The 1,108,841-nt window shown below is 40.3% G+C and overlaps 4 protein-coding genes and 2 non-coding genes across 16 annotated transcripts; 2 read left to right on the forward strand and 4 right to left on the reverse strand.

Annotated features, from left to right (window-relative positions):
• Window positions 1-75,214: 75,214 nt before the first annotated feature.
• On the forward strand, window positions 75,215-789,547 carry LOC124157693 (ephrin type-B receptor 1-B). 7 transcript variants are annotated; one of them, XM_046532636.1, is made up of 19 exons: window positions 75,215-75,778; window positions 471,290-471,461; window positions 625,089-625,168; window positions 763,420-763,752; window positions 765,147-765,251; window positions 765,373-765,616; window positions 765,934-766,092; window positions 766,208-766,368; window positions 766,530-766,883; window positions 767,567-767,798; window positions 768,030-768,141; window positions 768,558-768,628; window positions 770,496-770,513; window positions 772,833-773,174; window positions 774,373-774,593; window positions 774,922-775,131; window positions 775,404-775,582; window positions 776,121-776,279; window positions 785,451-789,547. In XM_046532636.1, the coding sequence occupies exons 2-19, from the start codon at window positions 471,392-471,394 to the stop codon at window positions 785,716-785,718; spliced, it is 3,318 nt and encodes a 1,105-aa protein (XP_046388592.1). In that variant the 5' UTR covers window positions 75,215-75,778; window positions 471,290-471,391; the 3' UTR covers window positions 785,719-789,547. The 7 variants fall into 7 exon arrangements, with proteins under 7 accessions (XP_046388592.1, XP_046388588.1, XP_046388591.1 ...); XM_046532632.1 differs by lacking the exon at window positions 770,496-770,513 and adding an exon at window positions 771,421-771,471; XM_046532635.1 differs by lacking the exon at window positions 770,496-770,513 and adding an exon at window positions 771,421-771,471 and having other exon boundaries at window positions 772,857-773,174.
• Window positions 789,548-798,109: 8,562 nt separating this feature from the next.
• LOC124157694 (vacuolar protein sorting-associated protein 54) lies at window positions 798,110-892,687 on the reverse strand. 4 transcript variants are annotated; one of them, XM_046532640.1, is made up of 19 exons: window positions 892,572-892,687; window positions 835,362-835,540; window positions 826,721-827,042; window positions 826,521-826,643; window positions 826,317-826,419; window positions 826,047-826,225; window positions 825,817-825,959; window positions 825,627-825,726; window positions 825,034-825,176; window positions 824,317-824,443; window positions 823,214-823,321; window positions 815,937-815,951; window positions 811,296-811,463; window positions 810,215-810,336; window positions 809,383-809,647; window positions 807,144-807,276; window positions 805,486-805,585; window positions 802,656-803,510; window positions 798,110-799,139 (listed from the first exon to the last, which is right to left on the reverse strand). In XM_046532640.1, the coding sequence occupies exons 2-19, from the start codon at window positions 835,472-835,474 to the stop codon at window positions 799,028-799,030; spliced, it is 3,231 nt and encodes a 1,076-aa protein (XP_046388596.1). In that variant the 5' UTR covers window positions 835,475-835,540; window positions 892,572-892,687; the 3' UTR covers window positions 798,110-799,027. The 4 variants fall into 4 exon arrangements, with proteins under 4 accessions (XP_046388596.1, XP_046388600.1, XP_046388597.1 ...); XM_046532644.1 differs by lacking the exons at window positions 835,362-835,540; window positions 892,572-892,687 and adding exons at window positions 827,153-827,427; window positions 827,534-827,700; XM_046532641.1 differs by lacking the exon at window positions 815,937-815,951 and having other exon boundaries at window positions 892,572-892,683.
• Trnal-aag lies at window positions 870,407-870,488 on the forward strand. The gene has a single exon. It is a non-coding gene; the product is annotated as a tRNA-Leu (tRNA).
• A 121,267-nt stretch (window positions 892,688-1,013,954) lies between the features above and the next one.
• Window positions 1,013,955-1,045,531, reverse strand: LOC124157695 (NF-kappa-B inhibitor cactus-like). Of its 2 annotated transcripts, none has more exons than XM_046532645.1 (7): window positions 1,044,846-1,045,529; window positions 1,028,598-1,029,171; window positions 1,028,232-1,028,337; window positions 1,026,672-1,026,918; window positions 1,018,412-1,018,500; window positions 1,017,580-1,017,819; window positions 1,013,955-1,015,131 (listed from the first exon to the last, which is right to left on the reverse strand). In XM_046532645.1, the coding sequence occupies exons 1-7, from the start codon at window positions 1,044,901-1,044,903 to the stop codon at window positions 1,015,060-1,015,062; spliced, it is 1,386 nt and encodes a 461-aa protein (XP_046388601.1). In that variant the 5' UTR covers window positions 1,044,904-1,045,529; the 3' UTR covers window positions 1,013,955-1,015,059. The 2 variants fall into 2 exon arrangements, with proteins under 2 accessions (XP_046388601.1, XP_046388602.1); XM_046532646.1 differs by having other exon boundaries at window positions 1,014,791-1,015,093; window positions 1,044,846-1,045,531.
• Window positions 1,016,609-1,016,746, reverse strand: LOC124158308. Its single transcript, XR_006864775.1, has one exon. It is a non-coding gene; the product is annotated as a small nucleolar RNA SNORA16B/SNORA16A family (small nucleolar RNA).
• A 57,269-nt stretch (window positions 1,045,532-1,102,800) lies between the features above and the next one.
• Window positions 1,102,801-1,106,214, reverse strand: LOC124157697 (DNA replication complex GINS protein PSF1-like). The gene is made up of 6 exons (XM_046532648.1): window positions 1,106,013-1,106,214; window positions 1,105,870-1,105,934; window positions 1,105,700-1,105,795; window positions 1,105,469-1,105,559; window positions 1,105,276-1,105,392; window positions 1,102,801-1,103,272 (listed from the first exon to the last, which is right to left on the reverse strand). Exons 1-6 carry the CDS (start codon window positions 1,106,082-1,106,084, stop codon window positions 1,103,129-1,103,131), a joined length of 585 nt encoding a protein of 194 aa, XP_046388604.1. The 5' UTR covers window positions 1,106,085-1,106,214; the 3' UTR covers window positions 1,102,801-1,103,128.
• Between the last annotated feature and the right edge of the window lie 2,627 nt (window positions 1,106,215-1,108,841).

The following is a 1,108,841-nucleotide window of genomic DNA, read 5'->3' on the forward strand; positions in this document are numbered from 1 at the left end:
TTGACCTTTAGGCCAACTGGGCGCGAGCAGCTAAATGAATCAAAAAAGTATAGGTCTTCATTTGGGCGGTTACTCTATACGTCCCCTCTTCTCCATCCTAAATTAATATGCATTAATTTCGTTAACCATTGAGTGTGTGTCTCGGTTTTTTTATTTCTCCCAGTCTCTGCTTATCCCCCAACTTATTGCTCCACCCACGTTCGTACTCCCAGCCCCCGACCTCCGTGAAGTTTACCCCCAAGGTTCCTCACGACTTGTGCGGTTCCCACCAAGTAAAAGGCATCGGAGCTCTCTGGTCTCGAGAGGAGACGTTGGCCTACGCCCACACATTCCACCGTGCATTTCTTATTTCCCGTCTTCCCATCTGATGGATCGTTGTCTGGCAAATAGGAATATCTTTCGAGGCAAAATACCGAGGAAATTATGACAATGAATGCGGGCGGTAATCCCGGTAAAAGCGTATACCCACGGTCTGTTAGGCTTAGGTTATGCTTTCATTTTCCATTCGTTTCATCTCTTTCGATTCCACCCGGTCAACTCTTTTCCCTCTCATCTATCTAATTCATTTGAACATTAGTTCCTTCTTTGCTCCTAGAGTGATGTAAGAATTTTTTGTTAGCTTAATGACTTTTTTATTCACTTAGTGAACTGTACCTCAGTCCAGTTGGTCGAGGTAATTTCATTCCACCCTTCGTTTTCAATTTGCTGCTCTTGGCCTGTGATTATGTCATCATTTGAGCTACGTGTGGTTGTTTTTGTGCACCTATCAAATTAATTACTAAATCTTGAAGGCTTCTCTTAATCAATTTATTTATTGTAAAACAGATTTCTTCTGATTTAATGCACCCGAAGAATTAATGGCTAATTTGACTGTGGTTGCATTAGGTTTCAATGCATTATTTCTCCTTCTTTGAAGGTTAGACGGGATAAAGTGGAGAATTTTTTTTCCAGGCTGGTTCATAGTTTTCTGGAAGGGTCAATTTTAATTTTCGAGGGAAAAATGCGAATTCATTCGTAGCGCCTGGGTTCGAATCCTGTTCTCGGATGGAGGTCCCTGAATTTTTAGATAGAATCCCAATCTAATTTTTTTTGTTGCTTTAATCGTATTTCAAGTGCCTACATTTTTTAATATAATAATATTTTTTAAACTTTGTAATTTCCATTTAACTTATTACTGAGCACCCTCCCCCGGTTTCAACACTATTATGTCATTTTCAACGGATACTGAATGCTAGGGTTCTACACGAATACGAGGTTCCACGAAGTTAGCTCGCAAAACATCGAAGATATAAATTTATTTTAATTAGTATTCATGTATTTTCTGTTTATACGAATCAAAACTTATTGACCTCAGTACATATATTTTTCAATACCTGGTCGGGAGATATTAAGGGAGGGTTTTGCTCGGAAGGGGGGGGAGTGAAATATGGCAAGGCGGAAAGTGTGGGAGGGAGTAGGGAAAAATACATACAATAAATCCTCGGTGCCTTTGTTTAATCATAACACTGGCAGTGCATAGTTCTTTCATCATGTTTTCCACATTTACCACATAATCCTTTCTCTGGTAGGGTAACTGGTGTATGCCTTATCCTTCCCTGCGCAATTGCCCCGCGTTTTCCTTTTTTTGCCTCACCGAGTAACCAATCGTGTTCTTCGCCATCGGAATGGTGCCGCTAATTTTTTCCTCCCCATCCCGTCAACCAACCCTTTCCCTCCCTCCACCCCGTTACCAGTTCCCCTTCCTCCCACGTCCTCCCCCACTCCCATCAACCTCTCAAAAACCCTCTCCATAAACAAAGACAATTACGTAATTTACATTCCCTTCCTACGCCAACCCTCTCTCCCATCTTCTTATATTCTCGCCGATCATCCTCCTCCTCCTCCCCTCCTCGCCATATGTCCGGTAACATCGGAGAATCGCTCACGTTTTTCCCTCCTCCCTCCCACCCTTTCCGTCTTGCCCTATCTCACTCCCCCCTCGCCAGCTAAACCCTCCCTTAATATCTCCCACCCCTTCTCTCTCACTTCCCCGTCCCCTCTCCAAACCCCAAACTCTTTCAACTCTTCTTCTCCTCTCCTCTCTCTCCCTCGAGTGTTGTCTACGCGGGGAATTGTGAGTGGGCGGGCGAGTGCTTCAGAAGGTGCATCTGTTTGTTTGTGCTCGTGCTTATGTGTGTGTAGACAAAAGGAACGTGGTGGGGTGGGCGGGTGGAGGGGAGTGGAGGAGGATGAGATGATTGGTCGAAGAGAGAGAGAGCCCTTGGTTTTGCGGGAAAGGGGTATGAGGCCGTAGATGTGGAGTGTGGGTGAGGCTTGAAGGCAAGCAAAAGCATCGGGAGAGGAAGAAGAGACGGGGCCTCCTCGTCGGGTGTGGGCCGAGGCATTTAGGCGCGCTCTGTGTGTGTGTATTTTTCAGGAGACGCGGGCGCGCTCTCAAGGGTTCCCCCTATGATCGCCTGGGCGTGTTCCCCGCATGCGAGTGAGGAAGGTCCCGCTTCTTCCCAACCCGTCGCAATATATTATACATGAGGAACGAGCCACCCCGAAACTTCATTTTGTGTGTCCTTTGGCTGTGCATTTCAATTTTCTTCTCTCCCTCTCCTTATCTCGAAATTTCCGGCCATACCTCTCCTCTCTTATTTGCAAAGCATTCAACTCTTTCCCTCTTGTCTTCTCGTGTAATTATCGTGAGTCGTTAGTCAAGTCGGGAAGGAGGTAACGGAGTGTTTATGGTGATGGATTTGATGTCTGGTATCCGATGTCTCCTCGCCCGTCTCTCACTTGATTTTTTCCCTGGGTCGACCACTTAATCTTCTCAACCTAAGTCATTTTGTGAGTGAACTTGAAGAAATTGAAATGGAAGGAACTGCTTAATAAATTTCGTTTATCATTAATACGCTCCATCTAACCCTTTCAATCTTTAGATTGCCTTTACGTTGGTGCTTGGTATAGAATTCGTTTTTATTAAAGGAATTATATTACTTAATCTTCAATCCTGCCCTACCGTGTTAATAAAACTTGTAACTTAGGTACTTTTTCGTGATGATGATTCTCTAGTACTTAAAAATGACAAAGGGGTATTTCAAATTTTCTTGCGGATGTTGCAGTTGGCCGAGTTCTCAAATTCCTCTCATTGTCTTGATGAACCTAGTTCCATTCACTCTGGCATGCATGGTTTTATAATGGGTTATAATTTGTCGGCATGTTTTGCGAAATTTTTAAAATAGTAATTCTTATTTTTATTCAGCCTCAGTAATGTCAATAATTATATATCTAGGTATTGGAAGACCATTTTAAATTTCACTGTTTTTTAGCGTGTGTTAGCCCGAAAAAAATGTAATTTTCATTTTGTGACTTTGCGGAAGAAAAAATGCTTTTTAATGTGCAACACCATAGGTGTTATTTTTAATTGAATGAATTCCAGCATACTGTAGGGACCATTAGATATAAGGAAAAATGTGGTATCTTCATGCTTTTTTACCCTCGCGGGGCTCACATGTTGCATTCGGTACGTTTGGAAATTCCCGTAGTCTATGTGGGTACAACGCTGTGCTAATCTACATACCGGTCCGTAGAAAGGCAGGATATGAATTCCCTCTTACTGTCTATTGCCACCGGATGGATAGTAGCCAGATCAAATACTATTCCACGGGTTCTTTTAGAGTGACCATTTGTTTATGACGTTAAGGAAATATCCCTTGGCCTTCTCTTTCCACCACCCTCATGGTACCCTTTCGTTCATCTCATTATTTCATCCTATTCCCATATCAAGCGTCCATCCATCATCGGGATTGCCTGCTTGCTTCACTTTGGCAAAGTTACGGGTGTTCCCAAAACGGCAAACACTCAAGTCTACCCTGGATATTGGATCCCTTGCTGGGGCCCTGGAACAGGACGATATGCGCAGGCTCCTGATGACGTTTCGCTCACCATATGGCGATGTTCATATCTACCGGGTTCCCTTCCTTGCTGTAATATGCCTCATTTTATACAACGGTTAATGTGAGTCATATGCACTGCATGGGATCGAGCATGTATTTTGGGATTATTTTTGGGCCAGTAGGTCTGGATCGGTGTCTCGGTAGCTGCTTTTTCACTAGATACCTGATCCCTCTATGTTACCAGGATTGATAACCATACTTGAAATACTGTTGGTACTCACGTTTATCGGAAGAAACTGAAGCTGAATGAGACTTTTCATTGAATTGGACTACCGTTGATGCCATTTTTTTCTTTCCATACGCAGTTTTACTGACGATCCACGTCATCTTACTTTCGCAACCACTTAACCAAAGTTAATTATGATGGTTGGCATGTTTGCTAGATAGTAAATTATTCAAGACTTATCTTTCAGAGGCGTATATTAATTTCAGAGAAATTTATTATGCAGGTATTTTGGATTTTATGATCTTTAAATTTTTATAATATTTGTTTCATTGATTCGTAAGAAATAAGTCATTCGCCAAAATAAGACACTTGGTAATGATTGTATTGTGTTGATCTCTATGATTATTTAATTATTAGAAATATACATTCTAGCTAACCGATGGGTTCTGAAATTAGTTTATATGTTGGTATTTTTATTTTATTCTCAAACCACCGAATACAGCTCATATTGGCCATTTTACATCGGGGTATTCAACACATTTAACAACTAACATACACATATTAGCCAAATTAAATTTTAATATTATCATCCTTAAAACTATCTTTAAAGTGATTTAACCCTTGATTTTTTTTATTTGTTTCAGGTGAGCTTTTGTGAACTTCTCATCGCCTTTTGAACTTATCTTTGTGCTATGTGGTAAGTTCGGACTTTAAATGACTATTTTAATAGGTGTTGACATTCCCGGAGGCCACTTTCACTGTTTTCTGTAATATATTTTGGTATCTTTTAACTCATGGGTGAACGAATGCTTTCGTTAAAGTGTTATCCGTTTCGAGGTGTGGTGCAGATAATAATAATAATTTTATATTTATTGCTTCTGAAGCAATTTACAAATTTGAATATCATAGATTAGTAGGTACTGTGCATATTGTTGCAAAATATAAATATCTAATAGTAATAATATCTACCTTATGAACATTTGATGAATAATAATTATGCAATAAAGATACTCTAAAGAAAAACAATGGAATTGAAATAAAATTAACAAAAATAAAAAAGGAATATGGTTGAAATGCTTCATTGATAGCTCCTATGATATTTTTGCTGCAAAATAGCAAAATAGATGAGTTTCTGTCAGTAATCAGCCAGTGTCAGGAATTTGAAGAGTATTTACATCTACTGCTGTAAATCCTTTGGCTTGTAACGTCGCGTCAAGAGAGTTACGATAGGTAGGTACTTGTTGGCAGTAAAATTTTCATCAGCCTGTTTGCTCGAGCTGTTGCCGTATTTCGTTTAAAAAATATAGAGATACCTTCGGCCGTATTCATAGTTTCCTTAGTAAGCTACTAACGCCCAAGTAGCGTTCTAAGTAGTAGCATACTAGCAAAATGGTATTCATAGATCGTTAGTAAGGGCTACTAAGCTTAGTATGCTACTATCTTAGTAGCCGGTTCTTAGTCGCCCTCCGGCCTTGTTTAAGGGAGCTACTAAATATGGCGGACCGTTGTGGATGATCGAACTCCGGTTTTATTTGTATACTGTTATAGAGATTTTATGCATTTGTGCCGAAATGGAATACGAGAATCCATTCTTCAAGTTAGGCAGGCAACGTATATAGTGTAATTGTTGGCAGGAATTGAAAGTTTTTCGTAGCTGCGAGGAAGCTACGACTTGCAGTGAGCTTGTACCTCTAGTGTAAGTGAACACAATTTGTACATTCAATGCGCCCCTAAGTGAATTGATTGCATATAAACGATGAAGTAAAGAGTGAAGCGACAAGTGAAGTGATTTGTGAGTGTATGAGCTTCGACAAAATTATTTATTTATTTCATACTGGTTTAACCATTTCGATCAAAGGTATCTACTAGCTGTTGCGAAGGGGATATGTTTCATATTTGAAGCAGTTGTTCTTTAGGGATACAGCAAACGCTTATAAATTTTCATTCGTTTGTACGCTTATAATTTGTGTTTGATTATATTACTTATTCTAGTCACTTTATCGTGAGCTTTCGGCAGTGTTTACATTTCGCGTATTTCGTTGCGCTGTTGTTTTTGTTTTGGTTACGGTACGAGTGATAGTGGAGAGTGAGATTGGAAGTTTGTTGATGTTACAATTTCTGGTTTAAAAATTTGTTTCAGCCTATTTATTTCATTGTCTACGTAATGGTAATTTTAAATAACATCAACTGATTCTAAATCATTAGTGATGAGTGGGAAGTGAGATGTGAAGAATTCTTTCGAACGTCAACGAGTGCAAATTCTTTTGGTGTGTGCAGAGTGATTGGAAAACTGATTATCATTGTTTACTAGAGTTACGTTATAGTGTTTTAAATTAAGTGTGAGTCAAGCTTTTCATTGAACCAGTTGATTCAGAATGTACGGATTATAAGTGTCATAAAGACAGCTCGTGAAATGTGATGTGAAATGTTGTGTGTGTTGTAGTGCTATTTGTGATATGATCAGCAATAAATAAGTAAAACAAGTTACGTTAATTATGCTTTGTTTTTTACATTAACCACCTCTAGTAAACTATATGCTGTATATTTCCGCACGCTGTCAATATTTGAAATATTTAAATGCAGCGAAGCAGATTGTTGTTTCCTTGACTAACATTTTAGGAGTTGCAAACATATGTTACTAATTGCTCGCACGTAGGTGTTTGTAACGTAATAAATGTGTATCATTCACACATTTATCTCAACGTTGTTTTCTTAACGATTCATTTCTGCATTGCAAAAGTTTTCGTTTCCACTCCGACATTGAGGTGTATTTCTGCTTTCCGAATACATATATGTATAGTACTGACGTTGCTAGTTATGTTTTTCCATACTAATCACGCATACACTAATAGAAACAAATATCAGAAGTGCAAACAATACGCAATGTATATGATCAATAAATATACGGCCGTTTGTAAAGCAATAACTGCATCTCAAACATACAAATGCTTCGATATTACTCATAAATCTACCCTTTCCCAAAAGTATTGCATAATTTTTGTGTACAGCAATCAAAAAATATGTCTGAGATGCGATATCACATCGAATTATCCATTATGAAGTAAAAATTGCAATGCATTTTGCTGAATCAATTTCTTTTGTTTGATAATGTTACGAATTTTCCGCGCCGCGGAGGAGTCAGATGCAGTGTTGTCAAGCGTAGCCTAGCGGGTTGAACCCAAATCGCTACCGAGTATCGGCTGCCGAGCTGGCTAGTAGCATACTAAGTTAGTAGCTCTTATTAGCTCACATAATACAATCCATGAATACCATATCTTAGTAGGCGACTAAAAGGTCTTAGTAGCCGACTAAGTTAGTCGCCCTACTAGCGTGTTTTAGCGGAAATCTATGAATACGGCCGCTTGAATTTGTTTTCCATTTCGGTTGTGCCTCTGATATCTGCGGCCTTGAGTCCAAATGGCATGAGTCCTTTTTGCATGAATACCGAAAAAGAGAGAGGGTGTTAACATCAGAGAGATGTCGCCGAGTGAGCGAGGAATTGGTTTTCGTTAGGAGCGCGCGCCTTCACTAGAATTGGGTTTTCAAATTGGGGTAGACCCTTGTGCGCCGACTGTAGACCTCGATGTCGGCGGTCGTATTGGATGGTAATTTTGGTAGCCTTCGGCGGCGCGCTTCCATCCACGACGATGGTCTGTCTCTATACCATGTACACCGTTCATTTTCGGCCAAAAAATGAGTTACCAGGGTTAAGAGTTACAAAATATAGGCTGAGACCCCACGTCAACCGCGAGAAGGAGTCGCTATGAATGGAAATTCAACGAAATTACTCCCGCTTGACCTGTTGTATCTTGCCTCGATTCCGTGGTAACTTACGCAATGACCGTCAAATTTTCAGGGTAGATGGATTCGATCCTGGTCAGCATTTGCTCGTTTCCCAAAAAGAAACATTTTGCCGCGGATAAAGCAATGAGCTCCAGTTTAATATTAGATATAGGGAACAATGTTGGAAATGGCCTATTCTAATACATTGCAAATTTCAAGATGCTAGCGTAATTTTTCAACAAGTCAGGATAAAATAGACGAGTGAATGCGATGCGTCTGAGTGAAGTGTAAAACAAAGTTTAAATATTGAAATCGCAACCCAGCAGAAGTAATCATATATTATGTATGGGGCGAAGGAGGAAAGATCAGTGTAATTATACGCTATGCAATTTTAAAAAAGGAAAATAAGAAATGATATTTTATTTAAAATTATAAAATTATACGCTATGCAATTTTAAAAAGGAAAATAAGAAATGATATTTTAAATAAAATATCATTTCTTATTAATTGTGAAATTAAGTGTGAAATAAAAAATACGATGGCAGTAGAAGAGGGATAAGCTGGGTGACAGGTCTAAGCTGCGAGAAAATTCAAGCATTTTAGTTGGCAACTTAAATGCTTGAATATTCTTCATTGCCGGAGTTGGGGGAGGACTGGCTCTACCGTTGCTGTTGCTAGTGAATGGAAATTTAGCTACATTACTCCAGCGTGACCTGTTGTATCTTGCCTCAATTCCGAAGTAACTCACTCAATAGCCTTCAAATTTTTAGATTATATGTGGATTCGACCCTAGTCAGCATTTACTTGTGTCCCAAATAGAAAATTTTTGCCTCAGAAAAAGTGACCAGATTTAAAACGCACTTTAGTTATGAAGACGGGAGCACCTTTCGGTTAAGATGCTAACGAAATCATTAGTAATTAGGCTCTGAACGTATATATTCTTCAAAGTAGGTAGGTACTTACGCGTTCTGAGTATATCACTTTAAAATGTTTTCTGTGACTGCATCACCACACGGAATCGCTTCCATTTTCCAGTACCATGCATCCTAGTACTGGGTGTATATTGGGAAGATCTTCAATCGTGTTTTGAGCAGACTCGTCTTCGGTGGCACGCCGTGGATTAGTTATCGGTATCGGCTTCGTGTCCACTCGGGGTGGGATGTGGTGGCATTAGAATGTGGTAAGAAGATCAACGCGATTGAACATGGTAAGGAGTTGGAGAAGTAAAGGCGCAAGGGAAGAGGAGGGATAAAGAAGTAAGGTGAATAAATGAGGCACGGGCTGTATAGAGGTGCAAGAAACTGTTGGGTATCGAATATCGGTGAGATAAGTCCCCGAGACAAATATCAAGATCTTTTTTTTCTTACCTCTTCCTCTTTATACATCCCCTATCTACCTCGAGGCGGAGCGCCCGAGATGATATCATCTGCCGGCCGCAACTGTACGTGGGCCTTACGGATCGCTGTACACGGGGAGGGGCTGTGTAAAAAAAAGATTATGCAGGGAAGGGGGAACGAAGATGCCTGAACAACCATCTTAGTTCCCCCCCACTCCAATTTTTCCATCCCAGCCAGGTCCTCCCCGTGTTGCACTTAACAGCCCCCTCGTATCTGCTTCTTCCCCGATTCAACCTTGATCCTATATATCCCTTCATCTGTATCGCATGTGAAAAGTCTACCGAGTGCAAGACTTCGTCCCATGCTTTCGCACCTAGGACGACCGAAATTCATTCTAAAAGCGGGCTTGCTGTACTCGGCTCAACTCGATTAAGATGCTAGCGCAATCATTAGTAGTCGGGATCTGGATGTATTTTTTTCAAAGTAGGTAATATATCACTCTAAAAGTTTTACCTGTATCTTCATTACTACTCGGAATCGCTACCATCTTCGTGAAGTTTTGTTCCTCAGCAAAGTTCTGATCTTTTGTAAATGAGAACTTTTCTATAATCAATACGGAGGGGGCTGCACGTGCCACACTAGTCTCATATTAGCTATCGAAATATGCTTCTTTTTTTAGCCCTCCACGTTTCTTAGTTGCCTTAAATATCATTCATAATTGATGAAATTTTTAAATCTGCCAACTTTCTCTTAAGATCACTTTTTCGAGAATTTCAGTTTAAATATATTCAATACTTATATGTGCTATTCCGTTACGTTTTTCAAGGAAATATTAATCACTTAATTTCTTTATAATATTCACTTCTGTGAGTTTTTTTCCATTATGGATCATAATACCCGTATTTTCCTTTTTCTGCTATTACTGTGACCCTTGAGATATTACGTGATTGTAGATGCCTCTCTTTTTGTCTTTGCTCACATCACCATTAATTTTCCAATTTAGACGCATATTTCATCAAAAAGTAATCGGGGATAGTCATCTAGACAGGCATCTAGATGCAGTATCTCTCAACATCTATGGAATTTCTTTTGATATCAAGGGCATCGTGATGCCCTACCACAGTGCCTCAGTGTCTCAGTAGCCTTGCGAAACGTATAGGTAACATTTATGGAAGACGCTGCGATTAAATTGTCAAAACAATCACCCTAAGTGGGGTTTTTCATCCTCTTACCTCTCTTTCAGTAGGTTTTCAAAGCTCGCTAACGCTTGCTATCTCTTAAAAATCGTTCGCAAACCTATATTGGAAATTGTTACATTCACTCAAGGGAACAGTGGCTTGTTTTCTGGGTTACGTGCGGAAAATTGGGTGTGAACGGTTTATTGTATTCTGCTCCACGGGACAAGAGGTTGAAATGGAAATTTATAAACGTTGGCGGAACCGCGTTACTTCTTTTTTCTCTTTCAAATGAGGCTAAAGGAGACAAGTGGTGGGATTGGGCATGATCATTATTTTTTTCAATCCTTCATCGTTTTTCATTTCGTGTTTCTTTTTTTCCTTTCCTCTTTATTTTTATCCGCTTATTCCATCTCGACCCTTTTACACCACCTTCGTGCTTTTTTGCATTCTGCCGAATGCTTTTTGAGCTCATTTTCGAGGCAATTTGTCATAAATTAATCTCGCGGGCATTTGTTGACGTTTGTTAAATGTGTATAGTGACCCCGTCGCTGTGTTCTCGCATGTACGCAGGTGACAGATGCTCAATCAATCCCATCTCGATAACCCCGGCACGGTTGTCGCGCGCTCTCTTCAGGCCCCCTCACCATCTACCTTGCTCCAAGGGGCCTCGAGGGTCATGGGAGGGAGACTGCAACTCTCCTACTGGCTTGTTCCGTCAGCGTATCCAACTCCACCCCTCTTACTTTCAAACTCCCTCTTCTTTCTTCAGCCACCTTTATCTTTTTCGCTTAACTCCGCCACCGTTTTGTCCATTACGTTACATTGTCTCTTATTGCAGTCAAATTGATTTTTTTCTCTTTCTTGACCTCAATTTTTAACTTATATTTGTGTCTTGGAGTGTAGACCTTTAAGAAGTAAATGCAAATTATTTGTCCAACGTTTCCGTATGCTTTTATACCTTCTTTAGGGCTCTTTTGCAGTGAATATGACTTATTTATAACGTTCATGGCAAAAATACCCCAAAGAAAGTATAAAAATACACCGAAACGTTGGAAAAATATTTTGCATTAAATTCTTAAACCTAAACTCCAAGACGCTAATCAACGTCTCATTCTAGTCACCCATGAAATATTCAAATTATATTTTATTTCGTTACTATTTCGTGAATAAAGAGAAAATATAAAAGTAAGGAAAAGTTATCAAAAATTCTCTTTAACATCATTTCTAAGAAGAGGTTGGTAGTTCATTTGCAAAAATAACGCCCATAATTTTCATAAGTAAACATATATTAAATAGAAAATCGCCTACTTTCATATAATATCCTCATTCTTGGAGATCTCTTCTCTTGTATCGTTAGTAAGGCTGAAGATAGTTTCGTCGAGCTAATATTAAAATGTAAGATATAACGTCGAAACTATATACTTACGCTTGCCGTTTTATTCAGGTATCTCCCTTCAAATTTCAGGAGTTCATCTCACTTCCATGCATGGGAATTCTGATAAGCTTTTTTGGATTTATGTAGTTTAGAATATACCCCATAGGATGGCGTTGTTTTGTAAAATAATGATTAACCTCCATCATCGAGAGAAGATTGGAGGCGTTCGAGATGTGGGTATGGAGAAGAATGGAGAGAGTGAAATGGATGGAGAGGAAAAGGAACGACGAAGTGCTGGATATGGTTGGCGAGGAGAGGCAGCTTTTAGATGAGATACGCAGGAGACAGAAGGTTTGGATGGAGTTAGTGCTTAGCGGTGAGGGGATGTTGAAAATGGTGTTGGAGGGTAGAATGTTTGGGAAACGAGGGAGGGGAAGGAAAAGAATAGGATTTTTAGATAGATTGAAAGAGAGTAGGCCTTAGAGTGAATTAAAGAAGGCAGTGCTGGAAGGAAAGGGAGGCTCCCAGATCACCTCTTTAGTACTCCATGGAAACCTACCTTAATCGGTAGAATACTATAATAATAATAATAATAATCAACTTCTCAGTTCAGTCACTTTGGTAGTGCTGTTGCGTTGAGAGTTCCCCATGCCGGTTTATGTATTTATCCTTCTTTAATGAAATTAGTAAAATTTGCCTCCTACATTTCAATTTTCCTCGTACAAGTACCATTTTAGATCTGAATAGGTATTATTTTCGGAGATTAGGTAGAATTTTTCGTCGTTTTTACATTGTTATTTTCATGTTCATAATCCACAGTTCCTTTATCCACGCGCTCTTTTATATAATTTTGGGAGTAGTTAAATCTTTAACATGATGGTCCAGAGTGGTTTGATCTCTGGTATAAAGGATTAAAATGGTTAAAATAACCTGTGGTCGTGAAATGCTAGAGCACAGGGAGCCGTATTTTATCGAAATAACATTGATTCCTAACGGACTCTATTGCTCCAGGTATTTTCCATCCATTCCTTATATTTTGTTTTACTATATCATTTGTTCTAAAAATGCAATTTTCATCGAATTATTGGGAAAATCCTCTTTCATTATTGTCTCGAACTCTTTGGCTGAGACTGATTTTCTCCACCCCCTTTGGCTCTTTCTATCTTTTGCCTTTTCCATGATCGATTGGTCCGACGCTATTTTCCTGTGGAAAAAGGTCTCATAGCCGCCCAAAGATAATCACGCTATCCATCTTATATCCCTGGGGTTCTCCTCGTTTTATATATATGATACGGAATCGCGTCTCTAACTTCGGCCGATAGGTAACCCAAGGGAGGATAAAATGCGATTAATACTCGCGGTATCTAAAGCAGTTTTGCAGTCGTATCACGTGGATAATGGTCTGAAGTGGAGCACGCCGTACGGAAGGGTTTGAAATCGACTTGGTGTCACTTGGATGTTTTAAAAATTGCCTTCCGCACGCACCGTCCGACCAACTTTTATGTACACCAGCACCGCGCCGAGATTTACTGCCTCAAAGGTCACAGGGAGGACAGAACCACCCTCCTTTTACGAGCTCAAGTTCGATTTTCAAATATTTCTACGTTTGATGTTTAAATGTGGTGAATGTGATTGCTCCACATGTAGAAGAAACGTCCATTTTCACTTTTAAGAAATTTTAAAGGTCATTTTTATGATGAAAATGTTTGAAAGCCAATAACAATATCTTATATTTATCATTGCCATTATTTTTTGTTGCACATTTTTAACATTTTATGTTCCATTTTCATTGTTACTGAGATGTTAGTCATATTAAAATTGTGTCAGTTTTTCCCTTTGGCCGTTACCAGCCTTTTTTCTCTTGGATTTAGAAAAAAGTAATTGTAGTTGTTTCTTATGTTAATATTCATTTTTATATTTTCATTCATTGCGAGGTAAAATATTTGGCCTTACACTATGAAACATGGAGTTTTCCTTACTAATGTTAACTTAGCTGATGTTTTCACGTAGACTAACTGAGGATCATTGACCCGTTGCATCAATAAAATTGTTCTCGGCGTATGAAGAATCATTACGAACATTTTCCTACATGGCATACCATCGTTGGCTGAACATTGAAAAATTGAGTTCCGCGAGATAATTATTCCGCGCAACCGATAGGAGTAAAGTGCGTATTTCATAAAAGTCCATCTGAGGATCTGAAGTGGTTAGCATGCTCAGCGTATATCATGCAATCGCGAGTTCAGATCGATGTGTTCTGGGCCCTGTGTATGCGTTTGACGCTTGCTGCTCCGACGTCCCCGTAATTTGCAATGGGAGTCGTGTTGCTGTTGTTGCTGGCGCTGCCTTGCCTACTTCTTGTATGCACTCATAAAGGTTTTTTTTGAGTTTCATAACGCAATGTGTCCTGTGCGAGGTACTTGCAGATAAATAATCGAGGTATCAGATAGGTATTCCATTGATACATAGCCGCAGTGAAGAGCACCATGACGATTCTGCTTGGTACTATCCTTGGCTATCTTCCATTTGGGATATTTTCAAGGTTTATCTACCAAGTAGTCATCTTTATTCTTCCGCCGTAATCATGTTTGTGTTCCTGGATTTCACCATGACTTCTACGTACATTATAATTGAGTTTTATTATAATTTTCTTATGCTAGATTGTGGTCCAGTCGTTTCTGGTGTTTGGAAGATTCTGAAGGGTTATTTTGCATTCAGTTTTGAATGATATGCAAATTGGCTGGTGTAATGTAACACCGGAGACAGTGTAATAAAGTTGGGATATAATTGTTCTTCTTCATTTCATCGTATCGCGGAAAAACCTATTGATTGTCCCAGAACGTACCACTTAACTCGGAGAAACGATAAAGAAATTGTCGATGCTTCCTTTTCGAGCCAGCGGGTACCTTGCATTTAACCACCGCCTTCTCTGATTCATGCAAGTGAATACTCCCTAATTGATGATGCGACCGTAATTATCGGATATCAAGCAGTTTTCCACATGGCAACATGCATTGGCAGATTACCAGAACTGAGAAAACGGAGAATAATATTAAATGAAAGTTTTTTTTTACTTATCGTCAATTCAATGAAAACAGCATCGCGCAAAGTCATGTTTATTGGCAGAGGGAGCATAGCGTCAACGGATTCCATTAATCTACGCTAATTTATAACATTGTACATAATCGATTGTTTCACTGTTATTTTGAGATAATGTTCTTGCATGATGATAACTTATACAGTGCCACTTTTTCCAAATTTCCACATTTGTATGAAGCAATATCTATATCTTGCTTTTCCTGCGCATTTCTTCCCAGGGCATTTCATTCAGCATGGCTTCTTCAAAATTCTCTGTGGTAAAGAAGTAATCCCGGCGGGTTTCAGACCCGCAACCTTCCTTGTAGTATGTGTGTTTACTGCCACACCGTACCTGAGCCGAGCATTGCGAACGCCATTGAATTTTCTCTTTTTTCCTGCAATATGTATATCCATTAATTCTACCTCAAAATCTTAATCTAACCCTTCCCCGCTCACCTAAAAGTCTTCCCTTTTCAAGTTTTTTTTTCTTTTTTTTAACTCCCTCCCCGCATAATAATCACTCCGTCTTAATCCTCTGTCTCCTTCAAATCTCTTCTCTATGTTTTCTCACATCGCCCAACATGTCTATCCCTTCGTCCTTTTTCCTCCCCCCCGTCCATAGCACCCCCTCCATTTTCCTCAAAATCCACATTTATTACACCTCCCGTCTTTTCTCGTTCATTTTCTCGAATTCCGAGTTTTCCGATCCAATTCCCACATTTACGATCAGACTCTTCACTAGCCTTTTATTTCACTCTTTCAAATCGATCCTCTCACTAACTCTGTCCTATTCAGATATAACTCCAGCTGTACTCGTTTTTCTCGTAAGTGCCGCCAAAAAAGTTGAACTGATTCACTGCTCATCAAATTTTACATCAAACCTCACATTCCCTGTTTTAATTCACTGTGGGGAAATGGTGACGTTATAGCGGCTTTAGACAATTTCTTAGAGATACCGATGCAATGAATAATATATATTATAGGATGTGTAATAATGTTCAATCAATCTAATATTTTATGAAATCGATAACCCTGTGAATTGCTAATAAATTACATCTCACTCAATAGTTCACCTCATTCTACACTGGAATTGTTTACTCCTTAATTAGGATTTCCTTGAAACTAAAAATCACGCCAAAAAATTCAAATTGCTCCATCTGCCCATCAAATATTACATTCCCTGCTCGATATACTTCACAAAACCGCACAACTTTGTTCTGCCATGAATTGAATTATGCTAATAAAATATTTAGCTGTGGTAAAATCAACCCGCAACCCGTATCCTCACGGTCGACGAGTTGGACAAGCGTCTTGCATAAAATTCATCCCACCGCCGTAAATCCATAATCATACTCGCCCTCACACCCGTCCTTCGTGTTACGATGATGATGATCTCCTTTGACGGTAGCCCACCGTAATAACCACCGCTACGGGGTGAGAACTGCTGCGTCCTCCCGCATCGACCCTGCCGTCTCCCCGGCCATCCGTCGCTGATGGATACTTTGTTGAACCGCGACGAATCTGAGTTCACTTGTTCCCCCCTCTCCCAACGTAATCGTCCCCAAGACTTGATTGTGCGAGCGGTTGAGTTATCGAACGGGCGGACGATACGCGAGGAGTGGGGCGGGAAGGGGGATGAAACGGAGCCCCGGGGTTACCCCCTCTAGTCTTCGGTGTGTGGTACAGGAGAGTCACCGCTCAAACGCACCGGGACCAATTGGTAACGAGGGAATTGTTGCCCTCAGCCAATTGTTGCTCGGCTGGGTGGCCTCCCGACTTGTCCTTCCCTCCCCCACACGCGTCCGTGTCTCTTCGAGGAGTGGTCGTGAATTATTATTATTCTCTTTAACTGGAGGAGGTGCACTCTATTTTAGACTTATAATTACGTAATTAAACATATCTTATTTTATTACTTGCTTATTCTAAAAAATACTCAAATATAACGTATTAGATAGAAATACAACGGCTATAAGAATAAATTATACCGAGGTTTCAGAATTTTTTTATGTATTTATGTTAGCTTCCCTCCTGATGTCCTCATAAAAATTACTTAAAAACTGAAAAACCAAAACTTTTTTTCGCTTAGGCCTTGATGGAAAATGGTTTTCGCATACGTGGCTGTCCATTGAGAGCATTTAATACCCTCAAGGCGAAATGCATATTGGTCAGCCCTCCCAAATATAACGATATCTTGCCTTGCCTACGATCATTAGGCTCCACGCAATTTTGAAATCAGTGCCCGTCCACTCTGCGACCAACCACTGTAGGCCATCATGATTACTATGAGTGTGTAATGTAGGCATATGAAACAATTCGCCGCCGATGTCGATGGGCCTTAAAAATCGCGCAATCTTCGCATCTCCCGATACGCACTCCCGCCCTTTCCCGCTCTTCCCGTTCGACCGACCTCCTCCGTCAAAACTTTTCAAGGGCGAACGCTTTACATCTCCGCTTCCCCCTCTTTATCTATACCCACCCCCTTTTACCTTACCCCTTCTTCCTCTCTCCCATCTCCCTCACTCACCCCTCTCTCTCTCCACTCTTTCAACCTCACCTCTCACACTCCGACGACCTCTCGCATCTCACATAATTCATCGACGGAAGCGCCTCGCGCGGCCGGATTTTGAAATTCAAATCCCTATCGCGGAAAGGGAGAGAGAGAGAGGGAGGGAGTAGGTGGAGGAGGAGGAGGAGGTATGATGGGGGGGGGCCAATCGCTGAATCCACGCCACCTGGTATTTGCAGTTAAAATTACGGGTTCGGCTTCCTTGATGACGGACCAATTTGCTGGAGGGGGGTCTGGGGAGTTGGGGGGGGAGGGGGCGGAAACCAGACGTGGATGGGAATGGGGGAGGGAAGAGGGTGTGGGTCTTGTTGTACGTAAGGACGTGTCTGGAGAAGAAGCGAAGAAGGGAGGAAAGGAGCGGAGAAAGATAGGGTGGGAGAGAAAGTCCTTGTCCAAGAAAAAGGCCATTTATAACGCACAGAGGGGGAGAGGGGAAAGGGTTGGAGTAGTCCCGGGGAACGGTGTTGGCGGTAGTTGGTGTTCTTCACGGTAAGACTTTTCTAGATACACGCTCGATGTGAAGTCTGTGGCGCTGAGGGGAACGGTGGGAGACCTGATCTTCCTCGCCTCGGAGTCTCTCGGGGCGCGAGACAAGTTCGGTCTGATTTGCTTTCGGTGACGGAGTTGGGATGAATGGCGAGGAAGAAAGATCGATGGTTTCTTCTTCAAATGTTCCGACTCCTAATAGTGGATGTTTCCGTACAAATGCACCATTTCTTATTTTTTTAGTTCAAGGGAAAATATTGTGACTCGAAGCAAGTGTAAATATAAATGTATTTATTAATTTACCGTACCACCGAAAACAGCTGTACTATTGGCCTTTTAGATCGAGTTTTTTCAACGAGTTCAGTCGTAGACGAACATCCATACCTTGGATAGGGACAGCCTACCCTGAACTCGAACCCGCTATCTCTTGTTTGGTAGGCGAGATTTAACCACGTCGCCACCGATGACAGCTTATTATCGTTTTTATAGAATATTAATAATTTAATAGTATAAATTATTTATGTTTTATAAAAATCTTTTTATTAGTAAAAATGTTTTATTTTCTTAGGTTGTTGGAAAGAGTTTTGCAAAAATTAAATATAAAAACAATGAGATCAGTATTTTTTGGGTAATGGATCATTTTCAAGCAGAAGGTTAGCTGAAAATTGCTCTGTTCGGGGAGAAGTGAAAGAATATAGTTGAGGAATGAGATTAAAGGCTAAAAGTACGGATAAAGGTGAGCGTCAGTTGATTAATAATTTTTTAGGTAAGTGTGGTCAGAGTGTGCATTTGGTTGTACATATATCGCGTGAGATCTTAAATTAATTTTGCGAGTTTCATATTGTTATTGTTCAATCGCATAACAAATAACCAGGGTGCCATTTGACTGTATAAAAAGTCTCCTTTTAAAGTTATTCCTACGAACTCTCTCATTTAATTTTGAAAGTTTTTTTCCCTCTCTCCGAATTTCTTCTTATTCACTCATGAGCGTCTCCTCATACGTTTTACTTTTACTAATCCCAATTGGTATCAAATTTTTATATCATGGCACTGCTAAATCCATGATATTATAATTATATAAATTAATTAAGCTTTGTTCTTACTGCTACAAGCAGATTGTGTTTGCTCGATCTATTTTAATACGGAGTTGCTAATTCGTGTTTTCTTTGATGATAGAAGAATAATTGTTGATAATTTCATAGCTTAAAACCACAAAGCATGGAAATGGAATTGATACTAAAATACCAATGCGTCTCATGGTGTGTCGTGCCCTTTCGAGACCAGCTATTATAGGAGAAAGGCCACATAGGAAAACAGTGTCAACACGTTTATTTAAATGATGTAAAATGCCTGATACATTTTTTGACTGTTTTTTGGCCTGAATATGTGTTTCGGCAGGATATCGTCGCTTCGTGTGTTTTACTGGTTTTTATTCATAAATAAGAGAGAGAAAAAATCATTCGTATTGGGAAAATCGTTCTGATTTAAGTGGTTCGGTGTGAGATCATGGCGTCAATGGTTCAGGTTTGTAAAAGGCTTCAGTTTTTTTTTAATTTTATACCCATTTTTATTCCGTGAAAGAGGCAGAACCCACTTCTCTCACTCGGTTCGGTAGTGTTTAGCGGTTGAGAGCGGTAAACTTTTCAGCCCATTTCGGCCTTCCTCTGCCAAGTTCACGGGTGGGCTCGCGTGTTCCTAAATCCAGATGATATCTTTCGAACTGAAACCCCCTACACCTTTCCTCTACCGCCACCCTTCCCTTCCTCCTCTAGCCCTATCTCCTTGGCATTGCCTTACCTTCTCCCCTTTCTCCCCTTATTCTTCTCCCACACTTTTCCGCGTCACTATCCGTGCTTTACAAGGGCGTCCTTCCCCAGCCAATTCGTCCTCCCCCCCTTGCAAACAATCTGACACCGCCGAGCCATCTATCAATTTCTACTTTTCCCAACATCCATTATTCGCCGCGCTTTTCGGCTCTTTCACCAGATGTTGGATTTCTTCATAACCCAAAAACCCTTTCCATTTCTCTTTTCTTCTGACTTTGCTTCTGTTCAGGTTCGCAACACTTAATCTTCTCCGCCACCATGAAATGCCTCCAGTGACCACGAGCTTAATTTGGCTTGATTCCTTGTGCCGAGCGAAGATATCATGTCCTCTCGGTGACTGTAGTGATTTAAATGTTACGCACACGCAAGGGTATGAAGACTTGTCCCGTTGCTATCTGAGGCTACATTGCTGGGAAATGAGAATATTCCAGTTTTATTACTCCACGCTTTAAGAGGAATATTGCCTTTTGTAATGTCTTAATGGCTTTTTCATTCGTTTTCCTTCCTAAAGGCTATTTTTTCAGCAGCAATTCACTTTTTCTTTCGGATAAGGGTTAGTACTTTCTTCTCCCACCATTTTCATTAGCATTTCAGATTATAATAAGTTTAACGTGGCAAGGGAATTGGTCTTACTTTGAATTTATTTTCTTTATTTATCTCTATCACCCCCGAAAAAAGCACCGTGAGGCTTTTACATCGGGGGTTTCAATAGCAAACATTAGGCCACCACACACATCCATTCTGTGGATAGGGGCAACCTATCCAGGCGGGAATCGAACCCTCGACCTTCGTATTGTAGACGGGGACTTATCCGGGGCTATGGTGAAGAGGCGGGTAGTTAGCAAAATGCTCCATGTAAATTTCACTAACCGGTAAAGCACCTCATATTTACTCCCTTGTCATCCTGGTAAGCAAAGTTAAAGTTAAGTTTTATTTGTTATTTCCAACAAACTAATTAACTCACCAAGGCCAGCGAAGGCGTATCTTCGATCGCCTCAGGGAATCCTTCCTGTGTGCATTGCACACACAGCCACGTGTAGGGTTCCGATTCATTTTTGTCTCCGCTCCCAACCCCCAGAGACCCTTGTTGTATCCCGCCCTAATTCATCAAACCCTGGCATGCCGACTCCCTCACTTTCTCTTTCAAACTCCCGCGTATTGAGCCAGGGTGTGAATTTCAATTTTTCTCCGTGCTCCCCCCTCCCTTTCATCGCGGAAAAAAAGTTTTCCCTCTCGTTATCCAATCTCTCCCCTTCTCCCCCTGCCATCCTATCCAAATGACGCGACGCACTCTATACGCGTTGGGTGGGTTGGTATGTAGACATATTTCCCTGACGTTGTCTCTATCCTTTTCCCTAGCGATTCAATTATCTCTCCTCTTTATCTGTCGCCATATTTTCTTCTGTGCAGCCCACCTTTTCCAAAGTTTGACTTTTTTGTAGTTTAGGGGTATGTAATTATTTTATTATTCTGTAGTTTGCCATTGGGATGTGTTTGGATGAGGAAAATTCGTTATCGAATTGATATGATTTTGCGTCCTTTCAATTTTTCCATTTTTAAGGTGTTGTTTCCTCCAATTGATTATGCCAATGGAATTTGTTTTGTTTCTTTGAGTCCCGTTTATCATTAACCTCCATGTGGCACTCATTCAGGCCTCACTTTTACTACCTTTTTTAAAGATGTATTTAAGATATTTGATGGCATTTTCTAATTTCTTCCTGTAGCCTCTTTCATCTCATTGTGTTCTTATTGATCTGTTACTTGGCTTCATGTTAATCATGTTAGTTGGTATTTTTTTAAGAAATTTAAGCAACACATGTATTCATGTGTTAACTGAAGTTAGCCCTACTCCCTCTGGGACGTTTTTTGTGGACATCCTGTAATTTAGGTTGAAGGGCAATCTCAGAAGCCGCTCTATGTCTACCTGAAAGACATTATGCTGCAGCATACTGTGTTTACATTGTGATGTTACATGCGGCTTTTTTAGTAATATAACGGCTGATAATAAATAATTTATATTTTTCGTGATTTGATCTTTTTTTCAATGTGGACCGAGTACGCAATAGAATTATAGGAATTGATCTCTAGGAAAATGGCCGTTCTATAACTTCTGTCATTTTGTATTTTAGGAACCAAATTTGTTCTATCATTGCATTGCTATCACCGTCAGCCATTATGGTAAAGTTTTTAATGATTTACCAAAAAATACCGTTTAACTTTGTATTCCATTCGTCATTTATTGCATTGCCCTGACCAATTATTTTAATTCTTATAATTTTTCGAGAAAGAAATGTTAACGTAATCGACAGGTGTAGATACGTAACAAATTTTATTACCCATTTTCCATGAGATTTTTATGAGGGCACGCCATTTTACCGAAATAAGCTCAGAATTACCCGCTACAACGTATCTCTTCCTCCGTCATCACCTCTTCCACCGCTCCCCATCCCCTTCGTCCCTAATCCCACAAGACCCTCCTTCACCTTTTAGGGTGTTACGCTCCTTCCGCTGCAACCCTTTTCCTTCCGAACCCTTGCTTTTACCCTATCCCTCATTTGCAAGGTTAACACCCCCTCTCTCCTACCCTGCTGCTTCGCCTTGTGCAGCAGCTACAACGTCGGGAGGATCCGGGGACGAGCGGTTTTGCGCGGGTGGTGGTGGGAAGGGGAGGCAGAATGGCCCTAAAAACCCTTTTATAGAATAGGGAGGAGTTGAAGGTGGTTTGCAGAAGGTACCGAAAGAGGAGCTGGGGTGTGGTGCGGAAACGTGAGGGACGGGAGCAAAGTAGGGGGAAGGGTGAGACTTGCTTTAGATTTGTTCTGCATCCTCGGAAAGCCATTTAAACTCTCCGGGAATAATTTAATTGAAAGACTTGGTCTGGGTTTTAAGGGGAAAGTGGCGAGAGAGGGGTAGGTTGGTTGAGAGATTTTTTTTTATGTTGGCCGAGGGAAAGATGAAGGTTTTTGGAGGCACGAGAGCGGAATTTTATTCTTGTCTCTCCCTTTTTCTATCCAGTCTCTCTCCTCGCATTCATTACGTATGCACCGGCGCTGAGCTAATGCATTTTTCAGTTTTATGAGGAAGTCTGAAGTTTATTAAGAACCGTGTTGACAGAAAGAGAAAGAATAAATGCATTCCGTTTGTTTGATTTTGCGTTTTCAAGAAAGTCTCCGTTTAATGACGCAGGGTAATGTTTCGGGGGACTGTCGTTTTTTTTGTTATTTTATGCAAACTCCAGAGCCAAGTCTTCTCTCATACGGCATCCTCAGTGCTAACGTCTTAATTCTTTATTGTACATTTTTTTAATAAGTTCTTTGAGCGAGATTTTCTTTTCATTCGCAAGTGTTACCCTTGTGTTTTCCTTCGGATTGACTGCATTGTGGCATAATTAATTTACACTCCGTGATTCTGTAATTCGCATGAAAATATTGGCCGCTTCAAAACAAATATTTTCGAACATGTGTAACAAATTCGCAGTTGTGTTCCATTATTGTTTTATTTGGGGCTGGCCTGAAAAACGAAGAATATACAATTTTCATGAAAATGTCTTCTCATACTCTTCTAATAGCATGTATATGCATGCGAAAAATGTCGATTTATTCTAGAAGGAATTTTTCGATTTGAAAATAATTAATATGATGTTCTTAACAGCATGATTATCAAATTATCAGGATATTAACGGGACAACTTTTTCAGTTAGCAGTAAGTAAATTCTGCAGTTAAGGTCAAATCAAATTAGTTGCGTATCGGTAGACTCAACTATTAGATAATAGTGTGAGTTGATATTTGATAATGTGAGGATTGAAATTTCCACATTTTGTGTTTCCTTATTTTGCATTTTAACCCTAATGGATGGCGACTTGTCATTAAAAAAAACTTTTTAAATAACGTATGCGATAAAAATGTCTTATGATAATAACATACATGAGTCCGCCTAATGTAAGTAGTCAAAAGGCATGGTCTTGCCCTCTAAAAATTGTTTCTCCCCTTTTTTGCTCAGTCCTCTCGCAAGGCGCATTATTATATCGTTTATTTTTGCTTGCTTTACTTAAGTGTTAGCACGGCTTTGACTTTATTGCAGGGCATTTGGAATAAATGTTACAGAAATAATTTTTAGTTTTGTGGCGGAGTATTATTTCTCTCATTTAGTTTTTAGCGCCCCAACCTTTCTTCAGACAATTAGTTTTTCCTCACATTTTTACCTGTTAACATACCGCCTTAATAATTATCTAAGCCATTCTTACCTTGATGCCTTCTCTTTTCTCTCCTTGGTAGCCTCATATTCGCTATTATTCATAAGTTATGTTTAATATTTAAGACTTGAGTCAACTTCAAATTGACTAGTTATAGTGTAAGATCGGACTTATTTTTTGTTCAAGTTATTTACACTAAACCCCCTATTATATTGTTTTTTTTTTTTGTTTTCGTTGCATTAGAAATGCATGTTCTCTTACAGTTTTCATTTATACAATCCGAGCTGGCCTTTTCCATCGTTTTTTATGTCAACTGAAAAGTTTTCTTTTGAGACCTTTCTGTTGGCGACTGGCATTTGGCCCAGGCGGCATAAAACGTAGTTCCGTTACTGCCTTAACAAAACGCATTCGCAGAAAAATGCCCTTTCCGACGCCTGCTTTCTCCCGCTATCTTTTCCTCCTTCCTTTCCGTCCCTCCCTCATCCTAGCCCTTCTCCTTGGAGCCTCATCTTCCCGCTTGTTTCTTATACCAGTCCCCCTTATGCGTCCCTCCTTTCCCGTTAACTCCACACCACTCCGCCCCATTTCGTAGCCGGCCCTTACAGTGGCTTGGGAGTTTTAAGACTTTCGCCTTGGTTTTGTGGATTTGGGGGAAAACTTCTTATTCCGACCGTGAGAGTAGGAGGGAAGGGAGGAGGTGTTGGTTGGGTTTTGCTTCCTCGGAGGTGCCTTCTTGCCGCGCAAAGATCGCAAGGGCAAACGGGTGATGTTCCCTCCTTGCACACCAGCTCTCTTCCTTCGTGTTCCTTGCCTTGCCTACTTTGGCTTTCTCCCCTTTATTCCATCCTCTACCGTCCTCCAGACTCTCCTGGGAGAAAGGGAAATCGAGTTAGTTTGGTTGACACAATCCGCCCTCATGAGGTTACTCGTGATAAGGGGGGATCTTAGCTTTTTGGTGGGTGAGTCAAGATTTTCCTCCTGTCTCTTGCACTCCTCATTTCAGCGTAACCCCTTAATGTTTTTCTCCCTCCATGCTTTTATGCTTTTAGTAAGCACAGTGGATAATTCTGTCTGCATTCTTCCAGGCCCAAATCGACCGGTAGGTACACAGTATAACCGACCAGATATGAACGTGATTTAACTTAATCCGCTGGCGGAATACGATCATTGACCCTCCCTCAAATTACCCCCAAATCTTGCTTCTCCTATTACCACTCCTCTCTCCCCCTCCCCCCCCCCCCCCCAAGTTTATGTTCACGTCAGATGTCGTGATAACCCTTCACACAATCCCGCAATGTGGTTCGCAGTTTAGTGAGTGGACGTAGTTAACTACCAAAGTTTATGCATCAGAAGGGAAGCCATTTTTTTAATCAGTTTCCAGTATTATCGCCATATTTCGGTGTGAACATTAATAAATTTTCGGCGGTAACATCACTACCTTGTTTAATTTAAGATATAATTAATCTAGCTAACAGGAAAGTTGATACGAAACTTATTAATCAAATTGAAGAGGATATTTTGTTGATGCAATAATCGTGAAGATATTATGTATAACATAATTATAATGTAATTATTAACAAAATTTGATACCATCTTAGGTACATATGAATTCTGGTTTTCATAGTGCCTGTGTTTTTCGATCAATTGCCCCCTGCAATGTATGACCATGAGATCGACGCAAAGTACCTATACTTGAAAAAAAATCTTTCCTACGTAGAGGATTCAAGAAGTGGAGCAACCTACCTGAAGTTACTTTAAAAATCTTGTCCCGTAAATGCCAACATTTTTAGGAATAAGTGTTCATCATTTCTTGACATAGAGGTCAATTATGGAGTGTTTCAAATTGGGTTATTTGGGTCAATGCTCCATTGTCAGTTGTATTATATTAGAAAACATGTATTATTTGTTACTATATTTCACTTTTCTGTTTCTTACGTTGTTATTATATAGGTCGACTTGTTATTCATGCGTGTAATTCTGATGCTGGCACCTGGAAATAGCCTACTCCCAGCAACATGTAATATTAATAATAATAAATATGGCGCATATTTTTATCGCTGCCTTTGAATACCATGTAAACTTGGCTCTCCAAATCAGTCATCATTTAGAAGGTACGTATTCATTAGTGACAAGCAAAGGTAACGGGGTTGGTGAGATACATTTGACGCCCTTGCAAAATGGATAAGTTTATGATGAGTCCCTCAAAACTATAAGTTTTGTCTCGAAAAATTATGTGAAAGAAGGATACAGTGGTAAAGGAAGAAGACAGAGCCCCTGAGCGAGAATGTGAGACACAGTGTGGTCATACGTGTTGACAGCTTCTTGAGGTAAGCTTTGCAGATTCTCGATACTTTCGAACAAATCGTATGTATCGTTTTGTCAGGCGTTGTCATAGTGTAAAGTATATCAGCTACGTTTACCTCAGCCGAAATATTTTCTCCCCCTCCCGTTTACCTCGCTAATCTCTTCTTATCATCTTCCAGCCTCCTCGCACTCTCCTGCGCCCAATTTTCTCATCGCATTCCTTCGAAATGAAGGGAAAGCCGAAAACCTTCCCTCTCCACGCTAATACTCTCCGCCATCTCTCGTACGAGTCGGCGTAGGAGACGTGGTTTTATCTCCAAGAAAGATGGTCTCGTTTTTTGCGCGCTCTCAAGTCTTCCCCGCGCGTCGTTCCTAAGGTTACCATGATAAGGGCGTCATTTAGATTATTCTAAAGGGGTGGGTGGGTGGACGGAAGAGGGTTTTAAAGGAGTGTGAGGAATATAAGACGGCTTTGGGAAGGGAAGATGCGTCGGTTGGCTCTAGAGAGGAACAAGTTGGTAATTTATGTGGAGCATTTTATGCGTCCTCAGGGTGGTATTTCCCGCTCGCATAACTTAGTCAAACGTCTCGTTAAATTATATCACACTGTGGAATGATTACATGGATGAATGGAGGTTTTTTTTCCTACTCTCCCCAAGTTGAAGAGATTAAAGGAAGAGTTAAGGGTAGGGCGAGAGTGTGGTGTATGTATGCAAGCGGCACGAAAAGAACCCTCGAAAAGAAATACAGTTGAGATACGGCGCGGAGAGGGTCGAGCGCTTTTGCTCTTTGCTCTGTGCCATTAAAACAGAAAGGAAATTAAGCTTATGAATGAATTGGCCTGTCACCCCGCTCATTACTCCCTTTGATTTATGCGTTCCCGATAAAGACTCTCCGAAATTTCTTCATCGTTAATACTCTAAAATGTGATTTTCCATTCTAAAAAATCATCGTCTCATCCTTTAAATGGGAGTACTTAACATGGAAAACTAATGCACTCTGAATTTCGATTAACCTCCATGAATGCGAGGTCTAGTACCGCGTTGTTACTTTTTGCAGCATTGCCACGAGAGCGTAATTAGTGAGCTTGGTTGAATTTAATTTGTTACTGTTCGTTTTTTTTCGGTTCCTGTAAAAATAAGTATGCAGGTTTTACGTATTTCTTATGCCTATAAAACTTATTTTATATCCTTTATTTTCTCTCTCGTCGTCAACCTTGAGAGTAACAGATACTTTGCCAGCTCACATAGAATCGTTTAAACCAGCCATGAGAACTGAAGTGATTTTTTTCTGGAACTGGAATTACTGCCATTGCGTTTGCCTAGATCCAAGGGAGCCAATGGTCTCTGTTTTGCCTTGTTGTTTATAATTACCAATTTTATTGCGTAATAATCGAGATTTCCCTTTTCTGGTGGAATTTCCTCATCAAGCATGACATTCGTATCATAGCGCATGAAAAACTCCGATCTATAGTATCACTTTTAAATTTTCTGTGTGTGAACCCCTGCGGTCGGATTTCAGAGCGTTGCTACGGATGTATTCACTTTCCTGGTGAGAAGCGTTGGAACTCCCAACATTCCTTATCGATTGAGTTGTTTTGGGAGTCGGGCAGAACATGGGCTCGCAAGGGCTGTCTTCTTGACTCAAGAAACCGTTCTTTTACCGGATTCTGAATATTTCTTCCTTTGTCCTCTGTCTGGTTTTTTGTTTCGGACCCGAAGGGGAGTACCGTTCGCTGGTTCTCACAAAGCCATTGAATATTATCTTCGACCTTAGCGGCGATAAGCTCTCCCTTCTGCTATGACCGTTGTGGGCTCCCGAAAGGTTGTAGTACCGCTTGTCCGGACCATTGTCTAAATCCCCTGGAGATGGGCTTAGGGCTATGCATCCAGCGGCGCGTTCGCAGAAATCTCCAATGACCGTGTTGATTCGAAACCTTCTTAACCCTTTGGTAATTCTCTGCGACGAGGATAACTTTCTCGGGAGCCCTAGAGTAATGAAGAAATTTCCTCGATGATAGGGATCATCTTGGCTTCCTTCTCGGATTCTCTGATATTGTATTACTGCCTTTAGAAATTTCTGTTGGTTATTTCAGTTCCAGTTGCTCTCTAAAGGTAACCCCTTTTCTTGGTATTTGAAAATGCTTATGTCCTCGAAGGTGTTCTCTTAATTCATTTTTCAAATAGTCTTGAGCAATCTCTACTTCTTATATCCTTGGAGCGAATTAGTAATATTAATTAGGAATAGATAATTGGTTGGATTTGAATAAATAATGTTTTCCGTTACACCTCTATGGGAGAGAAGAGTACATGATGTATGATAGAACTAAAGAAAATCGTCTGTATTGAGAATTGAAGTGGTTAGGTGAATGACCGAGGGAAGAGTCTTCCCAGAAGAGATTCGTAATATAATGCTTAAAGCACTACCCGCAGTAGGTTTATGTACTTTGGCTTTTGATGACGCAACTCAAAAGGTTTAGCTGGCCTAGATGCATATATAAGTACCTACATTAACCAGTGACCAATTAAAAATATATATCAATATTAAAGTCTCAGTCATGCCGCAATTTTACCCTGGTTTCTGTTTTTTTCCATCTACCACAGCATCGTGGTCCACGTCCTTTTTTTATTATATGTTTCTATCCCTTTCTTTCCTTACCTGTGAATGTATTTGTATGTTTGCGCTTAAGGCGTGGTACGAATGAATGAAGTAGTATACTAACATTATCATATTCTATCGTTGTTAATTTTAGCTATTGATCACCATGAGTTGGTATGAATGAGATTAGAGTTGTGTAATTTGACTTTTGATCCCCTACTCAGAAAGTTAGATCAAGCTATTAAAGCTCATACCATGAATATTATATAATATCAAAGTGAGATTGGATAACCTTAAATTATTAAGTGATTGAGGCTAAAAATATGCTATGGATACACACTTTTGGAGACTTTACTATATCGTGCTTTTGTGTGCTCTGTAAACGAGTTGAATAAAGCTTACCCGAATCACACGGAAGAAGACAAGTGTACTCGGTCATGTACTTAATGCATGCTGGAGAAATTTATCGAATCATCTACACCTCTGACAACAGCTAAACATCTTGTTAAGCTCGCCAATTAAACAAGAAGGTAATGTTTAGTCGTCGTTACATGGGCGTACAAGTGTCTGGTTTCGGATAAAGTTTTAGACACGCATTCTGCTCGCGAACGGACTTGTTCCTGATGAGATAATCTAGTGTCGCAAAATTAAAACGTCCGCGTCTCCACTCTATTGTTAATTACACGTAGTGCAGGGCGATTGAATTTGCATTTTTCCGTGGACCGTGGAGCCCACTTGGTGGATTGTTCCCGTGATTCCCACTTTGTTGAGAGACGTGATTTACACACCGCGCGCCCCGAAAACTCTCCGGGCCGACCAACTACTGCAAAGGGAGAGTGTGGAAGGAGGCAATTAATGGCAATTACGACCAGAAAAGAGAACCAGAGAATGAGGGAGGAGAGAGAAAAAAACACTCGCTGCTGTGTGTGCGAGAGGTTTGGATTTCTCCGGGAGCACTCCTTGTGTCACCGTTGTTTTCAAGGGAACCCGCGCTGAGGGAACCGAGCTTAAACGTGGTGAAATATATTATTAATTCAAGCCTCCCTTTAATGAGGGCGATTAGCAGTCCCCCGACCCCCTTTTGCACCCTTCGGGTCGTACACTCCTCCTCCATGCTCCCGAATTTCCATGTCTTTATCCCAAACCGCGTGGAACGAGGAGGAAGGAGGGGTTTTCTCGTGAAGGAATGGGTGGGACTTCCTTTGTTTACACAGCGGAATCTCGCCACCCGTTCTCGCTATCCCTCTCTCTCCTTTTCTCGTGGGTGGCAACACCGAATGAGCGCCCGAAAAATCTCTTTTTATCGCTTCGCTCCAATCGCATTTGCCTCGCGCCGCTTAGAGTTTCCACCGAGAAGTTCGCCCGGCCGAAAAAAATTAATGAATAATCAAACGGGGTGGAGGGAAGGGCTCCTATTTTTCTCTTGCCTATTCCGTCTCGGTACGTTTTTTTTCTAAATTCAAATACGCCACCGGATAACGGGCTAATGGTTTTCCATGCGGCAGCTGGGCTTTATGAGATCGTAATCGGAGTCCATAGTTCTTAGCTACTTGCCCTGACTTATAATTCTGTGGATGCTATTCTTTAGATCACATGGTATATGAATGAACTTAATAGAAATTTTGTGGAAATACTAGCTCTATACAGATTTCTTCGGTAGTAAGAATGAGTGATAAGACAGTCCTGCAGAACTAGGGACATTCAAGATTCCTTTTATTAAAACGATATAATATGTTCTAAATCGGTCTTTCAAAAATGCCTCTCGCCTTAGACATGGAGTTCGTAGAGCAAAACTTTTTCTGGCAAGCAAGTTTTAGCTAAAGAAGAATAAATTCTCAGCTCAGAGATCTCTAAGACTTAAGCAGTATTTGCATGCGGAAAAACATTCTATATTTACCTACTCTTTTACACTTCGATGAAAATTATATACTGACACCCAAATTTCAACCACGTTTAATTCTTCTTATTAAAAATTATGATTTATTTGGGGACGCAGGAGGTGAATGGCTTGCTTGTGATATTTTTTATAAGAGGCACAAGGCCTTTCAATAACCAGAACATAGCATTGGCCACTATTTACGTCATAAAACCCGTTTATGTGATATTTTTATGAAACTTTTGGTGGACTTTAAAAAGCCAATTGATCGACGGTCCAACCGAGGGCCCATAGGAAGTAATAGTTTTTCTTGTTTCTACTGTATAAATTATGCAGAATGTGTTTAGTTGGTGGTCCTCAAATTCCGTAAATATCCGTAACACAAGCTATGTTAGCACTCCGATGTTATTGTGGGACTGCTTTAATTTCTGCTTAATTTTTAGTTCCAGACATTATCTTTCGATATTTGTGAAGCGTGGCTGAAATTGAAACTAAAATCTTCCACTCGGAACCAAGCAGTTTCTCTCCAGCTTGTTTTCTTTCACATTCTTGCCAATTTTTTTGGCGTGAAAATGTTATCATATCCGGACGAATCATTCAAAAAATAAACACCGCGACCATATTATCGAATTAACTTAAATACTTCACGCTTTGCGGTCTCCGGAAGGTCCCAATTATGTGAGGAAAAAAACGGAAAATATTCTCAATAGTGGGACCAAAATAGTCTGAGAAAGTGTTGACGAAACGGAAAGGAGAGTTATTTGATGTGAGACAGCGTGAAGCGTGTGAGCAGAACAAGGTACCACCTGCGTGGCCTCCGCATAGTTTTTCTCTGTTTTCTCAGCCGTTCTTCCTAGGGGTCCCAACTACGTCACATTGCGAGGGAAACCGTGAGGGTATCATTCCCATATAGAATCGTGGTACGCAAGGTTTTGTTGATTAAGCTTCCTATTTAAGATAATTTTAACATTTTCGCAAACCTACGTGATATCTCCATGCGAGAATATGAAATATTGGCCTTTTCGAGTCTAGTATAGCGATATTATTCTTTAGGGATATTATCATTCCTTCAATTAGGGATAGAAGACTAGTGCTAAGCCAATTTCAATCAATTTTGCTAGAACAAGGGTTTTAGGCACCATCAAATCGTGCCATAGAGGATAAAAACCACAGATTTCTGAAAAGTTTATTAAGAATAATTTTCTGCAATTGAACTGGGCAATTGGCGATGATTATTTCAGCTACACCTTCTTTTTTGTAACGTTTCACTTACAAATAGGTAATCTTTTTTTGAAAGTTATTTTTCTTTCTTCCTCCTAATATATTTGAGTAATTTTCACAAGCTGGTTATGGATTACATGAAAAATTCTTCAAGCAATGTTTTTTTACTTACTTTTTTGCAAAATTAAGTATAGAATAAAGTTATGTGTTGTGTAATTCACATAAGTATTCACTTAAGAAATGGCGACCCCTATTTCTCGCATTGATTGAACATATTATCTATCGAAAATCAATACATACCAAAGTGCTCATACCTGTTCTTTTTCAAGAGTGATATTTTTAATTTACTTAAAAGAGATTAATGTCTGGAATGCAATACTTCTGTTCAGCTACATTTTCCTCAAAACTTGTATAAAACTCCCTACTACTTTTATTTAGTACGAGGCCATCTCTATAGTGCCGAAGCTTCGAACTGATCCAAGATATATCAGAATCAATCAACGCTGGAGGCACCTATTTAACCTATGGCGGCAAAGCCTTTCTGTAGCATTTAAAACAATATGTTCTCTATCTAGACTGTTCAATGACTTTATACCCATCCGAGACAGTAACTATTAGTAATTATTGAAGAGAATGTTACGCAAGGTATGTGTGAAATAGGATGAAATTATGATTGGATTGAAAATAGAAATTAGAAAATATAAAATGTATGAACAGAGGAGATTTCATAATCGCTCAACGGTGGAGGTGCTTTTTTTACCAGTGGCGGCAAAGCCTTTCTGTAGCTTTCAAAACAAAATGACCTCTGTCGTGACGTTTCAATGATGTTACCTCCATCGGAAATGGTGGTTATCAGTTTTTCTTGAGTAGAACAATACACAGGATACTAATATGTGAAACAGGCTGAGAGGGACTAGTACGGTGGAAGAGATGAGACTTGTAACAATTCTCTAGCGTGCATGGTCCTCCAAAATGCAGAGAGGTGTCCTAGTTGGGCCTGTCCCGACTTCTATTTACCTCTCCCATTTCCCTTTCCCTATGAGATTCCCCTCGTTTATCCTTATAAACGCCGACGATTACATCTGGCAAACAATGCGCTATCAAGATGGAGGCGGGGAGGGGGATAAGGGTGGTATTTTGGGGGCGGTAGTGTGGGGTGTGGGAGGTTAAGAAGGTCCCCCCCCAAAAGAGGTGAGGATAGGGGAAGGGGGAGGTGGGCGTTGAGGAATGGGAGACATTGGAGGAGAGGATACCCAGGTTAAATTGTTTTCCTCCTGTCTCGCTCCGACTATTCCACAAGATTATTTAAGGTGGCCATCAAGGGAGTCAAGGCTCAAACCGGATTGGTCAGGCGGCCTGCCACGGGCTCCTCCATCCCCACCACCGCGCTGCAATCCCCCCCACCTTCGCTCACCCTGTCAGCCATGCTTATCCCCCCTCCTCTCCCTCGCTTCCCACTCATTTCCCCTTCCAGATATCTCCTCTTTCCACACTCCAGTGGTCGCCGTGAGATTTTCATAAGGAAAAAAGATGCAGTTGGGAGCTTTTCGTGTTGTTCCCTCCTCCTCACTCTTTCTTATACATACATAGGCAATCCCCTCTGCCTCCTTCCTCTGTTGTCTTTTCAGCCCACTCTCACCCCCGCCCCCATGTCAGTATGCGATTATGAGGGCGTGAATGAGGAGAGGAGTGTGCGCATCTTCGCCTCATGGGGTCGGATTAGTGCCGTGATTATGTAACACTCCCTTGCTACAAGCCGTCAATTTTTGCTGTATGCGTCGACGACATGGTCGTTTGGCTCCACTTTTTGAGTTTATGTTATAATGACTTACCAATCGTATATTTCCTAACAAATGAAAGGAAAAACTACGTATTTATCCACCAATTAATTCCCGCGGCGGCATCATCAGGTACCTGATATCCAGGATCAGGTATTTGTCACGATTTTCTATGTTAGAACGCGCTATGGATATTGGGAGTCCCCATTCGCATTACGATCAGATTTAATGATAATGAATTCCAATCCTATAGTCAGGTAGGTTGGGATCTAATTTTTAAGGGGTAATATGCCAAGATGGTCGTTTTTTCCAATGCGAGTTGTATCTTACTAACGTGAATTTTCAGAATCAAATTTTTTCAATGTAACATTTCGGTTCAATAGAAAGAATATTATATTCTAAGAAAGAGTTAAGGTTCCTCCCTTGGTTCTTGAATGCAATTGGCTGTGATCGAAAGTTATTCCTTGTGATTTCAAAATTTACTTTCAAGGTATTTAATCTGACACTACGTAAAACTTTTGTAGTCACTTTTGGTGACTTTTTTTTCCATGCATGACGCAATGTAGATACTTATTTCCGAAACTTTTCAGGTCGCGGTTTTTCAATATTTGATAATTTTTCTATCGCTTTTAATATTTATTTGATGAGAAAGTCACGAAATACAATACTGGAAGAAATACCTAGGTGTAAAAATATTAGCCGATAGGAGAGATAATTTCTGGATTAGGTAGTCTTCGGGCTTCGGAATTAGTCTTATGCAAGAGAGCTCGTTTCTATATTAGTCTTCGGAAAGCCGTGTGATTTGAAAACTGTTGTTGGAAAAAATGAAGGAAAATCTGTCTGTTGGATCTACGTTTATTTCTATCAGCTTGATTTTTTGCGTCTTCTTGGAACGTCGAAAACGGAACGGTAGCCCGGTAAAGTGACGGAAAAATCCTTGATGATGTCTGGTCAAAACAGCTACGATTTCTTTAGTGCAGATAGTTAGTAGCTATGAACCAAGACATAATACCCCGTCCGCACTCTATTTTTTCTGAAAGAAAAGTACCTTCACCGTTCATTGAACTCACTACAATGTTTCATCGAAGGGAGTCGGAAAGAATGACTTTCTCCCCTAATGTTGCTTTTTCCTCTTGTGGTCATCGTTCCAATTTAATTTTTTTCCGCGAACGTGAACTCGACGGCGGAAGGAAGACATTTACCTCATCGGCAAAAAATGTTCCTAAACGGGAGATGAGTCTCCTTTGGCGGCCACGGCCGCAGCCACCAATCCGCGCCGGCGTTAGAAACTAACCTCCCTGTCTATGACTCACATTCTCCCCTCAAGACTCACTTTCTAAGGAAGCTTCATCCAAATCGCTGGTCTATTCTTCGTTCTCATCTGCTCTGTAATGCTTCGCTGGGCTAGTATCTTTTATAAATAAACAAACGATAGAAATATTTTGTGGTTTCCCGGCGAATAGCCTGCGTAAAGAGCTCTCGGGATCGCCACCGCGTCAGGAGCTGCATTTCTGCAGACGTTGCGATGTCCAACTCGGCCTCAAGGTTGTGAGTCTCGAGTGAGAATTTTTGACCTGCTTATAAACAGATAGTCACCTGACCACCGGATTCTTCACGCTTACAAACGATATCATAAGTTGTTATGTACTTATTATAACCAAAATAATTATAAAAATAAACATAACTATAATATATTTATAATGGAAGTGTAACTCCTTTATTACGGCTATTAAAATCCCCAGTTATGTTTCTACCGTGCTGGAAATAAAATGTACATGGACAAAATTACATCATGGCAGGAAAATTTAAGTTAAGCCTCAAAAAGGTCATTCGCCGTTTTATTTACTAAAAAACTTATCAGTATCAACATAAGTACCAAATTGGCACACACTAACCACTATCACATGAAATACATTTTTCAGTCGGTGGAGTAAATGAATGAAGTGCCTTGTTGTTCCTTTAGTGCTTCACCTGCAATTTATTCCTCAAATTTAGTACTTTTACAAGAAAAATTAAGTTTGCTTTCTCTCCTCTTTCATTTAAAATAAATTTTAGTGTGAATTATCTGTGTTATTCCCTCATCGAATGTGTACATTTTTTCCCCGCCCTCATTATATTTTTCTCTCCATTCGTGCCGTTGATTTCACCAGTGTGTTGTTTCAAGCCGTTGAAACAATTAGTGTGGCAGCTCGCAGGTGAACGACTTGCATTTTATTCTGACTTCCTTTCTTCACCCTACTCTTGTCATCTAGGTGTCTTTCCTGCGAATATAATTAGCGCTGATTTCCCCAACTCATTCTCTCCACAAACAAGTGTTTCCTCCGCTCCTCTTGCACGGTGTACGAACGAAAATAAGTATATATAAATGGCGTTGCTTCGCAGGCGTGCGCGCCTTCGTGTAGCGTCCCTATCCATCCTTTATCATAACATTTTCATTCAGTAAATTAATTTTCATCTCTCGCGGGGTAATTGCCTTGCCCTCTTCTGCTTTCGATAAATTTCCCTTACCCTCGGAGCTTCACCCTTAACGCGTAGCTCACCCCTGTTTATTCCCGTTGACGCACGCACAAGGGGTTGATGGGAAAATCGCGCGTGCTGGAACGTATGCGCGCGAGTGCGGTTGATTACTCCCGTCTTGCATCTCTTTCCAAAGGGCTTTCCAGCGCATCATGAATTGCGCTGCGATGGAAAACCTTGAAACAGCTTTTTAATCTATAATATGAATCATGGTTCTTAGCATATTGCATCGCTCAAAGTTCGAAAAATATTTAATATGTTGTTTAAGATTTCATGTAAGAAATTCCTACGTAACGTTCAATGGACGTGCTGAAAGCGTTGCTAGATGCCATATTCTGAGCTGCATGAGCTGCCTTTAGCCAGCACTAGGATTTTTGCAATGATTATAGCACCTGCGTTCCCTGTGTTATGCTCATTTGCCATATCCAGCGTACTGATGTTTATGTACCGCAGCTGTCTGTACTGCGTCCGTGTGTTGCGATTCTCCTTACCGCCAACGCCAGTTGTTACCGCTCGGCCTCCTACTTCTGCCATCCTCCCCCACTAACAAGACTTCCGTAACGGAGTTACTGTAGTGAATAACCTGCACAAATTCTCCTCATTGATAATTCAAGAGAAATACTTGAAAGAGCGATCATATTTACTGAGGATGTTGAATAGTTCCATTCGGCTCATGTAGCTCAGAATATGGAATCGCCTCAATTCGGCGGAATTCGGCTCATAATTGCATGGTTCATGCCTTGCACAATGCTTTTTAAAAATACTTAGCCGAAGAAATGTAAATATTTTATCGTTTATCACAAGTGCCGTCTCTTTAAAGTACGTATTAGCCTAATAAATCTATAGTTTGAAGCGTTTAGGCATAGTCTTTCGGTAGAATTTCTTGAAAAGGGAAGGCCTGATCTAGGCTGCACCACGTCAAATGCATGGCGCTTATGGACAACTTGTTGCCGTTTTTGGCCTTAAAACGATTATTTTATTCATGGAGTTGCATTACTTCGTTGTGCGGACTGATGATGCAAAGACGAAATGATACTCTTTAACCGTGACGCGCGCTGGTACATCAGGAGCATCATCGCTGGAAAAATGCGTATCAGACAATGCCAACCAATAGACTTTTAGTACTTGAATAGGGTGGTTTCCTTCATCAAAGAAAGCGAAAGGCACTGATTGCGATTCGTTACCCACCATTAGTGTATTCATAATCAGTGGCGCCGACTCCATGGGGCCTGAGGGGGCCCGAGCCCCCTCAAAGATTCGTTTGGGGGGGCGGAGCCCCCTCAATAATTCAAGAAAATAATTAAGTTATATTATGCTTTGTGAAATCACAAAAATATATTGGTAATTTTTTTCCCATGTTTGACGATAGTTACCTTTTAAAATAAATTCAACAATGTGTTAAAACAAATAATTATAAGGTTAAGCAGGTTAACTGAATCAGGTGGTGTGAATCATGACAGCTTTTCGGCGCTGCGACACACTTTGAATTTAACCTCTTCCCGGGGAAAAACCTCCGATATGGGCCCCCCCAATATTTTTTATAAGTCGGCGCCCCTGTTCATAATATACAAATTATTTTGTTTTAGAAATACCGGGTTAGACGAATGGCAATGGTCCATTTTTATCCTCATTTGAAAAGGGCCAGATTGGCGCCCATGCGATGCCACTCCACGTGACGTCACAGGGACCTAGTTTCTATAGGAGAAGATAGGAGTTATACATCGTCTGAGGTTACCAATGCATGCATGAGGCGCAGAGCTCAGGGAAACATGTCTTAACAATCACTTATTAAAACTGGCTAAGGTCGAAAAGTTTTCCTCGTTTGATAAGTTATTAATAATCCTTATTTAAGCCAAGCGCTACCAGCCAGCAGGGTACTAGGCTACCCGCTCGCAGCCTGCGTCGTATCAGCGCTAAGCCTCGCCTCAAGGTCACCTCGCAGGGCGGCAACGGGAACCAGAAATACGTCACGCGGAGAGACTTCCCGACATTCATACTTGAGCGTCGCGTTTTCCCGCGCTTGAAAATTTTCACTTTTCATTTAATCGCGAAAAATAGATATCGTCATTTAAAAATCTAAAAGCGTGAAATACGTACTCCAGGAGTAATAATCTTTCGATTTAGGCAATAAAAAATAATAGGAAACCACCCTATTACTTTATCTGCTGATGTATAAGTGTATTATTTAACGTTGGTGTATATTATCCATTGAAATCTTGCTTTTATGGTTGGTGTGGTGACTGGAATGTTGGCCACCCTCCACCTGAGCCCGAGTTCTAATCCCAGCTGCGGCAGAGATTTTTCAGGCTACCCGATCCCTGCCTGGGTGCTTATCGAGGGCGGTTCATTCCTTCGGGGAGAACGTTAAACCTGGGTTTCCTTATAGCCTTTCGCCGAGCAGGGTACCTAATGGCGTCGCCGGGTATTCCTCCGCCTTTCGATGCTCCAGTAAGACACAGCCAAAGTCGATTTTGGGTTTGCGCCAGATAAATATTTTATTTAGGTTGGAGTAGCTGTGACTAATGAGAAAGTACTAAGAAGTGTGGGAGAAAAGAGAAGTTTTATAAAAACCCACAGGAGAAGACGGGACAACATAGTTGGCCACATTATGAGTCATTATGGCCTGATGAAAACAAGCGTAGAAGGACAGGTGGATGGGAAGAAGGGCAAAGGGAGCCCCTTAATGAGTTACATAGGACAGGTTATAAAGGATGTAAAAGAGAATAAATATGTCGCTATGAAAAGGGCTGCGAATAGGAGGGAGGAATGGAGTGGTGCGTCAACCAGTCTTAGGATTGTTGACTAATGATGATGATGCAAGATTAGTAAACAATATCGTGGAAAAGGGGCACGTTTTAAACAATTATCCCTGGACCTATTTGTGCATTGTTGACAAGACGTCAGGTCAGAAACAGTATACGTGCTCGAAAATCAGTCCGTGTGTCATGTGGCAGTGGGCGAGCCGATGGAATCACCGTCGCCATCATTCCTCCAGCTCCCCCTGCTACGTCGCATTCCGGTAACGTCCTCCCCATCAGCCCTTCCTATGCCCCCCGGACACCACCCTCGAATATCATTCTAGCGTATCCTCCTCCGACCCAACCGGCCAGGGCACCCGCCATCATCGGCATGGGCCTGAACAGGTGCAGCAAGTCCCACGGGTGCTGACGTTCAAACAGTCCCTCTCCAAACCCCGTCCAATATACGCGTGTATATATATACTACGTCCTTTTCCACGCCCCAATCCATTTTGAGAGCCACGGTGCGTAGAGGGAAGCTCGGAAAATTTAGTGTGTAAGAAATGGAAAATTACGGTTCGAATATTTCAGAGCTATTTACGTCGCTGGTCATGCGTCGAAAAATTTAGTGAGTCACTGAAGGATGAGACTAATGGTGGAAGTTCTATCGCCGATGAAGGTCGTTTGGCCTCAGTTAAGGCGGATTTAGGTGAGCATTACAAAACTTATACTTTATGGGAGTGGTTAAGAAAAAAATAAACGAATGATAATGTTTAGCGTTGGAATTCTTTGATATGTGATCTCATTCATTTGCAGCTGCCTCTTGCTCAAAAATTTAAAGACTCCCTAAAAATTCAGTCAGCTACTAAAGGATGGAACTAAAGATGGGATAATTATCGCGGATGAAGGTCATTTTGGCCTACCTTGAGAAAGTTAGGTGGGCTATTTCGCTCTACGATACTAATGTTTGGAGAAAGTGGTTAGAAATTAATTAATGAGAATGTTTTTCATGAAATTATTTTATGTGTGTTATATCATTTATTGCCGCTTGTGGTTCAACAATCTTAAGACCCTCTTTGCACTATTTAATTCCATTTTCCGAATCAATTCTAATCTTCACTTTTATCAGTAGTCTTATAGCAATGAAAAAGGAACAGAAAATACTGTAGTGGGCGGATACATAATTTACCTTCAAAAATTTCAGCTCATCTCCATTAATCATCTATAAATAATCATCTATTAATGTGTCAGAAGGTGTTTCAGATATGTTAGAAATCATTTTATTTCGGTAAAATTTCTCCGTGAAGCGCTATCAATCATAGACTCACGATAGCTCTATTAAACGGGTCGTAACGATCTTCAAACTTCAACCATTCCTGAGAGAAAATAATGAAATTAAATCATCCGAGACGGTTTACGAGTAGGAAGCTTCTCTGCTAGCATTTCTTAAATGGAATTCGAACAGTTTGCTCAGCGGCTTGAAGGCGGTAAGAAAGGAAGCCGATCGCATCGGACGGAAATCGCTCAAGAGCGCAAGAACAATGCAGCGGCATTCCGAAATTCGATTCCACGGAAACTCCCGTGATATTCCCATGTTCCTCAGAATTGCACCCTTCCATTCTTCCTCTCCAACCCCTACTAAATTGTGTACATTTGTCGCTGGAGTTATGAGGATTGCAGGACGAGACGAGATTTCCTCCTTGTGCATCCCTCCCGTCTCGAATAAAACCTTCGGAGCGACGACAGGAGCTCAGCAAGCAACTCCCACGGAGGTGCGCACCTGTCCCTTTCGCCGGCGCATCAAAACCACAACATACGGTATGCGATAATAGCGGCAGTCGTCGCGTCGCCGCCGCCGTAGGTACAGATGGCCGTTCGCTCCAGGGAGGGCGGCCCTGCAAGCCCGCGAGGGCCGGCCAGGCTCGGTTGCTCCGAGGGAGGGTGGGGCGGGCGGCGTTTACGCCCGTTGTTTGTGGGTATTTGCTCTGTTTCCCCCAATAGCACCTGCAATGTGTGCCTCCCGTTCCCTGATGCAGTTGATTTTGCCCCCGAATCCCTATAGGGATGCCGCGATCTGAAGAATGTGCACTTTTTTTTTGCGGGAGAGGAGAGTATCCCGTAATTACCGTTATTTATCTGATCGCTTTTCCTGACGGGGAATGGAAAAAAATACGTTATTGAAAGGAAATACAGTGCGATTATGTCTAGTAGTGCTTGGCCTTTGAAATATTATTTGTGGCATGTCAATGTACAGTTCTTTTCTTATTTTTTAAAGCATTCTCGGAATTCTAATTTGTCTTACTGCGTCCATGCATAGTGGTGTAATATTTGTTAGTAGCACTGTCAAGATATATTAACACGATATTGAAAATTGATGAGTTCGTATATATTTGCCCTGTTTAATTGTTTAAATTATGCAAAAAAGCCCTGAAACCTTATGAACAAAATAGGTTAAATCTCGTAAAATAACTTGCAGGAGAGGGAGTCAAACTGCAGAACTAAACCAGACAAACGTATTATCACGTGAATTATTTACTATTTTTTTACAATTTTTGTTGGATGACTACATTTTTCTTTCGAAATAATTTTTCTCTACCTTCTATCAGTTATTACGTTGAATTTGAAGTCTCCATCGAATGCCGATATATTGTACGTTATGAAAAATGTGTAATTTTCTCTTATCAAGAAAGTAGAGTTTCCCGTGTTCGCCGTTATTTATCTAGTCGTCATTCCTTATGGGTAAAAAGAACGTTATTGAAAGATGATAAGATGCGATATTTGGCCTTCTGTAATTGTATTTGATTGGTCAGTGCAGATTTCTTTTAATTTCAAACGTTTACTCAGTATAATTCTCCGTCTCATGATCTATATCAGTGATGTATTTCACTCCTCCAGTTCACGAGACTGTTTCACCAATTTTTGACGTCGTGTAAATTTTGAGTACCCCACAAATGCCTTATTTGGGTGATAGAAGTTCTTTCTCTATTCATACTGATATTTATTAGCCATAATGACTACAAAATATGTGGTCTCTTGACTGTTAAGACTGTCACACTGTGTCTTAAATCCTCAAGCGTGTTCGTGAAACCTGGTCGTTGCACCCCCTTCTTGACGAAGTTCAAGCAATTATCGTATTTGAAACTTCTGCTAAACAATGTTCCTGCTTTTTCAATTCACGAAAAGCTATTAGAACATTACTGATAATCTTATGTTTGGGATTCTGTGGAGCACCATTTTCATATGTATCTGGGGGTTAATAAATTGAAGTTGATTAGCAAACACTTTAAAATTGTGATTTCAGGAGTTCAGGTACTCGATTTTTGACTATCGATTATTTTCCATCGAAGCCGCTAAATTTCTGTCGATTCTCTTTTCAGCAATTGTACTAATTTCTAAAGAGAATTGCTTTAAAATTGCTCGATTCGGCTTGATGTCGGTTCTTTGATTAGAAAGGACAAGCGCCATTTGGGATGTTTTGGGTGGACGAAAGGCAAATCATTTTTTACGGGCGAAATTGCACCACCTTGATCTCTCTTGCATTGAAAAGAATCTTCGGAGAGTCAGGTTTTGCGTTGGGGGCGGTTGGCTATAAGCACGACGGCGAGATGGAAGAGCGAGGAAAAAGTGGCAGGTTTTTCCCGAATGGGAAAAAGCAAAGGGCGTCATGCTTGGAATGATATATGGGCAGCTGACCGATCCCCCCCTCAATTATCATGTCCCCTTCCCTCATCCCACGACCACCCTTGATGGCTGTAAAAATTTCGAGACTCGTTACGTGTTTTTTTTTCAATCCTCATTCTGCTCTTAAACGGCAGGATATATCGTGATTTGCTCGAAATCCATCAATGCTGTCGGTCCCCTAAGGTTGGGAAATGTTTGAATGGATATGAACTGCATTACCCCCTCAATTTGCTATTTCTTCGAAAAGAAATTATTTGCCTCTTCAGCTTGCCTAAATTCCATTACCCAGGAAACATGGTGGTGCAATGCAATTGCAGCCATATGATTTTCTTTGTAATTTCTAACTCAATTTTGACCATAATCGGTATCACCGCCGGTTGCAAAGACTTGTTTTTCGCCACATAAACCGAATGGCAAAGAGAGTTTTTGTGAGTTTTACTTTTTTATCGTTTCCTTTTTACATCTCTTTTCCTTCTCGCCAACCCTAATCTCAGTGGACCGTGCACATAAGGTCTAGTCAACCGTGGATTTATTGCTAGGATAATGAGGGAGATGACTGGGTAAGGGAAGAAAAAGATGAGAAGTTTGAAGACATAGACTCGCTTCACTGTTCCTACATGTTAAGTCCATGCTATTCAAAAATTTACACCCGGATTTGTAATCGTAGAGCTCGCTTAGTATTTCGGCGTCAGAAGCTGAGTCATGAAATGAACAACGGTGAACAATTAAAAAATGCTTGCCTCCGTCTTGGCAAAAAAATTGTTTTGCGTTCGTGCTCACGCGCTCCAGTTTGTAAAAGTGAACTAGTGTTCACTTAGTCACGCAAGTATCGCCCTCCGGACACGTGCTTCCTTGTACTCACGGCCAATTTCCAGTTAATATTTCATATGTATCGATGGTCTGGACTTCATGGTAATTTTTCGACTCGTTGCCGCTTTTTTATGTACAGCGTAAGGTGTCTATGTCTGGTGATTTTTTTCCTTTGTTATTGCGCTGACACATCTCAAATTTAAAGAGTAATAAAGTGCAAGTCCTCATAAATCACAAGTATTTCATTAGTCTGTTTAAATGTCTTGAATGTCGTAAAATACGTCCTTTCGCCTCCGTCAATGTCTAATTTGCCTGCTGTGGGATAAAATTTATCTGTGTGAAAGTTTTCAGCTCGTATACTCATCTCTATACGTGCCTTTTCGTATATAAAGTTCGTTGAGGAAGGAAAATCATGCGGAGATATAGATGGCTGCAAACAATTACCGAAATTTTTGACTAAATTGGATAGCGACACAAATGAATAATACTAGGAATATTATTTGACTCGGAAATACATCATTGGATGATAGCATGCTCTCTCACAGATGGCGGGGAGTCATACCAGGGAACAAAACCTACCATCAAGCACCTGCATTTCGGTATTCGTCCTAGAAAATCGTAGGATCACTCCTTTTTTTATCGGACAACACGAAGGAGACAGTCAAAAAGTTTTTTTCCCTAATGTCCTGACTATCACAGTCACGGAAGAATTTTCAAGTGCAATTCTTCCAGTCCTTCTCGGAAAGGCTGTTTTCATTTTCATCGCCGCGGCTGATCCCTATAGCCATAGTTCAACGTCGCGAGGGAAAAGGGTGCCCTCGTGACCATCCCCAGGCGATCATATTTTTTTTGTGAATAGTGTGGGTGGCCGCCGTCTCGGGTCGTTGAGAGAAAGGGAAGGTATGAGAGGACTTTGAAGAGGGTTGGACCGGGAGGGAGACTTAGACTGCGGAGTGTGGGGAGTTTGCCTTGCCTGCTCAGCGGTGTGCTCTTGCTGGTTGCGGGGAAGGAGCGCGGGATTAGCGAGGAGGGAGGGGGTAGAAGAGAGGGAGGTTGGAGGGAGGACAAACGAGCAAGAGAGGGTCATGAGGAGGAAAAACTTGGCCCATTATAAATCCCCCGCTCTGTAATTTTCCCAGGCGGATGTAAAGTAAACCTAGCATTACCACCTCCTCCAAAATAGAAAACGTGCAGCCAAGTACGTTATGTGATTTTTGCTCTCTTTCGACCACCACCAATGCTCCCACTGTTTGAGCAGTGCTCCGTGCTCCTTTTCTCGCTTTATATTGGAAGGGGAGGGAAAGCGTTGTAAATTGCGCATACTTGCCTTTGTTTTCTACTCGGCCTTCCCCCCGCCCTCCCACCCTTCTGCCTCCTAGTAGTTCCCCCATCTCCTGCACCCCACCGCCCAGCGTTATCGTCCTTTTGTCCTTATTTCGCGTCCAAAGGTGGTTCTACTCTTCGTTTATTTTATTTTTTTTTACTTAGCTCGCTTTTTTTACGTGGATCGTCGTGAGGTATTCGACCGGCTTAATGAATCCCTATCGGCCTTTGTACTCTCCCCAAGATGTAATTGCTCGGTTCTTCGTAAAAAGAAATTTCGACGAGGTAAATTGGCTCCGTTCCCTGAAGTTTTTGTTTTCTTTATTATCAACTTTTCCAGGGGACGACTCAAAGCTAAGTGATCGGCGGGCACTTCTTTTCATGTCTTCGGACTGGGAAAAGGGTCGCAACAGTTCTTTAGAAATCATACCAATAAGAACTCGCGTTTTGGGGGAAACTTCAGCTATGCTGTATATTTATCGTAAACACCTATTTTGATAATGAGAACTTGAAAATAGACTATTTGCTAGCGTTTTTTTGTTTCCTCATTCAAAACAAAACAAATATTTTCACATAAATAAGTGTTAGTATTTTTTACGAAATATCATCATCTTTATCTCAATTTCGTCTATATGCTGTGTAATGTTTTCCTTAAGAAATGATTCTAGGTGTTACTCCTTTTTTATGACCTTTCACACGATGTTTGTAAGCCTTAACTGGGATATCCAAATTATGATGCAATACCTTTTTGGTGAAGGTATGAATTACATATGAGTGCATTTAGTCCCGTTCAGTTGTAGTACCGCTGTAACTATTTTATTTATTTTAATCGATCATAATACTTTAATATTGTTCAGCTACTCAAATTGAGAAAATATTCATTCCTAAGCCTAATTAGTTGTTGATTAATTTTCAAGTGGATATTTTTGACCCTCCAGGCAAAGCACTTTAAAAATCCGAAATTTCAAATTTCCGATGTAAATTCAGAATTAAGAAAAATACTTATTTTCCATGGTATTTCGAAATTTATGAACCATTACTCTGCGTGATCTCAATTTTTACTCTGAACTAGTGAAGGCTAAGTAATTAGAATTCAAACAGGAAAATTGATGATCATGCTCATGAGTTAATGAACTTGCTATCGTTTTCGAAGCGGAATGAAACTTTTCTTCGCGGAAATTTGATAATCTATTTGGGCTTTCGTCGTGGTTATCTATCCTTTATTTTGCACTCTATGCTAGTTGCTGCGTGTAGTCATCCACTTGGTCATTAAAATTAGGCCGCGTCTGGTCTCTCAGCTCCCCCCTTCCATTAAGGAAGAATTAAACATATATCCCGAAATTGCGCAAATGAAAATAGATGGCAAGTAGAACATCCCCTCCACTGCCGTTGTTGTCTCAATTAGACCCGTCCACCTCCGCCCGTTCCCCACCACTCCACCCTCCCGAGGAATAAATCCTCGTTAGGAGGCCCAGAATGAAGAAATAATTTCCACCCACAGTTTTCATCTTGAGAAAAAAAAGCAAGTGAAAAAGTGGAAACGTAAAGAGAGTGCAGAGAAATTGTCTCTCGCTGCGTGACTTGGACGGTTGCGGGCGGTTGCGCTGGAGAAGGAGGAGGAGAAGAAGAAGGAGGAGGAAGAGGAGGAATGAGTGAGAGTGAAGAGAATTAAGAAGGATGAGACGAAGAGAATGAGAAAACCCAATTTCACAATTACGCGCACCGCCTGAAGGAAGCTCTTTAGCTTGGTTTAGTTCTGGTCTGATGTTTTGGGACGAGAGAGAGTGCGTGGAAGGAATGAGACAGAGAGAGAGGTATAGTGTGGGGGGATATGTGTGAGGGGGAGGCTGGATTTTATTTTTAATTTTTTTTAAGGGGTTAGGTGCGCAACCAACAATTGTAATCAGCGGGGAAGTGGGGTGGTGGATAAAGGGGTGGGTTAGGAGGAGTGGGGGGAAGCTACTATGGTGGTAGTAGCAAGGGGATGGGCAGGTAGGGAGTCTGGGGGACGCTTCATTCGGTGGCAAAAGCAACACAAGGAAACGCACTTATGTGTGGAGATACATTAATCTAAAAAAAGAGGGAGGGGACAGTGGGGAGATGGCGGGTGGCTCTAGCCCAGGAGGAGAGGGAGCTTCGCGGGCGAAAGGGAGGGGAAGATGTTGAGTTTGTTGCCGGGGAAGCATGGGTCGTTTGCCCTAAGGGGTCTCAAGAAGCGCCATGCACAAAAAAAGTGGCATCCCGAGCTAATTTGGCGTTTTAAATTACGGGGACAGCGTTACTAAATCGTTATTTCGTTGAGTTGAAATGGGGTCTCTATTCCGTCTTAGAATTTGTTCCCGCGAGACCATCGTGCCCTGATCAAGTCTTCTTTTTGAGGCGTCAATATGGCTTGTGACGGTATCAGGAACTCTCTTTCCGCAATGAATAGAGAGCGAATGAATTTAAAAATCGCGTGCCCTCCAGTTAATCACGACTGTTTCGCTTTCAATCCCCATGATGATACCGGTTCCTGCATTCGCGGTTTTATTGAATGCCTGAATGGGCTGCATAATTTTGGCCATGAATATAACAGTTATCTATTCGCAAATTTTAATACGAGGCATGTGAATAAGTCAATTTCTACCAATCGTTATTGTAGAACTGTGTTTTATCCTGACGCATGGCTAATATGTGTCCCCGTATCACTAACGTACTTTCTTCTGCTTAAGAAATATCTGGATAGTGAGTGCCTTCTCTTCCTATTAAGCGTTATTATCGGAAATACTAAAGAATCTAAGATAGTGTCGTTGTGATGGAAGTTACTCTTGCGATGCGTCTTAATTATCTGATGACTTTCTCCCGAGGTTTTTTTTATGTTGATCTCATAGAGTATGATTTTGAAATCAATATAAACTGTTTTGACTGTATTTTGAAAATGTAATAAAAACGATCAAATGTAAGGAATTCCGATGTTGACCCACAAATAATTTTCGATCGCTTGAAATATTCGCTCTCTTGGTTCGTTAAAGTGAAAATGGTGGTTTTTAGGTTTTTGTTCGTGTATATATCTTACTTTCCCGTAGCCATGAATTATTCAAAACTATTCTTATCGTGTTTAAGTTTCCATTGTATTACTTTTCAACCCTATCTTCGAATAAGCTTGTGACTCTCGGTGCAGATGCTATGATCCTTTTTATATGATGGCATCTCTCGCAACAAATCGAAACATTCAGAGCAATTTTGCTTCTACACAGAACCCAAGGCTTCATGCTGCTCTTTGCTTTAATTGACCATCGAGAAATGAGAAGAACCATTGAAGTAGACTTGGAATAGCCCTATGACCGAATTAAAGAATATACATGGGACACACGTAGGAGCATTTCATTTGCCAGCAATCTTCGCAATAATCACTTTCATTCTGCTCAGCCACCAGCTAAAAACATCGCGTTCTCATTAAAGCTTTACCATTTAGTTATTTTTCTCTAATTAAAGGTGGAAACAAAAGTTTTTTCCTTCTCTTCTGTTATTTAACTCCGTTGTTTCTAGTTTGTACCAAGACAAGTTCGTTCCTTAAAGTTGAACTTGTTGGAGAAATAAAGATTCCTTGAGGCGTTTCATTGGTTGCGGGGTGATTAGGTCCCTTGATTTTCTCCCCCTTGCTATTATTTCCTCCGCAAATGCACTTCCAGATTTACAAGGAAAACCCGATAGTCCCGGGTTTGTTATCATCAATTTTCGATGCGCATGAGCGCCTGGTACACAAATTCCAGCATGCATTCCCTTTGTTCACACAGAACAATGGACGCACGCGTTTGAAACCAGCTGCCTCCAAACTTCAATACGCATAACTCTTCGCCCTTCTTGTAAATGGTCCACGCTGGGGAAAAGGCCAGGAATGAGGAGGAATTAAGTTTGTACAGCCCTTTAATTGACGCTCACTCCGCGAAACTTCATGGGCACGCTGCTATGGGAGACGATTACTCCATTTCCTCTTCTGCTTCATTTCTTTCCGCTCGCATCTCTCCTTTGACTTACCCCGTTCCTCCTCCTGTCTGCGCTTTAAGCTTTCTTTTCTTCCTCCCCCACCCCAATTCCCCAACACACTCTCCCATCTTCCTTCTTTCAAAGCCGCTGTCTCCGCTAATGGTCTGATGCTCAAGGTTGCCATCTCGCGGCGTCGGCTCGCAACAGCCAGAAGATGGTGGGGAGGGGGTGTGTGACGGCGGTGGTAAATAAGTACACTTCGTTTTCGGTGCTAAGGGAATGTGTGCTGCTTCTGAGTTAGTCCTTTTGTTTTTTTTTTGTTTGCTCACATTTTCGAAATAAGAACGTAAGACCGTGACCGGACCATCTGCGCGGGCAATTCCTTTTTCGCTCCCACTTTTGTTTTGCTTCGTCTTCTTTTGTTTTCTCGCCAGTCTATGGCGGCTTAAAACTCATTTATGCTAAGGCAATTATTGCGTGCATTCTCCCGTATCTATATTTCTTCTCCCCCGCCCCGACCTACCAGCCAAGGCAGCCGAAAGTCGTTTTTGTCGCCACGTTTATTTCTAATGGCTTCCATCGGCGTGTTAGAGCCCCCTATACTGATAGCTTGCTCCTGGACGATTAAGTTTTGGAATAGGAGTTTTTTTTAAACCTCCCCACTCGTGATGTGCCACTCAAAAGTCTCTCGTGGTAGAAGTCCTTGGCAGTGGAAACGGTAGCGAAAGCGTAAAGTCCGGGGAATTGAGTCATCGTCTTGCGTTATTTTTCACTCCGTCTCCCGGGACGCTCGCAGAAAAGAACTCCCTATGAAGTGTTAATTGTCGCGTCCGCTCCCCCTCTTAGCGTTGATTACTGCTACTATTCTTCGTCTGATCGAGTTGCTCGCCGTGGGAACAGAGCTTTCTCGTCTCCTTTCGACGAGTGTGTAATTATAGTTGTTACCATTATTTTCTACCTGGCTACATGGGGATTCTCAATCTGAGGCATCACTTTTTCAGTAATCCTTGCGCAATTTATGCTTTTTTTCTTCATCTTTCCAGGGAAATTATTGGTATTTTTACTTCATATTTGTATCTTTTCGACATCATTACCCGATGCATAAACTTTTTCAAGGCTTTTCGGTATGTAAGTTCGCTTTTTTTAAATTGGCATTTCGATTTATTCAGTATTTTTTTTCATATCCCAAGTTATCCCCTCCGGTGCAAAGTTCCTCTTCCTCTCCATTAAATATTATATTACCTAACTCATTAGAATGATTGTATCTCTTTTTATTTGATCTTCCGTTTTCAATTTTATCCCTAGGGTTAAATATATTTCTTATATTGATGATATGTTATTACGTATGAATGGATATTCTCAATGTAAGTTGGGCGTATTAATATTGGAAAGTTCAGGGAGAAAATTGGTTGCAGAAATTTCAATTATAGTCTGTTAAATAATGCCAGTACAGGTTAAAATGATCTTACTGCACCAACATGTTCTTAGGGTACATATGTATTTTTTCCTCTGTTTAATTATTTTATGAGTACAAGATTTTTTGCTGCTATCATTTGAAGTTGAAAGTTTTGTCGTAGATCGAAATTGTCAGGACTTATGTCCTCTCTGGGGGGCATAAGTTCATTCCCCAGATTTTAGGTGTCTCTGGTGAAGACGTAACTGTTTGAAAACTTTCGTAATCACCTGTTGTAAAAGTCTCACGGTAGAATGCTCTAAGATAGACTGTTTTCATCGGTGCGTTGTTTCAATATATTGGTCATTAAATCTTCAATTTTTAAAAACTGCCATTTTTCCGCACTCCACTGATTGTGGTTAAAATTAATAATTGTTCGGAGTAATAAATGTAATGGACGATGATAAAATTCAGACTGTGGAGTCGTATTCTTGTTCGGAGAGACTCACCTTTTCCCGCGGGAACTACCTCTTACTATATAATCCCTTTTCCTGTAGCACCAACGGTGATGTCCTTCCTTTTTTTAAAGCATCATGTTTTTTTGAGGGTTCATTTTCGTCTTCCATGGAAAACTGTTCCCATGCAGTGCATATAGCTCGCTTCTTTTGGACGGAGGGAAAAAGGCCATCCATCTCCTCATTTTTTTTACGCTTCTGCCTTGCTTACCTGTCTACGCCTGTGCTAGAAAAACTCATTTTCTCGTATATTACGGCGCGTCGGGACCGCCCTGGAGCACGCGGTTTACGACTGATGTTCCATCGACTACCCAAGCCTGGCTTCCGTTTCCTTTGTCTGAGAAACCGCCCAGAATTGAAGTAAGCTAATGCTTGCACCGAAGGAAAATCTCTCACTTCTTTTGAATGGTCATTGTTTCTGGCAGAACGCGCTCAAACGAACGCATAAAACTGGGTGGGATTATAAATAAGGACTTTGTAAATGGATTTTGTTGGTAAGAAATGTCAATATATATTCAGTGTACGTAGCATTACAGGTTTAACATATGTTGCTTCGTAATTGAATCATCTGTTGGGCATTTCCCTCTAGTTAATGTTGATTGAAAGAGAAACGTTAGCACACTTCGGAGATACTTGTGTTAATGAAATGTTTTATTTCCCCAAATTTTATTAGACCAATGACTGAAATGTGTTTGCATCGCCGCCTTTGCATTTTTACTATTTTTGAAAAAGAGACCACAATTTAAGCTACCTTATTCTCCTCGAGTAGAATTCAATTATAACAGTAATTCCAGCCAAATTCGAGAAATTCGAAATCGTATCTGGACTGCGCAAAGCTGGAAATTAAATTACATTTAAAAATTAATATTTTTTGTGGTGATGTAGTACTTCCATTGGCTTCCAGAGGTTACTAGTATATTCTTTTGATAAGTATATTTTTCAAAGTATAATTTTGGGATCGTTCTTACCATTAATTGCGAGCCGCAGCTTGAATGAAAGTCTTATATGTTTCTAGAGAAAAGTAAAGTGAATATCCATCGTAAAAATTCAGATCATGTGTATTGTGAACATACCCCCCATGTGTTATATCTGCTGCAGTCATCTGAGTCATGAAAACAACCTCTTAGAAATAAAGTTCACCAATCGACGCGGTTGATTGAGGGCTGTGGCGGGGAGCGTCTGGTTGTCCATTGAAGCAGAACTCCAGTTGCGTCGGTTCACGCACCTATACTTTCCCGTGGGATACATTTAATCTTCCATGGTTTAGCGTGCGGGGTTGTGTTGATATTTTCGCTGGAGAACTGGCTGACCATGGGCGCTTTGTTTGTCCGTGACAGCTAGTGGAATAGTTTGCCCCTGCGAGGTATTATTGGGGTAAAGTGTGCCCTTTGACGCTTCAGAGTGGTCTGCGAGGGTGCCTTAGGGCTGAAGAGTGTGCTGATAAGTTTTGCCGAGCGACCCTCTAGAATTAACGGGTCCAGAAGATTCGCACGGAAAGAGGGGATCTTTACAGGTCAGACGAAAAGGGTTGCGGTTGGATATTCTGTGGGAGGGAGGGAGAAAGGTCCAATAAAAGGTGGAAGTGGGTCGAGGCAGGTCGCTTGCCTCAGTGGATGAATATGGCCCTCGGGGTCGCTGGGAAAGGGAAATGGATGATGTACACTACTGTAGGAAGAGCCGAAGCGGGTTCAGGGATAAGGGAAACTTCGAAGCATAGGGGCTTGAGCTGGATCCTCCGGGGGATAGTACAGGGCATTTGATGGACCCCTCGTTCCTCGCCCGACTCCTCCGTACCCCTCATAAAGGGCACGAAGGGTATGCTATTGACTTGGAGTGGAGATATTGTTAGGTATTCGTCGATATCAACTGAATGAGCTTTGGACTGGTGGACAGTTCAGGGAAACAAAATTATTTTTGTGCGGAGGCTTGAGGGGAGGTGGGCCAATCTTAATAACGCAGCTTCACCTTGTCGGTCAAGCTCTTGAGGAGCATGGTAAGATTAGCTTTATTGATTCAGCCGCGTTGCCTTTGTTCGACCGGAATATTTGTGATTGGCTGCATTTATTCATCAAGTTTCTCTTCACCTCCAGCTTTGAAGACATACTGTCGTGGGAACACGTCTCGCTCTCGTAAACATCTTTGTTATTTTTATAAAATTTTCTTGTGTCTGTTTAGTGACATTTGCTGAATTTAAGTTAAACTCTGGATTTATAACGATAGCAACTGAAGTTAATTAACGACAACTTCTTAATTTAACAATAAAGACAATGAAAAAATTACAGTTGAAGTTTGAATCTCTGCATGTTTGCTACCACACCCAATACAGTATTGCCACACGGCTTCTGGATCACCAATATCAGTGCTTGGCAGTGATAAAAATTCCATTGTAATGGATATCTAGGCTTTTAGATATTAGTTAGACTCAATGCATGCATTGTATATTTTCGAAAATTATTATGGGAATAGGAATTAATTTGCGAGTTCGGGGTTGAATTCGTGATTAAATAGTTATGGTATTGATATAACATTTAGACGGCTTAATTTTTCTAGTGAATGTCCACAGCCTTTTTGGAGCATTTGTACACAGCAATTTATGTTTGCTATTACTGTAGTGACGCTTAGGATTATTGCTTTCAAGAAATTGTATCCATTTACGTGCCTCACGAACGCCCTTTGTGCTTGTTGGAATAGATTTTTGAAACGATGACTCCATTACATGAACCAGTAATATGCATTGAAATATTCATATCTTTCATCTTTTGATTTTTGTAAATTTGCTATGTCATACAGTTGATTTAGAAAAATTTTGTTTTTCTTTCTTTATATGAAATTGATTTAGATGCAATGGAATGTTCAAATTCTTAGAAATGGCTAATAAAAAAATCGCAATTTAAATGTTGCTGTTTTCATACGTTCCTTCTGCGGAAATTTGATACACAATATTAATGTACACTGTCACCTCAGCCAATTTGTTTACTCTTTTGTCAAATATCCGCCCCTTCTAAAATCAATTTCTGCGCTTTAGGGAGGTTCCCCTACTACGTTTTCATGTATGGGTCTATTTCTGAAAGTAATAAATCATTAACTACACACCTGAGTTCTAACGTATAAGTTCGATAATAATAATATAAGTAAGATCTCGTGGTTTCTCGGCGAATGATGTCTTTTATTTGAACTCGTTGTGTCTATCGGTTGGAGGTCTCCAAAAAATAGTATAATTAAAAATAATAATAATATTAACAAAATAATTATTTGTATTTAATTTATTATTGTTTTTCCAATCATGAACCTTGAGTGCATTTGGGAAAAGATAGAGTTGAATCTTTTGGGAGAATTGCGGAGACATCAGGAAAATAGACAGGGGACCAAAAAAAGGTTCCTTACCGGACCAATTTGAGTTCTAATGAAGAGTGTGAATATTTTGAAAGGTGTAGGTGGACTGCAAAATGAGAATGGTGCCCCCATAGAAAATACACATATTTCCTCAAGCTCGGAATCCAATACTTTCCGACATTTCGTTTTCGAGCGGTCTTTTTCTCCCTTTCCTCTCGTTTTGTCCCGTACGTTCCATTCACCTACTCATCGTCCTCCTCATGCCCTAAATATTGCGCCCACTTCGCGTCCTTTGGTGCGAATAAATATTGGCTCTCCTGAAAGGGCGGAAGAAATATCTCGGTATTTTCCGAAAAAATTCTATTCAATTAGCCTCCGAAAGCACCGGCTGGCTGCTCCCACTCCCGGGAGTGATAGGGAAAACGTCTTTTGTAAATTGCGTGCGAGCTTGTTTTCTTTTCGTCGTCGTCATGGAGAGGACGGATGTGATTGGTTGAAAAGGAGGGGTTCTTTGAAATTTGGGAAAGCGATAGCCGCTTTTAGTGGCGTGGAAGGGCAGTTGAGGAGAATACTTTATGGGGTTGGAAAAAAGCGGGAGAGACGAAGGGTGGATGTCTGTCTACAGGCGCCGTAAGGACTCGTCCGATAAAATGGAGGAACCACGCTCTTGAAAGAGATTTCGGTTGGTTGTTTTCTTTTGATCCTCCTTTTAATGGGGGATGGGAGGGAGGGAGGTTTGAATTTTTGCCTAATGGGCGTTGTAAAATGTTTCCCAGCCATTCAGTTAACATGGCTCTGGGAGATGTTCACTTGGTGATTGGAGTGATTGGAGGGGGTTGTAGCTTGTCTTGGAACGGTGTGCGACGGTATTTCTCCCTCACGGCATCACCTGATCACTGAATTTTCCGTATTTTCTCGTGAATTTAACATTTACTTTCGATTAATTTAGATTTTCAGTGTGATAAGAGAATTTAGAAAGCAACACATAGGTCAAATATTAATTAAAATTGAACTGCCATAGCCAATCTCTATCACATTCGTTGCGATAAGGAGAGGTTAAGGGTTGCGTCGGATTCCATCCTCCCTTATGTAAGTGAACCCCTGTCCCTCGATCGAACTACGTAGTCCCCTCTTATACCTCCCGGAATAATTTTCTTACAACGGTCTTGAACTCCATTACGGGTTTGATATTGTCCTATTAATTTTTACATGTTCTAAACGTTTTGGGTAAAATTGAGATCTCAAGCGTTCAATCTGGTGAGCTTTAATGAAAAGAAATTGTAGGGTTTCTGATGACTGTTGGTGGTCCCTTTACTCTTGAAAAGAAATAAGCCTTCATCACGTGACGTTATTGAATTAGGGAGGTACAAGATAATATTATCATTTAGAGTTTTATATTCTTAATTTTCTCTTATCTATGGCAACATCATTATGCTGGGGCGTTACTGATGATTTTTTACTGTGGAGTAAGCAACTTTTGACTTCAATTTTGCTAAATTATAATATTATTTTGTTCGTCCATAGCTGATAGAATCGATCTTTAATGTGGGATTTCCGTTCAACTTGTTTTGTAATTCTTCGTAACTATGCTACTTGCGATTCCAAGTATCGTTTGCAGTCTCCACTTCCGCGTCGGTCTATCCCTTTTCACGTTTAAGTATTACCTGTCTCTGATTTCATACAATCGTGTGTGATAGCTGCATACTTTTCTCGCCTATAGCGAGATAATTTTTTTAAATGCCTCGGCTAATTTTGTTTCCTTTTGAATAAGCTCCTAGGTATTTATTCTCTCGCTTCCGAGACGAGCACTGTGGTTGCATCCCCATTGCCTCTGCTGTGCCTAGTCGAGTAATTGCTCGACGCGCTTAACAAGGGAAGCACATCCTCAAGGGATGAAGGAGTAAGCTTATTATCAGCGAGTCTGCTCCATGGCGATGATCTATTTCGTAAATCAAGTTAGCGCGAGAGAGAGACGCTTGTTGCCTGTCAGGAGTCAGGAGAATCGCCTAGTCGAGCCGTGATAACTTTTTTTTCATGTAAACGGAAAATGAGCGTTGGATATACGTTGGAGCGTTGATATCTGTTTCGCCATAACACTGCTGAGTGTGCTGCTCATCCGCCATGTTTCCCCCATTCACAACGGCTTCTCCGTCTCGCAACATCGGCTTTAAGGTCCTCCCCAGCTAGTGATGCAAAATCTTCGGGTGTACGTTTGATTAGGTCCTGTCCCTATTTCTTTTCATGATCCTAAAAACGGTACCTACAAGCGATGGAGATTGCAGAGGTTACCCCCAAGGCCTCAGTGATAGCGTGAATTTGTAAAACTGATGCATATTGAATAATTATCCATACCTACTATTAGAGGAGAATATACATGTACAGTTCATGAATTACATTTTCTATGTGCAGAAGAGAGATAATGTTCTTCCATTAATCTAATTTATTTTGTTTACTTGAGTTTGTGGTCTACTTAATGAAAACATTGAAAGTCGGGGAATCGTATTGTGCCGTTTTAGTCAAGGTAAACGACAAAAAAAATCTGAAAAAAAAACTCGTGAATTATCCCCACCCCTCACATATTCCTATCTTCGAATTTCAACATTTCACTTCTACAAAACGAAAATGTCGTGAAAATAGTACTCCATAACTACTAAAATACAGCCTTATTAAACATTTTCGCTTTATTTGCCTAAAGGATAACGCTGTATTACTCTTAATCACCATTTTATACCTTGTGCATATGGATATTCCTTAAATACATGCTATCAAGCAGTTTGGAAAGTCGCGGAAACATTCTGGAAGGTTTGGAGATGTCTGCGATTCCAGCGTGATATATTATAGCCACCCGTTAAACTGAAGTTGTTATGCTAATACGGAGGGCAGGTAATGTAAATAATATTTTCTTACTCACGCGTCTCAGTAAAATTATTCCATCTTCATGAAATCAAAACGGTGCATGAGGATCATCTTATCAAACCATCAAATCCTATTTAACATCACTACAGTGTCCTTAAGTTATTGCTGTGATATGTTGATGAATAGTAAATGTGCGGCTCGTTTTGTAGACATGATTTGTTTGCTTGAAGTACTATTAAAAAATTTTATACTTGGTGTTTCATGTATTCTATAATGTGATAATTTACGAGTTTTTGATTCCAAGGTAACGGAACAATTGACATTGCATACATATCTATTGAACAAGGATATGATTTTTTTTTATTTTATATCTAATACTTTCTTTAAAAGCAGCGTGTATTTGAGTTACATCCGTCTCACATTGAGTGCGATGGAAACGCAATTCGGCGTGTTTCATAAAATTATATTCATGAAATTGCTTGCTTTATAATTGAATCCAAATAGCGAGTCACCTACTCTTCTCTATTTTGTATCTCAGTCCTCAAAATCGTACCTGTTCTTCATCTTTCACTCTCGACAAATGCGTGACCTGGAAAATATTGATGACCTATCAATTGGTCGAAATTTGATGTGGAAATTTATTAGGTTGTTTCAGACAATACGAAATGCAATCAGCATTTTTAAAACAGAGTAGTATGCCAATTTTCTGCATCTATATGTAGCGCACGCAATAGTAATTATGATCTCATACGTCCGCAGTTTGTGCCTATGAAATTAATTGCTATGCACGTAGTTACTTTTTTTCAAATAATTGTCACTCGTGGCAAAAGGCTTTGGGATATTTATATTTCACAATTGGTAACGTTTAACAAATATTCTTGCTGAAATTGGAACACCGTATTTTTGTTAGAAAACGTCGAATAGTAAGTCAATTTCTTTTGCTTTTGATTTGGAATCGTCATCCTTTAATGTAGCATGATGAATTAACTATGCTGCAATCAATTCCTGGCGGTGAATATCAAATCTATATCATTCCCTTTTAGCCGGAAATGAATGGCAATATAATGGTCTTTGGTAAAACGACATAAAACATCAATAGAACCTTCCTAATACGATCATAGCCATTGTTCATGCCTTTTTTATTACAGGATCGAAACTCCAAAAACTACTTATCTTGAAAATCGTCCACTAATCATTGCTTCCCTATAGTTTGTTGATTTTCGTTTCCCTATTGGGGCGATCGGTCTCCAATGGTTGATGTTCCTCATCTCGATTTATATTTTGATCATTGTGCAATTCATGGTACCGCAGAATAGTGCATGCTTAATGCACCTTGTTCTCCGTTCGGGACATGCTCTTTGTGTCCTTTTCTGGATTTTAATGACAGTTTCCCTCTGTCTGTATGCTTTCTCTATACTGTTATGTGAAGAAATTATTTTACCAATTACGTGTATTGTTTGTAGCCGCATGAACTTAGTATTTTATTGGTAAACGGCCTTGAATCATTATCGTGCTCTGAAGTAATTCATTTTTCACGAATCCGATATTTAAGTAATTGATTTACCCAACTGTTACATAGAGGCTCATAGTGTATGCTTGTTCTATTTGACTGATACAAATTTAGCGTATAACCATGGAGTATTTTTTCTACCGCTAAGCATATTGGTGATTTGGTGAGATGAGTGAATTCTATTGCTACTGAAAATCATTTCATGCTTATCATGAAAAACTTCTTGGCCTTATTTGTGTGAAGCTGTGTTTGCTTACTTGCAAAACTAAGTATCAACGATCAAAATCGTGCATGGCACTGATGCTTCCTTTTTCAGTTGCTGTGCTGGATTATAACTCAAGCCAGTTCTTTTTGTACCTCCTCTACCTCTGAGGCTCATAGCTTATTCCGGCTTGCATCTCATTCCATTTTCCAACTTGTGAGACCACCGTGGCACCATCATCTCAACTACTCGTCTTTCCATCGTGCTATCTCTATAATGGTTCTTTCCCGTCATCCTTCACGCATCTTGTCATCCGTTTGAACCTCTCACCTTCGTCATGTGTCTGCGCCACCCAAGCCCCAATAATCCCTTCCTTTTACTCACTTTTCAAACTACGGAGTGTTATTTTCCCTGCGCATTTGTTATCGCATGTACTTTTATCGTGGGTTTTACGCGGATGGGAGGCTTTTGTACTTTTTTCTATATCTCTTCTGACGTACGTATTCGAACACATAGAAGAGTCACAATGGGGACTCCCTTAGCAAACATAATACTACAGAAGGAGTTTTACTTTCCCTTAGTTTATAGCTTCCAATATAAGCCAATATTCTACATATTTTCCATATATTTGATGTACCAAGAACTTGGTAAATGCTAGCTTTCTAATGAAATTTTAGGTATGGGCCCATATGATCGATCCGTAAGCTTTTTACTGTTACTTAATACTGTTAATTTCTCCATGTAAAACAAGTTCCGGTCATATTACTGGCATTATATTCTATAATCCATGTGCATCCCATTTGGTGAAGATTTAGGAATGATTAACTATCCGTCGATAATTTAAATAATGCTCAATGTGATTGACCATACAGTGGCTTTTCAATAACTTTCCTCAATAAAGTCGAGAGCCTCCGACTAGTTAGAAAATTTCACACGGTAGTCATCATTCATTCGAATGAAATACCGCTGAGTAAATCCCCCCACAAAGTTTTGAGGACTCCTAAATCATTTACTATTCTGTTGGTTTGTCACTTCTTGATCGAGTGCGTTTTTGTGGATCCAAAACTACCTGCGGTCATTAGCGCTTTTCAGCAAGTTATTCCTCCTTGATGAGATATTCCGCGCTTATTTATCAGCGCGGAGAGACGTCACGCCTACGTGTTTGTGTGTGCATGGTAAGCTTTGAAATATTGTCCGGGGGAGACGTCCAAAGTGGGCCTTCTTATTTATTCTCCGGGACGGTACTTCACCAGGTAGAAGGAGGCGACTAAAGCGACGTCAAAACCGTAACCTCGCCGGATGTGGGAAGTTAGGTCCAATCGCTTCGACGAGGAGAGAAAGAGACGTTAGGCACATACATACATACAGAGAAGACAAGGAAGACGGTTTTTTAAGGTAGACATTACCAACCACATGTGCGGCGTAGGTTGAGTGAGAAGGAAGAGGTGAGACTCTTATGCATAGAAAGAATTCATACGGCGAGGTCAACAGACGATGACAATGGTTCGTGATGAAGGCACAAGGGAGGGAGTGGCGAAAAAGAAACGACAGAATTTTTCTCTCGCTTTGGAGTGTGTGCGAGTTCGATGATGCAAAAAGATTCTATGAGCTTGAAGAAGGAAAGGAGATATAAAAAGACGATCAGATAAAACATAAGGAGGTGCGTATTAACCAAGTAACTGTAACTTGGTTAACCAATTATAATTAAACTTACGAAAAATGAGATTTGAAAGACGTGTCTTCATGACTGGCAATCTCGAAAAGAATGTTTTTTGTATGCACTACACCAAGGATGAAGTTCGCCATAAAAAATATTTGGATTTACACGGATCGAATTCGGAATTTATGATCTGAGATAATGGCTTGGTGGTATGATTGACTAACCTGACCAGCAATTCGGAGATCTGTTTTCGAATCGAGGTTCAGCCAAATATATTTTCATGGCAAACTTCGTCCTTGGTGTAAATAGCTTTGCACCCGCGTGCGAGACTGCGTACAAATTTACTTGTTTCATGCTATGTTTTTTTTTATATTTTGTTGAAAATACTTTTTCATCAGTTGATGTTAAAGAGCTAAGTTAGAGCATGTAGTAGTGGGCAATTGAAAGCTCATCATTGTAATATGACGCTTTGTCAAGCTGCTTGAGACGACTGTGTCGACATTTTCATATAAATGACACGATTTGACATGTAGTGTTTTAGGTGTACCGTTTCATATATGTACTTTAAAGAGCACTGTGCTATAACTTACCCTCCTTTTACCTCATGGAAGCTTTTCCGAAGATTTTATAACTAGTAACTGAAACACTGATTGTGATAGTAACTATGCGTATCAGACCATTTTCTAACGTATAATTTTTGCATGTAATTGATTTAATGATGGTAAGCAATAACTTAGTGGAAACACATGTTTGATAGATGGAAAATAATCAAGTTTGTGACTATTCGATGATTTTTAATAACCCGAACAGGCTCCAATTAATATCAGAAAGAATACAAATTTTCTGGAGCCTCATTAATCAATTAATCCTCTTTTATTTTATTAAATTAATTAATTTAATTTAAATAATGTTGAACTAGGAGATTTTTATTCCTTCCTGATAGTCATGAAGAAGTTCCATCAAGTATCGCCATACGCCATTGCATGCTCCAATTGTTCCACAATCATATTGAAATCTTGTACCTAATACTTACACCTAATACTAACACCAGCATACTTTTCATTTCATCTCGTTATTGCTTAAAAAGTTTAAAAAGAGGTTATCCCTAGGTCTTGAGTTACTGTATGATGGAATTTTTTTCTTTCTCTTAAAAACGAGGGATACATTTTTCTTGTTATATTGTTGATTTTTTTTCTATCCTTTTCCAAGACTTCGCGTGACCAAGCCGCTCGAGCCACGAGCTTGACTCCTTCCATGTTTATTTTTTTCCTCAATTTTTTTTATTTTTCGCCTCCTCCTTCCCCCACCACGCGAGGTGGCTTCTCATTCCTCTTTTTTTCTCTCTCTCTCTCTCTCTCTCTCTTTCTCCTCTTATTCCGTGTGATGATTGAGCCACTTCTGAGTTGTGGAGAAGCAGGAGAGGACAGACGAGTGAGTGCCAGGAGGTGGTTTTATTTTTTTGTTGAGGTGGCGGCGAAGTGCAAGCCGTTCGAAGATGATTTTCCTCGCTAGCTGTTTACGCGTTATCCACCAAAGGCCTTAAGAACCCACTCCTACTTTTTGGTCGGTCTGCTGGGGAGTTTGAGAGGGGTCTTGTGCAAACAGTTTTTCTCTCCACCCACCCGACCTTCTTCTCTCTTTAGTCCTCGAGCTATTCGCGAAGGCAAACTCTTTTCGCCTTTCGCCACTTCACTCTTATTCCATCTCTCTCTCCCTCATGCTTGTTCTTCTACATGCATGCAAATACTCCTCTCGCTATCTCTCATCCTCTCGCTCGCGTCCTCTTACTTAAGGGGTTCACTACCTTGTGGAAAAGCGTCGCTGATGACCGCCACGAATTCGCTTTTTTCCTAATACTCAAACTTTTGGGGATCGGTTTGGTACGGTGGCTAGAGTGTTGGTTTCTCTCTCGGTGGGCTCGGTTTCTAATCCCGGCGGTAGCAGAAAATTTTCAGAGACTGCCCGATCCCTGCTTGAATGTTGTGTGGCGAACATTTCAAGCGCAACCCTCCGTCCGTCGGATGGGACGTTAAGCCGTGGTCCCCTTGACGCCTTTCGTTAAGAGCAGGATAATGCCTACGCCGAGTTTCTCACCACCCTTCCTCACCTACGCTTACCTCATGGCGCAAATGACCTCAGCTATCGGTCGCCTCCTCCAAATACCATACCATACCTCAACCTTTTCCGTGGGGCACTTCAATTTTCCAATATACTTTTAAAAAAGGATCACTCTGCAGTCATTACGAGACAGTTTTTATTTTAACAATTGAGTTGAGGGAAAATAGATAAAAAGAAAACTCTTTTTCCTAGGTTTCCCTGCGTACGTTCCCGTAGTTTTGACCCCCAAAATGAAGGCAACACGCACTTGCTGATATTTTTTCTTTCAATTAATTCAATTTTTCTTTTAAACAACCTTGGCCGTGAGGATTTCAATATATTTTAAGATAAGGATAGCTTTGTGCAGTGATCACTGATCACGAGACAGTGTTTATTTTACCAATCCAGTTGAGGCAAAATAGATTTAAAACTTACACTTTTCCCCTGGTTTCTTTCGAACATTCCTGCAGTTTCAACCCCTAAAATGAAAGCAACCAGGATTTCATGACATTGGTCCTTAATCGTTGAATGTGAGTAGCATGTATTTTTTCTGAGTAAGTAGCTACATAATTAGAAATGCTTGCTCATAGTTTGAGGTTTTTCACTGATGTTATCCGGCGTTACCGATAAAATTCAAAATGTTCGTTGGTAAATTCTATGTAGTACCTACGCTTACTTATGTAAACGCAGTGTTGCGAAGAGATTCCATGAAAAAATTGCGAAAGAATCGCTGCAATTATTTTTCAAGCGTTCCGCTTTCCCTTAATAGTCTAGTCTTATTCCTTTATATTCTGTAAGAGAACGAATGTATACCCTTTGGATCGCTCATATCGTCTAAGGAATAAATATTTCCCCATCTTTTTATACGAAGTCACTTGAGTCTTCCACGTGGCCCGTGTGTTTTCTCCTTGTTTTCACCGTAGATACACTCCCTTCTTCGCGAGTTAAGCAGGTGGGTAGGGACAAAGGGGTAAGGCACTGGAGTGGTGAGGAAAGTGGACACCAAGAGGATAGTTCTTTTCGCTATCAGACTTTGTTTTATTTTTCTCCTCCACGATTTTCCTCCTCCGCTGTTATTAGATACTCATTTGAGCTGTGATTCTTGCCGTAGAGGGGATTTCTTTTAATCTTTTTATGCCTCTTTGCACCCCAGGACGTTTTTTTTCTCTCAAGTTTGCTCATCTGAGGACGTTGACATCACGCTCTTATGTGCGTACCGCATTCTCGCCTTGTTTGCGACGAGGAATATGTTAAACTTCCCGAGCATGCCATTAAAGCAGTATCTGCCAGTTTTAATAATCCTCCTCGCTGTGCTTGGCGTGTTGTCTCTCTTCACCTTTGGATTGTTTGCGACACCTTATTTACAATTTTTTTTTCAAATGGAATTATATTATAAGCGATGAGTAATATTTCAATCAAGCGACTCTAGATAAAAAATAACCGGCAGTTGCAAAGGAAATGCCTTTATTTTAAATTTAAGGGGATACATTTGTTCACCTTGTGCTTGTTGAAAGTCTTGGCATGTTAGTCATTGTACAAATACCAAGTATAGATTCACATTTTAGGGCATGGGTTTTAGTTCTTCTGTATGTTAGACTTATGTATACTGTATAAATATCCGGTGGTGGATGTTTTTTTTCTTTTATGAGGTCCAATCGAAGAGTAGAGAAATACGGCCCTTGCTGTGCAAAATAAATCTTGCAATTACCTCTATACTGGAATAAATTAATTTTTGTTTGTGTAAAAATAAAGATCATTTTACTCTTTTTGGTCTCCCCATTGTTCAAAGACTTACCTGGAACAATATAAAATGGTAGTTTATAATAAAATCGAGCTGTCATCTGTGCAATGTCTCCCTCTGTAATGCTCCTATTTTAATGCCCACACTTAAGTCTGCGATATATATGTGATGCGAATGCCTTGCTGTTTCTGTTCCTTAAAGTGGTCCATTTAGAAAGGGATGATTCATTGCGTAGATAATTGCATCGCATAGTTAAGTATATATACAAATATGGTGGCGAATGTTATTTTCTCTATTCTCGGCCTGTTCTATTCGAATGAGTCATGAGAGCCGATGGCCGCAGTTTCCTGCATGGCGTTACGTGGAGTTGAGAATGTAAAGTATTAAAAAAAAGAGAAAGGAAAGATTCTTGTGACGCTCCTAATCGAGATTCGAGACCCATCTTCATTCGTGTGACTGTAAGCTGGCGTGTGAAGGACAGTCGGAGCGTTCAGTTTTTTAATAAGAGAATTAGATTTCATGGTTCTGAGTGAGTGGTTAGGCGCTCCATCAATATTGCTATCGGAAATGACTTGTTGTTGATCTTTCTGCTCATTCAATTAAACTGTTGGAGAGCATGTTTGTGATTAAAGTTGCTGTCAGTGGAATGCCGCGCTGGAGTTGAATATTTTGCCAGCAGTTTAAAATTAAAAACTATTCCTAGGGTCATACGGTGGAATTTCAATGAGAGATTTCATATATTTATTGTCTTTATACTGTTTTTAGACCCAGATTTAGCTTTTGCGTTACAAGTACGTGTTGTAAACTTTAATAGTGTCAATATTACCTATGCTAAGGTAATCTAGAATCATTCAACTATGGAAGACTTGCATGGATCAGCCCCCAGTGTAGAAATCGATGCCGTGACTTGTGGACTGCTATCTTTCTGCAGCACCATTCAGTGCAGAGGTTGGTGTCCTGGCCCTTTATCACATCCCATATCTGATAATGACGCCTTTATTTCCGTCAATTTTAGGTTAAGGAAATATTAACATCAGTCGCCTGATCCTTCCGGTCATACGATCTTCATTCGTTATTTTTTGTATCCAAATATCTTTTGATTCTTGCTTTGAGGATTAGGTATACGTATTTCCCTCGGATCCAGTCTTTCATTTTTTTGTTGGAAGATGCTCGTACAAGAACTTCCTTATCACATCTTGTAGGCCCCCTATCATACGATTGGAGTTCCATTTGCTTTCACCCATTTTTTATCATAAAATATCATAATTATAAATTTCAGTTTTGGAATCACTGCCGTTTAATAACATCGATACTAACGTCGTTTTCTTTGCAATTTTATTTGTTTTTTCGGAAGTGCTTTGGTTATTTTAGAAGAATAGGTATTTACCTTATCGTCACTTCTCTCATTGGAATTGCCTTCTTTTTATAGCAATTTAGTTATTTTTCACTTCCCTTTTTACTAATTTTTTTTTCTTTTGAAAGCTTTCGTGAATTGTTTCATTCAATTTTATGATTTATTCGCTTACCACCACCCTCGGTTGTGACTTAATCAAGCATCGTATCACTCTTTCTACATAGTCACATTTTTTCCCTGAAATCGCCCCTTTTCAACCAACCATTTCATCCTCTTTGCGTTTCAAGATTTTAATCCGTTTTTGTGGGCGCGGGATGAAAGTAAAACTCGCGCAAGGCTCCATACAAATGAGAGCGCAGTACGTATTACCGCAAACCTTTTCCCCTCCACTGCCCCCGAGTGTTGGTTGGTTGTGGCTGGAGGGAGAGGACTTATGCGCGGGTGGAAACGACGGTATAGAGGACGGTCGAAACGGTTAGTCGGGAGACGGAGCCCGTTGTCGTAATATCCAGGGGATTTCCGCGGCACGGCCAGGCGGGCGTATGGCTGGCTGGCAGCGACAGCCCGAACGGCAGCCCTTGGCGATACGACGGTTTAATATCGCTCATTTGTCCCCGAGTCTTATCAATTCTCTCTCTCTCGCTTATACATACTACATCCCTCTCCCTTCCTCTGCTTCTCACCCTACTGTATGTGTACCTGCGTCACCCATTTGTTCCCACGATCTCCGAAACGCAGGCGAGGTTTTGCGGCTGCCGTGGCTACAGTGGGGAAAGAGAGCTTTTGATTGTCAGGGAGGGGGGAATGGGTTTGGGGGATCATTGAATGTATGAATGACAAGTGGGTGGGAGGTTTCCGGATACCGCCACATTGAGGTGATTCACGGTCGTCCCACAAAAAAGTGACCTTTACCCGCCCGCCTCCCTCTTCGCGGGTCAGGGGAAAAGAATTATTAAAAGTCGCTCTCATGTCTTTCAGAACGACCGAAAGAGTTTTCATTGCGTTTTTGATTGAATTCAACTGCCGTGATTTCATAGTCCTCTGAATTGAATTGATTCATAAAACTTAATCCTTTAGTCCCATACTTGTATGTATGAATATTTGGAAACAAATACGATATCATATCATACTTAGGTACCAACCGCGTTATTTTTTCTTCTCTTAAACTTGCTGATAACTAGTCATTCTAGTGCCCACCGGTGCTCTAACGATTATTCTCGAGTGACTTTTGAAAACTAAAGTTACCTCTTACTCCGATGAATAAATGGCCACGATGGAGTTTGCAAAGGATTTTATATGTAAATTTGATATGTATTTATGAACAAAAATCTTTGTGGCAAAAACTACTTGTGGCCCCGGCTGGTTTTTGTAAATAGTCTTATCACTATACACGAGTGAGGAACAGATTAATATCTGAATCATCGTGTATTTATTTCACGTGATTTAATTTGAATTATTCTTATCCCTGAACTATATTATTGTATTTAATTACCTCGTTGGTCTTCTCGGGATTTGGGTTCAGAAGCCCCCCTAGCCTGTAAATGTTTCGAAGGAATATATTGAACGTGTAATTCACCTTTTCGTCCAGCAATTCAATCCCTGCCGAAAGGTTCTAAAATTAGTTTATCATTGCCAAAAGGCATTTATGCGCTTATATTTTCCCCCACTATGTAAGTAATAATACTTATCACTGTAGATATTTTGAGGCTTTCAAAAATTATTTCGCAAAATACGTATAGGTATGTATCTAATGTTTTTTATAAAGGTGTGACCGCTAACGATACAGTTTATGAGCTCGCAAAGGATTTCACCATAATATTATTAACCACGGTCGTCGCATGTGGCGTGTCCAGAATAAATAATGCAAAAGCTGGAATAATCTTTGCGACGCTTGCAGACGGCGGCAGGAGGTGGGAGTGGAGAGAGAGTAATGGTTTAATTAGTGCTATATATCGCATAATTAATGCCAGGGCACGCTCCCTCCGCGCCATGGCTGCTCAAGTTTCAGCCCTCTCTCTCCCGCCACCCGACGGGCCACCCACCCACACGCCATATCTTCCCTCCGCCCCTTCGACGCGGCGCGACGGTGCTCTCTCGACACCGTTCCAATGCGGTTCGAATTTGCATGCGTGATTCATCGGATTGGGCGTGATTTTCACGCCTATCGAGGCTTTAGAATCTCATCTGCCGCTTCATCGGATGGTTTGTTTGTCGCGTCTGCTCTGACTGAGAGCGTGTATGTGTGTGAGCTGACGATTTTGAGATAGCGAAAAAAGTGACACGTGTATAAACAGTACATATGCATTGATACGGAGATACTATATATGTAGTATATTATACTTGAAGTCCTCCATCTCTCAAATTGTACACATTATGTATATATTGATACGTATATATTATACATATATGTATATATATTGTATTGTAGGCTTATGTATATTGATACGTATATAATATGCATGTTATATATCTTACATACCTATATGAAGTCCTCCCTCTCTCAAATTGTTGTCACGTTTTAATGCATGCGACGCTGCTTTGTGTAGAGAAGAGGGTGGGAAGTCCGCCGACAGCGACGGGACGATGAGCGCCAGGCCATTCATTTATCAGACACTATTCATTATTGGTAATTAATTTTCCAACCGCGAGGAAATAAATAATCGGTTTTGATTTTCTCTCGGGTTTTTCAATATTGTGGGTGTATTTTTGTTCCTCTGCTAAGTGTTTTACGCGTTTATTGTTTATTAAATTGGGGACGCGGCGGCGCGATTTATTTATTTCGAGGAGCCACCGACGATTTTGGGCGTCGGATTTCATTGACATTTAATTTTTTAAATTGATTGTGTATGCGCTGGCCATTTCGTCAACGGTGTTACCGCATTGCGCCGATAGTCGTCGCATGACGTCAGTTTTTGGCTGGACTTTGCTCAGAGCTTACAACCAATAAGATATACCAACAAGAAAATAAAGAGTTTCATTGCCGTCAGGGCTGGAACCAAGTATTACGGAACATAAGAGCGAACTTAAATTTTAAAGAACCTTAAAGATGTGGCGTGGTATGTTATTTACAAGGTACTGTACTCTCTCGATGTTCTCTAAGCCTCGATGGTCTCGATGTTTTCGAGCCACAAAAAAATATGTCATTACGTCCTTGGAAATATGATTGAAATGGATTTCAATAGGTGAGATTCATGAATTTACGAAAAACATCACCATTTTTGAAACTTCGACCCTTGTTGAGTAGGTTAGACCAGTTATTAAATAGGTCTTTATTAGAAACTAGTATTAAAAATCTCTCATTTAGCTAGTTGATAGAGGGTAACCATTTTTAAATTCCTTTTCAATTTCATTTCAACTAATTTATTTTCGATCGTTATCATCGCCTTGCTCACCCTTCAAAGGAAAAATATACCTTCCTGCAGTTGCTCAAGGTCGATTGGGAATGGAAAGGTCTTGCTCCTTTTTTATCTAAAAAAAAGTGTCATTACGTGGACGCAGTGACTGTTGCTTAACTGCCCTCCATGATTCAACGGATATCTGTTACAGCGTAGGCGGAGGTCATTAAAATTATGCTTATCTCGAGTACCCTAGACACTCTGTTAAGTGAGTTCTTCATGGCTCTCAGGATCCACTTTACTCTCTTTCCTCACTGATATCCGAAAGAATAAGTTCTAGACTTTTATGTGCGTGCAATATATTTCTACCACACTTTCCCTTTAGCTACGTTATCCTCATACATTCCAGCGTAATGGACGCCTCGCTTTTGGTAGTAAAAAAAGTTAAGGTTCCGGAGAATCTTTCCGCCACAGCCACACAGCGCGATTACCTTGCTTGCTCCGATGGCAGGTGGATCCTACTCAGCGTTGGAGGCCCACCGCGCGTTATCTACGCCCCAATTGCACCTTCCAGGGTGGAGGAGGATTTTCCGAGGAGCTGGAGTTGAAAAATTGCTGTGGGAATGAGATGCATGGAAAAGAGGATTCATTCGCTCTCGGAACTCATCTCTTGGAAAAGGTATCGCTTAACTTGATGGCAATCGCCAGCGCAGGGTTTGGAGGGTGTATCTAGGGTGTATTAGCACTCAAGGACTCCCGCGGAGACGTCTGGAACGCTCTTTGGTCTTGAGAGACCCAAGACCCGCCTTCCCCTTCTCTCATGCTGCATTTTGCCTCACAGATGTAGCATTCCTTGGCGCCGAGTTGTTTCGCCTCCAAAATCCGCATCCTTTGAGTCTTGTTTTTGAAAATTTAGGAGCTCTTCGTCAGTTGTCATTTTAGTGGTTCTTAATCGTGGATGACGATTAATAACTTCATGCTTATTAACTTCGTGCTTAAGTTCTTCAAAGAATTATGATCCAAGTTATTATCAGGGTTGAGTTTTATCTAAATAGTTATGTTTAGAATTTATTGTGACTGTTTAAGCCATCATCATCATCAACACCAGTCATCAATCCGAAGATTGGCTTGACGCTGCTCTTCACTCATGTGTCCTGTCAGCTAGTCTTAAATACCAACATATACCCAAGTTAAAATAAGTAACCACCAAGCTTGGTTCAGTAATCAAGAAATGAACCTTTCAAGGCTCTTCAAATTGCCTGTCATACATTTGAAAAAAGAAAATTCGATTAAACCCCAATTCAGCGGGTGAGAATGCAGCGGTCTTACATCTTACAAACTGTTGCCTGAAACGTTTTCAAATGGCCATAAAACTGGCCGATTCTTATTTCGTTGATGAGACAGCCGTGGCTTTTATATTGATTCCGTTCATAGTACCGTTTTGCCTTTTTGCTCAGTATAACCGCAATGTAACTAGATAGGCCTCCTATATTTTCGTTTAGTTGCTTCGGTGGAATTTTTCATGAAAACTGTTATGCTTCGTCTTTACTCCGTATATAGCTCTTGCAAGAGCTCGCGCTGGCTTTTCCTATAATTTCACTAAGCAGTTTCGGTAACAGCATTCATGAAAAATATTATGCTTCTTCTTTACTTTGCACGCAACCCTTTGCTACAGCTCGCACTGTCTTTTCCTGTATTTTCGTTTAGCATCTTCGCTAGAATCTATCATGAAAAATATAATGCTCTGTCTTTACTCTGCATATAACCCTTGCGCCAAGAATCGCGCTTGCTTGGTGGAGAATTCAGCCTTCCTGTTTTCGAATAAATAGTTTTTCCCCAGTCAAACGCTTGTTGGCCACACAGCCCTTTGCCTTCTCGGTCGTTTCTTCTTTTCGTCCTACCTGCCGTGGAAAGATCCTTGGAAGCGCCTGCTTCCCCCCCCCCCCCCTCCTCTCCCACCCACGCAACCTTTCCTTCATTTTTTCACTCTACCGCCCCTCACAGAAACTTATTTTACACCCGTCTCAGAGCGGTCCGTCCCATCCTTGCCCGTCTGCACAAACCATTCCCAGCAGTGGCGTCTCGACCGTTCCATGGAGTCCGTCTGCCCCCACCAACTCCAACCACTCGGCTTCCTCTTTGTATACCAATATGTTTTTCGGGAGCCGCCTGCGAGGAGGAAAGGCCCCCGGGAAGATACTTCCGCTCGCCGTTGACCGACCGCCTTCTCCTCGTTCTGTATCGACTCAAGGCCCTCCTTCTTCCCGATTGGCTCTTCCCCGATGCTGCCACGGATTTGGTGATGTTAGTGGTGGTGTGGGTTCAGAAGCGGGAAGGAAGGAAAATTATGGCGTATCGAAATGAATGTAATTTTCCCTTTACGCTTGATCCAGCACGATTTTTTTCCCCTCTCTTTCGCCTTTCTGTATGGTGGGTAGGCGTAAAATGTTCCTTCCTGGACGTGAGCGACTCGAATTGCCGTTTGGTTCTAAAACCCGCGATATTTTTATCTGCTATATTATTGTTCTCGCTTCTAATTTACTGTCATCAAGCATTTACTCCCCTTTTCCAATACCTTTTTAGTTCCGCTTGTGCTTACGAATCTCTGGATTACTATTTGCTGTTTGAGTAATTGCGACGTCTATTACTTATGCAAGGAAAATCAGTAAGATAATTGGTAACAGGTTTTTAAAAATCAGCGCTGACATAACTTTTTCCTTCCTGTACATTTTGTACCAATCATGACCTGTATTGTATTTTTTTTTAATTTAAACTCAATTTCATTTCTTAACATTTTGTCAAGGTGAGTTTTGAGCTACTTACAGCCTAATGGTGATTCATTATTTGGGCTTATGAATTTTTCGTTTTATTTTGCCAAACGTTTACTATTTTCTTATTGAATAAAGTCATCCTTGGCTATCGCCATTGACATTAAACTGAAGAAAAAGCTAGGTGACTTACGATCTAATTATAAAAAAAAGTCGTAGATACCTTTCTTTGAAGCTGCCTCTCGAAAAAATGACGGACCATCAATTCAATACTTTTAAAATATTTTTTTTATTATCTTCCTGCGGATGAAAATTATTGCGTCGTCCCAATACTTTGGCCGATGATCGGTCTAAACAAGCCATTACGTCGAAGTCATGACGGGACCTTTCCTCTCTCAGGTGATTGCATTCTGCGAAGTGTGCTACCCTCGTGACCGATGGGTATTTCCTTGCGCAGTGCTTGTGATAATTTTCTCTGTAGCATTTCCGTTGCCGTTGAAGCCATCGGCTTATGTCGCCTTTCCTCATTTCCTGCAAGGACCCTGCCATTACATCGGCGGCGTATGCTCATCCTACTTCTTAACTTATTTTTTTTGGAAATTGAAACTGTTTTCCGTCAAACTAGTTTCTAAGGGTTGTGAGAAAATGAACCAATCTGTCAGACTTTCCGATCCTTTCTCAGAAAAGTGGACGCCCCGGGGCCTAAATGCTTCGTTTTTATTCGCTCAACCGATCGCCAAACTAACCAAAGCGTTTCCTTTCCATGGTCTAGGAAAGATTGGGGGAAAAGCGTAGGGACTCTCTTTTCTGTTAGGTCCTAAGATCCTAGCGTAGCACATTACCGACGACCCCAAATATCCTCCGCTTTTGTGCTAAGAGCTTCCCCCAGCGTTGCCCAATCTATTGAACCCGGAAAATATCATAAATGGAGGTTCCAGATGATTGACCTGGGTGAATACTAAACGTGTGATACTGTTAGATTTTCCACAGCTGCCGCTCCGCGTTCAGTTCTGGCATTAGGTCACCGCTGCTTATGTTTGCCCACCGATCGAATTCACTACTTGATTCTTATGTTTACCTTGTAAAATTTTGTGACTGTGAGGTCACTATTATGGATAATGTAAAAAATTATTGTTCTCTAAAATAAGAAGAATGAGCCGCGATCGAGTATTTGTTATTTATACGCAGTGCTATTACCATGAATGGGAGGTTTTTGGTACGAACTTTCTCATATTTAATTTTATAATTATTAACTACATTTTGCGCATCATTTGAATCTTACAAATTGAAATTCCTGAGGTAGGCTTAACAATTGTAGATACTTAGAGTCACTCCTTAATGATAAAGTCAAGGCCCAAGATATGGATACAGCTTTAATTTCATGAAAAATGAATTTCTCGGTATATTTCAATTGTCTGCACCTTTTTTTGTTTTAGAAAATCCATGGCTTACACCATTATATTTTAGAAGTTTACTGATAAGGAATCTAAAAGCTACGCGTATGAGATGAATTCGACATTTATTTACCGAAAAATCTATTGAGGCTGTCTTTGAGGTCGCCCAGAATTGCTAAAAGTACCGTATAGTTCTCCAAAAATTTGCCCAGGAATAGCATGATAATTTCGCGGTAGAGTAGCCGAGATGATTTCATGGCCCTCTTGTTACCGTCCTGAGCACCGTGGAACGATGCCTCCTCAATGGAGTTGTTATGAGTCGGAAAGTTTACAACGCGAGCTGCCTCACCGAAGGGGTTTTAAGGGCAATAACTCTTGAGGACCGAGTATGATCCCTTGACAGGGCAGTCGGAGGCCGCACGCGGGATTGTTTTATGGATGTCCCCGGCCGTCCACTTGGCAGGCGGCTGCGACATCTTGGACAGCTTTCACTCCGCGTCCTCCCACGCACGCTGACCTATTCCTCCCCCACCCCTGCGGCATAAACGCACGCATATTTTCCGTCGCCTCAAGTTGGTACCTCACAAATCCTCTGCAGCGTAGGTATTGATGCCGCATCAATCCGAATCCGTTTATGGAGGCACGTTCCGTTCTTTCAAGGCTACCGCGCGCCAGACTAGGGGAGTGTGTGCGGTTCCGGTTTTTGGTCCGCGTACGTGAGGGCCACAATGGTTTTTAAGTAGCTCCCCCACTCTCTCTCCCCCCTCCCCCGCCCACCCCAAACAATCCCCGTGAGTTCCTGACGCGCCCTCGGGGAACCTGAAAACCCCGCATCCCGACTGTAAGTACGCCGGAAGGTCTGTAGCCTCGTGGAGCTATGCCTCGCTTGCATGCGACTCGACGACGTGATGCGACCGAGTAGTGGTTAAGGGTAAAAGATTGCCGGCCTCGTTGGCGGCGGGGTTAAGTCCTCGCGTGCCAAACAAGAGGTTGCGGATTCGAGTCCCCCCTTGGTAGGTTGCCTCTACCCAGAGTATGGATTCTCGTGCACGTGTAAATGTTAAATTGTTGAAAAACCCCTATGTAAAGGCCAATATGATCTGTTTTCGGTGACATGTGAATGCATAAATAGAAGGAAAAAAGGTAAGTATTTGAAAATTGCCGAAATTTTGAGTGGTATTTTATATCAATGGTGTTTGTGCATTTGTTATGCCTATACGACGAACTTTTGCGCATGTCAAGCGTACACCTTCCGAAACGATTGCAAATGCTTTTACCATGCCTGGTTGTAATCGTATGTTTTTTTCGGGGTATGATGAAACGATTTATTACTTACGATCTGGAGTTTACTCGTATTGTGATTTACACCGGCTTATTGCAAAAGATTTCAGAAAGTTTTTCATCCAGAGTCTACCTAATGTTTGTCACAGACTAGAAATATGCTGAATTGAAGAAAGAGATTTTGACCGGAATACTGACTATAGACCAATTTCATGTTTGATTGACCATCTACGGTACGATGATAATACTCTATGTCGATTCCACCCACTTTTCTACATAAAATCCTACAAGGCGATTAATAATTATTACTCATCTTCGAAAGTCTTCGCTCGCCGGTCGGCTCTTGCAAAGTAAACAACGATGATCGAAACTTTGCATGAGCGAGAATGTGTAAATAATGGTAATGGAGAAAATCTCTCGAATGGCGACCGATGACAATCCGTGTTAATGACGATATTTATTTCACCGTTTGCTGAAACGATTAACTCCGCTACCGTCGTATTCGACAGGCTAATAGTTACCATCGAAAATCAACGGCAAACTCATGGCCCAGGACCATGGGCAAACTATTCACATCGAACTAGACTGGGTAGTAGGTCTATGCGGCCGCAACCTTGGTAGACGTGCACGAGATCATCTTGCTTTTGCGGATCACATAACTTCTTCTCGCTAGCACAGGTAGGGAAGCGGCCGACGCCGTATGCGTTGGATAGTGTGAACGCGGGGCATCAGGGAAGAGAAGGCTTTGGGGGTAGATGGAAGAATGAGCGGGGGCGAGGAATTTTCTGCGGCGGGGGTGAGGCTACCGAGGGTAGATGTTGGAGGGGAAGGGAGTGGAGGAGAAGGAGAGGGGACTAAGCGTGCGGAGGGGCAAGAGGGGAAGGGACTAGAAGGAGGAGGAGGAGGGGTTACGGACGGTAATGGAGGGTGGGCGGAGGGGAAGGTAGGGGAGGGTAGAAAGTCTGGCAGGGGGATGAGGGCGGGTTTCTCCTTCCCAGCCGGATGGTCAAGTCAGTCATCGGTCACTCCCCGTCGTGAGAGGCTGTATACGCTCGGCGCGGTCGTACAAGAACCCGGCTTTAGGTGGTCGGCCCGTTGCCGGGACTCTGGTGGAGTTTTTTCATACGTTCCTGTTGTGTTCGTCATTTTGTGCGTCGATACAGTGTGTTCACCTCTTCACTCAAGGAACGTGTTTTGTTTATCCATCATTAAAAGTGCCTATTCTACTTTTAAAAAGCTGTTCGGAGGTCACGTGGAACCCGTGGGTGTTAAACCTATCTGTGGCTTTAAAAAAGTGTACGTTTGTGTGGATCTTCTTCCAGTTTCTTTGCTGCATCTACCTTCTGAGCTTCATCAACAACATTTTCCCCTTTTGTGTACATATTTTTCCTTGGATTACTCTTGAAAAACTTTTTGTGGCCGGAGAATTGTGTTCAGTGATTGGAAGTTACTTTTTCCTGCTAAGTTCTTGTGCTTTTGGGGATAAAATACGACCAAAACGAAGTTATAATTCTGTGACATAGTGCAAGTGATAGTTTCATATCTTGGCGGTTCAACTGTTATTCTGCTCAGAGGATTAATTAGCGACAGCGTGCAAGGTGAGTTCAACGCTCGGGTGTCTATGTGTTGCTCGCGTCAAAACTTACGTATCTAGTTTCAAAAGTAACTTCGGAATGTTCGGAAACAATGGTTAAGTTTTCATTCTGCGTGTGGTTTTCGAGTTGGCTTAATATATATAGTGCCCGTTGGTGTTATCCCCTGTATTCTTCACAATGACGCAGATTTATGTGCTACTGAGTGAAATTAGAGTGCAGTTATGAGTTATGTGTGATTGGAGGTTGTGGGAATATAATTTTCATCGCTTATTATTAGGATTACCATTCTTCAGAAGTTTACAAATTTTTTAATAGCTATGTGAAAATATTATTAAGTAGGTACTCTCAGCTTGGACGTGCTCATTTTGTTGGATGAATAATTAATGTATCCATTCTTAACGCTGAGAAACGACGATTGAAATTGACCGTAGCGTAGTTACGAACAAACCTCGCGCACTCCTCCGTTGCGTGGCAGATGAAGCTTTAGTGGCTGCCATGCCGGCGGTCGCCGAGGCAGCGCTTTTAGTTCCTCTCGTCGGCACAGTGGGTCGCCAGGGTCTTGGGTTGAGGATGGACATAAAGGAGAGGAAGGAAGTGTCCGGCTTCCAGCCTCTTTTACCGTCTTGATGAATTCCTCTTAGTCAGGTGTTGTGATTTATTACAAGGCGTCTCTGTAAGGGCTGCTGGAAGCACGGAATGGCCGACCAAGTCATATGGAGGAAAAGTGAGCGTTGCGGGTTTACGCCCCCAGTAGATTTACTCGAGTCTCACTTACGTGACAATGCAAATAGTGCAGGGTCTTGCATTTTTGGTTCTACATTCTGCAGTGGATGAATTATTACTCCATTCGCTCCATTCTTGAGCTCAAGTTCGTGTAATTGATGAGGACTTACCCCACTCATACATATCCATTTCCTCCGTGATATACACGCAGGACTGTCAGAATTAATTAATTCTTTCTCGTGCAGAAAATTTTTAATTGTGCGAGTAATATTTACGACGCTTGAACAAAATGATGGCCTAATTTTGAATTATGATGACATTCAATGACATTTGCAGTGTTTCGAAGCGGCATATCTTAGCATGGAACTGTTCAGTTCTTAAGTTTCGGCTTTTAGCATGGTATATTGTCCATCAAATTACTTACTCTTGCACAAGCCGTAGACATTATGCGTATTTAGTATTGCGTTGTTATGGTAACATGTGTTTTGGAAAAAGCATTAAAAAGTTACATTAGTCAGGGAACATTGGAGAAGCCAGCCAGATGTACGTTCTGCGGCCTGTCGGCTGTGGCTCTGGAACCGAGCGTGTCGGAACACCGGCCAGTGCCTGCGTGATCTGCCGCAGAGTTGCCCCCGCGCCTGGCGCTAACATTTACAAATCGCTGAAGTCCGGCATCCCGTTCGGCGATTAGCGCGGCATGGGCCCTATATCTACCAAGATAATAAAACGAATATTTACTTATATTTCAATGAAAAAATCGAGTCTCTAGGTTATGCTTGTGATCATACCAACATAACTACGAGAAAGCCTTTCGCAGAATCATGAAATATGTTTGTGACTTCAATCGCATTAGCCTTACCCTAGTTCTCTGTTCGCTTTACGTTGTCGTCAGCCCGTGGATAATTTGTTATAGTTCTTTTAAATTAAATGACGAATACTAAGTAGATTTTTTTTCATTTGCTTGGGCTGAATGGATTCTTATTGTTTGCTTTAAAGAAATTTCTGCGGAGCACTGGTGTCGTGTTTAAATAGTCATTTTCGTATGCGGCTAAGCAGGATTTGACTCGCTAATCTTCTCGATTTGTGAGTGTATCTGTTTTGTTATTGCAGTGGTGATATGCGAACTCTGTGCAAATAGAAAATGTACGTAGATAGTATTTTGACTTGTGTCAGATGTTGATATAGATTGCCTTTTTCCACCGATTTATTGCCGGTTCCCTACTGATTCCAAACTCGTGTACTGTTATTCACGCAGGCATTCTATATCCGAAGGCTTTACTGGATAGTGGACTCGGAACTTGTCGATCAGCAGCCAAGTGCTCTTCTCACTTTTAGGTAGACTACCTCGCTCCCCTCATATCCTATACGGATTCAAATATAGTTAAAGGCTCTGTTGATGCCAAAATTTCTTACTTTCATTTCGCACTGAGCAGTTTTCATTGCCGCAGCCCTGATCTATGCAGTACGTTATCGTTCGCTTTAAAGAGAGATTACCTATTTTTCCCGCACTTGCTATGCGTAGAACATGACCACTTACGAAGTGACCTTTTCTCTCTATGTTTTCGTTTTTTACATATTTGTTCAGAACTGGGCATAGAACGACGTCCCATTGTCGCCTTCATGATTTTTGAATATGCTCTTTGGAACTATCTTCATTATTGCGGGTGATGTTCTTATAACCGTGGTAGCCAAGGAATTTCAGCTAATTATCTCCGTTCCGTACCTCATAGTACAGTGAAATTTCACTTTTTAATCGCGTTAATTGCAGTATATGAATTAAATACGTACCGACGAATGATGAAGTGAATTTTTTTTTATAATACTTAGATCCTTAGTGTGGTATTTGGTGATCACTATGTCCTCCTATTTTATTTTTATTTCGGATTATACTCTATCTATCGATGATATCAGTTTTCTCGTCGCTCAGTGCCGTTTCCTCGAAGGGAAACTATTAAATTTCTGCGGCCATTTACTATTTCTACGGTCTCTACCTTTGCGAATCTTCCCTAAAAGCTTTCCTCTCGCCAGCCTTTTCTTCGCCGCAGTCAATTTGTGAATTTATTGCTGGTGGTTCTGTCCGAGTTGGTCGGTGTTTGGGCAGATTGGAAGCGACTAGTGTTGATGGTTGGTCCCAAATTTAAATTTTCCTTCATTCTTCGAGAGCTCAGGTAATGCATCGCTTTGTCTGGTCAGTGTTGAAATTTGTTTGCAACGTCCCATTGATCACCTTTATCGATATCCCATCAGCTTTTTCTGTGTTCATCCTCTCTAGGTAGATGGATGTTGCGTTTTTTCTTAAATCCTGTATCTCTGCGCCACTAATGCAATTCCTTTTGTGTCGTTGCAGGTAAGAACTACCACACCCATCCAGTTTTTCTCCATCAGTGGCCTTGCTGCGGCTTCAGAGTATATCGAGTATACTGATATAGTGAGTAAGATCTGCATTTATTGTCATCGAATTCTTCAGTAGTGACGTGTGAACAAGAAAAAAATGTACTAGAGTGGATAAATTGGAATCCGTGTATAAATTAGTGATTTAATCCAATCACCCCATAAGGATATGGGTTCCAGCGAAGTAATATTTTAGCCGTGAACTAAATAAATTACTATGGAAAGCTGTACGATTCCTTGGAGACTGCTATGTGGGAATGGGGAGCGCTGCACAGATTTTACACGGATTAAGATGAGAGCCACTTGATAATTGGAGTCTGTGTGCTAAGCGTGGAGTCTTTACTCAATTTTGAAGGGATTTCTTTGCAAGTGACACGGTAAACCACGCTATAGTTCCAGGTCCTACAGAAACGTTACCAAGGAGGTAATTTAGTCTGAGTGAGCGAAAAAGTATATGGATCCATTTTCCCCTAACTATAAAGGACTAAAATAAATGATGGATATAACAGAGACCCTTAAATTACTCACACCGCGCACTTCATCTTTTTTTTCTCTCATTGGTAAACTTTTGGTAACATATATATGAGCCGTAAGAATGGGTAGCGAGTGGGTACCCGAAACGTCGGCGTTCTTACATAATCTTACCCGCACGGTATCCCGAGAAGATTTTTCAAATTTTGGTAACCTCTCGCCACACGAAAGTTGTGGCGGGTAAAATATAGAATCATTCTGCCTGCAACGTACCATGCGGGATCTTAACTCCTTCCTAACATCGGTGGGCGCAATGGTTGTTACTTCCTTTCTTAATCCCTTCTTCCCTACAATCTCCAATATCCTCCGGCGGCATCCAAGCAAAAGTAGGGAAAGTGATTGCTCTCTTCATCGTGTTTCATATTTTCACATGAATAGGAAATGTGAAGGTTTAAATGTCTTGCGATTATTAAGGAATGGCGTTCTATGGGAGAGAAAAACACCGTAATCTTTTTTTGCCTTCTGAGGTGCGAAAATTCTTCGTATCCTCCTCGATGGCCGTTGGTCTTCCATTCAAAACTGTTACCTTGATCCTCCTCGAGGAGCTATTAACCTACGCTGGCACCAACCAGTCCATTTCCTCAAGCGAAGAAAAGATAAGGGCCATCTTTGAACTCGTGTTCATATTGTCATTGATTTTTCTTCGCAATAAAATATTCCTTTTGGAGTATCGTCGATGGCCGAGTCCTCCTAAGCTTTATAGTGCTAAGCCATAAATACCCGTCTATTCGGACTGTGCAGATGCGATTGTGGTGAATTACCATGTTCCCGGTAGTTTTGCGATCGCTTTTAAAGAGGTAACTTCAAATTTAAAGTATGAGTTGTGAAAAATATACGTATGTCTAGGTAGTGTTATGCTATAGTACCTGTTCACTTACCATGGGAGTCACATTGGAAGTCTGAAATGGTAATTTTTGCCCGTGGTCTAACTGGAACGCAAAATATTCCTTCGTACTACTTAACGTCGTTGTGCATTTGAAAAAGCCTGTTCTTTGATGTATTTAACCCGTTCTATGCCTATTACCGATACGTATCACCTGAATGTATTAATTAATGAATTTTAGGGCTGGAACACGGTATACAGTGAAATTTATAATTTTTGTCGTATTTTATAAGTATTAATATATTGGTCTTCCATATGCATTTTCATACCCATTCCCTTTCATGCTATTTATGGGTCGTTTGGAATCTTTTCGAATCCTTCGGAATCACCTTTATTCGGAATTGGCGAACTTCGCAATTTTTTCCCAAGTCATAATCGTGGTTTGCTCGAAATGCCGCTATTGAAAATCACACTCATACCTTTATTAAATTTTTCATCTTATTTTCAAACTCGGTACAGTTATCAGAGATAATAGAGTCTTTAAAGCTTGCAGATGTATCCTTACGTCACGACATTCCTACAAGTTGCCCCTATTGATTCTGGGAGTTGCCTTTGAACCTGAGGGCTGCGTCTATTTTTAGGAACATATTTCATTTTGATTTGAACTTTCGAGAGTTAATTTGACCTTTGAATGCAGTGTGTACTTAACACATTATCTTTGTAACTCCTCAATCTTCCTTGTCTCCTTATATCTTGCAACACTCGTATATCCCTCCATTCGATGTATAATCACCATGGTAGAAGATTCTACTTGAGGGACTCGACGTCTGTATCACGAAAGAAAAGGTGGGAGGATGTGTTGTCAATAAACCCATTAAAAGCTAAGGCACGCGATGGGCCAATTCCTTTACAACTTCACGATCGAACTGTGAGGCAAAAACCTGTCATATTCCCTCTTCTGTTGCGCAAGCCAATCATCCTTTGCGGGGATATCTATTTACAGGGAGAAGCCGCAAACAGTTTCTGGTATATCAATCGGAATGGACGTCTTTAATTGTTTACCTTGGCCTCACCTTAGCGAAGCGAACTCTCGACCGAAAAGGTCTTCATTCCTTCGTTCAAAATCATATTGTATCTTAGTGAATGGAAGTTTTCTCGAATTATTTATGTGGCGTTGATGTGATTGTATTCGTTTTAACGTCTACTTAGTTTATCTACATAATTCCGTTCAACATAATGCTTACAAGTTATCGTATTCATACTATCTAAACTTTAAAGTTCCTTTTCTACGTTAAGCCGTAAATTTCGAATGGGTTTGGACGAAAGTGTGTTTATCGTGAATGGTGGGATATCTCAGTAAATTGAAAAGTTCATAAATTGTTCCGTACTTATTGCTTGTATTATTAATACAAAGACAATTTGCGAAGAATTTCAGTTTTGAAATATGCGTCGCAGTGCTCGAAGATATCCATTTTATATGACTCCCGCATTATTTAAAATTTTACTTAAGTTGCTACTGAAATTTCTACCTACTTGGTGAACGCCGCTAATTGATATATTTTTCCCACCGAATCATTTATTTGCCCGTAATTTTCTCGTTCAAGTTGATTTGTATCGAAAATTTCTACGTAACACGGGCATTTCCAAAAGGATTGGACAAAAGTAGGTTTTTTTGAATGGTAGGACATCTCAGAAAGTTGAAATAATCCTCAATTATTCCATGTGTATTCCCAATCTGTATTTTCTTCTTCACTGCAGTATCAGGCCTTTTTCTGTTCTCTAAAGCTCGACAATAAAACTAACGTGAGTTGAGTATGTAGTTAGAACCTTCACTCGCTGCGATTAGGCCGTTTGTTTAAGTCATGCTCGTTTTTGGGAAAGCATATATTTTCCGGTTTTGAAATATAGTGAGCGATATATATTAGATTTTCCTATCGGTTGGCGTTCATAATGAATTTAAGCATTTGCTCAATCGCATTGTAATTTTTTTCACATAGGTAGTGATGACGTATTTGATGCCATATAAATGTTCAAAGAGGCCCACAAGCAGTACAAATGCCTCCTTTTCCTCAGTTCTTAACATGTAAGTCGAAGATGTGGATTCCTTTGGCCCCTGCACTGATATTATTATTTTCATTTGGATGTTTGTATCGTTCCATCTTTCAACATAGAATAAATTTTTATGCCTTTTTTAATTCGCGATTTGAACTCTAAAAGTCTTAGGGTTATGTCCTTAAACGAAATGATAGTCAATGAAGTATTATTATTCTAAGGGATGAAAAAATTGTCGAAAATCCTAATTAAGTTTTTTCTCTGTTATATCACCACTAATTAAACCGTAGTTCATGGCGCAATGATTTTACAAATAAGCCCCAAGATTCAACATCGAAACAATTAAATCTTGTCCCAACTTTTCAAGGTTAGTTCCCCATTATTAATGGACTGAAGTTTAGGTATTCGGATGATTAATTCTCCCTCTTCCGCTTCAATTTGGCGCTACAACAACATGGGTTGACCAGGAAGAGTGAAGGCGCGCATCTTTGTTCCGAATCGTAATCGCTCCATTCCCGTCCCGACATTTATGACCGCTGAGCGATGGTGTTCTCCGCCCCTTGTTTCAATGGCGCCCCTGAAGAGATCAAAACCCCTGACACCGCACCGCGGACTCCGGCGTGATGGGTAGAATGGTTTACAGCGAGTGGACGAGTCTCGGAGAGGGAGGCGGGAGTCGTTTGGTATTGGATTGAAATAAATACATTTATTGCTCTAGGACATTTCTCTAAGAACAAAAATGATTCGGTGATCAAACATCATTGGGTAAATATTAATATGGAATAATTACCATAGAAACATAGAGTCATGAAATCAACTCACTCGCTGTGAGCGGTACACGAACAAGGAATGCAACAAATGATTTCCATCATTCGAACTTCAAAAAGAAAAACATATCATACACGATATTCCAAAAAATTATTGTTAGTTCCATCATAGCAATAATAAGTAACATTATTGCCAATCAACTGCCCAGCGATAAATGGAAGAGAGCAGAGCCAATGAGGAAAAGTTATTGGAACAGCTTTAAGTTACATGAAGATAAGAAAAAGCAATCAATGAAATATAGAAAATGTACATTTTTGTCATACCGCCAATATGTTATAATGAGGCGGTAAGCAATTAACTATAGATTTTAGCCTTAAACGATTTCAAAAATCCAATATTTTTTTATTTCATGTGGTTTGGAGGAAGGCATCCGTGGGATACATAGTGTGGTATTAGTGTCAGGGGAGGGAAGAGAGGCAATATTATTCCTCCACCCTCCCCCTCTCCTTCACTTCTGAGTTGATTTATGAACACTTGTCGTTGCAGGCAGTTGGAAATGTGGCGTTGATTGGCTCGTGTCGAATTCTCTCCTCTCCCAAGCCACCCTATCGCCCCGCGCGTTCACCCTCTTATCCTGCCTTGTCACTCGGGGAGGGACACCCGCGGAGTCCGTGGCGACTCCGAAGCGACCTATTGGCGAACCCCACGCGTGGTGTGGGTTGGATGTGTTCGTCCATTCCTACCCTTTTTTCCTTCCTTTTTCCATCTCCGCTGACGATTCTTGAAGTTTTTTCTCCCCTTCCTTTTGTTTCTGTTCCATGTCATATACCCTTCTGCTCTCTGTCTCGCGAGACACACTGCAATGCCGAGAAAACACGCGTACTGTCTCGGTGAAGCGCGACCTAGGTGGTCTCCCTCTCTCTCGCGATTATAAATGAATGAGAGAAGAGAACGACAACCATATCGGTGTTATTCTTCCGGATCGGCGTTTTCTGCGGGGTTTTGAATTTAAATTTCGTGTTTTTCCCTCTCATTCTCGTCCACTCGCGGCTCATTAAGCATGTGGATTGCATATGAATGGGCAGAACCGGTGTGTTTGTATTTGCAATTTATGCTAGTTTCCATTTCCATGTTACCGCGGCCCACCTTTGAGAGTGCTTTCGCTTCCTGTGCAGGAATTCCTCGCAGTAAATCCTTTTTGGTCTCGGTACACAGCGATGGCAGTTGTTTTTCGTAATTTAAAAAGTTAAATGATAGGAATGTCTACTCCGAACAACATAGTGGTCCATTAAATTTCTTTCTGCTTCATTTTTGTTCCACTATAACCTTTTATTTGTGATTGTATTCTTTTGTAAGTTATTACGACTTGGAAAGTCTAAAAGACTGATTGCAAATTGCCGTAATGTGGACATAACTATGATCTCAAGCGTACTGTAGCTACGGTATGCTTTTATACCATTCTCAAGTTATTTACCGTAGATTGATAGTGTTATCCATTGATTTCTCTGGTTAAATGTTATAATCTGTAATTCCTTCACTTTATTTGCAATTAGCTGTACCTCTAAATCGTGTGAAATAGCCTCTTATCTACTTTATTGGAATACTCATTCCCCATGCATCAATACGTACTATAATTTATCAGCAGAGCTCAATTTGGGGATGTGGAACAGGCGTGACTCGCAATGTACTCCATGTAATTCTCCCGTGACCAATGGAATAATTTTAGCAATAATTATTATTCCTCCTCTCTATTATTGATTAATATTACTTAAAGGAAAAGTTACAATCATGAGTAGTAATTTTTTAAATTAGGATCGTTTTATGTGATTACAGTAAATTAAAGTATGCTGTTTGAGTGGTTTAGGAATATCTCACTTTATCAAACCTGGAAGGAAAGCAAAACTATGGTGTTTTAAGAATAAGTTGAACTTGGTCATATACCTTCGATAAATTCTCACTTACATTTCGTGCCTCATTTATATTTGCATTTATTTCTTTAATCGACGTATTTTATGTATTTCCAAGCAGCCACAGATATTTTTAAACCCTTAAGTGGTGATGAAATTATTTGATGTACCGATTCAACGTATATTGTTCGTGGGTTATATAGATCGTGTTTGTTACGAGTTTTGAAAGTAGTTGAAATTTTATTAGCGTCATTAAAAGGGAGTAGCCTTGGAACTAAAACTTAAGTGACTCAATCATTGTTCTACGATCAGCAGTTTCCGATTTAATGAGAAATATCTGCATCATATAATCCATGTCAAGCTAAGATTTTTCCTAGGTTATATTTTGAACCTCGTACCACACTCAGCAAGAATACTCACTCACTTTAATGCTTTTTTGATGATATTTTGCTTGTTCGGAACCTGAAGGTTTGTAAAAAATGTGAAAGTAATAAATTGAAATTGGGTCCTATGATATCAAGTATTGCTTGATTTTAACGCTATTTTGTAACTATATATCTGGTGATGCTATCGTTATTCTTCGAGCTGGGTCAAGCCAAGTACTGAGAAGTAGCTGCTAATACTAAGCTCCCCTCAGCCAATCTCTTTTTCTTGGCATTCCGAGCTCACCTGCCTTCCGGCCATAACTTCGTAGTCCGTAATCCCATGCAGTCTTGACCATTCGGCATTCTCCTCCACCATTCTCACCCAATAGCCATTCCTCACTACAACCGCTCTTTCCCTTTTGAGTTTGAAAGGGTCATCGGTCGTTACGTTGAGTCAAGACTTGAGGATGTTGAAGGACATGGTGTTTTCTTGATGAACGCCATCAAGTCTTACATGGGGCATATCAGGGGCGCGCGGGCATCATGTTTTTCTTCTGTTTCTTATTTTCCTTTTTCACTCTGTCTATCCCCGACTGGCCGGCCCGTCGTTTCGTCCCATCATGGCCTACCGCGTGGACCACACAGTCATCCTTTGAGGCTAATGCAATTACAATAAAAATAATGAAAAAAACGAGTTGGGGGTTTTAAAGGTTCTCTCTCGTCCGGCCTCCCTCCTAGCGAGCCTAGCTTGCTCTCCGGCTTGGGTTGAGGTGAGGGGGCTGTGTCCGACATGAGTCTGCGAATTTGTTATGCTGAGACAAGACGCCGCTTTGAGGAATGGTTGTCCCTTGGTAAATCGATTTTTCACCGGTCGCAATATAGGGGAGGTCTTCTTCCGAAGCCTCGCTGTCGCCTGTTGTGATCTTTATTGAGCGGCGCGCGTGAGGTGGAATGCGAGCTTCAGAACAAAAGGTGTAAAGGGAAACGCTCGAGTTGGAATGGGTCTCCCCTTCCCCACCATAAATTGATATCCTCTAGCTTTGCCATGAGCTTAGCTTCGGTCGTTGATTTATCACTTTCCGATATCAGTTTCCTGAATCAAATTTCTGTGTCCACGATAAAAAAGTTTTACTTTTCAGCGCACACGTTGTGTTGTTTCCTTCAGGAATTCCTGTATGATTTTCGTATCGAGATAGAGATGCGATGGATACTTATGGGTCTGATTTCGACTTGTTCATTTCGACTTGTTTCCTTCGTCATCGTTTTGCATCTTTACGTGGCTCTGGATGGAATAATGCTGACTAATAGCCTATCACGGGATATGAATTTTCACTCACATGTTTCCTTTTCGCTAATGGTTCCTGTGATATTTTTTCATTACATGATGGCTTCGATATGAGAACATTTTGAAGGGCTGCATTCATTCGTGTGGCTCCATGCCGTCGTAATTTTAGCTAACGAGTTCACGGCTTCGGATGATGCTTCATAACCTGATGAGAGGTGAATTCATTTGCCCCATTTTAACGGTAATGAGTGTGATATTAATGTTAACCGAATTCAGTGCCACTGATGAATGGGAAGTAGGCAGGGGTTGCTCTTGTCAGTTGTGGTTATGGTATAGAAAGCAGCGGTTGAATTTTAAACCTGCGTATAGCACTGCTTACCGATTAAACATTCATTGTTGATGTGGCTTTGTCATTATTCAGTTAACTGAGCGCAGACATCGTTTTACCTGGTTTCAGTGAGCTTAAAAACTCTGTTTAATTGTTGCTACTCAAGCGTAGCTATTCTTGTTAAATATTTTACTTATGTGGAAGGCTCCTTCAAACCTCTTCTTTCCATATTTTAAAATTAATTTATCTTACAGTTGTATGTAAAAACCGTCTTAACTATTTCCTCCTTGTTAGAATAATATTTTGTATTTTCTCTTATTTTATGATATTAATATTGATTTTGACCTGGAAACTCCCTGCACTTAGCTTAATGTAAAGGTTAGAGTCCTTAATGTTCACATTTTTGAATGAATGTTTCTGTCAAATACATGTTTCATTTTTTGTGCCCAAGCATTGCTATATTTGTTGCTAGGTTATTATTTTCTGGCCATTATAGGGTTGTAATTAAGGGCTTCCTATATTTCCTTGCCGTTAATATTCATCTACTACTTCATTGCATACCCAGTGAACAGATCATGTTCCTAATTTAATGAAGATGTCACTTGCTAGAATATTGACTTCAAATTCTTCACGCTCAATACCTCTTTGAGGATATTTTATTGAGAATATGCCTTCAAACCTATCGAAAAACCTTGTGATTAAAGATCAATTCTATTCCTCCGCATGTATCTGTGTTCAGAAATCATGCACCGTCTGCACTCAATACCCATTACCCCTGGCATGACCAAGTCGCTCTGGGAATGCGGGTAGATTTTAATGGATTTAATGCGCTCACCCATACGTGTCCGGGCATATGAGCAAATAGAGTGACACGTCGCCCGAATAATGAATTTCGTCCCGATCCACCAACGCCGCGAATATTAGTCAACACTTCATAACTTGCGGTTTTATGGCTTAATTAGGCGTCAATTCCTCCGTATCCTTCTCCCACCCTCTCTTACCCTCCTCTCACCTATCCTTATTTCTCCGCCCACTTCTCCCCGGAGCGCGTCTGGTTTGTAATTTGTTGCCTCCCATCCCATATACACCCTCCTCCCTCGACTCTCCTCTATGGCTCGGCGGTGGTGGTGTCAACGTCGGGCGTTTTCATCTCTCGCGCGACACCCAGCCGCAAGATTGATGTTTGTCAAGATGAAGGGAAATTGGGAGTTGAGGAATATAAAGGGTGGTGGTGTCGGTGGGGTTACGTATATATATATAGTCTCGTAAAAGGACCCCTCCCCACTTCATTATGTAGCGTTATTAACCCCTTGCGGTCGCACCCGGTGATATAACACAAAAGGCGAAAAGGGGATCACTTCCGGTGGTGATGCTGAGACTCAAATGGAGATTAACCTTTTACGATATATATCGACTTGTGCCGAGCGTGGCGGCGGGTCGTTCCAGTTTGGATGGCCCTCCTGGAATGTCCAGCATTCCATCCTCCCTGTCCTACCTCCCCTGTTTCTGCTTTGTCTCCGTATCCTTCTTGTTGTCCGGGAAGACTCCATCCTTCTCCCATATAATAGGTGGGCTGCACTCTTTTGGTAACCTTTCACACTCCATAAATATGTCACCCTACTTGTAGCACTGAAACTTTTTCTATTGTTTTCTTTTTTCCTATCCATTTCAAGAATATATACTTTCGTGTTGTAGTAATTTATGTGGTTTTTGAATTTTCTGCATATTTTTCCTACGTTTTCAATCTTCTTTATAAGGTTAGGTAAACAATAAGATTTCATTGAAACCACTATTTTTTTGCATTTAATTCTTTCACAATATGTGAACATGTAACGTCTATGTTTACCACAAGTATTTATTTGTAGTTATTTTGTCATTAAAGAGTTTAGCGGCTTTAAATTTTCTATAGTAAGGGGTAACTTTGTACTTCATCTCCGTTTTTGACGTACCTGTGCATACCTATGTTGACATAGCTGCAATGGAAAATCATGGCGGAATTACTCCGTTCGAACTGGGACAACATTGTAAAATTAAAAACGTATATGACGGAAACTACCGAATACTTCAACTTGGAAGTTATCTCCGTTCGAGGAACGCTGAATTTCCATAATAATTTCGTTCGTATGCTTTCAGTTGGCTCTCTTTTATCCCTATATCTCTTTGAGTTCTCCCTGACGAGGATAATCACACGGCCATAACAGACTCTCTTCTCTTTGACTTCTGGTGTGTGCGATGGATATCCAAAGAGAGTGAGGGAAGGTTATCATACTCAAGGGGTCGCACACAGGCAATAGTAGTGGAATCTTGCTTTCTGCCATGTGCTAGTGCCCAGATGATTAATTATGATCGTTCGCCTCTCATATTTCGTTCACCCCCTTCAAAAACCCCTCAGTTCGGCCGTCCGAGGTATTTTTTTGGACTTTGGGGTCCTTCATGGCGAACGAGGGTCAATTAACCCCTTTGAGTGGCCGCTTAAAAAGGACCCCGTGAACCTATGCCCTCTACCGCAGCATTTTCCCCACCCCACTCTCCGAGCCAGACGTGAGGGCATTGGTGGACTGCTTGCTCGACTTTCTCTCTCTGAAATGTTGTGCGTCGGAAATACTTATTTCTTCGTTTCGGGATACTTATACATACTTCCCAACCAGCTTTTGAATCTTTGGTGATGGATCTAAAATGTTTCAGCATTATGTTTTTTTGGATTTCCCTATTAATTAATTGACACCAGTAATATAACTCTTAAGTGAATAGCTAAACTGGCTTGAGATTTCATTTTCTGGGTTCACTGTGATTTTCCCCCAGTATTCCTAACCTTATGCGGCCATTCTTGGTTATGTCCTTTCCATTAGAATACCCTGATTGCAAAGTAAAACAAATGAATTATTTCATTTATTGGTGGCTATTTTCTCTTTGTACATTTTGTTTAATTTTTGCATTTCCAAAAATTCCCTACATTTTACCCATACAGGATTTTATATCTGATATTATAAAACAAATTTCCTTTCGAAATGTTTATTACAGAACAAAACATAAATCTTTGCTGTCACAGTTGATATTCGACCTCTAAGTTCGCGACTTTGTTTTCCTGCTGCCGAAATTACCTAGTTAAGTGACGTATAGTTCTGCAGAAGTGTCAACGAAAACAATTTACGTGTTTGCCAGCGTTTCAAAGATAGTTCTCACTACCTGAATTTCAGATGACGACTAACGTGTCCATGGGAAGATCATTGCATTAATCATGAATTTTTTTTATTTCCTTTGTCGGAAAATGTTCGGGTTTCCTTGTTATGAATGCTTAAATCGAAGCTTAATATTTATCGATAAAATCCCCTCATCCAAATCCAAAGTTAATTTAAATTTACCATTCAATGAAGTAGTACCATAACGTTTCTCCTATCTTGATTTACCTTCATTCCTTTTTTGTATAATTATTTCAAGCGCCAAATACTCCTCTCCCTTGTAAAACTGTGCAAACTCTGGAGATCTCCAGGGCTGAGTGACAGTGGTTAGAATAAAATTAATACTTAGCATCAGAGCGCTGAGGTCTCAAATTTGGTCCGTGTCCAAAATTTTGTAACGTCTCCTCTAAGTAAGTTCCACGCCGCAGGGGGAAGTCACGTCAAAGTTTCACTCGCGAAAGTTTGTTTGCGGCCAACCCGTCAAGAAACGCGCAACTGGAGGTTAATTTTATTAGTGCCAGTTCTATCTCCGCCGCTCTAATGTTTGTAGTTGCTCCGAAGGCATCCGTCCTCAGTTGTGATGAACGGATAGATGAGACCCGTGTCAACTTTGTTAGTTGGTCCACATCTATCGCATTCTTGCCAGTATGTGCATAGCGCGTATGGAAAAAAAACCGGTTGCGGGCATATTAATTTTAGCGTCGGCTCACCATCTGATATACTCGGGGCGAGCCCACTCTCCTTGATACATTGACGTGGTAAATCATAATCGAGTCGGTCGTTGGAGAAGAGAAAATAAATATCTTACGTATAACTCTCTTGTTTGCTGCGCGGGATGTATGACTCATTCCGACCTATCTTTAAGGCGTTAAATGGTATTATTTATCGCGTCAATCTGTTGGGGATATATCCGTATCTGTTTGACATTAATCAAGAGACAGTTATCGTATCCTATTTACGTCCCAACAATACAAAAGCCACTTAAAGTCTTCCCGGCGATGCGTACACGTTCGATTTTGTCGCGCAGAGAGAACATCTCTTGACAGATACCGCCAACACAAGAAGAGAGAAGGAAGGTTTGCTCTCTCGACCGGCCAGCGATCCGGGAGGGACTTGACTCAAGTCCGCGTTCTTGCCCCGCCCCCTTCATTACAATTCATTTCTAGTCCCCGGCCTATCTCCTCATTTCATATTTCCTTCGACGTGCCTTATTTTTTTATGCGAAGGACTTCATCCTCGCGCTCCTTCTCATGCATCTGGGTCCTTATCTGAAACGTTAGTCGGTCGTGTTTCTCTCTCTCTCCCCCTCCTTCCTCGCATCTTAAAGTCTCTTTCCTTCGCCTCGTTTTCAATCTCAACTCTCCTTTGTTGCTTTTCGTGTCACGAACGTTCTTGAAACGCAAGGAGCCGACGGGCGCTAGCTCGCAGGAATGGGAAGGTAGCCGGTTGTTATCTTCTCTCGGACTCTCTCTTCCTTTCCTCTTGCTGCTGCCTGTGTTCTTCGTTTTCATTTTCGCTCCCACCTCATGTACTCGGCGGTCGCTCATACTTTTCGTACAAATGTTCTCATTCCTTGAGTAACGCGAGACGAAAGGGCGTGATCCCGATGTTAACTTGATAAGAGTCGGTTGGGGTGTGGGGTCGGCCCTTTTCTTTGTTTTTAAGCATCCAGGACGCGAATAGGGATATAGAAACATGAGCGGCATACGGGCGGTGCTATGAAATCATTCTCTTGAATTTGTATCGAGTAATCCGGTGATTTTTTGGTCGTTTTCTTTTGCTGAATAGAGAGTCTCAGGGTAGCTCACGGGTTCTCCTTAAAGTTTTTTATTTTAGTTTTTCCAGGAATTTTCATCTCGGCTCATTCTTAATATCTCGTAGGAAGAGTCGTTCTGGACGAAATATGAGATAGCAGTATTGTTTCCGTCATAGCCATGGTGTTGAGCGTAAACAATTTGGAGGGGGTAGTGTGTAGCATTAATAAGGTGCATATATCTGTACAATGTACATATATCCTTCGCTTCTTTTAAATTGATTGCTTCGTGGGAAATCCTTCTTGAGAAATTTAATTCTTCAAGCGTGAGAACTTATTTTCGATGTTTTGATACACTGCGGCAGGCACTAAAATATCTCCCTGAAATGTATCCGTCCATTTTTCCAGTCATAAATATTTACTTCCCCTGTGAGTGATACACATCCTTCTGATGCATAAAAACTCATGAGTAAGCATCCTGTAATACGAGTTTAATTATGTTAGCATTTTTATGGTAAATTTATCGCCTTTAGTTCGTAATTTTAACTGCTTCTATTTTAATGAATACAACTTTATTCCCTTGAAGTTGATAGGTTATGTTTTTAATTGTCCCCTCGGTTACATGGGTCATACCGGGTGTATTTTTCTTACCAATTGAATAATTATCTTGTTCATGATTTAAATTAATAAAGAAATATTGTTAATTCATTTATCACGCCGTAATTGTGTTCTTTCTGTTTTAGAAATGTATTCAACTGAAGGTTATCCAACTTTCGTGGGCAATCTCGTACGCCAAATTGCGTTTGTAGTTCTTTTTTTGTAATACATATAACTTTTCGATTTGTTTTAGTTTTGTGCTTCCGCATCTAATTCACCACTCTTTATTGGAAACTTCCATTCAATTTCTTATTGAGGATCTTCGTTCGTGTAGGTGTTTACGCAATGAGAGCTTGAAAAAATAGGAGCTTCTTGTCGTAAAGTATAATTTTGCTTCTAATTGCTTCAGCTCGTGGATGTAATCGTGGCAATGCTATTTAAGGCCAATTTCCTCTTCACCGCGTTCAGGGACACCTCTGCATGTGCGAAAACTATGCCCCATTTCTTTTGCTCATTTCTTTTCAATGGCAGAGAATTATGGGTAAATCTTGAAAGACGTAGGAAAGGAATTAAGTTGAGTTGTCAGGAGGAGAATCTATGTAGTGGCCACTTAACTCACTCGCACCTACCCTCTACCTCCATATCCTTTTTTATGGGGGCTTTGTGTTTAAAGTGTAAAGAAAATCGTGCGGTGACTATCGTTCGACGGCGCTTCCTTATCTGTTTTCGCATAACGAGACGTTGTCAGTCGCTGCCGCCGCCGCGAAAGGTTTTTTCCTCTCAAGGGAAATGACAAGGGGAACGGGATTAGAGAAAAGAAAACATCGAGAGAGTCGTAGATGAAAGGATTTGTCAGTTGAGTCCACTTTCGCTATCGCCTCGATTTTACTCTTCGCCTGTTTTGAAGAAATCGCACGCGGCCTGCGGCGAAACCCCTTAAGGTAGATGGGCGCGGGGAGCGAGGAGATGAGCTGCTTAGCGCGGAGCGACTCAGTAGAGGAGTCGATGGTAATCTTTAGCACGGTTTCCCCGGCATTCTCGCGATTTTTGTCTTCCGACATCGCGTTAAAGCGCGGCTGCCATGTTATCGACTCGAATTGTTGGTTTTTAATGTGCTATGTTTTTTTGTGATAAAATATTTATTTCAAAGACAGTGTCATCAGAGTGTGCTCTGTTGCGAATGGAAAAATTGCGGGATTGTTACCAGCTCCTTCATAATGAAAAGCTTTCTTTCATCAAGCAAAACAAATATCAAGTCAAAGGTGATTGGCTAAAACGCCAATTGCTGTAACGGCAACATCAACTGTAGGATATTTCAATTACAATTCTGTGGAAAATGATAATATTTCGAACATAATATTAGAATTGGATATTCTTTATCACAGTCACTTGAGATACTGCTCATTTCTTCAAATGAAAAACCACTGGTTGTCTTTTAGTGACATTTCGAAAAATTATAATAGAACTTTGCTTTCATTCTGGGGTTTCAAGTCGATTTTGAGACGCGTTTTGTATTGAAATGATTTCAACTTTTACTTTGGGTTTCTCCTGTATTAAACTGAGCGACTTTTCCCAGCCATGTCACATTTTCCCTAAATGCCAAACGTAGATATTCCAAAGTTCGAGTTTAAACTTGGTCCTGAAAAATTACTGATGTTGATTTTTTATGCTATAAATTGTTAGCATTCTATTATTTTAACCGTATTTACGTCTCTTTAAGAAGCTAACGTAAATAAAAGGATGGGTTAAAGTAAATCGCCACGCATACTTTATCCAGAAGGAAGTGCTTCTCTCAACTTGGCAATCGTAAATTTATGTGTGACGATAATTCATGATTTATTGTGTATTCCCGTTGCGTCTTTATTATTAGTTATTTATTTCAAACTTTATAAAATTTTAGTGATTATTTGAGTAAAATTGCAATTGGTTGTAGCTGAGCAGACTTTTACTTCTGAATCTCATGATCATACCAATTTATTAATATGCTATCCTTAACCCATAAATTTACTACCAATTTTAATGGATGGGTCATAATTTCTAATTACTAATTAGTGTTACATGAAAATTATCATGTCTCAATTGTAGAGAAATTTGGTTAATACCGCTGAGAATTAGCCTTAAAGAGCAATTCTATTGTTAATTTCGTGTTTCATTTTGTAATTTTTATTACCTTACCTTCCAAAAGAAATGATACTGATTTGCTCGTGATAGAACAAAGTTGTTCCCACTATTTTTGTGCGAGCAGTAGCTGGACAAAAGAGACTTGTCATTGAGCGCATTTATTATTTCTCCTTGGTTCCTAAAATAAGATTTGAATGGGTGCCTCCTAAAGGCAGAAATTAGTTAATGGTTCACTTTTTTGATCCCCTACACCTTTATAGTTCAGGTGATGGGAAAAATTAGAACTTAGATGTTGTCCGAGGCAGAGTGAAGAGACCCCAACAATAGAAAGCAGATGAACATGGCTATCCATAACTTGTGAAGGGATTGGTGATAAAATGATTCTGGATAAAATTGTTTTATTGCTCGGTCTCGTCAAGGGCCATAAATTTTTCTTCCCAGTCACCCCTTTACTCTTCCTGGAGGTAATTACGGACAATAAACCGTTTATTTGTAACTTGGAATGTTTCTTATGATCCGGTGTACCTAAGTCGTATGCGCGGAGGGTCATATCCCGTGTGAGTTTCCAGTGTGGACTGAAACGTTTTCTAATTCTAACTTTGAAAATGTGGGGACCTTCAGAGCACAAGGTAACCGATGCGACCGTTTTTTTTTATGTTAGGCTCTTGTATTGGACGTGATGACCATACCATGAAGCTTTCTGAGTTAATTATTACATTTTGATGTAGCTATTTCTGGAATCTCTGTCCATTATGTATCTGCAAACTCTCTGTGGGTTAATTTTCCTTTCTGTTAGTAGGAGTTGAAATGTCTTTGAGCTATCATAGATGTGTGACACACAAGGGAAGCTTTATTAAATTTTGAATCGAGGTGTCTTCTTAAATAAGGGGTATTTTCCCGTTCTAATTTGGACGTCAATCTAAAATCGTCAAAGGTAATTTATTCATTAATAAGAATTAATGGGGTTAAAAAGAGACACTTCGAGCCAGAATTCGTATTTGTAGCTATTAGTTCTTGGTAATTGCTCTTAATGTCTAGACCCTTTCAAACGGAAATGAGTTATTCTTCTTCCTCTTTCGAAAATGATATCGGCCAATTCAGAATGCATTTTTTATTTTTAAATTCACTCATGAAGAAAATAGCACACAAAAGAATTGCCTTTGATATCGACGAAACGATATTAAAACGTAAATGCGTACAGATGTGGCAAACTTATACCCAAACGATAGTTCTTGGTATCTTCTTAAGCCTGATTCTGAAAATTTTCTACCAAAGCTACTTAAGTACTACTACCTAATCAACGGGATTTTTGGTGGGATATTAATCGGCTTATAAATAATCTAGAATGGAAATGTACTCTCGTGACCGATGCGGGGATTTTAACGATGCTGACTTTACAGTGCCTTCAGCGAAAATATCGGAAATAGGTTCAAATTGAGACATAAATCTGCTCGTTTTGCGTATCGGTTTCCTTCGTAAAGGATGGGTCGTTGTTGCGAGATCCGCGGGAGATGAATAATGCAAAATTTTCAAATTAGACATTTGGGCCAGAGGGTGGAGACCTGCCCGTAATAATCTCTTTCTCCCCCATACCTATATACTGCCACTACTTTGCATGTCCACCTTCGAATTTTGATTGGCGTTAAATCGAACTGACATGAGCAATGATGCGGCGCGTACCATCATTGCAAAGGATAACCACGGCCATAAAAGACAAGTGTCTCGCAGTAAAATAAAGGGGCGGAAGAGGAGAGTTAAAAAGGAAATACGACGAGCAAAGTAGTCCTTTAAGGTAAACGCTGATGGGAGGAGGAACTAGAGGAGGAAGAACAGGGTTGTTACGACGGGGCTTTTAATAATTAGCGGGCAAATCGAGAGGCAGGGATGCCTCAATAACGACCTTCTCAAAAGAACAAGATTCTTTCTTTCTCTCTCTCAAATACAGACACTGTCCGAATGGCAGGAACCGGGGAATAAAACGCAGGACTGCCTGGAATGGACGCTTATTCGCCCACGGCGACATAAAATGCGAACTAGAGGGGAGGGGCGGTGTTTTTTTCATCCTGTCCCTTTTTTATTTTTATTTTCCCTTCGGTCGTCCCTCATATATTTTTTCTCTGCCATCCCTTTTGGGGGCACGAGCCTCCCGGCCAAATAGAAGAGGAAGGATTGAGCAAAAACTAGTACGTGTAGTGAGGGGAACAGCGATAAGAAGTTTCCTTTTATTGGGTTGCCATATTTTCTTTAGATCAGCCTCTCCCTGGCTAATTTCAGGTATTAGATTTAATACATATTGGAAGATAATCTGCTTAGTTGAGGCAACTGAAAACTTAATACTAATATCACCCACCGCCATAGAGATTCAAACAAAAAAATGGCTTGGGTAGTTGGGGTGTGAGTTCATTCCAAACCAAGCGCTTAAGATTCTCACATTATTTGAAAATCATTTCCTTCTCTGTGTAATTTCGCAGCTAATTTTTGCGCCAATTTTTAATACATTCTTTGGAATGTTATTTTCAGCCAAGTAATATCTTCAGTTGAGACAACGGCTTGTTTGCAGACATCGGAAAATGTGTTAATGTCTCTTTTCACTGCGAAATAGGTATGTAAAAATTATAATTGAATATCCATTTCATTAAATGAAATGCGAATTGCACTAAATTATTTCATCCTTTATTTTAGAAAAAAAAAGATTTGAAAATTAGCAATAGTGGTTTGACAGTTGTTTGTGGTACTTGCACTGCAGTGTCGTTCGCATTGTTTGTATGTGAGGATTGGAGTGAAGTTGGAATCTGATGATCGCACCCCCAACTTCTCAACCCTCTACCTAAGACTACTACTCCTTCCCGTGTTAGATGCTCCGTGCTTGATAGGCATGTACATATAAGAGTGGCGGGGATGAGCTGGAGGCGGAGTCGGCGAAGAAGGAAAGAGGCAAAAGAGTTCGTGGTTGGGCCGAGGGAAACCGAAGAAGGGAGGCCGGGGAATTGTCGGCAGTGAGGATGTATCAAGAGATACGCATGCCGAGGGAAGCTTGCGTTTGAGTACCCACTGGTGGAAAAGGCAACTCGGATTAGAGCGGTGGATAAAGCAGTGGCAACCCACGCGGAGTATTTAGTTTCCTAAGGACGTTGTTGAAGAATATAAATTTACCTAGCTAATTCTTGGCCGTTTAACCATATTGCGGATCCTGACTTGGATTAATCGTGAATTTGGCATTATGGGTCTAAACATAAGTCAGTTTGGTCATTAAGTTAGGCGATATTTACTCAGACAATATTTCTATTGTCATTTCCACTACCAATTTTTACCACAGTTGAAAAGGTGGGAATGCTATTATTTTGTTCGAAAACCGTGGAGCAATTCATCCTTAAATTGCACGGATTAAATTGAGTAATAGTTAGGTAGTTAGAAGATACAGATTGCAATCAAAATCTGCGTATAAATCCTCAAAAAATTGGGTAGTTGTATAAATTATAATTACGAAAATGGAGATGAGTTAGAATCTTTACCATAAAAATTTCGAAGTCTGGGCCGAAATGTGGCATTAATGACGAGATGTAAGGGAGTGACCAGGTTTTGACTTGAGGCAACGAAAGGAGGGCTGCAGACCTGTTGGCAGTTAGAGAGGATCTAAGAAGGAGGATATATGTATTTAAATTCATAAAGAATCGTTCCAAGGTCAATTAGCGAGATGATTTTTTATGTTCTTTCCAAACTGCGCTTTCTTATCCCAAATTATGTTTATTTTCTCCTCATAAAATATTGTGACAATGTCAGCAAGCGACATAGGATTGAGATTTGAAACGCTTGATGGAGAATAATATTAGGAGAACTTCAGTTTTGTCAGCCGCTGGAGTAGGGAGGAGTTAGGAGCTACCTCGAAAAGTAAATGCAAATAAATGCCCTTTTAGTTCATCAAATAATTTATATGCTAATGTTACTTTTATATCCTATAGATTTCCGTTGTAGGTATGCAGATTTGTCCTTAGATAGCCACGACCATGTGCTTTGGGAGTGTAGGCGAGACGGGAATGAGTAGATCTTTGAATTTTGAATTGTTTGTCGTGGAGAAAAATGGAGAGGAATTTGAGTTTTGCCGGTTGGGTTGGAGGAGGAATGAGGAAGAAATCACATCGTGAAATAGATTCAAACCGAATATCTTTCTGATTTTCAATATTATTCAGTACGTAGTAGTTTTTCTAATTTTACCTGTGTATCCCATTGCCGTCTTTATCGTGGGTATTGATGCAGTTTTTTTCCATCTTACCTCACGATAGGGTGCTTTGGGAGTATCGGCGAGATGTAAGGGAACAGAGAGTCGAAGGGTTTTGTCTCAGAGAGAGTGAAGATGGATTCGAGTTTTTCGGTTGCCGCGAGGAGGACGTATCAAGAGATGTGCATGCCGATGGATGGATGGGGGTTGTTGGGCGGGTTGATTTGAGATCTCTTCGCGAGCGGCGTGAGCAAACTCATGTGTGCTCGTGGCGGCGTGATTGTTGGCGTGCATGACACGACTGCCGCTGGATGCTTTTTCAGTGGATGGACGGACGTCCCGGGAGGAAAGGGAATGGGAGGAGATACACAGAGAGTATAGGGGGCTGGTCGTCGGCGATGGCGCATGTCATGGTTTGCTCGGCGGAGGTCAAGTGGGCGGGGTAAGCTGTACATAGGAAGCATTCCGGTGGCGAAGGAGGGAAAAATGGCTCCACTTCCTCTTGTTCCCACTATTGGAACAAAAAGGAAATAGATAAGTTGTTGAAATGGGATGCTGGATCGCTCGCGAGTTCATTTACACTGAGGTTCGTCGATAACGCCATTAAGGTGAGGCTACACGCCCTGCGCGAGCAATTTAGTTGGTCTTGAGCTCTGTGTCGCTCTAATGTTCAGGGATCGCGGGATGCTCTGCTCATCCTCATTTCTGGCCAATAATCCTAGGATTGGTATTGCGCATATCTCCACTTGATTCTTTTCTGCTCTTCCACCCTGTCATTTTTGATAGCTGGGAGTCAGGGCGGTCCATGTTGCCGAACCCACTTTGCTAGGAGGTTTTGGTTATTTTGGAAGGTGAACGACTTAGCTTAGTCATTCGTGCGATTGGTGTATCATCAGATAAAAAAAAACAAATAATGTGAGTGGGAATGTCTTTTGTCAAATCGATGTGCATCTTTGTCCACTTCCTGTTAAACTAACTGGGTTGAGCTATGCTCCGTTTAACCGGAGGAGCATGGTAACTATCATGCATTCCGACGTCGCAACCTATTAACTCTTAGAGACACACGGGTCGTACCATATCGTTGGTAGGAGGAAATTAAAATGGAAAAAGAACGGCGATATCTAGGGCTGAGAGTTCTGGAAAATACTGATACTTTTCAAAAACGTAATTGATAAAGGTGGTGGCATTAATCTTAGGCAGCGGATTGATTATCTACGCTGGGTAATGGAAATTAGATCGAGAGTGAAAATCAGTGAACACTGTGCTAGATGTTTAAAATTATGGCATTAAATTGCGCAAAATTAGAATGCCGAGGTTTTGCTCGCATGATTAGAGTCGATAGCAACTGCCTGCCAACTTGTCGTATGGCAATAATAATTGCGACTAATGTATAGAAAGAATATTGCTCATCGTGGAATACTGCGTGAATCGTATACGGATATGTCTAAGATCAATATATCATGTTCATTATTTTGACGGAAGCCTTAATTCATTTCACGAGAGATGGAACGGTCAAATATAGGAACGTATTATATATATAGCATGAATTCAAAATTTAGAGCTTGATCTTTCATTTCTGACAACTAGTGTTCTTCTTTCCTTTGATGATGCTTTTCATCGTATCAGCCATGACTGCTTCATATTGAAAGGAATTGAAAATACATCAATTTGAGGAATGTTCATCTAGATATCATTTTTACTGTTTCAGTTGCAATTTACTTTAAGCTTTTCTTCATTTTCCGGCAGATTGTAGACACGAGAAAAAAATACTAGTTGGCGGGGATACGTCGCATGTTTTACTCGGGAAGCTTCTCGTGTACGTTTCTCCTCGACGGAGATGAAAGCAGATGAAACGACAGCAATTGGACTCAAAAAGGTTTGACACAGTTCGCCTCGTAATCATTTTTCCGGTCGTAAAAAATTTCCCTCTCCTTCCCGATAGTAATGGTCCATACCACGTCCTTATGACAAAAATACGAAATAACCCGGAAAACACCCGCCTCCGGCATCTCTTGAATTGAAGGTCGTTTGGACCCTGGCGTCGCTCTATCCTCCTCTTACTCCCACTCAGTATTCATAAAAAGGAGCTTTTTCTCTGGAATCCGACATTCCCGATCGTTTATTTTTTTTATCCTCATTTCGGTCCTCGAGAAAAGTCAGGGATATTCCCTTTAAGTATTAATAATAATGATATTATATTTCTTTTGTTTTTGACCTCTCGTTTAAATTTCAATATGAAATCTTGTGGTACAGACCATCTATACAAAACCTATTTGCCGATATTTCGAAAATTTAAATTTCATTTGCAGGGCTTATTATATGAAAAGATAGAGATACAGTGAATACAAAACCTGGTCAAGTACTAAAAATTACAAAATTAAGCTATGTATACTTTTTATATTCTTGACCAGCTTTTGTATGTGTTGTACCTCTCTCGTTTTCATATAATTGGTCTTGAAAATAGAAAACTAGATTTCCGGAACTTCGGCGAATATGTTCTTTATAATTGACCCAAACCTCAAAATGTCATATTTAAAACTAATAATAATTCAAAGCCCATTTCTTTTAAGTTTTTTTCATTCCCCCCTCCCTAGCCGATTATTTTCTCTCGAATCCTCCCTCTCTCTCGCCATCCTTTCTTTTTAGAATTCCTCCATTCTTCGCCATCGCGTTTGTCTCCTCCCTCGTCCCGCATAGCTGCCCATCTCTTCGTCTGTCGTCGGGAAGAGGCAGATGCGTTCTGCGCGTGGGACGAAGGTTTCCAATAGGAAGGAGAAGAAGAAGGGTGGTGCGTTTTGTACGTCCGCTGGGACGACCGAGTGGGAGGTGATGAAAAGAAAACCTTAAGGGCGACTTAATCCTTTTTTTCAGCCCAGATGCGAAGCGTGGAAGATGGCGGATGTCAAGTGAATTGAAGGGGATTGAGCGGAGGACGCGGAATGGTCGTGTATACGATGGAGAAAGGAGGGCTGGGAAGGGATGGAAGAATTGGAGGAATAGCGGGAAGAAAAGCTGTCCTCCAAACACACTCACACAAGCTGTCTGTAGAATTTCAATGGATACAAGAGCGCGCCGAAGGCTTGTGGATTAATTTCATGAAGGAGAAGTCTCGAAACATTTTTTTCCTTTGAGGAAAAGTTATATTGTGACCAAGTCCAGGAAACTGAAATTAATTGCTTTAAAATTTTCGCGTTAGCGGCTGATATGCTTTCGATAATATTTAACGTGCAAGGTAGATGTTTCTACGTTTTCTGGCGAAGGTAATCCATGTGTTGGCGCCCAATACCTTAGAGTAATCGTTGAAGTTATGCTCACGTGGAAAAATATTTTTATTCGTGGCGGCGATAGTGACTACGTATTTCTGTCACTTAGAGCTACAGTTTCATATTCCTACCAATTATTGTGTGTATGTCTACGCCATATGATTTAGCGTTTAAGTCGATGGGAAAATAAAAGTAAAATCTCAGTAATAACTGCTGTTCTGCATCGTGATTAGAAATCAATTTAGGTTCAATGACAGCACCTAAAATTGTGTGCCATCATTTAGTTTTGCTCATTTTAAAAATTATATATATGTTATTTTTAATGTGGATTTTGGTTTAAGAAGAAAAGGGTCGGAAATGAAGTTATTAAAAATTTCTGGATGTTAAATACCGTGACCTGAAAAACGGGTGAGTCTCCTCCTTTTTATTTTTTTTGGAGGATTCTATTTCCCTTGTATTTAAGAGGGAAATTTTTGGTCATGGTGATTTAATTTTATCGCATCGTTAGACGCGAAATTGAATTTTTTGGAATGAGCCTGAATCACGTTCTTCCAACTTTTGCTGCCATTCGAGTTTCCGGCAGTACTTAAAAACTTGAGATTGTGAAATAGCGATGAAACGGCAGAACGGCCTTTTGAGCGAAGCGTCATGGACTAGATTGCTATAACGTCTCTTTTTCAAGACAGTGGGAAGCTCTCTCAAGTTTTCCCATAGAGTCGTTTTAGAAGTGAAGACGCCCCGAAGTTTTTTTTCTTTCTTGCCCCTGGGCTGCGAGGTTATTATGGTCCACTCAAAACTGCATGATTGCCTGCTTTTTTTCCCCGAACTCCGCTGTGTAGCAGATGCGTGTCAGTGTTATGATGAGTGCCATGGAGTCGTAGTAATGACGTGGCCCGCATTCAGTCAAGAAGAAGTTTCTGTGTACCCCGGTGGAGTATTATACCCAGAGGTCGTTTAACATCGTTATGGCTGTTCCGACCCGTGCATACGTGTGATGCGTGTATATTCATGTTTTTTCAATTATAACCCATAAGTTGTTCATTCCCCTTTAGTGTGGAAGTCTTTTTCCTTGGAAAATATTTGTTTAATATGTATTATTATACTCGGTGGCGGTGGGGTAAAGTCCTCGCCTGCCAAACCGAAGGTCGTGGGTTCGAATCCCGCCTGGGTAGGTGATCCCTATCCAGGGCATGGATGTTTGTGTTGTACCTACTTTGTTAATATTGGAAGCCCTCTTTGTAAAAGGCCGTCATGTGCTGTTTAAGGGGAAGTTGATAATAAATAAATAAATAAATAATCCTGTCGTAATATCGGTAGGCCTGACTTTCCACGAAACTAGCAGGGAACACACCCATAAATAGCAGCTTGAACAACACTTTTTTGTGTCACTTCAGTACCTTATTGAATACAACCTATCATCCTAAAATGCAAATAAAAACTTTTGGTCATGACATCAAAACATTAAGAGACGAGTGTTTCAAACATATTCTGGTGATATTTGTGGTTACGCGCTATTAGCTATTGTTGAATTAGAGTTTGAGGCTGAGCCTGCCATCGTCCTCCATTCTATCCCTGAAGACGATGGTAGACTCAGCCTTCGAAACGTTGCGTCCAGTTGCCCTAAGCAACAACCGGTGGGAGACCCGATAAATTACTCCTTCAGACTAATGTCTATTGTTTACGTCAAGTCGCATGATAATAAATTGGAAATGGGTACTACAGGAGAGCATAATTTCACCTTCAGCTTTGCCGATACCAAACATATTTCGACTTTTGTCTCCATCTGCTCGTTTCCTCATTTCGTTCGGCTGATCCTGACTCCAGAAGGTCGCGGTGAAGACAGAAGCGAGAATAAGTCGGGAGGCGATTTTTTTACCGAATGCTCGGAGTCGGGGGGAGGAGATCCTTCGGCGATATCACTGGGAGTAGAGGTCGAGATCCAGAAAGAGATCGGCCTCGGTCGGCGACGCATCGGATAGTGAATGAATACGTCACGAAGCCTCTCCTTTTCTCTGCACCTTTCGTCGTCCTCAAACCCCCTCTCATTCCCTCCCTGTGCATCACCCTATGGCGTGGGTTGAGATAATACATTTCTCGGCGGCCGGCTGAGATAGTACTCTTGTGGCTCTTCTTCCCATTCCGTCTTAACCTTGTGCCCTTCCCATTTAAGGGCTTGCACGATTCCGTGGGAGTCGAACCCGGGTCTTTTTTTCCGCGAATATTTCCTTTCCCCCCTCCCTATACCCTCCTGCCTCTTTGTGCCCGCCATCGTGAAATCGGAGGATAGGATATCCCCACCCGCCATTGAAAAAAATAAAAGAAAGAAAAGTATGAACTTGTCCATTTGACCTCGATGTCGGGTTTTAGGCTATTCATATATGCGGATCTGTGAGGCTTATCTCTTCGTATTCCATTTCGCGTCTTTGCGTGGAGCTCTTTCAAGTCACTGACCAGATAAATTGTTTTCCATTTAGAGTCTGTCAATAAAGAACAATTTGAGATCGGTCAATATACGAATCGTGAAACGTATACGATGTCAATCTATAAAGCTTATGGCCTAATTATTGCGTTTATTGCTTAATTAACTCGTTGATGATAGATCTGTGTTTTCACCGTCAAATCGTAGAAGGCTATAATAATGCCATACTCGGTGGCAATGAAGAATGTCATAAATTAATTGGAGTTTCACCCAGCCTCTGTCTCTGAAATTGCAATAATTAAAAAAAAGTATTGCTCGTATTTAACACTTATTTGATTTAATTTTTATATTCTTATAGTGGCCAAGAATAGATTTCATTTATATCCTGCAAAGAGATCCTAAGGCCTGCTATAAATTGCACATGCAGAGGTGTTCCGTTCTTTTTATTATTTTTTCGTTAAATTCCGCATTCCTGCTTGCTGTTTAACCCTCACCTATACAATTCAAGGTTGTGGGTACGTTCAATTCCACACTAATTGCAGGTATAATATCGGTGTTACACTATCGGTTTATATCTCTTCAGCTCTTCTCGCGTGTCGTGATGCAGTCAAGGAGGACCTGTTTCTTTAGGAGAATTGTTTTTTTTTTTTCAAAGTCCCAATGAACAAAATCTCTTTATTTCCATGATTGGATTAACCTCACGAGCTAGTTTACTCTTTATGACCGCAACCCCTTATTTATTTAACGTCCGTTCGGTCGTGGAAGGGTCTTAATTTTCTCGTAACGCTTTTTTTAAAGAGTCCGAGCACACGAAGGCGTCGCCGGGCGCCATCTTCCTTCTCCTTGGCATCGGGGAATCACGCGACGACAGGCGGCTGCGAACCTCAAGATCTCTCTCGTCTCCTCCCCATTACTCCCCCCTCATTTTCTCCCACCCCTTCCTCCCTCTCTCGGGCGACGAAGTAAACTCTTTTAAGCTGTAGCCTTTAATGGGGGAATAGTCATTGGCGTGACTCGCGAGACAAAACGGAGTGAGAGGAGAAGACATGGAAAGGAGAGATGATGCGAGAGGATCTTTTCTTTCGAGAAACACGTCGACAGAGAGATAGACTAGAATATTAAATTTATTATTGTGAGTCCCTTAGGAACATACATGATTAAACATACAATACGATTGGAAGATTTACATGATGCATCAATGCCACAAAATCCGAGAATCCGAATAGTGTCCATTAGGCACAAGCATGATTTACGTAATGCATCAAAATCGCAGAATCCGACATAATATTTTGCAAAATATTTAACAGGGAGGCAAATGTACTGTGAATAAACATAAAAATCTGATTTTGAACAGTCTAGCATAATATTTAGTTTACGTGTAGTAATATTTCATGGTATTTCTTTTTCAATTTACTTGCATTTTCAAATTTTTTTACGTATATATATTATTTATTCCATATTTCGAAAAGATTGATCTAGAAGTCCTAGTATAGACTAATATTGGATAGTTTGGCATGTAATGTTCTTCCATGTGCCTTGCTGGACGTTTAATTGTTCTAGCATTATAATGCATATTTCGGTGTAAATATGTGGGAAGTTCTGTCGTTATTAATTTGTACGTGAAAGTTGCCTTAAGAAGTAAGGAAGATATAGGGACACGCAGATTCTCTGATCCTCATGTGTTTTAGCTCTTCTTGTTTTCCTACTCGTGAAATTGTTTGAGATAGAGTCTGGCGGATATTCCGTAAAAGACGATGGTATGAAGCGAGAAAGATTTCGCAGCAAAGACGAGGACTGGAGATATTTTAGTGGGGGTACTCAATGGGGTCGGGGAACAAAATGTGTAAATGCCTGACAAGATGAATTGTACCAGTTACACAAGGGATTTCAACCGTGGAAACCTTTTCTTGACGAGACTGTGAAGTGTAGCTTAATTAGAGACATCACTGAAATTAAATGAAGCAAATTTATGCTAGTTGCCTGTATAATGGACTGGTGCGTAATTAAATCACTCAGCTTGATTAGTTGGTCTGCTCTTCTAAAAGTTAAATAATATTTTTGCACAGAATACATGTTATCTTGGTCCATCTTATCTCATATATTTTTATGAATCCCTAATTAACTTGTCATAACATCCTTAACCTCGAGCCATTTTCAGTTAATTTTATAACATGCCTAAGCGGAACGGTGTGCAATAATCTTATTCTGCATAGCATGTGGCCCATTATACAATATCGCCGTCAACATCCTGATTCCCGGGAGCACCCCCGCTGTCAACTAATGTAAACTAATGTCGGTTGTGGTGCGAGCTTCTGGGAAAGTTCTGCAAAAAACAGGGCCATATCCCCCTTTTATATTTCATTTTGAACACTACATGGTTAGCACAGCAGGCTCTGAACGCGATAGGAAGGACCCTACCTGTTGAAACTACATGTTCTCCGCTACGATCAAATCACGTTCCTGCCTTTGCTCTTTCCCCTCATGATCTCGCGCCGCCATTTCATGTGCACTCCCTGAGGTGGCGTGTTCCTTCGCAGCACCATGCGAATGATGGCTATCTTTCAAGGAACTGTTCTGACTACCATGATGTCTTGTTTTTCTAGCACCCCACGCTAATGCCTAGTGAGCTCCAGTTGCTAATCGACGGTGACGTCCGGATTGCAACTTGGTAGTTAATCCTCAGTATGGTTTTCTTGCATGGCGGCAGATTAATGTGAAGCCGCGTTGAGGATTATGCTAGGCAGTTCTTGTTACGTTAGTCGTCTGTTTCTTCGCGTTTAAAATCTGGCCAATCGTAGCGAGCGAGGTTTATATAATCGAAGGACAGCCACAAGATGTGCATTTAATGCAGTTTTCAACGGTGCTGTTATTCTAGCACATTGCTGAAAAGTGAAAAATATGATGTCCAAATCATATTCAGCGTACCGTTTAGTTGTATTACGTAATATTGTGTCCACTTGTGCACAATGTCATAGATGCGGTTTCAGTAGGTCCAGAATTTGCAAATCAGTGCTCGTTATTTTTCATCCTCCGCGATGAAATTCACATAAACGAGCCTGAAATAGCCAGTATTTTACTTAATTTATCGTGACCGAGAGTAAATTATTGGATCAAACGTCAATGTCATTCATAAAAACATTGCCTCGTCTTTTACCGGATGTTAACTTCGTTAAATGACTTTGATATGGCCCCAATAATTCATTTATTTCTTCTCGGAACGATGACCTGTGTCCAATTGCGTATCAATATATTGACGGTTTGCATCGCATTTAAAGAGCCGTCGAAACTAGTGTTTGACTCGTTATATCTCCATGAAAAACAGTGATTTAATTTCCTCGATCTGTCCACCTTGATGATCAATGATACGGATGACGCCCAGGGTCTTTTGATTCTACCGATTGGAGTACTGTTGTGCCCACAATAACTTGCTCTTTGTAAACTGGTCTTTAAACGTGGCACGGTTGCGATGAGTGCGACTCGGTGTCCACAATCGAGACTCCCGACGAGCTCACCAGGAGGCGGGTGGGAGGTTCTCATAGTAGTTCTCAAAGGGGAGAGAAAGACGTCTGAAGCGGGCGAAAAAACGAAAATGCATTACGATTGCGAGCACGCAGGGTGTATCTCCTGCATTCCTCCATCTTTCTTCAACTGACACCTCCCCTCTCTTACTCTCTCCTCAAAACTCGACTCTCTCGCTCGGGAAGGTCTCTAGAATGGCGGAGTTTTTATCCGTCTAGCTCGCTGAAAGAGGGAGAAGTAGTTGGAGGCTAAAGGAAGCAATGGTCTCCTTTCGCTCGTCCTTGATCAATGCACTTTGACTGGGCCCGGTATCTGTGCTAAGGATTGCCATTGGAGGAGGATGGAAGAGGAGAGAAGGTGGAGGCATCCTTAAGGGTGTGGAGGAGCTGGAGAGGACGGATGGATAGCTGGTCGGAAACAAAGGACAATGAGGGAGGATCGAAGGGGGAGAGAGGGTCGCTATGAGACGAGAGGAGAGAAAGAAGAGAGTGCCTGAGGAAGGAGCAAGATAGGGGGAGCTGAAGGGTGTAATTGAAGTTAACAGTAGTGGTAACATCTCTTGTATTGTTCGGAAGGCCACATCTATTGTGGGGACCATTATGATCCCCCTTTTAGAAGTGTGCGTTTCGAAGAGTGGGAAGTCAAAGAGGCATCCCATTGGTGAGGTGATAAGGTCACTGCTTCGGTCATGCGATAGAGGGGAGGAGGGAACTAAATATCACGGCGTGGGCGTTCATGAGGATACTTGCCCTTAAAATCCAAGCTTCTGCGATTGGCGCAACTTTTCGTTATCACGCGATTTTTCCATCTTGAACCGTTGTGATTTCAAGGAGTGGTAGGTCAAAACAGGTGGTTAACTTGAAACTATAGCCCCTACGTTTTGATAGAGCGTAATTCTTTCCTCGTGAATTGTCTCGTTTCGAATGAATTGGGAAGTCGATAATCAAATTGTTGCAAACTGCCGCTATTGGCATGTTCCGTTTTTGTGTGTGGCAAATTGAGTAGCTGTTCACGTGAATGTTATGTTGGTGTTAATGTTTACCGTACGGTTGTATTATTTTGTTTGCAATATTTCTAATATGTGGTTTTTCTTTTATTCCAGGTGCGTTTTCTCTTCCACCTCCCGTTTTTGGGAGGCCGTGTACACAATTATGGCGTTGTTGGTGAGCATGGCACACAAAATTTGATTGTCCTATGCTATTCAGCCTAGGAAAATTCTATTTTAGGGTTGACTTCGATATTCAGAAGCCATACTCTGCCCCTGGTCGTACCATTTAAATTAATTTTTTTGCGAGTTTGAATTTGTTTTTTTTTTTTTACCGCTTCTTTTACATGGCCTTAGATAACTAGCTTTACAACTGGTGTTTGCTTTTACAGTCAGCGTAAATTGATTTAAGTTTCATATTACCTTCGTCATTTTATCGCACCAAAAGTTACATAATTTGCCTCCGTATGCCTAAGTAGGTGGTGAACATGAACTTGGTTGATGACTTCCACGACTCATGCCTTGGAATTTCATCGGGACACCAATGTATCTTTTGTCACTACCCACCGCATTTTTTCGTCTATTATTGATAGTAAACTAATATTAATTCAGGTTTTCGCATTTTGTAGTTCGCATGCATCATTAAATTCCTCCTTAATCTAGTATAACGACCTTATCCATAAAATCTTGAACTGCTGCCATGAATTTCACGTGCGGGATAACGTCGAGAGTCATAAAAGTTGACGTCCTTAGGACGAATTTCGAACAGAACCAAATGAATTGCCTCGGTCATCCTCTTTTTAGTGGTTGTTTTTGATGGAAGTAGTTTTTTATGATTACATGGCACATGAGGCATTCTTATATTGCTTTCAATACTTGTAATAATTTTGTGCTCTCTTGTATATTTCATGTAACAGCAAGAAGTGATATCTTAAAAAAATTAAAAGATAGTGAATAGCTTGAGACGTATTAAATACCTATCAGCTTCATGATATGATCTATTCAATAGGTACAGTGTACCCTCGAAATGTAAATTCTGTGTAATTGTCTAGGCAATTAACTTCGTCCTTTATCAAGCAGGCTTCAGTAATCGTGACTAAAATTCCTATATTCTTAAGTCTAAGCCAGACCCTCTTAAGACTCGCTTTGACCTCATTATCTAGTCACCTGTATATAGCTTTACAGCGGTGAAGGTTTTCGTCAATATGGTCGAGTTGTAAAACATTTTGCTGAATGCTAGTGGACGGAACACACATATAGTGCTGAAATGCGTGTGGTGTATAATATGTTAGTCCTGCATGCAGGTAAGCTTGGGTTGATTATTTACCCTATTTCGTTCGTGAGTTGGAGATATGGAGATATTTTCATGATTTTTTTCCGGACGAATGTCTCCATCTATTCAATCCTATGCTATTCAATCCGTGAGACCGATAAATTCTATTTCTCATCTTGTCTTTCTTCTCACCATTTTCCCGTAGTGCGCCTTACCCATGGCCCCTTGAATACTTCCGTGTTTTAATCCCTCCTTACCGTGATCTCAAATTTCTTTCCCGCACCCTGTCGCAGCTGAATTCTCTCCCTTGTCGTCCCTCCGATGCGCGACTACCTCCGCTGTACGTGGGACGTGCGTATGCTGCGCATTTCCTTTTCAAACCCTCCGAGAGTGACGGTCTTGTATATATATCACGCTTTTGACCCTTCCAACCCGCGGAATCCTCCGGGGAAAGAAAAAAGGCTTGTCCGCTTGCCTCTTGCATGTCTCCCTTTCCATTCCTCCCGTTTTCCCTCGGACTTCCTGAATACCTTTTACCTTGCTTGCTCCGGCGAACGATGCGACGTCCTCGCGTTTCGCTCCTTCTCCCCACGGACGTATCCTCCTTCTCCTTTCTGATGCCTTGATGTACATCTACATATGACTTCACTAGCCCCCTCAGTAGATGAGTGGCGGGAGCTGTTGAGACACCAGTCTCTAACCTGTCAAGAGATATTAAAGTGTTCGTTCGGGGTTTTATATGGCCTAATTTTTATTGAAGAGCTGTGTGACCTGTGGGAAAAACAAATTCCAAAAACAATAGTTTCTCTCTTATTCTGACGTTTCTGTAGAACTAAGAAATTGGTGCAAAAACCAAATATATTTCCAGGCCAGATTGCAAGTTGCCATAGACGGATTTGAAGCCCATGAAGTCCAACAACAAGGAAATCCTGTATTTGCACAGAACCGTTGAATTCGTTATTTGCGCCAGACTTGGAAATCAATGGGAAGTAGCTGGGAATCGCACTTTTGAATCGGATGTATCATACCTGTTTGCATCATCGTATTACGTATAAGGAAATGTGGATTGAAACTATTTCAAAATTTCAGTGCAAACGCTTAAAACTTGTAGAAAAAAAGCGAAAAATCTTTTAATAAAATTAATAGATAGCAGGTTAATACATACTTGCTTTCTCTGGCCACTCTCACCCCATCGTGTCTCTCCTTATCCATCTCCTTTTCCCTCATCTCTTCTCTTGACGGAAAAACCTAGTCCATGAAAAAAAAATGTGGTCGAGTTTGTCTTCGGCCATCGCGACTCCGCTTGGGAGAGAATGCATTTTGCAAATTCCACCGTTGTACCCACCGTTTCGATTTAATGAGGCCGAGGTGGAAGGGAAAAAAAACTCGGAATTTTGTGCTCTGTCGTGCCATAAATCCCTGTTTTCACTTGAGCATTGATCGACTTGGTCGCATATAATAAAGAGGAGGTTCGCGAATGAGGTGGACAAGGACGCTAATTTGGTTCTCTCTTCAATCCTATTTTTTTGCTAAGCTAACGTCTCCGTGAACACGGTTATTTATGTTGACTTCCTTCTTATTTTGCGGTAGCATAATTGAGTGACTCGGCTCGAGATAATAGTTTCGCTAGCTGTCGAGTATTGTCTTCACTTGAAAGCTTAAACTCCATTGTTTACCGCAGAATGTACGTGGGAGTGAGTGGAAAGCATTTTTCTCGTTAGCATGGGTAAACTTGGAAATGAAAATTCACGTTTCATTTTGTTTATTGGTGATCTACTCAAGTTTGGCTGACATTTGAGTATAAAAATATTACATGTAAGTTGAACCGTGATTACTTGCACTTAGAAGTTAAAAATGAATCTTGTTTAAATGATAAGTGTCTATTCGCTGTTAATGAGTAAATAAGTTTGCAATGGCGCATTATTCTCCTGAAAGTGTCGGTCGAAATTAGTGGGAAATGGACGCCATTTCTTTATTTTTTCCATTCCATTACAATAATTTTGGTCTTATATAACCAACAAATTCCTTATTATAGTAATTATGAGTTATTTTTAGTGACATTGCTAGGTTTATTTCAACCATTCACACGTATTTGAAGTCGAAGTCACCCATGACATGTCCAAGTTTAATGTTATGTACTCTATTGCGTAAAACTTAGTTATTACTGATCAATTATGAATTTTAACAATCACTGCTTGGTTATCATGTGGTGAATAGGAAAATAATTTTCATATTTTATTTTAAATTTATTCAAGACGACAGGCTTCGATTACCATGTTTTAATACTTGGGCATGATCAACATCCATCGACCGAAGTATACCTTAACATACGTATGCTTTTCTGAAAAAGTTTGTTAGTGAACATTACGGCTCGGTTTATATTTGTAACAGATATGATAAAGCTTTCAAAAAATGTTGTTCGATAGAATGCGGAGTGGAGCGTCGGCCATAGTGGGCGTTCATGGTCGTGCCCTTCAGCCGCCCATAGTCCCGCCTTCCCCCGCTCAATCCTCCGCTTCCCCTTTGTCTGTCTTCACTCGAGCGTCTTCATCCCTTTCTACACTCCCTTTCATCCTCGCGCTCCTTCAAGTCCTCTTCTTCTTCTTCCTCCCTTTTGAGTCTTCGGCACCCCCTCCCCCATTTTTCTGTCCTCTCCTTATGCACTCTGTCTCGACTTCCTCTCCAAATATCCTCAAGCCTCTCTCATCGCTCTTTTACGATACATCGTATCTCGCTCTCGCCTACCGTTCGCTAACGGAACTAGTATTAATGGAATACCGAGCTCTTGAGACGGATTTTTTTATGGAAGGAGACTATTCGTAATTAATTTCAACCGATTCAGGTGTGATACGGTCTAAGTTCGACGTATTGAAACAAAATGTAGTTGCGCTTTTCCACAATTATATATTGCGTACGACGAGTTTCGGCTCTTGAGCGATCATCTGGTCCAAGGAATTTCAGTTCATGAGAGCATTACATTTATCAATTTGAGGAAAAGATGGGGATAATTTGACAAATTCGAGAAGGGGTTGGAAACAGATCTACAGCGGGGAGACTGGGAGAAAACAGACAACTTAAGAGATACGAAAAAAACCGGGTTAGAAGGAGTACTCCAGTCATAATTCCAGAAGAGCGACACCACTCTTCATTTTAAATCCGCATTGAGCATCGTGCATGAAAATATCATTTTGGGTCGTACAAGTTATGCCATTAAGCCTCTTGGTTTTAGTTTCAAATATAATGTTATTTTATTTCCTATTCTACTGGTATTTTAAATTCAAAAATTAGTGCTCATTTCTACGGATTTTGTATTTCTACTCTTAACTTTCAATTGAAGACTGGTAATAATAAAAATTGGTTTGCATTTTGAGAAACAGTTGTGGTGTTAACTAATGGAAATGAGATTGGTTGCTCTGCATGCTTAATTTCAGTCAAATTTTCAAGACACCAAGAGAAAAATTTATATTTTGTAATTTCTAGTACTCATTGCCTCTTTTCATTTTTGAAGTAAAAAATTTCCCCTTTTGTACTTCGATTTACTGGAGTTCTTTCAATACGACCTTCTCTTCAATTCCACTTTCATACACCCTTGCAGATGGAAAAATTTTCAGATTCCCTCCTGTTGTCTCCCCATAAGCTCCTCACCCATCTTTTCTCTCTTTTTCTCGTAATGCTCTTATCGTCTTCCTCTTTCTCACTTCACATTCGCACGCTGTCAGTATAATCTCGTTCTCGCTCTTCCAAGTTCACGTATCATTCCCATTGAGTGCCGACTTCCATGTCAATTTCTTTAAAAGTTTTCCATATCATTAAATGAATCGTCTTAAAGGCTTTGTCTTCCATGAATGACATTTTTATTGCAATATTTTCTCACTCTTTCCTCCGTTAGTAATTCTTGATCTTCCCAAGGCATACGCTCCGCTGACATTGATGCTAATAGAGGTTTGTTTATCCATTAGTGGTATAGCCTCCGTAGCATTTCCGTTGATTAGATAGACTTGCATTCATGGGTGTTGGGAAAGCTAGGTTGGCTGATTGGGATCCGGCCAAATAGCAACCCACATTATTTCACTTCATGTGCTGGAATATGGCCAAGGTAAGAAGGGAAATTTCGCTCATAAGTCCAGCGTTAATCTTCATCGCTACGACAGCCGCACCAGACGTACATATGGTGTCATATTTCTTGCGATGTGCTGAAATGTTGAGTTCGGAATTGAATGGAAATGGTATGGTCTCTATAACCCTTATACTCTTAGAATTACACGGTACTGGAAGGAAATGTGAATTGTTACTTAGCCATTTCCCTGCATACCTTGCAGTTCTGTACTATGTTACGGTGTGTATTGCCTTTGAATAGTCCAACATATCCCAAAAGCATTTATTCAGTAATAATTTATCTGATGCAAGATCTCTTTTGTTATTCTGTGGAATTTCTAAATACAATATGAAGAGAGAATAATGTCGGTAGTCTAAATTTACATGTGACAATTAGGGCTTATTAATTTATAATAAGTATTTCTCTAATTAATTACGGGTGTATTTAAGGATATATTAATGTTATACTATCGAATCTATAGAAATGGGCGTATTCAAAATGTCTGTATAGTGTTCAGATGTGGGAATCTTGATTTCTATGACTACGGTTACATTAATACGTGTATTTCTCTTTGCTCGGGAGAATTCAGTTTTCCCAATCGTAACGCAACGGCTGCAACGCTCGTCCGTCACCTGAAAATGTGCCGTAGTTTTTCTACTTGCACCCTTTTCCTTGCCACCTGGCCGCTTCCATTTGCAACCATTCCGCTTTCATAACGGAGGCAATTCCCCTCTTGTTTTATTTTCTTGCCGGCGCACTATATTGCCTCACATATTCCGTCCCAACTGACACCCTTCCTCACCTTCTTCCTCCTCTACCTCTCGGATATACTCCCTCCCACTCGCCCAGGGCTGTTTTTGCCCGTCTTCCCCCCTCGCGCGCCTCCGATTCCTCGAGGCCTTATTTCGACCTCTCTCCCCCGGCGCATGTCTCCTCCGGTTCCAGAAGTAGGTAGTAGATACAGAAATTTCATTTTTCTCCCCTTTTTTCGCTTCCTCTTCGACGCCGACGCGACGTCGTCCTGAGTGATCCTGTCGATTTGTGAGTCGAGGAGGAGATGAGTGGAAATTCCTCCGCTTTTGTCCCTTCCTCCTCCTCGAAATGTTCCCATCGCCTATCGATATTTCCACGTTTCTCATATTCTCTGTCTGTTCTTCTTCGTTTTATGGAAGGGCATTACTCTGAAAGGGCTGGCCAATAAAATTTCAGAATGTATTATCCGTTATTAAGAATCAATAGTATATTTTTAAGAGTTTACTTCTGGTCTTCATTCTCAGTTTTTACTAAGTGATGTTTATTATTTTTCAAAGTGCGTGATATTCGTCTGTTTTTTATGAATATTTCGTAAGACTTCAAGTTTTACTCTCTTCTAGTGTTTGATTTTCCGTGTATTGAAGTGATAATTTCCGTTATAGAACATCAGTTACGTTGACTTTTTCCTGTGATTCGTGAGTGGAAATACATATTTTTATAGGATCTGTTGTTGATCTTCCTTGCTAAAGCTCCTTGTCCTCTACTAATTCTTTGAGTAAGGTGCGTATCTTCGCACATTGTATTCCTCCTTTACCCATTGCGTTTTATTGTTTTTCCTCAAATCATATTCATACTCCAGTGCTATCATTATATTAATCAAGGTATTTTCTATGCCTCTTATCTTTCCTAATGATAGCGTATTCTATTGATTTCTCTCTCGGTTAATCCTCGGGTCTAGGAAGTCATGCAAAGTAAACGGGACACCAAGCCATTGTGTTTTCTTTATCTCACAAGTACTTCCTTCCCCTTCTCTTTTATATTCTACCCTATAAATCGGTCTTCGCTTCAAAACTACGGAGCGGACGTAAATAAGTAAGGGAAAAGGAAAAGTTTTTTCAGTGTCCTCTCCAAAAAGACGCACGTTCTCCGGTAAATGCTTAAAAATCACAGTCGATCGATACGGTTTGAGTCGGAAACTGTTTCCGTCTCCAGATTATGTTTAAAAATAAAGAAAAGAAGAGAAGGAAATCGGAGAGTCGAGTTGGAGGAGGGTTTTCGGGGAGGAGGTTTGGGAATGAATTGGAAAAAGATCGATGTTCTTATTCTTTTTCTCCGGGGACGGGGTTTCTCCCCATCCCCACGCTGTGTTTTCTTTTATATTTTATCTAAACCTCCCCCAGAGAGACTCGGTACGGTATTTCGTTTGTCTTTTTAATGGCTCGCACGTGAACCGAACCCATAATTAATAGGTTTCGGAAGTTGAGCGAATTTTTTTCGAAGTTTTCATTCGCGCGTTGATCGATTTCTATCAAATCCTTCTTAGAGCTTTATTTACTTGTTGAGAGATTCGTATTAAAATCCTTCTCTCCTCCCGTCCCACTTAAGTCGTACTTCATCAATTTAAAAATTATTGCCATTTTTATTAGTGCCTCAATGTGTTGTGGAAACATATTTCTGCTCTTGTTTAAGTACATCAAAATTGGCTTGTATGACACGTTTTTTCGTAGTAGGCTATTCATTTTTTCCACATGTTTTCAAATATCTTCTCCTACTTTTTCATTCATGAAATTCTATGATATCCGCATTACATTTTTATGCCTCTAATAGCCCACTCAAAGTACATTTTCTATTTTATTATTTAATTATTAACGTACTCTCTTCCAAGTCATCTATCCCTTCCAAGTCATAATGAAATATCTTATTTATAAATTATCTCAATAGCAATATGGCTATATGCTTATTTATGGTGATAGTTTCTTGGGGATGGAGTTGTTTTCTTTTTCCAAAAATGTTTCATGTATGGACCGCCTTATGTATGTGTTTCATGTATGCAATACCTTATTTTATCTCCCGTATCGCAGTTTCCAATTTTTATCGTCGCATTTTCGGGTCTTTTTGGCAATTTACCTCTCCCTCGGCCGCCATTTCATTGGGCGATACGCCGTAGCGTTCTCGTTCGCCCAGGGCCGGCAGCGGTCGAAATGTCTGACCTCCCTCGATCCCAACCACACCTCATTGTCATCGCCATCTTTTCGTTTCCCAGGGGCCCTACTGAACGCATCGCGTCTATCGTTTCATGTTCTCTTTCTTGTCTCCTGCATCCATTTTCCCTTTCCTCTCCTTTCGCATTCCTTCACATTTTCCCTTCCTTTTTCTTCATTCCCGCGACTACCGTCGCCTTTTTCTTATTCCATTCTCATCCTCTCTCTCTCTCTCTCTTTTTCTCTTGCACGTCTTCTCCTGCTCCCCCAGGGCGCGCTCGGTTGTTAGAGGTGCGTATGTCACCGAATTGGAGGTGTCAAAGGGAGGTTCGTGCTCCGACTCCCGTAGCAGTGGCTGTTGGGATCCCGAGGGAAGGAAATAAAAATAATTTGGATAAGATTAATTCGTGGAGTTGGCACTTTTCTACCTCGTGTGCTCCCTTTCTCTCTCAGTCTCTCTTATTGCCTTCCAGAGATCTGTTAGTTGTTAAGGGATCTAATTTGTATTTCTTCCATTTATTTCCTTCCGTTTTCCTTTCCAAGGGGATGTACATCTACGATCTAAAAGTTTACGCCTTAGCACATCGTTGATCTAATGGCTATCTCTAGTCTCCCATGACTATTCCTGGGTTTTTAATTTGTAATAGGCTTACCTCTTTCATGGATTTATCAATCCTTCGAATGCTGGCATCATATCCTATTTTATATTATTTGAAAATAATTTTAAGTATAATGCTTGCTGGAATTGCATGATAATGTTAGCCCTCCTTTGAGAATATGGAGCAAAGTAATTCCAAGCATTTGATCTTTACGGGATAGGGTGGGGTAGTACTTGTATACTTCCCATCTCGAAGGTTCTAGGTCAAAGCCTTGTCGCGAACGACCCTACTATTACGGAACTATCGGGTGCGACCCTTCTACGACGGAATGAGTAGCTTACGATCGCTTCACGCGTAAAATCGTTCTATTTTCCAGATTAATTATCCCTGATGAATCAAGTACGCAAACCATTCAATTTTCATTTCCCTGTATATGTATTTATCATTACCTTCCTTTATTAGCTCTGTAAAAGTCCAGGCATGAAGTCCCTGACCGAATCTCACACCTATAGTTCTTTGCAGCCAACTTAAGCTTTTGTTATTGGTATTGGTAAAGGCACACCTTAGTGGAATGATGCCTCCTGTACATTCGAAATCAATGTGCGTTCGATGTTGGTGCACCCAAAATATAAACGGGCTTCGTTTAAGCCTCAAAAGCAGTCGAAGAAATTCACGTAAAAATGTTGTGTTACTTGACCGGTATTCGATGATCTCCAGATTTCCGGGTGATTTTTTTACTGCAAATTTCTTCCTTACGTGGTTTAAAACTTTTCTCGGGATTCCCAACTTGTAAATACTCAATTTAGCTAGCACCTCGAGCTCCGTCTCATGGATCATCCTCAGGACTGCTTACCCAAGTTACCACATTTACAAAAGTCACCCACATTACGCATTACAAAACCTTAACCACATTATTCGCCGGGAAAGAATCAATTCTTATTTCTTCCTTAGGTGTTAACACCATCGTTCTCGTGCACGTGACTCAGCCTATATGCAGTACTTGGCGCCGCGAGAGCGCTCTCAGCACGCGTCGCTGGCATTTGCAGGGGCGGGAGAAGTAAGAGAAGGGATAGGAGAGGTGGGGCGGGCAAATGGTAGGGAAGGGTACGTTCCCCGTTCGGAAGGGTTCAGGCGGTCGAGACTACGGATTAAAGTTGACGGATTGATTCCCGGTGCCCTGCCATTCTTTCACTGTCAAGGTGACTGCGGCCTTTTGCCCTCCCGTAAAAAGGCTCTGGGCTCTGATGGGAGGGAGGAAAGTTGGCTTCCCCCATTTCCTACCCCGTGCCAGCTTATCTTCTGTCCGGGAGAAGGGGTTGGTTGGTGTTCGGGTTGTCTAGGCTTTATGGGTTTGGAAGGAATGGAGGAGGAGAAGAGATTGTGGAGGCTTATGAACTCGAAGGATCGAGAATTTTTTTTGGGGAAGGGGTTGTGAGTTCAGTGACTGGGTTCGAGATTATTCTGGCCGAATCACTTTGGGATCGCGCCTCTTGGACGTTTGAGGTAAAAACTATAAATCATGTGTCGGGACTTGAAATCGCTCTCTGGGATTTATAACATAGTGTTGAACGCATGAAATCCTAGTGATGCATTTTCCTTATCTACGTATAGGTGCTTGGTTTTGATGACATTACCAGCAAACCAGATACCAGAACCCGAGGAATATCGCGCACACACATTATTTGCCTAAATTTCGCGATTAAACCTTCAAGGACTCCGATTTTTGATAAATTGATTAAAAATTTATCTGAAATATAGCTTCTACCACACTAAAATATCAATTTTTCTCATGTCTTCCGTTTATGCTCCAGACAGTAGACTTTCCATTGTAGAATTACTAACAATGGTTTTTGTATTATGAATTACTCAAGAAAAATTCAATCATCAGGTATGTCGAGGAAATCTCTGGATCTCTCTTATACTAAATGTTTTTTTTTTTAATTTCCGTAACTCGAATTTTCTTTAGCTTCTCTATGTATTACAACCAGACTGAGTCCATTTAGGTGATTTTTTCTTTGCTCCTAAGTAGTGTTATCAAACATATTTGTGATTTCCATCTTCAAGATATTACGGGCAACAGCTTGTTATTAAAAGTACTGTATCGTTCTCCAAAGTACAATAGTTTATCATTCTTAGATAATGTTAAGCAGGAAATTTCAGGTAAATTTGCTGGCAAAATTGTTATTAATCAAGCTTATAAATTAGGAAAATATGTTCTCATAGCATTTGTTAGCGGAGTTAAATTTATGTTCAAGTTTGTAATGGATATTGAGGTTCTTTTGTTATCAAACCACTATCTCGCTTTAAGCCGGCGGAGATAAGCCCTCAGTATGTTGCGAATATGGTCGCTGAACATTACCATGTGCTCCATCTTAGCATTTCTGCTGCATCCGCATTCCCACTCCTTTTTCTTTGCACTCGCTATCGACTCCTTTTATCCTTGATCCTTCGCGGCGTACCTATGAGGCGCCGCTCACTTCCAGTCAGAAACGAGTCGGGGAAATAAAACAGCTAGCTTCGGACATCTATCCCTATGAGAAATCTATCTCTCCGAGGAACGTGGCAGTTGAGTTAGACAGAAGGTTCTTGATTATAGAGCGGAGGCTTTTTTCCTTCTTCCTCTCTATTACGACCGGTGATTTATGACCTCACATTGTCGAATTAAGGATTTCCCGTTTTTATTTGGTCTGAAGGAAGTTGTATGGCCATGTCATCCGAGGGCTTCTTATATCGAGAAGATCTATTTTTTCTTGTTACTTTCCTGGCATATTTCAATCGGGTTTGTCGCCGGGTTTATGTCGGGCTTTATAATCTTTGAGTTTTTCGAGCGTGCGCTAGACCAGAACGTGGGTAGAATTTAACTCCTCTCGCCATCATTACGATCCGTATGGATCAGTTTTGTTTTTGCAGTACAATTTGATTTCTTGCGTACTATAGGAAAATATTTGGTACCAACTTCTCTTGAGAGTTTAGAATGTTTATGTATTTGTTATTGAGTGCTGTGTTATTCCACCAGTAATTTCATTCTGTTAAAGCTTTATTCAGTTTATTTTTTCGTGAAAAATATTTTAGCTCGTTGATATGCATTAAATTATCTTCGATAAGCCTCCATGAGAACGTGCTCTGTGCAGTAATCGTCATAAAACGAAGTATTCAAGTTTTGTGTCTGGGAAATTCTCGCTTAGTTTTGCTGATGCATGTGCCATATCTCTAAGTTTTTGTGGTAATTTTTTATTATCTTTCTCTCGTTGTGAGAAATGTAAAAAGCGCGTGCTCCAAGTTCATGACCGCACTCCACAGCTCGTTATGTATTTTTATGAGGATACAAGTACTGAGGAAGCTCTCTGCCTGTCAATGCGTCCAAGCCATACTAGTTGCCTCACGCACCCGTAAGCCTCACGATTTATTTTTTCTGCAGGGATTTAAGAAAAACTCAATATTCTCCTCCGTTCAAGACGTCCTTTGAGAAGCTTTCATACAGATCGTATTCTATTGGAGTCAGTTGGATGGGAAGAAAACGGTGAGATCTCCCCAAATTGATTCCCCTGCCACTCCATGCAGTGTTCCTGTCATTGGTTGTCAGGTGTTCAGCCGTTTTAACCTCCCTCCTCCGGCTTGTAAGGAAGGGATTTAGCGCTAACGAGACTGGACTTTTCTTCGCCTTCGTCCCAAGGGTGCTGGCGGGCAGAAAGCCGGGTGTTTGTCCCGCGCTTTTTTTCACTTCCTCCTAAGGTTTCGCAGTCGGGTCCAATCTGGAGAAGGGGCAGGGATTGACAAAACGGAGAGGGTGGGTGGTTGGATGGGAGAGTGGGTGCGATCCGGGGTTAGCAACCGTTAATTAAATTGCCCGCGCCTTTTCTTGTAATGGAACGGGGGAAAAATTGGTGATACGGTCGAGGCTCGGAATAAATTGGCCGTTGATTTGATGGTGTGCGGCCACCTCTCCATCCTCTTTCTCTCTCTCTCCCTCGGTGGGGTTTGGAAGTTGAATTTAAATATTTTTGGCGATGGCGCGGACTGATATAAGAATTTACACTCCCAATTTTTTTCGCGAAAAAAGTCGACGATTAGTCGAAAGAAAATTGGCTTCTGTTAACCTCTTGTTGGATTGAGTAACCCAGCATCAGTTGCGGATTTAATGAATAAGTATTTTTTAATGAAACCGTGTCATAGTTTTGGTATAATTGCAAGAAACTGGTTTTAGGTTGTTGAATTCTTGACCATACATTCTTATTAACACTAATGATGGTTCTTCTGATGTTAATTGATCTTAGACATAAAGGAATTTTCGTGAATTATAGGAATGAATATTACCTTTAATACTTTGTATATCGCTTCCAACGTAGAATATTTGGCCCTTGTTTTACCAATTAATAATATTTTATGCCTTCCCATTTAAGAAATTAACTTCTCTCGGGCTTGCGCGCGGATCAGAAAATTAAGGCAGCCGACGTTTCGTGTTTCGTCTCGTTACCAATTCTCATGGCTGCTTTACCAATTCTCGTTACCCGTAGAGTCGGCTGCCTTAATACTTCTGACCCGCGCGCAAATCCTAGAGAAATTTATTCATTATATTCGCCGGGAAAGTGTTAAATCATACCTTCCCATTAATTTCGATCCCGGCTTAAATTGTGTATCTTCTCGCATTGAGCGCATGTGTGGAAATGCATGCAAATTTCCTTTCCTTTTCCTCAGTGCTATTAGTACTGGGAGTATGTGACGAAATGCTCCGCGGATTGTGAGTGAGTGTCATTCACATCTAGCCGTCCATAGGACTGAGCACGAGAGAGAGGGACTCCGATGACGAGGATGTGGAAGGAAGCGTACGTGCGACTTGAGTGTGTGTTACCGAACGCCACAATAAAAAATACGTTTCATCTCAACTTCGCGTAATGTATTTTTTTCTCTCTCTCTCCTCCTTCCTTCATTCCAGTTACACACGTTCCCCTTCTCTCTACCCATTCCATCCGCATTCCCGCCCTTTCCTCCGTGTGTGTCTCTCTCTCTTCCGTCAAGAGTGGATGCTTTAGACTCTCCTAGTTGCGTGCACTTTAGCAGTGCTTGTCACACCTTGAAAGTGTCTGCGTTTCGAGTGCTTGTGTTTATGCGAGTGTTTCACTCTCCCTCTCTCGGGTAGGCAGCGAGTTCGTTTTTTCTCTCTTTCTGTCACCACTTTCTTTTTCCCTTCGCCTCACTTTTTTTTGCCTTCCCTCCTCTCCTCCTCCTACTTCTCACCTCTGGCACGCATTTACGCTTCCTTTTCCACTTTTCATTCCGCGCGCAATTTATTTTTGTGTAATTTCAACTTCCCGCCTGACTACGGTGTGTCGCAATCTTTCTTACGCAGGCATTCCTCAACTTCTCGTTTGTGGTGATGTTTGAAAATATCTGCGACTAATATAGTGTAAGTAGTGTGTGTGACCGAACGCCGCAGTAAAAACTACTGCTGTTTGCAAGTGGATGCCGCGATTGAAATTGCCAACCGCCAGAATATTTTCTTTACGGTCGTATTTTTGTTTTAATCCTCTCCATTCGGATTTTCTACTTAACGCTAATTTGAAGGGTGGTTGAAAATTGTGTTGATCAAACCTCTACTACTAATCCCTATGCTGTTTGTGGTTTTATGCAACATACCTTAACTATGAGGCATAAGTGTCAGTTGGAGTGGTAATTATGGATAGGAGAATTCATTATCTTCAAATCCTTATGCTCTACTTATTTTAATACTGTCTTACTCTTAGCCCTTATATTTTCTATATTCTTATGATCCGATGATATAGCATTTAAACAGTCGAGTAACTGCAGCATTTTTTTGAGTTATGGATATCAGAATCTCACTTTTGGATGGAAACTTGAAAATTTTTCATCGCTAACGTTGATGGATTTCAGGGTTAACTTAAGAATCGTAGTTTTCATTTTAAGTTGCATGGATTTGCCTAATGGCTGGTAAATTCTGTTCATTTAAAGCGTCCTACCTAACTGTTAGAGTTGCTTTTGGATTAGCCTTGCGGTTGGAATGGAAATATGCTTGATCAAGTTAACTTCAAAATACGCCTTCTCCCAAGGAATCGGAAAAGAGTAGGAATCGGAGTATTCATTTCGGAGTGTAAAATTCATCATACTGTCATTAATGTAACGAAGAAGCCTATTCTCCACAACTGAGCGCCTTTTGTTGGTAGGTTAGAAGCCGGCGACTCTGATAGCTTCCTAAAATTCAAGGTTATTGTATGCACTTTTTGTGTTACCAATAGTAATTTTGGAAATATAGGGGGTAAGGCTGCTGAGAAATTTCAATATAGCATTAAATCTGTGACCACAGTCAGTTCTGTGTTCTTCTCCCTTTCTCTTTTTGGACCCTATCCGGTCTATCACATTTTGTGTTCGTATGTTTATCTGTGTAACTTGTAAGCGGCTACTCATTCAGATAAGGTTTCATATCGAAAAGATTTTTCTCACTCGGGAAAAAAATATGAAATCACATCAAATGTCCCCCAATGGACATGAACTTATTCTCGGAGCAAAACGCATTATGAAAAATACAACGCTGATAAGCCGCATTAAAAGAATGACTCGACACCAAAGGTTTCGTCGGTAGTTCTGTAAAGAAGCCCCATCTATGAGTAAGGGACGCATGTACGCGAGTCCCTGCTTCTTACTGCCAACTCCTACTAGGCGGCGGCGGTTTTAACGTCTCTTCATCGTCTTAATCCTTTTTTGTCCTCCCTTCATTGGCATTATATTCCCTCCCCTTTGCTTCTTCTCAATCCCTCTAGGAGTTCTTACTTCTCTCTTATCCTCTCCGCCCTTACTTCACCAACGGCACGCACACCTTTTAAGAAGGTAGGCTCGCGACTGCTCGATCCAAAACAAATGCTTGCGTCACATGTTGTTAATAAGATATTTAGTTCTATAGGCATTTGTCGAAATAAATCGAGGTTATCGAGACAAAATTTGGCCTCAAGAATGTGAATAAATCAATCCTTTTATTTTGAGGTATAAATCTTACAGCTATTTGACACGACTGTTGCTCCGTGTTCATGTAGTTAACATGCTTTGACTTTAATTACAGCATCCTTTTTCTAATAATCAAAAATTATTAGTATGACCTTCCTAAATTTTAGGTTTATCGTGATTCGTAGCGTGTCATGAGCATCATATCACTTTCTTTGTCTGTATGGAATGTTTTTATTCTTTCAGTAATCAAGTTTTCCTATGCTTTGACGAATACCGCCGTGTGAGCTTATAAAAAACGTGAATTTTAAAATATATTTTCAGGAAACTTAGCAATGAAAGTTTTTTTGTCGCAATAGTCAGTCGATGACGAACAATAAGTAATGCTTGTGCTGAAATTTTCACGAAAAACACTTGTGCTTCGTCTCTTGTACCGATCTCCTTGGGAATAACCTCATTACCATCCGGTTTAGGAGGAGCGATAAGAATTTGTTCCCTTCCTCACATCGAATTCATGTTCAATTGGCTCGCTTATTTGTCCAGCGTCGTTATAAGGAGAGATGGTGGCTTCAAAGCGGCAGATAGCGGGAAGAGGCGTCGTTGCAGGAGTGTTGGTGAAAGGTGTTTAGTGAAGGACAGTGCTAGGCAGAGAGGAGAAGGAACGGAGAATGCTTTGAAGGGAGAGGAGGGTGGGGATGAAGGAGCCGAGCTGTCAGTTAAAAGCTGTTGTTGAATCTCCGCCCGCGGACTTTCATGTGCAGCCTTTTGTTTTGAGTGCGTCTGGTGACTTTTATTAATTCCTCCGTCACCCGTCGGCCGTGATTTATCCGCGCCCAGGCTATGAGGATGAGTTTTTTCTCCGCCGGCGTCAAAAGCGATCCATTTTTGTCCGTGGGGCATGTATCGTATGCGCCGCTGTACCCTATCCTATTCATCCTCGGGTTAACGGTGTGACGTCAAGTTGGTAGAGAGAGAGAGAGGTCCCGTGAAATCTATAGCTGAAGCGTAGGAAACGGCTGTGTAAAAATAACAGCCTTCTTAGGAGGCGCTCCCCGGAAGTGCTGATCCCGCTATGGGTGCGGGACGAGAAAATTAATGGTTTGGTTATTTTTTGCAAACTTAAATATTTATGCTTGTTTTAGTCGGGTAAATCAATGATAAATAACACAGAAAGTAATTTTATGTAAATCATGAATATGTTGAAAGGAATTTTGTCTCTTACAGTTACCCTACATTATGTCGCTTTAGGGTGTCTAAGTTATTAAATGTGATAATTTTCTTATCCTTATGTTAAAAAGTCAATTTAAAGTATGCGTGCGTATAAAAATACCATTAATGGTGCTTTTCATCTGGAAAAATTATTCGTTTTTTACTGATACAGAAAATTTTCAGGTCTAATCAATCCAACTCTGTTCTATGATTTTTAAAATCTCCGATGACAAAGCGACGGATATCTTCCCAGTTTTTCCAAAAAATATGAAGTAGCGTGTTTTCTGTGAAACTATTTCCGTAGTATAAGCTGCATTTACTACGACGAACTCTGCAAAACACACGCCAGCCATATTTTTTTAAATTCTGTGCTTGCAAAGTGAAACTCGGTTTATTCAGCTGCTCTCCTTGTTGGTTACTTTTGATTCATTGGAGCTGCTCAGAAACAAGTCAATTAAACCAGGAAATTTTTCGCTGGACTTTTTTTTAAAGCGCGGTGATTAATTATTTCCCACTACTTTATGGGCATTTAGCGTGACGGCGACAATGAGGTCGCGGAGACCAGCTCTGAAAGTGTTTAATTGAGTCGTTTCTCTGCTTCATCTAATGTTATCGTCGTCTAGTATCTTGCGATCACACCATAGCAACGTGTAAACCTAATGTTGGCAGTTATAGAGTAACTCTTGAAAACTTCTGGAGTATTAGAGGTTTTCTTTCGCGGTTTTTTCTGCTTGTTCAATTTTTCAGGTCCTCTCTTACTCTCGATGTAGCTTTTCCAAGTTTACCTTCCGTTGTATTTTCTCCGGTGAATTAAATTTCTTGCCTGCGCTGAAGTTTGGATGTTGCTTTTGGGTAATTCGATGAATTTATTTTTTGTGGTTTTGACTTCACCTTCTCGCGAGATTTATGGCCGTCTTCCGAAAGGGTTATTAGTGGGCTCCTCGAAGAGTTACGTCGGGTAGTTAAGTTATTTTGAGTGGGGGAAAACCTGTTTTGATATTACTGTAGGGACTGCTTTGTAAGATGATTGGATTAATTAAATCGATGTGCATAAGTTCATTAATCATATGTTATCTAGATTAATTCCAGACCAATATTTGCTCATGTTTATGCATTCGTATTAGTTTGCGCTTGTGCACACAATGCTTAGTTTAATATGTAATAATATAGTTGATTTAAAAAGTATTATCCTCTTGGCGAGTAGAGTCATTTCCCTATCACATTTGGCCGGGAGGTTTGAAATTCGTTAAATTGTCACGGAATTGCATTTCCGCCCGGCTCATATAGGATGCTTACATTTTTGTATCCGCCGCGAGGGAAGATATCCTGGTAGAGTCAGCGCCTGCATGCGTGATAAATTCGTTTTTGCCGGAGGACTGACTTTGCGCGCGTTAAAATATTCAAACGAAGGAATCTGCTGCTGCCTAGATCCCTTTTATAAAGCGGCCCATTAGCGTCCGACACCACCGCTACATGGGTGTGCGTTTTGAGAGCACGCCACGGTCGCCCATTTCGTGATTTTAATGGCGCAAACGCTGATTCATATATATTTTACTCGAGTTAAAAGCCTGTGAATTTAAAATTGTAATTAGGGTGGATCCATGCATCCACTTCATTTCAACCCGCTCTCGCGTTCATCCGCACCCTATATTTCTCTCACAATGCAACATCCTTCCCCACTATTCCCTTACCCCCTGCACTTTGCAAGTCCCCCCATTTCAGTATTCACCTTCGCCCTACCCTCTCTTTCCTTCCCCTGGCCTTATAAAGCCTCTTGGGAATTTTGGGGGACGGATATCGCTTCCGATGTAGGTATAGGTGTAGGTTACGTACCAGAAAGTGTACTCAAGCTTTAATAGAGCTATGGACATTCTGAAGGGTAAGGTTTGCTGGACAGTTTAGTTGTTAATGCATTCCTCTTCAAAGTTGCTCATGTGCATTAGAGGAAATTTCTGTTGGAGTATCTAGGGTATTACGCTTGGACCGTTGCATGGAAAAGAAAGACGTCTTAGCGCTTTTTCATAAGCTTTAATTTTTAAGGTTATCCACTGGTTTCGGTTGTTTAATTTTGGCGTTCGGAAACAATATTAATATTTTATCTATGCGCTTTCCGTGAAGAAGTACATAAGCTTCGATTTTTATTCCATCTGCAAAGATCCTCCACTTCCTTCCGTGCTTTCCGTAATGATTTGCCCTCCACGATTTTCAGTATTTTTATGCGTAATCATCAGATGGTGTCGCCAACGTTTGCCGGACTTAATACTGTGCACTTTCCAGGAGTATGCATTGATTTTTTGAGCATGTGTTAGAATTTATCCATCACGGGAAATGAAAATACCTCTTCGGGCTACCAAAGATGTTACCTTTTGACGGCCTGGGATTGACACGTTCGTCAGGACCTCGGAAAATTCAAAAAATCCCATTCACAAACTCGAGATCTATCGAATTTGAATCGTCACCGTCACGAAAATCGCAATATTCCACCGCGTGCGTAGTCGTTCGATACGATACATAGTGCCATTGGTTAGCTCGTTCACGAAATGGGCAACCGCCCATCACAAACCGTGCAAATTAATGCAGTTGTCGGACGCCTTTCATTATAACCAAGCAACGCTTCGACTCGGCGAGGGCTTGTGTTGTTCAGGCAGGAGATGCACGTTGGGCGCGAAAGCACGAGGCCAACTTCAGAAGGGAAGGGAATGCCGTGTGTGCGGAGTGCAGAAGTGGTTTGTTTGAAGGTGGGGACGAAATAAGGGTAAGGATATTGTGTGGGGTTGGCGTAAATGGGTTGGAGGGAACTGGTGTGGGGGAGTGTAGGGTAGAGTAGTGGTAGGCTGAGTTATCGACGCCCCCACGACGTAGCCACCGCTTACCGCTGCTGTAAGAGGGATCAAACCCACGAATATAAAATTAGAGGATTCTCAAATCCGCCGCTACTATTGTTGTCGCTCCGCGCGCATTAAAAATCAGATTTCAAAATCGCCACTCGCGGCGCTACCAGTCATCTATATCCACTTTTCAGGAGGAAATACACGACAATAATATGTAACTGAGCCTTAAAATTATATAAACCACATATTAAACGTATGCGAGACCAGTGCCAACTGACATAAACCACTTCCAACTTGGCTAATGGCGAAAGTTACCCTGAACGAGATACAGCTGCCTAGTGGCGCCGCCGACTAAAGTGTGCGCGAAACGCCAACAGATATAACGCTTAACCGCAATATTCTTGGATCTCCTTTAATGGAATCCCCTTGATCGGACCTAGTGTTGGAAAATTGTTAGTCGAAATCGATTTTTCGAGCATTCTATATTTGATCGAAATTAAAAGCTCGACTTTTCAACAAAAATCAAAGTTTGAACCAAAATATTGTTTATCGAAAAAATCGACGGTCCTTTAAACAAAACATTTTGTACAAAGACATTTCATTATTCAATTGAAAAGCACTAAAAAGTACACATTTGAGTGATAGAAAAAATCTTCTCAGAATACATTTTTGAATTATTAGGACGGCGAGGGAAAGAAACTGCCCCGTCGTGTCCCCCCACCGTGAATGTGTGAATTTCACATGCCTGTGGCTTAGTGTGAAGCGAGCTTCACCGTCACCTATCCAAACTAAACTAAGCTTTGAGTCTCTGATTGTAACTATCTGTTTTCAGTTGCTCAAAATTTTAGCCCATCGTGGCCCCAAAAGTTTAATTTGCAACGCTCTTATGTGTTGTGATTTTTCATTATAATTTTCGCCTTCTTCATTTGAATACCCGAGGCTCAAGCCATCCCAAGTGGTAGGAGGAGAAGAGGGGGTTGGAAATTCAGAAGGATAAGGGTGGTAGGAGGAGGGTTGGTTATGGTGAATGCGGACGGGTCGGAAGTGCCTTGTTCTCCTAGTCGTCGGGGTGGGTTGGAGTGGGGGAGGTCGGCAGATGGGGTTGCCAACGGATCGTGCTGCCGGATGCCGCATGCAAGCTGCCCTCCCTCGTGCCTGTAGCAACCTGACCTCTCTCTCCTCGCTCCATCCCCCTGCTTGCATACCCATCCACCCACTTCCTCCTACTCCTCCCTACGACCGACCGGGGTTAATTTTTCCCTCATCCCCCTCGCGTCGTCTTCGCAAAAATTAGCTGGCGACGTGTACTACATCTTCGAACTTAAAGGGAGAAGGCCACTACCTCGGCAATGAGATGATAATTACGCCGCCACCATTCCTTGAAAATGGCAAATATTAATAAGAAAGAGTGTCTTTTTTCGTCGATATGATTATGATTTTATTCATTTATGTAAGTAACATATAATGACGTAAATAAGCCATTTTATGCTCTTTTATTTTGAAAAAATTCTTCAGGTAGACAAGGAAGGAAAAAACTGTCTCCCCTTACCTGAAAAGAAATAGTCAATTTTTCGTGATTACTTGTTTCACCTAATAAATATAAAATTTTCTGTGCTCGAAGTCTGAAAGAGGCAATTCTTAAAAATGAATCCCTCCCAGCGAAATCAAACTTGTACCTACCTTTACGCTTAGTGTAAAAGGGTACTTATTTACATGGGTAAATAAGCTACTTACCCGTTTAATGGTAGGTCATGTTTCCATGAATCAGTACTCAACCTAACTCATCATTCAAAAGTGTTCGGGCATGCGTATATAATAGCGCATGCGTATTATGATGACTATCAGAGTACTGGTCGGTGTATTGGCCTTTATTTTAGTAACGAAGGCCAGGTACGTTGCGTCTCAAAGGCATCGGTAAGTATGCTTTCAAATATTCGCATAATACGAGCGTCCTTTCATGTTCCTCTGTATTAACTCAAAAGAGCTTCTGCTGTTAAGAGAATAGCGGCGTAACTTTGTCTTCTGCTGGGAAACATCTTTTGCTGTAAGTTAGCCCTGTTAAATCTGGGACTTCGCACAGCTGGAGGACCTATCTTTCACAGAGAATTTTAATGAACTCCTAAATCCCCCCTTTTTCCTTGTCGTGTACGTGCGCTGATTTTTCCTGTTTGTCCTAGCTCTTGGGAAATGTTCAAGTCTCTGGTACCCTGCGCTCATGAGAGGAGGTTTTGACGAAAACCAACATCCTTATGGTTATTAGGGTCGCTGAACTTCCTGGCGTCTTTGTTCTTCTCCCCCAGACGGCTGGTTCTAAGAGCACAAAAGACTTTTCCTTTGAGAGGCGCCTTATAATTGCATTATGATAGTTCTCCCGGCGACGACCAAAGTTTCCGCAAGTCTCTTCGTATTGTCCGGACACCGTTGGACGTTCCATGCGTCCCGTGTGCAGCAAGGTCCCCGTCCTCGCCTTCTCAGCTCTTCTGCTCCATCAGTTCCATCCCATTAGCTTCGCTCTCGTGTCCGCCTCCCAGGCAGCGGAGATCCCTCGCCCCGTCCTCATTCCATTGGCCACTCCCATGCTCCTTCTCTTCACCTTCACCGTGAAATCATTCTGCAGGGGACGATTAGCAATCTTCTGCGAAAGACCTTCAATCCTCACTCCTCGACGGCATGTGATTTTTCTTGGGTTTATTCTATCGATTTTGAAATTTCAAGCTGCCCCAACCAAAAGTTTTTAGGCGATGCATTGTGAAAATTCATCGTTAAATCGACAGTTGTGTCAGTGCCCGCATGATTAAGATAATTGCAAGTCGTAATTTCGTTAGACCATTACATTTTTATGTGTAACTGCTGGTGTCCTAACACTCCCCACCGCATGACCATTGAGGTGGAGAGCGGGATGGTACGTGGATGATCATGATGCTTAACGTTGGGAAAGCTCCTGAATCTGGTAATAAATTATGTGGGAAAACTATTGTTAACATTCGGAAATTTGCAAAATTGTATTTTATTATCTTCTATCACACAGTGATTCAACGTACAGTTTGGGTTTTAAAAGTAGAGTTGGTTGAAAAAGGTTGAGTTCACTTCGGGCTAGTTCTATCAGGGAATTCCACGCATTCAAAGTTGTGGGTGGGCGCTTCCCTTTGGGTAGTTATTGCGCTACCTTGTAACGCTATCATTCACTCGTTTAAAGTATTTTAAGGTTACTTAATTTTCATCAAGAGTTGAAGACTTGAACCGGGGCCCATTGCTCTCTCTGTAGCCAAACGCGCTACCCATTGCTCTCTCTGCTTTCCGTATTATTCGTCATTGCCTCCGACTAAGTAACTATTATCGCCATTTTGAAGTATTCAGTACTGACTCTTTTTATTTAGTGTTACTTTTAGCTTGATTATCCTGCATGATTGAGACCTAGCAATTATGTTATTCCTCATATTAAAAGGAGTTAAGGGTTATTGTATGTATCAATGGCGTGAAAAAAGGAAGGATTTCTTCTTGCTGGATTTGATATCTTTACCCACTGGGAATTCATAATTTAAAGTTTTATCTTCTTCATTACAAATCTGTTCCACCTCTTGAATCCATATTTTCATTTTTTTCGCATCATAATGTTTTTCAAACCGCCTGCCTCCATATCGTACCTGTTTATAATTTAAATTGGTGCGCGCGATCCCGAACCACCTTCGTAGAGATTATTTCTCGTTTTCATTTTCTCCTGCGCTTTAAAGTCTCCTTAATAGCGTCACACTCGGCTTCAAGGAAATCGGAAATTTTCGAGTGATCCTTTTTTTATTTTCTTTCGCGAGAGTTCCAAAGGAGATTTTTTTAATGTTTTTCGTTTCTCTCTCTTTTTTTCACCATTCGTTACGCTGCGCGCTTGATGTTTTCCATCTTTTAATTTTCGTTACTGCGGCGGCGCGGCGAGCTTAACGTGTTCATATGCGTGTATCCCTTTAGCATCCACGGTTTTCCGATGGAATCACGCCCGGATTCTCTGGTCTTTTGATACGCTCTGCACTCTCTCCCTCTCTCTCCGTCTACGTCCTCTTTTCTCCCTGTCCCCTATTTTTTTATCACTCTTTCCCCCTCCTATTCCCTTTGTTTTCGCTCATTTTTCTCCTCCACCTTCTCACCACTTCCCCTCGTCTCTCACCGTCTACGCCTCCTCTAACGCCTCTTTCACTCGGACTTGGCATGCGTGCGCATATTGATGCAGGCGGGCCACGATCGTCATTTTTTTCTCTCCTCTCTTCTTTCGCGACTCTCTTCGCTTCCCCGTTCAGGCGTGCTCTCGCCTGCGTTCCCGCTGCCCTCCCACGTCCTCTTCCGCGCCGTCTGACTCTTTGTCTCTCTCCTTCCCATCGTCATTTCTCCCGTATTTTCATACTCCTCCTACCTTCCCATTCTAATAAATTCAGCGATGTCTGGCGAGATGTGGTAGAATGCCCTTGATTAACGTAGATGTGAATGGTCCGGCAGGAGTTTTCTACCCTAATGGTAATTTTTTTACTGTCCATGCAAGCTATTTATTTATTTAAAATCCTCTTAGGAAATTATTTCTTTAAGGATCAAAAATAACATGTAAGCATATGTGATGATAATAATGTAAAATAATTAAAATATATCATCAAAACGAGCTCTATCTTAATCAGTTCAGATAATGAAATCGATCAGTGTCGGAATTATCTAGATTCCATGTCGTCAGGTATCGTCTACTGCCAACCGTACCGTGTTTGCGTTGATCTCATCTTAACCAATGTGTTTGTTAAGCTGCTTGCTCAAAATATGCGTATTGCTTTGCCTGTCATAGCCATATTTATTTAGCTGAGAAAATTACATACGTTCTATGTAAATCATTTTATTTACAAAGGAAGTATGTCATTTCCAGTCCCTATATTTTTCCAAATTCTTCTCCGCAAGCAGTAGCGCTCATTCAACGATGCTTTAAATTTGATTCTCTCTGAATAACTTTTCAGTAATAGTCTGAATTAATTCTGCTTTAGAGGAATGGGAAATCTAATCATTAAGTTTTGCTGCTGAAGATTGTACCCAATTTAATTAAATCAGTAAGCTATTGACAAGGAAAATAATTAACGTGAGATGCGCCTTATTAAATGACCTGCCTTTTACTCTGGTAGAAGGCGTATTATTGGCGAACTACTTCCATTCTTGCAGCTAATTGCATGTTGAGATCAAACTTGGGTACATCGAATTTGTTTCAACCACCAATAAGAACGATATTAAAGGCACATTAAACACGAGTCAGGCGAGGTCTTTAAATCAGCAACGGGAGAAATGGTGGAGCACCCATGCCCTGGTTCGTGGAAAAACACTCTCACGCGGGGCTTGAACCTGCGACCCAGGCGAGGAGGACTTCAACCCGTCGCCACCGAGACGGTTTTTTTTTATTTTATCCCTCCTCCTCCCTCGTGGTACTCTTTTCACCATCGCTTCCAATCCTTGCTACCTACCTACCCTGCTTCGCCGCTACGCAAGCAGACTCCTTTTCTTCCTTTCCCCTAATACCCTTCGTTTTCAGTCCTCCCCGCAGGCGGGGAAAGTGGCGAAGGCTGGAAGAAAGGGGGAAATGCACTTGCTGCGCTGTATCCGGACGGATCGAGGAAGGAAGGACGCGTCATAATGCACGCAGTCATTTTTTTCCTTCTCTTTTTTCCCCCCTTCCAAACCCTTCTTTCCTTCATGCCCTCCCTTCCACTCAGACGTACTTGAAGGTAGTCTATGTCTGAGGATCCATGCGCTTGGCGCTTTTGTTTGATTTTTTTGAAATTTACCTTTTCGAACAGGTTAAAAAATAGGAAGCTTGGTTTTGCCAATAGTCTATGTTACCGGAGATACCCTGTTTAACTGCTGCGATTGCACTTTAGGGTGTGACTTTTAAGTTCCTCGCTGATGATCTGCTGCTGAACAAATGACACCATAACCCTGATGATAGAATTATAGGAAAGTGTATATATATTATTTGATACAGATTGAATAAAAAATGACATCATTCAGTTTTATATTACTCACAATTAATCCTTCTCTGGTGGTTATTTCTATAGACGTCGGTTGGAGGATTCATTACATTGTGGCTTCTTAGTAGTACAAACTGAAGTCCATTGACGCCATCATAGACAATTTATGTTTAAATTTACGTTTACCATTGATTATAATATCAATCATAGTTTCTCACGTAGATGGATATTTATTTTTACGCCCATATTCCTTTAAGTCTATTGTTATTCATTTTTGTTGTGCAGAAATGAGTAACTTCAGACAGCCAGAGTAAAAATATAGAAATGCAGAATAAAAAAAATCCATTGAGACTTATATATGTTATCTTTGCATAATCCATCGTAATTAATTGGCTTCAAAGGTTTTATTAGAGAGTGGTGTTGTGAAATTCGATTATATTAATTTACATTAACAATTAATGAAGACATCTCTTCTGAGTTTCGGTGTGAGGTGCACTAATTACTTGATTCATAAAGATAAATACATACGATATTATATGCTGGTAATCAATCCAAAACCTTCCCCGTGAAAATCTCACAGGTCTGAATTAGGAACTCGAGAAAAAGATCCGAAGCTCATTACGTGTCTCGGATATATCCAAATGTTTAACGAGGGGCCGCTGCGAAGGAGATTTCTTAACGACTATCTTTAACCTATCTAGCGACTTCATTGAATTCAAAAGTTTTGACAGCTGGAGTTTAATAAAAAAAGAATTTACTCTGACAGATGAATTATTTCAAGGACTTCTGCTAATAGTGCCGCGAGGAGGATGGGAAAAGAGGAGGTTGAAAAAAAACTCAAAACAACATAATAGCATCTCGAAGGGGGAAAGAGGCAGGTGTTGGACACTATCGCCACCATTTTTGTAATCCCCTCCCCCTCGGAGAAAATTGATTCCCCCCTCCATTTCTCCATTCACTCAGCCTAGTTCCCCGACCCCCTGGCCGCCCTTACATACTCTGAGCACATAATAAGATATGCCCCCCGCCCCTCACTGCCCTTCCACACCGTGTCCCTACTTTCTTATATCCTCTCCTCATTCTTCGCTCACTACCGCGGGACCTTCTCTCCTCTCCCCTCTTCCTCTTTGGTTTTCCCTGAGGATGTAGAAGTGGCGTGTTCGTCTTATCCGTTTGCGTGAGGCAGCGGCTTCTCTCCTCAGAGGAGTGCCAACTCCCCGGCCTCCTCCCATGATCCTCCACTCACCCCACACACTCCTCCCGGCGACGTTTCATTCCATCTCTTCTCCTGTCCGTCCTTCCTACTTCATACCAACCCTTCCTCTTTACACCTCCTTATTCAGGGTTGAGAGAAATTATGTCACGAAATACAAACCCTGTATAGCTGATTCCAGTAGGATTAAAAATTGCTAATAACGTTTAGATCGAAAACGTAACCTTTTTTTAAGTGCAGAAACTTTGAGCCAAGCGCTCCGATTGGCCACGAGTTTGCTCTGTTGCCGGATGCTCTGGACAACTCATGATTTCGATTGCTTTGCCGGCATTTGCATTTGCCTTTGTGGGGATTTATGACATCTATTCGCCTCGACTTCACGCACTGCATTTCGAGCGATATTTTCTTTCCGGCTTGTTTTATTCTCCTTACTTATCCTTCACCCCCCTCCATTTACCAAGTGTCCAGACCAGACGCAATTTTATCGTATCCCTTAAAATTTTATTTTATTTTCACTCAATCTTTCGGTCGATGCCACGAAAGACTTAACCTCACCCAACCCATGACGCGTTATTCTACTCCATCTTATCTTATCTCCTGTTTTTTTTTTTTTTTCCTCTTCTCACGATTTTTTCTACTCCACGCTTCTATGTCGCTGAATCAGACGGTCGACGTCACGGTGGATGGTTTTAGGCTTTCTATGCCTTATTCGTATTCCCACCATCAAGCAATCCGTCGTAACGATGATTGCCCTGTTGGGGTAAGTAGGGAGGGAGGGCTTGTGTGCTGGGAACGGGATAGTATCGTAAAACACGAGAAAGAGGGGACCATTCTCCGTAACATTCCCGAGAAATGGAGAGTGATTGGAGGAGGGATAATAAAAGGTTCTTCTTAATCTTTACCATGTCCGTCAGATTGTACGGTTCTCCCGTGTAACTCTTTATTTCTCTCTCTCCGGTATACCTTGTCAATTCTTCTCCTCTCGACCAGTGCGTATTTATATGATCCACGGTCGCTTTTAGACCGGTATTTGATGTACTCTTAGCCATGCCGTGCTGCCTTGGGGGAGAAGTTTCAATGAGTGCTAGATTGCGTGGCTGAAATGCGGTTTATCTTCTATTTGCTTCTTCCTTTCTTCATTACTGGAGAGTCTTTAATGGTCGTAAGCCTCTCGTGCCATTAACACCGTCTGTTTTCCTTCCAGTATTCAAAATAATAAGCTGTAATGGAAGGGTTGCATGAAGAATTAAAACTTTAATTGAGGATATATCGTGGACCTCTTAAAGACCATAGTATTGTGAGAGATGGTGTAACAGATTCAATATTTGTTCATTAATTAAAACAAGTCATTGTGTCTTATTCAGGCGTCGGAGTAATGATTTCCGTACTTGATCCAGTGATGTGCTTCGCTTCATCATTGCTCGTAATTGTTTTGTCCTCTAGAAATCTTAATTTTTTCATCCCGAGTAATTTGGCCAAATTGGAAAGGCATCCTTAAACTCCCGCAGTTATTATTATGATATTTATGGAAGTGAGGAAGTTCACAGTGCGTCATCACCAAAAGGCATCATTCCAAAGATTCGTTTGACACAGCCCATCGGGCATCTTTTAACATCTAAGTAATTCTTCTGCTTTACACTATCATTCATTTGTTCCATATTTCTCATCCACGGCCTACCTCTGTCGTTCTTCACTTTAACATGTCCTTCAACTATAATTTTTATTATTTCATTGTGTCTCATGATGTGGCCGGTTAAATTTCTCCATCTTCTACCCAAGGTTTTCAACTGACTTCTCTTCTATCCTACTCTTCTTAGAACCTCCGCATTACTCAAACGATTCATCATCAAGTTGGAAATTGACTCAGTGAATGGCTGATCGGTACAATCTTAAAACTATCTAGAATATCGTTTCTGTTTGGTTTGCATGCAACGTAATATCTCACCAATTCCTCATTGTACGACCTCATTGGTTATTCTCTCGCTCAATTTCATGCATCTTTTCTTTCCTCGGCGACGTCACAACTACTTCAGTGAAAATTACTCATACTTTTGATTCTGATATTTTGTGCCAAACGTGACTCTGGCGTATTTGCATTAGTAAAGTTGTTACTCAGCATGTAGCGGACATCTCTTCGAATGTATACCTTACGGGTAGTGAAAATTAATGTTTACCCCGACTCCCGACTTAAATCCTGGGGAAAAATATTTGCCGTGGACGGATAGATAGCTGAATGAAAGGATAAAAAAATCTTCAACCGAGCTTGAAAATGCGTTTAAAATAGTGGAATCCAGTCAAACCAGGTTAATCTTGCCGCCCCTCATCCGACTCCGTGTATCGGGGAGGCTAATTATTTTCTTGCTTGCAGATAACGTTTTTTCTCAGGTAAAAGAAGTATCGCATTACGCGCTGTATTATTCCAGGGAGAGCTGGATCGAAAAGGATATTTCTTTTCCCTGGTGACTTAAGCACAAAAAAACAGCGTCCGAGTGACACAGCTACCGACGCCAAGTATTTCGTCTCTGCAAACCAAGCGCATGAGTGAAGGCTTGATAAAATAGCGCGGCCCCGAACTCTCGGAGTTTCTAGCGCGTAGACTAGAGCCATTATTCCGTGTCACTGAGAATGACGTTATCCGTTATAATGAGCTCTCATTCGGTGAATCAGGTGGGAAACGGCTCAGTAAGCCCACGAGTAGATTCCACGGTTAGTGCTTCTGTTTAGCATTGTTCAGCAAAGGCTTATTTTTGTAGTCCCTTTTTGTCTATCCGCAGTGTATTCATTATGCCTCACCTTTCAAGTGTCTCGTTAATCGAGAGGGCTGGTGACTGATGTGGCCGTTAGAGTTTTTTTAGTGAAGTAACTTGGAGGTGGGGAGTGTGAATGGAGAGCTATGAAGATAAAAAAGAGGCCGAGGCATTGGTCCGAGGTTACGCTTTGCATGGTTAGATATGATAGTTACCGACTCTAGTGAATAAGTTGTGGCTGTAATGACGTACTTGCACCTTAAAATACACCTTCATGGCTGGGAATAAATGTTGTTAAAGTTTTCCGATGATAGAAGTGTCTATAAATAGTATGTTTTTCAAAACGAGTTTTGTATTTCAAATTCCCATTTCTGCTATAAAAAAATGTATAATTTTTTCTATCTCTATTGTTTCAACATTGTTGTTATAATTATGACTGTCCTGCAAGTGTCCTCATATATTCTAACCCAAATTTTGGAAAACGCTTTTTTTGAAGGAAATCACTTAACTGTTTAATATTCACTTTTATGTTTTAACTTCCCAGAAAATTTGTTTCTCAGAAATGGTGTGGGCAATTCGGAGAACAATTGGCATGGAGGCATAAATTAAATTTTAAATGAATTATGATGAAGAGCATGTTGATATCATTACTATTTTGTAATTGTATGGAAATCTGAGCGATGGAAATGATTCATATATATATTTAAGCTACTCGGATTTCATAGATTCAGGTGAATTAGAGCTTGGAAAATGATACTGTATTTCATTAAGACCTGAAAAAATATCACCGTGTTTGCTATCATTTTATGTTTTCTTTAAATTTGAGCGGTATGATGTTCATATTCAAGCAATTTCCTCGACTAGGTAGTCTTAAGCGTGGTAATTTTTCGATAAAGGAAAGAATATTTTGCGAAAACACTCGTTTCTCATTGTTGTCTCATCTTGGTTACCTCACCCTTTAACTTCGTCTCCTTTGCATATGTCCATGGTTTTATTCTTGTTGTTTGTTCCCATAACTTTTCTTTTTTCGATTGCATTTACCATTGCCGTGCCCAATGCATAGTCAGGACCTCCCCGACGATCTCGGGCAAAATGCGCCAGATATTCATTAACGGGGAGGTGGGCCTGTTCTCCTTTTTTCCCGCCCATACTCTCCATATCCTCCCTGAGTTATTTCGCGTTGCGGCCGCGGGTCGTGGCAATGATTAAAAATGGCGTTATCGTTGGCTGTTTCTCGTTTTATTCTTAACTATTAATATTTTTTCGTAATTTAATTCCCAGCGCCTCGTGTTAAAATATGAGCAAACTAATCATAGGTATCTGGCGTGAATTGGTGGTTTCCACCTACAATATATTGAACTTGAAAGAAAAATCGAGTTATTTCAAATTAATTGTATGCGTTTGAGGATTTATGTGAAATAATGGAGGCTGTTATTCTGTTCGTGGGGTGCGTGAGTTGAGAGTTGTGTCGGTATATTACAAACAGATACTTTATTTTTAGATGATATAAATGAGATATATTCCAAAAGTCGTTTTCAGATATTATTGTGGCGTAGTTTATGTTTCTAAACTTACCAAGTGTCCAGACCAGACGCAATTTTAGCAGCATTGATATTCCAATATTTTCGTGTATCAATTGGAGTTCGAATATTTCTACAAAAGAGTAAAATCAAAAAGAACACAATTTTCACAGAGGAACACGAAAATGTACCCAGTTTTCGTTATTTAGTACTATTTTCGCAGAGGTTTGAATGAATTGTCATTTGTAAATGAGGGATAAACCTTAAGTTGCCATTTATTTATTATTCATAATAACGAATATAAATATTTAGAAAATATTTTTTAACTTCCATTCTATTTTTTTATCCCGAGATTTCCTCCCTGATTAGAGGTTTCCTCAATGAATACGCGGAGGAAAAGTACACGAAACATATGACTTCGGCACTGCGTGTTTAAAATATTAACGCTCATTTAAAATCGACCAAAATACTTTGGCGATACTGTATGTATCGGCTTCACAAATTGATGTATTGAGTCCTCTCTGTTCGCATGAGGTGGTAGACCTGTAGGAACCATCTTTGGTAATTTTTTGCTATTTTTAGGGTTTTCCGAGACTATTTACTGATTAATACATTCGACCTGCCTGCATTATTAAGGGGTATTGTGTCGACTAAATGGTCGTATGCGTAAGCGAGACAATTATTTTTATTTGCCCCTGTAAAATTGAGCTTAAAACTTTAACGTTTCTCAAGCCATATAAAATGAATGCAAATTTAATACATTTTGTGGACCTTTTCTTTTCTGCCGCACAGCTTTCACATTACTATCTGTCTATCTAACTCTTCTCTTTCATCTGGCGAAAAAAAGCCTTTTAGAGTTCGTATTTCTCTATGTGAATACCGCACTACTTGTGATTCATTTCCTTTTGTCGTGGCCTGAAATGAATTTGGTTTTGCGAGTTGTGAGACCGACCGTCTGAAGCCAATTTATTCCGTGGACGCGACCTGTGCCATTGGTCGCTATGTGACCGACTTTGTTCCCGAAAGGAAGTGTATCTCGCTGGATTAATTTGTCCTCAATTTGGTGCCCTTTCTTGCTCATTTTTTTATCTTGCCTGTCGGAATCCATTTGTGTCGTCTTTATCACGGTCCGATAGAATCCCTAATGGTTACCAAAAAACTTGAGGAGATGAAGCGGAAACTACTAAGGGACAACCTGGCGAGTCGTCGATTCGGGAGAGTTCAAGGCTGATAATAGGGCGGACTTTTTCGAGCATGAAGAAAAGGTGCTGGCGGCAACTCGCAGTGGTCCAGTGGGTTATGTATATAATTTCTTCCTGCATATTAAAAAAAATGCTCTTTATCAGAATTACCGATTGGGCTTTTGGCAATTAACCAATGTACGTATTTTTTGTCGTAAAATCGAACCCTAATTGGTAACGTAAGGATTTCCTCAGTACCAAGAGGTAAATAGGGATTCAAAAACTACAGAACCAATCAATTGTCACATTTCGAACTTAAAATCGAAAAATCGTTCAGAATATATATATTCACAAGGATTCAAACTAGATTCTTTTTCCCATTTACTTCCTGGACTCCGCAAAAAGATGACTTGGTCGTTTGCCTGGTGGAATATCTTACGGGAAATCGAAGATCCGTGTTCAAATCCCTTTCTAGTCTCATGAATTTTTGTAGCAAATTTCATCCATTTGTGTTAAATTGGGTTTAAATCATTGCGGTACATATCTCTGTTGTCAATTTTTCAATATTGTGGGTATAACGGAGTTTAATTTTACCTCTCTCTCTCAAGAGGTACGTTTGCATACCTCATTAAATCAATATCCTTCTCTGTAATTTGTCAGTCATAGAATGTCCATATTGTGTGCGGAGAAATATGATTGAAATGTTTCCGGCGGCAGAGATTATTTATTGCTCTGACTGAAGGGGTGAGTGTTGGGCAGGGTGTGGAGGGATGTTTTGCTTTGCTGGGAAAAAATCGATAAGGGGATGATTGCAGAGGATATTTTGTTGTTTAATTGGGATTCCGGTAAGGGAGCGTTATACTTTTCCGCCCCCTCGCTTCTCGCAGGAGATTACATTTGCGCGGAAGGTATATATTTCATTGAAATCAGTAGCTTCGATTATTGACATATCGGCTTTTACTCTCCCTTATCTCGCTCACCCCCTTTGTTAGTATTTTAGCCCACAGTCGACGTGTTTGAAGCCTCGCTGAAATCAACTTAACTCGGCGTAGCTTACGAGTTGAAAACTTAGAAGAGTGTCTGCTGTTTCATAACTGCTTGAAGCAACGTATCTCGACTTGGCTCAGTCGTTAGTTCAACAAATACTTACTTTCTTGTACTTTTAGCAAATTGCAAAGAACATACCAATATCTATCTTGATTCCCAAAACTAAGGGAATAGCCATCTGAAGTCTTCAACTTCGGGATTGGTCTTACGTAGCTCTCTTTTCAGCTTGTGTATCAGTACTTAAACAGTGTTCTCCTTTTTTATAACCTTCATCATCTGCTCCATTAGTCTCATAAGAGATCTTCCTATGTCGTTATTTCCTTTTTCTTGTCCATCCATCATTTTGTGCATCAGACTGTCTGGTCTTCAAATATAGCCGATTGAGATGCCTCTTCTTGTCTAAGGTTCTTTTTCCTCTCACTTTTTTCTCGAGATCTCGACATTACCCACTCTTTCGATCCAATTTTCAGTTTCACCACATTTCGAAAGCTTTCATTCTTGACTTTTCGGCTATTGTAATCGTCCTTGCGTCACTATCGTAAAGAAATTGCTCCCTTATGCCAATGATTACATCCTTATAGCATCTAACGTTACTACTCCTTCGAACTCCCAACAAAAATAAAACCTTGAATCTCGAGATGACCCAAGGAAGGGAACTGGGCGCTGTACTCTGAATTTCTAAAATTCATAGGCATGCGGCTAAGTCTGGGATGAGCTCAACCCTCGCCTATCTTAACCAACCTTCGCAGTGCGTGTTGGCGGTGATTGGCGGAATATTTCAGTCTTTAGATTCACAATAAGCCAGGTTAACGTCGAGTTAAGTTGTTGGTACAAGGTTTAAGAGTGGATTTTGTGGGGGGAGAAGGGCGAGGAGCCGGCCTGGAGTAGATACCAAAAACTGTCCAATTAGCGACACGGACCTTCTCATATTTGTCCTCTTTGCTTCGAAAGGTAGTTGAATTACAGGCGAGAAGTATGGATGAATGCGAATTGGACGCGTGTGTGTGCGTTTGCGCTCGTGTGTATATCAGTGTCGATTCGAATTTGTGTGGGTATCTTCGCGTTTCTATTTTTTTATTCCAAGCGTCCCGACGACTAATGAGAGATTCGAATGTGAAGTGAGTGTAAATTTTAAATGGAAGGCTCTCTCTCTCTCTCTCTCTCTGAAAAGGTCTCCTGGTTAAAGTGGATTTCCGTTCCAAACGTTTTGCTTGTGTTTACTCCTATATTTATATTAATTTATGTCTCACTCCATCACCAGTTGTGTATTCTTGATACTCTGTTTGTCGAATTCAAACTGGAATCAACTCGGCCGAATTTCTAGTTTCATAGTTTTGTTTCATCTCGGTGACCCGGCATAAATAGTTGGTATTGAATTTTTGCCTCGGACGTTGCTCCATGTTTGTATCTACGTCAGTTCCTGTGACGTTTGATTTTAAACAACGATATTTTTCGATACTTGAATAGGATTGCCAGATGCGAATCCTGGGATAAATGTTTATTTGTGTGTATTTGCTTTCAGCAATACCAATGAATAAATTTAGGGACAATAGCCGCTGCGATGTAGGTTGGATAGCAATTCAAACGTCAATGTTTGAGTTCATTTTTCTTCAATTTTAATCACGTTTCGACGTAGCGAGACTGATCTTCGCTGCCGCCATTGCTTTTGTTTTGGAAAAGGCTTCGTATTTTGATCCGTTAGCTTAGCGCGTCAACTCTTTTATGTCATTAATTCAATGGTGTGTGATTTCAGTGTTGATTTATTGTGGCAAAGGTGGTGCATGTTTCAGCAAATCGTATTTTTTAATGGCAATTCATACGCTCAGCGTATATGCCATGGCTATTTTTTAGGTTTCCTAAATAGTGAAGGAAGCAATTCAATTCCTTTGTACAAATTATTCAAATTATTCATCATAATCCGCAGAGCATTAAGCTGCCAATTTAAATACAGTTGTAAGACTAGTTTTAAGCCATTGTGAGTCGTTAAATTGGTGAATTATCCAGTTTAAACTCTTAACTATTTACTGCATAAACTGATCACTACCGACCAGAGGAAAATATTCAATCCAACGATAAATACTGTGGCATATCATGTACACGCTGAGGAAATAATTTTCTGTCCATTTAACATTACCTTATGATCTGGCTTGGTCAATCATTACTTAATCTGAGCATTCCTTAGTTGTACGTTGTTACATTTATTTCTGGTGTCAGTGATTCCCTCAACTTAAATCATCGAATCTCTTTAGATGACCCTGATGCATTTAATGGAGGACTTATCCATTGTCATTTTAAACGCCTCCAGATCCAGGGTAGGGATTTGGAGCTAAAGACGACGATTATTTTGTAAAATACAGAGATTTTTATCGGAAGATAAATTTTTTATGATTGACTCGGAAATATTGACTTATGACGAATACTTTTGCTTACCTATTGTACATTACGTATCACATCAGCGTTTGAAAGTTATCACATAATGAAATTTTTTTAAGGTAATGCTTCATTCAATTCTTTCAAAGCTTTTGTCTTACTTCTTCGACGGAAAAGAAAATTTGAAAATCCATGCAGATTCTTGGCGTTGATCATGTTTATCAGAAAATTTACACACGAAATGAACTCAGATGGAGATATATACTTGATATTGCAGTCGAATCGTTATTAATGGCGGGCTATCATGTTCAATATACACGAATTTGGCGGAGTCAGCCAAAGCGGATTTAATCTCATTGACCCAAGAGATGGACGTTCGCGAGATACCGGTAACGTAAGCGCCCGACAATCGTGTATGCATACTGAGTCAATGTTTAAAGGTCGGAATGAGGAATTACCCTTCCGCACCAATGGAAAGTCGGGCTGAGACAACATTGGTGCATTCAGCAAAAATTCCCGGTGAACAGAAGACGAGGGGTGATTGTCTCATTGTAAACGAAACGACGACCGCGGACAAATCGCTGGGTAAGGATTATTTTCAGCATAGAGACTCTCTTGTCTCTACCAAACGCCACCTTTGTTATATTTGCGGTCCGTCTCTTCAGAATTCTCATTTTCCTTTGTCTTATTTTTTCTGCCGAGATATTGAAGCCAGCTAGCGCGCTTTTGGTGAAGTATTGGTGAGAAGGAGGCTTTATCGATCTTACCCCCCCTCTTTATCTACGCATACGATTTTAAGGATTCTCTCTCCCTTATATATATAAATACATTCCCTTGAAGTAATATCCTCTTCCTCTCTTTTGGCCCTCCCCTTTGTGTCTCCTCACTCAATCTGATCTCCTTCCCCGTTTCCTTATGCCCCAGCTTTTTGCGAGTCGAAATTCCCTTTTCAGACGCTATCCTCCCCTTCAATTTCCTTTTCCTCTTACCGTCCTTCCTGAAGCCCATCAGTTTCCCTTTCTCCTTCCTTCTATCCAACTTTCCACCTCCTCTCCGTCTGACCTCTTCCTCTCTCTCTTATTCCCTTCTACCGCTGTCCTTCCTATCCCCCAAGGGAGCGTATAAAAGGGCCAAACTCTGACATCCGCCGTTTAATGTTAACCCTAATTCCTCTCGGATTATATGTCCTACCGGTATTTACGTTCTGGCCCTGGTCCTCAAATGCGGTTCCCGTGCTGTGAGTAAACCCTTGAAAATTCCTTCCTCACTTTATCCTCATTTCCCTCTAGAATCGTTAAATGGTCTGCGCCATATTCTTGCTGTTTATCTCCTTACTCCCTCTCGTAATCCTCTTTTATTTTTACCCGTATATGTAAGGCGCAAGCAGTTATTTTGTTTGTTTCCTCGTTAGTCAGGAGTTACTTATAATATATATGGATGGAAGTAACGATGGATGAATTATTTACGGGATAATAGCAATGTGAGAATTTTTCCTACTTTTCTTTCAAAGTTTCGGTAGTGGTATCTGCCATCGCTGAGGGATAAGATGTTATATTATCGTGGATGCCATGTAGCATACGTGGATATCGAAGAAAAAATAACCAGCAGCGTCGTTTTCCGAAATTCTCACCCAGATTCTCGTGAAGCAATCTACTTGTGAGGTGAATTTATTGCTTCTTAATTGTTCTTTCTCTCCGCACGTACGCATAAAAAATACTTTGCGTAATGCATTGTATCCTAATTTTGTAATCACTAGTTTACGTGATTTTCCTTCTCTTTACTTTTCCTATCGAATTTAAGCTCCATGAGCAAGCCCTGATTCGCCTTTATGCTTGGTGAGGTAATTCAACGCGCAATCCTGCGGATATCATTTAGTTTTCTGTCCGTCAAATGAAGTAAACCTTTTGAAGCTTCGCGGAAAGTTATTTGCATTGACATTTTCATTGAAAATCTTCCCTTTTATTATAGTGGTCATTCAAACCCCGTAAGACCACCGCTCACCGAAAAAAAGCCCACTCAATGCTTCACTAAACACGCATAATGTAGAGCTACGTGAGATCACAGAACGAAAGACACCACGCCGCGATATGTAGCTAGGATCAAAAATTCAACGTAGCAAAAATGTGTTCGCCTGGTATTATTATGGCTGGAGGATACTGAAACTTGGTATTTCATCTAAATGGAAATCAAAATATTCTCCTCTAGCAAATTATATTCCCGTAAAAATGGACTACATACGTGCCCCACCTAGAGCTAATTCGAATCAAAAGCCCTGGGGTGGAAAAAAATCCCTGAGATGAATTCTTCTAATAAATCTAGATCGCTTACCGAAAGTTAAAAATGTAGTTTTTAATACCGTCGTATTGATTTCCTTCCCAAAAGAATACATAATAACCAATAGATTTAAAAGGCACGTCCTCTGTACCTTTTTGAACCCTCATCGTTGTATTTCTAATGTCTTTGCAGGAAATATTATTAAGGCATTTTCTTTGCTGACCCCTTAATGACAGGTGAAATTTATGTGCTTGGGGTAATTTATGTGCTTGAAATATTCTCGAATTTTCTATGATTATTTTTACTTCATTTTTGCCCTGAGATTTCTCGTGGCTTCGGTATTTAAACAATAATGTTTGGGTCCCGCTTGGGTAAGTAATCCTTATCCGGGGCATGGAGGTTTGAGCACGTTTTTTTTTGTTAGTGGTAATCAGAAATTTTGATGCAAAGACCGAGTAGTGCTGTTGTCGGAATAGTGGTAATAAATGAAATTAATTAATTAATTTTATTCCCCATCGCAACATTAGGGTCACCTGGCTTATTCATAAAATTTTGTTGCTTGAAATACATGTATCCGGTTATTTTTCTTAGATCGTGTGCTCCTGCAAACTAATTCGTAATCCAATTCAGTTTAGGTTGAAACTGGACTTAAAATTTTTAACTACGACGCCAATGTTTAGCTTGCAATTTAAACGATTGACCACAGTCCTTAGAAAGAATAGCGTGTTCCGACCAAAACGGTCCCGTCTCCAAAGAGATTGAGGGCCGTGACGAAGGATTATCGTGAGTGGACGCGAACGATTGGGAGACTCAAAAACGCTAAAGAAATAGTATAGGAATGTGGAGATTATGGAACGAACGCTGGTATTATTGCGGATGTTAATTTTTTCCTGGCACGAAAAGAAATATCCCAGAACTCCCGCGCGATGTAAAATGCTTCCACATTTTTCCCGCACTCTCCTAATTTTTTGTTGGTACCTACACTTGGCCTCATCATTTATTCGCATCCTAGTCCTTTTTTTCTCGATCCGTTTTTCCCCCAGGGAATTTTTACTTTCTATTATTTTTGTTACATATTTTTAAACTCCTAAGTGGCTTGGCTGCTGGACGGGTGAAGCTTTGCGGATGGAATAGAGAGAGGGGTAGACGGCGTGTGGGATTGCTATTATGGAGGGGAGGGTAGAGTTGGTTCCAACACCCAGAATTGGTGGCTTGGCAGCATTTTCCAAGCGGACGTTGTATATGTGCATAGCCCTCTGCTCCAGTTCCGTCATTGGCGCAAAATATGCCCCTCATCCGGGATGCTCTTCTTTTTCTCGGCCCACCTGCCCGCTTCAGCGTCGCAGCCCTTTCCCGCCATCGCTCGCTCGAATACCGTCTACTCCCCCAATACTCTTCTCCCCTTCCTTTTTCTCTTTGCGTGCCATACTAGTTTCCTGAAACTAAATTTCATTGTTTACGGCCGGTTCTATTTCTTTTCGGTACCATTTTTGTTGACCTGGTTGCTGATCAGGATGATATAACGTATGTTGCCGATGTGAACAAGTTCCTCGGGGAAACTTAAAATTCACTAATACTCATCGCTTCATGCAGCTTCCACGAGGCGAGAAAGATGGATTATACATTAATACTTACTTCGTAGATCTCACTACAGCAGGTGGTCAGCATCCTCTCGGATGTCCTCCAAGTTGTCATAATACAGATTATTTTTCTCTTCGTGTGCCATACTAGTTTCGTTGGACAGAATTTCGTTCGGATCGATACCTTTTCGGTACCATTTTTGTTGGCCTGGTTACTGACGTCCTGGTTCAGAACGTTGTGAAGTATATTGCCGATATGAATAAGTTCCCCGGGTGGGACAAATTTTCATAAATAGCGATCTCTTAACACAACCTGCACAAGGCGAGGAAGGTGCACTATCCATCATTATTTACTCCATAGATCTCACGGCAGCATGTGTCCAATGTCCTCTCAGATGACACGCCCTAAGATATTTGAAGGATATTGGTAGTGCTTTAATTATCTGAAATTTGTTGCTCTATATCTCGACCGGAATAAAGTCCGTCGCGGTTATAGAATAGAAGATAGGTTCGATTAAATATTCATAAAATCGTACATTTTCCCCCAATTTTTCGGTTGATTGTGAAGTCGTATTATATTTTATGTCAAGTGTATTATAATTGAAAACAGTCTGAAATTTTGGCTATGGTGATATGCTTCCCTTTTTCATACTGATTCATCCTTTCCTTACTGTACTCAGTACATCATCCTCCACCACATCCACTTGTAGCTCGAGCAGTTAACAGGGGTGCCTGTCTCCATTCATCCTCCCCTGCGAAATTAGGGTATTTTGCTCCCTGTGTTTCCTTTCTTTTATGGTCTAGTGGGTGCGCTCCGCACTGCCGATGTCAACCTGGTTTAGTGGATTCCATCGCACCTACCTCTTCCCTCCCCCCTAAACACCGAATGCATTCTCTCGTTAACCAAATTCCTCTCCTCTGCCTCCAAAACCCCCGGGCGAACTTCACGGGTACTCCCTCCCCCCTCCGTCCATGTCGCCGAAAAATTTCTCGGACATCGAGGGGGGGGGGGGGCGAGCGGAGATACCTTCTCTTGCTAACACCGCCTCCTCCTCGCATACCTCCCGGGGGCAGACCACCCCTTGTGTCCCTTCTCCTCCGCTACATCCTCTCGGCCGATCCGACAGTTGTGGTCTCCGGTCTCTCCTCCGCCTCTTCCAGAGCCTAGACCACCCCTGTTCGCCCCATTTCGCCGCATGCCAGCGAGGCCGCCGCATCAGCGGGCAGTTACTGGCGACATCGCACGCTCCTGCTAGTCCTTGTTCCCCATGCCTAACAAACCTTGTCTATCCACGTTACCCCATCACATACCACGTATGAGCCAGGCTGTGCCTTCAGCCCCATCCCCGGTAGACTGAGCATCTGATTTTCAGTTGTCCCTGGTTCACGGCAGTAAATCATGGGGAATGTCCCGATATTGTTTTTTTTTATGCCGCATTTAATGCTTTACTAGTGAATTTCTTTTAACAACCCATGCTTTACATAAGTTTCCACTAGGCTCATCCCTTCGCTTTATCAAACTCTTTATGTTTTATTTGAATAAATATACACCGTATGCATGTAATGAGCAGAATGAATCCTTATTCACTTGGAGAGATCAAAACCATCCTAATTTTGCTACGGCCAGTTTAATGTAATCAGTAAATTGAGTAATCATTTAAAATGGCAGATAAGATAAGTGAATTCGTGAAATTCAATTTTTGGCGAGTCACATCGTCATTTTTTTACCACCTCTACTTTACCTAAGTTATTTTTGGCATCATTAGATCGTCATATATGAAGCTGTCGTTGCCTGATATTGAATATCGTGTTAATTAAGGAAAATAATAATGATGTTTTTGTTATTATAGACATTTTATCGCAGTTTAAATAACTTTAACTAACTTTAAACAACTTTAACTAACTTTAACTTAAAATGCTTTCGTAGGGGTCCATACGCTCATGAAAATTGATTAAGAAGTGTTCTGTGCAGGTTGGATTAAAAGTCTCTACTGTGCTTTGGGCTACGAGTTTGCATTCGGAGCAGTTAAATATAATGCCACTGTCGGATAGAGTTACCTTCGAACATGTCCGAATATTGGCCAATCTTCTTGCAGACAAGAATTGTCGCGCAATACTGTTGAATCTCATTTTCTATTAAAGACTGAGTGAGGGATGACTACAATGGAAGCATCCTAAGAGGGATGCCTCCATTATGCCTCTTGGATTACAGTGCAACTATCCCGTGACGGACATGTTTCACATTAAACGACAATTGGCTGAGTTCATATCCACGGCGGCTTAAGCAGTAGGCACTTGAGACTGACTTTTCTCTTTGAGCGAGGAATGCAGGCCACACAATCGTTAATCTATCACCATCGCGTCGATTTGTTGGCCGTTCGGCATTAATGCCTGCTTGCTCTTAATCTCCCGGTCGGCTGCGCTGACGAATGAGGTGATCATGCCAGCCTAGGTATGAGGATGATGTGTTTATTTAGACATGGTAAGAATACGTCGTCATCCTCGCCGAGGGAATATGTTTTGTAATCGTGAGATCGAATGTATGGAGATTTATGCGGAACGATTAGTACCGGGGTATTCGTGATGCTTTTGAAAACGAACGATACCACCTTGTTTTACTTATGACAACCGCTTCGAGGTAAGCTTATGATTTATATTTTATCATCCGTCCCAGTGGTGGAACGTCTATTCATTTCTTGCGGAGAATAACTAGGGATTACCTTATTTGCTCCGTTGGTGTGTTGTATGGTAATCGGTTATCTAATACTAAGGAATATTTTTCCTATTGTTTGTGGCTAGTCACGACTACCTTGCGAAGGAAGGTGTCGCTCTATTGTCATTTGAGAATTAATTACCACCTGGTTTTTTTATTTGCCGTTCACAAATCCACTCGGATCACTTCGATTAATTAAAGTAGTAATTGACTTAATGATTCAATGCATGCGCTTTTATCAAGCTGATTTGCGGCTGTAAATTTTCCTTTTTTTAATTGTAATATCGTTTGTCTTTCGTTTAATAATCAATGTGATGCTATAAGCGGGTTGACGAAGTTCAGAGAAGGATTCAATACTGTTGATTGTTATTAGACTCCCATCCCATCTCTTTTAACGGTTATTTCTCTCTTAGTGGTAAAAATTTGAAAGTTAAGCTTGATAGAATTTTGGTACACTTGTAAAAGTCGCGTTATAAAAATACTACCATGCCGACTCCAAAAAAGAAGTAGTGTTTCGTAGGATATGTGTTGTAATTTACAAAGACTTTTTCGAGGAGACATGATAAGATTTATATTGATATATATTGACATGGATTTACGCATTTTATATTATTAACGGGTTCTTGTTAATGTTGTTGTCAAAACACAACGCATCGCGTTAGGTTAATATATATCTGTGGAAATTTGCATTGTCATCTTTCAATAAGTGTGTCTAAATGTTCTCTAGAATGACTAACTTGAGTTTTCCAATTAACCTGTGATTGTGGTTCGTACTGGAGCATATTTTAAAACTAATAGACGGAGCAAAAGCTTTCTTCGTCCGCTTGAATTAGATGATAATCGTCGTCTTATGCGGCCCATCCCGAAGGCAGCATTCATGCTAGGTTGTGGGGTGTGGGTCGCCCATTAGGCATAGAGAGGTGTAGTATATCCATTCCACTCATCCGCATTCCCGGAGCAATCGTGAGTTATCGCCCCGAGACGGGTTCCCGTGAGTTTGTGTGTGGTCACCCGCCTCACTCACCACCTGCCTCGTTTCCGACGGTGAATCACGCCCGAAATTACTGTGATTTTCCTCCTTCGCGTGCCGTGATTCGCCTGGGTGGAGGGAAGTTTGTTTTTCGGATAAATTATCCTCATCCTCTTATCCTTTCAGTCGTCATCCGTGGGTGCCTCATGAACGAGGTGGGTGGGGGTAGATAATTGGACGGGTGGCTCATTGTACCCAACTCTTCATCCCCTTGCCTTGCGACCGCAGCCATACATACATACGTGTATACTGGTGTGGCCACTTTTTCGGAGAATCGCTCACATTCTTTAGAGCTTTTGCGAGCGAAAGCAATCGTGTGAGTGGTTAGCTCGTGGAAAGAAATGAGAAATCCTCCTACCATGTTGACGTTGCTAACGAGCCGATTCTCTCTCCATCTTTTGCGTTTCCTCAGTCTTCTTTCGGGACATGACACTGTTGCCGTGAATTCTCTCTATATCCCCCCGGGCTTTGGTCATGATATGTCGCTTAAGATTCGTCGGAATTCGATGAGGCAAGCGAGAAAGGACCGCGTTATTTTGAGCAGAAAGTCACACTGTGTGATTTCTCCTTGTAATAATTTCCGTTTCCTTCAATTATTACTCATTTGAAGTGCACCCTGAATCACTTCGCGGCATTGATATCAGTAAGTATGTCGTCGAAAGGGGCTTGATTTGTTGCTGATATAATCTGACATACTTATCGTCAATAACTTAAGGGAATAGTGTGTTAACGATTTGTTTGTTTCACGTATTCCTTAATTGTAAGCTAATTTAGCTTAAATATGATCGCATAGGTGTCATGATCATAAATAAGGCGTAGTTATTATCAGGACGTTATACTGCATCGTTGCATGGGTGTAATAAGGGATCAAAAGTTTGTATAAAAAGGGATCTAAATTATCTTAATGCAAGGGGACGCCTCTGGGCATCAACTTCTTTTGAATTTAATGGTTTTATCCTATCCTTGAAAATTTTGCGTCAAAACATCTGCAGGTGACCCAGGAATGGGATCTGTTTTTAATCTGAATCGAACCACCCCAATCGATATAATGCAGGTAATCATTAATTGTTTGCTTTATTTTTGGTTATGTACAGGTGTTAGTTACCACCAATAACAACCAAACAATAGTGTATATGCGATGGTAAATTTTCTTTTTACTCTGGGCATTAAATAACATTATGTGCGGTGTTTGTCAGTTGGTGGTTGGTCTCGGTTATCTCGTGGGAACGAAAATCACTCGGGACCCATCAACTAATGCGCGTAAGCAGTGAGTGGGTGGACGGAAACTCTTGAAGTCATGGTTACGACCTTTCCTTACCCCCTCCTGGAATATGTCTTGGAGGAAAATTTTCTTCCGCGGTTTGGTGTGCCCGGAGACATCAACGCTCTCTCTCTCTCCCCGAAAATTGGTGGTTCCGGGAAGGCTTGCGGTGTCGGTGCGTGCGGTCTCTGCGGCTGGCTGGGGCCCCCTTGGCTGGCCCGCGAAGTTTTGCCCGGCCAGCTTAAAACCTCTCTCTCTCTCTCTCTCTCTCCTCCTGCTTAGAGTCCTCTCTCTTATCGTGGACGAAAAAAATCCCGAGGGCGATCTGGCTTGCTAGCCTCGCATACTTTGGCTCCATTGAAAATTTTCCCCGGGAACATACGCACGCTTACGCCACGCACACGTAGACACAGGCGGTGGTTTTCTGCGCTCAGACAAAAAGAGAGATTCGCCTCCCTCCTCCCATTGTTGTTCCGTCGTCCTAGCAGTACACCCACGCCTTCTCTCTCTTCTCTTTTCCTTCATACCTTTACCTCCCAACCCTTTTTCTTCTCCTCCTTCTACTCCTCCATCTCCTCTCTTTCCAACTCCCCCGTTTTGGTCCGATGCTTTAGGGACGCCCTTGTTCCTCCTCCGTGCTTTGGTACGCATGTCCGATTTTCACGTTCCTTTTGTGCGTCTCATCCGACCAACAATGGCCGTGATGATTCCTTGAGATAGATGATTGTCGGCCATTGGGAATTATTTTTTTTTCGGTTCTTTTTTTTCGTTACCTTCGGATGCCGCATATGTGAAAGAGGCTTTTTTTCAGGGCTATTGGAGGAGGAAGTATTACTTTTTCTCTTTTTTACAACGGTTATTTTTTTCCATTTATTTATGCTCTTTGAGGCAGCATTCTATTTTATCCATTTGTGTCGGTGAAACATTCCAGCATAGCGGGCCTAAAAAATTGTGTGAAGGTGTTGATCTGTCCTAAAGCGTTCGGTTTAGCATCCTCTATAATTTGTACTCTTTGTTCACTTTAACCGTCTTTACCGCATAAGAAATAGTTCAAACAAAGTAAATTTTTAAGTATAAACAAAATGAAACATTATTTGCCCCTTCTTATTATTTATTCATGAGTTACAGGCTTCCGTTTCTTCTATACAGCACTGTCATAAGAGCTGTTCTATACCTAGTAACTTGAACTCGTTAATTATCGGAATGTAGTGTTGTGTTGTAAGGCGCTTCATTGGAACCCGCATTTTCCTCACCAGGTAGAGATTTTTGGCAAACCTCGCCGCCTTATCCTATACGGAACTTTGAGTTTGTCGCTATGTGAATGGGTACTGGAAATGAAATAGATACGGTAAGAAATATGGACTAAGAATTATTATGTTACCAATAGAGATTCATAGGCCACTAAAATGACGCACAGTTTGGCGTAGTAATTTAGTCAAAGTACTTTCAAAACACCTTTTTTTATATGCCACGTTTACTTTAAAAATCACCTGATTACCTGAAATAAGAGCCCGAAACTTAATAAGTAGGATTCCTATGCTCAACCCACAATATTAGCACTAACCTTCTTCATTATCCGGCCATCTATTAATATATTTTAATTGTCTTTAAATTAACTGTGTGACTGTCTGATGATACGTGTTTCAAAATTTATAACGACAACTCAGCGCGCCAATGATAGTACCCTTAAGTCTTTCTTCATTTTCAATATACTTCGCATTTCCTACTTATGTGAGCGACGCCTTTTTTATTCCGGGCTCGAAATATTCCGAGTGGTGCTTTCGATAACCCTTCTTCACTTGCCCCACGCGTCTCTCGCCATGCGGGTCGCTCTTAATGTTCTCGACGACTCGGGTACACAAGTGGTATGCAGATATGCTCGCCTTAACCACCCTGGGAAAATTCATTATTTGATATTCATCCGTGACTTTCATTAATATTTATCGCCTGACTTAGCCCTCCACGGCTCCATTACTCAAAAGTGATGGTCGTGACGCAAATCGAAAGTTAGCGTTCTCTCCGAGGCTAAATACCAGAAGCGAGCGGATCATGAGCGACTTCCTTCCTCTTAATGCGTTACCCTCTCCTATCCCACTCATACATGCACGCTTTATCCCTCCCCACTCCACCCCCTGACCTCCCCTGGCTCTCCCACCGCCCGCAATCTTATTGGCCTTCCTTAAACTCCCTTAGTTTCCATTCTCTCTCCGCTTTCAACCATACGCTGCTAAAAGCTGGTTCCATGGGAATAATCTCCTCGTTAATTATTTACGCTTTGGGAAAAAGATACCGTCCTGGGCGTCTCTCTCGGTAGTTCGCCCCTCCAAGGAATTAGTAGTGTTGTTTCCGAGCAGTCTTTTGTTTGCCCCTTGCATGCGATGGCCGTGTTTATTTTTTTTAATTTTCCTTTTGTTGTGTGCTTTTAAGGACTTAAAAAAAATGTACTCTCCAGAAAGCCGATTTGGAAGTCGTGTGCTTGATATATATTTTATGGAGGAGGAATGAAATAACCTGGTTATCTCGAGCAAATCACGTAGCCCGGCGTTGAGTTTTTGGTGTAGAGTGTTCCAGGAGATGAAAGAGACTTTTTCGAGTTCTTCCTGTAGAGGAAAGGTAATCGTTGTCCTAGGTAGGATTTTTTTCCACGCGGCTGGCTTTTACTTCGTGTGGAAAAGTGCCTTCTAGAGAGGCAATCATATTATGGGATAAGCTCCTGTGAATATCGCTTCCTTGTCATATCATATTAACTTATTACCCAGTTACTATATGAATCCAATTTGTTTGATGGGTTTGCTATAAAATTCTAACCGTTTATTAAATTCATAAAGTGAATTAATGATTACCGAATCGATTAAATGAAATTATTTAGAGACTAGTGAAATAAATGAACCTTCTATACTTCTACTTCACTCTGCAATTTGTCGTCAGCCAATCCTAAAATAATTGAAAAATTGAGTTCACGATTACCTTTACCAAATATTTAATTACTCTTTTTGTAATAACATTATTGGTGCAAAATGACCTAGCCGTCCACGCACCCTAAAGCTAAATTCTAATTCTAATAACATCGTGATTTCTTAATATTTTCTTGTTGATATTTAAAATTCGTTCCCTTTTACTCGCGTCATTCAGTTGATCCCCTCATCCATATCTTCCAAGCCGTCACAAATTGACTTTTGCTATATTGGCGGCTAAAAAATTGAAAATTCTATTTGTATCTAATTCATCCGCTTTTTCGTAGATAATTCACTATAGCTATCTCTGAGGTTTGCGAATTAAATTTTTCTTCAAAAAATTTTTCATTCCTTTTTGACTGGCTTGGACAATTATCGATTGCTTTGCGATTGGATTACTGATTTCGTGGATGAATGTTCTGTTGCTTATTGCATTTTTTTCCACTCGAGAAAAATTCAATCTCGCTTTCCATCCGCTTTCGCGCATGTACCGCCTAATCCGCAGCTCCCTGTCCTACTGCCAATTTTCTCAGATAAGCTTTCCGTAGTGGTAAAACTCCATTCATGTGTGTTGTTTGCATTTGAGGACGCTGTAATCCGCGCCGCATTCTCATTTGGAACTCTAATCATTAATTCTCCCGTGAGTGAGCGTTCTAGAGTCATTGCACGCGTTTGGAATGACGAGGAAATTGTCTGGGAATCATGACTCAAGCGTTCGGTTTTCCTACTTCACTTTCTCATGCTTCTATCATTTGGTAATGGACTTCAACGCACTGATCAAGTCATTATCGATTTTTCCGGTAATCTATATTTTATTCATGAAAAATGGAACTTAAGTATTCTATGAGGGGTTAAATTTATTGGTAGTTTATTTTTGGATTGAATGTTTTGTGTAATTTATTGATATCGAATTTATTGGTTTGGGACTGAAATCCGTGTGAACAGCCGTTGATATACGTTTGATACTTTGGTCAACTAGTCAAAGTTAACCCTTCCGCCAGGTGAATGCATATTGTTTACCATAAGAATCGGGAAACATTGATAGTAATGACTATAGGATACATCGGCATCATTCGAGTCACGAAATCTAACAAATCAAGTTATCTATGCATTTCCTATGTTTTAATTATACTTAATGTAGTCGGTAACATTGCTTTTTTTACTGGTTATGATTTCTTAGCATACTATAACCAATATCCGTTTGCAGGTTTAAATGTTTTCTTTATCACATTTAAGAAACGATTTTTAAGGTTAATATTTGTACTTACATGGGCCTCGTTTTATGATTGGGGTTTCATAAAAGCAGCCTTCATATGCATTTCTCCTTACTCGTAATATATAAAATAGTCGCTTGTGAAATTTTAAGTACTTAAATATGCCCTATTTTTGTGTCCGTAGTGTGTAAAATTGTTGTCCATCATGGGTATCGAAAACCGATTCCAATCAGATAGTCTTCTTTCGAGAATGAATATTGAAATTCGCTCTGGTTTTATCGATTGTAATTCCCTGGTTGAAATTTCGAATTTTGCTGTGATGCTCGCCTACATGGGGTCAGGAAAAGCTGAATTGGGATTTCGTCGAGTGTCTTCTGTTAATCGAAAGAACCACCATCGATTGCAGATTGGCCAGGTTTGCTGGAATTGCACCTTCGGCGTGCAGCCACCACGGGAAGTCGCTCTATGGCCTTCCCTTGGGATTCGAAAATTGGCAACATCGCCACACGAACCCCGTACGTTCAACGCGATGAGGTTGAAGTTTCTCGCGGGAGGGTGCATGGAAGTTTCCAGTGGGGTTTATTCGCGAGAAAATGAAAGTGGGTTAGAAGGGGAAGAAGTATGGCAAAAAATCAAAGAATCGGTGGTGTAAAAGGGTTGCATCGTGTAGGGTGTGGTGGTGGCAGAGGTTGCAAGTCCTAGGGGAAGGGAGAAGTCTTTTGAGTTGCAAGGAGGAATGAGTCTGTGTGGGAGAGATAGGATATGGGATGGACCCTTATAAGAGGGGGTGATGTACGTGGACGCTGCAGCAGTTTCAGAGGGGGAGGGTTGGGTATAAAGAGGAAGAGGCACTCAGCCGTCCAGAGCGGTGCATTGTGGGACATGCAAGGGGGTGGGAATGCTGTAAGGGGTGGCAATGGAGCACTGAGGATTGGTGAAGGTATATATTGAGCCGCAAGGAGGAGGGAAGTGCGCTATGGGAACTGGAGGCTTTATTTTCGGGGAAGGGGGATGATGGACCCCAGCGAGGGTTTCACAAAACCTCTTATTCCTTGTGTGCGTGCAAGGATTTTTTTGGCTCGAGGATGAGGTGATGCACCCTCGTGGAGGGGTCGCAAAACAGGCGTGGGGGTATATGCGTTGGACGCCGCTTAATATTTTGGTAGCGGAGAGTGAGGCGTGCAAAATGGATCCTGCACGTTTGCAAAGAGGGCGCTTTGCCCCAAGAGGCCGTTCATCTCGGGCTAAGTCGCGAAAGTTATCGCGAAAATCTTTGAGCTATACATGCGCCTCTATTTTTAGTTTTCTAGGATCCCATTTTATTTTTAATGAGTGCTTTTCTCTCAGGGTAGCCTCCCATTTATGGGGAAGTTATCGGTTTGTGGCCATTATGATCGGAAGATCGAAATTGGCTGTTTGATTGACCTGATAGCTTTTGCAATGAGCCATGCTGCACTTTAATATTTTACTCAATATTATTAAATGCAATGCATCTCACCTTGTTAAATTTGCTTCATGTACGCATCTAAGGAAATAACTCTCTTTTACGCGATTACATATTAGGAAAGTTGGTCATGTGAATTAAACTTTTATGAGCTAAGACATTCGCCAACTTATGCAGTATCAACAGGGCTCACGCTGTTTCATTAAATTGTGTGGCGTCCATGACAACTTTCGTGAACGTTTAAGATATTGTTAAGAAGAGGCATTCAACCATCTTTCATAGGCAGTCTCTTCATGCATCGAACGCTAATTCATTATGTGGTCCTGAATATAAGAAGCGTTGGTTACTCTGCCATCACCATCTAGAGAAATTCTGGCATTTTAAACGTTCTCATACTTGGCGGATCGAGTCAGCGCATCGTGACTGCCTTAAGATCCGAAAAAAGTCGTGGCAATATTCATTAGTCTGCGTACTTAAAATTCTCGTAGAGCCGGTGTGATTTTGCTATTAGTGAATCGTGATCGACATTCGCGTTCTTCGACCCTCTCTCTCTCTCGAAGAAAGGCTCATGTCGGGCGACGCCTTCGCGCGGTGTGGAAGAGGCGGAGAAAGGAGACGTGAGACCCGTTCTCATTTCCGCCAAAAGATAATAGAAAATCGGGAATGGATGGCTCTCGGTGACTGAAATGGATGGCATGCGTTGCAGTTCTTCGGTGCGCCTCTCTCTCGGGGAAGTGTGATGCCTGCGGCGGGATCGGAATTTTGAGAGCTCTGGGATATCTTTATTAAAAAGCCTCGATGACAAATGGGGATGTATATGGATCGGCCGGAACATTTTCGCATTTTTCATTTACCCGAAGCGGAATATACACTCTTTTGCGGCCTGAAACGAGCGACCCGATGACGTGAGCCGTGACTTGAAAAGTTTTTAAGAGGCCGAAGTGTGATGGCTTGAAGAAATGATCATCGATCCTATACTCCGAGGCCCTCGTTCAGGGATGTCTTTTATTTTCCGTACCTTCTGGCTAGGGGAGTTACCAGCAAAAGGTAACACGCTACAAAAAATTGATGTCACTGTTTGATTATTTCTTCCCGTGGATTTTCTTCGATGTCCCATCAAGAACACATTTCCATCTCAAAGGTAAAAGGCTGATAATCCTTAACCTGACGTAAGATACCGTATTGCATTCGCTTTTAATGCTATAATCAATTGCTATGGTAAGGACTGCTGGATTTTCTTTGAGAATTTTATACATAATTTCTAATCGAATTGTTTTGTTGCAATTGATTGGTACCTTCTTATTAGATATATTCAATGACAAGGGACGTATCGTGTTAGCATTTCACCGAGTAAATGTTGGAAAACGTGATGATTTTTCTGTGTGTGTGTAATGTTATCGGCCGACTGAAAAAGGTCGAAAGGGTCTTATTAACGACGAGCCTTAGTATCATTACTTTTTATAACTGCTGGGCCCATTTCTGTTGCGTCTAAAAGCCGTGCTCGCATGTTTTTTACCTTGTGATGTATTCATCCGTCCATTCATGCAGTCAGAGTAGTATTGTATCGGCTCCTCCATAGTTTTTTCGAGTGTGTCTGGCATACGGAGTCATACCAGCTCTCGATTCGTGAATAAAGAAATAGTAGTCTTATCGCCTTACATGGAGAGTTCACTGAGCTGGACGCTTGGAATTATTTTCTCGCTTGCCTTCATAGCTGATGGTCCTAGCTTCACATTGCACATGCTCCCTGAAAAGTTCCCGAAAAAATTCAATGTAGACGGTGGCATCATCGATGAAAAATTTTGATGACGATGAATCAGTGTCATAGTGACTGTGTTGGCTAGTGCCTCATTTTCCTGTTGTGAATTTAGAGTTGTTGTACACACCATATTCTTTTATCTCATGTTTGGGATGAGTTATAATTCATCTCGCTTCTTTTTTAAGATTAATAATTACTTGAAAAATGCTTGACTTTTCCTCGATAAATTAACAGCTTTCCAACTGTCTCCTTAACTGTTAGTCGTCGATTAATTCAATACTTATTAATAAGTCGTTGTATAGCTTGTACTTCTTTTCAATTTACTATGCAGACCGAGAAGTTTTTACACGAAGCATTAGAATATTTTCATCCAACAGTAATATACTTCCCTCCACGTGCTATGTGGCTCTTAAACATTCCCAATTGATATATTCATTAATTTTCTCTTAGTGGAAAATTTTGGTATGCCATATTTCCACAATATTCATAAACGCCACCTTATAGTACAGGAAAAATAATTCTGAATGAAACTGAGCGTTCAAACTGTCCCCTGAAACCGAGTGGTTTCTTTTTCTTCTGTATTTTTTGTGCTTTTTTCCTCGGTCTCCTGATTAGCCTATTCCGCGTTGGGTTTCGCACTCGAGGTCCGGCTACTTCGTTTCAATTTATCTGCGAGGCTCCCCCTTCTTTGTTTGCCCTGGGTTTTACGTCTGGCCCAGTTGACAGCTTACGGCTAATCTGGATGATTGAATGGCTGACGTACATGGCGAAGGGATGAAAGCAAGCGATTGGGGATGCGTGTTCCGTATTGATCTTAAAGCAACGCAACGGTGCCATCTCGTATGTGCATCTCACTCCCACGGCGGATTTGAGCGCACGCCTCGTTGCAAAAATGAATGGGCTGCATTATTTTGTTTTCAATTGGGTTTTCCTCCCCTTGATTTGATTCCCTGCCTTGCGGTCCACGTACACATGCCTACGGAAATGAGTACCTTGCCTGACCTCATCATTTTTTATCCTGTAATCTTGTGTAAAAATCTTTTCAGACCGAGTAACAAGAGATTACTCGCGTTAGCATTTTATTTTTATGAAAAATTGGAAGTTGACTCCAAAGAATTAAAAAATATTACCATGAATGCAGTTTTCATTATCGACTCATATGATATGCACGGTATCTTTTGAAATTCAACATAAATTTTTTTTAAATGATTAGTAGAAATTTTAAAAAAAATGATGTATTTAACGCAGCATTACTTTTTTTGGCCAAAAGTATTTTGCTGTTGGCGCTTAAAACTATTTTCGTCACAGATTCTAAACTCTTGGAGCATAAGTAATACAATCTAAAGCTTAATACCGGCTATTGAGTCCTTATTCTAAAGCATGACCGCTCATCATCCGTTATTTTCATATCGCATTCACCTACATTATTTAAACAAAAATATTGATTCATAAAAAAGTCTAATTCTAGGAAACTCGTCTTGACACAGATTTTTTTTAAAGATCACGGTATTTCACGCGACAGGATTGAAACGCGAACGAAAATGTAGCGAAACGTATGAATCATCCCGTGTTTGTTTTCGTATGGAGCGAGAGAAAATTCTTGTCAGTGCATTTCGCGCCAAATGGGTCGAGGGATTTATCGTAGGAGGAGGAGGAAGGAAAAAAAGTACATACCCTCCATCCCCCGCGAAGCCGTTCCTCGCCGCCTCTGGAACTCCCTGCAATACGAGGAGTTGGCGCGGTTTTTGGAGTGTTCGCCGACGCGACGCCCCCGCAGGCGAGGATGGATGGCGTGTTTGAACGTGTTCGGCCGGCTTGAAATTTCGGGCACGGGTTTTCGCGGTGCTGATGAGTCGCTGCCAGGAAAAAGAGAGAGAGGGTTTTGGCAGGGTTAAGAGCATGGGAGATGCGGATAGAGAGGGGTCGAGATATATGCAGGTGGTCACGTGACACGGGGCTTGCAGTGTAGGGTGGAAGTGGGCGGTTTGAGTAAGATTAGCGGTCTGTATATATGCAGTAGGGTCGAGTGAGTTGTGAGGAGGATGGGAAATTGTGCATATGGCGGGGGTGGTTCTTTAAAGAGTCCTTCAGAAAGGAAGTACATACATATAAAGGCTTTCGCTGCGTGTTCTCGTGACGTGCTCTGGAGTAGTGCATGAATGAGGGTCGATAATGCCGTGCGCGTGCATGTATGTCATTTTTTTCTATCGCTTCGGGGAAGATATAGCCATTTTGGATGTTATCGCCGCCTCTTTTGTTTTTTTCGTGTGTCCCTCAGAAAAACTCGACCACTTTATCTGTTTGCGGAGGGGAGTCTTTAAGTGGCTTGCACACTGTGGGATGCATGGGCCTTCCACGGGCTCAGAAAACATGAACTGTGCCATTGGAATCTATAGGCTTTCCATCAGTGTGAGGGATTCCTGCTGTGGATTCATTTGTCCTTTTTTGGTGCTCCTTCTATCCTTTCATTATTTTCGCCTCAATTTCATCAAAGCAAGTCTTCCTCGAAAAAAAAAAATTCTCGGTATATTTGGAGAAGTTCCCATTTCGTGAGCCGTTAGCTGTTACCGTTTTCAGTCCTTATTTCATTTGTTTTGCTACCATTGAGGCTTCACCTAGAATATATATGATATACCACAATGCCTTTTACGCACGGGTTTTGGTAGCATAAAACATTGAATACTAAATTATTAATTTAAACATTATAGTGTATGATAATGGTGACACTGGAGTGTCGCCACTTTCGTAATGATGAAGTAAATTAGCTTTATAGATTTTAATAAATGTCTTTTTTACGTGAGCCGTTTTTCATCATATTCTGTTGAATATAGTTGAATAATTATTGTTCACATAATTATTATAGAAATATCGGGAATATGGAGAAGCCTTTGCTGCTTCGAAGTTAGTGCTTTCGTTTGTTCATTTTTTTATATACTGTTCATAAGGCAAATGCGATTCATGTCTACCTATCTAAGCATTTCTATTGGGTACAAATGCGTACGAGATGAAACACTCCAACAATTCTTACCCGCCCATCTGATACTGTTTGAATGTTGCCTTTTCGATTTGATGGCGATAGACGCGGCCACCTGCAATTCCAACTCCGTTTGCTCTTCGAACGACAGCCAGTCAATCCCCCTTTGTAACCTTTCCCACACCCCTTTTGTAGGGACGCGCTCCTCCTTCCTCACGAAACGAAGTCTCTGCTATGCACCTCGAATGCCTAGCGCCGTTCGTTAATGTTGATGCATCGTTATTGCACGTGTGAGAGGCGGCGCCGCCCCGCTCTGCACTGCTGATAAAATCGCGGCACGGCTGCATCAGCGGAACAGAGGCGTGACAATCGGCGTTGTCGGCTCGCATACGTCCGAGCGTAAATATGTGGTATATTATTTCGCTCCCTTATTGATGGGCCCCGAGGGGGACGCGAAAAGCGCCGGCGGAGGTTTTTTCTCTCCCCCGTGCCTTGTCAGGAAAATTATATTTACGGGCCGCGTCTGGTTTTTATCGATTCATGCCAACGATACCGCTGTGGTCTGATGCTGTTGCGGTGATCGAATTAGATGCAAGTCCTAGATTAGGAATCGATATACTCTATGCACATCCTCCGGCGTGTTTTGCTGACCGCTTCTCAACGATGGAATGCGAGGTTGTTAAGGAGCACGAATGCAGCTGATTTTTGTATTGGCCGAAAGACATGATAGTTTTTTATGTTAGTTTAAGTGAGCAATTAAGGAACCCTTGTTGATAATACTAAAAAATTTTTGCAATCGAGGCTTATACCTGGAAAAGTAAATCGATCAACAAAAAGTAATAAAGCTATACTTTGTTTTATTAAGATCTCATAATTTGAACAGGTACTTTTATGCATAGAAATACTTAAAGTTAAATGGGAGCCTTTAGGCCTTCATTTATCCGTGCTAGCAATAAATGAAGAAACGACTTTTAAATGGACTGTCAATTAAACAAATGACTCTGGAGAGAATTAATTATTTTGAAATAGAGTGTATTATTTGAATCATTTGCGAAGTATTTTCATGCTACGTTTTTCTTCAATATCTAATTCGCTCAAGATATTTTTTTCGCGATGAATTCTTTCCCACATTTTTACACCATATACTCTGTCAGGATAAACGAGAATCTGAGATTCATTCATATATCTTCCATTCTGGTTACTTTTTTCCCGAATACGTGTGTGGCACTGTGGCAAATAACCAGGCTAAGTTTTAAAAAAACTGGGAAAAATCTGTAAAATACGGAATATGGTTTCACGGACTTGAGTCACCTCCATTCGTGCTTGTATTTTTGTCGTGGACTGCTCCGATGTATATGCCGAGCAGTGAGTGCAGAGTGGAAAACAAATTCTTGCGTTCCCATTCCTGTGTCCCATCCTCATTCATTCTAGCGTTCACCTGATTGCCCCTCATTCCCTCCCCTCCTGTCATTCTCCCTATATTCTCTCTGCCTCCAACTTCAATTTTTTTTATTCGCTGCTCCACGCTTCGTTCTTTCCCAATTTCTTTTCTATTTTATTTTTGCTTCGCTCTTAACCCGCATGGGTATTTAGTTTTTTTATCCTTCTTTCCCGGAAAGAATGCTCGCCCCAAATACTTCTCATTTTTTGATCCCCTTTTGCTTCGGATTCTCTCTCTCCTCTACCCCTTCTCTTTCCCTATATCCCTCTCACCTCTCCATTATCGATTCTCTGGGCTTCTTCGTTATTATTATTATTTTTCTTATTTTGGGTCGCATATCTTTGTGCTACGAGGGCAAAGTATAAGGAATGCCTGACGTGCCTCGCCTCGCGAATTTTTTCCGTCCCTCTTTTTTTCCATCCTTTAGTGCCGCCATTTAAAGTTTTGCGAGCTTCGCTTTTGGCTAAGGAATGGGAGTTGAACTTGACTAAGTACTTGAACTGCATGCTAGGGTAAACCGTTCCTTTTTTATTTAATATTATTTCTTTCTTTGCTTTTCCTAAAATGTAGCTCGTGCGGCAGTCGGCTCGCAAGTGTCCTTTATTTTTCGGCGTTTCGAATGCAATGTTCTTACATCAGACGCTGGTTTGCGTAGTGTTTAACCTGGAAGTCCGAAGTATTTAATGCATGTAGATATTGGTAAATGTTAATCATGGCATCACTTTCATGAATTTCACACACAGTAATGGGATACAAGATTTACTGAGGAAAATACTTTTTGAAAATACGATTTACACTAAAATCATTGATGAAACATAGTATATGATTAATTTTTCTTGTCGTTATCGTCATTTAATGATTGGTATGAAACTAATCACAAATTTTTGATGTGGATTCATGCCTTTCATAAAATGATTTTCCAGCTTCAACTATTAGCAAGAATTAGAACATATTAAAGGGATCATTTACATGTGTCTTATAAGCTAGCGAGTAGATTTTGTTCATATTTTTAATTTCTTATTTTTTGCTTAGTTTAACGTTCATGTTTTGATGTTGTATGGAAGATGCTAATTATAACTTTTATTTTTTCCAGGTACGTGTGTCTCTTGAGAAAATTAATTGATCTTCAGGATTTTGGCTCAACGTTTCCAAGTGGAACAGATGTTTAAGGTACAAATCTTATTTTTTAAACTTTATCTCGCAGGTTTCAAATAGGGCTTTATGTTAACTCAGCTTTTTTTGCTGCTTTGATTTCTTTTCTCTCGTTATAATTCGTTCTTTAACATATATTTTATGTGATATAGTTTTCTAAAATGCTTCTTAAGTGTGGCTTTCGACGGCATGTAAAGGGGCGGCGTGTAACCCTGAAGACATGAGTTGAGGGGAACTGTATAATTTAAAGGGTATTTATCTTATTATAAATTAGAAAGCGAGCCCAACCTTTTTGGCTGTTAACTTCAAATGCCTCTTCCCATACGCCTCATACATGTGTAAGTAAATTGCCTTCCCCGATGAGAACTTGCCTGTCACCTTAGCTTTACCAATCTTTACCATCATTTCAATTTAGATGCTTTTACATGCTGGGGACTTCAGGTTGCAATTTACCTCGTATGTTTATGATTTTCGAGGCACGATTTTTCTAACATTTCCCATTAACTAAAGCCTAACCACAGACCACCGTAATCGATGGGTAATTTCAATAACACGCTATGACCTTTCATGGAGATCGTATTGATTGATGGAGGATAAATTACCCGCGTTAAGAATTGCTCTTTCGCCCGCCCCGTGAGATGCGAGCGGTAGGCCGGCCTCCTTTGTCGGGTGAGATTTCAACATACATTGCTCATTTTTCCTCTGATAAGTCTCCAGACGGTGTCTCTTTAACTCTCTTTTCTGCTCGCGAGAAATGAACCATTGTTACCAACCCATTGGGTTTTTTTTTCCTTTCTGTTTCTTGCCTTTTTCTTTTCACGTGCCGTCCGAGATGGTTTTGATCTGGGTTGTGACCTTACCTCCCGCACATTGTTCATCCGCCCCGAGTCTCTTTTTTAATGGCCTCCCCTATCATCGGATACCTATCGCCTCCCTTTCAAAGCCGTTCGCAGATATAGACGGAGGCAAAATTGCTACCGCGTCTTCGTCGTCTCGATGCCACCACCTTTTTTTCCTCCTCTAAATACCCGCAGAGTTTGGTGGAGTCCGGGACGTCTGTGTGCGTGTGCGTGCTCGGAAAAGGGAGAGAGTGTGAGAGGCAAATTCGAACTGGTCCCCTTTATCATCGAAAGTTATTTTCTCTCCCTCCCACAGCTCACGATAGGGAAAGGAGACTCTTGGGCTGTATAGCGTGTGGTGGTGTGTAAAAGGGTGGACTTAGCAGTCAAAGGCGGGATGATCTATGCGTTCCGACCCGCGAAATTACGACTACCGTATTCCCTTCGGGGCTGTCCCGTCTGTGAGTGTGATCATATATACGTGTGTGGCTGTAAATGGTGGAGAGGTGTGTGTGTGTATATATGTGTGAGGAAGAGAGCATTCGTAATGGAATTCGTCCGTTTGTTGGGACTGCCGTGTGGTTTGGTGCTGGGAAAGGGGTGGGATTCTGCACGGTTCCGTGTGTGGTGGTTCCACATATATGTACACATAGGTACATTCGTGGCGGTGCATGGATGATTCATTTCATTGAGGCGAAAATCGCTCCCACCCCGTTTGTTGGGTGCCGTTCTGTGCGTAATGCCGGAGGAGACCAAAGAGTTAAGGGCGACATTATCGCACTTTGGGGAAAAAAGGGAGACTCTTGCAGTCTTTTCGCATCTAAATGTGACTGCTCTTCCCATGCCCCTATCACTTTCCTTTCGCCCAAAAAGTGAGTCCCTTATCGTGCTGCTTCTTTTTTCTCTGTTTTTTTTTTTACTGCTTTTCGTCATCCGTGTGGAAATTCGCGTCTAATATCGTCATTTATGCCGTCTCGCCGGCGGAATTACGCAGAGTCAGCCTCGGGGATATGGATATATCTTCGTCGAATATCGTACGTAACTGCTATCGTGCCTACCTACCTATATTTTAAGTACGTGAGATTGAGACATAGTTGCGAGAGGTGGTATCGTTCATTTTTAGTGCTTACCACCAGGGATGGCCGGATTTTAAAGATATTTTCGCAATAAATGTGTCCATTTTAGATCACTTTCTTTTCCCATTTATAATGTGTGAGCAATATGACTTCAAAAAGGTTTTTTTCCATTCTTTCAATATGAAACATTTCGTATTTATGATCTTTGGAAAGGTTTTAAGTTTTTCACCCAATGGTTCATGGTTTACTTTAGTTTCCTCATATCTAAATTATTAGTCTGCCAGCTGTAGGTTTTTTTAATTTTCTTGTTAATAGTAATACTATCGTTATATATATATATTATATAATTATACATTTTTTTAGAAAATGCTTATTGCATTGCGTAACGGATTGATGTCTACTTTAAGTAATTTTGACAGATGATTTCGGTGAATTATAGTTTAAAAATGTCCATTATTAGGTGAACTTTTGGCTATCTGTGTATCTGGATAAAAGGCAAAGCTTAAGTGGAAAAGTCTGGGAGTTTCGCTCTCAGTTATTACTAGCGGATCCTGATTTTTGAGTGTTTTTTATGATCGCAAAGCCCAAGCGTATGTAGTGATCGAGTGTGCTCTGTGCGCCCGCAAGGATCATTTTTATTTCCGTTCGAATATAAATCAGTCATCACTGAAAAACTCGCGTAGGCTCCCAATTTAAGACCGCCTGTTGTCTTTCCCGCGTCTTAAAAGTCCTCCCATTCAAACAAACATGCGGCCGACACAAGTATAAGAGGAAGGCAGTCGGCGGTGCGGCGACCAATCTGCTCCCGGACCCCTCTACCATCCCTTTAACACGACCACACTCTCTTTCTCTCTCTCGCCATCTCAGCAACCCAACCGGCATCGCCACAGTCACTGCCGATCCCACGTCGCGCGTTCATCTGATTAGGAGGGCAGAGAGCGAACTAACAGGTAGAAAGGAGGGAGTGTATGTAGTGCCTATCGCAAATAACTCTCCGCTGATGGGGGATGTAGGAGGTTGGAAGGGGTGGAGTTGAGGAGGTGATCTCTCGAGGCGCGGAGTTGGGGGCCGTGGAGGGAGGAGTGAAAAGGGATGCAAAGGGTAGGCAGCTAGAGATCGAAGGCGAAAGTTAAAGATGACTACTCCCTCGCTATTGCTTTATATGACTCGAGAGCAGAGAGACTCAATTGGTGGTGCTTGCATCCTTGAAGGTCGTCCCGGCACATGTGCTGCATTAGGGGTGCTCAATGGATGCGCTTATTAGAAAAAAAATTAAGTTACTGAAATGTCTGTTATCTTATCTCATTGAAATCATCTTTCATTGAAAGTGCATATTTTTGATCTAATATGTAAATTTTGGCCAATTTTTTAAATAATATTCCGTATCAGTTACTGAAAAACTAGTTTAAATTCACACGAGTAGAAAAGTGAGATTCCAACTTTCTCTCTAAATTCCGCTTCATCAAAAGTTTTTTTTGTGAGAAGAGGCGTGTGATAGAGAACGTTATCTTCGAAGGTTCTCGGCTAAACGAATTTAGGAAGCGCGTACCATGAGAAATTAATTCGGAGTGTCTTATTTCGTTCCTTATTATCCTGTAATAAAGAATTTTACACTAAGACACCTTACAGATACTTAAAAGCTGATGCTTTGCATTAATATTTGTGTGAATAGATTTAAAAAGTTTTCAGTCGCACTATTTCAAGAAAATTTACTGCATGAAATACTTGCGGAAAAATGCAATCAACCGCACCAAGTTGACAAAATTCATGACAACTATACTCTATTAAGTATAGCGGAAATTAAATACTTTTGTCAAATATACTGCGTTTAATTCTTACACACTTGAATGCTAAGCTCTAAAAGTAGATCTGCGATTAAATGCTGATTTGAACAAAAGTTTGCGTTCATGATATTTTGTTAATTGGTTTTATTGGTCATCATTTGGTTTTACTTATTAATTTATTAAAGCATTAGTGACTTGAAATGGTAATGATAGGTTTGGTAATATTTAGCGTATCAAATAGGTCGCAATGACCCAATCAAAGTTCAGAATAAACAATGAAAGCCGATTCCCGGTGACTTGTTGCCCATGAAGCTCTATGAAAATGTCTCTGTTTGAACCGAGATTCCTAGAAACACATTTGGAATAGCGTATGATTACGAATAAATCAATACAATTTCTTCCAATTACTTCAGTTCTCCTCAAAAGAGGGAGTTGAATGGCGATGGGCACTCCATAAAAATGTTTTCATGAGTTGGAAATCGGAATCGCTAGTCATTTCTCTGGTAAGTGAGCTCTGGGAAGTTTATAGTTTTCAAATTAGTCCATCCAATCGGGATGAATGCCCGCAATGTTTATTGCAAAGGGTCGAGCCAGAATTTCTGTTTTTTATTTCTCCCTGTCCCTCACCCGTTTCCATCCCATAATTTCACCTCCTCCCTCTGTCCCTCTCTGAACTGTGATTTATGAACCCGTGCAGGAAATGAAGCGCTAACAAAGATAGTTAACGCGGAACGAGAAACATAGGTATTCAATCTCGGAAATGAATGCAAGAAGGTGGAGTATGTATGTATCCATTTATCCGGTTGCCACTAGAGAGGAGGGTAGAGGATAAGATAAAAAACAAATGAAGGGAGAGGGAATGAAAAAATTGATCCGTTTGATGTATTGAGAGGAGAGTGCCGAGGGAAAATAAATGGAGACAGAGGAATAAATTGGTAATAAATTGACGCGGAGTGTTTGTGTGCGAGTGGAAGCCGGAGATGTGATTAGGAAATAGCCGGAGAAAAGAGATGTGGCTGAGCAAACGAGGCGGGTAACCGTGGGTATGAGTGCTTACGTGTGGGGGAAGGGGTATGTACCAGAGGTGAGTCGTTCATGAGTGATTCGTTCTAATGAACAACACCAAAGGGAGAGGTAATATTAGTTTTCGATTCATCATTTGATTTATCATACTTCCAAGTCTGTTTTGAACCATTCCTACTTTTAAAAATGGACCATTTTCATGGCTAAATTTGAATTATTGAATAATTATACAACTATATTTTTCTAACCACATCTTCATATTGATCAAAATGAACGATTTTCGGGAGAATGTATGGTATATTCGATCGTTATTTTGGCGGTTTTATGATGATCACGAATTTATGATTTCATTGGAATGAATGGATAATGAGCTAGTGGCTTGGTTGATGAATGCCACTTTTAAAAATCTATGCATCAGTTGCTGATGGCCTTGGTTTTTTTTCAAATGAATTTCTATCTATTAAAAAATTAAAAAATGGTACCTTCTATGGAAAAATAAAATTATTTAAAATGAAAAAAAAGACAAAAGAATAGAAAATTTGCAAAAAATGTACTTAAAATGTTAGCAATGTTTCAAAAATGTTCTCAATTTGTAATATTAGTTTCTACGATCACAAACAATATATTACACGCACAGCACAAACAAATGCGCTGAATAAGTATTGCAATGTAAAGTGGCTGGTTATGGTGATCATGGTTTACCCGTGCAGCCGCAACGCGGCGCGGCGCGGCGCTGCTGAACCGGTGCTGCGCGCCAGTTAATGAGAATCCAGTACGATTTGGAGTACCGAATCATTTTCTTGGATCGAATCATCTGAAATGATCCGAAATTTCATCCCCCCCCTCGAGTATATATACCTTTGCATGTATAGGAATGGAGTGGGAGGTCGGGTGGTGTTTATAAGGCTGTGGGAGGATGTGCATAGGGGTTGGGCCAGAGGGCGCTCCGTCGTCCCCGCCTCTCTCTGCGCTCCTCCGCCGGCCTTATCTCAACCCCCGCCCCCTTCAGACGGGCTCGGCTGCTGCCTTTCCCCCCGCGGGGGAGCAGCCAAGGGGTGACCCCAACGCGCCGTCAGCGCCGGAGTCCCAGCCTAATAAACCCTTCCTTTAGTTAAGGAGCTGCGGGGTATCTCTGCACTGTTGTGTGTTCGAGCGTGGGTGGGGGGAGGAGTGGGGAGGGGGAGGATATCCTCACAACCGGCCATCCTCATACTCCTCCGTCTTTCTCTCTCATTCCTTCTCTTATCTCCCTTTCTTTTCTCTCCTCCTTAGTCTCTGTCTTCCTCTTCGTTCTCATTGACTACCGTCGACCCTCCGCTATCGCTGGAATTGGTCACTCCCCGCCTCTGCCCTCGCAGCGGGCTTGTGAGGTGCCCAAAGAGTTAACTAGCTTAATTTCGGTAGGGTTCCACTGGGTCTATTTCTGTTCCAGTTTACGTTTATCACTTAAAGGACAGATTTTATTCCTGTCCTTTACATTTGGTTTGTTAATTAATCACCTTTTTTCATTTAAAATATTTAAAAGTGTCTTAAAATTATTTCTTAAGTTTAGAATTGTCATGCGAAGGTCTGCAACTTTTCTATTCCTGCATTCGATGTATTAATAGTGATTACATTTAATAGTGATTAAATGCCTAATCTAATATTGATTACATTAATCACTAGTTTTACGGAGGCTAAAACGAAGAAAATTGTCCGAAGATGTTTGGTTGTTGAGAATTCAGAATAAGGAAAGGGATATGAATATAGGGGTTCAAAACGGTGTAGCTATCGCGAAATCCATAGTTGGATTATTTTTTGTGGTATATGATAAATTTTTCATTATTTCTAATCGTCTCTTGATCAATACACGATATTTTGTGATTTGGGTTTAGCTTGCTTGAGTCAAGTGGAGTTACACACCTTGAGAAGGAGTTCTTCCTCACTGCGGCCGTTCATTTCAGAGCCTCCTCTTGTTCCCACCTTAGTTTTTCGTCTCATTCTCGTGCCTCGCTTCCCACCTACTTGGTTGCCCCCATCCCCTCTCCTTCCCTTCCCGCCCCGCTCCCCTACCTGAGCTTCTCTTGCCCCTCCCCCGACGTCTCCAAGTGATTTGTTTTAAGGGATAGCGAGCCCCGCGGGGGATTGATGAGAACCGAGATGGAGGGCTCTCGCGGAGGGTTAGGATAAGGAAGGAGAGGGGAGGGTGAGGAAATTGGGGGTGGGGGATTGTGGATGGAGTAGGGAGCTTTATTGGCAGGATGAAGTAAGTAACGCATTTCGCTGCTCGTCAGAACGAGGGAGGTGGGGAACGGCGGAGTACGAAGATGGAGAGGTTTTTTCTTCTCGTTTCTTTTCGAATTTTAGAATGGCAGAAGGAAAGGAACAATCATTCGATGCGAGAAAATGTTGGGCCTATTTTATTAAATAAAACCTTTGGTCTTGTTAGAATTTTGCCTTTCACATTCATTCGTACTGTTACCGACCTTTTTATGGAGGAGAAATAATTTCAGCTTTTTTTCCCTGGTGAAAAATATTGGTGATTCTTTTTCTAGTCTCACTGGATGGATATCCTAAGAAAAATTAATCGCTATCATGTGGGTTTGGTCGTGTTGAAATGCGCTGTTGTTACTATTGAAAATATATCCGTTATTTGAGGGCAAAAACTCACAATGAGAATAGCGACGATAATGTTACACATACGGTAGCTTATACACTTAAATACTGTTTTGAAAACGTATTTTAGCTGAAACTCCCTCAAATGTAAATGGGAAAATGCCATGTATTAACCTTGCCGACAAATGCAGCATAAAATTTCTCATAAGATGGAATCAAAGTCACCTTGAGACACTCAGGGAAAACAACTGGCGCACAGAATTGTTATTCTCGTGACAATTAGGGAAACTCCATAAATTGAATCCTATCTAAATTTTAGAGATTCTTTACAAATTATTATAATGCCTCAATTTAGCTGATTAAATAAGACTACTGTCAAATTAAAGACGAATATATGCGGATTTACGTCGATGATTTTTTTTAAAATTCCTAATCATGATTCAATTTCATCCTAATCAATTCGAGTCTTCTGGTTTGGAATGAATTACCAGCTATACCTAAAAACATCCACCGAACTCGTCCAATAAGTCATGTTTGAGTCCATGGGTATTACGGTAGAAGTCATAGAAGTATGACAAATGGCTGCTGGGTCGGCAGTTGATGCTTTCCTTCTCTCGACAGCTCGCCCATGTTTATGCCGCCATGTCCCTTTTCGTGTTGAGGCACGCGGAGAGAAATGCAGAAGAAAACACATCGGCCCGACTAAACCATTCGATTTGACGTCCACGGGTTTCGATGCTCATTTGTTCGATCGCCTCACACGATCTCGCCTCTCGCCTTACAACTGGTCTTTTCTCGCATTCCCCGTCCACCCACACAAGTCGCCAATGCGACCCCAACCGTAAGAGTTCTTCCCCCGAGCTCAAAGCGGACCCTTCTACAACCTTATCTCCTCTTCTTCCTCCTACTACTCCTCTCCAGTTCCTTCCTCCGAAAGAAAAAACTCCTGTTTCTCTTTCTCTCCTTATTCTCCCTTTTTATCCTCCGCTGCTGTTGTGTCCTTCTACGTGTTCTCCCTCTTTGTGCATTACGTCATCCTATCCTCTAGTCTTGTTATCATGGGTCCACCATGTCCACACGGTTCTCCAAACCTCGCAGTTTGAAAATGTTCACACAGGCTTCCCTTTCTTCCCATAGCTCCTTTTCTTTCTCTTACATTTTTCCTCAGTGGAGGCTGTATTTTTTGTCCAGTTTAGGGGGGGAATTCCTTAAGAGAAGGTTCTGTAGTGGTGATGAGGTGTGAATAATATAGGGAAGGTGCTCGACCCCATAGGTTGTGGGAGGGGGCAGAAGGAAAAAATTATAAGCGAAGCAAAGGTGTCGGTACATGAAAGAAGGCGAAAAAGAAGTCTCCGGTATGAATGAGGGAAGGGTTGAAATCTCCAGGGAAACGGATGGTGGGAATGGGTGTGAAGAACGCGGGAGTGTTGGTGGGGAAGTGGGAAACGGATTGATATCAGAAGGGAGGATCAGATAGGGAAGGAGAAGGATACATGTAATGAAACGGAGTATTTATATGGTTACTCGTCTTATTTTTATGGCTACTATCGGTTAGTTTCAACCTTCGAGTTGGAAAAAGGAATGACTGTAATAGATCTTTCTTCCATTACTTATTTTTTTATTGCTTTTATTTATTTACGGGAAAACCATTAGACAAGCTATCGCCCTGCTCCTTCCAATAAAGAATTTTATTTGAAAATGTTCTCCACTTCCTTCGCTTCTGCTTCGTATAAATCCTCGCGTCAATGTTATTTCCCTTATCGTCGGTCTGCAACTTTTCCCTGGGTGAGTTAGAAGCCTTTATAACTGGGATAGTGACTATTACCAAGCTTCTAAGAATTGATAAATTTTTGCTGTGCTACAAATAGGTACGTATTTAAGGAGATAGCCGTATAGTAAGTCAATTCGGCGATGAGAAATGACTCTTAAGTTGTTTGAATTCGCTGCTATAAATGAAATGAAATATGAGTGAGTGAAAAATGAGTGTTTAAAGTAAATCATTATAGCCCAAGCAGTGATCCATAAAAAATGCCACCCTCAATCCATCGTATATTTGAGGTTGGACTTATTGTGGCGTGAAGAAAATGGGTTTTTTTATCCTTTGATAAACCATCGTTCGTAATTTGGGCATCCAGTTTCGAGTTAATGAATATAAGGCAAGATTTGAGCAGTGATGACTCAGTGTTTGCTCCATTTATAATTTCAGTACGTTTTAAGACATTAGGACGCGTTGAAACTAGTACAATGGTTCAATCCAGGAGTGGTTAAGGGAACGCATTACTGACGAGGAGAAAGTGATAAAAGTGGCCTAAGAAGATGTTGCTCTTAAAAGAGAGTTAATAGACATAGAAAATGAAATGTATGCAAGAATGAAAAACTATTACCTACAAAAATAGATAACTCTGCGAGTTTCCATCAGAAAATATTGTAAATGATGCACACCGCATTGAAGTCATCAGTTGAAACTTGACCGACAGCGTCGTCAAATTCTCATGTTTGTCTAGACTCTCCCTGTTTCTCTGGAAGAATGTTTCTATGAAAGTTAATTAAGCGCTCCTAATTCAACTCAGTCCTACGACCGAAACCTCCTGTATTCGCCCCTCTTATATGCCTTAAGGGTGTCTCTCTCTTTCGTAGCGCTGGATTGAGGTATCGGGTGTCCGGGACATAATTATGAATTACATTTTTTTTATTCGCGTAATTTAAATAATGGCGCCTTCGCGTGTGTGTGCCCATGGCTTTTCCGCTTCGGAGGGCCCTCGCATCTCTCTCCCTTGCTCGTTTCCTCTTGCTGCTATTTTTTATTATTATTTTTCCCCGAGAAGTGTTGGTGCGCGCATGCGTGTCGCCGACTCGGAAAGGGGAAGGGGCGCGAAGGGAAACGGAGGATGGGGGAGGTGAGGCATGAGGGTAGTAGCAAGAGGCCCGTAGGGATTCACTCAGGAATAAATTAAATAGAAGTCTCTTTTATTAACCGGTATGCCAAATATTTATGCTCGACACTTACGGATTTTCGAAGTATTTAAATACTACGACTTGGGAATCAGTGAAAATAGATGAAACTAGTAGTTTTATAATTGTTTAGAGTAAAATTCAAAATAGTACCTTGCAAAAAAACTATGGTAAATCGTCATTATTTTCGTCTGAGTATTTATATTATGAGACTTAACCTACCTCTTGATGGAACGCAATTTTAGTCTAAAATGACGTAATTTTCAAAAGTCGTTTCCCTTTTTACGAATTTTTCTTTTTTAAATAAATTTTAGTTCCATGAGTATGAGCATATCTTTAACGTAACAATAAGGATCATGTAAACTTCGTTGCATCAACCGCAAAGTTTACATGTCCGATTCTAGCGAGATAACGCACAGTTTTTGACAAACAAAGGAGGATATGCAGAGGCCGGTTTCTTAGAAGTATTTTTCCTCGTAAGGGCAATTTCTTTTAAATGTCAAAAATCTGAAGACCCGCTGTGTGGCGTAAATCGCTGAAATAACGTTTGGGTTGGCTGAATAACCAAAGGATATTTGTGGGACCCCCTCATTATTTAATTCTTCGGTGCGTGCCTCACATAAGTGAAATATCAGAGGCGGTATGATAGCTCTTAAGTTCGATTTTAAAATCTCATAGGCCATTCCAGTTTTTAATTCATCATTATTTTTCTCCACCAAATCCCCTCTTCGTGACTGGGAGCCATGAATCTCGAGATTAAAGAAGAAGGTATCCCAGGGTAGTGTATGAGGAAGAGATAATGGCCATCCACGTAGAGTTAATGAGCGGACGGTTTTGTGCTTATTCGGGTGGGAATGAGAAGTCTCACGGATCTTAGGTTGCGTTAGATATACCTTTCTTTTTTGTTCTCGCGTTACCATTAAAGTTTGTGCGCATTTCACGTGCATGGCGTGGCCTGTTTAGGCGTGTTTATTTGATTGATTTGGTGTTCCATGTATCTTCTCCATTGTCGCTTTTCACCTGAACTGTTATGAATTATTTGTGCCGAGAGAGCCAGTTTCCGGCCCCAATGATCATGGCACATCATCAAACTTTTATATCGTGAATTTGATTTAATACATTTTTCAAAACCTCCACAATTTTCTCCTATGTGTTTTCGAAATACCACATTTGGAACATGGAGATGAACGGCCATGGTACCTCTCCCTCTAATGAATATATGCTAAATTCCCACATGATGATAGCATTTCATGTTTATTGCAATAATTTCGCATAAAATATTGTGTTTTAAATATTTTTATTTCCGTCCCGTAAATGCTTGCAGTAGCAGTTGTGAACATTGGCTTTCACACGTACCCTTTATTTTGCCGAGCGGATAGGTATGGGAATTCGTTTTTCCCTCACACATAAAGGACTATAATAAATGCTAGGCGTAATTTCGTTGGAGCATTTCATTTTTATATGTAAACGGCTGGCATCCTAACACCACCCACTACAGACCTATTGAGGCGGCTTGCGGAGTATTATGTAGATTTAGGTGTAAATGTCCCCATCTCGTAAAATATTTGTACGATCCAACCGTCTACCACTTCGACTTTGGGTGCCTTGACCTATTCTGGTTTCGCACTCCCGTGATAGACTCTTCGGGGATTCAATAATCGGTAGTTGAGTCTTCTTAAGTTCATCTTCTTTGCGGTGGCATTCGAGATAGGCCTGCTCTACTCAGATAACCTCTTGAAGAGGCAAGGATTTCGTTCACGGCCCCTTACCGCAGAATCTGTGTTCTCTTTTTTTTAACTTTATCCCCGCGTCAGATGAAAACTGAGGCTGCCGGTCCTCCGAAGTCCCAGGCTGGGGTTAATCTAATCTTTGCTATGCGTTCTTCGTTTGAAGAACCCTCCCGCCCCTGTTCTCATTATTAATGCAGCGCTATCAGTAATTCTCCGAATGTGCTCCTCGTGCTTCACATAATTGATTTCGCGCTTCTTTAGATAGGATTTAATTTATCTCTCGTCTTTGCTGGAAATGATAGTCTGTGTGTTCGTCATATAGGGCGCTCAGCACGCCTTTGCTTTTCACTTTGCGGCGGTCGGGACTGTGCATTACATATGCGGATAGGGGAGAGAATTTGTATGCGTAATGTCTCCGAGCGTAAATTTCTGCTGCGCTCCCCTGTCGAAACTTAATAAGAATTTTCAATTTTTCTTTCCCTTGCTTCACTGCCGTTGCAGGTGGAGTGAAGATTTTGCATGTATGAAGATATTTTATGCATCAGTCCAGCGTTAGGTAAACGCTCCATTTTATTTTTTGTCCTCAACTCTATCTTACTACTTTTATTCGTATTTTTTAAAAGTGATCGTTTAATAGCGTGGCATAAGGTGTTTACAAGAACGTAATATTTACTTCTTAGATCCTATCGAAATTAGTCAGTGACATTCTTCCAGGAATAATCAGTGATGTATTCAGTATATATCTAATGTGTGTTGGAATCTAGTGTTTTTGGCTGGTATGTATCGTGATGATTTTTTCTGTCCAAAGCGGTGCAATTTTAGAGACGGAAACACGAAATTATTTGATATTGGCCAATCAACTCGGTCATAGGTGTACCAACCCGTGATGCTCGTGCAAAATCTTGCACATGATTGCGTTATCTAATTGGCAATCATGGCTGGCATATGCTCGAGCTATGGCAGTAATCCAAAAGCAGAATATCATCACATAAACTCCTATTTCGTGTCTCACGAGGTGTTAAATACTTTTGAATTTATCTCCTGCAATTTATTGTATTGAGAAGTCTTAGCCTTTAAAATATAGGCTTCTCTCATTTGGCTCGTTTCTCTTTGCGTGTCGGCAGTCATTGTTCTCTAAATGTGTTGGTTTTTAATTGACTGAAACCTCTAAAGCACGCTGTCGTGGTGAAAATACCTACGATAAACATTCAGGAATAGCTGAAAGGTTAACGCATTAACACCCCATCACCTCATTAGAAGCTTGAAAAGAGAAAGCGCCGTGTTACACCAGAGCTGGAGGCGTGAATGAATGAAAAAAACTAATATGAATGCGATAAGCCTTATTGGTTTCATCCTGTCTCACTCAATGCCTCATCGTTTTCGTTTTTCCTGGCAATTATTGTTTTTCTATGAAGAAATTAATGGCCCTCGCACTCCATAAGTTAAGTAGGAAGTGTTTGAAGCTGTTTGCGAGCAAGGTGTTTCCACCGGCTTAGGCACCGTGTTAGCAGTGTTTAGTGGTCATTCACTATTTGAAGCCCCTTCGTGTGGTCGTATTACACCTTATGATATTAGGAATTGGGTAGCCCCACTACCTCTCATATTTTGTTCTTAGTGTGTAAAATTTATTTTATGCTTATTGTAACTACCTACTTATTAAATGATCGCAGTTAAAGTTAAGATTTCCTCACGACTTGGTCATAATTAGAGTATTGATGTTTAGATGTAATGGCACTGTCTTTATGCTGATGCGAATATTACAACCTAATTGTTCTCTCGCTCTCCATAATTTCGCTATTGGCTCATATTTCTCGTGGGCTCACATGACTTGTAGAAATCTTAATGGTTCGAGAAGATGCGAAACGCCCATCGGTACGTATTCTCAACCCTTTGACGACTTTCTTTGTTTAATCTCGGGCAATCCGTACTTCATTTGAGTCGTCGGCAATGGAGACTGATGATGACTTGTTTGAGATTTCTTATTACCCGTCTTTTTGATTTCTTCTTTCCAACCCTTCATCTCTTCTTCAGCGGGCGATTCAATCGTAAAATTTTAATTGCTCTGAAATGAATACGTGCATCTTGGGCTCGCGCGCGCCTGTGTGTGGGTCCATCTCCATTGTAGACATGTTGGGGGCTAATAGAATCGCTCAGAACCCGAAGGCGTCCTATCGCAAGCGCGCCCGTTAGCAGTCGGCTGTTTTTTTTTCTCTTTTCCTCTTCTCTCTTTATCCGAGTTCGCCCACTCACTCCAGAGCTCACTTTGCCCACACATGACCATCCCCTCCCTCTCCTCTCATCTGTCCCTTGGGCCTCCACTCCTTCACTCTCCGCCGGATGAAAGATGACGGCTCCGGTGTTCTCTCCCCCTCTCAATGCGTTATCATCTCCCGGGGGTCATCTCGGGTCAATTGCATAGACCCCAGAGGAGAGAGAGTGACTTTCATCCCGTTCCGTCTTTCCTCCCCTTCTTTCTCTCCCGTCCCCTTTCGGTGTTACCTTCTCCTTTCCATTCTCACTAATTGTAAGTATGTGTACGTAGTAGGCAAAGGCGCCGTGAGTAAAACATTCTATGGCAGTGGCGTCCGTCTGTCTAGTACCGAGTATATTCTGACTATCCTTGTGTATGCATTCGCGGTGTGGTGAAGATGCAGTGGGAAGGTTTTCGGCAGTGGCGGCTTGCCCATAAGGAATCTCGGACGCCGCCCCTCCAAAGATTTGAAGAAGAAAAAAATAAGTGCCCATTCAATTATAATTATACATCTAGTTAACCAAAGTGTTTTTTTCAATCGCATGCATCGAAAATGTAGGAAAAACACGCAAAAATAGCGCGAGAAGTTCGTATTTGTAGCCGTGGGGCGCTGGCCAGGACGTCCCAATCCGTCCCCATGCAGTTAAATGGAGAGTGGTAGTGGTGGGGGCTGCTGGTGCTATGACGCGTCTAAGCTTGTGCCTTATGGAAAGTCTTATGAGATAATGAGATGACATCGCCGCTACGGGTAGCGGCATTTTAATCTGGCGTCTACTTGATGCTGCAGAGTCACAGAATACCTTGTTTTGGTTTAAATTTTATTATTATAAATATTTAAATTATATTATTTTAAATTAAACAAATTTAATACCTAGATCACAAATTAAAAACTCACTAAAATACACAAAATATTCAAAAATTTTGTTCCTCCGGTGAAGTGTGCCCCCCCGAGCATTTGATTCACGAGCCGCCACTGGTTTTCGGGTAATGCACCGCATATGTTCCTTCTTTTATTCCTTTTCTTGTCCACCACACCTAAGACTTCATCTTTTTTATTTCTCCTTCTCCAGTCTCCTCCATTCCTATATTTCAAACGTTTCATTCTTTTGTCCTCCTCCTTCTTCAGTGTCCACGTTACTGCTCAATATAGCTCAACGCTTCGTAAATAAAACTATTCGCTAGCCTTCTCTTACCTAAATTCACTCTCTTACCTAAAAAAACCTGTCATTAATTTTTACGTGTTCACGAGGAGGAGAATACTGGGATGGGTTTTGGAACTGTAAGCGTTGGTATTGGGTTCGAATTCCTAGGATTGTGGGAATCCAGAGAAAGTCCGAGACAGTTTCCCCATATCGACCTTAAATTTTTTTAACTCCTCGGCTTTTAATGTGAATATCTGGAAAAAATATTTGTTAATTTTACCGGTCTATAAATCATGTTGAACTTTATTAAATAAGTAATCGTTGGTGCCGAATCAATTATGTCTTATGATTTTCTTTGACTTTTTGTTTTATTGAATAGTTGAGAACAATTTCTTATTTATTTATTTATTCCACAGTCATCTGGTCCAATCAAATGCTAAGGAATAAAAAATATAACAAAATATTCTCCTTAACTCCATGTAAGTACAATACAAAATAATGTCTTGTTCTTAAAAAAATTTCCATTTTGCACAGCACATAACGTAAAACAAAAGTTTTGGTTTTATATTTAGGAATGTTTTTTCGTTATAGACTTGATATATATTTATTGAAAATATTCAGATATTTGCGGCAGGAAGCATTTACAGAACTAGCCTTGGGTTTGGTACAAATTCCTAAGGTGATGGTGTGAGCAAGGTAAATTCGTGATGGCGAAGGTCCTAGGCATTACATCGAGGAGCAGAAGAATCTGATCGAGCATTCTCTAACTTTTCTTCTACCTCTCTGTTATCTTTTTCGATGCCTTGTAGTTCACAAATTTGTTTTTCGTGTATATGAGCCGAAAATTTGCTGCTTCGAGTTCAATAATTCTCGTTTGTTGTTTTATTCATTTAATTGGAGGAGGGATGCCTGACTAGTGAAGCTCAAACGCATTTCCTCAGTAATTAAAATCCGCCAGTTTATGGAGGTAATTCAGGAACCCAAAAAATTTACCCAACATCAGATCTTCCTTCTCTATCCGTTGTCAGACGTTGGGGGTGTATTTTCCCAGTTTTATACCGGTGATTCTTTATTTAGCCTTTCAAAATCTAGAGGATGAGTTGTAGTTCATTTTGCTTCGTTTTATAATTATATTAAGTTTTGTCGTTGCGTAGGCAGTCTTCTTTTTTTTTCAAATTATTTCTAGGAAGCTGACAGAATCATCAATTCCGTGCAGTGATCTTTATCAATAAATCAAGGGAGAAATCTCTGGGGGAAAAAATCTCAGTCATATTGATGACTATTAAGTTTTGCTCGTGGATAAACATTTTTTTATTTCAAAATTCTCCACTCATTTGTGTTTTTTTATCTGGAATATTTTTTATCGTGATATTTTATCCTGGGTAAAGTCTTGCGTGAATATGCAGGCTATTTCATGTTGCATCCAGACTTCATTTAAATAATCTTACTTGTTATCGTTATAAAGGGAGACGTAAAATGTCTGGTTTTTGAGTTATCCAAACGATTAATTTTTAATACTTTCCTAAATTTTATAAGAGACCAATTCATCCCTTGATCCTCTCACCCTTCTTTCTCTCTTTGGCATGACTTGTGTCGTAATTACCTTCCCGTACAACACGCTAGACAATAATTTATGCTGGGAATGAAGTTATGGCCCTGCGAAAATATTTTATTTATTCCCCTAATCATGGCGAGGTAGTTTCATCAGTGATTTCTATATGTATGGGTAGAGTTTTTACTGCATTGTGAAAGACTGAAAAGTACCTATGCTGGACGTAGATTGACGAATTTATCTCTAAGTTCGGATGAGAATTCCTTTTTGCATTCAGCTTGTGGCGGTCCTTAGACTATCGAAATCGAGAGTCTTCCCTGCTAATTCGATTTTTTCTGATAGCTGTTTCGAAAATCCCGTGGAATATTTTGAATTCCTTCAAAAGAATCATTAGCATCATCATAGTCCGTGGTTTGCCATCACAAATCGTCTCACGGGCTTTAATTAGCCTTTTTATTTATGGGGTACAAATACTCATTCTATTCTAACTGAGAAAGCCTCTTGGCTATTTTTCACGCGTCTTGTCTCTTCCTGGAAGCGCCGTGGAATTTCCTTATCGATGGATACGCAACCTATTCCAAGCAAACGCGGGTGAAAATCTTTAGCGCCGTCGTTGTGGTTTCGCGTAGAGGAGCACTGCGGAATTTGCTCCAGATGGCATGTTGAACTTCTGTCCGTCGTTGGAATTTCATTAAAACTATCGTGAATTGTTTCGTGGAGTGGCCTGGGTGAGGGGACGTGTCCTAGCTAGAGCTCTTGGTCCCCGCACGGGAGTGGAGTGATAAATATTTCAGCTAGCCGCCCGGAGGAGAATAGATGATGCCGGCAGGGGAACGCAGATGGATGCGAGGAGTTCGGAAAGGAACGAAAGTTTCAAGTTACGCCACCAACACGCTACGTTTAGTGTGGGGTATTTGCAGCGTAATGAAAACGTATTTAGGCCGCGGTTTCCCCTAGAAATTCGCTCCTACTTCTTTCCATCCTTCTCCATTACCCCCCCCCCCCCCGATCTTCCCTGCGGTAGTACCTCGACCAAGTATTTTCCGTATATCCTTTTAAAAATTTCTTAATTCCTCAGTGTACTTTTACCCGGGAAAATTGATATTTCATTTCCCCCATTTTGCCTCATCCTAAGGAAGGTGTTCGGATAGGAGGCGAGTAAAAATTTATGTATGCACACGCATCCACGCGCCTCCCTTTTTTTTTCTTTTTAGGATGAAAAACGAAGATTCCTCCTCCGTCTTGTAAATAGTTGGACAGCGCCGGATTAATACTTTTCCAAGCCCCGTGGGTGGCTTTGGTTTTTCTGGATTCCTTGATACCATAGCTCGTCGTGGAGATGGTTGAGCAAGTTATCCCCCTCTTAGCCTCACCCCCTGGCCGCTTTTTATGCTTCCTTCTCAACAGAACACAAGGCCGATGGCGGAAGGGGATGGAGTCTGGGTTAGAGGCTCCGGGAGGGTGGGGAACAAGGCAAATGTAAGAAGTCCATCCCCAGCTTGTATTTTGCGACGCTCAGGTGAAGCAATAAAGAGATTCCTCGCGTCTCATTGCGAAGCTCGTATGATTAACCCCCCACGAACTCCACATGCATGATGCTAATACCTGAATCTGTACCCAGAAGATTTTTATATTATATGAAAAACTTTATAGCTTAATCCCTCATTTCTGCGCTCATAGACTTGCGCATGATCTCGCGATTGGAATGAAATTCTTAATATCGGGTTGATACTTAATAGGCTGTCGTGCCTATTCGTTTTAATTTCTCTCAGATTCGTCTGGTCTTCTCCCGTGGAAATCATGTTTGGTTTACCCCCTGCGTTTAATTTTGTTTCGATGCTAGGAGATCTGATTTTCCTCCGATGTCTATCTAAGGGTACATACGATAAATCTTCTCCATTTCTCTTAATTGAATTACTTATCTCAATTTTTAATAAACCTGTACTAACCGGTTAGTCGCTTCTTATGTGGTCGTAGTTTGACCGTACAAAATATATTTTGCGTTTATTTTTTTTATCTCTGCTCAAATTCAAGACAGCCATGATATTTCAATTAATAAAAATGTCTTGTGTGAAGATACTGAACGTATTTGGTCGTATTGGTGGGGGGTAGTTTCATCCTTCAACTTGTTCAATGCCTATTTTATCTTTCATTCATGCATATTTGAAATTCACTATTTTGATGTATGATAATACTTCTATCAGCGAAGATGCCTGTAATTATTAATTAAAATTCGCATTTGAAATATTATAATTACCTTTTACTCTTCTTCATGCGCTACACCTCATCTTTCTTCGTGAAATCAGTGTCAGTATTCACGATTATAAAACATATCAGTTGCAAGAATGCATCACTCATCATGCGTTCCCGTTTGCATTTACACATTCTATAAATGTTTTGGCACGTCCTTTTTATCCTGTCATTTGAATTCAAGACATTGATAGAGAACTCTTAGAGATGTCACTGTTTATCGCTAGTAACTAGTTTAATTATTTTACTTTTCGGTTATTGCTTGCTACCGTGTTAGCATCTTGGTCTTCGTGCTGGTTAGCATGCTTACGGAGCTTGATTTTGGTTTATTTATAGACGTCGTTCTATGTAATGAAAAATGATTGCTATTGAGAGAAGCTCCGCGTGTTATTAGGGCACGAAGTATACTCACCGAAAGGCCATAATTCTGGTTCATTAAAATTTCCTATATTCCTATCGTTCCGTTTGGCTTCTCAAAGACTACATGCAGTGAGACCATTGTTTCTCCTCCACTGTGTATCAATTTATGTTCGTGCTTTCCTTTCATGCCAAGAGAGGGTCCAGACCATACGTCAGTTTGAAGCGGCTGCTATACTTCATCGTGTTATTCAATTGAGTTGACGCCAGCGGAGTTATGATCATTGGAAAGAGGTTCAATTACTCGCCATTTCAATATTTGCGGTTCGAAATACAATATAACGTCTCGGAGGAAGGGTGGTACGTACGTAGCCCCCAGTATGCGGGGTTCTTATTTCCCCACTTGGATTTGGGTAGCTTGTCGTGCAGTTCTGTCTTTCGGCTACCTTGACCTCCCGGTAAGGCTGTTAGTTGAAAAAGTGGTGTGATATATCTCCTTCGTGTTCATTATTAAGTGTTGTTTGTTTCTCCGCGCTGGAGACCAGTCAAAAAGGAATAATTTTTTATCTTTCGTGAATTCTTCCATGTCACGTTGCAGAGGCTGCCGTCATATCTTCTCTCTCGTGGTTTTTCGGGGCCATGAATGTTGGAGCGGGTCCTATTCCTGCTTCGGACCCTTTTTTAGCCGCGGAGACGTTTAAAGTTACCGGCGCGTATTTTAATGGCAATTAGTTGAACGTATCTCGGATACATCCCACTCCTCCTCCCTCACAAAATATATACACGCAGACGATGGTTGCACCTGCACGCGGTCGGTTTTAATTTTATGTGAGTGTGGCTAGGGAAAGCTTCTTTGTGACAATTAAAGATTGTTATCTCTTCTGGATGATATTTAATGAAGCCTCTTGGTTGCATAACCTCTTTTGCAATTAAAACTTCGTCGTTTAAGGGCTCGGGTTATAACGGTGACCCTGTCAAAATATCCAAGAACATCCGAGTTTGAAATGTAAGGAATATATTTAAGCAAGGAATTGCATTCGTGCATAAGCATTAAATTACAAAGTAAATACCATGGAAGGTTTTCTCGAGTGGAGGTCGAGTCTGTGCTGAGGATGAATAAATAGTGAAGCAAAATATGAATTGGACATTTTTATAACGCTTAATTACTTTGGCTCACTTACAACTTACATTATGATGAAGTGAGGAATGCAGTGAGAATACGAGGAAAAGAGAGAGAAGCATAGTGCTTGAATGTTTTTCGTAGCTTCTTAGTACATGATCTTTTATTCCACCATGTAATTTGAACCGTAATTTGGCTCCCACCGTTCCTATGTGTCCTTTGAAAGATTGCACCGCAATGGTATGCTTGAAACAGTAGCTGAAGCTTGCTACTTGTCGCTGAACTGAAGTTGTTCCTGCGCTCGTTTGCATGAAATATGACCACCGGTGAGGTCATTGGAGCTTATTAATGGCTGATTAAGTTTTGCACCCTGTTACTCTACCGCTTGGGTGGAACTTAATGTAGGACTGCATTGTGTCACTGCCTTTAATCGCGCTCTAGGGTTTAAGACAACCGCAAGGCCCTTTGCTAAATTTTATTTATGTTTCTTGTGTACTTCCGTGGACTCCTTGTGCGTATCATTCATTCTACCCGATGGACCATAAATCAATTAGAACAAGAAGCTGTGAGAATGGAGTAATGCAGAGATGGAGCATATTTTTGATTCTTGTACTTAAAGTAGTGTCTCGGCGAGGTTTACAAGCAGTTACGATAATGGATATCCGAGCAGTCATTCATAATTATTCCCTTATTTAGATGTGGTTCATGTATCTAAGGACAGAGGCGCACATTCACTTGATACACATCCAATAGATTGATGTACTCTTTTTCGCGTAACTATTATCGATTTATCATTTGCCAAATCATCATCTCAAAATTTTATTTCTAGAATTCATAATTTAAACTATCCGTTTCTAGTTTTGATTTCTAAAGCGAATAACAACGCAAGGTTCTTTCTGATTTTACTTCAGTATTTGCTATACACAAGCTCATAATTTTCTGCCATATATGAGTGATCAAATGCGTACGTTGGCTCGAGTCTTACGTAATACTTTTATGATTAATACTCCTAATATATATTTCGGAGACGTAAAGTGGTCACGCCATCACTCAGCATTCTTTTAATATCCGCATACGTAATTAATTTGTTGCAAATATTTTATTACGCATGCGGTCGAGTTCCGTGGACCATTGACCGCGCACATCACTCAGCCAGCCATCTAACGTAATCTCATACCTTACCTTACCTCTAGTTAATGTAGCAGTTGGGCGCTATATGCCCCCTGGTCGACTTTTTTCATTTTTTTATTGCCGTCTTTTATGTCTGTGTGCGCGTGTATCGACAGGGCTTGAAGGTTTCGCTAAAAAAATATCTATATATAATAATGATAATCAATTGCGAAGGAGGATGGATGAGGGCTCGACAACCGAGTCCCATATCCGTTTTCCGTTTACTACCCCTCGAGTGAGGGTAAATGGCCGGGGCATGGTCGGACTGACGGGGGAAAGGCGAGATTGCCTTTTTTAAACATTGAATAATTGTCGCGATTAGGCTCTCTCTCTCTCTCTACTGTCGTCGTTTTCAGCGGTAATATTTTTAAAAGGGGATCATTAATCAATTTGTTTCAGCATGTGAGGCAGGTTGTGAGTGAGGCGCTGTGTGGTAGACGGATGAGGGCAAAGCCGGGAAGGATTGGGTGAACTGAGGTTTGGGAAGAGTGAGCCTCGGTCGTTGCTCATCGGGAAAAATGACCGTGAGCCTTTTTCGGTGGACTGCCTTGGTTATTAGTCTCGAAAAATAAATATCCCTCCCGCTCTGTGTGGATAGGGTTGGGCGTGGAAGTAAGCGTATGAAGATATGAGGGAATTAATTTTCAGCGAAAGGAGGGAATTCTCATGTTCACATCATCTGTGTAGGAATTTAATTTTAATGTGTAGTAGTCCCACTAAAGCATTCAAAAAGACATGTAATTGTGTATACTTGTGAGAAGTATAGTGTTTCCCGTACAAAAAAACTATGGTTGAGTAATTGATTTCGAAAGAATATCTTTTAATTGATACCATATTTACCACTGCAGTTTTTATCGCCTACTTCATTTCCTGGTGAAAATTATCTGATACTGCATATAGATAAATGGAATGTTTCGCCACTGTGAAAAACGTTGTTATGGTGGATATTATGTCGTTTTCAACCTGATTCTAAGTTATTTTCTTAATTTGAGGCCAGTTTATCCGACTTTTGGAAATGTATTCGTCTAAACTGTAACAACTTATGCTGTGCTTACCCTATAATGTAGAGTTTTAAGTGAGACATTTGTTAAGCTTTAGTTTTTTATGTCTTAAGTTGTTATACTTGGAACTTCGGAGATCTAAGAAGCTCAAAAGAAGTTGCATGCTCTAGTCACTAGTGATTACATATAATCGCTTTTTCGAGTTGCTCATAATGCGATTTTTGATGTAATGTAAACTTTTCCTCCCTCTATGGTATCCGGGCGTCCGGCATCTCGCAAGAGAAATTTGATTCTATTATTGCAGGCAATCCTTGCCTTAGAGCAAGTAACGCAGACTTCATATTCATTTATATTAACCCCTTTTTGATTACGCTCCATTTGCTTCGTTACCACCATGCGTCAGTATAAGGCTTTCAAACTTAATATATTTCTCCTTTAACCACTGGTTTTCACACTTACAAGTGAAGCCTTGCAGATTTTCTCCTGTCTGATCAGGTTAACGATCGAATTGTAGCCGGCCTACCTAACCATCGGTCGAGACGGGATGCTTGCCCGCGTATTGCCTTCAATTAGAACATTTTATTATATTTTTTATCGGCGCGCCGTCTCGCTTCTGTATGGTACGTGTAACGCAAATTTTAGCTCGAAACTCGAATAATCCGAAGAAACCTTATCTACAGCGCGCTTGTCCTCCCCCCGTATACCGATACAGGAAGAAGATGAGGGTGGTGGTGGTGGTCCCTACTTTCCTCCGTTGCCCTGTTCCTCGAATTCTGTGGGGAAACCAAAATGCGCGAAAATCCGACAAGGGAAGAAGGCCGGGTATCCTCAAAGGAGTCTCCCCTCCCCCACCTTCCTTTCCTCCTCTCTGTGGTCCCCAAGGGCCCCTCCTTCTTGCACAAGGGGTCTTTCACCGACATGCTCCGAAAAAACGGGTTGTGGGTGGATTGGGTTTTGCGAAGACGACCGCGCCGTTGAGGAGAGGTGAGGGGAGGAGAGACGGTTGATGGTAGAAGTGTACGGGCAGCTGCGCCGGGGATATTTTTTCCAACCCTGTATATGTGCACGCGGGGACCTGGGCGATATCTTTTGAACTTTATTTTATTTTTTTATAATTTTTGAAGTGTTCTCTCTCTCTCTCTCTTCGTTGAGGACTCGATTGGGTGGGTATGGAGGATGAGGGGGGGACGATTTTGTTGGTTGGTTGGTTGCTCTGATGTGTGCTAGGATGGGTGGGGTAGTGTCTTGAGGAGCTAGGAATGGTCCCCTCGAAGACGAAGTCGAGGAGGAGCGTACCGAGAGGAAGGAGCAAGAGAGAGGGGAGGACTTTGATATTTTTTACTTATTTTTTCCTTTTTTTGAGGTGATCGAGCCACCCTGTGAAAGCTGAGCCGACCTTCCACATGGGAAGGGAGGTTTCCCATCGAGAGAAAAATAAAAAACACATATCCCAACCTCTTTCTCTCTCTCCCCCCCCCCCCCCCCGCCTCACTTCAGTGTATGCCTCCCAGCCTCCCTATAGACACACACATCCGCCCAGACCGAAGACCACCTCCTCCACCTTTCACCCCTCAGGTTGCCCCTCCCAACCCACCCCCGCGCATATAACGTGGAGTACCCTCTTTCACCCACACCCTTTTCTTCCAACCCCCGTGGTACCGTCTCGGGAAAATCTTTTCCCTTCCCCCAATCCTTTCCCTTCGGCTCCATTCCTCGAGCTAACCATCTTTCTCCTCCAGGAAACCATCCGATTATCGTGAAAGCGACCTCCTGAAAGATATCCAGTACCATCCATCCTCTCTCCAGTCCTCTCTCTTTCTTTCATCCAATTTCCCTTTGTGCTCCCACACTCATGCTTTCTCATATTCTTTCCTCTTCTCATGTCTTCCTTCTCCATCCACGTTCCATCCCCTGATTTTTTTTCCTCTCCTCTTACCTCATTCCTTTACTTCATTACGTAACGCAATATGCATGGGGTTATTATCGGACATTCTTTCGTCTTTCTAAACAATGTTCACCCACTTTATTGTTAGCTTTCTTGGGTTGTGCTAAGAGCTTGCCGATTTTATATGTATATTCCTTGCCCATGATTTTTAAAAAATAACCTGGGGTTTCGCTTGAATGTGAAAATTATGGTTAAAATAAGCTATCCTATCTTGCCGGAGCTGGTGTTAATATGTGTATTATTCTGCTATGCGGTAGACATTAATAAATGTTTCAGAATCGTGTATGTACTCGAGAATACGAGGGCTGTTATGAAAAAGCAGGATCCGCGCGTATCGTGGGATTTTTTATGAGATTTTTTTCTGGATTTTTTAAATGTGATTTAAGCTTTCACGATGTTTCTTTGGCCATTTTTAAAAACGGGTATGAGCCCAGGGAACGGTCCTCCCGTGTTCTAATTACAGTTTTTTGGCTATCTGCCACATGGTTGCCGCGCTGATAAAGATCGTATTGGCAAAATTTTAGCGTCAGAGCCACTTTGCGTCCGTCGCCCATTCATGGGTGAAGGATCCGCTATCAGTCAGTCGTCCCTACTCGGTGAGGTCCCCTCCTCAAGCTAAGGATTTTTTCAGGCTTCTTTCGAGGAAAGTGGTCCCGGCGATGTTTTGCGAAAAAAATGTGTGTGTCGCAGAAATCGTCCTGTACTCCGTGATGTCGTATAATTTTTTTTTACTCTCACGTACGGGTGAGCATCTGGGGAGAAATCGGGAAAATGTGGGAGATGGGAGGTTTTAGATTGGCTTTTTGTTGGAAGGGAAGGGAAAAAATTTGATGAGGGAGTTAGCGTAAGGTAGAGTGGGCAGGCAAGTATGGCGGACCCGTCCTCATACCCTGATGAACCGCCCTCTTTCCTCATCCTATAAAAGCTACTCGTCCGTCTTATTTCCCCCGTCCTAATATGGAATAGATGGACCTTTTCGATGTGGGGTTGAATTTAAGCGTGAGGACAGGTTCTTCCTCTGTGCATACGTTTTTTTTTCATCTGTGGAAGATATGACGGGACATGATTTTTTAAATAATTTTTTTCTCTCATTTCGCTGGTGTAATTTTTTTTCAACCCTGCGCAGGATGTATACGGGTGAAGGAAGGAGATTGGTGCCAATCCTTGCTTGAATCCGGCGGGTCTAGAATATCCAAGGAAGGTATCGGGTATCGTCTTAGTGATTTTTTTCATTCGCTGGAGCCTTAAATTTTCCATACGGTTTATTGGTCTTCGGTAAAATAAAGGGAAGGAGTGTGGATTAAGAGGTTAATTAGCAGTACTCAGGCTGGCTTTATGCTCTTCGTCCTGGATGGTGTTTTGCATCTAACGTGTGGTCTTTCATGCAATCGTAGCCAAACGATTTTAGGTCTCATAGTTCATCGCTAGTTTGATTGGACGTACGGGGATGGGACTCATGCCGTATGACTTCATAGTGTGTGACCCTGTGTCAGTATTTACTGAGAAAGTGCTGTTGGAGATATGGATGGTACAAAAAGTGATTCCTGTTGAAATTGCCCTATTATCACCCCAATGAATTTTGTTTTCCATGCAAAGTGTGTATTTTCCCCATTCTTTCCTAATAATAGTTAGTCGGCTTTCGGTGAGAATAATTATGGAGAGCGAAGGAGATTAACCCGTTTTTAATAGCGAGTAACACCTATGCTTTTCTGGGTTTCTTGATCGCCGTGTGGTATCAGGCGTATTTTTCCATGGCACTGAGCTATCTCTCTTTTTATCTTTCATTTTCTAGACGGAATTGGCCATTAGCAGCTTCCTCTTAAGCTCAGATTTCTTTCCATGTCTCGTTTATGGCTACCGAATTGAGAGTAGGTACGACTTCAAAAAAATATCATGGTCATTTCGTTGACTGTACGAGTGGATGCGAATTAATAAGGTTTTTTTTAAAGCATTTATGTGTCTCGTAGGAAAGCCTTTCTTATGGGTGGAAATGAGGCGAATTGCGTGGCGATTATAATTCAGGAAATAATGAAGTTGCCCCTGGGGAGACGCTGTGCGACGAGTATAATTCCGTGGTCAGTTAAGAGGCAATCGATTCAACCTTTTCGACTCTCGTCCCGAGCATTAGCGTCGTATCGGATTCAAGATGACTGCGAAGGATTTGCTATATATTGACCCGTGTGTCGTACCTTAGGAAAATTTCGGGATTTTTCCTTCGAGAACCGGGAAACTTTACGAACTTGTTACGCCGATAAACTTCTCGACAGGTGTCCGGGCCATTCTCCTGTCCTCCCGCAGTGTCTTTGGGTGGTCTCTGATATACACCCTTGTTGTATTATGGAGTCGGAACAATTTTTACCGCTGCTTTACGTCGCTGAGAATGATCTGACATTTAACAGCTCATCAGCGAATTTTTATGCTGTCTGGCTTCGATAATTTTAAGCCTCCAGGGTTTCATGTTTCACGGTGATACACGCTTCGGATACTAAATCTAAATCGTGAACTTTCAGGCAATGCGTGCTTAAGATTTTTTAGGGAATGTGACCACATTTAGGTGAGAATAACATCGCTTGATCTAGCCTTTTAATACTATCGAGTTCCTGAGAATTTGTCTGGGATAATAATGCTTAGGGTTTCCCGGAGCTATGCCCGGAGTTTCAAATGTATTTTCAGATGATTTTTTTCTCTTATTTAGATTTATTATTACTTTTTTACGAATTTTTAAAGTATTCCATCCATTCCTTAGCGTGGGTTTCAAAATGTTTTCCTTGGCTAGTCGCTCTTATGTTGTCAACCCAAGGATAGCAACTATTTTCCCTACTATCAATATTTTTCTCATGGATACAACTTTGATTTAGTTTCGATTGAATTCTGTGCTTACCTATGAACGATTCTGCGGGTTGAAAAAAAGTAAAGTCCTCTAATTATTTAAAAATGATTGCTGTACTTGTTTTTCTGGTTCATATATATGCTCTGTTGCTTCCCATCACTTAGAGGATGAATTTCGTACCGTGTTTCAGCAATTCCAGTCGAGATAATTTTTTTCTTCGTCCAAATGCGCCTAATTGTTCCTCACGGTTTCAGTTCGTTTACATTCAATGGTGTGGATTTAATACTAAACTTGAAGTTAAAACCTTCTTTAGTGCTATAAATATTTTCCTGCTGTTACATAGGTTGACATAAATCATTGTGGATATGCATAGAACACAGCACTCCATTTTTCCTTCTCACCTTCGCTTTTTCTCATTCACAATCTGAATTTTCTCATCAACTCGAAAATACTCATAATTTACCCATATATCTATACAAACTACCTTTTAATAATCAATCATTTTCGTTGTTTGCGTAACTTAGTATTTTACATTCTGAATATTGTGCTGAGTCCCTAGCAGCTGAAGCCTCCATGCAGCTGCCTTTTCGCTTAGCAGTGCTTAATGCCCTTCCTTAATGTCCCTCCTGGTGTGTGGCGATTTTCAGTTCGTTTAGCATTCATGGGCATTTTGTGGGCGGATACGTAATCTTAACGCTCATCATCGTTGCTCTCCGCGTGTGTGTGCTACTTTTTTTGTTCTCTTACATTTTACTTTTTATGTAGAGATCAAGATCCAAGAGTGCATTGTTGTCTCGCTCAGATCCCAACCCATGTCACAACGTTTGTTCCCATACTATCTTGACCCAACATGTGTTCTGGGAGGAGAAGAGGGAATCCCACACTTCGCCTTCATCGTATCTTCATCCGCCCTCCGACGATAGGAGTAGGCGCGCATTAACCACCACCTTCACAACCACCAAATATTTTCAGTGGATTGTTTTTCGGGTGGATGGAGGCGGGGTCTTGCGTAGGGCGTTGGTCATAGTTCCTCCCTCTCTCTCTCTCTCTCTGGTTAAGGAATATATCCACCCACATATGCCTCCACCGTAAAGCCGTCTTCGTCGATGCAAAAGAGAAAGAGAGGAGGGAAAGAGGAAGATACTCATAATGTAGGTACCACCAAAGGGGCCCTCCACCCTGCTCTGCCCATTCAATGCGGCCTTTCGGTTTTTGCCTTCATGCCCAGGTCCATCCCACTCTTTTTATCGCGCGGTCCATCTCTCCCTCCTCCTCCTGCTCGAAGTCCTCATCCTCGTATGTGCACCGCCTTCAACACCCCCGCAAGTCCCCGCTGTGGTGAACACATCCGCGACGGTCTCCCTCCTGTTTACGTATGGGAACAGTATGGCTAGGGTCTGGGTGGCCACTCCTCTCGGAAACCTGGGAATTCAAGGAAAATCATGGGATCTCATTGTATCTGAAAGAAATATCGGGGATAATTACAAAAGGTTATGGAAAAATCACATTTGTTGTAAAATTTTATTAATTTTTTCCATGGCTCTATAAAACGAATGCATGTTTCCAAATCTGTAAATATCTTTGTAAATATTTGGGCATGAGGATTTTTCATATGGATTTTTATGCTGAAGAAATAACCGAAATTTTAAAATATTCGTCCCACCCTTTCCGATTCCATTGCTGCTATCTCATTGTTGTTCCTTTCCTTTCTTTGTCTCTACGTGCTCTTCCGTGAGGTAGGGAGGTGTGCGGTGATTCACCGGAACTCATGACCGTTGCATTAAAATCATCGCCTGCTAGCGATCTCCCATTCTCTCCCTCTTTATTCCTGTCTCACTGAGTAAATGAGCGCACATGTTTGCTTGCTTAGGGTTTCGTTGGCATTTTACAGCATGCGCTACCTCATGTACCGTCATCTTCTGATATTTCCTCGTTTAAAATTTTAATAAGATAATAAATGTACGAAGTCCAAAATATAAGGAAGCTTTCCGTATCAGTACTACTTTATACTATTTGGTTCTTAAGGGAACTATTTTAGGAATTAATTCAGGCACTCAGGAATGTAACGCTATAATTTTGCGTCTTCAATTGTGGTTCAAAGTTGTTCACTTTTTTAAGGTATCGTTGTAGTGTCGTAGTTGTGTTTAGCGGCTATCATGGAAAGTATTTTTTACATTTTATTTTGTAAACGTATGCTTACGTTTATTTTTACTTTTACTGGAAATATTTCAACATATATGCTATTAGTGGTGGCTCATGATAATATTAATTTGCTTGAACGTCCTCAGGTCAGTCTCTTTGGTGTTCCCGAAATAGTCTCTAAAAACTATTTCTTTTGCACACTTCCCACTGATTTGGGGTCAAGCAGATATATTGTGAAAGAAGTGTTTGCGCATGCATACCACCTATTGATATTTGGCGGTGGAAAATAGAAACGTAATCAATTCATGTACTTGCGCGTAATTAAACCGCGAAAAATTCGTCGGCCAAGGAGTTAAATCGGTGGCTCATTGTTCTTGATCCATATGGCGTGCTGACTAATGATATAAAATATTGGCTATCCTTTTATGTCTTGCGAATACCGCTAAGTCAACATTTTTAATTGTGACTATGCTCAATCGCCTCTTATGTAGTTTAATAATTTAAAGTTGTTAGAACTTTTGATTTCTTCATTCTTTCTTCGTTGCCCAATGCACTGGCTGATTCTGGAGTGTAATGAAGATAATCACTTAGCTAATTTTTTAATTTCTTTCATTTTTTAATGGTAACTGAAGTCAACATATCCCTGAAATGGCGATTTTACCACTCAAGGGGGTGTTGGCTTGCTAATGCAGCTAGTTAGTGCTTAACATAGTTTTCTATCCATAATAAAAATTTTATGAGCCGTGTTGGCAAAAGATTCTAGTTTCTTCATGACTACATTCCATTATTCAAATTATAGTGGTAGACTATCTTGTCCCTACTACATTAATATGTTTAATTCAGTTTTGATCCATATTTACGAGTTGGCTGAAAGTCTGTTGCCAACTTTTATTTGTGTCATAAATCCGTGACTTAGGCGCAGCGCAACTTAAAATTTTGCTGCTAGTTATGCGCTCCCCACATTTTACTCCAATGTTGTCTTACATAAATGGTGAGTTCTGTCCATTTCGATTTCTTTTTCTTTCGTCACGAAAACCAGACATTTTAGTTTCCCCACTCTCCGGCGCAACGTTTTTATAACAGTAGTGTCATTAATTGTTGCTCGCCAGTGTTCTTTGAAAGCGAATTCATGGACTGAAGAATCAGACGGCTGAAGATATGAGTTTTTAATTCGAATAGGGCTTGTTCTGGCGGAGGGCGGTAGGGGCTGCAGCAATGGAAGATGGGTGGCCGTACGCCATAAAAAATAAAATATTCACCCTCGCCGGGAACATATACTTCGCTTCACCCGCCTCGGAAAAATATATGATGTCATGAATACTCGATATGCCAAGCGGTCCCGTGGACCTGTATTTCACGGTCCCGCGTTCGCCGTTGCAGGAGTGGAGTTGGTTATCTTATTTAGATGACTTCGTGGAGTGCTTTATACGCGCGGTCAGGGGACACATTTCTAGGTGGGGTGATAAATTACGATCTTTCCGGAAATAAAAATTACGTTTCCCCCCACTGTTTCTTTGGATTGTGTAGGCCTATAACTCTCCGGAGTGAACGTATGTGCACATCACCTGTCGACTTATTTTTTTTCGCTCCTGTGATCGGGGGCGTGAAATTCATAATCGCCTCATTTCTCACTCTTGTGTACCCTGTGGGACAATGCCTCAGTATCAATGGTTTGGAATGAGACTAGATTCGAGTCACTTGCTGAGTTTTCAACGTTGGAAATTAACAATTAGCGAAGTACGGCAGCATGTAGCGATTGAAATGTATATTTGAAAGTCTTAAGAGTCGTTAAAGTTGATGGAGAAGTTTACTGAGCCATAGATTAAGCATTCATTTTATTAATGGTTGTTAAAGTCATGCATTGTGAAAAGTTAGGAATAGTACCATTCGTATGCTTGCCTAATTTATTTAACTTATTGATATTTCTAGGAACTAATATTGACTAAGACTGCAAGCAGTGTTTTACAGTACAAATAGATTAGGAGGGATTTTTGGCTTCGCTTCTATCGAGCGAAATTATTTCAATAGGAGAGAACCACTATGCTAAAATGATATGTGCACTGCACACTGCACTGCACATTGTGCAGCTATAGTCATCTCTGTGGAAGGCTTTGAAGTGGATGGAATAATGAGCTATGTGACAGTTTATGCATGAGTTATATTTTATAGTTGAAATTCACTGGAATACTCGGAGTTTTAATTGGATATAGTTAACTTATGTGGAGGCATGAGACATCATTATTTTTCTCTATTACAAGAAGTGAAATAGCCTGAAAACCTATATGCCATAGCCAAAAATTGAGATAATCCTGTAAAGCCATGGATTTCTTTTTTCGTATCCTAAATCAATGGATTTGAGCTCTGAAGGCGAGTTTGCTTTTTCATAATTTTGGGGCTTCAATAAATCAAGTAAACTCATTCCTTTGAATTAGACAGTGTTTGTGAATTTTCTGTCGTGCATTTCGAAATTCGCTTGGAAATATAAACTCTCCCCTCTTCTCTGTATGTCGATCCTGAAATGTACACATCGTTTATTCATGCCTCTTTTATCTCTCTTTGAACCTTTTTAATTCGCATCCCCATAATTTGTCCCAGAGTTCGGTATCGGCAGTTGGTCCTTTGCTCTGGACAAGCCATTCGGCCTCCCGGTTTTTGCGTCCCGTGTATTATATTGTTCTTTACATTTTTCCCCCACTTCATCGCATTCTAATAACTATTCTCGGAGTGGGGGAAGGGGTAAATCGAATCTTGAACTATCAATAGGAACTACATGAGGAAAAATTGGCACTGCCTTGTTTCCGTTGGTGGATGCTTGGATACCCAAAGATTCAAAAGGACCATTTGGTTCACGTTGTTCCCACCACCTTTGCTGGATGAAAGGAAAAAGGAAGCAAAAAAAACTTCCATTTCGCCATTCTCATTGTCTCCCTCGCGATTAGATTTCTTTTTGTGATTCATCGTTCTTTTTATTCAAGTCCGTGAAAAAACTGTCATCGGGGCAGCGGAAGAAAAGGCCCATAGGTTTATTTCAGGGGATATGAGAGGGAGAATGGAAATGGAAAAAAAATGAATCGAAGAAGAATGAAAGGGTCCGTTTTCGTCCCTTGTCATAAGTTATCAACATCCACTCGCGAAATTGGAAGTGAATTGTATAACGCCCTAGCATTGCCCGGGCAGAAATTTTGGGTCATTTCCTCAGGCTCCAAAAATCGTTGGTCCCTTTTCGATGAAAGAATGGATGGTACAGGAATTTTTAGTGGACCTTTGTCATATTGGCGACATGATTTTGTGAATACGGAATAAATGCCTTCGTATTCTTCCTCAGGATTACTTCGGAATGTATGATTCAATTCTATTCGAATGTCTACGTTCAGGATTTTAAGATTTAAAGTCTGCTACGGACTGGGATGGAAATGAAGACTGTACTCTCCTATAAAATACCCAGATATTCCTCGAATTATAACCTTAAAAATGCTATTTATTAATCTTTTGGAGGATTTCTATTTTGAATTTTAATCATAATTAAACACATTTATTGATATTTTGGAGGATGATGTGCTTCTCTCATTTATTACGTCGCAGGTATTATATCTTAATGAATAGCAGTTGCAGTGACTTTTTCCGTACGCAATCTCGCCTAAGATGAATGAGTTTCCTGTTATTACCAGCTAAAAAGGTCTATATCCCCGCTTTATTACTGTTTTTTCCTTGATGCAAAGCAAAATCTTCCATTTCATCTCATAGCTGACATCTTATCTCGCTTCTGAAACTGTCGGGTAATACCCGAGCCGCGGTTGGCATTAAGAGTATGCGACTCATTCTTGTAACCGGGTTGCGCGAAATATCTTTCAAACATCCGCGGGCGACTGTTTTACTCGTGCTCAGTTTCTTGCGCGTTATGCTTCAGCCCTTCCCATTGCAGAGACGTCACGCTCGTTATACTCATTCTAGTTCTATGGGAATTATGCTTTGCTAGGTGGTGTAGTGTTCGCCTGGTAGAACGGATTTGGAACCGTAACCATGATGTGATTTTGCGGGTTGACATTTTTCATTGCGAAGCAGTTCCCTCGAGTTTGCGTGCGCCTGAATTTTTCACGCGCGATTGTTATGACCACTCGTTTAGATGCAATCAACCGGCGGAAGTCAGTTTAGCGGAATGAAATCATGTCACAAGCGCGGCATCAGTTATAATTTCCCAGTCTCGGAATAATTGAGCGTTCAAAATTCGTTTGTAGAGTGTAATAACCGGGGCAATGAATTTTTCACGCGGTCGTGGTGAATGAAATTAATTGAGCCAAAACAAATTTTGCGGGCCGCTCATCGTGTTTATTTTCTGAAGAAATGAACAAAAATACACGCTTTATAATGTTAGCGCATTGACCGTGTAATCAGTTTCCCAATAATCCTCCGGTACTGCCGAAAAAGTGCTATGGGCGGGGGTAGCTGTTCTAGCCACGGTAGAATAAACACAAAAAATATCTCTCTTTTTGCATACGTTGCATCTTTAGCATAACGGACCATAAGTTTTATCTCTTAGAAAGGGAATTGATGTGTTGAAATAAATGTATAAGGGACAAAAATAGAGGGGAATGGAAAACACAGTTATGAAAAAAATATTAGTTTTCTCATCTAATATTGCGCAGTAGGTACTGAGATTGAAAATCGTTGTATTACCTAATGTAAATCGGGCTATTCTTGCGTCTCTAGTTCATTTTCATCATTCTGGGATGATGAAAATAACGGAAAGCTATTTCTACAACAATGCTCATATTTCTTTTCATATGGTGGATTTTTGCCTCGCACGCACATAATCGTCGGCAGGCCTATTTTTGGGGGTTGGCTCCTGTGAAGATTTCCGAGGGTAAAATATTTGTCGCGTCGACGCTGCGAGGCCTTGGTAAGGGCAGACCAATGAGCTTTCGTGCCCGTATAACGTGGGTGCTCAAGAAAATAACTATATGGAAGCTATCGGCCCTCTCGAGGTTCAGACATTCATAGCTTTGAGCTTTGCGCTCTAAGGTAACGTCGTATGAGGGAAATTTAGATGGCAGAAGCGAAGTTCGCCCCTCGGTTGCGTCTCCCGTCTCCCGGGGAGACCCCGTGGTTAAGGCCGGAGAAACAGCGGCCACCTGCGCCCCTGACGCTCTCTATAACGGCCGTCCAGGCAACGCGACGGAGGCTTTGCGGGGTGCGTGCTGACTCACGCCCGGGAGGCTAGCAAGGCGCTCACCGATACCGCACGCCTCAGTGCCCGCGGTGTGAGGGGTCGCAGTTGAGCAATCGATTGTATTTGCGGTATTTTTATTATCTTTTATTCATTCGCCTCTAATTTGTTAATCGGTCTTCTGGAGAGATTTGCCTGTTTGGCTCGCTGACATTGTTTTTTTACAATTAGAGTGGATTAATTACTTTTCATATGGTAGTTGTTTTCTCTAGTTATCATCTAAATTTGATATAGAAATATTTTTAGCTATGCACTGATGAGTAACGTGAAAGATTCTATATGAAAATAGCCAAAGTTTAGTTTAAGAATTTATCTTTGTTTACCTGTTTACTAAATTTGTTCCGAGTGTTTAATGATTTTTACGTAGTAAATTCATAGTCTGTTTATGTATTTATTAAGGATCTAAAGGAGTTTCTTAGAGCCAATAAAACTTAATTATTTATTTAAAAATTTGCTCATGAACCTAACACTTGGCGTATTCCGCCTACAGAAGTTCTGCCGAGGAAAAATCATCCATTTGTTCTGTCTTAGTGTAAGTTGATTATTTCCTCGGTAATTTTGTTTAAAGTGTATTTATGGGCACCGCTATTAAAATACAGCGATGTGTTTTTATTGCTTTCTTCTGAAATAAAATAATTGGGAAAGGTTTTTAGATCATGCCGAAGGTTACAAACCCAAGCTTGGACCAACGTCTGATCCGCCGAACCGTAACGGGATTTACGGGTACGACACTGATTCCAACTTCTTTCATTAATCAAAGGAAGTCATCAGCGCATATTTTTACTCTTCATCCGGTAAACATTGTTTAAGATGAAACTCTGAAACCTGTCTATTCGGTGAAATAAAGTGGAAAATATCGCTCCTGTTGTCGGTTATTAGCGATGTCAGAGCGTCTTTTGGGGTGGGTAAATTCAGAAATAAAGCAGGAGCTGCCATCAGAATTTAGTCGACCTCCATTTTCCCCTGTTTCTGGCCTCCTTTCTGGCATATTAGATTCGTGGATATCCCGAGAGATGTATGGAATCGCGCCCGTGGTGTGAACGGCGTGATGCTGCCAGGAGGGAAAAGACAGGGTCTGAGTTCAGAGTCGATCCGCATTCGAAGTGATTTACGCGTGTGGGTTAGACGATGGGTTTAGTGCGGGCGGCTCGAATGTCATTTCCCTTCCTGACAGGACCCCGAAGAGTACGTGAGCAATTCTCCGACCTCGACGCGACGTCTCCCCCGCGAGTGTGATATGTGCCCGCCCGTGACCATTGTCACATCGGACGATGCCGCCGGCGGCGGATCGGACGGCTTTACATCTCTCGCTGCACCTTCACAACAAGGCTCTCCTGTCATTTCAGCTATGATCTGATTTCGCCAGAACCATTCCGCGAGCTCTCCGACTTCGCTTCATTTTTCCGATGGGGCCTCGGTTTATTCCCGTAATCAACCTGTTCTTCGTGGTGCTGCAAATCGCGCTCCGTCATTCATGCATAATATTTGCAGTTTTTTAAATTTTTGTTGTATGTCTTTAGCGTTCATCATTTAATTAGAAATATATTTTGCTTCCAAACTTCAACTTCTTATCGTTTTGTCGTGAGGGTGTCTTTGTGTATCCCACTTTTTTGTGAAAGGTCGTGAAATGTGAATGGATGAGTGCATTAGTTTCCATTGATATAATGCTTTACTTATTATCATCATTACTATTTATTCCTTTGTATTAGAATATCCAAAATATCAATGCTTAATTAGGGTACTTAATCAAAATCTGCCCCTTGCAGGAGCGCAAGTTTTTCGTATTTTCCGTGCGATTGCATTTGCACAAAAAAGGACTAATAAGATACAAGTAAAGAGTTGAATCACATTATTGGTGTTGATTTATTATCATTTTTATAATTTTAATTTCTAGAATGTGTTTAGGAGCTATTTACGAACTTAACTGGCCTAGAGCGCTTGTTTCTGTGTTCTTCTGATCGTGATTGATTTGCCTTTTCGCAGCAGTCGACGCGTCTTCAAACACTGCGTTGATTTGATGTCGTGGGGGATAAAAGCATTTAGGCCCCTCAAATCCCGGGTCGCATTCCTAGTCGCCTTCATCTCTTGTTAGCCGCTCCAACACATATCCGAGTAATCCCTCTCCATCTTCCGTATCGCCGGGAAACTGACGCGGGGGCGAGTCCATGACAGGGTCGTGGGAAACCATCCCTGGCCCCATCGCCTTCCTTCGGTTTCCGTTCGGTTTTTTTCCCACGAGCCACCCTCCTATTTCTTTCTCCGTTCCACCCCCGAATCGCACCCTACCCCATTCCATTCCTTCTCGTCATTTGCCTCGCGTCTGCCGACACTCCTCCGCCGAACCCATACACCGATGTATCTATTTATGTAACCGAATCTGTTTGTTTATCCGAGATCAATAGACTGCGACACCGTTTCACCGATTACCATGAGAGTTTCTAAATGTATGTACGTAGATTTTCAAGGTGAGGATTTCTGTATCATCTAATTTGTTGTTATTGGCCATCAGAGCCGAAGGTACCTCCCATGGTGGTCAGTGAGCTAACATTTGCTTCCTATGTGTTGATTTTTAATAGTAATTTCACTCAAAATTGTGGGAATAAAACTTTTATCAGATGCCTGAATAAATGGCGTTTCTAATTTTTCCTATCAATATTATCTAGAAAATTTTCTTTTCCTAAAATCTTGTTCTAAGTTTAAATAAAATCTTTTCCAAGAAAATCACACATTTTTCGCTACTGTCAGCAATATCAGATTTTCTAAACAACCAATTATGATAGCGACCTTTGGTGATTATAATTATGAGTTTAGAGTTTCGAATGTAATACCGTATTCATTCGGATTGAGTAATGAACGTTCATATGAATAAGACCTATCATGCTATTTATGGATGAATACTTATACGCATAGAGTGAGGCGCAGAGATACATAAACACGGGCTGGGCATGGTCTGCCGGATTTCGCTTTTACTAGATATTTCGGCGTCCCGCGTCACTCCCATCCCTCAATCCTGTGTATCATTTACTTCCGAAAGGGCGCTGTCGGCTAATGACGTCGTCACCGTCGATAGAAAAGGGGTGCCCTTCGGCGGTGGCGTTCTCTCCCCCTGCACTTCCTGCTCCCCGGAAAGGGTGGGGAAATTATTAAACAAACAGACGCACACACACATAGGCGGATCCCAGGTTTTTTCCCATCATCTTCGTACCCCAGTGATGCGCCCGGCCAAAGAAAAAGAACGAAGCACCATGGGTTGAGGCGTTCGGCGGTACGACCCTTTGGGGTCATTATGCTTAGACCCAAAACCTCCCACTTCCGCGCAACGCCCTCCACTTAATTCTACCCCTTTGTCTTTCTTCTGATTTGGGTTTTATGTTGTAGCGTTTAAAAGAAACTTCACCTCCCTCTCCCTCCTCTTATATTCATCGGTAGAAATCACGTACCACCCCTTCCCATCTAATAAACCTTGTCAACGCTTGGAATAATAATGAAGTATAAATTAAGGCGCAATTGTTTTTCTTTTTTAAGCTTCATGATAACGTCTATAGGCGGAGTAGTTACTTCATCCTTGTATGATGTTAATCCTTTAGACCCTTTTTACAAGTTTAGATTCTATAACTGTTTGTCCTGTGTTCAAATTGTACTTTATTATTTCCGAGTGAAGTATATATACGTATTTGATATCTTAGAAAGTGAATGCTTTCCCTTTGCATAGCTTTTTCTACCTGCATTTTATGTGGTCAGTCGTGATTGCATACGAATTTCAATTACATTTACAGAAACGCAATCCATGGGGATCAGTGCTCAGGTTGCTGCGTTGAAATTACGTGTGTGTATGAAATAGTTGAGCTGATATTACGGACTTAATGTTTGGTGAAACTCGGTGAGGCATCATCGGTAGAGGAACAGGCTCACTTCATTAATTCGTAGACCATTTTTTGATGCTGTATGGCATATATTTAGTCCTAGTGGGAATGAAAGGTCATGAACATACTAAGACTGTGAAGGAGAGCAGTTCAGTTTCGGGCATAAGGGAGTGAAGAGAAGGGTGAGAGCGAAATACGACTTTGGATGCAGCTGCGACTCTAACGTCCTACTTCCAAGATATTTTCAAACACCTTGGTGCCCATTCACCTGAGTATCCTCCGCATAATAGAAAAGTGTACATAACAGTGAGAAGTTTCCGTATGAAAGAATATGCCTCCCATCCTTTCCTGCTTGAAGTTTATTTTCGGAGTAGGCGATCATAGTCTTGTATTCTTTCACATTCAGATTTTTTGGTAAGCCTATGTATATCTATAGTTGCCGTGGATTTCCCATTGAGTTTCATAGAAAGGTAGAATGTTGTTCTTATATGTTTCTGAAAGTATGGATCAATTCTTAAAGCACAGACAGTTTACTGACGCACAAACTATATTCAAACAAATTTTAAAGCACAGACTTCATTCTTTTCTTCGGAATATTTTTTTACTTTCAGAATGAAATGTTATTGTTATGTAACGCCTCGTTTAAAATTAGATTTATTGAAATCAGTACGCACATTATATATTACACATTATCACAAATGCCTACATCGTTGTCCTTTTTGCGCATTAGGTAAGTCCTGGCTTGAAGTAATCATATCATTTATTTATTCTCATGGTATAGTAAATTAAGAATGAACTACAAATGTTTGCCTACTCACAAATGGCCAGGCAACCCACGGAGGATCAAAACGTTCGTGTATGTATTAGTAGCAGTTGAGGTGAGACTGCGAATTTAAAAAATCTTATATGTTACTTTTAAAATTACCGACTCATTTAATTATATCAGCATTAGGTACCCATTAATTCCATAACCTTGTTGATTTTGACAAAATCAATTTAAGTTTTTCTGTTGCTGTTTTAAATGAGAAGTACGCACAAGCTCGATTATATTGATTCTAGTTTTGACCCTTCGAATCCTATAAGTACAGGCTTCAGAAATTGGCACAAGATGGGCTCCATAATGTGGATGTTATATTGTTGCATTTCAATTTCACTGTACTAAGATTACTCGAGTTCTATTGAATTTTGTGTGATAGGGGGATTAAATTTTTTTGTGTTTTTTTTAAGCCTTTGCGGTCGCGTCCTTAACGGCGTGTTCGGTCGGTATTTCTTGATGAAGCCAAGCACCGTGCACTTCCATTATCCTAGGGCTTTCACTCGCTGCTCCCCTTGCACCCCCCCCCCCTCCCCGTTCCATTTGCTCCCCCACCCTCCCCTCTTGCATCGTCCGGCGATGCACTCACCACTCGCCTTTCGAATGCACCGCTGGCCCTCTCATCCGAATGCGTTTCTGCATCGCTTCTGGCCATTAATGCTCTCCATCCGGAGTCAAATTAGGCATTGAATTGATCCTTTTGAAGTTGAAGGAGGTGGGTACCTCCAATCTACTGTGCGCCCCCCGCCCCACGAAATGGCGAAACTGGTGCTGCTGTGAGTGCTTCTTAGTTTATTGTCTACTTCATTCATCCCCTTGCACGGCCGATTAAACCCGTGAAGTCGGCGAGTTGAGCGAGCGAAAGAAGGGGTTGATACGAGCCGACATTCCGTCCTTTTGTTTTAATTAACCTCATCAGTCCCGAAATGGCTCCTGTTCGAACATTACCCCGGAGAGTTTGAAAGCAGCTGAAAGTAAATTAAAGAAGAAACATTTTTAGCCCTCTAGTTTACGATTAAGTGCGTTCAATCGGCAGTCAGCTTTACTTTGCAGTAGTATACAATTATGGTATTTCAAATAGAACCATTTAGTTATAGGCGTTATATAGGAACTGGTAATACGATTGAGTTCATTTCAGAAGCCACTCATCTTCATTTGAGTATTTTTTTTGGCTTTACCCAGACAAATTGATGACTATTAAAGCATTGTAATTGTGTATCTAACAACGTGTATCTATTCATTTATTTAAGTATTTTAAGAGAAGTTTTCATCTGTGAGATGTAAAGGAATCGGTGTCTTAATTATTTTTTTCTGTTATTGAAAAAGCCAAAAGCCAATTTGAATACTATACATTTTTAGTAAAATATTGGACTCCAAATTTGAAAGTGATTTTGATCATCTTTAAGACTTTTTTCATAAGGCATTAACATCCTCTTAGAGTTTTGCATTCTTTTTTCACTCAGTTTTGAAAATAATCCTTTCGAATCATTTGCTTTGACTAAAGTAGATGGAATTTACATACCTTCCTTTTAGAATTTATTTAGTGAAAATACGGATAAAAATCGTAACGGTGTACATGCAGAAGTATTTTCACGTCATTATTAATACCTGCGCTCTTTTTCATCTTTTTTTTCGAATTATTCACGGTGTTTACCCGTAGTTGCTGGTTTTCACGGTCCCTTTGACAAACACAGCAGACGTGAGCCCGTTCACGAGGACGCGGTGGCCTTTCGCAAACTTTTATGACCTTCCTATTAGTTAAAAACTTTTAACAAGGAGGGCTTTTTTGAGTTGAAGGAAAGAGATGATTTACCTGCATTGAATATCTTCAGAGGTGTATTAAAATATGTTTCCAACTCTGCGCGCACGGTTGATAGACGCATTGAGGAATAAGGGTACCCGAGAGAGCTACACTCGTTAGCGTATTTCTTTCACTGGGTCCGCATTTTTGGATATATATTTCAAGGAAAACTCGTCCTGGTTTCTATCTGTTTTTGTGTAGGGCGTTGAGTTAGTGGAGCATGAATCCGGGTCTTTAATTTGTGGTTTTTCGTCTCGCCCGTCGCCTAAGGGCGTCCCTTACAATTAGTCCTAGGTTAACCTGTGCTACCTTTTGAGAGAGATCTCATGTTATCACGTTTGATAAAATGCTATTCATCCATGTGTCCTTATCCCAGAGTAATTAATAATTTAATTTACTTATTGGGTGTGCAATTTGATGTTCTGATTGACTTGCGACTTGGAGTAATAAAAAGATATTTCCACATAATTTTTGTGTCTGACAGATGGGCGGTATTAATATCACAATGTTCACGTATCATTGTGAAGTCATCTCCTTGAATAATTTCATCTTCCCCTTTCTGAATGCCGCATTAGATATCGTTCACTTAGATATGGTATTTTTAAATATAAATACTTGCGACTGATGAGATAATTATTATTTCAGTAACTTGTACAGAGATATCTCGGTATCTAATCTTAGCGTGAATTACAGAAGCCTTACTTTTCGTCAGTAGCTCGGGTGCCGATCCTACATCAGTTGTTAACTACGAGAAGAAAATCCAGATACGCAATTAGGTTTAATGACTCTAAGATAAAGATGTATTATTGTAATTATTTTATAATATTACCGTCCACTTCTTTCTCGTTAATAGATGAATTCAATTGTAAAAAAAAGAAATTTGCTAATTATGTATCCATTTCAAGTGGATATAATGGAAAAAATATAAATTAAACGAATATTTCCCCCATTCATCGAGTGAAAATAAAATCCAGAAACCTTGATAATTAAGCATCGTAAAATCCAAAGATGTGATCAACGGAAGGAGTTTATTTTTAAAGAATACACTCGGTAGATGGTGGGCTGGTTGTGTAGGATCTGCTTGAGACGGTAGTTCGCAAAAAGGAAAACGCGGAGACTAATTTGTCTTCTGTGGTGATATGTGCGGTTCGTCGCTAAAGTCACTCACTACCCCTCTCCATTATAGATTTTATTTTCCGAACCCTTAACGCGTTTCGGTCGGATTCAATACCTACGGCTGATCGATTTTGGAGAGAGCCACTGCGGATTTTGAAGCGAATTAGACCGCTGCTTTGTTGGAAATACGGGCTGAACGCGATGAACCGTTAAGGAATCACAAGTGATGCAAGGAGAACACAAGTATGGACGTGACTATTGGGTTTAGATGAACAAAAGGGCCCGCTCTTATTTCGTTCCCTTTCTTCTTCTGTTCCCCTGTTCTCCTTCTGTCCTTGTCGACACGTATTTTAGCTAGTTTTCAAGCATTTCGGAATCAATCGGCCCATGCTGCCCTCTTGTGATCGAGCGCTTTTTTTTCCTCTGAGTAAATCGATCGGAAATTCACGTTGGAAATCAATTCAGCCTACCAGGGAACCCTTTTGTCCACGACTTTGCTCTAAAGATTTAGTGGAGTACATATGTGGTCCCTAAAGCGATGGTTGATGAGGGCAGTGGCTAAGGTTTGCGTGGCTTTTGCCTTCAGTTCACATCATATGGATTCTCATCATCATCTTCGTGAAATTTGGTGCATATAGCCACTCAGTCTGGTGTTCGGATAATTTCCTTTTCGACAAGAGATATCGACAGCTTTTGCTCCCTGTTTTACGAATAAATTATAATTTCTGCGTAATTGTTATCGGTAATCTATGCAGTGAATCTGAAATTTTGTCAACGTAGCTTATTTTAAATTTGCGGGTGCATTTTGGTACTCTTTGTTTCCAAATTTAAATCATATTAATGCTTGTGGTGGCTCATGATGAAATGCTGTGTTGTATGTCCATGTTTATGCGTATGGCCAACGCTGGTATTGAAATCATGATTAATTTTTAATCCTTGTGAGATAAATTAACTTTTCATATTAATATTATTTTCCCTCTAGTTTTATCATTTTGCTCTCTTTTGCTGCTTAGTATTTCCACCCTTTCATAGCGTCAAATGTATGGTAATATGAACGGCTTTGATTTCATCGAATAGCAATTTTCAATATTCTTCTACGCATAAATTAAGTAAAGGTTTTGGCGAATTTTCGATGTGTGGTTAGATTTGCTAAATATCATCCTGTTTCCTTTTCTTGATGGCATTTTGGAGACTATATCCTGATTCTGGAAACAGTTCCTCTCGTTTTCCCTCTTTTTCTCGTCTAGATTATTTTCGCCTATCCTGAGGCCTAAGCTCATTTAATGTTTTACATCCCTCCCTTTTTGAGCGTTAAGGGGTATACAGTTCCCACCTTTTACCCTCCCATTCTGCCACGGGAGTAGTGGGGAAGGCGGACGGGTCGAGGGGTTGAGGACGACGCGAAACCCTGCCGGGCCGTGGTGTGGGGTGGCATCGAGGCACGGGATGGCCGAAGAAGACGCGAGGACACACACGTTTAGGTGAGGCAGGGTTTCTCTTTCGGAGGGTGGGGGCCAACGGGAGAGTTTCATGAGGACGGGGGAGGGAGAGGTAGGTGTGGATTTTTAGGGAATGGTTCCCAAAAAATTAGAGGGAGGTTTAAAAAAAATAAAAAAGGGTTGAAGAAAGAGAAAAGGGGTGGGGCCTCGCCTCTCCTCAGCGTATGGGGGGGTTTGGATTTTGTGGGCAGGAAGAGGGAGGGGCCCCGCAGAATGGGGTTTCTGCAGGGCCCCTTCAGAGATTGGGGGGCCGGCCTCGCAAGGGGGAGGGACTTACTGAAGGAGGGAGAAGAGAAGAGGACGCGTTAGGAGGGGTTGGGGTTGAATGAGGGGGGAGGAGATCGCGACGCGTCCCTTATGACCCAAGGGGTTGGGGTAGCGTCGCGTGGGATGGGCTGAGGAAGGTGGAGGGAATCCTGTGTCTCGGGGTTTTGTTAGGTGGGGCTCTGGAGTGGGAGGGGGGATTGAGGACGGTTCGCACAGAAGGGTTGCTTTGCACCCGGGGGGGGGGGGGGGGTGGTTTTTTGAGAGATGGTGGGAGTCGAGAAGGTGGGGTGGGTGGAACGTGAGGATCCGGACGAAGATGGTGGATTGAGGGTGCGAACCAACGGGGAGCTTCGTCACAATAATAATAATAACAAAAAGGGAGATGCGCAAGATGGAATACGAGGTCGCTCGCTCTCTTTCTATCTGCTTTTCGAAGTAGAGCCCTCTCCTCAGCTTTTGTCTCCGACCCCGCACTTCGGTGTGCTCTCATATTTATAATTCATCATTTCCCACTTAATGTAAAATGAAAGTATCTCTCTGAGTTTTGCTCTCTACATTTGGAAGAGAAAGCGAAAGTCGTGAGCGGGTGGAAATTTTCAAACAAAATCCATCGAGTGAGTGTATTTAGCGTGCTCCTCGCTGTATACGAGAAATATGTACTTGTTATCTAAGGGTTTTTAAACTTATTGGCGTGTGTTTTTTATGCTTCTTTATTTAACTATTCTTCTATTACTACGTGTGAAAGTAAGAAAAGGACTATAATAAAGGCGTGTCTCAAGGAGAAAACCCTTTTTTATTTATTTGAGAAAAAAGGAGTTCTCAATTCTTGCATGGTAAAACTCATACTATAATGTATGGATGTAGGTTTTCCTACTTTGCTTCTTATCGTTCAGCTACTTCAAAAAGGTTGACTACATTAGCACGAGTTTCTCACTAGATCTACCTCCGTCTTTGATGGAAGCGGTTGGAAGAAGGGTTTTCAAGGCTCAAGTTTGTTGTCTCCCTAAGTTTAAAGTGGTTAAAAACATAGTAAGAAACAGCTCTGAATCCTCGTAAAAATATCTCACTGAAATTGCAATTTCGTCGAAATTTTACCCTTTTATGAAAGGAGCTCAAGGGATGTGGCGAAGCTGTTCGACGAAAATGTTTTACCTCGGCGTCTAATAAAAATGTGTTTACAATCTGAAAGCGTGTCATTCCTGTTTTAGTAGGCATTTTCTCGATGGGAAACGTTAACAGGAGGGCGCGCATCGTGGGCTCTGTTACGGGAAAAATCTTTCTCGCGGTGCAGTCGACGTTGAAATTACTACACATGTGGACACAAGAACCAATTGGTCAATTCACTTCCATTACGGGAGGTCGGAGAGGAGAGTAACATGGCGCCCTCGGCCTTCAATACCCTTCACATGCCACACACTTGCAAGCAACGCCGAACGATTCAATGTGAAAGAAGAATGAAAAACGCGATAGTGATAAAAGCGTAGTTGTGAAGGGCGAATGGATGTGGTTGTTGATGGCGAAAGCGTCTGTCGTCGGTGGTGGAAGTTTTTTTTTATGGTCGCCCCGTTCAAAATGGACAGTAAACGAAAGCTTTGGTGGTATTGAAAATCGGATGAAACAAGGGACGATGTTGGGACGCCGCGGATCCCAGCGAGTGTCCTTTCTCGTATAGAGTACGTTCCCGGGTTAAGTGAGATAATGGCTTTGACGTCGAGTGCTAGGGCTAGCGTGTTCTGAGATATGACGCCGTGTTGTCCTTTTTACCTTGTCCTTCCTACTCTTTTCAAAATTGTCGCGTACCCACACCGTCACGACTGCTGCAGCCTTTGTCCATTATCATGATCTGTTTCTTTCGTCGAGCCGCAGCTTTAGAACGCTTCCAAGAAGATAGTGTGAATGAGACTTTTATTTACGATAATCATGGAGTATTTAGTTTTCGTTTCCCTGTTCAATATCTCTCGCTTATCAAGTGTTCGCTTTTTTAAGGCTATTCTTGGGAATTAAGGTGACGCCGGGGAGAATGTGATCAAAATTATGTGTAATAATTAATCAATGCAGTCGATATCATAATGCTTCGTTGCTTTTGCGGTTTAAGTAATTAACTACGTATTATTTTGTAGTTATTTAAATAAAATTCAATGTATGACTGTGTGCAGTAAAAAGAAGTTGATATAATCATTGATAATCAGGGAAAACGAAAGAAGGCGAAGTTAGCATAAGATGTGAACATACACCCATATTTTGGAAAGAGTCACTGGTTTATGATTATTTAACATTTCTTTTCTTTTCGCTTGGTGTTACAAATACTCAATAGCATGCGCGGATGGAATAAATCTGATTTTTCATAGTTATTTCCAGTAAGCAAATACATCATTCCGTGAATACAAATGAGGTGAAATGAAATATGTGCCTGTAAATATTTTTTAATGAATCTACCTCGAAATTCCTACTATTTTTATTTCCAATTTGGTTGCCTAATTGGTTATTTTAAATATTCATTTTTTTAATGAATCACTAGTATTAATAGTTATTTTATTCGTAATAGCGTATATTTTTTTATTCATTAATTATGAATAGTATCCCTAATTTTTATTACTTTTCAACTAATTCTTTTTAGTTTCATGCGTATCTTAGGATTTTTTTCCAATCCTCTTCCCATTATTTCATGAAAATTAATATCAATCATTTTCTCTCATATGTACAGTAAAAGGAATGTTGAAAAAGGATCTTAGAACGCTACTTATGTCCTACTCTGGGACTTTTTTTTGCTGCTTTGTGCTCCTTTCAATTCCTTCGACCAAGTTTTTGATGCGTTTACTTGGTAAAACTCTTTCCTGTCTGTAACCTAGGTACACTCGAACTATTTGCTCACCCATCCGCACGTGCCGACTGACCAGGGGTCGAAAGCTTCCCCGGCGCGGCACGAACTTCCCTCTCCCGATGCGAAATCCCGCCTCCGCTAATAGCACCCGCCATTTTTCCATCGCCTCGCGTCGCGTCGTCTGGATAGCGTCCCCGCGATTACATTAGCGTTCCGCGGGCCGCCGCGCCGTGTTCTCCAAGAGATTTGGTGCATTAAAAGCATTTCTTCTCTTCCTCGCACCCAAACATCCTATTCATTAAGCCTTAAAAGGATGAACGGTGATGATGAAATCTCTCGAATCCACTACTGCATCCATGCTTTCCGCGTGTCTCTTCTTACTAAGAGGCTCTTGCTTACTCAGTAGGGTGGCCCGTTCTCCCCTATTTTTCGTGAGATTTTGGTACATATAGGATGCTGTAGATGCTTATCGGCTCATCGCGGAATCCCGCGTGGCTTCTTTCCTTTGACGATCATTCTGCTTAAATTCTCATGTTAGATCGTTTTAGATTATTTAATTTGTACTTGTAAAGTTTCGTCTTAGTTCTCTCTTGTTACTCATATATATTGAATTTATTATATTTTAACAAGCATAAACATCCTAGTCCTATGTGGTGAAAAGGCCGCTTAGGCTGGGTTCAAACCCTATAAAAAGTTGCTCCTATAGAAATGTTTTTAAATTTATTTTCGTGACATTGATAGAGTTGAAGTTATGACCATATTCCATACGTAATAAAGCAATGTTGCTTTCCTGTCTTCAGACTCTTATTTCCAGTTTTCCTTCCCCTTGAATCCGTCTTTTAACGTTTTGCCGATTCTGTCATTATTTTTGTCGCATTAACATTAATTATTTTGGCTCAGTGAATTAATGCTCATTTTCTTATCTTTGCAGGTAAATATCTATTGTTGAGACGTGGATAGCCTGATTACTCGTGGTGTTCCAGGTCAGGTGAGATATGTCGTGAAGATCTGTATTTTATTAAGATAATAATAGTGTATAAAATCTGAGAATGGCATGTCTTTTACGGGAATAAGTACCAACGTATTTTTTTACAAATATTACCGTTCAATAAAACTTTAGAGGGCATTATTTCCTGTATTTAGTATATAATTCAAATGTTGAGTATTTCTAACTTTTGCTTCGTGGATGCCGTTAAATTTTGAGCTATGGCTGGTGGTACATCTAAAATTTCTCCGCGATATAGCTGCTGTATGATAGGTACAGGACATTATTCGTTTTATTGTGGCCGCATGATTTTCTTTACTCTCGGCTGAAAAGCTGGGGAAACTGTTCTTCCGCCAGTTTGATCCTTCCAACTCCCAAAAATAGCCATTTTCGCCTCATAAAACCCTCTAGCCCTCCGGGGTCCTCGTGATCCGATAGGCATGTCATCTTGGAATAGGATTTTTTTTTCTCTGTCCAACGACGGGAGCCTGCCGCATACGTCCATGAAAAAAGCACAATTTGGGTGCTCACATTCATCAGAGATTTCTCGCCGTTGGCTCTCTCTCCCGAAAAAGCAATATCGGCCCCCCGTAAGCTAGTGCGATGAGTCAGTCATAATCTCTCTTATAGCCCATCCGAAAAAATCAATCGGAGGCTACGAACGTTTTCCCTCATCCCAGACACCATATAGTGCCCAACGCTGCTGCCCTTCCCATCCGAAATTACCGCTTTTATTGGCCTCTTCGGACTGGGGCGAGACCTTATGGCTCACTTGCTGCTGTTCCAAGAACGCATTGCTTCGGGAGATGAAATGCCGCCTGCTAAAAATCCACGGTGCCACGTGTAGGAGATGGTCGGTTGTTCAGCTAGTATTTCCTGTGTTTTTAGGCCGTTCGACAAACAAAATTTCCTTGTTTTTCCCTTCCTTGATTGACTCCTCGCGCCTGTACGGTGATTCCCCCGGGATGCTATAATAGTGTCGTAGTGCGATCTAGATACCCGAGTGCCGGTCGCTTTTTGTTTAACGGGGTCACGTGTTCTATTCCGAGCGAACGCGCAAGTTACACAGCTTCGCGTCCCATTATGTCGGGAGCGGTTATTGCACTATGCGGCGATGATCCTCTTTCGTTCGTGTTTGCTGTTCGGAATGAACGAGTTTAATTGTGTGCCCTCTGGAAAATGTCGTTCTGTCTAGCTATGATTCGCCTCATACCTTAATGCTTGTATGTATTCGAGTTAGGTGTAAATTTTTGCTCGTTGTATTTTATGATCAATGAAGCTTTACTATAGTATTTTGCCTCACGGTTTTCGCTCCAACCATTGAATTGTGTTATATTCCAATCAATCGTTCAGTTCGTATATTTGTAAAGTTTCAGGCTTCTCTCCCTCTGTTAAAAATTAGAAAAACCTATACATTTCACGTAAATATTTCATTTGTTTTTATTCAACAACGGTCTTTAAAAATTATGCATGTGAAATTTACTTTTTTCTTTTTTAAGATTTTTTCCGCTTTCCCCATCTTTTTAATTTCCTTCCTCCGAAAGTTGATCCCTTTTCTCTATCCCTGGAAGTGTTCTCAAACTTGGGTTCTATATCACCTCTCTAATAATCAATAACATACCCTTTTCTACACTATATCACCGATTATTCCCATTCCTTTTGGTATTTGTCATGTATTTGTTTTATAATTTCTTTTGATATTGGGCCACTGCGAATTGGTAATATTTTGCTGCATACGGATATTTGCAATAGAGGCAATTACACTAAGTCATGTTGCTAATTATTGATTTTCTCACCCTCTTTTTACTGGTATGTCAATATTACTCTATATTTTGTCCTTCTGGATGACTTAATTTATCTTTTGTGGAAAACAATGGTGGTAAAACTGACTGAGAACCCTTCCCCAAGCTCATTTTTATTTTTTATTAGCCCATATTTCGTATTTTGGCAGTATTGTAAATCTTCAAGAATGTCTTGAGTAAAAGTATTTCATAAAAATCCTTCTTAGGAAGCTTATCCTGTTTTTTTTTAAATGCGATATGTTATACCCTCTGTACTTTCTGGAATATTTTTTAATGAGAAATACCTGATAGTGACTCATTAAAATATTGTTATTTCAAATACTTCAGGCTCTTGCTAAATTCAACGGTGAAAACTTTAAAGGATAATTTGAACAAACCGTTGGTGACTAGATGGCGTTACGTTAGTGCGTATTTGTATGCGTTGTGGTCAAATGCACCGCGTACTCATTAATTTGAACTCCCCTAAAGTTGTGGACAGCTCTTCACAACCCTCACCATGTTGCCCGTCGCCGGATTGATTTTGGGGTAAGTCCACCTTCGGACGCTCTTTTGTTTCAGCGTCATCGATGTTTTCCGCGCAATCATTCACTTCCCGATTCGCCGACTCCGGTCCGATGGCTTATTTGCCTTTCAACCCCTTTTACCCCCGTGGGGGGAACTCGTGTGGAGAGTATGAAGGAGGAAGAAGGAGGCAAAGAAGGGTACTGAAGAAGAAGACTTTTTGCAAATGGCAATGCCGAAAAAAAATCGCATTTGAATGGACCCCCAGGAAAAAGCCAAGTGCCTCTCTTCCTCCTCCTCCTTCGTAAGAAAGGGTTGGAGAGGAGGGAAGCGGGTACGATAAAAAAGAAGACAAGGGAAGAATTACTCGAGGGCAATTAGTCGTTTATATTATCCTCGACCTCTTTCGCCCCCTCCCACTTGGCCGACTCCACCCTCCCATGCAATAATCCCTTTTGCGAACGTTAAAGCATTCGAGCAGCACTTCTCCTCGGCAGTTCTGCATTAACAAGTCTTTTGGAGGGACTCCAGCGAAAAATTCCGCCCCCTCCACTCATGATTCAACCGGGCGGCGGTTTGCAGTGACCCCTGGAGACCTTCAAACTACCCCCCAAGGCTCCTTCTTCTCCCCAATTCTCAGCCCTCTCTGTATGCATGCACGCTTCTCTGTACCTTGCACCCTCCCCCACCTATCCACCCTCCAGCTCAGATCTTCCACTTCCTTGCGATGAACCATTACCGTCTAATGACTACTTTATGGCCACTCCATTGGCGGAGTATTTCCCATACTTAAGACTCATGTTTGTCATCCAAGTCGATGCGGCTGATCACCCGGCAATATATTGACTGTGCTATGCAGTCTTCGCTATCTTGACTTGAAGTTATGCATTCAAATTCTGCTGCAGTTTTCGCTACAGAAGGTTTTATTTGATCTAGAACTTTGAATTCGCTTCTTTCTGGTAATTACAATTGGATTGTTGACAGAAAGAAGTAGCTGGAGAAACATGATGTTAGCTTTGATTTTTTAAGAGTGCATTGTCGAGTTTGGAGATGCATATCTTGTTAAGTCTCTACTTTGATATGATTTGAAGAGCTGAAGATCTCTTAGAAAAGCTTAAGATTCGAGTCATTTTATGATCTACGCGATTCGACCAGTCTCTTGAGAATAGAACATAAACTTGAAGCCTCCTCGCTTTCCAGATTTCAACTCCCTTAATTATTTTGTGGTTTAAAGTTATACGATCCCAGTCTGTTGTTGTGATTACTGTTTGTCAATTGTGTAAACGATGATTACTGTTATATTGCCGTGGGTTTTTAAAATAAGTATTAACCCACTTGTTGCATGCATGCATTTGCGTTTATTTTCGTTCAGTTAAATTTGTTTAGTTATCTATTTCTCACAACGACTTTCTTCATTACTCGTTTTCTTCTTTTTTCCAGCAGTCATTAAAGTTTATATTTAAAATTGTCTCATGATTTTGTGCTTCAATAACTATTTTCATGTAACTTTACCCCACGTTTATGGAGGAATTAGCGGAAATAATTGTCATTAGAGCCCAGAATATACGTCTGAAGTACTCTTTTCGGCCCATAAATTCTCCGGCCGGTGCTATTTACCTGATTGCCATTGCTCGTGATACCTGTCCACTTTCTCTGACCTCATTATATTCTTTACTGCTTAAATGTATCACATAGCCTTGGCCCTTGGCCACTTGTAAAGTTGTTTCGGTTAGAAAACCTGCCTTCACCTTGATATATCCGAGGAATGATCGCTGAGTCTGCTTTGCAGACCCTCTGCCCACGTGGTTGGTGGCAATTAGGGAAGGTGGCTGACAGCTGAGGTCTTTTGAATCATTTACTGGTTTTGGGTAGGCAGGAGCGAAGAGGACTGACTGTTTTAGGCATGGAGAAAACACATGCTCGGCAGTATGCTAACCTTTAGGTGAGGCGCACCGTTTATCTTCACAACTCAGAGCGTTGAAGTTACTTGCCGCATTTGAGATGTGCTCTCGTAATAAATATTACCAGCCATCCCTGGTATACTATTGGCACAGTGAAGTCTGGATGGACACAACCCTCCCCAGTCTTTTCTCTCTTGAGAAGTATCATAAATATTCAAGTATCTTGTAACTAAAATAATTTATCGAAACCCTTCTCAGGGGGACTAAGGAATTAGCCGTTCTGTTTATTTTTTAATGCGATATGTAGTAATGTATTTGGATATGTAGTTCTGGTGTATTTTATGTTGAATGAGAAATACCTGGTAGCCACGCAGGAAGATTTTTTTGGAAATTTTGTTCGTATAGGTGGATAGATCTAATTTTAAACATGACTAATCTTGCCTGACATTCTTAAATTTATAAATTTCTCCTCCCATAAAAATTTTAGACTGTGTTTAGATGGAAATGGCCAGCGTTCGGTGTCCAGTGACATATGATACCCACGACCTTTGACCTCGATTTCATTGCTTGATTCATCAGCGTTCTTCTTGAGCAACTCGCATGGGATATTGGAAACTTTTTCTCCAGGGTTGTAAATATAGCCATTGTCACTTAATGACGAGATAAATTAAGTCAAAGTAATGGTGGAAAAAGTATCCCAGACCGTGGTTTCCCGTGATCCAATGGCCAGGCGTACATGCATGCTCTCGGATCCTTTATTCTCACTCATCTACATATTTTCTTCCTCCTCTTCTTTTTACTATCTTTATTGTTTTATTTTCACCTCCACCCTGTTTTATTACATTGCCTTCTCCTCCCACTCCGCCGTCCTTATTCCAGACCACCATCAATTACTGTTGCCGTTCGTTCTCCACATTTATCCATTATTCCTCCTCCCATTCTCTAGTATGTATTTCATTTAGAGAAATTAATGCCGCTTGAACGAAAACATGAGAGTGAAGCATACTGATATTATCAGCGTCCATATTACCTTTACGCATGGGTCGGTATCATCCGCTTCAAATGTTTCGTGATTAACGAAAAAGAAAGTTTAAACTGTTGAGGTAATTTAAAGTTATAACCTTTAATATACGAAGCGACCCTAGGTGATATTTCACGCAATGTGTATTGCCTTGAAGAGTCTCTATCCGAAACGCCGGCAGCTTTACATTCACTTGCGTGGTTTAGAGCCTTAGAAGAGTTTTTCACCGAAATTACTCTAATTTTGGAAAATATTTTGCAATTATTTTCGCCCGCTCCGAAAAAAATGCTGTAAAAATTTGACTTTAAATATTTTGAATGTTGATCTATGTCACACTGCTCAGCGGATAATCAATGTTATTTGAAGAACATCCCATACGCCTGGTAATGCGCTAACGGAATTGCTCCTAACATTTATTGAAACGCTTTATCGTTCGGGGAAAAAATAATTCCCATTGCTATCCGTTCGGCATAACAACTCTCTTAATTTATCGTTTCTGTTGGACCTGCAAATGCGGTGGGGTTCTAATATCATGTCTTCCGTGTCGATCTTAACGTAATCCATTCTCAAATGCTCTATCAATCTAAGCCTAGCGCGCAATCTCTTGTGTCTCTAGCTACTCCCAACCTGATTCGTTTGACAATTGTGTACGCTTGTTAAATATTTGACCACATTTTTGATTTATTATACCACTCACCTTTTCGTATAATACTTAGGCCTTGTAAATTGATAATTGATATTAGCCTTCTGCGCAGCCGAGTTTTCTAGCTTTTCAGTCTTTTTGTGGCGACTTCCGCGAGTACTCATGAATGCTAGTGATGCATTGCGTGGGCAGAAGCCGAAAAACGTTCCACTCATTGTATCCACGGTCCTCTCCTCCAAACCCCTCTTTAAGCACACATACTCTTCTTCATCCAACCCACCCTACGCATCGTATTTTCCTCTTCTTCCCTCCCACCTCCACATCTCTTATGGATAACCTCGACCAGTTTAGATGCTGGCGGTTCGGAGGGTGGGGGAAAGGGGCGGTTGAACTGGGGGGGTGAGGAATTGAAGGGGGAAGGGGGTTAGATCAAGTCTCCTCCTCCCCCCCTCAAGCTTCCCCTTCCCTCCATAGCATCACCCCCTTTTGCTCTCGACGGGCTGCTTTGTTTTCATTTAGTCGTTTTAACGCTTTCCGAACGTGATGTCGTCCAGTCGTGACTTTCCGAGCGATCGTGTTCGCGCAGCGATTTGAGAACCGATTCCGATCGAGCACAAATGACAAGCGGGGCCCGTGAGCGGACCACACACTCACTGTCCGGCAAACTTTAAAAACTCCTTTGTGACCACCGTGTCCGAACGATTAGCATCCCCTCCACCACTTCCCTCCTCTAACTTCTCTCTTCTTCTCTCTTCCTTCTACCATCGGGGGCCATACGTACGTTTTCCTCCCCATCGTAGGCACCCCCGTTCCCCAGCTAATGTTTACGGCGAATTCCCATGTGTGTTCGGCACGCGAATCCAGTAGTTTTTATCCCCCTTTTTCGCCTTCCGTGACTCTCTCGGCGTAATAGTGTTTTTGCGATATCATCTCGTCTTGGTTCTTTTGGTGATCTCTTATTTCGTTTGTGGTGGTATTCCCGCGTGATCCCGGGTGCCTTTCCGTGTGACGGCCGGGTGCCACCTTTCGGTTGGGACGAGTGAGATGTGCGAGCTCAGTGGTCACCACGGTGGGAGATAAATCTTCGCTCTTGTGGATTTGGGATCGGAACATCTCTTCAAAGACTTTGCCTGCCGCTCAGCGCCTAGTGTCAGCAGGTCAGTAAATTCTGTGTGATCCTCCGACGCGGTGGCTGCCGCTGATTCTCTGTCGCATACGCGAAAAGTGTCGCCATTTACATCACTTCTACGATATCGTTTGTAATTTTACTACGAAGTTTGCATCGATTTATGAGCGTCATATATTTATCCCCGGCGAAGCGTTAAGGCACCCCCAAACAAAAATCTTGTAAGTGCGAAGTGGCCCAGGGGAAGAATATGTCCATTTACCCAGAATGAGTGAAAATTCACTCGCCTGTTGCTAAGTCTGGAATGAGCTCTACCCTCACCTATTCCAGCCAGTTGAATATTCCAGCCAACGGGTTGAACCACCCAGCGAGTGAATTATTTAAGGAATATTTTTTTGGGTAGGTATTATTAAAGAAAGGGTACTACGAAAACGGGATACTCGACCAATCTTCACGTTTCTTTTGAGGGTGATGTAGTGCCTAAATTGCTGCATGTTATTTTATGGTCCCTGAGAGATCATATGAAAGCACCTCTCTTTTATTGAGTTGGTTGAGTAAATTTAATCGAACTTATAGATTGAAATTCGTTAGAAATTCCATGAATTCCAATCATAAGATTTAGCGCTAATGAGAGAGATGTTGTTGCCGGGGCTCGCAGTTACCTGCCTGATTTTTCGTAACGCCTTTTATTTTCACGTAGCAAGTTTTGAAGAACGCTTAGAATTAATTTTTTCCGCTCTATCTGAAATGTTTGGATAAAATTATTACTGTGATTCATCAACCCATTAGTATTTCCAAAAACTTGTATCATACATTTATGCTGTGAGTGTGCGACGCTGTTTGCTTTTTCCAAAATCAGCCCATGCAGTATTTCGTTTTTTGCCCGAAAAGATTCTCCGAACGCGAAAACTACCTCTAGGCGCTAGTTTTTAAACCTCGATGAGCCTCCAGAAGTGGGCGAACGTTCCGTACCGAATAATTTTCTTTTTTTCTAACTTTGGAAAAGTTCCAATCCCTCCTCTTCCCCATTGAGATGCGAAATTGATCCTTGTCATATTTTTCCCGGACCCCCAAGCGAAGCGCTCGGAGCAGTGCATACACGCTGGAGTGCCGTGGGTGTGCGAGGCGTTGGAAACAGACGTACCGTGATCCGGGGGCCCGGGGTATGGCGAGCGACGCGGGAGGATATTGCCGCTATTAAGGCCGAGGCGTGCGGGATTGCCGGGTGTAAGAATGAAGCGGAGGAGGAGATAAAAAGAGATAAATGGAGCTGTTTTGGCGCGTTCCGTGTAGATGAGAGAGAAGGGCCGTAAAGGGGTTTTTATTTCGAGTTGGGAAGGGTGTTCCATGCATGTGCCCTACAAGGCTCTCTCCGTCGGTAGGAGGAATCGCGCGCCATGCACTGTCAGCGGCGATGAAGGCCCTGAACGTGGGAACGAGAGCAGTTTTTTTTTAGGAGGAGAGATATACACCGAATATGCTTTTGTGTATGAACTGCTCAGGATGTTTCAAGTGTGGTGTCACCCAAGTTCATTTTAGGGAAGAAAGGTTAGGAGAATGGGGAACAGTGTGGATGGAATGAGGCTTGAAGATACACTCTCCAAAACTGTGTCAATTTTGTGATGATCACATTTCAGTGTGCTACTTTTTAATATCTCGGGAATGGAATATCGAGATTGTTTTCTATTTACATTTCCTTTTTACCCTTTCCTTTGTGCTCATCTTCATATTTTTGTAGGTAAAGCATCCGTTGTCATTCCGAAGTTCCCAGGAGTGCGTGATTTCAGGTTAAGGGGTAAATAAATTGTCAGGCTAGTGGCATAAGTAATGTTAAGAGTTCATCTCATGCAATGTAACTTGGGGTTGAGCTCCAGGAAAGTTTTTGCATAAGTAGCGTGTCGTTCAAAGGACTCGTGCGAACTCAGGTGAAGATTGTATCGGTTGGACATGAGAACAAAGACGTCAGGATTAGTCGTCAAAAATATTTTCACGAATTTAGGTGCACTATGCTTTACGTGCACTTGTTTTTTGTGTTTGATTCAATCGTTATCAAGTATGTATTTCCTGGCCATATCTATACTAAACGCTGAGGTTTCTCAAAATCTCTTGAGGTGATGAGTAGGAGAGCCAAGGAAAGAGTTGAAGAATGTGGAGAAAGAGAGTGATTGATGAAAACACATCCAAATGCTGAGAAAATCACTTAACATTATGCTACTTTTAGGTGTCTGAACATGGGATGGGAAGGAATATTTTTTTGCCTATTTTTCATTAGGGCATCTTTTCCCGTCTAACACTCTCTGTACATTATTGCATGTTTAATTAATGGTTTCAGATATGACGTTGCGTCACAATGCGTTCTTCGATGTTAAGGGGGTACGAAATCATCCTGCTAATGTGTATGTACCTATGTATGTACGTAATAGTTAATTTTTTTGTCGGGGTAGGTTCAGTTTTGGAAAAATTAGCTAACAAGGGTAACTTAGGTAAAAGATCCTGAAAACTGCAGCTGAGAACTATATCGGTGGTTTGTTGTACATAGCTGGCGTCAAAAATCACTACTCGAATATTTTTTGTAACTTCCTACACCATTATCTATTCATCGTTTTTAGAGGCTTGTGTGTGTTTCATAATGGTCCAAATTTTTTCTCGGTTGGAGGATGTATCTATTTACGTTCGAGGTTCATGGTTTGCTATAGGAGGAATCATATGAAGCGTGAATTTACCAAATTTTCCGTTATTTTCCATTAGGCATTGTAGATTGTAATTTAAGATTTAATTAGGAACGAATCCCTCTTTTTTCAAGCCAGCAGCTGTTCTGCCCACGAATGCATGCTTTTTCACTAATAACTTTATTCTTAGACAAGCATCAGCTACATATATCTCTCGAATCTCCGGTATCATTTTGTAATTGTTTGTCTGTGAATCTAGCGTGAAAGGAAGAATTTCTAACTTTGGTGGAAAGTTCATCATGGTAATATCTCGATAGCACACTGATCTCTGCTTGTTGATTTCAATAATATCTGGGAATAACGTGAGAGAGAGAATTTCAGAGCTCGGGAAGTAATTAGGTGCATGCAAATCAATTCATGGTCAGTTCAGTGAGAAAATCGTTTATTGAACGTGCTTCTAATTTCATTATCTTCTGTATTGGCCTATCGCCATCCGTTCTGTTGTCAGATGGTAATCGTACACTACCCCGCTTGCAGTGATCGCTTATTATGATTGTGATCTTCAGGAAAAATTGATTTCTGCTTGCATGCAAGGAGGCCATTGCATGCAGTTATTAATTTGTGAACAAGATTGAATGGAGTGTCAGAGGAAAACCATATACATACAATTCTGAGAGACTTTTAAATGGTTGATACGTTTAATATACTGGTAGAGGCGAACTGGAATGCAGAATTCATCTGTTCGAGTTGGGACTCACCCTTCTTGATTCACCATTTTGGCTTGTTGCGCTTGATCCTCGTATGATTATATGTTAATAAAGTATTCGTCGTAGGTTATTATGGTCTTCGCAAGAAAAGTTTTCTTTTTCTATGTTTAGATTTCATTAAATAGGATGATGCTTTTTTTATCAATTATTGAAACTTCTCAATTTTATTAGGATTTAGTTCTAATGCTTACTAGTACGTTAATCTTTTATTTTTTCCTATTTCTTGGATCCCTTAGGTAGCCATCGAAGATTTTTATCATACTTGCGCCCAGAAAAGGTATACATTACGCACATCTTCTTCATAAGTGCTGGAAATTTTAATCATCATCCTATGAATTATAGCCACGAAGCACAGCGAAGAATATTTAAAAATGTAAATGTGCTGTTGGAATTAAAGAAAGTCGATATTCTTTTAGCTGCGGGCCTTAAAAACTAGCTTCAAGCTTACGTATTGCTCTGTACATAAAAATATATTGTGGAAAGCGTCAAGAATTTTATGGGCTGAAAATGTAAGATATACCCCGTGGTGAAAGGGAGTTATCATGTTTCACAGGGGAAGAATTCCTAGTCTTCTTTAATCTACATGCCTTGCTTCGCGCTCTGAAATAATGATTCCCTGAACGCACTCTTCAAAACGGTGCCTAAGCTCTGAGAGCTAGCAGTCTATCATACATGAAGGGCTGCGGTAAGTTGATCGCTAACTTTCAGATTTTTTATGATAAGAGCTTCAAGAGCATAGGTATAGATGTTCGACCGGGTATCAAATGTATAATACTCTTACTTTTTCTTTTCTTACTCATTTTGTTGTCGAGATGGTTAACCAATCGTATTTATTGGTTAATACTCATCATTCTTGGTAGTTATGTCGTAATTCTTGGTACTATCGTCGTTTCATCATTAAAAATGTTACAAAAATTGAAAAATTTATGGAATTATTGTTTATAATTTTAGATTGTCGTGCGCGCTTGTTCAATAGCTCGTAATATATATCTTAGTTGAGACATTTTAAATATATATCTATCAGTGAGGATATTGAGCGGAATTTTTGGTACTTTATAATAAAGGCACCTAATTATGATTAGTGGTGCAAGCACCAACTTGTTAATTGTTGAAAATTATTCTCTCCACGAACGCAGAGTCATTCTAATGTGTGAGAGTAACCATCCATACAAGTTCGATTAATGTGAATCCGAGTAATAGGATGTCACCACAATGTTTATGACACCGTCAGCTTACCTTTCAGGAGGCAGGTTTATTTTATGCCAGGCATTTACCGTGGAAAAAAACTTTCCAATTCCTATATCCACTAAAATATCTTTGCTTACTTTTTTTGTTTCGTGACTGCACGCACCTCGGTTATTCCTATTAGATTTTTTTAAATTCCATCTTTATGGTATAATTAATTAGGAGAAAGGACGCCATTGATATTCCCGAGAATGCTGTGGCAGGGAAGGCGAGGGGTTTTCTCCACCCGGAAGAGGCGTCATTTTGCGTTGACCGGTTTGTGGGATGGGCGCGCGAAAATTTATTCCCGAGATGCATTTATGGGCTTATTATGATTCCGCCCATCCCTTTTCCTCGTGATCTCTTCGGATTGAACACGCAAAAGTGGGGATAACTAACTGTTCCATTCGAGCCGGAAACGGTGAGACATCCAAGGTTTTTTAAGCTTTATCAATCCCAGTTGAACGAAGTGTTTTCCAGAATAGCCTTGTGGCCATTGATGGATGACTCCATATCCACCCACTAGCGAGCTTACCCGCGTAGAACGTACGTACCAAGCAGTGTGAGTATATCCATCCCTTCTATTTTTTCTACCTCCTCCCCACTGTGGTTCGAGTTTTTGCTTGTATCGCACAAAGCGAATGTAGGTAGGTATCTCAACTATTATCCAGCTTCTTGAGCAGTAACTCGACCCACACGTGTGGAACGGAGTAGACCCGGTAGAACAGAAAATAATTGTTGAAGTAGACCATTATCTGAATCGTAGGTGGCTGCTTCCTGGTGTTTTTCCCGAGCGTCAGGTAGCGCGGCATGAACAGCGTCGTAGTACAGTAACATTCTTTCTAAATGGAAACATTTCATTTATTGAAAAAAATTGCACACCAATTATGAGGGAATAAGCTTTTACAAAGTGCCAAATTAATGATGAATATGCTCGTTTAAGAGCTAAATTAATATTTTTACATAATCTACCTAGAAATAGGGTTCTTACGCACATTCCTGAAACCTTTTATCATGGTGTACAATGTTAATAACTCATGGTTGCATCGTTATTTCGCATTCAGTCAATCCTTTGCGGTTCAGCGTCGAGTTGAGCTCGACGTCACAAGCTGATATTATACAAGGGCAATCTTTCAAGAGTTCAAAAATTTCAAAGAACACACTTTTTGATTGAACATGTATAATATTACAACCAGTGGATTTTTACTTCAAACAATAAAATTAGAATATTTGTCAATCAAACAAGTAAAAAAATTCAATAATCAGTCCTAAAAATTACTTATTTTTTTATAAAAATTAATTAGGACCTGGCTACTTGAATTTTACACAATAGACCGCAAAGGCTTAAAAAATGGTACTCCTGACTTCGGGCTGAATTCAGGGCGCGGCATACACGCCGGTAAAAAGACTCGGCGACGTGGCACGGCAGCGTTTTAGGTTTACGTTGACGAACAGCTTAAAAAGTCCCCTACGGTAGTCCTGGACTGTATATCACATTTTTCATATCTATTTCACCTCCCCCTCCGCGTGTGAACCGGCATTATTTCCCTCAACTGAGATAGAGAGAGGGGAGAGTTGCTTGAATGCATGCATTTATTAATGGTGCTTCGTGACTGGTAGTCCGGGAAGAGATGACTCCATCGGCCGTCGCGTAGCGGGTATACACGGCAGCAGTCACACGTGTCCGTTTGTTTAACGCAACTCAAGGGTGAGGGAGAAAGACGGTATACATGTTCCTCAATCCCCTTCCCCCAAGACGAGTTTCATATATGCACATTCTCTTAAGTTATTCTCTGACCATAATCCCTTTCCCTTGAGCGCTCTCGCGTGGGATGCTTGAATTCGCCCCGATTTTCCTTTCGAAATGAGGTTTTCCCTGATACTCGCGCGGTTAAATCGATTTCTTTCTGGTCGGAGTGGTAGATTGAGTCTTGACTTCTTAAACAGTCTCTCCGATTCGCAAATGGCAATCACAGAGCTTTACCAACAAAGGCGGAATATCCTCATGTTTTCCATAAGTTTTGGAATTAGATGTGAAATATTCTGGAGGCCAACATTGCTACCAAAACTTGACTTCGGGAATATATCCTTGTTCAAATGGAAACTTGAAGTAATTTTTCAATTTTCAACGTAATATTATTTTCAATCCGTTATGCCTTTTCATTATAGTCTTAAATTTCGTGAAAATAACATTTTTACACTCCATAATTGGACTCATTACGAAAAATCAAGCTAAGTTATCAACGAAATCAGTGAATGCGAGATCTTCCCTGGGAAAGGTAGGTCTCGTGGTGTCGGATTTTCAATCTTGGCCGCATGCGCAGTGGCTAATAATCGCTTCCTATCTTTACTCCAGCAGAAGTATTTTTGAGTTTTTGCTGGGAAGAATGTGAGATGAGGTGTACTTTCCTTCTTATATGGCGTAAAACCGAGAATGCTCTCGAGTCCTTTCATCGAAACTATATTTATTCATAGATAAATAAAACTCTGCGACTGCCCATGATTCCATTGGGTTCCTCTAGTATCTTCCTCCGTTCCGGAATAGCCCTCTTACCTCTATCTTAGTATATGGTTTTGGGTTGGCGTGGTAGCAAGATTGCTGGCTTCCCATCCCGCGGGCTCGGTTCAAATCCCGGCAGTTGCGGAGAATTTTTAGAGCCTGCCCGATTCCTACTTGAGTACCTTGTGGTGGGCTTTTCAAGTAGAGCACTTCATCCGTCGGATGGGACGTTAAGCTGCGGTCCCGTAGGCGTATTTCGTTAAAAGAAGGCTAATGTTCCCCATGCCACAGATGATCATTGCTGCCGGTCGCCTCCTCCAATAAGCATACCATTCTGTTTGTCCTTAGTCATCTGGTGGTGCTTAATAGGGGGCGCATATCCGCTAAGTTGTGGATACATGTCAGCAATTTTTGTCTTCGCTCATCTATCTGACCCATGGCGGGAGGTTAGTTCCTAACTTGGATGCATAATGCTTCTCTCTAATGACCGTCAAGGTATGTTGATGTCTCGATTTGTTTGATGTTATCGAATCTGGTCAAGGTACGCTTGAAATTAATTAAACTGGATAAATATTACCGGGAAAAAAATCACTGTCGCATTCCTTCTGCCCTCAATGCATTTTATTCATCAATGTTGGTTTGATGCTAATCCAAATGTTCATTCATGCATCATTCGAGGACAGCATTGATTGATCTAAGCGGATATCTATCTCTGTGAGTAATGTGATCGGCGAAGAACGTTTTCCATGGTGACGTACGGCGGCAGTTAGCGTTTTTTTAGGTTTCCATCGAGAGCTTGGTGGGAAAACGCGTACCTATGCTGGTGGAAATATTTTCTCTGTCAGTGTTTCAGCTAGAGCCTTATGATGAAATGGCGTTTATCCATCGCTGTTGGAACTGCCATCAATAAATAAGGGTAAAGTTATTTAAGATTTATTTACCTTCATGCCGTTAAAATTGTAATCGAATAGTATAACCATTTTAATTCATTCTATAGCTCATAATTACCTCTCACATCTTTGGAAATAAATTTCCGTGCTATGCCATTCCATCTATCTTGTGATATTGAAGGATGTAATTTTGTTTTAGATATCGGTTAAGAATTCTGGTAGCAAGCTAGAAGTCTGTGATTAAAAAAAAACGTTAAATCCTCCTAAACGTGGCTGGTTTTGTACTTGATCTTTACAAGTCTTTGCTTCTAATGACTCTGTAAGCAGAAGGTTTTCTCTAGCAAGGTCCTAAATTCCTTTTTTAAAATTGATTTCCGCTTGCTTTGAATATTTTTTAACCTTTAATGATTGTATCTCACGGCTGTGCGTGCGTATGCAAATCTCGCTTCTTTATCCCGTGCCGCCGCTCATTAGCTTTGAGTGAAACTCGTTAGTAAGCTTTGGTGCGTTGCCGAGGTTGGATATAGGTGCGTGTGACCCTTCACACCCAAGTCCACCGTGTTAAGACTTAACAATTTCGGAACGCAGGCTGGAAATTGGCCGAGCATGACACCTTACGGCATTACAAATGCTCTGAGATTGAATTTGCCAGCTATTTAAGCGTTTTTCCGCAGCTATTTGAGGAATTTTTGGACGGGGATAGAGAAAAATTGGTGATTACATTTATTCCTCATTCTTTGTTTGTTGCTCGTGTATCTGTATCTTCATACTACCCCGCTAGCCGCCTCAAAAGGCGTGTGGTGGGGGTGTTAGGACTCCGGCCGTTTACAAATGAAAAGGAAGTGCGCAAGCGAAATTACGTCTAGCATTTATTATTTAAGTCTTATATTTTTTATAGCGAAATATCTCTCTTAAAATTATCGTTTCTGTCGACCTGGAAATATTGTGGAGTTCTAATTTAATGTTTTCCGTATCGCTCTTAAATATATATGTTCCTAAGATTCCTATCAAGATTTCTAAGGAATTCAGTAATCGCTTTGCTTTATTTTCTTGTTTGTGGCGGTTTTTCAAGGTATCATCTCCACGTAGCGTGGTAATTCATTCTAAACCGCAGTCACTTTGCTACATTCAAGTATAATTATCACTCCCCAAGTATTTCTGGCTACTTGAAAAAATAGTTCGGTTGCAGTCAGAAGTGTAGTAATCTATTGATGCGTGGCACCGATACAGAATAAGGGACTATATATGTAAGGAAGCTGCATCCACCATAGACGGCGCTGATATATTTATTTATTGTCTTCTTTGAGTGTCTCCTCCCTCGCCACCGAGTACAGCATGTACGTATATCGCCAATGGAGTGAACATAATTCCTTCCCTCATTTCATTCTTCTCCCGCCAAGCAAACGTATACCATCGGCATTAAACACCCTCCATCTCTCTTCCTATATCTTGATCCTTTTCCAACCCTTCAAGAATCTGCAGACCGTACTAAGTAAACAAAGGAAGAAACATGAAAAATATATATTTACGCGGGAAACTTTCTCGACTTGGCCGTAAGTTATGATAGGTCTTTTGAGGTCCTTTGGGCGATGCGTCAAATTTATCTGCGTGGGGAACAGAGAAAGCAGGGAAAGAAAGATAAAAAGTTTTGCCGTCTTTTTTAGGATTCGCGTAAATTCAAAAAATATATCAGCCAGGCAGTGAGGGATATCAAGATTTTTGACTGTCTTTTAGATAGATATTTTCCAATATTTTCTGTGATATTGCATGTCTTTTTGATATCTTCACAGGACACCACCACAGGGTTATTTTGTGTAAAAGATAATATTTAGCTAGAGAAAAGAATTGTATTGAAAAAATCTTGCGTGATGTACTGTATATATGGTGAAGTAAGTAATCGGCTACATTTTGTGGGTAAAACATTATCGTTTATTGCGAAAAAAAGCTCTGGAAAAGAGTGTGAGCGCCTTGTTCCCCGGTTTAATAATATTATTGAAAATTGAGCTAGTAACTGTAGATGCCTTTCATTAATTTACTTCGGAGTGGATAAATATAATGTATAATCAAATGTGGGAAAACACATCAAATCCATGAATGAATTGCGTTTTAGTAAGGTCTTGCGTAGAGAAGAAATCCATGTCAAAATAATGGGAACTTAGGAATCGGAGCCTATTCCTATAGTACAATTTTCCGTCGCGAGGAGAAGACAAGGAGTAAGCGAATCAGGGAATGGAGACGAAGGTTTGCATTGGAGAAGCAAATCTTCTGCAGTCTGCACCGAGCACGTGGAAGCATAAAAATTCCTTCCCTCCTCCCTATATCCATTTTTTTCCATTCCTGGCGCCAGAAGAACTTGCTCATATAACCTCAGCCGTGGTACACCTTCCACGTCGTCCTGCGTTATTTATTTATATAGTTACTTATTTATTTTTTCGGAAAAGGGAGTTGGATGCCATGGTTTCGCAAAAGAGGAGAGTTTTGTGGCTCCGTTTGCGCTTCCCCGGATCTGGGCGGCTTTTTTTCGGAGGTGGGTATACTATGGAAAGAGTTTCGTGGGTTTGAATGTTTTCCTTGTGAGTTTGCTCATCCGAAACCCTCGCGCTCCTTTATGTATCCACTTCCTCTTCTCCGCCGACGACATGTTTTCATTCTCCTCCCAAACTTCCCTCATCACCAAGAGTCTCCCACATTCTTAAACGACTCAACTCGCCTTTCTTTCCGTGGAGATGAGTTGACTTTTCGGGTTTCTTGACGCGATCTGTCGAGAATATTTTTGCGTTCACCTGCTCGTGAAACGCTGTTTCCACGTGAATAGGGCCTTAATTGGTCGAAGGCTCTTCCGTATCTTACGCGTATTATTGTATCGTGAATGCGGTTTTGGGTGCGCTCATGTTTTTAGAGGTAAAAAGACATCTCCACGCACGTCATATGGTTTGTCTTCTTAAGGTTTGAGGTGAATGACTGTCCTTTACGAAATGCAATTACGTTCTTTTTTATCCTCTCCCTAATTAGAGTTCTTTCCCTAATTGCAGCTCCTCTGATTACCGTGCAGATTATTAATGGTGCATTATTGATGTAGGTATATGATCGATATATTGTACATTTTGTTTTAATCGCTGCTTCGTAAATGTAATGTATCATTTTACAGATCATATTTTATATATAATTTCATTAAATCTAAACATGCGCAATTATTCACGAACAATCATTTCGCTCAAAGAGGCCAAAATACTTTCTAGGTCAGGGATGTAGTCTAGTGAATATAGGAATGGTGGTAAACTTAACTCTGTTTTTGAAAATATTTACGTTGCTTATAACGGCATTATAATTTTTCGATTTCATTATTTTTATGTATTGTTGAATGACTGTGATAATAATTGCTTGTTTAGGATCACTCTCCCAGATTATGTTTAACTTATCGTTTTACGGAGTTAATCATATTCTCCATTTTTAAAATGAGTAAATCAGCAATTACTCCTCGCTTTACTCCAATTTTTGGGATATTTGAGTAAACTAAATTGCGCTGTTCTGTTTTGATGAGAGTATGAAATTTAAGAAATGGTGCTGGTCTCGCGAATATCGAAATGCAATTTCCCAGTATGTTGCAAAGATAATTTATGTGCCGATATTCCCATTAATTCATCCTTCTTCGTTAAAATTTTACACGACTTTCAATCGTGTTGTCACTTTGCATCGCGAAAATAAACCTAAGACGTCAAGATTAAGAAAAAATGAATAAACGAGCTTTCGGGTCGCATGCCCCGGAAACGTCATTAAGCAAAAAAAACCGTCGTCGGAGCAATGGGAAAGACGCCGCGATCGAGGAATTAAATAGGGAGAGAGAGAGGAAAAAGAAAGATGCGAGGGAGGCTAGACGTGCTCTCGAGAATGAACGCCTTGTGCCGTGATACTGCCTTTGGATTCCCGCGACCTGGAGTAGTCTGGCAGGAATTCCACGCGTCGCTCGGATTTGTAACTCCCGACGTCTCTTCTAAAGGGGATGCATGCGGCGTGTGTGTGTGTGAAAGACCGCGTTCATTCGAGTCAGACCCTCCGTAATGCCAGTGCATAATTTTTCTCGAATTTAACTCTCTTAAATATCTGTAAATCAAAGAAATCCGTTCATGCTCGCAGTGTGTGTGCGCAATCGATTTTTTTCCGTCCTCATCGCATATTTAAAAAAAAAAGTATTTCTTCGCGACATTGTTGCCGCAGGATATGTTTCATACCATCCAGCACGTTCAACAATGGTAGTATTTAGGCACGAGTAAATTTTTTAAAATCAATTTTAGAGGCAAGATAGCCGTTTAAATAGTTTAGCTAATGAGTTTATGTGCATATATTTGGCAGAATTCGAACATTTTAAAGTGTAAATTTCTGTGCATTGGTTCATGAAGTGTAGCGGTGGCGTAGACGGATGTAGTATGTACACTCTACCAGGCTTGCAAATTTACTCTTTAGTCTTATTCATTATTTCTCTTTAGGTTTTTTTCTTCCCTGAAATGTCGCTAGAAAGACATACCCAATATCGCAGCTTCAATAGCAATGAGTAAACCCCAAGGGTTGGAATAGGCGAGGCATACATTTTAGGCATACTTTTCAGGTATGAAACAATACTTTTTCGTAAATGTTACAGTGCATCATTCATTCGTATAGGTAATATTATTCCAATGCAATAGGTCTCGCCTATCCAACTTCTTGTGGCATGTGAGTGTTAATTTAAACAGGCGTGAGTTGCGATGAAACTATTACTAATTTCATGTAAATTGAAAAAATGCTAGTGCATGTTCTGCTGCACAAATGAATAAAAAGATGTGATAAGTTTCCTTGAAAGCTCTTGAAGTATCAGTGGAACGTTGGAGACCGCGCGTTCTGAGCTTGTTGGAAATGGGATTGGAATACGTGCCGATGGAAAGGGGAAGGGGACCATGCCAAGCTGTCAGTGGAGGCGACTATGATGTTTGGGGATATCCTAAGGGTTTTGCAGGGGCAGGAAGTATGCGTCTAAGGGCGTGCCGGAGCAAAGTCAGTTGCATTTGTATAAGATGCGCTTCTGCTGGATGCCTGGATGAAAGTCCGGGGATTTCAGTGGGGACGAAAGTGCAGGAATATCTTGGAAGAACCTCTCTACAACCAAATCTCCCCTCGACTCTTGAAATGTTGGGGTAAGCCAGAGGAATTCAAACCTTGCTCCTCCAGAACCCCAGAATTCCTTCACAATCGCCCTGGAATTCCATGGAATCACATGTATTTTTTATACTTACTCCTGATTTAACGCTAGTGCGTTCACTTTCCCGTGAAAATATGCTTTTAAAAATTAAATTTGTAGGATTTTGTAATGTGTCTTTTGACTAGCGTTTATTCTGGCCGGAAAAGGAATCGTATGTTTTTTTTGCAAAATCTGTCTGTGAGCCTATCTGGCGACCAATTTTGTGAACCACAGTTTTCTGTCATTACCTAAATGTCGTTTTCCACCTTGAACGTTTTGCATAGGCTGTTAATAAGCTTTTCGTTCTTCTTTCACTGTTACAGAAATGTAGATGTGGAATGAATTTTGAAAATTTATGCAATGGATATAATAGTAAATTTAAATTTTAAATTTATTGAGTGTTTTCATGCAAATTTTATATTAAATGTGTGTTTGTATGTCAATATTTTGGCTATAAATAAACACTCAATCAGTGAAACTTTTAACTTTTTACTCATTTCATGCAGTATGTGCCAATATTTATTCAGGAAATTTTTAAGCATGGGTCACACGATTATAATGGGTGAATGTGAATCTTTTCTTCAATAGAAATTTCCACGTGGCTACTATGATCAATGAGGGAATAGGTCTGAAACTAAGGTAGGAGGGCGTTCCTTTTATTTTATTATTTTATTTTTCAAAGAGGGGAGGTAGAGAGAGAGTAACACTCTTCTTGAAGGGGTCGGTGTTGGTTGAGGGTTTTCGGGGGCTGAGTACCTCCTTTCCCCCGCGTGCCGTATTGATCGGGTTGTGCTGCCGTGTTTGGGCGGGGGAGGGAAGGGGCGCCGTGCGACGGTGTGCCGCGGCTGGTGTGGGGGTCAGCTTCGGAGAGGGGTTAAGTCGTTGAGGCGGTCGCCTCCGTAGCCGCCGCCGCTGCGATGCAGGGGGCAGTGGGTTTACGGCGGAAGTCGACGCACACGTGGAACGTTAACTTGTAATTTCTCTTTGTTCGAATTTGATCGAATGAGTCAGATCCAATGTCCAAGCTTAAAAGCGATAATGATGATTACGACTTTCAGGGACACCTTTTCAATCGCGTTTGGAAGGGTTTCAGTGACAAAATTGAGCGATAAGAACGCTCATATGGTTAGAACTTCCGATTAGATTGATGTTGCCGTTTTGATGATCTTTTCTATTAGCTTGCACATATTAATCGTGCAGAATAATAAATGTGCGGTGTAGAATCTATGGTGGAACCAACCAAAAAACCCATATTTTCAAAGCAAATGCGTAATTCACTTTCATATCAATTACTATGTTTGCACAAATTCGAATCAATGTCCTTCGATAGTGTGGTATAAACGTCGTAAAACTTTTATTTAAGATTTTCTTCTCTTTTACCTATCAGAAATTGTTCTGTAAACGTAGTAAAATCTTTAGTAAAGTACGTAAATGTGTAGCGTTTACTTCTTTTCAAGACTCGACCTTCTCTCGCCAGGGTGCTTTAGAACAGTTGCCTTTATACTAAGCAGTTTCCTTCGTAAATCTTATCTTATATATAAAAATGAATCGCAAAATGTGTTGGTAAGCGCATAACTCAACAACGCCTGGACCAATTTGGCCAATTCTTTTTTTTAAATGTTCGTTGAAGTCCAAGGATGGTTCTTACGGCGAGAAAAAATCGAATAATTGCCGGGAAAACCCTAAAAACAGCCCTTATCTTTTTCACATACAAACGTTTTCTAACTAAAACGTAGAATCAATTTGAGCTTTATTGCTATTATTATATAAAGTTCATATTAAATTACAAGCACTCACTGTTATCTAAGATATGTAGGTGTGTTCCTAACGTCAAAAAGTAAATTTGCACTTTCTTACCGCTATACAAAGTTCAAATTCAATCATATCTATCAAAACAGTGTGCGTGTGTGCGTTGGAGCACAGAATACGTCGTTGGAGGATTTAATGTCGCGTTCCGAAACTAAAAAAAAGTGATCGCGGACCCGACCAAATTGAATAGTCACAAAATATAATAATAAAAACTTGGTTGGATTCGCGATATTATTTCTTTTGTTTTACTTTCGGCAGGCGACAAAAAAAATAAAACATTGGTATGGCTTTAAAGGATTTGACTTCAAGTCATATCAGATTAAAAAAAACAAATTAAAAAAACAACTGTCAATGTCGATTTGCCGCCTTTGCCGGTGTTGTTTTTCTTGGATTTTCTGTTATACTCTACTGAGTGTGCTTTTGTTTTGTTTGCAGTGTTTTGTTATCTACCTATGAAAAAAAAGTTATTGCATGTGACACAATATTTTAATAATGCCTCCTATAAGACGAGGCAATTTAAGTAGAAGAACACGAAATGCTACAAACCAAGCTAATTACCGATCTAATCGTACTGCACAAGAACGTGACGACCGAAATGAACATGAAAGAATTAGGATATCACAAACACGTGAAGCGCGAGCACGAATTTCAAGTAATAATCGCGCAAATTTGAATCGAGCTGCTTTCAGTTACGATGTGTCAATTGACTACAGTAACTACCAATGTGTTGTTATTGGTTCTATGAACTCGGTTTGCTCACATCGTAAAGCATTAAAATACAAAAACGAAGCCAATGGATTGTATTGCGCAAATGGTAAAGTGAAATTAATACCATTGAATCCACCACCAGAGCCATTGTACTCATTGGTTTCAGGAATAGGAACAGATTCCATACACTTTTTGAAAAATATCCAACAATATAACAATTGCTTTCAAATGACTTCATTTGGGGCAACAAATGTGGTTCGGGAAAATTTTATGCCAACTTTCAAGGTATGTATTAAAGCAGTTAATCATAATTATTTTAGCGAAACTACAATGAAAATAGAACTGATTTTTTTTGTTAATAATTATGATTTACATGATTAAAATTACTTACTTTTAAATGCTTATAGTGTTTTATTTAATTATTTTTAATTCACACCGAATTATTACCAGGGTGACGGTTCTGTTCAGGATAATTTTTTGTAAAGAATATAAAAAAGGTAGGAACAAAACACTGCCACATTACAAATTTTTTTGACAGGACGAAGTCTGTCGGGTCAGCTAGTAAAAAATAAAGATGTTTCTCTGTTTCGAACTTTTACTTTTCGGTTCCGGTTGATTCCAGTTCTTTTATAGCCTGTGGAAGTGAATATATTGAGCAACCAAATGCTCTAGTCACTAGGCTACCACACTCGCGTAGCAGTCCATAAAATTGGAAATTACCTCTTTTTTACTACGACACCGTTCGAAAATTTTCAACTTTACCAAATGAAATGGGATTGAGAGTTGGAATTTGAATTAGTTTAAGGTATCAACTGATATTTTGCCTTTGGCCATTTGAGTTGGGCTGCTTTCCTTCATCACGATTCCTGTAAGGCCAGAAGTAAAGAATAATCTCGTTTGTACCACAACCGCCTTTGTAACTTTCCATAATTACGATAGTAAATACGATTCGGGGATTAGAATTTGTAACAGCCTAAGACATGGGATCTTGTTGAAGATCGAAGCCAAACCGACCAACCCACGGAAACGCATAATTATTCCCTTTGATTCGTTTGAACTCCACGCAGGCTATCCCGACCGGGTCCAAGTAGCCTCACATTGTAAAGACATTCAATGTAAACGGGGCTTCAGACGGATCGGCGGATGGTATAGGCAGGTAGGTACACGTCGTATAGTAGTGAAGAGATAGAGGGTCTGCCTGCGTTAATGGTCGATGGGGAGAGAGGGAAGCCTTTGAGGGGGTTCGGAAAGATTAAGGGAGAAGCAGAGGAATGCATTAACATCAGGGGGTGGGAGGGTGGGTGGATGCTTTGAGGGGTTGGGGTTGGATCCATGCGAAGGGTTTTGCAGGAGTGGGGGAGGTGATCTTGGTTGAGATGAGAAGGGTCGAGTGGCGGGGAGGAAGATGGGAAATGTATGAAGGGGTCTGGTGGGCGAAGCGGAAGGGAACGAAAGAAGTAATTTGGGAAAGGATATAATTTCCAAGTTCAAGGAAGGCCGACGGATATGTAACGCTTGCCTCCCTATTCCATACGGTCTTTTCTTCTCCAACCTATTAAAACTTCTGATAAGATTGATGCTACCCTTTAGCCCTCATGCTCTTTCCTCTCAGTTTGTATATCATAAACGCGCAAAATTATAAGGGTTTGCCGTTCAGAATCTATCCAACCAAAAGGTTGATATTTTCTAGTCAAATGCGTAATTTACTCTTTTAGCCACTATTATTACCATCATCCATAATGGTTTTCATACGAATTTGAGTCACCGTCCTTCAATAGTATGGCAAAAACTTTTTTTAAAGGTTTTCTTCTCAGGTTTCTTTCTTAAGGCTGGTTTTACTTCTCATTTTCACTTCCGCTACGATAACCACTTCCTTCCCTCGCTTACCCTAAATTCAAACTCAAAGCGTGTAAAATATTTTCTCGGGAATTTTAAATACGTGATGAATCGATATAAAATACCAGCTTGCACTCGTGTTAATTCTCTCTAATGGCTGTTTTATGCATCCTCGCAAGTTTAAGAGGTAATGGTATACACTGAAACCTGGGTAATTGAAATTGATAGTATTCAGTTTGAGCAAGTAGATGTTTTGGAGACGGCTTCCGTCCTTGATTCATGATTACTGACGTCCTTCGTCTTACGGAGATGCATGCAATTTGTCTCCTTCCGAATGCAGACATAGAAACGACTTGAACCTATTCCTTAACTCTGACGTACGAGTCACCCCTCCTGTAAGGGAAAGAATCGGAATAAGGGTTTTAATGTAGGGACGGGGATGTTCAAGGTGTCGGGCTTAGCGCAGGATGGGGACTCTCTCGAGATAAGAGCTAGCGATAGCGCGTGAATTGTTTGGGCGTACGCCATGGAAATGCGAGGAACATGATGTCTCTCCGACGAACTAACTCGCTTCGCCCATTTTCCCCCCGTCTCCCTCTCTCTCCCCAGGGTCTTCCGCAGTAACCAAACCGTCAGAATCCCCACTTCCAATCGCCTCTTATCGCAACATCGGGTTAAGAGTTCAGAGTGTTTCCTTTCTTCTTAACGGCCTGCATCTCCAAGTCCCTTATTTACACCACCCTGTCTCACGTCAATCCTAGCAACCAACCATTGCAACCCTTAAAGAAAAAAGGTTACGTGCGTTTCGTGCTCGTTGTGTCGCCGTTTTGTCTTAGTAGAGATGGTTGGGATATTCCGAGTGCATTAACTCAAGGTGGACGAACGATCGCTCGTAGAGAAACATTATAGTAAGTAAAAGGTGACTTGTCTCGGGACACGGGTTGACACGGGTTTGTCACCTGCCATAGTTAAGCTTTAGGTTTAGTTTTCGTTTGTCTGAGACGAGGGAATCAAGTGGATTTCGTAATGCATGGTCGCGATGTGATCTAAAAGGCGTCAAAATCTCTTGAAAGCGGTGCATTCTTTCAATTCGTTCGCCTCTAAAATATTTTATGTCATCCCCTTGCTTGTCCTCGGTTCATCTGACATAGGTAGGTCTATAGATGCAAATTTTGTTTGACGATATGATGAATATTCAACCATATAATTGTCAGCTCGAGGAAATGAGGCGGTGAGCTATGAAATATTAATGCTTTGTTTGCCGGATTTTAATTGCTCTCCATATTATATGCATTTTGGATGAGATTTTAATTGCGTGCAGATGGTATGGTAAGCGCTCAGCTATTTGTGGTCAGTATAAGGAAAGGTTGACGTATTTTCCACGTCTCTGTGGTAGAATACAATAATTTATCATTAAATTAAATGATACCCTATTTATTTGCCACCCGGTAATTATTTACATAGATGGAGAACGAATTTCTCATTAAAAATATGTTTTTACCTTTTTTGCCATTATAAGGAAGTTCAAGTTTATCTTTCCTGGGATAGGTTCACTTTAATTATACGATAAATGAAATTCCATTAGCGTCTAATGCTTGAAAGCTTGAGCTCAAACATTTTGAGCCGTCGCTTGTTACTTATTAACTGTAATTCTTTAGGGATTTCCTGCTCTAATGCGGTGCCAAATACAGCGCAAGGGTTCCCGGGGTATTAGAAGAAAAAATAATTTTTTCGAAGCTGAAAGCCTTGGAAACATTTTTCTTTGAAGAAACGCTTCCGGTACTCAGCTGCGTTGCATCGGCACTTCTCTAGTCGGACGGAGTTAAATGGAATGGAAGGGAACTTGAGTGGATAGAGGATCCCTACCAGCGGGGGGGTTGGAAAAAGAGAAGACTTTTTCTTCGTAGAGATCGCGGGTTTGGTTATATCCGAGGGTGGGAGGTTTGGGAAGGGAAGGAAGAAGTGGTAGGGAGATGGCTGAATGGCGGTGTAATAGGAAGTTTGGATGGGGACATGGCAGTGTGTGCGTTGGCGTATATGAGAAGGCTTCTGTGGTGAAAGGGAGACTGTGGAGCCTTAGAAAAGCGAACTCCATTGCGATCCTGAATGTGGAATAATTTCCTCTCAAATATCTTCCCTCCTTTCGTCAAGCCTTGCCGTGGGTTCGTTTTGGATTTTTTTTATCCGTGTCGGCGTGATTTTGACGGCTGGTATAGGACCCCCTATTTGCTTGCCTTCCCTTACTTGATCCGCTGTAAACCTCGAGCGAATTATTTGTACCCCATCTCGCAGAATGTTAGATGTTTGTATGGGTAGGGGGGGACGCCCTTAAAAAGGAAATGATTGGTTTTTCTGTAGTGTTTACCAATATTGGGATTGGAAAACATTTCTGGAGCTGATGCCTTTGCTTGTTGAGTTTTTTTTTCTCGTCCCGGTGATAGGGTAGTTTGATCCTACTCGGATGAGTTAACGCGAGCGTATTCCCCCGTTTCAATTTCCAGCGCTTTTTTTGAAGGGCAAGTGATTTTTCTGTCGTAATAACTCTCATGAAGAGGCACTTGACGATCTTTAGCGATGTATACGTATGAGATGATAAGGAACATTGTCCGGGCGAAACATGAGGGATCTGTAAATGATTCTGTGTGCGCTTCAGGTCGATTGCTTGTATAGTACAACCTTAAAATATGTGCCATCCGTCTGACTTTCGAAGAGTAAATACTATATCTGGCAAGAGCATGCATTACATCACGTAATTACCTGATGAACTGTTTACATATGATTTATTAAGCAACCTAAAAATCATTGTTGTGAGCAATGTAAATAAAGTCAACAATATTATAAGTATAGGGACAGATCTTTCCTTCGTTATTTGGGTGGGATTATCCACGAGTTCTATTTCTTTCCAAGGTATTTGTGCGTGTGATAAGATGAAAAGGAGTCGATATCCATGCATAGGGCATGAAAACGCGTCTCTTTAAGCTTGCAGATGCAATGAAATATTTCAATTTCGTTATATGGTTTCCATAATAATTTAGACAAGTTTAACGGCAGAATTATTTTGTCCTGGAAGAAAATTACTCCAACTTATAACTGTCTCGGAAAATTTAATCCCATTCAATTTATTTTTAATTTGATCGCACGCCATACCTTTGATTAGTAAAATCTATGATTCCCTGTCGTGTGGATCAATTTTAGTTTTCATGCTTGTAATTGGTGATTTTAGGTCTTGTGTCACCATAGATTTTAGTTGAGCAATTGGCCGGCTACGAATAACTTTGGTTATTTTTCTACGAAATCTTGGATTGAATTATTGAGTTACTATTTGCAAGCCATAACTTTGAAATCAATTAACTGTCTTAATTTATTATTAAATATTCTGTTGAAAGTGGGAACCAGTGTCAATATCGGAATAATATTCGGAATAATAAAAATTTGACAGTAAAACGTTTTAAAGGTATAACTCTTCGACGAACGGCTGCGTTACTCTGGTAACCCGTCTCTATCCCGCTGACCAAACATGCGTGTCCGATCCGCCCGGTTGACGTCGTCCGTGGGAATCGATATTATGACCTACACGGCAGTGTATGTGTGCGCTTTAAGTGTTCGCTCGTCGGGGAATAATGCCTTTTTACCGGCGTTATGAGGGTAAGTCGGCCGGGGTTGGTCGGTAGACGCTCTCTCTCGAGAGAGAGGTGGGTTAGTGGAAGGTTATTAAGACAGAAAGGGGCGGCTTTAATGAAAGGGCGAGGATAAATGGATAAAGGGTTTGGGGGAGAAAGTAGGGCGAGGAGAGGGGTGGTGGAATGGTGGAGCTTTTTGGGGGTTAGGAGGGTAGTTAACCCTGCTGTTGTGCCGTGGATCCGTGCACACAGTTCGTTTGGACGCCGCTCTCCGACGAAACTGCGGGAGCAACTGCCGCTTGCTTTGCCGGGCGTTGTGGGAGGTAGTGGGAGGCTGGGATGTGTCGGAGAAAATGAGCCGTATTGCAAACAACCCCTGGGAGAGAGAGATGCTACCGCTCTGGAGTTTAGAGCTTTTCCGCCGGCCCTTCACCGCGAGGTGCGGGAAGGAGTCTGGCGGGAGAGGCGGCTTTAGGATGGGTGAGCCGGTGTGTCTGGGAATTTCTTGGAATCCGAGATTTCTATTGAGTCGAAGAAAAATGAAGTTGGAAAAATTCGAGAATATCTTTCCCTTCAGAGGTCATTTCTTAATTGTTCTCATTAGAGATATTCTACAGATAGATTTACGTGGAGAAGGTACAGTCAGAAACAAGTAAATTAATAAAATGTGATGAAATGTAAAAAATAACTTTATAATTCCACATAAATCTTTGGAAAATTCCATATTTGTGCGGAATTATAAAGGTTTTTCCATTTTAATATCTAAGATGATTCCATGAAGTCATGCCCGAGACAACGAGATATAAGATAATACGTTAAAAACGCACACGTATGCAAAAGTAATTTACACCAAATAAAAATTGTCATGAAAATATCGCTGAGATTCGAACCCAGATCACTCTACTGCCGGCCAAGTATCTTGATAACGTAACTGTTAGTAACAATAGAAAAAAATCTTTTGCTATTTTTTTGTATAACGAAATTAATTTTAATTTTATAAAATTTGTACCCACCAGGATTGTTAGGGAAGAGACGAGGAAGGAAGGATTTTGTGGGGAAGCCCTGAGGAAGACATTCAGGGATGTATGAAGATGCCTCCGTTCCCTTTTTCCCCTGAATCGCCGGCTTTTACCAAATAACAGACTTTAGAGAGGAGGAGGAGGAAGAAGAGGATCGTGAAGGCAGTAGTGCTCTTTCGTCCGGGATTGCTTTCCTCGCAATTGAACATGACGCTCGAGCTGTGAATGAGTGATACTCTCCCGTAATAGCGGTTGAGAGTGCTCTTTAGGCAGTAGTCTTTAGTGAAATAGGATAATGAAGCGGAAAATAAAATCGAGGAAAACTAAAAATACTATTCGGAAGCACTGAGAAATTTCTCCGCGCTGTACCTGAATTGCCTAAAGGCATCGAATCCATGTTTCTTCCCTTTGTTCATTGAGGTGGACAATTTAAATTTGTTTCTAAAATTTTTATATTTGACGACATTTTCCTTTCGTATCAGTGCATGTCATGTCTTACCGCGTACGTTCCTACAACGATGATGTGGAGAGTGCGATATTAACCTCACATCCTTGTAGAAATAAAATTTTGAGGAAGGATTGCATCCAATGCGAATGTTTTGAACTGGTGCCATGGTTAAAGTTGGTTTTTAAAGTATTTTGCTTCCTTTATCAACAATCCAAGAACGTCCCGATATGTATAGGTACTTGCATGATAATTTATGGTAGCATATAATTAAAAGCAATAAATTCCCGGCTTGAATACGTATGCACGGGCAATTTGACTCACCGTAATCTGTTAATCAATGACAAATGTAGCAAACTAACCGACCTTGATGCGTCGACTGCAGTCATTATTCATTTGAGAGCCATGTGTTGATATATCACTAATACAAACATGCTAATTTTGTCATACGAAGGCAATGAATATTTTGATTTCATTAGTTAATAGCGTAAAGAAACATTCTCCTGCGTTCCAGTGGCCAAAGTTGAAATTATTATTATGATGTCTCTAATGCAATATGCAGAGTTTACTAGGCTTAAGCATAATATCCTGGATCCATAGCTGGAAATTAAATCATTATTGTCAATCGTTTAAACAGTTTCTCTAACAGTAACCCATTCCTCGAATAAGTCTAAAACTCTTCGATGAATTATTATGCTAGGTGATGAGTGGTAGTCTTTAGGAGCGGGGACTTTATTTAATTATTAGCTTAATTTTTTAGATTTTTATATCGTGTGGAGAATAAATGGAATTTAGGATCATCTCGTATGCGTTACATAAGTGGATACATGATATATTAGCTCGTTTACTCATTACTGCCGTGTATGTCCTCGCGAAAAGTGGATATAGATGACGGGTAGCGCCGCGAGTGGCTAGTTTGAAATCTGATTTCAATGCTCGGGGAGCGACAGCGATTCTAGTGGCGGACTTGAGAATCCTCTTGGTGGCGGTCTAAGGAAGTGGCCCTGTTTTGTCGCGCCAAGGATGGGCGAGAGTGACCGTGGTCCGCTTCGTGCTAAGGGGGGGACGAGGGAGTGAGTTTGGGATGGAGTGGGAGGATTGTCCTGTCCAACAGGGCGAAAGTTGGTTCGGCGACGTCGAGTTTTAATTGCGGAACTCCTCTCTCTCTCCACCCCCTTCTCACCGTTGGCCCCGTCATGTGATTAGGTGCAATTTGGAGGGAGAGGGAGTAAAAGTTTTGTATGTGCGAGTGTTTCGAGAAAGGGCAGCGTCGGGGTGGTATTCTCCTCGGAGATGAGGAAGGCTGGTGAGTGTTTGTGTGCATGGTGAGTGGGAGGAGAGAAAGAAGAATAGGATGGAGATTAAGTTCGAGAGGGTATATAGTGAGAGATGTGAGAGTGGATGTTTTTGGGTGGAGGGCTCTGTAAGGTTGCAGCGCTGCCCAATTTGCAGGGAAGTCTCGACGAGGGTGGAAAGGGAGGGGTTGTTGGAGTAGTAACGGGAGGTGTTCGTAGTTTGGGTGTCGTGAAGGAGTGCTTGTTCTTCTTCTTCGCCCTACGATTTTCACTTGCACCAGCGCGAGAATGGCATTAAGGTATTCTGTCCGTGTACCTTATAAAAGGGGGTGCCAACCGTTTTCCCGCCTTGTCTTTTAAATTGCCCGTCTTTTAATTTTGTGCCTCCTTATTTTTCGTCGTTAAGCGAGATGAGGGCAGAGGGCAAACTTTTCCTGTCGAAGTTGAAAAAAATGAACTGTGAAAGCTCAAGTTGAATTAATGTTTCAAGGAAGGGGTGGCCAAGCCGGCTTTCCTAAGGATGATAATCAAGGTTTTACTACCGGGACAGTTGTTTCCGTTGTTGAGGGAAGTTGTGCTGGAAATAGGACTATCCAAAAAAATAATTTTTTATTTCCTATCGTGTCACAGGTATGTAACAAATGTATACGTGCTTCAACTTCTTATTATTACTAAAAATTATGTAGTTAATCGAAAATTTCAATCTGGTGTTGTGCTCTCATCTAGTCCTCTTCTCTTTAGGTTACATTGTCTTTTCACTTCGGTATAGATTGTTGTTTTTCCCATATATCCTGCACTATTTATGCACAGAAGCATGCATCAATATAGCCTTGCATTTTCATTCGATGTCCTATGGTACCCCGTCTGCATTTATACTTGTTATGTTTCCCTTTCGTTTTCAATAGGCGTTATTCTCCTTCCATTTTATTATTTTACAATCTGATTTATTCTTGTTATTTTTATGGTACATTGTTATATGCGTCCATGGCACACCTATTGCCGTAACTGAAAATGGGTGTAGTTCAGTGTTAAGTAACGGGACTAGTGGATTTTCTCACATTGGACTCCCCAACGGCTTGAATTTCCTCACAAATTGCTCTCTTCTATTAAGGTGCGAAACTATAACTTAAAGAGGCCGTGTAAAATGCGAGGTTTCAATGAAACATTTCATTTTCAGCCCGGAGGGGGAATAATGCGCGAAAGGCGATTTTTCACGGTTATTTTTCCCAGCGGTTAAATGCATGATTTGTGTTCGCGCTCGAAATCCGGACACAGTTCTCTCGGCTGGTGTAACCTAACCTCGGAGTCACGCTCCGCTTCCTTCAAGCCTTTCGGATTTGAGAAAGATTTTACGCTTAAGTGATTCCCAGTTCAGAGTAAACAGGCGAGAGCACTTAAAGCACGTGAAGGTATCACGAAGGTGGTGGTGGGGTGGTAATCGCATGGAATTATAACGTTTTCGGTGAGGAATTTTCTCTTGGCATTTTTATTTTGTGATTTTTCATTTTTCGAGCAGCAGGGCTAAAAAATCTAACTGTAATCGATTTTACTATCTCAGATTTTTGTGGTTTCCCGTGTCAAACCATGTGTCACTCAGGGAAATCGTTCATTTTTTTATCAATGAAAAAATGTGTGTTTCATGAATTGTTGAATTTGAGAACATGTAAAAATAGTTGGAAATCAAACCATGGGTTTCTGATATGGCCCTGAAAAAGTCTTGCAATTTATTACAGGCACGTATCTCATTCTTTGGAGGAAGAGGGCACTGCACAGTAAAAATCTCTCTCGAATGAAGATATTTTATTTTATTATAATTATTATGAAAATTATCATTACAAATCCCCCATCCCTTTCTCATTATTATTCATAGCGCGTCATATTAATGTGCTTCTTCTTACAAAGTCCATTTCTCTGGCATCGTTTGTTGTACATATCTAGTTGAGTACTCAATTCATAGCTCATATGGATTATTTTGTTTTTTTAGCGCGAAAAATGTCGTTCAGAATTGCTAGTCTCTCTGTGGAAGCAAAAACAGAGTTGAATCCTTTTCCTGGTAAATTATTTACTTGAAAATGAGCGAGAAGAATATCTGCTAGAGAAGAGGTGGATTTTTTACAATTTATCATCATTGAATGTGACGAATATATTGAAAGATATAACTACATTTGAAAATGTAAATATTTCGCTTGACGACCGAGTGTTTGGCACCTCGCTTCAACGCTGCTCGAAAACAAACCCGCCGTAAAGAGTTAAGGTTTTTTCGCGGGCTTCAGACGCTTTAAAAACTTCACGGACGGGAACGAGGGCGTGAAGTCTGCTGTTGCACCACTCGTTAGGATACTTCAATGGCGTGACTCGTCCCAGTCTTTAATCGTATTTTCCACTGCTCGCAAAGATATTTTGGTGACATTTTTTCTCTCTCTCGAGTGTACATACATATATGCATACGTACGTCCCCGTCTGGTATTTTCACGTAGTCTGGGAAGGCCTCGAAATTTACGCGCAGCGAGTGAAACGAATGTCTGGTAACGTTGTGAGGAGGAAGGACGAGAATGCATTCGTTGCATCGAAGGAAAATCCTCCCTGTTTGAGCTGAAAAAAAAACACTGAAATGAGGAATACCCCGTGCGTGGGAGTAGTATTTTAAACCGAGGGAATTATGTTTTTTTCCAAAATGTGATCATTTCTCTCACAAGAGCGTACATATTATGTGGGTGTTTTGTTCGCATCGTCCCAGTCCTTAGCAAACTTTCGTTTCGTCTATCCATAGGCTCGTTTACATATTTTTTCATGAATGTACTGCATGATTTTGATTCGTTTGACGTTGATTAGTTGTGTGGGTAAATGCATAATTAAAGGTATGCTTGTGTTTTTTTTTCAATTTATTAACGTATTATGTCCGCTCATAGAAGTAGATAGTCGAATACGTGTCCACACGCAGACATTTAAAGGCATAACAATAAATAAAACCGAGGGACTCACTCGTATATTTGTTTTCCCTGACCAAGGACGCAGTAAAATCGAGGGATAAAAAGTATTGGATGGGGGTGGGAAAATGGAGAAGAGTTGTTGCTCGTATCGGGTTACCGTCGCTTGAGAATACAAGGGAAAATTAAGTGCAATGGTGAAAGGAGAGGAGTACTCAGGTTGAAAGAATGTTGTGAGTGAATCGGGGAAGGTTTGATACACCTTGGTCAAGAGTCATAACTTGAGAATGTGCCTTAAAGGCGATTTTTCTTTGGCAAGTGAGCCAGAGAAGGAGGTCTCTCAGCAACTCATTTGAATTAATCAACGGAAATGGCATTGGTCTGCCCTGGTGGAGGCGGTATAATATCCTCGCCTACAAACCCTTACGTCTCGGGTCCGATTCTCATCTAGGTGAATATTTCATGCCCTCGTCTTATTCATAAGGGCGTTTTTTCTTGTGCGTCCAAACAAAATGATTAGAATGTAGCTAAAGTAGAACTTAAATAACTCTTGGACGTACTTCCTCGAAATTGTTGCCAGATGTATGGAAGCTTTTGCTCAAATCATCACATAGAATGTGATATTTATCGTGTTCATATTTTTTAAATTCTCAATTTTGTATTACACAGACTATGCATTAGGTAGGCACAAAAATATTAAGAAAGTCTGTTTTTTTCTGATGATATACGTGTTTTTCCACAAATTTTGTAATCCAATATAATTAGAATTATATATTCTCCTCAATTTCTGCATCTTCATACTACCCCGCGAGCCCCGCACCTAAAAAGGCGTGTGGCATGGGGTCTTAGGACAGGAGCAATTGACGTATAAAAAGCAAATATTTAAAAAAACACTAGAATTTTTTAAAGCTCTTTTTGGTTCGGGGGAAAACGAATTCCCATATTCGTTTGGCAAAATATCTCTCTTCATTTATAGCTTCTGTTAGGCTATCCAAGTTCCAATACCCTTACACGACGGCGCTACCTGGAGATGCGTAATGCCCTGGAGTTTTTCGCTCCCGCGTGTCTGCTCTTGAAAAGTGGCGGCCGTCGTCAGGGGCGCGCGCGGTTGCATCGCAGCGTGTTGCTTGTGCAGTTGCACTCGGCGGCGGACGGCCTAGCGTTCCGAGATGCGGGGGGAAGCAAAGGGGGTGCAGTGTGGAGTGTGTAGAAAGGGCGGGCGGGCGGCCCTGGGTCGATTTTCCTTTCCGTCTGTGTCTCACACTCCTCACGAGATGTCGTTATTGCTTTCTCTCCACACCTCTCTCGCAAACACTTGCATATGCTCTCACTGGTAGAGAGAGAAACTGTCGAGTCACGTGTGTGTACGTGTCCCCCTCTCTTATCCTCTCCGCCACCTTTATCTCTCTCTCTTTCTCTCACCCTCTGTCTCTCCTCGTTCCTCTTTTTTCCTTTCTTTTCTCCTTCTCATTTCATCCTCCACATAGCTCCAAGTCCTACGCCGCTGTGGCAAGAGACCAACGAGAAACCTCCGGCATCGCCATGCTCATTCTCACCTCCTCTATCTCCCTATTCCAGCTCATTCGTATTTATTGTCTTCATTTTTTATTTATAAATCAATCTTCATATTGTATTTGTGTGGATTCTCAGGTACTGTGCCTGAGGATGACGCCGCGGCGTCGAAATTAGTCGTGCCTACTAATAAATTGGTATAATACAGCAAAATTTTTCATATCATCAACGATAAAATGCTAAAATTTAAAAATTGGCGGTAGTGGAATGGGAAGACCCATAAACACCCTTACATTCCTGCTTTTTTACCCGCACCTAACTTATTTAGCATTCAACTACCTGGTTTAATTCTCGCAGGCACGTTTTTCTGACATTTACAATCATCATCAATTACTGCGATTCGTATTAAAATTTGCGCGTAAGGAAAGAAAAATTTCTGAGGTTTAGTTAATCACCTCTGTGTATATTAAAAAAAAAACAATGGTTTTTGAGTTTTAATCGCATAACGAAGAAGGATGTCCCTTTTTGTATTCCCTGATGTTATTCTTTCTGCCCGTGAAAATTTATTCTTTCGGGGGCTTCACTCCCTATTTCTCCACTCCGATGTCGTCATCTTTTATCGGAAAAATTCCTAGTCGTCGCGTTATCAATTCGTAAGAGTGCCAGAACACTTAAATCTCCTTGGCTTGAGGGCACCCTTCGCCTTGCCGTCTCCTGCCGACCCACTTCCCTTCCCTCACGAATCTTCCCCTACAGCTCTGAGGGGCGTGCTTTTTGTGACTGTTCGGGATGTCGCTGTGTTTGGCGGAAGAAATTGGCCTCCATGAGGAGCCCGAGAACGTTTCTTTCCGCGGAAGAAAATAAGCTCACTTTTCTTCTCATCCTATTGATCCCCCAATCATTTTGGTGCTGACATAGCGCCATGCGCTGGCGCTCAATACCACTACGAGTCCTCCGCGCGTGCTAAACCAATGTTAGCTTGTTATTTTACCAAATACTGATAATGTTTGCCCGAAGCCGATGAAAGTTTTTCGTGGAATGGCAATGAAAATTTGGCGGGTACATATTTGCACAGAAATGTTCTACAAAGTAAGGTTCACAAAAACAGTATTTTCTGAAAAGGGAGTTTCTTATTTTCACCAGCACCAATTGAGCTCTGCGATTAGTTGTCGCATATCTAGTTATGTTATGCTGATCTTATACTGCTAAATTAAGACAATAGGTAGTGCTTTTTGAATTGGTAGATTTTATATTCGTGCCTCCTTCGTATCCCTAAATATGGTAGAAAATACTGCACTATATTGATTCTGATTACCTTGTTCCTATATTCTTGCTCCAATGAAGAAATGCATACCTACTAATTATATAAAGAATACACGCAGTGAATAAAATTCGTTCGCTTTTACATGCTATGAATGAAAATGCATTGGTTATTCCCTATAGGTACTCAGAACGCTGTTTTACTTTAAGTTTTGTGAAGATTGTGCAATTGAATACTTTTTATCTATGGATTAATTACAGAGTACCTACTTGGTATCATTCGTTAAATTACGTTTGAACTTTCGGGCTTAAAATGATATGATTGTGATTTTTATGTTTACAAGTGTATGATATTAGTACGGTTCGATTGCGAATCACATATATAAAATATTATTGAAGAGAATCCTTCCTATTTGTATTCGCCCTTAGTGGAGGATACTTTCCCCACCTCTACCATTTAACTTTGCGGTTGGCCTTAGGATTGTGCGTGGACATACTTTAGTCACGTCTTTATATTTCCACATTGCGTGCTTCCTATGCTCCCGTGTCATATTACCGCCCGTGCCAAGATGACTTTCCCCGTGCCAGTCATCGCCAGCAGTTTTTTTCGTGGTGCTCCTTTTTCTATTTCCGGGTACGCGCGCGCAAATATTTTTTTTCAATTCACATCCCCCTCGTCTGCCCTCCAGGAAGATACGTCGCCACTCGTATTTTTTTCTTCCTTCCGTGTAAACGTTCCTTTTCCTAACCTCCTCTTTCAATCTTCGCGCGTGTGACGGGCTGTCTGCGTCGTAGCTATCCCCGTAGTTAGCTTTCTCCCAATGACTAGACCCACTACCACCTCCGCTTTCCGTTTCTTTAAGTTCAGGTGCAAACTTTGATTTCTGACCAGTTTTTATGCATGCACTAACGTAGTGAAGACTCCAACCTAAATTTAAGAAACTGTTTCTGTATGTAACTAACACCATCAAGCACTAGATAGCTGACCAATCCTGAGGCACTTGAACAATAACCTTGTAATATCAGATACAGACCATCATTTTACAAAAGGTTATATAAGAAAACAGATTTTACTTAAAAACACAAATAGCCGCGATAAAATTACGTAATTATGATTTTTAGTAAATTTGCTATGGTTTGATATACCAAATTAATTGTAACATTGCGACTTACCAAAAACAAATAAAACGAAATTCAGCAGCCCTAACGATGAGCCCCGAGTTGCAGCTCGAAACGTTGGCAGACGTTTCAAACCCGGTGGGTATCCCGAGAAAAGTTTACCGTGAAACTGTTTCTGTGTTTCCAACCCTGCTAAAATAGTCCCGCTCAGTGTTTTCCATATAATTTACGAAATTTGGAACGATTCTACAAAAAATATGTAGAAATAGTTAACTTTTTTGCTGAATTTTACAGTAAAAAGTTCTAAGGAAAGAGAGAATTCCATAGAATTTCCACTCAAAGTCATGGAATTCTTTAAAAAGTGTTTTCATATTTTAAGGAATTTGCGCGGAAAGGCCTGAGGAATTCTTTTGAGAAACTTCTCAGGAATTCTTAAATAGGGCGGGATATTACTTTTTGTAAACAGAGTATGTAAATGAAGCTTCTTAGAGATGTTCGGAAAATTTTATTGCAAAGCGAAATTTAAAATTTTGTATTGGACGTTTGTTGCCATATCGTCCGAATTCCCTAAAAATCGACCCTCCACGACCTTTGAACGTGCGATTTATTTTCTCTTCCTTGTATCCATTCCCTTATTCCTTCTCTTATATTTTCTTGCAAAAAGCCTACCTTCATTTTCCTATCCACTCCTTTAACTGCTAGCGACTGTAATTTCCTACAATTGCCCCTCAAAATTTAGCTCCCTAAAAGTGAACGGTAATGCGAAAACCTGGGTCTGCTTGTTTTGATAGCGTGGATTCATAAGAAGTCGGCGTCATTATAGACTCCCCAAGTTCCATTAACGGGTTTTTATTTGCTTACATGTGGTCCGTTTGCAAAGTAATTTCGCTACAGTAAGGCCCTTTTTCTCCATTTTCACCTTCAATAGTGCAATCCTGCGCATAGCATGTTTGCATTATTATGCAAATCCTAGCATTGAATTTTGTTGGAAGTTGGGGATTTGGTAAATGTGATGTTCTATAATAAAAAATTAAAATCTGGTCAATTGCTGGTAGTGATGAAATACTTAACTAAGTGGTGTCAAAAATATATTCAATTTTTATTGCGTAGTGAACTGACATTATTTGTGCACCATTTGAAGTAATAATGCTTGCAAGGGGTAGGAAATATTCCGCCAATGCAAATGAAATTGAGGAAAATGCTATTCAGTAAATAATTTCCTACATATTTCAGTTTATGAGAAATTCAATTAGGAAAAGTGTCGATAAATTCACGGCAGAGGCAACTAGTGCTCGTTCATATGTAGGCTATAATTCTCTTCCATGAATATTAAACGACTAAAGTTGAAAATCTGTGGCCAAATTCATTATGGATGTAACTATTAAATATGGAGATGCGAGGTAAAATTAAATAAAATACGTAGGAATATCAGGTAATATCTACCTTTCGTATGCAAATAGATAAGCGTTTTTGTGCGAAAAACAAAAGCGATGGTGGCGATTATATTGAGGCATTCATTGAACGACCATGCCTTTCATTCGAGTTTCGAATTCGCCGCAAAAGCATTACTTTATATGAATAGATATTTCACTAGCCTATTTTTTTCGAGTTTTTTTCTTCATTATATAAAATCCCTGTCCATTTTCAATTCCCCCTCCCCTACAAATTCCCGCTCTTATTCCGCGCTGCAGGATTAAATGCAAATTTAGAAGTGAAGTGAAGGAGAGAAAATAGCCTCTGCACTGGGCATTTGAATAAATCCGTATCAATCCTTTTTTTCTCTCCGCTACTGTCACTCTTAATTGCCCACGTGGAACTACGTCGTACATTTAGAGAGGGAGTGAGTTAGGTTGAAAAGAGAGCATGCGACCTATTACGGGGTCCGGCATGTAGGGAAATCCATTACCCCCTGGCGATTTTTTTGTGTACCCCTGCGCATTTCAGCTTTCTCCTGCTGGCCTCCTTTAGCTGGTCCTCCACCTTAATTTTCCTTCATTCCCTGGTACACTGTGTTCACATATCCATCTCCAGTACTCCATCCAACCCTAAAACAGACTCTGTCACACTTCTACCCCCGCTCCTTCCCTATTCTTTTTTTCTGTTCTTTTCCATCGTCTGTCCTCCAGCGGCGAAATTCCACTTGTCACTCCGCTACCCTTGCAAAGACCCGCGAGTACGCCAGTGGGTAGGCCGAAAATTGAGAAAAAAGTTTGGGAGCAACGGAATGTGGTGCGATTTATATCCTAGCGATGGAGGTGAAGAGGGTTTGAAGCAGTGAGTGTTTGGGTGGAAGATTTCTGGACAAAAATAATGCTTCAATTTTACCTGGCGTGAAGTTCGGAAGAGGCGTCTCGAGTCTGAGAAAACTGACGAATCTGACCAGAAACGACTTCTTAAGATGTTAGAAGGACTGACGGACATCCTCGCGAAGAAATAGTACTATCAGTCACCTCGATACTTGTTAATTTTCCCACTTCGGTTTCGACAATTTAGCTTGTCATTATCGAGGTGTAAAAGTATCATTTTGTCGTGAGAATGAAAGACTTGAAAAATCTTAACTTTTCAATCAATTTTGAGGAATTACTCCCAGGTATATGAGTCCAACTATTATTCATGTTAATATTTCGTGGGCTGTGGAGGGAGTTTTAGACTTATCAAAGTCCCGGCAAATGACGATGATATAAGCGAAACTTTAAATTTCTTGTTTTGGTAACCCTGAATAAAGTAATTCCAGTTAGAGTAAAGACCAATTTCAAAGCTTCCCAATTTCCACACATATGGGTTTATGGAAAAAGTTGAACCGAGAATGGAGAAAGGGTCACCATGATTGGAGATATTGTTATCCAGCTGTGCTTGAAGATGTGGATAGGGAAGATGAACGAATCAGTGGCACTCACGAATTCCCGGTGTGGTCTAACGCTAAATAAATTGTCTGGTCGATCACACTCAAAACCTCTCCTTCTCTTTCTTCTCACCTTTCTGTGCGCTGCGACCGAGAAAAGTACAAGCGGAAGATACCTTTTTCCTCCGCCGTCTTCTTCCCTTTAGCCTTCCTGACAAAGCTTGGCGGCGGTCCTATTACTTCTCCTCGCAGTATTCCTCTCACCTCCCCCCTCTTTCGGATACGACCGTATTAAAGACTTCGGAAGTCAGATCACGCGTCTTTCCGAGCGTTACTTATTCCACTTCCTCCCCACCTTGCAACTCCCTTTTTTTTCTAACCCTCTCACCCCCTGCAACTTTGCCATTCTTCTCACCCCCCTCCACGTGTGCCTTGCACCCTCTCTCACGCCTTCCCATCTCTTTCACTCCTACCCTATCCCCTCTCGCAAGACGCGGTGAATGCAGAATATATCCCCCCCCGAAGAAGTTGAGGAGATGAATAAATTTGTGCGTGGGTGTGAGTAGTGGCTCCGTATGGGAAGCGGAAGGGTGGGTATTAATGGTGCGGATTTAGGAGGTTGAAATGGGATAAGTAGTGGGAAAATCGACTAAATACTAGTCGCGGGACAAATTGAGGGCATGATTGGAATATTAGATTCGTTGAATGGTCATAATGTCAGGAATTCAACTGAGACCTGTGGTCGCTCACTCAGTGATTGTTTGGGAAACTGTTCTTTGGTGTGAAGCAATATATTGTCGTTGTTATGAGGAAGCCTTGCTTCAAGTTAATGGAATTCTTGTTCTTCCAAAATTGAAGTGTCAACTATATTTGGCATTGAATGTGAAGGCGTAAAATATAGTTCGTAAAGTTAAACGCTTTACTCTCGTATCCCTAGGTAACACGTCGTGCTCGACCCGGTATGAGTGTTGGGTGGATTGCATTGTCAGTTCCTTACAAAATTATGTTTTGCTATAAGGAAAATCCTTTTTTCTTAAAAAATTATGCTTGAATTTTTCTCTGATACTTTATTTTTGTGTGACTCAATATTATATGGGCCCAAATTTCAAGACTCTCTTACTCAATGCCCTGAGTTTACCTTGAAATTGAAATACAATTAGGTTTCTGTGGGGCTACCATATCTTTACCAAATATAACTTCAAGTAAATGTTTCACCTGTATTAACCATTCGTATGAACACGGACAAAATGCAACGGACAACAAGAGTAGGATACTGTCGTATTGGAAGGAGCAGGAGAAAAGAGCAACGGTGCGAAGGACGGTGAAAAAGAAAGGTGGTTGAGGATTAGAGGGGAGAGAACCCAAAAGGTGGAAATGGGGTGACTGAAGAGGAAGAAAAGAGAAGGCACAATAAGGGTTGGTTGGGGCAAAATGCGAATTTCGTTCGTCCAAAGGTCGCGTATGCCACTCACTTCCCCTCGAATCAACCTTTCATACCGCCGCCCACCTCTCAACAGCGCTTTTCTCTTCTCCTCGCTACGTCATGCTCAGTATTGTCTAGAGATTATCTCAGATTTGTCGCGCGTCTGCCACCTCGAATGAGACTTGCTGTACCGTTTCTCCTCCGAATTCTTACATTCCTTCTGCTACGAAAGTCCCTTCTCCAGCTTTGCCTCCTTCTTCTTTCATTTCTTTTGACAATTCAACTCTGCTTCTCTCTTTTTCAGTTCGTTTCCCATTGTCACCTCCTCCCTTAGTGTGGTGCGAAAAAAAATGTTTCCTTCGCGCATGTGACTCGTAACGTGTGAACGAGTGGCTCTCGAGGTTTTAAAGGGAGAGGCCTAGGCACTGTCACGCATTGTGTATTGCAGGTCACTCATTTCCGTTCTTCCAACCCTCGCTGAGCCCCGAACCCATGCAAACCGCCATCCTTTTACCTTCGACTCCAACTTTAGGAGGTTGAATTTCCCTTGAGAATGACACGTGAGTGATGAAACTGTTTTACCAAATAAAAAGTTATGTAAAATTTAAAGTGTGTAAATCTATTTATTTAGCCGCGAATTCTAAGTCCATTAATTGTAAGTTAGATCGCAAAACAAATGAGATTTTAAGAAGTTGGTTAACGTGTACTGACCAAACTTTAACCAACGTTGGGTAACGTTGGTTGAAGTTTGGTCAGTACAATCCAAAACAAATACCTTCTTTTCGTCAACGTAATGAAAAATATTAGTTATAAGACTGAATTCATTGAGGTTTAATGGAAGCGTGAGAATTAAGGGAATGTATGATTTTTAACCCATATAATTAAAATTCTATACCTTTCCGGTTATTTGAGCTGACCGCGGCGCCATTTTGTTCAACTAACGTGATTTTGACTGAAAATAACTGCATTCTTTTCGTGATGACACGAAATATAGTGCGCTTACTAGCCATTTTTTTATTACTTAATGATTCTTAAAGCGTAAATAGTATCACATCATTTCCTTGACGAAACCACGTATTATGCATATTTATTAGATAATTATCGCCATTAGGACTTGGACAAACGTGTTGATTTTTAAATAAAATTTCTTGAGCATGTAGATCTTCCAGGGTATTTTGGTAGCTGTCAGTCGTTTTGGTATAATCAAGGAAGCGGGTGATCGTGTTTTGAAATTTTCATTAAATTACGTATATTCCGGTAGTCGGACCAACCTCCTTAGCTTTTTTCCTCTCCTCTCGCGAACCGTATTTTTGGCGACATTTGCGTGGTTTATGGCTGTGACTTTTCCCTGTTTTTTTTTCGTTGGGCGTGCGTGGTACGACCAAGTAGTGCACGCTTTTTTCCAATGAGAGCGTGGGATCGAGGTGTCGTTGTATAAGTAATACATCTTGTACAATTTTAAGTTTGAGATTGATGAACAGTTCGTGACGAGATGTTATAAATTTCACGAGTGGCGGACGCAAATGTGTGTAATGCTCGTGTTTTATTTCCTCTTCCCATGCTGTGATCCAGCTGTGCTTGTATTTTGAAGCAATGTACATTTGATGAAAAACCCCACGGCAATTGTGGATATACTCGTACATATTTTTTTACTATTCTATTGTTAGATAATACTTTTGTTACTTTTTCTTCTTAAAACACATGTCTCTTGTTTATTGTTTGATTTGCTTGTATTGTAATTCGCTGCTGTCTTAACTGTACCTGTTTTCATGCAATTCGCTAGTGTCATCATGTATATTCATTATGAGTTTACGACAATCTTGCATTCATTTTGTGTTTCTTTTGTTTTTCATCTTTCAATTCATGGGTACCTACTATAAAATAGTCTAAACGTGGCCTTCTCAGAGAAAACATGAGTACGAAAGATTTTTTCATAACCTTTCTTGTATCAAGTGTGCTCGATATCTTGACCATAAAATTTCATACTGTTCCCATTAGACTTGCCGCTGTTAAGTCAAAGCCCTCATCCCTTTATTATTGATGTAAATGTGTTTCGCTAGTGATGGCATTTGGCCGACTGAGTGTTGGTTAATCATGCTTCACGTTGTAGAATGCTTAACAGGCGAGGCAATTATAATTCTAGTGGTTTGCTTGTGCATCTAGTAATTGCTTTCACCCTACTGATATATGGCTTTTCTTGTTTGTTTCAGGTGAGTGTGTGCGTCTGCTTTGGACCCTTAAGGAGTAGTTAAGAGTGTTGGTACACACTTGGCGTTCCACACAAGGTGGCGCCCACCTCTCCACGGGTTGATGGATGTTATGAGACTTTTCTGACCTGTTTAATGTGAGTTGTGCCTTTCGTCCGCTATCTGTTTCGCACCATGGGTTGGTTATGCTGTTCCATCGATCCCTGTTTTCCGTCAATTTCGTGTGAACAAGTGTAGCAAATCCTTTATTATCGTGTTGTGTCAGCTTCTCATGTTCATTATCCAATGGGGATAGGGTTGCTGAGGTGGCTAGAGTGCTGGCTTCCCACCCAGTCGAACCGGGTTCAAATCCCTACGGTGGCAGAGATTTTTCAGAGGCTGCTCGAGTCCTTTATGGATTGCATTTAAAGGATCGCACTCCGTCCGTCGAATGGGACGTTAAGCCGTGGTCCCCTGCCGCCTTTTGTTAAGAGCAGGCTAATTCCGACGCCGGTTTCCCTCCACCCTTCCCTCGTGGCGCAAATGACCTTAGCTGTCGGTTGCCTACTTCAAATACCATAACATGCCATCATTCACATACATATGGATGTACCAAGCATCTATCGTTCCCCAAAATTTCTACAATAACGACGGTAATATTTTGTTATTCAAAAGGTGAGGCAAAGAAATTGTGAGTGATATGCTAATTGCTTAAATCAGATCTTTAGTTCTAAAAAATGTAATTGGATCTGATAAGGGAAAGGGTTTACATAGCTGTGTGTTCAGAATTATCTTAATCACGAGTTGCTGGCTAAGAATAATGAACTTCTTTCCAACAGCAATATTTTTGGAACTATGATATCCTGTAGTGCCAGTTTTTCATGCCTATTTCCTCATCGCTAGTCTCAGTACCAAAACTTCTTTATCCCGCAAAATATAGATACGAAATATTCGCGCAAGGAATATTGCCTTAAATCGTATTTTTGCCATTTCAATTATTGGCTGAGACCTACGTTTTATCATATTCATACTGTGTGTTTAGAAATCATCTAGGCTTTCTCAAACTATCTGATGCTCGTCATTCACCGCCTTCAAAATGAAAATTGGTCAATGAAAATACTCTTAATTTATTCAGATATCCTGGAACCCTTGAGGTAACTTATTAGAGGCACCTACCAGATTTCTATCGTGTGCATCGAACATGTAAACATCTCGAGTCGTCCCATGTTTTTCTCGCCTTTCCTCGGTGCACGAATGATAGTGGGAAAGGCCGCCACCGAATCGACTTGAAGATCTAATACTTGCGCAACCTTATCTCTTTCCTCCCCTCGCCCCTGTCCCGTGCGTACGCTCCCGAGATACGCAAATTGGCCGCGAGCTTTGCAATCTATTTCCCATACCGGACCCTCGCTGCGAGGCACGGCGTCAGGGACTCCCTGAGGAAAGACAAATGATGGGAAATTTAAAAAGGTTGAAACTGTTTTCTCGCTCATAGCCAAGTTGATTTTGAGGGAACGTTATTCCTCCCGTGTGCGAGAGGCATTTTCAGCACGACAGTGGCTTTTTTTTATTCGTTTTGGCCCTTTCGCCGCCAGGTTTCTCGTTTGGATCGTGCTTCCATATGAAGTGGAGGTAATTGTGTTTTATCCAATGCTGAGTGTTAGACTGAGATCGCTTTCACTGGATAGCCCATACTTCGTCTAGTGTGGTCCAAGCCTTCTGAATTTTGTTCCTTTGGGTGTTAAGTGTTAAGGCAGGTTTTTTATTGCGAGATAGCTGTGTTTAATTCTCCTCCTATTTCTTTATTTACATAAAACTTCGTCCTTCTCCTCTTGCGTGAGTGAAATATTTATGATACGTACAATTAAGATGGTCATCACTTCTGCCATAAAGTCACCGATGTCTAGTCCATCGGCTATTAAGATGGAAAGAAGAGGTTTTGTTTAATAGTAGTCTGGAATAGTATAAATTGAGTGAGAGAGAATATTTCTTCCAATGGAATAAATTGGTTGTCCCCAGACGAAAAAATGCACAAGTTGCAATTCAGGTGTAGTTTTATCTGTTGAATCAAGGCGTTAAATATATCTGTCGATGAGATTATATGCAATACTTTAACTCTATCAATTTTTTGCAATACTTTTTCATGATGTAGAAGAAATATTGACTATGTTGAACATTTCATAGCCATTCTCATGCGGTATAACATTAGATCATAATATTTTAATTTTCTGTCGGCGTAGTGTAGATTCACGTTTCGTTCTGTAGTAATATACGACTCCATTTTTCTATTGTTGAAAGTCATTACTATTGATATGATCTATTGCTCATTTGATTTTACTGCCATTGGTGAGAACTCATCTCGTTAGATACTAGTGAGAACTCATCATAGGGTCGTTTTACAGCCAATCGTTGGTAAAAGTTTTGCTGAGGCTTCATATTTGATTTCAAAGCTCAGCCACTCCTCTGATGGTCGCAATACGATTTTTAAAACCTCATGAGATCGAAGTCAAACTTCTGAAGAAGCATTTCATGGATTAAATATTCGTGCCGCTGCCAATTGAAACATCAGTTTCAGTTCCATATGTTCGTGTGCGCTAAGGCTTTTCTAGTATTTTATTTTTATCGCAGCCCTATAAATGAGAGTCATTTATTTTCCCTCTTGTGGAAGGTCACCGTTCATCCCTCGAGACGATTCCGTTAACTGTCGTCTAGTCCGATTTTGGACTCGGGTCCCATAAATGCGTATTTTTAAGTTCTTGGGATCGAGTGTGCGTCATTTTCTTCAGAGTGAGATGCTTTCTCGCAAGTCCCAGCAAGAAGTGTTCATGATATCGCACTGTCAAACGGAAAATCGTTTAAAGGTTCGTGGAATGAATTTTTTATCGAAGAAAGTGCAATATAGGTCGTGAGAGTCGAAGAAAAGTAACCGGGAATACGAATTCGGAGGTGTATTAGTCAGTACGAATGAGAGTTTGCTTCGACATTCGCTTTTTCCCCTGAATCAAACATTTTGCTGTGCTGCGCCCGTATTCCCATTGATTGGTTAAACATAACTGACTTTCTCATTGGCACAAGTTTAGAAACGGTCAACTTTCTTCATAGAGACTTTTTCTCTATGAGGCAGTCATTGTACTGTATTTTCAAATTTATTTTAACATTCTTTCAGTATCAATTTCTGTGGTTTTCTTTGATTTCCAAAAACAGAAAATGAATTCTTATTCAAAATTCATTAAAAAAATTTGGCCGCATCGGATCATTTTCCCTTTGAAAGTCAAGCCACCTGTCAAACGCTAAAAAAATGTATGCAACTTTGTAAGGTACTTATCAAATCTAATATCGTGCCGAAGTTAGGATACAAAATCATACTCTGTAGGGCATTCGCATATTATCAACTTTATTCACAACTCATTTTCTGTTCCTTCCATCCTAGTGGGTACTACGTTGATAGATGGTGGTTCATTTTGTTAGTCTACTTTTCTAAGTTTTATTATATATCCCTTTGTAAACCTCACCATTCTTTGCATTGTGTCTTGAGTCATCCCCTCTCAGCTTTCTCGACGTAAATTTGCATCCGCCCTTTAGCTCTTTGTCGGCTCGAATGAGGAAGGGCTGGATGGTGAGTAGAAAGCAAGGTGAGGACGAGGAAGAGAGACAAACAAGAAGAGAATGGAAGTGAGGAACTTTAGCCGAGGAAGGGCGGAGAGGTCTGGCTCGTACGATACAAAGGTGCGTAGCTTAAGGATTCATCGTGAACATCAAAATCACGCTATTCAGGCCGTATTTTTGTACCAAACTACATAAAAATTTATCATGTTTAATAAAGGAGCCAAATTATAATTTTTTTCTGCTAAAATGTAAAATTAAATTATCAGGTGCAGAAGAGTGCGGTTCCTTTTCCGTATTCAGCCGATACCGCTTTGCCTTGCTACTAATCAAGTCCACTTTTTCGGAGTTTTCACCTTAAATATTAAAACTTAAGGCCTGTATGAATTTCAAATTGCAGCGAATATTATAGATAGTAAACATTAAAGTAAATCTCACTTATTCCCTGGGAGTGATCTTCATATTTGTTTTTTTTTTTTTTTAATTTGGTTCGATGACAATTACGGTTTAATTCCACTTCCATCCAGTTTCAGTTTGCAGTCAATGAAAAGGAAGCAAAGACTTGTACTGTTCTCGAATGAACGCATTACTTTGCACGCATATCCCAGGTAGGAGGAGAACGGTCCTAGCAATTAGATATACCGTGAGAAGCGACCTGTAGCAGCTCATGCTCGCTCGGACCCTTCATCTTTCCCTTGCAGCTGGCGCATGTGTACCCGTACTTAGTTGAGACCCAATCATCTGATTGCAAACGTACATTAATTTCGAATTAAAAGAGGGATGTCTCCCAAGATGTATTCGCAATGCATATTTTGCATCCAATCCTCCTCGTTCCTTGAGGGCACTCTTTTTTAAGTTATGCTCAGTGTGGACCGGCTCTCCTGAGGTTAGGGAGGCGGGCACGGAGGTTCGGGTGGCGGGCGGGTGGAGAGGTAGAAGAGGAAAATGAGCCCAAAGCAAAGGTGGGTTCGGGTCGGCGGGTTTTCGGAGGTGGAGGAGAGGGCCTGTTTTAAAAGGAAGGGTGTGTGTGTTCTTGTTGGGGGAGGAGAAGAGGTTTTTTTTGTGGATGGTTTGGGGCGGGCCTGTGGGTTGATGGGCCGCGCACCGAGTCTGGTTAGAAGGTCCCCGCCTACGCCTTGTCTCATGGCAGGAATTCAGTGAGAGAGAGAGAGGGGGGGGAGGGAGGATTCCGGGGGTTGATGATGAGGTCGGAAGGAGGAGAGGATGGTCCAGGGTTAAAAAAAATAAAAGAAGAGGGAAAAAAATCGGGAGAGGAAAGGCGTGGAAGCAGCTAGGTGTTCGTATTCAATGTTTGATGGTGTTCTTTGTGTATCTATTTACCAGTCTTCCCCTATAAATCGAATATTATGTTAGTAGGAGGATATATAGTGGAAAATTACAGCCATTTTTACCCCTTTGGTTACTGGAAAGAGCAAAAAAATTATCACGTCCGAGTTTCTCGTCCCAAATACTGTTACTGCGTATCTTATTTCACCTCGAACCAAGCATGAATGTTATAGCGCGTTTTTGTCATAATGTTAAGAAATTAAAGTGAAGTGAGCATCGGCGAACTAATTGTTGTCATTAATGCATTTTTCATCCCAAATAATTTGTGAAAATGATGGCTAATTTCGACAAAAACTGAAAATCAAAGTCGAAAAAGTCATTGCATCGGCATATGACATTCATTTTGAAATATAAGTGCAAAACTTAGGTTGCTGAGGGAAAATCGTTCAGATTAGTGACCTGGACGTGTTTATGTGGTGACGTGCTTCTATCGCGAGCTGAAGTAGTTACAAATGAAACCGACGTGCTAGGTACACGCCTCGTCTCATGGCGATTATTCAGAGGGACTAGGAGGGCCTGGAAGGATTTGGGGGATTGATGACGAGGTCGGTAGGAGGAGAGTATAAGAGGATGGTCCCTAGTTTAAAAATTAAGAAAAAACAGAGAAGAAAAAAAAGACCGTGGCAGGTTGGCGGGTAGGTAGTAGGTGAGCGTATTCCGTGTGTGTGTGTTGGGATTCTTGTGGGCAAATGGCCGTCTCGTTAAGCGGGCGGATAGAGGCGGGACTCCTCTCCTACCTCTCTGTGTATATAAGCGCGGGCATCTAACGGAGACTACCCCGCTTTAGGCCGTCCTGTTCCGGGTGAAAGCGAAAACACACTTCTCTCTACGGGCCGCGGCATCATCCCTTTACTCGTATTTTATTTTTTCTTTTCCGCCACCAGTTTGACCCTCCTCGCTGTCCGAGACCGGTATATGCGCCTTCTTCTTCTTTCTCTCTTCCATTCTTCCTCTTACCCTCCGTCTTCACTCTCATTCGACCTCGTTGCAACCTCTCGGTTACTCAGCCAACGAACGATCTTCCGTTCCAGTCGTAGTATGTGCGTGCCTCTGGATATTTTCTAATTTATGTCCTCTTTTGCGCAAACACATTCCAGGATCGCCTCATGTAGCCTGTCCTTCGTGCATTCTTATTCTCTTTCGCGCGAAAATTGTTTCTCTTAAAGTTTAGTTTCCTCGATGTCCCGTCGCCCATTGCGTGCTGTCCCCCTCTTTCATTGAAAATCCACTTTTTTTACTGACGTAAATCGTGAGGTTAACGTCCTTGCAATCGCGTAATTAGATTATCGTATTTTTTTTTAATAATATCATTTAAATTATAGTGTTATGCTTCTCTTTCTGGTATTACGCATCCGTATATGTCGTTCATTAACATGATAATAAACGAATTTTGCCTTGTTTCAGACTTAACCTATGCTCATACCCGTACGAAATTTTAATCTCAGGAGAGTGGGAAGATTTTATTGGTGTGACAGTTTTTTTTTGCGCCAATTACAATTGTATCCTACTTTCATTTTATATTGCCCGTGTGTGTTTCTCATTTTTCACGTATTGCTGGAACTTGTTTGAAGTCCTCCTTTCAGAAGCTAACCTCTCGCTTGCGTATTTAGATGTTATCACTGCCACCGTCCAGTTCCTTTCAAAGCTGTCGGGTATTTATTCCTCCTATCCAAGGAGCTTAATTTCTGTCTTTTGAGTCGCAAACTTGTCCTTTCATTAATTTTCCTCGAGACGAAATCCGTGCGCCAGGTCGCAGCAGCGCACTCGTTCCAGTTCCGTAGAATTGCTCCAGGGGACTTGTCCCGGTGCATAATAAATGTATCCACTCGTTTCATTCATTTCCCCGTCCGCGTTGGGCTCTTCGCATGGCTCCGTGGGTCCGTTTTCTCTCTTGACCAGCAAAACCGCCCATCTTCCGTCACTCAGCACAGACTCAAAACTCACGCCACCGGCTATCCCCGACTTCCACCGACTTTTCATCGCTCGATGAGACCAGCTCCCCTTGCGAGGCTCGGGCGAGCTACATAGCGACCCCGTCTTATTCAGCCTCCGTCGTCTGGCGCTTGATCCTTACCTACGACGCTTTCCCAACAGCCTCTCCACTTTGTCTCGCGTCTCCTCCTTCCCCGTTACTCCACAGCCTTCCTCGGTCCTCACCTATGCCTCTCTCAAAGGGAAAAAATATGAGGAGGTAGGAAAAATATAAAAGATCTGAAAGAGTCTTCGTTTTTTGTTGTTTAATCCACCCACCTACCGTCCTACTAGGATAAATAAGCAAGGGAGAGGGTAAGAGAAACAGCGAGCCACTAGCCTTTTGCCCCCGTGAGGGGTCAGGAGTCAACCTCGATTTTGTTCATTTTATTTTTTGTAATCCCGTTGGCTTTTTTTTTCGTTGCGGAGGCGTTGATTAGTGAGGGAAGAGAAATTAGTGACGAAAGAGGTTAAAAAAAAGGGATTTTTTCCCCATTTAGTCTCGGAGGCGAAGAGTGTTGTTTGTGTACACGTTTTCATTTCCTTAGGTTCGCGTCAGGCTGAAGAGGAAATAGAGGATCTCTTCCCGGTTGTGTTTTTGAAGCGGGGCACATCATGCAGACGCGTCTCCGTGCATGTAGGCTGCAAGACGGGGTAAATGAGTGAAACGTAATTAATGATTGCTTCCTACAACACCTCCATTACATGTGAATTCACTGGTACAATATTCCTGTGGATATTTTTATTTCGCTCATAAATAATGATTGAGCCATGGTAATTATTTTAGAAGTGATCAGCTTTCTAAATGAAATACGAAATTGCGGCATCAGTTGTATTTCAGAGGATTGCTTATCCTCGCAGCGATCGTCATCTTCCTAAGTTACTGTAGTATTACGAGGATTTTTTACATCATGCTCATTGAATCAATTCAACAGGCATTCTATTCGTCGTCCTTTTATCACCTCGCGCTGTCACTTGGAGTATACCTATTTGCTATTTTTCTCATCAGTGTGCATAGCTTATTTCTAGCTACACCTTGCGATATCTTCTTTGGGCACCTGCCAGTTAGCATATGGACTAGTTGACCAACATTTATATCATTATGAATTAAGTGGTGCCAATCAAATGCATCATAAGTGGTGTGTAGTGAGAACAGGATGTACATTTTTACCACTAATCTCTCGTCATTGCATTTTATTGAGTGTAGTTCTGCAGTCCTGAGTGCTTACTGCCGATGTTTGAAATAGAAATTTTTATGGAACATTAATCAGTGTTTTTTCTCTATTACTCGGCCGAAATTTCGTCGTGAAAGCGTTCTCTATGTTGCGTTATTCTTGATATTCCCTCGTTGCGGTCTTCAATTCGATCCACTTGGGACCAGCTTAGTATTTTCGCAGCGTTCACTCTAGCGTTTACGGCTTTTGCGGTGCGAGAAAGTTTCTCCTAAAGGTATAATCATTTCCTCCGTTTTGGCCATTTTCTTACCGTATTTATGTTTCGCAATTCTACCCACGATTTTCTTATACTATTCGCTGTGGTTATTTCGTTTTGTGGTTTTACGCGAATTGATTCAAAACGTCGCTGGTGATGTCAGGCTTGATGGCGCTATGAATTTTCTTAGTTTTTTTTCCTCCCCGTCTTTTAGCACCATAACGATGCGCGGTCGACTTAAACTTCGTGCGTCACGTTGTTGAGAAACTATTTCGCTGGTGTTCATGCTAGCAGAAAATGCCATGTTACGATCGAAAGTTTTTGTTCGAACACTTAAGAGAGCAATTCTTGCTTAGATCCGGTGTTTTTTATCTTTAGTGGTTACATGGCGCTGCCTGTCGAAGTAAATAAGTAAAACAACATTAAATCAGTATTTACCGTTTCAATTCCTCTTATTCGTGCTCTTTTTATCTCGTAACTCGATTGTTGATGGGAATTATGACGGACACTAGTGGCGGATCTATGGGAGCCGGGGCTCTATGACTATGGGGGCTACGGGGGACTATGTGGGCTATCGACTAAGCCCCCACCCCTTGGGTATCTAATTAACACTAGATAGAATGGTAATTTTTTCCGATCCCCACTACTGCTGGAATTTTTAACCCCACTTAGCCCCCCCCCCCTTGTCCCTATCCTGGATCCGCCATTGACGGACACTATTGTAGTTTTCGTCTCGAATTAATAGCAGTTGATTGGTACCATATTTTAGAGCTCAATTGTAGAATAACAATAAATTTGAAAAATGGAACAAATTATAAATATATTCTGTATATTACTTATAAAATGTCCCCTTAAATATTATTGTACTTTTGATAATTAATTCTCATTATCGTTGAAATTTCATAAACTCATTCTTAATTTCTATTATTTGATTTGGTGGTGAATAGTCATTTTTGAAGATTATTTACATTCTTAGTATTTATTTAAAGCGAATCAAAAAAAAATGAAAAGTTGCAGTCCATGTGTTCCATGTAACCGATCCGTTTCTCGATGTTTTCATTCGGAAACTTTCAACTTTGAGACCGTCAAAGGTCTTCCGTCTTCCAAACAGCAATTTTATTTTCGCCTACTCATTATTTCTACCCTCCTTTTTCTTTATGTAGAATGTTACTCGGAAACGTCTCTATTGTAACCTCTACCACACACCCTTTTGGTCTCTCAAAAGGACTTGAATCGCATTACCGCTCCCCCCACCCTCCTCTTTCTACGTCCTCCCCGCTCATTTCAACCCACCCATATAAACAAGGACCAAATTATCTCCTCGCCGTAAAGAAACTGGTTGCTCTCTCGGAGCATCGTGGTATTTTGTATCTCCCTCGTAGCCAGCCTCCAGAACGGTTTCTCGTGCAGGGACGGGATGCTTTTTGCATGCTCTCGGGGTTGAACGTGGTCTCCGCGCACTGTTAGCTACCCCCCCTTGCTTCTTTGCCTCGTTGTAGTCGTTCCCAAAGCGGCACGCTGCGGTGGGGTTAGGTATTATCGTGAAGGGCTCCGGGCTTGTTCAAGGGATGGGCGGCAAGTAGGTTCGCAAACGACGGGAAGAACTCCTGGCGGAGAGAGAAAAATAAAACGCTTTAAGAGCTCCTTATTTGGCTGAACAAGGATGATCCGAAAGGGACAACTTCCCGCTCTCGTGTGGCGCGGAGAATGGAAGGGGTAAATATAAGGGACTAATTAAAATGTTCCTTTATATTTTTCTCGGCGCCAAAACGATAAGGTTTTACTTTCTCCCGGCACTCTTGGGTCCCTTGGTACAAATAGGCACTCTTTAAGTTACCTTTCACTTCTTTTCGCTTCCTGATGTATCACTCTCGAGGAGATTACTCAGCAAAGGCAGTATTATTTTTATGATCATAGAACGTAGTTCTTGAGTATATAATACTCAGATTGAAGTAAACAGGCGGACTTCAAAAAATTTCGGAGCATGCATATGATTCTGCCAATGTTATTTCCGTTCTTATGTTTTTTTCCCCTTTCGGTACATTATCCACCATAATTTCGCTAATTATATATATTTTTTCAAATATAAAGTAACTCTCCTTCTCTGCAAATGATGGCCTGTAAGCCTTTCGTCTTGCTACATTGATGAAGTCATTCATATGCTTGGTCTATTATTAAAGTAAGTTGGTGGCAAAATGATCCTCACTGTACCGTTCTGAAATGACGCTTGACCGAGATATACCTACTCGTTTTCCTGAGTATATTTATGATTGGTTTTCCTCTTTTATTCTTTGGCGTTACTTAAAACAATATTCCTTCTAATTCAAACAAAATTTGATGCACACATTGGTGCGGGTTCAGAAAAAGGGCTTTATTTTGCAGCAAACAACGAGTGATTTGGCGCGAGATTAAAACGTTCCGTCCTTACCTTATAAGGATATATCTCATTGCTTAGGATTCGACTACTCCATCCTTCTCACCGTATGGTTTTTTTACTTGCCGAAAATGAAAGCTCTTTTGCGCTTACATTTAATATTTTATTCTCATTTTTACTACATCGTCACGTACATCTACCCACACCATCCGTCCTGGTGTGCTGGTTTCGCAAGGGCATAACTTACCTTTTCCCGTTGCAGCTTTCCCTATCACTTTCACGGGCCGCCTGGACGCGCCTGCGTATCGCATCCAGTCCCTCGCCCTTTTGACCCCGCACGGAAAGCGAAACCATTGGAATGGCGATAGAGTGTGAAAGCTTGGCCCCGAACGGCCAACCGGTAAGTGTGTAGGAAAGGGCGACTCCAGTAGCCATTCGGTTTGGGAGCTCAAAGTACTGATGGAATGAAAAAGGCTGGTGGTGGGATTATAGATGAAATGATAGGGAAATAACCGACGCGTAGCCATGAGGATGCTACTTTAGTTTCGGCTTCTTTAGGAGGAGAAGAAAATATTCTTTCTACTCCAAACTAAATGTGATGTAAGTTGTGGAACGAGTACAGAAAAGGGCATTATTTTGCAGGAAAATACTATTGATTTGGCGCGTGATTAAAATTATCTGTCCTTACCTTGCTAGGATATCTCCAATTGTTTAGGATTTGTAGGGTTAAGGATGTGGGATAAAATTATAGGGAATTAACTGACACGTAGACTGAGGGATGCTACTACTTATAGTTTAGTATAGATTAGTACCCTGTAGTTTAGGGCTTTAGGAATTAGTTGCAAAATTTTTGGTCAAAATTTTGGTAAACTCTTGTACCTTCTTAAAAGGTATGAATCGTTATGATTACATTAATTTTTTTACATTAAGGTATGGAAGGCTCATACATCAAATTTTGTATCAAATTAATGTAATAATATTCATTATTAGCCCTAAAGAACGTATAAAAATATACCGAAACGTTGGCCAAAAAGTTTGTTTTTCATTCCTTAAGACCTAAATTCCAAGATACTTATTGATATCAACGTTAAAAATTGAGGTCAAGAGAAAGGAAAAAATTATAGTATGAAATATTTTTCCCATTACCGTCTAATTATCAGTCTTTCGTTAGCGCATCCATATTTGTTACTTCAGGTTATTTTAACTTATGGCTTCACCGTCATAGATTACCCATCATCACCCCGTATTTTTTGAACTTGAGTCCCAAGCATCCGTCGAATAATAAAGACTATTGTCTTAATTTCTTAAGTTGGTTATATTTTGCCATGTTTTCCTTCTTGTATGACATTTTAAATATAAAAAAATGGGAATTTTCTTCATTATATCTCTAAGTTCGACTTTATATACCTATAATATTAATTGAACTTTCAACGGACGACTATTAGGGTCATGCGGAAAGAAATTGTTCCTTTTCACGTGAAGCCATTATTTATGCACTTATTTTCACAAACGAGTACAAAGTAGGCACTGTGGGTACAGTTTTTTGTTTCGTATTTCCTTTCTTATTTTTTTAATACGTCTTACCACGCGACTCGAGGCTAATGAGGTAGATGAGGAATTATAATGAGACTTTATTCACGATTAGTATCTCAAGACTGAAGTTGCATCGGTGAAAAAGTAAGACACTTGAATCTCTTATGGAGGTGCGTGAGCCCAAGCACTCTTGAGAGTGTAATCGTCCAGGTTAATTTCTTAAGCTTTCCAGCACGCACGACAGTATTTCCATCATTGTAGCTCATAACCAAAGTGTTTAATGACATCTCACTATCTCAACTGCTTTATTGCTTAACAAATTTTTATTTGGCATACAGCTAAGTGTGGAGTTGGCCATTCTCCTCTGCTTTTTACAGAGCATATAAGATGGGTCTCTAATATCGGCTGGAAAATTGGCCTGTGCATTTGTATTCTTTGGCGAATATTTTATTGTTCTGAATCAATAGTTAATTTTTTTCTTATGTGGCATGGATGAATTTGACTTCAGCTAAGCGGCGGTAATTTATGTATCCCGTGAAAAGGTACTTATTATATATTATTAATTTTTTTATTATATGGCTTTAATTACTTCTTGCCATTCAATGATATCTGAAGCTTTCCATATGTCCTATTCTGATCTATGAAATGGTTTAATGCATATCAAAATACGTTGGTTCAGCAACTTAACTTTCTCCAGGAAAAGTTTTTATCAGCCACGTTTCACAGTGATAATAATTGTGACTCGGCCGATTTTATCTCCCTAGAGGACGCTGTCTTTGGTATCCTGGTACGCTGACGCAGGGAAAAAGAAAGTGATAGCTAATTCTATTAAAAACGATAAGCCTGCCTGTTAATTCTGTTTAAAACGATAAGACCGCTCTGTAAGTGCCATCCTCAACCAACTCATCCCTTAGAGCGGCGAAGAAATTCAAAAGTGAAAGCCGTAACAACGTTCCGAAAACTTTGCTCGTCATCTTTTTACCGTGGGCTAAAATTTAATGAACTCTTGCGTGAAAGTAAGCCTAATTTAGGCAGCGTTGAGTGAGGAGCCTTGATGGGGAGTTTTGGAAGCAGGAAGATGAGGTAGTAGGGGGGTTATGGGGTTCCCTGTTGTTACCTTTCCATAATCCAGTAGGTACCCTTCAGAGTTCATTTTTCAGAACTTTCACCTTCAAAAGCCATGAATATGGCAAATGTTTAGTGTCGCAATAAAAAAATACCCTATATGGAATTCTTTGAATAATTCTCTGCAGTCATTCTGATGCGATAAATGTGTCGCATTATTTTCTTCTTATTTACTTATCGTCTTTTCTGCTAAAATTGTTTATAATTTTTCGCATTTTTCTAGATTTAGAAACAAAACACATGTATTTATATGGGCGTTTTTTGTCAACTGGTTCATAATATGCCATCGTGAATGAGCTTATAATTCTATCCTCATCTTTTATAAAGCACCATTTTCGCACTACGTAAAATATGCCTATCTAATATTTAATATAGTTCGGAATTAAATTCTTTTAAGATATTTCATTTCATCCTATACGATTGATGCTCCGTTTAATATTCAAAGCACTGGATTCAACTCTCAAGAGATTGCTCTAGAGACAAATGCTTTCGGGATTTTTTTCTTCGTTTTATGGCTTCGCTCTTGTTATAATTTCCGCGCCAAAAACCTTGAATTGTGCAATTCGATGATGGACTATCCGTTGTGAGATATTTCTTCATGTTCGAAAGGAGCTGCCCATCTCTTTCTCCAATAGTCCTTTCACTCGGCTGTCAATTTTCCCTTTTATGAGGAATTTTATTTCGGTTCCGCGAAAGTCAATTCAGCAGAAAGGCGGGGAGAGAGAAAACGAAGAATCGAAGGGAGGAGAAAAATCTCCTTTGCTTCCTCGTTTCTCCTTTTCTATTTCTTTTCCTCTTTGTCTCACCCACTATATTCCTTTCTGTATTCTGTCGAGAGAAGACAGCTCTTACTGTCTTTTGTCTACTTTTTCCTCGTGGAATTTCATTTGCTTTCCATCCTTTATATTCCATTGTCTCGCCACTCTTGTCAGATAGATCTCTTCACCGCTCGTGTCTTGTTTGAGTTCGGTACCTGCTGTTACGTATATGACGTCGAGGTTTATCGATTTTGTATTAATATTGTGTATTTATCAATTGTGTCAACCATTTATCCAAATACGCAATGTGCGAAATACCCTTGCGGGAAGATGTTGATTGCCTAATTTCCGTGTGGAAAAATTTGTTTATCCTTGATTTATCGATTATTAATATCACATATCTTTCAGTTTTTAGCGAAAAGAAATTATTCTAAAATTTAGTTGCCATGATAAAACTAATTTCGCCTTCACAAACCCATATTTTAGATTGCTGAGGAAATCATAGAAAAGAAAATGAGATCGAAAAAAATATTTTATTCTAACGAGTGATATGATAAACATTTTTATCACAAGTGTGAAAAGACAATTAATCTATAATTTCATTTCTCATAAAGTTTCGATTCTATCGGCCAATTTTTCTAATTTCGCGAAAGATCGCGAAAGAAGTGAAAATTCAGGGGAATTACACGTAGCTAGACTTCCGGGTTATCCTCCACGTCGAGTCATCTTCGCGACGGCAGTTTCGCTGGCGTTCCAGCCGGCGTCTTCAGGTTTGAAGTGTCGGATGCCAGTTTTTCCCCTCCTGTTATCTGAGGGAATTATTTAGTTTTCACACCCAAAAAACCGGGAAATTGATAAAATATGAACAATCCCTTCGTCGATTGTACTTATATTTGCATCTTTCATCATTCTATTCCGTCCTTTCATTCTTCGTTGTAGTACATTTGAGAATTAGGGTGCGTCGACGCCTGGGTCATTTTGCATCAGTACCCAATCATTAAATTCAAAGCATATAATATTAATGGAATAATATAATAATAAAGATGCTTTAGTCTTTAACTAAATTAAATTGGCCGGTATGCTTAAATTTTATTAATTTTTTAAAATACTTATTTCTTTGATACACAAATTGGCATTATTCAAATTTTTAGGGTGGTTTCCTAGACGGGATTCAAGGTGTTCCCCTTTATTAAACCGCCTCTCATTCCTGGTCCTATCTTTGCTCCATCTCTTCTCTTTTTTACCCGTTCTTCCCTCCCACTACTATCGGCACCTATTCCACTCCCATCACCCCTTGCTTTCCCAGCACCCTCATCCTATTTCCCGGATCCATCCCCCCCTGTGGTGCGGCGTCGCCACGGTGTGTGTCGATGCAAACAAGAAGGGCCGCCGCCGAAGACTCCCATCTCACGAGAGCGCCGCTCTTCTCAGTGTCTCGTCGGATTCCTTCCCATTTCGCTCTTTTTGTCCGCGAGGGGTGGGAAAACAAGGTGGTGGGAGGGAGAAGGGGGTGGTGGAGAATGCACGTAAAAACGAGGCAGGGGGGTGATTGGCTCTATGCACAAGTTTGCCGGGGGATCTTGTCGGAGAGAACCACGGGGTGGATTGTGGGAAAACTTCCTCACCCCCAATCGGGAGGACAAGGGTGACTGGTCGGTGTCGATGGGAAGCTCAAGGGATGGATGGAGAGGGATGTGTTTTCTCACCTTGCCATCCTCCCAGTCCGCAGATGTGCTCTCCATCGGTCGCAATCTAGCTATGATGATCGTAAAAAAATATTTTCCATGTCGCCAAGCAGATTGATATTACATCTTCCTCTTGAAAAAAGACTGCGTTGGATACGACTGTGGAGAGGAGAGATTAAAAAAATATACTGAGGGAAATATCGCAGATATTTTCAGCCTGCGGTAAACCTTTACGTTGTTTATCTTTTTCGGGAGTGATATTGTGGAAAAGCATATGAAATGATACTCAAGAACATCGTACTGTCCACTTGATTTTAATTTTACAAGCTCTACTACACGGGTTTCGATTGCCGTGCAGTCATTAACAGGTGATGATTGATGATGTCAAGCCAATCGAAACACATTGCGGTAGAGTTAATGAAATTATAGTGAGTGGACTGTACGATAATATTTGCGTATCGGTTACTTAAGTAGTTCGTCCGCAATTGCAATAAAATCGCAGAGGAAAAAAAATTAATTGAATTCAAGACAAAGAGATTAGAGCAAGGCGAATATGCTTCAAAATGAATTTTCCGTTGCAGTTATAGTCATGGAGAAGGGAGGGAGAAATTTTAGGTAATGACCACGCACTAGCTAGAGGTTCATGATGAACTAAATATGAGATAAATGCCCCATGCCAACCACCTATTCCTCTGATACATTTTATTATACCTCCCCAGCCTTGAGAGTATTGACTACTAGGGGATATCTGCACATGATGATCGCGGTAAATGATAGCATTGTTTCGAATGTCAACTTTTTTCCTGTAGGTGGCTCGATATTAATTTTTTGCCCTGCGCATGTCTCATTGACCTCTTTTTTCACTTGGATAGTTAACATTAATATATCCACTTAATAGATAAATCAGATATCTTCCCGTCGTAATTAAATTGGAACGACAGAATTTTATCTCCGATCGACTCTAAATCGTTCATCATACGTTGGTAATTTCGCATTTGACAGTGTTAAATCTTCCATCGCAAGGAATCTTATCGCGGTCGTGGTAAGCGAGCGTGGATGCATTGATGTGCGGTGGAAGTAATTCTTCAGAAGGCATGAATTATATCTGTTATTGCCCATGCGTTCACGTCAAGTAATTGATTTTTTTACTCATGGTTTCGAATGGCGTATTTCGTATCAGTTGCGCTGTAATGCTGCTAATTTTTCAACTTGGCACATCGTATTATTTGCGTCTCGTAATCGTCTCATTTGAAAAGCCTGCATTTCCCCGACAAGTGGGCGATCCGTATGTGAAAATGTATCGCACAGAATTGATATCGTATGAGAGTTTCTATTTCGTATTACGAATGCATATTTTTTTCATTCATGGAAAGATAATTGAATGTGCCAACTCAACCCTCGCCTTCTCAGCGTATTTTAGAATCTGTTTCCGATTCGGTAATTCTCTATGGTTAAGTATTTTTTTTTAACTTTCGCATTTTGTACTTAACTTAAATTCTTATTTTGATTTTGCACACTTCAAAAAATATTGTCGGAAGCATTATTTCTCATTTTGACAGTCTGGGACATATATGGCATCAGTTCTAATGGCGTTGCATATAAAACATGTCTTAAACATTTTGTTACCCAAATTAGCTCTCAGTTTACCAGATTACTAGAGAATTAACCTGCCTAATATTTTATTTACGAATTATAGCTAATTTGTCTGCCAGAAAAGCCACTCCTATGGATATTAATTGGGGTGGAGGGGAAATATACTCCATTAAGAGGTGGAGTAAGTACTCCCATGCGTCATGCATTTTTCCTTCTCCGACTGGAAGCTATGGTCGTGCGTGTATTGCCTCGATGCCAAAAATGTCCACCCGTACGCCTGATATTTATTCTTTGTCTGTGACAGTGTTATCCGTTTATAGCGCCATTAAATATCGTGTTAGCAGTCGCATGCGGTTTAGTTACAACGGATCCCGCAGCGTTTATTACGTGTTGGTGCTCGCCCTGGCTTTTCCCTGGACAAATTCCAGAAAAACCGCACTGAGGGTGAAATCATTTTCTATTTATGAATCCGACGGTTAAATTTTTAAGAAGAAGCCTGAGAAACGGGGCGAGGATAAAATTTACAACGCTTGCATCATAATTCAGTCGGTAGTTCTTAAACGTCCCAACGCGTTTCAACGGCATATTTATGCCTTCATTATCATTTATATCTTTGATATTTGGTATTCATTAAATTTTTGCACTGTTATATAATTTATTAAACCCTTGAAAATAGTTCAATTGTCCATCCTTGCCTGCTGAGTGACCTTCTTTCGTCCGCATTTTCACAAAGATATTTCTTTTTTTTCATGTAGTTGTTTTGAATTCTCACTTTTTGAGCATATTTGTCTTTTATGGCTCTATTTTTTGGCGCAGTATTTACGATGAAACGCAATTTATGTTCGTTTGGAGAAATTATAAATTACACCAATTACACCTTTAATGGGAGAAATTAGAAATTACACCAATGGAGCAGCATGTTAAACAGTTGGAAAGCTATTTGTGGGTTCCATATGACCAAGAACGCGGACATGGTCCATTGCTCTGTCGATAACAAGCATCATTTAATGGAGACTTTTTATTAGTTGAAATCGCTCTTTTTATCTGAAGTATTACCTTGGCTTTGTAGGAGTAATGAGAATAATTTCTTTTTGGGAAGCTGATTTATACTTTGAAATCATAGGTAATATTGGTTATGTTCTCCTATGCTTTCCCATTTCCTTGGATACGAAGCGTCTCATGTCAATATTTTTCGATTGTGCGCTTCATTTGTTACCATATCTCCTCTCCTGTTGGTGTTTTGTTTTTTATCCCGCACTCGCTGGCCAGGACCAGGCCAGGACTTTCCCGCCCCTTGGCAAAGAGCCGTTTGCGCGGTGGGACGACGCCCCCAGGTGCGGCGGCCGTGCCCGGGCGCCCACGTGACGCGGGGATGATCATAGTATCGCCTCTCTCTCCGTGACATGGATCCGCGAGATTTATGCACGTGCATCGGACAGGCGAAATTCGCTCGTGCCGCGACCCCCATATGCCTACTTCCCCCCTTTCTCCCTCGTTCTCTCCCATAGCAGCGGTACTCCGGTGAAAATTATGATCTACGACGGGATGTGAGGTCGTGTCGGTGTTCAACATCGTTCGGTGTGCACGTACTTTTTACTCCCATCACATATTCAGGTTTCAATATCGCTTAGAGGTGTAAACTTCGTTTCTCGTTCGAGTTTACTCATTTTAATACTCACTACGGGAGAAAAATTAGGAAAGAACTACTGCAAAAATCGAATCGTATTACCCAGTGTACTGGATCGAGGTTTCAATATCACTTAGGGATGTAATTTTTTTCTCTCGTTCGATTTTACCTATTTTTATAGCTACTACGAAAGAAAAATTAGGGGGGAATTACTGCAAAACTCGATGTTTATCACCCAGTCTACTGCGTCATTGGCTATACGTATGGGAGGTCAGGAGTCAAGAAGGAAAAATTCTCCAAAACAGAGTAGTCTTCAATACTAATCAAATACAAATTTTTGCTATAAAAATTTCCATCCCAAACTTGTTTTCATGATGCTTCATAACTGTTCTAGACTCTCAACTTTAAATCTTTGTACTTAAAATGTAGCTAATGGTGAAATTTAATGCCTTCTTCAATGAGTGGATCAGTACAATTTCTTGGTTACATCTTTGTCTTCTTGTACTTCCTCATTGTGAATTGATTTGTAGATGAGCTCTTTATTTTGTACGTTTTGGGAGTTTAAAAAAAAACTGACTGTGAGTTTCATTTGCAGGAAATCGGAGAGATATAAAAGTATCGTTCCTCCCCTAAACGAGCATATTGAGTCTTTTGTCGCCCTTATTCTAAGAAAGCCCGGAACGTTGCCTGAATTTGAGAACCATCGGCCTTGCCTCTCTCCACGCTCCTCACGGAGTCAGAGGCGTCACGGACGTGATAAGCATTTCATTGGCACCCGTCGACGGCACTTCCTCTACCCCACATGCCTCATTTGCGAAGTATTAAAGTGCCACCCGCTCGGCATTGTCCACTTGTCGCCGATTGTGTCCGCCGCCGACGCGCCGGAAACGTGTTCCAACTACCGCCGCGCAGTCAGGTGTAGCGCTAGGTGTTCAAGGTGACTGGAGCATTTTTTTTTCTTTTCAAGCGTGTAAATTTGTGCAGAGGTTTACACTCGCATCATATTTTACGATATCTAAGGATGAAAATGAATAAATTGCTATTCGGCGTCCAGTTCTAAAGATTTTAAATGCAATTACACTACCATATAATACACGGTATCTCCGTGGTTACTCTTCAATTGCAATCATTATCTTATACTCAGTGTATCTATCCGGATGGTTGGGTTTGGTAAGTGAGCTGAGAGCTCATACTTGGACCCCAGAATTAGCCACCGTGTGAATTTCATCCATTCATGGTAAGTGGAGTAGTTCTAGTTTGGGGGTTTGGGGGAGTATGTTCTTCCGATGCCTTCATCGTTGATTTGGATCGAGGGCCCTTCGGTCAGCGGTCAAGTGTGTTACCTAATGTACCATGCTTCAAAATTTATTTGGATTGCAAAAAAACATATTTCAAGTAATTATATTCAATATGAATATAATGATGATCGAGAACATCAACGAGAATTAGATTGAAAATATCGCGGGAACGTGAAAATATCATTTTTGTTGACCTCGTTGACGAGTGATCAGTCAAATCGTGCTGTGAAGTTAAAAAAAACGTATGAAATTTTAATATATTTTGGCTTCCGTTGCTGCGAGTGAGTCCATATACATAATTACCTGTTCGTACATGTTACATGGATCTATCATTTTATCGACCCATGCGTGGAAAGCATTTAATTGCGCTCTTTCTCTCCCTACACAAACTAATACTGCTTGAACCTCCTCAAACCCCGCACGTCCGTTTTCGGAGGTGGTAGGTGTACCATTCAATCGGGCGTGCGCCGTGGTCATAAATCTTCCGTCCCGCGTATTCCCTCGCGTGGACTTTCCCTCTTCCGTCTATCCGTCCCTCCTCTATTTCCTTTCCCATCTCCCGCGGAGATCACGTTGCGATCCTCGATCAAAAGCGGTGACAAAAGAAAAAAAAGAAAGAAAAACAGAGAGCGCTTGACAGTGCTTCGAGTGCCCTCCACGTCTCCACACACTCGCGCTTGTCTTTTAAAAAGAAAATCCACGCATTTTTATTCCTTTTTCACAGTCCCAATTTGTGTCCTGTCTCCTTCCTTCCCAGGGCTTTTTCCCTACCAACTTGGGCATTCCGACGAAGACTCCCAACCCCTTTTTTTCCTACTTTCTTGAAGGGCACAATAAAACATATTTCCATTTTCGGGGAGAGAGGATGGAGTGTTAGGGGGTGTAGTAGGAGAGATGAATTGTAAATGTTCCTATCCCATTCGCTTCCTCTCTCTCTCCCCCTCCAATATCTGTTTCTCTCCCTCCTTTTTTCCCCCATCCTCGAAACGCTCGCATTTCCCTCCCCTCTTTTATGCTGCTGGCTCCTATCTCCGCGTTTTATGTTCCATTTTATGAACCCCTTGGCAGTGCAGTGCAGGAAAAATGTTTGCCTATTGTCCCCCATTACGCCGTTTCAGTGCATTTTCGCTCCCCTTCGCGATAGGCAAAAGGGCGCCTATATATCTCTTGATCCTTGTCTCTTTCTGTCAATTTTCTTCCTCTTTTTTTATTGGAAGCACCGCGCTCGCATATGCTCGCCTCCCGGGCGTTTTAAGTGCCTCGCTTTGCATATAAAACGGTGGCGTCTTGACTATTTCCGTATTTTGGGTGAATACCAAGTAATTCGTCGGTGTTGGGTTTCGTGGGCGGTTGCCACAGCTGGGAATGTTTGTCTTTCAGGGTTATTTTTTTCAATGCCTCAATTACGAAAATGGTACAAAATCCATGGGTCGTAAATGCGGGGAATGTTCTTATTTCTGATTTCTCAGATTTGCTCAGATTTGTCGGCGTACGCTAGCATTTTCCTGGGCACTTAGATATATAACTTAAAAGAGCTTTCAGTAGAAAAAATTGATAAAGCGTAATGGTGATGTGAATGTAGTACGGTTCACAATTTCTGTGATACACGTTACTTTGTATTACACTTAATCCAGATTACACGCCTATTCAAGGGGATTTTATATTTTAATATCCATCATTGATAAAAAATGTGAAAATGTTAAAGGCGTATAAAATCAAATCTAATTGAAAACTGAATCAATACATGCAGTTATTTAGGGAAATTTGATGCTTATAAGCAACTTCAAAACGCCATTTTTAGGTCCAAATTTTTACAAATTCCCGAACATGTAGCATATTACATGTTTTTTCTCCATTTTACATGTGGGATATTACGTAAACGCACTCCAGGTGTTGATCCCTCATTAAGGATTCTACATACCGCATTTAACTTGAGGAAACAGAATATCAAAGCATTTGAGTTGCTTCTTGCACAACATTACTTATTGTCCTATACTATTTTTAAAGTTTTTTCCGCTGCATAAATTCAGCACAAAATATACATTGTCAGCGATAGAAGGAAATAGAAAAAATCGCTTCATGAGAATGAGGCCAATCAAGACTTCAAGTTATCGGGTGCAGGGATGTGTGTGAGAGTTTTTTGTTTCAATTACACCCGTAAATAACAGCTTTGACTCTAATCGATTACGTCACCGGCGTCCATTCTCACGTTTTTCGCCCGCAGTTATTCACGCATGGGGGGGCTCTAAATCACGCGCGCATGAAAATTTTTATCTTCCTTCATTATTTCTTCGAGCTCCATCTTTCACTCGCGGCCCTCATAATAAACGGAACCCGGAGGGTGCCGATCCGAGCCATTGGGGCGACGAGCGCATTCAGTCTCGGAATTATCGGATAAAACCTGAGCACTCTGCACTCGATCATTTTTGTGTGAGCCACCGCTACCAATGACCTATTTGCCGGCTTACTACGTCCTTGTCTCGTCTGAGCTCGACTCTATCTGGTTTTCGGGGGTTCAAAGCATTGTAAAGGGTTGCGTAAGATTCAATGGAAGATGCTGTCTTTACCCTGTAGAAGCCTCTAAGAATATTTCTCTCGTTGTGTAAAATCACTTCACGCTTTTTTCTTTCATCATGGCACCTGACTGAGAAAGATACAGTTTCAAAAATTTTTGATCCCCTTCACCTTGTAGATGGTATTGTATGCAATCCTTTGGTGGTGAAAGTTGTTTCATCCTTTGCTGGGCAAGCAATTTTCTGTTTTAAAATCTACTCCCTCATAGACGGAGGTACTTGCTTACCTGATAACGCTCTTCTATAGACTATGCTAACAGCTGTTGTTTCTTGCGGTATTGCATCGAAAATAAGACTATTAACTAACAGTAAAAAGACTGTAATTTTTGCTTGGATATATTATGTGGTAAGCTTAACTGGCCAGGAAAATAATTTCTTCAAATATAGTTGCAGTATTTTTATCTCATGGATTGTGATTTAAGGCTCATTTTAGACATTAAATCTGGCTGAAAGTAAGAGTTCAGGTGCTATTTCTCACGTTTACACGGTTTTGCTTTCAGTATGAATAGATTTTTAGACTCCCAGCCAACTGAAAATTAATCGCAGTTACGAAAGGAAATTTTTAAGAGAACGATGAGAGGATACCATCGACGTGGTTAAACTAGGCGCGATTTGTTTCGGACAGATATTGATATCAATCAGGAGGCCGCGAGTTTGTTTACCTCGCGGTCGCCGAGCGACGAGGGTATCACGCGGCCATAACTGTGTGTGTGGGAGGAAAGAGCGGTTGTGCGGATCAAGAAGGCTGCAGAGCGGTCGAGCAAAGGAAGCAAAAAGGCGAACGACCGATTCGTTGCGAAAACACCCCGCTGCTTCTCGTAGCTGCCGCTTGCATATATAGAGGATTAACGATCTGCCCGGGCTATTAAAAGAACAGCCGCCTTACTTTGGCACCTTTGATGGCTTCGATTCATTTCACTTCTCGAGGGAGACCGCGATTATCTCTCCTGCAAGGCATCCCGCATTGGCGACGCGAGGAAAAACGGGGAATTCAGCGGACGTCGAAGGAAAATTCTCACTGGTCAAACGGATGCTTTCATTTTTTTGTTGTGTACTCACTTCTCTTCTCATTGTTATCCTTTGAGCTTCTCTTCTCCTTCGCAACCGCTAGATGTATTTGTTTCTCCCCTTGCGTAAGGAGTGTATCTTGCCCTGGTGTTTCTCGAAGTCTTCGCAGCGGTGGATCTTATACGTGCTATTTAGACTTGGGTAAGTTGCTTTGGTGTGCCGTTGTTGCTTAGTTTTTGACGTGATTTACCTATTTATTTTTTTTATAGATAAGAGTTCATTCTTGACCTTATTAGATGAGTTTTTCATTTAAAAGATAAAATGGGAATCTAGAGGTGAAATTCCGTTGAATATAAAGTATAACTAACGGTCTTAAGTTTCGGCACTCTCGTACGTATGAAGGCTAGTCAAAAACAGAAATGATGTGCGCTATAATGAATGTGGGTTATAAATATTATGATAGCATGATATTTTAAAGAGTGATTTTCATTTCTTGTTATGGGCATTACCGAGTTCCGCGAAGAATTGCCACTGATTGATGCTCACATTCAAAATCTTTAATTTAGCCCGCACAACTCTTTCGCCCCAGAAAATATCATTAAGGCATGAAGGGCGTAAGTTTCGCTTTTATTTCTATTCTCATGTCCGTGTGAGGTAGTTCTCGAACACGTCTGCCCTATCCCGCCGAAAAACCGGTCACAGTTCTCTCCTGATTATAATTCACGTCTCTTTATGAAAGAGTTTTTATTTTTTCATTACTTTGGGTATTCTGGTACACGGAGTCTCCGAATGGTATATGCCGGTGCTGAGTCATTAATGAGGCTGTTAGGGAACATATGAGCGCTTGAATAGGTGCTCATTTAGGTCCAAACTTTCTAACTCCTTAATCTCGCGCCTCCCGCTTCACACCACCGGATGGGCTCCGGGCCTGCCGTTAAAAGTGTGTCGTGCATAATTCCCTTTCAATTATAAAGAACTTTTTTGTGCTGGAGATGACCTTTCGTCACTTTCTTTTTTCACATTTAACTTAGAGGATGTATAAATTCCGTCGTTAAAGTCTCCCGAGGGTTTTTTATTCGTCTTCTTATTTTACGGGGGCAGTGAACGGAATTATTTTTTTCTTTGTAGTCATTTTTCGGTGTTGTAGAGTCGCTTTGCAAGAAACGCTGTTCTTTTATGGTCTCTTTGAGCCGATTGAGTATTCAAATTCGGTTCTTGTAAAGACTTGAGATGCCCAATTTTATGGCGTGGATGCGTTGCGAAATCTTTACCAATTTTTACGATATTACTTGTGCATGACGCCGTATATAGCTGACGAATTCGCTAACATTACTTTGAGCAGTCAGGAGTGTACCTCACGTGAGTGAAATTTGCGAACAATAGCCATTTAGAATAGGATAATAAAAAAGAATGGATATGATGTCTTTCTGACTGCTTATTGCTCTTTCCCTTTTTAACATAGTGCTTGGTTTCCTGAGCCATCCACCTTTATCTATCTGGCTAATATCCTGATAATTTGACGTTAGATAAATTGTCGTAGTTATTACCTGATTTAGCGTGATAATCCTTATGGAGGCGTGAACTACAGGATTATTTAAAGCATTCGAGATAGGGCTTGGCAAGGGTAGTCCGGGAAGAAGAACGGCTCGGAATTAGGGCGTCGTTGTTTGAAATGTTTTTAATCTCGATGCCCACCCGCCCTTCTTGAATTTATGCGTGTCACGGTTGCAGCCTTGCGAATGTAGCGGTGTCGCTATTTGCTCGTGAGAGGAAACATGAAATCTCCGCTCTATGTGAATCCCGTCGTGCTATCTGACGCAATATGGCCTCGTATCTTTTTTTAGCTTCATCACCGCCGTTCCCTTGTTTCACCATTCCCACGAACCCCTTTTAGCGCAGTTAATGTGCGCGCACAGCTCCTGAGGCTCCCTACCTTTCGGTGGTTAATACCCTCTTCGGCAGTCCTGTGCTGTGGTTCCATAGCTGCGGGAGAGCAGTCTGCATCGCCCATGCGGTGGTATCCAGGCCGCGCTACAACCGACTCGAAGCGTTCTACACGCTCAAACCCCATCTTGCCCGCCAAGCACTTCCCAATGATTTGTCGGTTCCATAGCTAATTACGGAATTCCAGGCGAGTTCTCTTCCCACACCCTTCTTTTTCTCCCCATTCACCTTCCCTCCTCCTCTTCTCTTCGTTCCATCCCCTGCTTCCTCTCTTCCACCTCATCCCCCTCCTTCCTTTGGTTCTCTTGTGTCTCTCGTGTCTTCGGAGAAGAGCGACGCCTTTACGGCGAAGGTGGAGGTTATAATGGTCGTCGTATGCTCGGGTCGAGAGCAGCGCCCGTTCGGACGCGGCGGCGGCGTTGGGAAGTTCTGTCCTCCTCGCCACCCCTTTACCCGCGTGTTCACCAACGAACGCTTCCTCCTCCTTCCAAGACTCGCAGTTCGCGTGAACTGATCCTCCTATTTTCCTACGTCTATCCCATTTATACCCTTACATATTCAGTTTTCCCATAGCTACTGATATAAACTCATACGTTACCTACATTGTTGTCTTATGGCATCGTGTTAAAGCGTAGGGAGATCATGAACATGTCCAAATATGCGCAGACACTTCTAGTTAAAGTTTACCTCCATAATTTGGTGGATAGAAACTCGTTTGAGCCCTTGAGTTGTTCTGTTTCATTATTATTGCATCGCACTCCGTTAATATCTCCCTATACCTATTTCCATATTTACTGGCGTGAAGTATTATTCATAAAATAATTATTGGTAACAGTTTTAGCGTGTATTTATACTTAAAGTAACAGATAGTGATGGAAAAAATGTGCAAGGAATACATCAGGGAATACTCACACTACTCCTAAAATACGTATGTAGTGGATTCATGTTATTTATTTCCGTTTTCCCCGTGGAGGTCGGATTCAACGGCATTACCACATTCACAGTCTTTTTATATTATTTTATTAGAAATTTACTGATTACTAATAGAAGGCTTCGTTAAATCAATGAAGTTTTTCCAGTGTAGTAGAACAACATGTAACAGAAATAGTTTTTGTCATAGAAGAACAGTTTTTACTTAGGTATATGGAATCGTTATGCGAATCAGCATACGGAATGTCAATCATCTTTATCTTCTTGAAAGCGACCTTGATTCCAAAGTAGGCTCAACATCCTTGTCAAGGTGATAAACAAACCCTCGACCTTTTGCTCTGCCAGTCCCGCGCTATATCGACCGACCGCTACCGCACTAGGCAACAATTAATATTCTCGCTCTATTCCCTTCGCTATCCTTCCCTTTTACCTCCCCTTCTACTGTTTGCAGTCACTTTGTTCCTATGTGCCCTCAGCCTCTTCCCCCAGCGTTTGACTCGACGCGGCGTATCTAGTAGGCGGGAGTGTTGTTGGCGATGTGGTAAGAGGGGGGGTACGAGGCGCCCCCCTTTCCACCCCCCCCAAGTATGCTCGAGGGGTGGTAGTTGGCGATGGGTGGGCGGGGTGAGGTGGTGGTGCTTGCTCGGGTGGTGAAGGGTGCGCGCACCACGGGCACAACGCCACCTCCTTTTCTTCTCTCCTACCCCTATCTTTCTCGTCCCCTCACCAACACTCCAGGACTCCATGGTTTTAATTAGTCACGCATACGGCGGAGGTTCTCCCCCCTACCTTACTCACCCCGTCTTACTTTTGCGGTTCACTACGAAAAAAAGCTGTTTTTTTATTTTTTTAAACTTTTTTCTCCGTCCTGCCTTCTCTTGTTCTATCGTCGGTCTCGTATTTTTTTTACGCCAAGGTCGGCGCGGGTTTGTTCGTGTGTGTATGATCATGTGGAGATAATATTCGGTCGCTCTCCACACGTCGCAGAAGTTTCTTTTTTTTTAGTTGGTGGCATTTTTATTTTCGTGAGGCGTGAAGAAAGTTAACTATTGTGACCTGCGCGTTTTTCGGTACCGTGTCGGTGGATTCCCAAACTTCAATAAGTTTTTGCAAAATCTCAATTTCTCAAGCGTCTCGCGCAGTCTCGCGATGAAAAGTTTAATGTGATGGCCGTACCAGTTAGCCATCTATGTTCAAAAAGACGCATGGCCTGGAATATTAACCGTGCTCTACGGAATATAGTATTGAAATTGCGCATTATTTTTCTCGCTTTCGTTATGTACCCAAAATATATTTTCAGTTGTGATTGCGTAGGTTTTCTGTTTTAAGTTATTATTACAGTATTCTACCTTTTTTAGGTAGGTTTACGAGGAACATTACTCGATCCTAAATTTGGGAACTTTGGTATACCGCAATGTTATTCGTTCATTCTAGTAGCATTCGTTGGATTTTTGGACGGATACTACACCCACTCGCCTTATGCTCGGTGATGGTGCGTGGGACGTATGTTACAGCTGTCAGGTGTCCAACATTTTTATGAGCACATGCTCCTTTCATTCTCCAGCACAGGGGATATGACGTCGTCCTTCATTTGATGTGAGCGAGTAATGAGTTTTTCAGAGGATTTATTATCCGGGTAGAAATGGAATTTCTAGAAACAATATGAACATTCCTTGTTGACACTCATTGACATCCCGCGCAGACTGTGGCCTTTAGCCACCGGTGAAATTTATTATTATTAATTTGATGTTGCGTATAATTTAATGAATATTTTTTAAAAGTACTAAAGAACATACTTCTTAAATTGTTAATTAAAAATATAGTCATTTCACTTAGAAGGGCAATTTAGTTAATTTCACGTCGCTTCCGCACAGGTTCAAGGGTAATGATAATGTGAAACCCTCTAGCGCTGCTTTAACCGCGCTGAAATATATTCTTAGTATCAAGTATATAGAAATAGTATACAATATATAATAACAAATGTATTGAAATAGGTGTATGGGTCTCCTCAAATAGATATTTTCCTAGTTTTAGCGCAGTGTTTGGCGGGTTTTCCTCTAGAGACCGTTTCTAAGTTGTATGGATAAATAAACAGGATAAATTTAAATTCCACATAACTTTTATTAGTCCATGCCGATCGGTTCAACACTCTTGTATCATCATCCCTTCCTTGTGTTTTTCCTTAGTAATGTCACGAAAGTATTGACACTGGAGGGGATATACGAATAAAATTGTGTCGAAAATCCAAAGTTTATGATATTTATTTCACCATGAACTTGGGCAGTAGTCCGCATAGTTCATGTTTCTCGCATTTCATAAAACACCTTAATGATGAATTTCGGGAACTTATTCTTTGACTCTGGTTGTTATCGTCTTGAAAACTGGTGGTTTATTTTTGGGAACCACCCTTCGCTTTCTCAGGGCGAGTGGCCACCTCACCGTAACTGTCCTCTCTTTCCCGTGCGTGCCCGTGCTTTTGGATCCGCCGTGCGTCGGACCATCGCCATCAAAGAGCCCCGCCGACCTTATCTATTCGGGCCCTCGTCGGGCCAACTCATTTCCTCGCCTCATTTGCCCCCGCTTTTCCCCGCCGAGAAGTGACCCCTTGTCATCTAACCGTGTTTATCTTGGTCTCTCATCAGGATGCCCGTCCGCGGATGGGATAGGTGGGCAGCTGGCAGGTCTCGCAGGGAAAAATACATCAAGCGTCCCAAAAGAAAATCCTTTGAATTGGTTCCAGGGGCTGGGGAGTGGAATGCTATGTTTGTTCATGCATCTTTGTTAGGTCTTACCGACATTGGTAATTTAAATTGGTTTATTGTAACTGTCTTTTGATTAATCTGTGATCATTCTGAATGCTTCATTAATCAGTTGAAAACAAATATTACTCAACATTCATTTAGGCTGTTAAAAAACTCCAAGTGCAATGTATATACGTCAGAGAGAACGTCATTTTTAATTGACGACCATTATCATATATGTCTCTTTCAACTCTTGTCACTGTTTCCCAAGTTTTATTGATTAATTTTATGGGAGCCGAGCATATTTCCATGATCATTTTTATCTATTCTCCTTCAAAATACCTAATGTGCACGACCTCGTTAGCACGAGGTTTATGGTCAGTTATAATGCTACAAGTAATGGCTATTAATTTTCCATTGATTCATGAAGTAATGACCGAAATTGATACTTCATGAATTGCAACACGAGCATATCTTTTATTTCGTTTTTCTTCTGAATGCTCATGTTTTTTCTATCCTCGCTACGAATTTATTTTCCATTACCTCGGTGCTTGATTTTTCTGTTCCATCAAGCGAAAGAAACTTAATTTGTCTTTGTTTTTGCGTTGAGTATTCGATTTCACGATTTCAACTCAAGTCGTTTTTACCGGAGTTGATTTCAGTCGGTGGAACGGGCAGTAATTAGGACTCAATTTACTGTGCAGTTTTTTCTGCCACTCTTGACGACATTTGGATACTTTCTCTTTTCTGTTTTGTAACCGTGTTATTTCCCAACTGCAGCGTTGATAAAGTGAAATTGTGGACTGTATTCTTTGTCTTAAACCTCTGAACACTATTTTTCGTAATTATTACGTTCACCCGGAAATATTGCTGAAGGCTTAGGGAACAAAAGTAACTGAGATCGATGGTTTTATGTAAATTCAATATTTTTCGTCTTTAGAGTAAGCTTTAAGAGTCCATCGTTGCGCATAATCCTCACTTATCGTAATGTCATCTGTGTAAGAGCACCAATTCTCAAAATAGGTCATGGCCGACCTTTGAAATTCTATCAGAGTTCATAACTTGACGCTTTTCATGTCTCCTTAGATTGTTCGAAGAAAAAGTAATCGATGTTGCTCCCAGCTTTTTTGACTTGAGAATGGACTTTTACTCTTTCTAAGCTTTATTGGCAGATCTTTGAGGAACGTCGGAATCTGTAGGAATCGAGAACAAAAGTTTGCTTTTTAAGATACCTGCCTCTTTTATTCACCTTTATTTTATTTTTATCTGCTTATTCATTCTTTTTTGACTTATTGTTTTACCTCCCAGAAATTTGTATAAATATTGCATATAATCAACGTTTTTGGCCTGAGATTTGAATCATTTGTCTTTCCATTTAGGATTTGAAATGTCTGATTAGGACTTGCTGAGTCTTTTGTACGCCTCATATATTTCGGTGCGAGTTTTTTCTCCCCATTTATTCATGTTCGTCCTCATTGTTAATAAACCCGTCTGTGCGCTCCCTACCAGCCATTCCCTGAGTAATATGGGCCATAAGATTGTTGCTATGTACCTTTACCTCCCATTTTTAAGTATCCGATTAACAGAAATTCAGCATGCGTCTGAAGCCGTAATGTTTTAAATATTTTTATTTTCCGTTGACAAATCTCTATTAAAACGCTATATTATTTTATTCAAGCAACTCCATTACCATGGAAGGCAAATAGTATTCAAATAACACTTTTTTATTCCTTAGAATGGGTTCTCCATTTGTTGTACATATCTTATTTCTGCTTGTTTTCGACCCATTGTTGGAATTAGAAGGAGGTGGTGATACTGCTGACAGTATGTACCCACGTAACGAGATTTGGGTTGGTGTTTTCCTGACTTCAATTCTCATGTAGAAAATTTGTTCTAAATCATCAGTTCCTCATTAATCTTTTCAGTAGAGGTGAACAGGTTTTCTTGCATAAAAAGGTAAATAAGCATTTCGTATTAGCCTGTTCCGATACTCGGAAATGAATATGGGCTTAAAAAAACTTTAAAGTTTCGGGAAGCAGAGGACCCAACCGTGCCTTCGTCGCCGTATCTCCCGAACGAGGCACGATTGAATATTGCTCCGTATTCATCGATGAACAGAATCGATAGGAAAGGTCCGACTTCCCCAGCTGGCGTAGGCGCGGAAAATGATTATTAAAATTTCCCTGCTAAAACTGTTTAGGGATGGAAAGGGATGCAAGTTATTTCCCCTTCCCCCTATTTCTCTCTCCCATTGCAGGCGTCGTATTTTAAGCCAGGAGAAGAATTATCGGCGTTTTTAACCCTCATCCCCTTTTTTCCAGAGCAGAGATTTACTGTTAGTGCGGTGATAACGGAGGCCTTTTCTCGCGCCGCTTATATTTTTTTTACGGTAATATTTCCCCCCATTTTATAATTTTCTTTGTTGGTCCGTTGCTCGGGAGCGCAATATGCTGTCTAATTCAGAATGTATTGCAAGTTATAAATTATGTAAAGTGGTGCAGAACCACTCTTTTCACCCTTGACAATGGATACGTAATTTGTGCTCGGATAATGCATTGTTTCCTGTTCTTGAGATGACGGACGTGAATTTCCTGGGAAATGATAGCCTATATAAATGCACTTATAGCGTTTTTGAGCACTGGGGCATTGTCATCATCTATTGGTATTTTATATTGTGAATTATCACGGTTTATTTCAATATTCAATCATGCAATATGAGATCTTATGTGATATATGATTGTGTATGAGATATATATTTCTTATGAATTTGGTAGAATCTTATGGTGTTATTTTAATGGTCTATTGAAATTAGATATTGAATTGATAAAGTAATCATTTTCCTTTCCTATTGGTCCTATGAATTTTCACTCTGAGTAAATTTAACTGTATTAATTATCTAATTAGTACGTAGTAAGTTTCATGAAACGAAGCCTGAACGAAGTTATGAAGTGTAACCCTTGAGGCATTAAAGTCGATTCGTTGCCAGTCGGTTTAAATACTTCAACGATTTTATCTTCTCTTATTTTATCCGTGGGTATCATTTTTACTTTGGCCTACTCCCGAAAGGCATGCCAGTTTTATTTTTCTTTTATCATGATAAGAATATTGTTTTCGTCGCTCACTCTGCGACTCTTACCTTATCTGTGGGTACATCCTCCTGCGTTGTAATAGTGAAGTCTTACGTTCTCAGAACGCGGTAATGTAGACATAATCACGTACTTTAAGCAAGGTGTCGCATCGGCATGGAAACAAACCCTTTGGTCCACATGGCTACGAGGTGTTGATCCCTTCATTAGTATGTGAGGCGCACCCAAGGCGGTCATATCTTCTCTTTTTTCTGCGGACTCATCCCCCCGTAAACCCGTCTCACCATTCCTCCAACATGAACCTCTCCACATTTCCCTCACATAATTTTTTTCTCAACATGCCAAAGCGAGAGACGGTGTCTGCGGAGATCATTTGAAGGCTACCTGAAGTCTCCAGTTTCGTTGGAAAGTTTGAGGATATTATTTGGACGTGGAAGAGGATTTTTAAAGTATAATTCTGGAAATTGCTTTAAAATCGTCTTTAAAATAAGCATGAGAGTTCCGCATAGAAAGGGTCAAGAGCAGGGACATCCTTTCTTTACAATTTCATCTAAATGAAAGGAGACTATTTTCGTTGTTTCACATGGTCAAATGCTTGTGATGGCAGTTGGTCGTACTTTGAACGGTATTATATCCATAGAAAGTAGTTGTGTTTTTGCATACTATGATTAAGCATTCCCTGAGTGGAGTTCGCTGAGCGACTTCTCTACATTTTATGCAAAATGCCGTTCTCAAAATGGCTTATGGCAGCTCATTGCTTATTTAGAGAAGATAAGCCATTGCTTTTTCTTTATTTGAATTGATGTTTCAATCCATCGGAATCGAATGTAATAATCACTCCACTGAAATATTTTATATACCTGATATGAATTATTCACAGCTAAATAGATAAGGTAATGTAGTGAAGGGGGTGGATATTTACCTACTTCGAGGATAATCACTCATCCTACTTCATATCCATTCTTCAATTTCGAATTATCCTACGCACTGCACCATTAAAAGCAATTACTCTCGAGCTAGCGATACTAATGCTGCACATAGCGTATACATTATCGTCCTTCCTGTTTTCGAGTACGAAAAAGATGTTCCTCCCTTGCCATCGCCAGTACCGAGACAAGAGAGTTATTATAGGTCTGTGTGGATAACTGTGATCAATGGTTTGTTCCGTAAGCTCTCCTGGCTCGAGGCCGTTTCCAACTTCCTTCGACACGCTCATTCTCTGATTTGCTGTCTCCATTTTCTTCCCCACCCTGTTATTTTTTTCATCTTTTTGTCACGGTGTACGCTAAGGTTTTTTTTCTCCTTCAACCGATTTTTTTGCACCGCCTTATGATTGGAGAGGAATGTTCTTTCCTTTCGTTCCTCTCAAGTTATCCATGGCTCTCCCGTCTTCCTCGCGTCGCTGGAGCTATCTTGTCTCCTTCATCCCTTTAACAGCCCTTAATTGGTCTGAATTATTTCAATAAACTGGCAATTAGGGCGGAATGGACTGAGCACGCTTACAACGGGCTCTTTCCCATCCCACCTCCACCAGCCCGCGAATGAGTGTCCATTTTCTCACTCTTTGCTCCACTACTACTTCATCTTCGTCCTGACGGAACCTCGCCGCTTTTGTCCTTCGTACGTCACTGGCTAATCAGGACGCGGCTTTCCAATTGACTCCTTGCTCTCTCTTCCTCTCCTATTCTTCTTATTCTTCTCCTACCTCACTACTCCCTCATTCTCCACTCTTCCTCCATCTCTCTAACCTCCATACACTCCTCCCCCGTGCAGAATGTTCCGTGGTAACAGGTTCTTGATTGGTTTCTAACTCTATCGGGAATCGATGAATGGGGGAGGGGGAGGTTGGATGGAGAGGTCTCAACTACGAAATGAGGAGTGAGGGAGTGTCAGAGATGAATATGGGTTTCATCCGTGGGGAGTTCTTTGCCGCGTCCTTTGGCGCTACGAGAAAATCTCCTCCTTCATTTTCTTCCCCTCACATCTAGTCTCTTATTTTCCCGTTTGATTCTTAGCACTTGCAGATGGTGTCTTCATGGTTTGTAAGACGAGAATGTATGACCTTTAGATATTATTTTTCTATTAATTTTATTTTCGAGTCATACACTGTAGCATTTTCCACGTCTTTACAAAATTATCAGGTGCTGGGTTAATATGCTGCTCATTTAATCCGTGAAGTATTAGTATGCACGAAACTGGGTACCAATCTGCCTTAATACACATAATGTAAATACTGTGAGTTGTAACTGAATGGACTTGTATTCCCATAGGAATTTTATTAATTGGCAGCTAGTTTCTTCGGTTACTAGTCATTTTCAAATATACTAGCGTAAAATTATTTTTTTGAGCTAATGGTTAATTTTAGTGAGAAAAAATGTCAGAATACACCTTTTTTCTTGAAATCGCTAAAAATTTATTTCTGCTTTTCCCTTCTTTAAGTAGAAAACAGTATGGCGTAGAAGTTTACAATAACTAATATCTATAATTATCGTGGCTAACGTTATTCTTTTCGTTATAATATATATGTTTAGGGCATGTTTTCTTGAAATTTGTTGATGTGATCGAGGAAAGTATTTGCTCATTCATGTGTCCCCATTTCGATAAGCCTTCTCTACAGCACACAGCTGATTTTCCCAGGATTGCAGTAGGTACCCACCTAGTCGGAATGCAATCACTCCTTATTACCGAAGCACCTATGTGTGAGCTCCGTGGGGAGAACCGGCTATGCTAAACAACCTCATGCTGGTGGACAGACGACAAAAGGCAGAAATTGCATTTGTAACATTTGCTCACATTGCGTCGCCTCTTGTGTGAATAAATTAACTTGTCTCTCCGCCTTTCCTTTGCGTGTTTTTATTTTTATTTCCCGCACCCCGCACCTCGTCGCCAATGAGTCTCTCCCTCTTTAGCCGCGCACTTGCGCTCTCCCGTGCAGAGCCGTGAATTACGACCTGAGGAAGCACTATGATAATACACGCGGACAAATGGTTCCGTTCCGGGAAAAAACTACCGCTCTTGCCTAGCAGGTCGTGCGCTAATCCTCCGCGCGAGTCCGCGGCGGCGCGATCCTTAGATTGAGCGTGACTGAGCTGTAAATTACTGTCTCGAGTTGCGCGAGCGAAGTAGAAATAATATTAATAATCGCGAGACGACGAGTGATTAAGTCTCGCCTAGTAATTGGCTTCACTCTCTCGGGAGCCTTTCCCAGTTTCCTTATTTCCGTGCGCACCTAATTCTTCGTTTTCTTTTTAGCTTCCAGAGAACGTGTGGGCGCGTGCTATTGTTTAATATTTTATTTCGGCGTCGTTATGGCTACGCACACCCCCACCCTTTCGGAAATTAACCCGGGCTTATATTTTTTTACGTCCAGACTTATTTCACGCAATAAACATGTGTGTGTATGTGAAAAATATTATAAAATAAATTTATTCCCCTCCGCTTCCGTAGCCTTCCTTTTCCGTCCTCCTCCCGTCTGGCCTCGTGAAGAGTGCCGGAGGGACAACGCAGGGGCATAAGCAAGCACACACACGTAAAGTTCTGCATCACGCTAATGAAGCCATTACAGGTGTGGTTGGCGCGAGATAAACTTGCCTGCCACTCGTCTCACCTCCTCCCTTCTCTCCGACGCTGTTCCTTTTTAAACCCTCTCTCTTACTCTCTCCGCTCTCTTATTCCCTTTTTCTCTCACTCTCTTCCTCGACTCGGTATGTACTATAGGTACGCGCATACCCAGGAGGCTTCTCTTTCTGCTTACCTTCCCATAATTCGTAACTACCCACCTTTTCCCCTCTCTTATGCACTGCGCCTTTTCCCTTTTCGCATTATCTCGGACTCAACTTTTCATCCGGTTTCATCCCCTTCTCCCGCCACAACTTTTGACTTCCCCCTCCTTTCTTTCCTCCACATCCCAACCTCCTCTCAAACCCCGCCCACAACTCCCTCCCCCTTGGCCCGTGCGCACACATTTTAATTTCCTCCTGCCCCTTAATGTTTCTTCCTGCTTCACGTAATCTGCCCATTCTTTACCCTCCACACTTCCCGAATTCCAGCAATTGCTCCCTGCGTTTCGTGTCAGTGGTGGTGGTGGCTTTCTTTCTTTCTTTCTTCTGTCTTGGGAATGCACGCGTCTCGGTATATTTTCTCCTGCCACCGTCGTTTCAGGAAGCTATGATAAACATTTTTTTCTCTTTACATTTGCTTGCTCTTGCACTGTGGATACGGGGAATTTGTTTACTTCATTACCTCCTACTTAACTAATCGCCAAAGTTATGCCTTTTATTTGAGTTTCGAGATGCTTCCTTTGGAGGGCTGCAACGAAAAATAGTATTTTAAGCTCAATTTTAATGTTTTTTTTTGCGATTTCTTGCTGATTAGTATATTTTACTAATCAATCGACAAGTTCATAAGCTCATTGTGAATTCTACTGTTGATGAGGGTCTATCCTTTGGAATCGCATGTCTCCTCGTCTTCTTGAATTGAGAGCCCTCAATTTCCCACTATTGCATGAGACTTCAGCGCATTTTTCTGACCCCTCTCCCTCTGTTAACATTCTCGCTCCTAAATTTACATGTTGCCACTCTCTAGATATTTCGATTTCTTTCTGTGTACCCCAGCACTATCTCACCTCTATGATACATCATTCTTTTTTCATCCCACGTCAGTTTTTTTTTTAATTCTTCGGAACAGCGCCACTGGACTTTTGTCTCGGTTGCGCTCGTCGCTTTTTTATTTAGATTGGATTGGGAATGAAAGCGTTCGAAGGGAAGGCTTGAATAAAAAAAAGCGTGAGGGAAGAAGACAGGTAGGCAAGGCAGGTACACGCAGAAGTCCGTGGTGCTACACAAGTGCTTTCTCAAACTCCCTTTTACTCGCTTACACGGCGGCGCACCTGCGTTCGAAGCGGCGTGTCTTGCATCGATGCGTTTCCGATGACGCAACCCGCCAGCCTCCCTCTCGCGCGGGAAAAAAGAAATGCACATTCGTAATTTTTCCGCCACTCGTTCTGTCAAATCCCGTCTCCGATCCCCCGTTTTTCTGTGTGTATGTGTGCTTTCTCTTTTTCGTCTCGATTCGGAATTTTGCTCGATTTATGTAATCCCTCTCTTTTTTTTAATAATCCCCTCCCAGCTGAGTGTGCGTGCTTTTTCTTCCGCTCGATTGTCGTATATTTTCCAACTCCACTCGTCTCGACTGTTGTCGTTTTTTTGTTTTCTTTTTGTTCGCGAGTAATCGAACGCCGGTATCCGATTCCTTATATTTTCATAAATTCAAAAATCCTTTTTGTTCAAGCACGCTGAAGATTGAAATTTTCATTTTTTCAGTCGATCTTTTCTTGGCTCGAGATCATATTTTACCCGAACGCCGCAAGCGTTTCAGTACTTAAGGTTGGTCTCTGATGTATGTTGATAATCTTTTTTTGAGTTATTTTACGATGCTTTTAAGGAATGTTTCTTAATATTTAATTATTTCATATCTCAATTGTTGATTTTAGGTTTGTTTTTAGGTATTCGCAAGGTAGTGAATAGTTTCGTGAAAATACTTTTTGAAATTTATGTTGAGTTTAAAGTCATGTTTCTTAATTTTTTGTGGATTTTTGTAAATAATGGTGATTGATATTTTTGCGAATAACTCATAATATTTTTGGCACAATGCAAATAATACTAAAACTCCAAGAACGTCAACCTTTTGGAAAGTATTTGTGAGATCTGTTGTTGAAACACACAACAATTAATTCCATGTACTGCGAATGTGTTTGGCTTTGCACCTTTATGTAATTTCCGTTTCGCCTAGATGTACATAATGCTAGCGAAAATTATCTTGTCATGGCTTGAAGAATTGCCAGGAGTCCTTTAATGCGGAAGGTCGACTGGCTGTGAGCGTGGTTAAATTGCGTGACTGGTTGATGTAAGAGCAGTCGTGGTCCCTAGCACTCAAAGTCCTCGTGGCACGTTTCCTTAAGTCGGTGCGATTCAGATCAATGAATCGCTTTTGTTTCACCCTGAAATTTTTCCTCGGCCCTTCGGAATATTTATTTTTTTAGCATTTCCTCACTTATTCGCCTCGAATTTCTTGGCGAAGGGTCGTTTCTTCTGTAGGAAAAATGCTCCCTACTTCCCTTTTTTATCCATCATTTTTTATTCAAAGTGGATTGTTTGATACTTGGGTCCCTCGCTTGCAACTACCGTATGCACGCGGACCCCTCTTTTACCTTCTTTCGAATTTGCTTTCCTCCGTCCCTGTCTTACGATGCTCCCCTGCGTTGAAGTGGGGGGAAGAAATCTGTGTAAATCGTTGTTTCACATGAATGTTGGCTCTGTTGAAAAAAATGTGCATGTTTTAATTGGGGAGGGATATTGGTCGTTGACCGTTGTAGGAAAAACTGTCTCACTTCCTCTTCCTTTTTTTATTGCTTGGATAACGCGAGGGTTTGCGCGATTGAGATATTAAGTCGTTGTGGCGTGGGAAATGAGTGTTGAGATATCACGCACTCCCTGTTCCCGACGCTGCTTATTTTCAGGGCCTCGTGAGCTGATTTTCAGTAAGTGGTGGTTAGTCATCGTGGGCTTGGAAATGGTATCTTTATAATATGGGTAATATTTCGAGGCGCTTCGTTATTTAATGTCAATTACGCGATAGATTAGAAACGGCGGAAGGAGAACTGCAAAATCTCGTGCCTGTTGCCCTCTATTTTTAGTGGCAACTTTTTTTGTGAAGGCCGAAACAATTATTCCACTATTTTGTGCCTAATTCATATTTATTGATCTTTTTCTAGGCAGGTATAATTAATATAACGCAAAAAATTTCTTTTTTGCTCTTGAAGTTCTTTGTTTTTTTTTGATAGAACTGTTATTATTCTCTATTTAAAAAATACTTCTGCCGTAAATTAAAAATCTGAAAAACAATTCACTTACCATCTCTCAAAAGCGCTTAGTGTTCCCTCAGGAAAATATTTTGTTGCAAATAGTGTCTTCATCTGAGGGCTTTCAATGCCATTATTGCAATGCCTAGGATTATTATTTTGTATATAACTTTCTTAATTTTAATATATTTCAGATTTATCTATGATAAATTATTTGAATGAAGATCATTCTCCAAACTCCTGAGTCCTTGTTTATATTGTTTTACTTTTTGAATGAATGAAATGTCCATAGTTTTGTTCTGAAACTTTTTAAACTTCATCTTCGGTGAGGATGGTTTAGTTTACATGGGTTTAGTGTAGCTTTTCAAATTATCATTGTTAAAATTGCGTCTTTATTTTACATCTATGGTACTTATAAAATTTTAATAAGTTCGCGAAAGGATTCATATATTTTTGTATTTCATTATACTAGTCCTAGTATTTCGACACATGCTTTCGAGGCCGCATGATCCTCGAACGGGAACATGAACGGGAGACGGAACGGTACCAATACAGTACATGAGAACGATGAAAAAAGTCGTGGATTGGCTTTGGATTCCTTCTCTAATAGCCTTGTTCAACCGGTTAATCGGTAACATACATGCTACAGCAAATTATTTTAGCATTAAGTTCATTCCCGCAAGATTTCTTTTGCTCTGATCGATTACGATATGTTAAACTTCGTACATTTCTATCGCTGATATGTTTCACAATACCGTAGTGAAGAGGGTGGCGTTTGAATCTACTCATTTTTATTTCTTTCAAGACCTGCAACATGTTTTAGTGCCCTTATTTAGGTTGATGTTTTGAGCATCTGGGTTAAAGTCCAATTAGCACATTCGTATCTGTCTAGGCTCACGAATGCATGCTATATTTTTTGCGCTAAGATTTCCGCCTGTTAAATGTCGAGAGATATTTATGTTTTATAAATACGCGCAGTCGCACCTCAATTGGCACTATAAATGTGTTAATGAAATGCAAAATCAGGGGTTGATTGATGTTATCTCGGGGGAATAGTGAGAAACGGAATCGATAGTCTCAGACGTATTGACTGGTTGGCGGCTGTGGGCGAGATTTTCTCTCAAAGCAGGCGCGGGGTATCGTTTAATATCGGTTTGCGATAAAATCAACATCTCTCTTTTTTTTAATGCCTCAGTCCGTTAGCCAGTACATATGGCTTTGTTTTCTTTCAAATCCTTTTTCCATGTTTTTAGCTTCAGTCCATACGCTCAATATAATTTTGCAGTTAATAGATATTGGCTAAAAGGTTTCAGGATCCTGTGTTGATAAGATACATTTCCTGGTCTTTATAGTTTGCATATCTCGTCAAGCACTTGATTAACTGTGTATTTTTTGGAAAATTTAGTGGTTTAATGGCGTAAATCGGTGGTTTTTCCCGAGATAGTAATCAGAAAATTTGGTTCGCTGGAGTCACTCGTTGGGGAGTACCGTTGGCAAACATAATCATGCCGTTGCTACCTTTAACTTGAATTTGCCCATGTCAGGTAGCTGTTAGCTTTTTTATCTATCTAAATACATGCTTTCTAATTCATAAATGGTGACTATAACTTGCAGAGTCTTATAAATACATATTTTTCTCTATAAATAATACCTAAAATTGGAAAATAATATTAAATAAGTTGGAAACATCAACGAGTGCATTTTTAGAGACTAAGCTGTTTCAGTTGCTGCTTAATTTTTTTGTCATAGATTTCATAATTCTCTTCCCAGTGATATGCATTTCACATGTTTTCTCTGCATGTCTTGAGGATTTTCACAATCGGAAGGGTTTTATGCTTCAAAGTTTTGAATTTTGGGCTTCAGAATCTCACAGGCTACGTTTGGGTAATTTCATCACTATATTGACTTAGCTGGCTATTAATAATGTTTTCCCCTATATTATATTTCTCAACGTAACGTCGACGGTTTAGATTTGTTTTAGACGTGTTTATCATTGTATTTGTAAAACAGAGACAACGGACAAAGACAGTGGAATGTTGAAACAATTGTTCACCAACCCCTTTTACCCCATCTTTCAATCAAGTATGCTTTAAGGGGTCGATTATGAAACGCGTTAGATTTTTCCTCCCTACACTAGTGCCACAGCGAGCAGCGGGCGATACATCTTGATTCCTTCTAGTTAAACTTGATATACGCCTGTTTCTGCTGCATGTTTTCCCTCCTGCCGCGTACTTTCACGCCGCATGAGAGAGAGAGATAGCGAGAGAGTCAGGGCAAGATGAGCGTACGTACACATGCGAGTGCAGCTCGAATTGGAACGTATTTCACCGCGCTATTAACCCATGCGCGTTTTCACTTTCCCGCGGGTGACGCTTGCTATCTTGAACTTTTTTTCCATGCGTTTCCCTCGCTGGGGGCGGGAGGGCGGGCGCCTTGGGAATGGCAGGGGCTCTTTCGTACCCGCGACCCCATCCATCGATTGCATCTTTGACGCTTTTATTGTCAAAGGAGGTGACGAACGACTGAGGTCATTTGGGTCATGGGTGGATGGATTGGGAGTGGAAGGTTTTATCTTCCTGCGCGGAAGAATTAAGGAGAGGACTCTGACTGTTCCCTTATTGGCAGGGCTCATAGTCCGGTGAAGACTCCTCAGTGCAATGGGGGATAATAATTGTATGAATAGTTCGGGTCTCCCACTGGCAATGATATAGAGCGCTCAAAATTTTTTGTCTAAGTCAAAGGTATACGGAATGTTTAAAATGGATTGGTTAGCTGTCATCTTCGGCGTGAATGCTTATCAGGTTTTTGGGTAGCTCGAATAGTTTTCAGCTTTCCCACCGGGTGGCTGTGATGTAAGGCATTGACGTTTCGAAGGGTAAAAAAAATAATCTTTTTAGTATTCAGCGTTGACATAAAAAAACTATGGCAACCTCCAAAGTCAGGCGGAAACAAATGTTTGCAACTGGAACTGATAAAATAATTTGGAGACCATTTTGTGGGAAGCGGAGGAAAGTAAATTAATTTGAACGGAGTTGTCAAAAGCGAGTACCGTACCAAACAATATACTCATATATTAATGATAGACGGAATTTTTAATATTTTAAATGGTAGAGAAGACAGTCATACTGAATGTACAAGTTTAATGTTAAAGTTGATATTCTTACTCTTGGAGAAAATATATAATATTTGGCGCCACGCTACTCGAAAAATGGTAAACTTCTTCCTTATTCTTCATCATCTCTTCACTCTGCCAGCATTATTCCCGTCAAATCGGCGGCGTTGCGAAAACATCGGAACTCGTTTTCAGTCAGCTCTTCAGTTTCCAGACGATATTTTGTTTTCTATCCTTCGTGCCAAACTGACAACAGTGACGAAATATGGTAACTGGCTTGGGCTATCTGATCAAGTGATGTCTTTGGAAACTCGCTTGAGCCTCGGAGAATGATTTTTCAAATCAATATTCCGCGTGGGAAACGGTGTGAGTACGGAATATTGAGCCACGAATCTCTTTCAAGTCACCGTCCTTTTGCATCAGCGTGACCGATATGAACAACTTGAAGGTGCGGACGATGCGACGTCTGCACTTGGTACGTGCGCTATAATCCGTTGGCACTTTATCTCTTGTCGTGCTCCTTCCCGGAAAGTTATCATCTGTTTGATGGAGGGAAATCACTCCCCTCCCTTGCTTTAGAACAAGTGTCATGAATAAGAAGCTGAGAATGAGTGGGTGACTCAGACACCATGCCACTTGCATCCTATTTCTGTGTTTTACTCATGAACCAACGTGGGTTTTAGGTAATGAATTTTAGGGAAACTATTATGCTTTAACTTTATTTTAGCATGGAGTTAATTTCTAAATGGAATAGTTATGCCAAATAAAATTGGTGAAGAGTAGAAACATAATGTATCATCATGTAACAATTCGAACTCTTATATAAACTAAACTCATAAAAAGCAAATATTTTCAGTTAATTGAAAGCCTACCTACTGATGAAACATCGCCCACATCTGACGGATGATTTAACTCGTTAACAGTGGATTAAGGCCTGTGCTTGACATTGATAATGATAGATTGCTTTTTTTTTTAGAAAATTATCTTTAAAAAAACTGATAACCGGACTATATATTTGCGATGCCGACGATCTTTGTCGAAACGTGTCGTCGCATCAGCGATAACCAATGGTGGATGATTACTGTGGCGGATCCAGGACAGGGACAAGGGAGGTAGGTGAGGGGTAAAGGGGTGTAGCCCCCAGCTGTAGTGACGGTCCGGAAGGTTACGAAATTTTGAGAATCTCGAGGCTCGTGACAGCACTTAAAGGTTTTTTCATTACTAATTTTCCAAACAATTATTTTTTAACTAACATTTATGCTAATCTTTAGTAATTCTACCTCATGGTGAGTTTCTATAATGCATTACGTTTTTTATATTCGGCAACTGAACAAAAATACTATTTTACCTAGTGTCAATTGGGTACCCAAGTGGGGGGATATAGTCCCTCCTAGTCCCTCTCTGGATGATTTTATTTTACTTGATGAATTGATCAGTTGGTTGCAATTGATATTAACAAAAGATAATCTCGAAAATCTCACCGTGCTACCTGGGGTGTTGAGTTTGCGTCCGTTTGTGATTGTGCTCTGCGTCTTCACACCACGCGTCCAATCTTATCCCAGGCTTACAGTTTGTTCCGTAAACCGTTCTCCCCATCCCCTCCATATCCCAGCACATGCAAACACTCCCCGCCCGAAGCGAGAGGCAACACCTCCCCGCAGGAAACCGCCTTCCCGCTCGGCGCTTTTAGTTTTCCCGAACCGGTTGCTGCGGCGAGGGCAAGGTTCCTCGGCGGCCGGACGCTCGTTTGGTCGCTGGCGCCGCCGCCAAAGAGAACGCACTATGTTGTATGTGCCCGTGACTTCCATTCGCTTTCATGCCACCCCACGCAAGTGATGCCGGTCGGTACGTACAACTTGCTGGTATTTCTCACTATTCGTCTGGTCAGAAAAAACTGAGAAGTATAATGGACCATCATATCCCGTGTGTGATACGTAAGTTTGAGACGTAGTCCTTCTTATTACGGAGTAGTTTTGCTGTAGACTAACTTTCCTGGTGTTTTTGGATTTCCAAAGGAAGAATGCATGAGAAAATGCTCAATTTCTCCAAATAAACTTTACCACTTTTTTATTCCTGCATATTTGATTTTAGATATTACTACTCTTTGCCAGGCGTTGAGAGGGTCAACATCAGGTACTTCTTATTAATGCTTAGTAATTCTGTCTTCGATCGTGTCACTAAACCACAGTATATCAGTGCTACGGTCATCCATTGAGAATGGAATGATTGTATGCGTCCCCGATTCCCGTGAGGCTGACTCACCTGCTACCGTAGATCGATCTAACTCTAATCATGAACCACAGATTAAGGACTTCTTTGACTGAGCAGAACACTCATAATTTTTGAAGGAATAATTCTCGGGTTTCCCACCGGGTATGGTTATTGGTTTTAAGTAATTAGGTAAGGGACCACTTACCTAAAACCACACCCGTTGCAAAACCCGAGAATTATTCCTTCAAACTATACTCTGGGAAAAACCTCAAATTCTACTCATCATTTTTGTTTTTGATTGCTGTACGATCTCACTCTTGGGAAAATGTTTTCCATGAGGATACATACCTTCAATAAAGCAGGCGTGGATATCCTTCCCGTCCCTACCACTTCCACCCCAATCTCGCTTCCGTTGTCACCAGTAGCGCCTTTCTCAACGCATATCCCAGTTCCCTTAACTTCTCACCGTCTCGCCTCGCCCTGCCTCTTGGTTATAAACTCCTCCTTCTCCCCTCATCACTCCTACCACCTAACGCGTCCCTTGAAATGTAAAAAAGAAACACACACCCCTCTTCCTCCGCTCATAGTTTATACTCTCCAGTAGTGGGTCTCCTCCCCAGACTCTTACTATCTGTGTGCGCTTCTGGACGCCTAGCAACTGCGCGCTTTCTCTAATGAGCTGTCCCTTCCTCGGCGCACACAAGTCCTCCGACGGCGTTCCTCCCGCCTCCTTCGCATCCTCAGTCCTCCCAAGGATTCTCCCTCCTATGTCCGTATTCTCTGTCCTTCTTTCTCACTACCCTTTACCTCAAAGAAAAACAGGGATGCGAGGGTGGAGGGGAAAGTAGGTGGAATTGCGTTGAGCTTGCGTCCAACGCCCTTGGAGGGAACCAACTCCTTCGTGCCAGTAACTGCCTGCTCCCAGTTTTTTTTTTATCAATTCCACCACACCGCTTGAAAGTAAAAATTCATGCATACATTTTATGTGTAAATAGGTTCGCATTTGAATGCAGAACGGTGCCTTCTTCATAGTGCTTGGTCAAAATTACGAGTTTCGTCACATTAATTCCCGTGAAGAAAAGTTGCCTTAACCGGGAATAGGACCACAAACCTTGAGCTTTCTGGGCCATTGCTTCGGTCGCTGTGATTAAAATTCATAACGCGAAAATTATTACAAATTAACACATAAATCTTACTATAACTTCCAGCTGTTGGAGCAAGGAAATTTTTTGCTGCGCTGTTTTCATTTGAGGAATTTTTGCTTCAGTCACTTGACTAATTTGCTAATAATTCAGAGTTTATTGTTTTTGTTGCCCAGATTGTATGCGTTTTATTATTACTACTCTATGACAGTCGTTCCATAGATCAGCTTATGTCAAAATGGCATACTCATTTTTATTTTATTTTCGTATTTGCGTTCAGCTTTAAGAATCCAGTTATTATACATGCATAGAAAACTAACATGCATGTTAAATTACTTGCTTTCAGAAACACAAACACAAAATACCTTAAATTAAGAACATTTCATCTTAGCTTTCATGTTTTTTGCATGTCCAAAATAGTTGACTTGAGTGTGTACGAAGCGGCGTGACTAGCAGGTAGCCAGTGAGTTTAAGCCGTCCTCCCAGAATCTCATAGCTGTTGTCGTGATTGAATTTTGAGAGCTCGGCGCTCCTCCCCTCTCCTTTCACGGTCACTGTCCCGAGGAAGAAACCCCGCGTGCCACCGCACATTGGATTGGGAAGTGGTCGCCGCGCGTTAATGAATTCCTCGCCAGGGCTTATGTTTTACCATCCCCTCTCTTCTTGCAAGCGCATCGATCGGGCCAGATAGTTCTTTCGGTTTTGCATACCTTCGCTGCCATTAACAGGGCCGGGCGCTCCCAGTTGCCCCTGAGGGCGTTGTGGCGAACAGTTGACGCCCAGGTTCGCTCTTTTTATTTGCTCACTCTTCCCTCGCGATCCTTGTCAAATTTTCGGCCCTCCTCTTCTCTCGTAGGCTTGACTTGAGGGTTACCGCCTGCCTGCCCGCCTCTGCTCCGACTGGGTTCCCGACGTTCATGGCAAACACTTCGACGTAAAAATCTCTTTGTCGGTGTTTTTAAATCAAATAAGAGTGGGAAAAATCCCATTCATTTTTGCCATAACTGTCCGGTGCTTCGTGCTGGTGGGATGGAATATTCAAAAGAAACAAACGTTTTCTCTATAGGCATTTCATAATGTGTTTTGCTAGTCTTTCCGTGGTTGCCAACTCTATTTTGGTCCTCATCATTCATTACCTTCCTATCTAGGAAAATCCTTGTATCGGAAGCTTGCAAAATTTCTGTCATTCGTGTTGGTTTAATATATTCGTGTCCATTTCTGTAACAATTATTCATTTCTTACCTGTCTAGGAAAATCATATTATGCAAATCTAGAGAAATGTTTGACGTTCATTCTGCATGATCTGTTGGTATTATTTCTACTTACCTTTCGCCGTAACCGTAAGTGTTCACCACTGTAAACACAATAGCCTTAGATTCCTTCCATTCACTTGACCTGAACGAAGATTTTCTTGTCGCACACTATTAACTCAAGTCTATCTATATTCATGTAAGGGATTGTCTTCTTACCGGACGGGCGGACCTTGTATTGTATTAAGTCCGTGACACCTGTATGCGTCCTTTCTCTTTTAATGGCTTATCTAAGATTTTCGATATCTTTGTACAACTAATCTGAGAGCTGAATGAATACTAATTACCTTGAGGCTATAAACAGCTGAGCGGTTGCTCGAAACTCCGGGCTTCCATGTTCGGTAGTGTAACCTTTGGCCCTCGTCAAAGTGTAAGACAGACTTCGCCGTCGAGTTACCCTCGGTACGCCTAACAAGGTCACTTTGAGTGATTTATATCTCTCTACATGTTTCGTCATTATTCCATGTTATGGTAAACTGTTTTGAGTCCTCAAGTTAATTAATGGTTCATACATATGCCTGAACAAAGACAAGGGATCGTGTGGGAAAAAAAGAGAAGACAGCCTTAAACTTCAATTTGTCTTTTGCAGCGATTAGCCAGGAGGAATAAGATAATGTGCGTTAGAATTCATCGTTTTTATTCACTCGCTGCACTTGCGCGGGTGTAATTTTGCTCCGCAATTTATGGTAAAATCAATGATAGCGGACCTCGAATGCATTTTCTTTTTTTTATGACGCTGTAGGTAATGATAATGGCTAATTACCTATCCGAGGAAATTATCATTCGCTTGTTGGTTTTTCAAACAGATATTTATGTGTGTGTGCGTATCTATTTTGTTGTGATTCGCTGCCGGTAGCCCTCCAAGCCATTCATCTACGGTAAAGTAGCTGATTATATGCTTCCCGTTTTACGATGATCATTTTGCAACCCATTACAATACCGTTTTTGTTGCTATTAATTGCTGGGAAAAACTCCTCTTCGCTAGGGTATGATTGTTTCTGTATCAGTTTCATTGAAAAGTAAGTGGCATTGCCATTATTGCTCTCCGGCTATTTTCCTTTTTTTACCGTCGTGTCATAAATTGCTCCGTTCGCATCCGCTTTCAGCTGTTTTAACTACGCCGATTCACTTTTTTGTTCGCCTTTGCGCAAAAATGAAATATACATGAGCAATTCTGTCTTCATGGCGCGCTTCGGAGCTATGAAGTATGTTATCTCCTATTTCCTCTACCCGGCATTTACTCTTTTGGCTCATTTGAGCAGCATAATTTTTATGACAATTAATTACTCTCTGAATCTCGCGTTTTAATGCATGGGTGAATGTTGTTTCTTTGTGCACCTGCTTGACGTCGTGTGTGTTTGAACTCGCGAACATTCCTCGGTAAAAGTGCTCGGAAGTAGGGAACCCATAATATAGTCAAGCGATTGAAAACGCGATTGAAAAATATGAAAGGCTCCATATTTGAGATTGACGCACATTATAGTTCTTCACATTTAATGACCATTTTTCGCTCGTGGCTGGACTTGTTAATACGTCGTATCGGGGAAATGTTCTGCGTGAAATAATTTCTTGGCAAATGCTGTTGATTTCTAACAGCATCCATAATTGGGTTAATAATGTTTACCTTTCTCATTCAACAGCTCGTGTGCTTCATCGATGGTTTTCGAAATAACTTCCCCATGTCTTCTAGATGACCTCTAGCGTCCAACAAGCGAAATGTTAGTTCCAATTAGCAATATCAGTTGTGGACTCGAGCAGAATTTTATTTAGATTTGTTTCTTCAACTTATTCGATTTTTTACTCGCCAATCTTTTTCAAATTACACAAATCCTTCCTCTAAGCAATGTGTCAATTTTTTTATTTTATAAAAAGCCTTTCTCACTTTAATTTTTTTTAGTAATATTTTCCTGCATTATTTTCTGGAGAGAAAGAACTATGCAACATCATCAAGCTGAACCGAATCGATTTTGTTTTGTGAAAAGTAAGAGAAAAAATCATGAACTCAATTTTGCGCAAGGCAAAAAATACCTTTTACTCCTTCACAGCCGTCTCCATCGCATATGGATATCAATCATTGCTTCTGAAGAGGCTTGTCTGCTTGCTCAAACTATTGCGGAAGTGTGCATGCATACACGGATCGGTTTAACTCAGATGTGAAACCAGCAATTGAGAAAACTCAGGAGTTATAAACTGATCCTGAGAAGGAATAAATCGTTAGGGGTTTTAGTTTCTTGCGTTAAATCCGAAAGAGTGGGAATGATTAATCATGAACCAGCTCTGAGAGTTTTTTATGATTCTTCAAGCGACTCTTAACTTTCACTGGATGTATTGGTTTTCTCCAACGATCAACTTATAATCGAGTATTTTTTTATCCGCATCGGACCCGGTCACCGTCCGAAGCGACCTCTTGCGACCTATCACATTCCTTCTGACTCAGAATGAAGTGGAGAAATCCATGACTCCACTCTCACTTTTGAAAACTTTCAACCTGCGGTGATTTCGCATGAACGAGAGACAAACCAATTCCATTGCCATACCCGTGTAGATTTATATCTAACTACAAAGTACTCATCCCTTTAACAATCTTCAGGATATTTGGCTCAGGGTGACTTCAATTTTCTCCTAAATCCAATTACCTCTGTTATATATTTTTTCTACTTGTACACTAAAAATGCGTGGTTATGTTATGCTATCGCTTAGTAGGCACTTTTCTTTAGCTTCTACTGTATGTGAACTACGGAATATCATTTCTAAACGGTAACAGCATGCAATCATGCTTCGCGAGTCCTCATATTAATGTTATAGCGTATCCTAACTGGGAATTGATGGGTAGGATACCTACCAATAAGTCACTCCGTTTATGATATCGATAATGTATTTCAATCGCTATCAACGTTACAGTAGTAACTGTATAGTAATACGGGTATAGGTACTGGATATCTACTACGTATAAAGATACTGGATAAATGTATTTATCCGTGGATAGCTTTAGACCACGTCATATTGGCTTTGTAGGGGAAGTTGAGAAGTATGGTGTTACCGAAGTTCTTTAGTACGAAATTAATCATGTTTTGGATATTCGATATGACTAGTTATGTCAGATTAAGTTATGGAAATATTGCTGTAATGCTTACGTCTTATACCATCATAATTCTGCATGTCGCGCCCTTGTCATTCGGACAGGGCGAATGAATGTCAGTTTTCACTCGCCATTCCCCGTGCTCTCGTAATTAGAAATTCAGCCTCGGCTTTAAGGGCATCGGAATTTATGTAGCGAAAATCCCAGCGATCGAATCTGCCCATAAGGGCAACAGCAACTCGCTGACCACCCTCTCTCCGTCCCTCCCACGCCGGCCGCACCGCCGAAAAGTGCTTCGCTCTCTTTCCCGCTCACTCCCACCCACGCAGCCGCTTTCCTCATCTCATGTGTGTCGTAATTTTCTCGAAGGGGTTATCTCTCGCCGCGCGCGCTGCCCTCCTCAGTATTGGAGCCACTAAGGAGTGCCTGTTTCGGAGAGTTGCCCGTTCGGTATTGCCGTTCGACTGCGCAATGCGAGGACGGGAAGACGATGGGTTGGGTTTCTCCTCTCTCTACCCATTCAAATCCTTCCTTCCTCACCCACTAATCAATGTTAACGGGGCTGCTCACTGAAAGCGGCATGTAAGGCATCAAAATATTTAAGCTTTAACTAATTATGAGGGATGTTTTAATTCACAATACATTCTTAGGAATGAATGAATTTGTGCTGTTGCTGGACAATGTTTGAGGAAAACCATCATTTCATTTTTCATTTTTAACATGCATGCCTGGAGTTTATGACCCAAAAAATGAAATAAATATATACCTAACAATAGTAGAAAAAATTAGCTCTGCATCTTTGTTTAGAGATACTGTTTATAATAGGTGTAGGAATACATTTTTCCCATTTTGCACGCTAATTCTGTCGTTGCGTTTAAAAAAAGAAAACCCGTGCCCCACACTAAAGCCTCATTTTAATAAGGTACAGTTCTGCTGACTTACTGCTTTCATGCAAAAATAAGAGACTTTCCTTTAAAACTGCATGGAAGTATCTTCAAAAACCAAAAAAATAGAAATTTTGGAAAAGTTGGAAAATTGGTTTTCCTCCTCATCAGATGAGCGATTTCTCGTAGTGAGCATACATAACTAACATCCTCTAGGAATATAGTGGAAACCACAAGTGTCCCAGCGACAAAACTAAGCATTGATAAGGGATGTAGTGAAAGACTGCCGTGACGGCTTTCGCCGAGGTGATGAGGCCCCTTAAAAGCCTTCTTTCCTCGCCTCACCTACTTGCCGATGTGAAGTCCCACGGTCTTTTGCCATCCTTCCTGCCCGTGGTCTGCCGCACTACGCCTACCCACCCGAGATGGTAATTATTTGAAAAGTAACGGTCGTCCGGATTATAGGAGGATTGGGATGGGGAGATAGCCGAAGTGGGAGGTTGGGGCGAGGTCGCTTGAGCGTTGCGCAAACGCGAAGTTCATTCCTTCGGCGATGGTGGTTTGCCTCTTACCCATCTGGCTTTGTGAAATGGAAATGCATAATCTGAAGAATGGCCTTCCGAATTGTGCGCCGGGCATGCTTTCAGCGGCAGTCCATCTTGGTTTTGTTGGTGAAGGGGGATTAGCTTACCTTTAAATCACACTGATTGCGTTGCAATAGGACGCTGTTATCTCTGGGCTTGTCTACGTGCCTGGTTTAGCCCGAGTTGATGGCTTTTACGGCATCCACCTCTTGTCTCTTTCTCGCTCGCCTTTGCTTTCGACTTCTCCGATGCAATGAGCGTTCGTTGGGCATTGTTGAAGAGTGTCTTGTAGTAACTCATGGAATGGAATGTGAAGCATTGTATCGAGTGTGAATCATTGACAAAAGCTTTTCGCAATCTCTTGATTTGCCTTTTCAGAAGCTTGAAATTGTTTCGAAAAGAGGCCTGTGCTTTCACTGAATTTTATCCAGAGCCTATCCACCGTCACCAAAAAATTGTGGATTTAACTTAAGTCTGAAACCTTTTGAGGTGTTTCCAATCTGGTTGAAGTGAACCGATTTAATCGGTGCCAATATGATATGAATTATAAAATTTATGAACTCGTTCATTTTCAATAGCCGTGGGTTATTTCAATAATGGGGTTGTTTCACTGCCACACACCATACATTCCTATTTACTTTTTCCTTCTTTATCAGCATTATTGTGATTGTGCGGCCATTGATAATTTTATAATTTGTTGCAATGTTCGAATTCTTCAAACACAGCAATGCTAGCGATAAAGTGTGTGGTGTTAATTATGAATATTATTATGTGGTACCTATTGGAAGTGATGCTTGAGTATTTCTTTATAAAGTATTTCATCCGTATCTGTGTCAGTGATAATCGTAGTAAAAATTTAATTGAATTTATAAATTACAGGCCGTCATTATTGAAAAGAATTCACTCGGTGTCTTAAATTTAGCCTTGCCAGTTATTTCACTTACGCAATATTTTTTTCTCAGATTTCATATGGAGCGCGTCCATAACTTTACCGTTCGCCTTACTTAAGCACGTTTATGTTGCTTTAAAAAAATCTATATATCATGTTTCAATCTTACCGCCTGGCAGTGCTTATCCGTGACCTCAAGAGCTGGAAGGTGGTGCTCCCTAATGGGCGTATAGGTCTTTTAAAACGTTATTTCCAATTAACAGTCGATTTCTCCGTTTTGAGACTTATCATTAATTTCCAACGGGAATGTGCCTCAATAATGGGTGACGCAATCATTTGGCACCGTTTCGACGATGGAAATAAATTTTCTTATATTAATACATTGACGGCGTTTGCAAGATTTGGCACGCCGTTTTCATTTAGCCTTTCACGCTTTTTCATGGGAAGAGGTGGTTCCATCAGGTCATTGGAGATCGAACGCTGTGATGCCGTTGAAGAAAAAGTATTCTGCGTTCTTTTTCGCTTACGTTATTCGTGCCATTTCTGATTCAGCGCGGATCAAGGGAAACAATCTAAGAAGTGAATGTGCAAAGGTTTTGTTTCTTTCGTGTTTTCGCTACATTTATACGATATTTTATTTTCTCAATCTGAAAATCGTGTCTTCTTTCGACACACATTCAGGAGGTACGTTCAATCTGTAATACATGAACAGCGTGCGCGGCTGAACTCATTTTAAGGCACATAGGGAGACCGGCTTTGCTGATTTAAGTAAGAGTGTGTGAAAAAACATATAGCCTGGATTAGCCATCTCGTACTGGTAGGTAGCCCCGACTGGGCCAAAAAAATAATTTTCTTTATAACACACGAAGTTATGATCTGTATTTTTTGTTGCAAGCTGCTTTAAAATAGAGTATTGAGTGCCTTTGAAATGCCTTATTCATATCTATAGATTCGAGTTCCATAGGTAAAATATGAATGGAACTTGACGATATTCGTTAGAGTATTGGACGTATGAGAAATTTTCCCATATATTTTCCACCCGATTCACTGGAAATTGACTCTTAAATGTCCATACTCTCCTATCATTCCTAAGGGATGTATACTTGGATCTAGTACATTGAGATGATCAATCAGGTCTCCAGCCTCGACGCTGACTCTCTTCCATAAAACATCTAACTCCATGATTTTGGTATGATGCGTTTCGGTCTCATTAAAATTCCGATTAGTCGTGCTCATATTTGATCCCCTCCCATATTTTGTAACTTATGCATCCCAGCAGAACGTTTCAAGTTATTGCTATTTGAGCGACCTCGCAGGCCGTGCACGACGGACGCAGTAAGGAGTCATGCTTTCATTAACCGGTTGCCCTTGATGTCTTGCCTCGGGAAGCAAAATAGATGAATCATGCCGGCCGCGGATGAAGTAAAAACTGATGCGCGCGCCCAAGCCCCACCCCCCAACCATCCCATAATTGCGGGAAGATTTTTAATGAAACGACGTCATTAATATTATCAATATGTCTGCGTGTACGCTTTTCTGGAAAGTTCGGTGTAATTACTCTTCGGTAAAAATATCACTCCATATCGTGCACTCTCTCGTGCTTCTCTTTTGTTTTCCCCGTGAGCGCTTCTCGGTGATGTGCATATCAATCGCTGGATGAGAAAGCCATTTCAAGTGGCCTCTCCCCTATGCTTCCTCTCCTCACTCATTATTGGCAAATGGCATTCGTGGAGGAGGAACTATCGCCGTAATGGAACCATTAAACTTTGAGATGAGTAATGAAATTGCCAATCATATACGTACCTATCCACCTACCTACCGCCGGCGTTTTTCTTCTGTTCGCTCATAACTTAACAAGCACTTTGTCTTCGCTTCACTGGTAGGAAAATCTGGTTTATTGAATTGGTACACGAAACTCGCCATCAATCATTTTTTGCCCGCCATTCTCTCGCACTACTATTATTATTAGTTTATTTGGCCTCGGTTTTCTCCCTTTCAATTGCTCGAGAATGACAATCGCGAAAGAGTTTCAATGCTTCCATTCAAAAGGTATTATTCAATTTCGAGCTGAGAATGATTACTAGACATGTGATCGATGTTTTTAGAAAACTCCAACTCGGTTTAGCTGGGCGCACCTCTTGTAGATGATGCTCAGAAAATCGTCTCTTTCGCAGGCATGGCAATTTTTCCATCGCACTAGAGAGTATCATTTCTCGGTCATACAAGCGCGCCCACTTTTCACCTTCCATTTGCAAGGCGAGGCGCCGAAGACCTTCGTGTATTGCTTTATTAATTTTCCACAATGTCAGCTCGGTTTGCTGCATGATAACGCTGCCCTGCACTGGGGATGTATGAAGGAGAGAGAGAGGACAGGGGGTGAGCGTTATGTATTTTTTTATCTGTTATATATCCCTCCCCCATCCCACACCCCATATAAATTGATCCATTAAGTGTCATGCGCGTGCCGTAAATCTATCGGCGGTGTTATAGCCGCGGTGAATAAGGGCTGGGTTGGCTTCAGTGAGAGGCGAGCCGTGGAGGAAGTGTGTGAGATACAGGTGGTAGGGGGTCTTTTGCTCTCGCCTCTCGCGAAAAGATTCTTTTTCACGCGCCGGAGCTTTGGAAGGCTTTTCCCACACACGCCCAAACAACTTTTCAACCAATGGGATAAAGCCTCAGTCACCCTCGCCGTTCTTCACAAATGCTTTTGTGAGAGATCGGCCACGAGCGATGCCTGCTGTACTTGCCTCTCATTCCAAGGTCCTTAGTTCGGAATTCGGTCAGTGTAGAAATTTTAAATTGTGCAACAATGCATGCTTGTTTTTGGAGTGCTGTTATAATTAAACATTTTTTATCGGTTAAAGTAGCTTTACATGGAGAATATTTACGAACCAGTGCGAAGTGCTTCTGACTCAATATAGCATGTTCGCATTCATTCTATACATAAATCCTTTTCTCTTTCACCCATTACCCCTCTTACCGAACATTCTTACCGCGAACAAGGTTATAAGTGTTAAATGAAGCCGTGTTAGCGTAGTTGATGGAGGTAGCTACTACCGAAGGGTCCCAGATTCATATCCTAGGGAAGCCTTAAAACCGTCACCGTGCAAAGGTAACCGCGGAAAATGTGTCCCCCCCCCCCGTTAAACAGAACATGAGGAATGCGCACCAGTGCAGTTTAGAGTGAGCTGAGTTATACCCTCACCTATCTGCCCAACCTACTGGTTGGAGCACTGAGTGAATGGTTGGTTAAAGAAAAACGCTTGCAACATCTCAGATATCTCATAGCCTTTAAAAACCATCATTTCTTATTTTTCATCGAAATGCTCGACCCTACTAAAATTATCTAAGTCATCGATAATCGCTCCAATCATAATCCATTATTATTAGCTTTGCCGATAGCCTTACAACCTCAGCTGTATCGCATTTCCGCTTTTTTGCCAAGCTTTGCTAAATATGTGAGGGAATTTGAGATGTAAAAACGATCAGAATTCACGTGAATTTTATAGTTTTTGACTCTCCTTTCAATTCTCGACCTTTCAGTCTAATCGCAGTTTGGATTCGCAGTTGGGTAAGAGAGAAAAAAATCCCTGTCAGCGGACAAGCCTTGTACGCCCATGGACGAGAAATTTGATTCCAAAGTCCGTGGAAAAGGGGTCTAAATAACTTGCGATTTGAAGGTGATGGGGAAATATCACGCCATTTAGTTTAATTAACGAGACACATTTTCTCGCCCATTACATATGATTACCTCCTTGGCTGTTTTTTTATTCGTGTGTTTAAAACCCATCGTCCAGCTATCTTCTTCCACTCCCCCCCCCCCACACATCTCACTTTCTTCCCTCTTGGTAAGCTTTTCCTAACACCCGAGAGATGGAGTGTAAATCGCCATCAAGAGAGGAGGGTTCGTGCGGCGAGAGTGAATTAGCTACCCGATGCAAATGTAATTCGAAATACTGGCGAGGTTTTTCAGTTTCGCTTTTTTAAATCATCCCTCCTCCCCCTCTCCCTCCCTCTCTCTCTCCTCCTCCTTACATTAATCGCCTAGTTCTCTTCCTCTGCTCTCCCGAGGTATTCTTAACTTAATTAATTCAGCTTGTTCCGCGTTTTGTGGCCGATTTCGCATGCGCATTTCCCAGGAGAGGGAAAAAACCACGCGCTCGCACGTATAAATTAACGAACTGGTCTCATGGATGGGGGGAATAACAACCTTTCGCGTGACCGCACGAAATGTCTTCTTGTGCCTTCGGTTTGGAAGAATTACGCCGGGGCCCTCTCTCGGCGAGCAAATGGGGATTTTCTTATGCTTCGGCGTAGAGATCGCGAGGGAACAGGGTGTTGAAGGAGGAGACTTCTCGTCTGGGGAAGGAAGGAGGAGGGGGGGGGGGGAGGTGGCTGTGTTGGGTGGTGGGAAAAAGGAGTGAAGACGAAAAGCGTCGTCTCCTCTGAATTTATGCGTGCCCCCTCCCCGCCACATCGTCAGGCGCCTTCTCCAGCGCTTAAATTCCATTTAGGGTGCAATTAGGTCAATCGCTTCTCGCCCATCTTCGCCTCCTTTCGCGGAATCCTTGTGGACTTAACCGCCTCAACACTCTCTCTAGCTGACAGATAGCCTTTCGCTCATCTGCTGAAGCGCTAAAGCTCTGTAGGTGAACCAAGTAAACATTTCGTTTGCATTTCAAAGTATGAACGTCGTTTCAAAAACGTATATTAAAAGTTTCGTCTCTCTTCTTATACCCCTTCGAAAATTTTTATTCCCGCCCTATATGCTTTTTGCAAATCTCCTGCCGCCCAAAATCCACAAATATCTTCAGTCTCATTTGGAGATTTTACGAGGTGAGAGATATTACAGTTAGGAGACATAAGCTAGAAGAGTATTAAATATTAGGGGAAAGGAATTAGGTTGTGGAAATTATTATTTTTTTATTTTGCTTTACTCCAAATGGAATTCTACAAGGCAAAGGGCTCAACCACTCGTTGCATCATTGGAGATTCTTGTTTATGTTAAGTAATAATTCAGATTACCGCTGGAGATTTCACATAATTTTAAACTAATTTTGTGAGCCGCCGTGCTAAAAAATCGAGCTTAAATCATCCAAAGAAGACGTAACTGCCTATTTTAATTTATAATATTAAATTTTGATAAGAATGAAATTACTTTTTGTTTTTGTCGCACACGCGATTGTTTATGCCACTGGAATTCCTAATGGCTTGACTTGTGAACCGGGGTGGACCTCGAACACGCGATCAGCCAGCCGGGAATTAACCTCTACTCCACAGGTACAAACGTCGGGGCTAAAGCAGATTTGATCGTGAAATTCCATACTGTTGACTTGATTTTTTTTACCAATTATCCAGCTGCACTCACTTGTAATGGTCAAACATTACGGCTACATTACTTTGGATTTTGCGCTGAATTCCTAAGGAAGATTTATCTATCATTTGTGACGCGAGCATGAAAAGCTATTCCACAAAACAACCTGGGTTTGTAAGTGGTGGAAATTCTCCAAGGTAAACATTGTAAATCAACCTCTGTATGTACTCACATTTCTTCGTCCTCACTAATTTAGAGCCGGCGACCCATTCGTACGCTTCTCGAAAATTAGTTTTCATTCATCTTGAACATTTCATTTTACGGTGAAGCCTTCCGGCAGCAGCTCCCAGCTTTTGATGATGATGCTGAACCTCCTTGGCTAGCAACCCATGGCCTCTCTTCCTATTGGGTTTCCCTTCGCTTGTTAGCCGGTTTAAAATCTGTTTGCACGGCGCGTTACATTTTAACAACGGGGGAGTCGTGGGTTGTCTGTGTGTGAGGTCTCACACACGACGTTCCGCCAAGACACGGGGCCCCGAGACCTGAAAGCTTTTTAACGGAAGATCCGCCTCTTCCTCCGCTGTATGTATACACTCTTCCCATTATTATAGCCACGTATTATGGAAAACGATCCACGGAGCCGCCCGTATTTAGGGAAACGACTTAATAAGCCTCTCCTCCGCTCACGAGAATGGAATGAGAGAAGTCTTCTTCCCCATCCCTTAAGCCAGAACTTTTTTCTTCATTTAATTCCCCTACCCTTCAACAACTACATTTCGTTCCCTCAACCACGAAGCATCGTCGCTCCGTTCCTTCAGCGCCTTTTCTCTTTTATCCGAAACCCCTTCGGGTTTTTTAACTGCCTTTTTCTCATCCCTTCTTTCCCGACCTCTCAAAAAGATGAAGTCATCAGGTCAAGCAGGTATGAGGGAAGAGGCTAGTCGAGGGAAGGAGCAATCTTACTTTTTTTCTTCTTCTTATACCTCGTCTTATTCTTCTTCTTCCTTCCGTCCATCCCTTCTTTCCCAACTCGTTCCCTCCGAAACTAGTTCCGCAGTTTTTATTTTTCGAGGCGGTCCGAAAGGAACCACGGGATTGCCTCGCGGGTGTTAAAGTTTATTCATCCCTTGTACTCGTTGCTGTTCGGCTGGATCCCTTCTCGTGCGTGGTGGATATGTATCTCTCCCGTCTCCTCACGTAACCTCATCATCTTCCTTCTCCTTCGGGCCGTCTTGTCTCATCTCCCACCTACTGCCCCAAATTACGAATCGTGTGCCCCCTTTTGCGAATCCATGCGAGAGTTTTCGATAGGGTTAGTATGGCAGTACTGTACTAGGGTTCTCGTATCCATGTATTTGGAATCAAACTCAATTAACTAATACCATTTATACAGGTACCTAATCGAGTGACACAATGGGGTTTTACAGGGATGAAGAAGATATCATGCATCCTTTTTTCGAACGAGATAAATACTCGAATATAGAGATATTTGAGTTCCTGCACTGATAATCCAGCCCCCATGAATTAAGATGACTGCCCATTTGTCGCTCGCATGCATTGATTTAGTGAATACCCAGTCGAGTCGACAATTACTTCCTAACCAGAGGCGGATATTAGAATTATTCCGCTAACACTAACTTACCTCAGATAGTACAGCACGGGTGTCTTATGTGTATACCGTTGCGTTTAAATGTATTCGTCTGGGTGCTATAGTACTTCATACAGGACAAGAATACTCCAGTGTTATTCTGGGTACATGAATAACGATCCTAGTACCTATTCAAGTAGCATCGTGGCACTCGAACACATGAACTCGACTGTATTTGGCACACTTCTCCGTTGGCATCTTGGGGGAAAACGTGGAGATGTTTGAGTGGATGAGGAATAAAAAAAGCGAAGAATCGCCAGGTGACTTGAGGAATGGCTACGCGGTTCGCGATGCTATCCTGTCCCATGCGGAGCTCCCGCGCGCGTCTTTGACAGAGACAATCCCTCTTCTCTCGCCCCTCCTCCCTCTTTCCTGCCTGTCTCCCCCGAAGCAGCGGCCTCGTCATTTTCAATCTCTTGCATTTATGGATTGGGCAAGTTGTGGGTGGCGTCTCGTCGTGAGCGTGATGTGGGGGAAATTGAAACGTTATGGGAAGCTTCGTAAAACCTGGAAGATTTGTGGGCATCGTTAGAGGGGGTCAGGGAAATTGTAAAACTATTGAAAATTCTTGACTGTTCCTTAAAGATTTCTCGGAGATTCCTGTGAGATATGGTTTTTCAGGGAAATGTCCTCTCACCATTAAAAGTTATCTCTGGGGGTTAAATCCTGAACTATTTTGCATTTTGTTCTGGGATTTTGCCCTGCGCTGGAATTTCAGTGTCCTGTGCTGGAATGAGAATTATAAATTCAAATGATCCGCCTAATACTGGCTAACAATATAACCTTTCGTCATTTCTTTCATTAGATAGAGTATAGCCAATATTTGCGCCTCAGTACCTGGAAATCAATGAATTCCGAAGATGGACCTGACAGCTTTCATATGCAAAAGGGAAAGGAAATAAAATCTGGGAAAGTGTTGGTGCTTAGTATGTTTTTATCATTCAGTAAGGTTAGCCTCAGTATATTCCGTGAAAAAACTCTAATTCTCCGCCAGATGGATACAGTGTTCTTTCTCCAACCTTTCCCAGGTATCCCAGGAACAAAAAACTTCTGTCACTCATAGTGACGCATCTGTTTCTTTGCGTTTCCCGTTTGGTACTCAGAAGAGGTCAGGGGAAAGAATCCGCGGGCCAGAGCCATTTGTCTTGCGGTTTTTGGGGCGCATCGCGAGGTTAGCTGTTTCATGTGTGTGTGTTAGCACAGTCATCGTTGCACTCGCATCGGAGCCTTGCGGGGGTTTACGGAAAAGGGGGTCGCGCACGTCTTCGGGATGAGTGGTGAGTTTTTCGCGGGGGTCGCGGCGTGCGAGTCTCCGGTGGAATCCTCCGCACCCTCTTTGCCGATATCCCAGAGACGCACTTTCGCCTGGCGTCGTTTGCCCTATAACCCGAGGGTGGGCAGGAGTCCTCCCCTCACTGAGAGCGATTCTTCTCTAAAGATTTTTTGTAAAGTCTCTCTAAACCTGAGTTTTACTTGTCACTAGCATGAACCCCGAAAGATCTGATACTTATATTTCTACATTTGCGATCGTGCCGTATGCAATCCTGTATCATGAGCACTAACCTCTTGGGCTTGTCGAATTCTTACATTTCAACTAAAGTATCAAGAGAAAAGGTAATATAGTGTATATATTTACGATATTTATGTGGACGTAAATTATTAATTATGATTATAAATCACTTTCATTTTCCACACTCCGTATTGGGAATGGGAAAAAATTGTAAATATTTGGACTTTACTGCATAGGCTTTGGATTTGGATGAAGAATGAGGCTGAAATATTTCCTATAGTAGCATCATCCACCGAATTATTGCCAAACCAACTTCGGAAGGTATGGCATGTATTTTTTAAATTAATTTTTTCATTCTTCCTCGATAAATATCATGGAATATTCGGTATATTACATTTACACCTCAATTATCGAGCAAGGCGTATAAGGACAGAGAAAAGAATTATAACAAAATAATCCCTAATAGAATAATTACCTAATATGTGGTAATAATAAAAGCGTATATTTTTGAAATTAATTTTTAAGTTACCTACACAAATATTGGAGAATGCTTGTGGTATTAATTACCGTTATAAGGAATTAATCCTACCCCCGAATTATCCAGCCAGACTGAGTAATTGCGGAAAGAGAAAAGAATAATGACTTATTATTACCATGTAGAGTATAGTTTTACTTGAGTAGAGTATAGACTTTGTCTGTGTCGTTGTAAAGAACCCTCCGTACACTCTCCCGATAACCCAAAGGGAGTGGAAGACGCACTTTCGCCCACCGTTTGCCCTACAACCCGAGGGTAAGTAAGAGCTCTTCCCTTCCACCCCGCATCATTGCCGCAATGAGTGATGGCGTTCTTCGCTCCGTTCTTTTTCTTCCATTCCTCCTCTCCCATCCGAGTTCTTTTTTAAGAGGTCAGAGGGGCGTGAGAGGGCGCTCTTGTCTCTTCACGTATCTCCTCGTTGCCTCGATCTCTCCCTCGCGGCACATTGCTGCTTCGTAGCGGCCTCCCGTTCGCATGGGAGAGTTTGTCTTCCTCGGAGTGTTGGTGGGCAATCGCCCTGCCCGGTTGGCGAGAAGTTGGTCATACGTGCCGTGCGCGCTTTGGGCGAAATCGATGAAGTGCGCGGTTTTTTTTTTCTTTTCTGCTCGCCCGTTATCTCCCATCTCACAACTATCGACGTCGTAGCTTATATTAGCTGGAATCTACGGCTGTAGCCACTCCAGAAAGGGGCCTCACGAATTTATGTGGCTAGTGGTGACTTTTCACACCCAGTTCATAAAATTGCCCAGCATTTTGGCTCGGAATGATTTTAGAACTTTGTATGAAATAATGCTAACATTCCTCTATCGTTTGAAGAAGGCCGCGGAGTTTTCGGAATGCCAGGAAAATATTAAGGATTGTCATATTGTTTCGTGCCTGTGTTCATGTCTCGTCCGAAGTTTTAGTACAGTTACGAACACACCGCAGTTTTCTATCAGTAATAAACGAACTAGATTTCGTTGCTGGCAGTCACATAGATGATCAAAGGAACGGGTTACTGTTGGCTCTAAGAGGCAGAGTGACTTACAATTCGAACTTTCTGAAATACTATTTTCTAAAAAAACCGGTGAACATGAATAAATATTGGCAATGCAACAAGTAATGCATGTATATCAACAATTCATGCAAAACTTTTGAGGTAATGGATCTGTGAAAAAATGCCTGTTCTCTAAACTTGCAGTCGGCGTAAAAAGTCTACCCCAGCCGATGGAATCGTTACGTAGAACTTTTTAGAACCGGCAAAAGAAAGCTTAGGGGAGGTGGTTATTCTGGATTATGCACATTCCTTGTGAGTAATAGGCTGCAGGTGTTGGCTAGAAAATTGAACATGCAAGATTTGCTGTTATCTGTGATTGGCGCTGGCAAAGTTCTGTTGTCACTAGCGTATCTGGTGAATGAAATATCACTAAGCCCTCGCCTATGTGATTTCTAATCGTTCTGGTGGAAATTTTGATTTTAAGACTATCAATCTTAGTGATAGTTTCACGGTGTAAAAGCTACATTTTTTTAAAGTCGTGAGAGATTTCATGTAATTTCTCTTCTCTATATTTAATGCATGATTTTAATTCGGAGCGACAGAACTATGAGGCTAAGCTGTTGTGCCAATGTTATATGACAGAATAGTGATTACCGCGTTGAGATTGTTTTTTCAAAGTTGTCAGAGATTTCGCGAAAAAAAATTACGCTGCATATGCACGTGCTGGAGTCTAGTCGTCTGGTCCCGCCTCTCTATCCAGGTTGAAAAAGTATGCCTCGTACCTACGTCTCCCCCCACCCTGCCCACAACCACTTACCCTTTCCACACTCGTTTTCCATGGCTCGTGTCCCCCACCCTCTTCTCAGTTGAGTTCCAACTTAACTTCTTCCTCTCGCCAAAGTCTTATCTTAGGCGACGTATCTCTCGCCTTCGGTGTTTGTGGTGAAAGGAGGTTCGCGGGGTTTTCCGCACCCTCCTCGCCTTTCTCTCTCTCTCTATCTATATTCCTCTCTCTTTCTCTCTGTCTCTCTTTTGCTATGCCTCCTCCTTCCCCTCCTCTCCCTTCCCTTCCACAAAACCCCAAAGCCCAAAGTGTTTTCTGCCTCCGGCCTCGCGACTGTCCTAATCTCTCTCTCTCCCGATGCACTCGCACGCACTCAAGTGGGAAGCGGGTGCCGATGGCATTTTCGTCTACTGCAAGCATTAAGTTTGCCCTTTTCATTGGTTTCCCATCGAAGACAGTAACATTCTTTAGTCGATCGCACATGAACACGTGAATCAGGGTGCGTTCGCAGAGGAACCTTTGATTGGTTCATTAGAAGTGAAGATGATGCAATTTTATTATAAGTTGTGGGCAGTCAACGTCATTGACAATCCGAATACCTAACTGTGCCATTTTACTTTCTTTTATCAACTATGAGGTGTAAATAGGTGACAATTTAATGGAAATTATAAAAAATATTAATTTAGGAATGTATTATTTTAAATCGTGGAATTGAGTTGAGATACAATACTCATTGTTGTCCCTCAAGTTTGCCCTCCACATTTTTATGTGGTGATAGTTTTAATTCCCATGTTTGTGATGACCAAAGATAAAATGTTTTTCATTTAGGACGACTTTAAATATTCCAATATGCTAGTTGCACAGCCATATCAGGGAAATGGATCATCATGTTGTTGATGGTAGTGATAGATTAAAAATATCCTTGTTTCAACGATAGTATAAATGCACTTTTAGTTCATTTATTTGTTGCATTGTCTTGATCAGCGAGTCCTAGTGATGCCACACTGTCACGCAAGCGGTCAATACTAAAACCATATAGTTTGGGAACGCAGTCTTTGGATATAACATCCCACCCATTGACTTTCTGAATCGATTGTTCATCGTAGCCATGCATTTCTAGTCACAGGAGTTAGGCAGAGGGTAGTGGGTGTGTCTGATCTAAATCTACGTAACTACCAGATGATGTAGCTGTTTACCCAAAGTGATACTGATGATCTTGATCGTTTCCTTTCACCTTCCTGATTCCTCTCACTTGTACCTGATCAGCACCTTCCCACAGTCTTCCTCATTAATTCCTTTCATGCACCCATAGCAGGTGTTGGAGTGAATCAGAGCCGCGCCCGAGGCGAAACGCCCCCTTCTGCCGCGAAAACCTCAAGCCGTTCACGTGAACCAACACGCACCCATCTACTTCGCATATGAGTGCCTATTCTTGTTGGGAAGGATCCCTGAGAACACCAGTTTCATTAGGATTCTAAAATGCAATTCTCTTTGTCAGCTTACTTCCTTGGGTGACGATAAAAAAGTGGGCTTTTATTTATATTTTTCCTTGATATTGGGCCTCAAAATCTAGTTTTTTACCTTGGATCTAAATGTAATGTTCTTCTGAGCATAGAAAAATATTGATTTCAACTAGAACATAAATTTCGTCGTGAATAATAACTAATAAGTATGTACCACAGAAATCATTATATAAATGAAACGTAGTAACAATAAAACCTTTTAGTAATTATCATAGAGCAGCCTTCATGAAAGACAATTCAGGTCGGTTACTTGTAAATAGCGTTACTTCTGTTTCGTTTAGTACCTAAAGCTTGTTAAACCATATTTAAATATCTAAACATTGAAGTTTCCTCATTCTTCATTTGCCCTTTTACTCGTTAGCATCAATGAATGTCATCTTTGAGAGCAAAACGTTGTTGGGATAACGTGCGAAAAGAATTTTTTCACCTGCTCACAGTCAATATGAAACTGCTGTAAGCCCCAGACTATCCTCATCGCGACTTTATCTATACTTGTGGAATTGTGAGCTAGTTTGACGAAAGCCCTTTACCAATAGCTTTTCGATTTGTAAGCATAGGTCTTCGATGACGGAGGGACCGATGGAGGCGATAATCGATACAATCGATCGACATTTTATCTGAGTGAACGGCTCACTCTATTTCTCTTCGCCGCATCGTCGCATGGAAACAGCGCTTCGATCCCACGGTGATGTGCGGTGACAAGTTGATCTTGGAGCAGGGGCCAGAAATCCGTGAAGCTCAGTAATTTGCCAGAGGAGGACGTGATTCGCTTTGTGTAAGCAAATCGGTACATACCACCATCGGAAGTGTAACTCGTCAGGCGGTTGGTTCGAGGAATGATGCACTCTTGAGATATTGCCGCAATCGAGTGTGCCATGAATGTTTACTTGCATGCATTTACCGCCTTAAAAGTCCGGCATGAGAGCTGCCAAAGCTTTGGTGGAAGCCCGGAGGCTTTTCACGTCCCCTAACCTCGTCTTAGCTCGTAACCCAAGTCTTCCTTTCACTTCCCTAGTGGCCTCCCGCCTCGCGCTCCCGCCACAAGTCCGCGTTATTGTTAAGCCATTGTATCATCTAGAGTCGAAAGTCTTTTTTGATGGGTGGTTTTCTTTTTCAGGTTATCCTTTTCAAGTCCGAGAGAAGGTTGTACTTAAGAAATCCGAGGCGCTCAAACAGCATTCCGACTTTGTCATTTCAAAGATATGATTTCTCTTACTCTCCATTGTGAGTACACGTATATATGCATGCGATCCTTTCTTTTTATTTCGCTTGCCTGCAATTCTCCGGGTTAATTGTCTGCCCGTTTGGAGGCCGCACGTCTAGATTGGGTTCGTGGACTGTTACACCCAGTACTTTTTGTTTTTTTCAACAGAGCTTCGTACGGGAAGGGCATCAGTTGGTGGGTGGAGTGTGGGGTCCTCACGTGTTGTAAGCTATCTCCTCACCTTTTATGATCGTGAGTGTTTTTTTCTTTAGTTCCGAGCTTTCGACCCAGATTCACCCGGGTTAAAAAAAAAAGTTGGGAAAAAATATATTTCGTCGCGCAAAATGCTGCGACTCCAGAAAGGGTAGGTGGTTAAAAAGATTGAATTTCTGCGATTTTCCAGTAATTCGTGGCTCGGTCGGAATTTTTGGAAGCCGTTCCCGTGATCCGCGTTGGATGTTGTCGAAACTCCCGAACGACGTGTTTATTCTCCGAAAGCTGTTATTTCGGAAAAGATTGTGTGGATGAGATGAGAGAGGGGTCTTGAAGGTGAGGAGCGAAAGTGCTTGTGCCGATAGGCATATGTGCGAGGTGTGGGATTTTTTGGTTGCGCAACCCGCTTCTTGCACACATACGACCCCTTTCGGTTCGTTCCTTTAAGTGCCTGTTTAATGATCCCGCGTAATGGCATGTTTTTATTAATGGCATAAATCCAGGGAATGCATTACTCACTCGGGAATAGATATATCGTTTCGGTGATCGTGCAACTCGGCAGCAGTCATTTGCGTTTCTCTGTGTCACGGATTAATGACTTTGGTTTAATTGTTTCGAGTTCTGTTCACTGGTACTTAGAGAAAATGCAATTCGCTGTATATTCCCCCTGCGGTTGACTCCTTGATTGGCTTATTTACCTTTCTTGTTCGTATTATTTTTATCGGATTTTCTTTATCTCCGTAGCTACATCTCATGCTGTTTGCCATTTTCATGTGTGCTAGTGCTGTGATGCAATTTAATATGATGTTTTGAATATGTTATTGCTGGATCATTTTCCTATACATGCATTAATTAATGTTGCTTTTTTAATCTCTTTTCAGGTAAGACTTCCGCATTAATCAGTGCTGGAATTAATCTGCATGCATTATTTGTGAGTACTATAAAACTTTTCTTATTTTATTGTCGCAAGAGTTTCAAAGCGTGTTCACTAGACAACGCGTCATATTTCAATTTGAATCTGTAGCTACATGACGAAGTATCTTTTGCTATTGTTTTGCAATTTTAAAGTCAAATCGTGTATTGTCACTCGTAATTCACCCTATGCTTATAGCTTTTATATCGTGAGTTACGTAATATTTATTTGATTTAAAATTTGCAATGGCACTATTCTTGAATGTATACATGTTTATCCTTTTTGAATTTCAAATTGTATTTGTTGTATTTTTCCAACCTCATTATTATTAGTTTATGTGTAATTAGGCGCGTTGTTGACATATTTTGCAACTGTTCGATCTGTAGAGAAATTTGATTTCACGCATTTGTTCATTTACTGTTGGGTGAAAATTCATTTATTTTGAAAATTCAACCCAGGGTCACATTGTGTTTGTCAGCCAATGGATACGCACATACGGTTTATTTTCTCGTGCCGCAATAGACGGCCGTTCTCAATGCGTCGCGGAAATCCTCCTCGGTTTCGATCACCATATTTCGCGACCGTGTAAGTTTTTGTCGCTTTTTGCTCTGACACTCTTGGCATCGTCGTCTCCGCGGATCTTCATATATATGCGCGAGGAATTTGCGTTCATAACCTTCGCGATGAGTCACCCATCTCTCCCTCGGAAAATAGCCTCTCATTTCGAACCTTACCCCCCATTATTTCATCTCGCTGAAACCTCCGCCCTTAAACCTCCCCCTTCGAAGCTGGTTCGCTCTTTGCAACCCACCTCGAAACTCAGTGTCATCTCCACCTCGCATGCATGCGTGAGAGATGAAAACCATTTTCCTCCTCCCGTAGCACAAAATAATAATACGAGAGAAGGAGGGAAAGAAAAAACAACAGCATCGAAAGCCGGAGCCATGTTTCACAAATGCCACATTATGCACGGTGCATTGTCTTCGTCGGTTTACACGCGTAATACCTACACACACACACACGCCTGCCTTATACTCTTTCTTGCTGCTATGGCCATCGGAAGAGAGTGGAATATCCAGCGGAGTGGAAGAGCGTAGACGTGTGGTGGAAGAACCCACGATTCCCCTCTATCTTTCGCGACCGCAATTTTACACTCGACACATGCCGGACACATGTCATGGATTTTCATACTGCAGTCGGTCGGCCGATTGGGTGGAGATGGGGAGGTACCTACCACTCCCCTGCAGGTATTGCTCCATTTTTTTCCGCGTTCCACTTTTTTGTGCCCGTGGAGAGGGCGTTCCGAGATATGTATTGAACTTTGCGAATCGAGAATTCCACTTTCGATGATTGTCTCCCAGTTTGTCGTCAGCGGTCATTGTCGACTCACTCCACTTCCCCAACCCCTCTTGCCCGCAACCACCCGTTGGAAATGCCTGGAGAGATATTGATTTTCTCGTGGCTCACTTACTAAGTTAAATGTTTTCAAGGGCGCGGCCGTAATAAATTGATTAATTACCGAGTGGATGAATATGAATTGTCATGAGGTCATTTCTCTTTAGGTCAAGAGCATGTGTACATTTTCAAATGAGCTCTAAGAGTGTCAAAAATTATATTAATTTTCACAAGCTTTTGAAATAGTCTGTGCGACCACATACGTTACTACAGTTGAACTACGTCGAGCATGATTCTAGCCTTGTAATATTGATAGTAAAATATAAGAGTTGAATTGATTCAAGAATTATCCTATTTCATGTTCCTCGCTTGGGTTTTCTGTCGTGAAGATCACGCAAAAATTGGATTGGAGCAATATCATCTTCATAATAAAATGAAAAGTCTTGCTTGTATTTCGAACGTGAATCAACCAACGTATTATTTTCCTCTGCCTTCCGTTCTTGCTCAGATAGACTTGTGCAGGCGGGCGCACCGTCAAAGCCAGAAAAATATGATGCCACAACTATTATTCTTCCCTCCCTTCCCACGAAGATTATTATTTTCGCCGATGCTCGCTGCGTTGGAATGATCTTGCCTCACCTCGCTGCACGTCATCCATAGGCTATCATATTTGCATTGCCCTCTCAAGAGGAATAACTTAATGTCCCGCCTCGCATTTTTTTCTCTTCCTCGCCGACGACGGTTTAAATTGCTGTTTCGCTCTCATCTCCATGCCGAGAGGGGTGAAGGAGGAAGAAAGAAAGTGAAGAGAAAAGATTGCTGCACTGGAAAACTATCGAGGATTCGCACGGCGTGTCCCATTCCGAGGGAATTGTTTTTTTTTTCCTTGCATTTTGAATGCGTCCTCGGGTGAGTTCGTGGGCTGTGGTCTTGACTGTCACTGCTAGCAGGGTGGGGGACACAGCGGAGGAGTAATGTAGTGGGGAATAGGAGTGAACCGAATGTTCCTGAATACACGTATTCTAGTGTACTACATTGGTGGTATTAGAGTACCCCTGAGAGAATCCAGGTAGGAACTCTAGTACTCACGTATTTGTTTCTAGTCACTGGAAAGCCTAGGTAGTAACTTTGCTGCCCATATTTTTCTAGATACCAAAAGACCTAGACGGATGCTTGAGTATCCAGGCGAGTTGGAAAATAATTTTCCCGAGCTAAGGCGGATGCTTTTGTGACTCCGGGAGCACTCCGCCACCTTGGCGAATAAAACACGGGTGTCAGGGTAAATACCGCTCTCTACCCGTGCATCATTGTGGTTCCTCAATTGGCCTTAAGGATCCATGAGATAACGACCACCTGTCTGGGTACTTGATTACTTATCTGGATGCTCGAATATAGTGAGAGACTTACGGAGAGGTAGAGAAACGAGGTAGTGCTGGACTTGGTAGTTGAGGAGAGGAATATTTTCGAGGAGATTTAGTGTTTGGAATACCCTACGCTTCGCTGGTTTTGAAACTGTTCAGCAGTTATGTTCTCGATGTTCAGCTATTGCTAGTAATCGGCGTTTGGTGTTTTGTGTCATGTGGCGTTAATGAGTTGCGGGAAGGAGATGATATATTTTGTGTTAGAAGGTGTAATGTGAGGTAAGTCGTGTACGGTGAGAAAGAGAATAGGATTTATAAATAAACTGAAAGGAAATAGGCCTTATTAAGAATTGAACATGGAAGTTCAATTTTGGTGGAGAGACCGGCCGGGGTGATTCGAAAAATGATCCATGTAATCGTTACACTACCTTAGCCGATAGAATAATTATAATAATAATCCCCGAGGAGACTGTAGGTTTTCCAGGAGCGATTACGGCAATGTTAAAAATCGAATTAGAGGGAAGAGTTTTCGGTAAGCAGAAGAGGGGAAAGAATAGTATAGTAGCCATAGATATGATGAAGGGAAATAGGTCTTATCTATGTACCGTGGTACTTGTTTGGATATTACACTACATTTATGATACTCCAACGCCTGTGGTGTAATACTTTTGGCACACTCCTACTCGGAAGGAATACTGGAGAGAGTAAGGGGGTTGAAAAAACGAGGGGACTTGAAGGTCGCGCGTCTTATACCCCGCGAAGAGTGTTGGTATATACGCTGAGAGATTGGGTGGAGGTAGGTATTCTCTGGAGGCGAACAATAGCAGTCGGTCGACGCGGCGTTACTGTCCCTTTACCCCCTCCCCCTCCCGCTTCATCGTAACCTCACCCTCGTCGGGAACCTCCTACTTCCAGCATCTTTTCCTCGCTTTTGTCGCGGGGTGGGCGTGCGCGGCCCTGGGAGCCAGTCGTCTTAGACTGTAGCGTAGGCGAGGAGGAGACAAAAGTGAATCCTCTCGCCGCTTTGCCATATAGCTGGGGAAAATGGAGAGCGCAGATTCGGACGCGGGGAAGGGGGGTATGTATTATCTTTTAAGACTCTCTCCTCCTCTTCTCGCGGGAGTAGTACATATGCATACGCGTACATATATCTTGCAAGGAGGTAGGTAGGGCCACCCATATCCTCCGGGGGATGTCGCCGTAGGATAATGCCTCTCCCAGTCCCCTTTCATTTCACCATCACACCCCACACACAACTACTATACCATCCTATCCTCATCTCTTTCCTTTCCCACTTTTGTCCTCCTCCTCTCCGTAGCTCACGAGAGACACAAGGTGCTGGGAGGAGAGGAAATATCATCCCCGGATGCAAATGCGGCTTTGTCTGTACGAAATATCCCTTTAATGCGCCCATTTCGTATCATTACGGTCGTTACACGGGGTGTTATACGAGGGTCATACGCGTCCACTTTTGTGACACATTCAATTACTTATGTTCCTGGGGCAAGATTTAGGTGATTATACCTCGGAACCTTGCGAGTTCTCTTCCAGCGTCCCTCGTTTTCTTTTACGGAGTGAAAAATATAATGCTCCGTCGTTTATGTCACCAATCCGTATAGTCTTCAGGTGTCTCCGAGAGGGTTGATTTGGGTTTTGTTACCTCGTTCCTTTGTTGTTGCTGTTGAAACGGTTGCTAGAGTAGTATTTCATGGAGATTGTGGAAAAGGGAACTCTCTCGTCTGATTTAGTGGAGCTTGATTGCGGTTTTAAAAAGGAGGCTGCAGTTGGGTCGTGGCTGTTATTTTAGCGTCTGGATTTGTGGGCAGAGCGCAGGATTTTCTCCGCATTTTCTATTATTTAATTAGTTGGGATTTGGTGCTTGCCCAGCTTTGGTAATTGATTTAGTGTACATTTGGACGCTTTTGAATTATCCTAATTAATTATTTAATGAGAAAATCAGTGTCACAGCTGTTCCGTTTCGTGCACGCGGTTAGCTATGGAACTGGGTTAATTAAATGTGGCCGTGCGTCGGTCCTGGTTCTTTGAGTGGAAGAATAAATGTACTGTTCACTTAAATAAATACATGTGTCCTAGATATTTTATTCTTGTCGTTAGGCTTCGGTATAGTTTTATTAATTGCAAAACATTCACGGGAAACTTTATTCAATTTTATAAATGGTAAATGTTTCTGGTTTATTGATGGTAAATGTTTTTGGTCGATAAATTGTAAAATTTTGCTGATATAACAGTTTAAAAATAAGTGTTTCTGGATTTATAAAAGGTAAATGATTTAATTTTATAAGTTGTAAATGTATCTGCAGGATTAGTGACTTTCACAACAAAAAAAAACAGATAATATTTGTCGCCTTACCCTTTTACGAAGGCATGATATTTGAAATGAGGGTTAGCAAATATTTTGTAATTTACTGGCAGTTTTAAGTTGAGGAATTAATCATCTGAATTTCCTCCGTCTCTTATTTGGGAATAATGACGTCTTGGATGAGAAAGTAATTAGGCTAAACTTCCAAACGTGTTTGACTTTGCGTTAAGTTTTGTTTCCATCGGTTTTAACGGCCTTAGTTTCGGGACAATTTAAAGTTGGTGGCTCATCTCGTCGCCTTAAGTCGTCGATCGAGGCAGTTTGCGTGAATCTTCAGCGTCCCCTTAATCCATATCCCGGTCTTCCCCCCCTCTTCTTATTTCGCCTTCTACCTTCGTCGTCTCCCATCGTATCCTATATACTTCCCCCTTCCCGCGAATCGTTATTTACGCCCTATTAAGCCACTTAATGAGACGGATTCCTTCGGAATGAGCTCATATTTCTCCATAGCCGTCTTAAAAGAGCCCCGAGGCTTGAAATGTTTGTGTATGTGTGTGTGTGTGTTGGGGAGGACTCGGGGAAGCGTGGATCTCATCATGGAAAGTTTCTCCGACGATCGCAAGGGTTATCCGTCCCCCTTGCCTATCCATCTCTTCTATTCATGTATAGTCCCCAATCTTCCCCTTGTCCTATTAGCCTCCCTCGCCATATCAGTAGAAGTAGTTTTTAAGCATTAATTGTGCTTCGACGGGAAAATTATTTGAACCAAATTTTTTTTAAATATGTAAATGCGGCAAATCGTAGAATGATATACAAAACACTTAACAACAAATTATATTAACAAAACTAGCGAAAATTAAATATACAGAATACATTTTGGCATTCCACCTTTTGAGGACTCAAGCATTCATACCAAATATATTGTACGTAACTAGATCAAAAAATTTAATTTCCTACAGTAACCATGCATTCTTTACTTATCATTCCTTTAAAATTTCCAATGTGTTTAGAGGTGCAAAATTTGAAGTACCTATAGGTTGCTAAAAAAATATATCGCATCAATTCTTCTTTGAGTCATCTTATTAGTCATGTATTTGTGATGAAAAGAATTTTGTTATTGAAAGTGGGCCTTATCATGCTGGATTTTTTCTCCTCCTTAATAACTTCTGATTTTCAGAGATGCCCTATTTTAGCGTATTCTTCTCGAGTATACACCGAGTAATGCTCTCCGTCTGGATCGAAGCGCTCTGATACTGACCTAGTTAATGTATGACCTAAAGAAGATGTATTTTTCGATAAGACTACGGTAGGCCTTTACCTGTTGAAGACCCGAGAAGAACTTGTTCAACGTGCTGCGAATGAATAAGAACTTTTTCACCCGTAATAGCGCGGTAAGTTTCGGTGTATAAGATGTAGTAGTGTTTATTTGTAGATTCCAGCTTCCAGCTGGTATTGTGGCTCCGGGTTATATTAGACTGTATGGCTGTGTGAATCATTTTAATGTGTGATCACTCTGTACAAAGTAGAAATGCAACTGACGACGATGCGCCGATTATTTGGTGCAATTGGTGTGGAGAAAACAATATTAGAATATTTTTGTATAGGACGGCTCACTCGCTTATCATAAGGAATGCCGGAATGATTAATGATAAAGCACCGTTTGGTCCTCCCCGACTGCTCTTTTGGTCACTGATACGGAGGGGATAATCGTGAGATAAGAGATTGATTCACAATATGGAGACATATCTACATTTTTAAGATATTTTTTGAGGTTAGGGAAGACGACATTGTAAATCGTACTTCCATTGTTGGGAGTCGTGTCGCAACACTTTAAAGGCTGTGGTTATTCCTTCTCTACAGGCTTCCCCGGGCAACGCTTCAAGATCTCTCAAGCCTCCTTGATAATTGTAGCTCGTTCGAATTCGAACTTGACAAGTATCGAGGTGGCTTTATAGCCACTGACGCTGCAAAATGTGCTCGTTGGAAGGCGAGGCGGCATGTGTTTATAGCTTTGTGGTATGCGAAGGACGACCGCGGTTGGAAAGGCCCTATCCGAATCAATTCAGCTCCAGTGCCTCACGCATCGCAAGGATTCTTTGCTGTATTCACCCATTGCAAAATCACTTATTCTTTCTTATCCGTTATCTCGCGAAGAGAAGAGCGAATTTGACGCGAGGAATGATGTCAGTCCAAGGGCATTCGTTCCCAGTTGCGTTCGTCTAAAGGCGTTCCGTTTCTCACGTTTTGGTTGTTCGACTCGGTCGTGAGAAGATTCCGACTGTGGCTGAAGCGATTCTTTAAATCGATAGTTTTTCCTCTAATTACGCGCTGGTGAGCAATTTCAAGGTGAGCATATGCTGCATTCACATATATGTGCAATAGCTAATTGAATCCCAGAAAATGACAGCTTCGAGAAATAATGACGGTATTTTGTGGTCTCTGAACATTTCAGGCATAAGAGTTATAATATCCTGCAATTTACCACTAATTTTCAGTTTAATCGTCTAATAATTAAGTTTTCATTAACTAATTTATTTCGTCGTATTTTGAGGACGGTTCATGTGCTGAAATGAAGTTGATTTTAGGAGCTGTGGTTGGTGCAAATTTAGTTTCATCTTTCGTTTACTTGTTTTATTTTTCGATACTTGTCTGCTATTCCAAATATGTACTTGTGAAGTAGGTAGTTCTCCTTCTATATTTATTTTTAATTTGGTTGTGTGCCAAGGAGCAAGAGATTTCTGATCTTCGTGCCAGAAAAATCTTATATATATTCTTAACTCTGATGCTATCCGACTCTTACGCCACGGAGTCGCTTCTATTACATCTGTCTCTGGACCTTTTCTGTTCCAAATCGTCTTCCTTGTGCTCATCTTAATATTTCTTATTCTCGGAATTGATGGATCATTTAATGTCATCCCTCTCCCCTGTTCTAATCTCATTCTGTCTTTCCCCGAAGCAGTTGCCACCGACTTTCCCCTCGGATAAATTAACAGCATGTCGACGAAAAGGAGATGAGGGATCCGAAACATCACTCAGCACCGTCACGAGGAAATTACGGATTCTGAAATGAGTTTGTGGATTGGTTGTGCTTTTAAATTATTGAGCTGCCGCTTATTCTCCTTCGTTACGATTTGTTTCTTCTCTTAATATTTCTCTCTGAGAATTTTGTCAGGAATTGCTGGTGTGTTTTCTCTTATCTTATCGGTGGAAATGCGAGGCATGTACCGATGAAAAATGTGCCGATCGTTAATTTTGATGACTTGCGTTTGTAAGGTATGATTTGGAAATTATCAGTTTTCTTCGGTGTGGGAGCAATCACGAAACTATATGGCTCTAGTTGACTTACATTAAATTGAATCAAATGGCGAAGCAAACTTCAGTTTATCGACATCAAATTTGTATTTTACATACAATTATTGCTTAGAAATTCATCACTATGAGAGTCTTTTTAAAAATTCTTATTTTGTAATTGCAACTTTTGGTAAATTTACCAAGAAAAGCGCATTTTTTTTAATCGTTAGTCAATGAAATACGTAGAACCATGTTAGGATTTTTAAGCAATTTTCATGAAAAGACTCGAATTCGTTTCTATGTCACAGATTTCGCCAATTGGGACGTTTGAACCATGTTTATTTTGGTCTAAATATCTATAAGTTTAAGTAAGATATTGTTTTTATTGATCGTATATTGTTTTTGCTTGCAGCGTACCAAATGAGGGATACGCCCACATTCCACTAACAATAAGGCCAGTCCTTTCTTGTATTTGCTCCCATGCCACACACGATTACGAACAAACAGAACTTTTAACGTTAGTGAAGTTTACACCCACGTTCTGTCCTCGCGGCATCCCGTCGGATGCACCGGAGACGGCTGGCCATCTCTACGTCTGTGTCTCCCCGGGAGAACTCGGCGTCTGTCCTTCCTTGTCATGCTCCTCGTCTGTCTCGCGAGTAGTAGTCCGCGCCTTGGAAGGGAATCAATTTTCAAGAGGAGTCCGCTCCTTTCCGTTCAAGCCGTGAGCGAAGCACCCTTCACTACTCTCCGCAGCCACGCCCCCCTCTTCCCCCTCCATCAAAGCCCATCGCTCACTCGCAGTCCTTCCCCCTGATCCTCTTCTTCTCGTTGCACTCCCACGCTGTAAGAGATATCTTTTTCTTCCCCGGAGCACCCTAGGTGTCGGTTAAAGAGCCCCGCATTTTTCATCCGTCTCGGAGTCACCTCCTTTGTCATGCACGAAATTCTCTCTCCTCCATTCTTTTCCTTCAACTTTTTTTCTCTCGTTGGGGTTAAACTTATATCTGCCAATCCGGAAGACGCGGGTTCAAGTCCCGACATGGTAGGTCACGTCTGTATTACGTCCTGCAAATAAAGTCAATAGTGTGCTTGTAAATTAATATTCTCCTCCTCCATTTTCCTCGTTTTTCCTCTCCCTCTTCACAAGAAGGCTGCATAAAATCAAATCCAGGATTGAAGGCGTAGACATTCACGAGTTAATTGAATGGGGAACCCCTAATTTAATAAAATAACTATTTAATGAAACGACCCGTTTTTATACTTTCTTTATCACTTTAGAATCTCTAGTATTACGCTCGAAAATGATACAGTGCTGAGAAACTGGTCGTTATATAAATATGACAAAAGAGGAAGATTGTATTTTATTCACAAGTAGATCATGTAACTATTCCACCGTAACGACCTCAACCTTAAGTACCTCAACACATATAACATAACATGCCAATCGAAACGTCGCGGGATCAAGTCCTTTCGGGGAATATGACTTCTAAATATTGTCCTGCTAGCAGCTGTATTAGAATTGGGGTTATAAAAATCCATCACACCATCTGTATTTGTTGAGAAACTTTAATATTCTGTGAATTTAGTCAAGCTACGTCAGATATATTTGCTCTTAAGCGGGATACATTATTACAGGGCCTCTAAAGTTTATGTGCTTCGAAACTAAATGTGTTAATTTATTTCATGCAAAAAGTTTTCATTGCTTTCCTATCATTATCGTCTATTTTTTGATTTTTCGAGTGGCAAATGAATTTTATTTTTAGAACAATCACAGGTTACCCAGTTGCTAGCATTAGAGTTATGAAAGTGAATGAAATAAATTCTTCCCTTCTTTGGTATAGTTATATGTGATCGTCCATTTTTGTGGTACCAAAAAAGTCCGCTGCAAATCTGAGATAACGAGTAGATTGATTCTGTCTTTATTGCCTTAATTAAATTCTCACATGGATTAATCAACCCAAATAAAAAAAAACAACATCTACGTGAGTTTCCGTCTCGCTGCTTTCCCAATTTCAGCGGAATTTCTGGCGACCCGAAAGCCCTCCTGAGTATTATTTTTTTGCGCGTCGCGAATATTTTATTCCGTGTTCAGTTTCACTGTTTGGCTCATCATCCTCCGTCCTTTTTCGAGGTCGTGCAGTAGCTGCCACCAAGATGCCCTCCCTGCCCACAGCAGCGAGTGCATGAAGATGGAAAGTGTATGAGTGTTGTATGGGGTGGGGGTAGTGGAGTAGGTACTCTCTGGGATGGATTTTCCATGAGGTGGGCGGTGGAGGTTGAGAGGGGTTAGAAGTGTGACCTCTTGACATCCGCCTGGGTTCGCTTCCCTCTCTCGAGTGCCCCGTCTACCTCTTTCCCTCTCTCTCCTCTTATTCTTATCCCTCATCCATTCTCTATCCCTGTTTAAGGCCTCAGATATGTGCGAGTATATTTATTCAGCCTCTCAGTGCACGGAAGTGCGCGTAGGTACGCAAAATCTGTGGTGGGACTGACTCCCTCAATGCTTCAACCCGTTGACCGATTTGGTTTGGTGAGGGTAGACATTACTTTAATTCTCTCGAATCTTGTGATTTAAGATAGTTGATATTAGTTTTATATTCGTTGCGTCTTTCCAGTGTAGTTTTTATCTGCATTTTTCAGCATGCTTAGACCAACAACACCATAAAAGTATAAGTAAACATTCTGATTTTTGCGCCAATTCTAATTCAAATTTTAACAAGGAGACATATTTTGTAAATTTCATGAAATATATATTTCTTTGTTTCTCTCTAGAAACCTCCGCCAGCAATGTAGCTTGTTAGTGTGAATGACACAAGGTTAATGCAAGTATATCGATGGCTAAGTTCTAACAACACATATCTCAAAATTTGGCCGGTCTGAGCGAATACTGTCAATAAAAAATAAAATTCAAGCAAAAAAGAACTCTTTGTTTGCAAATGTATGCTTCTTTTTCAGTTTTATGTATTTTTGGTTTTTATTTCAATTAAAATTATATACAATTAAAATATAAATAGTTTTTTTTGCACTCTTAAAAAGTTGCTATTTTTGAGATACGTGTTGTTAGAACTTAGCCATCGATATGTATTAAGGCTTTCAGTGCTCAGAAGTGCGCTTACACAAAATCTATGGAGATGTTTGTCCACTGAGTAATTAAGCCCAAAAGATTGTATAGTTGGTGTGGGTAGAATCCTGTCTCAGCCGGAGATGTGTAAAGTTACATAAGCATATCATAAGATAGATCCACCGATCCTTTTTCGTCGAAATTTTACTTTTCAGGAACAAGGTATAATTTTCATCATTTTATGTTGTATCACTAACGTAGCGACTGAATGAAGCATTTAATAACGTGTAGGTTCATTTGCGAGCTTACTATCCTAATGCCTTTCACTAGTAGGTGGTAACATTATGTGTTGGTTTTTACTATATCTCGTAGCAAGTCAATCCGTGGATGTCTGCACCGTCAATCCTGAAATTGATTTTACGTAGTCTTCTTGTGAGCACGCCTGCATTTTTCTTCTCCAATGCTTCCGTAATTATTTTCTGCGTGTTCTCGTCTACCTCGTTAGCCTTTTTCCCACAGACGTCGTCATCTAGCTGCCGTCTTTCAAAGCACGTCCGATGGTTTTTGCGTTCGGTTCCCCGCTGGCTTCTTCCACTTCCAGTCTCTTATACTCAAGAAATTTGAACTCTCCGTAAGGTCTTCATCTTGAGCATCAAGTTTCTCTTGAATTCAATCATGTTTCGTCTTCGAAAACTGGTACTGCTCATGTATCACATCTCTTAATACGTGTGCTGCCTGAGTAATTCCAGGTAAGGTGTATTATTATTGCCGATCATGATTATTCTTCAGGAAATTTACAGCTTGAAATGTATCGACTTAATCTGTTGCGTATGTTAATCTTCTTGCGGTGGTTATTACATTGCTGATGTTAATTAATTTTTATAAGATATATCTTACCTTTCTCAATATAAAATTGTTTTTCTGTGCACAAAGTATATCGTAACTAAGTGCACACGTCGATTCCAGTTCTGCTTATAATTTTCCGTGTGCATTTGAATGAAGTCTTTGATGCTGGGAGCGTTCTTATGTTTTTGTGATCCACGTAAGCCTCTTCACTCGGTTTGAGAGTTCGTAATTATTGATAACTATTTCGCAGGTCAATGCAATTCCAGCAAAACTAATTCATTTTGCGTAACTCTTTCCCCAGGGCATTTTTGTAGAAACTAATTTTACGAAAGGATTTCTGAGATTGTTTTCGTTTTTGCCGTCAAAAATACTGATTTCGAAGCGAACGTGGAGACTTGTATTACCCTTTCAACTACTTTGGCTCAGAGGGAACTGCTCTGAACTCTCAAATTTATTTTCTAGCGAGTGAGGGAAATTTCTCATGGAGCGGAGCGTCATTCGGCTTGTCTTGCGTCTCATTTTCGCGAATCCACGACTTTTCTAGCTTTCTGCAGTCATTCCTCCTTTCACCTTCCCTCTGAGAGACACCCTCAGTGTCGCATTCCACCCGAACGGTCGTCCTTCATGTGGAGACGCCCTCATCCCTCATGACTACTCCAAAGTGACTTACTCTATAGCCCCCCTATTATCAGTCCCCCTTCTCTCTTTCGAGTCTGTATTACTATTTTATCTACATGTTGCTTCTCATATTACAATGTATTTCCGCCTGTTATGTTACGGAGAAATTTCCGAAAATTGGAGGAACGTATTTCAGGAATTCATGTCTTAATATTTTTCTACAAGCTCACTCACAAGGATAACATATTTGTCTACGCCCCCTGCGTAAGTCCGTGGACAAGGTTCAGCGAATTTCGCTGAAATTTCCAGTTATAAATTGTTCAGATAGTTGGAATGCCTTCTAATAAGGCTTTTAGTTATAGAAATAACTCCTGGAATTCGGATGAAGATTGTTGTACATATATATCAAAGTATATTCGAAATTTTATCCTGGTTTTATGGTCCTTGGAATGTACCTCTTACAGCGTCCTAAACATTGAATATATTGCTCACTGTTCAAAAAGAGGATCTAAAATTAGATTCTATAGTTAAAGGGGCTATATCAGTTAAATTAGTTCTATACATGTATTGAAACGAGTAAAAATGTCTCTGGAAATTTATTGATCTGAGGATCTGTGGCTTTATAGACCATTGAGTGGAACACTATCGTAGGTATCTATATTCCTTATTCCTATAGTTATACGTGTCATGCTTTTATAACGAAGAGCAACGTGGGAGCAGTAATTTGTAATTGTCGGAGACTTAGATTTTTATTGTCGATAATATTCTTTTAAATTTATTTCTGTAGATTAATCTTTTACCCTATCATTCCCGGAGTCCACGATAACTTATAAGGGACGTGATTTCGCTTATTTTTGCAAACATCGGGATTTTAGAAATCTCCGGGCCATCTTTTTTGCGTCTCCCGCCTCTCGTCCGAGGAACATCCCGATACTAACTTCCATCGACTCACAGTTTCCGCGACGTGGACATTTGACGTTTCATTCGTGACTCTCTCAATCTTGTTCCATAAATTCCTCCGGGCGACTTTTTACGTCTCTGCTGCCTGGGTCGCAGCAGCATCAGCGAAGTTCCGTCGTGCTCATCTTTCATTTTTCTTTTCCGAATCGCAGTGCTCCTTGAAAGAAGGATTTTCAGAGGATCTCGGGGGCAACATAATGTTTTCGTACGTGATGGGATGCCGTTCCTCAACTCTTACGTTCCCACTCCCTTGTTTGCGCACCACGGACTAACTTTTCTCGCGGATTTTCTCCGCCGCCTCGACTTCCCCTTTGTTTGAACATCCACAGTTTGGTTTTGAGTTTTGAGGTTTATCGGCTGGCATCAAAACGCCGTAGTTCGCAGACTAGGAGTTAGTTCTTTCTCGAGTTATGGTTTCGTATTTGATTACCGGATCCGATAGCCTTAGTTGAAGTGCGCGGGTGTGCGAGAGGGACTCTGGTGGGATGCTCCCTACGAGCGTGACATGCGTTTACTGTGCAAATTAACAATCTTGGAGTTTTCCAGCCGCGCATGAGCTTCTTTGGGATGTAAATGACTTGAGGAGTGGTGTTTTTTGCAAATTGTTTCCGAGTTTCATTAGGACGGAACGCTGTTTTATTTTTCCTCGCGTGGCTCAATATTTCATCCCGTGTCGTGTGTACGATGCTCATTAAGTATCCATGGCTGATTTTTCATATTCCCTTATTTTCCTCTCAGCGTGAATACGCGTTCTTTCGGTCTCATTATTGTTGTCTATTTTTGCGGAACATTTTTACCTCGTTAAGCTTTAGGTAGACGTTAAATATTTAGGAATTACCTCACGGCTCGCTACGGCCTACGTGGTAAACTTTACCAATACAATGTTCTTGAATTTTCATTTATTTTACGGTCCAAACGAGTTGTATTAAAATAAAAAAATAAAATAAGGTGTTTGACGAATAATTAATCAATTGTTCTTCAACATTACATTTCTACGTAGATTTTCTGGCAGTTAAAAAATACCTGGAAGCTCTAATGTTTCATACTATATTTTCCTTACTAAATACATGTTAATTGCGTTCTACGAACTTCATCACGATTAAAAAATGTTGCCTGGCTTTAAGGCCGAAAATACTTTCCTTTTTCTCCTGTTCGACGGTTGGCCGGATCATTGGAGGAGGTAAGAGAAGCTGCAAATGATGATGTGAAGGAGGATAATGAGAAGAATCGGAATGTCAAAGGCAGAGAAAGCGTCGATAGTACCGGAACGCGCGCTCGCTAATGGACTAGATTGATCGTTCAGTTCGAAAAGGCAGAAGGGGGAAATCATCATCTTCTTGGTCCGCGGTGCCTACGGTGAGTTGCCGATATGCAAAACGACGGCGACCGGAGAAGAAAAAACAAAAGAAGTAAGTCGAACGCTCTCTGTGAGAGACTGAGATCGCTTCAAAAAGAGAGGATTGTCGGATTGAAGACAATAAAAAGGGGGAAGGAGTATATGAGTGGAGGGAAGAGAAGAAAATGGACACTAGCGAAGCAGTTAATGAGTTGCACTTCGCTAAAGAGCGAATACCCAACTGAGAAAAGAAAGATACGTACGTAAAATAGCGCGTATGACCGCGCGATGGCGGCTAGTAAGTAATTGAAGAGCGTGGCCCCTCTCTCTCGGCTACGTTCAATTCTCTCTCTGCCAATCCTCCTCTCCTCGTCTCTATTCCCGCATTTTTTTATCTGGAAATAAAAAAGAAGAATTTTCACGCTGAAAAACAAACAGAAGGTTTTCATGACAAAGATAAATCGGCGGACTATTAATCACATCGGTCTCGTTTGAATTAATGAGCCAACATGCCGATATGTGCGTGGAAAAGTTGAAAAAAAATACATAAAGGTTGGGAAGAGGATATGCCTACCTCTCACGGCCTCTCGCAAACGATTCCTTTAATGAACGACAGGAGGGAAGCAGATAGAGTGAGGAGGTTAAAGAGGGAGGGAGGTTATGGAATGAATGCATATATTAATAGCCGCCAAAGGCATATCAACATATGTAAAATTTTTAGCCATTGATACCACACACTTCAAACGTTTTGAATTAAGTGGAATCATAATATGAAATTCCTAAAGGGGAATCAATTCTTCATCTCCGATGACGTCCGAATTACTTCTGCATGCATCCACCTTTTAACCAGTCTAAATTGCCAGGAAACAGTTATTGATGAATAAATAGGATAGAGACTTTTGGAATAGCTTAAAAAAATCAGGAGAATTATATTAATCGTATCGAAAAAAAGTTAGAGTTGTTGATGTTTTCATGAATGCGATAATTCGTCCTTAATTCACTAATTGCTGCCCTTGGGGAATGAAAAACCCCGTAATTCCTTAAGAAATTATGTTCTATAATCAGCTAATCTTATCCGCATGTTTATCGCTAATTTCCTCGTTTTAAACACGTATTACTGTGAGTATAATCCTTCTTTCTCCATTATCCACGCTTAATCCTTCCGCATCTCTTAATCTCTAAGTACACCTCACCTAATGTTACCGATAAATTTAAAGCGACATATTTTGTGGGGTGTACCTACGTACCGCATTTTCTTTCTCCTCTTCATCATCGTACTCTTATATTCCCTCTGTATAGGCTTTTCTCTTTTCAATGCATTGCGTCGAGATAATATGAGACACCGTCCTCCCTTTTTCTTTTGAAAACCGGAAAGGCTTGGATATTCTTTTTTTATTCCTTTAATACGTAGCCATAATCCAAACGAGGATCAATCTTCGTCATTCCTTTATGCGCTCTCGTTGCCGTTCCTTCTTTTCATTATGTGCGGTGCGCGTCAAGGAATCCTCCGTCATCCTTATTACTTGCTCCTCAAGGGCTCTCCCGACGAGCGAACCTCCTCTCCCTCTCTCTGTGAGACGATTGGGAGAGCTCCGGTCGATGGAGTCATCGCACGTCTTCCTTTTGAGCCCTAAGTTGCACTTTCGAACCTATCCATCTTCAAACGTTGGGAGTGCTTCTCTTTGATCAATTAGTCGGAGATGTTTCCCTAAATTTGTATTCCGATGTTCTCAATTTTTATCTCCAAGATCTCTCTTATCAACAATTTTTCCTAGTGATATGAAAGAGAATAGACCTGAAAGAGTCTTTGAAAGATTCTTTTTTAATGGTGAGGACATAAATCAGGCCGATTAGTAAAAATTTTCCGTTTCGACCCATCCTAACCGGTGAAATACCATTAATTATGACAAAAACTAATTTTTCTCCTATGTTCACGTTTTGAAAATTGATATGCTTTATCTCCTAATTACGGCTACAAAGTACATAATTCTTTCTTGTTATCGAAGTGTTGGATTGTAAAATCAATTTAAAAAATTCAATTTCTCAACATTATGTCATTATATAATAACTATTATCAGGCCTCAGGTGACATAAACAACAAAAGAATATCCTATTACATTCATCGTTTCTCTTATAAGATTTGAGCCCTGAGCTTTCATGGTAATAAAACTTTGACAGTTTGACGATTCATCGTTGGAATCGCTGTAGCCAAAATGACACCAACAAAATGACAACATTTTAAAAAGCATCCCTATATTCACTACTTTCTTCTCTAAGATTCCTCATTGCGGCAAGTTTTCCCAATTGCACATCTCGCAGAAAAATATAATTCCAGTAATGACTGTTAAGAGGCGAATAGGACTTCCTTCCCTGGTGAGAATAGATGGTTAAAAAATCCTGGGTACAGGGATCCTGGGATGAATGAGAATTGTTCATGTAAGAGGAGCCGAGCATTGCTAGTTGAAGGTACTGTGCACTTACGCAAGAGGATGAGAGAATAATTTCGACGTATGAAGATGTATGTGTGAAAGAGAATTAAATTGTGCGTAAAGGAAGACTAGAAGAGGATAAACGCTTAAGAAAAATTCGGAGTAGATAAAATGAATACATGGAGTAGTTCGGAGGCAAAAAAATGCCTGCCTTTGTTCTGGGCGGGTATGGAAGGGAACGAATAACAGGGTCTACAGAGTGGATGGACGGCGCAGGAAAATTTTTAAGAAGTGACCGGTGCCTAGGGTTCATGAATATTTATTTGTAATATGTGGTACCCTAATAATAGTCCGACCATAAGCCTTTAATCAGAATCTAGACTAGTTATTCTTTGCCTTATTGGGACGATTTCTTCCATTTATAAAAATTATGCAAGCTTTCTGCCCTTTGATGCCATGCAAGCCACCTGTTGTTCCAAATTGTAGCGTAAGTTACCTTGAGATAATTATCTTGAATAAGCGGTGTCTACCTTATCTTAATTACCGTCGTGGAAAATAGCTTCCATGTAAACTCGATCCTTCGATAAAGCCTTCGAAAGAAAATTTTCATTTTTTGCATAATTTTTGAATATTGAATTCCCTCCTATTTTTTACGCTGTGTTATTATGTGTATATTATTTTTAATCGTCACAGATTGATGAGTGTGCCGGCTCAATAACTCCTCTTAAAATAATATTTTTCGCTTGGCCCTTTGCATTCTCACAATTACGGCGTCATCCTAGATTATTTCTCTGTCATGATATGTTTGCCGACTTAATCTTAGTCTCGGCTGTCCGTTCAATCATTTCTTTTTCTTCGCCTCTCGTCCATCAGTCCTCTATCTCCATCATTGTCTCACACGGTCTCACTTTATCTCCTCGTTCTATCTGCTCACCTTGCGCGCATAGGTGGCCCCAAGAGTTTGCTGTCTCGTCATTGCCTCACGCAACGCTACGGAATGCACAATTGCACATGTCCCTATTTCGCGGCGGCAAATCGCTACACCGTGTGCAGTGGTATATAGTTAGAAAATATTTTACTTTTTATAATGGAAAACTCCGTATGAGTTGCAGGAATTTCCGAAGCATAGAATGGAGGAGGTGAAAAACGATTAATCAACACGTCTCGCGCTCAAGTCTTGTCATCCATTTTTCTAAAAATTCAATATTCTATCGTCTTCATTTTCTTGAGACTGTATATATACCTACTTCCTTTCCTTCGCTGAGACCGCATTATGATCTGCAATGGGCTCATCACAAATCGTTGATTGATGCAGTCAGTTTCAGCTTGGCAGTTCAGTTTCATCTTTTAATGGAGTCAGAACCTGACCTTGTCCCTTGAACGAATATGCCGATGCAAGCATGGAGTAAAGGCATCCGAAGATTGTTGGTCATTATATTCTGCGCATTTTTTCACCGCCTAGTATGACCAATGTTGTCCTAACAGCAAAATTAAAAAATGAAGTTGAAAATACATAACTCTGGGAAGGAACAAAGCTAGTACATTTGTGGGCGAAGTTCAACTGGAAAGATCTCCTATTTTCTTCTTTCGGCAATAAGTAAGCATTGCAGTCTATGAAAAATAAGTGAAAGCTGTAGTAAAAAGGGGTTATAAGACTAGTAATCTAAAGAAGAATGTTATTTTTGGTGAAATGTTGAGTGAAAACCTCCCACTTCGTTTTCTGATGGCAATAAGTTGCGCATTGCAAATGAGGCATTGCAGTGCACGAATGGTGTCCTCGAAGCTGTGATGAAAGCAGGTGCACAAACACACTGGTTACTTTTGCTTGGGAGGAAACCATTATTTCTGGCGAAATTTTGAGTAGAAACCTCCCTTTTCATTTTATGACGGCGACAAGTAGATATTGTAGCCTACAAGGGCACATTATGTGACTTGTATACACATCTGTGGAAACTTCAACCAAAGGTAACTTTCCTTTTTTTGTTTGTTTCGCTAACGCACAGTTTTCCCCTTGTTTAGATCTCGCTCCATAAATTTTCTCCCGTTTTAATGATTCCCATATTTCACTTCCTTCCTCTTGATTCGAGGTCGGGGGGCAGGTGGGGCAGGAACTGCGGAGGCGGTAGGCTAGTTAGCCCACCGACACTCGCCTGACCTTTCCCTCTCCTCCTTTCTTCTCCTTTCCCTTTCAGATGGTCCAAGTTCGCTCGCTTGCAAGCCCTAACGCCTGGTCCCAATCCGTCCGAAGGCTTATTTGGCCTGTCTGTCAGAGAAAGCTGTGTAAACGTCACGTCACTCTAATAATTTCTCTTTTTTTCAAATACCTTTTGTCGTAATTTTTTCCATTTTCACCATTCTCAGTTTTCCCAAGACTTTCTGTAAATATCGGTTTACATGTAAGTATTTATCCTAATTCTCAACTATACATTCTCCTAGGTAAAATTCATGAGTAGCTTTTTCCTACATGGGCGATTACGTGACCTTTTTTATATTATGGCCGCACTTTTTTTATTTGCTGGCCAGCTTTCCGCGTTTTTGTAAGCAAGAATTACACGTAGTAATGGTCCTCTGAATTGATTTTTTTCTTCCGTGGTTTCATCTTATCGTGGAATCTTCAGTTGGACGATCGTTAATTGTGAATTTCGTTATAGCTATGACGAGGTTCAAAATAATTAGGCATAGATGTATAATTTAGGTCTCTACAATTTCCCAGTCTATTGGCTACTTTAGGAGTCGCAAAAAGCAAGTGTGCCTCTCCTCAAATTTTGTTTTAGGTTTTTATTTTAACATCATTAATGCGAATCAAGAATTATGATCCCAGGCTCGATTAAAAGAAAGCATTTGGGGCTATCTTTTGGGATTAATCTCTTGCTGACTCGAACTCAAAGATATTATTATTTTTTCAATTTTTCATTTTACAAACTAAATAAAACCTATTCATCCGGTCATCGCTTACTTATATTAGTTCTACTCTTAATTTTTCATATAGCCCTCGTGAACCTCGTATCAATTTCCATTTTTTATGATTGAAATATAATAACAGTGAACATAATTATTATCGTTGCAAATAAAGATTTTACCTTGATTTCAACGTACGAAGGACTGCGATGTATGTACTGTATTTTATTTTATATTTTCTGAATATCATTAAATATCATTCACAATGGAATTCCATAAGCGTTTTTTTATTGTTTTGAATGTCATTTATGGTTTTTGTTACATTATTCCACCAAAATAATTAGGAATAGAGTATTTTCACATTCTTTTTGCTGGAAAATATCTGTACATTTTTGCTGGTAATGTGTTTCTCATATTCCATTTACATCGGAGACGAGCTTTTAATTGTAATCATGGCAATAGTAAAACTGATATTTCTTTAGCCACTTTAGTCATTATCCATTTTTTAGATATTCATTTCGTCAGCTACGAAGATTCGTAATAATTCATTTATAATTCATTTCAATGCGAATTTTCATAGAAGCATTCGATAATGAACTTTCTTATCGTGCTTTGATTTAATGATGCCTACAGGCAATCTTGAGATTCTAATATATGGTCATGTACTATTTATTTAATTTTCTCTGGAAAATTCACTCAGCGAATGATGCTTTGCATAAAAAGTCAATTCTCCTGACATTAGCACATCAATTCCATGGTCAAGGGGAAGTAAGCTATTTGCAAATTAGTTTTTCGTATCCGAAAGGAAGACTTTTATTTTGATGTTGCTTACATGGTTAATTTACATTTTTTTCAAATAATGACATTCATAATAATGCTAATCATCATTTTTTGTTGACGCTATTAAGTCCCTCGTAATGAAACTGTGACTAATTGTCCCTATGCCTCCTGGAATGAACCATAATTCCGTTTTGATAAACATCTGCAAATGAAAGCTGCTCTTGAAAATGACGAGCATTGAAAATGCGAGGTGTAGTACTTAGGCTTTCAGTAAAAGAAGCAACCCTTTATTCGGAATTAATAATATGCCTAGGATAAGAAAACAGTATTCATATCTTCAGTTGCCTCCCTAGGTTTACGTATTTTATGTTATTCATTCCCATACCACCGAAAACGGCACCATTAGCGTTTTACATCGGGGTTTTTGGCTTAATAATTAAAGGTACAGGAACATCCATGACCGGGATAGGGGCAACCTGCTCAGACGGTACTCGACACCCGCCACCTCTTGTGTGGTAGGCAAGGAATGAATTTGCTTAATTTCCATGCCACCCAGGGTGTAATCGTACTGGAATAGGAGTTTTGTTAAAATTTAACATCTAATGATCACGAACGTTCATGTCCCGTATTTGGGTGACCTATCCTAGCGGTAATGGAACCCGCAACCTTTCGTTTTTTGCCGCCGAGGATTTCACCCCAAGCTCACCGAGGCCATAACATAGGCAGAAACTAATTTCTTTTTCTGTCCCTAATGGAGCTACTGCTAATGCGATTATGGAAAGTTTTGGAGACCTGACTTTTACTACATTAGTGATTCCAAACGCTAATATTTTGTGCAAGAAAGCGAAATAATTCAAGTCTAGAGATGTTAAGTCCGCGGAGGATCTCGTGGTAATCAGCGGAACGCCAATGCAACTGGTTTTCGAGCTCAAAATCTCCAGTAAGTGAAAGTGGTACTGGCGATTCAAGAATTTTTAACCCTCTTGGGTCAGTCCACCTTCTGCCTTTTTTTCCCTCCCGCTCCGCCTCCCAACTCCCACACACGCTGTAACCCATCATCATTTAATATTATAGCAAACGTTTTCCCTTCCTGAATCGTCCGTGGCCGTTGGATCTTCAACCTCATTTCCTGTCATGTTTAATGATGTTGGCGCGGGGTTTTAGTCACTTTTCCTACCATATATCTCCCGCCGTGGCAGAGCAATATCTCTTTAAGCCGCCGCTCCCACTTCCCACACCAGCTTATTTCTTATCGGTCACAGCCACTCTCTCCTTCTACTGCGAACCTGTGATGACCCCATTATCCGAGCCTTATTCAGGATGCGTAATCGAAGCTCTCACAAACTCTCACTTCGGCCAAGGGACACGGTGCGCTCCGGGCTAGTAGTGTCTTAGGTCAATAAGGCGTTGCTTTTCGCTATGCATAAACAATAGAGTGGGATGGAGTCGTGTTTAATTATTCGCCTTTGTGTGACAGTGGGAAGTACGGAACTTCGCCCCTCAGGTATGCCTTAAGTGGGTGAGCGAGTGCATTTGGTTGGGGTGGATAAAGTAGTGGCTTCCCTTCAAAGGATTCGATTTCAGATTCGGGAGCTGGATGAGAGTTTTTAGCATCCATTTGATGCTAACATGGGAGCTAGAGAGACTCATAGACCAGTACTATCGTTTTATATTATCTAATAGGCTTCTTTAAGAAGTCGATTAAAAAACATGGCAGTCGTGGGACTGCCGTTGCAAGTGAAAACTTTTTATGTTTAAAAATTTTGGGCGTTGATTGACGAAGTTTTTTAAAAGGAAATATGGTTATCGTCATTATTTTAAAAGTAATAATTTAATTAAAAATTATATTAAACTAATTATTTTTATCGACTTACCATTGTCAACGCTAAACGTAGCGACCCTATCTGCTCTAGAATATATTTTCATAGATGAGGAATGAGCAAATTCAAAAATCTTTCTCTCTTTATTTCCCTCTCCTTCGTTAAGAAAAGCTAGGCGATGACGATTATGAGGTGACGATCACGCGAGTCCAGAGTTTTTTACCCATCTGAAAAAAGTGAGTAACGCTCCATAAGAAGTTTTCACTTCAAAAAATACTTGTCAAATGGTGGTCTATCTTCTTAATTATTCATTTTTTTCGCAAATTATGTTTTATGTGCGTAATCGAAAAAGGTAACTCATCAATCAATTGTTCCTGCCAACCACTTTTAAGGTATGATTTTACCCACATCACGTATCATCAATAAAAAAAGGTTGTAGCCAGATGCGCGCAGTTCCTTCATTTTTATTGAAAACTCGCAGTAATCGATGTTGACTCCTTAAGTAAAAGGTTTAATTCTAATGAGCCATAGTGTCGCTCTTACGAGAGGGTGTTTGTCGACAAAAGGTCACTTCTAAATTCTTAATTCCTTCAAGGGTGATTGTTTACATTTACAAACCTTGGTACCTGTATTTGGACCAGTTGGCTTACTGGCGCAATAACAGAGTTTTCACGAAAATACTGTCATTCGTACTTAACTCATCAAATTGGGTGTCTTAGAAAACATAGTCATTGAATATAAGGATAGGTATATGGGATTATTTTTAGTTTTATAATTATTAATTATTATTTACCATAATGATTTTTATTTTTTCATGCTTGAAATTTTTATTGATATGGTAAAGATTTATTTGGTACCATACCATATTTATGTTTTCTTTTCTTTTTTATATCTTACAGGTAAGGACAGTATTCAGCCCCGACTGTTGTGGCATGGAAATCTAGGGACATCAGTAGGTGTAAGTAACATCCTGCAATTACAAAATATTTCTTACGGAATCAGTTATTTCCATTGATTCTTGGTGGGCCATTGGTTTTTATAACCACCCCTTATATTTTTAGTAGTTACTAATTTTCCGAAATTTTTAGAAAGGTTGATAAAACTAGATAGGATAATTACTGTACGAAAAATATGTGGTGTAAATTCTAATTTCTATTGAAGGGAAAAGTACTCTAAAACAGGCGTTTTGTGTGGTGGTCTTTCTGGAATAAGTGCAGATTCACATTGAAGGCTTCGAAGAGCCCAAGGGAAAGAACTGACCCCCTATCCTGTTCTCCTTTGCATTAGTCTGTTATAAGCGAAATTTATTGAAACCAAACTTGGGGTAGAAGCCAATGAAATAAAACGGAGCAAGTTTCTCGTCACATCTTACATAAACTATTTGACTCGTATTCATGCACATTCGTTTCTAGTCCTCGTTAAAAAAATTGAATGAATATTCGTATTGAGCAAAGTGTTACGTTTAAGTCATTCATACTAATGTCCAGTGTAACTTTCAAATAGACGAAACTAATACTAATAAGATTAGCATCAAATTAGATCTTAATATGAGCAAGGCCAGTCGAAGAGTTAGTTTGAATTATTAAAAAAACGCCGTCGTATTGTTAGTGCTTCTCTTACATCCCTCGCCCTCTTTCCCTTCTTGAAAAAAATATTCCTCCCCGATCCCACCTTTATGTATTTTGTCCCTCACCTTCTCGCCCGGGACGTTTTGTGCAGCGCTGTTATGTACGACAAGCAGATAAGTGCACGTTCGGAAGTCCCCACCCATTCTCGGCGAGAGAGCAAACCCTGCGCGCACCTAACCTTCCATGCGTCCGACTAAGACACATCTTGCCTTCCCGAACCTCATAAGTTTCCTCTCCCACACTCTCCTCCTCCGCGATAAACTCGCCAATCTTTGCCACCCACTCCCGAATGATTCACAAAAAAATTGAATGAAACTCCCCAACTCACACCCGCCCAGGTCCTCGAGGAGGAAGTAGAAGAAAAAAAAGGGCGAGCCGCGAGGAACCTGCAATTCAGAGATCGAGTGGAATAGATACCGTGGAATTTTAGGTCCTCACTCCCTTGGCCTCTCCCTAATATATCCGCGCGTGTTTATATAAGGGCAGGCCTCGATGCATGCTTTTTATATCCGTTGCATACCTTCCGATGTAATTTTATTTTTTTTCAATGCTGCCACCGATATAATCCCGATGGCATGCAAACTTAGGTTTTCACCCTGTATCAATCATGTCGATGCGATTGTGTTTTGCTTCCGTATTCATTGTATTAACTCTTCACTTGGACGCTTTTGTGTGCTTTGACTTTTTATGCTGAATTATAAATTACCATATTTTGTTAAATTGGTGGTCTTTTGGCTATAATCCTGACGATTTGGCTTGAAATCATGGTAAATTTTAATCATAGCTACTCATCCCTTGACCATAAATACTCTCTCTGTAGGATTTAATCTATCATCTTTAGCTTATGTGAACCATGTCTTTAAATGGACGAAAACGAAAATCACGGCTTATGAACCAGAATGACATTGCGGCCAAACTACCTTATAAAATTTAATAATTTCCATGAATAAATAGGAATCCTTACTACTATGGCTGGCCTCTAGACAATTCGCTGCTATGAGTTGTATTAGCATTTTAAAAGTCTTCTTACTCGGAAAACTTACCTAAAATGTAATAAGATTGAGTGGACATAATGGAAACTGTTAATTTTTCGAATCCGTTGGCATCGTTTCGACAAATTGGTTCGTTTGGATTAAAATCATCCTTTTTAATTGCTATTGATCATTGCTAACACTTTAATTTGACATGCGCTCGAGTAATGGCATTAATGGGATTTAAATAATTGACGTGCCAAATAAAAAAGGTCGAATCTTAAAAAAATTAATTTTCGGAACTTTCCCTTCGTCCGTCGAATAATGATATTGGAGATTTTTTGATTGAGTTAGACCTTAATTGAGGCTTGTATTCTATTTTGTTTAATTTAAATATCGGCCGAACGAGAGAATGTAGTGGCGGGAACCTCGATGTATTATTTCTCTCGTGGTTTGTGGCTTTCAGAGATTCCGTAGAGGTCGTTAGCAGCTTGAATGAAGTTAGTTTGTCAGAGGACGAAAACGTAGAGATTTTACATGAATGTAACGCCTTGCTATCGCTACCCGATACGAAAGGAAAATGATGTTTCTTTTTTTATCGTGGATAATAAAATTTCACTGAATTTTGACGTATATTTTGAGTAGTCATTTACACATTTTTCCTCGCCAATCAAGCCATTTTGTTTAAGTTCAATCAGCGCTCGCTTTCCTTTTCTAACAATTGGGATTTTACTGGTACACGAATCACAGTAAATATTGCTTCAAAATTTGAATGATATTTATGCGACGTTGAAATTGGTACTTTAACTTTAGCATATTTAAAAAATATAGTTTATTAAGTTTCCTCGCAGATATAACGTTATTTACTGTTGATCACTCTTAGATAATTAAAATCACAGGTTCGTTTCTTGAATGGAGGATCATTGTATAAAGGGCTCGTAAAATAGTTTCGCAATCTTTTTTATCGAAGCTTTAGCAACCGTGCTATTAATTACCCGAGCGTTTCAAGGGAAATGATATGTTGCAATAGCGAGTTCATATTCTAATCCAAGGCGCATATTTACACAGTCATCACAAGTCTTAGTGGAGTGTTTGGGCTTTGAATGCCTCGTATGTATTGCTAATTAAATTTATGCATCATGCATTTTGAATTCTCGCAGTAAATTATTACAAGCTGGCGAATATTTTTTTTAGTCATTAAATTCTCGGCATGCCTCCCATGTCCTCGATTCGTGCTTAGCGCTGTTTGAGCATGCTCGGACATAATTGTGTCGATATTTTTATGAAAAAATTAAAGTTATTATCAACCGATAGCATCGAGTGTTTGAAGGTTCTCGCCGTAGTTAAAACGGTGAATACTACTTCCTGACGGCGAGTCATGCTTCCATTCTTCTCTTCAAACTATTATCCTTTTCAAGCGTTTCATAATGATAACCTCTGAATGTAAAATTACCTCGTGATTTTTTTACTTTTCATTCTGCACTGCGATGAGTTATCCATGACATGTTGAAAGCGGGTTCTCTGGAAACCTGTGGGTTCTATTCCCGCATGCCAAGAAACGGATAGCATAATAAAAATCTTGGAAGACGTAAATCATGGGAGGAAGGCTCGGCGGTAGTTGTTTTCGTCTCTGTGCGGTCTTGCTCTAAGCCTATCCCTATATTCACTCCATCCACTTCCATCGTCCGCAATCTTTTCGTTTAATGATGTTCATGCCGGCAAAGTTTAATATCGCCAGTTTGTCCTGCTTATTTGTTACCTTCTACCTGCATATTATGTCGCATTGAGAAACGTCACTCAACGCTAACGTCGATTATTCTATATTGTGTCAAGATCTTATTTTCCATTACTAATTGCCCTGTCTTATTCACCGCGAAGCTGCCTACATTCAATGGTAATTTCAGATTGGATTGTTCAGATGTAAAAATTGAAGATATATAACACCATTTTAAAGCATCCGTACTAAAGTGAGCTAATTGCAGGGTAATAGCTTACTTGAATTGCTCTTAAGGCAAGCTAGTTTTAGGTAAAAGTGTGTAGAAAAATTAATCGGCACTATGAACGTAGGTGTTTGAATGTATGGCATTGAAAAGTGCAGAGCAGAGCAGTCTTCCAACGTAATAGTTCATGTGGCGTTCTCCCCAATAATATAAGTCTAATATTTCGTCATGCTCTACTTTTTTTATGTCCTGCTCATGTGTCTCCGAGTCCACTCAAATTTTCCCGGTAATTCCCGCCATTTTGGTTCTTTTATATATTTTTATTTTATTCGTCCGCGGACATTCGTCGTAGTGGTCTTCTCCCACACCTGCCCGTCTTCCTCCACCACCATCACCATTTTCCGTCGCTTGGTTTTTCCCCTGTCCCTGTTCGCGTCCACCTTCAGCCCCTGTTGTGCCGTTCAAATTTACACGAGCTCAAAAAAAATGCGCACGTGAGGCTGTTTTTATATGTCTCTCTCTCTCTCCGCTCTGTGTCCAACTCTTTCCGTTTGGTTTCCTGTTTTTTAGTCCACAGCGTCCGTCTCTCCTTCCATCCCAATTTCCGTTGAGTTCTGAAAAAAATACCCCGCCGAGAGATCCTGTCTACCCATTTTTTTTATTCATTCCTCCTCTCGTCATTTTTTCCCGTCTCTTCCTTCCGTGTGTTTCCCTTGCATATCGTTGACGTAGCATGTTCTCCTCCTATTGCCACTGCCACACTCCGACACTTTCGCTTTATTCTCCTGTCACACAGTACCGATGTTTACTCTATCGTACTTATATCTTTTTCCTGTGCAAGACTTCGATTACCGCATTGGTTTTTTCTTCTCCTTTTTATTGTTCTCACCTCAGTGAATGGAAATTCATACACGTTTCTCTTTCAGCCGCAATGTTGTAATCTTAATATTGGTCCACAGCAGCCCTCTATTCTTCCCATTCCCAATGTACCTTAGTACCCCGATTCTCTTCTTCCTTGTGTACTTCTTTATCTGTCCCATGTATATTTCTCTCGTATTCACTGTGTCTTATAATTTAGGCTATCCATTTCCTTTTCTAATACGCGTTTTAATAGGGTTGTAGTAGTAGTTCTTAATTTGGACGAAGGATATCGTTGGCATTAAACCAGCAAGCCCTCTCATTTAAAAAGGGTATTACTATATTTTTTAACTTTATGTTAGCGTAGACGTGAAGAATCAATCAGCCGTTATACCTAAAAATATATAATTTTTTCCCGTTAGAAATTTTTTCTATAGGAAAACTTGAGTGCTTGAGCGTCTAATAGATATCTTTCTCAGAATATACGTTTAACGGAATATCTGTCTAATATTTAGCCAGTGGGAGCTATTTTTGTGGCCGAAGGAGTGTTTCAGTTTTTTACCCACTTCCAAAAGATGAAGTTGATTTAACATGAAGGAGGACTCGCGAGCCCCGGAATCGATGAAAGATACTCTTCCTGGAGGAGACAAGGCAGTGGTATCGTTTTTTCTCCTCCCCCGCTGTGCCAGCTGCAAGAAAATGGACTCCTCTCCGTTGTGTTTACCATTCTTCTCTTCCTCTATCGTCCAACCCCCTCCTTCTACGTCCACCTCTACTACGCTACCTCCAGTCAACCCTTTTTTCCCCAACATCTCCTCCTTCTCTGTACATTCATCATATCCCGCGCCAGATATCCCTTTTTTTCCGTAAACATCTCTGTTCCTTTCCTCGACTCCACACACACACGTACTCTCGCTGAGGTCCACTTGGGATGGGAGCGAGCGGTCATTTCTGTCCGGGTTAAAAATTAGATGAGTTTCCGCGGCTTTTGTGCCCGGGAATGTTGGGAGGAGGGCTAGCCTTGCGACTAACTCTCCCTCGTTTGTAGGGAGAGTTGAAGCGGAAGAAGGATTTGCGGTGTGAAGAGGAGGTAGCGGATCGCTCGGCGCGAGGCGAGGAATACCATAGGCAACGGGGCTCGCGTCGCCGGCTGCTTGTTCAATGGGGTTAATCCTTTTGCTCGTAGGTACTCGATGTTTTTTTCCTTTAATATTCCATTGTGTCAGTTCGCACATGATCTCAATAGAGGGCGCGCGAGGGATCTCCATCCTATTCCTTTCTCCGCGCCGCTGGTTTTTTGCTCGTCGATCTTTAAAAAGGTAATTCCTCGCATTACGCCCCGACCGCATTTATCGCAGCAACCATCGTGCCTGCCTAGTTCTAAACGGACGGTTGCGCTTGTCTTATTTTTATGGTAATCAAGTTGTATCGCTATTAGAACCTACACATATTCACTGTAAATAAACACGATATGTTGATCTATTTTTTCTTCGGCTACGCTTTACCATTTCAAGTGTTAGATTCATAATGTTAGCGGTAACCCTTTGCAGTGCTTTCGTAACTTTTAACTCTTCAACTTTTACTTCTTTCATGGTCGGGTTATCTGATCATATAAGGATATGCCGATTCGCACCTGTTGAAAACGCATTGGGTGCAAGGAAGGGGTCGCATTGAAGGGCAATCATCAAGTCAACCAATACCTTTCCTAGCGTCCCAGTATGATATCCAGTTTTAATATTCATTCACTCTTGGCTACTTAGTTCGTAGAAACTTTTGAATCCCAGATAAATTAATGTTTTATGATTTAATATTATAGATAATTTTCATTTTATTTGCTTAGTTCGTTGGAAGGCATATTCGAAAATTTATTTAATGATAATGTGATGATAGTGATAAGGAAACTGGTAGAATATTTACGGACAAGACGGATGGAAATGTGAATGTACGATCCTAGATCGTACCGCTTCGTCCGATTTTATAGAGGATATATCTGTATTTATTATTAAGGTTAAGGAGTTAATCGTTTTCGAGGTATTAATGTGGCTGAATACACTATAAGCACGTTTGGAAAACAGTAATGCTGAAGAATGTTATATTTACATTTTTTCCTTATATCGTTTAAAAATTGATAGCCAAATGATAATTCTCTATATTTTGGCTAAATGTTTCAATAATTTAGGCTGAATTTCGATATTTGAATTCAGTATTCATGCATGAATTCATTTAACCATGCGATAAGTTCTCAAATAAATATCTTATTTTATCAGGAAGACAATTGCACCTTCAAAGTGGAAAGACATTTTTGCGTTACTTCCTAAATTTATTGCCCGAATCAAAAGATAGTAAATCGGCCGCGTTGTCGTTTTGGAATGAATCACTCCCCGCCATCAGCTTTTCAACCAATTTGCTTCCATGGCCCTCCTTTCGTGAAGTGCGCGCTCGGCAGAGTTCTGCGTGGGAGAGAGGTAATCTAGGGAACACGCAGGGTAGATGGGTACAGCTAGCTTCAGTACTACCGAGGTGGTTGCGAGATGTGTAAGTCATAGAAGGAGAGAGGGATATGGGCTTCTGAAAGTATGCCGCACATAATGGGAAACGGAGATAAATTGCGACATCGCGTCGGTGACGGCGCTGTTACTCATCCTCGAACTGCGATTTTTGCCCATTTTTCTCGAAGCGTTGACGTCTTTAAACAGCTTTTAAATCAACCACCTTTCCCATCCGGCAGCGGTGGTCGATAGGAGTTTAAGGTATTGTTGACGATGCGTTCAATGATTCTGTTGTCTCCATATAGTGAAGCGCTCCTTAATGGACCTCGGCGAGATAGAGTGAGCTCATCATCATACTGCTTCTTGCGTATGCCTTCTCAAGGATAGGTATCGAAGCCGCGTGCTATTGCCTCACAACTCTTAGTTGGTCGAAGGGGATGGACTTCTCTCTCCGGAGGCAGCGACTATCACTTTGTGGGTTCCCAAGGACTCGAGGCGGCTATATGCTCGCAAACCTTCGCGTCGGAGAAGGGAAGTGAGTTAACCTCTGACCCACTCGAATGCATATATACTTGTAATGCACGTACCGAGAGGTTTTTTTTTTAATTCCTCGTCGAAATTCCGAGTTTTATGGTAGTAACACGAGCGTTGCCCAATGTTTTCAGGGATAGGTTTCTGTTTTCCCTGTTCGCTTGCATCCCTCTTCTTTTTTCTCCCTTCAAGGACCACGTGGACATCGCTAAGGGTGGGAACGGAGGCTCTCTGCCGTATGCAAATTTTTCGGGCGACGACTTTCACGACGGACGGAGAAGTCCCTCCTTTGAAAACGGCGCGGAAGTGCAATGAAATGCCTTCGGTGTCGGTTATAAATAGTATCTCAGTGGCGGGTGGTCTGTGCTATTAAAACTCAGGTATTTCACTCCCGAATGCTGCTCAAGGCAATTGGAAGTGCGAAGGCTTCGGAGGTGGAGCGGTGTTCGTTGAAGAATGGATCTCTTCCGCTCTAGGAATTTCGCTTTCGAAATATACAATGACTTCAAGAGGCCGTTTCCCGTGATTTAAACGCGCTTATATTCTTGTGTGCCTGCGGTGTTGGGTTATGGGGTTAAATCTAATGTAATGACGCGCAAAGATCCGGATAATAGTCGAGAGATAATGGCTCAGAAGATACATATCTCAAGAGCGTAGATACATGTCTCCCGTCACTATGCTCGTTGACATTTATGGGGAGCGTAAGTTAATTGTCATAATTATCGCATTTATTTTTTACATGGGATTGAATCCAAGTCTACGGACGGAAGCGGTCTGAGAACGGCTCTATGTCCCCATGACAAAGAAAGCCTTGGATTCAAATTATGACCTATTACGTGCGTTGATGGGTGCAACCTTTTTGAAGGCGAGACTTTTTTATTGGATTAATGTGGGGAAGTCGGCTAGGCACAAGTTCCTCTTTAACTCTCTCCCTCAATCTTCTTTATATATTTTTTCTCCGCTCTTTCTCGGGTTCCCTCATCAGTTTTAACCTCTTTTTAACTCGCCTTTCTCACCTCCATTATGCGATCTTTCCCCGCCAATTCCGGCTCCCTCAGTGACCTCGCCAATCTCATCAAACTGCCCTCCTCTACCGTCGTACCTTCTTTCTCCTTTCTCCTCCCTCACTCTCTCTTTCCGCAGCCTCGCTATATTTTTTCCCCGACCCTTTTTTTCCGGGCGGACTCCATCTAATTTTCTCACCCCGGAGTCCCGGAGAAACCCCGGAGGCCGCTTGGTCAGTCTTTCCGCTTCTCCTCTCTATATATCTCGCCTTCAAAGTCCTCCCTTCCCTCCCTCGCATTTCTCCCCGTTGCCGCAACCCGCCCCGGGGCGTGGCGATCGAACGTTTCGTGACCTCTTCCCACCTCTTCTACAGCTGACCCTTACCCCTCCGCCCTCACCCTATACTCACACCCCTCTTTAAAACTCCATCCCTTCCTCTCTCTTCCCCTCTCCCCTGGTCCCCGTAACACCCTCTCATCTCTCCCGAACCCTTTCCAGGTAGGGTTATGCGATACCTCAAAAACGACTTCGCGGTGTATATTTTGAGTTCTTAAATTTTTGTCGCACTTTACACAATCTTATGTTGACTTTCAAGGCAATCACAAAGCAATTCACAAAGTTTGGAGTTATTGGAGAGTTTTTTTTTTCAACCCTTTCCTTAAGAGTTTCGTATCATATCGAACATTGAGGGCATTTGCTAGAGTGATTTTTCTTTTTATTTCGGTGCATCGATTTTGTAATACGAAATATATTCATTGTGTCAAGGACGATAAATGTATTTCTTGCTTATGTTGACACTGCATGTACTCGTTGATAGCTATCAACTTGAAAAATGTCTCTCGACATTGTCCCCACTATACAATGTGTTTGACTTTTCGCCATCCAGTATTTGCTCACGCAGTATTGCCTCATTTGAATCCTTACACTGTCACACTGCTTGGTGGTGGTTCAGAATCATGCTGAATCCAAATATTTTGTCGGAATCGAGGTATCATTGCTATGCTAATGAAAGATCTCTACGTTGCTTTCACCGTTTCATAAAATTTTCGCCTCCAAATTTTTTCCAACTTTTAGCGGTGAAAATGAACTCATATTCTTTAATCTCCTGCTGCTCATGTTGCCCGTTAGATGTTATTTGAGTATTTTTCCAACCCTTTTCTAATTTGTATGTGGTTCCTTTGAAATAAAAATCCTTCTCAGGTCTCTTCACTACTCCAGATTTTATTAATTATCGAATGTCTCACCATTGAAGAGACTGGTTGCCGGATTTATGATGCCTATTTAATGCTAACCATAATATAAAAGAACCTTTAACTTTAACTTGAAATGGTTGAAAATTCTGAACTCCTACCCACCTCCTTTTATCGATCAACTCGTAAATTATGAATTCCCCGATGCACCGAATTAGTTTTGTTTCCATTTAAGCATTCATCCATTGTGGTTTAAAACTTTTGATGTTTCTTTTTACTTGAAATCAATTTCACTGGTTTAAACCGCGTACCTTTGGGGGATGAAGGGTGTACATTGCTATATATTAACATTCAGTGTATATAGGTTTGCTAGTCTGGTAAAACTATATGAGAATTAATCATTACGTGTTTATCCACCTTTGCGATGATTTCTCGTCTCCTCCTTATGACATTTTTTTAAGGAATTTGTTTTTACTTTGATTTTGCTTATTTTGGTTGTAGACTCTGTCGCTTTATTGCCCACTCTCTTCATATCTTCGTACTCTTTCCCGTGCACTCAAACGTCATGCTTGGTTTGTTTTTCCAGCAGCGATAAGCCAGCTTTGATACGTCGCTCGTGACAACCGCCTTTGGGCATCAATATTTTTTTCGGATTGCACGTGAACGGGCGCTTTCCGGATTCTATACAAGGAGTTAGGTGGGGAAACTTTTCAGGGATAGGCTAATAATTTATGCGATACGCTCCAAAACCATCTAGATATCAGCCAAGAAGAATTGTAGATAAGTCTGTTGCCGATTCAGTGCCGGTAGATTCTGAAATTAGTTTGTAATAGTAAATTATTTGCGCTGCGCGCCGGGAATTGTATTCTCCCTATGCAATGGCCTGGATTTTCTGTACCCGGACGCACCGTTCTCATGTTTGCCTCCATCGGTTGATTTAAAATTTTCATGAAACAATGATAACGAAAGAGGGATACTCTGAGAGCCTAAAGTCGGATCAATACGGTTGCAGGTGGATCGAGAATTCAACATGACATGACGTTGAATGAGTTTTGGATACATTCTCCCTCCCTTGCAAAATGCAGAGTTTCGTCAAATTTGGATGGCACGGAATAAATTATTCTCGATTGTATGAAATGATGTTTTTCAATTAAAATATGGGCTGTTTACTGGGTGCGAGTACCCTCAAGAATCATGAGTAGGTACACACTTTTTCGTTATTTAGTATTAACAAGAACCGTGAGAATTCGTAAAGGTATGGGAAATGAGGCTATTTTTGATCTTTGATATCAAATACAATGGTATCGCTTGGTGCAAGTCTTTTGAATGAATCAAGGCATCGTCATCTCCCTATTATTCCGTGGTATGTCCAACTCGGAAGGGATTGATGCTCTTTGCTTAGCATTTTCACGCTCTTCAGAATAAATCAGTTTTTTTTAATAGGTTCCGATATTAATTCTGGAGGAATTCATGGAATAAATATATTTTTTGGCTTATTATGATTTGGTTGTATTTTGCAGACTGGTTTCTCCCCTGACAGTAGAAGTTATTTTGGACCCTCTGGTCAGAGAGGGTTTGATAAGCCATGAAATGCACAGAATGTTGTTGATTTGGGCCTTTCCCAGATCGATTGCGTGGCCTTCCGTAGGACCTGAGGGCGCTGACGAAACTGTAGTGTATGCAATGAATCAATACCGGAAAAACCCGAATAAACAAAATTCGGAAAATCACTGCGAAAGCTGTCGTGCGATGAATTGCATCGTCAGAGTCATATTCGGTTATCATGCTGAACTTTAATTTAAAGTAAGAAAATGTTTTAGATATTGATGTGATTAAGATCAATAGGTTTTTAATGTTATAATTGTCATGATGTGCGCGCGTATTTTTTTCTCCATTAATCTTCCTTCCCTAAAGAGGGCTTTGGCACGTTCCCTACTGCGATAGTGCGGCATATTTAGGATATTATTCCCAATGGGTATGATACGTTATCGTATGCGCGGGAGTATCTCGTCCGTACGAAATGCTTGGCGAGCTCAAAGCTGCTTATAACGCTGGAATGGACAGTGGCGCGATATAAGTCGACACCCAATTACGCCCGGATCCGTATCACTTTCGCGAAACAATCCGATGGAGATGACCGCACAACGTGCCATATCTATCGCGTCCAACTTTGGGGATTCACTCCCTTGCGGTGCAAATAACACGCCGCATGTATCTTGAATCTGGGGCGGCGTATCTTTTCACAGAATAATAATGAATCACTCGAGGGTGGACATGTAGGTGCGCTTCCCAAAGGCAATTGCGCGCATATTCCCTTTGGGCTTAACAGGACGGTGCCGACAGCGCTTCAATCAGCTGACGTAGGAGCACCCCGCGGGTGATTCACCCGTTTCGGAGGGGGCGCACAATAAAGCCGAACGATAAGATAGGCGCATTTTATCAACTGCCCGCCTCTTAATGCTTTGGCCTTCAATTGCGCCTCAGTCTGCAAGATGTCGTTCGCTTAATGTGCTGCGATAAAATATTTGGCCTAGTCCCATCCTGTCACCCAAGATGTCTCTTTATTTAATTTTGTTTTAACTGAAACTTAAGTGCTGCTGGACAGAGATCTCCACTCTTGGTGTTATCAAGTCTTCTTAATACTGAACTTACCTTCTTCATATCAACTTCAGCTGCTCCACCTCGACGTTCAATTTAAGTTAAATGCTGTTCATTTAAAGAGATCTCTTGGCCATGGTAGGTTTTTTCATTCTATATTTTTAACTATTCAACTATCTCCTGTCCTCATTTTGTTCTTCAATTTTGCATATTACGCCCTACCGCCCCTCATCCGATGTCAAGACCAAAAGGCTTATTCTTTTACTTCTCCTGTCATCTCTTATCATTTTATTACTGTGATAGCTTTCCTTCGCTTCTCAGCATATATACCTACCGCCATATCTTGCTTTTTCACATTCCAAGAAGTCTCGCCATCTCAACGGCCATACCTATTAATTTGTTTTTCTTTTTGCTCACGAGCCGTTTTGGTCGATATTCTGGTTTCAATTACTTTCAGTATTGTTGATGTTTCATTTGGGAGCGACGAGTGTAGAACTAGAGTACAATTGTCTCTTGTCATCGCTAATGCAATGTGAGGTGGCATGGAAAAGTTCCATTGATGTGTCAAGTAATCTGTGCCTAATTTTGTTATCTGCAATTACATCCATCGCACACTATCCAATTGGTTTTCGTTAAAAGAGGTACATTCCGCTTTACTCGCGGATATCTACATCTACTTACTACTTCACGTAAACCTCAATTAGCGAGTGGCGGGAGGTTTTAGGACACCAACCATGTACCGTCTAAAATAATTGTGGTGTGCGTTGGAGCTGAACATAGCCTTATATTTATTCAAGTCCGTTATTGTATTAGGGAATGACGAATTCCTATAACTATCCATTCACCAAAATATATACCTCTTATTTAATGCCTGCAGGACTAGAAAGTATGGCGCGGTTCTTAGATCTCTGTGTCACTCTGAAAGATACCTGTTTTTAATTGCATAAACACAATATCAGATGCACCTGACGAAATGTGCCCGCAGTTTGTTTTTACACTTGGATTACTTTTGCTTGTGCCTCAAAGGCCACGGTGCCATCAGCCACGCTTAACCACCAGAACCCCGGAGAGGCAGGCAGGTAGTATTAACAAACAGCAATCATATCCGCCGTCGGTACCCACCGCTCTCGCCGCGGTGGTATGAGTAGATCCGTGTTCTTAAGATGGTGGATCTTGCAATCCATCCGCGTCCTTCTCCCTTCCCCTCCACCTCCGGTCACCTTCCCCTCCAGCCGGCAACCTTCCCATCAGCCTCAGCGGCATATCACTCCCAGCGGCCTGCCCACATCACTCTTCGCCGTGCACCTCCGCGGACCGAGAGAGAGCTGCGGTCCCGCGACCTCCGTGCCCGCGACCTCCCGACCCCTCTTCAGCGGCGGCGCACATGTCCTTCCGTTTATTCTCGCACAATATAAGGCCTCCCTCTTGTGACTGCGAGTTTCTTTTTAGCCTACGCGCGCATTTTTGTTCTCTTAAAAGGCGGCGGCGAGAGCGCCTCACTCCCATTGCATCTCTGCAGTGGAGGAATATACAAAGGTGTGCGCTTTTCTTTTTCCCTTTCTCTCCAACACCCTCTTCCATTCGTATTCTTCTTCACCTTTATTCCATCTCCACCTCGTCGTTCTTCTGCGACCTCCGGGGCGGTTCAAGGGAGAGGGCGCACAAGTTTTCCATCCCCCTCGCAAGCGAAGAAGACACGCCTCTCACTGTGAGAGCGAGGGTTCCGCCGCGGGATTTTAATGCGCGCATGTGTGCTCTCGTGTGTTTGTTTGTGCCAGTGTATTATGTTCGTGTGCGCATTGCGAGTGCCCCCATCGCGTGTTTTTTGTTCCTTGGGTCGTGCGAAGTGACGTGCTTTGGCTTCTGGTGATGGTGTGTGGTGGCTGTCGAGATTGTCCCCGGGAGGTGTTATAGTTGCCGGCGCCCACCCGCTCCGTATCCCGCGGCGGGAAGGTGTTTTGAAAAGTGACCAGAGAGGTGGGTAATGTACCAAGATAACGAAACTGGGATTAGTTATAGTTATCATTTAAAATTTGAATTCAGTCACAATTGCCTATTTCGAATTGTAAGAGGAAATAAGTACGACTACTTCCTCAGTTAGGTACTTAATATAAACAGTTTTGAAAATGTTCTAAAAGGTTAATCCCCTAGAATTTCTTGCTTGGTATTTTTACAGATACAATTTTAGCACATTGGTACTTGTTTATACAGATAATGATTGCATTTTACGTACAATTCCTTTGTGAAGCACTAGTAATCGCAGACATTGAGTTTGCACAAAATGTTTTCCCGTGGCACATCACGTCGTTTGAAGAGTATAGAGAAAGTTGCGATTGCCCTTGTAATACAGTGAGTCGATTGCAATTAATAGGTAAAAATTTGTTATTATAATGGCTACAGGTGAGAAATTCCTGCTGAAATCTGTCGTTACCGGCAGCTCAGTGACTTTACCCAGTGGATCCTAGTTCAGGAAAGAAGATGACATCATTGTCATCTCTGGTCAACAATCCTAACTTAGGTTTGACGCAGTTGTCCGCTAAATTCTCCTCTCAGACAATCTATTCAAACCTACGAATTTCTTCTCACATTCTTCCTTACATGTTTCATACATTTTATTCGAGATATTCATTTTACATTTCGTCATCCACTTGTCTCTCGAAGTGTCCCATCATGCCTCAACGAAGGGGGCGTAACTGGAAATCCGAAAGTTAGCGATTGCAATCATGAATGATCGTATATCTAATAGTTGCCGGTAATTCGGATACTTTAACGGAGCAACTCTCCACCTCTAGAAGCGAGAAAGGCATCTATTTTCCCACCCTACGCCCTCCACCACCACCCCCTCCTCCTCATTTCTAGCCTCGTTTGTTTCCTTGATCAAGTGAGTGGTTGTCCGTGTCCGGCTCGTTTGCGTGCGTCCAAGTCGCCTGCGGTGTGTCTCTCCGACCCCGAAGGTGTTCTCCTCGGGAGTGTGCCGTGCTAGAAAGAGGGATCGCGCCAAACTGGACTTCATTTGTTATTTCGGGATATTTTCCGCCGCCTCGCAGTCGAGGGGAACCGCGCTACGTCTAATCTGGCTTCTTCCGCTGCTGCCCCCGCGCGAGCTGATCTTTACCGCTTCCACGGTGAGTGCGATTTTTCTTGGGAGTTAAAGAGGAGTACGTGGTGCACATTTATACCCGCGGTCCCGCAAGGAGCACTCTAAGTTGCGGTCGTAATGTTTTTCCTGCACGCATTTTCACTCAGACAAAATGAAATTGCACGCGAGTACAGTTTTAGATAAAAGACGTATTTATTGCTTGTATGCTTTTAGCGTTTTCTCAAAGTTGTCAAGATATGTTCGACAATTTCTGGTTGGGCAAATAGCATGAATAAAGAGGTCCTTCTAGTCCCATCGAAATGTCTTTTAGACTTCATGTTGAAAATATAATGCCTACAAAATGAAACTACTTTTTCTTTAAGTTAGTTGTGCCATAAATAAGGAATGCTATTATTTTTCGATTACGGGTATTCTATCAGAAGAATTTTCTTCATTATAATACAAACCGAGCAGACGAGTACGCGTCTTTATTTAGACTCTTCGTCGATTCATTTAAGTGCGTCGTGTCCAGTGGCGCCGACTCCATGGGGCCTGAGGGGGCCCGAGCCCCCTCAAAGATTCGTTTGGGGGGGCGGAGCCCCCTCAATATTTCAATAAAATAATTAAGTTATATTATGCTTTGTGAAACCACAAAAATATATTGGTAATTTTTATTTCCCATGTTTGACGATAGTTACCTTTTAAAATAAATTTAACAATGTGTTAAAACAAATAATTATAGCGTTTCGGTGCTGCGACACACTTTGAATTTCACCTCTTCCCGGGGCAAGACCTCGGATATGGGCCCCCCCAATATTTTTTATAAGTCGGCGCCCCTGGTCGTGTCGATGGAACAATATCATTTAATCTTGCCATATTTCTGTAAATAATTTAAGGTTCCCCCTTTCTCTTCTTATTTGATTAGACTTACTTATCTTGGGCTTGTCAGAATGGTAAAGACTAGATATGAATTACCGGTTGAGGAAACTCGTGGTGTATGAAATTTTCCCCGTATCAAATATATTATCAAATCCCCGTTATCAAATATATGACTTCACTTCTTGTTATCAATAGCAAGAGACCAGGCTCAAAAATATCGTCACATTAAATATGGGTCTTCAATCATTCTCAGAATGTTAGAAAGAGACAATTAGAAGCCCTCATTTCATTAGGTGAGCCATTTTCGCTGTCATTTTATCAGTTGAAGTGCGCTTGCCACATCATTAAGCCAGTATTAGTTTCCGAACACGTATGGTAGAATTTTAATCCACCTTGACAGGACGGGCTCGAGGCAAAATGTGCTGAAATGATATTTTATATGTATATGAAATTCTATACTTGTTTCGCATGGTGGACGTATCCTGGGATGGAAACGTGGAAAAAAGCTGCCCGAAACACATCAACATTTCCGCTTCTTTGATTCCATTCCGTTTGGGGCTTCATTGTCCGTTCAGTCTCCCCATCATAACGAAGATTTTGATCGATCGGAAAAGGAGGTGAAGTAAGGAAAAACGAGAAAAAATGGTATTCTAATTCTCTCTCTCTCCGCGTAGCCAATCGAACGGCGGTAATGCGAGATAGGTGATGCACAACGCGCAAAGGCGAGGGTTTTCTGCCGTGAAAACAACTGTTATGGATCGGGGTGAGGGTTATGCTGGGAATGAGGGGGTTGGATAGAATGCGACGCATACACACGAAAGGGCTTTAATAAACCCCAGGGCGAAATTTCGCTCGGCCGTAATTCGATTTGAAAGGTCCGAGACGAGGGACGCGAATCAGCCGCAGCCCAGCCTCGCAGAGTCGGCGCGGGGAGGGAATCGTGTTTGGCGATCTGAGGACCACGTTGCGAATGAGAGTTGTTTTGGGTGGAGATTTCGGGATAGGAGATCGAACGGAACCCTAGCAGTTTGCTACATGAGCCAGAATGCATGTATTCTTGTAAGTACATATGGATACACGGACAAGTACTCGAGTACTAAGCTCTGTTTACGCATGCTATTTGTGCGTATTATGTGATTATATGCATCGCATGTATTCGTGTTTATTCTTGAACAAATAAGTTCTCGAGTTGTCTGTAATGTTCTGTGTTTGTAATCATGTTATTTTTTGTTTTATGCTAGTGCATATGTATTTATACTATACAAACAAATTCGAGGGTAAGCGGCGTATTCACCCAAATACAACTGTTGTTTTTAACAATTAAACCGTTTAAGTACTCACGCAGACATTCATGACTATTGACTAAGCCATAGGTGGAAAGATATTTGCTTACTTGGTTGTATATCCATGTAGGTACTCCAGTACCTACGCGAATAAATTTGTGTTCGAGTAACCTTATAGTTCTAGAGCACCTGCTTAAAAACTAGAATACCTGTATCTAAGCGGTGACCAGCTTTTTTTTAACTTTTCTGTGGTTTGTGTATTTTTTTATTTTACCCTGTGTGGAGTAGGTTGTCGGGCAGTGGTGGCAAGTGTATGAGGGCGGTCTCTAGGTGTTTGTGTGTGAGTGGAATCCAGGGAACTGTGTTTCTCTTCCCACATTTCGGCTCTGCCCTTTCGTCTCATCCAATTAGGGAGAGAAAAGGGGACTCGGAGGGTGAGGTGAGGAGGTCGTTTTAGGTCTCCAACTCACTACTCCTGTCCTCCTCGCAAATCTATACTCCCTCCTCTTTCTCTTGTACTCGTCCCCTGTACCTCTTCACCCTCTTCTTTTCTCCCCCCACCTTCTCCTCTCTCAACCCCATCCCATTTCCAAGCGACTAATTGCGAAAGGTGTGGACGTCATCATACCCTACCACTTTTAGGGTCCATCTCGTACTGCTTGCTCCAACATCTCGACTCGCTCAAGTCGAAATCACACAATCGCTATTTCTCCCCCCTCTGAGGGTGTATTCCAGAGATACCTCTTCAGGGACCGAAAATATGATAGCTGTGAGCTATAATATTTATAATTACATTAATTGTCGAGGGGTTGGTTTCCATTGAAATGAAAGAACTATTTTTGCCTTGCCAACGTTTCGGCGCATGTATGCCTTCTTCAGGGCTAATTATTATAATTTGAATACCAATCAGTTACAAAAGTTATGTTGGACAATAAATGTATACAGTTATCATTTTCTTAACCTACTTATAGAAAATCCACTTACCTTACTAATTAAAAACCCTACAGCAAAACCCTACGGAAGGAAAATTCAGGAAGCCAAATCACTCGGAACGCGCGCCTGAATTTTTTCTTCGTTTTTGAACGGCTGGCAACCTAACACCTCCCACCTCACCACTATTGAGGCGGCATGCAGGGTAGTAGGTATAAGGATGAAAACAATTATCCTTAAGGGAATAATTGAGAGGTATTTCAACTATTTTTTTTAATCGGACGGAAAATATTAATGTATGATTCAGGGTTTTGCTTTGTGGAATACCTCCCAATCCCGGCTGCGGAGCTATTCTCGCATTCAGGGCGAGAAAACGTGGACGACCTCGATCTTTCACTGTCCCCTAGCTGTGATTTTCTTTCTTCAGCATGTTAATTTCATCTGCGTTTTTCCCTCTCCGCAGTATTTTCACTGAAAACCTTCCTTCCAAAAATCTTCCATCCCTCGCCCCCCTCCCATCCTCACATTCTCTCTTCCATAATGTTATTAATTACGAGCGGCACTGGCCTGGAGAAATCTTTTCGGACGGGATTAAGTTTTTATCCTTTTTTTCTACCGTCATCAGATTAATTTTTCGAGAGAATCCGTCCCTGAAATTTCTCTCCTACTCCTGGAATATCTCCCGAGAATCGGGCGTCAAAAACTAGCCTTTTTCCTCTCGCTTCATTACTGCTGATGACGGTTTAATTGCAATTGGGGTGGGCCCCGTGAGATTTTTCGAAGGGAGCGAGGTGCAGAAGGATATTGGAACTCGGCTCAAGCGCCACTCGTCTCTTCAATGCTCACTCTTTCTTCGTCAACGTGAGTTTTATTAAATCTGCGGATGGACTTGACGCAAAAATTTTAGCGGAGAATTGCTCCATTTCTGCCCGTAGGATGAGTATTTTTAGGATGTAAATTTGTAATTGCGTTTCTTGATGGCGGGTTAACTGGCCGTTAGGATTTTTTTCACGAAAGAAGAGATTTTCGGAAGGAAAAATTCCCTGGAGATGCGGAATGCTTCTGCCAAATTTACTTAAAATTAATTTAGTACCTCTTTATTGCCAAAATCGTTCGTGCACTAGCTGGTTTATATCAATATTTTTATAAGTTTATTAGTTTATATATTTTAATAGATTTTTTTAATTGTTCATCTTTCGTACTCTCTTTGCTCTTCATATTTCGCCTTACTGTAATTGAATTGACAGATATTTTTCTAGGAGTAGTCTGTAAGAATCAGTGGCTTCTGGTTTTGGTTTTTTTTTCATTTTTAGATGAAATGGTTGGGTGTATGAATGAAGGATTAAATTGGAGTGAATTACACGATTTCGGTGGTTATTGCCTTGTGAAAATCATACTATTGTTGCTAAATTCGAGTATTACTGGAATGTTGCTCAGAATTAAAAGTGTTCGCTGATAAGAGTGCATAGTGCATAGCCAGGTACTGCAGGATGACTTGTATCGTGAAAGTTCTTTAAATGACCTGTGATACGGGAATAAAGTTAGGATATGGATAGTGCACGTCGCTGTGAGTACATACTACGCCGGTAGATACTTTGGAAGTTCTCTCAGTGTGCCGCTGGAAAATGTTGGGGGTCAATGGCGATGCACGTATGTTTTTCAGCTACCGGAGATAGAGCGGTTGACGACCAGCTGTAGTCACCGTGGTGCCTGCTCTTAGTCCGTGCACGTTTTACGGGAGGGATTTTTAGTACACCTGTCTCCATGCCCACCGTCCAACGCCCACGCCCAATGGCCCTATCCGAAAGCGTATCAACCAAAACTCTCTGCGGGCGTCAGAAGAGAGGGAGACGCGGGTTGTAAAAAAGTGCATGCGTGAGGGCTGTCGAGAAACTCCCGGACCGTGATACTGAGCGTGAACGAGGGAGGAATACACGGGTTGGGAGCAAAGAAAAACACTGGTTTCGTTTTATTTTTTCAACGTTGTGAGGATTTACAATGGTCCGTGCGCACGCGGTACGTTTTAAAGCGAGTGGGTTCTTCTGAACCTCCCTCTCCCCTCTCAGTGATGACCAACTATGTATTTCCAACCCTCTTTCGGGGCAGAGTATGAATTTTATCACGTTTCAGCCACCCACGTATCCCCTTGTTCACCGGTCTCTCTCTCCATTTCACTTCCGTCCCTCGGCTCGGCTGACTGACTGGCTGTGTGTAGATTATGTTGGCTTTACGTGGGATGAAAGACAGATTACCTCCGGGCACCCGACTACGAGGACGCATCTACTTTTATGCATCCCGTAGCTCCGAGGGCTCCGGGACCTGATCATTTTTACCTCCGCTGCTGGTACCTTTTTAGGTTTGTCATGCGCTGGTATTAAAACATCCCTGGAGATTTTACGCTAATACTTGGTATCTCCTGGCTTATGAAAACTCTTTTGTTTTTTTTTCCTTCTATGTTGTTCCCTGGTGTGCTTTTGAAGCGTTGTCGATGCAAGTTGAGTGCTGAATATTTTATCGTTTGAACCCTTATTCCGCATTGAGGGCACGTCCTAAGCCAAAGCTTGTGTTAAAATGATCGCGCTCAATTGTTTGTGCTTGTAAGTCTTTAACTGGAATAAATAGCTTTGTCTTCACATCGCCTATCATTTGAGTCTACAAAGCTTAAGCTGCTATTTAAAAAAAATATGGTCTCGTATTATCTCTGGTCGTTTGAAGATATCTTAATATTTTTAGTGAATTTGAGGTTATTGTTCGGGTATAAATTATCCCTTTGAGTGTGTTTCAATATATATTTATGTAGTATCGGCATGCGACTAAAAATTCACTCAGAAATTTAACCCGAGGGTTGGTTTCGATGGGCAAGACAGAGCTTACCACTAACTTCGTATTGGGTCGACTTGAATAAAACTGACGAAAAAAATAATCAGAAGCAATGTCAGATTTATTTTCTGGACAATTGTCTTTGGCCTCTGTCTGGCGACTATTTTAGCATGAACCCATGAAGAGGGAGTACTTATAATTGTTCCTTTTGCTGTTGACGATGTAAACTTTCAAGAAGCTGGTTATATGTTCTGCGTATCGTTTTCTCGCGCGAGAAATCTGCGTAGGTACGTGTGACTGTGGTTGATATGGGAAAATCTGAGGAGAGTGCGGGATACGAGGTACGATCACTCCGCGGATGTGAAAGTCTGGGCAGCGGCAGCGGCGTGGTAAATCCCCGCCAGTCAGTCACCCATCGCCGCCGCTGCAACATTTCCCCATTCCACAGCCGGTCCTTTCGTTCGCGCACCCATGCCTGCCTACTCTCCATCCAGTGTTTCCATTGCGAATTCCCGCTCTCAACTCTTTCACCGTCCCTGCCACGATAGCACATCCCTGTGACAGTGATTGAGAGGGTCGACCAAGCTTCCCACACACATACCTGGACCTCTCTCCGTTTTCCAACTTCCGGAGGAAACTTCCTACTCCTGCCCCTTTGCTTTTTTTCCTTTCCTCTCTCCATACCCATCGCGAAAAGTTGTGTTTATTTGTTTTTTTTCATTATTCACGTTCACTATCGTCTCATCGGAGCAACCGATCTTCTTATACGGACTTGAAAGTTCCGTCGTCACCTACATCCCGCTCCATCTCGAGTATCGAGGATCCCGCACGAGGCGTATTTTTTTAATGAATTGGCGGTGTCACAAGGTCAGTCCGTATTACTTCCGCACGTGTGAGATCTCCCGCTCTCTTTTCCCTCTCGCGAGTCGTAAAAGAAAAAGAGATAATGAGTTGATTCATTGATGAAGACGTCTGAGGTGCGGTGTTAAAAATATAGGTGAGATCGAGTAATGAGAATACCCTGGGCATGATGTGTTGTCGATACTTGGATATTGGCGAGACTGTAGGTTTCATGGACCCGTCTTTATTTATTATTTTCTTCACGAAGGGAATACTCCTTCAGGAGGGTTAAAGCCCTGCTATAGTGTGGTTTATCCATTAAAACTTTGAGAAATAACTATTTATTATACATTTTATTTAGGGATGTATCATTAATAAATTACAGCAGTATAAAGGCTTAAATATGTTGGGAAAAGACGTATTCATGTGTAGACTACATGAAGGCTGGGGCTTCTTATGTTCCTTGCATTTTTGATAAATTTTCTCTAGTTCTCTTACTGGCGCCCTCAGAAAAATACACCATTTGAAACTGTGAAGAAGCTCAAATCGAATCGTTTAACTCTGATGGCGTGGACAAGTAGCAGTATGCAATGCAATTAAAATCAACGGAAATTCAAATAATAAGTAATCGTAATTAAATTAAGTTTACTGTGGTTAATAAGCCACGCAATAAAATGTAAAATTTAATACTTATGCTCATTTGATCTCGTATGTTGATCACGAAATAATCGTGATCTCTTTGAAGTATGAAATGCTATTTCCCCCTTCATATCGCAACACGGATATCGCATTCGAACCGTCGCTCTCGCCGATTCGACACCTTCCTCCCGCGGGGAGCTTTTAATGAGCGGACAATATCGAAAGGTTCAGTTGTCTCCCCTTGTTCACGCGTGTAAGTGTGTAAATACGAGGGAGAGACTATATTCTCTCTCCTTCCCTTTCACGCTTGTCGACGTCAAAAAGCGTCGTCCTCTCCTTCTTGCAGTGGGCGTGCGAGCGTGGCTTTCATGAGAGACTTGTGTTCCGCTCTCCAGGCGTGAGAATGAGGACGGAGGTGGGTGCTTTTTTACTCTCGCACGCGTGTCTTTTTTATTTTCTCTTTCTCTCCTACTTTTCCGTGCGATATCCGCGTGCCATTGCCTTTTTGAAAAAAAATTGGGTGTTCCTTGGAGTTTGCTTGGGGAGGGGGGGTTTGCGAAGTGGGAAGGTGTCAACCCTATGCGCGCGTGGCCATCTGCATATAAATAGGATTCGGAAATGTCTCCGGGGATTTAGAAAGGATGCCTTTTGCCTCCTAAGTCATTACAAACTGTGTCTTACGAATCTTGCCCACCTCCTGTGAATGATTAGTTGAGGTGTTATAAAAATGTTCGAAATGTAGTGGTATATTTCCATCATCATTTATTATTATTACCTTATTACTAATGTATGTTTAATTTTCAAAGCTACTGAGGCCTTAGTCTCACATTTTACCTAGGGTATGTTGATATTTCATATTTTCCTTATAATTTTAAAGAGAGAGTGATTATATTATCACTTTTCTAGACAACTTCTCGACTTGGTCTTAATGACATTACATACATGGATTAAATTATGAGAGAATGTTGAGGTTTATAGACATTTTAAAATTATAATGTATGGCTACTTACTTTTTAGTACAAAGGTGATAGTAGTTTATTCCATTTCAACGTTTATGTATATAATCGTATAAAATCATTTTTTTTTAGTGTAATTTACACTTTGGCTAAATATCCTTCTGATATTTCGATTAAGAGAGGCATGTAGTATGGATCATACCTTTTAATGCGTGATCGAGAGACGATCGGTTAAATTATTTTTTCATGACGTTTGTGTCATTGTCTTTGTAGTGTGTATCTAAGGGAACTTTGGTAACCAAATTAACATGAAGTTGCCCTTACAAGTGAGTTTTAAATTTAGTAGGAAACCCATTTTAATGGGTTTTAAGGGCGCAATACGATATTGTCATTGGTAAAGATTTCATATTATTTATAAGTAGTCACCATGTCACAATCATTGGCATTACCTGTTAGTCACATTCTCCATGAGTATTCTTTTACCAGTTTCTTTGTACAACCAGAGTATTGATCTAGTTTATACAAATCAGTTTTCTTTTGTAAGTGGAGTTGAGCTAATTGCTAATTGTTCGACCTCGATATTTAATTAATACTTGTACGTTACGTAGGTGTAGACTCTTTGTCGACGTCCTGGTGTTAGCCATTACTTGTTGCTTTGTGTTGGACATGGCTAGTGCCGCGCAACGACGGATTTGACTGGCATCAAGAAATCAGGTTGATTAAGTGCTGAACATATCAGGCGCCCCTACAAGCTCGACCTTGTAACGTTATGGACCAGGAATTTTCATTGTGGTCGGATCAAGTCATGAAAAACATCGCTTTACCTGAACCCGGTGTCATGTTCGGGCTGAATTTTATCTGTCGTGATCATCTTTGTCGATGCGTCAGGGTTTGAGACCCGAACATTCAAAAGCTGCTGCCACATAGTCTGCTTATCTTGGTTCATCCGTCTTCCTATTGGCGACCCTCACGACATTGTGATCACCTATCAATTAAGCCGTGCTTGATGAGGGTTTTTGGTGGATTTGTATCAATTTGGTACTTTTTACTAGACGCTGTTGTGAGCAGTGGTGATATTAAGTTTTTGATTGAGAATCAGTGATGTTTTTAACGTATTTCTCAATTTTAATGATAATTCAGTGCTTGCTCCTTTGATGCCTGTTGCTTGTATTCTATTTCATGGCAGTTATTCAATTGGTAATTTTGAGCCTTAAGCTTATCTTTAATAAAAAATGGTATTTATATAATATTTTACCTCCAATTTGAGAAAATGCCGAAGTTCCCGAAAAAAATTTAAAAATAATTTTATAGATATTTTTCCTCACGGCGCCTCTTGGGTCTCGAACTCATTACCTGAAGTAATACGTGGCCTTTCGCTCACTGTTTCCTCTGAATATTTCCTTTCGTAAATTTCCCTTAAAACTGCATTAGTTTGTTTTTCTTCCAACGCATACGGCACCCTATTCATTATGTGTCGCCTTCAATTATTCCACGAGCCTAAAGAGGCAAGAACTAAAGTCCAAAAGTAGGAATTCCAAGGGGAAAACAATCTGCCAGCAAGAGTGATGTTTAGTCAGGGAACAAGCACTTGAAAGTTATGGACGATTGCTTACTTAGGTCCAGATGAGAGCTTTCCTACCTCGGCAGCTGTTTGGCGAGTTGGGATATGGTCTCTTGTTCTAGTTTCACCCATTCCTTTGCACTCATCATACCTTCTGCAAGATTTCCTATCAATTTGGATTTTTTAAATTAACTCAAGTATATACTTTTGCCTGTGTATTCTGTAGTATGATCTTTTTCGTAGGTAAGTTATGTGTAATTTTTTGTGCCGATGAAACCAAGATACGTTTACTTGATGTTTCCTGGTTTATAACTATTCAATGCCTCAATTAGGACTGCAGTAAAGAATTAATGCTCAAAAGTTATTTTCTAAAATTTTTACTATCTATCTATTCTAAATTCTATTAAATTTTTATTGTCAAAGGTTGTGGCCTAGTTATCTCCGGCAGATATAATTCAATGGCCTACGCTTCAATTTCGCGCTTCTCGGAGAAATTTTCGTATTATAATGAGCGTGTAACTTATATGTCATGATCATAGATGTGATAATGTCTGCTCTTGTATTTTTTCAATGAAAGGAAGTCTCCGTTGGCACATGCATCCGACGCGAAATGAAGCTGCAGGTATCTCAATCTCCTAAAAGGAACGCAGCGTAGAATTAAAGCGGAGGCTTTGTACACAGTGGCACACTCGTATTTTCCTACCCTCTGCTGGGAAGCTCAAATATTATCCGAAATTTCGGTGCGCTCATAATGTTCCTGTGTTTTCATTCCCGTTATCATGCTACTTGTAACCTTTTCCCCTCGTCCTAACCCTGCACTCCTTCCCTCTACCTGAGGAACTATCCGTCCCAACTCCCGAGGTTTAGCAAAGAGGGAAGGATTGATAGAGTCATTTTTGTCTTCGACGCAGATTTCTGAGATGGAGCTTGTTCTATAGGCACTAAAACACGTAGTACCACTATTGATTAAAGTGTGTGTCAAGGTGGGTAGTTTACTAGATTCAAATATTTACATTGGCGTATTTTTCATTAGATGCGATCTGGTCCGTACTTGTATGCTTTAATGGATTTTAGATTGTAATGGTGGATGGAATTATTTTTAAAGAACTATCGCATACATTCTTAATTGTCGACGGAGTCCCATATTGGAAAATTGTCGCATATTAATTCTTTTGTGGCATTAATGACATAAATTAAAATATCCCACATTTTGCCAGGAAAAAGAGCACAATTGTTATTTCACTATAATTTTAAATGTCTGTTTGTTTGTGGTTTGCACCTTTACACTGCTGGTGGTAGACGTTGCCACTTCGGAGTATCAACAACTAAAGTTTTCTAAAAAGGAAATTCTTAAGTTATCACGTCATAAATAACATTCCTAGGGGAATTTTCCTTACATCCAAGTATTGAAAAATATGATAAATAACTTCTGAATAATTAGAACAGAATAATCATTCGCGAAAGTACGTATAACTCAACAATTATTCAAGTAATGAACAGTTTTGGTCATATGCTATAATAATGCTCGTTAGTTTACAAACTCTAGGGGTTCAAGAGCAGTGTGAATCCTTCTCCCTCACCGCAACCAATCGCTAGGGCTCATCGAGCCACGTAACCGCATTTCCCAGCTCCCTTTACACTTTCCCCCTTATCTTCTCAAACCACCCATCTCCGGCCTACCTGGCCGTCTCTTTCCCTTATTTCAGCATCTATGCCAACGCCACCAACTCCCCTAGCATTTCCATCCGTGCTCTTCCAACCTTCCATCTTTTTTTCCACCACCGCTCGATCTCCCTCCATCCAACCCCTCTCCCACCTGATCCCTAACCCACCCTCCAATGGAAAAGGTAAAAGGGTTGTACAAAAGCTTACACACACTGCCCATTTAAATGAAAATGTGAAGGAGGGTGGGTCGGTCACACCTTTTATTCACACCTTGTCTTTCTCTGGCCCTCTCTCTCCTCTACACGCTTTAAAAACCCTTTCCTCTCCCACACCCTCTTCCATATTTCCTCCTCCATTCATCCCCTTCAGACTCTACGGGGGTGTGGTGCGTCTATTCATATTCCCCACCCGAATCGTTCCATCTCTCCTTCTACTAGAATAGTATTCGATCTATCTCCTCCGTGAAAGAATATCCCCATTTTCCCTTTTGTGCTCCCACTTTATACCGGTCCCATTGTCTGTACCAGCCCAATTCCCTCAGCCGGGCCTTTTCTTTCTTTTTATTTCACTCTATCCGGTCCGTCCGTACCCGATTTCCCGTTATCGCATGGATATACTAATTTCAGATGCGCCGTGCACCGCCGTGTCAGTCCCTAATTTTCAATGGTTGGCCTCGTTTATCTAATTTTTTGTGTGTGTGGTCCTCCTCGAAACTCTTCTTCCTCCAAATCCTTTTCCGGTATCGGATGTAGTTTTCTTTCTCCCCCCATTCTCTGGGCAGGGCTCATCTATCTTCTCGTTCCTTGACGTCATTATTTCCTGCAACACACAATGTCGTCTGTTGCGAGTGACATTTCGTTGCATAGTAGCCACTCGGACCGCTTTGTTGCCAAGTGGGTGGTTCCATAGTCATGTTCTGTGCGTGCCCAGAGCCCGGACCTATTCCTATATTTTCTTATATTACGCGTCCGGCTTCAAACAGTCCTTCAACACTGAATTCCTGATCACAATTTTCCACGGCTCTCACCAATATATATTATTCTGTCTATCCTGTCCTCTAATTATTATTCCGTTTGGTCCCAGACACCAATTCAAATCGTCTTCATGTCTTACTTCGTAATTTATTGATTCAATGTGTAGAGAACCGTTCCACGAGGTCGCTTTCCCCATGAAGGGTATTTTTCTCGAGGCATTCTGAGTACTCTCCACGCAGCTGCCTGTTAAGCTAAGAGATTACCAGTTCTTAAAAAAATTCATCTCCCTCCGTAAGGTTCAGACCCTTATAAATTGGAAGGCTCTAAACCAGCCGCTATATCATCAACCGTAATGAACTGTGTCGATTTGTACTCGGTGTACTACTTCTATATCATTCTTTTTCCGTACGTCTCTTTTAGAAGTGGCTCCGTGGAAGCGTGCGGTTCGCACCTTTTCCGTCTCTCCCCTGCCTGCGCTCTGCTCAACCCTTTTGGTCCCGCCGCTGCACGTCATCGCCTCCCGAGCCTTTTCGAGGCCTCTCATGCATGTGGGATTTCACCCTCTCTTGTTTGTCACCCTTTTTTTTTACTCTTTCCCACTCTCACCATTTATAATTTTCGCTACACTTCGGTATATGGAAAAAACGTACTGGAAATGACTGTTTAAAATCCAATTTGAAAATTACGCGGGATATATAAAAACTTCTATGGACTGTTTCTCCCACACAAGTGTGTAATCTTTTTATCGACGAAGCAATTTTAGGCGTAACTAGTTCTTGGTAGATTGTTTTCTGAGTATCTTAGTATCCGTTTGTCGAAGTGTGCTACCTACACCTTGTTAGCCTACGTATATGATTCTAGGAATTATTGCGTTTAATAAAATCGAATTAATAATGTCACACAAAACAATTGTCATTCTCTTGTGGAGTTGAGGCTGATTATTTTTAGGTCAATAAGATCCACATGATAAATTAAGCGGAATTATTTATTAACACCAAGCTAAATTAATGAAATTTATTAATTAACGGTAGTTGAATTACGGATTGTGATTTTATATTGTTGAGGATTTAAAAAACTTGCATATTAAATGCGCATTCCTCTTCCAAACCACTATAAATGTGTAAATAATTATTACAATAATAAGTAGCGACAACATATGCTAATTCATGAACTTGTTGAGAACGATATTTAATTAAACGTTGCTGAAACCTAGTATCAGGGCAATGGCGAACCCCATTTCCTCAATGTAGTCGGCAAGACCTTAAGAATGAATTCATTATTTCGCATATTACCTATTGTCAATTGCGTCAGTTGTTGTGTTTGCAGTTTCCGTAACAGCGGCCGTCTTCATCCTCCTATTATAGCGTGTTCACTTTTCCGGTCGCCTTCTTCCTTTCACCTTTACGTTCCCATCATCCTCTACGACTCCGCAAGCCACCCATTTCTTCATCTCCTCACTCCACCTCCCTTCCCCCATTCGTACCAGTCCCCTTGGCGTGTCTCACCCTTAGCCTCGCCCTCCCCTGATATTTCATCTGCATTTAGACAAGTCTCGTAATCCCAGAACTAATTTCGACTGTGTGGAGGGGAGGAAGAGGAGAAAAGGGGCTGCGTGGGGAGGGTGGAGGACGCAGGGAAGGGTGTGGTGTACCGGGGAAGGGTTCTCAGGGTTCGCACTGGGGGGAAGGGTGAAAAGCGGTGTGTGGAAAGGCTTGTGTGGAAGGAAGACTAGTTGGGGAAGGGGTCGGTTGACAAAGCCAAGGGTAAAAGGGTGCGTTGTGTTGGGGTCTTGCTCCTAGCGAACACATTCACCTCGACGGTTGTCCCACGGTGGACGGAATATAAAAATGAATAGCCGGAACTTTCAGGTCTAGGTCTTCATGGCTGGAGGTGATGGAGGAAGTCACCGTAAGGGAAGTGTTGGTTTGTTGGCTTCGTTATTGGCGTCATATTACGAAGGTTAACTTATGAATCATGGCCATTTTAGAATATTTCATGCCAATAAACGTCTGCACTGAATTGTTGAGGCCTTTACTTTGTAGAATTCCATTATATATATTCCATACTGTACCATTTTCAAGACTAGTCTTGAAAATGGTACAGTATGTCTTGTAGTTACTACGTACCTGGTTAAGATTGTTGTAAATAATCTTTTCTCTGTTATATTTACAATATTGGCTGCAGCATGATCGGCAATATTACGTCTCTCATTTCCTAGTGCAGATAGTTCTTCTGTGGTCAAATATCGCTTCCTTCGTAAGAATATCATTGATGATATGTAACTCTCATCTATGCAAATAGATAATTATATAAGGATAATTGCGTTTGCTTCTGCAGTCAGAAATATTATCCGCCTGGGCTCTAATCGGCTGGATAATTTTCTCTGGTAATGCCAACTTTCTTCTATTATTTGTTCATCTCAATAGCCGTTTCCTGGTTTTTCATCTGTTTCGTCATTAGCGAACTTGCAATTTGAAAATCGTTTATTGAGCAAAATGTCAAGGAGACTGAAAAATTAGTGATAGTTAGCTGTGGTTGCGTGCGTTCACCATTTATTGCAGTACACGAGGCATTGCAATCGCACCGGCAGACGTTCTAGCGGTAATAATTGTTTGCTCCATTCACCTCGTTTTCCCGTGTCCTACCTCTGCGTTGGAGGAATGGAGATATCAAACTTTCCTTGTTGACTTTGAGCGAGTCGGGAGTATCGGCCAAGGGAGGTCGTGGGTAGGGGCGTGTGCAAATTTATTTATCCTGACGTCATCCTTTTTTTGCCGGGGCGAAAGTTCGCAGCGAAAACGGCCGCAACACCTGCAGCGCCCTCAGGGTCAACCCTTTGCCCTCTCGCACCCTTTTAACCCTTTTTTGTGCCGCTATCACAGAGTGTTTTTTTCACAGGGTAAGGGCTGTGGTCGGACGAAAGTTAAGGGAAGGGAAGGTACTGGTCCCCTTGTATGTCATGCATGTCAAAGGGACAGTGCAGGGGGAAGGATGGTAAGGGTAATGACGAGGTCTACTCCTGCAAGGAGGGGTGTCCTTGTGAGGAAATTAGTCGCATTAAAAGTGTTGGTTTGATGTAAATCTGATATTTTTGATGCCGGCGGTAGATAGTAGTCGGTAGGAAATGGCCAACCTTAGCCCGAGCAAAGGCGTAGTATAGACAAACTCAGCGTGTAAATGAGCCATTTCTTGATAAAAGACGCCCAATGGATCTATAGCTGGAAGTCACTGAACGACGATATGTCGTCTTGGCATTATTTTTGTGCGATTTTAGTGAATTACGACCAGTATTATCGTTAAGATGCAAAATTTGCATTTGTGCTAAATTGATGTGAAAGTTAAGCTTCGCTTACACGCAACGTGACTAGAAGGGACGACCCTTTATTCTTTGCTTTGGTGCTTTTTTTTCTCGTGAATGAAGAATCCATTCGGGATTGAAAACCTATAGACTGCGTACTTAAGGTGGGACTGGTGATTAGAATGGCAATATGTACATATTTATATTTACGCGAAATATATTCATAAAGAAATGCCTAAAAATATCATTGAAGCGATACGACTTCCCAGTGGGAACTTTTACTTTCTTAAAATCAGTAGAATTCCAAAAAACAGCCATGCAATATATTTCCTCGGGTCCGATGGATGCAGATCCCCAGGCCAGGTTATTCAGTCAGTTTTAGTCAATCAGACGCTCCCCGATTCAAACGGCGAACGTGGATGGGACAGCCGAGATTCCATCCCGATGCTAGGGTATTCAGTCCGTTTGGCACAAGTTAAGCGCTCTCTTATCCACCGGTGAACTTGGTAGGGACAGCGGAGATCTATCTCCTGTTCCTAATTGATCGCGCATGGAGGTTGCAAAAAAGGTTTTTTTGTTCACTCATGGGCGATTCTTGAAGAGGGGGGGCGGGAGGGGCCTCTGCAGTGGGGGTTGGGAGAAAAAAAATGAGAGGATGGGGGTCGTGGTGACAGTTTTGCGGAGAAGCGCACGGGGGCGTGTGCAATGAGTTTTCCAAGGCGAGAGTCGCCGCCCCCGCCGAAAAATCGACGGAATTTGGGGGCGTTTGTCGGCGGAATTTCCCGTCGAGGGGCACGGGGAAGCGTGCGTTGCGCCGAGAGGGTTTGAAAACTGATGGAGGGAATTTTTTTTCTGCTTCGCAAGTCTCAGAGAGACACACTCAGAGGGTATGAGGTAGAAGTGCAGGGAGTAGGAGTGGGGTAGTGTGGTGTTTTACCCTGATGTTTTATAATTTTTTTCTTCAAGCGGTGATTTTTTGCATACCACAGCATATAGAGGGGGTTTGGGTGTCATGCAAGGGAGTTGGGTGTTGGAGCGTGGGTGTTGAAATGCTTCAATATAAGAGAGGGTGCCAAAGCAAAAAAGAGAATGAAAGAGAGTGTGTGGAGGGAGTAAGTAGGGCTTTTCTGGGGTTCGGGGAAACTTTTTCATTTATATACCACCACTTCCTCCTACCTTCCCGCAAGAGGCTCATCTCCTTATTTTTTTCTCTCTGCGTTCTGAGCAGATTTCCTTCATCTCCCTTTTTTTCTCGGCCCCTACCCCCTCCCCCTCACCCCACCAAATTCCCCATTTCTTATTCTGTTTTCCGCCTTTACGCTCTTATCTACCCACACCTCAATATCTCCTTTTCTCGCTCTTGGAATCCTTGACACACACCCCCTGGCCTAACTCTTAACGTGGCCCTCTCCCCTCCCCCTTTGTGACTTGTAAGGATTTGTTATTATTTTTTGATGCGGAGAGATTCCTCAGTGTGGATTTCCTTCCTTTATTTTTTTTAATTCTTTTATATAACTTGGGGTTTCCGGATTTTTTTTGGCGGTTTTTAAGTCTTAAGCTTTTCCTTCCCCCGCGCCACCTTATACCTACCTACTTGTGTTTACCTCTCTCTCTTCCATGCTCCCTCGCACCTTCTTCATTCTTTTTCACGGTCGGAATGAAGTTTTATGAGATTTTTCGAGCCCGCCCACGACCCGATAACTTCCAACACCACCTCCTCCTCCGCCACTGGCAGCGAACACCGCGGGTTCGACCCGGCAATAAAAAATATATTAAGTGCTTCCGGCACCTTGGCTGCCGGAGTTTACCCTGGCTTGGGCGATATTTTGTATGCACCAACGGATATTTTATCAGGAAACGCATGGTCACTGTGTTGTAGTCAATGCTGCTTCTCTATTCTTGCTGTGGGAGTTGCCAAGTCTTCAAGTGCCTTTTTGCTGCTTCTTTCATATCCCAAGACCAACAAATGTCTATGTATTCTTCTCATAGATTTTCCTGTTTTTCAACTATGAAAGCTCTAATTGTTCTGGAAGTTGAATTATTATCTAACAGTAGGATTGCCGCAACCGAAGTGCATTTATTATTTTATTTCGAGAGGCTCCTGCTCAATTATTTATCGTAGCACTTCTGATTAAGTAAACTCGCTCACCTTACCCTTAACTTTTTTCTAGGGGCTTCATAATTAACATGCTGTTAGTTTCTAACCTTCCACTTAAAGGCCAATAAAGGTTTAATCAACTGGTGGACTATTATTTTTTGGTATTGCCTGGTTTGCGAGGATCCTATTTGCCTTTAGCAGTGAACGTTTATTCTTATAGTAACGACAGTGGAGGTCATTTAAAAAGTGTATGTATCTTAAGGTACATAGTAGCAATGATTTTCAACCGTAAATTCAAAAAATATTGTTTCAATTCACCATCATCATAAAGATTCTCGAGATTCTTAAATGTACACATGCTCTTGTCTCTAGCGTGTGCATGCCATGTATGTATTTGAATTTATCTTAATCGCTGAATTTTGAAACTTATGCGTATGCATGTTGTGAATCTCATTCAAAATAGATGGGGTCATATTTTTACAAATATATTACACTCATTATGAAGAAAAAAATCATGAGTATCATATATATGGCATAACTTGAAAACAAAATTATTTTTCATTTCTTTACATGAAATTGATGAGGAGAGTTGTCATTTCCATTCATTTAGAGTAAACGTTACCCTATATATTATTTCACTTTGAATTATGCTTTCACATTGCTTGGAAGAAAGTGTAGCAGGAAGCATAGAACATTCGTATTCCTGGCAGTGGGCGTGGATTTAGTTTCTGTAAATGGGTTTCTTTCCTTTCTTAATAACCTTAGTATATTGTGGATACAGTATGGGTAGATAAAAATATCATCCTGTTTCTGTTATGGGTAATTTATTTGCAATGAACGTTGATGAATTGATCCCGCAAAATTTTCCTAAGGCATGCATTATGCATTTTACGGCCGTTACATTATTCAATCCATTATTTGGTGAGGTTCGTCTCCTACATCACCACCACCTTTCCTGCTACTGTTGAAAATAGCTTCGTAATATTTTATCCTGAAGCTTTCGAACGCAGCTGTGTGTAAGAAGAAATCTATTTTTCAAGGGTAACTCTGATGACCGGGCGTAAAAAGCTACTCACGATTGATTTTGTCGACGCTGCAAGTCCAGAGAAATAGTCTTCTTAAGAGAAATAGCTACCTATTTTTTTTAAGCTCGGAAAGGAAAAATTGTAGCGTGCGTTGGCTGTGCTGTTCCAGGAGCAATCACTATTATGTACCGTCGAACTTAGTTCGCTAGAATACATTTCAAGTTGCACTTTTAATCCTACTTACAATTTTTAGTGAAGAATTCCTAATGCTGGTTGAAAAACGTAGATATAAGTATAGATGTCTCGGCCATCGCATAAAACGAATCATTTCATACCATTGTAATCAAAATCTGATCTCTCACCGATAGCAATTTAGTGTTTTAGCTAATCAGATCTCATTATATTTTGGTCTTACATCCTTAAATTTCTTCGTTGTATCCTATGGTCCGAGTAATGTTTGGGTTTGCATTTTTCCTTTCAAAATTCTGAATTGGACCTTATGTTAATTTATTTCATACCGATCTTTCTCAGTGGCCCCCATTCTTTTACCCTTTCCTAAAAATGTGTGGAATTATTTTGTTCATTTAAAATCACTTGATTTGTGGGATATCGAAACACCTGAACTCAATTCATATAAATGTCATCGCTAATAATTGTTGTGATATTGATGATTATTATATTTTTTCTCATATTTTTCTCGTTAGTGTCTTTTAAAATAAGGAATTAATTAATAGCGCCTACCGTAAAGCAGGATCCGTATTCCTGTTCGTGTTTGTCATCCGCCCTCCCCCTTCTGCGCGTGTATTTAAATGAAGCCTTTTGATATTAACCGAAAGGAGAAGGGGGAGGCAGTTCATGGAGGGAGGAGGAAGAAGGCGGACTCGACTTTTAGCGTGCGCTGTCAACTCCTTGATTAAGGCGATCCCTATTTGTTCCTTTCCCTCTCCACTTTGCACCCTCTCTTCTGTATTTGAGCGGTACAAAGAAGAGCGAATCTTCGGCTTCTCACTTGGAAGAGAGGGAATAATTTATGCTCTCTCTCTCTCTCTCCCTTGAACTCTCTTCTCTACGAGTCAAAGATTAGATGGGAGGTGTGTAGAGGCGAGAGAGAGAGAGGGAGATGGGGAGGAGTTGTGTTGAAGAAAGGTGGTGGAAAAGGTTCTTGGCGGGGGTTGTGAGGTGTTTTGGAGTAAGGGAGGGGAGTACTTTTCTTGGCTCTGAGGCAGGGTGCGAAGAAAATTTCGTCTCCGTCGCTGCTATCCTCGACGTGTGATCCCCCCTTTTACTCTCGCTTTCACGCTCTCCCACTTCCACTCCCAAGATTCTCTCATCTTCCCCGTCCAGGTCCCAGCTACCAGAATCACTCTCTACCTCTTCCCACCAAATATCCTTTACCGTCATCCCCGTACCCTTTTCCATTCCTTCTCCAATATCCTCTTTCCCAGCAAAATCTTCGATCTCGGATTCCAAGGTGAAGATCAAGTCAGGGGTGGTGCATGTGCGTGGGAGTTTTCCAGGATCTTTTAAAGCCTCAAAAATGAGTATTGCGTAGGGTTCTTACGACTCGAGGAGCGGGTTAAAGGCCATGAAAGTCGAAAGTGGTGGGGCGATATGAAGTGGACCCGGAATATTTTGGTAGGAATGAGGTACCGCCATGCATGCTACTCTCACAGTTTTCTCGCGTGACGCATGAAGTTCTTACAGAAAAAAATTCTCTCAGGTCAATGAGACACTTGTCCTTTCGCATGGGAAGCCGAAAGTTTGTAGTTCCATTGATGGTGCTATGATGATATTTTTTAAAGGCTATTTTGTACGAGTTTCACCTGTAGGTTTTAGATTATTGCTTTTTTATTCTATTTGAGTGGGAATATTTGTATCAGATTTGAAATAATCTTTACACGAGGATGAAAGAATATTGCCATGAAATTGACCGGTACATATTTTTTATTAAAGTGGCTAAACTGATTTTGGCGAAATTATTGTGGTACCTTGCTATAAAATCATCAGCTATTACGTTATTTTATCTTTGGAATTCCTGTCCATATTCTGTTCTGGTGTTTGGGTCACCGAAATACCTACATATTTCCAATTTATTTCTATCCACGCAGATCGTATTCTTAAACTAAAGAGTAGGAGTTTGGTGAGGAGGTAGGTTTTGTTGACGTTATACGGAGGACACGTTTTTCCCTAATCAGCCCGCATTTGAAAGGTAAGGCATTCGGTATCGTTCTACTGGGGAACCTCACTTGAAGCCATCGATTCAGCCCAGAAATGGGTTTTTCGTGGGTATCTTACGAATTTGAGCTCCGCTGTGGAACGGGTTAAGGGCCCCGAAAGACTTCCTCGGAGGGTTGGTATGGCATCACGCAAGCGTATGGCGCAGGCAGTCGGGGTTATTTTGCAAATAGAGGGGATATTTGAGGGTTTTGTGGATGGGGTGGTTTGGGGGTAGGTCTTCAAGTGGTTTGACACGCTTCAGTCGGTTTCCCGAGTGGAAGATATGTGGTTCTTGTGTGAGCGTTGATATGGATTCGAAGTTTTGATCGGAGTTGATGTTTTGGGAACGCTTTAGCGTAGGATGTCAACCTATTGGTCGGGATCAGGGATACCATTTTCTGTGCTGAATAACTCAATCGCTCTTAGGAAAGAGAACCAGTGGTGGGTTTATGCATTATATCTGCGATAGCTTTTCCGTATATTATTCAGCCTTGTAGATTCCAGTTTTGATGTTCAGCGTTGCGAGTTAATGGAAGTATTTAAGGCGAAGAGAATATTGAGAGCAACAAAGTTTATTTATAACCTCGTTGAAATCTATTATAGATTATAATTTTGCTGGGATTTGAGAAATACTTCTTATGAAATATAATAAATATCTGGAGAGAGCATCTAAAGAATTTATCATGAGGAACTGAAACATTCACGTTCATTTTATTGAGAACTTAGGGTTACCTCTTGCGGAGAATGAACTAGGGTGAAAATATTACCTAGATGTGATTTTTTCACCTTTAATTCTAAATATTTAATTGGGTGAAGATTACAGTGATCAATTGAATTTTTTTGCTTCAGCATACACATCAATATATCTGGTATGCTTTCTCTTCCTTGAGATGAACTACTTCGAAAAGTTTGTTGGCGTTGAAATTATTATTTATTTTAGTTCTCGTACATTTCGCGACACATGACCAGAATTATTTATGGCCAGCGTGAGTTAATCACGTAATTTCTTATGTTTTTATTCAGATCAGAGTTGTGTTTATCGAAGCGTTTTATGCCAATTCCGCGATGCCTCCGTAGGAAGTTCTCTTTTTTTCTCAGCTGTGGAGATCGACGAACCTGGACGGATCGGGGTATGTGATAGAAAATAGAAAGCGAAGTAAGATATGTAGAGGAACTGGGATCCGTGGGAAGTATACGCCTCACCCACCCCTGGACTCCACCGATCCATTACCGACCGGGATGATGCGATCTGGATGCGGGGAGGGCGCGTGTATTGGTGTCACCGTCATCGGGAACTGATTGGTTGGGAATTTGCGGGAAATGGGATGAAATGTTGTGGAGGAGCCGCGTACAGGCAGCTTGTGTGTGAGTGTGAGTGTAGCAGTGAGTGAGGAGGTTTCGGCTTGAGGATTGGTGGTGAGAGGACGTAGTTAGGGAGTTTCGACGGAAATGACACGACCGCGGGAATTTGAGGAGAAATACAGCGGTAGCCATCAAGCGAGCGTTCTATCGAATACGAACAGTACATTTCATCAAATGTGAATGCAATTAATACTTGAGCTGATTCCTTATTCCATAGGAGGGAGTTTAAAACATTTTCTTTTTTTCATGATCAAGATTTTTACGAAGCCAGTCTTTCCTACTTACTTTGCAGTGTTCACTTTTTTTTAAATTATGGGTGATGAAATCGTCATACCAAAATGAAAGCAAATTTTGAACGATCTTGACTGCGAGGTGAGATGCATGGAAGACTATGCGCCCATATATTCTCATTTCAAGTGGGTTAATACTTCAAAAATATGATTGTGTGTTTGAATTTAATTTAATCGTAATGGATAAGATTTCGACAACTTAACAAATACATTGCAATTTTTTCTTTCTTGATATCAGCACTGCGACACGTTTTCAGCGATACGTAAACCTAACTCGTTTCGCTCGCTGAAATATGGTGCATTCCCAACCGAAACGATCGTGTTTTTGCGTGCACATATTTCACTTGGCTTCTTGGTTCCTCGAGAAACTTATATTATTTGTTTTAGGGAGAGAGGAAAAGGGGTTTGGGAAGGTGACGTGGCAGCTGGGTGGAACTCGTAACTGGGGATATGTCGGAGGGTCGGTGGAATAACCCCCTGGATTTGCCCCAATGCTGGGCGTAGAAGTGAGAGAAGAGGTCTGTGCAGCGGAGGGGTACGCTTCCCTATGGCTTGGAGAGTATGCGCGGGGGGGTAGTTTAGATTGGGTTGGGTAGGGGAATGGAGTGGAGGGATGCTAATGAGGCTGGGAGGAGGGGAAAGGGGGAAAGATTGAGCGTAAAAAAGTGCGAGGAGGTGATGTATAAAGGTTTTTGCGAGCGGAGAGAAGTGGGGGGGGGGGGGGGGGGGGGGGAATGAACGTGGTCTTGAAGAAGGTGGAAGGGGGCGGAGTGGAGACTTGGAAGTGTGTTTCAGCTTTTTCAGGGGGGAAGGGGATTCCAGAAATTTTCGTGGGGGAGAGAGAGGGAGGGAAAAGGAATGAAATTTTATTTATTAAATCGGGCGTAATAAATACTAAAACTCGGGTCGGCTTTAAATGCCTTAAAAAGGGTTCTGATTAAATATTCGTCTCTGGAAGGTGGTTTGATTTCCGAGGGGCCGTTCTTTTTTCTATTTTGTGATCCGTGGAAAAAATGGGTAGGCACTAGAGTGGGAAAAATGTATTCCACAATCCCTTATTCTTTTATTGTTGTATGCAATTTTTAGCTAAAATTTGAGATGTATCATGTTAATTGTCGAAAGTTCATCCTACGCTAACAAAATAGGATTGTAGGTTTCACTGTATATAAGATTTTTTTGTCTTTGCCCCATAGGCAGGAATACTTTTTGCACTAATGTTGTACTCTGATACTAGAACTGTTATATAATGGTATCAAAATTACCTTAAAGTTTTTGTCATTATTACGTGTTATTATTATCAAACTATCAAAATATCAAAACTGCTCATTTGTATGTAAGTTAGAGGATATCAGCGATTTGATTGAAATTTTATAGCAAGTATTACTTCAGGTACTGCGGAAAAACCTCGTGAAATGCCACTAGGAGAAACTATTAAAAATCTTACTTCTAAGGCCTCAGTTTACTAACTTTTTCCAGTTCAAACATAGCTTATAGCATCATTATTCTGAAGTCACGTGGTTTCTGTTGACCTCGGCCTTCGGCTACTGCTCATCTGAGTCCAACGTTCTTGTTTATATCTCTTCTAAGTATAGTGCAGAGCCTTTTGCATATCTTCCCCACTCGAGGGATGAAAGGGACGACCAGCAGAGTTGGATCAGCTAGCGAATTATTGCGCCCTTGGAGGTTAGTGCGGTTCGGCGGACGGAGAAGAGGGAGCGAAGCAGTCAGCGTTTGGAGGTCGTAAGGGGAAGGCGGCGGATAAGAAGGCGTTTTAGGGGTGATTTGCATGAATAAGAGGGACAGAGAGAGGGCCTTATCCTTCCACCGCGTCTTCTTCACGCCGACCGACCCTCCTCGCCATTCGCCTGGCCACCGCTGAGGTCTGCGGATGGCGGGATGGGAGGGACTGCCTCGCCGGGCGGAGATTAGCATGAAATGGGGTGAGAGTTTGGGGTGTAATGAGAAAAATGGATGAGACTGGCAGAGCGCTCGCTCTCTCTCTCTCCGGGAATGGTTTCCTGGGAATGAGGGAGATGGACGGAGCAGAGAGAAAAAAAAGGCTTAAAAGAGAAGGAGGAAGAGAGGACGTTCGGATTGAAATAGTTCCGGGAGAAGAGAGCGTTGGCCATATTTTTGGTCCGAGGGTCCGCATCATGCTTTACGTATGAATGAAGAAAGCCCTCTCTCCCCCTTAGGGACTAATTCTGTGGGTTTCATAATCTCGCTGGCGTCGGCGAGGGCATCGGTGATGTTTTTGGGGTGTTGGCACGGTTATAGTCGTGTTGTTGTTGGTATTTGTTCACGTCTCTAGAGGATAATCCGGGAGGTTGAAGGAACATGTTTGCCTTCCTTTTTTCCTTGTAATCGTCTGCCGATCGTCCGTTGTTTATCATGCTGAGAATGAAATCTATACTCTTGCATATTTTCTCACGTCTTTTCAAGCTGTTGACACGTTTCATCGTGACATGTTGTTTACGCGACTTTAGCGTGTGCATATTTCCCTGTTGCCGTGGTCTTTACCCCAGAATATTTATTTGATGTCACAATGCATTGTGGAATTGAGGGGAGGAAAATAGAGAATATATTGTGAGAGTTCATTACTGCCCTAGAAAAACCTTACCATGGCAAAATCTGGTCAACTCAAATAATAATTTGGTGAATGCCTCATGGAAACAAATGCGTATATACATGAAATTATTGGCATTATATCCCAAATACCATCCTTCGCTTTCTTTTCACTATATTTTTGCTTCTTTATAGATGGTCATCCACCAGTCACGGTTAAAGAAAAGGAAACATTGAATGTTCTAAACACCTTGGCCGCTATCCGTGTTGAATCTCCTTCGGCATTTGGGCAACTATGGGATTGCTAGTGTGCTCGTATAGATTATACCTTTTTCAACCATTGAAGTTGCTGGGCACCGATCCGCTAGCTTTGAGGTTGTAACTGATATTAAACGGGTATTTGAAAAAAAATATTGTAAGCAGTTGAGCGTGAGGGATGCATGCGCTCATCAATTTTCCTTACAAGACGACTTAGCGCCAGGGATACATTGTAAATGGGTGTAATTCTACTTTGTAGAGCCATAAAGCTTCATCTCTTTCAATGGAGAACTATCTTTTTCCCTTTTTGCCGCGGCCTGGATTACTTCGCTGTCGTAATAGGTCATTAATCTGTAAGTGGATAACAATATGTTTAAATCTTGTGGTGAGGGATTACCAGTTTCACTTCCGTAATCTCTGGCTCATATGTAGCCGGTCAAAACTCATTCTCCCATATTGACGGGGCCATAAATTTACTATCTGTCGTCTTGAAGTGCGCAATTACGCGTCTTGGATGTTTTATTTTGGACACTCAACTCTCGTCTTAATGGTGTCAAGAGTTCACTTCGATTCTCCATCCCCCTTGCATACCTTCTCCCTCCTCAGAAAAAAGATTTTTTATGAACGTATGAAAGAAAGCACATCATTCCAAGTCGACCAACCCTCATGTTCCCCACCACCTACAACTCCCTCTTACCAATGCTTCCCTCACTACTCGCCATCCCAATAACCAGTTCGCCATTTAAAACTCTTCCTTTTGATCCTTTTTATTGACTCCTGGCTCTTTCTCTCACTTCTTGTACTTTTTGCCACACCAGGAATTGATTATAATGTGTGGGCACAGGGGCAAATGGCTTTCGGCTTATTATTAATTCCCTCCCTCGGCTTCGAGTCTGATTTGATGCTCCTTTGAGGATTTTTAAGTGGAAAAACCTTTGCCTAGAGTCGACATTTAGAAAGGGAATAGGGTAAGAAGTGCCCTTGAATATGTATGCGCGGATTTAATGAGAACCTGGCCTCAATGAGCGGAAGAGGAAGGGAAGAAATGGCCGATTCTGGACCGAGTCCAAGATTTCTGCTGCTCTCCCTCTCTTGTGTGTGGAAAAGACAGCGCTCATCTGTCCTCCCGGTTACATCTCGCGCGTTTCCTCAGTTTACGTGACACTTTTCCCAGTTTACTTTCTCCTTCCCGTCCAGATTGAACACTTCTTCTTGGATACACTGCATAATATTTATTGTCGCTAGAGAGGCTTGTGAGTGTGAAGTCTCCCCCAACACTGGACCACTTGATTCAAACAGTCCCTTAAAAATATTGTCAAAGACAATCGCAATTTTGTTATTTGTAATAAGTGTTTAGAAAAAAACGAATGATGCGGGAAATATACTAATAGAAATTATGGATGATTTTTTACTATGTTTTATTTTGTACCTAATTTTATAGTTCTATTCTGCAGTAAGAATCGCACTCATCTTAAATTGCAATAATTGTTAGAAAAAAACTAATAATGCGGTAGATAAAATAAAAATCATTGATAATTTTGACTATTTGTAATTTTTTACCTTTTTTATAGATCTATACTGCAGTTAAAAACTTAAATTGTGTTTTTATGCCGCAGAATATCGTTTGCCAGTTCCTACTCCCGAATACCAACGCTGGATATCTTAAGTAGAAGCTAGAAGTCGTTCTACCGAATTATTATAATATTAAAATTCTGTACTAAATGTGGCGGCAGTGAATCGCGGGAAACTTTATCGACGTGGAGTTGTGTAGAAATATTTGCTATGGGCTTCTCACTGAACATACGTCCTGCGTTTTGCAAGCTTTTACCTCCGGAGAGTAAAAAATAATACCTGCTCTCGTATGGCGTTTTTCTGAGGAAAATTATGATGGATGCCCCGACAAGACTCTCGCTTGCCTCCCTCGCAGATTGCTTTTTCTCTTTCCCGCCTAAGATCTCCCTGCCCTCATCCTTGCTCACCACCCCCACCTCGGAGGTTTCCTCATCGTTGCGTCTCATTGATTCCTCCCCTCCTCCCATCGCAGTTATGGTTCGATCCTCTTTGATCGATCGGGAACAAGTTCTCCGTTCCTCTTCCTTGAAGTGATAATGCCCCTTTAGGTCATGCCTTGCCGACTCCACTAATAATGTAGATTCAAACCCGGCTCTCTCGAAGGTGACTATCTATCGAAACGGATTGAAATTGAAAAAAAGGAAAGAATATTTAATGAAAGAAGTCCACTAGCGCTTTGTAATTTTTAACTCAGTTGACGTCTCCAGATGCTGTGGTTTATCGACGCAGTCTACTTTTATCCACGTTTTAATGGATAGATGATAAGTTGGAGCTCGTGAGTGAATAAGTAAATGGTTGCTTGAGACTCAGCTAAAATCATTCTTCGAGAAGGGAGGGATTGACTGTTATGGATTTGCATTTCGTGCAATTAAATTTCGACACTCTTCTATTAGAACTAGTCAAAAATGTTAGTTGGCTGTGGAAATTTGGTTTAGGGGCGCCAAGTTTACCTTTCATCGCTGGGGCCATGTATTTGTGGTAATATAGGTATTGTCAAAGTAGTCCGTTAAATATTCTATAATCTGGAATCTCTCTCTATAATCTGGAATGGGTAAACATTGGACTATATATCTATAATTCCTCAGTATTATTTTCAATCTCTCTTTATCCGCGTCATTTCATTTTTAAGAGGTTTACTCCTTTTTCTAATTCCATAGAATATTTTTTTTTAATTTTGTGCCAGTTTTATAACCTTTTGCAAACTGTTAAAGCTATCCTGGCCATTTCCCTTACCTCGATATATGTTTGTATGCATGTCTCTATATTTAATGGAAAAGTTTTTCGCTGAAAGGAGCGTAAAATAGATGAAAATGATTCCTTTGGCCAAAATTGGTAATATGTTACCTTTTTATACCGTCTTTCGAAATAAATTTGTGATTCAAATACATTGATTTGCTAAGTTATTATTAGTACGATGGAATTATTTTACTTCGAAGAATTGACTTCATATGTCTTATCGTGGCGCATTACGTTTTATAGTCCATATCCGGATTACTTCGCCTAGAGTTGAACTTCATCTTTGGTGAGCATTATCATCCCTTGGTCTTGGATAAATCCTACTTATTCACGATATTGATCCTACCCGTGGCATACCCAAGGCTATGCAAAATCGTCCAACTTGTTATTTTTTACTGAGGTTCATCCGAATTGTCAAGGTCGCTTCATGTCTTAAGTTTGTGCCTTACTTATCACTCCGAGGATATTAAAACCTCAAATGAAATGGATTTTTTCTTTTCCTCTCTGATTTATTTTCTCGACTGCGTCGCTGTTTTCCCCCTGCTCAGAAGAGCGATGGTTTAATTTCATATTGGAGAAGTTTTTCCCCATCGAAATGGGTACCAGAAAGGAGATTCCTTTTCCTGTTTACTCCTTTGGACATATGTTAATGTTATTTTTCCTTACTTTGCAGGTGAGTTCTCCAGTTGCCAGTGTAGCAAGATATACTGCCCAACCGTTGGGGCGGATCAGCTTTATAGCCCTTGTTTATGGTGAGCTAATATTAGCATTATAAATGAATTCTAGAATGCGCAAGTAGCTTTTAGTGTGAACGACTACGGACATAGTTCTTTCCGTCGTTTACGCTTTTGAATTTCCATCCCTCTCGGAATTTATGCAGCCGTCTTTAATTAATTGCTAATTTTTATTCAGAACAAGAAGTGACCGCGGCGGCTGTGATATTACGATTGGTCAGGTTCCAAGATCGTCTTCCAAGTCCGGGGAGGCCACTTCTATGACCTCAGGTGCAGACCTTATTCCTGGATGGATTCATGCGCGGCCCCCGCACCCACTGATGCATTCATAAGGCCTTGGGTGTCGCAACGTTGGCGAACCCAACAAATTCTTCCCCGTCATCTCCCGCCTCTTTCTTGCTAAGTTGAGAAGTGTAGTTAAGTAAATTCTAGTGCTCGAGGAAAGGGAGACTATATAAATCAAGCAATCATGATCGACCTTAAATTGGTACGCCGGCATATCGCATGCACTTAACTCTATTATACCGAAATGGTGAATATTTTATCTTTAAAAGTTACTTAGTTCTACGACGGTAGATTGACATTAATATTTCTGCGCCATACCTTATGGAGATTCAGACATTAAGGCGGCCTCTTAAGAAACGCCTACGTTATAACGGTGCTAGGCTGTAGAATTCGGTCTCGTGTATTGGCTATCATTTATTCCGTCTATCTTCGACTTTGGCGTTAATAGTCAATTCTGATTTTCCTCGCTGGTCTCGAGTTCAAAAAGCTTCCATTGAAGGCTCGAATGCATAACTGTCTCAGGAGTTGACTTCTCTTTCACCTCGCAGTGTGCGATAGCGCCACGCATCGACTGCAAAATGTGAAATTAACGATGTATCGGATTGCGTTATAGAACTATCAAGCATCGCCGTATGCGTAAGTATTACACATATTGCGGCGCCATACTGCTACTCAATAGGCGATGTGCAGTATTGTCGTTATATAAAATCTGTAATTAATACAAGAGCAACTACAATAAAAAATATTGGTTTCCCTGTACATTTTCCTTGCTTGATTTGATTAGGGTGTTACTATTCTGCGAATAGCAAAATTTAGTGCTTCGATCTCGAAGCGCATAATTATGTATTTCATGCGTGTTCATCGTATGTGATAGTGAAATTACGTTTCCATTCCGTGTTAGTTTGTTGTGTAATGCGTTAAAACTGGCCCCGAGATTTGCTGATATTTTTATGTATTCTTTTTTTCTTGAATAACTTTCGTTGTTCATTATTTTATGTAGAAATATGTGATATAGGTCCTAATATCGTTATGCGTTCGACAGGTCGAAGGTAAAAAAACTTGAACTCTAGTCCTGTACACTCAGTAGATATTATTTGGTGTTTAATTTTAAGAAGAAAGATTTCCAATTTTGAGTTATTGGCTCTCCTTTTCCTTTATTTTTTATATTTAGTAATTTTGTTTAAACTACCACATTTTAATTCATTCGTGTCCTTTTTTTGTTTCGATGTTATATGGATTTAAGATAAGTTCAACCAATTCAGGCATGATATAGTGAAAGTTCCACACATTGAAATAAAATATAATTGTGCTATAATTGTGGAAAAGTTCACCATAATTATGGAAAAGTGTACCTACCTTTTATTTCACATGAATCTTAGAATTGAAAAAGGGAACAAAACCACTTCATATTGAACCTGAAATAAGAATCACTCGCATCTCTGATCCCAAACGCGCACTCTTGTAATAAACCCTCTTAAACTTCCTCCCCTTGTCAGTTACGAATGTCTTCAACCTAGTGAGACTCGCATGCGCGACCACCTCCTCCACCTCCAACCCGCGAGCTCAGGGAAGAGAGGATGAGCGAGGTGGAAAATTTATTATTTAATTCTCTTCCCCCTTTCTTTCCCTCCCGCCGTCTCCTTTATCTTCCCCTACCAGCAGCGCCCTCTCGTACCCAGGCTCCAATCCCCGTGACTTATTACCCGCCGGCCAGGATCGAATAAGTCACGTATAGATTCCAAACCATCGGGTCTTGAGGAACTTTTTTTGCGTAATTTTTCTGCCTCCTTAACTTATTTTTTACTCTTACCCTCCCATCCCTTAAACTCGAAGGATTTGGAGTGGGGAGGGGTAGCAAGGAGAAGTAGAGAATTGGTTTTCGGAGCGTCGGGAGAATGTTCGTCTTCGTGGTAGGAATTTGCCAGCGTGTGGTGTAAGTGATTTCGGGCTTGAATTTGTGAGAGGAGGTGGTCCTTGGTACGTATTCCTCTCTGACATTCTAGCTATTCAGCTAGAATGTCAGAGAGAATAGCTAGCAGAATAGCTAGTCACCTGTTGCTATATATTTTTTTTGCTTCTACATGAGCCGTTTTTTTTTTTAATAGAAACAGCGCTCGATTTCGAATGGTTGTATCGGAAATGTTTACCTCTGTTAAATTGTCTATAGTTTGTCTCTTTTTGAACTAAACACGCTAAATGAGTTTTAAACCATCGGCTTCGACAATTGTCGATTAACGACGACTGTTGATTGCAATCAGCGGTTGCCGTTTGACGAATTTCGAATTTATAAGACATTATGTTGCCCTTATTTACTATCAACCTCAAAAATTAACTATGAAAGCGATCTTTCAGTTTCGTAAATCGATAGCAATTGAAAATCGCTCCATCTTTAGCGATCCATGAATTGACGACCATCAGGAAAATTTATTCCAGTGATAAAAAAACAGGGCTATGCATAAATTTTGCTCTAGAAGCTGGGTAGCATGATTTCCCGCCGAAAAATCCTATTTTTAGGCTCATGTTTGGCTTGGCAATATGTCATCTCTACACAAGTAACCCAAATCCGTGAATATTCCCGGAAAAAAATCACCGCACATACCGGAGTTATTACCCAGTAAGCCCTCTTCAGAAAACCATCGTTTCTAGGGTCCCCAACTAAGCGAACAAAATCGGCAAAACCCAAAACCTATACATCACTTTCGCTGTAGAAACCAGGTAGCCTGATTCCCCGCCGAAAAAGCCTAGTTTTAGGCTCAAATTTGGTGTGCTAATATGTGATCTCTACATAAGTAACCCAAATCCGTGAATATCTCAAAAAAGTCACCGCATAACCGAGTAAAAACCTCTTCACAGAACCGCCGTTTTTAGCAACCCCATCTAACTGAACGGAATCGGCTAAATAAACTCTCGGGAGGGATGGGAGCATGTGTAGAAGACATCTCCTCCCCCTCTGCTTCCTCTTGGGCGCGGGAAGAAAGGTAGGCAATGGGGAGTTCGTCTCGGCTGTTGGAGGGGGGGGGGGAAGGAAAAGTCGAAAAGTTTTCTGTTTAAGGAGCGAGGAATGAGTGAGGAATGGGTCCGTGAGAGTGAAGGAAGGAGTGGGTGACTGTTTAAAGGATCGGGGTGGGAAAGAGGTGGAAAGGCTTAAATTATAACCCGTGGAAGCCGGAGGGTGGATTTGCCGATGGGTTTAGGAGTGGAGAGGAGTAATGAGCGGACGGCGGGAAAGGCAAGATGGGTAAGGAGGGGAGACTTCGACTCTCTCTCTGGCAAGGTATACGCACACGAATGCACACGACTCTCCGGGATTATTGAATTGTGATGGATGGCGTTCAAGGGAAACGGCGGTTAAAAAGAAACAAAACGACTCCTCTCTCACTCTCTTTCGCTTGAATTCCTCCCCATCCCCTTCCATACCTCTTCCCACCCCACACAGTTCCCTCATCCTCCGCACTTTTTCTTGGGGTCGCGCGGCGAATATGACTAAGGTGGATTTGTATTCGGGAGTGGTGGGCATAGCACTAGAAAAATGTCGGTCGAAACCGAGTTTCCTGATCGATTTTTAATAGAAATTTAAATCTCGACCATTCAACGAAAATCGTAATTAGAACCAAAATATCGATTAATCGAAGAATCGACGCTTCTTAAAAAACAGTTAGTACACAAATATGCTTATTATTCATTCGAAAAACACTCCAAATACATATTTGAGTGGTAGAAAAAATATGCTTAGAATATATGCTTGAATTATTAGTAGTAAAAATTTGAAACCATTCGGGTTCACTTAAGTGTTTAAGACAGATAAACTGATTGAGATGCTTTCTTGATAATTGAGGGGATGCCTTTCCAATTGAACGAGAACTTCCTTCATAAACTCTTTCTTGAAAAGAAAATATATACTTTTCCTTTATTTTATCCAGGGTAATTACTTCTTTCGGTATTAAAGTCGTTGCCAACTGCCTAAACCACAGTTCCGGCTATTTATTCCTCATTGGTATATTAAAAATCCATATTCTATTCAGGTTCAAAGGATTACCGTCATGTGTATCATATTCTCTTCTCTTCCTAGCACCCAATGGATAACTTTACACTTCGTAAAATAGTTCAAAATTGATCTGGACGATGTCAAAACACTTGATCTGTCCGCGTGCACACCTTGTGATGCGCCCACAGCCTTCGATATATGGAATCAGGGGATAAGGGTTGACTGGTTGGACATTTTTTTCTTGGAGCCGGCTGCGCAGCTCTAGAAATCGAAGGCTTTTTTGAGTGAAATGATCCAGAAGGAGGAATCAGAGGTGAGAGAGAGGGAGGGTATAGAGATAGGAATGGTGTTCGGAATTTTTTTTTATTAACCGTAGGGAAACCGTGAAGGGGGAAGGAAAGAGAGGGATTGGTGGAGGAGGAGAAAAGATTGGTTTGGGGAGGAGATAGGTGGAAAAGGACGGAATAAGGGATGGAAGGGAAAGATGGGAAGTAATTGGATAAAAAAGAATCCTTCCCGTGAAAAAAAATCGGGCGTGTGGGAACGGGGTTGAGGGTGGTTTTCCGGAATCGGTTAGGCGCGGAGAGGGTGACGGGGAGGAATGACAATGTGGCTCGGTGGTGGCGAAGGAAATAAATTTCGTGGAGGGTAAAGGGGTCGAACTGATTGATCCGATCAGAGTTGCAGTCCCAAGAGGATGCGAAAATGAGGAGCTAGCGACACGTTGAAAATTATACATGTTTTTAATGCGCTTCTGCGATCAAATCAGCCGAGATTTATCCAAGGATGCTGAGGATTTTGACTCGCGGTTGGCGGTGGATTTTATCATGTAAAACCAGGAATAATTTTCTTATTAATTCTGAATGCTAATAATCTCCATAGTACGTGAGACATTTTTGAAACCGCTTCTTTTTTGTATTTGAGTAGTAAGCGATTCTTGTAAAACTGGGGTCTTATGGTTGAAAATTATACATGTTTTTAATGCGTTTCTGCGATCACTGTGATCAAATCAGCCGAGACCTAAGGATTTTATGGACTTTTAACTCGTGGTTGGCAGAGATTTCTTTCTGGTAAAAACTGGAAAGAATTTTCTCATCGATTCTATACACTAATAATCTCTGTATTTGGGAATTTTTTTTGTTCGCTTCGTGTTTTTAGTCTGGGAGTTTAAAGTGATTCTTGTCGAACTGGGGTTGTACTTCATTTATAATCTCCTTTGCGATAAATGGCAATTTTTTTGTTTTAATTATGATTTATTTCCTCAGACTTGGTTTTAATCTTTGTGTCAAACGTTGAATATGAGGAAAAGTTCATTTTATTTACCACTGTGAGATATTATTATCACATCTCTGTTAAATGATGGGTAATTCTGTTATGAAAATTTATCACTCATGGTTTTAAGTTAGCAGTAATTTATTGATTCCAGAATGTTGCAAAGGTGGAGATAGATAATGAAAAACTTTGCTTGAATATCTTATTTTTTCCCCACTTCATTAATGTCACGCCTTATACGTCCTGCCGTTAAGTACCTACCGATCAAGTGTGAGAACTTTTTTTTACTATAAAATAATTTGATGTGAATAGCATTGCTGGAAGCTCAATGATCATAAAATTGTGGAGACGCACTTTGCGCTGAACAAGGAGCTTTACGGTGGAGAGTTTTATTTTTCCGATAAAAATATTTATGCATTTCCCTCGGTCATAAATGTCAATCCGATGGAATACTTTGAAGCCAACGTTCTCTAGATGTTTCCATTCCCGCGAATATTGCGATATAGGGTTTTCTGAAAAATAAAGTCGTGTGACTTTACTTCGCAGCAGTAATAATTCTTTAAAAAAATAACTACTTTATTTTTTGAGAGAAGGAAAGTCGTCGGGAAAATTGAATATTTTAACTCGCAACCCACCCCGTAATCAGGTAATTTTTTTTCTTTACTGTTTCGTAAATGTATTTGTACGCATGGGAGAGTCATTAAAGTCACGTATATGAAGAGCGTATGAGAAAGGTATAAAGACGAATGCATTGTTTTTCTTCGTGTGGGGCCCTATACATATAGCGTTTTGCCCCATATACTGCCTGCATTTTTTTTTTCGTTACTCCTATCCCTACCCATCTTTTTATCCCGCATCTCATTTTTACGCTGTTTTCGCCTCCATGCCGTCCACATTCTCTCTTGCTGCAGCGTCCTGCCTTTCACTTTTTTCTCCCTTCTGAAACGTATCTGTTTTCATGGCCTGACACTCGGTCTCGTGCATGTATGAATTTTTACGACTCCCAATGTTATGAAAGGAAAAAACAAAGTCGTTCACTTCTTGTGTCTTCGCATAGACTTCTTCCTTCGTTTCGTTCAATGGATTCGCTTTGGTTGAATCTTGCGTAGCTCTTTCGGGAAAAATATCTCTATCCTTAGTCGCCTAGTATCCTCTTAGCTGCATCGAGAAAATTGAAATATTCTTCTCGACATGCATTCTCCTTGAATACGCGACAGTGGTGAGAATGCCTCCCCGACTTGTTTTCAAAGTGAGGTGATGGAATTACGAGTAATTTCAATAAATAAAGGAAAGGGAAGCTTCGCATGCTTATGTCTATCATATTTATCCTTTTCTCGTTATCAGCGTACACATCTATAAAGGGATTAGTCCGTAAGCTACCTATATTTTTTCATGCATGCCAAAGTTAACGTTATCTCTTTTAAAAAATCTTTTATAATGAATTTTGACTAGAAAACTCGCAGCCTTTGAAAGAGAATAGAAAGAATAAAAAATAGAATAGTAATATGCGACCAATATTTTATTTTTCCTCCACCGGTGAATTATTGCCACCTTTAAATTTTTTATGTCATGTCACTTATGACAGTTCGGTAGTGCAAAGAATTCCTTGGTTAGCTCAAAACTATTCACAAGTTCTCCACATTTCGTCATTTTCACTCGTGAGTTAGGGTTTGAGGGTGATTTTAAAATTCTGTTTGGTGTCTGACAGTAGAAGTGCTGGACGTCTGGTAAGGTTTTGTGCGACAGTTTGACTCGAAGAGATTTCCTGAGGAATCTCTGTGCTTCCTGAATTCGCGTACACATTTCCATCCTCAAATCACCCTGGAGTTCCTTTGTCTTTATTTTTTATTGTTATTATTTTAGCTTTCTTCTATCTCCGCTCACTGCCACCCCCTCTTTCTTCCTCGTTGGATTATTCCAACGATTCTTCGTGCTTCTCTTAGTTCACCTCTTTCCCCCTGACTATACATATTCCTCTCTCTCTCTCCAAACCCTCTCTTTTTTCTGTGCAACCACCCCCGTCTCATTCGGAAATCCCATCCCCCTCATTTTTCCGGCCAATTCTGTTCAAACTGTATATATATCTCGAGGGCAATCTACCCATCTCCGAATCACTTAGAAGTCCATTTCTTTCCCCTTCTTTCATCCAGTGTCCCACCCTCTTATCGCCCAACCCCTTCAACTCCCTCGTCTTACGGAAGCATCCTCTTCGAACACGCCCGTTGGCCACTTTCCATTCCTCTATGACTCCGGTCCTAACCCACACGCATGCCACCCCCTTCGCCATTTTATATTGTAATCCCCACAATCCGTTTTCCGCCGGGGGAAGCCGTCCTTTGGCTATCTCAAGATCTTGATCGTTGCGGCCGTCCATTTTTATGTCTTCTTCTCATCATCTGCGATGATCGTCGTCTGTTTTTCGCTTATACGTCACGACCTTTCTCCTTCCCTCTTTTCCTATTTCTCTCTTTTATTCTCCCCTCGTTTCTCTTTTTACGTAAGCCCTTATTCCCGTTTTTTATTAGTTTTTTTCATCGCTCGATCACAGCCGCATCTCAATCTTCACGTGCTTCCTCCTACTCACTACATTTTTCCCTGACGCGGAGGTCTTCTTCCATTCTGTTTTTTATTACTATATTTTTCTTTGTTTTTTTAGCATTCTTTGCTCTTCCCATTCAACCCATGTAGCTGCCTCCGTGCACTACCATCATTTAGGAAGGGCCGCCACCTGCAACATTGCCGGAACTTTAGGAGAACACACAAGTAGATATATATACTATATCTCGAAATTATTTCCGTTCCTATTCGTATGGCGTTGGCTAGTTTCCTTTCCTTTTTTATGTTCTGCGGGAAAACTTGTATTTGTTTCCCGAACGTGTCTATGGCGTCGTTTCCTGAGCACGTAGGTTTGTTTGTGCATCGAATTAATGGCGAAGACTTTAGTAGAGACGATTGATTTCATGTTGGCAGCACTCGTTTCTGCTCTGCCACCGTGTTACCAGTAGGATAGAAAGCGCAAATTCTAGGATTAATGCAACTACTGTTAGATAAGTTCGTTTTATGTCTCACTGAACTTCGTCGTAGTTTATGCGTTTCGTGTAATGTTCGTAACGCCCTTGAATGCATAAAATATGTTAGCTATTTGTAATCGCCACAGAAATGTTTCTAATGGTTTAGCGGATTAGGACGTTTCATGACGATATATCCACTGAAATTTGAAACTAGCAACAGTAGTTCTGCTATAGCCTGAGTGCTACTTGAGTAACATGCTGACCTATAACTTAATTTTCTATTATCAGTATGCAAGGTTTTATTAGAGTGGCAGGATTTCTCTATGCCAACATGTGTGATTTAACAGCTGTAAGAATGTTCGCCATCACACTTTCCAATTTATATTCTTAAAATGCCTCTTTATTCTCTTTCTGCTTGCGACAAATGCTTGCTTTGCGTAAACCCCTGCCGTGAGGTATTAATCTCGTGCTTATGATTACAGCTGTCTAGATAAGCATCTCCGTATGCTGCCTGTCCGAAGGCGTGAGCTTACTTGATCCTCCGTTCTTATCCTATACCGCGAGAGAGATTTCAAGCAACTGCATTCGTGGCCGGATGCTCAAAAGGGTTAAGAAATTGCGTTTCTCGAGGAAGTTAACCTTTGCACAAAAATTGAAGCTAAAGGTGTTGTTAAAGCGTTTTCTTGCCACTTCTCTATTCTCCTTTTGATGACTCATTTCGCTCTTATGGTAATAGACATAATAATATTATTATCATGCAAGTTTTCATCTTTATAAATTCCCCTATTGTTGTGAGTTCGCTTCATGCTCTTTCGAGACTCGTCTTGAGTAAATGAGAATGTTAATATTGGTTGGCAGTCGTGATGTTCCCTGCAGATCCGAAAGGAGGGACTAGGCGGGGTTTGATGCAGAGGAATGGAGAGACTGACGGCATAAAAAGCGTTCGCTCCCTCCGAAAGTTAGTCAATAAAAAAGGCCTTCTCCCCATAACCAAAAGTCTTTCATTCTTCTCACTTCCTCTTCTTCTTGCTTTTTTTCTCCCCTCTTATCTTTGGGAAAAGGGGGGTAAAATTTATGTTTTGCGGAAAACTTTCCCTGCTCCCAGACCCCATAATTTCGGAAACACTTTGTCCTTTATGATTTTTCCGCTTCCTGCAAAGTTTTTGCCGTTTTTTATCGGTTTTATAAGAACTAATTTTTCGTGACAGACCCGCATGCATCATCATCCCCATTTTTTTATAGCTGTCTTTCCCTCTATATGATTCCACCATTCCCCTCTAGACTTAGCATGTTTATTTTTCCCTCCCAATTTTCGCCTCGTTCACGAAATAATTTCAGGTTGGCCGCTCTTCTAAAAAAATCTGGCGAGTCAGGAGAAGTCCTGAAATATCTGAGGAAATGACTTAAAATGTGAAAAAATCATATTTGCCGTTGAAATCGGCGTTGATTATTCCCCATCCTCTCTCACATAGATGTATCGTCATTATTTGATGTGCACATTCATAACATGTTATTTAGGCTGTGCTCTATACATTTAAAATTCATTTTTCTGTCGTGATTTGACTTGATGCGTCAATATTTACCTGCATTCGATCGTATTTTTATTTCGTGTAAAGGTGAATATTTTGTAAACTAAGCATTGACAGTCTAGAAAATCTAGAAAATATCTTCGAAAAGTATAGAAGGCTAGTGTCCTTATTATCTCTACGACTACTCATCCCGTTTTACATTATATCTCCCCTTTGGTCTTGGATGTGGCCACACCTTTTGTGAGCGATACCTTCCTTTATCCGCCTCGGATAGATGTCACTCAGGATCCCCGAGTTTTGAATCCGTGCGCTGTTTCCATAATCCTTTTTCCGGCCTTGATAATTATTTTGCGCCTGCTCCCCGTTGCTCAAATCCTACCACATTTAATCCCTTCTTCAGCGCTAACCTCATCCCTTGTGTGTTATTTCACGCTGGTGCGCTGTTGAATTTCGCTCATGCCTTCGCAACAAGGCACATTATTGATATGCTGCCATCGTTTCCCGGCCTTGATAATTATTGCCATTTTTCTCCCAGTTGGTTCACTTAAATTCTACCGTATTAAATCCCTTCTGCAACCGCAACGACATCTTCTCTCTTTTTTATCGCTCGATATTGTTGCTGAAATGGGAAAAAGTAAGTTTTATTTTTCTTTTATCCTCACTCACCAGACGCGTAATCTCAATGCCACACCGGAGGGATTATCTGCCTTACCTCCTCCGTTCAAGCATCAAGCTCAAAATCCCTTGTTCAGCGCGATCTCCTTTTATTTCCCATCGCCTAGCTTCTTTCCTGAGTAGGTGGAACAGATTATCGTTTCAGTTTGATTGTGCTGCCCCGTCTCCGATTTTCCTGGTTCATTCGTGTGGTCTTTGTTGGATGCCCTTTGATCGGAATCAGAATCGTCGAAGCACAAATTCAACTCCCCTTAGAGCGCCTCAGGTACCGAAGGTACAGGTCTGTTTACCTCTCCTGCAAGACCGACTCCCTGGCTCCTTAATTTATGAAGACCCCGCTTATGATGGGGCGTTAGGGATTTCACCTGTTTGAGACAAAGCTAATGATGGAGTCTTGTGTTCTATAAGTAGACGCAAATGAGTTCTTCCTCTATGTTACTTATTCTACTTCATCTGTATTTACAGAGTTTTGACTATGTATTTTGTGACTTTTTCGGTTCAATCGCGTGAGTATTAGCGTTGCTTAATTCCTCCATTTGAATTGCAGTAAGGGTATAGGATGTGAGATATTCTTTTAATTGATATCCCAGCCTGTCATTTTGCGATAGGTTTCATCTGCTTGACAGCCATTGCTAACACAGCCGTTTTATATTAACTGCCATTTTTCGGGGAATATCCTTGTAGTCTCAAAATGTTAATCATTACACTTGCCTCCGCATGCTATTCTCACGGTGTGTCGAAAATATGCATTCACCATCAATATCTTTCTCTCCATTGGAGATGCCTGTCTTTAGTCTCTACTCAGTAATTTTGAGGCTCTAGTGAAGCAGTAAAATCAGTCTTTTTCCCATCTTACCTGTCACCATGCCTCTAATGTGTGATATGACGTTCTTACAAACATCCGTCACCCTTATTTGTCAGTAAGCCTCCTTCTCTTATTTTGCAAAGCTTTCCATCTACCAGAACCGAGTTTTCCCTTTTTTCTACAGTAGTTTTGCCTCCATATCTTGCCTTCCTTAGATTTTTCTCTATCCTCTTTCATCTTAAGGTGTGAGTGGTTGATGGAATGGGGGATGCACGTATTACACGACAATAAACTACGTATTAGGGTAGCATTTACTCGAAAAATTTTGATGTTTGTTATTAGAACCTATACTAGTTTAATCAATGATCAAAGTAAAGTTGCTTTTTATAACGTCTATGTAGCTACGTATCCTAAGTGGTAAATGCACGAGAATATTTTGTTTGGTGCTTTTTTTAAACTAAAATTATGACGCGTTGTATTCAGTATTAATAATTAACGAAAATATTTTTGCCACAACTCGTGAAGAACTTAGTATGAATTCTTCTTAATTTGAATATCTATATTTACATAAACTTTCTTATTTTTCCGAAATTATGGCCAGAGGGTCGGATCAGTATTTCTGAGAAAAAAAATGGGTTAGTTCAAGAAAAAACAAGTAGATGTCAATGAATAGTTAGTTACATTTTTGATTATGTAGTAATTCTTACTAGTAAAAATTACCTGCATTGTAATCGTTGGTGTTAGCTCAGTAACTTTATCTTAGTAGCTTCCCTTGGTGCTATGGATTGTCGGTAAAGGAGAGGGAGAGAATGGATATTTTTCAAGCCGTTACATTCCCACTTGCCTTCTCACCCGGGCGCTACGCCGTGGAATTGATTCTTCCTTTCTGGGGGTAAGCGTTAGAGATCTGGCGGCTGGATATGAAGTGGGCACGAGGAAAGCGGATGATGGGATTGGGAGGGAATTGAAGGAACGGGGTGTGTGACTGACGCCTGGCGCACACCTCGTCTCATTAACATATCAATTACATCGAGCCCTGGAAAACCCACCCTCTTGCCATAGCCTCTCTTCCCACCCCTCTCTCTCCTGCACCCTCGTCCAACCCTCTCCTCTTGTCTCTTTATCCCTTTTCAACGCTTTACGCCCACTTCTATTCCACATTTCCTCCATTCTAATGCGGCCGACGTGCGCAAAGCTTGCGCATCCCTTACATACCTCATCCCCTTCTTATTAGCTCTCCTGACTACGTGGGAAAGTTTTACGGAGCGCGTATACGAAAATTATCAAATAGCAGAAACTGGTATGTAACAGCCATGCCTTTTTTTTCTTTCGGCAAAGAAATTCGGTGATTTGCCTATGGAGTCGTGGTTTTTCTACTTCAGTTTCTGGGTGGTAGGTGAATTTTTCCCAGCGTGCCCTGAAATTTCGGTCTCGCAGCTATTGATTCGGCTAAATTTATAAACGTGGCTATAATTATATTTCAAATAGCAGAAACTTTTCATTTTTCTACTGAAGATGTCGGGCCTATGAAGCAATATGCTTTAGATGGCCGCAGGCATTCAGACATGAACACATATACTTTCTCTTCAGTTACTTACGGGATCCCGTCATTTTCCAGATATTTGTTGATTTCCATTTATTTTGTATAGAATTCTTATACACGTATTCCACCCGCACTGCGCCCCCTTCGGTGGATCTCTTGGAACCTAGATATGTGATGAAGTAGCATACCATGTTGCTGAAGATGTTTCCCAAAATTATATTCGTCCTTACCTAATCATGTTATGCCCGTTGTCCTCTCCTTACCTCTCCATTCGTCAACTTCACCCCCATGTGCCCTTAAGAAGCATCTGCTGTCTTCTCTAAGCGTACGTTACCAGGTTACCCCTTTACCTCTTGCATCATGGAACAGTTCCCCGATAATATTCTTCCTCTACATCGTATTATTTCATATATTATAAAAACGTTCTTCGCCAAACATAAGAACCTTGTTTAAATCTTTCTATTGCTATTTTAATGCTTGATTTGGATAACTGTATTGTTCGGATGAATGTATCTATTTGGAAATATTTTCAATCACTCTGCTTTCACCCTGTGACTGAGTTTAGTGCAACCCGTAGAGTTCTAAATTTAACGCCACTGTCTTATAAATATAATTTTTATCATTTACTCCCTCCTAGGCTGTCTTTCCCCAGACTTTCCTCGTTCCTTGCCCATGGTCGTATAATTCCTCGAGTGTAAAATCCATTTGCGAGCCATCCCCCGACCCCTGTTAAACTTTAGTGCTGGTGTTGGCTTACCTTCTTGCCTAAGACAGAGCATTCTCCAGTTTTTATTTTTTCGCCCTGAGCTATTTCACCTCTTCGTCCGCTGTGCTCATTACGTGAAACGCTTTAATCCTCTTCAGCCTAGGGATAATACTGTTCTATTAGCCCCAAGACCAGGAATTTTTAACATCACCTTTATTCAAATTTCTCTCTCGCCTAGCCGGTCGTAAACTCTCTCGACGGGCCAGAATTTAGAGGGCTAGAATGGAATTGCTGTTCCCTCATCTGAAATAGCGTCTAAAGTGAGCACCATAAAAATGGATGCTTTCTTTGATAGTTCAGATGATAGTTTCGTTTGTTAATATAATAAGTTTTTCACTTGTAGAATTTTTGTGAAAGGGAATAAAATCTAGATATTCCATCGCAATTGATCATTGGCAGGAATTATTTGCAATATTAAAAAAAAAATAATTTCTTATCATGAAAGGGGGAGAGAGATTTTAATTATATCTTTTACTTGAAAGTGAAACTCAAGTCTTGCATATTATGATGGCTTTGAGACGATACGCGTCGTACGCATTAAAATAATCGTGGAAAACTGAAACTACCTTATATTATAGGCATAGTCTATTTAGGTATACCTTATATCTTAGGTATAGTCTATTTAGGATGAATAAATATTTGATTACAATATAAAAATTTTATGAAACTTTTTTTTATGCTAGTAAGTGAAAGGGGTGGCCTATTTATTTGATAATCACTACTGAATTTAAGGGTGCAACTATGGCCCCTCAGAATCTATAAACTATATTTCCTCATAGAGAAATTATGGAACCGCAAAAATATTTGAAATTAGTTGTTACTTTTCTTATTTTTTCATTGGACTATCTTTTTCGGTAACTTCAGGCGATGAAATATCATTCTGATCCTTGTTTTTTGCTGATATAGCGTTCAATGTTTTACACTTCTGGTTTTTTGTCCTGAATTATTCGTTAGGGAAAAACGCATATCAGATATAGTTTTTTCTTTCTGTTACCAGTTAAGGTCACAATTTCTATATCTTTATTTCGATTTTGCGTTGATTATCTATGCATCACCCCTTTTATTTTTCATATCTTGTCAGTGTTGAACTCTAGTATGTACATTTTGTCCTTCGTAATAATCGTATTTTATTGCATTCAAGCCGTACCTATACTTAACCGAGGCATTAAAAGTCCTAGTTTAATTCATTCATATGATTCTAAGTTAAAATGTCAGCGTGTCAGCATTGTTTACGAGGCAGTTTCGAATTAAACTCTCGTCCGAGTTTTACGCCCGTGCACGACATCCTGCCTCTCCGACACTCGTCTCTTTCTTCCCCGCAGGAATACAGACCGCAGAAATATATCCTCGAAGCAATAAATACGGCGCCATCGCGTGTGCGACCAGAAAATTAGATAAATCGTTTTTGCGCAATTTAGGCGTGGAATCTTGAAGACGAATTTGTACCTTTTAAGGCTGTCTGTCTTTTTAATTGTTTGCGCCGCGGAGTCAGCGATTCGTACAGCAAAGCATTGGTTCTACGGATTTCCATGTCGTTGTGGTTTTTAATTCACCATGAAACTCTTTCTTTCTCTCTGTACATGCCCGACAGTTTCATCGTTCTTTCCTTATGTCTTAAGCAATTTAAATCTCTCACTGAGTTTCGTAAGGTGTGTCGTAGAAAAAACTTCCATTTAAATTTTCAGACAAACAATTTTAATCATACTTTATCGACTGACGTAACGAAAACAAACAGCAAAAATGTTGCAAAAAACAGCAAAAATGCTGCAATTGAAGCCACTTTTTTTTTAGTTGAGTGAAAATGACGCTATAGTCGTCTAAATAAGTAGGGAAAACTATTACTAGCCTAAAATAACCTTAACCAGTGGCGTAACTGGGAATACGCTTCGTGGGAGGATGGAGGTGTCTGGGGGGCGAACCTCCCCAGAGAACAGAAATTTTTTTTTTCAAAACGATGTGCCTGCAAATACACTTTACATCATATTTAATTAACTTTAAGCTATTTTCTTACTTTAATCAGATTCAACCATATGTCAAAACTAGACATTAGTTTAAATATTTTTTTAATTTCTCTAAGGCTTTGAGGGGGGGATCTATACACCTCATCCCCCATAGTTACGCCACTGACCTTAACATAAAATTCGAGGATTAATTTTCGACAATCTGCGTACCCTTATTTTCGTTTTAGCATAGGAAGATGTCTTCGATGATGTCGTAATGGGAAACTTTTAGTAAAAGTCGCGGAAAGTATTTTTTCAGGCATAGTCACGGGGCCTAGTCAGGATTATTTCTGTTTTCATCCCGTATGCGGCCTCAGGCCTCACACTCTCTCTCCGATGACCAAGCAAACCATCCTCCCTATCTCTCTCACCACCCTATTTCTATGCTTTCAAGGTTTTTACCTCTTCCGTTCCCTCTTTCCCTCGAATGACTAGTCAACTAGGGAATAGCGGGGGGTCTCTGCCGTCAAGGAAACGCTGAAACTTGATGTGAGCCAGTATGAAAAAGGCTCGTTAAAAGCGTTAATGACTGGTTTTCTCCGTTTTTTGTCCCTCGCTCATCACTCCCGCGACCCCCACTCTTGTACCTCTCGCAGCCTCTATTCCTTTCTCTGCACCGCGGAGCTCTTCTCTGCGCCGGCCGCTCCCTCTCTCAACGCAATGGTTAAGAATATACATATCCTTGGCGAAATGGCCTTCGTCGAACTTCTAAATGGATAATGTTCCTGACTGCCTACTTTAGCGGGTGGTAATCATTCCACTTAAGTGTGGAATGAAGGCCTACGGATGGATTTGCAGTGTTGAGTTTTCTATTCTTATGTCAACATCGCGATGCATTGGTTTTTCTTGCAAAAAGGGATTTCTTTCTCAGTTTCCGCCGTTATAAATTACGGAAAAGACGGCTACTTCAGCCGAGACATCGTTGAGCATACAAATAAGGCTCAAGGTCAGACAGTGCAACATTGCTCATACTGTGGGCTCACGCCATTATATACGCCATTAATTATAAAAGTCTAATATTATGATGTTCATTAACCAATATTCTTTCTAGTTTCGAGGAGCTCTCGTTTGTAATGTTGTAACACTTCATGTGACCGAATAATTTTATTGTATTTTGCACTTGGTTGTAAATTATATAGTGTAAATTTAATTTCAATGGAATGGATTTAATTTTAATGGATAGCGGGTCAAGGAAATACTCGTATTTATTAAGGAGTTTTCTTATTTCGAAGCGTACTTTTTTGATTGGAACGTACCCTTATGGTTAAAGTATGTCTTATAGTTTATACACACAGAGGAAATCCCAAAAGAGTCATAAAATTCCCATCACCTTAATGATAAGTAGATTTTCAAGCCCCATCATCTAGCATTAGGCTAAGGGCTACGGCCTTTTTAATTTCATTTATTTTCATTCTGGTCATCAAATTCAATCTTCGCCTCAAATGTTTCGGTCGTGCAATCTCAAGTTAGTTGAGCACCGCCATGAGACGCCCTTCTATGAATTCAGGACACGTTCTCTTCTTCGTGTTATCTTATTGCGTATTCAGGTCATCATTTCGGCTAAACCGTCAAATTCTTCCATTCTCCTTCCCGGATATAATTAACAAATTTTCGCCGCCTTTCGGAATAAATCGATTTAAGCGCTTAAGCGTGTCCAATTGCGTTCCAAGACAGAGAGGCATTTTTCGTATCCGGAAGATCAGTATTCCCCGCACATCGAAAATACCATTTTATATTGATTAATGAATCGTGTCTCTAGCAGATCTGTTCTTGAAATTGCAGTAAGATCGTCATGCTGTTCTTGAAGGTGATCTTGATGAAATTTTCAAAATCATTTTTCAATAGAAGTTAAATTGATTGTGTACATTTTGAAAATTACAGCCTCCAGTCCAAATTAGTGCTACTTGTTTGAATTGAGGTCAAAAGCATCATTTCATTCGCGGGATATTACGCCAGTTTTGTCAACTCATATAGAATCTGAATCTATCTTATAGTAAAAGAAAATAGTAACCGTAATTTGTGCGTATTTTAGTTAGCCTGGGAATACTCAGTTGTCAATTATTTTGATAAACTCGCTGATATTCATTTAAAATTGTAATTCGAACATTTGCGATTTCATGGGTGAAAGAAGTGACCATATAATTTTTCTACTGCATTAATTCGGGTTAACTTGGCCGTAAACTCTCAATAAATTCTCTACATTATCTACTAACCGCGTTAAGTTTCATTAGTAGGAATCTCTGTCGGACCGTAGATTTAAAAATAGACTAAACCTTTTAGATAAATTCAAGAGCTGTGTCTTTTCTGACGAAGTTAACCATATCTTGCGGACGCCAACGTACTACGGAAGATCAGATCATATAAATAAAATAAGAGAGATAGATTGCAGAACAGACAGATTCCGAGTGTCATTTTTTCCTCGATCAATAAGAGATTATAACGGCAGCAATAGACCTCGTAAATAGATTGCATGACTTGTAGTGTAGCCTACTAACCTATGTAAAACTTAAAGCATGTTTCTGAATTTCTATTCTATATTCCATTTCTAACAGCATATAGTAGTATAGTTTGTTATTATACGGGACGTTTTTTGGACGGTGTGGTGTGCATGTGGGAGTCCAAATGCATGCTGCATGCTGGTGATTGATCACCCCCTGCCAAACACCCTAGAGGTGGCTCGCAGGGTATTATGTAGATGTAGTATTTTTAAAAGTGTTTAAAAGGTGTAAAAAATGGTTTGGCCTTATTCCTGCATCTATTCTATGTGTGTCTTATCAATTAGAATGTTTGGAAAAAACTTAATCCTTAATAGTGAAAAGAGTCTTCTCTAGGGGTATACCTCCTTTTCAATCGTTTGACTACGTATGAAAAGTTTCATGAAAGCCGCCGTAGGGTTGTTTTTCTTGGGTCTGTATTTCCTCCACCATGCTCTTCGCTAGATACTATAGTTGACGCCGACTAGACCTTCATAGAGACCTCATATATATATATCCTTGAGGCGCTATTAGGTAAATTCATGCTCTGAAGGATCTTCATGAGCGTGGTGTCAAGTGCCCTCATAATTAGCCTATTCCACCTCGTCCGCTCCGACCCTGTCTGACCCCTATTCCCTGACTTCCCGGTCGTCTCTCTTCTCGTCTATTCCCTTACCACTTTTCACGTTCATCATTTACATTGACGCCTCAAACGTAGGCTGCACCATCCCCTTTGCCATGCATTGTCGGAAACGGTCTCGGAGGAACCATGGGTGAAGGCAGGAGCTCCCCCGATGGCCCATCTCCATAACTCCATGCCCCTGGCCACCAATTCGTATTCCCCTCTCTCGCTCTTTGCCTTTTGTGTGTCCTTTCTGGACCCGCACGTTTGGCTTCCTTCTTGTAGCCCTGAGTATCCGCCTCCGTAATATGTAAACTGGTCACTTTTAATCCACCGCCTGGAGCCAATTGGGGGTTGTCGAACTCAAAACTCTTAGTGGAACCGGTTTGGAGTGCGCATTGCTCATATTTCGGCCGGCGGCCCACTAATCAAGTTTCAAGCGTTGGTGTTTTAAAGTATACGCTGTCGATGGTAGTGTGCTTAAGCCTCGGGTGCTATGAGACCTTTACCTATTCCGTCTCCCAAGTCCTTTAGTTTTTGTGTGGAAAATTAATGCTTGGAATAGCTACGGACATGCAAGGTGTCCCAAAGACAGTCGCCGTGAATCTGATTGATAATGAAGCGAGAGTGATGGCTTTCCATCCTTTAGAGTCCGGGTTATAATTTTGAATCACGTGTAGTTTTCTCAGAGTTCTAATGTCGCTTTGTTGATATATTTGTCGGGCACTTTAAGGACAACATTCGATTAAGACGTTAAGTTGTGGTCCCTTATGTACTTTCAGAAAAGAAGAGGCTGATGCCGACGCCGGGTTTCTCTCTAACGTTCTTTAAGAAAACGCCTCGCAAAATGCCTTCCTCTTGAACGGTCTTTTTTGTGACTGATTACTCGCGTAAAACTTATTCTATTATCTTGACATTTTCAGGGTAAACAGAGTAGACCCTGAACAATATTTGTCTGTATTTAAAATGTTATAAAAGTGCATCCGAGAAATTTATTGAAAGAAAAATTTTTAAATCGATACACTGACATATATGGACAAATTTTTACTTTATATATACTCTATATATCATCAAAACTTCAATATGATGGAATAAGTTAAAAGTCCGTAAATAAAAATATCGGTTTAATAGGAGGTTTGCGTACTCCTTAAGCAGCGCTTGTGAACTTTGCTGTCGGTCCTCTTCAAAACAAGTAAACCTACAATGAAGTTGGTCTGGTAACATTTAGCCTCAATCCCATAGTGAGATTATGAGAAAAGCCGTAGGAATGCCAACATTGAAGCTTTTCGCTACTACATATTTTTTGTAACAAAATTCATCAGATGAAAAAATTATTTGCCTTCATTGGGGTGAGGGGTACTCGATTTATTAGATATTGATTCCACCACGGAATAATCCCGAACGTTTGGACCTTGGGCCTCATCTTAAAAATCTCATCCTTCCCCATCCCAATGTACCTGCAAAAAATAATCAAATCCTTCACCACAGACAGAACCTTCTACGTTAAATTCAATACAGCCTCTTCTATTACCCTTCCTATTACTTCCGGCGTCCCGCAAGGCGCCATCCTATCCCCCACCCTATTCAATATGTATGTTAATGACCTTCCCTTAATTCCCGGCAACGAGGCTTTTCTTTACGCAGACGACACCACCTTCATAGCTCAAGGTTCAAACCCACGAACAACATCTGACTTGCTTCAAAGACAAATAGACGCATACGAAGACTGGGCAGACTCGTGGAAGCTGACGGCAAATCCTACCAAATGTATTCATATGACCTTTAGCAGGCGCCCAAAAGCGGGCACCGGAAATCCCATATATTACGGGACCAAAGAAATCAGACGGCAAGAAACATCTAAATTCTTAGGAGTAACCCTCGACAGAAAGCTGATCTGGAACCACCAAATCAACAACGCCATCGGAAAAACCAAAGCCGCTGCAGCAGCGCTTGGGCCACTGCTCCAAAAACGGTCGAAATTATCGCTAAAATCTAAATGCCTTCTGTACAAAACCATGCTAAAACCTCTATTATCTTATGCTTCCCCAGTCTGGCTAATGGCTTCAAAAACCCACCTATCAAGACTACAAAAAACAGAAAATGTACTACTACGGAAGATCGTGGGTGCCCCATGGTACATACGGAACAAAGATCTGAGGAAAGACCTCAAAATAACTCCGCTATTAACTGAATTGAAAGCAAACCTTCCCATATTCAAAAGGTCTCTCATACGCACAGGAAACGAAAAAATAATTGATCTCTGGGAATATACCCCAGATCATCACCTTAGACATCGCACGCCTCTCTCTGCCCTAATCCCTGACCACATCCCCTCCCCATGAACAAAAATTAGTAGAAACACTGAAATATCAATGATAATATAAACAGTAGACGTGAACCCTGAAGAAACCCACTGGAGACAGCCAAAAGGCTGGGGCTAGTGACTCATAAATAAACAGAAATTCCGGCGAGGCGAGGCGAATCCCGAACGTTCATTACTTTCGATAAGTTGAAGGACACCCTTATGGACTCGAAACGGGATCTCCAATATTCACGCCGAGTTCTTCGACCTCTCTCGCCCGCCAAGGCGAAGTCTTATTCCTTACAGTAGTAAGGTTACGAATATAGAAATCTGAAGGATACCAAAAGGGTTAACTGATTGGCAAAGTTGCTGGAAAGATAATGCTTGATGTCCCCTCCATCCCTCCACAACCCCTCATTTTTTCGCGGTTTAAGAAAGTGCCAGAAGATAATGCGGGTGTCACCTCCGTGGCCGGTCAAAGGCGAAACCCTCCCCCCCCCCCCCCCTTCATTTCCGTCATTCCCTTTCAAGATGATCCCGCTGTGTACACATGGCGAATATCCGCGCGATAGAATCTCGCGTTGGGTCGGCCATAAGGAGGCCATAGGGTAGACAAATTCCACAGAGGCTTTATTCCGATGACAAAGTATGGTCTCATCAGTATTGCCGCTTCCTTCCGCCGAGGCCTTCCCACCTCTCGGCTCCCCGCCAACTCGCGGCTATCGTCCACCTAGCCAAGGTAGGTTTTCTTATCCAGCGGTTCACTGTCTCTTGTAGATAGGTGCGCTCGCGCGGTAGTACTTCTTCCTCCGTCCCTTTCCTCCCCAATTCATTTCTCATCACGGTCGAGACAGCGAGAAGAAGAAGGATGGTGGAATGAGGCCAGAGTCACGGAGTCCTCTCAGGAAGGAAGAATGCAAGGAGGGACAGGATGAGGAATTAATCCCCTGCCCCCCTCGCTTTGTCCTTCAGCGCGAACAAAGAGCGCAATGGAAGGACTGCCGGACTTGATATAGTGTTTCAAAACACCGTGAATAATCCGTTCCTATCCCATGATTAAGTGTTGCGGCTGAAAAGGGAGTTTATTTTCAGGGGAGGTGGAGAGGGTATCTTTAAATTTCATGTGCGCAAAATATCTTTGTGCTACCCGATACTCGTTGTATAACCTCAGGCGGTAATCTGGTCGTCGTTTTATTTTTTATTTTATTTTTTTGTCTTTCTCGGAAAGGTGTGCTTCGCAATGTAAGCCAGGATTGTTTATAGACGCGGCAGGAATTTCGCAAGTTGTGGCTTGTCCCAGATATCCAAGCGTCGTTTCCTTTATTGGTCGATTTCGTGGAAATTACGCGTATGTGGCGAAGGTTTGAAGCTTGCCATTCTTTTACTTATTAAAGTTTGCATGCCAAACTGCCGGCATTATTTCGCTTACTCATCGTGCACATGGTATTATATTCAATTTTACAGCCTATATGTCCTCGGTGCTATTGGATAATGAGTCTTTATTTTCAAATATTTAACATATTTTAATTTATGTGGCGAGTCCTTTCATTTCTCTGCATTCATAATATGTATGTGGTTTAGCAGGTAAGTACTACAGTCTCTGGACTTGTGGGATACGCGTTTCTCGGGATTTTTATATCTGTATTTCTAATCTCAGCAGGGTTGGGCTTATTTTTATTCAACACCTATACCATTCTTTTACATCTCATGTTTTATGTCATTTTCCTCTTCCATTCACATTTTTCCTATTCTGCCTCCATACAGTGTTTTTTGTTTTATCTGCTGTTCCGCTGATCCTTTCGTATGATAATGTCGATTTCAATGTTATACATGCTTGCCATACGGGAATATATGTGTCAACATGACTAATTTAAAAATGCGTGTATTAAAAATCAACTGATTACCGACCAGAAGCTTTAATTAAAGTGCTTTCGGTAGAAGTAATTCCAATCCGGGGAAAAGTATTTTGCAATAGTCATGCGTCCGCACTGCTCTCCATTTCATATTGATCCCGTTTGCGATTGGTCAAATATTCTCCGCACACCACAAACAAGCCGTGAGTTGGACTACGATTTTTTTTAGTTAATTTTTATTCGTTTGCCCACATTCGTCCTACCCCCCTAGAGTATACGCTCGGGCGAGAAAAAGGTTTTTATTTTTTCAACGGTTGGCCGCTCGCAAATTACCAATGCACAGAGCGGGCGTAATCATATTAGAGCACGTCATGTTTGTCTCAAATAACATGACGGCCTCTTCCCCCCCTCCCCATTTCTCATCCCCGAGAAACTTAATTTTTCGCTCGCGTTGGCAGCAATTCAGTGCGCAAAACCATCACTCAGTCTGTCCGTCATCCCCCTTCACCCTCTGCTTTATTTCTCTTCCTCCTCATTGAGTCCTCGTCACAACCCCTCCGTTTTCAATATGCCTTTCTTTCATCCTTTTGTCTTTCGATGCCTCCATCTCCACACCCCTCCTTCGCCCTGCCGTATATATCGCCACCTATTTGGGGATTGGTCAGTGCGGTCAGTCATTCCTCTTTGGGTGTCATATGTTCCGTCCCGTCTCGCATCACAAGAAATCGATATCGGCCTTATGGCGGCGTAATATTCGCATGACTTATCGGTGCCCTTCCTCGTTGTGGTGATTGAAACCGGTTTTTCTGAACCCTCCGGACCCTCTCCATCGCATTTATACGAATAAGGCTTATCATTATTCTGTTCCTCCTCGCTTCCAATGCAGTAGATACTATGTACTATTCAGTAAGTATTTATTTTCGAGGATTTGGGAATTGCACCGTCAGTGGAGACCCCTAATCAAATATGTTGACTCCTAGTTCGTTCTTCGGATTGGCTAGTTCCTCTTCATCCTTATTTTTTCCATCTATGTTCCCATAAGAACTTCGGCTAGCATTTCTTATGTGAAGTGAAATGGGATCTTTTTCTTGTCGTTCACCTCATACAAATAACTCACCAACCTATAAATTGATATCTTTTGTTATATTACTGCTTAATCATAGTGTTTGAGGTCGTTAGAAGTCTATACCTAAAACTTGAATTTCATTTGCTATGCATCCTTATTTCTCTTGCAATCATTCAATGACTCGTTTCCTTCCTGCATGTATACATGTTCTTATTCAAACTTCATTTAAATTGAAATTGCTTCAAATATCTTCCCTCCTGGGTCAATAAATATCGTGTGCTGCGGCAAAGTACCGAAAAGATTGTCTTAATCATGTCTTACTATACGTACCCTTTTGTCGTTGGATGATTATTTGACATGGTTTTTCTACACAGCGCATTATATCCTCCATTAGGGCAGAGCAAACACCGATCACCTCCACATTGATCTTTCCCTCCTCATTTCCGATCCATTTTTCTATGCATTGTCTCCTTGCCTGCCTGCTGCTGACTGATGTGCGCCCTCCATAAAAATCTACTCACTGCGATCGCACCCTTTCTCCGCATCATGCAGTGCCCCCTTTTTACTCTGTTCTTTACTCTCTCTTCCCCCTTCCATCTCCCCCACTTATTGTCTTCCTCTCACTTTCCACCAGTCCGACGGCTGGCCTGGAATCCCAGTAGTCGCCCGCTGTCAATAAAAGTCTGGACCTGGGGATCTCACCCATCTGTCTTTCGTCCGTTCTGCCCGACCCTCCTTCCCCAAAACTCCCTTCAACAGTTCATCCCCCCAATCAGCGACCGCTCACAACACGCGCAGCGTGCCTCCTTTTATCCCAGTGATGGCATTGGCTGGATATTGTCATAGGAAGCGGGAGTGTCTTCCTTTAGGGTGGAGAGCGGTGATGCGTAGGTTCAGTTGCAATTCAAATTAACTCAATAATCAAACTCATAGTCACCATCTCAATTGGTTTTTATTATTATTATGGTATTCCACCGATTAAGGTAGGTTTCCATGGAGTAGGTACTAAAGAAGTGATTTGGGAGCCTCCCTTTCCTTCCAGCACTGCCTTCTTTAATTCACTGTAAGGCCTACTCTCCTTCAATCTATCTAAAAATCCTATTCTTTTCCTTCCCTTATAAGCATGTCATGCCATGCTTAACACGAGAACCTCCGTGATGATTTTTAGACCCCGTTACAACGAAGTAGATACTAGCATGAAAATCTTCTTGAAAAAATATAAGCAAAAGTGCTCACTTTGTTTGTGATAGCTGATATACTGTCGAATTATATTAGGTAGTGTCGGATGTACAAATATTCATTTTCGTGTATTAAATTGACAATTTGGAGCGAGATGGAGGGAATTCATCGCTAAGAAGTCGTTTTATTTTACTCTTGGACTTCGTTACCCTGTATAAAGAGGTGAATGAACTGTTTTCGCCGGAAGCAGTCTCATTTATATGGCAGCAATATCTGCGAAAGTAATTGAGACTTTTATTAGTGCATTGCCCCATACGGAAAACGTGTGAATTCTATTTACGACTTGTGGCATAAGTTTACTCGCAATTGGAGCAAGTTAATGGATGGAAAATCTTTGATACAATTAACTTGTCATGAAAAAGACTCGGGTAATGGCTGCTAATTGCATGTCAATTTTATTGTTATTTTTTCAATTCTTACGCGCCAATTATCTCATTTCATACATACGTATATCATTGAGGCAACGACCAGCGGGAATTGCCTGACTTTATCAATATGTATTCTAGTACGAATTGACATAATTGCTCGAGTTTTGATTTAACACTGTTTCTGAGATTATCTCTATCATGACGAGGTGAATTTTGTTCCGAGTAAAATGTTTTAAGAGCTTTCAGGAATATATTTTGAGCCTATTTTTAGAGTATTTCCGTCGAAGAATTGGACGAGAATTTTTGGTGATTTGACATTACCCGACGAAATAGACCTGAGAATGGGATGATTATAGTCGTTTACGGATTGAATTAGCCTAAAATCCGAAGGAAAATAATGAATCGATATTTTTGTGTTGACATTCAGAACAGATTCAAGCACAATTGTGTGTGATTCGTTGTGCATACTATATTGTGTTGTACTTGCATATTCAGAGAGTGAACTCAGTTAGTGTTTGACATTAAGCAGTGCAGGTTGAAATATTTTAGAGCGAATCGGACGGAGTTTTAAATACTAACAGCGTGTAAAATTACTCCCGGCTTATCACCGGACGTCGCATGAGAGTCGTAGTGGGGGAACGAGGATCGGTGATCCTTGAAATAGGGTTTGCGAGTTTGTAAGGAAGGTAAAAAGGTCCCTAATTCATTTTTTATTTGTGACTTCATGTTTATTATTATATATTTTTTATATATAGGATCTGTCTCTCTCGGAGACTCTTGTCCACTCTTGGTGTACCTACCTTATGTGTAAAATCCGTCCGTGTCTTTGAATGTTTTTTCGCTTATTGGAGTGGGCGTTTTTATAGTATTCAACCAAGAGATATTTCCTCCGGTGTTAGATGTGGTCAAGTAGCTGCAACCATTAATCAAAGAAAACCCTTCAGACCGATGATGATCGTAAGAGGTTTTTTTTTGTTTGGAGCTATCATCGCCCTTCATGTGTCTGAACTGACATTAATGTAAAATTTATTCGAGAACGAAATTGGCTCGCGTAAAAAGGTCGTAAAATCAAATTGAAGTTTCTTTTTTTGTTGCGTTTACATTGAGCTGAAGCTTCCATTCCACGCTATTGGCCACATATTTTTATGAGAAAGTGGTATGTGTGAACTGGTTGCAATGAGCGATTGCAGTCTAAGCCTCAAGGCAGCAATTTTAGCATGAAGACTACCAATTAGTGTTAATGCAAACTATTAAGCATCTTCCGGATCACTAGATAAATGGATTCTTGGTCACTCATGGTCAGCCTACTCAACAGCGGATACAGATGTGGGCGTGAACCTCAATGCCGCGTGTAGTGAGGACATCCGATGATTTTTCTCCAGCGGACACACGAGGAATGCTTTTGCGGCCTTGTCTCACTTATCATCAACTAACCGGGAATATAAATGGTGGCGGGCCATGGCAAAAATTCGTCTTTGAAGATGTAAATGACGGAACACGGGAATCCACGTATCTAGTAGGAATGCTAGGGGTTTTCATCGGGCAGCCCTTCCTAACGGAAAGGGAACCAACCCGCGGACATCGAAAGGCCATCAAGGAAATGATAAATGATGGTGTGAATTTCAAGAGGAAGTCACCGAACATACACTCGCACAGAAACACGGCCGGAGCTGGGCCTTTAGGCTCTTCAGGGGCCTTTTAATGGTCTCCGGGAAGCATAGTGCCAAACGCTGCCGCTTATCTGCAGCTGGCCCGACTTCTTTTTTCCCCCTCATATCTGTGAAGGATCGGCTTTGATCGGGCGTATGGAGTTCGTTCGGTCATCACTTTTCTTCCGCTCCCCACCCACTCGGATGGCCAAATAGTGTCGGTCTCTCCCCGGGGGCGTACATGCGAGAAACGGGGGAGGGAGGTTTTTGAGGGATGGTCTTGCCCTCTTGTGCGTGGGCGTGAAAAGAATAGGAAATGGCATCCCGGCGGTAGTGGATATTGGGCTACGTTTACTTAAACGAAACGGTAGGAGGCTAAGTCCGAGGAATCGGCCGGGAGTGAAGTCTGAAATGCAAGCGGAGGAGGAGAATGAAGTCTGTGTGCTGGGGGGATGGGAGAGGTGTCTGTTAAGGGTGGGGTTGGAGTTTTGGTGACACACCCCAGTCCCCATTTTATCCCTCTCTCTCGGTCTTTCCTTCAGGGCACATATTGTCCCCTCGCCTATCCCTCCCTCATAATCCTTCCCAGCATCTCGTTTCAGGCGTACAAAGTAGCGGCTGACGAACTGGAGAAGGGGGTTGGTCATACACCCCCTCCTCTCTCTCTATCCCTGTGGACTTGCGTACCCTCCTCACCCTTTTACATTCAGGCTCTGGTTCTCTCCTTCCTTCCCCCCCCCCAGAACTTCGCGCCTGTCCGTCAATCCGTACCACGTGTTCTAAATCCGAATCCCCTTTCATTCATTCCGGCCGCTTGCTTCTGTGTTAGTTCCTTCCACCCACGTTCTTCGAGCCCTACCCACACGAAATCTCCGCTTTCCACCCTCCCCCGGACTTTGTTGAAGTTCCGTCAATCTCCTACCCTTTTCCTTAAAAAAAATACCGCCGCCAACCCATTCCATCCTCAATTCTCCCCCTTCCCTCCTACGGCTGCATCATCACCACCCTGAGAAACCCCTCTTTAATTCCCAACCACCCCTCGATCACAGTCCCTAACCCGTATCCAATCGAAAAATCCCATCCAATTGTGTGCCTCCACCTCACCCTCCAGCTTTCTTATTCCACCCCTCACACTCCGCGGTCTGTGCCTAACTCCCCCGTTCATCGAGTCCCTAAAATAGCTGGGAGCATTGGTTAAGTCGCGGAGATGTTTGGTCTGAGGGAGAGGGGAGGACAGAAAGGAGTTTGTGTGTTGGGGGAGCTAGGTGACGTCCCGCTGTGGGAATGGGATTGGTTTTTCTCTTTGGCTCGAGAGTTTTTAGGTTTGGTGACAAAAGAAATGAAATTAAGGAGAGGGGAGGGAGGGAAAGAAACAATTAACATTGTTGTCGCGGCCTTCAGTGCGCTGATGTAGGGCTGACGTGCATTGAGCGCGTGTGTGAGGATAATTAAGGGTTCCTTCTCATCCGTGACATCCGTTAGTACTAACTTAGAGCATGACACCGTGTCAGTCATTGGGTCAGAAAATTAGCCTCTGCAAGGAAGCACTGTCCATGGGCTTTGGAGAGTCGAATTGTTAGTGTGGATGGCGTAATGGATGGAAAAGATGAAGCGAGGATCATTTGAAGAAGCATTTGAAAAGCACTTGTTGACCGGAAGTAAGGAGCCTACTTATAGCAATGTGTACCTAATAATAAAAATTAATTTCCAAAGATTCAGATGTGATTTGGAATAAGGAGTCGGTCGAGATTTATATTTTTGAGAGCAAGTGGTAAAACATCGTTAATTCGTCTTCTATCCTATCTATAATTGCAGGCGACGCGGCACTTGAAGAGCCAGAATGCATTAGAATGAAGATACTCTCTGAAAGAAAAGCGCTACGAAGCGTATAGGAATTTCCAAACATCCTCTGAATCTTTGAAGGTCTTCTCGTCTCCCCCTTCATGCTGTTTTTTCTTCTGAAACTTTTGCCCTCTTTCTCGTCACATGGTTCTTTCCAGCCACCGCTCCTTCATTTTTTGCATCCTACGCTTTTCTCCGTGCTTCTGTCATTTACGGTCACCTGGGGCCCGTGTTGATACATGTTGTAGAGACATGGCCCCCGAATCGCTGCCTCTGGGACTCAACTATCGCCGCCTTGTGTCCTCGAATACTCTCACAGTTTTGCTTTGCAGCGCCTCCTAGAGATTCCTCTAGAGAAGACGCTTTTATTCTTGAAAAGATTTTCTTTACACTTCAACAGAATATATTTGCCTTAGATAAAGTGTCAAGCTCTCTTATGCTTAAATATCCTTCACCAGCTTTCGCTCCTCCAACGAGCTGTAGCATAAATCTCGGCCAGTATACACATTTTGAAATCATGGCTTGAATTGTGGCTTTTCAAATGATTTTCTCTCCGTGGAAAAATAAACATCCTATTGTTCAGTGGTATTATTTTACCGAATTTTTGAACTAGATGCAAGCTTCTTTCTTGGATATTATTCTCCCTTCGAGCCGGGAGGCCAAAGTGAAAACACCCGTAAAAGATATCTGGTTGTAGCTTGTAGGCGGAAAAGATGTGGTTCGTCGAAGTATTTCTTCAAAAATTTTTATCACTAAATAGAATATTTTCATCTTTGAATTGGGGCGGAGTAGATTCTGTAATAATCTTTCATTTGTCCGATGCTGAGCTTGAGAAAATACTCCCTTGATCCTTAGAAGCGCTGGCTGGACGGGCGGCAGTATTTGGGAATGCGGGGCTGACAAGAAAACTTTATATTTCGCTGTGGCGGTTTTTACGCGGAGTGCGCATGCTTTTGTTTGCCCGAGAGAGTAGCGAGGTGAATAAATAATGAGCGGAAGAAAACCAATAAGAAAAAAGAAGAGCGAACATACTTCGTGCCGCAAACTCCTCTTCCTTCGTGTGCCCGTCGCGAAAAATCCTATTCCCTCCTCCTACCTCTCCTTTTGCGATGAGCACATTTCTCCCATCTGTTTTTCTTTTTTATACTTTTTTGTCCCGTCCTGTCTTTTTCTTACCCATCCCATTGTTGTCTTTCATTAAATTCCTTGTGTGCATTAGGGATTCTACGGGCAATGATTTGTTTTTGAATGGATCTCCCCTTTAAAAATCAGTCCTTTTCGAATAAGGAGGGAGACAACGTGGTTTGGAATGGGTCGGCCTCGGAGCATTTCAGGTTTTCTGGATTTCTTGAGAGCGTCCCGTTGCCTCTTCCCCATGCGTTGTACTCTCGTCTCCTTGTTTATTCTCCATCGCCAAATTCCTTCTGCCAGAAATGCAAATAAAAGTAGGGGAGAGCATGAGGAAAAACCCGTGGTGGAGGTTTGGAGTGGATGAGAGGGGAATTAAAATGGAGGGGGAGTGTTTCTGCTTGTCTTAAATTAAATGTCGCCCCGAATGATTTCCTTTTTCCTCAAGTCCACCCCGAGGAGGGTGAAAACTTAATGTTTTTTTTGTTTTTTAAAGTTAAGAAGAATAAGTGCTTCAGATTCGTAGGATTTTCTCGTTAAAAAGTTTTGAAGTCTTAGTTTTTCTGCCATCAATTGTTCTCTGGTACTTGAATTCCTCTTGAGTTTTATTTTTTCGGTGAGTGTTGTTTTTGAAGCTCTCGCCAGGGTACCAAAATATTTTTAATAACCTTTTTAATTAGATAATTCGTATCAATTGTATCCGGCTTGTGATTGTCTTATCCCGGTGGCCAATACGAGTTGTGAATGATTTTGATCCACAACTTAGATACGGTCGTAGAGAGATACTAGGAATACGTTCTTCTTTCTTATTTTTATGAATTGTTTTCCCACTCAAGTATCAAACAATGTTTAAAATATAGTTTTGCTTACCAACCCATAGTTCCCATCCCAATACGTTTAAAAAATGCCGAAAAAATCTTAGGACAAATCATTCCTTTGTTAATTCTGTTTTTATTGAAAATATTATCGGTTATAAGTCTCAGGAAAGGCAGAAAATCAGGTTTGTACTAATTGCTTACGTTTCATCCACGATTATCATGAGTAATATTTATAGTAATCTTCAATCAAAATAGGTAGGTGGAAACGTAAATTAAAGTATCTTTCCTCGTCAGTTTTTGGTCGATGAGTACCTACTAAAGCTCAGCGGTATCAAAGCGGGCGCTGCTGTCATCGAATGCTTCTGGTTGGGATTGGAATTCCTCTTCTCTGTCGTTTAAATCTCGGGCTTACTTTGCTTCTCCCCGTTGTTCCTCTCCCTACCTCGTCTCTCTCTCTCCCCAACCTGAATCCATCACGGCTTCTCTCTCACTTCGCACCAAATCCATCCATTCAACTACTCATCCAGTGTCACCAACGCACCCTCTTTTACCCTAGTTCTTCACCCCATCCCATATTGCTGTCTCTCTCTCTCTCCTCATTCCCTACCCCTTTTCCTTTCTCTACTTTCCACCCTGATCTCCATACTAAAACCCTTTCCTTCCTGTCCTCCCTTGTCTTTCTCCCCGCCCTTTTCTACAAGCCCATTCAAGTACCGTCACTCTCGCGCCTGGCCTCTTCAAAGGGGATCGCTATCCACAGCGCCTAAGCCACTTATTCCCACCCTCTCCCGCGCTCTCGTCATGTTATCCCTTTGGAATATGACATCCATCCGAGACATCCCGGGAATTATTGTGCATAAACTTTTTTAAAAAGACTTCATCCTCCTGCTCTACTCGTTTGCCTGTCGAAGTGTGCAGGTGGTTGTGGGGTGTCTGTCCACATTGTCGCGGTTAACGTGTTAGGATTGAAGTGTTGATTAATTTTCGTGTCGTCATGTTATCTTTTCTTTCTTTTTAGAAAACTCCTTACCTCGTCCTAGTTTCGCCCACTTTTCCTCTGCTGTTGTATCAGTCGCTCTATTTTCTCCTTGCATGCTTTTGATCGAGTCGAGGTTGATAGAAACTTATTGAGGCGCGAGGTTTTGAGTTTATGTTCATCATTTTCCTCTCTACGAATTAAAATCTACGAGAGATATTTTCTCTATTTTTTATCATTTAATCGTATCTGTTAGAGGAGAGGACTAGATTCATAATCGAGCGGATTAGTGCTATTTGATTTAATGTAATACAGTTGATTTTTTCTGGCGAATCGTCATGGAATTAATTCATTTTGAATGAAAAATTAAACTTTGTTTTTCCACAGAATATTTTTATTCTTACACTACCATGGTTTCGACGTTCTACGTCATCCTCGGGCCCTCGGGGCATGACGCAGAGCGTCGAAATAAAAATATTCTATGTAAAAACAATGTTTAATTTTTTAGTTTATTAAGATAATTTACAAATATCAAATGCAGAATTTTTTGTGCAGTCGATGTTCTTCTGATGCCCACTCTGTGCATAATTTGCGGAGGAAACTCTTAAGCATCTGCCCAACGTAATTGAAGAATTTTATAGACAAGGCACTCAGGTGATCCTATCTGAATGCAATTACGTGAAGTCCCGCGAGCGTAAGTCGTCCGATGCGGGTATCATTCTGCCGTATTTCATGCTGTATGCAGGACCCAGATTTTACGGCGTCTAAACGATATTTTCTCTGCTCTAGTGGAACTAATGGAAGTTTATTCACGCAAAGAATCAAACTGAGCCTAGCGTGTAACTTCTGACCCTCTAGTGGCTTCCAATTTAAGCCCTCTCCATAAGATGTGTCGTACCCTCCCTGTTTCGCATCTACAAATAAGAAATACTTAAAAATGCACGGCCGGTTTAACCTTCAAGACGCATTGCATTACCCTTTTGATAAAATTAGAGTTAACTCTTGTTTCTTCATAAGCTTAGTTTTTGGAAAATATGAATATTCCAAATAGATTCCTACTAGTGCTAGACGACAAGCCCGTGTGATGTAAATCTCACAGTCAGATATTTTTACCTCTTTTTAATAATTTATTTCTGCATTGTCGTATAGTCTTTGGATGTAAGGGTGTGAATTCCTCACCTCCCGCGTAGGTACTCCTTGAGTTGAAGCGCCTTGTGGTATTGGAAAATGTGAAAAATTCTCAGGTTTTTCATTCATTTGTATATAGGTGACTATGAAGCTGTTTCATTATTGCGTCTCGGACAATACTATATGGCCCATCGGAATACCCTTGGAATCCTTGAATGTGTGGGCTATATTTGTTTAAAGAAGAAGAAAGAAAAAAAGTGGTATGAGTAATATTTATCCAACCAAGAAACCTTATATTTGGTTTTCCAAGGACAGGGACAACAGAACTTTAATGTGGATGCATTTGAGTTTCGCCCATAGCAACTGCATTGGGCGATGCATCCCGAGTGACGAATGAGGATGTATCGATGCTGACCTTCCTCAGTATCTCCTCACTTCCCAGCCGCGTCGCCCTCCTCTTTCCCACTTCAAATCCGCCTCCCCCCGTGACAGATGCCAATATACATCCCACCCTCCCCCCATGGACTCCACCCCGCCCCGAGGGAGCCATCACCCACATTGGCCAACGATTCACATCCTGTCGGCGGCGGACGACCCAGCCACTCCCCATATCCCCCAGTCTCCGAAACTACCTCTCCCCAACCCCACAGTCAGATTCGAAATCTTCTTTTTCTCACCGCTCATTGGCTTTTGGCTTTTTGGCTCCGTGCTGGGAATCGTCTCACCCAATCTCCTCTTGTTCCTCGTGGACGTGCATTTAAGCACATATGTATGGAATGATGGCAGCTGTAACAGACTGGGTACATACATACTCTGTCCTCCCACTTCCAGCCTTGAGTTCAATTTGGTGAGGAGGCTGAAATCTTTTGGTGGTTCCCCGATTTGCTGTATTGGCTATTGAGTGCCACTGTTCCCCCACAGACAATAATGAATCACACGCTCTCGACCTTGTGCGAGTCCGAGTATACTAACGAGAATGCAATCAGCACCACCTTAAGGATTTAAATAATTTTTTAGAACTTTTTCTCAGAAATAGCACACAGGAAGTCATTGTTCCTCGCTAGTGTGCTTTTTCGTATGAGAGCGCAGTTTTAATTTTCATTCCTGTTCTCTGCAGGACCAAGTAGCCGTTTTCCAACCAAGTGTGCTCTTGGAAAAGTTTCGTCACTATCGTCAATTGTTCATATATAAGAATTAAAATAAAGATATTCATGACTTTACGCGTGAATTGTGGTAAGATTAAATTAATGTTCTTAGGGATTAGGGGATGTTTTTGGGATAGCAATAAATATCTTGATGATATCTCTATTAAAATTCTATCGTCACTTGCACTGAGATCTACTATAACACCCAAACTGAAACTGCGAGTAATTGATGGGTAGTATAATCGAAGGAAGATGAACAAAGAGCCCCAGTTGGTGTTTTCCGCTTTGATGTTGTTGGCGTATTGCATTGGAGTGAGATTTCGTGCGCTAAGATTTGGAGATTACCCACATTTAAAGTGGAATTTAAGCAAGTGTCCCTTTACTCCTGTAGTGTCTCACGTACGTAGTGAGATGCCTTCTTTTTTCTGACGCCTCTACTTTCGTGACATCTTCAAGCGCAATTCTTTTCCTTTCTCCGATCATTTTTTTTCCTGCTTTGTCTTTTCCTCTTTGGATGGGAGGATGTGACCCGTCACCTCAATGTCACATATTTCGCAGCCAATACTTTCCCTCTCGCTTTCAGTTGAAATATCCGTTCCGGAGTTTTGATATTTCGAGGACACGGAGGGAGAGAGATGGAAAAAATGAAAAGATTTTCTGTCACACTTCATTCTCTCGGAAAAGTGGAATATTTAGGAAGTCTTGCCACGTGTCGCGTACGTGTGCAGAAACGTCATGTTCTGAATTATGGCTCTATCGGGAATTGTCCCTTTAGTTGGTGGGTCGTAAGTCAGAGGTATTGTTTCGTGTGATTCATCAGGTTTTATGATCGATCATTTCAAATTGGCGATGTTGGTATCAATGGGCTTTAAAGGTGTAGTGATACCTTCTCCCACGTTTTTAAAGTTTGGAAAAAACCTGTCTTGTAATTTTCTTCAATAAAGGTAATTAGGAAAGGGGTAGATGGGTAGGATCGCGTATTTTAAAATATATTAGAGGCCGGTTGGCATAGAAACTTTTCCTATCCCTAATATTATGTACTACCGAGCATCAAAGAAGCCGCCGTGCTTAACTCTTAACTAAACATTTTCTACATAAAATGGCGTCATGTCTTGCAGAAAAGATATGGAAATGATTATCCTCTTAGGCGACTTGAATGTCATCCACTCAGAGGCGCGCCAGCGCTGGGGATGGGTTTTCTACCCTAGTAATGTCGAGACTCTTTGGATAGGTTTTTGTGCATCACCGTACCATATTTTGTGTAATGTTAGTGGTTTGTAATTCACGATCCTTTCAATTATTTCCTCCAAAATACTTTCAGAATTCCTTCTTATCCTATCGAACTGAGTTCCACAGATGGAAACATGTATGACAATGGCCTCCTCACAGTAATTATGTACTTTTTATTTTTTAATCTATCAATAAGTAAATTATCATTTTAAATATATAATCCATTGCTGTGAAAGCTTTAGTATTCATTGTTTTTTCTTCTATTTTCAGGTAAGATTGGTGATCGATTCCGGCAGTTGTGGTGTAAAAATCTAGCGAGAATACCTGGTGTAAGTAGAATCCAGAATAAAAAAAAGACCAAACTGTATGCTCCCGGAAGCATGTTTGCATTTTTACATTTAACCGGAGATAATATGCTAAAAATGTTTGATGGAAGATGTTAGATTAGCGGGGAAGGGAGGGAAATGGAATAGGGTTTATAGGTAGAATAAATGGGAATAAGCCCTCATTGTGAATTGAAGAGGGAAGATCAATTTGAGAGGGAGTTCGGGCACGATCAGGCCTGGGTTTTTCGCATGTTACTTCAGACAAAACTATCTTACAGTTGGAATAACTTTAGGGAAAATGATCCTATTTTATTTTTGGTTAATTTTACGAGTTCCTACTAATTTTAGAATGCAGTAAATTTTCTTAATAGCGTGCGAACCTCTGAGGCAAACTAAGATTGTATCTTTTTTGCTTGGTTAATATATTTTTCTAGTCATAAGCTGCATTAGTCAATAGGGTGGTTTCCTTCATCAAAGAAAACGAAAGGCATTGATTGCGATTCGTTACCCACCATTAGTGTATTCATAATATACAAATTATTTTGTTTTAGAAATACCGGGTTAGACGAATGGCAATGGTCCATTTTTATCCTCATTTGAAAAGGGCCAGATTGGCGCCCATGCGATGCCACTCCACGTGACGTCACAGGGACCTAGTTTCTATACGAGAAGATAGGAGTTATACGTCGTCTGAGGTTACCATTGCATGCATGAGGCGCAGAGCTCAGGGAAACATGTCTTAACAATCACTTATTAAAACTGGCTAAGGTCGGAAAGTTTTCCTCGTTTGATAAGTTATTAATAATCCTTATTTAAGCCAAGCGCTACCAGCCAGCAGGGTACTAGGCTAGCCGCTAGCAGCCTGCGTCGTATCAGCGCTAAGCCTCGCCTCAAGGTCACCTCGCAGGGCGGGAGGGGGAACCAGAAATACGTCACGCGGAGAGACTTAGAGGAGTAATAATCTTTCGATTTAGGCAATAAAAAAATAATAGGAAACCACCCTATTGTTGCTTCTTGTACTGGTGCGATAACTTTCGTTGGTCGCGCTCGCCCATATTTCGTCTCCTCGCCGCGGGCTTCGTAATCCCATGGAATTTTAACTCGAATTTTTATTTTACGCGTTCTCCCGACTCATTTGTATCGACCCCCCTCAATATCCCACGCTCCATTACGGGCTTCCGCTGCGCATGTTCGGCTCAAAAAGTACCCGCGTATAAATTAATGATGATAATGCAAGATTAATGTTACGGCGAAAATGGGGAAACTGAGCGAAATGTGGGGGAGGATGTGGAATTATTGGAGTAGGAAGGCGAAAGAGGGAAGTTCGCAAATGGGGAATGGCGAAAGTTCAAAGATTTACATCCATGAATGTATGTTCGCATGCATTAATTTATTTCATCTTTTTGTTCAGCTTTTACCCAAATCGATTTGCCATGAATTTACGCATGTAAATGCATTTTTAGTCTTCCATTATTTCCGTATTTTAATAACGTCCTTCAAAAATATGCAAGCATCATAATTAAAATAGGTTATAAATCTATTCATCTAAAAACATCTTCATATAAATAAATAAATAAATTTCTGGGGTCACCTAAAGCTCCAAAATTATTTTTGTCCCTATGATATTTAAATATTTGAATTATTTAATGTTCAATAAATATATTATAGTACTATGCAAATAAATTCAAAGGATAGGAAGTAAAGGGATCTCTACCATACTATTTTTTGCACTAACCGATAGGCCGTGCATCAAAGTACGTACATGTTTTCTTCCACCTGCCGTATTTCACTACAAGTATGGAGGTTTCTAGTCTCTAAGCATCAATTTATAACATTCAAATGCTTCAAATTACTTTCTACTACATTCTTCCTATATGTATGTACGTGCTCATAATTTATTTCATCTTTTTATACCTTTTTTTGCCTGAAACGATTCATATATGGATACATACATTGTTTCAACTCTCTTTCACCCCTTCGCATAACCAGGATCTCAATCGAGGGAATTTTTTTTCATTATTTCATACGTTAACTTTTTGATTATTTTCTGATCCCCTACTGTGCTCCAAAGTGCTCCCAATCCCCTCCACCGCTCGACGTGGCTACCGCTCGCAGCCCCGTTCCACATCCCATCCATTGCATGCGTGTACCTCGTCAAACTTGCCCTTTGCACTTTTTTAAAGGGCATTTTTATTTCGCGTCCCTCATATCATCCTCTCTCCTACTCCCTTTCCCCTCTCTCCCTCTGCGTCCGCATTTTTTTCGATACTGCGTATTTGACGTCCATACATGATTCGGTCAAGTGCCCGCTTAGTTCCCCTTCTACTGCACGGAGTGGATGATAATCGTCGATTCTTATTGGGGAGGGAGGGATTTGGGGGGGTCGACTTATTGAAGTATAGAGAGAGAAGGGTAGGGTGGGGGATAGATAGAGTGCAGTAAATCCTGAGCTCGTTACGTTATATTTTTTTCGGCCTCCGCCTATCTCCCGCTCTGCGCAATGTGTATGGGCTCCAAATTGCCTCATCTCTTTCAGTTTATACGCTAGCAATTCAGGGGTACTCCTCTCTCCCGTTTTGGGTGCCGTTTTGTATGTATATAAAATAGGGATTGCAAAGGGGGGTGGTGGATTGGAAATTGTTGGGGAAGTGGGTTGAATTAGGCGGTCCTGATGTAATGAGTTCATCCGCCTACGCCCCACCACCACTCTACACCTACCTTCGTGCTCTTTTTTTATTTTATTCTGCTCGTTCGACTCCGGCGAAATGAAAGAGGAGGGAAAAAAGGAAGAATAATGTTTTAACAGAAAGCTACCCGCGGCTCGAAAACTATTCAATAAGCTCTCCACACGGCACCGACAAAAAAAAATATTGCGCCGATTTTTCGTTCGCGGGCGGTTTTTTCGCACGATTCAGTTGCGTTATGCATCCCCCTTCTCTCTTCATACCCCTTTCCCTCTCTCACTCTCTCTCTCTCGCGTTCCATTGCGAAATATTTTATTCCACTCATGCTTAAATCGCCGTGTATATCAATTTGTCAATGCTAAAAAAAACATCACATGAATCATCAGTACGAGTGAAAGATGATAAATTTACTTAAGTTATTGATATCGATTTTAGCCCGTCTCCTTGTTTTTGAAGCTGAATTAAATGGCGGTATCGAAATGATGAAAGGTATCCACGGTGGGAAAACGCGTCTATTTGCAGCATAATAAAAGGTACTTTCAACCATTTTCATTATTAATGAAGTATTGCGTCTTCAAATTGTGCATGAAACACAGTAATGGTTATTTTGACTTGGAGGGTAGGGCATGTCCATTAGAACCTCAAAAAAAAATTGGGGAAATCACTAACGGTGAGAATTGTACGCCGATGTATTTAAGGGTTACCCTGTATTGAATGTAGTCATGATAACGTTTATTATATTTTATTTTCTTCGGCCCTACTTCTTCTTTCAATTTTATGTTGTTACTTCCAAGTTTTGTTTCCTTTTAACGCGCAACATTCTCTCTGTAAGGATGTAGAGAGATTTTATTGGGCTTAGAAGTAAGCATGCTGAATATGCATCCTGAACTCATAACATATGCAATGAGCCTGGAAGAACCCTTGCTCTATTCGATTCCTATATTTAGCGCTGCCGGGGGAAACGAGTGGAAATTGGCAGTCGGGAATTCCAGCAAAGCCTCCCTGTAATGGGGGAACTGATCGAAAGGGTGGAACTTCATTCTCTTTAGAATGTGCGTTTGAAGTGTTTCTGGATGACTGCGAAATTTCCTTCTGAGCGATTTTCGCTAATCCGCAGGCCATTATTCCCTTCTCAAATTCTATTGCCTTTCCCCGGGGGATTACCGTGGATGCATTAAAATTCCATGTCTCGCGATTGCGTTCATCCTTTAAAATCTTATGCAGATACCGGTACGCGGAAGATTTGCTGTTACTTTAGTCTAATTTTACATCTTCCTGGAATGTAATTCCAACGTAAGGCTGTCGGTTACTCCTCTATCTGGGCTTTATTCTATCCAAAGAAATTTATCGTAGGTGGCGTGTCTCGATGGAATCTATTTACACCAAAGAGACTTTCAAACCTTGCCACTCCACATAAATTTGCTATATAACTCTTCCTCAGAAAACCGTAGCGGTAAAATACTCTCATGAATAATTTACTTTGAGGAACTTACGGGCAAGCTTTCGTAAACGTGGATGAAGGTATTGTTTTGGTTATGCGTCTTTTCTGTACCGAATGGGTTAGTTGGATTATGATAATAATTATGGCAATCATTCCATAAAATACCTGGCCCTTCTGTCATGGTTATACGTTTTTGATCCACTTGTAAAAACTATGGTATCAATTGTGGCCGAGGAGGTCGTAGTGCGTGTTGCTAGAATGTATCCTAATTAGGGGGTATGAAGATGAGCGGCTGGCACGTTGCCAGAATTGTATTTCGGAAGGGGCTGTGTGAGTACTTACCGCAATTGTTAATAAAGCAGCCTTTCCCCTTGAGTGTCGCGAGTAAAGAAAATCCCGTAGGAGCCTAAGTCCTTCTTTGTTAGGTTTCGAAGTAGTATTGATAAGAAAAAGACTAAAGAAGAATGGAAAAATATTGCTCTAATGAATGTTGTGTATGTATTTTAGCCTTATAGATTTTTTTTAGAACATGAAGTAGTTTCGAGGATTGCTAGGCCACCGCGTTCTGCGAGGCAAAGTCCTTGCCTTTGTCACAAGTGGTCGTGGGTTTGAGTCCCACCTGGGTAGGTTGCCCATATCCAGGGCATGGATGTTCGTGCAAGTTTCATTGTTTATTTAAAAATCCCGATGTTAAAGGCCAATGGTGCTGTTTTCTATAGTACAGGAATAAATAAATAAATTGCTGAGTATCTTGTAGCCTCCATTTTGACTACGTGTTTGACAACATGGAAAATTATTCCGAAGAAGAAGACAAAGAAAATCAGTGTAAGACGGTAGAGATGATTGTAGGAAGAGAACGCCCATACCGTTCGTTTTGTATTATGGGTAAACATGCCCTGTAAAAGCCACTTCAAGTGGAAATGTATGCGAGGTAATTCCTGGGGAGGGAAGAAGATTGCTCGATTCCGTCTCGCAGTTCAAATCGTTTTTCCCGGAATGTTTGTGATTCAGCCGCGATCCAAGCGTCTTGTTAAGCATAAGTCACTCGGAAAAGGCAAACTTCTATTATTTCGGGATCGTCGCCGGCGCGTTCCACTTCGTTGAAGACGCGCGCCAATTGAGCAATCTTATTTTCCCTCCACTCCCTCTCCCTCGATCAACTTGCTGCGAGCAGGGCTTCCAAGTCGGTCGTATTTTGGCGAATTTTCGGTATCGGATACCTTCGCTCTTATTCAGTCCGACTTACAGGCGTCGTCGAGGGTAGGGGTAAATGTGCAGAAAAAGCCCTTCGTCCCTGTCCGTCTGCTTTGGATTCTGTCTCGATGCTCCAAGTCCGGGAGTGGCTCCCCCTCCCTGCTCCTGTACCTACGTGATCTGCACTAGTGAGGCAGTTTTTTTTCATTCCCTCAATACCTTAATCCCGTTATACTCCTCAGGAGTTTAATAGAACTCATCACTCCTCCTTGACCGAATGTGTTTAGTTTCAATGTCCTGATGCAGTAGTTCCCAAAAAAAAACCTCTCAATACATACGTTAGCTAATTCTCAAAACTTTTTTCCGGTCGGTATCTAATGGTCTGCTCATAATATCCACCTTTCATCCTCCCTCACCCCTTTATATTGTTATTTTATATCTTTCCCCTTCCTCTTCCTCCATTCTCAGTTTAGAAAGGTATACCCTCCCCATTTCCTTTTCCTTCTTAAATTTCTCTTTTTTTTTCTTTTTCTTTCCTCACCAAAGTTTAATTTCAAAACTCTTATTATATTTTCCTCTCTCTTCGTCATGACCTATGCTTCAGCTTCATATCCTACGCAATTCCACTCAAATTTAGCTGTATTTTAGCAATCCTTGGACTATTCTATATCCCTCAAAATTTCAAGATGATAGCGTGTGTTTTAAACAAGTATTAAGTTAGAAAATCACCCGGGCTAGGAGAAATTGATTAATCCTCCCATAATTCGTGTGATTACCCTGGTATTTCTTCTCAACTCCCACACCCCTATCTTCCTCCCGAGTCGGGAGGCACGGTTGTAAATTCTCCGGTGAATGTCGATATTTTACGTGATTCCGATGGCGGTAATCCATGAGCTGAATTTTTTGCTCCCTCTCCTCTCCTTCCTCCCGGGGTCCCCCTTTTCCCAATTGATCCAATGGGGTACACTCGAGAGTGTTTTGTCGGCCAAATGAATTTTTCAGCGGCGATGGATAAAATTTACCAAGCTAAATGTTTCGTGAAATAGGACGATTAATGTGTAACGAATGGCCCGCCTGAATTTTTTAAGCCATTCAATAACTCAGCATTGACCCTTAGGTCAAGTACTTGCGCGTATATGATGTATAGATTTGATTGTGCTATGTGGTTTTGATGCATTGCGAAATGAGGTTCGACCGAGTTTTGTTCAAGTAATTTTACTCGCTTTACCATTCGCTTTATTACAGAACCTTTTAGAGCAACCATTCAGTATAGTTTTAAAGATTTTTCTGATACTAACATTAGCATATATTTTTAATATTTATTATCTTATTATCCTACAAGTTGTTAGTACTTGGGGTCACTCATGCCTTCTTTATTTTTAAACTTTGCTCTGATTCGGATTAGTAATCATTTAATTTATTTGAAGACCTTGCCTGCCAACGGTTTACAAACCATTTTATGGACTCAGGTAGAAACATTTTCTGCGAAAGACAGAAGTTATTGTTGTGATATTCTACGATGAGAATGAGGAGTGATACAACTGCTTTTATTTGTTCTCTTCCTGGTGGTCTGAAGTAGACTTCATAAAACCAACTTCGTGATTATACGAGAAGAATGGGGCAACGGGGAAGCTGGTACTTTGGCAAATATCACTTTCTCTCCCCATTACTTCGCACCCGGGTCTCTTTCCTTGCAATCTTACCCAGTCCCTCTTTGAAATATTGCTCCGTGCTCCCGGTACATTCGGTTTGAGTCATGGTTATGCCCGAGGAGTGCTTTAGTCTTTCATCGGCTGCGAGAGACCATCCGTTAAGTACTCCACCAGCTCTCCCGGTATTGAGAAAAATGTACCTGCCCTGTTTCTTCCGTTTCGGAATGAATGGTCCCTGATAGAAAGGATTGCACGAATGCATTCCATCCATCATTCTATAATTTGCTGTTAATCATCGGTGATTATTATTCTTTTTGTAACGCCTATGCTTATGTTTCCTTTATTGCTCTAGCACGGGATTCACCGAGTCCTACTCCCTAAGTATTTCAATGGCTTCTCTTATTTCTCCATCCTTTGTCTCATTCTGGGAAAGATTCAGCCAAGTCAGTGAAACTAAGAACCTATATTTTCCGTTACACTGCTGTTAAGAAACTTAGCGTATGAATTCACGATTTTTTTTCTGCCACCAACATTTTGTTTGTTCGGAGATTATGACATTATTGTTCATCCTTCATACCCCTACAGGACGTGATTAGAAATTTATCAGAATAATTAGATTATTCTGCCTTCTCGTCCAGGGGCCTCGAAGGAATTCTCCTTTTAATATCATTTTTGTGACTTGTTGACGAAATAAAGCGTATTTACCAAAACCATTCGTAAGGTATTCTAACGAATCTCGTCATCGCCTGCTAACTTACATTTTTTACTTAAAACCTAATACTGGAATAAATTGGATGCATTCCTACCTATAAGTATGTGACGTGAGTATAAAGTATTTTCGTGATCTATTATCCTAGAAATAATTTGACTTTCGTAATATCTTGCAAATAAGTTCGTTGAAGACTTGTGCCAAACTTGATAGGATTTTTTTGCAGGTTTGCTGTTACCAAGGCTTCTCATTCTAGCAATCTTATTTTTCAACTAATTGAGAATGCTTCTCGATCATTAATCTTCACTTAACGGTAATTTTTTAAAGGGTCTGCAACGCGAGAGAAAAGAAAAAAGATACCGAAGGAGCAGTGGTAGGTATTTCCCAATTAAATCACCTTGTTAGCCGCTGTAAGACGGTAAATTCTTAACAACACCTTCGTGTTCAAGCAACGGTCGTTTTCTCCCCCGAAGTGCCTCCCTTCCCGTTTGTGTTGAAAAGCGTGGTTTTCCCTCCAGATTCGAGCGGATTCTTTTATTAGTCTTTCGGCTTGCTTTTTTTTCTTCTTTTTTAGGGTACTACCACCTGATCGTGACGATGTTTGGGGAGATAATTGATGCTGATGATTGAATTTACACGTCCCACGGGATCTCGTCTTAAGCGTGATTCCTAAACACGATCGCTCCCTTGAGGGGAAAAAAAGATACGGTAGTCACGCTCTGGTCTTTGTCTAAAGGTAGAAGGAGGTCAAACTCCCAGAGACGGTCGGTCTATCTTCGGTTTCGCGGCTTTGGTTCGCAACTCCACGTTTGTCCACCCTCTGAAAGCTCCTTGCACCCAGGTCGTTAGTGGGAAAATTAACGGAGTGTGATTTAATTTCTTCAATAAACCCCTTGTATCTCGATGTAAGTCTTATTATCGTCCGATCGTATGTTTTTGTTTTATTCGAATTCTTTTTCATGAGTTTCCGCAGAAACGACTCAAGTAATCAACATTTTTATGGCTTTATAGCCCTCGCAAAATTTTAATGGCCAGCATGTTCTCCTCCGAACGCTTTGCATCGTCCTTGGGTTTGATAATGTTATTCATTTTGTATAAGAAATTGATTTAATTCTTACTTCCTGCCGCATTGCCTCAACGAGACCAACTTAAGGGGGAGCCAAGATATCATTAGCGGTTTCTTGATTTTATTTCGCCGTTGGTTAATTAGTTTTTCGGTTAACAAGATGCTCATGGTGATTAACTGTTTTTTTTATTGTGCTTAGAAATATGATTATAACAAGCGCTCGAAAATGAACACTGTTATCAGATCTATTTGTCATTAAATCCATAATTTTCCTTATCCGATGACTCCGAGTCCATGCTCGCGTCTTTCACCGTGGAAATCCAGGTTGTAATTCTGTATGCATTCAAAATTTGTTTTATCTGTTCAAAATTTGTTTTATATGTTGTAAAAAATCTATTTTGTCACTGCCATTTTATTTCGGTCCTGTAACCATGTGTAATATTTTCCAGGTGTATGCGTATGATATCGTGGAAGAACTCTTAATTTATCTCAAAATACGAGTAATAGTATTCATTTCCCGGTTAATTCGAACGTCTTTTCCCGTGCTAATTGTACAGAAATTAATATCTCCTATTAATCTGCATCTCGCTAATATAAGTCGCAACTTTATGAAGGCTATTGTAATTCCAGTAAATTTGTGGCCTCGCTTATCTCTTGCCGACGATCAGTGAAGTAAAGACGACCATTATTGATGTTCTGTGGGTAAATTTAATTTTAATTATAGAGCGACCCTCTTGCCACTCTAAATCAAGAATGTATGGAGTATGGATGTGTACAATAGGTCACTTTCGTAATCTTTTCTAAAGTGTGAATGGTGTAAAAAGTATGTCTATGCTCTAATTTTGGAAAAATCTTTGCAATGAACTGACTCTTACATTTTAAGTTTCCTAGTTGTAATTAATTCTCGTGTAATTCTAGATGATACCAGAGGTGAAATTCTAAGTACCAGAATTATTTAGTGCTTGTTGATTGCTTATCGGTAGTGTAATTTGGGAAGGAAGCGTTTGTCCCGTTTCCCGAGGCTCACGGAGGATTTCGGTGTAAAAGTCATCGAGTCAAGGTGGATATTCTTGGGACATCCGTCGTAAAAAGCGTCAGCTGCGATGGAGGGCCTTTCTGCTCGCCTTAGAGCCTCGTGCGTTCATACGGCTCTTGCTGTCCTGCCTTCTTTCATCCACTTTCGTGGATCATAATTAGATTTCTTGATTTATGGTAAGGTTGCTCAACGCAGCCGCAGAAAACCATTGTGGGCTCTCCCATTCAGAATCGTCCTACTTTACATTAGTGAAGCATTCGTGATCCATTCGCCAGGGTATCATTATTCATCATTGACTTAATCCGTCTTCCTTTCGTCCCATTGATATGCACTATGTATACCAAACTTTTTCGAAATAATTGGGTTCCATGTATAATTTGTGTAATATGTCCGTTGAAATATTGCAGAATAGGCTAACATCAAAATTTGGAATTATAATTATAATCAGCGATTTAAGTGTTACACGTGAGGTGACTCGAAGAAGTGACTCAGCCTTCATCTACTAAGCGAGCACTATAAATGTATTGTTTCGATGATTTTTTTCGAATCATTTTTTAACATGTGCGTTGAAATATTGCATTATAGGTTAACATCGAAATGAGGAAATTCAATCACTTATTCAAGTGTTAAAAGTGAGGTGACTTGAAGAAGTGGAGTAATTCAGCTTATAGCTACTACACGATCACTGTTTATTTATTATTTCGATGAAATTTACTTTGATCACTTATGTTCTTTTTCAGGCCTAATGGTCACTTATCGTGTCGTCATACGCATAGGTCACGGATATTCAATTCGACGACGTGAATTCCTTTTCCTCTGCCCACGTCCCCTTGTACAGAATCAAAAGGGCTAATAGTGAGGGTCATTTATCTTGAGGTTGCCGTGTATTAGCAGTTGCTTAGTCTTTCGTCTCCTTGTCGTTCCCGCCGACTCTTGATCCTCGTTCCACACCTTCCTCCCTCTGCTCTGCACCTTGTCCGCGTTCGCTGTTCAAAGAACAAGCCCTTTTCCGCCCACCCTCCCCCTCCATCCGTTTCCCTCATCACCGTGGTCACTGCTCGTGGGAAAAGGCTTCGTGGAATGTGTCTTAGAAATACCAAATAGTGAAGAAAAATATCGGCCGCAATGTACTCATCCTCACTGTATTCGGAAAGTGATGAGCAAGCTAATGTAAAACGTGCTACAAAATGATATAATTTTTATATAAAGAATCTCGCATTTTGGTATAGCCTCGTAAAGGGATTCCTCCTTATTTTAATGCTTCCATCAAGTGGGAGGTACTAGACCTTAAAATTGCTGAATGCGTGAAAAATCTGGTAATGTCTCCTCGAAATAACGAGTATTCCATGGGTAGCATATTTCTTCTTGTCCTCCCTGTTTTTTACTTAGGGAATGTTGCGGTATGATAATAAGAACATACAAACAAAAATGGAAATAATATGTTAAAAATTGCGGATTTAGTGGTAGGATTTAGTAAAAAAATCTCTGACGTTCTTGAATGCATCATACTCTTTCGCTTCGGCAGTTAAAATCTTAAGTTGGGCCATTGTTTAATGAAGCTCTTTTGGTATATATATATTTTTTTAAACTAGGTGCTTGTGTGCTTTGAACGAAATTACTTGTGAGAAAATAGATTTGGCTACTCTATGTTGTGCTACACCTAAAATGTCCTGCATGCTCCACTTTGGAAAACGTGTAGGTATTCGAACCTCTCTGAAAAGTGGGAGCACTCATTACCGTAGGGAATTGAAACTGTGCTCCCTTGTTATCTGAAGAACACGGTTTCATCGATCTTACCCCCTTAGAACGGATTATCTTCCGTCGATCACTCCTCGACCTCTTCAAGTCCTTGTATCGTGACGCCAAAGAAGATGCTCCGGCGAGTCACCGGCCAAAATCACTCCCTCCTCACCACCACCATCGTAGGTCACCTCTCCTCTCCTCTCCTTCCACCATTCTCAAGCGATCGAAAAAATCAAGTTCCGTACAAATGTTCGCATGATGGTAATTAAACATCGAAGGCTTTTACATCATAGACGATGTATGAGAAAGATTTCATGAAGTATAATATGCATTTAAGTTCACAATGAACGAGTGATACCCGTAAAAACTATGATATTCTTGCTGGCAAACGAGCCCTACTAAGCTTCTTTCAACTAGCTTACGTCAGCGGGAGTTCAGTGAGTTTGGCGCCGACCGCGCCGCAAGTTAACCCTCCTTTTAATGGATATTTATAATATTCTCAGGTCATGCTTCAGCAGTAAAATTATCTTAGCATAATAAATAAATAACTTTTCCTGTAGCTTTGGCTTTTGCATTAAGATCAAGTAGATTAGACATTGCATAAGAACCTCTGGCAGTTATTCACTTAGTTTGCTCTTATTTGATATTTTTATAATTTCTATGGCTTTCTTTATTCTTGTAAACTACGTCGAAATAAGAATACTCCTCATTTCTTTGCCGTTGCTTGAATGAGTTCCTCAACTGACCAAGCTGTGAAAACTACTAATTTTAGGGTCTCTTTAGATATTTATTCCTTTGTTGCACTAATTTATATTATAATTGTTGTGTTTTATAAATATTCCATCATTAGGTATATAAATTGTATGGAAATAAAATTATGTTGCAAATCGTGTGTATAAAATAATAGTAGCACGCTAACTGACCGGGATGTGCACGTCTTAAATACCTACACAGGCGCTTCATTTTACGTCCACAGTTAACTCTTGATAATTCCTCTTTTCCGCGTATTCTCCTTTACCTCTATGGTTCGTTCTTTAGATGCCGATGATTTTTGACTATCGTATCTCCTCCGCTGCACTGCTTCATTGTCATACTCGCTCTCGCTTGGATCTTACTGTTTCTCAACGTATGGACTCCCTATTTCGTAACTTCCCCGCCATTAATCCCACATGTTCCTATTATATTCTCATTCTTGCGTTATTACAGTTCATGTGTCTTAATATTTCCTCGTATCGTATTTCATTTTCTAGTGATAGGGGTATTGAATTTGAATTTGCTTCCTCTCGATTCTATCAGCACAAGTGGTAAAGTTTCCACCCTGGTATTTCATCGGTGAGATTATTTTTTTATTGCCAATTTGTTATCATTTCGTTATTATCATTTAAAGATACCAATCAGTACTGGTAAACAAATAGTGGTGGCCCAAGAAAAGGAAAAGGATCGTAAGTGTTTTCCTTGTGTAAAAGTGCAATGTTCTTACGCTTGGTTGGTTATGAGCCTTTTTTGTTGGTATGTCTATTTTCGAGTTTTTATCATTTATTGTTCCGCTCGTTGCCGCTACCCACCAAGAGATACCAACAATGGTATGTCTTGAAGTATATTTCTGTCATACGCTTAATTGATTGTCTAATTTAACTTGTAGGCCTGTTTGATGGTGCGTGAAAGTGCCTATTGTTACCCTACTTCGATGTCCATGCTGTAGTTGGCTCCATGGGATATTCATTTCGTTTAATTGAAGTCTGTTTTCGGCTCCGCAATAGAGGTTTCATTCGTTCCGCCTGTGTATTTCTCGCGAAACTCCGTCCATAGCTGACGTGAATTAGCGCATCCCAAATTTCCGTTCTGTGGCAGCGATGAGCTTGTTCGCATGCGTGAAGAGGCGTTTCTTATTTTCTTAGGACTGTTTTATTTTTCGCCGTGGTCCTTGGACGACAGCCTTGCCCACTTGTCCATGTTCTTCCGTCGCCTTTCCCCAAAAGTTCCAATGCTCCTCCCGAAGACACCGTGTGCCCTCCCACATGAAACGTGTTCTCCGTCCCGTAATCTTCCAACCCTTTCGCTTAATAAGGGAGAGAAATTCGGTTGTAGGTAGGTGTTTCTGTCCATCCGCCACCTCCGTGCAATATGGCAAAATTTGTTTTCTTTTTTTGGTCTTCAAAATTGGTTAAGCGAAATTTTTGGGCTTCTGGCGGTGTGGAGCTCAGGAAACTTTTTCTACCTAGTACTTACTTCGATATTACAATAGTAAGCTTACTAGGACAATTAAAAGCGAAATATTTAATCAATCATGCCCATGCATCCCGTAGAAGTAGTCGATTTTACTCCTTATACCTAGCTGTTAATTCCGGTGAAGTACATTTCCCCTTAGGCTTTGTCCATTGATTATTTAGTGTTTAAATAAAAAAAAATGATCAATTTTGGTATAACCAAAACCTATTCTGGTCCACAGTCTTGAGGAAAAAAGAGAGTGTGGGTACTCCAATTATATAGTGGACACGAATCCAGAAAGGATTTTAACGAAATATATGTGGCTTATTAATGAAAATGAAATCCAAAAAGCTGCCGGCGGAGTGTTGCACTGGTTCTTCGATGCGTTTGGAACAGTTATGGACCCGGCCTTGACCGACCGTAGCTGAAAAATTCATACTCCCGTCCCCCAGTTGGGAGTTCTCATCCCATTTGAGAGCCCATACGCACTCGCTTTTGAAAATGTCTCCCATATCTACTTTTTCTCCTTCGCAATTAGTATTAAATTTTTACCCGCAACGTGTTCACCCCTAATTATCATCAGCTGTATTTGCTATTTCATGAAAGAAATTTAGAAATTTATTTTCCCCTACTTAGGCCGTTCAAGGGGTCGTATCACTTCCGCTCGAATGGTAATTCCTCGTTTTGTATCATTAGCTGTGAAAATAACCGATAATTTCGAAATTGTCTGGAGAAAGGACCATATTTAACATTTCAATTCTCGATGCGCAGAAGACCCACGTAGGCAGAAAAAGTAATTCCCGTCGTCTTAGCATTCTATAAAACACTATCTCCCTAGTTTCAGGTATTCGATGTATAGGCTATCTGACATTTCTGATTGGAAAGAAAATTTCATTTCAAAAATTTTCTTTGTTGTTTTCAAAATATGACGGACAGTTTCGTGTATGAAGTACTAGAAAATGTTGACAAGGCCAATTCTGCATGCCATGAAAATTTTATCGCGATAGCGCACGTTCGGAAGGAGATATTCGTCGCGAAAAGAGCCGAAATACTCCCGATCGAGTTGGAATGGTGCATCCTCTGAAGTCGAGGCCTGGGCCGGACATGTTATCAATTCCGAATCACCCCGCACGTATACGAACTTGCCACGCCGTGTGGCCGATTCGCATGGGCTTCCGTCCCCTGGTTTCGCCGCAATGAAATTTAAATGACCTCCATCCGCCTTCCATGTGGCCGCAAGTTCGTGCAATCTCGCCGAATCCTCGGCCTGGTGACTGTTCATATCCTATGTGCCCTTCGAGGTTTCACGAAATCGCCTCGTAGGGAGAACATAGCATCATGCGCTTGGGTGAGAAAAAAAGGACACGTTCCCAGAACACACACCTTCTTGTCTGTGTGCCAAAATCTTCTTCTCCATTTTTTTCCACAAAAGCTATTAACTCGAGAGCCGAAAGTCTCGTGAGTTTTTTCCACCCTCCCTTGTGGAGGGAGAAGGCCGCTGAAGAAATAACAGAATCGATGATCAGTGTAAAATGAAAAAAGAAATGAAATAAAATTGAACGCAGTCTCTTCCCCCCCTTTCCATGGAGGAGGATGACAAGGCATTCGTAAATTGTTAGTCGGGCCAGCGGTCGAGAGATGTCTCTTTTTTCCTGCTCTCACTCTATATATTTATGTATTATTTTTTTCTAACTCTTGCCAACTCTTTCCCTCTCTCCCTCCCAGTCTTTCTCGCCCTGTGCCCAGGAATACATTCCGGGAACTCATTTTGTGTGTTATTGCTCTGCCGTCTCCACGGGAAGATATACGGCTCCCCAGCCTCCTTCTCCCCTCTCTGGACCAACCCACCCCTCCTCCCATTTCTCCCGCATTTCGCCGTCGACCACGTTACGATCGAAAGTGCTACCCTCTGGTGGTTCATCGTCGCATTCGTTTTATTTTTTTCACTGCCCCATCGCCATCTCCTCCTCTCTTTTCTTCTCTTTTCGTCGCAAGTATCCCCACCTCCCCCCCTCAGCGCCTCTTTTGCGAGAAAAAGACTTGATGGTGAAATCGGTAGGAACCACGACACCCCTTTTCGGGGACGACGACGATCCTCAACTTTGACCCAGGATAATTTTATTTTATACCCTGGTAAGGGGGTATTCATTAATTACGTTAGGCGTTTAAGGAGGGAGTGGGTCCAGCCAATTCTCACCCAATCTCTCGTGGGGGAAGGGTTTTTTTCCGCAAGAAACGGTGTAAAATTGCGTTCTTAGGAATCTTAAATAATATTATCAACTAATCTTAAATGAAAATAATTTAAAACATTGTTTTTTATAAATCCAACGCAAAAAGGCATATTTTAACTCGCCGCCGTGTATAATTATGGGCCGTGAATGACAGAATGTTTTTGGAGAGTTAGGGAAAGGGGAATTTTCCCGTTCAAAATGAACGGACGAAAAATATGGAAAGCCTACAACGTCGTATTTAAACTGCAAATACTCAATATGAACAATCTCACGTGAGATTCAGAGAGGGGAGGCGGTCGAGCCAAATCTTACGATATCTCACTAAGAGGGGAGAGTCGGTTCAAAAATCGCCAAAGATCATCTCATGTAATTAATGGACGCCTGCTAATGGGCCAGCTGCGGGTGAGTTCCTAGACCACATCTTCAGCGTGGTTAATTGTGAGTTGAAACTCACCAAGTGGACAAATGGCACAACAAGTATAAAGGGACCAGTGTAACCTTTCCAGAGTTACTGAAGGAAATACACCCCTTTTCGTTCACCTCTTCCGTCTTCAATACACACCTGTATTCTCCCCCTTTTCACTCTTCCCTACCGCTCTTCCGATTCCGTTTGCGTATTCGTATTTTTGTTCTTCCGTCCCGTAAGGCTTGGACCGTATAATTCGGTTCTGCTGCACGATCGGATGGACCCGGTTTTTTTTGCTCTGCGGTGGGTGTTTTTCGTTTGTTTTTCGGGGGGTGAAAAAGGGGTTTGGTCGGCGGAAAAATATCGACATCCCTCCTCCCTTTTTGTTACCGTTGAATCAACTCTCCCATTCTCCCGCGCTCGTCTGCAACAGCGAAAGCGTTTTCTTTTTTTCCATCTCCCTCTCTCCCTCACTTGCTCATTTTCCATATTTTTTTCTCGTCCGTTCATTTCGAACGGGCGAATACCCCTTTCCATTCCTCCCCAGAAAATTCTGTCATTCACGGCCCATAAAATAAGATATGCGTGAGTGGGTGCCACCAATGGACAGCTGGTCATAATCGATGACTCGTTATTTTTTTGGCTTTCTTTCAAAATTTTCCCTCTAGTAGTAGTAGTAGTGGAAGTGCTCTGCGATAGGTCCTCTCAGTGTTTCTCCCGTCCTCCTCCAGCTTGGATGCATATCTCCGTGGACGCTTCCGTGGGTTACTTTTTATTTCCCTCGTCGGAGCTGACGTCAGTCTCTGAATTTTATTTGTGGGATTGGTTTTGCTGGCCGCAAGAAATTTCGGTTTCCAATTTAATGGGCTCAATCGGATGCATCCCCTCGAAACCGTAATGTTTATCTTCTTTACGCCTCTGCGTTGGTGGAAGTACCATCGACTAAGCTAACCTCATGATCAATGCCAGAGTCATTTCCTCCACTTGGCCGTGCCAAAATTGTGATTGATTGTCTCTCACACGAAAATTTGATTTCATTGTATTTGAAAAGTTTCTCCTACGAGTTCAAAATGTATCCCAACGATGTTTTATTCCATTGAATACTCAACATTCTCTACTGACCTATTCGTCATAATTTTCATTACTAGGACACGTCTTCGATTTATTGCAAATGCGAATTCCGTATCCTTACATACTCTAGTATCGAATTAAAAATTGTTGAAATCTTCCGAACTGCGAGGTCTCATTTTAATTTTTAAACCTATTTTGCATACATGCATCCTGAGTGCTTAGGTTACACATTCTCGGTCAACTACTTATTACACAAGGGAAAACACAAGTTATTTCTCGTCTTAGTTTTTAATAAATTAAAGTACGGGTCAAAATCCTGAGATCTCTGAGATACCCGAGAACTCAGTCAGCATAGGGAATGATTACTTTCAAGTGGATTTTACTAGAATTCTCTTTTTAAGTGGCAGTTGCGAACTATCTTTTTCCTTGATATTGGTTTTTATAGACTCAAGATCCGCTGGATAATATTATCAGCGATTAGATATGTCAATATAGAAATTCCGTGCTCCAACTTTAATGCTTTCCTGTTTCTGAATGAGGGAAAGCCTGGAAATGACTATTGAACCATCGAAGGGAATTTCGGTCGAATTTCTGTTCCCACTGGCAGTCGATGGAAGTCACGTAATGGATGCTGGACGACGTATCGCACTCTTTTGCGGTTGGGTGATTCACTTCATATCAGCGGGCCGAAAAGAAACGCAGCGGAGCGATCGTGTCAATGTCTCCGTGCATAGGGGGCCCCTGATTCAGCCGTTCCATTTGCGTTCCGATTATGTGTGGCGGCTATGGTAGAAGATTTTTTTCGAGGCCGAAATTTATCGTGGGGTGAAGGATCCGGCGTACACAGTTGCGTATATCTCCACATGCGTGTGTCGTCCTGCTGCGGAGGGAACTGCGATGAATCCACCTTAATGGCTCGACTTTACGTCAGTTCGCCGTTTTAGAGTAGGGTACTGGAAGGGAATAAAAAACGAACGTTCGAATTTCTCCCAGCGACTGGATTGATTTTTGATCCTTGCACAGGAGATATGGCACACGAAACGCTCGGGTACTTCGAGCCACAAAGGGTTGGGAGAAGGGAAATGAACATAAAAGTGATATGCGGCGCAAAAAAGGGAGGGTTGGTGCCATGACTGTCGGTGAAATTAATCCATCCCAATATAATCTTAATATCTTTCAAACCAATCGTTGCGCATGGAAGAGTTCTTACGCAGGAAACATATATTCCTGGTGTTAGTTGCCAGCTAGTGAATCCTCAGCATTTGCGGTGATCAAATTATGGAAATTAAATCTAGCTCCTAATCAATATTGAGAATTTTTGGGCAATGTTTTGTTGTAATTTACATGGATTTATTTAGAATTTCGTTGTTGAAGGTGGCTTGCTAGCTGCCTTGCTACACATCTTGTGAGAACAGATGAACCAACTTATTCATTAACCCAAGGTTAGTAAAACGCCTTGCAGAGACCGGAGACGTTTGCTGGTTACCTGTTTGATTGCATAGCCACGTCAATGCCATGCAACAACTTTAGCGTCAACAATATCAGTCGAGTGAGTTTTTAAGATTTGTTAAGTATTTATTTGTTCACGTACATTGACGAGAGATTTCCTATTTGTTCTTTCCAGTATGACTCAATCTAATTTATAACTGTTTTGACCTCAAAAAGGAAAATGCCGTAGTTCTCTGAATTTGGATCCGAGAAATCATTTCTACGATTAAAGCTAATGAGCTGGAGGGAAATTTAAGCTCAGAAATTCTGTTTATGAGGCATATCGGAAGGACTTGGATGATCATCTCGCCACTTCACCCTGGCTGGGTCTTTCCGTCCCTTTTGGGTATCTCTCTGCTTCCATTTTTTATCCCAAGCATCGTTCCCCTCGGCCGTTCCGGTCCTACTGTCTCTCGAGATGATCTCACTCATCCTCCCCAAGGACTCACTCCCCCAAGATGCTGCTGCTATTGCTCATTCCGCGAATATTAATATTTCCGGGGGAAAATTAATTTTTTTCGTCTCGCTTTCTTCTTTTATGTCCCGGCATTTGCTGTGTATCTCGAGGGAATGGGAGTTGGTGTAATAAGGGGTTTGGGTTTAGGGCACCAAGGAGAGGTATAGGGAATGACGTGATCCGACTTGAATTTTGTTGAGGATGGTCTCTTAGGAAGTTCCCATTTTTATTTTGCTTCGTGGAAGCTCAAGGTTTATGTCGATGGGGCGTACCTAATTTGGGACTAACAAGTCCATCAGTGAGCGGTGTTAGTGCTGCGATTTATTTTAATCAGAGCGCGAGCAAGAAATTGAGATTCTCGCGATTCCGGGGAGATTTAAGCGTGTTCGTCATGGTGGAGCTTAAGAGATTTTAGTTTTAGCATACTGTGGTCGTCGTCAATTCAATGTGAGCACACCTTCAAATTTTAAAGCATGTTTTTTGTACCCTCCTCCATCAATGGCATACGTGACTTTGCGTACTTGAATAGTTATGGCCAGACAGATTTTTTCCCCACATATTTCAGATGCCCAGCCTGGGAAATCAATGAAGTTCGAAGTTACGCTTGTCAATGTAAGCCTGAAATTGCTAAAAATTTTCCCAAGGCTGATCGATGGTGGGTTAGGCACCATGCATAATTCTTGGAATTCATAGCATTTTTCCCTTAAAACGTGTAAATTTGCGATGAATTAATCGTCGACCATGGACAGTCAATCAACTAAGTAAGCCAAATGTTAATATAGGAAAAAAATACTAGATTTTGCTTGATTCAGCATATCTGTTTCTGCAACCCCTCCAGTTTCAGTGCTTTTATCACCATAAGGTACGTGGTCTCACCAAAAGGGAAAACCTAGTACCTTGTTCCACCTTTTTCAATGCCGTATTTTTTGTGGCATTTGGAATGGCGAACAGACCTCGGAACTGGTAGTGGTTCCATTGAATGGGCCTGTTTTGAGCATAAAATGGTTATTTTTACATCAATTTAGCATATTATTAAAATAGATGTTGGAGTCAGGGTCGCTTCTCAGTACCTTAATGGGACTTAGAGATCACTCGTTTGTATGGCAGAGTGTAGCTTCCTGCGCCTGATACCTAATTTTAGTGTTCAATTTGTCGCGGCGCATCATCTTTTTATCTGCCTGGTATCGATCCTGTCCCGAAAGACCTGGGTCATACCCGTTAAATTGACTCTCGGATTATTAATATCGGTGGTATCAATTTTGAAACGCATTTATGAGCTCGTTCAATCAAACCCGTTGTGGTCCTCTGTGTGGCCCTTCCAAGCATTGCAAACCCTCGATAAGCCATCGTTATTTCGTCTTCGCCGCTACCGAGGCTACCTCCTTTGTCTTTTCTCCGTATCTCCTTGTCTCTCTTGCTCACTCTTCCTCTCTCTATGATACTTTTCTCATCACGACTCAGAAACCCTAAAAAAATACGTGCCTATCGATTCTTCATTCAGTCTCCTTTTTCACCTTTATATCATATTAGTCCCGATATTCCTCTCGCTTCCTACCACGTAGGAAAGCCTTTTTTAGGATCACCGTTTTTCACATTTTTACCGCCTTTCACATACAGCCTGAAGCAGAGGTTGGGAGGATACAAATTATCAAAATTCAACAGTTTTCGGATTTTGATGTTTAATCCTTTATCCCTCTTATGCACGGAAATGTTAATGTCCTTTCACGTTTGCATATTTTTGTTTAATATGCCTTTTTACTACAACTTAAAATACATCAGAACAACACTATAATTGAAATATTCAAAAATCTTATATATTAAGAATTAAATAAATATATTAAAATCTTTCACAAGACCATTTAAAAGATCGACAAGTTCTTCAATTTTGATGCTCAGTTGTCTTATATATGTCCCAAATATTAGAAGCAAAATATGGCTGACGGTGAGCAAAAATTCAATTCGAATTAATTATTCACCTCGTTCGGTATTTGATTGAACATGTTTGGCCATATGTGTGGGAAGGGACGAAAAATCATTGCAGTCATGTTCAAATGACTTCCATTCATTTTATGATAATTATAGCGTGTGTGTAACTTAGTTAATAATATTATTCAACTGTTTTCTCTCCGTTCCTTCCTCGGATTAGGGGGCTATTAGTTCAATGGTTTGCTTATTTCCTTCTCCTCTTTGTTACTGTCTCGTCCTGCTTTCCTTCCCATCCTTCCCCCCTTATCAGATGGATGACAACAATGGAAGGAGCTTGCGGGGCAGACCTTGCGGACGCGATAAGATACGTCCCAGTTTGGAAGTCTAGGTGGCGCTGAAGGGTTTTAAAGGGGGAGACAAGGAAGGGAACGCCGAGTCGTGTGTCCACGAGTTCGATCGTGCCCCGTTCGTGACTGTGCGTGCTCTCTTCTGATGATGATCAAAGTCTCCCCTCTCCGACGGTCGGTCCCTTACTCCCGCGATCGGAAGGGATGTTTGTGGATGACTGAGCAGCTCCTATAGATCGATCTTTCGGCAGGCCAACTTGCTCTTCTATGAACCGGTCTATTAAACAAATGGGCATAGCTGGAGCATATTGCAATTAGCCGAGGCAGACCGTCGTGGAGTGGGAAGGGAAACTCCAGGGAGAGGTAGCGTATCTACTCGCCAGGTTTCCTTCGAATTATTAGCATGCATTTCATATTCAATTCAATTCTGATCCTGTTTCCATTATTTTTTCACGATCCCCTTGCAGCTATTACGAATATGTTTCTAAAGCAAGTATAGGCAAATAAATTGTGAACATATCTACAATTTCTTTCATACTACGTAATTCCTGAAAAAATTCATTATTTCATTTAATGCATCTCTTGAAACCCTATTTTCATCTTAATTTCATTGTTTTTAGTTGTAATCCAAAATTTTCTTTTTCAATGAAGTTAGTATTTAAGAAATCGTTAAATTGATTTTGAAAATAGTAGATATTTCCATCGCTCTATAAATCAACAAGGGATTTTTACTAGATACGTTTACTTTTATTGATTGTCGGTTGATTCCTCTTATCTATATATTTTATAGAGAGCTGTATGTATGATTTTGTTTTTCCATGAGTTTCGTAATAATATTTGAAAATTACGACTTTCTCTCCATTTACTCTGACCTTAGCTACTACAGCATAGCTCTGAGCCGTGGTTAGCTGTTTTTTTCAGCTCTGATTTATTCTTATTGTAGTGTAACAATTAAGATTGAATGACGTGTGTACCACAATTTTTCTTCTCTTATGGTTAAATGTTATCTGTTTTTTACTGCTTCACAAGAAGTTGTCTTAATTTATTTTTTTAAATTTTAACTCCATTGAAGTAATTTTTCTCCTTTGAAAATTGCCTCGTTTCTCCTTATTAATCGTATTATTCTATCTCTGTTTAAAGATTTTATTGGTCAGCTTTTAGCTTAAAAACGGGAAAAAAGTTTTCCCATCTGTTTATGTGTTAATATTTCAACTTTACTCCTTTGCTGGCGAAAATCCCGTAAAATAATTACTTCGGAGAACCTCCGCTACAGTTTTTTGGACGCTTCGAATCAACGATCGATTTTTTTGTCGCCAGCGTTCCATAATTTCCTCCGTCCCAAGTGCCAGTAAAGGGTGCTGCTCTTTTCCATATTAAGCGTGTCAACGAATTATATCCCCCCCGAGCGACATGTTCCCGAAAGATTACCTGTACCCCCGTTGAGTAAAAATGGTTTTGCAAATTAGTGCCATCCGTGACGCTAAATTACGCCAATAAGCCTTTCAGTATTTTGGATGATTTCCGTCGGAAATTTTTATGTCGCCATAAATTTCGAGTGCACGTTTCCCTCTACGAAAATGCAGAAGAAAAGAGAGCTGTGTAGTAGTTTCCCGACAACCTTTTTGAGCTTTAAAATGATTCTCGAGATGTGTTAGTACGGTGTGCTCTGGAAAGCCATTCGCTCCACCATCAACCGTCCGCCGCGCCGTCCTGATCTGCTTTCAGCTTGTTTTATGCTTCCGCCCTATGCAAGATGGCGCTCTAAATCTCAAGGACGGTCATCAAGTTCGCCCTGTCACCGGCGCAATTAAATCACCGCGCCTCGGAAAGAATTGTGGTAATAATAATAAAATAAATAATATCCCCCACTTGGATCATGTGTCGTCGTTCTCTCATGCTCATTTCTCCCGAGTCCGGAACACATCCACGCGCTTTAGGAAAAAAAAACCTTCTGCGTCACTTGCCGAGACAGAACCATCCATTTTTCCGTCGCGTATCCTTGTCTGGAGTCTTTCGTGTTCATGTCTTGAGAAAATGGCCTTCAAAGAGTAATCGCATCGGGCGAAATGGAGCTCGAATTCTTTCGCCTTTGAAATAGCTTCGGGTTCATTATTTCTCGCGGTCATGTTTTCGTACGTGTGCGCTCAAGACAGTCAGGTATTCGTCTATTAATTATCACTTCGCTCAAAAAAAGAAACATTCTCGATTTGACCTGTTGCCTGATAATATATATCTTGAGATTTACGTTTCGACATAACTATTAATGTCCACGAGATTCTAATAAGTTGTTAACTTGTGGAAATTATCATTCGAACTTCAACCTCTATGGAGTAAAGGGAAGGCATCGTCTTCTGTAGAAAAAACGGAGCAAAGGTTGGTAAGTAACTTGTTTTCTCGAACAAAAGGAATACTGGGTCTATTAAATAAGGAAGCCTACTTTTGTGTTATTAATTTCTTTGCTTTTCATTGGATTTTAATACCTTAAATATCCTAGAGCTGATGTCATCCGGTTGAGTCGAGAGATGTATGTAGAAGTAGCTTGTAACCAGTCTGTTTTCTCTAGTGTTGCGATGTACATTTAAAAAATATAATATGGCAGTTCCATAAAATCGTAACTCTTTCGAAGTAACCCCAGCGGAGAAAGAACATGGGATTGGCCTCCCTGTATTCCGTACATCCTCTGGGACTTTGGAGGTATTCCTTTCATTACCTTCCCTAGTCCCCAGAGTGTTTTAGCTCTGTAGAATCAGCGTAAGATATTGTGGCTTTGGAGGCTCAATGTAACGAAAGGTGTAGGAACTCATCCTACTCTCTTGGAGTATCATAAGAAAAATCAAATGAGATGCCTTAGGTACCTCAGGTTTTGTAGTAGTTAACAATTATCCTTTCAACATTGTCTTTCTTACTTATCTTCTATCTTCTTAAGCTATCTCAAAAGATTGATGTCTATTAGAGGATATGGATGATTTCAAACGTTTTTCTCGCGTCGCATGCCGATTTATCTCATAAATTCCATTTCGAAGTGAGATATTTGGATTATAAATGGTAACGAGGCAATTTAATTTCCCGCTTTTTGAAACTATGAAAATTGAATAAATGTCTCACTTGCGATTTTCAGACGGTACTTTTAATATCCCTGCAGTCTCTCCTTATTGTTACTGCTGATGAACCGACTACTAAAGTTCTCAATCACATTTTTTTAATGAAAAAATTTGGTAATTTTCCATTTGTTTATTATTTATTGGCAGTCAGGTATGGGAACGCATTCTCCATTCCCTTGATCCTCATATCTTCGCCCGCTCTCTCTTTCCCTTTAAGGTCCCACCAACGGGTAGTTTTTTCTCCTCTGCAACTCACCCATGGGCAATCTGGAGTCGATAATACGCGTACGAGGTCGAGGCCACGTACGTTAACTTTTGAAATTCGTCGTCCCTCCTCCTCCGCCTATTTTGAAGGAGGCCAATATTTTTCTTTCGTTTATTTTCATGTACCGACTTATATAGTACGTGTATCGCAGGGACAAAGCGTGAGTCTCCTCTCCCGCTGACCTCTTTCGTGGAGCCATTTCGTGATGTGCCTTCTTTATTTTTTAACTAATGCCCCTCTGCATATGTGTTCGTGGGGGCGTAGTGTGACTTGGCGCGCGGTATGTCCATTGTTCGCTCGGTCTGGTCGAAAGAGGCCTCGCACTAGACTTCCAGTCTCCAGGGACCATGTGCCGCGCCAATTAAGAGTTTTTTTTACGATTCGAGAGCTGTCCCGAGTCCTTCGCATGATATACGTGCGATTTTTTTTTCATCCACCTAGCCGCAGCAGTTGTTTGAAATGGGTCGCATGGGAGTATATTGCGTTTCTTGCGGTCGTTAAGGCTTTCAAAAAAATGAAGAAAAGTTGATTTTTGGCCGGGGAAAAATTCTAACCGCGAGCCAATGGGACTAGTCAGTCAGACTCGCAGGGGGTCAAGTCAACTTAAAGGTGTGATTTTTAACCCATCGATAGGCTGATTGTCTATGGAATGCATTGACTATGGTCCACAGATTCGTTTGGGGATCATGGCATGTGAATTGCGGAAAATAAAGGAAACCCGTGGAATCGCTTCAGACTTGACTTGGTGGAAACGTCGTATATCAATGATAAAATATAAACTACAAATGGTAATTTGCACACTTAAGTATAAAACTCCACTACCGACCACGGTTTCAAAATTCGACCTTGAAAATGGCATAGAATGTCGAAATCATGGTCGCTAGTGGAGTTTTATCTTACAATGTGGAAATTACCATTTGTAGTTTTTAAACGATACGCGTTGTAATACCATTATTCGGTAATGGGATTAAATTGCTGCAATATATTAGGGGATGAGTTCAAAATGGGTATTCTAATCGAAGGCTTTCTATCTCAAATTTGATCCATTCAATGCCTCAACTCATTATACTGCGCCGCCAGAAATATCCAAATTGAGGCTCGGTGTTCGTATGGTGTAGGCTTCGTTGGATCCGCGCTAGAATTCGGGTGTAAATTTACCTCCGCGTAATATCTGCGGCTCCTCCACCGCCCGTATACACACATCATGCGTCGCAGTAACTCATTAGCCGTAATAGGATTGGGAAAAAAGTGCACCGTGGTTTCGGGTCCATTCGCCATTTTTAACCCCTTCCTTTATGCTTCTTTGTTATTCCTCACTCTCTTTCCCTTTTGAAGGAACCTTCCAATTTTCCTAAGAGAATCCGCCGGTGCTTTTTCTCGCCTTGCTTGCACACATACGTGATGGATACTCTCTCTCCCTCTCCTTTTCCCTCTCTCTTACTCATCCACTGCGCCGTCGGTGTTTTTGCTTGTTTCCCGCGGACGACTCGGGTTTCCAACTGTGCATTTTTACTGTCACATAGTACATTTTATTCTTTCTCGCAGTTATTTTTCTCCACTAGCAACCCTGTCCTCAATCCATTTCCCGCTATCCTCTCGGCACATATATGTATATTTTTTTATTCTCTCTTACCTCTGCGGCTGCTCAACCTTCCTCCATTTTTATCGAACTGCATCCAGAAGGGTGGTGGTATCCGCTAGTCCCTTTAAGTTTTCTATCTGTTCCTAGCGTCCTGTCTCCGTGGGACCTCTTCCCCTGACTGCATCTTTTGTTCTTCGTGAAGGTTGCATTGAAAACTTTTTTTTCGGTTGAATGGCTCATGTCCTACTCTCGCTCTACGTTTTGCCCTCAGTTTAAAATGGCCTTCTCAATCTATTCATTCCGGTTTTATGCACGTATTCTTGTCATCTTGATTTATGTATCTATTTGTTTTTGAGAAACAAATGTTGGCGATAAACAAATTTCAGTACAGGTAGAGATTTTTTCGGTTTCCAAAAGACAATTTTTGGGTCAAAGTTTCTTCTTATTTTAAACATCTGTCATTTGTTTAATCGTCTATAACAATAGGAGTTCCACTGTATAAAATTTATTGCTTCCCCGACGAAATTCATCAGTGAAAGCTACACGGGTTTTCCACCGGGCAAAATCAGCCCAATTTGGATGTTTATGTCGTCGAGAGTTCCTTCATTGAGAGCAGAAATGCGCCAATTGACACGATGAAAAATCCACATAGGCACCGATTTCTGGATACCACCTTGGAATGCATTCAGTTCGATACATGTGCACATAACGACGCAATATCGACGGGAATCTCATAAGTAACGCCAATTATATCAGTTACTCACTAATCGTCTTCCAAGAATAATTTCCAGTGAGCAAAAATTTCACCTTAAATCCCCTAAGTCATTTCCCATGGCTTATTTTAATTTGTGGCTAATTTTAAAAATGGCTTAGCTAAGTCGGTCGGTGAATCCTTTTCCACCGCGATTCCCAGTGGCTGTTTCGTATGTTCTACCCCATCCAAGCTGTCAGATACTCATGCATACTCATTGTACACATTTATTGTTTTTTTATTTATTATTTATTGTTTTTTCTCTCGTCCCTTTTGCCTTTCACAGCACTCTCATGATTTTCATGCATGCGGTTTCCCCTTTCTTTCGGCTTCGTCTCCTTAATTTTTTACGCACTCTCGTCTATGACTCCCTGCTACTACTGCTGCTGCTTCTGTCGTCTGCTTACCCTTTACCCCGCCCCACTCTCCCTTCCTCTTCTGTCTTTCCGTTGCTCCCTTTCATCCCGGCTTCCATTTCCACGCTACCCTCAAATAACCTCTCTCCCTCTCTCCAATGTCCATCCCTCCCTCCCCCGCCTCATTTTTTCCATTACGTACTTTTTTAATAGGTTCGCCATGATTTGGCATTTATTCCTTCGCCTTAAAGCTCTCTCTCTCTCTTCTCCTTTCCCATCCTCCCAGTCGTTAACCCTCCTACCAACCGTTTCCTACTCCCCTTTTCTCAATCCCTTCCTTCTCTTCCTTTTCCTTTCTCCACTGGTAGTCTCTCGTCCATTTCGCTCCACCCCACACTGTTGCTTTTCTTTCCCTCTCCTTTGCGTTCGTCCTACTCAATGGGATTGCGTGGAGGAAGCCTCCGTTCGCCCCTTGGAAGCTTAGTATATGTCGCCTCAATTTTTTAATCGGCCCTCAAAAATGTCCGCAGATCGGCGATGAGCCGTTAGCGATCTATTTATTTCCAGTTTTTTAATCAAAATGTATGTAATCGCGAGGAATAGCATCGAAATTTTATAAATTCGATAGGTGATATCATCGCAAATATGTTGTGTGATGTGTGGCACGATGTGGTTGAAGTTATTGATATTAGTTAAATCAAACATTGCCAAATTTCCACTGCCTTTATTTGCGCACGACGCATTTCGTTGTTACAAAAACATTCTCAAGTGCGACTATTGTTTATTATATAAGTTAAATAAAACTTTGCCGTATAATGTCCGCAATTGAGAAAGGTGTTGTAACAACGAAACGCGTCGTGCTCAAATAAATTCAGTGGAAATATTGCGATGTTTCGTGTAAATAATGAAATCACAAATATAAATTACGGTTAACACCCGCCTAATTAAAATTTATTTTTCGGTGAAATTTGGATTCGGTCTGCGCCGTGATGAGGGACTTCCGTAAACTAATTGTAACCCTTTCTAGCTCAAAGCTGTTTCTGGGAGAAATTAAAAAGGCTTCTCATTTTAAAAAAGTGAACTTTTTCTGCTGAATCAATACTATTTAGGCAGCTACATATGTGGCCATTAAACTTTACTGCACAAAAGAATACGTAGTTTAAATTATTCCTGAAGAGAGCTGAAAATGTATACATTTTTGATGCTACTTAGAAGAAACATAGGATTACAATGATTAAATGCGCGGTGGGTGACGGCACATTTAGTATTCGACTGGAGAGTCCTCTATTGTGATATATAAATATGGTCCTTCTCTTCCATATTCTATCTCCCACTCATACGTCGATCCTTGTCCCTCCGCGCTGTCCCCAGTCGGTTCTCTTGCCTTCCAAATCCTACCAATCATCCCCGTTGCTTGTTCGTTCGAGGCTTTTCAACGCGTATTCTCTCTCGGTCCGACAGGTGGGTCGGTAAAGGAAAACGCACGATGGTATAAAAGCTCAGTCCTTCTCCTATCTTTCTCTCATATGCTTTCCATGCTCTAATCAATGAGAGTAAACTTTCTAATAAAAAAAATTATATGTCTGCTCAGCCGGGTCTTGTTGGAAAGGCATTGCTGGACGTTATGTGAATTTTTCCACGTATTCAACCGAGAGAAGCGGGAGTCGTGAACATTTTTTTCGTGCGGGGATCGGCTTTTATCTCGCCTTTCATTGTCTGGTCATTGCTATTTTTCGTGCCGAATATATGCGTCTCCTGTCCCTTCATTAGGAGCCATTTATTTTACTTCCCAGGTGATGGAAAGGTGTCATTCAGGCGTGCGCCGATTTTCGTGTAACAATCAGAATCAATTCATTCGACTCGGACCGGGAAATGTTTACGCATAACCAACTCGTCAAATTACTTGGGAAGAAAATTTCACGATAAATTTTAAAGATAAATATAGCAAAAGTTTCATTAAGGTTCCTTGTCGATTTTACAGTGCTGCCGTTCTGTCTCCTAGTTCAAGCAGGCATTGAACCCTAAGACCAGTCAAGGCAGAAAAGACACATGCAAACAGCACCTCTATATGGAACATTAATCATGAATAAAGGAATATCAGCAGACTAGCAAATTAGAAATTCCTCTGCTCTTGCCAATTATTTAAACCTCTTTAATTTCCCGTAAGCCCCAATATTTTGATTTATCTCGTCATATCATATCAATTCTCTCATCATTTTGCTATTTCTTTTGCTGCTTCGTGTGCTCCTGTGCTCATGTCTCTTTCCTGCTTGGAGTGGATACTTCCCTTCTCGTTTAGAACTTTTCCACATCCACTTACTCGAAATCTACTGTTCACTTTCCTAATAATTAAGTAAACTATCAGGGTAAAAACTTTAGAGAACATATAGAACTATGAGGGATACTTGGAGTTTCGAAAAATATTATTCCTTGCTTGGAGAAAAATTCAATTATATTATTTGGAAGTTTGACTTTAACTTTAGACGATCTTATGAACCTTGGATTTCATATGAAACGCCGACGAAATTTAATTAAATTAATTATTAAAACTGCAATTTTGGGTATCATCAGCCAAAATCAACATAAGTTTTTTTCCCGATTTCCTGGTCATATTAACCGTGATACTCCCCGTATTCGTGTTACTTTATACGTTACTTATCTGGAGCCCTTCTGTTTTCACAGGCCACGCGAACAAATATTGTATTATCACCTTCGTCTCACTCCTTCTCGCCGTCTCCCTCTCATTCCCTATTGCTTTACTTCTCCTCCCTCTTTTCCCTTCGTCTCTTCTCCCGGCCTTCTCCTCCATCTCCCTCGCGCCTCCTTATCCGCTTTCATCTTTCTCATCTCTACTACCTTCGGCTCCCTTCTCTTCTCGTCGTCCTAATCACCGTATCCCAAACCACCCCCACCCTACGGCATCTTCTTCGCTGAACTCATCTCTTACCCCTCCTCACTCTCCTTCCATCCCTTCCCCCTCCCCATTTTCAACCCTTCGGGGTCCATCAGTGTTTCTCTCTCCTCCTAAGGCGTTTCTTTTTTTGTCGTTCAGTGTGTGTGTTTTTTTGTTGATTCTGTTGCTTCTCTTATCCACTGGAGACGCCTCTACCTCCCTCCTTGGGTCGTCGAAGACTGTCCTCGTCCTTCTTCTCTCCTTCAGACCTTCGATGCGAATGACCGGGGTTCGAGTCTAATCTAAGTACCACACCTGCGCTGTTATAGTTTGAGTTTCATCGTAGAAAACTTTTACTTTGAATTTATTATCGTGGAAAAATATTTCCTTGACTCAATAGTATAAATTGGTTTCAGTACCTGAATGTGCGTACAATAAAACAAAATTTCATAAATTAACCTACTTCTCATGTTTTCTTCGTTTAACGTTGTACTGCCATGGATTCTAATTTTTTTTTACTTTATAGTTCTATTTGGAGCGCTATTTCAGCCGTCGTATTATTGAGTTATTTCTTATACGTGTTCCGCAAAATGATTCTTTATAGTGCTAAAAGTAGTTAATTTTGGAATCAGTTGCTCAGAAAATTCATGAATGCACAAAAAAGGCCTTTCATTCAAATACATCAAATGCTGTTTGCGAATTTGTTGGATAGATCTGTGTGAGTTAATTCGCTGTGAATGAAGAATTTCCATTCTATTTTCTCCCTCGTGTCCATTTGCCACCTTAGTTCATCGAATCTTCTAATGGCGCAGCACCCTTTCATAATATCTTTGGTTTTTCGTGGTAGCTTCTGTTTTAGTGGTTGTTGCGGGTGAGATTTGTAAGACGAGGCGGAGGTAGCCATTGCATTTCCCATTCTACCACAGTTACCTCATGCACTTAATATGGGCTAAGACGAAGAAGATAAGACAATTCCTCTTCCCACTTAACGCTCACGTCTTTGCTTATTTTGGTGAGGGTTATCGAATTTTTTATTTCAAATGCCGTTGGAAATCTCCACCGTAAACGCTATCTCTTTCAGTCATACGAATAGCATCCAAATTTGCCGTCATAGTATTTTTGCTGTTCGTAATCATATTATTATTTAATTGCTATAGAAGGCTATATATTTATAAAAATATTTATAGTTGTTCCTGCTGGTAAAATAAGTTGCATCCGTCAATACTTTTCCACCTATTCATCAGTCTATCTTAAAGTTATAATTATTTTTCCCTCCCATTCAAGCATTTGGGAATTTTGCATGAAATTTGTTTCGCAGAAGTTACGAGACAAACTATTACCTGTGTCGTAAAAAAATTGAATCTCTCTTCGAATTGAAACTCGAAATAGAACTCGTTCGTTGATCCTTTTTTATTGCATCCAGTATCCTTTTATTCATTCACAATTTTTTGCGCACCTGCGTTCGTGTAGAGTCATGAATTAGTCCCCCTGATATCCCTCCGCTGTTTTATCCATCGAGGAATTTGTCGGCTTAAGGGTCGGGGGTTTAAAAATTGCCAGTTTCCTTATTAAGTCTATTCATTCGATTTTATAACTGTCCCTCGAAACATATGCATAAACATAAATTAATTCAAAGGAGGCATTACCGTAGACTAGTTACTGTTACATTCTTGTTTTAATTTGAATTCGCAACTCACCATAATATTTCATGCAACGAGTCTCCTTCATAGTATATGGCCCCCCCTTATGGTTCTAGTCTTTTATTTTTAACTTTCAACCATAGCTGTAGCCAGAAAGCTGTTAGTTTAAAATGGAAAAAAGGTCGGTCAAATTCTCATGAGCTCATGAATCGAACGATAATATTATAAATATTGGAGACGGGATTCGGAAGTAATAACCCTCCGTTCAAAATAACCAATGGTCGCATAAATAAATATTGCATTTATTCAGACTGTGAATGACACCTGTTTTCATAAGACCATTTGACGCATTGGAAATCTGGACTGGTTTATTCTCTGTTTCTCTTCTTTAAGCTCGTTATCTTTATTCATTGTATTGAACATTGAAGTTGACTAACAGTGTTTGACGTGCTGTCGAATAAAATATCTTCTACCTGCCCATGGACGCGAGGGCATCCGAAGCTTTTCGTAAACACATCCGCGCCTATTGGCACTCGCCGGTTTTGGCTTTTTCGCTTGTCATCTTCATATCCCCGAGAAAGGAGCTTGGTCAGTGGAAGAGATGCTCTCTCAGATAAGGCCTAAGAGAAATCCCATGAGGCGTCTGAGCCAATTAGTCTAAAAAGAATGCTTTGTTTATTGAATGAATTATCGGTGCCGGTCACTTTTAATGCGAGATCCGTCTAAATTAAAGCTGGAAATTGATTGGAACTGCACAAAGAGAGCTTAAAAATTAATTAACATGGATCAAATTTTAGTCCACGGCTAATTTACCATCACTCGTGTTTCTTATTGCTGGTTTAAGTCACGCTTGATGCCCTAGGTAGTGGCAGACTGATTCTTCATAGTTGAAAGTGGCGAACCAAGTCGGTAAATGAGGGACAACGTCGTTCTTTTCTATTTGGTCCTTTGTGTGAATGGATTTTAACAGAGTCAGTGCTAGCTTTCACGAACTCCACAGATGGTTAGTGAATGTAGTATATATTAACCCTCATTATCTTCTTGTGAAAGGCAAAAATTTGTCCCTGGGATTTACCAGGGATCAAAATCAACTCAAAAGGCCTCATTAAGTTTCGCCCTGTTCTTACCAGTGAAACTTGATTAGTTAAAGATTCAATCGATAAATCTCCATGCCACGGCTATTCCTCATATTTTATAGTTTGCCATTTTAAGGCGATTGATTGCTACGCCTGTTGAAACAATGCTTTACGGGAAAATGAATACGTGTAATTTACGGGCGATGGTATTCCTTGCGAGTTAATTGTTCGCTGTAAATCAAATGCGAGTAGGAAAAGGGGAAAGTGGGGTATGCGAGGTCACCCTTCAGAGCGTTATTTGGGAGGGCGCAGAATGCCCTTCTCTTCCGCCAAGTGGACCAGACAACGAGGGCTTCACCATGATGATGATGATGACAGAGAGAAAAAAAACGGGAGAAAGGAGGAGAAGATCGCGACCACAATACCATTTCGCGCTGCGGGATGTTTGCTCTCAATTGAGTGAGCCATTAAGGACCATCGCGGCGGGCCCTGCTGAATAGGGTCGGCCTTTTTCCACATCGGGCCTCTCTGCCATATATACGCCGCCGCCTAGTTCACCACTTGGCGCACATACATCCCCGACCCCTCCTCGCCTCTCTCAAAAGCTTCGCCTAACCCCTTTTTCCACGCTAGGAACAAGCCCTCCACTCGCGGTGTTAAGCCTCGCTTTCAAGGGCCCACAGCCGACGGGCACTCGACATTTCCCCTATCCGATGGTAGAATTATGTACGACTACCTTCGCGAGTATTTTCGGCTCATCTCGTCTCTCCCTGGAGAGAGAGGGGGATGGCGTTTGATTGTCCATTGTTCATTCCACGGCTCATTTAAAATATGAATCCGAGAGGGTGCCATTTCGGATTCTCTCAGTCCGTCTCACTTTCTCCTCTCCGAATAAAATGCGTCATCTCGCGCTGTAGTTCACGTAAATAAAGGAAAACATTGCCCTCGAGCGCGTTTGTTGTGTCAGCTTTTTCTCTTTTGGAAAAAATTATAGAACCCTCCGTCAGAAAAAGTGACGAGGTCTTTGCTTAAAGGGTGTGAACAACTCATAATAGCTACGAGAGGAAAACCTTCCAAACGATTTTTATCGAAAATGCCGGATTACGTTTATGGATGTGGATAAACTTGTGTATGGAGGGAAAATGTGGAATTTCTCAGTATCAAAAGTCCCTTTTTATTTTATCTCCCATAATCATTAAGATTTCTAGATTAAAATAAAATTAAAAATTATTCTCGTGCCATTTAAGAAATAAAGAGTGTGCCAAAGTAGTTCACCTCCTTCATCTAGTAACAAAGAGGGATAAAAAACTCTAAAATATCGCATAAAGTAATCGAAATTAAATATTTACATGTAGATTCACCTAATTTTATGAATCTAAATGCATAAACCGAGTTCGTCATTATAATGTATGGAAGCATATTAGAGGAAACCATCGTAATGCATGGGGACATACATTGAGAGAAATCATCTTCGGTCAGATTCCTCGCTCATTAGTTCGTAATCTTGTATTTAAAGATATCTGTCATCGTTGGGTTTTACTATTATAGATAACATCTCTAAGCTAATGAAATTTGTTTGTCTGTGTCGCCGCTGGCTCGCCTAAGGAGACTTGTCGAGGATCCCTGTTGGTTTAAAGTGAAAACTTATTGGAAGCTCCGTGACATTCTTGACACTCCGCATTCCATTGTGATGGACAATTAGATTGAGGCTATATATAAGATTCATGCCAGAGGGAGCATCTGAGAAACCTCTCCAGTTTATTATCCTGCCGATCGGGAGATGATAGACATGACATACCGATAGGTTCTCCCGATCCCACGGACCGTTATTAGTCCTTTTTATTTACTGCCCGTTTCTCCATCTCTCCTTTCATTGTCTATTATCCTCACGGGAGCGCACCTGTGCATTCGTATCCGGGAAGCTCTGAGAGCATAACAAGAAAAAGCGCTAAGACCGTGGCGAGTCGCAAGAGAAGTGGGAGTAATTTCGCGCGAATTATGACGAAGAGTTATAGTTGGGGAATCCATAAAATTGCACCACCGTATTTCATATGCATTGCCAGGTTCTATTTTTACTCCCTTTTTTGCTCTCTCGTTTCCCTGTTCTTTGCTTGCATCTCTTCGATCGGAGAAGAAGTCACTATCAGAACGAAACGCTCATTCTTTCGTATTGGTGAAACCCTCGCTTGTTTAATTGAATCATAGGAGACATACTGAGGATAGTACTGTACTGACGACGGAGCGAGACGGAAAGTGAAAAATTACGTAGTTCATTTATATAAATAGGTCAATAGTTTGATTTCTGTTCAGCCCGTTAGGACTTTCTCTCGTCGGGATGAATGAAACTGCCGGTATCTTTTATTTTTTGGTCTGAAAAAGTGTTCGGACACAGATATCACGATTTTGGTTGGAGGATGCGACAGAAAGGTGAGCTAATTTGTGTATTTAACGGAAGTAAGATTGTGTTGATGAGTTACATCGAAATGGGCCAAGATTTGACGCTCCATTGGACGGATTGAGTTCTGTATTTTGAAGTGGAGACCATGCTTAACCTAAGCGATCAGAACTCCTCTCAAAGACCACGTAATAATAGTCATCTATCTGCTCGATCGTTTCTCTTTTGAGACGTATTTATTGTTTAATACTTTAGCTACCATCTTTAAATTATAATGGTTTAAATACTATTGTTAGCATTTGTCTGTATCTCAAAATTGTAAATTGGACCTCTTCTTCTGCTTACATTTTAATTTGAGATTAGGAAAAATGTTGAAAAAATCGGAGTGTATTTTCCCTGATAGCTTATGCCTCAATATGCCGTTATTTCCCAGGAAATACATTCGGTTGAGTGGATATTATGCATTATATTAAATATACATGAAAGCCATCCGCTATGACTTTGTCTCTATTCCTTACCCAGTCATATCTTGGTTTGGACCGGTACGAAATAGTAATTTTCGTCAAGAAGCTTCCCCACGTAGGCCATCGCAATGAGAGTATGACTGGTGGGCGGTGGCAAACTCGGCCTGTGTATTGGACAGCATCATTTCATGAGCCCGCACTTTATCTCCTCTCATAATGAGCATGGATGGAAGTTGCCCTTTGAAGTACGTCGATGAGAGAAGTCATCATCGTCGCGGCAAGTCTAGCATCGCGTACACGCGCGGTCACTCGCACAATGCGAGCCGCGAATGCACGAACGCCGGACTAGTCGGGCGAAATGGATTCGTCTCTCATTTCAATGCCCAGCCATACTCTCAACTTTTTTTATATATATCCGTGATCCCATGACAGGAGTCCCCCTATCACATCCGCTCCCTCGTCCTATCTGTGCCGCCATCATCTGCCCTTATCGCTCCCTTCTCATCAATGGCCCCACTCCGTTTTTGTCTCCCCATAACATTCCACGTCATTTGTATCCGCTGATCCCCTTAATTATCTCATGCAAATTGTTTCAGCGTGCAATCGAAGAGAGAGAGAGATTGTGGAAACGAAAATGGGAAACTGGTCACGTGATGGGCGAGCAAAAAAATCTCTTCTGTTACGTTATGTACTGTTTTTAACGGAAAAGAATATGTAGCGCTTTCCAACCCCATGCAGTAGGTGGAATTCGAAAGAAAGTCGTTACTGTGTTACGTTTGATTTTTGGTGGCGGAGTTTTTGGGTTCATCGGGTCTAAATATTTCGCATATGCAATCCGAGAATCGTTCTGCCGGACTTAGCGTTATGAGCCACTTCTTCCCACTTACATGCCGTCAGAATGCGTACTGTCCGAGCCCTTTCGTGACTGGTTTGATCGCTTTCTGCGTATTTTCGCTGAAGTTCGGTGGAACGGCCATTCTCACAATTTCTGACCGCGGATCTGCATCTGCACTGACTCCATTAGTACTTACTTACACTAAATGGTTATAATTTTATGTTCTAAGCTTCATTGTTAAATGAACTGAGAAACTGTGTTAGAATGAGTGATGCCATTAAGATGTTCTTTACTCGGAATCATCCCTCATGGATTACACTAGGGGGTATTTATTTGCAACAAATCATGTGGATTTTGCACACGCTATGTGTGATCAACAAAATATATGGACTCGGTACATTGATTGGCGAATTTACGGGAGCATTCTTCTCCAGCTTCGAAGAGTAACGATGCGCAAGTATTAGGGTGTCATTTTTCTTTCTGGTAAAAAAATGGACGTTTCATTTCAACCAGGATTATGACCACTTCGAAATTAGCAATCATGTGGTTTATCAAATTAGATTCACCCGTTTTAATCGTAATCTTTCATATGGGTTATCAGTCAAAATAACGCTTGTATTTGTACGTTTCGTTTACTATCCGAATATGCTCTTTACGTAATAATTATTTGTTGTTCGCTGTGTATCCCAAGAAATCGAGTGGGCGACTTCGGGGATAATTTATTTGCAGAGAAAAGGTGTTCATCTTTTTTTTCAGTGGCAAAAGCAATCCCTGTAATTTCCTCCGGTGACCCAAAAAAATGCTATTACCAATTAGGGTCGCGGTTGAGGGGGATGGGATGTTTCCGAGTCGTTGCATCTCGTGTATTCTACGCCAAGTCGTTAGCATAGGAGTAAGACCTTCGCAAATCGCTCCTTCCCTCTTGCTCTATTGTCTCATTTTTTAACCTCTAGCTTAACGGTCATCTTGCCACTCCTCCCAATACTTTCTCAAGAAACTGTATTCAAATCTCGGCTGTGGAATTTTCCTATCTAAGCCAACCCTTAATTAAATTAAAAAAAAATCGGTTGAAGTTATTCTTGCTTTGAAGGTTTTAATAATGACTATTTATGTACTTAGGATTTCTCTGGTGAAACAAAAAATAATTGTACCAAGTTAAAAAGAAAATTTGTACAAATATTATCACAGAGTACCTATCTTACTTTATGATATATATTAGATGAGTGGAGGATAATACGTGATTCTATAGATATTTTATTATGTAGATATATTAGTGCGAATGGCTAATGACGACAAATTGTGCCCAAAGTAAACTGTTATTCTTCAATGACAAGTTATAGTATAGTATATTAATTTCTCGTTTCCGTGAATATTACATTTTCTCGCTGAGTTTTGTGACTCCGTCGTCCCTCACTCGGTATGTTCACGCCCTTGTCCATTTGGGAACATGAAGTTTCTTCCAAGCATCGTGCACCATTCGCATTTCGCAGTGCGCCGTCTCAACTGTCGCATTCTCTTCCACTTATTCCTCCCGATGTCATGCCTCTTGGTCCTCGCCGGCCCTTCAGATGACCGCGCACCCAATCCTCTCACGTGTTGCACCCCGAATTTTCCCTTCCCCCTCCGTCTTCTCCGCGGCACCTTGGCTCCTCCTGTCTCAATGTGTGTTTTTTACGCGTCTGAGAAAGAGTCCCTTGGCGCGGTTAGATCGCTTCTGGTGGTGGTGGACGGGCGGAGGTGGGTTTGGGAGTGCCCGAATTTCCGACTTCAAAGGCGGTGTTTTTTCTCCCCCGCTCGCCTACCTAACCCTTTCTCTTCTCCCGCCGAGAGACAGTCACCTTCCCTCTCTACCTCTCATTACTATCCCTCCCCATAACTACCCACTTCCTCCTTCCCCTACTTCTTCCCCCCTCCCCTCTTTTCCTAAGCCCATTGTTCTTTTTCCTTATTTTTCGTCTCCATGGGGACCTCCTTCCTCTCCCTATCCTTCCCTTTTCTTTCTACGCTTCTCCAGTCCGGCCCAAAAATGTGTGATGCCCTTCTCCTTCCCCCCTCCGGCGGAAAAAAATCTTATTTCCGGATTCACTTTAGGAGCATTTGCGCCACCTGGGGGTGGGGGCGGGGAGGACGGTAGGTGGCGTTTAATTGCATCGCACGGTACATTAAGTTCGCATTCGTTTTCCGTTGTTTGCTCTTTCGTGAGGAGAGGTGGTAAAGTGGAGGGGGTGGAATTTATTCCCCAAATTGTTGATTCCGCGTCATGGTCTGAGAGACTTCTGACAAAAAGACTCTATTGCCTCCTTCTTGCCAAAGGAGTACCCTTCGTGCCTTCTTGCCATCGTCGCAAAGAAAGAATTACCGGCTCACCCAGACGTTGAGATTTATTCTGTCGACGCAAGATATCTCAATGCGTTCCGGAATACAATCCTTCCCTTCGTCAGTCAGCGGAGAAGATGGATTTGAGGGTTTTTAAAGAGTGGTTTACTCTTTCATTGGCGTGAGAACATCGCGAGATCCTGTTCGGCTCATTTAAAAGGGACGATTCCATTCACCCATTGATACCGAATCGAGATTAATTTGCCATGAAGAACCAACAAAGCATGGACGTCTCATGGTCTGTTATTTATTTCATTATTATCACTCGCATTCCATTCTATTGAGTTCAGTATTGCGGTTAATTGACTGGAAAGGAGCATAAATCGGCTTCACTATTGCTTCGTTTGTTGAGGAATGCATGATTGTGACGACCCAGAAGAAATCAGTACATTGCCGAATGAATAAGGGAACAGTATTGACTCTCCTAAAAAACTTTGTAGTAGAAGTGTTTCTCAAAGCATTTATCCGTCTGAATACTATCATATGAGATTCTAAATGCGCATGTAATTCAGTTTAAAATACGCCAGATTCATTTTTGGCTTCCTCTTTGTTTGACCGCTTTTACTCCATGTTTTCTTAGACTACATATCTGTCTGAATACTATCGTATGAGCATTTAATTTAGTTGGTAGTACACCAGATTCATTATTGTTTTCCTCTATGTATCATTGCATTTATTCCATGTTTAGCCATTTGTAATTGCAGATATTTTTCATGTCCTTCACGTGCTATGTTCTCTAATTTGTGTTTTATTTCTCTTCCACAGGATCGCCACCTCGTCGCAGCCAGATGCTGTAAGCGTTGTGATTCGCGTCGGTGGGTGGCGTGGCGTCGTGAGGGAAGCACGTGGGGGGTGGCGGTGACGACGATGCCGCTGTTTCCCTCCATCGTCGCTGCCGTCGCCGCGGCGCTACTGTCGCTCTGCGCCGGGGACCAAGGTGAGAACGAAGCGTCTCTCGCTCTATCTTTTTTTCGCCTCCTATTCTCTTCTACCTCCCCCAATACTGCGTTCCCTGCGCTACCCTTACGTGAAAATGCTTAATTCTATCACGCTCCACCGTATCGCGTAAACATTTCGGAAAAACCCTCGGAAAGGGAACGTGATCTGGAGGCCGTATTTCCTCTCTGTCTCATCGACTTGATCGCTGTTCCGAAGGGAAATCGTTTTCTTGTTTTTTAAGCCTTTTTTTTTCTTTTAGACTCGATTTTTACGTTGCCGAGAAGGCTTCAAGTTCAGTGGGTCAGAAAACAAAGGGTGTATCTTCCTAGGCGTTGGTTTTAACTGGATTTTCATGTTTAATTTTCACTCCCAGATTGTAACACTCAAGGGAATTGCTCCTTTTTTTACTTTCAGTTTCATGAACATGCGACTTAGTTATTCTGAAAGTTGGTCTTAAGTTCAAAACAAACAAAATTTGGCACAAGTTATATCGTGCACATTAATCGAAAAAAATACATGTATGCTTCGTGAAGCTCCATGCAAGCCTGATTTAATCGGAAGAACACTTAAATAAATATAATAATGTCAACTATTGGTTTTTCTCCCGCTGGTTGATTTTTTTCAAACTGACTTGATCTATTTGGTTTTCTAGTCTTGTTTACTCTCTCTAAAAAAAGTGCAAATTTCCGAGTTTCCTCTAATTTGGAGTCATTTGTGGTCTATCACTCCATTCTTGAAGATAACTTCAGTCTTCCGTTCTCCACGTAGACTCATTATATGATCCAAAAGGTATGAATTTCCAATTTTGGTACCTGTTCATTATCTTCTGATTATTTTTGCAAATCAGAGCCCTGAGGTTTGTTTATTATACTCTCTTTATTCTGCCGTATGCAGGCTTCTTCGATCATGCGAATGAAGTGTTACTGTTGATTCACACCAGCTTTAGTCATTTTTCGCGGATTAAATATTAACAGCATTATTTTCTCGGCACTTACACTTTCGACTTATGTATTTTCCATTTTCCATAACCTCTGTTTTATATTACGAAACAACCTATCGAGTTTGCCGGAAAGCTGCATAGTTTGTGAAGTTGAAATGTGATTTTTTGGAGTCTAAATTTCTTAGCGTCTGCCGTATTTTTTTCATGTTCGAGTTCCTGAAAACAACTTTTCGTGGGCCTTTGTGCAATTACAGACGGTGACTTTTAGCACGGGAAAAGTTCATGTTTTATTCTGCGCCTTTTGCTTTGTTCAACATCCGCTCGCTATGAGCGGTTAGGGATTAACAATCCAAATAATTCAGAAAGTACCAACATTTTAAAATTTTACAAGGTTTTTGGTGAACAAGCCTCTCGTTAACTCGGTTGCCGGGCGATTCACTCTGCTCTGGTTCCACTTTCTCTTTTAATTCTCTTATTCATAAGCGAGCGGAACCTTGACCTTGCTGCCCTGCGGTGATTTTCTGGGAAATATGCCTCGCCCTGTTGCCGGGTGATGATTAATTTCACTCGCTAATTGTTTCACTCCGTCTAACGTTTACTTTCGTGGATAAATTAGTCGATTAAATCTTCGCTGTTGCGGATCTTGACGTGTGCTCTAACCTCGACCTTTGTCTGGCCATTCCGTATCTCCTGCATGTACGGCGGCGAAATTTATTGTTAATACCTTGTATTGAAATCCCCCTGTTAATTTAATCTCGGATTATAGGATTTCCGGGCTACAATGTGCTATGTTTTTTGTTACGGTGATTCATTAGGGAGAATCTTTGAATAATTTAAGAACGCTGAAACGTGATCTGCACGAAGACCACTCAAAAAACTATAATGAGAACTAAGAATCTGAAAGCTCTGTGGGCCGGAAAGCCAGTGGTCCAAGCACCGGTTCAGAGATTGTAATACATTTTGGAAAATACATTATAGTAAACTGGAGCCTCAGTAATTGGCATTTCCTAAATTTTCTTTACGAGAACCTTCCGAGTTATAGAATTCTAAATTTATAACGAAGTAGGTTATTACAAATATTATTCGTGTTTTTTTTCTTCTTGATGAGATATGTAGGAGACAGTGAGTTTGGATGGAGCAAGTACTTATCGGGGTGGGAACGTGTAAAACCATGTAAGAGGGAAGAATGCTTAAGAGTAAATGTGGCTATTTGTGTATTGAAGAGAGAATTTTTATCACCTGGGTGATTTGCAAAATGAACTTTGAAATCCTACCTTAACCAGTACTATGCATATAATAACGCTAATTTTTCTTGGAAATTACATTTGTAATTAGAGCTTTTTGACCGTTTTGGTGCATTGCGAAAAGGTGTGGGCTGTTATAGGCTTGGCAAAATTATTTGGCGATGTGCGGGGGAGAGGGTTGTTGGGCGTCAGTGAGTATGCCTGGAGGTAGTAACAGAGCCCGGAGATTCTCAGATATTTCTAACTTTTCCAAACATGTCTCATGTTGCTCGCTGGCTTGTTGCTGCCAGTGGAAAAGTCCCGCTTACAGAGTCGTACCTCGGGGATGTGTGCTCGGATAAATATTCTCCTCCGCATTCCCAGTCTCAATTCTTTTTCGCCGCGCGAATGCTGTTCCCCGATTCTCCGTTTTCGCTCCCACCCACTCTTCTCCAACGGAAGTTTGGGAGCCACCTCTTCTCCTCCTATCGAACTTCTTTATGCGTACCTACACCGTTCAAATCCTCACCTTTTATTACGTACGTACTTAAGTTTTTCGTCTTGTCCCTTCCATGCCCTGATAGAGGCCAAATACTTGCCGCTCGAATGAACGTGTCCAGTGTAAATGAAAATAAATTACTTTATACAACTCGGGAATATCGAAAATTTAGAGCAATTTAATGACTTCGATGCTTGATTTGGATCTAGAATCCAAAATTATGGAAGGAAATTAAAACAATATAAAAATTATCGCCTTTATCCTTTACATTTGTTGCTTATTATATGTATGGGAATTTGTCATAGCGTTTTGTGTTATGAATTTTAATTACCATCTCGGCTTAAATTTAATGTGCGCATTATCTTGTCTCGCGCGATGAGTTATGAGAAAGAGCCCAAATCTCACGCAGTGGAATACATATCCGCATACATATCTGTTTACATATCCGCATTCGATTTAAATCAGCCAAAACTATCGCGTGACGGTTTATCGTCATTAAGCGTTTGGCAAGCAAGTCATGTCTCGTTGAAAATTACCAAGTGAGTCTTTGTATCACCAACTCTTTAATTGTTTTACGAAGGTGACCTAGCGAATATGCTACTGCGGCACTTTCAATAGATGAGTTGGTGTGAGTTTAAGTATCCTAATAATTAAAACCTTTTTGAGACCATTTGCACCTAATGTCTTCATCCTCTCTGCTGCATTTTCTCATCCATTCTCATTAATGACGGTAATTAAAGGTAGGGACTCGGCTTTTTTTCCTTCGAGGGATGGCAAGAGTTAATTAGGGCCCCTGGTATGACACCATCCTTAGCGTCTTGCAAGTGAGGAGAAATGTGCAGTAATCTGACAAGGCACTCCGCTCTTACCGTCTGCTCGAATCCACTCACTCGCCCAGTGCATGAAAATGAGAGAAGATGTATGGTTACATACTTGAAGTCGTACAAAAGAGCATTCGCGATCAATAGGGACTGAAGCAATATTATCTCCGGGATGATTCTTGACTGTGACTTGACAGCAGGGTGTAAAACTTGAGTCTTGAAGAGGTAGAGCAAAGAAAATCGACATTCTGAGGCGCCTTGTAACAATCCGTTTATATCTTCAGCTCTTTCTTAGATGGCCGTTGATTAGTATCCAACCAAATTTCGTTCATTTCATGGAGAAAAAAATCTGTTATTAAAAAAATCATAGTACTAATGTTCGTATGGAAAAAATATTCCGTACATAAGTCAGATTTCTCTACACAATTGTCAGTCACTTGTTTTAGCGGAACAAGATAATTTCCTTTCACTAATTTTGTCCTAAGTCAATTTTTTATACATTGAAATAGTTTTTAAAATAACTAGCGTTATTTTATCTTCCGAAAATGTATCAACATTAATCAAAGATGATGTGAAGTCAATGGAGAGGGCCTAATGGTCACAAATTACGTTAGAGGTGAAGACCCATATTGAAGAACATGTCTCATTGGTGTTAGATATCGGATATTCTCGTGTTAATCCTTATATCTTCCTCATCCTCTTTACCCTATCCCATCCACTTTTTTACCCAGTTGCCTTTACCCGTTTCGGCTGCAGATACGCGAGCAAAAGAACACGGGACAACTTTCGCAATCCGGTTAGCGGGCGGAATCCAATTTGGCGAACAGGAGCTACTGCAAGGGGGGGTTTGGACGGGCGGTCAGCGCGGTGGGCAAGGGGCGTGCGCTTGGTTCCTCGTGTTGTAAGGTGGTCGCCGGTAATTTGGCTCCAAGTATTTTAGTTGTAGATCCATCGTGTACTTCCTACGAGGCTGTGTATGACTTTTGGTTTTACATTCCACGAAACCATTCCTGCCTCCGTGTTAAAAATATAGTTGAGTTGCGTGATTTTTTAATGATTATTTTGTGCTATGTTTTGATTTTCCCCCGGTCTCACGAGAATATCACGCGGGTACGTAGTGCGCAAAGTTATAAAATTGTTCCAGCGCGAAGGTTATGTTAATGAACTTCGTTTCTTGAGCATCGGCCTTCAAATAGCCAAATCCGCGCAGTTCCGTCACTGCTTAAAAAATTGTGATTATAAATGTCACTAATCAAAGCATATGATGAGTTATCTTTTACAAATTTTCTAACGGGAATAAATAAATACCCACAGTGGTGGAATAAATATTATTTTTTAATGTATTGAACCATAGTATCCTTTTCTTCCCCCCTGGATTTAATCATTTGATCGTGCAACCTAGTATATGGTATAAACTACAATTTGATAAATTAATCAAAATTCATGGATTGGGGTAGGAGGGAAAAGTTGGTATATTTAGGCAAATATCCAGAATAATGTAGAATGCGTGGATATAAACTTCTCTGACGATGCCTGCACTTGGTCTTGGCTTCACCCTATTCCTTGGCTCCATTACTTCTCTCCGTCTGTACTCTCGTTCTCTACTCCGTCCGTTCTCTTGTTCCTCATCCACCCGCCCCTCGGATAAAGAAAATAAAAACAAGAAGTTCGCGCGCCGTGATTCTTTTATTTCTGCGTCCCTGTCCGAAACATCCGTTCCTCGCGTCCAGGAGGCTAAGCAATTAATTTAATGTCCAGCTTTCACCTCCTCTTCTCTTTGCTCCTATCCCCCTTTGACTTCCCCCGCCTCGCTTACTTGCTTGCTTGCTTTCTTAAGTCCCTCGTCTTGCCTCCGGAAAGCCGGAGCAAGACGGATGTCTTCGGGAAAGGTAGACAGCCGAGCAAATGAAAAACTACGAGCGACTACGAGTAGTACTGTCGGGGGGAGGGGACATTTTTTGTAGATAGATATTTTATTTAGCCATTGTGCAAAAGGACTCACAGTCCAACGAAAGTACAATGCTGACTTTGACGTACGTATTTTTTTATCTAAAGGGAATCCAGTTTCATTAGCAGTTAATGAAAATTAGTCAATAATCAATTGCAGTGCGGTGAAAACAGAAAAGTGGTAAAACATTTAATTAACATAGTCAAGAGGAGACCAGAGGGATGACCATTTTTCGAGCATGGTGTTGGAAGGTTTTGGCAGAAATGCAGTTAGGATGGTAAACTAAACAAAAGGCAGAAATAAATAAAAGCGCTTCTATCTTTTTCTGTTCACTTTTTTAATCAATGGTGAGGAGGGGATACGGTAAATGTCATATGCTGGTGACAACTATTGGAAACATGTGGAAAAAATGTAGGTGAGGCTGTGACTGCTGTAATTCTGTTTCTCCAGCTAAGGAGAATCGTATGTGTAGCATTGAGCTAGCTTAGCTCTGCCAGCTCTAAAATTCTTTCTTTCCGGAGGTCTTCCAAATTTTTTTTTTTGCAGCTAGATTATTATTTCTGCTCGGATAAAAATCTTCAATTTTTAAGTTATCTCATTATTAATAATTTAAAATTAATTCTTAGGACATGAGATAATGATGCATTGCAGTTTTGGAGCTAAATGGAAGTATTTTACTTTTAATTGCTGTAATTTAGGTCTGATGCATAATTTATGTTAGGAAATTTGCTCATGTGAAGCGAAATATGTACCGCAACATCAGTCATGGTCATATACAAGGAAAAATGTTTTGTTTAGCTTCGTGAAACTTCACATAATCGGGATAACTACGGATTTGATTCTGATCATAATTGATCAAAACTGCCAAAAATTCTTTTTTTTTAATGGTTAGTGTCAGGAATAGGTGGTGAATATCCGTAGTTTCGAACGTCTTCCGTTAACTTGTTTCTTCTTGTTCGATTTTCGCAATTCGATAAGAGACCAGAATGGCCACCTGTGGGTATACATATCTGTACTTTTTCTAGTTGAAAAAATATCGAGGTTAAGGAAGCAAAAACTCAGCGATCAAATTTCGAACAGCGGTTGTTAATCTTACTTTACTTACTTGGAAAATCGATCCGTGGTTTTCCCTCTTTCCCCGCGATTTGCGCGAGCTGCCCTTTTCAGTTTCTTCACTCGGTTATATGTCGTGAGTTTTTAAAGATGGCAAGATCCGAAAAGCGAACGGTTTTGGTTTGCAGACTTCGCCACGACCTATCCGCCGCTAATGTCGGTCGGTCTTACCTGGCCGTAATCTGATTTGAGTCAGCGCATACAAATCATGTCAAGGGAAGGGCGGCGTTAAAAAGCTTTGCTGAAAACCCAAGGGGGACCTAATTTTACCGCGAGCATTCCCTTAAGGTTTGTTGCAATTCCGCAATATTGTTGCCGTTTCAATGGTCGACTTCCTTTCTCTTCTCTCGACGAATGGAGCGTTCATCACGTCTTCGGACTCTAATATCCACCGCTTTTGTTCGGGATCTTCTAATCTTTGGTGTTATGCGTTGTCGGGGTTTCATACCTTTCCGTATTCTGTCAGTTCTTTTTGTGTCCCAAATTTAATTTAATTATCGTTTGGTTTTTCGCTGTTTTTTTTCTGTACATTTAAGATGTGGAAATTTTCCGGTCTAGATTTTGGTGGAAAACATCATGATAGTGATAAAAGTGATGTTAAGTTGAACTATAAGATATTATTCATTTTTTCATATTTACACATGCTTAGTTCAATATCTACATAAAATGCTCGGGGTTAGTTTTATTAACTTAATTTATGTATTTTTCTGGCAATTACCACATACTGGTTCATCCACTTTCTAGCAGGTGAGAATGTCTTTTCGACTTCAACTATATTCACTGAGAATAACATTTGATCAGGTTAATTTTTAACTATAAGATTAATCCTTCGTGGTCACTGAAGGATTAAATTAATATTGCAATAACTTCATTTTTATATATGATGTTCGCGCCCTCTAATACTAAAGGGCGCGCCTTCTTGTTATCCTGGCGTTGTATATTCAGTTTTCAAATCCAGTTTCTCGTGTTTCAGAAACTCGAGCGAACTTTTTCTTATAATACGTGCAGCAACCCTAGTGGCTCAGACCCTTCTTTCACTCTTGTGTCCCTGTTTTCTCAATGAAAGAGCAGTGACATCGAAGGAGAAAGCCTTCTACGAATACTTTCCTCCGCTTTCCGTCCCTAATATGTAGTTCAATCCACTTGCCAACTCCACCGCTATTTTTTTATGTCGCCGAGAGCCTCCTTAGTGAATGAGTTGTAATTGCGGAAGTAAAATCTTAAGGAAGACGGATCATATTTAATGCCATAATCCGGTTTTCATGCTCTCAGACCAGCGCTGCTTGCTGGCCTATTTATGCCGCATTCCTCACATAAAGGATTGCTCTGTCTGCCCTTTGCCGAGTTCGTGCTAGATGTACTCCGCATTAGTGAATTTGAGCTCGTAAGTAAGAGGATCAGTAATATGGAACCGAACGTAAATTTTATCTAACTGAGGAAGTTTTATCTCCTACTTTTTTGGAATGTCTTGATGCTTCCTGACACACACACTTCCCAGTTACTGGAAAGCATCCATGATGGACCGCCATCTAAAACATTTAACTACATGGTGAATGGGGTGAATTAAGTACTTTGAGGTACTAGAGTGGATTTAAATAGGGGTCATTTGCTCACGGTTGTAGGTTTTATTATTCATCGTGCTGTCTCTCACTCATTCTATCATCCTTTCCAAGAGTTGAATCAGTGTGGCTGGTTTCGAAAACAGTACTTACTTATTGTTACTTATGCAGTATTGAATTCAGGAAGAAAAAAGTACATTTTTTATTACTTATTAAAATTAAGTTATTATTTTTTATTACTTATTATATTATTGATAATTTTAATTATATTATAAGATGGTAGACAATTTTTATGGAATTTAACACAGATTGGTGATCAAGTTTGTTCTACTGGACAGCATTTGGTGTGAAATATTGGTATTCCGATTTCTAATATTTTTTATGAAAAATTTGCGTGCACAAGAGAAATGAAAGAGTGAGAGCGTCATGGATTTATTTGGAGTTTGAAATTCACACTGAACGTCGTCCACTAAAACGTATCTTTGGCATTGACTGGAGTAGGATGACTCCGAAGGGACTCGGCAATTTTTGTCGTGAAACATCCATTAGTGTCTTATGTTCTGCGAGACACTGTGCCCTGTTATTCTTGATGAACCCTTACTAAAACGCATTTATTTTTAAAAAATAAAGCTTGATCAAGAGAGACGGAAACTCAATGCTGGCACCACGTATACGTTTGAAGTTTGGTTGTTGCAATGGACTTGGTCCATCAAAATGAATCCTAACTTCTCGATGAAGGATTACTCGAGTATTTTAGGAGACTTTAGGCGATTTTAGTCGCTTTATGACGCACATTGGTCATTTGTATTCTGCTTGACAGCGTGCTAGGTTAATAATTTCCGTGGCAATATCCGTTTTCCAAAAAAATCTCATACTCCAGAGAGAGATATATAGGGAAAAAAAGCGGTGAAGCTGGCATCCTGGATGAGTTTGAAGCTTGAATATCACAATGGCTGTCGTCCACACCAATACGTATCCTAACTGGCTGAATATTAATGAATGGAATCCGTCCCTCACGCTCGCCAGCGCCCTATCGTCTCGTCGCACAAGCGCGTCCTGACCAAAATCTCCGCCCGTGCACATCCATCACGCACTGTTGACGCGTCAGTGCGGAGCGTCATCAACCAGTCGCCATGCGAATCGCTTTTGCACCCGAAAGACTGCATCGCTGGCGTCGGGTGACCCGACCCACCCACTCTCCGGGGTAGATAGATCACTTATATCGTTCGGGAGGGGGTTTTGGTTCGAGTCGTGCCGCTTGCTGCCGGTGGTGAGGTGGTTTCGATGGTTGTCTGTCTGTGCGTGTGTGAGGATGGGAATTCATCCCCAGGGTCCAGCCTCCACCTCTCCCACCCCCTTTTACACACCCTGGGGGTGTATGTGTGTGTGGAGGGAGGAGGGATTTCGCAACCACAACTCCGCTGACGTGGGAAGAGGGGTTTAACGCAGTTCTCCCATTCCGTGCTTCTCCGACCCACAATCCCATGTTATGCGCACTCCTGTGCCATCCGTGTATAAACCCCTTTAGCCTGCCTCCTCCCCGTTATCCTCGTTAACTCGGCATCAATCCAACCAGCCCTGCCCCCGTCCCCCAAACAAGCGATCACTTTTCGCCAATCGTCATGGCGTTGTTCGCAGTTTGCGAGACACTCGGCACTCAACTCGTAACTCGGCCCGCGCGAACAGATCGGCGCGTCAAGGGGCGTTTTACGAATGGATAAAGTTTTCTCGGTTCTCCAACCAGGTGACGTAGTTCGCGATTACCTGCGTTGTAGGGTCATACCCATTTTCGTCAGGTTGAAAAATTATCACCTTAAGCATCTTTGGGTAGACTTTTAATAGTTAAAGCTGCACTTAGACCAATGTAATCGTCGGATTTTAAGTTTTAATGAGATAGAATTGGCGATTATTTAGAGATTATTGATAATATTGTGGCGACTCTGGTAGTGTAGGACGGCGCAGAAAAACGAAAAAAATTTAAATACATTACGAATAATACTTAAACTTTCTAATATTTATTCGATGCTCAAAATAAGTAAGTGCTTTAAAACATTGGAATTTTCTCTCGGTACGATTTTTTTGTTGTTCACATCTTTTGGACAACGTAAATGACCCTTTCCACTGATTAGTTTATTATTCTTATATTAGAGTTTTTATGTTTTTCGAGTGTAAAATGTACCATTTTCTTTCCAGCTCGACAGCAATGATTTTGTCATGAAACATCATTATATGGTGCATCTTTTTGATATTTAGTTCAGCCAGTTTTGGAGAATAGTCCTATATTTATTCCAACCCGGGAATTCATTTAGTTGATTATCACCTGGCGCGTGGCCAAATAGGTGTGTCGCGTCCAAAATTAGGTCGTCTATGACGGCGGTAAGTACTAGTTTGACGAAGGCTATGGTCGCAATTGTTCGTTGATTATCCATTTATGTCGGCAGTTTTCAGCGTGATCCATCACGATACCTAATGATAGCGTATCGCGTCGAAAATTAGGTCTAAATCAAATTATCCTGGAATGGCACCAAATGGCGTCTGACACATGTGATTTTGTTTCTTTTTCCTTAGTTATTCTGTAGCTTAGTATGGTGGTAACGGGCGTAAATTTCCCAATTTACGCATCCAATGTCCAATTCCTTTTAGCTCTCAAAAAGTAGCCTATCCTACCCCCAATTGTAAGTAGCTACTCTAAATTTCCGCTTCGTGCGAAATAATCATCACTTCCAGACTAGATTACGTTGGAAGATGTTTTAAATTAAAATATATGCGTATGAAATCCTTGAATTTGATATAGTGTATAAGCAATGTCCAGTAGTTGAGTTATTTATTAAAGTGTGGAAATAGTCCTTTGTTGTTTATGTAAATTATATCGTTGAAATACTTGGTCCACTTGTTCCCAATAGCAACAAAGTAATTATCGCTTCTTGTGAGACGATTTCAAGGAAAAATACGAATATAAAGTAATAGATAAATAAAGAAATACGAATTGTAGGTATGATGATATGGGAAGGAATATTTGAAAATTTGCTTGATATTATTCTGGTATTTAAAAAAATATTCATCGATCCCGAGTCAATGGCAAGACGTAGGCTGGGAAATGCAGCGCCGAAAGAACATGGGACTTCGGTGCATTGTATTCCCAATGAAAATTTTTCTTCTGATTCGCCCTCAGAAGTTCAAATTACTTATGTACACAATACTGCATCTTCTCAAAGTTGAAGCCTTCTTTCAATCGCGGTAATGTTGACTTGTGTGTCGTCGACCGGAAATCATCCTTCGTTACCAGCTTGCTGAGCTGGTCCCCCTGGGGTCGGAGCGGGGCACCCACCTATCACGCGCAGGGGTTATCAGGGAATGCATGCGTGCATATGAAGGGTTTTAACCCCTCTTCCCCCCTCCCCTAGGGTGGGTCCAGTGGTTTGAGTTCGGGGATGCTGAAACCGGAGGATGATCCGCGATGTCCATATATACTAAGGGGGCACGTATCGTATTCATGTGTGGTGGTGCAGATTCTGCACCAAATCTGTTGCATCGCAGGGTGTGGTTGCATTGTTACCACCAGAGTATGAATTCTTGTTTAGGGAAGAATAAAAACTCATACTGAATAATATGCACATATTCAAGTCTTTTCCCTTCATCTCTCCTCCTTCGTATTAATGCATTCTCCTTTGGCTTCTGGGATTCGCTTTTGCGCATCTCTTTTTCCCGAGGGCAGTGCAGCGTATAGGAATCGGATGGTAGCGCAATGAAAGGAGCAAAAGGATACATATACATGTTCGTATGCACACATATTTCTGACTCCCCCCATCGCCCATGCCTTGTCCGCCCATGATGAAATATGGCATCAACGGGTGTGGATGGCTGTGATGAGAGAACTTCCATGCGGGTTTCGAAATTGGAATTTTTGTCCGGTGTATTCATGCATCCTCGAACGATTCTCTTTGCGTTTTTTTTTTATTTTTTTAAGATTTTATTTTTGGCTTGCCATTCACATCAAGTTGTTTCCATTTTTTGGAATCGGTAGGCCCGATAGCATTCTCCGGTTTTTGAGGTTAAATTGTATGCAGCGGAGAAAGAACGCAGTCGTCTGTTTATTCCTTTCCTCTCTCAGTGTGTTCGCACTGTATGCTTTTATTTCCATTCACTTATTTATTAATATATCTGTATTTTTTCGGGGCTGTCAATTGGAAGCGGGTGCAGTGAGCAATTTTGGCTCACCCGGCTGAAAATTTGAGGAAGAGTTTTTGTTCATTAAGATGTGGGAGGGAGCCTAGGGGTGCTGCGTTTATCTCTCTTTTGTTCGGTGACGGTGGGCGCTCCGCATTTGTTATCCGAATTGACTGATCCGGCCTCTGATTGCAAGCGGAAAAGAGTAAGCTTTAACAAGCTCATTCGGTGTCCATCAATCGGTATATTCTGCGCTCTATGTGGCATTAATTTTCAAATGCTTGCGCGCACTTCCCGTGATCTGTCCCTCCCTCTATATCCCTTGGCTTTAAGAAGCCTCTGCCCTGGCCGCGCAACCCAAATAAAGAGCTTGTGGGATGTTTTCGTTCAGATTTTTTGCCCACCATAATTCGATGATATTTAACAAAGTTAGGGAAAGTAAGATGTGGGCTATTCAAGCTGAATTTTTATAGATGTATTTCTCGAAAATATAGCAAAGAACATTAAATTTATTTGATCGGCACTCCATTAAGTACAATTACATGAGTGTATTTATTCATAATTTTAAGATTTTTTTTCATAGAAACGATATATGCTTCTATTCTCAGTGGTATATCCTTAAGAGTACCCGCCTCTCTCTATCTCGACCAATTGTATTTTGTCATTTCGCATTTCGTCATTGCCATCGTTCTCGACGAGTTGCTTGTTCATAACTCAGCCATCGTCTTGAACTTTCCACTGTATTAAGTGTGTATCTTTTTCAACATTCGCCGGTATTTCTATAATAAAATTTCGCATTAGGTAAACTAATGAGAAAAAATGTTCAAGTTTGAGAAGCAAAATTAAGTTTACAATGGTCAACTCAATAGGAATACTCTGGTATTTTCAAGAGGAGCGCATTCAAGTTTTAAGTGGTATCATGTCACCGAGAAAGACCGTTCGATAGGTAAAGATGCGTCCTGTTGAAAACACGGCAGTCGCCACCCACTCGCATGTTCGTGACGTCCGCTTCGCGTGATCACGCGTCCCGAATGTCCTTTTACCCTTCCTAAAAACCCTTGTGTCAATCCCCTTTTGAACCCTGGCCGACCGTTTTGACTGGCTCACTCTATTGATGGCCTTTTGAATCGCCGTCGTCAAGTAGCCAAGTGCTTTGGTCCTTGGCGGATCCTCACAATCGCGCGGACCTCTCCCGAGTGGCCCTTCAGCTCGCGGCCAATCAACTCGAGCGCCGCCTGTCGGATGCTTTCAGTTGTCCAGGGTGTGGTGCGGGCGGAAAAAAAGAAGACTTGAGGAGCGCAAATGGCTATTCCAAGGGAACCAACGTTGAACGTTGAGGAAGTCCCAGTCCGTCCTGCAGAAGCTCGATTTTTGTTGCCACTTAAGTTCCAATTTTAATCGGCTTCAAAAATGTTCGCAGCGCCGTGATGAGTTCTTTTGTTCTCAATAATTCAACATGAGTTTTTTTCACTCGCAAGAAATAGCATTTTACGGGTATGAATTGGGCAGACAATGTTATCCTGATCAGTAATTTCTGTCAACGGCGCAAATTTTAGCCTCTTACCCCGTGAAATTCGGATCGCTCTACAGACAATTATGCAGGTGGCCACTTTTGTAAACCCATTTAGATTCGCGATGACTGAAAACACATGTTATATGATGTGCAGTGGCTGACAGCAGAGTCCTTATGATGGAATTGATATGGGTAATCTTGGGCCATTCCCTGGACTGGTCGAGGACTTATCGAAGGTTACCCCGTGATCTCTTGATCGAGAGAAGATCTCTTCCCCCTCAGATAGTCTTTTCACTGGGCTTTTCTACATATTTGAATTGCATGAGGCTTATTCACTTGCTTTCATGGCGAGATCAATCCTTTTTTTCTATTAATTCTATTTTGAATGATAAATTGGGTTCGTTGGCGAAGTCAGTGGCTTGTCCTTTTCCCAAAAATAAGCCATCCTTTGAAAAAGCGTTCTTTTGCGGTCATTGAAAATTATCATCCTTGTCGAATATGTCCTATTTCCTATGTTTTCATGCGGTGAGTGTTAATATATCCTCGCAAGCATTTTTGAAATATTTTATTGCAATTAAAATACAGTTACTGCGGTACATAGGGTGGTATGCTTGTGTACACATCTCATCAAAAAACACATGACGGTAACACTCATGAAGAAGTCTGTTTTATGCTTTAACGGGATTCATATATTCAGTCTGGTACTCTCTGGATTAGTTCTTTCAAATATATCCTTATTGTGTCGTGAAACTGGGCGATGTAAACATGGTAATTCTTTTTTTCCACGACGTCTTTTGTTTTTACTGTCGTTTTCAGCGACCGTCGTTAATCTAACCCTAATCCCATGCTCAGATTATTGTGGAGGCCGTTGGAAGGTTGCCCGGGCGATTTCTCGTTATGTTCGCCCACCAAATGCGGATTGCGGTGTAGCCGAATGGGAACTTCCCCGCGCAAAAATTTTTATATCGTGAAAAAAAATTGACCGATATTTAAAAAAAATGTTCGTACAGCGGAGAAACTGGAAACAAAAAATATTTAAAAAAACAATCTCGTTCCGAATCTATCTTGGAGAGCAGAACGGAAATTTCATGATTCCCCAGCCTTTTAATTCATGGGCTTACTAGTGAGCGTTAGTACTTGCAGATAAGGGATCTTTTGGTGCGACCTCCATGGGTTACGATGCCTTTTCCGCTCCAACTCTATCCTCACACCCCGCTCCCTAAGTCCTCTATTAGCGTCCATATATGCGCTTGGTTGCTCGGCTTCGATTATTGCCTTTGCATGCCGCGAGCCAAACGAGGCTAATCTCAGTTACGATTGCACCCGCGTGTGTTCATGTGGGGATATGCATGTATGCTAGTATAATCAAGTGGGATGGGTAGGAGTCGGAGAATTGCTCAACAAGAAACATACAATCGTTTTTCACAGGAAGTTAAAAATAGACGAATCTTTTGTATCTGAATCGAATTGTATAGTTTTGTAAATATTTTTCATAGCCTAGCTAAGTGTTGCAATTTCTTGGATGATTAATAGTCTTAGCCGAGAGTTAAAAATAATTTTGACGTTTAAACGATGTGATGCTCTTTTAATTGTATTAAGACTTTTAATTATGAATTGATGATTTTTTTTTCTTAAAATATTTCTTGCTGTACGCCATCTAATGTTTCACACCATCATCTTATGCTAACTTGTATTTTCTAGAGATATGCCGTTAATTTTATCCAATGTTGATGCCCATGAGGTCTTCCAAGGAGTAGGTACTCATTGAGCGGACTAATCGGGCATGTTAGAATCAAATAGGCTTATTCATTAAAGCCTTGCGGTGGGAGTGGCTGAAACATTGAAGTGCGTAATACTGCGCTGGAGGAGCAATATGTCTTGTTCTTTATTGACCCAATGTCGTGTTCAGAAAGCCTGATATTTTTGTTGACGATTTCATTGTCAGCTACGATTAAAGTCGGTGGCTTGGAGCCAAAATCCCTTGGAATGTCACCAGGAAATTATTCTGATCCATAACAGTGTTCATAAAAATATTTCCGGAAGGCCAAATTTGCGCCATGTATTGTCAACCTTCTTGTGCGGGGTGTTACAAGGACACAGTAAGGAAGGGAGATGATTACTTGAGTACTCGAATGAATTCATTTCAAAATGTTTAATTCATCGAGAGTTAATACGGTATGCAGTTAAACTAAGTAGGATCGACGGCAGGATGGACTCATATTTTATTGGAAATAATTGCACGATACAGTGCTAACATTTTTGAGTGAAATAAATCAGTATTTTTTTCTTTTAGTATTAACGTTCCAAGTTTTAATTTATTCTTTCTGTAATGTACCTCTCCTCTGGATTAACTGGTCCTGTTACGTAATATTTTCTCCCAACGAATGAACTCGCATAATAATAAGAGGCAAATATGAGATTCTTTATTATAGTTGGATTGCAGGTGAGAACATGTATTGGGGTTACGAGATAAGAGTGAGACAGAGGGAGAAAGTGGTTATGTAGCCGTTAGTAGTGAATCAGTTTCCAAGGGAACGAGAGTTTCGCTGCAAGGAAAAATTTTTCCAACGATCCCGTGTTCGGTGGAGCGTAGCCTACGGGAAGTAGGAGAAGAGACGCCCATGGAGAGGGGTTGAGCTTATTAAGGGTTGGGATGGGGAGTGGGGCATGCTGCGTCGAGGGGCAAGAATTCTTGAGTTAGCCCTGAAGGGGTGGGTTGGGGATACAGTTGCTTGTGCGTGTTCCAGAGTCTTGGGCTGGTTTTAGATTACTGCTGCAACTCATAAGATCATATTTTATGTATATGGATCGCTCACCCCCGACCGTTGTTTTTGATGAGTTTATTTTTATTTATTTAAGCAATTGCTCACATACAGCATTTCTACCAATTTACTCTGACTCAATATCAAATTCTTGTTATTTCTTGTTTAAAACCTAACCTACAATCTTAACATTTTCTAGGTGTCTAGAGAGGGTACCCTTGTCAAAATTTGTCTGCATACCACATTTTAAAATTTACCTCGGTATTATCCCAAATGTACGTATCAGTCAGGTATTTGAATACCGTGTATTGTATGGATTCGTAGATGGTGAGCTGGGCTAATGCCCACCTGAGTGGCGTGGTAATGGCTGTTAGGAAATCACCGAACCGATATTTGTTTAAAAAGATAATAAATCTCTACTATCAAAGGTGCTTCACCACAGGTTCACAATCGCGAGCCCATCTTTTCGTTCCGGTACGATGTGTGTTGGTCAAATCTCAGCCCTCTCTCTTCTCGCGAGCGGCGTTAATGTCTTCCCTGCGGTCTAATTTCGGGTAGCAGTTGTTTCCTCTTTCCTTTATTAGACCCTCGAGTGGCGGCGAATCTTTTATTGCCAAAATATAATTTGAAAATTTTGAGGTGATGGTGTATGTTTTTACAAGTAATACTTGACGAACAATGACGAAATACGCTTGTTCGAGCGAGAGTGATTCTCATTATTAAAGCCTAATGTCTATAAATGGCATTAAAAAGTATGGTGGCTATATCGCGCAATGACCGCTTCCTCTACTCGAATGTCAATGTACCATTACCTAAACTTTCCCCGCGTTCTAATATCTGGGGAGGTCGCCAGTAGTCCTTCGCCTTTTAAATGGCGGAGTTGCATCGGCGCGTTTTATTGCATTCATTTCAGTTCCGGGTTCTCAGTGCGGAGCGAACTTTACTGGCCTTGCTCCTTTCACCTTCTCCAAATCTCCCAGTTTACCAGGGATTCGTAGATGGTGGGTTAAGTGAATACTTAGTTGGAAGGGAATAGGCCTTAAAGGTTATTCAAGAGGGAAGCTGAATTTGGTGATGGGGGACAGGCGTTATGATTCGCATAACGCTCCATGTAAACCCTTACGACATCACTGTCATCAGTCATAATTGCGAAGAATGTTTTTACGCTGCTATCGATTCAATTCTCCTATCGTATAGCCTTTTGACGCATAGAGCCGTTGACAGTTGGAGTAGCTTTAATAAACAAAACATGATAAGAATCTAAGATTATCGTTCTGCCAACCCTATTGCTCACAAAAATAAACAAATCGTTGAGTAAAGAAATGCTCCGCGTAATTTCCCAAGTATTTTAATTACATTCGCCTGCGTTGCTTCACAAGGAGTTCAATATTTTCCCCCTTTTCTCTAGTCCACACCCTGATACCGTGATAATTAGTAAAATTTTCTAGTAATTGGGAGTAGAAGCGAGTCTCTGCGTTGGCTTTAATGAGTGAGGGGGAGACAAGAGTAATGGGTGAAGTTGGGCCATGGTAAAGTCTTCAAGTTTGTCAGTTTGTCTAAGTCGCGCCCCCATCCCTCACTTTTTTGTGCCATTTTCCCTTCTTGGTCCCCATACACCCACCCTTTCACCTAAACCTCCCTTCGACTTCATTTTGCCGAGAAAGGGTCGGGACAGACAGATGACTAATTTCCAAACGCCGAAAAGGTCTGTGCCTAATTACAGAACTGAGGGTTACGTCCTTTTTCACCCCGAAAGGAAAAAAATACATGCGCCTTTTCCCTCTCCTCTCCTTAGCACCACGAATCCCTTCTTCTCTCTTCACATTCCTCGAATCTCTCTCTCTCTCTGTGGACGCCCGCATCCTCCGCCATGTTTCCCTTACACTCTCGTGTGTTTCTTCTCGTAAAAAGGGGGCGAGCGAAAGTTTCATTTACTCTGCTCGCGTCAAAAAAGCGAAATCCCTCCAATTCTCGTTGCGCGTTATGAAATTTTCAATTTTTCCCTAAATGAGTGAATTTGGGGTCGTAAATCAAGAATTGCTTTCAAAAAATGTGTGCATACATTTATTGATGCAATTGAATCAACTCTTTCTCTTGTCGTAGAACGAGGCTGTTGTGTTTTTATTTATGTTGCCAATACTTTTCGAATTCAACTTTGTTTCAATGAAATGGAAGTTTTCTCACGAAAATTTTACGTCTTTGTCAATGAATGAAATAAAGCGTTGTAACAACATGGAAGTTTCGTAGTTTTGAATATTTTTACACCTCGTTTCAATCTTGTAACATTAAAACTAAATTTTGTCTCCGCAATCCACTATGGCGAGTACGTAGTGTTTTTGCTTCAACCCTTGCGAAGGAGAGGATACTTACTTCACAGGATACTCTACAGGGTGTAATCCTGTGGAACTGCGTATATGAAACCAAAGAAGCGTCTTCTTGAAGTCGGATGAATATTTATAGCTTGGTATTCCGCTCATAAAGGTAAGTTTGTAGTGCAACGATCTAGAAGGTGCAGGAAGAAGGAAGCTCTTGGTTATGCGGGGCAGGGTGTTGAGGTGCCCGATGTGGTGTGAGAAGACTGTCAGGAAAAATAAGAAAAACATCAAGACGAATTACCTCTTGTCCTGCTTGCTGCACAGCCTTTCATTTAATTCTTTCGTTAATGTCTTTGCATCATCCGTTCTTATTTTCGATTCTCACTCCTTTTCGTCTTCGTTATTCCATTTCTTAATGTATTCTATCTTCCTTGCTCCCCTTATATTGGTGCTAAAATGCTTTGATACCAATGCAATTCTTGTTTTTTGAACGGTAGAAAATGATACTGTTCATGCTACCCATGCATTCTTCTATATTCAGTTTAATGCCATTTTTGTGGCAAAATGAAGGTATTTGTATGCATTATACTTCAGTTCCTTATATAGATCCCTCTACTAATGGGAGCTTGCATATATCTGTTTGAAAATCCTAAATCCCTTCATCAGTGATCCAAGGAAAACTTTCTTCCCTCGCTTCGCAAATCCCTTGACTTTTAAACTCGGTGAAGACCCATGTATGTTCATACATATATACTCGAGATGACTCCCATCTCATTTCCCTCGTTTCTTCCTCCGCTTTTTCCTTCGGTTCCACTTTTTCCTTAACGCCCCTGCATTGCCGTCTTGGCATCGACTTTTAGCCTTGTCTGCTTCGAGGAAAGAGTAGTAATTGGATCCTGATCTCGTCGGCATTAATATATTTTATTAGCATCCTTATATAATTCCTTCACATAAAATTCGTTTCACCCCCGCAGATTTCGGATATATATGTAAAGGGAGGAAAGGAAGGTTGAATGTGCTGAGCGGGTGGAATAATTTTTGCCTCCTTAGGATTTTTTGGAAGTCTGGAAGATGGCAGCAATTTCCTCATTTCCGAACCTTTTGGAATGTATTTTTTCTCTCTCTTTCCTTGCCCCTGCCGAGGGTATTGTTGTACGCACATTCTTTTTTTTAATTGGCGGACTTCTTAAGAAATGCCGAATAAATATCCGACGCAGTGTAAAACTTTGGTGCGTAAGGAGACTCGTTTTATTTCGAGGTTTGGGACTTTCCACGGATTCACGGGAAATATGGCTTCAATTCGTGGAAATTTGTTGGTGTGTTAATCGATCGCACTGGACTCGGAAACTTATTATGCCATTCCAAATTTGACCATTTATTTGTTTATACCAAACAAATCATTTATCTGTTTCTACAGCTTTCATTTCTCTGTTATATTATAGAATTTATAAAGAAATTATGCTGAAAAATGCGCTTCACATGAAGGAGTAACTGAGAGTACTTGTTGTTATCACCAGGATACGTTGCAAAAATACTTCAGCACGGTCTCACCTGTTAGACCTATTGTCCATTTCAAAAATTCCCAAAATTCCATTTTGTCCACAAAATTCTTTAAGTTTAATATTTTAAAATCATAGCCATCATAATGAAGTGGCTCAGTCAACAACTTGCGAATTAGATCATTTCGATGAGCTATTAAATAGTTTCAACGTACCCTGTCTTTGCTTACTTAATTTACACAAGAATACCCAGTGAAGCAAAGATTTATTAATCTCGATAATACCTTTGGTACTACTCAGGGACGTAGGCATCTCGGAATACGGACGGAGAAAGAAAATGAAAAACGAAAACCATACGGCTCCTCCCCTTCCTTACATTTCGCATCATCCATGTACAAATTCATATATATTTTTTTGCTTCATCACTTTCCCTCCCACCAAACGCAAACGCTCACACACCGTCATATCCTCGTATAGCCGACGAATTTATGCCTGTTTGTTTTCCACCCGTGCGGTAAAAGGCTTGACACTGAAAAACATGCGTTTTTCCGATGCCATTTTATCGTCCGCTCGTGCGGGGGTGTGTGTACTTTTCTTTCAAGCCTGCCTTTTTATTGCCGCCTTGCCTTTTATCCTCGTCAGTTTACCTCCCGACTTTAGCCCTTCGCATCATGACTATCCTCTTATACACCCATCATACTTTCTCACTCTCTCAAGCATTTTCACTCTCGACCCGGTCCCAACCGTATGTATCAGCCCACCCCGAGCCACCGGAGCCCACGCCGGAGACTGGAATGACTATACGCCCAAACGGCCTAAGCGTTTGTCTTTCGCGTCGGTATATTATTTTAGCCCCGCAACATTGTCTCCATGACAGTCGGGAACGACATAAAGAAGTGGAAAAACCGACTCTATATAACTGATAACGGCTAATATTCTTTCTTATCTTATAGTGCGTGAAGTTCGACGTTATTAAAAATATGGAGCGTGGATAACCCTTAGTTGGAATCGAGCCTAGTTCGACATGGCGCCGCAACATTCTCTCCATGGCAGCGGGAAACGATATATTGAAGTGAACAACCGACTCTATAGCTGATAGAGGCTAATATTATTTCTTATCTCATGGTGCTGTGAGCTGAGGGAAGTTCGGCGTTATTAGAATTATGGATTGTAGATAACCCTCAGTTGGCATCGAGCCTAGTTCGACATTTCCGTTTTGTCTTATTACTGACAGCAGAATTAAACGTCATAGGTCCATATTGTAAAATATCTTCTACGGTAGAAAATATCGTAATTTGTAGCTTTATGGAAATATTTGCGTCACCAGTACGAGAATATTTCCATGTGCACGTTTACAAATGACATGTGGCTTATAATATTGACCTTTTGACTAAATAGGAAGACGTCGGTTTAATTTGATAGTAGAAATTATCAGTCAGGGCTGCAAAACTAACTGAAATGGGACTGTAATATGCCTGCGTAACAGGTGAGGGTTTGAGCACGCAAGTTTTAAACGGACAGGTACTTAACACTTGGAACTGCAAAACATCGATCCAAAATTTGTGACTTTGTTGGCCACGATTATTTCATCTTTGAACTTTTCCATCAAGGTTCGCATAATTATGTCTTCTATTTTTTTGTTTTAATTTCTTTTCTTAGGCTTGAACCTAATTTTTGTATTACGTAGATGTAAAGATCACCGCTAAATCGGTTCTCGACGCTCGTCACGGGATGAAATGGACCGTCGAAATGTAGGCCAAAGAGGTGAGATGAGGACGGTGGTTGACCTCTTGGCTATACATTTCATGCTTCCCTGTGTAGGATCCTCTCCTCCCATCACCATCTCGCTAACTGCAAATCATTTTCGCCACCTTAATGGTCCATCCTTCCCATCCCGCAGCGCAAAGCATAGCTTTGTCTCTCTCTCTGGGCCTCTCTCCCCCATCTCGCTGCCGTTTAGTAAAATGACCTCATTCGCGCTCTTCTCCAATCGACGGATCAAGTGAACCTGGCGGCGACGCGTGCTTGCCTAATTAACTTCCTTTTATTTGCTATCGATCATTGCATTGCGATGGAGTCTTTTTGACGCAGTGGAATGGATATATGAAATCGCACTGAGATATTCATGCCCTAATGATCGATAAATATTTCAAAATCAAATCCAATAGATTTTAAAATTAATGAAGTTGGAAGGCAAAAACTCTATTGTTTGTTGTAATTCAATAATTCATAACTAGCTTTACGCTGTCGTGTGTCAAAGTACTTAATTGTTCGGCAAAGAAGTCGTTTTTGCTCTGCTATTTATGACTTTTATTCGTTTTCAAGTTTAAAGAGTGATAAAGTATTGCGTAATGAAATAAATTTTTAATTAAATATAACAACTCATATACATACATCCGTGAGTGCTTTGAGTAAAAAACTCACTTTTACTGCTTCCTTTTTTGTCTTTGGCAGCAATAGTGGCATTTTCGAATGGCATTTATGGAACGAAACTTCATGTCAGCATTAGATACATAATTTTCAGTTCTTTAGAAAATGGTAACCAGTGCAATGTATCGTCTTATTGCCTGTAGTACCCTAAGTGCGTGAAAATGTGTTAGTAATATTATAGATAATTTTATTTCTTGTCAGACTTGAATTTCATTTGGTTCGTTGCATACAACACCTTTGAGCTATTATTACTTGTCATTTATCGCCACCATTTTAGCTTACCTTCTTCCCTGGTAAATGCTGCCACAGGACGTGGACGAACGCGCGCCCTCAGCGGTCACGAGCAAGATTTTACATGACTGTGTCATCTTTTTAAGTTTTCTTATGCACGGCGGAAATATGAGGACATTTAACATCATTAAAAGGGATATTTACCATATGATATTCAGCGGGGAGATCTGAACAAACCGGAAAATAAGAATAAAAAAATATGAATGCGACTTCCCCGAGGTGATGTCTGCGATCTCATCGTCTCGAACGCCTCTTAAAGTGGGGTTTTCTTGACATTGACTCGTGTTCGTATCCGCGTTCGTCTGTTTCGCGAGTCGCATTAAGAGAGATAGAGTGCGCCGATTCCGTCGAAACTTTCGCAATTCATTTGCTTAGTGCTTTCAAGTAGAGGGCGAATGATTACATTAGAAACGGATCTCTCGATAATGGTCTCCTAGGGCGGGGCCTCATCTCTTTGAGGCCGTATGAACGAGATACCTGACCTGGAAACCGTGGGTGCTTGATTCTCCCCCTTCTTTTTTCGCTTCTTGTTTTTCAACCCGGTACAAAATATTTGTGTGGTATGCCTTTAGTGTTTCGCCGTTTTTTTCTTTTAATTTCCTTAAACCGCGTACATCAACTGCGCTTCGTGACCATGTTGTGTCCACGCCTCATTCCCTACGGAGATAATTGTGAAATCCTTCTTACAAGCAGTATGCCAACTCCCTACCACTCACCCCACCGTTCGCATTCCGGGAATATTTACATTTATCCGGGGTCAAAAAAATTAATGAACAAGGGAACGGCTACCTCGTAAACCCATTCGAGCATGTCGCAAAAGAGGAGAACCTATGTGGTGGTACAGTTATTATTATCTGTTTTAATCATTGAAAATCCCTCAGCCTCCACTTAAAGTCAGATTTTTTCAGAGTTAGCAAGCAATAATTAAATTTCACAGTAAGCCACTAAACTCGCAACTGTTTCCCACTTCTGCCTGTGATTCTCTAGATACGGTCGTTCAATTCCCTTTAAGTGACATTTAAAAAAAGCGTCATTGACTGATAAATGTTTTGTGCAGAACCAGAGTTCCAAAATTTTCATTTGATTGAACTGATTATAAACTTCTTAAGTGACTATGCTGCTCGATAGGGTCTCTGTTTCCCACGTACTGTCACTGATTGTTCCCATTTTGTTCCCATCTTGTCTCTGGTTTACGGTCCAAATGAGTATAAATAGCTTCTTGCGTATACATTTAAACTTTTCTTTCATGCTCACTCATCCTTAGCATTTTCTCATTATCGCAATGCACCATCCGTATGGTTTTGTAGCCTGGCGCATCTCGGCTCCGACTTCTTTTAAAGCTTACGAGTGGACAACTAATGTGGACAATGGTTCATTCTTTGAGTCATCTACGTTTCAACTTCTACAATTAATATTTCTACGGCTCCTCAGCAGTGTTCCGAGTGGTGCCCGCGAGGGAAAGGCTTTGCAAGAGCCACCTCGGCACAAATGCATTCGACCTGACACTTGTGCCGTGTGCTGCCATCAACTTCGCGTGCGCGGAGATTACTCACGCCAATCTTTGCCTACTCGCGTAGCTGTCCGCACGTGCTTAGTCGATTCTGGCTCTCGGTCTCCATGTCAACAGCGAGGACAAATCAACCAGTGCCGGGCGAGTATCTCTCAGCACAGGAAAGAGGGACGTGTCGAGTTCATTTTTTACCCCCTGCAGCAACTAGTACATATATATGCGTGGGCCGTGTTGGGCCTTGCAGATAGTCGGCAATTAATGTTTCGCCAGAAGGTGAAAGGTTTACATAAACGACTTACAAATAGTGTTAAGATAGTGAATAACCGTGTGTGAAACTAGGGATTGGAATTTGTTCCTATGATGAAGGGAGTGGTAGAAAATTCTAATGTCAGTGTGGAACAAATTTCATGAGAAATTAAATTCAAAGAAAAAAAATGAATCTGCTTGTGAACTTTCATTAATATTTATCTTTTGTTTAGCTATGATATCTTTCATTGTAATTGAAATTGGCTATAAAGAACTTTATGGGTCCATTGCGCGAAACCTTTATTCGACATTTTGCGGAATACGTCTCCCTCTGGTGATCTGTTGTGGATCTGCGGTAAGCTTTACATCTGCTTAAAATTTCAATAAAAATAACTGATATTGTATAGAAATTTAATTTCGCCTAATTGTTGCAGTTCTACGTTAATTCATCCCTACTGAAGACCCGAAGTATAATAAAAAAATAAGTTTTATGTTAATGTTAGTGATTAAATTGATGCAACCCTTGTCAAATATAGTGTATAATTTATGAAAACAAAGACCTAAATTTCAAGAAAAAATATTTGGTCATAATTAAGAGTGTGCTGTAATACTGGGATTCAAGGCCATGCATATGGAGATTTCTACGCCTGACTTAAAACGCAGACCAATATATCATGATTTAAAAATGATATGGGGACATGTCCTGTGTGTGGGTGGGTTATTACTTATCCCTCGCGTCCAATATGCGGCTGGCAAAGACCAAGGGTGATGTCGTTGGGGCTCTTGGCTTGGCGTTCACAAAGGAAAGCTCAATGAGTGTGTGCCGCGGAGTGAGGGGTGAAGTGAAGAAAGGATGTTTTAAAGCGTCGTCGGCTTATTGGTTCCGAGGAGAGCGGACCGTCCGTCTTTGTCCCCTATGTAGTGTGATGCCGACGGGCGGTCCTCGACGAGTCCTTGTAAACTTTGGGGGCGTCTATCGGATTCCTGACTGGCTCATTATCTTGGATATTACGCCAAGGACGCGAAAAGAGGTTTGAAGTTACTGTCGGCGGGTTTCCTGCGTCGAAGGGGTCGACTCCCTTCATATCCATCGGAATTCCTCACTCGCAGTGATTAACTTGGCCTTTTGGCGCAGCCGAAACGCCTCTCCTCCGCGGTAACGAGACGTTTTCCCGTGCCCACGGGTAGATATGGACGCGAACGTGCGCTATCCGGCGCGACCGGTTTTAAAACGAAATAAGTAACAATTGCATTTGTTTCTCTCTCGGCTGGCTGCTCATATGAATGGGCTGGCTTTGAAGACTAATGGTGCATTGAGCTCTTTTAGCAGTTTTGAAAGCGTTGCTCGCGAGAATTATGTTCCATTAACCTGAGTCAGGGGAAATGAAAACGCGTTTTGAAGTTATTCTCGGAGCTCATGCAGCAAATGTGGCGTCGAAGGAGGAAGCTTTCATAAATTGCTCGCTATTGATAGTTAGGAAAATGATTCGATAAATCCTTTGGAACATATAATGGGGTTATTGATTTCTGTTCGAGAACATTTTATCTCCGCGAACAGGAAAATACGGTAGTAATTCTCAAATGGGTCATTTAGATAAGTCTTTACCCTTTCCAGTTTCCATTCAATCGTTAGTCATCTATTTATATGGGAATAGCTGTTCATTTAAATAGAAAATAGATTTACATGGAAAAGCTGAAGCTATCTATACCATTTAAAGATTAATTGGAATGAATATTCATGGAAAACTTGTATGGTGTTGTTACTGTTACATTTGTGAGGGTAGGAATTAAAGTTAATATTTTTTTAATTACTCGTCATATTGGTGTCACTTAATGCTTCAATGAATAATCAGTAGCATAGTTAATTAGAATTATTTATTTATTGAGGCGCCGGGTTATGTTAGAATATATATTAACTACTAAAGCTGATGCATGAATGCTGATAATAGAAATGCCGTAGTAAGTCAAATATTTCTTTGAATTAATCTTGATTAGTGCTCCCTAGACCAGTGCTAGATTAATGCTATTAGAGAATTAAAAGAAGGATATAACATGATGAGGTGAATCGTGAACAAAATTGATTAACGGAAATTGCTCTTCGTTACAGATTTCATTAAGTAATGAAATCCAGACTTGAGTGCGAAGTTTATTGCAAATTGTCTTTGGAACTGTGATGTTTTGTCTATATAAAAACCTCCATAATGGTATTACAGCTGGAAAACTAATAAATTTTTCTTTTAGTAATTTTAAGCTGTAATATCCGTTTTTAGAAGTAAATTTTGAAACTACTTTTTATCTAATTAAAAAAAGAAATCATTGAAAGTAATTGCTTCCATTTCGGTGGAATCAGGTGGAATATACTATTAATTCAGCTTGCTTTCCCAAGTAGAAATCCGAACTCGAGTTAGCAGGTAAGAGTATCTTCATGAGATAAAATACTTGATAGAGATGAATAATTTTCTCGTAAAAAATGCGTGAAAATTTTTCTCGAGTTGGAGTTAATGTGCATCCATAAATTTCGACAAGGCCACATCCCCCAACGATTTCACCTAAATTCTTTCACTCCCCATTTTTCTTTCGAAACAATTTTTTTGTGTGATAAAGCAAACCTATATTTTTTTAATATATGTCGCTATCGTTGCACTCGCGCATGAAATGTGACGCCTCGGTAAAGGCCAGTTTATGGTGCGCACTCCCGGGATTCCTTTAAAAAGCTCCTGCGGTGCGCGGAGAAGAATTAATTGACGGCTGGAGAGCGATCTTTCTTGTTTTCCCGGAGCGGAAACGCGTGAAGAAAATCGAAACCCAAATAACAAGATGTGTAGGCATAGCATGCAAATGAAATATCGTCCGAACTCATTCGGAGTGGCGTTCAAAAGGCGTTCGAATAGGTGGGACGAGTCCGAAGGCGAGACAGAGAGTGCAGCAGGAAGATGAGATGAAGAATAACGAGGGGGAGGAGGTGACCAACGTGCAAGGTGCATTCGGGTGGGTTTTCAGGGGCGTCTTGGTTGTGGGAGGGTTAGCGGAAGGCGGAGATTACGTTGCCGACGCGGTGGTGGTCGCAAGGGCGGACTGTATAGCGATGCTTCCCACCGTCCTTCTCGGAGGGAGATCTTTTCCTCCCCCGTTGACCCTCATGGGCGTTGTCTCCTTAAGAGGAGATATCTTAAAATGAGTGCCTGTCTCTCCTTCCCGCGCGCACATACTATATACATGCTTCATATGTGTGCATGTGTGTTTTTGTCTAGAGTACATGTTGGAGGGAAATGAGGCCGGCCTCCGGAGGCGAAAATATCGGATCTATAGATGTACAGCTTCATCTAGGATAATGAAATATCAACTCCATTCGCGTATTATAGTTACCCATGGCAGAACCCTTTTGCCTAATACCAGAAAATAATTTTTTGCTTCTTAATGTTACATATTTATGTTAATTTTTTTTGGGTTCTTCATTTATTTGACGTGAACTTACAAGGCCTCTTTAAATTTCAGTTATGTTTTCTGCATTCATATCTTGTAACGATCCTTTGGGAGTAAATTTATTGTGGTCGGTAATTAGCCATATAGAAAATGTTGATGCATGAGTATTCACCAAAGAGACATTTATTAATAGACTGACAATGAGTCATATTCCTCAAGATACATGAAAAAAATACTAAAAAATGAGGCTTACTTTAAAGGCTGCTGATTAAATTAGACTTTGCAATTCAGTGTTTAATTTTAAGTTGCAAATTTTACACCATTTTATTGTCCGCACGGCGTCGGATATTGTTGTGAGAACGAAACGCGTCGTGAAGAAATGAGTTCGGCAGAAAATATCTCAATAGATGTATAATTTAATCAGCATTAAAAACTTCCACCACATCGTGACACATATCATGCATGATTATTAGGCTAGATTTAAGAAACCGTACTTCCCCACACTAGTGGCATGATGTGCCTATATTTGTATCTATATTTCCTATGAGTGAGTTCGTGTCAAGAGTGTGCATGTAAATGTATATATGTTGGGGGAAATGAGGCCGTTCTCGTCCGCTTCATTCCTCTCACTTGCACTCCACCTCGCTTTCCCGGCGAGTAGGCCGCCCACGTGCTTCACTCGCTAAACTTTATTCCTTCTGCTCCTCGCAATCTTTCTCTGCTGCAAGCCACACCAGGGAGATATCTCCCTTCCCCTCACCACCCTCTTTTCTCGCAGCTAGATGTATCCTGTTGGTTTGAAAACGCCGCACCGCCGCCTGCTAGCATGTGGGAATATAACTTAATCCATCCGCAAACGTCTCTTCGATCATAACTCTCGTATCAAACTTTCCCTGTCCGATTCCTTTTCACGTACACACATGTAGGTGTTTAGGCGTTCCGTGTTCGAAAGTTTATGAAACGCGATTGATGTTGTTATATAATTATCATTAGGTGGAATAGTATATCTTTAAATCCCAAGTTATTATGAGCCTCAGTTTTGTGTATTTTTTCTGTTGGGAGAAATTCATTCTATCCATTAATGTCTCTTTGTTCGTAACTCCCGTACCAAGCTTGTCCTAGCCGATTTATTTCATCTACATACGTAGGAGTTAGGCTGAGCCTTTGCTTGTTGTATAGTTTATGACATGCGATCGATGTTGTTATGTAATTATTATTGAGTGGAGCAGTGTTTCTTTCAACCCAAGCCTTTTTCTTTTTTGGACGGTAATTTCTATTTCTATTCAAAATGCATTGTAATTGCAGTATTCCGTGTTAAAAATGTCGACGCTAGTTATTTTAGTTTTAATGTGTTTCTATGATTATTAAGAAGAATGTTTCTTTGATTATGTAAACCGCCTTGGAATACTAGTTGTAGAATTCTAACTTCCCCTTTAATCCGATTTTGATTGTACTCGATTGATTTATTTCAGTGTATAAAACTCATCCTAGTGTCCCGTGAAGCTTGAGTTCGGTTTTGTGCTTTCGATAACCGCACACGGATATACATGCACATGCATATCTATCCGATGGATTCAATTTTCGATGTCGAATACTCACTCTGAAGATCCATGTAGATCGCTGAAAGCACTTTGAAGGAGTCAAGTTTGTCACTAGATGACTATTCATTTAAATGTGCTACGGAGGAGAGGCCGACATCCCTGCTTTCTATATGAAAGATCAGCGTGCGCAACCAATGAATGAATAGCAGAAAAACTTAATCCTTGAACTTAATAAAATAAAAATGAAAGTGTTAAACAGATTTTAAACGAATTGGGTTGGTAGCCGCTAGAAACTCGGAGGCTGCGCGTTAAACTTAGATTGCTTGAGCAGTTGAGCATCTTTAAGAGTTACACGGAGAGCATCATAATGGAACCCTGTTACATTTCCAGGTCCGACAGAGGTGATAAATTAAGAGGGACCCCTTCGTTTTTCCCCAGAACAATGAAGGACTTACTGAAATAGTTATCGGAACTTCCCCAGAACTGGCCGCAGATCGGGGCACGTACTTGCACAATCTGACCTGTGTACGAAGGCGCAGTCAAATTAGCGTCTTGTAAATCGGTGAATTGCTAGAACAAATGCGAGAATGCGTGGGCGTGACATGGCAAAATGGCCCCTGGTCTAATTTCGTTCATGCATTCGCGAAATTCCACACCATTTTATAACTGACCTAACCTGCGCAATTCCGTGCCCCGAGTAAAACGGCCTTCGGAACATTTCCTTTTTATTTATTAATGGCTGGTGTCAGGGGCGGTCTGGGGTGATTGGAGGCCCTCGGCTGGGGCCCATGATGGGGCCCTCCTTACCGGGGATTGCAGGGGTCTTGTCCCGTAAAATTTTAGGAAATTGCATGACCGTAAATGAATTTTGACGCTATTCTGTTTCTTAAAAATTTATAGAAGTTAGTGAAAAATAGCTAATTCGTAAGAAAAAAATACTATGAAAACTGAGAATTTCACATATTATAAAATTAAACAATGCGTAGTGATTACATTATATATTTAGTGATTTTTTTCCTGGAAACAGCACTAAAATCTAAAAAAGACTCAAAAATAACATTTTCGTATAATCCTTTCAAAAATGCATCACGTTTTCTTTTATCTTCGAACATCTTTATTTTATTTATATATCTTTTTACTCTGACTGTATGGTGTAAAGTAAGTAACAAATGAAAACGTTAGTAGTTGCAAAAATATTGGGTCAAGTAATCTGAGTCTTTCTTCATTACACCTATAAGATTCACACATATTATATCATTTATCATATATTTTAGCTTCTCGATAGACGCGAGCGTTGTGGGGCCCCCTAATCTCGGGGCCCTCGGCGATTGCTGTCCTGGCCAGACCGTCCCTGGCTGGTGTCCTAACACCCCTCGTCACACCCTAATTAAGGGGGCTTGTGGGGTAGTATGTAGATGTGGGTGGATTTCCAAATCTCCCATTGCCATATAAATTTCCCAGCACCTCAGATCATCATGTTGACCAAGTACCATATTCAGTCACTGACGCACCAATTCAATTCGCCACTCCCTTCGCCTCATTCGTCCATCTCATTTCATTCCGTTTCAACCAGTGCTCCACTCCCAGCATTCTTTCAAGGCGAATTTTTTCTTCGAAGAATCCAACAATCCTAAGTTTTTCATTTCGCGTCATTCTTCTGGTCTGGCTTGCTAGTTCAGAGTCGTTTCTTGGTTTGGGCAGTAAATTATCACCTCTTTCGGCGTAACGGGCGATCGTAAATACCTTTGGCGTTCATTCTCGACAGATTTCGTTTTTGAATTCATTAGTTGGCCTGGTTGTTGCTGCCTGCATCCGCGATGCTCGCCCACTTCTCACCCATATGAGGTTCGCGGTGCGCATTATAAATTTTTGCAAGGCTTCGGGACACTTTAATGTGTCCAATCGTATATTGCTGTTGTGTGGACATAAAGTACTCATTTCATTTGAACTAGTGTTATCATAATATGGACTCGAAGGTTTCTTCCACTCTAGTAGCCTCTGAAGGTGTTTAATAGCATGCATTATAACACAAGCCCTGAACTATCCAGCTACATGATTGAATATTTCTTCATGAATAACGTATTTTCTGTTACTTGCGTTGTCTCCGCATAAATTTTCAACTTGTATAAAATTTCATTTGAGCAAGTATTGTCACACTCAATTTCTCGTGGGCAGGTTTATTGGAACAGCTTTTTTAAATTATCAGAGCGATCGCACGATTAAGCATTGCTACCAGAAGGTGTAACGTGTATTAAAAGTAAACCATCTAGTTTCAAATGTGAAAATACTGAATAACACGCTTGAGAAAACATTTTTTTTCTTTACCGGTCAAGCAGTTTCCTCCCTGCAAATCACCTCATCTGCGTGAATAAGGAAGTTTTGAAAAGTAGTTTACTTATATATGTTTAAAGATCTCTAGGAACTGTTATTTCCATCCGCTATAATTTAAATCATTAGATTCAGATATTGGCGGTTATTTTCTAGTATTTCCAAGGCCTGTGGGCGGAATCAGCCTAGGAAAAATCGATAAAAATATGTGGCTGCAAGATGTGGGAGATGATATTTTTTGCCCGCTTCAAGGAGACATACTTTACGTTCGATAAATTCAATCGGAGAAAGGGCGAAGGGGAGGTTGATGAATATTGGAGCTGTACATTTCCCTCTCCCTTTGCCTCACTGTGCGATTCCGCTAAGGAAATTTGCGTGGGTCGTTGGCTAAGGGAGCCGCTGCGTTTGCGCTCCCGACTATTTCCACTTCCTACCTCTCATTTTTCGCGTGATCGAGTCCCCTCATACATCACTCCACTCTTTTTGCCTTCCACTCTTGGGACCTTTTATCCCAGCATTTCGCCACCACCAGATCATCTCGCGATTATCTCGAAAGCTAAACCTATACTCTCAAAAACAGTTTGTTCCGAGCATAGCTGTGCTGACTTATTACTCATTGGAACAAAGGTCGATTCTAATCTGCGTGTACTGCTTTGTCGGATTTTCTTCTGGAAGGAATGCTCCCCTATAAGCAGAAACATGCCGATTTGAGACTGCTATAACTCCTTCTCGTTGAGACGTGGTTATTTATCGGCCTTCACTCAATGTGGAAGCCGTTTGGCCCATGCATCCTGGATTCCTCGAAAGGAGTGTGTGCAATTCTAGCTTTGCCCTCGCTTTGTATGCATGAGAGAATTGTTTTTCTCATCATATAACTTCTTTTGCCAATGATAATAGCATTATTGACCACTTACGTATTGAATTTCACCTCATGATGTTTAAGCAGCAATATTAACTTTGTAGCTGGCGTTGTTGTTACTGTCTTAAATTAATTTCTAGTCAATGCGTTTTGTCCCTATTTTTCATTGATAGAAAGCTTCCTCAAGGCTATAAATTATTTTTTTTTTCTTCGCAATTTTTTATCTTTAGCCTTTTTTGTTTATATTTCTAACGATACGGAATGCTAATTATTCATAAATATTAAGATGTTATAAAAAGGCTCGAGGATGCACAATGCATTGCACATGTTAAATTGCGATTGGCAGTAACTATTGAAAGTATTGTTTATCATTTGCACAAGTCCATGAAAAGCTCAGGTACAATATTCATAGCAATACGAACATAATGAGATATATTTGCAATTCCTCGAGAGCTTTCTCCGCCATCTCCGCCTTTTGGCATGAGTCCCAGCCTCTCTCGTCGAGATACACTTTAGCTTTTTCTATTTCCTCAGCGCTCTCGAGTCTTTCCTCTGGCGAACGAACAGCCTCCTTCTCTTAAAGAGAGTCTTTTTCCCGCGCCTTGTCCAGCGCTCGCCTATTCCCTTGTCCCACGCCCGTGTCGTCTTGGACGCTGTATCGCGCCGCTCAACACGCGGTAATTGTATGTCCCATTTGGAATTCGGTGGGCGTAGACTCTCCCTCACCGTCCTCGTCACTACTATCGATTGTTTTACGTGCGCTCCGCGAGGGTCTGGAAAAAATTGTAGTATGTACGCTGCCTTGTTGAGAATGCGATGCGGGTGGCTACCGCCCATAAGTGCTCGCACGGTGAGTGCAGTACGTAGGAGCAGTGGATTGAATGCGTGTGCGGAGCACGTTTCACTCGGCCGAGGAGCGTGGCACGAAACAATGATCTCGGCGTACGTAATTAGTTAAAACTAAATGGTCGCTTCTTAAAAGCATAAGTGTGAAAAAAATCGGACAATCACGACTCTGGTAACTCCTTTTATAGTTGGCGTTCCTGGTCATATGAAAGCGATTACATCGTTAATTAGCGGCCTTTTCCAAAGTTCTTTTTTCATTTTTTCTGTTGTCATATTGAGGATGAATCAATTAGAGTATCCCTACTCAGTGTGACACTTTCCTGATATTCACATCAAATATTAGGACGTGGAAAATATTTAATATATCGATTATTATCAAATTATCGAAAGATGAGTACGCAGTATGAACCGCCGTGTTGAAATTGGCTTTCCATTGCGCTCAGCTGTATGACTAATTATTCCATACTTCTACATATCTCTTGAACTAGTAAATATGTTCTCAAGTTTTCTTTTCACTTTCTAAGGTTTCACCTCTCCTCATGCAGCATAATATATTTTCCGACCAGTTGTGCTTCTGAAATACGCAACAGAGGACGAAGCACTCAATTCATCGTCAAATGCCCTGTAACTACCTGTTTAATGTCAGAACCGCTATCTGTGTGGTAGAAATACTCTTTATGTCTAGCTCTCATTTTTTTTCTTTTATCAATTTATTATTTGATGTGAAAAAGGCCATTTTCTCTCGTGTTCAAGAGTTTATCGGGAGCTACTATTTAAATTGGTTTGAAAATGTTGTATAAACTTCTTAATAAAATTTACAAGACTGATGAGAAGTTTATTTTCGTCCATGTACACCTCCCACGCTCATTAGAGTTTACGCTCGACGTGTCTTCAAGGAAGCTACTGAATTTTTTGCATCAATATTCGTATTCTTCCCTTCTTTGGCCGATAAAATGTGATTTCCTGGTATTTATCGAAGTGTGAAACTTTATCGCTATCTCTTCGCATCGCGCGTCGTTCTCTTTTATTTCCACGCATGTTGCATTGCACTGCATGTATACCGGATGAATTAGAAAGTTTCTTTGCCAGTCGAAAATATTATTAATACACAGAGCGCGTGACTCTCTCTTAAAATGCTATCATCACTCATGATCTTCTTTGCAATTCGTAATGGTTCTCAAGGTATTTAAGATTACGTGAACGTGATCACGATAAGTTGATTGGACCAAATGAAAATATTTTAACCTCTAATAATTCCATTAGTAGACCATTAGGGACCGGGCACCATTGATTTTTTTTCGCGCGAACGTCGCATTGTTGATGGTGTTTTGGATCACCTTACGGTCTTAAGAAGCATTTAAAAACGCGTTTCGGGTTTATTAAGCGTCCCGATGACTTGGCAAAAAAAGTGCTTCGATATCAGCGCTTGGCATCTCCGAAGAAGATCTCTTTCTTCGATCTCCTCCCATCTTTCTCTTCACTCATCAGTCTCGCGCTTTTGCTAGACCTTCCCCTCTCATTTCGGCCACAGACACACTTACAACATCCCACCCTCGACTGCATCCTCTTCTCTCGAAAAATAACCTCGTTCCCTCCATCTATCACTCACTCTCCTACATTATCCACTCTTCGTAATTTCGTATTTTCAATCGCTCCATTCTTCTACACTCTTCAAATGTGTAGCTGCATAGAATGGCGTAGATAGCATTTAACTCTTGGTCATTACAATTGGCATAAAATACAAGTCGTATTTCAGCATTCGTTCGAAAGACTACACTCTTTTACAGTCTCCTTTGCCCACTATATCTCGTCCCTCTAATTTTCCTGGATTCATCTTGTAGCCGTAGTCTGCTAATGCTTTAAAGTCATACAATTTTTACGGATGCTTCTCTGTCCAAAAGATTGTGTTATGATCAAACTTAATTAGTGGTTACTGGATTGTAAGCCGTTAGTCTAGAATTAGGGTTCATCTTTCATTCTTCTTTGTTATTTTAAGTTTAATTTCTTTACAAACCTTTTCGTTGTCCTTATCACAATGATCCTATTTTTTGAGTGCAGCTTCGGGAAACTGCAGTTTTTCGGCCGGATATTTTTCAGAAAATTCTCTCTAAAATTCAATTGGAGAATTTCAATAATATCGTCTGCAGTCTTTCAATTTCAGTCTCAAAGCGTTTCGATGAAATAACCGTCATCTTCCGGTTCAGAGAATCCGCATTACGAACGGGGAGCATAATGAATTTTGGGACTCATTAATTGATCAACTTTGAGAGTCATTGTAGGGTATATTATTGTTTTGTGTTTGAAAGGAGGATGAAATTTTGAAAGAAAACAAAAGAACTTTCTTCAAATGAAATTCTCCTAATGGAGGAAATATATACCGATCTCTTCCTCGGGAATACCTTTTATTCGATAAATTGGCTCTGTTCCAGTCCTGACGGTGAAAATGAGCTTCCTGATTAAGGGGATGCGTCACTTGTATCTTTAACTTGAAGACTCTTTTAACGCATTTATTTCTAAATTAAATAAAGGCATGAGATACAGTTTTGTGGCCACGGGTTTGGTTCTGGTGAAAAACATCCACCATCATGTTGTAATTTTCAAGTTATGTTGAGTACTCTTTTATCAACATTTGCTTGTACTTATTACATGAAAATTTTACCTCAGCATTCGACAGATTAGCCATGCTAGGTTTTAAATGCTGATTAAAAGTGACTCTAGGTATCCCCCGAAAATTTCATATGGCATCGTATTTTTTTTTTAAGTAGAACGTCATGGAAATAAGACAAAAATACAGCCGGTCAAGCGAAATGATAGTGTTTAATTAAGTAGATATACCTCATAAATGTATTGGCCTTTTCGATTTTTCGGGTGTTTCCTCCCGATTAATTCATTTTTACTTTCAACCCCTAAACCGGCATATCCGCTCCTTTAATAGCTTGGGCTGTGAGCAATGAGTTAGTGAGTTAATTTGTAGAGATATAAATTCCTTAAAATTTTACAGAAACTACAACCGGTACAGCGAAAGTAAAAGTGTTAATTCACCTCGATACTTCTCGAAAAAGAATTGACTTTTTCGAGCATTCAGATTTTTTCTCTCGATGAATTTTTTCACCACCTAAAACAGCTTATCCACACTTTTTAGAATTTGGGATGTGAATTTATATCAACAAGCCAACAATTGAGTCAATATATTTCTTTAAAGTTTATGCGCTTCCTCTTTTAGCGGTCTCAACCCACACTCCCATGTTCTCTCCCTCTCTCCTTTCCACTCGCGTTCCATTCTCCTGGTCGCCTCATCCGTCTCTCCGTCCCGACTGATGATGCTCCCTGCTCATTTCTCCGCCATCTCCACCATCATACCTACCTACCCTTCACCTCCTCGATCAATCCAATTAAAAGTCGGAATCAATTATTCCCCGATCGGCCATCTCCTCCACTTCTCCGCTGCTTCCTCCCCCTCACTGGCCCATCTTCTCTCTCCACCCCTTCTCCTCCACCCTCCCTCACTCCCAATCCAACCCGCAGCAATCCGACACCCGATCCCCCCCTTAGTCCGAGGCAGAGAGAGAGAGCCAGCGGTCGGCTAGCGAATCCATTAATCAATGCAACCCTGCAATCAATTACTCAATTAACGCAACCGTATATCAGCCGTTAATGCAGCCGTATAATCCGGGAGGAATGACAAAAAGGAACAAGAGAGTTTTGAAAGTGAGGATTCTGACCGATATAGGGCCCTGTTGAAGTGGTGGCTGGTGGGTTTTTGGCTCCTCGTCACTGGTTTTGGACGTAGTCGTCCCCTTGAGGGAGTCTATTTGCTCGGATTTATGATCTGGTGAAAAAAAATTCACTAAGACCGTAATCTCTCCTTTGGGTCCAGACCGTTCGGGAAATGGCTACATTTTGGAGATTTCATTTGCTCCATCAGAGGCAATTGGATATCGTTGAAGTTAAGAAGCTATTTATTGCATCATAGCTATGTATCTATGTTGTTCAGAGTTATGCATGTTATCTTTAAAATGAATTCATTCCACACTTCATATTGTGCCGCGCCATTTTCGCTAAATTAGGACCATCACTCTATTGCGATCATTAACATAATCTATTTCTTTAGTGTAAGATCTTATGAAAGTGTAAAAAGGATGGGTTTATTGCGCAAGAGGCTACTAAGTAAACATTTGAATATGATATCTTAGCTGGGCACTATTTCTCAGATTAGTTTAATTTGTTATTTAGGATTGGGACTGATTGATATTTGGAGAACAAAAATGGTAAATTACGAGAATCCTTATTGATGGGGAAACTATCATTTTGGTAAAAAACTTTTTCCTCGCATGTTTGATTATTTTAGGTAGGAATGAACTCTTTTTTTTATCCTGAGAACTGCTTTGATACGCTGGTGCTAATGACTTATCGTCTAGTATTGCGTTAATTTGTCTGAAATCTGGAACTGAGATTCAATTAAGGCGCGGTATTTACTGGCCCTTTTCATGATAATTAAAAGTATAGTATAGCTATCGTCTGCTGTAATTCTTGAAGATTTGTTGTTGCTTTCAAAATATGAATTTTTACTTCTTTACTTATACCAGCAAGGTGTTATTTTGTTCATAAACCAATTTTTTGTCCTATTTCTGGGGTCAAATTCTGTAGTTTTGAACTTTTGACGCATTTATCGACGTCTGTGATGGCTTTCGGAGACTCCTTCTCTGTATTTTGTTGGGGAGCGAACGCCAATTTTCACCCGTAAACATTAACGTGCGTCGATTTCCTCGCTATCTGGATAGACCGTGCCCTTGAGTCCCGCGGCATTACAAAAAAAATAGTTAAGCTTCTCCAAGAATTTCTTCGAAGCTCAGGCTGCACTTTCATCCATATATAGGAGCTCATCCGAAACCCCATTTCGCACCCTCGATCCGTACTTTACACCCACTCGTTGAATCTTCATTCTCGGGCGGAATTGGTGTGAAAAAATAAACAAATTGTACTCTCAATCATCCTACAACTTCCTAGGGAGATGCGGATGAACCTTTTCCTTCCCGTATGTTTTTTTCTCTACCTCTTGAGAACTATTTGCTTTGAGCTAAATTATTTCCGATGCGGCACCGGCATCATCCCCATGCCTTCAAGCGGTAGTCATTCATGACTAAAAATGTTCTCCCGATTCCGTCATCCCACGCGAAATGGGATCTTGTTAATATCCTCGCTCCCTGACCCCTTCTGCGAACCTCTCATATTTTTTCGTGGCTGCCCCGCTTCTCATCGTGGAGTAATTGCCATTCCTGTGCAGCGGATAAGGAAACTTGGCGCTAAACCCATTCTGTTTGTGTGCGTGTTTATACTTATTTTTTATTCGGCACTTCAAAGAGAGAGTCAGAGAAAGAGATTGATGAGTAAAAGTGGAGACTAGGTAGGCATATGGGATACCTTCGTTGCGTTCATTTTTTCCTTCGAACGAAAGGTGCTTTTTCGGCCGTGTTTGATTAGATTTTTTTCCGGGAAAAACTCATAAGGCGTTAAAGGCTCGTCCATTCGTTCTGATTCACTCCTGTGTCTCTCCTTTGAATTTTTCGTGTGGGGACTATCGATGCGTAAGGAGGAATCTCTATAAGTCTGTGTGTACGCGAATGTAATGCTACTTAACGTTCGTCCCAAATAATCGTATCGGTCACTATCACTGTTTCATCGAGCATTATAACGAGTTCGGAATTCTTTCCCTCTGACTAATGCTCTGACCTTTGGTCGAGCGGTGCCTACATAATCTGACGTGGAACCGTCAGGATTCACCAATTCCCAGGAGTCTTTTTTCAACCGCCTATATTATCAAGGCATTAGAAAAACGCCCTTCCGTTTTAAGCCGGGGTTAATGAATCTCTGTCCTTGTAATACGACTTTAGAGAATTTAAAAAGTGATTTCAATTTTCAGAGTGTGCTAACTCATGGCAGCTCGTGACGATTGACGCAGACCTCAGAGGCGCTGATTAGCGTGATATTGTGAGCTCCTTAATTCTTATAGTAGGTTATTTTGCTTATGATCTGTAATGTCCTAAAAAAGTTCCAGTTGGCTCCGAGTATAGTTGTATCATAATAGTTGTATCATGCATTAACCACTATTTGTGAAAAATGAAAAGTGAGCGATTTTCCTTTTTAATCTGATCAGGGTACACAAGGACCTATTCCTTGAGGTTTATATTTTCATAAATCACTGTGGGCACGAGGCGAGTTGCGTAATATTGAATTTAATAACGGTCCATGTGATCATCATATGTTACACTTTCAATAGTATCTAGACGTTGGGTTTACCTAAGTTATTTTAGTAACGAATGAGGTGTCATGTATGATTTGACATGTTTGTTTTCTGGCAGTATGAATGAAATAAGGGATTTGTCTGAGTCCTCAACGTAGGCTGAGTTCAAATCTCTTATACGGTGGCTAGCCAGAGAGAAATTCATTCTATGAGGTGTCACATCTAGGCTATCAGCATTGCAATTAGGTATCACCTCAAGACAGAAGTGTTCTGAGGATTGGTAATTTTTTTTTACCTAATCATCCGCCGAAGCTTCAAGTATCCATCGTGTAACGATAGCCATTCGGAGTCGATGGCATTTTGTTTTTTTCTACTCCCGCATGTGGTTTTCGTGTCGAGAGACGACAGAGAGTGAGCGCTCGGATTTTCCTGGATGCGGAAGGTGAGATGGACGGCTGGGTTTTCGGACGGTGCGCCGCGGCGGGAGTCATGACCGCTTTTAAGCCCTCGGGCCATTTGAAAAAGAAGAAGAGGTAGGGCCGCAGCCGTCGCCAGGAGGGTTGGTGATCCGAGAGGCGCTACTCTCGCCGTTATAGGCCGACGATCCCGTAAATCTCACGTCGGCCACTCACATTCCCATATGAAATTCCCGAGGTTCCCAGTTTACCCAAGTTCTTTTAGTTTTTCCTCCTAATACTTCGTTATAAGTTCATCGATAAACGCTAGTAGCGTCCATTTCTTCAACGTGCCAGAAAAATATTTGCATTAAATATTTTTCTCATGTAATCTAACATTATTTTGGAACGGATATGTTTTATGTGATCTTTAAATGGATAACAATACTCAATCACTGAATCTAACCCGAAGGTTGGTTTGGATAGGGGAGGATAGATCTTACCCCGGAGTAAGTCACAGGCGTGTGAACTGCACACGCTCATGTGTCTATCCAGTGAGGATTTTTTTGGGGATGTCCGAAGAATTTTCCCCGTCTATGAACCCGGGATAGTCTGATCAACAATCTAGTACTCTGCCTGCTGGGCTACGTCGCTTCCCGATCAACTATGCAATCAATTATTTTAAATTGAAAAGATGGAGATTATCTTTTCAGGGTGTTTAATAGCATTTACTATAGCTGACAATTTAATATAATCGCTGTGTGATGGCAGGGGTCAATGGGTCATATTATGGTTTCCATCAGTATGCACAGCATATAGTTTAATTTTAGGGTGACAATTAGATAAATCAGGATTTCTAGAGTGTATTCCCATTTTTTCCATCTTTTCCCGTTAGCAACTAATTCCTGTTCAGTTTTCCCGTATTTCCCGAGTGGGTGGTCTCCCAGCGTTAAGCGGATCTGCGCTGCCCTCCTCCTACCACTCTTCTCCTATGAAGGATAGATGGAGGATTACTCTCTCTCCCCGGTCTGTGAAACCGTCGCTAAGCGTCTACGTCGACTCCCCCAGCACAGGCGTCCTTTCTCCCACTAAAACCCTTTTCGGACGTCCCTCCCCCCCCCCCTTCTCAATTTTATTTACTTTTTCATTTTTTCCGCTATTCCTCCACTTAAAAATAAGGAAATAAAAAATGATGAAACCATGAGAGAGCATCCCGTCCGTTCAATCCACGAAGCCAAATGACCCAATGGAGGCCCCATCCTCCGCCCAATTTCAATCGTGCGGCATCATCGATTTATCCACGCTCGAAATATTATGCCCCAATCCGTTTTAACTCCTACTTTTTCGGTCGCCGCCGCCGTCTCAGCCGAGAGGGCATTTTCCCGAATCCCCTCTCCGATCGCATTTCTATCTATCAATGAATTTTTCCGACATTTTTTGAGCCTCCCAGGGAATCGAGAGCAAAAAAATCGCGTTCCTTAGGGAATTTAAAAAATGCGGAACCTCTATTCTATGCAGTAGTCTGTAGCATTAATGCACGGCACAGTTGAATGCATGGAGGGGGAAAGTTACTTTCTCAGCTATTGGGAACGTAGTTTATTCGGGTTCAGGCTAATCATAGTGTATATATACGTATAGTGAGGAGAAGGCACTACTTCTGCGGATTAGGGGGACAGGGTTTCTTAAATGGATCGTCTAAGTCTGTGAAGCCATCGGCGTGATATCAGCGTTGACAGTAAATGGTTTTGTGCTTTACTCTCCTTTCTCACTCTTAAGTGTTCGTCCCTGAGGGTGGTTTCATGTAAGTGGATAGGGCTAAACTTCTACCATATCATTTTTCTAGGAACTTCACTTATTGAGGCGTTAGGAGCCTGCTATTTTCACTACCTCAGTTTGACAACCAGATGAAAGCCTCTTGAGATTTCGTTTAAAATTGTGTCCAAAAGGTTCAACTGGGGGTTGTGTTTGCACCGCTCAAAATTGTTGAGAGTCAGAAAAACTCGATCTATGAGGACTTAACTGCGCATTTTGAAGCGCAATTCCTCCGGTAGAATGTTTTTGGCTCGTAATAATTTTGATAGGTTCAAACACGTTCTCCTAGTATTCGCATCCGAGACTATCCGGTCCGTAGTCCAGCGACCTATCCACTCCTCCCTTGTTTTCAGATAGACACTTTTATAAGGGAAAAAGAATGGGATTATTGAGTTCAATGAATCGTAATTCCCATTTTCTGAACTACTTCCCTCGGTTCCGAAAAGAAGAGGGTGGGAAGGTTCTCCTCCCTATCCCTTCCGTTCGCACCACCCGGGCCGCAATGCACCAACGTTATCCGTTTCCCCATTTTTATAGAGTGACGAGAACGACCTTAGAGAGGATGGACACTTTATCTTTAGTTTTTCCAGAAAAATTGGTAATGTGGCACTCTCCACCGTGCGCAAAAGGGAATGCTTCACATTGTTTTACTCTTTTCCGTTGCGATTTAATGTGTCATACTCGTTGAATGTGTGAACATTACCGAATAAGAGCAGTTAAATCCGGTACTTCGGGATATTTTTTTATCTCCGATAGGGTCATCTCACGCGAGTGAATCTTTTGCGTTGGATTCTTTCATAGTAGGTTGCTCAAATCCAGGGGAAAACTTAGAAATTGAAGCGACTCGATTCGATTCACTTTTTAACCAGAATGTTTCGGCACCGAATTATTAGAAGCGTGGGGATCGACAGATATTTTTTTTATTTCAACATTACTCGCACTCTGATATGTGAAGCTAAGTTTGCTCTGACGTATTTCTGAAAATTTACGTGCTCTGGTGGTAATTGATTCCTTATACTTTCATGAACCTTAACTGTGCTTAAGTATTGAGATTTAGCTATTTCGATTTTGTTCGAAAGTTTCTATTGTTCTGCCTAACTTTGTCCCAAAAAAAAAGGTTTTCTTTTTTATTTTCTTGGAAAATTTCATGAGACTTTCTTCATTTCGACTAAAAATGAACGTTTTTTTTTTTCGAACGAAAGACATGTTTCTGAGACAGTTATGTTCCTCGTATTGAGATTTTGCTGGTTCATTGAAATTGTATGTAGGTTCTAACAGCCGTTTTATTTTACTGCGAGTTTTATGCGAGGAAGAATACGGTGTATCGTCGAAAATTGTTCCACTCTGTATCTGTGAGATAGATTTGATTTGAATTTTGTTTTCTTCAGAATTTCGCAGAAATTTTGTACATTTAACGCATTCATATTCTCGTACATCTGTATAAACCGTTAACGTTAATTCTTAGCATTTACAGTGTCGCATGTCTGCTCCTAAGCTCTCAGGAACTACGAATAGCCGTACTCACTCGTTACTTTTTGAATGAATGCAGGAATGTCACTCTTCAAGTGCCAAAAAAATCGCATTTAACTCGCGTTCTGCTCGGAATCAGAATTCATTGCATCTCATTAGGGAAGCGTTATGTTTTTTTGTGGCAGTTCTTTACGGATCGAGTGCATTCTCGGTAACGGGATAGAGTACGCAACGTTTGTTCCCAGCATCTAGGCCGAAATTCGCGTTTATGAAGCCAGTTTATCATCGCACTTTGCCCTCGTTCGTGTCATGCAGACATCGTGGAAACTGATCCGTTTTCAAAGAGATGGAAACGGAGATCTATGAAGTGCGGGTAAATTTTCTTTATTCAGAAGGAACAGTTATCGTTTAAGGATAATACCAGCGAGATAGAGAAATTGGATGCATTGTTCTCCTCATTATTGTGGCGTAGCTTCCACGCCGTATTAATTTTACCGTCCTTCAAGCTGAATTTAATCACATATGGAATGTAGTATGAATCGTGATATTTTAGTTGTTGTTTATTTATCCCTGCTACTCAGTAGAAATTATTCATGCATCGAGTCTTTTTGAAAAGTGTTTTCATGAGTACTATTATTTCAGAATTTAATTGACGCAAGGTACTCGATTTATTAATAAATTATCTCCTTTACGGGCGGGCATTATTGCATTGATGGAAAATTCCGTATCAGCGTAAAATACTTTGAAGAAATACTTTTGCCTCCTTACGTAAGACTTCCAGGTTGTGATAGCGATTTCCTTGGAAACGGCTTTATTGAAGCGAAATCTCAAGAATATCATAAATGGTGAAAATATGTATATACTTCATGTTCTTCTACTTCATTCGTATTCCTCTCATTTATAATGTAAATAAAATAAGTTTCCCGTGAACATAAATTCTCACTGAAAATAGCGATTGCATTTTCAAGTCTATGCAATCACTCAGGTAATTAAATTATTTGTGAGGAAATCATGGGCTCATTTCTCTCAGAGTTACTTTTACTTGGATTAGTTGCGTACTCCAATCTTTTAACTGTAGCTGTAGGTCGAAGCCTCTCATGTTCGCTGTATAAAATTCTCCAAATGATCTGCATTCCGCTTATGATGACGGAATTATCAGACTATGCATTTCTTTGTGCCTCTCAAGCATTCCATTGAAATTGCATTTTCTGATATTATACCCTTTACTCTGAGACATCGCGTGAGATTTAGTGTTTCTAATGAAGTAGGGCTTAGCATATGATATTAAATATCAAATGGTTACATTTTACACGATTAAAAATCATAGGAGTGATAAAGTTTGAATTTTTGATTCTGAAAATTTCCTAGAATTATCTGAAATTTCAATTGCGTCCTTATATCTCCGTTTATAATTTTTATGATTAAATTTATTAAAAGTTTTCGTTAATGAACGCTTATATTTCTTAATACTTGGTGTTAATTAATCATTATCAATTCTTCTTAAATACCTTCATGTTTTCCTTAATTAGTGATGTTGAATAAATTAGTGGAATATCTCGTATTTCCCTCATCTTCCACCGTATTGACTACCTCGTAAATGGCGGTGGACATGGAAATTTAATGATTTGGTCGACGAATTCAAATAATTAATTTCTAATAATATTCAATTCTCTTAGGAGGATGTGCCTGTTAGCTACGTATTCATTTATTTCCATGGATTAAGGAGCTCCAATATGGTCGAGAGGGAGGAAAAACTCCGAGAGTAGTTTTTTTTATAAAAAGGATCCTCCGAGTCATGCATTAAGATTTCTCTCGCGTACTCCCCTCCGAAAGCGCCTCGCCCTTAGTAGCCCTCGGGAGTGCGGACAAGTATTTTTCTCTTTGTCAGATGCCAGGCCATTCGCGTGTTGTTAGGACGTAGCCCACGCGGTGGTTAAGGGACGAAAGGGAATTCGCAGTCCCCCTTTTTCTTCGCGGAGATATGACCGCATCTGCCTCCATCTCCTTTACGATCCATCTTGCCTCCCAAAACATGCCCGGCAGGGCACGTTATTCGCATATCTGTAGGTGTACACAGCGTTTGAACTTGTCCTCCGTGGAGGGGGCGACTTGCAAGCCCCCACGCCGCTGACGGGGGTCACGCTTTTCGGGGTCGTGAAGGGTTGAAGGACACGTAGTTTGGTTCGTATGGTGAATGGAAGAAAAAAAGATTCCTCAAACCAGGAAGTCGTCTTCTCCTCCCCGTAAAAAATAAAGGTGGGGGAGTCGAGGTCATTTTTTTTCGTCAAACTCGAGAGATGGAGCTTTGAGTAATTGCGCGTCTTTCCCTTTAGTTTTGGCCTTTTGGCACCAAAACCGCCTCCGTTTCATATATATACACGTATTTTATTTATTTTTTGTATTTTTTTTCAAAGCGGTGGGATCATAGTCATGAATACGTCCGTGTTTTTTTTTTTTGCCTCTCCACTGTCGTATATTTGTCTTTTATATGGAAATTTTTCCTCCCCTGTCATGACTCGGGTCTGAGACAACGATGGGTTCCTCCGTATCTCACATTTTCCGGCATCATGTCCTCCCAGGGTGAGCAACTGTTCGCTCATGACACAGGTCATTGTCTGGTTAATTTTTTTACGCCCGTCAACTACTTGCGATAAGTTGAGTATGAATGCGAATGTTTGAAGATATTTGTATTGTAAGAGAGCTTTCTATTTTTTTAAACTATTTTGGCCCACCCCGAGTAATATTTTTGATTGGCCCTCCTGTTTCTTATCTGTCCATGTCTAGGCTAATTTGTGTGAATCTATTAAATCTATTAAGCCATTGGTTGCTGTCCAAGCTCTCGTTTGTTTACTTAGATTAAATGGAATAGATAAAAGCTTCATTCTTGCATACCTCTGTAGTAATCCTTGATGTTGGGGTCGGGATGTATAATAGCTGTGATTCTTGCTTCACAATTAAACTCATGACAGATAACCTTCCATGAATTAGCTTTTAGCGAAAGCCTCGCTATTACACTGCTAACGCTTGAGCAATTTATTCCACCGTGTGTAATCGTGAGCATTTACGCAGATCTCGGAAGGCGCGGTGGGTACTCTTAAATATTCCCTGCAAGCGAGGCCTTTTCTTTAAATCGCCCGACGTTTTAATACTGACATTGTGACGACACAAGAGAGTGGCTGGCATCGCGCGAGCAATTATCCGTGTCTGCAGTCCAAACCCGTGACCGCTTGAATAAATAAGGAGCAATCAGTCACGCTCACCACCCACTTGACCGGGAGAGTGGGCTGATTATGTATTGTGCCGACTCGGAGCATTCTGATAAATTGACCATCAAAGCATGCGTAATTGAAGCAAGCAGGAAATCGCAGATGTTCCGCGTTGGATTTCATTGATTCAACGCGTGCGATGGCCCGAAAATGCAGATGATTTTATTACTCTTGAGGGAGATGGGTCGCCTTGTTAAAGCCCGCTTGCCTCTTAATAATTGCTTAATGGATCGTTTATCCTGGATGAGGGGTCCACGCTCCTGACCTTGTTCGCAATGTTACGACTTGCAATTTGGAAATCATTATCCTGATACTTATGCTGTGGTTTATGAGTTAGATGTCCATGTGTAGATAAATCAGTGGATAATTTGGATAGTTTGCGAAATTTATGTTAACTGATTCCAAGCCTTTACTACGTAAAATCTACCCAGCTCGTTGCCATTCATCTGGGTATATTTACCGCGAGGATATTTTGATACTGTTCGCCGATAATTTAGTCCAATTTACTTCAATATAACTGTGAGCAGTTGGAACCAATTCCTCTTACTTTATTCCTACATCCAGGCAGTCATCAACTACATCAGAACTACCAAAGGTTTGCAGAATCTTTGCGAAAATTACAACTCCTAGTTCGTATTTGAATTTATAACTCTTGCTATAGTAACGAATAGACTATCGGTGACATTAGCATTTCCATCTAATTTTTTGACGTTTTCGAAATAATGGAAGCTATTAATGACTGCTAAGGAAAATAACTTGCTAACACATAGTTACAACACCATCTAGCGCTTTAATTGTGGAAATTATATTTCAAATACTTAATGGCTTGTCGCTTGGGTACGTTAGCTTTCCCATTTTCCGTGGAAATTTCCCTCCCGGCAATCCCAACGCACCAACATAAGCGGTCGCGAATTTCTTGCATTGTATTCTTAATCCGATGGTATCTCCGCGCGAGAGTCCGGCTAATGCGTCCGGAGGTATGCAGAGTGGATATACCGAGGCGCGCGAGAGCCCCTCGGCTAATTTGCAACTCTGGGTGTCGCAACGAGGACACTGGACTCCAGGCTCTTAAATTTCTATAGCGTCAACCGTACCGAGGACGCATCAGTCTTGCTTGACTGCCCGCATTTTGCCTATATTACTCATTCAAATCTAAAAATGGCTATTTTCTTGATCTACCCAGGATGTGTGGAACAAAGAGCCTTGTTGGCGTTTATTGTTATCCCCGAATACAGCAACAAGGTGGCCTTGTACGACATGGAATATTCAGCAATTAAGAATGTACGATCACAAACACTCATGTGAGCACTTATTATAGTGTGGTCCAAAAAATTGTACTCCACTGTTTTTCGAATCATAAACTAGGATTAAGTACTTACGCGTCATTCCCTATCGAGCGTTCTTCTTTTCATTAGTTCTTTGGGTTATTTGAATCTCAGGTTATTTTTATTTTTTTATCTATTTGACCGGAACAGTGCCTTTTACGACGGGGAATATTCAACAATTAATAATGACTGATCACAAACACTCACGTCCTCGATAGGAGCCACCTACCCCGGCGGGATTCGAATCCGCGACCTTCGGTTGGGAAGGTGAGAACTCTACCCTGACTTCACAAAATAACGATAAACGATGATTAAAATAAACGCTATCTATAATATATAAAAACTGTACACCTGAGTAAATGCTGAGGTAATGTTTTCTCTATGGTTTCCAGTTTAGTTGCGTCAAGTTGTTTTCAAGATGTTTATGAGGTGTATGCTGGCCACATCTTCAGATTAGGTCTAAGCTGATCTGAATATGTGGCCTGCATACGGTGCGAAATGTCATCTTGAAATTTACTTGACTCAACTAACCCGGAAACTATAGAGAAAACTGCAATCCAGCGCTGCGAAGGCCTGAAGCAGAAATTCTGAGGCAAAGTTTTTAAATTTGAGATAGGGGCAAATGTTGTCAATTTTTATTTCTGTGCGCAGTGAAAATTTCAAGATGTTAGCCAAGTTTTTAAACATGTAATACTTGTGAGAAGGAGGCCGGTCGAGCGGTAGTGACGCATGCCCTTAATTTTACCGTCAACCATACCTTAGGTTATCTCCTTTCCGGAAGAATCCACTCCCTGGTGGCTAGACGGACCTTGTCATGGAGGTAGTGACAAACTGTGACGAAACACGGGGGAAAACATATTTTCATCGCGCCTGTTCCTGCGTGTAGTTTGTGCACACACGTGATGCAATTGAAGCCTGGTAATCCCCCCTGAGGGTGAAGGATTATTCTGATATTCTCCTCTCTTGTCCCATTAAATGGACTGGAGGTCTCGGAGGGCATTAGGATTGTGTGGCCTTTCCATCTCCTCCTTGTTTCTCACCCACGCCGTCTGAGCGTACGCATTCTTTTCCTTGCGACACCTGCATTGGAGAGTGCCGTGCGTGGGAAACTGGACGTTGGAATTATGCGCAAGGACTTAACGCAGCGTGTATTTACACATGCCATGATGTGAGGATATTTGAGGATACGTTTCTCTCTCTTTCTTTGCGACGATCCCAGGGAACATTCCATCGCGCAAAATGTAATCCTCTGTGGATTATCTCCGGTTTACGATTACATCCGCGGTTATACACTGGGAGAATATCTCTGAGGGGTCTCTATTCGTTTGACATTCCATTATTTTCGCCCTGGCAGCCGTTTCTTATTTTTAGTCGGGCTTTTCATGATACAGATGTGAGGTGATAAGGTTTTAAAGAGTGACTGAGCTAGCCGCTTTATTCCCGAAACCAAAACGTTGGCCGTGTAAGCGCGTCCATTTGGTCATGCACTGCGAAAATTCCATCGCATCATTTGCAGCTTTAATTGAGACACATAGACTGCGTTAATGCAACATCTGCTCGTGTCATCCTTTGGGAAGTTTAATAGCCTGTGGTTCTCTGTATGCCTCAAGGTTGGTGAAGCAATCCTTTCATTCTGGATAAGAGTTTATTCAATGAGAGGATTTTATTTACCGCTTGCAACATATTTGAGAACTTCATCCTCAGACAAATGATGCTAAAACCGTTAATCTCTTGAAAAATCTCATGGAATCGAAAGGCCTCCCAGAGAAATGGCATACCTGCACGATAGATTTTAGTCATAGCATTGTAATTTCAAAACAGGGGAAGGGAGTTCAAGCGCTCTCAATTCCCTAATTATCGGAAGGGCCGACCCTAATAACCCCATATTTTTGTATACGAGTATGAATCAGGAAAGGTGCCATGAGACCAAACTGTCAGTCGCTGATACCGGTGCTCATTCATAACAACCGTGATCAATTATAAAGTCTCGTCTACAAATGCTTATTTAAATTTCATACGTGGCATGTTCGCGGCGTGATAGCGTAGAAAAAATTTAACTCGATCCTGATAAATGATGAGGTACAAAAACAACTTTTTTGTGGCGTGGAGCGTTGAATCTTCTACGATCTCCCACTGATTTTTTTTCTCCTTTCCTGCGCATTTTGAACTATGATCACCAAGCATTTTTGAGTGTCTCCCTTGTTCTTGTCTGCCAAAGAAAGATGAAAGGAATGTTTTAGCCCCACGCTCTCCGCGTTGATGGGTTGGGTACACGTCCCTACCCGTGTGGGGGTGGGGTGCCAGCGTTTTGCTAACAGAAATGAAATAGTATTCAAATTCGACTCGGTTTGCGGGTAAGAAATGCGGAAATGAGCGGCGCGGGTGATAGAAAAAAAGTATCATGTTACTAACGGATGGCACTCATCTAAGATATCCTTTTGTACAGCCATTATTCTGCGTTTCCTCTCCCCATTGCGGTGGATACCCACAGCAATTAATATTCGTTATTCGTTCCGCATCTCATTTTAGGAAATTATAAGAATTGTACCTCTCAAGATAGAAATTACTTTTATCTATATGTTTCGTGGATTTCGAAAGAAATGTTTTTTTCCTGTCTCCTCGTGCTGAATTTTGTGACTTTAAAATATCCGAAGGCTGATAGAAACCCTCAAACTTCAATATTTTCATAACTAGAAGAATCAGCGTTATGTAGCCCAGGTGATCTCTTCAATGCTCTCATTGTATGAGGTTAAAGAGTTTAGTAACCAAGTGGGCAAAAATTTGCGTGTTGAAACCGGAATACATTCCTAATAAATGCACTCTACTATGAATTGTCAACTTACAATGCGCGTTAGTATTTCATAAGAGAGGATTATTGCGGCATTAAAGGGTAAACTTTAACTGTGGTTTATTTCCCTCTCTACTATTTCGTAATTATTATATTTGAATGCATGTATTTTACACTGTAACTTACCATTGTAATTGTGACATTTTTACAGTGATGAGACTACATTCGAAGCTAATACATTTTCATATCGTTTTGTAATATGAATTGTTATTTTAGTTATTTCCCATCTCACCATTGTGTGCTTATAATCCATCGGATGCCCTACCGATGAAGGATTTAAGAATTTCTAATGACAAATATGAGTTTTGATTCCTGCTACGTATCATCGGACTATTAATTCATGTTTATGGTTCATGTAGGAGCAAATTTCAGTATGGTGCGTCAAAGTTGATGTTTGGTCCGATGCAAACTGTAGCGGGTGATAGAAAAAAAGTATCATGTTACTAACGGATGGCACTCATCTAAGATATCCTTTTGTACAGCCATTATTCTGCGTTTCCTCTCCCCATTGCGGTGGATACCCACAGCAATTAATATTCGTTATTCGTTCCGCATCTCATTTTAGGAAATTATAAGAATTGTACCTCTCAAGATAGAAATTACTTTTATCTATATGTTTCGTGGATTTCGAAAGAAATGTTTTTTTCCTGTCTCTTTTTAAAAAATAAACTAAACTGTTAAAATAACTGTTAACTGTTAACTGTTTTTAAAAAATAAAATAAACTGTTTTTTTATTTAACTGTTGCAGCGTGAGCACTCTAATTTGTGGGATGAAGCATCACCATATTATTTCTGATTTTAGGAGGCAGATCTGAATATATTCACTTAAGGGCCGCGCGCCGGTGGAAAAAGAATTGCACGGGCGTATTTGCCGTATTGCGCTCAGTCTGACCTAGATTCTCGTTCTACCGACGCGTTTGGCCAGTGTTTTAGTCCCCCTTGTGCGAAAGGTAGTTCCTCTTTAAAAAAGAAAATGCTCTTTTTCTGCAGATGCGTAGGGGAAAACGAATGTCGAGGAAGAGGCAGGTATGAAATGCGTTTCAATGGAAAAATAACCTGCGACTTGCTTCCACAATGCTAAGTCAACAGATCTTCCCTTATATTACGGAGAAATAGTTTTCACCTGTAATTTTGTTGTCATTTTAAAAATATTTTTCCAATCCTTCTAATTATGCGTCTCTTATTCAGGGATTATGTAATAAGTCGCTCAATTATTGCTATAATATTATTTCGCCGCCTTGAATTGAAATGGATAAAAATATTTATGATCGAAGGTAGCGTGTATTCTCATTCGACATTAATGAAAACAGAATGTATTATAATAAATTTTAATAATATAATAATAAAATAAAATAAGTATGTAATAAATATAAATAATTTATAATAATTATAATGTCTTTTATTTCCTGCCAAAATGGAGTCGTAAACTTCGTTCTAAGTATTTCTGATATAAATGCAGAGTTAAACGATTAATTTCAAGAGGTTTGTCATTCTATATTTGCTGTTCGTTAACCATTCTTATCGATTGTTATGTATGGTTAATGATTGCTCGTTAGAAAAATATTCCGTTGTATTAATACGGAGTAGCCTGTAGATAGGAAATTTAATTTTTGGTATAAACAGAACTTACCAAATCTATGTTTCTATGGAAGTATTATTGAAAGCTTTAGTTATTTGAGTGGTGCTTAGTTTAAATCATTTATATTTTATCAAGGAATATGCTGGTTTCTTATATATCCTATCTTTCATTTCAGGTATGTGTCTACCTTCTATCTGCTGTAATTTGGCCGATATTCGTGAGTTGAAATGTTTTCAGCCATTCCATATAATCTTAATATTATAGGGATAACATTTAATGAATTTCTTCAACTGTGTACCTGTATGCTGCGGACTATGTATTCTGTGATGAAAGGTTATGTCGCCCAATGGCCAAATATTGTGTAATTTGACTTGCGAGGCACTTCTTATTTTCTATGAGCATTCCTAAGAGACCTCTAATAATGAATAGTCTTTTCTCTCTTGCTATCTTATTAGAATATGCTTGGCGGAATAACCATTTCTTTAATCTATCTCAGCATTTAAATTCATATCCCACCTTGTTTCTACCATATATTGGCATTGATTTGGGTTTTCAAAATGAAACATGTGGCTTCCCTTCCCAAAATCATGCCCAACTATGACTATGATGTTGCTGAGTCAGTGTTAACCGATTACTTCGTTATAGGTCATCGCCCTTCCTGGGAAACCATGAGTTTTTGTCGGCGGAGCCACGCATGAAAAAGTGGATTTAACCATGAACGAGTTTATTTTATGAAAACATTTCTCGCTTTCTCCATTTTCAGGGTTAGGTAGTCTGTATGATTATTTTTCTATGTTTCGACATGTGTTTATCAAAATTTAATTTTGATTTTAACCAGCAACTCTGTTCTCTCAAGTTACTTTTAGCTTCATGGCTCACCTCGCCCTAGTTCACAAAACATTTCTTGCAATTCTGCACGTAATTCTCTCCCCAAACTCATTTGCTTTCTCCTAGCATATTGAGTCCATTTTACGTCATAATTTTTCCAATTTTCTGCTGTATATGGCCTCATTCTTTTCCGGGTTTTACTGTACCTTTTGGTCCATTCTATCAATTCACGTCATCTACTCCATCATCCTATCCGAAGACTTGGTTTCGATTTGAGATAGGGTTGGTTTGGTGGCATTCAACCCCTTTGAACTAGGTTCAAATCCCGCTGCTGGCGTTAGTGTTTCAGAAGTTTACCTATCCTCTCTTGAGTGCTGCGTGTAATTTCCAGTACCCCTTCCATTTGTTGGATCATTAAGCCTTGGTCCTGTTTTCGTCTTTCTTTCGGAGGAGGCTAATGCGGAGGTCAGATTTCTCGACATCCAACCTTCCCTACCCTTTCCTCTATCAGTGATTTAAGCTGTGGATAGCATGGTCCAAATGCCAATGCCCTACACCGGCTTCAATGGCTTTTTACTCCAGTGGTCCGATCTCCCGGTGTCTCCTGCCGGTTCGTGCTGTGCGATTCTCGACGCAAATATTCCCTTTTGTTTGCCGCTACATCATTTTAGTAATCGCCATTTCATCTGGACCGTCCTCCTTGGCTTGAGGTATTATGTTCTTGATGTCCGTCCAACTTCTTCCTCTCAGCGGTTTGTTTACGAGGATAAAAAATTATTCCGAATGCTATAGTTTCTCCATTGATGGTATGTCAATCTTCAGCATAAATTGCATCTCCTTTGCGGCAAGTAGCCACGTCCTTCTTCGTTTCATGCTATTTCCAAACCTTGAATAAGTATAGCTATCACTCTTAAGGTGTCTTCGTGCGCGTATGTGGAAAGTTGTATTTTTGCCTGATTGTCTATTTTTATTTTCTTCAATTTTTTTAACTGCAACTTGTTAATCTTGGATGTGTTCTTTCCTCCGACTTTCTCCCCTTGCGACTGGTTAATGTCATTATCTGTCTGTGAAAAAAAAAACGCTTTCCCCTTCATTTACGAGAAAGAGTTAATTTTCCACGTTTATCGCAGGGAATTATCGCGGAGAGCAATAATAATACCTCGTTTGTCGGTCGTCCTCCATCCTATAGGATAAATGGATATTGCTTCAGCGCTTTCGCGTTAGTTCGCGAAATGTGAATGTTTTAATTGCTTTTCGTATGGTCACGTACGGCCGTTTGCCATTTGAAAGTTTGACCCGGTCGTTTGTAAACATCTCCATCGTAAAATCATCAAATTCTTGTTCTGCTCAAGCTTTCACCGTGGCACTATCGGTGACGTGGTTGGGCTGTATATATTGCGTGACTTGTTGTTTCACGTGAGGGTGAAAGGGCAACATTTACAATTCGAAGCCCGATGAGAGTCGAGCTCATTATTGTTCATGAGAAAACATGGGCTTCGCTAGTTTTTTTTCACTGGTGTACTCAATGTTACTTTCATGGTACAGTACTCTTTATAATTACGGTTTCAAACTCGGAGGTACCAGCTGCACGAAGCTATTCATAGGAAGGGACGCTATAATTGACTGCGGAGCATGCTTCGTTAAGCATAGCTCTCGATCTCAAGTTTATTCTTAAGCATTTAAATCCTCATGCACGATTGGGAGATATGAATATTGAGTTTATTGGAAACTAGCAGGCCACCCGGCGTTGCCCGGGAAACATAGTATCCAAAGAATTGGGAATCTTGGAACTTGGATTTTATGATAATATAGTATTTTTATGTTTTACCTTTGAGCATGTAATGAGATTTGCCTACCCATCAGGATGCCCAATCGCAGAAGTTGTATGACGTGAAATAACAAACAGTGATGAAAAAATTGACGCAAAGGACGCGTCGGACGCAATCGAAAGTAGAACTACTGGGTTTTGGGATCATGAGATGCACCTACGTACGAACGTCGGTTGAAATCTGTGCGGCCATATGGAAACGCATAGCGGACAGACAAACATACATCCTCGTTTATGTACGTTTGTTTCGGTAGATGTGAGCTCGGATCCCAAGAAAATTCTTGATGGACAATAAAAGCGTCAAAGTTCATGTATCATGTTATTACAATTTTTTTACTGCTCCTAGGCATTAATGATGCCGACCGATGAAACGTTTGAAGGCGACAAAAATGTGTTTAATGGCCGTACACTTTATGAGCAAAACTGTAAATTTTTCCTAGTATTTGTTTGTTACTGCAGTCTTTAACGGCAGCCTCGGTTTATTACGTGCTTAATTAGCATTTGAACTCTGCATTCTTTTCAGTGTCAATCCTCGGACGTTAATGAATCTCTCTCTACCCTAATTTTTGAAATTGAAAATGTAACGCACTGCGCCCTGCTCTTGATTTCATTTCTGTCGTGAGGGAGACAGATTTTGTCGAAGCGCTGACTCGGAAACTTGAGCTATGAATAGAGTGGTAAGTAATTACTTCCGTCAAATTTGTTGAGGGGGAGGAAGGGTGGAATCATCCATAATCGTTTCATTTCACCATAACGGTCTTCGGTCGTTTTTAGCCGCGCGCCGAGAAATTCCGTCCCATATTTACGAGTCCCGCGCTTCGTTTGTCATCCGTTTAGTCCGTGTCATGAAGCTCGTGACCGCAATTGGAAATCGCGTTGCAAGAACTCTTGCTTGGAGAATTTCTTGCGCTCCCCTCCCACAACCCCTCGTGCCTACTTTATATGGGGCAACCGAGGGGCTATTAGGTAAGCAGTGCAGAACACGTGGGTTTGTCGACGGCTATAAATGGACCAGGTTTTCATTGGAGGTCCCCTCAAAATCGAGTCTCTCATCTTTAAAGGCGGCCTCCCGAACGATTTCTGTCTGGGTAGGGGGTTTTCTGACGGACCAAAACGGGGGTTGATATAAAGTGAGGACTAATTCCTACATTCGATTGTCTTCATAGCTTGGGGAACAGGAGGAAAGATTGTGAATGCGGCCTTTGCCAATCAAGTAAATGACCGAATCACGTCGTCATCGGACGAAATGTTCAAATTTGAGCGGTTAATGTCAAAGAAGAGCTGCTGCATCTCCGATGTCTCGCCATAAATGTCGGGAGACGTCGTTTTCTTACTGTTGCACTTGAAGAAGAGAAAGTCGCCAGCCTCATAACTATGTATATTTTCGTCTTATAAGATACCTGCGTTGAATACAAAAGCTTTCTTGTCGTCTCATTGTTAGGAATTAATACCCACGATTCAATGATCATTGGGCACGTGAATGTCAGTATTTCATTTTATTGATTTATAGGACGTGTTATGCCAACGTTCGGAGTGAATCAAAAGAAGGTTCATTATTAATTACGACTACGGCACGTGGATTACATCCATTTTTTGCAATCTATCATTCTGTCCTCTCTACTCTTCCGATTTCCGACTTCAGATGTCTTTCGTTAGAAAGTCTCTGTGAGGTGGTGATGCAATTCAAACTACTAGATTTATAATCCATCTCATTAGCTTTGGTAGCTTGTTTCATAGCCCATTTTTTAGCCTCGACTCATGAGATATCTAGTTACATATTCTAATACGACAGCCCGTAGAAACTTATCCTAGGGCTATGAGGGAATTATGCTTAGCGTTAGGAAACTTTCACCTTCGGCATGAATTAATGAGGAAAAGGTGTTGCATTTCATCTAATAGATATGTATTCCATTGAATTTGGTCATAAAATACTCATTGATCGTGAAGTAAATGGTTCATTTGGTTTGAATTCCTTCAGCGTTCGTATTGAATTCTTACATACATTTATGTTACCAAATCTACTCCGAACACTTCTAGGATTGGATAGATGGGGATACTCATTGTTCTTTATTAGTTCTTGGTACATTTCATCACTCGTATGGAAAAGAACTAGCTGATTTTAAATTAAAGTTGTTTATAGAAATTATGGTGACATAATAGATATTTTAAAGGCATCACCTAAGTGTTGTGGTGGACTTCAATACCATGGGAATCCCATGGTGAAATCCCGTTTTGTTTATTTCAATTGAATTTAACATTTGTTCTCACCAAATGTTATTGCACCTTTTTCCGGTTTAAACAGCGGAATTCTACATCGTTTACCTGAAATATTTCGCCCGTTTATGTTAAAATACTGCTGTATTAGTAGATGAGGTGCAACTTATCTTTCAAATGTGAACGATTACTACTCGAAAGAATGTTTAGCTGGCTAATTATTCTCGAAATATACGTTTCAGCAAAACATATCTTTGTAATTGAATCATTGATAATTTATTTTACATTTTTAGTCTACTTTTTGCTCATTTACGCCCTCATTGCTGTAAATTAATTTGGTCGGTAAGCATAGCTCATCAGGTCTTCTATAAAAATGTTAATTACAATTTCTTTAAGTAGACTCGTTCTTCATCTCCCTTCTGTCTCGGCATGGCAGTATTCTCAAACTGTGGAAAACATTTGGCTTGATGTGTTACCTTTCAACGAATGCTGTTGCCATATAACGTATTAGGCTGAAAAAAGCTGTGTTCTAACTGTGTCGAATGATTTTTCTCTAAAAAATTTATCTCTGGTACCTCGAATCTCTGCTCGATGTCTTCCTCCGTCACTCTCGTAAAAATCTTGACTCTGGCTTCTCATACTGCTACCCACCAAATTCCATGGAAATACCTCCTCTTCCAGAGCGCGAAGAGTGTATTGCAATGCCTTATAACTGGAACAGATTCATCAAAATCTTCCCCTTCATAGTACCCAATGACGCTTGAGAAATGTTTCCATTCCCCACTTGAGAATTCCAAGTGTGAGATTTCGTCGGAGAGTTCGGATGTCGATGTCCTGAGATACGAGTGTCCTTCACGTTCTTCGATTGGCTCAGCTTTTCTGGCGTTTTTAATTTCTCGCCTCTGGTCCCGCTTGTGTCGTTCCAGCTGAATCAATATTCGCTCGGTGCAGATCGAAGCGGCTGGCGCGGCATGGTGTACGCTTCTTCCTTTGCATTTTTGAGTTTTTATTTCGTGACGACGCATCCATTACGATGGCGGCCCAGGTGGGCACCCGAGAAAAATAAAGGCTTTTCTTATACACCTGCATGATACCCTGTGAGACACCCCAAAGTTGTTTTGTGGGTGGTATCTCTACCCAACATGCACTAAGCCACATTTTTCATAATCTTGACGCTGACACACAAAATATTTCACGTATGTTTTAAAAGTTATTTATTATCAAGCATGGATCATTCTCTCCATCACAAAAGTTGTTTGACCAAGGGCTTCATTCATCCCTTTATCTAGTTTATGCAGCGTGAATAGCGACCTTTTATTAGTACACAATATAGCCATTTTTTCGCTAATAATATCTTGATATTTAACTTAATGGCCTCATTTCTTGACGAAATACCAGGGTATAATTCGTCACGAGTTATATCTTAGTCCATCACCTTTCGCGGGAAAATGAATTTGCGTATCTTTCCGTTCTTGAATCTATACCCCATCATGCTATTTCTTTCCCTCCTAAATATTTTTTATTTATGGTCATGCAAGAGAATGGCCTCATCTAGGGGGCTCCTGAGGGAATTTGTGTTCGTTCGTGCTGAAGTGGTAATGGATTTGGTCCTGAGTAAACTGCGCGAAAAAAAATGTCTATCGGGTTTGTCCCGTTCGTTTTGCCAGCTTAGGCTCTCTCGTTCGTAAGTGAGGGGGGGAAACAGGGATGTGGATGGAGGGAAAGAGAAGTGGGTGGACAGCGCTAATTTTCTCGCTATCGGTCGCTACGGAAGCTGTTCAATTGGATTAGCTTTCGGGAAATTATTGAGTGATTGACAACGGCCCTCACCGAGAGCGTGTATCGCTTCATGGACGTTTGATTGGTTCGAAACTCGGTTATTCTGAGCAATTCATTCCCTTTGTCGCTTTTTATCCGTTTTTATCCCCCCAATCGTCGCTTACCCTTTGGGCAGGTGTAGTCTTTCGGGCCTCGCTAACTTGCTCTCCCCCATTCTTGCCTGTCCATCCATGCTTTTCATCCTGCTGATTTTGGCTCCCGGGCTGGAAAAAACTGTGGGTTAATGTCGGACCCAATTTGCGTCCTTCCCGATAGAAAAGGCAGCGGATTTTTTCAAAACGTCTGCGTCCAGCCACGATACTATTTTTCACGCTCGGTAAAAATGCGTGATTTCGGTTGCTATTTTTTTTTGAGTTGCGGATGCTCAGTTTCGCCAAAAGATACAGTTTTCAAAATCCACTCCTGTATCAACGTTTTGTATTCTTTCTGAAATTTTTTTCTCTCGCCTTTATGATGGAAAATGTGTAGTAATATGTAATTTTTGCTTTTTATTTCAAAGATGATATTAGTGGAGTGCTTTTTCTTCGACAAAAAACTAACCGTCCATCACCGCATGTGCCAATATCTTGACAAGTATACACTGAAAAAATTACTTAAGCCTTAACACAGGTTCAGGTGATCATTTTGGGTAGTTGGAATAATATATTATCTTGGGAGAGATTTCGATCAATATCCTCTTCTGATTAAGCGCATTTCGACATTCAGATTTTAGAAAGTAATTCATAAATACTATGGAGAAGTGAGTAGTATCTTTGGGATTGAAATATATATACAGATATATAAAAAAAATAAATGCACTTCGTAGGAACTATGCATCGTCTTCGAGCGAAGCACTCCTCCCAATTAAGATTTTTGCAAATAAATTTCGGGATATAAAAAATAAGATGGAACAATTCGAACCGATCATGAGAATAAAGTATGTCGCAGCCCCATATGCGTTGCACAAAATGCTTCTTGCTGGGTGGATGAATTCCAGGTTGAATATCCTCACTAATAGGAGCTCCCCGCGTGATTATAGATTATTGACTGCTCTCTCTCCCGTTGACGAAATAAAAAAAAGTGTGGAGATTCCATCGGCTTTGAACGCTGGGTGTCGTTAAGTCGCGCCAATGCAACTCTCCCGAGGGGAATGTGCCCCCGTGAAAGTACCGCATGGAGGAGGCGTTTTACTCTTTTTTTCGCCAAGAGAGTCCCGTCCTCCCCATTTTGCCGATATCTCGCGGGGGGCAGACGCTTTAAAAAATTGCCACAGCAGCGGAGCGCCAACGGTCGCGACCATCGCGGGGGAGTCTCCCGCGCCCGGGCGTGAGCAACAATTAAGCCCCGCATATTCAATGGCGCGAGCTGGCTGTAGAAGAAAAAAACTTATTTTGTGAGGGAATGATAATTTTTCTGTTCCCGTCTCGCCTCGTAGAGTGGAAAGCATGGAAGGGGATTTTTTTTAGGCTGGACTTCGGTATGGTCTTGGAAAAAATTATATGCAAGTATTTTGAGTTTATAAAGGCATGTTTGTGGGGAAGTGAAAAATATATGCGTCGAAGTCTGCGCCTATCGAAGTGCGGAGGTTAACTTTCATTAGTATCATGGCTTGAAATAACCATGCAAAAAGATAAATATACGGAAACTCAAATTCTTGAGTTTTTTATTCACGTCATTTTAGTAACGTCATCAACTCACACACGGAAATTCTCCGTGCAAAATGTTTTATTACAGAACTAACCATATTTTGAGTAGATATGGCTTGATCCATGCCAAAAGATACACGTAGATTTTCTGCGCAAAATACCCGAACTAACCATATTATGAGCACCTATGGCTTCAGATGCTGAAACCCTGGTTGGTCAACTTGTTTGGAAATTGAGGAAAAGGTGTGTTTTCATTTTTTTATAGGGATATAAAAAATTCCCTCCCAAGTTGTCTGAAACGTTCAGGCACGTCTCAAATCATTATTTTAGAAGAAATTTCAGCTTTTCTTGTTGGTATTCTTGCTCTTTGAAAACGAAATTAGTCTTAGGAATGAGTTATCTGCCATCACCTGGTGCTTTAGCCGTACCCTGAGACATGCTCAACCATAGTGCTACCTTTTAAAATTAGCGAAGTGAAATAATAATGTTTCGCTGAGTGATTGCAACAATTTAACTACTCCTGAGTTGTTTCTCGCATCATTTTTTACGGTAGCTATTACTGTATAATTCCGGAAATAACGTCTTAAACGTGCGTTACGCAATGCCTCAAAGTGGCATTTAGCAGAGGAGGTGGGTCCACTGGAGTGAGGGTGTCCGTCATTCAGGAATAGCTGCACTCCAGGCGACCAATTTTAGGTCTCATTCGAAAATCCTCCCTGAGTTTTATATATTACCCATTTCGTGTGCATACGAGTAAACTGCGGTTCCTTTTCAAAATTGCCGGCGAGAGAGGGACGAGGAGGAGTTTGGAGAACATGGATGAGCTGGCTGCTTCGTAACTCTCCATGAAAAATAAATATAAAATCTCACCCGTCACCCCACCTTGTTTCTTCCATCTTCCTTCACCCAGAAGTCGCTCGTGGAATACCTCTCGTGCTGTGTGTAGGTCTTAACATTTTATTTCGATGCTCGAAGAGGCGCACTTCTCATTTTTATTTCTGCAAACACTTTCAGATTTTGGATAGGTGAGTTTGGTGCGGGGAAGGGAATAGGTATCGCCTGTGGAGGGGTGGAAAGATATAATGGCAACCTGGAATGCTTGAGAAATTCATAAAATTTCTGTGAATACGGAATGTGAAGGTATGTAGGGAAATATTACGAAAAATATCTAGAAAGATGTGTTGCGAAAATCGAACGATGATTTTGCCTTATCCTCTTACGCGGAGGTCACTCAGTGATTCATGAGTGAGGGTTGGATTGGATCGGCGAGGGTCGAGATAACACTAGACTATGCCCAGGGCTTGCGAATTTCATTCAGAGTCGGGAGACAATTTCTTTCCCTGGGCCATGTCGCACTTAGAGGATTTTGTTCGGTGTCCCGGGTAGTCTTCCTATAGGAAATGGACCCTGGACCTCATAAACCCTAAACTCTACCCTCTGGATCACCACGCACTTCATGAGTGTATCCTGTATGTAAACACCCCATTCTCAACAATTTAATTCAGGTGGTGTTCCATCGGTAAAATTATTCATTATGTCATGATGTCGAATAATTTGTTAATTTTAATTTATTATTAATTACGTTTACAATATTTGGACTTAATCTCATTTGTATATCTTTTAGATACGAATATTGGATTCGATCTTTATCATCAAATAGTCTGCAATGTAGTCAAGGAAATGTGGAATCGCATGGGATTATTAACTTGATATTTGATTGGCCACCATGGACGCGATTTGGGTTGAAGGAATGGGTTTCGCTTGCGGGAGGGTGTAAAGAGTTGTAAGAGGTGGTATATGTGTGAGCGAAAGGAATGCAATTTTTTCCTCTCTCACTCCAATCTCGTTATTTTCGGCGCCTCTAAATACCGCGTGCACGATTGCATTTTTTTCTCTCTCTCGCGACCCTGTCTTATCGACCCATTTCTCTCCCGTCTCTTTCCACCCTCCTTTCTCCAACACTCTCTCCTCCATCCCCCACCTCCTTTCTCCTTCCCCTTCCACTCTACCTTTCTCTCTCACCCCTCCCCTCCTACTACCTTCCCTCAACCCCCTTGAAAAAAAATCCGCGTGACAACTTGCGAAAAAATACGGTTGCGCGCTCCATCTCACGGATCCACCCGAAAATTAATGGTGGTTCTTTTTACACGTTCTAAAAGCGTCTGGGGAAGTTCCCTTACCTCCTCCTCCTTGCCTCTTGCTCCCCTTCCCTCCCTCTACTTCATTTTCTTTCATCCACCCCCACCCTGAAGCATCTACCCCTCCTCCCGCCCTTCCTTACCTTCCCTACGAACTCCTCTTTTATATCTGCGAGGAATGACATCGTGATCATAACCCGGATTGGTCTAGGAGATCGTGTTGGCTGTGTATATTGGAGATGGGCTTGGAATGAGTCGGTCTGCCGCGGGGTGGTGGTGGTAAGGTAACTTCGATGCTTGTCTTGCGCTCGCTTTCCTCATTCTCTGCCCCCGAACTATTTTGCCTTTTCGCTTATCGTCTTTTCAATCAAAATTTCCACCAAGTATGCCGGGGCATACTAATTGTGAGTTAGAAAGACGATCATGTCGAAGATGCTAAATTTTTTTTTCTTCACATCAATGAACGCTATTATGAATGTATTCATATTAGAATTGAAAATTATATATTTTATCTTCATGATTTGGCAATAACTCAGTCAATATTTGGTTTTCTTTTTGACGATTAAATGTGTAGCCAATGTTTAAATATTATTTCTTTGGCAAAGAATTAATTATTAGTGCACATGCTGTTGTGAAAATATTCAATGCGATTCATGAATCCATTTCTGTTTTTTTCTGAATCACAGCATGCCTTCAAATTTTGCGTTGAATAATATTGGAAGTTGTATTAATGAGACGAATTGATTGCCGCGTGCAATTGCTGTTAAATGTTTCTTCGGAATCTGATCGACAACGATCTTTTATTTTGAACTTCTCTAGTAAAAATACGAATCTCAAGCTCTACGTTCACGACGCGGTGTTTTGCTTTTTTCATTAACTTAATCATCCAGTGCATTGCAATATTCGTTTATTAGGCCAATCTATCGCATTTTTCTGTCCCCGCAGGAGGCCTGTGCCACTATGATTCAACGCAGTGTAATGCTAGTTCGGAGTTCATGTTTAACTGGATCAATGTGAACCCTGTTTCTATATCACGATCTTTGGCATTAACTTTGTAACCTTAATAACGTGCTAACGAATTAGAATCTTCACTTATACTTTGGCGTCAGAAGGGTGACGACAGATTTAGACTCGATTCACCAATTATTCTTGAGTTAATATATTAAATGCAGCTGCGTATTCATTAGGTTAATTGCGCCTTTTAGTAATCCGTGGAACCCTGCCAACAGTTGCCTATCAAGCAAGTATATGTGTCGAATCCAATCTTGTCCACCGATCCAGTTCACCGCGCGCCATCGGTCGTGGTCAGTTTTGAAGGAAAGTGGAGTGATAGGCCTCCGGATTACTTATTACTTTGTGGTCTTTGTTTCAAATACTTATCGGCGAGTCCACCTCTACTTCGTCATCTCCCTTCTCTTCACTCTCCTTCATTTCCTTCCCAACCTCCTCTTCTATTTCCCCTCCTCACACTTCTCTTTCTGCTTGCCGCGCTGCTCCGCGACTTTTATTTTTTTTCCCGTAATTTTTTTTCCTATTATCTCATCCCCTTCCTCGCTTCACTACTCCTTTCTCCCCCTCCCTTACCTCTCTCTCTTTTTCTCTCTCCTCTCCCCATCCCCCTTCTTCTTCTCCCTCCTCCTCCTCTACCTTTATACCTCCCCGTCTCCATCCAGGTGGAGCACATTCCACAGCGTGCGGTGTCCGCTTCGGCGTTGCCACGTCTCCCGACCCCGGCACCAAGAGACTCGGGCAACGCCGGAAAGGGCCAACCAACACCACACACTCACTCACTCACGCTCCGCGCCCTCCCCCCTGACCTCCCCACGAACCCCCTCCTTCCAATCCCACCCACCCATCTTACTTGCCCCTCACCTTGTGCACCTCTTGCCTTCGTCCCCACGTAACACACACTTACATGTAGTACACACAAGCATCGTACTTGAAAGTGTATACGATCATGTTTGTGTGCTCCATATCGTTGGAATATTTCGTGTTGTGTAGAAGAAGCTTGGTAGTGACGATTTCGTTTAAGTCACTAGCGTGCCCACTTTCATCTACCTGTATGCCAGAATGTATAAATTTCTTCGAAGATGATTTCCGCTGGTTCTGCTCGGAATGCTATTCTTAGTGAAAATAGAAAATAAAATCGTTATTAAACCTTTACAGTTGCTATTGTATTTAATTACATTTGGAGAGCACTGCCATCCGCCTCCGTGTCGCAATACCGAAAGGTTTCTCTTATACATGTTTCTCCTATTTGATAGATATCTCTGGATAAACGCCATGTATTAAAGGCTAGTCTATTCCTGTCTGATAAACATCGTGAACGAAAGGAAGCTGGACATTTGTCAAAACCACGAGTTTTATTTAATTGGTTCGATCAGATTTCATGCATATTTTCACCACCACATCTTGTAGTGAACTCGCGAGGAAGATATCCATAATAGATTCATCAATATTTACCTATTCTCAGCTTTCTATTTTAAATAAACTCGTCTCCTAAAACTCTGTAACATATAGTGTTATAAATGAGGGTTAGAAATACGCATCCCCTGCCAAACATATTAGAGACAGCTTGCAAAGTAAAACATTCGTGTGGTAACATGGTGTAAATTTAGAGATGATATTGAGATGTAGGTATTCCATCGGGAGCAGGGAAAATAGGAAACCATGGATTGAATGAAGCAATGTAATAGTTATAGGTCTTATGCCAATTTTATTAACGGTTCGAATGCGGTACTAGAAGGAAGGTTTAGTAAAATTGTTTTTTGTTTGAACCTCCCTGTTATTGGGAAGATTATTAGCTCCCTAGCAATGAATTTATGCATTACTAACCAAAATGACCGAATTTCTTAATGACTCACAGTCACTCAGGAGATGGATTCACCCTTAAATTTCTCCATGCTCTTCGTTTCTCTCATTTCTCGTCGCAGACCCTTCGATGTTGATGATATTAGTTGAGCCAACTTCATACATACATGGTTACAGCAAACTGTAATGATTTTTTTGTCAAAAAACTCTTGTTTTGAGAGAAATTTGAAGGTTGGCTCCTAATTCTGCCAAGCAATTCAGCTCGCCACAGATCATTCGAAAGAATTCTCTTGGGTTCACGATTCTCTCCCCTGCTCTTCCGATGTTTGGCCTCCACAATCCCATTTCTCCAGGGATTTCTCCATTATCTTCGCTTCTAGCTTGCATCATCCTCAAGCTTCCACCAAAAATTCTCAACCAGGATCATAATCCAAACCCTTAGAAGCGAACGTCTACACTACTCTGATAACCAAATTCTTCTCAGGTATTCAACTACTTCAACCCCTCTTCTTAGCATTGTAACCGACTGCCTTCCAAGCATTTTTCATGTAGTATAGTAATGAATTCTTCAGTGTGATATTTTTGAGAAAAAATTAGCAACTCAAGAAGGATATTTCGTCCCCATTGAATTTAAGGGAAGCTCCTAATTCCATTAAGCCCTTCATATGTCCTATTCCTAATGAGGGAGATATGTTGCCGTGTGGTAGTTACAGGAATTAATTTTCCCGGAGCAATTAAGGACTTAAATAAATTTATTTGTGAAACTCAGAAGCCGCACATCTCTAAAGCGCATCTCCTTTTCTTTTTTAACGGATTCTGACCAAACATCCCTCGCCACACACTTACTCATATGGTTCATGGGGTGTTGTGTGTATGAAAATTATATTTTTATAAAAACAATTTTGAAAGATTTGACTTCCGGGGAATGTTCCATCCGGGTTAAATCTCCATCCTTGCCGTCGTTTCGATTAATAAGTCACCAATTGAATTTGGGCAAAGATGGAGTTTTAGAATATAACCTGGATGGAAACCCGTGAACTGTTTGCATAAAAAACTCTTGTTTCGAAATAAATGAATGCTATATGCAAGCGGAGGACGGTCTCCTAATTCCACCAAGCGTTACAGTTCCTCGCCATGGATCCTTCGAAAGAATTCTCGCGGCCCCACGATCTCTCTCGGCTGCCCCCTATTCCGTTGTCTCGGCCTCCATCATCCTCTCTCGTCTTCCACGGTTACTCTGTTTGTGTATGCTCCCTTCCCCCCCTCCCCCACACCTGACCGCTCCTTTCCTCCCCCGCCATCTTCCCATCGGTGCGGTGGTGGTGGTGGCGCTTTTATTCATCCCGCGCCCCCCCCCCGCCACGCCACGCCGCTCGCATGTGTATCCTCTCGCTTCCCGTGAATCGAACTCGATGGCCTCACACCATTTCCACCACCGTGTCGGATCGCAAAGGCGGATTCTCTTTGTCTCTCGCCGGCTCCCTCGCCTCCCGTCGCCCCGGCTGCCTTCGTCGTCTCTCCCGCTGCTCCCGCTTAGAGTACAAGCGCGTGTTTCCACCGCTCCTCCTCCTTATCGACTCCCGGCCTTGCCGTCCACGTCCCGGGCCCCCTCATCGTTTTGATTTCGCCATACCCGAGGTGCCGTGATGGAGTTTCAAAGAATCGTCGGATCAATTTGTGACTCTGCTGCTACAGTTGGGTTCTCTCTCTCTCTCTCTCGATAAGTACCTGCTGTTTGTATATATGTGCCCCTACTTCACCGGATGTATATTTTTTAATTGAATGAGTGACCTTAATGCGTTGATTACGAGATAATAACGCAGGTAGGCTTCAAAAAAATAGATTACGGTATATTCCCGAAAACTTTAGATAGTGTGGCTGAATAATGCAATGTACCTAGATGACTAAATGTGGGTCAATAATGTCTGTGAGCACATCAAACGTAAAGAGAACTCAATATTACTCGGGAGAATATTTGGGCATAGAAAATCTCATGATACAGCCAAAACTTGCCCTTATTACACTTTCCGGCCTGTCCAAAAAATAGCGGGTTAAAAAGAGTATAAAATATGTAACAATCGAAAAATATGTTATTTGCCGATCATAGTGGAGCTGAGCAATACAGTTCACCAATCACCACGATCGAGCAAGAATGGTGATGACCCAATTTTAGGGCACCTGCAAAGGCATCCGAAAATTATAACTCAAGAAAGTCAAACCTTCAGTCAAAATTCCATTGGCTGTACTTTCCTTACGACAAACATTCCCATTTCGTGATATCGACCAAAAGAACCTTACAATATAGACGTACATGCATTGCTCGCAACCGTGGGATCTTTGCCCTTGCATGATTGGAGCAATTTCCTGCTATCGGGGTCACTCGGTGCATGCTCCTTAGCGGGAAACGCAGAAGTAATTCGGGAAGTACGTGCCTTTAGAGTGCCTTTTTAAAGTACAGCTCGCCAGGTGGAAAATTGTGAAGCGTCTGCGAGGAACGGTGCAGTGCTCGATTCGACGTATCCGGCCCGCAGCACATAATAGGCACCTTGGGAAGGTTTCTATTCTGGGGTTCTCTTCCTCAAGTGCTAACGACGGTTGTTGGTTCAGCCGCCGGTTCAGTTTACGTTTAATTACTTTATTCAAGACTTATTAAGAAATGGCACCTGCCACCTTTTTATAGTTTTGAGATGTGATATTAACTTCGGTGTGTTATCAACACCGAGTTTTTTTCCATTGAGGTATTTTTTTCTCCTAATACTTAATGTAGGGGAGAATGTTGGGTAATTGAGATGGAGGTGGTAATATGTTTAATAGGCTAATATTGTGGGTTTAAAAGAGAGGACGTATCTGGAGGTGGAGGAAGAAAACTTAATAATCGACAAGGGCTTGTGGAGGAGTTAAATGCTCCTACCGACTCTAAAATATTACTTCCTTGATGTATTTCTTTAAATTGCAATATTTGTGCCTCTTAATTGCTTTACTCTTTTACTAATACACATTATACAGCACTGTGGGACCTCAGCTGGTTTATTTTAGGGACTACTTGATTGATGTTGACATGCGAAACTTATTTACCGAACACTCTTTGCCATAAATTTGGTCTTATGAAAAGAAAGTAGTGGTACGTTCAGTTCCTCGTATTGATCCGTCGGTTTTCACCTTCATTAAAACAAGTTCACCATATTAGTTAAATGAAACATTGCAATTTTTCCTTTGAATTTATTTGAGCACGACTTTGCTACAACAACATTCTCGTTGTTGTAACAACAAAACACGTCGTGCTCATTTAAATTCAGTGGAAAGATTTCAATGTTTCATTTCACTAATGTTCATAACTTCTACATTGTGCCACATATCACTCAAGAAGTTCACCTTAATTATCTCTTCATTATATACCCATTTGTATTGTGTGTGTCAATTTCATAGTCATTTCTTATAATTACTGATTCACGAAATTTATCATGTGCCAGATCTATTCGAAATAGTCGTCTGATTTTTGAGCTCCGCAAATATAGTCACCGCTCACAACGCATCATGCGTGAAACGGGAGCGAGCATAGTCGTGTTTTTAGAATCCGTGCGATCGTCTTTAAAACACACTGAAATGTTTCTCGCTGCGAAGGTGCCGCGTGCTATGCAAATTTCGTCCGCTAAAATATTCCGAAGTCGCACCGAAATAATTTAATCCGAATTTAATTTGTTCACTTACACACATCCCGTGCAACGTTTCAAATTTATTCCGTCTCCCGACCAGCTTTTTTTTCTCTGAAGCTATCATCCCTTCTCGCACTGCTCCTCGTTCCACGGAATAATAATAGTGGTAATCATAATCGGGTGCCTCTTCGTACCGTCTCCCTGTCTTACCCCGGCTAAAGCGCTGCGATAGCGTACCATCCCCTGACATAGATCTTAAATTCCCTTCCCTCTCGTTTTTTGAGTAATTCCGGAGCCCAATGCAAGTGCCATTACCGAGTGCTGTTTTAATGAGCTCGCGCGATAAAATGATAAAAGTATTAAATAAACGAAACCGTGTCTGCGTGGCGTAATCTAGGTTGGGGCGCCGAGCATGCTTCTCGACACATTAACGCACATGCGCAGCTTCGCTTCGTAATTGGTCTCCCTCATTAAAAGGTGCGTCTTCGGGCCCTTCCCTCTCCATTCTCATCTTCCTCTCTCTCTCCTGCAACTCTACTTTTCTCACCTCATCCTTTTCACGTGCCGCACGTGTGTTTAAGGTGGAGAAAAAGTATGGATTACGTACTCGCCGCCGCCTCGGTTTTTTTTCGGAATTCGCCGTGACGCTGGCGGGATGAAATCCTCGCCTGGCGATCTGAAGGTCGTGTATTCGAGTCTCACGTTGTAAGTTTAATGCCGCCCAGAGCATGGCTGTTCTTGATTGTCCATGGCTGATTATTTAAGCTTCCTGATTCACTATGCCTTGAGAAAGGTTTTGAAGTTGACTGAAAATGAATGAATGGGCAAATTTATACAGTTTATTTCATTGAATTTTTTTCCCTTTAATTCTTACTAATATCCCTGATTTACATTTTTCATTGACTTTCACTGATTTTATCTTTACATATATGCTCACTTTAAATTCCTTACCAGTTCAAGATTAAGTTTCGTTTTTATTCTTTCTCGGGTTACTTTTTTTCTCAGTTCTCTCGAAAGATAGTAGGTAAGGGAAGAATGTATTTATAGACAAAAAATTCAAATTTTCGTATCCATTTAATCTATCGTGACAATTGATTGGATTGCGCTGAGATTATAGTTCATACCAAAGAGAGATTTTATGATTTTCTAAAATTTCTCTGCACATCTTGACTCAGTCATTAGGTGGATGTACAAAATGTAATTTAATATTTTTCATCCAATTTTTACATTCGTTTCATTCGTCGTTACTGAGTAATGTGTGGGTATTTTTCGTTCCCCTTTTTAATGCAAGGACTCAATGGATACCTGATCCGAAAATGGATGATATGTGTTCACACTTGAGGGAGGAAAGGGAACGAGTAGGAAGGGGCGTTGGTGTTTGTGTTGTGAAGACAGGCGCCATCTTCTTGTTCTCTTTTCGTTCGCCCTCTCTTTTCTTAAGGAGATTGGATGGCTCAGCGGCGAAGAGGGAAATGGGAGGAGGAATAAGGAGAATATTAATTAACTCTCCGGGTTTTTACCCTCCCTCCCCGTTCGTTAATTTATGACCGAGATTGGGTGGTTCAAATGCGTTCATCCACATAAAAAAGGAACCTACCTCTCTTTTTTTGTGAATTGCGTAGATAAAAGCTCAACCCCTTCTCTTTTCACCTCTCTCACAAGGATAAGCTTGAGGGCGCGAATATTTTTGCGAAATCACTCCTAAGTGCATCCTTCGCCTTTTGTGCATACATGTGTATATTCCTGTGGGCACATGCTGCATCAACCTTTTATACATATTTATAAAGGACTCAAAACTTCGGAAGGCTTGTTAGTTTATTGTGAAAGAATCGGTAGATTTACTCAATGAGGGCATCCACTTTTTGGGAATTATTTGGAGAATGGATTTTTCTTCTGTGGAATAAAAAAAACTATTTTTTTAATTCTTGAAAATTATTTTATTTTATGCATTTATCAATGTAATCCTAAATGTATAATTTAATGCATTTATCCATTTGGCAAGGAAACATTTAGAACTTTTGCTCACGTAAAAATGTTTTTACAAAATAAAAGTCACAGTCGGTTTATTAAAAAAAATTGTGGGGCGGTAGTGATGCAAGTCGTGGTATTATTTCGTCTTTATTATTATGGGTTGGTTCATGCATCTCGTTGACTTGTGATTGATGTTTTGGAGTTTTTTAAGGATACAGAATTGAATTGGGATAGTCACTGAAATGCGTGAACCTTAAAGCCGTCGTGATGGACTAATTGCTCGTAAAAATACGTCAACCAAGAAGTATTTTATCTCTCAAGAGGCCGTAGGGCGTTAGTTGCACGAAGGAGCATTCATCTAACGTGAGTAGCGTGCTGTTTGTTATACAAAAGGATTATGTCGGTCGCTGCTTTAATTCTTTCCATTTGTTTTGTATCCCACTGCGTGCGAATAACTGAAGAGTGATGCTAGGAATTCGAAACGTAATGCCCCATTGTCACGAACTTAGAGATTTTATCGGGAAGATAAAACCTCGGAGTGTATTGACCAAGAAGCATTGTGGACTAAAATCCCACTATATACCTTCCGAGCCTGTCATTCTTTGTTCGTAACTGACCGAAGACATTAAAAAATACATTCGTACGCTATTCATTTTATGGCTTGTTGACCCATATTTCGTTACCGCTCGCATTATTTAATTGTAGTATCTATGCGAGGGCATGCACTCATTCGTATGAGCTCTCTACCCGCAGTATAATTATTTTCACAATTAATGTGGCCTCGTAAGTTTTTCACCTCGGGAAACTTCCCTAATATACGCTTCAGGTAAGGTACTTCATTTCATACGCCGTAATATTCCGATGCAATTTTTTTCTCCAGTCCCCATCGCGATTTTTTTAAATGCACTCCCTCGGGTCGTTAATCTTCGCGGTAGTACGTCAGTGCGCGCACTGTACGTGTGTGTTTACATGTATATATATATAAGTATAAATAATTTTTACGCATTTTGGAGCGACGTGTTCGGAATTTTGCTTCAACCGCGTCCGCAGTAGTTATTAAAATCTATGTTCCGCTTCCTGTACGGCCGTGTTATGTGGGGCGGGAGGGGGATATGCCGGCTTCCTTCATAAAATGTTTACCTTATGCCTCCCATTCCTGTCTGTGGTGCGCGCTGCTAGTCCACCGTGCGCGCGCAGTGGGAAAGGGCGGACCTGTTCGCGTTCTGAAATTAATTCATGCAGCCACCGCGACGGGAGTTAATTACTAACCGTATCAATCTTTTAAGGAAGCACTGTTTACTCGCATTTCAGGGCGACGTCGCCGAGGAAACATTTCTCGTGAAGGCCGCGCTGCGCGGGTTCCTCGCCTCCTGGCCCCCGGGCCGTTTTTCTATATCGCCCGTACATCTCTCTCCCTCGTCTTCCTCTTCTCTTTCTTTCTCTCACCCCTCCACAGGGCACTCTTTTCCCCCTGTCTTGGTCTACTTTTCATCTTTTCCGTTCAGTATACCATTCCATTCGAGACACTTCTCCGCCTCCCTCTTACCCAACAATGTCGACTTAAACTTGAAGCGTTTCAGTTTGTATCATCTTTTAAATGTTGGTATTCCAGCATTGAATCCACCTTGCGCCGTTTGATTATTGCTTTTACAATCATACTACATGTCTCATTTAATTGCGAAAAAATCCTATCAAGTTTGTCTACTTTAACTGTAGTTGTCAAGTGCATATTTTCAGCATGTTTTACTCAATGTTATTTTTTTCAGTCCTTCAACCGTTGTTGCGGTTCTTCCTACCCCGAATTAAACTTGAACGTTTCTGTTTGCATCCTCTTTATAACGCCAGTATTTCAGCGTTGAGTTAACCTTGCGCCGTTTGTTGATAGCCGTTAGAAGTATGTTATATTTCTCATTTTATTATTTTTTTAAAGAAAAATTCTTTCCTATCAAGTTTGTCGACCTTAATTGTAGTGTTCAATCACAGGTTTTCGGTACTTAAAGCTTAATATTATTTTTGTCGGTTCTTTATGCCTCAAATTTTACAATATAGGGCTGCTATTTATTTCGTTCTTTTTCGGATGAAATGATTTTTCTGAGCCTTATCTTTCTTCTCTGTGTAATGAAGTATCATGTCTATGTAGATTTAGAGAGATTGGATTGAATGACTTCGAAAGTCGGCAGATAATAGGAAAATACTCGTCAGGTTTTAATCGAATAGCCTACTCCCGACTATCGCCGAGAATAAATCTTACGAATCCAGGCTTCATTTCTTAGAAGTAGATAATATTCATTTTATAAAATAATTGCATTAATGATGCCGCAAGATGGCGAATAGTGTAGGAAGGATAAAAACTGTGGAAAAATACAAAACATACTGTAATATGAATATCAGCATGAAGTTATGGTCTTTCATACTTCGCTTCAGATAGTCGTTATATTTTCTCTTTTCTCTGTAGTAATTTCATTGCAATTGATGTTTCTTTCTGAAATATAGAATTTTTTCGGGATCAGAAACCATGCGTTCGGGTTCGATATCCCAGTAGGCCACGTAAAAGACTAAAGCTACCCACTTATTCATCCTAGTCATATTTTTTATTAGTTTAGGCATCTCTGCTGAAAAGAGCACGATGATTTTCATCCCCCAAGTACCTCTATAACCCTTAAATTTGTCGTGCGTGCGTGTCAGTGTTTCTCCTTTATTTTACTTTTCATCTCTAGGTTGTTTCCCGCATTGTGGAGCTGAGCCTTGCTAATCAATTAGCTCCCATTCTTTTCCGCGTCGAGGTAAACACATCGAGAAAATGTCTCTCTCTTCTCTCTAGAGCTCCTCTTAAAGCGGAGCGCAGAGGACTGACTGTTCTATTCCTCGGGGTTCAGCCATAAATCCGCATTTCTCGTAACCATCCGTTGGATAAGGGAACGGAGTGAGGAACCCTTTCCAAGCGTCGCCTAAAGCTGAGGGCGGAATCCATAGTTCATCTTTTTTGCTCGCCGCTTTTTGGCAACCCTTAGGTCGATTGGGTAATGATTTCCTCCTTATATAGAGCTCCTATTCTGCTCCGAACATCTCAGCATACCTCAACCATTTTCCTGCTCATTCCTGTTTTTTAAAACCCTGTTATATTATTCCGCTGGCGAGGGTTTTCTTTTCGTACAATTGCTAATTTACATAAACGAAGTTTTGTATTTCATAGTATCATTAAACTATCTGCCTATGCAATCGATTTTTAATAGGAAGGTAACGGTAGAAAATTTGTCAAATCTACTTTATTTTTTTCGAATTAATCAGGCATTATTGCAGTTATGACATTTACAATAATTATAGTTCCATTCTTATCGTTTGCTTCTGAATGATTTCCTATTAAATTTAGTTGTGTGAAACCTGAATAATGAAAATGAAGTATTTAATCTAAAATTTCATCGACTCATATTGCATATGTCGATAAATAAATATATAATCATTTAGAATGCCTTAATTCCAAATACTTATTCTATGAATTCACCACGTGTCTAAAAGAGCATTTCATTTATTTCGGCACGTTCGTTTATTCCTTTTTTTGGGTTAAAATATTTCTCAATGAAATTCCAAAAGATTCGTCAAAGGATACTCGTGTAATTCAGTACTCATTACGATATTAACTAAGTGAATTATTAATATATAGTAGTACATTTTCCACTTTCCACATTGCTTTGCAAAAATTTAATATACTAATGTAAATATATCATTATTCCCATTTTAGTGTCTTTGAAATTAGTCCTTTATTTTGTCTTTCTTTTCAATTCTTGAAAGTGAGTTAAATTACAATTGCATAGTTATGAATTCTGAGTTTTTGAATGCATATTTAATAATTTATTTTGTCCTGTGAGGCAACACGCTAAACTCTCATTATTTAGCGTGTGCGAAGTCGAAGTGTTTTTCTATTCTGTGTGTGAGCAACTGATATATTCGGGTAATTTTCGTCAGAATTTGATCTTCAGTGCATGCATTGTCTCTATTCTTTGCCCTGCTGGCCTCCAGGCCGCTTATGAAGACACCCTGCAAAAGCTCTGTATTCATGTGTTAGCCGGAGTGGCACATAAATGATATGCCTGTCATTAATAGGTTGAGCCATTATGAAGTGTAAAGATATATTCACAAATTTAAATCTCTGCGGTATGATATGAATCGAAAACCAAGAGCTCATCCATCTTTGTCAAGATGTTTCCTCCTTTTTTCCCCATCCCTCCCTCCTCTTAGCTTGCTCTCAGCATTTTCATTTCCTTTCGCTTTCCTGTCGCATTTTAATTTTCAGACCGTGACATATTACCATCTTTGGGAATGGGCTTTTTGTGTTTCTTTCGTCTTTTTCTTGGCACAATTTCAACTAAATTGTAACTTTCATTTGTTGGTGTGGTTCTGTTCCTATAGTAACTGAGAGAAATCTTCTGAGAGATGAGAGGATGGATCAGTGGTTTTCTCGATGTCATTCCCTTTATAGCATCTCTCTTGAGGTTTCTCTCTTGAGGTTTTCGCTTTGCGCGAATTGCAGTATTTGATGGACAGTGACGAATTCTGGAATACACGTGAATTTTATCTATGTGCCCAACCCTTAAAGAATTAATTGCTTGAAAACGGAAATAGTTACATTCTAGCTTTAAAGAATTGTGAATAACCATCACAAAACTATGACATTGATCCGTTTCTACCCCCTTAGGGAAATATACAGCTATTTACATTTTTAATTACCCTCCCAATTGGATATTTTATAGGTATTTCAAATTAGGGATATAAGATTGACAAGAAGGTATTCAAGGATTAATACGAGGATATCTATGATTAATAAGTACCCGTGCGGCATCACGATATCGATCATCGTATAACATTCCGTACCCACTAAGTATTCACTCCATCCATACCTTCTGTCTCTTCCGTATTTCATATAGAAGCTGTCTCTCCTCGCCTAACATGTCCAGCACTTCGTCGTTCCTCCTCCTCTCCGTCCACTTCACCTTCTCCAAGTCAGACAGACACTTCACTAACCTTTTCTTAAAAGTCTCTCATAACGATCTCGCTTAACTATGCATATAGTGCGTGTGAATGGGGAGGCAAGTGTCCCACTGAGCAGCATCCCTACCGCCGAAGTCCGGATGGTCGAAGGATGCGGCGATCGAAAATGCGCACCTGGTCATGAAGCAACCCCCCCAGGCTAGTGTCTCTCCCTCGCGCTCCCTGGGGCCCCGGCCGGCCCTGGACCCATCGTCTTCCCCACAAACCGGCTGCTCGACGTAAGCTTTTTCCACTCCCGTGAAGCGTACCCCCGCGCGAGTTTGCTTCCTTAAAAAAAAATAGAAACCTCATGCACTTCTCACCCCTTTTTCAAGTTGCCCCTTCTGCATGCGCGGCCTCTGCTACTTCACTTTCCCGCTGAGGTAGTGACCCGTAGGGCAAGTGAGTGTGTGTGTATATACGGAGCATGGGAGTTGAGTGCGCGCAGGGTGCGTGGGGCGGTATAATGAAGGGAGGAAGAGAGTCACTTACCGCTTGCAGCGCCCCTCTCCTTCAACCCCTATTGTCCGGCCTCCTCCGATGCAACGCCAGTCTCGGATTCCGCGGGAGAAAAGTTGTGCATTCCGCCTCCTTGCGTCTTTTGCCGCCTACACCATCCCAGTGTGCTATTCCAAAAAAAATCGCATCCTTCTTTCCGTTTTTGTGATGTTGTTCCCTTGGTAACCCAGCGATCTCTTCCGTGGGAGTGAGAATGATTACTGATTTTTAAAACTAAATTCTGGAAGTGCTTTTTTTTACTTTTTCTAAGGTCCAGAGCATTTGACTTTGTTACCTACATTAATAACCGTGAATGAAATTTTTTGGCATCCCGGGAATAAAAATGGCACGACTAAACTTTGAGGCTAAAATTGAAGCCTTCACATTTAGTAGCTGTGCTAACTGCTTCCTTTAAAACTGCTGAGTCCATCCACTTGTTTGTGAATAATAGGTCTTCTTCTGGATATGATTTTCCTGCGGCATTTTTGATTCTTGTGCTTTCACTGCCTTTAGTACAAGACTCAATAGTGCCGCAGCCACGTTTCCCTGTCATTTCAACTGCAATTATGAAATTCTCACACTCCACGCTCTTATGTCGCCTTTTCTAACCTCAGGGTCTCTTTCCCACATGTCCGCCAAGTACGTTTTTCGGGAACGGGTCATATCTCATCGGGATTCTCAAAGGGGTTCTCATAAAGTTTGCTCGTCTTTCTCCATTTGTTTAGAAAGGCTTTCTTTTATTGTCATTCAATAACAATTTCTTATATTTGTCTTTTTTCCCTTATCAGCTAACGAATAAAAAGTATTAAATTGAAGATTTTATGTTGTACTTTGTTAAAATATAGTGAAAGAACAAACTATTAATTTTCTGCAGGTATGTAAATTGAATTTCATCTTGGAAATTCAATGTGGCAATAGAATGGAAATTTCTCCCGGGCAAAGGAGACGAAAAGTCGATGCAGAAATCTTTTAATTCATTCAAGCTAACACAGGCCATATTAATTGAACAAAAACTCAATATTTAATAGCATGCAAAATACTACAAGGTGCGGTAAAATGCATTGGCGAGGAATGCGCAACTTTCCCCCGCGGAACCCGAGACCGGTGGTGCATCGGAATAAGGGTGAGGGTCGCGGACAGGGTGGAGAGAGTCTGGCCTTAAGACTGCTCGACGAAAGGGCAAGTGATGAGGAGAGGGGGGCGGCGTGGGACCCCCTTCCGCTTCAAGTGTTGAGAACGTCTCACGTGTGTGATATACCTGCGAAGGGGGACTCTCATATATATTTTTTTCTTTTCTTCTCCATAATCTTTTTCATTTTCCTCTATCAGTTCCCTGCACTGTCTCCTTCCTCGGCCGCCGTCTCTCCCTTTAACTGCAAGAGGGCGAAGTTCGCCCTCCCCGGACGTGGCTCGTCTTGCGGTTGAATGAATTACGGTCGGCTTAACAGAATATCGCATAGCAAGCGTCTCGGATGCGCCGTGTAGCCTCGCAAGCGGGGTAACTCATCCTTCCTCTTCTTCTTCTGCCCTTTAAAAGGAGGAAGGTTTTCGTCGGCCCTGCAAGCAGTCAGCGCCCACGTTACGATGTAAGGAGTTAGTGGTATGTTATGGTGTTTGGAGGAGGCGACCGACAGCTGAGGTCATTTGCGCCACAGTAGGTACGGAAGGGGAGGGTGGAGAGAAACCTGGCGTCGGCATTAGCCTGCTCTTAACGATAAACACCAAAGGGTACCACGGCCTAACGTCCCACCCGACGGACGGAGTGTTGCGCTTGAAATGTCGTCCACACAACATTCCAGCGGGGATCGGGGATTCTTTGAAAATTTTCTGCCACCGTCGGGATTTGTGCCCGAGTCCATGGGGTGGGAAGCCGACACTCTAGCCACCACACCAACCCGAACCCTGTAAGGACTTATACCTCCATCCTTTTTTATTTGGGGTTTTTGCCTCTTTTTTGGAGCAGGATTATTGTATTTATATCCAGTCCCGAGTTTGATGGAAGCTTTTTTCAGTAAATGATCAATCACTTCCAATAATCTTGTGGTGTTCCCAAAAAGGTTTATTCATGCCAAGAATTTGATTTGCTTGGCTATCGATCGCTTGGAATTGAAGTGCAGCTGGTTTGAGTTCTGTGGATGAACACCATTATGAAATCCGTTCACTCTAATTTTTCGCCAAAAATTTTCATGTAGGGACATCAGTATTGTAGAATGAATGACTATCAAATTTATAGATAAAGGTACATGTTTTGTAGAAACGAACCGATGCCTTGAATGACAACCTGTGCAGCATCTATTTCGTGGCATGCTTAAAGTACATTTTAGCTTTAGATAAGGACGGTGAGAGTTAAGTTGATCCATGTTGTTGAATTATTTAAGTATACTTTTTTATCAGATAGGTTGAAAATTAAGCTTGTGACCACGCATAATTATTCGTTCGTCGCGTTAGATAGTAACTTTTAGGCTTGAAACTTGAGGAAAAAATAATGAAATGTGATCCCTTGCAAAACATTTCTCTTTACTTTTTTATCGCCATACAACTTGTATCAGCATAGATGTTTACTTTCATTTTGATGGATAATTTTGTCGAAGAGGATTGCAGTCTTGTTTGTTTTGGCTTAATGATTCAATCAGTGAGCGATGAGCAAATAAATAGCCCGAAACATCTCGGAACATTTGCATCATACACAAGGGAGCGAAGAGTATGATTGACAGTTTTTCGGTCCTGCAACGCATGCATAACGGATGCAACGGATGCATACAGCGTAGTTTCAACTCTCGAGTCAACCACTCTACGGGCACTACTCGCGTCCTTGGCGTCGCCCGCTCCTTCTCCCATAATTTTCCCCATCATTTGGTCCTTTAACCCTTCGATGGAGATATGCAGGGAGGAGGAAAATCAATTCAGTCAGTCTTCCGGAAACACGGCCAGCAGCGAGCAGCAAGCAGCTCGAACTATTTCCTTTTGTCCACCCCCGACAGACACACAACAGCGCGAGCTCGTCAGCATGCGCTGCGGAGAGGAGAGGATCCGCGAGTTAAAAGACATTCACGTCGTGTGCAGGCGAGTGAAGCGCCTGAAAGGCTTTTAAGAGAAAGAGCGGCCTCATTATCACTCGACTAAATTCAGCCGAGTAGCCTCGCGAGTGAGCCAGACTCCCCTATGCTAGTGGAATCGGCCAAGGAGAGGGAGGAAAACATGTGAGCACAGAGATGAGAGTTGTGGCGGGAGATTTTATCATTTTTTTGTGAGAATGTTGATCTCAGTTTTTAAATGGAATTCTGCATAATAAGGCCGGACCGGCGTGGCGGAGGAACGTAGTGAAGAAGGGTCTCCCAGTGACAGTTTTTTTTTTTCTGCCCGACGCGTTTTCCCCAATGTATTAATCAGGGTATTTTTTTCAAGTCTAGTCTCGATGCGTTTTCAAAACTGCTGCTAGAGAACGTTGCCACTTCGAGAGGTGGCGCCGTGGAGGAATTTTGCATGAGGGCGACAACCCGTGAATTATCTCCGCTTCCCGCGGGTTATGACATCCCCACTAATTTTGGTGCCTGCTGTGTTTTCTCAGCAAAGCCTTGGTGGAGATCATTAGTTCGCGTACCCTAGAGCTCTCATAGGCGCAAATATTTCTATACCTACTTTAGCTGTTCTCAGCTGTTTTCGTCACTAGTAGTTTCGTTTCAAAGTGCTGTAATGAGTTGGAATGTGTTCAAGAGTATCTTCATTGAATGGCGTAATCGATTTTTTTCCGTAGATCCATCGGTTGCAGCGATATTATTCGCTGAATTGTACGCATTTTCATTTTTTTTTCTAATTATTTCATTTTCCAATTTGTCAAGCGAAAACACATCTGTCATTACCATTCTCGGAATTTGTTCTCAACTCCTCTTTTATTTCTGATGACTGGAAATAAGTGGAGCGTAATCGGTCTTGATGTAACTTGTGAACGGATGAGCATGTCGAATGATATTATTTTCAAAGCTGGCGAACAGAAAGTATTGTTTTGGCTTCGAATGGTTAGTTAAATATTTAATCGGCTGTAATATTATTGTATTTGTGAACTTCTCAGTTATCACTTGCCAATCATAAAAATGAGTTTTTTTGTGTCCTTTATCCAGAGACCTGTTTCGCTCACCAATAGTATGGAATGAGGCCTTAATATGCGCAGATGTCTTTGCTAAAATTAGGATAGGAAATAGATGTTTCATGTATTAGTTCATTAGAAGGTTAGTCTTGCGTGAATCGTAGAAACCTTGTTGTAAATCTTATTTGCGCAGCCTATTTTTTGTACCTATTAGCCGTGTAAAAAATCATGGTTTGAATGTTCAAAGTGAGCACGAACACCGGTGAATTAGTCTTTTGTTCGCTACGTAGACACCGTAATTATCTTGCAGAAGAATGGAAGAATTTGCGGATATCTTGGGGACCTGCAGATGGAAAGCCGAGTGTTGCCTGGCGTCCTTGGTCAACTGTTGCATCTCAGCCGTAAACGGAAAAAAATGGAGCATTGATCCGGCCTCCGTGTCCGCTAATGTTTATTTTAGAAGAAAAGAGCATCGCCCGGCGCCAGAGCAGAGCGCTACGCTGTATTAACTTCGACCTCTTTCTCCGACACGAAGCTATTTTCTGCTGACTTCACCCGGCTTCTAAAATCCAAAATTATACCAAATCCACGCATATATTATCCTTTTCTAGGTCCATACTAATAATTCTGATTGAATAAAAAGTACTTTGAAGTACTTTGATGTCATAGCCTCTTTGTTTCTGTTGGTTCAGTTTGACTTCAAAACGAGGGGGAGTAACAGTGCTTCATAATGCGCAATTATTTTTTAAATTAAAGAAAACTCGGAGTTTTTAATAGCAATATTATTTTCATAGAATTTGATTCTCAAGCTATCGATTCTGAAGAACAATAATGCCGATTTGGAAAAAGTCGGGGGAACATACCATTCCATGTGGGATTCGCGGAATTGAATTACTCTTGAAAGCGGGGAAAAATTCTCAAAGTGTCTCAAATGTATTAATCGACTCTTTCAATACACATTATTAAACATCAATGATAATTCTTCCCGTGCTAAGCACATTTATTCTCATATGTCATTTAGTTAAATTCATGCCACCTATTAATCCTTAGTACCTTCTTTGCTGCGTTTCAAATACCCCCATAACGTAAGGAAAATTCTCTCTCTACTCCATGGGTCTTTTTTCATTCAGAGGAGAATTTCCGAAATTTTCTCTTCGATTTGAACCTGATAGCCTTTGTTTTGGAATTTGCTCGAGTTTAAACATCTGGATCTTCATCAGATGCTAGGGAAAGGAATTGTCCGGGAAAAAAATGTAGGGGGAAAATCTTGATTCCTTCACCTATCGGAAACATCCCAGCCGTAACGGTCGGACAAAACAAATACGAAGGAAAACGAAAGAAAAATGGCCGTTGAAACCTTTTTTCCAAGGGCCGTGTTATGTCTCCCTTCTCCGTTTCCCTCCTTGTCCCATGGTGCCTGGAATGGAGAGAAGATAGAAGGGAAAGATTATATCTGATCGAGGAGAGAGGGTGGTATAGTGGGGCGTTTTCTTAGGGACACTACTGTCCTCTGGACCCTCCTCCTCCTCTTCTTCGGCATAACGTCCCTTCATCATCTGGCCTCTTCCTCCCCATCTCTCACCTCTTTAAGGACCTCGCCTCGTCTCTTTTTTTCCGGCAGAGTGGACGTTGTTTTGGACGTAAATTGGTGGTATTCGTCGCATTCCGGACCACCAAGAGAGTCCAATCGATCTAGCACTCATTAAGGACGCGATGGGATCGAGCTTTCGCCCTTGTAATACTTCTTCCCTCCATTGAAATTTGATATTAGTTTCACAGGAAAACTTCCTTTTCCTCCAATTCTATCTCCTGAACTGACCATTTTTCTTCCTTCGCGGTGGCCACTATTCTGTAAAATCTGGGATTTCTATCATCGTTTTGGAGCTTTTGAATTGCAGGAAACAATGAAAAATAAATTGGAAAACATTATTTGTTATAATAGTCGGATTGTGATGTATTCCAATTATTCTATTAACCGCATTTCTATTAACCGTAGGAAGTCGTCTACGCATTAACATTGTTAGGATTTTTATTCCAGTCCCTCAAATGGTCAAGCAGTCAGGGAGTAAAAATAGAATTAGTTAATCTCAAGTTTCGTCCTTTTTTGGACTCGACGCTTTTCAGAAAATTCATCAATAGAAATGCACTTGATATGATAATTTTACTAAATTTTATTTCAGGGATAATCTTTAACTGGACGTAATCATATTCCTATTATTATTAAGATTTATTTAGCACATTCTTTCTTATTCTAAATCTGATTTAAATGTTTTTAAAAATCGAGTAAGCCTGTAAAAGAGTTAGAAGTTATTTTTGATTATAGGTTGGTCACCCAGTTTCCCTAGCCCTCTACAGATTCCCTAGCCCTCCAGGTCGTTTCATCCCGTGTGGGTTTTTTTTTCATGGATGCTGTATTCCTCGCTCTCTCCTACTCATCAATGCTCGAGTTCCTGTTCGTATTTAGCTAATTAATCGTGGGCCTTTTTGTGTGACACGCGCGTCCTCGATGATCGCCGAAAATTCCTTGCCCTTCGGGTCGACCGAGGTTTGTGCCCGGCTTTATTTGTCTCCCGCCGAGGCGAAGCCATCGCAGCGTTTCCTGTTTTGTTTTGGGGTGGTCCATGCCACACCCTCAAACATTTTTGTTGGTCCGTCCAATCGATAATAATTAAATCTCTACGTGGTCCTTATATGGTTCAAGAATTTATTCGGAAGCTCTTGGGATAATTAATTAGTCCAATAGATCATTCCCTCCATCCAATAATGGTATTAGTGGAAATATATGTAGCATTAGTTTTATTTATCGCGTCGAGACTAGATTGGGCTCAAGGCTGTTTGCTCCTCAACATTTCATTTTCATTTTATTTACACATTCATTTAAAATATTCATTGATTGTTGAGTATGATGTCAAGGCGTGTAATAATTCTTTCATTACCTTTTTTTACGTTTTATTCCAGTTATTGCTACTTTTTCATCAGCTAATGATAGAATGTTCAATTTGTGATTGGTTGGCAGTTTAAGCGATTCGACAAATGCTCCATATTTAACAGTAGAATGCTTTTAATAAAATTAATCCTTTTTTACGGTATTGAACTCCATCAGCGAGCATAGAATCTGGTATTTTACAAATTATTGGAAGAATAATATTTTCAGCCAAGGTTTGAATTTTTGTGATCCAAAGAAGGAGTTAACATTCATAATTCTCCGCATTAAGAAACACCTCTGGATTCAGGTCACTCGGAACTCTTTGTGAAATCTTAATGCGAACGAATATTAAGTTACCTTTTGAGCTCGAAATTCGCAAAGTCCTCTCACCCATAAAATTTGATTTCCTTTTTTTTCCTCACTCTCCTTCCTCTCCTTTTAACCCGATTAACACTAGCGAAAAGAATTTTCGTCACTCGGTCCCTTTTATAGGGCGGCCATTTCCTTGTTTTTCTTCCTTCCCGCGAGGAGCAGCACGGTTCGGGGGCACCGGAGCCAGAGCAACGTGCCTCTTCAATTATTGTCCTTCGTTTCCTCCCTCACGCTAAAACAAATCTGCGTCGCGCCGCGACCAGTTAAAAAACGCAGCGCGTGCTTCCAGCGATCGTTTTAAGGGGGCAAACAGAGCTCCTAGGGTAAGCATTTGAACGGGTTAGAAGGGTTCCCTGGTTCGGGATAGAGGAGTAAAGAGGGAGAGAGAGGCGAAGAGATATAAAATGCTCACTTCCTAATTGTATAACCCTCTCTCTCTTTCTCTCAACCCTTCCCTCCCTTGTCTTTGCCCTCAATCTGGAGGGAGCTAACAGCAACAACGATTGGGCACCGCTGCAACGCGACGGTTGTTTATCAAACACTCAGGTTCGAAATCACTTTTCCCTCCATCCCTTGACTCTTTCTCGTTTCCTGCTCCGTTCCATCCCCTTTCTTCTTCGCTTAACCTCGTCCCAGCTCTCGAAAAACCGCATTCTCGACTCCCTCAGCTATTTGAACTCTTTCCACGGATTCAGCTGTAGGTTCCTCGCCGCTTTTTTCTCTACAATTACTTGAGTCCCTAGCTTTGGTTTAATGAAATCTAAACCTGTTAGCAGGCGAATTCTTGATGGAAAGATTACTTTAGGTTTATTTATCGTTATGAAAACATCTGGAGGTGATGTTTTTCGAAAATACTATTGTAGGAATAAATTTTTCGATTCTATATCAATATTCAAACTCGATTAAATGGAATTATTTCATTTTTACGGAACCTTACCATGTTTGTAGATGTAAACAAAGTTTATTGCACGTGGATTAAAAAATCAAAAGTGATTTTTGATCCTTGAAAATTACTTTCGACTATTGGTTTTTGATCAAGAAAAGATTACATTTGTTGTGAGTTGAGCCTAATATTCATACGGAAAAATTAGGATTGCTCGTTGGTCTTATATTAGGAGGTATGGTGTCTTAAATGTTAGAACACTGTTAAAACATAAATAGCTCCCTTCATTCGTGATCTCTTCCGTATCGATACAATTACAGTGAATAGGACCCGCTGCGCGATTTTTTTTGTTTCGCTTATCCATTACCTGGGTGTCTCGAGGGAATAGCAGAAGTTGAAATGTGTGTGGCCACCGTCTTGTTTGCCCTGCGAAGGTTAGCGTCGAATCGTTTCATGCGAGTGAGGTGCTCGGGTCCGAAGCTCTTTGATCCTCGTGAAAAATTGATCTCGTTTCGATCCGTTGGCAGAAGTCTCCTCCCGCTCTTCGTATTTGGCCCCGCACCCGTGGACTTTTTCCTTCTTCTTTGCCGAGGTAGCCAAGAGTCGTTTGTGCAAGTGCGTCGGCATGGTGATTGTTTTGGCCGATCTCTCCGTTGTTTGCCCTTAGGTCTGCAGCGAGACGACTCGATGAAGTGAATTTCATTCTTTTCTGGAGAATCCTCCATTCTGAAAGTTAACCGTTGGCAAGAGTGGCGACTCGGTCGTAATTTGAGGAGGGAGACTTACGCCAACAAACCTATTGTTCATTTTATCACCGCTGTTGATTGAGGGAAAGAGCTTTTTATTTGTCCCTCTTACAGTGCTTGTTGCCGTTGTGACTAGTTCTTGTTGTATGGAAGACTTTTCCATGCCTTAAACGTTGTTCGCATTATATTCCTATAAAGTTACTTTTTGCTCAAGTGTAGCTGAAAAATATTCCTTTGTTATTCCCTTTACTATTCTTTCTTGTGTGTATTTGCGAATTTATTTCTGTACCTAGGGTTCTAACAACTATGGATTTCCTTTTCGTCAGTACAATGGTTTGATTAGCAATTTCTCTGTTTTAAAATGGAAAAGAAATAAAATTCCCATTCCGTGGAAGCATATATTGTATGCGGTTTATATATAATGCTTGCTTTGTGTAGTCTAGTTTTGCCTCATATTTTCGAGTGATCTATGAGGTAAAAAAATTATTCATCGCCTCATCTTTTCTGCATTGGATTTGTGTGTTTTGCTGCTCGCTTATCATTGCAACCCGTGTTTTGTGCGTTGTCTAATTACCTTTCGTCATTTTTATTGAACATTGGCTTTACTATAGGCTAATTACCTTAAGTTCGAGGGTGCACTGCGTAAAAAGCAGTATAAAGTATGCATACGTGATTCCATTTTTCGTAATTGTACTTACTAATTTTTTGGACATGCAATTGCTCCTAACTCCTCACGTGTATTAATTATTTTATTCATGATTAAACTGTTTTTATGTTCTTATTTTGCTTCGTTTGTATTTTGTTTTTGGCTTCGCACTTAATAATCTGGCTTGATAATGTTGTCTGAAATGTTTTTTCCTCGATTAGCATCTATGTATTCTGTGAACTTCTTTCAGTAACTTTTACTTATTATAACCAGTAATCGGTGTAGCCCAGTTGTAATTTTATCGTATAAATAATGAGGCGGGTAATATTGTACGTGTGCACCGAATCAGCTTACTATTTTATTAAATCACTTCCCTGATATTCTTTTCGTATTTCGTTCATTTTATAGCTCATCCCGTGGACATGCTTTATATTTCCGTGGTGCCTCTTCGTTACTTTATGTCCGAAATGAAATGTTTGATTCATATGCTCTTTCATTATTCATTCATGCGCCCAAACGCGTCTGCTTTCTTTCATTCCGTTTCGTGCATTTCCAGACCTTTCACCTATCCTCACCTACCTCTCTCTCTCTCTCTCTCCTTCCCCCTTCCTGCCTACTTTCCTTTCATTATTTCACGTGTGTTTCCTCCCGTAGCGTGATTCGCATTGTTCCCAGCCTCCCAGCCGTCAATGACTTCAATTTCGGGCCTGTTCCATTACCCTTACCACCGTCCGGGGGATGGTGTTGCGAGGAGGGGGGTTGGAATTTTCCCACCCCCTCTCCACTTCAACCCTACCTCTTCGGCTCATCTCCTGTCCTGTTTCCTCCCTCCATATCCACACTCCAGAGCATCCTTTCACCCCCACACTTTTTTCCACGTCCTAAACCCAAGCCTCCATCATCCCCCCCCCCCCCAACACATCTCATCCCTCCCCGTGGTGGTGGTGCCGGAACGTGTGTTGTTTGGCGCAAAAGAGAGGGAGTGAGTAATATACGGATGAATTAACAATGTACGTGGGATAACATTGCGTATGCGACAATCTGACCTTCCGAAGCGCGCTCCGGAAAGCGTGGGGGGTGGGATTTTGAGGGTGGGGGTGATGTGTATGACCCGGCTCTCGCATAGCCTTTTGTAATTTGGGCCGCGGATTAAAATGCTAACAGTACAGTTTACCCTCGCTTTAATACGGTAATGAATGTTTTTCGGGCAGGAAAGCGTGTATGCGAGTCGGTTGAATCCGAACGTTGGTAGGGAAATGGGAAGGAATGATGTATAGGGGAGAAAAAAAGTAACGAAGAGGAGTCATTCCGTGGAATGTAATTTCGTTAAAATTTCCTATTCGGGGACGCCGCGGAAAGTAGAACGGCCGTTCCCGATTATAGGATTCTGCGGTGGAGGCGATTCGCTTTTATTATTACTTCTCTTTTTTTAATGCTCGCCCTCGGCTTGCAATAGTATTTTTCCGATAGGCGAAAAAGGTTTGGATTGTTTTGAGGGCGCACTGTATGTGTGTGTGTTGACTCGCCGTGCGGAGCTCAGCGAATTATTCTCCCCCTGATTAACTTAATAGCTTTCTACGTTTTTGTTTGATTAGACGTGAGCTCGCTATGGAGCGAAAAACAAGCGTGGTGGTAGCCTTGATCAGAGTTTCGGGTTTGGTATTTTTTTCGTAGATCAAGCGATAACTTGCATTGGTTTTGCAATTTAAAGTACGCGATCCAAAATTTCTCAAAGTATGCCTAGCTACGGTATTTACTTTCAGTGCCTCGGAAGCCGATAGGAAAGAGTTACAAGTGGGGAATAAGCCAGTGTACAACAAAGTCTCTACTAAATTAAGAGTTGTAATACGTAAATAGCATAAAATAAGTGCAATGCTTCGTTGAAAGTGAGGGAGTCGGCTTGAAAACTCCAAAAAACCAATGATATTTTTGATGACGGCTTATAATACGGGGTAATCTTCATTTAATTTTTTTCGCTTGAAGTAAGTTATTTCCAAAAACGTACTTATGTTCCAAAATGGTCCAATATTTCGATTTTTGGCGAATATGGGACGCCATATTTTTGGCGATCTTGTTTACAGCTTTAGTCGATAAAAACAAGCGACTGTATTTCTTGCCCCTGAAGGCTCAGGATGCCGCAATGAAAATTGAGATATCGTGGCGCAACGCGAATTTCGGCTGATTTTCGCAAACTTAATTTTTTTACGGAGCGCACTTTATTTCCTTTGACATCTCGACTGACGCATCTCCGCCGTTTCATGAGCCATGAACGAGATATTTCCAGACCCAAAAAATCGGCGTTACGTCGTCATCTTTGGAGCGTCCTTACCCTATGATCATATTTTTCAGCCACGGCTACGTCGGAGTAGTATTTCTCTGGTTACATCTCTTTTTTTCTGTTTCTTCCATCGGACTCTCTCCATCTTATTTCTTGCCCATCACTCCTTTCTGTCTCTCATCCTTTACCATTTTAAATTTTTCGATTCGACAAAAGGAAGAAAGGGCCCTTACCCGCGGGGTGTATGTATTTTCTTTCTTCTCGTCGAGAGATTATTTTTTTGGACCTCGAAAAAAATCTTTATTACCCTTCCAATGAACAGGGCACGCTTAGAATTACATGGGAAAACCCCGCGGTTCTATCCCGCTGCCGCCTCCTATGTCACCGCCACAGTGCTTTCGATTGCAAATGCGAAACCCCCTTCGGGGTCTAATCTGAAATCACCCCGCGGTGGTTTCCACAGCCCTTAACCCAAAGCTATCATTTCGTCCTGCCCAATGCATTACCTTCACCACCTTATTCTATTCCAACTCCTCCTCCTTTCTTATTACACACACACATATATATATATATATTCGTATGTATTATGCTGGTTCCCTCCCTCCAAGTTCCTGCTTTTATATTTCGCCCGCGCGTGCATCTGCCATTCTGTAGAACCTCGCGACCTCTTCTCTCACCCCTTTTGCTTAATTCTCCAAACCCTCCCTCCTTTCCTCGCTCACCCTTTCAGTTTTTCACCCCTCCCTCCCCCTTCCGAAAAACGCTCACAAATCACGATCCTCCCCCCTCCCCTTGTGGCCCATTCAGAAGGGGTTTCCCATCTCCCTCCTCCCGGTATCCTTGCTGATTTCTCCCCCTTTCGGCCCGTCCCTTAAGGGTGAGGAGGTCTCTCCTCTGCCGCCCTGCTCCATGCTCCGCCGCCCTTACAAAGTGATCTGCCCACTTCACTCTATCGAATCCTCCTCCTCCCCTTTCACCGACCAACTGGCGCATTGTCCTCCGGACATCCCCCTTCATCTCTCCGCCACGACGACTCACCCCCATGCCCCGGAGGCGATCTCTTCATCTCGCAGACTAGTCACCTTTTCATTGCCAACAAACCTCTCTCCTCGTTTCTTCTTCCTCGGTATTTTGTATTGATAACTCAAATTTCTGCTCGAGAGAGATGGGCTATGAATGTGTAATTCCTATCCAAAGGCAATTGTTAGGATTTCGCATGTCCTTATAAATTTCCCAAGGTGCAATTTTGGCGTAGGATTCAAACCAATGCCCACAGCATTACATTTCTGTCGCCGTGTTTTTCTGGCGATACAATGCGTAATGCTCTTGGGAGAGAACCTGAAAGTGCGTTTTGTGTGAAGGAAATAGGATGCGTATGACAAGAAATGCTTCAGAACTTTCCTGCGATGGATTCAACCCAATTACCCTCTCCCTCGTGTACAAAATATTGGTTTTAATGGATTTGAGGGAGGTTTTCTAGCATACACTTAATCCATGGCTTCAAGTTTATCGCAGGTAAAATCTTTGACGCAGGCGAAGTCAATTGTCTTTTAACATGCTAAGCCGCTGTCACCTGGAAACTTCGGTCACTCATGTTATCTTTCCGAGAAATTTGTATGTTTTTCGTTTATCCCCGTACCTATTTCATTGTGATCCGGGAAGCTGATATGAGGTAAATGGTGGCCTACTGTAAGCTCACAAAAAACTTCAAAAATTTCGTTTATTTGGCTTTTTAGCGAAAAAAATAAAACCCCTTCGAAGTCTTTCGGAGAAACAAAAACAGCCCAACCAACTCAATGCACACCTGAAAGAAATAGGTTACCGTTGCCAGGGCCGGCAAAGGATTAACGTCTCTCTCTGTGTCTTCCTTTCTCTCTCTAGAAAGATTTTGCCCGTGGGGGAGAAGTTTTCTGGACCGAGTGTTGAGGCGTAAAACTTAAAAACTCTGACTTTGGTATGTTCGCGTTTTTCCTTTACATCCGCGTCTGGAGAATCCCTAATCCTCACCTCAACGCACACATCTCCAGGCTTGCGCCATTTCCTCAATTAGCCTTTTCCGGTGGTAATTTTACCAAAGTCGCGTTCGGATTGTTTCGTCATGACGTGGAAGGACCTAAAAAACTGTTAACGTGTGAAGTTTTCCATCGGGTTACCCATTAGAGGATTTGCACGCTTCGCGGTTGAACATTTTTCGCAAAGTTGCATCCCGAGTGGGAAGCTAACGAGCTCAGGTTTATAATGCGACCAAATCGGAGCTCTCATCTCCTTCAGTACTGTCATCACTTGGGGTAGGCCATTTTCCAACTGCGTACATCTTATTATACCGTTAATTTTGATACTTATTCAGTGGTGTTGCGCGAACAATGCATATTGTTCGCGAATTCCGTGCGCCCTCCGTGATGCGAATTAAGGCTTAATATTGTATTAAAATACTGGTTAATTTACCGTGGCTTTCTTGCTCGGTAGAAATTGGACTGTGTATTCGTACGCTGTATAAAGGCTTAATGTAAGCCTTTTGATTGCCCAGGCTTAAAAGTCGAGAAAGCAAAAAAAGTTTACGACCTGCGTTTTTGTAATACGTAATATTTTGGACTTACATATTTAAATCACGTGTTTTAGTATTTAACTTAATTTCTAATGTAATTAGTTATTTACTCCCATTTTATGCGAAGCAGCTCTATCTTCAATTTACTGCGAGTGACTCATTTTCTATTTTTCTGTAGCACTGTGAAGTCATATTCGATGATTTCTACCGTTGAAATATTATCTTCACCCACTGTTTTTTATATCATCCACTCATCTTCAGTTTTTATCACTTCTAAAAGCATCCGACTTCTCTTGTAAATCCTCTTTGCGCCCGGATTTTTCGCCCCAAAACCTTTCATATCCTCATTACAAATTCAGCCCCCGTCTCCTCTTCATAAACTAACCCTCCATCGGGTAAATCGGTGCCCCAAGCCCACACTACGGGTTGAGAGAGAGAGAGAGAAAAAAATGCATTTCATAATCCTCATCCCCACTTATTACGACCCCTTAATTCGTTACGATAAGTCTCCTCTCTCCTCTTTTTTTAAACCCAACCGGCCCCATGACCGTCCCTTGTGGTACCTTCAATTTCCCCCCATCGCGAGCCCCCCTGCCGGAGTGCTCTTTCGACGCTTGCACAAAGGACCATTTTTCCCTTCTTCCCTCTCTCTCTTGCTCTCTCCTCACAAATATTAGTCTGACTCTTCGCATGGTTCCCCATCATTTATATATTTTTTGTTGCAAACCACAAATCTCCCACGCCGCCGCCACCGAACTGTTGTGTCGTAAGCGTCCTCACACGTTGGGTTCGCGTTGTCCTCCGGAGTGTGTCAGCCTTTACCATCACTTTACCATCAGCTCCTCTGGTAGATAAGATCAGGCTCTTGGCCTAGAGTCATATGGTGCTTTTAGGTTGGCTTCTGGCGTTGGTTCGGCGGTTTGCCCCTCTTAAGTTCTCCGCAGAAATGGGGTCCCTTCTAATGTATTTGTTTTGTGTGCCAACTGCCGTCATTGGGCTTAGTGGTAGTGGTAAGATGACTTTGAGATTGTGGCTACGAGTGGCTATCCATGTGGGTATATTTTTGTTGGTGGTGGTTTTATCGCGCTGATTAGGTAAAGACCCATATTTGTGCTGGTTACATTTGCCGTTTTGAAATAAATGAATTTGAAAGATCATTTTTTCCATTCAGTTCCATAAATCGTATACGTTGTTTGTATAAAATGACTTTGAATGCTCAGTATGCTTTCTTTCTTTTTCAGGTAAGTGTAATGCATGATCCATCACTGACTTATGGTTGAGAATATCCTATACCGGAATTTTAGTGGAAAACCGTGAGTACATATTAAAGCTATAGAGGTAAGTAAAGCCAATATAGTGTTGAATAAAGAATTGCGAAATTGACGGCCTAAGATAAAACTCAACTGAAGCGTATTTTTATGATATAATCAATTATTTCTCGGAGTAAGATAGTAAACTCCTGAATCCTATCATTTATTAGTCTGGGTCATCCGCTTCCACGTAGTGGCCTAAGTGGCCAAACAAATGACCATCCTTTTGCTAGAGTTCAAATCCATCTGTCACTTTCTGTTCAGATGTGATATCTTTCGTCCCGTTTCCGCCAAATATGCCCTCTTGGGCTCACAGTCGTGATATCTATTGATGGATGGATCTTCATAATCTTTTCGTGCAATGCCATATGGCCGGAAAGAATACCTTACATTTATCTTGATTTACGTTATCACATGCTGAAAGGAAATGAGTGGACGCAACTACTGATCGATAGGTCGCGGATCCACATTTTGGTGAATCCATCGTACACTCCCAGTAAAAAATATTTAAGTTTGAGGTACTCTTGGAAAAGGAACTGGTCCTCCTATTCTGAATGTGGCTCATTAACGTTTAATAATGTAGCAGCTCGCGAAGGGTTCTACCCTCTCTTATCCAACTAACTTTGGGGTTCACTGAGGTTATTTACTTATTCCGTGAAGATTTTTACAAAATATCGCATCAGCTGTGATACATTTAAAGTACAAAATAACTAAATTCCAGTAGACTAAGTGATATTCATCGATACTAAACGAATTAGTAAATCTAAAAATGTTTATTACTTACAATTAAACATCGTGACGCTCGTACGGTAATGAATATAAGAGAGCATATCGATGAATCACTTACTGCAATCAACACACCGTTCATGAGGGAATCTGAGAATTTTCCCAGGTATTAGAACAGTAGGGGAGCACATACCTGCTACACGAGCTACGAAGTACAAGCTATGAGGCGGTGAGTTGCCTCATGTTGGAGGAAGCGGCGTAATTGTGTCGTAATTTTGAAATTGCATCCCACTTCATTTTATCACAATGATCCAACATACACTGCTCCGCGATTTGCCTCCCGTTTCGTATTTATTTACCATGCCTAAATATCCTCCACTACTTTTTCATCGATTCCCCCCCTTGTTTTCTCTTTCCCCATCGCTTTTAATTTGTCTTGCCTTCCTTCCCGTTGTTTTACCTCGAGTCCCTTCCAATTCATTCCCTCAATGAGGCCTCCTCTCGCGTGCATTCGCGACCGAAAGGGGTGCTGTCTGGCGGGGGTTTTTATTGGGAGGGAGAGGTCCTGTCACAGCATCCGCCCTGGGCCCCACTGTACCCCCCTTGAGGGGGGGAGAGCGGGACTTGGGAGTTTTCGGTTTCGTCGTACCGTCTCGCCGCCACTTAATTCCCCGGGCTCTTTAGTCTCATCATTCCTTTTCACGGCGCAGGAAGCGGGCATCCTATCCTCACTGAATTTTCGCGTTCCCCCGACGGCGGCACCTTCAAAAGGATCGTTTAGGACCGGGAGAAAGGACTAAAAGAGGGAGTGGGAGAACTATTTTTTTTTTTCATTTTACTGCCCAGGGTATGGGACACTGGGTTGATGGTTGCGGTGGATGGTCTATGGGCCACGTGCTTGGATGATAAAAGGTTGAGCGGAAGCTGTGTTATTTTTTTATATTTTTTTTTAGGCTGGCCCCCTCTCCTCCCGTCAAAACCCCTTCAGGAGCAGCCTACCCTAACTTTTTATTGAAAAGGGGCCCTCTTCTCTCTACTATTCCTCCCCATAGATGAGTACGCAGGTACAGTTCGTTGGAGTGGCGGGAACGGTTCCATATAAACCGTGGGCATCGTGTCCGGCCTATGCACAGACGTGGAACTTTATTTATGTGTCCATTCCCCTTTCCCATTTGATGCGGTCACAGTTTTTATTTTCATTCATATATGCGTTTAAAACACGATCATATGCCAGATTCTTTCGTGAATGGCCCCGACGCGCATTGCATGATGTCCGCTATTTGATCGTTGCCCGTATCTGTGTGTACTACTGTACGATTGACCGTGGTGCTCGTGCAGAATATGGCACGACCAAATCGGCAGTCTCAATTTGTATTCCATGGATATTTCCATAACCACGTTTCGTAGTCGCATTTCGGTGGGCATAGAGCCAAAAGTTATGTGACTGCGGGCGTTTCAATTTAGCGGAGTGAAAGCATGTGGCGGTTTCGGTCGAATCATCGTAAAACTTTGCATGGACGAGTTAATATTTCCCTTTGAAAATTGCGGGAGGTGAAATTTACTCTCTCGACCGCGGTTTGTTATTTAACTGCTTAATTTATGCTTGACCACAATACCAGACTTTCCTTTGGCTCAAATCATAATTTATTTTGCATTGGTACTACTCTAATTTCAGGAAAAATTTTGCGATTTCCTAATGCGCGGTGCGTTGATTGCAGTAAGTAATTCATCTATATTTTCTCTTATTTTCATTGCTGCACTGGCGTTATGAAATTTAATTGTTAGTAATAAACACTTCCAGAATTACGAATTCATTTAGTATGGAGTAATACGACTTAGTATACTGGAAGTGAGTTATTTTCTACTTCGCATGCATGACAGCTGATACGATATTTTGTAAACACCTTCATGAGATAAGTACATGCCTCAGTGAACGGAGCCATCGTCTACATTGATTTTATTATGTGGAAATTCTCAATGTAGACCGCTTGGTCGCTGCGTTTTTCCCCATCCAACATAAAAATAGGAGCCTAGTGCTTTCATATTTCTCGCAGTGCATCAAAATGAAGTGCTTATCTCGGAATTGCGAACCCACAAAAAAACTTCTCCCTAACTGCAATGAAATCTTTCGGGTGGAATGGGTACTTTGAAAAATATACGTGAATATTCCGGTGGATTCAGAGAATCACAAGCGCAACTTTTTAGTCTCTTTTGAGCGTCGATAGCGCATGCATCATCGCAGTGGTTCCGATATTGTGGTTTTATGTTGTTTTCGACGAGAGCGAACAGCAGTATGAATGTAGGGAGGAGAGTATATGGGTTTTATGATGAGTACGAATGGGAGAAGAAGGGAATAGATGAATGAGACCGTTGCGACAGAATAATCAGCTATTCCCATTCTGTTATAGATCATTTTTTGTCATCCCTTCGAAAATAATTCCAATTGCTTTATGGCATGACTCACCAAATTCTTCCCCAGCTTTGCGATAATACTACTATTCTCCGTTCACGCCTATGCTTACCGCTGTTTTCTCTTCTTTTAGTTTCTCGTCAGTGAGTTGTAAATTGCATTGAATTATGTATTTCGTATGTTATAAACGTTATTGCGGGGAACTAAATCTGTTTATTTTGAACGCCTCTGCATGTCCATAGAGTTATTCCGAGAGTATGAGGGGTACTTTTCATTCAAGAATTGAAATGCAGAATTGGAAGCGCCGATCGCCTCAATTTGTCTCGACCATGGTATGCTTTAAGAGAATTCATCCCCTGTCCTCGCTTTGGAAAGATTTGTCGTTATACATTATTACGTCGTAATTTTTTGTACATGAAGAATGCGATAACTGATTTAAGAATACCGAAACTTGATGTTAATTTCGACGTACTGGATTTTAAAGTACTTAAAAGACGTACTTTTTACGTGATGTGTTATAGCAGTTCAAGATGCTATTTACTATGGGTAGAGAGGAAACTATCGTGATTGTATTAGTTATAAAGAACTTATTTCTGTTCCGTATTGACTAATTCTTATTCTGAATGAAATCTGCGACCGCACTCAATCGATCCTGGATGGAACAGCCAATCAATCATTTGTCTTATCATATCTCGCCATCTAATATTTTATTATTTTTTTTACGCCGGCTGTCGGCTGGCAATTCGAAGAAAAATATTTTCCCCATCTCCTTTTGGCTCCTGCCGTGTTGTTCGACTTGATTTTCTTGTGGAAAGAGGGGACCAAAGGAGGTAATTTTTGATTGAAATCATGCAATTAACGCCCCCAAAATCTGTGTTTTTAACGCATCTTGAAAGTCGTGAAATAAGGCTTGCTGTGAGAAGGCGTGGACCTGCGTTATTCGCCTTCTGTTAGGTGTCTATATGCGTGAATTAGCAGCGAACCCCATTCGCTAAGGAAGGGCGTGCAGAGTCTTTATTTTTTATCCAGCATCCCTCCCGTCAATGGCTGCTGCCACGATGGATCCCTCTTCCAACGCGGAAGGAAAAAACTCGAATAAAAATTAATTCCTTCTCTTCCAGCCCTCTTTCGCTATGCCTCCCTCCCTCTCGGTATACTCCCGCGTTCTTAATGAAAAAAACTACAACCCTTTAAACACGAGCCAAATGAGGGCGGAATAAAACAATGAAGAGACGAAATGTGGGCATGAGTGAGTGGGAAGGGTAAAACTTTGTGCCCCTCACCCCCTCGACCTTCCCTGGCCCTAGAATTTCCTCCCCGTCACCACTGCCAATCGTGGAAATTCCCTTTCCCACCTTCCTTTTTAAATTCCTCTGTCGATACATCTTACTTACACCAAAGGAGAGTATGGAACACGTGCATAATATGACATGCAAAACTATGATTAACTCTCTTGTAGCCTTGCCATCGTAATTCGGACTCATTCGGTGGTTTAGGCTTTTTGTGACTGAATCAGTGTCGTCAGAGTCACATCGTCATGCCCGTGGCGTAGAGTATCACACTAAAAACTCACTTCCGATACTATTCATACCCTAATTACCGTCACAAATAGACTTCCCCATTCTATTTCCAGAGAAGAAAAATCATCCTATCTGGCCAGGGTAATTGGCCGTTGATCAGTCATCTGTTATTTCTACAATTCTTCTATAACTATCCACTCTTTCAGGAGTACTTATATGTACCTACTTTATTTGTAAATAATGCATCGTGAATACAATTTCTCCGAAGGCTGCTCTTCTAAGATATACATTATTACTTCTGCCAATGAAGTAATGATGTTCACACTCTCTCCACTACGATTTTTAAGCATTTGCTCTAACAATGTCACTAAGGGTATCTCCGGGGGAGTGTTAGGAAAACAGCTTCCAAATTCCAGACAAATTTTTTTTTCATTAGAAATTTTAATTCACTTTCAAATTACTTATTGGACTACCCTCTTCTCTAGTAGTCACTCGAACAAACCTATATTTCGCAATTGCATTCATCCCTCTACCTTTGACCTGCGGAGTCCATTTCTCTGCGCCTCCCCGGACCAATTTGAAAAGGCCCGTCTCCTACCGCTCCCAACCTCTCATATAATTCCTTCCCATAACTCACTCTCTCTCTGTTCCACCGGAATACAGCCCTGTACCCTTTCTCCCAGGAACCATCAGCACAATACTGCATTTTGCTGCTGGCATCAAAGGAATCAGGATAAATAAGACCCGCGGGGAGGGAGAGGAGCGTTGGCAAAGGAGTTTATCCGCTTCTGCCTCCCCCACCTCCGGCCCTTTCATTTCTCTTCGTACCTTTCTCCCATCCCCCGTTTCCGACCCATCTACCCCCTCTGTTCTTCTCTTTTTATTCCATCCCTTGTCTTCCTCTTTTGACTACTCCCCTCCTATTCCAGTATTCCTTTCTCTTTCTCCTGCCATGCGTTCCATTTCTCTCTTGCAATCCACTGGCTTGACCTCTCTCTCTCTCTCCCCATTCTCTTCAGCAGCCTGACTCGGTCCGTTGTTTTGAAGGTATTGAGTGCTAATTAGCCCCGCGGAAGTGAGCTTAATGCGGGTCTTTAATGATGATGAAGATCGCGGATGTTAATAGTGTTACCTGACACTCTGGGCGTATGCAACCCAGGTCTATTTTTCTTCGTTCTTATCCGATCTTTTAGTTGGAGAAGAGAGAACATGTTCGCATGTGCACTTGTTTTTTATATAGGAGGCATTTTTTGTGTACTGGATGACCATTTTATCTATTAAAAAATCTCTCGTTGCTTTGAACTCATCCAGCGAAGGTTACCGCGTTTCGGACTCAGCAAGGCATGTTTATTATCAGTAATGTTCCGTTAAATAGGTATATGTAATTAAGCAGATGTATTGAGATGCATAAAATAAGACGCGATTGGTTCTAATGAACGGTAAAAGCAGCTAAATAAATTATTCACCCCGCCAAAATGATGAACTATAAAATATTTACAAGCTGATTCGCTGTTGGTATCCTATGTTACAATTTTAGGATTGCTTTATTTTTTTCTGACATGGCCGTAAATTGATATGACAGTAATCAAATTCTTACAGAATGGATCACGTTCTTACAGAATGGATTACTGTCATATCAATTTACTCTAATGTGTTCCTAACCTAATTTTGTATTTCTTGGGTATTCCTTATCCTGCATCCAGATTAAAGGAGATATTTCGATTTTAATATTCAATTACTCATTCAGTGACTATTACAGCGAGTGTTTAACCGCTTATCTTCTGTGAACAATAAAGGTTATCTCACATTTGGTTTTTCCGTGAAACAATAATGGGAACACCCCCTGCATTATAAAGCACTTGTGAGAAAATTGCTCCATTTTTTTAAAAAAGAACGCATGAAGACTTTTTTCCTGAAATTAAAAAATTAAGCATTCCATCCATGTAAACGTCTGCGTTTTTTTCTTAATTTATCCACCCATTCCTTTTGATTTCGTAAAAAAGCCGCTGTTCAAATTAAGCACTCCCCCCGTCTTCGACAGTTTATCTTTGTGATTCCTCTCTCTCGGCATCCAACCATTAAGTGAGAACGCTAATCTGTTAAGTCTGATCTAGTAGCAATCATTAGATGGCTCACGGGTCTGGATCTAATGAAGTCTTGCAAAGTAATAATTTAAGCCCACGGGAGAGAGGGAGATAAAGTCCGAGGTCGAGAGAAAAAGTGGATAGAGATGTATGTGCGAGAGTGTGGTGATGGTACCGCGATTCTTCATGACTTTCTTTTTTTTCTTACTTTTCATCTAACGCAACCCTTTGAAGATTTTCAGAAAGGCTGTTGGGGTATTGAAAAATTGAAGGGCATCATTTTTTCCTCGGCGGAGCAATGGAATAAGTCATACACAAACGCCGTTGACGCTGCCCCCGCAGCACAGAACTGATTGAAATATCGGATTGATTGGCTCTGAATGACTGGTCATTTTTTTTATTCTCGTTCGTCGCTTCTTCCCCGGGCCTCATCACACTCCTTTTATTCCCGTCCGCTCTCCCCTCCTCCCACCCTTTTACCCAATCTCCTTTCCCACGTTTGATCCGCGTTGCAAAACGCGCCGCAGTTTCAATTAGAAGACGTAGAAGGGTGGGGAGGTAAAGGGGTGTAAATGAAATTGGTAAGGGGGAGCGAGGGAAGAATGGTTAAAAAAAAAAGCGGGTCGGAAGATTGGAGTAATGAAGAAATAAATGCAGGAATAAGAGAGGAGAGTGAGAAATCATTGGGTAGTCATGCCAACCCTTAAACTCCTCTGCTCTCCCCCTTCTACTGTGTCCATCTTTTTCTTTCATTTCCTTCGTTTAAACCTCCTCTTTCCTTTACGTTTCTCTTTTCTCTCTCTCCCCTTTTTCACCTTCAATCTCCGCGGTTTATCCCACAAGACATCTTAATGGAGAATCGTCCCTGTCTCCTTCCTCCGTCTCTTTCTTTCCTTCCCTATCCCCTGATTGACTTTCATGCCGTGGCCTTCCTTTTTCGCTTCCTCCTTTTTTTACTCGTATCCGAAACGGGCCGAGGGAAGAATTAGTTGTCAGGATTTTCCTTTAAATGGAGAACGATTTGCATTTGATGTTAATCGCTCAAAGTGGAGAATCAAAGGAGGCAAGACCGGTATGGGAGCCTCGGATGACAATGAGGGCGGAGGTTTCCCATTATGTGTCCACTCTTGGATTTTTTTATTCGCTTCCAATCGGCGTACAGATTCTCTCGTTTCGGTCAATATGGTTTTTCGGTCTCTTGCCTGATGGGTCATTCATTCCTCGACGCTCGAACGTGGTCAGCATCGAATTTTTCCCACAGCCGGATCCGACACCAATTTAATCCGCAAAAGAATCGAACGTGACTCGATGGAAATACGTTAGTGGACTTCATTAAGTAGGTCGATGATGATTCGCGATCAATTAGTAACTTGCGCCTGACTGGTCATCGCCTGAATATCCTTAATTGCTTTTGGTAACATGATTATGCGAAATATGTACGGATTGACGTATAGCTGCTGTAATCTGTGAGCAGTTGTCTATTTTATCGTGAGATTACTTGGTTCGCAAATTTTCCGCGGTGTATCTTACATTTACATCGTTGCTATCTATTGTTCCACACTTTAAAATTGGGCCTTAATTTGTTTCTATTGTATTCCACTGCTTATTTGAGGAGATGAATTGATTAATTTGTTGAAGATATTCCACGTTAATTATCTCATCTCTCATATCTTTCTGGGCGTGCTTATTGTATCTTATTCTATCCATCACTGTATTCGAATTCAATTCTTTAGATGGCGTTTAGATTTAGTTTGCATTGCCACTCATAGTTTCAAATTTTGGATATGTTACTTTCTATCCATAATAGTTATATTGTCACGATGAAGTTAGTAAATGGCTTCCACGCATAGGTATATTTTGAAGTTCCCACCTTCCGGAGCGAATCTCGGCTATATTTCACGGGAAATAATTAAGAATTTGAGCCTACATAATCGGTGATACCACTAATGTGATGGAAACAATGGAATACATTCCGTAGTTTCGCACGATGTAGTTATATCTCAGATCATTGTGAATCATTTTTGTCTGTCATTAGTATTCGTGTGCACATTCACTATAGGGGACATGTATTCAGCTAAAATTGGAATACTTGTTGGGCAAGAGTTACTTTTTTTCTATGCGCTTCTTTAAGCTCCACTATTTCAAGATGATACTTCGTATCGAAAATACATCATCATCACAAATAATGTCGAGAGCTTTGCAAAAATGGCACCTTTTTTTTAAGAAATAATCATGTATTCTAATCCCTACGAGTGATAATAACTTTGATAGCTGGTACGTTTTTATACCATTTAACTCCCCCACATTTATCATAGGGATAAATAGACTCTCGCAGCCTCTCCGATCTACCTCCCCTTCCCGTACATTCGTTTCTTATCGGCCCCTCCGATTCTTCTGCCCGAAATTCTGTTTCCCACACCAACTCGCTTCCTCCTCTTTTCACTCCGCCCGGGTACATGCTGTCCCCCTCGCTTCCCTCATGCGTCTATCAGCATCCTATACCACCGTTTTGTGTGCCCACGAGAGAGAAAACGCATGCCACGGCGCTCCTGGGGACAAGCGTAAGAAATCACCAAGGAACATCACCCCTCCTCCCTTGCAGCCCCTCGGATTTTCGGGACGTCGAGAGAGAGAAGAATAAGAAAAGGGTATGATGGTTGTGGTGGACGGATAGGAAGGAAAGATTTCGGGACCAAAGTAGACCCAATTTCTTTTCCTCCCCTGTCCCCATGCTACCTTAACCTTCCCTCCAACGTTTTCCATCCGCTTGCTTTTTTCTCTTGAATCCCGTATGCCTCAAACCGAGTGACGTTAAACATCCTCTTCTCTCCCTCTCTCTCGTCCTCTTTTCAGAAGACGGGCAACCATTCTGGGTCCTCTCCGCTGCTTGCTCGTCAATCACCAATTAGGTACCCCTTACCTCTCTCTGGGGGGATAGAGCTTGGCCATGCTTTGGCATCACGAGAGTTCTTCAAATCAATTCACCTGGCTCCACTCGCTCTTGTATCCCAAAGCAACTAGTTGAGCCCTTCTGAGGCAGGTTGTTGGAGCTACCGCGGGAGGAATACTATTCATAGTATCCCTTTCCAGCCGGCTCCTGTCAAGATTTATTTTATTTCTACTCAGGTTGATGCCTCGTGGCTGGGAAATTAGTTTTTAAATGGGTTGAAAATGTGTGAAAACATGAAGCATGAGTCGTGTTTTCTTAAACAGTGTTGACACACGTCGGATGGATCTATTCAGAATGACGACTTGTCCGTTTTCACGTTAAAGGTATCAGGGGTTGTTTCTTCATCGTGTGACGGCTGTTATTACGACCACGTAATATTCAATATTCGTATATTTGTTTACCCATATTGGTGATTCCTTAATTTGGTTCTCATGCTTAACATAATTTTTGCACCATCATCTGCTGCTCTTTGATGTTGCATAATCGCTGTCAGATGGCAGAGACTTGGCTCCTTGTGTCTCCTGTGTACCCTTTTCACCCACTTCATTCCTGCTTTGGCATATCTACTCAGCTTTTTTATCTTGTGACAATATATTAATTGATTGCGGATCTCCGTGGGAATATAGTGTTGATATCAGCTAAATGGTCATCAAAGTTCAAGAAAATTATGTTTTCTTCAAAATTCAAAGTCCTCTTTTGGATTAAGTTTGAATTATCTTGGCCAATAGTGATCCTTTCTTTAAATGCTCATGTTATGACCGGGACGCATAGCTTGCTTACGACTTGACATTGGCCATTTAATAGGACGACTTATCAACCCTTTGCTGCACGCAGCTTATGGTTGGGCTACTTAAATTCATGAGAAGTCCTTCGGCTATCCTCGGTATTCTATTTTACGATTTCCTCTGCTCATCGTTTCTCCCTGACTTTTCTTATCGACTGCTCCGCAATATTGTGAATTTTTCCTTACTATGTGTACAACTCACCTCCTCCGTTCTTCACAATTATTTATAGCTGCGATTAAATTCCCTAATTAACTCGGAGCCCGATTCTGAAGAGTCAATAAATTAATGCCAAGTCGTAAACTCAGTGGAGATGAGAGGCATCTGTGGCGAAGTTCGCAAAAATGGGCATATGATGTTTATTTATCTCTCCCTCGCCCACAAATTTTGCACTTTCAGTTCTAATTTATCCTTCGGATAGTAATGATGGGAATTAGTTTCAGTGACAGTGACCTCGATGTTAAATCAGGAAGCCGCTTACGACCGTAGAGCTACTATGAATGGAGTGGTTTGGAACACGCAAGGTAATATTGGTACTGATAAAAATCATTTTCAACTCCATAAGAATATTATTTGCTTGCTAATGTTTTGATATTGAATGGTTTCATGAAAGTCAAGTTAAAAATATAATTTTGTTTTCTTTATTACTGTTAATATTTTTATTTTTTTCTAAGTCGAATTAATCGAAGTTTTTATTTTTTGATCACGAATTTTGCGGTTGTATTTCAAGAGCCGGCATAAGTCACATGGTTCAGTGCTGGCTGAAATTTCGGGAAAAAATACTCCCGAAGACTCCATCTTGGTTTTTTTCTTACCGCACAAAATATTACGCGAGTGTCTCCAAAGGAGCGCTATTGTTGCCGTGTTTTCATCTTTAAGCGGTATTCTTTGAAAGACTTGCGGCTTTTTTTACTACCTCGAAAAACTTCGCGGGAGTTGACAGCTCCGGAAGCATTTATCTTCGCGCTATCTGTATTTTTGACAAGGTGCTCTTTTTTTACGAGAATTTTTCTACACGTGTTAAATTCTATCCATCTTAATACAGTAAAAAGGCCGTGTTAATTTTCAATAACTTTTTTCGCTCCTCCGCCGCGATTTCCCATCGATCATCGTCACTTCAAATCTTCTTGAAGCGAGGGAATCCGACTCTGCTCTGTGAGAAAATCGGGGGTGTAATTACGGTCTGCCAAGGGTATCTCCCTTCCCCCACCAACGTTCATATTATTTCCCTTTAGACTTTAATTACGGGTTTCGCCGCATTTTGAAGGCCGGATATCTCCCATAATCCCGTGAGAGACGATCGAGAGATTAGAGGGGGAAAACTAAGTCTTATTTTCATCGTCACCTCCGTCTCCGTCGTGCCAGTTTTTGAGCTCTTTTTGAACTCCTCCCCGTAATTCGCTGCTTCGGGAATGTCTTCCTTAAAATCGCAGGGCCTCGGTGGCGGCGAGCTGTAGTCCTCACCTACCAAACAAGAGTTCGTGGGTTCAATTCTCACCCGAGTCGGTTACCCATATCCTGGGCATGAGTGCTGTGCACGTTTAATTGTTAAATTGAAAAAAATCCGATGTAAAAGGTCAACATGTTTTTTTTTCGGTTATATGGTCAATAAAAAATGTACAAACAGTACATGCGACTTAATCAGTCCGTCGAAATTTGCCCCTGAGTTACAGCCTTAGTAGCTCTCAGTCACTAGGAGTTTTTTCCGGACCATTCGGCCATACGTTTACGACTGACGTCTCCAAGGATCTGCATGAGATTTGGCTCAAAGCGTGTAAATAAATGCTATGAGGGCATTTAATATCTAGCGATCCAAATTAGGAAGTCATGAAATGGAAGTATTAGGAAATAAAAGCGATTTAAAATATTTTACGGATTAGAAAAGCTAGAAGTGGTCGTTGAACACGGTAGCGGATATTGCATAAGTGTCTACCGTGCGTAAATATTTAAGTCATTTTGTCCAAATGCCACTTTGGCGAAATATACCTGCAAAGGAATTTATCTCTTTACTTACATACATGGTGTAGGGATTGCTTGCCGAAAAACATTACGTTGAAATTCGCGTTGGGAGGTTGATGAATGGGCGGTTATCTTCAGAAAGCTGTAATTGTTGGCAATACGGTTTGTTGCTCCTTGAGTTCCATTACAGTGGATCGCCAGATAAGGATCTCGGGAGACGTTCGGAGGAATTCGAAATGTTTGTCGTTCGACCAGACACGTCGTATATACTTTTATTTTTAATTCCTCTTCTCCACTTGTCATTTCTGTCATACCTACCTACAAAGCAGTTCGGGCGGAAGGAGAAGGGGTGGGCCGAAATTAAAAGGCTTCTTCCTTTAGGCTGATGTCTTGAGCCAACGACGAAGCAAAAGGGGCCTGTTTTTTCTCTAATTGGTCTCACTCATTATCTTTTAACGTCCACGGGCTCCTTTAAAAAAAATTGAAGTTCGTTTGCTTTTCCCACCAATGAGAATATCATCACAAGAGTTTCGTCTCTCCGATGTTTTCCGAGATGCCGTTTCGTCGTTAAGAATGCGTCTTCTCCCTCTCCTTCGTTTCCGCACCACGGTGGCAATCCGCACTCTCCCTTAACTTTCCTTTATTTTTGTACGTCTCCTGCCTCATTCCCTCGTTATGGTTTTCGTGTATTTTTTCTGCACCTCCTGTCAGATTTTTCGCGATTCGCCTCACACTCTCTCAACGTAGGAGGTCTTCGCTGGAAAAGGAATATCCTTCAAGACACACACTCATAAGTGGAGAGTGGATTATTTTCACGGGAAACTATTACCTACCACCACGACCACTAAGTAGTAAGGCCGCATATTACGCGAAAAATCTCTTTTCCTCCTCAACTCTCTCTTAAAAAGATTGGATTCAGTGCACGTGAATAATCCGCGAGGAGATTGAGTGTGGTGATTTTTAACAGGGGAATTTCTCGAGATTCTCTCGCCTATTTCGAGACGGTCGTGGTTTTGGAATGGCTCGTCCCTACGCGGTGGCCGCAGCTACACGTTCGCATGCTCCCATTTCCAAGCGAATGGCTTATTAAAAAGAAAATTCTTGATTTTCCTCCTCACCCTACCCCTTTCACATAAGGGCGCTTCCCACTGCGCTGGATGCTCGCTGGGTTTTCCGATAAAAACCGTGGTCGGAACGGGCCTATTAAACGCTCACGGCTCCGTCTCGGGCTCGCCCGTTTTGCGAATGATAATCAAAGAAATGGGTGTCGTGAAGGAGTAGGTATGAAGAGCTGACGGGTCGAGCTCTTACAAGGAAAAAAAAATATCTCAACCAGCCGGTTTTTTCCTGCCCACCCGGACGCATCAGAATAGGACAAATTATTGTTATGATTTCCCGCGAATAGCTCATTAATGCGTCTTGAGTGGGGAATTTTAGTGATCTCATCTTATTGGCCGGTCACCGATTCCGTGTTTATTTCTCTCATTTTATTTTTCCCCCTCTTCAAACTCATCCGGTCTCTTTTTAAAGGCGCTGTGGGTTCCGCGCGTCTGTTCAACATCTTACGATCCTTCCTTCCCTTTTGCATATTTTCCTCTCCCGTACGGAGGCTGCGATCTTAAATGAGGCGACTCGAGTCTTTATGTTTTTTTATTATTATTATTTTCCCTTCCCGCCTCTCCGCAGGTCATAGCGGAGGACTCCACGCGGCCCCATAAAGGGGTCGAATTATTTATTCTCATGGTTTCCTTATGTGCTGCTCATGGGGTACTTCTCTTATTGCTCGTGCCGAACGGAAACTGTTACTGCTATGCCCCCATCGTAAATAACCTTCTCGCTTATCTGTTTCGTTTTTTTCCATCGGAATTCCTTCCGGATTATTTCGTTTTTTTCGCCCTAGCATTTTCTCATGTGCATTTCATATTCGCGTCAATCACGCGCCGATCGAAGTCTTTATTTTTGCCCACTATCTATGTCCTTTAATGCTCGCAATCGGAATCAAGTATCCTGGTCCTCTTTCGACCGTATTTTCCTGCTAACGGCTATCACTACTTGCCATGATAAGTTTTTCTTCCGAATCGTGATCATTATTTATGGGTAATAGGCTATTTTCGTGTCCAGTGAGCTCAGCGTTTAGCTAGAATTTTGCGGGGTGGTAACTGGAATATTCCAAGGCTCTCGGTGGCTTAGGTTCATTTGTCAGATGAACATTAGACCTCATCACATCACCAGCAGCTCGCATTTGCATCTTCAATAAAATCCATCTGGTCATTTGTTTCAAGTATGCACTCTCCTCAATGAGGAGTGCTTGGGGGTGATCAGTGGATAACTAGTGCATTGCAGTGCACTGTCGTCCCTACAATGCCCTCTGGCACCCATTAAAGAGCCTTCTGCTGTGAGCGCTATAGTCATGCCATTTTATACAGGTGTGCATTCGCGTTTAAAATTGATGCTCTCAACTTCGCACGAACGTGAAATTGTCGTCCGCACAAGTCGTTTAACCCAGTGTTCTTCCACGGTGGAGAAGAAATAAAAGTGTTGAGACCTTCCGGCGGGTTCCCTTAATCATGTCCGGGGACGGCGTAAATCAGTTGGCGGACTCACTCTCTCTCTGAAAGGCCTAAATATCGAGGCATCCTAGACTCCCCCTTGTGTTTATTTTCGCGCACCCCTTTCGCGCGGGGCTCATTCGAATCCCATCGCGTCCCGGGGGGTTGGAGGGGTGGGGGAATTTTTATTGGCCATCAAAAACAGCCCTTCGCCCTCAAGACGGATCCTGGGACGTGTCTGTGTGGTATAAGGGTCGCGCTCCAGGGTCGAATGGAGAAGGTTGACTATAGCACCATGGTTTCTTACCGGATTTGTGGGTTAATTGTTGGAGGCCGAAGGTGAGATGGGTAGAGAGCAAAAAGGGACGAAGTACTAGACATGGTGGGCGAGGATAAGAAACATGTAGATTAGATGACACCTAGGGTTTGATTGGAACGTAGCCTACGCGTTGAGGTCTTGTTAAAAATCTTGTTAGGTGCAAGAATGTTAGGTAAGCGGGGAGAGATGAAGAATACTATGACATATAACTGAATATAGATAGAATTTATTGATAGAATTAAAGGAAATAAGGTAAATGAATTATTTATTAAAAGGGAACAATTATGGTAATTGAATACTTGCCCTAAATCAAAAAAGCCTTCTGTCATGAATGCTATTTCTTCACTCTCTGGAGGTAAGTTGAAGAGTAAGGTTAAAGTTTGGGATGGGGTGCAGCCGAAGTGATTCTCAAAATGATCAATACCTTAGCTGGTGGAATACCTTTTACTTATAATAACTCCCCACTAAACCCACATTTCGAACCACTGCATTCGTAACCTTCTTTCTTAGGTTCCGCGTATCCGTACTGGAAAGCGCTACACCGCGATAATTCGAGAAAAAAATCATGGAAAAACAAGAGGAGGTGGCATACGGTAGGGAGGTAGGCTTCGTGGTTAGAAAGAGTGGGGCGAGCGGCGCGAGAGAGGAGCCATGGTTCTCCGCCGGTGGCCGGCAATACACGCGCCGTGTTTATGGTGATGACTGGCCGAATGTGACAGGACGGTTTTCATGGGGGGGTGGGGAGGAAGTCGGCCTTGGCCACGACTTTGGTCCGGCCACGCGTGTGAGTTCGACCGGGAGCGTGGTGCGTGCGTCCCGTCGACCTACGCATCCGACCCCCCTCCTCTCCCTTGTCCTGTTCGCACCAAATTAACCAAGGGATTACATAAGTACTAGGATTCGCATCGACGTTATTGCGGTGACTGGATGTTCAACCCGCTTCCTGCCCAAAGTTGGCGAAGGCAATGAGTGGTCTACGTTTTTCTTTGCAAGTTTCTTCGGATTTTTTTTGCCAGCAGAACAAAAGTTCATAATTTCATTAGTGCAATTTTAATTTTTTAAATATTTTCCGTGAAATAATCGGAAATTTTTCTTTTTCTTCATTTTCTTAATTTTTCATCCTGCCGAATTAAAGGATTTTTGAAATTTGCTTTTAAATATGTTCTGTGGGCCCACAGTTGTCACATAATTTGAAGTAACCTCCGTAAAATGCGATGAATATGGGCGAAAATAGTTCGATGTGGTGACATCAATTTTATTTTTATGAAAAAAAATGAAAAAGGTAAAAAATATTGAGATATAATTGTGGCTAACGTAAAGGATATTCTTCCTAATTTTAGAGCTTTTTTTATTATCTTCCATTATTCTTTTCAAATTGCCTTACTTCGGTTGAAAAGGTATTGCTGTTGGTTAGGCTGGATTAATAACTTTCTCTGAAGAATGTAATTCTATAGAGGTACATGTTTGTGCCTTACATTAGGATATCAGTAGCGCCGGTGAGGCGTCGGCAAAAGCGGCGTTTTATTTTTAAAGAAAGAGCAACATGGTTCAACTTTATGTTTTAGCGTGCTAACCGTGTCGCACCGGAAACATATTAATAGCGATCGAAGTTTCTATTGGGTTATTTTTCATTTTGAAGGCTGTTAAAATAACGTTGACATGCCACCACACGATTTCTGGGTTGTTGTATTTATGCAATGGTGCATGGTGAATGCAATTCCACCTTTATATCTGGGTGTTTTTAAATCAAATATTCTGACGTATTACCTACAGTCTGAAACAAATGCTTCCATTCGCTTTTTCCTTAAACAATTACTGGAGATAATTCTCAAGTCGTGTGCAAAAGGGTGAAAATATGGCGTTCCTCTGATAGGTGAATTGATGATGGTCACGACCTCACTTCTTTTTATGCAGGGGAGTGTTCACTATTACGACTGAATATCCTCATAAATATGTATAACGGTGTCAATCTCTTGAATGGAAAAATGGCATTAAGACTCGTTTGCGCATTACCTATATGCTCCAGAGATGGTTTGAAGGTAGAAAGAGTGTACTTAGGGGTTTTTATGTGATGGGGAGGGTGTCAAGAAAGAATTGTGGTAGAGGGCGGTAAGAAATGAGACGTTTTTGCGATATTAGTACTGAAAAAATATGAAATTTTCAAGAGAGAGTATATAAAGAAAGGCATGGATTCAGGAGGCCAGGATAATATAAAAATGAATGAGATAATCAGTAAATGAAGTCCACAGTATTGGAGTAATTGCAAGTATATCTGTTTTTAATTGCATACCGAGTTGACCATTCTTCATGGTAAATATGAAGTGAATAAATATGCCATCAATATTTCAATCGCAATTCCATATTCAAGCGTTACAAATAATACAATCGTTATATTTTTTCGAAATAGATTCGATAGTGTTGAAAGATATTTATCATTTTCGCCCTGAAAACCTTTTCCAAATTGATTTTTTGTCGAAAAAAGAACTCCTACAAAGGAAATGATGTTGTGTAACCGATAATATCGGTAACATTTCAATGTAGTTCAGGATTGAATCACCTCTTGAAAAGTTGTCAGGATATAAGGAATTCGAATCAGGGATGAAGGAAATAAATTATACACTGCGTATAGTTGCAAGGATAACTGTCAGCCAAAGTTTGTTTGGGAAGTAATGACTTTTTAAGAAGAGAATTGGACCGTATTGTCTTTTATAGTATATTTAAGAAATGAACACAGGTCTTGTTTTTCACCCGTTCGACTTCTCCTAAAAATTGGGTTTATGACGACCAATTTCCTTGCATATTTATGTACGAACTTATGATGCGTTGACTTAAGAACTGACTCTTTGGTTAGGGGGGTTTTAAGGTGAACAATTTTTGCGCCATTATTTTTTTTGCTCTTCTTCTTCCGACTCAGTGGACCCTTCCCTCATCCTTCGGCGCCTGATTCCCCCTCATCCCCTTCCTCGCCTCTATCCCATTTCTGGCCGGGTATTTGTCCTTCGATGATCACCGGGAAAGATTGGAGGATCAATTAGACGGACGGCCGCTATGTAGGAAGAGAGGACCCTCCCGCCACCACCGTGCGTGTGTGTATTCGTGTGTTCTATCAGCGATGCCTGGCCGTATTTCAGTCAACCAAGGACGTTTAAAACGCTCGTTTATTGGATACAGTGAAAAAGGGGCTTTTTCAATCTTTCTCTCTCTCTCCCCCGGCTCAACTCGTAAGTAATCAATGTGTGGGTTGGTTAGTAATGGGACAGGACCGCTCCTTTTTCTCCTTCTGTTCTTTTCCCTCTCACCAGTGTCAGATCGAGAGGAAAAAAAGTGAATAAAAAAAACGCGAGACGGCGATCGGGGCACGAACATGCGCAGGCATCCTTGCATCCAATGATATAGGCTTTTGATTGGGGGACGGAGAAGGAATGTCGACGGGAGATTGTAATGGGAATTATCGCCGGGTTTGATCGCGGGGGATTTTGTGGGATTGTCGCCCGGGACGCCATTATAATGTCGAGACCGTCCCTAATTGTGTCCCGGCGACTAATGATTGGGGAGTGAAAATCCACCCCAGGAAAGTTTATGCGCTCTCGAATGCAGATGGCGAGATTGGAAGAGCTGGTTTTTCACCTGGCGTCCACTCGGATATGTTTCGATATGTTTAACATTCATAACTCCGATACCCGAACGGTTGTTTTACCAAGTGCGTTGAAAAATTGGGAGACCCTTTATGGAGGGAGATAATTTTCATGCGAGGATTGCTATTAATTCTGGATCACTGATGGTGTTATTAGCGTTTTCAATTTTTTTGCTGACTACTTACATGCTTCTAAATCGCGCTATTTCAATTACAGTCGTAGAAATGAACTTCTGGGAACAACCGTGGCTATCTATTTATGTTATTAATTAGATCCGGGAAGTGAAGATATGTTAACATCCATAACTCCGATACCCGAACGGTTGTTTTAGTAGGCGCGTTGAAAAATTGGGAAACACTTTATGGAAGCAGATTCATTTCATGGGAGGATTGCTATTAATTTCAGGATCGCTGATTAGTGTGTTAAATTTCTTGTCCTATTACATCCTTCATCCTTTCGTGGGGCGAGTACTTAGCGGGGAGGGAATGTTGAAATTAGTGTTAGAGGGTATAATGTTGGGTAAATGAAAGAAAGGAAGGAAGAGGATAGGATTTTTAGATAGAATGAAACAGAGTAGGCCTTATTGTGAAGTGATGAGGGAAGTCCATGAGGGAAGGGGGGACTGTCGGAATGCTTTGTGAATGTTACATTCAAACCTACCTTAGTCGGTATAATACTTCAATACTTTGATAAGAAAATCCTTTTAATTCGTGCTATTTCACTCAAGGGCGTTGAATTAAACCCTTGGGGAACAAATGCGGCTATCCAGTTATGTTAGTAATCAGATCCGCTACGTGAAGAAGTGGTGGTTGAGCACCCTTGTATGCATTCTGGGAATTTCTGTTTCAAAGTTATATTTTTCATGTTCATTCCGGTTAAAATATGAGCATAAATCCCGTTTTTATTTTGATCGGACCGTTCGGTAATCGTATTTCTGAAGTTTATGAAATGATCCTTTATGTGGCAAAGTGAATCTCGGCTCCGCTGAAGCTAATGAATATTTTAAGAACAATTTGCAGAATCCATTCACTCGCGAAGATATCTTTTCCAGCGGGGCTTATTATCGATCTGTCATATTGCGAATCTTTTTCCCTGTTACAAGAAATCGCCCCAATCTCTTCGAGTGTCAGGAAACCATTCGTCATTTATTCCGGCTTCATGAAATATTTATAGTGTGTGGTTAACCTCAATCTCCAGAGAACTAATAACCCCATTGTTACCTTTCGAATCCATGAATATTGAAAGATATCGAATTCCGTCTCATGGACTCTTGATCGTTTTCCAAAAAAAAAAAATGGCGTTCCTTTTTTCGTGTTTTTGAGACGATAGGACCATATCCGTATTTGGCTGCCTCAATTTTTTTTATGATTTTCATCGGATACTTCTGAGATCTCTTCCCCATCTGGTATTTCCATTTGAGAATGGTCCTGGTTTTTTTTCTTTTTTCTCGCATTCCACTTTCTTTCTGCTGAGTCCCTTTAGTTTTTCGGGTTTTCGCCTGCCCAAACGTCACCTTTTCTCCTCGTTATCCTGTTATCTCCGCCCTTCTCACCGCTGTTCATGGCGAGGTTTTGGTAAAACGGATGTGTTTAAAGTACTTGTACGAAATCGCGTCGCGGGGAGACAATTAATTGGTTGAGGTTTGTGTGAGAATCGGGCATAATAAAGGACGGTCTGTCCCCGTCGTGGAAGATTTTAAGTTATTTATTTGCGAATCCGTGACAGAATTCCGGGGGCAATCCGGACCACCCCCCATGCGTTTCCCTGCCCTCCCGTCGGACCGTAAACAAAAAAATTGGGGCCCATCCCTTTTGGCGATAATGTCCGGCGTCCATATTCCCTTCACGAGAGGACGACATAACTTCGGCGATTTATAAAATGGGCGGTCACTCCCGCGTCCTCTGACCAAAGCCCCCATGCTGTTTCGCGTGGTACGAGATCCGTCCAGTCTTTTCGGCTATTAGGCAATTTTTTGCGAGATGCGAAGTCCCACTCCGATGTTCCTTTTGGTCATTTATTGTCGTTACTAGTGGTCATAATGTACTCATAATACCAACATTTGCTTTCGTGTACACCGGCATCTTTTCTACTCCACGGACAAGTGTATTATTAAATCAGCCAAAAGAGTGTCGTCGGTACTTTTTAATGAAACAGGGTGAAATACGGTGAAATAACGGGTACTGTGTTATGGAAGTCATGTGTCTTTAGTGTCCATTATTGTTGTTTCTCTCATGGTCCGTCTTGGAAATGTCGTAAACTATGCAACATTTATTCGCGTATCATATTTTATAGCCAATCTTAAGCTGAAGGCTCTTTCATTCATGTTTTGCGGTTCACCGGCGCGCGGTGAATAAAGTAAACACATCAGTGTCGTATTAGTAAAAATTGTTTCTTATGTGGGAGATAAATTTTCTCATATTTTTTCAGATGTCATTTTTCGCGAGTATGGTGGTTTGTGTATAAATTGCATGAGAGCGTATTTATATACGTCTGCGTTACCAGTAAGGAAGAAAAATGCAGTTATTAGTCAGCCGCCAGAGCTTGTGATTTTTTAAATATCAAATCTCTAAAAAGTAAATATATTTTTTTCAATTAACAATGTGCGTGGGCCCAATTTTTCTATGCTTATTTATTTATTAGCGCAAATTTGTAAGCATCTTATCATTAATCAAATGTATAATATTATTCATTTCTTGCAATAGCGTAATGTGATCATAAGCTGATTGATTGGTATTGTATATTGCACTATTAAAGATAGTGAGCGACTCTTGTAGCACTCTAAATATGTTTGAAATGAAATACTAGAACATTATACTTCAACTATGATAGTAATCACCCAATTTACTGGTTAACCGTTTCGTGTAACCGATACAATGTCTCTAATAGTTAATGATTGTGTCCGTCGATTGTGGTCCAATTTCGATTTAAGTGGAAATACAAGCATTACTTTCAGCTTTAAGAGCGAACTTCATTTATTTCCAATTTCAGCCTTAGTTATTCTCATTACGCTTATAACTTTTTTTCTTGATGGAAGTTGGTCTTCAGGCTGGATGGAAATCAATTAGTAACTTCAAAGTCATAGACATGTGTTTTCAGTTTCAACAGATTCACAATCCACTCTGTTATTAAAAACAACAACTGCAATAACCAAAAAACCACATGGTAGTTAAGGGAAGAGAAGGAAGAAAAACGTAACACAAAGTAGTGCTTTTTATGTCCAAGAAAAAAAAACATTGAACCTGCACACATACACCAACACTTTTTAGTCTGGAATTTTTTATAGTGGGGGTACAATCCTTTTCTTATCACGGAAATTGAACGGATTAACTTTGTGAGGTTCACCAATGTATCTGAAAAAGTATGACCCGGGTGTCATAACATAGCTACATCGTCAGGTGACTATGTTATGAGTGATGCCAGGTGACTATGGTAACTACGTTATGAAACCCAGGTCCCGCTTTTTCAAATATGCTAGTGAATCTAACAAAGTTAATTCTTTCATTTTCCATAATGCAAAGGTTTCATACAGCTTAGCCTGAAATCGTCAGTTATACCATTTTCTTATCATTTGGGTTATCTATCGCTTCCCCCTCTCAAAGCGGAATTCCCTCCTCTCCTCTTTTCTTTCTCTCTCTGTCGGTCCTTTGCGGCGTTTTCGTCATCCTCTCTCTCCACATGAGTTTGCAGCAACGGAAAGGAAGCATGGGCTTGTGCAAGCAGGGGCGAACGACTTCGGCGCTGGCGGAGGAGATCGGCGCACGGGCCCCCTTAGGAATCGCGGGACCCGCTCATGAGAACTACTCCGCGCGGGTGGTCCCGTGGTAGCAGGGGGTGGGGAGATGAGATGGGAGTGGCGGCAGGGAGGGGGATGGAGGGAGGGAGAGGCAAAGCAGGGGAGGGGAGGTGATAGAGGTTGTGGGGGTTGGGGAGGGAGTGATTTTCAAGGTTGCCTTGCCGGCTAAAAGCCCGGTGGGTTTTTCTTCCCTTCCCTCTCCTCCAATCTTGGTTCTTTCTCTTACGCTCTTGGCTCCCGGAGAAGGAAATTTCTCGTGTGTCGAACGGTGAAAGGGTTCCGTGCCAAAGTATACACACTCCACCCTTCCCACCCCCCTCGACTCACCTTTTTCCCCCTTCCCTCCGCAAAGTCTAACAAACCCAACCCCCTCCTCCTCGTCTGGAAAGAGGAACCATTCGAGAAATGAACGTAGAGAAAATGAACAAGGCTGGCTCTCGCTGGGGTTGTTTATTTAGAGGAGAAGGCGACCGGTGATTTGAGTTCATCGGAACCATTGAGCAGGCGTGGTTGCGTCGATAAGGGAAGAAAGAATTGCATATCTTATGGCTCGAAGGCAGAGAGGAACTCGGCCTCAGTACAGTTTGTTTTTAATAGTCAGCATTAAAATTGGTCTGGAGGAAGGCACAATACATTTCGGAACGAAGCCAAAAAAGTCTATGAAACTCATGGGCGTTAAATTTTCAATTAATACACGCATAATATCGTTAATTTCTATTATAACTGGATGACACCACGATGTTGGGATTCAAAACAAGCACCTACGTTGTTCCAATTCCTCTAAAATCGGCTTGAGTCGTAACACCTCCCACCACACTCCTATTGAGGTGGCGTGCGAGATAGTATGTAGATGCAAATGTAAAATTATTGTTATGTACAGTATACTTGCATTAACCTTAATAGTATGGAGTACCCATAAGTATGTATCGTGCTACCACTGATACAGTAAGTGGCTACGGCTGGGATTCAAATTGAGTACCTATATGCGCATCTGAACTCGGTAGCGATGGCTCCAAAGCAATCATCAGCGCGGTCTCCTTTCGCACTGGAGAAGAATGATGAAAGCTTTGTCAAGGAGGCAGACCCTGTGGGGTGACTTGGAAAGTGGCAGTTACCAGAAGATATCGAAAAAGGTCGATATTTAAGGAGAAAGGAATTCGCGGCGGGAATTCTAGGATTTTTTTATTACAATCTTACTTTCTACATCCTCGGGAAGAAAGATGGGAGTTCTTCGTATTATTTTCTGCTCCGGAGAGGGTTTTGGGAGCCTTTTATGTTTGTAAGAAGCTATTGGCAGTGCCTTATTTCCAGCAGGGGAGTTCTTGGAAGTGGAAATCCTTCGAATGTTTTCGCGGGAAGGTAGTCGGCGGGGTGACTTTCCGCGATAAAAGTTGGGAACATGCGTGGGTCTCGGGTTTTTAAGGCCTTTCAAGGGAGAAAACGGAATGCTCATTTAATGTCGCGTCGGCTCACGTTTCATTCCCGTCACGTCTGAAGAAGGATGAGGTCCTCTTGGTAAATTCCCCCTGGAATAACGCAGTCATATTTTAACCGTCGTTTCTCTCTAACATTTTTATATTACTACTTTATTTTGCCCCGCGGAGGTACTTGTATCAGTTATTTCAATTCCTTCGTATTTACTTCCATTTATTACCCATTTATTAGTCGTAAGACCTCAAGTTCGAGTATTTAGAGGGTAATTTTTATTAATTTTGCGAATTAAATGCGAACTTTAAGATCTTTGCAGTGATCGTTCTTTATCAAACGAAATACCGAAGGCATTCAGTCTCTCTTTTTATGTCTTGACTCATTCCTTTATAATTATTCGTTTAATATGGTATTATTCTTTTAACTGATACATAGTTCTAATAATTAAGTTTTCTACTAAAATATTCTGCTAATTTTCGTGCAATCTCCTTACGGCGGATGGCATTTCCAATTGAGGTAGAGAATTACACGATATCAGACGTAAGCATTTTCACCGATGCTTTTTACCGAGCGCAATTGATTGCTTAATGATTAAATTTCATGCGAATGGCTATTTTGAAACTTATCTGTTATCAGTTCCGCCTGTGGAAGAGAATACTCCGACGCCGTTTTGTGAAACGACAGCTGCGTGATCAACTGACGTCCTGTTATTTTTTTTCTCTTTTCCTCCCTCGCTGACCGAAAGCGCACGGTAGCTACCTTTGAGCTTGTAGCTTTTAACGCTAAGTCTCATTTGAATTTTGTGAGGTGCCCACATCAGCAACATCTCAATCCTCCATCAAGTTTCTCAACGGAGAGTGATCCTTCACTAAGCAAAGCAAAACTAATGCGACGGAAGAAGGATCGCTTGTCAAAAACAAAAGTTCCACGCTCATTTAAGCCCTCGATTATGTCGCTTTATAGTAATTGGTGGACCTTTTCGGACGGTCCTTCCACTCACGATGTTATGGGCCGTCATAAATATAAATATATGCTGTCGCACGTATGCATTTTAGTTATATTTGTTTATTTGTTTTTTTTCAATTTTTCTCTCTCTGCTAAACCCACACATTCTAGGCGAGGCCTTGCATTTTTTTTTATGTTACCACCTTCTTCTTGTTTTCCTCATCCACGTCTCCACGCGTCATCCAGTTTTTTCGGCTGAGAGAATCTACGAAGAGAAAAGTTGATTTTTTTCGACGAGACGAGTCTCGTCCTCAGACAAGTCCATCTAGATCTCGTTTACATCGCATGTATTTACTTTAATACTGTTCGCAATATTTTTGTCGTCCCTACGCTTGACCAATAATTGTCTTTACTGATTTCTTCCTCAACAACGCCTGTTCCTTGCCTTTCGCCTAAAGTAGGATTCAAAATGAAACGAAATGAATGTCATTTTTCTAAGAGATTTCAAAATTAATATCCCTCTTATTTTTACTTTTCCTATGATTGTTTGAATCTTGGGAAACTTGTTAAAGAAATAAACAAATATTAAAAATATGAAAACATGTATGCATAAAAATTCCGCGAAAAGTAATATAAAGCACTCAATACAAATAAAGAAAGACGTCTACTGAAGTGAAGGACAAGGAAAATGGACAAAAAAGATCTTCCTTTGGTACATTTTCATAGAGAAATTTCATATGGTTTCGGCCAATTTGTTGGTTTTAATCGTAGTAATCTTTCTATGTTTTTATTGTTTTGGATATTGCGTTAAAACCTAAAGGATGTCGTAGGGATACTATGGCAATGCTGATCTAGGCACTGGATTAATTATGATTGAAATTAATATATTTTTTTTTCGAAATAACGAGCAGGATCATGTAGAGCAAGGGTTCCCAAACTGGGGGGGCGTGGAGAAAGTCCAGGGGGGGCGTGACACCCAAATGAAATAAAAAAATTACAAAAATAATTTCCTCAGATATTTGAAATAAAGTCTTTCTAAGTTTTCATAGATGTTTTTGTAAAGTTTCAATAAAGTTGTAAACTTTATCAAAGAAGGTTACAGTTTTTAAAACTACAAAACACACAAGAGTTCAAGGTTCTCAAAACCGTCCCCCTCCATAGCAGTGGAAATAGGGTATTGCAAAATGGAAAGCTAATGTGTGTAGCGGGGGGGGGGGGCGTGGTACAAAAAAGTTTGGGAACCCCTGATGTAGAGCCTCAAGTTTTATCATACAAAGATAGCGTAGACACCTCATAATTCTTCACATATTACTTTGCGTCCTCCCTCAGTCATTCATACATTCCCTTCTTGCATTCAGTGTCGTTTCAATCCCCGTCTTCCCCTAATTCGAAACGTCTCTTGTCATTCTTCTCCCTCTGCTTTGCTCCGCCGTGCACGTCATCCGCCGGCGCCGACAGCCGGCCGAATGAAGATGAATCGTCCCAATTGTGAACCGACGAACATAATAAATTGGAATGTTAAGCCCGCCCTCCTCTTTTACATTCCCTCCTGGGTGAATAATAAAAGTCAAAGCCAATATGCTTGCGTGCTTTCTGCGTGTCTCCAAGTGTGAGCGAGCCTTGGTTCTTTATTTTCGGGTGGGAAGCGAGTGGGTGTTGTGTGACCGTAGCGGAGAAGCTATGAGATCACATGCTCTTTGGGAAGGTGCTACGGTGTTCGTGTAGAGACTGAAAGATTGAAAATCCTTGATGCCGCTTTTGACGATAGAGACACGAGGAATGGTGTATACCACGAATACTGAATATTGGATGCCTTAGCTTTGCTTCGGTCCAGGAAAAATGCCTTTTACGTAGAAAAGTTAAAATTGTATCAACTGAGAAAAATTGAAACTGGTTTTTTTTCCTGAAAATACAAGCAATCACCATAAAAATTTATTGACAGAACATTTTTACCTTCCCCGTCCGATATCGTATTCTGTCAAATTGTATCCAATACTGTCCTTTATTAGTATTATCGCACAAGGTTATTTCATAGTAGCTAATCAATACGAAAGAAACTGTCCATTCTAACTTATCAAAATTGATATTAATTAAAATCAGTGCAAATAGGTAAGGCTTGATTGAAAATTTCCTTATTTTTCACCGCTTAGAGGACGTGTGATGCAAAAAAAAAAACTCGTGACTCAGTTCGCTCGTTCCCCATGTATAGGATAAGGTTCTTTCATTCCTGATGATGCCGCAGTGTACAAATATTGATATTTCGTTGACAATAACGAACATATTACAATGGATATGAAAGAATGGCTGGAGTATTTGTTTCGTCCAACCTCATCTTTCCTTTACATTTATCGAATTCTTTTCATCCATTGCAATTTCATCTCTGTGTATACAACCATAGAGTAAGTATATACTTACTCTATGATACAACCTATTTGTAATGAGTAAGTTCTGCCAGATGAGGTCAGATTCCTCGCCCCGTTCCATTGGCGTCCACCAATTTGTTGTGATCCGCGACCGTTGCTTAGATTCGGCATACGGGCCCGACTTGAGGAGGAAGCGGGAGGCTGTGGCGGGTCTCCTTGCTGAGGCGGCGTCGTCCTCATCTCCCCGGGAAGCATTGGGCAGTGTCGGGAGGGCGGTCGGTCGGACGGTCGCCTCCGAGGCGTCGGGAACGAACGTCGAGTCGGTCGGCGGTCGAGGCATGGGCGGGGTTTTGGCAGGTCGCGTCCGCCTTATTTCCTTCTCTCTCCTTCAAGAAAAGACGCGGGGGGCGAGTGGAAGGAAGTGTGGGAGGGGTCCCCTTAAGGTCTCCGGGTTCGAAAAAGAGAGAGAGAGAGAAAGGCCGCGTGAGCATGTCCTGTTCCCCAGGCTCTCAATGGGGGGATAAATTAGATGATATCCAGTTGATAAGTTGGCACGGCTCCCATTTCTCAGTTGACACGTAACAGTGGAAAAAGTGCGAGAGAGTGGGGAAGGGGAGGGAGGTTTTGGTCGCTTCGTCGGAAGGTAGGGGACGGAGCCGGGGAAAGAAAGGGGTAGAATGGGGTTTTTAAAGCATGGTTTAAGGAAGTGAAAGAAAGGGAGAGAGAGAGAGAGATAAAACTAAAACTTGTTCGTCCCATGCTCAGGTCGCTGTGCTCGGGGATGGGAAGGAGGAGAATGTTCGGAGGAAGATGAGGATAAAGAGGGAGACACAAGTCTCCGCGTCGTTTCGCCACCTTCTGGACCGCAACAAAAACGAGCTGAAAGCAAGCGAGGGGGAGACGCAAAAGAGAAGAGAAAAAATGTTCTCCTAACGACTACTCCTGCTCAATCTTGCTCCCATAAGAAGGATGTGTATCCCCACCCCCCATCTTCTACCCCTCTCCCCCACTTCCTCTCCCTATCTTTCCTTCCTTCCCCCACCCCCCTCCCCCCGTATTTCTCTCCCGCAAAATACGGGTGTCCCCGATCACACGTTAAGACACAGACCTGTGTGTTTTTTCTTCCTTCCTTCCTTACTCCCTCCTCTACTGCTTTTTTCAAACCGAAGAAGAAAAAAAATGTAACGGAAGGCTTCCGATTATATGTCCCAGATAGGAGAGCTACGGTGATGTCGAGGGCCTGGTCTTAGGAGGAGAAGAATAAGGAGCGTAGGTATAAGTCTCTTGAGTCCCTCCTTCATTTTTTTCTCTCTTCTACACTGCCGCACCTTTATTACACATTTTCTCCCCCGTGCTCACCTAGCCTAGTAGCGAGAGAGAGATCGCCTTGGACAAGGAGTGGAGAGAGAAGCCTGCCTAAATGATCATACATGCAAGAAACCCCATTTCGCCCTTGCCATGACTTCCGAGTAGCGAACGCGAGATGGCAGCACAAGCGGTATCGGTGTCGGGGAGTGCATCAGGGAGATGGGATGGGACCTCCCGCTTGCAAATGCGAGGTTGAGAGCCGTACACATTCTTTTTTTCCTCCCATCTCGGAGCCTTTGTCAAAGTAGTGGTGCAATGAATTCCACAAAAGAATCCTTTTCTTTTTCCAGCGAGTGGGAGGAAGTAAAGGAGAGCAGTTTTCGTGCATTCGAGGAGGTATGCCTCGCTCTCAAAATGAAGAGAGGTGCCAGGAAAGGATGAGGCTTCTGGAATGTGCGATTCGGAAGAAAATATGAGGAATGGTTCCACGCTTCGCTGATAACTGTGTAGGCAAGCGCGCTAGTGAAGTATTTGCTCCAGTATTATTTTTTTGTCCAATTTGCCTTGCGAATGTCTCTCTCTCCCTCACCCTTTGTTGAACTGAAGGATGAGAAAAGTTAAGCAGGTATGGGTTTTCTCGTAATATTACTCACTCCCCACCTTTCTGTATATCTTTTCCTTTGGTCTTTTTCTCCTCGATTCTGAGTTCCCTTCCAAATGCAGTGGCGGCTCGCTAGAATTTCTTTCCTTTTTTTCTTTCCTCGCCCAACAAGAATCATCTCATCTTCCCGAATTTGCATTTAATTGCGTCTGTTGGTGTGCCCCGTCTTAGGGATGGTGAACTAAGGTCAGGCATCTCCTTTCTCGTGTGCTCTCGACTTTTTTTATCTGTTCATCAATATGTTAACCGCATGGTTTTGGGTGGTGGAAGGAAAGTGAGATCCTAGTCTCCGCTCTCTGGAACGGTGCGAGCCTTCGCTCGCTGTTTCTCCTTCGCCATTCATTGCACGCCCTGCCTTTCTTATCTCTCCTGCTTCTTTATGCATTTGGTGTTCGAGGAAAATCATATGGTTTCTCCCCACTCCCTGTTACAGTGGCGTGCACTCACTGGTACTGCTTAGGAGATGTGGCATTCATTCTCGGGGAGGATAAGACGAGCCTTTTCCTACCCCTTTCCTCACTCTACCTTTCCCCGCGACGAAAGTATCTTGACACTGGTGAACACAGCTTCATTCTCCACTCCACCACCATTTTAGCTTTTATCTGCTGATAGTATTCATCAATGTTTTGGTTATTAAATGTGTTTTTATAATTATATAGTATTATAAAAGATATTTTGATAAAAATCTAGTTTCGATTGTAACTATGTGAAATTTCTCTAGGATAATGTACCTAAAGATGATATTATTGTTCATTATTCTTATCCTTTGATTATGCAGACTTTTCTTTGATTGTATTGAGCGTTGTATATTACTTTTCACGGAATTTTTATGCATACATATTTTCATATTTCTAACATTTCTTTTCTTTTTTTAACAAAACAATTTTCTTTTTTTATTCTTTACGACAGAATTTTTGGGGGTAGATAAAAATATGAGGTACATCCTGCACCTTCACTCTAGATACAATCCTGCATTTAAGTCGAATCTGTGCAGTGGTTTACGTTTATTAAAAAAGATATGGGTTATTATCCGGATCGGTCTCCTGGTGATGTCGTCGTATGCTATTACGTTCAGGGCCCTTGAGTTGACCACCCCCATAAGCAGATAATCCCCAGCGATTCCCATTGGGCAATCCCTCTCCTTGTTCCCATCCTCTACTGCTGTCGTCCCCTTGTCCTTATTTCGGTCCCTTCCTTGGACCAACCGCCGTCATCGTTCCTCGATCGCTGTCTCCAGCATTTGAACCCTCGCTACTGCCAAAAGCACTATGCCTACCCCATTTAACCCTCTCAAGCCCAAATAATCTGCACACTATCTTACCCTCGTTTTAAATCGATTGTCCTTTCTTCGTTCCCTCGTTCTACAGTAGAATTGAACGAGAAAATAAAGAGTCAGGAGGGCTCTCTCCACTATTTTTCTTTTCTAGAATCATTATTAATTCAATAAAAAATAACACATAGTGGTTAGAGGTGTTGGTAGAATATCTGTAATTGCATAAAAGCATTGATGATTCGAAACGGCTCAGGTTTCGAGTGTTTTGATTATTCATATTTACTGCTTCCGCTCGGAGAAGCAATTATTAATGAAAAATTTGTACTGGAGATGGGATTTTGTGCACAAATCTGGTGCTGTTATGATTGGGTCACCATAAAAGGGAAAACAATGATGACTGTTTGGCGGCTTCCATCGGTTTGACTATTCAGCATCAATGATAATCATTGAAATATATATCGAATGCCTTTTGAATCAATTTATTTATGCCAAAAATGCATATTATGAAACAAACGATTGAAAATGGATAATGTTATTCTTATCGATGTTGCATGGAAATCGCTCGCGGCTTTCCAGCCAAAAATAATGTGGAATAAGTATACTTTTAAAATAAAGTTTGTTCAAAATCCTATGAAACCATTTTAGTTAAATTGTAAATTTGACTTTGAATTCTAGATTACTTCCGCGAAAGCAATATAGAACGAATATTCTAACGTAAAATACTTAATATTTTCCGTCCCGCCCGAGAAATATTCCCACCCCTTTCCAAACAATAACCCCTTCTCATTCCCTCCCTAACCCCCACTCCGACCCGTCCTCATCGCGTCCTCACCGAGAGCGCTGGGGAGGGTCGGTCGTCGCGACGGCACACTAATTACCCTCTGTCCCACTCCCTGTCATATTCAGCCACTCGAGAGGGGTTCGAGACTCGAGTTACGCGCGTGTATACCCGCCCCTTCCTCCTACGTTGAGTTCCTCAGAAAACCCCACTCCCCGCCTTGTCTACACATACCACCGTCTTCCCCGCCCCGCCAAAGCCTTTTAGGACATGTGCCCACACCCCCGTTACCCCTTTCTTCCCGTGTCCCGCTCCTCCCAAGTCTGTCAAACCGCTGTTTGTCTCTCCCCTCCCGCTTGCACACACAAACAGAACGGCCCCTCCACTACATCTCAAGTATCCACCCACATTCGTACAAGCATGGCGCGCTAAACCTACTAATATCCCGCCCAAACTTCTGTCCTCGGCCCCTTCGCTTTAACTCCAATTTATTTTATCACCCCCTCTCCCTTTCAATTCCCTCAAACCCTTGCCTCGGCTCCGTCATTACCACCTCTTAACGGGCTGCCGCGTTTGAGCAAACCTCCTCCCCTGCTTGCTTCGACCTTCCTCTCTCTCTCTCTCTCTCTCTTTCGCTAGGTGTGTGTAAATAATAGAGAGAATAATGAATTCTCGGGAAACGGTCAGTCCCTTTTCTTTTTGTTTATGGCCCTGCTGTTTGATTGGTGGGGGGATTCGAATTTACGTGGGATTTTTTGGATGCTCGAAAAGGTTTGGGTATTTGTTATTCATCTAGGTCGTCAACGTTTTATCTGATCCTCCTACAGCTAAGTTTTATAGTTAAGCTGCGATGCTTGTTTAGTTATTTCGTAGGAAGAACTTCGTTTGTACATGGCACGATAAATTCTAGGTCATGCAAGGAACTACATACATGTAAGAGACCACTTTGACGAGCAAATAAGTTAAAGAATCCGTTATTTCCGCAATATAGCAAGAATATGGTCATCGTGAAAATTTAGTACACCCTTAATACCAGCATAATTAATGCTTCTCATCTTTTCACTTGCCTATTCCTCATACCCTGCTAGTGTCTTGACATTAATTGCTGCTCGTCTGTTTCATGATTCCAGGGTATAAATCGGCGGTAAATCAATAAGGTAGTCTACGGTTGTTTCTTACAGGCCCTTTTCCATGAAAATTAAAATATTATCCCTCACCGGTTCATCTACCCACCCTGCAAAATGGCATGGATCCCCTGAAAATAATCACAATTAAATGTGACCTCTGACCTTATTGTAATCAGGGGGATCTGTGCACTTCTCGTCAAAGCATCTTCTGCCTCTTCATTTGTTTTTATACCCTTCTTTCTCAATCTGCTCCATTTTTCTTTTTCAGCCGTTCTCCATTTCCCTCACATTCTTGCCCATGGCGTGTACCTTATTGTCGTTTTATTCACCAAATCTCATTTATCTGTCTCTGCTGACCATTTTTAGCTATATTCGTCGCTGCAAATTACTTGGAAGAGATCAAACGGAAAGGAGACGACAAAGTTGAGAAATTAAAGACTTGGAGGTAGAAACTCCTGATCCTTCTGCCCGGATATTGAGCAATTAACGAGGAAGAACATGCGTTTGAAAAAAAATACGGATGATCTTCCTGTTCGTAGGAATTTTCTTTTTTACGAGAAATATCGCTTTTCGAGAAGAGTATTCAGTCGCTCTCAAAAGAGGGAAATATGTCGATGAAACGCCTCATTTCTCGACAAAATGTCTTTGTGTTTCGTTACGAATCTTTTTGTTTTTAATTTTTTTCGCCTGGAAACAAAGTGAGTCTTTAAAAATGAAGAAAGAATGTTTATTACGATAGATGACACGACGCTGCGGGGGTCAGAACAGTTCACGTCATAATCCTATTTCTGGGGGACAGGTTAATGCATCAAGCTAGAACGGTGGATTCCCACTGAGATTTTGCTTTTTTCTTTTCCATGCCTAGTGCGCCAAGGATAGGTATACCCTCTGTGTTGAGCGGTGAGTTGTACCTGTCAGCCTGCAATTTTTCCTCCTGTCTGTCGCCGGGCGATTTTCCGTCATCTCCAATTTCATTGCAATTCCGGTTCTTTCTCTACGTGCACCGTCGCAGCGCATTTCCATCTTAGTTTTTTACCATAAAAGGTGAATATTTTTCCCTCACACACGCGGCCTGGGAAAGAGGATGAAACGCCAAATCTTCCTGCATGACGCTCGCTTCTTCTACGCCCTCTGACGGTTTGTCGAGTAAACCTTTAGAAAATTCGATTTAGTTCGTGTTGAAGTCGAGAGTGGTATGTGCTGAAGGGTGTGTGTTTTTTTCGTTGCTGCAATCTAGCTGGCGCTAATGCATCTCAAAACGCACTTTCCTCTTGGAGTGCTCGCGTCACGCTGAGTTTCTTCAATCTTCTTCTCACACCTCATTCCCTTGAGCAGAGGGATCCGTGTTCCTCTATCACAGTCGTGGAACAGGCTTACACCCTTGCTCCGTCTCTCTCTCTGATGTGGACGGCACAGGTTGGGAGCGGAAAGACTTTTTTGCGAATACCCATCTGTGAGCGGGAGTTCCACTTTTTTACGATGGTAGGTCAAGCACATTCGCGTTCATCCGTACCTCCTACTTTTTTTTAACTTTTCCACTTGCTCGTGCTTCTCGTGATTCTCCGCTTAAACGCCCTCTTTGCCTGCCACCCCTCTTTATCTAGTCCATCCTTCTCTTTATGTCGTCCATCAGTTCCCGCTGAATGGTCTATGCGAAGTCTTTTCGGAAAATATGGTCCGTTTGGGAATAATTTATGTCGGAATGCAATGGATTAACAGACATTTTATTTGACAATTCTCAACCTCATCTCTCGAAATTTTCGACTGTTTGAGTCTTTGTGTTTATGATTTTCTACTCTTATTCTCTCATTTGGTCGCGACTAATTTTCATTGGTTCCGAAGTGTAATGAATAGGAGTAGAATGCTAACGACGTAGTCAATTCATGACCATGGGTATAGTTATTGCCTAAACGTAGGAGTATACTACTTATAAATGTATCTTAAGGTGTGAGCTGAAAGAGATGCACAGTAAAACATAAATAAATATATTTTGTAGCTGTAAGTCCTAAAAGGGAACTAATTTTCGTTAGACTCTCGAATGTCCATGAAGTTATTTTTCCGCCGGTTTCTTCCTTAAGCCGGCAGGTGCGTTCACCCTGTTCGTATCATTTTCGTTGTGCATGCACTGTGGGTCGGGGAATATTTCCGTTGAGCGGTGAACATGGGAGGCGGCGAGGTCTTGGGAGTGATGGGTGGAATTTCGTATTTCGGGTTTGGAGTGATGTAGGTGCGCCCCCTACCGCTAAACTGGAAACAATTGGGCGGTTGTTCTCTCTCTTTTAAGGGGGAAGGGAAGAAAAAGGCGGGACTTGTTAAGCCTTTTCGTAATCCCTTGAGAGCTGCTGTCCTTCCTCGAGTCTGAATACCAAGCATTTGCCCGTTTCGTGGGATTCGTGAAACGGGAGCCCTTCTGAGATCGTTCGCCTTTTGTGTTCTGATTCAAATTTCATCTCGGAAGCAATTTTTGGACAGATACAAGCTTATTTCTGCGCATCGTATCAATCATATGACGAGACCAAACAATTGAGCAACCCTAATTTTATATTCAATGCTCAGCTCATCTTGCTCATGTTCGCCAACGGATCATGGCGTAGGATGTTCTTTATTGCTTAATAGGGAGAAATCCGGATGCTTGCAAAATACGAATGCTTTCTCCCACGGTCACGTCATATTTTTTCAAATTATGAACTTGTAGCATTATTATTTCTCATTTTGCCGACCGAGTTCTGAATACTTTACTCCGTCTCTGTGCTACGAAAGGACATATAAACTTTTACTCGTACCGAATGAAAATGCGTTCTCAACTGTTTTTTAAATATCATTCTTACCCATCAAGAAAACTCCACGTTTTTTTATTATTAATTTTTATTTTACACAACCATTCCATCATTGTTCTAATGGTCTATGATCATCTGTATTTCCTTTATCTCTAATATGTCACTACTAAATTTTTGGTTTCAAAGCACTACGAAAGTTTTAGCGTACTTAAAGTAAATATTATTGTTATACTCCTTAGAAAACAATGATTAAATATTGCTATTCTAAATTTTATAACTGCGAATGAATGATGGTATGCTTTCTCTTATTAGGTACGCTTAAGTAGTATCGTGTAAGTCGTTCAAATTACACTTAATTAGTGTCGATAACTTACCGGCCGCAATTTAAGTCCTCTTTCTAAACTAACCTTTCTCTTCTAAACGCCACTATAGTAAAATATATAGTTAAAAAAAGTCATAGAGCCGTGGTAATGGTCTTCATGTCCATGGCCTCGTTTTTTCACAGTTTTACAAGCCCCATATCAGACTGCGTTCTAGGTAGTTTTCAACCCGTGGGGTGAGCAATATTTATAGTGCACTCTGGGAGCTACGAGATACAACAGCCAGCGTAACAAGCATCGAGGCCAGAAAGTTGAGAATTATTCCAGCGGCTTTATTTCCCCGCTCCTCGGAAGATTTATTTATTCCTCCACATATTTTCGCCCTTGGGGTTTAAGCTCAGCTACGTTCGCTGAGCTGGCTAACGGAAAAATGCCTAGAGTAGAGGTGGCGGATCTTGGAAGGGCTTATTCTGAGTGTTTGACAACTACTATACATCGCTATTCATTTTTTGCTATGCTCAGCGTAGGACAATTTCTTTCATCCGATCCAATTACATTTTTCGTTTGTTTTCCCCCATTTCTTCGTGCACCTCTCGTCCTTCTCATGTTCGCGCCTTTTCTATGTCTCCTGCAGCGCGAGCGACCTTTAGCGGCCTGCTGTGCTTTATTTTTTTTCTATCATTTCATTTAATCTCCTTGCGCCTTCCTTCCCGTCTTTACATTATTTATTCCACTTCCCCCATACCTCCCTTACGTTTCCCCTCACGTCTTGCCCTCTCTCCCACCTATTTGCTTTTATATTTAAGTACTGTGTGCTCTCTCCCTTGCAACCCCCCCCCCCCTCACCCTCTCGATGCAAATCCCTGGAACGCTTGGCGTCTCATGATACGGATGCTTCAACCCTTTTATCTCGCACCATTAATGAGACAGCTCATATCAACTCGTGCCCTCTCCCGAGCTTCGACTCGTTGCTCCACCGTGCCTCCCACTATTTAGTCTCCAGAACCACCTTTCCCTCCCTCCCTATAACCACCACAGCTTTCACTGTCTCTCTCTCTCTCTCTCTCACACACACACGTAAGCAGTGCTCCTCTTCTCCCAACCCTTTCTTTCTTAGCTCCCTTGTGGTTTTACCCCCTTATCTCCCAGCGGCGGAAAAAAAACCCAACTCTCGGGAGAGCACCCCCTCTATGTCGCACTCATCCTCCTCGGTCGCACACTCTTCGATATTTTTACTCTGGCTTTTTTTTATTCTCTTCCTTCGTCTCCTCCTCCTCTTCATGAGCTCGCTTGAACTGTAAGACTTGAACTCGCCGCCTTGAGGGTACCCTCTCCCTATAGTCACCCGCCATATCCAAATCATTGGGTTTTTCTACGCCATTAGCTCGCAATTTCCTATCTGTCTCACGTTCAACGCCCGTCCCAGCACCTACCTCTTCTTCCTCCAACTTCCTAACCCTCCCTAGTGAAGCATTTTCTCTCCCGATGTGCGTGTTTTTTTCGTTCTCCTTAACCTTAACCCCCAGCGAATATCAAATTCCCTTCATTCTCGTTCCTCCGCTGCCTCGCTGCAGTTTACCTCGTCTCGTCCCGTTTTTTTTTATTCGTCCTTCACGTCTAACCGTCCTCGCGTCTTCGTTTACTCTTGCTCTCATACCTCTTCCTCCCGCTTCGCTTTCATTATCTCATTTTGGACTTAGCTACTCCACCTTCGTCTTCTTCTACGCTCCTCTCCTTTCCCTAATCTTCATCTAGGTTTCTTTCGTTTGCTGCCGTTCTAATGTGCACTCTCCTATTTATATCCCTCGCGACAGGTTGTCTCAACTATCTCCCTTCAGGCCCTCTCCTGCTTTGCATGTACTTGCATCTACTTTGACCGAATCGCGGGGGTACAGGTCTCCCGACATCGTCACCGCAGTAGGTGCCCGCACGTATACATAGGTGTATATATCCGGGTCTTAGGTACGTGTTTTACGATGCTTAATTGGATTTGTTTCATCCCCATGGGCCATCCTTGGCGTGCACTCCTAACTCATCCACGACCCCATCTTGTTCGGTCTCGCAACATATTCCTCCCATCTGCTCTTCACCTCCCCAATATTTTTTATTTTGCCGCGTGCATCCTAGACAGTATTGCGAGGCTCTTCCGCGAGATAAACCTTGGGGGAAAAACTATGAAAGGCCGCCGGGTTGGGGGTGGTTGAAGAAGGAACTGGGGAGTTCGGTGGACAGGGCGGAGATTATCCGCGCCGCCTTTTGCCTACGCTGAGTGAGCGAAATGGAGAAAGCGTTGATTTATGCGCCGGACGGGTGAGGTCGCGACGGAGACGCAAGGGGTGCTGGGAAGGATGAGAGTAAAAGTGTTTCCGTTGGTGCTCGGTAGGGGGTGGTGTTGGCGGGAGGCTCTCCAGTCCCTCCCAGAGATACAGGCACTTAGTTAACTCTCGAGCGCATCGGACGCTGGGGAGCTTAAGTTAATGGTTTTAGGAGGTTTTATAGTTCATCCCTCCCCACTCCCCCCTCGTGCGAATTAACATTTTTGCGAACCGTTTCAGATTTTCACATTTAGAACGTGCGTGTGTGGCTTGGCGCACTGGCATATATGTCGGTCTCGTTGCGGGATTATTTTTTTTCTCCTCCTCCTCCGAAGAATATTCACGTAATGAAGTGGGGGTGCGCGTCTGGGAGTCCGGCCGGTGATTCTTTCCAATTTACCATCGGGGCATCAAAAGACCCTGAGGAGTGAGTTTGCCGGGTTATCTCTGCGGAATACGCCGTGTGTGGCGTACGGTTTTTTTTATCGCTCGTTTCTTTCGGGCCCCCGAGGATTCCGCTTGGCTGAGGTGGTAATTGAAATCCTCGAGAAAGTAAGTTATCCTTTCTCGCTGATAATTTGTAGGAATTTTTTTACTGAAACTCTAAGTCACCTCCGGGAATGCCAACGTTGATTCATCCCCGTGACATTAGATTCACTCTATCGCTATTTCTTTCTTCAGAGAGGATGTATGTTGTGATGATATATAAACGTTGTTGTAGTAATCACATAAGCTTCGTCCATTAAGACCGGACGGTCGTCAGCTGACGAATTTATCAGTTATCCCCGGGAGAGCTTTGCTGTAGACTCCTGGCGGCCGTGAAAGACGTAGATTCATCGCAGACTCTGGCATTAATCGTGAGTGATGATCAGCTTTGCCCTTAGACTTCTCCGCTCCATGCCTCCCTCATCATTGTGCATGGTCTTGATACTCGCTTTCTCCTCTTGTTACTTCTCGCCACAATGTCTCCGAGATAACCCCAGGGGTGGTGGTTAAGTATGCAGAAATGTATAAAACATTCGCTTGCGTTGTCGCGTCAAGTCGAAAATTTAACGACGCGAAAAGAGATACCCGTGCTGAATATGACTCGTTTCCATGCTCTCAAAAGCGTGGGATTTTTTATATGAGTTGTAATTCTTTCTCTTCGGTCGTGTTAGGCGTGATCGGAAACTTGGTGTCGTAAATAAACTCGTCAACCATCTTTTTTCCCGCCCCGCGCTTGCTCTCGCACGGTGAGAGTGGTTCTGCGGGGTCGCGACCTCATGCAGGAGCTCCCGTCCCAACTAACTGAGGGCATTTAAGGCGGATTTTACAGCTGGCGAAATTTACAACGTGCCCGAGATCGCACATCTACGGGATGTCGTAATTTCGCGGTACGAGCGCGCATTTCGTGTTCAAGGAGAAAGTGGTAGTGATCTTGCCATGTTTCTCATATTATTACCGTGATTATTATTGTTGATGCTCTACTGTCTCTGTGTTAGAAATTTTCCATCAACTGTGATGACTAATCCTCAGGGATGGCTCTCATATATACTGTTTTTTTCCACTCGGTATCCTTTTGTCTTGCGAAGCATTTTACTGGCTCCTTTCAATGCGAAAGTCTTGGCACTACTCTTAATCACTGCCCACATTGTGTTATTCCACCTTTTCGGAACATTTTCGATGATAATAAGGAAATAGTGTGTTATAAACCTTCCTTCAACTGCCAACATTTTTCGAGCAGGTTTGTTGTGTCTCGTGCCTTTTCTCCCTAGAGAATGTACAAGTGATAGATTTTGATTGAGAACCTGTAAAGTCTGACACACTCTCCCCTATGTGCTGTAAAAAAGATCGCTCTGAACGAATCTGCAATACTGTCCGCCGGCAAGAACAGAAACAACCTCTATTCAGTTCATAATTGATTCTTTGGTATAAATAATTGAGAAGCTCTTTTTTCCTATGGTATTTGATCAAGGAAAATATTATCGTAGGATTGTAGGTCCTTATTTAATTGAGTACTATTTACACGGTATTAAAATCAGTTTGTTTTTAATTTATATCGAAATGTAGACCGTTATGCACCACCTTAATAAATTACCTTCCTACCCATATGGATACTTGGTTTCATTTCTCATCATTTGCTTGGGCGATGGAAGAGTAAAGGATTACGAAGGCGGAGTTAAGAGATTTCTCGCTATGTGGAGAGAAAGATGTGGCGGTAAAGGGATGGGTGCACGTCGTTGGCTAGAGTGGAGGGAATAATAGAATAATAATATTTCGAGGAGAAATGAGATGAGCACATGGCATGCGAGAGTTTTACCCCGCTCCTCCTCCGCCTATTCACTTCGCGAAACCGCTCGGTCCCTCACGCACATACCCCTTTTGTTGTCGCGGGGTATCTCGTGGAGACCCTTCCGAGATGTCCAAATCTTTTTATTGCCATCCAGTTCCATTCGTGATGCTCGTGTGATCGTCCTGTCTCCCGTGGTTCCCTCTTCCCACCATTCTCTATCCACAACCTCCCCTCTCTTTCTTCCCATTCTTAACTCTCTTACTCATCTCCCCCCACTCCTACCCGCTGTACAAACACCCCTCCTCATCCTTCCCTTCCTTATGCTTATCCTCCCCTCCACAACCCCTCACTTTGATTTATCAATTTCCACCTTTTCATCGAGCCATCCCGAGTCTCCACCTCCCCCAAAATGCCCAGCCCTCCTAAAGCTCCTCCCAGCTTCCTTCTGGACCCGCTCCGTGTGCCCACTCTCCAGTGTGTGCGCTTAAAGCCTCGTACCAAACGCGGGCCGAGGAAGACCAAAATGCGTTGTGCGGAGAGAAAGAAAAAAATCATCTCCCACTCACTGTCATCCTTACGTTTTCTTCTTTAATCCTCCCTCTCCCCTTCCACTTCTCCTCTTCCCATATGCTTTTTCGCGCATATTTTATCGGCTTCCCCTCCTCTCCCTCCGCCTCAAGACTTGAGAGAGTTCGCCCTGACAGGACGGCGTAGTTTCGTAGGTCGTTTACCCATACAATCCCTATTCACACGAACCTTTTTTTTCTCGTCCCGCTCTATTCGCGTACTCTTTCGCGTCTCAACCGCATATTCCGCTCGTTTTTTTGGGCATGTTTATTTTTTTTGTTTCCTCCTCTTCTTATTCATTCCTACCGGGTCGCTACGTGGTAAACGTTTAAAGGCACCGGATTCTGCATGTAACCGTCGATGATAAGCAAGAACCCGAGACTTCAGCTCAAGAGATAGTGGCTTCAATTTTTGTCCCGGATAAAAGTCTGTTGATTCGTCCGCTGAAAAATTTTTATTCTCATCGTCGATACTACTAATGGTGGCCATGTCATCTTTCTTTTTAAGAGGATTGAAAAATTTCTCTCTTTTTGTCCTTAATGTAAGTGTACCGCGTTACATACGGCGGCCTTAAAAGCATATAAAGTTTCCATCAAAACAACATTATGTCTTCCGACTGTCGGAGACATGAACTTCCTACATCTGATTTGTTTTGGTTGTGCCTTTCATTTACGTTTCACACAATTGAAGCCTCGTTATATCTCTTCGAGATGCTTCGAATTTATTTTGAACTCTTTAGAGAGGTTCATCGTGGCTAAACAACTTAAAACTATTACTTCTCACGTATTGGGATGAAAAAACATTATTTCATAGACAAAATCTATCAGCGTTAAAAAGCACTAAATTAAAAGCGTATAGAACTGTACTTTATTTTAAAATTGATGCATTATAAAGATTTATGATTCAATAATAGCCTTATTTATATGTAACCAAAGTGATATTACTTCAGTTATATTTTCTAATAGCTAAAAATACTCTGATGACCTTCATGAGGTTTATTTTACCGTGATTCTTATGGTACATATACCAAACCTTTCTTCAGTCTCAATGACATTCAAAACTAGTTGAAATCAATATTTTTCTATTGCTCAGACATCGCCATCAGAGCGAATTTTATTCTTTTAATTTTCAAATGCATATATAAATTTTGATTATTTTATCTTTATTTTAAGAAGTAGATACTGATAGAAGGGCTTATTTTTGATTACTCAAAAAATGAGATTTCATTACGTTTCTCGGTGGAATCTCCACAAGGTGAAGAATACGATCTTGTTAGTGCTGTCATAATTTTCGTTACTTTCACTCACTCATTACTTTTCTTTCCCTCACTCTCTCGGGCAAACATACTCTCTATTTTTATCTTATAATATATGGACTCGGCTTACTGAAATCGATATCACGAAAAGAAAACACTTTGCATTCCTTCTCGAAAATATGTTTGTTCATGTCGGTTTCAATCCTTACCTATTTTTCTCTCTGACCGTCCTTTTCGAGTCCACAAGCCGTAAATTTCGCTCGATTTACTTATCCTTTCCATCACTTCGACATTCACCCCAGTTATTTTTTCCTTTCATTCCTTTCCAGTTCCTAGGGGTCATTTCCTACTCACTACGCGCAACTTTCACCCATTTCGGAGCTCGGGTATTAATGTCAATGTCAGGTTCCTCGAGCGGATTGTAAATGTACATCAACCATTTTTCCTCGCACAGATGCCCCAACTTTCTCCTCACAGCGTTACACTCACGTACGGACCTGCGTATTGATTTATTCCTCTCGCATGCATGCATGTACTTCACGGCTCATGCTGCCAACGTCCTCCCCTTGACTTTCTTCTCCTGCCGTCACGTCTTACTTTCTTTATTTAGCCCAAAGTATCTCATCAGCGGAGCATTTTTTGCATCTCTCTTTTTTCTTCCTTTTTCACTCGCCTTCGTTTGTTCTTAATTATTTTCCTTTCCTCTCCCCGCGTTTCTTGTTTGGCCTCACCGAAACGCCGCCTATACTGCTCCCAGCGAGTACCTCGCCCTTCCAAAATCTATCGCCCTCTCCTTCCTCCGTGAGGAGTATACTTTTTTCTCTCCTTTCCTTACGTTCGTCTCCTTATTCTTCTTTTGATCCCATCCTCCACGTCTTATTCCCTCCCCCCTCCTCTTCCTCTCCTCTATACCTCCATCGTCTCTCTTCCTCCTCCTCCTACCCCAAAGAACCAGTGGCCCTTCCTACAACTTGCTCTCTGCTGCCTCCCACTCCGGCTGGCTACACGAACTCCCAACTGGCTCTGGTGCCCTCACATTTTCTTCCATCCGACCGGTTTTCTCTCCTGATGCCTCCCCTGTTCTTTTCTCTATCTCTCTTCTCTTTCCTTGTCTCTCTTTCTCTCTCTCTCGCCTGATGCCCCGTTCACACTCCGAGAGCAACGTCTGGCGGCCATCTCATGCGCGCAGGATCGTTAACGCGCTCTTGTACCATCGTAATTTTTAGTTCCAAACGCTGCCAACTTAATATTGTTAGCGCTCTCCGTGCGTCGTTGCGTGGGGGAAGACGAAAAAAAAGATTCGGTAATTACGTTAAGGTGAGCACGACAATCAAATAAGGCGAACAGAATTGAGAAGGGTATATTTTTGATGAGCGAGCAGGAAAGAGTGTCCCGTGTTTTTAAAAACATTCTCGAGAACGAGGGAGAGAAAAAGTCGTGGGAATGAAGGAATGTTGGTTTTTTTAATGCGAGCTCTTTGCATAGCCGTTAGCGAATGCTTAGACAATCTCCCCAAGTTTTTACTGTAAAGAGTATTTTTTTTCTGCTTCCCCTACATGTGTGCTTGCTATTGGATGAATGAGTACTCACCACAACTAATTGCACTTACATATATTTTTAAAAAATTTACATTTTTTCATAATAAAAGGCATATTTAAGGTTAAGGATATTTTTATACCATATTTCATCTCCACCACTCCCACCCCACGACTACTGAGGTTTGCGGGGTTTTGTAAAAATGTAAATATATTTTTTTACTTCATTCGCCCGGGTGATCAAATCTTAATACATTATATTCTCTTGGGTCTTTTCAAGTCGCATATACCAGTTTTATAGGAAATTTTATGCTTCTGCGCGGCTAACCCACTGAATATATTTTAGGTGTATGGTTACGACAGAGGCTAATGCAGTGTCGTTGAATACTTAACGATGATAGTGTGAACCTGGCGCAATCCTTTTCTCACTTGTCTCAGCCTCTCTTAGCCTAGTCCGGTCTTCCTTATTCCCAAATCCCTCTATCTTTTCGCCCTCTTATCTTCGTAAGCCTTTCCTCCGTCTACCTTCATCCGTATTCTTTTTATCCGTTTCTCTTTTTTCTGTTTTCCCCCTGTCCACCTTTCCGCTGCATCTTTCTCTTGGCCTCTTAAATCAACAAAAGGCGTGTGGAAGCGAAGAGTAGCGTTTCCTAGGGCCCCCTTCAACTCGCCCGGCTAATCTTTGGGAAAAGTTTTCGAACAGGGCAAGAGCGTGACATATTTTCAAAATAAATGGACCGAGGTCCCAGTGCGCCGCCTGCAGCCTCCAGTCCGAAGTTTTCTCTTGTGGAGTGCCGTCTCGTTTTTCTCCTTCGTACGTCTATTATACGTCCTACCATTGGACAGAAAGACTGCTTCTTATACTTGGCAGAAAAGTTCAGATCAAAGTATGACCTGCACGCGGAAATAGAAATCTTTCGAGTGTGAATAGTGAAGATTGGTTGAAACTATTCATAATTTTTCAATGTAAACTTCAATGGTAAATAGCATGGTGATCAATTATGTAATCATTATGAAAAGGATTGGGACTGGCGGGGATGATTGGTACATTTTGTTTGTGGAGTTTCATTAAAACCTATCGTAACCGGTTGATTACCTGTAATTCTAATAGTGTACCGGTCAACGCAGGTTTACACGGCAGTAAAGAGAAACATTCTTTACCTTCTAACGATGGACCTCCAATCGCTCTGCTTGTCTTGAGAAGTACTTCTACTAGCAGTTACAATCATCTGGCTTCCCCAGATGATTGTACCTGCTTATCTTACTCCTGTACTGTATTTTCGTCCAATGCCTTTCCCGCTTGATCAATATCCTACTCTCTATCTATAGTCCTCAGCACATCCTCGTCTTTCAGTTGGTAGGAAATCCTTCCTCGCCTAAGGATGTAATAAAATGATGTAGTACTGAAAGACTTAATTGGACAGGCAAATGAGGTATTGATATTTAGTGCAGGTTTTGTTGAAAATTCAATTAGATCGGTTTTTTTAAGGTGATATAGTTTGATAAAATCAGCCTAACGGTAGATGAACAGTTCTAGGCTGGAAACAGTTTCAACTGCCATGGAAAATGACTATCATAGCCCAATTGAGTTGTTTTATGTAAACAATATTGAAGTATAAATTTGGATACATTTCGGATGGTTATTGGAATGACGAGATTGCACCCTACCAAACGGCAATGAGAAGATTTTGTCATATGAAATCATTTCAGGCTTTAAATGATGGAAATGCGGTATGACCATGATAAATTAATATAAAACACAAACATTAATTTCCACACTTAAGTATTGTACTCCACTACCGTCCTTGGTATCGATTCTCCGTGAGAATGACGTAAGAGTGTCCGAACCATGTTTGGTAATGGAGCTGTATATTAAAGAGAGGAAATTACTATTTGTGTTTTTTATTTTATCATGGATAAAATTTTGTCGCCTTGAGCCGAGGTATCCGTTTGTAGCTCTTCTTACTATTATGTGTCAACTTTTCTCAAACCTTTCCGCTCCATCCTTTTCGTCTAGGGCTTTTTTTTTCTTCCTTAGCCCGTACGTGCTCCTCGCTTCATATTCCCGATCGGGCCTTGTCCCTGGAAGAGAGAGATGGGGAAACATGGAGATGACAAAAAGTTTTCCCGAGCTTTTTGAAGTCGCAGCCAGAGGGCGTTGTTTTGAAAATATTAATGGTCCGCGACGAATGCTCGGACGGAAGTACCCACTGGTATATACTCACGGTCCAACCGTATTGTATGTTGTTTTTTCACATTCTCTTTTTACTCTGCGTCTGGAGTTTTCATATTCATTCGGCGCTTTCGTCCGCCTGCCCTCGGCGCAAAGGTGCGTCGGAATGTTTTTCGATCTTCTTATAAAAGTTTTTACGGAGACGAATCATCATCCATTATGAAATATATTTTCATCAAACGGAGCGTGTACTTGGGGGCCGTGCCGCGGAATATTTGATTTTACTCGGTGAATGCGGAGTCGCCGGAGAGGGAATTCTTCCCTTATAACGCAGCCAGTTTCTCCCTTGTTTGGCGCTCAGGAAATGGAAAAATGGAATAAAAGCGTATTTCCTAGAGACAGAGGAAATCCGTGTGTACCACCACTCCCTGATCTCGCCAATCTCAATCAACTCACTCTTCGGTGGAGTTGTTTTCTGAAGGAGAACGGGAGACCAAACGAGTCTCTTTATTTAGCACTGCTGAAATACCTTCTATAAATACACCAGTGTATGTTCATATCCTAGATCAATGAGCATGCACACAGTTTCACAGATTACCATGATAGTTAACACAGTTGTGAGTTATTTATAGGAGAATACTTAAAAATAATATTTATTTCGTTGTAGGTTGCTCTTGGAATCATGTAAGGACCTTAAAATGGTGCTCCATGTGTTAAGCATTAGGTTGAGTGCAGCGGTTTAATTCATTTTTCATTTTGAAAGGACCTTCATTCAAGACAGAGGGCAGGGATTTGTATTATCGCATGGCTGATGGAATGAAGTTTCCAACTATTTCAATTGAATTTCTTTTACGATTCATCATTTTTTAATAACTATGCTTTAAGCTGAAAATCCCAAAATCTTTTCTTAAATGAACTATAGAATACCTCCTTGACAACCTACGACGGTAATAATAAATGTAATTAGTTGAGGCTATGTTTAGAAATTGGCGAAGTTTAAAATTAATACTATATCCATTTGAATAATTATTCTGCTTACGATTATTGTGTTTTACTTAGAACTTATATACTTAACTTAGTATACTTAGCTAAAGAATTACACACTGTAAGGATGTCTACCGAGTATTACCAGTAGTACGTAAAAACAATACTTGTTTTTTGAGAGGATTTTCTGATCGTATCCATTTATTCGGCGAGCGCCCGTGTGTGTGCGATGGTATTATTCTGAAGTACCTACGTCGATTGTTTTTTCACGATTCGATCCTAGACGGCTGAAGTTAGGTGCTCCAGCGTGGTACTCACCGCTCTCTTCCCAAGTGTTTTCTTTGTGATCCCCCCTCTCTGTCTCCAACTCGTTTTCTTTTCGACAAGCGATTCCCATCCTAATCCTGGCCACCGAAAATACTCCCGAGATTTATCTTCGTCTTCATGACCGTTTGCGTATCCCTCCTTTTTCTGCTCAGCTTACTGTGTTGAACCGATTCTCTCCTGCGTTCATCCCTCCTTAACGCAGATATATATCCTGGTCAGTTTTCTAAAATTTATCTAAGGAGTGGCACAATAATCGCCATATTCTTCTAAACGTTATAGAAGTTTTTTTTTCACGAAGATTTGTTCTAGGCACTTTTACTGGGGTTGGATTGCCGAAAGAAGTAAAATCATGGTGAAAATTCTTTATCGTACATTTTTTGATTAAATAAAATGAGTCTTTGGCATGTTTGGAGTGTCCACATTTGGAATGCAATGTAAAGTTTGTTCCTGAAAATTTTATTTTGTGATATTTAATTTTTGTCGGAAGTTCCGCTGCGGCATATTATTTTTCTCGTATGTAATGAGATCTCGTAAATAAATCTCATTGTCAGTTGAATAAGATGCAAATTCTCGTGCAACCACTGTAATAAAATCGATGGAGGGTTTTAAATTTCGAAACGTTATCACCCATTTCATGGCCACTGGTAGGGGCAGTCAATTGTCAAATAAATAACTTGAGGCAATGAACTGTGCATTTAAAATCACGAAGACTCCTTTTCGTGCATATAATTTATATTCATTACTTGCTATTCTACGCACAATTTATTTCAGTTGATTGCATGACCAAGATGTGCGTCTAGCAGCTACAATGAGTCACTTCCGTAGGTATTGGGTCTCTATCCGCTATTTCCAATTTCATCCCCTTCCTCTTCATCGTCTCTCTCCGCCCGCCAGCAACTCAATGTGTTCCTTTCCCTCATAAAAATGATCATTCAATTTTGTGGCTGTTTTACTTTTTCTCTTTTCTGGCATTTATTATCCCTTCTTTCCGTTTTCTTTTTTCGCCTCTAATAAATATCTCGCACTGGATTTATTGGAGCCAATTTATTTTAGCTTATTGCATGACCAAGGTGTTCGTCTAGCACCTGTAATGAGTCGCTTCCGTAGGTATTGGGTCTCTATTCCGCTTGTGATTCGTATTTTGTCGCAAAATGCCAAGTACGTACTCCATTGCTGTCTGGTGTTTTAATTCTTAACGCACGGTTCGAGGTTTTAAGACTTAAGGTAATTTATTTTCATAATTAATGAGCACGCCATTTTTCGAGTCGATGACATCAATCCCATTCTCTGTCGCGCTGTAAATAATGAGAACATAATGAGTTGTGGGATTTGGAACTTGTTATGATAGGGCAGGTAGGTACGTTGGTTCTTGGATCAAGAGCTTAAGCTCAACGGTCAACCCGGTGGTCTCAGGTTTGGGAACGATGGGCGCTGTGTCTTCGCGTCAAGAAATTCGTCTCCACGTGAATTAATGCCTATGCGGTGGAATGCTCTCCATACACATATCCCCGAAATACTTATGCGTCTTTGAACGCGGCGCTGCGTGTGGCGAGCCGGTCCTCCTCTGCTTTGGCGTCCTTCTAGATATCTTTCGAGTTCGGCCACTGGGAGCGGTCCAGAGGAAAAACTTCCCAACCTGTCCCTGGATTACTGAATCCATTCATCAGTATTTTACTTTCACGTGGCTGGCCATTGTGACGCCTGACAGCCACCGCTTAGTCTCACCTTCGCGTTGGAGAAAAATCCACGGGCCCGCTTTTTACCCGCCGAGGAAGAAAATACTGTGGCGCATAATTTCTGGACGGTAAAGCCTTTCCGAGTTTTGTTCTTTTGCGATGGTGGGATTGAGCGAGCCTTCCCGAAAGTTTTCGACCTCTTTTTGCCGTTGAGGAGCTTAAAGTGTGTGGCGCTAAATTCCCAAAAGGATGAAGTGTGGATTGCTGTGCGCTTAAGTATCACGAAAGCGTCGGTGGTTTTCTTTTTAAGGCACATCACCGTCGGCAATTGGCGGGGTCACGGGAATTTTAATTCCTTCGGACACTTCCTTCCTCTTCCGGAAATAAGATAAAGATGAGCGTTTAACTCATTTCGAATTAACTCCTCGGTCACTTGCGGATGAATTACTGTGAGATTTGAAGTACGTGGTGGGTCTGCTTCTGCGTAATTCCACCGTTTGTCGTGCGGAAAATAAGTCTGGATTGCATGACTGAACCATTTGTCTGCCAGTTCGTTGACGTGCTCGCAGTGAAGCGTTATTTAGCAGTGCGTAGTTCTTGTATGAGCTATGATCTCTTGTTAAATGGCATAGCAGAGTTGTTTACAAAAATTCAGCCTTTTTGGAATATTTGCGAGTTTACTAGCATTGACCATATGTATTGTTGATCTTGTACAACTCTTACGGAAATCTGATATATTTGTAACAGATTTGTTTTTCTTCTACGTTATGTTACTTTATGTCGTTAATGACGAACGGGATATTTTCTTTTTAGGTAGTGGTTTGTTATGACCAATTGATTTTCGCTTGGGAACCAACGATTTCTACACTTAAATGGTATGAAAGATTACCTAAAGCTTAGTATAAAATACAAAGGATTATTATTTCAGCCACCGAAATCGAATATTATTTCATCCACCAATGCAGTACATTAAATTAGACAGGGTTCTTTATTAAGACTTAGACTACGGCTCACAACTTGTCAGTTTTCTACTTACGTGAAATCGCTGGCACCTAGGTCTTCCACCACTACTGAAATCAGGGCGGGAAAAATACCGTGCATTTAAGAGTTTGCGCAATAAGGGGCGTGATGCCGAATCGAGAAATCTCCATTTCCCTCTGTTCGATTTCTCTGATACGCCTTTTTCAGTCCTAGTGGTTCTTTTGATGTCGCCGCTCTCGGTGTATACCCACCTAGGGTAGGCGGTGGGCACCTATGAACTAGCGCTGGAGCCATACCGAGAATGAACGGGAAGGAAGCGCGGAGCTCAGGAGGAGGAGGAAGAATGGAAGAAATCCCTGGTGAAAATATGCCCGGGTGGCGCAGAAATTCCTATCCAGACGGTGCGACTCACCCTCTCCCTCCTTCCCCACTACCTCACTCGCTCGTGCATTAACGCACGTGCGGTGTCCTTGTTTCTCCGATTATTCCGTTCCCCTTAACAATCCCAAATGTTTCCCCGGGAACCTCTCTCTCTCTCACATTCCCCCCGCTGGCTTACACCCCCCCTGTATCCCCCAACCCACCCCCGCCCGCCCTTAATATATCCTTTCGCATCCCTGTGACTCCCTTGCTCGCATCTCATCCCCATCCTCCCATTCCGTCCTGGCTAATCCTCCTCTGAATCCTCGCCGACGCTTGCGTAAGCCCCTCATGACACAGCTGGCGGGCCGCTCGTTGGCCGTCGGGTCGGAAAAGGCCCTAGCCTCACCCTATCGCAACCATCCCCAAGTCCCATGCTCCTCTCCATACAACCCTGTTCTCTCTCTCTCTCTCTTCCTCTTATCATCCTTTCCTTTTTCCCATCCTCGTTCCCTCTTTTTCATCGTCATAGCTTCCTCTCTCTCCTCTTTTTTTCATTTTTAAATGATCCACGCGTGTGTAGTTGATTACTTACCGTAACCCTTTCGGAATAGCCTAGATCAGGGTGTATAGGGTAAAGTTATGGTGCCTTTACTACTACTTTCTTCTCTCTAAGTTCAAAGAATAGGTCAGTACTTGATCGCAGCGAAGTTTTTTTCTTCGAGTTTACTATTATTTATGGTCAATAAATCCTAAATGAGTGACCAAGCAATAAAATTTGTTTAGCAAGTCCTCCCGCCAAATTTCACGGGAAAGGGTTAAATTTATTGACCGACATAAGCCTCAATCGGGATGACTGTGCTATATGCCCACTTTGCTTCCTTTTCTCCTCAGTCGTCTGCTTAAATCTATCCCTCCTTTAGATCCTCAGCCTCCATTTCCATTTCTTTCCCGTCCTTGCTCTCTTCCATCTAAAATCCCTTACCCATCCGTGCCCTACCTCGTCTCTCATCTCCCGTCATCCCCTCCCTTGCTCTTCCTGTGTGAGCAGCGGAAACCGCACACATGGTCCATCTTCCCGGAAGAGGCAAATAGATATTCTGTTCGTGTGTGTGTGGGTGCCTCTTGATTTTCGCCCTTGTTTGTCGGGCATCGGCTGCTGTTACATCTTCCCGATCTCACGCGGCGGCTTGCTTCTTAATAAATGCAATTTCGGAACGAAGGCGGTGCTCAAGTGCTTCGTGTGGGAGGGAGGTTGGCGTTTGGGATGTAGCATGCTTTTCTTCGAGCCTCGAGGTGTAAAGGATTTTTTGAACTTGGCTTGAATTGGATTCGGAGAGCGTATTCCCAACACATGGCGGTTACGTGCTTCCTTGGAGTGGTATCCGGGAAAGATTTTTGTTTCAGATCGAAAAATATGTGAAGGTAGTACCTTTTTCCAGAGAAGATTGTTCGATAAGGGCTTTAAGCTAGTGTCTTTTATTTGTCCATTGAGAAATAGAGATTGTATAAAGAAAGGGTAATGGTAATAAAATGGTAACCTTACAAAAATTATCTAATAACGGTTTTGAATCAATACCTGTAAGCCTTCCATTCAGATTTTATTTCTCCGTATTGTTACAAATTATTTTTTGCCATTCAAACTTAATTATGGTCTCATAAAAATTCATTCTTAAAATTTGGCAGTTTTGTTGCGCAACTAAACGTATCACTTAGGGACATCTAATTATTAATGGATATTATGACTGAGAGTTAAAAATTGTTATACAAATAGTATTCCTCAACGTTGTAGGTTTGTTCAGTCTGGAGATTCATTTAATTTTAAGTATTCCCATTGTTGACTCAAAATTTCGAGTTCTTTGCTAATATTAATCCTAACACTTAAGAATTTACTATTTCTTTGCTGGTGAATTGCAAATTTGATGCCTCTTAATGTCACTAACAGTGGGCCTTAGTGGACCACCTCCCTTTTCCTTCCATTTCATCGTCCGATTAGGTAAATATACCGAAATATCTTATTTCTTATTTTCTCCTGTGCATCTCGTTCTTACCATCATGCACCTTTGAGGAAAACTGCCTATTATCAGGTGCGTGAAGGAGAGGAAGATAATAAATTGAAACATTCGATTAAGAGCGGAGAAAACCTAACTCATGACACGGCCACACATCTGCATCATGTGGACGAACCTCGAGGCTATGCAATAAACTCACAATTTTATCAGTCAAGGAGTTATGCGGCCTTTATCCAGCTCATCGTTTCGCTCAAGTTTTCACCTCGAGTGCAACCGCGCCGCAAAATATAGTCCCCCACTTCGCCGGTCTCCCATCTTTCCTGCTTCCATGCATATGATGTCTTAATTTTCCCTTTGCGGGCATATATTGCACGTGATGTCGATGCAATCGAAACGTGGGATTGTGGACGCTTGCAAGTTTTCTCCCCTTCGTTTCGCGTCGCGAATAAAAGCGATGCCCAGGGGGAGGAGTCGGTCGGGTGCTTGGGAAAATACTGCTTTCAAGTTGCGAGTAAGTGCAAATTACCGCATTTGCCGCCCCATGTTCTTCTCTCGTACATGAGGGGTGTAATTTTCCAAACCGCCTCCAGATAACAATACATTTTTATCGGGAATTCCCTCCGCGGTCGTAATTGAGAACAACTTTTCAACATTATTCACCGCGACGTACGTATGTACATATATTAGTCTTTCTTGGTTGATGGGCATGGGCAGTTTCATTTATTTTTTCCGTTTTATATGGCGCGAGAATCTTCGTAACCCTAATAGTAACACGAGTATTGTTTCAGCTTAGTTATTTCTTATCTTAGATTTTTCTGGAAAAGTATTCCTCCTTTTGCTCCTGCTCCAGACCGTGTTGAGCTCTGGGTACGTACTATTTTCCTCCCTGGGCAAAAAAGTTAACCGTCTTGCTCAGAGGAAAAAAAATAGTGTACGAAATGCATGGGACGTGGAAATGACGAGGCGGTATTCATGCTTAAACGCTTCTTGCCTTCAAGCTTGTGAAAAATTACTAGTGTTCTTTACACATCATTTCCATGTAAGTTAATCGGAGTGAGGCGGCAGTGTTTTTATGAAAAAAGGGGTGCTCATGTCGGTTAGGTGTCTGTCGGGTGAATTGCAAAAGGAGGATTGATGAGGCAACAGATCTCAGGATTGGTTATGTTTTATGCTTCTATTTTCATGATGCGTTAGTAAAAGGTTCTGATAATGTGAATGTGTGCTAGAGTTGATCTTAAACTCTCAAATGACAGTTATAAAAATCTCTTGAGCATCCTCTCATACATTTACAATTTATTCTTGCCGAGTAAAGATTGATACGGTTTTTGTTGCAACGATAAGAGGTTGTAGAGAAAATAACGTGGAATGTTCCAACGAACAGAAAGATACTATTTGGCGTTGAGCAATGTATTGAGAATGCTTTGTTGAATATTATAACATAAATTAAAATATTGCCTGCCTCGGTGACAGGGGTAAAGTCCTCGCTTGCCAAACCATTGGTCGTGGGTTTGAATCCCATCCGGGTAGATGGTCCCTATTCAGGGCATAGATTTTTGTATTATACTAGGTTAATGCTGGAACCCTCATTGTAAAAAACCGCTGTTGATGTTTTCAGGGAAGTGGGAAACAAATGAAATAAAAATAATCGCCTTATTTGAAAATCAACATGCTGTATGCTTGCGCCCAGTGGACTTCAAATTGAAACATGAATTTTAGCTCTAACGGAATAAAATAAGAATTTTCCGGATCCCCCAGCAGACAACGCTCGGTTGTTCGCAGATGTCTTCACATTCCTTTTTTTTCCCATCGGCATTACTTTCCACTGATAATTGCAACCGACCCAGTAAAAACTTTTTCGCTATAATCGTCTTGTTAAATTCCATTCCACGCGATGGGAAGGCATTTATTTTGCGTTGATTAACTTCGCAGGGTCAAGCGCGTTCGTTAGCTCCCTTTTTTTATTTTTCCCTTTAATTTTTTTTCTCGTGTATGTGTGTGTGTGCATATACATATATTTTTTTCGAACCCGCCTTAAAAGAGCTTTTAAGGAGGTGAGCGGAGTTGGGGTAGGAGCCACCAAAGAGAAGACGGGAGGATGGGAATGTACATACGAGTGTATCAGGTTTTGTCTTAACGCTTCTGTGCTCTCCCACCCCCCGCCCCACCTTCCGAACATCTTCCCTTGCTTTCTTCCCCCTCTACATCCCCTCCGCACTTGCTCCAACCCCTCCCCTAAGGGCTGCCAACCCCTCCTCCCAACCCCTCAGGTTTCGCTCCATCTAGAAAACCACCCCCTCTTTTCTCTCTCCCAACGCGAAGGTGGAAAAGGAGCAAACAAGTCTAGATGTTGGGTGGGAGTAGTTTTTTTTTCTTCTCCCTCTCTCTCTCTCCTGTGCGGAATTTTTCCAATCTCAACGCGCCTCAAACCAATCCTTTTAGTTTTGTTGTCTTCCGCCTTCACCCTTGTTCCTTTACCCTCTCTTCCTCCCTCACACCTTTCACTTCTCGTGTCCTCTTTATTCTGCCCCATTTTCAACTCAGTCCTTTCCATTCCACAAAGTTTACTCTTCTTTTTCCGACACCTTCAGCTAAATGTTTCAAGCACTCGGATGCCGCAGACGGAAGATTAAATCTACGAGAGCTCAATGAAATTCCAAAGAATGCCGCGAAATATGCTTTATTTAAATTTTAAAAAGATCTGAGGGTAATCGGGTGGGTTATATAGTTTTTAGGAATTCTTGGTATATTTCACCAGTAGAAACTAGGACGTACGGATCATTGTCGGATTGAATTGATACGACGTAAGATTTTATCCTAAAGAAATATAGGTTAGACTCGTGGTTTTATTATACCCCTACAAATCTGAAATGAGGAGTATATTTTGACAAAGCCACGATCGGAAGGATTCATTTGTTATTTTTTTAAAGTTTAGTAATTAAAAATAATTTTATTCTTAGCGTCCCAGGTATTTGTAAGCGATTTCTTTGAGAGTTGTTAAATTTTATAGGAGAATTTTTTATGGAAGCAGGGTATTTTGCGCGCGCTACAAGGGAGTATATTAAGATTTTTCATCCCCCGATTGGCTTTTGTTTTGAAACTAATGAGACACAAGAAATCGGTAATCATTAATATATAGCAGCCTTCTTGTAGGTTTTGGTGGTATAATTCATTGTAGATACTCAATCCTCACTTTGTTGATACTTTATTCATTCGTATTGTTATGATTTTATTCTGGATATTTTATTTTTTACCGACACATTTTACGTTATTTCAAACGAATAATATCTTGCAGAAAAGTACCTTACTGTTTACGTGATTGGGGAAGTACCTAATTGCTTCGTAATTTTCCACACAAATTTTGTGGTGTTTTTCCAACTTATTATTCTCCCACCATGGTAGTATTCAACTCAAATAGGGCCTATTTTGTCGCATCCTATTCATCCGACAACAATAATGTCGTCACAATGCTCTCTAGTCCCACCCACTACACCCCACCCCCTCTAGCTAAGGTAAATCATCTCGCTTCCCCCACCCTTCCTTCCCTAATCACTCCCCCTTCCTCTTTATCCTCCCACCCCTCCTCTCGATTCTTTCCTCCCTTCAGCAACAGTTGCCAAACGCATACCTCTCCGACCCTCGCTCCTCCCCCCACCCCCTCTCTTGTTAACGCCACCTCCGCGCCCATGCTTCCGCCGCGTATGTACCTCAAGCCGACGCTCCCTTGTTCTCGCCCGCTCTCTGCACCGCACCGAAAAATCCATTCACCTACCCTGTTCCTACTCTTTCCTCGCTATCTCTCCTTATCCAATGTGGCGCTAAATATCATACAAATAATCACAATATTTTACACTCTCTCCCGTTCTAGTTTTGCTAAATCGAAAAGGTAAATAAATGTAAAACCTGATTTACTGCACGTACATGTAATAGTCACCGTATTTGTCGTTTTACTAATGCAAAGTTTTAGGTTTATTTGCAATACAGATTTAAAATAATCTAATAAGGTGGGGAATTTTATCTCCTTACAGTTGCTGAATGAGAATATTTTCTCACTCTGAATATTTTTAAGCAAATAAAGCGTGCATAGTTCAAAAGCCATATTCCTGTTGGTGAAAGAGATCAGTTTTTGTGAACTTTGGATATTTTTCTATTGTTGGGTATAATTGATAGATGTGTGAGATCAACTAAATTACGTGAGATTTAATGTAGATTAAGTATACTTTTCCATGAAAATTTCAACGCTAAATGCGGATTAATTTTTCGACTAAGTGGGACGCTAAGTTAGTCATTCACTTGATGGTAGATTTACGTTGTTTGCTCTTCTTAGCTTTCATTAGTAGCCGGGTGTAGGTTTTACTTGAATACTACCTTTTATATTACGATAAGTCCGTATTTTATAAATCGCATTCTTTACTGAATTTCATTGGGAAAAGTCAGAGGATTTTAATTCTGGAATGTTGTAACAACCCTGATTCAAGGAGCTTAAATATTGCATCCAATTTTCGATCTTGAAACATCTGCTCCCGATCTTCCCTCTCAGTCTTGTCTCCCCGTCTTCCTCGTCTTCACTCGATATTCTCGTCGCCTCCCACAATCTCCTTAGCATTTCTGCCATTCCTGCTCCCATCTCCATTATCCTACTTCGATTCCTTCCCTCCCGTCCACCCCCTTCCCTTTGCAACTGGTTCCTCTGGTCATTTTTTCGTCCTTGCCAAGAAACCGCGATTGGTGAAGATCTCTTTCTTTTTAACTTCAATGCCTCTTCTAAAAGGGCCCGTCGCGGGGACGGTTGTTGCGCGCGGAAAATAAAGGAAACATATTCATGAACCCTTCCTCCCCTCCCTCGCTCCTCGCCAAGTGATCTCTCTTTGCAGTTTCGTGGATGCTGGTGGTCCCCTCGGTGGTTGGCCGGATTGTTTTTCGGTATAGGAGGGGGACGTCTTGATTTGCGACCCCTCCGCTCCGTAACAGGGTTTTGCAATCCGGGAGAGAATTTGAATTCGGGGCATTCGGAGCGTCCTGTTCCGCCGCATTCGCCAAATAACTGTTTATGTTGATTCTCCGACTGCCCGACTGTGCCTCTGCGCGCCCTGATTTATTCATCCATGTTCCGTCTGGTTCCCTCCTCTTCCCTCTCCGTCGCTCGTCAACTAATTGCCGTGGCTCAGGCTCTCTAGCCTTAAATGCAGACCTGGTCCACATCGTCATCCATCACCTGCGGGTGTGAATTGAGGTTGTTGCTGGAACGAGAGAGCCTTGAAGCGGCTTTGAATGTTGTAATTCGAGAGCGATTGTGGGTGATGTGGAATCCGCAATCCGCATTCCCTAATTAGGGCTGGGCGATTTTGTTTCTGTCGGAATCTTCCATTGGTCTTTCTTGAATTTTTCATCGAGATTCCTCAAGAAAAGAATTAGGGTAAACTGGAGCGAGTGTGGCCTTGCGATGTCGCCGAATCCAGATGTTTTAGCTCAAGGTTTATAGATATTTTATATTTCTTCATTCCACCCTGATATTAGATGTATTCATTCTGTTGGAATACTTTTTTATCGTTGGTGCATCCCGTAACATCAGAGAACATCTGATGTAGCGTGCCTTTTATGCTTTCAATGAATTCTTTTTTTGCCGTGAGCTGTTTTTTCTGGTTTCTCTCATATCTAGTTCTGTTAAACGGTGCATTAAAAAAGTGTATTTAAGGCTATTACTCAATTATTACCTTTTTTACTTTCTACCTAAACCTTTTTTTTGTCAGTTTCATAACGAATTATGGTGTCACTCCCCTTATCTAAGGTATTAACCTTGTCTTTTAAGTTCACAACCTTTTTTCTCTCCTCGGTTCCATGAATTCTAGGGAACTTCACCCGTGATGTCAGTAAATTTGACCTCTTAGACTGAAACGTTTAGTTGTAAAGAAAACCTGAATTTTCCTCTTCCCAATATCTGCAATCTGTTGAACCCGAAGAGGCTCGTCATAGGTAATTATAGGGAGTAAACTGATACCTTTTTTTCTGAAAATAGGAAGAGGGTAAATATGTTTCACGGAATACACGAAAAAAATATTAAGGAGCAGTTTCCCCTGATCGGCTCAAGGTATCGTCGGAGGGGCGGACTGTTCTAGACTGGATCGGGTAGAATTCATTCCGGCCGGAACCCTCCCATTTAAAACGCTCGAGTATCTTTATACAAAAACAGGTACTCCGTGCAATTTTTCTTCCGTCCCTTCCTCACCTCCCTTCTTGCAAAGTTTACCTGTCCTACGTCTTCCTCAGAGACTCCTGCCTCTCTCAATACCCTTCCCCCATCCCCTTCACTCCCCATTCCACTACGACATCCATCTCCCTTCTCCTCCCCACCCCTTCCCCATTCCTCCCTTCACAGCATAGCACCCATCTGTTCGAGTTCGCCTTTGGCCCACCCCACTACTCTTATTCTTCCTCGTAAGTCTCTTCTCTTTGCTCTCTCCATATCCTTCTCTTTCTCTCTCTTCCACGTCTTTTATTTCAGACTTTCCACCCGCCTTCATTCCGTTTCCTCTTCCGCTCTCATCCACATTTTGCCATTCCAAACGTTCTAATCCTCTTCGGAGTTGTTTTGAAGACGGCAAGACAGGTTTGCCAACCGCAAGAAGAGAATCTTGAACACTTTGTAAGCTCTCTCTGCCTCCCTTCGCCATCTTGCCCGTCTCAAAAGGAGTGTCAATGCTTTTGCCTCCTTTCGGCCTCTTTTTGCAGGGCTGGCGGAGTCTGTGAAATGGTTCTTGCCTTTTCCCTCCTGTCTTCCATCCCGATATCTTCCATTGTGCCTCTTCTCCCGGCGCTTGGCTCTTTTCGTCGGCCTGCTCTTTCGCTACACAGGTGTGCCAAAGCCGGCCGTCTCCACCCCTAAATTTGAGGAGTGTGAAACCAAAGCCAAATGTACTTTCCATTAATCCTACTGCTGCCACTCAAATTCGCGTATGTGATTTATAATGATGCACAGTAATAGAATTTGAGCAAAAAGCTGATTGATCTATAGTTTCTCGTGGAAGCTACGCGGAAAAGTTGGTCGATTCAATGTGTTAAGCCAGAACCTCTGCTTACATCGTCAATATTTCCTTGCAGTTAAATTCTCAAAAAATCATAAGATAATTACTATTTCCTTATATTCCTATTCAGCATACAAATATCTATTCCATTGTTTCTACCTGTTGCTATGTTAATCCGGATTCTGCTGTCTTCATAAGTCGCATAATTTCGAAATCCTCAAGTTCTGTTATTTTGGACGCAAACAAAGTGTTAGGAGTAATTCATTCGAATCCTCTCTCCTTATATTCCTCTAAGCCCATGATCTATTCTTCTAGACTATGAGGTCATGAGGCAGTTTTCCAAGTTCCTGAGATCACTCTGGAGCATCTCTGTATATATGTTTTTTTTCATCCTTCATCTTCTTGGGCTCAAGAGTATTCTGTAATTTTGAAATAATTTGCGTATTTCTTGGAAAATTGACATGAGAGCCGGTACGTGAATAAATTATTCAAGTTTTAATTCATCATCGATCTCCGCATAATCACCCGTAATTTGAGGAAGATTTTTTATGCTTTGCAATCCCTATGAAACTCCGTTCCTTTCGTAAATTGATGGCCTATTTTCACAAGCAACTGTATAATACAAGGAATTATGGTAATGCACCTTTTCAGGAGGAATATGAAATGAGCATCTCTTGGATGATTACCAGGTGCCATTGTTGTTCGTGGTTTTTCTTCCTGGAGATTCATCATCCCAGTATGATTGATAGAATGTTTTAGTTTCTGGTTTTTGTTGCATATAATGAGGCAATTAATAACAGTCTTCCTTATTTAATGACGTAATCATGCAATCCTTGTTAAATGTAAGATAATATATTCTCCAATCATTTTCGTTGCTTGTGAACCAAATAGCTTTATTTTAGCACGATGAATATGATAGGTAATGTCAGGAACGAAGTATTGTCTTTTAGAAATTTTGATATTGATGAACTTTCGTTATCCGTATTACACACGGTTTTTACTTATGACCCTTCTTTGAAAGGATTATAAAATTGTTTTCTTCAGTATGAAACTGAAGGATAAGTTGCGGTGATGGATGAGAACTTCTAATGAAACCTGGAGCGTAGCAACAGAATATTCGTGCGTTTAAACTACCTAATTACAGCTCATGCTTTAAATTCTCAGTTACGCTTTTAAAAATCGTTTATTTAGGTTTATATTTTGGTGATTAGAGAAAAATGCTTTTTTTCTCTGAAGCCTAATTCTTGGCCTTTTAAGTCATCCTGTGATCTCCGAAGTGAATTGTTAAAATGTTCTACATTCCTAATGCAGGGAACGATGCAAGTGTAGAATTTTTAATTTCGCACACTTGGAATTCAGTCCTAAGCCTTTTTCAATTTTTCAATGTTTATTGCTGAATATATATGTTTTAGCTTACAATCTTATACTAATTGTTATTTATTTCTCTTTACAGTGGTTCTTCTGGATACGACGACTGAAAATTCCTTAGACTGGACGAGATATCCATATGGTCCTCAGGCCAACACCCCAGGGGTAAGTGTTACTATTTCATATCCCAGCTGTTAGTTGTAATATCTTTCTCTAATAACTGCGTATGAATCACCTCAATATCCTCCGCTACTATTGCCCCAAGCGTGTACCTGCCATTGCTGCTGGAATCATATGCGCCATCTCTGAGCGACTTTGAGAAACTCGTTTTAGCATGCGTGTGGCCTTCGCATATTTGAGAAACTCCACGGCAGCCAGTTGGGTTTCATTGGGGTCGTTAACATTCTTTAGCATATTATAGCCCTTATCATGATGTTTACGAATTCGTTGATTGCCTCAAACATTATTTGACAAGCCAAAATTGAAATTTAAAAACATTGAACTTTTATCCTGGTTGATGGATAAGATGCTTGATGCTTCATAGTTTCTGCTTTAGTAATTATTTATTCAGTATTTTTTTAGCTATTCGCCAACTCGGCAAAAGTTTCCGGATTTTATCAGTCAAATGCATCGATTGCACTATGATCTACTTTTCTATTTCGTTCGATTTCGCCTGCACCTTCTTTTTACTAGGCATGTTCCTTTTAAGCATACATTCAACTTTCGTCTCACAATCAGCCATCTACATGAGCTAATCAAAGTTGAAATTATAATCAACGTTTTTCTGTTTATTTTTATTACTCTGGTCTCAACCTTTTGCGCAGGTTGTATCCAAGGTCATCGTCCATGCGTGTAATTGTCTTCGTATGTATCTCTGCAGCGTATATTTTTACTTATTTAGCATGGGAAATACCCCTTTTCTTGCTCCCTTAGCTTTAAATAATCCTAATTCACGCGGTTGCGTATTGTAGTCAGTGATATACCCTCAAATGTCCTATTTAATGTGTTTATGTCACTCAAAACAATCTTGAAAAATATTTGGTTAAAAGTCTACGTCAACAGAAACCAAGAATGCAAAAGCAACACGAGTCCCCTTGCCATGAATTTTGTGTGGACAGTTTTTAAGTATATTTTTGGGGTACTACGGCTACTATTGGGAAAAAGTCTTCGTCAAAGCATTTGTAGTTTTTGAAGATTTAGAGTGAAAGTCTCTAAGCTTTGCTCAATGGAGTTGCGCTGATGTGGAAATTATGGCTTCAATTGCTAAATGGTTGATCAGATACGAAAACTTTCAGCAGTTTTCGCTTCAGAAGGGATCCTTGATCTATGATTCGTGATGACATCTCCGACCTTGAATTTGGTGATATCGCTTCTGTTTAGCATTACTTTTCAACTCGCTACACACACTCTCTCTCTCTCTCTCTCTCTCTCTCTCTCTGAGCTAGGTGCCTTCTGGAACCCCTTCCCCAAATTTCTACCGGGAAGAACCCAATTTATTATGCCTTGCAGGTCAGAGCATGCGTGTTGCACCCTGTCCTTTTCCTCCTTATCCCCGCTTCGTTCCGCTCCCGATGAGACGATGTCATGCGGCACGTATTTCCTTCCACAATCCCTTCCTTTAAGTTTCCGCCCTTTCTTACCCTCACACCGAACCCTCCCTGATTTCCCCATTCTTCACGAGCCCGCCTCATTTCGCGCCGCCCAGACCTTATTGCCTGGGAAAGTATTGGCTAAGGGGATCGGGAAGAAAGAAAATTTCCCACCTCGCATCGGGAAGTGTGTGCCCATGGAATGAGTCACTACATAGTAGGGCTTGGCCTTTGACCATCCGCACCGTCGAACCCTCCTTCCCGGTAAAACTGTCCACAGCCTCAAGACTCCTCCTCTCCAGCTCCTCCCTCCGTCCAATTGCCCTCTCATAGCCTGGGGTGTGGTATCCAAGGCGCGCTAATCGCGTTGTTTCTCAGGGCCCTCCCAGGAGGGAAAGCCTTGCTCAAATGCCCCATCCTCTTCCGGTCAGTTTTGGGGGACTTTCAGTGCGATAACCGAGTTTACGTATGCTTAGTCATCGGCAATTATTGTTGGTATTACTTGTGTTTTTTGGTATCCGTTTAATTTAAGCTTAGTTTTAATTGTAATCGTTATATATTAGGTAATTTTCACCCGTTTCCATTACACTTTAAACTATTAACCATGTTAAATTCGTTGTTTGCTGAAAGTTGGAGTCACGTTTTATCTGCGACTATAGCATGAAGCCTGGGCCAATAACGCCGCTATTTTCAACGAGAGGCATGGGATGCGATGAGGGGTCCAGACGCGCTAACCGTGTTATTTCACAGGTCCCTTTTAGGAGATTAGTACATGTTCGATCGCTTTTTATAAAAAAAAGAGAGCCCTTCAATCGGGTAAGTTTGAATAAGCGCAACTTAGTTACTGGTTTAGATTACTTTCAAAATAATTTTCACCAGTATTTATTACACTTTCAATGTTTGAATTAATAAATTAGTTGCAATTATCTCAATATTTTTCTAAATTAATAGTTATTTTCCTCTTGTCTCACAACATCAAACCATGGCCAGAAATGTCGTGTGGACATGTTAGGTTCCCACAATAGACATGCATTTTATTCTTTACCGCAGCATTATTGGTCAAATACATTCGGCATTTGATAATAGTGAACATAGCAAAATTATTTTTAAAAAGGATTATCAAAATGTACAGTATAAATAAGAGCATTTTAAAATCACTGTTGAATACACGAGTGAGAGATCATCTGTATTGGAATTGAATTTGCTTGTAACACATATTATGGATCACTGGAATATTTTGATTGGAGTCTGGAAAAATCTTGGAATTTTGAGCGTGACATTTTATTTCATTGGCCCCCCCTGCCCAGCGTCCTATCTATGAGGCGGCGGCGAATGCTGGTCGGTCTCCGGCCGGTTGCCTCTCTACCATCCCCTTCCTAATTAGCACCTCACCCGGCCCCAGCCTTCGACGATGGACTCACTCCTCCTCCTGGGGTCTCGCATATCTGCCCCATCTCCTTCCTCTTTCTCCACTTGGCTTGAAGCGCGCCCGTGAAGTCGGCCTGAGCTAAGCTCTTGGACGTGCTCCGACCGTGAATGTAGTCGGGGGATGGAGGGAGGGGGAATTTGGTTTTTGTTGACCCCTAACCTTTCTACCTCCTCCTTTCTTACTTTATGCTCTCTCTCTCTCTCCTTCCTCCCTGTTATAATCTGCCTCCTCCACCTCCCTCGCAACTCTTTTTTTTCCCTTTCCCTCCACTTCCCAGTTGGTTTTTTTCCCACGTTCATTGATCTCTCTTTTCTCTAGCGAACGCCCTCCCTAGCTCGCTCTATCTCTATAAGCCGCGCTGAGGCGTCGTCTTTTTACGATTCCGCGGTAATATTGTTTCAGCCGAGTTCCTCTTTTCCTTCCTGGTTGCCCGCTCGCTTGTTTTTACTCCTTATGTTCCGTCGGTTGATATTGATTTTTGGTTCCCCGCACCGCTGGATCCGTCGCTGATCATTGATATTTCATCCCGAAGCGCGAAGTGCTTTTCTTTTTTTTCTCTTTCCATCGGGAGTTCTCTCAGGAGTGTATCCGATTCGCGAGAGCGAGTCATGCAAGTTTGAGAGGAAGCGAACTGTGCCGTTAAAGTTCCGCCAAATCGTATCTGGCCAAGTTTCAATTCGCTGTAGTTTTAACCTTCCGGTGATGTTCTTTTGTTTTGCTAGCCTCGCGATTTTCCGCGTCGAGGATAAATTAAAATTGAGCTGAAGTGCTGGTTTGTCTTCTTTTGAAGTTTTTCTTATCTTCCCCTGCCAGACGGAGTAGTAAGCAATAATGCGGACTAACTTCAGCTCATGGAGAGCTGTAATTGATATTTCGTTGTATTATTCATAGGTTTTTTTCGAAATTCTGAGAAGCTTCGGGTCGCTATTCCTCATGGACGATACTGAACTACTTGTTGCATTTAATCCCAGTTTCGTTCTGCATTCTTCGCGGCAAGAATATGATTTACTCTGCTCAGGAGTGCATTTCTACCTCTGTCGATTTTACTTCTTTGCCATTCATATAGAATGTATTTACTATTGTATTATAGAGGTGGTTGCCGAAGAATTTTAAGAAATTACGATAAAAGACGGTGTGTTAAACTGAATATTTTTCTGGTAAATGAATCCCGTGAACATTGTGTACGATATTTCCTTGAAACTAATCGCGCAGAATTTTTTTAGTATTCCGCTGAAGAGGTGAATATGTGAGAAGTTTTACGCGTAATAGAAATCGCACTAAGATAGTAGATCGTTGTATCGACTTTTATTTTCTGCTATGAAATTAATATCGTGTATCCCTGCGTATACAATCTTTTATATCACCGTGAGTTAGAGACACGAGGAAGAGTCTTTTCCTGCCGCAGGAAATTATCTTTTTTTCTTCCTCCGCATAAATCTCGCCTTTCCAAATCTCATTTCCATTCGGCAATTAAAATTCGGCTTTTTCATTGTTAACCTCGGCCATTATTATTTCCTCGCCGCGCGGTTTTTGCCATATCCTCGCGCCTGACTCAAGCCCGTGCCGTATTTCAATCCATGCCGGCCGGCTCCCTGATCTTGCTCGATTCTTGTACGGCGGGGCATCCTTATTGATTGGTCACTATTCCTCAACAAGTCTTCCCCTCCCCAATCTCCATTCTCTTCTCTCCCACAGTCCTGGCGCTTTGGCTGCAGTCATCCCTTTCGCTTGCCACGGCCTCCCACCCAACCCTCTCCCTTTCCTTCCTCTTTCCTGCCGCACCAGAGTTCCCTCCAATCATGTTTTCAATGAGGTGTCAAGGGTGTGGCCGCCGTTCCAGGAGTGTATAATTTAAGAAGGGTGAAATGGCTCAATGTTTATTGCCGATTGGAGTTAATTAGTGCGATACCAATGCGGCGAGCGTTCGCTTGGTCATCGGATTGATTTATTCAGTCTTTGGAATGTTCGGTAATGAGCTTGGATTCGCCCTTTGCGTGTTTTCCTCTCGCCATTCCCTCTCCTTCTCGCCCCGTGAACTTCCCCCTCCATCTCTACCCCGCTCTCACCCCCTCCTCTCTCTCCATCCTCCGCTCTCATCTGCCTTACCTCCCGAGTAGTGCTCATATGCTTTTTTATGCTTTCAGGCGCGTCATCTCCCCCTTTTATAGTTGGGGTCGTTTGTCTTCCATAGGTATACCTTGTTAAGATACGGTCGATAAGGCCATTATTTTTTTTTTTTTACTCCGCACAGCTTTTAATAAGTGACTAAAATATCTGACGTCGCTCTCGGAAATGCTTTATTTTTGGGGGATTTTGGCCTTGGGGGTAGAATATGTACCTCTCATTCCGAGAATACGCGTTTGGGCCCTGCATAATATTTCAGGATGACAACTCATTCAGGTCGTTTAGATTGGAAAAAAATCTCCTACGTGTTTCTAATGGATATTTATATTTCAAAGATAGTTGCTATCCTCGATACGCTTGAGAATTTTTCTTCATGATCGCATTGTATTTGTTCGCTTAAATTTGACCATGGAGGTTCCTCATCGGGTAATAGTGTAGCGTGTTTAAATTTCCTGTCTCTCTGTTCCGTTGCATTATTATCAGTTAATTCGTAAAATTTCGTTGTTAAACCCACTAGTGCACGAGCTGAGTCTTACATAGGCCGCCCTTTCTGTTAATTGTTATCACGAAGCATAATATTCCGCGATTAGAATGAGATTCAAGCCGATCTTCACGCTCATTTGGTGATTATAAATCTTTCAGCTCTCGGATTTTGGTTTGATCCATAATTCGGGATTGGATTTACCTTATATTCCGAGCTTGCTGTCTTAATTTTATCGGTATGAGTGGAAAAGTGATACTTGAGCGGAGTACATGAATTATCAAGCTTGTTGTAAAATTTAAGCTGCTGTGGGCGTTATTTTTAGATTGAGAGATATATGGAGACGTTTACATTATCTGTAGGCTCCAACTCTGGATTGATAATATGCCAGTAAATGAAAACAAAATTCGAAGCACTGGAAAATACTGTGTGAATTCTCAAGGCTTACCGTGAACCACGAACTTACTGGTCCGAATTTTTATTTTTTGAGCGTATCGATGTTAAGCTTTTGTAATTTGTGCTTTTCTATTCATACCCATATCATGCCCGCACATACATACACACATATTTTTATATAAGCACACATATAAATACTCATATATCTTTCAATTCCTGCTTGAAACTCCATTCCCTGATAATCTTCCTTTTTTAATATCTGTACGCCGGCCGACGGTCCCCCACTTCGCCCGAACGACGGAAATCGCATTCTGATGGAAATATTTCGAAAGCGCCGGAAGCCACTTTCCGAGTCCTGCGTTCCACCAATCAGGAGACCCAATCACCCAGACGAAATTCCTCGTGCTCGCCTTGGGCGGATATTTTCCTCATTCATGTATTCGATTGTAGGGTTCGGAAATGGCTTCGGACAAACGAATGGCGAAAAATGAAAAAAAAAACACTAAGGAAGATCTACTTCTCGAATGGCCCACCAGAAAGGCACAGTAGTTATATTCTAGATGGAAGAGGATAAATAAAAATGGAGATAGTTTTCAGTGCCTTTCAATTGTTCATTCAGCGAGAGGAAATTAGAAACTTGAGTTGTGTGGCAGATGGCAAATTTCCTTTCTCATGCCGATTCCAGGAAATGTTCTGTGATAGCGGTATAAATATATAACACTCCTGCTCTGTATTCCATTCATAAGGATCATCCCGAATCAGGTTAGAATTTCTTCATGGTAGATAAAGCAGTCTCAAAATTTTAGGCAATGTATAATTAAAATGTTTTATTTCTCTGCATTTATTTTAACTCTGAGTTAGTTTCCTAATCGGGTAAAGTGTCCATAACGTTTACGAGTGAGTGTTCTGAAAATATCGAAAATGACGTCAAAAATGTCAGCAGCAAGGTATGGCAAAACTGATTATATTTTTAAACATTAGTTATTCTCAATTATAATCCTGAGTAACAAGCAATAATATGAGCTATGCATATCATCTCAAATCATTCTACGGTAGTTATTTATTGATTTTTCTCGTTGGCTGGGTTGTTAATATTCACAAAATATCCACGTGTTTGATGGGTTGCTTCAGTAACCTCCCTGTTATTTCGGTAATTCCACATGTTTTCGATGTTTTTACTCATTCAATGCAACTAATTCTTCTGTTTTCACCGTAATTGCAATGTTTTTAAACAAGTCAATGCCAGGTGTTTATAATGTTGTTTGGTTTGTAGTCAGCCCTTACACTCACGTCCTTGTTAGGAATCTAAATGTTATTGAATTATTAGTATTCATGATTAGCTACACCTTGTGTACATTTGCATTGGGTTGAACACTATTTCTCAGGCTATGTTTCACGTATAAATTTTCTCCCGCAGATTTTCTGAGCTTTAACCTCAAACCTTACTGTACACTATGACTCAAGAACGAGATCGAAGGATGCCCCAGCCTGTGCTTCTGTTTGTGCTGGGTGTATGTGTGTTCTGCCCGCTCTTTGTCCCCAAATCAATGATGGCTCATTCATTCGATTTCTCCAACTCCTCCCTTCGAGTTGTCGCAGGAATAACGGAACGACCCCGAAAGCGCCCTCATCCTCAATGTTTGGGATACGGCGCGTGGTCGCTTGTATTGTATCCTCATGCATCGGGTCCTCTCCGTATTTCGCCGTTATTTATTATCTCCGAATCCTCGTGCTCTCCTCCATTGGGTTATCGTAATGGATAAACACTTATCAGGCTTTGGAACGAAATCGGCTTTTCTCAACTGCCTTCTGAAGTAGTACTATTTTCCTCGTTGATTCGAATGAAGAGCGCTCACCGAATTCTGTGTCGTTCGGTTTCGCCCTTCTCTTCGGTTTTTTTCCCATCTTCTGTCATCGCCACCTTCCGCTACACGCTATCTTAATGATTTGTCAAGAGTGTATCGCATTTGTATAACAAAATGAGTCCATGCCAGCTGCTCCGGTGTATCAACGCCATACTTTATGACCCGGCCCGAAAAAAAATTATTTACTCACGGGAGAGGAGGAGTGTGTTACATATTTTTTTTCCTTTTTCCTGCATCCTCGTCCGAAGCATCCAATATCTCAGCTCCTCCCCCTATCTTCTCCCTTCCTCCCCTAAACACCATTTCTCCTGCTCTTTCGACCCTCAATTTCATTCGCTCGTGTATGTGTACGTTGTCGAAGCAAGCAATGGGAGAGAAGGAGTGAAAAAAGATACAAGGACGAGAGGCTGTGAATGTTGAAAAAATCACATTCTAGCAGAAGTCGAACATGAGGAGTGGGATTGACGCCAGCTGTAGTACCAACCTATCCCCTCCTCCGCCGTGTGTGTGTATTTTTTTGTCATACGCTTCTTTATTAACCGGGGCGCGAGCAAGAAAGGGTTGACCGGCCTCATCGAATGGTTGGTGATTATCGCGATTCCGTAATTCGATAGCCGATGGGGAAGGGAGTGCGTGGAGGTTGGTTATTCATCCTTCCCATCGCCTCCACCTTCCTTCTCCATCAAATATTTGCCTTTCAATCCCTGCATTTTAACCCCTCCTCCAATCTTCCCACTGACCCCTTCCACTGGTTGATGGTATTGAATAAACATGAACCCAAAAGGCCATCTTTCATACATGGAGATCCAGTGCCGTCTGTTCAGAAAAAAAGAGTACGTACACCCATGTGCATTTTCATGATCTTTTATTTGTTAGTATATTATCAGATCCATCTTCAGCCGTGATAGAATCCTACTATCATAATGTTAGTGTATTTCTGCGGCAATATTTTACATCACCTTAATGTTCCTGGCCTGACATAAAATTAGTTGGGGCATGCTGTTGTTTGAACGGAGATCATCTCGCCTCGAGGACTTATTATATTTTGTACGTCGTTTTTATGGTCTCAACATTCGAAAATTTTGTTGATTTCGCACTATTGATAGGCGTGTCATTTCTCCCGATCGGTCCTGGCGAATAAAATTAGGACTATGACTTGTGACTTCCTTTTATTATGACCGCTATCGGTCCATACCATGTTGAATGGAAAATTTGGTAGGTCTTTTAATCGGACGGATCGAGATTATAGTCGATAGATATTGATCTTGTCCATCTGTGGTCTTTCCGAACATTTTTACGGCCGAATCACTTTAGGCCACGCCTCTATCCTGGAGCATAAACGGGCTTTAGGTCGTATGCTGCTCTTGATATACGGAAGAGAATTTTATTGGCGTCACCAGCGGTAGGAATCTCGATAAACTCCCCAGCAAATATTATCGCCCTTGTCCTCGGTGTAAAAATACCGTTGTTCTTTTCTAACTGCTGTATTTTTACGTCGCTGTGTTTTAGAGAGATGAACCCAACTTGTCAAGTTTTTATTCTTGTAATAAGTTAGGATAAGGATCAAAATTAAAAGGACATGAAGAGATGATTAGGGCATAATTCCGTTATTGGCTGGAATCTTCTGGGCAGATAGAAATATAAGTGTTGCACCCATTTCAACATGATAGAATTAGGTCATAGCTATATTAGTTATGTTTAGGCTATATTAGTTTGTATTCATCATAATTAGCATTATATATTAGCTTGCATCTAATATTAGCTCATCCCTTTTTAATGAAATTCAAACGTTGGAATATTTCCTGACCATCTATAAAGTTTGTGCTGTTTTTACTATTTTCAATCAATGCGTTCTACTGAATCCATCTTTTGAATTTATTATTCGAGTAATCATTACCATTATTTTATATGACTTCTTTTACCGGATATTTGTAGTGCAGGGGTGAATGAACCTGAAATTTGCCTGACCCCAATTTCGTCAGCAATATCAGCCTTTCGTGTAGCTTAGCCAAATTCCAGGCCAAATCCTCTCATTCCCTATGCATATCGCTTCCAAATTACTTACGTGAAATTTTGCAGCATCGCCTGTATATTTCCTGCACGTGTAAAAGTTTCTCAAAGAGACACGTCTCCAGCCTTGGTTCCTATTATGCTAGAGAGCTTATTATTCCAGTCGCACGGGGCAAGAAAGGTGAACTCATTGGTGACGTCGTAATTTTGGTCCGCTGCTTTTCTTCTCCTTCCCTTTTTCTATGCTCGCTCCCCGTGGGAGAAGTTAAATTCGCTAGCTTTTGAATGCGAGTAGGTGGGTGGAGGTCTAGGAAATGTATCGGAATATCTAAAAAATATCACGATATTGAAATGTATAGGGAATCTGATGTTGAGTTAAATCTATTTTACGATACCTATTTGATTTTAAATCGAAATCTTCATATGCCGTTCCATGCCTAACATTAAAATATCTTCATAAATATCGTGATATTTCATCTAATGAATAATCGCAGCCCGATAAAATGTCACAATATTGTATATCATCCTTATCCGATGTATTGTAGCATTTAATCGGAAGCCGGTTTTTAATCAAGTCGATACATAATTATGTCCTATAGTTATATTTTCATCGGCTCCTATGAGACGATGGTTTTCGTCCCGATATTATTAGTCGCCAATTATTGAGAGAAAAAAATTTTGTACTCCGATATTGAGTTTTCAGCTTCGTCTAGGTCTAAGGGAGTGTACCTTTGTAGTTGGAATAGTTGAACCGGGGGGGAGGAGGAATTTCGCGATCAAAAGGTCAGCTGTGAAATAGTGTGCGGATTGGGTTGGGAGTGGAAGGAAGAAATTTTCAAGAATCGAGGACGTCTTGTTAGAGTCTTTTTCCGGGGTCGGTAGGTACGTTCAATTCTCATCGTCTGTACTTTCCTCTTTCTCCTCCAGTTTCCCTTCACGTGCACGCATGAGAATTCCCCCATTCAGAGGGGCTTCTCATTTGGTTATTTTTTCTTTTTCCTCTCGGATGAAAGAAAATATTTCTGGGGACCCGAACAAGAGCTTGTGGAAAGGATGGGACAATTGCAGGGTTGAAAGGGGAAGATCGAGGTTAGGGGAGGTGGAACGTTTTTAAAGGAGAGAATAGAGTGGTTTCCTTGGACGGAGTATCAAGTTCAGACTCAAGAGGTCCGTCGAGGATTGCACGTGTAGCAATAAAATCATCCTTGAAGTTTTCATAATGTTTTCTCATTTGTTTTTTGACATTTCTCCTTGATTAGCGTAATTAACAAGCTTTGGTAAGATAAATGTTTTTGTTAAATTTTTTTATTGAAATCCACGAGACCTATTTCTACGTTTGGAATTTCCCTTCCGGTGTCAAAAGGGAAGGTTTTACATTAGCCGAGGAGGAAAAGAGAGCATTGCAGTTAAGTGGGTAGACCACTCGGCACAGCACTGCCTTCTTTCAAATTCATGTATAATTTCGAATTCAACTCGGTGGATTTTGTCCGAGATGTCCCATACCTTCCAATCAGCAGGATTACCTGTAATTATAACAATATGTGGAAATCTCTCTATGTTGAGAATCACTTAGTCTGGTAGTTGCAGAACGACATGATATGAAATTTTCAAGAAAATGAAATACTCTTCTATTATCAGAGAAAACTCTAAAACCCTTATGGGACCAAACGATTATGGCGGTGCGATATCGGTGACGAACACACAACGCTGCGTGTAGTATGCCTGCACTTCACCCTTTCCCTTTATAGCTCCTCGTCCTCCCTCCCCCCTACCTTCGCCGTGAGATATTTTTTTTGAGGAGGCGTCGAAAGCCGGCGGTGGCTGGATGTAAATCAAGCAGTGTTTTTCGGTGCCGATTGTGCACGAGACCATATGTGCGTGTCTTAGCGGGATAGGGAGGAGGGGAATGGCTATGTTTTGTTGGAGCGTTGGTTTAAAAAGGGGAGAATGGCGATTGGTTTTGAGGAGGGAGTGTCCTTAAGGTGAGCTTCCACCGTTGTATTGGTAGTTGGCTGTTTTTTTCTTCCGCTTACGAGTCCAAGGCGAAGGAGAATTGAGGAGCAGCTAAGGAGAACTCGTAGGAGAGTTGTGGGGGTATAAAGAAGGTGGCAGGTGCGCGGAATATTTCCAATCTGCTCTCTTAAGGTTTCCGGTGGGTTGGCGGCGTTGCTGGGAGGTAGAATGTGATCTGGGTGGAGGCTGGAAGGCTGAAGAAAAAACTTGATTCCTAGGGGAAAAAATGGAGACTTCTATGTTTCCGTAGTTTATCGCACATTCCCCTTGATTTTAACTCGTTTTTTTCCCGTACGATTGCCCATATCTCTCCTTCCTTCCCAAGAATCGGCTCTTTCACAGTTCTGCTCGCGTCTGCACGTTAATGTATCTTGAGTTTTAGAAATAATGTCGTAAAAAGCTATATTTGTGCGTACTGCTACTACCTATCACCCGATGGCCTGAATTTTCTGAGAATAGTGAGGTTATTTATCGGCTATTCATCTTCAGTTCGATGCCTGATCTCCTTGCTGCACACAAATATGTTTCTCTCCACTCTTCTTGAGCAATTGGGGATTCTTTAATTTCCATCAGTAAATGTTTCCTCGTCAAGCTCCAGCTTGTTGGCAGATCCTGTGCCGTTGTGCAATCATTTTCTCGTGATTATTGAGTAACGAAAAATCTCATTGTATTTCATTTAACTCCCTCATTACATTTCCAATGAGTACAAGCAAGTGCACGCTATTTAGTAATTGTGTGCACAGATTTCTGCCATCAGGCACTAGCTAAGAATGGATATGGTGTTCATCTCGACTGCTTTTTTGATCATGCAGAAACCATCCTTTTGTTTTTCACCATTGAGGAAAGAAGTGAAATATTCCCGAAAAATCCAGATTCAACCCTCTCTTTATTTCGCAGTCGAACGCCTCGCTTCCATGAAATATTTATGAGGAAAGATTTATTTTTAGGGGCCATTAAGGCCATTGTATTCCTCAGCGTCATCGTGGGTCCGAAACGAAGCCGCTCGATCGTTAATATAAATGATAAATCTCTGAAACGATGCGTGTGTGTATTTCTCCGACTCCGATGCCTCTATTTCAACCCCCGCCGGCAACTCGGTCGTGCTGCTTACGCACACTTGGGACATAATTAAAAATCCCTCCTTCGCTTCATTTCCAGCCTCTCCCATCCTCTCATCTCCATAAGTATTGAAACGCAACGAGCGATCTTGGTGTGCCGAAATCTAAAAATGGCCCTGATTTTGTCTCTACTCCCCTTCCATTAATTTTTTAATCTCTTGATCGAGCGAAAGGTCTTTTTCGGTTGCCGCTAGCCAATTTGTTTTCTGGTTCAATCATCGGTCTATCCCTCCTCACTACTACGTACGCAAAAGGAGACATTTTTTTGGAGGAACACGTTCGGCAGATTTTTATTTTTTTTAATAGATGCTCTCTTGTTATGAGCACTAATCACCCAATCACCCTTCGACAGAGTGGTCAATGGGGGTGCACATTGCTTTCTTATTATTCTTCTAGATTTTTTATTCAATTATTATTATTTTTTTCTAAACGATTCCAAGGACACTGGTAACCATTGTGCCGAAAGCTCGGTTCTTCCCGCCCCACGCATCTCTGTTCAACGCTTGGCTCTCAGATTTGTTTTTGGTTGCGGTTTTCCCTTCTTTTTTTCTTCACTCCCCACGAGTGACCCAACTCCAGCGCCATCACACCGCACTACCCATCCTATGCTAGCATTTTCGCATAATTCTTGTGGGTATCGAAGGCGGCTTCTTTGTGAACCCGGGAGGGACAGAAATGATTAGAAGGGAGGATAAAGGATTTTTCTGCGCTTGCTCTTCCCCCCACCCCCCAAATCTTCTCTCGCTGGACAGGGAAGCGAGAATGGGATTGGTTGGGCCCCCGTAATGGGTAAAAGGGAAGCGGGAAAATATATGTTGCTGCCGGGGCCTCCATGTTCTTTCTGCTCCCCTTTCCTCTCCCTTCATTTGGAGGTTTATGGTTTCGATCCACCCCTCAGGTTCATCTGTTTTTTAACCGGGACGATAGCACACTCACAAAATGGGACCATCCTAATAACCTCACGCAAGCTACCTGTTTAAGGACGCGGAGAATTTTCGGGTGGTTTGGATCCGGCCAGTAGATTGGGAGTGGGCTGAGGAGTTGAAGGATGGATGGTTAAAGGTGAAGGCGTCCGGTGTTCGCTACCCACGGCTCCGGGGCTCTGAACAAAAAAAATATACGGCCTTTTCTTTACGGTTAAGAAATTTAGGGACTGGTTGGGAGCGCGTGAGAAAACCTTTTCGGCATCACGGGTTGTGTGAGTTACGCGTTCCCTCCATCTTGCTTCGTATTAGTCGTAATGCGGCCTCGATTGCTCCGCGCGCGATGAATGGGCAGCGTTGAAGAAAAATTAGTGCTGGACTCGGGTTACCAAGAGATGCGACGGATTCGTAATTCTTGAGGGAATATGTATCGAAGACCTCGTGTGTTTACTGAACTGACGGCAGTTGATTGAATTTGAGATTATATTTTCTCATTTCCGAAATGGGAATATAATTTAGACTTCGTTAGACAACTTCAAGCACAGTAAAAATGAAATCGTGAATTTGATAGCCCTTCTTTATTAAACTTTAAATTGAGCTTTTTGTCTTAAATATATTAGAATTGATTGACTGCCTATAATTAGGCCTTAACATTTTTATTGAAATCTTAGAAAAATACTCCCATTCTGCTCTTACTTTTTTGCAGCCTACGGTAATGAAGTCATTCGTTACTTATACTCTGCGAAGCAGAGAAAATCGATTTTAAGCTACATTTAACTCGGATATCTATAACTTGAAAAAGAATTTAGAGAGTGAAAAATGGTATTTCGATCGATGTTCGCGCCATTACCATAGGCCTAATACTTGTTCGGCCAGGATCTCTGATGACCATTACATGATCAAGGGCATTAGAGTATGTATGAGGCTCTTGATATACGCGCATGTCGTGTACGGATGACTTTACTGTCGTACACGCGTCTTGACACTGTTACCATCGGTGCGGCTGTGTTAAAAAGTCAAAGACGGCCAAGCAACCGTATGCGCAAACGTGCAACCGATCAGTCAGTACGCACGTTTCGAAGCGTGGAGAGGATTGGACGAAGCGGCAGCAGAGGCGGCTTAGAACAGACGACCATGGCGTCCCTATCCAGAATTATTCCTGCGGTCCGTGGAGAGAGAAAAATGACTCGGTTGTTTAGAGACGCTGTGCTAATGTACTTGCCATCAATAATGTATGAGAGAGTTTGTGTTTGAGGGCGAAGCCAGAAAGATGGGGCGCCCTTTTGGTTAACTACAGAAACACCAATATAGACGGACAATATTCGGCGCGGGAGGTCAAACGGACAGGAGTGTAGAAGCGTAGGACGGAGGGAATAGGGGTGAGGGGGGATAGACCAATAGGGCAGCAGACGGTGCCCGTTCCCTTTGAATCTCATCCATCGCTTTGAGGGCAAATAGGAGGAGAGGTGGGTCCCCGTGGATTGGGGAATTTCTGAGGGCAGTTTAGGGATGAGAGGGAGAGCTTGTGGGCGTGGGTAATTTTTTTCCGTGTGTGCACGTCGTGTTCTCGCCTAGGAGGAGAAGTACCACGAGGAAAAAAAACTAGTGAAGGTCGGTCCCCGGAATCCTCTCTCTTATGATGGTGGGGTTGGTGGTTCGGGTGGTTTTTCTTGGGGAAGGGGCTGAGGTCTTGATTTTTTTTCTTCATTTTTTTCTCGTGCTGGAAAATTTTCTCCGTCCTTTTATCGGGGCGTATTATGCCTCGATCATTAGATGACGAATGTTTTGGAAGTCAGCTCGTTGTGCGGTCAGCGGGAGCTGGAGGAGAGATTGCTCCGTTATTCTCATACCCTCCCAATCTCCCTTGTTCTGCTCACAACCACCCCTCCTTCATAAAATCACGTGCCTTTCTAGATTCCTGCCCGTCTCATCCCCGCTCTCCTCGTCCTATAAGTGGTCAGGGGTCATTTACGTACTAAGCGAGGTGAAACTATTCTTTTTTCCCCTCCCAAAGTTTAGGATTTCACGTTAACGTTGAGTTCCAGGTGTGTAATTATGGATGGTTTTATCGATAGAGCCATCGTAAATGTGGCTAGCCTGGTATGCTCGTGTAAGGGACGATTTTTTAATAATAAAAGTCCGTGTTTATACACTATCTTTTGCGAATAACTTTTACATCCTTTGGATAAGAAGAGGTCTCTGCGTTAGTGTTGCTTTAGTTTGCGTGTTTTTGTTCCATAATTTATGATATGATTTATGATTTATGAGTTGTTTTAATAATTATACAACTTTACACTTGTAAGTGTTATGATAAAATTGTATTGATGGAGATCCATATTAACTTCAATTTTTTCTGAGTAAGGTGTTACCGTTTTATTTCATAAAACTCCTGGAATGCCATTTTTTTAGTTAAGCCTCAGTTGCAGAATGCCGAGTAGCTGCAAGCAGGCTTCTGTCCTGAAGCAAAAAAGAAAGCAACATGAAATAATGGGATGTTGATCCATTTAAGCACGCATTTAGTGGCATGGCATCATGCTTTGATCTTCATTGTCTGAATCTTTATGTGAAGTTCCCCTCCGCTAAGGATTTTTATTCAGCAGAAAAGTATTGCTGTACGTGAGGAGGGGTTGAAGTTAATGGCGGTGGGTTCAAAGAGTAATTTGCGCTTGCTCCGCACCCGTGTTCGTGCCTGCTTGTGTCCATTACACGCGTGCGTCTCTATGGTGGTGAAGGGTTTGGAAAACGGGAGTTTGGGTTTTTGTGTGTGAGAGGGTTGTAGAAGCAGGGGTTGGATGCGTTGTTTAATGTGGGCGAATGAGAATGTATTCCCGAACACGTCCGCTTCACAATTCACGTCGGGAGGTCCACTCTCCCCTGGCCAACCAACCCACCCCCCACTCCACGTCTACCTCCCCCTCCCCCCACACCTCACGCGCGCCAAAGCTCACCAGGGATGGTTTCCACTCTGGAGCCGCTGTGGGTGGCGCGGACCAAAACCGGGATTCGATTGTTTTTTCGTGGTTTACATATTTTAACAGGGAGTGTTGGGGGAGGAGTGGAGCGACCTCACGCCATTGGTCTGGCTGGAAGGAAGAGGACGATTTTTCGTTCATTCTCATATTTTTTGGTATTTTTTCACAGGTTTAGTGCGTGGACTTTTGGGGTTGTGTTTTATTTTTTTCTTGTGCGGTGCGTGAGAGTTGGTTTTGTTAGTGTGTGAGCGGTTGTCGGAGTTACGCATCGGTTTTTCGTCATTTTTTTATCGGTGGTCATCCTTTTCATTTTTTTCATTATTTTTTTCGACTTACCGAGTGCTTAGATGAGGTTTGATTTTTATTTTTTATTGGTGACGAGCAGCAGTGAGAGAGGGTGACAGAAGTGGCTGGCGTGGGTGAACGGTTTTGGGGATATGGTTCAGTTTTACGCTTTTTAATTTTTTTGGCGGTCAATCCTATTCCGTGGGTTTTGTTTTCGCGGTCACACGATGGGTCGACACGATTTTTGGCGCCATCACCCGGGTGTCCTATCCTTCGCTGGCGCCTCGAGAGACTGTCGTGGAGCTTTGCCCATCAGACAATCGCTCGGGCCAAACAATATTCCCATCGGGGAAATGCAGTGACATCTCGTGGGTGGGAGGGTAATGTAAGCTGTCGGAGAGGATGAGGATTAGATCAGAGCAATAGTGCGATAGTATCTCTTGACTTCAAAGCACGCTTGAGTACTGTAGCAATGCCCAAATAGTAATAAAATAAAAGGATTAGTTAACTACACCCCTTTATTGTTCCTTATCCCGTGTCAGTTCCGCTTGTGCCCTGTGGTCCTTTTTCCGCGTATACCTTTTGACCTACACCAAGTACTTGCTTCTTACAACTAGTTCTCCTCCGGTGATTTCAATTAACTTTCTTCTTTCTTTCTTTCTTTCTTCAGTTGCCCCCTTCATTTGCCTAAGTTAAGGCTGAATTTCTTCTTTCTGAACTATAAATATCTCCAGATAAGAATTTAATCAAGAAAATATAATTATTTTTTGTTAATATTGAGGTACAGGTAAAACCGACGAAGTGAAAGTTTTCTATGACTTCTTCACCTCCTCGTGATTTCCATTGGAGATGTACTTAGGAAAAAAATTATATCGTGGCCAATAAATCATGCCCAGCGTGGGGAATAATAGGATGCCTTAAAATTTTATTGCAGCTCTAGTCAAATCGGGTATCGTGGCCGATCGTCATCGCCCTCAAGTTGAGTGAATGAGTAGACAGTCTCTTTGCTCCGGGTGCATTCCCCTCCCCGTGGAGTGATCGCAGAGGGGCATTACTAAGGGACTGAGTTCGTGCTCGCAAACTGGATGGCGATAGTTCAGGAACGAGGAAAAGGGTAGATAGATCCTCGCGGACGACGGAGCAAATATCGTGGTTATCGCACCGTGCTTTATGAGTGTTTGGTTTTAGCACGCCTCCCCACTCGTGCAAATGCCCTTCCCGGACCGATGTCTGCCGCCGAGTAAAATTCGTTCCCACCTCTCCCTCTACATATCCCTTTGTAGTAGTACATATCGGGGTGCGGAAAATTACACGCGAGACGAGTGCGTTTTTGCGTTGTAGTGCGTACGTTGAACTCGCGCGGATACTCCCTTTCGACCGGTTGTATTTAGTCTTTTTTTTTATCATTCGTTTGAAAGTTACGCTGTCACTTTTACATTTTCAGATTGTGCAGAAAACGCGTTTTTCAGGCTTTTCCTACATTTGATGTGTAAAAATTTTCTCCTGAGACAATATTGTGATTAAAGTTTCAAAATTGAAATACAGGCAAATTTGGCAAGAATATACTCAATGTACCTTGAGAATTTTAAAATAACTTCTTAAATTTTTAATAAGCAAAATGTTACGACATTAGACTGTTAGAGTAGGAGTAATGCGTGAAGGCTCTTAAGGCTGTTTTTTTAGAGACTACACAATTCAAAATTAATATTTGATACCAACGCGTTATTAATATTTTATCAAAAATAATTAATGGATAAAGCTCAACTACGTGCGAATCCACTAAATTTTATTGGTAGTTGGTAAAACGCCCTTCATCGTATAGACATCATAATTTGGGCTGATCCATTCATTCGTATTTGTATACTGTAACGGCCCTTATATGATTTTTCAGTGGGACCTTTGTGTACCTAGGAGTTTTCTGTTTTTTTTTCTTCTCGTAGAAGAGTATCGTAATTAGAGCGCTTATAAATTTGATTACTAGGCAATGCCATTTGCAAAATATGCGAAACCCAAAGGACCATTTGTTTCGAAAGGGGATCGGAAACGTATATCTATACGAGTGTGTGTTTTGAGACTTTCATAAAAATTGTGAAGTCAGTTTTCCTGTGAAACCTCTTTGAACAGCTTGATTAAGAATTTTCGGCTGACGCAAGCAACTGAGAATGAGCAGTATTTTCGTTCGTATTGTTCATGGCCGCTGTTGAAAAGGTCGTCTCTTATCCAGGAGAGAACTGAGTGCAAAAAGGATTAAGATCCGGCTCACCTCAGTACTTTACAATTAAGCGGTGTGGGTGCCTATTGTTCTGTCAAAGGGAAGCAATGGTCTTCGCGCCAACCTATTGCCAGGTTCCATAAATTACATTTTTAGAAATGCGTGTTCGCAACGTCGTTGTTGAATAAATTAATTTTTACAGCCATCCATCAGGACAATAGTTGTCGATTGCTGGAAGATTTATCTTTGATTGCACTAATTATTATTAGAACCTCCACCAGTATGACAAGAAATATCTTTTGGCTGACTATTTGCGTAGTTAAGTTTTGGGGATTATCTCAGGAAGGTTACAATTAACATTGTGTGTTTACACTAGTAATATTTGAAAGCTTTTGCGAAGTGCGTTCAGCCGATGCGGAATTTAGTTTTCTTTATATTGCTTCCTCTGCATTGCTCGTCCAGGGGAGTCATCAAAATTGCGGTTGGCATTCGCGAAAATTCATATCTTCTCAGAGTACCATCAATTCCCCTCCCTTCGGGAAACAGAATCCTCTCTCGCGTTACAAATCCCGCATTCCACGAAAGACATTGGGATCTCAAACAAGCGTATCAAAGCTCACGAATCTTGTCTTCACTCCCTTATTTATTTTGGGATTACGAAAAGAAGAAAAAAGAATTTTGAGTGGGGGGGGTGGAGAAAGGGTTTTGTATTTGCCGATTACTTATGCCGTAATCTCTCTCTCTCCCGAGCCGGTCTCGTTATTTAAGGGCCTTGAATCCAATTACCGTTCTTTGGTAATCAGAGCCGGGGCCCTCCCTCGTCCTGCGTTCCTATACCCGAACATCCACCGCATGCATCCCTGATTTAATGTCTACTCGAGGCCTTTTCTCTCTCCTAACTGCCTCACCACCTCCGGACCCCTCACCCCCTCTTCCCTCCCCACCTTCGATCCCAGCCATCCCTCGCATCGGAAGAGGAACCCTTCCCATGCTCTGCAGTCCCCATGCTTTTGCCTCACGTGTTAAACAACCCCTTCTCGTCTGAACCATCCACGGCGCTCTCTCCTGTACCCAAAGTTTCCGTCCCTATTTACTTTTCCTACTGTCTAACTTCCATTCTCTCCGTTCACGTTTACAGAAAATCCGAACGAATCTCGAACCCGTTTCGATTAGCGCCTCTTGCGAAGGGTTCTTGTCTTGTCGACCACCACCCCTCTCGCCTAAGCTAACGTGTTCAGTACTCATCCCTTGCGGACCTTTGGTTCGAGACTGACATTTTAAAATCTTGCTGCGATTTTACATGTGAATGCGTGGATGTGTGTGAACTAATGACGTTCTCATGTATAACTTTGAAACTTTTTTGCGTTAAGTTTTCTTCAGTTGAATTCACCTTGCTTACCAAGTCGTAAAGTGAACACAAATCTCAGAAAATGTTTAAAATATTGGAGCGAGGGCTTCCTCAATGGATGCTGGACATTCTTCTTGATTTTCAGATTCTGCTGCCTGCGTGAACTCTCATGTATGTCGAGCGTTGACTAGAGACAATTAAAGTTACTAGCAATTTTATGCAAATACTTTTATTGCACCGCCGACTGTAAAATAATTCGTTTTATATTCATATGATTAGTTAATCAGGTTCATAACGTTTTCTCTTACTGTTAACACCTGCTACGTAGGAGAAAAACCTCGTCAGCCATGAACACCGATACACGTTATAGCGCCGGAAAATCAAGGAGAATGTTCATAGTATTTGTTTATGGAACATAAATATCTAGTGCTCTCCCCATTCTCTATCCAATTGTGGTTGTGTAAGCAGTGGTATACTGCGGTTATACTCATACATACAGTATCTGGAGGAAGCGTATGAATATTTACCTTATATGGTGGGACCAGAATATTTCAAGATCATTATTAACGAATAATTTAAGGGTACATATGTTAGCCCACGCGAAAATGTGAAACGAATATTTTTTATGACGAAGTTTATGGTGGAATATTGAGGCCCCTAACGCAAATTCGCCGTCAGTTTGTCGAAATTCAAAAGTTGTTAGTTATTAAACGATTTATCTGGCAGTTTCACCATCCAATTTCAACGCTGCCGCATTCATTTCTAATTTCGATGCTGTAATGAGCATTTTGCGGAACGACCTTCCAGTCCCACTGTTTTGAGTACCGGTTATTCGGGTGAGATCAAACAGGAATACGCAGCACGCTGTCCAGGAAAATGTTCCGACCGCAGAATATCCAATCCCAATTATTGTTTTAGCGCACGAGCGTGCCCGCCACGCATCGTATTAATTCTTCGCTTCCTCCGTGGGCATCCATCCGAAAACCAACCTCAAATTTACGCGATCAATTCACCTCCCATCATCCACAAATTATCCTCATCATTATAAATAAAACATAACGAGTTGTAATTAGTGGATTCGGCACTCATTATTTAAAAAAATATGGGCACCGCCATACCTTCCTTCCCCGCTTCCCCTCCTTCTCAACCTCGGAAACATTTCTCTCCCGAAAGATGAACGGGACTTATTTAATTTTGGTTTTATTTATCTCCTCCCATCCGTCAGCTTCTCCGAACCACCTCTCAGGAGAGATGGGCCGAGAGGTAGGTACCTCCGTGTTGGTTTATGTGCTTGTGGCTCGAGTGTTTTTTAAGTGTTGGGAAGAAGGGAAGGGGGTTTGGTGGTCGGTTGAATTTCTTTTGTTGTGGCGTGGGTGGAGGTCTTGAAGGAGGACTTTGGAGTTGGAATGACAGGGCGGGGAAGAGAGGGGAAGGCCACTGCCTGTGGGGGAATTCGAAGGGGTTTATGGGATGAGCAAGGTCATTTCTTCCGCCTGTATAGAAAATCTAGCGTCAATAAGACTTTGTGAACGAGTGAGGAAGAATAGGTATTTCAGATGGCATTCCACAATGGAAAGAAATCACTTTTTGTCTCACATTAAGCACTTTATTGACTTAAGGCAATTATCAGCATCTTCATTGAAACTGCTGGTTTAAATATAGTTCGCAAGAGTGAGAAAACTATTTAGTAGGCACTGATGAAAAAATGTTGCTCGGGGAGAAATCTTTAATTGGGTAGCCGAGTTGAAATCTTATTGGTGAAAATCGATACCACTGGGTTCAGAATCCATCTCATTCAAGGCAGGGCGATAGGCTGAACGTTTAAGCAGTTTCAAATGAGGGTAAATGGAGCGTAATTATTTTTATTATTATTTTATTATTTTTATTATGCAAGCGTTGAAGATGATACAGAAGTAGAAACAAGAATACCTACCCTGGCGCAGAAAATAAACTATTCCTTTATTGAACGATCGTGTAATAACAATGGAATTGCGTCAATTCCATTGATATTTTTGATTATCGTCGAAGCATAAAAAATCAAGCTTTAGCTTGTTTATTGAATCAGGTGCAAGCGTTGTAGCTAATACCGTGTCAAAACATGCATACATACCTGGTGCTAGAGTTAAAACACTCCTTTTCATGAGACGTGTAAAAACGATAAAATTGCTTCAGTTCAACGATTGATATTTGCGTGCTTTGCTGTACTTCGGCTCGGTGTGTATATGACATGGGATGAATTTTTCCCGGTAAAGGATAGAAGGGCAGGTTGTGGGACGGAGGTTGTGGGTGGCAGAAGGTAAGATGATAATGGTGCATCATGGGCTGGGAGACAAAGTAGTTTGGGGGGAGGGGGAAAGGTATGAGATTGGTGGCGAAAGGGGTGTGGGCCGTGAGATGTTGTGGAGCGATTGCAGCGAGGAAGTAAGGTATATGGGCTGGGGCTGAGGATTATATGGAGTTCCACCCATATCTCGGCGAGGGCACCCACTATCCCAGTGAGGACCACTAAGGCCCTTGCGTCTTGGATTCTTGTTGTACCCCTCCCTCCCTCTTCTTCCAATCCTCCTCAAGCCCTCCACCCACTCCTCTTGTTTCCTATTTCAGACCCCTCCTCCCATTTCCATTCTTCTACCTTCTGTTGCTGGTGCAAGCGAAATGTAGCTACCCATAGGCTCACAGCAGTTTTAAAATTATGTGTAATATTCTCAAGGCTCTCTTTTATCAATTTTAGTTTCACCTCTCTCCACCCGTTCTCATCCCCTAATCCATATGCCCATTCCCAGGATTTCACTTACTAATCGTTCGTTTTTTTACCTCATTGCTTATTTGTTGACCTTTACTCCCTCCACGTATTGATCACTTTGCACTTCTATTGAAATCCTTTACAAGCCCTTCCCTATCTTATCCGTCACCTAACTAGCTTGTCCCCACCGATTCTCGTTGTCTTTTTCTTTCTAAATTTAATTCTTATTTCTGCTTGTTGTATTGCTTGGTTGTCCTCTAATTTATGTGTTGTTACCTGGCCACTATAAAATGATACCACTGCTGTATGTTTTCCTCTATCTTTAAATGTGTATGGAAGAATATCTATGCATTAGATTGTGATGTCGTTCCCGAATCCAGTTCACGATTTCTAGTGGAGGCAAGACGCATCGTAGAATACCTCAAAGAAGACTACTCATTCATGACATTTCTATTTAAAAATAAAAGGATACCCTACACACAAATGTCTGTTGGCATAGTTCAGTGTCATCGTCAATTCGAATAATGTATCCAAATGCTGTAATTTATGCGTTTATTTCTAATTATTATTCTGGCTCGTCATTTGTGGTAGAAAATAAAAATAATTCTGTCATGGTACATAAATTGGATCGGCTGCGAATGCCAATATTATTGCCATGTTATATGATATTTTAATGAAATAAGTTTATTTTGGAAGTGAGTGTACTTATTTCATGGTTTTTTATTTGAAAATTAGCGAAGTATAAATGGAAAAGGTTAAAAAATGATCCAAAGTGTCTATTAATCTAACATTTTGATGACGTTTACTATTTTTCTCATGAAGAAGAAACCATAGATATCCTCAATTGGTGGATGGAAAAATACCTAGACACATGAATAAAAGCGCCCACGACATGTGCTTAGAAGAATATTTATGACTCTATCGAGCCTTGTTCTCAACTCTGCGTCGAGTTTCTAGTCAGTCAATCAATTCGTCAAGCGTACTTTCCTGAAAAATGCCGTGTTTTAGAGGTGGTCCATTTTTAGTGTCTGTTAGAAAATCCTGTGGCCCAAAATCCCTCAATTACGGATGCATTTAGGTAAATTTATGCATTGCCTCCGGGAGGCTATATTAAAAAAAAAAAACACCCCGAAGTAACCTAAAAAACGAAGAAATACCTCCAGGGCATAAATTTCAATCGGTGTCCGTCCCACAGTGGACTTACAATTCCTCGATAACGGGAAGCCAACGTGGCTCGCTTACCAAAACTGAAACTAGAGAAGAAAAAAAATGAGCGGTGGTTGAGAAAAATCTTTGATTTTCCTGCCTCTCTTCCCCCTCGTTCGCCCCCGCTTATTTCCATCTGAAAAGGGTTTGGACGCGTAATTTGTGAGGAAAGAATATTTTCTCCCGTCCTTAAGCCCCTCCTACAACCTTTATCGGTGCCTTCCCATCTTTTTCGTTTTCATTCTTTCCAAAAATCACCAGTCATTAACTCTGACCAAGCTACCAACGGTATTAAGAGGCGTGGAGACCTTGCGAAAGCTCAAATGTTTCTTGTTTTTTATTGTTCTCTCACCTTCAAGCTATTATGAATTTCACAGTACCAGATTCCTATGCTTAAAAGAGTAGTATTTAAATTATTAGGCTTGCGATTTTAATGTAACATTGTCATGAATCGATGTACCTAATCGATTTGTGTATTCTAAGGCAATCCGAAATTAGTAAAACAGCGAAAGAAACTAGGTTAATAGCGTAAGGATCAAACAACTTCTTATTAAATGATTTGATAAAGCGTAAGGTAAGGATAATTGCAAATTAACGCTGTGTACTAATGGAGAATACTCATTGTTAGTAGATCTGAAGAAGTATGGGTAATGCCTGATATTTGGAATCAATACTTTCCATATCGCACGCAGCGGTCAGTGGACGTCTCGAGACCTGAGATGCAGGGACAATTTAGCCGTATAAAGATCTTGGGAAATTTTATGATTTATGAACTCATCTTATTCGTATGAAAACCAGACAGGGTCATTAGAATTCCTGGCCTCCATCCTGCTTAACCCTTAATACAACGTTTTCGGCGCCCAATTTGTCGGGAGAGAGAATTTTATTCCCCGCATTAAACGTCTCTCCATACCTTGCCCATCCCCCAGTACTCTTTTTGTTCTACTTCAAAAATGACTCAGTCATTAACTCGGTCGGCCCTGGCTACCACAAGGGGATATGGAGGATAGGGATTTGGTACCCGCTGCCGTCCTTGGGTTAAAGTGAGAGGGGTGGGACCTTATACCTCCTGCTCCCGAACAACCTACCCTCGACCCCTGGAGTGTGTGTAATAGCTCATCCATACATCCTCATCCTGCGATCCCAAACCGCAGGTCGTGGCAAAAGGACCACCTCGCTTGCTCCCTCTCCGAGATCATCTCCGCCCTCTGGCGGTGCTCTTATGACTCGGCCTTCCTCGCCCGCTTCCTATCCCAAACCCCCCAGCCCCATTATTCCCCGGTTCATGCAGACTCCGCCGTATTTAACCCTCACACCACCATAACCGCTTCACTCCCACAATTAATCACTCAAGCGATTCCCTGTGCCTGGTTTTGTCGCTGCCTCCCGTTACACAGTATTGCCTGATTCCTCCAGCCTATTCAGCACGTCTATATTAGTCCGATATTATTAACGGGATATTTTCAATCATTACTGCGGTTGAAAAGGAAAGTACGCGGGGTGACGACATTGTAAGTGTAAAGCGGGATACCTGTGGCAGCACAAGATACATATGAAATATTTTGTTAATTAAATCTCAAAATATTATTTCCTCAACCTTTGTCCTAGAAACTTGATCTATATACGTCCTTCTATCTGGCAATTAGGTACTTCATTTTTATGTTAGTTTCGCCGATAGTATTCGAAAACTATGCGAGGATTCCTTTTCCATTGGCGCGGTGGAATGGCTTGCGCGTTTCTAAGTGTTGCACTGGCGGAATTAATTCTCAAGTACTCCCAGTAAGGCAACCCATCGAAGAATAGGAGCCAGACGAAAGATAGTCCACATGATATTGCCAAGTGAAAAACACTGCTGAAGTGGAAGTGGGAAACCCTACCAACAAATTCTTCCCTTATATCCTTTATAAATTCTCTATACTTACTTCAAAGATTGGATGATCCCGTAATTCTTTGTCTTGAAGACGTGGGCTATGTTTCGTTGATGGGTGAATGCATTTATTAAACTTCTTAACCGAGTGGATCTGGCTATATTACAAAGTTCTTACCTAAATTAATTATTAAAAAGTGTTGTATCCATGTTGGAGCCTAATTAATTCACTATAGCCTTCCCCATTCCGAAGTGGCCCTGTCGCCTCCAAAACCAACCGTCCCCTTCCGCCACGGAGTCCTGAGGCCGTGTAAGGAGGTCCATGAGAAGAGTTGGGGGAGGAGGGAGGTGGGGAGTTTGGGCGGGTTTATTCCGCCGCTGCCGCGTCAGATCTAAATCGCCGTCAGCCTCGCCCTCTCCTTTCATCCCATTCTCCCCTCCCCTTCGCTCAATGCGACCCATCCCAACACCGCGTCGTGGACCCCTTCAAACGTCCATCCCACACATCGTCCGCAGGCCTCGTCCCCCTGCCAACCCGCCCGCCCACTCAGCACACGCCAGCCTCTCCCACCCCCTTCCTCCCTTCAAGCACTCTACGTACGTCAGGGGTGTGCCAAAGGGCAATCACTCATTGTTTCTGGAGTACCCAAGGATTACTATAGAAGTCACATGAATGCATGAGTACACCCAGTATGTTATTCAGACCTGTTAGCGGTGGTAAAGAATAACAAAACTCATTTTGTCAACGGTGGCAATTTCACAAACCTGAGAAGAATTCTTATTTTGTTTATACTCGGTGATGAAGGGATTATCTCGCTCCAATTAGGATTAGAAGGTGGTGCTATCATTGACATATGCCCAGATACCGACGCGGACATTCTTAGGCTTTTAATGAAGTAATTTTGGTATAGCGTGATTTGAAAATTTATGATGGACGAAGCAAGTTTTGAAATAGGACGCCTCAAGTAGTTTGATTAGTGCTCAAGATTTAAGCCCGGGTTCTTGAGCAAAGGTGCGTGATTAGTTTTGGCCCACCCCTTACGTGCATACCTACGTACTCACCTCGCGTCCCCTCCGCCCGCCACCGGCCAGTCCATTCCTAAAGGGCCACACCCCTCGAGCGGCGACCCCGTCACCTGTCTGTCATCCGTCCAACCCCCATCTTCGCCCGTGTACCTCAGCTTCCTCACCCCATCTTCTGTATCCTCTCCTATATAGATCTCGACCATTCCCCACACCTCTCCTCGACCACATCTGTTCTCTATCTCTTGTACATGGAGGCAGTAGTCCAATAATGCCAGATTCTCCGATTTATTTTCTGCCCATGTCCAAAGGATAGGTGGTGGTTGACTATTGGCATAGTCGAGGTGGTTCCTTGGCTAGGAATTCCTCTCTTTTCACGAAAACTATAATGTATTTGCGTGGAGAATTCATTAACATTAAAATTCGATATAAAGGAACGCCGGATGATGTTATAAAAAGTAGAATAATGAATAACATAGCTACATGTCTTTTTTATTTTATATGGTAGTTTTCAATAAATATCTTTCTTTGAAAGCAGTAACTTATCATGTAGGGAACATTTAGGTTCTAATTTAACACGCACCAATATACATCATTATAGATACGTTTTTTATTTGTATTTTATGCTATTGTTTTTATGAAAAGAGTCCCTCTGTTGTGCTGCGATCATGGTAGAAGAATAAATTGTAACTCTGCCACCCCATTTCCCCAATGCTGTTTTATGGTTAAGGTTCAGAGGTAGCCTCCGTCGTAGGTGTTGTTACCAAAATCTTGAAAAATGGTGTCCCAAAATCTCAGCAGCTTATTACCGTCGTATTCACAAGGCAGTAGACTTTTCTTTTATTTGAAGCACTAATAATGGACGATTTAAAATAATGCTAATGCTCCATATTCGTTTTAAAGCAGCTTTTGATTATACCATTTTTATCATCGTTTATAAATAAGACCTATGTTATATTTAAGTACCTAAAAATTTATTGACGTCATTAATCCACACCAAATGATACATTTTGTTCGAAACACTAAATTAACTTCTCAAAAAGTCCTCAACTAGTCATTTTATTGAAATAAAAAGTAATGCTACATCATCGGTTTAACGAGAAAAATTAAATTACCTTCCTAAAGTAGATTCAGGAGATTAACTCGATGAGTTACGATATTTTCATTTTTCCTCTAATTTGCTACGGGAATGAAATCTATAGAAATAAAAAATGGCCTGTAAAAATGAATTAAAATTCATAATTAGGATAAGACTAACATTCAGCGTTGTCGCTCACAACGCAGCCATAACTCCGTCGCGGGTGAATATTTTACCGCCCCCAGACATCGATTATGAACAAATCGGATTTAATTTATTTTTAAAAAGATTTTCTCGCTACGCGAACTAACCTTGGACCGTAAATCGTACGGGGAGAAAGCCTTTTCAAATACTCGGGGAAATAAGATTGAACCTGGCGAAAGGGTTTTTCAAAAAATGATTCTTTTTTAACGACGCCTACTGTTTTATGAAGGAGCCAGCACTTTTTGGGTGGGTTAAGGTCTTAAAGAATTTTGTGTTACTGCTCGCTTTCATTTTTACTGTCAACCGCCCTTATATAACCCTTCTCTTTTTACCCCGCAATCATTGCCGGCTCACCCACTTGCCGGATGAGTTTACATCACACACACCCGTCATCATCATTCTCCAACCCCCTCGTACTTGTAACTCTTTATCTCTCTCCTTAACGGTTCTTTCATCGCCTCGTCCTATTTTCTCATTCTTCCCGACTTTACACACCTCCGAGGCCTTTTCTTTTTATGTATTTCTCTCCTCACGCCATTTCCTTCGCATTACGCCCTTGCCCTCTCCCTCGAAACTTTATTGTCCCCATATTTCTTCCCACCTTCTCGTGTTCCACCTCTTTCTTACTATCCCCCTCTCCTCACTCTCTCTCCCTAATTCCTGGTTCATCCGGCTTTCCTCTTCCATTTCTTTTTCTCCGACCTCTCATCTCTCTCATGTTCGTCCTTCCTCATCCTTTCCTCCCTCATCCTTGTCTCAGCTCTCCCCCCCCCCACTAGTTTCATCCCTAGCCGAGTTCTCTCCATCTAAAACCATTTGCATACTCAGCACCACTTAACAAATCGTTTTCGAGGGTTTTTAACGTGAGTTTGTAGAGGGACCAAGGGAGGGTTCACTTGAGGAGTGGGGGGAGGTGGTTAGGCCAGAGAAGAAGGAGAAAAAAAGGAAGTCTTCCTTTTCTCTCCGTCTGTGAGTCCCGGCAGATCCCATAACCCTGGATACATCCTCTACTTTCCCTCCTTGTTGCCGGTATCCATCTCCTTTCCGTCTCCTCAGCTCTACCTTTTCTTGTGGAGCATCTTATCTGGAAGAGAATGGATAAGATGGGGATGAATATTTTTTTTCCACGGGAATGATTCTCTCGAACGATTTTCTCTGCCATTGTTATTGGAGCCGTTCACTCGGATCTTAAATCGCGGCTTATTTAAAGAATTTGTTACATGGAAGGTGAGTTACGATGAGTAAAAACTACCTTATTCAGCCATTCTGTTATCGTTAGTAAAAAAAAAGGGCAAACGGCGCCGCTCGCGTTTCATGAGTTGGTGACGTCATTAGAGTTTCGGCTAATAAACTCGTTCAGAGAGAACATCTCATTGGGAGAAGATTGTAATTAAGTACAAACCGCGCGAGGGAGTTGAGAGGAAGGTAGGAATGTTGGAAGGTGGTTTGCGCGGCGATCACACAAAGGTCCGCGGTTCCATTCCCGGTTCAGGGGATTTTTTTCTCATGGCAATTCATGCATACAGAAGTGTATGTTTTTTATTTTTTAAACCATCAATCGTTGGTTAAAAAAATTGGTGAACGAGCTCTTACTTCTGCTTCCGGTGTTTCCTTATTTTTCACTGATTTTCTCTCTATGGGTTTTCTTCAAATCGCTTTCACCGCAATTTTTTCTTCTTTCACTTTCGTCTTCCTTGCAGCTGATGCTTTTTTTGTACAGCTTCCGTACTCCCACTCTCCTTCTCCTGCCGAGTCGATTTCACCGAACGCGCTTTTTCTCCATCGCGCAGTGGTCATTTTGATCGATGATGTCCTTCCCTTCGCGTACGAATTGATGCATAAATTCATGAATCGCTTCCTTATGGATAGCTTCTTTTTCCCCTCACCACCCCCAGTGCCTTTAATGGGGCAATTTTATACGTGGGTTTGAATTATCATTTAGGTCCCCCGAGAAATAATTTCTTTCATGATGGTGATTAATAATTAGTAAGTATGCTACCGATTATGGTAACCGCTCACTCAAGTCCATCATCCCGTCTGCGATATATCTAAATGCTTGTAACCAATCTCTCCGGACGCATCTCTCATTCGAAAGATAGTATCAAATTATTCCGTTCATCTTTCCGAAATTGATTGCCGGTATTTTGAATACGATGATGAGAGCCACACGAAACACATAATATTATGATACCCAGCAACGTAAGGGAATGAATTTATAATTTGATGAAGATGTATTATTGGTCAAAATGGGACGAGGAAGCTTTAGGTTTCTTTTTCGACAAGCCAACTGGTAACTTGCAGATATGTAACAAACTTTATATGTGAGAAGTTACCACGGAGAGGTGAGTCTTTGAAGGAAGAACCTAGGAACAGAGTATGCGGATACTAGACTCAACTTATGTTGCAGTTACCCTTGAAGAGAGCGCTGTCTCTCTCCCGCAAGGATCCCCGCTGTCGCAGTGATAAATGTGCTCTAGTATTGCGGGAAACAATGGGAGAATAGTCGGTAGATGACAGTAGGGCCGCGATCGGAGTGGAAAGGGCTAACCTTGAGCCCTTGATTGTCAAGAGTACAAGGTGTATCGGGTCTTGTGCTCTAGATATTGTTAACGGTGAAACCTAGCCGATCTTTCGGGGCATAAGGATTCGTGATTTCTCAATAGTGCTATTGGATTTCTGGTGACATTCGAAGAAAATTTTTGCATGTAATCGGATCAATCATGTCTCATTTACCGATGAGTATTCCCCTTGCGCCATCAGCCGGCAAGAGTCTTTAAACATTGAAACTATTCAGAATATTAAATAATAGCGATATTGATAGGAAGTGGAGACTATTTATACCGTAGAACTTATTGTATAATTCAGACATAGTTGTCTTTTTTGGTCATCATGTTGTTTCCGGCTCCTCTTTTATCTTGCGCATATTTGGCTTTGCAGAATATATCGAACGTAAGTAATATTGCGGGACTTGACTATTTCGAAACTTAAGAGGTTATTGAAATCTTCCACATTATTTTTGAAAAAGAAACTACTAGAACAGAAATTTTATTTTGGCTGATTATTTAGGAGTGTATTTTTAATCATAAAAATCGTTTTGTGATACATCATTTGGATACAAGATGCTGCGGAACTTGAAAACTATTTCGTATTGAAGACTTTAGTGGGTGGTAGAAGTTCAGAATATTCACGCTGCTTTGCGTTGGGGACGTGGAGGAATCTTCTTTATCGGGCGTGCACACAGCTGGGCTTGCTTGGTCGGTATTCGCGTTGCATATGTCTGTATGTGTGTGTGCGCGAGAGGAATGAGTCATCTTTCTCTCCCCGCGAATCGGGTGAGGGCGGGAGGAGCTCACGCGGATGGCCCTTCCAAGCCTCGACCGATTCCGCTATCTCCGGCGCTGCTGCCGAGGCACTTCGGGAAGAGGTGAACCTTCAACCCTTCCCGTCACCTCCCATCTCACGACCTCCTCTTCCTTACAATAAACCTCTCAGCCTCTTCAATCCAGACATCGGGGGAGAGAGTATCAGTTGAAAGTAGGTAGGCTCCGTTGAAATTACTCATTTTAAAGTTAGATCTTAGTTAGTTACCAGTGCAGTTAATTTTTTTAAGGAGCTGGTTACATTCATAAGTAAATTTTGTGTGATACCGACTGTTCATAAAATGTTTATGAATGTGTTGGTTGGTTTTTTAGATTAAAATAATTGTATGCTCTGATTTACCGTGTTTAGTTCTTTGAGCTGAAATTTTAGCGATGGATTCGGTTTTGACATAAAAATTCATTAAACCCATTCCACTTACAATTCCCGCCTAAAAAAATCGTATCAAATTTTTATTTTTTGAGCCTTTTTCATACAATTAAGCTGCTGGAGATTTTGAACAGTTTCTGCCAAAACTGAGAGCGCGAAATGGGAAATAAAAATGAAGAGATAAACGATAACTTTTGGAAAACCGCAGGTAATCATCTCGCAAATGATGTAACGATTACGAAGAAAAATGTCCAAAAGAAGAGACCGTTACTGATTTCTCCCACTCTAACGAATCGGTAACTTGTCGGTAACTCCCTGCGAGAAACGCCCTCCTTGCCCCCACTGCTTTTCCAAGCCGTCATCTTGCCCGAGTGGTGTGTCCGCCCTCCCAATCAGACATATTGCCCTCTCGACGACCCCCCGTTCGGGATCCCCTCCTCCATTGCGGCCAAAGGGAAGGAGGAGTGTTGATAAGGGTCATGCCGGACAGTTGCCTTTCCCCCCTCCCGTCCTTATGCCTACAGCTCCCTTCCGTCGTCACCCTTAAACATCCATCGCTCGACGCTCTGAGTGAAGATGATCGTGCCGGAAACTCTCAGGAAGCTACCCTTCATGTCACCGAATCGGCAGTGCGGAAAGGAAAGGTGACAGTTTAATATTTTTTTTAAATCAGTCATATGGTGAATATCTTTCGTAGCTCGGTCTTTCGGGCGTGGAAAGCGAAATCAGTTTGTATTTATCGAAGTGTATATTTCAGAGACCCTTTTTTTTTAGCCTTTTGGAAAAATTTCCGTGAATATATTTCACCCAAGCTTTTGATCTGGTGACCAAATTTTACCCCCGATGTGGAGGAAATAAATTACACTGTCATTTGTCAATATTTACGTAAAGGTATCCGCTGAGTTTTGAGGTTTATTTTTGCTGTAACCAATAATTTGTCTTGTTCGAATTTGATCGAGGATTCAGTGCGAAAATTGTTTATACACTCCACTTGCTCATAAAAGTTTTCCTGGGATAGTTGGTTATCCGTACGTGTTTCCCGTGTGGAGTTCTAGAAGGACTTCATTTTTATAATTCGTTGAAAAAGTACCAGAGTTCTCGCAATAATCTGTGACTTCACTGCGCAAACTCGTTCAACTAACTTTTTCTTTACATTCCTTTTATCTTCTTATAGTGTGTAGATAATTGATCGAGGTGAAATTTTTGATTACCATTATTTGATAGAATATTTTGCAGCTTTCAATCCCATTTCCTTATTCCGCATTGTTGAATCCGTGAAAGAAACGAAAAATTGCTTTTTAGAGGAAGACCCGAGGTAATACATTACGTTTACAATGTTTTGAGAAACCGTTAAATACGTATCATATCCTAGATCACAAACTGTGCGCATCATAGGGTGATTTTCTATACATTAATATACTACTGTGAAAGCCGCGTCAACAGGCGTGTGGTAGGAGGCGTTTGGTTAACCTGTTTGAAAGTATAAAATCGTTGTATTCTGTGAATTGTGTGGCTTCCTGAGTTCGGGCTAGTCTATAACAAAATCCTTCATTTTTCGAAGGAAAAAGTATTAGGATAGGCATTTTCTCGTATTCTTATCTCATTTTCGATGGTATAGGTTTTTTATATCTGCAACCTGCAAATTCTACGTTTTATTATTTTACTGCGTACTTCTGGGCCCATCAGTTTGGAGATGAGACAAACCATAAATCCAACTGAGGCAGTGAGAAACAAAGGGGTGTAAGTGACAACTATTAAAATTTAGCGTTTACTACCTTACATGATAGGAGAAAACCTAGTGTGGTAGCAAAGAGATGTTAGTGATAGGTTTGACAGATGCTGCTAGCTTGCGGGATTTGCAACAACTACTTCGTAAAAACTCTATTTTATTTGACCTTTTCTCAGTTCTACGCAAAACTTACGTTTTACCACTTACATCCCTTTGCTTTTCACTGCCTCAATTGGATTAAGTACTCGTAGGAGGCAGTAGGGAGAGTCTGAGGAGAAAATAATGAGTTCGTTGGAAAGTATGAAGGTTGTCGTGTAGCTCTCGTCTTTGTCACCTCTCACGTCCGAAATATTTTGACCTCCCACCCCATGCAACGGCTCAACACGCTCCTTCCCCCATCTGTGACGTCTCCTCTCCCCTCTGTCACCACATCTGCAATCCGTCTCCCGCCTCTCCACGCACGACGCACGCATCCCATGCGTGCCGAGCGGCTTCGCCCCTGCGATGATAACGCCCTCTCCGAAATATATTGCGATGGCCCTCTGGAATCTGCTCCCGGAGGAGGAGAGAGTGGCGAGAGAGAGAAAAAGATTATGATGGGGTGGTTATATCGCTTTGGGTGTGTGTGTGTCGGTGGGAAATGGAGGAAAGAATAGCCGAGGTTGGTTTCGTATTGGCTAGGTTTGTGTAGTAATCGTGAAGGGGTTCTCTTAAGGCCAGCTGGAGGAGAGGATTTTCGGGGGGGGGGGTGAAAATCGTAGGGGTGTGGCAAATCTTCTCTCGCAGCCGTTACGGGAATATGGGGGTGGATAACGGAATCGGGCAGTGTCCTGGAGGCGTTTTTATATCCTGATTTGTGGGCTTCGTGTCGTGTATGTTCGGCGGAGATATCTTTCCGATGTATATATATCCTCCTTCACATCCCTTGCCTATTACTCTCTATCCCCTCCTCTTCTCTTTATTTCTTTCCATTATCGCAATTGAGGTGAGGAATGAAAAGGGGAAAGAGCGTTTCATTTATATGAGGTTGGAAGGGGTGGTGTTATTTACCCATCTCTTGAATCCGATGCGCGTTCGTTTCTGTTGACTTTTTAAAAGTTTTTTTCGGCTTCGTAATACGATAACAGTGTGTGCTAATGCTTTTTGCTCTTTGTTTGAATCCGATGTGTTTTGGCATTTCGTTGCTTCGGTTTCATTGGTGTGCGGGCGATTTCGGGGAAGTGAGCACGTATTATTTGGTTGCCGATGTATCAAGTTTTATAGCCGGAAGATCATACCCAAATCGGTAACAACCTCGTAGTTGAGTTTCTTTTGTCACATGTATGATGATTAAATTTGTGAATTTCTCCACTCTTCGAGTTTATTAAACCGATAAAAAAATACTAATCTCATGCCTAGGGCGGGGAAGATAATATTCCATTTTTAGTAACTTCATACCTTCATTTAAATGAAGCCGTAGCCTGTAGTAATGTATGCTAACAGTTTATTATCGTATTTCTACATTTAACGCTTTCCTTGTGCGTCCTGTAATAGGCCATGCCTTCAATATGAGCGATTTATTTTATTTATTGCCTTTTCTAGGACTTTAAAATAAAAGCATGGACTGTAGAAGTACCTTTCCTACCCTATGCCTAAATGCGAGCTACCGTATTCATCATTTCAGCCGTCATGTTTAATGTTTACGAAGCCAAACTTGGTATCGATACTTGATATGCGTGCGATCATTGAATGCCAAGTTTTTACAAAGCCAGCAATATTAATGGATGATTTTCGGCGGGAGCAGAAACTTTATCCCGGAGTTGTCTTCATTATTCAAAATATCCCGAGCGTGAAATCAGTTCCTGTGACAATTGATCTCGCATTATGGACCCGCCTGACAAATAGGGCTCGACATCTTCCCCCATGTTATTTTTCTTTTCATCCCGTTATCTCGCGTCATCCCCGCAAAAGCCAACAATCGGCCCCGTTCACCTGAGCAACGGCCTCGCTGCGATTTTATCTCTCACCCTCCCACCAACTCAATCCCCCTACACATACAAGCTGTACCGTGTGTGTGTGTATGTATCGTATATATGTGCCGTGACCGCTTGCGCGGCCATGCAGCACTACCAATAACAGCGCACCACCCCCATTCCTTCTGTCCACTGCCCCCAACCACCGCGCGCACTCAACGGCATCCGAGCAATAGGGAAGAGGTATTATCCATGCATAACAGTCTCCGTCAACTCAATCCCCCCTTTCCCGAGATTTCACGAGCTCTGGACCAAAACCTAATCCGCATCCCTCGCCTGTATCTCTCCTCCGGGGTCATCCCTCAGCGGCCCGCCGTCCTCTGTGCCCTGAAACCTTCCTTTGAACTCTTGACATTGATCGAATATTTATGTTGCCTTGATTTTTTATCTTTTCATCCGAAAATAAAAATGTGTTCGCCCATTGCCGGTGTTGCGTTCCTTTGAACTCATCTCAACTTGACCTGCTCGTATATTCACTGAAAGGATACATAGAGTGAGCGCTTCCTTTCGCTCACGTCCTAATTTTTTCACGAGCTTATGCCCGTGAATAATGCGAATTATCGCGTATAATACACAACTGGTCTCTCGCTTGCTTCGTTTTTCGGCTGGGATAATACGGTAAATTAGTTGTGTACTTAAAAGATCCTGGTAGTTTTACATATATATTCGAAATTCAATGAGAAATGTGCAAGTGAGTGAGCGAATTCCGTTGAGATCCTGTTTTTCTTACTGCTTCATTATGTGTTTTAGTATTTTTTTGCGATAGTTTACATTTACTCTCCGTTGGTACTAAAAATATCTGCTCCTTGATAAAATTGCGAAGTTGACTTTCATTTCCAGTTTGCAGAGAAAAAGAGTATTTCGCCTCATTCAGAGTTTACTGTAAATAGTTTTGATGATCATTTTTTGCGGTAGCATACATCAGCTTTAATTTGTGTGCATAATGTTACATGGACCGATTCCATTGATTAAAATGCTAGTCGTTAGAAATTGTTAAAACATCACAGTGGATCGATTGATATTTTGGTGCTGTTTGTGTTAGTTCCTTTTCTTTCTCTGCTGTGCTTTCTGTCAAAACAATTTACTCAGTTCATCTTTCGTACAAGATTAGATTCCAATCTCGGGTTTCATTAGAATGATCGCAAGAGAATGGTCCTCTGCGTCAACGATTGTTCTATGAGGTGAAAGAATAGTCCCCTGTGTTGACCCTATTAAGGTGTGGTCCCACATTTTTTTTATAATTTCCTCTCCACGACAAAGGTAAGTGTCACTAACTGTCACTTAAATAATGATATGGGTACCGTGAGCCTAATGTTTGCATTGTTATGGTAGCCTTCTAAAACCTGATCGTGTTTATATAAACTTGAAGTAATATCCGTGTTTGATGAAAGGAGGTTTTTAAACGTGTGTAAAATATCTTTACAGTAGTTGTCTGTATTTTTTTCGTTTTGCACCTTCTTTGCTCTGCCAGATGTCATTGCACATAGATAGCATGATATTTTTCAGTGTAATGGTTGCCTTAAATATCCTTTGAAAATAGGCCAGTGGGTTATGAGAAAAATGCGACATTTCAATTTTTTTGTTATTGATAAAACGATTAGCATAACCTAATCATTAAAATATTTTTTCATTCTAAGATCAGTCCCTTATCTTCTTATTAAAAGTGAGCTCCCTTCGTTCTCCCGTGTAATTTTGCTATCGCACAACTTGGAATTCCCTAATTTTTATCATAATGCAAACTTTTCCCCATCCGCCTTTTCCTTTTGTAAGGCCCTAATCAGTCCTTGATACTTTATAAGCGCTAGTATTGTTCCTCCTAACTTCTCACTTCTTGATATTTTGGCTCCTCCCTCAACCGTTTCCCCACTTCACCTCTGTCCAAACTCCACCTCTGTTCTCTCTCTAATTTCTCTCTGACTCACACTTTATGAACCCCCAAGCCTTTCCCTCTTTTGTTTCATGTTTCCAGGGGTCGAGCGAGGTAGTTGGGTGTGCTTGAGTGGAACGAAGGTTGAACTCGACTGCTACTCCTCAACCGATCCCTTTCCTCCGCCTTTTCCCTGTCCTAATCCATTCCTTTTGATACCCCGCCATCACAGTATTCCTTTCTTAATAGCACCAGTTCTAATTTTTTTCTACTCTTCCTTCTTTGAGGTCGCTAAAATTTTTATTTACTGTTAATTCCAATCGTTATTAGTGGTGATTAAACTGTTTTGTGATTGATTGGGAAAAATGTAAGGAGTTATGCATACTTTTTTTCTTTTCGTGATTAGTCGTTTAATTTGTGAGATATATGTTTTACTTTCCCTGATGTTTATAAACCTTCCTCAGAAGGGCTGTGGTAAACTGTTTGATTTGAGTAAATTTCGCTGCTTATGATCATTTATTCGTTAAAGAGTAGCTTGTCTTCCTTCGCTCTTCAGCAAACGAATTTGATAAGTAATGCACGTGGCCTTGTATTGCCATTTATAATGTTGAGGGGATGTTGAAAAGAATGTTCGAGGGTAGAATATTAGGTAAACCAGGGAGAGGAAGAAAGAGAATAGGATTTTCAGATAGAAGGAAAGGGAATAGGCCTTATTGTGAATTGAAGAGGGAAGTAAATGAAAGAAGGAGAAGCATCCAGAATGCTTCTTAAGCACTCCATGGAAATCTACCTTAATCGGTAGAATACTTTAATAAAATTGGGGGGTGATTTTTTTTTTATTTTAGGGGTTTACTGTTGGAGTAATCATTAATCAGAGAATCTCTCTATCCCCTCAATGTATTGCATTTGTGAATTAAACTGTGATTTAGGGTCGGAGTAAACGATCTCATTCCGACCGGCAAGCGTGCTTTCTTCCTCCAATCCCCAAATCCTCTCCCCTCAACTCCCTCTCTTCCCGCTCTCTCTCTCCGCTGAAAAGCCGTCAAAAATGAAGTCTAAATTTACGGGCCTTCCCCCTTTTTCTGGCCCCTCGCAAGTTCTCCGCTTTGTTGACGGATGCGGCCATCTCACGGAAGTCCTCTAAAAAAAAAAAACCTCCTTCCCTTTCTTCCCATCTTCCACCTCCCCGTGCCCTCTTGACACGGGCCATCCCTTGCACTTCCTTATCTCTCCTCCTCCACTCTCTCCCTATGCCTTATCGTGCCCCAGTCTCATTGTGTCCAAGAAATTCCCCCCACACGTCTTCTTCTGCTCCTCACCGCTCGACAAATCTATTATTTTCGACCTCGTTCCTCACTTCCCCGTGACTCACGCGAGTCTGGTCTTTTTTCGTCCTCTTATAAGCCGATGTTTTCCTCAGGAAGTATGAAAGTTTTGTTTGCAGGGTATTTTTACTAAAACCATAGCCACATGGTTATATTTTGCCGAGGCTATTACGAACATCCGGATTATGACAAGAGTGGATTCTCGTAGTAATAATTTTCTTGATATTTCAAATATTTTTTTAAATTTATCATTGCTGTTTTTTTAAGAAGAGAATAACGGGTATATTTTTCCGTTCTTACTGTAATTTTCAAAGTGGTATGTGAACCCGCAGCCATTTGGTGAAAAATAAACCCCGTCTTCGCATTGCAGGTAAAGGTTCTTTAGAAATAAATTAGCTTGTAAAACACCGTAAAATCTAGTGCAGTCAAAAAATATTGCCTCATGAAAGTCAAAAGGGTTAAAAATTCTTTTTTATATACGGTAATACTTCGTAGGAAGAGACTACTACGTTGTCATTTAGCAGTCCTTCTAATGGCTGAGAGGTATTTAAAAGTTTGGTATACAAGTTGTAATCTATAGATTTTAACCCTCATGCCGTTACCTTACAACTATGATGTCGTATTCTCATTGGTAATAACTATTTGCGAAGAGCAGTTCTTCTTCAGCTTAACCTTTGTGTTTTCGGCTATGTTTTTTGGAAGATATTTATACCGTGGCACATACCGGACGTATTCTGATCTGCCGCCTGGATTTTAAATGCTTGAGGAAAGAAATCTTTATTTCGGCATAACAATTCTAATTTTGAAATGGAATCCTTGGTCACATGTCGGCTTTCCTCACGGGCAGGCTGCACGTCACCACTGTTTGTAATTCGGCAACAGTTTATGTATTCCGCGCCGGAGTGAGTGCATATATCACTTTCGTGGAGGAACACACGCTAATGAATTTGTGTGTCGGCTCTCGAGATCGAATTTTTATCCAAATGATTTATGCAGCTGTGCCCAGGGCTATTTCATTTCCATCTTCCTTCCTCATGCGTGGCCTTCGCTGGCCCGTTACTCTTTGCTGCCCGTGGCTCGCTCTGAACACCTTGCCATCTTTATCGAACGTTTCTCTCCTGCCTGTTCAAGTTGCAATTGTTACTTTTTACTCTTTACAAACTGGTATACATTGATGGTAATATGTACGTTTGCCAAAAGAACTCCCAGATGATACTCAAGTAGACAGGGTCTTTTAGTGCTACTCTTACACAAATGGATGGCGAGTAGTGAAGAGGTTTATTATTATCTGACCAATCACTTTTTTTCAATTTTACGGACGCTTAGCTTCTAATTTTCAAGTTTATCCAGTATTCCTAAAGTATATCCCTTCATTAAACTGGATTTATATTAACAATATCTCTATTTCACGAAGTCAAACTGCACTTTTTTTCACGCATTAAAAAAATCAGCTCGATTTTGAAAATTGGAAGAGCAATGACCGTGATGTAATTACAGAGAACTTCATGAAACAAATGAATTTGTGCGCAGTCACGCGCACGGGTGCAGTATTTAGGGTTTGGTGATGTAATTGGTAATATACCTGACCTGCATTGGGGAGAACCGGGTTCAAATCCCGGCGAAATGATATTTACATGGCGAAAATCACCCTTTAAAAAAGTGACTTAAATTTTACGTTGTCCTTATTTTTGTTTGTAAGGAAAAATAAGATAGCGTATGGCTTACAGGGTGGTATTCTCCCCGTTATATGCGAATTAGTTGCGTCTTATCCCGAATGCACCAAGGTTACGCATGCCTATTCCATCATTAGCAATCGCTCTGTCCGCGTCGGGAGGCTATTTCAGGTGCGTGAGCGTATCTTAAATGGGCTCCTTCCATTGTTTTACGTCCTTAAATCGTCTTGTTCGATCACTTCTTTCTTGTCTCGCCGTGGGAAGGGTGTCATCATGGGAAGAGAGGTTTTCGGATCACGGAGCAAAACGGCTGGTATCCCGAGTGTGAAGCGTGGCGGATTTGTTTGAGAGACCAGAAGCAAAAACATTATTCTAGAGTGAGGGCGTCCAGAGTTATGCGTACCAAATGACTTTTAAAATATAAACGGCCATTCCTGCCGGAAATGTTTTTTTTTCTTTTCCTTCCTCACAGCCATGCGCCCTCCGCACTTCGGGAGCATTTTTGGACCGTCGCCCGAGGCAATAGTTCTTTTTTCGTTTCACCCTTCCTTCTTCAACTCTCCTTTCAAAGTCTTTTCTTACTCCTTTATCTCCTACTTCTCATCCCTACCCCTATTTTTGAGGAATTCCCTTAATTCACCTCCTCGGATGGAAATAAAAAAAATTCGCCACTCGAAAAATCGAACCCCTTTTATTTTTGAACCCGGTAGCAAAAAGAAATAGTTTTCAACCCTTCCCTTTCTTTTTTCGACCTCTCTCACCCTCCCGCTTCCCCCCCCCCCCCCCACGAACCTCCTCTTCCTCTGTCTAGACGCAGAATGACAAAATGGCTCCTATTATTTCCGGCAATCATTCAAGAGGTACGAATTTTCCTGTCACGCCTCTGTGCAGTTAGTAAGCTTTTTGATTTAGTCGCTAACTTTGTGATCGCGGTTCCCCATTTTTTTATTTGTGGCGGTGGTGGAAATAATATTACGCGGGGGTTGGGGGATGGGAGTTGTGAACCACATTAAAGAAGTCCTCGGGGGCCGTTGCCAGGGGAGAAATACATTGCCTCAATTTACCAGTCACATTGCCGCGCCACTGGTCGTTATATAAGGATCCTTAGCTTGATGGATTATTTGAACTTTTTTGGTTTTTCTTTCTGCCATCTGGTCTGTTTTGGGAGGAGTGAATAGCTATACTGAAGATTATTACGGTAGCTATCAAAGGCCTTATCCTGCCATATCACCTCGGTAAATTAATGTGTGCTGTATAACCTGCTGTCAAGTATTTGAGGACTTTTAATTGATTACATACGAATATTCAACCCGTTATCCTTTTTAATTGACGAAATTATCGAAAAAGTTACTCTGTTATCTTTGCTATTTCAAAATGGAAGACTTCTTGTATCTTACTTTTGATATAATGCGATGGAATTTTTAATGTTGATTTTTTTAACAAAATTACGTCTAAGAGGACGCCATAGTATAATGTACTAATATGATTTGGAATATTATGTTGATTTCAATTTTATATTACGATTAAAGTGAACAAGCCTCACCAAATAATAATGTCATATATTTAGTTGGGGTAACTCAATGATTAGTCCTTAAACTTTATTTTAATTAATTGTATTATTCCTCATTTTATTTTTAGCGGCGAAAAAGATGATTAACCCTTCATGTTCATCAGTTGAGAATTTTTAATCTAGAAACAGTCGACCTCTTCTGTGAAATTGTATGGAATTGATTGCGACGAGATAACGTGGGACGCTCGAATAATGCCGAGGGCTCTTACAATCTATTCCGTCGCTACCTAGGCAACTGTGCAGCAAAAATTAAATTCGCCAGACGATTGCATCGAGTTATTACTTTTTCGGTCCTCAAGCATTCTTACGGATCTGTGTATCGCGTGGAGGAATGCCCCCATCATATTAGCTTCCGTCGGAGTGCCTCCCTTTATTAAATGATCTTCAGTAGGTTTGTTGCAGAGGTAAGCTTTTTTTGAATGAATATCAAAAAAATGAGTTCCTTGCTCTCGAAATTGCTACATTAGTTCCGCGGGATCGCTCGCTTTCTCCCAGACATCGCCCTTCCCTCCTCAGATATGAATTTCTTTCGGATGCGGAATATCACCTTTTTATTCGTCCTATCGGAAGGCTGTATGTTATCTTAACGAAGGCTCAGACCCCCTCAGCAACCACCCTATCCCCCTCTCTCCCCATTCTTCCCTCCCCTTGCGTTTGATATCCTTACATTATAGAGTTTCCTCTCCTTGAAAATTATTCGGGAGTGAAAAGGGGAAGTAAATGTGTGTGTGTCTAAATTTTTTCTTTCCTTTCACTTGCCTCCATTTTGGTTCCTCCATTCCGTTTCGCTTCACCCGACCGAGCCTTGAAGAGTGACTGGCTACCGTTGGTGCAGAGGGTGGGATATCTTAGGTATATCCTCAACCCTTTTTTTTTCTCTTTTGCCGCCTCAGGATAGAGGGTGTTAGCTTGGGTGGGGGAATGGAGTCAAAAAAATGTTTCCCCACTACTTTTGCCCCTCCACACCCGCCTTAATAAAAGCCCATTATAACTCATCTGGCTCCTTCTCTCTCTCTCTTTATACCTACCGCCTTCTCTTTACTTCTCCGGAGTATCTTCCGCCCATTTTCGAGGGTTTCCTTTTCCCTATATCCTGGCAACCCACCCACTCTCCCGTCGTCTTCCTTGGCGAAAACTTCCTCGCTGGAAATATATGCACGGGACGGCGGAGCGTTGATGGTGCTCGGGCCGGGTCCTCTTGAAGTACCTGCCGCGGTGCGAAACCCTTTGCGCCCGTTCGCCCTGCAGATGTTTTTTATTTGTAAAAGAAACGGTTATTTACTCTTTAGTTCGGCGTTCCAGAGGGCAAGGAGGCTCGTAATTTACTGTGTATTTGTAGCGTATGAGCTTAATGTGGCGAGTGAGTATTTTATGCGGCAAATTTGGAGCCCCTGCAGTAAAAAACGGCGCAAGTTGCTTGGGAGGTATATTTATACATATTTTTATCGAGTTTGTATTCTCTATTTTTTCAATTATTATTTTCAAGTTATCGCCAGCCACTGAGTCAGATGTCCATACAGCCCTTATCACTATCACGTCAGTGTTTATTTCTGACCTTTCCTGGTATCCTGGGTTGGAGTTTGTTAGTATTGTGTTTATATTAGAAATTGTGACTTCATAATTTTCATAATGAAAAATATTTATGTTCATATATCATTATTATTGAAATATTGATCTGTTCAGTACGTAATATTGTATAATTTCTTCGTTATCGATGTTTTTCAATAATTTGGGTCGTAGCGGTTAAAAATACGGTTCTCTTCGTTTTATGGATGTCCAGAACAAGTGAACCGCTTAATAACATTTTCTTTTATTCCATCACGATTCAGGGGTCCTCTGAAGATGCTTGTAAATGAAAACGTGTTTCTTATTCCCTCTAATCGTCGGGTGTGGCCATGAATTCATCTTAGTTCTCATTTCTGTTGTCGAAGAAGAACTCGAAAAAATGTTACGTTTAGAGAAAATGTGGGATCAAAGATTTTGTCAAGATTGTTTCAGAAATTTGGAGAAAGTAAAGTATACGCTCCTCAGACTTCAATATGAAAAATAATGGGTAATTGTTGGAAGAAACCATGTGAGTTTATTTTCTCATTTCACAGCAACCGGGGTGGATGAAATTAGCCGTGTGAGCTTTACGAAACTCGTTTTGATGGCTTTGATGCGTGCGTGAAGCGTTTGCTCCAATATTATCCGGGCGAAGGTATTTCAAAGGTGGTCGCGTCATTATAGTTTTTGTGTGATTCCTGATGCGCGTCGCGTAAAAAAGACGTTTCGTCCAAATGGCTTTATGCTGTCCGAGAAGAAGAGATTCATCATTTAGGTCGGTCTAATTGGTTTGTGAAGGAATATCACGCAAGCGACTGAGAGAACACAACTTGCTCTCTCCCGTTCCCCGCCATCCAAGCGAACGAGAAAGGAAATCATTCCCTCGGACTACTCAACCTCTCGCAAATTGGCGATTTCCTCACGTGTAAATGTTTTTCGTGTTTATTCAACGAATGAGCGTTCTCTTCTGAAAGTTCTCTCTTTTTAAATCAACTTCGTTTCAGCCTGCGAGGCAACGGAATTGTTTCGAGGAATTTTTGGCTGTGCTGAAATTTTAGCTTTGCAGCGTGATAAAGCTTCAATTTTTTTTCAAATCCGCGCACTCTTGGAACAAAGCAACATCGTGAAAGAAATATGTGCACGGGTGCTTTGTTATTCAGTTGACTGACTGCTTTGATCTTTAATGAGTATGCTCGCATTGAGCGTTACTGGTGTTGCGTTGTTCCTACTTGATGAGCGCACTGCACGGCTTCGTCTCTATTTCCATATATTTTTAGAAAAGGCTATAAAACAACTGAGATTTCAATAAAAATCCAATGTCAGCCGGCATGTTATATGAGGATATAGGCGGTGTTATTCATACTACCAGTGCTCTAGTTTGCATTTTGTTGCGAATGACGCTTTTTTCTTCTTGGAAGTTTCTGTGAAATAAAAGTATTTATACACAGTTAAGTGCAATTTTTCGTTGCACCGTCTACATGTACCGCATGTACGGATTAATTTCAAATAATAACCGGTCTTGCTTGCAAGCCGAAGAGTGGTTTTTCGCATGTATACCTACGTGGTGGTGGTGGCGCAAGAGATCAGAGCTCTGTTTTCGAGGTTTGTCTTTTGTTTTCTTCGTGGGGCTTCTTCCGTCTCGCTGATTACCTTAGCTTCGGGAGAGAGGGAGTATTTCTTTGATTGCAGTGAGTAAGAAACTGTGTTCGTATCAGTGAGCATGAAAGGGGTCGCTAATGCAGCCACTGATTTTCAATACTCCTGAGCCTTTAATAAATCCCTAAATGAATATGCATCCGTGGTGCGTCGTGTTATGATCTCTGGTTCCTTCTGTTTGTTTTTCGTCGATCCGAATTCCTTTCACAGCTTGAAGGTGCGCTCTTTCCTGTCTCACTGCCGAGTGAGAAATAAAAAAGCTAGTGGTGCGATCTTAGAGAATACTGTTGGAGTGGCAGTATTTTCGTCGTCATTATGTGCGTTTATTAAATTAGGTCTTCGTTTATGACTCTCAGCACTGAATATTCTTTGGATCCAACGTTGAAAGAAAATGCGCAACTCTATGGCTGTTTCCGAAATTGCTTGTATGTCATCGTCACTAGATATTGATAATCCCAGTTGTGTCAAAAGGTCATCAATTGTAATTTAAGTACAAAATTCGATATGAGTGACATCATTTTGAGGTAATGAAGAGTCTCTGAATATAGGGAACATAAAATCATGTGCATTGCCATGAACTGCCTTAGATAGTATGAATATTTATTTGGAATAGTGAAAGCATTAGTACCTACATAGGCCTTGTTAGATAAAAAAAATGTTTTCCGCTTCCTCGTTACTCTAATAATTCTCTTACTCTACTTTCTGGATATTCTAATGCTGTTGGTCAATACCAATATTAATGTTGGTCGAAATATCAAATTACGTTCTACAAGACGTACGTGGTAGCGCTGGATGCTAAGGAACGATGCTTCAAGTTATGTAAGACGCATTCTCATGGGTTCGTGCAGCTTTGGGTGGCCATCGCTGTCACTTCGGTAATCTTTATTTTGACCCTCATTTCAATGCGTGTAACACAGCTTTAATGCTTGGGTAGAGATCCTCCGGCCCAAGCGCTATTATCTCCCTATAAGTTGCTCCCGAATCTTGGCTCACGTTAGACCTGTCATGAATTTCCGGCTACCTGCACCAAATGACGCTCCATTTCCGAGGCAGGCGCTGTGATTATTCGTCGTTTCGGTTGCATTTCGGGTCATTTGTTGAACGCACGTGACATCTCCCCTATGACATTAAAGCGTTGCTTTGGCCCGTCCATCGTCCTCACCACTGCCCCTCTCTAGTCTTTAATTCTTGTATAAAAAATATGGGGTTCGATGGGTTCTGAAAATTTCAAGCTCGCGCTTCTTGAGGGCGGTCGGTCTTGCGTTGAAAAAGTAGTGGCCCGCGGCGGATGCTACATTTTTGAGACGTTTAAATGCCATAAAAGGAAAGGGATACGAAGGATGGGCATTTTCTCCGGTTGATGTAGAGAGTGGAGGGGAAGAGTAAATTTGAAACTGCGTTGTGGGGCGAGATAAGGAAAACATGGCGATAGTGTTGATCGTTTATTTTTCACCTACATCAAAGCACAGCACATTTTGGTTATCGATGGCTTAACTCGTTAAGTGATCAACTCATTAGGCCTGGTCAGTAATTGTTAATACCCATCGTTGTGGCGTCCATCTAATTCTTCGTGTTAAAATTGCCTAAAAATTCCTTAATTTGTTTTAGTTTTTTTTAACCCTATGTCTCTATTTACATTACAAATATTTGAATAGTGTAGTCCTCTCTTTGGATGTTGTTAGGTGTTCTTGTTGGCCAGTATATATAGTTTTTGGGTATATTTTCAGTCAACTGCTCTGAAAATGTCGTTTCCCATTGAGTAATGAGGGAAGTGGGAAAAATACTTTAAGCCTGCAAAACTGGAAATATTGCAAAGTAATTTGATGACAGTAAAGAAATGTCGTAGTGGTCAATCATCAAGCTGAAATTCGTTATTTCCGTCGGCGTCTCCCCAACGCTAGGAACTATTTGTCAGATTTTTAACAAATCAGACGAAGAAAATAAATGTTTTGCTCAATTATATGCTGTTAGTCAATTTGCTGTATTTTTTCTACCCATCAACGTATTCATGGATATTGTTTCTAAGTTTTGCGTTGGACTTTCTCACTTGTCCGGACTAATCGATATTATGTAAGATTCTCCACTAATCTGCGAAAGTGATGAGAAGATATCGGGGGGAAGATTGTTAGAGGAAGTGGTCAAAATGGGGAAGTGAAGATGGTGCGAGGCGGAAATGAGGAAAAGACGGATGGAAAAAAATGGAATGACGTTCGAGAAAGTCCTTTTCGGGAAAGGGTTTGCGCTTACATTTTCTTTCCTTCTTCAAACTTAATTTTTTTGCCTTAAGGTTAAGGGGGAGTAGGTAGAATGGGGGAGTACGGATCATGGGGATGGAAAGCACAGAGGAGGTAGACTGAAAGAGAAATGAGTGGGGGAGGAACAGCCAATGGAGGAGGGAACGAATGAGAGGGTATGGGGATGGGTTGTGATCACGTACGGTATAGGGGTGAGGGTGCTCCGTGGGGAGAAAAGGGTGGAGGGTAGGGGTGTAAAAGTAGGGCCAACAGAAGGGGTGGCCAAGGTAAAGGACGTTTTTCCTCCATGGCTCGAGCATTTTTTTTGTCGAGGTGGAACGATATATTTTCCTACGATACGTGTCGATTTCTATACTTCGCTGCATCGCTTAGACATGTTACTAACGGAAATTTTGGTCTAAGATGGCGTAATGTGGTAAAAATCCAATTTGAAGTGTTATGTAAGTGAAAATCTCATTCCCTGCGATGTAGTGGAAAACAATGAAACCAGTAATCAAATAATACCAAAGTTCTCTCACAAAGCAAGATGTAGTATTATGTTACTCTTAAGTGTTAACATTTTTTCAGGCTGAGCCTTGTCAAACCAATGCTGCTTCTACTTACGATCGTTTCACTAAAGAATGAACTCCTTCCTCAAACTTCTCATTACGTTTAGCCGATTCTGATTAAGTGTCTGCATTATTTCTAAGATTCCAACCTGGTAAATTTATCAAACTGTTTGTGTCGTATATCATAATCTTATGCATCATAGTAGTCTATTATAATCTATGATTTACCTTGCTGTCCTACTCGCTGCCAGAAAATCTCTTTTGATCGGTTGATCCCGTAATATTTCTTCCTTCCTTAGGTGGGCAGGTATCCAGAATGATCAGTAATATCAAAATTTGACTTTAAGGATCGTTATCTGCCGTAGTTTTTGCGATGAAATGTGATTTGTAGTTGCTGGTTGTTGAGGGTAGTTTTTTCTCTCGAGGGTAGAGGAGTAGGTGTAGGATGCTGCCTCGGAGGGTTGGATGAAGGGGTTCGTTCGTCAGGGGAGGTAGAGGGACCGGAGGAGTCGCAGCCGTCACGTATCCACCTCCCGCGGTCAGTCGTGCAAGAACAACCTCCCACCCCTTCTCCACTCACGAGGCATCCTCCTCCCCTTCCACCTTACAGAATCCGCCCCCACATTCTCTTTTCGCTTTCATCTTCTTCGCGAAGCTCCCCCTTCCTTCCTTCCTTTTGCATTTCCCCCTCCCTCTTCCGTTCTATCTTCACTTTCCCTTGCATCCTTTCACCCTTATCTTCCCTCAAAATCGGTCTCCTATTGCCTCCTCCTCCTCCTCCTTCTACTCGTCGCATCCTTTCATATTCATACCGCTCCTTCTTCCACCTCCCTTTCGGGTTCCTTGGCTTCATTCCGCAGTCTTCTTGAGCACCTCCCCTTCCTATTCGCTCGCCTCCCCTGGATTTTTCGGGGAATTTTCTTACGTGTTTGCCGTTCTTTCCTCCTCCTTCTCCGGTAAAATCCTGGGTGTCTCCGAATGGGTGCAGAGCAGAGGAGAGAAAGAGGATTTTTTAGTTTAATTTATTTTATTTTTTATGTTTTCAAGGAAACACCGTCCTGATTCGGATGAATAAACCGAAAGGGATAAATTTTGGATGGGATGAGACAAGGGAAAAGTCTTTGGAGAGAGAGAGAGGGATGCTGTAAATAATGGGACGGGAGAGAGCCCTTGCATATCATTAACGGGAGCATTAAATGCGTCTCGAGAAAATTCTTGCTTGCGTGCGAATCCCCGCTTCTCCCCGAGTGTCTTTCAAAAAGTTCGCGTTTTGTTTTTATTTTTTAGGAGATGAGGTCTCGTAAATAAAATTAATTTCATAAATGCCTGTTGGGAATTATATGCAGCGCAACGTGAGGAAATGAAATTACTGGGGATTAGTAGTCCAGAAGCCTGAGCTTAATGAATTCATACTTAGTCTAGAAAGCGAATGTAGTTCACTTTTTTTTATTTCTTCTCATGGTCCACCGCTGATTTGGTGGATATTTTTGCAGATGGTTGCACTCATTTTGTTGTTCAGTCTTTCAGTGATGGGGTGCAATTTCCATTAAATCTCATTGGCTTTTGCTCCTTCAATTGCCTGCTTTTCCTTTCGTATTTATTCATAGTCTCTCAACCTTATTCCCATGAATGTTTTAGCTAAATTTAGTCCGATAGGGTGGTCTACCTACCTCTACTATGTAGTGTACCAGATTCCTGTTGAATATGCATTCTACTCACCAATGGAAAACTGCATGCGGTTTTGGTTAAAAGATTTCCATTAATCACCACATGATGAAAGTAAAAATAAATTTACTTCTTACTTTATTTCAAATAAACGCACTCAGGTTTAAGTACTCCCTTTTATCATGTGCCAAATTTTGGGTCTGTTTATTTGTGACGTGCAAGAAAGCAAGCCAAGTTTTTACTTTCACCATGAAGAATGGGTACTACTCGTTTTCTTGTGCCTGATTCGCCTTTTCTTTCATTTTCTTCCATCGATTTATCCTTCTCTCTCTCGTCCTTGGTGCCCATGTCTTTCCGTTTTGCTCGTCCTTCGCCTCCTCCTTCGGCCATTTCCCCTCGCTTTCCCACCATTTCCATTTAAGGGCGCCACTTAGCTACTTGGCTCGCCACTTTGTACGCTCCTTGCCACCAACACTCCCATTTATCCCTCAAATGCCCCGAGAATCCATTCTCCTCTCAGGTTAAAGGCACTCCGCCCGTTTCCCAGACTCCCACACCTCGTGTATCCACCACCCCCCATCCACTCCCCTTACAGCTTTGCTAACGATCCCCATTGCATCATTTCTTCGTCAACTTAAAAAGGGACTGGAGCGAAATAGCTCATCTCTATCCTACTTTTATTACTTCCCGTAATGTGTCGGATGGTTTGTAGTTTTATTCCTAATACACAACTGGTATGTCGAAATAAGTGATCTAATTTCTAGATTAAATTTTATACCTTAAATATTATTGCTTTATGGCTGTTCATTTATTTCAAAATTCACCGACCGTTACGAAGGAAACGCTAACTCGTTTAGTTCCCACAGATATATTTTCCTGTTATGCCATGTTTTCGCGGATCGGGGCCATGTTTGCGTGCCTAAGGAAGCGCGTTGTTTCAATTGTGTAAACATCTTCCATTTAATTAAAGCCTGATAGTATTTAACGTATTCACCAAGTGCTTTTATTGATGACATGTCATGTTTTATGAGTAATCTCCTAGTTCATTATCATAGCTCTCTTCTTTCCTTGGTTCACGAGGCATATTTCTTGTTGCGTCGAATTACTACATCCTCCCTTACCGCTCGATTTCAATCATTCATTTCCACGTGCCCTGCTGGGTCTTCAGCTATACCTCCACTTTCCCTGTAGCTTCTTCTTGGTCTTGGTCTTTGTAGTTCTTTTGTCTCTCCTCTCGCGCAATTTTCGTCATTTTTTCGTAAACAATACTATTTCCGAATACAGAGCTATGCATATTTTTTCAGCCACTACACATGTGCCCTCATCTTAAAGCTTTCTGTAAGCAAAGCGCGAGTAAACGAAGAAGTCGAGGAGTTTGATTTAGATTTCCATATCACTTGACTCTCAGCCTATTATTGTTTTCATCTTCCAGCTACATTCTCCTTTATTATTATGAAGGTTATCCCAAGGTTAAAACTATATTTCACGTTTTCTGTTAAACGGAAAACATTAAATACATGATTAAACTTTTTTATCTGCATTTTTAGTGAACTTTGAAAGTGTTAGTAAGATTTTTATTATAATTGTTCATGGGAAAAGAATAGCAAATAAGAAATGGTAAATGTTAAAAGTTTATGGATTTTTCGTTACGGCTATTACAGCGTTCCATTTGATGAATTCCCACCCCTGGCTTTCGTGCTCGTTTTTTGTCGTCGTCATGTGTTGACCTCTCTTTCCGGAGCGAATCTTGCCCATGTTACCTTTCGGCCTTCATTTTTCTCGTCTGCACCTCGTCCCGATTTCCCGGAGCTCAAAATGTTCTCAGGGGCCTTCTTGTCGTTTTTGTCTCTCACGTACACAAGCAGCGAGCGACTCCTCGAAGGCACTTTTCTCCAACTCCGCTTAAATCATTCACTGTTGAGCGGGCGTGGGGCACGTCACCTAAATCATTGCTTTGTTCGTCTCCGAGGGTGGGAAGCTGCAGCGGACTCGAATCTATTGTCACCGAGGAGTTGTTCGCGACGAACGCGTTCCGAAGTGGCTATGTATCTTCTTTCAGCGTTTCTCAAGAGTTGCTTCATTTCTCTCTCATCTCATTTCTGACTTCATTTTTTTATTCGCTGTCATTCTCGATAGCCATTCCGGCTGGGGGACTTCACGTGGGTGAGTTCATTCTGTCCTACGTGTCCTCGAAGGAGCTTTCTCTGATAATTGATTATTTTATGATGTCTGATTAAAGAAATATTTTTGTGTTTGAAGATAAGTCAATCACTGCCGACTGATTGTGGTGTTATATCGATTTTGTCCATTTTTTCATCTGGGTAGATGAAGATAACCTTCTTTTAAATTCTTAGAGGAAGATCTTTTTTGGATCTTCTTCAAATATCCTTAAATATTCATCGATTAAGTGCGAAAATTAAATATTTTTTGTTGATGCTATACCTAAATACCTAAGATTATGGTCTTTTGTGCCATGTTTTACCTGCTAATTATTTACGAAGAATATTCTTCATAATTTTGATTTTTTTAATATTAAATAATAATGTATTCTTTGTTAATTCCACATGAGAAAAGTAGATATTCAAAGCACTTGAGTTTTTAGTCTTAGTAAAATATTTATTTTTAATTGCTTACGAAAATGCAATATTGCCTATGGTTTTTGAAAAATACTGTTTAATTACCACGCAGTATCACATTTTTTCTCCAACTTTGTATCACCTACAGCTTTAAATTTTGATAAGAAATCGCTGTTGTCCATGTAGCGAAAAAAATTGTCGACATAATTTTATACAACGAAATCTATCAAGTGGGGACCCTCTTACCGTTTGAAACACTTGTATCATACTGTTTTCTCTCTGGACTCCGAAGGTGAAAATTATCATTTCAGGGCCAACATCTCTTTGACAATTTTCACTTTTTATCCTTCTAATATTATGCGAACATGAGCTAAATCGGACTGTTGAATTCATCGCTGCTCATTCATCAGGCCGAGGCATGATTTTTCTCTCGGTTGAGCCAATATTTTAACCCTTCTCGGTGTCCATGACCAAAAAAAATTGGCCAAAAAAAAAAAAGAGTAAGAAGAAGCGAGAGTGCACGCAGTCCTCCGTCGTCACGCCGCCGCGGTCAGGTTTCACGAATATCCCTCCCGCTCCGACACTCGGATGGGACTCGGTCGTAGAATGCGTGGGAGGCAAAGGGTTATGCGCTCTCCTTGTCTGCATCCAGTCGTGATTTTCCAGGTGGTAGATAGGGTAAAGGATTGCGGAGGGGGGAGGGAAAGATGGGTTGCATGTGGGAGAGCGAGCGAAAAGAATTCCGTTATCCTGGAGGGAATCTCTCAGGGAGCGATTGAGTAAATCCCTCCATTTTTCTTTCTCCCGCGTGATTTCTTTTTTTTTCCTCGGAGAAAAATCCACCTCTCCGCCGCGCCATCTCCCTGTCGCGTCGCTCCTGTCAATTTTTCGCCTCCGTGTCGCGGAGGGACGTGCTCTCTCCGTTCTTCACTTTTTTCCCCTAGGTTGTGATCGCCGCCCTTGGGGTGAGGTGACATTGAGGGAGGTTTGGGAGCCAAGAAGGTCGGTAGTGCGGATCCAAGTCGGGGGAAAGGATATTTTCCTCCCCCTCTCTCCAATTTTTTCTCGAAATTCTCCGTGACTTTTCCCTTCCCTTCCTGCCGGATCCACCGAAATTTCATGCATGCGAAAATTTCGACGTCGTCGTGATCTGGGGGCGAGACTACTTTTTTTTAGCTGGGGAAAATGGTATGGTGCAGCGAGAGCACTGTTTGAGGGCACGATAAATTCTAGGTAGTGTGCTTAGTGTATACAGTGATGTGCACATATGTAAGTCTGTTTATAGCCGTATATACGTATACTTACGTTTGGTATGCACCGAACTATCTATATCTCGATCTCTTTCGCCCTCCTCTCTCTTTTTGGTAGAAGTCTTACCTTCTTATCCTGGTGCTCACGTGAACAGAATGCTTCCTCAATTTCCAGTTAGCGTGTAATGACTTCCCCTCCAGACGGGTATATTTCTTGCCCGCTATCGCGTTCATATCATAAAGTGGGACTTTTTTCAGCCCTTCTTTTTGACTCCCCACAGCTCCATATCTCCCCATCCCCTATGCTTATGCTCCCGCTGGATTTTTTCCTCACTTCTCGGGAATCGTTTGCATTTCAAGGCGCTGGGCCTTTTGGGAAATGGAGATGCTTATTTTTTTATGCCCACGCGGAGGCCATTCTGGAAAATTTAACTTGAGTATCATTAGACTTTTTTGAGACGGAGGTATCTTTTGTATCTCTTTAATTTGAATATTTTCCGTCCAGGTGAATACTTATCGTTATCGAGAGGATGTGTCGTATTAATGAGGTTTTTATTTGAATAGTGCGATGGTACTAATTGGATCAAAATGAATGGGATATTCCGGATTATTTCAAAAGTAACGGAAGTTTCATTTAAATGGATACCAGGATTAAAGTTGCCACTGATGAGGTATATTACGCTTTAATTTACCCCTCTGAATAATTCAAATAACTACAAATTGGGTTATTCAGCGATTGATTCAATAAATTATGAGCATTATGTTTAAACCCTATAGTAGGTGAATATGCGCCAGTTGCGATTCATAAATAATCGAAGAGTTGGACTGCTTGTGAAGATAACCCATTTGATATCCAAGGTATTCCACGTCCTTCCCTGTCTTCTTCAGGGCCAATAGGTGAATCAAAGTGGGAGTTCTCGTAGCCGTTAACTGTGCGAGTTTCTAGAGAATTACTTCGGTTCCTTTAAGAGCGTGAACAGATTTGCTAAGGCTGTTATAATTTCAGGTCTGATCCCTTCTTTTATAACTTATGGAAATAATAGTGAATGCTGGTGCACACAAAAGTAGATAAGACAGTCGGTCACGAAGTAAACCCATTGGAACTCAACTCTACCTTTATTTACTCGTCACACATTCGAACTTCTACCATAGAGCATCACCGATTCCATGAATCAAAGAAGTTTTCGTCTTGGCGGAGATGTACATCGAGAGATAAAAGGGATCACTTCGTCAAAGTTAATCCTCTAGCTAAAGAAACGACCTCGTTCCGCTCCGAATCCCCCTTTTTCTCCATTGCACCCCCCCTTTTGCTCTTAAAATCCCCATCTTAATGCCTTTTATCCTCTCCGCAAATTCCACCCTTCGAACTTAACGCGCTGCATGCTTGGGGACGACGATAATTTTCCGTTTTACTTGAACTCCTACCGACAAACCGTCAACCTACTCAGTTTTCCCACATCGCCGTTCGTGGCAATATAAATATATCCGGCTCATTCCGCTCTTTAAATCCTTACGGGGTGGCAGGGTGAATTTGACGGCTTAAAAATTTCCTCGATTGTCTTCTTATCGCTTAAGCAGCTCTCTACCCCAACGGTGGGTTTGATGGCTCATGAAGGGAGGAAGGGATTGGCCGCTCTGATTGGATATTACGCTGTGCTCTTCTCGCCATCCTTCTGCTGATGCAGTAATCTCCACTTCCCTCGGGGAGGGAAAGAGGAGTAAGAGATTTCGGTCACATCCATTCGTCCATTATTTTCTTCTCCTCTCTACAGAAGTAGGCTGGTGAGAAAACCCACGCACTTCGCATCTTCCGCCTTACTTCCTTTGATCAAGCATATAATACATTTTGTGTACCTGACTTATTTTCTTTCTAATAAATTTTTAAGATAGCAAGGTGAAAATGAATTAATGGTGGGATTAAATTAAGCTTAATGTAATGGTTTAATGAGCACAAAAGAGAAAATTGTACTATTTTCGTAAGGGTTGTCCTAAACTCTTGCTCAACAGAACCTGAACAGAAGGGTCAGATGAATTGCTCATATTTGAAATACCCTAATGATTTATTAATAGGAATAACCTCCAATAGCTCATTTGGTGTACCTTTTTGGAATTATTCCATGGTGATGGGGAAATGCAAGTTAGGTTCTGCGGACAAGCGATTAGTAAATTGGTATAATATGTTTAATGTAAATGTTATAAATTCGGGGGACTATCTGAACGCGATGAAAAAAGAATGATGATAACATCGGTGAATAGTGGCGGTATGCGGAATGTTAGTGGAGTGTATGATGGAGTGTATACATTCCCCCGTTGTAAAGGCTTTAAATGCGCTGTGAAGATGTTTTAATAAAACCAAAGAAACTAAACAATTCTTGGTTTCAAACTGGATCCTATCGATAGAATGTCAACTAAAATCTTTATGCTAACTCCAACCCCAGTCTTTCTCGAGTCCTCACTTAAGTAGTAGTGTCTCTTATTCCCAAGTTTTCATCTCAAGCGTAGGCGGGCATAATTTTCGGGATTTCATAGTTTGTCGGTTTACCCTTTCCTTTCACCGGAGCGAGGGGAATTCTTTATAAATTTTTTCTCCCTCTTATCGCTTACCTCGCTCCTTTTACGAGCCTTTCAGCGCTCCCATCCTGCCGAGGAGACGCCGCGGAAGTTGGGAAATCAGGATGGAATTCATTTTCAAAAACTCTCGGAACCTCTTCGGTGCGGGAGGAAGGGAGAGAGGGGATGAAAAAAAATCGCAATTTTTTTCTCTCTCTTACCCATTCTCGCTTTTTTGCATTTTTTTCAATCAATAGTTTTCTTCCTCCATTTCCCCTCCCGGTTTCATTTCTCGTCCCTCATATCAGTTCCTCTTTCCCATTGCATCTTCCCATCATCTTCCTGTTTCAACCTCCCCCACCCACAAAAAACACACCCCCTTGCACCCGAGTTTTCCAATTCCCTTTAACTGGGGATATGCCTCTCTCAAACTCACTTCTTCTCATGCTGCCCCCACCCTTCACCCTGGCCTTTTGTTATCTCCGGAAAACGATCGAAGAAACCATTTCACCCTTGGGTTACTTATCACTGTGATCACTTCCTTCCCCATCCCACGGACTCTCCCCCATCGCGAAAAAAAAATCTCGGGAGTATCTTCGTCCACCGAGCTGCGTATACTCTGCTGCTGGCGTCGTCTTATTTTTTTATATTCTCCCTCCCTCGAAGATGAGAGGGTTGGAGGGATCCATTTCGCACACCCCGGGAGATGATGCTGGTTGTTCCTCCCCTTTGGGAAGTTGTTTGGGCAATCTTCCGTTTTTAAGGAGGCTTTAGAGGGTGAGGAGATGGGCCAAAACCGCGTCGTTCCCTTCCCAGGCCGCTGTGCAGGACATCAGCATCTCCCTAACCCTTCACACTGAGGGTATTCGCTGGATCCGTTTTGTATGTACCAAGATTTATTTTACGTATCTTTCTGGCTTGACATCCGTCAAACATGACTTTCGGTCAATCTTATTTTGTATTGTTAACCGAATTCCATGAAAGATTCTTGACGGTTGTAAATGTTAAAAATGAAGCTTCCATTTCCAAAATTTCATGGAATTCATACCTGAGGTACCAATAATTATTGTTTGAAGAAAAGTGCCGTTTTTATATTTCACTCCTTAATATCAGTATGAGCTCAACCATGTAGTGAGCTTTTTATTACCAAAGTTTGAAGTTTACCAAAACATTGCGTAAACGAATAATTCTGTTTATTATCGAACATGTTCATAATGCAGGTTTATAGTAGATACCTTAGAAAAAATTCGCTCGTCAACTCGAATAATTTTTTTCGCAGCTTATTTCTCTCTTGGTCTACCTGGGTTTGATATTATACCTCTTTAAATGCATGTTCTTTTCTAAAAGGGAAGATGATGCTGATGATATTCTTTGATATTCCTTTTGTTTGTTTTTGCAAGTTTTTTTTCAAATTTATCCTGTGATGAATGGATTTAGTAAGTGACTGTATTTGATGCATTGGTTGTGAAAATGAAAACGGGGGTGGAGTGTCACAATTGCTTCTCTTCTTAAAATAATTTAATTAAGGTTTTTCAGAGGGATGTAGAAATATACTAGTTCAGAAGATTTATTTTCTTTATTGGATACTCTATCATATTTTGTAATATAATTTTGTTTACGTGATCCCATTATTAATGCAAAGTTTCTATGAAGGTTTAAAAAATTTCCTATGAATCTCTCATATTAAAGTCTTAAGCTCAGTAGCGTGGTTGGTGGGAGTGGTAGTATTCATGCTTTAAATGACTTGTTTTTATGCACGAATTAATAATTTTTCTCATTTTTTTCAGGTAAGTTACCACGAGGCCATTGTCATGATAAACTATTCCAGGGTTTCCGGTAAGCTAAAGATTATTTTATTTGGCGTTTTGCTAACACTCCTTTGGTACAGGTAGTCATTCGCTCTGTTTCGATCAGGATTGAGCAAAGCACTTGAGTGAATATCGGTATGAAACACTTCCATTCCTCCGGGACGCATCTTGAATTGTTCCTAAAGCAAATGTCTCGGAGGTAATGTCATATTCCTCGTCCTTCATTGCCGGGAATATAGCCCCGTAGTTTTCGTGTTTGCATCGAACCAAAACTGAATAAACATTTTCCTTCCAATAAGATTTTCTGAGGCATGTGCCGCCACTGCCAAGGTCTTCTTCTGCTAGACGGGACAGTGGGACTCTATGGAAACCCACCCGATTCCCTGTTGTTTTTGTCTCTCTACACTGTCGATCTCCAGAAACTTCTTCCCCTTTCCCTGGGAAGGATTTTGTACTCTTTTTCAATTCATAGAGCGTTTCGGTGACTTCCTTCTCCTTTGCTCTATTACCAAACCTTCTCTCTCTTCGGGAAGGAAAGGGGAGGATAGGGGTGGGATGGTGGGAAAAAGACAAAAGAGGAACGTTTTTGCCGAACTTCTCATTCCTTCGCGTTCCCGAAAAACTGCCGTTTGGAGAGGGTTGAGGGTGGGACACTGCATCTTGGCTTTTTTTCTCTCTCCCTCGTCCCTCTCCTCAACCTTCCCTTACCACTCATGAGTCTTCCGGGAGACTCCTTATCGGCTCAGCCTATCGCATCCTCCTCCACTCCTACCACCTCCCGTCTCAAGTTTCTTATCTCCTCCCCATCTTCTTACCCTTCCTCCTCCTCCTTATTCTCCCACTCTTTTCCCATCTCTTTTTTCGACCTCCCCTTCCCTATTCATCCTCTCAGCCAAGAATTCGTCCCTTTTCTCTTAAAAAGCTTCCTCCCTCACTCTTCCCTAAGAAACCATTCCCTCTATATCCCCCTCACCTACCTGTTTTTTTCTCTTCTTCTTCCCGGCTCAACATCGATCCTTCACGATCGTTACTGCTTCCACGCACCATATGGTCCGCCCTCTATATACACTCGTACGGAACCTCTCTCCTCTTCCTCTTCTTAGCTATTTAGTTATTTAGGGAGGGCAAGTGGGGTATTTTCTGCCGTTGGATGAGGTGTTCGCGATAGCGATCCGTTCTCCTATGACGGTGTCAATGGTTCTTCCTTCCAATTATGCGATACTACTGGGGTAGATTACCTTACTCATTGTGCCTAATCACATGAATCAGGGTCTTGGCGCGGCTAGAGAATCGATTTACCTACCTCGCCTACAGGGTTCAAACTCCATTGTCATCCAAATAGATTCACTGTTCAAGCTATGTTTTAATGGCATCGGCACACTAACCTCTAAATGATTAAGTCTGAAATCCATCGCATCCTATAAATTCAATCGTTGGCGAGTTAAATTTGTGGAAATTTATCTCAAAATTAATATCAGCTTCTTGTTTATTTTTCCTCACTTTTGTTTTCCAGTGTTATTTGATAGACGTATGAGATCCAGTAAATACTAATAAATTACGTATAGTAAATAAATAAAGTAGGAATAAAAAATGAATAAGATTTTATTTACGAGACTCATAGAGGTTTATTTAGGGTAAAATTGTATGAAATGTGAAGTTGGTGAATTATTCGTACCGTTACTGCCATAATTTCAATTTCCAGTTCGACATTCTCTTTTCATCAAATCCATTAAATTGCTCTCATTATTCCTTGTCACCCGCTAGCCGAGTATCCAAACATCCAATGCCAACTCTGCAATACTTCACCCTGAAAACACTTCCAGCATCATAATCTGTATGCTTGTGTAAGTTTTATTTCGCGTGTTAAATTGAAGGATAGACTCATTTGAGCTGGAGGGGCTGTAGAATATTCGTCGTATGTTTCGTTTTAGGGTGAATCCTTTTTAAACCCTCCAACCTCTACAATCCTTTTTCAGCCATATTCCCCGCCACATTTACCACTCCAGCTTCTTGATCTCTCTCTAAAGCCCTTATCTAAATGGGAATTGTTTTTATGTCCCTTTTGTTTGCACTGCCTTCTGATTCTCTCCCTTAAAATGCCAGCCTCTGTTTGATTCTTCTTCTCAGTCCATCCCTTATTCCTCCGAATTTTTCTCAAATTTTTCCCATGCGCCTCCTTCCCTTTAACCATCAATCGGGTGTTTTAATACCTTTTGTGATGAAAAGTAAATGAAATTCCATTTATGCGTTGTACATATTTTTCTACCGCTTTCATTCAGGAAACACGAAGATTACTCAATTGTCAAACTTCCTCCTTCAGCTTTGTTTATTGTTTCATCCTCGGAACGGTTTCGATTTCCGGTGTTGTTGATTTTGATGTTGACTAGCTCTTGTTTTCCCCGTTATCGAGAAGTCAATGCTTTTCCTTTTTTGTCACGGGGAATTTGGCTTAGGATTACGAATCTCGCGATCCGGGGTTTAAGTGCTCGGTACGACCATCGTGTTTCATATTTTGATGCTACGATTCAGTTCAGTGAATATCTGCGCTTTTATTATTGATAAAAAATATCTTTAATGGTATTTTTGGGTGAAATCAAGTCGAGTTTCATAAAGTAAATGGTTGGTTGAGGTGTGGCAGTAGCGTAATTTATTTTTTGGAATTGTTGTTAGGAGTTCGATGTTTTCATATATATTCGCCGAAATGTGTTGTTTTTTTCCTTGCCATCTTTTAAGGTTATAAAAGATGGCGAGAAAACTTTTCATCAAAGTTCATCCCTAACTCCTCTGTATTCCAAGCACCAATTAATTCCACTTTCAATCCCACTACTTTTTCTGTGAATACTTGATGGACATGCCTTTAGAAACATTTGAAAATGTTCATTTCCTTTATAAATAAAGAGTTCATTACGTCTCTCTGGTAGTGAATCCAGTGATGCATTACCCATGGTCTTGGTTAGCTTTTATCGCCGCACAAAATTGACGTAGATATCACATAAAAATTGCAAATCTCTGCGCGCGTGTTAACCGTATTCCCTGCATGTTTAGGCAGTGTTTTGTCCAAATTTGCTACTTTATGGCTACGATGGAATCTCCTCGCTGAAGTGCTAAAAAAAAATAAAAACTTCCAAGTTAAATGGGTTAATCCCTAGTAAACTTGTGCATTTTGCCCGTTGCTTTCATCACGGCCAATTCTTGTTCGATGTGAAAATTTTCCCCAAAAAAAGTTATTTTTCGTTTTCCGTATGCGAACGTGCTGTTTCATCAAAGCTCTTTCTCTCTCCCCGACCACCCCCGAAGTTAACATTTTTTTCGCCTCACACTCCACTAATCTATCGACATTTGATCACGCTCCTCTAATCAAAGGAAGTTGAAAGCACTAATTTTTTTCGACCCCCCCCCCCACCACACTCCCGGAAAATAACTCCCCTCTACCGTGCAGAAAAGAAAGCATTTCGTCAGAGGACGAGGGATATTCGCTTCAAAAATATGCGTCCGGAATTTTCGCACCCGAACGCCCAACGGCCTTTTTACCCCCATCTCACAACCCCCTCGCCCACCGTCCCTTCCCGGCACTCGTTTTTTTCCGCGCATCCCTATGCTGCTAGTTTTACGTCCGATTCAATTATTCTCCGCGTTCCCTCTTTCTATTTACGTAGTCCTCCGCCATATTTGTTTGTTATTTTTGTGGAGTTCTCCCGTGCAGCCCTTTATGCGATTTATTTTTGCTCGCGCATTCTTCCAGCTTCGAATACTTGCGCGGTTCTCACGGTTGTCTCATGGTCTCCGGCGACTAATAATTTACTTCAAGAGTGGGGAGGTAAAAATATTACAAGTTGATTTTCAGTGCGATTTGACTCCTTGTATTGCTTACTAGTGATCTTCGCCCTTGACCTTTAATTAGATCTCCGACCCCCACCTCAGAAACAAATTTGCAGTATCATGTGATGATGTTTTAATGCACGATTTTATCGAAATCCGGCACTTTTTTTTAGTATTGGTTGTTATTGAAAAGAATCTGACCATATAAAAGGTATCAGTTTGAATTTTGTGGTTATTTTTCATTATTTAAATCACATGATGACTTTTCACGTTTAAGGCATGGGTGTCGGCCTAAATACCATCTCGTTCGTTGAAGCATGATCGCAGGAAGTCCTTGGCTCTCCGTTTTGCGGTCTCCTGAAATTCTGCTCCAAAACTCATGGATGTGTCGCCAAGTCAAAGTCTCGGTAAAGATGGAGCACGATCATTAAAATTATGCTGTTTCTGGACGTGCGCACGCTGTATGCCGTCGAGCCCAATCGATTTAGCATAGATGGAAGTGACGGTGACCAAGTGTTGTCCAGCGTGTGAAGCAGGCCGCTAATTTATTTTCCCCAACATTTCCTTCAGTAAATCATTGGGGACTGGAGCCGAGGAAATATGAGTAATTTAACCTTCAGACTCTTCCTATTCTCACGACAACCTCCTCCTCCGTCTCTCTTCACGTCCAGTCCGACTGTTTTTTGTTTCCCTTCGCGCTGAGAAACTGTTGCCCTATTCCTCTACCCCTCTTCTGTGACCTGATGGTTGGACATTCCTCATCTTGCAAGCTCGTACCGAAACCCCTGTGGTGGAACCATATCCACGCAGCATTTTCCGTCCTCCAAAACTAAGGAACCTACCTTATTCCTCGTTTCCTATGCAAGTATTGCTACCAGAGTAACTTATGGCTTTTTACCTTTAAGGATTCACATTAAACACAGTACGGTTAATCGCAGAAGTTAAAACTGTAGGTAACGTAGTTAGCTCGTAGTTAGCTCAAAATCAACATGAGTTAACGTCATACCCGTTTTCATTTCTATTTATTGCTAGCGATTTCGGTTGAGTTACTGAAATGGAAAAGTAGCTGTGGAAACATATGTAATCTCATCAGAAATCTATTCCGTCGCCACATTACTGCGATAAATAAAAACAAATTATAATTCATGGACATAAAGAGTTCCGCAATAATTAAATTCAGCACAGCTCACTCTACTTCAAGTGTTAAAATTCAGTTAATGACACCAAATGACGAATATGTAGACGAATGTCCGGGACAATAATTCCAATACGCATCGCGTACTTGGTTGGTTACTAACCCCTTGCTTACTGCTCGCGACAAACGGGAAACGGGTTTCCCCTATCCAACATAATGGGTATTTCTCCTTGTACTGGCTCACAGTCCAAAACCTTCATCCCACCTCTAGAAGCATTTGTTTTTTCTGTTCCTCTCTTCTCCGCTGACCTAGGACTTTGGCCCGCAATAAACTCCCCCCACTTCCAGGGCACCCAGTTTTAACCTCATTGGACTCTGGAAAAAATAAATGGTAACCCCTTCGCGACCCTTTCAGCTTCCCCCCTACCACCTCCACATCACCCACTGCCAACGGGCGACTGTCCTCGTGGTAACTCGAAAAAGAATAAAAATAAAACCCCTGCTCGAAATCCTTTGGGAACCCCTCGGTTCTGACTCATCGATTGCGGTGTCCTCTACCGGTAGGGAAACGTATCACGGCCGCTTACGAAGCTAGGAAGCAGGTGGGGGAGGTTGAAGAGAGGGGTCGAGCCCGAACGGGCGGTCCAAACCGCGCAATCCCAAAAGCCCACCTCCGCGACCACGGGATCAGAGCTCTCTACCTCTCTCTCCCCAAGTACTCGCCACGAGATCTGCTCTGCCAAACTCTCCGTGCGGACGCCTCTCCCTCAAAACCAGGGCACCATCCCCGGTACCCTCTTTGTTCGTGCCCCGCACGATATACAACTGTGATAGCCTCATTCCATGAATGCAAGTTAAAATTTCCGATAAAATGGTTTGATTTGCAAGGCGTTGAATACAAAAAGGAGGATGCTGGCCAAATTGTTAAGAAGGTTACGCTTTTGATCAAATGTTTTTGGGTTTAAATCCGTTAAAAGTCTTTGGGAACTCCGTATAGAAAACGCTTGTCTGAGATATCCCAAGGAAAGTCATTAACCTTCACCTGCACTAATGCCTAAACCAACTTTATGGTTGATTTACCTACCGAGTGAATATCGGGATATCTGGTAAAGCATATATTCTTGCATTGCTGGAGTAACGTGCATCTTTCGCCCTATCCCCCACGTTTCCTTTTCTCGTGCTCAATGCGTTTGATACGGACCTGTTTTTTCTTCCTGCCAAAGACCCAGAAAATCATGGTGCTATACCTATATATGACAACCCCATTTCGTTGCTCACTCTTTTCGTAATTACATACACTATTGAATGCTATAAAATGTAATCGAAAGAGAAATTGTAATGATAATCCCAATGAATTATAAAACACTCAATAATGTGAAAATTACTGTAAAAACTATGAGAAAAGATTTATTCGAGAAATGTAATGTATATATGTGGGAAATTCAGCGAATTATCTACGACTTTAATGTCAATGATACTCGGCCACGTTATGCTCTACCGTATGAATTGATCATTCAACCTCTATCTTACATTTGCGACACCATCCCTCCTCATTCGAATGCGGTTCTATCGCTCGCCTTTTGCGACATTTGCGTTTACTGCCCTCTGCGACCCTCCCGACAACTTACTGCAGACAGGGAAGGACCGTGACCCCGACTGGGCCATTTTTTTGCCTCTTGCGACTATCCCTCCGTTCTCCTTACACCCCTTGACTTCTTGTATCCGGCTCCTGTCACTTATCGCACCCGTGCGTTACCATGTTAGGGTCTGTGCTCCCGGTGTTCTGTCCAATCCGTCAGTGAGAACAACCCCGCCTTCTTAATTCGACTCGCTCCATTTTTTTTCCTGTGGTTCGCTTCGTCCGTATCGTCAGAAGTCCAGATAATTACCTACTAAGCAGGTGGATTATGCTTCTATGCTATTTTTAAAATTTCTGGCTCCTCCTTGATGAGTTTCGGGTCCAGCTGTATCTTAAGATGCTGCGATTAAGCTTTTTACTCCCGTTGAGTTTGGCTCCTTCAGTAATAATGATTAAACAAGATAGTTACAAATAAATACATGCCCTTTTTCCCCAAACACCTGTATATTTCTCACTCCACATCTGTCCCGTTTGACAGTAATGTTAATAGTATTTTTATTTACTGGCTTAATTAAGACTTGCGTGCTTTATTTTCAATCTACTACCTAGCTACTTTGCTCAAAAGAACCTTCTTTACGGCTCTGACAATTGTGAACTCAATGCACTCCAATCCCAATGTAGCCGACGCCAACTGGAGCAATTCCTGTCCTGTCGTTGAGTGATAAACTACTATTTTCCATTCGACTGTAGGTTATGACGATGACTGCAAGGAGATACTATCTTTCGTATTTATTGATCAGATATTTTCTTCCTTTTGAATTAATTACATGATATACGATAAATTAATTCTTTGAAAAATTCCTACTAATTTTGGTCGTCATGATTTTATAATGGTTTGGAATTATTTGGTGTTGACTTAGACTTCCAGTGGGCTTAGTGCTCCATCGTCACATTGGACGGAGGGAAATTGAGAGAAGTTTTTATACATTTGTACAATTTACTCGTAATGGGAGAACCTGGCTTGGTTGTGATCGCTTGAACACATGTGTAATATGGGCGTTCCTGACCGGGCTCAATTCTTACGATGCTCAGAAAGATACTCGACTCCCATTTGCATTCCTTTAGAGGGCAATCAGACACTCTGATCTCAACCTAAAGCGATACCCGTCCTTTGTCTCCTCAACCCTCGAGGTTTTATTTCGCTCCCCTGCCGTATTTCCCAATATCTTTCAACCACCTCGTGGTTTATATCCCACACGTCAGTCACTTGGCCATTGTATGTTAAGGGGAGGAATCCTGTAATCTCACCCCGTAGCTTCTTCTTTTCTCAAATCCCATTTTCAACTCACGCCTTATCTTCAGTTATACCCTCACCCCTTGCGTCTAAACCCTCCAACCCTCCCTCTGTCGCCCAAAAATCTCACTAACATATTTTCCGTCCTGCCCTCGGCTATGTGACTAGCATCCGTCGGGCCTCGCCGCCACCTGTCCTTGGCGGGACATAAATTTGGGAGCTTGCTGGCTCCTTACCCAAGACCGCATCCCTTATTCCACCTTTACCGCCCCCTCCATTTCTCTCGTCTCGTTGACACGAGATTTTCGGTGGGTTTTTTGTTCTTCCCATCGTCTAGTATGTCGAGCAGAGAAAGGTGGCGATTATGTATATCCGTTTGGACGTGGTCGCATGTTACCCTCCCACATCGGCCCACCCCTGCGGAGATCGCTTAAGGTTTGGGTCCTCCGACCCGTTAATGCTTTGTCCTTACTGTTAGCACGTCCTCGCTATCGCCGCCCAATGCGTTGGGAGTTGCGATTAGGTGCTTGGATTTCGTGTAAAAGCAAGTCCGTTATTGTTGTGTGATACTAGGTTGTGGACTGTATTCTTAGGTAATACAAAGTGAATGTTTATTTAATCCTCATTTTGATTTTTTTATACTCTTCTACTCGATCTAGGTCTAGGTACTGCTGAGACTTTAAGGGGATTATAATTGTGGGCATTTTTATCGAGCCTTAAGTAGAAACGGAATATTTTTCTCCGGAAATTCCTACATTGCCTCTAACCGACTATTTCCCCGTGATTACTCAAGTATTTATTTAAAAATTAAGTGACCAAAATGACCTGTTTATTGAGAATACTTCCTTGTTAACCACCTACAGGATTGTGATTGCCGACTGATGATTCTTCCGAAACTGGGCAGTCGCACGACTTCATGTAATTATCGATGCAAAGTAAACATGAATTTCCTTCAAATTATTATCAATTGCTCATCGGCCCAACCACTTGGAATTGTGTCTAATAACAGGACGCTAATTTTGTAAGACTCATTCAGTGAAAAAGGCGTTGGGAAAATCGCTAATTTATTTCGTGTTGTCTGATCGAGATCCTTTCCCAACCGCGTGATTTGAATCGGGTTATCTTATGGGAAATGAGGGAATTGTCCATACTTTTTTGTGTTTCCGGCTCCCGTAGTGGAGCCGCAATGTCGCCTTGAGTGTTTCCCCTGAGGAAACGAGGACCTAAAGGATTGATACGCATTGCTCGCCTCTAAGCCATACCCCTTCCACTTTTGTCGTCGTTTCAATTTGGGGCGATGGATTTTCCAATTTTGGAAGAGGCGCGGAATTGGTGGGGTGGTGAGGTGTCTTTGCTTGGTTCAGTAGTCGCTCCTTCAGTGTGTCACACCATACTGCTTCGTCGAGTTTGCGTCACCCGTGGCGAACGCTGTCTCGCCGAGTGCTCGAATTTATAGGCTCCTGAATATGTCGTATTTCAGTATCTCGGTAGCTCATCCGTAGGACATAAGGGAAAATTCTACTTAGTCGGATACTCTTTTTGAGGTTGTGATGGTGAAAAAAATTTTCGTCTCAGCCCGGTATAATTACATTTTTTGTTGTAATCATATAATACAATATTCCTACCTGATAGTCGTGAACTGTGCTCTAATCAGCCGATACTCAGATAAAGAATTTGCTGAGATAAAGGTAAGAACTGCCTCCGATTCTCTTTAATTTTTCAGTAAAACATGTGACGTAATTTGATCATATTCTGGAGCAATCTTCATAATTCTCCAAAAATTGGGATATTTTTGTGTGAAAAGATCAAATTAATTCAAAATAATTATTGCGTCACTTTGAAAGTTATAGTGCATATGGTCATAGGAGTTCTTACCAAACTTTAATTTGAAGTGCAATGTTACCGATATCATCTTAGTATGTTGCGCGTGGCCCTAATGGACCCATGAGCCACCACTGGCTGGGGTTATTGGCTTTTTCCATTTGTTAAATCTTACTTCCTTTTTAGAAGTTATTCCCAGTATGTAATTAAAATATGAGTCGTCGAAAGAAATTACCCCACCATGTTATGGTAGTTGTATTAATAATCAGTGCTGTTAATATATGCATATGACAATGTTGGATAAATTACTTATGCAAAGAATTACGTATGGTGTTAATAAGAGGGAAATATACGAAAATTTCTTAAATCTATTTTTATTTTAAGGAACCTGTACTACATTAATGGAATGAAATGCTTACCCATGCGGGTTGATTGGTGCATTTAAAATCCGAGACAGTAATTCACGAAAATTTAGCATCGTTCCCGCGCCTACGCATCAGGTGTCATCGTACTTTTTCTTCCTTTTTAAGTCACGTTCAATTAGTTAGACCAAGCATTCCGTTATAAACGTTCCATTTATTTTCGTCCACGAACCAAGCGGTGCGTCGACTGATTTCTGCCTGATCTTCTGGATCAGGTAGCTTGCTCTTTACTATTTGCTAATCACCGTTGTAGACACCAGGGAGAGAGGAAGGGGGTAGAACTGAGTGCGCCAAATGCCCTTTTAGCGCTCGCGTGTAAGAGAGTGAGAAAAAAAGAATTTATCGCCCGATTCGTAGAGGGCGTCGAGCTAACGAGTCATGAGAGAGGCACATACACAAATGCCGATCGAGTATGGCGGTGCGGGGGAGGAGGAGGTTGTGTTAGTTGCCGTTGCGCTCGTTTTTGGCGCTGCTTGCGAGCCGGAGAGGTGACGCGCGAATATCAGAGAGGGCGAGGCGGGAATACGTGAGGGGCGTGGTGGCAAAGGGCGTGGAGGAGGAGGGTGGAGTTTTTTGGCCGGGCCCGTTGATGTACGAAGGGTGTCTATTTATCGGACCATTCTCTACGCTCAAACGACGACCGGGAGGTGGAATAAAAAAGAATGAAGAAAATAAAAAAAAGAATATATAAAGGGTTGGAATCGGCTGGCCCGTGTCCAGGATTCTTCTCTTTTTCGCTTTGCGCCGCCCGCCGATGGCCTCCTCCTCTCTTTCTGTGTCCCTCTTTTCTCGCCGTCAGACTTTCCGCACAGCGGATTCCGTCCGCCCGTCAAGGGAGCGATTTTTCCCCCACTCTCCCCACTACATTGTCACTCCTCCTCCATAGAAACCTACTCATTCTATCGCACCCCAACGAACTCCTCCCTTCTCTCTCTCTCATAGCGTACCCTTTCACCTCTCCATCCATTTCTCTTTTGCTCCCCGTGGTCTTGCTCCGCTATCCCTTTCATGTCCTAGTCAACCCTCTCGCCATTATCATTTCTTCCTCTTCGGTTTTTCATCATATATTCGGGATGTGTAGGGGTGTTCTGGGCTCACATACACTCCGTTCGGTGTTTTTTTAGGCGATCCATAGCATAAGATATTACTATTCATTTGAAGTCTCTACAGCTTTTATTTTCAGATTTTTACACGGCAGTTATCAAGAGTTTCCTGGATTGTCGAGTATTTCCAAAATTATAAGTTTTTTTCTCTATATTTTTTCAAGTGAATCAATCGGATTGAAGTAAAATTTTTATGTATTAATTATCCATAAACGTGTATTCATTGTACATCGGGGTTTTAATTAAATATTTAAACGTACAGGGAACGGGAATGCCCTGGAGGCCGGCTGTGGAAGAGAAATTGTAGAGAATTTTCGACGCCATAGAGTTAACTTCCTGCCATCGTTACTATTACGTCTGAGGCAATAATCAACGGATTATTTAATTATTTGAGGAATAAAGAATCCGTTTCCTTCCCCTAGTCTCTCATATCGAACATCTTCGCCTCTCCGTCAATATCTCCTCCTCTTTTGATCCATGTGGGCGTGCTCCGATTTTTCCTTTCATGTCGTTGTCATCCCCCACGCCTTTATCAATTTTTCCTCATCGGTTTTCCTCATATATTTAGGGTACATAACGGTAAAGGGGGCTCGCGCATACTCTTTTTGTCGGTACCTCGCGGAATTTTATAGCATCAAATCGGAAAATTTGTAGAAGTATACCTTTAACTCGACCATTTTCGAACACTAATCGAGGTTTTCCCTGCTAACGAACCTAACATAGTTTGGGTTGAAATAGTAGTTCTAGAATATTTTAAAGAATATCCATGTTGTAAGTTGGGTTGTTGAAGTATCTGAGAAGTAGGTAGCGCGATTATTTTACTTGCCACGTGAACTCCTGATCTCTTGGAAAAATTTACGAAACTTTGGTGTCAGTGGGCAAAGTCATATCCGAGGTAGATAGTAACGTTATCCGGCTATATGCGAAAAACTGAAGAGAAGTCATTAAATATATCGTCCTTGCCCTGCCTCCCTCCTTCGCTTTGCGTCCTTCGCGCTTACCGTTGTTAATCATCAGTTCTCGTGATAGAATTGAGATAAATGGAGTGGAGTGGCTTGATGGTGCAATGGTGTGAAACTTCAGCCACCTCTGTACCTCCGTGCATAACACGTAACTTCCACGGTTCTTAAGTAATGCAAACGGAATATTTGCGAACCGTAAATTACTCATAGCTAAAAAGGTAGCTGATTGGAAAAAACGAAAAATATTCCATACTCCCTTGTAACGAACAATGGTAATGGTTCATCTTCCGCTTCAAATTTGTATTTTATTATCAAAACTAATTGACAACTTAATGTACTGTGGGCAAGAAATGTCACTTTGAAATATTTTTTATCCATGTTCTGAAATCTAACCTGAAAGACGCCGTTATTTCCTGAGGGTATCAGAAGTCAGTTGAAATTCAGTGCGTGAATACATGTACTTTGAGATGCAAAGTTCGTCTTTACCACATTGAAACTTACGCATATTATAGCTCAAATCTTTCCCTATCTTGAAATTGTGTTCTCGTGGGAGTCAGGCCAATTTTTGCTTGTATTCTAAAATGCCAGTGTCAGTTTACATTCGCGAAATCGTTCTACACATTGCAGCTCAGCGGTTCTCATCCCATAGTAATCAATGCTAGGGATTAGTGAACGGCTTTGAGCAAAAGGAACGTTTTTATGACCCAGTTTACCGGAAATGTCGTTAGGTGGACAATTGCACTCGGTTTAGCTACAGCTGCGTTGTATTTTTTGTGCATTTGGCTATAATCCTACGATTCGACTTTGGTCTATCCTATTTCCTTTTTTGTACACCATAAGTATCGCTTAAAAATGTCCCATGCCACATTTTAATTTTGTTAATAATTATTTTCGTTATTTTCCTGATGAGGTTTATAGCTTCCCCAGCCTTATTTATCCTCCGCAATATTTTAGTAAATATTACTGTTAATTTATGGTGAGCTATGAACTGAAAAACTACTCAGCAAGTGATTCATAAGTCCACAGCTTTTCGTCTTGCAGGAATGAATCCTTTTAAAATATTCTCCAAAGCAACTTTCACTAATAATTAAAAAGAGTCATTAGAATTGATCATTCTCAGATTGAGTTGGCGTTCATCATTCAAAAATTATATCCGTAATTCCTGAGTGGATAATCATTACTTACATAGGTGACAGTATATTCCTAACAATATAATTATAATATATGAATAAATAACTTCTGTTATGTCGAAGGAAAACTAATTTTCGCTCAGTCGCTTTTTTTCTTTCATTTTTAATAATGTTTACCCATAAGAATTTTCATGCTCCATAGGCGTAAAAGCTGGTACATCCGATGATGGTATTTTCCATTTACTCCTGAACACGGCGCTTATCTTATGATACGAAAGATAGACGAAGGCTTTGTGCTTACAGATGCGCATTACCTTGTGATCATCCGGGTCCTGACTAAAATTTACTCTTAAAATTTCCGTACTTTGCCTGCTTTCAAAATCTCACAATTTCAAAGCCCGGAATCCACCTATTTGCCGTAAAGAAGACCGTTTGAAAAGCTTCCCCGATATTAAAATAAGCGCGGGCCTTTGCCAAAATCAAAAGTCCGCCGTAGCGATGCTGTGAATCACAAAAAAAGAAACCTACGGCTCACGCGCGCGTAATAAAAATAATATAGAAAGTTTTTCCTCTCCTTCGCTGCTCAGTCGCTCGGAAGCAATACGCAAATTATTGTCTTCCCCGGAACTGCGTCCCCCTCCCTCATTCCCCGCCTTTCTCATCGTTTTCAAAGTGGCGTTCTTTCGTACGCGAATATTTTCAGCCGTTTTCCCCTTACTTGGCGTTTTTTCCTCTGCCCCTCGTCCCCCCGAAATAAAAATTGTGTTCATGGCATGTTCCCCCATCTTTCTACTCTTGGTCTTTGTCCCTTCCGTTTTTCCTATAATCCACCTCGCCGAGGGGACGCTTGTCTTTTACCTCCTCCATTTCCTCCAAACGTAGCCATTTCGGAAATTCGTCCACTTCCGCAAAAATGTGCTCGCGAAACAAGCGCGCGTAAAACAATGAAGGAAAAAGGCTCTGTTTATTCAACTTTCAAAAGATTCTATGCGCTATTCCTTTCCTTCGTCTTCCCCTCTCCAGATATCAAGTTTTTATTCTTTAATATATAAATATTATGTTCACGCAATCTGTTCTCTCTTCCGTTTTTCTCTGAGTTCTTGAAACGGTTAGGTCCTTAAAAGACCGTCGGCTTGGTTCACCAAGGAAAAAATGTTTTAACTTCAGTAGAGGCAAGTGGAGGATGTAGAAAGCATGGAAAATGAAAGAGTGTATGGCTTGTTTGTCGGAAAGAAGTGGATAATGTTTATGCCCCGCTATGATGTGTGCAAGGGTTTGTGTATTTCGTAGGGTTAGTGGAGTTTGGTTTATTCAGTATGAAGTCTGCCCCCGCTCGCAGAACTACCGATTGTTTCGCAACGCTTTGTGACATTCCCCTCTGGAAAATATAATTTATAATATTTGCCATACCCCTCATGCTTCCCGCCAGCCTGACTTGTAAAAGTTTAAGAATGCCGCCTATACAGAAGAGGAGCGAGGGAACGTAGACAGAAGCTGCATGTTTGAAGTCGAGTCCCTGGAGGAATAATTTTTCAAACGAAAGAGACTGAAAGGAGCCGTTATTTGATGTTTTCCCTCGACTAATGCGATTAAAACGCCCGTTTGGAAGAGGACTGACTCCTTTTTGAGTTAGTCCGCCTCCGCACACGTTTTAAGCTTCCTCGGCATGCGTTTGTACAAATTTTTTGACTTGCACATTCACTTGGAGGGAGGTAATGTAGAAAATGTTTGCGCTTGGTTGTACTCTCTTTAGCATCGCATTTGCTTTTCGGAATCCTAGTTGAAATTTGATGCTGTGAGGAAAAATCTAATTTTTGGTGATTTCGCGACTAGTCTTATTATCAATCTAACTGTGTAACGTTAAGTTGAAGAGAAAGGGCCAGTTTTTAGGATGATACAACCTGTAGTCATCCTTCGTGATTTTTAATTATCTCTTAATTAACTGGATATTGAACGATTTTTATTTATCTTCGTTTTTTGGCATATATTAGGTTTTATTTACGAATGTTTGTAGCGAAATAATTTATTTTGATAATAGACAATGCTGAAACCTAGAATCGCCAAATTCAAAAGGGGAATAGCTCTTACCGTAATGTGGATTTAACAGAATTCATTGAATTTTATTTTAATGTTATCACGTATCTTTCGCTGCATAATTTTTTTCTTGACGTAGAAGTAGTGTTTCGCTATTTTCTGCTATTCTGTAGCCACAATTTTCGTGTTTTTTTTTAATTAAAGGTTACTTTATAGATATGTCGTCTTACGCAATTACAAGTTTTTTATTTGAGGATATTTCACAGAGCGCTTGACAAGTATCACTGTATATATCACTTATAGACCCTAAAACATGCAAATATAAGGCCTATTTCGGCCCGTATCAAATCCAGAAAGCCCTTTGCACCGGGCATTTGCTGTTATTGGGACACGATCGGGTCTTATTTCAGCAAGCGATCAATATTTCTCATTCTCCCCTACCTCGTGCTTCATTCCAGCTATCCCCGATGAAATTTCGGCCGCTGCTCGTGTTTTTATTACGGTTTCATTTCCGTTGCGTGCACTCCCCTTGTGGCTTTTTTCTGACTGATCGTCGATGTCGTTCCGTTATCTCATTCAATCCTTCGAGGTGACTTATCGAATTACTGTCATTTATAACATTGTCACAGCAATACATTACCCAGTTAACCAGCTCCTTCAGTACCAATTCATAGCATTCTACCGTCATTGCAACCTCGTGCTACTGGAAAATTTACAACTTGGCTAAGAGATTTATATTTTAGGGTTAGCTATGACTACTCTCGTAGTCTTAATATTCTACCCTGTGTTAATAAGCCGTTGATATGAGGCTATAATCGTTTCCTTTGACCTAAGCGTAGCCATCGTAGTGTTCAAAGCTCGGGTCAGATCAGCCATGGAAAATTTGTTGTCTTCGCAAATATGCTACTGTTTGTGAGCTATATTTTTCTCTAGCTAACTCAAATTTTCTTTTTATCGCCACTTACTTGTGAATTGCATTATGTGGATATCTGGTCGGTATGATATTATTCATTGCAAATTTACATTAACTGTGCAGTCTTATTATTATGCTCGTTATGACTTATTCCCGAATTTTTTTAATAAAATATTATTCATCGATTAAATCCACCCCTCTGGAAACCTCCAGGTATTCATAACCTTTAGAGGTTAATGCAGTAAGGTTGTGATTATTATTCAAGTCATTAATATTTAAATTATTAGTTAAATTTATATATTTTCCCTGGTCATTTAACATCAACAGTCCACTAATTTGTACATTTTTCACATGACCCGTATATTTTACACCGCACCATGCCGCCCGCATATCTGTACGAGGAGAATGTGGTGAAATAGTGCACGGTCTGCCGTCGGATATAAAGACGTCTAGTTGTCCGTGACAGCGCTGGCATGGATGAATCCCAGTGATGTGACTAACGCGAAGTGTCCCGACATTTCTAATGGGCCCCATCTGTCCCTCATCGGTGGTCTATTTTCTTCTACTCTCTCCCCCTCATAGCCTGTTACTCATCCCCCACGCGGGTCCCTCTCCTCCGTCTTCCCCATCTCTTTGGGTTTCTCAGAAAAAGGACAAATTCGCGGCATTCTGTTCCTAAAGGGCCCACACCCCTTGAGAGCATTGTCTCAACTCCTCCACAACTCTTAACTTTCCTCTCTTTCGCCCCCCTAAGATCCTCTTCGCTATGGCCAAAGCTAACCGCCTTGTCCACCCTTTACCCGACCGCTCATCAATCCTAAAAATCCATTTGCTTCTTTTCCTCTTCTTTCACAACCATTTACGCGCCGTGCTCGGGAATTGGCGGGCCCATGTTGAGGCGGCTTATTCCCGATCATTCGCCGGTACTGTCGGTGCGGATATAGCTAACGGACTCTAAAAATCTTTACTAGTAATACTAATATGTAATTTTACTTTTTCCATGCATCTCATCCAATGAGAGTATCATCTACATTAGTCCGCCAAAATGACGAACGTGCGAGGCTTGGGAGTCGTGAAATTAAAAAGTTTCTGAAAAATATCAGGAGTGAAAAATCTTAAACTTCGTAAACTCTGAATCGCTTTCGTTAATTAAATATCTATTTCAAAGGACTCTTCCCAATTCTCATGCATTGGCGCCCGGGGAGGTGAACATTATGCCATATTCTATGTGAAAAAAAGTGTCGGTTCTCAAACACTGGAATTTCTCCTCTCTGCCTTTTCAGACTAAATGTCTGTGAAAACTTTCAAACCTAACCTATCCTGTGTTAATAAGCAGTTCTTATCAGGTTATTTCCATAAACAGCACCAAGAATGGAATTCACGTTGAAAAAAGCTGATGAATTTTTACTAGATGAATTACATCCTTAGTTGAAATAACTTTGAACTGGTGCGTTGACCGGGTACAAAAGTACTGGTTACATGCAGTGACTGGTAAATTGAGTTCTGCGACATGAGTTCGATTTTACGCGCATCAAGAAAGTTTTTGAAACTACCCGCTGCCCTTTGCATCGTTGAGATCTGCCGTGTAGTATGAGAACATCCATATTTCTCTTTCATGACCTTACTACACTTGTCGAAATGAAGGCCCACGGGCGGAAATGTGCCCCGTATGTTTGTATCCCCTCCCCTCAATTCATCATTCATTTAAATAACAAACAATATCGCTCGCTCTGTATTACTTTACCTCTATCGTTATTTCCACCCTCCATTTCTTACTTTTCCTCCCCTCCCTTCACGATTTACTCCACCTTATTGCTTCTCCTATAGTGCGTCCCTCCTCCTCTTGTTTGTGTGTCGTAAATTCTGCATTTATCGTAGTCCTTCCCCGACGCCCCTCTCTTTACCGCGTCCCATGAGAACCGGGGGTGGTGTTTGCGCGGGTGGAGCCGCAAGAGAATGCAAGCAAATGCGACTGCTTGTATGTGTGCCTACGTTTCGTTGGCTTTTGGAGGTGCGGTTTATGGCAGTGCGACAAGAATGAGGCGGTGGGCAATATCGCCTTCTCGACTGTCTCCCCTCCGGTACTCCTCCAACGTTTCCCACCACATCCAGAAGTTCGTTCTTGTGCCTTTTTTTCTCCTTTGAGATTCTCTTTCTATTAAGTCACTTGGTAGAGTTATTTTAAAATATTATTTCGATGGATAAGTTTTTTTTCAACCCCCCAGGTTCTTATCTTCAGCAATAAGAAGCAAATGAGTTCCCTAATTGTGATTACGTCGCTCCCTCTATTTTACAGCATTTTATTTGCATGCTTTGTTGATTTCATTCTTCGAAACATCATCATTCACTGCAGAAAGTGTGATTTAGCGCCGCGTAAAAGTTTTCATCTAACCTTGGCTTTTTTGTCGTGCTGCTTCGTAAAGTTTTTTACCCGACGATTCACTAAGTTTAAATTCTTACTTCAAGAGTAAAATTATCTTCTCAAATCAATAAAATTTATAATTCAAGGAAATATGGAAGAACGAAGGGATTCTTCAATATAGAATGACTCCGAAGGTTACAACCTCAATGGTGGAAAATTGGCCAATACCAGTTGGTTGTCTTTTGATTGTTTGATTATTTATATTAACGAAGAATATCTTCCTGCTCAAGTGTTCTTTTGAGGTCCTCATGCCTTATTTAATATCTTTGCAGTAAATGCAGGCCTGTGTTTTATCGTCCACGCTTACGCACTTTTGAAATTAGTAAGGTTTCTCTGAGTATGATTTAGGTCCATTCATACCTATTGCAGTCAAAATATTCACGACCGTTTTATGATATTCATAAATATTATCCGATTTATCTCGGTTAATTTACACTGCAGTAGCAGTGTACTCAGAATTAGAAAGACAAACGGCACCCAGGAGGTTCTTATCTTCGGCTATAAGAAGCAATGACTTCCCAAATTGTGATGACGTCGATCCCATTTTATTGCATTTCATTTGCATGCATTGCTGATTTGGTTCTTCGAAACAAATGTTTGTGAATAACTCCTACTCCAAGGAATAATGATTAGCGGAAAACGTTTCAATTTTCTCGTGGATCACACAATGATTTTTTATTGCTTTAGTTATGGTCTTAAGGCGCGTGTTGTTAGGGAAACAGAGGGGGGATTATCCCTTTTATTTTCGTTTTTGTTTACCTTCTTCAAGTCTCCTGTTTTTCTGTGTCTCTAGCCGTTTTCTCTACCACAGTTCCGTTTATATTCTCCCTCTCTCCTCTCCCCTCCCTCCTCTCCTCAGACAGTTTCATTGCTCTCCTACATGGCTGGCGAATTGGGTGGCCGCATGCCTCATCTGGACCTTTCTTGTACTCGGGAAACGTCCTCCACAGTCCTCGCAGACCCCTTTCCTCCGCGTCCCAATTCTCTGTCTCCCTTGCGGTTGGTGCGCCTGTCGGAAACAAAAGATAATCAAGTGTCGGGGGAAATGTGGTCAGGATATTTCGTAGAGGATTGCGAGTAGACTTTACGGCAAAGGGTGTGGGAGAGCCAAGTAGTGCGTTGGCGAGAGAAATTTGGAAGGAGCGTGGCTTGGGGTGCAATCAGGGGGGATGTGGGTTCGCTCACCTCCCCCCCCCCCAATTTTACAAGAAAAGGAGAGAGGAGGGTTAAACTGAAGGAAGGAGAGGGTGGTGTAGGAACACAGCGGCTTTGGTCCGAGAGAAATAGAGAGGGAGAGAAAGGTTTTTTTACTTAACCGGATAAATACGAGAAAGGGGATGTTATTTGGTGGGTTAGGTAGGTGAATAAGCCCACGAGGCTGCGTGGGAGGACAAAGTTGGAAGACAGGAGTGAAGTTAGGGTGGCCGGAAAGTTAGTATTCCTTCTTTTTTCTGCTGGAGGAAGTAAGGGTGGGAGCAGCCTGGAGCTGAGGGGGGATGGAGTTAAGAGTTCTGTGGGTGGGTCTTTGGGGAGGGGTTGAAGCGAAACGAAGGATAGGGAATTAAAAATTTAACCGTCCTCTTGAATATATATTTTTCTTTCCGCCCTCCGGTATCTTTATCCCTTACCGTATACGACCTCCCCCTTCCCTTGCATATTGCTCCCCTCTCACTGCGTTCCTCCTCAATGGCCTTCCCTTTGCTACCTTTAATGCCCTCCCCTTTTCTCTCCCCCCGTCCCTCCGCCGAGGTCCTTTCCGAATGTGAAGTACTGCGGAGATTGTGTGGTCCTTTCTGTTCTTTCTCGTCGTCACGTGCGGTGCCGAAACAATAGAAGGTAAATACGGGAGAAACTGTTGGGTGGGGTGCTCCCGAAATGCTTTAGTTTGTTTTGGTAATTATGGAAGTTGAAGCGGAACGAAAGAGTATATTTCATGTGGAACAGTGTTCTGTTTTATCTCAGCCTCGTGGCTATTTTACGTCATATCTGTTACTGAAAATGAGGTTGGCAGTTAAAATTAGTGCTAGTTATAGCTGTATGTGATTAATATTACGGTTGAATTTAGGGGAATTTATGAATTCTTGCATGTTGAATAAATCTGCTCAGGACGATTTATTCAACACGCAAAGATTTTTTTATTCCTATCGAACTCGATAAGTCATCATAGAATCGTATTTTTCCTGAAAATTTTCTTTGCCATTGTACATTGTAAAAATTGTCCCTTTCGGTTTTGCTGAGTATGGTAAATGTGGAAAATTATTAAATAATAGATATTTCCATCAGAATCAATTCAGCCAGCTAGAAACGCACACAATTAGGCTGGAAACGTCGTCCTCGGAAGGGGAGATGATTCATGAATTATACTATTTTTTATTTCTATACATCTTTTCATGTAAATTTCATGATACTCGGAAAGCTACGCTTACGTTTGAGAACATGTAATTATTTGAACATGTTTTTAGTTATTCTTAATTAGTGGAGTTGAGTGCACAAAAATTTTTTTCTCGTGCATTTTTTTAATACGGAAAAAGTTATGCCCCTGAAAATAATTTCATAGTTTTTGGAAAATATCCTTGTTAAATTATGACCCTGTGCCTGATACGTAATTTTACCGAATAATATTTCGAGTATTTTTTTTGGGTTAAGCATAGAAGATTAAATCGTTGTGGCTGATTATTTTGATGATCTTTGAGACTCCTGGAATAACTTCATGAAATTCGTTAATTTTATGCGACGAGTGGCACCGGTTCATGGCCAGATGCATGGTATTTAAATGATGGTTTTTCCTCGTATTGTCCTTAAAGTTTCCCTCCCATGCCCTCAAAACGGAATTGCCCGCCCCAAGTCCGAGTGAAATATTTAATTGCATAAGCTTTTGACGTTTCCCTGAGCTGCTGGATGTACGGAGGCCAGCATTTATATGCTTTTTTTTAATTCCGTCAACATGCAGCATGTGGCGTCGTAAAAAATATGGTTTTATGAATTCGAAGCCGGGGGAAAAAATATCGATTGCACCGTAATGTGTCGTATGTTTTATGCATTTTCATTGTTTTCTCTCCTTCCCCTTACAGTGGGTTGTTACTGTGCTCCCCTTCTTCAATTCCCCGCTTGCCCGGATGTTCAGGTCTTCCCACCCCCTGTCCCACTCCCGCCTCAGTCCACTATTTCATGCTATTCCTCCCTTTCCCCACCCCAATGGCTTCACCACATCCCTCTCGATTTCCTTCGCAGTACTTTTTTTTATATCACTCCCATTCCGAAAACGTATACATATATATGTGTTCGAGTGCGACTCGCGGGCCGAGCAATTCTATCTTTTTCCATTCCCCCTTTTCACCTGACGATGGAAAAGGCCCGCCGCCGAGGGAGAGGTTAGGACTCCCACCACCTACCACCTCCGGCGCCACCGGCTCGTTTCACCCGTCTCGCGGAGTCGGTTCGTTTATCGCCGCGCCGCGGCGGACGGAAAGAGAAACGAAAAAAAAAGAATGATGATATTGCCGCGGGTGGATACGTGAGTCATGCCGCGTCCCTCCATGGATGGCCACTTTTGGTTTTGTCCCGTCCTACGTTGCTCCCTCTCTCTCCCAAGTTATTTTATTTTCAGGATTGTAATGTTTTTTTTCGGATGCTTCCGGGGTTAGAATCGTTTCGGCCCGTAATCAAACCTCTATTTGATCTCCAAATAAAAAATAATGTGGCGCGATATCAAAAGAGCAAGGTAGGTTTCGGAAGCGCTATCTCCTTTTTTTCTCTCTCGTACGGGTGACCCGACCACGGTAATGGGATTCCGTGACATATCTCGCTTTCTATGAATCTTCTCGATTCCTCGTGAAATCTCGATCCAGTAGGTGGACCAAACCAAAACGGGCGAACGCGTTAGAAGTATGAAAATCTAAAAATTATGGTTTTGGTGCTTGTCTTGCGGCCAATTTTTACTGCTGGTTTGACTTTTGCTTTGCGTATTTAGATAGTTGCTGTTCATTTTCATGGTTACAAATCGCACCTGCTTAAATTATCAGGATGGTGTTGAATATTCGACCCTGAATGTCATAATTGAAAGAGGTTGGTTATCGTCTCTTAAGATTTGCATTTTTCTCATGCTTAATCAATGGAAATATTAAAATATTTTCGAGCAGATGAATTAAGGGTTTAATGGTCCGAAAAGAGACTTGGTAGCCTATTACTAGGTGGAGCGCTTGGCTGACAGGATCTCCAAGAGGTATTCTTATTTCTCTCATTTGCCATTTCGAACGAATCCCGGGTTGATTTGATTTTCTGGCATTGATTCCCTTACCTTAAGTAAAAGTGAAATTTTAATGGTCTTCGTGTATTAAGTGTAGACTATTATGTGTTAAAGTTACTGACAGTCACTTTCATTGTCCTTGCTGGCATATCGTCGGATGAACTGCTCTCACTTTCGTTTCCGTTTTGGACTATAATGGAAGAAAATACCTTCATAGTGTGGCCTCGATTCCAGCTGCGGGTCAACGCGCTTATAGTCCACGGATTTGTCCACACGGCATAAGCCTCCTGAAAACGTCGCTACAAGCATTTTTTATGAGCTGTTTCCCCGGCCATACAAGGAATTTTTAAATAAAATTGGTAAGTATCCGAGAACCAGTTTTATAAGCCGAGAAAATATGCAGATAGTCGCTGTTCAATTTTCTTTAAAGTTAGTAATTTGTCCCTGTCAGTTATCAGTATTATCAGTAATTTAATATTCGTTATTTATTGTATCTTACGAGATGGTTGTCGTCTCTTAAGATTCGGATTATCTCACGTTAAATCATTGGGATTCTTAAAATATTTTCAAATAGATGAATTAATGTTCCAGAAAGCAACTTGGTAGCCTAGTGGGTGGAGAATTAGGCTGTTACCTAGACGCTGCGGACAATGATGAACCGCCCCCCACCAAAACAACAACGACTTCAATCCGCCGCTGCTCTTAAACGTAGTCATCCCACCTCAATCGGCTTTTCTTCTTCGAGTCCCCTCTTCCCCCTGGAGAAAATTTTCTCCCTCCCTCCATCGCTTAAAACTCTCCCCTTTCCTCAGTTTATTTGTGCCCCTCACGGGGATATATGCGCGCGGTGCGTGAGGGGGTGGTCGGTTGCGTAGAAGAGGACGAAACGGCGGCTGTAGCAAGCAGGGCGATGGGAGGGAATTGCCCGAGGAGAAATACGCAGTCCCCCTCCCCCCGAAACTTTCCCTCTCTGTCACCCCTTCCTCCTCCTCCACTTTCCTCTTTCGCTTTCGCGTATTCATCCTTCACTTCCCCACGTACTCCTTGTACCCTGCTCCGTGGTCCTCCCCTTCTGCACTCCGTGGGGTTTCCTTTGAGAAATTGTCCCGGGCTCGCTCTCTCAACCTCACCCTTCCAATCCTCTGTCGTTTCCCCGTCCACTCCTCCCTACGCGTCGGGAATTTGCAACATCCCCGTAATGGTACGATACTGTGTTTTTTTATATATTCAGTGCGTACCTTTGAGTATCATTTGCGGCACCCATTACCCTAAAATTGATTGGGGACCGATAGTCTTTCTATGTTCTTTGATACATGTGTGGAGTTAAATTTTAATCACCGATAAAGTGATTTCATTTGCATGAGTTTTTTGTCAAATTAAGAGATTTGATAAAACGCGAGTTATAAACTGAGAAGGTAATGAAAACTTCGGCGTGCACTAATTTGATGGAAGTGATGATTTAGCTATCCATACCGACGACTTTTTAAGTGGCGCTTAGCAGATCATTTTGCTTTCAAGATTTCGTGGCGCAGTAATTATGAAAATTTCTCCATTCTTTTGTCAAAGTTCGCTTGTAGAAGGTATTATTTCACAGAAAAACTTACGAAATTACTCCATCCCTTCGTAATTCATCACGTCCTTCTCGATGCATCGGTCGTTTTACGATACGATGCTGATGTTCGAGTATCGCACGGTCAACCATCCCCCTCCTCTCTTTTTCCTCCCTCTCCACTTCTCTCTTCCCCCTCACACGTCCTCTCATCTTTCATTCCCTCTGTTACCGTGTTTTTATCTCCTCTATCTTTCCGCCGTGTATCTCTTTCCCGAAATGCATGCCTCATTTTTTTGTACACTTCGGATTGCAAGCGCGTCTACACAATATCGTGTGTTTGTGTACCGCCACGGGGAGGCGCGTTTTCGGAGGAAAAAGGTGTGCGGGAGAAATATGTATGCCATGAGGACCGGCCGTCTGAGAAATGAATGCCTTTCTGCCCTTATAAATGCCGCCTGTTGTGAGGAGAGGGAGAGATTGAGGGAGGCAAGAGAAAAATAGAGAAGAATACCTTACGCTTTGATTACGGAAGCGCTGGCAAATAGCATGAATATATCACAGCACTATATTCTTGCGGTGACTCGGATCTTATTCAAAATTCAATACTTTGTACACGTTGTTGAGACATAAACATATTACCCATGTGCTGTAGTGATTAGCCCACTGTTGCATTATCTTTTGGTGTCTCTAAAATTTGAGACTTATTTTGTGAATCCTGGTAGCACCCAAGACAATATCAATGTGACTACATATTTTACGAATTATCGTTTTTCTTTCTTGTAAGAGTTTCAATGACTTAGGAGATAACTTACCTCCTTCAAGGTTGTCCGTCTGTCTATATTTATCCACATTGCAGTCAGTATATTTTTTACCTCTGTGGAGTTTTGTTTTTCGGCGCTCTTCCAATCCTTATATTATTTTAGAAAAAGTTGCGTAAATTCTTGACTAAGCTCCCTGGTTTCTCTCTAAAATGATGCTTTGCTCTGTTCCTGTGTCAGGATCTTTAGGTGATATGTGTGGACGTAAATGAACTCAGAGCAGTTTGTGTTTTATTGGTTAAATTAACTTGCGAAACACTATCTTTGAATCCTTCGGCAAAATTTCAGCCTTGCACGTGCAGCCATTGGGCGAATCACGTCCCTCATTTATGACAAGCTGTTTATTCGAAATCACCGCCAAAGACATTTGAAGTAGCAGTTATAATCGTCATAATGGGCGTGCGAAACTAGGGAATACGCCATCTCCCGCGCGCGCCGCCGCCCCAGTCCTATTAAACAGCCATTCTTCATTGTATCCGCCGCAAATGTTGAAAGCCTTCTAAAATTGGCCCGTGCGGCCGCCGGATCCGACAAAAGGGCCGCCCCAGACAGGCGAATGAGTGCGTGTTGTTAGATCATCATCGTCTGGCCCTTATTATCCGCCTCTCCTCCCCCAATTTCCGCGAGTTCCCCGCGGTATAGCACACTGCAGAGCCACCCTTCCTCTCTGCACGAGTCAGCCTCTCATGGTGGAACCACCCTTCTCTCTCACTCTCTTCTTCCTCCCGAAATAATAATAATAAAAAAATAAAAAAGCATCCGTAGATACCTTTCAGTGCGCAAGGGAGCGTTGCTAAGGGTTGGACCACCACAGGGTCCTTAACTCTCAGCCGTCGCTTAACATAATAAAGCCAATATCGGCCCTCCTTCCTCTCTCTCTCCCCCACTACCACTCTCTGCACTGTTCCTTTCAGTCGCACTAATGTCTGTGATCTTGTGTGTGTGTGCGTGTGTCCTTTGAGTCCGCCGACATCCTTTCTGGAACCACTGTTACTTACTTCCAGCCTTCCCTCCCTCCTTTCTTTTCTGCTTTGCCCCCGTCGGATATATATATATATGTACTGCACCTCTTTTCTACTGCCCCCAATCCCCTCCTCCTCTCCGCCCTTGTGACTCCTTTGGCGCACTCTCGCTTAACCTCCTGTTCCACCCTCGCCACATGCCATTAGGCCGCCCCTATCCTAATTCTTCGGCCCTTAAGCGAGTATCCGTTTCAAATCGTGTGTCCCTTATCCCCAACCCATCCCCCCATGTAACCATTTCGTTTCACTGTCTCAATTGTTCTTACTTTTATTGCCAATGAATGCTATCTTGTGTAGGCGTCTATTCATCCATTATCTTTGTCTGAGTGCTGTTAAAAATGTTGAAAAAATAAATTAATGTTGAAATTAGCGTGTTAGCTTAGCAGGAAATGTTCATTAAGCTGGAACTATTTGCCTGAAGAATATAATTTAAGCTAAGCACTGTACGGTGGGCATATATTCTACCCTGTGTTGCAGGAAAAGTACATAAAAGTAAATTCTTCAAACTACTTACAAAGTACAACTATATCTCATGGTTAATATATATATGCCATACACTGGAATAAAAATATTCTTTTAGTATACACTTAGTTTTTTTGGTAAGGTTTTATCGAGGCATTTTCGACATAGCAGAGTCCTTATTTAACTGTATGCCGTCCTATATTTCGTAACAGACGAAAAGTAATACTGCCTAAATCTTTCGATTCACATTTTCTAACATTCCATGCCATTTTATGTGGTTCGTGGAGTTATCACTTCGCCATTGATCAACTAATCTTCTTGATCTTCAAATAAAATGTTTCAGATGATATTGCATTATTTTTATCGGTACCTTTCTCTGTTTAATTCTAAATCTGTAAATACCACTCAAAGAATTCGTGAAGGCATTTTAGGACACTCTTGCACGTCCATTTGGAGAACTTCATGGTATTACGTCGACAGGTCTATTAAGGTTTCGCACACTCGGGAGCTTTCGTCTAAGACCCTTTCAGACTTTTGATGCTCCGCCATTTCCCTCGATGAGTTTTTCCGCTCTCGGCGAAAGCTTTTTAAGGGCACCTATTTTCTCGCAATTTTTCATTTACCTCCCCGCTTTAGCTCAGGTTCACGTGCGTTATGATCCCAACGGCGGTAAGGCTTTCATATTTCATGTGTCATTATTCTTCCTCCTTGGCGCGCTCTCGCCATCTCCCTCCTTCCTTACGATACTCTCACATCCCATGAATAACTTGGCAACCAAGCAAATAAATATAAAGCTTCGTGGATAGTTAGGCAGCGATATGCTCCACTGCAGGGAGTAATCTTCCACATTTTCTTCATAAAACTGTGGTTGCATTTTGCAATGGGTGTCCCTATTAAGGCCCATCCAACCTTATTTTTGGATTGTCTTTGTGTCATACTCTATGCCTCTTTTGCCTATCCTGCGTTCATCTATAGTGAAATATATTTTTTGTTTTTTTTTACCGTAATTACGTCAGAAATCACGATGGATCGTTTTTTTGTATTGCATGTGTTCCTATCGTCGTAATCCAGAATCCTTATAGTTTCATTGTTCCAAGCAACTCCACTCTGCTTTTCTTAACATTTTTTTCATTACTTACACGATCCATCCAGTTTGTTGTCATCGTTTTTATGCACATTTCAGCAAATGTTTTGTAAATTTTACCGGAATAAAGAATAATTCATATCCAGGCAACCGAAAAATATAATGAACTGTTAACGAATTCCACGATGTATCATCTTTGTGCCTAAGTTGAAATGTTTTTCTGTGAGTGAAAACCATTTCAATCGTGAAATATTAACGCCATGTTGCGCCTTTTACTACGCTACACTTTTACAGTTTTACTACGCTATATCCTCCAAAATCTCTCTCTTAAGCTTATTGTTCCCTCAATATTTCTTATAGTCAATTTGTTCTGTCTGATTCTAATATCTTCATTCAACTTCCTTCCCTCCTTAACCCCGTGCAAATAATTCATTGTTTTCTTTTCGCCTTACAATAATTTCTGCCTTTCTTTCTTCTTCCTCACCCTTCGCTCAGGCAGTCCCTCACGGCGTGTCTGCATCTACTGCCAATTCCCCCAAATTCTCTGCATCCCCTTCCGTACCCCGCGGGCCTTCGCTACACCCCCCACGTTCCATCTGACCCCTCTTCTGGGGGTTGTTCTCCGGTTGGATCCCCAAGGGGGGCTTTCCCACCAGAATTGCATCCACCTCCGCGCCAATCCAGTTTGACCGACCTCCCCCGTACCCTAATATGCACCGCCGGAAACCTCCCACGGGCGGTTGTAGCGAGGAGTGATTATGGTGGGTGTGATCGTGGATGGTAAAGTTTTCGAGGTGGCCGAGAGGGTGGAGAGAAAGTTGAAGGGAGAGAGAGCGTGTCAAGTCTGTGTGAAGGAGACGGTCTCGGTTTTGATGGTAGGTCATGCCGAGTGGATGGGTAGCATTAATTAGCATTTGTGCAGTCGGAAACATTTCCTCATCTTACATTGTACTGTTATCAGAGCATTTTTCTTTAACTTTATTGCTATTAGTGCATTTACTTTTACATTGAGCCTTTGGCCGTAATATCCAACTTTGCCTGACGATACTTTTCCAGCACCCTCCATGCTTGAGTCACTATCCATTCACACATTCTCTTCTTCATTTCATCTTAAATCATTCGATAATAGCCTTTCAATTTGATTTTTTTCAAGTTTTAGTCCATATTAAGTTATTATGTTTTTTCGATAAGCATTATCATATCAGTTACATGTTTATATATTTTAAGTATTGCATATTTTTAGGCTTCTTTGAATAACTTACTTGTTAGTTGCTATGCGATGTAGCACTCCTCATTAGCCATACGATGTTATTGTTTTGGTGGCATTACAGCCAATTTTTTAATTTCGGTTGAAATGTGCTAATGTGTCCCCATCCTTCTTCTTTAAACTTGATGAAAACCAATGGGGGAGGCCATAACTCCTAGAAATAAAGGTTTTGGGGAGAGGAGCTTTTCCCCTCTCGCCCCATTTCCCTTATAGTGCTTGCGTGCAGGGAAGAAGACACTGGGTAAGCCAAGGGAGTAAGAGGGTGTTGCGCGAGAGAAATGGGTAGGTTGGGGGCCTGAGTAGGTGCACTGTACGTAACCTCTTCTCTCCCTCTTCTGCCATTCTCTCGCATGGGTTGGGTGAAGCAGATGAAGAGACGGAGGAATGGTTACCATGGGGACAAATGAGGGAAAATTTCTGCTGCCCCCAGCTTCCTCTCTATCCGTGAGCTGGGTCCGAAATCGTCGCTTCTACGTGTTGGTGTGGGGAGTCGGTACTGAGTTGGAAGAGGGGAGGGAGTCTTTGAGTCTCACCCGGCGGTGTGAGAAGAGGTTGCCGGTGATGGTGTGGGAGTTTGTAGGTTGGGTGGCGAGCGAAGAAGGCTGCGGGGGTGGCTGATGTCGGAATGAGATGGGGCGAAAGGGATTTTGTTTTCTGTGGGATGTAAGGGGACAGGAGGGGAATGTGGAAATGTTTTCGGATGGCGGGGAGAGGGCCCCACTGAGAAGTCCCATGGTAGGGGTAAGTCCCGGGGTGGGATGAGTAGCTAGTGCTACCAACGCTCCCGGAATTGAACAATATTTTTCCAAATCTACCTGTAAACTATACCTGTGATAATAATAGCCTTCGTAGTTAGTGTGTTTTTCTCTATTGTTGAGAGAAAATATTTAATTTTGGACATACTTCCTCATAAATATTATTTGCCATATGATCAGTGTTTTTCTTTTAGTTCATTTGTGCAAAATTGCATTTATGTCCCTGGAATATAAGCTCATTTATTGACGAATCTAGGATGGAAAAATTAAAAGCACTCCCCTGAATTGCATTTTGATACATTTTACTGCACGAAGTTTCAAAAAAATACCGTGATCAACAGCATTTAATATGTCTGTTTTGATTTAATTTGGCATAAATAGTTCTTTACTTCTTTATATATAATATATATATATATAATATATATATATATATATTATGTTTCGAAATATTTCGCATACATATGGTCGCTTTCAGTTCATCGTAATTACGGTATTAATAATCTCCCAGAAAAATTCTGCTCATTTGGTGGTGTAATTTATCCGATCAACTTTTCAAGAGTTGGCAATCCTAGATAAGCTTCTCGGTGAGGTTGGTGGGATGATTTCGCGGGTGGGAGGATGGGTGGGCTTTGCGAATTGCCCCGGTGTAAGAAAGGCACCCATCTTCGTGATGGCAGGAGAGGAAATGGCCGAAGTCTTCTCCGGCGAGCGAATGAGGTGCGATGTCTTTCTTACGTGTCCCGAGTGCCTCAAAGGAATCTCCCCACCCCCTCATCTCGATTTTATTTACGTCCATAGGAAGGCATTTATGGCCGGGAGCCATTCTCGAGCCACCTACGTGCCACCCGCTTCGCGCTTGTACTCCTCTCGAGGGGGTGTACGTTTTCACCGCCTTCATAGTCTCGCACCTCCGTAGCTAGGTGGCAGCGGTCGCCGTCGTCTGCCGCGAATTTTCCCCGGGAGCCGCGCGTGTAAATAATTATCGTCGTTTCTCTTCGATGCGGTTCTGTGCATCACGTCTCTGCGTGGACTTCCTCCCTCGCTTTAAATGTCAGCGGGAGTCGAGGGCGAGAAAAGTTTATATTCGTCTCCACCGTTTTCCGTTTTTCCTCCGCTCACGGTGATAGGTTGGGAAATAAACTTTCGTCGAGCCGAGGAAATCGTCTCAATTCCAGCTAACGTATATGAAACGCAATTCCCGCTGCACTCGATATTTGCAGTTTTTATTGTGTTTCGCTGGATTCCGCCAAATCAGTATATCATTTCGCTTTTTGCCCCTTTCTGCCGTGCGTTAAATTTTCCTCAATGCCTGCCTCTCTCCCTCTCTCATTTCGATTCATTTTTACTTTCCTCGGCTGGTCGTGAATTATTGGTTGGTAAGATTGCAACTTTTGTTGTACTTCATATTATCTTTGAACCATTACCAAGCAGAATTCCAGCCAAGGTTATATTTTTTAATTTGCGTAGGCCCAAATCCTGGGGGATGAAATATTAATTGGAAGGATGTGGGTTTTTAATCAATCAAGATAAATAATAAGCTCCCTCATGATTACCGCGGCTTGTTATTTTGTTTTCAGGGAAATTTGCGTGATTAAACCTATGTATCACCTGATTAACATTTTTAATGACTTCATCACGGAGGCCCTTTATTTAATTTTCCTTGCGTGATTGAAATAATTATACAATTCAGTTATGCTGATTGCCCTCCGGAGAAGTGATAATTTGGCCCGCTGGCAGAAATAGCTAGAGGTAGTTTGCGCTCTTACGTTTCAATTTTGTAAATAAAATATCGTAGTTGTATATTTTTTCTCTTACACCTGCTTTAAAATTTAGTGTGTTTGCTATCAATGTGTTTCTTTATTTTCCCGAATTAACTTTTTGATCGCACCAGTGAAACTAAATTTTCCGCTTCATTTTGGTCTTATTTTCCGCAATGTATCCACTCCATTATTGACTGGGCGCGCTGAGAGGTTTTCATCATTAGTGTCGCCTCCGTTCAATCTGCAGGCGAGTCCACTGGGGAGGGTTCTTGGCGAGAAGACCGTCGTGCCATCTATCGTCAAATGTTACCGACCCGAAATGATTATCCCAGCTCCTTGCACCCAAGGCGCCATTCGACTCCCCCACCGTTTCCCGCGCGCGGCTCCCCCAGCCATCCCTCGCCCTTCGCTTCTTGCGCTTTAAAATATCGCCGCGTATCTCTCTTCCGTAAGCTCCTTTTCCTCCCGGTAATGACACCTGTGCCAGGCGGATAGGGTGCTCGGTAGGTGGGGGAGGACGTTAAAAGCTGGGAAGAAGTTTTTCAGTGGGGAGTTGGGAGTAGGTGTGAGAAGTGGGGGTTGCATCAATCAAGGGAGTAGAGAAAATGTTTATTCCTCTCTCTCCGCATGTAGCGAGTGGCTCCCTCCCGGGTCCTATTCACCTAGCTTCCATACCCTTCCGCGCACGCTCTCGACGGCGCTACTTTACGGCCCTGGTGCTGGAGATCGGCAAGTGGGAAAGGTGTATGAAATTGGGATGGTTATGGTGGGGGTCGCTATGGGAGGGGGTTACTACTGCTATTGGGGGGTGGTGGTGATGGTGGTAATGCGGTCTGCATCGCGTCTCTCTCCCTTTCCCGATCCTCTGTTCAATTTGAGATAAGGTTAATTGTGCCACCGGATTTGTCCCCTCTTTCCGACGTGATTGAGGAGAAAAGAGAGTATGAAAAAGTCTTTTACGGTTTTTTTTACATTGCCTCCGTCCGCTGCCTTCTCTCCCCTCTTTACTGTGACGGCATTTTTAGGTTTTCGTTCTAGGAAAACGCTGACAAATGTTCCCTCCCTTTCGGAAGGAAGTAATCCCCACAAGATAAGTTGCCTTAATGTTAAATAATGCGACGATAATTTCGTCGGAGCGGGCGTAATTTTGCGCGTACCCTTCTTCCCCTCAAGCGTCGCTGTCTGTCCTTCAATGTGCTGTCTACGGCAACTCAGGAAATCTTCGGCTTTCAAGGATGCAGCTCGATTTTTTTATTCAGGGTGAATATTTTTTTTTGAAAACTAAGAAGGTCAGATAATTTAATAGCACGTGGAAGTCAATCAATGTTATGAAGATTCATGTAACGTGAAGAAAAGTCATGCAATGTGATGGAAGATAGAGACTACCTATGGAAAAGTTGTTAAAGTCAAAGGATGAGGGGTAGAATATAGGTTATCGATTATCTAGCGATTTGCGAATACCCATTCCTCTACCTCAACTGGTTCTCTCTGTCTTAATGCTAGTTTGATCTCAAGTTTGTTAACGAATGAAATCGGTGTTTCTTCCTGAGGTGATACGCGCATAAAATTCATCGAATATTTATTACTATATTGAGTATAATTTCTGCCAAATTATGCTACATAAATAAAAAAAATAATTTTGTATAATTTTTCGTTACTTTTATTTTTAGCTTGATTTTTTACTATTCTTAATATTATTTTTACGTAGTGGTAAAAACGTTTCGCACTGGGAAAACGCTGACAAATGTTCGCTTCCTTTCGGAAGGAAATAACAATTTTAAATCATATTGTATGAAAAAGTCTGGAAAATTCAAGGAAATTTTATTAGATATTTACGAGACCACCCTTCATTCGCCCTTATTTACAGTTCTCCAGTGAGTCTAAGGATTTGAGATTAAATCCCTTTGGATTTCGTCCTCGGGGTAGCTCAATCACTCAATGGAATGGACCTCATCTCGATACAGCATCTTTCTCAACACCACGATTTTTCTCAGCATAGCGGTCGTATATGTATTTTTTTGAGTACGCAGCGTTTTTTCTAAACTATAAACCTCAAGCTCTTTCATATACATTGCAGTTACAAGCTCTCCTGCGCGAAACTTTTCCCCTGTTTCGTTTTCAATTTGGGTCCTCGAACAAATGTTTTTTCGCCATCCTCCTTGGTTCGGTGTTTTCCGATAAATGACGACGCAGCAAAAATATAATCCGTTCACGGCATTTGGGTTCCATTAATGGAAAAACGAACGCGGCTCACTCTTATTTATTTTTTGGCAATTTCCGTGAATTAAAAAAAAAGTCCCTTTTCATTCGTTTAATCCTTATTTGAATATCCTCCTTTTTTTACTTTTGTCAATCCCTGTAAAGGAGGAAAGTTGGGTTGTTAAAATCCCGATATTATTTCTTCTTTTTTATTTTCCCAGCTCTACCACTCGACCGGTCGAGTGTGTGTTCAACTCGTGTTTGTTTTTCGAAAATTGAAAGGGCTCCGAATGTATTTCCAAGCATTAATTTAATAGAATATGTACTTAATTAATAATTGTATCTGTACCATTAGAGAACGGGTAAATTTCGATAAGGGAAAGAAACGTGCGTTGCATTTTGGTGGAGGAAATAATAATAATTTCTGTAGCTATCGGATATCTTGTTTACCATCAATATCGTGAAAGGACCAATTTTGAATATTTTTTATCTACAAAGAGGGAGTTGGAACTTGAAATTAAATCCCTGCGTATAATTAAATATTGAATATGTATGCGGGTTTTTAATGGCATTGTTCGCTTCATGTTTATTGTAACTTGAAGGATGAATGTTATTTCTGTAATTGAAACTTAAAATTATGACGCTCGCACTCCCTTTTGCTAATGAACTGGTCGTGTATTCATATCCGCAACCGAAATGGGTGCGGTCCTTTCGTAATTTTTCCATCACAGTCAAGGAACTTGCTCCACTCCACACGTTGGTGTCGATTGTTCATAAAGGGAGCACTTCCGATGAGAGTGAATTGATTGCTGTCCTCCACATCGTAATCTGCCGGTGGTTCCCAAATAGACGGAGGTATAACTATAAATTATAAAGGAACACTCGCGCGAAACATGGGATAAGATGGATTACACTCTTGTGCGTGTGTGGGGAGGGCCAAGAACTCCAAGGAGACGCAGGCTTTGTCTCTCCGCCATGTAAAGCCCACGCTAAGCAACGCCCACAGAGTGTAGCCACGGGGTTGCGATGTGGGGAAAACCTGCGAAAACGTGCCTGGCGCCGTGCTTTTGAACATTTATGGGTGTGTTTGTGTGGGATAAAACTCAAAAATGAAACGGAAACAAGGACGGACCATGGGGACAAGGGTAGAGTGGAAACTAATTCGTGAAACATACGCGAAATATACTTTTTCGTGAGGGTAATAGAAGCGGGCATTGGTGACCTGTAGGGTAAAGGCGTTTAAATGAAGTCGAATCACACGAAACAGAAGTGGCCGTCTGCCGGTTATTATGGGTTAGATTTTAATAGCTTAGTTGAAGAAGCATATGTAAAGAATCCTTATACTTATAACTGGTCTAGCAATTTTTTTCTGTCCTTAAAGAGTTTTTTTGTACAGCGGACTAAGATAGGTTTTTCGAATAAAATATGTAGATCTCATGGATGGAGCGGACTTGGTAGCTGAAATAAAGACAAGAATGAAGCGCAAGCACCCAAGAATATATATGCGTTCTTTGATTGATTTCTTAATGAAATAATTAAAATTAGTTTTACTAACTATAAAATTCCTATTCTTCGAAAAATTGGCTAATATTTTAATTGTTGTTTGCCTTTGTCTCTCGGGTAGGAAAACTCAACTCTCCGAAGTCAAAGATCTACTCGAAAAAAATCTTAATTCTTCGAGGGTTCGAAAAAAATTCTATAGTTGACGTGAGATGGATGCAGGGGGTAATGAAACGAAACAAGGTAGCTTAGAGAGTCGGAAGTGAGGGTGTCAGGGGCGCTACAATTGTATTAGACGAGTGGCATCGTTCGGGAAACACCTCTCAGGGTGGTGGATGGGACGTAAAAATGTCTCTGGGAATAAAGTGTTGTGATGGACGTCGGAAGAGAGAATGGAAATGGGAAATAAGGGTGGATGGAAGGAGAGGTATGTGAAATGGCATCAATTGAAAAATGAAATGAAAAGGCAAGGAGGCAAGGCACTTGGGATGCAGACTATCACACCTTGGTTTTATGGGAACGTTCCCTCGCGAAGTAAACGTCCCGGAGACGTTTTTTATTATTGAACTGAGCCTCGTCTCCCCTTTGAGACACTAAACACCGAACTGATCCCGCCGAGTCATTGGACTTGTTTGCGTACCTGTAACTGGGGAATCTTGATTGGATGGAATTGAAATACCCAAAGGCGTTATGCTTTGATAAGAAACGTAGATATAATTATTCAACGAGTGGACCAACGCTCTCACGGTATGGCATTTATGGTGCTATAACTACAATTCGATGTCTAATTATACTGGTATTTATACTTAACGTATTTTCATCAAGTCAAAATTTTTTTCTGTGAAAGCTTGGAAAAATTTCTAGTTTGCCATCAATTACATTTTTGACATAAATTGCACCAGAAACACATAAATGAAGTTTAACTGAATTGCATGAGTTCTCAGGCGAAGTTAGCTTCCTGCCCTTTGCTCACTCATGGCGGATATTATGGAGAAGACGGCTTCCAGTTATCCTGGTGGCGCCAGGTGTAGCGTGAATGCAAGGTTAAATTGCAGTAATGCTTAGCAGGCTAAGTAGTATGTACAATGGTGGCGTGATCGGGTAAGGAGGCGGTGGTATCACGCCGACCCGGCCGCATAAGCAAGATGATAAAGGGACAGGGTGAGAGAGCAAGGTATGTGCAGGAGACGCGCCAGAAAAGGGCTTCTTATTGTAAGGCCGAATAGGAAGATGAGGAAGGAATCAGGTTTCACTAAATTTCATCTAGCTGGAGGTGAGGGTGGAAAACCATACCTATCTTTGTAGAAGGTGGTCTGTGGAGGAAATATAGCGCGCCTGAAGGCAAAAAACGGGATTACAAGACACGGGTCGTATTATATTACGAAATTAATATTATATTTTCATGCGTTAATCAGCCTCTATGAATCAGTTTATAATGAATGTTAAAAAATATTGTGTGGAGATGTATTGAATATAATTCAGTTAATTCCTAATTAGTTTTATTCCCGGCGTCGAAATGAAATGCATCCGGGTGTGCAAAATAAGAGACTACGTGTTGGAATTTCCCAGTATAAAGATAGAACGCAAAGCGTATTTTACTCACAGCTTTATTTTCTTCCCTCGAAGGATGGCGACAACAACAACAATAACAATTATAAACAAACAGTTTACTAATGATAGCTGTTACAAATACTTCCAACACAACTTTTGTAGTAGGTTTTCTTTCCCAGTGGCATGGGGCTTGAACATATATTTCACACCATCGTGGTCGGATGCAGGAGACGAGGCGAATGGCGCGAGGGAAACGGATGAGGGAGGAATTGTCGGAGGTATTAAAGTGCGTGTGTGCCGTTATGCGTGCCTGCGGTCGAGTGATGTGGAGCGCGGGGGCGGCTGCTGCTGCTCTTCTGCCTGGCGGTTGCGGGTGCGTAATGTTAATGGCCAAGCAGCGCACGGGTTCACCGCCGTCGGAGACCGGAGATTAGCGAACGGAAGGAGTTATTGTAGTGCATGCATAAACATAAGTGTAAGCGATAGAGACCAAGCGGGGAGCTATGCGATGCGATCGAGAGTGGCGCTCTAGTGGGTAATCTTCGTCGGTTTAGGGGCGAAAATCCGAAAGGAATTGTCGCAACGTTTGCATCTAAATCCACAATAGGATGTTTTGAAAAAGAGCAATGTTTCGAAAACACTGTTCCCATTTAAAGGAATCTCAAATTTAAGGAAAAGAAATCTTATTTATATCTAATATTGATTAACCTGTTCCCATTTGAAGGAATTCCAAAGTTAAAGGATGGCATTTTTTTAAATCTTCTTTACATTTAATATTCATACGGGAAAAACTAGAAGAACAGTTATTGTTTTGCAAGCTAGATTTCTTTAAAAAAAGTTTCGGTAATAGCAACTATAATATGTTGGACTATTCCCTTGCACGTATGTAACCACTGCCGCGGCAGTGGTTACATACGTGCATACATGAGTCCAAAAAGGTGCGTGCATACATGAGTCCGTACATACATGAGTCCAAAAAGCGCTTTGTCTACGGCATGCCGTAGACAAAGCGCTTTTTGGACTCATAATGAGATATTGCAGCCACTTCAAAGCAATATTTAAATCGGAAAGTTTCCTAGAAGCTCTAAGGATGGAAACGCTGGCATAAAATCTTACGAGTAATGCAAATAAAGGTTAATAAGGGATTAGGACGACGAGCGAAATAGATAATGGTTTATAAACGCTTGAAACTTCTGATTGATGGTCGCAGTTGATTACATCGGTAATAATCTTAATTTCAGTATTCCCAATATTACTAAAAACTGTATTATAAAATTCGTTGAGGATAGCATTAAATATCAATAGAATGATCGTTTGAGTTGATAGATTCCATGTATATGTTACTGACTTACGTACGGATTTAGATGGGCAGACAAAATGGGGATAAACCACCGGGAAATATATAGTTACAATGTCAGTGGAGAAGGTAAACGCTATGTGAATAAGTCCTGAGAAATCGTTTCTGAAAGCTTTATGAAGTGTATCCTTGAAGAGATGGATATTTTCGTTTTATTTCCGGATCGGATTGAGTTCCAATCCCCCCTATATCTATCTATTCCTCATGTTCGGAGAAAGAAATTGAATTTCTCGCGGTCGACATCCACGATGAATTGCTACTACTCCTCCTGTATTTTTATAAGCCTTAGGGGCTTGAAACCGAGAGAATATTTCAAAGATTTTAAGCTCAGCTACTCTTTCTGTCATTATTTACTCTGGAAATTTTTGGGAGTTAAAACTGAAGAGGGAACCAAAAGAATTGCCTGAATTTGACGTTTTTTAGCATGCCATTATTTTCCTCGCATTGGAATGCGATATGGCTCGCGGCTATATTTTGTAACAAGGTTTTTAAAACTCTTTTAAAAATGGACTTTGGATTGGATGAAGCCTGGAAACCTGAAAATAAGAACACAAATAGAAGTGAAAGGCGTTGGTTTTATGGATTTATGCCATTAATATCCTCATTACCCAAAAAGTAGGATGGTAATACTTTTACAATTTATTTTTAAATTGCACATACATCGTGGGAAATATTAGAATGTTGCTTTTTTCAAAACCACGTTAGTATTGAAATGTTTATCTACATTATTCAACACAAGGGTGAGCCTCAACAATTCATCCCAAGGTAATCAGCGAGTTTTTTAATGCGCCATCAATTTGCAGAGCTTTGCTGCGGGAAATTTGCGACGTCTATAGGCGTAGGGCTTTGAGATTCTGGCCGAAGGGTCTCCGGTTCACATCCCGAGGGGGGTTCCAGGTTTTTCGAGGACATCGATGACTTCACCATGGGTTTGAACCCGGGAACTTTCAATCAGTAGCCCGACGATGTACTGTGAGAAGGGTGGGCCTATTTTGAAACTTTCACGAAAATGACATCTCTCGGTGGGACCTCCTTGGGGCGAGGTGGATTGAGCTGCGGAGAGTTGGTGGTGAATAGATAGGAATGAGGAGGGCACAAAGTTTTGCTCGTGGAAGACGAAGAAGAAGGAAGCGAAGTATGGCGGAGGGAAGAGCCGGGATAAGGAGCGTTGATTTCGGGTTGATGGGAAAGACGGGAGGCGAGGTTTTCGGAGCTCCAGAGCATTTTGCGAGGAGCAGGGAAGAGGAGTGTGACAGGGTTATACGGACGGGGAGAAATAAGCTCGGAAAAGCGGCTCCTCTCAGCGGAGGTATAAGTGATGGGGATGGTTGGGGCGGTGGCGCCTTAGGCACCAGGGTGGTGGTGGATAAGGAGGATGAAGAAGAAAAGAGGAAGGGCGTTGGGGGGGTTGCGATGAGGGGCGTTTTTGGGGGGGGGGGTGCTGGAAGTTGGTCTGACGGTGTGAAAGTGATAAATGCCACGGGAAAGGAGGTTGGATGGTTGGAGAGGTTGGGGTTTTGGATTTCATGGGAGAGAAGGTTTCTCGTAGAGCCTATATATCCCCCTTTAGTTTTTGAGGGGTTGTTGTGTGGAAGGTGCGAGTATAACTTTTCGAGAAGACAAGAGGTAAAGGAATTGAGTGATCCATTTTTACGCCTTCTGAGCTCCCTCTGAGGATCCTTTATACCTCATCCTTTTTATATGCATTCCCTCCTTAATCTCGTATATCCTCTTTCAGCCACTCCCCGGAGCGGCTAGCGCTTCGGTGAGGAATCGGAAGCTTCCTTTTCACTCGAGGGTTAAAAAATCATCTCTTCAGATTTGCAGCACTAGACCTCCCCTTGACTGTTGCTATCGTTGTAGTTTGATATATTTCTGAACGAATTTGTCACGGGCGATTTTACCACAATATATAACTGAAAAACAAGTAGTTTTCCTTTCTTGCTCAGTAGAATGAATAAAAAAAACATCTTCAGATACTTGGAATTGAAGGAAAAAATATGGGTACTATAATTTTGTCAATTACAATATTTAACTAAGTTTCTACAGTGTGGACTCGTGTAAAACGTCATTCAACTGTTCTCTCTCCTTAGTACCCATGACCACAAAACTATTACCATTAATTGAACACACAAAAGTTAAATTTGATGTCGATTGAAATGAAGTGATAATATTGTCCGGCTCCTTTGAATTGATGGCCAAAGAAATGACATAACTTCATTGCCATTGCACCATAAGTTTCTACGAGTGTTTTATGTCGATTAGTGCAGTTTTGTATGACTCGATTCCTCTCTTGAAAATCAAAACCTCAAAATAAATTGAAAATTATCCAATCTAAGACAAAGACAATATTTTTTTAGCATTGATACATGAAAATGAAAGGTAACGGTCGTTATTTTTTACGGTTTTATGCTACTCTTGGTTGATTAAAACTGTATACTGTCTCAAAATTGCTCTCGCTGTTCGTTGGTTTGAGCAGAAACGTTTTAGCCGTCTCCTCACGGAGTAATTAGGAAAAAGTATTGCCACCCACTTCTACGACGACTTATTAACTCTCACGGTTGCTCGAACTCACGTCATCCGATCCGAAAGGCGTAAGCGATTAATCCGAAGGCTCTTGGTCGCTTCACCTCCGCCGAGGGCGCTTACCACTGAGTCTCAGTCATGCCACATTCTTTCCGTCCACGGACTCGCTCGTTTTATTGCGTTTTCCACGCCGGGAAACCTCTTCGAACGTCCCACCCCCCCTCCCCGCCCACCACCACCCGCTGCAGCCAGTGGGTTAGAAATCCATTGCGAGCAGCGATTACCCGCGTTTAAAAGCCGCGATTCTGCCCCGCCCCTGTGCGCGAGAACTGCCTGCTACCACCTCCCGTCCGCCCGCTCTCGGATGTGAGTCATTCACCTTGCTACGTATGTGTTCGCGAGAGAGAGGCGGAATTCGGGTAGCCGTAAACATCCATGACCCGACCTCCTCTTCCTCGCCTCCCTCGCCTTCGTACGAGCTCACACCACGCATGCCCTTTCACCTTTCCCCGCCTTTTGCGAGCCCACTTCGCTTTTGAGCGCAGTAATGCAAGAACACCACTTAACGCCCCACCTAATCTGAAATTTCGCGTTCGAAATGGCCTAACAAGACCTTCCACTCGGGGAAACTCGTTACATTTTCCGGCACACACGGTGGAAACGTTCGCGTTAAATAATTTTTGTAATTTCTGGTTTTTAAGTCTACGTGGTAGCGTTCGTGTTCACTGGCTGTTTGGGTACGCACCTAGACGGATATTTGTTAAAAGGGGCTGGTTTTTTTGGTTGAATTTTAATGAAATTGATTTATTATCATTAGATACATCTCATCCTTTGCCTTACAAAGGGAAGTCGGCGACGTAACCACGATATGTAATTAATCGGCTGTCATTTCGTTTTCTCGAGTCGCAAATAGGCGTTTTGTTTTCTCTGGTTTATATTTTATAGTTCTTGCCGGTAAAGAGAGAAGCTCATTGAGCTGGAATATTTTCTCGTCCTATGCTATTGTTTAATTTGGTATTTTGCTGTTTGGTTTCTCTCAGCTCGATATTTTCCCTCGTCCCGAATTTGTTGAAGTTTTATTGCGTATCTACAAATAATATTTAATATGAACGATCTGATGGAACCTCTTCCGGTGCACTTTGGTCAGTTAAGCGGGGAAGCTATGAGCAAAAACAGGTTGGGTCTTAGCAGTCATCAGCGCAGTTTACGTGTCACCTTGCTACTAGAGTCTATTTGTCTAGTTTCATTAGGTACCTCTTAGATTGCGTTTTTTTCTCTTTGGGATATGGCGTAATTGAAGATTGTGAATTACTTTACTGAGCAAGTGAGCATGATAATCGCGGAGGATTGTAATTGACAAACACGGAGCATTAAGTTTCACGATGACTATTGGCTTCTATGGCTTCATTTTTCTCAATGTTTAATGTCAGACAGAGGAATATCGTTCCCATATCCACTATTAGTATTGTGGTGTCGCAGAGGAGAGCAGGACACTTCGTTGAAGGGATAGAACCGATGGTGGTTCGATTTGATGGGATTAATTTGGAATGGCGTTCCTTTCTCCCCCACCCCCACAATCTGGAATTCTCACTCTCCGCGCCACCCTCACGTCTCATTTGGTGTCGAGATGAAGACTTTATGAAAAGAAAAGAAAAATATGAAAGAAGAGTAGAGGGGAGAAGACTCAGGGATTCCGCTGAGGGAAGTAGATGATGGTGTGGGAGGGGGTTGGTTCGTATGTGTGAGTGGAGGGAAGGGGTTGAGGCTCTCATGTGGGATTGGGTGCGAATGGGGTCGTCGTCTTAAGGGAAGTGGGTCGGTTGAGATTAAGGGAGCTTTTTATTTTCCCTCCTCCTACCACCATCTTCCCACCCTCGGCACGATCTTCCCTCGTTGGGGGAGTTTTGAGGGGTATAAAGCACTGACCTTTGACCCCGCAGTCATTATTGCTCCTCGGAGACGCTCAAAAACTTTCGCACCACTCCTCCGGTTATTCCTCCTCTCCCCGATGTCTCTTCCTCCCCCTCACGTGCACAGGGATACAGAGTTTTCCTTGGTTAAATTCGGTAAATTTAGGCTTAGTTATGTATATAATTTCATTCTATTTACGGGCGTGCCTAAATTCATAGTGCTCCAATAGGGTCGTTTCCTATTTTTTAATTGTCTAAACCGAAAGATTATGACTCCTGGAGTGCGTATTTCACGCTTTCAGATTTTTAAATGACGATATCTATTTTTCGCGATTAAATGAAAAGTGAAAATTTTCAAGCGCGCGAAAACGCAGCGGCTAAGTATGAATGCTGGGAAAAGCCCGTGTGACGTCATTTTGGTTCCAGCTGTCGCCGTGTGAGGTCACCTTGGTGCGAGGCTATGAGCGCCGATACGATGCAGGCTGTTAGCAGGTAGCAGAGTACGCTGCTAGCAGATAGCGTTCGGCTTAAATAAGGATTATCAATACCCTATCAAACGAAGGAAACTTTCCGACCATAGGTGATTTTAAAAGGTGATTATTAAGAAATGTTTCCCTGAGCTCTGTGCCACATGCATGTATTGGTAATCTCAGACGATGTAAAACTCCTGACTACTCGTATAGCATCTAGGTACCTGTGACGTCACGTGGAGTGGCGTCGCATGGGCGCCAATCTGGCCTTTTTTAAAATGAGGTTAAAATTGACCATTGCCATTCGTCTAAACTGGGATTTCTAAAAGCAAATAATTTATATATTATGAATACACTAATGGTGGGTAACGAATCGCAATCAAAGCTTTCGTTTTCTTTGATAAAGGAAACTACCCTAATAAGGTAATATTGTCCATCGCTTTCCCCGTAAGCACTTTCCCCTTTCTCCTATAGGTCCTTGATCATTCTCTTACTTGTGCTCTTCTTCATCTGTCCCAAGTAATTATTTCCAATCCTTCCTCATTACTTTTCCTTCAATGTGTCCTTATATTATATTTCTCACGTAATCATTGTATTTATGGCATGCGTATCCAGTGGGGACTTCTCTAGCGCGTGTTTTGTACTGCTCCTTTTCTTCGGCGCACCGCATCGTTTCTCACTCTCAATGTCTATTTGATCTCAAGAAGCCGTCGTTAACACTAAGTGTTGAGGTCTTTTCAGATCTGCTTTTCCAATTGTTTATGTATGTTTCGGATCCATATAGTGCCCCCAAGGTGTTGGTTTCAGTTAAATAATAATTAAAGCGTCGGCAAAGCTTTGACTTATATTTATTTACTTTTTTGGTATGTAATAACTCAAGACGCTAATTTAGGTTAATTGATGTTCGTATCAGTTACAACTTTTGCTGTTTAATTGAGAATATTTCAGTCTATGTTTAAAAAAACTTGACCTCCATGATGACTCTTATTAGCATTGTGTCTTTTCTACATTTACATTTACATTTTTAATTTATTTATCGATCCAATTTTTTAAGCACTCCACATTTTCGGAGCTGTACTGCCTAATCGTAACGTTATGACTCCACCTCCTCATTGCTGTGGTTGATTGTGCTTTTCTCTCAATTGTGATCCCTATACTCTTCCTCTTCTGTTCTCCCACATCCCCTCCCTCCTCTATATATCTTCCCTACCCCCTCAACTACTCAGCCATCCCAATCCTGGCCGTCTCGACTCGTCTTCGTACTTCTTCGAGACCTCTTCGACTCCTCTTCCCCCGCCTCCCCGCGTCCTTTCTTAGCGCCGTTGATGGCTTTATGACCCCCCCGGCAGGGGATGGAGCATCTTAACGCCGATGGGTTTATATACAGCCCGCAGCGAAACAAGAAGGAAAGTTTTCTCTATTTTTTTCTCTCCTCTTCCCCGCTCTTTCTCCCCTCTTGTTTCCCCTCCTCTTGTAAGGGCCTTTGGTGGTGGAGGAGGATTGAGATGGAGCTCTGTGGAACTGTTCCGAAGGTGGCTGCGAAGGGCCTCCCGCATTCCAGCCATTCTTGAATTGATAGACACGGGTAAAGTGTATTTGTCGGTCAATTTTTAGGTGGTACGAACTTCTATTAAGTCAATTATTTTCCTGTGTTCAGTGATGATTTGTATCAAACACCTATTAATGCCAAGGGGAAATAAATAAGTACGAAGAAACCGCTTCATGTGGTCAAAGATAGCGTTGGCATGGATAAGAAAATGGTTTTGCCTCTCTGGAATTTTCGCAATTGCTATGCCGTTGGGGGTGACTCAGTAAAGAAGCTTTACACTTTGGAGGAATTTTATTCTACTCTCTGAATTAAGACTATTGGATTTTAAGTCTAAAAAAAGATGCTGTTAAAGGATGTCACAAAATGGCTTGTAGCATTGATACGAGTAAGTGATAGTGCGTGCATAATATTTCATAGTGTGGGCTGCAGTCCTTACAGACCCATTTGTACTTCTTAACGATATCATATTAGTAAATATCAATTAAATTCTATTTTATTCACAAATCGTACTCCATTTATTTATAGGAAGTCTTAAGTTCTAGATTTTATGGTCAAATCGTATTCCAGATTGTGCGCGTCCGCTTCACTGGCTCAGACAGCTACAGACCTTTTTCCAATCGTGAAGGGTAAAACTTTATATATTTATGCCTGTTATATTCGATTTTACTTAGAAAATTTTGCTTGTTTTAGTATATATAACTCGGCGTTGGAAATATTTTCTCAAGTCCCGCAATCGAATCTCGCCGGCGCTCTGATTCAAAAGCAAGTACGAACGAGCGGTAATTCTTCCCCGGGAACTCCGGCCGGGACGATGCGAGACGATGTGGGTGGGAGGATGGGGGAAGGTTAGGAGGCACTCTCAAGAAAGAAAAGATGAGTTAGTGAGTGACGAGAGGGTGCATGTCAGGAATACGGAGGCTGAATGGCGAAGGCGGTGGTCCATTGTAAAGCTTCTTTGTGGCCCTTTTTTATTCCAATGGCAGCAAAAAAAAAAGAAACGACGAAAGTGGACGTCCGCCGAGAGAGTTATACCATACGTCGGCCTCCCCTTTTCTGATGAGGATTTTATTATATCTTGCGGTGGCACCCCGGTCCTAAATTCCTCGCTCCAACTTATTTTCTTTTTTCCCCTAGGCGTCGCAATTCGTGCGCGCCTGTTGTCGTAGAGGAAAGGATGGTAGGGTTGCTTTCTTGCTAATTGGAATTTTCAATTAGAATGCCCGTGCCTCCTATTGTGTGTGCGTAACCCGACTTGTTGGGTGCTTTTTGTGAGGTCGTTTGCAGTCTTTGTGAAGAGAAGCGTAGGGAGCGAGGGAAAGAAAGGTAGAGAAAAGGGACAATCCTTTACCAGTTTATGGATATTATTTCCGCGCCAAGGTTTAGGGCAGTACATTACTGCTCTCTCGGCCTGTGCCTCCGAACAAAAAGGACCGTATAAATTAGCGATATTATTTTTATAACGGTGCCAAGAAACCGAATGGACCCGTGTCAGGGAAATTGAGGAGGATATTTCCTTCATAGCTGGCGATTAGCTATCCTTTGTTCCGCGGTGTCTTTTGGGGCAGGTGTAACTGTTGTGTAAACGCTACCTTTTTCAACGTAATAACTGCATTTGACACTCCTTTTAAGAGGGCATCAAAAAGGCGAATAGTCGTTTTCACAGCGTTGGCTTTGAACTACGGTGAAGATTCGCTAGATTGTTCTTTTTCTGCCTGCTGTGGCCTGTGGACCAACTGTTTCCTTTAAAATATTTTTCCCATGACGTTTAAAAGACAGGACAATACATTGTTTTCTTTCCCTAATGGATGCAGTAACATGAAGTATATTCCGGGGTAATTTTCTCTTCGCAATGTTTTTAAGAGTATTTTCACGATGAATTGGTACTGGTGTTTTTGCTCATTGAATTTATTACAATTGCTCTTTTAGTTTTAATCTAGAATAGTTATCGTTTTTAACTAGGTAAAACGAATCAAAAATATGGTTTACAACATCTAGGAGATATTTTCTTCGACAATCAAAATCTTTTCAGGCCACTCTGACCACTGCACTTAGTCGACTTATCTGTCTTGGCTTCGTAGTACATATTCCTTATAGGTACTTGAAGAATATTGTTCTGCTTTCTCTACAGGCGAATGCCATTTCTGTTTTGCGAATCTACAACTAATGTATATCCCATATACCCATGTAAAGGTGCCCTGACTGAAGGCGCAAGTTAAGTACGTCACGCCAACCCGCTTTGAATGAATATCTTGCGTGAAATGGTGGTCACTGCTGCAGCGGTCCATGCATCACGTTCCTGCGCTTACGGCGCAGATTGCTGATTTCGTGGCTGCTTGAAATAAAAAAGGCCAGTGTGCGCTGCGAGGCTGCCCTTGCTTGAGCGCCATGTGGAAGATAGCACGGGTGTTTAGCTCGCGTCTCTCTCCCTCCTTTTAGTCTGGAAGACGTTCAAATTTTTTTCGTGGCTCTTTTTGAATGGACCGAGTGGTCGGCATGCTTTTCACTTCACACTTGGTCTTATCTCCACCTCCGTTCCGTTCTTCCTCAATGAAAGCCTGCTTTCTTGCCAAGCATGCCTTTTTAGCAATGTCGAATTGTATGGATGGCCTCCTTTTATAAAGCATGCCTGTTAATGCTTTCGTGGGCTCAACCCTATTATTTTATCAGTTTCTGTGTACTGTACATTCACTCTATTTTCGTAGGACCAAAAGTATTTTATTATTCCAATTTCGTGGAGTTGATTCGATTGTTAACAAAAATTCCCATCTCGTTGGTATTATAAGGGAATAAGGTGCAGAGATGATTGATTCTTGGCGTGTAAATTTCCAATTCGTTGAATGTTAAATAAATTTTTGAAGCTGTATAATACACTAATTCTTTAGTTCCGCTGTCGCAACTGGCGTAGATAATAGTGGAAGGTGGTACTAAATTACACTTTATCACGTGCTATTGAATATTTGCCCAAAATAAATATATTCATTTTCCCTATTTATCACTAATGCTTAATTTTATTTTTTACTCAAGTTCTTTGATTTACTCATTTATATGTTCGCGTCTCTGTGGGTATTTCTCGCTAGGGTTTCCGATTAACACATACATTGGACCGCGGCTCTTATATTTCTTTCAGCTTGTACCAAGTTTCAGACGTTATTACTGGGCATACATATTTAATACCCTGGACGAACTGGGCAATATCGTGCGTCATTCATCATCATAGCGTTATTTTCAGATTTGACTCAAAATTGTCTCCTGGATACCAAAAATGTTATGAACCAATGAGGAAACTACGAGTTTCGGAGAAATGTAATTTTTCAAATCACTAAGAATAGGGACCTACTTGAAAATATACGAAGTGGATGACTGTAAAGAAAACCTTTTTTTATCCTAAGCCTTGCGACGGTTAATATTGGATTGACTCGTGGAAAATTCAGTTTTGAATAGGCAAGACCGTGGAACGAATGCCCGTCCAGAAATTGTAGACCTTTTTCGAAATCTAGGCCGAAAGTTAGTTTTCCTCCCTTTTTCCAAGATGCAAACACCACCACCACTGCCCTTCTTTACGCTCCACTAATAGGAACTTCAAGCAGCAGTCTGAGGTTTCTACTAATGGACACGAAATTACTCCCGTGTGCCGAGCGAAAATTTTCCCCATTTGCCTAATTCAACCCCCTCTTAATTCACGTCGGGAGAATAAAAGAACGGGGCCGGGAGTGAAGTGGGGCATCGTCCAGAATTCCTTCCCCACCCCTCTCCCGAAGATTCCTTCATTTCCCTCTCCATCTGCCGCGCATCGCCTTGGAGAGGAGCCAATGAATGCATCCTTCACTTTTCTCTCATTTCCAACTCGGTCCACTTCCCTACGGCGTGCTGAACCATAACTTTTTAAGCCGCTTGCTTTGTTGCGAGAGGACAGATAGTATTACGCAGTTCATAAAAGTTGCTAGGTTGTATATACTTCTTGGGAATCTTGAGGTTGCGTCCACGTTTTCCATCTGCTGCCTCGGAAATATCGCGCGGATTTGAGGTTAATGCCGCCATAATATCTATAATCCTTAATTATATATTAACTATATTACGAGTATATATCGCAGTCATACGAGTCTAACGATTTTGTATTCATTCATATTCTAAACATTTTTACCATGCTTCTACTTTTTTCATACTTATGAATTATTTTGGCCCATTTCCAAAGTGAAATGAAACAATAAATATGGACTCTGGGTACCTACATGTCATGTTTAATTGGAGAATATATTATGCCTCGCCAGGGTTCCGTTCCAGTTGGAACTCCAGTGTTGCTCAGCTTTATCGGGCTCTGATTTTCATCTCATTTGTTGATTGCGCTACGGAAAGTTAGCGCGAGGTACACGCGGATTAATTTCAAAGAAATATGTACATATATATAAGGCCTCCTTCTTTCATCTTGCACTGAGTTCAATATGCCGTGAACATCAATCTATGCCCTTACCTTACGTAATAGCGTTATTATGAATCGAACAGGAAATTTAACGTAGAAGGGAATCAGGCCAGGGTAATTCATAAAAAATGCCCTTTTTGACCTAGCTAAACCTGTAGAAAACCTTTAATCATTACATTCCCATGGAGAATTGACTCTTTCCGTCTGACTTTAAGTACGCACTTGATGACTAAGATGCTGAAAACAGTGTAAATATAATATAATATAAATAGGGAAGAACATTAGCTAAGCGAGGAAGAAAATAGAATTCCTAGGTAGAATAATAGGGACTAGGCCTTATTATGAATTGCAGAGGGAAGTTAAAAGGAGGGACAGTCCGAGGTAGTTCGTAAAAAAATACTCCACGCAATGCTACCTTAAACGAGTGAATACTTTTAATAATAAGCAGAAGATCGAATGCGATGGAATCGCAGCTGTTAATCTCATCCCTCAACCAATCAGTCCTTTATTTTGGCCCACGGTCCATACCATGCACTCTGCAAAATCCGCCTCCCAATTCCCGAAACCTTCAGCCGACGGTTCCCAAAAGTGCACCGCCGAAAAAAAAAATGCTTTCCTCTTATAAGTCCCCTTCCCTCTAGATCCCTCTCCAATCTCCTCCTTGTCCCTCACTCCCCACCTCTCCCCAACCCACTGGTCCCCACTTCTTTTTCCCAGCCTCCTCTCAGGAGTGTGCATGGACGGTCGTCGTAAGTTTTTCATGGACCCTCTTCGAGAGAGAAGGTTGAGTGAGAGGTGGGAGTGGGTTGGGGAGGGGGTAGTGGATGAAGAAAGAAAGAACACTCGAAACTCCACTTGACTTCACCATGGCTTGTCTCCCGTTCGGGAATGTTCGGTTCTTTTCTCGTTCTTTTAGTCCCTCTCGTCCTCCTCCACATCTCTTTAGCTCTCTTCCCTCCGCCTCTTCACCCAACCCCCCCCCCCCCCCGACTCTCTCACTCTGCAACGATTTCTCTCCAGCCGACCAACCACACTCTCCCAATGTCTTCCTTCCCCACCTCCCCGTGAGCAAAAATCGAAAAACGATTAAGGGGGTTGGCACGGAAGTTGAGAGCGATTGAAGGGAATAGAAGGGGGGAGAGAAAGAGAGAAAGTATCGGGGGACGAAGAAGGAGATGAAGAAGACGTGGTAGGGGATGGAGGGCTAAAAGAAAAGAGAAAATCGGTGGGCACACATGGTCCTCCCAAGGAGGCCATTAAGGATCGAGTTGGGAGGGGTAGGAATAGTTTAGGGATAGTGCATTTAGGGGAAAAAGGGTAGGTATACATTGCTTTTGTCAATCCACGTTTTTCTTTTGCTACCTCTTCCAGGTGAACAAGGAGAAGAAATCAAGGAGTGGTTGAAGAGAAAAAACTCCTCTGGTAGACTTTTAGAAACTTCTGAACCCCATGAGCGAAAAATTTATGTGGGAAGTAGAGTAAGAGAAGGGTAGAATATTTATACTTACTTTAAAGTCTGATTCAATGGTTACAAGTTAAATCCTGGCAGATAAAAAATTGTGTATATTCCTGAAAAAGATAACAGCCATCGAACAATTTAATTGAGTACCACAAACACTTACTTCCACTCCAGAAAATGTTTTTTAGCACTGGCATGAGTTTCAGTAGCAATACGATCATTATCAAGACCTCACTAGTAGCAGTTAACAGTTGCAAGGTTGGTACAATAAAAAAATCGTAATTAATCAAGGGTATCAGTTCTATTGTGCCAGGAAATTCGGTATAGAAACACAAGGAGGATGTTGCATGAGTGGAAAACTTCGATTGTTATCATGGAAAGTGCTTCTACCAGAGTACAAGCGACGGGCACACTCATGGCCTAGATAACCATTAAGAAATAGAGACGGGGGTTACAAGGAGTAGGTTAGGGAGAATATAGCAAGGGAGAGAAGGGTTCATATTGCTTTTGTCAATGCAGATTTTTCTTCTGCCACCCCTTCTCACCATGAGCCGCAGCCTCTGTGTCCCCAATCCTATGACTTCCTCTCCTCCTACGTTGGGCGTGGGATTGACTGAATTTTTATCCAACCAATAGGGGTTGGAGGATGGGAGTTGAGGTAGGGAGCTGGTAGATTGTTTCCTTTAGATTTGCGCGTCTTCTATTCCTTACATCCGGCTAGCTGCTGTTCCCTCTCGCTCTCGCAAAAACAAAGTAATGACGGTCATCAGGTGAGCAATGCGCGTGTGTGTGTGTATGTGTTCTTGTGGCGGAAGGAAAGATAAAAAACAGTTGATATTCAAACCGCGAAGTAGAGCGTCGATTAACATACCAGATGATGGCGCTGCCTGCCCGTGTTTTTCTAACCCCTTGTCCCCCGTTTTGTTTTTTTATGCAATATTTTCCTCCTTGCCGCGTTCTGCCGATTCTTTTTATCCCGGCCGGATGGATTCATCTGCCCTTTTGATTGTTGAATGTTCCCTTATTGCTGGTGTTGCGATGATTGTGCACGCTGTGATTGATGCGCGGTTCAGTTTCCACGGACGATTACAACGTGCGGTCTCTCTCCCACCGGACCGAGGCTTATCATGAAGTCTGCTGATGCCTCAATTTACGGTTTAAGAACAGTGCACCGGGGAATGCAATGCGTAAAAAAATTAGCTTGCCGGGAAGTAATGCGAGTTGCATAAAAACGAAGAACACCATCTCGCATTAATGATATGAGAACTTATATTCTTCGTGGTCAGGCATACAGTTATGTATCTTACGGAACTGTTCATTGGAATTTAAATTTACGAGTTTAGTTTTTTTTTCAGGCTGTGAAACTTAAGTTCCGCTTCGAGTTCACCCATGTATTGCTTAGTTGAATCCATCCTCATTAATATCGTTATTTGATCGTTGGAATACCTCTTTGTTTGTATTCTTGCCTAGATTGCGATGCCATCTGTGTGCGATTTTAACTTATTTCACTTTTTTGTCTCATTCTCCACCGTGCTGTGGTTATTGCACCGAAGAGCCTCAGCTGAGATCGTTTTCGCCATTAAGGATTGGTGGAGGGCATCAGAGGGCTGGGATATTGAGGGGAAGAATATTAGTTTTGTAAATGATAAAGTAACCCTCCTGTGCCTACATGTAATGACTGATGTTAAAGAGTTCTTATTCGCTTTCAATTCCATATTTCTGACGTACGGTAGTAGTGTGTTATGCCACACACGTCCTAAGTAGTTAACTCTGAATTCGCGAAACAATTGGCATTATATTGGAAAATTAGTGTATTAGGAACCAGAACCGTCTGATTGGAGAGACCTCCGTAGTCAAAAATGTATTGAAAGTTTGCAACGTAAAATCAGTACTTGAGACCGCGATGAAAGATATTAAGATATGAATTCCATCAGTGCAGCACCAATCGGTTTAAATAATCGATCAAATTTGTTCGCTGGCTTAACGATATCACGAACGTAGTACCTCCACGATTTCGGAAATATTTTGAATTTTCCAATTTAATCGAAATACACTTGCAAGCAGTCACTTGACTTAAAATTGTAATATTTTCACACATCTATATCTCCAATGTTCCGAATGGTGTCAAGAATATCTGTAAAAAATATCAATCTTTCACCGGGGTGAGAATCTTATCCTCATTGGCGATGAACTAGGTCTAAAGTCACCGCATGCTTTACCTCTGCCTTTGTGAAGTGCGACGTCTTAGACAGTGTTGACACCGGAACTAGTTCACTAGTCTCGTCTGGTTTCCATCGGAATGGCTTGATCGTTATAAATTACCCACGGGGAATACAATATATACGTCTGAGGGGGCGCCCACGACGGGTGGGTCGAGGAGCCTCGGAAATGGAGGGTGTCGAGGTGAGAGCCATCTGTTGGCTGAATTGTGCGCGCGAGCCATCCTTTTCTTTCGATGGGGTGAGATATATCGGCAAAGGGATTAGGACGCTCGTGGTGTGTGCCGTGCTTGGTAACCTTTCTCCGTCTGCGTTGCCGCAAAGAATATTTATGACGTGAGCGGAATGGCTGCTCCTTTCATTTTTCTCCCTCACACCCTTTTCCTTCTCCTCCTCCGCATAAATCCACGCGTGCGCCGAGATTATCCGAATTTTTCATTTCTAGCGTGCGCTCGTATTGAGAATAAATAAAAAAGACCTTTGCTTATGGAAAACGGTCATAATGGAAAATATCACTTTCCGTGCCATTGGAATATGTATCAATTTTACTTACGGGCAGATGGTGTGTGCATCATTCGGCGGGTTGACCAAGGTGGTGGTCTTGTCGTCATGGATTCTCCGTATTTGGTTTCAGAGTTTAGTTTTGGTAGGTTGGCGGAGATTTTTCTTTCGGATTCCTTAAGTTACCTTGGTGTGTATATCGAGCTTGTCAAGTATTTACCTCAGAAGCTCAGAATTGCATCTTATCCCAAAGTAAAGTAATCAATGGATCGATTTATTCACAAACGGATAAAAATATGATGAAAATTCTCTCTGATGAATAATTATTAGATGATTCATTGAAGTTAATTCCGTTTAAAAGCGAACAGCATCCATATATTAGGCAATTAACATTGAGCTAATAAATAGGTAATGCTGTCAACTGTTTACCAAATTATTTGTATGGGCTTGGGAGAAAGTTGGGTAAAATTTCACGAGCAAGTAACATGGATACATAAAAATTATTCTGTATCCTTCGAGTTTCTCTAGGGAGTAGTAAAATAATTTAACTCGTCTGCTGACGATACGCTTACCCTAGATGATGCAGTTAATCTCTATTTATTTTCACCCCAAAATCGTAAACCATTTGCCCATCCTTGAAGCATTGTTATCATTTCCTTTGTGATTTTCCACCATCCTCCTCACTATGCAATATCTCCTCCGCTGTAATAATAACCTCCTTTTACCCACTCAATCTTTGAATTTCATTTTCTTGTAGCTTTTTCTCTGTCGCCATTCTTAGATATTCATCCTTATTACCTTTCCCATTCATTGGTCATTTTCCATCATTTTCTGAGTCCATACCTCACACACCTCCAATGGATTCCAGGTTCATGTGCCGTACAGTGTCCGTATTTGAATCCTTTATCTACCCATTTTTACTTAGGGTATAATCTTTTGGAATGAAACACTAATTTCTACTTACAAACCCTGCAGATCCTCTCCCGATTGTGCGACTTTCTTCTCCTCTTGGCGTAAAAAGGAGAAAACTCATTCCACCCCGATTACTCGCGAAATAATAGCGTGTGGGAGGGGAAGGTTTGGGAAAAATGCCTACTCCAGCTTGTCCTTTTTTTTCAAAAACCTCGCCGACGGCCCACCACAAAGAGACTGCCTCTTTCCATTTCCCAGGGGCGAGGAAAAATAAATTAAAAGGTTTTTTTTTCGACGGAAAAACTGGAGCGGGGCGGGGTTGAACAAAAGCTTAATACGACGCCACGTCCTAGCGATGGGTAGGGTGAATAAAAATAATCGAGAGGGTTCGAGGGTGGGATTGGTAAAAAGAGTTTCGGGGTTGGACGGTGTGGAAGGAGAGGAGGGCAGTGGGTTATGAGTGAGTAGGATGGACCCGCTGGGCCAGAAATTTACGGATTTTTCTCTCTTGAAAAACAAACGAACGCGGAAAAGCGCATTCCGGTCTGTCTCTCAATTTTCTCCTATAGCGTCCACGCTCTCACGCGGGTTAGAGGAGTGTATCGAACCGAATTCGACATGGAAATAACGTCGTAAGCACAGAGACGGAAGCTAATCACGAATTCCACTTTTTCCGGATCGTAACACACTTGGGATTAATGGAGAAATCTTTTCTGGAGACAGAAAATTACTTCATTTTAAATTGGTGTGCCGTTTATGATCGCTAGACTTCATATCAAGATGATTAGCAAAAATTTTCTGGTATAGTTATCTGTATATTTTTCCATATTAATGTTACATTATAAAAAATTCCATCCATTTGCAGATAAAATTGTGATGGAAAAACTTAGCGCTAAGAAACTGGCATAGCGTTAGTGCGAAAAAAGTTTCAGTAAGTTCCATTTGCATACTCGACCAAGGAAATTGCTGATTTATCAAAGACAGAATGTCTCAAAAGTAGGCAGCATAAACTGAATATATCATCATGTTCAACAAAATCAAACATGTATATTGCGCAAAGAAAAATCTCGAAATTACTCTTTTAATAATTGTGGTACAATTTTGCAAAGTTTTTTCTTCCCGGTTCAAAATGAATTATGAAATACGTATTTATGGGGACTGTGTGACAAATCGCTAATCTTTAATTACGCGGTACCTAGATTTCTAACTGCTCTCCTTTTACTCAGCCGCCTAGCTGGAAACCGATTTGAAGATAATTCGATTCTAACCTTCCCAGACTGGCTTTTAAAAACGTGATATCTCCCTTCTCCTGGCCTCCTTGCATTAGATCCCTCCAGATCTAGAAGTTCTTCCGTCTCCCTCGAGTCTTAATCCTGTCTGCCATTCTCTAAGACTTAAGTCCAATTTCATCGCAAATCCTGCGACCAACCGAGCCTTCCTCCTCGGGAGAAAGCCACCCTCGGATAGACCTTCGAGATGTGGGAAGGCGAGGGGACTCCCTCCAATCAGTCAAAACCTCCAGCCTGAGTTTCCCTCCTCCAAGACCCTTAGTATCACCCTCTCCAGACCTTAACTCCATCACGCTTCACCCTCTTACTTTCCTCCCCCACCACCGATGCGAACTCCATCCCGGTCGGAAATCCTCTTGCCTGAGAGAGTTACAGCGAGACACAGAGAATTATATTAATCCAGCAGTAACTCACAAGACGCGACCATAGTGAGCCGTGCAGTTAAACTCCTCCCGAGGACTCAAAACTCCCCGGGATTTCGTTCGCAATCCGTGGTAAACGCTTCGCTACGATTGCGGTGGAAGAGAGGAATTGGAGTGAGAGACTGGGAAGGGAAGGTATCGGAGGGAGGACTCCCGTTGGTCCAAATTTCCGAGTCATGCATGCATCGCTCAGGCGCGGTCGAGGAATAGGTTCTGGGAGCGAGATGATGCTGTTTGATTCTCAGCGAGCACTTTTGATTGAGTCCTGCTGAGCTTTGCATGTCCCCGGACGGGTCCAGGGGCTCTCTGGACTCCCGTCGGCTATTCTTCCGTTTTCAGTCGGATAGGCGATCCGCGCACAAACACAATCTTCCGTTTAACCGCCGACTCACCTATCTGGAAGTTCGAACTCCCTCGAGTTCGACTTTATAGATTCGCGTGTATCCGTCAATCATCCTCGTACGGAGTCTTTAAAACTTCAATGGTTACCATTTCCATCACTAGGAAGTAACAATATCCCATCAGAACAGTGTAAACAAACACTCCGCGGTGCGTGGTCAGAGTTTGACCTTTTGACGTACTTAGTCGTTGGAGATCTATCGGGTAAGATGAGATACGTTCTCTGTGGAGTTTGGAGATTAACTGATATATAATGCGTGATTGGTGTTCGAAGAGATTCAATTCATGCGTTGCGGAACTAAAAAAAAAGAACGTCAAGCGGAGCTTGTTGGGTTACTCTTAGGAGAATTGAACTACAGGCGAAATTGTTTTCTTCAATAAAAAATGCAGGTAGTTAGGAGAGTTAGAAATGTATCATTTTACAGAAATATGGGAAAATCCATTTTTGAGACGCTTTCATAACTAATTCTTGGGCGTAGGAATTCTTGCTGAAAAGTAAGCATAGTTAAAAAGGAGACCGATGACATTTTGCACATTGGGGGCTCAGTGTAAGGCTGATGAAATTAATACAATTGTCTACAATTTTACTTAATCGGATCGGCTCATTGTCGGAAGAATTGCAGAATAGTGCGCAAAATGTGAATGTTAGTAATTCCTCCGGGAAAGGGGATGATGATTGACTCGGAGACCGTCACCTGATTGGTGATTGGTTTTCCCCGCATGGGGTGGCGGGCGTTATTGGAGCCCCCGAACTCCTCTTTCGTGACCCCCTGGGGAATGCTACCTCCGCAAGAAACGCAAGTTTTCGGCGATGCAGGGGGTGGATCGGCCGGAAAAGATTAAGGGTATGTCGCTCGAGGGACGAAGGGTTTTTAGGGGGGAAGGGTGAGGTTGGATGCAGGGACCGGAAGGAGAGGGATTTTCCCTGTGACTGGGAAAATTCCCTTTTGCCGCCCCAGACTTCGACGTCATCCTCTCATACTCTCTCTTTCCTCTTTTGGATATGGGGGTTGGTTCTTGTGTGGGGTCCAAATGTGATCGATGCCGTGGTATGAGTGATGTGGTCCACGCACGATTGTGGGGGATTGAAGGGGTCCCAGATGCCGAATAAGAGCAACGGAGTAATGGCTGCAGAAAAGCAGGGGGGTGAAGGTTGCGAGAAAATGGTGCAGTTTGGAGGTGTGCTCCACAGCCGATATTCTCGTACGTCCGTGTTTAGACGACCCATGTTTACTTCAATGCGATGCTTGCTCACCTTGAGCTGCCAATACATATGAGTATCGTATTTCGGGATTTCCACTCTCCTAGAAAACATGAAAAGTAAGGTTAAGGGTAGAATTTCAGCGTAAATCACGATAAAACGTGGAAAATCATTTTTGCTATTAAAATCAAAGGTGATAATTTTAAACGTATAAATTATTTTTCCGACTCATTTAAAGCTGGCTATTGCAATCAATACAATCAGCAGATATGACACTCTTTTCATAAATGATTACTAAGTGGCAATGCTAAAGTTTCATGGAGTCAATTACTGTTCCGAGGCTCACCTATAGTCAAACTTTTAGTTTCCCGATTCATACTTCGTCTTATTAAGAACGCAAGGGAAGATTCAATGCCTTCTCGTAATCTATAATAGAAGCCATTAATTGGGAAGGAACCGTTTGATAGATGTCTGACGGTCGTGTTGATCACGCATGTATGCCGATGAAAATATCGGCGGCTTCCGCCGCGTGTCAGCAATGTTTATTGGGCATGGCGTTGGATCGCAGTCAAACTTCTCTCGCATCGTTGGCTTTGGCGTCTTTGCCCACATTCTTGTGGTCGTCTGCGGCTACCATCGAAAAGTATGGGGAAGGAGGAAGGATGACGAAGTGAAAGAGATGTCTCGTCAGAGTTGAGTGATTAGTAATTGGGTGCCTTTTCTCTTGTGAGGCTGAAGGCCGTGGGGCAAGGGGGAAGGGGTTTCGGATGCTCCCAGAGAACGTACTCATCTTTCGACTCCTTGAGATGTGAAAGAGTCGAAGGCGCGGTAGTTTTAATGCCAAAGTTTCCTGCCGTCTCGCGGTGAGAAAATAAGAGGGAGGGAAAAGACGGGATGGAAAGGAAAGAAAACTCCGCTGTTCATGTTCTCGGCGCCGTAAATATTTTTTCCGCCACTCCTGGAAGTTCGTTAAACTATTGAGTGTCATCCCTCCTTTTGTTGTCGAGTTCCTCCGGTGACAATCAGGGGAATCGGCGAGGGTGGCAAAATTTTCTGTTTGATTTGCTGTTCCATGTGCCGTATAGAACCTAGGAAGTTACTATTCCTGGTGCTAGTTGAAGAAATAGACCACCGGTAATGAAGACTTTTCAAGTTTCAACGGAGTGATTTTGTCTCGGGTCTCGTTCAAAACTTTTATCGAGTATAATGGCTCTCATCAAATTGTGATCCAATTTTATAATGTTCGGATCGTCAGTTCTTTTTTCTATTCAGGGGCTTAAACAGTATTCATGATGGAAATTCCATAGCCATTGGTTCTTCGTCAGATAAGAAAACCCAATCGTTCATTCAAAGTGTTTATTTTATAAAAACTGTGAATCGAATGAAATTTAATGTTTTCTGTGAATCAATATATTTCTTACCTGGAGGTTCCCGATTTCATATTTTCCTACTGGAGTACGTTATAACATGCATTAATTTCTGTGGCGAATGATACATTTTTTAACCCTAATGTTATATGGTAAAGCTGAGCAAATGCTTACTTTTAAAGAGAGAATTCGCCTAAGATTTCTTCCCTTCTGCCTCCCGCAGTTTCGAAGATACTTGCCAAAGTTATTCCCATGTCGCTTGAAAATTCATTCGGATACGGTTAACTTTATGCTAGAACAGTATTTATTTTACTTTCAACGAATCTTTCGATACAAATGGAAAATCTTCTTTTTCGCTGGTTTCTCTTCTTTGATGGAACTCCTTCATAGTGTGTAAAATATTTTATTCTAATCCTTATTACGCGTCTGAATCGTAGGAGATGAATGCTCTCCTCTGCGTATTGATGAATACTGAAGTAAAATTATACTAGATGCCGAGTGGTGTGCTTTCGGAAGAGACCTCTCTCTGTCATATCTTATGCATTTTCTTTTGGTATAAAAGCTTCGCGGTATGAATAAATTTATCTGCATTCTTGATTCCAGAGCATATTCGCTCAGCTTTCGCTGGTCTGGAATTTCTCATACGTGCATGCTGAAGATTTCTCTTCGGAAAATATTATTTGAGAACACAGTTTTCTTAAAGGAGCTCATCCCTTGACTTTTTCGTTTCAGTTTTTACTGAAACGTCAATACGCTTAACGTATTTTTCATGATAAAAACATATTCTGGTAACATGGAAATAATGTTCCTATTCTAATACGGAAATAATTTAAAAGCCTCGAGCGTATCATTGTTTAGAATAAGACCAGTTGATCCCGGTTTTTTTTCTAAATCTCTTTGGCTAAAGTTTGTTATTTATTGGAACTTAGAATAATAAATTTTTTCCCTCCATTTTCCAGTTTTCATTAGTATTTCATGCAATTTTTGGGTTACTTATTTCTTTTTTAATGTAGTTTTTCCATTCGTTTGTTTTTGACCGTTTTTGAAGGCGGTCGATTTTCTTCCACACAAGGGGTTTTCCAAAGCAGCATTAGGTTTTTCTAACATGTTGTCTACTTTAAACATTATTTTAGCTTGTAATTCAGCTTCATTACTGACAATCAACAGGACAAGGTGGGTTTACTCGTAACACGGCAAACGAATTTTACCAATCATCCCCACTTGTGCCTTTTCCCAATATGTATTTCCTTCTTCAGTTTGGCACCGGCCCTTAAATTCTTTATTCTTTTCATAAACTCCTTCCACTTCCTACCCATTTCCACAATTATACTTCACTCTTGGCTTATAGCATCCCGTCGATTTTTAGTACTTGCTCTATGTACACCCTCAGTTTCATTTTTACCTTCCACAACAGCTCTGTTTTTGTTCACCATGTCTAACGATTACTATTTCATTTTTCAATTTGTCCATCTCACCGTCTGACATCATCATCAGCAGTCAGCAATCCCGAGATTGTTTTGACGCAGCTGTCTGCATAAATCTCGTTTCAGCTGTTCTTTTAAAAATTACATCATTAATCCTTAATCTTTTGCTTGAAACATCTCATCCGAGGTCTTCTTCCTTTACCGTTCCTCTATTTCTCTTGTCCGTCAACGGACGGTATAATCCTAAACATTTCGTGCTTTTTTACTAAATGCGTGTGTGTAAAGAACCCGAAAATTGTGCTTTGCGCGTTAAAGAAGTGCATACATTGAGGTGAAAGGGAGAGGAATTATTTCGAGTACTCTTGGAAGGGTTGTGACGAACGATTTGGCGTCTCGTCGAGGTATTACGAGAGGGAAAGCCTAGCTCATGTCGGTCCTTTCCTTCGTGCATTGTGCCAGGTGAGAGAGCAGTCATTCTTTTCTCCTCAAGCTTCGGATGTGGCTTTATGGTGGGGACGAGGAATAATCGGGAAGGAGGAGCAGAGAGAAAGGAGTGGGAGGAGGTTTCTGGAAGATTGTTGAAGAGTGTCTGTCGGGGCGGGGATGTAGAGCGAGACCTGTCTCTTTAAGACGTCGCTCTGCGAGTACGTGTGCGAGTGGACGGACAGTTGTGTGTTGTGAGTGGATGGATGGATCGATCGTTGTACGTATGTATGGGAGTAGGGAGCGGAGAGAGAAAGAGATGCAATCCGGACGAGAGTTAGCCTTGACCATCATGTCCGTGCGGGTAGGAAAACATTGGCGGCGGTCCGAAGAGTGAGGTGTTGTCTCCTCCTCGAAGCTGCGAGCTCCGCCCCGATGGAAAATATTTTGGGAATCAGAACTTGGACTTGGGAGTGGGTAGGGTCGCGCAGGGAAAATAAGCGAGGAGTGGCAGGCTGACTGGAGAAGATTTTTGAAGAGGAGGAAGGAAGAAGACGTGTCGAGAGGGGACTGTTCGGGAGCGTGTTCGATGATCCGAGGAGAGAGATTGATAAGGATTTCGGGGAGGGAAGGGGGGAAGATGTTTCGTCAAACATTTTGTGCGCCCGAGAATGGGAAGCGTAATCTTTAAATCCGACTTGGTTTATTCGGGTATGGGCGTGGACCCAGTTGTGGTCTCCTATGGTCCGTGTTCCGGGGCGACTCGAGAGCAGGAAATGAGTGTTCGCCGGTGACAAATGTGATGAAGGCTGTTCGTCTCTAATCCGCATACCTAACCATAGAAATGTGTCGATGACCGGGAAAAAAATTGTTACCACTCCTTGTTCTGAACTTGTTGTTTTTTTCTTTTGTAATGCCGCGTGTGGTTTTAAATTGAACGTGGTGTGCGTTTTGTTAAAATAAGTGGCTCGCGTATCTAATGATCAAACATTAAAATAGCTAATGGTTCAATTAATCTAAAATTATGTATCTACATATCGTAGTGTCATGCACATTTTTCTTTCGATATTTGATTGCCTCGCTTGACGACTACCCGAGAACTATCTATTGGTTTAGAAACAAATGAAGGTTTTTAAGGTGGTACTGCGTATATGTTCTTCTTCTTTCAGTAATGATCAGTTTCCTGGTTTTTTTGGGTAATGGTGTATCCTTATTGGTATTGACTTGCAGTATCAAAAAATCTATAATATCGAAGTGAAGTGAACCTCAGTTTAATATCTCCCAAAATGTGTTTACATATTCTCCATATTTTTTCCCATTCCCCATGGAATATTTCCTATTTCCGGGGATTACTGGAGTGTTATACAGAGGGCGTAGTTTGGTGTTGAACGTTTCAATAGAAAACAAAAGTTCAGAGATTGATAAAATCGTTTTTTTATGAAGCATCTTTGCCAAATGTTATGGCTGTGGGATCTGAGGAGCTAAGCTAACTCAGTGCAGTTCGGCGGTGATATCTCAGGTCGTTTCGAAATACAGCAGCGATCAGAGTGACCGATCTCCGATGCAGCGGAGGAATGATTGTCATTATTCCTCGTCTGATGAGATAAGGTCGGTGGGCGTATAATAGTGGCAGATAAGCGGTGTGCATGCAGATGCCTCGAGCTACCATCAATACCGAGTTGATGGGGCCGGATGGGCTAGAGGTTGGTTTTATGGGCGAACGGAGAGAGAGAGAGAGAAGAGAAGGCATTGGTCCCCGGGGGACGGATTCCGATTCTGAGCCTCCATTCAAGGGCCCTGCCTACGCCCCCTATCCCCAACCAACTCTACGATCTACTTCGAGTAGGGCAATTCACTTCCTTTCTTAAGGCTGTTTTACACGGGGCACGGAATTGCGCAGGTTAGAACTAGATTTATTTCTCTTTATGGCGTGGAATTGCGCTAATGCACGAACGAAATTACGGGACTAATTTTTCCACATCAATTCCACGCATTCTCGCACGTTTTCTATCAATTCACCGCTTTACACGACGCAATTTTGACTTCACCTTCGTACACACGTCAGATGGTGCAAGTACGTGCCCCATGTAAAACGGCCGCTACATTTTTCTATTAACGCGTGTGTTCTTTTATTCATTAATATTTTCTCAAAATGTAAATTAAATAATTCCTGGGAATAGTATCCAATAGTTCATGTCAATAAAATCTCAATGATAATTCAGTGAAGTTTGCTGATGCTTAATCCGGAGCGGATTCTCCGACATCACATCTAATTTGGCACAATGCGATGCAATTCGCCGGGTGAATAAAAATCCTTCGTCGTCAAAAGTTTTCTTTGTGGATTTCTTCATTTTTCATAACTTTGTTGCAGCTCCATTACTTTCACTTGTTTCTTTGCTTCAATTCTGCTTTCGTCTCGGTGAATCTATTCCTTTATAAATATTCGACCCTGAATCAGTCACCATCTTTCACCATTCTCCCTGTCTATCTTTCACTCCTTTTTATCCTCTTCCCCTTCACATTCCCCGAAAGTTTTCTTTATTTTTTTTTACTTTCAAGCCCTTCCCACTTTTTTCCGACGAAGGTAAGGAAGAGGAAATAATGCTGTCAGATGTATCGCCGATGCCCTTCCATGACGTCCTACGGCTACCCGCCCTGGCTTCACCGCCCATCCTCTCGTCACGGAAGTCCTTCTCCAACGGACTAATGCTGAGCAAACATAAATGATGCCATCTCTCGGGTGTTGGCGGAAAAAATGAGACTAGTTGCGTGTCATCTTTTAAATACGGTACTTTATTTTTCCTCCTGCGCGTGAATGGAGCGCATCGGTTTTTTAATTGAGATTACTAAGGTAGACCATACCGTGTGTCTATTCAGTTTGTTTAATTCATTGTTTCTTTTATATCCATCTCTTCCGATAAATGTAAGTGGCTTTTTCTCGTATCTTTTGATGCAACGTTTTACTTTAATGGAAGTAATATATATTTCCTAGTTAAATATAATATGCAGAATACTCGAAATAATTTTAATTTTTTCTCGTTATGTAGTTGTCCAGACTCTAAGCATCATGCTCTTAAATTGTTGAGATCAGCGTACCCATTTATCAAATATTGCTTCCGAATCCGATATTCTTCTTCTCTGAATGATATTTTTATGGTTATTTTGCACTTAACTTCAAGTGATTCTGCAATACCGTAAAAGTCAAGTTTTTAACTCCGAAAAAGTGGTTAGTTATTCTTGAAGGATAAATTTGTGTGCTCGTAATTGGCCGTGGACACAACGGAAGGCGGACCATAAGCAAAGCGTGCTTCTTTAATTCGAAGAGTCAATCTAAATCATCCTTTGCCTTGATGACAGCTGGCGATAGGCATTTATCGAGTTCGAAATGTCGTTTCGTAATTATTCTAATTTCTTCCGCTTCGCATGCCAGCGAAATAATTTTGGTTATCTTATTTATCTCTCGAATCGTAGAGTTTCATAAATTTTTGCAAGCGGTTGTGGTGAACGTAGGTAGAAGCAATTTTTTTGCCATGGTATGTGAAATTTTGGCACCATCTTTTCCGTCGCCCAATTAATAATTCCTAGTGGCACGATTTCTTGTGACGCGACACCGCAGGCACGATAGAACCCAAACTTGGCGACGTGCGTTCCCCTTCGTCCACGCTTCATGTTTCCACGACTCCGATTCAATCAAAGATGGCGCCGTCAGCCATCGTCGTCCCTCCGCGTAGGCACGGCCGCGGTTTGGCCAGGACTCAAAGGACCGGGCGCGCACAATGAACTACACACGCTCACCTATTCGCTTTATCCCTATCTGCCGGATAGCCGTCAGGTTAGCCGCGTGAGCCTCCGAATGGAATAAAGCCAACAGCCATCCGCCTCGGGTAGGAAGGATAGTAAAAGGAGTCAGGTGACGTACTCCGGAGAATGACCCCTAACCCTCGCGTCGTTATCGAAATTAGGTGGTCGCATCCCTGCTCTCTCTTCGCCAAAGTCGTGTCGAAACCTAACTCCCTTCCCCTCCATTGGTACCGATGACTGCCAATCAATTATTCTACCCGTATTCAGACGATGTGGCCACCTTTCGTGCGATAGATTTTTTCGTTTCGTTCCTTCATTCACTGGTATTTGATGTAATTTGATCGGAAATGGTGCTCATTTTTTAAAATTTATATTTAACTTCTTAATATCTTTTAATTTTATGATTCAGTATCATCTAACTAAATTTGAATCCGGAGCAAAAATCGGCTTCGACGTCCCAGTTACTTATTGATTTTAATTCTGAAGAAAACTTCAATTACAGCAACGTAGGTATTCACGTTTTATTTATAAACTTTGCCAAAAAAAATCTCGTGAAATCTGCAGCGTTAATAACTGGCGGAAGTATATCCATTACTATGTGAATAAGATTAATTTCAAGAGTGATTCTATGAAATCGAATAAGTTATTCTTAATAATTTTGGACCCTCAAATCCTTTTTTAAAAGCATTCCTATTAGAACGCATGATTTCTCTTTCAGTCGGCTGGTACTGCAGTTTTTTCACCTCTGAGGAGTCATTTCGTGTTGGTTTTTTTAAAATTGTAATATTTTTTCAGGACAGTGGTCATATTTTATCATTTGGTTCTAAATTATATTTACAGGAATCTTTAGAAAACATGTCGAGTACACTTTGAACTTATGGGGGATGTGAATCTTGCAACTTCTTGCCAATTTTTTTTTTCGTTTTATTTCAGCATAAGAACGCGTGAGATAGAATTGTACTACTCGTATAATGCATAATAGGATCAGATATTGCGGTTATGTTTGAAATTGTAGCAATTAGCTTTTAATTAGGCCATCATTTATTTGTATTTCTTCGAGGGTGATTTCGGGGGAACATGAATAAGTTGTCCCTCCTCCCCCCTTCCCAAAAGGTCTGCGATAGACGCACAATTCATCCCGTCCGCAATCTGACGAGCGAACACCTCTATTGGCCGACCACCTAATTTCAGTGGAAAACGTTCGCAGCGTTGATGGGATCAGTTTCGTTCGCCCCGCTCCGGTTTGATGAGCCACGGTGAAGCGCTTTTCGGGAGCGGACGCGCGAGGAATCTTTCGGCGACGGCCTCCTCCTGTCAAACCCGCCAATCCGAAAATGCACCGACCGTCCTCGGTCAATGATTTGGGAGGCTACATGATTGAGGGGGATGGCTCGCATCCTCCTCCCTCTTTCGCTTTGGTCCAGGCCCTTTCATCCTCATCACTGCTACGATCCCCAAAACGTCCCGTCGACGACGTCCACACAATCTCTTTCATCCCCAAAGGAACGCGAAGTCTGTTTGACTCACTTGTCCGTCCGTGTGTATGTGAGTGTACGCCCCGATCCACCTCCTTCTATCAACGCAGTCTTGACTTGCCTCGCTCTCCACTCTCTCTCTCTCTCTCCTTTGTATTTTTATATCGCGGCGGAGGCGCGGGCGATGTACTGAAAAGTCTCTCTCCTCCTACCCTCTTTCTTTTTCTCGTCCGTCAAAGTTCCTTTCATTCGCTTTCTTTTTTTTCGCTTAGTGCCGTTTCGTTGCGCTGTTGTTTTTTTTTCTCTGTGCGAGGCTGTGGCAGCGGTTTGACCCCCATCCTCCCACGTGATCCTTTCTCTCCGTTTCTTCTTGTATATCGTTCTACCCTCTCCTCCGTCTCTTTTTCCTCTTCGTCTTCCTTTCTTTCCATCTATCCTGCCTCCTCTATACGGTCTCTGCATATTTGCCCGGCTGGGAGAGAGCGGGCTGGGGTTTGAGATGAAGTCTTGAGGGCGGAGGAAACCTTTACCCCAAGTGCCGTGAGGCAACCCCGCGATGACTTTCGCGAGCAAACTAAGTCAGAGAAAGGTTTCCATTCTTCATCGTGTGTTCAGGGTTTGTTTATTCTCTTCAAAGTGCTCATTTCCAACGTTTTTTTCTCGTTTCCCTTGTTATCTTCCCGCTCTTGTTTTACTCAACTTTCACACCGCAAAGGTACATGAAAAAGATAACTTCACGATTTGTTTCTGCGTTGGATATGAAATTATTTTCATTAAAGATTTTTATTTTTGCTGGCTTACAGCTCAGGTATAATGAAAATCACTTTTAGATGAATATTTGCGGCATTGAGGTTAAAAAAATTGCGTTATTATATATTTCTGAGGCCTTTCTTATGCATTTGTATCCTCAATACCTGTTAAGATGAACTCAAATAAAACTTTTCTAATGACTTTCTCTTTTAAACTAGTCTTTCTTGTTTAATTTTACGTATGTTTTTCCTATAAAAGCCATATTAAAAACTTCTTGGTCATTATTTTTGCAAATGAAAATCATCTAGCCTTAAATTCGCTTTTTTAAGAGGAAGGTTTATGTGTTTCTAGATTGAATGCAACTTCTCCTGCTGTAGCAGTTTATCGATAAATTTAAAATTGATAGCGGAATTCCTTTTTTTTTAAGTTCAACATTATTTTTTGTTTTCGCTTATCTGCAAATGGCATCCAGTTTCGAAACAGATATCCTGCATTTATCATTCAATATAAAATGCTCGTATTTCGAGATTTTTTTTACTCTGCAATTAAATGTTATCAATTTTTATTTTCATGGCCTCTATCTGAATGCTTTAAATTTTCATGGAAATTATTTCTGACTGCATTCGTCTGCATATTGATTGCCCCGCGCCGTTGGTCGGTTCGCATCGTGGCTCAGTTCCTTCGCTGTCAATCCAATTTTGAGGATTTAGAGCATGAATTAATTACTGTATTTCTGAAATCCATCGGAGCCGGCTGGAAGGGCAAACACTCCTCGCAAACACGGCGAGCATTGGATAAACGTTTCGGCAGTCGTGATTGCGGCCTTCTTGTTTCATTCCCGCGCTCCGTCTTTATTTTTGTTCGAGCAAACTCGATGGATAGTGCCCACATAACCCCTTGCAAACGGTGAGCTGTGCTGTAGAAGTCTTCCCGTGCAGGTTTAAAGCGATCCTAGGAGCCCTGGATTTCCTTTCACGAGAACTGAAATGTCCGTCTCGGTAATTAGGTTGGCGTGAGGGAGAGGCAAGTCCTCTCGTGAGTTAGCCTGGGTCCGGCAGGGGATATGAAGGGGTGTAAGGCCGAGCATCGGAGAGGGTTGGGTGCCAGGCAGTCATGCGGGATAATAGAGGGTGCTAGTTATTTCAGCGTAATTATGGGTAGTTGTGTCCGTGAGGAAGTTTCTCCGAGTTAATGACCGCGGATAAATGGGTTCGTATGTTTCTCCGGATACTTTGGGGAAAAATATCGATATGTCGTATGATATAATATTCGTTTTTCCATTTCGAGACATACTCCTTAGAATGTTTCTTCCTCTTCTTGATACATTTTTTTTCAAAACGCTAAAGAGATTCTCGTTGCCTTATTTTTAGGATACTCCATGAGAATATAGTCATGATTTTTGGGATGAGTGACGGCCGACGGTTAATACATCACCCTCAAAGGTTATATCGGATTATATGGAGAAATAAGTAATCCCCAAGTTTCTCTTTCACGATATTTCATTGTTAAAATTAGATAGTTTCTTTGATCCGAATTTTTCTTCAGGAACTTATGTTCAGCCCTTATTGCATCGTAATTATCGAATGATCATTTTTTAACCAGTGCATTTTTCAGTGGTTTGATCTAAGTTTAGCGCCGCTTCAATTTGATTTCCACATTTGGTGTCAGTTACAGTATTCATTTGATATAACTCTATTATTAGTATGGTAAGAAACTTACATTCTTTGGAATTTTAATGGAAGACGTAACTAAATTTACTTAAATGAGAAGAACACTTATAGAGGATACAAATACGTTATATAACCGTATTTAAAACCACGAATCTTCAAGGTTAACTAATTCATAATCATGGAAAGCGCATGGAATGACTAGGTTTTGCATTTCATATCAAGAAGATAGAATTTTCGGAGCCATTTTATAGTGGATACTTAATCGCGTTAATTAGATGGTTTTAAGTTAATGCTTTTACTTCGCAGTAAATTAATTCTCATCACGAAAATGTATCGTCCTCATTATCTTCTCCAATGAATTCCCGTGACTTAAGTAATTTTGTCCGGAAGGAAACCGTGGCTTTCTATGAGAATAGAGTCCCATTATCCTTATTTAGAGCCCGCGGTATGAGTCCTAATTTCTCGGAATGAATAGCCGGGAAATTGGCAACAAGGGAGCTTGGAAAGTCCGCTAGTGGGGCCTGCGGCGAGGAGGTATGGGTTCATCATCGCCTCCAAGTACTGTGTACCTACCACCTTCATCCAGCCTCTTTCCCTAATCTCCCGCAGTGTATTCCATGCATGCAGCGAAATAATTCCCGGGCTCGTTGGCTCGTGGATTCATTTTGAGTATAGTTTCAGTTCATTAGTCCGGCCCCGGAACTTCAAGAAGTGCTGGTTAAACCGCTTACACTCGGGCTCCGGAACGAAATTTTCATTCCATTTGCACTCTCCGCATATTCACGCGTTTTGAGAACTCAAAAGGGAAGCAACCATAGGTGGAATTTATCCCTTAGATTCGAAGGTAACGATGGTAAACATGTTATAACGCTTCAATATGGATTTTATTCTTTTCGATTTTAAAAATTTGGTGCTTTTGGGGTTCAAATTTACCTTATCAATCTGTTTTATTTAATACTCACGGCCATATACTTTATCAAATACTTCTTTGCGGAGTGGGGGACGCCATATGATGACCGATAAAGCATACCTTTTTTTCCTTGATTAAAATTCTGTTTTCTCAGTGCAAGTTCTTGTGATGCATCGGCTTACGTAGCAGTAGAGCAATGCAACTTAGTTTCCTCGTCCGTTATTTTTCGAACCCTCATGGCTGGTTTAGATACTTGTATTAAAATCAGTATTCATGAAGCTAAAATCCATGCCTCTGAATTATGTTTTCTAAATTCTTCATGGATACGGAAGAATTTGGAATAGTAATTCAACTTTTGTGCTCTTTTGTGTTGTTTTTTTAATGTTCTGTTTTGTTAATTCAATCATTTCCTTCGAAAATGAACCCGTTTACACATACTCACCCTCTCAGCGGGAGTGACTTGTGAACTCGCCTGTAATCCAAAGTGAACAAAATTGGGCATCGCACTAGTCAGGTTTATCATCATTTGTTTTTTCGCGCTTCAGGCTGGTCGATGCCATGTCATTTATCTTCGCAAATGGCAGAGTTGCTAGGGCAACCCTCAGCCTCACTCGGTGCATGCAGGTACGTATACGTGCAGCCTCGCTGATTCAAAACTCCGCCAGGGACACGAATGAGCTCCAGCTTTCGGCCCCATCTATTTCCGCAGAGGAATCCCATTCGCCGAAAAAGTTCGGCAAATCTTTTATTTTTCCACGTGGGGCTGAGTCTAATCCAGAATTATTTTTCGGAATCTGGGGCAACTCCATTATAAGTTTCGCTGTTCCATTTCCTCTTTTTAGGTCACGGTTTCTAGGGGAAAAATTCCGGAGTAGGTACCGGTAATCTCGGTCGGTGATCTGGCTTTTTTTTTAAACCCTTGTTCCGCCCTAAAAGAATTCTGCGCGTTTCGAGAAATTATCCCATGAGAAGTAATGAAGAGCTGTGGATAAGAGACTTCTCGCTTACCATAAAGGTACATATTTTGAATTCCTCGTTCGTGTTCCCCGCCTATTTTTAAGGGGAAATTACCATTCATCTTCATAAGGATTTCCATCTCATGATCAGTATCGTCACGGCCTCTATTCTGGCGCCCTTACAACTCGTTCCATTGAATTCTAGAGATCAGCCCATGTATTCCTATTTAAAGCACGTGAAATTCATGCACAACTTGAGCGTATATGTAACTGTAGGCCTTCCTTTCGATATTATCCCTCTTGATTCTTCCCCAAATTGTGCACCGAATGGAACTATTATATTTACCTCTGATTTTTTTCTCTAGTTTTTCATAGATTTTGCTTCACTCTATTATTTTTTTAATATTTCATATTTCTGTAACTTTATTGATTGAAATGTAAAGATATAGCGTTTACCTTTCAATCAACCAATTTTGTATTGATTCCTCTTTTGAATTTTTATCGAAGCTCATATATCTTGTATTAACCATTGATTTTGTTTCATGAAAATGTCTGGTGTTTTTAGCAATGTTTTTCTTTAAATTCAATAAATACTAGTACTATAGAAGGGCAGTCTTGAATATGCAAGTATTAAAATTACGTATTTTAGATACTTTTGTAAATTGTATTTTGTATCGATAATACAATTATCAAGAGTGTTTTAACTAAAATGCATTTGAGAAGCATTTGTTGATATCAAAATTCGATAAATCAAAAGAGTTCGATAAATACGTTATTTGTTATTTTTTAATGAATCATAATTGTTGCTTTTCGTTTTAAAGTCTTTTTGTTACATTTATATAATTAGATAGGTGAGATTTACATTCCTATCGGGGCATTCGGCTTTATTACCGTTGACCGAAGAATCTCATTGGGAGTTTGCATATGAAGGCATAACGGTAAATCGAAGACTTAATCCCTCATGGCTTTTACGCTGGCGTCGATTACAAAATTGTCAATTATCCTAATAGTCAATGTCCTTGACGAAAACTGCATTTTCCTCTCTCGCCTCGTCTAACAGTTGTAAAATTGAAACGGCGAAAGAGTAAAAAAAAGCAAGGAGAAAATCACTTCCTGGCTCATAAAATTCCGAATGAAAGAAAGCGTTCGGATGGGAAGTAGGAGTGATAAAATTTTATGAGAATGGGTCATCCGAGAGCTCGGGATCTTTGCGGAAAAATCCGTAAATTACTTCCAAGTTGGCGAGGCTGGTGTCCGCGAAGGCCCAATCAGTCGGAGAAGGAAGGGTGTTGGGCGGGAAGGAAAAGTCAAGGGGAGCAGGAGCGAGCAAGCAACATGTAGCCAGGGAGAGGAGAGAAGGAAATTTCTTCCCGGTGAAGTCTCTTCTCTCTTTCTCTTTCGTGCACACTCGCTGAATGAAGTTCATGTTTTAAATCAGAATATGGAGGATTCTGCAGTCGAGTATAAACTGCTGCCAACACCTCGCGTTAAAATGGGTTCACAAAAGTCAACGCTCCAAGTGCGCGAAGAGCGATTCGAATATCACGGGGAAATGAGCCAAATTTGGCCCTTATAACCTAAATTTATGTTCCTGATGATGTGACCAGTAGAATTCGCAACTTTTCACTGCTATTCCTCCAGAGTACATATACTCAATTGCGAAAAATGGATAGATGGATCGTTCTGCGGTTATCTTTGATTTGGTCAACGTTATCTAATCGAAGACATGCCTTGCTATGTTTTTTATCAATGACATGGAAAACGTGGTCTTCAACCTTGTGTGATGATGCATATGAACACTCGGATTGCACCCATGATCATAATTTCTCACTCTTTTCAATGCGAACATTAATGCACTATATCTTAAATAATTAGTTACTAAATAGTTAGTTTAAATGATGGAAAGCTTTGAATTCTTCGGCCTTAAACGATAGACGACTTGCTTTCCTTCATTTTATGCGTGGATTAAATTTGAATTTGAATTTTTGTGTCCGGCTCTTTAAACCCAAAATGCACCCCATTCTCTTCCCCCCTTTTCTCACCGTTCTTCTCCTGCCGTGCTGCCCTCCACTCTTCGATTTCCCTTTTCCTTTTCTCCTCCCACCTCGTGTCATTATGGGAAGGACGACTTAACCTTCTGCCATCACTTCACTTCTCTTCTCCCTTGCCATCTCCATCCTGCAGTCCCAATATTCATCTCTCCTGACCCCGTAAAAATAGAAGGGTCCCCATCCAAGGAATGGGGTTGATGCCCCCCTTTTCTTATCTCAAAGTCCTCCCCCTTTTACGGCTATCTCGCCCCCGGTGTCATCCCTGCCATCCCTTCCCTCCCTCGCTGGCTGCCTTATTCTACTCCTATTACTCCTATCCTACTCGCATTACTCCACCCCTCCCTCTGCCTCGCCTCAAGCCTATGTCTTCTCCCCTGCCTAAAGCAATGATTCTAGCGGGTTTACTCCTGTCGATAAACCGATGTATTTTCCTCCCGTTGCGACTTTGTATTTAGGTTATTTTTAAGGCTAATAGATCAATAACTATGGCCGGTGATGCTTTCTGCATGTATTGTAATTAAAATGTGTCCTAATCGCACTCTTCAAAATTAGTCTCTTCCTCTTCCTTTTTCCTGCGACTGCCTTCCGCTATTGGTGTATAATTCATTTTTTGTTACCTGGCATTTTAAGTGGCGCTGGTTGAGAAAATGACGAGAAGTTTCAAAAATTAAATGCTGCCCTTCATTTCAGATTACATTTACCTTTTAAATTATCTTATTTTCATATATCCCCGTGATGGTACCAATTCTTTCTAGGTAGCTAAAGAACGTAATGCCATCTAGAATGTGAAGGCAAGCCAGAGTTTAATTCTCGTGTAATGTACATTCGTTGAGGAAAGAGGAGGAATATAATAACCAGTAAATACATTATTCCCAACCGAGGAAGGAAATTTAGTATGAAAATAGGCGGGTTGATGGGTGAAATTCGTTTGTGGTATTCCTTTTAAGCCTATCTTAACGGGTAAAAAATAATGATCATAAATCACATGTAAAAATAATAATGATCATACTTAGAGCACGCAACATTTTGTCATCATCTCGGGCTGTCTCCCTTCTGACATTCAATGCAATTGCTCTGCTCAGTATACAGTTATTACTCTTTCTAGCGCTGTTCATTCTATCCACGAACCCTGTTTTCTTCTTCCTCCCTCCTCGTTTACCTAAAAAATATGCTGAAATATATCTTAAAAAACAGCTGTTGATAAATTTGCTATTTTAAAAAGTATCATTTCCTAATGCATCGATATGCACGCGTATGCACCTCCATCCTTCTCTCTGACTTCTCCCGCAAGTAATTTTATTCACCCCACCGTTGGGACATACCTCCCCGCCCCTCTGTTGCCCTTCTGCCCGTCAAACCCCTCCCCCCCCCCGCCTCCTCCCCCATACCAATCTACGTTATGCTGAACACTCCCATCTCTCCTCCCTGCATCTTGCTCTTCACTCCCGTATCGCCCCAACTGTCGTGTTCTCCACCTCTATCCCAGAGGCTTAGAAAATTGGGTTGAACCTCCTCCTGGGTAAAGACTCGCGAGGGAAATAGTTCGAAGGCAGCGTGTAACCACAGGCTTCCAGTGGTGTCTGGAGTGCGTAGACCTTGCAACTGTTGCTAAGAAGCTTGCCTTGAAATTTGTATTCTTGAACTTAATCATGTAGTTCGCTAAGTTTAGTCCGAGGAATGTGTTCTTAAAGGTTTTATTTACTGTTGAATACGATGGACGCCGGAATCAAAGGTGAATTTAATCTTGGGTTGTGTAAACTGCTCGATCACGTTGGATGAGATTAACAATTTCTGGCCATAAAAAGTTCCATTTAATATCCATGCCCCTGGTAAAATTTAAAATACACTTGTATTGAACGCGAGGATATTATTGTTTCAACTGAATGAAGAGTTTCTTATTGATTAACGATCCATGAAAGGGGGGGGGGAGAATACGTGACTACTTCTTAAATACTCCTTGCAAATCTACCAAAATCGGTGGAATACTTTAATAATAATGAAACATTCATCGTCATCATCATTAGTCACCAGTCCTAAGATTGGTTTGACGCAGCTCTCCATTCTTCTCTCCTATTTTCTAACCTTTTTATAGTGACGTATTTCTTCTCCTTCACGTCCTTTATAACCTGTCCTAGGTAACTCATTCGGGGCCATCTCTTGCCCTTCTTCCCTTCCACCTATCCTTCAACGATTGTTAATCTAATATTATTAAGTATATTAAAGCGTAAATCATGCTTCTCCTTGGAAAATACACATCAGGGTAGTCGCGTTGTGGCTGTTTAACAATCATTCTCCTCTTCCTTATTACAGTATTCCTCTGCATTTTATTCTGAACTCAGGTCAGTTAAACCGCTTCCCTATAATTCATTTTTTTCCAAAGGCCTCGGATTCCTCACTAGGTGAAGATCACCCTGGGTGCTCCTTATCCCGTAGCATGATTAGGAAACTAGTGACGTTGCGGAATCACGCTGCTCTTGCCCGCCCCTCAGTGCAGTTCGCATGAATTGCGGAACGTGAAAATGTGTAAAAATTAAACTTTCGCTAAATTTCTAAGGATACCACAATGTTTGGACTCGAAAGAATTAGCGTCAAGGCCAGTTATTTCCGTCGCTTTAGCTCCCAGTTCGGCTTCCGTGAGTGCGAATATTTTTCGCCGCATCATGGATGGGCGAATGAGATAGCCGGTGCTTATGCATATTCATGCGAAAGAGTAGTAGTTCCAGCCGTTTCGAGTCGATAATCTTTTATTTTTCGACCCTCTTGCTTTAATTTTTTCTCCATTATTTTTAGGGAGAGGAGGAATTTTCGTTTAGGAATAACATAACAATAATTTCGTGTTATTTTTATCATCCGCCCTTTACAAAGAGACACCTATCCTTTATTAAGTCTCCTCCCTTCGTCCAAATAAGGGCTGGAACTAGTTAACGCTCTCTTGAGCTCGCCTCTAAGGTTAAATGGGGCTACCCTTTGGGTTGATGGTTTTTCTCCAGGGGTCGCGCAGTTGTCAAGACGACGCCTGGACCCGACGACGCCGTAACGGCCATCTGTTTTACTTCTTCCTCTTCCTCCGCAAACTTTTTCTTGGTCGAGATTGTTTTTTTTTATCCTTTCTGATTTTTATGTTTCCTAACTTCTCTCCTTTTAACCTGCGGAACGGCAGGGTGTAGATACCCCCACCGTTTATTTACTTCATAATTTTTGGCGGCCTTCCTTTTCACTCTCTCATTCTCATTCATTAATGTAAGAAAAGTGAATATGAAACGGTCAATTCATGTTTTTAAAGTTGGACAATCTACAATGCGAATGAATATGAAGCATCCATTCAAAAATTTCTTTCCTTCGGTAAAAAAAATCATTAATCCTAAAATCGAAGGAAAATGAAATTTGCCACGAAAATGTGTAATTCTGAATGCTAAACAAATGATGTTTCATCATTATCCTTTCTTTTCTGTCATTCCTCTTTGTTCTAAAGAGCCTACTTAATGGACTCCTTGGAGGTTAATTTCACTTTTCTTTGCCATAAAAAAATTAGTTCCCATTTAATTTCCGCTCAGGTACATTCTGATATTTTAGTACCCATGACATAAACAAAAGGAATGGAAATGCAGTCTTCATTCACGCTGGAACTGAATCACTTATTCCTTTGACCTGTCACCTCACTGACCAGTCCGGAATGTTTCCTCAATTTCTCTCGTTCGCCCGCCAATTTTCTGGGATTGTCCTGTCGATGTGGCAATCGTGTCAGAGGAGATTGAACGTAACTCTTCTTTTTTTTCATAAATGAAAAGCGTTCAAGTGCCTTTATTCCTCTCTGTGGCTTATTTATTCTCAATAAAAGCTTGACCATTTGGTGCTGCTTTTTCAGTCTTCGCCGCTCCACTTTAGCTGAAAACAGTTGAATCCCAATTGATTCGCTCACTTGTTTTCATTTCTCGATGCTCGCTTTGCCGATTTGACCGCTGGCGCCAGCAAGATGCTGAAAGGACATCGAAGAGCTGGCTTAAATATTTGTAAAATATATATATGTATAATTAATGAGATTGGAGGCGGAGAGCTTTATTACTTCCGTATAGTGGTGTATATAAATCCTCATTTCGGGAATCGGGAGGGGGCTGAGCCCACTTGACCCCTCCCTTAAACTCACCCCATGATATTTTATATTTAAATTTAAGTGAATAACAAGAATATGGAACATACAGGTTGAGTTGACTTTGGAAACAGTCGCATCTTTACTTATGATGCATGGCTGTTGAATGCGACTAAGGAAGAAAAGGTCGGGAAGTTAAAATATCAGTCGTGGGCAGCGATGCGTGAGGTACCGCGAGGAATTGGATTGTGCAAGCCTTTCCATCAACGATGTCTCTTTTTTTCCCGCACTGTTTGAGGACGTTCGTGAGTGTTGAATGTCCGTCCGTATGTGTGATTAGAAGAGGTGGCCTGATGGACGGGGTCAAAAGCGTTGGTCGAGTTTCAGGGGGTGACATAGAACAGGGGAATGGACGTCTGCTGCCCTCGAGGGAGTAACTGGCAGTGACCCGCGCAGAGAACTTTATTGGATTAAAACCCGTCCGCGGTCGGGTCTTGAATTCGCTCTCTGTCTCTTCTGCCTCATCTCTCCCATCACCTTTCTCCACTCCAGGGCCTCTAGCTCCCCAGCTCAATCGTGTTTCCCGCAAACAGACCGCCGAGGGAGTTGATAAGTCAGCGGTTTTTTGGCAGGACCACCTTTAAAAGTGAGAATAAAAGGGAGTTGGCCATACTTGGAATTGTTGAGGGAAGTTCGATTTGATGGTGATGGGATCGGGTGATTACCAATATGCTCCATGTAAACCTGCCTTAATCGGTAGAATACCTTTAATTATATTTACTGTCATCATCATCATCATTAGTCAATAATCCTATGATTGGTGATAGTTTTCCGGGTTTAATCCTATGATTGATTCGACGCAGCTCTTCCTCTCCCTTATCCGCTAGCCTTTTCATTGTGTATCTTCTTGTTAACATTTTTCATAACCTTTCCTATTTAACTCATTCGAGGACGTCCCTTGCCCTTCTTCCCTTCCGCCTGACCTTATATGATTGCTTTCATGAGGCCATCGTGTCTGATAATGTGGCCAAGTAAGGAAGTGTTTTACGATATTTTATATTTAAATTTAATTGAAATTAAGTCTTCTCAGTAAGGCTTCTGGTAGAATTATCTTTTCTCTCAATCTTCTCAGCACTTCCTCATTATATACTCTTCGGAGAGTAAAAGGAACGAGGAAGTGCTAAACATGGTGGGCAAAGAGAGGAGATGCGAAGGAGGCTTGAGTTAGTACTAAGCGGGGAGGTGTTAAAAATGGATTGATAGAGTACTTAGTGTGGAGGAGATGCTGCAAACCGTGTGAGAGTGAAGAATGCTTGATAAGCGGGGAAGTAGGAGGATTAGAATAAGATGTATGTAATGAAAGTGAGTTGGCTTTATTGTGAATTAAAAAAGTAGATTTAGTGCGGGAGGAGGCAGGTCGGAGTTAAAATTGCTGAATGTAAACATACCTTAACCGGTGTAATATATTTTATGATAGGAATTGGAGTTCTATCGAAGAACACTTCTATCAAATAGACAGGAATTCGTGGGTGAGATGGCTTGCGTATCTGAGGATTACTGTGGATGAGAAAAGGTGTCGTTGCAATTACACTGTCCAACCAATGGAAGTAAGATGCGCTCTTCCAAAATTAGGATAGTGGTGAAGTGGCTTGAACCCTGCCCTCAAGAATTAACTTATCCCCTGTGTATTGATTGTTAAGTCTCTTCCACCTTCACTAAATTCTTTCTCTGTAGTCATTCCTCCCTCCACAGTTTCTTCACCCTTGCTTTTTCGACCCTCCACGTCCTATCGTCTATTTTTACAGCCGTCCCCGGTAGACATGTTGTCTTGCATTCATTCCCCCGCTCTTTGTCAGGATGAGTATTTATTTAGCCTCCTGAAAATTTCAATTACGTTCCATTCGTCCCCTCATGTCATTCCCTTTTTCATTCCTCCATTCCATTTCGTTTCTTGTTGATCATGACTTCATTATCAGCGCCATTTTATCTTCATCCTCCGCTTCCATTCGTCTGCCCGACGTTGATCCACCGTCTTCTTTTTGTCCATTCGTTTATTCTTATTATTCAGCTTCCCTTGCTATGTGCCCATTCTCCACCCCTCCTGCCACAACCCCTCCGTTCTCTCCCTTCCACTCTCCTCCATTGATATATAAACCAATTTGTCATAATCCCTCCTCATCCTCCGCACATTATTCCTTTATTGTCGTCTATCCCTCAATGTCCCTCCCAATCTTTCCATCTCTATTATGTCATCTCGCCTCTCCCCGTACCCAATGTCGTGTTTTTATCCTGGCATCTTCAACTCTTTCTCCGTTCAGCCTCTAACTCAGTCTCCTCCGCCCTCTTAAACGAAAAAAAATGAAAAAAATACGTGCATGCATAAGTATTCCGTCGACCCCTTGACGACCTTTTTTGCCCTACGAATTTATTCTTCATATGGACGGATGCGCACTGGTCGGAATCCGCGAATTATTTTGCGTATTACATCGCTAAATGTCGGAATTAATGTTTAGATTTTGAAATGCAGCGCAGGTATAGGTCACCGAGTTAATGATATCAACGAATTGGCTTCCGTTTTCGTGCGGCCGTCTGCAGGAGTTACTACAAGTTTTATCTGTATCTTATAGGTGCATCGGTGATATTTTTCCTTGTATTTCTTTTTGTTTCATCCCACGAATATGCTTTATTGTCCAGAACTTCCATCTTGTGGATATAATTTTTTCGTCTTTTTTTTCTCTGTCTCAAAAGGAGTGTTTGGATCAAGCCCTCCGCCTTTTCTGCTCAGCATTGATGCACATGTAATTTTGACTGCAGTCCACTGTATCAATTTGATCAACTCTCTCTCTTCCTCAGTTCTCTTCCATTAATTTTTACTTCGTATCAACTCGTGAGTGTCATCATAACTCCAACCCTCCATGGACTGTAAGCCAGTAATCTTTTTTGAATTCTGCCAGATGGCAAAGTATTTGAACCGCTTTTCTAGATTTAAAAATTGATGGAATAAAACTTGAATTTAATTTTTAATATTAAATATCCAAAAACTTGTTTTCCTATCGCATCTATCCTACCCAGACTGGTAGATTACTTCGAGTTGGATGATTTTCGAATTATTCTCAATTTCCAAGTTGAAGGTATTTTTTCTATAAAAATCCAAGCTCTGGTTATTTATTTGCATCAAAAAATGACATTGCGTTCAGGGGTTTCGTAAATGTATCGAAGCAAGGCATTTACAATTTAAACGCGTATTCGTATATAAGCAGTCTTTGTTTTCTTTAAAATTCTGCTCCAAATGAATTTTTGTTCCCTTCAGGTTCCTCTGTCATCATTAATGTTTGATTTCTTTCTTTATTTAATTGCAGTGGGTCGAAGAATCCTTCACGGACTTCGAGAAGGGAATAAACTGGAGATCTTACGTCGTTTGTGACGTGGCCTATAACAACGTGAACAACTGGCTGTGGACCCCGTTCGTGGAGCGTGGTCCAGCCAACCGCATTTACATAGAAGTCCGCTTCACCATCCGTGATTGTTCTTTGTTCCCGGGGAACGCCCTCTCCTGCAAGGAAACCTTCTCGTTGCTTTACTACGAGTTCGACGTTGCCACCAGGGAGCCACCACCATGGGAACCCGAGAGCTACAAACTCATCGGGAGGATAGCCGCAGGAGAAGGAGGAAGGTTCAACACAAACTCGGACGTAAGTATTCTGATGGCGTTGTTGAAGTGAATGCACTCGACTCCCTGGCTCCAAAGTTTACTTTGATGATGGGAAAGGAAGAGCGAATCGCGTATCCGAAACTGTGTTAGATGTTACATTTATTCAACTTTAACTAGAGTAAATATTATTTTGATCTTCTTATGAGCTGTAATCGAAATAAGTAATGTAATTTCATGGGTTAATTCGCTATTTTCCTGTGCTTCTAGATCTCTTACAGAAACTAGCTTAAGTTGAAACGTTTCCTTGATTACAAAGAATGCTAGCTTCACTACGCGCAAAGGCATTACGTAAAATCAAATCATCTACATCCAATTCAACCCTGAATTTGGTGTTGATGAAGCTATGTTGATGTAAGAACTTAAGTACTTACCTACTAAATTAAAAATTTGTTTTTGATTACGCTGTTTTGACGCAATAAGTCTGTAGTGAAGATAGTATCTTTTGCACTTTCGAAAACGGTCCTAGACATCACAGGATCCACGCATCTCCACGTATTATCAATATGATTGTTCTCTCCCAAAAGCAGATCTCGTATTTGGCTACGTAATCTTTAATTCCCCGACTGTTTCATGGATGATTGTTCTTTAGTAGGAGTTAAACGAAATGTTTTTGAAATTAATATTAGATCCTTTTCAGTTGAACTGTAGGATTCATTTGTAGCTGGATTTTACAGTACAAAATAGAATTTGCTAATTGTCAATTAATTCTAATGAATTGCAATAACATAAAAATTTAATTTGTCAGATCTGATTGAAAAATGCTTTGGCAACGTCTTGAATGGTTTTGAAATCCCGCGCGTTTCATTCATGAAACCACGGGTTTTACAAAAGAGGATCTTCTGATTCCCTCTAAATGTGTTTTCACACACCGCGCATATTAATGGGTTTGCAAAAGTCGCCACTCGTGTCGCTGACAAACAATGTGATCCGAGTTTCACGGGGAACTAAGGTATAATTAGAGGTGTTAACTGAAATTGATATTTGTATATGATGATTGTGATCTATCAAACTCAAAACTTTTCAATGTTATCCCTCGCAATAACAAACAATATACTGCAAAATTTTGGAAAAAAGTGGATCGCATTGAACTCATCACCGCGCCGCGGACATTTTTGAAAACCGATTAACATGCGACCGAAGTGGCAACAGAAATCGGATTGGATTTTTTTGGATGGAATCAGGCCTTTTCTATGCAGTCCCTTTGCATGGAATTGTAGTGCTGCCGATCGAAATGTTTGTCGTCGTTGTTTGTTTTGATTTGGGGATTTTCCGTTACTCATTATGTTGTTTATATAGTTTTAAAAGTCAGTTTTTGCAATTGTGGTCTATTATAATGCTGCAAGCTTTAAATTCCATGTTTAATTTATTTTACAGCAAGGAGTAATCAACACCGAGGTGAAATCAATCCCTGTTACAAAGAAAGGGGTATACTTTGCATTCCGAGACCAAGGAGCATGTATATCTCTTCTAGCCATCAAGGTAATCACTTTGTGCCTCTATTTTGCGTTATTCTTTTTCATAGGATTTGATTTTCTGTTACATATTGGCTATTATTTTAACTTGATATATACATGTGACACAAAATTGTTCTTTTTGGTAGATGTACTACATTACTTGCCCTGAAGTCACTGTTAACTTCACCCGGTTTCCAACCACTCCTACGGGGAGAGAAGTCACTATAATTGAACAGGCGACAGGAGAATGTGTGGAGAATGCAGAGAGGGATGGCGATGGTGGAGCACCTACGTACCTCTGTAAAGGAGATGGGAAGTGGTATCTCCTCACTGGTGGGTGCCGATGCAAACCAGGATTCGAAGCAGATACCGACAAACAAACCTGCAACAGTTAGTACTCCAAAAATTATTTGTCTTTAAGATTATGTGGCTTGAAGCTTTTGTTTTTTCATGGAAGAGTGATGTATTATAGCTTTCCATATCTCACCTTTTGGTATTAAGTAATGAATTATGTACACTGTTTTTATGAGGAAGTCATCACATATAAATGGAAATCTCATAATTTAGGCTGAGAAAGTTTTTTTTTTAATATTTTTGTGTGTGAAAATTTTCTTTATTTGATGTTGTAAAATATTTTTAGCAGCGTCTTTATGGTATTTGGTAATGGATATACTTAAACTCATTCTTATTACCCTGCTTATTTTCAGTTTGCCCTCCTGGAAAATATAAAAGCAATCCTGGGTCGGAAGATCGTTGCCAGCCTTGTCCTGATAAAAGTAAAGCTCCTGACTTTGGCTATTCTGAATGCCGTTGTGATGTTGGTTATTATAGAGCACCAACAGATCCCAAGTCAATGCCATGTACTCGTACGTACTTATTTCACTTCTTTCTTATATGCCTTTGCAAATATTATTAAAAATTGCCTCCTTTCATGAAATACCTTAGATTTTACCTAATATACCTTATTTTTTTATTTTGCAGAACCACCTTCAGCACCTCAAAATTTAACTGTGAACTTTGTGGATCAGTCAACTGTTATCCTATCTTGGAGTCCTCCTGGGTATCTGGGTGGTCGAACGGATACTTCCTACAGAGTAGTCTGTGATGCTTGTGGTCACTCTGTTTCTTATATGCCTCATACAGTGAGTTTTTATATGTATTTGCTGCCTGATAATAATTTCTTCTTTTAACATTAATTTACTCTCCCTGGTGGAAATTTATTAATGCACTTTGGAAACTATGAAATCAAGTTTATACATTCATTTTGTACTCGACAATTCATGTGATTTTTGACTTGTTTCAGGAGAGATTCAATGAAACGAAGGTGACAATTGGAGGGCTGAACCCTGTGACAACATATCGTTTCCAAGTCTTTGCTGAAAATGGGGTATCAGGGTCTGCTATGGAGGCTGAAGGTGGTTTGAGTGGTGGCAGGATTGCAGGAGGGAAGTATGTTGATGTCACTGTCACCACAGAGGCATCTGCCATATCCTCTCCCTCCACTGGGGTGGTCAATGTGCGGATCACCTCAGTGAAGTCGACAGAAGTCACTGTGGCATGGGATCCCCCACCACCCCCTCCTTCTTTGGCTCCTCCTGGTTCATCGCTGGCTCCCTTCCCATCAGGGAAAGATGAGGAGGGTAATGACATCAACCAGGTCAGTACCTCCCTTCAGCTACTGGTGAAATAGTGTAATGGAGCCTCAGTTATCCATAATTTTGATTAACCATTCTTTAAATTAATCATTTTCTTGTTATTGCACCACTGTAAATTGGCAATAATTGCTGTATGTGGGCTTTTGAAATAAATAAATTAAAGGTTTCCTATCCAGTCCTCTCAAGCTATCTATGTATAATATACTCTTGATTTCTAGTAGGTATTCCTGATATTTACACCCTTCGTTTTCATTTTTATTATTGGCAAGATTTGATACACTGCCTTACAGGTTATTTTCATGGATTTTTTTAGTTCTGATCTAGTAATAACAGAAATAGATAAGGGCACTAATTTTGATGAGTCATGGCTATGTTAGTAATCGTAACTTTTTTCTCACTTTATGAAATAGTCACTGATATAATGTGGCCTCTCATTTTGCCATCAGTATCAATGATTTGTTTTGTAGATGTCTTCCTTTGATTGTATCATGTATCAAGGATATCTTGCAATGTTTTAGAATTCAATAAATGTCAAATGCATTTACAAATTCACGATCTTCATGCCTATATAAATATAATGTGGGCTACCAAAGCATATATTGCTGAGATGCCGTGAGTGACAGTGAACAGATCCTCATTATCATAAATTCCCTCAGTCTCTAACAGGTAGTTATGTTTTTTGTAGGTTGAGATTTATGAAGTCCGCTGCTTTGCTAGAGAGCCAATTACATTAGACAATGGAATTATTGGTGGTACTGGGAACTCATCAAGTATCCTTACTAAGGGGCTAGAAGCAACATTCACTGGACTACGTCAGCGAACAGAGCATGGTTTCCAAGTGCGAGCAAAGACAATTGGAGGTTGGGGTGAATTTAGTCCCCCAATATTCAAGATGACTGGGCAAGTTTTGGGAACAGGTTAGTATTCACTTTAATTAATGTGTTTTTATTGAACTACAATTTATGTCCCTATGATGAATAAAATAATAGTAATGATGCTGCTCTAATGTTTTCTGTGAAATTATGTTTGATGGCTGTTATATCATCAAGTTAAACGTTCTCGTGCTGGGACAATACAAACGTCTTATGTTTAATTTTTATTTTCTTTACTTTTTATTGTGTAATTTAAATCATTTTATTCTCTTCTAGCTTATGTTGGTGATGAGGACAATATGCAAGTGCAGATAATAGCAGTGGCTACAGTTGCTGTGGTAGTTTTAGTTGTTGTCATTATTGTAATGACTGTCATATTCCTTAGAAGGTGAGATTACATAGTTAAATGGGATAACATTATACTTTTATCATTTTTATTTTACTAGCATACCATCTCACATCTTCATTTTTACAATTTGTGACATATGACTAATGCGATAAGTCCTAAAATTCTTTGTGACACATTAATGTTGATGTGGAAAGTTATGTCTTAATTTTGTCTTATTATATTCACAGTATCATTCCTTATATTGTATGCCTTTTTTTCATGAACTGCACGCTTAAAAGTTTTACTTATGTAATAATGCATAAGTAGGCAACTTAGAATTTTTGTGTCTTTATAAACTTTATTTAGCTGAAATTTACAAAAAAAAGTTCCTTTGATTTTTTAAATTTGTTAATGCAATTGTGCTTAATTTTCTAGTTTTTTTGATCTAATAAGATATTTTATTGCCATTCCTACAGTCGAGGCACAGATGACTGCAACAAGAAGCAGCCCAGTGATTGTGACACATTGGAGTACAGAAATGGTGAAGGTAAGAGTCATAGTTTTTGATTATTTATTTGATTACATGGACATACATGGAAGATTTTAATGTGGTTTATGAGATGAAAATTCTTTGCATACAAAGAAATTAATCTTAATGAGAATTCACCATATATTTCATGAAAATTTAATTATACATATATCCATTTTTTGATTTTTCTGGTGTTCTTTCAAGTGAGCAGTTGCTAATTAATCAAGCAAAACTAAGACTTTCTGGTGAACTTCTTTGCTTAATAAATTTTTGACAATCTTTTGTTAATTAAATATCAATGAACGAGATGTGCCATTGCATAGTTTTAATGCTGTTTGAAGTGGAATTTCATTTTATCAATATTTATATGTTCCCCTTAGTCAGATTAATTACCTGTCTGTGTCATTATTAGATGTTGTACTTGATTTCTATGTGGTTAATTTATATTTTATTAGCAGCCTATCATGTTCATTTTTGATGAGTTTTTTTATTCCATGCAATATCTTCCTATCATATGAATAAAATTGTTTGATCATGTATCCATATTATCTTCCTTCCAAAGTGCAACTTGTGTTGCTATTGGTTGTAATGATGGAACTGTTGTGTTCTTGATAATAATAGTGATGTTATCAAGCATTTTTCTATGGGAATTAACGCTATTTTAGACTTAGATTATATATTCATCGCAAAGTAGAATATCAAGTTACAGCAAAGCATTGTTGCAAACAGAAATGAAGACTGCTGAAAGATATATGTTCAAGATATGTAATTTATTTCTATAATGCCCAAACTGGCAGAAAACTTGTCAAAGTCATTGCAGCAATTGTTGCTGTAAGTTAAAACACTATCTGCTTTGCGGTATAATCATATTCCAATGTCATATATGTCTTTGGTTACAATGATTACTAATTTTTGCCGGTTTTTGGCCTGCTATAATATTTCTTGATCAAGGTTATGTGTGGCCCTCTTCAAGTGCTTCAGCTTTGGAATTAATGTATGGAATGTTTTTAATGTGGGTGTGTTGGTTTAATGTTACCTTTTTAATTTAATTCCATATTACAATTGCCTTGGAGCTGCCTACTGTTATTATGGAACCTATTTTAATATCTTGGTGTGGTTAACTTCGATTCCTTAGCCCCGAATGTTTTGGTATTATCACCCAGTCTATTTTGTGGGTACCCTAATTGTATGTAATTGCTAGAATCCCCATTGATTGTGCCTAGAGCCCCATACTTTGACTCCCCACTTTTTTTTCTACATTTCAATGCCTTGCAGTGTGACCTTGGGAAGTCAGTTGATCAAGATGTTTCTGGATTGTAACAATATTACAAACTAGGGAAAATATTACAGTTCCCTCTCTAATCAAATAATTTTTATCGCTGAATAATTTTTATTTGAGCCTACTGAGTGGACCCAGGAGATGGCAATCTGACCTGGAAATCCAAAAAATATCCAAATATGAATGAAAATTTCATGTGAATACATTTTGCTTGTTTTTGGTGGGTAGAATTCTTTCACTATCTCATCGCTAAAGAATGACTTAGTGTGTGAGCAAAAATGGGTGGTTTCCTAAAGTCTTAAAATATAGCTTCCAGATGCATCTTGATAAACTTGTCATCCATTTTCCATGTTTCATACCATACGTTTGTGTAAAGTTGTGTACATTGAACTCCTCTTTGAATATACCATTGTAATAGAACCCTTTGAATACCCTTCATTTGTATAGTTGTGTAATGCTCCTACCCTATAGTATGATCAAGGCACCACCTCTTATTAATGACTCATTAGTTGGTAAGAGCAAAGGGAATGTGAAAGTCACTCAAACCCTTTTTTGTGTCTCTTTTTTCTCTCCACTATCCTCAACATGCAATCTCCACTCACGCAGGACTTGTAGTCACGTACAGTAAGTGTGATCCAAAAAAGTCTGAATTTGTGAATATTGTGGCAACATGTTTTGTATCTTAATACGTCAAGTGTGTACCCTAAATGTTGCCTTCATTTGTGTATGTTTGTATATTTGTATATGAAATGCATAGTTTATTTCATGCCTTGCTTCTTATTCCCAGTAGCACATTCTGTAGTTTCACTTGCATTATTTGCTTGTAAAATAAGCCCGGCTGTTGTGCATATCCTCGTAGTACATACCTTATCCTGCTTTTTTCATTTTTATTATGCTTTTTTTAACACACTCTGTTTTACACTCAACGCGATCATTAATTGGACAAGGGACACAATGCACGCAATTAGTTATTTGAATTACCCATGTCATTAATGGAAGTTAAATATTAATAGTGACACTGGAAAGGATAAAAAATAAGAAATTAATTACATCCAAGGGGAGTATGTAATCATTAAACATTTTCTTTTGTGTCCTTATAACACTCACTTTTTGGGGAAAAATTGTATGAACTCATAACATTTGTTTCACTGTTGTGGATACCCTTAATGATTCCTTAAGCTCCCAATGCAAATATTAATTTTGGGAATCTCATAAACTTTGTGGCTTTATATTTGTTATTGAGTCATAATTTGAGTATTATAAATGCCTCTGAATTTTAACCAAGTTATGATGGATTTATAAAAATTATAGTATGTCAGGCTGAAATAATTCTTACTTAGCAAATATAGATCTTTCTCAATATTCACTCATATCATTGTTCCTCACTCATAACAAGTACGTATACTACTCCTTATAGTGACCTCCGGATACCACATAACTTTTTTTATGCTTACTTTTTTGTTTCTACCCATGTTTACCTTGGTTTTTTATTTTTTGTCTATATTGTTTTGTCTCTCAAACCTATTTCCAGTGCACTGCCACCTGGACAGCCCCCCAATTGTTACCACCCACACAAATGGCAGTAAGTACCTACCAATCCTCAGATATGGTCCACCACTAGCATTGAGTTTAACTACCCCTATAAATTTCATTCATACTTCACCCAAATTAGCCTGGGATTAGACCAGTTGAATGAGACTCACACAGCAACAACCGTGAATACTTAAGTATTGAGCACTACGCCTGAGCATCCTTATGATGTTCAGTTGTATTGTTGCCATGGCAGATCATTATCATAGGGGACTTTCCTTGAGTTGAGGAAAGGGGGTGATTCATCTCACAATCACTAACTTAACGGTGGGGAGACCTTTGGACCTTTACACTAATGGAGAAGGGAATCTTAGCAAAAACCATCTGGGAAAATGTATGTATCATCATTAATGTTCTAGATATTATTTGGTAAATTGGCTGTGAGCGTATTTATTCCTTTTGTATGCCCTTCAAGCCTCTGTAGCTTGCTTCATCCCTTTTGCTTGCATGATTACCATGGCAATTTATTTGAGTTAACTTGTTGCTTCAGTATGTATGCTTTTTGCTGTATGACCTCCCCAAACTATTTGTTAAGTGTGCAAGTTTTATCTCCTTAAGTATCAACTCATCTTAAATTTCAACTGTAGGACTACTCCTTAATGTAGAGCATTTTATTTTTTTCATATGTGCGTTATTCATACCTTTTGAACCAAGATATCCTTCCATTCACATCCATCTGTGACTTCATGCTTCTATTTTTAGCAGTTTTATTGATTATTTGTAAGAAATGATAAATCAGCCTTTTGCTTTATATAATTTTTCTTTACTGATACTTCTGAGTGTTGTGGATTAAAACGGTAAAAATTATTTCAGTGTAGCTTAAGTGTACCCGATCCAAAACTAGCTATAGATGTCACTCATTTTAAAGTCTTATAAAATCTGATATATCATGTACTATAAATTTTAACGTATAGAATCTTACTACTTTATTCTTGAAGGACCCTCGTATTATGATTTTTTTGTTTCCATATTCAACAGAATCTGGAGGTTTAATCAGCTTAAATTATTACAATTTTATCTTCAATGATATTCAGAGTTAATACTAGTCTATAGAATGGTACATTTTATGAGACCATCAATTATTGGATCTATTTTCTGAATTGAGTATTTCCTGTACACTTTTTATTGAGGATCCTACATAAATCTATACCTATTGATCCAAGTATTTGGCTATTAATTTATTCTCAAGGCAGCTACCTTTGTGCTGATCTATATGTTTTAGGCAATAGCTCCATTCAAAAATAAAAATGTTATCGAACCCAATATACTTTTCAATCTGGACTTCCCCCACAAAATTTAGTAGGAGCGTCCCTTCCACCTCTTAACCTTGTCTCTCCCATCCCGACCATTCAGTGACTACCCCACTCTTCACACAAGTGTCCGGAGGTGGAGCAGCAGCCAGTGGGCCTGGTGTAAGTGCCCTGGGAGGCGTTGGTGGCGCTGGACCGGGCGTTGTTGTCGGAGGAGTGGTTGGTGCCGGCGGTCAACCTGGTGGAGGTTCAGTACCAGCCGCTCCCACATCAACCTCGTCCAGAACCTATGTCGATCCCCACACGTATGAAGATCCGAACCAAGCAGTGAGGGAATTTGCTAGAGAAATCGACGCATCCTGCATTACCATTGAGGCGATCATTGGAGGAGGAGAGTTTGGAGATGTGTGTCGAGGAAAACTTAGGTGGCATCCACCACATGGAGGTAAGAACATTGAAAGCCATCATTCAAGAAATATGGTAGTTTAATTTAATCAGCATAAATTATTACAATTTTATCTTCAATGATATTCAGAGTTATCACTAGTCTAAACAATGGTACATTTTATGAGACCATCAATTATTGGTTGATCAAATCTACAATGGCTAAATGAAGAATTGATTTCAAAACAGCTCAAGTCCACTTGACAGGAGTGTAGAATGAATTTATTTTTTGTATACTTATGGGCCTGATAGAGCTGTTGCCTCAATGTATTTCTATAAATGAATTTTATGAGTTGTAAGATATCAAATCCTTTGTGCGAGAGCCTCGGGGTTGAAACCCTCCTGAAATGTTCCAGAGATGTGGTTATAGGTGTTCCCCCTCCAAATGAACCTCCCTGAAATGTTCTACTCCTCTTTTAACCCCCTAAAATCTTTATTGGCAATAACCTTGCAAAATATCATGGGAAAAGTTGAAGTGATAACTTTGGTAACTTTGAAGATGTACAAAAATTAGTGCCTTTGTGGATGGACTTCGAAAGTTTGAAATTCATGTATTCATTTTTAAAGTATTAGATTTTTCAAACATTTTATGCCTTATAACTAACCTGTGAAACCCTGAAAAGATATGTTGTTGTGAATGTCAGCACACATGTGAAAACGAAGAAAATAGGGTACTGGGATGAGAAAGTGTAATGTTTCTTCTCATCATCTAATTTTCTCGTCTCTATTTATTTCCATAAGTTTTCAGTCAGAGACTAATATACTTATTGTTTGATACTTAATGTCTGCATAATTCTTTATAGTACATAGTTTATAAATATTATCTATATCTACGAATTGTCTTGTTTCTTGACACCCAATATTTTTCATGTAAGGATGGGGGCAGAACTTAATTCTGAATAGAATAAATTCCATAAAATACATGCATGGTCAAAAATCTGGGAAAATGAACTTCTTAATTCATTTTCTTCGGGTTAAATATATCTACTTGTGCCGTGAATAACATCTCACCTCATTATTTACAATCAGAAAAAAAGTTTCCAAATAACTATACTTAAAAAATATTTGGTTGAATGATACCAAGTTAAAATTTTCACCTTGCTCAGTGAAACTTTTCACTATCTACCGCATAAGCCCGAAAGCCTTCTTATTGGTGTGATGCTAATGACTATTTTCGTGTTCTTTTTTCTTTACACTAGGAGATGATGACAGCAATATCACTACAACAGATGCTGCCATAAAAACTTTGAAACCAGGGAGTTCAGAGAAGGCAAGAATAGATTTCTTAACAGAAGCCAGCATCATGGGCCAGTTTGAGCACCCTAATGTGATATTCCTCCAGGGTGTGGTCACAAAGTCAAATCCAGTTATGATTATCACTGAATATATGGAAAATGGTTCCTTAGATACCTTCCTCAGGGTGAGTAAATATGTTACATAACCATTTCTGTCAAAGACTATGGTGCATATGAATCTTAAAAATAGGTCAGAATAGTGTACCAATCTAACTTCACTCGAACAACTTTGAGTTGTAGATACAGTGTGGACTTAACAGTGACAGCTGCTTCATAAATTTCATCTGTCTTGCTATGAAAGTGACTTTAATGTTGTGCATTTAGTTTTTATTTTCAAAAATTCTTTAGCTTCAATAAACAAAGTACATGTTTTCAGCCAGTATGTCACCTATACATCTTAATATCAGACTTAGCTGAATGTATGTAAAATTCCAATGGTGTTTTTATTTTTAGGCAAACGATGGAAAGTTCCAAGTCCTACAGTTGGTGGGTATGCTCCGGGGTATTGGTTCGGGAATGCAGTACCTTTCTGAAATGAACTATGTGCATCGAGACCTAGCTGCACGCAATGTTCTGGTCAACGCTCGTCTTGTTTGCAAAATTGCTGACTTTGGTCTGTCAAGAGAAATAGAAAGCACAACAGAAGGAGCATATACCACTAGGGTAAGTATAAGTTTGTGTTCAACATGATTTCATTCCATTTCTAATGAATGCCTTCTCATAATTCAGAATTGGTGGAGTTCTATCATAGACATGTATTTCATCCTTTTTATGGTGTGGAGTTTTAATGCTTGTGGAAATCCACTGAAAAATGTTTTCATTGTTGTGTAATTATTTTAGTTGTGCACATTTCTTTAATTATCAACTCCATCATTATTACACTTAACATTTGTTCCCGATCCATAAACGAATAGCATATTTCTCCTACTTTTCAGGGAGGCAAGATTCCTGTCCGGTGGACAGCTCCAGAAGCAATAGCTTTTCGAAAGTTCACCTCAGCATCAGATGTGTGGAGTATGGGAATAGTTTGTTGGGAGGTTATGTCATATGGGGAGAGACCATACTGGAATTGGTCTAATCAAGATGTGATTAAGTCAATTGAAAAGGGCTACAGGTATGAATATTTTTAGTTTTTACATGCCTAACTAATTTTACAAGTAGCTATGTGTAGTAGATTATGTATTTTAATAGTACATATGTCAGTTGCGTGTTATCATATTTCTTGTAGCCTTAAATTTTTTCATGGTGTGGTTTTAGGAGATATTTTTTCTGCTGCGGGCTTTTCATGTGTTAAATGTGTTTTCTGAGAATTGAAAGTGATTTAGGATATCCACCGCCTAAATTTAATTTCTAGGTCAATTAATGAGGGCAATTAAATTACTATAGTGATTTATTACTAATCTTTGAGAAAAATATTTTCTTAATTTATTTGGATTTATATTAATATTGATCGGTTTTTTGAAAGTTATTTTTTATGAATGAAGATATTATAAATCAAGTCATTAGTTTGCTGCACATCATTAAAAACAATAGTTCAAATGCTTTCAATTTCTTTGATAGAATTGACTGCCCAGTCATGCATGCATTAATGTACCAAAGTCTCAATTATTTCCTAAGCTGTACTGGATACCAATGAACTATTTTCTATCCAGGCTTCCTGCTCCAATGGACTGTCCAGAGGCTATCTATCAACTTATGTTGGATTGCTGGCAGAAAGAAAGAACACACCGACCAACGTTTGCATCTATTGTTAAAACATTGGACAAACTTATTAGGTGTCCGGACACACTTCGTAAAATTGCACAAAATAGGTAAGAAATTCTCTTTTTGTATTAAAACTTTGAGGTATTTTGAGAATTGGCCTCTGCAATATGTGTATGTCTGAGGCACATTTGATATTGCTGTCTATAATTGGTATATTGTATATTTTTGTGAGATATTTAACCTCTGTACATGGTAAGGTATGGTTTCTGGGTTTCGGCAAGGCAAGTAATAATGAGAATTCTCTTTCATTGATAGCACATTTCGTGACTTTGTTACACCTTGTACTGAATAAGATTTTCCTCAGTTATGGGTAGCTAATGTAGATGATGCTCCATCAGTATCTCTATAGAATCCTAAAGTAATGTATTTAAGGACAGCATTACTAGTTATTTTTTTGTTTACATTCCATAAACACATCAATTAGCTTCTTATCCAAAATCATGTAGTGTTGTTTCTATAGAGTAAAAATTGGAAACTGATTGAAAATCATATGCAAAGCGGATCTCTGGTGGAGAGTTGTGAGAAATATCAATCAATACTGCTATTATTCATTATTATAACGTTTGATAATTCATAAAGCTAGCTGTTCACTTACTTTATTCATGACATTAACGAATGATTTTTCATCAACTTTTTCATAAATGGCTCGGTAAGTATGTCAGTGCAGTGTTAAGGATTATATTGTTGAATGGCTACATATTAAAAAGAACAAAGCTAATTCCACAAGGCAACTTATTATTATTTTCTTGGTGGTGGCTTTTTGCTTCTTAAAATGACAGCATTTTGTGGCATTTAATTATTTGGAATGAATAGCCTACATCTTTCCATTGGCACAGAGTCAGTTGCTGCTTTTCCAGTAATAACCCAGTTTTTTACTCAATAATCATGTTTTCAAATGGGGCCAGGTGCTTTGCAACTGAACTAATTAATTTTATGTTTGCAACCAAAAATTAGTAATGCATGATGTTATGTTTCATTCTTAAGAAATAGCTCCATACCGTATTTTCTGGCTTAAGTGGCTCATGGTAAAATGGAACATACTCCTTGGACGAAATTTATATTTTTTGCAGTTCTTCTGTGCAAATTTTGCACAAATATGGGTGTACAGCATTGGTTTGGGACATTAATTTTATTTTAGCTATTGCTGTGCCTCAGGTTCAATGCATTTTATTTAAAAGAAAATATTTTTAGTTTGCTCTAGCTTTATTCTTTCTAATTTTATGTTACTGATATATCAATTATAAATATCACATTAATTCAAATTGCAATGCTTTGCAATTCTGTTGACCCTTGCACCAAAACCAAAATTTTACAGCATTATGTTTGTTGCTCAATTTGGGTGAAAAATTTTTTTAACCTAATTTACGTGTGAAAAAGAGTATTTTTCCAATGATACAGAAAATACGGTAACAATGTGTTGTCCTTAAAGTAAAATTTTGGACACCTTTTCTCAAGACAAAGAGTATTTAGCAGTGAAGTCAAAATAAATTTTAGGGTATGCTTGATTATTTCTCATAATTTTGTTTTGGAAAACATAAATTTTTTTGCATCCCCAACAAGTGCATACTTTCTTGCTTGGGTCTGAATTAATGGAACCATTATCATGTACATATGCTCATTTAACTCAGGCCCTAATAAATCTGATCATTTTCTCTCCTCCCTTTTCTCTTTCTCCTTCTCTTTTTCTATCTCTTCCCACTATTTCTCCCATTATCTCCCATTCTCTCCTTTTGACCATGTTTTCCTTCAACAATCATCATCCTTGAATGCCTTCAATCCCTTCTTCACGCCCTACCCCGTCCTGCTTTTCTGTTTCTGCCCACAGGCGACCACCTCCTCAAAATCCATATTACACCCCTACAGTTGTGGTTCAACCGCAGTGGGTCGCGTTTAACCAACTTGGATGAGTGTAGGGTGAGAGGCAAAAATGATAAATAATGGAGAAGGAAGAAATGAAAAAGTCATTATGAAAAAACCTTTTAACTTAAAAAAAAAATATTCATTACATATCAGTCAGGGAAGATAAGGACTATACAAGAGGAATTTGCAATGAACACTTGGATGGTGGTAGTTGAGGAGAAGGTTATGGGTGGCTCTAGCTTGCGTTGTGTGTCTATTCTGTTGTGCAAGTGTTGCTGGGATTTTCATGCGAAACTGAACAGTAAAGCGAGGGATGCTGTAAGGTAGAGTATCAAGTGCTGCTTATATTTTTGTTTTATTGGCTTTATTTTTATGATTTTGTGTGCATCACATCACTCATGTGAACTATAATATTATCGTTTTCAATTTACATACTAATACTTTCTCTTTTGTCGCAATAATTTTTCCTTCTTGCATGATTTCTTCTACAAAGTGATGAGGCAGGTTAATTTGTTATTGGGGTCATATTTAATGTTCTCATTTTTATTTATGTCTTTAACTGAAATACTATCCGTGTAATAATCTATTACATAGCAATGATTCCATTGAAATTTAAATATTTATTTATTTTAATTTTGAAAAGTACCACAAAGTTGGTAAAATGATTTGAAATGGTAAGATGATCATACAATATTGGGCATATCATTCTATTAATATGGCTTCTCCAGTCTACCTTTTGAGTCTATAATTAAAGAGAAGACAACACATCATTTCATTAAGTCATATATCATGATCATATTAATTTCTCTAGTGATAACTCAGAGTTTCCTAAGTAATGTAGGTAAAATTTTATTCAATGCTCTATAATGCATTTATTCTTTCTGTGCTCTTTAAGCTTGTAACTTTATATCATTTATCAGGCTGCTTCTTAATTAAATATTTTTGATGTAGGTGCTTTGTATTTAATGATTGATTCAATTGCATGGCTTTTTATGATCATTAACTTGTGGTTCATTCTTGTTAGCAAGGCATGACATTGCTAGACATCCCATTAGTTAATTTCCTTTAGCATTATTTTGTAAGAGATTCCCACTTTTAAATCTTGTTCATTTACTTTGAAGCAAAAAATCTTATCACTGTTATCAGAAGAACTTTGCTTTTCATGCTGTTCATTTATTTTGACTAAGCTCTAATTTTTTTTGTCATTTACTGGGCTGTGTTTAAGGTTCTGTTTCTATTAAATTTGTATGCTCAGTTGATTGTCTTGTAGATGCTAAATCAGATGAGTTTTGATAATTTTCCAAACATAAGTTGAGTTTAAGTGTCTTTCTATTCTCCAAGAAAACCTTTAAGGAACTTAATTCTAATGGTTCTCACAGATATATCAGATATATATTGCAGTTACATAATTTCATCAAATGTTCAAGTGAAGATCTCTTTTAAATTTTATGATATATTGAGGTCTACTATTTTCTAAGGCGACTTGAATCTCATGTGTCAGTTACCTTTAAAATATCAGTTTACTCCTTTGAAAGGCAATCATTACATCCTCATTTTGTATATGTGCGATTTAAGAAACAATTGTCTAGGAAAATTGGAAAAGTTTTTTGTACATGTCAAATTTTCTAGTGTCTAAACTGTGACAAATTTAGATGTCATAGCTTGTATTTAGCTTCCGAATAATTTGATCCAATCCATAAATCTGTTTAAAATTAATGGTTTCGAGCCATTAAAGATTATTCCACGGCTTTAAAATTAAGGATAACCATTTGATTTGATGTGCAGTCATGTTACGATGGGAAACAATCAGATGACAGTCATAAGTGAATGGAAAAATCAAATATCTTAGATATAGCTTTTTGCCAAATTACATGTTGCCAAAATGGTAATTACAAGTAAATTTCTAAAAATCAAACCATGTAATCACTAATGACAATAATTAATTTCTGCAATTGTACATTGAATGTGTCATTTTAATGTTCTTTATTCAAATTACTCTTATTTATTTTATTCTGTGATGTACAGAAACTGACGGAGCTATTTTCAAATAGCACTAGGGAAAATTAGATTATTTCCAGATAGTTCGGGCATCATAATTGCTTTTCATAGTTGATGTAGCTTCTGTTCTAATATCTTTTTTGAGCCCATAATGTGCAAGCCATTAGATGTTTTCGAGGTTCATATTTAATTAAATCCTTAAGACTTTAATTCTGCTAAATGTTGACAAATCAATTCTTTAGAAAATCGGTAAAATACGATCATGCCATATGACAGGGAAATATGACGTTTAAGTGATATAAACTTCTATCCATTAGGACGGCTGCATGACACTTAGGCAATTTTGATGCATGTGCAGCAATTTATGCATTTATGAGGATAATTGCCATGTTGATACTTTGCAGATTTGTTTTTTTCTTTCAATGGGTAGTATCACAGAAATAACTCACTGATATCAAATTGAATGTGTCAGTTAATTAATTATTTATATTTGGAACAATCTCATAGTTATATTGTATCCATTCACTGCTTTTAAGTTTATTATGAAGCAATAAAGTTTATTTGCCATCTCAGCACAACTTATTTTAGAGTAGATTAAAATTTTCGTATTGGAAAGATGAAACTTTTCCCATTCAAAAGAAGTCAAGTGAAAGTTAAGATGTATTATTTTGAAATTGTAGTTTATAACATATTTTTGCTTCCTTATTAATCTTGCTTGCATGGTATGATCTTTATGATTAAATTGATGTTTCACTCACAACAACTCCATGTAGTTCATTCCTCACATTTTAGTTAGCTTCAAATAAGTGGATAGCCATGCATTGAAGAATGTGTAATTTAAAAGCCATTCCAGACACCATTCTCCTCACCTTCATCATTTAGCTGAAAATATTGTAAATACATATTGCAGTCTCACTTTGCTCCTAAAAGCAAAGTACCGGAAAGCATTACCAAATGTGTCAACAAAGTAGCTGTTTCTTTCCTATTGGAGTGCTCCCTTACCTCAGTTGTTGTACCTCTCCAATGCATATGCATGGGAGATTTGTTTTTTGATACTTCTGTGAGAATTGTACTTGATGTTAAAAACAAAATTGAATCTTTCCCCCGTTTCTCCTTTCCTATATGCTTATGTTGACCCTGCTGTTGCTTGTACCCCTGCAACCTTCCAAATATCTATTTATTTACACCTGAGCTGAGCTTAGTGATGAATGTGTAAATACTTAAATGTGATTGATCCCTTAAACCTGTTACTAAGAATTTTCCATCTATGTTGTGACTAACAAATGGGCAATTAACCTAGGTGAAGTGCTGTATTTTTTAAGGACCTGATAACTGTCTTCTTATCCACTCTAACCACTGGGAATAAATAGTTTAGTTTGACTAGCTGAAATACCTTCATCACCACCTCATTTCCTAATTTTTATTGGTTGTTTAGGTGGTGAAAGGTGTTTATTTTTACCTGTGAATATTATGTGTGCTTTGAAGCAATTTTCCAGCTTAATTACTATTCTTAGTGATAAGTATTTGTGGGAAATCTTTATCTCTGTTCATGTTATAAGAGCTGACAGTTTGGTTGTAAAATATTTTTGATCGTGCCATGTGTATCCTTATCATGCGTAAGAGGTGTTTGAACACTTTTGTCGATAGTTTTTCCTCAAACAATAGGTTCTGATATTTAAAATGATTGCCCAAAAATTGCTTATAAGATTTCTTGTTACTCTTTTTATCGTGTAATTCTTCAGCTGGTATTAGCTGAAACCATTTGTGTAACTCTTGTTTAGAGTAGGGTAGGGTTAAACTTGCTTGGAATCCAGTCTTAAGCTTTTTTTACTTAACCAGCAGAATACTTTTTGAACTCTGGTTCCAGTGGAGGTTCCTTCTGGAGGTGTTTTTTTTTGCTTTGGTGTTGTAAAACTTGCTTTTCCCCATATGAAAGGTCTGATGCTTCCTCAGCACATGTAAATTGTGTGAACACTTCCTCCGTCACTGTCTGGTATAGAGTATCTACATATTTCTCAGAGCACTGTCTTGTCATCGTTCTTGTCCTCAGAGTTTCTGAGGATGTGAATATAGAGGGTAGGAAGAGGTTGTGTTATGGGACTCAAAATATTGAGAGGAATACTCTTACCTGATCAAACACCAAAGACAAGTTCTTAAATTTCCCCTCTTTATGAGTTTCATTCTGTCATGCCGTGCAAAACCGTGCCGTGCTATTATAGTAAGCCTGATGATGTTTCTCTCAGCGTTTCAAGGCAAGGGGAAAACTAGGTGGACACAGAGGCGCCGACTTATAAAAAATATTGGGGGGGCCCATACCGCGGGTCTTGCCTCGGGAAATTTTCTAAATTTTAGATGAAAAATAGTGAGTTTTAAAGTTTTTTAAAAGCCTTTTCGAGGGGTCATATGATCAATATTAGAACCCCGAAAACTCGACTCTCTATAACTCGACACTTCGGGAAACTCTACAAGCCTGACACATTTTTTATGTCATTCTTCCATTCTTATAAAATTAGTCATTCTTCCATTTAAATCAACCGGGAGGCAGCTTACATCCCTCTTGGCCCGCCAGTTTGTACTCGAAGGTTCACGCACCGGGAAAAGTTCAAAGTGTGTCACAGCCCCGAAACACTATCACGATTCACACCACTTTTTTCAGTTAACCTGTTTAATACCGTAATAATTATTTGTTTTATATCATCACTGAATTTATTTTAAAAGGTAACTATCGTCAAACAAGGAAAATAAAAAATACCAACATATTTTTGTGATTTTACAAAGCATAACATAACTTAATTAATTTCTTGAATTATTGGGGGGGCTCCGCCCCCCCAAACGAATTATTGAGGGGGCTCGAGCCCCCTCAGGCCCCATGGAGTCGGCGCCTATGGGTGGACATATTAAAAATACAGAGCCATGAGAAAAACATAGACAAACCCATACGAGAGATGCTATTAAAAAAATAATAACCGTGAAGTGGGAGAAAATTGAATGAGATTGATTGAATGAAAGCACAAGTAAAAGAAAAAATAAATCCTCCTGCAAAATAGAGGAAATCTGCCAAAAAGCTTTATATTTCACTCGCAATTATATTTCTCTGCATTCTGTGGTGAAACAGCTTGTTGTGGTTGCAGGTTAATCACTTTAACTTTAATCGTCCTTGTGGTCCCAAAAGGGAGCACCTAATGTTTTCATTTTTGGCCTTGAGGTCCCCGAGACACACTTTGTTTAAAATCGGCTTATAATGAGTTTCGTCACTTCAGAGTTACCTGAAGAGCTGCTTATATTTTAAACCTACGCAATAGGGTAGTTTCCTTCATCAAAGAAAACAAAAGGCATTGATTGCGATTCGTTACCCACCATTAGTGTATTCATAATATACAAATTATTTTGTTTTAGAAATACCGGTTTAGACGAATGGCAATGGTCAATTTTAACCGCATTTCAAAAAGGCCAGATTGGTGCCCATGCGATGCCACTCCACGTGACGTCACAGGGACCTAGTTTCTATATGAGTAGATAGGAGTTTTACATGAGATTACCGATGCATGTATGAGGTACAGAGCTCAGAGAAACATGTTTTAATAATCACCTGTTAAAACTGCCGAAGGTCAGAAAGTTTCCTTTGTTTGATAGGGTATTAATAATCCTTATTTAAACCAAGCGCTACGTGCTAGCTGGGTACTCTGCTACCTGTTCGCAACCTGCATCATATCAGCACTCAAAGCCTCGCCCCAAGGTCACCTCACACTGCGGCAGCAGAAACCAGAATGACGTCACACAGCGTTTTCCCAGCATTCATACTTAGCCGTCGCGTTTTCACGCGCTTGAAAATTTTCACTCTTCATTTAATCGAAAAATATAGATATCCTCATTAAAAAATATAAAACCATGAAATATGTACTCCAGGAGTAATAATCTTTTGATTTTGTCGATAAAAAAATAATAGGAAACTACCCTATTTAAATGCCCAGCCATGCAGTGATACATCTGAGATTTAAAGCTGTCCTTAAAAGGTTAAAATGACTGACAATTTTCAAATCAGACAGATCATTCACACTGTGTTGAGATGGTAGTAACATTTATAACTGTTGATGACTGGTGGGTCATTAATGAGTGCCCTGGGCGCATAGTCATATGGACAAATAGCAGCCGCCATTTGTTCCACAACACAGCTGAAACCAGCAGACTTTGCCTAGGTAAACATTGCACCACCCCCATCCCAGAGTAAGCAGTTTGCGTCCTTAAACAGAAGTAACACCCAGTGAGAGATTTTCATCAATCTCCCATTTAATATGCTCACAAAAGGTCATGATTGGCCTCAAATTGGCAATATCGCACTGTTAGCAAATATATTATGCAATTAGGTTCTTTAAGCATATTATTTTGAGGAAATATTGGTACTTATGTTATAAATCTTGCCGTATGATTTTCTCACTTTCTGTTCTGATTGAAATATTCACCAGTTTCCCCTTTTTTATGATGCTTATGTTGGAAAAGACTGGGAAAAATCATGATGTTAGTGATGGTATTACTTTTCTGAATCATGTGGGAATACCCATGGGTTATATGTTAGTAAAATTTAGAAACTGTGCATTAGAAATTGGAGGAAATCATTGGTTTTTTAGATTAGTAAATTATCTACATTTTTCAAGTAAATTAATTACTTAAAATATTGGCATAGCCATGAGTTTATTGAGCCTGAGGGCCATAGTCAATGAGTTATGGCATTACTCTTGACAACTATTTGTTTAAGGATCAGAATTTTAAAATTCAAATGAAGTAAAATTCCAAATGCATTATAAAACTTATGCTGAGATTATGAAAGACAGTTTTATGTTCAGTGATACATGGAGTCCATTTTTACATAAATTACTTCAACTTTTGTTATCTTTCCGCGCCTAGCCTTGGCCAGAATCACATCCCATTTTAAAGTTGTATTTGGAGTATTTAGAAGTACTTTTCAAATCATTCCCACGTTACATTTGTGCTTACATGTTAGTAGCATTTATGACCAATTGGTGACTGAGGAGTTAACATCGAGTACCCCAGGTACATAGTCATATGGGCAAATAGCAGTCTCCATTTGAAATTGTAATGTTATAAACCAATATTTTTCAAGAATTTTAATGTCTAGAATCTAGTTTGGTACCACTGTGTATGGTTTCAGCAATTACAATAGACTTGTGCTGTATGTGCTTTGCTATCTCTGGTAATCTTTTGCATTGAACTGAAGCCACTGAGATAAAAGGTTTTATTTTCATATAAATTCCTTATATTATGTAGCGTCTAAGTAAGTTACGCATTGTTTTAGGTAACTCTTACATTTCCTATGCAATTAATGAAAAAATTATTTTCTTCAGAGCTGCAAATCCGTTGGCACCAGATGCTCCAGACATGACACAGTTTGCGTCAGTGAGTGATTGGCTTGGATCCCTCAAGATGGGAAGATATGCTGAGGGTTTTGAGCGAGGAGGTATCACAACAATGGATGCAGTAGTTCAGCTAACGGTGAAAGAACTCACAGCCCTTGGCGTCACCCTAGTCGGCCACCAGAAAAAGATAATGAATAGTGTTCAAGCCATGAGAGCACAAATATCTGCCAATTTATCTGAAGGCTTCCTTGTCTGAAATGAACTTAGTGTACAGTAAATGTGAGAATAACAGAAGCAGCAAAGTGAACCCAGGACTAAAAGTGAATTTTGAACATATCTATTCATCTTGGTTCTCAGTGTGGAAGTTAACATGGCATTGTTGGGGCGCTTTGCCAGAACATATTGCTCCTTTTGAGTGCTGCCCCAAGTGAGGATTGCCTCGAAAAGACAAAAGTAACAAGGGTGATTTAAATGAAATTCGTCCGTGACAAATTTTTAGTGAATTCAGCAGTGATGTGAATGTTTGAAAATGTGTCCCTCTCAACAAAGTGAAAAACCTTAGTATGTTTGGGTTGAACTCTCAAGAGATAATGCCAATCACTGATGTGTGTGGGGGTTTTTAGCAGAGAATGGTGAGGACAACTATGTGGCCTAGTGCATTTGAGAATGATTCTTTTTATTTCATCTGCAGTTTATTAGGCATTCCAGGAGAGTAAGAAGTGGTCTCTGTTTGCATTTTCTCATTACCCAATTATTACTCAAACGTTTCTCCATTCCATATTATACGTTGACTCGCATTTATTTCAAGCACAAGAGATGTCATTGGAGTCCAGTTCAAGTCAATCCACGTACATTCAAGAACATCACTTGATGAGTGATAATTACAGAAATACATAGCTGATTCTGGTTACTGGTGTTTTGCCTCTAGCCTACAAGTTCTCAGTAGGCTATCTATTATTGGCACATTCCTTTTTGCATTAATCTGCGACCGAATGACCGCCAGTAGCATTGACAAGCTTGCATTCTAGAATTTCTTCCTTGTTCTGGAAATAATCTTTCAGCTATCATGCCCTCCATTCTCATACTATTATTTTCTTTACTGAAGCCATTGTCCTTATCTTTGGCGACGATTTGATTTGCACATATGTGTAACTCTTTCATTGTTTTATATTCATAACCTCACTGAGTTAAATGTATACTTGAGGAGGTAGTGAAACTTATTAGTTTCACATGATTATTTTCTACTGCCTGAGCAAAAAGAAATAGGACTCGTCTTATGCTGATCAACTGAACATGTTCATAATCGCGTAAAGTTCTGAAAAGTTATGAAGTTAAAAAGGAGGTTATGCATATCCTATAATGAGAATCATCTTGAAACTCTCCGAAACTTGCCATATTTATTTCTTTTTCCTCCTCATAAAGGAAAGAGGCACAATGATGTGGTTGGCATGTGGGCATTGATGAAAGAATGAAAGAAACTTTAGATGGGGAACACATAGTGCCAAATAGCTCTTTCCTCAACTTCTGTCCTTGCGAAGATAATAATAAGAAGTATTGCGACATATCAGTGTGTTTTCATCATATGTACTCACCTCTTTCTCTATTTCTTGGATTTTTTTTAACATACAAATGACTCAACCAATGAGGGAGCAGTTTCATTGTGTATGTGTTGCTGAAAGGATGAATTTTTCAAAGGTAGGGATAGCTAATTGTCAGTGTATTTTTTTGAACTAAAGGCAGGAAAGTGCATTGTTCTTGAACGGCTTCAGAGTTGAGAGGATATAGAGAAGTTTTGATACTGGCTTAGCAAACCCCTCTTGGTATCTCTTGTAATATGGTTCCTCATGAAGATGATGAATGAAGGGGTGGACATTTATGAGTGTGGTTATCTAGGCTGTGTGGGATCAGTCCTAACTGAGTAAAATCTGGGCTATGCATCAGTAAAACATCCAGGATGTGGATGTTGAAAGTGAATTACTTTGTGACATTGACATTAAGGGGAATGTAAAGAGTGAAGAACAATTATTGTCCAAAACACCATGTTTAAATGAAAAACATATATTTATTTATTCTCTTTTCTATTGATCATAAGTGGTCGTGAGAGTAGTTGATGTTTTCTGTCTACTCTGTGTTTCAAACCGAATACATATATTTAGGAATGCTATTTGTTTTATGTCCAGAAGAGAAACTATTTGGATTGCTTAAATGTTGATTGCTTTGGACTTATTGCGATAATTTTTTTCAATGATTTAGTCTCAACTGTAATAAATGCGTTTTCCCTGGGAATTTTATGTCAAATAGTTTCTGTTTCAGTGCATAAGTTTTATTGAACATTCTAAACCAATATTTTTCAAGAATATTAATGCCTAGAATCTAGTTTTGTACCACTGTGTATGGTTTCAGCAATTACATGTTCCTTGGTGGTCAAAGTTAGGTCATGCATTTCTAGAAGTCCTGGACTTAAATTTGCTACTGCCACACAAATACAAGAGGGTTTCTTTAGTTTTTTAAAATGAGGGTTTTATTACATTTTTGCATTCTTCATTACCAGTGCTGCCATTGGGTGTGTTCTATTTTTTAACAATTATATACATCGCAGTATGATATCATTTTATTTGACAACTGCTGGCAATGCATTATGTCTCGTCAAAGCAATAAGATTCAGGGGGTCAGTGGAAAAGAACATGAGAAAATGCTTGACTAAAATTCCTGCAAGGTAAGAGAGACCTATTGGGAATAACATATTACCCCATTGAGAAAAGGCAACTGTGATTATTTTTGGAGGGGAGTTCAGAGACTGTAAGTATTGATACAATACTTAGCGAAAATGCAAGTGAAAATTTTTAATTTTTGCACCAACTATTAGCTCTTACTTTAGGAAAAGAGTGTGTATCTTAATTTAAGATGGTTGTTGTGTACAAAGATGTAAAATATTTGTAAAAAATGCCATTCAGTTTCCATGTGATTTATATATTTTGTAATTTTTGTTCTTAATTTTAGCGTGATAGCTGACATTATCTGTGTCAAGAAATATGCATTTTAAGGTCTCCCCATGAATATCATTTGAGTGAAGCAAATAGAAAATTCCCCTGAAAGGGGTTCTTTGTAATACTTAAAAAGATGATCCCTAAAAAGCCCTTTGGTATTTATATGTCACCCATTTCCAGTACCTTTGAAATCAGCTAATCCATCAACCTCACTCTATCTACCCCATGATTTTTGTACGTCCATTTTTCAGAGTATAAATATTTAGAGAGGAATAAGTTTGTATACTTTTAAAAATCCTTTTTTGTGGAAGGAACTAGTTTGAATGGGATTCTATATGGGTCATCAGGGTTAATACTTTCTGATGCGAGACACTGGCCACATACGTTGAACATTATTGACTTTTTGTGAAGTCCCAGGCCTCTCGCAGAACAGTTAATTGAAAAAACTTTTTTCCTTCTTAGTTACCTCTTAGAAAGTAATTAATTAACAAATTGTCTCCATCTGTGTAAAAAAAATCAATGCCTCTGAAGTGTATCAATGATGTGAGAACTAATTGGTCCTCCTGAATAACCCTGTAAAAGACTTCATCTCCTATACACCCAATTGATCTAATTCCTCAGCGATGTATTTTTCATTGCCTATCATAGGTATGGTTTTTTTTCTCTCAACTTGAGAGATACAGCAGAAGGCAAAGAAAAATGGCGGTCTTTTTGCTTGTTTGTGCCATCCAAAATGCCACACTCCTATCTTGGAATATCTTAATGAAATATGGGATATTTCCTGATTCTCTGGGAAGTTTTCCGTTGTGTGTTTTGTGACCATAGTTTTTTTTTATTGTGGCATAGTGCAGCAATTTGAAATTGATTGCAAAAATGATTTTTAAAAAAAGTAAAAATGTTTTCCTCTCCTTTGGGATATTTTTCCAAAGTATAAAAAAAGTGTGAGTGAACTTCTTTGTACAATATTTGAGAAAAGTCATGGAGAAAGAAATATAGCAAGAGAGAAAGCTTGATGAAGGGTATTGACTGTGTAAATGAGTGTGTGTACAGACACATTTATGTGTTAAATGAAAAATAAAGCAATTAATACATGGTAAATGCTGAATTTTACTGACACATGCAAGTTAAATTTGATACATACATTATTGCAATACCTCAGTCCTTGACAGTATCAAGTGAATCTAGATGCCATCATGGAATTCGAAAGTTGACAACTGGCTGGTTCCTAAGTTGAGTATATTTTAAAAGCATCCATAAATATCTGATTTATGTGTACAACCCAGGGTGAGTGAACCAGTAAAGAAATAATTAGAGAATGACTCAAACTATACTTTGTATTGATTGGAATTTTGTGTTAACCTTAACTGTTGGCAATTCTCTGCATTGCTTATAGTTTTGACTGTTGCTTGTAACATAGGTACTCATTTTTTTTAGAGTGATTAATCAACAAATTGTCTCCATCTATGTAAAAATCAATGTATATAAGTGCCTTATCTTATTGGTTGAGGAAATAGCAGACCATGTAGTAGCCTTTGTTATCCCTGACAAATTGGTTAGTTAAATAGCTGGTTTCGAATAAAATGTCGTGAAGCGAGAAAAGAAAGTCATACGTAGAAATCCTAAATCGGTGAAAGCATTAATAAGTACTTCCACTATGGTTAAGGGCACAAATGCTAACTTTAGCTTTAAAATCGCCCGTTCAAATTGTTTATGCAGCCCAAGAGAAAAAGGCAATGCAATGTGCATATTTGTTTCATTTCTATCAAAACACAAATTTCCAGATTTTGTCTAAGTGTCCCCTCCCCCCCTCCCCTCTATAAGCAAAAATCACGAAAATGTTAAAGTAAATTCAGGACTGGATTGAAACAAAAGTTTTCTACAGATTTTCTTTTAACCCACAAAAAGTATATGACGTATAACTAAAATATAAATAAGTTTTGATCCTGGGTACGCCCTTGGCGAGACCCCCTCATTCCTTTAATTCCTCATGTCACCCCTCTTCTGAGGACGCATGGTAAGTCAGTGCCCTGTAGACCTAATGTTCAAGGTGTCGACACCAGCCAATGGAAGAGCATTGGAAAGAAGAGTGAGAAGTCGTCCACAAACAGCCACAGCAAAAGTCGGGCAACTTACAGGGATACCTCCTATTTCTCGCCGTGGAGATAAAAGCCTCAAAAATAGCAGATTTATACCCCTGGGATGTCAAATATGCTCTGAAACAGGTATTTTCGAAGTCGGCTACCAGTGTCGTATGTTGTGTCAGGAGGTATCTCCTTAATGGTACCATTAGAATTTGTTTACGTTTTTCCTCAACTTCTGCTGCTTTCGTGATTGTTGACTGTCCATTGAACGGCTGACTAGTCGTAATGCACCCCCTCCGCTTATCCTCTTTTTGCTGAGCACCAAGGCATGCAATGGCAAACAGACCATTGGGAAGAAGGAAGAGTAGTCGTCCGCCAACATCAGAAGCTCAAGTCGAGTTGGGCAACTTATGGGGACACCTCCTTATATGTTATTCTCACTGTGGATAATGTAGTGGATTTTTGCCTCCAGGACGTCAGATTTGCTTTAAAATGTACATTTTCGAAGCCGGATATTAGTGCCGTATGCTATATCAGAAGGTATTCTCGTGATTGGTATCATTAGAATTTGTTTACGTTTTTCCTCGCCTTCTGCAGCTTTCGTGGTTGTTGACTGTCCATTGAACGGCGAGCTTATCTCGTACCTCCCCTAAACGGCTTCCTAGTCGTAATGCACCCCTCCACTTATCCTCTTTTCGCTGAGCGCCAGTATGACAATGGGAAGAAGGGTGAGTATTCGTCATCAGCAACAACAGCTCAAGTTAACTTGGGCAGCTTATAGGGACACCTCCTCATATGTTATTCTCGCCTTGTAGGAGGAAGCCTCAAATGTAGCACATTTTTGCCCCTGGGACTTCAAACTTTCTCTAAAAAGGCCATTTCCGAAGCGGGCTATTAATGTCGTATGCTATGTCAGGAGGTATTCTCGTGATTGGTATCATTAGCATTTGTTTACGTTTTTCCTCGCCTTCTGCAGCTTTCGTGGTTGTTGACTGTCCATTGAACGGCGAGCTTATCTCGTACCTCCCCTAAACGGCTTCCTCTATTGGGAAGAAGGGTGGGTAGTCGTCCACCAGCAGCACCAGCTCAAGTCAAATTAGGCAACTTACAGGGATACCTCCTTATATTTTATTCTCGCCGTGGAGGTGTAAACCTCAAATATACCTAATTTTTGCCTCCGGGACGTCAGATTTGCTTTAAAATGTACATTTTCGAAGCCGGCTATTAGTGCCGCATGCTACATCAGAAGGTATTCTCGTGATTGGTATCATTAGAATTTGTTTACGTGTTTCCTCGCCTTCTGCAGCTTTCGTGGTTGTTGACTGTCCATTGAACGGCGAGCTTATCTCGTACCTCCCCTAAATGGCTTCCTAGTCGTAATGCACCCCCTCCACTTATCCTCTTTCCGCTGAGTACCACCCCATACAATGGCAAACAGACCATTGGGAAGAAGGAAGAGTAGGCGTCCGCCATCATCAGCAGCTAGAGTCAAGTTTAGCAACTTACAGGGACTCCTCCTTATATTTTATTCTCACCGTGGAGATACAAGCCTCAAATATAGGGGATTTTTGCCTCTGTGACGTCAGATTTACTCTTAAATGCACATTTTCGAGGCCGGCTATTAATGTCGTATGTTATGTCGGGAGATATTCTCGTAAATGGTATCACTAGAATTTGTTTCCGTTTTTGCGTCGCCTTCTGCAGCTTTCGGGCTTGTTGACTGTCGGCTTCAAAGGCTGACTTCTTGCAATGCATCCCTCAAACTTAGGCTACCTCTGCTGTATACCACGCCAGCCGGTGGTGAGCATAGGATCGTGGAGCAGGGTGATTAGTTGCCCGCCATCAACAATAGCTGAAGTAAAGCGGGGTAACATTCAGGGATACCTCGTTACACATTTTTCTCGCTGTGAAGATACAAGCCTTCGAAGACGGCTCTGATAGTCGTATGATATATTAGGATACCTCGAGGTATTATCGTAAATGATAATATTACCACTGCTGCATGGATTTATTATGGCTGTCTTTGATCCTCTCATTTCAAAACTATATTTTATCAAAAAGTATATTGGTATTAATTTCCGCAAAAATAATGTTGCCGCATATTTATTTGTATTAAATGTAAAACTGAAGTTTAAATTTGAAGTTATCTTCACAGCAGTAAATAAATGAAGTAACTATACTTTTTAATGTGTTTGTGAAGGGTGAAATTTGTTTGTATTGCTACCATTTTTAAGCAATTCACGTACCCACCAGCTGATTTTAAGTTGCTTAGATGTCCATTGCCCGCTCTCGTCTGCTTTTTGCGTTGATATGTAGGTACTTACCTTTTAAATGTAGAAAATAAAATATTTAACTGATATTTTCAGGCTTTACTTTGTAATAAAAAAAGAATGAAATTTGTAAGGCTCACTAATATATTTTAAATAGCACCAAGGACCTTTAAAAATTATAAACACCCTATGCTTGATAAACCACAAAGAATACAATGCATTTTTTAATATATAAGTAGAGGTCCGTGAATTTCGCGAGACGCGATATCGCGAAATAACGCGAAATCGGTAAATATAAAAACGAAATTTCGCGTTATTTGCGATTTTAGGCGGATTAGCGAAAAATCGCATCTAATGAGTCATAATCCATTGTTTAACACTGCCGACGTTCATTTGCTCCATCTCATTACGATTCCAAGGTCAATTGGCTCGTTTAGTCTCGCGCATTTGGCCTCGGTTACGATACGAGCGGCAAGCGGCGTGAGCGGCGCCGCTCTGATATCGGGCCTCATTTAGTTACGTGTAAATCTATTGAGGGTGGGTACGATATGTTTGAGCGGCGAGCGACAGTGAGCGGCGCCGCCCAGTGCCGCTCATGATTCCAAGTCCAGACCGATTTCTTTTCCACTGCCGCTCGCCGCACAGTAGATTCATCCTTCAGTGTAGTTGAAAACGTAAGCGGAGAAACATCAAAGTAGTGAGAATACGGCCAAACAAAGGAAGACTGAAGTTAGAAAAGGTGAGAAACCTGAGCGGTTAGACAATTGCCGCTCGTATTGTAGACACCGCTGCCGCTCACATGCCGCTCGCCGTTCGTATCGTACCCGAGGCCTTATATGAATTCATTGTATCCACGGAGTCAGCGCCACTGCCTGGGAGCAAGATCACATTTTTGCACGAAGTATCGTCTTCGCATATTAATTTAGAGTCCGCATTGTTTTGCATTATTAAAATTTCTTTCGGAGGTTTATTCATAAAAAGTGTAGTATAAAGCGTCCTAAAGAAACCACCTAATGTCTCGATGAATGTATAGTACTATACAAATACAGATATCCGCTGCTGAAAATTATTTTATTTCTCATAAAAAATATCAGTTCCTCATTCCCGAAATATGCGTGGCTTTCTCAGCCTAAGAACTTCTGAGGTCAAGATTGTGCGAAAGTAATCCCCTGGACATTTGGAGGACGTGACCATTTTCTCCAATTATGAACGCGCATCCAAAAATTTCCCAGTTGCGTTCAGCTATATCCAATTCTATCATTTTCTGGCAATCAAGTAACAAATACTGGACGTGTTATTTTTTTATTATCAACAACAAAGAGCAGTGCAAAAGGTTATTTCCCTGGGGGTGTTTTTCACCGACTGACAGACGGATACATATGGGGGCACGCATCCCCCCTTGCGAGTCCGCCTACGTTGCTTAACATTGCAGAACCACAATTGTAGCTTTTTTATATCATAAGATGGTATTGTCTTGTACATATGTATAACAAGTTTTAATAAATTTTTCATAAACTTTGCATGTGACTTGATTATTTTTAATTGTGATAAAAGTAAGGATAGCTCAAGATATCTTTTGTGACCCACCCTTGAGTTTTTTCTGTATCCGCTACTGCCGACCCATAGGCATTCTGCCCCGGTAGATGCTAGAAAAGTTATCACTAGTGAAATGGTGCATTTTCAGCAAGAAGGATTGTGGCTTCTATACATGAAACATTGTATTTTGAAGAGACTAGAACATGAACATATATTAATATGTATGTTCATGAGCTATAATAAGAATTGCATGCAAAATCAATGGAAATTGTAAGCTTGGAGAATTTGTTCCATAAACCTTACCAAGCCATGAAGTTGCACCAGTTACAACACATTAATAAACACTCGTGGTTTGAGTAAAAATGATAATGATACACCGTGAACAGATATGTGACGGTTTTTATGGCAAACACTTACCTGTTTCAATAAAACGACGCGGAGTTGACAGGAATTTTCAGAATTTCAATGGCAAATGACCAGAGAGAGGGAAAAATGTCTTTCGAATTTTTGTACAAGTGGGACTTACAAGTTTAAAAATAGAAATCTTCACTAATTGCATCAAATAAAACATTTGCAATAACTTTTATGAGAGACTTTTATGGAATTTCTTGAAGTGTCAACTTTAACCGATAAATAAAAACTTTCCTTGGACTTTTTATTTCATCGTTACGCTTAAGTTGATATTTGATGTTAGCATTTTTTATCGATTTTTAGAATTTGAAAAATAATAATTTGCAGTTTTTTCCTTTAATCAAGTTCATATAAGCCTCCTAAATCCGAAGAACCTGGGCTATTTTTTTCTAATAATTAAGTTAAATTTACATATTCTCAGACATAATCCTTAAAGACTTTTGAGGAACTATTTTCCTAAAAATATTGTGACTTCTTTGGCAAATTTTTCGGAGAATTTTAGGACATTTGTCCGACCTTGACGAATAACATTACAAAAAGATTTATGACATTGTAGACTACAACACTGAGAAAATGCCTTATAGACACGAAGAATAATTGAATTATCACAGCATAATACACCATTTAAAACCATAAGAGTGGGTGATAGAGGAGAGACGCAAAAGATAAAATCAGTCGCTCTAGTAATACGACTGGAAATCTGATGTTCCTTTCACAAATAGCGAGGAGTAGGCACATCTCAAAACGGAAAAATACGGGTCACTAAATCATTTAAATTATACCACGATTGACTATAAAATAAAATTGGTATAGTTGCTCATTCTTTGGAAAAGAATAAAAATTTAGCGAAACGAAGGCTGATACGAATTAAATGGGAGCCAAAAATTGGACAAAAATGGTAATACACATACATATGATTTCATTGCACTTCTCTATAGTACTTTTTATTTGTGGTAAAAACAGCTTTAACTGCACAGGGGCATTCTCGGCTACAGTCAAGAAAAAATCAATGAAAACATATAAATCATTTTTTAAGTATATCTACGCAGTAGATGATATCTTTAGGACACTGTATATGATACTTCATGAATAAGTGCTCTCAGGACGACTTGTGAAACTGATGAAACAATGTAATGCATGACTATCTGTAAAAAGGCCCGTAGAATAAAGAGTAAAATTTATCAACATAAGATACTTCCATGAAGTCATACTAATTATAGTTAAACACATAAATACTCTACACAATAAATACTCTACAATAGTAATATAAACTCTATGGTAAAACATGTAAAAGGAAGAACTTCTCCATTTCACCGAGGCTGATGAAAAATGATGATCATTCTTATAAAAAAAAGCTGGTATTTCTAAGAGCAATAAATTAAATACTTATCATTCTTAACTACTTTTACCATGAAAAAGTATTGGCACATTTTCAAAACAGACGTAAAAAGGGGGAACTGATTTTCTTGAGTTCAATTCGGAAAACTGTACTTATAACTAAAAACATTTCTTAAGTTACATATAGAGCTCGAGGAGATAATATTAGATATCCCGGGTAAGAAAAATCTAGTGATGGGAGACTGCAAAGCTTCCCTAGGTGAAGAGAGAGATGGAAACAAAATCTCAGAATTTGAATTAGGAATGAAAAATGACAGGTTGGGGAGAGGAAAAGAATTTTGGAAGAGGAAGAAGTTTTACATGACATATATGTAAATGGTTCAACCACCATAACTGGTTGAATTACACTTGAAAAATCCCTAGGCATGAGATAGGTTAAATTAAGGTAACTCAAATGCCTAAAATAGTGTGATAAACTTGTGCAGCTTCCTAGCAGCAGATACAGATTCAGACCACATCATAGTCCAAATGAGTATGGCATAACCTCACAAGTAATGTGACATAATGACATGTTCCAGACAAAGGAAAATCAAAAAGGCAAGGACGAAGAATGAAGAAGGACAAAAGGGGACTACAAAATTGATATGAGCAATCCCTAAAATGAAATCCGAGATGCTGCGAGTGAAGTCATGAGAAAAATAATCTGGAGACGCAGCTCAGATGTCTTTTCTGAACAATAACATCAAAAAAGCTGCATGGCAAGTCACTGATTAGCTTCCCATTTGGAAAAAATAAGCATGAAATATAATTATTTGCTCATTACTTAACATTCGGAAAATATGAAAACTACTTCAGAAGGATAGGTAACATCAGGATCTCTAAATTAACTTACATTTGCAATATATAATAAAGGGAAAGCTTGACTTATAGTCATTATATCAGCTCTCATAATTATTTTTATTGGAAAGGAGAAAAAAAAGATACGCTGGAAAATAATTCAAACATTTCATGAATACAAATTTTATACATGAAGCTAGATCCTTCATGCCAAAGAATAAACTTCATTAGCAAATTTTCGTCCAACATCTTTAAAATCCATATCTATATATAAAAGAGGATGTCTTTTTATATGAAGAAAGATTTCGTGCTTTCCTGGCGAATGGACTTAGTGAAGAGTTCTTGGGATCGCCACCAGGTGAGGAACTCCATAGCTGTCGACGTTTCGATGTCCGACTCGGTCATCGTCCTCAGGGCTGTGAGTGAGCACTTACTCCTTGAGGACGATGAACTCACAGCCCTGAGGACGATGACCAAGTCAGACAATGAAACGTCGGCAGCTATGGAGTTCCTGACCCGGTGGCGATCCCGAGAACTCTTCACTAAGTCTTTTTATCTGTCCGCTATGCGTTTCCATATGGCTACACAGATTGCAACCAAAGTTTGTACATGGATGTATTTCATGCTCTCAAACCCTGCAGTTCCACTTTTAGTTGTGTCCAATGCGCCCTTTGCGTCGTTTTCTCATTACCGTTTGTTACGTCATGCTACATACAACTCACGTTTATACAACTTTTGTGGTTGGATATGCTGCCGGGTAGGCACACCTCTTGACACGCAAAGAGGGAAACATAACTCGAGGGATACTACACATTAATCCTCTCGGTCCAAACAATTTTTCTAGGGTATTAGTTCATGCTACATTTTTGCTGTACGAACCAATGGACACACATAATGACCGATGTTGTGGAGTGGGGTACAAGCTGATCCCGTGCTCAGTATACGGAATTCATTTCTTCCATTGTTTGCTGCTACATGTGTATACCATTATCATACCTGCTTTGTTCCTTTACCTAAAATTCCTGCCATGTGGCCATGATTTCCAAGTTCTAAGTTTCCGACTTTTCTGGGCACTATCATTTCCAATCAATGCCGGTCGGCTTGCTAGTAATTTATAAAACCTCAAAGGATGGACCTCGGACTTTGAAACTGCACAATTTAGCTGAAAATCAAACACTTACGCTCACTTATAATGCATTAAGAATTTTTATTCTGTCCCAGAGCTATACTGATTAATAATTACCAACTCTTCCAAATGTATACAATACTTATCTAAACACAATCCTTATGGCTCATATTTTTCTTCTTTGATTTCATTGGCATAAGGTAGAATTTTCATTTCAAAATTATCATCACAATTCTTCCTTAATATCATGTTACTTTTGCTAATTCAAAATCACTGAGTCAAATCAACCCATCAGAGCAAAATATGACAAACAAAGACTATGTTTCCAACATTAATAAGTACAAACTTCCATAATATTGATAAAATGTGTTCGGCATACCATCCAACAGCTTTCAAACTCTAAGACATACATCTCTCTTATGACAATAATAGGAACAAATCAATCACAAAATGTGACAGCTCTGCAAATATATATACACCCACTTGAACAATTAATGTAAGCCGTTCAAAAATGACTTATACACAGTAACTTTAAATCCAACAATTAATATTACATGGTCTTTTTATGCATCAAGGTTTTTATAAAGTATCAAAAATACATTTTACCTGGGATGTGAATCAGTGGTCCATATTCTTGAAATAATTTTTCAACTAAAATCAATAAATAAAAGTTTTATAAAAGTTTTGACACAATATTACGATTAACAGCACTTGCTCCAGACAACAATACGACAGGAGGAAATATCACAAAGCATTGTACAGGACTTGAGGATTTTCCTAGCAATAGCACTTTCAAAGCAATTTCCTCTTCATTAGCACAAACATCTCTAGAACTGAAATAATGTGAACATAGGCTTCAATTTCAGCATCACTATGTGGCTATACAACAGGAATGAATTGCACTTGTGTTTGGTAACACTTCCCTTGACACCATTACAGCTGCTATCTTTAAAATTGATGTCATCTACAAGAAACTGTGTTACCTGTGAGACCAAATATCTTCCAAAAAATGATCACCTAACTCCACAATAGGCAGCACTTTCAGTGTCTTTAATGTTTCCAAGTAAAATGTTAATTCTGTCGTAACAACCCTGTGAAACAAATAAATTATTATTAATTGGAAATAAAAGTTTAGGTACTTTTTTAAATAAATACATATACATATAGTGAAATAACTGTATAAAAAACCAACATTGCAAGAAAGCTATCTCCTCTCACTCAATTATGGAATTTTGAAAAAATAGTAATGATTACTGAATGATATCAAAGTAGGAGTCAAATATAAGTTTTATAGCAAAGTTTTCAATTATTTTCAAACATTTTTGATGAAGCAGAATGCTGAAATTCAGACGTGTCCAAGATATTTGACTGCAATTTCAGAATAAACCACTAAAGCTACAAGATTTAAATCAAACTATCCTAATTAAGAACAGCTAAAAATAACACATCTCTCATAGAGTTAAAAAAAATTCGAAGCATATAGCTCAGATTTAAAAGACAAAAATCTTTGATAAATCACAATGAAGCACTGATGAATAGATTTTACGTCTATTATAGTTGCCTTTTTGAAGTACCTTAATTGTGAGAGAACAACACAATTTGATATTAATAACATTTCCCTGCTACAACCTGCTACCTGACAGACCAAAAATACACTCCATCACTCATGCAGTTTACTAATTCTTTTTTCATCAAATAAGTATGCAACACAGTTGCTTTTTACAAAATTATGGGACATTCAATTAGTGTTCAGATATGGGGATGGGGAAATAACTGAATGAAAATAATTTAGTTACCAGTAACACTTACAATCTAGGTAATGTGTACTTGTAATCATTATATTTTCAAAAAACTGTCACTTGTAATCTACTCATTGTATTCCCAAAGTACCTAATCCTTATTTTCCATGTACATACAGAATAACCTGATCAAATGGCCACCTCTCTTTAGCCAGTGTGTCATGTACAAGAAACGGCCACTTTTCTTTGGATGTACATATTTCTTGTAGAGGCAATGAAAATTCCGCCTCTTTTCAGTTGCTACCTCCCTCAGCGGCCAGTGATCATATTTTTATTCGGTAATAGCCAATAGTGCAATTCAATCAGATCCAAAATTGTAATTCATGAAAAGAATTTGGTGGGTAGATGGATGTTAAGTTGATGATGGATGGGGTAAGTTATAGAAAAAAATCTTCCTCATTTAACTATACTCTTACATTTTTAAATAAAAACAGTGAAAGTAGCCACCTATTTTTCAAGAGTTTGTGATGTCATTAGAGATACGACTCATATATTAGTTCACATGGAAGCACGTGTTGAAGGAAGTAATCGCTCAAAAGAGTGTAAACAGTAACAAGCCACAAGAGGTTGATGAGGGAGGCCAAGGAGTAATTGAGAGGCAGTGACTTGCACACCAAGAGTTAATGATGTCATCAACATCTACAAATGGGTAAAGGCCATCAATTTTTCACCTCAAATAGCTCAAGAAGTAGGTGATAGATCAAGAAACAGAAAAATCTTTTTAAAATAGTCCTCTCAATTTTCAAGCTCTATCACAATTTAAAAAATTACTTGAATGGGGCCATCCTTAATCAACCACCTTTACCTGCCCAAGGTAGTTTGGGAATCCTTCGATTCTAATCTACAAATTCTACTTCCTAAAGAACATCTTAAATACATTATGTACAAAGAGGTTACATTTCAAAAAGTACTGCTCCTCTACTTCCTGCAACCGGCATAGCTTCTTTCACACCCTTGACAATAGTATATATGTATGGATGAAACAAAAATTTTCAAACTCTAACCAGGTAAACATAACTGTTTCAGGCCGAAATCTAATTAATGGCTTATTTTAATACACATATAACTCATTCCTAAAAACCTCACATCTCTCACCTGTGTTCAGGGCTCACCTCTTTTTGTGGCCACTCTCCTATATTCAGTGGCCACTTAAAACAGATACATACATGCCTACTATTGTGTCTTGACCAAAAACACCATGAGAATATGTTAACAAATCGACAATAAGGATACTATTACTTCTCTTGTGAATTACGGGTCAAATGCATCCATTATTTGACAGTATTTACTCAATAAGGTGTTTGAAAAATATTAATACTTAATGACCCATGTAAAGTATTTCCTCTCTCACTCTCATAGTTAGCAAGATATGGGGGGTCAAAGTTTGAGATGTTTGCTCAGAAGTGGCGGTAGTGGAATTCAATTTCCTGAAACCCCGTAATATATTTGAATGAAATTTTGACCCCTTGTCAATCAAAGTACATAGCTTCCACATTAATATCTTTTTTCCCCTGCATTGTTATTTAAGACAAAATAATGTCAACAGTTGTTAATCAACCAATTTTTTGAGGTCAAAAACATTACTCCATATTTTCAGAAAATATCACCAAAAGGCAGAGTAGTTAGCTCATCCAATTTTTTAAAGTAAAGGTTAATGTGTACTCCAATATCCTGTGAAATAAAAATGGTGGTGTTTTGACTGCCACTATTAGTACTTCAGGTTTTACTTTTTTTTCTGTCTCCCTGAGGGGGATTTTGGACACATACTGTGCTACAAGAAGTATTAGTGTATCCATACCTTTATGAGGATATATTTGAAATAATGATCAATAAATCTATGACCAATCATATAGTTCTAGTGAATTTGGCTCTTGTTCATATAATTTTTTTTAAGAACAATACTTTGCTTGTGGCAGCTGAGGGGAAAAGAGCCGAAATAACTCGGTAACTGTGAAATGATGCTCTTTTCCTTGACTTTACCTATTTTTTAAGTTTTTATTTTATGAAAAAAAATGGTATCAACATACATTAGACTCTTACTATGCATTATAGAATAAATGAATTTACTAATTTAAATAAAATTATGTAAAGTAAGTAGACATAAAATAAAAATTCCCAAAAATTCAATAATTGCCACTAACTCAGTATCTAACGCAGATACATGAAAAAAATTAGCATCCCACTTCCAGCAATGGTTAATTTACAATTAATCAAATACAGTAGACTCTTGCTAATACAAATAAGGTTATTATGAAGTTCTCGTTATTACAAAGCAAATTGTTGGTCCCAACTAAAAGGCCTATCCAATCTAAAGTAATCTTCTTTTACTGTGCCCAAGAGCGTCAATTATGGTTCTTCCTTCAGTGGAAGATACTTCAAAATGCACGCAACATCATATACTAATAAGTTTCTTTCCTGTGAAATTAAGGTGACCCACTCATTAATGCTCGTAAATTGGATGTACAGTTAGTCCTCTTCCTATGCACATTAGGTTTAGGAAGTCTAAGAAGAAGTCGTTATCACGAACCTTCGGTTTTTCGGTCCCATGAACTCCGTAATAACGAGAGTCTACAGTAACATTGGATTTTACCAGTCATCACAACTTTAATCATGCAATATTTGAGTCAATAAATAAAGCATATATGTATTCTACCACCATACAAGGAGAATCTTATACCAAATACACAAAATATTCAATAAATTAATAACTTTGATCCCCGCAGTACACACATAACTTATTAAGTATAAATATTTTAAGCAACTTGAAACAAACACAATTTTAAAAACTGAACAAATATTTAAACTTACCCATGCTGAGGACTCCCATCGTTCACTATATTCAGCTTCAGCAACTTTTCCTTAAATTTTGACTTGAATGCACTATTTATACTGCGGTAGAGCTCCTGAACTTGCTGGGAAGGCATGACATCAGAAATGGCCTCATGTAGTTTGGTTAGATCCCTTGAAACAGCACGAAATGAAGCGGAAGGCACAGGAGGTCTGGCATCCCACTGCGACAGCTGGGCACCAAGTAATTTCAACATGATACTTTGGAGTTTCGTTTCAATGCCGGCTACATGAGAACGAATGTCTATTTCTAACATGTCCATGGTGGCATTTATTGACTGTATGTGACGTTGTATTGACTGTTGACTTGGCGATTGCACAGATGCAGTGGCAAGTGAAGATGATGATGATGATGAAGTGATGGCTGTCACAGATCCATTCTTCAAGACCCCATGACTTGAAGGGGTGCTGGTGGCAGAGCCATTTGAAATCTGACTGGACGGTTGTGATGAAGAGGCTAATGAGACAAGAGATGGCGATGATGCAGAGTTAAGGGATTTGGGTAAACTGTAAGCAGTATCTTGAGCACTGAGGGCGGCCTGACTCCTTAAAATGGTGACAAAATGTTTTTTCACTAAGGGGATGGCCCAAAGCAATAGCTGCAATGCACGTGAAGCCAAGGCCAAGTTCGTACTGGTGATAGTCTTCAGCCCAGCTTGCTGCTGGGCCCCACCACCTAAGACTAGTTTATATGACCTTGAGTTGAATACTTTAAGAAGGTCAGCAGCATGGCGAGCCAGGTTTGGTGCCATAGAAGGAATGGCATCTGCACATGAGCAATATTCACAGATCATTTTCATCAGCAGCAGCACAGTCCTAATGGAATGAAAAAATATATTTTGAAAGTATCTACAAAAACAATACATCACACAGAGAATTGATAATCCATCGTTCAAGTAACTCCTTATTTAGATTACATAGCTATCCCTTCCCTAGTCAGGCCCCCAAACACTCAACTGGAGGGGTGCCCTCAGCATTGATCTTTATAATTGCTATTGGTTTCCATGACAAGGGGTTAATTCCAAGTGGTTGGTACCACAATCGAAACTTGGTGTGCTTGAAAATTTTCTTTTCAAGGGCAAGATGAGCCCTTATGTTGAGCCTTTGGCATGAAAACCTTCAAACACAACACATTTCAATCATGTCGCCAACCACTTGAGAATTAAATACTTGCAATAAATATGTTTGGAATAATTCTGATTAGTAACTAGCACACACCTCCTCCCTGGCTCTCCCTTGTCTACCCTGCTTAATTCTCCACTTCCCATCTTTATTCGCCCCAAAACAATTTGCAAATTGAATGGAATGTATAGAGAAAAAGAAGAGGTAGCATAACTAAGAAATCAAAGCAAAACTTCTTAAGGAAACATTCACAAATGGATTAATACTCTTTTGACTATTCATTTGGGCTTTCTCCTCCATTAGGATGAAAGATCTAATGTATTAGATTTGACCTCAACAGTCATAAGGATTAATAGAAGCTGATGCACAGAAAACAAAATAAGAGCTGGTTGATTCAAGCACCAAACACAAATGAGATAATGGCTTGAATCTCAATCACCCAGTGTTTCAAAGTAAACTTGGTAAATATTGGTACAGTTCACCAATACTAGATGAATTTGAGAATATATTGAGCATCATCTATGAATTCAGAGAGAAATTTCTGGATATCCAATATCTATAACAGAAATAGGGTATTTTTTCATTCCAGCTTAAGGCCACGATTAATTAATTTAGCCACAATAAAGATATTAAGTCAAAGATTAAAAAGACAGAGGATGACCACACATTCCATGTGCTTCATGCTTAACCCTTTCGCTGCTGCTCACCCTACAGAAACCTACCCCCACATGCGGCGAAAGCGCTGAGTGCAGGCAGGGAGGATGTAAAGGTACGTTCACAGCACCCTGCTGTGCGAACATACCAGGTACGTTCACAGCAACGAAAGGGTTAAAGGGACAGAGTCAAACCTGAGAACTCTGGACAGCTAAAGAGTGTTTCCAACCAATGATATAAATGTTTTCCTGTTCATTTAATAATGTCTTCCCTCTTTCCCAGCTACCAATGTTAACGGAGGTGGGTTCATGAATACTCAGTTCAAAACAGATATATTTTGCAGAAGTTATAAAAAAGTTATGCCATCATAAATGACATCTCTTGAGTTTAAAAAACAAAATTAGAGTGCACAGAATAAGGATAATTTAATCCTTATACGTATTTCAAAGTTAAATATTTCTCCAGCTATTTCAACTGACCACAGTGCCATTTTAATGAAACTAATGTGATTTGATGCCAATTACAGCATTCATATGCTAATAACTCAAGAAGTAGTGCAGTTACATGCCTAAGTTTTATTTATCATGATTTATAAGACATAAAAAACATTAGACTTGTTTTTCATCCAAATAAAATTTATTCGTATGGTTACACAAGTACTGCCAAAAGAACAATTAAAAAATTGCAAACTTTCAAATCCAATTCCCAGAGGGTATACCTAGAAAACCAATTTCTTGTTTTTGTCAGTCAATGGAGTATGATTAGAAGAGCGCATTATGAAATTTCCAAGAAATTGACACTTAATGTCCTTCATTTTTCACACCAACCTTCTTGATATGACGAGAGAAGGATACAAGCTTTTTACAATTTGACCTTGAAAAATATAGTGATGGCTCCCAGCCATATGCTGAGATTTGATTAGTATTGATTAATGCAAGACCTCCAAATTAAAGTGAATAAAGCACGATTAAAATATCTACGCTTAAACAAAATACAAATAAAAGTACATCCTTACCCAACAACAGCAAACTTTTCACCATCAATTAATAAAATATTTGCAGGCTTTTGATCACCAATACTACCATCTGATTCTCGCTTGTGCAAGGTAAACTTCCCTGGGGAGTAAAAAAACCACACAGAATAAATAAGGGAAATATGATGGGTACAGCCCAGAAACTATGCACACTCAAGTTTGGGCATGAATAACTACAGAATAAAATAGGATCCAGAATAAAAAATAATACCATCATTTCCTCGATATATTTATGGAGGAAGACACACTACATGGAATAGAATTTCAGTGTTTATTACTATGAGGACTACTACATAGATGTAACTGATGGGAAAATTGAGTACTTGGATATATGAACCTATGTATATGGACAGTTAGTAGTCAATATGAAGGAATCTGCATGAATGGTATTGGCTGCTTTTCCAATATGTAGCAATTGGCTAAGAATAGTGAAAATAATTAGTATTTATAAGTCTCTTTTTGCTTTACAGTTATTTATCTAAACTTGAGAGTACATATATTTTTTTCACAGGCATTAAGGACATATTATAAGTCAAGAGGATAATTTCCACTTTAAATGTCGAAAATTAATCATAGCATTACACAGCAAACAAAAGGTGCTTAATCATAAACATGGCCACAATCACTTCTTTTTCTGCCATACTTTTATCCTCAAAATATCCCAAGGTTTTCCCAACAATTAATTTGGTATATGTTGGGATGCAAATGATAAGATAGGAATATTGAACATGAAATCACCACCAGATTTCATGAGCAAATAAAGTAGTGGAAATATCAACGGAGAAAAAAATTCCTTATACGTTAATTTAGCAGAGAAAAAATGCTGTCACAAAAAATTAGAGGGTGGTGTGGAATCAGGATCCAGTCATCCTAATCCTGTCACTCCAAGTATGCTGAATTTATTTGAATTGACACAGGCATATCCAAAATGTGATTAACCTGAGGATTAATATTTGTTTTAATAATTCTTTTTTTTGGGTATATAAACTCTGGATAAGATAATTTAAGTTTTTATATAAACTTTATTAAATTTAACTAGCAAATTGGCCTAAACTTTATTGAGATTAAGAAGTGAAGTATTAAAATATACTTAATGCCAATTTACTTTATAATTATTTAAAATCACAGTCCAAGTCAATATAAGTCCATTGACAAATAATGACCATTTAAACCAGTCAAATGAAACATGAACTAATGCATAAATTCATGTATGTAGTCCTTATTTTTTGACATATTGTTAGGAATAGTGCCAGATTTGCAACTCCAAAACACCGGTATGTTTTTTTGATTTAGCCATGCTTGAAGGCAAATATTGGGCATACTACTTATGCCAACTGTATTATGATATAAACTATGAGAAATTATATTGTTGAAATATAATTTGGGATAAAAAAGAAAATATCTAAAATACTGCAAAATTTTCGCACTTCTTTGCCCCCACCAAGAATCGCACAGGTCTTTCAGAGTTGCAAATCTGGATTTTGAATAAAGGCACTGGTATGAGCAGAACATAAAAAAAATTAGAACTGCACAAATTTATGGATTATGAGCCCCCTTTTCTGCATAGGCAAGATGGCTAGCCTAATTGTGGTATACCAAAAGTAAGAATTATTCCATGACCTCAAAATAAATTAACTCACCAGTGGAAACAATGTGATCTGCAAGGTCTTGGAATTCTGTAGGGACATCTGCTTGTTTCCATCGTTCACTATCTAAGATGAGATATAATTTTGTGTTTCTATCATTATGAAAGCGTTGGACAAATCTGCTTGCCTTGAAAACAAAAAGATAAAAAAATAATAAGTCAACAACAAATAAAATATTACTAAAATTGAACAACTTCAAAAGGAAGTTTAACTATAATAAAGTAATCTTATTCAATTAGGCTTAGGTATAAATTAGACAAGAGATACAATAAAATGATTTTCCTCTGTAAAACTGACATTCCATGGCATTCAGGTACTTTTAGTAAATTCAAGTGTTATACATGAATTTTACATGCATCTTCTGGCGTTGACCATACCAAGAAATAACTGAGGTTTTCAGACTGGGTTTTAAAATTTCCATTTATATCTAGAACTCAAATTGTTAACTCAAAATAATATTATTTGTACAAAAAGCCAGGAAATAAAAATATTGTCTCATAAAGTACAGAAAAAAACTTAAAATAAGTTATAAAACAACAATTAATATCAAAATTTCTTTAATATAGCCAAACAGGTCACCTTGATGGTTCCTGCTAAAGTTGCAATGCCACTTATGGCTGATAACATTAGCAGAGACAGCCACTTAAACATTGCCAGCCGTCATCATAATGGCCAGGTTGGATAGCAAAGAGAAATTCATGAAAATTATACCCAAGATAATCCCTTAATTCAACATTCTGATTATAATGAGCATATTAAACATATCATTTGATTTAAAACTACCGTATTCCTCCGAATATAGTCCCCCCCCCCCTAATTTTGAGGCTTGAGTTTCGGGAAAAAATTAAAAAAATGGGTTTGAATATAGTCCCCCCCTTAACTTTTATCTCGGGCAGTTTTGGAAAAAAAGGGGGGACTATATTCAGACATATACGGTAAGTCTCGCAAATGTGTATACCTTATTTTAGCCTACAAGAAGCCGAAATTGGATAAAAACCAAATACATTCCATGGTAAAAGGGAGCCAAAAGAATATAACAGACATGTATGGGTGACAGGTAAAACACTTTCTCACATATCTATTATTATAATTATGGAAAAATAGCAAAAAAATGTTGTCACCAAAATAAAGAAAACGAAGATGAAAGAATTAATAAAAAAAGGAGAAAAACACTAGTAAACTTTAATTTACCCTCATAAATAGAACTTTTTAACCACACATGTCCCTTCACACAGGATCACTAGCATATGCTTTACTCAAAGCATTACTGGAAGCCAGCTTTCCTCCTCCTCCTCAATCATACTGATGTCCATCCCAATACTTAAATCACTTTAAACACTAGCTTCCTTTATACAGTTTTCCATAGCAAATCTTGTAGAGTAGGCACTATACTTAGTCCAATTGTTTCATCTTCCCTCCCAAGTGAAGATCCCAGACTGATGCATCACACTCGAAAATGGCCAAAATAAAGTATTACATGCAAAACATTAAGTTTTGAAACAGCTTTACCTGGGATTCTCACCAACGAGTTTAACAAACTAAAATATTTCTTTATATTTCTTTCAATACATGTACTCCCAATTGTAAATACACATAGGGAATGGATAAAGCACCAAGTTACTGGATGGAAGTCCCATTTTAATGGCATATTCTAAACGGAATAATGACTGAATACCTCAACAGTCCACAATGTCAACTGATATATGGTACCACTTTCTATCAGTAGCCAAATCCTCAACCTAATAATAACAGACCTACATAACGGCCACAATCGGTCAGCTGCTGGTGAGTCATTTCCCACACCATGTTTTTGACAGAGAAATGGGCAGCCTGTACTCCAGTGAGAAACTGGAAATCAACAGCCAAGAGTGGCTATGCTAGACGACAAACTGTACGTACAATAACGCTCACTTGGCCACCCAAGAAATTGTGCCACACTTCTGGTTATTCCTTGGAACCCTTTTACTAGTCACAGATTTGAGCAAAGTAAATTTGTAAGCAAACGCCTAATTAGCTTCCAGGTCACCCAAATTTGTTCTTAGTGAGCAGTTGACCATGAACTCAAGGCGAGTGAGCAGTCGAGCACAGTCACACAAGGTTAACTTGAGGCTGGAGTGTTTACGTTTGTTTCTGCTCCCAGCAGATTGAAAGTTGACAAGTTTGGGAGGCACTTAATGAGGCTCTAACAATGATATAGAATATGTACACAGAAAATTTATCAACTAATGCTTACCTGTAGTCTAAATGCAGCCTGCAGAGGTGAACTGGTTCTTCCGCATATTTTCTCACATTCTACAACAAATGCATCCACAACATTGGCCAATTGGCAAATCTGGGAGGATGTTGCTCTGTCCAGCCAACCATCCTTTGCCTGCGCAGAAACCAGATGACCACACCTCTCATGGGCAAAATCACTCACAGAGCACAGCAGCTCCTTTAACCTAACCATCACTTTGGCATGCTCTTCATTGGAAAGAAAGACTTCAGTGGACTCCGCCCTAAATTAAATAAGTTTCCAGATGAATAGGACACATATTTTAAAGATAATTTCTCATGTTTCAGGCTAACATGCCATTTTTCAAACCTAGAAATAATGTAATACTGGTAAGATGGATGATCTTCTTTCCATCAAATAAATTAAGGAAGCTATTCAACACTCTTGATGGCAAAGTAGAAGATGAAAGAAATTTTGGCAGAGAAGAATATAGAGCTCATTAGTAGGATGGAAACTTAAGACGAATTTACCTTGATGCTAGTAAATTTTCACAACAGATTTTCTTGAAATGCCCCGAAAAATCTTTTTACTGACCAATTGGTTCAGCTTTCTTTTTAATATCTCACTACCACAGCATATTGATTTAACAATTTGACAAAAATTGTGGTTTCACCACTTTTCACTTAAGTTTTAAAAAACACTAATTGATACATTTATCCTAGCCTTCCTTATTACACAAAAACCATACAAAGATACTTATTTACCACTGAGAATAGTGAGTCTAAGAACTCAGAATTGTCAGGAAAATAACTTCCAAAGAAAAGAAAATACTAAGCCATTCAAAACTTACACAGCAACGCACAACTTGTCCACTTCATCTTTATTGGAAGAGGTTTCATCTTCAGGAATACTACTGATAATAAATTTACCCGCACTAACATCTGCTGCCTCACGCATAACATCATGGACAGCCTGAAAAGAGAGCATTTAAGAACAATTACTATTTATCAACTTAATTCTATACCTCATTCACTGCCAAGGCTATTTTCCAGAATTTGCAAGATTTCAGATTTTAAATTATTTCAGCTACATTATTTTACTATGTACGGTGAAACCATCTTAGTAAGCAGCAGGGATAAAGCACACGTGTATAAACGACAGCCATTGAAAAGGCCACAATCACAAAATAAAATAAGTCAAATAAGTGGGGCTGATAAATCGGCCCATGGAAGTTTTCACACAACCCTTATACTGCCACCGGGCCAATACATCGGCCCGGTTGCAGTATAAGGGTTAAACTGATTCCTGGTATGAAAATAGGTTATTTCTTTTTATTAATTGCTACACCACCAAAAGCAGCACCATTTGGCCTATTCATTAGGGTTTTCATAATCATTAACAATTAAATGTACACGAATATCCATGCGCTGAATGGGGCAACCTACCTAGGCAGGACACAAATCCACAACCTTCGGTTTGGCTGGCAAGGACTTTGCGATGCCGCAACCAAGGCCAGCAAAAATATTTCTCCAGAGGGGAATGAAACCCCGGTCTCCCACATGACAAGTAGAGATACTGATCACTATGCTATACATATAGATACCACCATAGACGTCTAAAACATACAACGCAATTTGCTACATGATCGCTCCTCCAGATTGATATTGATATTACAAAGTGAGGTCTACTATGCCCCACTTTATGACAGGTGCCAGCAGTCACTGATAGTAATGCATATGTATCAATATTACCATTGCAAGAGAAAAGGTTACATACTCATATATGATCTCTCATATATCTCCTATGAAATAAAAACTGGGAATTGGCCCTGGCCTGTGTGTTTGAAATTTGCCAACAAGAACGCTGGCAAGAGCACTGACTTTTCTAGAGAGTGAGAAAATTACCTCACTTGTACATGATGAAAAGCTCACCTTTACGCGACCAATAAGAAGTAATAATGAGGAAGTACAGCGCTGCAATACTTTGGTCCACTCACTAAGATGCAGTCCAGGCAGTGGGTTATGATGCTGCTGCTCTTGAGAAGTGTTGAAATCCTCCACCTCTTTACTGTCACTAGCAGCTACTGCTTCAATCACAATCTTAAATGATACAATTTTAAAGTAAATCACAAGCAGCATTCATACCCATTTAGAAATTATTCTAAGAAAAAGTAGTTTCACATTAATAATTATATTACATAATTTATTACTGAACTGAGATAAATCTAGAAAATGATTATATAATTAAACAATAATGCAGTACAAATGACATAAATAAGTTCTCTACATACTAATCAATTCTATTAGTGGTCAATACTAATGCAATAATTCATATATTTTTAAATATCTTTCTCTAAATGACACTGTATTTACCTCCATAAATGAAAACAATGACGTTTATATACCTATATGCAAACTCTGTTTGGGAGCATGAAAATAATTAACTGAGCTTCTCATGAAGAGATCCCTTCAACACAAGGAGCTATGGATACAACCAAAGAGTTGAAATTTTACAAACTTGTCAATGTAGATGATATTTCCTCATCATGAAATAAAATAAAGACTATGGAAATTGCAGACTAAACTTTGGTCATTTCCAAATAATTTCTTACTTATATGTAAATGGTTTCATCACCCGAATACAGTAGAAAAGTTACCAAGGGAAGTATAAAGAAAAATCAAATGCCTAATCAGATGAATATGCACTAAATTACATAGCCTTTCAAATTATTTCCATTTGTTTTCAATTCTTATTGGAGCATTAAAGGCTATGTCTCGATTAGCAAAAAAAAATTAAAACTTTTAAGAGCAAATACAGTATCACTGATTATACATAAATACACATACTTAGAATACATAAAAAACTAAATACTACATCTAAATTGGGGATATCACCAAATAGTTTATACAAAATGGACAAAAGAAAAATTTAGGTTGATAGAGAGCAATTCCTATTACTGATATACCTAGTCAGCTCCATATGATGATAGACAAAAGCCTCCTACAGCAGCTTTATACAAAGAGCACTCCTAGCAAAAACTTCCATTTACATGGTGCAAACAAGATGAATATTTTATTCTACATCGAGCAGATATTAATAATATGCACAAAATTATTTCTAAGGATTAAAGTTCATTTTTAGTATTTTGAGGTCAGCCGACTGTTGTAAATTCATGATCAATGCATTTCAAATTGCAGATATTTCAATTGATGACATTCAGACCACACTACATATTTATGAAGGTAGTGGAAATTAATTGAAAAATCTTAGATAAATGTATTGTGAATACCTAACTATTGCAAAAAGTACTTTATTCATTCATCTATTACGATTTTTTAGTTCATGCAATTAGAATTATTAACGATAGAAGCCTGTTCTCACACATATGAGACCTTAAGATACAAAAATTACACTAATTTGAAGTTGAGAATGTACAAGAAAAATGAATGTGGAGGAAGGAGCTACAGAATACAATATTAATACAAAGAATATTACACGCCAGAAGTTCTTCGATATAGAACTAGAGCATCTGCAGGCAAGAGAAACTATTTTTCTGTGGTAAAAAAGGAATGCTTATTACACCCTGATCAATTAAAATAAGTCAAAAACAATAAATTTCAATAATAATCACCAACACCATAAATCCCCTTAGATCTAATTCTTCATTGAGGCTTTTGCCGTTCATGATTAATTACACTAAACTTGAAGAATCAAAACAAACATTAGAAGTTGGGCCTCTACAGTTCTCCCAAGGGTCAGCAAATTTAAACCTCAGTTTTATTTAACTTTCTTAAACTTCGCATGTGACTTCATTAATTTTTACTGTGATAAAAGCGATAAGGTTGTCCAGATATCTTTTGCGTCCCCCCTTGAGTTTTTTCTGTATCCGCTACTGACCCACATCCACAACCAGCACCAACCCGGGGAAAAGCAAGTAGTGGGGGTCGGAAAACATCAGGACAACCTTATCACGCCGTAAGATCCAAAAAATAGTTTCTTTAAACACAGATACCTAGCTTCCTCATGTTGAGATCCTGAATACTTCTAAATGAGCATCCGACTCCAAGAGCAAAGGACATGTGTGCATTTGAACTGGCAACTCATAGCTATAGGAAAAACACATTACATATATACCTTAAAGAGCATGGATTTAGGTAGTAGTTATTTGATTCATGTGTATAACAACAGCTAAGGTCATATCGTTCAACTCTATTCTTTAAATTGAATAAGAGATAGCAGTTTTTTTCAAAATAAAAAACAACAGGGAGTTTATCAACCGCCATATAAGAAAGAAAGGACTTATTGCTTTGCTAGTGAGAAAAAGCTGTGTTTTTTAGTCATAATAAATTCCCAACTAATCAAGACTAAAATATGAAAAACTTTTTCCTCCAGAAGCACCTATATTAATATTAATCCAAGGGAATCAATTTAAATTTAGAAAACAGGAGAGAGGGAGACTTTAAACTAATAACTGACTTTAAACAAAACTAAAATGGATACACAACCATGGAACACTTTAAATAGGAGCATTACCCAACAATTTTAAAAGTAAACAGGGACTGCATGATACATAAAAACAAATGTCATCTTTTTTCTACCTTCCCACTTCAAGTAATGGTCATACATAGAATGAAAATTAGGGGGTGATGAGATTACAAGGGAGCTTTGGCAAGAAAGTAATTTTGTTACAAAAACTTTGACATCTATGACCTTCATAAGTTCAAGAAAATGAGATTTGTTGAGTATGATTAACACACTAGATTAAAGAGTACTTGTTTTTACATTTCACTCAATCCATTACTTAACCCTCGAGTGGGCACTCTGGCGTATAAAGTACGCAAATCTTCGAAAAACAAGGATTTTAACATTGTACGCACATTCTGGTCTTAAATGGCCTCATGTATTCCTACAATGTACTTTGACTGTCTATTGTGCGAGTTTTCAGAGTTCGAAGTATAGTGACTAATTTTTTTTAGATTGGCAAGAGAAACAGACACCTGTGGCATACAAAGTACGCAGTGCGACCGGCCGTGTACCTCGTGCTTTGCTTTTCTTGAATGGCCTCGCATATTCTTACAGTGTCATTTTGAATGTCTATAGCGTGAGTTTTTAAAGCACAAAGTATCGTAGAAAATTTTTTTAGACTGGTACCCGACACCCATGGCGTATAAATTATGCCACGCGACCGGCCATGTACCACCTACATACCTTTAAACCTGTATCACCTACAAATGTACTTGCTTTCCAATGTGTTTTTACAACACCGGACTCAACATAGGAAAAAAATTATATGCTACAGCAAAATGGAGGATATCGAAACTAGTTTTGTTGACTCTTGTTTAATATTAATCTTAATTTATGAATTATTTGTGCAACCTATTAGTTCAAGCTTGTACAAGCTTGAACTAATTTCTACAAATAAAGATAAATTTTAGCAAAAATCGAGAGTTGTCATATAAATGCTGCATGCATTATGTATGTATGCATATATGCATATGCACATGCATATATTGTGGACAAAGTACGCCACGCACCCGGTCGTATGGGGAGAAATTATTATACTCCTAATTATGATAGGAATAATTGATGTTGTCTCTTGATGATTGTCTTTATCACGGTCTGATGAAACAAAAATAAAAAAAATGATGGCAAAGGGAGGTCTTCAATGAGATAGATAGATCAGGTGATTAAAGATATAAGGAAAAAGAAATGTGTATGTAGTACATACTTTATGAGTACAATATTATGTTACCATGAAAAGACAAACTGACAGAAGAACAGAGCGGACAGTAGGGTTAAATCCTTCTTAGGACTGCCGCCAAATGATGAATTTTTGCTGTGTAAATTAAAATTTTCAGCTAGAAGAAGTCTGATCTCATTACAACCATAGGGTGTCATGTGATGAAGAGCTTCCATTTGGAAGAAAGGATTTATGACTAATTACAATAAATAATAACTAGAGATAATATCATTTAAGGACATAAAAGGATTGTTTCTCAAACATTTCAATGAGACCCCGAACTAAGTAATTGCATGGAGCAATGACTCATACAGCTATGATCAGATATTACTTCTATAATACTTAGAGGAGGGCCTGTTTTAAAGGTGTCTTTGCTCACCTGGTGGGCGATTTTTAAATAGATAATTTTGAAACTGTCAACTACATTATACTGATGTAACTACATACTAATGGGTCAATTTTTATCTTATCTCAATTTTATATTTCCTTATTTTAGGATAGGTGATATGATATAAAATAGAACTATCTGTCATACTTAAACAGACAAAAAATGATTTTAAATGCTGGGAGAAGCAACATCCCATCTCCCTAATGCATACGGACATATAATTAACAAACATTAATTAATAAACATTTTTTAAATACGTATGGAGATAATTTTACATTTTTTAAATGCCAATGGACATAATATTACATCTTTAACCCTCTAAGTGCTAATCCAGGGGAGTACATATAATGATTAATATTCCCATTTGAACTCGCACCATTGTGGTGAGATATCAAAAAATTACAGATTTATATCTCAAGCATTATTCTACTAGTTCTTCCTTACCCTTGTATTCATTATCTTGTGAGTAGATGCCACAGTGAAGGATGTCAGAGGCAAGAATGCAATGAACATAAGAAGAAAATATGGAAGCAGAAGTGATAATTGATCAAGCAATGGCAGACAGAAATTATAATTAATATCATAACAATTAAAGTTCACTTATCATGTAAAATGTCATTATTGCCAGAAATAAATCTGCTCCATAAGCAACGATAAAGTAAATTTGATGGTGCCTCTAAAAATCAACCCTACAAAATGCCAAAATTTTCAGGTGATCAGATAACCCAAACATAAATAATAAAATCCACATAAATACATACTGCTACATTAAAATGCATCATAACAAATCAAATGGTATCTCTTATGATGAGGTTCAAAGGTAGTATTCTTGCCTTCACTACAATTCTACAAGAAGGCAAAACAGAATAAATTTCCCCATGATATAACAAAATAATTCATTAACAGGCACACTAGTAAATCAATGGTTTTTAAACCTAATTGTTTGGTGCATGTGCATAAATTTAAAATTCATCAAGTAGCCCTTCACTTCTCATTACCAGCCTTTCTCTCAAATGTCTTGAGGTAGGTTCCACTAAAACAACCATGAGCACAGATGTATTTAAGTAGTTATATGGATTTATGGTTTTTACACTGCATTTTTTTAAATGTTAAATACCCCAATGACAATGGAACTATGTTTGAGGTGCCCTCAAAGGAACAAAATTTCAAAAGAATAAAATACTTCAAGGGATAAAACAATGATTGAGACTTCAATATTCTAAGGGGGTAAGTATTAACACGCTGCGTACGGAAGGCGAGAATTCTCGTAATTTTTTTCCCGAACGTTCTGGACGGATGACGAAGATTCTCGTCATTTAGGCGCGTCAACCTAAACAATTTTAAAGCAAACAATACGCATTCATTAGTACGTTTTCAGTTGTTGTTCAGTATTCATAATGAATTGATGCATCATAACGTTTGATTGGGTAAAGTTATATTCTAAACATTAGCTTGCCCCGGTACGCAACGTGCTAAAGATAAAAATCTTGGTTAGGCTTCGGTAGACAGTGAGACACCATTATCCCTCAATATGATAGCCAAAGGTTATCAACCGCGAAGAAAAATAATAAAAAAAAGCCATTAAAAAATAATAAAGAGATATTTCATGCCTCAATAATCATTTCACCTCCACTAGTCATTTTACTGAAATTTCAAAACAATCAAGGTATCCCAACCCCTCTAAAAACATACATATTATCAAAAATGTAATCGATTGTTTTGAGCACAGTTTATAATAGAATAATTCAAAACTACGGCTACTTCTGTTTCCAGTAACTCACTAAGATAAAGTTAACTGCTGGGCTGCCTTTCAAGAGACTTGAAGATCATATAAGATTATTCCACAATTGATTGGCTAATTAACAGATTGATTTCAAATTCTGATTTAGCACTGAGATCTCACCTTGGGCATTTAAGACACAAATAATGGAAATAAAATTATTCCTTTAACTATCACCAAACATATCATGGAGCATAATTGTTGCAATACTTTGGTTCATAAAAATTTTACTGTGCCTTCTCCAGACACTAGCAGAGTACCGAAAGAACATTTTTTGAAAACTACAATAAGTGACATGGCTTGATTTGTTATAATACTTTCAATCATGACTGAGCATGATCATTCTATGTAAATATGTATATTAGTTAAATCAATATGATCAACTTTATCATAACAGAATATTTAAAATTCAAACTCATTACAGAAAATTTCCTGATGCTGAATTTCAATGGCATTGATGTGTGAGCCTTCTAAGCTTTCATTTTAAATTTCAAAAAACACCACGGGGTTTAGATGAGCTTAAATGTTTTTTCTATCACAGAGTGATAAGTTATGGAACAAAGTTTGCAAGTAATGGACACAAAAGAGATGATGCCCACAACATGAAAGCAGAAAATAAATTTTGAGGGATAAATCTTAGTTCAGAGGCTTATTAAAAGTATTTCAATTTCAACAATGCAGATTATATTATCCGGCAATAACAACATACAAAAAACACACATAAAACCCACCATATCTTTGAGTAACTAGTGGCAGCACACGTAAAAAAGGTCCCAAAAAAACACTAAAGGCACCTGTATCTAGTGATTCATTTTAAGCACTGCTCAGCCGAAAACTGTGACATTATCCACTCCAACAAAACAAAATGGAATAAATGGAAAGAAAAAACAAAAAAGCACTACTGAATGCAAGGTTCTAAACAATGCCAGACAAAAACAAACCTTGAGAATGGGACCAGTGAACTAACTTACCAATGGCTTAATTTAGAAGTACATATTCCTTACACCGTATTTTATTGATTAAAGCTCTGGCAGGTTGTTACCTCAATAATTGGAGTCATTTTAGTGTACTTTGCTTAGTGTATCTGCTGTTGCTCCACATTTTGTGGGAGTTCCTGGCCACTTCTTCTGAGGGCATAAATCACCTCTTCAGTGGAGGGTGTTTACATTGTTGGTAGAAGTACCAAGAAAAAGTAACTGGGCTCTATTACAGTTACTTTGCAAAAAAAGTAATCAATTATGAGTACAAATAGCTGATTTTAAAAAGTAATTACTTAAATTAAAGTTACGTCTTCGTCACTTGCTACCTTCTACCTTTTGAACCCCAGGTGATCCAGAAGGCATTGGAGATAAGAAAATGCAATCTTGAGAAAAGGAAATCAGGACTGTGGCCACAAATTCTCCTAGGATCCTCCTTTAAAGTCTATAAAAATAAAACCTCCTTCAATCACCCCCCCCCACTTTCTCAATCTAATTCCCCCCATGAATGGTTAATTATCCTGCACTGAAAAACTGATTTGCTAACTCAGAATAAAGTGACCAGCACTGGCCACAAAGTGATAGACAACAAAAGATACAGAAAGCAGAGTACACCTGGAAAAAATCTAAATGCAGTGTATTATAAACAGGACAGAAATCACAGCCACCTTCACCACAAATGACACGGAATGTGAGAGAATGCAAGCATACCAGAATGGTTTCACACATAATTGTACACGCAGAAGTATACAAGATATAGCATTAGAAAAAATTTCATGTCGAAAGTTAACATTCCAAAAATTTTCATGCAGGAAATATTGGATTTGGTACTTTGTGCTACCAAATCCAAGAAATGAAATGGTAGCGACCATTGAGAGGAGAATGGGAGGTTAAATAGGTTTAAACTCCATCAAAAATTTTGAGATTAAGTCTTTCAGCATGCCCCTTCAAACACAATGGAAATTCATCCACCACCAAATGAACCTTCCCACCTTAATATTTTTTTTCAACAGTCTAACCAAGAAATAACCAAGTATTGCTGCTTCAATGAGAGCTGATGTACAGAAAAAATAATTACTTATGCATTAACCCATCACCAAGTTGCTTTGCTTGCCATTTCTTAAAGCACAATTAACCATCCAATTACCAGTCTAACAGTCCACACAATAAAGAACAGAGAAGAACTTGTACTAATCTCTCGGTTAACATAACTCTGATTAACATCTGATTCCATGTAAATTAAAGTAATGTTAATTGAAGACCATGTCAATAATGAATGTAAAACATTTGAATTTCACCATCTATCACAAGGCTCATCACAATTTTCATCTTTTTATAGATGATTGATCCTATCTTAAAAAGTCACAAAAACTTGTTTTGAATAAGGGAGAAAGATGAACCCTTAAATCAATACATTTTTACACCATTTAACCCTTTTAGTCCGCCATTTTAAATAGTTTCATGTGAAGAAGGATAGGGAATTTTTTACTAATTTGTGTGATCTTAATCAGAATTTCATAAAAATTTGAACATGAATGCATTAAAGCTAATTTACATATTTACTTTCAACTCACATTATCAATAAAATTGTTCACCTATAGTGTTATCTCTACAGTACAATTTGGGAAAAATACTTAACTTCAATATTTTTCAACACCAGGCCAACAGACTGGCCTGCAACATTTTTCACACATTTCCTCTTCAGGGTAAATTTAAGAGACCATCTCACCTCATAAAGATTAAATCCCATTAATTAAATGAATATGTACAGAATATGCCAACCTATAGATGTCAATAAAAATTGTCTTGAACTTGGCACTGAATGAAAATAGTAAACTATGGTAAAAGACTGTCAAAGATAGGAGAAAACCAATGAGGAGACCAGGAAGAGTGGAATAAACAGAAGTCTTCTGGAAAACCTTGAAAAGAAGACCGCATGACCATCAAAAGAATCGAGGATGAGAAGAATGGCATTGGTAGGCCTCAAATTATTTAATGTAGCTGGTTATAACAGGTGTAAAATACAATAGATTCATGAATATGAAAATATCAGCTGATAGGAAGGTTGAACGGAGAGCTACATTAAATTCAATCTCAGGATTAACGACCACTGATGATCATAGCACTCAATCAAATACATCCACTCCTAACTCTTGTTAAGTTCAGCTCTCATGAAATACTCCTCATAAAATAAATCCCCTTGGTATATTTAGGCTTTTTCCCTGAACTACGTTATGCAGAACAGAGGCACAACGAAGGGGGGTTTTGGGGGATAAACCCTCCCCAGAGCTCGGGGAAATTTTTAAATTTAATCCATTTTACTTAATGGATTATTATTACTTATAGAATAGTATGTATTAGGATTCATCAAATATCCCCCAGAAAGCCATAAAACTCGCCATTTTGAACCATTAATTTTTTAAAAAATTCTGGAGGGCCCCTGCAACTCCCACTTACCCTAGCGGATATGCAATACTCTCCACACCCCAAAGTATTAGTTGCACCTAAGACTCCCCTAGCCTTAATACTTAGATGTGCCCCTGATGCAGAAAGCTAATTGGTACTTTTCTGCCTATTAAATTTAGACCAGAAGCTTGACAAAAAAGATTCATTATGGCATACAGATTCTAAATTTATTATATATCTGAGGAGGCTGATGACATGCCTAAATGCCTTGCAGGTATCCAAATGGATAAATTACAAGCTCATATAGTTTAAACACCAAAAAATAAATAATAAAGGGTGTTTAAAAAACAATATACGAATTACAAAGTATTGCTTTGTTCAAACTGTCGATCGTTGTGCCTCAGTTGTTTCCTAAGCTGCACGAGGACAATTTCATTTTCCTACAAGATGGGACACCCCTTCACAGGAGTCATTAAGTGCTTGAATATCTGAATGAAACTACTGAACAATTGGAATAGTTGTCAAGGAGCTAGTGCCTACGCATGTCTCATTATCAGCTGGGCTCCACGGTCACAGGATTTGACACCCTGTGAAAATACATATATTCTTTTTGAAACACCATGTATAATACAATAAATGCATTGTGAGAAAAAAAAGTCCACTCACAATGCAAATGGGATGCCATACATTCACTCACTCAATAGGCTGGTTTCAGATAATGCAGCCCTTAGTGGAGCATCATCTACACCATGATGTGAACAATGGACAGCTTGGAGACCTATCGCTCCTTATTCAGAGAAGGGGCACCATGTCATGCCAGACGCACACAGTGGCGGTCCACTGGGTGAGGACATGCGGTGCAGTTCCATTAGTCCGATTTCACTTTTAGAGGGCCTTGTTTATTTCAAGACACGGTACATGGCAAAAAGTCGGATTGCCTAAAAGCTACCTTACTTCTTAGCCTCTTCTAAGCCTTCGGACCAACTTAATTTGTTTCCACTTCCAGGATAATTCATTCAAAAATGAGGTTCCTAAATACTTTTACATGAAATTTTCATATAGTACTCCAGCAAATAATAATGTATAAGCACATCGAGGCTAACAGGAGGTATTATGCCTGCTTTTTAGTATTTATTTTCAGTTCTTTTATGTTTTACGACACCAGCATGAATTATTCCAAAAGATAAAACTAAGATATTTTATCATAAATCTTAATGATGAATAAACCAATCTAAGTCTCACCATAAAATAAGAAGAGAATAATGAGGACTTGAAAACGAATACTACAAACTGATCATGACACAAGGATTCAATGGTAAAGCTGTAAACATGCACATCAAACATGCAGATGAAATATGCAAGCAGTCTTCAAGTTACAACATTGGTACAATCTCCACAGGCCACATAAGTCAAAATTGTGTTGGTTGAGCATTATTCCAAGACTAACACTGTGCTCTCCAGATTTTGAGGAATTAGAGGTAAAATTTTAGCAGACTCTAAAAAAACTGCATCTCTTCAGACTTGATAAATATGAGAGACTAACATTTATGAAAGTACACACTTGCAGAACAACACTTCAGTAACTTAAAGGCCATCAGTATGCAAATTGAATTACTTTAGAGCATGCAGCAGAATCCTTCTAGGGTCAATTCATGATGAGCAAAATGTAGCTAGGAAATCATAATGCACTTCTTGTAACTTTACTTCTATTTTATATCTAAAGTTAACTTATGGTATTAAAACATTACAAACATCAAATAAGTGCAATTACATCATCACACAGTCATTGGAATATAATCGAACCAATTTGTTTACACCACATAATATTTTTTTAAATTAACTAAGTATCATTTCTAAAATGGACAAGGTAAGCAATGATAGCTTAACCCTTAGACTGTGGGAACGTTTTTATATGTTTTGTAGCTGACTGCAGAAGAAAGTTTTTAAACGTTTGACAATTGCTTGACTACTTCTTCAGTTTCCCAACAATTTTGTTGCTACCTGGGTAGAGCCCATTCCACACTCTAGAGATTGCTATTTCCGCTTACCTCTCCCTGACCATTCCAAAAATACAAAGCGTTTAAAAACATTCCCGTAGCCTAAGTGTTAATCATTTACTAGTTTTCAGTTCAATGTTTGGCACAGTATTGATTTCAAGTGACTGACAAATGAGAGTAATTACTTAAAATACAGGTAAAAATTATTGACCAAAATGATTATTTCTCAAAGCATGTAAAAAATATAAGATCAAATTAAAATGATGAACATGATAACAAGGCATAAATCTGGGCAGTAGTCATTAAAATTAAAAATATTGAAAATTTAATTACTTTGCAATAAATGAAACACTTAAATTTTATGACTTGTGAACCTTGAGAATTTAGGAAAACTGTAAGTCATCAGGGGCAGAAAATAAATATGACAATCTTATCAGCAAAATACAGAAATCATCTCAAAATGTGTGTCAGTATGCTAATTCTAAGACATAGAAATAACTAGTACCATTGACTAGTAAGATTTTCGTAAAGGGCAACTTTCTCTTTGACTAACGAACATACCTGTTTCATTAGAGCTTTTATCGTGGTAAATGCCTCTTCTTTGTAGGTTTCAATGAAATCGAAGTGCTTCCGTCGGAGCATTCCAAAAATAATGGAAACTAATTTATCCTGAAACAGATATCAAGAAGTAAATGAGGGGGAGCGTATTGATCCAGCATTCATACCAAAACTTGCAATAAGAATTCAAGGAACTTGCAACAAAGTACATGTGTTTAGCCACAAATTTAAGTCATAAGGAAGTAAAATTTAGCTCTATTCAATAAACCCTAAGTGATAAAATGCCAGTTCAAGCAGCTGTAAAATGTATTGTTTAAAACTGTTACACAATTTTTCTGAAATACCTATCTCAAAATTGGCTATAACTTTTTCATGAATACCTTTTCATAGGCATTCAAAAATTTTCATTTTTCTCACAAGCAGTTACTTCATACAGCACAATTAAAATACAAGCTTATGAAGGAATTAATTGATCCACACTATTGCTTTCGGTATTAGCTATAATTTTTATAAAACTGCAAATTCTGGTGGTAATTATGACTATACATGCATTTAAAAAATGCTAGATGTCACTTCAATGGAAGTGATAAACTCTAGATTTATGCTGAAAATCAGTAAGTATGACATGGTGTAAAAGTTAAGCCATGCAAAATTGGTAGGTTAATACATATTTATCTTTGTATGACTATAGCTTAAACAAATCCAAGCAAATGTTTCAAGGAACTAAAAACAATCAATGGAGAAAACATGGTACAAACTATTACCAGTTTGACTATATCTTAAAAGCGTATGAGGTGTAGTCATACAATTAATTTTTTTTAAACAAGATAAGTATTACATTCTCTTCAAGGCTATTTACTTTATTCACATAATTTCATGGTTATAATCTTCAATTACGTATTCCTTGTTGGCTAGTATATGTATATGATACCCAAGTACCATAGAACTTCAGAATAATGTAACTTATAAAAAAAGTTTTCAAATATGATAACAAGTGATCCAAAAACAAACACCAAATCAGGAAAGACTTATCACATCATTAATGACAACAAAAGAGTAAGTATGTATCAGTAGGAAAGAAGGGAAGAAACATCACATGAACCTACCCCCTCTAAAACATCCAAGTCCTTTGAAAGGGGCCTGTTGAGGTCAGCAGTAGCATACCTTTCAAATTCAGTACTTAACATTTTATCAATTAACCTTTCCATTTCAGAAAGCTGTGATCCTAAATGCCTGCAAAAAACCAAAGCAAATACTTCAGGGAAGAACTAAAATCATTCAAACGAGATAGAATTTTCGAAATATCAATAGTCCACCACAACATCTTTGAAATTCATATTAAAGAAAAATTCTAAACCATAACTCAAAAAAGGGAGCTTATTTTTTCATGGGACATGAAACATTAAAGAAATGCTACTCTCTGATTCTAATCATACTTTGCACACTTGTTGTCCTAAGTGGGAAAAAAATTCAGTGAAATCTCCAGTGTCCTCATCATAGAGGAGACGAGTAATTTTTATTTAAAATATGGACAACAATCACAATAAAATTGTGTATTGTACTCTCACTGGCTGCAGGCTCATTTTAGCTAGGGCTCCTGGAACATGTATATAGGAATGTATATGGGAATCAAAAACTTGGTTACTTGGTTAGGACTGAGAAAAGGGAGAGATTGCAAGAGACAGGTGTTTGGTATGAGACTGACCGTGCAGCGGACCCCAGATATTGGACAGTAACCAAAAACTTTAATATTACCTGTAACATGGAAACTTGGACATTTGGCAGATATAATTACAATAAGAATACATAAGATAAGCACTTACCTGAAACTATGAATACCAGCAAGTTCCTGCACCAGCACCTCCTGAGTAAATGCAATAAGATCCAAAGCAGCCACATAATCTGGAGTTGATAGTAACAGCTGGATCATGGGCTGGGTCTGATGAACAGTGGCCATCAGCTTTAGCTGTAGAATAAGAAACGTGTTGATAGTTAAGCTACAGATTATAGAACATGTTTGGAAGAGATGGTAACAATGACAGCATTATCTCATTAAAGGGGTTATCTAAGGACTTATTGACATGCCCACCCATTCATATGTTTCTCGTCCCTACACATTATAACTTCATAGCATGTTTAACTTAAGGAATTTGCATGCATCTGCTTGAGTGGATAACAGCATCAATCCAATTCCAGGACTGTTATTACCTTATGATGACGACGATCTTCTAATATTACAATACTTCCTTACAAGCTATGTAACTAAAAATTGGCTAGATATTAATCAAAATATCTTTATCTCTTACACAAATATGATTTCAAAAGACAAAAATATCTTGATGGTAATGCAAAATAATTCTTGGCATGCACCAACAATAGATGATCATAAATTGTTGGAATATTAACCAGCACATACCTTCTTGTACACCATTAGATGATTACATCGCACCCGTTCCAATTTCATGATCTCCAAAGAATCTTTTACTAAAACCTTATCAATGTGGTGGATTTTCTCCCTGAAAAAAATGCATTCAAATAGTACAGAATAATCAGCTTCAATACATACGGTTCTAGTCATATGCAATATGACAAAAATAGAAAAGTACCTAAGGGTCTTCACTACAGATATAGTTTGCGTTAACTGTTCCATTAAAGCATCATGAGATGACATAGCTTCAAAAAATGCCTCAGATTTTTGTGAGACTTGATGAGCTATTTGTACTTCCACGAGATCAAGGTAGTGGCTCAGCTAAGGAAATAAAAGTATAGAATTAAAACTGGTAGCTCAACATCATTCCCTGATGCAATTGTTTATTATGGAGCAACACTACATTACCCTTTCTTGCAAGAGCTTCCCAGAAGTGTTGCTACAGCTAGGGCCATCTTTAACAGGTAATGGAGATCCAGCTTCTTTAGATGAATTGTATACAGCATTAAATGTATCTAAATTTGTCAAGTCAAGCGTTGGTTGCAAGAAAATTTTTGGGATACCACTGGTATCAGAATGAATTTTATCTACAATGAAAAGAGCAAAAGCAATAATCCTGGTGAAACCCAAAATATGCAACTCCAAATAAGAAAAAAATCAAGACCACTGTCTACCCACCAAGAGACTTGGCCGCTCTAAGACTAGGAAAATGTTGAAGAAGTTCATCATCCAATGAAGGTTTTGGGACACTGTGGTTAATTCGAACATGTTTCCGATATCTCTGCAATCGCCAATCAAGGAAAAGGTTAGGATCAAGGCAAAAATAATGAATCACAGTTAATGGGCCAAGGAGCCTGATATTAAATACTGTGAATAGAATACCTTGGATATCTTCTTGATGTAGTTTTCAAAGTGGGCGGCAGTAATTTCAGGAAGGTACGGATGTTTTGGAATTTCAGCCTTTTCCACAAAACCATCTCCCCAGATTTTAGTAAAAAAATCTTTCTGCAAAAGAAAATTGGATCAGCTGGTATCACCAATCACATTACAACGCAGCACATATGGTATAATATATTACGTACCTGTTTTCCACGGTTTGGATCGTTAAGCACAGCCGGTAAATTTTGTGTTGAAGAAAATATACTCCACTTAGCCCCATCATTAACTACATTGGGTGACTCACTTGAGCCAGCCATTAATGAATTACTTAACTTGGATTTCTTTTCATCAAGATTACTTTTAGGGCGAAAGTTCTGGTTGGGCGAAATATGATGCCTCAATATGTGATCTTCATAATCTTTATCACAGACTCCTTCTAATGGCAAGGAGTAACACACACCATTTTTTCCATAATTGCATACATAAGATCCACCTTCTCGCGTGCAATGGCAGTCCCGAAGGTGCCTAGAAGTTTCATTAAAGCAGCAAAATAATTTAAAAACTATTATGAGTATTTATTTTCAAAGCACACATGAAATAATAATTCTTAGAGAAAAATAAAAGTCACAGCTTACTTCGCAAAATTTTGTGGATCCTTTATTACTACATTGGCACAGTAAAGACATTTATTCCAAGATCCTTTATGTTCAGATATTTTATTTATGTGAGCCATTATATAATTTACTTAATCATCGCGATAACATGGAAGACTTCCATGTTGAGAGAAGAATTAAATAATCAAAGAGAAGCAGACGACGCTGGCATTAAAAATACAACTGTAATTAATTCGTGTTTCACCGCGATGCCACCATTAAAATGATAAGTCCTGCCGTTGACAGGCATTTTAATTCTGAATTGGAAAAGTTAATAAAATTCATCACAACATGAGCAAGGGCCAATACACTGCCTAAAATATGTTTCAGCAATGCATTCATCTATCAGCTGTTTTTACTCACAACCCCACGATAGTTTCCAGAATACGTCCATTCCTTAAAAGTTGAAGAAGAAATATTGACTTTGAAGAATTTAATGACGAATAAATTACTTTTAATATGGCACGACAAATCACAATTCACCTAAATAAACACGAAGACGTTTTCGTCCACTAATATGCGCTATGTTGTTCCAGCAGAGAATCGGAAATAAACAATTGAATATCGTTAAACCTACAGTGGTTGGCGGGTATACAAAGTGCAGGTATACTAACGATACAAACCCACGGAGAAATTATAACAAAACCAAATGAGGCCACGGAAACAATACAGAAGGTTATAAATCAGATTAGATTTTCCGTTTTCTGAAGCAAGTCCAATAAAACTTCAAATTTATTTTCCCTCTTTACGATGCTATGGATATTTTTAAATCAGTGAGTAGTCTGAATGAAAAATGTTTTCTTCGACCTTGTTTACAATTTTTCGTCACGATATTTTTTGAATGACGCTGTCTCAAACAAAATATTTCGGTTTTCAGTCTCTTACAGAAATATATGTGTGATGATAACGTGAGTTTTTTTGTTGAATTGAGTGCTCAAATAAATATTAATATTTTTAGTTCTGACAAAAGTTTATTTTTGTTTAGTCATTGTTTCCCATCAGCAAACACCGTTTCTCGATCGAATTTGGGCTGGAGATGTTTTTCAAGTCATTTTCGATTTTATCAAACTAAGGATTGTAGTACCAATTTAAAAATGGGCGGATCCAGGATTTTGTTCTGGGGTGGCCCTATTGGAAATTTCTTATAAGTCTTACAGAAATTCTTATAAGAATTCTGTAAGACTTATAGATATCTATAAGTCTTACAGAATTCTGATAGGATTCTATAAGTCTTACAGAATTCTTATAGGATTCTATAAGTCTTACAGAAATTCTTATAGGATTCTATAAGTCTTACAGAAATTCTTATAAGAACTTTGCATTTCTTATAGCATTCTATAAGAATGTTGCGCAGGTCACATAACTTTCAGGTTTTTATCCGGCATGCATTTAAGTCACCATAACTTATGTTGGCAATTTATAATTATTTAAGAAATTCTTATAAGATTTTTTTGGAAATAATGTATAACTCTTTGTTAAGTAATGTTCTGCTAATTTATTGGCGTTTTCAGCATGGTATTTGTCATAAATGGTTCCAAGAAGTTGAGGCTTCTTTTTATGAGACTTGTTAATATATATCCCTAAGAGCACACGAAAAATTGTACACTTATAAAATCTGTCTGTTTCGAGTCTATAGATTACTTAACCGATGGAAGTTTGATATGGGCCATGAATAAGCACGATGTATACTACGATTGCATACGTTGCAGGATACGGTTGCCATGGAAACCTTGTTTGGTTGTTAGGTTGCTAGGTATTGCTATTATATGTTAATCATTCACCATGTTTTTGTGTGACCTGTTTAATGAAATAAGTCGTGTGCTTCTAACAAAAATAAGGCATTGACCTCATTTGGTAAGTCTTACAAAACTGGCATTCCTAAAATCATGTCACCTTAAACAAACAGTTTCGTGGAATTTTAAACTTTTCATCGTTAATTTAGATAGACTTGTATATTTTTCAGATTATGACATATCTAATATAAGTGGAAGTTTTAATGAAAACAGTGTTTCAATGGACAAAGTGAGTGATTTAGTCGTCTCTGGAGAGAATGAATTTGTATGAGTAAACCTAAATAACATCTGCACAATTATTATTTTATGGAAAATACATCAACTATTATTCTCAATCAGTGTTTCTGGGATTCCTATTAATTTCCTTAAATCTTGCACTAATTGTTAGCCATATTCTACCTATCCTTTTCTCCAAATGGCATCAAATTCCATTTTACTTTATTTATTTCTTTCATTATCTATCCAAATCTGCATGTAGAGGTCATTCTCTCTGGTATCTTAAATAAACATTTCTCCTATGTATTCGATTTATCAATTTTTCCTTTTCCTTCCCGAATAATTTCTTGAAGTATCCCAAGTCGAACTTGAATTTTATTTCATTTGCTTCATCAATTTTACAGGTTAAATCATTCCATATTGCAATTCCTTTATATTTCATTGCGTAGTGATTGCCAAAGCCATATTCTATTATCAGTCCATCATTCCAAGGATATCGTTGGTTTCATTGCTTTTAGTTTTTTAGTTTTAAAATGTGGGGGGCGTTAACCCTATGCAGAACCCATGACCTGAAGGACCTCTATGGTATCTCGCATTGTCTGGCCAGTCAGGTGAACTTTACAGAACTTGAATGTCCTTGCTTGATGCACACTAAAGATAGACATTACATTTGGTACATGGGAAATCATTAGGTTTGCTGTGTACCAGATATAGGCACCTTCATTTGGAAAAAATTAGGTATAATGCTAACTTTGTACTCTTAGGAGGGATGTAAATCTCATGTAGCTTTTTATAGAAGTTTGCACAAGTGTTTTAAGCATGATGATATGATATTTATAATAAATATTTCCATGAGAAAATTTCTAATAAATAACATTTTGTAAATGATACTTTTGATAAGAAATTTCCTTATAAGAAAAATTCTTATAAGAAATTTTCTTATAAGAAAAATGCCCAATTTCTGATAAGAAATTTTCTTATAGAAAAATTCTTATAAGAAATTTTCTTATAAGAAGAATTCTTATAAGAAATTTTCTTATAAGAAAAATGCCCAATTTCTGATAGGAAATTTTCTTATAAGAAATTTCCAATAGGGGGGGCACTGGGGTCTGACAGGTAAGCTGTCTTCCTATATTTGAGATTAAAAACTACATACAACAATTAATGTACGAAATATTCTTTTCATTTTAATGTGAAAGTTATTAATATGATATTAACCCTTTTCTGACGGTGCCTATACAGTTACAACGTTTTCCATGCTACGAGTAGCATGAGAATATTTTGAACCTCTCTATCTGTACGGAGCTCTTTTTTGGGTTGGAGTTATCCTGGTATTGTCATCCCTCAGATTTGGGACCCAGCGCAACCCAACAGCACGTCCCTTACCCTGGCCACTGGAATACAACCTATAACCCTATCATACCATGAATCCACAGTCAACTTATTGAGTTACCTGCAGTATTTTTTTCAACCAAAAATTGTATTTAATTTTCAATATTTTCTCTTCTAAAAAAATAACTAAAATTTTTTTAAGCATCGTGGAATTTTTAACGGATTTCTAGCGTTAATAGGGTGGTTTCCTATTATTTTTTTATTGCTTTAATCGAAAGATTATTACTCCTGGAGTACGTATTTCACGCTTTTAGATTTTTAAATGACAACATCTATTTTTCGCGATTAAATGAAAAGTGAAAATTTTCAAGCGCGCGAAAACGCGACGCTTAAGTATGAATGCCGGGAAATATCTCCGTACGTCGTATTTCTGGTTCCCCCTCCTGCCCCGGTGAGGTGACCTTGAGGCGAGGCTTAGCGCTGATACGTCGCAGGATGCTAGCGGATAGCTGAGTACCTTGCTGGATGGTAGCGCTTGGCTTAAAAAAGGTTTATTAATACCTTATCAAACGAAGAAAACTTTCCGAACTTAGCCAGTTTTAATAGGTGATTATTAAGACATGTTTCCCTGAGCTCTGTGCCTCATGCATGCATTGGTAACCTCAGACGATGTATAACTCCTATCCTCTCGTGTAGAAACTAGGTCCCTGTGACGTCATGCGGAGTGGAATCGCATGGGCGCCAATCTGGCCTTTTTCAAATGAGGATAAAATTTGACCCTTGCCATTCGTCTCAACCGGTATTTCAAAAACCAAATAATTTGTGTATTATGAATACACTAATGGTGGGTAACGAATCGCAATCAATGCCTTTCGTTTTCTTTGATGAAGGAAACTACCCTATCTACAACAAAGTCTGTAAATAAAAGGTGGTGAGGCTAAAAGTCCGGAAGTTCGTTATTTTTAACTCTAAAATTTTGTTTAAAAATGGCTTACACACAGAAAAAAAACGAAGAATTTATTTCAAAGTATAAAAAATTGTGGTATGCAACAAAATATATCATTGAAACATTATAAACAATATAACCACAACGCAACGGATTCCCGCGGTGAGGATGATCATGAATGAGTGGAAGGGTTGGGCTTTATTGCATGGGGAGTGGCCATAAGGACTTGCTAGGCTGGGTCCCAGGCCAGGCCTGAATGCATCAGACAATTGCTGACTCAGCGATCACTTCCCTTCCCTCCCATTGGCTAAAGCTGATGTCCACTCGTTTGCATTGAAAAATCCAAGACAGCTGTGCCCGATGTCAGATGTTATGGGTTTGAAAATTCCCGTCGGCTGCACCCAACATCCAGTGCAAAAGGGTTAAACAGATAAGCATACATATTAAAAATCTTGTCTATTTTTTAAGCGTCTGGGGTGGGGCACGTCCCCCCGTACTCCCATGCCCACCCCTTAAATCTGCCTATGAATATAAATATTTGAATCTTCCATTGAGTTACGCTGCATTCTTTTTTCCCATATAAGTAAACTCAAAGAGAGAAAAGAGGTCTAGCAATGATGTGAAGTTCAATATAATTTACATGCCAAGAAAGGAAAAATATAATGAGACACACATGACAACCTATTAGAACAGCGAAAATGTCACAGAGGAAAGATAATTGATGAACTTGGATTCCTAACAGGATCACCATAATTTGACCACAAAGTGCCTTAACCCTCTGTCAGTCGCGTCATATTTTGGAATGCAGTTTATCACACGACATCTCAAAGACATACAAACAGACAGACAAAGATATTTTGGAATGGTTAAACAATTAAAATGCATGAGAGTAGAAATTACTGTTTTAACTAAATAAATCATTTATTGAATACTTAATTTCACGAATGGACAACAAATTTATGCATAGTAATGATAGAGATATTTGTATTAATAAAAGATTGAATACTACCTATTTTGGCGTACTTACAATTTTTCTTTCATCGAAGTTATATCAACACATTTAATTTGGACAGTATGTAAACGCAAATTATTTTTCACAGTTTCACAGTACGGACAGTTTTGCTAATAACCTAACAAATAATTTTGACTACAGGGGGAATTATATTGGTTTTGGAGACATTTTATATTGATAACGCATTCAGTTGAACTAGAACCAAAATATCTCCCAGCAGATTGGGAAGTCATTATTCGATACAACTACAAAATTGTTATGTGCATGTTTACGATCAATGTTGTGCATCTACATCAATGTAATAAGCCACCATAAACATATGTAGCCGAGGGGAAAACAGTGTATTACATGCCATAGTTCACTCAAATTACACATATGAGAACCATAGTATATTCTTCGTAATATTAGTTTTATTCAGGTGTTAAATTGATTGCAAATAAAAGTCATAGCAATAAGATGCATATCCAAAATTTAATGGTTTATATAGTAGTTACTTTGAATTAAAAAGCTATTTGAAAACTCTGCGAAGAATATCACGAAGATATTAGCATGTAAGGTATTGTAACTCAATTTAATTGTCTTTTGGCTTATACCAGACTCCAAAAACAACAAAATATCAAAATTCATTCCATAAATGTGACAAATCATACAATCATATTGGTGCAACTTTTTCTGAATCATAAAATAATAAGATACAAGGAATATGAGTACCCTAACTATGAAAATACGATGTGGGCAAAGGAAAGAAAATGGCCTGGCATCTGGTATAGACGCCACGCGACCAACGAAGGGTTAGCCAATTGTTTCATAGGTATTTTTTACCTACTTATTTATTCTATAAGATGTGCAACTTCAGGTGATGATGGTGACTTAAAAATATGCAACAGTTTGCCATAAATTGTCAAAGACCTCACCTTAGTATCCCATGCTATTGACTGGATTCACCCTTGCCAAATATATCACCTATGAGCCTTATGCAAGAAAATAGCTTCATGTGGCTGTTATACATTAAAAAAATGGATAGAATTTGCATTTTGGACATGTCTATTTAATTTAGTAGAAATTTTTCACACATTGATGAAATTAATTAATGTGACAATTACCTGCAATTCTGATTCTGGCAAATGGCTTCATGAGGTCTATAGGTAATTTAATGATATCTTCTTAATCTAGCTGATAATTAGTCAAGTTAAAATTATATTTTAATTTTTAAAAATTATTTTTAATGTTAAATATTGATTTTTTGAAATTTAAAAATAGAAAAATACTTTGTAAACCACAAACCACAAGTACCTATGTGGTGTCATTAATAAATACGAAAAAATATAAGAGATATCACTACTTTCAATTATGAATTCCAATACAGAACAAATGGGAAACCCTTAACACATTTGCTGCAGTGCAACCCACCGGTGGGTCACCAACTTCCTCCAAGATGCAAAATTAATAATTTTTCAACATTTTGCATGTGTCACCACTGGTTGTGTCACATGGGAAGTTAGAGACATAAATTTTGGGGTGTCTGCACAGTATATATTAACCCATTCGAGGCAGTGGAGTTCTCTCCTTAGCATGACTGCTGTACTGAGCCCCAAGATACTCTTCTGTCCCCTCCGCAAGGAGCATTTTTGCAGAGCATTTGTTAAGGAGGGTCTCGCTGATAATCATTCACTCTCAGCACCAACCTTTTTTGACACTTCCTAGGGGGGACTCCGCATTATCTCGGACTCCAAGGGTGGTTGGGCTCCCTTCTTTTGGGCTTTATAACCCTACCAACAGCATTGGTTCGTGGTCAATCATGCTTCGTTTATATGAATTAGCTATATGGATGATTGTTGCTTGCACGTAAATTGCAGACATCGAATTGAATTCCTCATTTTATTCTGAGAATTGTTAAATTTGGAACAAAGCTCTACCGTCAATATTAAATTACCACTAAGAGGGGTAATATAAGCCGAGGAGTCAGGGTACCTGCTGCCGGATTTAGAGGGTATGGCCAAAGTCCCACTTTTTTGGGTCCTGAAACTTAGACTTTGCAAATGCGTGACTGTCACAAAAGGGGGAGAGCAAGGAAAAATATATATTTTTGGTATTCAATCACTTGCAAAGAAAAATCTCTGACGAAAAGTTGCAGCTTTCGTCTCCCGGTTCAAGAGACGTCCTGCTGCATATTTACATCATTCATAGGGAAAGGGTTAACTTGTGGTGCAACTGGAAGTGCAGTGTAACTCATTAGTGAGTCACACCACTTTTGAGAAGAGAAAATCTAGTGGAGTGTAATATTGTGATAAACATACACATTCCATGCGTTATATGAGCCCAGTCCCTGGCATCACCCCAGAATAGAGCTTTACAATTAGTGTTGACAAAATGATACACCACCTAGGTGGTGCTCACATTAGACTCGGTGTGACACTGGCTGCAGTCTAATAGTCAGGTTGCAAAAGCCCAGATGTTAGCAGCCACTTGTCCCAACAGAGGGCCTTTGCAACATTCTTGAGGCAGTGTACTGCGAGGGCCTATAGCATAATCCCTAGCAGCAGTGGGCCCAAACAGTAGTTGCACTATGTTATCCACTTCCTCTCTACCTGCTCCCATAGGTGGAAGGCCCCCAAGTGCAGCACTACTTCTGTGCAGTGGCTGGAATGAGCCTTTGAGTGACCCACCGGTGGGGTGGATCCCACTGCAGTGGTGGATACATATAACTTTCAAAAACTCTGCATGTAACTTGATTATTTTTCATTACGATAAAAGTATATATAGCTCAAAATATCTTTTGCGCCCCTAGAGTGTTTTCTGTGCCTGTTACTGTCCCACTGCAGTTTGAACCCAGGAAGAGAGATTCAAATCTTTAGCAAATGTATTAAAGAAACAACAGGTATATAAATTTACCTTTTCTTTTTTCCAAACCAAGCTGGCATTTTTACCATGCAGTGCCAAAGGGTAGTCTGGAATATATTCTGAGGTTTCAGGCGATAGTCTGGATACGGAGTCATTCCAGGCATGCACTCACAAGACTCTGCAACGCAGTGTGGTCACCTGAGTGTCTTTGGGTTGCTCTGAAGTTGGCCCTAGACAAAAGATAATGGATATGAGGAGGGTGAAGTAAGTATTAAGCATGTTTCAATATATTTCAAAAGCCTAGATGTATGATCTAAGGTAGAATACATTTTCTTCCTGCTGTTGGCAAAAACAAATCAGATGCATGAAAATATGAGGACCAATCCCTCATCTTCCAACAGACTTTTAGAGAGAGAAGTGTAATTTTTTTACAGTTAACAGATTGGTTTATGAAAAATAAAGGCATGAAAAACTTATTCTCGGACTTAAATCAAGTGTTTATCAATAAGTATTCTCTCTGACTCTGAGCCTTTCAGTTCCTTTCTCATTTAATTTTTTAAATCAACACAAAAATGTCAATGGTGCACTTTACATCATTCCCAATGGACGCCCTAGAGCAAATACATTTCAACACAATGGACTCAAAGAAAAATTATGAACATAATTCTGAATTACAACTGTTGTGAGCCACAAAAAACAACTATTTTAGTGATGGCTGATGATTCTCAGCTGAGCTATGTTGAAATTTAGCATTTTACAAAAACTTTCTGAGAAAGTAAAATTTCTGATGACATCTTGTATGCTGAATTTATCTCCCCCATAGGGATTGAAAGTCAGAGTTGGATGTCATAGAAATAGTGCCAATATGGTGGTTATTTTATTGCCTAAATCAAAAGATTATTACTCCTGGAGTATGTATTTCACGCTTTCAGGTTTTTAAATGACGAGATCTATTTTTTCCAATTATATTTTCAAGTGTGCGAAAACGCGATGGCTAAGTATGAATGCTGGGAAAAGCATGTGTGATGTCATTTTGGTTCCAGCTGCCACTGTGTGAGGCCACCTTGGTGTGAGGCAATGAGCTGCCACGATGTAGGCTGCTTGGGGGTACCACAGTATCCTGCTAGCATTGGAATGAGGAAGATTTGTTTTATTCATTATTAATTGCATATCTTTCCCTTGCATTCACTGAATCTTTTAATGAATTGTGATTTTTTGTCTGAGGGAATAGACTTTTTGAAAGGTGGAATGGGGATTTATGGGCGAGAGGAGTCTTAAGCCAGAAAAGAAAAACAGATGGTTAAGCTGGGAGTGGCTTTGGAACTGTAAGGATGGATTAAGTTTAAAGTGCTTGGCGGTCCTCAGCCTCTTCACTTCTCAAAGACTCCCTGTCAGGCAGTGGGGAATCCAGAGAGGGGCTAGGGGAGGGTTGGAGGCTCCCTCTGGGATGTCCAATTTAAACTAGTTAAAATGGTGGCTTTCTTAGTTGCCCCACCACTGCTGGGAGGGTACCTATCCCCCAGGGTAGGGGCGCAGCCAGGAATTAAGGCTAGTGGGAGTTTTAGGTGCAAAACACTTGGGTGTCTGAGGGTGTGGAATACCCGCCAGGGTAAGGGGGAGTTGCGGGGGCCCTCCCCTAAAAAAAGTTTTCATATAAATGGGTCAAAATGGTGAGTTTTGCGGCCTTATGAGGGATATTTTATTAGTATTTACACTCTTCTATGAGTAATATTAATCCAATTAAGTGAAATGGATCAAACTTCAAAATTTCTCTGAGCTCTGGGGGGGGTTTTATCCCCCAAAACCCCGACCCTCGCTGCGCCACTGCCTCAGAGGGGTGTACTGGGCAGTGATTGGAATTATTCTGATCGGTTTTCATTCCGAAAGGTTGATTCCAATTGGCTGCAACACGTTCAGCCTTTGTTATTTTCGAAAATTTGAAATTTGAAACTCTCACTGCTGGGGCTCATATCGTCATCAGGAAGATAATTTTCAAACTCAACAGATTCTGATCGCATTCATAACTAATCGGAATCAACCTTTTGGAATGAAAATGGGGATAATTCCAATCAGTGTCAAGCACAACCCTCCCATTCCACCCACCTCATCTGAACACCTCTTTTTTTGCATTTGCCCTATTCTTGCAGCAAGGGCGGGATCTTCCAGAGGATGAGAGAGTCAAACTGGAGAGGTTGATGATGGACAAGGGGAGGCCAGTCATAAGATACCTGACAGAGGGCCATGGGGAAGGGGAGACGTTAAGGATTCTATTGCAAGCATTAATTTAATATGTAGATTTCTATAGACTTTAGGTTTTAAAGAGAATTTCCTTGCCAGTTCAAGTAGTGAACCTACCTTAATTTTTCTGGTAACCCAAAAGCAAAAATGCCAAATTAATATTATTTATAAATAGCTGAAGCATAAAATTACAATCTTAACAAACCTTTTTGAGTAAAAATATAACTCATAGAAGCTCTGGCACAATAGTCATATGTGCGATTTATCACAAGCTGATATCTAATGAACAATGACTACTAAGGGTATAATCAAGCAGTGAAGATATTGGGGGCTGCGAAGGCAAGTACCTCCCCTGTAATTTCAAAGAAAAATGATGGCCATTAATGTGTACCATCTGCTGCAACTTTTTAGTTTAATAGCTCTGCATACGTGACTAATTTTGTGTGATCTTTTTAAAATTACAATTTTTGCCAATTATATTTCCATTCGCTTATTATATCATCAATAATGCAATCACTCATCTTATTTGTTGACGAAACACATTTTCTCTCAATGTACTAATTACTTGCACTGATGCTCTTTCAACTGATTTCTTGTCTATAAATAAAGCAGCTTCAAAACACAATGGTATGCACTTAACGACTGGTTCTCCAGAATAGATTTATACCATAAAGTGAGGGTCTACCACATGCATATAAATTCTTCAGAGGTACCTAATTGTGGATTTTTATAAAGGGTGTTGCATACTCTCCAGGATAACAGTTCCCTAAATTCATTGATCTTCACCCTTCGACTGGAGGAATATTTTTATTTATTTTGCATGCTGACTACCAGAAAAAGTTTTTTTTTAATTTTGATCTTTGCTTGATTAATTGCAGAATAATAAAAATAATGGCTGGATGCTTTGGGGAGCATGATCAAAGAAGAGGACGAGATGAAAAAGGGTAGATACACAGAGCAGAGTGAGACAGATGGTAGGAGAGAGAATGAAATTAACACAGGAAGAGAACATTGAAACTATGGGGAGATGAACAACAATATCAGGGATGGCAATAGACACTAAACCAAAGGTAATACCAGTAAAATTTCAATAGTTCTGTTTCTAGGAGCGAAATATAGAAACGAAATGAAATGGATTTAAACTCGGGGAGCTAAACTCAGGGTCAAAACAAAATCGGAGTCAAAACTACTTGTGGTCGAAACCAAACTCCGACTCTGGGATGAAATGAAATGCAGATAATGTTTCGCACTGGAGGGACCACAGGCTTCACCTTCGAACAGTTAAGTTTTGACCCACACACCAAGTATGAAGTATGGTTGAATGAAGTATAGGCTTGGCCTACGGCCATTAGATGCATGGGACACTCATATTTTTTACTACTAACGGGAGAATGGTGAACACAAACTGGTCATTTGATTTTTAAACTCAATATTTTAACCTTTCCACACATATGTTAAACGTAATGGGTGGAAACTATTCCCTCTTATCCCCCTCCATCCCACTTCTGGGATTGAAACTTAACTATGAGCTGCAGAGTTTCAATTAATTTAGTTTCGTTTCTGTCATAAATTTTCATCCCAGGTCATAAATAAACTCCTTGGTGATTTTAATTTCGTGAGGGAATCAAACTATACCTAGGCCTTGTATTTTCGTTTCCCTCCGGGTCGAAATGAAATATTTTCGTTTTGTTTCACCTGCCATCCCTGAACAAGATATGAGGACATCCCGCACAGCCAACCATCTTGGGCCCATGTTGTCTACACAAAGCAACCCCGCATCCACCACTCCACAAAACTCAGCATGGGCTATCCCACCACATTCATACTTGTCAATAGGTTCATAAATATTTCACAACTCAGCACATGGTTTCATCATTTCACAGCACAGGTTTATAGTTTTGTGGAGCAGCCAACATGGATTTTATAAGAGAACCCCATATTGAGCCCATTTTGGCTATTTGTCAGACTGCTGATATCGACTATAAATTTATTTCTCATTCTCGCCAATATTCATCCAATATAGGGTAATGAGGATGGGCATGATTTTCATTGGAATCTGAACAACGAAATGGAGTGGGGTAGCAGGCTGTCCCATATCTGTTCCTGTCTACCAGAATAGTTGAATCAAATTTGTCATTTAACCCTTAACATTAAGCAGCGATTAAGTAGCCATCCCTCAAGGAAGAGAAGGAAGGAATGCCCTCCTTTTTTCTAGCAGCAAAATCCAAGAATAATGAAAGTAGTGAGATTAGGGTGTGCTTAGTCCCCCATTATTTTCAATAAATATTTTCATCGAGAAAGCTATCAATGACATCAAAGAGGAAAGCACCAGGAGTAAAAATAATCAATTAAAAAATTAGCATCCTGCAATTAGCCAATGGCACGGTAGTAATAGGAAAGACAGGGAGGGCTCTGATGAAAATTTCAATTAGGTAATATGTAAAATAAAATTCCCGGGAGTAAGCTGAAACTCAATGCAAAGAAAACAAAGACACTGGTATCACAGAGTAACTCTATGCTGGTATGCAGCATAAGAGAAGAGGCAACCAATGTTAATCTAAGAAACCATAAACTTAGAGAGATAAAGAAGTTCTGCCATAAGGTTAGCTGAGTGACGAGAGATGGACAAGGCAGGAAGGACAGAGTTAATAGAATAGTCTAAGCTAAGAGGCGTTTTTTTTAAAAAAAAAAAGGAGTCTCCTTGGAACTGGGAATATAAGCCTTATTCATTCCAGGAACCAATGCATTAGGACTTACATGTGTTACTCATGATAGTGATGCATGGACAATAACATAGCAGAAAAGTCAAGATTGGAAGCATTCAAAATGATGTGTCATAGAAGAATGATGAAGATAAATCGTGAGAGTAATGCAGAATTTTGAGGAAGAATGGGAGAGAAGACAACTCACTTGAAAACTAGGGGATGAAGATGGGACAATTTTTGGGCCACATCATGAGACATGATTCCCTGATAAAATCAATCATTGAGGGACAGGTGGAATAAAAGAAAGGCAAAGTCCTAGGATGAGATATACATATGTATATAGATCAGGTGATGAGGGACTTAAAACAGTGGAATAATGTAAGTGTTCAAAGATTAGCTGATGGGAGAAATGAGAAAAGAGATGTGTCAAACCAATCTTCGGATTGATGACTCATGATGAAGACAATGACGAAAGGATATAAGACATTCAGCCAAAACATAAGAGGGATCATTTATTTTTAAGCACTTAGACGAATAAACATAAAAAATGAGAGCCTTTTTACATACTTATCAAGTACTCATACTTTCACGTACTTCAAGCTCTTCTGCTGCGCGAATGGTGCTCAACTCGGTGAAACGAAGAGAGATCATATCCACCTCCTCTTTAGCATTAGCACAAGTTGGCAAAACACCACCAGTGACCAGAGGAAGAAGTTGGGAGACAATGCAGTAAATGAGTAACCAAGTAAGAAGTCCTTCCCAGGTTGGCATATGCCCAAATATTTGGGGTTCTGTGATAGAGATCCAAGGTAGAGATCAGCAGAGAGTAGAGCCACAAGTAATCAGAGCAGGTGGAACAACATAATGCTGGTGAGACGATTTGGTAGCAGCAACACATACCAATTATGTGACATCTAAGTTCATAGTTGAAATTTCTCCACCGTGCAGTTCATAGGTAACTTTCCCTCTTTTATTACTCATGATAGAACCGTGTCAAACTTTAATGGGAGGGATAGTTTTCATGAAAGGAGATTCTCTCCTCTTCCCTGGGCAATATGCATGTATGTTGTGTATGTACTGCATGTGATTTGTATGTACTGAATCTATGCATGTGATATGTACTGTTGAAAGGCTAATGTCAGTCTAGAATGGATGACCACTAGGCATGTTTGACAATGCACCAATCACTAATGAGTCATTTTAGAATGTTTTATTTACAGAAAACTAAAAGGTGTTCTTCCACCAAGTTAGGTTTGAGGTTGGAGGCTAGGGTGTTAAATTCTCACTCAGTGCATCCAAGTTCAAATCCTGGTGGTGTCAGAGATTTTTCAGAGATTCCTGCTTGAGAGCTTTGTGGATAATACTTCAAAGACCACTTCATCCCCTGGATGGGACACTGAACTGTGGTCCCCACGGCAGATTTCAGGCTAATGCCAATGCCAGGTTTCTCAAAGGAAACCCAAAGATGACATCCAGAATTTACTCCAAGATAGAGACTCTACACTAGATAGCAGATACTAAATTAAATAAAGACACAATATTTACCACCCAGAGCATTAAAAAATCCTCACAATACGCAGTAATTATCACGAATTTAACACACCCTACGCTCCTCAGAATTTGACCCATCGCACTCGTTAACATCTGCCACTTCCTTAGTGACTTAAATATTTATGGTAAATAAAGATAAAAGACAGAAAAAAATAAACGTCACTCTAGGACGTAGCCAGCAGGGAAGAGGGGAATCAAAGGGTTCAGGATATATTTTAAGGAGTAAGGTGCACGACCTACTACATATTTTTTAAAAATTTCCCCTAAACGCTAATCCTCTCAAAATGAACTCATTTCCAAGAAAATTTTCTGGCTTCGTCTTTGGCGTCAGTTAATTTCTTATGGAAACACTATTAGAATATATCGCGATATGGCAAATTCATTTTTACGGAATCCGTACCGTGGCCGCAAAAACTTCCAAGTGGGTGGGATACCACGGAAGAGATCCATGATTCTTAAACCCCAAGTTTGAGTACCTTTCCCAAGACAAGCTGAACACTATTCCGATTCAACCAGATGGCTCTCTCTATTCTCACGCTCCAACTCCGGCCGATGTGATAATCACTATGTCACACACAAGCGCACTTACGCTATGAGGCGGGAATTCTTTTCAGACCGTCCTCTAAACTTTCTCCGATGACGACGACACTTCGTGAAAGAACAAGAGCGGCGGAGTGTTTCCGTGTGTCGTTCGCAGCGATATACAGTCAGCTGGTTGCTTTCACTCCGTGGATTGATAGGGTTGAGCCAAGTTCGGAGTAATCGCGGAGATATGCATGCATAAACACCGGTTCAAAAATTTCCTCTCTCTTCTTCCATTTGCGAACGGGGGGAAACCCTTCATCGCTATCACTGTCAATGGTGAAATTTCAGTTTTGAATTTGGGCTACCAAGGGGTCTGGAATTCCCCTAGGGTGAAGCGGCTGCTATTGTTTACTTAGAAATAAAAAATAAATCGTAGCCTTCAGGGGACGCGCTTGTTTTTGGAGTGGCACCAATTTTAACTTATTTTATTATCTTGGAATTGACAAGGTACATAAAGTAAAATCTTGCCAATGTTTACCCGCAATACAAATTTGAAAATTTTGCGTCGGAAATTTTTCATTTTCTTCGGCAATTTTTTGTATACATGAAATATAAACAATTGTTGACAAAGGCCTACTCTATTTACCCATAAATTTACCTACTCGGCACGGTGGTGGACCCAGAAAAAAGTCAGGGGGGCGCAAAAGATATCTTGAGGTACTTTACTTTTATTGTAATGAAAAAATAATCAAGTCACATGCAAAGTTTAAGAAAGTTTTATTTAAACTGAACATACACATATTCAAGACAATACCATTTTATGGTATAAAAAAGTTAAAATTGTGGTTCTGCAATGTTCGGCAATGCGGGCGGCCCCACAAGAGAGGGGAGGAACCATCAAGCCATGCATGAGAAAGCATTTTGTGATATGAAATAGGTAGGGGAACCCGGGGCGGAACGGGTTCAGCGATTTTTAAAGTGCGAAAAAAGGTGCTGCGCAAGCGGCAATAACTATATCTAGTCCTAAGACTAGTCATTAGTCAAGCAACACCATTCTGAAATAGCTATAGTTATTGCAGCTTTTTTTCGCACTGAAAAATCGCTTACCCCGTTCCTTCTCGGCAGGTAGCGGCTTCTCGTATACATCAAAATTGTAGGACATGTGTTTTATAATTTTATACTCCAGTGCTTATGGAATCGGTAGGTATCTTTCGCATTCTATTCGTTGAACAGAATTTTCGAAGATTTAGGAAGTAAACACATAACCAAATGCTTTGCGTAGCCCACTTCAACAACCTTAGTCGAGAGGGTAAAACGTCTCCATTATCATGCCTCAAAGCTACGAGAAGAAGGCTGTGAAATCGGGAGCAGTGGTACGCATAAAATAGGGGAGAAGGCACTCGATGGTTCTTTCGCGCGAGTCAGTCGGGCAATGACAATGAGGCCTCGAAAGACAAGACGGACTGGAGGTGCCCTCGGGAATTTCCCAGCGCAATCGTTGCGAGAACAAACCCCTTTCTAATTAGCATCTTTTCACTCGTCCTGAACTCTATGCTCCATTTACAGCGGCTTGGACGAGAATTTTTTTACTAGTGAGAACTTTCCATCCAGGCGAATTACCGGTGAAATTTCTCAGTTTTTGGTCCAAGTTCACCGGTAGCAGGTAAACATTTCAATAACTGATTGGCAAATTATAATTTTATTCGATTTTCATACGTATTTATTTATCAGTTCATTGACACTTCTACCAACTCCAGTGAAAACAGCAACTGATAAATTTCACTAGTTACTGATGGATAATATAAGTGTATTTATGGAATACTTTTTTATTTAATTAATTTTTATCTAATTTATATGATACTTTTTTCAAAGGACTATTATGCAATTTCACGGATAAAAATATGCATATGAATTATTTTCAGGGGATAGGTTCAAGTAGTAATCGGCAGCCGATCTATGGAAAAATGTTTGAAAACAAAAACATCAAAAGAGGTAAAATATCATCGTAAGAGGCATAATATATAAAATAAACAAACAAAAACATTAATATTGTTACGATCATTTCTCAGGCGTTCAATAAACCAGTTTCCCCCAAATACGGCTCCCATAATTGCTTAGGCTACTGCGAAATTTTCTTTCCCCGTGAATTTATGATGGCTGTTAGAGATGAATGTGGTCCATGCAACTTGACATATACACAAGGCAGCGTGCACACGTACGGACAATACACAACAATTGCAAGGCTAAAGCCCTAAGTTTGAACAATATGATGTTTGATGAAGACCAGTCATAGGGTCTTTTTCCCCGAGTTATTATGGAGACTATAGTGGTGAAGGTGGCCAGGGGCGCAGCCAGGAATTAAGGCTGGGGGGGTTTAGGAGCAACTAATACCGGGGTGTGTGGGGGTATGGAATACCCACCAGGATAAGCGGTAGGTGCGAGTTGATGCGTAGTTTTCCGCGGCGTTGTCTAGATGATGTCTCCATGTTTCTGGGTTTCACCGCGTGGATTTTCTTTGTGACGACGTATTCATGTTTTCAGAGAAGACGGCTACCCTCTCCACAGCTCGTGGAAGAGGGTCATACGAGAGAAAAGAAGGTGGACCAATCAGCATCCAGCATGAAAAATTGGCGCCAAAAATGAACTATATAAGTCACCAAAAATTGAATCCCGACATTGACCTGAAGACGCCGGTTGGAATACCGGAGAAACTGTCGTCACAAAAAAATCCACGCGGTAAAACCCAGAAACACGGTAGGTGCGAGATTAATAAATTGAGGAATTTTGAGATAAACGGTTCAAAATGGTGAGTTTTACGGCTTTCTGAGGGATATTTTATTTATCCTTACACTATTCTATTAGTAATATCAATCAAATTAAGTAAAATGAGTTAAACTTAAATATTTCTCTGAGCTCTGGGGAGGGTTTTAACCCTCAAAAACCCCCCCTCGCTGTGCCACTGAAGGTGGCATATGCTTCCCTATGTGCAGCACTACAAGGCAGCATGCACACCTAACACTACCAGCACTACAATTCCAAGGCTGAGGCGGAACTTAGTACACTGTGATGCTTGATGAGGACAAGCTATAGAAAAACAGCTTGTGCTATCTAGAGGCAAACCTTTACCGAGTGACCCGCAAGTGCACACGTAAAGGGGAAAATAATCACTTGCCATCTCCTGGAATCGAACCGAGATCCCCTGAATTGGGGCATAGTACTCTAACCACTTGGGGAATTTTTATTTTTTATTCAATTTCAATATTTATGTTTTATTCAATAAACGATGCATTTTATGGAGATTTAGGTTAATTTAAACGTTGATTTAATGTCATTGATTTTTTTTCAAAATTGACAAGTTAACCCCATATATATTGTAAATGACAATTCCTTCATAAAAAACGAGAGATAATTTTTTGCGGGCAATTTTACCTAGTTTGATTTTTATCCTTGCATTGTCTCACTAAAGTTACGGTTTTTTTAGTTATTCGCGAAAAAGGTAAAAAGTCACATTTATAGGGGGACTAAAAACCGCTCATTCCCCGGGATCGTGAGGTATTTAAGTGGGTTGTTCATGAGGATCAGCCCAACTGCTGTGAAAAGTTATGACTGCGCAACTTATTTTCCCTAAAAAAAAATGGTGACTGGCCTCAAGAGAGGGTAATAATAGTGATACCGAAAGAAGCGGGGGATGCAAAGCGCAAAGGCGAGCATGGATTAACGCCTAATCTATCCGGCGAACAGATTTCTGACCTTGCCGTGCCCTTAATTCAGTACCCAAACAGCGCTTTAAATGTTTCTCAATATCTTTTTCGCCAGGTTTTTGAACCTGGGCCGTGGGAAGTCAGCAATCTAACCACCGTCTCAAACCCCATGCTTCTCTATTCTTTTTCAGCCGAATTCATAAATTTAAGAAATATAATATGGCTGAGAATATAGCATTTTCTTCGAGCATTATTTTCAAGCACATTTCACAGTAAATAAATTCCTATTGGACTTCAAGACCCAAAATAGTCCATTTACAACCATTCAATGGTCATTTCTAATTTTATATTATCAGTCCCAAGGGTATCATGATTCTGTGGAAGTTGGAATACTCCGTAAAACCTCGTGGGCATACCCACAAAAGGCCTACCCAAATTGACTTTAAAAAGCTGAGACCCATTTAAAGTCAATATCTGGGCGGTTTATCTACAAAATGATAAAAATTCGAAGGCAAACTTGTAAAATTTTGAAAGAAAAATGTTCATATTCTATTCTATTCATATATAATTTCAGCGTTTCAAACAACTAAACAACGGCGCACTCGTGCAATTCACGGGCATGAAGATCTTCATTTCCGGTTACTAACGCGTCAGTCGTAACCTCAAATTAAGAACTTCGTAGCGCACCGCGGAAATCTCTGTTCTCACATAATTCACAAACTTTTCGAGAGAATAATGATTAGTAGGCAATAACAGAGTTGGCGAGTAAGGCATCAACTATTCGCAATCGCTCTCACAAGATCATGGCCATGAAATCATAAATTTTCTTGGATATTACACAATTACTTATACCACTTCTTTTTTACAGAGCGCGACCCGGGTTTCGATGAATTATAATCATCTTCAGGCGCAAATTAAAAAATCCGGCGCTCTGTAAAAAAGAAGTGGTATAAGTAATTGTGTAACACCCAAGAAAACTTATAGTGGAGTACCACAAAGTTAATCATGAGTTAGTGAATTTTGTTCATGAAATCATATTTTTTTACCGACGGTATTTATTTATTGTTTTAATTTTATATCCATAATTTACCCCGAGATAACTTGGTACATGAGATATTTGATCGCTTCCACAATTGTATTTACCGGGAGCAATTTCAGTAATTAAAGTAGAAAAATACAGCTAACGTTAAAGTAATACGACTAACTTTCATGTGTTTTGTTTCTTCATTTCCCTTGGCTTTCTCGAAAAACCTCGTGGGCATACCCCCAGAAGGCTAAGCGAAGGTCAAGAACATTTCCACTATTGACAAAAAGTCTGTTTGGTTCACGAGCACTTCTGTGCACTACTCGTTCCTTCCTCCCGACTCCAAAGAGAAGTCGAGAACCTCGGAAGGTTGCTGGGAACTGTTTTCGTGTGCGGTGTATGGGAAAATTTGTCAGGATTGAGCAAGAGAGCAGCAACCTTCAACGAAATAGTGACATCCGGATCGCGCAGAAGGTTAAGACTAAACTGGGAGTGAAAAATTCAGTAAATCTGTATAATAACTGAATCAAAATAAAGAAAAACGACAAATTATTTTTCTACGTATTTTTAAATGTATTACTTGTAGTTAAAATCTCTTAGTCCAAGTTTTCGCTGAGGTGACTGGTGCGTAGTTGCCACTATGCATAGGCTTGAGCAAGGCCGGATTTGGGATGCCGGTGGCCCACTGTTTCAAGATGTTGCAATTTGTAACGTAATAACAGGAAATGCAAGTAACCCAATTTTCCATTTATTAACGTCAATGTTGATGACTAGTTGTCAGCCAAAAACAACGCAGCTTCACCTCGTATCCCCTCATAATTGATGTCTTTTCTTCTGTGTTTTTCCGATTTTGTGAGATTTGCCTCTATATTGGAGGAAGGCCCAGGCTTTTTGGATGGTCATAGGTTGATGGGTAGCTCAGGGCCCGGGTCCCTGGCCCCCCCCCCTTTGACCCGGCCCAGGGGTTGAATTTAACTTAGAATTTATACCCTTCTTGGTGAGGCATATAGATATGAGCGAAGATATTGAGTTTCAATGATTTATTATTTAATACATTTTGCCTTTATACGTAAATTTATGGATCATTACTTGAACTTTGCTTTAAATCATTTGTGATTTTATTTCTTCTGAACCTATAATAAATGATAATTGACGCATAAAAAGATATCCTGGCGCGTTTAGGATAACAAATACTTAATGCGTACCAATTCCTATTATTCATTACTCTAATTAATAACAGAGGCTAATGTTATGTTTTGAAAAACAAAAGTTGCTTGACGCTAATTATTAATTCTCTATTAAATCAGCCACACCGTTTAAAGACCACAGCCATGCATTAGTTCGCTGCCTCGAGATCTTTCAGAGACTACCCGATCTTTGCTTGAGTGCTTTGTGGAGGGTACATAAAATATTACACTTCGCCCGTCACATGGAACGTCAGACCGTGGTCCCCTTTACGCATTTTGTCGCGAGAAGTCTAATGGTGACGCCAGGTTTCTCTCCACCCTTCCCTTTCTATCCTTCCCTCGTGGCGAAAATAACCTTAGCGATTCTTAATATGCGAAAATGTTCTACAAATATTAATTTAACTATACTAGTTCCATATTTTTTTCAAGTGGAGGCTAAACACTCATCCAAGCCTATCCAAAGTATACCCACACCCAGCCTTAAATTTTACTACCTTTCAGCCTAAAAATGAGTCACCAATAGTATTAATATATTCCATGTGCCATTAGTACTGAGTCCCAGAGAACAAGATTGGTAATACATCTCTGAGCCCATCAGTCACGCCGGTGATCTCCAATTCGCATTCACAAAAAAGGAAATAATTCTCGATAGAGACCCCGAATTTTTTAACCACTAGTCCTCACACTATATCCAAATTGGACCACGCCTCAAAAGAAAATCCGATGTCTTGGAAGCTCAGTCGATCATTAGAGAGATCCTGAGTCTCCTGATGTGTGAAATTAATATTTGTAACCACACCCATTCCCCATGGGGACCTTGTCTGAGTCTCTCAGGTTCCAAAGCCGCAAAGGAATACCCCAGCGCCGAGGTCAGAAGACCCCTCCCGGATGAGAACCCGGAACCTTCCGCCCGGTGAAGTAATGCCTTCCCTTCTTTAATCACATGCGGACGATTTGTGACTTTGTAAGGGGGGAAAACCAAATGAAATGCGAAAACTGTTGAAAGATACCCGGAGATTTAAAAAAAATCGGACTGCCCGAGGAGATGTAAACAGATGAAAACTTTCTCGAAAATACGCACTAAATTATGAACAATGACACCACAAGGTTATAATGCTTTAAGTGCTGTTGTTCAAGTGCTCCCCGGGTTCAACTAACATCAAAGAAAGATATTGAAACTTAAAGGAATTAATTAAAATAAATAAATTGGCTGCAAATTATAACAGTATATTTATATAAAATCTAAAAGAATAATTATACACAATAAAAAAGTAAATTCATGATTTGTGCTAACATGCAGAGGTTGGGTCATTACTTTTCTGCTAAATAAATAAACGCATTTGAAAGCTGCTGTAGGATATTTGCATAGAGCACTTTACCTATAATCCCGGACTGTCTTGTCTTACCTATTTTTACGTCAAATAATCGGCCGAGATACTCAATTGCAAAACCATGGCCTTCTGGACAATGCCTGACAGTAAGAAAGCACAAAATTGAGATTCAAATGTGAAGAAATATTTCCCGGAGAAACATTAATCGGGTTCATTTCGTACAACTTCTTGAGTTCTAAGAAAAAAAATCTATTTATTTCATTAACACCGAGAAAATGTGACACGAAATTGTCGCAAAATTGAAGCTCCAAGCGAATTTGGAACTCACTAGAAACTTGACGGTAATTAATGATAAAATATACCCGAGCAAAAAAATTATTGCAGCATATTCGTTTTCAGATTCGTAAATTCATGTTTTGAACAAAAGTGAAGAAATAGAGCTTTTACTTTCCTGTCAAAGAAATAAAGGCATTTAATAACAATTGTAAGATATTTAGAACGTAAAGTCAGTCTGAGAACAGATACCGGTGGTACTGGAACCCTGCCTAACAACTGATAACCTGAAATCAGCCACAGGGAACACATGTTAGCCTCGCACGGGTGAATTTCAAGGTTGGTGACCACAAGCCTGAAATCGGGCTTCTTGACCGAAATTCCGAAAACTTGAATTGGTATCCGCCCAGTTTTTTGCTTTATGTTTTTTGTAGATATACACGTGGGGTTGCGTCCATATCTACCAAAGCACGTGATTTCTTTCTATGGTGGTTATTGATTTCAAATATTATCTATTAAGAAAACCAGATATTATTTTAAAGGTTTCCTAAAAAAGTAAAGTAAATAAGTACATTTAAAAATCAAATAAACTTGTCGTCTTACATAACTCATATGTATCGGCATAAAAATGGAGACATAAGTTTTACAAAATTAATCTTCTGCCGATTTTTTTGGAACAAAATGCATATTTGGAATTATCCTTGGAACAAAGAGTATTTTCCTCCATGTTGTGAGCGGTGAAGAAATTTAGCCTTCAAGAAAAAGGGCATCATTTGAAGCTATTTGAACTATGGATCACAAAAATAAAGCTTATAACGAGTGTATACACTACCAAATAAGTTACATGCAGTCAAATTATGTGGCTAATAACATACGGTAGTGGTTGACTTCAGGGGCGCAGCTAGGAATTAAGGCTGGGGGGGGTTTAGGTGCATCTAATACTGGGGTGTATGGGGGCATGGAATACCCACCAGGATAAGCGAAATTAATGAATTGCGGAATTTTAAAATAAATGGTTCAAAATGGTGAGTTTTACGGCTTTCTGAGGGATATTTTATTAATCCTTATACTATTTTATTAGTAATATCAATCCAATTAAGTAAAATGGATTAAGCTTAAACATTTCTCTGAGCTCTGGTGTGGGGGGGGGGGGGGGTTAATCCCCCAAAACACCCCCTCGCTGCGCCACTGGTTGACCTAAATAGATGAACTAATGCTTAACTAGAGTACTAGTTACATACTGAAATTACCATAATTTTCCGTAACTCTTATTGTTGATTTCACCGCCTTTAAGGTCTTCAGGTTAAATGTATCACACAAATACTGCACTAAATAATAGATGGCAGGAGAAAATTTTCTCGTTGTAACCAAATTGAGTTAAGAAAAGGAAATTGTAAAAAAAAGGAGAATGGTATAGTGCAGCAGAGGATAGAGAAGGTAGGACTCATTGTAACATGTCTATTTATCCACCGCCATAGCATATAAGAGTTACATATAGAGTCATTGGAAGATGGTCTAAAATTTAAGTAAGAGTTTGAAGAGCAATTGGAGAGTAATTTTTTACTCTTTTCTTAGTTTCATGGAACATCAAGCCATATTAGTTTAACACCGCCAGCGAAATTCTAAATATTTCATTGCAGTGAATGACTGATCTCAAACAACGAAGTGCATCTAACAATGGTAATATCTTTTTTAAGAGTTTAAAAAAACGAATCAATAGATGGTACCCATTCACCATCTATACACATTATTCTTGGAATTGCAAATAAATAAAGACTAAATAGCGAAAACTCGATTGCCATAAAGAGAAAAGTATTCATAGAATTTTAACGTGGACAGTATCGGAAACTCTACGGAGTTTCCTAAAGAACGTCAGAAATTTTTTCATGGTCATTCACACTTGGTGGACGAAGCCTCCAGCATTGAAGAGGAAGAGTGATTCCGGTAACCAAAAATGATGCGAATGAATTCTAAAATGTAAATAAACTCACTACGCTCAAGTATGACTTGAAGAATTAGTGTAAGACTTAAAAGAGAGTCATTGTTATCGGTGAATATATAATGGAAACTAATATATTAAAGTTTATTATTCAGCCATATCATTAGAATTACATATTTCCAAATATTAGTCAATATGCAGTGTTCTAAATGACCAGCTTTTTTGCGTATCAAAATAAGTCAGTGTGTTCAACAATTATGCTAGCTATTTTACAAAACGATATTTCTGGGATTCCTACTAAATAATAATCTATATATATAAAAGAAAGTCGAAAATCGTGTTAGTTAGAACACTTATAACTCGAGAACGGCTGCACCGATTTCAATGAGATTTGGTTCTTTGGATTCGTCTCAGGCGGGGTTAACATATAGGCCATTAAAAAAGGATAATTTCCCAAAAATAATTCATCTCTTTCCTATGGACATGCTTTTAGGAGTTATAGTAACACAACAATTGATAAGTCGGTCAAAACTACAAATTAAATAATTTGTTTTGTTTTTACCACTTTAATAACTGAATTTAGTAACAATATAACATTTTAATTACTAAATATATTCAAAATATTAATTAAATTGAAATTACATTTTTTAAATTTAATTCGAGCTGATTGTAAGCCCAGCCGTGGCCCAGCCAGCCCCATGACACTTCCTATCCCACTTCATTGGGAACCCATGGTCTTTTATTGAAGTCGTTTCCTCAACCTGCCGCACGTTTGCCGGGGCGGCGCCACGTATTCTGGAGGGCAAGAATTAGCGGGTAAGTTAATTTCCGCATTGTTGAGCGCATACTACAGGTGAGTGGAAATAGTCATTTTTGTAATTAATTAAGATTTAGTTATCATTTATTTTCGAATGTTAGTCTTCTGCATTATTTCCTTATTGTTCTACATTAATATTTCGTGGATATATATCGCGGATTTACTGAAAAAAGGAAAATGCCGTGGACGTGTGTGGTACCGCGTTGCACCACTGGTTATGGCCACAAGACTTCGGGGATTTCGCTTTTTAGAGTCCCCAAGGACCCTGAGAAGCGATGAAATAGCTGTACGATTCCTTTTTTTGGTGTGCTAAAGCTCCAAAATTTATACATATTTAAATTACAGGTTCTGCTGTTCCAGTGGTCAATGTCATTCACAGTGGAGGAATGAAGTAACACTGAGAAAATGTAAGATGTGCGACGGCTTTCATCAACTATTCATCATTCTCTCCTACTAAATTGAATCTCTTAGAATGATTAGTAATTAGAAATAGAAATTATAATTTACTATAGTAATAGAAAGAATTAATAGAAATGTTAAATTGTGAGTACTTAAAATTTATTTTTCATGACATTACCTTGCATTGATTGTATAAATAATCTCAGTTTCAATAGCATTGTGTAATCATTCTGGAAATGTAGATTTGATGTGTGTGTACATTATATAAGTTGGAAAAATGTGAATCGTTTTCATTCTTAATACCTCTTTCGATGATTTCTTTTAATGCAGCTGTTATCGATGGTGCGTGCAACTCTCATGAAAAGTACATTTACCGCGTATTAGCAGTATTAGCCTGTGATTTCTGTCGTACTACTCATCTTATTTTTGGGCGAGGGATAATATTAAAGATTTTCCAGCACCCGAAAATGATCATACCTCCGCAAATCCCTCGGATTATATCCATTGCACTGTTTTCGTGGAAGTTCATTCGGAAATTATTTGCAAAATCTCTTTCGTTCTTATCTTTCATATGGCATTTTACTTCCTTAAATCTCAAATTATTCCTTTGGTGAGTAGGCAAGCACCGTTATAAAATAGCCTTTAACGGTAATAATGGTACTTCCTGAAATTATTCACACTGTTCAACGATTAAATATGCCTATTCTATACCCGCAAAACGTCCCTAGGATAGAATCATTTTTTTAGGTTTGCTGTGCCCTGCCATTATTATTATCACTTGATCGAGACTCAGGAGATTAAAAACATTAACATACGTCACTTCATAAGAAGTATTTCACTTCGGCCTTGGTGAGAAGCCGTTTGCGTTTCTGATATTATATTTGTTAATAGTGTTTGAAAGCAAGGAATAACATCTATATTCTTATAAGGCCGTGGAAACATGCCGATGGGCTCAGAGGCAATGGTGCTTACGTAGCTTCTATGACAACTTATATTAACGTTTACCACAAGATAGCTATAAATAATTATTTCCTTAAAAATACCTTTCCTCACTACGTAAGGTTTTAACTGCTGACAATCTTTCGTTGTGGCTGTAACTGATTTTACAAAGGTATGGAAGCAGACGAAGCTGAAATCCAACGCCTTCCATTTGATTAATACTCACGTATGAGAACGATTTCTAGGTATTTTTCGCTATAAAATGTTAAGTGCATATGAACTTGTTAACTAGTAACCACTGTCGATGTGTTTATATTCATTTTTGTCATAAATTAGTTCATAATTACTGAAGTATCGTATACAGATACGTAGAAAACTTGCCCTTCAGGATAGGTGGCGCCCCTACCGGCCTCAACGGGAAACGGCTTCATTAAATGACCATGCCTGAACGGAGAGTGTCCAGACCTTCTCATATTCTAAGACCGTGGGCCCAGCTCGAGTTGACACTTCGCTACCGTGTTTGTAAACAAATCTCCAAGCAATTGTTGACAAACGGTAATGTCCGTGTTCCTGTCGAGGAATCGAGTAGTTTTAACTCATTTCCTTAGAATGATTGCAAATTAGTTTCAGCGGAAGGTGAGCTCATCAACAAAGAGTTCCAGAATATGATTGATCACCAAAAGAATCAAAGATGGTTGATTTAGTGAGCAAGAACGAAGATGTGGATGACTAAAACGAGGTAAATTCAAATAGTTCGTACTCTGCATGGATTCGAATCTTTTAAATGTGTAACAAATGAAGACGAAATCACCAACTATCTATTTGAATATTTTAAGTACTTGGACGTACCTGGCTTACCAAGGCACGATTTACAGAAAAATGTAGTTTCTGTGCTCATGATATTTCGAAGCCTAAACCAACCATAACTATCCAACGGAACGTGTTTGATCATTAACAAAATTGGTGATGAATGTGATTCACGCAACTTTACTCAAAGGAAAATTCAAAGGTTAGGAAGTCCTCATTCCGTAGATTCCATGATCTCAACTCATATGCCCTTTTGAGCTTAAACGTATTCAATTTACAATTCGTGTTGCATTCGTGATAACGATTAAAAAATCGCATGGTCATTCTTTCAGTTTTTGTGTTGTTTGTGCTCATGTGCTAATGAAAACCCATGATTTTCTCATGGTCAATTTAGCGTGCTATGTTCACGAGTCGATAAACCATCCTCTGTATTTCTTCCTTCGCTTAAAGTGCGTAGCTAGGATAGGGGGTTTTGGGCGCAGCTAATACCACGGGTCTGTAGGGTATAGAAAACTCGCTAAGGTAAGCGGGAAGTGTGGGGGCACTTCCCCCAGACATTTTTTAAGATAAATGGTTCAAAATAGTGGGTTTTGTGGCTGTGTGAATAGTTAAATATGTTTTGTTTGTTAGTCATCCGTCCCCCAAATATTAATAACAAAATCTTTCATAAAAAATTCTCTAAGCTCTTGGGGGGGGGGGTTTATCCCCCAAAACCTCCCCTCGCTGCGTCACTGCTTTGCTTCGCTATATTTATTTAGCTTAATCGGCTTTATCTTGTGCCTGATAACAAAACAAAAACTGTTGTTTCTCAGAAGGTGCTTGACGCAAGACATTAAACCCGAATGTGTAGGGCTCACCGTGGTGCGTTTACGCATGCAGTACGTTTACGCAGTGCATTTTTTCCAAACAGAGATACTAAAACTGACGCGTCTTAAGTCATTTAATGCGAATGCTGCTTCATAGGGGCTTTTCTTGCACGATTTTGAGCATCAGTCAAGCGTCGGTCTGGGGTCGTGTCAACCTGCCCCCTGAATGGGCCAAGTGTATGCAACAGACTTGGACCTAAAAACATTTTTTTACAGCTAATAACGCAAATAGCCAACAACTGAATGCGTATTATTTTTATTTCATGAACTGATTTATTAAACCACAATGCCCAAAATTTCTTAAGCTAAAACGTAAGAAAATTTGTTGAAAAAAATCCGCGTAAACGTGCTCCGATTCACCCTATGTAGATTCAATAAAGAAAATGTCTTTCTGACAAGCAATTTTGGTACTCATTTACGTAGTTTTATTGAAATTGTATCCTTATTTTAATATAATAAATTAAACATAATTAAAAACGATACAGCCGCTCTTGATTTATAAATGGTGTAAGTAAACTGTAAGTTCATTGATTGTTAGGCGGTACGAAGTTCGCCGGGTCAGCTAGTTTTCTATAAAATAGAAAAAGATGCTTCCAACTAAACGTTTGAAAAATATACGATTTTAGGGTTAATAATTCAAGGAGAAGTTTAGAAAATTTCACAAACCAAGAATGGCGAGAAATTATTGTGATCTCGTGAGTAACAGAGTCAGTGACGCGAGGGTGACAGAGGATCTCGGTTAAGATATACATGCAGATATTAAAAAAATGTACTAATATTTACTAAATGTCTTTGAAACATTTACATACAGGAAGTTCGAATGTCTCGGAATCAGTCTTGTTACATTTTCATGAATCGTACGCGAGTCGCAGTTCTGTTTTCGATTGTTCTGACTTCGAGGTCAAATGGTTCATTATGCTCAAGTCGCTTCTTGTTTACCACGTGCGTGCCGTCTTCATTGCGACTTACTGTAGCTCACCGTGACTCATATCGATGTGCATTTATTAGTGGAAACAAGGGTGTGGCCTGAGGGATGAGCATTTCATTAGCTGCACGGACAGTATTCTTTCAAATGATACAAAAAAATGCTCATGAAAAAGATTATCTAAAGCAATAACCATAGCGATTGACACTGGATGAGGCAAAACTCAAGTGATTTAAAAATTATGTGTGGCCCTACTGGGTGTTTTCCAAGGTATTCATATTTTTCCGTTTTTCAAATCCCTCCCCTACCAATCGCATATCAATCACCCCGAAACAACACGATCTGTGGTTTTAAAAACAGCTAACAATAGAAGTTCACGTACTTACATGGCCTGGATTGGCACAACCTACCTAGGTGGGACTCGAACCCGCGACCTTTGGTAGGCGAGGACTTATGCTCACCACCACTGAGGCAGACAATTGGTTGATGTTAGATTGGTAGAATTGGGTTGATTTGTTTGCTGTAATGCGGGAAACATAAACATATAAGTAAGGAAACAGTTCATCAGAACTTACATTTGGAGAATGTTTCTCTAGGGAAGTGAGGCATGAACAAGGACAGCCGCGGAGAAATCTAGGGTAGAGGCCTTCGAAATGTTGTGCTACAGAAGAATGATTGGATCGACCGAGTAAGTAACGAGAAAATCCTAAGAAGAATAGAAGTCTCATGAAAACCTTGACAAGAAGACGGAACAACCTTATAGGCCATATCATGAGGTATGATGGCCTGATGAAGACAATCGCGGAGTGACAAGTAGACGGCAAGAGCGGAAAAGGAAGACCTCGAATTAAATATATGTAAACAAGTAAAGAAGGATGTGGAAGAAAAGAAATACGTAAGTGTGAAAAATTAAGCTGATTAGAGAATTGAATAGAGAGCTGCGTAAAACCAATCTTAGGATTGTTGACCAGTGACAATGATGATGATGATGAATTAATGTTTCCCTTCCTTTGACCAAATTCGTTCAGTGAATTGCTATTTCAGGTTTGGGTGAACGAGCCCATTTCTGGCTCCATAAGTTCCCGCGGCCCGACAACGGTGACGCTGACTTGTTGACTCCGTGAAATCGTGCGCGTGGAAGGTTGCACCTTGTCATAAACTACGCACAATGGGAAGATTGATGCAAGTGCGGCGGGAAAAACCCACGAGGGGACACATAGGCGAGAGATGTTTACACTCTTCTCTCCGGAGAAGACAAATGAAAGCAACGCAATGCCCCCCCCCCCTTCGCTTCTCCCATTCTCTCTCTCTGTCTCGAATGTGCGCGTAATGTGACAATAACCGATAGTGGATTCACTCCAGGGGAGCCAAATAATAGATAAAACTATACCTGCGATGCACTATAGTATTCATCCCTCTTCTTTTATTACATGTTAAGGATGTTTTACCTAATGAAGCAGTTTACTATGTTGAGATTTTAGGGTGTGTCCACCATTCAGATCCTTTTTTGTTTCTAATCGAGATCTTATCAAATTGAGGCTCAATACATCTTGTTCAATGCATCAAGTTCTTAAAAAGTTACCGTGAAAATTATTTCATGACTGTTTATTAAACACTTTTTGCCGCCAGAAAAATAAGAGGGAGGAAATTGTGACAATCGTAATGGAGATGATGGTTTTTGGGCCAAGGGGAAAGTAGAGGTAGAGAGTTTTCTGTATTAAAATTATCGGAAATAACAATTTCAATGACATAGTGCACGTTTTATTAATACAATCTGCCCTTAGTGTGAGTGATCATGAAAAAAATATGCTTTCAAATAGCACTAAACAGAACCGCATCCTGGCTATACTGTTACTGAACTGCTTCTGTCATTTTTGTTGCAGTGTCAAGGAATACTCATGACCGTGATGGAAAAAAAATAGTGAGCTGAAAAGGAGGAGGAGGAGAGGATGAATAGATTGAATGGAAAGAGTAAGGAAGAAGTTTAGTCGGAGACCAGAGGCTTTCTTGTTAGAAGTTAAAGAATGACTCTTTTAGTTCCATGGTAATCGATATTCAGCTATAGTGTACCGAGTTATTACAATTAGCATTTCGACATCCGTTTCTCATGCCATACTAAGCGTACTCTTTGACCCATACGTTCATCCATAATTTTGCCAAGCTCTCATTAGGGGGTGGCATTAGCCAAAAAGGCCGCTTACCTCAGGTGGGATTCGAACAGGTAGTTTTTCAGGCCATCAAAAAAGGCGAGAGTGTCAAAATATTTTACTGAGATATCTAAACTCAAACTTTGGATGCTAATATGATGTTATTCGGTACTTAGAACTGAGTATTGGTCCATCGGGAAGAATTTCACTGTCGTGAAAGATCACATAACCCTGAATATGTTTCTATCAGATATAATCCGAGAAGCGAGAAGTAAATCAATTTAGTGGAACGCTATGAAGTTTGATTTTAATTTACAATAAGAAGATGCTCCATTTAGTAAAGCCTAAAGTCATTAAACTCATATTTTTTATAGGCTTACCTCGGAATTTATCTAGAACAGTTTATCATAAATGATCAAGGAAAGAAAAAGGTACCATATTACTCGTTGATGGACACAAGAATGTTAGGTCTTACTGGCCGTAACCCAAACAATTTTCACAAATTTTACATAGTTTTGCGTATCCATCTTCCACAGGGTGAAAGAGAACGGAAACTCTAATTCTTCCACGCTTGCTGATTATTTACGCACGTTCGACAATTGAAACAATTCCCTTGCTCTGGAGTTCTCTCGACTTTTCCCTACTGTTATCCAGCTAAGGATGGATATCAAGAGACGTCACAAAAAGTGACAGCAATTATGCATTCATTGAATCCAACTGAGTTTTAGTAAGAACAGTTATCTACAATTATTATGACATAATATTCTTTTCGCCAAAGAATTGTTTCCGTTCAACCTTCCTTGCCTCCGAAGCACTAAATGAAATCCAGGCATGTATCAGTATCGCATTCGATGGAACGATCTCTTCCTTTTCCAAACCTTCTCAACTCTGCTGAATTTCTGATTCAAGACGAATTATAAATCAGGTTTCGAGGGTTAACATAAACTTCCACTAATCGCCAATTTTTGGCTTTATCGCGTCATCAAAGCACTAACCAGCAGATGGGCTCTCAAAAGGTTATCTTTGATAATGTGAACAAAAAATCAGTTATGATTTTTTTTCAGAACAAATCCCATTTCAAATTGTCAACTCGTCTGCCTCAAGAAGTTACGACGACACACGGTACCCTCTACGTTATATAAGCCATAATTAAGTGATGTAATCTTAAGATCGCTTCCATTCTACCCTCTTCACTTGCAACACCATTCCTCTAGAGTGATAGAGCTTCGCGAATTCTGAGATATCGAATATGGCCCAATTCACTTCTATTCGCCATAGAATCGATATTAGAGGTTACCTACCGATGAGTTGAATATGCAGGATCTATTTTCAGCCACAGAATAAACGGAATTCGCTCATTTTCCTGAAGTCAACAGTGAATATGGTTTTTAGAGAGAATTATTCTCCTTCGAAATCCGGGAAGTGCTCTTTACAGTTTATTTGCTCTAAGGTATAACATAAGTAATTAATACATACTTAATTTGAATTCCGTGTTTAATTTAAAAACATATTTTCAATTTTATCTGATTCGGCTTGAAAGCTAAGATACTAGATCTGATTTTAAAAAATTTAACGGGAATAAATTCAGCTCGATTCTCAATCGGAATCATCAATTTACACCACACTGATTATCTTATTCGCCTCCCCAATTACTTATCTGCACATAGTGATATTACTTATGGGACCTAAGAATCAATAACAAAGATCACTATTTGCAGATAAGAAGAACAGGAGGCGAAAGGATGCAAGTACTGTAGTGTTCATTTACTTCCTGTCATGCCACTCAATAACTTTTTATGTCAAACCATTGGCTAATTGAACCGCATTTATTCTTTCTAATAGGGCTCCATTATTTTCCGCCATTATCGCACTATTTCTGTATTTTATTCATATTCGCCGATTAGATATTTAGCATACAATGTCTCCAACGTCTTAATTCTCTTACGATAATGCCTTCCAATGCTTCTAGCATAGATTCATGATTCATTACCCTCCACAAATGTTTTCCCAGGTTAATAACTTCGTCATTAAAATTTTAGGCTAAAAATATCTCTATTTAAAAGAAGAGAACAATAAGTCTTCTAAATTTGCTACTTTCACGATGCTCGCTCTATTAATAATTATTTGAAATTATCAACTTTCCTGATTCGCGAAAACCCCTCACCTTTAAGTAGCCAAAATTTGAAAACATTATTTATTGTATATCGATTTGTTAAAAAAACAGGCCAAAATACTATTTTACAATACAGGATTTTTGCCATCTTGTAAGCTTCCAGTGTTTGAATTTGTGTTCCAGAACCTCGATTACCATCCCTGTCAATCCCAATCACCCTTCTTTCTTTTCTCCTCTCATTAGATTGGATCTTCATAATTTCGGGACTTGGCGAAACGACGACGCACTAACCATAGTGCGCGCCCATAGGCGCCGACTCCATGGGGCTTGAGGGGGCGCGAGCCCCCTCAAAATATGTTATGGGTGTGTGGAAAAAATGTGTCAGGCTTGTCGATTTTATCCGGAGTGTCCAGATATCGAGATTCGAGTTATAAGGATTCTAATGTTGATCATATGACTCTTTATAATCCTTAAAAAACTTAAAACTCACTACTTAGAAAATTTCCCGGGGCAAGATCCCCGGTTTGGGCCCCCCCAATATTTTTTGTAAGTCGGCGTCCCTGTGCGCGCCATATTTATACATAGAACAGTCTATCTCAAGTTTAGCTGAAAAAAGATTTTTCAACTAAAAAATAGTTACACTCAACATCTGATTCCAATCTGCTGAAAATATGCTAGAGACATATTCAGCACAACCCTTTTAACTCGTTGCGTACGGATGGCGAGAATTCTCGTCGTTTATCTTCCCGAACGTTCCGGACGGATGACGAAGATTCTCGTCATTTAGGCGCGTCAACCTAAACAATTTTAAAGCGTACAATACGTATTCGTAAGTACGTTTTCAGTTGTTATTCGTTATTCATAACGAATTGATGCATCATAACGTTTGATTGGATAAAGTTATATTCTAAACATCAGCTTTTTAACCATGTTTAAACCAAAGGCAATACGCCCTAATAGGCACATATTTCCAATCTCGGCATTCCTAGGAATTTCAATACCCCGGTACGCAACGTGAAAAGTGGGTTTTAAATATTTTTGTAATTTGTTTTCTCTATCTATCTCTATTCAATTCTCTTAAAATATGTAGTTCATATATTGGCGCTGATTCTCCCTCTTTGCCTTGCACATACAGCTTAAGCCGATATAATTGTGAAAAAGTTAATCGAAAAATTCTATCAATGTTGATTTTTTCAGTCGAGTAAATTTGAAAAAATAGTTGTTGTTGTCTTCATACTACTATGAAATAAGGAAGAGATCTCTTCCAAAAATTAACCCCAGCGGGCCTAAAGCCAAAATAGGAGGTCTTGAGAATGGAGAAACTTTTCTTCGAACCAGCCATTGCAACATCAGGAGACAATTTTCGTCGTAAATCAGTGTGTTTACACGTCAATCCCTTGAACACATGTCAAGCATAACTAGGAAACAATGTAACTTAGAGGTATTTTCAACCAGTGACCTTCCTAACGAAAATTTGACGTTTGGTGCAAACATAATAGACTCGGTCGATAATAAATAGGAAAGAAGTATGAAGTCCTGAAGTTCAACGGGTAGAGAATTTCATATGCCGTAATAATGGTCATTATCACATGATTGTTAGCGAACAAATTATAACGCGAAAGGAATCATTAGTAAAATATCTAAAAAATAGCTGCATCTAGAGGAAATAAAGACCTCGCCGTGAATTACTATTTATATTTAAAAAATACTATATAATATATATTAAAAAAAATAATTTATCGAAAATGATTCCTGGATACTATGACTTCCACACTCAATTACACACAAAAATAAGTGAAATATTTTTCTGCTCATGACAACTAATAAATATTTTCATCGTCATCTCTTTCTTGATTAAAATTATTAACAGCTGGTTTATGGCAAAATACGAATAATCAATCACCCAAATCTAATGGTACAAAAGTCTAACCTTATCTACTACAATTCAGTGATTCGAGTAGCCATACGTAAGAACAACATTAACGGAATGCGACTTATTACATTTAAGTTACCCCAGACTGTAAATTTATATGTTTATTAACAATTTGATGTGATCAAATTACATAAACAAAATGTGATAAATTGTATGTGGTAAACAATTTTTAAATATAAAATCATTGTCAAAATTCCAGTAAAAATAATTGTTAAACATTCTCGCAGTTAGAGCATACTTTACGACCCAACTGCTGGCACTGGGAAGCAAGAATTCTCGAGGTTGTCGATGTCTAAGAAATTTCAAAATATCTGCAGTTTTTGTGATGCCTGTAATGTGAGGGAGACTACTGCACTGGCGCCATTTTAGCTGCATTACGCTTTCGTGCAAAAAATCGGATCCAAGGAACGACTATAGAGCAAACTGAATTTAAGTTTCAAATTTTTTCTTGAGATATGCGTTTTTAACAGCATTACAACAAACACAAGCAGCTAGGAAAGAAGCTATTACGTATAAAAGAAGTTGCTCCAATTCAGACAGCCAAAAAAGTTGAAAATTATTCACTAGTAACCAGCAGAGCATGTATATCCTTACGTCTATGACTGCATTTAAGGCGGATGTCATAAAGCGGGAATATTTCATTCATTACCTTCTGGAACGGGTCATTGAAACGAGGTCTCTTGTAGCCCGCCCCCCTACAGGAGCCTGGTACTACCAGCGACGCCCATTGCAAGGAAAACAAAATGACCACAATATTTGATGTCTCTCATGCATTCTGAAAGGGTGGAAATGGTGAAAAGGCCGAGAAAATGTTTGTTTCTGGTACTGAGATTCCAATTTTAAAAATGTCATCAGTTTACTTTCAAGTAGGTAGGGCAATTGGAATTTATAAATACATGATTTCCAGAACTCTCCCCAAGACTCCTCAGCCATGTGTTGTCAGCAATTGTGAATTCCAAACCGGCTGGTGTCGAAAGGTTGTTTGGCTGACAGTTGCCGCGAGGCATCCGTCTGAATGCTGCCGAAATCACAGTTGAAGCTGATGACTGTACCAAGGAGTCTGTGACCCATAGACCAACGACAACAAATACGTCTTACCCGAGGATGAATAGATGATATGAAGGGAGCCTTATGGTGAGTCTAAGAAAGAAGTTAATTCGAAATATACCTTTTAAGATCAAATGACAACTTAAGGGGCGAGCAGAGGTTATTAAAGAGAGCAAAGTAGCATTTTCCAACATGTATTTACAAATGAAGAACAAAATATTTTTTTAAATATCTTTTAAATTCGAATGAAATTTATAATGCGATGAAATATTGATACACTGAGGAAAATATAACAAATTAGTTCCTTAAATTGGCATTTATCCATTTATAAACAACGTAGAAGTGAAAGAAGAATAAATGTATTGTGGTTAGTTATTAATTTTGCCTTTTCATCTCGTAATAATTTGAATTTCTCTATAATTCATATATTTTTCTTTGATTGAGTTTGAAGATTGAATGCCTTCCACATTACTCTCGCTCGGTAAGAATTGAAAGATTTTATTCTTGAAGTGAAGTGTTGGATGGATTCGTGAGGAAACGACTGAGCGAAGTAGAACGTATCACAGATGACTATTTACAGAAGTGGAAAGAGGAAACTGTGAGGAGCTGGAGAGAGAAAATGGTAGCAATGCTAAAAATTTAGCTAAAATAAATAAACATAAAATTCCCAGTTGCAAAGAACATGGCAAAAGTAGCAGTCCCATCGAACTCAGAACAAAAATCAATGAACAAAAATTGGTCATTATAGTTAACTGTTTCAGAAAAAGTCAGCATCAGTAATCCACCCGTCAAATAACTGGATTGAATTCAGAGGAGCAAGATTAAAAGAATGGGAATAATTTAAATTTCCCAAGAATGAAAAAGAATTCTGTCTTCTTTTGGCATATTTATTTTCTGACTAGACACTGCCACTAAATCATATGAGTTTAATCGATGACCCTGGAGTCGTGTTTCCCCAGCGAATAATGCGGCCATTGATAACGGAATAATAAAATCCCGCTGACTCTTTTATTATGGCATGCAATACTCGTGAGCTATAATTAGTCTCCATGAGTGTCAAAATGCCGTAAATCAATCCCGAGGGTATATTTATAACGCGACTGGAGACAAAATATGCAACAGATAGTGAAGAAAAGGGGTTTATCCCGTTTTACTATAAAGACAATAGCCTCTGTTAGTGGCGTTATTTCCGCGCTTATCTTTAGAATGGCCGGTTTGTCCAGTTCTAAGCCCTCTGCCTTCGTCTCAGCGATAAAATAAAAGTCATCTCAAGCCGGTTAGGAAATAACGAATGAGAGTGTAACGCAACCACATAGAAAATGATCATGGTCAAATATTCAGTGTTCTATACTGTTCAGTTTTCAGTGTTCTCATTAAGCTAATATAATTTACTATAATTATAGGTATGCGAATATAACATTATAGCACTAAAATTTCCCTGACGACGTCATTCTTCGGTGGTGTAGGAGAAGGCTTGCGCCAAAACCATTGTCGATGTGTATTGTCGATATTTTAACATATTCCTAATTCCAACTGCTCTCATTTACCTGGATTTTTGAGAAATACAAACCGGTAACCACGACCGTTCATGTCTACTTAAAATTTAACGATATCAATATCATTCTGACACATTTTTTAAGTAGTCTTCTAATCAATTTCATTTCATTTAGATGCATTGAATAAGCTTCATTTTGTGGCCAAAATGCAATGTCGAAGAGAGTTTTATCAATGGAGTATACTTATAAAAGAAAGGGGCAATAAGGTTATGGAATATGTGACCTATCGGAGTTAGTGCTTCGCAATGCGCAATACAGCCATTGGAAATGGAACTTTTCTGTGAGCATTCTAAAATTTATTTATCTACTTTGGTTTTAAACTGCGATTACTTTATCGAGGCGAATGAAGAAAAATGACGATGCCACACCATAATGAAACCAAATGAGTAACAATTAAGGAAATAACATTCTTTCCCATTTTGGAAAATAATAAAAAACAAATATTAAATGAAGGTAATTCGTCCCGGGTGGGTAAAATTCAGGGTATTTTCAAAATTAGCCGGAAACCATCATTTTGAAATGCCAATTCATATTCACATAGTTAAAGGTACCACGTGCACAGAATGCCAACATATAGAATTGAAGTGAAAATACCATGATTACCTAACGAAAAGGGGAATGCAACGATACGGTCAGAATCATTTATGACTATTGCAACAAAACCTTCTTACATTTTATAACATTTAAAGACCGAAGACTCGTTGATGCATCTGAGAAGGCAGTAAATTTTTACTTTCGTTGTCGATCGGAAAATTCCGTTCCCAAAAGAGCACAAAGCTATATTAAAACAAATTATTGGCACTCCCCTCGATCAGTTCAGCCTCCGGAAAACCTCGCACTGTAGCCCAAAATAAATCATATAAATATCGTATTAGTTAAAGCACCTTAGTGACTACCTATACCTTACGCAACAGCATCCCCGAAGAAATGAAATATACCCCGCTAAAATCCGTTGAATATTTGTTTTCATGGGGTGAGTGTACTCTGGAATAGATCATCGACCTTGGACTCGTTCAGTAACCTTATGTTTACAGCTTCCAAAAACTTAAAGGAAGCGGAGAATCTTCTGGAATGATCTAAAAAGATAAAAACAGCGAGAAAAATTAAAAGTAATCAGTCAACTAGTGTCCAGTTATTGGCAAAACTGTGACCGAAGCTAGGCCAAGTTGAGAAATAATGCTTCGTCATTCGGATATCAGTTGCACCACTACATAAATATATCACCTTTTGGCTATCAGGAGCTGGTCAGTCATCTTATTTATGACAGGGAAATACCGCAGATACAATTTAGCCTTTGACATGAGAAAGACCAGAAGACGGGCAGCATTCGCAGCAACCTTGGAGTTCAGAGAAAACATGAAAAAATATGAGCTAAAAGATACACTGTCCAAATATTTCTCTCAGAGAGATGGACTCATTAAATTAAAAATTAAAGGAATACACAAGAATTAAATGAGATATTTATAACTCTTTTACGTGGTACTTGCCACAGAGTTGGCGTCAAGTCTCAATTCGCAATTTCGAATGAATTTTAACGAGAAAAATCTTCTCGGGATTGCGCGCGGGTTAGATTATTTAAACCGACAGCCAGGGCCTTTTTACCCTATATTTCCACTATTTCGGGCAAGATTTCTAGGGTTCTGCGGAGGTATAATATCGAAACCATCCATCGCCCTATGACGAGTTTAAGAGATCGCCTCGTCTGTGTAAAAGATCCAATTGGCCTTATGACTCCTGGAGTTTATAAAATCCCCTGTGAGTGTGGTAATGTCTACGTGGGTGAGACTGGGCGAACAATATCTACTCGTCTCAAAGAACATCAAAGGCATTTCCGACTTGGTCAACCGGAAAAATCAGCCATAGTCGAGCATAGCTTGGATGAGGACCACAAAATACGGTGGGATGACACCAGAGTTTTATGGCGATCGGATCATTTCTGGGATCGTTTAACCAAAGAGGCGATTGAAATTAAACTTGAAAATAAGAAAGTAAACAGAGACACCGGATTTTCGATCAGCAGCTCTTGGAATAGAACCCTTAAAAGAGTTATGCTTGCCAGAGCTAAGTCTACGCTGGTCCACGGTCTTCCGCGACAACAATCGGATCTCGACCAATCCGGCTCCTCCTAACGCTGGGCTTCAACGGTCTTTTCGAATTTTCTATCAGTAGCCGTGAGAATGGGTAGCGAGTCGGTACCCGAAACGTCGGCGCTCTTAAATAATCTAACCCGCGCGCAATCCCGAGAAGATTTTTCTAAAGTTATTCGCCGGGAAAGTGTAAAATTGTACATAATTTTAACGAGGTAAAAGAAGTCTTAAAATAAAAAAACTTGCTCTTTTCTTCTTCGAATTGGAATAATTAATGCAGTAAAAGCTCCGAAACATTAATTATAAGTCACTTTTAGTCATGGCCGATGATACATGATAATTTGGATATTTTTAATATTAAAAGCGGCCCGATGACCTTTGCTTGTAAATATTTGTGATATTAAATTTTGTGCAAAAAATTGCGATATAAAAACCCTTTGCTTTTACGATAAGTTTTCCTAAAAAGATCAACCATTTGACACTTTCGTATGACACCTTACATGTAGGAACATTTAAAGCATGGAAATAGGCTTTTATTATAACGTAATGATGATGACGGTATATGGCATTACCACGAATTACATATTATATTTAGATATACTTATATGTATATTAGTTGCGAAACATCGACAGCCTGACCCTTTGAGTGTAAAGTTCATAACGTCTCAGACTCTTGCCGTGCGGCTCATCACTACTCCGCTACTTCTCGGCCTTGCAAATCCTTTTTACGTGGTTTGTTGTCATGAAATCTCTAGAGAGCGATTATTTCCGTCAAAAAATAGGTATCTCTGAACAACTTAATGAACCAGAACTTCAATGACGTCACTAAATTATGATTATGAGTTACATTCATTATATTAAGTCTAGCTTTGATCATAGTTTGGCCAATAGCTGGACTCTAGTTGATTGATTAGTTTGAAGTATTCTCGCTGTTTTGATCTTTTAGATAATGCCAGAAGATTCTCATAGCACTACAAATTTTGTAATTTTCCATTTTCAAGCTTTTTTTTTACTAGATTATCTTTCCCATCCATCTTCGGAATTATTTTAAAGAACCGCGATTTCCGGCCTGAGTGAACGACCACATTATTATGCTTCCTCTAAAAATATAGTCACATGAATGTTAATGCCTTTTTGCAAAAACCTGATTTTACGCGTGTAAAAGTCTAATATTCATTATGAAAATAAAATAAAAATTTTAACCTTACGATTTAAAATAGATTGTGATCAAGCCATCAATCCTACGATTCAAGGAAAAGTACTTTTTATCATGAAAAGAAAGCATTATTCGTATCATAATGCTGTAGAATCGTTAATGCAAAGAATAATTCATTCACATCTGTTCTAAGCGAACAAAGAAGCCAATCCGCAGAAATCTCTGTCACATTAACAGTTCGCCCAATAACCAAGGGGAATGAAACAGGATGGTTTACTCAAATTTAGATGACTATTGCTATGTACCTGTTAATTTATCTCATTTCTCAGAATAATGCCAATTTCATTCGATCGTGAAAAATGTTTGAAGTGATGACTTCATTCCTAGAGACAACTGCATACATGGTAGGTGAAAAGGCGTGGAAAAAAACTTCGCTCGTATAAAAATGGGAAAGGGGATCGTATTTTATGCATTAGCCCAGTCACCCCGTAATTTAGGGGCCGACTATGTAATTACCGCAAGGTAAGTTGCTGGTGATTGCGGATACAGCAACGACCCTTTGAAACGCGGCTTTATCGAATTTACCGTTAGTCCAAATGGATCGCCGGCGGTTGTTTTTTTTTACTTTTCTATCAGTTTCATTAAAAGTCGATACAAATAAATGACTGATCATTAAAGGTGCGGACATGCGCATTAAAATGGTCCCTTGAAGCAACTCTACGATTCTCCATCTAAGCCATGCTCACATTGTAAAATATTTAAACGGCAAATTTTACTGCAAAAAAAAAATATTACAAACCTACAGCAGTCATTTAAAAACCTGTATCCAACAAGTAGGTAGGTACTCATCTGTGACCGTGATGAAATTTCTTGTTTCCAAGTTATGGTTGAACGAAGTCAATGCATCACGCGAGCCCCTAAAACATTATTTTTTTCGTTACTTCTGTGGTGGCGGGGAGGCGATGAAATGTTAGGATTCAGATTGTCATGTCATCAAATAATCTACGATAAGGTTTAGGCCATCGATTTTTCGCTTAGATTATTTCTAAAAGTAGGCGATGGTTGAAAAACGGAAGAAGTAGGGCGTTTATTTTTAACCGACAGTAAAAAAAATGTGTAAAAGTCCATAGCTCACAGTGGAGGACTAATAAATACTTTGGCCGTGAACATATATTATTATATATTTTATAAAAAGAATACCGGGACTATCCACAGTGATAACTTTACGGGAGTCACCCTCAAGTTTTCACAAAATATATAATTATATATATGTTATCATGAATAAGTTCATGACTTCATTAATCGAGGAAAAGGTTGAGAGTAAAATCCACCGATGTAACTTTAGTTTATCCATGGTCCATGTATTTTAACGTCCATACACGGTACGACCCCCAGTGACGACTTTATGGATCCAGGAGACCGAGAGCTTAAATATCATCCAATTGGTTGAAGATAAAAATATTTCTGTAAATAGCAAGATTACCCGACTGCAGCATTAATCCATTAAAATAAAAATATGTAACCGATGAGTACATGGAGCTTACTCCACCTCTATAGACGTAGAAGACCGCATTCAGGCCCTCTGTATATAACGTAGGCTACGGCCAGTCAATGCCGTCAAAAAATGAGCCCTACACTCATAAATATCTCGAGATTCAAATGAAGTCCCACTACATCACAGCAAGTATCCAGCCATCTATGATTGACATATATGGCCTGCATAAACGATAGCGGGCAAAATATTATCCCTGAATTTAAAATAAACATCAACTTTCTTCAGCTGAATCGATAGTCGAAGGACTTCCACGGTGTCGCCCCTCGAAATCAACTGGTAGCGTGGCCGAGCGGTCTAAGGCGCTGGTTTAAGGCACCAGTCTCTTCGGAGGCGTGGGTTCGAATCCCACCGCTGCCACACTTTTTATCCCCCTTACGCACAATGCAATATTATTACTAACCGATATAATTATCATTGAGTTACTTTTTTGTCCTACTCCCACTGTTTTTTCCCCTTTTTTCCGCCGTTTAGGTCATTTGTCACGAAGCGAAAGATTGCCGCAGAAAAAAAAACAATCTCGTCGCTCGTCGCCAATAAGGTGAGCCGTTGATTTAACATTTGAAATTGTACCGAAAGACAAGTGGATAAATGGCAACATTCTCTCGCCCTCTATTGAATTTTCTGATGAACGCCTCCACGGCAAATGATGACATTGAAAACATCGACTCTCCACTGTTGAACTAAACAGTTGAATACTGGAATACAAACAACTTTTCAATGCATATTCAGAAAAAACTTCTAATCTGGAAAAAACATGACTATTTTATGGTTTTACGGTCACAAACAGTGTAAAAGTAAGGAAATAACTCTGACGCAGACTACAATTCTCCCGACTCGTGCCCATAAATTTCAATTTTAATGAAGCTAACCTACCTTGTATGGTATACGGGAAGAAAAAAGTACTTTTCTAAAGGATATTTAGTGAATGTATTTCTGGAGCGCTAAGTCGAATTGTGATGCCTTTCATTAACTTGAGGGTAGGTCAATAAAAGGCTAAAATAATTCCTCGTGAACAACTTATAACACAAAATTAATTTTCAAGTAGTATATGATTGACTTTTTCCCACTTTAATAAATAAATTCCCAGGTCTAGAAATGAGATAGTAGCCGTCGGAACGTTCGCAAGGAATTAATGCACTAATTATTTGAATATATACACAGATATTTCAAATTTATTTGAATACACGGATATTTCAAACACACGCGTGGTTGTTATTAGTTGTCAAAATGGTTTAATGTTTTTTTAAGAAAAACGGACTCGTGCGTAACTTCTTCCATTCCGGAAATTTTAGCCTTCGTTCGGAGCTGCTTTGAGAAACCGCGGTGTATAAATGGTTCCTTCGATTACACGCAACAAGCGATGGGAAAACACTGCTCCGATTTTAAGGTCGTAAGGGAATTTTCTTGATTTAGAACCTCGGGAACTTAATTTAGCTCGTGACTCGTCCATACTCCCCAGTCTCGCGCTTTTAACGCAGCTCGTCCTTACTCAATGTGCACTGATTTGGCGCGAATGTTTCCCGCTTGCAAATTTTACGGCACAAGGAAATAGAACGAGAATAACGAAATACTTACCCCACCGGAATAGCCACCGTGTCCTCAATTAGGATGGAACTTCCTCCTCTTATTTCAATATGCATTATTGCATTCAAAATTTCTTCCGTTTCGAATAGTGTTTTTCGTCCACAAACTTATATACGAATTTAAGAACTTCTTGTTATTAGTTCATATCCAAACAATTAATTTTTAATAGAACAGGTAATGTGATTGACATGAAGTGTGTGATTGATTTTAAGTGTGTGATATCGTGGGTTCAAAAATGGATGACCGAAATCAGGAAAAGCACCTGCTGTGTAATCTGGGGCATGCAGTGTAAAATGGATGTTATTGATAGCAAAGTAACGGAGCTATCACATCTTTTACTTCCACGTCACAAATTTAACTTTTTCAAGAAACAAAAAACCCCGTTGACTTTACTTTTATTTCAAAGTAAAGACTTCATGGAGTAAGTAAAACTACAAAATTGGTAATATTAATTGCCCTTATCTGTTCTCATATACGCCTCTGGCTTTTTAATACTAACCGGTATCTCATATGTTCCATTTTCGCTGAATTTAAATAAATATAGTCGATCACATTCATAAATTGATCGCCAAGCAACGTCAGTGGACCGGGATAAATTTCATATTGCTCATCATCAATGCCATCTGCTTCAGAAAGTCTTCTTTGGTGTTATGTCTTATGAGGCATGAAGAAAACTGACGTGTTGAAAGAAAAATCTGTAATCCTTCTAGGGAAACTATAAATCCCGGAGATCATCTCCAGTGAGTAGCGATACCTTTTAAGCGAAATTTTCCAGCGTGTTAGCTGGTAAGTAGAAGAATTTCAGAGTGGGAGGAAGCAAAATGTTCAAGGAAAATCCTGAAATAACTCATCTCGCCACTCTCCTCAAAAGCTTTTATGAGATACCTGATGGGTGCTATCGATTACATCCCACGCCTCAAAATCCTCGCTTCGTAGAAAGAGTTAACAGAATTACGACCACAACGTAATGATACCATATATAATTGACAGGCGGGCACTCCAGTAGATCCGTGACCGCACCACCCATGAATCCAATGACTTTGAAAGGATTTCGGAGAAATGACGCCTAGTGGTTTTGAAAAGGAAATTTTGCAATATAATGATCCTTCGCTCATAAAATAAAATCCGGAAAAATCGCGTAAGTGCGCAAGCACTACAATAGGCAAATTCATAACTCCCCCGCCCATTCTAAGAATCTTTCACAGCCCAGTAGAAGGATGGAACGTAATAAAAATAACCAATAATCTTTTGAAAAATCTTCTCTAACAATCTTCACCCAGGAGAATCGATACCTCACATATTATTTAATGTATATTTGATGGAATCTTTATAAACGGAATTTGACGACGTGTATCTGTGGGCACAGCATGTTTGGGCGTGCATCTGTGGGCACAAACCTTCAGACGTATGGCACGAAAAAAATACTCATTCAAAATCAATTGCAAATAAAGGCCGTTTTACACGGTACACGGAATTGCGCAGTCTGACGTACGTGTGAAGGCGCAATCAAAATTGCGTCGTGTAAAGCGGTAAATTGCTAGAACACATGCGAGAATGCGTGGATGTGAGACGGCAAAATAGCCCCTGTTCTAATTTCGTTCATGCATTCGCGCAATTCCACGCCATTTTAGAAATTAATGCAGCTCTAACCTGCGCAATTCCGTGTACCGTGTAAAACGGCCTTAAGACTTGATCGACAGTCCGCTCAACTACCAAATACCAAAATAAATCTTAATTATTTTTATAACAACAATTTATGGCAGTTTGTATTATAATTAGTGTTATGCTATATATGGAGTTGCGGTGTCAAAAAAAATCCGTTGAACCCTAAGAATCCGAAGAACTTTCAATCGCAACCGTTCTCCTAAAGGGTATGTCTCTTTGGAATTATTTTATCTTCAGTATAAAATCAGCAGTTCGACAAAAATTCAAAGTTTTTGCAAGGTGGTGGCTATGGTGAATATTAGTAGGTATGAAAACTGAGGAAATTTTAAGTTAATATGAACCGCTCTACAGAAACCTAATCATTAAAAAGTAGCTGTACATAAGCTCATCTTAATCAACTGGGGACGGAAATAGCTCAGAATTCATCAATTAGCCATCGAAAATTGTCTTATAATGTCAAAATGCTCAAATAAAATATTTATATGACAAGATTTTCCAAGGATGATATACGAGTCGTATATTGCAACACTGGTCAGTATGGAAGAATTAGCCACGTGGAAAACTCAAGAGGAATTTCTTAGCAATTGTTCCACCAAAGATGTTTTCCAGTATCATGAAAAAATGGAGTTAGTTTCGGTCTATTTTATCCATAGGCATACCTAAAAGCGTATTCAGGGGGTGCGGAAAGGAATACCACCATATTTACGTGTAATTACATGTTATGAATGAGGTTTTTTTCACTTGCACGCATATTATCAATGGAGAACTTTAGGAAATGCATAAGAATATCAACCAGCATTTTAGCAAATGCTCTTTAATTTATATGCTACAACATGTCTCATTCATTTGTGCACAGTTTCCCGCATACAGGTCACTTATTTCAATCCTTTGCATGTTTTCCCATCCCACCCAGCGAAACACTACTTTATAATTATTGTTTGAAGCTTTTTTTCCGGTGTGACATATCGATAACTATTTGTCGTGCTGTACGTTATGTTTAATTTTAATCTTTGCCGATGCGAAAACGCGACTTTTCGGGAAAAGATTTGGTGTCAGTTTTGAAAGCGTGAATATTTTAATTATTATTAAAGAATTCTACGGGTTAAGATAAATTTCCTAGGGGCATTTTGAAAATTTTGCCGGGCCTGGTCCCCCCTCCCTAATGTGACATCAATTCCAACACTTACAAAAGCCCCCTTTTCATCATCATCAATAGTCAGCCATCCTAAGATTGATTGGACGCAGCTCTTCATTCCGCTCTCCAATCCGCTAGCCTTTTCACAGTGAAGTATTTCTTCTCTTTTACATCCTTTATAATCTGTCCTATGCAACTCATTTGGGGCCGTCCCTTACCCTTCTTCCCATCCACATGTCCTCCTGCGATTGTTTCCAACAAGCCATAATGCCTCATAATGCGGCCAACTTACTTATCCCGTCTTCTGCTTAGGTTTTTAGGAGGCTTCTCTTTTCTCCCACTCTTAGCACTTCCTCGTCACTTACATGGCCAATCCATTTTATCTTCATCATTCTTTGGTAGCACCACATTTCGAATGCTTCCACTCTTGACTTCTCTGCTGCTTTCAACGTCCAAGCCTTGCTTCCATAGAGAAACATACTCCACATGTAGCATGTGATGAATTGTTTCCTAACTTCTATGCTTGTATTGTCAGCTGTAACAAGATTCTTCTTTTTGTACTAAGAGACTCTTTTAAGACTTTTCATGACTCTTTTATTCCGGTTATATTTGATGTGACCAATATGTACTTTTCTTGAATAGCTTTCCAAGATGACTAAGTGAATGCTATCAATTGACTAGCAGCGCACAATCATTGTAATTGAATTAGCTATGCACCTGAATAAGACGGCTCTTGGAATAAGCCCTAAAGTGTCACGGAGCGAAAGCTCGGAGCGGGATTGCGCAGCGTGAATCGCCTTTGAAGGTTCAGAGGACCAAATAAGGATTCCCTAGCTCCCTCCCTGCATGCACCCATCAATCCCACGAAAGCATCTGGATGCGACTGTCTCCAAGGCCAAATCCCCCTCCCCATCTCCCATTGCTGTTCCCTTGCCGAGACGGCGAGGAAGTCTTGATTGTCAAAGGAAAGCGATCTGGCGAAAAAGGGGTTTTGAAACATCTGCCGCACGCCAGAGATCCGCAGCCCTATTAACGGAGCGCCATCTGCGGCCACCGTGCACGGCCGATTCGCCTCGTTATCCTATTAAAAGCGCCCCCGCGGGCCGGCACCCAGAAAGGGTTGCTGGACGGCACGACTATTTTTCGGTACGGCCAGTGAATCACGCCACGCGTGGCTCCGCTCAATTGCATCGCGATCGAGCTGAGGAGCGGGTGCTACGCCGCCGGTGCATGGTAGGCGGTAAGCGAAAAATAGGTGGACAAAAAGTATGCTCAATTATTTTTTTATCGTAGAACCATGGTTTTTCCAGCCCTATTTCAGGACCTTAGAAGAAGAAGGTACAAGTGTAATTTTTATTATTTTGGGACTAAGTGCAATTAATGATTGATGGGCAGGGGCGGATCCAGGATTTTTTTTCTGGGGGGGAGGCAAGGGTCTGACAGGTCTTCTCATATTTGAGATTAAAAACAAAATACAATAATTACTGTAGAAAATATTCAATCGCGACGGCTCCTACTTCCTTTCTCCTTCCTGTCCTCCCCCTTCTGGGTGCAGAGGTGAAAAGCTCGCGCTTACAGACCCTGCCCCGGGAGTGTATCCTCGCGAGCCCGCCCTAGGGGTTTCGTTCCATTTGTAGAAATTATTCTCTTTATTTTGATATGAAAGTTATCAATATTAAATTAAAGGATAGAGGCACAAAATAAAACTAATGTAATCATAGCCGTAATAAAAATATTTTCTATTCTTTTAAGCATCTTAGTGGCGGGGGGGAGAACTAGACCCCATGACCCCCCCCCCCATAAACCCGCCGATGTAGATGGAGTACAGAATATTGTTGAGGTAAAGTGATATTAGTTAATCACTGAATCTATATAAATATACTTATTAGTGATTCACTTTTATCCCTTTGCCACATCAGTATTGTGTATCCCACCAACGATTATCTGCACGTATCTCCAAAATTATAAAAATTGCACTTGTTCCCCTTGGCTTCTAGAGGCCGTTTTACACGGAATTGCGCAGGTTAGAGCTGCATTAATTTCTTAAATGGCGTGGAATTGCGCGAATGCATGAACGAAATTAGAACAGGGGCTATTTTGCCGTCTCGCATCCACGCATTCTCGCATGTGTTCTAGCAATTCACCGCTTTACACGAAGCAATTTTGATTGCGCCTTTACACGTACGTCAGACTGCGCAATTCCGTGTACCGTGTAAAACGGCCTTAGGAAACATCTGGATGCGACTGTCTCCAAGTCCAAAATCCCTCTCCCAATCTTCGCTTACTGTTCCTATACTGAGACGGGGAGGAAGTTTGGATTAGCCAAGGAAAGGGATCCGGCGAAATTGAAAATAGGAAAATGAACGCTGCATTACCTTCGCTTACAAAATCATATTTTTTCAGCACGATATAAACATTTGCTACCGAGGAGTACGCTCAGATCTTCGAAACTTAGGGTCATTTACACCAGGAAATGATTTAACAAAATTCCTCTTCTGTGATATCAGAACAATAAAGATACCAGGTGCAAAACTTAAAGAAAACATGCGATCTTACACGCCCGTGATTTAAAGTAAAATAGCATTCTTTAAGCCAGCAGAGGGTTTTTTAAGAAAGATATAATGCGGCTTTGATACTGGGAAAGTCGCGACCCGTCGTTTCAAATAATTTCAATGCTTGCAACATTGCCCATCTAACAGCGCACATCCCTGCACAATAAATATACTCCGTTGGGATATATTGCATATTAATATATTATATATTGCATGTTAATAGAAGAGCAAAACCCTTTGCGGTGGAGTATCTTTTCTTCAAAGGAATGACGGGTTCATTTTCATAGCGTGCGCAGTACTCGCCAATCATTCCAAATCGCGCTTATGAGCACGTCACCATGTACTGTGCGAAAAGTTTCGTAGTTACCAACGGCGAACGAGCTTACACCCAAATCCGATTTCAATAGTCTATCCGTTTCAGCTTTACACTTTTTGTTTTCAAAACTAACGAGCATAACCTGAGATTCAATTGGATCTCATTTCATCAAATACGATGTTAAGTCAAACACTGAAAAAAATTGCTTCTTCCAATTACTCCCGAGATTTTTAATGCTTTTTGAATAGCTTACTTCTCCTTCAAACATGTCTTCGATAGTCATATGTCATGAGCGATTTTGCTAGACGTGTCTATTTGATTTATTTATTTATTGATATTTAATTGGATGACATCCATTAATGGATAATAATAAAAAAATCAGATTGCTCATACTACCTCCCCGTTTATTTCCAAAAATACTGTATTTATTTAAATTAATCGTGACAAAATGAGACATTAAGACGGTAATTCACTCCAACACTAAGAGAGGTTTACCCAGCGTTGGAAAACAATGGCAGCAGGAAATATTTTAAAGTCAGTGACTTTGACTGAGGAAAAGGGAATCCCTTTGTTCTCACCTTTGAAATGTCTTGTCCACACGTGTTTCTGCGCTCTGAATCCGAAATAAGGCCGCGAGACAGCGCATAATGCGTCACTCTGTTGCAAACCAAATTTTTCGCTCTAAAAATAAGGGCTTTTTTTCAGTGTGACGTGGCATCTCGATTCACTCCGTCGTCAAAGGAGATTTTTGCGGTGAGTGAGGATGATGCGGTTTGTTTGTGTGTCCCAGCGGATACATCCCAGGAAACTACGCCAGTGATACTGTCAACCGCACCGCTGTGGCCCCAGTGACGGAGAAATGAACCAGTCAGCGCATAATTTTCCCTTTGAGATACAAATTTTCCAGAAAGAAATCCATTTGAAACTAAGTAAAAGGATATGAGAGCATAGTTGTGCTTCCTTATGTCAATCACGTAACACCGTTAAATTGTTTTTGCATGAGGAGTGTAATTACTTCAGAATCCCGTAAATCCATCAACAGCGTCTCCTTGTGCTAAAATGATTCGTTTGCAACTTCGCTCGGAGAAAATTCTCAAAACTGCTATGAAAAAATTTGAAATTTTTATTGCCGCAATATTTATGCTACCAATTTATTTATTCGTTCCATAGTAGTATTGTAGTCCCTGGCGGATCCAGGATTTTTTTCTGTGGAGGCGGGGTGCACAAAGGTCTGACAGGCAAACAATCTTCTCATATTTGAGATTATAAACAACATAAAGCAGTTACTGTACGAAATATTCTCGTTATTTAAATATGTAGGATATTAATATGAATTAAAATAATTTAGGCTCCGTAATACACAAAATAAAACGAACATAATTATAACTATATATAATATTATCATATTAAAAACCTTGTCTTTTGTTTAAGCGTCTGGGGGGAGCGGTGGAAGGCGGATTTAGGGGAGGGGCACGTGCCCCCTGCCCCTCCCCTAAAACCGCCTATGCTTGTAGTGTAACAATTTGTTTTACTTAGGTATTTATGGGTAATAATTTTACATAATTATACCCCGAAATGGATCAACAGCTCAGATACATGTACAAGATATGAAGTAATGCGGGTTGAACAAGTTGGAAGTTTCTGGTGGGTATCTCTCATTCACATATGACATGTACTATTTTGAATATTTTGAGGGGAGACAGTGCTTTGAAGCAATTCTATGACTTATTCAAGCCTTTCCGTCATCAAATTATCAATTTGAAAATATCAATCATCACTAGTTTTTATATAATCGTAAAAAACTGCGATTACGATACCCTCCAAGGTCAAGGGAAAATATTCGGGTAAATGCTCAGAACTCAGTCTTTAGGTTTCCTACCCTCTTCGATATTTTCCCTTCCTCTCTTCTATTCCCACTTCTTTGGCCTTTTCCTCCCACGAATTCTGATACGCCTGTTCCACTTCAACGAAGCAACAATACCTTCTGCCCGCCTCCTACAATAATTTGATACCAATCAACAAGCAGACAGTAACGTCCCTGCGACCAACTGATGCCAACACAGCTACTTACAAAGGAATTAAAGTAAAATAATAAAATAAATGACTATGCATCCCATCTGTTTTTCTTTTTTGATCCGATGCGAACCGTGCCAACTCATCTCCTCGCTTGCCATTATTTACTGACTAAAATAGCAATCTTTGACTGCTAGAACCTAGTGCACAGTTATTTGCATATGATAAGGGGGTTTTTAGAATCTAAGTCGCAATTTTTTCTGAAATAGTACGCCAAAAACTACGGAGGGTAATTTTGGGAAGCTCGAAGGATGGGCAGCACTTAGAATAACACAACTGCCCCAATGCTTCCATTTATAACTTATTAAATCATGCCATTAAAATTAAAGTGATTAATACAAGGAGGAGCATCCCCTAGTAAGCTTAATGTGATTCATGGTTTGTGATTGAAACTGAAAAAAATTATTCTCAGCGTATAAAAAGTATTCCTAAAAGTTAACTTAAAATAACTGAATAAATATGCTTGAATTGAAAATTAAATTCGGAGAAGCAATATTTCTTGAAGAGAGAGGGTATTTCTTACTGTTAGCAAAAGGATGAATGAATGAATGAAAGAAAAACTTCGGCGCAGTATGACCTCTAAAATGTTGACATAATATTTGCGTATTCCGCAGGCCTAAACTAACTGGAGGAGCTATTAAGCACCAGGGTCCCAGCAATATATATAACCCACGGACAAGCACTTGGAGGTCGCCGCTCGAAAAACACCCCGCGCGGAGGAGACTCAGTATTTTTTCAACCCTTAACGATGAAAATAGGCCGTTCAAAACAAGTTGTAAGGTGAGGGAAAGCGGCTTAGGGGATTTAGGGCTGGTCAACAGAAACATTTGGAGATAAATTAACCATACGGAGCACTTAGTGCGAGATTGTAGAGCGTTAATCTCTATCTCGGTCTTGTGAGAAAACATCTTAATACGTAAACGGAAAAATTAGTATGAGATTTGAACAATTTTGAATAAGCATTTTATCACTTGGATGCGGAGGGAGGTAGTTCTTGATTTCACCTATTTAATTAGTTTTATACACCAGGGATGAAATTCGCCATTAAAAATTATTTGTCTCTGGGATTCGTACTCGGATTTCCCGAGAAACGGTCACGTATGCTACCAAGCCATCTTATTCCAAGACAAATCTCAGACTGGGTTAACAGAAGAAGTTGTTTACTTCTCAAGTTCACGCTGTGGCAAAGAAGACAGACATCGTGCTTACTAAGCCACTGTCGGAAAATAAACCCCTCTTGGTCGCTAAGTCTTACGTGTTTTGTCGACTGTCGATGTGAGCCTTGGAAGAGAACCTCTGTTGATTAAACATAAGATGAATATCAGAAAAAAATCTCTTGTTAAGAAACTAAAATAGAGAATGAGCATGAGTCAACTCGATATTAATGCGGCAGTGTGCTGGTAATTCTTTCGAAAGCGACTGATTTCGTCCTGTCCTCGTTAATGCATCAAAATCGGTAAGTAAAAATTCGCTGTTTAATTTAATTCGCTGCCAATAATTTTTTCAATAAAATGGCTTTCCTGCGCTGAAAAAATGGGTATTAAAAAAAATAAAAGTCTCAGGTCACTCATCGAGGGGTGACAAAGATACGAGTAAAAATGATTGTGGAGAGGATCTCATTGGGATTTTCCGCGACGGAACGTTGTTGCTCGAAAGGTCTCGCAGGGGTTGGAATAGAGAGCGCGGAATAGGGTAAACAGGGGTGGACGGAAAGGGACAGTCACTCTGGCGACGACGGCGTAATTCCTTTGAACCTGGGCGGGGAGCGCGCCTTTCCGAAAGTTTTGTAATAGGCATTAGGAGGGGAGGAGGGAGGTCTGCCACCCAGCCGCGCAGAATCACCGGGGTCTTAATATAGCACGTTGGAATTCTCCCGCGCTTTGTCACCCGCGTTTGCCTTCTCCGCCTTCACTCCCTACTTCGCGTTCGCAGTGGTTAGTACTTCCCTGATTTTTCCCCGCGAATAATGGTTTTTAATCCTGAAGCATGCTACTGGCAATGTGTCAAGATTTAAAGACGACTCTGGAAGGGCACGCGTAGAAATGGGGTTGTTCACTCAGGCCAGAATTAGCAATTTAATGTCATGATTCGGAGAAATATAAGTTATGACGAAAAAAAGTCCTCTTCATTCACCCAGTTTTTCATAATTTTAAAATGCCAAAGTTGCGGCTTTTCATGAGTTAGTGACGTCATTAAATTTCTGATTCACACACTATAATTATTTTTTGGCCATATGGACTTGAACCTGGTATTTCAAGATCCGCAAGTCATTACAACTCATTGGATTAGTATGTTAGAAAATACAGTACAGATCATTGGATTAGTATGTTAGAAAATAGTGTTAACTAATTTTTTAAATTAAAATAAGGTTATTTTTGCGCTCAAAAATTGATGGGTGGTTAAAAATATTATCTTTAAGATTGATTCTTGAATTTTTTTACTCCAGATTTTATATTAGGTTTACATGACCATTTACTTTAGGAAAAATTACATTACTGGTGGTAACGAAAATTGTAGGTTCTTCAAAGCAATTATTTGATTCTTCGAGAATGATCCTATAATGGATATACTCCAGATATTATGTTTGCCGTGTAAAATCAGCAACTTCAAAGGAATTGTATTATTGGTGGTCGCAAAATTCATATATGCTTCAAAGAATTAAATCCTTCAGAATATTAGATACATATGAGAGATCTTGGTATAAATTTCTCTCTCGGGCTGGAAACTGGGGACACAACTATTTGGTGAACTTTTAAGTATGTACACTATAATTATTTCGTCAAATCCAATTCTCACCTGCTCTTTAATTTTTGGGTTATCAGAAACCGCAAATTAATTGAAGTCGCAATTGGATAATTTGGTGGATGCGAGGGAAAGATAATTTATAACGAAAAAAATTCTTGTTCTCTCACCCATTTTTACATAACTCTTAATAAGTTAAAAAAAAATTTAAAAAATACCGCTCACTTTTCATGAGTCAGTGACGTCATTAAAGCTCTGGTGTATCAAGTCGCTCAGAAAGACCCAACCCTTGACAAAAAGAATCGCTCATTAGTGTGACAGTGATAGCGAATCACGTGAGATGGATGCGCAAGGCCGATAAGTAGCGGCAAAGCGGTGAGGCCCTTAGGCAAGAGTCCGTGACGTCATAAACTTTTAGCAAAAGGGTGATGCGCGTCGACTTTTCGCCGTGAATACCTCGAGAAGTAACGATGGATCTAAAAATGGAAAAAAATACAGGGTATCTTCATCTTTCAAGCTCTAACGCAATTGACAAAAGTAAAAAATAAAATGGATTTCGCAGAACCTATGCTCTCCCAAAACTTCTTTTTCGTATGATCCGGGGAAAATCCCATCGCAACGTACTATAGACGGTGGGCTCGCATTTTTCGCGCTTCTGAAAAGCCAAATCACTTGAGTTCTCGGACTCAGCCTTGCGAGGGATCTCAGATGAAAGAACTGTGACTAGAGCTGTGAAAAAAAGAAATGCCACAGCTGCCCAGCCGATTTAGAGAGGTAAAAATGGCGACCACTTGTATGCTTTAAATATTTCAACTAGATAAAATGGTATATTTAGGAAAATTTTAGGCTAAAAAGTAGTCGCTAAACCTGGATGAATTTTCAATTACGATTAGCTAATATGTACGTTAAAATTTTACTCAAGGTAGCATAATCCTTCATATTCCTATTACGCATTCTAAAAGTTATTTGATTACTAATTTTTATGAAATACTGATAGATATGTCATGAAAAAAAATTTAAAATACAAGAAGAGCCGCAAAAGACAAGCTTCGTATTCCGAGGTGGTCCCTTCGATAAAATAGAAATATATGTCATCAGAGAAACACTGGAAATAAGGATTGGTTTCTTACTTCTACTGATGTAATTTTGAGAATCTATGCACTGTTCTCAAAATCGTCACGAGTAAGTTATTGAGCATTCCAAGGGCGTACCTAGGATCAAAACTGGTCATGATTGCTCTAGTTATAGGTAGGACTTAAGCATGGAAAAGGTGAATGAAACCAACATTTTCAGGAAACTGTAACATCACTTAATTAGTTTTTATTTGCTTGAAAAAATATTATTTTCCTTGAAGACATTTGCGATTTTTGCTTCTAGGGAGGGGGGCATCTGCCCCCTCCTGCCCCTTGCTGGGTACGCCCAATGGAGCATTCATAATAAATACATTAAATTAAATTTATAAAGAGAAATTGAATAAGTTTTCACCATAACAATGCCGAAAGGTAACGAAACAGTTTACGACCGGTAACCTAAGATAATTCGCGGTCGAATCGAATAAAAGAAATCCAAACCCTTATAAAAAATGCTGTTTTATTTTTAGCCTCCCTGGACGGGCGGTTAGAAAAAAAAAGAGACCTCGCCAAAACATTCCTCACGCGTGCCTTACCATTTAAGTCGACATTGGGAACAACCCTTTGAAGTGGTCTGGGGAGCGTGGGGGAGGCAATACACTATACTGAGCGCGAGGCATCAAGAGTTTTCCCGCTCTTATCCACCCCCAATCGCTCAGGCGTGGGCGATGGATGGATGCGCGCACTCGCAGCCCACCCCTGCGCAGCTATTGGCGGACCAAGATGGGTTGCTTGAACGCATTGGCTAAGGGATGAAGCGGAGAGGGGAGGGTTTGATGCACGACAATTCGCAAAAGCTAAAGCCAAAGGAGATTTACTCTCGAAGAGGTACACAGTCGCATTCGCGGTATTAATGTGTTGGAATTCTCTCGTATGCATGTATTTCGTCACGGTTCCCATGAATTTCTGCCAAACTTTTCACAATGTTTTTGAATTCTTTACTGAGTCCGTGTGGAGGCGATTGATGAATAAAATTTAAATTCAATACCGTGAAATGAACTGTATAATTACCTTCTATTCATACGATTATGTCATGCAAATATCAAATTGCTAATGATGTTTCGTGCCGGCCAAATCAGGATTTATTTTCTCAGCCGTATGAAGATCCCTCCGAATTTGAAGAAAGCAAAAAACGTAAGCATCCCGAGTTTCAAAGTCTCACTTCATCGTCAGGCTTAGCGTCGGACGTAAATGAAGATATTTTTGCGGAACAAAGAAGTTAGTGTTGCAATTTCCATGATTATTCGGTTCCATGAATCGATCCCAAGGATCGCCAATTAATAAAAAATTTCTTTGAACATAAAATATTCCATGTTAGTTTTGCCAGTTTTGGGGGGAAAAGACAGTTGCCGCCTGAAAATATTCACGGATTCCTTTGAATTACAGGATCTCAATCCTTATTTTTCGCTTATCTAACAGATCTTTGAAACTTTTTGCCGTATTGCATTTGTATTTTCCGTCTTTTTTGCTAATATCCTATTGTGGGTGATACTCACTGCCTAATAATTCGGTAGTGGTGATACAAAGAGTGTTAAATTGTTATATAAAATCATGGAGTAAGTATTACACAGTGATATAATTAAATTCATTTTCCTCGAAGTAAACTTTAAAATTCACAAATATCGTTTTCTATTGATAAATATTTTAATACTGGGTGGCAAATGAAAACAACAAAATATAATACTTTTAAGGTAATTAATAGCTATTGTTATCAATTAATTTTATCCAACTCAGGGCGTTAGTAAATTTCTATAGGAGTCACAGTTCATTTGAGAGGAATAATATAAATTAGAAAAAAACACACCTTACCAGGGATGAATTTCACAAAATTGTTGGAAATGTTCTGCTTGTTGATCGCGAAGGGTTTTGCACATCCCACCGGCTAATGCCTCCAGATTTAATAAGGAAATCATGGAGGGATAATGACAAAAATAATCGAAATCGTAAATCTGCTGATAAGCGAATTGAAGCATATTTTCAAATTTAAAAATACGATAATATAAAATCTACCCAACCCAAACGTGTTTATTTATTAGTTAAATTAGCGGGTGTGCCGTAGAGGTACATTTTTAAAGCATTAAATACGGATTTAGTAGAATTTTCTAAGCCAAAAGCAAGAAAATAAAAATCGATTTAAATTACTCTTTGTCATCAGGAAAGATAGGAGATGACTGGCTACCATTTTACCATTTCCCATCACATGATTTTAAAAACACGGTTTTTTCACAGAAAAAACAATATAATAAAAAGATTAAAATAATGATTTTTTATAAAGAAGTATTTCTCTTACTTATCATATTATTCAGCAATATAATAAATAATGTGAATAATTACTCAATATTTTAAAGAAACTCTCAATTTCATGTATTGCCCAAATGAGGCCTCCTATTTCGGCCGTATTGTTGGTGAATTATCACTTTAGAGTGAGTGATATGAGCAGCGGATGTACGCCACATGTCCGCACACTTGTGTTTTATTACTCCGCGCTCTTTATAAATATTTTCGCCCCGAAATAACCGTGGGAATTCCGCCTCTTGCGCGACGCGCTCCATCCCCCTCTATTCCCGTTGTTTACCACGAAGGGATGTGCACACACCCCAACGCCCTAGCAGCAGCGCCTCCTCAAAAGGTCGGAGGGGCGGCGGTCCACCCTCCCCCACCCCACTCTCCCCCACAATTCCCTCGCTCCCCCCCCACTCCTCCAAAGGGTCCCGCCGCCCTGACCACATATGGAAATGGCCAACGGCTCCTTGCGAGGCTGCGGCCCCCTTCCCCTCCCACTTGGGGAATCCCCCATCGGGATAGGGGATGGGGAGTGGATGCCACCTCATCCCCTCACCACCGCGGCCACCTGGAACCCTTACAAACCCTTCCCCTCCCAGCAACCCCCTTCCTCGTGACTATGTCTCAGCGGTGTGGCGCGCGCGGTCGGATCGAAATAGACTTCGGCTGCAGCGGGCCGGGATGGAAATAGCCCCCGGAACTCCGTCGGTGGGAATTCGGCGGGAGGCGGCGGGGTTGGATCTGGGAATAAGGCTTTTTAGTGGGGGGGGGGGGGGGGAAGAGGTATTCAGGGTGCAGGAGAGGAGAAAAAATTTCCCGTACGGGGGTGGGGGATGGGAAATCCCAGGGGGGTAGGAAAGGGGTGGTGGGGTGGAGACGGTCAGGAATTAGATGGGGAATTTCGGGATTTTCTTTTTGAGTCCAGGGTCGACCAAAATGGCTTCATCTTAAAATATGAAGGAATTCGGAGCACACTTGTGGCTTCCAGTATAGGCAAGGGCAATCCTCATGAAAAAGAAGTGTCTCAAAACTTAATACAATTCCAAAGAAAGTATAATAATGGTCCCATATTAATAAACACATGACTCTTGTATTTAAGAATTGAATATATAATTTAGTTAATTAAAAAATATTCATTTTTAATGGCAAAAAACTTTAGTACACGTTTAGCTGTATAGTTTTCATTTAATCAGTTCTGCCGATAATTCCATTCATTGCCATTATCATGAGCATAATTTAGAAATATTCACCAACAACGCAAATAATTATTTTTCTCAAGACTTTCTCTATGTTTTTAAATCATTTCATAAAATGATTGTTTATTAGCACAACTATCGGTGTAAATACTTCGTTTATTTATTATGCCTTGACTTTTTTGATAGATTATTACCACTCTGTACGCATAGCTCCTGAGGATCTAACGAAAAAAATGTTGTAAATCTTATACAACAGTATTAGTGCAATACAGAACAAATCAATAGTCAAAATGTATGGCCAATAATCAATGATATTCGTCGTTAGGTTTTCTTTGGGAACTCCGCGTGTTTTGATATTTTTAACGTATGTCGGCGTTGCGAAAAAAAATCCTCCCCTTTCCTCGATTCTACAATGACTTATGCCAACTAAGGAGTGTATTATCAAGGGAATGTATTATGTTTCAGTACGCTACGATTTTCATAGAAATATTCCACGATTTTACGAAGGAATGAAACTTCAATGCCCTTGTTAATACCGTCAAATAGGCTACTTTCTACGTAACAGCCGTTGTGAATAACACTGAGATAATTCTAACAGTACTTCACATACTTTCTTCTCCTAAAGTAGAAAAAATGTGCACTCAGAGCAGCGTCTTGAGAAACACGGGAATATGTATGTGATTTTTTTCAAAACGGCTGATATCGTTTTTTTATGAAATCTGTAAAATTGACGTCACCGTTGGTTATGAAAGGTCAGTTAAGAAAGGAAATTCATACATCTACTGTAATCAAAGGAAGGAATAGTCACAAAGACTCTCCATACTGTCCAGTCCAGATAGAGGCACTGAACTCAAAACGATATAAACTCATGGTTATCCAAAATATAAATTTTGTTGATGCTTCGTTGAAATGTTATCACCTATAGGTATAAGTTTTTGATGCACTATCCTCCAAAATAATCAAGCCAGCATTTTTCATATTAATCCTTTATTTTACGACACATTATAGGAGTTTACATTACTATTGTCTTAAATCTTATTTAAGCGTTCATAAGTGAGATTCGCTCCTGAGATACATGCGGCCACTCCTTATAGATTAAAAGAAATGTAACAAGAGGTACAATCCGGTGGGAAAGCCCATTGAAAAATATGCCTGCACACTCAAGTGTGAAAGAGATAAACGGCTAGCAGTTTGATAATTGCCTGGAGACGGTCATGGGTGGAGGGCTTGCTAAGGACGGGACGAATGTATTCATTTCTCAGTTGTAATTCAAAGTCCAAGTCCCTCACATCTCTTGAATGAAGTATACATAAAATTTCTTGGTTCCCAATTTATCCACGAGGACACTTTTACGCTCGGAAGAAAATTAATTCGAAAATATTGTGCCAACATTTGATGTAAAAAGGCAAACGCTGTTAATGATACATCTACCTCTATCAAAACGTGGCTATTTTGTACAATTGATACATCTAGGAACTAACTTAACACACACTAACATCTACTTAATACTCAAGTTTATTGAAATTAAACTTAAATCAATTTAATTCAATCAGTCTCCTTAAAAATAATTGAGAAATATAAAAAATCTATAGAATTCTATGTACTATAGTAAATAACGTACATGAGAGTCAACGGAAAGGTTGCAAATATATGAATAGCAATGAAGCTGTGAGATTAATATTTTAAGAGGTGGTATTTAAATATCGATCATAGTGGAACTAAACTGTAATTTCCAAGAGGAGTCTGTAAATGGTAATTTAACTATCGTCCAAAGCTTTGGGGGAGCGTGGGAGCCTATTGTAGGGAATATTGCGCCAGATTAAACATCTTAAGGTCCTATTCTCAAACCCCAGGTGAATCTTTGGTCAGGTTCTCGTCAAATCCACGAAGTGTGACATCGAGGTTACTCAGACAAAAGAACTGGCCAACTTACCGTGGATTTATGATGTTCACAAGCCTGTAACCTAGCGTGTGGGGTGCGCTTTACACTTTATTATTCAAATTAACCTTTTGGTTAAGGCCCTGAGAGAATGAGTGCAATATTATAGCACCGAAGCGGTCCATATTTATGACTTGCTAAAGACCGAGCTTCAAATGCCCCTTTACTCCAATAATTAGAGTTGAAATGGACCTTTCTAAAAGATCAAGCTTTTATGACGATATTACAACCTAATGCGATTCGTAACTGATTGTGATACGTAATCACTGCATGACGCGTAAAACGTTTGGAGTGATCAATCTTTGAATGAGTGTTCGCTCCTGGCTTCGCGTCAGCGTGACAGTTAAAGAATTTGCAGTCTTAGCAGCCTTAAATAATATAGATTGGTAACGTCACTCTATCGATGAGTCCTCAAAAATAGTTCATGATTACGGCTTAAAATATATCTACATAACGAAATTTGTCATAACTGCATAGGAAATCACACGATATTGCCTTATACGTATTTCCCTACTACCTCAGCCAATCATTCAACAAATGGTGCCTAATATTAGATTACGCCGAAACATACCACAAATATATTATATAATCATGCTAAAACAATATTTTAATGAGCTTGCCAACTCTTCCAATAATTACCTCTGAAGCGGTAGCGATTGCTATTTAATTACGATTATACTCAAATGAAGGAGCGCTCTCTCAGATGAGGGTTTACGGCATCCGGGTTGAAGATATTTAATTATTTTCGCATATTACACTCTAAAACATACATGTCAAACAAATTCCAGCTTATTAACAAATTCCAGTTGGACCATTGAGACAACTTTTAAGTTATTAAACTGACTACTGTGAGCCGAATGCCAATTGTGACGACTCGTAAAATATCACGTAGATGTTGATGTAAATTGGAATGAATCTTCAAATGGACGGTTTCCGAAATAGATAAAAATAAACAGTCTATTTGAAATACGGAAGATATCAAGGCTAGCGGGAAGACTGTAAGTGCAAGGTAAGCGGAGGAGGAAGAGGAAGCGATTAGGGTTTTTAGAATTAATGAAAGGAAGTAGGCTCTATTGTGAATTGAAAAGAGTAGTCCAAGAAGTCCTTGTCGGAGTAATTTGCTAAATAATCCATATAAACCTGTATTAACCTAGAATATTTAATTATAATAAAACAATCTTTCGTTCGCATTTAAGTACTATATTTAAATTTCTGTATTTCTTCCTTGTTCACCTCAAGTGATTCTAGGGCCTTTCATGGATCATCATCCTGCGGCCTCTGCGGCTTCACCTGAAAATTTTTGACTTCCGGTAGCAGAGGCTCCTCCATGTTGATTTATTCCACTTCCTTATTGGCATTTATTCCCACATAAAGGCATTTATTCCCACTCGTCTTTCATCAGAGTTCCAGTACCCTTAATTTGAAAAAAACTTAGGAATCTGATCCAATCCTTTTTTAAAATATGAGTTGTAACGGCTTTTTGAGTTTTGAGCAAAATATAAGGTACGGGCTATTATATACGGGTATCAATTTCCATTATTCTTATATATTTTCCAGAAATTCTTTCCCCGCTTTTTTTGCGAATAGCATACAGTGTTAAATGTGGATAAACGTGAGGCAGATATTATTTCTGGATTACTAAAATACGGAAAGCAACCTTACTATAGGGACGACAGGAATACCTAAACTGTTAAGCGTCTCTATTCCTAAACGTTCGTGACAACCGAATATCTCCCTTTACCCAATTATCTTTGTCCGCCGTTCAGTGACAACTTACGAAATTATTTCTCCTGATTTTTTGCCATTAATGCATTTTATTTTCAGAACTGAGCGTTTGATTTAATCACAAATGAGTGACCGATCGTACTAACTCTATTCAATTCCTTTCTAATACTGGTATTTCCAGCTTAAAATTCATTTCCGCTAAAATTAACTTCGCAACGCATGCAAATTCCGAATGACATTGATACTGTATTGCTTAGGCTTCTGCTACTTTACATTGCATAGAACCAAGGACTATCCTTGATTTTCAACTAGCATAGCTTAGCAATATCTACACTGAGATAAAGCACGCAAGTGTGTTACTTCCTCATCTCCATCCTTTGTTGTCGAGGTCTTCTTTTCTCACATAATCGAATATCTGACTTTTCACGTTCCCGATACTCCAGTTAACTTATGAGTTTCATCAAAACTTTTTTTCGTGGCAGTTCTAAGACTTTTCAATCGCATCAAAATTAGGGGCTCGTTTCGATCTGTCGATCGCTCTACTTAATAGCTCTCCAAACTCCTATTCATTGCTGCAAAAATGATCATAATGAATTGAAGTTTAAAATGACAGCTCCCAGACATTGATTACGGCATTAAATGTTAAACCCACAGTCGGTACTAATAAAATATGCATATGCAATGTGAAAAGCTACGTAAATTATCCAATGGAGAAGTTCCATATTGATTAGCCGCAAACCCCAAATAACATACTAATAGTAAATTCTGTTAAAGGAAGCAATCGATTATGATGATATGAGAAACTTTACACCAAAAGATTCAAAATATAAAAGAATATAAAGATACAAATATGCAATCGCGGCATATTTTCGAAACTTAATGTTCCACGTGGGGTGTGATTTATTCTGAGCCAAAATGTATCTCATTCCCTCTTCCACTGTAAACAAATGTTCCGTTTCCCGGCAAATTTATTCAGTTTTCGGGAAATAGTTGGACCAGTTATCTCAAGGTTGAATTTCTTATATCTGTCACCATTTCGAAAAAAGTTTTCCAAAACGCTACTGTTGATTTAAGTTTGACTTGACGAAGAATTAAATATTACCTTAAGGACTCAAGGGTCGAAATATCACAGTAGTTAGGAAAAGATGATTACGTGAGGTATATGGGGTAGACCACCAACAGTGGTGTAAATTGTATCCAAGTTAATGACATTTCTTCTCGACTGATTATTATAGAGAACCTGAGTGTAGTATTTCATACGTCGACTGAGACATTATTTGTGGTTGACTGGTCTTTTATCCAGACAAATAATTCATTCGAAACTTAATCATCTTGAAAATTTTCCTCGCTATTTCCACGAATATAAAGTTTCAAAGAATGATAAACAGGTAAATTTTGTACAGAGTCTACATACCCTAAAAATGTCAAGATGATTGCATTAGTGTTAATAAAATAATAAGCCACGAAATAATAAGGCCATGCACGATCGATTGGGTGGAAGTTATGCGTTTCACGTGGCCCTGATTTTCTCGCTGCCTTTTATTAAGGAAATTGCGCTTCCGGCAGCGCTATTCAAGAATAAGCATGTTCTTCCGCATTTTTGCAAATATTGTTTTGAAAATAATTTTTCTAATTGAATATTCTTCGATTAAAAAAATCAAAATTAGAATAAATAGAGCTGCGGATTATTCAATGAATAAATTCTTCACTTAATACTTTTCCAGCAGATATGGCCGACTCCACAGCTATTTTAAGTCAACTAGCGTATTTTGAATTCAATTGGAACTTCAATTCGTTTCCAAATCAGAAAACGGAAGCTGAGATATCAACGCTTTACTTATCATGTATTGGTTATGAGGTTTCGGCACTTCTTTCGTTATTACTTGTTTAAACAACATTAAGTTTTAGATAAAATATCCATACATTTATACCATATAAACATAAATTGCCATTAGAACCTTTTGGTGCTCAAATACAAATTCTTCAATGTAATTTGAAAGATGTGGCGTCGAGCGTTGGTGACACAAATTGTCTTATAAACACAAATAGATCATAATGAGGAATTATTTAGAAATGTTTACAAAAATGGCTTTAACCTACTGCGTTTTGCAGCGGAGCCTCTGGGAGAGCACGAAAATGGCGATGGTAGGCTTCTCCAGTTTCTCTCACTATGATGCAACCAGCAACACCTTCATCTCGGTCTGAGGCGTCACGAAGACTTCTGCTGCTACAACTTCAATTCAATTTTGAATTCACTTCGCCCTCGTTTTCCAACCTAAAAAAATCAATAATAGTTAACCAAAAATCCTTGGATTGGGATGACGCAGCTTCCCATCCAATCATCCTAAAAGCTAACCTCTTTATTCTAGCACGTTTATTTTTCTTTGGATAAGTTCAACAGATTCAGGCTTAAAATTGGAGGAAGTTATACATGTTTAAATAAATCAAAGATCGTAGCACTTCTCCACAAAATGTTTTGGAGAAGTGCTACGATCTTTCATTTATTTAAATATTTTCTTTAGATCTTAAATAACACCATCTATAAATCTAATACGATGCCTTACTTTGTCGTTATTTCTGTCCAAAAATCCTTTTACAATTGCCTTTGTGAGATCATTATGTGTCGTTACGTAACCGATTAATTAATCACGTCTTTTTTGGGAATAGGGGGTGGGGTTTTGGGGATCAGGTTGGTGTGTTGGCCGAAGTGTCGGGCTATCCTGTAAATACGGGTTCAAAACCGGCCAGTTCGTCTCCTGGAGATGTTTCAGAGACTTCTCGATCCTTACTTGTGCGCTTTGTGAAGGGCATTTCAAGTTTTGCCTTTCGTTAAAAGCAAAGTAACGTTGACGCTGGGTTTCTCTATATCCTTCCTTCCCTGCCGTTTCCTCATGGCCCGAATGACCACAACCTTGCTTCTCCCAAATACTATTCCATGCGTCTCCCAGAGTATCCATGAGACCTCTCTTTTCTCCCACTATTCTCAGCACTTCCTCATCACCTTCACCAAACCATTTGACCCTCATCACTGTTCTATTGTGCATGCATACAATTTCATGAGGAAGTAATTAATGAAAACATAATTGACAATAGAGCACTTGCATTGCGTGAATGGAAATGTTTTATTTCCATTTAACGGCAGCATTTATCAAATACTGTTATATAGATAGATTAGATAAGCATTTATCAGTACATCACCAGGTTCGCGAGTCAATATAATAAATTGCTGGAGGCGAAAGGCGACCTGGCTAAACGTGAAATGGAGGAATTTATTTTGCTTATGAAAGCGAGGTTATTGGCTGAACCGTTAACATTTGGATGGGAGTGTGTTTAGAAAAACCTGTCGCATAAGATCAATGTTGAAGACGAGAAACGTACAAATCATAGCCACTCTTCTTAGCCTTGGATTACCGTCAATAATTAAAACGAGGAACTCATTCTCGAAAGAAAAATGTTGGGCTGAAAATGCATAGAAATGATATTTCAAAAGCATACGAAACAGCAGGTAAAAGAAATAAAGTCCTCATGAATGATACACATTGTGTTAATAAATGTTACATTGAAGTATGCTGCAAATATTCAAATAGGATAATATACAGAACTCCGTTATGTAGGTTTCAACGGGCGGCGTTAAGGCAGTTAAGATAATGATGTCGCCATGAGTGTAAACTTGGGCCGTAAAAGTTAAATTTAAAGAAAACTTTGTAATTCCACATAAATTTTTAATGTAGAATTACAACGTTTTCTTTACTTTTCATTATGTCAAGTAGATTCCATTAATTCACGCCTGAAACAACTAAATAGGATTTATTAAAAAAATATGAGTTAAAAATTAAAATGAATTATTCTTCGTACCCGTCGTGATAAGCTTCCAATAACCAACGCCATAAATTAAATTCTTCTGTCTTGCATTAAGTGTATAACAGTCAATTGAAAAGCTACCACTTGTAACTACGCCCCATAACTTTACCGCTCATGATTTAGAGATGAAATCATCATCTAGGCAAGTTTTTATAGTCTGCATCTGAGTCTCCGTCAAATAATGCCCCTGCCAAACACCCTAGAGTTGGCTCGTAGGATATTATGTAGATGTAAATGAAAAAATATGTTTAATCTACCTGCTATTCGATTGTACGTACAATAAATGTAGACAATAGATCAAATTATATTTCCATAATTATGGCATAATTTTTCAAAATTAGGGTTGTTGAAATAAAAATGCGAAAGGGATTACAAAGGGGTGAAATTTCAATTGATTGAGATATTTCAAGTTTACACCTCATCTCGAGTAAACTTCTTATTTTCCATCATTCATATTGCCTAACCAGTTCCATTTCCATAAGATGGAGGCGTCAGATAATTTAACTTTTATGGAGATTCTAAAGCTAGATAAATTCTTAAAAAGATAATCCCTTTTTCTACTTTCAAGCAAAGTATTGTCCAAGTAATACTAAAAATACAAAGTTCCGACACCTGTACTAATAATGAGAATGAAATAGATTGATTCGGTGATACATATTTGTTCTCAAATATAATTATTAAAATCAACTACCTGTTTCTAATAAATCAGCATCTTGCGATGGAACTTTTGGCAAACCCTTTCTCAAACTACTTTTCCCTACGTTTGATTCAAATGAAAAATTCTAGAGGCAAGCTGTTTAGGTCTTAGGTATTTGTAAAATACCATTAAACTGAATATTAATTGTGATTCGGTAAATGAATGAATGGTAGATATTTACTAGTTATATCATGCAAGAAAGTTGACAATTATATAATATCGTTTTAATTACTTGCAAGAGTAAAGGAGGAGATATAATTGACGGCCACAATATAGAATTCCTTCCACCACTCTTCTCAATTTAAAAAAAAACTGCTAGCTTTAACGTGGTGATATGATCAAATTGCAGTAATATTAGCTGCCAACAATCGCACCGGGTGATAAACATGAGTTCATATAGATAGATAATCTCTGCATCCGCAAAGCATCAAGTAATTAGCATATTATCCTATCCACTATTTACAGAGCTGACAACTCACAACAACTGTGAGTGGAGAGATTTAATCCATGGCAGGAAAATGGCACTCGAGAATTTGAAAGGAGAAGATTAGGAGTGGAAATTGAGGAAGATTTGTAGAAGGTGATCATTAATTCAGTCAATGTCAGAAGAGGAACTGCTGGCCACGCGCATTACGTCACATCCTCGGAGACTTATGGGATTCCGGCGTACTTAGCATCGCTAGGCGACACCTGACGGAATATCCCAGTACTTCTCCATCTCCGGTTCAGCGGGTGAAATGTCAAAGCCTCTAGAAATTTCTCGTGCGAATTACGCGCGCGTCAGAATAGCGGCCTTGCACTTTCTTGACGTCACTGATAACGAGTCCGCAAGTTCAAATGTTACCGCCGAGAGGTCGTGTTTTTTTTTCAATCACCCGAAGATTGTAGGAAGTGGTGATTTTGATGCTGTAGGTAGGTACACCTACAACCTTTCAGCTGTGCAATTATAAAAAAACAGCTACGAGAGAACGAAGAACGTTATTTAGCATTTACTTGAATAATGCTCTATACAGGTTGCAAATAAATATTAATTGGGCTTGCAGAAGTTGGATCTTTAGGAAATTTCAGAAATGAAAATTCATGAGGAAATGCACGTTATTTCCTAGAGGCGCTCACGGCAATATCCCCATGCGCAGAACAATTGTAGACTTTACTAAAGTGTAAATGTTGTTTTAACCAAAAACTGATATGAGTATATCTTAGCTCTTGACTCGTGATAAGGTAAAATGTAGGCATTTGACTTTAGACCTTCACTACTTTACAAGAGTGTAGTGTAAATAGCAACTTAATGAATGCAATTGGAGCAAAAATATGCTAGTTGTCTGAGAAGGCAGAACGATCGACTCATTCTGCAGAAGAACGAGCAAATTGAGAAAAAATGATTTTCTTTTTTTTCTTTGACCGAAAGTCTATGGATCCAATTTTTTAAAGTAAGAAGTTAATGATTTCCTTGTGAAAGCAGTATTTTTATACATATTTTAAGCTTGATAAAAATAAAAATTTTGTTTTATATTTCATCGCATTGTAACGCCACGCTGGTGTTCGAGGTACTGAAACGTTTTTAGACATCTTTTAATTTTTAACTAACTCAATAAATATCTCAATTTTCCAATTATTTTTTTTTAAGTCTAACTGGACTCTACTTCCATACTAAATATTGTTCTTATGTTCACCAGGCCCTTAAGTTTTCTTAAGAATTTGACGAATTGTGGTGAAGGCCCTTCAATTTTTGAAAGAAACTGTATCTTAAAAGTCAATCATCTTTCTGAGAATGAAATCAGAAGAACTAAGCGTAATGGAGTGGAATTTTTCCATATTGAAAGAGACACTTGCTATTATCCACGATTGTAAACTTTTATCCCCACCTAGGTTTTGATGTTACTACATCATATTCTAGGTTTTGAACCATTTTATAACTTGGAGATAGTGTAGTAACATCGAAACCTAGGTCGGAATAAAAGTTTATGATCGTGGAAAATTGAAAGCGTTTCTTTCAATTTCTTTCTGAGAATTTTTGCGGAATGCACTTATTGCTTCCGATTGAATCTCGAAGGAACTGCTCCTGATCAGGAGTGGATTAGAATATTCTCGTTCTCTTAGCCAACTCTTACAGTTCATTGAATCACTAGTATTCTAAGATCCCTGAAGACGATGAGCGTGTCGCTCGTCGAAACGTTGGAGAATGGGGAGATGGAAAACCTCACCCGGTATTAAACCCGAGAGATATTTACTAATATTTCTCACTGGGAAAGTATTAGACATTATGCTGTAAAAGTTCCCATAAACGGTATCTCAGTCTCTCCTCGTCCATGGCAGTGGAGGATCCAGGATATGGAAAATTAGTGGAGGTTAACTTCCAGCAGAAGTGGGGGGCCGAACAAAATAGCTATTCTATCAATTGTATTGGATACCGAAGGAGGGGGCCATATCCCTTAACCGCTCTCTGGATCTGCCACTGGATTGTAACATACCAAAAGCATATAACATAGGCCCTAAGCTTAGAGTTAATTAGTACATATTTCAATTCGTTATAGTAGGTAAATATATCGAATACTATAATTAAATACTTTTGTACAAAATTGGCAACCTCAAAAAATTTCGATTTTATCTAGTGTGGCTCGCCCCAGTGGGGGGCGAACGCCCCCTTAGCCCCATTAACCCCTCCCTATAGATCCGCCATTGGTCTGTGGTAATTATTTTTATCACAATTATGAGGAGTTGGACATGATGATAATGAAAAGTAACAGATGACTTACGATATGAGAAACCGTGCCAGATTGGTTTGATAACCTCTGATAATAATATTTTGAAAAATCGGGATTATTTGCGCACATAACTTCATCATTAATTGGAAAGCATTAAGGGAAATCAAAATGGTTGATATCCTTCGCAATTAATGGCACAATCAGTGAGAATTAAGTAAATAATGTAAAACCTCTTCCGCGCTCACGCTAAATCAATTTCCACCCATGCTCTTTGTCATAGGGAATTCCCAAAGCCTGGAGAAGACATATAGATGCGTTGTTTTGAGAGAAGATACCAGCTAGTTGTCAGCAGCAGCACATTTTCCAACGAAAGAGAGTGGAAATTTACCGAAAGTGAAACATTTTCTCGGAAAACGAATTCATTTACAATCCTCCCACATTATCACCTACATAATGGACTCATTTTCTCGGGCCTCGTTGTTTTGAAACGAAAAAGTCGCATGATTGTATTCGAGGGAGATTTTAAAATGCCCAAGTCACACGGATGGTGACGTTAATAATTTTTCACTCCCGGAGGGATTCAGAGCGAACCGTTGCATTATTCGAATTCGAAATTTAATTTGCATAATATGTTGGTATGCGATTGAAGTTGGGGTAGGTTCGAGGAAGGAATATGCGGTGGAATGTGTGAATGGTTGGTGATAAAGGCGTCAATGAATTAAATGAAGGAGGGGGAAAAATTTCATCGTTTAAAACTTACCATGAGAATCCAAGTTGTTTGCAAGAAAAGAAATGTGCATTCAAAGAGTCACACTGAATTAAGCTCCATCCGTTGAATTGGCGGATAAGGAAACTCTACTATAAGTTTCATTGAATGCTCGCTGGCGGAAGCTTAATATCATCGACTGCCCAACTAAGCACTGGTCTAAATCTATACTTTGCTGGAAAAATTGTTTGCTGTCAAGGTTAATGCTGTGGATTTTTCCTCACTTTAAAAAGACAAACGATGAACATAAAAATTTATCTTCAAAGCATGGAGTATCACACAGCTACGCTGACGTCAACGAGTCTACACAGACCCTGTAACCGTACCAAACGGCCTCCCCTTTTTGTGATAAATCCAGAGATAGGAACAGGGAAGGAGATTCATAACACTGGTGAACAATTTTTAACATACTTTCTGTTGACTTCAATATTTGGGCTGCTTTAAAGTAAAATCAGCATTCTGATTTCAAAACTGTGGTCACTTTTTTCTCCCATGTAAAGTTTTTTCACTGCACCTTGTGTTGTTGTGACCACTCTCTGCGAAAATGGACGCCGATCACAAGAGGCATCATTGCTCTCCCATTGGCTGACATTAACCTTATGCGACTGTTACCGAGTGACTGACGCCATTGGAGGACAGCGAAAGGCGCATAGTTGTCCAGTCATGCAGGAGGTACTACTCACATACTACTGTTAAGCCTGAATCACACGATCATTTTTTTTCGTCGCGAAAGTAATCACTATCGAGATCACTTTTCCCGTCGCGAAAAGCAATCGCTCTTGTGATCATTTTTCTGAATCACACGGTCACTCCCGCCGTCGCTTTTCGCATCACTTCCAATATCACAGCTCGTTGTCATAGGACCCTCATCACGAAATTATATAGCGTGTTTGTTTATTTATGCCGTTCCCACATTTGTCAAACGTGGCGCTGCAATCACACCATGCGGTCATGCTATCTGATTGGCTGATATGGGGTTTTAGTGACGGTTTTAGCGACGGAAAAAGCGACCGCACGAGTGATGAAAAATAGCGATGGGAATCCACATCGCGATCGCCATCGCGAAAAACAATTGCCGCCGACGATCATTTTGCGCAGTGCTCGCGATAGTGATCACCATAAATACTCTACACTGTAATGTAAACTCTATGGTGATCACTTTCGAGACGAAAAAAAATGATCGTGTGATTCAGGCTTTAGACGCAGCACGTAGTCCAAATTTTGCTCCGTAGGGAGATTCGGTGTTGAGCTGGTTTCGTACACTGATATTTTTGTTGTCAATTCGTTTGCATCGGTAGACCATTCATTCATTGCAGAAATGTTTCGTGGGTTTTCCACCGGTTGATGTTCTCCATGTCTCCCGACGTTTCGAGCAGCGACTTGCTGTTCATCCTCAGGGGATCATTTAGAAGATCCCCTGAGGATGAACAGTAAGTCGCTCGCTCGAAACGTCGGGAGACATGGAGAACATCAACCGGTGGGAAATCCGAGAAACATTTCTGCGCCTGATACGCCGGGAAAACCTAAGGTCATACATCATTCATTGATTGGTAATCATTCGCTATGATGATATGGACAGAAAATTTGGTAGGATTTCCCTTTACAGTACTTCATATTCAAATTTTGTATGACATATGATACCAAAAGTTGGTATTCTATGGCTTAAAAGTAGACGTGATAGATAAATGCTGAGGTTATTTTCTCATCCAGAGGCCAAAAGTTAGTCAAAAACAAGTCTCAGATATAAGTCAACAAATTGGTTGTTCCCCAACGTAATCAATGTAAATACGAAATTTCTGTCCCTTTATACTTCCATTTCCACTCTCCCAGTTGTTTCACCCAGGGGTGGTGGCTCGCCGAGTAACACGTTTATATAATTGCAGATTGAATGTGCACGAGAGCCCTCACGGTAGCTGAGCAGTACTAAAAGTAGTTGCCAACATTGAAACCTTAAATTCAGTATTACTCTGGGAAATGGAAAATGTTAGATAATAAAATACTAATGCATAGATTTCCTTGATCCAAACACTTCTCTGTCGTGAGAATAAATTTACTGGAACCTAAGTTTCCAATCGAAATTCAACAATCGTTTTGAACATTTTGAACAATCGTTCTCGTCATAGCCAGCCAATCACACTCATAATGGCCGTCACATGATCTCGGACGCTGCCATTTTAACCTTGGCCCCATGAACTGTAGCCAAAAGTCGCACTTGCATTTTACTCTGAGGATAAAAACAATTATAGATAAGCTTTTGGTGATTTTTTTTTCGGGTGTGCCCCACGTTCTTATTCGGTTTGTTAACCGACGTTTGGTGGCCGCTGCTGTTCACTTTTTCTTAGAGAATAGGGTTAGTTTTTCCGTGGAGGGTATTTATAAGGGTTCATGGAGGGAAGACGGTTGAAAGGACAGGTGGAAAGGGGTTGAACCTTTTCCTCCATGACTCCTCATAACAACGTCCACGGAAAAAAACATAAATTTTCCTAAAAAAAAAAAGTGATCAGCAACGGCCACAAAACGTCGGGCGAAAAAAAACGAACAAGTACGCGGGGCATACCGAAAAAAAACCTCACCAAGAGCTATAATAACTAGCGAGAGCTTCAACGAAGAAATAAGTGATAAAAAAGATTGTTTAGGCGATTTGGGTTGAGAAATGAAAATCACAACCTTCTTATCCTTTCCACTCCATTCCCTTTTCTTACCCTTTGTAGGCGAATCTCCGGTTGACAAGCGGGTGTACTCTTTAGGTGTGTTGCATAGTTTAGTATCGGATGGTATTAGTCACCAACAACTTACCAATAAGACATTAGGTAAAACCCTTAGCGTCAAATTTCACTCTGCCTCAGAAAAAAATATTATCCGGAGAAAGGAAGAGGAAAATTGAACGGTAAGCAGGAGTGTGGATGACGGAATGGCGCAGGTCGTACGTGAAGGAGCCCATCTTTTCCCTCACACCTCCAGCGCACTTCCATGAAAGACACACAAACAATACGTGAACGGCGAGGGCAAGGAGATTGCAGTGACGTAAGGCTCGTGGGGATAGGTGAGAGGGAAGGGGAGAAGGGTCGGCTCTTGCTTGGACACGGGACACAGAGCAGAGGCGATCAAAAGGAGGAGGGGAAAGGAAGGTGGGAATGATGGAATGCTTTGTGTCACTGGACGTTCGAGAGGCGAAGGCATTCGCGGCGCGTGCGTATGCAAATGATTACGAATGCGCGAACACGCGGGCACGCTATAAATCCGTATCACAAACACACTCACACACGCGAATACGCTCTGCTGACCGTGAATCACTTACGACCACGCGCGAAAGAAGTCATTCCGAAGAGCCGAATGAGTGAGCAACCACAGACACAAACTATGGACAGGTTGCACGGTTAGGAGTGAGACGGGGGGAGGGAGGAAAAAGAAGTGGCAGAAGAGATGTGGAAGGAGGGAACGAATGAACCACCCCCCACTCGCGAGAACGGAAAAAAATTGTAAAAATTTAGCTAAGTACAGTGAGACTTGTCTTAAGAGGTCACCAAACGCGTTGAAGATAAGTGGTAGCTTAAAGAGGTAACCGCTGTGTTGAAATAAAATAATAAAATAAATTGAAATAAAATATTTATATTTCAATACCTCTCCTTCCACTTCTTTTCAGAACTTCCACTGTGTCACGTCTGAATCAGTTGAATTTAGGTGACTGCTGTTTCAAGGTAAAAGATATGAGGGTGTCCAGGAAAGAGTAGAAATGAAATGAGACATTAATTAATTTTTTCTCGATAACTGCCATGATTATCTGGATGGAGTTTCAAATATTTAATTCCATATGTGAATGCGGTATGAATGAAGCAATTCTGGTGGCAGGCCACGGATTGTGTTTTTTTTTAGCCCTTTAAAAATCTCTTTAGAAACTATTTAGGACGAATCTAAATTAAGATAAATCAATTTCCAATTGGTATTCCGAAGAATTTTGTAGCAACAAAGGTCGGGGTTGGTTGTGTAAGGATTAGCCATTGGCTGAAAATTACATGGTCGCTGGCCGTTGAAGGAGATGACCACCGAAAAGGGGAGGCTTGGTACGGTTCGGCTATGTGTAGACTCGTCGGCGTCAGCGTAATTGTGTTATATTCAATGATTTGAAGGTAAATTTCCATGCTCATGGTTTGTCTTTTTGAAGTGAGGAAAAAATACACTGCATTAACGTTGATACCAAACAAGTTTTCGAACGAAGGATAGTTTTAGAGCAGTGCTTAGATGGGCAATCGATGCTATTAAGCTTCTCCAAGCGAGCATTCATTGAGTAGAGTTTACTTCACTGCCATACAACGGACAGAGCTTAATTCATTGCAACTCTTCGAATGCAAATATTTTTTCTTGCAAACAGCTTAAATTTTTATGGCTGAGGACGAGTTTTATTGAACACAATTTACAGTTACCATTGTTTTTAAAGGCATCTGCTATACCATAGCATACAAATTACAAGCTGATTTTAGTTTTCACCAAACATAATTATCCCTATGATAAAAAAGTTGTCTATCCTCGGAAATTACTCGTATGCCGCGACTGCTGAGAAGCATTAACACATAATTTTTGGTTCTCTCCGTGGATGTAGTGCTAGAAGACTTCTTGTGTCTCCAGCCAGACGATTGGCTGCATATCCTAAAACATTGACTCTTATTCTGCCGCAATCTGCAGGGTTTAAGAGTGACTTATTCTGCTCCTCAGCAAGACGGTACCCCAGTCGCCTCCCGAAAGGTCGGAAAATGATCCTGATCCTAATCTGCAAACCCAAAAAGTATTCAGAGAAGCAGTGATATTTGGCTCATCCTCCAGCTCAGGGTGCTTACTTGTGTGCTCACTATCAAGTTTTTTAATATCCACTGACAACTGTTGAATGAGTCTCCATCGTCATTTCTCCATAATCAATATTAAAAATTATTGCTCTCTTTTTATACCCACTCGTACTCAGTGGTGTATCGAGAAATTGGCTCTTGACAACTCTTAAGGTTAGTGCAAGCATGAAAGAGAAAATTTCATGCATGTATTGATGTGCATAATATTCATATATTCCGAATGTATTGAAAACAGTATTTGAAAGGCTTTCTACGTTTCTACACTGAATTATTTATCTTAAATTTAAATGATTTTTGAATTTCATATTCCATTATCTCCAATGGACCAAAAATCTAAGATTAGCTTAAGCAGCTTTTCTCTCAGGTCTCCTATTAGCTAACCTTTGCACAGTTTTGAGCGTTTTCTATTTTAAAACCGATACATCCTATCGGATATCCCTGGGCCAATGTCATAAAAATCCATGAAATATTTCATAAATACTCATGAGCTGTCCATATAATGAAGAAATAAAATTTAACCATCTGCTCATTCACTCCTAATACAAGGCCTTCCTTTGTTATTTGGTCCAATTTGGTCCAATTCTCCTTAAACGATAGCCTTCATTAGATCATCATGCCTCATGATTTAGCCGTTTGGGCTGGCCTATCCTCTTCTTCGGAAGCTCAGAAGTCTCCCTTTCTCTATCAGTGTTCTTAGCACTTTGTCACTACTCACTCAGGTTGCATTTGAACATCGCATAAACGTAAATTTAGATTTTTCATTCATGTTTCCTACGTAAAGTCACCGGATTTTAACTGCAAGGGTAGTATATTTTTTACGTTAAGTGCAAATTGCAAATATAAATTTAATCAACTCACTAACGTTTCACAAATTACCAAAATCCAGGTTTCGGCTTCGGTTATTATTTAGTCATCACACTAGTGCAGTGGAAACCCTGGCCCTATGCCATAAAAATCCATAAAATATTTCTCAAATACTCGCAAACTATCCGTGAAACGAAGAAGAAACTGCAACATCAGGCCATTCACTTCTAAACCATTAATTTCAGTGTTAAAGTTCGCCAATAAATTATAGTAACGAAAGTTTCAATGCACTGTCAGGCTCGGCATAACGCTGAGGGAATGCGTTGCCCTTTTTCGTGATGAATTACTGATTTCAAAATTCTAAGGCTATTGTCACGATATTATCTAAAATAATGTATAATAACCACTATTCAACATTTATCTGTCTCAAGTATAATAATTTGACTCCCAGATAATACCGAGGTATAATTCTCATATTTCAGATTGACATGGTCTAATCTGTACAGCTTTAAAGTTCAAAATGAGGCCATAAGTTATGAACAAATAATTTTCCATTAAAATACCACATTAGCGGTAGTTGTGCGTCCTCTTTCAGAGGTTCACATTGAAGACATGGAAATGCCGACAAGGTTACTACACTAGGCTGGGCTCCACTTAGACCTCGACTCCTCGATTTTTCCTTTAAAATCGCCGTACGCCTAAATATTTAGAGGGCAGCGCAAGTTTTAAGCAAATGATACCCATGAAAAAATACCGAAAGAGGAGTGACGCGTTTTCTTACGCCACTCACCGGATAAATTCAGGTCTATGCCAGTCTGAAATCTATCAGTGACCCGCATGAATGACTACCAGTGTAATTGAGGAAGTTGGGACTCTCGAGTGGGTGGTGCAACGAGGAATCTGTCTCAAGGCATTCGAGCAATCACGTCACCCTCAGGTGCTGGGTGACGTCGCTCTTAAAGGTGGTAGTTACGCAACTGCCAAGCAACAGCGAGATATAAAAAAAAACAAGGAGAATTATTTGAGGGAGCATGAAATCTTACTTTAATAATAGTAATAAGATCTTATTTTGCTTCGAAATCATTACACTTTCAGATCTAAACCTAACATCCGATTTTTCTTCATTACATGTTGGAAAGAAGGCTTCCGCGGAGTGGTGTCGATGATTGGCTGCTTTCAGGTCCTCTCCCGCGTCTGTTCATCTCAGGCGACGACATGTCTCGCAAACGTTTCAGTATGCTTCGTCAGGTCCAAAGTTTAGGATGCAGTTGGTGATTTATTATCGCTATTTTATCGCTATTATCCGAGACTCATCAGATAAGCCATCGAAATATAAAAAAGAACAAATAATTTCAATAGAGAAGATGGCTATATACTACCCAGCTGTTGGAAACGAGTTTTCAGCGAAAACAAGAAAGCGCGCCTAAACTAACCGGCCCCTGGCTGAAGGTAAGGTATATAAGGAAATCACCAACTGCATCCAACACTTCGATCCTGTAGAGGCAAACTGCAACGTTTGCGAAACATGTCGTCGCCTGAGATGAACAGACGCGGGAGGGAACCTGAAAGCATCCAATCATTTCTTCATTACAATGTCGTTCACGTCACTGCTACCTTTCCTTTTCACGTTTTCAATTTTTTTCGGTGATCTGAATTACTGCACACCGCCGTCCTCAATACTGTCTTAGGCGTAGTACACTTATTCTATGATCACTTGACGATATTAACTAACTCCAGTGAACAATCTTTACAGTGACTGAGGACTTCACTTAGGCCACAATATTTTTCCTTTACAGGCGCCATAAATATCAGAGAGCCTCAAAATAAATGTATTAGTTATATCTTTTTGTTACGTAAAATTTTTATTCCCCTATCCTAGTTGATGCGCAGTTTTCCGCGGCGTTGTCTAGATGATGTCTCCATGTTTCTGGGTTTCACCGCGTGGATTTCCTTTGTGACGACAGTTTCTCCGGTATTCCAACCGGCGTCTTCAGGTCGATGACATGACTTCTGTCGCCACAAAGAAAATCCACGCGGTGAAACCCAGAAACATGGATACATCCCCTATCCTATTATTAAAATTTAAAAGTACTTTTATATATAGAAAAAACTGTCCCTTAATTTTTGGAGGTAGGAACAAGAGCAAGATTTAGAACGAAGTAGGCTGTAATCAGAAAAGAGTGGTATTTGGCAAGTCCTAATAAAATGGGTATATATGATAGCAATATCTTATACCCCTTTACCCTCTAAATTGTGCTCAATATTTACCACATGAAGCTTGGGAATGACCAAGGTTGCCTAAATCACCCCAATACGTTGCATAACATGGATTACGATTGAGTGAAGCCATAGAGTCTCCTGAAATAGTGTTGGACTAAGTGAAAGGAGTGGATTACATGTGAAGATGTGCCATGAGATATTCAAACAGGTGTTAGCGGAAGGACATGTGATGATGCAAGAACACGCAAAGATTTAAGCAGATAAAACGCCAGGAAAACTGTCATGAGTGAACCTTGGTATTTATTGACCATTAGTAACTAAAAGAACGAATGCATATTACCATGAGAGGCTTTATCGATGGAAAGTATTGATATGAACCAAGCTATATTTCAGTGGCTCTTAGACGAATTTGATCCAATGGCAGGATAAATTTATGGCAGTAGAAATTATCAATGGGAAAAATGTAAAACATGGATTAATGATGGAAAATGATGATACGTTTTATGCATAACCTAAGGCTGTATGATTTGAGACGCTGTCGGATGGTATTCGCGCACTTGGACAGTTTATCAATGCTGAAGCATCCATGATAAGAAGTGCTTGGTTTTAATTAACACAATTACGAACGGACCCGAGTTTCAGAAAAAACAGCCCGTTGATTTTCCATCGGACAGGAAAAAAGTTGCAAAATAATGGGAAAGGATGTGAATATAAGAGAAGATTCCTCTTTCATCTCAATTGAGGTGACGCAACTTGAAGGAGTATTACTGTTATATCACCTGATTAGAAAATTATGTGGATTTCCATTTGTACTCATGATATCTTTCAAAGCAAAAATGACCGTTAAGCTAATGAAACTGCGACCGTTAATGGACCAGATCCCAAAACCAAATCGCATGTACCAAATACCAAATTATTCGTAATTCAGAGATATGGACATAGCAATTAATCTGACTTCCAGTCCTTTCTCCTCGAATTTTAGCTTTAATAAAGTTATACCCATACGCCTGAAGCACAAAGAGGACCCAAATTATCAATGCAATATATTTACTGCGCATGAAGGAATTGCTTTTAGTTGAATGTATTCTGCATTTTAAGGCCTGGTTACAAGGTACATTAGCACAAACGAGTTAATGTACGTTAGCGTGAATGATTTTGGTGGACCGGAACGGAACATGTACGAATGCATGAACCAAATTAGAACAGGTTCTATTTTCTGTCCATGCAATCGCACAAGTTGCGTGGTGACACGGTGCATTTTGGCGTTCATTCTCGCGTTCATACATTTAGACCGTAACCCGTATGTGTTATTGTATCGTGTAACCAGGCCTTTAAAGAGTAATGTTGCTTAGGGATTGAGGTTCCTGATTGGATCTTACCCTTGTCTGATCTCTTTGGTAATATCTAGTCCAAATATTTAAAGAACATATTTCTTCTTGTTTTGGCATTGAATACCTAACTGCATGGTCCGATGAAACCAATTTACAAATTCGTATCGGAATACAGCTATCCCGGCGAAAAATATTTCACTAGTCATCTACACTTCAAGGATTTTTGTGCGAAGGATGTACTTAGACAGCGCGGACCGGGGAACCTTAAATCACGAACTAAATATTCAATCCAAGAGTCAACCTCGCTCCTGTAGTGTAGCGTGTAAATAAACGATAAATTGTAGTACTAAAAGGTTTGCTTGAGACGTACCAGACCGGCCTGTTCCCCTTCCTGCACTGAGCTTCTTTCTTCAGTTCGGGATAAGGCCAATTATTCCTCATTCTATCCACTAACCCAGTTATTTTTCTCCCCTTTTTCGCTGACCCAAAGTCAATTACCTCCACTACGTTTCTGCCCCGCTGAGCGCAAGGCCTCATATCAATCTTTGTTAGCCTTTCCTCAACTCTCTTATGCAACTGTCCTCGCATCGATCACATCAACTCTTTCAATTTCATAACCTTCAAGAAGCATCACTTCCGCTCAACTGTTTTTTTTCGTGACTTGGGATGGGTCGTTTAAAATTTAAGTTATCAACTAGAAATTTTCAGGGTGTATAGGTATAACCCATGTTTACATTTGCCTTATATCAAATTTGTTGAAGGTGATAGGGATTGATATCATAAAGCACAAAAATTTTGTTGTTATAGGAGGATTTTTTTATAAAAGAATTACAATAGGTGATGGAAGCTATTCATTTTCCAAGTAAAAATTGGAGAAAATTGCCGACCTCCAGGCAAATTAACGAGAACGCTTGAAACTTCTTCCTCGGTATTCGCTCAGATGAAAGCCTATTATATTTAAAACAAAGGTAAATTTTAATCAGTATTCACTCATTCCTTGTTCACCCTCTAGCCTTTTGAATCCCTGTGATTTTTAAGCATTATTGTTTTCATTGGACGCATTGTTGAGATCAATCTGAAGCTGAAGAAAATTACTGAAAATCACGCCGCTATGAGAATTCTGAGGCCTGAGACCAACCTCAGAAGAACGGCATTTTTGAAGTCACAGACTTTGTACTGAGAGTTGGGAAGTATACATGTCCAATGGCAACAATTGAAGTCTCCGAAACTTATCGCGCGTTGTCTCCGAGAGTGGTCTCGCTCCCATTTCCGCTTGTGATTTCACTCTCAAGACTCTTTCTCGAGACTATTAGGGTAGTTTTACAGAACCTGACTCAATCTTGAGTCCTCACTCTACCTCGGTGATTAAGATTTCCAACTCTGAGGAAGAGTTAGAGTTCGTATTTTAGAAATTAACTTCAACTAAACCCACTTGAGCTACCTTAAGTGTGGTAAAATTTCAAGATAATCCATTTATCCAAACTATTTTCAGTCGTGGTCTCGTTCTCAGAAAAAAACAGCATTTCTGGAGAGCATGTGGAAGAATTTTTTACGGGAGATAATTCATTTTAAAATCGTGAAACGATGGCGGCGAGCATCTATGAACTTGGCGACTCAATTTGAGTTGGAACTCGGGTGAGGTCTCGTAATAACACCGTGGCAACCGAGTCGAGTTCGAGTCCGGATGAAGGCTTGAGTGACGTTCTGGGATACGGCCCCTAGTCTCCAGCAGACAAGTAGCTTTATGCCTCATTCACATTACGATTGTTCCAGCGATTGTCGGAACTATCGTGCATTCACACGACGATTGTGAAAACCTGTGCTGCCCTCTAGTGCTGACATCTAAAGTGATCGGGAAATTGAAGGTTGGCAAAGCTGTTGGGGTATGCAGGGACAAGATATTACTGTGTTCAACGTGTATTTACCGAATAATTTTTCTTCCGCCCATATTCTTCCTTCCTAGGTCAAATCCATAAAAAAATAGAGCTTCACGAGCTTTTCGTCTTTCTCTTGTCGCTTCCGTTTCCGGTCTCCCAGCGCCTAACCATCGTAAAGTGGCAACGTTCGGATCTACGTGCACTATTGTCAGGACATGCATTCACACGGCTAGTTCGGCCAACTATCGTTAAGACGATCGTTCGGACAATCTTAATGTGAACGAGACATTACTGAGCACTCTCCTCATTCTTCCCACTCGAAGCGACGAAGCCTCACCCATGATTAGTTCCGCTCCTTCGTCATACCAGTTCACGCCTTCCGATCGTGTGTGCGTGTCGAGCAGGCCACTCGAAAATCACGGCCGAGTGCAAGGTCGACCGTGACTACTGCCACTGACGCCACGCGTCCGACACTTTTCTCGGGATTCCGCCGCGACGATCGAGGAATTCCTCTCGACTCACTCACTCGAGAGAGGAAGTCCCCCGGGGGGCGTCAAAAGGCGGTCGGTCTCCTTCAAGACGCGTCATCCGCAGCCGAACCGAGAAACGCCGCCGCTGGATGCCGCAAGTCTTTTATCTGTAGTGATTCACATTACGCACACCCTATGCTCGCATCGCAAATTCACTCGCTCGACGCGTGATAGTTGAGGTGGGGTCGCGACTGCGTGTTCTAAAAGGCAAGAGTACACGCGAATGCTGCAAAAAATATTGTCATCACAGAGGGCGTTTATCGATATCAAAAAGTAAAATTAGGGCACAAACACCGAATTTTGTTAATTCAGCCCTTATATTTTTAAGTGGGGATCGGGTTGGTAAAGCGGCTAGGGTGTTGTATTCTCATCGAGATGGTCCGGGCTCAAATCCCGGCGGTAACGAAGATTTTTCAGTGGCCTCCCTATCCCCACTTGAGTGCATCGTGGAGGGCACTTCAAGTGCAGCACTCCGTCCGTTGGTTGGGACGATGAACCATGGTCGCCCAGGCGCCTTTCGTTAAGAGTAAGTTAATCTTTAATGTCGACGCCGGGTTCCTCTCCTCTCTTCCCTCCCTACCCTTTACTCATGGCGCAAATGAAATTAGCTGTTGATCGCCTCCTCCAAATACCATACCATATCTAAAATTAATAAGAAGCATCACTCTCACTCGACAGGGCTTTAATCGTGTCGTATTACTCGTTTGACACTTAAACTATCATCTTCAATTTTTAGGATATATAGAGTGAACCTTGGTCAGCTCTTGCCTATAGCTCAAATATGAAAATTTTCACCTCAGTATTTTCCCGCCGACCAACCTCTGAGAAGTAAGAAGATAATATTACAAAATTTTTATGTATCAGGTAAAGCATATGATGAAAATTTTTACTTTACGTACCCTGAAAAATACAAGATGGTAATTCAAGATTTTAATTATTTATTCGTTGCAAAAAAAAACACGATCGTTGATGGGAGGCAGTAGTAGTGATAGGTCATCTTTTCCAACACTTTTTCCAGCTGTTTGAGCCAACTCTTGCGCCATTTTCATCAACAATAAGCTACCCTGATTTGACTTTGTCATACGGTGACGTGTGTGCATTTAATATTTTTCATAATTCGTGTGGCATGCCGAACATTACATGAGTTAATTGTCAAATGGCATTTATATTCCAGCTACAATAAACATTTTATCCACGATTAGACGGGAGCAGCCATAAGATCCTTTATAAAAATGATTTTCAAATTCTATTTCCAGAAAATATAGCTAGGGAAGCCTATATTTGTGGCTGCAAGACGATGAAATTCAATGAGATGGCTATACTTTTAAATAATAATAGTGACTAAGACTTTTTTACTCGGATCAATCTGTTAAAATAACAGGGAATTGATGATGGAGATTCCAATGAGGGAGCAAATTGAATTAAGTCCTATGCGCAGCATTTTATTTATTTCTCAATTCCCCGCAAACAGCACAGAATGGCCTTTACAGCGTGGGTTGCAACATTAACAATAGACTATCACAAACATCCATACCCTGCATGGGGACCACCTACCCAGGCGGGAATCGAACCCGCGACCTACGGATTGGCAGGCGAGCATGTGGGTGTGATAACAGAGGAAGATTTCTCCAGGTAAAGAGATGATTTAACAGTAGTCACACCAAGGATGAAATATCCACCGACCAGTTCTTCGAGAGTAGACGTGAGAGATGACGATATGGGTTTCTCTTTTTTTTTCTACCAAAGAACCGCCTCAGGTACGCCTTCATCATCCTATTTTTCCTCGAACATTGGCATCCTTGAATTCTTTGAGACAGCATTCCATCAAAGTTATGGGAAACACGATAACTCATGAATGAAGAATTTGGCTTCCTGTAATAATTTTCTGCCATTATCTCCACAGATTCAGCTCCAGTGTGAAACATCCAACGCCACGGAATACGCGGAAATCAAATCGTGAAGGTATTCGCGTAAAGGATCAACTCCCGGTTTCGAGTTGCCACAAGGTCAAGCCAAACGTCCTTCAGGCCTACGCTCAGCATTGAGGCCGCCTTTTTCCCGAAAAGAATCCGAATTATTATTCAGAAACCGTTATTCCGCTCCGACGTGAGATACAGAATATCGGAGTCTTATGCCAGATTTGTGAGCCCAGGAAACCCAATTTCAACAAAATTTTCACAAGCGATGATGAACTGCATATTTTCATCAAAACACCACCGGAAACCGGAGTTGATAATTTCATAATCATCGATAGTTGAGCAGAAAATTTCACCGAATTTCATATTATTTCCTTAACACGCCTTCAAATGAAAGATTCTCAATATTTATTCCCTTGACATAATTTCAAATCAAAATTACTAATTAATATCCGTTTTATTTCACGTACTTACGCTGAAAAAATATCAAATTTTGGTTCTAAACATATTTTTTATATAGGAATATTTTTCAAAGCAATACACAATACCGAGAAATGAAAATAAAAGTGAATCAAGGTTTCATTCAGCGACAACTCAACATAAACTGTTTTCTTACTCTCATCGTCAGTGCATAAAATGTCCATCGAAAACACATATCATAAATTCCGCACCTACATATATACCCAGCATTAGATTCATTCGGAATATGTCCACATAAAGCAAAATCTGTATCAGAAAAGGCAATTTTTTTCATTCCAGTAAAAAATATTACTTCATCATCATCACTGGTCAATAATCCTAGGATTGGTTTGACGCAGCTCTCCACTCAGTTCTCCTATCAGCTAATCTTTTCACACCTACGTATTTCTTCTCTTTCACATCTCTCTTTACTTGTTCCATATATTTTGTTCGAGGTCTTCCTTTTCCGTTCTTGCCTTCCACTTGTCACTCGACGATTGTCTTCATCAGGCCATCATGTCTCAAGATGTGGCCTATAAGGTTGTTCCACCTTCTTGTTAAGGTTTTCAAGAGACTTCTCTTCTCTCCTACTCTTCTTAGGACTTCCTCGTTACTAACTCGGTCGATCCATTTGATCTTCTATAGCACCACATTTCGAAGGCCTCTGTCCTTGCTTTTTCTGCTGCGGTCATTGTCCATGCCTCACTTCCGTATAGGAGCATACTCCAGATGTAGGTTCTTATAAATTGTTTCTTTACTTCCATATTTAAGTTTCCCGCTGTAAGCAGGTCTCTCTTTTGGTGGAATGCTCTCTTCGCCTGGGCTATTCTGCTGATAATACTTTTCATGTAATCGCGAAAAATAGATATCGTAATTTAAAAATTCTAAAAGCGTGAAATACGTACTCCAGGAGTGATAATATTTCGATTTAGGCAATTAAAAAATAGGAAACCACCCTATCGAAGCCTCTGAAACGTATCGCGCGTACTTTTTTTCCACATGTTGAACATGTTTATTTTATATGTTTTTACATCCTGGAATTTTCAGCCTAATCATGAAAAATGATGCGCTAATATTGAGTGACTAGGAGTCTCTTCCCACGTATCATTTTTCCTCAATGGATTTATTTTTAGCAATCGAGATTTCGACATCAAAATTGTCATAATTAATTACGAAATTGACGCAAGTAGTGAATACATGCTTTATAAATCATCTAAAAAAGAAAAAAATATAAATCCGCAAAAATAAACTAAGCAAATAAATTTTAACTAGTTGAATACAAGATAAGAGTGCGCCGGTGAAACTTAAAGTATACAATCATTGTTCAGGTAAATCAAACTAATTTATGAGGGGAAGTAAATATATTTATAAAATCCATATATATCAAAATCCAGGCGGTAAAATTATGATACAATTGTTTTCAGATATGATTGCTCAAAAAGAGAAAACTCAAGACGCTGATCGAAATAACTGATGCAGAAAATTTTAGAAAGAATAAGTTCAAGCACGAGTAAATCTTTTCCTTTACTTCCTCAACGAAAATATCTCCAAATTTTCTTTCTCTTACCTCTTCACTGGATTAGCCTTACTTATGTGCCGCACTGCGCAGTGCGCAATGACCTTTCTATTCCACCAGTGTCTACCTAAAAACTTTTTCCCCACTCCCAGTAGGAAGGTATCGCAAAGGTGTTAATCAGGCATGTATTTCCTCTTCTATGGGACCGGATCTAATTAGATGCCTTACTCTCCTAGGGCTACGGGTAGATTTTGTTCAAGCCATTTTCTAACTTTATCAGATAGCAGTATTGGGCTCTTCGTCGACGAGTCTTCGTCGAGCTATCCATAAATGAAAACGTGTTCCTTCAATTTTAATTGTGACGCTCTAAGCATACGAGCACCTGAAAGTTCCACAGCAAAAGGAAGTATTGTGATTTTCCTTTAAAATCATACCGCTGAAAAGAACGACCAGCAAACTTAAAAAAGAACCAATTCTGAGCTTCATTGCCAATTTAAATTAAAGTTGAAATTACATACGGTAAACTGACTTGCTGCAAATGTTAAATTTCTCATTTTAAAATATTCCATTTGTGCGGAAATATGTTGCCTTATGATGAATGATTCTCCAAGGCAACAATAAAATTTTCAACATACCAGTTTCCTTATTGATTAGATGTTATCTAATACATTTGTTAAACAGCATTACGCAAAGATCTTAAGTTGGAAAGGAAAAATTGTATCCGCAATCGGTGCTTGTATGATAACAAATCTCAGGTGTTGATGCTCTAACATATGTAATCTATATTTACGGTTTTAAACCTTGAATTCTTGTAGGAGGAAATGGGAAAGACATTCCGATTGATTCGGATTTGATTTAAAACACAATGAAAATTTCATAATTATCAGACAGATACCATCATATAATTTGAACTCAGTTTTTTTGCAACTAGTTGAAGGCACTATCGATGCGAGAGATAAAAAAACTTGCGAAGTATCGTGATAAATGAACAACCATAGATTTCAATCAGTATTACATTAATTGGATACAAAACTTGTTCACATTTCTTATCTATTTATATAATTTGAAACGAGAATTAAGGTTATGGGTTTCCCATTTATCTCACACTGAAGCGTCACCTACTGAAATAGAACTACTAGACTCCCAAGAGAAAGAAGTGCAAAAGTGTCTTATATTTACGAGTAAATTTTTGGGAAAGTAAACTGTTGGTTGCCGATTTACCAAGTAGTTAGATTATAGGTGGTCAGGTTAGTAGTTAGATTATTTGTACAACTAAATTCTAGATAGTTTCATTCATCCATGATATTCATCAAATCCAAATATCATATAAACTTTACGTATCTTAATTAACTATCTTATAGGCCTGACGATTGCGACCCTGACATACTACAAGATGGCTTATAGTAAAAAAACAAACTTATCTAAATGAGAGCCACAAAAATTGTTGGAGTCCAAGAATTAATCAAAAATTTATTTTACTAAGAAAAATATACAATTTATCTTTTATACTGCATGATTTTATGAATACAGTTCATTACATGTGATAGGTTGAACACGGATACTGAAATATATTAAATTGTCAAATATATGGCAGCTACCGGTACCTTAGGTTTTCTTCATAAATGGTTCTCATTTCCTTGAGTTGATACATAATCTACTTATTCCATTCTGAGTATCCATATATTTTGGCTGGGAAGCTCACTCTTCCTAGTTGTTTTACTCATTTAAATACATTTCTCACTCCTGAAATATATGCGACCAGTTATTTTGTATGCTTCAAAATTGATTCATTCCTGCCTTATAATAATAATGAGCTATCATCTGATCATCAGAGAATACGAGCAAAACTTAATTTCAATTATTCTATGTATTTTTATCCATTGGTTTTCAATAATATCTATAGTAATTGTTACATAGATATATGATTAAAAGGCTATGATATCATACTCCTACATCAGAAATTCCGTATACTCTATCACCTTTAGAAAATAGAAGCTATTTTTCGTATTCCTGCATGACTCGCATTTCAGAAAATTCATTTGAAATAAATAGGGTCTTAAAGGAATTAATATGTGCTGCCTAACCTCCATCCTTAAAAACTTTTGTTCTATTACTTTAACATATATTCATCAGAGCTCGAAATTTGCTCGCAGAGCGTTAAAAAGTTATCCCGGTCTATAATTTCAATACCACCATTACCATCCTGGTCACTATCTCTGTTATGAGTTTTATATTAAGATAACATATAGACCCATTCGGCAGTGGCGTAGCCAGGGAGGATCCAGGAGGTCCGGACCCCCCCGAAATATAAAAACTCAATAATTTTTCTTCATAAAATAAAACTAATATTTTAAAATCATGAATTCACAAAATATCTCTTTAACAAATTAAGTTTTTTCGATTATGAAAAGTGTTAAAATTAGTTAAAAACTATTACTTAGTACCCCGTTTTTTAAAAAATTTCACTCCTGGATTTGGACCCCTCCCCCCGAACGAAATTCCTGGCTACGCCCCTGCCATTCGGTTTTTCAATGAATGAAGGATAAGCGTAGGAAATTAGTTTTATTTTCACCTCTCCGCATAACAGTGGTCGATATTATGTTGTCAACGCGCATGTGATTACTTTAAATATTTGCCATGTATCAAAAGGAATACTCGTGGCAACGGTTCATCTCACTTTAAATTCTATTTCATTATCTTGGATCTTGTTTCTTTCACCACTATTCCTTATCACGATATGGACAGTCATACACCGGGCTGAAAACCAGGAAACACAACAATTAACCTCCGTAAAGAACGGTAAATTAACGCCAATCGGCCCAGTTAAAGAAAAAAATTAAAATAAAGGAAAAAATTATGATACTGTCTAGTTCTCTAAAAGTTTACGTCACGCATAAAGAATTCATTTCCAAGCAAAAACATGTGAAGAATTTTACTTTTATGAACTACACCATCAGTTATTTTCTAGTGGACACCAGTTATTTTCAAACATCCATTGTCAAATAAATTTCGAATTATTCGCGGGTATTACTTATTTTCCACTATTTTTTTTCTTTCTCGCCGTAAAGAGCGCATTAACAGCCTTTACAACGGGGAATCAACAATCAACAAAGAAGGAAATTTATAGTATTTTTAAATCAAGTATTAGGAAAAGTGCTCAGTTTCATACTGGAAACCATTACGAATTTACTGAATTTTAATGTTCCATCAGCAGTATTTACTCGTTTAAGTTCGGAGGAAAATTTTGCTTGCTCCAACCCGTTCAAATATTTCATGCCATGAAATCCATTTAGAAAGGAAGGATATGGAGGATTGCAGCTGCAACAAGTTGCTGCCAGCAACCCAAGAATCGCAGGGAAAACCTACTTCCCCCCGCACGGCTCTATCTTGCCAATGCTCATTCCCTCTCAGCCCGTGAGCCAGTCCACCACGCTCGGCTTAGCGATTTTATTGAGCAGAGCGCTAGTGTTAGCCTCCAGAATTATTACTGCCATTTTGTGACCCTTCCGCCTCCTATCCCAAATTCCATATGGGGTTGGACGGGTTGGACCGTCCTTGCTGATGGAGTTCATGGTCGGGCAGGCGATTTGGAGGATTTGGACTTCCCTATGCGCCGGAACGTCGTTTCGGGAATGGAAATAAAAACATCCTTCCCCAGCGGTCGATTTCGGGAAGTCCCGCTTGAGGTCGCGATCCCGCCGTCGACCGCCACCAATAATGGGACCAAGAGCTTATGAAAGCAAGTCGCAGAACAACGGGCAGGGCTAGGACCGAACCTTGTAGCACACGTGTTTCTACTCGTGCGTCGCGGAATCCCCACGATGTCCGAAGCCATGCCACCCCCCTTCCGTCTATCGGGGACACCCGTGCGTGCGAGCTACCAAAGCCCTGTGCTTTACATAAAAGGCTTATAGAGCAACAAAGACCCACTGATAGCATGCTGCACTTGAGGATTTTGCTTCGTCACTGAAAGACCTCAATCCATATTGTGAAGCAAAGCGTTGGAACTTCGGGCAGATGTGTTCGACATCTGTGAGGTAGACTATAGGGGAAATCCAGTTATTTGAATGCGTGCAATGGTTTTCCCAGCTTCATGCTGGAATTCGTCAAGAAATTTACTGCTTGGCGAGAAATAAAATTGGCTAAAGCATGGATACACTCGTTGAACAGAGGAGGCAGAAGTAGTTGATGTCAGACACTTATTACTGCAAACAGTAGAATGTAAGAGAAATCGGCAACTATTATGGGATCACTGAATTCTATGGATATAAAATTCATACATTACAATGTGAGTAGCCTGATTAGAAGGCAGGCTTCAATCTTGAGTAGGTAAATCGTTTTTACTGCTTGGGCAGTTACTTCGAATAACGGGCGCAGCAATAACGATATCGGATAGAGAATGGTGCTGGAAAAGGAGGCATGTATAAACATGAAAAGTGTTTATGCCAAGTAACTTACGTAAGAACATTGAGAAAAGATCCGTTAAGATCGTAAAATGGAGGGTAGCATTATGAACCGCGAAACGGTGGGCTTTGAGGAAGGAGGATAAAATATGGGCATGGAGAAGGATGAAGAAATTATAGGTGGTCGAAAGAACAGAAACGAAGTGGATTGATGAAAATCTCTAGCTGGGGTAAAGAACGCCAAGGCTACGAATGGAGCGTACGCAAGGGACGTGGGAGATTTGAAGACGGCGAGTAAGGGAAGGATGGCAGGTAAAAAAGATTAGGCGAGGAAGAAGAAAGATTTACAAATTCTATACATAGGAAAAGGTATGGAAGGTGGTAGTACTTAGCGCGAAAGGGATATAGAAAACAATGCTAGGTAAATGAGGGAGAGGAATGTTAGGTAAAAGGGGGAGAGGAAGGAATAGAATATGATTTTTATATAGAATGAAAGGGAGTAGGCCTTATTTTGAATTGAAGAGACATGCATATTACCTAAGGAAGGGGAGTCTGCAGGAGGCTCAAATACTCCATGGGAACCTACCTTAATCGGAGGAATACTAATTACATAAAAAAAATACTTAGGGAAGTAAGCCAAAATAAAAATTGAAAGGGAGTTGGAGAATAGGGGAGTACACACATGCACGTTGGGTTATTTATGATACGAAGTTAATCTGAAATAAGAGGACATAAATGCCTCCATCAGATACAAGTATGCCGTCAGTGTGCATAATCAAAAAATCAAAATGCATCAACTAGAATTTCGGCATGCTATTAAGATCAATTGCCCAAAGTCATCTTCACTAAATCATTTACTCCGATTATACAATACTAACTATTAAAAATAAGTATAAATAAATTATCCTGGCCTCATACAAAGCACTTTTTTAATCTCTGAAGTATGCGATTCTTCCGCCACAAAATCGATTCTCAGAAAAGGAATTGAAAATATTTTTTCACACAACTGCATTCCAAATGACACTCTTAACATTATTATGCCAGTATTTTTGTAATCCTCTAATGCATGCTGCCAAAAGGATAAATATATATTACTCGAGATAAATTCCGTCCTGATTTCACGACGTTTTCATTACTTCCTAATATGACCATATTCGATATAGCCTCACATCCGTTTCGGAGCATTACAGCGATGACGCTACGCTAAAAACATCTCCGTTAGATTCCAGCTAATATTTCATTCCCAAAGGCTTTCGCAAAAAATCAGTGACGATCCACTCAAGGTCAACTGGTGACCTATCAGGCAAGGGCTGAGAGAGAGAATTCCGGGGAGACGGGACGGGGTGCAAAAGGCATTAAGTATAAGCGTAAACAAATGGTATAATTTAATGAATAAAATCTGCGTGAACGCAGATAGAAAATCCTATTTTCTTCACTAGAAATAACTAAAAAAAACCTGACACTTCACTTAAAGGAAGTTCCTCCGACAGACGGAAAAAATGCATTTTCCATGAAAATTATAAAATATTATCTTGTGTTGGAACTTCATCTTCTGACGATTCTTAAAAAATGGTATGCATAGTAAATGTATTTTCTTCGCTATGTTATTAAGGCTGCATTTTGAATAATAATTCTGACATAGGTTCTTTCGGATGGCCTGCTCAAAAGATAGCATAAAAATGCATAATTGGAACATCTTGGTTACCTACGCATTATGTTTTATTGCTACATAATGTATCGACACTTTAATTCGCCAAATTAAAAATGAGTGTGGGATTCATCACGCCTTTTTCTATTTATCCATAATAAAAAATTTCCCCATATCTCACCGGAATTTATTTCTACCTCTATAATGAATGTTGATTACAACCAGATAAAAATGCCATTATGATAACATACTAACATTAAGTTTGTTGTGCCATATATATTATTTTAAGATTAATATTTTTCAGTCAGTAAGGCACTTTTTATTTTTAGTTTTTTGCAAATAAATGCTGTCTTTGAAGTGAAATCAAGTTGTTGAATGTAAATAATGTTGCAGTGGCCAATTTCTAAGCTTTAAAAAGAATTAATTTAAAAGCATTTTCTGTGCCATTTTTTATTTTTAACATCTATGTATGTCAGCAAAAACGACAAAACTTTTCGAATGTGATGCCAGAAAAGAATACCTGACTACCTTCAGTAGAATACCTGCAAACGTAATAACTTTTCATCCATCAGTTTCGAATCATCTGTTTGCTTCTATGGAAACTTCGCCAGTGCCGCCAGATTTGCACCAGCTCCACATGAGTCATCGCAAGGATAAGAGCGACAAAGATTTTTTTACCCCTGGCCACCAACAGCGAAGTGTCTAAATTCAAGTATGACGCCCTCTGAGCCCTGTTTCAGCCAGCACGGATGTGACTAAAATCAGGAATCACCGCTAATTCAGACCTACAAACAAGTGCGTTGCGTTATGATTTGGGGAACGAGTGTGATTTGCGAGGGAGAGCAATAATCTGAAAAAGATATACCTGCAAGAACGACATTTATCATTAAGATGAGGGCCTGAATCTTCAAGATAGGCATTGAAAAATGACGCTGATGTTATTGACGCGCTGCGTATGAAGGAAGTTATTAAGTTCGCGGAAAGGATCGCGCAGTAAGGAAGTACGCAGTCGGGTTCAGTAATCTAAATGATTCGCTTTCATCGGAGATTTTAAGATTATATTCGAAAGGAGGTTTAATAGAAATCACCACTTTAGAATGTTTCATGCTGTATTTACATGTTTCGTTCACGGCATTTATCGTTTATTGGCGCTTTCCATAGAATTTTAAAAATTTAATTAAGTTGGCAAAAGTTAGTTTCTGGTTGACGAGTACATATCGCAATGATAACACGTACTGGAAGGCAATAATCTTTATTTTTCCAATTATTTGTCATTGGATATTATCATTAGCATAAAAACATTAAATCGCACGTACGGAATTAAGTTATATTTGAAATCGTCAGCAACTGATTGTAAGTTTCCAAAACAAAATAGTTTTCTCTCTCAATTTCCTTTCGATGTAACTGATCACTACTCTCGAGCAAAACACGGCCGCAACCACATGCCTTTATTTACCCGTTAATGTAGGGTTCGATTACACAGTAAAAAAATTCGTAGTGGCTAGTTTGTTTCGAAAATTTCATCGCCACCAATTATAATGCCTGAAATTCCTTTAAGTACTTCAGGACCTGACAAATTCAAACTAAGGTCTCGAACTTCTTCGTGTTATCTTCTATATTTCAGCAAAAAAATCCAATTTAGCGCCGCCGGCTTTCGATGAGACTGTAAAGTAATCGGCGGATATCGTACTCTCGTGAATCAAGATAAAAACGAGTGGGGAAACTTAACGAACTATCAGGTTCTGGGAAATCAAATAAATTGGCACGTGAACACACAAACTCAGCTTCACGAGAAAGAAAAGCAGCGGTGGCTGGAGATTTGAATCCATCTTGCACACTCGAGCATCGATTTCTAAGATAGCCCACAGCGTTGTATGCACTGTGAATGCCCGATGGGTCAATGGGCTTTGTTTGCAAGTGTATGGAACAATCACTGGAATGCAGGTTCATCGCATCAGAGTACGTCAGAGCTCTTAACGAGTGCCAGATAGGTGTTACCACGAAGGCCCAGGGGCAAAAATCCCAGTGAACTAATGGTAACTTCCTCATACGTCTCCTTACCTTAAAAACTCTCTCGCATAACGGCAATTAATTTCTTAAACCAGTCAGTGTTTCGATCGTCATCCAACATTAGTTTTCCTACATATTCCTGGAACCGATAGGTGGGTATCCAAAGGAAAACGACAGGAAACGTGATGAAATATGAAGTGGAATGTTATGCAGTCCCAAAACATACTGGAAAGAGTGGCAGGGTGGTAATTCTGGGAGTTCGATTGGACAAAACTAGGGATGCTTATTCGCGATTTTTTAGATCATTAAAATTGTCCAGGCTCTTCTCCAAACAGTTTTGATGATAAACGCAAACAATGTCTTCGTTCTAAGGAAAAGGAAAATTCTAAATTCCTGCATAAAACGAGAGGACTTCTGGTGCCACCAAAATAAATAAGTAATGGAGAGTGAGGATTAATTGCCTTCACTTTCAAAGCAAATGACTTTACCATTCCCAAAATTCATCATACACCTAATAAAAAAGTCGAATTTTGTACTAAAACAAACTTTTTGTGAGTGGAACGCGTATATGTTGATCATGGTTGAGAATCTATTGTACATTTCGAATGCATTTGAACTGCCAAAAAGATGCCGAGCATGGAATATGATATCCAATTTCTCTTTTCAATACACATCGCTGACGGCGGTTTTCCTTATAACTCGATACGAAATTCCCTCAGCCAACCGCAGAGGGAAAGTTCAAATGAATCTTCAAATTTCCCCAAGGAAATTCCAAGTCAACCGTTGGGGATCGATGGATTTAACAGTAGTCAACTTTTAAACAGCGAGCAAAATATTAATTGAAAACCTATAGGTTCGGTAATTGAGGCGATGCGTCTGGGATTTTTGCGCTACTCAAGAGAAGGTTTACATAAAATTAGAGCTTTAAAATATTCTAGCCAATAATTTATGGAATTTGTCATTTTTTACCTTGCTCAAAATAATTCCACAGGTTGAACGCAATAGGTGTTAAATAGTGTTTTGCTAACAAAAACATCGGCTGAAAATTACGAAAATTGGTGATCATTTGAAATTACGGAATTATATTATACTATAAACTTAATAACACAAAGATATGCAATACCTTCCTTCGAAAATATTCGTTCAGTATTCCGATTCATAATATTCGAAATAAATAAAAATCTTTGAAACTCTTCCTGAGCCTAGGTTTTTAAAACAGCACATTTTCAATATACACCCGTGGAATTCCTAAAAGAGTGGGAGATATAGAAGCCTTAAGTTCGGTAAATCGGGAATCTCGTGGAAAGAGCGTTTGCGGTTAGCCTACTGTTGTGACGTCATTTCTCTCGCCGTTGGGACAGACCATATGGTGCTAAGTAACGATCGGAGAAACGATCTTAAGTTTGATGTGGGCGTTTTCGCGAACTGGTGATTTCATTTATATTTTAGAAAGCTAAAATACGTACAAAATAAGGTCCATTACTTCAAAATTACAGTGTAACATATACCTACATGTTATAAGAAAGTATGCGTTTCCAGCCGCTATTAATAAGCGTACATAAGTCATAAAATATGAGTATCTGGACCATGGCTTATTGGACTTTTACCTTGTTTTGTTGGGTACTACCACCCCTCAAAGTATTGAACAATTTGTTTCGAACTCCCTGTATATTTTTGGACACCTATTGCAATTACTCATGAGATGAAATGACGTAATGTTTTCATGGCAATCTACCATTTCCTGAGGCTCCCATCCCCATTTTCATTACCTCACCCGCGTAAATGGTTTCAGTAAGTCAGTCGCCTCTCCAAATAGCCAACGAGCGCCCTACATGTCCAGCCAGAGCAAGTAATGGCTTCGCCGTTGGTGGAGGAAGCGTTCGATGCGGTCAAAGGCGGGCGGCATCGGAGGACCGTCTGAATCACGTAATTTTTATTTTTCCTCCCCGGGCAGGAAATAGTTCGGTGTATTGCTAAGGCGGGAATACCACATTCCCTTCCAGTGAGGGAATCGCTTCGCTGAAATCGAGTGCACGCGAACCCTGGCTCTTGTTTACAACTCTCCTCCTCCAGTTTCCAGGACGCGAATAAGTGAGGCAAACCCACGTGGTCAACGGAAAAAGACAGCGGTTTTACCATGTGCGTTGATTGTGATTCACTCTCCCTCAAGTGTTCAAAGAGACATCAGCATATACCTTACCGAAAAGAGAACTTAATTTTGCTTCAGGAAAAAATAAATTTTACGGACACAAATTTTGAGTAGGTACATGATCAATATTTTAACGAATTTTTGTCGGTCACGTCAAGGATACACTTAACCAGCCAAAATTGACGAAATCTCGGCATAAATGACGCGATAAACTTCTGATATAGATCCAGATTACAAGCATGAAGCCACTCAAGGGCGTACCCAGGATCAAAAATAGAGGGGGGCAAGCCGCGGTCGTTCAAGTTATAACACAGAAAAGATAATGAAACCAAAATTTCAAGAAAATTATCACAGCGCTTTATTAGTTTTTACGATGGCCCGAAAAAATGTTTTTATTTTAATTACTTGTTTTATACTAATCTCCCTTTTCTTGGATTTAAAGAAAATCTATTCAAAAATTTCATTTTGAACTAAATTTACCTTTGCTTCTGGGGGCCCCTCCTGCCCCCCGCTGGGTAAGCCCATGAAGCAAACAGAGCTCACGCTGATGACGTAAAATCTGTACTTCCACAATGTGCCTAAGAATTATGTTTGCTTATAATTAAAGCGGATTGTAGTAAAGGTTATCCACGGAGTGTGGTTGAACTTTATTTAGAGCGTTTCTGTCTCATGAAAATGATATTCAGGAAACATGCACATTGCTACGTTCCCATCAAAATATTACCGAGCTATTAAGCACTTATTATTTTTATCTATAATTCATGTACTAATATGTTTGTAGAGAAAAGTACCCATAGATACTCATTTCGATGTGAACCGCTTTCGGACTTCACGCTGGATGGACCACGTCGCACTTCACGTTGACCACCATCTCCGCAAAGCTCTCAGGATAGTTGGCCAATAAAGAGGACATCCACTAAGGTTAAGGTCGAAAAAGAAATAGTTAAACTTTGAGCAAATATCACGTTATCACCTTGACTAAATAAGCCTGAATCGCGTCTCTCTCGTTTTCCAATTACCATCACTCCGGTTTGTCTGCAGCTATTAAGTTCAACATTCCTCCACCACCTGGGTTTTCTTACATTTTTCTGAGTTTTCTTACTTAAAAATTTTATCAAGAAAAGAACTCATAAAAATGATGCTTAGTTAGGGATAATTCTTTGAATTAGGCATCACGGAATGGCTGAACAACAGGCAGAGTTATAGGAAGGATCTGAGGACGCGCATTATGGTCGAAAGCAATGTGGAGAAATAAAGGAACCTTTTCCACGAGCATCTTTATAGCGCGGCTCCTCAAATGTATCCATAAAAATGACGACTTCTCATGAATTTTGACCCTTGACATCCTCTGTAATTTCGACGAATTGGTATCCTTGTAATAGGATAAGAGTTCTATGAAGGATAACGCCAACTCGTGATCCTTTGAAACATGCCGCCACGTAACAATACGGCTGAGTCCTCCTCTCACAATCAGTATCACGTGGGGTAAAATTAGCTACTTGAAATCCGATTCTAGTCATCAGCCATTATAAATGCAGGCAAGGAAGTTTTCGATGGCCTTGAATACATTTCGATTCCACGATAAATTCTTTTTCTTTGTACTACTTCACTATCTAACTACGGTTGGATACTGAGAAAGCGGGAAAGAAACGGATATGATATATGATCAGTTTTGCCCTCAAGTAGGACAACATTCCCATAACTTGCTTAAATATTTTAACGAAATATCCGAAGAACTTGATTAATTTCACCCAATCTTTTCATACCTTTTTCATCTCCTATATCATAAGACCAATACATAGTAGAGCGCTTTCCAAATCAATTCAACACAATACTGGAGCTCCATTCCCAGCCCCTTGAAACTGAGTTCATCAGTTATCCCCTATAAAATAAATTTGTACGAATGTTTGATTAGACAAATGAATAGTCGAAGTTGAGTTGGTACTACGAAATAGTAGGTACTATAAGTATTTACATGTAAGTGAAAAGCACACAAACATAAACCATAATTAAGTTTGTTTAGAATAAATGAAAATTATATCTTCTACACGTCTTCTGTGTGATGCTTTAATTGTGTCTAATTTACAAATATTTTACGTGCAAATATTTAGCTATAACACTAGTTATTTTGGTTGCAATGTTCTCAACACACTTTAAAACCATTGTAAAACTGAATATAAACATGGGCGAAATGAACTTGGCCTAGTATTATCACTGCAACATCAATTTGATGGGCATGAGAAGAGGAACTATTGGTAAGCCATGAATTCAAATCTGTTCTATTTGTTTATTTATGGACGAAAATGTGACCAGTGTGATATAAAAGCAATAGTGGCTCATTAATATTTTCTTTAAAGCGTATCCTTTCTCTGTCATAAAGGACTCTCATATTTGGTCTCTCTTTTTATAAACATAATTTCCTTACTGTATTTCCAGTTTGAGTCGATTCAGTGCGCATATAATCAACAATAAATATTTCATTGGACACCAAGATATAGGAAAGAGGAAATCGATAGCCAAGTAATTAATTGTAACATTTTTTAGCCACTTATCATTTTCATTTTCAGTCAATATATAGAGTCTGAGCGCAACCAATTTGATTGTCGCTCACCGCCAGGAAATAAAAAATCGAAATCACTATCAGAAAAGGAATAAATTTGCAAGAAGGAAAACTGCCCATTAGTCTCGGCTGAGCAATCCCTCCCATTGGTATCCAACCAGGCTTGAAAAATATTTTTCCTCGGTGCACGAAGTACATGATTGGCACAGGTAATAAAGAAAAGTCGACCCTTTCTGAGTCACTGAGTCGAGGGCAAACAACACACTTGAATGACCAAATAATTCTGTGATAAACTTAATCTAAATTGATCGCAGTAGATGATCGGCCGATTTAGTCGGGGAATGACTTCCTTGGTTTCAATATCTTTTGCTATATCTCCACTCGAGCATGAAGAGAACACGAGATGGTGATGCAACCTTCTTCTCAATGGAAATACCAGTCTACCCACATCGTCTGTGCTGTCTCAAGGTGTTACGGGACCACGATCGACAGCAATCTTTACTTCCGTCGATGCTATGACGATAACGGGTCGCCCTTAGTGCAAAAGAACCTAAAACGAGGCAGCGATCCGCGTCTCAAATACCGATCAATATAGATAAAACCATATAAAAATCGAAGCAAATAGCGGAGAGAGAGAGAGATATATATAGGAAAAGAGCGAGTGAGAGAGACCATTAAAAGTGGATGTAAAAATTACACTAAACTATTACCCTTCAAGCCACCTACAGAGGTGTTTGGAAGGGGGCGAACCATCACCAACATTTCGATGGCTAAGTTCTAACAACATGTTTCTCAAAAATAGCACGTTTTCCGGACAGCAAAAAAAAACGATTAATTTTTTTATTTTTATATAATTTTAATTCAAATTAAAAATCAAAAATACATAAAACTCGAAAAGAAGAGCATTCACTTGTAAATAATGGGTTATTTGTTGCTTGAATTTTATTGTATGTTAACAGTATTAGCAATATTAACTCAGACCGGCCAAATTTTTAGATACGTGTTGTTAGAACTTAGCCATCGATTTTTAGTCTTACCAACCAACTTTGTTTGATTCCTTTTACTGACTCAGTTAGATATTAAGCCGTACTAGAAAGAAAACTCGCCCAAATTACAATACTTCTCATTACCGACATCTTGATATACTCATAATTAAGAGAGGAATCAAACTACCTTCATGATGAAGAATCCATAGCAACACCTTGGAAGATGGAAAACATTTAATCGAATGGCTCAATGAAAATAGTGACTCAACTTAGGATACTTCCAAAATAATCCCTCCCCTAAGAAAATTCATTTTACACGGATAGAAAAGACAAGACGGATACGTGCGGGTTGAATGTGCTACGAGCACATTTAATGCTGAATGGTCATCATTATTTTTTGTTAAAAAACATGAAGTGAACACAATAGTGATGGGATTCATTTAAATGAAGAAAGTAAGACTGAAAATGAAAAAAAAAAAATGTCGGTAAAAGCTGATAATAATTAGTCTTTGAGTTTTGGGAAGCCCAAACATACTTAATTAGGCCAACTTAACTCGAAAAAAGAATCTCATAATAGTATTAGCACTGAATAAAATGTAGAAATGTTAAGTTTATAAGGATCATGTAAAGGGAAAAGGGAAGAGGCGAAAACGTAGCAAAATAAATTGCATATGCAAAATTTGGATTTCTGCTAAAAGGGAGAAGAGATGGCTCCTTCCTGGTTTAAGAGTGATAGGATAAGGTCCTCTAAGAGCTTAGAATGGAGTGTCACCCAATACGGTGCAATAATATCATTTCTCTAAAGAGAGAATATGGATTTGTTTAGTGCCAGCCGGAATTCGTGTGAGGAAATCGCATTAAGTGATGAAATTCTGATGACTTAAGTAGTGTTTTTTAGATAAATATCGGTAAAAAATCCAGGTATGCAATATTGAAAGACAATTGCGACTCCCATAGGGCAAAAAATAGTATTTGCCCTCTTTTTCATATTTCTTATAGCCTCAAAACTATGCGTATCGGGAAATATACCTTTTATGTCTTCATGCTCATTAGTCGTAAAAATGACTATGTCTAATACGCCTTTTAAAAATTGCAATTCTTTGCAGAATAGGCATTTTTCAATCTGAAAATGTCGAAGCTAAATATTTTCAAAATTATTATTCTTCGACTAAATTTACTGTAGCAACACTAGAAGAATATTTAATAAACTCTAATTTGAGTTTCAAAGAATGCTTGTGTATCGACTGGTAACCTCAATGAAATGATGAAATAAATAACAATAGATAAATAACCAACAGTTAACAGCTCATCTTGTGTCTTGGATTCGAACAAATCCCACAAATAATTAATCATTATTAATCTCCCATGTTATTACAAACTCAATGGAGATCATGTTACATTTTGAGAATTTATTCGGCTCTAAGCAAGCCTGTAAGTTAGACAGGGCAATTCGGAGAAAATATTACCCTACAGGATAAATAGAATAAAGTGAGGAAAAAATCTGTAGAATAAAGATGGCAGGGCGAGAAAAATAAGGGGGAGTTTTCCTCCTTAGCCTGTGAGAGTCTCAAAACAACAATACCGTATGGGAAGAACTAACTCCAACCCTAACGGGACATGGGTCTGAAAAGTTACCGCAAGGGAAGTGGGAAAACAGATACCGCAAAGCCATTGCTAGGAAGAAGACTTTGGGAGAAATTGTCTACGGAACGAAAAAAAAAACTATTTCGGAATTTTAGAACACTGATATTCAACTTAGCATAACTTCCTACTACAAGTAACCCAAGACACTGCAGCGTAGGAAATTAAAAATAATTTTCCAGGTCAAAGAAAGAGGAATAATTTCAGACTCACCGGATGCATACGAAAAATAAGTCGTAGCAAAAGGCAATTTACCTCAATAAACTCTAACGCGAAAGCATTGTGAAACAACAACATCAGAGAAATAGAGACCGAAGAAGACAAAAAGAACGGAGAGTGCACTGACTGGTAATAATTCTTTCATACATGAGCCCCTTCGCCAATTTTACTACTCGTTCAAATCATCGAATATTTTTATAGACAGCTCATGAATCTGATCCAATGAGTGATTTCAATAATAAATCTTTTTTTACATTATGACTGCTTGAATAGAGCAATTATATGTGGCCTCTCAATTAAAAACAGGTTTTCTGCTAAAAAAAATCTTACTCCCCGTTTAATAATAATGATTAATGAAGTAATCCGGATGGATACGTAATAAATCTCACAATCACTCTGAATCAATGTGAGAGAAAACTTCAACGGCACTATTGAGTGATAAAAAGCGAGTAGCTACACTTCGAAGTGTCGTTGCCGTAAATGAGTATGAGGAGGGATTTGTTACTTGAAGTATAAAAATGCCGTCCGCCAAGAACTTTTTTTTCTTTTCTACAGAGTAAATTTTATTCTTTCATTCATATATGTTCATAGTTTTAATTTAATTAAACTAATTGTCCTCAGTAATCCATATAAATCGCTTTATGATGAAGGCTATGATTCTTTTCTGGCCCCTGAGGCCCTGATCCATGAGGAAGTTATACGCTGCATAAGGTTTCAAAAATGGGATCGAAAATGGAAATCTTCTCCCAAAAAGGTCTTAACCACTGTGAAACATTAAACCAATATTACATGAGCTAATCGCTTTGGTTATATTCAAGACAAAATACGCGTTATGAACTTCCAATTCGAGTTATTTCTCGGAATTGGCTGGTAATTTCCTTTCCGTCACCTGTTAGTCTCTTTCGAGCGTCTTGGATTCGTTTCTTAAAAACCTGATGATGCTGCGGTCTGGCTTCGAGTAAAATGGCTGGCATGACCTTATGTGGTGCACGACAATTTCAGATACGTCATGAAGAAAGAAAGAAATGAATTGAGGCAGACGTAGGAATAAACAATATTCTCTCCGAGTCGTTACGCCATACGTGATGGGGGAATCCGAGTGAAGAAAGAAAAGCGTGTGAATAGAAATTTCATTTGGTTTTCAGAAGGTGCGACTGAATTGAAACTTAGCATTTCCTTCAAGCTTCCATCATGTGTTCCCTGATTTTTTATGATAAAGATCAATCTTCCGTAACTACTCATACTTCCCAGATTTCAAGAGTAAGTTCTATGCTTCATATGGCCTCAAAAAAGTAATATAAAGCGTAACCCTTTTCAGCAAATATATATTTCGACTACATTCTTTCATCTTTTTACTATTTTGTTCAATTAGCCGCCAAAACTTAGTCAAATACTGTCTTTTATGCTGAATTTATTCTTAAGTGTTATGAAAATATCTCATATTAGAGGAACGAAAGAAATTACTAATTACAACAGGAATCAATATTAAGATAAAAGTCTCGAAAATTATATTCTAGTCTATTACGTTGCAAAAACTCCGCGTATAGGAAATTTGTTAATTTTTGGAGTTCTTGATTTTACCTCGAATGGCAGCGCAATACGTAACGTAGTAAATAGGCGTTAATTAAATAGTCACCGAGAGAACTGAAGAACAACAAATCCTAAGATGATACTTGAAATCATAAGAAAACTTATGACATGCTATAGAATCAGGAGATAGTAGTGTGGTACCACAGATGATAAAATACCATGGTAATCAACCACTTTGCGATAGATGTGACAATGTGACATACCAGCAGAAAGTCAAGTATTTTAAACTTCATCTTCAACATTAATCTTGATTGCCACTGAGCAGAAAACTTAATTCATCTATATTTTAGTTGCAGTGGCTTCATGCTATCCAAGAAAGAGTAAGTTTTATTGCATGCTTACGTTTGCCCCAGGCTTGGTATAAAGAATAACTTTTTATTCAAAAGTAGATAAAGGATACCCAGCAAGAATCATCTCATCCCACCTGACACTAATCACCGAGATGAGTAATGAACCCGAGAAAGATGGTCTAGCAACTACTGATTTCTTGTAGTCCACTTTCCCTACTGAGGGCGAACAATGCAAAGAGTTTCCCGACTATTTTTTTCTATCCACACCGTCTCTCTCACCAGCACGCAGGCGGATGTTTTCCTCGAGATGGGTTTTTACGGTTTTTACTCCTGCGCCTATCCAAGGAGCGAACTCGACACGAGCGGCAGGTTTTCCCGCCTCGCATAGATGTCTCCGACAAAAGACGTTTCCTTTCCGCATTGGCGCTCAGTGCGTCCCCATTTCTTTCATTTCTCGACCGCTGACGAGTCATGCGACATTAGCCTTGGAAGGGGGGCAAAAATATGCCCATCCAAGTCGCGCATTCGCGGTTGAATAAGGTCAGGGATCTAAAGCCTTAAACCTCTCCTCTCCCTCTCTCTCATCTTTCGCTCACGAGCAATGCTCGGCGCTTCAGCTTCGAGTGGAACAATCGCGTCGAGGAGGGATGAAGGCTGTCGACTATAATGCGATTCGAAGAGCAGAAAGAGATGATGGAATGCGAAGTCATCAAACCTTTGAAGCTACGCCGCAGTGTGCGGTGTCATAGTCCATCCTTCGGGTATCCCGTCTCTCGGTTGGTTGGGCAAGGTAAAAATCGGCTTCGCTTCACACAGTGCCGGTTTTATAATGTCTGGTTATAGCTAAGCGTAAGATGATATAGCCTTTAACTTCTTCTGGTGGCTAACAAGAACTTACAGCCCCATCTAATGGTTACCAGGCGAGGCTGAACTGAACTTTCAGCCTCGCCTTGTAACCATTAGATGGGGCTGTAAGTTCTTGTTAGCCGCCAGAAGAAGTTAAAGGCTGTATCATCTTATGGTTAGCGTTAACTATAAATTATAGAACTGGTCCTAAGTGAAGTGGGGGTGATGGCGGTGGCTAAAAGTTCTGGTTAGCTTCTGTAGAAGATCAGACTTCAAGCTCATCAGAACTTTCAATCACCATCAGGTAAAGTGGAAGGCTTTATCACCTTATGCTTCATCTACATCTACATAATACCCTGTTTGGCAGGGGGTGATCAATCACCAGCATGCAGCATGCAATTGGACTCCCACAAGCACACCACACCGTCCAAAAAATGTCCCGTATGCTAACAAATTATACTACTATATGCTGTTAGAAATAATAATAGAATTAAGAAATACGCATTAAGTTTTACATAGGTTAGTAGGCTACACTACAAGTCATGCAATCTATTTATGAGTTCTATCGCTGCCGTTATAATCTCTTATTGATCATGGAAAAAATGACATTCGGAATCTGTCTGTTTTACAATCTATCTCTCTTATTTTATTTATATGATCTGATCTTCCGTAGTATGTTGGCGCCCGTAAGATATGGTTAACTTCGTTAGAAAAGACACTACTCTTGAATTTATCTAAAAGTTTTAGTCTATTTTTCAATCTGCGGCCCGACAGAGATTCCAATCCGAGTTTATCTAAGAGGTCAGTTACACTAACAAGACTATCGTAACGACCTTTCACATAACTGGCAGCTCTTCTTTGCGCGCGTTCTAACTCTGTTATTAAGCCTTTTTCTTGAGGGTCCCAAACACTGGCAGCGTATTCCAAATATGGTCTAACGAGGGAAAAGTAGCTAATTTCTCTCACTTTGTCGTCGCACTTTCCTAATATTCTTTTGACAAAACCCATTTTACGATTACGCTTAGCGCTAGCCAGACATTATAAAGCCGGCAATTAGTGATTCAACCCATAGATTGGTATAGATAGGACAGCTCAGCACGGGTGAAGCCATAGGCGCGTAAAATTCACATGTGCATGGTGGGGGAGGGGGGCATTTCCTTTCCCTGGGCCACCTCGCACTTAGAGGATTTATGTTTGGGGATATCCGAAGGATTCATCCGCAATCACGACAGGCTCGCCGATAGGATTCACCGATAGCTTAGATCACGAAAATTACATCAGAAAATTTTCCAGTCGGCTACTAAATGTGCCGTCAATCACTGTGCATGTAAATTGGTTTACAATAGTCGCGATTCGAGACGCTGACGGTAGACCGATCCGAATTTCACCGGGAAACAAACTATACTTAGGGCTTTCAATAGAAATTTATATTCCAGATCAGTGGCGTAACTAGAAATATACTTTGGGGGGATGGGGAGGCGGCCCCCCTTCTCAGGCAACGGGAAGTCCGGGAAAAGTTTTGAAAAATGACATGCCTGGAAATTATTTTACATCATTTGGCTCTTAAATTTTAATTTTAAGAAGATCCAGTTATTATACATTAAATCTAGACATTAGTTTTAAATAATTTTTTATTTCTCTCTGGCTTTGGGGGGGTATCCATCCCCTCACTCCCCCATAGTTACGCCACTGTTCCAGATGATATACTCTAACAAATTATAAACTTTTAAATGGCATTCCTCGCGGGGACAAATACTCTATTGCGAACATTTGGTATTAATGGATTGCTCTCCGCTCATCGTCTTGCAGTGAAGGCATAAATTAAGCTTCTGCGAATAGAATTGCCCAAATAGAGGCTTCCTCTATTTATTCTCCTTGGCTTCGGTCATTTGCACCACAGGGAAAGTTAGGGAAGGAAGAATGGAGAGAAATCTAGCGTCAGGGTTAAGTCTCCCCTTAACGAAGGATACCAAGGGAACTATGGCTCAATGTACAATCTGAAGTATGTACATAGTACTGAGCCTGAAGTGTCCTCCACACAACACTCAGGTACGAATCGGGTAACCTCTGAAAAAATCTTAGCCACCGTGCGGATTTGAACTGTTGCCCGCTGGTTGGGAAGACAACACAATAGCCACCAATCAGCTGTCGATTAGGTTCGAGTCAAGTCAACGTGAGAAAGTCTCCAGACAGGAGACGAAACCATTGTCACTCAAAAATAGCCTATTCGACGGAATACCCGGAAAATAGTCTCTGTTATCAAACTTTCCGGCTGTCTCCTCAAGCATATTTTGTATCTAAGTGAGATAGTGCTAAGAGTGACAGATTGCAGTCATCCATTTATCCCAACTTCACTGATTCCTTAAAGTATTTTCAATAATTTTGGGTTAAACTTAATGATTCCTATTGGTAACTATTTACATACCATGCAGTCTTCTCTGAAAGGCTTTCTCAGGGTGTTCTTCTGTATAAATAATATACTACTTCTACCATCTAGCATAGTTTAACCAATTTGCTCCATTTCTTCTTCTATCCTCATGCTTATCTTACCAGTTAATTTCGTCTTCAGCTTATGCCGTCAGCAACTCATGTCCATATTTTTCTTCTTACTCCTCCTTTATTGGGAAATACAAAATCTCCCATCTCCGCAGTTGTTTTATCAATTTTTCCTCATTTATCGCCTTGGACAATAATTCGTACCATTCCCTCTAAGTTTATTTCGCCTTTTATAGCCCATTCACTCTATAGTCTCTGGGGAAGTATATCGTATTCTACAACGCCCAGACTCTTGTAATTTCGTCTTAGCCTTAACGAATCCGAAAGCTGGAACAGAATTAATTTTCAATTGGGATTATTGGAGACTTGCATATAGGCGGTCCAAGACGGTATCCAGTATTTTCTTTTGAAATTTTTTCTGGAATACATTCACAATTTTGTACTTTCCAAAGTCATTGAATCTTTATTTCTCCATCGGAATTTCCGTTTTCCCAGAGCAGAAAGCCCCTGGAAACAATACGAGAAGATATATCTGAATTCATGCCTTTCTCCTCTCCTCAAGCACGGACATGCTGAATGCCATACATTCGTAATGCGATCATCGTTGAGTTTTCGACGAGTGCGTGAAGTTGCTAAACTCTCAGGCCGAGGCCGTTGCCTCAACAACCTCGATTGCTAAATGCTCGATCAGAGAAATAAAACATTCTGACGCGGAACACGCGACCACGAATCATTTATGCAAGCTGTGTCTCCTGGAGTAGACCCCATGTCGTCACTTATATATTTTCTCCGAAACATTGAAAATGTTCTTGAAGTTGAAGAAGGTATTGGAATTGATTTAGGGTAAAAATACCCTCAGCCGACGCATCAGCGAGGTAATTCGCAAAGTATCATGTAGATAGGTGGCATTCGAAAACCGAACATAATTCATTCTAATGACAGGCAATCCAACGACATTCTGAATCTATCTGTTCTACAGTCTCTCTCTCTCTTAGTTCATTTTTATGATCTGATCAAGCGTAGTCTGTTGGCGTTCGTATGATATGGATAACTTCGTTGTAAAATAAACTGCTCTTGAATTTACATGAAAGGGTCAGCCTAGTTTTCAGTTTTTAACCAAATCTAGTCTTTCAAACTCCCCTTCCTATGTTTATTGTTATTTTTTCCACCTTCTTGACCTTCCCGTTTCTGTGGTTCTTTTCTCAGTGACGTTCTTCCAGAGCTTATACTAGAGTACACTCCTTATACCCCAAGATTTTTTTCCGTATCTCTTTAGTTTTCTGTTTTATCACTGTCTCCCCACTGTACGTCTGTTTCCCACCCTCTTCCTCAAAATTGTCAAATCCTTCCCCACTTCTTCCTCAAGTATATAAAGGTGATTTTCTCATGTACCTAGATTTCTTGTACCAGATGATGGGTCTGTGAGCCGAAACGCGTTGCACACATTAAAATAATTGTGGAAAGGTGCATCTAACTTTGATTTCAGTAATCAGTCATTATTGATCATACCAAAAAGAGGTCTGCTCCGTCACCAGAGTTTGCCCGTACGTCTCCCATATCAGCGCAATGAAATAAAAGTGATTGATAACTTTCGGTGAAAACCAAGGTCAGAGTCCATAGGCTCAATGTATACTGTGATCAGCTGATTAGGGGAATTCTCAAGATACGGAAAAAATACGCATGAATGTCAGCGTGCGTCACATGGTTGTGAAACGCTTTGTTGCCGTCAAAGGATTTCCGTGGTGTGAATACGAGTTTCTTTTATTATTTCGACTCAAAGCAAATATCACTAGTTGGCAGTCAGGGCTTCTACTCAAGGTCACCCCTCATCTGCATCTTTAGAATCATTATCATCGGCGGCCTATCGCTATCAAGAATATCTAATGAACACATCACACTCTCGAACTAAAGTTTTGTGGACCACGAATCGATGCATTGGAAACGAATTCGCTTTATGAAACACACATAGTTAATTATCTGACCAACTTTGAGAATGACTTTCAAGTAGTTGTTGCCTGGGTCAGAAACTCAAACTCAGATATTCTCAAACTAACATAATGTTACTCTCAACTTGGAAATTTAAATACGCCAGCGACTTTAATATATGAAAATAATAAAAAATATGAAAAATTTGGAGCCAAATTGTTCCAGGAGACCTTAATGGAGGAGGTTAAAAGGAAGAAATTAGGAAAAATGGAATCCGGAACCAAAAAAATGAAGCTACTTGCGTCTGCTATCAAAATTAACCCATTGATAATTTTTAACACGAGAGATCATGAATAAATTATCAAATTTATATACCAGCAATCTTCATTCCGGGGAAATGATTCTCTGCAGGGATTAACTAAAAAAGAAAAGTAGTAATCAACTAGGAGGGAGTAAACAAGAAAACTGAGGCTAAAGACAAGAGAGTAGTAAAATGCTTGAATAGTAGCAGAAAAAGACCCAGAACATTCATTCCCACCAAATGGTGGTGTTTGGTCAACAACCAATACATTCACCATCAGTGATAATGACAAAAAAAGAAGATTCTATGAGAATTTCGTCCAAAGAAGCATGCCTCTCATAATATATGAATCTGCCAGATCGTCGATTCTAAACGAGATAAAGGAAAAGGCATCGACTGGAAATCCTTTACCACTACGCTGTGTCGAACTCGGGATCTTAATCAAAGCTTAAGGCTCGAGCCAGCTCAAAAGCTCCTTGCTCATAAAATAAGGAAGTTGATGTAAGACGATTCAATAAGATGCTGAGCATAAGGATGCTTGAATGATGGAATTTTTCATTTGGCTGAACGAAATTCGGTAATCCACTCAGGAATTATTATTCAATGGTTACCTCCAGAAATGTTTCAAATGCGGAAGTAAGCGAATTAATTTATATGAGAACATAACAGAGACATGAAAGCTAATGATTGAGTTTTGATGATAATTTTATGCATACTTTTTACTATCAAAGCGGCTACTCTTTGTAATCAGGAGAAAAATATGTCAGATGAAATAAGAGATTTACTCGGCCCAAAGGAAATTATTAGGAATACGTTTTTCTCAAGGACAATGAGGGGCCGCATAAAAATTTGGCCATAATAAAAACATAATGTATACATTCATTACTAATCATATGCATTATATTAAAGATTAGCGGCTGGATTGCTAGTACCTCCCAACACGCATAGATTGAAGTGGATTGCAGGGTGGAATTTAGGCGTAGAAAAAGCTCTAAAATGATATTTTATCACGTGCACTCCTCGATACATCCTTCAAGAAATAACCCGAAGGATAAACCATTGAGTCGCTTGTCGCCCTCAAGGTTACCACAGATTTTGAGCAACGATCGCCATGAGTAGGCTATAGTTTAAAGTGATCGTAGGTGTCACAAAGGTCGCATAAAAATTATCATGAATAATGTGGTATTAGAATTTTGATTGCGTTGCCTATTCTATTTTTCCTGCGTTTCTACTACAAGTTCATTAATATGCTAAACAGTGGCAGAGAACAATGAAGTGACAAAGCGATCGTTGGGAGATGTGTAGGTTGGAAGACAATAGCAACTCGACGACTGCATTCAGAAACAGAGCAATTTCTATACGCTTAGTTTCCCCACACGAGGATTCTGACTCAAATTACTATTTTAAAAAATCACGCATGAAATCGAGTAATGAAAAATACGTATTAAAGACATTCAATCAGTCAGAGATTAGAACGGACACATGGTATCGGATCTTTCTTTCAGCAATTAACTTTTTAAATGAATTTTCCTTAAAATGGCATCTCTCTAATTGCCGCAGCGGAAATATACATTCCCCTGTCATGAAAGATCAGTGTCTTGAACAAAGAAAATAAATCATTATCTGATGTCACGCCTTGATGATAGTATTTTGATTTACGCAGCAGGTGATTAGGTGGTAATCCGTCATTAAACTTATAATAATACATGCTTTGAGTTGCATTCTAATTCATTTGGATAGGAGTGAAAAGCACGACGAAATAGTAACTGAGCGTCACCATATTACGTAACTCAGTAGGCGTTACATAAAATACCAGAAGTTAATTTGTGCTTAGGAGAGGAACATATACTGTACACTGCATAAAGTCAGAAAGGGTATGTATGATTTTCTCACAATTTATAAGCAACATACTTCTCATCATTTACATCTTGAATTAGTTCTTGATTTGACTATGTGTATATATCTTTCCTAAAAGGAATAGCGGAGTTATTTATTATCAATAAACATATTCATTAAATAACTTCGACCGCCATAAATGTAAATACTAAGTTTCTGTACACAATTCTGGCTATAATTGCAGTGATCTTTCTAAAGAGTCATATTCTATTAAATCAGGCATAGCTTTTTGCAAGTTCATTATTAACTTACCAGAAGATTTTCTAAATTTGCAATTAAATTCTTAATAAAGCCAGATTTCATCGAATAATCTCTACATGCTCTCATCCAGCCATTATTTCGATGGTATTTAAAGAAAAGTATTCTTCCTTACGGCATTAAACCCTTTTTTCTCCCCAAATCGTGACTCACTAAGGAAAAGCTGTTTATGAAGCGGGAAGGGTGACCTATGAAAAGAGAAACGATCCATGAGAACCAATCAATGCTTGAAGCAAGGGATAGATGATTTCAGTTACTAAAATTTACACAAGAAATATGCATACTCCCCGGCACTGGCGGTCCAGGATAGGGACAAAAGGGAGCTAAATAGGGGGTAATATCTCAGCAGTAGTGGGGCTACGAACAGAATGGCCATTCTATCTAGTGTAAAGTGGATACTCAGAGGGGGGCTATAGCCCCCTTCGCGTAATCATCAGGAAATCATGGAAATATACCTCGTTCACGACAAGTTAGGCTTTCTGGAAAAAAATAGCCAGGGTAAATCCAGCTTGGGCGAAGTTCCTCAAATTGTGAGCGAAAATCGTTCACTTTGCCACTCTCTATCAACAAAAAGAGATGGCTGCCCATTATCCCCTCATATTCGTCCTATTCTGATATAAATAACATTTGATAACCATTGATTCAGCACTCGAAGTTTTTAATATCCAAACTGGACGTTGGAGTCCACAGGTATTCAAGAGAATCTCCAAAGGTACGAATGGGATCGGGTTGGTGTGGTGGCTAGGGTGTGTTGACTTCCCACCCGGTGGGCCCGGGTTCAAATCCCGGCAGCGGTAGAAAATTTTCAGAGACTGTCCGATTCCTGCTTGAAAGTTGTGTGGAGGACATTTCCAGCGACACACTTCGTCCATCGGATGGGACGTTAAGCCATGGTCCCCTTGGTGCCTTTCGTTAAGAGCAGGCTAGTGCCGACACCGGGTTTCTCTCCACCCTTCCTTCCATACCCTTCCCTCATGGCGCAAATGACCTCAGCTGTCGGACGCCTCCTCCAAATACCATACCATACGGTACGAATATTCCCGAATCGTAAATCTAAGTCGCAAAAATTTCCTCAACTCACGAAATGAAATTAACAAGTCCTTCCTCTCCATATGGTAAGACAGAGGCTCTTAGCACCACTCCTAAGATCGCCTCTCACTTTCCCCTACATCACCCCGTCTACCTCTTCAACTCCCCTCCCCGTCGCGGTGACGCCAGATTTGCATATGGTGTGATGATTCCAGCATTGACCTCGTCAAGGCGAAGTCCTTTCCCCCCTAGGACGGCTTGATAGGAGGGCGGGCTCCTTACGGCAGCCCTGCCTCCTCTAGTGTCGAGGACATATCGATGGGTGAGGGGAAGAATCGAAATTACGCGGAAGAGATGACGTAGCGATCGCGCCGAAATCCGTCGCAGATAAAAGAAGAATGACGAGGAGCGATGGTCATCCGGATACGGTTTCGCGGAAAACAGCGAGCGACTGAAAATATTTAACGGTTCCAAGCAAAACCTCAGCTCATTCTTAGAGGAAGGTTAAGGTGATATAACGATGAAATTATTTCGCATAAAATAATATTCTTCAGCGGGGAGTCATAACATGGAGAATCCTCTCCAAAGTGTGAACGTAGCACCGATGGTATGAAATACGACTTTGGCGTGATGTGGAAAATGGAATTTATAATTAACCCATGTATGATGATTGGAGTGATGCGTACCTGAGTGTACGCACTATCTTGTCATCGCGATGCAAAGAAGTTTTAGAGTCATTCAATAATTAATACACCATTTCATTTTAATGTTAAGAGACCTAAAGAATAAAAAGATTCATTTGTAATATTTCCCAGAACTTTTATCGCATGCCCCATCAATTAGCGCTGATGGAAGCTCATTTGATAATGCTCCCAAGATTAATCAATTTTACGTGCAAGGCTGGGTAAGCGCCTTGAGAAAATTTTCACATTCCGTTCTTAATATTAATTACTTAATTTTAATGTTGATTCGCATTCTACTTCAAGGTAATTCCGTGACACAGATATCGAAATAATTAAAAATGAAGTGTGTAATCTACGTTCAAAGAAATTATGTAAACCTTTTCTCATCAACTTCATAACTATGACTGAAATATGAAATTGTCCTGAGCTAGAGTAAAAATACAAGTTCGTATTTTATATTCCTCATTTCGGAGCTACTTTTCATAATTTATGATGGTCGATATGAGTATTCAAAATATGAATGTATGAGCTGAAACCTTTCAGAGAATTATTAAACAGGTTATTATTCCTCACGAGTGTGGCATAATATTAATTAAGCCACATGGTAAATGAATACAATGCGGCGCAATTAGTTGTAGTTCGGAGCGATTTTTCATAATTTATGATGGCCGATATGAATATTTAAAGTGTATGTACCGAAACCTTTTATAAAATATAATAACCAGGCTATTAATTCTCACGAGCATGCAATAATATCAATTAAGCCACGCGGTGAATGAATACAATGTGGCGCAAACAGTTGGGCAGTCGCGCGCGACGAATCCAACGCAGTCTTCGGGAGATACGTCTCTGAGGGAGCCTGCGGAGGAGTCAAGGTTCCTCCTCTTGGAGAGCTTTCACGCGCGTGCATTGATTTGTGCGTGAGGCCCCCGCCGCGTCGTTGGCATTCCGTCCTCGGGACCGCATCTCATCCCACTGCGAGGGCTACTTGCTCTCTTGCCGAGACGAACATACAGACACGACGCGACGGTGCGTGGAGAGGCAGGCCATCGAGATACTTAGAAGCATATTGATCGCTTGGGACTCATATTAACCCATTATAAGCCAAGTTGTTTCCAAGTAACATCAAAAATGTATGCATTTTCAGCTCTACTTAGGAAAGATTTAAACTCCGCATTCTTTTGTACTGTAAACTTTATTGGCAAAATGTGTAGCTTCCACAATAATTATGAGTGAGTAGAAAAAAAATTTCACATTTTTAAACTGATGAGTCTTGATATGTTATTTCTCCCAGAAGCAGCTCTGGGTTAGAAAGGATTTCATGCTAAATAAAATGGTCTGGTTGCCATCTCAGATTTTTATTTTTGCATAGATTAACACAAATTGCAAAGATCCGCTGATGAAGTGACGTTCGTCCAAAGAGAAATTTCAGCAATCCGCGTCCAACGAAAAAAAAAGTTTTTATTCAAGTTAATAAATGATCATGTCTTAAGTTTTACAGGCCAAAAGTTCTTCAATTGAGTTATTTTATACGTGATAGATTGTAACGTTTTTTTATTTTTTCTGGTTTACTCCACTTTCAAATACACTTTAAATAAATCAATCTCGGAAGAGACACCCGTCGGCCATCACTCTTACAATGCAACTCCTCTTTCCATACACCTCCCGCGCCGTCCACAACCACAACAATCACCTCCCTCCACCTCTGCTGCTTATTATTACCTTCCCCGGTTCACGTCACACCAAAATCCACAACAAACAACTTAAATTTATATGTTACAAGATGAAAAGACAAAATTTATATGAAAAATTTCTAGAAACTATAAAGATCTGTGAAAATATTTTTACGAATTCTGCGTTCGACACGGAACTAGGAGCTTCTGGGAACACTTCCGTGAGCCAACTGCCGTAATTGAGGATCATTGCGAGGACGACTTTGTTGTCCTCCGTAACTAAAGGACGTTTTGTCTCTAGCCCTTTTTGAGATACTTTATTGGTGATACAATTCTCATCCTCATCCAGAGAGAATTCACAAAGATCGTCTACGATGCGATAATATAATTTAGGCGCGGGTTAAATCTTTCCAGAATTTTTCTTCTTTAGTAAGAAGACTCTGAAACCCATTTAATAGCCTCTTCTTACAGCTGAAAATACCAGCATGGAAGTAAGGAAACAATTCATTAGATGCTACATATGGAGTATGTTTCTCTATGGAAGCGAGGCTTGGACGTTGACAGCAGCAGAGAAGTCAAGAGTGGAAGCATTCGAAATGTGGTGCTACCGAAGAATGATGAAGATAAAATGGATTGACCGTGTGAGTAACCAGGAAGTGCTAAGGAGAGTAGGAGAAAAGAGAAGCCTCCTAAAAACATTAAGCAGAAGAAGGGACAACTTAGTTGGCCACATTTTGAGGCACGATGGTCTGATGAGGACAATCGTTGAAGTGGAAGGGAAAAAGGGCAAGGGACGGCCCCGAATGAGATATATAGGACAGGTTATAAAGGATGTAAAAGAGAAGAAATATGTAGTTATGAAAAAATTAGCGAATAGGAGAGAGAAATGGAGAGCTGCGTCAAACCAATCGCAGGATTGTTGACTAATGATGATGATGAGAAACATTTTAGCTATTTTCCATACACGACATGAGAGCTTAAAATTTCACCCATAAATATTTACCCATCACGACAAAAGGAAAACTGCGATTTAAAACCTGGTCTCTCACCACGCAGGGTAGCATCTAAATTTACCCCTTGCCCATTGATTATCCATAAATATGGTTATTGTCCATTATCAGCAGTCGTGAACACGAGTTTCCTCTATTTCTATAAGTGTTAAATTTACGTATACTCAGTAGTATTACCACTTTTGCAGTATATGATTATTTTAAAAATTAATTTTGAGTGAGATTTGAACCCTAACCAAATCTATCTGTATGTTAGATTGATGTATACGATCAAAATCAGTAAACTTGTGTCGTATTGTATGCTGTGTAATTAATGCCAGAGAGAGGTAACTAACAGCAAATGTAAAAGTACATTTATTTCAAAGCGCTATGTCTCAATTCATCTAAGCACTCCTTGGGTGGACCCCTGTCTTCTTCACCTAACGACTGAATTTCAAATACATGCAGTAGAAATCTTTACCAATGTAAGCAGAGCGTAGCGTAACATGGAATGAGATCTGCGATCGAATTACAAGAGAATATTTCTTAGATATGCCACCGCGTTAAATCAATTATTTCTGCCAATTTCTTCCATGAAAGCATTTTTATAACCCTTTTTAGAAAATCAATGTCAATTATGAATGCCAATTACTCTAATTTCATGAAATTCAATGTTTATGACCAATGAAATTATACACAAATTAAATTTGCTTTATCTTCATTACATCTACGAAAGAATAATAACCTGTGATCGATATGTAACGTTTGTTTAAAGAAAAATGAATAGTAATTTTTGGCAAAAATGTCATCGAATAAATAATGGCAATTAAAAGAGCTGCATTATGACGTTATTCCTTCAACCGTATGAAGAGTAGCTGGAGGAGTGTACCCACTGTCTCTTTATGACCAGAAAATTGGCGTCTTTTAGGTTTATTTATATTAAAATAAACCTTGGATAATCTTACACAGAGTATATGATTGACTTTATAATACTGTCTTAAGGTGTAACTGGAACGAATAATAATAACTTTTGGCATTAATGTCAACGAGTAGATAAAGGAAGTAAAAACAGCTGCACTTCGACGTTATTCCTTCAACCATACTCAGAGCAGACGACGGAGCGCACTTACCTTCTCTTCATGACTACAACATTGGCGGGTCTTTTATGTGTTTCAGATTCATTCATTTTTTTAAATCTTAGTTGCTGTTTACCCAGGTCTGGGCAACACAGAGCATATGGTTAAACTTCGTACTATCGGACGGCGTAAACGGAACGGAGGGATGAGTCCGGTAGTAGCCGCATTATTACATCATACAAAAAATGCATTGGTGTTCTTGAAATGAATATAATTCTGCATTGAAATTTAAATCTGCTAAAAACGCGTACAGTTTGAAATTTGACGAGACATTGGACACGGTTACCGAGTAAACATTGATTAATTACACGCATCCATCATCTAGACATTAATTTGTATTTCAACGCCATAAAGGTATTGTTCAAGTTTGGATTTCCCAACACAGCGGTGCATCTTATGAAGCGTGTCAAATACAATATTTATCATTAAAAAACGAGTATAGTTTTTTATCATCGAGCTTTGTACAACCAACTCTTGGCGGCAATTTAATCTGGCATTGGACCTGCATGGCGTAAAGCTGGCTAGTACCAAGGACGAGAGAAAAATCACACGAGCACTTTTTGAAAGCAGAGATTACCAACAACGCAACACTCAATGCATGAGTGCCATTTCGCATTGAGTATTTCTCAACAAGGTTGAACTAAAAGAAGTGAGTCGCAGAACATTTAAAATGGGCATGAAGGATAACTTATCGCTCGCGTTGATCTATCGTTAAGTTGGTAAGTTGTAGATGAATACATGTCTTTTTTTCACTTGTACATCCGCAATTGTATAAGTCGGCAGAAAACTATTCACCTTCAGGCCCAATTCAGTCACGAAATAAAATTATAAGCACAAAGAAAGCCGGGCCCGGGGCCATACTACTATGAAGAAACGTAATGAGGATCAACCTGATTATTGGTCATTCAAACATATTGCAAGGAAAAAGTGTAAATCTGAAAGCCGTAGGTGGAATATGGTTGATATCTGTTAAAGATATTTGATATTATCGAACTCCAGATTACATTGGAGAGCTGAGGATTTTTCCAAATTATGAATTCATTATTTACATTATTTGAAATTTATAGAAGAGGTTTAACTCCTTTGAGCTTAGTTTGAAAGGTGATTTTGATGAGAGCTTGCAATAGGAATTCCACCTTGAGGTACTCGCTTTAAAAAATTCATAAAAAAGTCCTTTCAATGAAACCAATGTAAGTTAAAGAGAAGTATTGAAAGCAGAGACTTGCAAGGATAGCTGTGGCGTCGCTAAGTTCCTCTACTTTTTCTCAGGTCAATAGGGATTGGTGACTCGCACGTTTATCAAAGTATCCTCTCCGTTGCTATGAACGACTGCTGAAAAAATCCTCGATCATCGTTGAAATTTCATCTTATTAAAAATAATTTACTGAATATTTAGGGACGGAAACTTAGCCATTATTATTTCCGACACCATCATGTCAATGGCTAATTCTCGCTGAGCTCTGGTAACTTTCTTTAGTTCCTAGATTTGGTTGATCTTTGGTGACACCGAAAATTTACACAACTATCTGTCACTTGTAGTATTGGCAAAATTTATCGAAACGGTAGCTAACGTTATCCAGAGCAAAGTTTGATGAGTTTATACGGAGGGGAAATAAAATAAATACAGCAGTCTTGCAGTAACACATTAGTACCCGCGCATTTAAATGAGTAAAATTACTGATATAATAGAGGATTAAGATACAGTTTTGTCAATTTTGAGAGTTTTACGGCAAAGAACTTGATTTCGGAGTGAGACACTTATGGACTTAATTCTCATTATCTGCTTTTCCAACTTCCACACCTTCCACTTGGACTACTTTCTGTCATCAATCTTCCTTAGTCCTTTGAGTTTAGCGGAAAGAAGATCACTCTCAGAGAATTACTCCATCGAACGGAGTACACGATGAGATTGAGGTCCAGAGCCACCTCTCACTAAAAAATAATCAAAGGAGACTCCGCGTTTCTATCCACGCTTTTTCAATTAATCCATCAACTACACAATCCTTCTATAATCCCTGCAACTCCCGATCCCACATAGCAATAGTTCCTATAATTTTTCCTGTTTTGGAGCGTTTTCATCTAATGTCATGTTCCAGACACATGGGTAACCAAAGCTTTGAAGAGAATACCAGCAATAGATAGGCAATTTATGCTCAATAAGATCATCATCATCACTGGTCAACAATCCTAGGATTGGTTTGACGCAACTCTCCACTCAGTTCTCCTATCAGCTAATCTTTTCACACCTACGTATTTCTTCTCTTTCAGATCCTTCTTTACTTGCTCCATATATTTTGTTCAATGTCTTCCTTTTCCGTTCTTGCCTTCTACTTGTACCTCGACGATTGTCTTCATCAGGCCATCATGTCTCAAGATGTGGCCTATAAGGTTGTTCCGTCTTCTAGTTAAGGTTTTCATGAGGCTTCTACTCTCTCCTACTCTTCTTAGGACTTCTTCGTTACTAACTCGGTCGATGCATTTGATCTTCATCATTCTTCTGTATCACCACATTTCGAAGGCCTCTATCCTTGCTTTCTCCAACATTAGGAAACATGTTGGCCTTGTTTATAGATCATTGGGCTAATGATTGAAATCAAATCTCGGGTGAAGTCTTTGAAGAACCAAAAAACTCTAAGGACGAGGTGGCCTAGAAAAAGGAATTGGCACCCCTACCTTGCATGTTTCGATTTTACATGCCTATAAATGTACCTATTAAATTTAGAGTGAGATCTACCCTAACCTATGACAACCAACTTTAGGATTGAAACACTCATGAGTGTAGGTTACATTTTCAAAATTAAACATGAGAACCGGGTGAAAGAATGCCAATGTAAACATAAATTAAAATCAATGTGTTCCATTATTAAGAGCAATATTTTGAAATGAACGAGAGGTAATTAATAGCGTATGAATACGAAAATACAGGCGGAGAGGGAAATATGCTTGCCTGGTGTTTACAATTGAGGGAGCAACGTATGAGCGTAGGTGACATTTTCCAACTTGAAAATGAAAACTGCGTGAAAGTTGGGATAAGTAAACATGACAAAAATCCACCAGTTCCATTATTAAGGGTTATTTTTTAATGAAAGATGGGAAATTAAGGACGTATTAATATGAAAAGTTCCATAGGATAGGGAAACATGATTATCCAGTGTTTACAACTGAGGAAACTAGCACACTGGAGGGTGAATTCAATAGCTTTTGCTTATAATCGGAGACAATCACCACATTTAACCACAGCATGTCATGGGAGATCTATCTGCCTACAATCCTAACCCGTGGTTGCGGCTTGGAGTGGAAGCAAAGAGCATAGTGCCATTACGCAATCGATTCATATTACCTTGCTCTACGGACTGTCTCGTCACCGTCCGTGACGGTGGGAGCGACTAACTAACATCGAGTAGTAGTATTTGCACCCAATAACCTTCGCGAAGGCACTCCACCGGCTGCTCGCATTCCGCTGGGAACGAGCCGTAGATTTTTATTGCCTTGCGGTTTGTGCTGACGGAAATCGTTACTCGTCCATTCATTACCATGTTTAGCATCTGAGATCGATCCCAGCGGCATGGGATGATAGAGGAAGAGCCTAAAGGAGGCCTCAAATAACTTAAAAACTGGAGAAACTGAAGCGATGCTGAAGATAGGAGGCCTTTTACGAAGCACTGTGAAGTCTCCAATTGCAAATTAACTGAGCGAATCCCGAGTTTCTGTTCGGTGCATAAATCTGACGTTGGATACACGTTATTTATATATTTTGCAAAAAAATTGCTGTAAAGTGTACACTGACCGTTAAATCATTCAAAAAGTGTACGACGCCCAATTTTGTGAACTCCTAAGAAGCAAATAAATGTTATTTCTTTATTTTAGTTTACTTCTATCCACCTCATGGATATTGCATGAGTTTTGCTGCTGAATGTCATTTGGCAAAGCCTAAATAATATATTCTAAAACTTCCCTAATTAGCAATTTTCTGTCATCTGTCTTTTCTTTTAAACTCGTCGGGGGAATTTTTTTTACCGAAAGAATTTCACATTCTCAGAAAACCAGGAGCAATAAATTTTCGTTTTTAAACTTCTCAGAGTTCTTGGACAATTTAGTAGTAACACTATCAAATGGAATATACCGAAGGTAGAAGGTATACAGCAACAAGAAAATAACTATGATAAAATTCATTGCAGCCGAGAATCAATTCGAACGGCGATGATGTTCAAATTAATTGTCATAGAAAAAACTCTTCTGGTCCGAATATCGAATCAGGCATCATTGGATTTCTAGGTCATTGCGCATAACACCACTCTTATCAGTTCCTTAATCCCAAAGCAATTTCATGGCGCTAGGTACTAGGTCCTTTTGGTCCATTATCAAATCGCCAAGGGATACAAGGAACCTGGATGGTGTAAAGATCTGTTCAGTGGCCTGGAGAGCCAAATGTCCGTGGTTCCACATCCGCTATGGGGATTTTTACATGCTAATTCGCGGATTAATTTACGCTGAGGAGGAGAGTCACCAGCATTGACCTACCGATCTCATTGCTTACTACCCCTGCGGTGGATGTCATCATCACCGTTAATCAAAAATCCTAAGATAGGTTTGACGCATCCATTCCTCTCTCCTATCTGTTAGCCTTTTCATAGCGACGTATTTCTTATCTTTTACATCCTTTATAACCTGCCTAATGTAACTCAATCGGGGCCTACTTCTCTTCCACCTGTCCTTCTACGATTGTTTTCATTAGACCATCGTGGCTCACAATGTCGCCAACTAAGATGTCCCGTCTTCTCCTCTAAGGTTTTTAGGAGATGTCTCTTCTCTCCCACTCTTCTTAGCACTTCCTTATCACTTACTCTGTCGATCCATTTTATCTTCATCATTCTACTGTAGCACCACATTTCGAATGCTTCCACTCTTGACTTATCCTGGATGACAAGATTTAAAAAATATTCTGATCCCGCTACACTTTCTTACAACAACTGCGAAGATATTCTTCGCCAAAATACTCTTCACCATACTTCTTCATCTGTAAATCTGTTAATTTATTTTATACTCCTTCACGTTATTTCGGTTTAAAATACATTATTTTATTTCCCTGATTAGAGAACCTTTTCACTACTACTTGGTTTTATATCATGACACTCTATCTAATGCAAAACGTAAGTGCCACTCTAAGTATTTCTGCTTGAATCTTGTTATTCATTCCTCTTTCATCACTGCACTTATGAAGATAATGAATGCTAATTCAGCCCCCAATGATTTTTTTCACTTAATTTTCTCTTCCACACATCGTGGGAATTTGTCTAGAAAAAATCCACGAGTTTTCCAGCTATTACATAATCGCATATTTCTGTAGTGTGATTTCAAATGCGAGGTTTAAAAAAAAACTTTTTTTTCCTTCGAATTGCCGATAGCAAAATACGATTTCCCAGTCTCAAAGATGAGTGACGGAAGCTCGAGTTACTAATGAGTGCAACGTGGAAATAATATAAAATAATCATGCTGGGGAAAAAATCTAATGTCTTTGTATAAGCACGATATCCTCACCTTGTGGAATTCCATTTCAAATAAAATAGAGAATTTCACGCTGCTCGCTTTACCAACCTGGGTTTTAAAAAGGACCCTTATATGGGCCCACTATTGCGATAACTTAAAAAGAGTCCAAGCCTGGTTTGGTTGAAGAACATGGTGAGCGTGAACATGGTAATCAAGAGCGGCTGTACTGATTTTAATATTTTTAACTTAAGTAGTGTAATAAAATAATAAAAAATTCAATAAAAATGCAAAAATTAGTATTACAATGGCTTGTTAGTAGATGTTTTCTTTATTCAAACTACATCGGGGTCATAGACCAAGGTATGTATGCGGATTTTTTTCTATGAAATTTCTAATTTTTATATTTTAACTTAAAACTATTATATTTTAAAAACTATTTTAGGAAATTTACGATGTTGTGGCCTTGTAAAGCAGTTAACAAAGTCAAACCCGTTCTTGGGGCAAGTTTCCGCCACGTTTGGACCGATACTCGACTGACGCTTAAAATCTCGTGAAAATATCCCCAACGGAACAGCATTAAGGGAAGATGCCAATATTTGCTAGAATATTTTTTGTAAGATATTTTCAAATCCGAGGTCATAAGCGTCTGGCATATATCATTATAAAGTTACACCTGATTTCGAGTGAATATCTGAGAGGCTTTCATGCAAGTTATTTCAAAAATATTATTCGCTCTAGTGGTTTTCCGATCTCTATATCAATGAAGTATGGATCGCAAGCAGAATTTGATGAAATACGAATGCTCGTTCATTTACGAGTACGAATCCTTTTTTCCGAATCTACACAATGCTAATGCTTACATTAGAAATATATTAGAACATTTATACTAGAAATAAATATCATATTTTTGGAAGATTTTTAAAAAATATTTCATTCCTCATCGTTTCTATATTTCAAACCACAAGTTACACATCTTGTATCTAAAAATTAAGTACTACGGTCACTGCCAGCAGTAAATGAAATTCGGATACGACCCATAGTTTGGATGGCATACAACTGAGTAAACCAATATACAACTATCAAATGCTTGCCCTTATCTAGTGTTTGGCTCTCTTCTTTCAGTATTTACTCTCCCATTATGGAACATTTCCCTTATTTTCTTAGAGTTTTCCATTAGAAATTGATAAGAAGAATATTACGCAAAATAGAATTTCTTAAAGAACTTGTAAGGAAGAAGAATAAACTTTCTTATTCCAATAAATTGTGTAAATAAATACAGATTTTTGAGAAAAAACAAATGGACAAAATTGGCGTAAAAATCAGTGTCAAATTGGTGGTAAGTAGAATAAATATTCCAAGTATTCTGTCGTCATTAGTATGATACTGAATCTTCAATCTTGACATATACAGTTAAGATACATTTAAATATTGCGTCATTAAGTAGAAAATAATTTTAGCAAAAATATGTACCTTCGGTTACCCGATTAAAATCTTAAATTCTGTTCCCATGAATGGAAGAATGTTGTTTCTCATTCGTATACCTGTTTGGCGGCGAGGTAAAGTCCTCGCCGGCCAAAACAGGAGGTCGTAGGTTCGAGTTCCGCCTGGGTATGTTACCCTTATCAAGGGCATGGTTGTTTGAGAGCGTTAAAACTATTAACATGCTTATTTACACTTTTCAACATCCAAATTCACCTCACTAAAGAGAAATATCAGCATTATACAACAGCAATTAACAAATGACTCATCATCGTTTCTTACCACCCCATTAAGTTTTCTATTACCGGGGTATTTAAATTACTAGGAACGCCGATTTGGAAATGTGTGTCTATTAGGGCGTAATGCCTTTGGTTTAAACATGGTTAAAAAGCTAATGTTTAGAATATAACTTTACCCCATCAAATGCTTTGATGCATCAATTCATTATGAATAACGAACTGAAAACGTGCGAACGAATACCTAAGTATTGTACGCTTTAAAATTGTTTAGGTTGACGCGCCTAAATGACGAGAATCTTCGTCATCCGTCCGGAACGTTCGGGAAAAAAAATGACGAGAATTCTCGCCATCCGTACGCAACGTGTTAAGAAGGAGTGAAAAAGGCAAAATCAAGAATGTCGATAATAGGACAGAGGGATCACATCAAAAGCAGGCAATTATCGAGGAGAACCAAAGGAGGACAGGCTAACGCCCAACCCAATTATCAAGGCCAAGCAGTTGATATCTATAATGGGTTTGTTCACTCAGACCTGAAATCTCGATTCATTGAAGGAATTCGGTAGAAGGATGGAAAAGATAAGAATCTTCCTCATTCAGCCATTCTTTCATAATATTTAAGTAAAAAACGGGAATATTGCCTCCAGCCTTTCATGAGTTAGTAACGCATTAGAGTTTTGGCTCACTATCTCGTCAAAACGGAATCGCTCACTGAAGGAAGGAGTCTTTCATAAGACTTAAAACAACAACGAACCACGCGAATCATATACGGGAGAATTAGCTGGATCGCCGTGAGCCGCTAGGCAAAAGTCGGTGACGTAATCAACTTACCCACGAAAAGTTTAATTCCGTCAAATTGTCGCCGAATAAATAACTCTGAAAGTAGGCGACGGATCTAAAAACGGAAAATATACGGACCTCAAATTCTATCACAATCTACCCTAAAAATATTGTGAACCTATACCCTACGAATCGTTTCTACCTACGAAGAGACCGAGTTTGAAGGTTTAAATTTTCAGTTAACAACTTTCTCCCTCCTCAGGACTTGAAATTCATGTCATCGCAATGGAAAAACAGAAAGCTCTCCAGCCGGCGATGTGCATCGTTGGTGGATGAAAATGTATACCGGAGCCTGTCTGTGCGAGCGAACGCAAAAAAAATCAGGTTGGGGTTGTGAGGTACTGCCTCCACGATCCATCGCTGTTCTGATTGCAACCGCATAGGCGCAGGAAATGACTTTGTTCCAGTTCAGAGACTAATAGGGTGGGTGGATCTAAACCGGAAGCGGTCCTCCCTAGTGATGGGTTTCCCCAACACCACACCTTCCACTCCCCCGCAGTATCTCCTTCGGAACGGTAATGAACTCGAAACGCCTAACATGTATAGCCATTACCATTATCCTCCGCGAGGACAAAAGAAAAAAAAACAGGTAAACGCCGATTCTATTTGTGGATTTGCTCCAATGAATGAATTAATGATAGGTTCATTTACTATCAATGGATTCGCTTTGCATTAGGTTGAGCTCCGATTTCAACTCAATGGTGTTTTTTATCGTTCCATAGCAGTCCACCAAGGTAGGCAGTCAGTTTCTTTGAGGCAAGCTTACTTCTGACATATTTGCTTTTGTAATTATTCTCTTCGAACGTTCAACTCACTGTTTTAATGTCTTCTTTTCTCCCAACCTTGACTGTGTGCTAACGCCGTGCCGCGATATGAAGATAACAGAATGAAACATTTAATGAATTTTAGTTCAGATAGATACATAGTATCTATCTGAACTAAGATGCTTTTGATTTAATATCCAAAGAATGAAATTGTAATGGCAATGAGCGCTTTATATACATTCTCTTTCCCTGCGAGTTTTCATTTTCGTTACCAACATTGAGGTTTTCTGCGGGCACCTGGAAAACCCACCCCAAGCTTTACCAAATACGCATTGGAGAGCTGCACAGTAAACGAGAAAAAAACCGCAATAACTGCAAGTGAATCAAGAGCACGAATTTCACAGGAGACACGTATAATGGTAAATAATTTAGATAGAAGTGAGAAGTACGCCATTAATTCAGTAAATACCTCAGCCAATTTTGTTCGGTATCGTGCGCATCCCATTGTCTGAATAACCTCGCCGATAACAGACGGTGAAATAGTTCTCCCGATATATTTCACCTGGAGATACCAGCAGGATATCTGGCGAAATTGTCAAACGCAATATATACCAACCTGCTTACATATGACTTAGGGTTTTGCAGGTAATTTACTATTATCACCCAAGGGCTTCCAATCGGGTTATGGTTGGCTTAACCCTGACCAGTGCTTCATAGATATCTACATACTGTTGCCACCCGTAAGTTGCCAACCTCGACAAGGAGAATCTACTTCATTCACCACATTTTCCACAGCATGAAATGTCCTTCACGTCGCATATATGGGTGCCTAATATTAACTTTCATATCCGGTAAGGGCTCCAATTAGAATATTGAATCCATTATTTACATAGGTCCACGCTAATTTTGAATGTTTTGAGTCGGCTGCTCTCTCGATTGAATTTTTCATTCCGCCTTCCGCCGAGTTTGTACTTCGATATCCTCGTTCTTTTCGTCTCTGTCGATATTTTCCACAATTAGAAAGCATCATTTTTTCATATCAATTCAGGAAAACTAGGGCAATAAATCGCAATTTCCTGGAGAATATTATCCGATGACCCCGGAACATGTTCATGTGCGCTCAAGGTTATAAACAGCGTGAATTAAATTCTAGTCTTTCCTCAGGCAGTGCCGCTTATTGGTTCATCTGGAATATTTGTATGCTTGAGACATTATCTATCTCGTTCCAACCTCAAGCAGCCATACCTACCTCAATGTGTTTAAATCCACCACATGCTTGAATATGCGGTCTCAAAATGAGCTCCTCTGAAATGTACCCTCATGAACCTAGCCTGCTAGGCATGTGCCATTTCGGTATCAGTTAAACTATACAACAAGTATCTCATGCATACAAATGGTTGATTTCTCACTCAATTATGACCGAACGATATGCCCAATAGTACCGACCATAGGCCTTGAATTTATGTAGATGGATAATTAGGGGATTAAAGAGAAGGAGAAATGGGTCATGAGCCGAGTGGTATATCTCAACGGGCAATTTTAATAGCGTATTTGCGAGTACAGCAAATCCAAGTTTTTGGAAGCCGCCACTGCGTGGTCGCCCTTGTGGTTCATAATGGCCACACCGACCGCCTGTGCTTGACCATTGGAAGACTCTATATACTGTAATAAAGGTATATGGCAGGAGTCTTCAAGCTTTTTTAATGCAAGGGCGAAAAATCGATTACACATTCTCCAGAGGGCCACAATGCTCCACGTCCTTAACCACCACATCAATAAAAATTTTAAAAACATATAAGTTCAAAGTGCAACAATCTTTTTTGGTTAAAAATTTCAATCAATCAATGCGATTTTTGACATTTTTAAAATCTTGTGTCGATATTTTTCCCGCGATATACTATTTTCTTTAGCCTCTAGGGGCCGCAAGAAATTAGCCGACGGGCCGCGGGTTGAAGAACCTTGATCTATGGCATTAACAGATTACTGTTTTTCCTGTATGCCCTTTGCTTGGGATACATGTAACCTCGTTAATGACTCTTTTTCCACAGAATAAATGATAGATGCTTAGTGAGAGCCAGTGGCGTAACTATGGGGGGGGATGACGTGATGGATTCCCACCCACCCCCCCAAAGACTTAGAGAAAATAAAATATTTTAAAATATTGTCTATTTTTGACATGTAATTTGCTTTTCAGCATTTGCTTAAAGTTCAATTTTTAGTGCCAAAATGATGTCAAATATAATTCCAGGCCTGTCATTTTTTAATTTTACAAGATTTTGCCTGCGGGAGAGAGGGGTCGCCACCCCAGGCCATCCTATCCCCCCACGAAGGCATATTCCTAGTTACGCCACTGGTGAGAGCTAACTCTTGCCACTAAAGCCAAAGCGCGCAGGAGAGGGTCTCAATGAGTTTAAATCCCTCTATAAGCTTGAAGATGTCTCGAAATGAACTCCGCTGAACAGTACACCCATTTGAACCCCACATTGGTCCGGATTCCTTGGGCCAGTTTTCCTATTTCATATTCAAATGATTTTTTCCAGCTTTAAATGGTTGCAGGAATCAATACACGACTCTCAAATAGTCATAACTGAATATTCCCGTCGCACCTGCGACGAGAAATTCTGAATATCAGCGGGCACAAAAAAGAGGTTAGCAAGATTCCAAAATGTTTTCTGCCGTCGACCTAGCCAGCCGGGCACGTGCCATTTCGGTATCAGTTGAACTACACAGCATGTAGCTCATACGAGATAAGGACTTTTGGGTAAAAATACTAACACCCTGCCAAAGCAGTAGCTTGCAGGAAACCATGTGGGCCTAGACTCATGAAGATCTTCGATGTATATGAGAGAGGATGGTTTGAGGAGGAACAAAAGACGGCGTTCAAGCGATCGTGCACATCGGTTCATCCGGTCAGTGAGCGGGCGACGCGACGAATCAAAGTGAGCGGTGACGTCACCTGGACGCCGTGGCCGCAGCCATTGAGGGGCAGAGATCTCCCACGATGGGCGGACTGGGCTCACTGCGTCTCGTCATCGCCAATGCGGGACATGAGGGTCGAGCCATCGGAGGAGAGGCGCCGCACTCGATTGAGCGACTCTCGGATGTGCGGGTATGAAATTCGTACTGCGAATGGAATTTAGGTAGGCCGAGGCATTGGTCCCACCAGTGGCGCAGCGAGGGGGGGGGGGGGGGTTTGGGGGATAAACCCTCCCCTCCCCCCAGAGCTCAGAGAAATTTTTAAGAGTAATCCATTTTACTTAATTGGATTGATATTACTAATAAAATAGTGTAAGGATTAATAAAGTATCCCTAAGAAATCCGTAAAACTCACCATTTTGAACCATTATTGAAAAATTGAAAAATTATTTCTATACTGAATTCAACTGTAGTTCAATAAGTTTAAGTGCGAAAATCTGTAGAGATTTCTCGGTTTATAATAAGAAAACTTGGCAAATGAAACACTAAATGGAACGTGTGATGCACAGCCGTTGCTATGTAAATATTTGAAAAGGCAAGAGCCATCAAACACAATTTCCCATCAAGTTGATGGAATTCAGGCTGATGACGGAATATTGAAAGAACAGACGAAAATGAGCTGGAATAAAAATTTACTTCTTTTTATTCATTTAAACCGAATCAAAATACTTAACAAGCTTTTTTTCATAGGTATAAACTGTTGATTCATCTAAATTAATTATTCAGACGATAATTTTTGTATCGCTTGCTCCCACATGAAAGCTGGATTGACCGTCCCACGCTTCCTTCCTTTTGAAGCGTAAATATGTCTTTTTTTAACAAGTCAGCCCCCGGTTCAAAAATGCCATTGCTACGCCAGTCTCGTAAACAGAATTTTACCAGAATTTTCTCTAAATCACTCCGAGAGAATATTCCTTGAAAAAAATATCATCTATAAGAAATCAAACCCTGTAGACAATTTTCTCTGACGCTCGCTGGTGATCAAATTCTCCACTATCCTTCCGTCATTTTTTTCCTAAGCAAGCCTCTTATTTCTGAAAACCGTTTTGTCTTGCGTATATCCGGCGGCATCCTTCGTTCACTTTGCCAAACCCGGCATCCTTCCCCCAACCACTGCCCACACTCCGATACATATTACGCCGTAGCAAAACGCAAATTCCCACTTTCCTCTTCACCCATCCCTTTAATAGCCTCCTGTTTGTCGGCTTTCGACCCATTTCTCCGTATCGTGAGCCAAATGATAGGTAGCGGTGACTTCTCCCGCGAGTTTGCCTTGAAAACTGGAATCCGGAATGCTGCGTAACAATCCAGGAGGAAATCCTACTGAGTTCCCCTATTCCTTACTCCACGAGTTCAGAGTATTAATCATGACAATCGGTGATCCTGGGGCTTGGTCAAGATAAGCCGCATGTGTCCGTTATTCTACTTCCCCCTCTCAATAATGTTCACCTCGGGCCGTCCTATAGACGTGGACGACGTACACGTGCGTGATTCGCAAGTAGGGGTTGCAGCGAGGAAACCTTTAGCAGGATCACCTTTGTGCTGATTTTTATGACTGCTTTGGAGAAACTCGATCCTCAAGAGGAGTAAAATTTTATTTTGTTGGGCCATACTTTTTAATTCCATATGTATTATTTTCATTTATTACTAGTATAATTACTAGTGGTCGATTGCCTATAGATTCGGATGAATCACTACTATGTCAAGATAAAATTCAGTTGCGGGTGTGGAGTATATTTTAGGTTAGGATCAATGTAAATATGGGATAAGCATTCCTAAATAAACCCACCTCATGATATCGTACATTTAAAATAAAAAAACGTAGTAATAGTAATAGGATAGCTCTTAGCGGCGGGTGGTAAACAGCTTACATACTGAAAACTTTCCTCGTTACGGGGGAAGGGAAGCGAACCTGCGACGCCTCTGATCGGCGTTTTACTTTTGAGTAGAGTGGCGTAAGCGAGTACGCAGCGGACACTATACCAGTCAGCAATGGTGTAAGTTTCCTGCAGGTAACCTTAATCGCCGGATGCGGAGTTGCATTTAAGTACGGCTCTCCTCTAACCCTATGACATCTTACTCCGTGGGATCTCATTCGTGGGACCTCACGGCGTGAGAAATTGCGTTGGCGAGGTAAAAAGCTGTGACCGTCGTAGCAAGGCAAATAGAAAGCCCTTTACGGTGCCATAAGGTGACGCGAGTGCTTGACACGGCGAGGGGACTTGGAATACGCATCACTCCTCTTCAACCGATCGTATCTTGCCTATTTTGGCGACACAATACCAGTGGCAGATACATATGGGGGCGCCCACCCCCCTTTGAGGGGCCGCCTTCATTGCCGAACATTGTAGAACCACAATTGTAACTTTTTATGTCATAAGATGGCATTGCGTTGTATATGTGTATAATCAGAACGAATAAAATTTTTTTAAACTTTGCATGAAACTTGATTATTTTTCATTACGATAAAAGTATGGGTAGCTCAAAATATCTTTAACGCCCTCCTGGAGTGCTTTCTGTATCCGTTACTGCATATTACCATAGAGTAAGTATATTACTTACTCTATGATATACTTACTCTATGATAGTAGTAAGTATATATACTTACTCTATGATATTACTAACATAAAACTCACGTTAGCATGGTAAAATTTTCAGGATATGTGGAGAACGCCCTTTTCAACATTTTGTAGTACCTATCTCAAATATAAAAATATTTGTATTTTCGTAAACACCGAGCTAAAATTTTCTAATATTAAATAGAGGCAAGTATTGAATAGGGCTTACCTTATAAACCATGAAAATTTCAATCTGCATTTACATAATGCCGTGCGAGCCACCTCTAGGGTGATCAACCAACCAACATGCAGCCTGCAAGAGTATTCCCACATTCACACCACACGGACATAAAAATGTGCACGAATACTAATAAATTATATTTCCTCATTCATGCAAAGGAAAACTTATCAACTACTCATGAAGGAAATCTGATAGTATGTGTTTTAAACGAGCGATGTGTGAAGAAAAATGACCGGTGTAATCGAAGCGATGCGTCCTATGAAGGAGGATCCTGGCGTTGCATGTCTTAAGGCAAGTTCGTAAGTGTACCGCACATACTCTGCATTGTAATAAAACCGTTGAAACCGAAATCCCGACTCCTTTACCACGTCTTCATCCAGACAATGTTTTGGGGGTGAAATTTTAAAACACTTTGCTAGAAAGACATTTTCATTGTATAGAACTACGCAGAATGTTATGATTTCGTAACTATTAATAATTAACGAAAACTATGAAATTAGCCTGTAAAATCAGGAGTCAGGGTTACAATCCGAATCGGACTACATTTACATCTGCATACTACCCCTCAAGCCACCTAAAAGGCGTGTCAGAGGGGGTGTTGGGACACCAGCTATTTACACATAAAAACACAAATTATATTTATTAGACTAATATAAACACAAATTTAAATCAACTACCTATATCTAAATTTTTTGCTGGATATCTCCAAGTTACTTATGCTAGTATAAAGGGGGCAAAGTCATGACGAGATCTTAATCGCAATAACTCAAATCGTGTCCACGGTTGATGGGATGGATGAAAAAGGCCTGATCTAGGACAGATCCCACAATCGGCTGAATCAGTTGAGTGATTCTCATGCATTACCTTCCTTATGTTTGCCAGCCCTCTCTAATGATACAGTGACGGGGTGGACTGAGAGTTGAAGGCCTGCCTTTCTCCTCTGATCTGTTCACGTCATCTCAAAAAAGCTCTTGATGACGCATATAAACGTCATTCAAACGTGCGAATATAAGCCCTCACATCATATCCACTCCATAACTACACTTCCTCATCATATCACACAATTACGAAATGCATCTATACAATTCTACAGTCTATTTGTTCTGAATAAAAACTGCTATGGAATCTCCCAAGAATTCCATTAGTAAGTGGAATTACTACACATGTCTGCAAGCAATTATTACTTACATTTACAACGCAGGCTGATGGATATTTGACGAATCACTGAATAATATTTTTGATTTTGTGGAGGTTTCAGTTATTTTTTACTATTATTAAAGCTCATTTATAATTTTATAATTTAAAGGGACGAACTAAAGTTTTATGAGAGAAATATATGTTACAGAATCATATGGTGCGAAACCAAATATTTGGTACATAATACATTTACTTACTCTTCAAAAAGTCTTATCACAAATATTCTGCTGGAAATGACATGTGAAGTTATTTGGGTAATAAAGCGATAGATTGAAATCTTAATTCAATCATTCATAGATTCAATTCTTATTTCAATTTTGTTGAAACGTCGACTTAACTCTAGTGGGCAATTAAATTAAATAAATGGTCAAACGTACATGACATTGTATTATAAGCATAAATAAAAGTGGTTGAGAAGAATACAATACGTATTTCTACTATTCGAAATAAATTTATAACAATTATATCGAACAATAATACCAGTTTTTGTACAATTGTATTAATTCGGAAAGGTTATATATACTCTCCCATGAATTGACTTATTTCATGCGAAATAAAATCACTCACTCACCTCAGCCCCGTGAAAATGATATATCGGCCTACAATTGGTTTACGACTCGAAGTACTCCCTCAGAAAGCTCAAGGATTTTATGGTTATCAATAATGTAAGATTATATATCGATGGTTACAGTTGCTTTTCATCATAAAACACTGGCATATATCATAAATCGTACACGGCCCTATTAAATCACTACGTGACGGGATGTTTCACCGAAGCTTATAAGAGGCAAGCCAAAATGAAATTTTGAACATAAAAGGGAACAATGCTTACGTGAATATCTTATTTGGAGGGGTGGTTCCTACAGAAACATTTTGTACTGGATTTGAAAGGTATATGATTTTTAGGTTCGAGGAAGTCACTTCAACTTTTTATCTCGCCTAATCGCAGGGCAGCTTTAATTTCAGATTTATCTAAACCTCAGTTAGTGAACCAGATATCGCACAGGGAATTCCATCGCATTGCTTATCGTTACTAAAGGGCGTGAAAAAATCCAAATTACACATCGGCGGCGATGAGACTATCTTTCTCCTATATAACCAATTAGATCCTCTTTTGATGCGGCGGTTATCGTACTGGAGCGACACTTTGCCGCCGAGTCTCCCGTGCTGAAATAACTGATATGCTTTCTAAGACATGTGGCATTAATTCGCCCGAAGTTGGTAAAAAATACCAGCTAACTATAGATACACAATCCCTTTCCAAATACCGCTGGGTGGATATGAATAGAACCAAAATAAGATAAATGCGACGACATTTATTCTTTAAAAAAAACAACAGAAAGAGAATGATCAACTAGTAAATTTGTGAAATTTATCTCATAAAATTTGTGGGCACTACGGTATCTTATATTTTACTGACCACAAATTTTATTATAAAAACTTACGACACGTGTTTCGATAGTTACACTATCTTCATCAGGTATTGCGGAGTACCTGATGATGATTAATTAGCAATCGAAACTCTTATAGTGAGGTGACATTTTAATTATATATTATTATTTATATTAATAAAATTTGCGGGCAATTTGATATCTGAGTTGATCATTAGATACGTTTTTCCACGACATCTCTTCGCAAAAAGTTGAATTTCTCTGTAAGAGAGCCCACAGTCAAGTGGAATTAGCAACATTATAAAATCAATAAATAACGCGGCATCCATCTATAGAGTATTGATTAAAATTAAAACTGGGTCACGAATATATTAACACGGAAAGATTACACGTTTTCTAGAAATTAATGCGGACTTGCCTTTGGTGCACCGTTTCCGAGTCACCCGCAAGTGCATTTACGTGAGAAAATTCTGTAAAGGAAAAATTACTTCCTTGACCGACGCCGGAATCCTGAAATCAGGAATTGATGACACGGTTAGTAGGTTCATCACCAATAATATAGAAAAGAAATTAAAAGCAATCTCTGCCATGCTTTTCCATCATTCCAAGATTTCCAAACGTGCTCTCTGCAAACTTGTCGCCTATTTTGCATCACACGTACCTCCCCATCGTTATCATAAGGAGAATCAACGTGTTTGTTGTACAATGTTTTTAAATCATGACCAAGGCTTTGAAAAAGTAACGAAGAAGAAGTAACCATGAAGGGCAGACGGCACCTGTTTCTTCTAAATAAGGAATGACCAGCAACGCAACACCGTAAGTAAAACAATGCTTTTTTAATGGGTAAATTACTTCATAATACGTAGCTGACGGATCTTAGAGGTCGTTTAAAATATATGAGTGAAAGAAGATACTCTCAGGTGGCTGGAAAAGGATCCTAAATTGTTATGATGATAATCTTAAGGTATTTTCTATGTTCCGACAGTGGTATACCAAAACATTTCCCTGTTTATCATTCGCCAATTTATCTGTCCTAAACGATTATAATTCGATGAAGGTAAGTCGAATTGAGAAGGAGCGCTCAAATTTAAAAGGATATTCGCAGGCAGCAAGTTGTCAGGCTATGAATTTTCCTCAGCAGCAATTATGTTTTCATTGAAGCATGCGGTGCGTAATCTTCGAACTTCCAGACGCAGTAATGCCAATTACGATCATTATTGAAAGGAAGAGAAAAAACAATTCCAATGCATAGGTTCTCCTTAACCTTTCAACGCTCTAAAATATTTCCCCAGAAGCTCATACTATTCTTCATTATAGGGATAATTTATGTGCATCAAGCGTGACAATGGCATCCAATTGAATAAGAATGAATATCAGTCGTAAGCACATTCATTGATTTAAAAAATTAATTTATCACCACGCATAATACCATTTTTGCCATTCTGGAAATCATAATGGACATTTAACTAGAAACATTTTTCAACAATAATAACAATCAGAATTGATCATTCTAAAGAAATTTTTTTATTGATACAGGAGCTTAGCTTTATATTTCTAAGCTTATGCCTCCCTAATTTACGCGAAAAAGTTTGCCGTCAAAAGCTTAACAGAGGTGATAATCATGCAGAGGGGACAAGAAAAAAAGTTATTTTCCGTCCCTGCGTCATAAAACGACTTACATACACAGCATACTTACTTGTCTTTTCTATCATGGCAGCCTTAAAGCTGACTGAAAGCACTTCTATCTGAGAGAAACCAGATATGAATAATTTGTTTTCTTAGGTGTTACTTTCGCTCACTACATCAAACCTGCTTACCTTCCCAACTAGAGTCATGAAGAAAAACGAGCCAGAATCAGTGTTGCCTCCATATATCCATGAACAGATGTACATATCAAAAATCAATTTCTAGATTAAGTGTTCTAAGTCTTTCCATGAATATAACGGACACCTATTCAAAACTCACAAAACATAGATACTCAGACTTTGGAGCAATTAAGCACTAAAAACACAGCTATAAGATTTTGCTATCACCACATCCTCCACCATATTTCATCAACTTTATGGGAATACATATCGGATACAGGGGTCAAAAGTTCTTTTTAAAAAAGATGATTTCAAACTTTTCGTGCGAACGTTTCGTTCGTTGTCTTGAAAAAGCATGCATTCACATTCTCTTGAAGGATATACGTAATCTTCATCGATGGAATATTCAAATGTTACATCAAATAATCATATCCGTACGAAATGCTCGATTGCAAATGAATTAAAGCATGAATAAACCGCCCAGGTTGACCATCAACGCCATTTTTTTTCATGAAACGTCATCAAATTGCGCAAAAAATGGCTGTCCCCATGAGACGCATTATGAATTTAGTAAAAGTAACAGGTTCCAAGGTTAAATACTTTTGGAAGGAATATTATTTTTGTCTTACAAAAAATTGATTTATTGAGCCCCTAACATGTTTATTCACAGAAAATTCGATCGTAAAACAGGAAAGATAACTGCGGTACCTTCGTTGAAGCTTCGAAACATTTCAACGTGTCACGCGGTTAAATTGCTATAGCGACGAATTTCCAGCAACTTGTTACTTAATTGCAAATTGATTGAAACGAAAATAATTGCAATGTGTCAGAAAATATCTTTTTTAAATTTTGTGTGGGACCATTGCACGAGATTTCTTTTTGCTTTCTTAACTTGAATTTATCATCTGAATGGAAAATGAACCTACAGGAGAAAACGAATTTAAAAAATCGTAACAGATTAATACACCTTTCATAAGTAAGGGAATATTGCAGATTGTAATGCAATTTTTAGAGTTGGTTAAGTGTAAAAATGAAATTAGATTTTTATGATGATGTTAAAACATGAGACGAAATAAAATGAATAAAAAAGAAACCCTGAGATATACTGGATAACAAATCACAACAAGCTTGAAGAAGTATTTATTGTACTTCTTTATATTCTTACAAACATGTATCGGATCCGGTATAACAGGATGTCAATTACCATGCACCCAATCTTTAATTGGAACTAAGCAATTCCAGACTTATATTTTTCCTGATTCCATATCCTCATACGTTAACTCCATTCTTATTCTAATGAAGAGAGCTATCAGCGATAGGGAAACATGCCAAACTTGTTTCAGGACTAGATAGAAACCTAGAAGGTTTCAACGATTACATAAAGTGGCAGAAGAAAAATGGGACGTCATCCTATGTCGTTAATCCACATTAATAGCTAATTCATCATTTGCACACTTTCATTAGCAACTAAAATTTCAACATTCAATTACAAAAGGGTAAATTACTTACAAAGACTTACTCTGTATTTTTTGCTATGTTACCACATTACTGTGTCGTTTCTACGAGGTAGTATATTATTTCCGGATGGCATCAGTTTTAGCGCAGAATTCTTCTGAGCTATCGTTTGTGACAGCGTCACGCAAATATAATTTAAAACCTTCATCAATTACAGATTTACTCTAAAATTATTTAATGGCTTATCTATTATTTAATTTAAATTATTTACATACAGGCAAGATTATAATACATTTTCTCACAGAAGTATTGTTCTAAAAATCATACATTCATTCCATTCGCAATTAACATAAAGGCGCTTGATGGGTATAGAACAGTTTACATTTTTGTGTCTGCTGAATGATATAATAATCATTATTTTTGCGTTTCTGAGAATTTTTTTATACTGTTATACTTTATCACATTTTTCTTTGGAAATAGTTTACTTAAGTTATTTAGGTTTTAATCTCGTGTTGCATGAAGTAATGCATGATAGGTAGGAGCTCACGCCACGTGCAAAAATCTTTAAGAGTTATTTTCATTATAATATTTTAATTTCATTAAAAATATAATGCACATACGGCGTACCCATTGCACGCTGCTCGCAGATGACTAGTAACCCCCGGTCAAATACCCTATTAGGTTAAATACCTTTCCCCAGAAAATATGACTAAATGTTTGTTCAGTTTAAAAAAATCAACTTTTAATTACTATTCCTTTCTCGCCGCCACTTTTAAGTCAGAGCACGTTCCTCATTTAGGAAGTACCTAAGATTGATCCCCTTATTACAGCTTCAATTCAAATTCTATGGTACACCTGGCGGATTACCTGCGCTACTAATTTTCTGGAAAGTGTTACACTATTCCAAATTGAAATCTTACCAAAGCGCTACTTGGTTGCTTTCCCCCACTAACCTTCGATTACGCTGCTGATTCTTTTAATTCTTCCCTTGAAATAACTATTATACGACAACCGTGGCCTCGACAGGAGCTGATGAACAGAGCTATTTGGCTCATCCTTCCCCCATTGTTTGATCTTCAAGGAAACTAGCCGGCGTAATTACCAAGCCAAGCTAGAGCTTCACGGAAATCTTTATTTGCACAGCATACAAATCGATTTCAACCGCTCTGATCGAAGCCAATGGAGCATAAGTTATAAAAAAAGAAAAACTAAACGGTTTGATATTTGATACTGACCTTTCCCAGTACTTTCGTGCTGACGGTAACAATAGGACAGCTTTATACCTACTTCAAAAAAAGACGACATTTTATTCTTAACGATTATGCATATTCTAGAGATGGGAAATAACGCTCCTGCCTTATCGCCGGCAAGATAAAATACTTTTTTCGCGTTGGGTTTCCGTGTCTCACCACCTCAACGCGGAGAAAACGCTTTTAATGGCATTTCGTGAAGTTGGGAAATTCTCGTGACGGGGTCTGAATTCCGATGAAATATCAAAGGACGATCGTTAAAGCCTACTCCCATTGAATTCTCCTCGTGTCCTTCCCTTGAGAACCGTAATAATATCCGCCCGATAGATACGTATACCTGAGTCCCCTTTAAAGGGCACCTTATGCAGATTGACTACGAAACGATCGGCTCTCAAAGTAAGCGCACTATATTTGGAGAAAATCTAAACATGGTAGCCGAAGATCATAATTTCGCTATTTTTTAAGTAAGAACAGTATTTTTTCAAAAATAAAAGAATTTCAGCACCTAAGTCTGGAAATAATTATCATTTTCCTATCTTACGGCCAATGGCATCTTTAAATTCTAATTGAGGAACCGGTAAAAACTTCCTTTCCAAATGCAAGAAGGCCGGCCACTTTAATTAAATCTGTAGGAAAAATAATTTCGCTAATAACGCAATAAATTTATTTTAGTGATGGATACCGCTGCATAATTTTACACCAATTTTACGAGTTGCAATGTCGCACCAATATGCGGTATCAATAAAATATCAATGACCATAATGCATATAATTTGCTCTTTTTCTTAGTTCAAAACATATAAGGGAGGACAATGTATTAAAGCCATTACATAGGCTGCAATACATATTTCTGCATCGGTAATCAATTATTAACTAAATATGTGCTTATCTTAATTTCATAAAAGTACACTTCATAGCCATTTCACTTCGGTGATGTCTTCTCAATTGCTACCCGAAATGAATTGGAATAATTTTAAATCGCAAGAATCTTATTCTTATCCATCCAAAGCTTCTTGAAATGCTTTCCTATTTCCCTTAATTTCGCGAATTATACAATCACTTTCAAGAAGATTTTCTCGCATAAAAATATTCTAAAATACATTTCAAGGACACTGCCCAAGGAACCCTCGAAAGTCTTAACACCTGGATTCAAAGCCATTCTTCGAGAAATGGGCATTTAATTTTAAGTGCCACTACTTACTTTAAAAATTGGGATTCGCTGATAAGAACGTAGAGAGAGATCGTGGGCCTTAAATACGCGTCGATTAACATGGTAGATTACGCACTAAATGAGGAAAAGAGGTAAGCATTGGAACGAACGTGCTGAAAATATCCTTGTTCCGCATAATTTTAGAAAGCGCTAATAGGTCTTTGCCACTGAAGTAGCGCATACGATGATTGTTCACACACAATTTGCCAGTCGTTGACACATCTTATTGCTTCTAAGTGCTGGTGCAGTCAAAAAAGTTGATGATACACTACGAGCCAATTTAGATTGGACTTTTGCCACCATTACATCGGCAGGCACCTGTGGCTCAGAAAACGTGCTACCTTGCGGAAAACTTAGTTTTTTTTCAAAATAAAGTCATTGTTTCAGAAAACTCTGACTTCAATTCTTACACTTACGTCCGTGATTACTCATTCATTATAAGAGGAAATATCTGATTCAGCACCTTTCACAATTCAAACTATGTCGTTTAAAATGAAGGAAGGAGTAATAAACGTGTACAGAGGAGGAGTAATAATAGAAGGAGTAATAATACGAGCACACAGGTAGAGAGGAGATGAAGTTATAGCTGAAACGTGGAAGAAATTTCACTTCAATCTAAAAGATGAAGTTGCCAGCCAAGCTTATATTAAATGTACAAAAGATCGTATTTAATCCCATTAATAAACAATAAAATGTTTATTTTCAATCACGGTAGACCAAATATTTTTTGCCATTCCACACAAGTCAAATGAACAAAAATTTCACACCATCGATAAAATGGAAATAAATTGCACTTCAAATTACTCTCATGATCTTGATTATGGCTGCATCGTTCAGGACAAAATAAGTATTTTATAACAGGTGGACAACAACAATTTAGACGAATTAAGGAGTATTTTTTATCAGGAAACAAGAATATTTTACGACAAAATTCCAACGGAATGGGGAAAAATAATATGAGATCAATTCTTCCTTCACTCTTCATGTTAATTATTATGAGCATTTCCTCAAGAGCGATTCTTTTCATCGGTATATCTCGAGGTATCTAAATTTGCAGTCAATTTTTCAGAATGATTAAGAAACAATAAAAAAAACAATTTCATTAAAGATTTAGATTTCGTCATTATAGCAATATGATATGAGCCATAAGTTCGTTGAACTCCAATTATTATGAATGGGTCATTCCACCTCAATTCAACCAACGTTTGCCCCTTGGATTCTCAGATTTCAACGATAATTTCTGTACGGGTATGATTCCACCGCAAAAGAAATTCCCAGCGACTATTTTGCGTAAAAAATTAATACTTTTCACGCCCTTTTTCATTTAAAGACCAGACCCGAATTAATATTCGAAGCCCAGTCATCACTGTGCACTATTATTACAAGGGATGCCAACTTACAAAAAATATTGGGGGGCCAAAACCGGGGATATTGCCCCGGGAAATTTTATAAGTAGTGAGTTTTAAGTTTTTTAAGCGTTTTAGAAGAGTCATATGACCAACATTAGAACCCTGATAACTCGAATCTCGACAATTGCACACTCCGGAGAGAATCGACAAGCCTGACGCATTTTTTCTCACACCCATAATGAATTTTTTAGGGGGTTCGGGCCCCCTCAGGCCCCATGGAGTCGGTGCCACCGATTATTACCTTCATACATGAAAGTTCTCCAGCACTAAGGTATCCTAAACTACGGATATCCTAGTATTTTTTCTACGACCGGATGCACTCAAAATCCTATATTTTCTACGACGCATCGGATCGTGACCTCTGGTTAGAGAGTCGCACGTAAAGCGCTGCGCCAAGGAATTCCCCAGTTAGCCTTTTTTTTAAGAATCGATCGATAGCAGACGGCGGTGCGCTGCGGGCGAACTTTGTTATCCCCTAGCGTCCTCCGCGGGAGCGGAGAAAGGAAGAGAGTAGGTATGCCCACTTTGTTATTTGGGAACCCTTTCATCGTCACGCCACCAAATTTTTCCATGCGCCGCAGGCATTCACCCATATTCCCACACGCGCAACCCTGCGTGGCTTAAATGTCGTGATTCTAGTCAAGCCACCCTAGTATCTACAAATCATTATTTCTCAATACGCAATTGCAATTTATATATTATTTTAAATTTACCTCATCGTGTTTCAGTAATATTTTCTGACTAATCGCAATGAGATAAATGGTAGATCCATCATTGAAGCAGGTTTTACGGGTGTCATAATGGACATAACATAATTCACTGTTGCACTGAACAGTGGATAACAGTCTTTAAAAATGAAAAGATACATTGGAATGTGTGTGTTCTTTACCTTGAAAAATAGTGTACACGATTTGCAGAATATCAAATTAATATGATGTAGTGTGCATTAGCTTTGTGGAATCTAGACATGATTAATGATAACTCACTCGGTAATTCAGCCCAAAAATTAGTTTGGGGGGCTATGGTAGAGCTCAGGCTAGGCTAAGCTACAGGCGAGTGAATTTTTTACATTCTGGGTTGATGGGCCGGTTCTTTTCCCTGGGCCATCTTGCACTTCCAGGATTTTTTTACGGTCGCCGGAGGGCCTCACCGGGATTTGAACCCTAAAACAGTCAAGCGCTCTATCCACAAGGCTACCGCACTCCGATTTATTGATAAAATTATGTAATTTTTCCACAAAATTTATTCTGGAGTCCGGCTTCTATGTTGGAGACACACCTTCGATAAAGTTAAACTATTTAAATGGTGCTTGAACCTGAAGACGTGCTTGTATTATTGGTAACTTCCGCTCGGTACAACGTATTTCATGTAAACAGTAAGTTTATCTTACTACAACGGTTTATCATTCAAAAGGTTACGAAATATCTATTTTATCCCTTAAAAATTCCATTTTTATGCGCATTGAGGAACTTTGCGGCACATTTTAGTGTCGAAAAAGGCAAGCCACTGTCGAATTCCTATTGGAATGAGTACACGCTCCACTTTGATGTCATTGTATGCAATAACCTAGCATTAATAGACAATAACTTCGTAACCGAGATAATTACCATTTAAGGAGAGCGCCAATATTTTTATAAGGGTTTTACCATTTAGCCAGGATGAAGAGTAATTGTATAAAACCAAACCCTGACTTCTCGCACCATTATTTTTTTTTCTCTCGGTAAAACCGAGAACTTTCCAGAACTTCCCTTCCCCATACTAAAACTTTCTAAATTTCACTTGGTCTTACCAGTTATCAAGGCACACACCTAAATGTCAGCACAATATCAGATCTGAACTATGCAATAAGTTACACTCGGGCAAAAAAAATCCGTTTTTTTTATAGTGAACCGTCACTTAAACGCTAGGAAACAAGTCACGAAATGTCACTGCCAATCAGAAAATTAGGAAATCCCTCGTAAGATAAAGCACTATACGCCTCAAAAATGTCGCAATGGAAACGCAATTCCTCGAAGTTGAACGCTCTTAAACATCGCTGGTCATCGCGATCCCAAACATGAATTGCGAGTTCGATAGCGGCGTTTGGCGTCATTCGCGGGGGATACGCCCTACGTGTGGGTTCATATTTATTCCGGGCCGCGAAGCGATCGAACATTGTCCCCGACGGTATACGCAGCGAGGACAGACAGGGTCACTCCTTTAATAACTATGACATCTTACCGATTTCTATCTCTCAGCTCGTCACACATTCAGCACTTCAACAAGGTTGGGTTGTATCGGGTGGAACTAACCCCGTACTATACGAAGGCGTTTGAATTTAACGCATTCAAGGATGGAGGACCAGTCAACACTTCTTGGTCCGATGCCCTTTGCATTTCACTAGCCCTGGAGGCCGGCCTTTTTTTTAATTTTTGCCCAGAAGCTACAAGTATGTCATTAAACTTGCACAACTCGAGAACTTAGGCATGTTTTTGGCATGAACATATTCACGTTTTTATAATGAACATGTATTTTTAACCCATATGTTTTTATTTATTCTTTGCAAGACCAATAACTTGGTAAAACAGTCCAAAATGATTCGGTAGAGGAGAGCGACAAATCATAATGCAAAAACACGTAAAATGCGTATCGAACCACTATCTCTGGATGAGGAAACACGTAATTTTACGTGAACGGACCACAATGTGTTAACGTCCCTGGCCATGTAGCACCAAGAGGATTTTTTTTAGGATGGGGGTGTCCAAAAGCTCAACCCCAACCTAAGACTTTCGATTAGCAGCTTAGCACTCCAACTATTAAGGATTGAAGCTTCAAACTATCGTATCCTAGCCTTCAACTATGAGGTGTAAAGGGATTAGATTTTAGGAAATAAAATTAATGCATACAGAAACTGTTTCCGTTTGCCTAAAATTTTAAATATAAATACCTGGTTACCGACAAAACCTCTGAGATAAAACTCACTCAAAACCTCTATATCGCCAACAATTTTAAATGACCGCTGGGATTATAAATTTAACATTTGCACGGAAGTCAAGGATTCAGACTTAATCACTTGGAACATATTCATACCGAGAAGAAAGAAAACATTTCGTCTCATTAAACATTACTCAATTATACATATTAACCTTTTGTTCGTAGCCAAATATTCAAGCGAGTAATGATTATAATGTCGTAAAAATTTCAGTACAAAAATTGGGATTGCTCGATATTTATATTGATGGATATAAATATTCATTCGCCGCTATTAAACATATAGCCTGAATCCTGCAACTATGTGAAATCATATCATTCGCATCTTTGGTTGAAACAGATGTGAATGAAATTATTCATACGGAATAATTACATTCTCTTCTGCCGGTCGAAAACGATGAGGAAGTGCGGATGAATGGAAACGGAAGGTCTTGGCAGTGACATACGCTCGAGATATTGTTACATCATCCGGATACATCCATAAAAGATGATGTAATAAATTAGAGAATCAAGGCAAAGGAATGACGTAGACTTGATCACGACCATTTGCGCCGATCAAGAGCCTCATAACCGTTACATCATTATCAGAGATTGGAAGTATGATAGCGAGAAGTTTTATGAAAACGTACGAGTTCACGAGTCTTCTCAAATAAATTCTTTCCATAATCGACAATCTGCTTCATATATTTTTCATTCAGCTTTAAAATGCCCTATCCTGTGGTCCAACAACGAGTTGGAGATAATTTCCAAACCTAAATATTACAACCGTGACTGGATCAATTTCATATCATTTTTTCCACCTCATAAAGCAATTCATAGACTGTTTGCTACAACAGAGGCTAGTTGTGAGTACGTGGTATTTAAGACAAATTTATTCCAACCCTGGCTTGATAATTAATTGTTGGGTAGAAATAAACCTTTGAACTAATGCAAATCAATATTTATCAACAATGCTAAGAAGGTTATTAACGCTGTGCTCTTCCATGAAAGATATCACGAAGAAATTCCACATTTTATTCAAAAAGTTATGAAATTATCTTGAAAAAATACCCCATAAATAAATTTTCGGATATATTTTATATACGTTTAATGAAGTATTGCACTAAATATCGGGTCGTTCTCCTTCAGGAGAAAACATTGTTTAAGAGGCGATAAGCTAAAGAATGTATCACTCATTCATCGAGTAAAACCACTCATAAGCAATTGTAATCGCTTAGAATAATGCTAACAATTTGTCATTCGATTGTGAACGGCGTTCGCCTCGACAGTATCCACACGGTCCCCTAATGCGCAGAAAAATCACCTAAGATTCCAGTGTCGGAAAACAAGAAGAATACAGGTTTAAAGACATCGCAACTAAAGTTATTTTTCTGTTTATATGTTTAACTGTATGTAATTTAGACCTAAAATAAATTATTTGGTCATCATTTTTAGTTTCTTCATCATACGAGAAAGTATCAATTGTATCAGATCAGCTAATGCGTTTTCCTCTCCCTGACTATGGTTGCATATAAAAACACCTCTTTTCGCGAAATTGGCTCAGGAGCACTTATATAATAAATGTTATAAACATATAAGTAATCTAATTACATAGTCAACAAATGTATTGTAAAATTTACATTCCATTGTAATTTGGTTCATGAATACCTTCCTTGTGACAAGAATAAATTAATGACTAAAATGATTTTTTATGCTAAACCATATGTGTGCATTAGAAAAAAACTTTGTGGGTTATTGAAGGTAAAGAAGCTCCCAACCTTAAAAGGAGATCATTTTTGCGCACTAGCCATTGACGTCAATTGCGCATTCCGCTCGTCGTCTATCTGTGGCGTGACAGATTTAATGCTATCCCTCGCCCTCTTTGTCATCACACGCCGGAACAGAAAAGCTAGGGAAGTCTCTAGGAAAGCAAATTGAATGGGCGGAGGTGAAGTTGGGACGAGAGCGATCCATTACCTCCTCCCTTCCCTTCACGTCGATTGTTAATACATTTGCTAATGCGCCGTTGGCCAAGGACGGGGGGGCGGAACAAACAGAATGCTCCCGAATGTATGCACACGCGTAAATCCGCTGAAAGAAACTCGCGAGCAAAGTAGGGAGTAGCTGAGTAAGAGAAACTGAAATAACTGTAACGATAATATTTTAAATGCACCTAAGTACATAGTTCACCTTTAAAATATATTTGACTTAGCCGAGATTCGAACCCAGGTCTCCCAATTGCCGAACGCATCTCGAAACTCGCTTTAAGAAAAGGGCTCGGTGGTGTAAAAGGCAAACACACCTGACCGGCAATTGGGAGATCCAGCTTCGAATCCCGGCTAAGTCAAATATTTTTTCATGGCGAACTTCGTCCTTTGGTGTATTTAACTTTGCACCCGTGCGCGTGACTTCATACTTGTAACTTGATTCGTGCAGTGCTTTGATAATACTTTAGGTAATTTTAATTTGAACTACTACAATCCAGAGTGTATCCTGACGACGATCCCAGCAAGAGAAACGAAACGCTGAGTTCAATATTCAGCACGCAGCAGTACACCCGGAAATGGATTTTCGTAGTGCATCTAATCGCCGCGAAAGCCTTAAAACCAAAATTTTAATTTGTGTCGGTTTCATTTCAAATATCTTCACCGGATCATTCTTTGAGGTTTTAACACACCATTCGATCCTATTTGATTCATTTCAAATTTCAGAGTCAGTGGCCATTGTGAGTAATGAAATAAAGTCAATTCATAGAGTTCTTCAAAATTTGAAGATAAATACACAGCACACTAAAGCTGGGATTTTTGTATCTGAGCACATTTTCCAATAGATAAACGTCTTTAACTCTATTTTTTAAGTAAATACCTGATTAAAACATACCCTTTGAAAATTGTTCAGATAGATCTTGAAATAATTATGTAACTTGGTGTGTTATGAGGTTTTTTTTTGTCTTTAGCTTAAATATTAAGCAGTGAATATGTCCAAATAACACCATTTAGATTTTTTTAAATAAATACATTTCACCGTGTATAATTTACATCTCCTGATAATATCTGAAGTAAATAAGAGGCATCAACCTAAAAAAAAAGTATGACTATAATAATTCACTACACCACGATTCCACCTCGTGCATGCTGAAATGTCATAAAATTTCCCGACTTTTCTAGGACTGTGACTTTCTTTGTAATTGTTGCATAACTCGAGTTAAGTTTTCACTCATTTATAAGGGTCTCAAAATGCGCTAAATTCGAAATTATTTGGAGTGGGCCGGAATGAAAATGTTACTGTTTTGCTTCGAATGACGTGGAACGAATTCAACGTAGACGTAGATACGTATTACACAGAAAGATCTGAGGTTTTCCCGGCGTATGATGTTGTTGAAGTTTATTCGGGATTGCCACCGGATAAGGTTCTCCATCTCTGCCGACGTTTCGATGGCCGAGTCGTCCATCGTCATCAAGCCCTGATGACGATGGACGACTCGGCCATCGAAACGTCGCACAGTGGGCTAGAATCGAAAAAAGCTGGCCAAAACCTCAAAATCGATTTTTTTGAGCTAGGAAGTTGAAACTTCGCATATACATTCTCAAATAAATTGTGCATAACTACCCAGATTATTTTGGTCCTGTGTTTTCACTTTAACAATATATGTGAGGTCAAAGTTGAGCAAATTTAGCGAAAAACGACCACCCTCGATTTTTTCTGAAAATTTCCGACTTTATCCTCGTGCAGTGGTTTTATAAATAGTTATATCGACAAAACTGTTATACCATCTTAATTGACACTTCTTATTCTTTCATTTGAAATGTTTTTAAAGATTTTGTTTCATCAATAACCATAGATACATAAGAAAATGGCGGAGCCTGTTTTCAACCCATTTTTTTACATAAACGTAGAAAAAAGTAGACATTGTCACCGGCTTACACTAAGTAACTTATATCATGTCGTTCTTTGAAGCTTCTACATTGTGAATCTAAAGTCAAACCTTGCACCAATTTGCAACCCCGAATTTTAAATCGTTTTTTCGAACGCACGGACGACTCCGGTTCTGGCCGGCGGCGGCGGAGAGTACGGCGACGCGGCAAGCGGGTGGATGCAATATGGTCTCATTCACTTTTATGTGTGGATAACAGATATATTAGTGACAGAAAATAATCACCAGAAAGTAAAATTTATAAATATTGCTACGAATGACTCTCATTATGCAATCGCTGGGCACTGCAACAGGTGCACTGAAAGGTTTCTTTCTTTGAGTGCATTCCATGGAGAATGGACTTAAATCGCGTTCTTAAAGTGGGGAAACGGACTCTTTTACTAACTAATAAACTTTTTAAAAATAACAGTTAATATATTCCTTAAACGTGATGGAAAATGGCTCAATACAGTACTTGATTTTGCCGAATTTTGCCAAATCAAGTACTGTCTTGGTGCTTGAAGAGTTCATTATTCTTATTTAGTTTATATTCTTGATTTAAAGCAATTAATAACTATTCCTTATGCAGCACAATTTACATGTTGCTCTAGTTTAGCCAGTGCAGATGGACGTCAATTCATGTTTTCAGGGTTGTATCGAAAGAACGAATAGGAGGAAAACGAATGCAAAAGGAAGATACAGTGACCATCCTCGGAGGCAAGAAGAACTCTTGCCAAGTGGATAAAATGCAACCCCGAATATTATGTTATGTCAGATTAAGAGGCCCTCTCAATAAGTAATTGTGTCCATGCAGCTCACCAAATTTCGGTGCAAGAATCTTCGAAAATCTGAAATGCCAGGGATATAATATTAACCCCAGCGATGAGAGAGTGACGCGAGCATATGATTTCATTTACCCGAGTGAAATTACTGTAGCAGAGGTTATATAAGAAGTTTCCAAAAATGGTTCTGTTCTCTTACTGCGACTCGAATCTTAACGTGCATTTCCACAGATCCTAGTTTCGCGTCGCATATAAAGTGCACTTTAATTTGCAAACACGGCTTTGATAGCAGTGAGGACATGCGAAATATAATTGCACGTGGGAACGAGGGCCTATGTCTCATGAATTATTGCTCGTGAGCACCTTTGTGCCTTCTTGTTTAGGTAAAAAATGCTGTTCGTTAGGCGAAGCATGAAACAGGCACGAGTATTCAAAAGTCATCACAATTATTCTAGATTTCCTCTCCAAATAATTTAATTTTCTCTCTCTCTCTCACTGACGCTTTTAATACAATTATGGTATGCCACCAACCGTGCATAAGGTCTTCATTCAAGGAGCTGACATTGCAACAGAGTCCATTCTTAATTGCGACAACTGACACGGGAAGCAATATAGGCACGATATAAGGACGTGAGAAAGTTCCGTGAACGGTTGACTAGAAAAATGGCACGAGTGGCCACAAATAGGGATTTATTTCGAAGACAACTCCTAATGTCATAACTGATAATGACAAAAATTATGCCAATTAAACTGGAGGAAACACACAGCTTACCGAACAATGTAATGGATCTGTTTTTGAAAAAGGAAAACAATGCTTTAGCTCAGACAGTGAAAGTGATAAAAACTCGTCAGATAGTGAATGAAAAACAGTAACCTTTTATTGCTGACAGTGCTAATTGCAGAATGTTAGTTGGGAAAAGCGTAAATTGTGTTGCTTTTGTTTATGTTATGTTTGTATGGTAAAATATTCCTGAAAAATAACCATTTTGTCAGCAGCGCAGTTCATTAAGAATAATGACGTTGATATATAGGTAAGAGATTTAAATCAATACTTTATATTGAGCATAAGACATAGATTAAAATGAACTGTTATTCTTAGAAAGAATACATTATTCGATGTGAGTAATATGCCTTCCGAAGCTTTTGAAGCTAAAAGGAGTTCAAACCAAAAACAAGTTCGAAGGACTCGGCACTACAACAATACTATAAAACGACCGTTGTCCGAAGGCCTTTAAATATGTATGACAGGTTAGGAAGTGGAGGCCATGGATCATCGAGGGCTCTTGCCTAGAAAAAGAGCTTGTTAGTTAGTAAAAGAGTCCGTTTCCCCACTTTAAGAACGCGATTTAAGTCCATTCTCCATGGAATGCACTCAAAGAAAGAAACCTTTCAGTGCACCTGTTGCAGTGCCCAGCGATTGCATAATGAGAGTCATTCGTAGCAATATTTATAAATTTTACTTTCTGGTGATTATTTTCTGTCACTAATATATCTGTTATCCACACATAAAAGTGAATGAGACCATATTGCATCCACCCGCTTGCCGCGTCGCCGTACTCTCCGCCGCCGCCGGCCAGAACCGGAGTCGTCCGTGCGTTCGAAAAAACGATTTAAAATTCGGGGTTGCAAATTGGTGCAAGGTTTGACTTTAGATTCACAATGTAGAAGCTTCAAAGAACGACATGATATAAGTTACTTAGTGTAAGCCGGTGACAATGTCTACTTTTTTTCTACGTTTATGTAAATAAATGGGTTGAAAACAGGCTCCGCCATTTTCTTATGTATCTATGGTTATTGATGAAACAAAATCTTTAAAAACATTTCAAATGAAAGAATAAGAAGTGTCAATTAAGATGGTATAACGGTTTTGTCGATATAACTATTTATAAAACCACTGCACGAGGATAAAGTCGGCAATTTTCAGAAAAAATCGAGGGTGGTCGTTTTTCGCTAAATTTGCTCAACTTTGACCTCACATATATTGTTAAAGTGAAAACACAGGACCAAAATAATCTGGGTAGTTATGCACAATTTATTTGAGAATGTATATGCGAAGTTTTAACTTCCTAGCTCAAAAAAATCGATTTTGAGGTTTTGGCCAGCTTTTTTCGATTCTAGCCCACTGTGCGTCGGCAGAGATGGAGAACCTTATCCGGTGGCAATCCCGAATAAACTTCAACAACGTATTACACACTAAATGTGAGAAGATATAGACTATAGGAATGACGGTATCCCTAGTTCTAATATATCCATGAGCTACTCGACAAAAGTTGGAATCGGCGCAAGAGAGAAGAGATATGGGTCTTACACGTAGCAACCAGGCACCATGGAGCCAATGAAATCCTAAGAAGAGATGAGATGAAAAATAATAATTATCATTTATTGGCATGAATGGCCGCAACTAACTAGCTACGGTAGCCGTATAAGTACAAAGTAATATGTTAATATGTATTAATGCAATTCGCATATAAAGGCAATCACATTTATCTATATCTTAGACTATGAGGGCTCGAGAACTTATCATCATCATTCAAGCGTCATTGAGCATTTAAAAAATTAATGAATGTACCATAAATAATCTTGATATTAACAAGGGTAAGTTAATATCATACTATGTGTTTTTCTACCTTGATTGAATTGATACGTGAGAAATTAGGAATTCTAATATCTTATGAATAAATAATTTTTACAGTCAAGTAAAATAAAAACAGGAAAACTGACGTCAAACGCTTTGGGAGAACAATAGAGTGACCATTCTGCTTAATTTATCATTGGTACCCTGATGAATACATAAAATATTACAATGGAAAAAATGAAGAAATGAATGAAGAGTGAAGAAATTAAATATTATTCAAATTTATAGTCATCTGAAATTTTTCCTATATTAATACTGATTAATAAAGTAAACACGATTTGATACCCTCATAACGTGAGTTCTATAGCTTAACGTTTTTATCGCTGTATGGTAGATCACAACGAGTAATGCTGGGATAAAAGTATTTTGTGCTCCTTCACCGCAACAGAAAGAAGTAATTTTCGGAATACAGTGACCACGGATTATAATGCAAGAAAAAAATCAGTATAAATCTTCAGCATTCTAATTAGATATAATGAAATATTTTAATTGTTTACAATATATTTTAAGTTGGATTCATTTTTTATTTTAGGCGAAGTCCGGAGAATCCGATGGACAGAATAATTCCCTCGAAGTGATCTCAGCATTAAAGTGAAAAAGTTTCCTCATTCCAGTTCGATTAGGATTCCGCATTCCAATTATCACCTACCATACCAATCTTGTACCAATGACCCCAATCAAAAATATGTGTAGCACCAAATATTTGTGTTCTCCGTAAAAACACATCTTCTGACCTAAGGCAATACATTATTTTATAATGAAGTGATAATACTAAAAGCAATGATTATCTATTACCATTAATTTTTTAGCAAGAGAGAGTATAATACAATTTTAGTGGCAACAAATCCAATCCAAATCCCGTACATCAAATTAAATGACATAGTCCCAACAAAATTTCAAGATGCGGAAGACAGAGCTTGATAATGAGTTCAGAGAAATTGAGAGGAAAGTTTGAGGGACAATTGAGAGACTACAGATTAGAATTATCTTATTTCTTGGACATGCTTTCCCGACTAGATCGAATAAATTCTCAGATCATCCTCAACCCGCGGATCGCAGTCAACGCGATAACCCTTATTTCACCTCAATCACAACAGCGGAAGTGTGGCTGAGAGGATGCGTGGAGATGACTGGACTCAGAAACACGCTATGCTCGAAACGAATGATAATACCTTCTTCCGTCTTCCTTATCTCGGGGTCGACTTCCCGAGACGCTTACTCCACACTCCCAGCAATCCTCAGAAATGACTGACGAGAACGATATCCTTGAATTCTTTGCAACCTTGTTCGTCTCCCTCCGTTCGTCGTCCTCTTAGGCAGTCATTTAACGCACTCAGTGACCTAAAGAAATATCCAATTCAGATTAATTCCCGTATCGACTTATTTTTCTTTTGAATGCTCAAGTGGACTCACAGTTTCCGCTAAAATGGTCGAATTTTTCTTTTCCTCGAGACTTAGTACCAAAGACGGATTTTCCTAAATTGGGTTACTAGTCTTCAGCCCCGGGCCACACGATCAAGAGGGACCTACATTCAAATTGTTGGCAAAATAAAAGTACCCTTTTAGAAAAACAGTCAACACTGAAACATTGAACCGAAAACGAGGAGAGATTATGCGCATATGATTAATAAAAAAAAATGCATTGGTTAAGACAAACGAGTTTGGCTCATTGGATTTCTCCGTTTTTTATAGAACAGATTGTACCTTATTTCACAGATGCACTAACAACTATGACAAATACTGGTTAGTACTAATCACAATATGTTTCATTTAAGATATTGATATGTGTCACAGTAATGAATTATTATTTTATCTCTCATGTAATTTCATCATCATCATCACTGGTCAGCAATCCTAAGATTGGATTGACGCAGCCCCCCAATCGATTCTCCTATCAGCCAATCTTTTCACACCTACGTTTTCCTTGTCTTCATCAGGCCATCGTGTCTCAAGATGTGGCCTGTAAGTTTGTTCCGTCATGTTTTTATGGTTTTCATGAGGCTTATTTCCTCTCCCACTCTTCTTAGGACCTCCACATCAATCATCGTCGCTTTTAAAACCTTATCTTTACTTGGCCAAGAAAATTTAAAAGGGTGATGGAAATTAAGACGAAAATTGAGAGATCAACATGATAAATACATTTTACCCCGAATTTAATGCAATTCGCTTCAGCGACCAGTCTTATAATCTTTATTCTTCATTCCTGTGTTCATTTTTTGTAATGCTTTCAAACCGGCCTTCACTGGGTGGATGATTGTGTGTAATGGAATGGTGAGTGAAAATATTTGGATGAAATCGACCTCATTATTAAAAGCATGTAAGCGTATCAGGCTTAACTTGGTGGAATTTTGTTACGTCGGTGAGAATATTAAAAACTTATGGTACATTTCCGCTCAAATTTCTTTACTTGACAAAAGTTTCACCACCTATCCAGAATTACCACGATTAAAATCTCAATAATGAGAAACAAAACTTTAAACTGGGCATTAAAATCCATTGATCGATTTCAGTTCTGTCATTTCCAGTTAGGCTAGCACTGAATGAGCCACAAACAATATTTCGTACGGAATAATTCGAAGATGGAACTACCAAATGACATTTGTTTGCATTCATCACCTTGGAGTCCGATCCTGCGGATTTTTTCGCTGTAAGCTTCTCTTTAGAGCAGTATTGCAAATTACCAGTCCACATTTGAAAAGAGAAGCGTCCAGCATCTCGTCTGCGTTGAGCGCATTTTTTTTCGGAATAAACGATAATTATTCCTTCGCCCGGGAGGAATTAGCGACCGAGGCGCCAAACTCAATGAGGTGGAGAGGAGGCATTCACTTTCATCCGTTGGGCAAACAAGAAAAAAACCTCGCATCTGAAATTTTATTTACAAAACCTCATCAATAGCTCACCTCAGCACACAATGTCACTTGGCTCCCTAAAATCGTAGTGTGGTAGTAAAACAAGATCTGTGACTCTGTCTGTGCCAGAGATGAAGTCTGTGATTTTTAGCGTCCAAATTATTACAAAAAATTTTCATCAGCATTAGTAAGGTCTCTTTCGTAGTCTTTCAGTAATAGACAATAATAAGATAAATTATCATTCTCTTTCAATTTTAAAACATGCAATAATAAAAGTCTCTAGGTTACGCTTACTTGATGATTTCTCATTGATTTTTTGCTGATGTTAATTTGAATGCTGTACTACTAGTACTAGTAGATGTGGTAAATCCCTTCTTATTCGGTGCATTCACGAAGCGTTTGATACCAGGCTGATCGGATTGATGTAGGATACTGAAGATCATAGGAACGAATTATAGCTTCGTAGATCCAAATCTTGAGGAATGAGGCATGATAGAGGCTAAAAAGTGGTGGCGCATATTCCTAGATAAGGAGAAAAGTTTTTTTTACCGATTTACCAATGTAATTTGCACACATTAAAATGTAGTGAACTCCAAATTGACCCGTAATCCCTCGCTTCACTGGACTAAATGCCACCTGCTAAGATACAACTCGCCTCCCGATAGAGTACGTGCCTAGAGGATACATTTTCCCCAATCGCACAGTATAGTAACACTAAATCCTACGTCAGCACAGCTTCATATCGGTAACCGACGTTTTAATAACATCTGTCATCATAAGCGTGCACGCGTGTAAGGGAAGGCCACTCTTCATTATACTCCCATATATATTGAAGTTCCTTAACACGAAAGTGAATGCGGAAGCATATTCACCGATTCGGTGAATTGGCGGATTTTATTCATTTTTCAAGTATTGAGTGATTTGAGAGAACTGTAATTTAAGCAATTTAAATGTCAGTTATAGACACTGTATCTTTAGGGAAAGGTGTAATAGTAAACTATGAAGGAATCAAACCCATTTCAACCTATGATATATTTGATACGAACTCATCAGTAATTATTCCAACGCATATGCATTCAAATTTAAAAATTTAGCTATGAAAGGCAAGGAGACAAAAATCCAATTCTCGCTCGCATTTCGTCACGGCATCATCCTTCGCCCCACTCCTTCCAATCGTCATTGCTCATGCCTAGAAACTAAGAACATACATGCGTATCTATTTTTCCCTATTGAAATATGTAGAATATAATATACCTAGGTACCATTGGAAGAATTGACCATAAAATAATAGTTGCCGCCTCGATGGATCACTTTGTACCGTGCGTCTTGGCAGAGGTGAGTAGTAATAATTCCAGCCTTTATATCAACTCACCAACCTGTCTGTTTGTTTGTCTGGTACAAATCTTGTAACTCAAATTTGACTCACTTCCTGTGAAGCAAAAACGCTGAAATTTTGCACACTTCTTCATTTCCGATGACAATACATGAAAATATAACTTTTTCTCTCCAACCCCCCAGTCAACCTCTTTAACCACCCCCCAGTCAACCTATAGCCCCCCAAAACATGTTTATTTTTAACATAGTGGGGTGGCATTTTTAACATAGGGGTAGGCATTTAAAAGCATAGGGGTGGCATTTTGAAACATAGGGGGCTTACCATTCACTGAAAATTTAATAAATATAGTGACTTTTTTAATACGTCACTTTTGGTTTTTCGGGGTCACTGAGTTTTTTTGCTTTGTGTCATATATAAACGTTGCTCATCCCCTGTAATCTAAATATAAAGGCTGGTTTTAAAAAAAAATTTTTTTATAAGAGCTTATTTTTATGGCTTAGTCGGTCAATACCCCTTTTTTCCACGACCACCACCTTTATCAAAATAAGGCCACTGAAATCCTGCCTCCAGGTACCACTAAATGGTAACCACTTTTTTCCCTACGATTTATTACGGTCCATTAGACCACAGGGTATGACAATACTTGGAATAGTTTAAGCGCAATGCAGCGTTTGATGATGCGTAAGCTTGGATGCAAAGGAAAGAGGACCGTAAAAGACGGAACGCGTTCGAGATGTGGATGCGGAGGAGAATGAAGAAGGTGGACGGAGAGGAATAGGAGCGACGAAGTACTTGACATGATGGGCGAGGAGAGGAAACTTACAGAGGAGACAGAGGGTTTGAATAGAGCGGGTACTAAACAGGGAGGGGATGTTAAAAACCCATTTAGAGAGGAGAAGCATGTTAGAAGGAAGGTCGTGGAAGAGAATAGGATTTATAGACTGAATGAAATGTGTAGGGCCTACACCGTAGGACTGAATGGGAACCGAAAAGGGAAGTCCATTTTGGGCGGAGGGATGGGATGGATGATTCACAAAGTGATCCAGGTAAACTTACCTTAACCAGTAGAATACCTTAAATTATTTTTATTATTCTTGGGAAGGGTTCAAACTCGTCTGAGTACCAATGGTGGAACGTAAGCAACTCAGAAACAACCCGAGATGCTATACTGAATCTCGTTAGAGCTTTGAGGAGGAAAAGCAGGCCTGTTTTATTGACCTGATATCAGCATATCCTTCGACCATTGCATCGGAATTGTGTCAATGTATATTTTGTCACACAGCCATTATTTTGCAATTTCCTACAGGAAATACTGTTGTTTAATCGCGAAATTTTGTTTTTAAATGGATCACGTGTAGTTGTACGAGTTCATGTATTAGACTTACCCATGAATGGCAGAATTTTATTAATTTGGGTTTTTATTGCACCTTTGTAGGAATCCAATGGCAAAAAAATATCAGCTAATGCTTCAAATAATTTTTTTTCCATTTAAAACCAAAATTTAGCGATTAAATGACAAAATATCCGGTAGAAAATTGTGAAATAATTGCTGTGTGACGAAATATACATTAACGCGCTATAAGAACGCTTTTGTATTTACATTTGAGCTTTTCGTGTGATTTAAAATAGTATAGAGATGTGATAACTTACAGGTAGGCTGATTTGACTCGAAGTCGTGAGCTGCTTGAGAAGTAACCACCAAAACATCCCCTCGGCTTTTCCGTCCACCACCAGTTGCGCAATCGCTTCACAAGGAGCGACTGGCCGCATATCTTATCGGTCGTAATTTCAGCCTTCAGATGTTTTTCCAACGCATAGAAATCCAGAGCAGTGACACATTTCATGACTGACGGAGCAATGCTCTTCGTCTGAGCGTCCTCGTGGAAATTTTCCGAAAGCCTGAAATGGACGTAAACAAACGAGTGGTCCCATAATTAGTTCGAATTCTGGCGTTTAACCTTATCTGTGGAACTCCGTTTGAACAAGAATCTTCGGAATGCTCATTTTCTCGTGTAGAAAATATACGAAGCATTTTATCCGCTAACATAGTATCTATTTCAGAATTTGTAATTCATAAATCAGCATATTTCAGTATATACCAAATTTATAAATTTCTCTTAATGAAACTTACAAATAAAATAATGAAGGTTAGCTTCCCAAGGAGAAATATTACTTTAAAAATATCTAATCGTTAGATTTTGCTAAAATCGGGTCAGTGGGCTCAATGCTATGTTTACTGAATGCACTTGAGAAGACTGTATCAATGGGAGCGCTAACGATAAAAAAAGACCCAAGATTAGTCAAAACCACTTATCTTAAAATACTTCCCAAATAAAATTATTCTAAACTGTAATGGTCAAGTTTCTTAATAGCGTTGTTATTTGTTTGTGGACACGAAAAATTTGGCGGTTTAAAAATTTGCATTGAGTTCCCACCAGCAAACGAGGTGCCATAGCATCAATTCTAACCGGAATCATAAAATGAGAAGAATTACATCTATGACAGAACAGAAACCTTCAAAATGTGTAGTGATAAATGGTTTCGGGGTGATTTAGTCATTTTTGCAATCTCTCGGGGTTCAGCACAGCACACATCGACTACACTGCCAGCTCCATCAATTCGATGTCACTATACTATGAGGAAGCTAGCAGGATACCCGGAAAAATACCATCCAGAAAATGAAGAAAAGCGGCAGAAAACCAGGATCACCTAAATTATTCGACATTTACTGTGAACTCATTGGCTATATTAATTCAAGAAGTACACTGCTATTGAAAATTAAATATCCATCAGATGTAACCGTACGACACCATTAGAGCAGATAATTCAATCCACGGATGGACAATGATGGCTTGCGACTTGCATTCTATAGTAACTGGCACCATTCGATTGTACATCCATCATCGAGCGGCGTAAGTAATACTTTGATAATGCCTCGAGGGAGTGGAAGCAGTGGCAAGAATTGAAACATATTTAAAAATGACAATGAGCGTTCATATATGAATAAAACACTTAAATATATAAATCATAAGTAATTGAATTTCAATTCAAACAATTTCTACTGAGACCAGGTACTTTAACGGAAAAAATGGGCCACATTCAAGGAGCATGGCGAGTTCTATTGCCCATGTAAGTCATATTTGCCATATTTTGTCATAACAAATAGGTAATTATGAGTGAGATTTATAGAACTGTAAATAGAATCACGTCGTTTGAGGATACCACGCGTTTTATTACTCTTAGCAGGGTGCTTACATCGATAACCCAGAATTCTTATTGTATCGTGTAAAGTTTGTATTGCTGAGTAAAACAATTAACCTTCCAAAAGAAGTCTTTTTATTTTCCCGCAAAATATTCTAAACCATCTCATTATTATTACAAAATTCCACTCACGCACACGAAGAACAAGTGACGATAATAGTAGCCATACATGGTTCAATGGACTACGTGATCAAAACCATGTTCTAAGAGTCCACGAGCCGTCAACGACCGATATACTGTAAATTTTTCGTCTGTCTTTCGTTTTTCCACACCGAGACGACTGTAATGTTCTATCACCAACTTCGAGTCACGCATTTCAAGTTACGATAATACCCTAACGTTCCTCTACCCGAGATAGGAATGAAGAAGCCAACTAAAGAACACACCTGGCCCAACAAGAAGATACTCGAGTATCTCCAAAGACATGCAAAGACCCAGAACGAAACTTGTCGGTATATCCTAATTCTTTAATGCCATTATCAGATAGACCATAATTAAACTGTGTAAAGGGAGGAAATATCTTTTTTCAGAACGTACCAAACTTTACCTCTGAGCAATTATAAATGTTTTCATTGCTTGAAGTCCATTGTTATCCTTAAATTTATGAAGAAATCAAACGGTGAGCAGCGATAACGCCGTTTCCTTAACCTAGATGGCGTGGAATTTTAGTAGCAGAAGCAATACTTGCTTGCATTCTGAGAGACACTCAGATTTCAAAAATGATATATTACTTGAAGCGTTATCACTTCATATTAATAACAATTAATACATGTATCTCTGAAATTGGGGTACATTTTTACGTAACTGTTTACAGCTATTGCACTGTTTCCGTCGAGTTTCAAAAGGACTTTTTAAGACAGAGTAAGGTTGTACACAAATTTGGCTTGGGAATGCAAATGCGCTTATATTCTGCCCCTTTCTATTTACTATAAAAGCCTAAAATCGAGAGTATTCACGTGGTGCTACACCACAATATTCACAATGACTTAAAAAAAACATTTATTTAAATTTAGGAATATATTAGGTATTTTTCGATAAGAAATATATTATGATATCATAGTATTCCACGGTATTTTTGTTGATTGACAAAATAATTTTTACGGGTGCAAAAGATGAAATGAAAAAGGGAAGAATCCGAAAAACCAACACATTCGCCTCAAAACTGACGTAGTGAGAGAGTAAGATTAAAATTCACTTACAAGCACCCTTGTTTGGTTTAAAACGAAATTTTCACGCTGATGTTGTGCTTTTGGGTAGCTATATAGATAGAGTTCCAAGAAAACTTATTATTTATCTAGACCATCTCCGTATTATAAATCAACTTTTTATTGTAACTTTTGTAATGAAATTTTTCTATGAGTGATCATTCATAGCAGGACGCTACTATCAAAAAACTGTTATCAGATGGCGTGAAGTTAACACTGGAAATAATAGATGAAAAAGTCGCAATTAACTCCAATTCAATAAGCTAGCAAGGCAAATATTAAATAAATTGGAAAGCCACATTTCACATGCTGAAGATCTGGACTTTCCTAAGGAAACTTCAGCACTAAGCGACGAAAGTAAGAATCAAGTTTACTAGTAGTTTAAATGTACTTAGATTCCTCTATAATTCTCTAAGTTCCCGAACCTGTTCCTCAGAAGGCTAGCGGGTACCTCTTTTCAAGTTATAAACGATAGAAAAGTCTGCAAAAAAATTAATAGATGCAGGAAAAGCGAGTGCCAGAATTTCCAGATATTAAATGCAGAAAAGCACGATCAGCATCTACCAGAATAGAAAAACTGCATTTTAATACTCACCCTTGTTCATGTTTTTCATTGAAGATTGCGAAAATCAGCCTCGGCCTCTATCGCCGGCCTCGGTGGCGGTGGGGTAGTACCCTGTTCTATACTGAAGTTTGCGGGAAGCAGGCGGGAAGACTCACATATGGTTGGGTAACACCTACCGAAGGCTTGGATTTTTGTAGTCGTTTTTTTTTACTTTTGTTGTAGCCCCCATAAAATATTAAGACCAAATATTGCTATTTTCGGGGTTATGAGTGTCAATAGAATATGAATAAAAAAACCTCTTTGGATATTAGCGATATGCTATTATTCACAAATATACATTTCAAGGGTTATCACTCTTCGTTCTCGAGCAAATTCAAGCCATTGGAGAAAAAGGAGTATCACTATATCAGGGATAATAGTATGATATTGGATAAAAATAACTTCGATTCTAGTTTTACTCAAATTTTCTCATTTTACTTTCGCTTCCCTTTTCAAATGTGAAATTCATTTTACTTAGTATAACTATGGGTTGTGGGAATTAATTCCAAGGCATTCAAGGGAAGTTTTTTGTGCAAGGGAAGAAGAGATTTGAGAGCAATGTTCATATAGACTCAGAAGAGTAGCATCCCCATCTATAATTCCAACATAATTCCTTCAAACGTTCTGCAGAAATTCTACACCATCGTTTTCTAAGCCCGCTCCTATAAAAAATTAATTCGTAAAAGCAGAAGAAATGTTCTTGAAACCTGTAAACGTAATTTTAACAAATGTCCCAAATTATGAATTTTAAAAATAGGAAAATTTAGGGACCCAAAAACGCCCTCCGCAGAATTTCTTCCGTCTTCCAGAAAAAATCGACAGAATTTTATTCTAGAGGAATGGATTTCATAAATATAACAACGTGATTTAGGATTGAATAAACGTTTAGGCTAAAAGCAACTATCCGCAATAAGATATGAAAAACGGGAATTAATGGTAAAATTCACATCGGAGATTCGAATTCTAAATACTCCCTACCTAACCCCAGAAACTGCAGCTGTTCCTTTGTTTTTCGCCTAATTTTATAATCAAAACAGGAAAAATTTGAGATTTCGGATGCTAATTCATGGTTTCTGCACATTTTTTAAAGCATCAACTACTGTTTCGACCCGATATATCGGACGGCCTTGCCTCAAACTCGTCCCTGCCCTAGATCACCTTCTCGAGTGTAACACGTGCGGGCAAAACTGAACACCATGCCGTCCTTATGTTACTCACAAAGTCATGCGATGCTTTGGCATAACTAAATGAGACAGCACTTCTACGTATCTTATAAATAAAATAAAGCTGGCATGCATTAATAAGACTACGTAATCATACCTTGTGTATAATTAATACATTCTAGCAATATTCTGAGTACAATTCCATGAATATACGCTACTAAAAGGCTTTAAGTCTTGACTGAAAAATAGATGTTTGAAATTTTGTCTGTAGCCTTTTTTGCTAAATCGACATTCTCTTTCAGGTATTCAAATATGTTTTACAGAAACATTATGAGCGTCACAATTCGAAGGATAAAATGTGTCGATAAATTCTTGTTTTACCATACTAAGAGATATAACTACACAAAACAAGAAAGAAGCAATATCGATATTGTATGCCCTATTGCAACGCAACTGAGGTCTTTCTCGAAAGAAAAGCGGAAATGTATACCGCACCTAAGCTGACAAAATAAATATTAACCTCTCCATCTTTTATGCACTTTTTATTAGTAACACACGTTTCCAAGGACGTAAAAATATGAATGAAAAGATAAAATTTTAATGTCATTTAAATTACGCAGTGCTAAAATTCATGCAATGGAAAATTTGATGAAGATTTATGAAGTAATACATAAAATAATAATCTATTTATTCAAAAGTTTTCGCGTGTATAATTTAGAGAGAGAAATGAGAAAACTTGAGGCATCAAAGGACGAATATGGAATATCTAAAATTCCAAATTCTTGTGTCCAGCATGATATTTATAGCAACAGTGAAATGATTATTTCGTTTTTTTCATACTTTCTGGTGCTTCTTGGTTGGTTACCTGGAACGAAAATTGTTGATCCCTGCTAAACTTCCGATTCAATGAAACAACGATAATAAGCCATGAAACCAAAATTCCTTGTTTCGTCTCGCTGCTCAGGGGAGACCGTGAATCAAAGCTTCGAGTTGCAAAACAGAGTGTTGAAAATTTCGCGATTCCGTGACCTAGCCATTCACAAAATGTTACGAGACATAAAACCGCCCGGGGCCCGATCGGATTGTGAGAAACATTTCGAAATTCATTCACGCTGGACGGTGGATATTATATTTCCCTGGATATGGTTACGGCTAAAACAAGTGTCTCCGTTCACGAAACGGCATTTATTTCAAGGGCTCTCCCTCTTCCAACAAGGAATGTGAGATGTTTACTTAGCCGTTGAATTGGGCTTTCAGGTAAATTTTCTGCTAATATTAACACCTAATCGCAAACTGAAGCATTGAATTTCGAGGACTTTCAATTTTTATCTTACGGAATATAAATACGAAAGGAACGACAACCACGTCATCGACAGCTATAAATATTCTTAATCCATCAAGTAGAGGTGGGATTATGGGATCATTTTTAGAATTTGATTTGCAAGATTTGATTCATGACGATGATTCGATTCTTCAAATCGTTCACAGTGAACGAAATCATAGAAATTTACGATTCCTTGGATTTGATTTTAATCTTTTGATTAACTTAGACGTACCTGGAGAACAGCAGAACAATGTTTATACAAAGGTTTACACAGTGGGGCTGCTTTTATGGCGCAAAAATTGAATAATTTTACAACAATCGTATTACTATTATTTAATTTTCACAGATTCACGTGCTCATTTTTCATCATGAACGAGATGAACGCGTTCGTTTAATTTGAACGATTTCACCAGGGAATCATGATTTAACTCTTAGGCAAGAGGTTGAATACCGGGTGTTTCAAAATAAAAATCGGAGTTCTAACGCTTTATGATATTTATTACACTAAATTTACAGCTATAAATCATGCATCAAATGAAAGAGCAACTGAAACAGTTTTCTTTGCTGATTACAGTGCGCATGTGCACCAAATATTTCCGCCACCATCCGTTTGAAAGCACAAATAGCAAAGATGCTCAGCTCTTTATTAGTTTTTAAAATTATTTGCTTGAAAAAATTTTATTTTCCTTAAAGACATTTGCGATTTTTGCTTCTGGGGGGGCAGCTGCCCCCTCCTGCCCCTAGCTGGGTACGCCCATGCCTTAAGGTGATGATAACATCCGTGCTTCCACTACCAGCTGACCTTCCTGAATGTAGAAACAGCATTGACGCAGCTGTTGTAACAATTGCTCGAGAGACGCTAATCAACTTTTGTGAAGATCTTGCATTTTGTCTTTGCGTGTGCCTTGTGTTGAATGATGCTCACAATAGGGTAGTTTCCTTCATCAAAGAAACCGAAAGGCATTGATTGCGATTCCTTACCCACCATTAGTGTATTCATAATACACAAATTATTTGGTTTTTGAAATACCGGTTTAGACGAATGGGAAGGGTCAAATTTTATCCTCATTTGAAAAAGGCCAGATTGGCGCCCATGCGATTCCACTCCACGTGACGTCACAGGTACCTAGTTTCTACACGAGAGGATAGAAGTTATACATCGTCTGAGGTTACCAATGCATGCATGAGGCACAGAGCTCAGGGACACATGTCTTAATAATCACCTATTAAAATTGGCTAAGGTCGGAAAGTTTTCTTCGTTTGATAAGGTATTAATAAACCTTTTTTAAGCCAAGCGCTACCAGCCAGCAAGGTACTCAGCTACCCGCTAGCATCCTGCATCCTATCAGCGCTCAGGGCCTCGATCAAGGTCACCTCACAAGGCGGGAGGGGGAACCAGAAATGCGTCGCACGGACTTTTTCCCATCATTCCTACTTACGCGTCGCGTTTTCGCTCGCTTGAAAATTTTCACTTTTCATTTAATCGCGAAAAATAGATATCGTCATTTAAAAATCAAAAAGCGTGAAATACGTACTCCAGGAGTAATAATCTTTCGATTTAGGCAATAAAAAAATAATAGGAAACCACCCTATTGAGCACTTGTAGACCTTAATGTAAAACTGTTTGAGTTGCTCTTTCATTTAATGTATGATTCAGAGCTGTGAATTTAGCGTGACAAATGTTACAAAGCGCTAAAACCCCGCTATTCATTTTTGAGCATCCGCCTTATAAATATTTATGACCTTAATCGATAGATTTTATAGCATGCTCCCCAAGTCAGAATTAAAAGTATATTTAGGATGAGAATAGACAATGCTGGTAAAGAGAAGGTAGTGCCTATCAAAATTCGAGATATCGCTCTATTATTAATCTCGCATGACGATGGCCAATGGAAATATCCATGACGTTGGCTTGCGAGCATAGATGGACAAACGTGTGGTAACTTCGTAGTTCCAAAGTGCGAGGAATGTGTGAATGCCGCCCTCCAGAGTACGGCGCCCTCGATTGGTCTTATCATCCAACCGCAAGCGAGCGAATAAGATTTACGTGAGCTCCACCTACTCTTCTTATCGGAATTTGAACGAGAGGAGGTGGAAACGAGTATGAAAAAGAGAAAAATATCCCCTCGAAGAATCAACAGTTGAAAGTATCGTTTGAAGTGGGTCTCGAGGTGGATTACCTCTATCATCACCATGGAAGACTGAAGTTAATGCGAAACTGATCGTAAACTACTTAAAGATTTTGTTCGGCTAGCTTTGATCGAAAAATAGTAATGAAATTTAATATTAATGATCGATTATTCTCGATTTTGAAGATAACTTCAAAGATAATGACTTAGTGTTACACATCAATCATGCATTCATATTCTTATGGCTAATTTGGACTTTTTCACGTAAACAAACCACATGTGGTGTATATGCTAGCCGAAGCTCACAATAGTCCTCAGGTGCTCAAGAGCTCGTCACTCAAACTGTGGGAAGCTAAAGATTCTAAAGACCTGCTAGACATTTTCCAATTGCCTTTGGGGCTTTCTGCTTCATCATTTGGAAAATTTTTCTCCAAAACTTAGAAGTTATATTCTTCCTGCAACAGCCCCGGAGAGTGACTAATGATCGTGAAGTTGAGATAGTGCGTAATTGCCACTTGTCATATATCTGAGTAAGAATATCTCTGAGTCACTTGCTAACTTTATGTCGTGGAGGGAGAAGTTAATTGCAGATTAGATAGTAACTTGATTCCCCATTCATGCGAGTTTCACTGATAATATTTACCGAAACTCATTTACACCATATGCTTCAAAAAACTGCAAAGTTTAATTTTTTTAGCTATAAATACTGTTAAATACATGAAATAAAAACATAAGATGTTATTTGACCGAGTATCTACTAAAAAATCAAAAACAGAAGACTTTCGGAAAGATGCAAACAAAATTGGCTATAAGATTGGCACCAACAGAAATACCGATTTAGATTGGAACTGCACTTGGAGAATTGGAGACTTCCAATCCCTAAAAAAAGATGTCGTTGTGAAAGCAGTGCTTCTACTCATTGAGAATTAAAGAATATGGCCACTTCATTCTTTTTCCTCATTTTTATCTCAGCCAGGAAGGTGAGACCTTGATAAATGCTCTCGAAATAAGTACAAATATGAATATTTCAACATGAAGCCAAATGAGTGTATTTAAAACATCCTTTACCGAGAACCAAGAAGCACAGTTCTAAGGTTGGTTGATCTCCAAGTAGCAAGTTGAATCTACGGCCGATCATTACTATGCAGCACCGGCTTGTATCGGATTAACCAACAAGTCTGTTCAGCACATCTTGGCAGTGGCAGACCGGAAATCACTTCGGGTTGCTCTTCGACTCGGATGGACTCAAAACAACGCGGCACTTTTACCGATTGCACGAATGGAGTCCCTGGAAGACCTGCTTAGATCCCGCACGAAGAAGTTCTTCGGGGACGTCTCTGAATCCCGCTACCCGGAGCTGAGGAGGATGGCATAGTTTGCTATTCGGCCCTGGGATCGTTACCATCGCCCCTGCGCTGGGACCGAAGATCGAGAGAACCTGACATTAGGGAGCAGGATGCAGCGGCTCCATAAAGGAGTCATCGGCCTCAACTCAGGAGGCTAAAAGAAGTGAATAAGTCCTCTCACGAAGAACAATCCGAGGATTTACATCGTCTGAAGAGCCCAAGAGTGCTGAACAGACAAATGCTGAACGAAGCTCAGCAGAAAATACCTAGTTGTTGTAGTTGAATAACTGGATCTCGTTGGTCATTTCCAAAACATGAAAAGTAACCATGAAAAATATAGGATTTCCCAGAGTTTACAGCAGATGAAATTACTCCTATCGATAATCGCAGACGAAATAGTTTTAATGGGTCCTCATCAACGTCTTCACCTAGTTGGACACATGATCTAGTACGGTAGGTGCAATTTTAACCAATCAAGCCACATCTCAACACTTTCAAAAAACCTTACGCAGAAGATTTTGAGCATACTGAGCCAATAATAGTTAATCTTCAACTTCACTTTACACGAGAAAGGAGATTTTAAGTCAAGTTTTACCCTTATCAAGGACTGTGTACACTTACTTCTTACTAGCGTAACACCTCTCCTACTAACTCTTATGGTAAACAGACGTTATTCCCTCACTTGCTTTATTGATGTGATAGTCTCTGGTGAAACTGTCATAATTAACTCAAGTGAGATAAATTAATGGAATTACGCAGATTATTTATTGTACAGCACATTGAAAGTCCCTATTGTTTCTATTGTATCCGTCGAGTTCTCTCCCATTAATGGTATCAGTTATTACTACGATCAAGCGATCGCTTGATCCTAAGGATCCATCGATGGAGGCTTTACTCTCGCATTTGATTTAAGCGTGAGAGCAGGATACGATACTAAACAAAATAAATATGCTTCGTTTTGATAAAAGGAAGGCTATCAAATACCATATAGATCCGCATAAATAGGCCTCTGAATCTCAAAGTATAATTTGAAAAGAAATAAAATAGGTTCCTCTGGTTATGTGAGCTTCTTCCACCCTTAAAAAGCCAATCATTTGAGCTCGAATATTTTAAAAGGAAAATTGGTCATTTTTATTGAATAGTACGTGGAGACCTGATATGCTATCAATCAATTACACTATAAGTCTTCTAGATGTCACGTGAGAATAATGTGTGATTAAAATATAGTTTTATATTATCCTCTCAGTCATCTTTACGGGGAAATGGAAAACGGTAATTTTAACTTCAGTTGTCGAAGCATAACATGAAAAGACAAGCGAAAGGAGGCCAAATACCTAGCTTGTAACAAAACAGTCACATACTGATCGCAGACTATTGCCCTTATTTCCCAAACGATTTCAAAAAGGAGCAATGATAGTTTGATGGCCGTGCGAGACTGGTTCAACTCTATTATCATGGGAGCCGGGGTTATCATGGGAGAGGATTAATAAAATGTTCCAAATTTTTTTCGAGGCCATTCTGAAAGGCTGGGAAAAACCATTGACCCCTATGTTTTTCGGTCAAAAAATGAGAAATTTCGTCGGCGAGTTGTTTTCACGCCAGAAAAAAATAAAATTCCGTAAATGAGATAAAACTGTTACTTAACGGGAGAAAACGAATGGTGGATATATTTCTCAGTCTGAGAACGACAAGAGAGTGACGTTCCTGTTTTTTTTTCTTTTTTTTTTTGACAGGATAAGTGGTGAAAGTTGGAGCGGGCCAGGGATTTCTGACAAAGCCCGCATCATGCTGCTATTGCATCCTCGGCCCGAATTCCCCAAGGATTAACCTGAATGGCTGGGGATAAATTTCGTGAAGAAAAACAATTGAGCAGGGAGACAGCGAGACATTGGAACGAACGCAGTGGGTCACTCGGGGATTGCAGCGAGGCCAACACAGACAGCTGGTGGACCCACATCCCGCAAAGGCCTTTATTAAATCTCGAACCTTCGTCCTAATTCCCCCATGTCTCCCGCATAATTGACCACCCTTTATTATATTATTTAGGCCTTGATTCACCACCGTTGGCCGTGGTATGAAAGAACGACGGCTTCGCTCATCGGGGACACACGTTTTGGAAAATCTTCCCAGTCAGAATTAGCCATCGACCTTATTTACAAAATTGCAAAAACTTTATCAAGCTCTTATATTTTTGGTCTAAGTTGTTATTGTAAAGGTTGTTCGTCAAAAATCTAGGTTGATTCTTCAAAAAAATGGAAAAAAATTAATTAATACTAGGAAATGACACGTCATCCACATAAATTATTTGGAAAGATTATTTTCGAGTCACATTAATATTTTATTTCAGTTTTAATAATGTTTAACCATGATCATGAAACATTTACACTTATATTACTAACTTAGCCTTTAACTGGTTTGATGCCTTCAGGCGTGTAATAATCTTTTTTTTATCATGATCACTGGTCAACAATCCTAGGATTGGTTTGACGCAGCTCTCCACTCAGTTCTCCTATCAGCTAATCTTTTCACACCTATTTAGACGTATTTCTTCTCTTTCACACCCTTCTTTATTTGTTCCATATATTTTGTTCGAGGTCTTCCTTTTCCGTTCTTGCCATCCACTTGTCCCTCGACGATTGTCTTCATCAGGCCATCATGTCTCAAGATGTGGTCTATAAGGTTGTTCCGTCTTTTTGTTAAGGTTTCATGAGGCTTCTCCCCTCTCCTACTCTTCTTAGGACTTCTTCGTTACTAACTCGGTCGATCCATTTGATCTTCATCATCATCAATAATGATCATAAAGTTGCCTTATATCATTGCAGGTATCGTGAGATCATTTAGGAGAGGGTCATATTTACAAGAGAAGCGCCAAATAAAAGACTAAATTACGCTTAAATTATATGAGAACTCAAATCACCGGATTACATCATGGCCAATAGGGTAGTTTCCTTCATCAAAGAAAACGAAAGGCATTGATTGCGATTCGTTGCCTAACATTAGTGTATTCATTATATATTACTTGGTTTTAGAAATTCCATTTTATACGAATGTTAGTGGTCAATTTTAACCTCATTTGAAATAGGCAAGATTGGCACCCATGCGTTGCCACCCCACGTGACGTCACAGGGATCTAGATGTATACGAATAGTCAGGAGTTTCACATCGACTGAGATTACCAATGCATGAATGTGGCACAGAACTCAGGGAAACATCTCTTAATATTCACCTATTAAAATTGCCTATGGTCGGAAAGTTTCCTTCGTTCGATAGGGTATTAATAATCCTTATTTAAGCAGGGTAGTCTGCTATCTGCTAGCAGCCTGCATCGTATCTGTGCTCACTGCTCATAGCCTCGCACCAAGATGGCCTCACACGGCAGCAGCTGGAATCAGAATAACGTCTCACGGGCTTTTCCTTGCATTGAGTTCAGCATTCTTTCGGGCTGCATCCGCGTCCGTTGTCGAAGAACCACAACAGTTTCGCCAGCTCTCCTGCCAGCGTCCTCAGGTGAAGGATTCCTTCACCTGAGGACGCTGGCAGGAGAGCTGGCGAAACTGTTGTGGTTCTTCGACAACGGACGCGGATGCAGCCCGAAAGAATGCTGAACTCAAGTAATCACCGCGGAAACCTGCGTACGAACATTTTCCTTGCATTCATAATTATCCGTCGCGTTTTCGCGCACTCGCAAATTTTCACTTTTCATTTAATCGCGAAAAATAGATATCGTCATTTAAAAATCTAAAAGCGTGAAACACGTACTCCAGGAGTAATTATCTTTCGATTTTGGCAATTTAAAAAATTATAAAACCATCCTATAGTCAGCATTTGATGCGCATAATGAAGGACTTTTTCGTCTCTTTCATAGTGGAGGATACCTTAATTCCATCGTTAAAAAATAAAAATCCGATACATAAAGACAGGAAAAATGCCTAAGCGCCAATCTTTTTCAAGTGGAACAGTTCATTTTTAGAAACGATTGGCAATATTCCACAGCATGAATGGTAACTCCATATAGTTCCCATTTAACGATACTTTCATGAATTTACATACAATAACTCTTTCGATAATGTATAACAAAATTTTCGACAGAGTTGGCCTCGCCATCAGACCAGAGGGAGATTTAATAGAGATCGATCGGAATCAATATTATTATTGTTAAAATTTCCAGTACTTTCTTTGTATACCTCGAAACCGCTCGAGATAAATTCTGAAGCCGTTATATTTAAAAGTAGGCCTTCACCACCGCCGTGTTTCTCTTCACTTTTCTGGGATTTCCATAGTCTTTCCTATAATAACTTGACGGTCCTTGATGGCATAAGTAACCTCAGCAGTCGGTCTCCTCCCAAAATAATAACCATCCAATTATCTCTTAAAACATCCCAGTCCATCTGCCAATCAACCCATCTGTTATTAGCGATACTGATGGCCTCAATTGTCAGTCACCTCCCCGAAGACTTACCCAGACGAATTGATTACAACCGCCATGTCCCTTGATAAACTACCACGAGAACATCCTGGGAAACGCCTTCCCATATATGCATTTGCTGTGGTCAAAACGCCGTGTTTTCCACGTCCCTGGCCTCAGGACTTATGGGACGTATTTCATTACGATGGGATGTATCAAAATGGGAAATATATTGGCTCGCATGTTCACGGCGTTATCTCCCGTTGCCTGACCTCCCACATTGGTCTGTCGTTTTAAACTCGCGTTATCTCCGGGAAGACCCATCGCAGTCGTAAAACCTATCGGAGGATCGACAAGAGATACTTAATGAAAGTGCAGATGATTCTATACTCTTAGCATGGAAGAGCTGTGTTTGAAAAGTAATTTTACAGTGGATTTGTAGTTGATAGGCTTGCTGTACATCACAATGCTGAGGATTCACTTCGTGGCATGCCATTCACAATATGCCAATGCGCTTTCAAAAACAATTTTTTTTTGTGAACGTGGAACGTGATTTATGCCAGGGGAAAATGATTCCCTTAAATGATACTGTCGCGATTTCTTTCTAAGAAGCTACTCCGTAAATCTTCTGGTTGCTACGCGAGAAAAGTATTCCTCATATCTTGGCTTAAATCCACCTTCAATAGGTTCTATCTTTTGTACAGCCTTTCGATTCATACCAGTTGCTCTCAAAAGACATAATTATAATTTCTCGTGACAAAAATCAAATATGCTTGCAAACGGACTATCCACTGTATACAACATTTTTATTGGTGATACGTCCTATTCATAGTTTATACGAATAACATGCATGGAGTTCAGTACGAATGAGTGAATAACGTATTTCTTTTTTAACGTCTATTCTCTCAGTTCCAAATTTCCCCATTACCCTCAAGAGATAAAATGCAAACGGCGATACTTGACACTACTTTTTTATCTAAGGAATGTTCCTTAAAAGCATATATGACTATATTTTGAATGAAAAAATTCTCTCCAGTACCCTATATAAGAAACTTTTTACCGCAGAAATCAATCATCTACAGGTAACAACACTATATAAGCCAAGCTTCCTGGCACCCCAAATTGTCATACAAGCGACATAATTAAACCTTCAGCGTGAGAATTCTTCGTGTCACTAGGAATGTTGCAAAAACCAAGAATAGTTTGCGGTTACAAGCCTAAATCTATTTTTCTGCGGTAAAAATTTACCCAGTATTCTTTTTTGAATTTTAACCATTTTTGGCGAACGAATTCTCTCAAGAAAAACTACCAGGATTGCTGCCTGGATTCCTTATACTTCAGCGCATTACCTACCCGTAAATATGCCAATTATTCGATTTTCGGTTCTGCTGAATTTCACAATCACATATCGTCATTAAATTATATACTTGGAAATTATCACTGCATTCTATCATTTTTTAATTACCTGTGGACAAAAAAGAGCCTCGACAATATCGTTAGTACGTGATACTCTATTAATCGTTGGCGTGTGGTGTGAACGTGGGGATCGGCCTGCAGAGTGCAGGTGATTGCTAGCACCCTGCCAAACAACCAAGAGGTGGATCGCAGTGTATTATGTAAGCCTGCATGTAATAAGAGCTAACAGATATAGGCATGACCACCTAGATACTCAGTATGAGTAGGTATTTGTTGGCCTATATCACGAACACCTAGATACTCATACTCATACTGAGTATCTAGGTGGTCATGATATAGGCCAACAAATACCTACTGGGAAATAGCATTAAAAGGCATATAATTTGGGCGTCAGATACTTCTTTGAAAAGCATCGTTAAATGAAATAATCAAAAATCGATACCTATACATAAGCCATATTCCCTCACAGGTAATATATTATGATCTATTGCCAATTGAATCCTTGTTTACGAATCACCTCCTTATCTCCAGCGAGGCAGAAACCAAGGTTAATAGGCCCCAATCAATCACCTGCGATGATACCTGCCTTCCCCATCCACAGCTCTTTTCCTATTCTAGAGTACCATCAATTGGACTTATTTTCTCATTTTTAAGAAAGAGAATGAAGAAGAAGAAAGAAGAAGAGCTACAAGGATGACTCATATCGATTACCCACGAATCAGATGTAAATCGATTAGCCGGTGAATGGAAATACCTCTCTAGTGAAATATTCGATTCACTCGAATCTAGACATTTTATTTGCAAACCGCAATGTTAGTCTTTCACTCCTTCATCGGCAATGCGAATCAAGGAAATTTTTACAAAATTTTTCTTCTCTTTCATCGCATGGCAATTTGTACCTTATTTAGTTTCGAATTTGATTCGAAAACGATTCCTTTAAATTTGAGATTTGAATTTTTTTAGAGATTTGATTCGTTTTCAAACGAAACTTTTATGAACAGATTCTTTGAGTTTGATTCGACATGAGAACCCCTAATTCAAAGAGAAATACGACGAATGTACTTATCATTTAGCTTCCATGCAATTACTCTCTAGACACTCCAAAGTGAGTTAGCCTGTAGTGGAAAGGGTAATGATGAGGCGTGGATGAAACAATTTTATACCTTCTATATCTGGCTGGAATAAATCATTCAAGGGATTGAAAAATTAAGGAGAAAAGAAAACATTATATTGGAGAACGTAAAATTTTGCCAAATTTCACCATCTGATTGCGGATGTAGACAACTCAATTGATCCAACTGTCCACAATCACGCTTTATAGTACCAATTACACCCGAGCTACAAAAAATTTCACTTCAGTGAAGAACCCGAGTATTCACTGAACGAAGAAATGAAGGATTCTCCGCGTCGGGCTGTCACTTTGCACCAATTGAATTGAAGTTGCTAGGAAGTTTGCCTTGTCTCATCATAGTCTTAATAGTGGTTTAACTAGTCTCAGTCTAGTTAGCGAGTCATTTTAGTGATTTCAACAAAGTTCAAAAATTGTATTCCGATTTTTCTCTTTCAAAACTTAGCAGACCATGGGATTGTGATAGCTTCCACCGATAACAAACAGCTATTTAGCATAAACTTCCTGGATAAAAAAATCACATGCACCCAGCGTAGATTTTATCTAATACCTAAGAGTTAGTTCAACGGCAGGTGTTATGTAGTGGAAATTCGACATATTGAAATAAAAGGCGATAGCAATTTTCCACAATTATTAATTAATTATCGTAGAAAAGGTGTACTACCTTTCATTTCAACCTAACAGTTACTTGATAATTTACCTTACTGTAATGAAGAGTTTGAGGCGTCACTTGGTGGGGTAGCTTTATTTTTATTTGAAATTAAATGTAAATTTCACACTATTTAATTTTGATGATTTTTTGGAAAAGTACCTTACTATATCCTTCAAGAAGAAACATCGCAAACTAGATGCGACTATTGAATGCCGAGTTCGTAAATACTCAGGGGTCAGTGACCCCCACGTGTAACCCTGGGTCACCATCACTCAGAATCTCTCGTGGGGTAAACACACACGCTTAGTATGCGGGAATGCCAACCGTAAACTGGGATTTGCAAAAAGAATACTCCGTAATTGTCATAGAAGTCACATGACAAAGGAGTGTGCTGCTTGCAAGTGGAACCCTTAAGAATTAGGAGTGATACCTGTAATCAATGGAGTACAGCGCAATGCGGCCATGCGCAGACTCGTGATGAATTGAGGCAAACACCATACACTTATGACTCGGTGAAGATACGTCTCTTTCGGGTAATACACCGCGTGGGTCCATTGTTCTTGGTCCGAGAACAATGGACCCACGCGGTGTATTACCCGAAAGAGACGTATCTTCATACTCATCGACCCGCGGAAGCCTGCATAAGGAACTTATGACTCGGTGTTTATATCCCTGTATAGCGCTCCATCGCCCGCGCGAAAAATGGAAGTGACCCGCTGGGTATTATGTGGATATATAGAACAGCTGCAAGAGTATTGCCATTTGGTCGTCTCGGTGGGGGATAACCCGAACGAGAGATAAAGAGGATGAAAGGATAAAGCATCGGTAAATAGCGACAACAGTAACAACACTCTTCCTCACCAACCCTTCCCCGTAGCCCTGAGAGCAGACGCGAAGGAAGCCCATGATAAATAGCATCATGTCCACCACTCCTCTAGCATAACGGCCCTGCCGCGTCCATTTCCCGTTCATTTTTTTTCTTTCCATCACTTGAGCCATTCGAGGGCAAATATGCACTCTGGGATAGATCTTCTCACCCCCAGACACAGCCTGGAGATGAGGGCAGGTCGTTTGGGAAAACCCCGTGCGGAAAGGTGTTGTCGAGGAACTTGAAACAGGAGAGCAATCAGCATACGGCTATGTGTGTGTCCGTGTTGATTATCTCCCCGGCAGCAAAGAGTGGCGGTTGAGTCACCTTTTTTATCTCCGTGGGCTATAAATATAAGGACGGACTGTCGGCAAATATGTGGCTTCCCTGATAACCCTGTTTGGCTAGCTTGCTTCGCGATATCCAGAGGGAAAAAACATTGCAATATCGAAATATTTTTCATAGCAGACAGGTGAAAATTGTATTTGCAATCACGTAGCTTTATTTAAAACAGGAGAAAAATAAAGAAGAAGCCCAATTAGATTGCATTATTTAACCACCATTTATGCTACGACTAAAGAAAGCCTTTTATATCACCTGAATCTAAATGTCTAGTTTTAAACACATGCATTTGAATCCTTGGAGAGCCCTGCCCACAGTCGCTGCTACACTAAATTATATTCCATTATAATTTATATTATTAAAGCAGATAGCTAACTATTTTACTGGTCCCCGTAGGTAACATAGGCCTCTATTTCCGCCGTATTCCTATACTCATTGAGAATTCTGTGGAAATTCCTTCAAAAACAACTTCACAGAACTCACTAGACTTTTATGCAAAATTTCTTTAAAATAATGAAAGTTTTGTTAGGGAATTCTTACAGAATTCTTTAAAGTTTCAGTAGAAGTTCTACGGAAAACCTTGGCAGTTTCACTAGAGTTCTATAGATTTCTTTAAGAGTTCCTGTAGAGTTTAATAAAATTCGATTAGCATTCTATGGAAACTTCTTACCATAATTTTCCAGGTACATGGCTGGAAGGAAAAATTGCATTATAAAATCGGAACTAATGCTTTCCAACACTTTTGAGCGATATTAAAGAATGAATGATAAAAATAAGTAAATACAGGGAAAAATAGATGACAGGTGCGAGTCTCGTTCGAATAGGCTGACTTTAGAACTACCTACACTGACCAATTGACCAATTCAGCATAATGAGTTACAAGTATAGCAATACTGTACAGAACACCATTAGCGCTGACATAGTATCTTCTCACCGAAGTTCCGAGTCGTCACCTTTGACCTCACGTATTTAGGAGCAAGAGTTTTATAAATATAGTGCATAAAGGGTATATTTTAACGAAATAATTATCATTATTTCCAATTTTCCTCACAGAATTCGCAGTGTGTGAGGATATAATGAGGAAAGCTGTTAATTAGTGCGAGGAGCCTCCTCGCTTAAGCACCCAGTAAGGAAAATTAATTTACCTAAGAGCTATGATGCAAGAATTGAAGCCTGATAAGCGTCAAGTAAAATAGCGGCTATTCCCTGATATCCTTAAATCACTATTACTAGATAATATTCCATAATAATCGCCCTCTAAATATCACTAACATTAGTGAGGTTATTCCGATGTTTTTATTAGAAGCCTTTCATCGTCAATTCCAACAAAAGTCTCGCATTTTAATGAATTTAATGCATCATAATAATAAAGTGACGATTAGTTATTGCATCAATAAATTGTTAATTTCTCAAATATAAAGAATGATGCTAGGTTTTCTCAAGACTGTCAAGATCATGTCCAGAACAATTACTTTTCTCCGGAAAACATGCGAAAGTTCTCCAGATATCCTTGCAATAAAAAGAATATTTTGTACCGCATGTTCGAAATTCTTAAATTTCCCTTCAATAATTCCGGTGAAACTAGTATTACATGTGTGCTTATGTCTGCTCAAATAATCTTAGTGCAAAGAAAATATTCGACATTTTATAGGTAGCGGTTACGTTCTACGTAGGGAGCTCTACGGAACACATGTCCCGTGCTCTGTAGTAAAAACCTAGAAAAGTAACTCCGAATGCTATGTTATACGGAACATTTTTTACGAAACCCGTCAAGGAGGCCGTCCACATTTACTCTGCAGGCATAATTTCTCCAGATCTAAAGGGAGTGTTGTTTAGATTTGAAACGCGTTCCACAGAACGGACGAAGCTTTCCGGAGGATTCCTTACGTAAAAATATTCTACAGAAATTAATGGCAGGGTATCAATGATTCTAAATGAATCCTATGGCTATCTTGCTCATCAGTTCAAATAGGTATGAATAAATCTAGATAGGCCGTCTTTTTTTAATTAAGGTATATCATTATCTAATTTTTTATCCAGCTTTCATTTATTTTTACTTACCGACTCGCATTTTTCCATGCCACCCTCATTTGTTATTTTACCTACCTTTTGATAAGTTTAATGCCTCCTATTTTTGTGAAATTTGTACTTCTTATATTTTATTCTGGGTATTATTTTTGTAAAAAATCCCAAGATTGAAGAGTGATGGAGTGAACCTTGAGTATGATGTAGTAACATTAAAACCTAGGTCGCAATAAACTTCATAACCGTGGAAAATTGCAAGTATTTATTTCAATATATTATTTTTTTATTTTCATACTCTGAGGAAATTTGTTCCGGAATAATAGAACTACTTTCTATTTTAAACCTGCAACATCTTTCGTTCCAACCCTTCTGATGGAGGATCAAAGTCTTTGCTTTTAATTTTTACACGTTCCTGCAAACACAATTAAACGAGGTCATAGCATGGAAAATGATCGAATTATAAGGTCAATCGTGAAAATGTGAACTGAATCAACAGGTAAGCTGGTATTTACACCATCTTCGACTCTCCCTGTATTCGTGGCAGAGGTGAGTTGAGAGACAATAAGGGATAGAAAAGAAGTTGACAATTAACCGAAAACCGAGCCGCACTGCTCGGAAAGGGGGAGGGAGTCTTGGCGCAAATATTCTACGCGACCGACCGCCGCCAGTGTTTGGCAACACGGGGAAATTTGCTCGGGCGTTGGGCAAAAGGGCGAGTAAACTGATTCGAAGACACCCCTGCCCGATAGCGCCGGCGTGCGACACTTTCTTGATGGTAGGGAGTGAGAGACACCGACCTAAGGTTGTGCAACGAAAGAACCGCGGAACACCGATAGCAAGGGCGACAATTTGAAAGAGCGGCGGAACGCTCTTTGTTGCCAGGCTACGGAGCTTCGGTGCGTGTAGTGTTTGTCGTAGCTGATTAGCCGTGGCCGCAACCGTTGCGAATAAAATAAAATTATCACCGATCCCCGCGAGGAGTTGAGAGAGGTTAAATATACGTTCCCTACAATAAGAGAAGTAGAAATCAATCCAGGGTAGTTTTTAGTTCCCGTGCCAACTGTATACCTTATGATATCACAAGCTACTAAATTTTATTAGAATGAATTCTAAGCAAAAATATATATTGTATGATTACAATCCTTTGGTCAAAAATTTCATGGAAAAAAAAATATGAATCGAGATTCAGTGTGTTACCATATTTGTCGCAGTACGTTCCATCATTCTTCCTACAAACATTCTAAATCCCACTTTTCATAATTTTGTAGGACTGCCATAGGTAGCGGAATGAATAGTGCAATTGGTTCATGCTCAGTTAAACCTTGCCAGATGCCATGCAATTGCAAGTAAGATTACGGTAGCACTTACATATATAGCCAAGTGCATATAGGGGAAAAAATATGCACCCCATCCCTATAGGTGGCTCGAAGGATATAGCGTAAATTTAGATGAAAATTCTGATCGTTACCAATCAATGGCATCTTCACTGTCCGAAGAATAATAAAAGAACTTGAATAGCATACTCTCCTAATTTAATACAGGCAAATAAAGTAATCGAAATCATCGCATCCTTCTCTATAGCCCGTGAACAAAAAAATGCGGGAACTATTTTCACATTGCTTTATAAATATATTTTTTCGATATTTCGATATAATGACCGAAAGAACACTTTTCACAACTTGCGACCCATTCTGAAATGTTTTTTTCCAAATATCGCTACACATTTTCAATCATGTTTGTTATTTACTATTAGTTATAGAGAGTTGATTCAGGATTAATCCGGTGGAATTCTAATATATTGTAAATAAAAACTTACTAGTTATTTTCCACAAGTAATTTGTTTCACACAGTCGCTTTTCTCACATTTTTCACTACCGCCAGGAGACCTTAGGTCAGGTGTCAATCGATCGGTCAGATGACCCAACGATAATACGATGTATTGAAACTGGATGTTGAAATAAAATTTTTTGTGGAAAATTGCCAGTTTGTTTGAAAATGTTTTAATTCAAAAATTTTACTATTACTCCCCTCTCTCCCACGATTATAGCAAAATGCTCTTTATAAACATATCAGTACAACGATAATAAAGGGAGTCGTTTTTTATTCCAAATGTAATAAAAAGTAATGATATGTCATGGAGATACCTACCGTGCAAAAAGAAAATGTGAACGATATACTCTGCCAAGGCAAAAGTCGACCCATCTGACCTCAGTGACACAGCAGTGAATTTTGACAGGGATTGAAGTCCGAGGAAGACACACAAACGGACCGACATTGTGGTGCCTCTGGCCTACAGCATAAGTGAACCCTAGGGGAAAATGTAAGGAAAAGCATCGCGAAAAGTCTTCGAGAGGCAGAAAATAAGAGTTGTGAGGTGCTACGCGGGTTTAGAGGGTGATGGGCAAACATTCAAGAATTATGTCCGCCCACCCACCCCCAACCCTCCCCCTCTCTCCGACTGCCCTCTTCCCCAACCCTTTCCCAACTAAAAATACCCTCACTGGGCACGAGGAATGCCTGCTAAAGCTCGGAGACGCCTCGAAATACCCGTCGACTCACACAACTGGCACGCATTACGGGCATCAAAACACTTTTTTTCTTCGGCCCGCTCCTTTTCCCCTCGAGTTTTGCGTAGTACCAAGGCGATACATTTTAAAAGCCCGCAAAAAATACTCCAAGTCCCTGCTTCCCAGCGGAAATTAGTTCTCGGGTGCTAGCGATAAAAGGAAGAATGCTTTGCGAGCCTTTCCCTCAAACTAGACTTTTTAAATAAGCTAAGATACTCTTCAAACATGTTAGCACTTCCATGTGCTCATACATTTCCTTCAAATTCGCTTTGCTGGGCGTTGCCGTAAACCCTTTCTCAATTAGGATAATGTAATACATATTATAAACGTCCGCACCCTGTGTCCTACAAATATGTATCCAAAATATATCCAAAAAAGGGGTTGCCCCCAATAGAAAGATTGTCGAAAGAGGTGTAAAATAAAATTATTAGGGCAATATATCATGGATAACTTTCGGAATGCTTAACCGTATCGTTGAAATCTCCAATTCAATACTCAGTAAACTCCAGGACCATCTAATAATTTGTTCTTTTCCGGCGAATGTGTATACTTAAGTTTCTCCCGCATAGCAATTGAAGTATCCATCTCTCAAACCCTTCCTAAAAGATATATACTGAAATAAATTATTATTCCACCAGCAATGAAAGCGATAACTTTCACGGGACATGGCAGTAATAGGGCACGACCAGGATTATTACTCTTACTCTTGAAGTCGTTTACGATACAGTTGAGTTTTTCCATAATACTATGCTAGTGACTGGCAGTATCAGTATATAATACCGTATGCATTCCATTTTTATCTGACGAGGAATGTCTGGATGGGACTCGTTTTAGTGCGGCGATGACCAAGATAAGGATAAGAAAACAATTCTCCAAATTTTAATTGTAATTCGAGTATTGATGGAGGTTATCTCATATTTATATCGAGATGGAGAAACACAAGGACTAGGACCGATATCAATCGGATTTTCCAAGATAGGGGTATGGAGCAGCGAAAAATTCAGCGAACCACGGTCAAAGAAAGCTAATGTGCGCATTTGATAAATTTACTTGTTTCTTGTTAGGTATATTCCATTAATTTGCTTGTTATTGGGCCATTTTAAATTGGAAATATTGCTGTAAGTGGACATTTTCCATAAATAAAAATATATCTTCGTCAAATAAAACTGGACAAAGAATATGGTCCTTGACCAATTTTCGTAATTCGTTTAATAGCTAGTCCTCCGTTATAGATTAAACCATCCCATAATTTCCGGCTTCTGAGAATTAGCATTCCCAAAAACCAATAAGACTGATATCATTATCTCAAAAATCTATCAGAGCAAAATTGAGCAACTCTTCACAATACACATAATGAATGCAGCGGACGATGTGCGCCGTAAAAAAAATCAACAAAATATAAGGAAATAAAAGCCGGTTTCTCGCCATGCGATATCAAACACTTCGAAGGACTGTATGTACTTCAATTCAATTTTTTTCATAATATTAAATACATAAACTTCGGAACGGATTGGGTGAAATTTATTTTTTCAACATCTGATTAAGAAACACACTTCGCAGCTATCGCGGATGTTTCAAACCAGGTGTTTCCGCATACTGAGCATTCAACCAGGTGGGCTTCATTAATTCCAGCAAAAAAATGTACACGCTACAAAATATGACTACAATTAGACACTAAAGGTGACTTCGAAGCAATGGTAAACTTAGCGCCCTTTGGCAGACACATGGATATTTCTCTATTGACTCAACATGAAGATCCTTAAACAGACACTTTTCAATTGGCTGCCGATACCGGAAAACAATAAGGTGTCTATTGTTTAAACGAGCAAACCGATGGATACCCTAGCAGAGAGCAAACATGTAGGTCTGGTTGTTATAAAATACACCATCCAGATTAAAATATAGAATAAACATATAAGTACATATTAGACGATTATTGTCATACAATTCAATTTCATATCACGTTCTCCCGTGACCGGCAACCGTACAGCCCGATTACACCATCTCTTGTTTATAAAACAAAAGACACGAGAAAGGTCACCAGCGCAAACCAAGTAATTGCTCTGAAGACTTGTGTTACCCTCAGAGTAAGGATGGGGGAGAGTGCGCTTTGGAAACTGCGCATGTAGTCAAGATCCCGCATATACATCCCACACTTCCCACAAGGGATTCCCGCACTACTTCCCACGATCACGTGGTAACCATGTTGACTACAAGAATCTGCTACTGCGCAGCCTGAAAGCGCCCTCTACCCCAATCCTTACTCTGAGGTGTTACCCAGAGATTTGCTCTGAAGAGGTGTTTATGTGTCATATGCTTGAATTTTGGGGGCAAGTAAGGGGTGCATTTGAATATGATGGGAGAAATTTAGCATTCAACAGAAAGAGCTCAATTGGATTGCGTTTAATATAGTTTATTTCCCGTGATGATAACTACACGTTGATGCATCGGCTCACCATACCAATACTATCACGAAGACAATAATTACATGTGTACATTGGACAGCACCCCTTGGATACGAAAAAATTTTCTATAAAAATAAAAGACAAAGAAACCGTAGTAGTTGAAAGTCATAGAGGGAATTCCATACCACATACAGTGGTTACATCAGGGAGTTAAAAACTTCTACGATGGTTCCTTCTTCGGCGCGACCGTAGTTGGACCCCCTGGTCGGCGCACGATATACTTTTTGAAAAATATGCAAAATTACTACAAAAATACAATTTAAATACAGGATTTTATTTGTACTTACACCAATTAGAAATAATTAATAAAATTTTTACAATTTTACAGAAAAAAAAACAATTAATTTGACTTCGATTTTGGACAAAATGGAACCTTCTTTCATACACCAATCTAACACATACTTTTGACCGTATACTGGCAACAATGCGAAATATCCGCTAGAATATTTCACCTCTTTCAAAAAACATTCATCCAAATTCTTCTCATAATCCACAGATTCCATCGTAGCCGTGTTCTAACGATGATATCTAACGATGGGTCACTTCGATAAAAAATCCGGGATTTCTTGAAAAAAATGAAGTAACCATAACGCGCGGGAAATGAAATACGCTTTAAAATTAACCAATCAGAAAGAAGAAACCCATCCAGAAAATAGTTCTAGAGACCGCCGCCAATCCACCGATTGGCGAATTAGGGGTCCCAAATGCCGGCCACCCCCTTCTTCTTTTGGACGCCGCGCCTCAGGTAAAAATTAACTTCCATTATTTGCGATTACAATAGCAGGAATGGATAGCTAACTCAGACATCAATACCAACGTTGCTGTTTTCATCACTAATGATTTACCGACAGATTTTTGTGATTTCTAATTAGAATTTCACCTACAAGTATAAATGGATCAGCTGGAGTAATGGATTTCTTTTTCTTGGAAAAAAATTGAAGAAGATTGTGCTTGAGGTAAAATTATTTATGAAATGGAAATTCAAGAAAATTTGGAGAGGACGGGAAAAAATATTTAAGGAGCGTAAGCATTTTTTCGTTACGGAAGATTAAATTCCATAGATATAAAATTTTCAATCCATATAAACATTAGCATCATGAGAACAGACCTACGACGTTTGTTACACGGCTAAAGAGGAAAACTGAGGTATTACAAATGAAGAAGAAGACGATCCAAGAATTCGCCTAAGAAGGTATCGTTGAAGGATAAATACATCTAAAAAGGCCGAACACATACGACAACTTTTCAGACTTGCGAGTGGGGGCAATTGTCGCTAGAAATGCATAGCACCAGTTTTGCATAGCGAAAAAGTTTGGGATTAAATCGGGATAGGAATTAAAATTTGGGGAGGATTTGAAAAATATGGAAGGAGCGTAAGCATTTTTTCGTTTCGGAATATTCGATGGATATAAAATGCTCAATCCATATAAACATTAGACAAACAAAATCTTTTAGCGCAGTCGATCGATGTCATAGCTAGAAAAATTTTAGGGGTGGGGTCTCTAGATGGTTTTTTTTCGAGGGGGCCAAATACTGTATCCCCAATCGAAATAAAGAATATAAAAACATACGCAATCATCCTAGTCAACCATAGCCTTAACCAGAAAACTTTTCGAGGGGGTCACTTGGTAGGGGAAAAGTATATTAAAGGGGTAAACCAAATATCTATCCATCCCCCGGACAATTAGGGGGCGATTTAACCACTTGAACTCCCCTCGCACTCTGCCTAGAATGTGAAGCATTTAATTCTCCTTCCAAGAGTACTGCAGTATCAATTCCGTTCACCTCGAGAACCCACACACACTTCCCGAGGCCTCCTCTCCCTCTCCTCACAAGGCTTTTATCAGCGCGACGGCGATGGAGAAATAAAGCGGGATTTCCACGATCGCCGAACAGAGGCGTATTCGCGCGCCGCCGTTGCAATGGTGTGCGTGCCTCCCGAGCAACTCTTGAAATGTGGGATTTCCAGAGGTTGGAATGGAGGGTGGAGGCAAGAGGGAGGGAGCGGGAGGGCCGTCTGGGTGAGGAGGGGCGGTGGCGCGCAAAACATCACGTAGGCCTCGGCCAGCGCGCCGTCGAAGGCAAAAACCTCGCTCCGAACGGTCGCTCGCACGGGAAACGGAAGGCTTTTCAAGAGAGGCTGTTGCCCGGCTGCCGCTATTGTGTGGGAAGGCAACGCTGCGGCCGGGGGAAAACCTGAGAATGTTCTACCACCACCCACAGCTGAAATAATCCTCTACGGTCGAGGGATAATGTGGTCCTTAATTGCACTTGCTCACGAAGACATCCGTTCCGAAAGAGTTGAGCGCCGTACCATTCGTCGCGGGTCACGAACGGCGGAATTCCGCGCGAATGACCTAAGGGGTTATTACTACCGCGACTGGCTGGCCGCATGCGTCGCGCGGGAAAGGAATGTAAATCCTTGTGTTGAGTTTCCGCCTTCACAGAGCGGAAAAATTAGCAAAGGATGGTTGAGGCAGGTCTAAGGCTCATTAAATTAAAATCCCTGCAGCATAACACTAGTTAAACTAAATCAACTTCATCGTGGCAAACAAGGTAGGAATCAATACTGCAAAAAAGTAACCAAAAATCATAACCAAAAGCTCGAATTGCAATTTTTACGTGCTCAGTACTAGCAAGCGTAACTTCTTTTTTTATGAATTCAACTGATTCAGGCGTGATGTGGTGGAGGTTCGAAATATTGAAATAAAAATAACACTTATCGACACGTAAGAAAACACCCAGCTCTCGATATGCAATCAGAAGTACTTATTCAATATTTCATCAGAAGTATTCAATTCAATTCCAAGGTGAATTAGATTTGCATCTTGATAATTTGTATTGACTATTAAGAATACTCATATATATCCTCAGTGAATTTTTTTGTGTCCCTCCTATATCTTCACGGAAAAAAGTTTTAAGCATATACTTCTCAGATATTATTATGGGGCCATGGATTAGGAAAACAGGCCGAATCAAGAGGAAAATGAACATCTAAAAAAAAACTTTTGTCTGGTAGGAGAAACACCTGCAGAAAAAAACAAATAAGGACGCATCACTAAAAATGAGGCGATGAGCTACTTACATAACGAGGACAGCAGCAGAACTGTAGGAGGGAATGCTTACTCACCCTCTTACCTGCGCCAATCACTTTTCTTCGTATTGCATCGATGACTTCATTCGTGGCGAATATCCATTCGTTGAAGGTGCGATTGGGAAGCCCTACCGTAATTACATAAAAATTCCATATTATGAAGCAACCATATACTTAGATATGAGATCCACAAGGGCTTGGTTCCAATGGCTAAAGTCTTCATGAGGTTACCACGATTTTTACACTGGCCTTAGTAAACTATTGATGCAAATATATCACCAAAATATTGAAGGCAGACAGGGTATTCAAAAAAAAGGGAAGTGACAAAATTCCACCAGAAATAGCGAGGACCAAGGCCAAGGAAAAAGGACAGAACTGTGATTATTTAGAATCCGTCGATGGTTAAACACGTAATTTAAGGAGCGATAAAGCTTCCGTGATCGCTGTGGGAGTTAAAGGATAAATAAAATACAGGAAATCGTCAGTCAATTAAGTGTTTAATTCTCAAAGTGACTGGCAATGTTTAACAAGTAACAGAAATGGTATACGGTATATACAAAATAAAAAGAAAACATTACCTCAGATATTACTGTTTTCCTAGGAATATAGATTTTGTGAGGACTTCAAACAACATAAATCCTCCATTCATTTACAGTTTAGCATCTATACAGCTTCTTAATACGAGAATTAACATGAATTCATCAGTATAATAGCAACATTCTCCTAAAGTGGAGAATTTAATTTGGCAAAATGTCTTTTAAGGGTTCAAGGCACATGGCAAAATACAAACGAAAATGGCATTAGAATAATAAATAATAAAACAAGACACAATGGAAGAAATAATTCAAACCCTCTCACTATGCGGCAGGTACACTTCTTTCCTGAATTAGGGAGTTGAGAACAGTCTTATGCATTGCTTTCTATCAACATTCCCACTCAGTACCACAGGCTCATAAAATATTAACAATGAACACTCATTCAGATTTAGACAAATCGGGACTTGAACGCCCCTCAATTCTTTTCCTAAAGACAGATGAATCCATACATAGAATTTTCTCCTTCCCTCATGAAATACTTATGGATACAGGTCAAAAAGACCACAAATCACTTTAACAACAATGAATGACTCACTCACACATTCATACAAATAAAAACATTGACACGTCACCTACAACACACATTTTGTTTAAAAAATTAAGTGGTGGGCAGTGACTACCCTTCCCTCTGACCCACATCTACCATTAACATACATTCGCTGGACATCAAAACATCCATCAATTGACATAAAACTATTTACATGAACTTTTCACTCAATTACCAAACAGCTGCCCTTAAGTTAAAACCAATTTCACGTTTTTAAGTCAACACTTTCAGTAGATGGGGACATGGGGAGAGCGATAATAGCCTCATTTTGTAGATTCAGCAGGCATTCAAATCTCTATCAACTCCTTCACTGCAAGGATTAGACTGCATTCGAGCTGCACTCTTGCCTGCTGCGGCGGGATGGTAGCAGGCAGAGACAGGTCAAGTCATCCTTCAAGCCTCCTTTCACAGCAAAGCCTCCACAGCACACGGGACTCCTCTCAGGCACTGATGCCAATCGCCTCAATATTCATCCTGAGACCATTGAAGTAGTCGTTTGACTTCAAGCTCATCTAATGAGGCAAAGACATGCATACTTAAAATTAACTTAACTTAATCGTGAAAGAACTAAAACTAGTTAGATAACTAAACAAGCAAACTCTAAGATATGACTTTGAATAACAGCTCAAAAATAGTGTAGCAACAAGTCCTTCAATTAAACATTGCATCCACGTTTACAGAAATTTTGAAGTAAAACCACTAAGCCATCATTGAAAATGCTAAAGCACAGTAGACCAAGAAATCTACACTGCGCAAATCCAAGAAATTACAATAATTTTCCTTAAGAAAGAATCAATAAAAGCTTTAGAAAATGTATACTTTACACATTAAGTCAGAAATACAGGTTACAAAATAAGCTCCAAAAAGTGTCAAATCTTTGTACTAAGTAACAGAAAGGGAAGACAGAAAAGGAAGAAGAAAGCGAAGGAGAAAGAAAAAACAAGGAGGAAGACAGAAAATTCAACTAAACGACCCGCCTAAAAATGTTGCAACTTCTGAGAAATTTCGCTAACGCTGCATTGTCAGGCAATGGTGAACATTCTTTTCCATTCCATTTTGCGAAACGAAGCGATCTCGTGGAGACGGTTCACGCCTTGAACGAAGCACGCGAGAGACCACTTCGAAGGAACTTTCCCCATCGCATTCAAGACTCGCTTTCGAACAGAACTGTCTGGGAGCCCATGTCGGACAGAGAAGAGAGAGTCGCACTCCAATCAAGAGAAGTCTGAAGGTCTAAAAATATTGCGGATACCGCAGAATCCGAAATAAGGAAAATTATGAGGCAAGCCACCACGGAAGCAACCGTAGATCAATGAACAAGATGGTGGCGTCGCGACTGAGGCACGGGAACCAGAGGAAACTACTCGAGTGCGAGAGGAGAGGAATGATACAGAACACAACGCAACAGCCCATCCTCCCACTCCCCCCGCAAAGGGAAACCGCGGAGAGATCAACGGACGCACGGGCAGTGAATATTTTCGACAAATATCTCGTTTGCGGGTGGTAAAACAGGTTCGTAAGTCAGACTAGAGACGAAGACGTGGTTCCAGAAAATGGCCGAGAAAGCTCTCCTCGTCGGCGACCTCGAAAAGTTGGAACTCGCGAACGTAATTGGAAGAAATAAAAATGCGTCAACAAGGCATCCGAGAAATCTGACAAAGAGCTGATGAGAAATGATTGGCACGAGGAAACTGGGGAAATATATTCAAATACGAGGAACTCCGCAAGAGCAAATCGATGTCTACCTGAGTCATCCAGAAAAAAACATAAATGAATTCTCGTCAATGAATGAAAGTATACACGCTTTCAAAACAGACGTTGCCATGTGAAAAGAGACAAAGTAACTTTCTAACTATGAAACTTGATCTAAGAGTACATACGTGCTGATGGAAAGACATTAAGACGACAAAGGGCGAGGTTCATAAGCTGGGAAACAAAATAAAACCAATTAAAGAAAGGTGATAGGACCTCACGAGGCTAAATGAGCATCAATGTAAGCTGATTGGGTAATGCCAATTTGGCTACATAAGCCAACTAGCGACCATAAAGCAGCTCAAATTTCTCTAGGCCCACTTTTGACCATGATAACCATTGAATGGAGTTAACATGGCTTCGATAAGGGCCAAGGTACATTGATTCCGCAGCTGTAAGTACGAACGACCATCCGTGATGGCTAAACGTCTATAGTCGAAAGCAACTGGGTTACTGATAGACAAGGGAAGGGCTTGCTACGGGCTGACTCAATGCCATGACCTACGAGAAAATTTACTGTGGAAAAGGAAAACGGGGAAAAGTACAGCGTGGAAGCTCGTAAATTTCTAAAATCAAATACAGCATTAAAACACCAACTATTGTCTGAGAAAAAAATTACGGGCGAGAAAAAGTAATGAAAGGTAGGGCAAACCAAATGAGAAATGCAAGTGCAGAATACTCCGTCACCTTTCGCGCAAAGGTACGCACGTTTGGCAAATGTTGCTGATGCATATTTAAACCGACTATGGAGATAGGTTCCGGGCATTAAAACATGAGATAGAAAAATCTAACCAACCAATACTTGCATCCATACCTTGCAAAGCGAGGAATCTAAATTTAGACGCAACTCCCCCGCAGAAGCGAGATTAACAAAACTAACGAATTACACTTAAGGCTAACCTATAGAGCGAAATTCCCTTCAGCATACGAATATATAAGATAGCCATAATTTCCGAGACAGCACCAACCAAGAAGAAAGAACCATGCTAAAATGTTGTAGATTTCAACTCTAATGGCGGACTACGTTTCTCAATTATGCGGCGATTTAGCTATTTTACGTATTTTACCACCAACTGGAAAGCCCAAAACCTATGGGGCCTGCAAAATTAGGAGTTACGGTAGTGGCGACGGAAAACAAAGGAAAGGAGTGGGGAGAAATACACAATCGAAATATTTGAAGATTCCGAATCCACGAAAGGAGTACTCACCTCATCTTCGCTGGAGTCCGAATCTGAGTCTTGGGGCAAGGGAAGGGGTCGTGCACCCCTTGAGACGAGATCACGGGCCAGGGCCGACTGTGAACACGCTGCGGCAATCTGATAGGCAGTCATGCCGGCGTAAGTTGTGGCCTCGAGGTGAACAGGACACTGCTCAATCAGGAACTGTATAAGGCGCCTATTTCCCATCTCCACACCGTAGTGAAGAATCGTTCGCCCGCTCAACCCATCCTGAAAACACAGCGAAGGTAAGACCGTCATTGCGTGAAGATGACATGGTCGAATAACAGTAACACAGTAGAGGGAAATTAGCATGAACTTCGTGGAGGGATCAAAATTTATATGAAAGTGGAAGCAACGAACAATATTTAGCTCCCGCAGCCACATTTAAAACATTTATAAGTATAAAAACCGGGACCGATGCCGTAACATGAACCGTAACGTTAACAAGAAAAAAATTTCAGATTTAAGTCAAACACAATGACAGCCGCGAGATGCATTAATGAATAACCAGGGGCCAATTAATCCTGAGACTGATTACGAGTGAATCCAGAGTAGTACCGCATCCCAAGTGACTACCAACATCAATAGGGAAAAAGAGAAAATATTGAATTGGATAAAAGGAAATAATTCCCGTAAGCGTCACCTTTGATAAGAGGTCAAATACATATGTGGCTGCAGGAAAACCAAGTCACAGAGAACAACGCGTTAGGGAGGAAGGAAAACGAGGAAGAAGACACAAGGCTAAGTCACGAGTGAGGAGGAGGGGGTGGGATAGGGCAGCCGAGAATACTAAAAGAAGGAAGTGCAAAGCAATACTAACCCTTGCGTTGACATTAGCTCCGAACCCCACCAGGTGCCTGAGAACGTCCAGGTTACCACCAATCGCTGCCAAATGGACGCAAGTTTGTCCTGCAAATACAAAAAATTTGTATGCTGAGTATAAAAGCCAGAAAAATAAACAAAACAACAACTGCGAACAAAAAAATAATATCAAGAGCGTAAATTCAAATATTCCTTCCTACGATAGTGTACAACGGATGTAAACGGTTTCATTGCACATATCACACATACCATAAGAATACCATTAGTTCGAGAATGCAAATGATCTTCATTAGCGGTAAGATGATTTCGCATTACGAAAATAAAGACTGAATCTGAAAGGTTATAAAATGTTCCGACGCCATTATTATGATCCCAGGAGAGCATGATAGGGCAGAGAGAATATCCTAAGTTCCACGTGGCTTCAAATGAAACTATCAATGAAGAGACTAAATAATATTGTTCATGCAAAGCACGGGAAATTACAATTACTAATTTCCCGCGTATGATCTCAAAAACTACCAAATTTTCATCACTATTTCGGAGATGGAGAAGCACTTAACATACCACGAAGGTATCAGAGGAAGAAGCACAAAGGCCGTACAAAGAGCACTCTATAGAGATAACGACTCATGACGAGGAAGAGACAAATTGCCACAAGAAAAAAATGCAAGCAAGGCGCAGTGGAGCAAGGTGAGAAAGAGAGAAAAATGATGTGGAGGGGCAACCGCCTACAAATTGACTCACGCCTCGAGAACCTCACCCCACATCCATTCTGGACCGAAATTGACCCAAGGAGGGGGTATTTTTGGATCAGCGGGCTTCTTATTTGGGATCACCTGCGCATCCACAACTCCGCAACAGTCCTTTTGAGTCCGCAATTGGAATGGAGGGGAAGGAAGAAACGGAGAGAGAGGTGGCTGGAATTCTCTATCCCTTCCCCTAAAAATTCTCAACTGCATTACCTTTCCTCGTCCATATTTAAGTTCAACCAGCCACATTAAAGGATTCCATGCCTCAAAAAAAAAATTAAGTGGCATCTATTAAATCGCTCCCGTCACAATTACTTCCACATCTTCCCAACTTAACATGCTCTAAGTGATAATATCAGGACCTAAGAAAAGTTCCAAATTATATACACTTCTAACGTAATACGCATATTTTTCCAAATTCAGTAATACGAAACAAGGCTATTTGTCATAACCATATTACGCACAAGCGAATGTCGTCGTGTTGCTAGTTACGGGTCACTTAAAGGCGTGATTTCACTATCTTCAATGCGCTTCATTATGAATCCTGATGCAGAATGTAATTCTTATTTTTCATTATCTCTTTCCTCAATGAACTAAGGAAACATGTAAGGCGATTTTCATAGCATAATAATAAAAGAACAGCAACACTGCCTCTCGTTCCGCAGCTTGCGCGAGTGATGTTAGGGAACTAAGCATGGGGCCGGTCCGTTAAAGAAAAAACGACATCAAAGAGAGCAACGAACATCTTGGGCCTGGGGAATCCCCGACGCAGACTGCCGCCTCAAGGCGGGAAGTGGAGCCAGATGCAGAATCCGAAATGGGCGGAGAGATTCTCAACGCGGCTATGAGACTCCCGAGAAGTGACCCTGAAAGTTGCCGGCGGGAATGAGAAAGGAAAAAAACTATACTGCAACCTCAATTCGCCAGCATAAAATTACGCGCGAAAGAAAAATAATAGTAGGGGCGTTAATAAACAATGATTCGAGCCTGCTGGAGAAAAAGATCACTTTTTAAAAAGACAATTTATCCTCGACTTCATATTATCCTAGGAAAGAACCTAAGAGTCACGAAAAACGATAAGCAAAAGATAGACCAAGACTAGCAAAAATAACTGCCGCTGCAGCCATAAGATAGGAGGAGAGGAAAAGATGGACTACGAACGCATACATTGGACCAATAGAAAACAGGAAACTAACTTCCCACTAGCACGGGAAATTTGCCGCTCGGGGAGTGGTCTGAAATGCAGATCAGGCACTTATGACCTTCTATTAACCCGTGCGTATGCAAGAATAAAATTGCCTATCATACCATTAATTGACGGGAGGTAACCTATCTAGAGCAGACACGTGGTAAGGTCAAACCTTGGCTATCAACTCAGGATTATTAAAGCACCATGATGTAACCAATCACCTCGTAACTAATTATTTTCCTGCACAGGTCACACACAAAATTATCAAGAAAAATATTAATGGAATAAATAAGCAAGAGAAAGAGGACTTCGAGATCAAAAATGAATTTCCAATCCCCGATTACATCAAGCAAATTCAAGGCACAACCTTCAAAGAATTAGGTAGCATGTTCAAATGAAATCGCTCCGATCGCCTAAGAGGAGACTGATAATATAAAAGACCTCTAAACACTTACTCAAGGTCCAGTCAGGAATAAACATTCGACCTCGTCAGTCAAGCCAAGCTTTGGACGGTAGGCTGAGACAGCCTCGCGTGCAAAACCACGACGGGTAAGAAAAACAGCCCCAACTTCCCCTGAATAAATCCTCTGAACGTAGGAATTTCCCGACGGGGCATGAGGTATTAAGGCCCTCGCTCCACTACAACCACCCTGGTGAGGGGCTTATAATCCGTCCTTTCTTCACAAGACCATGCTACCATAAAACTAAGTACTCAGGCTGTCAAGAACCTCTGGGTCCCCAGAGTGGTAAAAACCACCCCACACTCTCTCTTTCCAAGCTGTGGAGCGGGGAAATCCCAGGAAACGGGGTCACCCACGCCGAGTGCCCGCTTGCCTCCTTAATTCCCCCCGCCCGCCCCCGCAGCCACCTTTGCTAACCCACTCGGAGAGAACACCTCGATCCTCCCGCCATGTTGCCATATTGGGTGGCCACGGCTCTCGGACTTCGACTGGTCGGAGGGGGAGGCACAAGCGGCGTGTAGATACGTACATGGCATCCGATTTATCCCCACAAGCGCCAGCTAAAGACCTCGTGAACATCTAGCGATTAAATCCTACCACCTGCATCCCCTAATTCGCAAGGTAACATGATGACAATACCAGAAGCAGCGCTCAGGTCTACCAACCTATAACCGATACAAAGACGACATCAAACATTAACAAATAGGCTGTAATACAATCAAGTAAATACTGATTACTGCACTAAATAGTTACAACACAAGATATGATGAGACGCATCTAAAAAATATGATACCTGACTAAAAGCAGCTGACTACGGTTTAGTCCGAGGGGAGATATCTCGAGAGACTAAGCTACGCGACAAAGAACGCCAAAATAAGGCAATAATAAATCTACGTAGTGAGAAGTGAACTCTGTATAGGTATTCGCCCTCAGATTCCAATAACGGTAAGCCGAGCGCAAGAATCCTCGTCGTAGGCACCGGCATTGTTAGCTGCAATTCGTAGAGGTAAAAGGAAACCTACAAGCAACAATTACACAGCGAACACGTTGTCGCCAATGAGAAATACGCGGCAATTGTGATTGAGGCAATCCTTTTCGAAAAAGAATTTCCACGAAACACCAGCAATATCTTAAAAGTGATAGGAAACAAGCCGAGAGGTAACTCATGAAAAACTGAAAAGTCAACAAAACCATCGTGTTATAACTAGAACAAAATAAATTATCAAGAAGGAAAAACTAGTGAATGCGAATGATCGAAAGATAATGCGGTACTTGAAAAAAACTATAACTAACGAATGCACGACACTAAGATATTACAAACTAAGATAAACAATGAATGCATGTCCGCCATTAGAAGAGAAGACGAAAGAACACGGCGGAAGAAAAATAAGAATGCGAGGTAAAAGCCTTAGCAAGGAGACGTCCTTGCCGACACGAAAAGAAAAAAATGAAGGCGCCGACTACATAAGCGGTTTTGGAATGCCTGCGCCAAACACGATTTATAGGAGAGAATGCCAAAAAGGGCATGGGACGCAATCAGATGAAAAAGGGCGAAAATATAAGCCAAACATAAAAATCATGATTAATGTATCAAATTATGATCCAAAACTAACTCAAAAAATAAAACTTAAAGGCCATCACGCAAGCCCGTGCGTATCCAAAGTTTTCGCCCAAACGTGGCCTTCATACGCCACGAATAATTCGCAAGTCAATGCACAAAACGCAGTGAGAGAGGCAGAAATTCAACTCGTAAGCGCAGGATGGTAGAATTACGCAGACATGCTCCGCCAACATGACCGGTATTCCCCAAGGTTTTGGAGGCGGCGCCGGGAAATACTAAGCATCTATCGCGTGGTAAACAAAAGAATTCCCTCACGGCGACTGATGCCGTCATATTCGCTCCCGCGGGGCACAACGAAAGGAAGAGAGGGGGGGAAAGAGAGCAAAACGCGATGACCAAGGACCATGGTATGCGCCAGCCAATTGCCAGAAACCCGAGATCCGAATCGAAAAAAAAATTACACCCCAGATAGGAACGCCCGGAATCCCGCTGAAAATCGGACTTAAAACGTTTCCTTATACATTATGGACGTATTCAAGGCTAAGAATGATACGCCAACCACTTAACTACACATGAATTACCTGAGAGGTAGGGCAAAAAAATTGAAAGAAATTTTTGAAGACACGGCCATGATAAAATTTTAAAACTGTTTGTCGAAGCCAGGAATTCCCAGACGACAGAAACCGGGATTCCCAAGGCCGCAATTCCATCGCTGGTGCCTCGAGAGAAGGGAAAAGAAGGAAAGCTTATGGAGGAGTGGAGGAGGTAAGCTCTCAGGCAGGTTCGGAGGCGGGGGAAGTCGACTAACCACCTCCACTCCCTCCCACCGGGTTCCTACCTCGTGCACACAAACTACAGGGCTTATGGCAGGAGAGAGAGAAGACACAAAGCAGGGCTTACACTGGGATTTCCAAACTTCGCCTCAAGCACAACCTCACCCCAGCCAAGTATGCATCTTCCACATCCACCCCACCCTCGTCCTAAACGGTGGGCAAAACCCCATCCCACCAGAACTGCTTCCCGAAAACCCGAATTGCCCCTCGCTGGCTGCCTCGGAGACTTGCCCCGAGGCGAGTGTGGGATGGGGAGAAATCGCGATGGGAAGAGGAATCACAACCATCAAGGAAGTATAGGAGCAGTCTGCCAGAGTCGTTCTTGCGTGATTCCGAAATGCTTTTCAGGAGAAAAAACTGCACTCCCAATTAACGCCTCAGAAAAAAAGATCACGCCCGTGCAGTTCTTAGCAACCCGATGCGATGTAGAGAAACATTTGCAGGAGGATGATAATAAATCCCCAAAGGAAAATTATGTCGGATATCTAAACACTAAACATAACCCTTACCCCCACCCATTATGAGCTTTAAAAAAAAGGCCGCGAATGCGAGAAAATGCTTCATTAGAAACCCATAAACCAATCCCAACAATGATAAATCAATTCTGATTTATGAGAGATCAGTCCCAATCCATCAGGCAGTAAATTGACATAATGATCACTAGCATATGGAATACAAACTGAATAGGTTGAAGTGGATGGAATTACTGCCTATCCTCAGAGAAGGATATCAGAAGCCAAGTACGATGGTACCATGACAAAACCAGGAGGAATGAGTTCACGGGGTGAAAACAAAGGAGGGGGGAAGGAAGTGAATGACCGGGGGGATTTCCCAAACGCATCCGAAGGGGGAAACAAGTGTTAGAAAGCAGCGCGTCACGCACGTGCCATTCGGAGAAAGAAAGAGCATACTTCACCATGCGACGGGATGGCCCCCCCTTATGATGGAGAAAGATGATGCATTGATGAGGAAGGATTCTAAGAGAGACATCGTCGCAGTTGGTAAGGAACTTTCACGGCAAATCCCACCTCCTCCCACCACCTAATGAACGAGGGGAAATCACGGGCGTTTCGTCAAACGAGGCAGACACAATGAGACGAGCCTGAATGAATGACTGTTAATCCGCAAGGTTTGGGCGTTGGCACGGGCGGCCACACAACTCTGCTAGGTGACTAGCAGCATAATCCGAGGGTAAAAAATGCGAGAGGGCCAGCCGTTCAAATACGGAGGACAAAAATACCAATGTGATGATAGGAATCGAAAGGTAGAGTTGGGTGATTGACGTATGCACATACACATTGACGGCAATATCCAATAACACCACTGCGAATCTATATAACAGAAACTAATTTATCAATGCTTGGTCTCCTACAACCTCTCTTGTATCCTGGTGGATTTATGAAGGAGAGAACTAGGATTTGACCACAATCCTCAAGAGCAATGCATCCATCGGATACCTGAAAAATACGATGCCTATATTCAACGGGTAAATAAGCGACTGTAATTACAAAAGCAGATGAAGTCAGGAGATATATACGGAACAATGAATGCGACGACTGAGAGAACGATTAACAGCTGTAATGTGGACACTGCCGTTGAGCTAACTGTAGTTATTCTACCGTTCATACTGGAGTTCCAAGAACTCCAGTAGGAACGGGTATGCAAAAGAGACCGTCTTGGAAGTCCGTTGTTTTTCTGAATTAAAATCAGCATCACGAGCATATACATGCTCGGTGAACTTTTCCCGACCGACCAAAATAAGAAAATCATTGTCATTGTCAAAATTAGAAACTTGTTTTTCAACTCCATAAAAATGTGAAAACATGTCATACACCTTTACGATTTTTCACCTTTAGATGTTTACCTATGCAAGAGAAAACGAGAGAGATCAACTGCACAGGCATTATTTCCGCTAGGCGGGAAAATATTTTTTCCGCATTAAGAAACAAAATAAAATCCAGAAGCCCTGACAGGGTTGAGGGCGCAAATGCATGCAGGCCACACCTATAATGATAACATCAGCAGAGAAAAATAATTCAGCATTTCCCCGTAGGATGATGGAATTTACATTAGGAGTACAGTCAGTGCTTTAGTCGGGCCGGTACAGTGTTACCCCCAAAATCTAAACTTGTTTTAAGCGTACCGGTTACACTACCTTTTTACGTATGTAAGAAAAGCCCTGCTGCAAATTGTCCAATGAATTTCAGAAAGAAAAATCGGAAAAGGTTATTTACATGTTCAGAGTTATCTCGTGGCACAACTTGGAACTAATATAAGAGTTGGAGTATGACAATTCAATCGCGACCAGATGTATAATACATGTTCAGCTGTTGGCAATTTTTGGTGAGTACCGCCTAAATTTTTTCCCAACTACAGTACCGAGTACAGTGAGAGACACGTTTAAAGAGAGTAAAGAAACTCTCGCGTCGCCTTGTCCCGGAGCAAACAACAACAGAAGCTACTAAGATCACCTTCAGAAAACAGCCCGGAAGCATGACAACATTTCCGTTTACCCGCCTCCGATTGCGAAGGAAGAGCAATTATGACGGAAGTGACGTGTCACTAGAATCATCTCCTTGAGTACTACACACATTCTGGATCCGTGAATCTTTGCTTTTCATGAGACACCACGAAGATAGTCAACTACACCTCGCAATTAATAATATCAATACCTACAATAAAACGGTAGGGGCAAAGAATATACCAACCTTAAACTATTATATACTACGAACATTTTGCAATATAACGGAGACTAAACAGCCTCTAAGAAGACCACATGCATTTTTAATTTAAACCCCATCAATTTAAGGATGCTTTAGGCGAAATAAATAAAAACTAACACATAGACAGCCATATCACAGCGTCAACTAAATGCTAATAAAAAATAACGTCTACAACAACGAGCAAAGAGAAGTAGAAATATTATTGCTAATTATAGTAAAAAATACTATTAATTATTGTGGAGGTATATACACAGAAATTGAATAATGATGGCCATATTACACTCAAGATGGCATTCAACGAAAACATGAGGCACTCTCCTCACAATGTTGTGAATTTCCATCCCTTCAAGATTTTATAAGCATGTTTTGTAGTTGTGACTTCGCCAATGAGTCCTCAGGAAGGGCTAACCAAAAGAAAAACCTGAGCAGACTGCGAAAATCTATCCAGTGACGGCCCCGAATCAATGTCTCGCTGTGACATGCATTAATGAAGGTCAGGCGACATTCCAGAAGCAAAGGCGCTGTATTGGAGGCGAATCATGAAGGCTTGTTTACAAGACACATCAACTTGCCCACAAGAAGATTTCGACGGGGGGAAACTTAAAAAGTCGTGAACCGAATGATAACAGGTGCACATAAACTTGTACGCGTTGCTTTACGGTAGAAACAGGCCTTAAGAATGGAATCAAATGCTGCGACCATTGGGACTACAAAAGAGTAAAAACAAAACAAAACAACTTACCATCATGGTTCCTCTCGTCGATGCTGCTGGGCGGGAAGCAGTGGGAGGCGTTTCCGGGTGCAGACGAGGCCTCCTGCGCCGTCAGCGGCTCAAGGAGCGCCTTAGTGCACATGACGTCGCCGACGCGTGCCGCAAGGTGCAGCGGCGTGTCGCCCTTGCGGTCCCGCTGGTCCACTGAGGCGCCTGCGACAACCAGGCGACGAACGATCCGTGCCTGCCTCGTCAGCACGGCAAGGTGCATGGGGCTCTATGAACGGCAATGAATGAAGTCAATAATAACAGAGAATTTATTTAACTCTTGAAATTAGGATTATTACAATCCCTCTTAGATTTTAAGAATTGCATTTCTACAAACATCCACGCCCTTTGAGATAAACATAGCTACCAAGACGCGATACGAACATACGAGCAAGCGTAAATACTAGGAAAACGACTGGAAGGATTATTAGCACAGGGCACACTGATTTTGCCACAGTACAGCACTACATTGAACATTCGTCACCAAATGTGGTGAGATAACCTTATTTCCGAACCCACCATGGAATTGGACTGTGGGGTCAGTATATCACTAAAATCCACATTTAAGAGAATACATCAATTAGGGGTTTTCCCATAAACGATGACTGTACGCATTTATGGTAACCGCGGATGAGAATTTAATATCGAACACCGGCCATCATACGAGGAGATTCTCCGATAAACTAAGATTCAAACGCGACAAAGGGCATATTGATAGACAGTGACACGCGAAGGCCTTATGGAATGCAGGATTTAAAACGGATATTCGATGATTAAAAAAAACATTATAACGCCCAAGAAGTAATCAAAAATAATTATCAAAACATTCTTGGGCACAATTCCAAAAACCTCAGCGTATATATAGTAAAAATAGTGAGTGCACTGACACCAACTTCAACTGCAAAATACAGATCATTGGCAGGAGAAATGGGGGTATAAATAAACACTAGGCAAATATAGTCTAGGAGACAGCGTTAAGTAGTTGTTAATGTACTTTCATAATAAACTGACAACATTCCTAGCGATAATTATAATCCCCAAATTTGGTCAAAACCAGCACAATTGCAAATACAGCAAACTTGAACAATATGACTACAGAATCAAGGTTCTAAGGAAGATAACGATGGGCAATTACTAATGATACAATTCCACAATGAAATAATATACGGCAATAAAAATAAATTAACATTCTACAGCACAGCCACGTTGTTCCCCATATATGGCAGGAATACTACTGAAGCAATTGAGAAATCACATGTCCTAAATAAAAAAACCGACTGAGAAGCCTCGACACCGGCTGCAAGATTTTTCGATTACCGCGGGGTTAACAGCGAAAAGCACTCTAAACAAATAGCAATATCAAAACATGGCAACAGCCCATCCATTCAACCCACAAAAACAGCATTGAATGAAATCGCCAGTAATTGAGTGGATGTAGAAACTTACGTCTCACGGCACGTTCACTAAAGTAATAACGGACATGTCACACCACGGGGAGCCCAACAGTACTATTGAATGAAATAATAACGAAAGAAGCCTCACCTGTCTCAAGTCATTCAGGATATCCAAGAAAATTGGATGTGGTGCCATGCGTATCAAACTATACACGACTTCAATGAAGCCATGAATGATGGCCAAATGCAATTGGCTGCAAAAAAATAACGAAACACAATATTAATACTGAAATAAGAGCCAAACAAATGAGATCACCAAAATACAAGCAACTATTTAGCAAATATTAGGGTATATTATTTAGAAAAATTAAACACCATAAAACAAATGACGAACGTATCGCATAGCATGGCACAGTGGCGGAATGTTATCTTCAACACGATAAATTTATCATTCCAGGACAATCGTTAAATTGATATAACTTTATCCAAATAAATTTTTAAAATTTATACTCACGTATCTCCGTCGTCATCTTGCTGAAAATACTTCTCCCAATCGAAACACGGCTGACATGATTCTTCCGATGGCAGCTCTGTTGATAAACTGTCCGAGTGAGAAACAACGTTTACATTCGTACATCTTGTGCTTTCTTGCTGTAACTTAGGGGACACATTTAAGTTGTTGAGCGACGCATTTTTTAACGTTAAGTGACTGAAGGGCTCTTCGAGTTCAACATCCACACCACTGTCAATCCTCATGAAGGATTTCTTGTCCTCCTCGCTTAAGTCCTGGACGCCAGAGTCTTTGAATTTTCTAGGGGACAAGTCTTCTGATAAACAATGTTCGGACGACACAATATTGGCTCCTGATAAAAACCCTGAATCAGTCCGGCCAGAGTCGTATAACGAACACTTCCCACTGTCAGAGTAGCCCTTAGAGCTGGGTGAGGAAAAAGCATCACGCTTCGAGCTCACAAAACCCACATCTTGCTGAAATTTAGAAGCACTTTTCCACTGGCGCTGACTCTCTTCACATTCCAACTGAGATGGTAATCCATGTGATAACGCCTGCGGCTGGCCAGATGCACGACCTGAAACCAAGTCGGAACCGTCAATATGGCCAATAGGATGCTGTCCTTGCCACATCGTCACACCACTAAAGACAAGCAAACACTAATGAACGAAGCTAGCTACGCTAATACACGAGCTTCCAAAATGATGAAAGCAATCACGAAACTCCAAACATTCCCTCGAGATTACGAGAATATGATAAAAAAGCTAACGAAGAATGTAAAACGCAAAACTAAACAAATCCACGAAGATGGCTGGGATACACAATCGCAAAACTCAAAGGAAGTATTGCGAACCGTCGACCCAAGCACTGAACCTCATTTCACTTAAGCCACACGCAAACTGAACGAACAACTGACCGTTGATCAAGACACCTTCACCATGGCTCGCGTCTGACAAAATGATGAAGAAGCACTTCCTCCGTCGACGGATATAACGCGACCTTTCCACTCTCTCCCCGAGCGCTCGCGTCGCAGCGCATCGAGGGAAAAACCCAGTACGGAGGCGCTACCTGAGGGGCATTTCCCGAACTTCTTCTCAGCTGCGCGAGATTTTAAAATAAAATTCGTGCAAAGCACAACTTGTACAGTGTTTGATGAATTGAAATTTCGTGGAATAGATTAACATACATTTTATTCCTTTTAAAAATCTACATTTTTTTTCTTTTAACGTTAAATGAAGCCACCAAATGAAACGGCTACTGGTGGAAATGGCGCTATATTTTGGAAAGCTTTTTGAATGGTAGCTATTGGCCTATGCGATTTTTTACGCAAGTAAATGCACTGGAAATACTTGTCACACTCACAAATTTTATACAAAAATACATTATATCTTTCACACAGAAATTGAAGACATAGACTATAAAAGAAATAGAACGAAAATGTTGTTGTACCACCGATTTTAAACACAGTGCCTAGACTAAATACCTATTAATCATTTTAAGCCATCAAACATGATGAATAAACTACATAATCACTAAATTTAGCCATTAAACCGCATCAACAGAGTTTGGCTGGCGATATATTCCTAATTTTAGTATTTATTCTGAATATCTGAATATTTATTTGTAACTGGAAATTGTTTTTACGATAAATCCGGTAAAATAAAGTTATCTTGAAATTTCAAGAGTTACTTTAAAATGCTCACATTTAGAAACGCAGTACACGATGCGAAACAAAAAACGAACCCTCCTCAGATGAATAGAAAGTAACTGCTATAAGACATTAATAGTTTTATGCAAATTACCAGATGTATGTGGAGATGAAAATGGATAATGCTATTATGTCATCGAACCCTCCGCCGTGATATCCTGCGATCGATTCCGCTGGTTCCATTGAATTAAATTATGGTTTATACAAAACATTAACGATTAGTACAACGAATTTACGCCTATTGTTGAATTACATTAATAAATACGTAATATTACAAATATATAAATAGTTGACCGTTTCATTGGTAAATTCAATTTACATTGAGATGAGCTTGGAAAAAAATACAAGAAGTATCATTGAACGTCGAGAATATGGGTGATCAGGCATGATGAGATTGAGATTAGCATAGCAGTATTAGAGGCAAGGGTTTCTTTATGCAATAAATATCTGTTAATTATCAACTTCAATAAATACTCAAAGGAAGGTCGATTACTCTAGTTTTTTCATAGCTCTAAGATACGCGTGTCTGATGGCGATTAGGAGGATCATCTTGCAAAATAGGATGGATAGCATCATTGCTTGTGAAATCGCTTTGCCGATCCGTGCTTTGAACATCTTGGGGTATCATTTCTCTTGGGAATCCTACTTTCTCAAAGATCAATATATATGTTTTATCTCACAGATCAAACTGGCTAAAACCGCTACGTAGGAAAAACGACTTTGAAGAGAGGTACATGACTGTAGATAAAAATTATTATAAAACTTGATCCAAAACTACATTTACATGAGATAGTACCGCATTGCAAAAGTCATATATGAGGTCTCTCGAAAGCGGTCTTTTCTGGTGACGTTCAAAATATATTTCATTATCTTGAACAGTTCAGGGTATATAAAGCAGGCCCTTCTCAACATTTGCTTGCATCTCAAATTTAATAAATTTTCCACGGCTTTTTCTCCGTTGTATTATTATATGTTTGAGATACAGGAAAATAAATAGTGACAAATGTCTTTAGTATATACTCCGAAATTTTCAAGATGGCATTTAAGTTTGAAAGATGAAGTTTTAAATGAGCATTGAATCGCCCAAAAAGTAAAAAGTACAATCGGTCGAGATAAAGTGAGGCGTCCTCTTAAAAGTACTTAAACATGAGGTCTAATATTTCTACTGGTAAACATATTATCAAGTAAAAATGATGGACTCTATATGAAGACGCGACGACCCATAGCACGTATTTATTTTCCGTTGTTCTAACCTTGCATGGATTCTCTGTAGGAATTACTAACCACTGCCAAGTTATGCCTTTGAATGGATGTGGACGCATAATATGTCAGTATGCGTAATATTTTTATGACCGTTTGGTGTGCATGTGGAGGTCCTATTGCATGGTGCATGCTGGTGATTGATCACCCCCTGCCATGTACCCTAGAGGTAGCCCGCAGGGTTTTGTGTGGATGTAGAAGAACCAAGAGGGATGGTCTCTACATGAAGAGCCAAAAATAACGCTTCTACCTATGATCATCTTTGGTTAACAACCCACTCATTGCAAGTATGACTAACGCATTAACAGCATGACTAATATCACCAGCCACTTGACCACAATACCTAGACAAACAAGGGACGTGGAAGGTGGGATTTTTTTTTTGCAGAGTGAAAACCCATAAAGGGGATTCTAACTGCCGCCTTTACAGTGACGAAGACTTCCTGAGTACTTCAGGAGATCATTATTAGCTAACTGCAGCAGATGATAAATTTTATGCAACCTAAACCCAAACTACCTTCACAAAAAATATTACCATATTGTACAAATAATAAACGAAGTATACGATCAAACGTTTAGCATTCGATTATAATGTTGTGTGATGAAGATCTCAAAACATTCTTTTTGGAGTTTCTCGTTTACCAGGAAACAAATTCCTACTACAACAACCACGCGGCGCGAAATGTTCCATAACATTGAGAAAACAAAATAGATCACGCAAATTTGCGAATAATTATCTCCGCCTAGAACCTGGGTTCAAATCTTAAAAGCTGCCTAGAAAACTTGGCACATTGACAACCTTCGGCACCGATTTTTCATCACATAACTGAGATGTCTACACGTGCTCCACAAGTTGTATTCGTCTACAGCACGATTCCCTATTAGAGCATCCATGGGCCGTCACCATTGTAGCAGGAGTAATTGTGCCTTATCACTATATCATAATTTAAGAGTGTAGCAAGTACTGAACAAATATAGGATGAAAATTACTATTACACCGCCGTGGCAAAGAATTGATGCATAGTTTCGGTGGCTTGAGAACTTCTCCAACTGGAGGCATACCGCATGACATGAGCAGAATTGCAAAGAGAATTATAGAAAAGACGACTGACAACTACCTGCTCCACTGCGATATGCTTTCGAGAAAGTCCCTTTCAATTATTTCCGACGAAAATTAGGTGATCATTTCCATTGCATCTTACAATATCCGAGTTTTATCTTCGAATATATCACCATGAAAATTTACCCTTTTTTGGAGACTTTGCAATGATGTCTGAAAGTCATGAATGGAATGAAAACGTGAAATTTTATTCTTATGAATTTAATACATCGTGAATATTGGAAGAAGTTAGGACATGGGAAAATGCAAAAGTAAAGTCTAAATAAAAAATGGATAATCTTGCTAGTTTTTAGGACATATTGATAAAGTGGTAATGATTTAACTGCGTGTACTCTCCATATTTTTCAAGGATCTGCGATGAAATTGTATCGTAGAGAGAAAAAGATAACATCTTTTTAAATTATTTTTGAAATAACATGCATCCCTCAAATTCAGCAAATTTCGGGCATCAACTTCACCATACGATAACAGAAAAATTGGCTAGATAAAAATAACTTAAGTGCTGCAATGCAAAATGCTATTTTTTCCGGAGAATTTCAGTTATGATACCTCCGGGGAAGAAGAGTCAATTTTTTTTAATCATATCATCGCAGCGACCTCCACCATGAGACAACTAGAGGTGGAAAGATGTGGAAAAAAACTGACCGAAAAATATATACCCGAAAAAAACACTTTCCTCCGAACGATCACTTATTATTTATTTATTTTATTTATTTATTTATTTCACACACCTCCGAAAACAGCACTGTTCGGCCTCTACATCGGGGCTGATAACATTTAACAATCACAAATATCCATGTCCTGGATAAGGGTAACTTATCCAGGCGGGACTCGAACCCGCGACCTTCGGTTTAACAGGCGAGGACTTTAACCCGCCGCCTCCGAATTATTGTAAGGATCAAATGTAAGCCATTTAACACCAATAAACTCATATCGCGGATAAATACTGACAAGAGTCGAGTAAATACTGACAAGACACATTGTCGAGTGATTTTTTTGTCATCATCGCTATAAAAAATCAGTGCACAGGATAAGAGAGTCTAGTATGGAAACAAAGACCATTTTGAAAATACAATAGCCGGGAAGGACCGAAGAAAATTAAATCATCACGAAAGAACACTATATACCTGATCCATCGGCAATTTTTTTGCATTGATATTCTGGTAGTACAAGCGCTGTTAATCAAAGCAAAGAAAACAAAAGAACCTGTAGACTTCGAATGCTGCCTGTTTTGATGGCTCTACAATTCAATGATAACGTGCTATCGTTAAAACCAACGTACTGGCAAAAAATTATTAAAAATATGATCTCTCGAGCGTAGCTCGTAACACAAATTTAAGGGTGACTGCACGGTACCACGTAAATGCAGATAAGCATGTATCGCAATAGGGTAGTTTCCTTCGTCAAAGAAAACGATGGGCATTGATTGCGATTCGTTACCCACCATTAGCGTATTCATAATACACAAATTATTTGGTTTTTGAAATACAGGTTTAGACGAATGGCAAGGGTCAAATTTTATCCTCATTTGAAAAAGGCCAGATTGGCGCCCATGCGATTCCACTCCGCGTGACGTCACAGGGACCTAGTTTCTACACGAGAGGATAGAAGTTATACATCGTCTGAGGTTACCAATGCATGCATGAGGCACAGAGCTCAGGGAAACATGTCTTAATAATCACCTATTAAAACTGGCTAAGGTCGGAAAGTTTTCTTCGTTTGATAAGGTATTAATAAACCTTTTTTAAGCCAAGCGCTACCATTCAGCAAGGTACTCAGCTATCCGCTAGCATCCTGCGTCCTATCAGCGCTCAGAGTCTCGATCAAGGTCACTTCACAAGGAGAGAGGGGGAACCAGAAATGCGTCGCACGGACTTTCCTACTTACGCGTCGCGTTTTTGCGCGCTTGAAATTTTTCACTTTTCATTTAATCGCGAAAAATAGATATCGTCATTTAAAAATCTAAAAGCGCGAAATACGTACTCCAGGAGTAATAATCTTTCGATTTAGGCAATAAAAAAATAATAGGAAACCACCCTATTAATGCTGAAGGAAAAAATAATTGGCTCCAGAAAGAAATTGTTGCAAATATGTGTCACTCTTCGGGTCATCTAGCATAGAATCAGATGCAATGAGTGAAGCGCTACAAAAATAGGAACGATCCTAGACTTGAATTTCCACTTCTTTTTTCAATTAATTTCCCACTTTTAATTTTTTTCTCGGCACTTTTGCCTTTCAGTGGATCTCTTAACAGGATAAAACAAGTTTACACAACTAAACCTTGCAATCGTATTAGAGTTTTTTTTTGGAACGAGTCTTGTATTTCCACGAAGTGCATGGAGCAATTCGTGATTGCGAACTCACATAGGTGGAGCACACGTGCATCTTTATGGAATAGTTTGATTCTTTGTAAGCACTGATGTTTACGGCGTAGTACATGCTGGCGAAAAAAACGAAAAAAATGCTAACAAACCTCGCGGGGTACTCGCGGGAGAACAACGTCTTGGGAAGGGAAAAATTAATACGATTACCTACGCTAAATCGAATTCTCCGTTTTAAAGATTTGGTGGACCACACCATGAATGAGAATTATCATTGGATAATTCCAAAGAATACGCGGAACAAAACGTGATCAGAACATAAACTTTGCCATACACCTTTTAAATGAATCGTAGGGTATTATATGCGGTTGTCTTGATAAAGTAGACTTATTTAAATTATTAGCGGATGACAAATTTTTGATGTATACGTAAAGGCATACGTTTTAATAGCCTTTCGTTGTATTTTTGGCGGGAACTCACACCAACTGCATACATGGGTACGTATTGTTTTCATTATCATATTTTTTGACAACGTGAAGAACGCATGTGGCGTATTGAATGCTGTATGCTGGTGATTGGTCATTCCCGGGTTGGATTGCAGGGTACTACAGGGTGGCTGATAATAACTAGGTATTATGAAATGTATAACAGGCTGCATGAGATTGGCCGATGCCACAGGTGCTTAAATTGACTTTTAAAGTATACATGAAGATTTTTAGGTACAGGGATACCGACTTACAAAAAATATTGGGGGGCCCAAACCGGGGATCTTGCCCCGGGAAATTTTATAAGTAGTGACTTTTAAGTTTTTTAAGCGTTTAAGTTTTAGAAGAACCATATGATCAACATTAGAACCCTGATAACTCGAATCTCGATATCTGGACACTCCGAGGAAAATCGACAAGCCTGATAAATTTTTTTCTCACACCCATAACGAATTTTTGAGGGGGCTCGGGCCCCCTCATGCCCCAACGAGTCGGCGCCACTGCTTATATAATACTGTAGGTATTAAATTAATATCACTTTATTATTGCTGTTACTATAGAATTTATTCGTATTTTTCATTGCCTACTTATCTACCAGCCACCCTGTATGTAGACTCAGATCATCCCCTGCCAAATAACACATTTGTGGATTGCGTAGTAACCACTAAGATCTAGATATTAACCTTCGCAATTGTCTCAGGCAACGATGGAGTCCCTCCAGTAAGGAGCATGAATCATGGTAGTCGCGTGGAGCATGTGTTCTCGGCTCTGAGGATGACTCGTCACCCACCGCGACGCCGACCAGCGTCCATACGAGTATGACTCGGAGCACGTCCGGAGCATTGAAAGGTCCGCCACTCTGAAGGGACGATCACGACGGTGCTCAATACGCTATAGGGCAGTTCACCCGGCGATTGCTTCGCAACCATATGGTGTACGGTTACTCATTGTCTAAATCTTCACGGGGCAGCTGAAGGCATGTGGCGGGTTGGAGGGTGGGGGGACGAGAATTTTAACGATTTTAACCGTAACATGCTAAAATTTGCATTTCCAAGAGGGTCTCGGATCACTGGGATTATGTTCGAAACGCTTCAGATATCGTTCGTTCACCAATTTTCTTTCATTGCCAACTGAGATAGTTTGAAAAACGAAGAGACTCGTATTTTCCGTTTTCCAAACCTTCGTCTACTCTATTCGCGGCGAAAAATTTATGCCCTTAACCTTTTAGCAGAAAAATATATGGCGTCACGCGCTCCTGCTCAACGCTTCTCAGCTACTCCTCGGTCTCGCGTGGTCCATTGTAGACCATTTCAGTCCCTCGCTGAGTTATTATGCTGAGCGAGTTAATTAACCGGAACCGCAATGACGTCACCTACTCAACAAAATTGGAGGTAGCTTTCGTTGTATTTAATTTTAAGTATGGGATAATGGAAGAATAAGGAAGACTTCTTTTTCGTAGCTATTCATCTTGCCTTTACGTGACCCGAATCGTTAAAATGGGTTGATATTTCGGATTATAGCGAGGAAAACTGGATCGAGAAGAAGCGGAATGCTGCTAAACATAAATTACCTTAAGCTAGGTTTACACCTGCGAGAAATTGCGCGAGTTTACTGTCAGACAGTCAAAATTGCAAGTGTAAACGGGTCGGCGAGCAGTGTCGCGAGCTGGGCGGCGGAGTGTCTGACACTTCGACTCGCAGGTCTAAACATGAAACTTAGCTCTAGCAATTTCTCGCGCTCGCACTGTCGCCTGATCAAACCGCGGGAGATATTTCCCGACACTTTTGCGGAAGTTGGGCTGAAGGGTAGTTGTGTTGTCTCTCGAGTCTCCTGTAATTTGTTGTTTTTTGTTTGTTTTTTTGTGTCATGTTGTTTTGTTGATGGATGAAGGGAAAAGGATGGAAAATCCCCTTAAGTAAAGTAGTTACATATGGTCGGACTTGGAGACAAAAAAACTTATTACGTTATATGAAGAAAGCGAAATATTGTGGAATGTGACCCTGAAAGATTACAGAAACCGAGTGAAAAATCAGGAATCTTTGCGTGACATTAGCAAAAAGAATAAATACATCAGAGAATGATAAGATTCACCTAAAAAATATAGATTGTATGACGAAGACAGTGCATAGATAGTACAGCGCCAAACAATTGGCACAAATTTTCTCTCAAGTAGATTGGGATGGACAATTTTACTACTTTCCTAGTATTAGCTATTCTTATAAAATTTGAAGAAAATTATAATTGAACATTCATAACTTCCTTCGGTCTGGTAATGAATTCAAATACACGATGATATCAAAGTGGAGTTAGCATGGAAGTAGTGGCCACAAGCAGTATAAGCTGAGATTTGTATTTCGGAAGGAATCAGATTCAGTGGATGATTCCTATATGTTTTCCATTTCTATGTTACCTCATCCGCTAAAATCTAATGATAAAAACATCTCATGGCAGAATATCAGGCCGTCTTCGATCAGGTATTGTAGACCCATTAAATTATTTCTGGAAGATGAAAGTTATTAGGTAACTGAGAAAGAAGTGCAAAAGATAAAGGCACAGATATCTCCACTGATACCCTTGGTCATCGAAATAAACGGGAAGAAATTGTACAAAGTATCAGAATTTTGACGTAAAAAGAATCCTGACATTTCATCAGGCATTAGTTGAGTAGAGGTGGAATTATTTCATTGGTTTGGAACAATATTTAGCGCACTTTCCCGTGGTTTCTCCATAAGTATGTACAAGTGAATTTGAGAAGTATGCTTAAAAACAGAAGAAATGTACATGCGTCAAACTCATGGTATTACATTCCTTTCACGGTACTTAAAATATAATTCATGGGACAAAAGTGATTGATTGCCCCCATTCCATTGCTTTCCGAAGAGGCCCAAGAAGCAAGGAATAAGCATATTCGGAAATTCAAAGAAAATCACGTGCTAAAATACTCAAGAAAGGACACCATGAGAGATGTTTTTAACCTACTATTAGTCACATCTGACCTTATGTTTCCAGTATTAGTTCGTTGCACCCAAGGCATTGTTATTCCCTCTCGATGGATGCCAGGCAGCTTCTTAGGGAACCAATATTACCTGCGCCTAATGAAATGAGTAATGTTAAAGAGATGGAGGACGTGGAGTCGGTAAATGTCGGAGATGAAGAGAGTTGGGAAAGTAATAATGATGAAGGTGACAAACGTTCCGCAGTTCATTTTCTGTGAAAAACGATTTTACGTTTAAATCCTGTGTTTAAGAGCATATATTTAACGTAATTAGTTCATTAAATTAAGAAAAGCGCATTACTATACAATTTTTTTATGATTTTCTTCATATTTCTCAAGTGTTAAGTAACATGAAATTATTTTGCAAATTAAATTAATTTTTTCATAAAAATCACCTTGAAAAGACCTGTGATAGTGTTATTTTGTGTTTTTGTCCATAATTTGGCATTTCTGAATGTTTTCACGTCAAAATATGTAAGTTTTTTGAGAAAAATAATTTTGTCCCGCTAGATTCGCAATTGGAACCACTGTGTCATCCGTTTGGTTACTGTGGATATTCACACATACGTAAACAGGCCAATATAACGAATAAAAACGATTATACTTATCAGAGGCAAGAAAACGTGGTGTTATAACTATCAGCCGCTGACTCGCTGATATCGATTCCCTCAAAACCATGTCCTGTTTTTGGACTTATGGCCCAACAAAGTAGAGCAGATTCTCCAGCTCTGTAGCAGACATCCTCATGAAATTCCTAAACTGTTGAGAGTCCTCTATTTGTAACTCCTTTACATTAAGTCGTGAAAGCTCTCAAATGTTGCCTTCTATCAATCCATTCCTTAACCCAGATACTCCTCTTCCTTTTTTTCTGTTTATGTACTCTATGCCAATAATCAAGTAACACTATTGTAGCGGCAGTTTGCGCACGTCTACTTCGTGACATTGTAAAAAGCTACTGACCACGGTACGGGAGGGACCACTTCCGCGAGTTGAAATTGCACCGAATGCTGTCACATGTAAACGGATTTCATACCAACTGTCGCAACCAACAGTGACACTGGCTCGCGCGAGAACTCGCAAAATAACTCGCGTCCAACTCTCGGGAAAAATTGCATCTGTGAGTTTACACTATGCGACACCACTCGCGCAACTTATGTCGCAACTTTTCTCGCAGGTGTAAACCTAGCTTTACGACAATCACGTACCTAATCTATAATTTGTAAAAAAATAACACAACGCATCATCTTAGCCATGAGTAAAATCTGCTCGCGCTCTTGAAAGAGTGGAACACGGCAGAGGATGTAGACGATTTATCGTCAATATGAAAGGTTTAACTCATTCCTTTCATTTATTGTTATGTAATTCATTTTGGCGCATAAAATTCATCCTCATCGTATTTCCCAATTGCTTATCAACCGACGCCATTTGATACCTAAATAAAACGGTTTCTAGAATGATTTCCTATAATACCATTATATAATTATGCCTCGTACAAGAAAGCAATCAGGATGTACTCCATTAACGTCTGGGTCAAGAGCTCATAAGGTATGCGAACGACTCTAGTTTCAATCTCATGCAGCAGTCCTGTGAGCGGATAACGAATTGAGTACGAGTTACACATACATAATATGTATCTACCTATTTTTAGTAAGAACAACATACATGCTCTCCTAGAAGTACATGCCATTTTTCATCAGCAAGTTAAATTTACGCTTTCGCTCGTAATAATTGTCTTTCAATACGTCGCAGGTGATTTCCACTGATTCCTTGTACGGACTAATTGCGTTAAATTTCGCTGGTTGCATTAACTCTATTGAGTGAACCTCTTCAAAACCACTCAAGCCCCACTAACTCCAATTAGTGTTTTCACACATTTGATGAGTATTAATGAGCAATTTTTACCTAAATGACTTGAACATCCTCTCCTCAAGCAATCACCATAAATAACGGAGATTACGGAAGCCTTAATCAGCACCTGATAATATGAAATATATTAAACTAATACCAAAAAGTGGAGGCTTAAGCGAGATAATTTTATCGAATTTCAGTTATTTATTTTCTTTCATGAAATTATACCTCTTCATGGAGATTCGTCCTTATACAATGTGCGACTTCATTTTCCAGTAAGAAGAATATTATCAGCATTCGGTCAATGAAATATTACGTTAGAGAGGGTGGCCAGAACCACAGAAATACCTACTAATAGTAATGGCGATAACTAAAAATTAAGTTAAGGGAGCCTGAATTTTTCAAATAGCTTTTCAGTAATCTTCATCTTATTCAAAGCTTATGACCTTCAATAGGGTAGTTTCCCTCATCAAAGAAAACGAAAGGCATTGATTACGATTCATTACCCACCATTAGTGTATTCATAACAAATAAATTCTTTGGTTTTAGAAATACCGGTTTAGACGAATGGCAATGGTCATTTTTAACCTCATTTGTAAAGGCCAGATTGGCGCCCATGCGATGCCACTCCACGTGACGTCACAGGGACCTAGTTTCTATACGAGTAGATAGGAGTTTTACATCGTCTGAGATTACCAATGCATGCATGAAGCACAGAGCTCAGGGAAACATGTCTTAATAATCACCTATTAAAACTGCCTAAGGTCGGAAAGTTTTCTTCGTTTGATAAGGTATTAATAATCCTTAATTAAGCCAAGTGCTACCAGCTAGGAGGGTTCTCGGCTACCTGCTAGCATCCTGCGTCGTATCAGCGCTCAAAGCCTCGCCCCAATGTCACCTCACTTGCGGCAGCGGGAACCAGAACGACTTCACACGGAGTTTTCCCGGCATTCATACTTAGACGTCGCGTTTTCGCGCGCTTGAAAATTTTCACTTTTCATTTAATCGCGAAAAATAGATATCGTCTTTATATTTAAAAATCTAAAAGCGTGAAATACGTACTCCAGGAGTAATAGTCTTTCGATTTAGGCAATAAAAAATAATAGGAAACCACCCTATTATTAGTAGTCCTCTATCGTATATAACAACTACGGACGGAAAAATATTCTCCGAAATTATAAAAATATTGTCATCTTGAAAATGGGGAATAGGAAGCAAAGGTAGTGTGGCTAGGAGGCAATTTCAAGAGAAAAATAAATGATGTCTAGTTGGGAAACAATTCCGACAGGAAAAAGGTGAAGCACCTGAAAATAATAAGAACATAAATAACCAATGACCTGATCAGACTAGCATCTACGTGCGAGCTTAGAGAAAAATAGCGTGACATGAAACTTGGTGAAAGCAACTCTAACCACTAAAATATCGGCGAAGGTCCTCAGGTCAGTTACATAACGAAAACTAAACATTCCGTTGGGGCAATGACACCGAGGAATTGCCTCGGGATCAAAATAATCAGCTGTCCAATGCCGTGTAACACACAAAGGCATTAATAGGACTCGCAGCACGAGACTAAAACGTAACACTCAAATGCTGAGATGGAAAAACATACCACGCTAGCTAGCTATTTGTTTACCTGGGGAAAAACAAAGAAAGTTCTTCGAACATGATTACTCAATCCGGATCCCCTGTGGTCGAACCGGAAAAGGTTTTCACGCTGTAAAGGACGTAAAGCCCGCAAAGATGAGGAAGATATCTGATACACAACATCAGAAGAATAGGAAAATCCTTTCCCGTTCGCCTTGAAGTTTCAAACTCTCAGTAATACTTCCTCCACAACGAATTCAGAGAAATTCTAGAATGTGTGCCCACTGACCACAAAAATGTAACCAGTGCGGGAAAATTACGTCAACATGCGATAAAATATGGCGTTCGGTCGCGGAGAATACAGAAAATAATTGCAAGGGCATCATGAAAAAGAACTTAGAGACATTGGTAACCACAACCGGGTAACACGAGCTTGGGGATATCAGTAACGAGCTCGTTCACTCAGACTTCAAGTTGCTATTCATTAAAATAATCGGTGGATGGATGGGAGTAAGTTACGACGAAAAGTGAATATATATCATTCAGGTATTATCTCATAATTTAAAAATAAAAAAAACGGCAAAATTAAAGGTCAACCACTTTACATGAGTTGGTGACGTCATTAGAGTTCTAGGCCATGTACTCGTTCAAGGAGAACTATTACTTGAGGGAAGGAATCAATCGCGGGGGTGTAAACAACAACGAACTGCATGCAATAGGTCGAGGAGTAGCGCAGAAGCGGCATCAAGCTTGGCATTAGTTCGTGGCGTCTTCCACTTTCCTCCGAAAGTGCAAGTGGTCGTAACTTTTTCGTCGCAAATAGTTCGTTTAGTAGACGACAGATCGAAAAACGGAGAAATACGAGTCATTTTATTTTTTCAAACACACTCTAAAGTTTATCACTAGCGCACAATTCAACTGATCGAATTTCTCCGCTATCCATTTGAGGCGATGAAAAAAGAGCTTATTACCTCGAAGTAGTAATGCACGATATCATATTAGCACTGACCTCAATCAAGCTTGCGTTCGAAAGGGTGGAGAAGCACCCGAGGCGTCTAGCTATGATGTTCAAGCTAATGTCTTTGGGTTTTACCCCCGGAACGAGCGAAAGATACCAACAGTTGCATTCTCCCACCGCGATAAAACCAGCGACGATAGTACGTAACATCGTGCAAATACGAGAAGTAAGAAAAAAAAGAACGGAGACCAAAAATTTCAGATATACATAATGTAACCTGTTTACACGGTACATCAGCTTTTACAAGTTGATTTCTGCATGTATGAACGCGAGAATGAACACCAAAATGCACCGCGTAACCACCAAATTTGTGCGAACGCATGTACAGAAAGTAGAACCTATTCTAGTAATTTGGTTCATGCATTCGTGCATATTCTGTTCCACCAGAACCATTCCTGCAACCAGACTCGTGCGTGTTAATATATCGTGTAAAAAGGCCTCAACGAGGGATTTTTTTCTAAGAATACCTTTCGACCAATTCCAAATTTGAGGAAGTTCCAAACTAAGTTACGGTTGTAGAAAATGGAGACAAATCCTTTTTTCTTCTTGGCATCGGAAATAATCTCTATAAGAAAAAATACACTGAAATATATCTTTCCAGGAAGTATTCCTGATGGAAAAGTCTATATTGTTGCAGACGTGACTGGAAATGTCGCTGGCGAAAAAAATTAAAGGCATCCGAATATCTACCTTTATGAACATAGTCCAACTCTACACTATATGAAGGTGTTTTCGAAGAAATGAGTAGGGTAATGCACTTTTGAGGTGGCTTGCATGATTATTTAGATGTAGTTGGAAATTCCTCAATCTCATTCAAATTCCAAAATCAACTCAAAAATAAACTCAATCAGATTCCTAAATTAACCCTATCCCAAAGATGGTTCACTATCCCCTACCTGCAAGTCATTTGGCCGATAAAATAAATCTAAAAAAGGGACTTAGAAAAAGGTTAGTTGACTTAAAGTGTAGCTTACAAGCAAATGTATTCCTTAATGCATGTTTCTGAATTTTTCTATCATTTCTAAAAGCGATATTTTCATTTTCGAGCTCCAAAGTCAGATTTCCTTCATAAGGATATAGATTAATCCCATTTCTAATGTGAAACATATAGCGGAAATGTTGAGTAGTGGATGTACGTGAAGGTAAATTTTAATCCTTTGGCGCATGTTGGTGATAGTTCACCCCTGCCATACACGTCTGTAGCTGGTTTTCAGGGTAAATGTAGATGTAGAACTTAATAGCTACGGGTCTATCCCGAACCTCGACGATCAGTATGTTAATTTATGCACTGAATCGGAGGAAGAACGCAACGCACTATTCAGATTTGTTCGGAACATATTCTAAACACTACAATGGGATAAACAAAACCGAGTGAAGGACACTGTATTCACGAGCGTTGACGAAGAACATTGGCAATAACTAAAAAAAACTTCGAATAACGCCATTTCAAATAACACAAAATACAAAATTTTCGAACACATGCCTACTCGTTGCCGCAAAGAACAGTCTCACAGATTACATGGTTATTACTGAGCAAATTTTGGAGTAAACAAAAACACTTACGGAAAAAGCAGAGCCAAGCAAAAGAGAATATCCATTTTTACAAGTGGTGGTGTCGACGAATGGCAAGGACGCGGAATGAAGAACAAAATAAGCTTAAAATAACATAAAAACCTGAAATTTTTAGCAACAGGCCTACCAGGTGCTTCGACAAGCAGTGTCTTGTCAATTCCCTCGCGGCATCGGGGAAAACCTCAAGAGCACTAAGACGAACTTAGAACACATAAAAAGAACACGAAAAATCTGTCCCGAGTGGTGATTCCGACGAGTGACAAGGACGCACAATGAAGAGCACAAAACAATCCAGAGGGCACATACGCAAAGGAGAATCGAGTATTCACCTCACCGCTTACCTGCTTCCAACAGCTCGGCCTTGTCACCACTGCAATCGACCGACACTTTTGACGGCATTGGTGCCTCTCCGCCGCTCTCAAGCGCCCACAACACCACAGCCAGCACTCCAAAGTGCACCACCGTCACCACTCTTCCAACTATGGCGGAACCTCAGCACAGCAAGAGGACGAACGCCGCTCGCGAGCTTTTAACGGGGGCAGAGAGGAGTCAAGTGACGACTCCACCTCCTCCTCATATAATCTCCGCGATACTGTTCCGTCGAACGGCGACTCGACGCGACCCCTTTCTCCTCGAACCTTCAGCAAAACAAACAAGGACACGCCCACGGCCGAAAAACGCGCCGGAGAACTTCCACGCGCGCACGCGAGTGGGGCGTTTGCAGAGAGAAGAATTAAGGCACTCTATTGGTATGCCAACAGGGGAGGGGATCTCTAGACCAACCTCTAACCAGAGGGAAGAAGAAATAGAGGAAGACCCACGGATGAGAATGTGGAAGAGGATTTGAGGAAGCTGGGGGTGCGGAGGTGGAGAAAGAAGGACACGGAGGAATAGTAGGCCAGGGTTCTACATGGATTGTAGCACCAAAGGAGGTGATAGGGAGTCTCTAAAGATAGGAGGGTGAGCGCGAATGGACCCTGATGGTTGGTGATGTTTGAAGAGCCGTGGTAGACCTTCGCCTGCAGTTTCTAGAGGCTCACTGATCGGCCCCTTTTTCTCGCTCCCCAAGTGCCGTCGAGGGGAGTGGGGAGGAGACGAGCGGGGCCTTCAAGGAGTGAGAGGGCAGACTGGGGAATTCCAAATCGCAATTCTTTTCCCCCCGCCACCATCCGCTGTCCCTCAACTTCTCCTCCCCTTTCCCGGCTGCATCTCTCCTCCTCTTCCACGGTCGTCGTAACACACCTCTTCCTTCATCCACCCATACCACTTCACATTTCTCTCTTTCTTCCACCGAACGCATCTACATAATACACTGCGAGCAATCTATATTGTGTTTGGCAGGGGATGCCCAACCACCAGCATTCAAGAGGATCCCCACATGCACACCACCCAGTCTTAAATTATTATGTGTATGAAAAAAAAATAGGTAAAAAATTTTGCAAAGGCAAAACTTGCCAGCAGTTAGTAACCCCTGCAGTAAATCTATGCAAGGTAAGAACATTGGAAAATGCAATAAGTCGTCCTTGCAATTGACGACTTTGATGTTATTAATCGAGATACCGTTGCTACCCCTGATGGTACGGAAAAGAATGACATACTACGAGATAGTACGTATATCCTTCTTTATCTCCTATTTAATCTATCGTAATGGCCATAAACCTCTGTGAACGCAACTACATAATTTAGGAAGAGGTGGATTTTGATCGTGATCGCGGTGGTAATTCCATTAATGTAAAGAAGGAAAAAAAGAGGACCTGTAACTCATCCTTGGGCTACCTGTAACTCATCCTCAGGCTACCTACCTGAGGTAACTTGCTCGGTATCCAAGCAAATTCCATCCGAAATGACTCGATCCTCGCGATTGTTTAAAAATAACCATGATCCAACCTATTACGTGGTAATCTACACTATATGTTTGTAGCTCTGGAATCAGCTTAGAATGCGGAACCTTATCGAATGCCACCCTGAAGTCTAGAAATATAGCGTCAACTTGAACATGTACGTCACCCGCGGTTAAGATATCATGAACGAAGAGAGTTAGCTGGGTTCCACAAGACCTCCCTGTTCTGAATCCGTGCCGATCTTTTGCTAACAGCTTTTGGCTACCCACATGACCCATTATCGAACTGAAAATAATATGTTCCAAGATTTTACAAGAAATGGAGGTGAGTGAGATATGTCTGCAGTGATTCCCATTCGAGTTGTTTTAAGAGGTGAGTTACACTAACTTTTCATGCATACACCATTGACGTGGTTTCTGAAATAATACAGATCATCCCCCATTCACTCATTCCACTTTCCTCACGCCTCTTTCTATCTTTCTTCCTCGAAACACAAATCCCTGCCGTGGGTCATTGACCTCTCCACCCTCCCCCACTTACTGATTTTTCATTACTCCAGGTATTCAAAGTCAACCTTTACTGAATTCGGTATAACGCCCGCGAATAATTTTCAGCGAATAAAAGTCCTCTTGAAATAAGAAGAACTACACGTGATGGAGCGGAATTTTTCCAAATTGATTATAAACTATTTTGTTCCTTGAAGATGCTGTAGTAACATCGAAACCTATAAGGTCGGGAGTACAAGTCCATAATCGTGGAAAATTGCATGCGTTTCTTTCAATATCAGTTCCTTTGCACACGACGCGTTCCATTGCACTTCCGATTGTTCCAACCCGAAGTGCTGATAGGTGAGGATGAGCACACCGCAAACTAAACTAGTAGTATGTAAAAGTTAATTTACATGTTTCCTGTCCATAGGCCGTCCAATATGTAAATAGTTGAAATTAACGACCTCTCTCTCTCTCTCTCGGCAAATCACTCCTTGTCGAAATCATTTTGGTAGTATTCAAAGCACAATGCAGACGTAGGCAATTTTGAATCAGAATTATCTTTAACGCTTTAAGTACTCACTGTGGCGTTTGATTTGTGAAAGAAACGGAGAAAATTTTCAAACATTTATTGAATTAATCGAAAATAAAAATATGAAAAATCCAGAATCGTTCCCATAAAAATTGATTTGTAAAAGAATGAACATTTTTCCATTATGAAATCATGCATGAGTAATTAGCTTCCACTTACCTCATAGTTTTTTGTGCGTTTTAAAATTAATGCCTCTCAGGAATTGGAAATCGAAGTTATTCCCTCTCCCAATTGCTGCCTCTCACCCATCGCCAGCAGTGTACAAGCGAAAACTTTCACTTTTTTTCCTCACTTGTGGAAGAAGCTTGACCTCGGAATATATACTCTCGATAAAAAGTTATTTCAACTCAGTCGTGGCAGAAATTCCCTTTCTAACAGAATTTGTAAGTTACCAGTTAAACTATTAAAAGTGATCAGCCGTTCATTTCACTCGTTCTAAAAAGACAGGAAATCGACCTTGAATTTTTCGTCTTGCAGCGTCAGAATTCTAACCTCATTTGAGTATTTTAACTGATTTAATTCTGTTTTAATTGCATAATTCCTTGGTTATTTCCCAAGCTCAATGGTCAATTCTGATCTACGTTTTTGGTGACTTAAAATCGCGAGAGAAACAAGAATCCTGAGAAGAGATCATACCTTTAAAGAATATAGTACATACCATACCGTTTTACTCGGATGGATGACTGCTTCCTAAGTCTGTAATGATCTCTAAACTACTTCCTAAGTCTGTATCTACATTATGCCGCCCAAGCCGCCTAAATACGCGAGTGGTGGGAGGTGTAAGGACACAAGCCATTTACTCGCATATGTACCAAAAACTTACGCTGAGCTTTGACATGGTGATTTGACTTCGGCCAAACATTTAAGACAGTCCATAGAGTCCTTTATTGCTCATGAGAAAAACGAATTCCTATACCAATCCGCTTGACTAATACTCTATCTATATAATTTATCTATGTAATATGAAAATTGTGGTTCGAAAATGGTGCTTTCCATGTCATTATGAAAGGTATATCTGCCCTAGTAATCTATGCCTAACACGTATCCTCCGACTATCAAGCGGTTCTACTCAATTCAAGTAAAAACTGCGTTAGCCTATCCGTCAGCTAGTATATAATTCAGTTACGATGACAGAAGATCATATATTACAAACATAAGAGTTCAATAAAAAACAAGAAAAGTAAATTATCTAGTACCTCATCCATGCACCACAAAGTAGTCATCGTATTTTTCTCACAAGTGAAAATTCCACTTTCAACATGCAGCCAAGTGAAGACGCAATAACTCCGACTTCCAAGCTCATGATGACCCATTGTGTGGAGAATTCAGATTGAAGACGTCGGAGTTTCCAATGGAACATAAATAAAAGGTCGCTACCAAGTATCTTCACAAGTCATTATTACTTATAGGTGGACATGTGGAAATGTTATAACGAAGAGCGATTTCGGTGACAGCAAAAACATTATAATCATTCATTTGGTTGCGAAATTTTATCGAATAGCTCCTCTACGCCCTTAACCTTTGCCTCTATGTGACGTAAGTCTACACTTCTGAAATGTCATTCAAAGTTTTTTTAATGCGACTTTGCTTATGTGGTATCTACTGCAGGAATTTTGCTGACGTAAGATGTCTCAACGTAACAATGTTGTTCATGCAAAATTCTTAAAGCTCTGAAGAAGCGATATATGAGAAGCTCGTAAATTGTAGAGAAAATAAGCGATAGAATAATAAATTAATCACCCAATATCAACCTAACGAGCATTTATATCAAAAGGAAAATAACCAAAAGGAATAAATAAAAGATCGAAGCACTTTTCCAAAAGAATTTTTAATGCGTACAACGAATTAAATATATAAACGCATTAAAAATTTTTGTGGAAAAGTGCTACGATCTTTTATTTATTTAAATATGTCTAACTTCCACCAATTGAAGCCTGAATCTGTTGAACTTAACCAAAAGGAATATACTAAGGAAATAAAATAAAGTATATGTAATAATAATAAATCATCATCATTAGTCAACAATCCTAAGATTGGTTTGACGCAGCTCTCCATTTCTCTCTCCTATCCGCTAATCTCTTCATAGCTACATATTTATTCTCTTTTACATCCTTTATAACATGTCCTCCATGTTCATTCGGGGCCGTCCCTTGCCCTTTTTCCCTTCCACTTGTCCTTCAACGATTGTCTTCATCAGACCATCGTGCCTCAAAATGTGGCCAACTAAGTTGTCCCTTCTTCTGCTTAATGTTTTTAGGAGGCTTCTCTTTTCTCCTACTCTCCTTAGCACTTCCTGGTTACTCACACGGTCAATCCATTTTATCTTCATCATTCTTCGGTAGCACCACATTTCGAATGCTTCTACTCTTGACTTCTCTGCTGCTGTCAACGTCCAAGCCTCGCTTCCATAGAGAAACATACTCCATATGTAGCATCTGATGAATTGTTTCCTTACTTCTATGCTGGTATTTTCAGCTGTAAGAAGATTCTTCTTTTTGTAGAAAGCCCTCTTCGCCTGCGCTATTCTACTGTGAAATAATAAATAAAATAAATAATAATAACTAAAAGATCATGAAAAAATAATCATGGAAATTGAAAAAACATCAATACTGTATAGTTTCTGTGTCTCACTAGAATTGAAATAAATTTAATACCTGATATATGACCGCTATAAAGGTAGAAATTAAAAGACAAAGTTACCAACGGAATACCGAGTGAAACTTCGAAGCAACATTTTGGCTATCTTGTCAGCTCGTGAACTGTGCCGCATGCGGCCTAAACGGGGAGAAATCTAAAAGTTATTTCATGAGAAAAAAATTCTCTACCGAAATTTTTCCGGAAAGGCAACGACAGACTTATCGCGTGAAATCTCAACTACGTAGTCCGTACCCCAATCCGGTTCAGATATGATAAATGGCAGGTCGACGTGGCGACATCACACCCGTATCGGAAGTGTGTCAATTTCCTGACGGCCTCTGTTCCCGATAGCCACACGAAACGAGAGGCAAGGAAAAACTGGGACGCATTTCTTTATCTTGGGGAGTAGCGCATCTGGAATGTCATTGTAGCTGAACTAGGTAACAATACGGCCTCTGATGGCGAATTAATTCTTCCTGTTACGAACTTCAGCGCTATAGAACCCTACAAGGTTCCGAATAAATCTCCGTACAGTTTTAACCCTACCAACAGCATCCCAGCCAAATATTATTTACTTCTCGAAATTCTATTTGTCTACACTTACTAGCATAGGGGTAAGCGCTGGAAAACATACTAGCGGGTTACAGAATTAAATTCAAGTCCGGGTCAATCCTCCGCAAACCCTACCGAAAAATCCTTACGGAGCACTTCTCTGACTGTTACAACGTCATGGGAAATCGCAGGTAATCCAGGGAAGGGAACTGCCTCGCTACTGAATGAGTAAACAACACTTAATAACGGCTTAGACAGATGGGTCTGGTAGTGACACTCGAACTTCAACTACCCTTACGGTTGCAGCATTTACAAAGAGATTATTGACACTAAGTAGGATACAACGTGGTCAGAACAAAGGTAGATAACAACGCTTTAACTGTAACACAGAGCCTGAAAATTAAATATTTAGTACCATTCTTGGTGAAAATCCTCTCCCTTCGAATCTGTCAGCTAATACCAACCATGATAAATGAGAAAGGACAATGGAATAGCAATTAGGGGAAGGGAGTTGACAGCTAAGGTCATTTGGCCGCCTTAAGATAGATGTGAGTATAAAAGTAGTGTGTGTATGTAATGGAAAAAGAGTGGGCAGAAATCCAACTCCGAAAGATATGGCAGCCAAATCTGAAGTTTCCCGCACAATTCGAACGATATAGCGGCAGATATCAGCACATTCTGAAATGCGGTTCACATGTTTGCTTCCTACGAGAAATATATTTTGGTAGGTTGAATTTTGGTTTTTGTGCTACAGCCCGTTGTTTCATTTTAAACAGAGCAATATCTGACCCAGCAAGAAATTCTTAGGTTGGTAATTCTGATTCTCCATCGGGTCACACTCCGCGTTTTAGCTGACACATATAGGCATGAGTCCTACATCGTCAATCAGAGAATGCACGGTTAATTTCTTCGAAATCCAAGAAGATATTCAGGATGTGAACCGGAACCGATTCCGGATGGGATACTCCAGTATTCAATTCTGTAAACCTTCATTTTTAAAGCCTTACTTGGTCAATAGAAGAAGAGACAAAAAAATATAGACTCAAGCAGAGATGGGGAAATCACACTTATCTTACCGGAATTTAAACCTAAAACTTGAAAAGTTGGCCCAAATCTTTAAGGTAAAAGTATCGATTAAACTGTTTCGCTACAAGAAAAAACAAACCAAATTTAAATCTAAAATATATCTATTGAGGGAGGAAAAATGAATTATTTAAGATTTCCGTAGCAAAATCTAAGAAATGAAAATTCACTTTGCGTAGATATTCCACGTAAATACTCTATTCCTCACCATGGTAACCCTGAGAACAAAATAGCCTCGTCGAAGCCACAGTCGGGAATAAAATAATAGTGTGCAATGTCAAAAGTGAATTTTCATATCTTATTTCGTGGTTTCACAAAGTTCATCCGTAAATATTAAACAGTATTCCAGAATCAATGTTCTTTATGTACGCCTCTGGATACACCTGACAATTATTTTCAGTCTTTCGTCCATTTATTTATTTCTAGTGTATCACACCAGTGGCGTAACTAGGAATATGCTTTGGTGGGGGATTGGAGGTAATGGGGGCCTAAGAGGAATTTTCAAAAAATTTCCCCCTGGCAACGGGGGAAAATTTTTGAAAAATGACGTACCTGGAAATAAATTTTACATCATCTATAACTTTAAGCAGATGCAGTTATTACGTGTCAAAACTAGACAATAGGTATAATTTTTTTTCTCTGATGCTTTAGGGAAGATCTATCTCCCTCATTCCCCCATATTTACGCTACTGTATTACACCTTTTCCCACTCTACCCATGAAAATATCAATATTAATTTCTTGGCTCTACTCTATCGATTGGATTGTCCACATTTCTGAGCCATCTATCGCGAATCTTATCTTATCAATGGAAATGGCGCGAGTTACGGCTGTTGCCGTTTATTACTATATCTTCTACTATTTTCTATCCATTTCTTTCATCCCCTCTACTATGCCTAGCCTCTACATCTTCTGCGTCTGACATCATTCTCACTATTGAGGATTTGGCAGGATTATCGCTCTTACTATACATTCCATCGCATTCTTGTTGTATTCTTTTCCTTAGCCCTCATCATTCAGCTGAGGCCGTCTATTATTCTACATACCACTCTAAGTGACATGCCATTTTCTCTCTATGGCATCCATTATTGTTCCGAACAGGTTTTCTATTATTTCGCTCCGGACAGAGTTCAATATGGATGCAGTTTAAGTTCTTCTCCAGATAACCATCTTTAGCGCTCATGATATTTTTCTTCATGATCATTTACTTGCAACGATTTCCATTATTCTCCATGATTGACCGATGGTCAAGTCCGTTTCTTTCTGGTTTACGTCCAGAGAAGTTTCGGATTCCATGCATGTAGTTGAATGGCCACGTAACTGTTTTACGTTGCCATAGCTCGTTATCGCTTTTTAAATACGTTGATAATGCTACATTCAGATATTTTTTCGGCCTAGCATTCCATGACTTCAATCCCGCAACTTCAAGATCCCCTTCTTTGCCTTACGTATACCTTGCTTCAATTTTAACTTTTCCAAGTAAAAAAAGTGTTCATTCATATCTGCATTTAAGAAAAAAAAATCGAGGGCATTCACTGTAATCTAATTTAGACTTGATTTAATGTACAGTAAAGGTAGGTATCCAAAAATGATACACCTGAGGTATTTCTCCACGATTTCGTTGAGAAAACCTTGAGTTTGAAAAACTCACGCAGCCATTCTTAGATCCAAGACAAGGGGGTCTTGTTTCATGACGACCCTAAGCGTGAACGCATCGTATTTTCAATAGATTTGAGGAAATTTGCGACAAATATTTCATTCAGAGATGCATTTATATGGAGCTGCGAGAGTTGCCTCGCATTCTGACCGAAATGAATAATCATTCTCGGTGATGGCGTGTTGTGATGGCGCTTCCAAGTGTGTTTCACTGTACATATATACTGCATAGAGGTTGTTTTCCTTCTTACCAACGCATCTCCATTATATTTTCCTCGGGCCGCATGACGAGGCAGCGAAGGTTTGGAATTCCTACACCGCTCAGAGTCACGGTTATTCACCAGGGGTCCGCAGAGAAGCGGCGTCGTTCATCCACTGGGGAATATCCACATTTGCAACGCATCCGCATTCATGCTCCTGCATAAAAAATCCGCGGAGAATAAAAGACGTCAACGAAGTCTCATTTGCATCGCTTCCTTGTCACATTAAAAGAATACTCGAGGCAAAATAGAATCAATCTCAAATAAAGGGTCAGTCAAACAAATACCTGTATCTCATTTAGTGGCGGATCTATGGGGGTGCTCAGGGGACTATAGCTCTCCCCCCATTTGGTCGAAATACACACTAGATAAAATCGAAATTTTTGGGGTTGCCACTTTGCGCAAATTATTTAGTTATATTTTCCGATATACTTACCTACTTTAACGAATTTAAATTTAAATAAGCTCTAAACTTAAAGCTTATTTGACACGCTTTTGGTACGTTAAAATCCAGTGGTGCTACAGAAGAATGTTGAGGATCAAATGGATTGACCGAGTGAGTAATGAGGAAGACTTAAGAGGAGTAGTAGCGAAGAGAAGCCTCATGAAAACCTTAGTAAGAAGACGGAACAAACTTTTAGGCCACATTTTTAGACATAATGGATTGATGAAGACAATCGTCGAGGGGCAAGTGGATGTCAAGAACGGAAAAGGAAGACCTCGAACAAAATGTATGGAACATGTAAAGAAAGATGTGTAAGAAAAGAAATACGTAGGTGTAAAAAGATTAGCATATAGGAGAATTGAGCGAGGAACTCCGCCAAGCAATGTTAGGATAGTTGACCAGTGATGATGATGATGAAGATGACAATCCAGCAGCAGATCCAGAAAGGGGTTATCCAATTAATATGGGAATTCAATTTACACTAGATAGAATGGTTATTTTGTGCGGACCCCCACTACTGCTGGGAGGTTACCCCTGACTTGGCCCCCTTTTTCCCTATCCTGGATCCGCCACGGATCTCATTGGAGTCGCTATTGGGGCTCATAACCTCCGTACGGGAATAAGCTTCATTTGCACAAGCCCTTTTTCTGGTACTCATACACCAATATTGCCAATTTATAGGGTACTTTTAATAATAACAATAATATAACTTTATTCCACTGACACACAATTACACTATAGGTACTCTTTACAAAAGTAGTGGAATACATAAGTACCCCATATGAACATGTTTTCTACATCTGCGTAATACTCCGCAAGCCGCCCAAAAAGGCAAGTGGCAGGAGGTGTTAGGTCACCAGTCGTTAACATATAATTTTGGGGTTTTGGGCACCAACTGTTTTGGGGCAAATAACATGCATAGTTCCAACAGAAGTGTTTCTACCGATGTATGATAAAAATTTTCTCTCATTCAATTCGGTGATTATTTTTTACTTTCTTATCGTTTTTGCATTCAGTTTCAATAATGCAGTTATTATACATACACATAAAACTTAAAATAATTATGAATGTAACACAAGTAACTCCAAAGAAATCAAACAAAAATCCAACAGCAACCTTAAAGGATGGTCGCATGTCGACTAAAGACTATATTAAAGAAATGTGTAATATCAGGTCGAATTTTACCACGACAATACATGCACTACAATAAAAAATTATATCTGACTCTTGAAAATGTATTTCGGGGCCCATTACGATCCTTATGCGACAATGACTTCATGGTGGGAAAATCACACAGCACTTCCGTGTGATTGGGGAAATTTTTCCTGACGAAAGAATGAATCAACTAACGTCGCCTTTAAGACAAGGCGTCCACTTTGCTCTTGATAGCTGTACCAATTACTCCAAATCTCCATTACACATAAGCAAGTTTGCAATTGAGACGCCATGACGAATGAACAAGAACAAATAATGGGGTGGCCGAAGGCTATTTTCATCTCATCGCGGTGTATCTACCATGGAGGGTCAGGCTTCAATAAGATCTATTGTTTTATGAGGCAGTCCCTGGACTGTAATTTGATTTGAATTTCATAGATTGCTTGCATCTTAACAATAAAGACCCACAGAGGGCCAACAATTTGGGGTACTTAAGAGTGAGCGCAGTTTGGCAAAATATGGAAGCAATCAGGAGCACGATTCGCGAATTATACGAGCCAAAGTTGGTGCGATACGAGGAATTAGAAGAGAGAAAATCGAATTAGAGTTTAAATGACTTGCGATTTAAACTATATTATACGAGAATTCCATGAAGGTGTGCGCTGCCTATTAGCAAGAAGGGTATATTTATGAAGAGGGATATAATAAGAAATTTTAGTGGCTACTTAACTGGCTTCCAAACTATTCCTATATCGTTAGTGATCATGTGACTTCAGGAACTCATAATCCATTTGATGAGAGAAATTTTATCATCTGGGTACATAATCGATTTTGTCCACTTATCCTTATTTATCTAAGTATTGTACAGACTGTGGTATATCTCAAGCATCTATCATGTTTCACCTCAAACTGCACTCCGCTCTAAGAGTTTATCTAGCGATATTTTTATTATAATATGTAAAATGTAGAATCCTCAAAATGTATTGCATCGAAGAGGCCCTATTGCTGGCCTTCCATAAAAATTATATATCTTGCCGTAGAGTCTAATTGTCCATTTCAGTCTCTCGGCTATGAATAAAATTTATTAGAGTTTCCATCGTCATTTTTTCGTATAGTTTCATGGAAAGAATCCTGTTAATTTTTTGTGATTGTGAAATGAAAAAAAATATGAAAATTCCCAACGAGAAGCGGAAGGGGATTCCCTTCAGGAAGGACTTCTGCCGACCTCGCCAAGAAAAGTCCTTCAAAATGAAATTTCCCGGCTATGTTAAAACTATCGAAATCATCAACGGATTTACCGCCACTGTAAGAGTGAAAACCATGATAAATAGGAAGCATCTTCCGGATAAAAAAATTGCAAGCGATAAAGTACGTTTTCAAAAGCGTACAGTGGAAATCATTATGCTTTTCCCGGTTGTCAAATTTGAGATGATTTCATTAAACGTAAGGCACAGCCTACACATGTAAAGACGAATACAAAGTCTTAATTTCTCTTCAAGTATTGTCATAAGGCGTAAATATCTCCTCTTTAACATTCAATAGTGAGTACCAACCGAAAATACGCATATCCGTTCGTCATGGAGGTATTTATTATTTTTTAAATCTAAAATTATAATCGCTACTTCAAAAATATTAATGATAATGACCCACTTGAATTTTACTGCAAATATTATTAAGGGACTATATATAAAGGTATAGCTAGTTTAAGTTTTTCAATCATGATCATTGAATAACACACAAAATTTTAGTAATTTTCCACCTTTAAATCTAACTTACATACTTGAGACAGCTTTGAGAATGACGGTTTCATGGAAACTTAGGTCTGTGCAAGTTTGATTAAAGTGCGTATAATTACAAAACTTTGCGTGTTCTTCTATTATCATGTTTTCATAAAATTTTTATTTTGATTTGAACAGAATCAAAAATATCTAAAGTAAATATTAACAGACCTGAGCAATAAATTATTAAATCCTACTTCAGGGCGTTAATTAATCACTTGATTAAAAATATTTTTACCCGATTATCCTCACAACGAAGCAAAAATAAACACTTGACTTTGGTTAAGGCAATGGTAATCGAGGAAATTGCACTCCTTATAAATAAGATTATGGCCAATAGAAGATCCTTTAATTCATTTATTCTACTTCAGACTTTTATTTTTGAATGTGCACAAACTCTTGATAATTGATGTATTTTTAGCATCAACTCTCCATGTACTCCTTCCAACGTTAATTACGTGCACAAATATATAAACGGGGCATAAGGTCGAATAGATAAAGCGCTCAGTGATTGGGTGCAGTTTTGAATACCCTGAGGTTTTCCTGAGGAATCACTTTTCTCCGTAGAAATAGATTACAAAGGTTCATTTGTTTTCCGATGTTCATCCTGTTAATTGGCGCTTCCTCATAAGCGCCATGAGTCAGGCGAGCGCCATCATACCCAAAAGTAAACATCTTCCATGACACCATCCACGAAAGCATTTGGTGCAGACCGATGAATGAAGAGGCCGGACGGAGAATTACGAATTTACACCCGCGTTGGCATCGCATTCATTCACCAGCTAAACTGCCTCGACTAGCGAAACGCATGGGATGACCCATCACAGACAGCATCAATGAAGCGAAAAAAGTTGGGAAAATACTCGTGCCCTGATGAGTGGGACAGTCATATCCTGAGATGAACACGTTTTGGACCTATTTAGCCTTCGTTTTATGAAATAGTAATAATTTCGTAGAGATGAGAAAGCCTGATATTCTTTGCGCAAATTTATTACTAAAACACGGAAATTTAGATTAAAATTAGAAGCCATCCCATCATACCAAAAAAATTTCTTAACATTATCCCATTACTTTCACAAAAAAAACCCTTTCGGTGGCCCACAAGGTATTTCGTACATAGGTAGGTATTTTTGGCGATCTACTTTTTTAGTTCTACTCAAGTCATATAATTCATATTTATTTTTTTACCTATTCGAATTGAAACTCGAGAGAAAATAATTTCTGCGCCGACACAAACTATACTTAGTTCCTACGGCGGGAATGTCACTTGGATTGGATATTATAATTATTTGATAAGACCGAACTACCAAAGTACACCACGGTCTAGACATCGCTCTAGATTATGAATATGACAAACTTTTCGTATGAGCAACTTCAACAGATGATGACGATGGAATGAATAAGATACTTACGCTATCCAGCAGCTGAAATACTTAATCGAAATAACCATTCAACCCTTAAGAAAGTTAAATGAAGTATTTATTCATGGTCGTCTAAATGAAAATATGAGCACGTAAAACTCGATATGCATTTTTATGCGCATCATTAACCTTGATGCTAGAAGTTACAACAGGAATATTTTCCCTAAAAATAAAAGCGACAAAATTTATTTTTTCGTGCGTCTATTTTTACCACTGATCATGCGTGCGCACAGTTTTTATGGCAAATGTAATCGAAACCGATAATGATTATCTTCAGAAAGAATTTAAAATCAAGGACGCCAAAGCTAAACACAATTATAGGATATAAAAATCATTACTCATAGCACATTTAGCGAGCATATGTGATCCGGTGAAAAAATAAATAATTAGAGAAATTAATAAAATACAAAAGAAAGCTCCGCGATTCGTCAAATACTGCTACGGGCGCACAGAAAGCGTTACGCAGATGTAGAAATTAGGTTGGCAGCCGCTGGACTTGGAGGATACGGAGTACAATATGGTTGTTTCAGCCATTGAGAATGGATATCATTGAGAGCGACACGGAGATAATCATATTGGAAACTCACAACATTTCCAGGCCCGACGAATACGATAAATCAAGAATACGAATTGATACAGGAATTTGTTTTTCCCCCGAACGATAAAAGACTTTCATAAATGCTAAGTAAGAAAATCATAGGCCTAAGTTAGACGATTTCATTTTTATGTTTACGGCTGGGGTGCCAGCATCCCCGCCACGCGCCTAATTGAGGCGGCTTGCGGAGTAGTATGTAGATGTGTATTTAAAAAAAATCAATGTCTATGAAATATATATTGCTCGTCCAATATCGGGAAATACCAAGTTCTCCGTTTTTCAATCACGGCTAATTGTCTCCACGTAGAAACGCTTGATGTATAGGCGGATACGGGGAATGGATGCATAGACGACTTGCAACCGTCCTTCAGAGGAGACCCCGAATATTTTCAATGCCACCACCCATTCATTCTCGCATGCTTGAGTGGATACGTAGCGGCGCGTGGGGCGAGAGAAAACCAACAGGACACCCTCCGCCTCCAGGCGGGGTTTTCCACCTCACCCGCTCTTTCTCTATTCACCAACTCTTGAGTGACGTTTCCATCTTCTTTTTTTTATTTTATTTCTTCTTTTCACGAGTCCTCGCACCGTCGGCAGACGGAGGAGAAAGTAAATTGAGAGGAGAGAAGCCCGCCCAGCTGCTAAATGAGTGTGGAGAAAGAAGGGCGACGACTTTCCATCTCTTTCTCAATTTGCCTGCGACTATTTTGCATGCTGAAAGTTACCTATGCACTTATTCCATATCCAGGATATGGACCTATCTCTATATCTAGGATACGTATCGGAGGATGACTAGATTTTCAGCCATGAACGAAGCGAAAAAAAACGATATTTTCTTTATAACACATAAAAGTCTATTACATGCGCAAAAGCATGGGATATTAATTATTTTCGCGTGAAAAAGTCATCTATTGTCGACATAGACGTTTTAGGGCAAATATTCATTATTTTATAACGAAGTATACTTCCGAAGCCAATGTATTCCAAGGTAACCATCGAGAACCGCCTCAATCCAAAAATATTAATCGCGATACTAAGAAATACCAGTATACCTGTAATCAATTGCATTAAAAACAGTAGGTAAGTACATTAAGAACTTAAAAAATACATCGGCCAATCAGAAACACCTGAGCTTTATTGTAGTAATCAACATACGGTCAATTCAGTTCAGTATGAATTTCGACATTCAGTCAGTAACACGCTTTGAGCATTGAAAACAGGTCGTTTTCCGAAATGTCGGCCAATACAACTGAATTAATCTGATGTAGAGCCCGAGAATAATACTTGAATATTCAAAGTTTGTAGCGAATGCTTCCGCGATGTTGCCAAATTCACCCTATAAGGTATTCAAGATATTTTGCTAGAGATAAATCGGAAAATAACAAATTATCTAGCTTTAAACACGAATAATTATTCCAGAAAGTAATTTCTATATTATTTCCTTTGAAAGGATAACAAAAGTGGCATTTAATGGGGAGGCAAATGGTAAATAATAATTCAAAATATGCACAAATGTTTCGAATGCGACACAGTGACCCAAAATTAGGTATTCCTTCTGCTCGGTATTTCAGACGGATAGGTTTTCAAAATATTTAATTATTTATTTGCAGGCTTCACCTAAAATGGCCGTGGGAGTCAGTGGGTGGAGCGTAAGATTTATGAACGAAAGGATACGGGTTCAAATCACGGATGAAGCCTGGGAATCCCTAATATAAATAATTCTCAAATAGTCGTACGCCCCATGGAAAGGAAATTCCCCATACCATGAAATCCACATGCGTATCGCTTATTTTGGGGTGAGCTCTAACCTCATCTGCTTAAACTGATCATAAGGTAGAGCGAGTGAATTTTTTAAACATTTTTTTAGAGCTTATATAACGATAATATTAAAGAAAACACAATTTTTATTCGAAAAAAATTTCTCCACAAATTAAATAAAAAAATAACGAATCCCTTCGGCAGCCATTTCTTACTATTCTATGTCATTTTCCGACTTTTGAGCATTAGTTTCGCAAAATACTGCCGTTGACAGAAAAAAAAGCTGGGAAACCACTTAAAATGAATCAAAATTCACTGGCATTTCACTCGCCTCCACTATAGCAATGGGAATTACAGGACCTTCGCCGATCTTCTCTTTTTCCACTCACAATCAGCTCCTACCTTTCTCCAACCATCCCCTCCCCCATCCGGAGGAAGACAGGTGCCCGCCCAAGGAGTAGGGTGGGGTAAGGGGGAAACCCAACTAGCGGCCCGCATCTGCTTCAGGAGGAGGGCAAGTTGTCGCTGTAACACGAAAGAAAGGCGCGTGGGTATAAGCATGAGGTTGATGAGTTCACGAAAATTTGAATGAATTTTCCAACCGTGAAAATGAGTCTTCACATTTTCACAAATGTTCACACCAGGCAACAATAAAAAAATTGTTCATATTCATTTTCTCCGCGTTAATGGGTTTTGTATTTATTGGAGCCTGAAAGTACTTTCTATGACGATTTCCTTGAAGTTAACTTTTCCGAAACTAGCTGTCTCAACTTGGGCGGGCGAGTTGGAATGCGGTACGTCACCGCCAGCTTCCGAACATCGATTACGCATGTAGCTGGGTGAATCCAGGAAAGACGGACACATGGATTCAAACTGCTCATTTGGCGGAGCATAAAATGCTATGTAAAATCATTTATAATAGCCCAAGATAGTTTGCCTCGGCATTCATACGAAGTAGAAGTCTTCAGTTTGCAATCTTAATGGTCTTTAATTCTTCTTATTTCATCTCGTGGGAGATAAAATTAGTTTAGTGTCAATGAGTATGACAATACACAAAAGCGGAAAAATTTCTAGAATGAATGGAAACTTAAAACTATTCACTATTACTAACAATACCAGCATTAAAAAACGCTAAAAATATGACTATAAGAAAAATGTCATACCGGTAGCAAAAATGAATTCGTTTTCGTCACGTTTGGGGTAATTACACGTGGAATTGGTTAGTAATTATATTTATATTTATTATAGAGTTCTAAATAGTGAGCCTCCACATTGAAGGTTTAAAATTTAAAAAACGACCGCATTAAAACAAACTTAAATTCCTATCGTTCATTCGCTTGCATTTTTCACCGGTAATTTTGAATCGCAAATGAATCTTAATTTCGTTTTAGAATGATAAAAATTACATAAATTGGTGCAAAAAAGGGAAAATGTATGAAATCCGGAATATGTCAAATGTATGGAACATAATTGCTAAGGTTGCCAAAACGTGCCAAGATTAGCTCGATTGTTTCATGAAGTCATATTATTTTGCTTTCACCTAGTTTCCACATAGTCCAATAACAAGCAAGCATCTAGTAGCAACGGCAGTCGTGGCATTTAGGAAATTATACTGTCGTGAGACCTTTTATCAAGCTTTTTGCTCATTTTTTTAAGCTCATTGTTCCACGCACGAACCACCTCGGCTCTATCAGACTTCAGTCGATAGAAAGGATAATGACTTCATCTCTCTAGACAAAAAATGAAACTTCTTATTTAAATCTCGAAAAAAATACGGACAGAGCACGTATTTTAATATGAACTTTCTGACGCAAGGATTGTAATATCACTAAATTTGACAGGAAAAGCAATGCATTGATGTAATTATTTATGTTAACTCCTAATATATCCACTAAGTCACTACGCACTTACACAGTGATTCAACCCAAAGGTTTGTTTCGATAATTGAGGGTAGAGTTCACTCTCAATTTATCCACAGGTGTGCAAGTATCACACATTCAGGGCTTTCAGCTCGGATTCAGCATCAAATTTGGGGTAGGGGTCATGAACTGGATCCGGGGAGTATAGAATACCCACCGGAAGAGAGGGACGTTCTCCCGTGTAAAATTTAGCAATGGAGAAGAAATAGATAGCCAATTTGAAGTTTAAAATAATTATGAAATATTAATTTTTCATTAAAAAAAACATAAAACTAATAAAAATTTTAAAATGCTGATAAAATTTGGGGGGTCATGACCCCTCTGATACTGATTCAGGGTTAGAGGGCAAGATCGTTTAGCTTCGGCCACCTCGCACTTCGAGGATTTCATTTTGGGGTGTCCGGAGGCATTAACCTGAATTTGAACCCAGGGCCCTTCGATTGGAAGCCAAGAAGCGCTCAACTCACCAGGCTACCGCGCTTCCAACCCATATTGCTGCAGTCCAAACGAAAAAAAAACTACTAATATGGTTTGGTATAAACAACTAAGACGGTTCCCTTCTCTGGGAAATCGAACATTAAGCAGTCCCCTCCCCCCTTTATCGGCCTATGATCTGAATTCTACATCGTTGACCTTCACGAAGGTATTTGATAGATTACTAACATCAACGTCCAATTAAGTTATTTTTTCTATTTGCTGCTGCCAGCCAATTTCAATGATATTTATTGCTTGATTTTACTTCATGTTCTTTTGTCGTATTCGTATTATCTTAAAGTTTCCCGTCATCCCAATCCCATATAATGTCTCTACGATGCCTCTTTTCTGTAAAAGTGAGATGCTGATTTAGAGCCTTTTTTCTCACACGATAATGCTGTCTATGTTAAACGAGAGCCTTGCATTTAGATCTCTTCACAATGTAGGGGGAAATTCTAGTCTCATGAGGGAAGCCTCTTTTTTCCTTCGCTGATGGTTCTGCTATCTACTCTAGCATTTCATGTAATCTAGTTTGGATGATTTGACATTTAACTATTGCTAATCTATCGCAATTAAATCATTGAGGTTTTAGCCGTAAATACCCATGCTTTATGTATTCATTTTGTGACTCAGATCATATAGAGATTTCTTAAAATTTACCGGCTTTCAGAATACGCATTATACTTCAGAACATTGAACTATGGTATGGAAATGCATTTCATTGGTAGTCCGTAAATTTGAAGTCAATTGCATCTTACCATAAATTGGAATAAATAAAAAATGTCCTAAATGGATAAAAAAAAGCTTGGCTTGAGTAAAGACGGGAATTTCTTCAAAATTAGTCAAGATAAATTATCAACCAATTAGCATCCTTTTTTCGGTAATGAGCGTGGCCGAGAGTAGATATGTGGGCACCTATTACCTTTTTCAGGATTTCCCCATAATATTTCGACATCGTCTCGGACGTCACTTCTTTCTCTTGTTTTGGGGGCCGTTAAAGTCGTGAGAGTCTAATGGAAATTAACATCTTGAAGCTACAAAGTGTACCCTGCCTTTCTAGCTCACTAATAAACGCGGTGAAGTTAATGGCTCTGTAAAAAGGAATATTCTGGGTCACGAAGGAAGTGGAGCGTGGCGTAAACGCTTATTTGAGTACAGCGTGATTGGGTTAAAAAATACACAAGAAGTTTAATACGGTTGTCATTACCTTTGTTGTATTACCGTAGTATTACGTAGTCTCATTCATTTAATTTCATATTAATAAATTGATTTGTACAAAAAACGAAGAGAATATTTCGCACAGTAATTGTTGTATGTTATTTCTTAATCTCAAAAATGAGAAAAACCGTTAACCTGTCAGACCCTTGTGCCACCCCAGAAAATAATCCCGGATCCGTCCTTGATTCATGTGCGTAATATTCTTGATGAATCCATTGAAGAATAACATGAAAATTGAAAAGATTTGACATTTCTGATACGATAGCGTTGAAATTTGAGATGGGCTGAAAAAGGAAACATGTTGAATGTTGGCATGGCTGCCTAAGTTTCGAAAACTGAGTTGAATACCACCTTCAGGGCCCATAGGATACCTGGGTGGGTAGCGTTCCAAAACGATATACGAGGTGTGTTCAGAAAATAACGGGAATATTTAAAGTTCGCCGGTTTGAGAAGTCCAAATATCATTTTTTTTATTATGCTGATATACATGCCCCTGAAAAATATTAAAATTTGCAGATGCAAGCGTTGTTTACTTTGCCTGAGACAGCCGCATAGGTTCGATGTATTTTCATGACCTAGGCGATTTTCGTTTGCCAAGAGAAATTGATGAAAGAATGATTGCAAAGCAAACAATGGTCATAAATACAGGGTAACTAAGTGTAAGAAACGTTAAAAAAAACGATGGTGAGTCTGATAAGAGTAAAACAAGAATTTATGAGTGATATTAGCGATTCCAGTATTGCGTGATGACGTTGAAGATCACGAACAGCACATCAACAGCATATCAACAACCGATGAAAACGCGGAAAAGTGAAAGGAATGGTTATGAGCATCTAATCTAATGGGGACTCTTTTGGGAAATGGGCAAAAGCATTAGTGTAGACGAATGAATTAATATTTTAAAAAAGCTAAAATTCCCGCTATTTTCTGAAAGATGAAATATGCTCTATTACCCATGGAGAGGGGCAATTGGATGATAACTATTTCGTTATTTTATCCAATCTGTTACCTGTTAGGAGCAGTAGCGTAGCGAGGGGAAGGGTCCAGGGGGTCCAGAATCCCCCCCCCCCCGAAATGTAAAAACGCCGTAACTTTGTTTCATAAAAGAAAAAACAATATTGAAAAATAATGAATTTACAAAATATCTCTTTGACAAATGAAGTTTTTTAGATTACTAAAAAGTGGTAAAATTAATTAAAAACCCTCCACTTAGTACTCGGTTTTTCCAAAATTTTCCCCTCTGGTTTTGGAGCGAAATTCCTGGCTACGCCACTGGTTGGGAGGGAGAGAATTGTAAAAGTATTATCTAGGCTCTATCCAGTTTCCAGAAAAATGCATCGACACATCAGTGAGAACGTCCATCTTTGCTGAAGGCCATATGAGGTTGCTGAACGCAGAGTGAATGACGCATAGCAACGGGACAATCAGGGAGTACAGCTCACCACTCCGTCAAGCGCTATCAAAGAAATGATCCATGCGCGTCATCTTCAACTTCTCTGCCATTACTAACGCGCGTTTAAAGTGCGTACTTACATCCCAACCACGGTATAGGAAAAATGTTCCTCGGCCTTTTGAAGAGAAAACATATGGCGCCATTGTTAGGATCCAAAGTGGGGAGAGCATGAGCGCTTGTACTGCCTAAAGGAGGAAATTGACAAGCAAAAACCCCTTTCAGCTTTTCCCGCCTGTATTCCACTAATTGAAAAAGGCAGCTTCGTCTCGAAATGAGGAAGATTTACGATCACCCTCAGAGAAAATGTGAGAACCCATGGCTATCCACTTTTAAACGAGGAAAACAGACGGACGGAGAATATTTTGGGTCCGTTTTAACCTGTTACTTCTCCCTCGTCGAATTCCCAACTGCGACAAACAGCGGAAAAAATGGGAAACAGCGCAATTAGCCCGACCCGTTATCAAACCGTAAGAGAGGAGTTGTGGTCATATTTCCGCGTCACTATCCTTCCGTCGCCAGCAATAATTACTCAAAGGGCTTTTTCCAAGGCCTCCAACTGCATTCTCGTTATCATCCTATTTAAGTGCCCTCAACTGGTGGGACGCCAACTTGCACCGTCCGAACTTTCTTTCACGGGCTGGCGGACGCCTCGGAGGACCTTAACGTCACTAACTTGAGTGAGTTCCTAGAGGAAAGAATACCCTTCCACCAATAACGGCGTGGTTAGGATGATAGACTTACCCAAAGGGAGAACAACAAAAACCAAGAGCACGGAGTATCTCTTCATCATACTTCCATCACTCACTCAGTGATTCTACCCGAAGGTTGGTATGAATAGATGAGGATAGAGCTCACCCCGAACTAAGTCACTGGCGTGGGCATGTCACGCAATCATAGTATCAGCCATGTGCTTTTACTGAGCCACCACGCACTTCCAGAATTTTTTTTTTACGGTGTTCGAGGGATTCGATCCCGGGACCTCTCTATCAGTAGACAAGCACTCTACCCGCTAGGCTACCACGCTCACCTATACTTCCGTTGTCATTGAAAAAACTATCATACATCAATCCATATTGCCGGTCCATACATCAATCCAATAAAATCGAATCCTTAAAAGGTGCTGTAACCTCAAAAACAGAGTGTTTCAGGAATCTGTTGTACTTCATGGGACAATTTTAAGCATTTTTTTGTCTATAAACATGGGGTCACAACGCAAGCATTTGTTTGTATGCACTTTGCAGTTACGATGAAAACCTTTTTTCTTGGATATCCATCCTTTTCGACATTTTACGAAAATGTGCGATTATAATTGTCTGAAACAATCTCAAAATGAGTGAGAATGCGGAATCTTATTGCTGATACTCGCTTAGAACTCTCGTTTGATTAAGTTCAAAGATTAATTGTTTCAGACAATTATAACCCCACATTTTCGTCCAATCTTAATCACTAAATATCCTTAAAAATCCAGCGTATTAAATAAAATGTCGAAAAGGCTGGATATCCAAGAGAAATCGTTTTAAGGTAATTTCAAAGTGCATACAATAAATGTTTGCGTTACCACAGCTCAGTAACGAAAGGGTTGCGAACTCAGGTTTATGGATCAAAAATACTTACAAGTTTCTCCCCTATCACCTGAAGTATTGCAGATTACTCCTTAAACACACCGTATAAAGAGCGCCAAGGGAGGCCCCGCAGAAATCCAGGCCAACCAAAAAAGCTGAGGCCATCACGGAGGCCTTGATATAAGGTAAGATAAGATAGCGGAAAGCGCTAACAACTTAATAAGATTAAAAAAATGTTATCAACATCCTAATACTCCTACTTTACTTGTATCCAGTTTTATTGCGGTAAAATTTCCAAACGATAAAAAAAACATGTAAACACGCCCAGTCGTCCTAATAAGCCCATCGGCCCCATCAAGAAACAAATGATCCGAGATTTTGTGAGTTTAATCTTATCCGCATGCGCGGAAACTGAAAACTTTCTCGTTCATTATCACCCTTAGGTTTTCGCTCGGTCTCGTCGAGTCGATCCCATGTTGAAATCAATTTCGTTGCATAACTCCAATAAACATAATCATAAAATCGATAAGCAAAATATGATTCAATGTAACTCTTTAATACAAATTACAAATACCAAATTCTAATCGAATCGTAACCGATTGCGATCTTTGCGTTTCGGTATCCGGGACAACACTAAAGGAGATAATGCAGTACCCTGAATACAATAGCAATTTATGACTGAAACGGTAACTTCTTTATTCAACTGATAAATATTTTCAATTGAGAAATTGAAAAATATGGACATGGAAATACAACCAAGATGTGGACTCCAAATTCCTTACCGAAATTAGAACATTTTTAATCCAATTTTACCTACTTCCAGACCCGAAAAAAGATCTTACGATTTCTTTATCATCTAACGAGCTATTTTTCGAGAATTTCCAGATAATTATCAATTATATTACTATAATCAACGAAATTGATAATACTAATTATTGACCTTTCAGGCAAAATCCGCAATAAGTTAACTGTTATTGCAGCAACTAGCGTATAACGTAAATTATATGCAACAATGGCAGATTATCGTAGAACCTGGCATTTAAAACTTTATTCAAATGATAATTATCGAGAGATTAAACAAGTTTTAAATACCTCACTAAACTAGCAGAGGGAGTTCTGCATAGTTTAATTTTTCCCATCACCCCGAAAACAGTACTATTTGGCCTTTACATAGGAGTTGTTTCAGCAATTAACATAGGACAATCATAAACAATCATGCCCTGGGTAGGGGTAAACCAACCAGGCGGGATTCGAACCCGCGATCTTCAGTGTGGCAGGGAAAGACTGAACTCCGCCTCCACCTGCAATGTTAGCACCCGGCCGTCGAGTTGGGGTAAAACTTACCGTTGACTCACCTCAGTCACTCACTTAAGTTTGATATCATTTTCCGTGGATATACAGGTGTTATTTGGCAAATAAGGTATTATAGTGCAGTCGTTACGTGCATTTTATGCTTGAATATAAATTTTGTAATGTTTGTAAATATAAAAATCCTTGGAAGTTATACATAATTTCCCATAAATTATAAAAGCTAGATGGAAACGGATAAAATTCCCCAAGAACTTAACGAGGGGATCATTGGAGGTTGACAATGCGACGCACAAAGTGTGGCTCACACAAATGCATTCCTGGGGGAAACTGAAATGAGGTAGTTGATCGAACATTCAATGTGAAATTCAGCCTCTTGAGATTAAATGTGAGGTCCTCATGTCAGGTTGCACGTATGTTATTTGAACCCATACAGTGGCGGATGTAATAGAGGGGGCTAGAGCCCCCCTCTCATTGGGTCGAAACACACACTAGATAAAATCGAATTTTTGCAGGTTGCCGCTTGGTACAAAAGTATTTAGCTATATTTTCCGGTATATTTACCCACTTTAACGAATTGAAATAAAAATTAGCTCAAAACTGAGGACCTATTTCACATGATTTTCGTATATTACAATCCACTGGCAGATCTAATGCGCCCCCCAAGTCCCTATCCGCCACTGAACCGATATGATACCAAAGAAGCGTAATTGAAAGTATAAACCTTATCGTAGTCAGAACAGTATTTTTTGTAAGAACACCAAAATTATTTCCACGTATCTACGAAAATACAAGTGAACCACAAAATTGATCTGTCCAGGGTAATTGAGGAGTCGTAACTATAAACCCAAACTATTGAAGATCAATGGTTGTAATAACCTTACTCACGGAATCGAATCATTGGAAAGAGCCTTTGGCAAACTTTAACAATCAACCTCATCTGGGTCTGTTAACTTAAGAGAAAAAATATTTCCGTGAAAGACACAAGGTAAGCGAAAAAAGTGGAACTGTTCGGATCGGAAAAATTAGCAGCAACGGCAATGAACACCTGGGAAATCCTGTATTCATAGGAGAAATATGCTTGCTGTTGCTCGTTGCACAAATGGAAATTTTCCTCATTATCTTCCCTAGTCTCGGAGCAATTCGTGCCGATGATTGCATCTTTTTTCCGCCACATGGAGCCATACGTCCTCCAAAGAAATATAATTTTCTTATGCAAGCTAATAAGATTGGCGTATTCCATTATGCCTGCACCAAGATGGCGAACTGAAGCAAATAGCTGCACTATAGGTTGTACTGATAATGGTTGTGGTCATAAAGTTATCACGAAGGATTTAATCCAAGAATCGGCTATTCCTTTCACTTCTTTCATGCCCAAGGGAATATTTCAAAGTAGATTTGTTTGATTAGATAAGTTTCCCTCGCGCCGTGGTGAAAAGTAGGTTTAGTACTGATATTTTCGCCTTCTATCTTGCCATTGTTGCAGGAAGTTATGAATTTGAAATTGAAAGCAATCCACAATACTTCAAGAGTGAATCCTGAAAGTAATACTTGCAACTTCCCACGAATTAAAAATGTATTACGACATAGATTGCAATGTTACTGCTTCATGCTGATGATATAGTAACATTGAAACCTGCATCGTAATAAATTTTAGAATCGAGGAAAATTGCAAGTATTTGTATGGAATAATTAATAATAAGAATTAATATGGAATCGACCCGGGAGGATATAGCGAAGTTTCTAAATTTCCAGGAAAATTATTTCGAGGTATCAAACCAAGCCAAGAAGATGGCGATTAAAAACACTGGCAGCATCGTGACATTAACGACGGTTTGAAGCAAATAAACACTATTACATTACGGCTTTCAAAATTGAAATAGAATTTATGATGAGAAATCCATGTCAATGAGAATTGCTTCATAGATTACCTACATACACAGATGAAGAGAGATGTGGCGACTACACTGAATGGAACGCAAAAAGAGGTGAGTAAAAATAAAATTCATACGTTTAAAAGATTTTATTTGAATAATTAATACAAAATATGGAATACCTGAAGACAAAGGAAACATAATTAAGGAGAGGTAACCTTTTACTATCCGAAAAGTATATTGACAAGTGACCGACAAATTGACTCTATATATTTTATATCATTTAGTAAGTTTCATTGCTTGCGATATTTATCTTCTTTATCCAGACTGAAGTCCATTTCCGTTATCACTGAATGAAGAAAAATTTGATAAATTGACTTTATCTGTTGACTCCAGACATTTAACTTAACTCATGAACGCTGATTTTTTGGCAATCGGCGAGAAATCTTCATCCGTGGCGTCCAACGAAAGTGCAAGAACGCTTTTTTAATTACTGTAAAATTCTGAAATTGCAATTGATAATAATATCCGAATATCATTTCTTTGCAAGCTTTCTTCCACAATAAAATCTAATGCAAGTAAAATTTCAAAAACCTCACACAGACTTTATTTCTATTCTCTCAAAGTCAAATAAATTGTAGAATAATCACTTCGGGGGCCGCTGAAAATTTCCCTGGGTGAAAACTGGACATAATCAGCGAAATTGAAATCAATCCTCGAGTGCTGATATGGATCTTGGCAGAGGTTTGAGATAACAAAGAATCATCAATTTTAGTAGAAGACACAATTAGGAGGATGAAAGATGTGCGGACGTACACCAATTCCATTAGCAGGGCAGGGGCGGTCTGGCCAGGTCGGCTGGTCGGCGATCGCCGAGGGCCCCGAGCTTAGGGGACCCCCACAACGCTCGTAAGGGACACACTTGTCCCGGAATAAAAAATTTCATTTTCTATTCTATTTTAAGATTCCTAGGAACATATTTTTTAACCATAAAGTTATACGTTTTCATTAATCGCTTTATTTAAAAAATACAAATGAAAAAATATCATGCAAAAAAATAAATTAAATAAAGGTTTTAGAAGATTAAAGAGAACGTGACGCTTATTTGAAAGGGCTATTCGAAAAGTTCATTCAGAGATTTTAGGATTACAGTGCAATTACAGATAACAAATTCACTAAATAGTTAATAGAATCATAGTACATTATCACAGTTTATAAACTGAGAAAGAGTATTTCTTCAACTTTTATCTAGTTTTTAAGAGCCAGAATGGCGTCAAAAGCCATTTCCAGGCATGCAATTTCCTAAAATTTCCCTGGCGGCCCGGGTTGAGGAGGAGGGGGGCCCCATAATGAGTCCCAGCCGAGGGCCCCCAATCACCCCAGACCGCCCCTGAGCAGGGGCGGTCAGGGGTGATTGTGATATAGCCAGGTCAGCAATCGTCGAGGGCTCCGAGCTCAGTGGGCCCCCACAACGCTCCCGTGTATCGTGAAGCGTACATGGAATATGTAGGTAATAAAAAAGAATGCAATTATATGAACCAAAGTTCTTTTGCAATTAAAAAATTGTGATTTTTCATTAGTTGCTTTATTTACAACATAATCTGTGTAAAAATGCCATGTAAAAAGTAAACAAAATGAAGATAAAAGAGAACATGACGTTATTTGAAAGGAGTATTGAGAAAGGTAATTTTAGAGGTTTTCTTAATCTAAGTGAATTTTCAAGGAACTAATTCAATAAATAGATATAATAACGATGATACATTATTACAATTTGTAAGCTGTTGAATTCTCACTTTTCATAGTATTTTTTCTAGCGAAAATTCTATTTTTTAGTAACTTCATCCAGTTCTTAAGAGCCAGAATAGCCTCAAAATCCATTTCCAGGCATGCGATTTCAAATAATTTTCCTGGGGGGGGGCGCCAAATCCTCCAGTAAGGAGGGCCCCACTGTGAGCTCCAGCCAAGGGCCCCCAATCACCCCACTTCCACCTGAAGACGCCTGCTACACTGCAGGAGAAACTGTTGTCTCCATCACGACGGCGTGGTGAAGCCCGGAAAATGCAGCCTTCACCCCAGACCGCCCCTGTCTATACGCCTTCCACGGAAGACTATTTATCCACAATTTTACTCACAAGTTTCGGCATAGATGACATTAAATTAGTTATTTTTCCTCAGGAACTCTGCACGTTAACCATCCTTCTACGAAGTCGTTCGAGGTAGCTGATTACAAGACTTGTTTCAGGCTAGTAAAGAAAATAGTTCCCCAGATAAAATCCTTATCTGCACTTCCTGGGTGTCGCATTGTTCTCTTAGACTTCCTTGGAAATGCGAGCGCAGGGCAACCCGACAACATACAATTCCAAGGCATTAGACTTAACGCTTAAACGCGTCCGCGGTCTCCAATTTCCGACGACCCTCGCCCTCAGTCACTAAAGATTGGGAAAACCCACATATCTTCGGGGCAATTATGAGCCTCTACATTTTGCGTGGATGGATGTGGATTTCCACGCGCCATCCACTATCGGCGATAAATTAATTTCTAATCCTTATCAGTTCCGTCAAGAAATAGAACTTCGTCACCGGATAATTATAGAATGAAGTGACCTCGACCAAGCGTAAAGACCAATGTCATCAAAATAATCAGCAGTATGGCTCACAAAATTGATTTCTAAACTCTAATAAAGGATGAAATGAAGGAAAGTTTTACTCGAAGATTTTAAACAAATTTATTTTTTCAACCTGCCAGGTTTTGATGATACATGATGGTGTTTTGCATGTGTATATGGCTAACAAATAATTAAACTCAGTAACAGAAAGTAAAAAGTTCTTTCATCCCAATGCGCAGTATATTTTACGTTTAAATGGCTCATACTTGTTCCAGGCTAAAATCCTTACATTATTTCGTGGTTGATCTTTATTTTTAACGCATCACCTTGCTTCCCTAAATCACCAAAAAGATTCACGGTGTGATTAACTAGACACCTATTTACCAGACAGATTTTTCCATCATATCGTGTACTTTCATTCCTACCACAGCCTTGCATCATAAAAAGTTTCTTCCCTTAAACAGTAAATGGTTATGGCGAAATGAAGAGATGTGGTCTAAGAACTGTAAACAACTACCTCGATTTTACATCAGCCACCATTAAGCCCCGTTCAAAACATTTAATACTGAATTATTATAGCTTCTTAGGAATCGGACCGATAACTGAAAACCTCCGAATTGAAACTTATGCCATGCATCAATCATGATATACATTTCAGAAGACTTGTAATACTTTAATCAGAAAATTTGAGCCTACCGCCACAAAAAACTATGCTTAGTCAAGTTATGCAACATTAAGCTACTGCGAACCAGATGACGCTATCCTCAAGATTTCTACTGTAATGTTATACCAAGTTTAGTTAGTTAACGTTTTTTGCCAACATGGGTTTACTTAAGCGATCTGAAATAACACTTTCATCAATTCCACCGGCTATTTTATAATCAATATCTAATCTATTGTTCTCCATCTTCGGAGATAAAACAATTTTTCTCTCCTTTACTCGTCTAAATTCTCCAGTAACAGTGCTGGGAATATCATTCCTCACCTATTTCCTTTATTCTTTTTTTAGGTTAGCATGTTTTATAATACTCATGAAAAATATGTACGGCAATGGTCCATAAAAGTATTATAGCATTGAGACAATCAGGAGTGAACGTGATAAGACTTCAACTGCAAAATCAATTGAAAATTAATCAAGAAGCAGTTCTGTGACAACCCTCCGTTTTATTCTTCACATGACCGCTATGTTATCCGCGCCTTTCATCGGTATTCTTATCAAAACTTTCTACGCATTAGCCAGAATTTTTCCCTATGCATATTATCACCAAAAGAGCCTCATTAACATAGGACTTTAAAATGTAGTTTTTAGTTTAATTGCCAAAAAATATAACTCGGAAAACCTTTTCATGCTTCTTGTCAATCATCTACATCTACATAATACCCTGCTAGCCACCTCTAGAGTGCTTGGCAGGGGGTGATCAATCACCAGCAATGTATTTGAATTTTGAAATCACCAGCAATCATCATCTAATCATCAATCAGAAATAACTGAATTCTGGAATCACCAGCAATATCAATGAATAATATCTGTAAAAATAGATAGTAGGAAGAAATTGTGAAAAAATACCGCATGTGAGAATCGATTTCCAATGCATCGGCCTGAAAGTCGCTCATCTTCACCAAGGCTAACTTGTACCGGACAGGCTATTTATTATACGGGAATTAATCAATTTCAAGTAGGGGATCATATTTAAAAATTTCATTAAAATGAAATATACTTTGATCCCCGCAGGTCGTCCGTGCGATGGCGTCGACATCTAACACCGAGGGGCCGCCAAAAAAATCCATTTCCTCGAGTACAACGACGGCTTTTCCCATCACCAAAAGGTTCCGAACATTAATTCCGAACAAACCTAATTCCCGAAAACGAGCGGAACGTGCCGAACCACAAAGGCAAATGTCTTACTCTGTGGGACGAGGTTGAATTCGATGGAGACAGCTAGATCCGTATCTAACCGTCGGGAAGGCTCTCATGGGTGCCTTCCTAATTGAGAAGACGCCGCTCTTTATTAGCCTTTCGAGAACCTAGCGTGTTTCCGAAGCACTTTTTCCCCGAAGTTCCGCTACGACGAGCGTCGAAATCCTCCTTGCCATTAGCACCCCAGGGTTCACCGCCTCCGTCTGGTCGCGCGGGCCAGGTGTATGTCTCGGCAGCGCCAGGGTAGAGGTAGCGCCGTCGGCTCTAGGTAAATAAGGGGGTGTAAGTTCGGCGGAGCTATCATCCCTCGAACAATGGGGAAAAAAGGGGATTCAAGGCCTTTTGATGGCCTGAAAAGTCTGAGAAAGACTAGAGTTGTCCACTGTGGGAAAACAATTCGAGTTGTTCTCCGTCTGCTGTCGGCTTAGACATTATGAGCTCTTGCGTTCGGGTAAAAAACAAAATAACGCAAAATTTATCGTAAGAAACATTGAAAACCTTTTCTTCTCTATATCTTCTCGTTTTTTACTGTATTATAATTTTTTGCCGGCCTCGGTGGCGTAGGGGTAACGTTCTCGCCTGCCAAACAAGAGGTCGCGGGTTCGAGTCCCGCCTGGGTAGGTTTCCCCCGTCCAGGGCATGGTCGTTTGTGTACGTTTTCTTGTTACATTTGTTGAACACCCCGGTGTAAAATGGCCAATAAGAGCTGTATCCGGTGGTTTGAGCATGAAATAAATAAATAAAAATAAATCTCATTATTAATTTCTATTTTATTTTCAAAGAAATAGTATCGCCTAGTTTTGGATGTATTCAAATTTCAAACGAAGCGCCATCGTCAGAAACCCATATCACGGAAACTCCATGCAACCAAAGCCGGGCACATCATACAAACGCATATTTTCCATGGTTTCAATAACGTATATTTTTAGAGAAAGAGTTGAAATGGCTATGGTAAAATACCAGTGTATTATAACAGAGGCATAGTTTCTTTTTTGGGGCGTTGTAATCCATGTGCGCACATCATTTTTAATATGTAATGGATAAGAAGTGCATTTGATAAATAGACCGATGGAAATGGGTTTCATAGGTTTAGATCCTAATCGATCAACAATAAATGTGATGTGCAGCGTGGTCACGTCCTTGTGGATTCTGGTGGGTGGGTGTGGGGAATCGCGATAACTCTACGGTTAATAATGAAAGACACTTTTTTTCTTCCACAAGTTTATAAAAATTTACATTAAATATTTTATAATGGTGTAACAGCCGAAACCGGCGATAAAACATAAATTTCTATAAACTTGTGGAAGAAACAAAGTGTCTTTCTTCATTAATATGGAGCCCTTCCACCATGTACGTGCTTCGTGTTTGGATTTAACTCTACGGTGTCGATTGTATGGTGTCTGAAACACCAGGAAGTGAAGTAAAAGTAAAATATTTAAAACCTAGAGATCATTCATACTCAGTGAATATCCCAGTTAGGCATACCATCCACATATAGGTACTATGACCAGAAAATATCGAAGTATTGTTTCGTTAATTTTCATTAATAACTTTCTCTCTCAAACTCGAATTACAATGATCAATTTATTTAGGGAATTTTGGAAAGTAAAACATTACTCTGTTAAATGGCGTAAGGGAGCGTAGCATTGGTTGTCAGGATAAATCGATGATGTACATGCACCATTCTGATATTCTAAGTTATGCTAGCATACTTTGGGTAACAATGCTATAAGCTCCGTTGGTAAACACAATTCCTTATGTTTCACAGATCGTCGGATTCAAACAATTTGTATGATAAACGAAGTTGACTCTCAGTAATTCAACATCCAAAGATAGGTCATAAAAACACTTCCATGGAAGCTACAATTCTCCAAAATGCTGAATAAGCATAAATGTTATGGACCATGGGATAGAAGATAGGGTGTTAAAGAGCTGGTATTAAGACTTTCCCCGAAAGTTTATGCTAGTTTGCCATTATTACTAATCACTAATTCCTTCAACGCTTACCTAATTAATACGCACATGTTGTAAACCACTCAGGAGCGAAGACTGAAAGCCAATTACACGAAGTCATTTGCAAATAATTAAAGGAAATCCAGTGGCGCAATTATTATGTGAAATCCCCAGCCGTAACTTAGTTCCACGAGGAAAGCATATCGTGCAGAACTCAATGAGGCATAAAATCGTACCAAATCATCACACGAGACAAAATATAGTTGAAGGTTTCGTTTACTTGCGGGTAATCTATTCCAAAATTAAGCTTCCAATAAGAGAGTATTCATACTCAGTGAATAATCCTGTTAGGCATACCATCTATATGTGCTATAATCAGAAAATATTGAATTTTTACGTTAATTTTCATTAATAACTTCCTTTCGCAAATCCGAATTACAATGATCTTCCACATTGTAATTATTTACTAACAATACGGGATAAAAATTCATTACTTAGACAAAAGTCACATCAATTTATAATTCACATAAATTATAAAACGTAATAATTATCTCCTTTCTAAAACGTAATTATTTTCTTCGAATAGGTTTACCTCTTTTATTTTCAAATGAAATTACATTAACTGGACAAGTTAAGATCATTTCGGTTCATTATGTTCAGTTATGATTTCGGCGATAACGCGATGTGTATTGATAACTGGGTGAATTAACACAAGAAGGAACAAAATTAATAGTCATGCTTAAAACTAATCGCTAGCGACAGTTCAATTACCAAGGTACCAACTCTTTACTACTGGCCGTCACTATTCGCAAGTGCACACATTCCTACATCCACATAATACCTTGCGAGCTGCCTCTAGGGTGTTCGGCAGGGGGAGACCAATCACCAACATGCAGCATGCAAGATAACAGCACATGCACACCGCACGGTCATAGAAATATTACACACATGAGCAAAATATACATGCATATTCATGCAAAGACAAAATTTGCCAATGGATAGTAATTCCTGTAGCGAATCCATGCAAGGTTAGAACAATGGAAAAAAGTGCAGCAAGTCGTCTTAGCGAGTGACACCATTTATTCTATTAATTGAAACACCGTTGCTATCCTTAATAGTCTGAGGGAAGAATGACATTTTAAATCTCTCTGCTTTTCAGTCCATTTCTTTTCATGATCACGTCTACCATAGTACGACAGTAAACAAAGGATATGTTTCACGTCGTCTGATAAAACATCTTCTTCAAATATTCGAAGTAAATTTAGTCAATACGACCTACGATCCTTTCAAGCAATGAGACGATTCGAAAGAAATTCACATAATGCCACGTAAATTATTTTCCTTTTCTGTGGATTTAAGGTGGCAATCGGGCGCGGATCAGGGTTCCTCGTGGGGCGCTATCCAAATCATAGAAATGCCCCACACAGAATTTAAGCGCTCTCCGCTCAATGCTTCAGGGAGCACCCTTCTTTCATCGCACCCCTACTTGTCAGTGATGATGAAGATACGGATCAGCAAAGATAAGGAAGCGGATATATATATTTGCGCTGACACACGGACAAAGGCTGTATTTCCCCATGACGTTGTCCGTACCGTGGCCAGTTAGTTTCCTGACGCGTGGTATTCTGATGGAAAAGAGACAAGTACCCTAACCACACCCTAACCTTCCGTAATTCAGTCTGTTAACCCTCACTTCAACTTAAATGATGTCTTTTGGCCTTTCTTAGTGGCATTCCCTGATACCGTGGGTACACAAATTAATTTAACAATTTCACATCGTGTGTAATCCCATATTTTCTCTGAGGAATAGCGCAGTTAATTATTCCATCCGCAATATTAACCGAAGCTGCGCCTTCCCATTCGGAATAAAATAAATCCACACACCTTTTTAAGAAGGATTGAGGTATTGGAACCAATTTTTTCACTCTGTAAAATAAAAATTTGTAATTCTCCGAAGGTCATTAAATTTAAAGTTATTATCCTTGTGAATAGAAGATAGGCACAAAGATAAATAAAGATTTCCTTATCCGAGCATAAAAGAGTTCGTAGGAATTGAAGCCTCACAAGTTCCCATTGTCACTTTTAAGAACCTCACGAATGGAAAGCCAGCCTCTCAAAGGGACTGGCTTGAAATTCTTTGGAGTAATAAAACGTTTCACGCCGCCCGCCCAGGAGCAGAGAGCAGTGGAATTTCGCATTCCCTTATAACAGAATGATCTTGTCGTTGGTAAAATTGTTCATGAGCCTAATTTGATAATTGTAGATAATTGCGTCTCCAACACAACGGAGTGAGCCAAAGTCGCCAAAACTTAGGTACTGAATTCAGATTTTTAATTTATTAAGAAAGAAACCAAAGGTAAAAAACGCGGCACCTTTATGACAAAAAATATTAAAAAGTTAGGTTTTAAATACGCACTCTCCTTCTCTAAAATGGTTTTATTCAATTCGTTCTTTTCACCTGCTTCACTAAGTCGCCGAATGGTTCAGTGAGGCTCATATCCTCAAACGTGAACTTGATATTTTTATGGCATTGTTCATATTTATTGTAATAGTAAACACTGATGCCATGATTGTTCGTATGTATGTAGATGGAAGTCATCAATGGATATATTCGATTTGATAAGATTAGTTTTCCTGTTTCCTTCCATCACTGATTACTTGAAATATTATTATTTCTGTTTACGTAAGTAATAAATACTCATCAGCCTCACATAATATTTTACATTCAACAATGACCAATGAACTTTTTTTTACAATTAGAATCGGCTTTTCATGAGTTGTTAAAATAAATCATTGTTATAAAGAAGGTGTCCATCAGAAATTAAATTATTTAATTTATTTATTTTAGCTCGACAGACATCAAACAATTGAGGTACCACCCATCATTCATACCTTTCTACATCAAAATATTACCCTGCCCCAAATATTACCCTGCAAGCCAACAAAAGAGATACTTGGCAGGGGGTAAACCACCACCAACATGCACCAGAATATTAAAATTTAATTCCACATCCCATCACGTACACTGACACATAATCTTGAATATGATAGATAATCCACTTACATATGGCACATAATCCTACTCATGAAGATAGAACATGCAAAACATGCTGTTAGAAAAATTAGGAAATGAACCTTATAGGTATACCTTTAGGAGCCTTACGTGGTATGTTGCACGTACTACGTGCGGGTGAACCTCGATAGGCTCAATGCCTTTATATGTAAAGAAATTAAGAAACGTAGCTCATTCATAGATAAAGTTCTAAATATGGAAAATAATCAGCGAGGATTTTTTCATAATTACATAAAATCTCGCTTCGATTACTAAAAGCATTATAGGTGAAAATTTTTGGGTTTCATGACTTTCACGCAGAAGGATATCATAAGTAATATTTCTATGACCATGCAGTGTACATGTGGCGGTCCTCTTGCATGCTTTATGCTGGTGATTGATCACCCCTGCCAAACACCGTAGAAGTGGCTCGCAGGGTATTATGTAGATAAGTTCAACGGATTGAGAACCATTAATGGAACTATTTCCGTGAAGAGCTGTTCAGCACCTATAATCGGGCATTTTAATATTGATGACGGGGAAATTTTACCAAACCTCATCTGTAAAGGTAATTCGATAATTATACCACTGGAGCCGATACTATGGCAGAAACGTCTTAGAAATTTGGCGAAATTATTGCAAGGTATGTTCCGTGAAGTAACTGGTGTCATATATATTCCATTCAGCTAAAACAAATCAAGTAAAAATTAGATTTTAACTAATAAATTCTACCAAAAATTCAAAAACCAAGAGCCTATATACACGCGAGACAATCTGATAAAGTCTAAAAATAACTTTTCTTTACTTGTTAACGGGGAAGGTAATTCAGGTCAAGTTTTTGGTCACACCTGTTTTCTTTTTGAATAACGTTTCTTGCCATCAGTTTCGAACTTTTTTTCACAATATTATTCACCCAAGTAACAAAATGTGAAATCCTCATTTCATAATTATAATTCCTATTTTCGCTGCACACAATTGTTGATTCCATAGATATTCCTTGAAGTGGCTCGCAAGGTATCACGTTGATGTAGCACTCCTCCGGCAATCTAACCTCACTTGATACCTATTTCCATCCTCCCCATCCTCTTTCACCCAACATCCCTACACTAAGCAAATATTAGAGCTTCAATTTTATAATAATTCATGTAACAACCTCCATGACTTCTGGAAACGTTACGATTAAGTCTCGATAAGTTATCATCATTTCAAAGCTGAGAATAAAGTAGACAGATATTGATGTCGAATTACGATATTATTATTCCCTAAGTACATCTGACAAATAAAGGTTTGTCACCACTCCCGACTTTATCCGGAATGTATTACGCATGTTTTTGAGAGGATTCAAAATGAATACGTTCCGTTCACAGCACTTAAATAAATAGTGTTTGCTATTCGATTTTGGTCGAGGGCCTGCTCTCCCGTGTTTTTAAGCAGGCCCTGTGGATGGCCATCAACAGGATGAAAGGTGTACTGGCTACAAATAAATGTATATATTTATTGCTTATTAAAGAAAGCGAATTTTTAGTACATTACGGATCTACAATTTCAAATGCCTCGCTTAGTGCAGAAACTACACAATTGTGATTGTTCTAAATGCATTAGATTGAGCATCAAATTATTCGTTTATTGCAAAAACCTCTAAATTACTGGAATAGGTAAATATTTTCTTGATTTCCCTAAAGTTTACAAATTTTTGCTTACAGGGATTCTGTAATAAACAATTCAAATACATATTCTATTACTTTTGCCCTCAACTTCTGCCACAACTGTTTCGCACTGACATATGTTGAGTCTCCACGGGCACACCGATGGGTTTTTACGTACGCTTTCTGGTCGGTCTTTGTCTTCCAGCGTCCTGCTTTCTGCCGAGTGCAACCATGCGGGAGAAGAATACGATCTTTCTCCCTTGCCTCCACCAACGACTGAAGGTGATACGAACAATAAGCTATCCGGCATGATTGCACGATGGGGGATTTTCGCTTGCGATTCCGGAAGGGGTGGAGGTGGGCAAGAACGCAGTATGAAAGGTTCTGGGTGGATTATCGGGCGAGTTAGCGGGACGCGCAGCTGTACGCGCTTACTTATTGTTAGTGGAGTAGGGGTGTGGCATGAAAGCCTTTCGTGGACCTTCCGTGGCACGGGAGGGAAGCGTGCGGTTTTTCCCATGAGGTATATGAGGCATCGCATATTTGAAAGATATCTGGAAACAGGAATCTAAAATTAACCCCAGGAGAGGGAGAAAAAAAGAGAGAATCGAGTAGGAGAAAGAATGCGCTCATTTTCAAGGCATCTCGTTCGAAAATGTAACAAATCGATCGCTATATTATTTTAATACTAAAATGTGCGAGGAAATAGCGACAAACAATGACTTAACGCGCGAATGGCTAACTAACGGCAATCTTTGGATTTCAAAAGGCTACCGTTCCACAGTTTGTGACTTGATTCGGGATTACATCTAAATTTGCGTATTACCCTGCAAGCCACCCTTAGAGATGTTTGGCACGAGCTGAACCAACCCAACATGCACCACAGGATTAAAATTTACTTCCAATATCATATGTACGCTGTAAATGTCACATGACCTATTGGATTAATCTACATCCTACTTGTGAAGGCCTACGAAGCTAGAACATGCAAAAAATTGTTAGACAGTGAAATTTTTAAAATGGCAATTTAATATCTATGAATTACTCATTTCCACGATTAAAAACATTATTTATGTAAAATAAAAGATAGGATATGGATCTAATGTGCTCAGTGTCTCGAGAGAAAGTTCGCGGGCTTTTGTCATGGGGTGAGTGTTTCACATCATTCACTACGGTACATGGTATCTATATATATTGTTACATATACGTATTATTTTAGGAATTGAAACAAAAAAGCATGTACATGTGCCACTTGAGTTTACTCTTACTTAGCAAGTGCTTCTTAAAGCACACAGTTTTTCTCCTCCTGAAAGTTATTATTCATCTCTCAAAACTAAATTCTAATTGCATGCATCGCATCATCGCTCGATTACATCAAGGTTAATAGCTATGACATAATGACATACTAATAACAATTAATAATTGAATGACATTGATTCTCCAAATATTAATGCTATTTTGCACGCTGCATGCTGGTGATTAATCACCCCCTGCCAAACACCCTAGAGGTGGCTCGCATGGTATTATGTAAAAGTAGATGTATTTAATAAGCGTAGAATCTTACGATCAATTGTACCGGAGATATAGAGACTACTCAATGAAATAGGAGTTGAACCATGATATACCCTTGCGGGACTCTCGATAACCTAATGCCAAAGCAGCTTCATAGGATAAAAGACAGGATGGCCCTTTGCAGATGTTGTGAATGCCTTTAAAAGACACGAAAGCAAATTGCCCAAAAAAGCTTTTTTTTTTTCAAATTAACAGGATTCAAATATTATCCATTTAATACCCGTAAGTAAGGCCTACAAAAACTGAACATAAAAAAATATCATTAAGATGAAAACTTAATAATTATTTAGGACTGAGAAGCTAATATTCGCACGATTCATTATAATGAACACTTCATTGAATGTCAAGAATTCCTTTGCCAGATTTTTCGGACATGAAAATCATAAATCTCACAATCAGTCACAGAGAGGCGTCGCGTTTTCTCTGAGAAATCACAGCAGAACAGGTTGATTCTTGTCCAAACCAACGTAAATACAAAAGCGAAGTGCGACTACACCATCGATGAGCTTACCCCATGTCCGCTGGATATCGCCTCAGCATGATTTCGAAAAACCCTCCTCCGCACACTATAATAGCATTCGACGAAATTCAGAAGATAATGGAGAAGAGAAAAACCCCAAAAGGGGGAAAGAGTTGGAAACACGGGTGTATGATCGTTAAACCCTTGACTGGAAAACCCTAAAACCATGGTCCTCCCTTTGTCCGCAGACTGGGCTGGGAGAATGGGGGGAAAGGCAGGCAGCGGAAGTTCTGCCGAAGTGTAGTATGGGAGGGCCCCGTGCGAGCGAGGCAAAGGAAGGGGTTGTAAAACGGATGACAGAGGGGGAAAGCCCGCTCCGGGGGACGCGGGAGTCGCCGCATGATGGACGCATGTTGCGAGGGTGGGAAGTGGACGGGAAACACCGAAGAGGGGGTGAGGATTGGGTCGGCGCGAATTGAGGCAAGGGCATGGGAAACGCGGATGGTGGACGTCCATGCAGGTCGGCCGGCTCCACGATCCATTGGGGACACGCCGCGCCGGGGGTGCGTCGGCCGACGCTTCCGAGGAAGATGGGCGCAGAAAGAGTCGCCGCCTGCTCTTCTAGACACAGGTGAACAGGACTCCAGCGAGACTAGACGGATTGGTGTTTACCAAGTATCCAAGTGGAAATTTTATTGGCGTGAGAAAGAGATGCTTCCTTTTCGGTAAATGCTGTAGATCAAGGGTTGCCAGCCCCTTCATACCTGCGGGCCTAATGTTACCATTCCGTTGGTCCGTATTTTATTCCAATGCCCCCTAAACCAGCATACTGTCGCCGAACAAACGCCCTAGAGGTGGTTCGCAGGGTATTATGTAGATGTATATTATGGCCATTTACATAAAGTGATACAACAAAGGATTGGCGTAACTATGGGGAGGACGAGGGGATGTATGCCCCCCCCCCCCAAATCCTCAGATAAATCAAAAAAATACTTTAAAATCTTGTCTGGATTAGATATACAATAACTGCATCTGCTTAAAGTAGAATTTTACATGCCAAAATGATGTAAAATGTATATTGAGGCATGTTATTTTTCAAAAATTTTCCTGACCTCCCTGCTTCCTGGGGGGCTAGCACCCCACTAACTAATGACATCTTCTTGTAAACCCCGATGTAAAAGGCCAATGTAACCCGTTTTCGGTGTTATGGGCATACTTTTTTTTAATAAATAAGATAAGAGTAGATTGCCTTAGTTTGGGATAACATACCCAGACGGTATTCCAACCCGCGATTCCAACCATATTCCAACCTTTGGATTCGCAGTAGAGAATTTTTCCATGCCGTCACTGAGGCAGTAAGGCTTCTTGAAACGCAAATACTAGTATTTTCACGAGACATTATGATATATAAATGACTAAATAACCTTCAAAATGTATGAGATGCACTTTACCCATACAGTGTGTAAAAATTAGTGGGAGCAAACAGATTTGCGAGGCGCAATAAATTTTATAGGGGTCCACTGTAGATGAAGGGAATTCGTGGAAGTTCGAGCGAGCCAAATGTTGTCTCAATCTATATTATTCCTGAAACATCTCTAGCTGCGTACATAATCATTGTACATAGGCGCCATAATCAACAGCTTGATTCCACGTAAGACATTCGTAATCGATGCTTTCACCAGAAGGTTGACTTCGATACAAAATCCAAAGCTAGCTCCAAACTGAAGAATCTGAGCTTTTCCCGGTGAATAGCATGGATGAAAGCTTCTCGCGTTTCCAACCGGGTCAGGGTCTGCATGGTTGGAAACCCGAGAAGCTTTCATCCTAGCTCAAAACTGATTGTGAGCCACGTACGTGTTGAATGTCACACATTCAGGGTAGAGGGAGCACGTCATTAACCTCCACAAGCTCGCGCATCTACATAATATCCTGCGAGCCAACTCTGGGGTGTTTGGCAGGGGTAAACTTCGAGGATTGAGTATTGTCTCGAAATTCCTGATATCATTTGTTCACATTTCTCAACACCAATAGAAATATGTGTATCAATAACCTCCACCACCCCAAAATAATTCCACCAACCCTCGCTGCCTTTCGCACTCATTTCATTTCCAATTAAAGGCGCTAATAGGAAGAAATTCATCGCATGGTTTTACTCAGTATAAACCAAAAGGACACATTTTAAGTGCATACTGACGTGTCATTCTACAAAAAAACGATCTATGATCTGTAATTTCAAAAGAAAGAAAATAATACAAAAATGAAACACCAATCCAGACGTATTAAACAATGCTCTTATCTGTAGGTTTAATCAATACGCTCTAGTCGACTCTAAATGGCGGTGATACCCATCATAGGTTGCAATGCCTATGTAAAAACATCCCGCCGACTTCCTATTACCAATTTTTTTATCCTTATACTCGCGGACAAGATGCATAAGAGCAATATTTTTTTTTCCTCGTTTTAAACCTCTCAGAAAGCCGCATAAGTTAGTCTTTCAATCTACATTCTTCGTATGAACAGTATTACTGTGAAGCAAAATATCTGTCAAGGGCAATTTACAGCAAGCAAACATCCAGGTCTAGGATGACTCGAGACCACTCGCGTATATATTAAATATCGCGATAAAGAGAAAGTTCAACAGAGGAAAAAATTGTGACTTACCGCAAAGAGCCACATAGTTTAAGTTTTTTACCTGCAGAGTATTACATCAAAGAATATACTGAATTGTACACATCTTGAGACACAAGATTTGTGCCAATAATACACAGAGATCGGAAGAGATATGAACGTCGAGGTAGGCCAATAGAGGTAAGAGAAAAAAGCGGATTGAAGTACCATGCCGGAGCCAGGTATCGATAAAGAATTAATATCCATTCGAGGACTTTCAAACATCTCACTTTTTGGAAATATTTCTTCCGTTCTGCCTGCAACGTATGAATTGAAAGAAGAAAGCTTATACGTGGCATATCACCAATGTATATCTTATCTAAAAGATACAGTCATAACGATGGTGATATCGGCGGGGCCAATGCCATTTTTTTACCTATGTTCCTTTCCTTGTCTTATAGAAAAACACTACTAGCATTATAAGTGAAAGGAGACGGAATTCCACGAAAGAATATGAAATGTTAGGACAGTGAAAAACGCAACTGCAAGTACAAGGAAACTCACAAAACGTGCATGTATGCGCGACACTTATGAAAATAAAATACATTAGCAGCAAAGTCGAAGAAACTCTGATTCATCAAATGTGTTGGTAAAAGTTCCGCGGCTGATTAAGTAACACACGAATATTGATTAGAAAGGATGAAATTAGACGCCGATAAGTTAATCTACATCTACATAATACCCTACGAGCCACCTCTAGGGCGTTTGGCAGGGGGTGATCAATCACCAGCATGCAGCATGCATTTGGACTCCCACATGCACACCACACCGTCCAAAAAACGTCCCGTATAATAACAAACTATACTACTATATGCTGTTAGAAATAGAATATAGAATAGAAATTCAGAAACATGCTTTAAGTTTTACATAGGTTAGTAGGCTACACTAAAAGTTATGCAATCTATTTACGAGGTCTATTGCTGCCGTTATAATCTCTTATTGATCGAGGAAAAAATGACATTCGGAATCTGTCTGTTCTGCAATCTATCTCTCTTATTTTATTTATATGATCTGATCTTCCGTAGTACGTTGGCGTCCGCAAGATATGGTTAACTTCGTCAGAAAAGACACTGCTCTTGAATTTATCTAAAAGGTTTAGTCTATTTTTCAATCTACGGTCCGACAGAGATTCCCATCCGAGTTTATCTAAGAGGTCAGTCACACTAACAAGACTATCGTAACGACCTTTCACATACCTGGCAGCTCTCCTTTGCACGCGTTCTAACTCTGTTATTAAGCCTTTTTCATGAGGGTCCCAAACACTGGCAGCCAGGGGCGGATCCAGGATTTCTTTCTGGGGGGGGCACAAGCAAGGCCGTATCCAGGATTTTGTTCAGGGGGGGGCACAAGGATACCTCGTCATACAAAACGAACGAAAAGATAATGGGACCGTATTAAAAATCTAGCATATTTTTAAGAGTCTGGGGGGGGCACGTGCCCCCGTGCCCCCCCCCTGGATCCGCCTATGCTGGCAGCGTATTCCAAATGTGGTCTAACGAGGGAAAAGTAGCTAATTTCTCTCACTTTGTCGTCATATTTTCCTAATATTCTTTTAACAAAAACCATTTTGCGATTAGCTTGACCGGTTAAATGACGTCACTGACTCTTGTAATCGTTTCTCCGTAACTGCTTGGCCTCGCGCATCCGTATCACGTAGTTTGTTGATATTAAAACTAGTAATTAGTGAGTAATTCTTTCCGTCAAGGAACGGGTGTCCAATATGTGAGGCAAGTTATGATGGGAATTGTGACAGAAGCGTAGAGAAAAGTATAGGATATACATCTACATCTACTTAATACCCTGCGAGCCACCTCTAGGGTGTTTGGCAGGGGGTGATCAATCACCAGCATGCAGCATGCATTTGGACTCCCACATGCACACCACACCGTCCAAAAAACGTCCCATATAATAACAAACTATACTACCATAAGCTGTTAGAAATAGAATATAGAATAGAAATTCAGAAACATGCATTAAGTTTTACATAGGTTAGTAGGCTACACTACAACATGCAATCTATTTACGAGTTCTATTGCTGCCGTTATAATCTCTTATTGATCGTGGAAAAAATGACATTCGGAATCTGTCTGTTCTGCAATCTATCTCTCTTATTTTATTTATATGATCTGATCTTCCGTAGTGCGTTGGCGTCCGCAAGATATGGTTAACTTCGTCAGAAAAGACACTGCTCTTGAATTTATCTAAAAGGTTTAGTCTATTTTTCAATCTACGTTCCGACAGAGATTCCCATCCGAGTTTATCTAAGAGGTCAGTTACACTAACAAGACTATCGTAACGACCTTTCACATACCTGGCAGCTCTTCTTTGCACGCGTTCTAACTCTGTTATTAAGCCTTTTTCATGAGGGTCCCAAACACTGGCTGTGTATTCCAAATGTGGTCTAACGAGGGAAAAGTAGCTAATTTCTCTCACTTTGTCGTCGCACTTTCCTAATATTCTTTTAACAAAACCCATTTTACGATTAGCTTGACCGGTTATTTCTCGAATATGTTTATTCCACGATAGATCATTATTGAGTCTAACCCCTAGATATTTCACGGATTCAACTGCCTTTAACTGGGTGCCCAGAATTATATAGTTACGCTGTAGCGAGTTATTCTTCTTCCAGAAATTCATTACGACGCATTTTTCCAAATTTAATTCTAACTGCCAAGCATCGCACCAAGCTTGGATAGCAGCAAGGTCATTCGTTAGTTCATCCATATCTTTGCTGGAACGGATTTCTCTGTAAACTACCGCGTCATCTGCAAATAATCGTGATACTTACTATACTATATTTTTTTGCAGTGGGGTAACTTGGAATATGTCTTGGGGGGATGGGATGGCGACCCCTCCCCCCACACAGGCAAAATCTGATAAAATAAAAATAAAATGACATGCCTGAAAATACATTTTACATAATTTTGGTACTATAAAATTAACTTTGAGCAGATGTAGTTATTATAAGTCAAAACTAGACGATAGTTTTAAATATTCTTTCATTTCTCAGAGGCTTTGGGGGGATCTATCCCCTCATCCCCCCAGTTAGTTACGCCACTGCTTACTAAGTACATCAGGAGAGGAGTGTTTCTCAGACGACCCGAAAAATATCCTTCGTTTATCTTCGCGATATGGTTGACGTGATCACAAAGATAAAGTAAAAGAAAAAGACTACAGAACAGAGATATTTAAAATGTCATTATTTCCTCGAACTATCAGGGATGTTAACGATGTTCTGATGAATAAAATAAATGGCCTCACTGCATTTTTATCTTACTCCATTGTTAACCTCGCATGGATTTACAGTTGGGATTACTAACAGTTGGAAAGGCATACGATAGCATGAATGTGCACGTAATTTTTGATATTATGCGTAATATTTTTATGACCGCGTGGTGTGCATGGGGATTGTCTTGCATACTGCCAAGGTGGTGAGTGGTATCCCTCTGTCAAACACCCTAGAGGCGACACGCAGGATATTATTTTGATGTAGACTGATGCATTATCGACGTAAACGGATGGGTTTGGAAATTATTTTTTTCAACGTCAAAATAAAAATTACGCAACAATTCAAGCCAAACGCTCACCTTTATTTCGAATAACACAATGTAACACGAAGGGTGGGTCGAAAAATGATTTTTTTTCGGGATAAAATCTGCCCTACGCGGGAAAGTTGTCAAATCATATCAAGGTCTCAAAACTCAAAATCGCATATTGTAAACCACTGCCGCCCGAACCCCAAAGTTTAACTTTTTGCAAAAATTCGGGATGAATTTCAAGACAAATATCTATGGAGAATGAATAACTACAAACAAGCAGTTTTACCAGTGACCAATGATGAATCAATATTCTATTCTATCAATATTCTATTGATGAAGTTAAAAGTTTATCAAAACAATAATATAGCTTTACGGTGGGTGAGAATGATCAACAAATTTCAAGTGTATGCAAACCTCGTACCACTCAAAATGTCTAGCTGCGGTCAGCAATGACTTCGCATTCTGCCTTTGTGAAACCGAATTTACGGTAAATTAGCTAGTTATTTTTACACATTATCCCTCTTTTCATGCCTCAAAGAAAACTCCTCCGCCTCGCGCATCCGTCTCACATGATTTGTTTTCACTTAAACACAAGAGTACATAATTCTTTCCGTCAAGGAACGGGTGTGTCTCAACGAATTTTTTTCGAAGCAAAACAACGAAGCCAAAATTCGAATGACGTCACCAATTCATGAAAAGTGAGCGCCATATTTCGCATTTTTTTTCATTTAAAAGTTATAAGCAAAATGGCTGAATGAGGAGAACTGACTTTTCGTCGTCAACTATTTTCCCAACCGTCGAATAAATTATTTAAATGAATTGCGATTTTGGCTCCAGGTGAACGACCCCTTTGTAAGGGTACCTCCACGTAGCGAAGTGCTCGTTAGGGAGAAACATTCACTACAAAAGGCCTCGCAGGGTATCAATCCTATGTAGAACAGATAGATTTATAATACTCGTATATCTTATATAATACTTATATATCCCGTATACTAACAAACTAGTATAGTTTGTTAGTATACAGGACGTATTTTGGACGGTGTGGTGTGCATGTGGGAGTCCAAATGCATGCTGCATGCTGGTGATTGATCACCCCCTGCCAAACACCCTAGAGGTGGCTCGCAGGGTATTATGTAGATGTAGATAATGTCGTTTTTTCCGCGATCGATAAAAGACTATAAAAGTTAGTGTTAGGACTTAGAAATTGGATATAGTTATCTGGTAGTGTACTTTATTAGCTCATTCCTAAATACGTTTCGGAATTTTCCCAGGATTTCTAACATCATGATTAGCATGTTTTAGCTTCATAGGGAGACTGCCTTCGTAAGATATATATTGTAGAATATGTGTCATATTTAGCGTACATGATGCGTAGTGCAGGTTAGGGAAGTAAATTTTAATCCTCTGGTGCACGTCGGTGGTGGTTCACCTCCTACCAAACACCTCTGTAGGTGGCTTGTAGGGTAATATGTAGATGTAGATGAATTTAATTTAGCGCTACCTACCTCTCCGTAAGGGAGCATCTATTAATTACGTGAGGCGTTTAAGGGGGGGGGGGAAGGGGTCAAGCCAATTCTCACCTAATCTCACGCGGGAGAGATCGGAGTCCTGGCAAGTATCCCGTATACATTTTACGCAAGAAACGGTGTATAATGTGATTCTAGACTACGATCTTAGTAATATTAAATACTAGTCTTTAATCAAAATAATTAAACAATCAATAACAAATCCAACGCAATGAAGCAAAGATTAACGTATTTACATTGCAAATACTCATTTTGAAGAATCTCACTTGAAATTAGAGAAAGGGGGGCAGGGGGTCGAGCCAAATATCACGAAATGGGGAGGGAACGGGTCACCAAATCGCCAAAATCACCTCACGTAATTAATGTACGCCCCAAAAACCGGCCTTTCCTTTACCCGTGCGGAAACCCGAACAGTGTTAAATGGATGGAGTTGCTTTCACAAAATTTTTTCTCACAGCCTCCATCCCGCCATCCTATGTCCCGGTCTTCAACGAGGAAAGAGAGTCACAGTGGTGTTGATGACGGAAGGCAGGGAGGGATCTGTAAAGTCCCGCGAGAGACATTCCACAGTCCTCGGTCCCATTTCCTTTCGATTCCCGGAAGACGGTAGGTCGCAACGGCGTCGTCACCACTCCATTCGGACCCGAACGGCAGTGGCCCGGCGAGATGGGAAATCCAAGCGTGGGATTGGGAGGCAGGCGGGAAAGTTTTGACCTGGGTAAGAGGCCTTTCAATGCGGTCAGGGATCCTTCAATGATTGTCCCGTCAGCCTGGCTCCAAACCCATCAAAGGAACGAGCACTCGAAGAGCATCCTCAGCTGCACGGTCGTCGCCCTCATTCCGCGAATGCTTCACTTTAAGCTGAGAAGGGGATTCCCCAATGTCTGTGCAGCTGTTCTTCACTCAAATAGGCAAATAGACAAGAGCGCACAAGGTGGCTGCGCGGTGATCAACACTTCAACACAACATTGAAACTCCAAACTTAGGTACTACCGAGGAAATGTAAAAAAATTAGTAATACAATGTAGTGTTTATGATCTTGGAGTATAGGTCATGATTTAAATTAAATACACATTTGGCCAACGTTTCTGAGATTTATTCTCCTTCCTCAGGGCTCTGTGATAGAAAAGTTTCGTTAGTTTCTATCACAGAGCCCTGAGGAAGGAGAATAAATCTCAGAAACGTTGGCCAAATGTGTATTTAATTTAAATCATGACCTATACTCCAAGATCATAAACACTACATTGTTGTAATAATAAGGAAGGTCAGGAGAAGAAACTGTATTCATTAAAATTAGTAAAAGAAATCCTTTAAGATATATCTCATTAAAATCCTGGCAAAGTTAGGATAAAATTTAATGTGTAGAAAAATTAAATACCGTGCACAAACAATGTTAACAAATACAAAAAAATAATTTGAAAAAACGTTTCGGAAACAGCTAATCAAAACCATCACACATCTACATCAACATCTACCGCTACCTCTAGGGTGTTTGGCAGGGGGTGACCAATCACCAATACGCAGCATGCAAGAGGACCGCCACATGCACACCGCACGGTCATAGAAATATTAGGCATGTTAGAAAAATATACATGCATATTCATGCAAAGACGATAATTCCTATAACAAATCCATACAAGATTAGAACAATGGAAGGAAAAAAATACACGCAATGAGTTCGCTTGGTGAGTTTCCATTAATTCTAATAATTGAGAAGACGTTACTATCCTTAATAGTACGAGGGAAGAATGACATTTTATATATCTCTATTCTGCAGTCTATTTCTTTTATTTTCTTCTCGTGATCACGTTTACCATAGTACGGCGATGACGCGATCTCACATTTTACCATTTCAATCTTGATTCTACCTATGTTTATTCCGAAGGCGTTTGATTTATCGGGAAGAGATGATTGAAGGGTATTTTACTGATTACGGTAGGCCTACAAGGAGCATTTTGCAAACCGTTGCCCACCATATTATTTCACATTCATTGATATTTCTGGGGACTTACAGTTTCGCCAGAATGTTTCTGTCTTACCTCTATCATAATCTGTTTTCATTTCACAAACGAATTTAACAGGAACACTTTGCAACACATTCAGCTCCACAATATCTGGAGTAAAAGAATTATTTTTTAGAGGAAAAATCAAAGTTCTTTAGATGCATTGACAATTATCCTTCATGAATAGCGTCAAATTGTGAGCAAAGCGTTCAAATCGAATTAAAACCTGTTAAAATTCAGCTATTTCTTTGGGTGAACATTGCAAAACATTTGCAAGAGCCTCCTTGATCGCCATGCAGACGAAGTTAATCACAATGAAAGCCGGGCACGCAAGAAACCACAGTGGATAGTGTGCAAGTGATGTCCTAAAAATTCTTGTTTATGGTAAGGTATGTTTGCACTAATATAACGGCCCAGCTCTCAGTTCGCTCACTCGGTACGACAGTTTCTACATTAGCCAATATATAGGTATCGCATTTGTGATATAAGACGTATAACAAAAGGCATTAAATAAGTAAGCGTAAAAGACAATTACTTTGCAAGCAAATTTATTAACATTTCCCATCGTCATATCTCGCATTAATCCGTGTTTCTATTAAAAATTCTTCAAAAAAGTTCCGGGAGATTTTTCTATTATTGATATCAAAAGAATATCTTTACATTTAAAGATTCACTTCCTTAGGCAAATTTTGAGGCTGATGTTGCAAAAATTATAGCTCCCGACTCACAAGATAAAAGTAAGTAAATGCACATTATTTCCTTGCAGGCCCACCCTCAGGGTAATGATAGGATATATTTACTTTGAGGGCCTACCTTAGACCCCAAGCGCTCAAGGCCTAAGGCGGCTCGGACTCATCCTATTGAAAAACTGCAATAACTCAATCGAAGTCTCATTTTATTAATATTTTAGAAGAGTTGATCAAATCATAGTAACATAGTGGGCTACCAGTTCATGTTAATATGGCAACCAAGTATCCCGTATTTCTCAGGAGATACCAAACGCGTGCCATTATTTTCTTACTTAGGGCCGGTTTTATAATGTCTAGTTGGCGTTAACCGGTGCATAATACTATCGTAATCTAAACTTTAAGGTATTTTAAAGTTAAAGTAGTGACAAGTAGTTCAGGATAAAGGTTATTTTAACGGGTGACTTCAAGTGGAAGATATTGTTAACTCTGATTTTTATGCTCCGAAAAAACTTAACTAGACATTGTAAAACCGACCCTTAGAGTATCAATTGCATTAGCACCTTCGGAACTATCAATTTACACTTCCTAGGTATTTATGGACTTTTCATTGTCTTCAAGCACAAAGAATGACAATATTTCCACCCGCAGCTAAAAACATTAAACGTTTTCGCTTGATATATTACCGAGTCCGCAATCTTCTGCTCTCAATAAAAAAAATAGAAAACTTGACTACTATACTCTTCGATCGAATAAATTAGTACGTTTGCGTTATATTATAAAAGAAATGTACACAATAGTATAAGTAAGTACGTATTCAGAATAATACATAGGGAAAATAATTTTCGGAGGCTTTGGCAATGGGGGAATGGAGTTAAATCATAAAATAAGAGGCCAATCAAACCAGTAGCGAGTACAATAGGACTAGTGGTCCCCCCCCCCCGAAATACTAAGGAGATAGCTTTACCCCTCCCATTACTCCCCTCCTCGAAATGTACCCCACCCCCTTGGTGAAACCCTCAAAACATTTCCTGATTACGGCCTAGCGGCCAATCATTCGGATTTATTCTTACATGCACAGGCATTTTTTAAAGAATTAAAATGTTTCCACAAAATTTCAAAGGAATTTTCGCAATTAAAAGCCAAAAATGAAAGAGGAGCATGATCAGTGAAAGAGGCGGAAAAGAAACACAAATGAGGAGATAAAATGAACAGTGACGTTTCTCTTGGAGGAATTCAAACAATTTCCTGCACCCGAGAGTTTCCAAATGCTGGACACATGGACCGTGCTCTACGATCCACATTTTTTTCGGAGCCGAGAAGTCGGGAAACCACATTAATCGTTTCGTAAATACGGAAGGAGACCTGAAAATTTGTGGGGATGCCCCAGGAAAAACGGTCCCTAACGGTGACAGCAATGTTATGAATACCGTTCGCACAGAGCCACCGGCCTAATAGACATTATCTGTACACCCCAACGGAGTGACCACATATTTATGAAGAAAAATGACCCCACCTGTCCAGTGAGAATCATACCAACGGCACGCTTATCCTAAACAATGCAATAAACGGGTCAGCAGCGAGAATACACATAACAAGATTGGTTGGTAAATAGAATCGCTAAACCAAAACCATAATCGCAATTCATTAAAAGGATTCGGTTAATGGAGGGAAAAAATACTTACAACGTAAACAAATCCCCATCCAATCTTTCTATCATAATTTTAAAGTAAAAAAAATGCGAAAGAATCTGCCCACTTTTAATGAGTTGGCGACGTCATTGGAGTTCTGCTGCATTAACTCGTTCAGATAGAAGCCCTTTCAGAAAAAAAGAGGACGAAATCGTTCACACTGGTTAAAACAAAATCGATCGCGTGAGGACCAAGACAGAGAATTAGTGAAGAAGCGGAGACCCGCTCGGCATCAGTTCATGACGTTCTCAACTTATCTTCGATTTGGTTAAGGCCATCGAATTTTCGCCGCGAATAAACCCTATTGGAAATTTCTTATAAGAAAATTTCTTATCAGAAATTGGACATATTTCTTATAAGAAAATTTCTTAAAAGAAAATTTCTTATCAGAAATTGGGCATTTTTCTTACAAGAAAATTTCTTATAAGAATTTTTCTATAAGAAAATTTCTTATCAGAAATTGGGCATATTTCTTATAAGAAAATTTCTTATAAGAATTTTTCTTATAAGAAAATTTCTTCTAACTATCAGTTACAAAATGTTATTTATAACAAATTTTCTGATGGAAATATTTATTATAAATATCATATAAACATGCTTAAAACACTTGCGCAAACTTCTATAAAAAGCTGCATAAGATTTACATCCCTACTGAGAGTATAAAGTTAGCATTATACCTAATTCAATCCAAATGTAGATGCCTATATCTTATACAGCAAACCTAATGATTTCCCATGAACCAAATGTAGATGTCTATCATCAGTGTACATCAAAAAGGACATTGAAGCTCTGTAAAGTTCACCTGGCTGGCCATACAAGGCGAGATACCATAGAGGTCTTTCAGGGCATGGGCTCTGTATAGGGTTAATGTCCCCACATGCTAAAAGAAACTAAAATCAATGAAACCAACGATAGCCTAGAATGATGGACTGATAATTGAATACAACTTTGGCAATCATTACGCAATGAAAGATACAGGAATTGCAATATGGAATATGATTTTACCTGGAAAATTGAAGAAGCAAATGTAATAATTAAATTCAAGTTCCACTGGAGATAGGTACTTCAAGAAATTATATGGGAAGGAAGAGTAAAATTTGATAAATAAAATGCATATGAGCAATGTTTATTTAAGATACCAGAGAGAATGAGACCTCTACATACAGATTTGGATAGATAATGAAAGAAATAAGCAAAGCAAAATGGAATTTGATGCCATTTTGGAGAAAAGGATACGTAGAATATGGCTAACAATAAGTGCAAGATTTAGGGAAATTAATAGGAATCACAGAAACACTGATTGAGAATAATAGTTGATGTATTTTCCATAAAATAATAACTGTGCAGATGTTGGCATACTCATACAAATTCATTCTCATTCTCTTCAGAGAAGACTAACCCCTATGAAAAAATTGTATAAACCTGTTTCAAAATTTTATACAATTTATACAATTGCCATGGCAATGTATAAGATTGTATAAAATTTTGAAACAGGTTTATACAATTTTTTCATAGGGGAAATCACTCACTTTGTCCATTAAAACACTGTTTTCATTAAAACTTCCTCTTATGTTAGATATGCCACAATCTGAAAAATATACATGTCTATCTAAATAAATGATGAAAAGTTTAAAATTCAACGAAACTATCTGTTTAAGGTAATATAATTTTAGGAATGCCAGTTTTTTAATACTTACCAAATGAGGTCAATGCCTTATTTTGGTTAGAAGCACACGACTTATTTTATTAAACTGCTATCACAAAGACATAGTGAATGATTAACATATAAAAGCAATCCCTAGCAACCTAGCAACCAAACAAGTTTTGGTTGTTAGGTTGCTAGGGAACCATGTGAACAGTATCCTGCAACGTATGCAATCGTAGTATACATCGTGGTTATTCATGGCCCATATCGAACTTCCATCGGTCAAGTAATCTGTAGACTCGAAACAGAGGGATCTTATAAGTCTACAATTTTTCATGTGCCCTCAGCTAATTATACTAGCAAGTCGCATTAAAGAAGCCTCCGCTTCTTGGAACCATTTATGTCAAATACCATGCTGAAAAAACCCAGGAAATTAGCAGAACATTACTTAAAAAAGAGTTATACATAATTTCAAAAAATTATCTTATGTAGAATTCCTTAAATAATTATCAATTGCCAACATAAGTTATGGTGACACGCCTGCTGGATAAAAACCTAAAAGGTATGCGACCCACGCAGCATTATTGTAGAATTCTATACGAAATGCAGATTTCTTATAAGAATTTTTGTAAGACTTATAGAATCCTATAAGAATTTCTATAAGACTTATAGAATCCTATAAGAAATCTGTAAGACTTGTAGATTCCTATAAGAATTTCTATAAGACTTATAGAATCCTATAAGAAATATGTAAGACTTATAGAATCCTATAAGAATTCTGTAAGACTTATAGAATCCTATAAGTCTTACAGAATTCTTATAAGAATTTCTGTAAGACTTATAAGAAATTTTCAATAGGGAATCGAGTAGTAGGCGACGGATTGAAAAAAACGCAGAAAAATACACGTCTCTTTATTTTATAGCCTCTATCAAAATCATTGATTACAATAAATTTGATAACGACCCTATTCAAGCATTGAAAAAGGATATTTATAGACATCCCATGTAGATGTGATCACAGGAAGGTACCAAGCAAGAATCCACAGAGAATGCTCATCATTGCAAATATGCCTTAATGCAAAAGCGTCTTCGCCAAGACAAGTTAAGCCTATTGGGTGATGAAACTGATTGGAGGGGATTAGTGTATTGGGCATTGACAGACGAAATGGAAGAGTGGCCAAGGCCTTCATGGTGAGGAATTCAAGTGAGATAACTTCTATTGAGGCCATGTGAACATTCCTACCACTAGGATTAGGGAGTGAGTTAAGGATGTTGAGGACGACGCAGGATTCACCAACATTCTCACTCATTTCTCACAAGTGTTTCAACCCGGGGGAAGGATAAGTGATGGTAGAGCTCACAGCAGATACAAGCTGTAAGTGACTCATTCAGGGTATAAGGCCAGTTCCTTACCCTGGGCCATCTCATACAATAGAGACAAGAAGAAGACCATTTTACTTTATCTATGGGCCCTCAATTAAGTGAAACGTGGAGTGACTTTATGGGATGCAGTAAGGAATCACCTGGACTACTTTCATCTACATTCTACCCTCGATTAGGGTAAAAACGAACTACTTAACCCCTCCGTTTAACAAATTATTTATTTAGTTCTTCATAAAGGAGTTAGAAACAAATAGGTTCCAAGATTATGTTTTCCATGGCACTTTAAAAGATATCTACTCATCTTAGCTCAAGCAAACTAACCCTCCCACACAAACCTCCAAGTCACTCAAGGCTCACAGCCGAATTTGTGTAACAGCTGTTTAGCATTCTCTGTTCACTCATAGCAATTTTTCACAAATGTAAAGCTATCGTTAGAATTTTGTTAAGTGAACGCATAAAGTTTTTCTCAGATCAGACCAGATCCCATGTCCATACCATATTTTCAAAGTGTAGCATTACAAACACGAAGTAGTACCTCTCTTTTTCATCATTAAACCTTCCGACAAGATGTTTAACAAATCTCAGCTTCTTTAGGGCTCCACTGCAAATACTTCAGCCCCATGGTTAACACATTCACAACAACCGACACCAATAGGGTAGTTTCCTTCACCAAAGAAAACGAAAGGCATTGATTGCGATTCATTACCCACCATTAGTGTATTCTTAATATGCAAATTATTTGGTTTAAGAATTCCCAGTATAGACGAATGTAAATGGTCAATTTTAACTTCATTTGAAAAAGGCCAGATTGGCGCCCATACGATGCCACTCCACGTGACGTCACCGGGGCCCAGATGCTATACAAATAGTCAGGAGTTTTAGATCATCTGAGATTACCAATGCATGCATGTGGCATAGAGCTCAGGGAAACATTTCTTAATAATCACCTATTAAAATTGCCAATGGTCGGAAATTTTCCTTCGTTTGATAGGATATTAGTAATCCTTTAAGCCAAGCGCTACCTGCTAGCAGGGTACTCTGCTACCTGCTGGCAGCCTGTATCGTATCGGTGCTCATATCCTCGCACCAAGGTGGCCTCACAAGGCAGCAGCTGGAACCAGAATGAAGACAACCGGGCTTTTCCCAGCATTCATACTTAGCTGTCACTTTTTCACGTGCTTGAAAATTTTCACCTTTCATTTAATCGCGAAAAATGGATAGAGTCATTTAAAAAGCTAAAAGCGTGAAATAAGTACTTCAGGAGTAATAATCTTTCAATTTAGGCAATTTATAAAAAATAAGAAACCACCCTATTGATGTCATGCCAGTGAAGATCACAGAGATGCCTGCTGCCGATAGGCGTAAACCAAATTAAGAAAAAAAGAACTTTGCTCCTCACCAGATAAATTTCCACAGAAGAGAATGTCACCTTGGTAGCTTGGCTACTTAACTGGCTAACGCACTCGACCTGGGGGATCTGGGTTTGAATCCCGGTCAAAGCAAATAATTTGTTTCTGTGGATTTTTCGCACTAACTATAATAAATTGATACCGTAGTGAGGGTGTTAAAAGCCAAGTGTTCCACCTCCTAAGCCACTATGTTCCCCATTAACCAACTACAAATACTAATATTATGTAAGCCAGGTAAAAAAGATGAGAAAAATTTCCTTTGCAAATTAAAAGATGTCATTTTTTGGTATTTTTCCTTACCAAGCACATCACAACACACTTATTTCATTAAGAATTTGCATAAAACAAGGCTGAATTATATTGAATAAATTAAATAATTGAGGAAAATTGTTTATTAAATGTTTCCTCTCAGGACTGTTCATGACATTCAGTACAATTGTTAAGTTAGACCAATGCAAAAAAATTCTAAAAACCAAACATACTACAACATTTAGGGCCCCCGCGCACTGGCAACTTTTACAAAGCAACATTTTTGTTGCTTTGAGGAAGTCCCTATGGAACACACGGCAGTTGCTGCAACTAAAAAGTTGCCCTTGCGCGGGGCCACAGTCAATTTCGTGTGTTTCATTTGAACATCCACAAAGCAACTAAATAGTTGCTTTGTAAAAGTTGCCAGTGCGCGGGGGCCCTTAGTCCACTATATTTTTTCCCTTCGTATTTATTTTCTATTTTTAACTATTTGAGGGCCCATTGAAAAATTAAAAATGTATTCATAAAAGAGAAAGGGAAAATGAAAGTTTTGCAATAGCTATCACATGGCATTATGAATTATGAACACATACATCTACATAATACCCTACAAGCCACCTCTAGGGTGTTTGGCAGGGGGTGAAAAATCACCAACATGCAGCATGCAAGAGGACCGCCACATGCACACCACACAGTCAAAGAAATATTACGCACACTAGAAAAATGTACATGCTTATTCATAAAAAAATTGCTAACGGTTAGTAATTCCAAGAGCAAATATATGCAGGTTAGAACTATGAAAAAACATGCAATGAGTGATCCTAGCGAGCGATGCCATTAATCCTATCAATTGAGACAATGTTGCTATCCTTAATAGTACGAGGGAAGAATGACATTTTAAATCTCTCTGTTTTGCAGTCTATTTCTTTTATTTTATTCTCATGATCGCGCCTACTATAGTACGATGGTAAACGAAGGATATGATTCACGTCGTCTGAGAAAATATCTTCTTCGAGTTACCTAAGTAAGTTAAGCCTATACTTCAATCTACGCTCCTGTAAAGATTCCCATCCTAACTCGTGTAACATACTTGAAACGCTGCACTTTTTGTCGTAACAACTCATCACAAATCTGGCCGCCCTGCACTGTACTCGATTGATTTCAGCTATTAGTCCTACCTCGTAAGGGCCCCACACGCTAGCAGCATATTCCAAGTGAGGCCTCACTAGAGTCAGGTAGCTTAATTCTTTCACCTTTTTTGGGCATTTACAGAGAATTCTTTTTACAAATCCAAGTTTACGGTTAGCTTTCCCGTATACTTCACGTATGTGCTTACCCCAGGAAAGATCCCGGGTAATGGTGACCCCCAAGTATTTGACGAATTCGGTATTTGGTAGTGGAATCCCGCTAGCGGTGTAGCTCCTTGAAAATACATCCTTTTCCCAAAAATTCATCTCCATACACTTTTCAAGATCTGATTCTGACTCCCAAGTACTGCACCAGTCATTCACGGCAACGAGATCCTTTTCTAATGCTAATCTATCGCTATGGTCGTAAACTTCTCTGTATACAACTGCATCATCTGCGAAGAGACGGATTTTGCTTGTGACCATGGTGGTTATATCATTAATGTAAATAAGAAATAAAAGAGGGCCGATAACACTTCCTTGGGGTACTCCTGAGGTAACTTGAATTGTATCCGAGCTAACTCCATCCAAAACAACTCTCTGTTCGTGACCATTTAGGAAATCTTTGATCCGACCAATTAGGTGTGTATCTATCCCGAATGCTTCCAACTTTTGAATCACCTTTAAATGCGGAATCTTATCGAATGCCTTTCTGAAGTCTAAAAATATGGCAAACTTGAACATATGTGTCACCCCCGGATAAGATATCGTGAACGAAGAGAGCAAGATGAGTTTCACAAGACCTTCCTTTTCTAAATCCGTGCTGTTCTTTTGCTGACAGATTTTGGCTATCTAGATGAGCCATTATCGAACTGAAAATAATATGTTCCAATATTTTGCAAGAAATGGAAGTACATAAGTGAAATTGGACGGTAATTACTAGGCTTTTCCCTATCCCTACCTTAAAATATAGGCGTGACATAGGGTGAAGAAGATAAATAAGGACACATAAGAAGATACATCACAATATCTTTACATCACAAATAATGTGATTGAAGATAGAGAATAATAAATGTAAGAAATAAAAAATAATGAATGAACTAGGACAATCACACCATGTATTTTCCATCAACTGTTATAAATTACAATCATCCCTTCTAAAATTTTACTTGCAAATCACACCACCAAAATAATAAATGATACAAATCAAACTATTGGAATAAGAAAAACTGTACATTAAAATGAGAGAGATGGACCAATTAATAATTTTGTACCATGAACCTTAGACCACAATTGTCAGTCCCAAACCTGATTCCCTGACCTTCATATAGTAACTTCACATAATAATATGCACTAACAATTTGATAAAAGTTTTCCAAAAATATTTCATAGAATTATATTGCCAATCTAACACATGAGGTGGCTCACTGCACAATATGCTGGAGTATACCTTGACGAATCAATGGCTCACATTCTGATCTTGGGAGCAAGTGCTGGCTATTCTTTTTTAATAGGACTACCTCACCATCTTCGAGTTCCAGCTTACCATAATCAACGAGGCATCGGACCTAAAATTAATTAAAATACAATTAATAACTCATTAAGTCGATGCCAAACAACATTGCTATTTAATCCTTTTACCATGATTTAAATTGTACATAATTCCTTCTCTCCGACAGGTAACCAAGGAGAATACATGCCATACTTATCTAAATTTTACATTTGATACATATCTACTTGCCCGGAACTAGGGTAGGACAGGGGGGGCATGTGCCGTGGGCAGCAAATATCAGGGGCCGATAAAATTTGAAAAGTTCATTTTTAATTTTTATAATTAAATTATTAATTTATAAATAAGTAAACAATAACATTAATACAACTTCTTAATAGCAAAGATACGGTGCGATACGGTAACTACTGCATCTCATAGAAATAGCTTATGGATGTATCATATTTTATACCATTTTTCCGAACTGACGGCGGCTGGGTGGAAAATAGAAACTAGCCAATGAGAAACGCTGCCCCTTCCACCTCTCCGTTCCCCTCCATCCCCTTCCCATTTCCCCTCCGCTCCCCTCCATCCGGCCGACTGGCGTTGCCAGCCTTGGGAATAATGGTACTTTCGGGGGCGGCAGAACGAGCGCTGTACGATCTCATAAGATTCGGCTTGGCAACACTGCTAGCTGGAGAGCGATGTGCACTGCATGGAGGTCGGAGAGAGACTGTGGGTTCTTCCACACTTTCTCCTGTCGCTCTCCTGTGATTGGCTAGAAGAGTGGGTGGGTTTCGAGCACGCTCAAGGTCAGCCGCCGTCAGTTCAGAAAAATGGTATAGTGGTGGGGGAGGTTGGGTACGAGAGGGAGACCCCATCTTCTGCTTTTAATTTGGGCAATGATGTTGGGATCTTCATAGAGGACCCTTGATTCTCCGTTAGTCCGTATCCTCCAGGTGCCTGGTATCGTATGGTATTTGGAGGACAGCTAAGGTCATTTGCGCTATGAAGGAAGATTATGGAGAGAAACCTGGCATCTGAAGAGCCTACTCTTTACGAAAGGTGCCAACGGGATCACAGCTCAATGTCCCATCCGACAGATGGAGTGTTGCGCTTGCGCGTGTGAAATATCCTCCACACAGCATTCAAGCAGGGATAGGGCAGTCTGAAAATTCTCTTCCACTGCCAGGATTTGAACCTGAGCCTACATGGTGGGAAGCTCTAGCCACCACACCAACCCAATTCCCTCCTCCAGGTGCTTCGGTCACATATTGGGCCAAGATTAGAGCATAGAATTTTGTTTTAGAAGACTACCTAAATGCCTCTGTTCTGATTGTTTGGTAAGTTAGCAGATCTCAGATCCATACAAATAAGTGCATAGTACCCTACTCTCATAAAGCATTACCTTGGTGCTTTTTGAGAGGATGACATTGTTTAACGGTGTATGCAGAGCCCAATGACATCTATTTTCCAGCAGGGCTCTAATTTTAATTTATGCCTTTTCATCGTTACTCCCACCTACTCTCGATCTTAAGTACATTTTTGTTTTGGCACCTTTGGAAGTTAAAGCTATCCACTTTCAAAAAATTTCTAAAGCTATCTGGGTTTCTGCTTACACAAGATATTTGGTTTTCTCTTCATTGACTCTTTAAGTCCAACTTTTTCTGCCCATTTTATAAGCATCGACGCTAGGTTTTTTAATCTGTCATAATCATATATTTTAGCTAAAACGTCAGCAAAAGCTAAAATGTGTATATATTTTCTGTCCAAGTATCACCCCCTAGTGAAGTTTTCTAGTCTAGCTCATAGTTTCTTCTGAAGCTAGATTGATGAGGAGAGGGGGTTTGACCATCCCACCTGTCTCACTCCTGCACTTATGTTGAAGGCATCACTTAATTACCCATTTACTTTGGTCTTCCTCTTGAGTCATTTGTATAAGCTTTTTTTGATTCTAAACAACAACAGAATACTAGTATAGCTAAGCACATTAAACTGAATGAGTCAAAGGCCTGATGCAATGAAAACAAGAGCGGAAAAGTTGAGATAATCGGGGTCATAACTATCAATTGTGATACCTACCTCAATGTAGAGAGATTTTGGTGGCTTTGTATCCTGAGTAAGGTCCAACCCGTAGTTGTCTCCGATGGACTTCATGTAATTTGCTAAATATTTACTGTAATTGGCAAACCATTTGTTCTAGGAGACAAAGAAAAGAGAATTAACAGTTAACCAAGTAGTCTGACCATAATCCACTTACGATAAAAATACTTACCTCTGGTTCGCAAAGATTATATTTAATTTCTGGTGGAAGTATACTGCCGAATTCCCAACGCATCTGTCGTATATATTGCAATCTGTTGTACCTAGAAAAAAATACAAAATAAATGGAATCAATCGATACTTATGAGATCTTCAATTAATCACACGAATCCATGATAATCCAAAGGGAGTGTATCACGTTACAGCAGTAAACGACGCAAAAGATAAACAAAATACCACTCACAAGTACGCCAACAAACACCTTTTATTCCTTTCTAAACTCGTATGCCTTAACTGAACTCCAGCAAAGTAGTTAGCATCACCGGATACTGATGCGTTACTGGATGAAAACGAAGTGAATTAAGTCAAAACTTCTTTAAGATATACCTCAACGTCATCAAAAGTGTAACTTACACATCCTTTTTGTTTTGCTCGAATAGAACTTTCATTTCCTCCAAAACTTGACGCACTAATTCATCCTAAACAAACATTTTAAATACAGGTCAAGGGAATTTCTCAGAAACCAAAATTTTATATTTTGAAACTTAAGTACTTACGTTGAATGCTGGAAGTGAATCGGGACATCTATCTAACTCTTTTATAAGTTCGAACGCTTTTTCGCCAAACATTTGATTGCGTAAACTTCAATAACACAATTTAAGGTAATTGAATAACTTCCTACTCCTCCTTGCTACATACACGGCACAATATTTCCAAAACAAAAAGCCTCCTCTCACTCACAAGTCACCACCTTGGGTGATAAACCGCGCCAGATCGCCCCGAATAAACAAGTGAATGACGTATTATGAGACGTTGCGCTGCGTTGCGCAAACGTGATGTTAAAATATGGGTGGAATTTGAGGAATCGTGTTGTCAGTCAATAAGTGGAGACACCGCCTAAAGTCGGACTGGAAAGTGACTTAATGGAGAAACTACGAAACAGGCCGATTTCCATAAGTGAAGGCCTGATATAGGTATATTTATCCTCGCTTTGACGATCTTTGCCATGAAGGTACATCGTTTTACGCTCTCATATTTAAGACCGTGGTTTTACTTGACTTTCTCTCCTTCTTAGGAACGTGTTCAACTTCCCCAATCTTACAATTAGTAACCGCGTACCCAAAATTCAAGTACTCTTTCCTTGCAGCAAAAATTAACCTTACCCCATCGGACGTATATTAATGTTATTCTAGTATTCATGGCATGGCTAAATTCCCCTTTCGCGCCTTCAGTTAATGGTATATCTAGCACACTATTGACTCAACCTGTCCACTTTTTATGCAACCTAATTGTTTACAAGTTATTGGGGTCTGTTTATTTTCTCGCTTTTCTTTGAAGTAGTAAATATTTCTCTATGGTGGGAGACTCATTTAAAGTACATTAATATTCTAAGTTTTCACTACTTGATTTCTTAACTAATCAAACTTTAACTTGCGTGTTAATGAAAAATTCAATCCACACTTATTCATTACGCACAATTTTATGGGATTCAAAATGTTTATTAGTATTGTCTTCTTGACTACGCTGAGTAAACTGACCAGTTGAGTAAACTATACGACCTTAGAATTACAAAAACCAAAACAAAGACTATCTTATGAGTTTCTCATCCTTAAAGAGGGAAGAGGGGACTTATTAGCCTCAACCTCGGCCGAATGAAGGCATTATTATTATTGTTATCATCCTTGATTGTTACCAATGCATAAGTGCCATACAACAGGAGCTAGATGTTAGTTCTATTAGGCTAGGCTCTCCCAGCCCTTTTCCACAACACCATGTACTAGGTATCCGACATTAGGGCATGCAAGCACTAACCTGACCATGGCGTGACCCGTATGGCTAGAGATAGTCCTGGGTGCACGCCTTATCTAGGCATTCCCCCGAAACGTATTCATGCACCAAGTAATGACATCCCCTCCCCCAAAATATTTTATGGCTATTGCCATGTAGTGTACTGGTCAGGAAAATATCCTTGGCTGGACAGTATTGCTTACCTTTTGGTTGTGCCCAACTTACTAGTTTTGCTGCCAGGAATTACAAACATTGTTACAGCATGTTGTGCCATGTCTCTGACTTCCTTCTGACCCGACGAGTATTTATTGTTTGATTGGTGTGGTCATGTTCTGGTAGGAGGGTGTACGCCAACATTCAGTTGTGGGCGCACTAGTGCGTGCCTGTCCTTAGCTTGGTATGCTATTACTTCATGTATGCTTAGAACACACACTACAGTTATGATCGATATTATCATATTTACAAGGTGAGGGCACTATTTTGAATTGGATGGAAATAGGGCAAATCAATCATGATAAGATACTGGATATTCAGTATTGAAGTATTACTTAAAATTCAGAATATATGTCCTTAATGCATCGAATGACTCACTGGCCTGTGAGGGCATGTGTAAACCATTGCTAGGGGCCTTGATTATGTTCACTAGATAAGCAATTTTTTTTACACAGCAAGTAGTGAATAATAGTTCATTGATGCCCATGAAAGCACACTACCTTGGATCTGGGGCTCTAAAATCTGCCAATTTCGTGTAAGCAATTTTTTTTAAATCGTTGTCAGTAGCTTTTTAACAAAAAAGCTGTTATTGATAATTAATTTTTTTGATGAAAAAATCCAGTGCTCCATTAATCTACTCTAAGAAAAGGCTAAATAAAATTTAATTCAAATTTTAATTGCAAAGTTTATTACAAAAATTAAAAGCAAATCTTTGCCTTGACTATTATGCATGTAAACCATTACTAAAGACACGAGCCATTTGAAAGATGATGAATTTCCCTTCTTCATGGTAAAATTCTGCAAAATGAGAATTAAACTATGATAAAAAAACAAGCTGTGATGATGGGGCATGATTTTGTAACTCGTCTATCTCTGTTTGCTCCTTTATTTTGTATTTTTTTTTATGGCTTACGTTTCCCATTGAGGATAGGATTCTACGAGGTATTTTTTGTGCACAGTATCAATCTTATGTCTGCTGTAGACCGAACAATACTATGCTATTTGAAGTATGTTCATTGGGAGATGGATGAATAATCATTTACTAATTTTCTTTCGTGCGTTTTCTTGATTATTTCATTGAAGTTCAGAGATGCATTGGGAACATGACATAAGCTACCAAAGATGTTGGATATGTTACAAAAATAATGGAAGTTTTCAAACTATGCTTTCATGTTTTATGAGTTAATTACACAGTATTACATTGACCATCCATGGGAATGTGTTTGTCTGAAGTATAGCCAATTCCTGTTCCGTAGTCCACCCTGCATTACATTTGTAGCTCCGCAAGTTCACCTCGGAGATTTATGGTGTTCTTTAGATCAACTGATACAGCAATCTTAACAGAATGACTCCAGGGCAGAATGAATTTTATCTGTCTGAAATGG

Source organism: Ischnura elegans, chromosome 4 (genome assembly GCF_921293095.1).
Source record: "Ischnura elegans chromosome 4, ioIscEleg1.1, whole genome shotgun sequence".
Classification (NCBI taxonomy): Eukaryota; Metazoa; Arthropoda; class Insecta; order Odonata; family Coenagrionidae; genus Ischnura; species Ischnura elegans.

Bases quoted from the DNA above. Each gene is read 5' to 3' on its own strand.
- LOC124157693 (XM_046532632.1), top strand. From the start codon at position 471,392: ATGCCGCTGTTTCCCTCCATCGTCGCTGCCGTCGCCGCGGCGCTACTG. The intron at 766,884-767,566 runs GTCAGTACCTCC...TGTTTTTTGTAG, and splicing joins AGGGTAATGACATCAACCAG to GTTGAGATTTATGAAGTCCG. The intron at 768,629-771,420 runs GTAAGAGTCATA...ACCTATTTCCAG, and splicing joins GGAGTACAGAAATGGTGAAG to TGCACTGCCACCTGGACAGC.
- LOC124157694 (XM_046532640.1), bottom strand. From the start codon at position 835,474: ATGCCTGGAATGACTCCGTATCCAGACTATCGCCTGAAACCTCAGAAT. The intron at 824,444-825,033 runs GTAAGTGCTTAT...GGTTTTTTGCAG, and splicing joins GCTGGTATTCATAGTTTCAG to GCATTTAGGATCACAGCTTT. The intron at 823,322-824,316 runs GTAGGTTCATGT...TATCTGTTTCAG, and splicing joins ACTTGGATGTTTTAGAGGGG to GATAAATTAGTTTCCATTAT.
- LOC124157695 (XM_046532645.1), bottom strand. From the start codon at position 1,044,903: ATGCCGTCAAAAGTGTCGGTCGATTGCAGTGGTGACAAGGCCGAGCTG. The intron at 1,029,172-1,044,845 runs GTAAGCGGTGAG...ACTTGGTTTCAG, and splicing joins GGCCGAGCTGTTGGAAGCAG to GTCGTGCATCTGGCCAGCCG. The intron at 1,018,501-1,026,671 runs GTAAGTTGTTTT...TTGTATTTGCAG, and splicing joins CGACGAGAGGAACCATGATG to GACAAACTTGCGTCCATTTG.
- LOC124157697 (XM_046532648.1), bottom strand. From the start codon at position 1,106,084: ATGTTTGGCGAAAAAGCGTTCGAACTTATAAAAGAGTTAGATAGATGT. The intron at 1,105,935-1,106,012 runs GTAAGTACTTAA...ATGTTTGTTTAG, and splicing joins ATTCACTTCCAGCATTCAAC to GATGAATTAGTGCGTCAAGT. The intron at 1,105,560-1,105,699 runs GTGAGTGGTATT...ATTTTTTTCTAG, and splicing joins AGGTGTTTGTTGGCGTACTT to GTACAACAGATTGCAATATA.